This window comes from Carcharodon carcharias, chromosome 3 (genome assembly GCF_017639515.1).
Source record: "Carcharodon carcharias isolate sCarCar2 chromosome 3, sCarCar2.pri, whole genome shotgun sequence".
NCBI classification, from domain to species: Eukaryota; Metazoa; Chordata; class Chondrichthyes; order Lamniformes; family Lamnidae; genus Carcharodon; species Carcharodon carcharias.
The window spans coordinates 1,856,841-2,754,340 of record NC_054469.1 but is presented as its reverse complement, the minus strand read 5'-3'; the positions used below and the strand labels follow the sequence as shown (position 1 = coordinate 2,754,340).

General features: G+C 48.9%; 5 protein-coding genes across 20 annotated transcripts; 1 reads left to right on the top strand and 4 right to left on the bottom strand.

Annotated features, from left to right (window-relative positions):
- Positions 1–12,927: 12,927 nt before the first annotated feature.
- LOC121276401 (fucolectin-1-like) lies at positions 12,928–19,472 on the bottom strand. Its single transcript, XM_041184752.1, has 5 exons — positions 19,437–19,472; positions 18,389–18,456; positions 17,254–17,530; positions 15,191–15,352; positions 12,928–13,514 (listed from the first exon to the last, which is right to left on the bottom strand). Exons 2-5 carry the CDS (start codon positions 18,453–18,455, stop codon positions 13,502–13,504), a joined length of 519 nt encoding a protein of 172 aa, XP_041040686.1. The 5' UTR covers position 18,456; positions 19,437–19,472; the 3' UTR covers positions 12,928–13,501.
- Positions 19,473–59,910: 40,438 nt separating this feature from the next.
- Positions 59,911–66,045, top strand: LOC121276443 (fucolectin-1-like). Its single transcript, XM_041184855.1, has 5 exons — positions 59,911–59,946; positions 60,582–60,649; positions 61,429–61,705; positions 63,621–63,782; positions 65,459–66,045. Exons 2-5 carry the CDS (start codon positions 60,583–60,585, stop codon positions 65,469–65,471), a joined length of 519 nt encoding a protein of 172 aa, XP_041040789.1. The 5' UTR covers positions 59,911–59,946; position 60,582; the 3' UTR covers positions 65,472–66,045.
- A 37,214-nt stretch (positions 66,046–103,259) lies between these two features.
- On the bottom strand, positions 103,260–106,783 carry LOC121275742 (zona pellucida sperm-binding protein 4-like). Its single transcript, XM_041183337.1, has 9 exons — positions 106,744–106,783; positions 105,658–105,860; positions 105,486–105,583; positions 105,273–105,406; positions 104,995–105,184; positions 104,599–104,746; positions 104,372–104,444; positions 103,524–103,637; positions 103,260–103,442 (listed from the first exon to the last, which is right to left on the bottom strand). The coding sequence occupies exons 1-9, from the start codon at positions 106,781–106,783 to the stop codon at positions 103,291–103,293; spliced, it is 1,152 nt and encodes a 383-aa protein (XP_041039271.1). The 3' UTR covers positions 103,260–103,290.
- Positions 106,784–132,720: 25,937 nt separating this feature from the next.
- Positions 132,721–615,704, bottom strand: scrib (scribble planar cell polarity protein). 14 transcript variants are annotated; one of them, XM_041183767.1, is made up of 42 exons: positions 615,489–615,704; positions 576,917–577,034; positions 548,320–548,398; positions 547,762–547,851; positions 547,506–547,562; positions 545,298–545,361; positions 528,050–528,124; positions 526,464–526,608; positions 524,953–525,071; positions 520,235–520,434; positions 504,898–505,064; positions 503,203–503,327; positions 502,726–502,863; positions 502,066–502,254; positions 500,996–501,304; positions 493,532–493,594; positions 470,134–470,223; positions 468,447–468,524; positions 467,821–468,135; positions 467,519–467,599; positions 454,312–454,608; positions 453,291–453,401; positions 451,915–452,091; positions 448,863–448,979; positions 298,896–299,090; positions 295,014–295,133; positions 285,458–285,514; positions 243,486–243,542; positions 234,034–234,114; positions 214,226–214,618; positions 205,358–205,432; positions 191,737–191,862; positions 188,731–188,775; positions 186,860–187,016; positions 180,203–180,374; positions 179,874–179,963; positions 177,941–178,120; positions 167,867–168,006; positions 166,931–166,968; positions 162,343–162,417; positions 145,695–145,746; positions 132,721–133,271 (listed from the first exon to the last, which is right to left on the bottom strand). In XM_041183767.1, the coding sequence occupies exons 1-42, from the start codon at positions 615,645–615,647 to the stop codon at positions 133,126–133,128; spliced, it is 5,562 nt and encodes a 1,853-aa protein (XP_041039701.1). In that variant the 5' UTR covers positions 615,648–615,704; the 3' UTR covers positions 132,721–133,125. The 14 variants fall into 14 exon arrangements, with proteins under 14 accessions (XP_041039701.1, XP_041039706.1, XP_041039707.1 ...); XM_041183772.1 differs by lacking the exon at positions 162,343–162,417; XM_041183773.1 differs by lacking the exon at positions 179,874–179,963.
- A 36,659-nt stretch (positions 615,705–652,363) lies between these two features.
- Positions 652,364–722,995, bottom strand: LOC121275633 (poly(U)-binding-splicing factor PUF60-like). Of its 3 annotated transcripts, XM_041183127.1 has the most exons (12): positions 722,888–722,995; positions 719,529–719,570; positions 701,148–701,234; positions 692,976–693,065; positions 684,397–684,462; positions 682,807–682,968; positions 673,799–673,891; positions 669,821–670,034; positions 661,890–662,080; positions 657,613–657,754; positions 654,936–655,174; positions 652,366–653,631 (listed from the first exon to the last, which is right to left on the bottom strand). In XM_041183127.1, the coding sequence occupies exons 1-12, from the start codon at positions 722,912–722,914 to the stop codon at positions 653,332–653,334; spliced, it is 1,653 nt and encodes a 550-aa protein (XP_041039061.1). In that variant the 5' UTR covers positions 722,915–722,995; the 3' UTR covers positions 652,366–653,331. The 3 variants fall into 3 exon arrangements, with proteins under 3 accessions (XP_041039063.1, XP_041039061.1, XP_041039062.1); XM_041183129.1 differs by lacking the exon at positions 673,799–673,891 and having other exon boundaries at positions 652,364–653,631; XM_041183128.1 differs by lacking the exon at positions 684,397–684,462.
- Positions 722,996–897,500: the final 174,505 nt, after the last annotated feature.

The following is an 897,500-nucleotide window of genomic DNA, read 5'->3' as shown; positions in this document are numbered from 1 at the left end:
TACCTGTAATACTCCTGGCATTAAAGTAGACGCCATCCAGCCTTGCCTTATTCCCTTGAAGCTTATTGCAGCTGTACTCCCTCTGACTTGATTGTTTTACTGTATTACGATGTGTCCCTATTCTGCTAACATTCTGTGTCCCCTCCACCTGCCGAATTAGTTGAAAATCCTCCCAACAGCAATAGCAAACCCGCCCACAATGATATTAGTCCAACTCCAGTTCAGATGTGGACCGTCCCGCTTGTACAGCTCCCACCTTCCTCAGAAACGGTCCCCCTGATCCAGGAATCTAAAACCCTCGCTCCTGCACCAACTCTTAAGCACGTGTTCATCTGCGCTATTCTCCTATTTCTGAGCTCGCTAGCATGTGGCACTGGGAGTAATCCAGAGATTACAACCCGAGAGGTCTTGCTTTTTAGTCTACCACCTAACTCCCTGAATACTTGATGCAAGACCTCATCCCTCTTTCTACCTATGTCATTGGTACTAACATGTACCATGACCTCTGCCTTATCACCCTCCCCCTTCAGGATGCCCTGCAGCCATTCAGTGACATCCCAGACCCTGGTACCAGGGAGGCAACACACCATCCTGGAGTCACGTTGACAGCCACAGTAGCGCCTATATCTTTCCCTGACCATAGAATCCCCTATTACTATTGCTCTTCCTCCCTTCCTCCCCTCCTGTACAGACAGGCTGCTTATGGTGCCAGAATCTTGGCTCAGTCTGCACTTCCCTGGAGGAACCAACATCCTCATCAGCCTCCAAAATGGAATACTGATTTGTGAGCGGGACCCCAGGGGACTCCTGAACTACCTGCCTGTTTCTCTTGAACTGCCTGGTGGTCACCCATTCTATTTGTTCCTCAAGTCCCTTCATCTTCGGTGTGACCACCTCTCTAAACGTGCTATCCACGATGCTGTCAGACTCACGGATGCTCCACAGTGTCCCCACCGCTGAAACTCTGAAACCCGAGCTTCCTGAACTGCAGCTGGACACACTTCCTGCACACGTGCTGGTCCTGGGTACTGGAAATGTTTGCGGCCTCCCACATGCAGCACGAGGAGCACACCACGGCTTTGAGCTCGCCTGGCATGACTTTTCCCTTTAAATTAAAACTTTTAAATCAATTACTCTCGGGCCCTTCTTTCCTGATCCTCATTCCAACAGAATATACAAACTATACACCACAAAAAGACAGGGAAACATGGAAACTAGCAGCAGGAGGAGGCCATTCGGCCCTTCGAGACTGCTCCACCATTCATTATGATCCTGGCTGATCATCCAACTCAATAGCCTGCTCTCGCTTTCTCCCCATGTCCTTTGATCTCTTTCACCCCAAGAGCTATATCTAACTCCTTTTTGAAAACATACAATGTTTTGGTCTCAACTACTTTCTGTGGTAGCGAATTCCACAGCCTCACCACTCTCTGGGTGAAGAAATTTCTCCTCATCTCAGTCCTAAATGGTCTACCCCATATCCTCAGACTGTGACCCCTGGTTCTGGACTCCCCCACCATCGAGAACATCCTTCCTGCATCTACCCTGTCTAGTCCTGTTAGAATTTTATAGGTTTCTATGAGATCCCCCCTCATTCTTCTGAACTCCAGTGAATATAATCCTAATCGATTTAATCTCTCCTCATATGTCAGTCCCACCATGCCAGGAATCAGTCTGGTAAACCTTCGCTGCACTCTCTCTATAGCAAGTACATCCTTCCTCGGATAAGGAGACCAAAACTGCACATAATATTCCAAGTGTGATCTCACCAAGACCCTGTACAATTGCAGCAAGACATCCCTGTTCCTGTACTCAAATCCTCTCGCTTTGAAGGCCAACATATCATTTGCCTTCTTTACCGCCTGCTGCACCTGCATGCTTAACTTCAGCGACTGGTGTACAAGGACACCCAGGTCTCGTTGCACATTCTCCTCTCTCAAGTTATAGCCTTTCAGATAATAAACTGCCTTCCTGTTTTTGCTACCAAAATGGATAACCTTACATTAATCCACATTATACTGCATCTGCCATGCATTTGCCGACTCACTCAGCTTGTCCAAATCACACTGAAGCATCTCTGCAACCTCCTCACAGCTCACCCTCCCACCCAGCTTTGTATCATCTGCAAATTTGGAGATATTACATTTAGTTTCCTCATTTAAATCATTAATATTTATTGTGAATAGCTGGGGTCCCAGCACCGATCTCTGCGGTACCCCACTAGTCACTGCCTGCAATTCGAAAAAAGACCCGTTTGTTCCTTCTCTTTGTTTCCTGTTTGCCAACCAGTTTTCTATCCATCTCAATACACTAACCCCATACCAACGCACTTTAATTTTACAGGCTAATCTCTTATGTGGGACTTTGTCGAAAGCCTTCTGAAAGTCCAAATAAACCACACCCACTGGCTCCCCCTCATCAACTCTACTGGTTACATCCTTGAAAAAGTCAAGTAGATTTGTCAATCATGATTTCCCTTTCATAAATCCATGCTGACTCTGTCCGATTCTGCCACTGTTTTCCACGTGCTCAGCTATTAAATCTTTTATAATGGACTCTAGAATTTTCCCCACTACCAATGTCAGGCTGACTGGTCTATAATTCCCTGTTTTCTCTCTGCCTCCCTTTTTAAATAGTGGGGTTACATTATCTACCCTCCAATCTGTAGGAACTGTTCCAGAGTCTATAGAATCTCGGAAGATGACCACCAATGCATCCATTATTTCTAGGGGCACTTCCTTAAGTACTCTAGGATGTAGATTATCAGGTCCCAAGGATTTATCGGCCTCCATCCCATCAATTTCAACATTTCCCTACTAATAATGATTTCTTTCAGTTCCTCCCTCTCTCTAAACCCTGTGTTCCCCAACATTTCTGGTATGTTATTAGTGTCCTCCTTTGTGAAGGCAGAACCAAAGTATGTATTTAGTTGGTCAGCCATTTCTTTGTTCCCCATTATACATTCCCCTGTTTCTGACTGTGAGAGACCTACGTTTGTCTTCACCGATCTTTTTCTCTTCACATACCTATGGAAAGTTTTACAGTCAGTTTTTATGTTCCTTGCAAGCTTACTCTCGTACTCTATTTTCCCCTTTTTAATCAATCCCTTGGTCCTCCTTTGCTGAATTCTAAACTGCTCCCAATCCTCAGGTCTGCTGTTTTTTCTGGCAAATTTGAATGCCTCTTCCTTACATCTAATACTATCTCTAATTTCCCTTGTAAGCCATGGTTTGGCCGCCTTTCCTGTTTTACTTTTGCGCCAGACAGGAATAAACAATTGTTGCAGTTCACCCATGCGCTCTTTGAATGTTTGCCATTGCCTATCCACCGTCATCCCTTTAAGTAACGTTTCCCAATCCATCATAGCCAAACCGTGTCTCATACCATCATAGTTTCCTTTATTAAGATTCAGGACCCAAGTCTCAGAATCAACGATGTCACTCTCCATCTTGATGAAGATTGAATGAATATTGTTGCAGAAGGGACATGTCACAAACTCACAGAATCACACAGTGCAGAAGAGGCCCTTCAGTCCATCGAGTCTGCACCGACACGTGAGAAACACCTGACCTACCTACCTAATCCCATTTACCAGCACTTGGCCCATTGCCTTGAATGTTATGATGTGCCAAGTGATCATCCAGGTACTTTTTATAGAATGTGAGGCAACCCGCCTCCACCACCCTCCCAGGCAGCGCATTCCAGACCGTCACCAACCTCTGGGTAAAAAAGTTCTTCCTCTCATCCCCCCTAAACCTCCTGCCCCTCACCTTGAACTTATGTCCCCTTGTGACTGACCCTTCAACTAAGGGGAACAGCTGCTCCCTATCCACAATGTCCATGCCCCTCATAATCTTGTACACCTCGATCAGGTCGCCCCTCAGTCTTCTCTGCTCCAACAAAAACAACCCAATTCTATCCAACCTCACTTCATAACTTAAATGTTTCATCCCAGGCAACATCCTGGTGAATCTCCTCTGCACCCCCTCCAGTGCAATCACATCCTTCCTATAATGTGGCAACCAGAACTGCACACAGTACTCCAGCTGTGGCCTCACCAAGGTTCTATACAACTCCAACATGACTTCCCTACTTTTGTAATCTATTCCTCAGTTGATAAAGGCAAGTGTCCCTTATGCCTTTTTCACCACCCCACTAACATGCCCCTCTGCCATCGGAGATCAATGGACACACACACCAAGGTCCCTTTGTTCCTCAGAACTTCCTAGTGTCATGTCGTTCATTGAATACTTCCTTGTCAAATTACTCCTTCCAAAGATTATCACCTCACACTTTTCAGGGTTAAATTCCATCTGCCACTTATCTGCCCATTTGACCATCCCGTCTATATCTTCCTGTAGCCCAAGACACTCAACCTCACTGTTAACCACCCGGCCAATCTTTGTGTCATCCGCAAACTTACTAATCCTACCCCCCACATAGTCATCTATGTTGTTTATATGAATGACAAATAATAGGGGACCCAGCACAGATCCCTGTGGTACGCCACTGGACACTGGCTTCCAGTCACTAAAGCATCCTTCTGTCATCACCCTCTGCCTCCTAAAATTAAGCCAATTTTGAATCCACCTTATCAAATTACCCTGTATCCCATGTGCCTTTGCCTTCTTTACAAGTCTCCCATGTGGGACCTTGTCAAAGGCTTTGCTGAAATCCATATAAACGACATCAACTGTACTACCCTCATCTACACACCTGGTTACCTCCTCAAAAAATTCAATCAAATTTGTTAGGTATGACCTCCCTCTGACAAAGCCATGTTGACTATCCCTGATCAAACCTTGCCTCTCCAAGTGGAGATAGATTCTCTCCTTCAGAATTTTCTCCAATAGTTTCCCTACCACTGACGTGAGACTCACTGGCCTGTAGTTCCCTGGCTTCTCTCTACAACCCTTCTTAAATGGCGGAACTACATTAACTGTTCTCCAGACCTCTGGCACAACCCCATGGCCAGAGCGGAATTAAACATTTGGGTCAGAGCCCCTGTGATCTCCTCGCTTGCCTCCCTCAGCAGTCTGGGACACAAATCATCCGGACCTGGAGATTTGTCCACTTTTAAGCCTGCCAACACCTCCAATACCTTGTCACTCCCTATATCAATTTGCTCAAGAACCTCACAGTCTCTGTCCCTGAGTTCGATACCTTCATCCTCATTCTCTTGGGTGAAGACGGATGTGAAGTATTCATTCAACACTCTAGCGATGTCCTCTGGCTCTACCCATAGATTGTCTCCTTGGTCCCTAATGGGCCCTACTCTTTCCCTGGTTATCCTCTTCCCATTGATATACTTATAGAATATCTTGGGATATTCCCTACTTTTACCAGCCAGAGCTTTCTCATATTCCCTCTTTGCTCTCCTAATTGCTTTCTTAAGCTCCACCCTGCACTATCTGTACTCCACTAATGCCTCTGCTGATTAGCTTCCCTTGTACCTGCTAAAAGCCTCTCTTTTCCTTCTCATCACAGCCTCAGGGGCTCCTGGGCTTCCACTGGGAGCTGCCAGCCCTCAGGAGGTCACTGCCAGCGTGAGAGGTGGTTGAGGCAGCTTGTCTTCCTGCTACATCCCCGTCCATCAATGGTGAGCAGGGAGGTGCAAACACACCTCACGTTGGCAGGCGAGCTGCCTGTCGTCTCTGTGGGCTCCTCTCAGGACACCCTGGACAAGGGCACCAGCTCCTCTGCCCCTCTGCCAGTGACCACTGCATCTGATGATGCCGTGATGACTGAGGAGTGTCCAGCTATGAGGCTGGATACACCCTCCCAGGCGGAGCCTGTTCAAGCTCTGGCTGCCAGAGGACAACCGCCAAGGTTATCCGAGCCAGCAGGAGAGCAGGGACAGGAGCTGTCTCCAGCAGCACTGCCAGTGCAGGCCGGGGGACGATCACCCATTCACAACACCCACAGGTGGAAGTTGAAGTCACCTTGAGCACAGCTGGGGCCTGTCACAGGTGACATTTGTGCATTTTTCCTTTTGGCTCTTGTGTTAGGAATGAACACTTTGCTCTTTGTCCATGTGAAGTACCAGAAACACTTATCTGATTTAAATGGGCTGTGATGGCTGGACAGGATGAGTAGGTGCCAGATACAGCACCAGCCTGTAGCAGTGTGGTGTTGTGTGGTGCTGACGTACTGGGCTGCTTCTCATTTATCGATTGTTAGCAAAGGAGACAGAGCCATTGGCTTGACGAGGCATTGATGCCTTGGGGGCCTAGCAGAAGGTTCACTGGATCGCAGCATCCCTGGTGTCCCTGCCTCCAGGAGGATTCCTGTCCTCTGCCTCCTCAGGCTCTTCCTCTGAACCATCACTTGACTCATCCTCCGTGGCCTGTGCAGTTTCCTCGCTCTCCTCAGCTTCCATTAGGTCCCCCCTTGCCAGAGCCAGCTTGTGCAGAGTGCAGCACCATGCGATGACTATGAGGGAGACAGACTCTGGAGGGCACTGCAATGCCCGCCCCAACCCCCCCCTCCCACAGATCCCCCACTGAGTCCTGAAAAGGACCAGAGGCAGTGAGGGTCAGGGCCACTGTGACCTTCAAATCCCCCGGCATGGGGAGTCGGTCCACACATTTGGAGGCGATGTCTGGAGCCATCATGTGACATATTGATGTCACTCTGTCCCTGGAGAGGCAGAGCCTCCTGCAGCACTGGACCTCGGACTTCTGGAGGTAGTCGGAGCGCAGCCTGAACACTCAAGCCGCTGGATACTGGTGTCTTCAGTGTGCCCTCCTGTCTTGGCCTCTCTGCTGGCCCTGCACCAACTGAGCCCTTGCCTCTCCTCTTAAAGGCCTGTCTCTGGGTCACTGACTGCATCCACCTGGTACCCTCTCCCTCCTGCCCCTCTCTTCCTCTTCGCAGGAGGTTCCCCCAGTGGAATACACTACCCCCATTCGATGGGATGCAGAGGAGCAGTGTCTTGAAAATGAAGGAGCGCTGGGCTGCAGTACTCAGGGGAACATTCCAGGGAAGATGAGGGCCTGAGATGCTGAAAGGCAGGCTGGACAATCAAACCAGATGCCAAAGAAACTCTGGGACCAGCCACTATCCACAGTAAAGGACCGGTAATGGTAGTGAAAGTGCTGCTGTTCTGGGCCTTTTCTCCCACCCGTGGATGAGGAAACAATTAAAATGTGAATTCCACCCACTCATTTTGCCTGTGGATGAGCTTAAAATCACACGGACAACATAAATTCGCGGCCAATTGGCTTTACATTGGGCTTAATTTTCCCTTTAATTGTCGGCGGGCGGGCGGTCGCTGCTCTGACCCCCGGGTGCGCTTGCCGACCTCCACATTGGCCCATGTGCACGATGAGGTACGGACATGTGGCCAATCTCAGGACACACAATCCTAGCTCAGGCCTTGCTGCTTTTGTACATGGACTGTGTTATAGAACAACAGATGGTGAACGTCGAGCTGCTGAAATCCCAGATGCAATCTTCAAACAGCAGCTACAACTGTGTTTCAATTTGTATTTTAGAGTCATAGAGTTGTACAGCACAGAATCAGGCCCTTCAGCCCATCCTGTCTGTGCTGGCCAACTCTAACCCCATTTTCCAGCACGTGGCCTGTAGCCCTGTAGGCTGCAGCGTCTCAAGTGCTCATCTAAATATTCCTTAAACGTTGTGAGTCTTCCTGCCTCACCCCCACCCTAGCTACAAGGTACACCGGCAAAGAGGGAATGGGTGACCGCCAGAGTTTGTAAGAGAAACAGGCAGGTAGTGCAGGAATCCCCTGAGGCTATCTCACTCTCTAACCACTTTTCCATTTTGGATACTGGTGAGCGAGATGGTTCCTCAGGATTGTGGCAAGAGTCATGTTTGTGGTGTCACAGGCGGTTCAGCTGTACAGGATGGGAGGAGGAAGAGTGGAAGTGCTTTAGTGACAGGGGATTCCATAGTTAGGGGAACAGCCAGATGTTTCTGCGGCTGTAGACGTGACTCCAGGATGGTATGTTGCCTCCCTGGGTCAAGGAAGTCACAGAGCAGCTGCAGGACATTCTTTTGGGAGTGTGCGAGCAGCTAGAGGTTCACATTGGGACCAATGACATAGGTGGGAAAAGGGACAAGATCCTCAAAACAGATTTTAGGGAGTTAGGAAGGAAATTAAACAGTGGGACCTCAAGAGCAGTAATCTCAGGATTACTCCCAGTGCCAAGAGCTAGTGAGCATAAGAATAGGAAAATTGAGCAGTTCAACATGTGGCTGGAGAAATGGGGTAGGAGGGAGGGGTCTAGATTTCTGAGGCACTGGGGCCAGTTCTGGGACAGATGGGACCCGTACGTGAAGGATAATCTACACCTTAACAGGACTGGGACTAATATCCTCGTGGGGAGATTTGCTAGTGCTGTTGGGGAGGGTTTAAACTAGATTGGCAGGGGGATGGGAACCTGAGTGCAGAGGAGAAAAACTGGCAGAGGGAAGTAGAGAAGTATTAACTGATAAGGAGGATATATCAGAGTTGCATCAATTAGATAGATTACTTGGAGAGTTTGATAGAATTAGAGTAGACAACAGTAAGTCATTAGTTGGGGTCAGAATAAAGGGGAAAGTGAAAGAGCCTAAATCAGGACTAATGTGCATATATGAGCATACACGGAGTGTGGTGAATACGATTGGTGAACTGCAGGCACAGGCTGACAAATGGAATTATGATATTATTGCTATGAGAGAGACCGGGCTCAAAGAAGGGCAGGACTGGGTGTTAAATATTCCTGGGTACAAGGTGTTTAGGAGAGACAGGAAGGGGGGAAAAGGTTGGGGGTGGTGGTGTGGTGGGGGGAGTGGCAGTATTGATTAAAGCTGGCATTACAGTACTGGAGGGAATGGATATTCCAGAGGGGTCAAGGACAGAATCTCTCTGGTTAGAGGTAAGGAATAAAAAAGGGGCAATAACATTGATTGGTGTAGTATATAGACCACCAACCAGTGGAAGGGATGTAGAGAAACAAATTTGCAAAGGAATTAAAGAGAAGTGCAAGAATTATAGAGTAATTATAATGGGGCAACTTCAATTATTCAAATATAGACTGGGATAGGAATAGTGCAAAGGGACAAGAAGGACGAGGGTTCCTGGAATGTGTTCAAGATCATTTACTGCAGCGATATGTTTCCAGTCCAATGAGAAGACAGGCACTGTTGGACCTGGTTCTGGGGAATGAGTTGGCCCAAGTAGATCAGATATCAGTGGGAGATCCTCTAGGGGACAGTGACCATTGAATCATAAGGTTTAGGTTAGCCATGGAAAAGGACAGGGAACAATCCAGTGCAGGGATAATTAATTGGGGGAGAGCCAACTTTGATGGGATGAGAATGCATCTGAGACGAGTGAGTTGGAATCAAATGTTGACAGAGAAGATGGTGGCTGAAGAATGAGCTATAAAGAAACAGTATTGCAGGTGATGTCAGGGTATGGTCCCTTGAAGGGGAAAGGTAGGGCAAATAAATCTAGAACACCCTGGATGATGAGAGAAACAGAGGCAAAGATAAAAAGGAAGAATTTCACATATGACAGATATCAAGTAGAAAATGCAATGGAGAATCAAGCTGAATATAGAAGGATCAGAAGGGAATGAAAAAACTAATAAGAAAAGGAAGGAGAGAGCATGAAAAGAGACTGGCAGCGAACATAAAAGGGAATGCCAAAGTCTTAGATGATGTAAATAATAAAAGGGTGGGAAGAGAAAGCAGGGCTGATTAGGGACATAACAAGGGGACTTGCATGTGGAGGCTGCAGTAATAGTGGAGGTGTTGAATGAGTACTTTGCATTTGTCTTTACAAATGAAGAGGATAATACCCAGGCTGAGGTGAGAGAGGAGGCAACTGGTAGACGAGTAGAAGGACTACAAGACATCCAGTTGGGTTCGTGTGGATAGAAGGCTGGCTGGCAGAAACCAAAAAACATTCAAAATCAAACCACATGGAACGTTCTTCAAGATCAACGGCACAGAAAGATCCCACAAATACCAATGAGATTAATAAGCAATATTTTTTAGTGATGTTAATGAAGCTGACAACAGGAGAGTCAGAAGGTAATAGCAGAGGGAGCTGGAATGATTGAAGATGAGGGGGTAATGTCAAAGTGTGGACTTGATTTGTGTGTGACAGAGACAAGACACAACAAGTCTCCAGTTGTCAGCTTGGCTCAGTTAACATCAGGGGGAGGAGAGACAGGGGCTGGAGGAGTGAGGGGGGGAACCCGGGGGAGGGACAGGGCCTGGGATGAAGGGGGGGAGAGAGAGCTGGCAGGGACGGTGGAGGGAGACCCCGTGAGGGGGAGGGAGAGGGCACGTGGGTGGGGGGAAGGGAGAGGGTCTATGGGTGGGGGGAAGGGAGAGGGTCTATGGGTGGGGGTGGGGGGAAGGGAGAGGGTCTATGGGTGGGGGGAAGGGAGAGGGTCTATGGGTGGGGGTGGGGGGAAGGGAGAGGGTCTATGGGTGGGGGGAAGGGAGAGGGTCTATGGGTGGGGGGAAGGGAGAGGGTCTATGGGTGGGGGGAAGGGAGAGGGTCTATGGGTGGGGGGAAGGGAGAGGGTCTATGGGTGGGGGGTGGGGGGAAGGGAGAGGGTCTATGGGTGGGGGGAAGGGAGAGGGTCTATGGGTGGGGGGAAGGGAGAGGGTCTATGGGTGGGGGGTGGGGAGAAGGGAGAGGGTCTATGGGTGGGGGGTGGGGGGAAGGGAGAGGGTCTATGGGTGGGGGGAAGGAAGAGGGCCTATGGGTGGGGGGAAGGGAGAGGGCCTATGGGTGGGGGGAAGGGAGAGAGCCTATGGGTGGGGGGAAGGGAGAGGGTCTATGGGTGGGGGGTGGGGGGAAGGGAGAGGGCCTATGGGTGGGGGGTGGGGGGAAGGGAGAGGGTCTATGGGTGGGGGGAAGGGAGAGGGTCTATGGGTGGGGGGTGGGGGGAAGGGAGAGGGCCTATGGGTGGGGGGTGGGGGGAAAGGGAGAGGGTCTATGGGTGGGGGGTGGGGGGAAGAGAGAGGGTCTATGGGTGGGGGGAAGGGAGAGGGTCTATGGGTGGGGGGTGGGGGGGAAGGGAGAGAGCCTATGGGTGGGGGGTGGGGGGAATGGAGAGAGCCTATGGGTGGGGGGTGGGGGGAAGGGAGAGAGCCTATGGGTGGGGGGAAGGGAGAGAGCCTATGGGTGGGGGGAAGGGAGAGGGTCTATGGGTGGGGGGAAGGGAGAGGGTCTATGGGTGGGGGGTGGGGGGAAGGGAGAGGGTCTATGGGTGGGGGGTGGGGGGAAGGGAGAGGGTCTATGGGTGGGGGGAAGGGAGAGGGTCTATGGGTGGGGGGAAGGGAAAGGGTCTATGGGTGGGGGGAAGGGAGAGGGTCTATGGGTGGGGGGAAGGGAGAGGGTCTATGGGTGGGGGGAAGGGAGAGGGTCTATGGGTGGGGGGAAGGGAGAGGGTCTATGGGTGGGGGGAAGGGAGAGGGTCTATGGGTGGGGGGAAGGGAGAGGGTCTATGGGTGGGGGGTGGGGGGAAGGGAGAGGGTCTATGGGTGGGGGGAAGGGAGAGGGTCTATGGGTGGGGGGTGGGGGGTGGGGGGAAGGGAGAGGGTCTATGGGTGGGGGGTGGGGGGAAGGGAGAGGGTCTATGGGTGGGGGTGGGGGGAAGGGAGAGAGGTCTATGGGTGGGGGGTGGGGGGAAGGGAGAGGGTCTATGGGTGGGGGGTGGGGGGAAGGGAGAGGGTCTATGGGTGGGGGGAAGGGAGAGAGCCTATGGGTGGGGGGAAGGGAGAGAGCCTATGGGTGGGGGGAAGGGAGAGGGTCTATGGGTGGGGGGAAGGGAGAGGGTCTATGGGTGGGGGGAAGGGAGAGGGTCTATGGGTGGGGGGTGGGGGGAAGGGAGAGGGTCTATGGGTGGGGGGAATGGAGAGGGCCTATGGGTGGGGGGAAGGGAGAGGGTCTATGGGTGGGGGGTGGGGGGAAGGGAGAGGGTCTATGGGTGGGGGGTGGGGGGAAGGGAGAGGGTCTATGGGTGGGGGGTGGGGGGAAGGGAGAGGGTCTATGGGTGGGGGGAAGGAAGAGGGCCTATGGGTGGGGGGAAGGGAGAGGGCCTATGGGTGGGGGGTGGGGGGAAGGGAGAGAGCCTATGGGTGGGGGGTGGGGGGAAAGGGAGAGGGTCTATGGGTGGGGGGTGGGGGGAAGGGAGAGGGTCTATGGGTGGGGGGAAGGGAGAGGGCCTATGGGTGGGGGGTGGGGGGTGGGGGGAAGGGAGAGGGTCTATGGGTGGGGGGTGGGGGGAAGGGAGAGAGCCTATGGGTGGGGGGTGGGGGGAATGGAGAGAGCCTATGGGTGGGGGGGGGGGGAAGGGAGAGAGCCTATGGGTGGGGGGAAGGGAGTGGGTCTATGGGTGGGGGGTGGGGGGAAGGGAGAGGGTCTATGGGTGTGGGGTGGGGGGAAGGGAGAGGGTCTATGGGTGGGGGGTGGGGGGAAGGGAGAGGGTCTATGGGTGGGGGGTGGGGGGAAGGGAGAGGGTCTATGGGTGGGGGTGGGGGAAGGGAGAGGGTCCACGGGTGGGGGGAAGGGAGAGAGCCTATGGGTGGGGGGTGGGGGGAAGGGAGAGGGTCTATGGGTGGGGGGTGGGGGGAAGGGAGAGGGTCTATGGGTGGGGGGTGGGGGAAGGGAGAGGGTCTATGGGTGGGGGGTGGGGGGAAGGGAGAGGGTCTATGGGTGGGGGGTGGGGGGAAGGGAGAGGGTCTATGGGTGGGGGGTGGGGGGAAGGGAGAGGGTCTATGGGTGGGGGGTGTGGGGAAGGGTGAGGTCCCGCAGGGTCTTGGTTTCTGGGTACAATAGGGAAATGGGAGAGTGAAAAGTTAAGCAATATTCCTGAATGAAGTGAGATTGTGTGGATTGAGTTTGAGTGTCCAGTGCAGGACAGAGTGAACAGAACAGACACAGTAACAATGATCCACAATCAGCAATTTTATTGATTTTTGTTCAAAATCAGAAATGACGGGTTATAGATCACACACACATCCTCCCAGAACAGTAACTAAACAGCGCAGATAGTGAATGGTCAATCTGTACTGAGCTCTTATTGGACAGATACTGATGGGGGTAAATTGCACAGACTCCAGGATTAATCCTGCCTCTCTTCAGAGCTGCAGGTCTTCCATTAAAGCTGGAATTCCAGTTGACAGTCAGTGGGACAGAGAGAGGACTGATCCATCTCTCTGGACTCCTGTGTTCTGGACAGTGTTTGACAGACTCTTTCTCTGGTGACTCTTGTCCTTTCACTGAGCTCTGTCCTATTGCCTCTGATTTCTCGATGGAAGCTGTTTGACTGAGAACACATCGACTGCCTGTTCTTGGATGTGTTGCACAAACTCTTAAGACAGACTGGTTGTGTGAACTCATTGCTTAAAGCTGCATTGCAGAGAGTGTGGCCCCAGAGAAGAAGCTGAGAAGGATCCTGATTGGTTGCATAAGCTCGAAGCACAAAATGGATCGTTCCAAACGAGCGGCGATTTCAGTTTGGATTATTCAATGTTCATGTCTGGAAAACAAAACTAGTGTCAATGAAGAATATTTTTATTGTTTCATTCACAGGACGTGGGTGTCGCTGGCAAGACTAACATTTACTGTCCATCACTAAGTGACCCTGAGGTGGTGCGAGTGAGTCACCTTCTTGCTGGGAGTGGTTTGATACAATTGAGTCTGGCTGGGTCAATTCCGAAGACACTTCAGAGTCAAACACATTGCTGAGGCTCTCGAGTCACATCTAAAGCCCCAGGCCAGGTAAGGACAGCAGGTTTCCTTCGTTAGAAAACAAGAGAAAAATGGGTATTCCCATTTCTGTTATTGGAATGATTTCATCAGCAACACTGCTAACTCAGTACAGGGAGGGATTGTGCTGACTGAGTGGAAACAGGTTTTTCAAAATTGATGGATGCTACAGTACATGTGGTTTGTGGAGAGAGCTGCCCACAATGGCTTCATATTAGGTTGGCAGTGGGCAGGGCCTTGGTCACCAGGGAAAGGTGACCCTTGATTGTTGGGGACATCCTTAAGCAGATTGAAGGGTCAGTGTGAGTCCATGCAGACAATGTCACCCACTGTCAGTCCCAACGTGAGTCAGAGATTTGGCTGCTCGGCAGGACTCTATCGGGTACAATGATCCCATGACTGCCACTATGGGCTCGTCCAGTGGCTGGCACAGCTCAGAGGGCAGTAAGTTCAAGTCCCGCTGTCGGACAGGAACACAGAATCGAGGTTGGCACTCCAGGGCAGGGCCTGTTAGACTGCAATATGGGAAATGGGAAAAGGGAAATTTCAGGAATAGGCTGGGTACATTCCAACAAGAGTGAAAGGTAAGGGAATCAAAAACAGGGCTCCTTGGGTGACGAGGGAGATAGAGATAATAATAAAACTAAAAAAAAAGAGGGTGAATGATGAACGTCAGGTGAATTCTTCAAGTATGAATCAGGTCATCTACCCCAGATTAAGAGGGGAGGTGCCAGAGCATGGGGAAGTTGAGTGACACCTGTGGAAAAAATTCCTTCTCAACACTAATCTGCTGTCAAACCTCATGGTGCCTGGTTATTGACCTCCTGAAGGGAAACAGGTCCTTCGTATCCACTCTATCCAGGTCCCACAATTTTATACACCTCAATCAAATCTCCTTCACCCTCCTCTGTTCCAAAGTCAACAACTCCAGCCGATCCAATCTTTCCTCATTCTCCATGCCCTCTGTACTCTCTTTCGGACTGATCACATCGTTCCTGTAATCCACTAACCTGAACTGGATGCAGTATTCCAGCTGTGTTCTAACTAGTGTTTTCGAGAGTTCGAGGATAAACTCCCTGCTCTTATAGTCTATACCATGGCTAATAAAGGATAGTATCCTGTAAGCTTCATTACCACTTTATCTACTTGCCCTGTTACCATCAGGGGGGCAGTGGACACACTCTCCAACTTCCCTCAGTTCTTCCACTTCCTTTCCCCTATCTCAGTGTTAATGTTATTTCTTCCCAGGCCTGCTGATATATAAAAACTTTTACAGATAAACGTGGTAATCTCAGTGGTCCTGGGAGTGTGTGGAGATCTCTGCTATGGACCCGCAGAGTCCTGAAGCACTGACCATTGCTCCTCCAAGAGGGATCTCAGCAGCTGAGAGAGTGAATGGATGGTGATGGAGCCAGCTGGAGACAGAGCCTCAGAATCAATACTCACTCATCGTGAGGTTCATGTGCTCCAAACGCTTTCACCTCACACAGCGACAGGGCCACCTCCTTGTTTGGAACACGGATGGTCAAATAGCGACCGTGCACTCCGAGACCTGCACAGTTAAATCTTTGTGTCCCTCCTGCTGGAATTCTCTCGATTTTGGCGCAGCTGTAAGAGACAGGGTGAGAATAAAGAGAGAATCTCAGTCCCCACGAATCAATTGTACAAAATCTGTGACTAACTCTAGATTGAACATTAAAGAGGTATTTAAATAAATACACTCTGTACATTAGAGACAAACATACAAATTAGGAGCAGGAGTAGAGGAGGCCACTCAGCCCCTCGAGCCTGTTCTCCCGTTCAATAAGATCATGGCTCATCTGATTGTGGCCTCAACCCCACATTCCTCCCCACCTAGATAATCTTTCAACCCCCCTTGTTAATCAAGAATCTATCTTGCTCTGCCTTAAAAATATACAAAGACTCTGCTTCCACTGCCTTTTGAGGAAGAGAGTTCCAAAGACTCTCAACCCTCAGAGAGAACAGATTTCTCCTCATCTCTGTCCTAAATGGTGACCCCTTATTTTTAAACAGTGACCCCTAGTTCTAGATTCTCCCACAAGAGGAAACACCCTCCCCACACCCACCCTGTCCAGACCCCTCAGGATCTTATATGTTTCAATCAAGGCACCTCTTACTCTTCTAAACTCCAGTGGATACAAGCCTAACCTGTCCTCATAAGACAACCTGCCTAATCCTGGTGACAGCTTTTCTCACACCCCATCCCCACTAGGGCCATCTGTCACTTGCTCATTCTGCTTTCTACTCTTGATGTTACCAGTAGCACCTCCTTTAGCCAGTATCACCACCATCAGCCTTTTGTCTATGACACCTTTGTCAATCTCTCCTTTGCCTCCACCTATCGCTGGCCTTCAATCCAGCTCTACCTGTCCCACCCCCCTTAAACAGTATATATTTCACCAGATTTTTACTTCTCTTTAATACTGATGAAGAGACATACGGACTCAAAATGTTAACTTGGTTTTTCTCTCCACAGATGCTGAGTTTTTCCAACAATTTCTGTTTCAGATTTCCAGCACCTGCAGTATTTTGCTTTCAGCCCATTCCTGGTATTAGTTCAGTAAACCTTCTCTGAACTGCTTCTAACACACTTACATCATTCTTTAAATAAGGAGACCAGTACTGTACACAATACTCCTGATGTGGTCCCACCAGTGCCCTGTATAACTGAAGCATAACCTCCCAACTTTCGTATTCAGTTTCCCTCAATAAATGATAACATTCTATTAGCTTCCCTAATTACCTGCTATACCTGCATGCTAACCTTATGTGATTCATGTTCTAGGACACCCAGATCCCTCTGAATCTCAGAACTCTGCAATCTCTCACAATTTAGATTATAAGCTTTTTTATTCTTCCTGCCAAAATGAACAATTTCACATTTGCCCACATTATACTCCGTTTGCCAAACCTTTGCCCACTCACTTAACCTATCTATGTCACTTTGTAGCCTCCTCACATCCTCTTCACAACTTACTTTCCTACCTATCTTTGTGTCATTAGTAAAATTTAGGCACCATTCCTTCGGTCCCTTCATTCAAGTCATTTATATAAATTGTAAGAGGTTGAGGCTCCAGCACTGATCCCTGTGACACCACTGGCCACATCCTACCAACCAGGAAATGACACATTTATGCCTATTGTCTATTTCCTGTTAGCCAGGCCAATATGGTTACCCCCTACATCATGTGCTTTTATTTTCTGCAATAACCTTTGATGTGACACTTTATCAAATGCCTTCTGGAAATCAAAGTACAGCACATCTACCTGTTCCCCTTTATCTGCAGCACATGTGGCTCCATCAAAGAACCCCAATAAATTGGTTAAATATGGTTTCCCTTTTTTAAAAACCATGTTGACTCTGTGGGGTTTGTACATTACAAGGGGGTTTGTATGTTACAAGGGGAGTTAAATAAACACAATTGTACATTACAGTGGGGTTGGTAAGTTACAGGGGGTTTCAACATGATGGGGTGTTTGTACGTTACATTTCGTTAGCATTGCCATTTTCTTTTAATGAGTCTCCGATGCGAATTTCCGCTCCGCTCAAGTCCCCTCCATCCTTGCTGGTGGTGATTTCTACAACGTAGACATGGTAATGGTAGAAAAAATCAACCCTCCACCAAGGGGACCGTTGCACTCTCGTGCGACTGCACGATCCCACATTGAAATCAGTGTTCTCGTTTCCATCGATGGCATGTGGAGCGACTCCGAGAAAATGTTGAACGCTGGACTGGGTAGCTCGAATGGTGGCAGCCAGATTTCCTGGAATCAGGGGGAAGAAAGTTGTTTAAAACTTTTCTTTCCACTCAACTTTGACAAAAGATATCCCGCCTAAAATTTAGGGGAATTTGCAAAAGAACCAGGGGTGAGATGGGGAAACCATTTCTCCACAGTGAGATGTTGAGATCTGTGCTGCATTGTCTGAGAGGATGGTGGAAGCAGATTCAATAAGATTCAACAGGGAATTGGAGAAATATTTGAAGGGAAAATTTTAACAGGCTTTGGGGAAAGAGTTGGGGGGACTCGGACAAACTGGATAGTTCTTTCAAAGGCACGATGGACCGAATGGCCTCCAGCTGTACAGTATCATGTCACTATCATCTACGTCCAACACACACACGCTCAGTAAGAGACACACACACACACACACACACACACACTCAGTAAGATACACACACACGCGCGCTCAGTATGACACACACACACACACATACGCTCAGTAAAACACACACACACACAGACACAAGCTCAGTAAGACACACACACACACACACACACACAGACACACGATCAGTAAGACACACACACACACACACACACACACAGACACACGCTCAGTAAGACACACACACACACGCTCAGTAAGAGACACACACACTGTCCATTTTGGGGTGATTTTTTGCTGGTCTCTATCGGAGTTGTGACTGTTATTTCTCAGACAAGGACAGCGTAATTTACCTGGTCACAGTCACCAAGCACTGACCCAGTCTGACCAGTACTAGTCTGCACTAATAACCAGTCTAAATGGGAATTACACAATGGCTGAACATGAGACACATCCTGCATAGTTTTCCTGCTCGTGTTGGTAATGAGCTGCAACTTAAGATGTTAATGTCTTACCTTTAGAGGGATGGGCATTAGCAAAGCCCCAGAGACAGGCAAACACCAGCAGGTAATGAGCTGACATTCTGTGGAACAGACACAGACAGGGAAATGTTACTCACACTGAGAAAGGGCCTTGCTGTTGTCAAGAGAGGATTTCTGTGTCCCTGACAGATATTACTCAGACTAGGATTGATATTTATTGGGGGAATTTGACTCTGTTGATCACCCAGCCAGGTTAGGAAGATATTAATTTTTCTCTCATTGACCGTTGACTCTTACTGGGACAGTTCATACTTGCTGGGAGATGGCTACATCCATCATATGTACAGCACAGAAAGAGACCATTTAGCCCAATTGGTCAATGCTCATCTTTATGATCCTCATCAAACACTCCCAGGACAGGTACAGCACGGGGTTAGATACAGAGTAAAGCTCCCTCTACACTGTCCCCATCAAACACTCCCAGGACAGGTACAGCACGAGGTTAGATACAGAGTAAAGCTCCCTCTACACCGTCCCCATCAAACACTCCCAGGACAGGTACAGCACGGGGTTAGATACAGAGTAAAGCACCCTCTACACTGTCCCCATCAAACACTCCCAGGACAGGTACAGCACGGGGTTAGATACAGAGTAAAGCACCCTCTACACTGTCCCCATCAAACACTCCCAGGACAGGTACAGCACGGGGTTAGATACAGAGTAAAGCTCCCTCTACACCGTCCCCATCAAACACTCCCAGGACAGGTACAGCACGGGGTGAGATACAGAATAAAGCTCCCTCTACACTGTCCCCATCAAACACACCCAGGACAATTACAGCACGGCTTAGATACTGAGTAAACCTTGGATCTCTCTCCATTTCATTCACTCATTTCACTGGAACCCAATGGAGGAAGCAGCTCCTTATCCTATGTCCCTTCTACTGAGTGTAAGCACTAACACTGATTTAAGATGCGCATTGAGGAACAGGAGTGTTCAGGATAGACCCAGCATGGACCCACTCCACAATTTGTGGACTTCACTCAGGCTTCAGGAAAAGAGATTGAGAAAATTTCCTCACCTTGTGCAGGGTCTTCACAGTTGCTGAGAGACCCAGTTTGATCAGAGTTTATATCACAGCAGTGGAGAGATGGGTCAGGGTGAGAATGGTCACATGCTGCTGACGTTGGGTTTCTATTGGCTAAAAGTTTGATGCTGTTTGTCAATCTTGGGTAATAATAATTTGAGCAATCCCCTCAGAAGTAGAAGATCTGGGGGAATGTGTAACATGTGTAGAGCCGTTAAACAGGATGGGGAAAGAGGGAATCATCTGTTTGAAAGGAGAAGTGCAGTGAGAGCTCAGGAGAGCTGAGTGAACAGGCTTCCAGAAATCAAACACACAGTAATCAAACACAGCACCTCCAAATGTTCAAGAAAGTGAAATGAGTAGATTTAAGAATCAATAAGAGCACCTGAGGATAGAGGAGGGATTAGTAAAGGTGCACAAAGTGACCCTGGAGAATGTCTCTCCACAGAGGCTGCCTGACCTGCTGAGTATTTCCAGCATTTTCTGTTTTTATTGAAGTCAGGACCTAGACCTTGGTGTACAGGGCACACGTTCAAAATCAGCAGATGATACAAATCCTGGAAGTATTGTGAACCATAAGGAGGATAGTGTAGTACTTCAAAAGGATAGAGGCAAGTTGGTGGAATGGCTGGACAGGTAGCAGATGAAAATGAGTGCAGAGATGTGTGAAGTGCTTCATTTCAGTAGAAGAACATGAAGAGACTATATAAAATAAAGGGTACAATTCTAAAGGGGAGCAGGAGTGAGGGACCAGGGTGTAAGGATGCATAAATCATTGAAGGTGACAGGACAGGTTTGAGAGCACGGTTAATGAAGTATTTAGTGTCCTGGGCTTTTTTATTAGGAGCATAGAGTACAAGAGCAAGGAGGTTATGTTTAACTTATATAAAACACTGGTTCAGCTACAGTGGGATTCTTTTGTCCAGCTCTGGGTGCCACACTTTAGGAAGGATGTGACAGCGTTACAGAGAGTGCAGAAAAGATTCACAGGAGAGCTCCAGGTAGGGTAACTTCTTCATGCAGCGAGTGTTTAGGGTCTGGAATGCACAGCCTGAGAGTCTGGTGGAGGGAAGTCCAATCATGGCTTTCTAAAGAGGATTTGATCATTATCTGAAGAGGAAAAAGCTGCAGAGCTGTGGGGAGAAGACAGGGAGTGGCAGCAGGTGAATTGCTCTTGCTGAGAGCCAGCACAAACATGTCGGGCTGAAAGGCCTCCTTCGCTGCTGTGACTATTCTACATTAGGGGAGCTTGGCTTCATAAATAGAGGCATTAAGTGCAAAAGTAGGGAGATTACACTGAACCTTCAGAAAGCCCTAGTTAGGTCACAACTTGAGTACTACATCCAGTTCCGGTCACTTGGGAAGAGTGAGAGGCTCCCTGAAAGGGTGCAAAGGGGATTTACCAGAATGGTTCCAGAGATGGTGGATTTTAGTTACAAGGGTTAGAGAAGCTGGAACTGTTGGAGTGAAGGAGATTGAGGGGGGATTTGATAGGGGTGTACAAGATGATGACAGGTTTAGATAAGGTAAACAAGGGAAAACTGTTCCCATTGGCTGCTAGTACAAGGAGTAGGGGACACGGATTTAAGGTTTCGGGCAATAGATGCAGAGGCGATGTGAGGAAGAAATGTTTTAATGTCCTGAGTGGTAATGACCTGAAAATTGCTGCCTACAGGGAGATGGGATGATGTAAAGGAAATGGGATATACAGGAGAAAGAAATAAACTTGTAGGGCTACAGGGATCGAATGGAGACTGGGACAAACTGGACTTCACTGTGGAGAGCTAGCATATACTCGATGGATCGAATGGCACCCTTCTGTACCAATTTTTTCATTATACTCCTCATCTCCGTCTTCAATCGAGACCCCTTATTCTGAAACTGTGCTCCCAGGTCTAGATTTACCCACGAGGGAAACCATACTCTCAGCATCAACCCTGCCAAGTACCTTCAGGATCTCAAATGTTTCTATAAGATCGCCTCTCATTCATCTAAATCCCACAGAATATAGGCCCAACCTACTAAACCTTTCCTCAAGTGATAACCTCTTCATCCCAAGGATCAGCTTGGTTACTTTTTCTGAACTGTCTCCAATGCAAGTTCCCCCGATGGAACCCAACTCTCTCTCTCCACCACATTTTGTTTTGTTCCTTTATGGGATGTTGGCATCGCTGGCTGGGCCAGCATTTACTGCCCGTCCCTAACTGCCCTTATTCAGAGGGCATTTAAGAGTCAACCACATTGCTGTGGGTCTGGAGTCACATTCAGGTCAGACCAGGTAAGGACAGCAGATTTCCTTCGCTAAAGGGCATTAGTGACCCAGATGGGTTTTTACAACAATCGACAATGGTTTTATGGTCATCATTGGATTTTAATTGCAGATTTCTATTAAATTACACCATCTGCCGTGATGGGATTCAAACCCGGGTCCCCAGAGCATTACCCTGGGTCTTTGTAATACCAGTCCAGTGAGAATATCACTATGTCACCACCTCCCCTCGACACCCCCATTGCCTTTGTGCTGTCACACTGCTTGTTCAGTCATCCAGTATTGCATGAGCTACAATTTTCCGGAGTTCAACATTGGGAAGTCTAAAGCCATTGTCATCAGCCCCTGACATAAACTCTGTTCCCTCAGCAGTGACGCCAGCCCTCTCCACAGCCATTGTTTCAAGTTGAGCTGGGTAGTTCCCAATCTCAGGAATATATTCAATGCAAACCTCTTATCTTCTCCAAAACAAATACCAGCTATCTCTAACTCTGTAACATCCTCAACTCTCCATCCCCACATCAACCTAGCTCATCTGTGTCTTTGTCACCTCCAAGCTTGACTATTCCATTTCCCACCTTCAAAAACTAGGATCTTCACATCCAAACACTCATTAAGTCCTGTTCACTAAACAGCCCTTTTTCAATATCATACATTGGCTCCTAGTCTGACAAAGCCTCAATTTAAAATTCTTATCCTTGTATTGAAATCTTTCCCTGGCCTCAGCCCTAAGAAATAGGAGCAGGAGAAGATCATTCAGCCCATTGAGCCTGCCCCACCATTCAATACCATCATGGCTGACCTTCTGCCTCAACTCCATTTTCCCACCCACTCCCCATTTCCCCTAATTCCCTGAGAGACCCAAAATCTGTCTATCCCAGCCTTAAATGTACTCAACGATGGAGCACCCACAACCCTCCAGGGTAGAGAATTCCAAAGATTCGCAACCCTTTGAGTGAAGGAATTTCTCCTCATCTCAGTCCTAAATGACCAGCCCCTTATCCTGAGACTGTGTCCCTGTGTTTCAGATTCTCCGACCAGTGAAAACAGCATCTACCCTGTCAAACACTTTCAGAATTTGTAGCTTTCAATGAAATCACCTCCCATTCTTTTAAACTGCAGAGAGTAGTGACTCAATTTACTCTGCACCTCTTTATTTTATTTCATTCACGGGATGTGGGTGTCGCTGGCTGTGCCAGCATTTATTACCCATCCCCAGTTGCCCTTGAGAAGGTGGTGAGCTACAGGACAAACCTCTCCCAGGGACCAATTTACTGAACCTTCTCTGCACCTCCTCCAATGGAATTATATCCTTCTTTAGACATGGAACCAGAAACTGCACTCTCCAGACGTGGTTTCACAAAAGCCCTATAAAACTCTAGCAAGATGTCTTTATTCCTGTTCTCCAATCCCCTTACAATAAAGGCCAACATGCCATTTGCCTTCCTAACTGCTTGCTGTAGCTGCATGCTAAGGGTAAGTGAGCATAATGATATGTTTCTGGGCTAGTAATTCAGGGAATGTAAAATTTCTTCCAATAGACCTTTACCCGGTTTGACCAGTGCATGTCTGCAGCTTCATCAATGTATAACTGCTGTCTGAAATAGCCCAGCTAGCCGCTCAGTTGTATCAGATCAAGAAGACAGCTCACCACCGCTATCTCAGCACAACTAGGATGGGCATTTAATGTTGGTCTTGCCAATGATGCCCACATTCTGAGATGTTTAAAAAACAACTGCTTGTGACCTTCTCCCAGTTTTCTCGCTCAACCACTGATGGCCATGCCTCTTGTAACCTAGGCCCAACGCTTTGGAATTCTCTCCTCCCTCTTTGACCAAGCTTTTAGTCAGCCCTTTCTCTTCCTTCGTCCCTGGTTCCCTTCACCCTCTCTGCAAAGAGCTGACAGGTACTATCTGATCTTAAATGTAAACGGTGTGGCCTGCCCACACAGGCTAGATTGTGTGAGAGACAAATACTCTATTACTTAGGAACATAGGAAACAGGAACAGAGTAAGCCATTCAGCCCATCATGGTTGCTCTCTCATTCACTCAGACAATGGCTGGTCTTGTACCTTAATGCCATTTCTCCAGCCTATCCACAAAACCTTTAATATCTTGAATATCCAGAAATCTATTGATCTAAGTCTTGAACATGCTGAATGACTGAGCCTCTACAACCCTCTAGGGTAGAGAATCCCAAAGATTCATCACCCTCTGAGTGAAGCAATTCCTCTTCATCTCAGTCCAGCTCATCAAAGTTTGACCCTTGTTTGTGATTTGTGTCCAGGGTGAAGATCATGGTGCTGGCACAGAGTGACCACCAGACTAAATACACCGTCTGTGTTAGAATGACCAACGTGTTAAGCAGAAACAAAACTAAAATAAAAACTGTTAAACAACGCCAGGATCTAGACGAATACCGGACAAGAGGTGAAGAGCACAGGCAGTGTTCCACAATCTGTTCCACGGCCTGTTCCCAATGTCAACCAGAGCCACAGAATGACACCTGCCCCCTCACTGCCTGACCGAAAGTGAGAGAAATACATTGATAACCTGGGTTGAATTTGACTATTATGGTCTGGGCAAAATGCAGTTTGGTTTTGGTGTGAGGTTTCCAATATTTCTGCCTTCAATTCTGATGTTTGTATGAACTGGTTTGATTCTGCTCATTATTAATATTATTGGGCAGTTTTATTGTACGTGAACTTTGGCCGACCCCGGTCTGAAGCCAGGTTTCATTCAGAGCAAAATGCAGCAGTTGCTTATTACACAACCCTCCATCTTTTAACAGTTACCTCGTTGGGCCAGGATGTCCTTTCCCAATTGACAGTTTGTCAAAGAGAAGTTCTGTTCCTAAGCAGAAGTTTCTAAACTTGTGGCAGTTGTGACTCAATCCAATCCCAACCATCCATTCGTGAGAAGGTCAAAGGTCATGTCTCAGTCCAGAGACTTGACTTTATAACCCAGGCTGACATTTCAGTGTTGGACTGAGGGTGGTGAAGGGGCAGGAAGGAAGGAACATTGTTGGAGGGTTAGTACTGAGGGAGCGCTGCACTGCTGGAGGGTCAGTACTGAGGGAGTGCTGCACTGTCTGAAGGCCAGCACTGAGGGTCAGTTGGAGGGTCAGTATTGATGGAGCACTGGCATGTGAGAGGGTCAGCACTGAGGGAATGCTACACTGTCGGAGGGTCAATAATGAGGGAATCCTGCAATGTTAGAGGATCAATATTTAACTCTCAACCGATATCTGTAAAAGAGTGAAGTTACGTGAAACATGTGGTTTACCAATATTCTCTACATCTGGAGCACTGTGAACAGTCCCTGCTCCAGATTGGGGAATGGTAAATTAATGGTTTTTTCTTAATTCATGGATGTGAGCTTCGCTGGCCGGGCCAGTATTTATTGACCATCCCTAATTGCCCTTGAGAAGGTGGTGGTGAGCTGCCTTCTTGAACCGCTGCAGTCCATGTGGTGTAGGTACACCCACAGTGCTGTTAGGGAGGGAGTTCCAGGATTTTGACCCAGCGACAGTGAAGGAATGGTGATATATTTCCAAGTCAGGATGGTGAGTGACTTGGAGGGGAACTTCCAAGTGGTGGTGTTCCCATCTATCTGCTGACCTTGTCCTTCTAAATATTAGCAGTCATGGGTTTGGAAGGTGCTGTCTAAGGAGCCTTGGTGAATTCCTGCAGTGCATCTTGTAGATGGTACACACACTGCTGCTATTGTGCATTGGTGGTGGAGGGAGTGAATGTTTGTGGACGTGGTGCCAGTCATGCGGGGCTGCTTAGTCCTGGACAGTGTCAAGCTTTTTGAGTGTTGTGGGAGCTGCACTCATCCAGGCAAGTGGAGAGTATTCCATCACATTCCTGACATGTAGATGGTGGACAGGCTTTTGGGAATCAGGAGGTGAGTTACTCGTCACAGGATTCCCAGCCTCTGACCTGCTCTTGTAGCCACAGTAGTTATATGGCTAGTCCAGTTCAGTTTCTAGTCAATGGTAACCCCCAGGATGTTGATAGTGGTGTATTCAGCGATGGTAATGTCATTGAACATCAAGGGGCAATGGTTAGATTCTGACACTTGTGTGGCGTGAATGTTACTTGCCAATGGTCGGTTCAAACATGGACGTTGTCCAGGAATGCTACCTTTGGACATGGACTGCTTCAGTATCCAAGGAGTCGCAAATGGTGCTGAAAATTGTGCAATCATCAGTGAACATCCCCACTTCTGACCTTATGACAGAAGGAAGGTCATTGATGAAGCAGCTGAAGATGGTTGGGCCAAGGACACTACCCTGAGGAACTCCTGCAGTGATGTCCTGGAGCTGAGATGATTGACCTTGAACAACCATAACCATCTTCCACAGAGATAAAAACAAAAAACTGCGGATGTTGGAAATCCAAAACAAAAACAGAAATGCCTGGAAAAACTCAGCAGGTCTGGCAGCATTGGCGGTGAAGAGTAAAGTTGACGTTTCAAGTCCTCATGACCCTTCAACAGAACTAAGTAGAAATAGGAAAGGGGTGAAATATAAGCTGCTTTAAGGTGGGTGGGGGGGAGGAAGAAGGGGTGTGGGTTGTTGGGATAAGCAAGCAGTGATAGGTGGAGATAACCAAAAGGTGTCACAGACAAAAGAACAAAGAGGTGTTGAAGGTGGTGATATTATCTAAAAGAATATGCTAATTAAGAGTGGAGAGCAGGACAAGCAAGGTAGCTCTAGTGGGGCTGGGGTGAAATAAACCATGGGTGGAATACATTTAAAAATAATGGAAATAGGTGGGAAAAGAAAAACCTATATAAATTATTGGAAAAAACAAAAGGAAAGGGGAAGAAACGGAAAGGGAGTGGGGATGGAGGAGGGAGTTCAAGATCTAAAGTTGTTGAATTCAATATTCAGTCCGGAAGGCACTAGTCTTCCGACCAGGCAGTATACACCCTTCCGGACTGAATATTGAGTTGAACAATTTTATATCATGAACCCTCTCCTCCATTCCCACCCCCTTTCCATTTCTTCCCCCTACCTTTTGTTTTTTCCAATAATTTATTTAGATTTTTCTTTTCGCACCTATTTCCATTATTTTTAAATGTATTCCACCCTCTGTTTATTTCACCCCACCCCCACTAAAGCTACCTTGCTTGTCGTACTCTCCACTCTTAATTAGCATATTCTTTTAGATAATATCACCACCTTCAACACCTCTTTGTTCTTTTGTCTGTGACATCTTTTGGTTATCTCCACCTATCACTGCTTTCTTGTCCCAACAACCCTCCCACTTCTCCCCCCACTCTCCACCCCCCCCCCGCCCCCCACCTTAAACCAGCTTATATTTCACCCCTTTCCTATTTCTACTTAGTTCTGTTGAAGGGTCATGAGGACTCGAAACGTCAACTTTGCTCTTCTCCACCGATGCCGCCAGACCTGTTGAGTTTTTCCAGGTATTTCTGTTTTTGTAGTGCAAAAGATAAGGCTGAAGCATTTGTTACAATCTTCAGCCAGAAATGCTGAGTGGATGATCCATCTTGGCCTCCTCCAGAGGTCCCCAACATCACAGATGCCAGTCTTCAGCCAATTCAATTCACTCAACACGATGTCAAGAAATGGCTGAAGGCACTGGATACTGCAAAGGCTATGGGCCCTGACAATATTCCAGCAATAGTACTGAAGACTTGTGCTCCAGAACTTACTGCGCCCCTAGCCAAGCTGTTCCAGTACAGCTACAACACTGGCATCTACTCGGCTATGTGGAAAATTGCACAGGTATTTCCTGAACACAAAAAGGACAAATCCAACCTGGCCAATTACTGCCCCATCAGTCTACTCTCCATCATCAGTAAAGGAATTGAAGGGGTCATCAACAGTGCTATCAAGTGGTACTTGCTTAGCAATAACCTGCTCACCGATGCCCAGTTTGGGTTCCGCCAGGGCCACTCAGCTCCTGACCTTACTACAGCTTTGGTTCAAACATGGGCAAAAGAGATGAACTCCCGAGGTGAGGTGAGAGTGGCCGCCTGCTCTGAAGCTATTAATGTATATAATATTTTGGAAAACATTTTTCTTTTAAACTAGAGGTTTAGTCTGCTCGTCTGTCTTAACTGGATTAAAGCCAGCTAGTCTGGGTGCTTTGATGGGTATTGGTTTTGATATGGAAGAGCATTAGCATGCTTTTGCATTCTTTGAATAGAGCACTCACGAAGTGGGGTGAAAACTTGACTCTTATCCAGCAGCTACCAAGCAATATGTTTATATTACTAATAGAATTGGTACGATGAGAGGGGTTTCATTGTTAAAAGGTAAAGTTCAAAGATACTGGTGAGACAATGATAATTTGAATTCAATCAGTGGTGGTAGGTATAACTCAGTAGTTTTTGGGTGTGCAGAGCAGAGGCAATGTAAGATAAAAAAAAGGCAGCTGTAAGCACCCAACTGGCTCCACAGTGAAAAGAACCTCATTTTGAATCTGTAAGGTGAAAATACTTTGCCTGGTGTTTGGTTAAGTCTGTGGGTTGCTGTTGCCTTAATGGAGATTAGTTTGGGAATTTGTTAAAAGTTATGATAGTAGTAATTTGTAGACATGTGTTTATCTATTTTAACCTGTATAAATTAATAAAATGTTTCAATTAGTTTAATGTAAAACCTTGAGAACTGATGGTCTAATTCCTGAATTTAATGTTGCATCTCAATCATAACACTTCAAATTATTGGTTATGACAGTTGTTTACTGTTTCCCTCTGAGAATTTTAAATAACTCCACTTTACTAACTGATCGGTCATAACAACTGGGGGCTGTGCCAGGATAAGTTATATTTCTCGTGTCCAGTGGTGTACCATAGGGATCTGTGCTGGGTCTCCTAATATTTGTCATTTATATTAATGACATAGATGACTATGTGGGGGGTAGGATTAGTAAGTTTGAGGATGACACGAAGATTAGCCAGGTGATTAACAGTGAGGTTGAGTGTCTTGGGTTACAGGAAGATATAGATGGGATGGTCAAATAGGCAGATAAGTGGCAGATGGAATTTAACCCTGAAAAGTGTAAGGTGATACACTTTGGAAGGAGTAATTTGACAAGGAAGTATTCAATGAACGACATGACACTAGGAAGTTCTGAGGAACAAAGGGACCTTGGCGTGTGTGTCCATTGATCTCTGAAGGCGGAGGGGCATGTTAGTGGGGTGGTGAATAAGACATGTGGGACACTTGCCTTTATCAATCGAGGCATAGATTACAAAAGTAGGGAGGTCATGTTGGAGTTGTATAGAACCTTGGTGAGCTGGAGTACTGTGTGCAGTTCTGGTCGCCACATTATAGGAAAGATGTGATTGCACTGGAGGGGGTGCAGAGGAGATGCACCAGGATGTTGTCTGGGATGAAACATTTAAGTTATGAAGAGAGGTTGGATAGACTTGGGTTGTTTTCGTTGCAGCAGAGAAGACTGAGGGGCGACCTGATGGAGGTGTACAAGATTATGAGGGGCATGGACAGGGTGGATAGGGAGCAGCTGTTCCCCTTAGTTGAAGGGTCAGTCACAAGGGGGCATAAGTTCAAGGTGAGGGGCAGGAGGTTTAGGGGGGATGTGAGGAAAAACTTTTTTACCCAGAGGGTGGTGAGGGTCTGGAATGCGCTGCCTGGGAGGGTGGTGGAGGTGGGTTGCCTCACATCCTTTAAAAAGTACCTGGATGAGCACTTGGCACCTCATAACATTCAAGGCTATGGGCCAAGTGCTGGTAAATGGGATTAGGTAGGTAGGTCAGGTGTTTCTCACGTGTCGGTGCAGACGCGATGGGCTGAAGGGCCTCTTCAGCACTGTGATTCTGTGATTCTGAATTTCAGTGAATTATGATGTGGTGAAAAAAACTATTTTGAGTGCATATTAGTTGGTTCCCAAAGCAGAAATTTAGGAATATGAGCAAACAGCCTGGGCAAACTTATACTGAGTTTGAAAGAGTAAAACAAAGTAATTTTGACAGGTGGATAGAGGCGTTAAAAATAGAGACAACCTATGTAGCTCTTAGGGAAGTCATTCCTTTGGAAGAATTTAAAGATTCAGTCCCTTTGGTAGTGAGAACTCATGTGGAGGAACAGAGGGTTGATTCTGTAAGACAAGCAGCAGAGATAGCTGATGATTATGAGTTAGTTCATAGAGTTAAACCTTTATTCCATCATCCTTTCAAATTGGAAAAGGATAAAAAGTGGGAAGTTGAATGGAAGGCAGGGAGTCAAGGAAGAGAAGAAGTAGTTGGAAGTTCCCAGGAAGTTTTTTTTCAGAATAAAAAGGAAGGTGCTGAGAGTAGAAGTGACATTCGAAAACTGAGGTGCTTTCATTGTTATAAAGTGGGGCACACAAAGTCAGTGTGCTGGAAGTTTCAGGAAAAACCTTTTGGGATTATTGGGATGCAGAAAAGTTCTGGAAATAAAAGTACTGTGAGTTCTGAGGTTCAGGCACTGGAAAAACCAGTGGTTTGTGTACAGGTAAAACAGGGAGAATCAGCGATAGGCGAAGGAGTGGGAATGTGTTCACAATTTACCCAAGAGAATTCTGAGGGGAAGGCTGCTGAGATGTTTAAAGATCTTGTAAGTGAAGAAAAAGTCTTTCCATGTGTACAAGGTGGAGTAGGCAAAGATGTTAAAATTTTAATAGACCCAGGGGCTAGTCAATCCTTAATGTTGTGGGATGGTGATATTTTTGTTCAGAGGGAGTATTGCAGGAACAGGGGTTCATAAGTGGGGTTCATGGAGATGCTAAACCTATTCCCTTGTGGAAGGTAAATTTAAAGGGTAAATAGAAAATGGGCAAAATGACTGATGGGGTGATGGAAAAATTGCCCATTGGAGGAGTTCAATTTATCTTGGGTAATGATATAGCTGGATCATAAATGTGGGTGATGTCTATGTTAGTTGAGCAGCCTGTAGAGGTGTCTTCAACAGAAATGTTGCAGATAGAGCATCCTGGATTATTTCCAGGTTGTGAGATAACAAGGTCACTGGCTGATAGGTTGAAACAAGAAGAACAGGAAGTTCAAAAGCAGGGAGAAGGTTGAAGTCCAATTAGGAGAGGCAAAGGCAAAGGTGGTATTGTCGCTTGACTAGCAATCCAGAGACCCAGGGCAATGATCTGAGGATCTGAGTTCGAATCCCGCCATAGCAGATGGTGGAATTTGAATTAGATAAAAATCTGGAATTAACCATTGTCAATTGTTGTAAAAACCCATCTGGTTCATTAATGCCCTTTAGGAAAGGAAATCTGTTGTCCTTATCTACATGTGACTCCAGGCCCACAGAAACGTGGTTGACTCTTAAATGCTCTGTGAGCAAGGGCAATTAGGAATGGGCAATAAACTCTGGCTTAGCTAGTGACACCCACATCCCATGAAAAATATTTTTTTAAAAAATTATCTGGCACTGTGTTTGATAACATTGTTCAGGAGGAAAGAGCAGAGAGCAATTCAGTTGGTAGTTGGTGGAGTTGCAGAAAAAGATTTGAAAAATCACGTTTATATCAGACAGCTTACTCAGAAACAAAGGCAAAATGTATCCCAGAATGTTATTACCTTAAGGTTAATGATTTAATGAGAAAATGGAGTTTGTATCATATTTCAGCAAATGAAAACTGGATGGATGTATATCAGGTTACAATACCAATTGGATATAGAAATGAGATTCTGAGGGTTGCTCATGAAATTCCAATGGGGGGACATTTAGGAATTAGAAAGACACGAGGGAAAGTACAAAAACTTTTTTTTTTGGCCTGGATTGAATAGGGATGTAGTCAATTTCTGTAGAACATGTCACACATGTCAGATGATAGGGAAACCAAAAGCAGTGATTAAGCCAGCAGCTTTAATTCCAATTCCTGCATTTGAAGAGCCTTTTACCAGGGTCATGAGTGATTGTGTAGGACCCCTCCCTAAAACTAATGGTGGAAATCAGTACTTACTGACAATAATGAATGTGTCTACAAGGTTTCCTGAAGTGATACCTTTGAGGTGTATTACAACAAAGAAGATTGTGGGCGAGTTAACTAAATGTTTTATAAGATATTATTTACCTATGTCACAGCTGTTTAAGGAACAGGTTGGGGGTAAACAATTTAAGTCAACAGTTTATCACCCTGAGTGACAAGGGGCTTTGGAATGATGCCATCAAACTCTAAAAGTTATGATGAGAGCATACAGTCAGGATTATCCACAGGATTTAGACGGAGGAATTCCATTCTTGTTTTTGCTATTAGGGATGCTCCTAATGCACCAACTGGTTTGAGACTTTTCAAACTAGTCTATGGTCATGAGGTAAGGGTACCACTGAAATTGATTTATGAGACATTGGTGGGTCAAAATTCAGAAACTACTCTCCTGGATTATGTATCAAACTTCAGAGAGAGGTTGGACAAAACATGTGAGTTGCCTAGGGAGCATTTAAAGATATCACAGCAAGTGATGAAAGTGAAAGCAGATAGGAAAGCTACAGCTCAGGATTTTGTTGCTTGGGAAAAAGTGCTAGTTCTGTTACCAGTACTGGGAGACTTGTTAAAGGCAAAGTTTAGTGGGCCTTACAGGATTGAAAAGAAACCAAGTGAAGTAAATTATATAATAAATACTCCGGGTAGAAGAAAGAAGCAGAGGGTGTGTCACGTAAATATGCTTAAAAAGTACTTTGACAGAGAAGAGGACCAAAAAGAAGTGTTAGTGGTAGTAGATAATGAGAAGAAGCAGAAATGCAGGATTCTGAAGTTGATTTTCCTCTAATCTAATTGGTTAATGGGGGGATGCTTGAAATTTTAAATGTAGTATTGAATTACCTTCCAGACAAGTGTCAAAGTGATTTGGACAAGCCATTGCTGTCACCAAGTTATTTGTGGGAATAAGCTGGGAAAGACAAATTTAGCTATACATGATGTGTTTGTAGAAGTTTAATCTTTGATAAGGCAACATCCTTATAGCTTAAATTCAGCAAAGTTATCAAAAGTGCAGAAAGAAATCAAATTCATGCTTCAAAATGATATCATTGAGTCTAGTTGCAGTAACTGCAGTTCGCCTATTGTACTTATAGCAAAACCAAATGGAACATAAACATTCACAAAAGGTGAATGTGGTGACAAATGCAGATACATATCCTATACCAAGGTTGGAAGATTGCACTGAGAAAGTGGGACAATCAATTGGCCCTATTCTTTCCCTAGTTATACTCTTGCTCTTTATATATTTAAACAAACCCTTTGAATTTTTCTTTATTCTACCCACCAATACGTTCTCATGCATCTTCTTAACTTTCCTAATTTCCTTTTTAATCTCCCCCTGCACTTTATATACTCCTCTAGGGACTCTGCCATTTTGAGCCCTTGGTATCTGCTATAAGCTTCTCTTTTTTTCTTAATCCTACCCTTTATGTCCTTTGACAATCAGGGTTCTCTGGACTTGGTCCCCCACTTTGTCTTCACGGGAACATATTTACCCTGCACTCTCGCTATTTCCTCCTTGAATGCCTCCCACTGCTCTGACACAGTTTTATCTACAAGTAGCTGCTCCCAGTCCATTTGGATCAAACCATATCTTATCTTAGTAAAATTAGCCTTTCCCCAGTTTAGAGCTTTTATTCCCTCCCCAACCTTCTCCTTTTCCATAACTATCCTAAATCTAACTGAGTTATGGTCACTATCTCCAAAATGCACCCCTACAGATATACCTTCCACCTACCCGAACTCATTTCCACATATTAGGTACAGAACTACCCCCTCCCTTGTTGGGCTCTCTATGTACTGGCTAAAAAAGTTCTCCTTGATGCAACTTAAGAATTTTGCTCCCTTACAGTCCAAAATGGGAGAATTTAAAATAGAGAACAAAGAAATGGCAGAGCATTTTTTGAAGACATAACTAGTAGAATAGATAAGGAGAACCAATTGATGTGGTGTATTTGGATTTTCAGAAGGCTTTTGATAAAGTCCCACATAAGAGGATAGTGTGTAACATTAAAGCACATGGGATTGGGGGCAATATATTGACATGGATTGAGAATTGGTTAACAGACATGAAGCAGAGAGTAGGAATAAATGGGTCTTTTTCAAAGGGGAGGGTGTGACTAATGGGTACCGCAGGGATCAGTGCTTGGGCCCCAGCTATTCACAATTTGTATCAATGACTTGGATGAGGGAACCAAATATAATATTTCCAAGTTTGCTGATGACCCAAAACTAGTTGGAAGTGTAAGTAGTGTAAGAGTTAAATAAGGACTTCTAGTTAAACAGGAGTTTTCTATTAGTAAAACCAAAGTCCAGCAGGGTTCTCCAGGTGAACCTTGTACACCATAGGGCCGATATTAGCAGAACTCTCCAGAAAGAGCTTGGAGATCACAAGGGATTAACTAGATAGGGGAAAGAAAGGGGGATGAGGATAAACAAGTATGGTAAAGACAAAGAGTACCAGGCTAGAATGAGATAAAGACACCCTGATTGGGCAAGATAAAGATATGTACCTGTGGCAGGGGACATCTGCTTATTATGCGATTATGTACTGGCAAGTTTGGAATTCAAATAATGTAATGTGTGCATAACTGTGTATAAAAAAGATGGATTTCCTGTAATTGGGAGAGTTCTGTTTTAGCCAGTCTAAGCATCGTGGATAGCACGTTTAGAGAGGTGGTCACACCGAAGATGAAGGGACTTGAGGAAGGAAAGGAATGGGTGACCACCAGGCAGTCCAAGAGAAACAGGCAGGTAGTTCAGGAGTCCCCTGGGGTCCCGCTCGTAAATCAGAATTCCATTTTGGAGGCTGATGAAGGTGCTGGTTCCTTCAGGGAGTGCGGACAGAGCCAGTCTTCTGGCACCATAAGCAGCCTGTCAGTACAGGAGGGGAGGAAGGGATTAAGAGCAATAGTAATAGGGGATTCTATAGTCAGGGGAACAGATAGGCGCTACTGTGCCCATCAACGTGATTCCAGGATGGTATGTTGCCTCCCTGGTGCCAGGGTCCGGGATGTCACTGAACGGCTGCAGGGCATCCTGAAGGGGGAGGGTGATAAGGCAGAGGTCATGGTACATGTTGGTACCAATGACATAGGTAGAAAGAGGGATGAGGTCTTGCATCAAGAGTTCAGGGAGTTAGGCAGTAGACTAAAGAGCAAGACCTCTCGAGTTGTAATCTCTGGATTACTCCCAGTGCCACGTGCTAGTGAGCTCAGAAATAGGAGAATAGCACAGATGAACACGTGCTTAAGAGTTGGTGCAGGAGCGAGGGTTTTAGATTCCTGGATCACTGGGACCGTTTCTGAGGAAGGTGGGACCTGTACAAGCGGGACGGTCTACATCTGAACCACAGCGGGACTAACATCCTTGCAGGCGTGTTTGCTAGTGCTGTTGGGAGGAGTTTAAACTAATTCGGCAGGGGGAGGGGACACAGAATGTGAGCAGAATAGGGACATATCGTAATACAGTAAAACAATCAAGTCCGAGGGAGTACGGTTGCAATAAGCTTCAAGGGAGTAAGGCAAGGCTGGATGGCCTCTACTTTAATGCCAGGAGTATTACAGGTAAAATGGATGAGTTAAGGGTGAAGATTGATATGTGGAATTGTGATATAGTAGTCATCACTGAGGCGTGGTTGAGGGAGGGGCAGGAAATTGAGGAACAATAAATGGGATTAGGTAGGTAGGTCAGGTGTTTCTCATGTGTCGATGCAGACTCGATGGGCTGAAGGGCCTCTTCTGCACTGTGATTCTGTGATTCGGTGACTCTCAACTAAAACAATTGTTAAAAACAAAAAGCTGCGGATGCTGGAAATCTAAAACAAAAACAGCAGGAAAAACTCAGCAGGTCTGGCAGCATCGGCGGAGAAGAAAAGAGTTGATGTTTCGAGTCCTCATGACCCTTCAACAGAACTAGGTGAATCCAAGGAAGGGGTGAAATATAAGCTGGTTTAAGGTATGGGGGAGGGGAGGGGGTTGGGTGGGGGGAGAAAAGTGGAGGGGGGGTGGTGTGGTTGTAGGGACAAGCAAGCAGTGATAGGAGCAGATCATCAAAAGATGTCACAGACAACAGAACAAAAGAACACATAGGTGTTGAAGTTGGTGATATTATCTAAACGAATGTGCTAATTAAGAATGGATGGTAGGGCACTCAAGGTATAGCTCTAGTGGGGGTGGGGGGAGCATAAAAGCTTTAAAAATATTTAAAAATAATGGAAATAGGTGGGAAAAGAAAAATCTATATAATTTATTGGAAAAAACAAAAGGAAGGGGGGAGAAACAGAAAGGGGGTGGGGATGGAGGAGGGAGGTCAGGACCTAAAGTTGTTGAATTCAATATTCAGTCCGGAAGGCTGTAAAGTCCCTAGTCGGAAGATGAGGTGTTGTTCCTCCAGTTTGCGTTGGGCTTCACTGGAACAATGCAGCAAGCCAAGGCCGGAATGTGGGCAAGAGAGCAGGGTGGAGTGTTAAAATGGCAAGCGACAGGGAGGTTTGGGTCATTCTTGCGGACAGACCGTAGGTGTTCTGCAAAGCGGTCGCCCAGTTTACGTTTGGTCTCTCCAATGTAGAGGAGACCACATTGGGAGCAACGTATACAGTAGACTAAGTTGGGGGAAATGCAAGTGAAATGCTGCTTCACTTGAAAGGAATGTTTGGGCCCTTGGACGGTGAGGAGAGAGGAAGTGAAGGGGCAGGTGTTACATCTTTTGCTTGGGCATGGGGTGGTGCCATAGGTGGGGGTTGAGGAGTAGGGGGTGATGGAGGAGTGGACCAGGGTGTCCAGGAGGGAACGATCCCTATAGAATGCCGCTGGGGGGGGTGAAGGGAAGATGTGTTTGGTGGTGGCATCATGCTGGAGTTGGCAGAAATGGCGGACGATGATCCTTTGATTGTGGAGGCTGGTGGGGTGATAAGTGAGGACAAGGGGGACCCTATCATGTTTCTGGGAGGGAGGAAAAGGCATGAGGGCGGATGCACGGGAGATGGGCCGGACATGGTTGAGGGCCCTGTCAACGACCGTGGGTGGAAAACCTCGGTTAAGGAAGAAGGAGGACATGTCAGAGGAACTGTTTTTGAAGGTAGCATCATCGGAACAGATGCGACGGAGGAGCATTAAAACAATTGTTAACCTGTATTTGTGTCTCCTGTATTTGATTCTTAGAAGGCACCACAACAATCTGGCATAGTCGGCAGGATACTCATCTTGAACCAAATCTGAGCCAGTGGTATCTGCAGAGGGGCTGTAGCCAAATCTGGGCCAGTGGTATCCGCTCAGGGGCCGTAGTCAAATCTGAGCTAGTGGTATCCGCTCAGGGGCTGTAGCCAAATCTGGGCCAGTGGTATCCGCTCAGGGGCCGTAGTCAAATCTGGGCCAGTGGTATCCGCTCAGGGGCCGTAGTCAAATCTGGGCCAGTGGTATCCGCTCAGGGGCCGTAGTCAAATCTGGGCCAGTGGTATCCGCTCAGGGGCCGTAGTCAAATCTGGGCCAGTGGTATCCGCTCAGGGGCCGTAGTCAAATCTGGGCCAGTGGTAACTGCACAGGGGCCGTAGTCAAATCTTGGCCAGTGGTATCCGCTCAGGGGCCGTAGTCAAATCTGGGCCAGTGGTATCTGCACAGGGGCCGTAGTCAAATCTGGGCCAGTGGTATCCGCTCAGCGGCCATAGTCAAATCTGGGCCAGTGGTATCCGCTCAGGGGCCGTAGCCAAATCTGGGCCAGTGGTATCTGCACAGGGGCCGTAGTCAAATCTGGGCCAGTGGTATCTGCACAGGGGCCGTAGTCAAATCTGGGCCAGTGGTATCCGCTCAGGGGCCGTAGTCAAATCTGGGCCAGTGGTATCTGCTCAGGGTCCGTAGCCAAATCTGGGCCAGTGGTATCCGCTCAGGGGCCGTAGTCAAATCTGGGCCAGTGGTATCCGCTCAGGGGCCGTAGCCAAATCTTGGCCAGTGGTATCTGCACAGGGGCTGTAGCCAAATCTTGGCTGGAGCTGTATGAATAAATAAATAAGTGCAGTCCGGGAAGGAGAAAGAGAACATTATAGACCTTGATTGGGGGTTGGAGGGGTCCATCATGAGGTTTATAGCGGGATGACAGTCAAAAATTATGAAGGGATTGTGGAAGGATGGGTAGGACCTGAAAGGACCCCACTGAATTTTTAGTAAATTACTTAAAAATGAATTGTTCCAAGTCACAAGAGCTGTTTGTGCTGGAGAGAGAGAAAGGGAGAGGCAGGTTCCCCTAGCAGGGTTAGTGAGCAGTGACAGGCAGGAGCAGCGGAAATGTGAGCTTCAGTCAGTTTGATTGTCCCTATAGGTGGAGCCTCCAAGGTCCCTTTATTTTAAAGGGTTTGACAACAATTGGCACTAATTCAAATATTGCCAGGTTTTGTATTTGTAGGTTTGTTCTCAAAATATGGAATTAACCTCAAGACCTTGACAAAGTTTGGCAGAAATCCCATTTTTGGCAGAATGAATGAATTTGGGGTAATTCTAAAATGATAAAAAGGGTCAGACACAGTTTAATGGGTTACTTATAAGAAAATAAAATGTTGTTTGAGAAGTTAAGGAAGCAAAATATGCTAATGCCTGGAATCCAATGGAAGTGTTAGATTCCTGTTTTAAAAGTGTTATGAGATTACTTTACTGGATTGTAAAGTCTGTCCAGACAAGCTGCATGAGATGGGATGGTAGCTGGCATGTGTGAAATGGTATGAGGAAAGGATTAAGGGTAGGAGATAGAGTTAGGGAAAGAGGACACAATATACAAACTGTTTTAAGAGAAGTGAATTAGCTAATCCGGCCATCACCTGAGACATTGGAACCGCACAGGGGGAGATAGAGACTGAGATCCCCGTTCACATGGAATAGTTAGTGTGACCTAAAGAAATATTTTAAATGATCAAAACAATAGACAAACTGACCTCAAGAAAATCTTAAGATGACCATGGTTGGAGGGAGTAAAAATCTTTAAGGTAAAAATGTAAGGAATCCAAAGTTGAGGCAAATGAAGGGTAAGGAAAAATAATACTTAACAAAAATTTACCACAAGACGGATACAGGTAAAGGCAAAGCTGGGAAAAGATTAAATAGATGTATTACTGACTATATTACTGTGCCTGCAAGCTACAAAAAGTAAGGCCACAGGATTAACACCGTGATGACAGACAGAATTAAGCAGTTCCCAGAGAGACTCGTCACTGGAAGTGAAGATACTGAGCCATTGAAAGCTAGGATAGGAAGGTGCACTGTGGAGTTGTGTAGACAGCTTAAGGGATTGAGGTCGGACATGGGACAGCAGCAGGAGACAGTGGACTGGAATGAAGTGAGGCAGGTGGGGGTGGCTCCCTCAGAACATGCCAAAGTGAGGGATAAGGTAATGGTGAAGGTAACACCTGAGAAACCAGGTTTTTCACCAGATGGATAGGACTTTATGAGATAATAATAATTAGCAACACTTTACATGGATATGAAAGGGCAGGGACGCTAGAAGCACAGATTGGAATTGAAGCGTGTCACTAACTGACCTCAAATTCCAGAACTAATCTCAACCGACTGCTGATGACCAGGACGGTTATTGGTTTGATTTACAGAATGTTATCTGCCACACCAGTACTTGTGTGATTGGTAATCCTAGCGGAGGGAATGGGGAATACCACCTGACAAACACCGCTGACGGGACTATGGTACACCACAAGCAGTGAGGAGTGCAATACCCAACATGGGACACAGGACGTAACAATAGGAGAGCAAGTAACTTTGTATTGCAGTGTGGGTCTACTTAATTTTGGATGCGGAAGCAGTAACGACTTGACACAAATGGACGGTGGGTGGGGGCTTTTTGGGGAGATCGGTTTGTTAAATTCTCGAGTCTAGCTGATGTATGTCTTAAGCATAAGGAATAGGAGGATTTTGTTTGTGGGAAAAGAAGTCACATACATGTGGCATATATGACAGGGTATGTCCAGTTTTTTACTCATTCTACACCCACCCCACCCCCACCAAGAAACAGGGAGGGACACTTGTGGTCCAAATGACAATAATAGACGAACGTGGGCACAGGACGATATTAAGTGGATGTGGGGAAGATACCCCAAGGAAAGGATTGTTACAACCACTTCACCATCTTTCATGGCAACAGGACAATCGGTCCCAGCAGATGCTTTCAAAACCCCACAAACCAGGCATCTGAGCCAGCTGGTCCGATATTAATCCCAGGACCAGGAAATGGACTTCTGCTGATTAATGATAATAAGATCTTGTATGATAGTGTAGACCATGAGCTGGTACCCAGGGTCCTAAACATTCCTGGCATATCCCTGCTCGGATGGTGCTCAACTCATACTCAAGCACTGTATACGGCCTTAATGGGTCGCTTATTGATAGGAGCAGCTCAGTGCAACAGTGGGTCACGGACAAGGGCCCAGGTGAAGAAGCAGCTGATTTGCAGCCTGGTAAATGATGTCACTACAGTGTTTAATTCAGGAACCTCAGTGGTTAATTCCATCAACATAGGTACTGTGGACCTAAAGGTACTGTAGCACCTAAATGCCATGTGTGGAGGCAGCGCCAGGCAATGCTGCTCCTGCTGATCCATGTGTGTAGATCTAGCTAAAGGTTCATTAGATTAAAGTGTCCCGGGTGTCCCTGCCTCCTTGGTGTAGTAGCGGGTCAGTGTGCTGCCCCTCATCATCACCCTGTACTTCCTCATCCTCTGAGCCACTGCTGGATTCATCATGTGCAGCCTCATCCACTGCATCAAGGTCTTCATCATCAACTGCATCCCCCCCTTTCCAGCGCAAGATTGTGGAGAGCGCAGCAGACTCTCACTATCAGAGAGACGCGATCTGGGGGTACTGGAGTGCGCCCCCTGAGCGGTCCAGGCATCGGAAGCGCATCTTGAGAAGACCGATGGCTCTCTCCACCACAGCCCTTGTGGAGCCCTGGCTCCTATTGTACCGCTGCTCAGCTTCTGTTCTTGGACAGCGGAGAGGTGTCATGAGCCACCTTCTGAGGGGATAGCCCTTGTCACCCAGCAGCCATCCATCCAGCCGGGCTGGAGCACTGAAGAGCCCCGGCACCTGGGAGTGTCTGAGGATGTAGGCGTCGTGGGAGCTGCCTGGGTACCTTGCACAGACTTGTAGAATCAGCATCCTGTGATCACACACTATCTGCACGTTCATGGAGTGGAAGCCCTTCCTGTTGATGAAGGCACCGGGCTCACCTGCTGGTGCCTTGATGGCCACATGTGTACAGTCTATAGCACCCTGGACACGGGGGAAGCCAGCAATGGCCGTGAAGCCTCTGGCTCACTGTGTCTGGCCTGCCTTGTTCCAGTGGAAGTGGATGAAGGTCAATGCCCATCTGAACAGAGCGTCTGTAACCTGCTTGTCACAAGTGTGGACAGCTGATTGGGAGACACTGCAAAGATCACCCACTGAGCCCTGGAAGGGGCCAGAGGCATAGACGTGGAGGGCAGCTGTGAGCTTCAGAGCCGCTGGCTTGGGGTGTCCACCCACACAGTTAGGGAAGATCTCAGGGCCAATCATCTGACAGATATAGTTGACTGTTTCCCTTGAGAGACGGAGCCTCTTTCGGCACTGCACCTCAGGCATATTGAGGTAGCTGCTTCTCCCCCTGTAAACCCTGGCAGCAGGATAGTGGCATCTTCTGCGGCCCCTTCCGCCTTGGACAACCTCTTGACCCTGCGCCCCTTGTGCCTGCGCCTGGCCTCCCAAAGGTGGCTCCCCTGGAGGCTGATTGTCCACTCCCGGCCTCCTCCTTATTCTATCCCTCCCTTCCTCATCAGGGGAGCTGCCTCCAGTGGAGAGGTCAGAACCCATACCCCCAGGCTAAATGGAGGCCTCTGGAAAGCTGCAGGCCCGATAAAGATTCCTGTCTGCAGACTGGTTTCAAAGTACACAAGAAACTCTTGGAAATTGATGAGAACTGCTAACAATTACACAGGCAACTTTAAAACACTTTCTGCAATTAAAACTTTGTGTAAAACATGAACAACCCTCTGAGTCCACATATCCTGACACTGCATGAGTTTTATTAAAAACTCTCCTACCCGCCTGCGCGTTGGGCCCATGCTCCAACCCGAAATTCACACCGGCCCCTCAACCTGTACAAATTGGCAAGTTAAGGGCCCTAACGAGGCCTTTCATTAATGGCGAGTGCGTGTCCCACTGCTGAGTGCACCCGCCAACCGAAATATCGCCATGCTGCACGCTGATGTCAGGACACTCGCGTGATGTCAGCGCGCGATGTTTTAAGCGCTGACGCTCGGGCTCCACCAGTCAGAAGATTCTGCCCATAGACTCTGGAGCAGTTCCTACAGATTGGAGGGTGGCAAATGTAACCCCACTGTTTAAAACAGGAGGGAGAAAAAACCGAGAATTACAGACCAGTTAGCCTAACATCAGTAGCGGGAAAAATGCTAGAGTCTATTGTAAAAATGTGGCAACAGAACACTTGGAAAACATTAACAGGATTAGACAAAGTCAGCATGGGTTTATTAAAGGGAAATTATGCTTAATTAATCTACTGGAGTTTTTTGAGGATGTAACTAGTAGAATAGATAAAGGAGAATCGGTGGATGTGGTGTATTTGGATTTCAAGAAGGCTTTTGATAAGGTCCCACATAAGAGGCTAGTGGGCAAAATTAAAGCACATGGGGTCAGGGATAATATACTAGCATGGATTGGGGGTAATATACTGGCATGGATTGGGGGTAATATAATGGCATGGATTGGGGGTAATATAATGGCATGGATTGGGGGTAATATACTGGCCTGGATTGGGGGTAATATGCTGGCATGGATTGGGGGTAATATACTGGCATGGATTGGGGGTAATATACTGGCCTGGATTGGGGGTAATATAATGGCATGGATTGGGGGTAATATACTGGCATGGATTGGGGGTAATATAATGGCATGGATTGGGGGTAATATACTGGCATGGATTGGGGGTAATATAATGGCATGGATTGGGGGTAATATACTGGCATGGATTGGGGGTAATATAATGGCATGGATTGGGGGTAATATACTGGCATAGATTGGGGGTAATATACTGGCCTGGATTGGGGGTAATATGCTGGCATGGATTGGGGGTAATATACTGGCATGGATTGGGGGTAATATACTGGCCTGGTTTGGGGGTAATATAATGGCATGGATTGGGGGTAATATACTGGCATGGATTGGGGGTAATGTAATGGCATGGATTGGGGGTAATATACTGGCATGGATTGGGGGGTACTATACTGGCCTGGATTGAGAATTGGTTGACAGGCCGGAAACAGAAAGTGGGAATAAATGGGTCTTTTTCTGGGTGGCAGGTGGTGACTAGTGGGGTACCACAGGGATCAGTGCTTTGGCCCCAGCTATTCACAATATATATAAATGAGTTGGATGAGGAAACCAAATGCAATATTTCCAAGTTTGCTGACGACACAAAACTGGGCAGGGTTGTGAATTGTGAGGAGGCTGCAAGGAGGCCTCAGGGCGATTTAGACAAGTTGTGTGTGTGGGCAAACACATGGCAGTTGCAGTATAACGTGGATAAATGTGAAGTTATACACTTCGGTGTGAAAAACAGAAAGGCAGAGTATTATTTAAATGGTGATATATTGGGAAATGTGGATGTACAAAGGGATCTGGGTGTCCTTGTACACCAGTCAATGAAAGTAAACAGGTAGGTGCAGCAAGCAATTAGGAAGGCAAATGGGATGTTGGCCTTCATTGCAAGAGGATTTCAGTCAGAAGTAGGGATGTCTTACTGCAGTTATACAGGGCCTTGGTGAGACCATACCTGGAGTATTGTGTGCAGTTTTGGTCTCCCTACCTAAGAAAGGATGTACTTGCCATAGAGGGAGTGCAGCGAAGGTTCACTAGGCTGATACCAGGGATGACAGGACTGTCACATGAGGAGAGATTGGTTTGACTGTGTCTGTATTCACTGGAGTTTAGAAGAATGAGAGGGGATCTGATTGAAATGTATAAAATTCTAACAGGGCTAGACAGACTGGATGCAGGGAGGATGTTTCCCCTGGTTGTGGAGTCTAGAACCAGGGGCCACATTCTCAGGATACGGGGTGGGTCATTTAGGACTGAGATTAAGAAAAATTTCTTCGCTCAGAGGGTGGTCAACCTGTGGAATTCTCTACCACAAAGGCTGTGGAGGCCGGGTCACTGAGTATATTCAAGAAAGAAATTGATAATTTTTTGGATATTTGGGGCATCAAGGGGTATGGAGAGAAAGCAGGAATCTGGCGTTGAGATAGCGGATCAGTGTGATCATGTTGAATGGCAGAGCAGGCTTGAAGGGCTGAATGACCTACTCCTGCTCCTTATTTCTATGTTTCTATGGGGAGAATTTTCTTCCTGTCAGAGGTGGATTAGACAGGAGCGGGCGTGGGCTGGTGTGCAATCAGCTGGGTGCTGCCATTTTACCTGGGCAAGCCAATTAAACCCGCCCAGCGTGACGCACGCCCGGGAGCGCTGAGCGCTCCCTGGCTCCCTGTGCGGGTGGGGGCAGGAGGCTGAGTCGGGGCCTGCGCATCTGCGTGAAAGAGTGCAGGAATCTCCCTGAGGCACAGAGCTGTTTCAGGGAGATTACTTTGATTTTTAAAAGTTTTAATAAAGGGGAAAATAAGTTAAAGACAGTGTCACATGAGCTGGGGCACGACTATGAATTTTACTAAAAATTTCTATTTATGTTTTAAAACGTTCATAAAACCTCGTCCCGCCCGTGGATGTGGTTTCATGAGAAATGCGAAGGCGGCCTGGGCTCTTCACCTGTCGCCGACCTGAAGGTTGGCCAGGCAGCTCCGTTAATTATTTCAATTGGAATTTAAATGGCCCTAACAGGCCTTTGACAGTTCGGAGGACGCAGCCGATTCAGGAGCGCACCCACCAAACTGAAAATCTGAATGATGTGGGACCACATCAGGACACACGCCCGACATCACCGCGTCATTTTACACATCGGCGATCGAGGCCCTGCCTCTGCACACCGACCTGAAGATTCCACCCAATGTTTCTGCACTCAGCGAGGCACAGACCAAAACCTCACACCAATACTGCAGGAGTTCAACACTGTGCTGGAGAGTCGTGCAGACATTATTAACAAATTAACCGGAATGGGCAAGAAAATCTTGGATGATGCGAACAGGAACAATGTCTGCAGTACACGTGGATCATGGCTGCTTGAATAAACACGGGGGAATTTGAGACAGACACGGTCTCTTTATGGATAACAAATATACATCTTTGTAACCTTTCACGACACATTCACGACTTGACTGGTTTCCAGCTCAGGGGCTTGAAGCATTGAACCATAGAACATAGAACCATAGAACACTACAGCACAGAAACTAGACCATTCGGCCCTTCTAGTCTGTGCCGAAATATTATTCCGCTAGTCCCACTGACCTGCACCCAGTCCATAACCCTCCAGACCTCTCCCATCCATGTATCTATCCAATTTATTCTTAAAACCTAAGAGAATGCCCACATTTACCACGTCAGATGGTAGCTCGTTCCACACTCTCACCACTCTCTGAGTGAAGAAGTTCCCCCTAATGTTCCCTCTAAACCTTTCCCCTTTCACACTAAAGCCATGTCCTCTCGTGTTTATCTCTCCTAATCTAATTGGAAAGAGCCTACTCGCATTTACTCTGTCTATACCCCTCATAATTTTGCAAACTTCTATCATATCTCCACTCATTCTTCTACGCTCCAACGAATAAAGTCCTAACCTGTTTAATCTTTCCCTGCAACACAACTCCTTAAGACCCGGCAACATCCTAGTAAATCTTCTCTGCACTCTCTCAATCTTACTGATATCCTTCCCGTAGTTAGACAACCAGAACTGCTCACAATACTCCAGAGTTGGCCTCACCAATGTCTTATACAACCTCACCATAACATCCCAACTCCTATACTCAATACTTTGATTTATGAAGGCCAGTATGCCAAAAGCTTTCTTTACAACCCTGTCTACCTGTGATGCCACTTTCAGGGAACTATGTATCTGAATTCCCAGATCCCTTTGTTCCTCCACACTCCTCAGTGCCCTACCATTTACTGTGTATGTCCTACCTTGGTTTGACCTTCCAAAATGTAACACCTCACACTTTTCTGCATTAAATTCCATCTGCCATTTTCTGGCCCATTTTTCCAGTTGGTCCAGATCTCTCTGCAGGGTTTGAAAGCCTTCCTCGCTGTTCACATCGCCTCCAATCTTAGTGTCATCAGCAAACTTGCTGATCCAATTTACCACATTATCATCCAGATCATTGATATAGGCAACAAACAACAATGGTCCCAGCACAGATCCCTGAGGCACACCACTAGTCACAGACCTCCAGTCTGAGAAGCAATCATTCACTACCACTCTCTGTCTTCTCCCACACAGCCAATTTCGAATCCAGTTTACAATCTCTCCATGGATACCAAGTGTCTGAACCTTCTGAACTAACCTCCCATGTGGGACCTTGTCAAAGGCCTCACTAAAGTCCATGTAGACAACATCCACAGCCTTTCCTTCATCTACTTTCTTGGTAACCTCCTCGAAAAACTCTACAAGATTCGTTAAACACGACCTACCAGGCACAAAGCCATGCTGACTATCCTTAATCAGCCCTTTGCTGTCCAAATAATTATACATCCGATCTCTCAGAACACCTTCCAATAACTTACCTACTACTGACGTCAGGCTCACTGGCCTGTAATTACCTGGATTACTTTTGGAGACTTTTTTAAACAACGGAACAACATGAGCTACCCTCCAATCCTCCGGCACCTCACCCGTGTCTAAGGACATGTTAAATATTTCTGCCAGGGCCCCTGCAATTTCTACACTAGTCTCCCTCAAGGTCCGAGGGAATATCATGTCAGGCCCGGGGGATTTATCCACCTTTATTCACTGTAAGGCAGCAAGCATCTCCTCCTCTTTAATCTCTATATGTTCCATGAAACTACTGCTTGTTCCCCTTCCTTCCTTATACACTATGCCAGTTTCCTGAGTAAATACTGATGCAAAAAAACTGTTTAAGATCTCCCCCATCTCGTGAGGCTCCACACATAGACGACCACTCTGACCTTCAAGGGGACCAATTGTGTCCCTTCTATCCTTTTACTCTTAATATACTTGTAGAAACCCTTTTGGTTTACCTTCACATTATCTGCCAAAGCAACCTCATGTCTTCTTTTTGCCTTCCTGATTTCCTTTTTTAGTATTTTCTTACATTTTCTATACTCTACAAGTACCTCATTTGCTCCTTGTTGCCTATACCTGCTATACACCTCTCGCTTCTCAAATAGATCGCCAATATCCCTTGAAAACCAAGGTTCCCTATGCCTGTTAACTTTGCCTTTAATCCTGACAGGAATATGCAGACTCTGCACTCTCTGCATGTGAATGGAACTGATGCCGAACGTGTCAGGGATAATAACGTGTCAATAGGCATTGTCTGGTTGATACCCCTTATACCCAAGTCAATGCCCAGCAGGGCATTATATAGGGTAGAGAATATCGAGGTAATCATGGGGAATCATTTTGTAAGATATTACAATATATCACCATGCGCAGTATAGATAAAGGACAGCATGATTAGTTTTTACTTAGATAGATGCAGCATAGAAGCCACCTCAGTAGTATGTGCTCATCTGATACATGAAACAGAAAGGGCAAGGTGTGGATTTAGTGCTACAGCCAATTGTACAATAGAGACTATATGGGCTACTAAAGAGCCAGCCACATTGCACACATGGGGAATGGGAGATATTGTATTACCGCATGGCAGCAAGAATGGAACTCTCCACACATACTACTGAGGTGGCCATCATACCCTCCATCGTGCTGTGTGGCATTACCACTGTGCTAAATAGGATAGATTTCAAACAGATCTAGAAATTCATGACTGGGCATCCATGAGGTGCTGTGGGCCATCAGCAGCAGCAGAATTGTATTCGAACACAACCTGTAACCTCATGGCCTGGCATATCCCCCACTCTACCATTACCATCAAGCCTGGGGATCAACCCTGGTTCAATGAAGAGAGCAGGAGGGCATGTCAGGAGCCGCACCAGGCATACCTAAAAATGAGGTGTCAACCTGCTGAAGCTATAACAAAGGACTACTTACGTGCCAAACAGCAGAAGCATCAAGTGATAGACAGAGCTAAGCGAGCCCACAACCAACGGATCAGATCTAAGCTCTGCAGTCCTGCCACATCCAGTTGCGAATGGTGGTGGACAATTAAACAACTCACTGGAGCAGGAGGCTCCACAAATGTCCCCATCCTCAATGATGGAGGAGCCCAGCACATCAGTGCAAAAGATAAGGCTGAAGAATTTGCTACAATCTTCAGCCAGAAGAGTCGAGTGGATGATCCACTTCGGCCTCCTCCGGAGATCCCCAGCATCACGGGTACCAGTCTTCAGACAATTCAATTCTTGATATTACATGGAGTGAAATTTTTTTCCTCTCCAAGTCACTCACAGAATCGCAGAATCAAAGAATCACAGTGCAGATGAGGCCCTTCGGCCCATCGAGTCTGCACCGACACGTGAGAAACACCTGACCTACCTACCTAATCCCATTTACCAGCACTTGGCCCATAGCCTTGAATGTTATGATGTGCCAAGTGTTCATCCAGGTACTTTTTAAAGAATGTGAGGCAACCCGCCTCCACCACCCTCCCAGGCAGCGCATTCCAGACCATCATCACCCTCTGGGTAAAAAAGTTCTTCCTCACATCCCCCCTAAACCTCCTGTGCCTCACATTGAACTTATGTCCCCTTGTGACTGACCCTTCAACTAAGGGGAACAGCTGCTCCCTATCCACCCTGTCCATGCCCCTCATAATCTTTTACACCTCGATCAGATCACCCCTCAGTCTTCTCTGCTCCAACAAAAACAACCCAAGTCTATCCAACTTCTCTTCATAACTTAAATGTTTCTTCCCAGGCAACATCCTGATGAATCTCCTCTGCACCCCCTCCAGTGCAATCACATCCTTCCTATAATGTGGCGACCAGAACTGCACACAGTACTCCAGCTGTGGCCTCACCAAGGTTCTATACAACTCCAACATCACCTCCCTACTTCTGTAATCTATGCCTCGATTGATAAAGGCAAGTGTCCCACATGTCTTATTCACCACACCACTAACATGCCCCTCCGCCTTCAGAGATCTATGGACACACACACCAAGGTCCCTTTGTTCCTCAGAACTTCCTAGTGTCATGTCATTCATTGAATACTTCCTTGTCAAATTACTCCTTCCAAAGATTATCACCTCACACTTTTCAGGGTTAAATTCCATCTGCCACTTATCTGCCCATTTGACCATCCCATCTATATCTTCCTGTAGCCCAAGACACTCAACCTCAATATTAACCACCTGGTCAATCTTTGTGTCATCCGCAAACTTACTAATCCTACCCCCCACATAGTCATCTATGTTGTTTATATGAATGACAAATAATAGGAAACCGAGCATAGATCCCTGTGGTACGCCACTGGACACTGGCTTCCAGTCACTAAACGATCCTTCTGTCATCATCCCCTGTCTCCTACAACTAAGCCAATTTTGAATCCACCTCATCAAATTACCCTGTATCCCATGTGCCTTTGCCTTCTTTATAAGTCTCCCATGTGGGACCTTGTCAAAGGCTTTGCTGAAATCCATATAAACTACATCAACTGCACTACCCTCATCTACTCACCTGGTTACCTCCTCCTAAAGTTCAATCAAATTTGTTAGGCATGACCTCCCTCTGACAAAGCCATGCTGATTATTCCTGATCAAACATTGCCCCTCCAAGTGGAAATAGATTCTCTCCTTCAAAAATTTCTCCAATAGTTTCCCTCCCACTGACATGAGACCCACTGGCCTGTAGTTCCCTGGCTTATCTCTACAACCCTTCTTAAATAGCGGAACCACATTAGCTGTTCTCCAGTCCTCTGACACCTCCCCCTTGGCCAGAGAGGAATTAAAAATTTGGGTCAGAGTCCCTGTGATCTCCTCCCTTGCCTCCCTCAGCAGTCTGGGACACAAATCATCCAGACCTGGAGATTTGTCCACTTTTAAGCCTCTGAACACCTCCAATACCTTGTCACTCCCTATATCAATTTGCTCAAGAACCTTGCAGTCTCTCTCCCCAAGTTCGATACCTTCATCCTCATTCTCTTGGGTGAAGGCGGATGTGAAGTGTTCATTCAACACTCTACCAATGTCCTCTGGCTCCACCCATAGATTGCCCCCTTGGTCCCTAATGGGCCCTACTCTTTCCCTGGTTATCCTCTTCCCATTGATATACTTATAGAATATCTTAGGATTTTCCCTATTTTTACCAGCCAGAGCTTTTTCATATCCCTTCTTTGCTCTCCTAATTGCTTTCCTAAGCTCCACCCTGCACTGTCTGTACTCCACTAATGCCTCTGCTGATTTGCCTCCTTTGTACCTGCTAAAAGCCTCTCTTTTCCTTCTCATCATATCCTGAATATCTCTGGTCATCCATGGTTCTCTGGGCTTGTTACTCCTTCCTATCAACCTAGAGGGAACGTGTTGAGCCTGTACCCTCCCCATTTCCTTTTTGAACACCCCCCACTGTTCCTCTGTAGATTTCCCCACAAGTAGCTGTTCCCAGTCTACCTTGGCCAGATGCTGCCTTATTTTACTAAAATCCGCTCTCCCTCAATCCAAAACATTTTTTTGCAACTTGTCTATTTCTTTGTTCATAACAAACTTAAACTGTACCATGTTGTGGTCACTATCACTAAAATGCTCCCCCACCACCACCTCAGCCACCTGTCTGGCTTCATTCCCCAGCATTACGTCCAGCAATGCGCCGTCCCTTGTTGGACCCTCTACATATTGATCTAAAAAGTTCTCCTGTACACATTTCAAGAAATCCACTCCATCCAAGCCCTTAACACTATTTCTATCCCAATTAATGTTGGGAAAGTTGAAATCACCTAATATAATTACCCAATTGTTATTGTTTTTATACACCTCCACAAATTGTGCACATATTTGCTCCTCAATTTCCCACTGACTATCTGGGGGTCTATAATAAACGCCTAACAATGTGGCTGCCGCTTTTTTATTCCTATGCTCTACCCACAAAGCTTCATTCGATGCCCCCTCCAAATATCATCTCTCCTTGCTGCATTAATGGACTCCTTAACTAATAATACAATGCCTCCTCCTCTTTTACCCCCTCCCCTGTCTTGCCTGAAGATTCTTTATCCCGGAATGTTGAGCTGCCAATCCTGCCCTTCACTCAACCATGTCTCAGTGATGACTGCTATATCACAATTTCATGTGTCAATCCTCACCCTTAACTCATCTGTTTTACCTGTAATACTCCTGGCATTAAAGTAGAGGCCAAACAACCTTGCCTTACTCTCTTGAAGCTTATTGCAGCTGTACTCCCTCTGACTTGATTGTTTTACTGTATTATGATGTGTCACTAGTCTGCTAACATTCTGTGTCCCCTCCACCTGCCGAATTAGTGTAAACTCCTCCCAACAGCACTAGCAAACATACCCGCAAGAATGCTAGTCCCACTGTGGTTCAGATTAGACCATCTTGCTTGTACAGCTCCCACCTTCCTCAGAAACGGTCCCAGTGATCCAGGAATCTAAAACCCTCTCTCCTGCACCAACTCTTAAGCACGTGTTCATCTGCGCTATTCTCCTATTTCTGAGCTCGCTAGCACCTGGCACTGGGAGTAATCCAGAGATTACAACCCGAGAGGTCTTGCTCTTTAGTCTACTGCCTAACTCCCTGAACTCTTGATGCAAGACCTCATCCCTCTTTCTATCTATGTCATTGGTACCAACATGTACCATGACCTCTGCCTTATCACCCTCCCCCTTCAGGATGCCCTGCAGCCGTTCAGTGACATCCCGGACCCTGGCACCAGGGAGGCAACATACCATCCTGGAATCACGTTGACAGCCACAGTAGCGCCTATCTGTTCCCCTGACTATAGAGTCCCCTATTACTCTTGCTCTTCCTCCCCTCCTGTACAGACAGACTGCTCATGGCGCCAGAATCTTGGCTCTGTCTGCACTCCCTGGAGGAATCAGCACCCTCATCAGCCTCCAAAATGGAATTCTGATTTGCGAGCGGGACCCCAGGGGACTCCTGAACTACCTGCCTGTTTCTCCTGGACTGCCTGGTGGTCACCCATTCCCTTCCTTCCTCAAGTCCCTTCATCTGTGATGTGACCACCTCTCTAAACGTGCTATCCAAGAAGCTCTCAGACTCAAAATTGCTCCACTGTGTCCCCAGCTGCCGTTCCAGCTCTGAAACCCGAGCTTCCAGGAGCTGCAGCTGGACACACTTCCTGCACACATGCTGGTCCCGGGCACTGGAAATGACCCTGGCTTCCCACATGCAGCACGAGGAGCACACCATGGCTTTGAGCTCTCCTGCCATGACTTATCCCTTTAAATTAAACCTTTTAAATCAATTACTCTCGGGCCCTTCTTTCCTGATCCTTGTTACTGTCGAATATACAAACTGTAAACCACAAAAAGACCTTAAACTATAAGCGATTAAAGTAGTAAATACCTTAGCCACTACTTATCAGTGATTCCTTTTCCTTGTAGCCTCTCCTGCTGCAGAACACTCTGAAGATTATAAAAGTTGGATAGCAGGGAAAAAATGCAAAGAGCACCTCGTCCCCTATGCATTGAATTCCCGCTTTGCACCAAATTCCGAATACCTACTCTGGCTGTGCCCCACTCAGGATGCGCTCACCATCCTGACTTGGAAATATATCACTGTTCCTTCACTGTGACTGGGTCAACACCCTGGAACTCCCTCCTTAACAGCACTGTGGGTGTGCCTACACCACACGGACTGCAGCGGTTCAAGAAGGCAGCTCACCACCACCTTCTCAAGGGCAACTAGTGAGGGGTAATAGATGCTGGCCCAGCCAGAGAAGCCCACAACTTGTAAATTAATTTTTTTTAAAATTCACTCCACGTGATATCATGAAATGGTTGAAGACACTGGATACTGCAAAGGCTATGGGCCCTGACAATATTCCGGCAATAGTACTGAAGGCCTGTGCTCTAGAACTTGCCGCTCCCCTAGCCAGGCTGTTCCAGTACAGCTACAACACTGGCATCTGCCCGGCTCTGGGGAAAATTTTCCAGGTATGTCCTGTACACTAAAAGCAGGACAAATTCAACCCAGCCAATTACTGTCCCATCAGTCTACTCTCCATCATCAGAAAAGTAATGGAAGGGGTTATCAACAGTTCTATCTAGGGGCACTTGCTTTGCAATAACCTGCTCACTGATGCCCAGTTTAGGTTCTGCCAGGATCACTCAGCTCCTAACCTCATTACAGCCTTGGTTCAAACATGGACAAAAGAGCTAAACTCCCGAGGTGAGGTGAGAGTGACTCCCTTGACATCAAGGCAGCATTTGACCGAGTGTGGTATCAAGGAGCCCTAGCAAAACTGGAGTTAATGGGAATCAGGGGGAAAACTCTCCGCTGGATGGAGTCACACCTAGCACAAAGGAAGAGGGTTGTGGATGTTGGAGGTCAGTCTTCTCAGCTCCAGGACATCACTGCAGGAGTTCCTCAGGGTAGTGTCCTCGGCCCAACCATCTTCAGCTGCTTCATCAATGACATTCCTTCTGTCATAAGGTCAGAACTGTGGATGTTCACTGATGATTGCACAATGTTCAGCACCATTCACGACTCCTCAGGCACTGAAGCGGTCCATGTCCAAATGCAGCAAGACCTGGACAATATCCAGTCTTGGGCTGACAAGTGGCAAGTAACATTCGCACCACACAAGTGTCAGAATCTAACCATTGCCCCTTGATGTTCAATGGCATTACCATCGCTGAATACACCACTATCAACATCCTGGAGGCTACCATTGACTAGAAACTGAACTGGAGTAGCCATATAAATACTGTGGCTACAAGAGCAGGTCAGAGGCTGTGAATTCTGCAGCGAGTAACTCATCTCCTGACTCCCCAAAGCCTGTCCACCATCTACAAGGAACAAGTTAGGAGTGTGATGGAATACTCTCCACTTGCCTGGATGAGTGCAGCTCCCACTCAAGAAACTGGACACCGTTCAGGACAAAGCAGTCTGGCTTGATTGGCACCACATCCACAAACATTCACTCCCCCCACCACCGATGCACAGTAGCAGCAGTGTGTACCATCTACAAGATGCACTGCAGGAATTCACCAAGGCTCCTTCAACAGCACCTTCCAAACCCATGACTATTAATACTTAGAAGGACAAGGGCAGCAGATAGATGGGAACACCACCAATTGGAAGTTCCCCTCCAAGTCACTCATCATCCTGACTTGGAAATATATCACTGTTCCTTCACTGTCGCTGGGTCAAAATTCTGGAACTCCCCCCCTAACAGCACTGTGGGTGCACCTACACCATATGGGCTGCAGCGGTTCAAGAAGGCAGCTCACTACCACCTTCTCAAGGGCAACTAGGGATGGGCAATAAATGCTGGTCCAGCCAGCGAAGCCCACATCCCATGAATTAAGAAAAAAACCATTAATTTGCCATTCCCCAATCTGGAGCAGGGACTGTTCACAGTGCTCCAGATGTAGGGAATATTGGTAAACCACATGTTTCACGTAACTTCACTCTTTTACTAATGTCGGTTGAGAGTTAAATATTGATCCTCCAACATTGCAGGATTCCCTCATTATTGACCCTCCGACAGTGAAGCATTCCCTCAGTGCTTACCCTCTGACATAGCAGTGCTCCATCAATAATGACCCTCCAACAGTACAGCACTCTCTTAGTACTGACTCTCTGACAGTGCAGCACTCCCTCAGTACTGACGATCCGACAGTGCAGCGCTCCCTCAGTATTGCCCCTCTGACAGTGCTTGCTCTCTCAGTACTGACCCTCTGACAGTGCAGCACTCCCTCAGTGCTGCCCCTCTGACAGTGCGTGCTCTCTCAGTACTAACCCTCCAACAATGTTCCTTCCTTCCTGCCCCTTCACCACCCTCAGTCCAACACTGAAATGTCAGCCTGGGTTATAAAGTCAAGTCTCTGGACTGAGACATGACCTTTGACCTTCTCACGAATGGATGGTTGGGATTGGATTGAGTCACAACTGCCACAAGTTTAGAAACTTCTGCTTAGGAACAGAACTTCTCTTTGACAAACTGTCAATTGGGAAAGGACATCCTGGCCCAACGAGGTAACTGTTAAAAGATGGAGGGTTGTGTAATAAGCAACTGCTGCATTTTGCTCTGAATGAAACCTGGCTTCAGACCGGGGTCGGCCAAAGTTCACGTACAATAAAACTGCCCAATAATATTAATAATGAGCAGAATCAAACCAGTTCATACAAACATCAGAATTGAAGGCAGAAATATTGGAAACCTCACACCAAAACCAAACTGCATTTTGCCCAGACCATAATAGTCAAATTCAACCCAGGTTATCAATGTATTTCTCTCACTTTCGGTCAGGCAGTGAGGGGGCAGGTGTCAGTCTGTGGCTCTGGTTGACATTGGGAACAGGCCGTGGAACAGATTGTGGAACACTGCCTGTGCTCTTCACCTCTTGTCCGGTATTCGTCTAGATCCTGGCGTTGTTTAACAGTTTTTATTTTAGTTTTGTTTCTGCTTAACACGTTGGTCATTCTAACACAGACGGTGTATTTAGTCTGGTGGTCACTCTGTGCCAGCACCATGATCTTCACCCTGGACACAAATCACAAACAAGGGTCAAACTTTGATGAGCTGGACTGAGATGAAGAGGAATTGCTTCACTCAGAGGGTGATGAATCTTTGGGATTCTCTACCCTAGAGGGTTGTAGAGGCTCAGTCATTCAGCATGTTCAAGACTTAGATCAATAGATTTCTGGATATTCAAGATATTAAAGGTTTTGTGGATAGGCTGGAGAAATGGCATTAAGGTACAAGACCAGCCATTGTCTGAGTGAATGAGAGAGCAACCATGATGGGCTGAATGGCTTACTCTGTTCCTGTTTCCTATGTTCCTAAGTAATAGAGTATTTGTCTCTCACACAATCTAGCCTGTGTGGGCAGGCCACACCGTTTACATTTAAGATCAGATAGTACCTGTCAGCTCTTTGCAGAGAGGGTGAAGGGAACCAGGGACGAAGGAAGAGAAAGGGCTGACTAAAAGCTTGGTCAAAGAGGGAGGAGAGAATTCCAAAGCGTTGGGCCTAGGTTACAAGAGGCATGGCCATCAGTGGTTGAGCGAGAAAACTGGGAGAAGGTCACAAGCAGTTGTTTTTTAAACATCTCAGAATGTGGGCATCATTGGCAAGACCAACATTAAATGCCCATCCTAGTTGTGCTGAGATAGCGGTGGTGAGCTGTCTTCTTGATCTGATACAACTGAGCGGCTAGCTGGGCTATTTCAGACAGCAGTTATACATTGATGAAGCTGCAGACATGCACTGGTCAAACCGGGTAAAGGTCTATTGGAAGAAATTTTACATTCCCTGAATTACTAGCCCAGAAACATATCATTATGCTCACTTACCCTTAGCATGCAGCTACAGCAAGCAGTTAGGAAGGCAAATGGCATGTTGGCCTTTATTGTAAGGGGATTGGAGAACAGGAATAAAGACATCTTGCTAGAGTTTTATAGGGCTTTTGTGAAACCACGTCTGGAGAGTGCAGTTTCTGGTTCCATGTCTAAAGAAGGATATAATTCCATTGGAGGAGGTGCAGAGAAGGTTCAGTAAATTGGTCCCTGGGAGAGGTTTGTCCTGTAGCTCACCACCTTCTCAAGGGCAACTGGGGATGGGTAATAAATGCTGGCACAGCCAGCGACACCCACATCCCGTGAATGAAATAAAATAAAGAGGTGCAGAGTAAATTGAGTCACTACTCTCTGCAGTTTAAAAGAATGGGAGGTGATTTCATTGAAAGCTACAAATTCTGAAAGTGTTTGACAGGGTAGATGCTGTTTTCACTGGTCGGAGAATCTGAAACACAGGGACACAGTCTCAGGATAAGGGGCTGGTCATTTAGGACTGAGATGAGGAGAAATTCCTTCACTCAAAGGGTTGCGAATCTTTGGAATTCTCTACCCTGGAGGGTTGTGGGTGCTCCATCGTTGAGTACATTTAAGGCTGGGATAGACAGATTTTGGGTCTCTCAGGGAATTAGGGGAAATGGGGAGTGGGTCGGAAAATGGAGTTGAATGGTGGGGCAGGCTCAATGGGCTGAATGATCTTCTCCTGCTCCTATTTCTTAGGGCTGAGGCCAGGGAAAGATTTCAATACAAGGATAAGAATTTTAAATTGAGGCTTTGTCAGACTAGGAGCCAATGTATGATATTGAAAAAGGGCTGTTTAGTGAACAGGACTTAATGAGTGTTTGGATGCGAAGATCCTAGTTTTTGAAGGTGGGAAATGGAATAGTCAAGCTTGGAGGTGACAAAGACACAGATGAGCTAGGTTGATGTGGGGATGGAGAGTTGAGGATGTTACAGAGTTAGAGATAGCTGGTATTTGTTTTGGAGAAGATAAGAGGTTTGCATTGAATATATTCCTGAGATTGGGAACTACCCAGCTCAACTTGAAACAATGGCTGTGGAGAGGGCTGGCGTCACTGCTGAGGGAACAGAGTTTATGTCAGGGGCTGATGACAATGGCTTTAGACTTCCCAATGTTGAACTCCGGAAAATTGTAGCTCATGCAATACTGGATGACTGAACAAGCAGTGTGACAGCACAAAGGCAATGGGGGTGTCGAGGGGAGGTGGTGACATAGTGATATTCTCACTGGACTGGTATTACAAAGACCCAGGGTAATGCTCTGGGGACCCGGGTTTGAATCCCATCACGGCAGATGGTGTAATTTAATAGAAATCTGCAATTAAAATCCAATGATGACCATAAAACCATTGTCGATTGTTGTAAAAACCCATCTGGGTCACTAATGCCCTTTAGCGAAGGAAATCTGCTGTCCTTACCTGGTCTGACCTGAATGTGACTCCAGACCCACAGCAATGTGGTTGACTCTTAAATGCCCTCTGAATAGGGCAGTTAGGGACGGGCAGTAAATGCTGGCCCAGCCAGCGATGCCAACATCCCATAAAGGAACAAAACAAAATGTGGTGGAGAGAGAGAGTTGGGTTCCATCGGGGGAACTTGCATTGGAGACAGTTCAGAAAAAGTAACCAAGCTGATCCTTGGGATGAAGAGGTTATCACTTGAGGAAAGGTTTAGTAGGTTGGGCCTATATTCCGTGGGATTTAGATGAATGAGAGGCAATCTTATAGAAACATTTGAGATCCTGAAGGTACTTGGCAGGGTTGATGCTGAGAGTATGGTTTCCCTCGTGGGTAAATCTAGACCTGGGAGCACAGTTTCAGAATAAGGGGTCTCGATTGAAGACGGAGATGAGGAGTATAATGAAAAAATTGGTACAGAAGGGTGCCATTCGATCCATCGAGTATATGCTAGCTCTCCACAGTGAAGTCCAGTTTGTCCCAGTCTCCATTCGATCCCTGTAGCCCTACAAGTTTATTTCTTTCTCCTGTATATCCCATTTCCTTTACATCATCCCATCTCCCTGTAGGCAGCAATTTTCAGGTCATTACCACTCAGGACATTAAAACATTTCTTCCTCACATCGCCTCTGCATCTATTGCCCGAAACCTTAAATCCGTGTCCCCTACTCCTTGTACTAGCAGCCAATGGGAACAGTTTTCCCTTGTTTACCTTATCTAAACCTGTCATCATCTTGTACACCCCTATCAAATCCCCCCTCAATCTCCTTCACTCCAACAGTTCCAGCTTCTCTAACCCTTGTAACTAAAATCCACCATCTCTGGAACCATTCTGGTAAATCCCCTTTGCACCCTTTCAGGGAGCCTCTCACTCTTCCCAAGTGACCGGAACTGGATGTAGTACTCAAGTTGTGACCTAACTAGGGCTTTCTGAAGGTTCAGTGTAATCTCCCTACTTTTGCACTTAATGCCTCTATTTATGAAGCCAAGCTCCCCTAATGTAGAATAGTCACAGCAGCGAAGGAGGCCTTTCAGCCCGACATGTTTGTGCTGGCTCTCAGCAAGAGCAATTCACCTGCTGCCACTCCCTGTCTTCTCCCCACAGCTCTGCAGCTTTTTCCTCTTCAGATAATGATCAAATCCTCTTTAGAAAGCCATGATTGGACTTCCCTCCACCAGACTCTCAGGCTGTGCATTCCAGACCCTAAACACTCGCTGCATGAAGAAGTTACCCTACCTGGAGCTCTCCTGTGAATCTTTTCTGCACTCTCTGTAACGCTGTCACATCCTTCCTAAAGTGTGGCACCCAGAGCTGGACAAAAGAATCCCACTGTAGCTGAACCAGTGTTTTATATAAGTTAAACATAACCTCCTTGCTCTTGTACTCTATGCTCCTAATAAAAAAGCCCAGGACACTAAATACTTCATTAACCGTGCTCTCAAACCTGTCCTGTCACCTTCAATGATTTATGCATCCTTACACCCTGGTCCCTCACTCCTGCTCCCCTTTAGAATTGTACCCTTTATTTTATATAGTCTCTTCATGTTCTTCTACTGAAATGAAGCACTTCACACATCTCTGCACTCATTTTCATCTGCTACCTGTCCAGCCATTCCACCAACTTGCCTCTATCCTTTTGAAGTACTACACTATCCTCCTTATGGTTCACAATACTTCCAGGATTTGTATCATCTGCTGATTTTGAACGTGTGCCCTGTACACCAAGGTCTAGGTCCTGACTTCAATAAAAACAGAAAATGCTGGAAATACTCAGCAGGTCAGGCAGCCTCTGTGGAGAGACATTCTCCAGGGTCACTTTGTGCACCTTTACTAATCCCTCCTCTATCCTCAGGTGCTCTTATTGATTCTTAAATCTACTCATTTCACTTTCTTGAACATTTGGAGGTGCTGTGTTTGATTACTGTGTGTTTGATTTCTGGAAGCCTGTTCACTCAGCTCTCCTGAGCTCTCACTGCACTTCTCCTTTCAAACAGATGATTCCCTCTTTCCCCATCCTGTTTAACGGCTCTACACATGTTACACATTCCCCCAGATCTTCTACTTCTGAGGGGATTGCTCAAATTATTATTACCCAAGATTGACAAACAGCATCAAACTTTTAGCCAATAGAAACCCAACGTCAGCAGCATGTGACCATTCTCACCCTGACCCATCTCTCCACTGCTGTGATATAAACTCTGATCAAACTGGGTCTCTCAGCAACTGTGAAGACCCTGCACAAGGTGAGGAAATTTTCTCAATCTCTTTTCCTGAAGCCTGAGTGAAGTCCACAAATTGTGGAGTGGGTCCATGCTGGGTCTATCCTGAACACTCCTGTTCCTCAATGCGCATCTTAAATCAGTGTTAGTGCTTACACTCAGTAGAAGGGACATAGGATAAGGAGCTGCTTCCTCCATTGGGTTCCAGTGAAATGAGTGAATGAAATGGAGAGAGATCCAAGGTTTACTCAGTATCTAAGCCGTGCTGTAATTGTCCTGGGTGTGTTTGATGGGGACAGCGTAGAGGGAGCTTTACTCTGTATCTAACCCCGTGCTGTACCTGTCCTGGGAATGTTTGATGAGGAGCATAAAGATGAGCATTGACCAATTGGGCTAAATGGTCTCTTTCTGTGCTGTACATATGATGGATGTAGCCATCTCCCAGCAAGTGTGAACTGTCCCTTTAAGAGTCAATGGTCAATGAGAGAAAAATTAATATCTTCCTAACATGGCTGGGTGATCAACAGAGTCAAATTCCCCCAATAAGTATCAATCCAAGTCTGAGTAATATCTGTCAGGGACACAGAAATCCTCTCTTGACAACAGCAAGGCCCTTTCTCAGTGTGAGTAACATTTCCCTGTCTGTGTCTGTTCCACAGAATGTCAGCTCATTACCTGCTGGTGTTTGCCTGTCTCTGGGGCTTTGCTAATGCCCATCCCTCTAAAGGTAAGACATTAACATCTCAAGTTACAGCTCGTTACCAACACGAGCAGGAAAACTATGCAGGATGTGTCTCATGTTCAGCCACTGTGTAATTCCCATTTAGACTGGTTATTAGTGCAGACTAGTACTGGTCAGACTGGGTCAGTGCTTGTTGACTGTGACCAGGTAAATTACGCTGTCCTTGTCTGAGAAATAACAGTCACAACTCCGATAGAGACCAGCAGAAAATCACCCCAAAATGAACAGTGTGTGTGTCTCTCACTGAGCGTGTGTGTGTGTGTGTGTGTGTCTTATGAGCGTGTATCTGTGTGTGTGTGTGTGTGTGTCTCTTACTGAGCGTGTGTATGTGTGTGTGTCTCTTACTGAGCATGTGTCTGTGTGTGTGTGTGTCTTGCTGAGCGTGTGTGTGTCTCTTACTGAGCGTGTGTGAGTGTTGGACGTAGATGATAGTGACATGATACTGTACAGCTGGAGGCCATTCGGTCCATCGTGCCTTTGAAAGAACTATCCAGTTTGTCCGAGTCCCCCCAACTCTTTCCCCAAAGCCTGTTAAAATTTTCCCTTCAAATATTTCTCCAATTCCCTGTTGAATCTTATTGAATCTGCTTCCACCATCCTCTCAGACAATGCAGCACAGATCTCAACATCTCACTGTGGAGAAATGGTTTCCCCATCTCACCCCTGGTTCTTTTGCAAATTTCCTTAAATTTTAGGCGGGATATCTTTTGTCAAAGTTGAGTGGAAAGAAAAGTTTTAAACAACTTTCTTCCCCCTGATTCCAGGAAATCTGGCTGCCACCATTCGAGCTACCCAGTCCAGCGTTCAACATTTTCTCGGAGTCGCTCCACATGCCATCGATGGAAACGAGAACACTGATTTCAATGTGGGATCGTGCAGTCGCACGAGAGTGCAACGGTCCCCTTGGTGGAGGGTTGATTTTTTCTACCATTACCATGTCTACGTTGTAGAAATCACCACCAGCAACGATGGAGGGGACTTGAGCGGAGCGGAAATTCGCATCGGAGACTCATTAAAAGAAAATGGCAATGCTAACGAAATGTAACGTACAAACACCCCATCATGTTGAAACCCCCTGTAACTTACCAACCCCACTGTAATGTACAATTGTGTTTATTTAACTCCCCTTGTAACATACAAACCCTCCTGTAATGTACAAACCCCACAGAGTCAACATGGTTTTTAAAAAAGGGAAACCATATTTAACCAATTTATTGGGGTTCTTTGATGGAGCCACATGTGCTGCAGATAAAGGGGAACAGGTAGATGTGCTGTACTTTGATTTCCAGAAGGCATTTGATAAAGTGTCACATCAAAGGTTATTGCAGAAAATAAAAGCACATGATGTAGGGGGTAACCATATTGGCCTGGCTAACAGGAAATAGACAATAGACATAAATGTGTCATTTCCTGGTTGGCAGGATGTGGCCAGTGGTGTCACAGGGATCAGTGCTGGAGCCTCAACCTTTTACAATTTATATAAATGACTTGAATGAAGGGACCGAAGGAATGGTGCCTAAATTTTACTAATGACACAAAGATAAGTAGGAAAGTAAGTTGTGAAGAGGATGTGAGGAGGCTACAAAGTGACATAGATAGGTTAAGTGAGTGGGCAAAGGTTTGGCAAATGGAGTATAATGTGGGCAAATGTGAAATTGTTCATTTTGTCAGGAAGATTAAAAAAGCTTATAATCTAAATTGTGAGAGATTGCAGAGTTCTGAGATTCAGAGGGATCTGGGTGTCCTAGAACATGAATCACATAAGATTAGTTTGCAGGTATAGAAGGTAATTAGGGAAGCTAATAGAATGTTATCATTTATATGAGGGAAATTGAATACGAAAGTTGGGAGGTTATGCTTCAGTTATACAGGGCACTGGTGGGACCACATCAGGAGTATTGTGTACAGTACTGGTCTCCTTATTTAAAGAATGATGTAAGTGTGTTAGAAGCAGTTCAGAGAAGGTTTACTGAACTAATACCAGGAATGGGCTGAAAGCAAAATACTGCAGGTGCTGGAAATCTGAAACAGAAATTGTTGGAAAAACTCAGCAGGTCTGACAGTATCTGCGGAGAGAAAAACCAAGTTAACGTTTTGAGTCTGTGTGACTCTTCATCAGAATTAAAGAGAAGTAAAAATCTGGTGAAATATATACTGTTTAAGGGGGGTGGGACAGGTAGAGCTGGATTGAAGGCCAGCGATAGGTGGAGGCAAAGGAGAGATTGACAAAGGTGTCATAGACAAAAGGCTGATGGTGGTGATACTGGCTAAAGGAGGTGCTACTGGTAACATCAAGAGTAGAAAGCAGAATGAGCAAGTGACAGATGGCCCTAGTGGGGATGGGGTGTGAGAAAAGCTGTCAAAAGGATTAGGCAGGTTGTCTTATGAGGACAGGTTAGGCTTGTATCCACTGGAGTTTAGAAGAGTAAGAGGTGCCTTGATTGAAACATATAAGATCCTGAGGGGTCTGGACAGGGTGGGTGTGGGGAGGGTGTTTCCTCTTGTGGGAGAATCTAGAACTAGGGGTCACTGTTTAAAAATAAAGAATCGCTCATTTAGGACAGAGGTGAGGAGAATTTTTTTCTCTCTGAGGGTTGAGAGACTTTGGAACTCTCTTCCTCAAAAGGCAGTGGAAGCAGAGTCTTTGTATATTTTTAAGGCAGAGCAAGATAGATTCTTGATTAACAAGGGGGGTTGAAAGATTATCTAGGTGGGGAGGAATGTGGGGTTGAGGCCACAAGCAGATGAGCCATGATCTTATTGAACGGGAGAACAGGCTCGAGGGGCTGAGTGGCCTCCTCTACTCCTGCTCCTAATTTGTATGTTTGTCTCTAATGTACAGAGTGTATTTATTTAAATACCTCTTTAATGTTCAATCTAGAGTTAGTCACAGATTTTGTACAATTGATTCGTGGGGACTGAGATTCTCTCTTTATTCTCACCCTGTCTCTTACAGCTGCGCCAAAATCGAGAGAATTCCAGCAGGAGGGACACAAAGATTTAACTGTGCAGGTCTCGGAGTGCACGGTCGCTATTTGACCATCCGTGTTCCAAACAAGGAGGTGGCCCTGTCGCTGTGTGAGGTGAAAGCGTTTGGAGCACATGAACCTCACGATGAGTGAGTATTGATTCTGAGGCTCTGTCTCCAGCTGGCTCCATCACCATCCATTCACTCTCTCAGCTGCTGAGATCCCTCTTGGAGGAGCAATGGTCAGTGCTTCAGGACTCTGCGGGTCCATAGCAGAGATCTCCACACACTCCCAGGACCACTGAGATTACCACGTTTATCTGTAAAAGTTTTTATATATCAGCAGGCCTGGGAAGAAATAACATTAACACTGAGATAGGGGAAAGGAAGTGGAAGAACTGAGGGAAGTTGGAGCGTGTGTCCACTGCCCCCCTGATGGTAACAGGGCAAGTAGATAAAGTGGTAATGAAGCTTACAGGATACTATCCTTTATTAGCCATGGTATAGACTATAAGAGCAGGGAGTTTATCCTCGAACTCTCGAAAACACTAGTTAGAACACAGCTGGAATACTGCATCCAGTTCAGGTTAGTGGATTACAGGAACGATGTGATCAGTCCGAAAGAGAGTACAGAGGGCATGGAGAATGAGGAAAGATTGGATCGGCTGGAGTTGTTGACTTTGGAACAGAGGAGGGTGAAGGAGATTTGATTGAGGTGTATAAAATTGTGGGACCTGGATAGAGTGGATACGAAGGACCTGTTTCCCTTCAGGAGGTCAATAACCAGGCACCATGAGGTTTGACAGCAGATTAGTGTTGAGAAGGAATTTTTTCCACAGGTGTCACTCAACTTCCCCATGCTCTGGCACCTCCCCTCTTAATCTGGGGTAGATGACCTGATTCATACTTGAAGAATTCACCTGACGTTCATCATTCACCCTCTTTTTTTTTAGTTTTATTATTATCTCTATCTCCCTCGTCACCCAAGGAGCCCTGTTTTTGATTCCCTTACCTTTCACTCTTGTTGGAATGTACCCAGCCTATTCCTGAAATTTCCCTTTTCCCATTTCCCATATTGCAGTCTAACAGGCCCTGCCCTGGAGTGCCAACCTCGATTCTGTGTTCCTGTCCGACAGCGGGACTTGAACTTACTGCCCTCTGAGCTGTGCCAGCCACTGGACGAGCCCATAGTGGCAGTCATGGGATCATTGTACCCGATAGAGTCCTGCCGAGCAGCCAAATCTCTGACTCACGTTGGGACTGACAGTGGGTGACATTGTCTGCATGGACTCACACTGACCCTTCAACCTGCTTAAGGATGTCCCCAACAATCAAGGGTCACCTTTCCCTGGTGACCAAGGCCCTGCCCACTGCCAACCTAATATGAAGCCAATGTGGGCAGCTCTCTCCACAAACCACATGTACTGTAGCATCCATCAATTTTGAAAAACCTGTTTCCACTCAGTCAGCACAATCCCTCCCTGTACTGAGTTAGCAGTGTTGCTGATGAAATCATTCCAATAACGGAAATGGGAATACCCATTTTTCTCTTGTTTTCTAACGAAGGAAACCTGCTGTCCTTACCTGGCCTGGGGCTTTAGATGTGACTCAAGAGCCTCAGCAATGTGTTTGACTCTGAAGTGTCTTCGGAATTGACCCAGCCAGACTCAATTGTATCAAACCACTCCCAGCAAGAAGGTGACTCACTCGCACCACCTCAGGGTCACTTAGTGATGGACAGTAAATGTTGGTCTTGCCAGCGACACCCACGTCTTGTGAATGAAACAATAAAAATATTCTTCATTGACACTAGTTTTGTTTTCCAGACATGAACATTGAATAATCCAAACTGAAATCGCCGCTCGTTTGGAACGATCCATTTTATGCTTCGAGCTTATGCAACCAATCAGGATCCTTCTCAGCTTCTTCTCTGGGGCCACACTCTCTGCAATGCAGCTTTAAGCAATGAGTTCACACAACCAGTCTGTCTTAAGAGTTTGTGCAACACATCCAAGAACAGGCAGTCGATGTGTTCTCAGTCAAACAGCTTCCATCGAGAAATCAGAGGCAATAGGACAGAGCTCAGTGAAAGGACAAGAGTCACCAGAGAAAGAGTCTGTCAAACACTGTCCAGAACACAGGAGTCCAGAGAGATGGATCAGTCCTCTCTCTGTCCCACTGACTGTCAACTGGAATTCCAGCTTTAATGGAAGACCTGCAGCTCTGAAGAGAGGCAGGATTAATCCTGGAGTCTGTGCAATTTACCCCCATCAGTATCTGTCCAATAAGAGCTCAGTACAGATTGACCATTCACCATCTGCGCTGTTTAGTTACTGTTCTGGGAGGATGTGTGTGTGATCTATAACCTGTCATTTCTGATTTTGAACAAAAATCAATAAAATTGCTGATTGTGGATCATTGTTACTGTGTCTGTTCTGTTCACTCTGTCCTGCACTGGACACTCAAACTCAATCCACACAATCTCACTTCATTCAGGAATATTGCTTAACTTTTCACTCTCCCATTTCCCTATTGTACCCAGAAACCAAGACCCTGCGGGACCTCTGCCTTCCACCCACCCCCCACCCATAGACCCTCTCCCTTCCGCCCACCCCCCACCCATAGGCTCTCTCCCTTCCCCACACCCCCCACCCATAGACCCTCTCCCTTCCCCCCACCCCCCACCCATAGGCCCTCTCCCTTCCCCCCACCCCCCACCCATAGACCCTCTCCCTTCCCCCCACCCCCCACCCATAGACCCTCTCCCTTCCCCCCACCCCCCACCCATAGGCTCTCTCCCTTCCCCCCACCCCCCACCCATAGGCTCTCTCCATTCCCCCCACCCCCCACCCATAGGCTCTCTGCCTTCCCCCCACCCCCCACCCATAGGCCCTCTCCCTTCCCCCCACCCCCCACCCATAGGCCCTCTCCCTTCCCCCACCCCCCACCCATAGACCCTCTCCCTTCCCCCCACCCATAGGCCCTCTCCTTCCCCCCACCCATAGACCCTCTCCCTTCCCCCCACCCCCCACCCATAGACCCTCTCCCTTCCCCCCACCCCCCACCCATAGACCCTCTCCCTTCCCCCCACCCATAGGCCCTCTCCCTTCCCCCCACCCCCCACCCATAGACCCTCTCCCTTCCCCCCACCCCCCACCCATAGACCCTCTCCCTTCCCCCCCACCCATAGACCCTCTCCCTTCCCCCCACCCCCCACCCATAGACCCTTTCCCTTCCCCCACCCCCCACCCATAGGCCCTCTCCCTTCCCCCCACCCCCCACCCATAGACCCTCTCCCTTCCCCCCACCCCCCACCCATAGACCCTCACCCTTCCCCCCACCCCCCACCCATAGACCCTCTCCCTTCCCCCCACCCATAGGCCCTCTCCCTTCCCCCCACCCATAGGCTCTCTCCCTTCCCCCCACCCATAGACCCTCTCCCTTCCCCCCACCCATAGTCCCTCTCCCTTCCCCACACCCATAGGCCCTCTCCCTTCCCCCCACCCATAGACCCTCTCCCTTCCCCCCACCCATAGACCCTCTCCCTTCCCCCCACCCATAGACCCTCTCCCTTCCCCACACCCATAGGCCCTCTCCCTTCCCCCCACCCCCCACCCATAGACCCTCTCCCTTCCCCCAACCCCCACCCCCCACCCATAGGCCCTCTCCCTTCCACCCACCCCCCACCCATAGACCCTCTCCCTTCCCCCCACCCCCCACCCATAGACCCTCTCCCTTCCCCCCACCCATAGACCCTCTCCCTTCCACCCACCCCCCCACCCATAGACCCTCTCCCTTCCCCCCACCCATAGACCCTCTCTCTTCCCCCCACCCATAGACCCTCTCCCTTCCACCCACCCCCCACCCATAGACCCTCTCCCTTCCCCCCACCCATAGGCCCTCTCCCTTCCACCCACCCCCCACCCATAGACCCTCTCCCTTCCCCCCACCCATAGACCCTCTCTCTTCCCCCCACCCATAGGCCCTCTCCCTTCCCCCCACCCCCCACCCATAGGCCCTCTCCCTTCCCCCCACCCATAGACCCTCTCCCTTCACCCCACCCCCCACCCATAGACCCTCTCCCTTCCCCCCACCCCCCACCCATAGACCCTCTCCCTTCCCCCCACCCCCCACCCATAGGCCCTCTCCCTTCCCCCCACCCATAGGCCCTCTCCCTTCCCCCCCACCCCCCACCCATAGACCCTCTCCCTTCCCCCCACCCCCCACCCATAGACCCTCTCCCTTCCCCCCACCCCCCACCCATAGGCCCTCTCCCTTCCCCCCACCCCCCACCCATAGACCCTCTCCCTTCCCCCCACCCCCCACCCATAGACCCTCTCCCTTCCCCCCACCCCCCACCCATAGGCTCTCTCCCTTCCCCCCACCCCCCACCCATAGGCTCTCTCCATTCCCCCCACCCCCCACCCATAGGCTCTCTGCCTTCCCCCACCCCCCACCCATAGGCCCTCTCCCTTCCCCCCACCCCCCACCCATAGGCCCTCTCCCTTCCCCCCACCCCCCACCCATAGACCCTCTCCCTTCCCCCCACCCATAGGCCCTCTCCCTTCCCCCCACCCATAGACCCTCTCCCTTCCCCCCACCCCCCACCCATAGACCCTCTCCCTTCCCCCCACCCCCCACCCATAGACCCTCTCCCTTCCCCCCACCCATAGACCCTCTCCCTTCCCCCCACCCATAGGCCCTCTCCCTTCCCCCCACCCCCCACCCATAGACCCTCTCCCTTCCCCCCACCCCCCACCCATAGACCCTCACCCTTCCCCCCACCCCCCACCCATAGACCCTCTCCCTTCCCCCCACACATAGGCCCTCTCCCTTCCCCCCACCCATAGGCTCTCTCCCTTCCCCCCACCCATAGACCCTCTCCCTTCCCCCCACCCATAGACTCTCTCCCTTCCCCACACCCATAGGCCCTCTCCCTTCCCCCCACCCATAGACCCTCTCCCTTCCCCCCACCCATAGACCCTCTCCCTTCCCCCACCCATAGACCCTCTCCCTTCCCCACACCCATAGGCCCTCTCCCTTCCCCCCACCCCCCACCCATAGACCCTCTCCCTTCCCCCCAACCCCCACCCCCCACCCATAGGCCCTCTCCCTTCCACCCACCCCCCACCCATAGACCCTCTCCCTTCCCCCCACCCATAGACCCTCTCTCTTCCCCCCACCCATAGGCCCTCTCCCTTCCCCCCACCCCCCACCCATAGGCCCTCTCCCTTCCCCCCACCCATAGACCCTCTCCCTTCCCCCCACCCCCCACCCATAGACCCTCTCCCTTCCCCCCACCCCCCACCCATAGACCCTCTCCCTTCCCCCCACCCCCCACCCATAGGCCCTCTCCCTTCCCCCCACCCATAGGCCCTCTCCCTTCCCCCACCCCCCACCCATAGACCCTCTCCCTTCCCCCCACCCCCACCCATAGACCCTCTCCCTTCCCCCCACCCCCACCCATAGACCCTCTCCCTTCCCCCCACACATAGACCCTCTCCCTTCCCCCCACCCCCCACCCATAGGCCCTCTCCCTTCCCCCCACCCATAGGCCCTCTCCCTTCCCCCCACCCATAGGCTCTCTCCCTTCCCCCCACCCATAGACCCTCTCCCTTCCCCCCACCCCCCACCCATAGACCCTCTCCCTTACCCCACCCCCACCCATAGACCCTCTCCCTTCCCCCCACCCCCCACCCATAGACCCTCTCCCTTCCCCCCACACATAGAACCTCTCCCTTCCCCCCACCCCCCCACCCATAGGCCCTCTCCCTTCCCCCCACCCATAGGCCCTCTCCCTTCCCCCCACCCCCACCCATAGACCCTCTCCCTTCCCCCCACCCATAGGCCCTCTCCCTTCCCCCACCCATAGGCCCTCTCCCTTCCCCCCACCCCCCACCCATAGACCCTCTCCCTTCCCCCCACCCCCACCCATAGACCCTCTCCCTTCCCCCCACCCATAGACCCTCTCCCTTCCCCCCACCCATAGACCCTCTCCCTTCCCCCCACCCCCCAACCCATAGGCTCTCTCCCTTCCCCCCACCCCCCACCCATAGACCCTCTCCCTTCCCCCCACACCCCACCCCCCACCCATAGGCCCTCTCCCTTCCCCCCACCCATAGGCTCTCTCCCTTCCCCCCACCCATAGACCCTCTCCCTTCCCCCACCCATAGACCCTCTCCCTTCCCCCCCACCCATAGACCCTCTCCCTTCCCCCCACCCCCCACCCATAGACCCTCTCCCTTCCCACCACCCATAGACCCTCTCCCTTCCCCCCACCCATAGACCCTCTCCCTTCCCCCCACCCATAGACCCTCTCCCTTCCCCCCACCCCCCACCCATAGACCCTCTCCCTTCCCCCCACCCATAGGCCCTCTCCCTTCCCCCCACCCCCCACCCATAGACCCTCTCCCTTCCCCCCACCCCCCACCCATAGACCCTCTCCCTTCCCCCCACCCATAGACCCTCTCCCTTCCCCCCACCCATAGACCCTCTCCCTTCCCCCCACCCATAGGCCCTCTCCCTTCCCCCCACCCCCCACCCATAGACCCTCTCCCTTCCCCCCACCCCCCACCCATAGACCCTCTCCCTTCCCCCCACCCATAGACCCTCTCCCTTCCCCCCACCCATAGACCCTCTCCCTTCCCCCCACCCATAGACCCTCTCCCTTCCCCCCACCCCCCACCCATAGACCCTCTCCCTTCCCCCCACCCATAGACCCTCTCCCTTCCCCCCACCCATAGACCCTCTCCCTTCCCCCCACCCATAGACCCTCTCCCTTCCCCCCACCCCCCACCCATAGACCCTCTCCCTTCCCCCCACCCCCCACCCATAGACCCTCTCCCTTCCCCCCACCCATAGGCCCTCTCCCTTCCCCCCACCCCCCACCCATAGACCCTCTCCCTTCCCCCCACCCCCCACCCATAGACCCTCTCCCTTCCCCCCACCCATAGACCCTCTCCCTTCCCCCCACCCCCCACCCATAGACCCTCTCCCTTCCCCCCACCCCCCACCCATAGACCCTCTCCCTTCCCCCCACCCCCCACCCATAGACCCTCTCCCTTCCCGCCACCCATAGACCCTCTCCCTTCCCCCCACCCCCCACCCATAGACCCTCTCCCTTCCCCCCACCCATAGACCCTCTCCCTTCCCCCCACCCATAGACCCTCTCCCTTCCCCCCACCCATAGACCCTCTCCCTTCCCCCCACCCATAGGCCCTCTCCCTTCCCCCCACCCATAGGCTCTCTCCCTTCCCCCCACCCATAGACCCTCTCCCTTCCCCCCACCCATAGACCCTCTCCCTTCCCCCCACCCATAGACCCTCTCCCTTCCCCCCACCCATAGACCCTCTCCCTTCCCCCCACCCATAGACCCTCTCCCTTCCCCCCACCCATAGGCTCTCTCCCTTCCCCCCACCCATAGACCCTCTCCCTTCCCCCCACCCCCCACCCATAGACCCTCTCCCTTCCCCCCACCCCCCACCCCCCACCCATAGACCCTCTCCCTTCCCCCCACCCCCCCACCCATAGACCCTCTCCCTTCCCCCCACCCCCCACCCATAGACCCTCTCCCTTCCCCCCACCCCCCACCCATAGACCCTCTCCCTTCCCCCCACCCCCCACCCCCCACCCATAGGCCCTCTCCCTTCCCCCCACCCATAGACCCTCTCCCTTCCCCCCACCCCCCACCCATAGACCCTCTCCCTTCCCCCCACCCATAGACCCTCTCCCTTCCCCCCACCCATAGACCCTCTCCCTTCCCCCCACCCATAGACCCTCTCCCTTCCCCCCACCCCCACCCATAGACCCTCTCCCTTCCCCCCACCCATAGACCCTCTCTCTTCCCCCCACCCACGTGCCCTCTCCCTCCCCCTCACGGGGTCTCCCTCCACCGTCCCTGCCAGCTCTCTCTCCCCCCCTTCATCCCAGGCCCTGTCCCTCCCCCGGGTTCCCCCCCTCACTCCTCCAGCCCCTGTCTCTCCTCCCCCTGATGTTAACTGAGCCAAGCTGACAACTGGAGACTTGTTGTGTCTTGTCTCTGTCACACACAAATCAAGTCCACACTTTGACATTACCCCCTCATCTTCAATCATTCCAGCTCCCTCTGCTATTACCTTCTGACTCTCCTGTTGTCAGCTTCATTAACATCACTAAAAAATATTGCTTATTAATCTCATTGGTATTTGTGGGATCTTTCTGTGCCGTTGATCTTGAAGAACGTTCCATGTGGTTTGATTTTGAATGTTTTTTGGTTTCTGCCAGCCAGCCTTCTATCCACACGAACCCAACTGGATGTCTGGTAGTCCTTCTACTCGTCTACCAGTTGCCTCCTCTCTCACCTCAGCCTGGGTATTATCCTCTTCATTTGTAAAGACAAATGCAAAGTACTCATTCAACACCTCCACTATTACTGCAGCCTCCACATGCAAGTCCCCTTGTTATGTCCCTAATCAGCCCTGCTTTCTCTTCCCACCCTTTTATTATTTACATCATCTAAGACTTTGGCATTCCCTTTTATGTTCGCTGCCAGTCTCTTTTCATGCTCTCTCCTTCCTTTTCTTATTAGTTTTTTCATTCCCTTCTGATCCTTCTATATTCAGCTTGATTCTCCATTGCATTTTCTACTTGATATCTGTCATATGTGAAATTCTTCCTTTTTATCTTTGCCTCTGTTTCTCTCATCATCCAGGGTGTTCTAGATTTATTTGCCCTACCTTTCCCCTTCAAGGGACCATACCCTGACATCACCTGCAATACTGTTTCTTTATAGCTCATTCTTCAGCCACCATCTTCTCTGTCAACATTTGATTCCAACTCACTCGTCTCAGATGCATTCTCATCCCATCAAAGTTGGCTCTCCCCCAATTAATTATCCCTGCACTGGATTGTTCCCTGTCCTTTTCCATGGCTAACCTAAACCTTATGATTCAATGGTCACTGTCCCCTAGAGGATCTCCCACTGATATCTGATCTACTTGGACCAACTCATTCCCCAGAACCAGGTCCAACAGTGCCTGTCTTCTCATTGGACTGGAAACATATCGCTGCAGTAAATGATCTTGAACACATTCCAGGAACCCTCGTCCTTCTTGTCCCTTTGCACTATTCCTATCCCAGTCTATATTTGAATAATTGAAGTTGCCCCATTGTAATTACTCTATAATTCTTGCACTTCTCTTTAATTCCTTTGCAAATTTGTTTCTCTACATCCCTTCCACTGGTTGGTGGTCTATATACTACACCAATCAATGTTATTGCACCTTTTTTATTCCTTACCTCTAACCAGAGAGATTCTGTCCTTGACCCCTCTGGAATATCCATTCCCTCCAGTACTGTAATGCCAGCTTTAATCAATACTGCCACTCCCCCCACCACACCACCACCCCCAACCTTTTCCCCCCTTCCTGTCTCTCCTAAACACCTTGTACCCAGGAATATTTAACACCCAGTCCTGCCCTTCTTTGAGCCCGGTCTCTCTCATAGCAATAATATCATAATTCCATTTGTCAGCCTGTGCCTGCAGTTCACCAATCGTATTCACCACACTCCGTGTATGCTCATATATGCACATTAGTCCTGATTTAGGCTCTTTCACTTTCCCCTTTATTCTGACCCCAACTAATGACTTACTGTTGTCTACTCTAATTCTATCAAACTCTCCAAGTAATCTATCTAATTGATGCAACTCTGATATATCCTCCTTATCAGTTAATACTTCTCTACTTCCCTCTGCCAGTTTTTCTCCTCTGCACTCAGGTTCCCATCCCCCTGCCAATCTAGTTTAAACCCTCCCCAACAGCACTAGCAAATCTCCCCACGAGGATATTAGTCCCAGTCCTGTTAAGGTGTAGATTATCCTTCTCGTACGGGTCCCATCTGTCCCAGAACTGGCCCCAGTGCCTCAGAAATCTAGACCCCTCCCTCCTACCCCATTTCTCCAGCCACATGTTGAACTGCTCAATTTTCCTATTCTTATGCTCACTAGCTCTTGGCACTGGGAGTAATCCGAGATTACTGCTCTTGAGGTCCCACTGTTTAATTTCCTTCCTAACTCCCTAAAATCTGTTTTGAGGATCTTGTCCCTTTTCCCACCTATGTCATTGGTCCCAATGTGAACCTCTAGCTGCTCGCACACTCCCAAAAGAATGTCCTGCAGCTGCTCTGTGACTTCCTTGACCCAGGGAGGCAACATACCATCCTGGAGTCACGTCTACAGCCGCAGAAACATCTGGCTGTTCCCCTAACTATGGAATCCCCTGTCACTAAAGCACTTCCACTCTTCCTCCTCCCATCCTGTACAGCTGAACCGCCTGTGACACCACAAACATGACTCTTGCCACAATCCTGAGGAACCATCTCGCTCACCAGTATCCAAAATGGAAAAGTGGTTAGAGAGTGAGATAGCCTCAGGGGATTCCTGCACTACCTGCCTGTTTCTCTTACAAACTCTGGCGGTCACCCATTCCCTCTTTGCCGGTGTACCTTGTAGCTAGGGTGGGGGTGAGGCAGGAAGACTCACAATGTTTAAGGAATATTTAGATGAGCACTTGAGACGCTGCAGCCTACAGGGCTACAGGCCACGTGCTGGAAAATGGGGTTAGAGTTGGCCAGCACAGACAGGATGGGCTGAAGGGCCTGATTCTGTGCTGTACAACTCTATGACTCTAAAATACAAATTGAAACACGGTTGTAGCTGCTGTTTGAAGATTGCATCTGGGATTTCAGCAGCTCGACGTTCACCATCTGTTGTTCTATAACACAGTCCATGTACAAAAGCAGCAAGGCCTGAGCTAGGATTGTGTGTCCTGAGATTGGCCACATGTCCGTACCTCATCGTGCACATGGGCCAATGTGGAGGTCGGCAAGCGCACCCGGGGGTCAGAGCAGCGACCGCCCGCCCGCCGACAATTAAAGGGAAAATTAAGCCCAATGTAAAGCCAATTGGCCGCGAATTTATGTTGTCCGTGTGATTTTAAGCTCATCCACAGGCAAAATGAGTGGGTGGAATTCACATTTTAATTGTTTCCTCATCCACGGGTGGGAGAAAAGGCCCAGAACAGCAGCACTTTCACTACCATTACCGGTCCTTTACTGTGGATAGTGGCTGGTCCCAGAGTTTCTTTGGCATCTGGTTTGATTGTCCAGCCTGCCTTTCAGCATCTCAGGCCCTCATCTTCCCTGGAATGTTCCCCTGAGTACTGCAGCCCAGCGCTCCTTCATTTTCAAGACACTGCTCCTCTGCATCCCATCGAATGGGGGTAGTGTATTCCACTGGGGGAACCTCCTGCGAAGAGGAAGAGAGGGGCAGGAGGGAGAGGGTACCAGGTGGATGCAGTCAGTGACCCAGAGACAGGCCTTTAAGAGGAGAGGCAAGGGCTCAGTTGGTGCAGGGCCAGCAGAGAGGCCAAGACAGGAGGGCACACTGAAGACACCAGTATCCAGCGGCTTGAGTGTTCAGGCTGCGCTCCGACTACCTCCAGAAGTCCGAGGTCCAGTGCTGCAGGAGGCTCTGCCTCTCCAGGGACAGAGTGACATCAATATGTCACATGATGGCTCCAGACATCGCCTCCAAATGTGTGGACCGACTCCCCATGCCGGGGGATTTGAAGGTCACAGTGGCCCTGACCCTCACTGCCTCTGGTCCTTTTCAGGACTCAGTGGGGGATCTGTGGGAGGGGGGGGTTGGGGCGGGCATTGCAGTGCCCTCCAGAGTCTGTCTCCCTCATAGTCATCGCATGATGCTGCACTCTGCACAAGCTGGCTCTGGCAAGGGGGGACCTAATGGAAGCTGAGGAGAGCGAGGAAACTGCACAGGCCACGGAGGATGAGTCAAGTGATGGTTCAGAGGAAGAGCCTGAGGAGGCAGAGGACAGGAATCCTCCTGGAGGCAGGGACACCAGGGATGCTGCGATCCAGTGAACCTTCTGCTAGGCCCCCAAGGCATCAATGCCTCGTCAAGCCAATGGCTCTGTCTCCTTTGCTAACAATCGATAAATGAGAAGCAGCCCAGTACGTCAGCACCACACAACACCACACTGCTACAGGCTGGTGCTGTATCTGGCACCTACTCATCCTGTCCAGCCATCACAGCCCATTTAAATCAGATAAGTGTTTCTGGTACTTCACATGGACAAAGAGCAAAGTGTTCATTCCTAACACAAGAGCCAAAAGGAAAAATGCACAAATGTCACCTGTGACAGGCCCCAGCTGTGCTCAAGGTGACTTCAACTTCCACCTGTGGGTGTTGTGAATGGGTGATCGTCCCCCGGCCTGCACTGGCAGTGCTGCTGGAGACAGCTCCTGTCCCTGCTCTCCTGCTGGCTCGGATAACCTTGGCGGTTGTCCTCTGGCAGCCAGAGCTTGAACAGGCTCCGCCTGGGAGGGTGTATCCAGCCTCATAGCTGGACACTCCTCAGTCATCACGGCATCATCAGATGCAGTGGTCACTGGCAGAGGGGCAGAGGAGCTGGTGCCCTTGTCCAGGGTGTCCTGAGAGGAGCCCACAGAGACGACAGGCAGCTCGCCTGCCAACGTGAGGTGTGTTTGCACCTCCCTGCTCACCATTGATGGACGGGGATGTAGCAGGAAGACAAGCTGCCTCAACCACCTCTCACGCTGGCAGTGACCTCCTGAGGGCTGGCAGCTCCCAGTGGAAGCCCAGGAGCCCCTGAGGCTGTGATGAGAAGGAAAAGAGAGGCTTTTAGCAGGTACAAGGGAAGCTAATCAGCAGAGGCATTAGTGGAGTACAGATAGTGCAGGGTGGAGCTTAAGAAAGCAATTAGGAGAGCAAAGAGGGAATATGAGAAAGCTCTGGCTGGTAAAAGTAGGGAATATCCCAAGATATTCTATAAGTATATCAATGGGAAGAGGATAACCAGGGAAAGAGTAGGGCCCATTAGGGACCAAGGAGACAATCTATGGGTAGAGCCAGAGGACATCGCTAGAGTGTTGAATGAATACTTCACATCCGTCTTCACCCAAGAGAATGAGGATGAAGGTATCGAACTCAGGGACAGAGACTGTGAGGTTCTTGAGCAAATTGATATAGGGAGTGACAAGGTATTGGAGGTGTTGGCAGGCTTAAAAGTGGACAAATCTCCAGGTCCGGATGATTTGTGTCCCAGACTGCTGAGGGAGGCAAGCGAGGAGATCACAGGGACTCTGACCCAAATGTTTAATTCCGCTCTGGCCATGGGGTTGTGCCAGAGGTCTGGAGAACAGTTAATGTAGTTCTGCCATTTAAGAAGGGTTGTAGAGAGAAGCCAGGGAACTACAGGCCAGTGAGTCTCACGTCAGTGGTAGGGAAACTATTGGAGAAAATTCTGAAGGAGAGAATCTATCTCCACTTGGAGAGGCAAGGTTTGATCAGGGATAGTCAACATGGCTTTGTCAGAGGGAGGTCATGCCTAACAAATTTGATTGAATTTTTTGAGGAGGTAACCAGGTGTGTAGATGAGGGTAGTACAGTTGATGTCGTTTATATGGATTTCAGCAAAGCCTTTGACAAGGTCCCACATGGGAGACTTATAAAGAAGGCAAAGGCACATGGGATACAGGGTAATTTGATAAGGTGGATTCAAAATTGGCTTAATTTTAGGAGGCAGAGGGTGATGACAGAAGGATGCTTTAGTGACTGGAAGCCAGTGTCCAGTGGCGTACCACAGGGATCTGTGCTGGGTCCCCTATTATTTGTCATTCATATAAACAACATAGATGACTATGTGGGGGGTAGGATTAGTAAGTTTGCGGATGACACAAAGATTGGCCGGGTAGTTAACAGTGAGGTTGAGTGTCTTGGGCTACAGGAAGATATAGACGGGATGGTCAAATGGGCAGATAAGTGGCAGATGGAATTTAACCCTGAAAAGTGTGAGGTGATAATCTTTGGAAGGAGTAATTTGACAAGGAAGTATTCAATGAGCGACATGACACTAGGAAGCTCTGAGGAACAAAGGGACCTTGGTGTGTGTGTCCATTGATCTCCGATGGCAGAGGGGCATGTTAGTGGGGTGGTGAAAAAGGCATAAGGGACACACTTGCCTTTATCAACTGAGGAATAGATTACAAAAGTAGGGAAGTCATGTTGGAGTTGTGTAGAACCTTGGTGAGGCCACAGCTGGAGTACTGTGTGCAGTTCTGGTTGCCACGTTATAGGAAGGATGTGATTGCACTGGAGGGGGTGCAGAGGAGATTCACCAGGATGTTGCCTGGGATGAAACATTTAAGTTATGAAGTGAGGTTGGATAGAATTGGGTTGTTTTCGTTGGAGCAGAGAAGACTGAGGGGCGACCTGATCGAGGTGTACAAGATTATGAGGGGCATGGACATTGTGGATAGGGAGCAGCTGTTCCCCTTAGTTGAAGGGTCAGTCACAAGGGGACATAAGTTCAAGGTGAGGGGCAGGAGGTTTAGGGGGGATGAGAGGAAGAACTTTTTTACCCAGAGATTGGTGACGGTCTGGAATGCGCTGCCTGGGAGGGTGGTGGAGGCGGGTTGCCTCACATTCTATAAAAAGTACCTGGATGATCACTTGGCACATCATAACATTCAAGGCAATGGGCCAAGTGCTGGTAAATGGGATTAGGTAGGTAGGTCAGGTGTTTCTCACGTGTCGGTGCAGACTCGATGGACTGAAGGGCCTCTTCTGCACTGTGTGATTCTGTGAGTTTGTGACATGTCCCTTCTGCAACAATATTCATTCAATCTTCATCAAGATGGAGAGTGACATCGTTGATTCTGAGACTTGGGTCCTGAATCTTAATAAAGGAAACTATGATGGTATGAGACACGGTTTGGCTATGATGGATTGGGAAACGTTACTTAAAGGGATGACGGTGGATAGGCAATGGCAAACATTCAAAGAGCGCATGGGTGAACTGCAATAATTGTTTATTCCTGTCTGGCGCAAAAGTAAAACAGGAAAGGCGGCCAAACCATGGCTTACAAGGGAAATTAGAGATAGTATTAGATGTAAGGAAGAGGCATTCAAATTTGCCAGAAAAAACAGCAGACCTGAGGATTGGGAGCAGTTTAGAATTCAGCAAAGGAGGACCAAGGGATTGATTAAAAAGGGGAAAATAGAGTACGAGAGTAAGCTTGCAAGGAACATAAAAACTGACTGTAAAACTTTCCATAGGTATGTGAAGAGAAAAAGATCGGTGAAGACAAACGTAGGTCTCTCACAGTCAGAAACAGGGGAATGTATAATGGGGAACAAAGAAATGGTTGACCAACTAAATACATACCTTGGTTCTGCCTTCACAAAGGAGGACACTAATAACATACCAGAAATGTTGGGGAACACAGGGTTTAGTGAGAGGGAGGAACTGAAAGAAATCATTATTAGTAGGGAAATGTTGAAATTGATGGGATGGAGGCCGATAAATCCTTGGGACCTGATAATCTACATCCTAGAGTACTTAAGGAAGTGCCCCTAGAAATAATGGATGCATTGGTGGTCATCTTCCGAGATTCTATAGACTCTGGAACAGTTCCTACAGATTGGAGGGTAGATAATGTAACCCCACTATTTAAAAAGGGAGGCAGAGAGAAAATAGGGAATTATAGACCAGTCAGCCTGACATTGGTAGTGGGGAAAATTCTAGAGTCCATTATAAAAGATTTAATAGCTGAGCACGTGGAAAACAGTGGCAGAATCGGACAGAGTCAGCATGGATTTATGAAAGGGAAGTCATGATTGACAAATCTACTTGACTTTTTCAAGGATGTAACCAGTAGAGTTGATGAGGGGGAGCCAGTGGGTGTGGTTTATTTGGACTTTCAGAAGGCTTTCAACAAAGTCCCACATAAGAGATTAGCCTGTAAAATTAAAGTGCGTTGGTATGGGGTTAGTGTATTGAGATGGATAGAAAACTGGTTGGCAAACAGGAAACAAAGAGAAGGAACAAACGGGTCTTTTTTCGAATTGCAGGCAGTGACTAGTGGGGTACCGCAGAGATCGGTGCTGGGACCCCAGCTATTCACAATAAATATTAATGATTTAAATGAGGAAACTAAATGTAATATCTCCAAATTTGCAGATGACACAAAGCTGGGTGGGAGGGTGAGCTGTGAGGAGGTTGCAGAGATGCTTCAGTGTGATTTGGACAAGCTGAGTGAGTCGGCAAATGCATGGCAGATGCAGTATAATGTGGATTAATGTAAGGTTATCCATTTTGGTAGCAAAAACAGGAAGGCAGTTTATTATCTGAAAGGCTATAACTTGAGAGAGGAGAATGTGCAACGAGACCTGGGTGTCCTTGTACACCAGTCGCTGAAGTTAAGCATGCAGGTGCAGCAGGCGGTAAAGAAGGCAAATGATATGTTGGCCTTCAAAGCGAGAGGATTTGAGTACAGGAACAGGGATGTCTTGCTGCAATTGTACAGGGTCTTGGTGAGATCACACTTGGAATATTATGTGCAGTTTTGGTCTCCTTATCCGAGGAAGGATGTACTTGCTATAGAGAGAGTGCAGCGAAGGTTTACCAGACTGATTCCTGGCATGGTGGGACTGACATATGAGGAGAGATTAAATCGATTAGGATTATATTCACTGGAGTTCAGAAGAATGAGGGGGGATCTCATAGAAACCTATAAAATTCTAACAGGACTAGACAGGGTAGATGCAGGAAGGATGTTCTCGATGGTGGGGGAGTCCAGAACCAGGGGTCACAGTCTGAGGATATGGGGTAGACCATTTAGGACTGAGATGAGGAGAAATTTCTTCACCCAGAGAGTGGTGAGGCTGTGGAATTCGCTACCGCAGAAAGTAGTTGAGACCAAAACATTGTATGTTTTCAAAAAGGAGTTAGATATAGCTCTTGGGGTGAAAGGGATCAGAGGACATGGGGAGAAAGCGAGAGCAGGCTATTGAGTTGGATGATCAGCCAGGATCATAATGAATGGTGGAGCAGGCTCGAAGGGCCAAATGGCCTCCTCCTGTTGCTAGTTTCCATGTTTCCCAGGCTTTTTGTGGTGTTTAGTTTGTATATTCTGTGGGAACGAGGATCAGGAAAGAAGGGCCCGAGAGTAATTGATTTAAAAGTTTTAATTTAAAGGGAAAAGTCATGGCAGGCGAGCTCAAAGCCGTGGTGTGCTCCTCGTGCTGCATGTGGGAGGCCGCAACCAATTCCAGTGCCCAGGACCAGCACGTGTGCAGGAAGTGTGTCCAGCTGCAGTTCAGGAAGCTCGGGTTTCAGAGTTTCAGCGGTGGGGACACTGTGGAGCATCTGTGAGTCTGAGAGCTTCATGGATAACACATTTAGAGAGGTGGTCACACCGAAGATGAAGGGACTTGAGGAACGAATAGAATGGGTGACCACCAGGCAGTCCAAGAGAAACAGGCAGGTAGTTCAGGAGTCCCCTGGAGTCCCACTCACAAATCAGTATTCCATTTTGGAGGCTGATGAGGACGTTGGTTCCTCCAGGGAGTGCAGACAGAGCCAAGATTCTGGCACCATAAGTCTGTACAGGAGAGGAGGAAGGGAGGAAGAGCAATAGTAATAGGGGATTCTATGGTCATGGAAAAATATAGGCGCAACTGTGGCTGTCAACGTGACTCCAGGATGGTGTGTTGCCTCCCTGGTGCCAGGGTCTGGGATGTCACTGAACGGCTGCAGGGCATCCTGAAGGGGGAGGGTGATAAGACAGAGGTCATGGTACATGTTAGTACCAATGACATAGGTAGAAAGAGGGATGAGGTCTTGCATCAAGAATTCAGGGAGTTAGTTGGTAGACTAAAAAGCAAGACCTCTCGGGTTGTAATCTCTGGATTACTCCCAGTGCCACATGCTAGCGAGCTCAGAAATAGGAGAATAGCGCAGATGAACACGTGCTTAAGAGTTGGTGCAGGAGAGAGGGTTTTAGATTCCTGGATCACTGGGACCATTTCTGGGGAAGGTGGGAGCTGTACCAGCAGGATGGTCTACATCTGAACTGGAGTGGGACTAATATCATTGTGGGCGGGTTTGCTAGTGCTGTTGGGAGGATTTTAAACTAATTCGGCAGGTGGCGGGGACACAGAATGTTAGCGGAATAGGGACACATCATAATACAGTAAAACAATCAAGTCAGAGGGAGTACAGCTGCAATAAGCTTCAAGGGAGTAAGGCAAGGCTGGATGGCCTCTACTTTAATGCCAGTAGTATTACAGGTAAAATGGATGAGTTAAGGGTGAAGATTGATATGTGGAATTGTGATATAGTAGTCATCACTGAGACGGGTTGAGGGAGGGGCAGGATCAGCAGCTCAACATTCCGGGATATAAAGTCTTCAGGTGAGACAGGAGAGGGGGTAAAAGAGGAGGAGGCATTGTATTATTAGTTAAGGAGTCTGTTAGTGCAGTAAGAAGGGATGATACCTTGGAGGGGGAATCCAATGAAGCTTTGTGGGTAGAGCTTAGGAATAAAACACTGTTAGGTGTTTATTACAGTCCCCCCAGAAAGTCAGCAGGAAATTGAGGAGCAAATATGTGCACAATTTGCAGAGGTGTGTTAAAACAATAGGGTAATTTTATTAGGTGATTTCAACTTTCCCAACATTAATTGGGATAGACATAGTGTTAAGGGCTTGGATGGAGTGGATTTCTTGAAATGTATACCTGATAAACTTTTAGGTCAATGTCTAAAGTGTCCAATCTGGGCAACTGTAGTGCTGGACCTCATTCTGGGGAATGAAGCCGGAAGGTGGCTGAGGTGGTGGTGGGGGAGCATTTTGGTGATAGTGACCACTACATGGTACAGTTTAAGTTTGTTGTGGACAAAGAAATAGACAAGTTGTAAAAGATGTTTTGGATTGGGGGAGAGCGGATTTTAATAAAATAAGGTGGGATCTGGCCAAGGTAGACTGGGAACAGCTACTTGTGGGGAAATCTACAGAGGAGCAGTTGGATGCATTCAAAAAGGAAAAGGGGAGAGTACAGGCTCAACATGTTCCCTTTAGGGTGATAGGGAGGATTAACAGGCTTAGAGACCCATGGATGACCAGCGATATTCAGGATAAGATGAGAAGGAAATGGAAAGCTTTTAGCAGGTACAAGGGGAAAAATCAGCGGAGGCATTAGTGGAGTGCAGACAGTGCAGGGTGGAGCTTAAGAAAGCAATTAGGAGAGCAAAGAGGGGATATGAAAAAGCTCTGGCTGGTAAAAGTAGGGAATATCCCAAAATATTCTATAAGTATATCAATGGGAAGAGGAAAACCAGGGAAAGGGTAGGGCGCTTTAGGGACCAAGCGGGCAATCTATGGGTGGAGCCAGAGGACGTCGCTAGAGTGTTGAATGAAAACTTCACATCCGTCTTCACCCAAGAGAATGAGGATGAAGGTATCGAACTCGGGGAGAGAGACTGCGAGGTTCTTAAGCAAATTGATATAGGGAGTGACAAGGTATTGGAGGTGTTGACAGGCTTAAAAGTGGACAAATCTCCAGGTCTGGATGATTTGTGTCCCAGACTGCTGAGGGATGCAAGGGAGGAGATCACAGGGGCTCTGCCCCAAATTTTTAATTCCTCTCTGGCCACCGGAGAGGGTCCAGAGGGCTGGAGAACAGCGAATGTGGACAGGGTGGATAGGGAGCAGCTGCTCCCCTTAGTTGTACGGCCAGTCACAAGGGGACATAAGCTCAAGGTGAGGGGAAGGAGGTTTAGGGGGGATGTGAGGAAAAACTTTTTACCCAGATGTTGGTGACGGTCTGGAATGTGCTGCCTGGGAGGGTGGTGGAGGTGCGTTGTCTCACATCCTTTAAAAAGTACCTGGATGAGCATTTGGCATGTCATAACGTTATTGGCTATGGGCCAAGTGTTGGTAAATGGGATTAGGTAGGTAGGTCAGCTGTTTCTCACGTGTCGGTGCAGACTCGATAGGTTGAAGGGCCTCTTCTGCACTGTGATTCTGTGATTTTGTGACATGTCCCTTCTGCAACAATATTCAAGTTCTTGCTTCAATTGACATGCACCATAAACCCTTGAATGAGTCTGTTCCCTTGGAGTTACTCATGTCCCTGAAATTCCCTTTGAAATTTAACAGCTGAAAGTCCAGTCCTTACCAAGCACCTAATGCACATCATTAAACCCAACTTATAAAATTGTCACCACAACTTCTCCAAAGCCTCTCATTACAAAGGTATGCATTTAACCCCTTCACCTTGCATCTCTCAGTTACACAGAGCAGCTGTCTTTACTAATCTTCCCCGAGTTCAATTTCCCATGGACGCGCACACACACACACACACACACACACACACACACACACACACACACACATACACACACACACACACACACATACACATACACACAGACACATACACACACACATACACACACACACACACACACATACACACACACACTCTCTCTCTCTTTGCAGGTCTACTTCCACTGCAGGGCTGAGGTGTGTCACCCTTCCATCCGAGAGAACTGCACATCTCCCTGCAGCCCCAGTAAGTACCTGGGATCGGACTAGAAACTGAAGCCTGATGGTGAGGGGGTGGGGGTCCCATCTGGACACTGGCTTCCCTCAACAAGGGCTCCAGTTGCTCCCAGGAATCGTGGTGAATCTGGAGACTCTGAATTGTTGTGGGAAGTGCCCCCAGTTCCATTTGGTGCAGTTTGACATTGGGATAATTGTGGGGTGTTTGGTGTGAGTACATGTTCCAGCAGGAAGGTAGTTATCAGGAAGCCTGAGCAGTACTTTGGTTCCTTGTTCCTAATGTGGATAGTGAAGCAGCCTAACTGAGCTTGCTGAAGTCTCCATCTGTTGCTTCAGGTACACTCCACTCCCAATCTCCTGGTTGGTAAGAGATCCCATCTTTAGCATTGGGAACACTGACCCAGTGTCCAATTGTCAGCTTCATTAGTGGGAATTCCAGCTGGAAGGGGAATGGATATCCCCTGTCCAGACACCTGGGACATGGAAGTCCTGTGGAATATTTGGGTAAAGCAGATAGTGAAATTGGTTCTCATCAGGGGAGTAGATATTTATTGCAGTAAAAGGGAATGTTACTCATTTCAAGTGAGTCCTTCCTCCAGAATATGCAGAGAAACAATATTTGAACACTGGCTGATTTCCCATCCCTGTCTGGTACCCAGTGTCTGCAGGTATATTGTCCATTGGATTGAATGTTGTGGCTTCAGAAGCTTGAACCTTTCTCCTTTTCCCCCAGAGACACGAAGAAGTGCTTATGATCAGTCTGGAGCCTTGGTGACTGCTGAGGGCTCCATCATTTTCCTGGGAGATGAGGAGAGATTAGCTGCTGGGATGGAGCAGGAAGAGGAAGGTAAAGGAGGAATCTCTTCCTGTGTCTAGTGATGGAGTAACTGGTGACCCTCTAACCCTGGCTTTCTCTGTCTCCTCAGATGCTGCTGTGGATTCCCCCTCCCATGTTGTTCCTGGATTAGCTGTTGGGGTAGCGCTGCTCTCTGTGACCCTGTTGGTTGGGACTGTTGCTGTGTGACAAATGGATGTGACTGACAGGCTGGGCACTGAGTGCAGCTCGATGGAACTGTAGATGTTTTTTCAATAATAAACACTAATTCTGTCATCTAACTTGTGGTTGGTTGTTTTTCACTGCCAAGTGAGTTTCTCTGGCTCCAGGTGCAAATCATTATTCCATCCTATTCTGTAAGATACCCATCAAACTGCATTATGTCAGTAATACATTCTTCACCCAGATTCACTTCTGTCTATGCTTGATTCTGTGGCTTAGTCTCTGGTCTCTTCACTGTCCTTTCCAGGGGAAGCAGTTGGACAATCCTGGCGAGTTGTGTTCTGCTGGCACCTCACTTGCCCATTTGCAAACTCCTCCCACAGGGAGGTGACAGTTGCCCCTGGAATATTGATTTGGATGCTGCAGTGTTAGGATGGTTTTGGGGTTTCCCCCTGATCAACAGGGAAATGTTCTGGTTTCCAATTTAGGATTACAGCACTGTCTACCTAATAATCTTTCATGATTGAGCTTCATTCCTACTAGTGATGAATTTCAGATAATGAAGAGCAACAGGTGATAATGAAGCAAAATGGAGACAAACCCAATGTGGAGCAGCAGGAGCTCAGTCTGAGCAGGGCAGGTGGTTAACAGTGAGGTTGAGTGTCTTGGGCTACAGGAAGATAGACGGGATGGTCAAACGGGCAGATAAGTGGCAGATGGAATTTAAGCCTGTAAAGTGAGGTGATACTTTCAAAGGAGTAATTGTGACAAGGAAGTATTCAATGAACAGCATGACACTAGGAAGCTCTGAGGAACAAAGGGACCTTGGTGTGTGTGTGTGTGTCCATCGATCTCAAGGCAGAGGGGCATGTTGGTTGGGTGGTGAAAAAGGCATATGGGACACTTTGCATATGGGACACTTTATCAATCGAGGCATAGATTACAAAAGGAGGGAGGTCATGTTAGAGTTGTATAGAACCTTGGTGAAGCCACTGCTGGAGTAGTGTGCAGTTCTCTTCCTCACATAGGAAGGATGTGATTGCACTGGAGGGGGTGCAGAGGGGATTCACCAGGATGTTGCCTGGGATGAAACATTTAAGCTTTGAAGAGAGGTTGGATAGACTTGGGTTGTTTTCATTGGAGTAGAGAAGACTGAGGGGCAACCTCATTGATGTGTACAAGAATGTGGGGCATAGACAGGTTGGATAGGGAGCAGCTGTTCCTTAGTTTAAGGGTCAAAGAGGCATAAGCTCAAGCTGAGGGGCAGGAGGTGTAGAGGGAGATGTGAGGGAAAAGTGTTCTAACCCAAGGGTGGTGATGGTCTGGAATGCACTGCCTGGGAGGGTGGTGGAGGTGGGTTGCCTCACATCCTTTAAAAAGTACCTGGATGAGCACTTGGCACATCATAACATTCAAGACTATGGGCCAAGTGCTGGTAAATGGGATTAGGTAGGTAGGTCAGGTGTTTCTCATGAGTGATCTGATCTGTGAATTGCAATGTCACCACTGAACCAGCAGGGGGTGATGTGGGGGTGAGCTCATTACATCAAATTCAACTCAGAGCAGGTCACCATATGTACTGTTGGTAGAACTCTATTTCCTAAATTATATTGGCATTTGTGGGCATTAGGAATGAGTTTTAGCTTTGCTGAAATCCAAATTAAACATTAAAGTATTTAGAAATACAGGCACTTTGCCTGTAACCTGTTTTTTTACAAGCCTAAGTCAGGTGAACATGAGTAGAGAATTGGGCTGTTGCCTAGCAACAGGTCAAGTCAGGTCCTAGCCACACAGAAACAAAAAGCAGTGAGGCCAGTTTGAAGATGGCTGCCAAGCAGAAGCAACCTAGAAGGGGCAGAGGCTAAAACTCTCCAAAACTCCAGGTGAGAGGACCAGAGACCCAGTACCTCCAGGTCTAAGGACATGAACCTGGGGGAAGCTCCTGTTTTAACAGCAAGGGCCTAAATTCCAGTTGCAAATAGACAGCTTGAAGCCTGAAGATCTGTCATGCTTTGCTGTCTGCATATGGAGCTGTGGTGTACTGTTGACAGCAGAGTCAGCGTGAGCAGAAAAGCTTGAATACATGTGGTGACCCATGGGAGAACAGCATCAGAGGGAGAGTTTGAAACCCTGGAAGTGACCTTTATGGGAAGGTGTGAGTCAGAGTTTGGGAGAAGATTCTAAGGTGAGGGTGTAGAGATTGGAAAACCCTTGTGTGAAGATGGATGGCTCACTTAGACAAGTGTCTGAGGGAATTGATGCAAGATCCACAGCTTCTCAGGTGGCTTCTTTCACTTGGTTTGTGTGCTTTGTCTGACCACAGGTTCCCCTAATGGTTTCTGTGGACTATGTTCTCTCTACATTGGAGTATAAGAGCTTTTGTTACCTAGTGAATCTAAAGTTATAGCTGTAGGTGAAGGAGCATTGTAGTGTATTTCATGTTAAATCTTTTTATGCTTTTGTTAATCATCAGCTGACTCCTGTGACTGTTCAGTAACCCTTCTACAAGTATCCAAACAAAAGCTACAGTCTATCAAGCTGAGTCCCACCATGGGATCAGGCTTCACCAGTGGTAGCCTCATCTGGAGATCATAACTGCAATACTATCACCATCTAAAACCCCTTTGATCAGTAGGTGCAGAGATTGATCAGGAGGCTGGTGGCTGTGGTATTGGAAGAACCAATCATGAGGAACTTGGTTTCCAGACTAGAAATTGTTCAGCATACAGTTCAGGGATTGCAAGGGCAGTCTGTCTAAACTAATTGGGCACAGGTTTTGGATCAGATTGTACTGCAAAGGGGAGCTTCTTCATCCATGAGAAGCACCAGAGGTTATCATTGGAGATTATACAGGGGTTTAGAGTAATTCAGTTCAATCCAAATAACTTCTTAGATTCAGATTTCAGCTTTCCAATGAACACAATGCAGTGATGCAGATGTGAGGAATGAGTTGACTTGGGTAGATCTTTCCACTAGAAGGGTGCTCAATGAGCAATTGTCAACCTTGAGTGCTTCAGAAGGTTTTACTAGACTAAATGCTCAGATGGGAGGGTTGTCTTGAGGGTTACACAGGCTAGACTTGTATCCAGGAGCTTGAGGGCAATCTGCCATCCTTAGCTGGTTTGGCCTACGTGTGACTGCAGACAACAGCAATGTGCTTGATTCTGCAATGCTGTGTGAACAAGGGGTAATTAGGGGTGGGCAATAAATGCAGGCCTATCCAGTGATGTCCACATCCCATAATTAGCTTTTATAAAAAGAGCATTGGTTAGTTAAGAGGAACCAGATTAGAGATAAATGGGGAGGGATTGTCTGACAGGTTTCTGCAGAGGGATCTGGGGTTCCTGGTTCGTGAATCACAAGTTAAGCATCAAATTACACAGACAGGTGGGAGCTCAGAATATTGGAAAGAATAGGTGACAATGATTGAGGGAATGATTAGCATAAGAGAAAGCCAGTTAGTAATAAAAAGATAGAGCTTCTATAACTATTTAAATAAGAGTTAACTGTGTATTGGTCCCATATCTGGAGGATTGATAATGGACAGTAGGGAGATGGCTGATGAATTAACAGATATTTTGTTTCAGTCCTCAAGAGGACACAAGCTATAATCCTGCAAATCAAGAAATGGGAGGGAGGAACTCAATTACAACCACAAGGGAAATGGTTGAGCAAATTGTTGGTTGTGTGGGCTGACAGATCCCCAGGTCTGTCTGGACTTCACTGAGGCCTTGAAAGAAGTGGCCAGTGAGATGTTAGTCCACTTGTTTTTAATTTTCAAACCTTCTGAGAAGATTAGATTGGAAAACAATTATCCATTCTTTCAAAGGGAGGGAGATGGAGCAAGAAATTACAATCCAGTTAGCCTAACATCTGATAAGGAAGATGTTATAGCAGGGACAGAGTTGAGGCTATCGGGCAGAGTCAACATGGTTTTGTGAAAGGGAAACCCTGTCCAACAAATTGATTGGAGTTATTTTCAAGGAGTCAAGTGTTGCAGGTAATGGGGAATTGGTAGATGTACTGCACTTTATAACATTTTATCAAATGCCTTCTGGAAATTTAAGGTATTAGCAATATGGGTAGAGCTCCGGAATAGGAAGGGTGCAGTCACAATGTTGGGGGTTTACTATAGGCCTCCCATTTGCTGTTGGGAGATTGAGGAACAGTTATGTAGGCAGATTTTGGAAAGATGTAAAAGCAATAGGGTTGTTGTGGTGGGTGATTTTAACTTTCCCTATATTGACTGGGAATCACTTAGTGCTAGGGGTTTGGATGGTGCAGAATTTGTAAGGTGTATCCAAGGACTTCCTGAGACAATATGTAGATAGTCCAACTAGGGAAGGGGCAATACTGGACCTGGTATTAGGGAATGACCCCGGCCAGTTGGCAAAGTTTCAGTAGGAGAGCATTTTAGCAAAAGGGACCATAATTCAGTAGGTTTCAAGGTACTGGTGGATAAGGGTAACAGAAGTCCTCGGGTTAAGGTGCTTAAATCGGGGAAGGCTAATTATAACAATATTAGGCAGGAACTGAGGAATCTAGACTGGAGGCAGATGTTTGGGAGCAAATCAACAACTGACATGTGGGGGGGATTTCAAATGTCAGTTGATAAGAATTCAGGACCAGCATGTTCCTGCTAGGATGAAGGATAAGCATGGCACGTTTCAGAAACCTTAGGATAACAAAGGATATTGAGATTAGTCAAAGATAAGGGAAGCATTGATAAGGGCTAGAAGACTGGGAACAGATGAAGCCCGTGGAGAAAATAAAGAAAGTAGGAAGAAGCTTAAACAAGGAGTCAGGAGGGCTAATAGGCTCATGAAAAGTCACTGGCAACCAGGATTAAGGAAAATCCCAAGGCCTTTTATACATATGTAAAAAACAAGAGGGTAGCTAGGGAAAGGTAGGCCCACTCAGGGACAGAGGTGGGAATCTGTGTGGAGCCAGAAGAAATGGGAGAGATACTAAATGAGTACTTATCAGTATTCACCAAAGAGAAGGACTTAGCAGTCGATTTGTCTAGGGAAGAGTGTGTAGATAGCCTGGATCATGTTGAGATCAAAAAAGAGGTGTTAGGCGTCTTGAAGAATATTAAGTTGGATAAGTCCCCAGGGCCAGATGGGATCTACCCCAGCGTACTGAGGGAGGCAAGGGAGGAGATTGCTGGGGCCTTGACAGAAATCGTTGTATCCTCACTATCTATGGATGAGGTCCCAGAGGACTGGCGAATGCCCAATGTTATTCCATTGTTTAACGGTAGCAGGGATAATCCAGGAAATTACAGGCCGGTGAGCCTTATGTCAGTGGTAGGGAAATTATTGGAGAAGATTCTTCGTGACAGGATTCACTACCTTTTTGGAATCAAATGGGTGTATTAGTGAGAGGCAGCATGGTTTTGTGAAGGGGAGGTAGTGCCTCACTAACTTGATCAAGTTTTGAGGAAGTGACAAAGATGATCGATGGAAGGGCAGTGGATGTTATATACATGGATTTCAGTAAGGCTTTTGACAAGGTCCCTCATGGCAGACTGGTACAGAAGGTAACGTTGCACGGGATCAGAGGTGAGCTGGCAAGATGGATACAGAATTGGCTTGGTCATAGACAGAGGGTAGCAGTGGAAGGGTGCTTTTCTGAATGGAGAGCTGTGACTAGTGGAGTTCCGCAGGGATCAGTGCTGGGACCTGTGCTGTTTGTAGTATATGTAAATGATTGAGGAAAATGTAACTGGGCTAATTAGTAAGTTTGCAGACGACACTATGGTTCGAGGAGTTGCAGATACTGAAGAGGATTGTCAAAGGATACAACGGGATATAGATCGGTTGGACACTTGGGCGAAGAAATGGCAGATGGAGTTTAATCCAGACAAATGCGAGGTAATGCATTTTGGAAGGTCTAATACAGGCAGGAATTATACAGTAAATGGCAGAACTCTTAAGTGCATCAACAGGCAGAGGGATCTGGGTGTACAGGTCCACAGGTCACTGAAAGTGGCAACGCAGGTGGATAAGGTAGTCAGGAAGGCATATGGCATTCTTGCCTTCATTGGCAGGGGTACTGAGTATAAAAGCTGGGAAGTCATGCTGCAGCTGTATAGAACCTTGGTTAGGCCACACTTGGAATATTGGAATATCGGTCACCACATTACTAGAAGGATATGGAGGCGTTGGAGAGGGTGCAGAGGAGGTTTACCAGGATGCTGCCTAGTCTGGAGTTTATTAGCTATGAGGAGAGGTTGGAGAAACTGTTCTCACTAGAGTGATGGAGATTGAGGGGCAACTTGATAGAAGTTTACAAAATTGAGTGGCATGGACAGAGTAGATAGATGCTTTTTCCCAGGGTGGAGGAGTCAATTACTAGGGTCATAGATTTAAGGTGAGGAGAAAACTTGAGATGTGCAGGGCAAGTTTTTTATGCAGAGGGTAGTGATTGTCTGGAATTCACTACCAGAGGAGGTGGTGGAAGCAGGTACGATAGTGGTGTTTAAGAGGCAGCTTGACAAATACATGAATAGGATGGGAATAGAAGGATATGGATCCCGGAAGTGCAAAATGTTTGTTTGACAGGCAATATGATCGGCGCAGGCTTGGAGGGCTGAAGGGCCTGTTCCTGTGCTGACTGTTTTCTAGCAGCAAAAAGCTCATCTCCATAAGCAGGAGCAGACAGAGGCCACTTGACCCACCGAGTCTCTTCCGCCATCCAATGAGATCATGGCTGATCTGATGCTCAACTCCACTTTCCTGCCTTTGCCCATAACACTTGATTCCCTTCCTGATTTTAAAAATCTGTTTATCACTGCCTCAAATACAGTCATCAGCCCAGCCTCTACAGCCCTCAGGTAAAGAATTCCACAGATTGACTACCCTCAGAAGAAATTTCTCACCTCCCATAAATGGGTGACACCTTACTGATATTATGCTGTCTGGTCCTCAAATCTCCCATAAGGGAAAACAACTACAATAAAGCCCCTTCCAAATCTTGTATGTTTCAATAAGGTCACCTCATTCTCAACTCCAATGACTACAGGCCCAACCTCTCCATAAGATAAGCCTTCAATACCCAGGATCAACCTAGTGAACCTTCTCTGGACTGCCTCCAATGCTAGTATATCATTCCTTAGATAAGGGGACCAAAACTGTTCAGTATTGTAGGTGTGGTCTAATTAGTGCCTTTATTTTAGCAAGGCTTTCCTATTTTTATACTCCATTCCCTTTGAAATAAAGGCCAACATTCAATGTGCCCTCCCTATTACCCGTTGAGCTTGTATGCTAGCTTTGTGGAATTCATGCACAAAGGCTGCAGCACAGACTTGGGGGTCTTTCTCCATTTAAAGAATATTCAGCTCCTCTTCCTGCTAAAACGCATAACTGCACATTTTCCCACATCATTCCATCTGCCAAGTTTTTGCCCATTTGGTTAACCTGTCTATATGCCTCTGTCAGCTCCTTGTTATCCTTGCCATCCCACCTATTTGTCACCCACAACTTGTGTGAGAGTACATTCACTTCCCTCATTCAACTCATTGATATATCTTGTAAGTAATTGTGGCCCCAGCACTGATCCCTGTGGCAATCCACAGCTTCCAGGTTGCCATTCTGAAAATGCCCGTATTATAACAACTCTCCATTTTCTATTACTTAGCCAGTCCTGTATCCATGCTCTATTACCTCTAACACAATGGGCTCTTTATTGTGCCCCTGAGATAAGGTAATATATCAGCATAAACAGGCTGGCTAGCTAAAAGGAAGTGGAGTTGGCATAAATGGGTCATTTCTGGTTGACAGGATGTGATGAGCGGTGAGCCACAGGGATCAGTGCTGGAACCTCAACTTAGTAATGATATAAATGACTGAAGGGGCTTAAGGAATGGTTGCTAAAGTTGTTGACAACACAGGTAGGAGAATAAACAATGAAGGGGATATAAGGATGCTAAAAAGGGACATATTGGTTAAGTGAGTGGGCAAAGATTTGGCAAATGGAGTCTAATGTGGAGAAATGCGACATTCATTTCAGCAAGAAAAATAAAAAGGAAGCTTATCTAAATGGTGAGATTGCAGAGCTCAGATTCAGGGATCTGTATGAGTACACAAATCAAAGGTTAGTATGCAAGTACAGCACATAATTAGGAAGCTAACAATGTTATCATTTATTGTGAGGGGTACGGGATGAAAGGAGGGAGGTTATGCTTCAGTTTTTATTCATTCATGGGATGTGGGCTTCTCTGGCTGGGCCAGCATTTACTGCCCATCCCTAGTTGCTATTGAAGGTGAGCTGCCTTGAATCACTGCAGTGCTGTAGGTACACCCACAGTGCTGTTAGGGCAGGAGTTCAGGATATTATCTGAGTGAAGGAAGAATGATATTTCCAAGTCAGGATGGTGAGTGACTTGAAGGGGAACTTCCAGGTGGTGGTGTTCCCCTCTATCTGCTGCATTTGTCTTTCTAGATGGTAGTAGTTGTGGGTTTGGAAAGTACTGTCTCAGGAGCCTTGGTGAATTCCTACAGTGCATCTTGTAGATGGTACACACTGCTGCTACTGTGCATCGGTGGTGCAGGGAGTGAATGTTTGTGGTTGTGGTGCCAATCACAGACTGCTTTGTCCTGGACCATGTCAAGCTTTGAGCATTGTGGGAGCTGTACCCATCCAGGCAAGAGGAGAGTACTCTGCACACTCCTGCCATTTGCCTTGAAGAGCAGACAGGCTTTAAGTTCGGAGGTTGGTTACACATTATGATTCTAAGCCTCTGACCTGCCCCTGTAGCTACAGTATTTATATGTCTAGTCCAGTTCAGTTTCTGGTCAATGGTAACCTCCAGCAAGTTCATAGTGGGGGGGGATTCAGCAATGGTAATGCTATTGAATGGCAAGGGTTGATGGTTGGATTCTCTCTTGTTGGAGAGAGTCATTGCCTGACATGTGTTGTGTCAATGGTACTTGTCTGTCCAAGCCTGGATGTTGCCTATGTCTTGCTGCATTTGGACATGGACTGCTTCAGGGCCTGAGTCATTGTGAATGGGGCTGAACTTCCCCACTTCTGACCTTATGATGGATGGAAGGTCATTGCTGAAGCAGCTGCAGGTGGTTGGGGTGCAGATTCTACCCTGAAGAACTCCTGCAGTGAGGTCCTGGAGCTGAGATGATTGACCTCCAACAACCACATCTATCTTCCTTTGTTCTAGGTTTGACTCTCTCCAGTGGAGAGTTTCCCCTGATTCCCAGTTTTCCTAGGGCTCCTTGATACCACACAGTCAAATGTTGCCTTGATGGCAAGGACAGTCACTCTCACCTCAGGAGTTCAGCTCTGTACATATTTGAACCAAGGCTGTAATGAGGGCAGGAGCTGAGTGACCCTGGTAGAACTCAAACTGGGCTTCAGGGAGCAGGTTTTCACTAAACAAATGCTGCTTGCCAGCACTATTAACCCCTTCCATTATTTGACTGATGATCAAGAGTGGTATTTGGTTAGGTTGGACTTGTCCTACTTTGTGTATTGGGTTTACCTGAGCAATTTTCCACATCACTGGATAGCTGCCAGTGTTGTGGCTGTACTGGAACAGCTTGGCTGAGGGCACAGCTCATTCTGGAGCACAAGTCTTCAGTTCTGTTGCTGGAATATTATCAGGGCCCAAAGCTTTTGCAATGTCCAGTGCCTTCAGCTGTTTTTGAGATTGCTTGGAGAGAATGGAATTGGCTGAAGACTGGCATCTAACACAGGCCTCTGGAGGAGGCTCAAATGGAACATCCACTCAGCCTTTCTGCCTGAAGATTGTAGCAAATGCTTCAGCCTTATCTTTTGCAATGATGTTCTGGGCTCCATCATTGAGGATGGTTAATTATTCAGTCTCCAGTGAGTTGAATGGTGTTGGACAATTAATGATTGGATGTGGCAGGACTGCAGACTTTAGATCTGTTGTGGTTTGGTTGTGAGAATCACTTTGCTGTCTCCAGCTCTTGCTGCTTAAAATGCAAGTAGTCCTGTAGTGTGATTTTACAGTTGACATCTGATTTTTAGTTATGCCCTCCTGCACTTTGAACTTGGGTTGATCTGCTGGCTTGTTGGCAATGGTAGTGGGATATTTGGCTAGGTTTTAGTAGGAACTTTTGAGGACCCTTAGTCTATACTCAATGGAGTTTGGAAGGATGAGGGGGGATCTGATTGAAACTTACAGAATACTGAAAGGCCTGGCTAGAGTGGACGTGGGGAAGATGTTTCCATTAGTGGGAGAGACTTGGACCCGAGGGCACAGCCTCAGAGTAAAGGGAAGACCTTTTAGAACAGAGATGAGGAGAAACTTCTTTAGCCAGAGAGTGGTGAATCTATGGAATTCATTGCCACAGAAGGCTGTGGAGGCCAGGTCATTGAGTGTATTTAAGACCGAGATAGATCAGTTTTTGCTTGGTAAGGGGATCAAAGGTTACAGGGAGAAGGCAGGAGAATGAGGTTGAGAAACTTATCAGCCATGATTGAATGGTGGAGCAGACTTGATGGGCCGAATAGCCTAACTTCTGATCCTATGTCTTATGGTCTTATATGCCAGGCAGAGGTTTGATTGCAGCAGAGTACAATTACAACTGTGCCTGATGAATACCCAGTCTTGAGTTGCTTGATATGTTTGAAATCTTTCCCCCTTTAGCACAGTTAGTGCCATGCAACATGGATGTTATCCTGTGCTCTTACCACTTCCAATGCTCTCTCCAAGTGGAATAGATAAGATGTAATTAAGCAACTGCCAGACAATCATCCTCAGGGAATCAGCTTACAGAAAGTGTCCCACACATCACCATCCCTGGGTTCCATCCTTTCCCAGCACAAAGCAGGCCCAGATGTGGCAGTGTAGTGCTATGCAGTTTGAAGAAACCTGCCCTGTGAGTCCCCAACATTGACTCTGCAACCCATGAATTCTCATGGCATCAGGCCAAACATGAGAACCACACTGCCCCTTGCTCAGCTGCTTAAATCCATGCTCCCTGTTGAGTACCACTTGAAATACTGAGGGTGACAAGGCTGCAAAATGAACTGGGTGGAGGTCCTTCTAGGGGCTTGGTAGTACCACTTCTGACCAAACCATAAGCAATAGCTGCTAGACCGGGTCTGCAGCAGGTGGTGAGGATACTAACCAGAGGGGAGGGGGAAATAAACACCTCCCTCAATCTCACCAACCTGCTGCAGATGCATCTGTCCTGACAGTAAGAGTGACCACTGCACTAGCACAGAAAAGACAAAATCCCACCTTCACTGACTGATGTGGCTCTACCATTGTACTAAATGGGTTAGATTTTGTACGCATTTAACAACTCTAGACTGGGCATCCATGAGACTGTGGGCCATCAAAATAAGAATTTGTTCTCTAGTCTAACCTCAGCCTGGCCTAATCCCCACTCTTACCATCAAGCCAGGGGATCAACCTTTGTTCAACAGTGTGTAGGTGGTGATGCCAGGAGCAGCAAAAGGCATAATTAATAGCTGTCAACCTGGTGACTCTATAACAGGACTAGTGTGCCAAATAGCATAAGCAGCAAGTGAAAAAGTGATCCCACAACCAACAGATCAGATCTAAGCTCTGCAGTCCTGCCACATCCACTTGTGAATGGTGGGTGTAATTAAACAACTCACTGGAGGCAACTCCAAAATATCCACTTCCTCAAGGATAGACGCACTCAGAATGCCAATGCAAAAAACACAATCTGCTCAAGCATTTGCTCCAATCTTCACCTGGAACAGCTGAGTCTTTAATGATGCAGCAGATAAAGTTGAGTTACATAAAAATCCTAGAGGGGAAGGAACTTCAAACAACTGTAATAACAGAGTTATGTTTCACATGTAGCTCTAAATCCAGGAATTAGACCAACAGTTCAAGGGATTGTGTTTAAAGTGTAAATTAGTGTTAAGTTCAATAGATACACATGGCTGCTAGTTATAATGAAGATTAGTCTGGGAATTGAAGTTAAGGCAACAGGAACCCCTACACTTAAGCAGGCAGGGAAAGCATTGGCATCTTTGGTTTCTTTTGCTTCCTTTGCAGGAAGTGGTAGGTTTAAAGGCTTTGATGTTACATGCCCCTGTCCCAAATACTGTTATACTAGCATATCTGATACAATGAAAGGCATTTAAATTGTCATAACAATTTTTAGTAATATAAACATTGCTTGGTCTCTGCTAGTTTGCTGCCAGATTTCACTCCTTGAATGCTCAATTCAAGAAAATAGAAATGCACTCTACCTCATCCATCTCAACAAGTACATTGAGCACCTAGACCAGCTGGCCTTAATCTAATTAACACCCACTAACTAAACCACCATTTCAAAAGGAAGATATTTTCTAATAATCTGCATTAATAGCTCCATGAGAAATATGATCTATCTCAGCCTGTAAAGGATCCCAGCACAGATGTCAGGTCTTCAGCCAATTCAATTCACTCCACATGAGATCAAGAAACAGCTGAAGGTACTGGATAGTGCCAATGCTAGGGGCCATGAATATTCCAGCAATAGTACTGCAGCCTTCAATCTGTGTGGAAGAGGCCTTTCAGCCAGCGTCTGTACCAACATGAGAAAAACACCTGACCCACGTACCTAATTCCATTTAGCAGCATTTGGCCCACAGCCTTAAATGTTATGATGTGCCAAGTGCTCATCCAGGTACATAAAGGATGTGAGGCAACCCGCCTCCACCACCATCCCAGGTAGCGCATTCCAGACACCCTGTGGATAAAAATGTTCTTCCTCACATCCCCCTCAAAACCACCTACCGCTCACCTTGAACTTATGTCCCCTTAGACTGATCCTTCAACTAAGGGGAACAGCTGCTCCCTATCCACTGTCTATGCCCCTCTTTCATCTGCCCATTGAACATCTCAGCTAGATCTTCCTGTAGCCCAAGACAACCTCTATTAACCAGCTGGCCAATCTTTGTCTCATGTGCAAACTTACTAATGCTACCCCGAGTCATCTGCAGTTTACATAAATGGCAAATTAGGGGACCCAGCACAGATCCCTGTGGTATGTCACTGGACACTGGCTTCCAGTCACTAAAGCAGCCATCTATCATCACCTTCTGTCCCCTACAACTAAGCCAATTTTGAAACTATCTTAACAAATTACCCTGTAACCCATGTGCATTTGCCTTCTTTGTAAGTCTCCTATGTCAGACCTTGTCAAAGGCTTTGCTGAAATCCATATAAACTACATCAAGTGCTCTACCCTCATGCACACACCTGGTCACCTCAAAAAAATCCAATCATTTGTTAGGCATGACCTCCCTCTGACAAAGCTATGCTGACTATCCCTGATCAAACCTTGCCTCAAGTGGAGATAATTCTGAAGGAGAGAATCTTTCTCCAATAGTTGCCCTACCACTGACATGAGACTCACTGGCCTGTAGTTCCCTGGCTACTCTACACAACCCAACTAAATACATACTATGGTTCTGCCTTCACAAAGGAGGACACTAACATACCAGAAATGTTTGGGAACAGAGAGGGAGGACCTGACAAATCATCATTTGTAGTGAAATGGTGTTGGGGAAATGGATGGGATTGAAGGCTGATAAATCTCCAGGACCTGATAATCTACATCCCAGAGTACTTAAGTGGCCCTAGAAATAGTGGATGCATTGGCGGTCATCTTCTGAGATTCTATAGAATCTTGAAAGGTTCATACAAATTGGAGGGTAGCACTATTTAAAAAGTGAGGCAGAAAGAAAATAGGGGATTAAAGACCAGTCCGACTGACATCAGTAGTGGGGAAAATTCTAGAGTCCATTATAAAGATTTAATAGCTGAGCACGTGGAAAATGGTGGCAGAGTCAGCATGGATTTATTAAAGGGAAATCATGCTTGACAAATCTACTAGAATTTTGAGGGTGTAAATAGTGGAGCTGATGAGGGGGACCCAGTGGATGTGGTTTACTTGAACTTTCAAAAGGATTTTGACAAAGACCCACAAGAGATTTGTGTGCAAAATTAAAGCACATGGGATTGGGGGTAGTGTATTGAGATAGATAGAAAACTGGTTGGCAGACAGGAAACAAAGAGTAGGAATAAATGGGTCTTTTTCCAAATGGCAGGCAGTGACTAGCAGGACACCACAGGGATCAGTCCTGGGACCCCAGTTATTCACAATATACATGAATGATTTAGATGAGAGAACTAAATGTAATATCTCCAAATTTGCAGGTGACAAAGCTGGGTGGGAGGGTGAGCTGTGAGGAGGATGCAGAGATGCTTCAGTGTGATTTGGACAAGCTGAGTGAGTGGGTAAATGCATGGCAGATGCAGTATAATGAGGATAAATGAAGTTTTCCGTTTTAGAAGCAAAAAACAAAGGCAGATTATCTGAATGGCTATATATTGAGATGGGAATGGGCAATGAGACCTGGGTGTCCTTATACACCAGTCGCTGAAGGTAAGCATGCAGGTGCAGCAGGCGGTAAAGAAGGCAAATGGTATGTTGGCCTTCATAGCCAGAGGATTCGAGTACAGGAAAAGGGATGTCTTGCTGCAATTATACAGAGCCTTGGTGAGACCACACCTGGAATATTGTGTGCAGTGTTGGTCTCCTTAGCTGAAGTAGAATGTACTATAAAGGGAGTGCAATGAAGGTTTACCTGACTGATTCCTGGGATAGCAGGACTTACATCAGGAGATTGAGTCCATCTGGAGTTCAGAAGAATGAGGGGGGAAAGAAATCTCAAACCTATAAAATTCTAATAGGGTAGATGCAGGAAGGATGTTCCTGATGGTGGGGGAGTCCAGAACCAGGGGTCACATTGTTATGGGATAGACCATTTAGGACTGAGATGAGGAGAAATATCTTCACCCAGAGAATGGTGAGCTTGTGGAATTCATTACCACAAAGTAGTTGAGACCAAAACATTGAATGCTTTCAAGGAGTTAGATATAGCTCTTGGAGGTGAAAGGGATCAAAGGGTATGGGGAGAAAACAGGAGCAGGCTATTGAGTGGGATGATCAGCTATGATCATAATGAATGGCAGGGCAGGCTTGAAGGGCCAAATGGCCTACTCCTAGTTTCTATTTAACCCTTCTCAAATAGCAGAACCTCTTTAGCTGTTCTAGTCATCTGGCACCTCCCCCATGGCCAGAGAGGAATTAAAAATTTGGGTCAGAGCCCCTGTGATCTCCTCCCTTACCTCCCTCAGCAGTCTGGGATACAAATCATCTGGACCTATAGATTAGCCACTTTTAAGCCTGCCAACACCTCCAATACCTTGTCACTCCCTATATCTATTGCTCAAGAACCTCAGTCTCTTGCCATGTTCCATGCCTTCTTCCTCATTCTCTTGGGTGAAGACAGATGTGAAGTATTAATTCAACACTCTACCACTGTCCTCTGTCTCCACCCATAGATTGTCCCCTTGGTCATCCTCTTCCCATTGATATAAAATATATTGGGATTTTCCCCTCCTTTTACTAGCCAGAGCTCTCATATCCCCTCTTTGCTCTGAATTGCTTTAAGCTCCACCCTGCACTTTCTGTACTCCACTAATGCCTCTGCTAATTTGCTCCTTTGACCTGCTAAAAGCTTCTTCCTTCTCGCTGTACCCTGAATATGTCTGGTCATCCATGGTTCCCTGGGCTTGTTACTCCTTCCTCACCCTAGAGGGAACATGTTGAGCTTGTACCCTCCCCCATTTCCTTTTTGAACACCCCACACTGCTCCTCTGTAGACTTCTCCACAAGTAACTGTTCCCAGTCTACATTGATCAGATCCTGCCTTATTTCAAAGAAATCTGCTCTCCCCAATCCAAAACATTTTTATAACTTGTCTATTTCTTTGTGCATAACAAACTTAAACTGTACCATGTTGTGGTCACTATCACTAAAATACTCCCCCACCATTTCAGCCACCTACCCAGCTTCATTCCCCAGAATTAGATCCAGCAATGCATTGTCCCTTGTTGGACCCTCTACATAGTGACCTAAAAAGTTCTCCTGTACAAATTAAGAAACCCACTTCATCTAAGCCCTTAACATGATGTCTATCCCAATTCATGTTGGGAAATTTGAAATCACAATATATAATTAGCTTATTTTCACACCACCACAAATCATGTACATATTTACTCCTCAATTTCTCACTCCAGAACTTGCTGTACCACTAGCCAAGCTGTCCTAGTACAGCTACAACACCAACATCTACCTGGCTATGTGGAAAATTGCCCACATATGTCCTGTACACAGTGCAACAAATCCAACCCAGCCTCCTCTTAACCATCACTAAGGTGATGAAGGGATCATAAACTGTGGCACTTGCTTAGCAATAACCTGCTCACTGATGCCCTGTTTGGCCTGCACCACTTGACACATGACCTCAAAACATTGGTTCAAACATGGACAAAAAGAGCTGAACTCCCAAGGAGAGTCCAAAGGTGATTGCCTTTGACATGTTTGACAGTGCGTCATCATGCAGCCTGAACAGAACTTCAATCAATGGGAATCAGAGAAACTGCTGGTTGAAGCCATACCTAACACAATGAAGAGGCTTGTGATTGATGGAGGACAGTCATTTCAGCTCAAATCATTGCAGGAGTTCCTCTGGTAATGTCCTTGGCCCAACCATCTTCAGTTGCTTCAATGACTGTCCTTCCACCATAAAAGGTATGAAGTGGAATTGTTTGCTGATAATTGCACAATGTTCAGCACCATTCATATTGAAGCAGTCCATGTCCAAATGCAGCAAGACCTGGACAATGTCCAGGCTGGGTTGACAACCAATATAAACACACCATACAAGTGTCAGGCAATGACCATCTCCAACAAGAGAATCCAACCATCACCCCCTGACATTCAATGGCATCATCATCATCACTGAACTCCACTATCAACATCCTGGGGGTTATCATTGACCAGGAATGGAACATTACCAGCCGTATAAATACTCTGGCTACAAAAGATAGGAGGCTAGGAATCCTGCAGCAAGTAACTCTACTCCTGACTCCCAAAGCTTGTCCACAAGGAACAAATCAGGAGTGTGATGAATTCTCTCCACTGCCTGGATGAGTGCAGCTCCCATAACACAAGCTTGACACCATCAGGATAAAACAGCCCACTTGATTGGCACCACAACCATGCACTCGCTCCACCACAGGCTCCGTAGCAGCAGTGTGTACCATCTACAAGATCCACTGCAGAAATTCAACAAGGTCCACTGATAGCAACTTCAAACCAACAACCACTACCATCCAGAAGAGAAGGTCAGAAAGTAAATGGGAACAAACATCTGGAAGTTCTCCTCCAAGTCACTCACCATCTCGACTTGGAAATACATGACAGTTCTTTTAGTTGCTGTGTCAAAATCTGGGAACTCCCTAACAGCTCTGTGGGTGTACCTACACCACATGGACTGCAGCAGTACATGAACACCTTCAAGGGCAATTAGGGAAGGGCTATAAATAGCAGTCCAGACAAAGCCCACATCCTTTGAATGAAAACATTTTCACTCACAGCATGAAGCAAAGATCAGAGAACTCCCTGAATCCAGGTCAGATAAAGAGTCCAGGTGGTTAAAAACATATGACAGAATTAATGCAGTTTGGTCCCTTCAGCTTATATGCAAAGAAAAATATTACTGCCACAAAGGGAGCACAGGGGTTGACAATAATCCATGATGGTGGGAACATATCATGAGGAGAGATTGAGGAGACTGGAGCTGTTCTGCAAGAGTTCTAAAAAGAAGTGATCTCAATGAAACCACAATACTACACTGACAGGCTAGATGTGGGTCAGATCACAAACGAAGTGCTGGAAAATCTCAGCTCAGGCTGCAGAGGAAAGAAACAGTTAACATCCTGCTTCATATTTCCAGCAGCCAGTGCTTCATTTTTATTTTACACAGCTTGGAGATTTCCCCCTGGCTGGTGAGTCTGTCCCCTTGGCAGGAGTCTGAGAATAAAGGGCAGGTTACTGAAGACCAGGATGGAGGAGATGTTCTCTACCCCAGAGAACTGTGGAAGATCAGGTGATTGAGAATGTCAAAACCCACAATCTATAGACTTTGGGATATGTCATCAAAGCACATGAGGAAGAGCATGTCAGGGGTATTGGGGTAATTGAGCCATGGTTTAATTGAAAGGCAGAGGAGCCTGAATGGGCCAAGAGGCATTCTCCTGTCCATCCAGGGATGGATGGAAAAACAAAATGTACCCAAAAGCAGAAAGTCACTGAATTGACTAAACACACAAACCAGAAGATGGTACGTAGAGAGTTTATTCCCAAAGAACTACAGTTCCATTGAGCTACACTCAGTGCCCAGCCTGTCAGTCACATCCATTTTCCACACAGCAACAGTCCCAACCAACAGGGTCACAGAGAGCAGCGCTACCCCAACAGCTAATCCAGGAACAACATGGGAGGGGGAATCCACAGCAGCATCTGAGGAGAGAGAGAGAAAGCCAGGGTTAGAGGGTCACCAGTTACTCCATCACTAGACACAGGAAGAGGTTCCTCCTTTACCTTTCTCTTCCTGCTCCATCCCAACAGCTAATCTCTCCTCATCTCCCAGGAAAATGATGGAGCCCTCAGCAGTCACCAAGGCTCCAGACTGATCATCAGCACTTCTTCGTCTCTCTGGGGGAAGAGAAGGAGAAAGGTTCAAGCTTCTGAAGCCACAACATTCAATCCAATGGACAATAAACCTGCAGACACTGGGTACCAGACAGGGATGGGAAATCAGCCAGTGCTCAAATATTGTTTCTCTGCATATTCTGGAGGAAGGACTCACTTGAACTGAGTAACATTTCCTGTTACTGCCACTGCAATAAATATCTGCTCCCCTGTTGAGAACCAATTTCAACATCTGCTTTACCCAAATATTCCACAGGACTTCCATGTCCCAGGTGTCTGGACAGGGGTTATCCATTCCCCTTCCAGCTGGAATTCCCACTAATGAAGCTGACAATTGGACACTGGGTCAGTGTTCCCAATGCCAAAGATGGGATCTCTTACCAACCAGGAGATTGGGAGTGGAGTGTACCTGAAGCAACAGATGGAGACTTCAGCAAGCTCAGTTAGGCTGCTTCACTATCCACATTAGGAACAAGGAACCAAAGTACTGCTCAGGCTTCCTGATAACTACCTTCCTGCTGGAACATGTACTCACACCCAACACCCCACAATGATCCCAATGTCAAACTGCACCAAATGGAACTGGGGGCACTTCCCACAACAATTCAGAGTCTCCAGATTCACCACACGATTCCTGGGAGCAACTGGAGCCCTTGTTGAGGGAAGCCAGTGTCCAGATGGGACCCCCACCCCCTCACCATCAGGCTTCAGTTTCTAGTCCGATCCCAGGTACTTACTGGGGCTGCAGGGAGCTGTGCAGTTCTCTCGGATGGAAGGGTGACACACCTCAGCCCTGCAGTGGAAGTAGACCTGCAAAGAGAGAGAGAGAGAGAGAGCAGCATGGTCAGTCCCACAGCTCCCAGTCAGGAGATTGATGCTTCTCCATTCACAGGGTGACTCTCAGCAACAGCCCGGGAACAAATTGAACCAAGGCCCCGACACACTAACACTGAAGGAAGCTCACCTCCCCGCTCAGAGGCCGGGCCCAAACTCGCTCCCAGAAAGTGAAAGTGCTCACTACAAAGCGATGGTGATGAGTTGGGAACCGCAAATGGGAAGCAGCGTCTACCGGGACCAGGCGGCTTTTGTAGTTGTCACCAGCAAAGGGACACCTGCGACACAGACACAGACACAGACACAGACAGGGGGGGTTAGATAGGGAGGGGGCACGAGAGGCAGCTTTACACATCACACAACTAGAAGCCACTCATTGGCTATGTTGAAGGGAATGGAGAGCGAGGCATCTCAATGGCAAAGATCATTCACTCACTCACTCAGTCACTCACTAAATCCCCGCACTGGCCCATTTGCTCTTGTCTCATCCCCAATCTAGCCCAAGGTGCCTCACTCGCTCCTTTACCTGTTCACCAGGAGGTCCCAGCGGAGCCCCGAATACGGCTCGGGGCTGGGGGTCGCCCAGCAGTCATTGAGGACCAGCACCAGGGTCGGGTCGTTCCGCTTCAGGACACGAACCTCCACAAACACGGACTCCCGGAGCACACTGACGATCGGGTAGTCAGTGGCCACGTACCAGCTCCGGTAGGCAGCATCTGAAGAGACAGATAGATGACAGAGCGCCACTATGTGCACACACAGCCTCAAGTTGGACACTACTCGCCATCATTGAGCACTCGCTACCTCTCGCTATTCTCAGCTCCAGAAGCAGAATGCCGGCCTCAGTGACAGGCAGTGGCGGAGAAAGGGTGTAAACTCGGGGCTTCAGCTGCACTTCAGACTCCTGGCTTCCCGTGTAACTGCACTGGACATGGAGCCTGCAACAGAACGGACACGTATGTCTGCACAATTCAGCTCCTCCCCACCTCCAGCCTCTCAATGTGCTCCCATTCTCACCTGAAGGGACTGTCCCGGCTCACCGAGCCCAAAGCTGCATCCAAGATCTCAAACTCAGCCAACACATCCGTTTCATACACCACATTCACCCCGTCCAGCTGCAAGAGACACAAGACGACCATCAGTAGCCGACTCGCAGCCAATGATGGGGTTCCCAAGTCACAATACCTACCCGCTGAGTAGTGCCACACTCAGTGACTGCGAACTGAAAGAGCACAGTGTCTACAGACACCACGATCGGACTGCACTCAGCTCCGTGTCCATCCTTCAGATGCACCGTTGTCAGGTTTACAGGAGGCAGCGTTAAATCCTTGGAGATGGCGATCAGAACGCGCCCATCCTTGGTACAAGCTGCAAGAGAGGCAATGAAAGGCGCTTGGTTTCAGCACAGGGACGGTTAGACAGTGGGACAAACTCCATACAGCTCACAGCCATGTTCTGCTATCTGTTCTCTCATTCTCAATCAGCTGCTGAAGCGGTTAACTAGCAGCCACACAGCACTGCTCTGGCTGTGCTCCAGAGGCTGGCATCGCAATTGAAAGATCAGCTCTGGGGACCTGGGATCCTTCACTCCGCCCTTTGCATCTTCCTGTCCTCCAGCCCGCCCAATTCTAGCCTCATCATCTCTTCTTCAGTTCCCTTTAGCAATCCTTCCTTCACTGGCCACACATTGAAAACCATTGTCTCCTTCAAAGCAACCCCTTCACCTGCTCAATACCTTAGGGAGGGGATTCCCTCTTCAATCATGTCAGTCGGTGCCAGCTCAATCTTGGCTCATTTAACCAGCTTTACAAATACGGATAATTGAAGCAGATTTAATCCTAGCAATCACAGAAACTAAAGCTTCAGGGGAGGAAAATACAGATTCTCCCAGTAAAGGCCGAGTCCATGTGGATTGCAGCTGCTCCTGGGGAGTCCAGCTCTGGACTATGGACGGAGCGAGAATCCACCCACCTGGCAGATTATCCAGGGAATAGAAACAGGGCGGCACATCCCGGCTCCCAGCATCAAAACAGCAGCCCATCCGCACACACTCACTGCCTTCAATCCCCGCAAATCCACACTCTGTGCGCAATTTGGGAGACAGCCAACATTTCTGGGCGGAACACATTGTAATCAATAACAAGCCTAAAAGCCCTACTCCATCCATTGGAACAAGCGGCTCCTCCCAGACAAGTGAGGCTATGGAGCCGACTCCCCCCCTTTTGACCCCAGCGCTGTTGCAGCCACAGGAAATGAGTTTCCCAATCAGACTGACAGAGTCCGCGGTCCACGGGCTCCTGAACATCAAGCCGCATTCCCACGGCTCACACAGACATGGGGCCTGTTTTGAATCAAGCACTAAAGGTGACCCTGGCTCGAGAGACAGCTCCACAAGTCACCCCACTGAAGGACACAGCACTCATCCAATTTACACACAAAGTCTCATGAATGAAAGAAATGTTGAATTGCCAATGATCATATTGTTGTTTGTGTGAGTTCCACACTGGGTATGTTGTGGGGCAGAGAGAGGGCGCTTCCATCCCATAGACACTGGGGAATATTGATTCAGCTCCAGAACAAACCCCTCTCAGAGAGCACATCTACTGGATTGTCTGCTTGTGGTCTCGGGGGATTGGACACATCCCTCATCTAATCCTCTGGCCCCTCCTTCAATCTCTTGCGTTTCGTTTTCCCTGCATCTCTCGACCTGTTCCTGGGAATTGTTTTTGTCTTTTACAGAGATCCATAGCTCTCCCCAAATGTTGAGTGAGCTCAGTGTGGATTTGGATCTTATTTTTCTACGAAGACATCCCTGCTTTGGAGCCCATGAGGATTTTGGAGGATCATTTGACCCCATCAGTGACCTCACAGGGGGATTGAGTTCAGAATACACAGTAGCTTCAGTCCTGTATCTGTGCACTTACATGTTAAACAGTGTCCAGATCATGTTGAAACATTCTGTTTCAATTGTTGAAGGAACCTTTTCCTCTCTCAATGGCTCATGGCTCAGTTCATTGACCTGAAGCAGTTCCCAGAATGTGGTTGATGCTCTGTTCATTCTGAAGTGTCTGAGTGTAAAGTTATGAAGCCCTGACAATGTAAAATAAACATAGAACATGACTAGGCCCTTGGACTGGGAAACACCTCCAATCAACCATTTGTAAATTAACAGTCATTTATTGTTCCCTTTTTTTTAGGAATGAACCTTGTGGAGCAACATAGATTTCTGGACATGTTACAGAAGACAGCAGTGAATGGGAATTGTGAAGATATCCAAAGAAAGATTAGACTGGGTCCTTCAGCTTTTGCAAGATGATGCGACATGTGGATGGGTAAAGGCATTTTGATAAAATGGAGGAAAGAGTTTATGAAGCCAGGTTATCCCCATTTTATTATGAGTCGGAGGTGCTGGTACATGAATAAAGTTGATGAACGAGTGACCTTAACTATTGAAATGAGTTGTTGTCTTATATTAATGTAGGAAGTGTCAGGCTACCAGAAACATGAATGTTCTCCATCGAGGTACATGACAGAGAAAGCAAACAAGACCAAGGAAGTGCTGGTTACACAATGTTACTGGAATGGCAAGGCTTGTTCAGAACTGACAGCAGGGGAGTGAATTCATTCACCCCATTGAGGCCACTTTGCTGGTGGAAAGGGATTGAATAATAACATTAAACTTATACAGCCCAGGTCATAAACAAAGCACAGAGCAAGACTGATTCCCTGTGCTCTCTGACCCCTGACTGCTCACTCCCCACAGATTGGGGCCGGTGTGGTGTTCCTATCCTCATGCAGTGACAGAGCAGTCTCTTTCAGGTACAGCACTGCTCCCCCCCCCCCAATCCAGAGAAGGGGAAGAAACAGAAACCTAACCACAGCCTGCTCTCCCTGCACCATCCAGGTTACCACCTCCAGCTGGTCATCACTCACGCGGTTCAATTATAAAGTACAATACAACTAGTCATTGTATAAGGCTCAGTTAGTGGAGCGTCAAAACACTTGCAGATATGTATGAGACCAGAACATAGAACAGCCCTCACAGCCAGAAAGCTGGACAGGTACAACATCGACATAGCCACCCTAAGCAAAGCAAGACTTGCCTAGGACTCTCAACTTGTGGAGATTGGTACAGGTTACAGTTCCTACTGAATTGGCAAGTCCAAAGGTCATGCTGGACAGCCAGGCATAGGCTTTGGCATTCGATCTCAAACAGTATGTAAGCTTAAGTCACTTCCTCCGGGAATCAGTGATTGACCCATGGTTGCAGCATTCCAAAAATACTAAATAATCAAGGAGCAAAAGTGGGAATGGAAATAAAGACAATAACTATCACTAGAGAAAAAGTTCTAGGGAAACTAATGGGGCTAAAGGCCGATAAGTCCCCTGGACCTGATGGGTTGCATCCCAGGATATTAAAGGAAGTAGCCACAGAGATAGTGGATGCACTGGTAGTAATCTTCCAAGAATCCTTAGATTCTGGAAAAGTCCCAGAGGATTGAAAAACTGCCAATGTAACACCTTTATTCAAAAAGGGATGCAGGCAAACAGGTAACTATACGTCAGTTAGCTTAACATCTGTCACTGGGAAAATGTTAGAATCTATTATAAAGGATGTAATAGCAGAGCATGTGGAAATGCAGAATATAATCAGGTAGAGTCAGCATGGCTTCATGAAGGGGAAATCATGCCTGACAAATTTATTAGAATTCTTTGAGGAGGTAACAAGTAGGATAGATAAAGGGGGATGAGGAGATGTAATATATTTGGATTTCCAAAAGATGTTCAATAAGGTACCACACATAAGGTCACTTAATAAGAAAACAGTCCATGGTGTTGGGGGTAGTATATTAGCATGGATAGAGGATTGGCTAACTAATAGAAGACAGAGAGTTGGGGTAAGGGGGGCATTTTTGGGCTGGCAACCTGTAACTAACAGGTTGGGATCAGTGCTGGGGCTTCAGTTATTTACAATATATATTAATGACTTAGATGAGGGAAGTGAATGTACTATTAGCAAGTTTGCGGATGACACAAAAATAAGTGGGTAGGCAAGTGGTGAGGCTGACACAAGGAATCTTACCGAGGGATATAGACAGGTTCAGTGAATGGGAAAAAACTTGGCAGATAAAATATATTGTGGGAAAATGACAGGTTATGCACTTTGGCAGGAAGAATAGAGGAGCTGAATATTATTTAAATGGAGAAAGACTGCAGAAATCTGCAGCACAGAGGGATTTGGGGGTCCTCGTGCATGAATCACAAAAAGCTAAGATACAAGTTCAACAGGTAATAAGGAAGGCAAATGGAATGTTGGCCTTTATTTCAAAGGAAATGGAGTATAAAAGTAGGGAAGTCTTAATAAAACTATACAAGGCACTAGTTAGACCACACCTAGAATACTGTGAACAGTTTTGGTCCCCTTATCTAAGGAAAGATACACTGGCATTGGAGGCAGTCCAGAGAAGGTTCACTAGGTTGATCCCAGCTATGGATGGATTTTCTTATGAGGAGAGGTTGAGTAGGTTGGGCCTGTACTCATTGGAGTTTAGAAGAATGAGAGGCGACCTTATGGAAACATATAAGATTCTTAGGGGGCTTGACAGGGTAGATGCTGAGGGGTTGTTTCCCCTTGTGGGAGAGTCGAGGACCAGAGGGCATCATCTCAGAGCAAGCGGTCACCCATTTAAAACAGAGATGAGGAGGAATTTCTTCTCTCAGCAGGTAGTTAATCTGTGGAATTCTTTACCGCAGAGGGCTGTAGAGGCTGGGCCGTTGAGTATATTCAAGGCTGAGATAGACAGATTTTTAATCAGTAAGGGAATCAAGGGTTATGGGGAAAAGGCAGGAAAGTAGGGTTGAGGATTATCAGATCAGCCATGATCTCACTGAATGGCGGAGCAGACTCGATGGACCGAATGGCCTATTTCTGCTCCTACGCCTTATGGTCTTACGGTCTTCACTGAAGCATTGCCAGTAACCAGCATGCATCACCCATTAATGGCCATTCTCCAACAATGACACACAGAATCACACAGTGCAGAAGAGGCCCTTCAGCCCATCAAGTCTGCACCGACATGTGAGAAACACCTGACCTACCTACCTAACCCCATTTACCAGCACTTGGCCCATAGTCTTGAATGTTATGATGTGCCAAGTGCTCATCCAGGTACTTTTTAAAGGATGTGAGGCAACCCGCCTCCACCACCCTGTATTCTATCAGAACCCCAGCAAGATAATTAGTGGAGTACCCCAAATGGACAAACTCATTATTCTTGGTGATTTCAATGGCTGAGTGGGCACTGACTCTCCTACATGGAGAGGAGTATTGGGCACTGTGGGGTTGGCAGATCAAACCCCAATGGCCAGCTCCTTCTCCCTGAGCACAGTGAGTTTGACCTAATCATCCCAAACAACAGTCTCCCGGCAAACACACAAACTGAAAACAACAGAGATGCTCCCCAGATCAAGTCACTGACACACCTTGGACTATGTTACTGTAAGGCAGCGAGACCACCAGGATGTTCACTCTACCTGTTCCCTTACAGGTGCAGGATTCTGTCCTGACTATCGGCGGAGTATTATGTTTTTGAAGGTATAATCTGAGGCTGTTCAGCCCAGAGTGAAGCGGCAAACATAGAAATAAGAAACTAGGAGCAGCTGTAGGCCATTCACCCCTTCGAGCCTGCTCTGCCATTCATTATGGCAAGCAGCAAGTAACATTTGTGCCACCCAAATGTCAGGCAGTGACCATCTCCCACAGGAGAGAATCCAACCATTGCCCCTTGACATTCAATGGCATTACCATCACTGAATCCTCCACCATCAACATCCTGGGGGTTACCATTAACCAGAAACTGAACTGGACTAGCCATATAAATACTGTGGCTACAAGAGCAGGTCAGAGGCTGGGAATCCTGCGGTGAGTACCTCACCTCCTGACTCCCCAAAGCCTGTCCACCATCTACAAGGCACAAGTCAGGAGTGTGATGGAATACTCCCCACTTGCCTGGATGAGTGCAGCTCCCACAACACTCAAGAAACTGGACACCATCCAGGACAAAGCAGTCTGCTTGACTGGCACCACATTCATAAACATTCACTCCCTCCACCACCGATGCACAGTAGCAGCAGTGTGTGTACCATCTACAAGATGCACTGCAGGAATTCACCAAGGCTCCTTAGGCAGCACCTTCCAAACCCACAACCACTACCATCTAGAAGGACAAGGGCAGCAGATAGATGGGAACACCACCACCTGGAAATTCCCCTCCAAGTCACTCACCATCCTGACTTGGAAATATATCACTGTTCCTTCACTGTCGCTGGGTCAAAATCCTGGAACTCCCTCCCTAACAGCACTGTGGGTGTACCTACACCACATGGGCTGCAGCGGTTCAAGAAGGCAGCTCACCACCACCTTCTCAAGGGCAATTAGGGATGGGCAATAAATGCTGGCCCAGCCAGCGAAGCTCACATCCCGTGAATGAATAAAAAAAACATGATCATGGCTGATCCTCTATCTCAACACTGCACTCCCGCTCTCTCCCCAAAGCCCTTGATGCCTTTAGTGTCTAGAAATCTATCTATTTCCTTCTTAAATATATTCAGTGACTTGGCCCCCACAGCCTCTGTGGTAGAGAATTCCACAGGTTCACCACCCTCTGAGTGAAGAAGTTTCTCCTCATCTCAGCCCTAAATGGCCCACCCCGTATCCTGAGACTGTGACCCCTTGTTCTAGACCCACCAGCCAGAGGAAATATCATCCCTGCATCCGGTCTGTCCATCCCTGTCAGAATTTTATACATTTCAATGAGATCCCCTCTCATTCTCCTAAACTCCAGTGAATATAGGCCTTGTCGGCCCAATCTCTCCTCATACAACAGTCCTACCATCCCAGGAATCAGTCTGGTGAACCTTTGCTGCACTCCCTCTATGGCAAGTATATCCTTTCTTAGGTAACGAGACCAAAACTGCAGACAATACTCTAGGTGTGGTCTCACCAAGGCCCTGTACAGCTGCAGTAAGACATCCTTGCTCCTGTACTCAAGTCCTCTCGCAATGAAGGCCAACATACCATTTCCCTTCCTAACTGCTTGCTGCACCTGCATGTTCACTTTCAAAACAAAAACAGAATTACCTGGAAAAACTCAGCAGGTCTGGCAGCATCGGCGGAGAAGAAAAGAGTTGAAGTTTCGAGTCCTCATGACCCTTCGACAGAACTGAGTGAATCCAAGGAAGGGGTGAAATATAAGCTGGTTTAAGGTGTGTGTGTGTGGGGGGGTGGGGGAATTTGGGTGGGGGGAGAGAAGTGGAGGGGGGTGGTTGTAGGGACAAGCAAGCAGTGATAGAAGCAGATCATCAAAAGATGTCACAAACAACAGAACAAAAGAACACAGAGGTGTTAAAGTTGGTGATATTATCTAAACGAATGTGCTAATTAAGAATGGATGGCAGGGCACTCAAGGTATAGCTCTAGTGGGGGTGGGGGGAGCATAAAAGATTTAAAAATATTTTAAAATAATGGAAATAGGTGGGAAAAGAAAAATCTATATAATTTATTGGAAAAAAAGGAAGGGGGAAACAGAAAGGGGGTGGGGATGGGGGAGGGAGCTCACGACCTAAAGTTGTTGAATTCAATATTCAGTCCGGAAGGTTGTAAAGTCCCTAGTCGGAAGATGAGGTGTTGTTCCTCCAGTTTGCGTTGGGCTTCACTGGAACAATGCAGCAAGCCAAGGACAGACATGTGGGCAAGAGAGTAGGGTGGAGTGTTAAAATGGCAAGCCACAGGGAGGTTTGGGTCATTCTTGCGGACAGACCGCAGGTGTTCTGCAAAGCGGTCGCCCAGTTTATGTTTGGTCTCTCCAATGTAGAGGAGACCACATTGGGAGCAACGAATGCAGTAGACTAAGTTGGGGGAAATGCAAGTGAAATGCTGCTTCACTGGAAAGGGGTGTTTGGGCCCTTGGACGGTGAGGAGGGAGGAAGTGAAGGGGCAGGTGTTACATCTTTTGCGTGGGCATGGGGTGATGCCATAGGAGGGGGTTGAGGAGTAGGAGGTGATGGAGGAGTGGACCAGGGTGTCCCGGAGGGAGCGATCCCTATGGAATGCCGACAGCGGGGGGTGAAGGGAAGATGTGTTTGGTGGTGGCATCATGCTGGAGTTGGCGGAAATGGCGGAGGATGATCCTTTGAATGCGGAGGCTGGTGGGGTGATAAGTGAGGACAAGGGGGACCCTATCATGTTTCTGGGAGGGAGGAGAAGGCATGAGGGCGGATGCGCGGGAGATGGGCCGGACACGGTTGAGGGCCCTGTCAACGACCGTGGGTGGAAAACCTCGGTTAAGGAAGAAGGAGGACATGTCAGAGCAACTGTTTTTGAAGGTAGCATCATCGGAACAGATGCGACGGAGGCGAAGGAACTGAGAGAATGGGATGGAGTCCTTACAGGAAGTGGGGTGTGAGGAGCTGTAGTCGAGGTAGCTGTGGGAGTCGGTGGGTTTGTAATGGATATTGGTGGACAGTCTGTCACCAGAGATTGAGACAGAGAGGTCAAGGAAGGGAAGGGAAGTGTCAGAGATGGACCACGTGAAAACGATGGAGGGGTGGAGATTGGAAACAAAATTAATTAAATTTTTCCAAGTCCCAACGAGAGCATGAAGCAGCACTGGAGTAATCATCGATGTACCGGAGAAAGAGTTGTGGAAGGGGGCCGGTAAATTGTATAGATTTTTCCTTTCCCACCTATTTCCATTATTTTTAAATATTTTTAAATCTTTTATGCTCCCCCCACCCCGACTAGAGCTATACCTTGAGTGCCCTACCATCCATTCTTAATTAGCACATTCGTTTAGATAATATCACCAACTTCAACACCTCTGTGTTCTTTTGTTCTGTTGTCTGTGACATCTTTTGATGATCTGCTTCTATCACTGCTTGTTTGTCCCTACAACCACACCAACCCCCTCCACTTCTCTCCCCCCACCCAAATCCCCTGACCCCCCTCCCCACACACCTTAAACCAGCTTATATTTCACCCCTTCCTTGGATTCACTCAGTTCTGTTGAAGGATCATGAGGGACTCGAAATGTCAACTCTTTTCTTCTCCGCCGATGCTGCCAGACCTGCTGAGTTTTTCCAAGTAATTCTGTTTTTGTTTTGGATTTCCAGCGCTTGCTTTCAGTGACTGGTGTACAAGGACACCCAGGTCCCTTTGTACATCAACATTTCCCAATCTATCACCTTTTAAATAATACTCTGCTATTCTGTTTTTCCTACCAAAGTGTGTAACTTCACACTTATCCACATTATACTGCATCTGCCATGTATTTGCCCACTCACTCAACCTGTCTAAATCACTTTGTAACCTTTAACACCCTCCTTATTGCTGATTTTCCCACCAAGTTTTGTGCCATCAGCAACCTTGGAAATATTACATTTGGTTTCCCCATCTAAATCATTGATATATATCGTGAATAACTGGGGCCCAAGCACTGATCCCAAGCACTGATCTATGCAGTGCCCCATTAGTCACTACCTGCTACTCTGAAAAAGACCCATTTATTCCTACTCTCTGTTTCCTGTCTGCTCACCAATTCTCAATCCACAAAGTAGCTTGATCTAACTGTTCTTAAAGACATGGTCAAGAGACAGGACCTGTAACACAACCAGTTCAGTGTGCCATGTACTTCTCGGCTATGCTTCAGTACGCACTCAAACAAAAGTACACATTCAGTTCAGGACAGTATGCAACCTTCTCAACTTGCACAAAGGTTACCGAACAACTACTGAGTGAACTGCCTTGTGAATGACAGCCCTCTTATAGCACAAACTCTGTAGGACATTCAGCTGCTTGTTGAACAGTTCACCCTAGCTCCAGAAAACTTTGGGCTGACAATAAGTCTGAAGAAGAGAGAAATCTTGTATCAACCTGCCCCTGGCCACTTAATCCAAGAGCCTAGAGTCACTACCAATAGCAAACCCCTCTCTTCAGTACAAATGGTTTGTTATCTTGGGAATATCCTCTCCATTAACACTACACTGGATGCCAAAACCAACCATTGCCTGATAAAAACAGACTCACTCACTTTGGAAAGAGCATGGAGTTTGTCTCAGGACAAAGATCAAAGTCTACCAGGCAGTGCATCTTACTTCACTCCTTCATTGATGAGAGATTGGACAACCTACAGAGAACACATAAAACAATGAGAAGCATTCCATCTTCACTGTCTGAGATCTGTTTGCAACATCAGGTGGGAGGACAAAATCCCCAACACTGAGTTCTTGCAAAGTGCTGCATACCTGGCTTTGAGAACATGGTCATCAGAGCTCAGCTTCACAGGCTGGGTCATGTGCTTCACATGGAGAATTCTTGCATAGCGAAGGCAGTACTCTACAACCAACTGAACACAGGAACCCACACCACAGGATGTCCAAAACTCAGTTATAAAGGCAATTAGCCTCATAGCTTGCAGAATCACAACTCATGAGCAAAAAGCAACCTTGGACATACATAAATGGAGAAGTCTCTGTCATCAAGTGATTTGAGGACAACAGAGTGAAGTGAATTCAGGACAAGCATGTGCAAGTACAAAGCCATTGCCTCCACCCATCCCTCCAATACCGACTTCATATGCAGCATTTGCAATCAGTTATGCAAATTGAGATTTAGCCAAATGTCCCACAAGAGACAGCACCAGCCTAGATTGTAAACTGATCATTTTTACTTGCTGAACACTCATCTGTCAAAGCGATGGGAGAATCCATGACTGACACCTTCTATTAACCTGTTTTGAAGATTAGAAAGAACCATTTGATGCATCCCAATGACTCGATAACATCCTCAGTGTGAGGATTGGCACAGACTTCAACACCAGTTAGATTTTTGGTCTTACTTTGGGATCAGTCACTGTTGAGAAGCTCAGACTGTACCTGTCCCAACATACTCTGCACTTCTCCAGAGCTCTTACTGGCCTCAGGCTTGGTGAGAGAGTTACATTTATTGTCCACCCCAAGTTGGGTTGAGATGGTGGTAGGTGGGCCTTGTTCTTGGACCAATGCAGTATTTCTGGTGTGTGGACAATGTTCCAGGATTACAGGCCAACATGAATTCCAAGACTTTGACCAGGGGCAATGTAGGGACACAAACAAAATATGGTGAATGTTGCAACGATGAAAGATCTCCAGAGGAGATGGGGTCAGTGGCAGCCTGGATTTGATAGGGTAGACACCAGGAGGATGTTTCCACTTGTGGGAGAGACTAGGACCAGGGGGCACAGTTTAAGAATAAGGGGTCTCCCTTTTAAGACAGACATGGGGAGATTTTTTTCCTGAGTGTTCCTGGTCTGTGGAATTCTCTTCCCCAGAGAGCAGTGGGGGCTGGGGGTCATTGAATTTATTCAAAGCTGAGTTAGGCAGATTTTTGATAGACAAGGGAGTCAAGGGTTACAGGGGCCAGAGAGGAAAGTGGAGTTGAGTCCATAACCAGATCAGCCGTGATCTTATTGAATGATGGAGCAGGCTTGAAGGGCCTACTCCTGCTCCTAAATTCTATTTTCCTATGTTCCTGTCAAGTTGTCTCAGGGTCTTATATGTTTCGATAAGATCACTTCCCATCCTTCAAAACTCCATTGGGTATTGGCCCAACCCACACAAACTTTCTTCATAAGACAACCCCCTCTTAAGGCAACCCCTTCATCTCAAGGATCAGCCCAGGAAACCTTCTCTGAGCTGCTTCCATTCCAAGTATCCCTCCTTATATTAGGTGACTAAAACTGTACATAGTACTCTAGATGCGGTTTCACCAATGCCCTGTACAGTTGTAGCAAGATTTCTGTACTTTTATACTCCATCTCCCTCGCAATAAAGGCCAACATTCTATGTGCCTTCTGAATTGCCTGCTGTATCTGCAGACTGACTTTTTGTGACTTATTTACCAGGACACCCAGGTCCCTCTGTACTGCAGCTTTCTGCAGTCACACTCAATTCAAATAATATATGGCTTTCCTGTTCTTCTTGCCAAAGTGGACAACCAATATTTTTCCACATTATACTCCATTTTCCAAATTTCTGCCCACTCAACCTATCTATACCCCTTTGTAAATGCTTTGTATCCTCCTCACAACTTGCTTTCCTACCTATCTTCATAAAATCTGAAGATTTTGCTACAATACAGTTGATCCCCTCATCATAAATATTTGAGGCCCCAGCACTGATCCCTGCAGCACTCCACTAGTTAGCTTGCCAACCTGAAAATGACCTATTTATCCTGACTCTATTTCCTATAAGGTAACCTCTATCCATTGCTAATATATTACCCACAACACCATATGCTCTTATCTTGCATATTAACTTTTGACACGGCAGCTTAGTATTCACTAGAAATCGTGATAAACCACATCTACAGGTTCCTCTTTATCCACCTTACTTGACACTTTCTCAGAGAACTTTAATAAACTAGTCAAACACTATTTCCCTTTCACAAAACCATGTTGACTCTGCCTGATTATATTATATTTTTCTAAATGTCCTGTAACTACATCCTTAATAATGGGTTCTGTGTATTCTGAAATATCCATTTAAATATCTGACACTGCATCTCTATTGACCTATCCCTCAAACTAATTTGCTAGTTAGAGATACTAAATGAACACTTCACATCAGTATTCACCAAAGAGAAGGACTTAGCGGTTGATTTGTCTAGGGAAGAGTGTGTAGATAGCATGGACCATGTTGAGATCAAAAAAGAGGTGTTAGGCATCTTGAAGAATATTAAGATGGATAAGTCCCCAGGGTCAGATGGGATCTACCCCAGAGTACTGAGGGAGGCAAGGGAGGAGATTGCTGGGGCCTTGACAGAAATCTTTGTATCCTCACTGGCTATGGGTGAGATCCCAGAGGACTGGCGAATGCCCAATGTTATTCCATTGTTTAACGGTAGCAGGGATAATCCAGGAAATTACAGGCCGGTGAGCCTTATGTCAGTGGTAGGGAAATTATTGGAGAAGATTCTTCGTGACAGGATTTACTACCATTTGGAAGCAAATGGGAATATTAGTGAGAGGCAGCATGGTTTTGTGAAGGGGAGGTCGTGTCTCACTAACTTGACCGAGTTTTTCGAGGAAGTGACAAAGATCATGGATCGATGATGGAAGGGCAGTGGATGTTATACACACGGATTTCAGTAAGGCCTTTGACAGGCAGAGGGATCTGGGTGTACAGGTCCACAGGTCACTGAAAGTGGCAACGCAGGTTTAGTGAGAGGCAGCATGGTTTTGTGAAGGGGAGGTCGTGTCTCACTAACTTGATGAAGTTTTGAGGAAGTGACAAAGATGATCAACGATGGAAGGGCAGTGGATGTTATACACATGGATTTCAGTAAGGCCTTTGAGAAGGTCCCTCATGGCAGACTGGTACAGAAGGTAAAGTCGCACGGGATCAGAGGTGAGCTGGCAAGATGGATACAGAATTGGCTTGGTCATAGAAGTCAGAGGGTAGCAGTGGAAGGGTGCTTTTCTCAATGGAGAGCTGTGACTAGTGGAGTTCCGCAGGGATCAGTGCTGGGACCTTTGCTGTTTGTAGTATACATAAATGATTTGGAGGAAAATGTAACTAGGCTAATTAGTAAGTTTGCAGACAACACTAAGGTTGGAGGAGTTGCAGATACTGAAGAGGATTGTCAAAGGATACAACGGGATATAGATCGGTTGGACACTTGGGCGAAGAAATGGCAGATGGAGTTTAATCCAGACAAATGCGAGGTAATGCATTTTGGAAGGTCTAATACAGGCAGGAATTATACAGTAAATGGCAGAACTCTTAAGTGCATCAACAGGCAGAGGGATCTGGGTGTACAGGTCCACAGGTCACTGAAAGTGGCAACGCAGGTGGATAAGGTAGTCAGGAAGGCATATGGCATTCTTGCCTTCATTGGCAGGGGTACTGAGTATAAAAGCTGGGAAGTCATGCTGCAGCTGTATAGAACCTTGGTTAGGCCACACTTGGAATATTGGAATATCGGTCACCACATTACTAGAAGGATATGGAGGCGTTGGAGAGAGTGCAGAGGAGGTTTACCAGGATGCTGCCTGGTCTGGAGGTTATTAGCTATGAGGAGAGGTTGGAGAAACTCAGATTGTTCTCACTAGAGCGACGGAGATTGAGGAGAGACTTGATAGAAGTTTACAAAATTATGAGTGGCATGGACAGAGTAGATAGTCAGAAGCTTTTTCCCAGGATGGAAGAGTCAATTACTAGGGGACATAGATTTAAGGTGAGAGGAGAAAACTATAAAGGTGATGTGCGGGGCAAGTTTTTTACGCAGAGGGTAGTGAGTGTCTGGAATTTGCTGCCAGAGGAGGTGGTGGAAGCAGCTACGATAGTGGTGTTTAAGAGGCAGCTTGACAAATACATGAATAGGATGGGAATAGAGGGATACGGACCCCGGAAGTGCAAAATGTTTTAGTTGACGGGCAATATGATCAGCGCAGGCTTGGAGGGCCGAAGGGCCTGTTCCTGTGCTGCAATTTTCTTTGTTCTTTGTTCAGTTCACTTCAACTAGCTCTGCTTTCAGGCCCTCAGAATTGCCCTTATTTGAGTTTAAAATAGTAGTCTACCTGACAATGCGGAAATTTGCCCAGGTATGTCCCTGTCCACAAAAAGCAGGACAAATCCAACCCAGCCAATTACTGCCTGTTCAGTCTACCCTCAATCATCAGCGAAGTGATGGAGGTGTTGTCAACAGTGCTATAACATAAGAATAGAGGAACGTAGGACTTGGGAGCAGTAGGCCTTAGATCCTGCTCCACCATTTGATAAGATCATGGTTGATTTGATTGTGGCCTCTTCTTCACTTTCCTACCTGCACCACATGACCCTCGAATCCTTTGTCAAACTCTGGCCTTGAATATATCCAATGACCCAGCCTCCACTGCTTTCTGGGAAGAAAATTCCACAGACTAACTACTCTCAGAGGAAAAAAAAATTTCATCGCCGTCTTAAAAGCAGGCCACTCATTTTTAAACTGTGACCCCCTAGAGCTAGTCTCCCACACAAATGGAGCCATCCTCCTGGTACCCACCCTACAAAATCCCCTAAGAATCTTACATTTCACTCAGATCACCTCTTATTCTTCTAAACCCCAACAGGTACAGGCCCAATCTGTCTTCATAAGATAAGGGCCTTCACCCAGGAATGAGTGAACCTCCTCGAAGCTGCTGCTAATACATGTTCAAATCAGACCCAAACAATACACAATATTCCAGATGTGGTCTCCCCAAGGCCCTGTCCAGCTGCAGTAAAACTTCCCTACTTTTATATTCCATTCCCCTTGCAATAAACATCAACATCCCATTCCCCTTCCTAATCATTTTCTGCACCTGCAGACTAATTTTTTAGGATCTATGTACCAGGATACCCAAATCCCTCTGTTCCACTGAGTTCTGCAGTCTCTCTCCAATTCGAGTATACACTTTGCGGTTCTTCCTGCCAAAGTGGACAAGTTCCCACATTTCACACCATTTACAACATGTTTTCCCCACTCAACCTATCTCCATCCCTTTGCAGACTCTTTAACTCCTCTTGACAACTTACTGTCCTACCCATTTTGGTGTCATCGGCATTTTTATCTCCCATATATTCGGTCTCTTCATCCAAATCATTGATGTACATTGGAAATAGTTGCGGCCCCAGCACTGATCCCTGTGACTCTCCACTAGTTACAGCTTGTCAACCTGAAAAAGATCCATTTATTCCGACTCTCTGCTTCCTGTTAGCTAACCAATCCTTTAGACAGGTTGAGTGAGTGGGGCAAATACATGGCAGATGCAGTATAACCTGGATAAGTGTGAAATTATCCACTTTGTTAGGAAAAACAGAATGGCAGAGTATTATTTAAATGGTGCTATTATTTAAATGGTGGAAATGTTGATGTACAAAGGGACCTGGGTCCTTGTACACCAATCACTGAAAGCAAACATGCAGGTGCAGCAAGCAGTTAAGAAGGGAAATGGTATGTTGGCCTTCATTGCGAGAGGACTTGAGTACAGGAGCAAGGATGTCTTACTGCAGCTGTACAGGACCTTGGTGAGACCACAATCGGAGTATTGTGTGCAGCTTTGGTCCCCTTACCTAAGAAAGGATTGTCATAGAGCGAGTGCAGCGAAGGTTCACCAGACTGATTCCTGGGATGGCAGAGTTGTCACATGAGAGATTGGGCCGATTAGGCCTGTATTCACTGGAGTTTAAAAGAATGAGAGGAGATTTCATATAAAATTCTGACAGGGGTGGACAGACTGGATGCAGGGGTAATGTTTTCTCTGGCTGGGAGGGTCTAGAACAAGGAGTCACAATCTCAGGATATGGGGTAGACCATTTAGGACTGAGATGAAGAGAAGCTTCTTCACTCAGAGGGTGGTGAACCTGTGGAATTCTCTACCACAGAGGCTGTGGAGGCCAAGACACTGAATATATTTAAGGAGGAAATAGATTTCTAGACTCTAAAGACATCAAGGGGTATAAGGGGAGAGCAGGAGTATGGTGTTGAGATAGCGGATCAGCCATGATCATACTAACAGGTGGCTCGAAAGGCCAAATGACCTACTCCTGCTTCTATTTTTCTATGTTATCCATGCTCCCCTACACCATGTGCTCTTATTTTGTGTAGTAACCTTTGAAGTGGCATCTTATCAAATGCCTTTTGAAAATCCAAGTACACCACATCCACAGGTTCCCCCTTTATCCACATTACCAATTACTTCCTCAAAGAACTCGAATAAATTAAACACAATTGCACCACTCTCAAGGTATCTGTACCTTGCTCGTCCTGCTTTCTACCTTTAATTAGCACATTCCTTAGATAATATCACCACCTTCAACACCTCTTTGTCCTTTTGTCTGTGACATCTTTTGGTTATCTCCACCTATCACTGGCCCTCTATCCAGCTCTACTTTCCCACCCCCTCCCCCTTAAACCAGCTTATATTTCACCTCTTTTCTATTTTTACTTAATTCTGTTGAAGAGTCATACAGACTCGAAATGTTAACTGTGTTCCTCTCCGCCGATGCTGCCAGACTTGCTGAGTTTTTCCAGGTATTTTTATTTTTGTTTTGACTCTGCCTGATTTCATTATGATTTTCTAAGTATCCTACTATAGCCTTCTCAGTATTGGATTCTAGCAATCTCCCTCTGACAGATTTTAGGCTGACTGGCCTTAGTTTCCTGCTTTCTGCCTCCCTCCTCTCTTAATTAAAGGTGTTACTCTGCTGGGACCTTTTCAGAATCTAGGGGACTTTGGAAGATTATAACCAATGTATCTGCTATCTCTACACCACTTCTTTTAAAACTTTGGGATGCAAGCCCTCAGGGCCTGAGGACTTGTCATTCTTTCGGTCTAAGAGTTTTCCCGGCACTTTTATCCTAGTGATAGTGATTGTTTTCAGTTCCTCCCTCCCTTTCACTTCTTGATTTTGAAGTGTCTTTGGGAAATTTTCTAAGTCTTTTATAGTGAAGACAGGCACAAAATACATGTTCAATCCTACCGCCATCTGCTGGTTTTCCATTAATAATTTCCCAGACTCTCTCTGGAGAATCAACACTCAATTTAGTTACTCTTTTCCTGTTTAAGCACTTGCAGAAACTCTTACTACCTGTTTTTATATTTCCAGCTCGAATTCTCTCGCGCTGTAATTTCTCCCACTTTATTTTTTTCTCCACTGTATCTCTTGCCACTGCACTGGAGCAGGAAGTCAGTGCCACTGAAATCGTCGCTATATGCCCGGAACAGAAAATCGACACCCACTCCTTCCGTAGGTGCATTCAAGGTGCTACTGCCGATATCGTTGTGCACCCATTGTCCATTGAATGCTCACCACTTACATGCTTTCTGCTTGGCTCCCTGCCTCCTCGCTGCTTCAGCCATCATCCCCTTCGTCACCCCTTTCGCCACACCCCTCGCCACCCCCCTCACCGTCCCCTCACCATCCCCTTCACCAAGCCCCTCACCACCCCCCTCACCGTCCCCTTCGCCACCCCCCTCACCGTCCCCTCGCCATCCCCTTCACCAAGCCCCTCACCACCCCCCTCACCGTCCCCTTCACCACCCCCCTCACCGTCCCCTTCGCCACCCCCTCACCGTCCCCTTCGCCACCCCCCTCACCATCCCCTTCGCCACCCCCTCACCACCCCCCTCTCCGTCCCCTCGCCACCCCCTTCGCTATGCTGCACGAGAGGGGTACGGGGAAAAGGCAGGGCAATAGCACCAGGTTTTAATGCTCATTTGGAGAGCCGGGGCAGACACAATGGGCTGAATGGCCTCCTTCTGTGCTATGAAAATTCAGTGATTCTGTGATGATCATAATGAATGGTGGAGCAGGCTCTAAGGACTGAATGACCTACTCCTGCTCCTAGTTTCTATGTTCCTATGATTTAATAGCGGCTGTTTCATATTCATGGCACCTGATTTTGGTCTCGCTGACATGGGCAAACACCTTCTCCATACCGAGATTAAGGCCTTAATCTTAACGATGTCTATCAGATCCACCCTTAGCCCTCTTTTCTAGAGGAAAGTGTTCTAGCGTGTTCAATCTTTCCTGATAAATATATTCTCTAGGTTGTAAAATCACTCTTGGAAATTTTCTTTCCATTTTCTCCAGTGCCTCGATAACATTATTCAGTTTTGGGTTGTGAACGTCTCTGGAAAGGACATTCACATCCTTAATTGCCCTTGAGAAGGTGGTGGTGAGCTGCCTTCTTGAACCGCTGCAGTCTATGTGGTGCAGGGGAGGTGGTGGCATTGTCACTGGGCTGATATTCCAGAGACCCAGGGTAATGCTCTGGGGAACCCAGGTTCGAATCCCATCTCAGCAGATGGTGGAATTTGAATTTAATAAAAATTTGGAATTAAAAGTCTGATGATGACCATGAAACCTGGGGACACTGTGGAGCATCTGTGAGTCTGAGAGCATCGTGGATAGCACGTTTAGAGAGGTGGTCACAACGCAGATGAAGGGACTTGAGGAAGGAAGGGAATGGGTGACCACCAGGCAATCCAAGAGAAACAGGCAGGTAGTTCAGGAGTCCCCTGGGGTCCCACTCACAAATCAGTATTCCATTTTGGAGGCTGATGAGGACGTTGGTTCCTCCAGGGAGTGCAGACAGAGCCAAGCTTCTGGTACCATAAGCAGCCTGTCTGTACAGGAGGGGAGGAAGAGCAAAAGTAATAGGGGATTCTACGGTCAGGGGAAAAGATAGGCGCTACTGTGGCCATCAACGTGACTCCAGGATGGTACGTGGCCTCCCTGGTGCCAGGGTCCGGGATGTCACTGAACAGCTGCAGGGCATCCTGAAGGGGGAGGGTGATAAGGCAGAGGTCATGGTACATGTTAGCACCGATGACATAGGTAGAAAGAGGGATGAGGTCTTGCATCAAGAATTCAGGGAGTTAGGCAGTAGACTGAAAAGCAAGACCTCTCGGGTTGTAATCTCTGGATTACTCCCAGTGCCACATGCTAGCAAGCTCAGAAATAGCAGAATAGCACAGATGAACACGTGCTTAAGAGTTGGTGCAGGAGAGAGGGTTTTAGATTCCTGGATCAGTGGGACCGTTTCTGGGGAAGGTGGGAGCTGTACAAGCGGGACGGTCTACATCTGAACCAGAGCGGAACTAACATCCTTGCAGGCGAGTTTGCTAGTGCTGTTGGGAGGAGTTTAAACTAATTCGGCAGGGGGAGGGGACACAGAATGTTAGCAGAATAGGGACATATAATACAGTAAAACAATCAAGTCAGAGGGAGTACAGCTACAATAAGCTTCAAGGGAGTAAGGCAAGGCTGGATGGCCTCTACTTTAATGCCAGGAGTATTACAGGTAAAACGGATGAGTTAAGGGTGAAGATTGATATGTGGAATTGTGATATAGTAGCCATCACTGAGATGTGGTTGAGGGAAGGGCAGGATTGGCAGCTCAACATTCTGGGATATAGAATCTTTAGGCAAGATAGGAGAGGGGGTAAAAGAGGAGGCGGCATTGCATTATTTGTTAAGGAGTCAATTACTGCAGTTAGGAGAGATGATATCTTGGAGGGGACATCGAATTTGTGGGTGGAGCTTAGGAATAAAAAAGGGGCAGCCACATTGTTAGGTGTTTATTGTAGACTCCGAAATAGTCAGCAGAAAATTGAGGAGCAAATATGTGCACAATCTGTGGAGGTGTGTAAAAACAATAATAGGGTAATTATATTAGATGATTTCTACTTTCCCAACATTAGTTGGGATAGACATAGTGTTAAGCGCTTGGAGTGGATTTCTTGAAATGTGTACAGGAGAACTTTTTAGGTTAATATGTAGAGGGTCCAACAAGAGACGGTGCATTGCTGGACCTGATTCTGGGGTATGAAGACGGACAGGTGCCTGAGGTGGTGGTGGGGGAGCATTTTAGTGATAGCAACCATAACATGGTACAGTTTAAGCTTGTTATAGACAAAGAAATAGACAAATTGCAAAAAAATGTTTTGGATTGGGGGAGAGTGGATTTTAGTAAAATAAGGTGGGATCTGGCCAAGGTAGACTGGGAACAGCTACTTGTGGGGAAATCTACAGAGGAACAGTGGGGTGTTCAAAAAGGAAATGGGGAGGGTACAGGCTCAACATGTTCCCTCTAGGGTGATAGGAAGGAGTAACCAGCCCAGAGAACCATGGATGACCAGTGATATTCAGGGTAAGATGAGAAGGAAAAAGGAAGCTTTTAGCAGTGACAAGGGAAGCAAATCAGCAGAGGCATTAGTGGAGTACAGAACATGCAGGGTGGAGCTTAAGAAAGCAATTAGGAGAGCAAAGAGGGGATATGAAAAAGCTCTGGCTGGTAAAAGTAGGGAAAATCCCAAGTTATTCTCTAAGTATATCAATGGGAATAGGATAACTAGGAAAGAGTAGGGCCGATAAGAGACCAAGGGGGCAATCCATGGGTGGAGCCAGAGGTTGAGTTAACAGTGAGGTTGAGTGTCTTGGGCTACAGGAAGATATAGATGGAATGGTCAAATGGGCAGATAAGTGGCAGATGGAATTTAACCTCAAAAAGTGTGAGGTGATACACTTTGGAAGGAGTAATTTCACAAGGAAGTATTCAATGATCAGCATGACACTGGGAAGTTCTGAGGAACAAAGGGACCTTGGCTTGTGTCCATAAATCTCTGAAGGCGGAGGGGCATGTTAGTGGGGTGGTGAATAAGAAATGTGGGACACTTGCCTTTATCAATCGAGGCATAGATTACAGAAGTAGGGAGGTCATGTTGGAGTTGTATAGAACCTTGGTGAGGCCACAGCTGGAGTACTGTGTGCAGTTCTGGTCACATTATAGGAAAGATGTGATTGCACTGGAGGGGGTGCAGAGGAGATTCACCAGGATGTTGCCTGGGGTGAAACATTTAAGTTATGAAGAGAGGTTGGATAGACTTGGGTTGTTTTCGTTGGAGCAGAGAAGACTGAGGGGTGACCTGATCGAGGTGTACAAGATTATGAGGGGCATGGACAGGGTGGATAGGGAGCAGCTGTTCCCCTTAGTTGAAGGGTCAGTCACAAGGGGACATAAGTTCAAGGTGAGGGGCAGGAGGTTTAGGGGGATGTGAGGAAAAGCTTTTTTACCCAGAGGGTGGTGAGGGTCTGGAATGCGCTGCCTGGGAGGGTGGTGGAGGCGGGTTGCCTCACATACTTTAAAAAGTACCTGGATGAACACTTGGCACTTCATAACATTCAAGGCTATGGGCCAAGTGCTGGTAAATGGGATTAGGTAGGTAGGTCAGGTGTTTCTCACGTGTCGGTGCAGAATCAATGGGTTGAAGGGCCTCTTCTGCACTGTGATTATGTGAAACCCTCTGGTTCACTAATGCCTACGGGGAAGGAAATCTGCCGTCCTTACCTGGTCTGGCCTACATGTGACTCCAGACACACAGCAATTTGGTTGACTCTTAACTGCCCTCTAAACGAGGACAAGAAATGCTGGCTTAGCCAGCAACACCCACACCCCATGAACACAAAAAAACACTCTCAGTGCTGTTAGGGAGGGAGTTCCAGGATTTTGGCCCAATGACAGTGAAGGAACGGTGATATATTTCCAAGTCAGGATGGTGAGTGACTTGGAGGGGAACTTCCAGGTGGTGATGTTCCCATCTATCTGCTGCCCTTGTCCTTCTAGGTGGTAGTGGTCATGGGTTTGGAAGGTGCTGTCTAAGGAGCCTTGGTGAATTCCTGCAGTGCATCTTGTAGATGGTACACACACTGCTGCTACTGTGCGTCGGTGGTGGAGGGAGTGAATGTTTGTGGATGTGGTGCCAATCAAGCGGGCTGCTTTGTCCTGGATGGTGTTGGAATGTTGTGGGAGCTGCACTCATCCAGGCAAGTGGAGAGGATTCCATCACAATCCTGACTTGTGCCTTATAGATGGCGGAGAAACTTTGGGGAGTCAGGAAGTGAGTTACTCATCACAGGATTCCTAGCATCTGACCTGCTCTTGTAACCACAGTATTTATATGGCTAGTACAGTTCAGTTTCTGGTCAATGTTAACCCCCAGCATGTAGATAGTGGGGGATTCAGTGATGATAATGCCATTGAACATCAGTTCTACACTGTCCTCCTCACAGTTCACAACAACCCCAAGCTTCATCCGAAAACTTTGAAATTGTCCCCTGCACACCAAGATCTAGATTATTAATATATATCAGGAACTGCAAGGGTCCCAATACTGACCCCTGGGGAACTCCATTACAAACCTCCCTCCAGCCTGAAAAATATCCATTGACCATTGCTCTTTACTTCTTATTTTTCAGCTATATTTGTATTCACACTGCTGCTGTCCCTTTTATTCCATGAGCAATAACTTATCTCACACGTCTGTTGTGTGGCACTGTCAAATGCCTTTTGTTAGTTCATATACACCACATCAACAGCATTACCCTCATTGACCTTTTCTGTTACCTCTTCAAAAAACTCCAGCAATTTAGTTAAGCACAATTTCTCCTTTAGAAATCCAGGTCGGCTCTTCCTTATCAATCCATATTTTTCCACGTGACCGATCCTCCATCTCAATGCCATAATCCTCTGCTTTCCCCATACTCCTTGATACCTTTAGAATCCAGAAATCTATTTCCTTCTTAAATATATTCAGTGACTTGGCCTCCACAGCCTCTGTGGTAGAGAATTCCACAGGTTCACCACCCTCTGAGTCAAGATGTTTCTCCGCATTTAGTCCTACTTGGCCTATCCGGTATCCTGAGGCTGTGATCCCTTGTTCTAGACCCACCCCCAGCCACAGCATCATCTCTGTATCCAAGCAGGCCAGCCCTATCAGGATTTCATATGTTTCAACATGATCCCCTCTCACTCTTCTAAACTCCAGTGAATACAGGCCTAGTCGGCCCAATCTCTCATGTGACAATCCTGCCATCCCAGGAATCAGTCTGGTGAACCTTCGCTGTACTCTCTCTACGGCAAGTATATCCTTTCTTAGGTAAGGAGACCAAAACTGTACACAATACTCCAGGTGTGGTCTCACCAAGATCCTGTACAGCTGCAGTAAGACATCCTTGCTCCTGTACTCAAGTCCTCTCGCAATGAAGGCCAACATATCATTTACCTTCCTAACTGCTTGCTGTACCTGCATGCTTGCTTTCAGTGATTGGTGTACCAGGACACCCAGGTCCCTTTGTACATCAACATTTCCCAATCTAGCACCATTTAAATAATACTCTGCCATTCTGTTTTTCCTACCAAAGTGGATAATTTCACACTTGTCCACTTCATACAACATCAGCCATGTATTTGGCCACTCACTCAACCTGTCTAAATCGCCTTGTAGACCCTTAACACCCTCCTCACCGCTCACTTTCCCACCAAGTTTCATGTTGTCAGCAAACTTGGAAATATTACATTTGGTTCCCTCATCCAAATCATTGATATATATTGTGAATAGCTGGGGCCCAAGCACTGATCCCTGCGGTACCCCACTAGTGCAGAGGGGGACACAGGTTTGAATCCCGCCATGGTGGGTGGTGGAATTTGAATTCAACAAAAAAAAATCTGGAATTAAAAGTCTAACGATGACCATTGTTGATTGTTGTAAAAACCCATCTGGTTCACTAGTGCCCTTTAGGGAAGGAAGTCCGTTGTCCTTACCTGGTCTGGCCTACATATGACTCCAGACCCATAGCAATGTGGTTGACCCTGAGCAAGGCATGGGCAATAAATGGTGGCCTAACACACATTCCATGAATGAATAAAAAATGTCACTGCCTGCCATTTATTCCTACTCTTTCCTGCCTGCTAACCAATTCTCAATCCATGCAAATAGATTACCCCCAATCCCACATGCTTATCAAAAGCTTTCTGAAAATGCAAATAGGCCACATCCACTGGTTCTCCCTTATCTATTCTGCTAGTTACATCCTCAAAGAACTCCAGTTGGTTTGTCAAACATGATTTCTCTTTCATAAATCCATGTTGACTTTGTCTAATCCCATTGATATTTTCTAAGTGTCCTGTTGTCAAATCCTTTATATTAGACTTTAGCATTTTCCTTACTACTGATGTTAGGCTAACCGATCTATAATTCACTGTTTATTTTACCCTTTTTTAAATAGCAGGGTTACATTTGCCATCCTCCAATCTGCTGGGACTGTTCCAAAATCTACAAGATTTTGGAAGATGACAACCAACACATCCACTATTTCCATGGCCACCTCCTTCAGTACACTGGGATGTAGATTATCGGGCCCTGTGAATTTATCAGCTTTCAGTTCCATTAATTTCTACAGCACTATTGTTTTAGTAATACTAATTACCTTCAATTCCTCCTCCTCACTAGGCTCTTGGTTCCCTGGTATTTCTGGGAAGTTATTTGTGTCTTCCTCCACGAAGACAGAACCAAAGTAGTTGTTCAATTCCTCTGCCATTTCCTTGTTTTCTATTATAAATTCTTCCATTTCAGACTGTAAGGGACCTACATTTGTCTTCACTAATCTTGATTTTACATACTTATAGAAGCTTTTACAGTCCACTTTTATGTTCTTTGCATGTTCTATTTTTCCCCTCTTAATCAATCTCTTGGTCCTCCTTTGCTGAATTTTAAACTGCTCCCAATCCTCAGATTTGTCACTTTTTCTAGCAACTTTATATGACTCCTCTTTGGATCTAATGCTATCTGTAATTGCTTTTGTTAGACATGGTTGGGTCACTTTTCCTGTTGTGTTAAATGCACTAGAAAGGAATATATAACTATTGCAATACAGATATTCGTTCCTTAAATATTAACCATTGCCTATTCACTATCATGCCTTTTAATGAAGTTCCCCAATCTATCTTAGCCAACTCATGCCTCATACCCTTGTAGTTTCCTTTGTTAAGATTTAGAACCCTAGTTTCTGATCGGATACTCCACTTTCCATCCAAATGAAGAATTCTATCATGTTATGGTCACTGTTCCCTAAAATCACAACCAGATTATTAATTAAACCCTTCTCATTGCACAATTCAATCAGGCATGCAGGAGAAACCTTTTTCTACCTTGAGCATGGTGAGAATGTGAAATTCACTTTCACACAAGTGGTTAGGGTGAATAATATATGCCATTAAGTGGAAGCTGGAATAACACAAGGGGGAAAGGAATAGGAGGGTATGCTGATCAGGTGAGGTGAAGAGGGGTGGGTGGATGTTCATGTGAAGCATCATTGCTTGGACCAGCTGGGCCAAATATTGGGCTGTTTCTCTTTTGTAATTTCTATCTAAATTGCTGCAATTATAAAAGCAACCACACTCTATAGGTAGTTTATTGGCTGTGAAGCACTTTGTACTTTGGGATGGGTGTCACTTGTGAAAGATATTGCTAAATAAATGCAAATGTTTCTTTCTTTCATATAAGTCTGCTGAGCTTGATGGCTCGTCAGTTCGGAATCTGTTCGAATGCAATCACTGCTAGAAATGGATAAATCCAGATAAACACTGAAAAATGGCACGGTCATTTATAAAATGAAAAGTAAACTTTAATGAACCCTGGAGCACAAAATATACTTCTTTGGTTGTATAAATTCACTAGTTCCAGTCTGAGATGAACTGTCAGCCCAGAGGAAGCAGCGAGCTGCTCCTGTTGAATGTAGTGACTGAGGGCTCTCTCCTGTCTCCAGGGATCGCCACTGATTCCCATAGATAACTCCGTCCAGTTTCATAATTCCAAATCAAACCCAGCAGAGGAACATTTTCAGTTGTCCCGATCACTCAGAATTCCCATTCGGTTAGTGATTGAAAAAATCCTACTGCGAATAACCCCCAAATGATTTCTACCAAATTCACCTCATTAGCAGCACATTCAAAACCTATGTGGATCTGGGACAAGGTTTCTACAAAGAACAATCAATCAATATAACTTGCAGCCCATCACTGGGAAAGGGATGACAGGGAGAGGGGGGAGGGGGTGTTATACAGAAAGCCCCACGACAATCCATTGCCTTCGTACCTCGTCAAGAAAAAGGGAGGGGGAAGGTTCGGCTGATAGTGCCCCAGGTAACCCCGCCCCCCTCAACCCTCACCTCTCATGGCCCATCACTGAGAGCTCCCAGGACCACCTATTGACGTTCCCATTCTGGAAGCAGCCCATGACATCTCTCACCCCCAATCACTGAACTTCTAGTGCTCAGACCAAAGTCCCTGATTAGTTAGGAGGGTTAGGGTTAGACCCGCCTGCCTGTGAATGTTACAACCTGGTGACCCCAGCAAGGGAGATGCATGGGGGTTCAATGTCCTCGATCGATGAGAGCTACCCCCTTTGGTCTGTCTATTAGTTACTGAATGCAGACTCTGTCCCTGATTTCAGCAGAACCACCCAGGGTTGAATCTGGGATCTCGGAGCTTCCTCGGACCCTGATATGTTATTAGTGTTAACTGTGGTTTCTTCCCCAGGCCCACCCCCTCTGCCCCCTTGTAGTAGACAGGCCGTAGCAGGTCAAAATGAGTCTATCCATCACTGCTTCCGCCCCCAAAAGTGCAGAGAGGGTGCGGGGTGGAGGGGAAGCTGTTCCTCTTGGTTAAATCTAATCCCCGATTCTCAGCTCCATCAGCCTTGGTCTCCTTGGCTGTTGATGAACTCCTCTCTCTCGGGGCTTGGTGACTTCAACGCAAAGTTGAGTAGGAAGCTTGGCTGCAGGACTCGTGGTTCATGCTGCCTCTGCCCTCACCTTCTGCTACTGCCCTGCCACCCCTACCCACCCACCCCACGCGAGGTTCCAGCTGGGAGCCTGGCCCTATCCCCTTGCCCATGCATGCTTTTGTTCCAGCCAGTTTATTAACTACACTCCAAGATGCACAATCTGCCACCACTATGAAGCACTAGGATCAGACTGCAGTTCCACACACAGCCCCACATCCTGCTGGCAAGGCAATGGGGGAGATCTGCAGCCCAGTATCAAACTACAAGAGGCAGCTTTGGGCCTCGAACCCCCTCCCCAACCCCACCCCACTTTCTCATTAAAAACCGTATAAAATCCTACAGGATTAGTCTCTGCCAGAAATTAAAATCCAATCCACCTAAAAACAGAAAAGAACACAGAGTCTGTAAGATGTGAAGTGCGAGTGAGGGCACTCGGTGCTGGGAGGGCGATGGGTCCTTTGCCAGCGCTTTTCTCACGTGGGCACCGTGGTCTCTGCACTCCGCAGATGAGGCTGCAATGAACGCTTGTGGCTGTATGCGGCAGAATTGCCCAGAGTGGTCAGTGTTGGCAACCGACGGTTGTCTCCCATCTCCTCGCTGTCCTCACCAAGCCGGGCGACTGAGAGAGAGAGAGAGAGAGAAAGAGTCTGTTAGAGGAGGTCAAAGGGCAAGTCAAGCCAACAAGTGGTCAAGGAGCACAAGGGGTCCCACTATGGGGAAACAAGGGTCCAGTTCCTGACTATGGCCTCCCAGAGTTCAATGGTCATAAACCAGCGATCGATGTCACTCCAGATTAAACTAGATAATTCCATCAAAACATCTCACAAGCAAATAAATAACAAAGGATTGCGTTATTATTTTTGTTGCGTACGCAGATACAGCAGCCATTTCACACAGAAGATCTCACAAAGTAAATTGGTCAGTTTAACATCAGTGGTGAGCAAGGTTTTAGAAACAATAATCAGGCAATAAAAATTAACAGACATTTGGAGAGGTTTGATCAATTAAGGAGAGGCAGCTCGGATTTGTAAAAGGTAAATCATTCTTGATTAATGTAATTAAATTTTTTATATAGATTTTCAGAAAGCTTTCAACAAAGTACCACATAAAAGGCTAGTTAACAAAATTGAGGCTCATGCAATAGGAGGGTCAGTGGCAGCTTGATGTTATAATGGGGAACAAAGAAATGGTTGACCAACTAAATACATACTTTGGTTCTGTCTTCACAAAGGAGGACACTAATAACATACCAGAAATGTTGGGGAACACAGGGTTTAGTGAGAGGGAGGAACTAAAAGAAGTCAGTATTAGTAGGGAAATGGTGTTGGGGAAATTGATGGGATTGAAGGCTGATAAATCCCCAGGGCCTGATAATCTACATCCCAGAGTACTTAAGGAAGTGGCCCTAGAAATACTGGGTGCATTGGTGGTCATCTTCCGAGATTCTATAGACTCTGGAACAGTTCCTACAGATTGGAGGGTAGCTAATGTAACCCCACTATTTAAAAAGGGAGGATGAGAGAAAACAGGGAATTATAGACCAGTCAGCCTGACGTCGGTAGTGGGGAAAATTCTAGACTCCATTATAAAAGATTTAATAGCTGAGCATGTGGAAAACAGTGGCAGAATCGGACAGAGTCAGCATGAATTTATGAAAGGGAAATCATGCTTGACAAATCTAATGGAATTTTCCGAGGATGTAGCTAGTAGAGTTGATGAGGGGGAGCCAGTGGATGTGGTTTATTTGGACTTTCAGAAGGCTTTCGACAAAGCCCCACATACGAGATTGGCGTGTAAAATTAAATTGCATGGGATTGGGGGTAGTGTGTTGAGATGGATAGAAAACTGGTTGGCAGACAGGAAACAGAGTAGGAATAAACAGGTCTTTTTTCGAATGGCAGGCAGTGACTAGTGGGGTACTGCAGGGATCGGTGCTGGGACCCCAACTATTCACAATATATATATTAATGATTTAAATGAGGGAACTAAATGTAATATCTCCAAATTTGCAGATGACACAAAGCTGGGTGGGAGGGTGAGCTGTGAGGAGGTTGCAGAGATGCTTCAGTGTGATTTGGACAAGCTGAGTGAGTGGGTAACTGCATGGCAGATGCAGTATTATGAGGATAAATGTGAGGTTATCCATGTTGGTAGCAAAAACAGGAAGGCAGATTATTATCTGAAAGGCTATAACTTGAGAGAGGGGAATGTGCAACGAGACCTGGGTGTCCTTGTACACCAGTCGCTGAAGTTAAGCATGCAGGTGCAGCAGGCGGTAAAGAAGGTAAATGATATGTTGGCCTTCAAAGCGAGAGGATTTGAGTACAGGAACAGGGATGTCTTGCTGCAATTGTACAGGGCCTTGGTGAGATCACACCTGGAATATTGTGTGCAGTTTTGGTCTCCTTATCTGAGGAAGGATGTTCTTGCTATAGAGGGAGTGCAGCGAAGGTTTACCAGACTGATTCCTGGCATGGTGGGACTGACATATAAGGAGAGATTGAGTCGATTAGGATTATATTCACTGGAGTTCAGAAGAATGAGGGGGGGATCTCATAGAAACCTATAACATTCTAACAGGACTAGACAGGGTAGATGCAGGAAGGATGTTCTCGATGGTGGGGGAGCCCAGAACCAGGGGTCACAGTCTGAGGATATGGGTAGACCATTTAGGACTGGGATGAGGAGAAATTTCTTCACCCAGGTAGTGGTGAACCTGTGGAAGTTGTTACCACAGAAAGTAGTTAAGGTCAAAACAATGTATGTTTTCAAGAAGGAGTTAGGTATAGTTCTTGGGCCAAAACGGGTCAAAGGATATGGGGAGAAAGCGGGAGCAGGCTAATAAGTTGGATGATCAGCCATGATCATAATGAATGGCAGAGCAGACTCGAAGGGCTGAATGGCCTCCTCCTGCTCCTAGTTTCTATGGTTATTTTTCAGACTGAAGCATGGCAGACAGCAGTGTTCCCCAAGGGGAAGTGCTTTTTTTGCTCTATACACAAATAACTTTGATCCTGGAATGTGGGATAAAAATTCAAAATTTGCCGATGATGCCAAACTTGGAGGATTAGTGAACAGTGGGGATGATAGCTATCACCTGTAACGGCACAGGCATAGGCTACCAGAATGGGAAGACAAGTGGTAGATGGAATTTAATACAGGGAAATGTGAGAACACAAGAATGAGGAGAAGTCGGCCATTCAGCCCCTTGAGCCTGCTCCGCCATCTACTAAGATCATGGCTGATCTCACTGTAGCCTCAACTCCGCTTTCCTGTCTTCCCCATAACCCTCAACTCGCTTGCTGATCAAAAATCTGTCTAACTCAACCTTGAACATATTCAGCGACCCAGTCTCCACTGCTCTCTATGGAAGAGAATTCCACAGAATAACAACTTTTCGAGAGAAAATAAAACTCCCTACCATAGTCTTAAATGGGAGACCCCAGTTTTTGAACCGTATCCCCCAATTCTAGACTCTCACACAAGGGGAAACATCCTCCCAGTATCCACCCTGTTCAGTCCCCTCAGGATCTTACGTTTCAATAAGATCACCTCTCATTCTTCTAAGGATAGCCTTAGATTACAGAAGGATATAGACGGGCTGGTCAGATGGCCTGATCAGTGACAAATGGAATTTAAGCCGGATAAGTGTGAGGTGATGCACTTGGGCAGGACAAACAAGGCACGGGAATACACGATGAAAGATAGAAACCTGGGAAGTACCTAGGATCAGAGGCACCTTGGTGTGCATGTCCACCAGTCCCTTAAGGTAGCGGGACAGGTGGATAAGGCAGTTAAGACGACTTACGGGATACTTGCCTTTATTAGCCAAGGCATAGAATGTAAGGGCAGGGAGATATAAAATGCTGGTTAGTCCACAGCTAGAGTATTGTGTGGATGGCCTGACAGGGGAAATCAACAGCCGTAGTCAAAGCAGTGGCACCACGGCTGTCTCTGTTGCTCAGCAGGGGGGGGTCAAAGCACAGAAGAGCAATTGTCACAGGGGACTCTATAGTCAGGGGCTCAGATAGGTGCTTCTGAGGTAGTGAAAGAGACACCAGGATGGTATGTTGCCTCCCTGGTGCCAGGGTCCAGGATGTCTCTGATCGGGTACAGGACATTCTGAAGGGGGAGGGAGAACAACCAGAGGTCGTGGTACACATTGGTACCAGCGACATAGGCAGGAAGAGTGACGAGGTCCTGCAGCGGTTGTTCAGGGAGTTAGGCAGAAAGTTAAAAAACAGGACCTCTAGGGTCGTAATCTCACATGCCAGTGAGGCTAGAAATAGGAAGATAGTGCAGCTTAACACGTGGCTGAACAGGTGGTGTAGGAGGGAGGGTTTCCGATATCTGGATCATTGGGATCTCTTCTGGGGCAGGTGGGACCTGTACAAGAAGGACGGGTTGCATCTAAACTGGAGGGGCACCAATATCCTGGCTGCGAGGTTTGCTAGTGTCGCTCAGGAGGGTTTAAACTAGTATGGCAGGGGGTGGGAACCAGAGCAATAGGTCAGCAGGTGAAATAAATGACTGGGAACCAGTGAATACGGCCAGTAGGACTAAGAGGAAGGACAGGCAGGGAGAAATTGCTGAACACAGTGGGACTGGGGGTCTGAAATGCATTTGTTTCAATGCGAGAAGTATAACAGGCAAGGCAGATGAGCTTAGAGCTTGGATTAGTACTTGGGACTATGATGTTATTACTATTACAGAGACTTGGTTGAAGGATGGACAGAATTGGCAGATAAACGTTCCAGGATTTAGATGTTTCAGGCAGGATAGAGAGGGATGTAGAAGAGGTGGGGGAGTTGCACTGCTGGTTAAGGGGAATATCACAGCTGTACAACAGGAGGGCACCTCATTGGGCTCATGCAGCGAGGCAATATGGGTAGAGCTCCGGAATAGGAAGGGTGCAGTCACAATGTTGGGGGTTTACTATAGGCCTCCCAATTGCTGTTGGGAGATTGAGGAACAGTTATGTAGGCAGATTTTGGAAAGATGTAAAAGCAATAGGGTTGTTGTGGTGGGTGATTTGAACTTTCCCTATATTGACTGGGAATCACTTAGTGCTAGGGGTTTGGATGGTGCAGAATTTGTAAGGTGCATCCAGGAGGGCTTCCTGAGACAATATGTAGATAGTCCAACTAGGGAAGGGTCAATACCGGACCTGGTATTAGGGAATGACCCCGGCCAGGTGGTCGAAGTTTCAGTAGGAGAGCATTTTGGGAAAAGTGACCATAATTCAGTAAGTTTCAAGGTAGTGGTGGATAAGGATAACAGGAGTCCTCGGGTTAAGGTGCTTAAATGGGGGAAGGCTAATTATAACAATATTAGGCAGGAACTGAGGAATCTAGACTGGAGGCGGATGTTTGTGGCCAAATCAACAACTGACATGTGGGGGGGGGGGCTTTCAAATGTCAGTTGATAAGAATTCAGGACTGGCATGTTCCTGCTAGGATGAAGGATAAGCATGGCAAGTTTCAGGAACCTTGGATAACGAAGGATATTGTGAGATTAGTCAAAAAGAAAAAGGAAGCATTCGTAAGGGCTAGAAGGCTGGGAACAGATGAAGCCCGTGGAGAATATAAAGAAAGTAGGAAGAAACTTAAGCAAGGAGTCAGGAGGGCTAAAAGGGGTCATGAAAAGTCACTGGCAACCAGGATTAAGGAAAATCCCAAGGCCTTTTATACATATGTAAAAAGCAAGAGGGTAGCCAGGGAAAGGGTGGGCCCACTCAGGGACAGAGGTGGGAATCTGTGTGTGGAGCCAGAAGAAATGGGAGAGATACTAAATGAATACTTCTCATCAGTATTCACCAAAGAGAAGGACTTAGTGGTCGATTTTTCTAGGGAAGAGAGTGTAGATAGCCTGGATCATGTTGAGATCAAAAAAGAGGTGCTAGGCGTCTTGAAGAATATTAAGGTGGATAAGTCCCCAGGGCCAGATGGGATCTACCCCAGAGTACTGAGGGAGGCGAGGGAGGAGATTGCTGGGGCCTTGATAGAAATCTTTGTATCCTCACTGGCTACGGGTGAGATCCCAGAGGACTGGAGAATGGCCAATGTTGTTCCATTGTTTAAGAAGGGTAGCAGGGATAATCCAGGAAATTACAGGCCGGTGAGCCTTACGTCAGTGGTAGGGAAATTATTGGAGAAGATTCTTCGTGACAGGATTTACAACCATTTGGAAGCAAATGGGAATATTAGTGAGAGGCAGCATGGTTTTGTGAAGGGGAGGTCGTGTCTCACTAACTTGACCGAGTTTTTCGAGGAAGTGACAAAGATCATGGATCGATGATGGAAGGGCAGTGGATGTTATACACACGGATTTCAGTAAGGCCTTTGACAAGGTCCCTCATGGCAGACTGGTACAGAAGGTAAAGTCGCATGGGATCAGAGGTGAGCTGGCAAGATGGATACAGAATTGGCTTAGTCATAGAAGACAGAAGGTAGCAGTGGAAGGGTGCTTTTCTCAATGGAGAGCTGTGACTAGTGGAGTTCCGCAGGGATCAGTGCTGGGACCTTTGCTGTTTGTAGTATACATAAATGATTTGGAGGAAAGTATAAATGGGCTAATTGGTATGTTTGCAGACGACACAAAAGTTGGAGGAGTTGCAGGTAGTGAAGAGGATTGTCATAGGATAGAACGGGATATAGGTCGGTTGGAGACTTAGGCGGAGAAATGGCAGATGGAGTTTAATCCGGACAAATGCGAGGTAATGCATTTTGGAAGGTCTAATGCATTAGGAATTATACAGTAAATGGCAGAACCCTTAAGTGCATCGACGGGTAGAGGGATCTGGGTGTACAGGTCCACAGGTCACTGAAAGTGGCAACGCAGGTGGATAAGGTAGTCAGGAAAGCATATGGCATGCTTGCCTTCATTGGCAGGGGTATTGAGTATAAAAGCTGGGAAGTCAAGCTGCAGCTGTATAGAACCTTGGTTAGGCCACACTTGGAATATTGCGTGCAATTCTGGTCGCCACGTTACCAGAAGGATATGGAGGCATTAGAGAGGGTGCAGAGGAAGTTTACCAGGATGCTGCCTGGTCTGGAGGTTATTAGCTATGAGGGGAGGTTGGAGAAACTGATTTTTCTCACTAGAGCGATGGAGATTGAGGGGCAACTTGATAGAAGATTACAAAATTGAGTGGCATGGACAGAGTAGATAGTCAGAAGCTTTTTCCCAGGGTGGAAGAGTCAATTACTAAGGGACATGGATTTAAGGTGAGAGGAGAAAACTATAGAGGAGATGTGCGGGGCAAGTTTTTTATGCAGAGGGGAGTGAGTGTCTGGAATTTGCTGCCAGAGGAGGTGGTGGAAGCAGGTACGATAGTGGTGTTTAAGAGGCAGCTTAACAAATACATGAATAGGATGGGAATAGAGGGATACAGACCCCGGAAGTGCAAAATGTTTTAGTTGATGGGCAATATGATCGGCGCAGGCTTGGAGGGCCGAAGGGCCTGTTCCTGTGCTGTACTTTTCTTTGTAGTTCTGGAATCTGCATTACAGGAAGGATGTGATTGCACTAGAAGGAGTGTAGAGGAGATTTTCCAGGATGTTGTCTGGGCTGGAGAGTTTTAGTTATGAGGAGAGATTGGGTGGACTAGGGTTATTTTCCCTGGAGCAGAGGAGATTGAGGGGGGACATGATTGAGGTGTATAAAATTATGAAGGGCAAAGATAGGGTAGACAGGAAGGAACTTTTCCCCTTGGTGGAGGGATCAATAATTAGGGGGCATAGATTTAAGGTAAGGGGCAGGAGGTTTAGAGGGGATGTGAGGAAGAGTTTTTACACCCAGAGGGTGGTGGGAATCTGGAACTCACTGCCTGAAAGGGTGGTGGAGGCAGAAACCCTGATAACATTTAAGAAGTATTTGGCTGTGCATTTGCGATGCCACATGGCACACAGGCTATGGGTCTAGTGCTGGGAAATGGGATTAGAATAGTTAGGTACTTATTTGACGGGCACAGACTCAATGGGCTGAAGGGCCTTTTTGATTGCTGTCGACCTCTATGAGTCCAAGTGATAGAGGCCCAGGCTGTCCAACCTTTCCTCATGATATAACCCCTTCGTTCCAGGCATCAGCCTAGTGAACCTTCTCTGAACTGCTTCGAATGCAATTACACCCTTTCTTAAGTAAGGATACCAAGACTGTACACAGCGCTCCAGACACAGTCCTTGTCTTTCTAGATGGTAGTGGTCATGGGTTTGGAAGGTGCTGTTGAAGGAGCCTTGGTGAATTCCTGCAGTGCATCTTGTAGATGGTACACACTGCTGCTACTGTGCGTCGGTGGTGGAGGGAGTGAATGTTTGTGGATGTGGTGCCAATCAAGCGGCTACTTTGTCCTAGACGGTGTGAAGCATCTTGAGCATTGTGGGAGCTGCACTCATCCAGGCAAGTGGGGAGTATAGTCTAATGGCCTCATTCTAGCTGTAATGGCTCAATTACTCCAAGGATACTCCTAGGGCTGTAGCGAGGGCTTTAAACTAAAGGAGTGTTCTGGAGAGGGGATAAGAAGGCCAACAAAGCAAAAGGATATGGCCACATTGCAGGGCAGCTACTTAGGTAATGATATCCAGAGTGTGACAGGAAGAGACAGAGTGTACAAAATTTTTTTTAAAAGCAGCAAAAGTGCTGTTAATTCATTTATTTTGCTCTGAATACTAGGTGCATTTAAGTAAAGAGCTATTAATTTTGCCTTTCTACCATTTTTTCCCCCTTTGACCCTGCAGTACCCCACTAGTCACCGCCTGCCACTCCGAAAAAGACCCATTTATTCCTACTCTGTTTCCTGTCTGCTCACCAATTCTCAATCCATGTAAATATATTATCCTTAATCCCATGTGCATTAATTTTACACACTAACCTCTTATGTGGGACTTTATTAAAAGCTTTCTGAAAATCCAAATACACCACATCCACTATGGATGTACCTACACCACATGGACTGCAGCGGTTCAAGAAGGCAGCTCATCACCACCTTCTCAAGGGCAATTAGGGATGGGCAATAAATGCTGGCCCAGCCAGCAAAGCCCACATCCCATGAATGAATTAAAAAAAACTAGTTCCCCTTATTCTGCTACTTGCATCCTCAAGTAGGCTTGTCAAACATTATTTCCCTTTGATAAATCCATGCTGAGTTTGTCTAATCCTGTTGATTTTTTTTTTTAAGTGTTCTGTTATCACATCCTTTATAATAGACTTTAGCATTTTCCTTACTACTGATGTTAGGCTAACCGGTCTGTAATTCCCTGTTTTCTCCCCACCATTTTATAAATAGTGGGGTTAAATTTGCCACCCTCCAATCTGCCAGCACTGTTCCAGAATCTACAGAATTTTGGAAGGTGACAACCAATGCATCCACTATTTCCATGGCCACCTCCTTGAGTACCCTGGGATGTAGATTATCGGCCCTGGGGATTTATCGGCTTTCAGTCCCACTAATTGCACCAGCACTATTGTGTCAGCAATACTAATTTCCTTCAATTGCCCCCTTGGTTCCCTAGTATTCCCGGGAAGTTATTTGGGTTTTCCTCCGTGAAGATAGAACTAAAGTCGTTGTTTAATTGCTCTGCCATTTCCTTGTTTTCTATTATAAATTCTCCTATTTCAGACTGTAAGGGATCTACATTTGACATCACTAATCTTTTTCTTTTTACATACTCATAGAAGCTTTTATTGTCTGCTTTTGTGTTCCCTGCAAGTTTACTCTCATACTCTATGTTTACCCTCTTAAATCAATTCCTTGGTCCTCCTTTGCTGAATTCTAAACCGCTCCCAATCCTCAGGCTTGCTACTTTTTCTAGTAACTGTATATGATTCCTCTTTGGATCTAATCCTATCCATAATTTCTATTGTTAATCATGGTTGGGTCACTTTTCCTGTTGTGTTTTTGTGCTGGGGAGAAACGTATAACTGTTGCAATGATTATCACAGAATCACGCAGTTCAGAAGAGGCCCTTCAGCCCATCGAGTCTGCACCAACACGTGAGAAACACCTGACCTGCCTACCTAATCCCATTTACCAGCACTTGGCCCATAGCCTTGAATGTTATGAAGTGCCAAGTGCTCATCCAGGTACTTTTTAAAGGATGTGAGGCAACCCGCCTCCACCACCCTCCCAGGTAGCGCATTCCAGACCCTCACCACCCTCTGGGTAAAAAAGTTTTTCCTCACATCCCCACTAAACCTCCTGCTCCTCACCTTGAATTTATGACCCCTTGTGACTGACCCTTCAACTAAGGGGAACAGCTGTTCCCTATCCACCCTGTCCATGCCCCTCATAATCTTGTACACCCTCGATCAGGTCACCCCTCAGTCTTCTCTGCTCCAACGAAAACAACCCAAGTCTACCCAACCTCTCTTCGTAACTTAAATGTTTCATCCCAGGCAACATCCTGGTGAATCTCCTCTGCACCCCCTCCAGTGCAATCACAACCTTCCTATAATGTGGCGACCAGAACTGCACACAGTACTCCAGCTGTGGCCTCACCAAGGTTCTATACAACTCCAACATGACCTCCCTACTTTTGTAATCTATGCCTCGATTGATAAAGGCAAGTGTCCCATATGCCTTTTTCACCACCCCACTAACGTGCCCCTCTGCCTTCAGAGATCTATGGACACGTACATCCGTTCCTTAAATATTAGCCATTGTCTATCCACTGTCATGCCTTTTAATGAAGTTCCCCAATCTATCTTAGCCAACTGGTGCCTCATACCTTCATAGTTTCCTTTGTTAAGATTTAGAACCCTAGTTTCAGACTGGATACTTCACTTTCCATCCTAGTGAAGAATTCTATCATGTTATGGTCACTGTTCCCTAAAGGACCCCAAACAAGATTATTGATTAAACCCTTCTCATTGCACAATATCAAATCTAGGATAGCCTTGTTACCTAGTCGGTTCCTTGACATTCTGGTCTAAAAAAGCATCTCGTAACACTCCAGGAATTTATCTGCCACACTATTATTGCTAATTTGGTTTGCCCAGTCTATATGCAGATTAAAGTCACCCATGATTACTGTAGCACCCTTGTTACAAGCATCTCCACTTTCCTGTTTAATGCCATCCCCTGCCTTATCACTACTGTTTGGAGGCCTATAGACAACTCCCACCATTTGTTGCTTCATAGCCCCACCCAGACTGATTCTATATCTAGATTTTCCAAATCAATATCCTCTCTCACTATCACACTGATTTCATCCTTAACTAACAACACCAGCCCATATTCTTTTCCTTTTTGCCTGCCGTGCTAAATATTGAGAAGCCTTGGATATCCAAATCCCAACCTTGGTCACCCTGCAGCGATGTCTCTGTAATTGCAATCATATTGTACCCATTTACATGTATTTGTGCTGCTAATCCATCGATTTTATTGCAAATGCTCTGTATGTTCAGGTACAGTGTCTTTACACTCGTTTTTTAAAATATTTTAACACTTTTTTTGTATTATGGTCCTATTTGCTGCTGCCTTTGTTCCCTCTGCCTCCACTTTTGCTTTCTATTTTTCCGTCTTTCATCCGATCTTTGTTTCCCTCTCGTGTCTGCCCACTCAGGTTCCCATCCCCCTACCAGTCTAGTTTAAACCTTTCCCCACAGGGCGAGCAAATACCCCTGTGAGGATATTGGTCTCAGTCCTGCTGGGGTGCAACCCATCCAGCTTGTACAGGTCCAATCTTCCCCAAGAATTGGTCCCAATGCCTCTGGAATCTAAATCCCTCCTTCCTACACCATCTAGGCTATGGGCCAAGTGCTGGTAAATGGGATTAGGTCGGTAGGTCAGGTGTTTCTCAGGTGCCGGAGCAGACGCGATGGGCCTCTTCTGCACTGTGTGATTCTGTGACCTCTCCAGCCACACAATCATCTGGGCTATTCTCCGATTCCTGGTCGCACTAGTATGTGGCACTTGGATTAATCCTGAGATTACGGCCTTTGAGGTCCTGCTTTTTAATTTATTTCCTAGCTCCTATATTCTGCTTTTCAGGATGTCATCCCTCTTTTTACCTGTGCTGTTTGTACCAACACGGACCACAATCTCTGGCGGTTCACCCTCCCACCCCTTCAGAATGTCCTGTAGCTGCTCAATGACATCCTGGACCATGGCACCAGGAGGAGGAGGGCAACACTGTGGATGAGGAGGGGCATCATCGTAGGATGAGGGTTTCATGTGGGTGAGGAAAGGTACCCCATGGGCAAGGAGGGGGGAACCACTGTTTCTTGTAGGCTGCCTTCACATCCGGGGTATATTGGAGGGGATGCAGAATGATGCCAGTGCTAAAATATGTTGCACAGATGGGGCTTGTATTGGTTCAAATTTAAAAGATTAAGAGATAATCTAAAGGAGGTGTTTACGATTAAAGTCTTCGATTTGATCAATTTTCCTCTGGTGTGAGAGTCAAGTACATGGGGTCATAAAATTTGAGAGAGACGTGCTCGGGATCAACATCACAGACAAGAACTACATTTACTGTCCACCTGCTGGGCCGAGGTGAACACTGTCAATCCCTTTCATTGTGAGCTGGGTATATGGTGAAGGCAGTGCCCAGGCAAAACCCAACATAGATCATCTATCCAAGCGCAATCTCACCACATGCATTGTGCACACAGCAAAGCATTTACCCTACCCCAAATCCACAGCACCTTAAAGCAGCAGTTCTCCTGAATTAAAAGGTCAAAGAGTCAAGGGGACATATGGTCAGAGAGAGCAAAAAACACTCAGTGTGAAGATACAAAACAAAACCAAATCAGCAGACCACAAGAGGCATTCCTTGGTCATAGGGAGAGCAGGCCGGGCCAGGGTCCCTCTGCCTCGAGGCCAGGGTCCCTCTGCCTCGAGGCCAGGGTCCCTCTGCCTCGAGGCCAGGGCCCTGGCGTGAACCGGCCGCCGCCAAGAGGTTAGGGACCAGCCTGCCACTGCAAGGCCTGTGGCTGCCGGTTGACAACGTACTGAACAGACTGTGAAGGACACAGGCATAGAACACACTGATCATCACCCCAAACACCCACCATACCTTACAGAAAAGGGGGAAGCTCTCACCTGAAGTGCTGCCATCATCCATGTACATGAGGTCATCCATGAAGTCTGGAGACTAAAAGCAGGAAAGGCAAAGCATTAGTTGATCAGCAGCTGGCTCCTGGCATCTCGCTACTGACAGCAACATTACCTCACCAATCTGGTCCCAGGGCATCTCCACCTAGCACCAGACAGACACAGACAGACAGACAGACAGAGAGAGACTGTCTCCATGTCAGACACACAGTTTGGTCCCAGTACCACTCCACCCTGTTGCAGACAAAGTGAGGCACTGCTATTGTTAACCCCAGAACATTGGACAGTTAATCCAAGCCCTGACACACTGAGGCTCTGACCCATCCTGGACATGTTATTTCCTCACTACAAGCTTCTTGTGTTGACACTAAAACAGGCTTCTCGTTCGAAGTCATGTCATTCAGACACATCCTCAAGAGTTGCACATCCAAGGAGTTATGTTCCGCAGTTGTTGGCTGAGCAGGTTTTTACGTACGGTCCCACAAAAAGTATCAAAATGATGGATTAGTTCCTCAGTTTTTGGCCAAGTAGTTTCTGGAAGGAATGCTGTCTGCAGGGCACCAGAGACATCCCTGCTTCACTTCAAACAGACTGAGTTAAATCTAAAACATTCAGCTAAACTGTTAAACAGGGAGTCAGTGTAACATCAGTACTAAAAATCTGACAGTGCAGCGCTCCCTCTGTACTGACCCTCCAAAAATGCAGCGCTCCTTCAGTACTGACCTTCCAAAAATGCAGCGCTCCTTCAGTACTGACCCTCCAACAGTGCAGTACTCCTTCAGTACTGACCCTCCAACAGTGCAGCGCTCCCTCAGTACTGACCCTCCAACAGTGCAGTGCTCCTTCAGTACTGACCCTCCGACTCTGCAGCGCTCCATCAGTACTGACCCTCCGACTGCAGCGCTCCTTCAGTACTGACCCTCTGACTCTGCAGCGCTCCTTCAGTACTGACCCTCTGACTCTGCAGCGCTCCCTCAGTACTGACTCTCCAACAGTGCAGCACTCCTTCAGTACTGACCCTCCAACAGTGCAGCACTCCTTCAGTACTGACCCTCTAACAGTGCAGCACTCCCTCAGTACTGACCCCCTGACAGTGCAGCACTCCCTCAGTACTGCCCTTCCAAGAGTGCAGCACTCCCTCAGTACTGACCCTCTGACAGTGCAGCACTCCCTCAGTACTGACCCTCTGACAGTGCAGCACTCCCTCAGTACTGACCCTCTGACAGTGCAACACTCCCTCAGTACTGACCCTCTGACAGTGCGGCACTCCCTCAGTACTGACCCTCTGACAGTGCAGCACTCCCTCAGTACTGACCCTCTGACAGTGCAGTACTCCCTCAGTACTGACCCTCTGACAGTGCAGCACTCCCTCAGTACTGACCCTCTGACAGTGCAGTACTCCCTCTTTTCATGTGTTTATCTGGCTAAGTTCTCCTCACTTCTTACTGGGTTTATTAGCTATCTTCAATTTATGGCCTATAGTTTTGTCTCCTGACAAGTGCAGCAATTTTTCTACATCTAAGCTATCAAAACTTTGAGAGTTATAGTCATGCAGCACAGAAACAGGCCCTTTGGCCCATCATGTCTGTGTCGGCCACCAAGCCCCTATCTATTCCAGTCCCATTTTCCAGCACTTGGCCCATAGCCCTATACGCTGCGCCGTTTCAAATGCTCATCTAAATACTTCTTAAATGTTATCAGGATTTCTGCCTCTACCACCCTCTCAGGCAGCGAGTTCCAGATTCCACCACCATCTGGGTGAAAATTTTTTTCCTCAAATCCCCTCTAAACCTCGTGCCCCTTACCTTAAATCTATGCCCCCGGTTACTGATACCTGCACTAAGTGGATAAGTTTCTTCCTATCTACCCTAACTACGCCTCTCATAATTTTATATACCTCTAATCAGGTCCACCCTCAGCCTTCTCTGCTCTAAGGAAAACAACCCTAGCCTATCCAGTCTCTCTTCATAGCTGAAATGCTCCAGCCCAGGCAACATCCTGGTGAATCTCCTCTGCACCCTCTCCAGTGCTATCACATCTTCTTATAGTGTGGCGACGAGAACTGCACACAGTACTCCAGCTGTGGCCTAACTAGCATTTTATACAGCTTCATCATAACCTCCCTGCTCTTATATTCTATGCCTCGGCTAATAAAGGCAAGTGTCCCATATGCCTTCTTAACCACCTTATCTACCTGTGCTGTTGCCTTCAGGGATCTATGGACATGTACACCAAGGTCCCTCTGATCCCCTGTATTTCCTATGGTCCTACCATTCATTGTGTATTCCCTTGCCATGTTAGTCCTCCCAAAATTCATCACCCCACACTTCTCAGGATTAAATTCCATTTGCCACTGCTCTGCCCATCTTACCAGCCCATCTATATCATCCTGTAATCTAAGGCTTTCCTCCTCACTATTTACAACACCACCAATTTTCATGTCATCTGCAAACTTACTGATCATGCCTCCTATATTCAGGTCTAAATCATTAATGTACACTACAAACAGCAAGGCTCCCAGCATCGATCCCTGTGGTACACCACTCATCACAGGCTTCTAATCGCAAAAACAATCTTCGACCATCACCCTCTGCCTCCTGCCACTAAGCCAATTTTGGATCCAATTTTCCAAATTGCCCTGGATCCCATGGGCTCTTACCTTCTTGACTATTTTCCCATGTGGGACCTTGTCAAAAGCCTTACTGAAGTCCATGTGGACTACATCAACTGCACTACCCTCATCCACACAACCGGTCACCTCCTGAAAAAATTCAATCAAATTTGTTGCACATGACTCTCCCTGACAAAGCCATGCTGACTATCCCTGATTAATCTCTGCCTCTCCAAGTAGAGATTAATCCTGTTCTTCAGAGTTTTTTCCAATAGTTTCCCTACCACTAATGTTATACTCCCTGGCCTGTAATTACCTGGTTTATTCCTACTACCCTTCTTGAATAATGGTATCACACTCACTGTCCTCTAGTCCTCTAGCACGTCCTGTGGCCAGAGAGGATTTGAAAATTAGTGTCAGAGCCCCTGCAATCTCCTCCCTGGCCTCACACAACAGCCTGGGATACATCTCATCTGGTCCTGGGGATTTATCCACTTTTAAGCCTGCTAAAACCATTAATACCTCCTCCTTTTCAATGCTAATTTGTTCAAGGATATCACAGTCCCCCTCCCTGATTTCTACACCTACATCGTCCTTCTCCATAGTGAACACATATGAAAAGTAATCATTTAAAACCTCACCTACGTCCTCTGGTTCCAGGCATAGATTGCTACTTTGGTGCCTAATGGGCCCTACTCTTTCCTTGGCCCTTATTGTATTTATAAAGTGCCTTGGGATTTTCCTTTATCTTGCCCGCCAGCGTTTTTCATGCCCCTTTTTGGTTCTCCTAATTGCTTTTTTTAAGTTACCGCCCTACACATTCTATACTCCTCTAGGGCTTCCACTGTTTTCAGCCTACTCTATCTGCCATAAGCCTTTTTTTTCTTATCCAATCCTGTATATATCTGTGGATTGTTGGTCCTACCCTTCACCATTACGGGAACATGTTGGCCCTGAACTCTCGCTACTTCCTTTTTGAATGACCCCCACTGCTCTGATGTAGACTTTCCTACAAGGAATTGCTCTCAGTCCACTTTGGCCAGATCCTGTCTTATCATATTGAAATCGGCCTTCCTCCAATTCAGGACCTTTATTTCTGGTCCATCTTTGTCCTTTTCCATAACTATCTTAAATCTTAAGAGTTATGGTCACTATCCCTGAAATGTTCCCCCACTGACACTTCTACCACTTGCCTGGTTTCATTCCCTAAGGTTAGGTCCAGTACCGCCCCTTCCCTTGTAGGACCTTCTAAGTGCTGGCTCAAAAAGCTCTCCTGGATGCACTTTAAGAATTCCGCCCTCTCTAAGCCTTTCACACTAAGACTATCCCAGTTAATATTGGGGAAGTTGAAATCCCCTATTATCAACCTATTATTTTTACACTTCTCTGAGCTTTGCCTACATATCTGCTCATCTATTTCCCCTTGACTTTTGGAGGCCTATAATACACTCGCAGCAAAGTGATTACCTGCTTTTTGTTTTTAAGTTCTATCCAGATGGCCTCATTTGAGGAACTTCCTAAGATGTCATTCCTCCTTAATGCAGTAATTGACTCCTTGATCAATAGGGCAATGCCACCTCCTCTTTTACAGCCCCCTTGTCAGGCCTGAAGATTCTATACCCTGGAATATTGAGCTGCCAGTCCTGCCCCTCCCTCAACCATGACTCAGTGATAGCAACAATATCATATTCCCATGTGTTAATCAACACCGTCAATTAATCTGCCTCACCTGTAAAACACCTTGTGTTAAAATAGATGTAGTCCAGCCTTGTATTATTCCCTTGTGCCTTAACAGGTCTATATTTGCTCTGCCTTCCAGACTGACTTAGTTTCTCTTCTATATTTGGCTGTGCATCACCCCCTACTGTACCTCCACTCTGTATCCCACCCCCCTGCTAAATTAGTTTAAACCGCACCCCTCCCACCCCCCACAACAGTACAGAAGTAAACCATCCCTGCAAGGATGTTGGTCCCATTTCAGTTAAGGTGCAATCCGTCCAACTTGTAGAGGCCCCACCTTCACCAGACCCAGTGATCCAGGAAACTAAAGCCCTCCCTCCTGCACCATCTCTTCAGCCAAGCGTTCATCCTCTCTATCCTCCTACTCTTATACTCACTAGCACATGGCACAGGGAGTAATCCAGAGATTACAACCTTTGAGGTCCTGCTTTTTAATCTGCTACCTAGCTCACGAATTTCTTCTTGCAGGACCTCACTCTTCTTTCTATGTCGTTGGTACCAAGGTGAACCACGACCTCTGACTGTTCACCCTCCCCCTTCAAAATGCCCTGCAGTCATTCTGCGACATCCTTGACCCTGGCACCAGGGAGGCAACACACCATCCTGGAGTCATGTCTACAACTGCAGAAGTACCTGTCTGCACCCCTAACTATTGAGTCTCCTACCACTATTGCTCTTTTTTTTATTCATCCGTGGCCCATCCCTAAATGCCCTTGGTCAGAGGGCATTTAAGAGTCAACCACATTGCTGTGGGTCTGGGGTCACATGTAGGCCAGACCAGGTAAGGACAGCAGATTTCCTTCCCTAAAGGGCATTCGTGAACCAGGTGGGTTTTTACAACAATCGGCAATGATTTCATGGCTATCATTAGACTTTTAATTTTAGATTTCTTTTGTTGAATTCAAATTCTACCACCTGCCATGGCAGGATTCGAACCTGACCAGAGCATTACCTTGGGTCTCTGGATTACTAGTCCAGCAACAATAGCACTATGCCATCGCCTCTTGCACTCTTACTCCTTTCCCCTTGTGCAGCTGAGCCACCCACAATGCCGTGAACTTGGCTCTGCCCGCGAGCTCTGAAACCCATTGCTCAGGCTGGGCAAGCCGGTGGCACTTCCTGCACATGTGGTCACCCAGGCTGCAGGAATTCCCACGTGCTGCAGGCTGTACAACACACGGGACTGTGCTCCCTTGCCATACTTCTTGTTTGTTTTTAATTAAAACACTAATTTAAGCTAAGTAGAAAACTATTTTGTTTTTCTTAAAAAAAATGTTGAGACTCTAACCTTCTGTAACGTTGCTTTTAAGTGGGAAAAAAACAACTTACCCACTACTTACCAATCAGCTCTCTCCCTTGTCCTGACGTCACTCCTTTCGAATTCCAGCACTGCCAAGCGTCTGGGTGAGAACCGGCTCCCTCACAGGTAAACTCTGCTCCCGCTCTTTATACAGCCGCTCTGCTCGCTCACAGGTAAACTCCCGCTCTTTATACAGCCGCTCTGCTCCTACTCTGCACCCTCACAGGTAAACTCCCGCTCTTTATACAGCCGCTCTGCTCCTGCTCTGCTCCCTCACAGGTAAACTCTGCTCCCACTCTTTATACAGCCGCTCTGGTCCTGCTCTGCTCGCTCACAGGTAAACTCCCACTCTTTATACAGCTGCTCTGCTCCTGCTCTGCTCCCTCACAGGTAAACTCCCACTCTTTATACAGCCGCTCTGCTCCTGCTCTGCTCCCTCACAGGTAAACTCACACTCTTTATACAGCCGCTCTGCTCCTGCTCTGCTCCCTCACAGGTAAACTCCCACTCTTTATACAGCCGCTCTGCTCCTGCTCTGCTCCTTCACAGGTAAACTCCCACTCTTTATACAGCCGCTCTGGTCCTGCTCTGCTCCCTCAGAGGTAAACTCCTGCTCTTTATACAGCCGCTCTGCTCCTGCTCTGCTCGCTCAGAGATACACTCTGCTCCCGCTCTTTATACAGCCGCTCTGCTCCCTCAGAGGTAAACTCCTGCTCTTTATACAGCTGCTTTGGCTCTGTTTTTGTTGTTTTACCTTTAATAATTATTTAATTTCCCCCTATTCTTAAGTTACTAATTTAGTAATAATCAATAAGTTACTCAGCTGCTAATTTAAATCTAAAACAAAGCTAAGAGCTGAAACGCTCAGCAGTCAATCACCTGCCTGCTCTCCTGCGACATCACTTTTTGTTTTTCTCACTGACGGTTTGAAAGGCTATTTGGGTTCCCTGTCTCTCCCCCCGCTCTTTATTCACTCTCTCTCTGCGCTGTTTTCACCCAGGGCCACTCTCGCTCCTGCCACTGATAGTGGTTTCATTCGGGTTTCATAGCACTAAAACCCTCTATCAGTTCCCCTCAATAAGAACCAGACTTACTAAGTGCCTTGAAAAATCTAAAACAACTGAAAAGCACGTCACAAACGCAATTATCAAAAAATTTCACATGAAGCCACATAAGGAGCTCTTAGGACAAGTGACCAATTGCTTGGCTTAAGGAGCATTTAGACCAGGAGGAAGGTGGAGAAGTGAAGAGGGTCAGGGATGGAATCGCAGCTCATGGCTCGTAGCAATGGTGGAGCGATTAAAATCAGGGCTGCTCACAAGGCCAGAATTAAAGAAGGGCAGGTATATCGGAGAGTTTCAAGGCTGGTGGCGACTGCAGAGGTAGGAAGGAGTAAGGTCATGGAGGGATTTGAAGCTTAGGATAGGAATTTTTAAAAATTAAGGCATTGCTTAACCAGTTTCCAGTCTAAGTCAGCGTACACAGGGGTGGAAGACAAATGGAACTTGTTGCAAGTGAAAATACAGGCAGCAGAGTTCTGGACCTTGAGTTTACAGAGGGTGGAGAATGGGAAGTCAGCCAGGGCTGCTTTACAACGGTCAAGTCTACAGACAAAAAAAAAACCCCGTGGATGATGATTTCAGCAGCAGCTGAGCTGAGGCAAGTGGGGAAGATGTGCAATGTTACGTAGGTGAATGGAGGCGGTATGGGCTTGGAAACTCATCTCAGGATCAAATAAGATTGTGAACAATCTGATTCAGAATCAGATGGTTGCCAGGGTGTGTTGCTATAGTGGCTAGGGAATGGAATTTGTGGAGGGCTCAGTGACAATGGCTTCAGTCTTCCTAATATTTAATTTTAGGAAGTTTTTGTTCATTGAGTACTGGATGGCAGATAAGAAGCCTGACAATTTAGTTTGACGGACTAAGACCTCAGCCTGTATGTTTTTCTTATAAAATATAGAGATATGCTCATTGCTATCACTAAAAATTTCAAACTGGACAAAGGCCTAAAATGGCTGAATCTATGGCTGTCCATAACCCCGAACAAAAGGAGCTACCCGACAATATCGGGGAAACTTGCACCTTGTTATCCCTGAAGAGCCACTAATGGAAACCCTGTGGACTGCACAGATCTATACAAAGGCCATCTGCATTTCAGAACCCAGGCTAACCAACTGGAGTCTGCCCGTCTGCTAAGATAAAGAGACCCTCAACCTTCCTTGCGATTTGTTAAGACATTAACAATCCTGGGGGCCCAGACAAGAGATTCACACCATCCTGTCCATCCCTTCATAAGTCATTTATATAAAATATAAACAGTTCAGGCCCCAGCACTGATCCCTGTGGAACACCACTCATTACATCCTGCCAATCTGAAAAAGACCCATTTATGCCAACTCTCTGCTTCCTGTTAGCCAGCCAATCTTCTAGTTATGCCAGTATGTTACCCCCTACACCATGAGCTTTTATTTTCTGCAATAACCTCTGATGTGACACTTTATCAAATGCCTTCTGGAAATCTAAGCAGTACATCCATCGGTTCCCCTTTATCCACAGCACATATTACTGCCTCAAAGAACTCCAATAAATTGGCTAAACATGATTTCCCCTTCACAAAGCCATGTTGCCTCTGCTTGATTACTTGAACTTATCCAAGTGCCCTGCTATAGTTTCTAACAGTTTCCCAATGACAGATGCTGAGCTAACTGGCCTGTAGTTTCCTGCTTTCTGTCTCCCTCCCTTTTTGGATAATGGAGTTACAATTGTTATCTTCCAATCTAATGGTGCCTTCCCCGAAAGGAAAACTAATGCATCAACTATCTCACTAGTCACTCCTTTTAAGACCCTAGGATGAAGTCCATCAGGAACCGGGCATTTGTCAGTCCGCAGCTCCAACAATTTACTCAATACCGCTTCCCTGATGATTGTGAAGTGTCCTGATGAGTGCAAGACAAAAAGCTTCAACATGTTTCTTTTTTCAGCAATTCTCAAGTTCTGTACTACCAGATGACTATTTGTTTTGTAAACTAATACCTGGAATGGGAGGGTTGTGTAAGAGGAAAGGTTGCACAGGCTAGGGCGGTATCCGCTGCAGTTTCGAAGAGTAAGAGGAGACTTGACTGAAACATATAAGATCCTGAGGGGTCTGGACAGGGTGGATGGGGGGAGGATGTTTCCTCTCATGGGAGGATCTAGAACTAGGGGTCACTGTTTAAAAATAAGTGGTCACCCCTTTAAGACAGATTAGTAGAATTTTTTTCTCTGAGGGTCATGTCTCTTTGGAATGAGCTTTCTCAAAAGGCAGTGGAACAGACTCTGATTTTTTTAAGGCAGAGGTAGATAGATTCTTGATTAACAAGGGGGTGAAAAGTTATTGGGGGTAGGCAGGAATGTGGGGTTGAGGTTACAATCAGATCAGCCATGATCCAATTGAATGGTGGAGCAGGCACAAGGGGCCGGGTGATTTTTTATATTCATTCATGGGATGTGGGTGTCACTGGCCAGGCCAGCATTTATTACCCATCACAAAAACAGAATTACCTGGAAAAACTCAGCAGGTCTGGCAGCATCGGCGGAGAAGAAAAGAGTTGACGTTTCGAGTCCTCATGACCCTTCGACAGAACTTGAGTTCGAGTCCAGGAAAGAGCTGAAATATAAGCTGGTTTAAGGTGTGTGTGTGGGGGGGCGGAGAGATAGAGAGACAGAGAGGTGGAGGGGGTTGGTGTGGTTGTAGCGACAAACAAGCAGTGATAGAAGCAGATCATCAAAAGATGTCAACAACAATAGTACAATAGAACACATAGGTGTTAAAGTTAAAGTTGGTGATATTATCTAAACGAATGTGCTAATTAAGAATGGATGGTAGGGCACTCAAGGTATAGCTCTAGTGGGTTTTTTTTTATTTTATATAATGGAAATAGGTGGGAAAAGGAAAATCTTTATAATTTATTGGGAAAAAAAAGAAGGGGGAAACAGAAAGGGGGTGGGGATGGGGGAGGGGACTCACGACCTAAAGTTGTTGAATTCAATATTCAGTCCGGAAGGCTGTAAAGTCCCTAGTCGGAAGATGAGGTGTTGTTCCTCCAGTTTGCGTTGGGCTTCACTGGAACAATGCAGCAAGCCAAGGACAGACATGTGGGCAAGAGAGCAGGGTGGAGTGTTAAAATGGCAAGCGACAGGGAGGTTTGGGTCATTCTTGCGGACAGACCGCAGGTGTTCTGCAAAGCGGTCGCCCAGTTTACGTTTGGTCTCTCCAATGTAGAGGAGACCACATTGGGAGCAACGAATGCAGTAGACTAAGTGAAGCAGCATTTCACTTGCATTTCCCCCAACTTAGTCTACTGCATTCGTTGCTCCCAATGTGGTCTCCTCTACATTGGAGAGACCAAACGTAAACTGGGCGACCGCTTTGCAGAACACCTGCGGTCTGTCCGCAAGAATGACCCAAACCTCCCTGTCGCTTGCCATTTTAACACTCCACCCTGCTCTCTTGCCCACATGTCTGTCCTTGGCTTGCTGCATTGTTCCAGTGAAGCCCAACGCAAACTGGAGGAACAACACCTCATCTTCCGACTAGGGACTTTACAGCCTTCCGGACTGAATATTGAATTCAACAACTTTAGGTCGTGAGTCCCCTCCCCCATCCCCACCCCCTTTCTGTTTCCCCCTTCTTTTTTTTCCCAATAAATTATAAAGATTTTCCTTTTCCCACCTATTTCCATTATATAAAATAAAAAAAAAACCCACTAGAGCTATACCTTGAGTGCCCTACCATCCATTCTTAATTAGCACATTCGTTTAGATAATATCACCAACTTTAACTTTAACACCTATGTGTTCTATTGTACTATTGTTGTTGACATCTTTTGATGATCTGCTTCTATCACTGCTTGTTTGTCGCTACAACCACACCAACCCCCTCCACCTCTCTGTCTCTCTATCTCTCCGCCCCCCACACACACACCTTAAACCAGCTTATATTTCAGCTCTTTCCTGGACTCGAACTCAAGTTCTGTCGAAGGGTCATGAGGACTCGAAACGTCAACTCTTTTCTTCTCCGCCGATGCTGCCAGACCTGCTGAGTTTTTCCAGGTAATTCTGTTTTTGTTTTGGATTTCCAGCATCCGCAGTTTTTTTGTTTTTATTACCCATCCCTAGTTGCCCTAGTTAAAGAGCATTTAAGAGTCAACCACATTGCTGTGGGTCTGGAGTCACACATAGGCCAGACCAGGTAAGTACAGCAAGTTTCCTTCCCTAAAGGACATTAGTGAGGTAGATAGGTTTGTACAACAACCGGCAATGGTTTCATGGTCATCATTATACTTTTAATTCCACACTTTTTTTTTATTGGATTCAAATTCCACCATCTGCCATGACGGGATTCGAACCAGAGCATTAGCCCGGGTCTCTGGGTTACTAGTCCAGCGACAAGTGGCTTACTCCTGCTCCTAATTTGAATGTTCGTATGGGCAAGAATGTAGAGTGGTGTTATGGGAGACTCAAATAGCAATTGGAATAATGTTAGAGTGTAAAGGATAAGGAGGGGGAGGAATGTGTTCAGGAGAACTTCCTTGACAAGTATGATAGCAGATTAACTAGGAAGGAAGGATTGCTAGATCTTGTGCTGGGGAATGAGGCAGACCTAGCGGATCAAGTGTCTGTGGAGGAACATTTGGGTCAGAGTGATCATTGTTTCACAAGGTTTAGATTAGTAATGGAGAAAAGCAAGGAGCATTCTCAGATACAACTTCTAAATTGGAAGAGAGGATGAGAGGAGATCCAGCCAGGGTAAAATGGAATCAAACTTTGAAAGCAGAAACTTAATGAAACAATGGATGATCTTTAAAGAACAGATGTTTCAGGTACAGGTTAGGTTTATTTGGCATGGGGGAAAGGCTGGGGGAACCAAAACCAGGGCTCCTTGGATTAGGGGGAGATAGAGATTATTATGAAGCAAAAAAAATAAGAGGGTAAATAATGTGAATTCTTCAGGGGAGAACTATTTCAAAAGCAACTTGAGAGGGGCAGTGAAGAGGAAAATAAACTGGCAAAGATGGAATCTGAGAATAGAACTGCAGTCAACATGAGGGACCCCAAGAGTCTTCAACTGGCAGTAAGTGGGTACTAAGAGGCAAAGTGGGTCCTATTAGGGACAAGGTGGGTGATATACGCTTTGAGATACTGAGCAAGGCTAGAATACTTAATGAGTTCTTTGTAGCAGTGCTTACTAAGGAAGAGGATGCTGACAAAATATTGGTCAAAGCAGAGATGAAAGAGGTAATGGAGGGAATGAAAAATGATAGGTAGGAGGTTTGCTTATTTCCTACACCAGAAAGGAGGGGCTGGTTATGCTTAGGTTGGATATGTCTCCTAGCGTGGATGACTTGCATCCCAGGTTCATGGAATATCAGAATCAGTTGCTGAAGGCATGGGAGTGGAGCAGAAGGGCTTGCTTTAATCTTCCCTAGAGTTTGGGGTGCCAGAGATTGGAGAAACAAATGTAATACATTTGTTAAAGAAAAGGTGTGAGGGCAGTCCTAGTAACTACAGGCCGGTGGGTTTATGGTTTTAGGAACATTAATCATGGAAAAAAAAAATCAACCAGCACTTGGAGAGATTTGAGTTAAACTCTTTATTCTCTTATGGGATGTGGGCATCACTGGCAAGGCCAGCACATGTAGCTCGTCCCTAACTGAACCTTGCTTGGCCATTTCAGGGGGCAGTTAAAAGTCAGCCACATTGCTATGGGTCTGGAGTCACATGTAGGCCAGACCAGGTAAGGATGGCAGATTTCCTTCTCTAAAGGACATTAATGACCCAGATGGGTTTTTAACGACAATTGATGATAGTTTCACGGTCCCCATCACTGAGGCTAGCTTTCTATTCTAGATTGATTAACTGAATTCAAATTCCAGCAGCTGCCAGGGTGGGATTTGAACCCATGTCCCCAGATCATTAGTCTGGGCCTCTGGATTACTAGTCCAGTGACATTACCACTATGTCACCGTAAGGAGAGCCAGCATGGATTTGTAAAAGGCAGATGATACTTGATAAATCTAACTGAATTTTTTAGTGAAGTAACAGAGAAGGATGATGAAGGGTATGTTGTCTGTATGGATTTTAAAAAAGCATTTGACAAAGTATCACATTAAAGGCCGGTTACAGAAATTGAGATGGAACAGGAGGGTCCAGTGTCGTCTTGGATAAAAAAAAATCTTAAGTTCAGTAAACAGAGTGTTATGGTAAATGGTTGTTTTCAGAATCACAGAATGGTCACAGCACAGGAGGCTGCCATTTGTCCTGTTGAGAGAGTGCTGGCTCCCTGCAAGAGAAGCTCTCACTTCCCCACTTTTTCCCCACAGCCCTGCAATTTTTTTCTCTTCCCTTCGGCTAAAAGCCTGTAAGAGCCACACTTCAAGAGCCGTAATCCTTTTCTCATCTCTTATTGTGGGTCCAGCTCTCGCACCCATGCAGCATAATGCACCACACCAGGGATTTTGCAAGTGACTTTTCCACCTGCAGGCCGATGTTGGATACACTCCATACTTCGTTCAGCTGACAAGGTGTGGGCCTCTTAGCTGAAGCGAAGAAGCACAAATTGAGGAAATACAACCAACAGAAAAGGCAAGAATCTGGCAATGTTGACAACAGAAGGTGAAACATCAGGAAAGAACAGACGAGGTCGGGGAAGGACTGGATGGGTTTTTAAAACAACAGAAAATCTGATACCAGCTTCACAGTAACCTTTACTGAGATTAGCTTTTAATACCAAGTTTTTTAACTGAACTCAGTCTCTACCAGCTGCTGCGGTGGGAGGGTGGACATCATTAGAAACTGGATACAGGGAGGAATGACAAGATTGAATCTGCCTCCACGCACTCAAGCAGTACTCAAGCGGGCCCTAATCACTTGCTGCATGAAAAGGTTTTCTTCATATCCCCTGTAGTTCTTTTGCCAATCACCTTGAATCGGTGCCTTTCCGGTTTTTATCCCTTCTGCAAAGGCTAACAGCTTCTCCTCTTCGAGTTTGTCCAGACCCCTCACGATTTTGAACACCTTTATCAAATCCCTTCTTGACTTTTTCTCTAGGGAGAGCAGCTCCAGCTTCACCAACCAATCCATGTAACCGAAGGTTCTTATCCCTGGAATATTTGCTCCCTCTCCCCTGCCTTCATATCTCTCCTAAACTGTGGCACTGAGGATTGGACACAGTACTCCCGCTGAGGTCAAACCTGTGTTCCATAAAGGTTCACCATAACTTTGCTGCTTTTGTAGTCTGTGCTCCTAAGCATGTAGCCCAGAACCTCTTATGCCCTTTTAAACATTTCTCAACTTGCCATGCCATCTTCAGTGATTCATGCACCTATACCCTCAGGTCTTTGAAACTGCATCTGCTTTAGAACTGCATCCTTTATGTTATATTACCTCACTTTATTCCTTCCTACGAAAACGTATCACTTGATATTCCTCTGCATTGAGAGGCAAAAACTCAGCAAGGCCGACCCATCTGTGACTCACTCAGGAAGTTAAGGATAGTATTAGATTAAAAAGAGGCTTACAATGTTGTAAAAAGCAATAGCAAGCCATGGTCTAGCCCCTAGGTTACCGTCTTATTTCTGGTATGGAGCTTGGGTCTTCTACTGTGAAGACAAATACAAAATATTTATCCAATGCCTCTGCCATTTCCTCATTCCCCATGATAATTCCTCCTGTCCCTGCTTCTGTGGGACCAACATTTACTTTAGCAACTCTTCTTTTTTATATATTTATAAAAGCTCTTACAATCTGTTTCGATATTCTTGCCTAGCTGACTCTCATATTCTATTTTTTCTCCTTTTATCAACGTTTTGGTGTCCCTTTGCTGGTTTCTAAAACACGCCCAATCCTCAGACTTGTTATTGTTTTTGCAACATTATAAGCCTCTTCCTTTAATGCTATCCTTAATTTCCTGGATGGGTCTTTCTTGCTGAGTTTTTGATTTTCAATGGAATATATTTTGTTGAAGATTTTGAATTATTTCTTCAAATGCTTCTCACTATTCATTTGTCTCCATATCTTTTAGTCTATTTACCCAATTAACCTTAATCAGATCTCACATCATACACTAGGTAACTGGTTTGGTTTAAGTTTAACATTCTTGTTTGTGATTGGAATGTATCACTTTCAAGCTTAACATGGAATTCAATGGTATTATGATCACTATTTCCCAGGGGATCTTTTACACAGTACTAATTAATCCTGCTTTATTACATAATAGTAAGATAGCTTTATCCATAGTCGGGTCGACAATGTACTATTCCAAGAAACTGTCACTAAAACATTCTAGAAACTCATCTTCTAGACTACTCGCACCAATTTGCTTGTCCCAGTCTGTATGAAGATTAAAGGCCCCACACTTATATTTTAACAGCATTTGTTGCCCATTGTTAATTGCTCTTGAGAAGGTGGTATTGAACTGCTGCAGTACATCAGGACACCCACAGTACTGTTTGGAAGGGAGTTCCAGGATTTTGGCCCAGTGATGGTGAAGGAACAGCAATGTAGTTCCAAGTCAGGATGTGGCTTGGACAATCAGCTGCAATGGCTTCTCCTATATGGCTTGGAGGGGAACTTGCAGGTGGTGATGTTCCCATGTCTGCTGCCCTGGTCCTTCTTGATGGTAGAAGTCTCGGGTTTGAAAGGTATAGTCGAAGGAGCTGAGTTACTCCCATGCATCTTGTAGATGGTATACACTGCTGCCAATGTGCGTCGGTGGTGGAGAGAGTGAATGTTTAAGTTAGTGGATGGGGTACCAATTAAGCAGGCTGCTTTGTCCTGAAGGGTTGATTTTTGTTGCAGCCACACTCATCCAGGGGCAGTCACTCTTTGACTGATCTTTGAATGTGGCAGGATATATACTGAGAGAGTAGTTACCAAAGCATATGGGATCTTGGGCTTCATAAATACTGTATCATAAAATATTGAATGCAAAAATAAGGAAGTTACGCTGAGCCTTTATAAAGCTCTGGTTAGGTCACAACTAGAGTTGTGTCCAGTTCTGGTCACTGCTTTAGGAAGGATGTGAGGGTCCTTGAGAGGGTGAGGAGGGGATTTACCAGAATGTTCCCGGGATGAGGGACTTTAGTTATGTTGGAGAAGCTGGGGATGTTCCCCTTGGAGCAAAGGAGATTGAGGGGGGATTTAATAGAGGTGTACAAGATTATGACAGGTTTAGATAAGGTAGACATAGAAAACCTTGTTCCCATAGGGAACGAGACATTGGGGGATGTGAGGAAGAATTTTTCTTTTTAACACAGTGAATGATAATGACTGGAGCTTACTGCTTACAAGGGCTGTGGAAGTGGAGACAATGAATGATTTCAAAAGGAAATTGGATAGGCATCTGAGGGAAATAAACTTGCAGGGCTACAGGAATAGAGTGGGTGAACAGAACTGACTGATTGTTGGCAGAGATTCGATGGGCTGAAGTGTCCTCTGTGTCTTATTGACTCTATGTCACCGAGCACACAGATGAGAAACAGGATGGAACTAAGAATAGATCCTTGGGGAACACAAGAGAGAATTGTGTTGGGAGAGGGAGCAGAAGCCATTGCAGCTGATTCTCTGGTTTCAAATGGATAAGTAAGAATGGAACCAGTCCCACCTCTCAGTCGTCTTCTACAGAGAAGTGCCCCAGCTTCTTCAACCTTTTGAGCATCCCAAGATGCAGAAATTCATTCCAAGCCCTTAGTGTCTGGACTACAGGAGCCTCAAGGAACACAACACCAACAAACACATGCCAATCCAACTCACAGGACAACAACAGATCCCTCCACAAAGCAGCAGTGAATAGCAAGACCCTGACCCCATGCTCCCCGTCAGCAGCATGCTGATAGAAGTAACGCCCCTTTCATGTAACACAGCACGCTGGACAATGCAACAATTAAGAGGCAGCTGGTTTGAATGACAATGGCACTGGTGGGGCACGCAGCATGCAGCCAGTACCTGAATATCGTAAACTGGTTTAGAAGATGGGATAGCTGCAAACTGTCGGTAATCAAACTTCTTTTCTGACCAGGACTGTAAGGTACAGTAAAGAGGAGTGAGAACAGGACAGAGAAATATCCAACACTGCTCTGTAAGGGTGTAAGAAATTAGTAAGATGCAATATCACAAGCAGTCGCCTGCACAGTCACATAGGGAAACAGCGTACACACAAGCACACAATCATACACAAAGGCACACAATCACACACAGGCATACACACAAACATCTGCACAAACATCCACATAGAAAACATGCACATGCACGCAGACACACACGTGTACAAACATACATACATGTACACAGTTGTGCAGGTACACACACACACACACACACACACACACACACGTAAAAGACATGCACAAACACGCATGGACATACAATCCTTGGAGTCCAGCGATAGACACCAGTGTGAACATCGGTGAGGGGGCAAAACTTACTGTTTAACCCAGGGATACAGGTGTCAGCTGAACTCAGGGGAAATGGAACAAGGCGGAGAGTGGTACGGAGGGAGAGAGAGCAGGGGGATACGGAGGGACCGAGAGAGAGAGGGGTAGGAGGGACAGAGCGAGAGAGCGGTATGGAGGGGGAGAGAGAGAGAGAGAGAGAGAGATAGAGGACTATAAAATCTTAAGATGTCAGGCAGGAGTAAGCCATTCAGCCCATCGAGTCTGCTCCGCCATTCAATGAGATCATGGCTGATCTGATATTCCTCAAATCCACTTTCTTGCCTTTTCTCCATAACCCTTGATTCTCTTACTGATTAAAAATCTGTCTATCTCAGCCTTGAATAAACTTAACATCTCAGCCTCTACAGCCCTCTGCGGTAAAGAATTCCACAGATTCACTACCCTCTGAGAGAAGAAATTCCTCCTCATCTCTGTTTTAAATGGGTGACCGCTTGCTCTGAGATGATGCCCTCTGGTCCTAGACTCTCCCACAAGGGGAAACAGCCTCTCAGCATCTACCCTGTCAAGCCCCTAAAAATCTTATATGTTTCAATAAGGTCACCTCTCATTCTTCTAAACTCCAATGAGTACAGGCCCAACCTACTCAACCTCTCCTCATAAGAAACTCCCTCCATACCCAGGATCAACCTAGTGAACCCTCTCTGGACTGCCTCTAATGGCAGTGTATCTTTCCTTAGATAAGGGGACCAAAACTGTTCACAGTATTCTAGGTGTGGTCTAACTAGTGCTTTGTATAGTTTTAATAAGACTTCCCTACTTTTATACTCCATTCCCTTTGAAATAAAGGCCAACATTCCATTTGCCTTCCCTATTACCTGCTGAACTTGTATGTTAGCTTTTTGAGATTCATGCACAAGGACTCCCCAAATCCCTCTGTGCTGCAGCTTTCTGCAGTCTTTCTCCATTTAAATAATATTCAGCTCCTCTATTCTTCCTGCCAAAGTGCATAACCTCACATTTTCCCACATTATATTCCATCTGCCAAATTTTTGTCCACTCACTTAACCTGTCTATATCTCTCTGTAGACTGTGTCATCCTCGCCACTTGCCTTCCTATCTATTTTTGTGTCACCTGCAAACTTGGCGCTAGTACATTCACTTCCCTCATCCATATCATTAATATATATTGTAAATAATTGTGGCCCCAGCACTGATCCCTGTGGCGCTCCACTAGTTACAGGTTGTCATCCTGAAAATGCCCCCCTTATCCTAACTCTCTGTCTTCTATCAGTTAGCCAACCTCTATCCATGCTAATATACTGCCCCCAACACCACGGGCTCTTATCTTAGCAAACAGCCTTATGTGTGGTACCTTATCGAATGCCTTTTGGAAATCCAAATATATCACATCTACTGGTTCTCCTTTATCTATCCAACTTGTTGTCTCCACAAAGAATTCTAATAAATTTGAGAGAGAGAGCGGGGTGTACAGAGGGAGAGAGAGAGAGAAAAAAAAGGGAACGGATGGAGAGAGATAGAGAGAGAGAAGGGAACAGAGGGAGAAAGAGAGAGAAGGGTACGGAGGGAGAGGGGAGTGGGGAGGGAGAGAGAAAGAGGGAGGGAGAGAGACAGAGGGAGGGAGAGAGACAGAAGGAGGGAGAGAGACAGAGGGAGGGAGGGAGACAGAGGGAGGGAGAGAGACAGAAGGAGGGAGAGAGACAGAGGGAGGGAGGGAGACAGAGGGAGGGAGAGAGACAGAGGGAGGGAGAGAGACAGAGGGAGGGAGGGAGACAGAGGGAGGGAGAGAGACAGAGGGAGGGAGAGAGACAGAGGGAGGGAGAGAGACAGAAGGAGGGAGAGAGACAGAAGGAGGGAGAGAGACAGAGGGAGGGAGAGAGACAGAGGGAGGGAGAGAGACAGAGGGAGGGAGAGAGACAGAAGGAGGGAGAGAGACAGAAGGAGGGAGAGAGGGAGAGAGGGAGGTATGGAGGGAGAGAGAGAGAGAGAAAGGTACTGAGGTCCATAAAGCCATAAGACATAGGAGCAGAAGTAGCCTATTCAGCCTGATATGGAGAACGCAGGCGACAGAGCGAGAGGGGGATGGGGCGAGAGTTGGGGGGGGGGGGGGGGGGGGGGGGGGGTGTGGCGACGGCGAGAGGGGGGGCGGGTGAGAGGGGGATGGGGCGAGAGGGGGAGCGGGGGACGGGGTGAGGGGGGGAGCGGGGGATGGGGTGAGAGGGGAGCGGGGGATGGGGTGAGAGAGGGAGCGGGGGATGGGGTGAGGGGGGGAGCGGGGGATGGGGTGAGAGGGAGCGGGGGACGGGGTGAGGGGGGGAGCGGGGGGATGGGGTGAGGGGGGGAGCGGGGGATGGGGTGAGAGGGGGAGCGGGGGATGGGGCGAGAGGGGGAGCGGGGGATGGGGCGCGAGGGGGAGCGGGGGATGGGGTGAGGGGGGGAGCGGGGGATGGGGTGAGGGGGGGAGCGGGGGATGGGGTGAGGGGGGGAGCGGGGGATGGGGCGCGAGGGGGAGCGGGGGATGGGGTGAGGGGGGGAGCGGGGGATGGGGGTGAGGGGGGGAGCGGGGGATGGGGCGCGAGGGGGAGCGGGGGATGGGGTGAGGGGGGGAGCGGGGGATGGGGTGAGGGGGGGAGCGGGGATGGGGTGAGGGGGGGAGCGGGGGATGGGGCGAGAGGGGGAGCGGGGGATGGGGCGAGAGGGGGAGCGGGGGATGGGGCGAGAGGGGGAGCGGGGGATGGGGCGAGAGGGGGATGGGGTGAGGGGGGGAGCGGGGGACGGGGTGAGGGGGGGAGCGGGGGATGGGGTGAGAGGGAGCGGGGGATGGGGTGAGGGGGGGATGGGGTGAGAGGGGGAGCGGGGGATGGGGTGAGAGGGGGAGCGGGGGATGGGGTGAGAGGGGGAGCGGGGGATGGGGTGAGAGGGGGAGCGGGGGATGGGGTGAGAGGGGGGAGCGGGGGATGGGCGAGAGGGGGAGCGGGGGATGGGGTGAGGGGGGGAGCGGGGGATGGGGTGAGAGGGGGAGCGGGGGATGGGGCGAGAGGGGGAGCGGGGGATGGGGCGAGAGGGGGAGCGGGGGATGGGGTGAGGGGGGATGCGGCGAGAGGGGGTGGGGGGTCCGGGCCCAGGGGGGGTGGGGGGGTCCGGGCCGGGGGGTGTGGGGGGTCCGGGGGGGTGGGGGGTCCGGGCCGGGGGGGTGGGGGGTCCGGGCCCAGGGGGGGTGGGGGGTCTGGGCCGGGGGGGTGGGGGGTCCGGGCCGGGGGGGTGGGGGGTCCGGGGGGTCCGGGCCGGGGGGAGGGGGGTCTGGGCCGGGGGGGTGGGGGGTCCGGGCCGGGGGGTGGGGGGGTCCGGGGGGGTGGGGGGTCGGGGGGGGAGGGGGGTCCGGGCCGGGGTGTGGGGGGTCCGGGCCGGGGGGGTGGGGGGTCTGGGCCGGGGGGGGTGGGGGGTCCGGGCCCAGGGGGGGTGGGGGGTCCGGGCTGGGGGGGTGGGGGGTCCGGGGGGGTGGGGGGTCTGGGCCGGGGGGGTGGGGGGTCCGGGCCGGGGGGGTGGGGGGTCCGGGGGGGTCCGGGCCGGGGGGTGGGGGGGTCCGGGGGGGAGGGGGGGTCCGGGCCGGGGTGTGGGGGGTCCGGGCCGGGGGGGGTGGGGGGTCTGGGCCGGGGGGAGGGGGGTCCGGGCCGGGGGGGTGGGGGTCCGGGGGGGAGGGGGGTCCGGGCCGGGGTGTGGGGGGTCCGGGCCGGGGGGGTGGGGGGTCTGGGCCGGGGGGAGGGGGGGTCCGGGCCGGGGGGGTGGGGGGTCCGGGGGGGAGGGGGGTCCGGGGGGGAGGGGGGTCCGGGCCGGGGTGTGGGGGGTCCGGGCCGGGGGGAGGGGGGTCTGGGCCGGGGGGGTGGGGGGTCCGGGCCGGGGGGGTGGGGGGTCCGGGGGGGAGGGGGGTCCGGGCCGGGGGGTGGGGGGTCCGGGCCGGGGGGGTGGGGGGTCCGGGCCGGGGGGGGTGGGGGGTCCGGGCTGGGGGGTGGGGGGTCCGGGCCGGGGGGAGGGGGACAATAACGTTGAATGAGGGAACAAACCTTTTGCTGTGAGAATATTTTTAGAACAATTCTATAGCTGAAAGGTAAGGGTCTACTCACCAGCCTTCCGGGGGATGTGACACTGCGAGGGCTCTGGTCTGTAACACAAAGAGTTGCAGTGTGAGTGGGGACTGAGCACACGTACCAGGGAAAGGAACTGAGCACTGGGCTGCCAGCCGGGGGTCCGGGTCCGGGTCCGGATTCCGCGCACTGTCCAGGGCTTTCAAGAAGGGGAAGAAGTGAGGTGTAGGGGGTCATTGCAATGGGGCAGGGGTTTCACTTGGAGCTGGTGTACTTGGGTCACCGCCTTGGTGCCCTCCGACACGGCGTGCTTGGCCAGCTCCCCGGGCGGCAGCGGGCGCACGGCGGTCCGGACCTCCCGGGGGCTGATGGTGCCGCGCTTGTTGTAGTGGGCCAGGCGGGGAGCCTCACCCGCCCGCCATGCGCTGGGAAATATCGCTCACGAACGAGTTCATGACGCCCATGGCCTTGGAGGAGATGCCGGTGTCGGGGTGAACCTGCTTCATCACTTTGTAGATGCAGATGGCGTAACTCACAATGGGGCAGGGGGCTGCACGCACTGTTCACGTGGCTTAACGATACCTGGTTAAAACCTATTGCTAGTTAAACAGGTGATGGGCATTAACAGAATAAGGAGGTACAGCGGGAGCAGTGTGTGTGTGGAAGCTGCCAGGAAGTCAGTAGCACTGAGGAGCTGTCTGGAAATAAACCAGCTTTAACCAAAAGACCAGCCTGGATTCATTCTTCCACCATCACCTCTTATTGTGAGTAACACATTCTGTCCCGGGGGGGGGGGACTGTAGACACTGTCCTGGGGGGGCAGGGGGGGCTGTAGCCACTGTCCCTGGTGTGGCGGAGGGGACAGTATGCACCTGTCCAGCAGTGTGGTAGGGCCCACGGCAGTGGTGGGGGTTACGTACCCTCTGGCAGTGTGGTAGGGCCCATGGTAGTGGGGGAGGGGGGAACTGTACATACCATCCAGCGGTGTGGGCGAAGGGGTCGCTGCAGGAGATGGCGACTCTGAAAGCTGATCCAGGGGACTGCGTTTCTTCGGCTCCTTTGATTTGGCGATCACCATTTGTGCTTTCAGTGCATCTTGTTCAAGAGACTTCATCCTGTGGAAGACAGGTGGTAATGTTAAAGTTACAAGGAGAGGGGCACTTCCAGTGGGGGATGCGCCCCAGAGTCCCAGCAGCTTGGTTTTGACAACTGCCATGTTTAATCTGCTCCTATTCCTGACTCAGACAGGCCAGGCTCTCTTAACAGCCACTAACCTCCTTAGGTAACCCTGAGAATGGAGCATCTCAGAACCCAGATCAGTATAGAAAACGCAATCCAGTCCAATATAGATCAAATCGCTGTTTTTGGAGAATGCCTGTGTTCAGTTTTTTGAGGAACGTTAATGATGAAGGACTGTGCTTTAGGATGGAGCCCTCAGTACCAGTTCAGCACAGAGTGAAGCTCTAACCAGGCTCTGTCATTTTCCAAACCCAGCACCAGGCATCGTGCCACTGTAGACCTGAGAGCGCCAACAGAATTCTACACACACTGGAGCCCGTCATATACCAAACAGAAATCTTGCAGTGAGCAGACGGTCTGGGCTCATATGATCCCAGAGGAACAAGGACTGCGTGAGGGAGCTGGTGCAGCATTCCTTGTCAACACATGCCTGATCTCACCCCTTCAGTGGGACAGCAGCCCAATCTCACCCCCATCTAAATCACAACACGCAGGCCCACACCCCATACGTCACACACTACATGACTGATGTCATATCAAAAAGCCCATCCACATGTTCAAGGCTAATGCGGCTGTAAGGAGTTCACAACTCTACTGACTGTCTACCTCTCGCTTCCGTCTCTTCCCAACGCAGCCAGTCACCGACATTAAAACACAGCAACTATATCGATCTGACTGGCCCACAGCAGGATTAACCACACCAAGGCTGGAGCCAAACCACATGTAGGGCCAGAACTCAGGAACTTACCCCACTGATTCTGTCACACTCTACCCCACAAGCACTGACCACGGCAAAGGTAGAGAGTTGGCTCCAGCCTATCACAGAATTGTTACGGTATAGGAGGCCATTCAGCCCATCATGTCTGCAGCGGCTCTCTGAGCACTTTATCTTACTGGCAATCTCCTTCCTTTTCCCTATAACCCTGAACATTGTTTCTATTTAAATAATCATCTAAAGCCCTTTTGAATGCCTCAATTGAACCTGCCTCCACTACACTTCCATGCTGTGCATTCCAAACCCTAACTACTCGCTGTGTGAAAAAGATTTTTCTCGCATCATGTTTGCTTCTTTTGCAAAACATGTTAAAACTGTGTTCCCTGGTTCTCAATCTGTTTACAAGCAGGAACAGTTTCTCCCGATCTACTCTATCCAGACCCCTCATTATTTTGAAAACATCTATCAAGTCTCCTCTCCAAGGAAAACAGTCCCAACTTCTCCAATCTTTCCTCATGACTGAAGTGTCTCATCCCTGGAACCATTCTCGTAAACCTCTCCTGCACTCTCACCAATGTGTTCACATCCTTCCTATAGTGTGGCACCCAGAACTGTACACAATACTCCAGCTGAGGTCTAACCAGCGTTTTATATAAGTTCATCAAAGCCTCCCTGCTCTTGGACTCCATGCCCTATTAATGAAGCCTAAAATACTGTATGCTTTAGAAACAGCTCTCTCTATCTGTCCTGCCACCTTTAATGACTTATGTACATATGCACCCAGGTCTCTCAGCTCCTGCAAACCCTTTAGAATAGTATCCTTTATTTTGTATTGTCTCTCCATGTTCTTTGTGCCAAAATGCATCACCTCACACTTCTCCATAATGAACTTCATCTGCGACCTATCTACCCACTCCACCAATGTGTCAGCCCAATAGGACTGCAGAGGGCTCCAGGTGCCGAAGAACCACTTTTGGCCCATTGAGTCTGTGCTGGCTCTTTGCTACAGTGATCAAAAGTGATGCCACCCCTGTACGCTTTTCACATGAACTCTGCTTCCAATGATTTTCATCGCTAATTTGAAATGGAAATCGGAAACGTAATAAATAGGGAAGAGGATAATGACAGAACGTAGACTGATGAAATTGAGCATAGGAAAAAGAGGAGGCCACTCCACAGCCCCATTCACTTCTGATAACACAATCACACAGTGCAGAAGAGGCCCTTCGGTCCGTCGAGTCTGCACTGACACTTTTAAGCCTGCCAACACCTCCAATACCTTGTCACTCCCTATATCCATTTGCTCAAGAACCCCGCAGTCTCTCTCATCGAGTTCCATACCTTCATCCTCATTCTCTTGGGTGAAGACGGATGTGAAGTATTCGTTCAACATTCTAGTGATGTCCTCTGGCTCCACGCATAGATTGCCCCCTTGGTCCCTAATGGTCACTACTCTTACCATGGATATACTTTTATAACCTTTGATTCCCTTCCCTAACACAAATCTATCTACCTCTGCCTTAAAAATATTCAATGACCCCACTGCTTTCTGAGACAGAGTTCCAGGATAGAAGATTAGCTAGCTGGCAGAAAACAGACAATGCATAAAGGGTCTTCTTTTGATTGACAGGATGCGACAAATGGAGATCTGCAGGGATCTGTGATGGGGTCTCAACTTTTACCACTTACATCAATGACTTAGATGAAGGGTGCAAAAGCATGGTAGCTAAATTTGCAGACATCACAAAGTTTGGTAGGAGAGTATGTTGAGAAGAGGACATAAGGAGTTTGCAGACAGATACAGTTAGGTTGAGTGAGTAGGCAAAAATATGGCAGATGGAGTACAATGTGGGAAAACATGAACTTGTTCAATTTGGCAGGAAGAATAAAAAAGCAGATATTACTTTAACAGAGAACAGCTACCGAATTCTGAGCTGCAGATGGATCTAGGTGTTCTAGTGCATGAGTCACAAAAAGTTAGTATGCAGCTACAGCAAGTAATTAAGAAGGCTAATGGAATGCTATCCTTGATTGCAAGGGGAATTGAACATAAAACTAAGGATAAAAACAAAAAAACTGCGGATGCTGGAAATTCAAAACAAAAACAGAATTACCTGGAAAAACTCAGCAGGTCTGGCAGCATCGGCGGAGAAGAGTTGACGTTTTGAGTCCTCATGATCCTTCGACAGAACTTGAGTGAGTCCAAGAAAGAGTTGAAATATAAGCTGGTTTAAGGTGTGTGTGGAAAACTAAGGATGTTATGCTTCAGTTATGCAGGGCATTGGTGAGACCACATCTCAAATATTGTGTGCAGTTTTAGTCTCCTTATGTAAGGAAGAGTGTAAATGCATTGGAGGCGGTTCAGAGGAGGTTACTAGATTGACACCTGGAATGAGTGGGCTGTCTTATGAGGAAAGGTTGGACAGACTGGGCCTGTTTCTGTGGAGTTTAGAAGAGTGCAGTGGATGTCGTGAACGTGGATTTTAGCAAGGCATTTGACAAGGTCCCACATGGCAGATTGGTCAGGAAAGTAAAAGCCCATGGGATTCAGGGTAATGTGACAAACTGGACAAAAGGTTGGCTTTGTAACAGGAAACAAAGGGTAATGGTCGAAGGATGCCCTTGTGAATGGAAAGTTATCTCAAGTGGTGTTCCACAGGGCTCGGTGTTGGGACCCTTGCTGTTTGTGTTATATATTAACGATTTGGACATGAACGGGGGGGACACGATTGGGAAATTTGCAGATGACACAAAGATTGGCCGAGTAGTGGATAGTGTAGAGGATAGCCATAATCTCCAAAATGATATAGATGGGTTGGTGGAGTGGGCGGTAAAGTGGCAGATGGATTTTAACATAGAGAAGTGTAAGGTCATACATTTAGGGAGGTCAAACAGTTACAGGGATTACACAATAAATGGAAATATACTAAGGGGTAGATGAAGTGAGAGATCTTGATGTACAAGTACACAGGTCCCTGAAGGCAGCAGTTCAAGTAGACAGGGTTGTAAAGAAGGCATATGGAATGCTCTCCTTCATTGGCAGAGGTTTCGAATGTAAAAGTAAGGATATAATGTTGGAATTGTATAAAACACTGGTGAGGCCACAACTGGAGTATTGTGTGCAGTTCTGGTCACCATATTACAGAAAGGACGTAATAGCTCTGCAGAGAGTGCAGAGGAGGTTTACAAGAATGTTGCCAGGGTTAGAAAAGTGTAGCTGCGAGGAGATTGGATAGGTCGGGGTTATTTTCCTTAGAACAAAGAAGGCTGAGGGGTGACTTGACTGAGGTGTACAAACTTATAAGGGGAATTAATAGAGGGGACAGGATAAAATTGTTTCCCTTGGTGGAGAATTCTGGTGGAGAGGGGACATAGATTCAAGATAAGTGGCAGAAGGTGTAGGGGGGGCATGAGGAAGAACTTTTTTACGCAGAGCATGGTGGGTGTCTGGAATTCGCTGCCCAAGTTGGTAGAGGCAGAAACTTTAAACTCTTTTAAAAAGTACTTGGATCCGCACCTTACGTGCTGTAAGCTGCAGAGCTATGGGCCGAGTGCAGGAAGGTGGGATTAGAAAGGGCACCTGGGTGTCTTCAGGCTGGCATGGAAAAGATGGGCCAAATGGCCTCCTTCTGTGCTGTAACTTTTCTATGGTTCTATGGAGTGAGGGGTGACTTCATTGAAGTATAAATGATCCTGAACAGTATTGACAAGGTGGACATGGAATGGATGTTTCCTCTTGTGGGTGAGTCCAGAACTAGGGGGCATTGTTTTAAAATGTGGGCTTGTCCTTTTAGGACAGAGATGAGGAGAATTTTTTCTGAGGGTTGAGTGACTTTGGAACTCTCTGCCTCAGAAGGTGGTGGAGGTGGGGTCATTGAATATTTTTAAGGCAGAAGTAGATAGATTCTTATTAGGCAAGGGAATTCTTATTAGGCAAGAGAATACAGTAGTATTGTCACTGGACTAGTATTCCAGAGACCCAGGGTAATGCTCTGGGGACCTGGGTTTGAATCCCACCATGGCAGACGGTGAAAATTCAATCCAATAAAAATCCGGAACTCAAAGCCTGATGATGACCATGAAACCATCGCCGATTGTTGTAAAAACCCATCTGCTTCACTAATGTCCTTTAGGGAAGGAAATCTGCTGTCCTTACCTGGTCTGGCCTACGTGTGACTCCAGAAGCACAGCAATGTGGTTGACCCTTAAATGCCCTCTGAACAAGGGCAATTAGGGATGGGCAATAAATGCTGGTCTAGCCAGCGACACCCACATCCCACGAATGAATAAATTTTTAAAAATCAAAGGTTATTGTGTGTAGATGGGAATGTGGAATTCGAAACACAGATCAGCCATCATCTTAGGGAATTGTAGACCAGACTTGAGAGCCTACCTCTGCTCCTATTTCATACGTTCATATATTGATGTATTCAGCCCTCGATTCTGTTCCACTATTCAATCAGAATTTATATACATGACTTGGATGAAGGGATGGATGGGATGGTTGCCAAATTTTCTGATCACACAAAGATAGGAAAGTAAGCTGTGAAGAGGAGAGAAGGAGGCTACAAAAAGATATAGATAGGTTAAGTGAATGAACAAAGATCTGGTAAACAGAGTGCGAAAATGTGAAATTGTCCATTTTGGCAGGAAGGGAAAAAAAGAGAAGTATATTATCTAAATGGTGAGAGATTGCAGAGCTCTGAGATTCAGAGGGATCTGGGTGTCTTGGTACATGGATCACAAAAGGTTAATATGCAGGTACAGTAAGTAATTAGGAAAGCTAATAGAATGTTATCATTGATTGTGAGGGGAATTCAAAACAAAAGTAGGGAGGTTACACTTGAGTTTTGCAGAGCACTAGCGTGACCACATCTGGAGTACTGCATACAGGACTGATTTCCCTCATTTAAGGAAGGATGTAAATGCTTTGGAAGCAGTCCAGAGAAGGGTTATCAGACTAATACCTGGAATGGGCGACTTGTCTTGAGGAAAGTTTGGACAGGTTAGGCTTATAAGGGGTGAGTTGATGGAAACATATAAGATCCTGAGGGGTCTGGACAAGGTGGGTGTGGGGAAGATGTTTCCTCTTGTGGGAGAATCTAGAACAAGGGGTCACTGTTTAAAAATAAGGGGTCATTCATTGAAACGGAGATGAGGCGAAATTTTTTCGGAGGGTCATGAGTCTTTGGAACTCTCTTCCTGAAAAGGCAGTGGAAGCAGAGCCTAGAATATTTTTAGGCAGAGGCGGATAGATTCTTGGTAAGCAAGCGGGTGGTAAGTTATTGGGGGTAGGTGGGATGCAGATTTGAGATTACTATCAGATCAGCCATAATCTTATTGACTGGCGAAGCAGGCTCGAGGGGCTGAATGGCCTACTCCTGTTCCTTGTTCATATGTTCGTATGATTTGATGGAATATTGTCAGGGCCCATAGCCTTTGCAGTACCCAGTGCCTTCAGCCATTTCTTGATATCACATGGAGTGAATCGAATTGGCTGAAGACTGGCATTTGTGATGCTTGGGATCTCCGGGGGAGGCTGAAATGGATCATCCACTCGGCACTTCTGGCTGAAGATTGTTACAAATGCTTCAGCCTTATCTTTTGCACTGATGTGCTGGGCTCCTCCATCATTGAGGATGGGGATATTTGTGGAGCCTCCTCCTCCAGTGAGTTGCTTAATTGTCCACCACCATTCACGACTGGATGTGCCAGGACTGCAGAGATTAGATCTGATCTGTTGGTTGTGGGATTACTTAGCTCTATTCACTTGTTTACACTGTTTGGTATGCAAGTAGTCCTGTGCTGTAGCTTCACCAAGTTGACACTTAATTTTTAGGTATTCCTGGTGCTGATCCTGACATGCCCTCCTGCACTCTTCATTGAAACAGGGTTGATCCCGCAGCTTAATGGTGATCGTAGAGTGGGGAATATTTCGGGCCATGAGGTTACAGGTTGTGTTTGAGTACAATTCTGCTGCTGCTGATGGCCCACAGCACCTCATGGATTCTCACTCTTGAGTTGCTAGATCTGTTTGAAATGTATCCCATTTAGCACGGTGGTAGTGCCACACAACATGATGGAGGGTATCCTCAAAGTGAAAATGGGACATTGTCTCCACAAGGACTGTGCGACGGTCACTCCTACCAATCCTCTCATGGACAGATGCATCTGCAGCAGGCAGGTTGGTGAGGATGAGGTCAGGTAGGTTTTTCCCTCTTGTTGGTTCCCTCACCACCTGCCGCAGAAACAGTCTAGCAGCTATGTCCTTTAGGGACTTGGCCAGCTTGGTCAGTAGTGGTGCTACTGAGCCACTCTTGGTGATAGACATTGAAGTCACCCTCAGTGCTTCCTCCAAGTGGAGTTCAACATGGAGGAGCATTGATTCATCAGCTGAGGGAGGGCAGTATGTGGTAATGAGGAGGTTTCCTTGCCCATGTTTGACCTGATGCCATGAGACTTCATGGGCTCTGGAGTTGATGTTGAAGCCTCCAAGGGCAACACCCTCCCAACTGTATATCACTGTCGCCACCTCTGCTGGGTCTGTCCTGCTGGTGGGACAGGGCACCACCTGGTGATGTCTAAGACATTTTTGCAAAATATGATTTGGTGATTATGACTATGTCAGGCTGTTGTTTCATAGTCTGCGAGACAGCTCTCCCAAGCCCCCAGATGTTAGTAAGGGGGACTTTGCAGGGTTGACAGGGCTGAGGTGCTGATGTCGTTTCCAGTGCCTAGGTCGATGCTAGGATGGCAGATTTCCTTCCCGAAACGACATTAGTGATCCAGATGGGTTTTCACAATAATCCAGTAGTGACATGGTCACCATTACCGATGCCAACTTTTTATTTTAGATTTAATTAATTAATTGAATTTAAATTCCCCATTTGCCCTGCTGAAATTTCTCCAGGCCTCACGATTACTAGTCCTGTAACTGTGCTACCATTCCTCCGTTTGATGAAAGGAGGAACAAGCAATGATAGGATCCTGACCCTGGCAGTCAATCTTCTCTCTCACTGTAGAGTGATCCATGGCTTCATCACTCTCTACCTTTGTAACATCCTCCAGCCCTAAAACCTTTCCAGATCTCCTCATTCCTCCATTTCTGACATCTTGTGTATACCCTACTCCCATCAAATTGGTAGCTGTGCCTTCAGCTCCTAGGCCCCAGGATCTGGAATTTCCTCTTTAAACATCTCTTCCCTTAAAATGCTTCTTAAACCCTCCCCCTTTGATCCAGTGTTTAGTCACTTGTATAATTCTTTGGCTCGGTTTCAAAATGTATCTGATTAACAATCCTGTGAAGTGCTTTGAGACGTTAGGCTCAGTTATAGGTGCAATATAAAATCAAGCTGTTATGGTCAGTCTGGCATTGAACTATTAAAGACACATGAAGCCCGGAGTGAGGCTGGAATTCAGCATGCAGGATGCAGCATGCAGCAGGCACATGTCAGCTCCACACCTGAAGTCACTGTAGGGAGGATCCTGCCTGGCCAGCGGAAGGTGTTTGACACTGGTCCCCTGGCCTGGGCCAGCCCCTTCCACTGCCCGCTGGCGGGACTGGTAAAGTCGACGTGCACGGTCCTGCTCGTACTGTTTGAGATCATCCTCGAGGGCTTGGTTTCTGATCGGCAAGAAGAGGATGAGGTGGAAAGGAGAAGGGAAAAAGCACAAAGACAAAGGAGAAATCAGAAATAAGAGAAGCACATGGAAGGAAAGAGAAAAGGAAGAATATTCCGGACAGAAGTGAGGAAGGACTTGGCAACCAGATAGCTCAGCGTTTCAAACTAAACTCTTAAAAACAACTGAACCCACCATACCCAGTTCCCTTCCAATAATTCCAGGACGTTCTCATAATTCTATACTCCTCCAAACACATTCCATTCATGTTAAACCTCTGCCTGAATACCTCAAACACATCCCATTGGCACAGTACGAATCCCACAGACAGATTCTCCCAGGACTACAGGTCCCACACACACTGATTTTCACTGGGGTATGGGTCCCTCATACACCGACACTCACTGGGTTACAGGTTCCCCACACAGAATTGTTATGATGTAGAAGGAGGCCATTCGGCCCATAGTGTCTGCACCAGCTCTTTGAGCATTTTAACTTAATGCCAATCTCCTGCTTTTTCCCTGTAGCCCTGCATGTTGTTTCTATTTAAATAAACATCCAATACCTCAATTGAACCTGCCTCGATCACACTTCCATGCTGTGCATTCCAAATGCTAACTACTCGCTGTGTGAAAAAGTTTTTTCTCACCTCACATTTTTGGAAACTGCTTTAAAACTGTGCCTTCTGGTTCAGATCCGTTTACGAGCGGGAACAGTTTCTCTCTATCTGCTCTGTCCAGAACCCTCATGATTGATTTTGAAAACATCTATCAAGTCTCCTCTCAGCCTTCTCCTCTCCAAGGAGAACAGTCCCAACTTCTCCAATCTTTCCTCATAACTGAAATGTCTTATCCTTGGAACCATTCTTGTAAACCTCTTCTGCACTCTCTCCAATGTGTTCACATCTCTCCTATAGTGTGGCACCTAGAACTGTACACAATACTCCAGCTGAGGTCTAACCAGTGTCTTATATAAATTCATCAAAATCTCCCTGCTCTTGGACTCTATGATTTCCTCTAACAAATCCAAGCTGACTCTTCCGAATCAATCTACATTGTTCCATGTGACTCTTAATTCTATCCCAAATAACTGTATCTGGCTCTCACTAGGGATCGGGATCCCACGACACTGTTGATACATTAAATCCAAGGCTGGTGAACTGTGTAGACCTCATGTCCCTCTGTTTAAACAGTGGGGACTGGGCCATACCTAGGGCACAATCCCAACCATTATCAGTTTTGGGGAAGGGTGAATAAAGAGGACTCGCACCCTAGCTGAGCAGCCAATTTAGCACTGGCCATGATCCAGCCTGGAGTGAGCACACCACTCAGCACAGATGAGCTAGTCTATAGAGTGAGGCAGTGGTGGGAATATGGGATGTCACAGGCTGTAGCATAGCCGACTGGCTTATGATGGTACTGGCCACCCTGTTTGTGTGGACATCGCGATGGAACATCTGGTGAATTCGGCCTTACCTTGCTGCCCTCCACATGGCCCGTTTCTCAGCTTCCAGTGCCCGACGTTCTGCAGGAGACATCTCCTTATCCCGCCCCACAGGCAGGTCTGGACTCTGCACCCGCAGCCTCTCCTGATACCGCCGTTCTGCCTTTGCAGTCCGAATGGGAGCCGCAGGCTCCGGATATGCTGGAGACAACCTAGGGGAGACAAGTACAATCACATTCTCCACCATCCCTAGGAACAGGAAGGAGTCCATTTAGCGCTTCGAGACTTCTCCACCATTCATAAGAACAAGGGGTCATTCAACCCTCCATTCATAGAAACAGGAGGCATTCAGACTTTGAATATTGATAAAAGCAAAATACTGCAGATGCTGGAAATCTGAAACAAAAACAGGAAATGCTGGAAAAGCTCAGCAGGTCTAACAGCATCTGTGGAGAGAGAAACAGAGTTAACGTTTCCAGTCCGTATGACCCTCCTTCAGAGCTAAAGAAAAGTAAAAATGTGATGAAATTTATACTGTTTAAAGAGGGTGGAGGAGGTGAAGCTGGATAGGTGGTCAGCGATAGGTGGGGGCAAAGGGGAGATTGACAAAAATGTCATGGACAGAAGGTCTAAGGGAGTGTTATAGTGGTGAGGGTTAAAGAAAGTGCTGATAGTGGAATAAAGGTAAAAAAGCAGAATGTGTGAATAGCAGAACAAGGGTAAGCACTCTGTTAAAGAACAACACGGAACAAGTAACAGGTGGCCCTTTTGGGGGTGGGTTGGGCTTTACTGGAACATTGCAGCAGGCCAAGGACGGACTTGTGAGCAGGATGGTGTTGAAATGGCAAGTGGCAGGGAGGTCTTGGTCATGCTTCTAATGCATTCGTTGCTCCCAATGCAGTCTCCTCTACACTGGGGAGATCAAACACCTTCGGTTTGTCCGCAAGAATGACCCAGACCTTCCTGTCGCTTGCCATTTTAACACTCCACCCTGCTCTCATGCCCACATGTCTGTCCTTGGCTTGCTGTATTGTTCCAGTGAAGCCCAACGCAAACTGGAGGAACAGCACCTCATCTTCCGACTAGGCACTTTACAGCCTTCCGGACTGAATATTGAATTCAACAATTTTAGATCATGAACCCTCTCCTCCATCCCCACCCCTTTTTTAAATCCTGTTTTTTAAAATTCATTTTTTTTTTATCCACTTTATCATCCCCCTTTTATCCCATTTTCTATCCTTTTTTTCCCCATCTCCAAAAGGGCTATCTGTTACTTGCTCTATGTTGTTCTTTCACAGAGTGCTTACCCTTGTTCTGTATTAACACATTCTGCTTTCTTAACTTTGCCACTATCAGCACCATTTTTAGGCCTTCCCACTACTATTAACACTCCCTTTGTCTTGTGTCCACGACACCTTTGCCCCCACCTATCCAGCTTCATCTGCTCCACTGCATGCCTCCCCCCAACCCCCTTAAACAGTATAAATTTAATCACATTTCTACTTTTCTTCAGCACTGAAGACTTGAAACGTTAACTCTGTTTCTCTCCATGGATGCTGAGTTTTCCCAGCATTTTCTGGTTTGGATTTAGCCCTTGAAGTCTGGACTGTCAATCATGGCCATAGGAGACCACCAGTCTGCCTGCTCCACATTTCAATTAGATCAACTGATCTTTCTCTTACTTCCATCGACCTGACTTTGTTCTGTAATCTACAATACATTACTGCAACGCATGCAGCCGCAGTACTACTGTGACACACACACACGCAGCATTATCATGGTGCATGCACACGCAGAACTACCGTGATGTGCGCAGACGCCACATTACTGCAACATGCACACTGTATCACCGCAATGCATGCACACGCAGTATTACCAGCACACATGCACGTGAAGCATTACCACAATGCACACAGCATTAACGTAAGGCATGCTAGGCAAAGAGCAGTGAGTAAACCCTCCTACCCGGTCATTGAATTTGGATGCTGTTCTTCACTTGCTATTCTGTCCCTTGCCACTGTTCGCTGTTCTCCCCGAACATCCACTCGGCAGCCTCTGGGAGGCAGAAAGAAGCTTTAATCAGTGCCCGAGATTTCACTGGGATCTGCAACTGCCTGTCTGGGGGCATCAAGCTGCCCTGCAGTATTATTGTAACCTCATTAGCAGTCGCATCCTATTACAAATCCATTACCTGAGACTGCTGCTAATTTGATATGATTTCAGGGACAAGATGTGAAGTTTGTCCCCGTTTGATTTCAGGGTTTGGAATTGTTGAAGAAACACACAGTACATACCCAGTGCTTGGGGATTCTCCACTCTTTCTTTCCACCCGCTCAATTTTGTATTCTACCCCTTCGATCACGACAGTGCCCTGACTGCTTATATCAGAGATACGCTTGTCTTCATCTTCATCTTCCTCCTCTTCATCCAGCATCACATCCTGAGGTCTGTGCCTCATTTTCCGCTCTGGGATAGAAAAACAAGTTTAAAAAGGCTGAGGAGAGAGGATCAGTTTCCCTTTTGTGTTTTACTCCTGCCTGCTCTGCCCAATTGCAGACACTCTCAATGTGACCAATTTGTGTCATCACACCCAGGGAAGGGCCAGAGCTGGACTATACACCAGACCACAGAGTTCAATCACTACAAACACTGAGGCTGATTTTCACTGCAAGCTCAAGACTGGAGCTGTTTTCATAGATCTTTCCTCAGCCTGGGATATGTGCGGAAACACGGACTGATGCTGCCATGTACCAACCTACCCTAGCTGCTGTGAGCATTGCTGAGCAACAGAAGGGTGAAAGTCTACCTACAAGACAAGGCCAGCACACCAAAAACACTCAACAATAGTCTCCCACATGGCAGTGTCCTGGCACCGACACTCTTTAACATCTACATAAGTGACGTACCAACCACATCACAATTCATTAACACTGATGGTATTGTCATTGACAATCTTCGGGCAAACTCCTTCCAGGATATGGAAGTCACACTGAACGCTGACCTTGTCAGAATATTTCTACAAGTGCAACAAAACCATTGTCTCTGCATCCACCCTGAAAACCGCAAGGCACACAACACCCTAAAAGCCACTTTCTGTGCCTCTCACCTATCTTGGAGTGACCCTTGATTGCTTCCTAACCCACCACTATCACCTCTGAAAGACCAAGGCACGAGTGAACATCATCCCTAAACTGGCCGGCACAAGCTGCGGTGAGAAACCCACCACCCTTTGTACTCAGAGTCATAGAGGTCTACAGCACAGAACAAGGCTCTTCGGCCCATCGAGTCTGCACTGGTCACACAAGTACCTAACTATTCTAATCCCATTTCCCAGCACTAGGCCCATAGCCTGTGTACCATGTGGCATCGCAAGTGCACATCCAAATACTTCTTAAATGTTATCAGTGTTTCTGCCTCCACCACCCTTTCAGGCAGTGAGTTCCAGATTCCCACCACCCTCTGGGTGAAAAAATTCTTCCTCACATCCCCTCTAAACCTCCTGCCCCTTACCTTAAATCTATGCCCCTGGTTATTGATCCCTCCACCAAGGGGAAAAGTTCCTTCCTGTCTACCCTATCTTTGCCCTTCATAATTTTATACACCTCAATCATGTCCCCCCTCAATCTCCTCTGCTCCAGGGAAAATAATATAATTGGTTGTCAGCGTAATTATTAGCACATTGAGAATTATATGCAAAAGTTGTCCAATAACGGAATCACATCTAATGTTGGACACTGTGTTTTTGAGTTTTGCAAGCACGGGCTGGTTGGGTATGGTCTGTACCTTGCCTGTTGTGAACAGTGACGCATGCTGTTGATACGATTTGCCAGTCTTTGGGACGTATTACCTACATACCTAGTGTCATACTGGCACTGAAATTCATATACCACATTGCTCATTTGTGATAGGCAGAACATCTTTTTGGCTTGACGGCAGCATCCTGTTAGTAGTGAATACCACTGGTGTTGCTACTGCAAAGTAGCACCGTGATACAGCTAGCTTCATGTGTTACTCATATTTTTGACACATCTTGCCCTTCCAGGGTAATCTAAAGTAGACTGGGCCAATCTGGAATTTTCGGGGCCGAAAGAGATGGCCTTAGGCCCGTTCATGAGTTTGCGTGATATACAGCACAAAATGATCTGATCAGGGCAGCCAATTGTTGTCCTGTTCCCCTTATTCCCCAAATTGTTTTTCTCCCCCTATGTTGGTATTCTTGCAGGTGTCCTGATCAGTGCAAGATGAAAAGCTGAGACACACCTCTTTTTCAGCAATACAGAACGAGGAGAAGACGACAACGGTGACAACAAAGAGTGAGTCAATGTGAGAGAGAGTGTCTCTCACATGGAGTCACTTTCTCACACACAGGGTCAGTAAGGGGCGCGTGAGGTGACAGGTGACTATGCCTGAGTAAGACAGTGACTGAGTAAATAGCGAATTAGGTTTGCATGGGAATTTGGTGCACGGGGGAAAGAGGTGTGGTAGACATAAGAATTATTCTAGGTTAATTAAGAGAGTAATTAAATGAAGTTAACTAGATATAATAAGTAGCAATGGCAGGACAGGTGTTATGTTGCAGCTGTGGAATGTGGGATCTTTTGGACGCCAAGGTGATCCAGGACAAACACATCTGCAGAAAGTATCAGCAGTTAGAGGAATTCCGGATCAGGATTACTGATCTGGAAGCTGAACTGCAGACACTGCACAACATAAGGGACGGGGAGAAATACCTCCACAGTTTGCTCCACAAGATGGTCACAACTCTTAGAATAGGGTTGTCTGCTTTGGTCAGCAGTGAGGGACAGGAGGTTGTGACCTTGAGTGAGGCAGGTAATGGGACCAAGCAGACGGTAGTGGGGGAGCCTCAGACTTTGCAATTGTCAAACAGGTTTGAAGTGCTCACAACCTGTGGGGGTGAAAGCGAGGTCTGCAAGGTGGATGAGCTGGCTGGCTCTGGCACTGTGGTTCAGGGGGCCGTTCAAGCTGGGGGGAAGCAAAAAGGAACGTAGTGGTAGTAGAGAATAGTACAGTGAGGGGGATTGACACTGTTCTTTGCAGCAAAGAGCGAGAGTCCAGATGGGTGTGTCACCTGCCAGGGTTCAGGATATCTGCTTAGGGCTGGAGTGGAACTTGCAGTGGGAGGGGGAGGATCCAGTTGTCATGGTAATATGACATAGGCAGGACATGGATGGAGGTTTTGTATAGTCAGTATGAGAAGTTAGGTACTAAATTAAGCAGAACCTCAGAGGTAATAATCTCTGGATAATTAACTGAGCCACATACAAATTGGCATAGGGCAAATACGAGAGAGGTGAATTGAACTGGGACCCCAGCTATTCACAATATACATTAATGATTTAGATGAGGGAACTCAAAGTAAATCTCCAAATTTGCAGAAGACACAAAGCTGGGTGGGAGGGTGAGCTGTGAGGAGGATGCAGAGATGCTTCAGTGTGATTTGGACAAGCTGAGTGAGTGGGCAAATGCAGTATAATGTGGATAAATGTGAGGTTATCCATTTTGGTAGCAAAAACAGGAAGGCAGATTATCTGAATGGGGGAATGTGCAATGAGACCTGGGTATCCTCGTATACCAGTCGCTGAAGGTAAGCATGCAGGTACAGCAGGTGGTAAAGAAGGCAAATGGCATGTTGGCCTTCATACCCAGAGGATTCGAACAGGGATGTTTTGCTGCAATTGTATAGGGGCCTTGCTGAGACCACACCTGGAATATTGTGTGCAGTTTTGGTCTCCTTTATCTGAGGAAGGATGTTCTTGCTTTGGAGGGAGTGCAGTGAAGGTTTACCAGACTGATCCCTGGGATGGCGGGACTGACATATGAGGAGAGATTGAGTCGGTTAGGATTATTTTCGTTGGAGTTCGAAAGAATGAGGGGGATCTCATAGAAACCTATAATGTTCTAACAGGACTGGACAGGGTAGACACAGGAAGGATGTTCCCGATGGTGGGGGAGTCCAGAACCAGGGGTCACAATCTGAGGAGATGGGGTAGAGCATTTAGGACTGAGATGAGCAGAAATTTCTTCACCCAGAGAGTGGTGAGCCTGTGGAATTCATTACTACAGAAAGTAGTTAGATATAGCTTTTGGGGCAAAAGGGATCAAAGGTTACGGGGAGAAGGCAGGAGAATGGGGTTGAGAAACTTATCAGCCATGATTGAATGGTGGAGCAGACTCGATGGGCTGAATGGCCTAATTTCTGCTCCTATGTCTTATGGTCTTATGATCAGCCATGATCGTAATGAATGGCGGAGCAGGCTCGAAGGGCTGAATGGCCTACTCCTGCTCCTATTTTCTATGTTTCCATGAATGCGTGACTCAGAGAATGGTGTGGGCGAAATAAATTCTGGATTGTGGAGCACTGGCATCAGTACTAGAGAAAGTGGAGGCTGTACAGCTGGAACGGTTTACACCTGAACTGTGCTGAGATGAGTATTCTTGTGAATCGCATATCTAGGGAAGTAGAGAGGGCTTTAAACTTAACAAGGGGGGTGAGGGATCAAGCTTGGGTGGATGTGGCAAATCAAGGGGTAGATTCAACGCAGGAGTCCATCATAGTTTTTTAAAAAATTTATTAGTTCATGGGATTTATGTGCTGCTGGCTAGACCAGAATTTATTGCCCATCCCAAATTGCCCTTGTTCAGAGGGCATTTAAGAGTCTGGAGTCACATGCAAGACAGACCAGGTAAGGACGGCAGATTTCCTTCCCTAAAGGACATTAGTGACCCAGATGGGTTTTTACAACAATCGGTAATGGTTTCATGGTCATCATCAGAATTCTAATTCCAGACTTTTCTTGAACTCAAATTCCACCATCTGCTATGGCCGGATTCGAACCTGTGTCCCTATAGCAATTCCCTTGGTCTCTGGATCACTAGTCCAGCGACAATACCACTATGCCATTTCCTCCCCCCTACTGGGAAATGAAGGTCAGAAAATAGCAGGAAGAGGCAGAAAGATAAAACCTAAGAATACACCAATTGTTAGCTGAAGTGAACTGGGATACTAGGCTAGGGGGTAGATCAACTGAGAAGCAGTGGCAGATATTTAAGGGGATATTTCAGAACACTCAGAATAATTATATTCCTACTATAAAGAAAAATTCAAAACAAGGACCCACCATAGCTGGACACTTAGAGAAATTCAATGTAATCGGGAAGAGTCAGCATGGTTTTGAGAAAGGGAAATCATGTTTAACCAATTTATTGGCGTTCTTTGAAGGAGTCACATGCACAGTGGATAAAGGGGAGCCTGTAGATGTGCTGTACTTGGATTTCCAGTGGGCATTTGATAAGGTGCCACATCAAAGGTTATTGCGTAAAATAAAAGCTCAGGGTGCAGTGGGTAACATAAACAGGTCTTTTTCTGATTGGCAGGATGTGACAAGTGGAGCCCCGCAGGGTGTGCTGGGGCCTCAACTTTTTACAATTTATATCAATGACTTAGATGAGGGGAGTGAAGACATGGTAGCTAAATTTGCAGATGGCACAAAGATAGGTAGGAAAGTATGTTGTAAAGAGGACATAGGAGGTTGCAGACAGATATAGATAGGTTGAGCGAGTGGCCAAATATCTGGCAGACGGAGTATAAAATGGGAAAATGTGAAGTTGTTTACATTAGCAGGAAGAATAAAAAAGCAGAGTATTAGTTAACGGAGAGAGAAGGAAGACAAGGCTGAAAGGTCACCCGATTCAACCCCCACTTCCCGTGAGGCCAGCCTAGAGTCTGCGCCAGCAGACATGCAGGCAAAGTCAGCGTTAGTTAAACCTGACTCCTGAGCTCAGTCCCAGTCTCTACCCTTTCCCTGGTGACCGGGACACGAGGCCTAGTCTGTCTGTCTTTCTATCTCTGCTTCTTAAGCGAAAAGGCAAAAAAAGGTTTCACTGATCAGCTCTGCTGCGTGGCACTTTTCATGGAATCACAGAATCTTTACAGTGCAGGAGGTGGCCATTTGGCCCATGCTCTGAAAGAGCACTCTAACTACTCCCACTCCCCTGCCTTATCCCAGTAACTCTGCACACACTCTTTTCAGGTAGCAATCCAATTCCCTTTTTAACCTGCCTCCTCCACCCTCTCAGGAAGTTCGTTCCAGACTCCAACCACCCTCTGAGTGAAAACATTTTCCCTCATCACATGTACTCCTTTTGCCGATTAAGTTGAACCTGTGCCCTCAAGTGCTTGATGCTCTCGAGTGGAAGTTTTTCACTATTTTCACTAACCCTAACCCCTCAGGATCTTCAATATCTCTACCAAGTCTCCTCTCAGCCTTCTTTTCACCAAGGAAAACAGTCCGGCACCTCCCTGTGTCCAAGGAAGACTGCAAGATTATTACCAGTGTCTTTGAAATTTCCACTCTCACTTCCCTCAGTACCCTTGGAAGAAGCATCTCCTCAGGTCCTGGTACCTTATCAATTGTAAGCAAAGATAGCCTAACACCTCCCCCTTCTCAACTGTAAATGCCAGTTACCTGCTCTCTCACCTCAGCCTGGGTAGCACCTTCTTCCCTTGTAAAGACAGATGCAAAATACTCGTTTAGTACCTCTGTATGCAAGTCCCCTCTTTTACCCCTAATCAGCCTTACTCTTTCTTTTAACACCCTTCTATTATTTATATGCTTCTCAAAGACCTTGGGATTCCCTTTTTTAAAATGGTTATTTCTATTAATTAATCTTTTTTAAAAATGATCAATGTATTACTTTGACAGATTTTATTTTGAAATTCATGCTTAATGCTGTGCCAAATCTTCCATCGAAATTTGCTCTTTGGCCCCTTGAGTGAGAAAAAGATTGAAATGTAGCCCCCCCTGCCACACGAAAAGCCTATGTAAACTAATTAAAATGGCACTGGGATGTGTGTCAGGAATCAATCATTTACCGTGTGGGGTTAACATTACAAACATGGCCCCCACCCCCACCACACACTGAGTTCCTACCTTCCTCTTCCTTCATTTTTCTCAGATCATCCTCTGCAACCAGTGACACTCTCTTGGGTTTCTCTGCTACCTGCTGTTTCACATCAATCTCAAAGTATTTCTGTCTGTCACGGAATGACCTCTGCTCGGGGCTGTCCAATCCACTGGGTGATGGCACCTTGGAAATGAGGGCAGAATCATTCACATCTCATTCAGTGACGGCTGCTGAAATAACACATCTGTACATGTCCCTCAGTAGTGTTCATTGTAAACTGTACCTTGAACAAACTCTTCAGTACAGCTTGGCTGTCAAGTGAGCATATCCTCTTGCCCAATGGCATAACCCAAAACCTTCATCTCTCACTGATAGCAAGACAGTAAAGCAGGAATCCAACTCCCATATCCATGGACAGTTCTCTAACCAATCTCACACTCCTGTATCTGAGGAGTGTTGACATGGGCAGGCTGCTATTGGAGATATCAATGCTTAAAAAGTGTCGGCAACAGTGAGTTGAGATTTACAAGGCAGCATTTTAAGAGAGTTGCAATTTGCAGGGCAAATATCAGGAAGGCCGTTTTGTTTATTTGTTCTTGCGATGATAGTGTCACTGGCATTTATTGTCCATTCCTAATTTCCCTTGAGATGGTGGTGAGCCGCCTTCTTGACCCGCTACAGTCCACATGGTTTGGACACACCCACAGTGCTGTTAGGGAGGGAATTCCAGGATTTTGACCCAGCAGTGAAGGAACAGCGATATATTTCCAAGTCAGGATGACGTGTGGCTTCCAGGTGGTGTTACCATGTGTCTGCTGCCCTTGTCCTTCTAGGTGGTAGAGGTCGTGGGTTTGGAAGGTGCTGTCGCAGAAGTCTTGGTGAGTTGCTGCAGTGCATCTTGTAGATGGTACACACACTGCTGCTACTGTGCGTCGGTGGTGGAGGGAGTGAATGTTTGTGGATGTGGTGCTAATCAAGTGGGCTGCTTTGACCTGGATGGTGTTGAGCTTCTTGAGTGTTGTGGGAGCTGCACTCATCCAGGCAAGTGGGGAGTATTCCATCATATTCCTGACTTGCGCCTTGTAGATGGTGGACAGGCTTTGGGGAGTCAGGAGGTGAGTTACTGTCCGCAGGATTTCTAAACTCTGACCTGCTCTTGTAGCCACAGTATTTATATGGCTAGTCCAGTTCAGTTTCTGTTCAATGATAACCCCCAAAATGTTGATAGTGGGAGATTCAGCGATGGTAATGCCATTGAATGTCAAGGAGAGATTCGCTCTTGTTGGAGACAAACATTACCTGCCACTTATTAGTCACAGCCTGAATGCTGTCCAGATCTTGCTGTGTGCAGGTATGGACTGCTTCAGCATCTGAGGAATCGAGCATGCTCATGAACAACGTGTGAACATCCCCACTTCTGACCTTATGATGGAAGGAAGGTCATTGATGAAGCAGCTGAAGATGGTTGGGCCGAGGACACTACCCTGAGGTACTCCTGCAGTGATGTCCTGGAGCTGAAATGATAGACCTCCAACAACCACAACCATCTTCTCTTGTGATAGATATGAATCCAGCCAGTGGAGACATTTCCCCATCTCCCCCCGCCCCCGATTTCCATTGACTTCATCTTTGCTCATGCTCCTTGATGTTACACTTGGTCAGATGTTGCTTTGATATTAAGGGTAATTGAAAATACTTCGATCTATCAGTGCAATGAGCTCATACTTTCCCATGTTGGACTCCACTTACCATAGTGTTGTTCACTCACTGAAAACATCATTGACTCTCTATAAAACTGCTTGCATCTACACTAGTTACTATGTATATCCCAACAAAGTGCACACGAAGGGAGTGACCATTAGCAAACCAACAGCATGCTAAAGAAATGGAGACTCACCTCATTAGATGGTTTGGGTTTAATGTTTCTCTGGGTGAAGAGATCCTGAGGAGAGAAAAGAAGTAGAACATTGAAGGTGTCTGTGGAAAGGAATAAGTGGTGAACTGGGTATGTGGGGGAAGGAGGGAAAGAGTCGGGCGTCGGGAGGAAAGAGTTATTAGTAGTGAGGAAAGACTGACTGTGATGCTGTCACCTGTTGGGTTGTCAACATTCTCAGTCTGTGTGTGTTGCTGCATCTGGCTCTGCATGTGTCTGTGTGCGCCTCCGTGTGCCTCTGTGTTTGCCGAGCTTTGTCCTCCTCACTAACGTCTCTGTGCCCACTGTCCAACAGCACATCAGCTACAGCACAGGGAGACTTACAGCTAAACAATACTTCATTGATCTCATCACTTGATACAAGCCTCTTGTGATCCAAGTATCACTGTTCCCTGTGTCTGGTTTTGGGGAAGGCTGGGGAGTATTGTGTTTGATTTATGGGGCAACAGCTTCAAACAATCCCAGGTCAGGGCTGTGCTTTGACTTAGTGCGGAATCAGAGATTTAATCTTCTCATTACCCACAGTAACTAATCCCACACCCTCCTTCTGTGATGTCATTTAAGACAGAACAGAAACAAGGCAAGAAAGAATTCAGTGACCCCTCTCACAATGCAACCATTTATACTGAAAACTCTCTGCAATTATAAGCCAACTCTCACAATAGGCTGAGCAGATTTAGGTTGGCTATGGAAAAGGACAAGGAACCAGAGTGACAAAGAATCCAGACTGAGAATAATTAAATGGGAGAATGCCAACTTCAATGAGATGAGAATGGATCTGGCCCAGATCAATTTGAACCAAAGGCTGGCAGACAAAACAGTATCTGAATAATAGGCTGCCTCTAAAGAAGAGAGAGTTCGGACACAGACCAAGTATATTCCCACAAAGTGGAAAGACAGGACAAACAAATCCAGAGCTCCCTGGATGATGTGAGATATAGAGATTAGATGAAGGAAAACGTGCTTATGACAGGTAAATAATACAACTGAGAGTCAGGCTGAATATAGAAGGTTCAGGAGAACTGGAAAGACAAATAAGAGATGTGCTGCTGTGGAAGCTTTTCATCTCGTACTCACCAAGGCCCATGCAAGAATGTCAAACTTCAAAGGGAGCAACACTTTACACTGAATGAGAAAAGGGTGCTGATTGGTTGGCAAGTAGACTCTGATTGGTCGAGGCACTGCCATGGAGGATGCACCAGAGAACTATTGTTCCCCATGCTTTTGTTTAATTCAAAAAGGCACAATGACTGGACATGTTCCTTTTGCCTGCAGAAGACCAGTCCCTGTGTACGTAGCTTTTAGCAAGCATAAGTGAGGCACATTGGGAACCCGACTGATAATCCCAAATTGGTTGTTAGTGTAACTCTTAGCACACTCAGGATTGTTCAGCAAGTGTTATCCAATCGTGGATTCCTAGCCAACTTTAGACATTATGTTCTGAGTTTCAAGCACAGGCTGGTTGAGTACAGTCAGTTCTCTGCTTATTACAAACAGCCAAAGGGATGCGATCCCTCAGCCGCTGGACTTTGTACCTGGCATCACACTGGCGCTGAGAGAAGAGATTCTCGGATAACAAGAGAAGCAAAAACAAAAGTGTATAAGAGACGAGACTGTGAGCTAACATAAAAGATAATCCGAAATCTTCTCCAGGCATATAAATAGTAAAACGAGAGTAAGACCGATTAGGGACCAAAAAGGGAATTTATGCATGGAGGCAGGAGGCACGGCTGAGGTTTTAAATGAAGACTTTGCATCTGTTTTTACCAAGGAAGATGCTGTCCAGGTAATGGTGAAAGAGGTTGTTGGTGGAATAGGCAGACACGACAGATAAAATTTAATGCAGAGAAATGTGAAGAGATTCATTTTGTTAGGACAAGCGAGTAGGGACAGTACAAAATAAAGGGCACAATTCTAAAGCAGGTGCGGTAGCAGAGGGACCATATACCCTGAAGGTGGTAGGACAGTTTGACAGCATGGTTAATAAAACATATGGGATCCTGGACTTTAGCAGTAGGGGCACAGAGTGAAAAAGAAAGGAAGTTATATTAAATCTGTATAACACACTGGTTTGACCAACGCTGCATCTGGTTCTGGATGCTACACTTCAGAAAGATGTGAAGGCATTTGAGAGGGTGCAGGTTCATGAGAATGGTTCCAATGATGAAGGACTTCAGTTACATAGAAAGTTTGGAGAAGCTGGGATTGTTCTCCTTGGAGAAGAGAAGGTTGAAATGAGATTTGATAGAGGTATCAAAATCATGATGGATCTCAGCAGAGTAGATGGGGAGATGCTGTTCCCATTGGTGGAAGGACCGAGAACCAGATTTCATAGATTTAAGATGATTGGCAAAAAGCACCAGAGTGGCACATGGAAAAACTTCCTGCCCAGTGGGTGGTTAGGATCTGGAATGCACTGTCAGAGAGTGAGATGGAAGCAAGGTCGTTTGAGCATTCAGTAAGGAATTGGTTATTATGTGAAACAGAAAAATGTGCTGGCTATGGGATTTGGTGAATTGCCCATTCACAGGGCCAACGCAGGCCCCCTTGGCCCTCTTTAAGCTGTACCCATTCTATGATTGTACTGGTTTTCCAGCCTACAATAAATAAAACCTCTTTCTGGAGAGCCACTTTTCACAGAGACCCCCTGGACAGTGAACCCCTCGAAGCAGGACTCCATTTACAGTGGAACTCCTGTATACTGAAGCTCCCCAAGGATTGTCTTGTCCCTACAGTGTAACATGCAGCCAAGACCTGGAACATCGAATATCCTGGGAAATCTATTACAACTAGTGAACGTGGGATCAATGACTTTCTTCACTGCTGTCTGTATGATCTTTACAACTCAATCTAATTGCAGGACTAATGTCAGAGAGTTATGTGCAATCGCACTGTTGGAGCTGCAAGCAATGCCTTTCCCACATATCTTGATATATTATCATTTGAGTGCCCCACAGCAGAAACACTTACCATGTTCAGTGGCACTGCTTGCTCCTCAACTTTCTGGAATGGGTTTGGACTGTTTCTGTCCTCTGTAGGTACTGGAGCCACAATATGCCTGACCCTGGATAATGGCTGAATGACTCCAGGCTTGGTCTATAGACCAGGGCCACGAGAGCGAGGGGCAGAGGGGGAAGCGAGCGGGAGTGGGGCAGAGAGGGCGCGGGGGGGCGGAGGGAGGGCGCGGGGGGGCGGAGGGAGGGCGCGGGGGGCGGAGAGAGGGCGCGGGGGGCGGAGAGAGGGCGCGGGGGGCGGAGAGAGGGCGCGGGGGGCGGAGAGAGGGCGCGGGGGGCGGAGAGAGGGCGCGGGGCAGAGAGAGGGCGCGGGGCAGAGAGAGAGCGCGGGGCAGAGAGAGCGCGCGGGGCAGAGAGAGCGCGCGGGGCAGAGAGAGCGCGCGCGGGGGCAGAGAGAGAGCGCGGGGCAGAGAGAGCGCGCGGGGCAGAGAGAGCGCGCGGGGCAGAGAGAGAGCGCGGGGCAGAGAGAGCGCGCGGGGCAGAGAGAGCGCGCGGGGCAGAGAGAGCGCGCGGGGCAGAGAGAGCGCGCGGGGGCAGAGAGAGAGCGCGCGGGGGCAGAGAGAGAGCGCGCGGGGGCAGAGAGAGAGCGCGCGGGGGCAGAGAGAGAGCGCGCGGGGGCAGAGAGAGAGCGCGCGGGGGCAGAGAGAGAGCGCGCGGGGGCAGAGAGAGAGCGCGCGGGGGCAGAGAGAGAGCGCGCGGGGGCAGAGAGAGAGCGCGCGGGGGCAGAGAGAGAGCGCGCGGGGGCAGAGAGAGAGCGCGCGGGGGCAGAGAGAGAGCGCGCGGGGGCAGAGAGAGAGCGCGCGGGGGCAGAGAGAGAGCGCGCGGGGGCAGAGAGAGAGCGCGCGGGGGCAGAGAGAGAGCGCGCGGGGGCAGAGAGAGAGCGCGCGGGGGCAGAGAGAGAGCGCGCGGGGGCAGAGAGAGAGCGCGCGGGGGCAGAGAGAGAGCGCGCGGGGGCAGAGAGAGAGCGCGCGGGGGCAGAGAGAGAGCGCGCGGGGGCAGAGAGAGAGCGCGCGGGGGCAGAGAGAGAGCGCGCGGGGGCAGAGAGAGAGCGCGCGGGGGCAGAGAGAGAGCGCGCGGGGGCAGAGAGAGAGCGCGCGGGGGCAGAGAGAGAGCGCGCGGGGGCAGAGAGAGAGCGCGCGGGGGCAGAGAGAGAGCGCGCGGGGGCAGAGAGAGAGCGCGCGGGGGCAGAGAGAGAGCGCGCGGGGGCAGAGAGAGAGCGCGCGGGGGCAGAGAGAGAGCGCGCGGGGGCAGAGAGAGAGCGCGCGGGGGCAGAGAGAGAGCGCGCGGGGGCAGAGAGAGAGCGCGCGGGGGCAGAGAGAGAGCGCGCGGGGGCAGAGAGAGAGCGCGCGGGGGCAGAGAGAGAGCGCGCGGGGGCAGAGAGAGAGCGCGCGGGGGCAGAGAGAGAGCGCGCGGGGGCAGAGAGAGAGCGCGCGGGGGCAGAGAGAGAGCGCGCGGGGGCAGAGAGAGAGCGCGCGGGGGCAGAGAGAGAGCGCGCGGGGGCAGAGAGAGAGCGCGCGGGGGCAGAGAGAGAGCGCGCGGGGGCAGAGAGAGAGCGCGCGGGGGCAGAGAGAGAGCGCGCGGGGGCAGAGAGAGAGCGCGCGGGGGCAGAGAGAGAGCGCGCGGGGGCAGAGAGAGAGCGCGCGGGGGCAGAGAGAGAGCGCGCGGGGGCAGAGAGAGAGCGCGCGGGGGCAGAGAGAGAGCGCGCGGGGGCAGAGAGAGAGCGCGCGGGGGCAGAGAGAGAGCGCGCGGGGGCAGAGAGAGAGCGCGCGGGGGCAGAGAGAGAGCGCGCGGGGGCAGAGAGAGAGCGCGCGGGGGCAGAGAGAGAGCGCGCGGGGGCAGAGAGAGAGCGCGCGGGGGCAGACAGAGAGCGCGCGGGGGCAGACAGAGAGCGCGCGGGGGCAGACAGAGAGCGCGCGGGGGCAGACAGAGAGCGCGCGGGGGCAGACAGAGAGCGCGCGGGGGCAGACAGAGAGCGCGCGGGGGCAGACAGAGAGCGCGCGGGGGCAGACAGAGAGCGCGCGGGGGCAGACAGAGAGCGCGCGGGGGCAGACAGAGAGCGCGCGGGGGCAGACAGAGAGCGCGCGGGGGCAGACAGAGAGCGCGCGGGGGCAGACAGAGAGCGCGCGGGGGCAGACAGAGAGCGCGCGGGGGCAGACAGAGAGCGCGCGGGGGCAGACAGAGAGCGCGCGGGGGCAGACAGAGAGCGCGCGGGGGCAGACAGAGAGCGCGCGGGGGCAGACAGAGAGCGCGCGGGGGCAGACAGAGAGCGCGCGGGGGCAGACAGAGAGCGCGCGGGGGCAGACAGAGAGCGCGCGGGGGCAGACAGAGAGCGCGCGGGGGCAGACAGAGAGCGCGCGGGGGCAGACAGAGAGCGCGCGGGGGCAGACAGAGAGCGCGCGGGGGCAGACAGAGAGCGCGCGGGGGCAGACAGAGAGAGCGCGGGGGCAGACAGAGAGAGCGCGGGGCAGAGATAGAGCGCGGGGCAGAGAGAGAGCGCGGGGCAGAGAGAGAGCGCGGGGCAGAGAGAGAGCGCGGGGCAGAGAGAGAGCGCGGGGCAGAGAGAGAGCGCGGGGCAGAGAGAGAGCGAGGGGCAGAGAGATCGAGGGGCAGAGAGAGAGCGAGGGGCAGAGAGAGAGCGAGGGGCAGAGAGAGAGCGAGGGGCAGAGAGAGAGCGAGGGGCAGAGAGAGAGCGCGGGGCAGAGAGAGAGCGCGGGGCAGAGAGAGAGCGCGGGGCAGAGAGAGAGCGCGGGGCAGAGAGAGAGCGCGGGGCAGAGAGAGAGCGCGGGGCAGAGAGAGAGCGCGGGGCAGAGAGAGAACGCGGGGCAGAGAGAGAGCGCGGGGCAGAGAGAGAGCGCGGGGCAGAGAGAGAGCGCGGGGCAGAGAGAGAGCAGAGAGCAGGGCAGAGAGAGAGCAGAGAGCAGGGCAGAGAGCGAGAGAGGGCGAGAGCAGGGCAGAGAGCGAGAGCAGGGCAGAGAGCGAGCGAGGGAGAGAGCAGGGCAGAGAGAGCGAGCAGGACCACGAGGGCGGGGCCGAGAGAGAGGGGCAGAGGGAAAAAGGACAGACAGGAGAGGGCGAGATAGAGAAAAAGAGTGTGTGTGAAATGAAGAGCAACAGTCAGCGAGACGGAGACAGAAAGAGATAGTGTTGGAAAGAGTGCACAGGGTAGAGCATTGGCGGGCGAAGGAGATTGGAAGAAGATGCACAGGGAGAAATTGGGGACAGCATGCACGGAGAGAGATTTGCATGCGGCGACACAGAGGGAGAAAGAGAATAAAAACAAATTAGATTGCTGTCCTCTTGAACACATGCTATTGCTTTTGTTGTTCTACTTCAGGGCTCCCAGAGTAAGGACAGGAGTGGGTGACCACCAAGGGATCAAGTGCAGCCGACTGTCTACAACACCTAATGCGATGGAGAAGAGTCTTCTTGCACCACAAGGAATGGTATAGACTGGGGGAATGAGGCTAATGTGGAGCATAAACACCAGATAGACTATTTGGACTCAATTTTTTTATTCGTTCTTGGGGAGACTGTGGTTTAGTGGTATTGTCACTGGATGAGTAATCCACAGACCCTGGGGACATGTGTTCAAATCCCACCATTGCAGCAGGTGGAATTTAAGTTCAATGAATAGATCTGGAATGTAAAGCTAGTCTCAGTAACGGTGACCATGAAAGTATCAACGATTGTTGTAAAAACGCAATGTCGTTTAGAGGAGGAAATCTGCTGTCCTTACCTATTCTGACACACACGTAACTCCAGATCCGCAACAATGGGGTTGACTGCCCTCTGAAGTGGCCGTGCAAGCCAATCAGCCCTCAAGGGCAATTAGGGATAGGTAATAAGTGCTGGCCTAGCCAGTGACATCCACAGCCCGTGAATGAATAAAAACACTTTTTCAAAAATGTGAGTGCTGGCAAGGCATCCCTAATTGACCTTGACAAGGACATGGTGAGCTGCCTGTGTCTGTACTGCAGACATGACTGAGTTCTTGGTAAGGGATCTCTTACTGCTCATTGGGAGATTTTACCATGTCTTAGACACAGTGTGTACTCTACACTGAATTAGTAGCTCTATCCTGGATACTGTGTGCTCTAGATTGTACCAGTAGCTCTATCCTGGATATGGTGGGCTCCAGATTGTACCAGTGTCTCTATGCTGGATAGTGTGTTCTCTACATTGTACCAGTGCCTCTATCCTGGACAGTTTGCGCTCTAAGGGTAAGGATTGACACGTGAAAGTGTGATATAGTAGCCATCACTGAGACGTGGTTGAGGAAAGGGCAGGATTGGCAGCTCAACATTCTGGGACACAGAATCTTCAGGCGAGACAGGGGAGGATATAAAAGAGGAGGAGGTGTTGCATTATTAGTTAAGGAGTCAGTTACTGCAGTAAGGAGAGATGATATCTTGGAGGGGGCATCGAATGAAGCTTTGTGGGTAGAGCTTAGGAAGAAAAAAGGGGCAGCCACATTATTAGGTGTTTATTATAGACCCCCAGATAGTCAGCAGGAAATTGAGGAGCAAACATGTGCACAATTTGTGGAGGTGTGTAAAAACAATAACAATAGGCTAAGTATATTAGGTGATTTCAACTTTCCCAACATTAATTGGTATAGACATAATGTTAAGGATAAAAACAAAAAAACTGCGGATGCTGGAAATCCAAAACAAAAACAAAAACAGAATTACCTGGAAATACTCAGCAGGTCTGGCAGCATCGGCGGAGAAGAAAAGAGTTGACGTTTCGAGTCCTCATGACCCTTCGACAGAACTTGAGTTCGAGTCCAAGAAAGAGTTGAAATATAAGCTGGTTTAAGGTGTGTGTGTGGGGGGCGGAGAGACAGAGAGAGAGAGAGAGGTGGAGTGGGGGTGTGGTTGTAGGGACAAACAAGCAGTGATAGAAGCAGATCATCAAAAGATGTCAACAACAATAATACAAAAGAACACAAAGGTGTTAAAGTTAAAGTTGGTGATATAATTTAAACGAATGTGCTAATTAAGAATGGATGGTAGGGCACTCAAGGTACAGCTCTAGTGGGGGTGGGGAGAGCATAAAAGATGTAAAAAAAAAAAAAAAATAAATAAATAAATAAATAAATATATTTTTTTCTTTTTCTCTTTTTATAATGGAAATAGGTGGGAAAAGGAAAATCTATATAATTTATTGGAAAAAAAAGAGAAAAGGAAGGGGGAAACAGAAAGGGGGTGGGGATGGGGGAGGGAGCTCACGACCTAAAGTTGTTGAATTCAATATTCAGTCCGGATGGCTGTAAAGTGCCTAGTCGGAAGATGAGGTGTTGTTCCTCCAGTTTGCGTTGGGCTTCACTGGAACAATGCAGCAAGCCAAGGACAGACATGTGGGCAAGAGAGCAGGGTGGAGTGTTAAAATGGCAAGCGACAGGGAGGTTTGGGTCATTCTTGCGGACAGACCGCAGGTGTTCTGCAAAGCGGTCGCCCAGTTTACTTTTGGTCTCTCCAATGTAGAGGAGACCGCATTGGGAGCAACGAATGCAGTAGACTAAGTTGGGGGAAATGCAAGTGAAATGCTGCTTCACTTGAAAGGGAAGTGTTTGGGTCCTTGGATGGTGAGGAGAGAGGAAGTGAAGGGGCAGGTATTGCATCTTTTGCGTGGGCATGGGGTGATGCCATAGGAGGGGGTTGAGGAGTAGGGGGTGATGGAGGAGTGGACCAGGGTGTCCCAGAGGGAGCAATCCCTACGGAATGCCGATAGGGGGGGTGAAGGGAAGATGTGTTTGGTGGTGGCATCATGCTGGAGTTAGCGGAAATGGCAGAGGATGATCCTTTGAATGCGGAGGCTGGTGGGGTGATAAGTGAGGACAAGGGGGACCCTATCATGTTTCTGGGAGGGAGGAGAAGGCGTGAGGGCGGATGCGCGGGAGATGGGCCGGACACGGTTGAGGGCCCTGTCAACGACCGTGGGTGGAAAACCTCGGTTAAGGAAGGAGGAGGACATGTCAGAGGAACTGTTTTTGAAGGTAGCATCATCGGAACAGATGCGACGGAGGCGAAGGAACTGAGAGAATAGGATGGAGTCCTTACAGGAAGCAGGGTGTGAGGAGCTGTGGTCGAGATAGCTGTGGGAGTCGGTGGGTTTTTAATGGATATTGGTGGACAGTCTATCACCAGAGATTGAGACAGAGAGGTCAAGGAAGGGAAGGGAAGTGTCAGAGATGGACCATGTGAAAATGATGGAGGGGTGGAGATTGGAAGCAAAATTAATAAATTTTTCCAAGTCCCGACGAGAGCATGAAGCGGCACCGAAGTAATCAGCGATGTACCGGAGAAAGAGTTGTGGAAGGGGGCCGGAGTAGGACTGGAACAAGGATTGTTCCACATACCCCATAAAGAGACAGGCATAGCTGGGGCCCATGCGGATACCCATAGCCACACCTTTTATTTGGAGGAAGTGAGAGGAGTTGAAGGAGAAATTGTTCAGCGTGAGAACAAGTTCAGCCAGACGGAGGAGAGTAGTGGTGGATGGGGATTGTTCGGGCCTCTGTTCGAGGAAGAAGCTAAGGGCCCTCAGACCATCCTGGTGGGGGATGGAGGTGTAGAGGGATTGGACGTCCATGGTGAAGAGGAAGCGGTTGGGGCCAGGGAACTGGAAATTGTTGATGTGACGTAAGGTGTCAGAGGAATCACGGATGTAGGTGGGAAGGGACTGGACAAGGGGAGAGAGAAGGGAGTCAAGATAACGGGAAATGAGTTCTGTGGGGCAGGAGCAAGCTGAGACGATCGGTCTACCGGGGCAGTTCTGTTTGTGGATTTTGGGTAGGAGATAGAAGTGGGCCGTCCGAGGTTGGGCGACTATCAGGTTGGAAGCTGTGGGAGGGAGATCCCCAGAGGAGATGAGGTCAGTGACAGTCCTGGAAACAATGGCTTGATGTTCAGTGGTGGGGTCATGGTCCAGGGAGAGGTAGGAGGAAGTGTCTGCAAGTTGACGCTCAGCCTCCGCGTTCCAGTGAAGCCCAACGCAAACTGGAGGAACAACACCTCATCTTCCGACTAGGCACTTTACAGCCATCCGGACTGAATATTGGATTCAACAACTTTAGGTCGTGAGCTCCCTCCCCCATCCCCACCCCCTTTCTGTTTCCCCCTTCCTTTTCTCTTTTTTTTCCAATAAATTATATAGATTTTCCTTTTCCCACCTATTTCCATTATAAAAAGAGAAAAAAAAAAATTATTTATTTATTTATTTTACATCTTTTATGCTCTCCCCACCCCCACTAGAGCTATACCTTGAGCGCCCTACCATCCATTCTTAATTAGCACATTCGTTTAGATAATATCACCAACTTTAACACCTATGTGTTCTTTTGTATTATTGTTGTTGACATCTTTTGATGATCTGCTTCTATCACTGCTTGTTTGTCCCTACAACCACACCCCCACTCCACCTCTCTCTCTCGCTCTCTCTCCGCCCCCCACACACACACACCTTAAACCAGCTTATATTTCAACTCTTTCTTGGACTCGAACTCAAGTTCTGTCGAAGGGTCATGAGGACTCGAAACGTCAACTCTTTTCTTCTCCGCCGATGCTGCCAGACCTGCTGAGTTTATAATGTTAAGGACTTGGATGGAGTGGATTTCTTGAAATGTATACAGGAGGAATTTTTAAGTCATTATGTAAAGGGTCTAACAAGGGATGATGCATTGCTGGACCTAATTCTGGGGAATGAAGCCGGACAGGTGGCTGAGGTGGTGGTGGGGGAGCATTTTGGTGATAGCGACCACAACATGGTATAGTTTAAGTTTGTTATGGACAAAAGAAATCAACAAGTTGCAAAAAATGTTTTCGATTGGGGAAGAGTGGATTTTAGTAAAATAAGGCAGGATCTGGCCAAGTTAGACTGGGAACAGCTACTTGTGGGGAAATCTACAGAGGAACAGTGGGGGGTGTTCAAAACAGAAATAAGGAGGGTACAGGGTCAACATGTTCTCTCTCGGGTGATAGGAAGGAGTAACAAGCCCAGAGAACCATGGATGACCAGAGATATTCAGGATACGATGAGAAGGAAAAGAGGGGCTTTTAGCAGGTACAAGGGAAGCAAATCAGCAGAGGCATTAGTGGAGTACAGTCAGTGCAGGGTGGAGCTTAAGAAAGCAATTAGGAGAGCAATGAGGGGATATGAGAAAGCTCTGCCTGGTAAAAGTAGGGAAAATCCCAAAATATTCTATAAGTATATCAATGGGAAGTGGATAACCAGGGAAAGAGTAGGGCCCATAAGGGGCAATCTATGGGTGGAGCCAGAGGACATCGCTAGAGTGTTGAATGAATACTTCACATCCGTCTTCACCCAAGAGAATGAGGATGAAGTTATCAAACTCGGGGAGAGAGACTGCGAGGTTCTTAAGCAAATTGATATAGGGAGTGACAAGGTATTGGAGGTGTGGGCAGGCTTAAAAGTGGCTAATCTATAGATCCAGATGGTTTGTGTCCCAGACTGCCGAGGGAGGCAAGGGAGGAGATCGCAGGGGCTCTGACCAAATTTTTAATTCCTCTCTGGCAATGGGGGAGGTGCCAGAGGACTGGAGAACAGCTAATGTGGTTCCGCTATTTAAGAAGGGTTGTAGAGATAAGACAGGGAGCTACAGGCCAGTGAGTCGCACGTCAGTGGGAGGGAAACTATTGGAGAACGTTCTAAAGGAGAGAATCTATCTCCACTTGGAGAGGCAATGTTTGATCAGGGATAGTCAGCATGGCTTTGTCAGAGGGAGGTCATGCCTAACAAATTTGATTGAATGTTTTGAGGAGGAGACCAGGTGTGTAGATGAGGGGAGTGCAGTTGATGTAGCTTATATGGATTTCAGCAAAGCTTTTGACAAGGTCCCACATGGGAAACTTATAAAGAGGGCAAATGCACATGGGATACAGGGTAATTTGATAAGGTGGATTCAAAATTGACTTAGTTATAGGAGACAGAGGGTGATGACAGAAGGATGCTTTAGTGACTGGAAGCCAGTGTCCAGTGGCGTACCACAGGGATCTGTGCTCGGTCCCCTATTATTTGTCATTTATATAAACGACATAGTTGACTCTGTGGGGGGTAGGATTAGTAAGTTTGCGGATGACACAAAGATTGGCCGGGTGGTTAACAGTGAGGTTGAGTGTCTTGGGCTACAGGAAGATATAGACGGGATGGACAAATGGGCAGTTAAGTGGCAGATGGAATTTAACCCTGAAAAGTGTGAGGTGATACACTTTGGAAGGAGTAATTTGACAAGGAAGTATTCAATGAACGGCATGACACTAGGAAGTTCTGAGGAACAAAGGGACCTTGGCGTGTGTGTCCATAGATCTCTGAAGGCAGAGAGGCACGTTAGTGGGGTGGTGAAAAAGGCATATGGGACACTTGCCTTTATCAATCGAGTCATAGATTACAAAAGTAGGGAAGTCATGTTGGAGTTGTATAGAACCTTGGTGAGGCCACAGCTGGAGTACTGTGTGCAGTTCTGGTCACCACATTATAGGAAGGATGTGATTGCACTGGAGGGGGTGCAGAGGAGATTCACCAGGATGTTGCCTGGGATGAAACATTTAAGTTATGAAGAGAGGTTGGATAGACTTGGGTTGTTTTTGTTGGAGCAGAGAAGACTGAGGGATGACCTGATCGAGGTGTACAAGATTATGAGGGGCATGGACAGGGTGGATAGGGAGCAGCTGTTCCCCTTCGTTGAAGGGTCAGTCACAAGGGGACATAAGTTCAAGGTGAGGGGCAGGAGGTTTAGGGGGGATGTGAGGAAAAACTTTTTTACCCAGAGGGTGTCGACAATCTGGAATGCACTGCCTGGGAGGGTGGTGGAGGTGGGTTGCCTCACATCCTTTAAAAAGTACCTGGATGAGCACTTAGCACATCATAACATTCAAGACTATGGGCCAAGTAGTGGTAAATGGGATTAGGTAGGTAGGTCAGGTGTTTCTCAAGTGTCGGTGCAGACTCGATGGGCCGAAGGGCCTCTTCTGCACTCTGATTCTGTGATTCATTGTACCACTGGCTCTATCCTGGGCATGTGTGCTCTACATTGTATCAGTGTCTCTATCCTGGGCAGTGTGAGCTTTACATTGTATCAGTGTCTCTATCCTGGACAGTGTGTGCTCTACATTGTATCAGTGTCTCTATCCTGGACAATGTGTGCTCTACATTGTATCAGTGTCTCTATCCTGGGCAGTGTGAGCTTTACATTGTATCAGTGTCTCTATCCTGGACAATGTGTGCTCTACATTGTATCAGTGTCTCTATCCTGGGCAGTGTGAGCTTTACATTGTATCAGTGTCTCTATCCTGGACAATGTGTGCTCTACATTGTATCAGTGTCTCTATCCTGGGCAGTGTGTGCTCTACATTGTATCAGTGTCTCTATCCTGGGCAGTGTGAGCTCTACATTGTATCAGTGTGTCTATTCTGGAGAGTGTGTGCTCTACATTGTATCAGTGTCGCTATCCTGGGCAGTGTGAGCTCTACATCGTATCAGTGTCTCTATCCTGTACAGTGTGCGCTCTACATTGTATCAGTGTCTCTATCCTGGGCAGTGTGTGCTCTACATTGTATCAGTGTCTCTATCCTGGGCAGTGTGAGCTTTACATTGTATCAGTGTCTCTATCCTGGGCAGTGTGTGCTCTACATTGTATCAGTGTCTCTATCCTGGGCAGTGTGAGCTCTACATTGTATCAGTGTCTCTATCCTGGGCAGTGTGTGCTCTACATTGTATCAGTGTCTCTATCCTGGGCAGTGTGAGCTCTACATTGTATCAGTGTCTCTATCCTGTACAGTGTGCGCTCTACATTGTATCAGTGTCTCTATCCTGGGCAGTGTGTACTCTACATTGTATCAGTGTCTCTATCCTGGGCAGTGTGAGCTCTACATTGTATCAGTGTCTCTATCCTGTACAGTGTGCGCTCTACATTGTATCAGTGTCTCTATCCTGGGCAGTGTGAGCTTTACATTGTATCAATGTCTCTATCCTGGGCAGTGTGTGCTCTACATTGTATCAGTGTCTCTATCCTGGGCAGTGTGAACTCTACATTGTATCAGTGTCGCTATCCTGGGCAGTGTGTGCTCTACATTGTATCAGTGTCTCTATCCTGGGCAGTGTGTGCTCTACATCGTATCAGTGTCTCTATCCTGTACAGTGTGCGCTCTACATCGTATCAGTGTCTCTATCCTGTACAGTGTGTGCTCTACATTGTATCAGTGTCGCTATCATGGGCAGTGTGTGCTCTACATCGTATCAGTGTCTCTATCCTGTACAGTGTGCGCTCTACATTGTATCAGTGTCTCTAACCTGGGCAGTGTGTGCTCTACATCGTATCAGTGTCTCTATCCTGGGCAGTGTGAGCTCTACATTGTATCAGTGTCTCTATCCTGGACAATGTGTGCTCTACATTGTATCAGTGTCTCTATCCTGGGCAGTGTGAGCTTTACATTGTATCAGTGTCTCTATCCTGGACAATGTGTGCTCTACATTGTATCAGTGTCTCTATCCTGGGCAGTGTGAGCTTTACATTGTATCAGTGTCTCTATCCTGGACAATGTGTGCTCTACGTTGTATCAGTGTCTCTATCCTGGGCAGTGTGAGCTTTACATTGTATCAGCGTCTCTATCCTGGACAATGTGTGCTCTACATTGTATCAGTGTCTCTATCCTGGGCAGTGTGAGCTTTACATTGTATCAGTGTCTCTATCCTGGACAATGTGTGCTCTACATTGTATCAGTGTCTCTAACCTGGGCAGTGTGTGCTCTACATTGTATCAGTGTCTCTATCCTGGGCAGTGTGAGCTCTACATTGTATCAGTGTCTCTATCCTGGACAATGTGTGCTCTACATTGTATCAGTGTCTCTATCCTGGGCAGTGTGAGCTTTACATTGTATCAGTGTCTCTATCCTGGACAATGTGTGCTCTACATTGTATCAGTGTCTCTATCCTGGGCAGTGTGAGCTTTACATTGTATCAGTGTCTCTATCCTGGGCAGTGTGTGCTCTACATTGTATCAGTGTCTATATCCTGGGCAGTGTGAGCTTTACATTGTATCAGTGTCTCTATCCTGGGCAGCTTGTGCTCTACATTGCATCAGTGTCTCTATCCTGGGCAGTGTGAGCTCTACATTGTATCAGTGTCTCTATTCTGGAGAGTGTGTGCTCTACATTGTATCAGTGTCGCTATCCTGGGCAGTGTGAGCTCTACATTGTATCAGTGTCTCTATCCTGTACAGTGTGCGCTCTACATTGTATCAGTGTCTCTATCCTGGGCAGTGTGTGCTCTACATTGTATCAGTGTCTCTATCCTGTACAGTGTGTGCTCTACATTGTATCAGTATCGCTATCCTGGGCAGTGTGAGCTCTACATCGTATCAGTGTCTCTATCCTGGACAGTGTGAGCTCTACATTGTATCAGTGTCTCTATCCTGGGCAGTGTGAGCTCTACATTGTATCAGTGTCTCTATCCTGTACAGTGTGTGCTCTACATTGTATCAGTGTCCCTATCCTGGGCAGTGTGCGCTCTACATTGTATCAGTGTCTCTATCCTGTACAGTGTGCGCTCTACATTGTTTCAGTGTCTCTATCCTGGACAGTGTGTGCTCTACATTGTATCAGTGTCTCTATCCTGGGCAGTGTGTGCTCTACATTGTATCAGTGTCTCTATCCTGTACAGTGTGTGCTCTACATTGTATCAGTGTCTCTATCCTGTACATTGTGTGCTCTACATTGTATCAGTGTCTCTATCCTGGGCAGTGTGTGCTCTACATTGTATCAGTGTCTCTATCCTGTACAGTGTGTGCTCTACATTGTATCAGTGTCTCTATCCTGGGCAGTGTGTGCTCTACATTGTATCAGTGTCTCTATCCTGGGCAGTGTGTGCTCTACATTGTATCAGTGTCTCTATCCTGGGCAGTGTGTGCTCTACATTGTATCAGTGTCTCTATCCTGTACAGTGTGCGCTCTACATTGTGCCAGGGGCTCTATCCTAGGCACAGTTTGTGCTCTATGTGGTGCCAGGGGCTCTATCCTAGGCACAGTTTGTGCTCTATGTGGTGCCAGGGGCTCTATCCTAGGCACAGTGTGTGCTCTATATGGTGCCAGAGGCTCTATCCTAGGCACAGTGTGTGCTCTATATGGTGCCAGGGGCTCTATCCTAGGCACAGTGTGTGCTCTATGTTCTACCAGGGGCTCTATCCTAGGCACAATGTGTACTCTATATTGTATCAGAGGCTCTATCATTGGCACAGCGTGTGCTCTATATTGTACCTGGGGCTCTATCCTCGGCACAGTGTGTGCTCTATATTGTACCAGGGGCTATATCGTAGGCACAGAGTGTGCTCTATATTGTACCAGGGGCTATTTCGTAGGCACAGTGTGCGCTCTATATTGTACCAGGGGCTATATCGTTGGCACAGTGTGTGCTCTATATTGTACCAGGGGCTATATTGTAGGCACAGTGTGTGCTCTATATTGTACCAGGGGCTATATCGTAGGCACATGTGTGCCCTGTATCACGTTCTTTGTACTAAGCCTGTTTAAGAAGCCATTGTAAAATAGTATGTGGGAACTCACCGGCTGGGATGTAGGCGAGTTGCAGAACTCTCGTGAGTCACTGTTACTGGGAACAGGAGGTTCACTGGAACTGCCCTGGAAAACACAACAGCAACAGGTAAAACAACTTAATCAAGGCAGACACTAAGCAGACATTCCAGCACACACACACACACACACACGCACACACACACACACACACACACACACACACACACACACACACACACATCACAATGCAGCATACCATACAGACTGTAACACAGGGCACACACACACCACAATGCAGCATACACATACAGACTGTAACACAGTGCACACACACTCAATGCAGCATACACATACAGACTGTAACACAGTGCACACACACACAATGCAGCATACACATACAGACTGTAACACAGTGCACACACACACCACAATGCAGCATACACATACAGACTGTAACACAGTGCACACACACTCAATGCAGCATACACATACAGACTGTAACACAGTGCACACACACTCAATGCAGCATATGTATACAGACTGTAACACAGTGCACACACACACCACAATGCAGCATACACATACAGACTGTAACGCAGCGCGCACAAACCACAATGCAATAGACACATACGGACTGCAAAGTAGCGCACGCACACACTCACTGCAATGCAGTACACACAGAGTGTAACAGTGCGCGTGCACACACACCCATCACAATGCAGCATACGCAGACTGTAACACAGTACAAACTCATCATAATGCAGCATACACATAGACTATAACACAGCACGTGCACACACCACAATGTAACACACAAACTGTAACAAAGCTTGTGCACGCACACACCTATCGCAATGCAACATACACATACAGACTGTAACACAGTGCACATGTGCACATACACACACCCCACAACACACTTATCACAATGCAGTATACACATGCAGACTGTAACACAGCTCACAGACACACACAACCCACCACAATGCAAAATACACATACAGACTGTAACAGCTCACACATACAAAGAACACAGGCACACATTCTGCAACACAGCACACTGACAATTAAGAACAAGAGGGATTGCAATATGGTTTAAATTAGGGTTTACAGTGCATGTGTATGGATGCACAGTTTTAGGTAAATAAGATTGCCGAGCTGTAAGCACAGATAGCAACGTTGGAGAAAGAAGCTGTGGTGGAGAGAGAGAAAGACCTGGCTCAAAAAAGGACAGGACTGTGTGTTAAATATTCCTGTAACAAGGTATTCAGGAAAGTTAGAGAAAGGAGAAAAGGAGGAGTGGCAGTATTGAGGACAATCTTACAGTGTTGGAGAGAGAGAGAGAGAAATCCTGCAGCAGTCAAGGACAGAATCTATTTGGTGTACAGTAACTTGGTAGTACAGTTCTTGAATATTATTGAAGAGAGACATGTTGAAGATTTTCATCTTGTGCACATCTGGATAGACACAAGAATGCTAAATATCAAATAATAACAATTTATATTACAGGAGAGTGTGCTGATTGGTTGACAAGTTGACTCTGATTGGCCAAGATGTTGCCATGGAGAAGACAATGGGGAACCATAGGCTCCCCAAGCTCCCGGGTATTCAAAAAGTGCAAGGGTTGAGCTTTCTTGTTTTTATTTTTGCAGAGAATGGGTCCTCGTGTATGAACGTATGTCGCTTCGAGCAAGCATAAATGAGCACGTTATGAGCTCAATTGATTATCTTAAATTGGTTGTTAGTGCAGCTATTAGCACACTCAGGATTGTTCAGCAAGTACTGCCCAATCACAGAACCAATTTAACAGGAGAGGTTTTGTTTTGGCTTTTCGCTGGTTGAGTATGGTTAGTGTGAGTGTGCCAAGTACGAAGACCACACATCCCAATGATTGGCTGATCGAATCAAACAGCAGATCCCTTCAATTATTTGTAATGGGATGAGTACAGACCATACTCAACCGGCTCCTATTTTTATTTCTCTCATCTTGCCTCTGGCTTCGAGATCCATTCTAGGGCTTGAGCAGAAAGAGTAAAGCTGACACTCCAGTGCAGTACTGAGGGAACATTGCACTATTGGTGGTGCTGTTTTTCAGATGATACCTTAAACGAAGGCCCCATCTCCCTGCTAGGGTGGATGTAAAAGATGCCATAGCACTATTTCAAAGATGACCAGCAGAGTTATCCCCAGTGGCCTGGCCAAGATTTATCCCTCAATCAAGATCACAAAAAACAGATTATCTGGTCATTATCAGACTGCAATTAGTGGGAGCTTGCTGAGTGTAAATTGGCTGCCGCATTTCATACATCACAACACTGACGATACTTCAAAATGTACTTCATTGGCTGTAAAGCGCTTTCAGATGTCCAGTAGTCATAGAGCCATAGAGGTCTACAGCACAGGAAAAGGCCCTTCGGCCCATCGAGTCTGCACTGGTCAAACAAGTACCTAACTATTCTAATCCCATTTCCCAGCACTAGGCCCATGGCCTTGTATGCCATGTGGCATCGCAAGTACACATCCAAATACTTCTTAAATGTTGTCAGTGTTTCTGCCTCTACCAGCCTTTCAGGCAGTGAGTTCCAGATTCCCACCACCCTCTGGGTGAAAAAATTCTTCCTCACATCCCCTCTAAACCTCCTGCCCCTTACCTTAAATCTATGCCCCTGGTTATTGATCCCTCCACCAAGGGGAAAAGTTCCTTCCTGTCTACCCTATCTATGCCTCTCATAATTTTATACACCTCAATCATGTCCCCCCTCAATCTCCTCTGCTCCAGGGAAAATAACCCCAGTCTATCCAATCTCTCCTCATAACTAAAACTCTCCAGCCCAGGCAACATCCTGGTAAATCTCCTCTGCACTCTCTCTAGTGAAATCACATCCTTCCTGTAATGCGGATTCCATAACTGCACGCAATACTCTAGCTGTGGCCTAACCAGCATTTTATACAGCTCCAGCATAACCTCCCGGCTCTTATATTCTATGCCTCAGCTAATAGAAGCAAGTATCCCATATGCCTTCTTAACCACCTTATCTACCTGTCCCACTACCTTAAGGGACCGGTGGACACGCACACCAAGGTCCCTCTGATCCTCGGTACTTCCCAGGGTCCTACCATTCATCGTGAATTCCCATGCCTTGTTTGTCCTGCCCAAATGCATCACCTCACACTTATCCAGATTAAATTCCATTTGCCACTGATCAGCCCATCTGACCAGCCCGTCCATATCCTCCTGTAATCTAACGCTAACCACCTCACTATTTACCACCCCACAAATTTTCGTGTCATCCATGAACTTACTGATCCACCCTCCTACATTTAAGTCTAAATCATTTATATATACCACAAACAGCAAGGGACCCAACACCAATCCCTGTGGAACCCCACTGGACACAGGCATCCAGTCACAAACACACCCCTCGACCATCACCCTCTGCTTCCTGCCATTCAGCCAATCCTGGATCCAATTTGCCAAATTGTCTTGGATCCAATGGGCTCTTACCTCCGTTATCAGTCTCCCATGTGGGATCTTAGCAAAAGCCTTGCTGAAGTCCAAGTAGACCACGTCAAATGCATTGCCCTCATCTACACACCTGGTCACCTCTTCAAAAAATTCAATCAAATTGGTCAGACATGACCTCTCCTTAACAAAACCATGCTGACTGTCCTTGATTAATCCCTGCCTCTCCAAGTGTAGATTAATTCCGTCCCTCCGAATTGCTTCCAATAGTTTCCCCACCACTGAGGTTAGACTGACTGGCCTGTAGTTCCCTGGTTTATCCCTTCCTCCCTTCTTGAATAACAGTACCACATTGGCTGTCCTCCAGACCTCTGGCAACTCACCTGAGACGTATTAAAAATGATTGCTAGCACCCCTGCTATTTCCTCCCTTGCCTCACTCAACAGCCTGGGATACATTTCATCTGGGACTGGAGATTTATCTTTTAAACTTGCCAGACCACTCAGAACCTCCCCCCTTTCTACGCCAATTTCTTTAATCAGTCCTTCTGCCTGATTTCCATAGCCAAGTTGTCCCCCTCACTTGTGAATGCCGACACAAAGTATTTATTTAGAACCCTACCTACGTCTTCCGGCTCCACACACAAATTACCACTATGGTCCTTAATGGGCCCTACTCTTTCCCCGGTTACCCCCTTACTCTTAATGTACTTGTAAAATAACTTTGGATTTTCCTTTATTTTACCTGCCAATGTTTTTTCATGCCCCCTTTTTGCTCTCCTAATTTCCCTTTTAAGACCGCCGGCACATTCTATACTCCTCTAGGGCTGGCGCTGTTTTGAGTCAAGGTATCTGCCATAAGCCTCCCTTTTTCCCTTTATTTAATCCTGTAAATCCCTCGATATCCAGGGTTCCCTGGATTTGTTGGTCCCGCCCTTTGTCTTTACTGGAATATGTTGGCCCTGTACTCTCCCCTATTTCCTTCTTGAATGAGTCCCACTGCTCTGAAGCAGATTTACCCAAAAGTAGCTGCTCCCAGTGCACTCTGACCAAATCATATCTGATCTTATTAAAATCGGCCTTCCCCCAATTTAGAACTCTGGTTTCTGGCCCATCCTTGCCCTTTTCCATAACAACTTTGAATCTAATAGAGTTATGATCACTATCTGCAAAATGCTCCCCAATGATACCTCTACCACTTACCCGGCTTCATTCCCTAAAATTAAGTCCAGGACCGCCCCTTCTCTTGTAGGACCTTCTCCGTACTGGCTTAAAAAGCTCTCCTGGCTGCATTTTAAGAATTCTGCTCCCTCTAAACTTATCACATGATGACTAACCCAGTTAATGTTGGGGAAGTTGAACTCCCCCACTATTACTACCCTATTATGTTCACACTTCTCTGAAATTTGCCTACATATCTGTTCTTCTATTTCTCTCTGACTGTTTGGGGGCCTATAGTACACTCCCAGCAATGTGATTGCTCCTTTTTTGTTTTTCAGTTCTACCCATTTGGCTTCATTTGAGGAGCCTTCCAAGATGTCATCCCTCCTTACTGCTGTAATTGATTTCTTGATCAATGTTGCGATAACCCCTCCTCTTTTACCTCCTTCCCTGTCTCGCCTGAAGACTTTATATCCTGGAATATTGAGCTGCCAATCCTGCCAACCCTCTCTCAACCATGTCTCTGTGACAGCAATCACATCATACTTCCATGTGTTAATTTGTGCCCTCAACTCATCTGCCTTATTTGTCAGACTCCTTGCATTAAAATAAATATCATCCAACCTTGCCAAACTCCCTTGTGCCTTAACTGGCCTATAATTTCTCTGCCTTCCAGATTCACTTGCTCTTTCTTCTAATTTTGGCTGTGCATGACTGTTACATAAATACATGTCTTCCTTCTCTCTGATTTATTCCCTATTAGTGGATCTAATGTGCAATCTTCCCTGGTTGGGCTTTTTACATGTTGGGTTAGAAAGTTCACAAGGTAAGTAAAAAAAAATAACAACAGCAAAGAGATATTCTAAAAGACGGGTAGCTAAGATAAAAGGGGATCCAAAAGTCTTCTATGGCATATAGGTGGTAAAAATATGGGAAAAAGAGGGAGTACAGCCAAATAGGAGATTTACAGATTGAGACAAGGGGCGTGGCTGAGGTACTGTATTTGTCTTTACCAAGGGAGAAGATGCTACCAAAAAGCCGTAGTGAAAGAGGGGGGAGTTCTGACACTGGAAGAGCTAAAAACGGATCAAGAGGAGGTATTAGAAAGGCTCGCTATAATCCACCATTGGTGGCTACAACATCAGTTGCCTGGGCCTTAAGCTCTGGAATACCTTCCCTGCATCTTCTCTTGCTCTCTTTCTTCCTTTAAAAGCTCCATAAAGCCTACCTCATTACCCAAGCCTTTGGTCAATCTGCCCTAACATCAGTTTATGTGCCTCAGTGTCATATTTTGGTTTTAACACTCCTATGAAGTATTTTGGGATGTTTCATTATGTTAAATGTTCCATCAACCAGTGAATATAAACTGTTATGATATAAAAGGATGTATAGAACTGTATATGCCATGTGTATGCTGGCACCCACTGTCATATACACTGATACGCAATACTACCTGGAATTATATCCAAATGCTCTATGTCAGTGTTTAATCACAAGGCAGCTTCTCCCATTGGAATTACCTTTTCCCATCCTGCTCCCTGATCCCTCTGTTTCCTTCTCCCTGGCGTGTACATCAAGCCTCATAAATACTTCAAAATTCTCAGCTTCAGCCAGCACCTGACACAGTGAGTTCCACTCTGTGTAAAGAAATGCTCCCTAAATGTTTTACTTGGCCTGTCAGTGACTATCTAATATCGATGCTTCTTGTTCTGGACTTGGCCACAAGTGGAAACTGTCTCTTCAACCACCCTGTCAAACCTCTCAGCATTTAATAAACCTCTGTGAATCCCAGTCTGTTCAGCCTCTCCCAATAGGTACACTCTCTCAACTCAATTCAAGGCTGAATTGGACAGGTTTTTTGATAGACAAGGGAGTCAAGGGTTATGGTGGAGTAGAGACAAAACCAGATCAGCCATGAGTTTATTGAATGGCAGAGCAGACTCAAAGGGTCAAATGGCCTATTCCTGTTCCCAAGTATTGTGTTCTCAAACTTAGCGCTACATTCTATGTTCCTATGATTGGGGAGAGGAGCGTCTGGTCCTGATGGAGGGGGCGTGAGGAGGACTGTCTGGTCCAGACGGAGGGGGCGTGGGGAGGAGTGTCTGGTCCAGACTGAGGGGGCGTGGGGAGGAGTGTCTGGTCCAGACGGAGGGGGCGTGGGGAGCAGTGTCTGGTCCAGACGGAGGGGGCGTGGGGAGCAGTGTCTGGTCCAGACGGAGGGGGCGTGGGGAGGAGTGTCTGGTCCAGACGGAGGGGGCGTGGGGAGGAGTGTCTGGTCCTGACGGAGGGGGCATGGGGAGGAGCGTCTGGTCCGGACGGAGGGAGCGTGGGGAGGAGCGTCTTTTCCGGACGGAGGGGGCGTGGGGAGGAGTGTCTGGTCCTGACGGAGGGGGCGTGGGGAGGAGTGTCTGGTCCGGACGGAGGGGGCGTGGGGAGGAGCGTCTGGTCCGGACGGAGGGGGCGTGGGGAGGAGCGTCTGGTCCGGACGGAGGGGGCGTGGGGAGGAGCGTCTGGTCCGGACGGAGGGGGCGTGGGGAGGAGTGTCTGGTCCGGACAGAGGGGGTGTGGGGAGGAGTGTCTGGTCTGTGACAGGAACATGGGAAACAGGGGTAGGAGGCCATTCAGCCTGCTCCACCATTCTACGGCAACAACATTTTCCATATCCCATGATGTCTTTATTATGTAGAAACCTATCGATCTCTTGAACATTCTCAGGAACACAGCCTCTGAGGTAGGGAGTTCCAAACATTTACCACATCCTGAGTGAAGAAATTCCTTCTCATTTCAACTGCAATAACCCTTATTCTGAGGCTACGTCTGGTTGTGGAAACATCTGATCCACATCTACCCTGCGGAGGGCAGGATGGAATTGTTTCCTTTTTTTCATTCCTCCATAGGATGTGGGTGTCGCAGGCAAGGCTGCATTTGTTGCCCATCCCTAACTGCCCTTGAACTGAGTGACTTGCTCGGCCCTTTCAGAGGGCAGTTAAGAGTCAACCACATTGCTGTGGGTCTGGAGTCACATGTAGGCCAGACCAGGTAAGGATAGCAGATTTCCTTCCCTAAAGGACATTAGTGAAGCAGATATGTTTTCTTTGACACAGCTTGAGAGGAGCTTTATATTCCAGATTCATTAATTCCCGCGGTGGGATTTGAACCCATGTCCTCAGGGCATTCTGGATTATTACCCCAGTGATATTACCACTATACCACCATGTCACCTTGGAGAGCTTGGTCTGTGACTGGAAGGTTGGGCAGGAGTGTCTGGTCATGACTTGGGAATGGTCAGTGTCACCCAGGGACTGGGAGACAGCAGAGGAAGAGTGTCCGCTCTCGGACAGTGGGATGGGGGCCGTGTGGGGTATTGGCACCTGCTTCCAGACTGGGGGCACAGGGCAGGGGACTGTATTTGCTTTTGGAATGGGGGTTGATGGTAGTGTTTGCTCTTGGGTTGGGTGTGGTTGTGGGGGCAGTGGTTGTTCTGAGCTGGGGATCGGTGGGGGTTGGGGAGGACGCTTGCTCTCGAACTGGGGGAATGAGAGGCAGCATTTGCTCTCGGACTAGGGTGGTTGTGGGGTGGGGACAGTGTTTGCTCTTGGACTGGGGGTTGGTGAGGGGGTGGTGTTAGCTCTTGGACTTAAAAAGAATGAAGTGCCCTAATCCCAATGGTACATGATGGATGTTTGAACCTGGCCTGCCCCTGCAGAGCAACAGGGCACTGAACTACACACACAGACAGACACAATCATAGACAAGCCCATGCACCCGCGCACCCACACACAGGCACATGCGCACCCACACACAGGCACACCCACATACAGGCACATGCGCACCCACACAGGTACACCCACACACACACAGGCACACCCACACAGGCATGTGCGCACCCACACACAGGCACACCCACACACAGGCACAGGCACGTGCGCACCCACACACACGCACGCACACACAGGCACACCCATACACAGGCACAGGCGCGCACACACCCACACAGGCACGTGCGCACCCACACACAGGCACACCCGCACACAGGCATAGGCACGCGCACACCCACACGCGCACAGGCACGCGCGCACCCACACACATAAATGAAGAGCGCACAGGCAGATGGACAAACCGAAGCCCCCCTCTCCCTCCTCCACCTTCTCCCCATAACAGCAAGTTAGTGAAACACATCAGCTGGAAGCTCAAAGCATGCATAGCGCAATCTTGCCAAGGACACAGGCGAGTGGGCACGTGTTTACACCATGCTATGCGCCAGTGGGTGCTTGCCTGGACACTGTGGCCCGTGTAGCCTCGTGAGCCACGTGGAGACGCTCCTGCTGTCGGGGAATCCCTGGACTTCCCCCGGCCCTTCCTGTTTGCCACCACAAATGGGTTTTGGTGGAAGGGAATGGGCTGCACCTCAATCAGAATCTCCGGGTCCTGCTCCTGTGCCCGCTGGATGGGTTCGGGAAGCAGCACATGCCCGCATCTCTCTTCCGTCACAAGGTGCCTGTGGTCAGGTTCTGCAGCTTGCTGCTTATTAATGCCGTGGGCAGCCTCCCTCAAAGACACAGCCCCTGATCTCCCCCAGGGGGCCGCCTCCTGCTCCGAACCCGTCTCCTGCTCAATCCGCGCAAGGTGTCTGCACTGACCCTCCATCGTTGCCAATCCAGCAAACCCCTTAATGAGGGGAAAAGGCAGAGAGACAGACAGACAGAAAGAAAGAAAGAGGGGATTCAGAGGACTGGAGGCAAGAGAAAGAGAGAGAGATCGATCTTATTCAGAAATCAATCACTACGAACTGCGAACCAGTTCAAACAATATCCTGAACTCCCTGGGTGGAAAAAGCTGAAAATGTTCCAGGTTTCATCCTGGTCTGGGAGGAAATCAGTATCATTCACCCGATTTCATACTCGAGACTCCAGTACAGTCTGCTGGGACAGTGTGGGCGCTCAGTACAGTCACTGCTGGGACAGTGTGGGCGCACAGTACAGCCCCTGCTGGGACAGTATGGGCAGTCAGAACAGTCACTGCTGGAACAATGTGGGCACTCAGAACAGTCTCTGCTGGGACAGTGTGGGCAGTCAGAACAGTCACTGCTGGGAAAGTGTGGGCAGTCAGAACAGTCTCTGCTGGGACAGTGTGGGCACTCAGAACAGTCTCTGCTGGGACAGTGTGGGCAGTCAGAACAGTCTCTGCTGGGACAGTGTGGGCAGTCAGAACAGTCTCTGCTGGGACAGTGTGGGCACTCAGTACAATCACTGCTGGGACAGTGTGGGTGCTCAGTACAGCCCCTGCTGGGACAGTGTGGGTGCTCAGTACAATCACTGCTGGGACAGTGTGGGTGCTCAGTACAGTCTCTGCTGGGACAGTGTGGGTGCTCAGAACAGTCTCTGCTGGGACAGTGTGGGCGCTCAGAACAGTCTCTGCTGGGACAGTGTGGGCGCTCAGTACAATCACTGCTGGGACAGTGTGGGTGCTCAGTACAATCACTGCTGGGACAGTGTGGGTGCTCAGTACAATCACTGCTGGGACAGTGTGGGTGCTCAGAACAGTCTCTGCTGGGACAGTGTGGGCGCTCAGAACAGTCTCTGCTGGGACAGTGTGGGTGCTCAGTACAATCACTGCTGGGACAGTGAGGGAGCTCAGTACAATCACTGCTGGGACAGTGTGGGTGCTCAGTACAATCACTGCTGGGATAGTGTGGGTGCTCAGTACAGTCTCTGCTGGGACAGTGAGGGTGCTCAGTACAATCACTGCTGGGACAGTGTGGGTGCACAGAACAATCACTGCTGGGACAGTGTGGGTGCTCAGTACAGCCCCTGCTGGGACAGTGTGGGCGCTCAGTACAGCCCCTGCTGGGACAGTGTGGGTGCTCAGTACAATCACTGCTGGGACAGTGTGGGTGCTCAGTACAATCACTGCTGGGACAGTGTGGGTGGTCAGTACAGCCCCTGCTGGGACAGTGTGGGTGGTCAGTACAGCCCCTGCTGGGACAGTGTGGGTGCTCAGTACAGCCCCTGCTGGGACAGTGTGGGTGCTCAGTACAATCACTGCTGGGACAGTGTGGGTGCTCAGTACAGCCCCTACTGGGACAGTGTGGACAGTCAGAACAGTCTCTGCTGGGACAGTGTGGGCAGTCAGAACAGTCTCTGCTGGGACAGTGTGGGCGCTCAGAACAGTCTCTGCTGGGACAGTGTGGGCAGTCAGAACAGTCTCTGCTGGGACAGTGTGGGCAGTCAGAACAGTCTCTGCTGGGACAGTGTGGGCGCTCAGAACAGTCTCTGCTGAGACAGTGTGGGTGCTCAGTACAATCACTGCTAGGACAGTGTGGGCACTCAGTACAATCACTGCTGGGACAGTGAGGGTGCTCAGTACAATCACTGCTGGGACAGTGTGGGTGCTCAGTACAATCACTGCTGGGACAGTGTGGGTGCTCAGTACAGCCCCTGCTCGGACAGTGTGGGTGCTCAGTACAATCACTGCTGGGACAGTGTGGGTGGTCAGTACAGCCCCTGCTGGGACAGTGTGGGTGCTCAGTACAGCCCCTGCTGGGACAGAGTGGGTGGTCAGTACAATCACTGCTGGGACAGTGAGGGAGCTCAGTACAGCCCCTGCTCGGACAGTGTGGGTGCTCACTACAGCCCCTGCTGGGACAGTGAGGGTGCTCAGTACAATCACTGCTGGGACAGTGAGGGAGCTCAGTACAATCACTCCTGGGACAGTGAGGGAGCTCAGTACAATCACTGCTGGGACAGTGTGGGTGCTCAGAACAGACCCTGCTGGGACAGTGTGGGTGCTCAGAACAGCCCCTGCTGGGATAGTGTGGGTGCTCAGTACAATCACTGCTGAGACAGTGTGGGTGCTCAGTACAGTCTCTGCTGGGACAGTGTGGGTGCTCAGTACAATCACTGCTGGGACAGTGTGGGTGCTCAGTACAATCACTGCTGGGACAGTGAGGGTGGTCAGTACAGCCCCTGCTGGGACAGTGTGGGCGCTCAGTACAGCCCCTGCTGGGACAGTGTGGGTGCTCAGTACAATCACTGCTGGGACAGTGTGGGTGCTCAGTACAATCACTGCTGGGAGAGTGTGGGTGGTCAGTACAGCCCCTGCTGGGACAGTGTGGGCGCTCAGTACAATCACTGCTGGGACAGTGAGGGTGGTCAGTACAGCCCCTGCTGGGACAGTGTGGGTGCTCAGTACAATGACTGCTGGGACAGTGAGGGTGCTCAGTACAGCCCCGGCTGGGACAGTGTGGGCAGTCAGAACAGTCTCTGCTGGGACAGTGTGGGCACTCAGAACAGTCTCTGCTGGGACAGTGTGGGCACTCAGAACAGTCTCTGCTGGGACAGTGAGGGAGCTCAGTACAGCCCCTGCTGGGACAGTGTGGGTGCTCAGTACAATCACTGCTGGGACAGTGAGGGAGCTCAGTACAATCACTGCTGGGACAGTGTGGGCAGTCAGAACAGTCTCTGCTGGGACAGTGTGGGTGCTCAGTACAATCACTGCTGGGACAGTGAGGGTGGTCAGTACAGCCCCTGCTGGGACAGTGAGGGTGCTCAGTACAGCCCCGGCTGGGACAGTGTGGGCAGTCAGAACAGTCTCTGCTGGGACAGTGTGGGCGCTCAGTACAGTCTCTGCTGGGACAGTGTGGGCAGTCAGAACAGTCTCTGCTGGGACAGTGTGGGTGCTCAATACAATCACTGCTGGGACAGTGTGGGTGGTCAGTACAATCACTGCTGGGACAGTGTGGGTGCTCAGTACAATCACTGCTGGGACAGTGAGGGTGCTCAGTACAATCACTGCTGGGACAGTGTGGGTGCTCAGTACAATCACTGCTGGGACAGTGAGGGAGCTCAGTGCAATCACTGCTGGGACAGTGTGGGTGCTCAGAACAGCCCCTGCTGGGACAGTGTGGGTGCTCAGAACAGCCCCTGCTGGGATAGTGTGGGTGCTCAGTACAATCACTGCTGAGACAGTGTGGGTGCTCAGTACAGTCTCTGCTGGGACAGTGTGGGTGCTCAGTACAATCACTGCTGGGACAGTGTGGGTGCTCAGTACAATCACTGCTGGGACAGTGTGGGTGCTAAGTACAATCACTGCTGGGACAGTGTGGGTGCTCAGTACAATCACTGCTGGGACAGTGTGGGTGCTCAGTACAGCCCCTGCTGGGACAGTGTGGGTGCTCAGTACAGTCTCTGCTGGGACAGTGTGGGTGCTCAGTACAGCACCTGCTGGGACAGTGTGGGTGCTCAGTACAGCACCTGCTGGGACAGTGTGGGTGCTCAGTACAATCACTGCTGGGACAGTGTGGGTGCTCAGTACAGCCCCTGCTGGGACAGTGTGGGTGCTCAGTACAATCACTGCTGGGACAGTGAGGGAGCTCAGTACAATCACTGCTGGGACAGTGTGGGTGATCAGTACAATCACTGCTGGGACAGTGTGGGTGCTCATTACAATCACTGCTGGGACAGTGTGGGTGCTCATTACAATCACTGCTGGGACAGTGTGGGTGCTCAGTACAGCCCCTGCTGGGATAGTGTGGGTGCTCAGTACAATCACTGCTGGGACAGTGTGGGTGGTCAGTACAGCCCCTGCTGGGACAGTGTGGGCGCTCAGTACAGCCCCTGCTGGGACAGTGTGGGTGCTCAGTACAATCACTGCTGGGACAGTGTGGGTGCTCAGTACAATCACTGCTGGGACAGTGTGGGTGGTCAGTACAGCCCCTGCTGGGACAGTGTGGGCGCTCAGTACAATCACTGCTGGGACAGTGAGGGTGGTCAGTACAGCCCCTGCTGGGACAGTGTGGGTGCTCAGTACAATCACTGCTGGGATAGTGTGGGCAGTCAGAACAGTCTCTGCTGGGACAGTGAGGGAGCTCAGTACAGCCCCTGCTGGGACAGTGTGGGTGCTCAGTACAATCACTGCTGGGACAGTGAGGGAGCTCAGTACAATCACTGCTGGGACAGTGTGGGTGCTCAGTACAGCCCCTGCTGGGACAGTGTGGGTGCTCAGTACAATCACTGCTGGGACAGTGTGGGTGCTCAGTACAATCACTGCTGGGACAGTGTGGGTGCTCAGTACAGCCCCGGCTGGGACAGTGTGGGCAGTCAGAACAGTCTCTGCTGGGACAGTGTGGGCACTCAGAACAGTCTCTGCTGGGACAGTGTGGGCAGTCAGAACAGTCTCTGCTGGGACAGTGTGGGCAGTCAGAACAGTCTCTGCTGGGACAGTGTGGGGAGTCAGAACAGTCTCTGCTGGGACAGTGTGGGCGCTCAGAACAGTCTCTGCTGGGACAGTGAGGGCAGTCAGAACAGTCTCTGCTGGGACAGTGTGGGCAGTCAGAACAGTCTCTGCTGGGACAGTGTGGGCGCTCAGTACAATCACTGCTGGGACAGTGAGGGTGCTCAGTACAATCACTGCTGGGACAGTGTGGGTGCTCAGTACAATCACTGCTGGGACAGTGTGGGTGCTCAGTACAGCCCCTGCTGGGACAGTGAGGGTGGTCAGTACAGCCCCTGCTGGGAAAGTGTGGGTGCTCAGAACAGTATCTTCTGGGACAGTGTGGGTGCTCAGTACAATCACTGCTGGGACAGTGTGGATGCTCAGTACAGTCTCTGCTGGGACAGTGAGGGAGCTCAGAACAATCACTGCTGGGACAGTGTGGGCAGTCAGAACAGTCTCTGCTGGGACAGTGTGGGTGCTTAGAACAGCCCCTGCTGGGACAGTGTGGGTGCTCAGAACAGCCCCTGCTGGGACAGTGTGGGTGCTCAGTACAGCCCCTGCTGGGACAGTGTGGGCGCTCAGAACAGTCTCTGCTGGGACAGTGTGGGTGCTCAGTACAATCACTGCTGGGACAGTGTGGGTGCTCAGTACAGCCCCTGCTGGGACAGTGTGGGCAGTCAGAACAGTCTCTGCTGGGACAGTGTGGACAGTCAGAACAGTCTCTGCTGGGACAGTGTGGACAGTCAGAACAGTCTCTGCTGGGACAGTGTGGACAGTCAGAACAGTCTCTGCTGGGACAGTGTGGACAGTCAGAACAGACTCTGCTGGGACAGTGTGGGCGCTCAGAACAGTCTCTGCTGGGACAGTGTGGGCGCTCAGAACAGTCTCTGCTGGGACAGTGTGGGCGCTCAGAACAGTCTCTGCTGGGACAGTGTGGGTGCTCAGTACAATCACTGCTAGGACAGTGTGGGCACTCAGTACAATCACTGCTGGGACAGTGAGGGTGCTCAGTACAATCACTGCTGGGACAGTGAGGGTGCTCAGAACAGTCTCTGCTGGGACAGTGTGGGTGCTCAGTACAATCACTGCTGGGACAGTGTGGGTGCTCAGTACAATCACTGCTGGGACAGTGTGGGTGCTCAGTACAATCACTGCTGGGACAGTGTGGGTGCTCAGTACAATCACTGCTGGGACAGTGTGGGTGCTCAGAACAGTCTCTGCTGGGACAGTGTGGGTGCTCCGTACAGCCCCTGCTGGGACAGTGTGGGTGCTCAGTACAATCACTGCTGGGACAGTGTGGGTGCTCAGTACAATCACTGCTGGGACAGTGTGGGTGTTCAGTACAGTCTCTGCTGGGACAGTGAGGGAGCTCAGTACAATCACTGCTGGGACATTGTGGGTGCTCAGTACAATCACTGCTGGGACAGTGTGGGTGCTCAGTACAGTCTCTGCTGGGACAGTGAGGGAGCTCAGTACAGTCACTACTGGGACAGTGTGGGCAGTCAGAACAGTCTCTGCTGGGACAGTGTGGGTGCTCAGAACAGTCACTGCTGGGACAGTGTGGGCAGTCAGAACAGTCTCTGCTGGGACAGTGTGGGTGCTCAGAACAGCCCCTGCTGGGACAGTGTGGGTGCTCAGTACAGCCCCTGCTGGGACAGTGTGGGTGCTCAGTACAATCACTGCTGGGACAGTGTGGGTGCTCAGTACAATCACTGCTGGGACAGTGTGGGTGCTCAGTACAATCACTGCTGGGACAGTGTGGGCGCTCAGTACAATCACTGCTGGGACAGTGAGGGTGGTCAGTACAGCCCCTGCTGGGACAGTGTGGGTGCTCAGTACAATCACTGCTGGGACAGTGTGGGTGCTCAGTACAATCACTGCTGGGATAGTGTGGGTGCTCAGTACAGTCTCTGCTGGGACAGTGAGGGAGCTCAGTACAATCACTGCTGGGACAGTGTGGGTGCTCAGTACAGCCCCTGCTGGGACAGTGTGGGCACTCAGAACAGTCTCTGCTGGGACAGTGTGGGCAGTCAGAACAGTCTCTGCTGGGACAGTGAGGGAGCTCAGTACAATCACTGCTGGGACAGTGTGGGCAGTCAGAACAGTCTCTGCTGGGACAGTGTGGGTGCTCAGAACAGTCTCTGCTGGGACAGTGAGGGAGCTCAGTACAATCACTGCTGGGACAGTGTGGGCAGTCAGAACAGTCTCTGCTGGGACAGTGTGGGCAGTCAGAACAGTCTCTGCTGGGACAGTGAGGGAGCTCAGTACAATCACTGCTGGGACAGTGTGGGTGCTCAGTACAGCCCCTGCTGGGACAGTGTGGGTGCTCAGTACAATCACTGCTGGGACAGTGTGGGTGCTCAGTACAATCACTGCTGGGACAGTGTGGGTGCTCAGTACAATCACTGCCGGGACAGTGTGGGTGGTCAGTACAGCCCCTGCTGGGACAGTGTGGGTGCTCAGTACAATCACTGCTGGGACAGTGTGGGTGCTCAGTACAATCACTGCTGGGACAGTGTGGGCAGTCAGAACAGCCCCTGCTGGGACAGTGTGGGTGGTCAGTACAGCCCCTGCTGGGACAGTGAGGGTGTTCAGTACAGTCTCTGCTGGGACAGTGTGGGTGCTCAGTACAATCACTGCTGGGACAGTGTGGGCGCTCAGAACAGTCTCTGCTGGGACAGTGAGGGAGCTCAGTACAGCCCCTGCTGGGACAGTGTGGGCGCTCAGAACAGTCACTGCTGGGACAGTGTGGGTGCTCAGTACAGCCCCTGCTGGGACAGTGTGGGTGCTCAGTACAATCACTGCTGGGACAGTGAGGGTGGTCAGTACAATCACTGCTGGGACAGTGAGGGAGCTCAGTACAGCCCCTGCTGGGACAGTGTGGGTGCTCAGTACAGCCCCTGCTGGGACAGTGTGGGTGCTCAGTACAATCACTGCTGGGACAGTGAGGGTGGTCAGTACAATCACTGCTGGGACAGTGAGGGAGCTCAGTGCAGTCCTTGCTGGGACATTGAGGGTGCTCAGTACGGCAAGACTTTGGGACAGAGAGGGTAAAACAGCGAGACTTTGGGAGAGAGATTAAAACAGAGAGAGTTCAGGAGAGAGAGGTTAAAACAGCAAGCCTCAAGTAGAACTAAGGGTAAAATGAAACAACGGTCCTCAGTCTATTTAGTTAAGATATGTCAGGGGAGCTCAGTTCCGTGATGTGTACATCCTGCACTATGTGGGAAATTCTGGATACCCCTGGTGATCTGGATGGCCATGTGTGCAGGAGGTGCTTCCAACTGAAGCAACTCGAGCTCCGGGTTTTGGAGATTGAGCAGCAGCTGGGGGCATTACGGTGCATTCACGAGGCTGAGGGGGTCATTGACAGCACGTTTCAGGACATGGTCACCCCGCAGCTTAAAAAAGTGCAAGCAGAGAAGGAATGGGTGACCATCAGACAGAAGAGGACCAGGCAGGGAGTGAGGGAATCCCCCAAGTGCATCTTGCTCACAAACCATTTTTCAGTCTTGGAAAACGGTGAGAGTGACGGTTCCTCTGTGGAGGCCAAACAGAGCCAAGGCCACGGCACTGTGGGTGGTCCAGCTGCTCAGAGGGGGAAGAAATGTGAAAGGGCAATAATTGTAGGGGATTCATTAGTGAGGGGAGTAGACAGGCGTTTCTGTAGCCATAGACGTGACTCCAGGATGGTATTTTGCCTCCGGGGTATCAGGGTCAAGGATGGCAGGGAATGGCTGCAGAGCATTCTGAAGGGGGAGGGTGAACAGCCAGAGGCCATGGTCCATGTTGGGACCAATGACACAGGAAGAAAGAGAAATGAGGTCCTGCAAGCAGACTTTAGGGAGTGAGGTAGGAAATTGAAAAGCAGGACTTCAAAGGTAGTAATATCCGGATTACTCCCGGTGCCACACAGCAGTGAGTATAGGAACAGAAGCATTGAGTAAATGAATGTGTGGCTGGAGAGATGGTGCAGGAGGGAGGGCTTTAGATTCCTGGGGCATTGGGACTGTTTCTGGGGAAGGTGGGACCTGTTGGACGGGTTACATCTGAACAGGAACGGGACCAACATCCTCACGGGGAGGTTTGCTAACGCTGCTAGGGTGGATTTAAACTAAATTGACAGGGGGATGGGATCCTGAAAAGTAGTTCAGAGGGGAGAGAAGCTGAGATGGAATTAGAAGTTAAAACACTAGTAACTGAGTCTGGAAGGCAGAGGAAACATAGGCTAGATAATAAAGAAGTGAGTTTAGCAAGGCTAAATGGGATATATTTTAATGCAAGGAGGCTGAGGAATAAGACAGACGAGCTGAGGGCACAGATAGGCACGTGGGAGTATGGTATCATAACGATCACCGAGACTTGGCTAAAAGAGGGGCAGGATTGGCAGCTCAACATTCCTGGTTATAGTGTATTCAGACCAGATCGAGAGGGGGATAGAAGAGGAGCAGGAAGGTCACAATTATGATCAAGGAATCAATTATAGAAATGAGGAAGGATGATATCTTGGAAGGGCCATCAAATGAGGCCATGTGGGTAGAAGTAAAAAAACACAATAGTGTGTACTATAGGCCCCCAAACAGTCAGGGAGAGATAAACAATCAAATATGTAGTCAAATCTCAGCGAAGTGAAATTTTAGTCATTCAAGTGGGGGGAGGAAATGGATTCATAGTAGTGGAGGGGACAGGATAATTAGGGGGATAGACACTGTTCTCAGCAGCCATGAGCATGAGCCCCGAAGGCTGTGTTGCCTGCCTGGTGCCAGGGTTAAGGACAACATCTCAGAGCTGGAGAGGAACTTGGAATGAGAGGGGAGGAATCAAGTTCACGTTGTCCATGTTGGTACCAACAACATTGATAGGACCAGAAAGGAGGTTCTGCTAAAAGAATTTGAACAGTTAGGAGCTAATTTAAAAAGCAGGACCTCCAAGGTAATAATCTCAGGATTACTACCTGAGCCATCGGTAAACTGGCAGAGGGTAAATAAAGTCAAGGAGTTAAATGGGTGGCTCAGGATTGGTGTGGGAGGAATTAGTTTCAGTTCGTCGGTCAATGGCACCAGTACTGGGGCAGAAGGGAGCTGTTCCGGTGGGACTGGCTTCACTTGAACCCTGCTGGGATCGGTGTCCTGGCAAATCAAATAACTAGGGCTGTAGAATGGGCTTTAAGTTAAATAGATGGGGGGGAGGGTTCTGGAGAGGTGATACGTAGGCTTATAAAGCAAAAGGATATGGCCGCATTACAGGGCAGTTATTTAGGTAATGATGGCCAGAGCGTGACAGGAAGGGAATTGTCAAATTACTCCTTCCAAAGTGTATCACCTCACACTTTTCAGGGTTAAATTCCATCTGCCACTTACCTGCCCATTTGACCATCCCGTCTATATCTTCCTGTAGCCCAAGACACTCAACCTCACTGTTAACCACCCGGCCAATCTTTGTGTCATCCGCAAACTTACTAATCCTACCCCAGCACATGGGATACAGGGTAATTTCATAAGGTGGATTCAAAATTGGCTTAGTTGTAGGAGGCAGAGGGTAATGACAGAAGAATACTTTAGTGACTGGAAGCCAGTGTCCAGTGGCGTACCACAGGGATCTGTGCTCGGTCCCCTATTATTTGTCATTTATATAAGCGACATAGATGACTCTATGGGGGGTAGGATTAGTAAGTTTGCGGATGACACAAAGATTGGCCAGGTGGTTAACAGTGAGGTTGAGTGTCTTGGGCTACAGGAAGATATAGACGGGATGGACAAATGGGCAGTTAAGTGGCAGATGGAATTTAACCCTGAAAAGTGTGAGGTAATACACTTTGGAAGGAGTAATTTGACAAGGAAGTATTCAATAAACAGCATGGCACTAGGAAGTTCTGAGGAACAAAGGGACCTTGGCGTGTGTGCATCGATCTCTGAAGGCGGAGGGGAATGTTAGTAGGGTGGTGAAAAAGGGATATGGTACACTTGCCTTTATCAATCCAGGCATAGATTACAAAAGTAGGGAGGTCATGTTGGAGTTGTATAGAACCTTGGTGAGGCCACAGCTGGAGTACTGTGTGCAATTCTGGTCGCCACATTATAGGAAGGATGTGATTGCACTGGAGGGGGTGCAGAGGAGATTCACCAGGATGTTGCCTGGGATGAAATATTTAATATGAAGAGAGGTTTGAAAGACTTGGATTGTTTTCGTTGGAGCAGAGAAGACTGAGGGGTGACCTGATCGAGGTGTACAAGGTTATGAGGGGCATGGACAGGGTGGATAGGGAGCAGCTGTTCCCCTTGGTTGAAGGGTCAGTCACAAGGGGACACAAGTTCAAGGTGAGGGGCAGGAGGTTTAGGGGGGATGTGAGGAAAACCTTTTTTACCCAGAGGGTGGTGATGGTCTGGAATGCGCTGCCTGGGAGGGTGGTGGAGGTGGGTTGCCTCACATTCTTTAAAAAGTACCTGGATGAACACTTGGCACATCATAACATTCAAGGCTATGGGCCAAATGCTGGTAAATGGGATTAGGTAGGTAGGTCAGGCATTTCTCACGTGTCTGTGCAGACTTGATGGACCGAAGGGCCTCTTCTGCACTGTGATAAGAAACGTGTTTTCCAACACATTTTTCTCAAACTTTGTTGGGTTGAAGGACCATTTTTCAAATTGATGGGTAATCATGGACACCGCATTTAATTACGGTACTATATAATACACAAAGGGGGAAAAGGTGGTAAAAAGGCAAAATTAATGGTTCTTAATGCACGTAGTATTCGCAACAAAATAAATGAGTTAACGCACAAATGGAGGTTAATGGGTATGATCTTATAGCCATCACCAAGACCTGGTTACAAGGAAATCAAAGCTGGGAACTAAATATTCAGGGGTATGTGACTTTTCGAAAGGACAGACAGGAAGGAAAGGGTGGTGGGGTTGCTTTGTTAGTACAGGATGGAATAAGTACAATAGCAAGAAAAGATCTTGGATCAGAAGATGTAGAATCCATTTGGGTGGAGGTAAGAAATAACAAGGGGAAGATGACACTGGTGGGAGTCGTCTATAGGTCTCCTAACAGTAGCTAAACTGTAGGACAGAGAATAAATCAGGAGATAATGAGGGCATGTAAAAAAGGCAGTACATTAATCATGGGTGATTTTAATCTTCACTAGATTTAGAAAATCAAATTGGCAGAGGTAGCCACGAGCAATAATTCATTGAGTGTATTCAGGACAGTTTCCTAGAACAATATGTTGTGGATCCAACCAGGGATCAGGCTATTTTGGATCTGGTAATGTGTAATGAGGTTGGTTTAATAAATGATCTCAGAGTAAAAGATCCCCTCGGAAACAGTGAATTTAACATTCAGTTTGAGAGTGAGAAACATGGGTCAGAAACAACTTGCTAAACTTAAATAAGGGTAATTACAAAGGAATGAGGGCAGAGTTGGCTGGAGTGGACTGGGAAAGGAGTTTAAACAGAAAAGACAGCAGATGAACAATGGCAGACATTTAAGAAAATAGTTCATTACTCACAACAAAGATATATCCCAGTGAGGAAGAAGGATTCAAGGAAGGGGGTAAACCAACCATGGTTAACCAAGGAAGTTAAGGATAGTATTAAAGTGAAAGAAAAAACACACAATGTGGCAAAGATTAGTGATAAACCAGAGGATTGGAAAAGTTTTAAAAGCCAACAAAAGATGACCAAAAAAATGAGGGGAAAAATAAATTCTGAGGGTAAACTAGCAAGTAATATAAAAACGGACAGTAAGAGCTTCTTTAAATATATAAGTAGGAAGAGAAAGGCCAAAGTGAACATCGGCCCCTTAGAGAATAAGGCTAGGGAAATAATAATAGGGAACCAGGAAATGACAGAGGGGGTTGAATAAATATTTTGCATCAGTCTTTACGGTAGAAGATACTAATAGCATTCCAAAAATAATCAAGGGAAAAGTGGGGTGCGGGGGGAGGAAATAAATAAATACAATAACTATCACTAGAGAAAAAGTACCACGGAAACTAATGGTGCTAAGTCCCCTGAACCTGATGGATTTAATCCTGGGATATTAAAGGAAGTAGCTACAGAGATAGTGGATGCACTGGTAGTAATCTTCCAAGAATCCTTAGATTCTGGAAAAGTCCCAGAGGATTGCAAAACTGTCAATTCTGCCTTATTCAAAAAGGGAGGGAAGCAAAAAACAGGTAACTACAGGCCAGTTAGCTTAACATCTGTCATTGAGAAACTGTTAGAGTCCATTATAGAGGAGTAATAGTAGAGCATTTAGAAATAGATAATATAATCACGCAGAGTCAGCATGGCTTCATGAAGGGGAAATCATGACTGACAAATTTATTAGAATTATTTGAAGAGGTAACAAGCAGGATAGCTAAAGGGGAACCAGTAGGTGTAATATATTTGGATTTCCAAAAGGTGTTTGATTAGATACCACACATAAGGCTGCTTAATACGAGTTCATGGTGTTCGGTAATATATTAGCATGGATAGAGGATTAGCTAACTAATAGAAGATAGAGAGTTGGGATAAGAGGGGCATTTTCAGGATGTCAACCTGTAACTAGTGGAGTGCCACTGGGATCAGTGCTGGGGCCACAATTATTTTCAATATATATTAATGACTTGGATGAGGGAAGTGAATGTACTGTCGCCAAGTTTGCGGATGACACAAAAATAGGTGGGAAGGCAAGTGGTGAGAATGCCACAGAGTCTACTGAGCGATACAGATAAGTTAAGTTAGTGGGCCAAAACTTGGCAGATGGAATATAATGTGGGGAAATGTGAGGTTGGCAGGAAGAATAGAGGAGCTGAATATTATTTAAAAGGAGAAAGACTGCAGAAAGCTGCAGCACAGAGGGATTTGGGGGTCCTCATGCATGAATCACAAAAAGCTAACATACAAGTTCAGCAGCTAATAGTGAAGGCAAAGGGAATGGAGTATAAAAACTGTAAAACAAAAACAGAATTACCTGGAAAAACTCAGCAGGTCTGGCAGCACCGGCGGAGAAGAAAAGAGTTGATGTTTCAAGTCCTCATGAACCTTCGACAGAACACTATTGAAACATATAAGATTCTTAGGGGACTTGACAGGGTAAATGCTGAGAGGTTGTTTCCCCTTGTGGGAGAGTCTAGGACCAGAGGGCATCATCTCAGAGTAAGGGGGTCAACAATTTAAAACAGAGATGAGGAGGAATTTCTTCTCTCAGAGGGCAGTGAATTGTGGAATTCTTTACCGCAGAGGGCTGTAGAGGCTGGGTCGTTCAGTATATTCAAGGCTGAGATAGACAGATTTTTAATCAGTAAGGGAATCAAGGGTTATGGGAAAAAGGCAGGAAAGTGGAGTTGAGGATGATCAGATCAGCCATGATCTCATTGAATGGCGGAGCAGACTCGATGGGCTGAATGGCCTACTTCTGCTCTGAGGCCTTATGCTTAGTCCCTGCCGGGACAGGGCGGGCACCCCCTCCAGTCCCTGCCGGGCGCCCCCTCCAGTCCCTGCCGGCACAGGGCGGGCGCCCCCTCCAGTCCCTGCTGGGACAGGGCGGGCACTCCGAGTGTAGGGGTGTCCCACCACACTAACAGGCAGGAGGCCGGATCTCGCATGGTGCTCGTGCTGAACTATATAGATTTTCAAAAGTTAGATGTAATCAGCATTAGAGGCAGGGATCTGATTTACCGACAGAAAGCAACGTGAGAGGTGGTTTGAACTGAATGCCAGCACACCATTTCAATCTGTCTCCATTAAATTCCGTATCAACTGCACCCTGCTTCATACACCAGGTTTGTGGGTCCATCGCAGGTGGACTGGGAAACGTCTGTTTTACAAGTCTGTCCATTTCCTGCAGCCAGGCTGGAACCACAGGAATCCCTGGACATTGTTCCATTCTAAGCAAAATCTCTACCAGCTTCAGTTAAGACTGGAGTTCATATAGAAGTCAAGGCAAAATAAGGAACTGGGGAAGGAGATATGTAAGGTGGTGTGGTGGGGGGAGTGGTTAGACACAGGACAGGCACCATAAGGGAGACAAAGACAAACGATTTCAGGCAGAGGAAAAAAATGAGACAGAGAAGAAAAAGAGGGGAGTGAAAATTGTGCTTGTTAGGCAGGAAAGTGAGTCAGAATTGCGAGGAAGCCAGGGAAAAAGAGCAGTTATTGGAAAGGAAGGTAAGGAAGAGAAGGTGGGAAACACTAGAGAACAACAGAGTGGGATGGAGGGAAGGAGAAGAAGCAGGGGCAGAGTATGTCAGCTCGGTCCGATTATACCAGAGGGTGTGGCTGTACTGAGGTGTGGGTGTACCAAAATGTGACTGTTTCAGCGACTGCAACTGTACTGAAGTATGACTGTACTGAGAAAGTGGCTGTACTGAGGTGTGGCTGTCCTGAGGTGCGACTGTACCGAAAATATGGTTGTATTTAGGTATGGCTGTACCAGGGACTGCGACTACTACAGTGTGACTGTACTGAGGCACGACTGTACCGAGGTGACACACAGCAAAAGCAGCAGGCAGAGGAATGTACTGAAAACACAACTCTAGTAGGCTGTTAAACATCTCACAAAATATCAAGGTCAGGCAGTCAACCCCCTTCACAGCATCACCAGCCCTGTCAGAAAGTACATTCGTCTAAAGCAAAGGTACATGGACCAAGGACATGGATCCAGCCCAACAGCCACCCTTTGCTGTTCTCACCCCAAAGGTAACGCTCCCCAACACAACACATTCACACTGCACCCCGACATCTTAGCGACCCACATACTTACCCCAAATAACCCTGGCTTCAGCTGTTTTGGGGTTGGATGATCTTTGTGAAGCAGTTTTTGGTAGACAAGGGCCTCACTCTCACATAGCTGAAGAGAGCCAGGGAGAGTGTGTAACTCCACAGCCCAACACAAAGCTCTGTGGCTGTGCTCCCGATCCCCACAAAGACTGGAAACTGGCAGGTGCAGGGCTAGGCACTCACCCCCATGACTATAATAGGCCAGATTTCAAAGTCAGCATTCCACTCCTCTGACTGGGAAGCTATTCCAAAACTCAGCATTCCTAATGCAACTGCTATCCTTCCAAACCCCTATTCAACGCATATGACTACTGACCTCTCCCCTTCTGCAATGTACAGCACAAGAACAGACCACTCAGCACAACTAGTCTGTGTTGCTTCTATTCCTTTGTACTCATCTAGGTTCCTTTAGAAAAAGCATCAAAGGATCTGAGACACTTCCTGTGGAAGTGAGTTCCACATTTTAACCACTCTGAGTAAAGGAACTTCTCATTTCCCCACAGGATTTAGTAGTAGCTTTCTTACGTTTATGGCTCCTAACTTTGGATTCTCCCTCAAATGGAAACATTCCCTCCACATCTACTCTCTATCAGATCTTATCAAAGTCTTCCCTGTTCTAACAAAAGAAGTTCCAACCTAAACAATCTTTCTGAACAGCAGTGATCGCTCAGTTTTTACCATCCTTGTAAATCTTTTTTGCATTTTCTCCAGTGCTCCTCTGCACATTTATATTATGGAGACCAGAACTATGCACAGTATTCGATACGCAGTCTGACCAGACTACTGTACAAGTTTAACACTTTACTAGTTTTGAACTTTCCCTTTCTAAAATTAAATCCCCAGGCTGTCTTAGCTTTCTTAATCTGTGCTGCTGGTTTTAACAAGTTATTCACCTGTATCTCTTTCCTTTTCTACCTCATTCAGTTTCTTCATTTGCAAGTTGTAGGTGATGTTTTTATTCTTCCTACTAAAGTACATCTCATTTATCTACATTCAAGTTCATTTGCCATGTAGCTGCCCAAGGCTGCAGGTTTCTAAAACAAAAACAGAATTACCTGGAAAAACTCAGCAGGTCTGGCAGCATCGGCGGAGAAGAGTTGACGTTTCGAGTCTTCGTGACCCTTCAACAGAACTGATCTTTCTTTACAAGGAGAGGGAAATATAAGCTGGTTAAAGGTCGGTGGGGGGGGAAGAGAGAGAGAGGTGGAGGGGCGGTGGTGTTAGGATAGAAGCAGATCATAAAAAGATGTCACAGACAACAGGACAAAAGAACAAAAAGGTGTTGAAGTTGGTGATATTATCTAAACGAATGTGCTAATTAAGAATGGATGGTAGGGCACTCAAGGTATAGCTCTAGTGGGGGTGGGGGAGCATAAAAGATTTAAAAATAATGGAAATAGGTGGGAAAAGAAAAATCTATATAAATTATTGGAAAAGAAAAAAAAACAAAAAGAAGGGAGAAGAAACAGAAAGGGGGTGGGGATGGAGGAAGGGCTCAAGACCTAAAGTTGTTGAATTCAATATTCAGTCCGGAAGGCTGTAAAGTGCCTAGTCGGAAGATGAGGTGTTGTTCCTCCAGTTTGCGTTGGGCTTCACTGGAACAATGCAGCAAGCCAAGGACAGACACGTGGGCAAGAGAGCAGGGTGGAGTGTTAAAATGGCAAGCGACAGGGAGGTTTGGGTCATTCTTGCGGACAGACCGCAGGTGTTCTGCAAAGCGGTCGCCCAGTTTATGTTTGGTCTCTCCAATGTAGAGGAGACCACATTGGGAGCAACGAATGCAGTAGACTAAGTTGGGGGAAATGCAAGTGAAATGCTGCTTCACTTGAAAGGAGTGTTTGGGCCCTTGGATGGTGAGGAGAGAGGAAGTGAAGGGGCAGGTGTTGCATCTTTTGCGTGGGCATGGGGTGGTGCCATAGGAGGGGGTTGAGGAGTAGGGGGTGATGGAGGAGTGGACCAGGGTGTCCCGGGGGGAACAATCCCTATGGAATGCCGACAGCGGGGGGTGAAGGGAAGATGTGTTTGGTGGTGGCATCATGCTGGAGTTGGCAGAAATGGCGGAGGATGATCCTTTGAATGCGGAGGCTGGTGGGGTGATAAGTGAGGACAAGGGGGACCCTATCATGTTTCTGGGAGGGAGGAGAAGGCATGAGGGCGGATGTGCGGGAGATGGGCCGGACACGGTTGAGGGCCCTGTCAACGACCGTGGGTGGAAAACCTCGGTTAAGGAAGAAGGAGGACATGTCAGAGGAACTGTTTTTGAAGGTAGCATCATCGGAACAGATGCGACGGAGGCGAAGGAACTGAGAGAATGGGATGGAGTCCTTACAGGAAGCGGGGTGTGAGGAGCTGTAGTCGAGGTAGCTGTGGGAGTCGGTAGGTTTGTAATGGATATTGGTCACCAGAGATTGAGACAGAGAGGTCAAGGAAGGGAAGTGTCAGAGATGGACCACATGAAAATGATGGAGGGGTGGAGATTGGAAGCAAAATTAATAAAATTTTTCCAAGTCCCGATGAGAGCATGAAGCAGCACTGAAGTAATCATCAATATACCGGAGAAAGAGTTGTGGAAGGGGGCCGGTAAATTATATAGATTTTCCTTTTCCCACCTATTTCCATTATTTTTAAATCTTTTATGCTCCCCCCACCCCCACTAGAGCTATACCTTGAGTGTCCTACCATCCATTCTTAATTAGCACATTCGTTTAGATAATATCACCACCTTCAACACCTGTGTTCTTTTGTCTGTGACATTTTTTATGATTTGCTCCTATCCTAACACCACCCCCCCCACCTCTCTCCTCCTCCCACCCCCCACCCCTCCCCCCACCACCACCTTAAACCAGCTTATATTTCCCTCTCCTTGTAAAGAAAGATCAGTTCTGTTGAAGGGTCATGAGGACTCGAAACGTCAACTCTTTTCTTCTCCGCCGATGCTGCCAGACCTGCTGAGTTTTTCCAGGTAATTCTGTTTTTGTTTTGGATTTCCAGCATCCGCAGTTTTTTGTTTTTATCTCTGCAGGTTTCTAACATTGTCTTGCATTGTGCTGCATTCTCAGTGCTAGCTGTACCCTCACCCCCAACTTTGATGTCATTTTGATAATGAGCTACTTTTTTTTGTAAATTCAATACTGTTTCCTCTTTTGGGAGAATCCAGACCTCGGGCTAACTGTTTCAAAATAAGGGCAGAGATGAGGAAAATTCTTTTCTCTGAGGGTTGAGAGACTTTGGAATTCTCTTCCTCAAAAAGTGGTTGAGGAAAAATATCTTTAAGGCAGAAGTAAGGTAGATTCTTGATAAGCAAGGGGGGTAAAAGGCATTCGGGGGGTATGCAGGAATGTGAAGTTAAAATCAGATCAGCCTGGATCTTACTGAATGGTGCAGCAGGCTCAAGGGGCCGAATGGCCTACTCCTGCTCCTAATTCTTATGTAATAACGGTGGTCCCATCACTGATCCTGGTCGAAATCCACTTTCCACCCTTACCCAAATGCAACAGCCGCCACTCATGTGTCTTCTGCTTTAGTGTTTTTAGTCAATTAACTTTCCATTCGACAGGCAGTGTGATGGACTGTACCACCTGCCGACTGTGAGGAACAATATACAATCATACTGAGCATGGTGTGCTTTAAAGCAACAGCTGATTCTGCTCACATCCCACAATGTCGGCATGAGCACGTCCCCCACACCCACCCACCCCACCAGGGCCCATGCAGAATGCACTGGAGCAGCGTGAGTCAGTATCCTGTGGACTGTGAATGGGAATGTAGAGGGGGAAAGTGAAGCCTCTGCTGTTTGGTCTGTCACACAGTTAGTCTTCAGAAATGTTCAAACCAACTCTCATTCAGTGTTTTAGTGTAGCTCCTGCCTACAGAAGCTACGTGGGCCAAAAACATCACAAACAGGATAAGGCACTGATACCTGGGCAATCACTTACCAGATCAGCACAGAATGGAGCTGAGAGTGTAGACAGTGGAATGTGGAGATGGGCAGTGGCTGGCTGGGTGTTTTGCATTTGAACCCTACAAGGCGTGGAAAGAGAGAGAGAAAGACAGACAGACAGAGTATTCAATCAAGAGGTGAGTAACTATCAGGCCACTTACCCGATTGACCCTCTGTATGCCACTGCTGGGTAAAGCAGCCAGTGTCCTGTAATCCATTTTCAATGGTTCTGTGCTGAAATTCTGTAAACAACAAAGAGGACAACATGATGCGGGGCAAAGGCCACCGAGCAAACGTTACCCGAAAAATGGCACAGTTCAGAGTTCACAGGGAACAGCCACACCTTCAACTGTGTTTAACCTCAATCACCAAACTCCAGGGGATGCCCCATACACAGGACCCTCGGAGTTCCTTCCCCAGCCCAGGCCTCCGGACATCACACCCTAGAAACCGACTCCCTGAGTCACACAATAACCCCCACTGACCCCCCTCCCTCCCACAGTGACCCCCACTGACCCCCCTCCCTCGCAGTGACCCCCACTGAACCCCCCCACCCCTCCCACAGTGACCCCCACAGACCGCACCCCCCCCTTGCACAGTGACTGCCACTGACCCCTCCCTCACACAGAGACCCCCACGGAACCCCCTCCCTCAAAAAGTAACCCCCACTGCCCCCTCCCTTGCGCAGTGACCCCCACTGACCCCCTCCCTCACGCAGTGACCCCCACTGACCCCCCTCCCTCACACAGTGACCCCCACAGACCCCCCTCCCTCGCAGTGACCCCCACTGAACCCCCACCCCCCCCCTTGCCCAGTGGCTGCCACTGACCCCTCCCTCACACAGAGACCCCCACGGAACCCCCTCCCTCAAAAAGTAACCCCCACTGCCCCCTCCCTCGCGCAGAGACCCCCACTGACCCCCCCCTCGCGCAGAGACCCCCACAGACCCCCCCCGCGCAGAGACCCCCACTGACCCCCCCCCCGCGCAGAGACTCCCACTGACCCCAGCCTCACTTAGAGACCCCCACTCCCCCCCACCGCCCTCAAACTGAGACCGCCACATCCATCTCACTCACGCAGTGACCCCCACTGCCCCTCACTCACATTGCAACCCTCACTCTCATCTCACTCAGTGACCCCATTCCCCCCTCACACAGTGACACGCACACACCCCATTCTCACACAGGGACCCCCCCATTCTCACACAGGGACCCCCCCCCCATTCTCACACCGGGACCCTCCCCCATTCTCACACCGGGAGCCCCCCATTCTCACACCGGGACCCCCCCCCCCATTCTCACACCGGGACCCCCCCCCCCATTCTCACACAGGGACCCCCCCCCCCATTCTCACACCGGGACCCCCCCTCCCATTCTCACACTGGGACCCCCCCCCCATTCTCACACAGGGACCCCCCCCATTCTCACACAGGGACCCCCCCCCCATTCTCACACAGGGACCCCCCCCCCCATTCTCACACCGGGACCCCCCCCTCCCATTCTCACACTGGGACCCCCCCCCCATTCTCACACAGGGACCCCCCCCATTCTCACACAGGGACCCCCCCCCCATTCTCACACAGGGACCCCCCCCCCCATTCTCACACAGGGACCCCCCCCCATTCTCACACCGGGACCCCCCCCCATTCTCACACAGGGACCCCCCCCATTCTCACACAGGGACCCCCCCCCCATTCTCACACAGGGACCCCCCCCCCCATTCTCACACAGGGACCCCCTCCCATTCTCACACAGGGACCCCCCCCATTCTCACACAGGGACCCCCCCCATTCTCACACAGGGACCCCCCCCCCATTCTCACACCGGGACCCTCCCCCATTCTCACACCGGGACCCCCCCTCCCATTCTCACACAGGGACCCCCCCCATTCTCACACAGGGACCCCCCCCCATTCTCACACAGGGACCCCCCCCTCCCATTCTCACACAGGGACCCCCCCCATTCTCACACCGGGTCCCCCCCCCCCCATTCTCACACAGGGACCCCCCCCCCATTCTCACACCGGGACCCCCCCCCCCCCATTCTCACACAGGGACCCCCCCCATTCTCACACAGGGACCCCCCCCCCATTCTCACACAGGGACCCCCCCCCCATTCTCACACAGGGACCCCCCCCCCCATTCTCACACCGGGACCCCCCCCCCCCCATTCTCACACAGGGACCCCCCCCATTCTCACACAGGGACCCCCCCCCATTCTCACACAGGGACCCCCCCCATTCTCACACAGGGACCCCCCCCCATTCTCACACAGGGACCCCCCCTCCCATTCTCACACAGGGACCCCCCCCATTCTCACACCGGGACCCTCCCCCATTCTCACACCGGGCCCCCCCCCCATTCTCACACAGGGACCCCCCCCATTCTCACACCGGGACCCCCCTCCCATTCTCACACCGGGACCCCCCCATTCTCACACAGGGACCCCCCCCATTCTCACACAGGGACCCCCCCCATTCTCACACAGGGACCCCCCCCCTTTCTCACACAGGGACCCCCCCCCCATTCTCACACAGGGACCCCCCCCCCCCATTCTCACACAGGGACCCCCCCATTCTCACACCGGAACCCCCCTCCCATTCTCACACCGGGACCCCCCTCCCATTCTCACACCGGGACCCCCCCATTCTCACACAGGGACCCCCCCATTCTCACACAGGGACCCCCCCATTCTCACACAGGGACCCCCCCCCCATTCTCACACAGGGACCCCCCTCCCATTCTCACACCGGGACCCCCCCCATTCTCACAACGGGACCCCCCCCCATTCTCACACAGGGACTCCCCCATTCTCACACCGGGACCCCCCTCCCATTCTCACACCGGGACCCCCCCATTCTCACACAGGGACCCCCCCCCATTCTCACACCGGGACCCCCCCCATTCTCACACAGGGACCCCCCCCCATTCTCACACCGGGACCCCCCCCCATTCTCACACAGGGACCCCCCCCCATTCTCACACCGGGACCCCCCCATTCTCACACAGGGACCCCCCCCCATTCTCACACAGGGACCCCCCCCCATTCTCACACAGGGACCCCCCCATTCTCACACAGGGACCCCCCCCCCATTCTCACACAGGGACCCCCCCCATTCTCACACAGGGACCCCCCCCATTCTCACACAGGGACCCCCCCATTCTCACACAGGGACCCCCCCCATTCTCACAACGGGACCCCCCCCCATTCTCACACAGGGACTCCCCCATTCTCACACCGGGACCCCCCTCCCATTCTCACACCGGGACCCCCCCATTCTCACACAGGGACCCCCCCCCCATTCTCACACCGGGACCCCCCCCATTCTCACACCGGGACCCCCCCATTCTCACACCGGGACCCCCCCATTCTCACACCGGGACCCCCCCATTCTCACACCGGGACCCCCCCCATTCTCACACCGGGACCCCCCCCATTCTCACACTGGGACCCCCCCCCCATTCTCACACCGGGACCCCCCCATTCTCACACAGGGACCCCCCCCCCCCCATTCTCACACGGGGACCCCCACTCACCCTTCACTTAGACCATAAGCACCACTCGCTCATACAGTAACCCTGTTCCCCACTCACTTAGTGACCCCCACTCTCCCCTCTTTCACAGTAACCCCCACTCCATCCCTGGGTATACCCTGTCCCAACAGCAGGACAGACCCAGCAGAGGTGGCAGCACAGTGGTATACAATCAGGAGGGAGTTGCCCTGGGGATCCTCAACATCGACTCCAGACCCAATGGAGTCTCATGGAATCAGGTCAAACATGGGAAAGGAAACCTCCTGCTGATTACCACATACCACCCTCCCTCAGCTGATAAATCACTGCTCCTCCATGTTGAACACCACTTGGTGGAAGCACTGAGGGTGGCAAGGGCACAGCATGTACTCTGGATGTGGGACTTCAATTTCTAACAGATCTTGCAACTCAAGACTGGGCATCCATGAGGTGCTGTGGGCCATCAGCAGCAGCAGAATTGTACTCAAACACAATCTGTAACCTCATGGCCCGGCATATCCCCCACTCTACCATTACCATCAAGCCTGGGGATCAACACTAACTAGTTCAATGAAGAGTGCAGGAGGGCATGTCAGGAGCAGCACCAGGCATACCTAAAAATGAGATGTCCACCTGGTGAAGCTACAACAAAGGACTACTTGCGTGCCAAACAGCATAAGCAGCAAGTGATAGACAGAGCTAAGCGATCCCACAACCAACAGATCAGATCTAAGCTCTGCAATTCTGCCATATCCAGTCGTGAATGGTGGTGGATAATTAAACAACTCACTGGAGGAGGAGGCTCCACAAATATCCCCATCCTCAATGATGGAGGAGCCCAGCACATCAGTGCATAAGATAAGACTGAAGCATTTGCTACAATCTTCAGCCAGAAGTGCTGAGTGGATGATCCATCTCAGCCTCCTCCGGAGGTCCCCAGCATCACAGATGCCAGTCTTCAGACAATTCAATTCACTCCACGTGATATCAAGAAATGACTGAAGGCACTGGATACTGCAAAGGCTATGGGCCCTGACAATATTCCAGCAATAGTACTGAAGACTTGTGCTCCAGAACTCACCGCACTCCTAGCCAAGCGTTTCCAGTACAGATACAACACTGGCATCTACCCGGCTATATGGAAAATTGCCCAGATATGTCCTGTACACAAAAAGCAGGGCAAATCCCACCTGGCCAATTACCACCCCATCAGTCTACTCTCAATCATCAGCAAAGTAATGGAAGGGGTCATCAATAATGCTATCAAGCGGCACTTGCTCAGCAATTACCTGCTCACTGATGTCCAGTTTGGGTTCCGCCAGGGCCACTCAGCTCCTGACCTCATTACAGCCTTGGTTCAAACGTGGACAAAAGGGCTGAACTCCTGAGGTGAGGTGAGAGTGACTGCCCTTGACATCAGGGCCACATTTGACCGAGTGTGGCATCGAGGAGCCCTAGCAAAACTGGAGTCAATGGGATTCAGGAGGCAAACTCTCCACTGGTTGGAGTCACACCTAGCACAAAGGAAGATGGTTGTGGTTGTTGGAGGTCATCTCAGCTCCAGGACATCACTGCAGGAGTTCCTCAGGGTAGTGTCCTCGACCCAACCATCTTCAGCTGCTTCATCAATGATCTTCCTTCCATCATAAGGTCAGAAGTGGGGATGTTCGCTGATGATTGCACAATGTTCAGCACCATTCGCAACTCCTCAGATACTGAAGCAGTCCATGTCCAAATGCAGCAAGACCTGGACAATAACCAGTCTTGGGCGGACAAGTGGCAAGTAACATTCATGCCACACAAGTGTCAGGCAATGACCATCTCCAACAAGAGAGAATCTAACCGTCGCCCCTTGACATTCAATGGCATTACCATCACTGAATCCCCCACTATCAACATCCTGGGGGTTACCATTGACCAGAAACTGAATTGGACTAGCCATATAAATACTGTGGCTACAAGAGCGGGTCAGAGGCTGGGAATCGTGCGACGAGTAACTCACCTCCTGACTCCCCAAAGCCTGTTCACCATCTATAGTGCACAAGTGAGGAGTGTGATGGAATACTCTCAACTTGCCTGAATGAGTGCAGATCCCACAACACTCAAGAAGCTGGACACCATCCAGGACAAAGCAGCCCGCTTGATTGGCACCACATCCAAAAACATTCACTCCCTCCACCACCGACGCACAGTAGCAGCAGTGTGTGTACCATCTACAAGATGCACTGCAAGAAGTCAACAGCACCTTCCAAATGCACGACACTAGGCAAGGACAAGGGCAGTAGACACATGGGAACACCACCACCTGGAAGTTCCCCTCCAAGTCACTCACCATCCTGACTTGGAAATATATCACCATTCCTTCACTATCGCTGGGTCAAAATCCTGGAACTCCCTCCCTAACAGCACTGTGGGTGTACCTACACCACATGGACTGCAGCGGTTCAAGAAAGCAGCTCATCACCACCTTCTCATGGGCAATTAGGGATGGGCATTAAATGCTGGCCCAGCAAGTGAAGCCCACACCCTGTAAATGAACAAAAAAAAACTAACCCCTCATTCTCAGTGACCGCCATTGCCCTGATCACATGACACCCACTCCCCTTCACTCAGTGATCCCCACTCCCCCTTCTCACTCACAGTGACCCCCCACTCCCCCTTCTCACTCAAAGTGATCCCCAATCCCCCTTCTCTCTCAGTGATCCCCACTCCCCCTTCACTCTCAGTGACCCCCACTCCCCCTTCACTCTCAGTGACCCCCACTCCCCCTTCACTCTCAGTGACTCCCACTCCCCCTTCACTCTCAGTGACTCCCACTCCGCCTTCACTCTCAGTGACTCCCACTCCGCCTTCACTCTCAGTGACTCCCACTCCGCCTTCACTCTCAGTGACTCCCACTCCGCCTTCACTCTCAGTGACTCCCACTCCGCCTTCACTCTCAGTGACTCCCACTCCGCCTTCACTCTCAGTGACTCCCACTCCCCCTTCACTCTGTGACCCCCACACTCCCTTCACTCAGTGACCCCCACTCACCCTTCACACTCACAGTGACCCCCACTCCCCCATCACACTCTCAGTGACCCCCACTCCCCCATCACACTCTGTGACCCCCACTCCCCCATCACACTCTGTGACCCCCACTCCCCCATCACACTCTCAGTGACCCCCACTCCCCCTTCACTCTCTGTGACTCCCACTCCCCCTTCACTCTCAGTGACCCCCACACTCCCTTCACTCAGTGAGCCCCCTTCACTCAGTGACCCCCACTCACCCTTCACACTCAAAGTGACCCCCACTCCCCCTTCACTCGCACAGTGACCCCCATTCCCCCTTCACGCACAGTGACCCCCATTCCCCCTTCACTCACAGTGACCCCCATTCCCCCTTCACTCTCAATGACCCTGACTCCCCCTTCAGTCAGGGATCCCCACTCCCCCTTCACTCAGGGACCCCCACTCCCCCTTCACTCACAGTGACACCCACTCCCCCTTCACTCAGTGACCCCCACACTCCCTTCACTCTGTGACCCCCACACTCCCTTCACTCAGTGAGCCTCCTTCACTCAGTGACGCCCACTCACCCTTCACACTCACAGTGACCCCCACTCCCCCATCACACTCAGTGACCCCCACTCCCCCATCACTCAGTGACCCCCACTCCCCCATCACACTCTCAGTGACCCCCGCTCCCCCTTCACACTATCAGTGACCCCCAATCCCCCTTCACTCAGTGACCCCCACTCCCCCTTCACACTCAGTGACTCCGACTCACTGACCCCCACTCCCCCATCACACTCAGTGACCCCCACACTCCCTTCACTCAGTGAGCCCCCTTCACTCAGTGACCCCCACTCACCCTTCACACTCACAGTGACCCCCACTCCCCCATCACACTCTCAGTGACCCCCACTCCCCCATCACACTCTCAGTGACCCCCACTCCCCCATCAAACTCTCAGTGACCCCCACTCCCCCATTAATCTCTCAGTGACTCCCACTCCCCTTCACACGCACAGTGACCCCCATTCCCCCTTCAAACGCACAGTGACCCCCATTCCCCCTTCACTCACAGTGACACCCACTCCCCCTTCACTCGCACAGTGACCCCCCCATTCCCCCTTCACTCTCAATGACCCCGACTCCCCCTTCACTCAGGGACCCCCACTCCCCCTTCACTCTCAGTGACCCCCACTCCCCCTTCACTCTCTGTGACTCCCACTCCCCCTTCACTCTCTGTGACTCCCACTCCCCCTTCACTCTCAGTGACCCCCACACTCCCTTCACTCTCAGTGACCCCCACACTCCCTTCACTCTCAGTGACCCCCACACTCCCTTCACTCTCAGTGACCCCCACACTCCCTTCACTCACAGTGACACCCACACTCCCTTCACTCACAGTGACCCCCACACTCCCTTCACTCTCAGTGACCCCCACACTCCCTTCACTCTCAGTGACCCCCACACTCCCTTCACTCTCAGTGACCCCCACACTCCCTTCACTCTCAGTGACCCCCACACTCCCTTCACTCTCAGTGACCCCCACACTCCCTTCACTCTCAGTGACCCCCACACTCCCTTCACTCTCAGTGACCCCCACACTCCCTTCACTCTCAGTGACCCCCACACTCCCTTCACTCTCAGTGACCCCCACACTCCCTTCACTCTCAGTGACCCCCACACTCCCTTCACTCTCAGTGACCCCCACACTCCCTTCACTCTCAGTGACCCCCACACTCCCTTCACTCTCAGTGACCCCCACACTCCCTTCACTCTCAGTGACCCCCACACTCCCTTCACTCTCAGTGACCCCCACACTCCCTTCACTCTCAGTGACCCCCACACTCCCTTCACTCTCAGTGACCCCCACACTCCCTTCACTCTCAGTGACCCCCACACTCCCTTCACTCTCAGTGACCCCCACACTCCCTTCACTCTCAGTGACCCCCACACTCCCTTCACTCTCAGTGACCCCCACACTCCCTTCACTCTCAGTGACCCCCACACTCCCTTCACTCTCAGTGACCCCCACACTCCCTTCACTCTCAGTGACCCCCACACTCCCTTCACTCTCAGTGACCCCCACACTCCCTTCACTCTCAGTGACCCCCACACTCCCAGTGACCCCCACACTCCCTTCACTCTCAGTGACCCCCACACTCCCTTCACTCTCAGTGACCCCCACACTCCCTTCACTCAGTGAGCCTCCTTCACTCAGTGATGCCCACTCACCCTTCACACTCACAGTGACCCCCACTCCCCCATCACACTCACAGTGACCCCCCACTCCCCCATCACACTCTCAGTGACCCCCCACTCCCCCTTCACACTATCAGTGACCCCCACTCCCCCTTCACTCAGTAACCCCCACTCCCCCTTCACTCAGTAACCCCCACTCCCCCTTCACTCAGTGACCCCCACTCCCCCTTCACTCAGTGACCCCCACTCCCCCTTCACTCAGTGACCCCCAGTCCCCTTCACACTCACAGTGACCCCGACTCACTGACCCCCACTCCCCCATCACACTCACAGTCACCCCCACTCCCCCATCACACTCACAGTGACCCCCACTCCCCCATCACACTCACAGTGACCCCCACTCCATCATCACACTCAGTGACCCCCCACTCCCCCATCACACTCACAATGATCCCCACTCCCCCATCACACTCAGTGACCCCCACTCCCCCATCACACTCACAGTGACCCCCACTACCCCATCACTCAGTGACCCCCACTCCCCCTTCACACTCACAGTGTCTCCCGCTCCCCCTTCCACTCACAGTGATCGTCACTACCCCCTCGCAATGACCCAACTCTCCCCTCAATTAGCCCCTATTTTCCTTTTACAGTGACATCCACACCTCCTTCACACAGAGGCCCCCAAATACCACCTCACACAGTGGCCTCCCACTCCCCCCTCACACTGCTATTCCACTCCGGGTTCACTCTCACAATGAACCGCACCCCCCACTCGCTCACAAAATAACATACACTCCCCTCTCATTCACAGTGACCTTCACGCACAGTGACCTCAACTTCCCCCTCACTCATGCAGTAATACCCACTCACACAGGAACACTCACTACTTCCAACATTCTCCTCACCTCTGCTTCCTCCTCCAACCGTCGTGTGGCCTCCTCTTGTTCCCTACGCATTCTCTCCTTTCAAAAACAGGGTGAGGACAGAGTTAGAGTCAGACGCAGAAGCACAGAGCAGACAGTGATGAGCACAGAGATAGCCCATACTTTCCACCTCTGCAGCCACAGCCCAAGCACCTTTCAACCACCCAATGTGGATGAGAGTGACAATGGGGCCAAACCTTGAGGTAGAACAAAAGAGCTGAACTCATGAGGTGAGGGTAGAGTGACTGCCCTTGACATCAGGGCCACATTTGACCGAGTGTGGCATCAAAGATCCCTAGCAAAACTGGAGTCAATGGGAATCAGGGGGAAAACTCTCCGCTGGTTGGAGTCATACTCAGCACAAAGGAAGATGGTTGTGGTTGTTGGAGGTCAGTCATCTCAGCTCCAGGACATCACTGCAGGAGTTCCTCAGGGTAGTGTCCTCGGCCCAACCATTTTCAGATTTTCTTATATTCATTCACGGGATGTGGGCTTCGCTGGCTGGGTCAGCATTTACTGCCCATCCCTAGTTGCCCTTGAGAAGGTGGTGATGAGCTGCCTTCTTGAACCACTGCAGTCCGTATGGCATAGGTACACCCACAGTGCTGTTAGGGAGGGAGATCCAGGATTTTGACCCAGCGACAGTGAAGGAACGGCGATATATTCCCAAATCAGGATGGTGAGTGACTTGGAGGGGAATTTCCAGGTGGTGGTGTTCCCATCTATCTGCTGCCCTTGTCCTTCTAGATGGTAGTGGTCGTGGGTTTGGAAGCTGCTGTCTGAGGAGCCTTGGTGAGTTGCTGCAGTGCATCTTGTAAATGGTACACACTGCTGCTACTATGCGTCGGTGGTGGAGGGAGTGAATGTTTGTGGATGGGGTGCCAATCAAGTGGGCTGCTTTGTCCTGGATGGTGTCAAGCTTCTTGAGTGTTGTGGGAGCTGCACTCATCCAGGCAAGTGAGGAGTATTCCATAACACTCCTGACTTGTGCCTTGTAGATGGTGGACAGGGGAGTCAGGTGGTGAGTTACTCACCACAGGATTCCCAGCCTCCGACTGCTCTTGTAGCCACAGTATTTATATGGCTAGTCCAGTTTAGTTTCTGGTCAATGGTAACCCCCAGGATGTTGATATCGGGGGGATTCAGCATTGGTAATGCCATTGAATATCAACAGATGATGATGGTTAGATTTCCTCTTGTTGGAGATAGTCATTGTCTGACACTTGTGTGGCACGAACTTTCCTTGCCACCTGTCAATCCAAGCCTGGATGTTGCCAAAGTTTTGTTGCATTTGGACATGGGCTGCTTTAGTATCTGAGGAGTTGCAAATGTTGCTGAACATTGTGCAATCATCAGTGAGCATCCCCACGTCTGACTTTATGATGGAAGGAAGGTCATTGATGAAGCAGCTATGTGGAAAATTGCCCAGGTTAGGCTCTGCACACAAAAAGCAGGACAAATTCAACCCGGCCAATTAACGCCCCATCAGGATACCCTCGATCATCAGTAAAGTGATAGAAGCGGTTATCAACACTGCTATCAAGCGATACTTACTTAGCAATAACCTGCTCACTGACGCCCAGCTTGGCTTCAGCCAGGGCCACTCAGCTCCTGACCTCATTACAGCCTTGGTTCAAACATGGACAAAATGGTGAGGTGAGAGTGACTGCCCTTGACATCAAGGCAGCATTTGACCGAGTGTGGCATCAAGGAGCCCTAGCAAAACTGGAGTCAATGGGAATCAGGGGGAAAACTCTCCGCTGGTTGGAGTCACACCTAGCACAAAGGAAGATGGTTGTGGTTGTTGGAGGTCAGTCATCTCAGCTCCAGGACATCACTGTAGGAGTTCCTCAGGGTAGTGTCCTCGGCCCAACCATCTTCAGCTGCTTCATCAATGACCTTCCTTCCATCATAAGGTCAGAAGTGGGGATGTTCGCTGATGATTGCACAATGTTCAGCACCATTCACGACTCCTCAGATACTGAAGCAGCCCATATCCAAATGCAGCAAGACCTGGACATATCCAGGCTTGGGCTGACAAATGGCAAGTAACATTTGCGTCACACAAGTGCCAGGCAATGACCATTTCCAACAAAAGAGAACCTAACCATCATCCATTGACTTTCAATGTCATTACCATCACTGAATCCCCCACTAGCAACATCCTGAACTGGATTAGTCACACAAATACTGTGGCTACAAGAGCAGGTCAGAGCCAAGGAATCCTGCGGCAAGTAACTCGCCTCCTGACTCCCCAAAGTGTGTCCACCATCTACAAGGCACAAGTCAAGAGTATGATGGAATACTTTCCACTTGCCTGGATGAGTGCAGCTCCCACAACATTCAAAGAAAATTGACACCATCCAGGACAAAGCAGCCCGCTTCATTGGCACTGCATCCACAAACATTCACTCCCTCCACCACCGATACACAGTAGCAGCAGTGTGCACGATCGACAAGATGCACTGCAGGAATTCACCAAGGCTCCTTAGACAGCACCTTCCAAAGCGATGACCACTACCATATAGAAAGACAAGGGCAGCAGATAGATGGGAACACCAACACCTAGATGTTCCCCTCCAAGTCACTCACCATCCTGAATTGGAAATATATCGCCGCCCCTTCACTATCGCTGGGCCCAAAGCTGGAACTCCCTCCCTAACAGCACTGTGGGTGCACCTACACCACATGGACTGCAGCGGTTCAAGGCGGCAGCTCACCACCATCTTCTCAAGGGCAACTAGGGATGGGCAATAAATGCTGGGCCAGCCAGCGAAGCCCACATCCCGTGAATAAATAAAAAAAACCTGTTGATGGCTGGGCCTAGGACACTACGCTGAGGAACTCCCACAGTGATCTCCTGGAACTGACTTGGCTGACCTCCAACAACCACAACCACCTTCCTTTGTGCTGGGTATGACTCCAGCCTATGGAGAGCTTTCCCCCGATTCCGGTTGACTCCAGTTTTGCTAGGGCTCCTTGATGCCACACTCGGTCAAATGCTGCCTTGATGACAAGGGCAGTCACTCTCACCTCACCTTGGGAGTTCAGCTCTTTTGTCCATGTTTGAACCAAGGCTGTCATGAGGTCAGGAGCTGCGTGACCCTGGCAAAACCCAATCTGGGCATCAGTGAGCAGGTTATTGCTTACCAAGAGCTGCTTGATATCACTGTTGATGACCCCTTCCATTATTTACTGATGATCGAGAGTGACTCATGGGGCGGTAATTGGCTGGGTTGGATTTGTCCTGCTTTTTGTGTATAGGACACAATTTTCCACATTGCCAGTGTTGTAGCTGTAGTGGAACAGCTTGGCTAGGGGCACAGCAATTTCTGGAGCACAAATCTTCAGTACTCTTGCTGGAATATCGTCAGGGCCCTTGTCAGTGCTTTCAGCCGTTTCTTGATATCATGTGGAGTGAATCGAATTGGCTGAAGACTGGCATCTGTGATGCTGGGAGGAGGCTGAGGTGGATCATCCACTCGGCACTTCTGGCTGAAGATTGTTGCAAATGCTTCATCCTTATCTTTTGCACTGATGTGCTGGGCTCCTCCATCATTGAGGATGGAGATATTTGTGTAGCCTCCTTCTCCAGTGCGTTGTTTTAATGTCCACGACCAGTCACGACTGGATGTGGCAAGACTGCAGAGCTTGGATGTGATCCGTTGGTTGTGGGATCGCTTAGCTCTGTCTATCACTTGCTGCTTATGCTGTTTGGCACGCAAGTATTCCTGTGTTATAGCTTCACCAGGTGGACACCTCATTTTTAGGTAGGCCTGGTGCTGCTCCTGGCATGTCTTCCTGCACTCTTCATTGATGGAGAAAACCATTTCAACAGGAGGAGGCTATTCAGCAAGTTGTTCAATTGAAACTGTGACTGAACTATTCCTCAACTCCATTTACCTACTTCTGCTCCCCTCGATACCCCTACAAACAACCGCCTCTTAATCTCAGTCTTGAAACCTCCAATAAACTCCGATCATCCACAGCTTTTTGGGGGAGAGATCCAGATTTTCACCAACCTTTGTATGAAGGAGCACTCCCCATTTCACTCCTAACTCTATTTTGACAGTTATGCCTCTTCTTCAGTCTCCCAACCCCAAATCAAAGGAGTTAGCTTTTCTTTATTCCAGTTCGGTACTCTTGCACTCATTTTAGTGATTTACATACATGAACATCCAACTCCCTTTCTGCCTCCAGCTCTTAAGTGTCTCACCATTGAGAAGATAATCAGATTTTCAAAGTAGATGAGCTAATGAGCATAGGACTTAAGAGGATTTGGCCATTCGGTCCTTTGAGCCTGCTCCGCCATTCAATAAGATCATGGCTGACCTGGTTGTAATCTCAACTCCACATTCCTGTCTGTGCACCCCCCCCAATACCCTTGTCTAATGAAAACCTTTCTAACTCAGTCTTGAATACATTCAATTACCCAGCCTTTGCTGCATTCTGGGGAAAAGAATTCCACATAGTATCAACCCTTTGAGAGAAAATATTTCTCCTCATCTCCATCTTAAAAGGGAGACCCCTTATTTTTAAACTGTGTTCCCTGGATCTAGTCTATCCCACAAGTGGAAACATCCTCCTGGTATCCACCCTATAAAATCTCCTTAGGATCTTATGTTTAAGATCACCTCTCATTCTTCTAAACCCCAATGGGTATAGACCCAACCTGTTCAAACTTTCTTCATAAGGTAAGCCCTTCATCCCAGGAACAAGTCGTGAACCTTCTCTGAGTAGCTTCTCATACAATTATATCTTTTTCCAATAAGGAGACCAAACCTGTGCACTCTAGATGTGGTCTCCCCAAGGCCCTGTTTAGCTGCAGTAAAACTTCCCTACTTTTATATTCCATTCCCCTTGCAATAAACACCAACATCCCATTTCCCTTCCTAATCACTTGCTGCACCTGCATACTAACATTTCCTGATTCATGTACCAGGACACCCCGATCCCTCTGTACCACCGAGTTCTGCAACCTCTATCCGTTTAAATAATACACTGCCTTTCTATTCTTCCTGCCAAAATGGACAAGTTCAAATTTTCACACTTGAGACGCCATTTGCCAAAATTTTGCCCACTTACTTAACCTGTCTATATCCCTTTGCAGATTCTCTACCTCCTCTTGACAACTTACTTTTCTATTTATCTTTGTGTCATCAGCAAATTTAGCTACTTACCCTTTATCAAAGTCAATGATATAGATTGTAAATAGTTTCGGCCCCAGCACTGATCCCTGTGGCTCTCCACTCTCTACATCTTGCCAACCCGAAAAAGACCCATTTATCCCAACTCGGCTTCCTGATAATCAATCAACCCTTTATCCCCACCCTACACCCTGTAACCTTATATTGTGCACAGATGAACATACAAAACAGGAAATATAGGCCATTCGGCCCCTCAAGCCTGCTCTGCCATTCGTTAAGATCATGGTTAATCTGTTTGTGTTTTGAATTCCACATTCCCATCTATCCCTGATAACCTTTGATTCCCTTACATAACAAGAATCTATCTACTTTTTGCCTTAAAAAAAATCCAATGACCCTGTCCCCAACGGCAGAGTTCCAAAGTCTCACAAGCCTCTGAGAGAAAAAAATTCTCATCTCTATCCTAAAAGGGCAACCTCTAATTTTAAACTGTGTCCCCAGTTCTGGACTCACCCACAAGAGGAAACATCCTTTCCATGTCCATCTTGTCGAGATCATTCAGGATCTTGTAAACTTCAATCAAGTCACCCCTCACTCTTCTAAGCTCCAGTGGAAGCAAGCCCAGTCTGTCATACCTGCTGAGTTTTTCCAGCTATTTTTGTTTTTGTTCCTGTCTGACTAACCTATCCTCATAAGACAACCCGCTCATTCCAGGTATCAATCTAGTAAACCTCCTTTGAACAGCCTCCAATGCATTTACATCCTTCCTTAAATAAGGAGACAAAAACTGCACACAATATTTGAGATTTGGTCTCACCAATGCCCTGTGTAACAGAAGCATAACATCCTTACCTTTTGGTTCAATTGCTCTTGCAACAAAGGATAGCGTCCATTAGGTTTCTTAATTACTTGCTGTGCCTGCATACTAACTTTTTGTGACTCATGTAGTAGAACACCTAGATCCCTCTGCATCTCAGAATTCTGCAGCCATTCCCCATTTAAGTAATACTCTTTTTTATTCTTCCTGCCAAAGTGAACAACTTCACATTTTCCCACGTTATACTCCATCTGTCAGATTTTTGCCCAGTCACTCAAACTATCTCTGTCTTTCTGCAACATGCTTATTTTTCTCTTCGCAAAATACTTTCCTGTCATCAAAATGCTATCTGCAAATTTAGCTATCAAGCCTTCACTCCCCTCATCTAAGTCATTGATGTAAACTGTAATAAGTTGAGGCCCAGCACAGACCCCTGTGGGACTCCACTCGTCACATCCTGCCAATCACAAAAAGACCTGTTTATGCAGACTCTCAGCTTTCTGCCAGCCAGCCAATCTTCTATTTATGCTAATACATTATCTCCTACACCATGAGCCTTTATTTTCTGCAATAACCTTTGATGTGGCACTTTATCAAATGCCTTCTGGAAATCCAAGTACAGTACATGCACAGGCTCCCCTTTATTCATAGTGCATATTACTCCTTCAAAAAACACCAATAAATTGGTTAAACCTGATTTCTCTTTCACAAAACCATGCTGCCTCTTCCCTATTACATTGAGTTTCTCTAAGTGCCCAGCTGTAACCCCCTTAATAATTGATTCTAGTAACTTCTCCACAACAGGCATCAAGTTAACTGGCCGAGAGTTCCCTGTTTTCTGCCTCCCTCCCTTCTTGAATAGAGGGATTATATTTGCTACTGATGGAACATTTCCAGAATCTAGGGAACTTTAGAAAATTAACGCCAACGCATCTACGACCCCATTAGCCACCTCTTTTAAGACCCTAGGATGAAGTCCATCTGGACCCAGAGACTTGTCAGCCGGCAGCTCCATCAATTTGCTCAGTACCGCTTCCCTAGTGATTGTAATTTCACCAAGTTCCCCTCTCCCCTCCGCCTCCTGATTTACAGCGATTACTGGAATGTTTTTTTGTATCCTCTGTAGCAAAGACAGATGCAAATTATTTGTTCATTTCATCTGCATTTCCTTTTTATCTACTATTAGCTCCCCACTGTCACTCTCTTGAGGACCAACAATCACTTTACTTACTCTTTTCCTTTTTAAATACCTGTAGAAACTCCTGCTATCCATTTTTACATTTCTAGCTACCTTCTTCTCATACTCAAATTTCTTACTCCTGATTAACTTTTTAGTCATTCTTTGTTTGTTATTATTCTGACCAATCATCTGACCTGCCACTTACCTTCGCAATTAGATGCTTTTTACTTAAATTTGATGTTTTCCTTAACTTTTTTAGTTTTCTATGGATGGTGGATCCTCCCTTTGAATTTTTCTTTATAGTAGGCATACACTTATTCTGAAATATCCCCTTAAATATCTGTCACTGCTTCTCTATTGATCTACCCCTAGCCCAGTATCCCAGTTCACTTCAGCTAGATCAGCTTTCATGCCCACATAGTTACCTTTATTTAAATTCATAGACCCACTCTTCCCCCTTTCAAACTGATGTAAAATTCAATCATATTGTGGTCGCCGCTACCTAGCGGTGCCTTCACTCTGAGGTCATGAATTAATCCTGTCACAGTACACAATACCAAGTCTATTGCACCAATGGCATCCTAAATACTTTGTCCTAAATTGTGGTTACTGTTAGGGGCCTGTAGACCACTCCCACTAGTAACTTCTTTCCCCCACTGTTCCTCATCTCCACCCAAACCTATTCTACACCCTGATCTGCTGAACCAAGGTCATCTCTAGCTACCTGCATCTCTGCATCAATGCCACCCTTGATTAATAGTGCTACCCCTCCACCTTTACCTAGCTTCCTATTTTTCTTGAAGGTCATATACCCCTCAATATCCAGGGCCCAATCCTTGCCATCCTGCAGCCACATCTCTGTAATGGCTATCAGATCATGTTTATTTACTTCAATGTGTGCTATCAATTCACTTACTTTGTGGTGAATGCTATGTGCATTCAGATCCAAAGCCTTTAGGTTTGTTTTCTTGTTATTTTTGTAACATTTAGTTTTGACTATTGGTGTATTCTTAGGTTTAATCTCTCTGCCTCTTCCCGCTATTCGCTGACCCCCTTTTCCCATATTACTATGATGGTCTTCTGCCTTGAACCTACTCCTTGATTTGCCACATCAATCCAAGCTTGATCCCTCAATTCCTCCTTGTTCAATTTAAAGCCTTCTCTACTTCCCTAGTTGTGCGATTCACAAGAACACTCATCCCAGCACAGTGCAGGTGTAGACCATCCCAACGGTACAGCCTCCAGTTTCCCCAGTATTGGTGCCAGTGCCCCACAAACAGGAACACACTTCTCCCACACCAGTCTTTGGGCCACGCATTCATCTCTCTAGTCTTATCTGCCCTATACCAACTTGAAGTGGCTCAGTTAATAATCCAGAAATTATTACCTTTGAGGTTCTGCTTTTTAATTTGGTACACAGCTCTTCATACTGACGATGCAGAGCCTCCTTCCCTGTCCTGCCTATGTCATTGGTACCTACGTGGGCTACGATGGCTGGATCCTTTCCTCCCACTGTAAGTTCCTCTCCAGCCCCAAGCAGACGTCCCAAGCCCTGGCATCGGGCAGCCAACACAGCCATCCAGACTCTCACTCTTTGCTACAGAAAACAGTGTCAATGCCCCTCACTACACTCTTGTTTGCTCCCCTGACTTGAAAGGCTTCCTGTACCATGGTGCCAGGTCCAGCCAGCTCATCCACCTTGCAGACCTCACTTCCACCCCCACAGGTTGTGAGCACTTCAAACCTGTTTGACTGTTGCAAAGTCTGAGGCTCCCCCACTACTGTCTGCTCGGTCCCATTACCTGCCTCACTGACAGTCGCATCCTCCTGTACCTCACTGCTGACCAAAACAGACAACCCTATTCTAAGAGGTGTGACCATCCTCTGGAACAAAGCGTCCAGGCATTTCTCTCTCTCACTTATGTTGCAGTGTTTGCAGTTGGGCTTCCCGGTCAATAATCCTGATCCGGATTTTGGAAGGTTTTGGAGGCAGTCCATGCCTGCTTCCAAAATCATATACAGCAAGATGTGGACAGTAACTATTCACGCCACACAAGTGCCAGACAATGACCATCTCTAACAGGAAAGAATCCAATCATCTCCCCATGACATTCACTGGCATTACCATCACTGAATCCCCCACTATCAACATCCTGGAGGGTTACCATTGACCAGAAACTGAACTGGGTCAGGCAAATAAGTAAGGGGCACGGTCAGTATAAGGGGTACAGTCAGTAAGGGAGACTATGGCTGAGTGAGATGGAGATAGAGTGGATACTTGGGAATTTGGTTCAAAGTGCAGAAAGAGTGCGAGAGGAGCCGGGGGGTCAGAAAGAGCATGACAGGAGCTGGGAGGTGGGAGAGGTTAAAACAGCGAGCCTTCAGGACAGAGAGGTTAAAACAGTGAGCCTTCGGGACAGAGAGGTTAAAACAGTGAGGTTCAAGTAGGAGGAAGGGTAAAATTCCATTAGTATTAGTATTCTATTTAGGTAAGATATGTCTTGGGAACCCTGTTTCGTGATGTGTACATCCTGCACTATGTGGGAAATTCTAGATGCCCCTGGTGGTATGAGTGACCATGTGTGCAGGAGGTGCTTCCGACTGAAGCAACTTGAGCTCCGGGTTTTGGAGATTGAGCAGCAGCTGGGGGCATTACGGTGCATTCACGAGGGTGAGAGGGTCGTGGACAGCACGTTTCAGGACATGGTCACCCCACAGCTTAAAGAAGTGCAAGCAGAGAAGGAATGGGTGATGGCCAGACAGAAGAGGGGGACCAGGCAGGTAGCGAAGGAAGCCCCCAAGTGCATCTCACTCGCAAACCATTTTTTGGCCTTGGAAAACAGTGAAAGTCACGGAGGAACTGTGGAGGGCAACCAGAGCTGAGGGTGGTCCAGCTGCTCAGGGCCAGAGGAGGAAGACGTGTGGAAGGGCAACAGCGGTAGGGGATTTGTTAGTGAGGGAAATACACATATGCTTCTTGGGCCATAGATGGAAAAATGTCTTCCTATCTACCCTATCTATGCCCCTCATAATTTTGTATACCTTTAATCAGGTCCCCCCTCAGCCTTCTCTGCTCCAAGGAAAATAACCCTAGCCTATCCAGTCTCTCTTTGTAGCTGAAACACTCCAGCCCAGGCAACACCCCGATGAATGTCCTCTGCACCCTCTCCAGTGCAATCATATGCTTCCTACAGGTGGCACCCGTACAACCTGTACAGATTACATCCGAACAGGAACGGGACCAACATCCTCACAGGGAGGTTTGCTACCGCTGCTGGGGTGGATTTAAACTAAATTGGCAGGGGGATGGGATCCTGAAAAGTAGTTCAGAGGGGAGAGAAGCTGAGATGGAATTAGAAGTTAGAATGCTTGTGAGTGAGTCTGGAAGGCAGAGGATAAAGTTAGATAAGAGTTTAGCAAGGCTAAATGGAATATATTTTAATGCAAGGAACCTGAGGGATAAGACAGATGACCTGAGGGCACAGATAGGCACGTGGGAGTATGATATCATAGCGATCACCGAGACTTGGCTAAAAGGTCAGGATTGGCAGCTCAACATTCCTGGTGAAAGGGTATTCAGACCAGATCAAGAGAGGGATAGAAGAGGGGGGTTGGGGGGTGGGGTCCACAATATTGATCAAGGAATCAATTATAGCAGTGAGGAGGGATGATATCTTGGAGGGATCATCAAATGAAGCCATATGGGTAGAAGTAAAAAATACAAAAGGGTTAAACACACTGTTGGGTGTGTACTATAGGCCCCCAAACAGTCAGGGAGCGATAGAGGGTCAAATATATAATCAAATTTCAGAGAAGTGTAAGAATAATAGGGCAGTAATAGGGCATTTTAACTACCCAAATATTAACTGGGATAGGTTAGTGTGCAAGGTAGGGAGGGAGCAAAATTCTTAAGTTGCATCCAGGAGAACTTTTTTAACCAGTACATAGAAAACCCAACAAGGGAGGGGGCAGTTCTGGACCTAATATTCGGAAATGAGCCCGGGCAGTTGGGAGGTGTATCAGTGGGGCAGCATTTTGGAGATAATGACAATAATTCAGTTAGATTTTGGATAGTTATGGAACAGGATAAGGTTGGGCCAGGAATAAAAGTTCTAGGGGAAAGGCGAATTTCACTAAGATAAGATTTGGGCCAAGTTCACTTGCAAATAAAACTGTCAGAGCAGTGGGAGGCATTCAAGGAGGAAATAGCGAGAGTATCGGGGGAATATGTTCCCATAAAGACAAAGTGGGAGGGACTAAGTCCAGAGAACCCTGGATGTCAAGGGACATAAAGGTTAGGATTAAGAAAAAAGCCATTGGCAGATACCGAGGGCTCAATATGAGGAGTATAAAAAGTGCAGGGGGAACTTAAAAAGGAAACAAGGAAAGCTAAGTATGCGTGAGAAAGTATTGGTGGGTAGAATTAAATAAAAAACAAAGGGGTTTTTTAAATATATAAAGAACAAGAGCATAACTAGGGAAAGAATAGGGCCAATTAGGGACCATAGAGGTAATCTGTGTGTGGACCCAGAAGACACGGGTACAGTCCTCAATGAATACTTTGTGTCGGTCTTCACAATGGAAAAGGACGACGCAGGTATAGACAGCAGGGTGGAGGACTGTGAAATATTGGAGGAAAATAACATAGAGAGAGAGGAGGTACTAGTGGGTTTAGTGGCCTTAAAAGTGGATAAATCCGCAGGCCCGGATGAGATATATCCCAGGCTGTAGAGGGAGGCAAGGGAAGAGACATTAGGGGCCCTGGCAGTAATTTTCAAATCCTGTCTGGCCACAGGTGAGGTGCCAGACGACTGGAGGGCTGCTAACGCTGTCCCATCATTAAAAAAGGAGGAAATGATAGACCAGGAAATTACAGGACAGTCAGTTTAACCTCGGCGGTGGGGAAGTTACTAGAAACAATTCTAAGGGACAGAATATATCTGCACTTGGAGAGACACGGATTAATCAGGGATAGTCAGCATGGATTTGTTAAGGGAAAGTTGTGTTTGAAAAATTTGATTGAATTTTTTGAGGGGGTAACCAGGAGTGTTGATGAGGGTAATGTATTTGATGTGGTCTACATGGACCTTAGCAAGGCTTTTGATCAGGTCCCTCATGGCAGACTGGTCAAGAAAATAAGAGCCCATGGGATCCAAGGCAAAGTGGCATGTTGGATCCAAAATTGGCTGAGAGGCAGGAAGCAGAGGGTGATGGTAGAGGGATGTTTCTGTGACTGGAAGTCTGTTTCCAATGGGGTTCCACAGGGCTCGGTGTTGGGGCTCTTGCTGTTTGTGGTGTACATAAATGATATGGACTTAAATGTAGGGGGTATGATTAAGAAGATGCAGATGACACGAAAATTGGTAGAGTGGGAAATAGTGAGGAGGATAGCCGTAAACTGCAGGCGGATATCAATGGACTGGTCAGGTGGGCAGAGCAGTTGCAAATGGAATTCAACCTGGGAAAGTGTGAGGTAATGCAATTGGGTAGGGCTAACAAGGCAAGGGATTAGGTTATGAGTGGTAGGACCCTGGAAAGTACTGAAGCTCAGAGGGACCTTGATCCACAGATCCCTGAACGCAGCAGGACAGGTAGATAAGGTGGTTAAGAAGGCATATGGGATACTTGCCTTTATTAGCCGAGGCAGAGAATACAGGAGCAGGGAAGTTATGCTGGAACTGTATAAAACGCTGGTTAGGCCACAGCTGGAGTACTGTGTGCAGTTCTGGTCACCACATTATAGGAAGGATGTGACTGCACTGGAGAGGGTGCAGAGGAGATTTACCAGGATGCTGCCTGGGCTGGAGGGTCTGAGCTATGAGGAAAGATTGGATAGACTGGGGTTGTTTTCCTTGGAGCAGCGAAGGTTGAGAGGGGACCTGATAGAGGTGTGTAAGATTATGAGGGGCATAGACAGGGTAGACAGGAAGGTACTTTTTTCCATTAGAAGAGGGGTCAATTACCTTAAACCTATGCCCCCTGGTTAGAGGTAGAGGGTTAAAAGGGGAGTTGAGGAAGAATTTTTTCACCCAAGGGGTGGTGGGAGTCTGGAGCTCACTGCCTGAAAGGGCGGTTGAATCAGAAACTCTCGTAACACTAAAGTATTTAGATATTCACTTGTGTTGCCACAGCCTCCAGGGCTATGGGCTAAGCGCTGGAAAAAGGGATTAGTGTAATCAGATCTTTGTTGGCTGGCATGGACACGATGGGCCAAATGGTCTCCTTCTGTGCTGTAAACGTCTACAAGTTTACATCGGTGCATGGGGGAAAGCCTTGATTTAAGCCAGGTTTATTGAAAGAAGTAGAGCCTGCTGAGTTGGGAGTTCTGAGAAGGGAGCAGGGGAGGAGGTGCTCCTTTTCTCTACTTTTTTCAGCTTCCAGCAATTGATTTCCACTTAGATGCAACAGAGAGAAGCCAGGAGCTTACAGATAAAATCTCTAAGTGACGTCACAGGAGTCCACAAGTTGACTGGTTGCTAAGTATAGGCCTCTCTGGACTCGGCACAGAGGAGATGATCGATGAGTGACAACTGAGTTATCATATTGTACCATACAGTCGTAAATGCTTCATATAAAGTTTAAGGTATGTCAATGCAGCTTGGCCATGTGGAATATGCATCCTGAGAGATGTGGGAAGTCATGCAGGAGCAAAGTGCCCTCAATGACGACATCTGCAGTAAGTGTCATCAGCTGCAGAAACTTAAGCAACAGCTGGAGTCATTACGGTGCATCCACAAGGCTGAGGATTATATGGATAGCATGCTTAGCGAGCTGGTCACACTACAGCCAAGAGGTACACAGGCAGAGAGGGAATGGGGGACCTCCAGAGTATTCAAGAGGAATAGGCAGGTATTGCAGGAAATCCCCTGAGGCTATCTCGCTCTCCAGCTTTTCCATTTTGGGTACTGGTGAACTAGATGGTTCCTCAAAGGGCTGGAACAAGAGCCAAGTTCGTGACACCATGGGTGGGTCAGCTGCACAGGACGGGCAGGGAGGAAGAGTGGAAGTGCGATAGTGATGGGGGATTCCATAGTTAGGGGAGCAGACAGGCAGTTCTACAGCTGTAGACATGACTCCAGTATGGTATGTTGCCTCCCTGATGCCAGGGTCAAGGATCTCACAAGAGCAGCTGTAGGACATTCTTTTCACAGAATCAAACAGTGCAGAAGAGGCCCTTTGGCCCATCGAGTCTGCACCAACACGTGAGAAACACCTGACTGACCTACCTAATCCCATTTACCAGCACTTGGCCCATAGCCTTGAATGTTATGATGTGCCAAGTGCTCATCCAGGTACTTTTTAAAGGATGTGAGGCAACCCGCTTCCACCACCCTCCCAGGCAGCGCATTCCAGACTGTCACCACCCTCTGGGTAAAAAAGTTTTTCCTCACATCCCCCCTAAACCTCCTGCCCCTCACCTTGAACTTATGTCCCCTTGTGACTGACCCTTCAACTAAGGGGAACAGCTGCTCCCTATCCACCCTGTCCAAGCCCCTCATAATCTTGTACAGCTCGATCAGGTCACCCCTCAGTCTTCTCTGCTCCAACGAAAACAACCCAAGTCTATCCAACCTCTCTTCATAACTTAAATGTTTCATCCCAGGCAACATCCTGGTGAATCTCCTCTGCACCCCCTCCAGTGCAATCACATCCTTCCTATAATGTGGCAACCAGAACTGCACACAGTACTCCAGCTGTGGCCTCACCAAGGTTCTATACAACTCCAAAATGACCTCCCTACTTTTGTAATCCATGCCTCGATTGATAAAGGCAAGTGTCCCATATGCCTTTTTCACCATCCCAGTAACATGCCCCTCCGCCTTCAGAGATCTATGGACACTTTGTTGCTCAGAATTTCCTAGTGTCATGCCGTTACTCCTTCCAAAGTGTATCACCCCACACTTTTCAGGGTTAAATTTCATCTGCCACTTATCTGCCCATTTGACCATCTCATTTATAGCTTCCTGTGGCACAAGACACTCAACCTCACTGTTAACCACCCGGCCAATCTTTGTGTCATCCGCAAACTTACTAATCCTACCCCCCACAGTCTCATCTATGTTGTTTATATAAATGACAAATAATATGGGACCCAGCACCGATCCCTGTGGTATGCCACTGGACACTGGCTTCCAGTCACTAAAGCATCCTTCTGTCATCACCCTCTGTCTCCTACAACTAAGCCAATTTTGAATCCACTTTATCAAATTACCCTGTATCCCATGTGCATTTGCCGTCTTTATAAGTCTCCCATGTGGGACCTTGTCAAAGGCTTTGCTGAAATCCATATAAACTACATCAACTGCACTAGCCTCATCTACACACCTGGTTACCTCCTCCTAAAATTCAATCAAATTTGTTAGGCATGACCTCCCTCTGACAAAGCCATGCTGACTATCCCTGATCAAACCTTGCCTCTCCAAGTGGAGATAGATTCTCTCCTTCAGAATTTTCTCCAATAGTTTCCCTCCCATTGACATGTACAAGAAGAATGGGTCACACCTTAACCGGAATGGGATGAATGTCCTTGGGTTGCTCGTAATATCAGATATCAGGGAGGCTTTAAACTAGATTGGCAGGGAGTTGGGGACCTGAGGGGAAATTGAGAGTGGACATACAAGCAAGGAGCAGGAGTTGGCCACTCAGCCCCTTGAGCCTGCTCCACCATTTACTATGAGCATGGCTGATCTGATAGTAACTGAGATCTGCACCCACCTACTGCTGATAACCTATCACCCTCACCGCCCCCCCTGTTTACCAAGAATCTATCCACCTCTGTCTTAAAAAAATATTCAAAGACTCTACTTCCACCATCTTTTCAGGAAGAGATTTCCAAAGGCTTTCAACCCTCGAGTGAAAAAATTTCACCTCATCTCTGTTTTAAATGGGCCACACTTTACTTTTAAGCAGTGACCGCTAGTTCTAGATTTTCCCACACGAGGAACATCCTCTCCACATCCAGCCTGTCAAGACCCCTTAGGGTCTTCTATGTTTCAATCAAGTTGCCTCTTACTCTTCTAGACTCCAGCAGATACAAGCCTAGTCTGTCCAAAGTTTCCTCATAAGCAACCCACCCATTCCAGGTATTAGTCTGATAAACCCTCTCTGAACTGCTTCCAATGCATTGACATCCTTCCTTAAATAGGCGACCAATACTGTACACAATGCTCCAGATGTGGTCTCACCAGTGCCCTGTACAACTGAAGCATAAGTTCCCTTCTTTTGTATTGAATTCCCCTCACAATAAATTATCACATTCTATTAGCTTCCCTAATTACCTGCTGTACCTGCATACTAACCTTTTGTGATTCATGCACTAGGACACCCAGATCTCCCTGCACCTCAGAGCTCTGCAATCTCTCACCATTTAGATAATATGCTTCTCTTTTATTCTTCCTGCCAAAATGAACAATTTCACATTTTCCCCATATTATACTCCAAGTGCCAGCAAATTTGGCAACTATCCCTTCAATCCCTTCCTCCAAGTCATTTATGTAGATTGTAAACAGTTGAGGTCCCAGCACTGATCCCTGTGGCACTCCACCCATTACATCTTGCCAACCTCACAAAGACCCATTTATGCCTACTCTCTGCTTCCTGTTAGCCAGCCAATCTTCTATCTATGCCGATACGTTACCCCCTACACCATGAGCTTTTATTTTCCGCAATAACCTTTGATGTGGCACTTTATCAAATCTCTTCTGGAAATCTAAGTACAGCACATCTGCTAGTTCCCCTTTATCCACAGCACATGTTACTTCCTCAAAGAACCCCAATAAATTGGTTAAACACAATTTCCCTTTCACAAAACCATGTTGATTCTGCCTGATGACCTTCAACTTATCCAACTGCCCTGCCATAACTTCTTTAATAATAGCTTCTAACACTTTTCCTATGACAGATGTAAAGCTAACTGACCTATAGCTTCCTACTTTCTGTCTTCCCCACTTAATGAATAATGGAGAGGAGAAAAACTGGCAGTGGGAAGCAGAGAAGTATTAACTGATGAGGAGGGTATATCAGAGAGTAATATCAAAGTAAATAGAACATGGAGAGATTGATAGAACTAGAGTAGGCAATACTAAGTCATCGGATGGAGTCAGAGTAAGAGGGAAAGTAAAGCGTAAATCAGGGTTAATGTGCGTATATGTAAATGCACGGGGTGTGGTTAATAAGGTTGGTAAACTACAGGCACAAGTTGACAAATGAATTATGGTGTTGTTGCTATAACATAAACCTGGCTCAAAGAAGGGTACGACTGGACATTAAACATTCCTGGGTACAAAGTGTTTTGGAGAGACAAGAAGTGTTCAAGGGGGGAACAGTAGCACTGATTAAAAATGGCATATGGCATTACAAAACTGGAGAGATAGGAAGTTCAAGAGGGGACAAGGACGGCATCTCCCTGGCTAGAGGTAAGGAATGAAAAAGGTGCAATAACATCGATCAATGTAGTTTATAGATCACCAGCTACTGGAAGAGATGTAAAGAAACAAATCTGTAAAGAAATTACAGAGAGCTGCAAGAATTATAGAGTAATCATAATGGGGGACTTCAATTCTACAAATATAGACTGGGATAGAAATAGTGCAAAAGGACAAGAGGGGCGGGAGTTCCAGGAACGTGTTCAAGATAATTTTCTGCAACAGTATGTTTCCAGTCCAATGAGAGGGAAGGCACTGTTGGACCTGGTTCTGGGGAATGAATTGACCCAAGTGGATCAAATATCCGTGGGAGATCCACTAAGGATTGTATCATGAGGTTTAGGTTGGCCATGGAAAAGGACAAGGGACAATCCAGAGCAGGAATAATTAACTGGGGGAAAGCCAACTTTGATGGGATGAGAATGCATGAGAATGAGTCAAGGGAGTTGGAATCTCTCTTGTCTTGGATGACAAGAGAGATAGAAGTGAAAGTGTAAAGGAAGAAATACACTTATGACAGATGTCAGGTAGAAAATACAATGGAGAGTCAGGATGAATATAGAAGGACCAGAGGAGGAGTGAAAAACTAATAATAAAAGCAAGGAAAGAGCATGAAAAGAGACTGGCAGCTAACATAAAAGGGAATTCAAGGTCTTCAAGAAGCATATCAATAATAAAAGAGTGGTAAAAGAAAGAGTAGGGCTGATTAGGGAATAAAAAGGGACTTGCATGTAGAGGTTGGAGAAATAGTGGAGGTGTTAAATGGGTTCTTTGCATCTGTCATTACAAAGGGAGACGATGCTACCTAGGCTGAGTTGAGAGGAGGTAACTGGTATGCTTTTAGAACTTACAATCGAGAGGAAGATGTTGGAAAGGCTATCTTTATTTAGACAAGTGTAGAATAATTAAGGAAAGCCAGCATAAATTCATTACGGGAAAATCATGTATAACTAACTTGAGGTGGTAACAGAGAATATTGATAAAGCCAATGCTATTGACGTGATATACGTGGATTTTCAAAAGGATTTGATACAGTGCCACATGACAGACTAGTCAGCAAAATTCTAGCTCATGGAATAAAATGGAAAGTAGGCACTTGGATAAGAAATTGGCTGAGCGACAGGAAACAGAGTAGTGATATATGATACATGTTTTTTTTATATATATGTTATATAAATATAAATATATATATATATATATAAAAAACATATATGATATAGTAGTGATATATGTTCTTCAGAATAGAGGAAGGTTTGTAGTGGAGTTCCCCAGGGGTCAGTATTGGGACCCTTGTTTTTCCTGATATATATTAATGATCTAGACTGTGGTGGGCAGGGCAGATGATATGAAGATTGGAACATTGTCAACTGTGAAGAAGATAGTCTTGAACTTAGAAGGACAGACAGGTTGGTGGATTGGGCAGACAAGTGGCAGATGAAGTTCAGTGCAAAGAACTGTGAGGTGATTTGTTTTGGCAGGAAAAATATTACAGTATAAATAGAGAAATTCCAAAGGAGGAGATGAAGAGACAGAGAGACCTTGGTGTATATGCGCATGAGTCATTGAAGATGGAAGGGCATGTTGAGAGAGCAGTTCTTAAAACATATAGTATTTTCGGCTTTATTAATAGGGGCGTTGAGTACAAGGGTGAGGAGGTCATGTTGAACTTGTATAAGACACCAGTTAGGCCTCAGCTGGAGTACAGTGCTCAGTTCTGCGCGCCACACTTGAAGAAGGATGTGAAGGCATTGGAGAGTGTACAAAGGAGACTCAAAAGAATGATTCCAGGGGTAAAGAACTATAGCTATGGTCTGCACTGGAGTGCTGTATTTGTCTGTTTCAGAGTGCTTCAGTTAGGGTTTGGTGGCTGAGAGGGTTAAGGGTTAAATTTAGGGATAAATTTTATCTAAAGTCTAGCCTTTCTTTAATTCAATAAAAGTTGCTGTTAGGGTTGGAAGAAGGTAAGTTTTAGTCCAGCCTTAAAACAGGGCTCATACAGACACTGCTTGCAGCTGTAACTAGTTAATTCGACAACTGGCTAGGTTGAGAGAGTATAAAAGTAGGCTATCTTATGGTGCTGACTTTGGCTGCAGCAGAGGGCTTCAATTAGAGTTTTGTGACTGTGGGAGTTCGGGGAGGAGGGAGGAAGCGCTCGCTCCTTTCTTTTTCTACCTTTCCTCAAAGAAGAGCTGTGACCTTGGTAAGTAGGACCTGGTGAGTAAATTAGAAAAGTGTAATATTTTTAAACAAGTTGTTGTAATTGGATTTAACTGAGAAGCACCAGGAATAAGGGAAATTTAAGGCCAATATAAATAACAGAAATAATCCAAAGTAAAACAAAGTTAATATAAGGGAAGTAGAGTTAAGACATGGTAGGGTAGCTCAGTCGAGTGGAATGCGTGTCCTGTAATATGTGCAAAGTCATGGATTCTACCAGTGTCCTAGACAACCACATGGGCAGAAGTGCTGCCAGATGAGGAAACTTGAGCTCTGGGTGTCAGAGCTCGAGCAGCAGCTGGAGTCACCGTGGCGCACCCGCGAGGCTGAGAGCTACATCAATAGCACGTTCAGAGAGGTGGTCACACCGCAGCTTAAGGGCCTGGAGACAGAGAGGGAATGGGTGACCACCAGGCAGTCCAAGAGAAGTGGGCAGGTTGTGCAGGAGGTCCCGCTCACAAATCGGTTTTCTGTTTTGGAAGCTAGTGAGGGCACTGGCTCCTCAGAGGAGTGCAATCAGAGCCACGAGTGGCTCGGCTGTACAGGAGGGGGGCAAGAAAGGAAGAGCTATGGTGATAGGGGATTACTTGGTTAGGGGAACAGGCGTTTCTGCGACTGTAGATATGAGGGTGATCAGCCAGGGGTCGTGATCTACGTTGGTACCAATGACTCAGGTAGGAAGTGGGGTTTGTTACTGCGATCAGAATTTAGGGATCTAGGTAGAAAATTAACAAGCAGGACCTCAAAAGTAATAATCTCTGGACTACTCCCAGTGCCACGTGCCAGTGAGTATAGATATAGGAGGATAAGGCAGATGAATGTGTGGCTGGAAAGATGGTGCCCGAGGAAGGGCTTTAAATTCCTGCATCACTGGGACTGGCTCTGGGGGAGATGGCACCTGTACAAGCAGGGCAGGTTATACCCAAACAGAGTTGGGACTGAGCTCCTTGTGGGGTATTTTGCTAGTGCTGTTGGGAGGGCTTTAAACTAACTCAGCAGGGGTGTGGGAACCAAGAGAAAATATTAGCAAGGAATATCAGGGTGCACAAAATACTGTTAGGGACATATAGCACTAGTATAGAGAATAGTAAACTAATAGGTAAAGTCAGGGTAAGGGAGAAAGTAACAAAATCTATATCTGGTTTACTATCCATGCATGTGAATACATGGAGTATAATAAATAAGATTGAGGAGTTATAGGCACAGGTTACCATGTGAAAATATGACATTGTGGTGATAACAGACACCTGGCTCAAGAAAAGACAGAACTAAATATTAAATATTCCCAGGGACAAGGTGTTCAGAAAAGATAGGAAAAGAAGGGAAGGAGGGGTGGTGGTATTGGTTAAGGGGAGCATTACAGTGCTGGAAAAAGAGGATGTCCCAGAGGGTTCAAAGACAGAATAAATTTGGCTAGAGCTAAGGAATAAAAAGGATGCAATTACATTGCTTGTTGTCGTCTATAGACCGGCAACTAGTGAGAAGGGTGTAGAAGAAAAAATCTGCAGGGAAGTTACAGAGAGATGCAGATATTATAAAGTAGTTATAATGGGTGACTTTAATTACCCAAATGTAGACTGGGACAAGGGTAGTGTAAAGGGGGAAGAGAGGAAAAAGTTCCTAGATTGTGTTCAGGAGAATTTTCTAGAGCAGTATGTGTCCAATCCAACAAGAAAAGATGCACTGTTAGACCTGCTTCTTGGAAATGAGGTGGGCCAAGTGGATCAAGTGTCAGTGGGGGAGCATTTAGGAGACAGTGATCATTGTATTGTATGTTTTAGGATGATGATAGAAAAGGGCGATAGGCAATCCAGAGTAAAAATAATTAACTGGAACGAAAGATTAACAAGAAAAACTGTAGCTGAACAATGGGCTACCTTCAAAAAAGAATTGGTTTGGGCATAGTCAAGGTATATTCCATCGAAAGGGAAAGGTAGGGCAAACAAATCCAGAACTCCCTGGATGAAAAAGGAGATAGAAATTAAGATAAAGAAGAAAAAGTGTGTTTATGACAGGTGTCAGGTAGAAAATACAATTGAGAACCAAGAGAAATACAGAAGGTTCAGAGAGGAGGTGAAAAAGCATATTAGAGAAGTGAAGAGGGGTTATGAGAGAAGACTGGCAGCCAACATAAAGGAGAATCCCAAAGTCTTCTATAGGCGTATAAATAGTAAAAGGGTGGTAAAAGGAGTAGGGCCGATTAGAGACCTAAAAGGGAATTTACACATGGATGAAGGGGTCATGGCTGAGATATTAAATGAATACTTTGCATCCGTCTTTACCAAGGAGGTAGATGCTACCCAGGCCAGAGTGACAGACAAGGAAACTCTGTCACTAGAAGGGTTCAAAATTGATAAGGAGGAAGTATTGAATAGACTGTCGGCACTTAGAGTTGATAAGACACCGGGACCGGATGAGATGCGTCCAAGGATATTGAAGGAGGTGAGAGTGGAAATTGCAGGTTCACTGGCCATAATCTTTCAATCTTCCCTAGACTCAGGAGTGGTGCCAGAGGACTGGAGAATTGCAAACATTACGTCCTTGTTCATAAAGCGTTGCAAGGATAAGCCCAGCAATTATAGACCAGTCAGTTTAACTACAGTAGTGCACAGGATTCTAGAAACAATTATTAGGGATAGAATTAGTCATCACATGGAAAAACATGGGTTGATAGTGTTTCATCAATGGCCTTCCCTCCATCATAAGGTCAGAAGTGGGGATGTTCACTGATGATTGCACAATGTTCAGCACCATTCATGACTCCTCAGATACTGAAGCAGTCCATGTCCAAATGCAGCAAGACCTGGACATTATCCAGGTTTGGGCTGACAAGTGGCAAGTAGCATTTGCACCACATGTGTGTCAGGCAATGACCATCTCCAGCAAGAGAGAATCCAACCATTGTCCCTAAATGTTCAATGACATTACCATCACTGAAACCCCCCACAAACAATATCCTGAGGGTTACCACTGACCAGAAAGTGAACTGGACTAGCCATATAAAGACTGTGGCTACAGAGACCAGGAATCGTGTGACGAGTAACTCACCTCCTGATTCCCTAAAGCCTGTCCACTATCTACAAGGCATAGGTCAGGAGTGTGATGGAATACTCTCCACTTGATTGGATGAGTGCAGCTACCACAACACTCAAGAAGCTTGACACCATCCAGGACAAAGCAGCCCGCTTGATTGGCACCACATCCACAAACTTTCACTCCCTCCACCACCGACGCACAGTAGCAGCAGTGTGTGTACCATCTACAAGATGCACTGCAGGAATTCACCAAGGCTCCTTAGAAAGCACCTTCCAAACCTACAACCACTACCATCTAGAAGGACAAGGGCAGCAGATAGATGGGAACACCAGCACCTGGAAGTTCCCCTCCAAGTCACTCACCATCTTGACTTGGAAATATATCGCTGTTCCTTCACTGTCACTGGGTCAAAATCCTGGAACTCCCTCCCTAACAGCACTGTGGGTGTACCTACTCTACATGGACTGTAGCGGTTCAAGGATGCAGCTCAGCACCACCTTCTCAAGGGCAATTAGGGTTGGGCAATAAATGCTGGCCTAGCCAGCGATGCTTACATCCTGAAAATGATGAAATATGGACAGTGCTGTCAAGGACTGGAGTCCCAGTTTAAACCAGGCCCGTGGCCAAGCCAGTGATGCCCATGTCCTATGAAATAAACAAAAATTATAACCAATTGCTCTATCTCTGCAGCCACTTCTTTTGAGACCCTCATGTGAGACCTACAGTGAACTGCACATACCTCAGTTTTCTCTACTCAGTCTGTCTCTGTTCCTTTCTAATATTGCTGTTCCCATCTAATTGCATTACCGTGTCCATTCTTGATCTATATTAATGACCTAGAGTTGCATGTACGAGGCACAATCATAAAATTTGTAAATGACAAACTTGGAAGCATTGTGAACTGTGAGGAGGGCAGTGGTTTCAAGAAAACATAGGCAAAATAAAACAAAGTGGAGAATTGTAAAGAGTGTGAAGGAATAGAGAGAACCTTCCAGATTCTCAGGAATTTTGGAAGATTATAACCAATGCATCTACTATCTCTGCAACCACTTATTTTAAGACCCAAGAATGCACATCTATGTGCACAAGTCATTGAATTTGGCAGAACAGGTTGAGGAAGTGTTTATAAAGGAATATGGGATCAATGGGTTGCATAAGTTGAGGCATAGAGAGCAAAAGCAAGGAAGTTATGGTGAATTTGTATAAAACACTGGTTCAGATTCATCTGGAGTGTATTGTATCCAGTTCTGGACACCATACTTTAGGAAGGATGTAAAGGCATTACAGAGGGTGCAGAAAATATTCACGAGAATGATTCCAGAGATGAGGGACTTCAGTTACGTGGATAGATTGGAGAAGTTGGGACTATTTTTCTTGGAGAAGAAAAAGTTCAGAGGAGACTTGATAAAGATATTCAAAATCATGAGGGGTCTGGACAAAGTAGATACGGACCAACTGATCCTGTTGATAGAAGGATTGAGAAATGGAGGGCACAGATTTAAGGTGATTAGCCAAAGAATCAAAGGCAAAATGAAGCAAAACTTTTCCACTCAGCCTGTGGTTAGGGTCTGGAATGCACTGCGTCAGAGTGTGGTGGAAGAAGGTTCAATGGAAGCATTCAACAGAGAATTGGATAAGCAACTGAAGAAAAAAGAATTTCAGGATTTCAGGGAAAAGGTGGATGTGTGGGACTAGCTAAACTGCTCTTGCAGAGAGCTGGCACAAACACAATGGGCCGAATACCCTCCTTTTGTGCTGTTACCATTCTATTATTCTATTCTGTAGTGACTATTCGAAAGTTATTCTGGCAGACTATGAACTATTCTGATGCATTACTTCTCACAAAATCTAGTACAGCCTGTTTCCTTTTTGGTTCTAAAACATATTGCTCTATAAAACTGTCTTGTATACATTCTAGAAATGTACTGAATTTGTTATTCGAGCAGTTCTCCTTCTCTCAGAAAGTGTGAAAACATAATCTCTCATTCTGGTTCCCCAAGCTGGGCCTTCATAGATATCCCCACATCATCAGCATTGTCACAACTCCAACCAGTGTCTGCAAATCTCCTTACAGCCAGAGGGACTAATCAGTCTCGTGCCACAAGATACAAAAACAGGACGAAACAGAACTTACTGACAGGAGAAACAGGAAGAAATAAATGGGGTGGTGTAAGAAAGATACCGCAATAATCATGGGTGGCTTTAATCTACACGCAGATTGGGCGAATCAGATTGTCAAAGGTAGCCTCGAAGGTGAATTCATACTCAGGACAATTTCTTAAAGCACTCCATTTTAAAGCTGACCAGGGAGCAGGTTATTCTGTGGCTAGTAATGTGTAATGAGACAGTATTAATCAATAACCTCATAGTAAAGGGGCCTCTAGGTGACAACAATCACAACAAGATAGAATTTCATGCTCAGTTTGAAAGGGAGAACTGTGGGTGGGTCTAAGGCTAGTGTTTTAAACCTGAATAAAGTTAATTAATTATAAGGATATGAAAGCAGATCTAGCTAAAGTGAATTGGGAAACTAGGTCAAAAGGTAGGACAGTAGAGATGGCAGACTTTTAAGGAGATATTTAATAACTCTCAGTGAAGGTTTATCCCGGTGAGAACGAAAGGCTCTGAGAAAGATGCATCACCTGTGACTGAATAAGGAAGTTAATGATAGTGTTAAATTGAAAGAAACACTGTACAAATCTGCCAAGTCAGAATATTGGTCAGATTTTAAGAACCAGCAAAGAATGACTTAACAAAGAGAGAAAGAAGAGCATGAGTGAAAGCTAGCTAGTAATATAAAAGCGGATAGCGTAAGGAACATCTTTTCATTTCTGTTGGACTGTTGTAAAGAACATATATTTTTATTTTCTGTTGGACTGTGGTTTAAAATTACAATGGCTGCAGGTTGAAAGACATGACCACTGGAACAGGATGAGAGATATATACAATGTTGCAGTCCTGGAACAGAGTGTGCCATGAAAGACAAGATGGTACCAGAAAGGAGTCCTGGACCAAGGGAGCTGCCTGACAACAGCATTTTAATTGGCTCCTGACCAGGGACCAAGGGTTGTGTGAAGAGCTGTGCAGCTGAATCGCTCCTAGCCTGAAAGGAACAAGACCTAAAACCTCTTTCTCCTGTGTTTGGAAGATTCCAGTAATTCCACAATAGTAGCTTGCTGGCTTTTTCTTCTCATATTTCTATAACCTACTCTCTCTCTCTCTCTCTGAAAACCCTTGTCAAGAGGCAAAGGGGAAAATTACCATTTGAGACATTGAAAGGCAAGTGCTCAACCAGTGAACTAAATACTGAAAGTGCTGGAGGACCACCTCGTGCCATGAACAAGAACTGAAAGGAATTTGGAAGACATCGATCAAAATTAACCCATCGAATTCTGTACTGGTGCTGTTGAACTGCTTTATCTCGCCCTTAAAATCCATATTTTTGTGTGCCTTATGTATCTTGTATGTGTGTGTACAGGGATTTAAGAAGGGGGTGGAGTTTGTTATAGTGTTAGAAGCTAGCAGTTCATATTTCTTTCTTTTGCCACTGGCTAACAACAGTTTGTTCAATGAACAGTTAGTTACTTATTAAGTTTACAAATTTCATGAAGAGATACTAATGTATATAATGTTATTGGGAAAACAAATTTAAATAGGGGTTTAGTCTGTGTGTGTTAATCGGATTAAAGCCAGCTAGTCTGGGTACTTTGATGTATAGTAGTTTTGAGATGTAATCAGTAAGGTAAAGGATGCATTTGCATTTTGTTGAATAAACCATTCAAATCGGGGGGGGGTGAAATTTTGCACCTAGCTAGGAGACACCAAGCAGTGTTTATATTGCTAATAAAATTGGTACTGTGAAAAGGGTTAAAGGGGCCTGGTGATACATTGAAAATTTACTTTCAAAGGGGAAGGCTGGGTTTAACAGAAAGGAGTATGTATGTGCAGGGCAGAGGCATGTAAAATCTAAGCAGCTGTAAGCCTACAACTGTCTGCCAAGGAATCAAATTGAAAGGAACCTCATTTTGAAGTCGTAAGGTGAAAAATGCTTTGCCTGGTGTCTGTTTAAGTCTAATGGTTATTGTTGCCTTAATGGGAATTAATTTGGGAATTTGTTAAAAAGTTATGATAGTAGTAATTTGCAGCCATGTGTATGTGTTTAATTTGTTGTAAATTAATAAATGTTTCATTTAATTTGATATAAAAACCTCTCGAGAACTGGTGATCTTATTCTTGAATTTAGAGCTGCAACTCAAAACATACCAATTGAAAATATAGGTTATGACAGTTGTTTAAAATTTCTCTCTGGGATTTTAAATAACTCAGCCCTTACAAGTGGCTGTGTCATAACTACAAACTTGTTGCTCATATTCTGTTAACCAAAATTGGCTCCTTTGACAGCACCTTCCAAACCCATGACCATTACCACCTAGAAGGACAAGGGCAGCAGACAGATGGAAACTCCACCACCTGGAAGTTCCCCTCCAAGTCACTCACCATCCTGACTTGGAAATATATTACCCTTCCTTCACCGTCGCTGAGTCAAAATCCTGGAACTCCCTCCCTAACAGCACTGTGGGTGTACCTACACCACATGGACTGCAGCGGTTCAAGAAGGCAGCTCACCACCACCTTCTCAATGGCAACTAGAGATGGACAATAAATGCTGGCCCAGCCAGCGCGCCCACATCCCGTGAACGAATAAATAAAAAAGTTAGGGAGAATTGAGGCAATCTGGTGGTTCGGTCAAACGTTTCACATTTGTTGCAGCTCAGGGAATGTTGGGGCTTGATATTACAGCGCACTATTCCCAGTGAGTCGTGTCAATAGTAAGAGTTTCTACAAGTGTTTACATAGGGAAACTAGTAACTAAAGCCAGTGTTTGTCTTCTGGAGAATTGATTATGAAAAACCAGGATAGGACAGGTATTTTGGGTCTGACTTCACGATAGAAGACTTAGAAAACTTACCAAATATACTTGAAAATCAAGGGATGAATGGGAGGGAGGGACTTAAAACAATCACCATCACGAGGGAAATGGTGCTAAGAAAACTAAACGCTGACAAGTCCCTAGGACTGGATGGCCTACATTCTCAGGTCTTAAAATAAGCGGCTGCAGGGACAGTAGGTACATTGGTTATAATCTTTTAAAATTCCTTAGAATCAGGAAGGCCGGGAAAGGTCCCAGCAGAATGGAAAATATCTAATGTAACAACTTTATTCAAGAAAGGAGGGAGGCAGAAAGCAGGAAACTACAGGCCTGTCAACCTAACATCTGTCATAGGGAAAATGCTAAAATCCATAATCAAGGTTATAGCAGGATAGTTAGAAAATCATAATGGGATCAGGCAGAGTCAACATGGTTTTGTGAAAGGGAAATCGCATTTTGCTAAGTTATTAGAGTTTTTTGAGGAAGTAACTAGTGAGATGGATGAAGGAAAACCTGGAGATTTGGTGCAATTGGATTTCCAGATAATGTGCACATCAAAGGCTACTACAAAAGATAAGAGCACATGGTGTAGGAGGTAACTTATTAACATGGATAAAAAATTGGTTAGCTAATAGGAAGCCGAGAGTTGGGATAAATGGATCTTTTTCAGGTTGCTAAGTTGTAACTATTGGAGAGCCACATGGATCAGTGGTGGGGCCTCAACTATTTACAATCTATATCAATGATTTGGATGAAAGGACTGAATGTATGGTACTTAAATTTGCCGATAACGCCAAGATATATGGGAAGGTAAGTTGTCAAGAGGAGGTGGGGAGTCTGCAAAGAGATATAGACAGGTTAAGTGAGTGGGCAAAAACTTGGCAGATGGAGGATAATGTGGGAAAATGTGAATGTGTCCACTTTAGCAGGAAGAATAAAAGAACAGTATATTACTTAAATGGAGAGAGATGCAGAACTCAGTGGTATAGAGGGATCTGGGTGTCCTGCTACACAAATCACAAATAGCAGGTAGGTACAGCGAGTGAGTAGGAAGGCAAATGGAATGTTGGCATTTATTGCAAGGGAAATAGAATATAAAAGTAGGGAAGTTTTACTGCAGCCCTACAGGGCCTTGGTGAGACCACATCTGGAATATTATATATGATTTTGGTGTCCTTATTTGAAAAAAGATATAATTGCATTAGCAGTTCAGAGAAAGTGCACATGACTCATTCCTGGGTTGAGGGGGCTTTTGAAGAAAGGTTGAACAGGTTGGGCCTATACCTATTGGAGTTTAGAGAAATGGAGGTGGTCTTATTGAAACATGTAAGATTCTGAAGGAATTTCATAGGATAGATACCAGGAGAATGTTCCTACTTGCGGGGGAGACATGAGGGGACATGGTTTAACAAAAAGATGTCCACCATTTAAGTTGGAGATGAGGAGAAATTTTTTTCTCAAAGAATTCTTAGTATGTAGAATTCTCTTCCCAGAAAGCAGCAAAAGCTGGGCATTGAATTTACTCAAGGCAGAGTTGGACAGATTTTGACAGGGAGTCAAAGGTTATGGGGGGCAGACGGCAAAGTGGAGTTCCGGCTACAACCAGGTCAGCCACGATCATATTGAATGGCGGAGTTGGCTCGAAGGGCTGAATGACCTACTCCTGCTCGTATGTTCCAATGCAAAATTCCCACTATTTTTCCCTCTGATAATAGATTACAGTCCCAACCACAGAATGGTACATTATCCAGTTCTGATTCAAGCTCATCAGGAAGGGAGATTTGTTTTTGTGTTTGCTCAACATGGTTCACTACAAAGAACTTACAGCACAGAAACAGGCCATTAAGCCCAACAGGCTCATGCTCCACATAAGCCTTCTCCCACCCCACTACAGCTCACCCTAACAACATATCCTTCTATTTCTTACGCTCTCATGTGAGTATCCAATTTTCTCTTAAAGCATCTCTGTTATTCTCCTCAACCACTGCCTGTGGTAGTGAGTTCCACATTCCCACCCTTCTCTAGGTAAAGCGGTTTCTCCTGGTAGAATTTAGCATTCAGTTTGAGGGTGAGAAACTTGGGCCAGAAACAACTGTGATAAACTTAAATAAGGGTCATTACAATGGAATGAGGGGAGAGTTGGTTGGAGTGGACTGGGAAAGGAATTTAGGATAAAAGATGATTGATGAGCAATGGCAGAAATTTAAGAAAATAGTTCATGACTCTCAACAAAGATATATACCAGTGAGGAAGGAGGATTCAAGGAAGGGGATAAACCAACCATGGTTAACCAAGGAAGTTAAGGACAATATCAAATTGAAAGAAAAAACATACAATGTGGCAAAGATTCGTGGTAATCCAGAGGATTGGAAAAGTTTTGAAAACCAACAAAAGACGACCAAAAAAATAAAAAATAAACTTTGAGGGTAAATTAGCAAGTAATATAAAAATGGCCAGTAAGAGCTTCTTTAAATATATAAAAAGGCAGAGAGAGGTCAAAGTGAACATAGGCCCCTTAGAGAATGAGGCTGGGGAAAGAATAATGGGGAACCAGGAAATGGCAGAGGAGTTGAATAAATACTTCGCTTCAGTCTTCACAGTAGAAGATACTAATAGCATTCCAAAAATACTAAATAAGCAAGGGGAAAAAGTGGGGGAGGGAATAAATACAATAACTATCACTAGGGGAAAAAATATTAAGGAAACTAATGGGGCTAAAGGCCATAAGCCTTCTGGACCTGATGGGTTATATCCCAGAATACTAAAGGAAGTAGCTATAGAGATAGTGCATGACTGGTAGTAATCTTCCAAGAATCCTTCAATTCTGGAAAAGTCCCAGAAGATTGGAAAACCCTTATTCAAAAAGGGAGGGAGACAAAAAACAGGTAACTATAGGCCAGTTAGCTTAATATCTGTTGTTGGGAAAATATTGCAGTCTATTATAAAGAATGTAATAGGGCATTTAATCAAGCAGAATCAGCATGGCTTCATGAAGGGGAAATCATGCCTGACAAATTTAATAGAATTCTTTGAGGAGATAACAAGCAACTTAGATAAAGGGGAACCAGTAGATGCAATATATTTGGATTTCCAAAAGGCATTCGATAAGATACCGCACATAAGGCTACTTAATAAGATAAGAGCCCATGGTGTTGGGGGTAGTATATTTGCATGGATAGAGGATTGGCTCACTAATAGAAGACAGAGTTGGGATAAGGACGAAATTTTCAGGATGGAAACCTGTAACTAGTGGAGTGCCACAGGGATCAGTGCTGGCGCCTCAATTATTTACAATATATATTAACGACTTAGATGAGGGAAGTGCTTGCATATCGCCAAGTTTATGTATGACACAAAAATAGGGTGGAAGGCAAGTGGTAAGGGTGACACAAGGAATCTACAGAGATATATAGACAGGTTAGGTGAGTGGGAAAAACTTGGCAGGTGGAATCTAATGTGGGAAAATGTGCCGTTATGCACTTTGGCAGGAAGAATAGAGGAGCTGAATATTATTTAAATGGAGAAAGGCTGAAGAAAGCTGCAGCACAGAGGGATTTGGGGAGTCCTTGTGCATGAATCTCAAAAAGCTAACATACAAGTTCAGCAGATAATAGGGGAGGCAAATGGAATGTTGGCCTTTATTTCAAAGGGAATGGAGTATAAAAATAGGGAAGTCTTACTAAAACTATACAAAGCACTAGTTAGACCACACCTAGAATATTGTGAACAGTTTTGGTCCCCTTATCTAAGGAAAGATAGACTGGCATTGGAGGCAGTCCGGAGAAGGTTCACTAGGTTGATCCTGGGGATGGACTGATTTTATGAGAGGTTGAGTAGGTTGGGCTGTGCTCATTGGAGTTTAGAAGAATGAGAGGTGACCTTATTGAAACATAAGATTTTTAGGGGGCTGGACAGGGTAAATGCTGAGGGGTTGTTTCCCCTTGTGGGAGGGCCAGAGGGCAGAATCTCATAGTAAGGGGTCACCCATTTAAAACAGAGATGAGGAGGAATTTCTTCTCTCAGAGGGTAGTGAATCTGTGGAATTCTTTACCGCAGAGGGCTGAAGAGGCTGGGTTGTTAAGTATATTCAAGGCTGAGATAGACAGATTTTTAATCAGTAAGGGAATCAAGGGTTATGGGGAAAAGGCAGGAAAGTGGAGTTGAGGATTATCAGATCAGCCATAATCTCATTGAATGGCAGGGCAGACTCGACAGGCCGATTTGCCCTCCGGCCAACCGTAACATTGGGTGGGTAGTGAAAAATCCCTGTTAACTGCGCCTTTAATAGACTTAGTAGCCCTCTTAACTGTCAGCAGGCTCGCTCCCGAGTTAAGCGCACCCCCACCAAGCGAAATGTCGCTCGAGTGCGCGATGACGACAGGACGCTCGGCCAACGCCAGCGCGGGCTATTTTACTCTCGAGCTCGTTGGGTGCATGCCTACACTCCGAGCAGAAAATTCTGCCCTAACAGAATTTAAATTCCACCAGCTCCCATGGTTGGCCTTGAACCTGTGTCCCCTGGGCCTCTGGATTACTAGTCCAGTGACATTACCACTACACTGTCTCCCCTAAATTGTCTCCCCTAAATTGTCTCCCCTAAATTGTCTCCCCTAAATTGTCTCCCCTAAATTGACTCCCCTTAATTTGTCTCCCCTAAATTTGTCTCCCCTAAATTTGTCTCCCCTAAATTTGTCTCCCCTAAATTTGTCTCCGCTGTGAATCACTTGGGAGATTTCTTTCACATTCTTCCCCTACAGATCGGACAGAACATAAGCAGCTGCTAGCTTCAGACAGCCAGATTCCCAGAATTTTTCAGTAATCCACGATGTGGACTTGCAGGAGTTAGGGCAGCTATCATCTCTGTGTACACAGAACCCTGTACAGCTAAAGATCAAGGCTAAAATTAGCATGGACATGTTTGCGCTCCAAGACTGCTGATTAAAGGCATCAACCATGGAAAAAGGAGCTCAGCCCAACAAAAATGGCCTTAGAACCATCCCGTAGCTCTCTCACACACACATCCTGTCACTGCACTGGGAGCACAGCTGAGGAAGGCTTTTCATATCACATTCCAACACATCCACCCAGTTCACCAGAGTCGCAGCTGACAATCCACCCAAACCTCTGACCTTCCATTCATTATTCCTGTAAAATCCCCACGCACCCAGAGACCCATCCATCCGTATCACAAAATCCTCACCCAAACCCCAAAGCCCCGTCTCTCCATACCAGAGAATCGCCACCCACATCCTCAGAGCTCCCATCGATGGCGTAGAGGTATTTTCACTGAATAAGTCACTGCACTAGCCACGGCAGATGGTGGAATTTGAATTCAATAAAAATCTGGAATTAAAATTCTAACGATGATTGTCAAAACCATCTGGTTCACTAAGGTCGGTTAGGGAAGGAAATCTGTTGTCCTTACCTGGTCTACATTGACTCCAGGCTCACAGCATTGTGGTTGACTCTTAAGTGCCTAGCAAGCCACTCAGTTGTATCCGTTATGAAACCGGACGGACCACCTGGCATCGACCTAGGCACCAGAATGACAACGGCAATCTCAACCCCGTTGACCTTGCAAAGTCTGCCTTACTAACATCTGGGGGCTAGTGCCGAAATTACGAGAGCTGTCTGACAGACGAGTGAAGCAACAGTCCCGGACACCACCATCACCATCTCTGGGTATGCTCTGTCCCACCGGCAGGACAGACCCAGCAGAGGTGGCAGCACAGTTGAGAGGGAGTTGCTCTGGGAGTCCTCAACATCGGACCCCATGAATCTGATGGCATCAGGTCAAACATGGGCAAGGAAATCTCCTGCTGATTACCACGTACCGCCCTCCCTCAGCTGGTGAATCAGTGCTCCGCCATGTTGAACACCGCTTGGAGGAAGCACTGAGGGTGGCAATGGCGCAGAATGTACTCTGGGTGGGGGACTTCAATGTCCATCACCAAGAGTGGCTCAGTAGCATCACTACTGACCGAAATGACATAGCTGCTAGACTGTGTTTGCGACAGGTGGTGAGAGAACCAACAAGAGGCAAAGAAATACATGACCTCATCCTCACCAACCTGCCTGCCACAGATACATCTGCCCATGACAGTATAAATAGGAGTAACCACCACACAACGCCGCCTCCACATTGAGGATACCCTCCATCATGTTGTGTGGCACTACCACTGTGCTAAATGGGACAGATTTTGAATGGATCTATTAAGATTGGGCATCCATGAGGCGCTGTGGGCCATCAGCAGCAGAACTGTACTCAAACATAACCTCATGGCCCGGGATATTCCCCCCTCTACCATTACCATCAAGCCAGGGGATCAAGCCTGGTTCAACGAAGAGGGCAGGAGGGCATACCAGGAGCAGCACCAGGCATACCTAAAAATGAGGTGTCAACCTGGTGAAGCTATAACACAGGACTATTTGCATGCCAAACAGCATAAGCAGCAAGTGATAGACAGAGCTAACTAACGGATCAGATCTAAGCTTTGCAGTCCTGCCACATCCAGTCGTGAATGGTGGACAATTAAACAACTCACTGGAGGAGGAGATTCCACAAATATTCCCATTCTCAATGATGGAGGGAGCCCAGCACACTAGTGCAAAAGATGAGGCTGAAGCATCTGCTACAATCTTCTGCCAGAAGTGCCGAGTGGATGATCCATTTCTGCCTCCTCTGGTGGTCTCCAGCATCATAGGGCCTCCTGGATGCCCAATCTTAATAGATCTATTCAAAATCTATGCCATTTAGCATGATGATAGTGCCACACAACACAATGGCGGGTATCCTCAATGTGGAAGCGGCACTGTGTGGTGGTCACTCCTATTTATACTGTCCAGGTATGTCCTGTACACAAAAAGCAGGACAAATCCAACCCGGTTAATTACCACCCCATCAGTCTGCTTTCGATCAGGAGCAACGTAATGAAAGGAGTCATCAACTGTGCTATCAAGCAGCACTTGCTTAGCAAAAACCTGCTCAATGATGCTCAGTTTGGGTTCTGCCAGGGTCACCCAGCTCCTGACCTCATTACAGCCTTGGTTCAAACAAGAACTTCCAGGTGGTGGTGTTCCCATCTATCTGCTGCCCTTGTCCTTCTAGATGGTAGTGGCCATGGATTTAGAAGATGCTGTCGAAGGAAACTCTTGCGGTGCATCTTGTAGATGGTACACACTGCTGCTATCATGCATTGGTGGTGGAAGGAGTGAATGTTTGTGGATGTGATGCCAATCAAGCGGGCTGCTTTGCTCTGGACGGTGACAAGCTTCTGAGTGTTTTGGGAACTGCACTCATGCAGGCAAGTGGAGAGTATTCCATCACACTCCTGACTTGAGCCTTGTAGATGGTGGACAGGCTTTGGGGAGTCAGGAGGTGAGTTACTGGTCACAGGATTCCCAGCCTCTGACCTGCTCTTGTAGCCACAGTATTTATATAGTTAGCCAGTTCAGTTTCTGGTCAATGGTAACCCCCAGGATGATAGTGAGGGGTTCAGTGATGGTAATGCCATTGAACATCCAGGGGTGATGGTCTCCCTTGTTGCTGATGGTCATTATTTGACACTTGTGTGGCACGAATGTTACTTGCCACTTGTCAGCCAAACCTGGATATTGTCCAGGTCTTGCTGCATTTGGACATGGACTGCTTCAGTATCTGAGGAGTTGCGAATGGTGCTGAACATCGTGCAATCATCAGTGAACATCCCCACTTCTGACCCTATAGTGAAGGTAGGTCATTGATAAAGCAGCTGAAGATGGTTGGGCCAAGGACACTACCCTGAGGAACTCCTGCAGTGATGTCCTGGAGCTGAGATGACTGACCTGCAACATCCACAACCATCTTCCTTTGTGCTAATTTTGACTCCAACCAGCAGAGGGTTTTCACCGAATCCCATTGACTCCAGTTTTGCTGGGGCTCCATGATGCTCAGTCAAACGCTGTCCTGATATCAAGGGCAGTCACTCTCACCTCAACTCGGGAGTTCAGCTCTTTTGTCCTGCCTTGGAAATATATCACTGTTCCTTCACTGTCACTGAGTCAAAATCCTAGAACTCCCTTCCTAACAGCACTGTGGGTGTACCTACACCACATGGACCGCAGCAGTTCAAGGAGCCAGCTCACCACCACCTTCTCAAGGGCAACTAGCGATGGACAATAAACACTGGCCCACCCAGCAAAACCCACATCCCGTGAATGAATACAATAAAAACCGAGCCCCATGTATCCATATCACAGAATCCCCACCCACAACCCCAGAGTCTCCATCCATCCATATCACAGAATCCCCACCCACGCCCCCAGAGTCTCCATCCATCCATATCATATAATCCCCACCCCCACCCCCAGAGTCTCCATCCATCCATATCACAGAATCCCCACCCACACCCCCAGAGTCTCCATCCATCCATATCACAGAATCCCCACCCGCGCCCCCAGAGTCTCCATCCATCCATATCACAGAATCCCCACCCACAACCCCAGAGTCTCCATCCATCCATATCACAGAATCCCCACCCACGCCCCCAGAGTCTCCATCCATCCATATCACAGAATCCCCACCCACGCCCCCAGAGTCTCCATCCATCCATATCACAGAATCCCCACCCACACCCCCAGAGTCTCCATCCATCCATATCATATAATCCCCACCCACACCCCCAGAGTCTCCATCCATCCATATCACAGAATCCCCACCCACACCCCCGGAGTCTCCATCCATCCATATCATATAATCCCCACCCACGCCCCCAGAGTCTCCATCCATCCATATCACAGAATCCCCACCCACACCCCCAGAGTCTCCATCCATCCATATCACAGAATCCCCACCCACGCCCCCAGAGTCTCCATCCATCCATATCACAGAATCCCCACCCACGCCCCCAGAGTCTCCATCCATCCATATCATATAATCCCCACCCACACCCCCAGAGTCTCCATCCATCCATATCACAGAATCCCCACCCACACCCCCAGAGTCTCCATCCATCCATATCACAGAATCCCCACACACACCCCCAGAGTCTCCATCCATCCATATCACAGAATCCCCACCCACGCCCCCAGAGTCTCCATCCATCCATATCACAGAATCACCACCCACGCCCCCAGAGTCTCCATCCATCCATATCATATAATCCCCACCCACACCCCCAGAGTCTCCATCCATCCATATCACAGAATCCCCACCCACACCCCCGGAGTTTCCATCCATCCATATCATATAATCCCCACCCACGCCCCCAGAGTCTCCATCCATCCATATCACAGAATCCCCACCCACACCCCCAGAGTCTCCACCCATCCATATCACAGAATCCCCACCCACACCCCCAGAGTCTACATCCATCCATATCATATAATCCCCACCCACGCCCCCAGAGTCTCCATCCATCCATATCACAGAATCCCCACCCACGCCCCCAGAGTCTCCATCCATCCATATCACAGAATCCCCACCCACACCCCCAGAGTCTCCATCCATCCATATCATATAATCCCCACCCACACCCCCAGAGTCACCACCCATCCATATCACAGAATCCCCACCCACACCCCCAGAGTCTCCATCCATCCATATCATATAATCCCCACCCACGCCCCCAGAGTCTCCATCCATCCATATCACAGAATCCCCACCCACGCCCCCAGAGTCTCCATCCATCCATATCATATAATCCCCACCCACACCCCCAGAGTCTCCATCCATCCATATCACAGAATCCCCACCCACACCCCCAGAGTCTCCATCCATCCATATCACAGAATCCCCACCCACACCCCCAGAGTCTCCATCCATCCATATCATATAATCCCCACCCACACCCCCAGAGTCTCCATCCATCCATATCATATAATCCCCACCCACACCCCCAGAGTCTCCATCCATCCATATCATATAATCCCCACCCACACCCCCAGAGTCTCCATCCATCCATATCACAGAATCCCCACCCACACCCCCACAGTCTCCACCCATCCATATCATATAATCCCCACCCACACCCCCAGAGTCTCCATCCATCCATATCACAGAATCCCCACCCACACCCCCAGAGTCTCCACCCATCTATATCATATAATCCCCACCCACAACCCCAGAGTCTCCATCCATCCATATCACAGAATCCCCACCCACACCCCCAGAGTCTCCATCCATCCATATCACAGAATCCCCACCCACGCCCCCAGAGTCTCCATCCATCCATTTCATATAATCCCCACCCACACCCCCAGAGTCTCCATCCATCCATATCACAGAATCCCCACCCACACCCCCAGAGTCTCCATCCATCCATATCATATAATCCCCACCCACGCCCCCAGAGTCTCCATCCATCCATATCATATAATCCCCACCCACACCCCCAGAGTCTCCATCCATCCATATCACAGAATCCCCACCCACACCCCCAGAGTCTCCATCCATCCATATCATATAATCCCCACCCACGCCCCCAGAGTCTCCATCCATCCATATCACAGAATCCCCACCCACACCCCCAGAGTCTCCATCCATCCATATCACAGAATCCCCACCCACACCCACAGAGTCTCCATCCATCCATATCATATAATCCCCACCCACACCCCCAGAGTCTCCATCCATCCATATCATATAATCCCCACCCACACCCCCGGAGTCTCCATCCATCCATATCATATAATCCCCACCCACACCCCCAGAGTCTCCATCCATCCATATCATATAATCCCCACCCACACCCCCAGAGCCTCCATCCATCCATATCATATAATCCCCACCCACACCCCCAGAGTCTCCATCCATCCATATCACAGAATCCCCACCCACACCCCCAGAGTCTCCATCCATCCATATCACAGAATCCCCACCCACGCCCCCAGAGTCTCCATCCATCCATATCATATAATCCCCACTCACACCCCCAGAGTCTCCATCCATCCATATCATATAATCCCCACCCACACCCCCAGAGTCTCCATCCATCCATATCATATAATCCCCACCCACACCCCCAGAGTCTCCATCCATCCATATCATATAATCCCCACCCACACCCCCAGAGTCTCCATCCATCCATATCACAGAATCCCCACCCACACCCCCAGAGTCTCCATCCATCCATATCACAGAATCCCCACCCACACCCCCGAGTCTCCATCCATCCATATCATATAATCCCCACCCACACCCCCAGAGTCTCCATCCATCCATATCACAGAATCCCCACCCACACCCCCAGAGTCTCCATCCATCCATATCACAGAATCCCCACCCACGCCCCCAGAGTCTCCATCCATCCATATCACAGAATCCCCACCCACACCCCCAGAGTCTCCATCCATCCATATCACAGAATCCCCACCCACGCCCCCAGAGTCTCCATCCATCCATATCACAGAATCCCCACCCACGCCCCCAGAGTCTCCATCCATCCATATCATATAATCCCCACCCACACCCCCAGAGTCTCCATCCATCCATATCATATAATCCCCACCCACACCCCCAGAGTCTCCATCCATCCATATCACAGAATCCCCACCCACACCCCCAAAGTCTCCATCCATCCATATCACAGAATCCCCACCCACGCCCCCAGAGTCTCCATCCATCCATATCACAGAATCCCCACCCACGCCCCCAGAGTCTCCATCCATCCATTTCATATAATCCCCACTCACACCCCCAGAGTCTCCATCCATCCATATCATATAATCCCCACCCACACCCCCAGAGTCTCCATCTATCCATATCATATAATCCCCACCCACACCCCCAGAGTCTCCATCCATCCATATCATATAATCCCCACCCACACCCCCAGAGTCTCCATCCATCCATATCACAGAATCCCCACCCACACCCCCAGAGTCTCCACCCATCCATATCACAGAATCCCCACCCACACCCCCAGAGTCTCCATCCATCCATATCATATAATCCCCACCCACACCCCCAGAGTCTCCATCCATCCATATCACAGAATCCCCACCCACACCCCCAGAGTCTCCATCCATCCATATCACAGAATCCCCACCCACGCCCCCAGAGTCTCCATCCATCCATATCACAGAATCCCCACCCACGCCCCCAGAGTCTCCATCCATCCATATCATATAATCCCCACCCACACCCCCAGAGTCTCCATCCATCCATATCATATAATCCCCACCCACACCCCCAGAGTCTCCATCCATCCATATCATATAATCCCCACCCACACCCCCAGAGTCTCCATCCATCCATATCATATAATCCCCACCCACACCCCCAGAGTCTCCATCCATCCATATCACAGAATCCCCACCCACACCCCCAGAGTCTCCATCCATCCATATCACAGAATCCCCACCCACACCCCCAGAGTCTCCATCCATCCATATCATATAATCCCCACCCACACCCCCAGAGTCTCCATCCATCCATATCATATAATCCCCACCCACACCCCCAGAGTCTCCATCCATCCATATCATATAATCCCCACCCACACCCCCAGAGTCTTCATCCATCCATATCACAGAATCCCCACCCACACCCCCAGAGTCTCCATCCATCCATATCACAGAATCCCCACCCACACCCCCGGAGTCTCCATCCATCCATATCATATAATCCCCACCCACACCCCCAGAGTCTCCATCCATCCATATCACAGAATCCCCACCCACACCCCCAGAGTCTCCATCCATCCATTTCATATAATCCCCACCCACACCCCCAGAGTCTCCATCCATCCATATCATATAATCCCCACCCACGCCCCCAGAGTCTCCATCCATCCATATCATATAATCCCCACCCACACCCCCGGAGTCTCCATCGATCCATATCATATAATCCCCACCCACACCCCCAGAGTCTCCATCCATCCATATCACAGAATCCCCACCCACACCCCCAGAGTCTCCATCCATCCATATCACAGAATCCCCACCCACACCCCCAGAGTCTCCAACCATCCATATCACAGAATCCCCACCCACACCCCCAGAGTCTCCATCCATTCATATCATATAATCCCCACCCACACCCCCAAAGTCTCCATCCATCCATATCATATAATCCCCACCCACACCCCCAGAGTCTCCATCCATCCATATCACAGAATCCCCACCCACGCCCCCATAGTCTCCATCCATCCATATCATATAATCCCCACCCACATCCCCAGAGTCTCCATCCATCCATATCATATAATCCCCACTCACACCCCCAGAGTCTCCATCCATCCATATCACAGAATCCCCACCCACGCCCCCAGAGTCTCCATCCATCCAAATCACAGAATCCCCACCCACGCCCCCAGAGTCTCCATCCATCCATATCACAGAATCCCCACCCACACCCCCAGAGTCTCCATCCATCCATATCACAGAATCCCCACCCACACCCCCAGAGTCTCCATCCATCCATATCATATAATCCCCACCCACGCCCCCAGAGTCTCCATCCATCCATATCATATAATCCCCACCCACACCCCCAGAGTCTCCATCCATCCATTTCATATAATCCCCACCCACGCCCCCAGAGTCTCCATCCATCCATATCATATAATCCCCACCCACGCCCCCAGAGTCTCCATCCATCCATATCATATAATCCCCACCCACGCCCCCAGAGTCTCCATCCATCCATATCATATAATCCCCACCCACACCCCCAGAGTCTCCATCCATCCATATCATATAATCCCCACTCACACCCCCAGAGTCTCCATCCATCCATATCACAGAATCCCCACCCACACCCCCAGAGTCTCCATCCATCCATATCATATAATCCCCACCCACACCCCCAGAGTCTCCATCCATCCATATCATATAATCCCCACCCACACCCCCAGAGTCTCCATCCATCCATATCATATAATCCCCACCCACGCCCCCAGAGTCTCCATCCATCCATATCATATAATCCCCACCCACACCCCCAGAGTCTCCATCCATCCATATCATATAATCCCCACCCACACCCCCAGAGTCTCCATCCATCCATATCATATAATCCCCACCCACACCACAGGAGCCCCCCCTAGCCACTCAAAACAAGCCACAGCTCTCACTCGTAAATTAGTCCAAAATGAATCTTCATCTCCATACAGAATGCAAGAACAGTGACAAACTGACATTAACTGAATGACCAACAGAATGAAAATTCTTTGCTATTAAGCAAAATGTAAATCAACTACTGTTGGGGAAAAGTTCTCACCACTTTCTCCAGTTGCTCTTGCTCCCACAGTGACGACTCACGAACCATCTCAATTTCCTTGAAAGAGCAGAGGTATAGACAGATAGAAAGAGAGAAAGACAAACAGACAGTTTGTTAAAAAGACAAGTCTAAAGGCCCTGTATCTGAATGCATGGAGCATTCACAATAAGGTAGACGAATTAACAGCACAAATAGATGTAAACGGGTGCGATATGATTGCAATTCCAGAGACATGTCTGCAGAGTGACCAAGCTGAGAACTGAATATCCAACTTGATATTTAGGAAGGGCAGGTAAAAAGGAAAAGGAGGTGGGGTGGTGCTATTAGTTAAGGATGAAATCAGTGCGATAGTGAGAGGGGATATTGGCTTAGAAAATCTAGATGTGGAATCAGTCTGGGTGGAGCTAAGAAGCAACAAGGAGCAGAAAACATTAGTGGGAGTTGTCTAGAGGACTCCCAACAGCAGTGGTAAGGAAGGGGATGACATTAAACAGGAAATTAGAGATGCATGTAACAAGGGTGCTACAGTGATCATGGGTGACTTTAATCTACATACTTAGATGAGGGAATTAAGTGTAAGTCTCCAAATTTGCAGATGACACAGAGCTGGGTGGGAGGGTGAGCTGTGAGGAAGATGCAGAGATGCTTCAGTGTGATTTGGACAAGCTGAGTGGGTGGGCAAATGCATGGCAGATGCAGTATAATGTGGATAAATGTGAGGTTATCCATTTTGGTAGCAAAAACAGGAAGGCAGATTATCTAAATGGCTATAAATTGAGAGGGAGGAATGTGCAACGAGACCTGGGTGTCCTTGTACACCAGTCGCTGAAGGTAAGCATGCAGGTGCAGCAGGCGGTAAAGAATGCAAATGGTATGTTGGCCTTCATAGCCAGAGGATTCGAGTACAGGAACAGGGATGTCTTGCTGCAATTATACAGAGCCTTGGTGAGACCACACCTGGAATATTGTGTGCACTTTTGGTATCCTTATCTGAGGAAGGATGTACTTACTATAGAGGGAGTGCAGCGAAGGTTTACCCGACTGATTCCTGGGATGGCGAGACTGGTATATGCTGAGAGATTGAGTCGATTAGGATGTTTCTATATAGACTGGACAAGCCAGTTTTTTAGACCAGTACATTGAGGCACCAACTGGGGAACAGGCTATCCTAAATTTGGTATTGTGCAATGAGAAGGGGTTAATAATCTTGTTGAAAGGGGTCCTTTAGGGAACAGAGACCATGACATGATAGAATTCTTCAATAGGATGGAAAGTGAAGTAGTCTGATCTGAAACTAAAGTCCTAAATCTAAACAAAGGAAGCTAAGAAGGTACGAGAGGCGAATTGGCGAAAATATATTGGGGAATGTAATTAAAAGGCATAACCGTGGATAGGCAATGGCAAATATTTAAGCAATAAATGTATACGTTGCAACAGTTATACATTCCTTTCTTGTGCAAGAACACAACAGGAAAAGTGGCCCAACCATGGCTAACAAAAGAAATTAAGGATAGTATTAGATCCAAAGAGGAGTCATACAAAGTTTCTAGAAAAAGTAGCAAGTCTGAGGATTGGGAGCAGTTTAGAATTCAGCAAAGGAGGATCAAGAGATTGATTAAGAGGAGAAAAATAGAGTATGAGAGTAAACTTGCAAAGAACATAAAAGCGGACTGTAAAAGTTTCTATATGTGAGAAGAGAAAGATTAGTAAAGACAAACGAAGGTCATTTACAGTCCGAAATGGGAGAATTTTTAATCGAGAACAAGGAAATGGCAGAGCAATTAAACAGCTACTTTAGTTCTGTCTTCACGGAGGAAGACACAAGTAACTTCCCACGAATGGTAGGGAACCAAGGGTCTAGTGAGAAGGATGTCAAGAAGATATAATAATGTTATTGGAACTTATCGTAAAATACAGTAATAGTGGGATGTGTCTATATGTATGTGTGAGAGATTTAATTGAATTATAGGCAGCTAGTCTGGGTGCTTTGATCTAAGAAGAGGGGTTAGGCTTGAAATGTTAATTAGATAAACATGGGGAAGTTTAGAAACATAGGTGCCAAGGGAACATTTGCATTTTGAAATAGGCCAGACTAGATTGTTTTCAAAGGAGGGGTAAAATGTGTCACTTTGCCAGATGAAGTTTAGAAACAGTGTGTCTATTTTTCCCAAAGATTACTTCTAAAACTTAATGCTATGAGAGAGTTTTATCAGGGAGATAAAGCACAAAGACATAGTGAAACAATGGGTATTTGCATTCAAAGAGAAAGAAATGTATAAAGAAGGAGCAGGGGTTTTTGTAAGGGAGGGCATTTTTAAGACCTTACAAATGTGTGAAAAGGCCTTCAGCATCAACACCTCAAGCTGCTGTCTTCAAAGGACTGAAGTTAAGAAAACTCACTTGGAAGTCAAGTTGTTCAGGGTATCATGTTTCTTTGCCTGGCTCTTTTGAAATCTGTGTGTCTTACTAAACTCTACTTGGCTTAACTAAAGCGTAACTGGGAGTTTGAATGATTAGGGGATTTAGAAATGATCACAGTAGTAATTTTTAGATCTATGTATGCATTTTAAAGTCATTTTTTCTATTAATAAATTTTTAATCTAGTTTTGTAAAAACCATGCAACTTGGTGATCTTATTACTACTGAATTCAAGACACAGATCATAAAATTTATACAAATTTCAAAACAAGTTATGACAGTTGTTTCAAGTTTCCCTTTGGGATTGGAACAACTCAGCATTTACCATCAGCTGTGCCATCACAAAGGAGGAATTGAAGGAACGCTGGAGAAATTAATGGGACTGAAAGCCAATAAATCCCCAGGGCCTGAGAATCTACATCCCAAGGTACGAAAGGAGGTGGCCATGGAAATAGTGGATACGTTGGCTGTCATCTTCCAAAATTCTGTAGATTCTGGAACAGTCCCAGTAGATTGGAGGGTGACAAATGTAACTCCACTATTTAAAAAAAGGAAGGAGAAAACAGGGAACTACAGATTAACATCAGTAGTAAGGAAAGCGCTAGAGTCTATTGTAAAGCATGTGCTAACAGGACACTTAGAAAATATCAATGGGATTAGACAAAGTCAACATGGATTTATGAAAGAGAAATCATGTTTGACAACTTACTGGAGTTTTTTGAGAGCGTAACTAGCTGAATAGATAAGGGAGAACCAGTGGATGTGGTGTATTTGGATTTTCAGAAAGCTTTTGGTAAAGTCCCACATAAGAGGTTAGTGTGCAAAATTAAAGCACATGGGATTGGGGATAATATACTGGCACAGATTGAGAATTGGTTAGCCTACAGGAAGCAGAGAGTAGGAATAAATGGGTCTTTTTCGGCATGTCAGGCAGTGACTAGTGGGGTACCACATGGATCAGCGCTTGGGCCCAAGCTATTCTCAATATATATCTATGATTTAATTCAGGAATCAAGTGTGATATTTCCAAGTTTGCTGGATATGGGGTAGGCCATTTAGGACTGAAATGAGAAGCTTCTTCACTCAGAAGGTGGTGAACCTGTAGAATTCTCAACCACAGAAGACTCTGGAGGCCAAGTCACTGAATATACTTAAGGAGGAAATAGCTAGATTTCTAGACTCTAAAGGTGTAAAGGGGTATAGGGAGCAAGTAGGGGTATGGTGTTGAGATAGAGGATCAGCCACGATCATATTGAATGGTGGGGCAGACTCGAAGGGCTGAATGATCTAATCCTGCTCCTATTTCTATGTCTCCGCAAAGATGGGAGAAAGAGGAGACAGAGAGAGAGAGAGACACACAGAACATAAGATCATAAGAAATAGGAGGCCATTCGACCCATCACACCTGCTGCTCCATTCAATAAGATCATGGCTGATCTGACTTTGCTGTCTGTACCCCCTCTGCCATTGAAAAATCTGTCAAAAACCTGTCAACTCAGCCTTGAATATATTCAATGACCCAACCTCCACTGCTCTCTGGGGAACAAAATTCCAAGGACAAATGACCTTTTGAGAGAAGAAATTCCTCATCTCGATTTTAATTGGGAGATCCCTTATTTTTAAACTGTGCTCCTTAAAATAAAGGATAAAGATTCTAGATTTCCCCATGAGATGAAACATCCTTTCAGCATCAATCCTATCAAGCACCCCCCCCCTCAAGAATCTGATATATTTCAATAAGATCAGCTCTCATTGTTCTAAACTCCAACGAGTATAGGCCCAACCTGCTCAACCTTTCTTCATAAAACAACCCCCAACACCTTCATCCCAAGAACCTAGTGAATCTTCTCTGAACTGGCTCCAATGCAAGTTTATTCCTCTTTAACTAAGGTGACCAAACTTTTACACCATACACCAGGTGTGGTCTTACCAATGTCTTGTAGAGTTGTCGTAGGACTTCCCTCCTTGTATATTCCATTCCCATTGCATTAAAGGCCAACATTCCATTTGCCTTTGTTAAAATCATATCTCTCAAGACTGAAGTTTTCTTTTACAAAGTGGACGGACCTGGCATGATCTGCTCATCTGGATGCTAACCTGGGATTTTTTTTTTTAAAAAGGTCATAAGTTTGCCTTGGAACTATAAACAAGCAGGCCTCTTCCCAGCAATCACCTGACCTAGAAGGTGCTTAAGAAGGAGTTTTTTGTTTGTGTTGAACTGCAAAGCTCTTTAATAAATGAAAAGCTGGGAGACAAAAAGGCAATCACATGGGAGAGAGGAAAAAAAACTTAAATGAGCTTGCTGGTTTTGAAGACAGTCTTTTTGGAGAGCAAGCTGAGAAAGGGCTGCTATCTTGACTGACTCCCTCTCTCTACCTTGCCCGATATTGTATGTGGCTATCAACCTGTAACCAGAGAACCTTCATCTGAGTGTAACCAGTCTGCATTTGAACCTGCAAAGCTAAGACCAGTGGTGGAACTTCCAGGCATCCACCGGGATCAGCGGCCTGTCTTTAAATGAGAGAACTCCAGGTTGACAGCGTCAAGGCTCTGCGGACTTTATCCATTATTTTATAATGCTCATCCTCCAAAGCCTATCTCTGCAGAGAGACTCTATCTGTTTGTTCTTTGTTAGTGTGTTTGTGTGCGTGCGCTGGGGGATTTCTTTAGGAAGCGATAGATAGTTATATTTGCCGATTCCAATTGTATGTTAACCAGTACTTGCAACTCGTTAAATGAAATTTTGTTTTAAAATAAATTAAGCATTGAGTCAAAAGCAAAATACTCCGGATACTGGAAATCTGAAACAAAAACAGAAAATGCTGGAAAATTGCGCACCCCTCCCATTCTGGTCATAACACCTTCCTAATCACTTGCTGTACCTGCATACTAATTTTTAGTCATTCATGTAACAGGACACCCAGAACCCTCTGTACCACAGCATTCCATAGGCTCTCTCTATTTAAAAATATTCTGCTCTTCTATTCTCACATTTTCCCACATTATACTCCATCTGCCAAATTTATGCCCACTCGCTCAACCTGTCTATATATAACTTAGCAGTGTCGTCCTCACAACTTGCTTTCCTACCTATCTTTGTATCAGCAGCAAAATTGGCTACAATACACTCTGATTTTTCATCCAAATTATTAATTTAGATTATAGAGAGTCATCGAGTTCTACAACACAGAAACAGGCCCTTCGGCCCATCGTATCTGTGCCAGTCACCAAGCACCTGTCTATTCTAATCCCATTTTCCAGCACTTGGCCTCGTAGCCCTGTACGCTGCGGCGTTTCAAGTGCTCATCTAAATACTTAAATATTGTGAGGGTTCCTCTCTCTGCCACCCCCTCAGCCAGTGTTTCAGATTCCAACCACACCCTGGGTGAAAAAATCTTTCCTCAAATCCCCTCTAAACCTCCTGCCCTTTACCTTAAATCTATGCCCCCTGGTTATTGACACCTCCACTAAGGGGAAAAGTTTCTTCCTATCTACCCTAACTATGCCCCTCACAATTTTCTATACCTCTATCAGGTCCCCCCCCCTCAGCTTTCACTGCTCTAAGAGAAACAAGCCTAGCCTATCCAGTCTCTCTTCATAGCTGAAATGCTCCAGACCAGGCAACATCCTAACGAGTAGTTGAGGCCCCAGCATTGATCCCTGCAGCACCCCATTTGTTACAGTTTGCCTGACTGAAAATGGCCCATTTATCCTGTTTCCTGTTAGTTAGCCAATTCTCTATCCATGCTAATATATTACTCCCAACAACATGAGCTCTTATTTTGTGTACTAACCTAATCAAATGTCTTTTACAAACCCAAATACACATCCACAAATTTCCCTTGATCCACCCAGCTTGTCACATTCTCAAAATTTGACAATCACTTGGCAGTACAGAACTTGAATCACGCGGGAAAGAGATATGTTGTTGAAGCTTTTCGTCTGGGCAAAAACAAGAATTCCAAGTTTCAAACGATCACAACAAGTTATACTACAGGAGAAAAGGGTGCTGATGGGTTGGCAAATCAACTCTGATTGGCCAAGGCATTGCCATGGAGCAAGCAACGGGGAACTACAGGCTTCCCAGGCTTCCAAGCAATTCAAAAAATGTGCAAGGCTTGAACACACTCCCATAGTTTCCAGAGTTTGAGTCCATGCTTACGAATACATGTCACTTTGAGCAAATGTAAATGAGTCATGCTATGAGCTTAATTGATTTTCTAAAATGGTAATGGAGGTTTTTGCACACTCAGGATAGCTCAGTTAAGTCTGCCCAATTGCAAAATCACATCTAAGAGCAGGCATTTAGTTTTCAGTACTGGCCCACCAACAGTACAGTGCTTCCTCAGTACTGATCCTCCAACAATGCAGCACCCCTCAGTACTGACCCTCTGGTAGTGCAGCACTCCCTCAGTACTGACCCTCTGGTAGTGCAGCACTCCCTCAGTACTGACCCTCTGGTAGTGCAGCACTCCCTCAGTACTGACCCTCTGGTAGTGCAGCACTCCCTCAGTACTGACCCTCTGGTAGTGCAGCACTCCCTCAGTACTGACCCTCTGACAGTGCAGTGCTCCCTCAGTACTAACTCTCCAAAAGTGCAGCACTCCCTCAGTGCTGACCCTCTGACAGTGCAGCACCCCTCAGTACTGACCCTCTGGTAGTGCAGCACTCCCTCAGTACTGACCCTCTGACAGTGCAGCGCTCCCTCAGTACTGACCCTCTGACAGTGCAGCACTCCCTCAGTACTGACCCTCTGACAGTGCAGCACTCCCTCAGTACTGACCCTCTGACAGTGCAGTGCTCCCTCAGTACTGACCCTCTGACAGTGCAGTGCTCCCTCAGTACTGACCCTCTGACAGTGCAGCATTCCCTCAGTACTGACCCTCTGGTAGTGCAGCACTCCCTCAGTACTGACCCTCTGACAGTGCAGTGCTCCCTCAGTACTGACTCTCCAAAAGTGCAGCACTCCCTCAGTGCTGACCCTCTGACAGTGCAGCACTCCCTCAGTACTGACCCTCCAACAGTGCAGCACTCCCTCAGTGCTGACCCTCTGACAGTGCAGCACTTCCTCAGCGCTGACCCTCCGGCAGTGCAGCACTCCCTCAGTACTGACGCTCTGACAGTGCAGTGCTCCCTCAGTACTGACCCTCTGACAGTGCAGCGCTCCCTCAGTACTGACCCTCTGACAGTGCAGCGCTCCCTCAGTACTGACCCTCTGACAGTGCAGTGCTCCCTCAGTACTGACCCTCTGACAGTGCAGCACTCCCTCGGTACTGACCCTCCGGCAGTGCAGCACTCCCTCAGTACTGACCCTCTGACAGTGCAGCACTCCCTCCGTACTGACCCTCTGACAGTGTAGCATTCCCTCCGTACTGACCCTCTGACAGTGTAGCATTCCCTCCGTACTGACCCTCCGGCAGTGCAGCACTCCCTCCGTAATGGCCGACAGTACTGACCCTTTGCACGTGCAGCTGGGTGAGTACAGTCTGTACTCTGTCTATTACAAACAACCGAATGAACATGGTGTTTGATTTGATCGGCCAATCATTGAAACCTATGCCCTACATACCTGGCATAGCCCCGGCACTCACAAATGGGTCAAAGGCCAATGTTATGACCGATGCAGTAGGTAAAGAAGTTATTTAAAATCCCCAGAGAAACTTTAAACAACTGCCGTAACCTATAATTTTAAGTGTTATGTTTGAGCTGTGACTCTAGATTCAGGAATCAGAACATCAGTTCTCGACGTTTTACATGTAACTAATTGAAACATTTTATTAATTTACACAGGTTAAGTATATACACATGGCTACAAATTACTACTATCATAACTTTTAACAAATTCCCAAACTAATCTCCATTAAAGCAACAGCAGTCCACAGACTTAATCAAACACCAGGCAAAGCATTTTCACCTTACAAATTCAAAATGAGGTTCCTCGCACTGTGGAGCCGGTTGGGGGCTTACAGCTGCCTTTTGATCTCACATTGCCTCTGCTCTGCACACAAACGAAAACTACTGAAATTATACCTACCACCACTGATTGAATTCAAATTCTTATTGTCTCACCAGCCTCTCTGAATTCACCTTTTAACAGTGAAACCCCTTTCATAGTACTAATTTTATTAGTAATATAAACATATCGCTTGGTAGCTGTTAGAAAGGCATCAAATTTTCACCTCACTTCTTGAATGCTCTATTCAAAAAATACAAATGCACTCTACCTCTCTGTTTACATCTCAAACTAGTGCATATCAAAGCACCCAGACTAGCTGTCTCTAATTCAATTAAGACACACCTGCAGACTAAACCTCTATTTTAAAAGAAAAATATTTTCCAAAATATTATATACATTAATAGTTTAATGACAGCCAACACCTTTGGACCTGAAAAATACCCAGCATACCTCAAATCACCTTGGAAAGGAGAAGCACCTCAAAAATGTGAACAACACTATAAGCAAAACATTTCATGCTGCTGCGAGGCAGTGGCTACATAAATGACATATTCCATTAGCAGGACGCTGCCGTCAGTCCAAAAGGAATTTCTGTCCACCACACAACTGAGCAGCCTTGTGTATGAATTGCAGCGCTGGTTGGATTGCGAAACCCAAAACAAAACCTCTCCTGTTCAATGTGATTCTGTGACTGGGCGGCACTTGCTGAACAATCCTGAGTGTGCTAACAGCTACACTAACAATTAATTTAAGATAATCAGCCTCGCTCTTAACATGGCTCATTTACACTGGCTAGAGGCAGCAAGACCTACTCTCTGCCAACAAAAGAAATATGTTCAAGCCTTGCACCTTTTTTGAATTACTCTGGACCTAGGAGAACTCTGTTTTCTCCATGACAAAGCCTTGGCCAATCAGAGTTGACTTGCCAACCAATCAGCACCCTTTTCTCCTGTGGTGTAAACTGTTGTGATCATGTGAAATTTGGCATTTTTGCATTTGTCCTGATGAGTGCAAGGCAAAAACCTTCAACAACATGTCTCTGTTCAGCAAGATACAAGTTTTGTACTACCTAGTGACTGAACAGTGAATTGTGAATTCTAACTTCTGCTGGGATAGAAATGTCTCCAAAGTTGTCTGCTCTGAGCATCAAAAGTTCCTGAAACCAGGTTGTCAATATCTTACCTTCTGCAAGATTTCCAGCTCTTCAGGGCTCATATCTCGATCGATGGATGAGATACTCTCCATACTGTTCTTTCTACCCAACCCAGCAGCGAAAGGGTTAACAATGATACCTGGAGAAGCCTGTGAAAGTACAAGAATGATTTACAACCTAGAAGGGCATTCGTGGCCTCAGTTTGACATCTCATCCGATAGGCAGCACCGCCAACAGTACAGCACTAATAACAGTATGACTGCACCAATAAAGCAGCACTCTTAGCACAGGCCCTCCAACAGTGGAGCACTCACCATGTACTGCTCTACCAACAATGCAGCGCTTGATACTGACACACTGACAGTGCAACAGTCCCTCAGTACTGACCCTCTTAGTGTTGCAGTCCCTTAGTACTGACCCTGTGACAGGGCAGTGCTCCCTCAGCACTGACACTCCCAACAGTCTAGTGCTCCCCTCAATACTGACCCTCTGACATTGCAGCGCTCCCTTAGTACTGACCCTTCAATAGTGCAACGCTCCCTCATTACTGACCCTCCAACAGTGCTGCGCCCCCTCAGTACTGACCCTCCAACAGTGCAGCGCTGCCTCAGAACTGACCCTCTGAAAGTGCAGCACTCCCTCAGTACTGATCCCCTCCCAACAGTGTTGCGCCTCCTCAGTACTGACCCTCCAAAAGTGCAGCACTCCCTCAGTACTGACCCCCTCCCAACAGTGCTGTGCCCCCTCAGCACTGACCCTCCGATAGTGCAGCACCCCCTCAGTACTGACCCTTTGACAGCGCAGTGCTCCCTCAACACTGACCATCCAACGGTGCAGTGTTTCTTCAGTACTGACCCTCCAGCAGTGCAGAGGTCCCAAAGTACTGTACTGAGACTGCCACGTTGGATGTCAAGGTAGTTCAAATAGTTCAAAAACAATCAAAAGGTGGAAGATAGTGGATTAACAGTCAGAAATTATGATTAAGGCACAACAAATGGGAAAACTAAAGATGCAATTTTGCTTCTGTCTTCACTATAGAGGGTACAAAAAACATTCCAGTAATCGCTGTAAATCAGGAGGTGGAGGGGAGAGGGGAACTTGGTGAAATTACAATCACTAGGAAAGCAGTACTGAGCAAACTGATGGAGCTGCCGGCTGGCAAGTCTCCGGGTCCTGATGGACTTCAACCTAGGGTCTTAAAAGAGGTGGCTAATGGGGTAATAGATGTGGTTGATATTAATTTTCCAAAATTGATATTAATTTTCCAAAATTCCCTAGATTCTAGAAAGGTTCCATCAAACTGGAAAGTAGCAAATTTAACCCCTCTATTCAAGAAGGACAGAGGCAGAAAACAGGAAATTATAGGCCAATTAGCTTGATGTCTGTTATGGGGGAGGTGTTAGAATCGATCATTAAGCAGGTGCACTTAGAAAAATTCAAGGTAATGGGGAAGAGTCGGCGTGGCTTTATGAAAGGGAAATCATTCTCAATGAATTTATTGCAGCTCTTTGAAGGAGTAACACATGCTGTGGATAAAGGGGAGCCTGTAGACATGCTGTGCTTGGATTTCCAGAAGGCATTTGATAAGGTGTCAAATCAAAGATTATGACGGAAAATAAAAGGTCATGGTGTAGGGGTAACATATTAGCCTGGGTAGAAGATTGGCTGGCCGGCAGAAAACAGAGTATGCAGAAATGGGTCTTTGTCTGATTGACAGAATGTGACTAGTGGAGTCCCACAGGGTCTGTGCTGGGGCCTCAACTTTTTACAATTTATATCAGTGACTTAGATGAGGGGAGTGAAGACATGGTAGCTAAATTTGCAGATGACACAAAGATGGGTTGGAAAGTAGGTTGTATAAAGGGCATAAGGAGGTTGCAGACAGATATAGATAGGTTGAGTGAATGGGCAGGTCTCACAGATGGAGTATAATCTGGGAAAATGTGAAATCGTTCACTTTGGCAGGAAGAATTAAAAAAGCAGAGTATTACTTAAATGGAGAATGGCTGCAAAATTCCAAGGTGCAGAGGGATCTAGGTGTTCTCATGCATGAGTCACAAAAAGTTAGTATGTGGGTACAGCAAGTAATTGAGAAGGCTAATGGAATGATATCCTTTATTGCAAGGGGAATTGAACATAAAACATTATGCTTCAGCAATACAGGGCATTGGTGAAACCACATCTCAACCACTGTGTGCCGTTTTAGTCTCCATGTTTAAGGAAGGATGTAAATAGGTTGCAGGCAGTTCAGAGGATTACTAGATTGATACCTGGAATGAGTGGGTTGTCTTATGAGGAAAGGTTGGACAAACTGGGCTTGTTTCCACTGGAGTTTAGAAGTGTGAGGAGTGATTTGATTGAAGGATACAAGATCCTGAACGGCCTTGACAAGGTGGACATGGAAAGGATGTTTCCTCTTGTGGGTGAGTCCAGAACTAGGGGGCAGTGTTTTAAAATTAAGCGTCGCCCTTTTAGGACAGAGATGAGGAGAATTTTTCTCTCAGAGGATTGAGACACTTTGGAACTCTCTGCCTCAGAAGGTGGTGGAGGCGGGATCATTGAATATTTTTAAGGCAGAGGTAGATAGATTCTTGTTAGGCAAGGGAATCAAAGGTTACTGGGGTTACGAGGGAATGTGAAATTCGAAACACAAACAGATCAGCCATCATCTTATTGCCAATTGTCGTAAAAACCCATCTGGTTCACTAATGTCTTCTAGGGAAGGAAATCTGCCGTCCTTACTTGGTCTGGCCTACATGTGACTCCAGACGCATAGCAATGTGGTTGACTCTTAAATGCCTTCTTAGCAAGGGCAATTAGGAATGGGCAATAAATGCTGGCCCAGCCAGCGACACACACATCACATGAACAAATACACTTTTTTTAAAATGGCGGACCAGGCTCAAAGGGCCAACTGGCCTCCTTCTGCTCCTATTTTGTATGAAGCCAGGAGAGAAAAATGAGAAATATGTCTATAAAACATTAGAATTGAAGGTGTGGCTCAAAAAGGTGCTCTTTATACAAATGCTTAGAATACAGATTGAATGAATTATTGATGCAAATTCAACTTGAAGGCCATGCCTGAGACATGACTGCAAGACAGTCAAGAAACTAAATATATCAGGTTATACGGTCGACAGGTAAGATAGGGAAAATGGTAGCAGGGAGGGGTAGACTTAGTGATTGGGAATCAAACCACTTCAATGATAAGAGAGGAATAATATGAGCAAAGTAAACAGTGGAGGTTTTACGATTAGAAATAATTTGCATCAACTCATAAGCAATAGCTTGCATAAACGCTGAGATTAGACAAGTTGTAGCAAAGGTCAAGTGGTTTTAATGGATTTTAACTTTCACACAGATTGGAAGTAGCAAACTGGCACATCAGAAAGGTAATGAATATTTTTAGTGTGTCTGGAATAGTTTTCTGCAACAACATTTACTCCAGAACCAACAAGGGGGAATGCATTTTAAACTTTGTAATGAACCAGATTCCATTAACAGCCTCAGAGTGCGTGAACCTTTACCTAATAACATTCATAATATTATCAAGCTCAATGTAGCATTTGAGGGGGAGAAACATGAACCAGCTACTAAGATTCTAGATTTAGGTAAGACTGGTTTCAATACGATGAGACTGAGATTGTCCACAGTAAACGGGGCAAAGCTCTTAATGGGTAAAAGCTCATCTCCATTTCCGTTGTTTAGAATCCCAAAAGGATGACTTTCCAATTATTCAGAATCCCACCAGGACAACTTCCATGATCCCATTTACTCCCAATACGAAAACTAACTCTAACACTCTCATAAACACCTCCTCTCTCAGTCTCTGTTCATCTGTCCCATACAGAGACACACAATGCCCACATTCAGTAAACTGAAGTCCATAGTCACAAGCCAGCCTTCTTTACCTCTATGGCTATGGCTGAAGCTGCCCTCGGGTCAAATCCATCACAGACCAGCATTGTTAACGTGTCTCCAATCCCTCGCAGGATGCGTACTGCTTCTGTGTGCGTCATTCCCAGCAGGCTGTGGTTGTTGACTTCCAGGATTCTCAGGCCGACATGCAGTCTGCCATCCCTTGCTGCTGCTCCACTAGAACTCACCTATGGGGCACACAGAAACTCTCATCACCAATAAATGCAGTTCTTTGTAGCTTCTTAAAAAGAACCTTCACTTGAGATTCCCCATTCAGCAAATAACATGCAAATCAAACAGGGTTCTTGGATTTCCAAGGAGGTATCTTTGGTATTGCAAAAAAAAAAATCAGAATTATAGCTTTCCAAACATTTGTTTGTCCAATCCCGGAGTGTGCAAGTTGTGTGTGGGATCCTTGGCTGGCGGGATTGGGGCAATCCAGGAACACGTTGCACGATTCTGCAAGAGCAAGTGTGGGAGTCACGCCAGTGTCACATCCTTGATCGGGGATTTGAAATGGGAGTGACTACAGCAAAGGACGGAGTTGTTTGGACTAACCATGTTCTATACAGTGTAGAGTGGGCTGGTGCGAAGTGACAGAGGTGGGTACTGAGTGCCCTCTGGCAATGACATCCACACAAACTACAGGTGCCATTTGTTTCCATTTCCAACACAGTATATCAGCAGTCTTTCTTCCAGGGGACAGTCCCACAGTGGAACAAGCTGCCGAAGGAAGTGGTCACAGCCCCAACACCTGAAATCTTTGAGACCCATAGAGATGAGAAATGATCAAGGCAAGGAGTCACTTGTGGGAGTGGTATACAGGCCTCCTAACAGTAACCACATGGTAGGGCAGAGTACAAAGGAAGAAGTAATCGGAGCTTGTCAGAAAAGTACAGCAATAACCATAGGGAATTTTAATCTGGATAAATCAGATGGAAAAATGTAGCCTGGATGAGGGGTTCATTGAGTGCTTTAGTAATAGGTTTTTAGAACAGAATGTTGTGGAGCCAATACTAGACCTGCTATTGTGCAACGAGGCAGGATTCATTAATGACCTCATAGTGAAGGCAACCCTGAGATAGCAGCAACCAGTTTTACATTCAGTTTGAGGGGGAGAAGGGGGTCCAGGGCTAGTACTTTAAAATTAAATAAGGGCAATTATGAGGGCATGAAAGCAGAACTAGCTAAACTGAACTGGCAAATGAGGTTAAAGGATAGGTCAATCGAGATGCAGTGACAGACATTTAATGGGATATTTCAGAATAAATGAGAAAGAAAAATTCCGATGGGAGGATCCACCATCTGTGGTTAACTAAAAAAGTTAAAAGTAGTATCAAACTTAGAGCAAAAGCATATAATTACACAAGGATGGGTGGCAGATCAGAAAGCTGGATAGAATATGTGGAACAGCAAAGAATGACAAAAAGATGAATGAGGAGAAAAAAATTACAGAATGAGAGAAAGCTAGCTAGAAATATAAAAATAGATAGTAAGAGCTTCTATAGATACTTAAATAAGAAAAGTTAACAAAGTAAGCGTTGGTCCTATAGAAAGTGAGTCTGGGGAATTGATCATGCAAAATAAGGAGATGGAAGATGAATTGTATTTTGCATCGGTCTTCATTATAGAGAACATCCCAGAAATAGCTGAATCAAGAACTGGAAGGGAGGGAGGAACTGAAGAAAATTACAATCACCAGGGAAGTGATACTGAGCAAATTGGAACTGCAGTCTGACAAATCCCCGAGCCCTGATGGACTACATCCTAGGGTCTTAAAAGATGTGGCTAGTGAGATGGTTGATGCGTTGGTTTTAACTTTCTAAAATTCCCTAGATTCGGGGAAGGTTCCACTATAAAATAGCAAATGTAACTCCTTTATTCAAAAAGGGAGGGAGACAGAAAGCAGGAAACTACAGGCCAGTTAGCCTAATATCTGTCATAGGGAAAATGTTAGAAACTATTAAAGATGTTATGGCAGGGTATTTTGAAAAATTCAAGGCAATCAGGCAGAGCCAACATGGTTTTGTGAAAGGGCAATCATGTTTAACCAATTTATTGGAGTTCTCTGAAAGAGCCACATGTGCTGTGGATAAAGGGGAATCGGTGAATGTACGGTATTTAGATTTTCAGAAGGGATATGAGAAGGTGCCATGTCAAAGGTTAATGCGGAAAATAAAAGCTTGTGGTGTAGGTGACATGGATAGAAGCTTGGCTAGCTAACAGGAAACAGAGGATATACATAAATGGGTCTTTTTCTGGTTGGCAGGATGTAATGAGTGGTGTGCCACAGGGATCAGTGCTGGGGCCTCAACTTTTCACAATTTATATAATTGATTTGGATGAAGGGACGTGTTGGTGCAGACTCGATGGGCCAAAGGGCCTCTTCTGCACAGTGTGATTCTGTGACTGAAGGGTTGCACAGAGTATAACTGGTACAGAGTGAAATTACTGAGTTTGGTGAGAAGGGAGTTCGGTGAGGAGGGGAGTCAGGTGCTCTTTCCTTTCTCTATCTTTCTCAGTCTGCAGGAGAGCAGGAGTTGAAAAGCTGCACGTGAGGCTTGAGTTTTGAAAACATCCATGAGGGATATGACAGGAGAAACATAAGTTCATTGGTTGGTGAGAAACTGCTGTTAGGGAGGGTCATCAAGTAGCTGAAAATTAGAAAAACCCATTCTTTTTAAAAGAAGACACTTAGATTTCAGTAAGAAACACAAGCAACGGGGAAGTAAAGTTAAGTCAAGGCCAGGTAAAATAAAGCAGCATAAGTAAACCAAAGTAAAATAAAGTTAACATAAGGGAAGTAAATTGAAGCCAAGGCAGGACAACTCGGTCATGCAGAATGTGTGTCCTGTAATATGTGGCAAGTCATGGATGCTACCCGTATCCTAGACGGTCACATGTGCAAGAAGTGTCACCAGCTATAGAACCCTGAACTCCAGGCTTCGGAGCTCATGCAGTGGCTGGAGTCACTGTGGCTTATCCACGGGGCTGAGAGCTTTGTGGATAGTACAGTCAGAGAGGTGGTCACACCGCAGCTTAGCAGCCTGGAGGCAGGAAGGGAATGGGTGACTGCCAGGCCTTCCAAGAGAACTAGACAGGCAGTGCAGGAGCCCCTAGGGTCCCTGGGTTTTCCGTTTTGGATACCGGTGAGGCGTTGCTTCCTTGGAGGAGTACAGTCAGAGGTAGGTTTGTGGCACCACAAGCAGCTCTGCCATACAGAAAGGAAGGAGCAAATGGGGATGAGGGGGAGTGATAGGGGGTTTGTTAGTTAGGGGGACAGGCTGGCATTGCTGTAGCTGTAAATATAACTCCAGGACACTATGTTGCTTCCTTGGTGTCAGGGTCAAGGGTATCATGGAGCGGCTCCAGGACATTCCTCTGGGAGAGGGTACTCAGCCAGTGGATATGGTCTCTGTTGGCACAAATGTCTTAGGTAGGAAAGGGGAGGAGGGCCTGAAAGCATATTTTCGAGAGCTAGGAAGGAGACCAAAAAGCAGGACCTCGAAAGCAGTAATCACAGGATTACTCCCAGTCCCAGGTGCAAGTGAGAACAGAGAGAGGAGAATTGAGCAAATAAACACGTGGGGTTGAAAAACTGGTAGAGGATGGAGAGCATCAGATTTCTGAGGCATTGGGGCCAGTCTGGGGAATGTGGGAGCTGAACAAACTAGACAGTCCAGACCTGAACAGGGCTGGGACAAATATACTCGCAGGAAGATTTGTTAGTGATGTTGGTTGGTGGTGGGGGCGGTGGGAGACAGGGTTTAAACTGCGCATTGGCAGGGGGCTGGGGACTGAGGACCAGAGAGCAACTTCAGAGCAGGGAACAGAAGGTGCAGAATTAGAGATTCAGAACTGAATTTCCACACTATTGAACCCCAGCTCTATCTGCACTGAGTCCCCAAGACACTGAACCCCAGCTCTATCTGCACTGAGTCCCCATGACACTGAACCCCAGCTCTATCTGCACTGAGTCCCCAAGACACTGAACCCCAGCTCTATCTGCACGAAGTCCCCATGACACTGAACCCCAGCTCTATCTGCACAGAGGCCCAATGACACTGAAGCCCAGCTCTATCTGCACTGAGTCCCCATGACACTGAACCCCAGCTCTATCGGCACTGAGAGCTCATGACACTGAATCCCAGCTCTACCTGCACTGAGTCTCCATTATACTGGACCCCACCTCTATCTGCACTGAGTCCCCACGACACTGAACCAAAGCTCTATCTGCACTGAGTCTCCGTTACACTGAACCCCAGCTCCATCTGCACTGAGTCCCCACGACACTGAACCACAGCTCTATCTGCACTGAGTCCCCACGACACTGCACCCCAGCTCTATCTGCACTGAGTCCCCATTATACCGAACCCCAGCTCTATCTGCACTGTGTCCCCATTATACCGAGCCCCAGCTCTATCTGCACTAAGTCCCCATGATACTGAAACCCAGATCTATCTGCACTGAGTCCCCACAACACTAAACCCCAGCTCTATCTGCACTGAGTCGCCATTATACTGAACGCCAGCTCTATCTGCACGGAGTACACACGACACTAAACCCCAGCTCTATCTGCACTGAGTCCCCACGACACTGAACCCCAGCTCTATCTGCACTGAGTCCCCATTATACTGAACCCCAGCTCTATCTGCACTGAGTCCCCATGACACTGAACCCCAGCTCTATCTGCACTGAGTCCCCATTATACCGAACCCCAGCTCTATCTGCACTGATTCCCCATTATACCGAGCCGCAGCTCTATCTGCACTAAGTCCCCATGATACTGAAACCCAGATCTATCTGCACTGAGTCCCCACAACACTAAACCCCAGCTCTATCTGCACTGAGTCGCCATTATACTGAACGCCAGCTCTATCTGCACGGAGTACACACGACACTAAACCCCAGCTCTATCTGCACTGAGTCCCCACGACACTGAACACCAGCTCTATCTGCACTGAGTCCCCATTATACTGAACCCCAGCTCTATCTGCACTGAGTCCCCATGACACTGAACCCCAGCTCTATCTGCACTGAGTCCCCATTATACCGAACCCCAGCTCTATCTGCACTGAGTCCCCATTATACCGAGCCGCAGCTCTATCTGCACTAAGTCCCCATGATACTGAAACCCAGATCTATCTGCACTGAGTCCCCACAACACTAAACCCCAGCTCTATCTGCACTGAGTCGCCATTATACTGAACGCCAGCTCTATCTGCACGGAGTACACACGACACTAAACCCCAGCTCTATCTGCATTGAGTCCCCACGACACTGAACCCCAGCTCTATCTGCACTGAGTCCCCATTATACTGAACCCCAGCTCTATCTGCACTGAGTCCCCATGACACTGAACCCCAGCTCTATCTGCACTGAATCCCCATTATACCGAACCCCAGCTCTATCTGCACTGAGTCCCCATTATACCGAGCCGCAGCTCTATCTGCACTGAGTCCCCACGACACTGAACCCCAGCTCTATCTGCACTGAGTCCCCACGACACTGAACCCCAGCTCTATCTGCACTGAGTCCCCACGACACTGAACGCCAGCCCTATATGCACTGAGACCACACGACACTGAACCCCAGCTCTATCTGCACTGAGTCCACACGACACTGAAGCCCAGCTCAATCTGCATTGATTCCCATGACACTGAACCCCAGTTCAATCTAAACTTAGTCCCCATTATACTGAACCCCAGCCCTATCTGCACTGAGTACCCACGACACTGAACCCCAGAACTACAGGCAATGAGTCCCCATTATACTGAACCCCAGCTCTATCTGCACGGAGTACCCACAACACTGAACCCCAGCTCTACCTGCACTGCGTCCCCATGACACTGAACCCCAGCTGTATCTGCACTGAGTCCCAACGAAAATGAACCCCAGCTCTATCTGCACAGAGTCCCCATTATACTGAACACCAGCTCTATCTGCACTGAGTCCCCAAGACGCTGAAACCCAGCTCTATCCGCACTAAGTCCCCACTACAGTGAACCCCAGCTCTATCTGCAACTGAGTCCAAATGACACTGAACCCCAGCTATATCTGCAATGAGTCCCCATGACACTGAACCCCAGCTGTATCTGCACTGAGTCCCCATTATACTGAACCCCAGCTCTATCTGCACTGAGTATCCGTTACACTGAACCCCAGCTCTATCTGCACTGAGTCCCCACGACGCTGAACCACAGCTCTATCTGCACTGAGTCCCCACGACACTGCACCCCAGCTCTATCTGCACTGAGTCCCCATTATACCGAACCCCAGCTCTATCTGCACTGAGTCCCCATTATACCGAGCCCCAGCTCTATCTGCACTAAGTCCCCATGATACTGAAACCCAGATCTATCTGCACTGAGTCCCCACAACACTAAACCCCAGCTCTAACTGCACTGAGTCGCCATTATACTGAACGCCAGCTCTATCTGCACGGAGTACACACGACACTAAACCCCAGCTCTATCTGCACTGAGTCCCCACGACACTGAACCCCAGCTCTGTCTGCACTGAGTCCCCATTATACTGAACCTCAGCTCTATCTGCACTGAGTCCCCATGACACTGAACCCCAGCTCTATCGGCACTGAGAGCTCATGACACTGAACCACAGCTCTATCTGCACTGAGTCTCCGTTACACTGAACCCCAGCTCTATCTGCACTGAGTCCCCACGACACTGCACCCCAGCTCTATCTGCACTGAGTCCCAATTATACCGAACCCCAGCTCTATCTGCACTGAGTCCCCATTATACCGAACCCCAGCTCTATCTGCAGAGTCCCCATTATACCGAGCCGCAGCTCTATCTGCACTGCGTCCCCATGACACTGAACCCCAGCTGTATCTGCACTGAGTCCCAACGAAAATGAACCCCAGCTCTATCTGCACAGAGTCCCCATTATACTGAACACCAGCTCTATCTGCACTGAGTCCCCATGACGCTGAAACCCAGCTCTATCTGCACGAAGTCCCCACTACACTGAACCCCAGCTCTATCTGCAACTGAGTCCAAACGACACTGACCCCCAGCTATACCTGCAATGAGTCCCCATGACACTGAACCCCAGCTCTATCTGCACTGAGTCCCATTATACTGAACCCCAGCTACATCTGCACTGAGTCCCCAAGACACTGAACCCCAGCTCTATCTGCACTGAGTCTCCATTATACTGAATCCCAGCTCTATCTGCACTGAGTCCCCATTATACTGAACCCCAGCTCCATCTGCACTGTGTCCCCACGACACTGAACCTGAGCTCTATCTGCAGTGAGTCCCCAATACACTGAACCCCAGCTCTATCTGCACTGTGTCCCCACGACACTGAACCCCAACTCTATCTACACTAAGTCTCCATTATACTGAACCCCAGCTCTATCTGCACTGAGTACCCACGACACTGAACCCCAGCTCTGTCTGCACTGAGTCCCCACGACACTGAACCCCAGCTCTATCTGCACTGAGACTCCATTATACTGAACCAAGCTCTATCTGCACTGTGTCCCCACGACACTGAACCCCAGCTCTATATGCACTGAGTCCCCACGACACTGAACTCCAGCTCTATCTGCACTATGTCCCCACGACACTGAACCCCAGCTCTGTCTGCACTGAGTCCCCACGACACTGAACCCCAGCTCTATCTGCACTGCGTCCCCACGACACTGAACCCCTGCTCTATCTGCAATGTGTCCTCACGACACTGAACCCCAGCTCTATCTGCACTGAGTCCCCATGACACAGAACCCCAGCTCTATCTGCATTGCGTCCCCACGACACTGAAACCCAGCACTATCTGCACTGAGTCCAAATGACACTGAACCCCAGCTCTATCTGCAACTGAGTCCAAATGACACTGAACCCCAGCTATATCTGCAATGAGTCCCCATGACACTGAACCCCAGCTCTATCTGCACTGAGTCCACATTATACTGAACCCCAGCTCTAACTGCACTGAGTCCCCACGACACTGAACCACAGCTCTATCTGCACTGAGTCCCCATGACACTGAACCCCAGCTCTATCTGCACTGAGTCCCCATGACACTGAACCCCAGCTCTATCTGCACTGAGTTACCATGACACTGAACCCCAGCTCTATCTGCACTGTGTCCCCACGACACTGAACCCCAGCTCAATCTGCACTGAGTCCCAACGACACGGAACCACAGCTCTATCTACACTGAGTCCCCATGACACTGAACCCCAGCTCTATCTGCATTGCGTCCCCACGACACTGAAACCCAGCACTATCTGCACTGAGTCCAAATGACACTGAACCCCAGCTCTATCTGCAACTGAGTCCAAATGACACTGAACCCCAGCTATATCTGCAATGAGTCCCCATGACACTGAACCCCAGCTCTATCTGCACTGAGTCCACATTATACTGAACCCCAGCTCTAACTGCACTGAGTCCCCACGACACTGAACCACAGCTCTATCTGCACTGAGTCCCCATGACACTGAACCCCAGCTCTATCTGCACTGAGTCCCCATTGTACTGAGCTCCAGCTCTATCTGCACTGAGTCCCCACGACACGGAATCACAGCTCTATCTGCACTGAGTCCCCATGACACTGAACCCCAGCTCTATCTGCACTGAGTCCCCATGACACTGAACCCCAGCTCTATCTGCACTGAGTTACCATGACACTGAACCCCAGCTCTATCTGCACTGTGTCCCCACGACACTGAACCCCAGCTCAATCTGCACTGAGTCCCAACGACACGGAACCACAGCTCTATCTACACTGAGTCCCCATGACACTGAACCCCAGCTCTATCTGCACTGAGTTACCATGACACTGAAACCCAGCTCTATCTGCACTGAGTGCCCACAAAAATAAACCCCAGCTCTAACTGCACTGAGTCCCCATTATACCGAACCCCAGCTCTATCTGCACTGAGTCCCCATTATACCGAGCCCCAGCTCTATCTGCACTAAGTCCCCATGATACTGAAACCCAGATCTATCTGCACTGAGTCCCCACAACACTAAACCCCAGCTCTATCTGCACTGAGTCGCCATTATACTGAACGCCAGCTCTATCTGCACGGAGTCCCCATGACACTGAACCCCAGCTCTATCTGCACTGAGTTACCATGACACTGAACCCCAGCTCTATCTGCACTGTGTCCCCACGACACTGAACCCCAGCTCAATCTGCACTGAGTCCCAACGACACGGAACCACAGCTCTATCTACACTGAGTCCCCATGACACTGAACCCCAGCTCTATCTGCACTGAGTTACCATGACACTGAAACCCAGCTCTATCTGCACAGAGTCCCCACGACACTGAACCAAAGCTCTATCTGCACTGAGTCCCCATGGCACTGAACCCCAGCTCTATCTGCACTGTGTCCCCACGACACTTAACACCAGCTTTATCTGCACTGAGTGCCCACAAAAATAAACCCCAGCTCTAACTGCACTGAGTCCCCATTATACCGAACCCCAGCTCTATCTGCACTGAGTCCCCATTATACCGAGCCCCAGCTCTATCTGCACTAAGTCCCCATGATACTGAAACCCAGATCTATCTGCACTGAGTCCCCACAACACTAAACCCCAGCTCTATCTGCACTGAGTCGCCATTATACTGAATGCCAGCTCTATCTGCACGGAGTACACACGACACTAAACCCCAGCTCTATCTGCACTGAGTCCACACGACACTGAACCCCAGCTCTATCTGCACTGAGTCCCTATTATACTGAACCCCAGCTCTATCTGCACTGAGTCCCCATGACACTGAACCCCAGCTCTATCTGCACTGAGTCCCCATTATACCGAACCCCAGCTCTATCTGCACAGAGTCCCCATTATACCGAGCCCCAGCTCTATCTGCACTGAGTCCCCACGACACTGAACCCCAGCTCTATCTGCACTGAGGCCCCACGACACTGAACCCCAGCTCTATCTGCACTGAGTCCCCACGACACTGAACCCCAGCCCTATATGCACTGAGACCACACGACACTGAACCCCAGCTCTATCTGCACTGAGTCCCAACGACACTGAACCCCAGCTCTATCTGCACTGAGTACCCACGACACTGAACCCCAGAACTACAGGCAAAGAGTCCCCATTATACTGAACCCCAGCTCTATCTGCACGGAGTACCCACAACACTGAACCCCAGCTCTACCTGCACTGCGTCCCCATGACACTGAACCCCAGCTGTATCTGCACTGAGTCCCAACGAAAATGAACCCCAGCTCTATCTGCACAGAGTCCCCATTATACTGAACACCAGCTCTATCTGCACTGAGTCCCCATGACGCTGAAACCCAGCTCTATCTGCACTAAGTCCCCACTACACTGAACCCCAGCTCTATCTGCACTGAGTCCCCACGACACTGAACCCCAGCTCAATCTGCACTGAGTCCCCATTATACTGAACCCCAGCTCTATCTACAGATTCCCCCCAAAACACTGAACCCCAGCTCTATCTGCACTAAGTCTGCATTATACTGAACCTAAGCTCTATATGCACTGAGTACCCACGACACTGAACCCCAGCTCTGTCTGCACTGAGTCCCCACGACACTGAACCCCAGCTCTATCTGCACTGAGACTCCATTATACTGAACCAAGCTCTATCTGCACTGTGTCCCCACGACACTGAACCCCAGCTCTATATGCACCGAGTCCCCACGACACTGAACTCCAGCTCTATCTGCACTATGTCCCCACGACACTGAACCCTAGCTCTGTCTGCACTGAGTCCCCACGACACTGAACCCAAGTTCTATCTGCACTGCGTCCCCACGACACTGAACCCCTGCTCTATCTGCAAGGAGTCCTCACGACACTGAACCCCAGCTCTATCTGCACTGAGTCCCCACGACACAGAACCCCAGCTCTATCTGCACTGCGTCCCCACGACACTGAACCCCTGCTCTATCTGCAATGAGTCCTCACGATACTGAAACCCAGCACTATCTGCACTGAGTCCCAATTATACTGAACCCCAGCTCTATCTGCAACTGAGTCCAAATGACACTGAACCCCAGCTATATCTGCAATGAGTCCCCATGACACTGAACCCCAGCTGTATCTGCACTGAGTCCCCATTATACTGAACCCCAGCTCTATCTGCTCTGAGTCCCCATGACACTGAACCACAGCTCTATCTGCACTGAGTCCCCATGACACTGAACCCCAGCTCTATCTGCACTGAGTCCCCATGACACTGAACCCCAGCTCTATCTGCACTGAGTTACCATGACACTGAACCCCAGCTCTATCTGCACTGAGTCCCAACGACACTGAACCACAGCTCTGTCTGCACTGAGTCCCCATGACACTGAACCCCAGCTCTATCTGCACTGAGTCCCCATGACACTGAACCCCAGCTCTATCTGCACTGAGTTACCACGACACTGAACCCCAGCTCAATCTGCACTGAGTCCCAACGACACTGAACCACAGCTCTATCTGCACTGAGTCCCCATGACACTGAACCCCAGCTCTATCTGCACTGTGACCACACGACACTGAACCCCAGCTCTATCTGCACTGTGTCCCCACGACACTGAAACCCAGCTCTATCAGCACTGAGTCCCCACGACACTGAACCCCAGCTCTATCTGCACTGAGTCCCCATTATACTGAACCCCAGCTACATCTGCACTGAGTCCCCAAGACACTGAACCCCAGCTTTATCTGCACTGAGTCTCCATTATACTGAATCCAGGCTCTATCTGCACTGAGTCCACATTATACTGAACCCCAGCTCCATCTGCACTGTGTCCCCACGACACTGAACCTGAGCTCTATCTGCACTGAGTCCCCAATACACTGAACCCCAGCTCTATCTGCACTGTGTCCCCACGACACTGAACCCCAGCTCTATCTGCACTAAGTCTGCATTATACTGAACCCCAGCTCTATCTGCACTGAGTACCCACGACACTGAACCCCAGCTCTGTCTGCACTGAGTCTCCACGACACTGAACCCCAGCTCTATCTGCACTGAGACTCTATTATACTGAACCAAGCTCTATCTGCACTGTGTCCCCACGACACTGAACCCCAGCTCTATATGCACTGAGTCCCCACGACACTGAACTCCAGCTCTATCTGCACTGTGTCCCCACGACACTGAACCCCAGCTCTGTCTGCACTGAGTCCCCACGACACTGAACCCCAGCTCTATCTGCACTGCGTCCCCACGACACTGAACCCCTGCTCTATCTGCAATGAGTTCTCATGACACTGAACCCCTGCTCTATCTGCAATGAGTCCTCACGATACTGAAACCCAGCACTATCTGCACTGAGTCCCAATTATACTGAACCTCAGCTCTATCTGCAACTGAGTCCAAATGACACTGAACCCCAGCTATATCTGCAATGAGTCCCCATGACACTGAACCCCAGCTCTATCTGCACTGAGTCCCCATTATACTGAACCCCAGCTCTATCTGCACTGAGTCCCCACGACACTGAACCACAGCTCTATCTGCACTGAGTCCCCATGACACTGAACCCCAGCTCTATCTGCACTGAGTCTCCATTGTACTGAGCTCCAGCTCTATCTGCACTGAGTCCCCACGACACGGAACCCCAGCTCTATCTGCACTGTGACCACACGACACTGAACCCCAGCTCTATCTGCACTGTGTCCCCACGACACTGAAACCAAGCTCTATCAGCACTGAGTCCCCACGACACTGAACCCCAGCTCTATCTGCACTGAGTCCCCATTATACTGAACCCCAGCTACATCTGCACTGAGTTCCCAAGACACTGAACCCCAGCTTTATCTGCACTGAGTCTCCATTATACTGAATCCCAGCTCTATCTGCACTGAGTCCCCATTATACTGAACCCCAGCTCCATCTGCACTGTGTCCCCACGACACTGAACCCCAGCTCTATCTGCACTGAGTCCCCAATACACTGAACCCCAGCTCTATCGGCACTGTGTCCCCACGACACTGAACCCCAGCTCTATCTGCACTGAGACCCCACGACACTGAACACCAGCTCTATCTGTACTGCGTCCCCACTACACAGAACCCCAGCTCTATCTGCACTGCAACAACACAACACTGAACCCCAGTCCTATCTGCACTGAGTCCCCACGACACTGAACCCCAGCTCTATCTGCACTGAGTCCCAATTATACTGAACCCCAGCTCTATCTGCAACTGAGTCCAAATGACACTGAACCCCAGCTATATCTGCAATGAGTCCCCATGACACTGAACCCCAGCTCTATCTGCACTGAGTCCCCATTATACTGAACCCCAGCGCTATCTGCACTGAGTCCCCACGACACTGAACCCCAGCTCTATCTGCACTGAGTCCCCATGACACTGAACCCCAGCTCTATCTGCACTGAGTCCCCAGTGTACTGAGCTCCAGCTCTATCTGCACTGAGTCCCCACGACACGGAACCCCAGCTCTATCTGCACTGTGACCACACGACACTGAACCCCAGCTCTATCTGCACTGTGTCCCCACGACACTGAAACCCAGCTCTATCAGCACTGAGTCCCCACGACACTGAACCCCAGCTCTATCTGCACTGAGTCCCCATTATACTGAACCCCAGCTACATCTGCACTGAGTTCCCAAGACACTGAACCCCAGCTTTATCTGCACTGAGTCTCCATTATACTGAATCCCAGCTCTATCTGCACTGAGTCCCCATTATACTGAACCCCAGCTCCATCTGCACTGTGTCCCCACAACACTGAACCCGAGCTCTATCTGCACTGAGTCCCCACGATACTGAACGCCAGATCCATCAGCACTGAGACCCAACAACACTAAATCCCAGATCTATCTAACAGAGTCCCCATTATACTGAACCCCAGCTCTATCGGCATTGAGTCCCCACGACACTGAACCACAGCTCTATCAGCACTGAGTCTCCACGACACTGAACCCCAGCTCTATCTGCACTGTGTCCCCACGACACTGAACACCAGCTTTATCTGCACTGAGTGCCCACAAAAATAAACCCCAGCTCTAACTGCACTGAGTCCCCACGACACTGAACCCCAGCGCTATCTACACTGAGTCCCCAAGACACTGAACCACATCTCTATCTGCACTGAGTCTCCATTGTACTGAACCCCAGCTCTATCTGCACTGAGTCCCCCTGACACTGAACCCCAGCTCTATCTGCACTTTGTCCCCATTATACTAAACCCCAGCTCTATCGCACTGAGTCTAAATTATACTGAACCCCAGCTCTATCTGCACTGTGACCACACGACACTGAACCCCAGCTCTATCTGCACTGAGTCCCCACGACACTGAATCCCAGCTATATCTGCACTGAGTCCCCATTTACTGATCCCCAGCTCCATCTGCACTGAGTCCATACGACAATGAACCCCAGCTCTATCTGCACTGACTCCCCATGACACAGAATCCCAGCTCTATCTGCAGAGTCCCCACGACACTGAACCCCAGCTCTATCTGCACTGAGTCTAAATTATACTGAACCCCAGCTCTATCTGCACTGAGCCCCCACGACACTGAACCCCAGCTCTATCTGCACTGTGACCACACGACACTGAACCCCAGCTCTATCTGCACTGTGTCCCCACGACACTGAAACCCAGCTCTATCAGCACTGAGTCCCCACAACACTGAACCCCAGCTCTATCTGCACTGAGTCCCCATTATACTGAACCCCAGCTACATCTGCACTGAGTCTCCATTATACTGAATCCCAGCTCTATCTGCACTGAGTCCCCATTATACTGAACCCCAGCTCCATCTGCACTGTGTCCCCACGACACTGAACCTGAGCTCTATCTGCAGTGAGTCCCCAATACACTGAACCCCAGCTCTATTTGCACTGTGTCCCCACGACACTGAACCCCAGCTCTATCTGCACTAAGTCTGCATTATACTGAACACCAGCTCTATCTGCACTGAGTACCCACGACACTGAACCCCAGCTCTGTCTGCACTGAGTCCCCACGACACTGAACCCCAGCTCTATCTGCACTGAGACTGTATTATACTGAACCAAGCTCTATATGCACTGTGTCCCCACGACACTGAACCCCAGCTCTATATGCACTGAGTCCCCACGACACTGAACTCCAGCTCTATCTGCACTATGTCCCCACGACACTGAACCCCAGCTCTGTCTGCACTGAGTCCCCACGACACTGAACCCCAGCTCTATCTGCACTGCGTCCCCACGACACTGAACCCCTGCTCTATCTGCAATGAGTCCTCACGACACTGAACCCCAGCTCTATCTGCACTGAGTCCCCACGACACAGAACCCCAGCTCTATCTGCACTGCGTCCCCACGACACTGAACCCCTGCTCTATCTGCAATGAGTCCTCACGATACTGAAACCCAGCACTATCTGCACTGAGTCCCAATTATACTGAACCCCAGCTCTATCTGCAACTGAGTCCAAATGACACTGAACCCCAGCTATATCTGCAATGAGTCCCCATGACACTGAACCCCAGCTGTATCTGCACTGAGTCCCCATGACACTGAACCCCAGCTCTATCTGCACTGAGTCCCCACGACACTGAACCACAGCTCTATCTGCACTGAGTCCCCATGACACTGAACCCCAGCTCTATCTGCACTGAGTCCCCATTGTACTGAGCTCCAGCTCTATCTGCACTGAGTCCCCACGACACGGAAACACAGCTCTATCTGCACTGAGTCCCCATGACACTGAACCCCAGCTCTATCTGCACTGACTCCCCATGACACTGAATCCCAGCTCTATCTGCACTGAGTCCCCACGACACTGAACCCCAGCTCTATCTGCACTGAGTCTCCATTATACTGAACCCCAGCTCTATCTGCACTGAGCCCCCACGACACTGAATCCCAGCTTTATCTGCACTGAGTCTCCATTATACTGAATCCCAGCTCTATCTGCACTGAGTCCCCATTATACTGAACCCCAGCTCCATCTGCACTGTGTCCCCACGACACTGAACCCCAGCTCTATCTGCACTGAGTCCCCATTATACTGAACCCCAGCTACATCTGCACTGAGTTCCCAAGACACTGAACCCCAGCTTTATCTGCACTGAGTCTCCATTATACTGAATCCCAGCTCTATCTGCACTGAGTCCCCATTATACTGAACCCCAGCTCCATCTGCACTGTGTCCCCACGACACTGAACCCCAGCTCTATCTGCACTGAGTCCCCAGTACACTGAACCCCAGCTCTATCTGCACTGTGTCCCCACGACACTGAACCCCAGCTCTAACTGCACTGAGACCCCACGACACTGAACACCAGCTCTATCTGTACTGCGTCCCCACTACACCGAACCCCAGCTCTATCTGCACTTCAACAACACAACACTGAACCCCAGTCCTATCTGCACTGAGTCCCCACGACACTGAACCCCAGCTCTATCAGCACTGAGTCCCCACGATACTGAACGCCAGATCCATCAGCACTGAGACCCAACAACACTAAATCCCAGATCTATCCAACAGAGTCCCCATTATACTGAAAACCCAGCTCTATCTGCATTGAGACCCCACGACACTGAACGCCAGCTCTATCTGCACTGAGTCGCCACGACACTGAACCACAGCTCTACCTGCACTATGTCCCCATGACACTGAACCCCAGCTATGTCTGCACTGAGTCCCCACGACACTGAACACCAGCTCTGTCTGCAGAGTCCACAAGACAGTGAACCACAACTCTATCTGCACTGAGTCCCCACGATACAGAACCCCAGCTCTATCTGCACTGAGGCCCAACGACACTGAACCCCTGCTCTATCTGCAATGAGTCCTCACGACACTGAACCCCAGCTCTATCTGCACTGAGCCCCCACGACACAGAACCCCAGCTCTATCTGCACTGCGTCCCCACGACACTGAACCCCTGCTCTATCTGCAATGAGTCCTCACGACACTGAACCACAGCTCTATCTGCATTGAGTCCCCATTATACTGAGCTCCAGCTCTATCTGCACTGAGTCCGCACGACACTTAACCACAGCTCTATATGCACTGAGTCCACATGACACTGAACCCCAGCTCTATCTGCACTGTCCTCACGACACTGAACCCCAGCTCTATCTGCACTGTGTCCACACGACACTGAACCCCAGCTCTATCTGCACTGTGTCCCCACGACACTTAACCCCAGCTCTATATGCACAGAGTCCCCACGACACTGAATCCCAGCTCTATCTGCACTGAGGCCCCATGACACTGAACCACAGCTCTATCGGCACTGAGTCCCCATGACACTGAATCCCAGCTCTATCTGCACTGAGTCCCCATTATACTGATCCCCAGCTCTATCTGCACTGAGTCCCCATGACACTGAATCCCAGCTCTATCTGCACTGAGTCTCCATTATACTGGACCCCACATCTATCTGAACAGTGTCCCCATGACACTGAACGCCAGCTTTATCTGCACTAAGTGCCCACAACACTGAACCCCAGCTCTATCTGCACTGAGTCCCCATTATACTGAACCCCAGCTCTATGTGCACTGACTCCCGACACTGAACCCCAGCTCTATCTGCACTGAGTCTCCATTATACTGAACACCAGCGCTATCTGCACTGTGTCCCCCCGACACTGAACCCCATCTCTATCTGCACTGCGTCCCCACGACACTGAACCCCTGCTCTATCTGCAATGAGTCCTCACGACACTGAACCACAGCTCTATCTGCATTGAGTCCCCATTATACTGAGCTCCAGCTCTATCTGCACTGAGTCCGCACGACACTTAACCACAGCTCTATATGCACTGAGTCCACATGACACTGAACCCCAGCTCTATCTGCACTGTCCTCACGACACTGAACCCCAGCTCTATCTGCACTGTGTCCACACGACACTGAACCCCAGCTCTATCTGCACTGTGTCCCCACGACACTTAACCCCAGCTCTATATGCACAGAGTCCCCACGACACTGAATCCCAGCTCTATCTGCACTGAGGCCCCATGACACTGAACCACAGCTCTATCGGCACTGAGTCCCCATGACACTGAATCCCAGCTCTATCTGCACTGAGTCCCCATTATACTGATCCCCAGCTCTATCTGCACTGAGTCCCCATGACACTGAATCCCAGCTCTATCTGCACTGAGTCTCCATTATACTGGACCCCACATCTATCTGAACAGTGTCCCCATGACACTGAACGCCAGCTTTATCTGCACTAAGTGCCCACAACACTGAACCCAAGCTCTATCTGCACTGAGTCCCCATTATACTGAACCCCAGCTCTATGTGCACTGACTCCCGACACTGAACCCCAGCTCTATCTGCACTGAGTCTCCATTATACTGAACACCAGCGCTATCTGCACTGTGTCCCCCCGACACTGAACCCCATCTCTATCTGCACTTTGTACCCATTATACTGAACCCCAGCTCTATCGGCACTAAGTCCCCACGACACTGAATCCCAGCTCTATCTGCACTGAGTCCCCATTATACTGAACCAGAGCTCTATCTGCACTGTGTCCCCACGACACTGAACCCCAGCTCTATCTGCACTGTGTCCCCATGACACTGAACCCCAGCTCTATCTGCACTGAGTCCCCACGACACTGAACACCAGCTCTATCTGCACTGCGTCCCCACGACACAGAACCTCAGCTATATCTGCACAGCATCCCCACGACACGGAAACCCAGCCCTATCTGCACAGTCCCCACGACACTGAACCCCAGCTCGATCTGCACTGAGTCCCCACGACACTGAACCACAGCTCGATCTGCACTGAGTCTCCATTATACTGAACCCCAGCTCTATCTGCACTGTGTCCCCACGACACTGAACCCCAGCTCTATCTGCACTGAGTCCCCACGACACTGAACCCCAGTTCATTCTGCACTGAGTCCCCACGACACTGAACCCCAGCTCTATCAGCACTGTCCCCACGACACTGAACACTAGCTTTATCTGCACTGAGTGCCCACAAAAATGAACGCCAGCTCTATCTGCACTGAGTCCCCAAGACACTGAACCCCATCTCTATCGGCACTGAGTCTCCATTGTACTGAACCCCAGCTCTATCTGCACTGTGTCCACACGACACTGAAGCCCAGCTCTATCTGCACTGTGTCCCCACGACACTTAACCCCAGCTCTATATGCACAGAGTCCCCACGACACTGAACCCCAGCTCTATCTGAACTGAGGCCCCATGACACTGAACCACAGCTCTATCGGCACTGAGTCCCCATGACACTGAATCCCAGCTCTATCTGCACTGAGTCCCCATTATACTGATCCCCAGCTCTATCTGCACTGAGTCCCCATGACACTGAATCCCAGCTCTATCTGCACTGAGTCTCCATTATACTGGACCCCACATCTATCTGAACGGAGTCCCCATGACACTGAACCACAGCTTTATCTGCACTAAGTGCCCACAACACTGAACCCCAGCTCTATCTGCACTGAGTCCCCATTATACTGAACCCCAGCTCTATGTGCACTGACTCCCCACGACACTGAACCCCAGCGCTATCTGCACTGAGTCCCCACGACACTGAACCACAGCTCGATCTGCACTGAGTCTCCATTATACTGAACCCCAGCTCTATCTGCACTGTGTCCCCACGACACTGAACCCCAGCTCTATCTGCACTGAGTCCCCACGACACTGAACCCCAGTTCATTCTGCACTGAGTCCCCACGACACTGAACCCCAGCTCTATCAGCACTGTCCCCACGACACTGAACACTAGCTTTATCTGCACTGAGTGCCCACAAAAATGAACGCCAGCTCTATCTGCACTGAGTCCCCATTATACTGAACCCCAGCTCTATATGCACAGAGTCCCCAGGACACTGAACCCCAGCACTATCTGCACTGAGTCCCCAAGACACTGAACCCCATCTCTATCTGCACTGAGTCTCCATTGTACTGAACCCCAGCTCTATCTGCACTGTGTCCACACGACACTGAACCCCAGCTCTATCTGCACTGTGTCCCCACGACACTTAACCCCAGCTCTATATGCACAGAGTCCCCACGACACTGAACCCCAGCTCTATCTGAACTGAGGCCCCATGACACTGAACCACAGCTCTATCGGCACTGAGTCCCCATGACACTGAATCCCAGCTCTATCTGCACTGAGTCCCCATTATACTGATCCCCAGCTCTATCTGCACTGAGTCCCCATGACACTGAATCCCAGCTCTATCTGCACTGAGTCTCCATTATACTGGACCCCACATCTATCTGAACGGTGTCCCCATGACACTGAACCCCAGCTTTATCTGCACTAAGAGCCCACAACACTGAACCCCAGCTCTATGTGCACTGACTCCCCACGACACTGAACCCCAGCGCTATCTGCACTGAGTCCCCACGACACTGAACCCCAGCTCTATCTGCACTGAGTCTCCATTATACTGAACACCAGCGCTATCTGCACTGTGTCCCCCCGACACTGAACCCCATCTCTATCGGCACTTTGTACCCATTATACTGAACCACAGCTCTATCGGCACTAAGTCCCCATTATACTGAACCAAAGCTCTATCTGCACTGTGTCCCCACGACACTGAACCCCAGCTCTATCTGCACTGTGTCCCCACGACACTGAACCCCAGCTCTATCTGCACTGAGTCCCAACGACACTGAACACCAGCTCTATCTGCACTGCGTCCCCACGACACAGAACCTCAGCTATATCTGCACAGCATCCCCACGACACGGAAACCCAGGCCTATCTGCACAGTCCCCACGACACTGAACCCCAGCTCGATCTGCACTGAGTCCCCACGACACTGAACCCCAGCTCGATCTGCACTGAGTCTCCATTATACTGAACCCCAGCTCTATCTGCACTGTGTCCCCACGACACTGAACCCCAGCTCTATCTGCACTGAGTCCCCACGACACTGAACCCCAGTTCATTCTGCACTGAGTCCCCAGGACACTGAACCCCAGCACTATCTGCACTGAGTCCCCAAGACAATGAACCCCATCTCTATCTGCACTGAGTCTCCATTGTACTGAACCCCAGCTCTATCTGCACTGTGTCCACACGACACTGAACCCCAGCTCTATCTGCACTGTGTCCCCACGACACTTAACCCCAGCTCTATATGCACAGAGTCCCCACGACACTGAACCCCAGCTCTATCTGCACTGAGGCCCCATGACACTGAACCACAGCTCTATCGGCACTGAGTCCCCATGACACTGAATCCCAGCTCTATCTGCACTGAGTCCCCATTATACTGATCCCCAGCTCTATCTGCACTGAGTCCCCATGACACTGAACCCCAGCGCTATCTGCACTGAGTCCCCACGACACTGAACCACAGCTCGATCTGCACTGAGTCTCCATTATACTGAACCCCAGCTCTATCTGCACTGTGTCCCCACGACACTGAACCCCAGCTCTATCTGCACTGTGTCCCCACGACACTGAACCCCAGTTCATTCTGCACTGAGTCCCCACGACACTGAACCCCAGCTCTATCAGCACAGTGTTCCAACGACACTGAACCCCAGCGCCACCTGCACTGAGTCCCCACGACACTGAACACCAGCTCTATCGGCACTGCGTCCCCATGACACAGAACCACAGCTATATCTGCACTTTATCCCCATGACACTGAAACCCAGATCCATCAGCACTGAATCCCACGACACTGAATCCCAGCTCTATCTGCACTAAGACAACATTATACTGAATCCCAGCTCTATCTGCACTGAGTCCCCACGACACTGAACCCCAGTTCATTCTGCACTGAGTCCCCACGACACTGAACCCCAGCTCTATCAGCACCGTGTTCCAACGACACTGAACCCCAGCTCCACCTGCACTGAGTCCCCACGACACTGAACACCAGCTCTATCGGCACTGCGTCCCCATGACACAGAACCACAGCTATATCTGCACTTTATCCCCACGACACTGAAACCCAGATCCATCAGCACTGAATCCCACGACACTGAATCCCAGCTCTATCTGCACTAAGACAACATTATACTGAATCCCAGCTCTATCTGCACTGAGTCCCCACGACACTGAACACCAGCCCTATCTGCACTGAGTCCCCATATTTCCGAACCCCAGCTCCAACTGCACTGAGTCCCCATTATACTGAACCCCAGCTCTATCTGCACTCAGTCCCCACGACACTGAACCCCAGCACGATCTGCACTGAGTCCCCACGACACTGAACCCCAGCTCTATCTGCACTGAGTCTCCATTACACTGAACACCACATCTATCTGCACTGTTTCACCAGGACACTGACCCCCAACTCTATCTGCACATTGTACCCATTATACTGAACCCCAGCTCTATCGGCACTGAGTCCCCATGACACTGAATCCCAGCTCTATCTACACTGAGTCTCCATTATACTGAACCCCAGCTCTATCTGCACAGTGTCCCCACGACACTGAACCCCAGCTTTATCTGCACTAAGTGCCCACAACACTGAACCCCAGCTCTATCTGCACTGAGTCTCCATTATACTGAACACCAGCGCTATCTGCACTGTATCCCCCCGACACTGAACCCCATCTCTATCTGCACTTTGTACCCATTATACTGAACCGCAGCTCTATCGGCACTGAGTCCCCACGACACTGAATCACAGCTCTATCTGCACTGAGTCCTCACGACACTGAACCCCAGCTCTATCTGCACTGAGTCCCCACGACACTGAACCCCAGGTCTATCTGCACTGAGTCTCCATTATACTGAACCCCAGCTCTATCTGCACTGTGTCCCCACGACACTGAACACCAGCTCTATCTGCACTGTGTCCCCACGACACTGAACACCAGCTCTAACTGCACTGAGACCCCACGACACTGAACACCAGCTCTATCTGCACTGCGTCCCCACGACACAGAACCTCAGCTATATCTGCACAGCATCCCCACGACACGGAAACCCAGCCCTATCTGCACTGAGTCCCCACGACACTGAGCCCCAGCTCGATCTGCACTGAGTCCCCACGACACTGAACCCCAGCTCGATCTGCACTGAGTCTCCATTATACTGAACCCCAGCTCTATCTGCACTGTGTCCCCACGACACTGAACCCCAGCTCTATCTGCACAGTGTTCCAACGACACTGAACCCCAGCTCCACCTGCACTGAGTCCCCACGACACTGAACCCTAGCTCTGTCTGCACTGAGTCCCCACGACACTGAACCCAAGTTCTATCTGCACTGCGTCCCCACGACACTGAACCCCTGCTCTATCTGCAAGGAGTCCTCACGACACTGAACCCCAGCTCTATCTGCACTGAGTCCCCACGACACAGAACCCCAGCTCTATCTGCACTGCGTCCCCACGACACTGAACCCCTGCTCTATCTGCAATGAGTCCTCACGATACTGAAACCCAGCACTATCTGCACTGAGTCCCAATTATACTGAACCCCAGCTCTATCTGCAACTGAGTCCAAATGACACTGAACCCCAGCTATATCTGCAATGAGTCCCCATGACACTGAACCCCAGCTGTATCTGCACTGAGTCCCCATTATACTGAACCCCAGCTCTATCTGCACTGAGTCCCCATGACACTGAACCACAGCTCTATCTGCACTGAGTCCCCATGACACTGAACCCCAGCTCTATCTGCACTGAGTCCCCATGACACTGAACCCCAGCTCTATCTGCACTGAGTTACCATGACACTGAACCCCAGCTCTATCTGCACTGAGTCCCAACGACACTGAACCACAGCTCTATCTGCACTGAGTCCCCATGACACTGAACCCCAGCTCTATCTGCACTGAGTCCCCATGACACTGAACCCCAGCTCTATCTGCACTGAGTTACCACGACACTGAACCCCAGCTCAATCTGCACTGAGTCCCAACGACACTGAACCACAGCTCTATCTGCACTGAGTCCCCATGACACTGAACCCCAGCTCTATCTGCACTGTGACCACACGACACTGAACCCCAGCTCTATCTGCACTGTGTCCCCACGACACTGAAACCCAGCTCTATCAGCACTGAGTCCCCACGACACTGAACCCCAGCTCTATCTGCACTGAGTCCCCATTATACTGAACCCCAGCTACATCTGCACTGAGTCCCCAAGACACTGAACCCCAGCTTTATCTGCACTGAGTCTCCATTATACTGAATCCAGGCTCTATCTGCACTGAGTCCACATTATACTGAACCCCAGCTCCATCTGCACTGTGTCCCCACGACACTGAACCTGAGCTCTATCTGCACTGAGTCCCCAATACACTGAACCCCAGCTCTATCTGCACTGTGTCCCCACGACACTGAACCCCAGCTCTATCTGCACTAAGTCTGCATTATACTGAACCCCAGCTCTATCTGCACTGAGTACCCACGACACTGAACCCCAGCTCTGTCTGCACTGAGTCTCCACGACACTGAACCCCAGCTCTATCTGCACTGAGACTCTATTATACTGAACCAAGCTCTATCTGCACTGTGTCCCCACGACACTGAACCCCAGCTCTATATGCACTGAGTCCCCACGACACTGAACTCCAGCTCTATCTGCACTGTGTCCCCACGACACTGAACCCCAGCTCTGTCTGCACTGAGTCCCCACGACACTGAACTCCAGCTCTATCTGCACTGCGTCCCCACGACACTGAACCCCTGCTCTATCTGCAATGAGTTCTCATGACACTGAACCCCTGCTCTATCTGCAATGAGTCCTCACGATACTGAAACCCAGCACTATCTGCACTGAGTCCCAATTATACTGAACCCCAGCTCTATCTGCAACTGAGTCCAAATGACACTGAACCCCAGCTATATCTGCAATGAGTCCCCATGACACTGAACCCCAGCTCTATCTGCACTGAGTCCCCATTATACTGAACCCCAGCTCTATCTGCACTGAGTCCCCACGACACTGAACCACAGCTCTATCTGCACTGAGTCCCCATGACACTGAACCCCAGCTCTATCTGCACTGAGTCTCCATTGTACTGAGCTCCAGCTCTATCTGCACTGAGTCCCCACGACACGGAACCCCAGCTCTATCTGCACTGTGACCACACGACACTGAACCCCAGCTCTATCTGCACTGTGTCCCCACGACACTGAAACCAAGCTCTATCAGCACTGAGTCCCCACGACACTGAACCCCAGCTCTATCTGCACTGAGTCCCCATTATACTGAACCCCAGCTACATCTGCACTGAGTTCCCAAGACACTGAACCCCAGCTTTATCTGCACTGAGTCTCCATTATACTGAATCCCAGCTCTATCTGCACTGAGTCCCCATTATACTGAACCCCAGCTCCATCTGCACTGTGTCCCCACGACACTGAACCCCAGCTCTATCTGCACTGAGTCCCCAATACACTGAACCCCAGCTCTATCGGCACTGTGTCCCCACGACACTGAACCCCAGCTCTATCTGCACTGAGACCCCACGACACTGAACACCAGCTCTATCTGTACTGCGTCCCCACTACACAGAACCCCAGCTCTATCTGCACTGCAACAACACAACACTGAACCCCAGTCCTATCTGCACTGAGTCCCCACGACACTGAACCCCAGCTCTATCTGCACTGAGTCCCAATTATACTGAACCCCAGCTCTATCTGCAACTGAGTCCAAATGACACTGAACCCCAGCTATATCTGCAATGAGTCCCCATGACACTGAACCCCAGCTCTATCTGCACTGAGTCCCCATTATACTGAACCCCAGCGCTATCTGCACTGAGTCCCCACGACACTGAACCCCAGCTCTATCTGCACTGAGTCCCCATGACACTGAACCCCAGCTCTATCTGCACTGAGTCCCCATTGTACTGAGCTCCAGCTCTATCTGCACTGAGTCCCCACGACACGGAACCCCAGCTCTATCTGCACTGTGACCACACGACACTGAACCCCAGCTCTATCTGCACTGTGTCCCCACGACACTGAAACCCAGCTCTATCAGCACTGAGTCCCCACGACACTGAACCCCAGCTCTATCTGCACTGAGTCCCCATTATACTGAACCCCAGCTACATCTGCACTGAGTTCCCAAGACACTGAACCCCAGCTTTATCTGCACTGAGTCTCCATTATACTGAATCCCAGCTCTATCTGCACTGAGTCCCCATTATACTGAACCCCAGCTCTATCTGCACTGTGTCCCCACAACACTGAACCCGAGCTCTATCTGCACTGAGTCCCCACGATACTGAACGCCAGATCCATCAGCACTGAGACCCAACAACACTAAATCCCAGATCTATCTTACAGAGTCCCCATTATACTGAACCCCAGCTCTATCGGCATTGAGTCCCCACGACACTGAACCACAGCTCTATCAGCACTGAGTCTCCACGACACTGAACCCCAGCTCTATCTGCACTGTGTCCCCACGACACTGAACACCAGCTTTATCTGCACTGAGTGCCCACAAAAATAAACCCCAGCTCTAACTGCACTGAGTCCCCACGACACTGAACCCCAGCGCTATCTACACTGAGTCCCCAAGACACTGAACCACATCTCTATCTGCACTGAGTCTCCATTGTACTGAACCCCAGCTCTATCTGCACTGAGTCCCCCTGACACTGAACCCCAGCTCTATCTGCACTTTGTCCCCATTATACTAAACCCCAGCTCTATCGCACTGAGTCTAAATTATACTGAACCCCAGCTCTATCTGCACTGTGACCACACGACACTGAACCCCAGCTCTATCTGCACTGAGTCCCCACGACACTGAATCCCAGCTATATCTGCACTGTGTCCCCATTTACTGATCCCCAGCTCCATCTGCACTGAGTCCATACGACAATGAACCCCAGCTCTATCTGCACTGACTCCCCATGACACAGAATCCCAGCTCTATCTGCAGAGTCCCCACGACACTGAACCCCAGCTCTATCTGCACTGAGTCTAAATTATACTGAACCCCAGCTCTATCTGCACTGAGCCCCCACGACACTGAACCCCAGCTCTATCTGCACTGTGTCCCCACGACACTGAAACCCAGCTCTATCAGCACTGAGTCCCCACAACACTGAACCCCAGCTCTATCTGCACTGAGTCCCCATTATACTGAACCCCAGCTACATCTGCACTGAGTCCCCAAGACACTGAACCCCAGCTTTATCTGCACTGAGTCTCCATTATACTGAATCCCAGCTCTATCTGCACTGAGTCCCCATTATACTGAACCCCAGCTCCATCTGCACTGTGTCCCCACGACACTGAACCTGAGCTCTATCTGCAGTGAGTCCCCAATACACTGAACCCCAGCTCTATTTGCACTGTGTCCCCACGACACTGAACCCCAGCTCTATCTGCACTAAGTCTGCATTATACTGAACACCAGCTCTATCTGCACTGAGTACCCACGACACTGAACCCCAGCTCTGTCTGCACTGAGTCCCCACGACACTGAACCCCAGCTCTATCTGCACTGAGACTGTATTATACTGAACCAAGCTCTATCTGCACTGTGTCCCCACGACACTGAACCCCAGCTCTATATGCACTGAGACCCCACGACACTGAACTCCAGCTCTATCTGCACTATGTCCCCACGACACTGAACCCCAGCTCTGTCTGCACTGAGTCCCCACGACACTGAACCCCAGCTCTATCTGCACTGCGTCCCCACGACACTGAACCCCTGCTCTATCTGCAATGAGTCCTCACGACACTGAACCCCAGCTCTATCTGCACTGAGTCCCCACGACACAGAACCCCAGCTCTATCTGCACTGCGTCCCCACGACACTGAACCCCTGCTCTATCTGCAATGAGTCCTCACGATACTGAAACCCAGCACTATCTGCACTGAGTCCCAATTATACTGAACCCCAGCTCTATCTGCAACTGAGTCCAAATGACACTGAACCCCAGCTATATCTGCAATGAGTCCCCATGACACTGAACCCCAGCTGTATCTGCACTGAGTCCCCATGACACTGAACCCCAGCTCTATCTGCACTGAGTCCCCACGACACTGAACCACAGCTCTATCTGCACTGAGTCCCCATGACACTGAACCCCAGCTCTATCTGCACTGAGTCCCCATTGTACTGAGCTCCAGCTCTATCTGCACTGAGTCCCCATTATACTGAACCCCAGCTACATCTGCACTGAGTTCCCAAGACACTGAACCCCAGCTTTATCTGCACTGAGTCTCCATTATACTGAATCCCAGCTCTATCTGCACTGAGTCCCCATTATACTGAACCCCAGCTCCATCTGCACTGTGTCCCCACGACACTGAACCCCAGCTCTATCTGCACTGAGTCCCCAGTACACTGAACCCCAGCTCTATCTGCACTGAGTCCCCACGACACTGAACCCCAGCTCTAACTGCACTGAGACCCCACGACACTGAACACCAGCTCTATCTGTACTGCGTCCCCACTACACCGAACCCCAGCTCTATCTGCACTTCAACAACACAACACTGAACCCCAGTCCTATCTGCACTGAGTCCCCACGACACTGAACCCCAGCTCTATCAGCACTGAGTCCCCACGATACTGAACGCCAGATCCATCAGCACTGAGACCCAACAACACTAAATCCCAGATCTATCCAACAGAGTCCCCATTATACTGAAAACCCAGCTCTATCTGCATTGAGACCCCACGACACTGAACGCCAGCTCTATCTGCACTGAGTCGCCACGACACTGAACCACAGCTCTATCTGCACTATGTCCCCATGACACTGAACCCCAGCTATGTCTGCACTGAGTCCCCACGACACTGAACACCAGCTCTGTCTGCAGAGTCCACAAGACAGTGAACCACAACTCTATCTGCACTGAGTCCCCACGATACAGAACCCCAGCTCTATCTGCACTGAGGCCCAACGACACTGAACCCCTGCTCTATCTGCAATGAGTCCTCACGACACTGAACCCCAGCTCTATCTGCACTGAGCCCCCACGACACAGAACCCCAGCTCTATCTGCACTGCGTCCCCACGACACTGAACCCCTGCTCTATCTGCAATGAGTCCTCACGACACTGAACCACAGCTCTATCTGCATTGAGTCCCCATTATACTGAGCTCCAGCTCTATCTGCACTGAGTCCGCACGACACTTAACCACAGCTCTATATGCACTGAGTCCACATGACACTGAACCCCAGCTCTATCTGCACTGTCCTCACGACACTGAACCCCAGCTCTATCTGCACTGTGTCCACACGACACTGAACCCCAGCTCTATCTGCACTGTGTCCCCACGACACTTAACCCCAGCTCTATATGCACAGAGTCCCCACGACACTGAATCCCAGCTCTATCTGCACTGAGGCCCCATGACACTGAACCACAGCTCTATCGGCACTGAGTCCCCATGACACTGAATCCCAGCTCTATCTGCACTGAGTCCCCATTATACTGATCCCCAGCTCTATCTGCACTGAGTCCCCATGACACTGAATCCCAGCTCTATCTGCACTGAGTCTCCATTATACTGGACCCCACATCTATCTGAACAGTGTCCCCATGACACTGAACGCCAGCTTTATCTGCACTAAGTGCCCACAACACTGAACCCCAGCTCTATCTGCACTGAGTCCCCATTATACTGAACCCCAGCTCTATGTGCACTGACTCCCGACACTGAACCCCAGCTCTATCTGCACTGAGTCTCCATTATACTGAACACCAGCGCTATCTGCACTGTGTCCCCCCGACACTGAACCCCATCTCTATCTGCACTTTGTACCCATTATACTGAACCCCAGCTCTATCGGCACTAAGTCCCCACGACACTGAATCCCAGCTCTATCTGCACTGAGTCCCCATTATACTGAACCACAGCTCTATCTGCACTGTGTCCCCACGACACTGAACCCCAGCTCTATCTGCACTGTGTCCCCACGACACTGAACCCCAGCTCTATCTGCACTGAGTCCCCACGACACTGAACACCAGCTCTATCTGCACTGCGTCCCCACGACACAGAACCTCAGCTATATCTGCACAGCATCCCCACGACACGGAAACCCAGCCCTATCTGCACAGTCCCCACGACACTGAACCCCAGCTCGATCTGCACTGAGTCCCCACGACACTGAACCACAGCTCGATCTGCACTGAGTCTCCATTATACTGAACCCCAGCTCTATCTGCACTGTGTCCCCACGACACTGAACCCCAGCTCTATCTGCACTGAGTCCCCACGACACTGAACCCCAGTTCATTCTGCACTGAGTCCCCACGACACTGAACCCCAGCTCTATCAGCACTGTCCCCACGACACTGAACACTAGCTTTATCTGCACTGAGTGCCCACAAAAATGAACGCCAGCTCTATCTGCACTGAGTCCCCATTATACTGAACCCCAGCTCTATATGCACAGAGTCCCCAGGACACTGAACCCCAGCACTATCTGCACTGAGTCCCCAAGACACTGAACCCCATCTCTATCGGCACTGAGTCTCCATTGTACTGAACCCCAGCTCTATCTGCACTGTGTCCACACGACACTGAAGCCCAGCTCTATCTGCACTGTGTCCCCACGACACTTAACCCCAGCTCTATATGCACAGAGTCCCCACGACACTGAACCCCAGCTCTATCTGAACTGAGGCCCCATGACACTGAACCACAGCTCTATCGGCACTGAGTCCCCATGACACTGAATCCCAGCTCTATCTGCACTGAGTCCCCATTATACTGATCCCCAGCTCTATCTGCACTGAGTCCCCATGACACTGAATCCCAGCTCTATCTGCACTGAGTCTCCATTATACTGGACCCCACATCTATCTGAACGGAGTCCCCATGACACTGAACCACAGCTTTATCTGCACTAAGTGCCCACAACACTGAACCCCAGCTCTATCTGCACTGAGTCCCCATTATACTGAACCCCAGCTCTATGTGCACTGACTCCCCACGACACTGAACCCCAGCGCTATCTGCACTGAGTCCCCACGACACTGAACCACAGCTCGATCTGCACTGAGTCTCCATTATACTGAACCCCAGCTCTATCTGCACTGTGTCCCCACGACACTGAACCCCAGCTCTATCTGCACTGAGTCCCCACGACACTGAACCCCAGTTCATTCTGCACTGAGTCCCCACGACACTGAACCCCAGCTCTATCAGCACTGTCCCCACGACACTGAACACTAGCTTTATCTGCACTGAGTGCCCACAAAAATGAACGCCAGCTCTATCTGCACTGAGTCCCCATTATACTGAACCCCAGCTCTATATGCACAGAGTCCCCAGGACACTGAACCCCAGCACTATCTGCACTGAGTCCGCAAGACACTGAACCCCATCTCTATCTGCACTGAGTCTCCATTGTACTGAACCCCAGCTCTATCTGCACTGTGTCCACACGACACTGAACCCCAGCTCTATCTGCACTGTGTCCCCACGACACTTAACCCCAGCTCTATATGCACAGAGTCCCCACGACACTGAACCCCAGCTCTATCTGAACTGAGGCCCCATGACACTGAACCACAGCTCTATCGGCACTGAGTCCCCATGACACTGAATCCCAGCTCTATCTGCACTGAGTCCCCATTATACTGATCCCCAGCTCTATCTGCACTGAGTCCCCATGACACTGAATCCCAGCTCTATCTGCACTGAGTCCCCATTATACTGAACCCCAGCTCTATCTGCACTCAGTCCCCACGACACTGAACCCCAGCACGATCTGCACTGAGTCCCCACGACACTGAACCCCAGCTCTATCTGCACTGAGTCTCCATTACACTGAACACCACATCTATCTGCACTGTTTCACCAGGACACTGACCCCCAACTCTATCTGCACATTGTACCCATTATACTGAACCCCAGCTCTATCGGCACTGAGTCCCCATGACACTGAATCCCAGCTCTATCTACACTGAGTCTCCATTATACTGAACCCCAGCTCTATCTGCACAGTGTCCCCACGACACTGAACCCCAGCTTTATCTGCACTAAGTGCCCACAACACTGAACCCCAGCTCTATCTGCACTGAGTCTCCATTATACTGAACACCAGCGCTATCTGCACTGTATCCCCCCGACACTGAACCCCATCTCTATCTGCACTTTGTACCCATTATACTGAACCGCAGCTCTATCGGCACTGAGTCCCCACGACACTGAATCACAGCTCTATCTGCACTGAGTCCTCACGACACTGAACCCCAGCTCTATCTGCACTGAGTCCCCACGACACTGAACCCCAGGTCTATCTGCACTGAGTCTCCATTATACTGAACCCCAGCTCTATCTGCACTGTGTCCCCACGACACTGAACACTAGCTCTATCTGCACTGTGTCCCCACGACACTGAACACCAGCTCTAACTGCACTGAGACCCCACGACACTGAACACCAGCTCTATCTGCACTGCGTCCCCACGACACAGAACCTCAGCTATATCTGCACAGCATCCCCACGACACGGAAACCCAGCCCTATCTGCACTGAGTCCCCACGACACTGAGCCCCAGCTCGATCTGCACTGAGTCCCCACGACACTGAACCCCAGCTCGATCTGCACTGAGTCTCCATTATACTGAACCCCAGCTCTATCTGCACTGTGTCCCCACGACACTGAACCCCAGCTCTATCTGCACAGTGTTCCAACGACACTGAACCCCAGCTCCACCTGCACTGAGTCCCCACGACACTGAACACCAGCTCTATCGGCACTGCGTCCCCATGACACAGAATCCCAGCTATATCTGCACTTTATCCCCACGACACTGAAACCCAGATCCATCAGCACTGAATCCCACGACACTGAATCCCAGCTCTATCTGCACTGAGTCCCCATTATACTGAACCCCAGCTCTATCTGCACTGAGTCCCAACGACACTGAACCCCAGCTCTATCTGCACTGAGTCCCCATGACACTGAACCCCAGCTCTATCTGCACTGAGTCTCCATTATACTGAACTCCAGCTCTATCTGCACTGAGACCCCATGACACTGAATCCCAGCTCTATCTGCACTGAGTCCCCACGACACTGAACCCCAGCTCTATCTGCACTGAGTCTCCAGTAAACTGAACTCCAGCTCTATCTGCACTTGTCACCCAGACACTGAACCCCGGCTCTATCTGCACGAAGTCCCCATTATACTGAACTCGAGCTCTATCGGCACTGAGTCCCCACGACACTGAATCCCAGCTCTATCTGCGCTGAATCCCCATTATACTGATCCACATCTCTATCTGCACTGAGTCCACACGCAAATGAACCCCAGCTCTATCTGCACAGAGACCCCATGACACTGAATCCCAGCTCTATCTGCACTGAGTCTCCATTACACTGAACCCCAGCTCTATCTGCACTGTGTCCCCACGACACTGAACACAAGCTCTATCTGCACTGAGTCCCAACAACACTGAACCCCAGCTCTATCTGCACTGAGTCCCCACGACACTGAACACCAGCTCCATCTACACTGCGTCCCCATGACACTGAAACCGAGCTATATCTGCACTGCATCCCCACGACACTGAACCCCAGCTCAATCTGCACTGAGTACCAACGACACTGAACCACAGCTCTATCTGCACAGAGTTACCGTGACACTGAAACCCAGCTCTATCTGCACTGAGTCCCCACGACACTGAACCACAGCTCTATCTGCACTGAGTCCCCATGGCACTGAACCCAAGCTCAATCTGCACTGAGTCCCCACGACACTGAACCACAGCTCTATCTGCACTGAGTCCCCATGGCACTGAACCCCAGCTCCATCTGCACTGTGCCCCCACGACACTGAACACAAGCTTTATCTGCACTGAGTGCCCACAAAAATAAACCCCAGCTCTAACTGCACTGAGTCCCCACGACAATGAACCCCAGCGCTATCTGCACTGAGTCCCCAAGACACTGAACCACATCTCTACCTGCACTGAGTCTCCATTGTACTGAACCCCAGCTCTATCTGCACTGAGTCCCCACGACACTGAATCCCAGCTCTATCTGCACTGAGTCCCCATTTACTGATCCCCAGCTCTATCTGCACTGAGTCCCTACGACAATGAAGCCCAGCTCTATCTGCACTGACTCCCCATGACACTGAATCCCAGCTCTATCTGCACTGAGTCCCCACGACACTGAACCCCAGCTCTATCTGCACTGAGTCTCCATTATACCGAACCCCAGCTCTATCTGCACTGAGCCGCCACGACACTGAACCCCAGCTCTTTCTGCACTGTGACCACACGACACTGAACCCCAGCTCTATCTGCACTGTGTCCCCACGACACTGAAACCCAGCTCTATCAGCACTGAGTCCCCACGACACTGAACCCCAGCTCTATCTGCACTGAGTCCCCATTATACTGAACCCCAGCTACATCTGCACTGAGTCCCCAAGACACTGAACCCCAGCTTGATCTGCACTGAGTCTCCATTGTACTGAATCCCAGCTCTATCTGCACTGAGTCCCCATTTTACTGAACCCCAGCTCCATCTGAACTGTGTCCCCACGACACTGAACCCGAGCTCTATCTGCACTGAGTCCCCAATACACTGAACCCCAGCTCTATCTGCACTGTGTCCCCACGACACTGAACCCCAGCTCTATCTGCACTGAGACCCCACGACACTGAACACCAGCTCTATCTGTACTGCGTCCCCACTACACAGAACCCCGGCTCTATCTGCACTGCAACAACACAACACTGAACCCCAGTCCTATCTGCACTGAGTCCCCACGACACTGAACCCCAGCTCTATCTGCACTGAGTCCCCACGATACTGAACGCCAGATCCATCCGCACTGAGACCCAACAACACTAAATCCCAGATCTATCTAACAGAGTCCCCATTATACTGAACCCCAGCTCTATCTGCATTGAGTCCCCACGACACTGAACGCCAGCTCTATCTGCACTGAGTCCCCACGACACTGAATCCCAGCTCTATCTGCACTGAGTCCCCATTTACTGATCCCCAGCTATATCTGCACTGAGTCCCTACGACAATGAAGCCCAGCTCTATCTGCACTGACTCCCCATGACACTGAATCCCAGCTCAATCTGCACTGAGTCCCCACGACACTGAACCCCAGCTCTATCTGCACTGAGTCTCCATTATACTGAACCCCAGCTCTATCTGCACTGAGCCGCCACAACACTGAACCCCAGCTCTTTCTGCACTGTGACCACACGACACTGAACCACAGCTCTATCTGCACTGTGTCCCCACGACACTGAAACCCAGCTCTATCAGCACTGAGTCCCCACGACACTGAACCCCAGCTCTATCTGCACTGAGTCCCCATTATACTGAACCCCAGCTACATCTGCACTGAGTCCCCAAGACACTGAACCCCAGCTTTATCTGCACTGAGTCTCCATTGTACTGAATCCCAGCTCTATCTGCACTGAGTCCCCATTATACTGAACCCCAGCTCTATCTGCACTGTGTCCCCACGACACTGAACCCCAGCTCTATCTGCACTGAGACCCCACGACACTGAACACCAGCTCTATCTGTACTGCGTCCCCACTACACAGAACCCCGGCTCTATCTGCACTGCAACAACACAACACTGAACCCCAGTCCTATCTGCACTGAGTCCCCACGACACTGAACCCCAGCTCTATCTGCACTGAGTCCCCACGATACTGAACGCCAGATCCATCCGCACTGAGACCCAACAACACTAAATCCCAGATCTATCTAACAGAGTCCCCATTATACTGAATCCCAGCTCTATCTGCATTGAGTCCCCACGACACTGAACGCCAGCTCTATCTGCACTGAGTCGCCACGACACTGAACCCCAGCTCTATCTGCACTATGTCCCCATGACGCTGAACCCCAGCTCTGTCTGCACTGAGTCCCCACGACACTGAACCCCAGCTCTATCTGCACTGAGTCCCCATGACACTGAATCCCAGCTCTATCTGCACTGTGTCCCCACGACACTGAACCGCAGCTCTGTCTGCAATGTGTCCCGATCACACTGAACCCCAGCTCTATCTGCACTGAGTCTCCATTATACTGAACCCCAGCTCTATCTGCACTGAGTCCTAACGACACTGAACCCCAGCTCTATCTGCACTGTGACCACACGACAATGAACCCCAGCTCTATCTGCACTGAGTCCCCACAACACTGAACCCCAGCTCTATCTGCACTGAGTCCCCATTATACCGAACCCCAGCTCATGTGCACTGAGTCCCCATTATACTGAACAACAGATCTATCTGCACTGAGTCCCCATGACACTGAACCCCAGCTCTATCTGCACTGACTCCCCACGACACTGAACCCCAGCTCTATCTGCACTGAGTCCCCACGACACTGAACCCGAGCTCTCTCTGCACTGAGTCCCCACGACACTGAATCCCAGCTCTATCTGCACTGAGTCCCTATTATACTGAACACCACCTCTATCTGCACTGCGTCCCCACAACACTGAACGCCAGCTCTATCTGCACTGAGGACCCATTATACTGAACCCCAGCTCCATCTGCACTGAGTCCCCACGACACTGAACCCCAGCTCTATCTGCAATGATTCCCCACGACACTGAACCCGAGCTCTATCTGCACTAAGTCTCCATTATACTGAACCCCAGCTCTATCTGCACTCAGTCCCCATTATACTGAACCCCAGTTCCATCTGCACTGTGTCCCCACGACACTGAACCCCAGCTCTATCTGCACTGAGTCCCCACGACACTGAACAACAGCTCTATCTGCACTGAGTCCCCACTACACAGAACCCCAGCTCTATCTGCACTGCAGCCCCACAACACTGAACCCCAGCCCTATCTGCACTGAGTCCCCACGACACGTAACCCCAGCTCTATATGCACAGAGTCCCCACGACACTGAACCCCAGCTCTATCTGCACTGAGGCCCCATGACACTGAACCACAGCTCTATTGGCACTGAGTCCCCATGACACTGAATCCCAGCTCTATCTGCACTGAGTCCCCATTATACTGATCCCCAGCACTATCTGCACTGAGTCCCCATGACACTGAATCCCAGCTCTATCTGCACTGAGTCTCCATTATACTGGACCCCACCTCTATCTGCACAGTGACCCCATGACACTGAACCCCAGCTTTATCTGCACTAAGTGCCCACAACACTGAACCCCAGCTCTATCTGCACTGAGTCCCCATTATACTGAACCCCAGCTCTATGTGCACTGACTCCCCACGACACTGAACCCCAGCGCTATCTGCACTGAGTCCCCACGACACTGAACCCCAGCTCTATCTGCACTGAGTCTCCATTATACTGAACACCAGCGCTACCTGCACTGTGTCCCCCCGACACTGAACCACAGCTCTATCTGCACTGTGTCCCCACGACACTGAACACCAGCTCTATCTGCACTGAGCCCCCACGACACTGAACACCAGCTCTATCTGCACTGCGTCCCCACGACACAGAACCTCAGCTATATCTGCACAGCATCCCCACGACACGGAAACCCAGCCCTATCTGCACTGAATCCCCACGACACTGAACCCCAGCTCGATCTGCACTGAGTCCCCACGACACTGAACCCCAGCTCGATCTGCACTGAGTCTCCATTATACTGAATCCCAGCTCTATCTGCACTGTGTCCCCACAACACTGAACCCCAGCTCTATCTGCACTGAGTCCCCACGACACAGAACCCCAGCTCTATCTGCACCGTGTTCCAACGACACTGTACCCCAGCTCCACCTGCACTGACTCCCCACGACACTGAACACCAGCTCTATCGGCACTGTGTCCCCATGACACAGAACCCCAGCTATATCTGCACTTTATCCCCACGACACTGAAACCCAGATCCATCAGCACTGAATCCCACGACACTGAAACGCAGCTCTATCTGCACTGAGTCCCCATTATACTGAACCCCAGCTCTATCTGCACTGAGTCCCAACGACAATGAACCCCAGCTCTATCTGCACTGAGTCTCCATTATACTGAACTCCAGCTCTATCTGCACTGAGTCCCCACGACACTGAAACCCAGCTCTATCTGCACTGAGTCCCCACGACACTGAACCCCAGCTCTATCTGCACTGAGTCTCCAGTAAACTGAACCCCAGCTCTATCTGCACTTGTCAGCCGGACACTGAACCCGGGCTCTATCTGCACGAAGTCCCCATTATACTGGACTCGAGCTCTAACGGCACTGAGTCCCCACGACACTGAATCCCAGCTCTATCTGCACTGAATCCCCAATATACTGATCCACAGCTCTATCTGTACTGAGTCCACACGCAAATGAACCCCAGCTCTATCTGCACAGAGACCCCATGACACTGAATCCCAGCTCTATCTGCACTGAGTCTCCATTATACTGAACCCCAGCTCTATCTGCACTGTGTCCCCACGACACAGAACCCCAGCTATATCTGCACTGTATCCCCACGACACTGAACACCAGCTCCATCTACACTGCGTCCCCACGACACAGAACCCCAGCTATATCTGCACTGCATCCCCACGACACTGAACCCCAGCCCTGTCTGCACTGAGTTCCCATGACACTGAATCCCAGCTATATCTGCACTGAGGCCCCACGACATTGAACCCCAGCTCTATCTGCACTGATCCCCATGACACTGAACACCAGCTCTATCTGCACTGAGTGCCCACGACACTGAAACCAAGCTCTATATGCACTGTGTCCACACGACACCGAACCCCAGCTCTATCTGCACTGTGTCCCCAGGAAATTTAACCCCAGCTCTGTATGCACAGAGTCCCCACGACACTGAACCCCAGCTCTATCTGCACTGAGGCCCCATGACACTGACCCACAGCTCTATCTGCACTGAGGCCCCATGACACTGAACCACAGCTCTATCTGCACTGAGTCCCCACGACACTGAACACCAGCTCTATCTGCACTGCGTCCCCACGACACAGAACCTCAGCTATATCTGCACAGCATCCCCACGACACGGAAACCCAGCCCTATCTGCACTGAGTCCCCACGACACTGAACCCCAGCTCGATCTGCACTGAGTCCCCACGACACTGAACCCCAGCTCGGTCGGCACTGAGTCTCCATTATACTGAACGTCAGCTCTATCTGCACTGTGTCCCCACGACACTGAACCCCAGCTCTATCTGCACTGAGTCCCCACGACACTGAACCCCAGCTCTATCAGCACCGTGTTCCAACGACACTGAACCCCAGCTCCACCTGCACTGAGTCCCCACGACACTGAACACCAGCTCTATCGGCACTGCGTCCCCATGACACAGAACCCCAGCTATATCTGCACTTTATCCCAACTACACTGAAACCCAGATCCATCAGCACTGAATCCCACGACACTGAATCTCAGCTCTATCTGCACTGAGTCCCCATTATACTGAACCCCAGCTCTAGCTGCACTGAGTCCCAACGACAATGAACTCCAGCTCTATCTGCACTGAGTCCCCATGACACTGAACCCCAGCTCGATCTGCACTGAGTCTCCATTATACTGAACACCAGCTCTATCTGCACTGAGTCTCCATTATACTGAACCCCAGCTCTATCTGCACTGAGTCCCCACGACACTGAACACAAGCTCTATCTGCACTGAGTCCCCACGACACTGAACACCAGCTCCATCTACACTGCGTACCCACGACACAGAACCCCAGCTATATCTGCACTGCACCCCCACGATACTGAACCCCAGCCCTGTCTGCACTGAGTTCCCATGACACTGAATCCCAGCTCTATCTGTACTGAGTCCCCACGACATTGAACCCCAGCTCTATCTGCACTGATCCCCATGACACTGAACACCAGCTCTATCTGCACTGAGTGCCCACGACACTGAAACCCAGCTCTATCTGCACTGTGTCCACACGACACTGAACCCCATCTCTATCTGCACTGAGTCCCCACGACACTGAATCCCAGCTCTATCGGCACTGAGTCCCCATTTACTGATCCCCAGCTCTATCTGCACTGAGTCCCTAAGACAATGAACCCCAGCTCTATCTGCACTGAGTCCCCATGACACTGAATCCCAGCTCTATCTGCACTGTGTCCCCACGACACTGAACCGCAGCTCTGTCTGCAATGTGTCCCGATCACACTGAACCCCAGCTCTATCTGCACTGAGTCCCCACGACACTTAACCCCAGCTCTATCTGCACTGAGTCTCCATTATACTGAACCCCAGCTCTATCTGCACTGAGTCCTAACGACACTGAACCCCAGCTCTATCTGCACTGTGACCACACGACAATGAATCCCAGCTCTATCTGCACTGAGTCCCCACAACACTGAACCCCAGCTCTATCTGCACTGAGTCCCCATTATACCGAACCCCAGCTCATGTGCACTGAGTCCCCATTATACTGAACAACAGATCTATCTGCACTGAGTCCCCATGACACTGAACCCCAGCTCTATCTGCACTGACTCCCCACGACACTGAACCCCAGCTCTATCTGCACTGATTCCCCACGACACTGAACCCGAGCTCTCTCTGCACTGAGTCCCCACGACACTGAATCCCAGCTCTATCTGCACTGAGTCCCTATTATACTGAACACCACCTCTATCTGCACTGCGTCCCCACAACACTGAACGCCAGCTCTATCTGCACTGAGGACCCATTATACTGAACCCCAGCTCCATCTGCACTGAGTCCCCACGACACTGAACCCCAGCTCTATCTGCAATGATTCCCCACGACACTGAACCCGAGCTCTATCTGCACTAAGTCTCCATTATACTGAACCCCAGCTCTATCTGCACTCAGTCCCCATTATACTGAACCCCAGTTCCATCTGCACTGTGTCCCCACGACACTGAACCCCAGCTCTATCTGCACTGAGTCCCCACGACACTGAACAACAGCTCTATCTGCACTGCGTCCCCACTACACAGAACCCCAGCTCTATCTGCACTGCAGCCCCACAACACTGAACCCCAGCCCTATCTGCACTGAGTCCCCACGACACGTAACCCCAGCTCTATATGCACAGAGTCCCCACGACACTGAACCCCAGCTCTATCTGCACTGAGGCCCCATGACACTGAACCACAGCTCTATTGGCACTGAGTCCCCATGACACTGAATCCCAGCTCTATCTGCACTGAGTCCCCATTATACTGATCCCCAGCACTATCTGCACTGAGTCCCCATGACACTGAATCCCAGCTCTATCTGCATTGAGTCTCCATTATACTGGACCCCACCTCTATCTGCACAGTGACCCCATGACACTGAACCCCAGCTTTATCTGCACTAAGTGCCCACAACACTGAACCCCAGCTCTATCTGCACTGAGTCCCCATTATACTGAACCCCAGCTCTATGTGCACTGACTAGCCACGACACTGAACCCCAGCGCTATCTGCACTGAGTCCCCACGACACTGAACCCCAGCTCTATCTGCACTGAGTCTCCATTATACTGAACACCAGCGCTACCTGCACTGTGTCCCCCCGACACTGAACCACAGCTCTATCTGCACTGTGTCCCCACGACACTGAACACCAGCTCTATCTGCACTGAGCCCCCACGACACTGAACACCAGCTCTATCTGCACTGCGTCCCCACGACACAGAACCTCAGCTATATCTGCACAGCATCCCCACGACACGGAAACCCAGCTCTATCTGCACTGAATCCCCACGACACTGAACCCCAGCTCGATCTGCACTGAGTCCCCACGACACTGAACCCCAGCTCGATCTGCACTGAGTCTCCATTATACTGAATCCCAGCTCTATCTGCACTGTGTCCCCACAACACTGAACCCCAGCTCTATCTGCACTGAGTCCCCACGACACTGAACCCCAGCTCTATCTGCACCGTGTTCCAACGACACTGAACCCCAGCTCCACCTGCACTGACTCCCCACGACACTGAACACCAGCTCTATCGGCACTGTGTCCCCATGACACAGAACCCCAGCTATATCTGCACTTTATCCCCACGACACTGAAACCCAGATCCATCAGCACTGAATCCCACGACACTGAAACGCAGCTCTATCTGCACTGAGTCCCCATTATACTGAACCCCAGCTCTATCTGCACTGAGTCCCAACGACAATGAACCCCAGCTCTATCTGCACTGAGTCTCCATTATACTGAACTCCAGCTCTATCTGCACTGAGTCCCCATGACACTGAATCCCAGCTCTATCTGCACTGAGTCCCCACGACACTGAACCCCAGCTCTATCTGCACTGAGTCTCCAGTAAACTGAACCCCAGCTCTATCTGCACTTGTCAGCCGGACACTGAACCCGGGCTCTATCTGCACGAAGTCCCCATTATACTGGACTCGAGCTCTAACGGCACTGAGTCCCCACGACACTGAATCCCAGCTCTATCTGCACTGAATCCCCAATATACTGATCCACAGCTCTATCTGTACTGAGTCCACACGCAAATGAACCCCAGCTCTATCTGCACAGAGACCCCATGACACTGAATCCCAGCTCTATCTGCACTGAGTCTCCATTATACTGAACCCCAGCTCTATCTGCACTGTGTCCCCACGACACAGAACCCCAGCTATATCTGCACTGTATCCCCACGACACTGAACACCAGCTCCATCTACACTGCGTCCCCACGACACAGAACCCCAGCTATATCTGCACTGCATCCCCACGACACTGAACCCCAGCCCTGTCTGCACTGAGTTCCCATGACACTGAATCCCAGCTCTATCTGCACTGAGGCCCCACGACATTGAACCCCAGCTCTATCTGCACTGATCCCCATGACACTGAACACCAGCTCTATCTGCACTGAGTGCCCACGACACTGAAACCTAGCTCTATATGCACTGTGTCCACACGACACCGAACCCCAGCTCTATCTGCACTGTGTCCCCAGGAAATTTAACCCCAGCTCTGTATGCACAGAGTCCCCACGACACTGAACCCCAGCTCTATCTGCACTGAGGCCCCATGACACTGACCCACAGCTCTATCTGCACTGAGGCCCCATGACACTGAACCATAGCTCTATCTGCACTGAGTCCCCACGACACTGAACACCAGCTCTATCTGCACTGCGTCCCCACGACACAGAACCTCAGCTATATCTGCACAGCATCCCCACGACACGGAAACCCAGCCCTATCTGCACTGAGTCCCCACGACACTGAACCCCAGCTCGATCTGCACTGAGTCCCCACGACACTGAACCCCAGCTCGGTCGGCACTGAGTCTCCATTATACTGAACGTCAGCTCTATCTGCACTGTGTCCCCACGACACTGAACCCCAGCTCTATCTGCACTGAGTCCCCACGACACTGAACCCCAGCTCTATCAGCACCGTGTTCCAACGACACTGAACCCCAGCTCCACCTGCACTGAGTCCCCACGACACTGAACACCAGCTCTATCGGCACTGCGTCCCCATGACACAGAACCCCAGCTATATCTGCACTTTATCCCAACTACACTGAAACCCAGATCCATCAGCACTGAATCCCACGACACTGAATCTCAGCTCTATCTGCACTGAGTCCCCATTATACTGAACCCCAGCTCTAGCTGCACTGAGTCCCAACGACAATGAACTCCAGCTCTATCTGCACTGAGTCCCCATGACACTGAACCCCAGCTCGATCTGCACTGAGGACCCATTATACTGAACACCAGCTCTATCTGCACTGAGTCCCCATGACACTGAATCCCAGCTCTATCTGCACTGAGTCCCCACGACACTGAACACAAGCTCTATCTGCACTGAGTCCCCACGACACTGAACACCAGCTCCATCTACACTGCGTTCCCACGACACAGAACCCCAACTATATCTGCACTGCACCCCCACGATACTGAACCCCAGCCCTGTCTGCACTGAGTTCCCATGACACTGAATCCCAGCTCTATCTGCACTGAGTCCCCACGACATTGAACCCCAGCTCTATCTGCACTGATCCCCATGACACTGAACACCAGCTCTATCTGCACTGAGTGCCCACGACACAGAAACCCAGCTCTATCTGCACTGTGTCCACAGGACACTGAACCCCAGCTCTATCTGCACTGTGTCCCCACGACACAACCCCAGCTCTATATGCACTGAGTCCCCATGACACTGAATCCCAGCTCTATCTGCACTGAGTCCCCATTATACTGATCCCCAGCTCTATCTGCACTGAGTCCCCATGACACTGATTCCCAGCTCTATCTACACTGAGTCTCCATTATACTGAACCCCACCTCTATCTGCACAGTGTCCCCATGACACTGAACCCCAGCTTTATCTGCACTAAGTGCCAACAACACTGAACCACAGCTCTAAATGCACTGAGTCCCCATTATACTGAACCCCAGCTCTATGTGCACTGAGTCCCCACGACACTGAACCCCAGCACTATCTGCACAGAGTCCCCACGACACTGAACCACAACTCTATCTGCACTGAGTCCCCACGACACAGAAGCCCAACTCTATCTGCACTGAGTCCCAACGAAACTGAACCCCTGCTCTATCTGCAATGAGTCCTCACGACACTGAACCCCAGCTCTATCTGCACTGAGTCCCCACGACACAGAACCGCAGCTCTATCTGCACTGCGTCCCCACGACACTGAACCCCTGCTCTATCTGCAATGAGTCCCCACGACACTGAACCGCAGCTCTATATGCACTGAGTCGCCACGACACTGAACCCTAGCTCTATCTGCACTGAGTCCCCACGACACTGATCCCCAGCTCTATCTGCATTGAGTCCCCATTATACTGAGCTCCAGCTCTATCTGCACTGAGTCCGCACGACACTTAACCACAGCTCTATCTGCACTGAGTCCCCATGACAATGAACCCCAGCTCTATCTGCACTGTCCCCACGACACTGAACACCAGCTTTATCTGCACTGAGTGCCCACAAAAATGAACGCCAGCTCTATCTGCACTGAGTCCCCATTATACTGAAACCCAGCTCTATATGCACTGAGTCCCCACGACACTGAACCCCAGCACTATCTGCACTGAGTCCCCAAGACACTGAACCCCATCTCTATCTGCACTGAGTCTCCATTGTACTGAACCACAGCTCTATCTGCACTGTATCCCCCTGCCACTGAACCACAGCTCTATCTGCACTTTGTACCCATTATACTGAACCACAGCTCTATCTGCACTGAGTCCCCAAGACACTGAACCCCATCTCTATCTGCACTGAGTCCCCACGACACTGAATCCCAGCTCTATCGGCACTGAGTCCCCATTTACTGATCCCCAGCTCTATCTGCACTGAGTCCCTAAGACAATGAACCCCAGCTCTATCTGCACTGAGTCCCCATGACACTGAACCCCAGCTATATCTGCACTGAGTCCCCACGACCCTGAACCGCAGCTCTGTCTGCAATGTGTCCCGATCACACTGAACCCCAGCTCTCTCTGCACTGAGTCCCCACTACACTTAAACCCAGCTCTATCTGCACTGAGTCTCCATTATACTGAACCCCAGCTCTATCTGCACTGAGTCCTAACGACACTGAACCCCAGCTCTAACTGCACTGTGACCACACGACAATGAACCCCAGCTCTATCTGCACTGTGTCCGCACGACACTGAACTCCAGCTCTATCAGCACTGAGTCCCCACAACACTGAACCCCAGCTCTATCTGCACTGAGTCCCCATTGTACCGAACCCCAGCTCATGTGCACTGAGTACCCATTATACTGAACAACAGATCTATCTGCACTGAGTCCCCATGACACTGAACCCCAGCTCTATCTGCACTGACTCCCCACGACACTGAACCCCAGCTCTATCTGCACTGAGTCCCCACGACACTGAACCCGAGCTCTCTCTGCACTGAGTCCCCACGACACTGAATCCCAGCTCTATCTGCACTGAGTCCCTATTATACTGAACACCACCTCTATCTGCACTGCGTCCCCACAACACTGAACGCCAGCTCTATCTGCACTGAGGCCCCATTATACTGAACCCCAGCTCCATCTGCACTGAGTCCCCACGACACTGAACCCCAGCTCTATCTGCAATGATTCCCCACGACACTGAACCCGAGCTCTATCTGCACTAAGTCTCCATTAAACTGAACCCCAGCTCTATCTGCACTCAGTCCCCATTATACTGAACCCCAGTTCCATCTGCACTGTGTCCCCACGACACTGAACCCCAGCTCTATCTGCACTGAGTCCCCACAACACTGAACAACAGCTCTATCTGCACTGCGTCCCCACTACACAGAACCCCAGCTCTATCTGCACTGCAGCCCCACAACACTGAACCCCAGCCCTATCTGCACTGAGTCCCCACGACACGTAACCCCAGCTCTATATGCACAGAGTCCCCACGACACTGAACCCCAGCTCTATCTGCACTGAGGTCCCATGACACTGAACCACAGCTCTATCGGCACTGAGTCCCCATGACACTGAATCCCAGCTCTATCTGCACTGAGTCCCCATTATACTGATCCCCAGCACTATCTGCACTGAGTCCCCATGACACTGAATCCCAGCTCTATCTGCACTGAGTCTCCATTATACTGGACCCCACCTCTATCTGCACAGTGACCCCATGACACTGGACCCCAGCTCTATCGGCACTGAGTCCCCACGACACTGAATCCCAGCTCTACCTGCACTGAATCCCCATTATGCTGATCCACAGCTCTATCTGCACTGAGTCCACACGCAAATGAACCCCAGCTCTATCTGCACAGAGACCCCACGACACTGAATCCCAGCTCTATCTGCACTGAGTCTCCATTATACTGAACCCCAGCTCTATCTGCACTGTGTGCCCACGACACAGAACCCCAGCTATATCTGCACTGTATCCCCACGACACTGAACACCAGCTCCATCTACACTGCGTCCCCACGACACAGAACCCCAGCTATATCTGCACTGCATCCCCACGACACTGAACCCCAGCCCTGTCTGCACTGAGTTCCCATGACACTGAATCCCAGCTCTATCTGCACTGAGGACCCACGACATTGCACCCCAGCTCCATCTGCACTGATCCCCATGACACTGAACACCAGCTCTATCTGCACTGAGTGCCCACGACACTGAAACCCAGCTCTATCTGCACTGTGTCCACACGACACCGAACCCCAGCTCTATCTGCACTGTGTCCCCAGGAAACTTAACCCCAGCTCTATATGCACAGAGTCCCCACGACACTGAACCCCAGCTCTATCTGCACTGAGGCCCCATGACACTGAACCACAGCTCTATCTGCACTGAGGCCCCATGACACGGAACCACAGCTCTATCTGCACTGAGTCCCCACGACACTGAACACCAGCTCTATCTGCACTGCGTCCCCACGACACAGAACCTCAGCTATATCTGCACAGCATCCCCACGACACGGAAACCCAGCCCTATCTGCACTGAGTCCCCACGACACTGAACCCCAGCTCGATCTGCACTGAGTCCCCACGACACTGAACCCCAGCTCGGTCTGCACTGAGTCTCCATTATACTGAACGCCAGCTCTATCTGCACTGTGTCCCCACGACACTGAACCCCAGCTCTATCTGCACTGAGTCCCCACGACACTGAACCCCAGCTCTATCAGCACCGTGTTCCAACGACACTGAACCCCAGCTCCACCTGCACCGAGTCTCCACGACACTGAACACCAGCTCCATCTACACTGCGTCCCCACGACACAGAACCCCAGCTATATCTGCACTGCATCCCCACGACACTGAACCCCAGCCCTGTCTGCACTGAGTTCTCATGACACTGAATCCCAGCTCTATCTGCACTGATCCCCATGACACTGAACACCAGCTTTATCTGCACTGAGTGCCCACGACACTGAAACCCAGCTCTATCTGCACTGTGTCCACACGACACTGAACCCCAGCTCTATCTGCACTGTGTCCCCACGACACTTAACCCCAGCTCTATATGCACAGAGTCCCCACCACACTGAACCCCAGATCTATCTGCACTGAGGCCCCATGACACTGAACCACAGCTCTATCGGCACTGAGGCCCCATGACACTGAATCCCAGCTCTATCTGCACTGAGTCCCCATTATACTGATCCCCAGCTCTATCTGCACTGAGTCCCCATGACACTGAATCCCAGCTCTATCTGCACTGAGTCTCGATTATACTGGACCCCACCTCTATCTGCACAGTGTCCACATGACACTGAACCCCAGCTTTATCTGCACTAAGTGCCCACAACACTGGACCCCAGCTCTATCTGCACTGAGTCCCCATTATACTGAACCCCAGCTCTATGTGCACTGAGTCCCCACGACACTGAACCCCAGCTGTATCTGCACAGTATCCCCATGACACTGAACCCCAGCTTTATCTGCACTAAGTGCCCAAAACACTGAACCCCAGCTCTATCTGCACTGAGTCCCCATTATACTGAACCCCAGCTCTATGTGCACTGAGTACCCACGCACTGAACCCCAGCTCTATCTGCACTGAGTCTCCATTATACAGAACACCAGCGCTATCTGCACTGTATCCCCCCGACACTGAACCCCATCTCTATCTGCACTTTGTACCCATTATACTGAACTACAGCTCTATCGGCAAAGAGTCCCCACGACACTGAATCCCAGCTCGATCTGCACTGAGTACCCATTATACTGATCACCAGCTCTATCTGCAATGAGTCCCTACGACAATGAACCCCAGCACAATCTGCACTGAGTCCCCATGACACTGAATCCCAGCTCTATCTGCACTGAGTCGTCACGACACTGAACCCCAGCTCTATCTGCACTGAGTCCCCAAAACACTGAACCCCAGGTCTATCTGCACTGAGTCTCCATTATACTGAACCCCAGCTCTGTCTGCACTGTGTCCCCAAGACACTGAACCACAGCTCTATCTGCACTGTGTCCCCACGACACTGAACCCCAGCTCTATCTGCACTGAGTCCCCACGACACTGAACACCAGCTCTATCTGCACTGCGTCCCCACGACACAGAACCTCAGCTATATCTGCACAGCATCCCCACGACACGGTAACCCAGCCCTATCTGCACTGAGTCCCCACGTCACTGAGCCCCCACGACACTGAACCCCAGCTCGATCTGCACTGAGTCTCCATTATACTGAACCCCAGCTCTATCTGCACTGTGTCCCAACGACACTGAACCTCAGCTCTATCTGCACCGTGTTCCAACGACACTGAACCCCAGCTCCACCTGCACTGAGTCCCCACGACACTGAACACCAGCTCTATCGGCACTGCGTCCCCATGACACAGAATCCCAGCTATATCTGCACTTTATCCCCACGACACTGAAACCCAGATCCATCAGCACTGAATCCCACGACACTGAATCCCAGCTCTATCTGCACTGAGTCTCCATTATACTGAACCCCAGCTCTATCTGCACTGTGTCCCCACGACACAGAACCACAGCTATATCTGCACTGCATCCCCACGACACTGAACCCCAGCCCTGTCTGCACTGAGTTCCCATGACACTGAATCCCAGCTCTATCTGCACTGAGGCCCCACGACATTGAACCCCAGCTCCATCTGCACTGATCCCCATGACACTGAACACCAGCTCTATCCGCACTGAGTGCCCACGACACTGAAACCCAGCTCTATCTGCACTGTGTCCACACGACACCGAACCCCAGCTCTATCTGCACTGTGTCCCCAGGAAACTTAACCCCAGCTCTATATGCACAGAGTCCCCACGACACTGAACCCCAGCTCTATCTGCACTGAGGCCCCATGACACTGAACCACAGCTCTATCTGCACTGAGGCCCCATGACACTGAACCACAGCTCTATCTGCACTGAGTCCCCACGACACTGAACACCAGCTCTATCTGCACTGCGTCCCCACGACACAGAACCTCAGCTATATCTGCACAGCATCCCCACGACACGGAAACCCAGCCCTATCTGCACTGAGTCCCCACGACACTGAACCCCAGCTCGATCTGCACTGAGTCCCCACGACACTGAACCCCAGCTCGGTCTGCACTGAGTCTCCATTATACTGAACGCCAGCTCTATCTGCACAGTGTCCCCACGACACTGAACCCCAGCTCGATCTGCACTGAGTCCCCACGACACTGAACCCCAGCTCTATCAGCACCGTGTTCCAACGACACTGAACCCCAGCTCCATCTGCACTGAGTCCCCACGACACTGAACACCAGCTCCATCTACACTGCGTCCCCACGACACAGAACCCCAGCTATATCTGCACTGCATCCCCACGACACTGAACCCCAGCCCTGTCTGCACTGAGTTCTCATGACACTGAATCCCAGCTCTATCTGCACTGATCCCCATGACACTGAACACCAGCTCTATCTGCAGAGTGCCCACGACACTGAAACCCAGCTCTATCTGCACTGTGTCCACACGACACTGAACCCCAGCTCTATCTGCACTGTGTCCCCACGACACTTAACCCCAGCTCTATATGCACAGAGTCCCAACGACACTGAACCCCAGCTCTATCTGCACTGAGGCCCCATGACACTGAACCACAGCTCTATCGGCACTGAGTCCCCATGACACTGAATCCCAGCTCTATCTGCACTGAGTCCCCATTATACTGATCCCCAGCTCTATCTGCACTGAGTCCCCATGACACTGAACCCCAGCTCTATCTGCACTGAGTCTCCATTATACAGAACACCAGCGCTATCTGCACTGTATCCCCCCGACACTGAACCCCATCTCTATCTGCACTTTGTACCCATTATACTGAACTACAGCTCTATCGGCAAAGAGTCCCCACGACACTGAATCCCAGCTCGATCTGCACTGAGTACCCATTATACTGATCACCAGCTCTATCTGCAATGAGTCCCTACGACAATGAACCCCAGCACAATCTGCACTGAGTCCCCATGACACTGAATCCCAGCTCTATCTGCACTGAGTGGTCACGACACTGAACCCCAGCTCTATCTGCACTGAGTCCCCAAAACACTGAACCCCAGGTCTATCTGCACTGAGTCTCCATTATACTGAACCCCAGCTCTGTCTGCACTGTGTCCCCAAGACACTGAACCACAGCTCTATCTGCACTGTGTCCCCACGACACTGAACCCCAGCTCTATCTGCACTGAGTCCCCACGACACTGAACACCAGCTCTATCTGCACTGCGTCCCCATGACACAGAACCTCAGCTATATCTGCACAGCATCCCCACGACACGGAAACCCAGCCCTATCTGCACTGAGTCCCCACGTCACTGAGCCCCCACGACACTGAACCCCAGCTCGATCTGCACTGAGTCTCCATTATACTGAACCCCAGCTCTATCTGCACTGTGTCCCCACGACACTGAACCTCAGCTCTATCTGCACCGTGTTCCAACGACACTGAACCCCAGCTCCACCTGCACGGAGTCCCCACGACACTGAACACCAGCTCTATCGGCACTGCGTCCCCATGACACAGAATCCCAGCTATATCTGCACTTTATCCCCACGACACTGAAACCCAGATCCATCAGCACTGAATCCCACGACACTGAATCCCAGCTCTATCTGCACTGAGTCTCCATTATACTGAACCCCAGCTCTATCTGCACTGTGTCCCCACGACACAGAACCACAGCTATATCTGCACTGCATCCCCACGACACTGAACCCCAGCCCTGTCTGCACTGAGTTCCCATGACACTGAATCCCAGCTCTATCTGCACTGAGGCCCCACGACATTGAACCCCAGCTCCATCTGCACTGATCCCCATGACACTGAACACCAGCTCTATCTGCACTGAGTGCCCACGACACTGAAACCCAGCTCTATCTGCACTGTGTCCACACGACACCGAACCCCAGCTCTATCTGCACTGTGTCCCCAGGAAACTTAACCCCAGCTCTATATGCACAGAGTCCCCACGACACTGAACCCCAGCTCTATCTGCACTGAGGCCCCATGACACTGAACCACAGCTCTATCTGCACTGAGGCCCCATGACACTGAACCACAGCTCTATCTGCACTGAGTCCCCACGACACTGAACACCAGCTCTATCTGCACTGCGTCCCCACGACACAGAACCTCAGCTATATCTGCACAGCATCCCCACGACACGGAAACCCAGCCCTATCTGCACTGAGTCCCCACGACACTGAACCCCAGCTCGATCTGCACTGAGTCCCCACGACACTGAACCCCAGCTCGGTCTGCACTGAGTCTCCATTATACTGAACGCCAGCTCTATCTGCACAGTGTCCCCACGACACTGAACCCCAGCTCGATCTGCACTGAGTCCCCACGACACTGAACCCCAGCTCTATCAGCACCGTGTTCCAACGACACTGAACCCCAGCTCCATCTGCACTGAGTCCCCACGACACTGAACACCAGCTCCATCTACACTGCGTCCCCACGACACAGAACCCCAGCTATATCTGCACTGCATCCCCACGACACTGAACCCCAGCCCTGTCTGCACTGAGTTCTCATGACACTGAATCCCAGCTCTATCTGCACTGATCCCCATGACACTGAACCCCAGCTCTATCTGCAGAGTGCCCACGACACTGAAACCCAGCTCTATCTGCACTGTGTCCACACGACACTGAACCCCAGCTCTAACTGCACTGTGTCCCAACGACACTGAACCCCAGCTCTATCTGCACTGAGGCCCCATGACACTGAACCACAGCTCTATCGGCACTGAGTCCCCATGACACTGAATCCCAGCTCTATCTGCACTGAGTCCCCATTATACTGATCCCCAGCTCTATCTGCACTGAGTCCCCATGACACTGAATCCCAGCTCTATCTGCACTGAGTCTCGATTATACTGGACCCCACCTCTATTTGCACAGTGTCCACATGACACTGAACCCCAGCTTTATCTGCACGAAGTGCCCACAACACTGAACCCCAGCTCCATCTGCACTGAGTCCACATTATACTGAACCCCAGCTCTATCTGCACTGCGTCCCCACGACACAGAACCTCAGCTATATCTGCACAGCATCCCCACGACACGGAAACCCAGCCCTATCTGCACTGAGTCCCCACGTCACTGAGCCCCAGCTGGATCTGCACTGAGTCCCCACGACACTGAACCCCAGCTCGATCTGCACTGAGTCTCCATTATACTGAACCCCAGCTCTATCTGCACTGTGTCCCCACGACACTGAACCCCAGCTCTATCTGCACCGTGTTCCAACGACACTGAACCCCAGCTCCACCTGCACTGAGTCCCCACGACACTGAACACCAGCTCTATCGGCACTGCGTCCCCATGACACAGAATCCCAGCTATATCTGCACTTTATCCCCACGACACTGAAACCCAGATCCATCAGCACTGAATCCCACGACACTGAATCCCAGCTCTATCTGCACTGAGTCTCCATTATACTGAACCCCAGCTCTATCTGCACTGTGTCCCCACGACACAGAACCCCAGCTATATCTGCACTGTATCCCCACGACACTGAACACCAGCTCCATCTACACTGCGTCCCCACGACACAGAACCCCAGCTATATCTGCACTGCATCCCCACGACACTGAACCCCAGCCCTGTCTGCACTGAGTTCCCATGACACTGAATCCCAGCTCTATCTGCACTGAGGCCCCACGACATTGAACCCCAGCTCTATCTGCACTGATCCCCATGACACTGAACACCAGCTCTATCTGCACTGAGTGCCCACGACACTGAAACCCAGCTCTATCTGCACTGTGTCCACACGACACCGAACCCCAGCTCTATCTGCACTGTGTCCCCAGGAAACTTAACCCCAGCTCTATATGCACAGAGTCCCCACGACACTGAACCCCAGCTCTATCTGCACTGAGGCCCCATGACACTGTACCACAGCTCTATCTGCACTGAGGCCCCATGACACTGAACCACAGCTCTATCTGCACTGAGTCCCCACGACACTGAACACCAGCTCTATCTGCACTGCGTCCCCACGACACAGAACCTCAGCTATATCTGCACAGCATCCCCACGACACGGAAACCCAGCCCTATCTGCACTGAGTCCCCACGACACTGAACCCCAGCTCGATCTGCACTGAGTCCCCACGACACTGAACCCCAGCTCGGTCTGCACTGAGTCTCCATTATACTGAACGCCAGCTCTATCTGCACTGTGTCCCCACGACACTGAACCCCAGCTCGATCTGCACTGAGTCCCCACGACACTGAACCCCAGCTCTATCAGCACCGTGTTCCAACAACACTGAACCCCAGCTCCACCTGCACTGAGTCCCCACGACACTGAACACCAGCTCCATCTACACTGCGTCCCCACGACACAGAACCCCAGCTATATCTGCACTGCATCCCCACGACACTGAACCCCAGCCCTGTCTGCACTGAGTTCTCATGACACTGAATCCCAGCTCTATCTGCACTGATCCCCATGACACTGAACACCAGCTCTATCTGCACTGAGTGCCCACGACACTGAAACCCAGCTCTATCTGCACTGTGTCCACACGACACTGAACCCCAGCTCTATCTGCACTGTGTCCCCACGACACTTAACCCCAGCTCTATATGCACAGAGTCCCCACCACACTGAACCCCAGCTCTATCTGCACTGAGGCCCCATGACACTGAACCACAGCTCTATCGGCACTGAGTCCCCATGACACTGAATCCCAGCTCTATCTGCACTGAGTCTCGATTATACTGGACCCCACCTCTATCTGCACAGTGTCCACATGACACTGAACCCCAGCTTTATCTGCACTAAGTGCCCACAACACTGATCACCAGCTCTATCTGCACTGAGTCCCCATTATACTGAACCCCAGCTCTATCTGCACTGTGTCCCCACGACACTAAACCCCAGCTCTATCTGCACTGTGTCCACACGACACTGAACCCCAGCTCTATCTGCACTGAGTCCCCACGACACTGAACACCAGCTCCATCTACACTGCGTCCCGACACAGAACCCCAGCTATATCTGCACTGCACCCCCACGATACTGAACCCCAGCCCTGTCTGCACTGAGTTCCCATGACACTGAATCCCAGCTCTATCTGCACTGAGTCCCCATGACACTGAATCCCAGCTGTATCTGCACTGAGTCCCCATTATACTGATCCCCAGCTCTATCCGCACTGAGTCCCCATGACACTGAATCCCAGCTCTATCTGCACTGAGTCTCCATTATACTGAACCCCACCTCTATCTGCACAGTGTCCCCATGACACTGAACCCCAGCTTTATCTGCACTAAGTGCCCACGACACTGAAACCCAGCTCTATCTGCACTGTGTCCCCACGACACTGAACCCCAGCTCTATCTGCACCGTGTTCCAACGACACTGAACCCCAGCTCCACCTGCACTGAGTCCCCACGACACTGAACACCAGCTCTGTCGGCACTGCGTCCCCATGACACAGAATCCCAGCTATATCTGCACTTTATCCCCACGACACTGAAACCCAGATCCATCAGCACTGAATCCCACGACACTGAATCCCAGCTCTATCTGCACTGAATCTCCATTATACTGAACCCCAGCTCTATCTGCACTGTGTCCCCACGACACAGAACCCCAGCTATATCTGCACTGTATCCCCACGACACTGAACACCAGCTCCATCTACACTGCGTCCCCACGACACAGAACCCCAGCTATATCTGCACTGCATCCCCACGACACTGAACCCCAGCCCTGTCTGCACTGAGTTCCCATGACACTGAATCCCAGCTCTATCTGCACTGAGGCCCCACGACATTGAACCCCAGCTCTATCTGCACTGATCCCCATGACACTGAACACCAGCTCTATCTGCACTGAGTGCCCACGACACTGAAACCCAGCTCTATCTGCACTGTGTCCACACGACACCGAACCCCAGCTCTATCTGCACTGTGTCCCCAGGAAACTTAACCCCAGCTCTATATGCACAGAGTCCCCACGACACTGAACCCCAGCTCTATCTGCACTGAGGCCCCATGACACTGTACCACAGCTCTATCTGCACTGAGGCCCCATGACACTGAACCACAGCTCTATCTGCACTGAGTCCCCACGACACTGAACACCAGCTCTATCTGCACTGCGTCCCCACGACACAGAACCTCAGCTATATCTGCACAGCATCCCCACGACACGGAAACCCAGCCCTATCTGCACTGAGTCCCCACGACACTGAACCCCAGCTCGGTCTGCACTGAGTCTCCATTATACTGAACGCCAGCTCTATCTGCACTGTGTCCCCACGACACTGAACCCCAGCTCGATCTGCACTGAGTCCCCACGACACTGAACCCCAGCTCTATCAGCACCGTGTTCCAACGACACTGAACCCCAGCTCCACCTGCACTGAGTGCCCACGACACTGAACACCAGCTCCATCTACACTGCGTCCCCACGACACAGAACCCCAGCTATATCTGCACTGCATCCCCACGACACTGAACCCCAGCCCTGTCTGCACTGAGTTCTCATGACACTGAATCCCAGCTCTATCTGCACTGATCCCCATGACACTGAACACCAGCTCTATCTGCACTGAGTGCCCACGACACTGAAACCCAGCTCTATCTGCACTGCGTCCACACGACACTGAACCCCAGCTCTATCTGCACTGTGTCCCCACGACACTTAACCCCAGCTCTATCTGCACCGTGTTCCAACGACACTGAACCCCAGCTCCACCTGCACTGAGTCCCCACGACACTGAACACCAGCTCTATCGGCACTGCGTCCCCATGACACAGAATCCCAGCTATATCTGCACTTTATCCCCACGACACTGAAACCCAGATCCATCAGCACTGAATCCCACGACACTGAATCCCAGCTCTATCTGCACTGAGTCTCCATTATACTGAACCCCAGCTCTATCTGCACTGTGTCCCCACGACACAGAACCCCAGCTATATCTGCACTGTATCCCCACGACACTGAACACCAGCTCCATCTACACTGCGTCCCCACGACACAGAACCCCAGCTATATCTGCACTGCATCCCCACGACACTGAACCCCAGCCCTGTCTGCACTGAGTTCCCATGACACTGAATCCCAGCTCTATCTGCACTGAGGCCCCACGACATTGAACCCCAGCTCTATCTGCACTGATCCCCATGACACTGAACACCAGCTCTATCTGCACTGAGTGCCCACGACACTGAAACCCAGCTCTATCTGCACTGTGTCCACACGACACCGAACCCCAGCTCTATCTGCACTGTGTCCCCAGGAAACTTAACCCCAGCTCTATATGCACAGAGTCCCCACGACACTGAACCCCAGCTCTATCTGCACTGAGGCCCCATGACACTGTACCACAGCTCTATCTGCACTGAGGCCCCATGACACTGAACCACAGCTCTATCTGCACTGAGTCCCCACGACACTGAACACCAGCTCTATCTGCACTGCGTCCACACGACACAGAACCTCAGCTATATCTGCACAGCATCCCCACGACACGGAAACCCAGCCCTATCTGCACTGAGTCCCCACGACATGAACCCCAGCTCGATCTGCACTGAGTCCCCACGACACTGAACCCCAGCTCGGTCTGCACTGAGTCTCCATTATACTGAACGCCAGCTCTATCTGCACTGTGTCCCCACGACACTGAACCCCAGCTCGATCTGCACTGAGTCCCCACGACACTGAACCCCAGCTCTATCAGCACCGTGTTCCAACGACACTGAACCCCAGCTCCACCTGCACTGAGTCCCCACGACACTGAACACCAGCTCCATCTACACTGCGTCCCCACGACACAGAACCCCAGCTATATCTGCAAGGCATCCCCACGACACTGAACCCCAGCCCTGTCTGCACTGAGTTCTCATGACACTGAATCCCAGCACTATCTGCACTGATCCCCATGACACTGAACACCAGCTCTATCTGCACTGAGTGCCCACGACACTGAAACCCAGCTCTATCTGCACTGTGTCCACACGACACTGAACCCCAGCTCTATCTGCACTGTGTCCCCATGACACTTAACCCCAGCTCTATATGCACAGAGTCCCCACCACACTGAACCCCAGCTCTATCTGCACTGAGGCCCCATGACACTGAACCACAGCTCTATCGGCACTGAGTCCCCATGACACTGAATCCCAGCTCTATCTGCACTGAGTCTCCATTATACTGATCCCCAGCTCTATCTGCACTGAGTCCCCATGACACTGAATCCCAGCTCTATCTGCACTGAGTCTCGATTATACTGGACCCCACCTCTATCTGCACAGTGTCCACATGACACTGAACCCCAGCTTTATCTGCACTAAGTGCCCACAACACTGAACCCCAGCTCTATCTGCACTGAGTCCCCATTATACTGAACCCCAGCTCTATCTGCACTGTGTCCCCACGACACTAAACCCCAGCTCTATCTGCACTGTGTCCACACGACACTGAACCCCAGCTCTATCTGCACTGAGTCCCCACGACACTGAACACCAGCTCCATCTACACTGCGTCCCGACACAGAACCCCAGCTATATCTGCACTGCACCCCCACGATACTGAACCCCAGCCCTATCTGCACTGAGTTCCCATGACACTGAATCCCAGCTCTATCTGCACTGAGTCCCCATGACACTGAATCCCAGCTGTATCTGCACTGAGTCCCCATTATACTGATCCCCAGCTCTATCTGCACTGAGTCCCCATGACACTGAATCCCAGCTCTATCTGCACTGAGTCACCATTATCCTGAACCCCACCTCTATCTGCACAGTGTCCCCATGACACTGAACCCCAGCTTTATCTGCACTAAGTGCCCACGACACTGAAACCCAGCTCTATCTGCACTGTGTCCCCACGACACTGAACCCCAGCTCTATCTGCACCGTGTTCCAACGACACTGAACCCCAGCTCCACCTGCACTGAGTCCCCACGACACTGAACACCAGCTCTATCGGCACTGCTTCCCCATGACACAGAATCCCAGCTATATCTGCACTTTATCCCCACGACACTGAAACCCAGATCCATCAGCACTGAATCCCACGACACTGAATCCCAGCTCTATCTGCACTGAGTCTCCATTATACTGAACCCCAGCTCTATCTGCACTGTGTCCCCACGACACAGAACCCCAGCTATATCTGCACTGTATCCCCACGACACTGAACACCAGCTCCATCTACACTGCGTCCCCACGACACAGAACCCCAGCTATATCTGCACTGCATCCCCACGACACTGAACCCCAGCCCTGTCTGCACTGAGTTCCCATGACACTGAATCCCAGCTCTATCTGCACTGAGGCCCCACGACATTGAACCCCAGCTCTATCTGCACTGATCCCCATGACACTGAACACCAGCTCTATCTGCACTGAGTGCCCACGACACTGAAACCCAGCTCTATCTGCACTGTGTCCACACGACACCGAACCCCAGCTCTATCTGCACTGTGTCCCCAGGAAACTTAACCCCAGCTCTATATGCACAGAGTCCCCACGACACTGAACCCCAGCTCTATCTGCACTGAGGCCCCATGACACTGTACCACAGCTCTATCTGCACTGAGGCCCCATGACACTGAACCACAGCTCTATCTGCACTGAGTCCCCACGACACTGAACACCAGCTCTATCTGCACTGCGTCCCCACGACACAGAACCTCAGCTATATCTGCACAGCATCCCCACGACACGGAAACCCAGCCCTATCTGCACTGAGTCCCCACGACACTGAACCCCAGCTCGATCTGCACTGAGTCCCCACGACACTGAACCCCAGCTCGGTCTGCACTGAGTCTCCATTATACTGAACGCCAGCTCTATCTGCACTGTGTCCCCACGACACTGAACCCCAGCTCGATCTGCACTGAGTCCCCACGACACTGAACCCCAGCTCTATCAGCACCGTGTTCCAACGACACTGAACCCCAGCTCCACCTGCACTGAGTGCCCACGACACTGAACACCAGCTCCATCTACACTGCGTCCCCACGACACAGAACCCCAGCTATATCTGCACTGCATCCCCACGACACTGAACCCCAGCCCTGTCTGCACTGAGTTCTCATGACACTGAATCCCAGCTCTATCTGCACTGATCCCCATGACACTGAACACCAGCTCTATCTGCACTGAGTGCCCACGACACTGAAACCCAGCTCTATCTGCACTGCGTCCACACGACACTGAACCCCAGCTCTATCTGCACTGTGTCCCCACGACACTTAACCCCAGCTCTATATGCACAGAGTCCCCACCACACTGAACCCCAGCTCTATCTGCACTGAGGCCCCATGACACTGAACCACAGCTCTATCGGCACTGAGTCCCCATGACACTGAATCCCAGCTCTATCTGCACTGAGTCCCCATGACACTGAATCCCAGCTCTATCTGCACTGAGTCTCGATTATACTGGACCCCACCTCTATCTGCACAGTGTCCACAGACACTGAACCCCAGCTTTATCTGCACTAAGTGCCCACAACACTGAACCCCAGCTCTATCTGCACTGAGTCCACACGACACTGAACCCCAGCTCTATCTGCACTGAGTCCCCACGACACTGAACACCAGCTCCATCTACACTGCGTCCCGACACAGAACCCCAGCTATATCTGCACTGCACCCCCACGATACTGAACCCCAGCCCTGTCTGCACTGAGTTCCCATGACACTGAATCCCAGCTCTATCTGCACTGAGTCCCCATGACACTGAATCCCAGCTGTATCTGCACTGAGTCCCCATTATACTGATCCCCAGCTCTATCTGCACTGAGTCCCCATGACACTGAATCCCAGCTCTATCTGCACTGAGTCTCCATTATACTGAACCCCACCTCTATCTGCACAGTGTCCCCATGACACTGAACCCCAGCTTTATCTGCACTAAGTGCCCACGACACTGAAACCCAGCTCTATCTGCACTGTGTCCACACGACACTGAAACCCAGCTCTATCTGCACTGTGTCCCCACGACACTTAACCCCAGCTCTATCTGCACTGAGGCCCCATGACGCTGAACCACAGCTCTATCGGCACTGAGTCCCCATGACACTGAATCCCAGCTCTATCTGCACTGAGTCCCCATTATACTGATCCCCAGCTCTATCTGCACTGAGTCCCCATGACACTGAATCCCAGCTCTATCTGCACTGAGTCTCCATTATACTGAACCCCACCTCTATCTGCACAGTGTCTCCATGACACTGAACCCCAGCTTTGTCTGCACTAAGTGCCCACAACACTGAACCCCAGCTCTATCTGCACTGAGTCCCCATTATACTGAACCCCAGCACTATGTGCACTGAGTCCCCACGCACTGAACCCCAGCTCTATCTGCACTGAGTCTCCATTATACAGAACACCAGCGCTATCTGCACTGTATCCCCCCGACACTGAACCCCATCACTATCTGCACTTTGTACCCATTATACTGAACTACAGCTCTATCGGCAAAGAGTCCCCACGACACTGAATCCCAGCTCGATCTGCACTGAGTACCCATTATACTGATCACCAGCTCTATCTGCAATGAGTCCCTACGACAATGAACCCCAGCTCAATCTGCACTGAGTCCCCATGACACTGAATCCCAGCTCTATCTGCACTGAGTCCTCACGACACTGAACCCCAGCTCTACCTGCACTGAGTCCCCACGACACTGAACCCCAGGTCTATCTGCACTGAGTCTCCATTATACTGAACCCCAGCTCTGACTGCACTGTGTCCCCACGACACTGAACCACAGCTCCATCTGCACTGAGTCCCCACGACACTGAACACCAGCTCTATCTGCACTGCGTCCCCACGACACTGAACCTCAGCTATATCTGCACAGCATCCCCACGACACGGAAACCCAGCCCTATCTACACTGAGTCCCCACGTCACTGAGCCCCAGCTGGATCTGCACTGAGTCCCCAAGACACTGAACCCCAGCTCGATCTGCACTGAGTCTCCATTATACTGAACCCCAGCTCTACCTGCACTGTGTCCCCACGACACTGAACCCCAGCTCTATCTGCACCGTGTTCCAACGACACTGAACCCCAGCTCCACCTGCACTGAGTCCCCACGACACTGAACACCAGCTCTATCGGCACTGCGTCCCCATGACACAGAATCCCAGCTATATCTGCACTTTATCCCCACGACACTGAAACCCAGATCCATCAGCACTGAATCCCACGACACTGAATCCCAGCTCTATCTGCACTGAGTCCCCATTATACTGAACCCCAGCTCAATCTGCACTGAGTCCCAACGACACTGAACCCCAGCTCCATCTACACTGCGTCCCCACGACACAGAACCCCAGCTATATCTGCACTGCATCCCCACGACACTGAACCCCAGCCCTGTCTGCACTGAGTTCTCATGACACTGAATCCCAGCTCTATCTGCACTGATCCCCATGACACTGAACACCAGCTCTATCTGCACTGAGTGCCCACGACACTGAAACCCAGCTCTATCTGCACTGTGTCCACACGACACTGAACCCCAGCTCTATCTGCACTGTGTCCCCACGACACTTAACCCCAGCTCTATATGCACAGAGTCCCCACGACCGCTGAACCCCAGCTCTATCTGCACTGAGTCCCCATGACACTGAACCCCAGCTCTATGTGCATTGAGTCCCCACGACACTGAACCCCAGCGCTATCTGCACTGAGTCTCCATTATACTGAACACCAGCGCTATCTGCACTGTGTCCCCCCGACACTGAACCCCATCTCTATCTGCACTTTGTACCCATTATACTGAACCACAGCTCTATCGGCACAAAGTCCCCACGACACTGAATCCCAGCTCTATCTGCACTGAGTCCCCATTATACTGAACCCCAGCTCTATCTGCACTGTGTCCCCACGACACTAAACCCCAGCTCTATCTGCACTGAGTCCCCACGACACTGAACACCAGCTCCATCTACACTGCGTCCCGACACAGAACCCCAGCTATATCTGCACTGCACCCCCACGATACTGAACCCCAGCCCTGTCTGCACTGAGTTCCCATGACACTGAATCCCAGCTCTATCTGCACTGAGTCCCCATGACACTGAATCCCAGCTGTATCTGCACTGAGTCCCCATTATACTGATCCCCAGCTCTATCTGCACTGAGTCCCCATGACACTGAATCCCAGCTCTATCTGCACTGAGTCTCCATTATACTGAACCCCACCTCTATCTGCACAGTGTCCCCATGACACTGAACCCCAGCTTTATCTGCACTAAGTGCCCACGACACTGAAACCCAGCTCTATCTGCACTGTGTCCACACGACACTGAACCCCAGCTCTATCTGCACTGTGTCCCCACGACACTTAACCCCAGCTCTATATGCACAGAGTCCCCACGACACTGAACCCCAGCTTTATCTGCACTAAGTGCCCACAACACTGAACCCCAGCTCTATCTGCACTGAGTCCCCACGACACTGAACCCCTGCGCTATCTGCACAGAGTCCCCACGCACTGAACCCCAGCTCTATCTGCACTGAGTCTCCATTATACAGAACACCAGCGCTATCTGCACTGTATCCCCCCGACACTGAACCCCATCTCTATCTGCACTTTGTACCCATTATACTGAACTACAGCTCTATCGGCAAAGAGTCCCCACGACACTGAATCCCAGATCGATCTGCACTGAGTACCCATTATATTGATCACCAGCTCTATCTGCAATGAGTCCCTACGACAATGAACCCCAGCTCAATCTGCACTGAGTCCCCATGACACTGAATCCCAGCTCTATCTGCACTGAGTCCTCACGACACTGAACCCCAGCTCTATCGGCACTGAGTCCCCACGACACTGAACCCCAGGTCTATCTGCACTGAGTCTCCATTATACTGAACCCCAGCTCTGTCTGCACTGTGTCCCCACGACACTAAACCACAGCTCTATCTGCACTGTGTCCCCACGACACTTAACCCCAGCTCTATATGCACAGAGTCCCCACGACACTGAACCCCAGCTCTATCTGCACTGAGGCCCCATGACGCTGAACCACAGCTCTATCGGCACTGAGTCCCCATGACACTGAATCCCAGCTCTATCTGCACTGAGTCCCCATTATACTGATCCCCAGCTCTATCTGCACTGAGTCCCCATGACACTGAATCCCAGCTCTATCTGCACTGAGTCTCCATTCTACTGAACACCACCTCTATCTGCACAGTGTCCCCATGACACTGAACCCCAGCTTTATCTGCACTAAGTGCCCACAACACTGAACCCCAGCTCTATCTGCACTGAGTCCCCATTATACTGAACCCCAGCTCTATGTGCACTGAGTCCCCACGACACTGAACCCCAGCGCTATCTGCACAGAGTCCCCACGCACTGAACCCCAGCTCTATCTGCACTGAGTCTCCATTATACAGAACACCAGCGCTATCTGCACTGTATCCCCCCGACACTGAACCCCATCTCTATCTGCACTTTGTACCCATTATACTGAACTACAGCTCTATCGGCAAAGAGTCCCCACGACACTGAATCCCAGCTCGATCTGCACTGAGTACCCATTATACTGATCACCAGCTCTATCTGCAATGAGTCCCTACGACAATGAACCCCAGCTCAATCTGCACTGAGTCCCCATGACACTGAATCCCAGCTCTATCTGCACTGAGTCCTCACGACACTGAACCCCAGCTCTATCTGCACTGAGTCCCCACGACACTGAACCCAAGGTCTATCTGCACTGAGTCTCCATTATACTGAACCCCAGCTCTGTCTGCACTGTGTCCCCACGACACTGAACCACAGCTCTATCTGCACTGAGTCCCCACGACACTGAACACCAGCTCTATCTGCACTGCGTCGCCACGACACAGAACCTCAGCTATATCTGCACAGCATCCCCACGACACGGAAACCCAGCCCTATCTGCACTGAGTCCCCACGTCACTGAGCCCCAGCTGGATCTGCACTGAGTCCCCAAGACACTGAACCCCAGCTCGATCTGCACTGAGTCTCCATTATACTGAACCCCAAATCTACCTGCACTGTGTCCCCACGACACTGAACCCCAGCTCTATCTGCACCGTGTTCCAACGACACTGAACCCCAGCTCCACCTGCACTGAGTCCCCACGACACTGAACACCAGCTCTATCGGCACTGCGTCCCCATGACACAGAATCCCAGCTATATCTGCACTTTATCCCCACGACACTGAAACCCAGATCCATCAGCACTGAATCCCACGACACTGAATCCCAGCTCTATCTGCACTGAGTCCCCATTATACTGAACCACAGCTCAATCTGCACTGAGTCCCAACGACACTGAACCCCAGCTCCATCTACACTGCGTCCCCACGACACAGAACCCCAGCTATATCTGCACTGCATCCCCACGACACTGAACCCCAGCCCTGTCTGCACTGAGTTCTCATGACACTGAATCCCAGCTCTATCTGCACTGATCCCCATGACACTGAACACCAGCTCTATCTGCACTGAGTGCCCACGACACTGAAACCCAGCTCTATCTGCACTGTGTCCACACGACACTGAACCCCAGCTCTATCTGCACTGTGTCCCCACGACACTTAACCCCAGCTCTATATGCACAGAGTCCCCACGACCGCTGAACCCCAGCTCTATCTGCACTGAGGCCCCATGACACTGAACCACAGCTCTATCGGCACTGAGTCCCCATGACACTGAATCAAAGCTCTATCTGCACTGAGTCCCCATTATACTGATCCCCAGCTCTATCTGCACTGAGTCCCCATGACACTGAATCCCAGCTCTATCTGCACTGAGTCTCGATTATACTGGACCCCACCTCTATCTGCACAGTGTCCACATGACACTGAACCCCAGCTTTATCTGCACTAAGTGCCCACAACACTGAACCCCAGCTCTATCTGCACTGAGTCTCCATTATACTGAACACCAGCGCTATCTGCACTGTGTCCCCCCGACACTGAACCCCATCTCTATCTGCACTTTGTACCCATTATACTGAACCACAGCTCTATCGGCACAAAGTCCCCACGACACTGAATCCCAGCTCTATCTGCACTGAGTCCCCATTATACTGAACCCCAGCTCTATCTGCACTGTGTCCCCACGACACTAAACCCCAGCTCTATCTGCACTGTGTCCACACGACACTGAACCCCAGCTCTATCTGCACTGAGTCCCCACGACACTGAACACCAGCTCCATCTACACTGCGTCCCGACACAGAACCCCAGCTATATCTGCACTGCACCCCCACGATACTGAACCCCAGCCCTGTCTGCACTGAGTTCCCATGACACTGAATCCCAGCTCTATCTGCACTGAGTCCCCATGACACTGAATCCCAGCTGTATCTGCACTGAGTCCCCATTATACTGATCCCCAGCTCTATCTGCACTGAGTCCCCATGACACTGAATCCCAGCTCTATCTGCACTGAGTCTCCATTATACTGAACCCCACCGCTATCTGCACAGTGTCCCCATGACACTGAACCCCAGCTTTATCTGCACTAAGTGCCCACGACACTGAAACCCAGCTCTATCTGCACTGTGTCCACACGACACTGAACCCCAGCTCTATCTGCACTGTGTCCCCACGACACTTAACCCCAGCTCTATATGCACAGAGTCCCCACGACACTGAACCCCAGCTTTATCTGCACTAAGTGCCCACAACACTGAACCCCAGCTCTATCTGCAGTGAGTCCCCATTATACTGAACCCCAGCTCTATGTGCACTGAGTCCCCACGACACTGAACCCCTGCGCTATCTGCACAGAGTCCCCACGCACTGAACCCCAGCTCTATCTGCACTGAGTCTCCATTATACAGAACACCAGCGCTATCTGCACTGTATCCCCCCGACACTGAACCCCATCTCTATCTGCACTTTGTACCCATTATACTGAACTACAGCTCTATCGGCAAAGAGTCCCCACGACACTGAATCCCAGATCGATCTGCACTGAGTACCCATTATATTGATCACCAGCTCTATCTGCAATGAGTCCCTACGACAATGAACCCCAGCTCAATCTGCACTGAGTCCCCATGACACTGAATCCCAGCTCTATCTGCACTGAGTCCTCACGACACTGAACCCCAGCTCTATCTGCACTAAGTAACCACGACACTGAACCCCAGGTCTATCTGCACTGAGTCTCCATTATACTGAACCCCAGCTCTGTCTGCACTGTGTCCCCACGACACTAAACCACAGCTCTATCTGCACTGTGTCCCCACGACACTTAACCCCAGCTCTATATGCACTGAGGCCCCATGACGCTGAACCACAGCTCTATCGGCACTGAGTCCCCATGACACTGAATCCCAGCTCTATCTGCACTGAGTCCCCATTATACTGATCCCCAGCTCTATCTGCACTGAGTCCCCATGACACTGAATCCCAGCTCTATCTGCACTGAGTCTCCATTCTACTGAACACCACCTCTATCTGCACAGTGTCCCCATGACACTGAACCCCAGCTTTATCTGCACTAAGTGCCCACAACACTGAACCCCAGCTCTATCTGCACTGAGTCCCCATTATACTGAACCCCAGCTCTATGTGCACTGAGTCCCCACGACACTGAACCCCAGCGCTATCTGCACAGAGTCCCCACGCACTGAACCCCAGCTCTATCTGCACTGAGTCTCCATTATACAGAACACCAGCGCTATCTGCACTGTATCCCCCCGACACTGAACCCCATCTCTATCTGCACTTTGTACCCATTATACTGAACTACAGCTCTATCGGCAAAGAGTCCCCACGACACTGAATCCCAGCTCGATCTGCACTGAGTACCCATTATACTGATCACCAGCTCTATCTGCAATGAGTCCCTACGACAATGAACCCCAGCTCAATCTGCACTGAGTCCCCATGACACTGAATCCCAGCTCTATCTGCACTGAGTCCTCACGACACTGAACCCCAGCTCTATCTGCACTGAGTCCCCACGACACTGAACCCCAGGTCTATCTGCACTGAGTCTCCATTATACTGAACCCCAGCTCTGTCTGCACTGTGTCCCCACGACACTGAACCACAGCTCTATCTGCACTGTGTCCCCACGACACTGAACCCCAGCTCTATCTGCACTGAGTCCCCACGACACTGAACACCAGCTCTATCTGCACTGCGTCGCCACGACACAGAACCTCAGCTATATCTGCACAGCATCCCCACGACACGGAAACCCAGCCCTATCTGCACTGAGTCCCCACGTCACTGAGCCCCAGCTGGATCTGCACTGAGTCCCCACGACACTGAACCCCAGCTCGATCTGCACTGAGTCTCCATTATACTGAACCCCAGCTCGATCTGCACTGTGTCCCCACGACACTGAACCCCAGCTCTATCTGCACTGAGTCCCCACGACACTGAACCTCAGCTCTATCTGCACCGTGTTCCAACGACACTGAACCCCAGCTCCACCTGCACTGAGTCCCCACGACACTGAACACCAGCTCAATCAGCACTGCGTCCCCATGACACAGAATCCCAGCTATATCTGCACTTTATCCCCACGACACTGAAACCCAGATCCATCAGCACTGAATCCCACGACACTGAATCCCAGCTCTATCTGCACTGAGTCCCCATTATACTGAACCCCAGCTCAATCTGCACTGAGTCCCAACGACACTGAACCCCAGCTCTATCTGCACTGAGTCCCCATGACACTGAATCCCAGCTCTATCTGCACTGAGTCCCCACGACACTGAACCCCAGCTCTATCTGCACTGAGTCTCCAGTAAACTGAACCCCAGCTCTATCTGCACTTGTCACCCGGACACTGAACCCCGGCTCTATCTGCACGAAGTCCCCATTATACTGAACTCGAGCTCTATCGGCACTGAGTCCCCACGACACTGAATCCCAGCTCTATCTGCACTGAATCCCCATTATACTGATCCACAGCTCTATCTGCACTGAGTCCACATGCAAATGAACCCCAGCTCTGTCTGCACAGAGACCCCATGACACTGAATCCCAGCTCTATCTGCACTGAGTCTCCATTATACTGAACCCCAGCTCTATCTGCACTGTGTCCCCACGACACTGAACACAAGCTCTATCTGCACTGAGTCCCAACGACACTGAACCCCAGCTCTATCTGCACTGAGTCCCCACGACACTGAACACCAGCTCCATCTACACTGCGTCCCCACGACACAGAACCCCAGCTATATCTGCACTACATCCCCACGACACTGAACCCCAGCCCTGTCTGCACTGAGTTCTCATGACACTGAATCCCAGCTCTATCTGCACTGATCCCCATGACACTGAACACCAGCTCTATCTGCACTGAGTGCCCACGACACTGAAACCCAGCTCTATCTGCACTGTGTCCACACGACACTGAACCCCAGCTCTATCTGCACTGTGTCCCCACGACACTTAACCCCAGCTCTATATGCACAGAGTCCCCACGACACTGAACCCCAGCTCTATATGCACTGAGGCCCCATGACACTGAACCACAGCTCTATCTGCACTGAGGCCCCATGACACTGAACCACAGCTCTATCGGCACTGAGTCCCCATGACACTGAATCCCAGCTCTATCTGCACTGAGTCCCCATTATACTGATCCCCAGCTCTATCTGCACTGAGTCCCCATGACACTGAATCCCAGCTCTATCTGCACTGAGTCTCGATTATACTGGACCCCACCTCTATCTGCACAGTGTCCACATGACACTGAACCCCAGCTTTATCTGCACTAAGTGCCCACAACACTGAACCCCAGCTCTATCTGCACTGAGTCCCCATTATACTGAACCCCAGCTCTATCTGCACTGTGTCCCCACGACACTGAACCCCAGCTCGATCTGCACTGAGTCTCCATTATACTGAACCCCAGCTCGATCTGCACTGTGTCCCCACGACACTGAACCCCAGCTCTATCTGCACTGAGTCCCCACGACACTGAACCTCAGCTCTATCTGCACCGTGTTCCAACGACACTGAACCCCAGCTCCACCTGCACTGAGTCCCCACGACACTGAACACCAGCTCAATCAGCACTGCGTCCCCATGACACAGAATCCCAGCTATATCTGCACTTTATCCCCACGACACTGAAACCCAGATCCATCAGCACTGAATCCCACGACACTGAATCCCAGCTCTATCTGCACTGAGTCCCCATTATACTGAACCCCAGCTCAATCTGCACTGAGTCCCAACGACACTGAACCCCAGCTCTATCTGCACTGAGTCCCCATGACACTGAATCCCAGCTCTATCTGCACTGAGTCCCCACGACACTGAACCCCAGCTCTATCTGCACTGAGTCTCCAGTAAACTGAACCCCAGCTCTATCTGCACTTGTCACCCGGACACTGAACCCCGGCTCTATCTGCACGAAGTCCCCATTATACTGAACTCGAGCTCTATCGGCACTGAGTCCCCACGACACTGAATCCCAGCTCTATCTGCACTGAATCCCCATTATACTGATCCACAGCTCTATCTGCACTGAGTCCACATGCAAATGAACCCCAGCTCTGTCTGCACAGAGACCCCATGACACTGAATCCCAGCTCTATCTGCACTGAGTCTCCATTATACTGAACCCCAGCTCTATCTGCACTGTGTCCCCACGACACTGAACACAAGCTCTATCTGCACTGAGTCCCAACGACACTGAACCCCAGCTCTATCTGCACTGAGTCCCCACGACACTGAACACCAGCTCCATCTACACTGCGTCCCCACGACACAGAACCCCAGCTATATCTGCACTACATCCCCACGACACTGAACCCCAGCCCTGTCTGCACTGAGTTCTCATGACACTGAATCCCAGCTCTATCTGCACTGATCCCCATGACACTGAACACCAGCTCTATCTGCACTGAGTGCCCACGACACTGAAACCCAGCTCTATCTGCACTGTGTCCACACGACACTGAACCCCAGCTCTATCTGCACTGTGTCCCCACGACACTGAACCCCAGCTCTATATGCACAGAGTCCCCACGACACTGAACCCCAGCTCTATATGCACTGAGGCCCCATGACACTGAACCACAGCTCTATCTGCACTGAGGCCCCATGACACTGAACCACAGCTCTATCGGCACTGAGTCCCCATGACACTGAATCCCAGCTCTATCTGCACTGAGTCCCCATTATACTGATCCCCAGCTCTATCTGCACTGAGTCCCCATGACACTGAATCCCAGCTCTATCTGCACTGAGTCTCGATTATACTGGACCCCACCTCTATCTGCACAGTGTCCACATGACACTGAACCCCAGCTTTATCTGCACTAAGTGCCCACAACACTGAACCCCAGCTCTATCTGCACTGAGTCCCCATTATACTGAACCCCAGCTCTATCTGCACTGTGTCCCCACGACACTGAACCCCAGCTCTATCTGCACTGTGTCCACATGACACTGAACCCCAGCTCTATCTGCACTGAGTCCCCACGACACTGAACACCAGCTCTATCTGCAGTGTCCCCACGACACAGAACCCCAGCTTTATCTGCACTGCATCCCCACGAAACTGAACCCCAGCCCTGTCTGCACTGAGTTCTCATGACACTGAATCCCAGCTCTATCTGCACTGAGTCCCCACGACATTGAACCCCAGCTCTATCTGCACTGATCCCCATGACACTGAACACCAGCTCTATCTGCACTGAGTGCCCACGACACTGAACACCAGCTCTATCTGCACTGTGTCCACACGACACTGAACCCCAGCTCTATCTGCACTGTGTCCCCACGACACTTAACCCCAGCTCTATATGCACAGAGTCCCCACGACTCTGAACCCCAGCTCTATCTGCACTGAGGCCCCATGACACTGAATCCCAGCTGTATCTGCACTGAGTCCCCATTATACTGATCCCCAGCTCTATCTGCACTGAGTCCCCATGACACTGAATCCCAGCTCTATCTGCACTGAGTCTCCATTATACTGAACCCCACCTCTATCTGCACAGTGTCCCCATGACACTGAACCTCAGCTTTATCTGCACTAAGTGCCCACGACACTGAAACCCAGCTCTATCTGCACTGTGTCCACACGACACTGAACCCCAGCTCTATCTGCACTGTGTCCCCACGACACTTAACCCCAGCTCTATATGCACAGAGTCCCCACGACACTGAACCCCAGCCCTATCTGCACTGAAGCCCCATGACGCTGAACCACAGCTCTATCGGCACTGAGTCCCCATGACACTGAATCCCAGCTCTATCTGCACTGAGTCCCCATGACACTGAATCCCAGCTCTATCTGCACTGAGTCTCCATTATACTGAACCCCACCTCTATCTGCACAGTGTCCCCATGACACTGAACCCCAGCTTTATCTGCACTAAGTGCCCACAACACTGAACCCCAGCTCTATCTGCACTGAGTCCCCATTATACTGAACCCCAGCTCTATGTGCACTGAGTCTCCATTATACAGAACACCAGCGCTATCTGCACTGTATCCCCCCGACACTGAACCCCATCTCTATCTGCACTTTGTACCCATTATACTGAACTACAGCTCTATCGGCAAAGAGTCCCCACGACACTGAATCCCAGCTCGATCTGCACTGAGTACCAATTATACTGATCACCAGCTCTATCTGCAATGAGTCCCTACGACAATGAACCCCAGCTCAATCTGCACTGAGTCCCCATGACACTGAATCCCAGCTCTATCTGCACTGAGTCCTCACGACACTGAACCCCAGCTCTATCTGCACTGAGTCCCCACGACACTGAACCCCAGGTCTATCTGCACTGAGTCTCCATTATACTGAACCCCAGCTCTGTCTGCACTGTGTCCCCACGACACTGAACCACAGCTCTAACTGCACTGTGTCCCCACGACACTGAACCCCAGCTCTATCTGCACTGAGTCCCCACGACACTGAACACCAGCTCTATCTGCACTGCGTCCCCAAAACACAGAACCTCAGCTATATCTGCACAGCATCCCCACGACACGGAAACCCAGCCCTATCTGCACTGAGTCCCCACGTCACTGAGCCCCAGCTGGATCTGCACTGAGTCCCCACGACACTGAACCCCAGCTGGATCTGCACTGAGTCTCCATTATACTGAACCCCAGCTCTATCTGCACTGTGTCCCCACGACACTGAACCCCAGCTCTATCTGCACTGAGTCCCCACGACACTGAACCCCAGCTCTATCTGCACCGTGTTCCAACGACACTGAACCCCAGCTCCACCTGCACTGAGTCCCCACGACACTGAACACCAGCTCTATCGGCACTGCGTCCCCATGACACAAAATCCCAGCTATATCTGCACTTTATCCCCACGACACTGAAACCCAGATCCATCAGCACTGAATCCCACGACACTGAATCCCAGCTCTATCTGCACTGAGTCCACATTATACTGAATCCCAGCTCAATCTGCACTGAGTCCCAACGACACTGAACCCCAGCTCTATCTGCACTGAGTCCCCATGACACTGAACCCCAGCTCTATCTGCACCGAGTCTCCATTATACTGAACTCCAGCTCTATCTGCACTGAGTCCCCATGACACTGAATCACAGCTCTATCTGCACTGAGTCCCCACGACACTGAACCCCAGCTCTATCTGCACTGAGTCTCCAGTAAACTGAACCCCAGCTCTATCTGCACTTGTCACCCGGACACTGAACCCCGGCACTATCTGCACGAAGTCCCCATTATACTGAACTCGAGCTCTATCGGCACTGAGTCCCCACGACACTGAATCCCAGCTCTATCTGCACTGAATCCCCATTATACTGATCCACAGCTCTATCTGCACAGAGACCCCATGACACTGAATTCCAGCTCTATCTGCACTGAGTCTCCATTATACTGAACCCAAGCTCTATCTGCACTGAGTCCCAACGACACTGAACCCCAGCTCTATCTGCACTGAGTCCCCACGACACTGAACACCAGCTCCATCTACACTGCGTCCCCACGACACAGAACCCCAGCTATATCTGCACTGCATCCCCACGACACTGAACCCCAGCCCTGTCTGCACTGAGTTCTCATGACACTGAATCCCAGCTCTATCTGCACTGAGTGCCCACGACAGTGAAACCCAGCTCTATCTGCACTGTGTCCCCACGACACTTAACCCCAGCTCTATAAGCACAAAGTCCCCACCACACTGAACCCCAGCTCTATCTGCACTGAGGCCCCATGACACTGAACCACAGCTCTATCGGCACTGAGTCCCCATGACACTGAATCCCAGCTCTATCTGCACTGAGTCCCCATTATACTGATCCCCAGCTCTATCTGCACTGAGTCCCCATGACACTGAATCCCAGCTCTATCTGCACTGAGTCACCATGACACTGAACCCCAGCACGATCTGCACTGAATCCCCACGACACTGAACCCCAGCTCTATCTGCACTGTGTCTCCATTACACTGAACACCACCTCTATCTGCACTGTTTCACCCGGACACTGACCCCCAACTCTATCTGCACGTTGTACCCATTATACTGAACCCCAGCTCTATCGGCACTGAGTACCCATGACACTGAATCCCAGCTCTATCGGCACTGAGTCTCCATTATATTGAACCCCACCTCTATCTGCACAGTGTCCCCATGACACTGAACCCCAGCTTTATCTGCACTAAGTGCCCACAACACTGAACCCCAGCTCTATCTGCACTTAGTCCACACGATACTGAACACCAGCTCTATCTGCACTGCACCCCACGACACAGAACCTCAGCTATATCTGCACAGCATCCCCACGACACGGAAACCCAGCTCTATCTGCACAGAGTCCCCACAACACTGAACCCCAGCTCTATCTGCACTGAGGCCTCATGACACTAAACCCCAGCTCCATCGGCACTGAGTCCCCATGACACTGAATCACAGCTCTATCTGCACTGAGTCTCCAGTACACTGAACCCCAGCTCTATCTGCACTTGTCACCGGGACACTGAAACCCAGCTCTATCTGCACGAAGTCCCCATTATACTGAACTCGAGCTCTATCGGCACTGAGTCCCCACGACACTGAATCCCAGCTCTATCTGCACTGAATCCCCATTATACTGATCCACAGCTCTATCTGCACTGAGCCACACGCAAATGAACCCCAGCTCTATCTGCACAGAGACCCCATGACACTGAACCCCAGCTCTATCTGCACTGTGTCTCCACGACACTGAACCGCAGCTCTATCTGCACTGAGTCCCCACTACACTGAACACCAGCTCCATCTACACTGCGTCCCCACGACACAGAACCCCAGCTATATCTGCACTGCATCCCCACGACACTGAGCCCCAGCCCTGTCTGCACTGAGTTCCCATGACACTGAATCCCAGCTCTATCTGCACTGAGTCCCCACGACATTGAACCCCAACTCTATCTGCACTGATCCCCATGACACTGAACACCAGCTCTATCTGCACTGAGTGCCCACGACACTGAAACCCAGCTCTATCTGCACTGTGTCCACACGACACTGAACCCCAGCTCTATCTGCACTGTGTCCCCACGACACTTAACCCCAGCTCTATATGCACAGAGTCCCCATGACACTGAACCACAGCTCTATCTGCACTGAGTCCCCATGACACTGAACCCCAGCTCTATCGGCACTGAGTCCCCATGACACTGAATCCCAGCTCTATCTGCACTGAGTCTCCATTATACTGGACCCCACCTCTATCTGGACAGTGTCCCCATGACACTGAACCCCAGCTTTATCTGCACTAATTGCCCACAACACTGAACCCCAGCTCTATCTGCACTGAGTCCCCATTATACTGACCCCAGCTCTATGTACACTGAGTCCCCACGAAGCTGAACACCAGCTCTATCTGCACTGTGTCCCCCCGACACTGAACCCCATCTCTATCTGCACTTTGTACCCAATATACTGAACCACAGCTCTATCGGCACCACGTCCCCACGACACTGAATCCCAGCTCTATCTGCACTGAGGCCCCATGACACTGAACCACAGCTCTATCGGCACTGAGTCCCCATGACACTGAATCCCAGGTCTACCTGCACTGAGTCTCCATTATACTGAACCCCAGCTCTATCTGCACTGTGTCCCCACGACACTGAACCCCAGCTCTATCTGCACTGAGTCCCCATGACACTGAACCCCAGCTCTATCTGCACTGAGTCTACATTATACTGAACTCCAGCTCTATCTGCACTGATTCCCCATGACACTGAATCCCAGCTCTATCTGCACTGAGTCCCCACGACACTGAACACCAGCTCTATCTGCACTGAGTCTCCAGTATACTGAACCCCAGCTCTATCTGCACTTGTCACCCGGACACTGAACCCCAGCTCTATCTGCACGAAGTCCCCATTATACTGAACTCGAGCTCTATAGATACTGAGTCCCCACGACACTGAATCCCAGCTCTATCTGCACTGAATCCCCATTATACTGATCCACAGCTCTATCTGCACAGAGACCCCATGACACTGAATCCCAGCTCTATCTGCACTGAGTTTCCATTATACTGAACCCCAGCTCTATCTGGATGTTTCCCCACGACACTGAACGCAAGCTCTATCTGCACTGTGTCTCCACGACACTGAACCGCAGCTCTATCTGCACTGAGTCCCCACGACACTGAACACCAGCTCCATCTACACTGCGTCCCCACGACACAGAACCCCAGCTATATCTGCACTGCATCCCCACGACACTGAACCCCAGCCCTGTCTGCAGAGTTCCCATGACACTGAATCCCAGCTCTATCTGCACTGAGCCCCCACGACATTGAACCCCAACTCTATCTGCACTGATCCCCATGACACTGAACACCAGCTCTATCTGCACTGAGAGCCCACGACACTGAAACCCAGCTCTATCTGCACTGTGTCCACACGACACTGAAGCCTAGCTCTATCTGCACTGTGTCCCCACGACACTTAACCCCAGCTCTATATGCACAGAGTCCCCACCACACTGAACCCCAGCTCTATCTGCACTGAGGCCCCATGACACTGAACCCCAGCTCTATCGGCACTGAGTCCCCATGACACTGAATCCCAGCTGTATCTGCACTGAGTCCCCATTATACTGATCCCCAGCTCTATCTGCACTGAGTCCCCATGACACTGAATCCCAGCTCTATCTGCACCGTGTTCCAACGACACTGAACCCCAGCTCCACCTGCACTGAGACCCCACGACACTGAACACCAGCTCTATCGGCACTGCGTCCCCATGACACAGAACCCCAGCTATATCTGCACTTTATCCCCACGACACTGAAACCCAGATCCATCAGCACTGAATCCCACGACACTGAATCCCAGCTCTATCTGCACTGAGTCCCCACGACACTGAACCCCAGCCCAATCTGCACTGAGTCCCCATATTACCGAACCCCAGCTCCAACTGCACTGAGTCCCCATTATACTGAACCCCAGCTCTATCTGCACTGAGTCACCATGACACTGAACCCCAGCACGATCTGCACTGAGTCCCAACGACACTGAACCCCAGCTCTATCTGCACTGAGTCTCCATTACACGGAACACCACCTCGATCTGCACTGTTTCACCCGGACACTGACCCCCAACTCTATCTGCACGTTGTACCCATTATACTGAACCCCAGCTCTATCGGCACTGAGTCCCCATGACACTGAATCCCAGCTCTATCTGCACTGAGTCTCCATTATACTGAACCCCACCTCTATCTGCACAGTGTCCCCATGACACTGAACCCCAGCGCTATCTGCACAGAGTCCCCACGACACTGAACCCCAGCTCTATCTGCACTGAGTCTCCATTATACTGAACACCAGCGCTATCTGCACTGTATCCCCCCGACACTGAACCCCATCTCTATCTGCACTTTGTACCCATTATACTGAACCACAGCTCTATCGGCACTGAGTCCCCACGACACTGAATCCCAGCTCGATCTGCACTGAGTACCCATTGTACTGATCACCACCTCTATTTGCAATGAGTCCCTACGACAATGAACCCCAGCTCAATCTGCACTGAGTCCCCAGAACACTGAATCCCAGCTCTATCTGCACTGAGTCCTCACGACACTGAACCCCAGCTCTTTCTGCACTGAGTCCCCATTATACTGAACCCCAGCTCTATCTGCACTGTGTCCCCACGACACTGAACCCCAGCTCTATCTGCACTGTGTCCCCATGACACTGAACCCCAGCTCTATCTGCACTGAGTCCCCACTACACTGAACACCAGCTCTATCTGCACTGCGTCCCCACGACACAGAACCTCAGCTATATCTGCACAGCATCCCCACGACACGGAAACCCAGCCCTATCTGCACTGAGTCCCCACGACACCGAACCCCAGCTCCAACTGCACTGAGTCCCCATTATACTGAACCCCAGCTCTATCTGCACTGAGTCCCCACGACACGGAAACCCCAGCTCGATCTGCACTGAGTCTCCATTATACTGAACCCCAGCTCTATCTGCACTGTGTCCCCACGACACTGAACCCCAGCTCTATCTGCACTGAGTCCCCACGACACTGAACACCAGCTCTATCGGCACTGCGTCCCCATGACACAGAACCCCAGCTATATCTGCACTTTATCCCCACGACACTGAAACCCAGATCCATCAGCACTGAATCCCACGACACTGAATCCCAGCTCTATCTGCACTGAGACAACATTATACTGAATCCCAGCTCTATCTGCACTGAGACCCCACGACACTGAACCCCAGCCCTATCTGCACTGAGTCCCCATATTACTGAACCACAGCTCCAACTGCACTGAGTCCCCATTATACTGAACCCCAGCTCTATCTGCACTGAGTCTCCATTACACTGAACACCACCTCTATCTGCACTGTTTCACCCGGACACTGACCCCCAACTCTATCTGCACGTTGTACCCATTATACTGAACCCCAGCTCTATCGGCACTGAGTCCCCATGACACTGAATCCCAGCTCTATCTGCACTGAGTCTCCATTATACTGAACCCCACCTCTATCTGCACAGTGTCCCCATGACACTGAACCCCAGCTTTATCTGCAATAAGTGCCCACAAAACTGAACCCCAGCTCTATCTGCACTGAGTCCCCATTATACTGAACCCCAGCTCTATGTGCACTGAGTCCCCAAGACACTGAACCCCAGCGCTATCTGCACAGAGTCCCCACGACACTGAAGCCCAGCTCTATCTGCACTGAGTCTCCATTATACTGAACACCAGCGCTATCTGCACAGTATCCCCCCGACCCTGAACCCCATCTCTATCTGCACTTTGTACCCATTATACTGAACCCCAGCTCTATCGGCACTGAGTCCCCACGACACTGAATCCCAGCTCGATCTGCACTGAGTACCCATTGTACTGATCACCAGCTCTATTTGCAATGGGTCCCTACGACAATGAACCCCAGCTCAATCTGCACTGAGTCCCCATGACACTGAATCCCAGCTCTATCTGCACTGAGTCCTCACGACACTGAACCCCAGGTCTATCTGCACTGAATCCCCACGACACTGAACCCCAGCTCTATCTGCACTGAGTCTCCATTATACTGAACCCCAGCTCTATCTGCACTGTGTCCCCACGACACAGAACCCCAGCTCTATCTGCACTGAGACCCCACGACACAGAACACCAGCTCTATCTGCACTGCGTCCCCACGACACAGAACCTCAGCTATATCTGCACAGCATCCCCACGACACGGAAACCCAGCCCTATCTGCACTGAGTCCCCACGACACTGAACCCCAGCTCGATCTGCACTGAGTCTCCATTATACTGAACCCCTGCTCTATCTGCACTGTGTCCCCACGACACTGAACCCCAGCTCTATCTGCACTTGTCACCCGGACAATGAACCCCAGCTCTATCTGCACGAAGTCCCCATTATACTGAACTTGAGCTCTATCGGCACTGAGTCCCCACGACACTGAATCCCAGCTCTATCTGCACTGAATCCCCATTATACTGATCCACAGCTTTATCTGCACTGAGTCCACACGCAAATGAACCCCAGCTCAATCTGCACAGAGACCCCATGACACTGAATCCCAGCTCTATCTGCACTGGGTCTCCATTATACTGAACCCCAGCTCTATCTGCACTGTGTCCCCACGACACTGAACACAAGCTCTATCTGCACTGAGTGCCCACGACACTGAACCCCAGCTCTATCTGCACTGTGTCCCCACGACACTTAACCCCACCTCTATATGCACAGAGTCCCCATGACACTGAACCCCAGCTCTATCGGCACTGAGTCCCCATGACACTGAATCCCAGCTCTATCTGCACTGAGTCCCCACGAAGCTGAACACCAGCTCTATCTGCACTGTGTCCCCCCGACACTGAACACCATCTCTATCTGCACTTTGTACCCAATATACTGAACCACAGCTCTATCGGCACTAAGTCCCCACGACACTGAATCCCAGCTCTATCTGCACTGAGTCTCCATTATACTGAACACCAGCGCTATCTGCACTGTGTCCCCCCGACACTGAACCCCATCACTATCTGCACATTGTACCCATTATACTGAACCACAGCTCTATCGGCACCAAGTCCCCACGACACTGAATCCCAGCGCTATCTGCACTGAGACCCATTATACTGAACCCCAGCTCTATCTGCACTGTGTCCCCACGACACTGAACCCCAGCTCTATCTGCACTGTGTCCCCACGACACTGAACCACAGCTCTATCTGCACTGCGTCCCCACGACACAGGACCTCAGCTATATCTGCACAGCATCCCCACGACATGGAAACCCAGCCCTATCTGCACTGAGTCCCCACGACACTGAACCCCAGCTCGATCTGCACTGAGTCCCCACGACACTGAACCCCAGCTCTATCAGCACAGTGTTCCAACGACACTGAACCCCAGCTCCACCTGCACTGAGTCCCCACGACACTGAACACCAGCTCTATCGGCACTGCGTCCCCATGACACAGAAACCCAGCTATATCTGCACTTTATCCCCACGACACTGAAACCCAGATCCATCAGCACTGAATCCCACGACACTGAATCCCAGCTCTATCTGCACTGAGACAACATTATACTGAATCCCAGCTCTATCTGCACTGAGTCCCCACGACACTGAACCCCAGCCCTATCTGCACTGAGTCCCCATATTACCGAACCCCAGCTCCAACTGCACTGAGTCCCCATTATACTGAACCCCAGCTCTATCTGCACTGAGTCTCCATTACACTGAACACCACCTCTATCTGCACTGTTTCACCCGGACACTGACACCCCAACTCTATCTGCACATTGTACCCATTATACTGAACCCCAGCTCTATCGGCACTGAGTCCCCATGACACTGAAACCCAGCTCTATCTGCACTGAGTCTCCATTATACTGAACCCCACCTCTATCTGTACAGTGTCCCCATGACACTGAACCCCAGCTTTATCTGCACTAAGTGCCCACAACACTGAACCCCAGCTCTATCTGCACTGAGTCCCCATTATACTGAACCCCAGCTCTATGTGCACTGAGTCCCCACAACACTGAATCCCAGCGCTATCTGCACAGAGTCCCCACGACACTGAACCCCAGCTCTATCTGCACTGAGTCTCCATTATACTGAACAGCAGCGCTATCTGCACTGTATCCCCCCGACACTGAACCCCATCTCTATCTGCACTTTGTACCCATTGTACTGAACCACAGCTCAATCGGCACTGAGTCTCCACGACACTGAATCCCAGCTCGATCTGCACTGAGTACCCATTATACTGATCAACAGCTTTATCTGCAATGAGTCCCTACGACAATGAACCCCAGCTCAATCTGCACTGAGGCCCCATGACACTGAATCCCAGCTCTATCTGCACTGAGTCCTCACGACACTGAACCCCAGCTCTATCTGCACTGAGTCCCCACGACACTGAACCCCAGGTCTACCTGACTGAGTCTCCATTATACTGAACCCCAGCTCTATCTGCACTGTGTCCCCACGACACTGAACCCCAGCTCTATCTGCACTGAGTCCCCATGACACTGAACCCCAGCTCTATCTGCACTGAGTCTTCATTATACTGAACTCCAGCTCTATCTGCACTGAGTCCCCATGACACTGAATCCCAGCTCTATCTGCACTGAGTCCCCACGACACTGAACGCCAGCTCTATCTGCACTGAGTCTCCAGTATACTGAACCCCAGCTCTATCTGCACTTGTCACCCGGACACTGAAACCCAGCTCTATCTGCACGAAGTCCCCATTATACTGAACTCGAACTCTATCGGCACTGAGTCCCCACGACACTGAATCCCAGCTCTATCTGCACTGAATCCCCATTATACTGATCCACAGCTCTATATGCACTGAGTCCACACGCAAATGAACAACAACTCTATCTGCACAGAGACCCCATGACACTGAATCCCAGCTCTATCTGCACTGAGTCTCCATTATACTGAACCCCAGCTCTATCTGCACTGTGTCCCCACGACACTGAACACCAGCTCTATCTGCACTGCGTGCCCATGACACAGAACCCCAGCTATATCTGCACTTTATCCCCACGACACTGAAACCCAGATCCATCAGCACTGAATCCCACGACACTGAACCCTAGCTCTATCTGCACTGTGCCCCCACGACACTGAACCCCAGCTCTATCTGCACTGAGTCCCCACGACACTGAACACCAGCTCGATTTGCACTGCGTCCCCACGACACAGAACCTCAGCTATATCTGCACAGCATCCCCACGACACGGAAACCCAGCACTATCTGCACTGAGTCCCCACGACACTGAACCCCAGCTCGATCTGCACCGAGTCCCCACGACACTGAACCCCAGCTCGATCTGCACTGAGTCTCCATTATACTGAACCCCAGCTCTATCTGCATTATGTCCCCACGGCACTGAACCCCAGCTCTATCTGCACTGAGTCCCCACGACACTGAACCCCAGCTCTATCTGCACCGTGTTCCAACGACACTGAACCCAAGCTCCACCTGCACTGAGTCCCCACGACACTGAACACCAGCTCTATCGGCAATGCGTCCCCATGACACAGAACCCCAGCTATATCTGCACTTTCTCCCCACGACACTGAAACCCAGATCCATCAGCACTGAATCCCACGACACTGAATCCCAGATCTATCTGCACTGAGACAACATTATACTGAATCCAAGCCCGATCTGCACTGAGTCCCCACGTCACTGATCCCCAGCCCTATCTGCACTGAGTCCCCATATTACCGAACCCCAGCTCCAACTGCACTGAGTCCCCACTATACTGAACCCCAGCTCTATCTGCACTGAGTCTCCATTACACTGAACCCCAGCACGATCTGCACTGAGTCCCAACGACACTGAACCCCAGCTCGATCTGCACTTGTCACCCGGACAATGAACCCCAGCTCTATCTGCACTGAGTCCCCACTATACTGAACCCCAGCTCTATCTGCACTGAGTCACCACGACACTGAACCCCAGCACGATCTGCACTGAGTCCCCATTACACTGAACCCCAGCTCTATCTGCACTGAGTCCCCACGACACTGAACCCCAGCTCGATCTGCACTGAGTCCCCACGACACTGAACCCCAGCTCGATCTGCACTTGTCACCCGGACAATGAACCCCAGCTCTATCTGCACGAAGTCCCCATTATACTGAACTCGAGCTCTATCGGCACTGAGTCCCCACGACACTGAATCCCAGCTCTATCTGCACTGAATCCCCATTATACTGATCCACAGCTCTATCTGCACTGAGTCTACACGCAAATGAACCCCAGCTCAATCTGCACAGAGACCCCATGACACTGAATCCCAGCTCTATCTGCACTGAGTCTCCATTATACTGAACCCCAGCTCTATCTGCACTGTGTCCCCACGACACTGAACACAAGCTCTATCTGCACTGAGTCCCAACGACACTGAACACCAGCTCCATCTACACTGCGTCCCCACGACACAGAACCCCAGCTATATCTGCACTGCATCCCCACGACACTGAACCCCAGCCCTGTCTGCACTGAGTTCCCATGACACTGAATCTCAGCTCTATCTGCACTGAGTCCCCACGACATTGAACCCCAACTCTATCTGCACTGATCCCCATGACACTGAAAACCAGCTCTATCTGCACTGAGTGCCCACGACACTGAAAACCAGCTCTATCTGCACTGTGTCCACACGACACTGAACCCCAGCTCTATCTGCACTGTGTTCCCACGACACTCAACCCCAGCTCTATATGCACAGAGTCCCCATGACACTGAACCCCAGCTCTATCTGCACTGAGTCCCCATGACACTGAACCCCAGCTCTATCGGCACTGAGTCCCCATGACACTGAAACCCAGCTCTATCTGCACAGAGTCTCCATTATACTGGACCCCACCTCTATCTGCACAGTGTCCCCATGACACTGAACCCCAGCTTTATCTGCACTAACTGCCCACCACACTGAACCCCAGCTCTATCTGCACTGAGTCCCCATTATACTGAACCCCAGCTCTATGTGCACTGAGTCCTCACGACACTGAACCCCAGCGCTATCTGCACTGAGTCCCCACGACACTGAACCCCAGCTCTATCTGCACTGAGTCTCCATTATACTGAACACCAGCGCTATCTGCACTGTGTCCCCCCGACACTGAACCCCATCACTACCTGCACTTTGTACCCATTATACTGAACCACAGCTCTATCGGCACTAAGTCCCCACGACACTGAATCCCAGCTCTATCTGCACTGAGACCCATTATACTGAACCCTAGCTCTATCTGCACTGTGTCCCCACGACACTGAACCCCAGCTCTATCTGCACTGTGTCCCCACGACACTGAACCCCAGCTCTATCTGCACTGTGTCCCCACGACACTGAACCACAGCTCTATCTGCACTGAGTCCCCACGACACTGAACACCAGCTCTATCTGCACTGCGTCCCCACGACACAGGACCTCAGCTATATCTGCACAGCATCCCCACGACACGGAAACCCAGCCCTATCTGCACTGAGTCCCACGACACTGAACCCCAGCTCGATCTGCACTGAGTCCCCACGACACTGAACCCCAGCTCGATCTGCACTGAATCTCCATTATACTGAACCCCAGCTCTATCTGCACTGAGTCCCCACGACACTGAACCCCAGCTCTATCAGCACCGTGTTCCAACGACACTGAACCCCAGCTCCACCTGCACTGAGTCCCCACGACACTGAACACCAGCTCTATCGGCACTGCGTCCCCATGACACAGAACCCCAGCTATATCTGCACTTTATCCCCACGACACTGAAACCCAGATCCATCAGCACTGAATCCCACGACACTGAATCCCAGCTCTATCTGCACTGAGACAACATTATACTGAATCCCAGCTCTATCTGCACTGAGTCCCCACGACACTGAACCCCAGCCCTATCTGCACTGAGTCCCCATATTACCGAACCCCAGCTCCAACTGCACTGAGTCCCCATTATACTGAACCCCAGCTCTATCTGCACTGAGTCCCCACGACACTGAACCACAGCACGATCTGCACTGAGTCCCCACGACACTGAACCCCAGCTCTATCTGCACTGAGTCTCCATTACACTGAACACCACCTCTATCTGCACTGTTTCACCCGGACACTGACCCCCAACTCTATCTGCATGTTGTAGCCATTATACTGAACCCCAGCTCTATCGGCACAGAGTCCCCATGACACTGAATCCCAGCTCTATCTGCACTGAGTCTCCATTATACTGAACCCCACCTCTATCTGCACAGTGTCCCCATGACACTGAACCCCAACTTTATCTGCACTAAGTGCCCACAACACTGAACCACAGCTCTATCTGCACTGAGTCCCCATTATACTGAACCCCAGCTCTATCTGCACTCAGTCCCCACGACAATGAACCCCAGCACGATCTGCACTGAGTCCCAACGACACTGAACCCCAGCTCTATCTGCACTGAGTCTCCATTACACTGAACACCACCTCTATCTGCACTGTTTCACCCGGACACTGACCCCCAACTGTATCTGCACGTTGTACCCATTATACTGAACCCCAGCTCTATCGGCACTGAGTCCCCATGACACTGAATCCCAGCTCTATCTGCACTGAGTCTCCATTATACTGAACCCCACCTCTATCTGAACAGTGTCCCCATGACACTGAACCCCAGCTTTATCTGCACTAAGTGCCCACAACACTGAGCCCAGCTCTATCTGCACTGAGTCCCCATTATACTGAACCCCAGCTCTATGTGCACTGAGTCCCCACGACACTGAACCCCAGCTCTATCTGCACTGAGTCTCCATTATACTGAACACCAGCGCTTTCTGCACTGTATCCCCCCGACACTGAACCCCATCTCTATCTGCACTTTGTACCCATTATACTGAACCACAGCTCTATCGGCACTGAGTCCCCACGACACTGAATCCCAGCTCGATCTGCACTGACTACCCATTGTACTGATCACCAGCTCTATTTGCAATGAGTCCCTACGACAATGAACCCCAGCTCAATCTGCATTGAGTCCCCATGACACTGAATCCCAGCTCTATCTGCACTGAGTCCTCACGACACTGAACCCCAGCTCTATCTGCACTGAGTCCCCACGACACTGAACCCCAGCTCTATCTGCACTGAGTCTCCATTATACTGAACCCCAGCTCTATCTGCACTGTGTCCCCACGACACTAAACCCCAGCTCTATCGGCACTGAGTCCCCACGACACTGAACACCAGCTCTATCTGCACTGCGTCCCCACGACACAGAACCTCAGCTATACCTGCACAGCATCCCCACGACACGGAAACCCAGCCCTATCTGCACTGAGTCCCCACGACACTGAGCCCCAGCTCGATCTGCACTGAGTCCCCACGACACTGAACCCTAGCTCGATCTGCACTGAGTCTCCATTATACTGAACCCCTGCTCTATCTGCACTGTGTCCCCACGACACTGAACCCCAGCTCTATCTGCACTTGTCACCCGGACAATGAACCCCAGCTCTATCTGCACGAAGTCCCCATTATACTGAACTCGAGCTCTATCGGCACTGAGTCCCCACGACACTGAATCCCAGCTCTATCTGCACTGAATCCCCATTATACTGATCCACAGCTCTATCTGCACTGAGTCTACACGCAAATGAACCCCAGCTCAATCTGCACAGAGACCCCATGACACTGAATCCCAGCTCTATCTGCACTGAGTCTCCATTATACTGAACCCCAGCTCTATCTGCACTGTGTCCCCACGACACTGAACACAAGCTCTATCTGCACTGAGTCCCAACGACACTGAACCCCAGCTCTATCTGCACTGTGTCTCCACGACACTGAACCGCAGCTCTATCTGCACTGAGTCCCCACAACACTGAACACCAGCTCCATCTACACTGCGTCCCCACGACACAGAACCCCAGCTATATCTGCACTGCATCCCCACGACACTGAACCCCAGCCCTGTCTGCACTGAGTTCCCATGACACTGAATCTCAGCTCTATCTGCACTGAGTCCCCACGACATTGAACCCCAACTCTATCTGCACTGATCCCCATGACACTGAAAACCAGCTCTATCTGCACTGAGTGCCCACGACACTGAAAACCAGCTCTATCTGCACTGTGTCCACACGACACTGAACCCCAGCTCTATCTGCACTGTGTCCCCACGACACTTAACCCCAGCTCTATATGCACAGAGTCCCCATGACACTGAACCCCAGCTCTATCTGCACTGAGTCCCCATGACACTGAACCCCAGCTCTATCGGCACTGAGTCCCCATGACACTGAAACCCAGCTCTATCTGCACAGAGTCTCCGTTATACTGCACCCCACCTCTATCTGCACAGTGTCCCCATGACACTGAACCCCAGCTTTATCTGCACTAACTGCCCACAACACTGAACCCCAGCTCTATCTGCACTGAGTCCCCATTATACTGAACCCCAGCTCTATGTGCACTGAGTCCTCACGACACTGAACCCCAGCGCTATCTGCACTGAGTCCCCACGACACTGAACCCCAGCTCTATCTGCACTGAGTCTCCATTATACTGAACACCAGCGCTATCTGCACTGTGTCCCCCCGACACTGAACCCCATCACTACCTGAACTTTGTACCCATTATACTGAACCACAGCTCTATCGGCACTAAGTCCCCACGACACTGAATCCCAGCTCTATCTGCACTGAGACCCATTATACTGAACCCGAGCTCTATCTGCACTGTGTCCCCACGACACTGAACCCCAGCTCTATCTGCACTGTGTCCCCACGACACTGAACCCCAGCTCTATCTGCACTGTGTCCCCACGACACTGAACCACAGCTCTATCTGCACTGAGTCCCCACGACACTGAACACCAGCTCAATCTGCACTGCGTCCCCACGACACAGGACCTCAGCTATATCTGCACAGCATCCCCACGACACGGAAACCCAGCCCTATCTGCACTGAGTCCCCACGACACTGAACCCCAGCTCGATCTGCACTGAATCTCCATTATACTGAACCCCAGCTCTATCTGCACTGAGTCCCCACGACACTGAACCCCAGCTCTATCAGCACCGTGTTCCAACGACACTGAACCCCAGCTCCACCTGCACTGAGTCCCCACGACACTGAACACCAGCTCTATCGGCACTGCGTCCCCATGACACAGAACCCCAGCTATATCTGCACTTTATCCCCACGACACTGAAACCCAGATCCATCAGCACTGAATCCCACGACACTGAATCCCAGCTCTATCTGCACTGAGACAACATTATACTGAATCCCAGCTCTATCTGCACTGAGTCCCCACGACACTGAACCCCAGCCCTATCTGCACTGAGTCCCCATATTACCGAACCCCAGCTCCAACTGCACTGAGTCCCCATTATACTGAACCCCAGCTCTATCTGCACTGAGTCCCCACGACACTGAACCCCAGCACGATCTGCACTGAGTCCCCACGACACTGAACCCCAGCTCTATCTGCACTGAGTCTCCATTACACTGAACACCACCTCTATCTGCACTGCTTCACCCGGACACTGACCCCCAACTCTATCTGCATGTTGTAGCCATTATACTGAACCCCAGCTCTATCGGCACTGAGTCCCCATGACACCGAATCCCAGCTCTATCTGCACTGAGTCTCCATTATACTGAACCCCACCTCTATCTGCACAGTGTCCCCATGACACTGAACCCCAACTTTATCTGCACTAAGTGCCCACAACACTGAACCACAGCTCTATCTGCACTGAGTCCCCATTATACTGAACCCCAGCTCTATGTGCACTGAGTCCCCACGACACTGAACCCCAGCTCTATCTGCACTGAGTCTCCATTATACTGAACACCAGCGCTATCTGCACTGTATCCCCCCGACACTGAACCCCATCTCTATCTGCACTTTGTACCCATTGTACTGAACCACAGCTCAATCGGAACTGAGTCCCCACGACACTGAATCCCAGCTCGATCTGCACTGAGTACCCATTATACTGATCACCAGCTTTATCTGCAATGAGTCCCTACGACAATGAACCCCAGCTCAATCTGCACTGAGTCCCCATGACACTGAATCCCAGCACTATCTGCACTGAGTCCTCACGACACTGAACCCCAGCTCTATCTGCTCTGAGTCCCCACGACACTGAACCCCAGGTCTACCTGCACTGAGTCTCCATTATACTGAACCCCAGCTCTATCTGCACTGTGTCCCCACGACACTGAACCCCAGCTCTATCTGCACTGAGTCTCCATTATACTGAACTCCAGCTCTATCTGCACTGAGTCCCCATGACACTGAATCCCAGCTCTATCTGCACTGAGTCCCCACGACACTGAACCCCAGCTCTATCTGCACTGAGTCTCCAGTATACTGAACCCCAGCTCTATCTGCACTTCTCACCCGGACACTGAAACCCAGCTCTATCTGCACGAAGTCCCCATTATACTGAACACAAGCTCTATCTGCACTGAGTTCCCATGACACTGAATCCCAGCTCTTTCTGCACTGAGTCCCCACGACATTGAACCCCAACTCAATCTGCACTGATACCCATGACACTGAATCCCAGCTCTATCTGCACTGAGTCTCCATTATACTAAACCCCAGCTCTATCTGCACTGTGTCCCCACGACACTGAACACAAGCTCTATCTGCACTGAGTCCCAACGACACTGAACCCCAGCTCTATCTGCACTGTGTCCCCACGACACTGAACACAAGCTCTATCTGCACTGAGTCCCAACGACACTGAACCCCAGCTCTATCTGCACTGTGTCTCCACGACACTGAACCGCAGCTCTATCTGCACTGAGTCCCCACGACACTGAACCCCAGCTATATCTGCACTGCATCCCCACGACACTGAACCCCAGCCCTGTCTGCACTGAGTTCCCATGACACTGAATCCCAGCTCTATCTGCACTGAGTCCCCACGACATTGAACCCCAACTCTATCTGCACTGATCCCCATGACACTGAACACCAGCTCTATCTGCACTGAGTGCCCACGACACTGAAACCCAGCTCTACCTGCACTGTGTCCACACGACACTGAAGCCCAGCTCTCTCTGCACTGTGTCCACACGACACTGAAGCCCAGCTCTATCTGCACTGTGTCCCCACGACACTTAACCCCAGCTCTATATGCACAGAGTCCCCACGACACTGAACCCCAGCTCTATCTGCACTGAGGCCCCATGACACTGAACCCCAGCTCTATCGGCACTGAGTCCCCAAGACACTGAATCCCAGCTCTATCTGCACTGAGTCCCCATTATACCGATCCCCAGCTCTATCTGCACTGAGTCCCCATGACACTGAATCCCAGCTCTATCTGCACTGACTCTCAATTATACTGGACCCCACCTCTATCTGCACAGTGTCCCCATGACACTGAACACCTGCTTTATCGGCACTAAGTGCCCACAACACTGAACCCCAGCTCTATCTGCACTGAGTCCCCATTATACTGAACCCCAGCTCTATGTGCACTGAGTCCCCACGACACTGAACCCCAGCGCTATCTGCACTGAGTCCCCACGACACTGAACCCCAGCGGTATCTGCACTGAGTCTCCATTATACTGAACACCAGCGCTATCTGCACTGTGTCCCCCCGACACTGAACCCCATCTCTATCTGCACTTTGTACCCATTATACTGAACCACAGCTCTATCGGCACTAAGTCCCCACGACACTGAATCCCAGCACTATCTGCACTGAGTCCCCATTATACTGAACCCCAGCTCTATCTGCACTGTGTCCCCACGACACTGAACCCCAGCTCTATCTGCACTGTGTCCCCACGACACTGAACCCCAGCTCTATCTGCACTGAGTCCCCACGACACTGAACACCAGCTCTATCTGCACTGCGTCCCCACGACACAGAACGTCAGCTATATCTGCACAGCATCCCCACGACACGGAAACCCAGCCCTATCTGCACTGAATCCCCACGACACTGAACCCCAGCTCGATCTGCACCGAGTCCCCACGACACTGAACCCCAGCTCGATCTGCACTGAGTCTCCATTATACTGAACCCCAGCTCTATCTGCACTGTGTCCCCACGACACTGAACCCCAGCTCTACCTGCACTGAGTCCCCACGACACTGGACCCCAGCTCTATCTGCACCGTGTTCCAACGACACTGAACCCCAGCTCTATCTGCACTGAGTCTCCATTACACTGAACACCACCTATATCTGCACTGTTTCACCCGGACACTGACCCCCAACTCTATCTGCACGTTGTACCCATTATACTGAACCCCAGCTCTATCGGCACTGAGTCCCCATGACACTGAATCCCAGCTCTATCTGCACTGAGTCTCCATTATACTGAACCCCACCTCTATCTGAACAGTGTCCCCATGACACTGAACCCCAGCTTTATCTGCACTAAGTGCCCACAACACTGAGCCCAGCTCTATCTGCACTGAGTCCCCATTATACTGAACCCCAGCTCTATGTGCACTGAGTCCCCACGACACTGAACCCCATCTCTATCTGCACTTTGTACCCATTATACTGAACCACAGCTCTATCGGCACTGAGTCCCCACGACACTGAATCCCAGCTCGATCTGCACTGACTACCCATTGTACTGATCACCAGCTCTATTTGCAATGAGTCCCTACGACAATGAACCCCAGCTCAATCTGCATTGAGTCCCCATGACACTGAATCCCAGCTCTATCTGCACTGAGTCCTCACGACACTGAACCCCAGCTCTATCTGCACTGAGTCCCCACGACACTGAACCCCAGCTCTATCTGCACTGAGTCTCCATTATACTGAACCCCAGCTCTATCTGCACTGTGTCCCCACGACACTAAACCCCAGCTCTATCGGCACTGAGTCCCCACGACACTGAACACCAGCTCTATCTGCACTGCGTCCCCACGACACAGAACCTCAGCTATACCTGCACAGCATCCCCACGACACGGAAACCCAGCCCTATCTGCACTGAGTCCCCACGACACTGAGCCCCAGCTCGATCTGCACTGAGTCCCCACGACACTGAACCCTAGCTCGATCTGCACTGAGTCTCCATTATACTGAACCCCTGCTCTATCTGCACTGTGTCCCCACGACACTGAACCCCAGCTCTATCTGCACTTGTCACCCGGACAATGAACCCCAGCTCTATCTGCACGAAGTCCCCATTATACTGAACTCGAGCTCTATCGGCACTGAGTCCCCACGACACTGAATCCCAGCTCTATCTGCACTGAATCCCCATTATACTGATCCACAGCTCTATCTGCACTGAGTCTACACGCAAATGAACCCCAGCTCAATCTGCACAGAGACCCCATTACACTGAATCCCAGCTCTATCTGCACTGAGTCTCCATTATACTGAACCCCAGCTCTATCTGCACTGTGTCCCCACGACACTGAACACAAGCTCTATCTGCACTGAGTCCCAACGACACTGAACCCCAGCTCTATCTGCACTGTGTCTCCACGACACTGAACCGCAGCTCTATCTGCACTGAGTCCCCACAACACTGAACACCAGCTCCATCTACACTGCGTCCCCACGACACAGAACCCCAGCTATATCTGCACTGCATCCCCACGACACTGAACCCCAGCCCTGTCTGCACTGAGTTCCCATGACACTGAATCTCAGCTCTATCTGCACTGAGTCCCCACGACATTGAACCCCAACTCTATCTGCACTGATCCCCATGACACTGAAAACCAGCTCTATCTGCACTGAGTGCCCACGACACTGAAAACCAGCTCTATCTGCACTGTGTCCACACGACACTGAACCCCAGCTCTATCTGCACTGTGTCCCCACGACACTTAACCCCAGCTCTATATGCACAGAGTCCCCATGACACTGAACCCCAGCTCTATCTGCACTGAGTCCCCATGACACTGAACCCCAGCTCTATCGGCACTGAGTCCCCATGACACTGAAACCCAGCTCTATCTGCACAGAGTCTCCATTATACTGGACCCCACCTCTATCTGCACAGTGTCCCCATGACACTGAACCCCAGCTTTATCTGCACTAACTGCCCACAACACTGAACCCCAGCTCTATCTGCACTGAGTCCCCATTATACTGAACCCCAGCTCTATGTGCACTGAGTCCTCACGACACTGAACCCCAGCGCTATCTGCACTGAGTCCCCACGACACTGAACCCCAGCTCTATCTGCACTGAGTCTCCATTATACTGAACACCAGCGCTATCTGCACTGTGTCCCCCCGACACTGAACCCCATCACTACCTGCACTTTGTACCCATTATACTGAACCACAGCTCTATCGGCACTAAGTCCCCACGACACTGAATCCCAGCTCTATCTGCACTGAGACCCACTATACTGAACCCTAGCTCTATCTGCACTGTGTCCCCACGACACTGAACCCCAGCTCTATCTGCACTGTGTCCCCACGACACTGAACCCCAGCTCTATCTGCACTGTGTCCCCACGACACTGAACCACAGCTCTATCTGCACTGAGTCCCCACGACACTGAACACCAGCTCTATCTGCACTGCGTCCCCACGACACAGGACCTCAGCTATATCTGCACAGCATCCCCACGACACGGAAACCCAGCCCTATCTGCACTGAGTCCCCACGACACTGAAACCCAGATCCATCAGCACTGAATCCCACGACACTGAATCCCAGCTCTATCTGCACTGTGTCCCCACGACACTGAACACAAGCTCTATCTGCACTGAGTCCCAACGACACTGAACACCAGCTCCATCTACACTGCGTCCCCACGACACAGAACCCCAGCTATATCTGCACTGCATCCCCACGACACTGAACCCCAGCCCTGTCTGCACTGAGTTCCCATGACACTGAATCTCAGCTCTATCTGCACTGAGTCCCCACGACACTGAACCCCAACTCTATCTGCACTGATCCCCATGACACTGAAAACCAGCTCTATCTGCACTGAGTGCCCACGACACTGAAAACCAGCTCTATCTGCACTGTGTCCACACGACACTGAACCCCAGCTCTATCTGCACTGTGTTCCCACGACACTCAACCCCAGCTCTATATGCAGAGTCCCCATGACACTGAACCCCAGCTCTATCTGCACTGAGTCCCCATGACACTGAACCCCAGCTCTATCGGCACTGAGTCCCCATGACACTGAAACCCAGCTCTATCTGCACAGAGTCTCCATTATACTGGACCCCACCTCTATCTGCACAGTGTCCCCATGACACTGAACCCCAGCTTTATCTGCACTAACTGCCCACAACACTGAACCCCAGCTCTATCTGCACTGAGTCCCCATTATACTGAACCCCAGCTCTATGTGCACTGAGTCCTCACGACACTGAACCCCAGCGCTATCTGCACTGAGTCCCCACGACACTGAACCCCAGCTCTATCTGCACTGAGTCTCCATTATACTGAACACCAGCGCTATCTGCACTGTGTCCCCCCGACACTGAACCCCATCACTACCTGCACTTTGTACCCATTATACTGAACCACAGCTCTATCGGCACCACGTCCCCACGACACTGAATCCCAGCTCTATCTGCACTGAGACCCATTATACTGAACCCCAGCTCTATCTGCACTGTGTCGCCACGACACTGAACCCCAGCTCTATCTGCACTGTGTCCCCACGACATGGAAACCCAGCCCTATCTGCACTGAGTCCCCACGACACTGAACCACAGCTCGATCTGCACTGAGTCCCCACAACACTGAACCCCAGCTCGATCTGCACTGCGTCCCCACGACACAGGACCTCAGCTATATCTGCACAGCATCCCCACGACACGGAAACCCAGCCCTATCTGCACTGAGTCCCACGACACTGAACCACAGCTCGATCTGCACTGAGTCCCCACAACACTGAACCCCAGCTCGATCTGCACTGAATCTCCATTATACTGAACGTCAGCTCTATCTGCACTGAGTCCCCACGACACTGAACCCCAGCTCTATCTGCACCGTGTTCCAACGACACTGAACCCCAGCTCCACCTGCACTGAGTCCCCACGACACTGAACACCAGCTCTATCGGCAATGCGTCCCCATGACACAGAACCCCAGCTATATCTGCACTTTATCCCCACGACACTGAAACCCAGATCCATCAGCACTGAATCCCACGACACTGAATCCCAGCTCTATCTGCACTGAGACAACATTATACTGAATCCCAGCTCTATCTGCACTGAGTCCCCACGACACTGAACCCCAGCCCTATCTGCACTGAGTCCCCATATTACCGAACCCCAGCTCCAACTGCACTGAGTCCCCATTATACTGAACCCCAGCTCTATCTGCACTGAGTCCCCACGACACTGAACCCCAGCACGATCTGCACTGAGTCCCCACGACACTGAACCCCAGCTCTATCTGCACTGAGTCTCCATTACACTGAACACCACCTCTATCTGCACTGTTTCACCCGGACACTGACCCCCAACTCTATCTGCATGTTGTAGCCATTATACTGAACCCCAGCTCTATCGGCACTGAGTCCCCATGACACTGAATCCCAGCTCTATCTGCACTGAGTCTCCATTATACTGAACCCCACCTCTATCTGCACAGTGTCCCCATGACACTGAACCCCAACTTTATCTGCACTAAGTGCCCACAACACTGAACCCCAGCTCTATCTGCACTGAGTCCCCACGACACTGAACCCCAGCTCTATCTGCACCGTGTTCCAACGACACTGAACCCCAGCTCCACCTGCACTGAGTCCCCACGACACTGAACACCAGCTCTATCGGCACTGCGTCCCCATGACACAGAACCCCAGCTATATCTGCACTTTATCCCCACGACACTGAAACCCAGATCCATCAGCACTGAATCCCACGACACTGAATCCCAGCTCTATCTGCACTGAGACAACACTATACTGAATCCCAGCTCTATCTGCACTGAGTCCCCACGACACTGAACCCCAGCCCTATCTGCACTGAGTCCCCATATTACCGAACCCCAGCTCCAACTGCACTGAGTCCCCATTATACTGAACCCCAGCTCTATCTGCACTGAGTCCCCACGACACTGAACCCCAGCACGATCTGCACTGAGTCCCCACGACACTGAACCCCAGCTCTATCTGCACTGAGTCTCCATTACACTGAACACCACCTCTATCTGCACTGTTTCACCCGGACACTGACCCCCAACTCTATCTGCATGTTGTAGCCATTATACTGAACCCCAGCTCTATCGGCACTGAGTCCCCATGACACTGAATCCCAGCTCTATCTGCACTGAGTCTCCATTATACTGAACCCCACCTCTATCTGCACAGTGTCCCCATGACACTGAACCCCAACTTTATCTGCACTAAGTGCCCACAACACTGAACCACAGCTCTATCTGCACTGAGTCCCCATTATACTGAACCCCAGCTCTATCTGCACTCAGTCCCCACGACAATGAACCCCAGCACGATCTGCACTGAGTCCCAACGACACTGAACCCCAGCTCTATCTGCACTGAGTCTCCATTACACTGAACACCACCTCTATCTGCACTGTTTCACCCGGACACTGACCCCCAACTGTATCTGCACGTTGTACCCATTATACTGAACCCCAGCTCTATCGGCACTGAGTCCCCATGACACTGAATCCCAGCTCTATCTGCACTGAGTCTCCATTATACTGAACCCCACCTCTATCTGAACAGTGTCCCCATGACACTGAACCCCAGCTTTATCTGCACTAAGTGCCCACAACACTGAGCCCAGCTCTATCTGCACTGAGTCCCCATTATACTGAACCCCAGCTCTATGTGCACTGAGTCCCCACGACACTGAACCCCAGCTCTATCTGCACTGAGTCTCCATTATACTGAACACCAGCGCTATCTGCACTGTATCCCCCCGACACTGAACCCCATCTCTATCTGCACTTTGTACCCATTATACTGAACCACAGCTCTATCGGCACTGAGTCCCCACGACACTGAATCCCAGCTCGATCTGCACTGACTACCCATTGTACTGATCACCAGCTCTATTTGCAATGAGTCCCTACGACAATGAACCCCAGCTCAATCTGCATTGAGTCCCCATGACACTGAATCCCAGCTCTATCTGCACTGAGTCCTCACGACACTGAACCCCAGCTCTATCTGCACTGAGTCCCCACGACACTGAACCCCAGCTCTATCTGCACTGAGTCTCCATTATACTGAACCCCAGCTCTATCTGCACTGTGTCCCCACGACACTAAACCCCAGCTCTATCGGCACTGAGTCCCCACGACACTGAACACCAGCTCTATCTGCACTGCGTCCCCACGACACTGAACCCTAGCTCGATCTGCACTGAGTCTCCATTATACTGAACCCCTGCTCTATCTGCACTGTGTCCCCACGACACTGAACCCCAGCTCTATCTGCACTTGTCACCCGGACAATGAACCCCAGCTCTATCTGCACGAAGTCCCCATTATACTGAACTCGAGCTCTATTGGCACTGAGTCCCCACGACACTGAATCCCAGCTCTATCTGCACTGAATCCCCATTATACTGATCCACAGCTCTATCTGCACTGAGTCTACACGCAAATGAACCCCAGCTCAATCTGCACAGAGACCCCATTACACTGAATCCCAGCTCTATCTGCACTGAGTCTCCATTATACTGAACCCCAGCTCTATCTGCACTGTGTCCCCACGACACTGAACACAAGCTCTATCTGCACTGAGTCCCAACGACACTGAACCCCAGCTCTATCTGCACTGTGTCTCCACGACACTGAACCGCAGCTCTATCTGCACTGAGTCCCCACAACACTGAACACCAGCTCCATCTACACTGCGTCCCCACGACACAGAACCCCAGCTATATCTGCACTGCATCCCCACGACACTGAACCCCAGCCCTGTCTGCACTGAGTTCCCATGACACTGAATCTCAGCTCTATCTGCACTGAGTCCCCACGACATTGAACCCCAACTCTATCTGCACTGATCCCCATGACACTGAAAACCAGCTCTATCTGCAATGAGTGCCCACGACACTGAAAACCAGCTCTATCTGCACTGTGTCCACACGACACTGAACCCCAGCTCTATCTGCACTGTGTCCCCACGACACTGAACCCCAGCTCTATATGCACAGAGTCCCCATGACACTGAACCCCAGCTCTATCTGCACTGAGTCCCCATGACACTGAACCCCAGCTCTATCGGCACTGAGTCCCCATGACACTGAAACCCAGCTCTATCTGCACAGAGTCTCCATTATACTGGACCCCACCTCTATCTGCACAGTGTCCCCATGACACTGAACCCCAGCTTTATCTGCACTAACTGCCCACAACACTGAACCCCAGCTCTATCTGCACTGAGTCCCCATTATACTGAACCCCAGCTCTATGTGCACTGAGTCCTCACGACACTGAACCCCAGCGCTATCTGCACTGAGTCCCCACGACACTGAACCCCAGCTCTATCTGCACTGAGTCTCCATTATACTGAACACCAGCGCTATCTGCACTGTGTCCCCCCGACACTGAACCCCATCACTACCTGCACTTTGTACCCATTATACTGAACCACAGCTCTATCGGCACTAAGTCCCCACGACACTGAATCCCAGCTCTATCTGCACTGAGACCCACTATACTGAACCCTAGCTCTATCTGCACTGTGTCCCCACGACACTGAACCCCAGCTCTATCTGCACTGTGTCCCCACGACACTGAACCCCAGCTCTATCTGCACTGTGTCCCCACGACACTGAACCACAGCTCTATCTGCACTGAGTCCCCACGACACTGAACACCAGCTCTATCTGCACTGCGTCCCCACGACACAGGACCTCAGCTATATCTGCACAGCATCCCCACGACACGGAAACCCAGCCCTATCTGCACTGAGTCCCCACGACACTGAAACCCAGATCCATCAGCACTGAATCCCACGACACTGAATCCCAGCTCTATCTGCACTGAGACAACATTATACAGAATCCCAGCTCGATCTGCACTGAGTCCCCACGTCACTGATCCCCAGCCCTATCTGCACTGAGTCCCCATATTACCGAACCCCAGCTCCAACTGCACTGAGTCCCCATTACACTGAACCCCAGCTCTATCTGCACTGAGTCCCCACGACACTGAACCCCAGCACGATCTGCACTGAGTCCCCACGACACTGAACCCCAGCACGATCTGCACTGAGTCCCAACGACACTGAACCCCAGCTCTATCTGCACTGAGTCTCCATTACACCAAACACCACCTTATTCTGCACTGTTTCACCCGGACACTGACCCCCAGCTCTATCTGCACTGTGTCCCCACGACACTGAACACAAGCTCTATCTGCACTGAGTCCCAACAACACTGAACCCCAGCTCTATCTGCACTGTGTCCCCACGACACTGAACACCAGCTCCATCTACACTGCGTCCCCACGACACAGAATCCCAGCTATATCTGCACTGCATCCCCACGACACTGAACCCCAGCCCTGTCTGCACTGAGTCCCCATGACACTGAATCCCAGCTCTATCTCCAATGACTCCCCACGACACTGAAACCCAGCTCTATCTGCACTGTGTCCACACGACACTGAACCCCAGCTCTATCTGCACTGTGTCCACAGGACACTTAACCCCAGATCTATATGCACAGAGTCCCCATGACACTGAACCACAGCTCTATCTGCACTGAGTCCCCATGACACTGAACCCCAGCTCTATCGGCACTGAGTCCCCATGACACTGAATCCCAGCTCTATCTGCACTGAGTCTCCATTATACTGGACCCCACCTCTATCTGCACAGTGTGCCCATGACACTGAACCCCAGCTTTATCTGCACTAATTGCCCACAACACTGAACCCCAGCTCTATCTGCACTGAGTCCCCATTATACTGAACCCCAGCTCTATCTGCACTGAGTCCCCACGACACTGAACCCCAGCTCTATCTGCACTGTGTCCCCACGACACTGAACCATAGCTCTATCTGCACTGAGTCCCCGCGACACTGAACACCAGCTCTATCTGCACTGCGTCCCCACGACACAGAACCTCAGCTATATCTGCACAGCATCCCCACGACACGGAAACCCAGCCCTATCTGCACTGAGTCCCCACGACACTGAACCCCAGCTCGATCTGCACTGAGTCTCCATTATACTGAACCCCAGCTCTATCTGCACTGTGTCCCCACGACACTGAACCCCAGCTCTATCTGCACTGAGTCCCCACGACACTGAACCCCAGCTCTATCTGCACCGTGTTCCAACGACACTGAACCCCAGCTCCACCTGCACTGAGTCCCCACGACACTGAACACCAGCTCTATCGGCAATGCGTCCCCATGACACAGAACCCCAGCTATATCTGCACTTTATCCCCACGACACTGAAACCCAGATCCATCAGCACTGAATCCCACGACACTGAATCCCAGCTCTATCTGCACTGAGACAACATTATACAGAATCCCAGCTCGATCTGCACTGAGTCCCAACGTCACTGATCCCCAGCCCTATCTGCACTGAGTCCCCATATTACCGAACCCCAGCTCCAACTGCAGAGTCCCCATTACACTGAACCCCAGCTCTATCTGCACTGAGTCCCCACGACACTGAACCCCAGCACGATCTGCACTGAGTCCCAACGACACTGAACCCCAGCTCTATCTGCACTGAGTCTCAATTACACCGAACACCACCTTATTCTGCACTGTTTCACCCGGACACTGACCCAAGGCTCTATCTGCACTGTGTCCCCACGACACTGAACACAAGCTCTATCTGCACTGAGTCCCAACAACACTGAACCCCAGCTCTATCTGCACTGTGTCCCCACGACACTGAACACCAGCTCCATCTACACTGCGTCCCCACGACACAGAATCCCAGCTATATCTGCACTGCATCCCCACGACACTGAACCCCAGCCCTGTCTGCACTGAGTCCCCATGACACTGAATCCCAGCTCTATCTCCACTGACTCCCCACGACATTGAACCCCAGCTCTATCTGCACTGATCCCCATGACACTGAATCGCAGCTCTATCTGCACTGAGTGCCCACGACACTGAAACCCAGCTCTATCTGCACTGTGTCCACACGACACTGAACCCCAGCTCTATCTGCACTGTGTCCACAGGACACTTAACCCCAGATCTATATGCACTGAGTCCCCATGACACTGAACCACAGCTCTATCTGCACTGAGTCCCCATGACACTGAACCCCAGCTCTATCGGCACTGAGTCCCCATGACACTGAATCCCAGCTCTATCTGCACTGAGTCTCCATTATACTGGACACCACCTCTATCTGCACAGTGTCCCCATGACACTGAACCCCAGCTTTATCTGCACTAATTGCCCACAACACTGAACCCCAGCTCTATCTGCACTGAGTCCCCATTATACTGAACCCCAGCTCTATGTGCACTGACTCCCCACGACACTGAACCCCAGCGCTATCTGCACTGAGTCCCCACGACACTGAACCCCAGCTCTATCTGCACTGAGTCTCCATTATACTGAACACAAGCTCTATCTGCACTGTGTCCCCACGACACTGAACACCAGCTCTATCTGCACTGTGTCACCACGACACTGAACCCCAGCTCTATCTGCACTGTGTCCCCACGACACTGAACCCCAGATCTATCTGCACTGAGTCCCCACGACACTGAACACCAGCTCTATCTGCACGGCGTCCGCAAAACACAAAACCTCAGCTATATCTGCACAGCATCCCCACGACACGGAAACCCAGCCCTATCTGCACTGAGTCCCCACGACACTGAACCACAGCTCGATCTGCACTGAGTCCCCACGACACTGAACGCCAGCTCGATCTGCACTGTCTCCATTATACTGAACCCCAGATCTATCTGCACTGTGTCCCCACGACACTGAACCCCAGCTCTATCTGCACTGAGTCCCCACGACACTGAACCCCAGCTCTATCTGCACCGTGTTCCAACGACACTGAACCCCAGCTCCACCTGCACTGAGTCCCCACGACACTGAACACAAGCTCTATCGGCACTGCGTCCCCATAACACAGAAACCCAGCTATATCTGCACTTTATCCCCACGACACTGAAACCCAGATCCATCAGCACTGAATCCCACGACATTGAATCCCAGCTCTATCTGCACTGAGACAACATTATACTGAATCCCAGCTCAATCTGCACTGAGTCCCCACGACACTGAACCCCAGCCCTATCTGCACTGAGTCCCCATATTACTGAACCCCAGCCCCAACTGCACTGAGTCCCCATTATACTGAACCCCAGCTCTATCTGCACTGAGTCCCCACGACACTGAACCCCAGCACGATCTGCACTGAGTCTCCATTACACTGAACACCACCTTATTCAGCACTGTTTCACCCGGACACTGACCCCCAACTCTATCTGCACGTTGTACCCATTATACTGAACCCCACATCTATCGGCACTGAGTCCCCATGACACTGAATCCCAGCTCTATCTGCACTGAGTCTCCATTATACTGAACCCCACCTCTATCTGCACAGTGTCCCCATGACACTGAACCCCAGCTTTATCTGCACTAAGTGCCCACAACACTGAACCCCAGCTCTATCTGCACTGAGTCCCCATTATACTGAACCCCAGCTCTATGTGCACTGAGTCCCCACGACACTGAACCCCAGCGCTATCTGCACAGAGTCCCCACGACACTGAACCCCAGCTCTATCTGCACTGAGTCTCCATTATACTGAACACCAGCGCTATCTGCACTGTATCCCCCCGACACTGAACCCCATCTCTATCTGCACTTTGTACCCATTGTACTGAACCACAGCTCTATCGGCACTGAGTCCCCACGACACTGAATCCCAGCTCGATCTGCACTGAGTACCCATTATACTGATCACCAGCTCTATCTGCAATGAGTCCCTACGACAATGAACCCCAGCTCAATCTGCACTGAGTCCCCATGACACTGAATCCCAGCTCTATCTGCAATGACTCCTCACGACACTGAACCCCAGCTCTATCTGCACTGAGTCCCCACGACACTGAACCCCAGGTCTACCTGCACTGAGTCTCCATTATACCGAACCCCAGCTCTATCTGCACTGTGTCCACACGACACTGAACCCCAGCTCTATCTGCGCTGTGTCCCCACGACACTGAACCCCAGCTCTATCTGCACTGAGTCCCCACGACACTGAACACCAGCTATATCTGCACTGCGTCCCCACGACACAGAACCTCAGCTATATCTGCACAGCATCCCCACGACACGGAAACCCAGCCCTATCTGCACTGAGTCCCCACGACACTGAGCCCTAGCTCGATCTGCACTGAGTCCCCACTACACTGAACCCCAGCTCGATCTGCACTGAGTCTCCATTATACTGAACCCCAGCTCTAACTGCACTGTGTCCCCACGACACTGAACCCCAGCTCTATCTGCACTGAGTCCCCACGACACTGAACCCCAGCTCTATCTGCACCGTGTTCCAACGACACTGAACCCCAGCTCCACCTGCACAGAGTCCCCACGACACTGAACACCAGCTCTATCGGCACTGCGTCCCCATGACACAGAACTCCAGCTATATCTGCAATTTATCCCCACGACACTGAAACCCAGATCCATCAGCACTGAATCCCACGACACTGAATCCCAGCTCTATCTGCACTGAGTCCCCATTATACTGAATCCCAGCTCTATCTGCACTGAGTCCCAACGACACTGAACCTCAGCTCTATCTGCACTGAGTCCCCATGACACTGAACCCCAGCTCTATCTGCACTGAGTCTCCATTATACTGAACTCCAGCTCAATCTGCACTGAGTCCCCATGACACTGAATCACAGCTCTATCTGCACTGAGTCCCCACGACACTGAACCCCAGCTCTATCTGCACTGAGTCTCCAGTATACTGAACCCCAGCTCAATCTGTACTTGGCACCCGGACACTGAACCCCAGCTATATCTGCACGAAGTCCCCATTATACTGAACTCGAGCTCTATCGGCACTGAGTCCCCACGACACTGAATCCCAGCTCTATCTGCACTGAGTCCACACGCAAATGAACCCCAGCTCTATCTGCACAGAGACCCCATGACACTGAATCCCAGCTCTATCTGCACTGAGTCTCCATTATACTGAACCCCAGCTCTATCTGCACTGTGTCCCCACGACACTGAACACAAGCTATATCTGCACTAAGTCTCAACGACACTGAACCCCAGCTCTATCTGCACTGTGTCTCCACGACACTGAACCGCAGCTCTATCTGCACTGTGTCCCCACGACACTGAACACCAGCTCCATCTACACTGCGTCCCCACGACACAGAACCCCAGCTATATCTGCACTGCATCCCCACGACACTGAACCCCAGCCCTGTCTGCACTGAGTCCCCATGACACTGAATCCCAGCTCTATCTGCAGAGTCCCCATGACATTGAACCCCAGCTCTATCTGCACTGATCCCCATGACACTGAATCCCAGCTATATCTGCACTGAGTACCCACGACACTGAAACCCAGCTCTATCTGCACTGTGTCAACACGACACTGAACCCCAGCTCTATCTGCACTGTGTTCCCACGACACTTAACCCCAGCTCAATATGCACAGAGTCCCCACGACACTGAACCCCAGCACTGTCTGCACTGAGTCCCCACGACAATGAACCCCAGCTCTATCTGCACTGAGTCCCCATGACACTGAATCCCAGCTCTATCTGCACTGAGTCTCCATTATACTGGACCCCACCTCTATCTGCACTGTGTCCCCATGACACTGAACCCTAGTTTTATCTGCACTAAGTGCCCACAACACTGAATTACAGCTCTATCTGCACTGTGTCCCCATGACACTGAACCCCAGCGCTATCTGCACTGAGTCTCCAATATACTGAACACCAGCGCTATCTGCACTGTATCCCCCCGACACTGAACCCCATCTCTATCTGCACTTTGTACCCATTATACTGAACCACAGCTCTATCGGCACTGAGTCCCCACGACACTGAATCCCAGCTCGATCTGCACTGAGTACCCATTATACTGATCACCAGCTCTATCTGCAATGAGTCCCTACGACAATGAACCCCAGCTCAATCTGCACTGAGTCCCCATGACACTGAATCCCAGCTCTATCTGCACTGAGTCCTCACGACACTGAACCCCAGCTCTATCTGCACTGAGTCCCCACGACACTGAACCCCAGCTCTATCTGCACTGAGTCTCCATTATACTGAACCCCAGCTCTACCTGCAATCTGTCCCCACGACACTGAACCCCAGCTCTATCTGCACTGTGTCCCCACGACACTGATCCCCAGCTCTATCTGCACTGCGTCCCCACGACACAGAACCTCAGCTATATCTGCACAGCGTCCCCACGACACGGAAACCCAGCCCTATCTGCACTGTGTCCCCACGACACTGAACCCCAGCTATCTCTGCACTGAGTCCCCAAGACACTGAACCCCAGCTCTATCTGCACCGTGTTGCAACGACACTGAACCCCAGCTCCACCTGCACTGAGTCCCCACGACACTGAACACCAGCTCTATCGGCACTGCGTCCCCATGACACAGAACCCCAGCTCTATCTGCACGAAGTCCCCATTCTACTGAACTCGAGCTCTATCGGCACTGAGTCCCCACGACACTGAATCCCAGCTCTATCTGCACCGAATCCCCATTATACTGATCCACAGCTCTATCTGCACTGAGTCCACATGCAAATGAACCCCAGCTCTATCTGCACAGAGACCCCATGACACTGAATCCCAGCTCTATCTGCACTGAGTCTACATTATACTGAACACCAGCTCTATCTGCACTGTGTCCCCACGACACTGAACACAAGCTCTATCTGCACTGTGTCTCCACGACACTGAACCGCAGCTCTATCTGCACTGAGTCCCCACGACACTGAACACCAGCTCCATCTACACTGCGTCCCCACGACACAGAACCCCAGCTATATCTGCACTGCATCCCCACGACACTGAACCCCAGCCCTGTCTGCACTGAGTCCCCATGACACTGAATCCCAGCTCTATCTGCACTGAGTCCCCACGACATTGAACCCCAGCTCTATCTGCACTGATCCCCATGACACTGAACCCCATCTCTATCTGCACTTTGTACCCATTATACAGAACCACAGCTCCATCGGCACTAAGTCCCCACGACACTGAATCCCAGCACTATCTGCACTGAGTCCCCATTATACTGAACCAAAGCTCTATCTGCACTGTGTCCCCACAACACTGAACCCCAGCTCTATCTGCACTGTGTCCCAACGAAACTGAACCCCAGCTCTATCTGCACTGAGTCCCCACGACACTGAACACCAGCTCTATCTGCACTGCGTCCCAACGACACAGAACCTCAGCTATATCTGCACAGCATCCCCACGACACGGAAACCCAGCCCTATCTGCACTGAATACCCACGACACTGAACCCCAGCTCGATCTGCACCGAGTCCCCACGACACTGAACCCCAGCTCGATCTGCACTGAGTCTCCATTATACTGAATCCCAGCTCTATCTGCACTGTGTCCCCACGACACTGAACCCCAGCTCTATCTGCACTGAGTCCCGACGACACTGGACCCCAGCTCTATCTGCACCGTGTTCCAACGACACTGAACCCCAGCTCCACCTGCACTGAGTCCCCATGACACTGAATCCCAGCTCTATCTGCACTGAGACCACATTATACTGAATCCCAGCTCGATCTGCACTGAGTCCCAACGTCACTGATCCCCAGCCCTATCTGCACTGAGTCCCCATATTACCGAACCCCAGCTCCAACTGCACTGAGTCCCCATTACACTGAACCCCAGCTCTATCTGCACTGAGTCCCCACGACACTGAACCCCAGCACGATCTGCACTGAGTCCCAACGACACTGAACCCCAGCTCTATCTGCACTGAGTCTCCATTACACTGAACACCACCTTATTCTGCACTGTTTCACCCGGACACTGACCCCCAACTCTATCTGCACGTTGTACCCATTATACTGAACCCCAGCTCTATCGGCACTGAGTCCCCATGACACTGAATCCCAGCTCTATCTGCACTAAGTCTCCATTATACTGGACCCCACCTCTATCTGCACAGTGTCCCCATGACACTGAACCCCAGCTTTATCTGCACTAAGTGCCCACAACACTGAACCCCAGCTCTATCTGCACTGAGTCCCCATTATACTGAACCCCAGCTCTATCTGCACTGTGTCCCCACGACACTGAACCACAGCTCTATCTGCATTGAGTCCCCACGACACTGAACACCAGCTCTATCTGCACTGCGTCCCCACGACACAGAAACTCAGCTATATCTGCACAGCATCCCCACGACACGGAAACCCAGCCCTATCTGCACTGAGTCCCCACGACACTGAACCCCAGCTCGATCTGCACTGAGTCTCCATTATACTGAACCCCAGCTCTATCTGCACTGTGTCCCCACGACACTGAACCCCAGCTCTATCTGCACTGAGTCCCCACGACACTGAACCCCAGCTCTATCTGCACCGTGTTCCAACGACACTGAACCCCAGCTCCACCTGCACAGAGTCCCCACGACACTGAACCCCAGCTCTATCTGCACTGAGTCTCCATTATACTGAACCCCAGCTCTACCTGCAATCTGTCCCCACGACACTGAACCCCAGCTCTATCTGCACTGTGTCCCCACGACACTGATCCCCAGCTCTATCTGCACTGCGTCCCCACGACACAGAACCTCAGCTATATCTGCACAGCATCCCCACGACACGGAAACCCAGCCCTATCTGCACTGTGTCCCCACGACACTGAACCCCAGCTATCTCTGCACTGAGTCCCCAAGACACTGAACCCCAGCTCTATCTGCACCGTGTTGCAACGACACTGAACCCCAGCTCCACCTGCACTGAGTCCCCACGACACTGAACACCAGCTCTATCGGCACTGCGTCCCCATGACACAGAACCCCAGCTCTATCTGCACGAAGTCCCCATTCTACTGAACTCGAGCTCTATCGGCACTGAGTCCCCACGACACTGAATCCCAGCTCTATCTGCACCGAATCCCCATTATACTGATCCACAGCTCTATCTGCACTGAGTCCACATGCAAATGAACCCCAGCTCTATCTGCACAGAGACCCCATGACACTGAATCCCAGCTCTATCTGCACTGAGTCTACATTATACTGAACACCAGCTCTATCTGCACTGTGTCCCCACGACACTGAACACAAGCTCTATCTGCACTGTGTCTCCACGACACTGAACCGCAGCTCTATCTGCACTGAGTCCCCACGACACTGAACACCAGCTCCATCTACACTGCGTCCCCACGACACAGAACCCCAGCTATATCTGCACTGCATCCCCACGACACTGAACCCCAGCCCTGTCTGCACTGAGTCCCCATGACACTGAATCCCAGCTCTATCTGCACTGAGTCCCCACGACATTGAACCCCAGCTCTATCTGCACTGATCCCCATGACACTGAACCCCATCTCTATCTGCACTTTGTACCCATTATACAGAACCACAGCTCCATCGGCACTAAGTCCCCACGACACTGAATCCCAGCACTATCTGCACTGAGTCCCCATTATACTGAACCAAAGCTCTATCTGCACTGTGTCCCCACAACACTGAACCCCAGCTCTATCTGCACTGTGTCCCAACGAAACTGAACCCCAGCTCTATCTGCACTGAGTCCCCACGACACTGAACACCAGCTCTATCTGCACTGCGTCCCAACGACACAGAACCTCAGCTATATCTGCACAGCATCCCCACGACACGGAAACCCAGCCCTATCTGCACTGAATACCCACGACACTGAACCCCAGCTCGATCTGCACCGAGTCCCCACGACACTGAACCCCAGCTCGATCTGCACTGAGTCTCCATTATACTGAATCCCAGCTCTATCTGCACTGTGTCCCCACGACACTGAACCCCAGCTCTATCTGCACTGAGTCCCGACGACACTGGACCCCAGCTCTATCTGCACCGTGTTCCAACGACACTGAACCCCAGCTCCACCTGCACTGAGTCCCCATGACACTGAATCCCAGCTCTATCTGCACTGAGACCACATTATACTGAATCCCAGCTCGATCTGCACTGAGTCCCAACGTCACTGATCCCCAGCCCTATCTGCACTGAGTCCCCATATTACCGAACCCCAGCTCCAACTGCACTGAGTCCCCATTACACTGAACCCCAGCTCTATCTGCACTGAGTCCCCACGACACTGAACCCCAGCACGATCTGCACTGAGTCCCAACGACACTGAACCCCAGCTCTATCTGCACTGAGTCTCCATTACACTGAACACCACCTTATTCTGCACTGTTTCACCCGGACACTGACCCCCAACTCTATCTGCACGTTGTACCCATTATACTGAACCCCAGCTCTATCGGCACTGAGTCCCCATGACACTGAATCCCAGCTCTATCTGCACTAAGTCTCCATTATACTGGACCCCACCTCTATCTGCACAGTGTCCCCATGACACTGAACCCCAGCTTTATCTGCACTAAGTGCCCACAACACTGAACCCCAGCTCTATCTGCACTGAGTCCCCATTATACTGAACCCCAGCTCTATCTGCACTGTGTCCCCACGACACTGAACCACAGCTCTATCTGCATTGAGTCCCCACGACACTGAACACCAGCTCTATCTGCACTGCGTCCCCACGACACAGAAACTCAGCTATATCTGCACAGCATCCCCACGACACGGAAACCCAGCCCTATCTGCACTGAGTCCCCACGACACTGAACCCCAGCTCGATCTGCACTGAGTCTCCATTATACTGAACCCCAGCTCTATCTGCACTGTGTCCCCACGACACTGAACCCCAGCTCTATCTGCACTGAGTCCCCACGACACTGAACCCCAGCTCTATCTGCACCGTGTTCCAACGACACTGAACCCCAGCTCCACATGCACTGAGTCCCCACGACACTGAACACCACCTCTATCGGCATTGCGTCCCCATGACACAGAACCCCAGCTATATCTGCACTTTATCCCCATGACACTGAAACCCAGATCCATCAGCACTGAATCCCACGACACTGAATCCCAGCTCTATCTGCACTGAGACAACATTACACTGAACACCACCTTATTCTGCACTGTTTCACCCGGACACTGACCCCCAACTCTATCTGCACGTTGTACCCATTATACTGAACCCCAGCACTATCGGCACTGAGTCCCCATGACACTGAATCCCAGCTCTATCTGCACTGAGTCTCCATTATACTGAACCCCACCTCTATCTGCACAGTGTCCCCATGACACTGAACCCCAGCTTTATCTGCATTAAGTGCCCACAACACTGAACCCCAGCTCTATCTGCACTGAGTCCCCATTATACTGAACCCCAGCTCTATGTGCACTGAGTCCCCACGACACTGAACCCCAGCGCTATCTGCACAGAGTCCCCACGACACTGAACCCCAGCTCTATCTGCACTGAGTCTCCATTATACTGAACACCAGCGCTATCTGCACTGTATCCCCCCGACACTGAACCCCATCTCTATCTGCACTTTGTACCCATTATACTGAGCCACAGCTCTATCGGCACTGAGTCCCCATGACACTGAATCCCAGCTCGATCTGCACTGAGTACCCATTGTACTGATCACCAGCTCTATTTGCAATGAGTCCCTACGACAATGAACCCCAGCTCAATCTGCACTGAGTCCCCATGACACTGAATCCCAGCTCTATCTGCACTGAGTCCTCACGACACTGAACCCCAGCTCTATTTGCACTGAGTCCTCACGACACTGAACCCCAGGTCTATCTGCACTGAGTCTCCATTATACTGAACCCCAGCTCTATCTGCACTGTGTCCCCACGACACTGAACCCCAGCTCTATCTGCACTGTGTCCCCACGACACAGAACCCCAGCTCTATCTGCACTGAGTCCCCACGACACTGAGCCCCAGCTCGATCTGCACTGAGTCCCCACGACACTGAACCCCAGCTCGATCTGCACTGAGTCTCCATTATACTGAACCCCTGCTCTATCTGCACTGTGTCCCCACGACACTGAACCCCAGCTCTAGCTGCACTGAGTCCCCACGACACTGAACACCAGCTCTATCTGCACCGTGTTCCAACGACACTGAACCCCAGCTCCACCTGCACTGAGTCCCCACGACATTGAACACCAGCTCTATCGGCACTGCGTCCTCATGACACAGAACCCCAGCTCAATCTGCACTGAGTCCCAATGACACTGGACCCCAGCTCTATCTGCACTGAGTCCCCATGACACTGAACCCCAGCTCTATCTGCACTGAGTCTCCATTATAATGAACTCCAGCTCTATCTGCACTGACTCCCCATGACACTGAATCCCAGCTTTATCTGCACTGAGTCCCCACGACACTGAACCCCAGCTCTATCTGCACTGAGTCTCCAGTATACTGAACCCCAGCTCTATCTGCACTGAGTCCACACGCAAATGAACCCCAGCTCTATCTCCACAGAGACCCCATGACACTGAACCCCAGCTCTAGCTGCACTTGTCACCCGGACACTGAACCCCAGCTCTATCTGCACGAAGTCCCCATTATACTGAACTCGAGCTCTATCGGCACTGAGTCCCCACGACACTGAATCCCAGCTCTATCTGCACTGAATCCCCATTATACTGATCCACAGCTCTATCTGCACTGAGTCCACACGCAAATGAACCCCAGCTCCATCGGCACAGAGACCCCATGACACTGAATCCCAGCTCTATCTGCACTGAGTCTCCATTGTACTGAACCCCAGCTCTATTTGCACTGTGTCCCCACGACACTGAACACAAGCTCTATCTGCACTGAGTCCCAACAACACTGAACCCCAGCTCTATCTGCACTGTGTCTCCACGACATTGAACCGCAGCTCTATCTGCACTGAGTCACCACGACACTGAACACCAGCTCCATCTACACTGCGTCCCCACGACACAGAACCCCAGCTATATCAGCACTGCATCCCCATGACACTGAACCCCAGCCCTGTCTGCACTGAGTCCCCATGACACTGAAGCCCAGCTCTATCTGCACTGAGTCCCCACGACATTGAACCCCAGCTCTATCTGCACTGATCCCCATGACACTGAATCGCAGCTCTATCTGCACTGAGTGCCCACGACACTGAAAACCAGCTCTATCTGCACTGTGTCCACACGACACTGAAACCCAGCTCTATATGCAGAGTCCCCATGACACTGAACCCCAGCTCTATCTGCACTGAGTCCCCATGACACTGAACCCCAGCTCTATCTGCACTGAGTCTCCATTATACTGAACTCCAGCTCAATCTGCACTGAGTCCCCATGACACTGAACCCCAGCGCTATCTGCACAGAGTCCCCACGACACTGAACCCCAGCTCTATCTGCACTGAGTCTCCATTATACTGAACACCAGCGCTATCTGCACTGTATCCCCCCGACACTGAACCCCATCTCTATCTGCACTTTGTACCCATTATACTGAACCACAGCTCTATCGGCACTGAGTCCCCATGACACTGAATCCCAGCTCGATCTGCACTGAGTACCCATTGTACTGATCACCAGCTCTATTTGCAATGAGTCCCTACGACAATGAACCCCAGCTCAATCTGCACTGAGTCCCCATGACACTGAATCCCAGCTCTATCTGCACTGAGTCCTCACGACACTGAACCCCAGCTCTATCTGCACTGAGTCCTCACGACACTGAACCCCAGCTCTATCTGCACTGAGTCTCCATTATACTGAACCCCAGCTCTATCTGCACTGTGTCCCCACGACACTGAACCCCAGCTCTATCTGCACTGTGTCCCCACGACACAGAACCCCAGCTCTATCTGCACTGAGTCCCCACGACACTGAGCCCCAGCTCGATCTGCACTGAGTCCCCACGACACTGAACCCCAGCTCGATCTGCACTGAGTCTCCATTATACTGAACCCCTGCTCTATCTGCACTGTGTCCCCACGACACTGAACCCCAGCTCTAGCTGCACTGAGTCCCCACGACACTGAACCCCAGCTCTATCTGCACCGTGTTCCAACGACACTGAACCCCAGCTACACCTGCACTGAGTCCCCACGACATTGAACACCAGCTCTGTCGGCACTGCGTCCTCATGACACAGAACACCAGCTCAATCTGCACTGAGTCCCAATGACACTGGACCCCAGCTCTATCTGCACTGAGTCCCCATGACACTGAACCCCAGCTCTATCTGCACTGAGTCTCCATTATAATGAACTCCAGCTCTATCTGCACTGACTCCCCATGACACTGAATCCCAGCTTTATCTGCACTGAGTCCCCACGACACTGAACCCCAGCTCTATCTGCACTGAGTCTCCAGTATACTGAACCCCAGCTCTATCTGCACTGAGTCCACACGCAAATGAACCCCAGCTCTATCTCCACAGAGACCCCATGACACTGAACCCCAGCTCTAACTGCACTTGTCACCTGGACACTGAACCCCAGCTCTATCTGCACGAAGTCCCCATTATACTGAACTCGAGCTCTATCGGCACTGAGTCCCCACGACACTGAATCCCAGCTCTATCTGCACTGAATCCCCATTATACTGATCCACAGCTCTATCTGCACTGAGTCCACACGCAAATGAACCCCAGCTCCATCGGCACAGAGACCCCATGACACTGAATCCCAGCTCTATCTTCACTGAGTCTCCATTGTACTGAACCCCAGCTCTATTTGCACTGTGTCTCCACGACACTGAACCGCAGCTCTATCTGCACTGAGTCACCACGACACTGAACACCAGCTCCATCTACACTGCGTCCCCACGACACAGAACCCCAGCTATATCTGCACTGCATCCCCACGACACTGAACCCCAGCCCTGTCTGCACTGAGTCCCCATGACACTGAAGCCCAGCTCTATCTGCACTGAGTCCCCACGACATTGAACCCCAGCTCTATCTGCACTGATCCCCATGACACTGAATCGCAGCTCTATCTGCACTGAGTGCCCACGACACTGAAAACCAGCTCTATCTGCACTGTGTCCACACGACACTGAACCCTAGCTCTATATGCAGAGTCCCCATGACACTGAACCCCAGCTCTATCTGCACTGAGTCCCCATGACACTGAACCCCAGCTCTATCTGCACTGAGTCTCCATTATACTGAACTCCAGCTCAATCTGCACTGAGTCGCCATGACACTGAATCACAGCTCTATCTGCACTGAGTCCCCACGACACTGAACCCCAGCTCTATCTGCACTGAGTCTCCAGTATACTGAACCCCAGCTCAATCTGTACTTGTCACCCGGACACTGAACCCCAGCTATATCTGCACGAAGTCCCCATTATACTGAACTCGAGCTCTATCGGCACTGAGTCCCCACGACACTGAATCCCAGCTCTATCTGCACCGAATCCCCATTATACTGATCCACAGCTCTATCTGCAATGTGTCCCCATGACACTGAACCCCAGCTCTATCTGCACTGTGTCCCCACGACACTGATCCCCAGCTCTATCTGCACTGCGTCCCCACGACACAGAACCTCAGCTATATCTGCACAGCATCCCCACGACACGGAAACCCAGCCCTATCTGCACTGTGTCCCCACGACACTGAACCCCAGCTATCTCTGCACTGAGTCCCCAAGACACTGAACCCCAGCTCTATCTGCACCGTGTTGCAACGACACTGAACCCCAGCTCCACCTGCACTGAGTCCCCACGACACTGAACACCAGCTCTATCGGCACTGAGTCCCCACGACACTGAATCCCAGCTCTATCTGCACCGAATCCCCATTATACTGATCCACAGCTCTATCTGCACTGAGTCCACATGCAAATGAACCCCAGCTCTATCTGCACAGAGACCCCATGACACTGAATCCCAGCTCTATCTGCACTGAGTCTACATTATACTGAACACCAGCTCTATCTGCACTGTGTCCCCACGACACTGAACACAAGCTCTATCTGCACTGTGTCTCCACGACACTGAACCGCAGCTCTATCTGCACTGAGTCCCCACGACACTGAACACCAGCTCCATCTACACTGCGTCCCCACGACACAGAACCCCAGCTATATCTGCACTGCATCCCCACGACACTGAACCCCAGCCCTGTCTGCACTGAGTCCCCATGACACTGAATCCCAGCTCTATCTGCACTGAGTCCCCACGACATTGAACCCCAGCTCTATCTGCACTGATCCCCATGACACTGAACCCCATCTCTATCTGCACTTTGTACCCATTATACAGAACCACAGCTCCATCGGCACTAAGTCCCCACGACACTGAATCCCAGCACTATCTGCACTGAGTCCCCATTATACTGAACCAAAGCTCTATCTGCACTGTGTCCCCACAACACTGAACCCCAGCTCTATCTGCACTGTGTCCCAACGAAACTGAACCCCAGCTCTATCTGCACTGAGTCCCCACGACACTGAACACCAGCTCTATCTGCACTGCGTCCCAACGACACAGAACCTCAGCTATATCTGCACAGCATCCCCACGACACGGAAACCCAGCCCTATCTGCACTGAATACCCACGACACTGAACCCCAGCTCGATCTGCACCGAGTCCCCACGACACTGAACCCCAGCTCGATCTGCACTGAGTCTCCATTATACTGAATCCCAGCTCTATCTGCACTGTGTCCCCACGACACTGAACCCCAGCTCTATCTGCACTGAGTCCCGACGACACTGGACCCCAGCTCTATCTGCACCGTGTTCCAACGACACTGAACCCCAGCTCCACCTGCACTGAGTCCCCACGACACTGAATCCCAGCTCTATCTGCACTGAGACCACATTATACTGAATCCCAGCTCGATCTGCACTGAGTCCCAACGTCACTGATCCCCAGCCCTATCTGCACTGAGTCCCCATATTACCGAACCCCAGCTCCAACTGCACTGAGTCCCCATTACACTGAACCCCAGCTCTATCTGCACTGAGTCCCCACGACACTGAACCCCAGCACGATCTGCACTGAGTCCCAACGACACTGAACCCCAGCTCTATCTGCACTGAGTCTCCATTACACTGAACACCACCTTATTCTGCACTGTTTCACCCGGACACTGACCCCCAACTCTATCTGCACGTTGTACCCATTATACTGAACCCCAGCTCTATCGGCACTGAGTCCCCATGACACTGAATCCCAGCTCTATCTGCACTGAGTCTCCATTATACTGGACCCCACCTCTATCTGCACAGTGTCCCCATGACACTGAACCCCAGCTTTATCTGCACTAAGTGCCCACAACACTGAACCCCAGCTCTATCTGCACTGAGTCCCCATTATACTGAACCCCAGCTCTATCTGCACTGTGTCCCCACGACACTGAACCACAGCTCTATCTGCATTGAGTCCCCACGACACTGAACACCAGCTCTATCTGCACTGCGTCCCCACGACACAGAAACTCAGCTATATCTGCACAGCATCCCCACGACACGGAAACCCAGCCCTATCTGCACTGAGTCCCCACGACACTGAACCCCAGCTCGATCTGCACTGAGTCTCCATTATACTGAACACCAGCTCTATCTGCACTGTGTCCCCACGACACTGAACCCCAGCTCTATCTGCACTGAGTCCCCACGACACTGAACCCCAGCTCTATCTGCACCGTGTTCCAACGACACTGAAACCCAGCTCCACATGCACTGAGTCCCCACGACACTGAACACCACCTCTATCGGCACTGCGTCCCCATGACACAGAACCCCAGCTATATCTGCACTTTATCCCCACGACACTGAAACCCAGATCCATCAGCACTGAATCCCACGACACTGAATCCCAGCTCTATCTGCACTGAGACAACATTACACTGAACACCACCTTATTCTGCACTGTTTCACCCGGACACTGACCCCCAACTCTATCTGCACGTTGTACCCATTATACTGAACCCCAGCACTATCGGCACTGAGTCCCCATGACACTGAATCCCAGCTCTATCTGCACTGAGTCTCCATTATACTGAACCCCACCTCTATCTGCACAGTGTCCCCATGACACTGAACCCCAGCTTTATCTGCATTAAGTGCCCACAACACTGAATCCCAGCTCGATCTGCACTGAGTACCCATTGTACTGATCACCAGCTCTATTTGCAATGAGTCCCTACGACAATGAACCCCAGCTCAATCTGCACTGAGTCCCCATGACACTGAATCCCAGCTCTATCTGCACTGAGTCCCCACGACACTGAACCCCAGCACTATCTGCACAGAGTCCCCACGACACTGAACCCCAGCTCTATCTGCACTGAGTCTCCATTATACTGAACACCAGCGCTATCTGCACTGTATCCCCCCGACACTGAACCCCATCTCTATCTGCACTTTGTACCCATTATACTGAACCACAGCTCTATCGGCACTGAGTCCCCATGACACTGAATCCCAGCTCGATCTGCACTGAGTACCCATTGTACTGATCACCAGCTCTATTTGCAATGAGTCCCTACGACAATGAACCCCAGCTCAATCTGCACTGAGTCCCCATGACACTGAATCCCAGCTCTATCTGCACTGAGTCCTCACGACACTGAACCCCAGCTCTATCTGCACTGAGTCCTCACGACACTGAACCCCAGGTCTATCTGCACTGAGTCTCCATTATACTGAACCCCAGCTCTATCTGCACTGTGTCCCCACGACACTGAACCCCAGCTCTATCTGCACTGTGTCCCCACGACACAGAACCCCAGCTCTATCTGCACTGAGTCCCCACGACACTGAGCCCCAGCTCGATCTGCACTGAGTCCCCACGACACTGAACCCCAGCTCGATCTGCACTGAGTCTCCATTATACTGAACCCCTGCTCTATCTGCACTGTGTCCCCACGACACTGAACCCCAGCTCTAGCTGCACTGAGTCCCCACGACACTGAACCCCAGCTCTATCTGCACCGTGTTCCAACGACACTGAACCCCAGCTCCACCTGCACTGAGTCCCCACGACATTGAACACCAGCTCTATCGGCACTGCGTCCTCATGACACAGAACCCCAGCTCAATCTGCACTGAGTCCCAATGACACTGGACCCCAGCTCTATCTGCACTGAGTCCCCATGACACTGAACCCCAGCTCTATCTGCACTGAGTCTCCATTATACTGAACTCCAGCTCTATCTGCACTGACTCCCCATGACACTGAATCCCAGCTTTATCTGCACTGAGTCCCCAAGACACTGAACCCCAGCTCTATCTGCACCGTGTTGCAACGACACTGAACCCCAGCTCCACCTGCACTGAGTCCCCACGACACTGAACACCAGCTCTATCGGCACTGCGTCCCCATGACACAGAACCCCAGCTCTATCTGCACGAAGTCCCCATTATACTGAACTCGAGCTCTATCGGCACTGAGTCCCCACGACACTGAATCCCAGCTCTATCTGCACCGAATCCCCATTATACTGATCCACAGCTCTATCTGCACTGAGTCCACATGCAAATGAACCCCAGCTCTATCTGCACAGAGACCCCATGACACTGAATCCCAGCTCTATCTGCACTGAGTCTACATTATACTGAACACCAGCTCTATCTGCACTGTGTCCCCACGACACTGAACACAAGCTCTATCTGCACTGTGTCTCCACGACACTGAACCGCAGCTCTATCTGCACTGAGTCCCCACGACACTGAACACCAGCTCCATCTACACTGCGTCCCCACGACACAGAACCCCAGCTATATCTGCACTGCATCCCCACGACACTGAACCCCAGCCCTGTCTGCACTGAGTCCCCATGACACTGAATCCCAGCTCTATCTGCACTGAGTCCCCACGACATTGAACCCCAGCTCTATCTGCACTGATCCCCATGACACTGAACCCCATCTCTATCTGCACTTTGTACCCATTATACAGAACCACAGCTCCATCGGCACTAAGTCCCCACGACACTGAATCCCAGCACTATCTGCACTGAGTCCCCATTATACTGAACCAAAGCTCTATCTGCACTGTGTCCCCACAACACTGAACCCCAGCTCTATCTGCACTGTGTCCCAACGAAACTGAACCCCAGCTCTATCTGCACTGAGTCCCCACGACACTGAACACCAGCTCTATCTGCACTGCGTCCCAACGACACAGAACCTCAGCTATATCTGCACAGCATCCCCACGACACGGAAACCCAGCCCTATCTGCACTGAATACCCACGACACTGAACCCCAGCTCGATCTGCACCGAGTCCCCACGACACTGAACCCCAGCTCGATCTGCACTGAGTCTCCATTATACTGAATCCCAGCTCTATCTGCACTGTGTCCCCACGACACTGAACCCCAGCTCTATCTGCACTGAGTCCCGACGACACTGGACCCCAGCTCTATCTGCACCGTGTTCCAACGACACTGAACCCCAGCTCCACCTGCACTGAGTCCCCACGACACTGAATCCCAGCTCTATCTGCACTGAGACCACATTATACTGAATCCCAGCTCGATCTGCACTGAGTCCCAACGTCACTGATCCCCAGCCCTATCTGCACTGAGTCCCCATATTACCGAACCCCAGCTCCAACTGCACTGAGTCCCCATTACACTGAACCCCAGCTCTATCTGCACTGAGTCCCCACGACACTGAACCCCAGCACGATCTGCACTGAGTCCCAACGACACTGAACCCCAGCTCTATCTGCACTGAGTCTCCATTACACTGAACACCACCTTATTCTGCACTGTTTCACCCGGACACTGACCCCCAACTCTATCTGCACGTTGTACCCATTATACTGAACCCCAGCTCTATCGGCACTGAGTCCCCATGACACTGAATCCCAGCTCTATCTGCACTGAGTCTCCATTATACTGGACCCCACCTCTATCTGCACAGTGTCCCCATGACACTGAACCCCAGCTTTATCTGCACTAAGTGCCCACAACACTGAACCCCAGCTCTATCTGCACTGAGTCCCCATTATACTGAACCCCAGCTCTATCTGCACTGTGTCCCCACGACACTGAACCACAGCTCTATCTGCATTGAGTCCCCACGACACTGAACACCAGCTCTATCTGCACTGCGTCCCCACGACACAGAAACTCAGCTATATCTGCACAGCATCCCCACGACACGGAAACCCAGCCCTATCTGCACTGAGTCCCCACGACACTGAACCCCAGCTCGATCTGCACTGAGTCTCCATTATACTGAACCCCAGCTCTATCTGCACTGTGTCCCCACGACACTGAACCCCAGCTCTATCTGCACTGAGTCCCCACGACACTGAACCCCAGCTCTATCTGCACCGTGTTCCAACGACACTGAAACCCAGCTCCACATGCACTGAGTCCCCACGACACTGAACACCACCTCTATCGGCACTGCGTCCCCATGACACAGAACCCCAGCTATATCTGCACTTTATCCCCACGACACTGAAACCCAGATCCATCAGCACTGAATCCCACGACACTGAATCCCAGCTCTATCTGCACTGAGACAACATTACACTGAACACCACCTTATTCTGCACTGTTTCACCCGGACACTGACCCCCAACTCTATCTGCACGTTGTACCCATTATACTGAACCCAAGCACTATCGGCACTGAGTCCCCATGACACTGAATCCCAGCTCTATCTGCACTGAGTCTCCATTATACTGAACCCCACCTCTATCTGCACAGTGTCCCCATGACACTGAACCCCAGCTTTATCTGCATAAAGTGCCCACAACACTGAATCCCAGCTCGATCTGCACTGAGTACCCATTGTACTGATCACCAGCTCTATTTGCAATGAGTCCCTACGACAATGAACCCCAGCTCAATCTGCACTGAGTCCCCATGACACTGAATCCCAGCTCTATCTGCACTGAGTCCCCACGACACTGAACCCCAGCGCTATCTGCACAGAGTCCCCACGACACTGAACCCCAGCTCTATCTGCACTGAGTCTCCATTATACTGAACACCAGCGCTATCTGCACTGTATCCCCCCGACACTGAACCCCATCTCTATCTGCACTTTGTACCCATTATACTGAACCACAGCTCTATCGGCACTGAGTCCCCATGACACTGAATCCCAGCTCGATCTGCACTGAGTACCCATTGTACTGATCACCAGCTCTATTTGCAATGAGTCCCTACGACAATGAACCCCAGCTCAATCTGCACTGAGTCCCCATGACACTGAATCCCAGCTCTATCTGCACTGAGTCCTCACGACACTGAACCCCAGCTCTATCTGCACTGAGTCCTCACGACACTGAACCCCAGGTCTATCTGCACTGAGTCTCCATTATACTGAACCCCAGCTCTATCTGCACTGTGTCCCCACGACACTGAACCCCAGCTCTATCTGCACTGTGTCCCCACGACACAGAACCCCAGCTCTATCTGCACTGAGTCCCCACGACACTGAGCCCCAGCTCGATCTGCACTGAGTCCCCACGACACTGAACCCCAGCTCGATCTGCACTGAGTCTCCATTATACTGAACCCCTGCTCTATCTGCACTGTGTCCCCACGACACTGAACCCCAGCTCTAGCTGCACTGAGTCCCCACGACACTGAACCCCAGCTCTATCTGCACTGAGTCTCCAGTATACTGAACCCCAGCTCTATCTGCACTGAGTCCACACGCAAATGAACCCCAGCTCTATCTCCACAGAGACCCCATGACACTGAACCCCAGCTCTATCTGCACTTGTCACCCGGACACTGAACCCCAGCTCTATCTGCACGAAGTCCCCATTATACTGAACTCGAGCTCTATCGGCACTGAGTCCCCACGACACTGAATCCCAGCTCTATCTGCACTGAATCCCCATTATACTGATCCACAGCTCTATCTGCACTGAGTCCACACGCAAATGAACCCCAGCTCCATCGGCACAGAGACCCCATGACACTGAATCCCAGCTCTATCTGCACTGAGTCTCCATTGTACTGAACCCCAGCTCTATTTGCACTGTGTCCCCACGACACTGAACACAAGCTCTATCTGCACTGAGTCCCAACAACACTGAACCCCAGCTCTATCTGCACTGTGTCTCCACGACACTGAACCGCAGCTCTATCTGCACTGAGTCACCACGACACTGAACACCAGCTCCATCTACACTGCGTCCCCACGACACAGAACCCCAGCTATATCTGCACTGCATCCCCACGACACTGAACCCCAGCCCTGTCTGCACTGAGTCCCCATGACACTGAAGCCCAGCTCTATCTGCACTGAGTCCCCACGACATTGAACCCCAGCTCTATCTGCACTGATCCCCATGACACTGAATCGCAGCTCTATCTGCACTGAGTGCCCAAGACACTGAAAACCAGCTCTATCTGCACTGTGTCCACATGACACTGAACCCCAGCTCTATATGCAGAGTCCCCATGACACTGAACCCCAGCTCTATCTGCACTGAGTCCCCATGACAATGAACCCCAGCTCTATCGGCACTGAGTCCCCATGACACTGAATCCCAGCTCTATCTGCACTGAGTCTCCATTATACTGGACCCCACCTCTATCTGCACAGTGTCCCCATAACACTGAACCCCAGCTTTATCTGCACTAATTGCTCACAACACTGAACCCCAGCTCTATCTGCACTGAGTCCCCATTATACTGAACCCCAGCTCTATGTGCACTGACTCCCCACGACACTGAACCCCAGCGCTATCTGCACTGAGTCCCCACGACACTGAACCCCAGCTCTATCTGCCCTGTGTCCACACGACACTGAACCCCAGCTCTATCTGCACTGTGTCCACACGACACTTAACCCCAGCTCTATATGCACAGAGTCACCATGACACTGAACCCCATCTCTATCTGCACTTTGTACCCATTATACTGAACCACAGCTCTATCGGCACTAAGTCCCCACGACACTGAATCCCAGCTCTATCTGCACTGAGTCCCCATTATACTGAACCCCAGCTCTATCTGCACAGTGTCCCCACGACACTGAACCCCAGCTATATCTGCACTGTGTCCCCACGACACTGAACACCAGCTCTATCTGCACTGTGTCCCCACGACACTGAACCCGAGCTCTATCTGCACTGAGTCCCCACGACACTGAACACCAGCTCTATCTGCACTGCGTCCCCACGACACAGAACCCCAGCTATATCTGCACAGCATCCCCACGACACGGAAACCCAGCCCTATCTGCACTGAGTCCCCACGACACTGAACCCCAGCTCGATCTGCACTGAGTCCCCACGACACTGAACCCCAGCCTGATCTGCACTGAGTCTCCATTATACTGAACCCCAGCTCTATCTGCACTGTGTCCCCACGACACTGAACCCCAGCTCTATCTGCACTGAGTCCCCACGACACTGAACCCCAGCTCTATCTGCACCGTGTCCCAACGACACTGAACCCCAGCTCCACCTGCACTGAGTCCCCACGACACTGAACACCAGATCTATCGGCACTGCGTCCCCATGACACAGAACCACAGCTATATCTGCACTTTATCCCCACGACACTGAAACCCAGATCCATCAGCACTGAATCCCACGACACTGAATCCCAGCTCTATCTGCACTGAGACAACATTATACTGAATCCCAGCTCTATCTGCACTGAGTCCCCACGACACTGAACCCCAGCCCTATCTGCACTGAGTCCCCATATTACTGAACCCCAGCTCCAACTGCACTGAGTCCCCATTATACTGAACCCCAGCTCTATCTGCACTGAGTCCCCACGACACTGAACCCCAGCACGATCTGCACTGAGTCCCAACGACACTGAACCCCAGCTCTATCTGCACTGAGTCTCCATTACACTGAACACCACCTCTATCTGCACTGTTTCACCCGGACACTGACCCCCAACTCTATCTGCACGTTGTACCCATTATACTGAACCCCACATCTATCGGCACTGAGTCCCCATGACACTGAATCCCAGCTCTATCTGCACTGAGTCTCCATTATACTGAACCCCACCTCTATCTGCACAGTGTCCCCATGACACTGAACCCCAGCTTTATCTGCACTAAGTGCCCACAACACTGAACCCTAGCTCTATCTGCACTGAGTCCCCATTATACTGAACCCCAGCTCTATCTGCACTGAGTCCCCACGACACTGAACCCCAGCGCTATCTGCACAGAGTCCCCACGACACTGAACCCCAGCTCTATCTGCACTGAGTCTCCATTATACTGAACACCAGCGCTATCTGCACTGTATCCCCCCGACACTGAACCCCATCTCTATCTGCACTTTGTACCCATTGTACTGAACCACAGCTCTATCGGCACTGAGACCCCACGACACTGAATCCCAGCTCGATCCGCACTGAGTACCCATTATACTGATCACCAGCTCTATCTGCAATGAGTCCCTACGACAATGAACCCCAGCTCAATCTGCACTGAGTCCCCATGACACTGAATCCCAGCTCTATCTGCACTGACACCTCACGACACTGAACCCCAGCTCTATCTGCACTGAGTCCCCACGACACTGAACCCCAGGTCTACCTGCACTGAGTCTCCATTATACTGAACCCCAGCTCTATCTGCACTGTGTCCCCATGACACTGAACCCCAGCTCTATCTGCACTGTGTCCCCACGACACTGAACCCCAGCTCTATTTGAGCTGAGTCCCCACGACACTGAACACCAGCTCTATCTGCACTGCGTCCCCACGACACAGAACCTCAGCTATATCTGCACAGCATCCCCACGACACGGAAACCCAGCCCTATCTGCACTGAGTCCCCACGACACTGAGCCCTAGCTCGATCTGCACTGAGTCCCCACTACACTGAACCCCAGCTCGATCGGCACTGACTCCTCACGACACTGAACCCCAGCTCTATCTGCACTGTGTCCCCACGACACTGAACCCCAGCTCTATCTGCACTGAGTCCCCACGACACTGAACCCCAGCTCTATCTGCACCGTGTTCCAACGACACTGAACCCCAGCTCCACCTGCACAGAGTCCCCAAGACACTGAACACCAGCTCTATCGGCACTGCGTCCCCATGACACAGAACTCCAGCTATATCTGCAATTTATCCCCACGACACTGAAACCCAGATCCATCAGCACTGAATCCCACGACACTGAATCCCAGCTCTATCTGCACTGAGTCCCCATTATACTGAATCCCAGCTCTATCTGCACTGAGTCCCAACGACACTGAACCCCAGCTCTATCTGCACTGAGTCCCCATGACACTGAACCCCAGCTCTATCTGCACTGAGTCTCCATTATACTGAACTCCAGCTCAATCTGCACTGAGTCCCCATGACACTGAATCACAGCTCTATCTGCACTGAGTCCCCACGACACTGAACCCCAGCTCTATCTGCACTGAGTCTCCAGTATACTGAACCCCAGCTCAATCTGTACTTTTCACCCAGACACTGAACCCCAGCTATATCTGCACGAAGTCCCCATTATACTGAACTCGAGCTCTATCGGCACTGAGTCCCCACGACACTGAATCCCAGCTCTATCTGCACTGAGTCCACACGCAAATGAACCCCAGCTCTATCTGCACAGACACCCCATGACACTGAATCCCAGCTCTATCTGCACTGAGTCCTCACGACACTGAACCCCAGGTCTACCTGCACTGAGTCTCCATTATACTGAACCCCAGCTCTATCTGCACTGTGTCCCCACGACACTGAACACAAGCTATATCTGCACTAAGTCCCAACGACACAGAACCCCAGATCTATCTGCACTGCATCCCCACGACACTGAACCCCAGCCCTGTCTGCACTGAGTCCCCATGACACTGAATCCCAGCTCTATCTGCAGAGTCCCCATGACACTGAATCCCAGCTCTATCTGCACTGAGTCCCCATCACATTGAACCCCAGCTCTATCTGCACTGATCCCCATGACACTGAATCCCAGCTATATCTGCACTGAGTACCCACGACACTGAAACCCAGCTCTATCTGCACTGTGTCAACACGACATTGAACCCCAGCTCTATCTGCACTGATCCCCATGACACTGAACCCCATCTCTAACTGCACTTTGTACCCATTATACAGAACCACAGCTCCATCGGCACTAAGTCCCCACGACACTGAATCCCAGCACTATCTGCACTGAGTCCCCATTATACTGAACCAAAGCTCTATCTGCACTGTGTCCCCACAACACTGAACCCCAGCTCTATCTGCACTGTGTCCCAACGAAACTGAACCCCAGCTCTATCTGCACTGTGTCCCAACGAAACTGAACCCCAGCTCTATCTGCACTGAGTCCCCACGACACTGAACACCAGCTCTATCTGCACTGCCTCCCAACGACACAGAACCTCAGCTATATCTGCACAGCATCCCCACGACACGGAAACCCAGCCCTATCTGCACTGAATACCCACGACACTAAACCCCAGCTCGATCTGCACCGAGTCCCCACGACACTGAACCCCAGCTCGATCTGCACTGAGTCTCCATTATACTGAATCCCAGCTCTATCTGCACTGTGTCCCCACGACACTGAACCCCAGCTCTATCTGCACTGAGTCCCGACGACACTGGACCCCAGCTCTATCTGCACCGTGTTCCAACGACACTGAACCCCAGCTCCACCTGCACTGAGTCCCCACGACACTGAATCCCAGCTCTATCTGCACTGAGACCACATTATACTGAATCCCAGCTCGATCTGCACTGAGTCTCCATTACACTGAACACCACCTTATTCTGCACTGTTTCACCCGGACACTGACCCCCAACTCTATCTGCACGTTGTACCCATTATACTGAACCCCACATCTATCGGCACAGAGTCCCCATGACACTGAATCCCAGCTCTATCTGCACTGAGTCTCCATTATACTGAACCCCACCTCTATCTGCACAGTGTCCCCATGACACTGAACCCCAGCTTTATCTGCACTGTGTCCCAACGTCACTGATCCCCAGCCCTATCTGCACTGAGTCCCCATATTACCGAACCCCAGCTCCAACTGCACTGAGTCCCCATTACACTGAACCCCAGCTCTATCTGCACTGAGTCCCCACGACACTGAACCCCAGCACGATCTGCACTGAGTCCCAACGACACTGAACCCCAGCTCTATCTGCACTGAGTCTCCATTACACTGAACACCACCTTATTCTGCACTGTTTCACCCGGACACTGACCCCCAACTCTATCTGCACGTTGTACCCATTATACTGAACCCCAGCTCTATCGGCACTGAGTCCCCATGACACTGAATCCCAGCTCTATCTGCACTGAGTCTCCATTATACTGGACCCCACCTCTATCTGCACAGTGTCCCCATGACACTGAACCCCAGCTATATCTGCACTAAGTGCCCACAACACTGAACCCCAGCTCTATCTGCACTGAGTCCCCATTATACTGAACCCCAGCTCTATCTGCACTGTGTCCCCACGACACTGAACCACAGCTCTATCTGCATTGAGTCCCCACGACACTGAACACCAGCTCTATCTGCACTGCGTCCCCACGACACAGAAACTCAGCTATATCTGCACAGCATCCCCACGACACGGAAACCCAGCCCTATCTGCACTGAGTCCCCACGACACTGAACCCCAGCTCGATCTGCACTGAGTCTCCATTATACTGAACCCCAGCTCTATCTGCACTGTGTCCCCACGACACTGAACCCCAGCTCTATCTGCACTGAGTCCCCACGACACTGAACCCCAGCTCTATCTGCACCGTGTTCCAACGACACTGAACCCCAGCTCCACATGCACTGAGTCCCCACGACACTGAACACCACCTCTATCGGCACTGCGTCCCCATGACACAGAACCCCAGCTATATCTGCACTTTATCCCCACGACACTGAAACCCAGATCCATCAGCACTGAATCCCACGACACTGAACCCCAGCCCTATCTGCACTGAGTCCCCATATTACTGAACCCCAGCTCCAACTGCACTGAGTCCCCATTATACTGAACCCCAGCTCTATCTGCACTGAGTCTCCACGACACTGAACCCCAGCACGATCTGCACTGAGTCCCAACGACACTGAACCCCAGCTCTATCTGCACTGAGTCTCCATTACACTGAACACCACCTCTATCTGCACTGTTTCACCCGGACACTGACCCCCAACTCTATCTGCACGTTGTACCCATTATACTGAACCCCACATCTATCGGCACAGAGTCCCCATGACACTGAATCCCAGCTCTATCTGCACTGAGTCTCCATTATACTGAACCCCACCTCTATCTGCACAGTGTCCCCATGACACTGAACCCCAGCTTTATCTGCACTAAGTGCCCACAACACTGAACCCTAGCTCTATCTGCACTGAGTCCCCATTATACTGAACCCCAGCTCTATCTGCACTTAGTCCCCACGACACTGAACCCCAGCGCTATCTGCACAGAGTCCCCACGACACTGAACCCCAGCTCTATCTGCACTGAGTCTCCATTATACTGAACACCAGCGCTATCTGCACTGTATCCCCCCGACACTGAACCCCATCTCTATCTGCACTTTGTACCCATTATACTGAACCACAGCTCTATCGGCACTAAGTCCCCACGACACTGAATCCCAGCTCTATCTGCACTGAGTCCCCATTATACTGAACCCCAGCTCTATCTGCACAGTGTCCCCACGACACTGAACCCCAGCTCTATCTGCACTGTGTCCCCACGACACTGAACACCAGCTCTATCTGCACTGTGTCCCCACGACACTGAACCCCAGCTCTATCTGCACTGAGTCCCCACGACACTGAACACCAGCTCTATCTGCACTGCGTCCCCACGACACAGAACCTCAGCTATATCTGCACAGCATCCCCACGACACGGAAACCCAGCCCTATCTGCACTGAGTCCCCACGACACTGAACCCCAGCTCGATCTGCACTGAGTCCCCACGACACTGAACCCCAGCCTGATCTGCACTGAGTCTCCATTATACTGAACCCCAGCTCTACCTGCACAGTGTCCCCACGACACTGAACCCCAGCTCTATCTGCACTGTGTCCCCACGACACTGAACACCAGCTCTATCTGCACTGTGTCCCCACGACACTGAACCCGAGCTCTATCTGCACTGAGTCCCCACGACACTGAACACCAGCTCTATCTGCACTGCGTCCCCACGACACAGAACCTCAGCTATATCTGCACAGCATCCCCACGACACGGAAACCCAGCCCTATCTGCACTGAGTCCCCACGACACTGAACCCCAGCTCGATCGGCACTGAGTCCCCACGACACTGAACCCCAGCCTGATCTGCACTGAGTCTCCATTATACTGAACCCCAGCTCTATCTGCACTGTGTCCCCACGACACTGAACCCCAGCTCTATCTGCACTGAGTCCCCACGACACTGAACCCCAGCTCTATCTGCACCGTGTCCCAACGACACTGAACCCCAGCTCCACCTGCACTGAGTCCCCACGACACTGAACACCAGCTCTATCGGCACTGCGTCCCCATGACACAGAACCCCAGCTATATCTGCACTTTATCCCCACGACACTGAAACCCAGATCCATCAGCACTGAATCCCACGACACTGAATCCCAGCTCTATCTGCACTGAGACAACATTATACTGAATCCCAGCTCTATCTGCACTGAGTCCCCACGACACTGAACCCCAGCCCTATCTGCACTGAGTCCCCATATTACTGAACCCCAGCTCCAACTGCACTGAGTCCCCATTATACTGAACCCCAGCTCTATCTGCACTGAGTCCCCACGACACTGAACCCCAGCACGATCTGCACTGAGTCCCAACGACACTGAACCCCAGCTCTATCTGCACTGAGTCTCCATTACACTGAACACCACCTCTATCTGCACTGTTTCACCCGGACACTGACCCCCAACTCTATCTGCACGTTGTACCCATTATACTGAACCCCACATCTATCGGCACAGAGTCCCCATGACACTGAATCCCAGCTCTATCTGCACTGAGTCTCCATTATACTGAACCCCACCTCTATCTGCACAGTGTCCCCATGACACTGAACCCCAGCTTTATCTGCACTAAGTGCCCACAACACTGAACCCTAGCTCTATCTGCACTGAGTCCCCATTATACTGAACCCCAGCTCTATCTGCACTGAGTCCCCACGACACTGAACCCCAGCGCTATCTGCACAGAGTCCCCACGACACTGAACCCCAGCTCTATCTGCACTGAGTCTCCATTATACTGAACACCAGCGCTATCTGCACTGTATCCCCCCGACACTGAACCCCATCTCTATCTGCACTTTGTACCCATTGTACTGAACCACAGCTCTATCGGCACTGAGACCCCACGACACTGAATCCCAGCTCGATCCGCACTGAGTACCCATTATACTGATTACCAGCTCTATCTGCAATGAGTCCCTATGACAATGAACCCCAGCTCAATCTGCACTGAGTCCCCATGACACTGAATCCCAGCTCTATCTGCACTGACTCCTCACGACACTGAACCCCAGCTCTATCTGCACTGAGTCCCCACGACACTGAACCCCAGGTCTACCTGCACTGAGTCTCCATTATACTGAACCCCAGCTCTATCTGCACTGTGTCCCCATGACACTGAACCCCAGCTCTATCTGCACTGTGTCCCCACGACACTGAACCCCACCTCTATCTGCACTGAGTCCCCACGACACTGAACACCAGCTCTATCTGCACTGCGTCCCCACGACACAGAACCTCAGCTATATCTGCACTGCATCCCCACGACACTGAACCCCAGCCCTGTCTGCACTGAGTCCCCATGACACTGAAGCCCAGCTCTATCTGCACTGATCCCCATGACACTGAATCGCAGCTCTATCTGCACTGAGTGCCCACGACACTGAAAACCAGCTCTATCTGCACTGTGTCCACACGACACTGAACCCCAGCTCTATATGCAGAGTCCCCATGACACTGAACCCCAGCTCTATCTGCACTGAGTCCCCATGACAATGAACCCCAGCTCTATCGGCACTGAGTCCCCATGACACTGAATCCCAGCTCTATCTGCACTGAGTCTCCATTATACTGGACCTCACCTCTATCTGCACAGTGTCCCCATAACACTGAACCCCAGCTTTATCTGCACTAATTGCCCACAACACTGAACCCCAGCTCTATCTGCACTGAGTCCCCATTATACTGAACCCCAGCTCTATGTGCACTGACTCCCCACGACACTGAACCCCAGCGCTATCTGCACTGAGTCCCCACGACACTGAACCCCAGCCTGATCTGCACTGAGTCTCCATTATACTGAACCCCAGCTCTATCTGCACTGTGTCCCCACGACACTGAACCCCAGCTCTATCTGCACTGAGTCCCCACGACACTGAACCCCAGCTCTATCTGCACCGTGTCCCAACGACACTGAACCCCAGCTCCACCTGCACTGAGTCCCCACGACACTGAACACCAGCTCTATCGGCACTGCGTCCCCATGACACAGAACCCCAGCTATATCTGCACTTTATCCCCACGACACTGAAACCCAGATCCATCAGCACTGAATCCCACGACACTGAATCCCAGCTCTATCTGCACTGAGACAACATTATACTGAATTCCAGCTCTATCTGCACTGAGTCCCCACGACACTGAACCCCAGCCCTATCTGCACTGAGTCCCCATATTACTGAACCCCAGCCCTATCTGCACTGAGTCCCCATATTACTGAACCCCAGCTCCAACTGCACTGAGTCCCCACGACACATGAACCCCAGCCCTGTCTGCACTGAGTCCCAACGACACTGAACCCCAGCTCTATCTGCACTGAGTCTCCATTACACTGAACACCACCTCTATCTGCACTGTTTCACCCGGACACTGACCCCCAACTCTATCTGCACGTTGTACCCATTATACTGAACCCCACATCTATCGGCACTGAGTCCCCACGACACTGAATCCCAGCTCTATCTGCACTGAGTCTCCATTATACTGAACCCCACCTCTATCTGCACAGTGTCCCCACGACACTGAACCCCAGCGCTATCTGCACAGAGTCCCCACGACACTGAACCCCAGCTCTATCTGCACTGAGTCTCCATTATACTGAACACCAGCGCTATCTGCACTGTATCCCCCCGACACTGAACCCCATCTCTATCTGCACTTTGTACCCATTGTACTGAACCACAGCTCTATCGGCACTGAGACCCCACGACACTGAATCCCAGCTCGATCCGCACTGAGTACCCATTATACTGATCACCAGCTCTATCTGCAATGAGTCCCTACGACAATGAACCCCAGCTCAATCTGCACTGAGTCCCCATGACACTGAATCCCAGCTCTATCTGCACTGACTCCTCACGACACTGAACCACAGCTCTATCTGCACTGAGTCCCCACGACACTGAACCCCCAGGTCTACCTGCACTGAGTCTCCATTATACTGAACCCCAGCTCTATCTGCACTGTGTCCCCATGACACTGAACCCCAGCTCTATCTGCACTGCGTCCCCACGACACAGAACCTCAGCTATATCTGCACAGCATCCCCACGACACGGAAACCCAGCCCTATCTGCACTGAGTCCCCACGACACTGAGCCCTAGCTCGATCTGCACTGAGTCCCCACTACACTGAACCCCAGCTCGATCTGCACTGAGTCTCCATTATACTGAACCCCAGCTCTATCTGCACTGTGTCCCCACGACGCTGAACCCCAGCTCTATCTGCACTGAGTCCCCACGACACTGAACCCCAGCTCTATCTGCACCGTGTTGCAACGACACTGAACCCCAGCTCCATCTGCACAGAGTCCCCACGACACTGAACACCAGCTCTATCGGCACTGCGTCCCCATGACACAGTACTCCAGCTATATCTGCAATTTATCCCCACGACACTGAAACCCAGATCCATCAGCACTGAATCCCACGACACTGAATCCCAGCTCTATCTGCACTGAGTCCCCATTATACTGAACCCCAGCTCTATCTGCACTGAGTCCCAACGACACTGAACCCCAGCTCTATCTGCACTGAGTCCCCATGACACTGAACCCCAGCTCTATCTGCACTGAGTCTCCAGTATACTGAACCCCAGCTCAATCTGCACTTGTCACCCGGACACTGAACCCCAGCTATATCTGCACGAAGTCCCCATTATACTGAACTCGAGCTCTATCGGCACTGAGTCCCCACGATACTGAATCCCAGCTCTATCTGCACTGAGTCCACACGCAAATGAACCCCAGCTCTATCTGCACAGAGACCCCATGACACTGAATCCCAGCTCTATCTGCAATGAGTCCCTACGACAATGAACCCCAGCTCAATCTGCACTGAGTCCCCATGACACTGAATCCCAGCTCTATCTGCACTGACTCCTCACGACACTGAACCCCAGCTCTATCTGCACTGAGTCCCCACGACACTGAACCCCAGGTCTACCTGCACTGAGTCTCCATTATACTGAACCCCAACTCTATCTGCACTGTGTCCCCATGACACTGAACCCCAGCTCTATCTGCACTGTGTCCCCACGACACTGAACCCCAGCTCTATCTGCACTGAGTCCCCACGACACTGAACACCAGCTCTATCTGCACTGCGTCCCCACGACACAGAACCTCAGCTATATCTGCACTGCATCCCCACGACACTGAACCCCAGCCCTGTCTGCACTGAGTCCCCATGACACTGAAGCCCAGCTCTATCTGCACTGAGTCCCCACGACATTGAACCCCAACTCTATCTGCACTGATCCCCATGACACTGAATCGCAGCTCTATCTGCACTGAGTGCCCACGACACTGAAAACCAGCTCTATCTGCACTGTGTCCACACGACACTGAACCCCAGCTCTATATGCAGAGTCCCCATGACACTGAACCCCAGCTCTATCTGCACTGAGTCCCCATGACAATGAACCCCAGCTCTATCGGCACTGAGTCCCCATAACACTGAATCCCAGCTCTATCTGCACTGAGTCTCCATTATACTGGACCCCACCTCTATCTGCACAGTGTCCCCATAACACTGAACCCCAGCTTTATCTGCACTAATTGCCCACAACACTGAACCCCAGCTCTATCTGCACTGAGTCCCCATTATACTGAACCCCAGCTCTATGTGCACTGACTCCCCACGACACTGAACCCCAGCGCTATCTGCACTGAGTCCCCACGACACTGAACCCCAGCTCTATCTGCCCTGTGTCCACACGACACTGAACCCCAGCTCTATCTGCACTGTGTCCATACGACACTTAACCCCAGCTCTATATGCACAGAGTCAGCATGACACTGAACCCCAGCTCTATCTGCCCTGTGTCCACACGACACTGAACCCCAGCTCTATCTGCACTGTGTCCATACGACACTTAACCCCAGCTCTATATGCACAGAGTCAGCATGACACTGAACCCCAGCTCTATCTGCACTGAGTCCCCATGACACTGAACCCCAGCTCTATCGGCACTGAGTCCCCATGACACTGAAGCCCAGCTCTATCTGCACTGAGTCCCCACGACATTGAACCCCAGCTCTATCTGCACTGATCCCCATGACACTGAATCGCAGCTCTATCTGCACTGAGTGCCCACGACACTGAAAACCAGCTCTATCTGCACTGTGTCCACACGACACTGAACCCCAGCTCTATCTGCACTGTGTCCATACGACACTTAACCCCAGCTCTATATGCACAGAGTCAGCATGACACTGAACCCCAGCTCTATCTGCACTGAGTCCCCATGACACTGAACCCCAGCTCTATCGGCACTGAGTCCCCATGACACTGAACCCCAGCTCTATCTGCACTGAGTCCCCATGACAATGAACCCCAGCTCTATCGGCACTGAGTCCCCATGACACTGAATCCCAGCTCTATCTGCACTGAGTCTCCATTATACTGGACCCCACCTCTATCTGCACAGTGTCCCCATAACACTGAACCCCAGCTTTATCTGCACTAATTGCCCACAACACTGAACCCCAGCTCTATCTGCACTGAGTCCCCATTATACTGAACCCCAGCTCTATGTGCACTGACTCCCCACGACACTGAACCCCAGCGCTATCTGCACTGAGTCCCCACGACACTGAACCCCAGCTCTATCTGCCCTGTGTCCACACGACACTGAACCCCAGCTCTATCTGCACTGTGTCCATACGACACTTAACCCCAGCTCTATATGCACAGAGTCAGCATGACACTGAACCCCAGCTCTATCTGCCCTGTGTCCACACGACACTGAACCCCAGCTCTATCTGCACTGTGTCCATACGACACTTAACCCCAGCTCTATATGCACAGAGTAAGCATGACACTGAACACCAGCTCTATCTGCACTGAGTCCCCATGACACTGAACCCCAGCTCTATCGGCACTGAGTCCCCATGACACTGAATCCCAGCTCTATCTGCACTGAGTCTCCATTATACTGGACCCCACCTCTATCTGCACAGTGTCCCCATGACACTGAACCCCAGCTTTATCTGCACTAATTGCCCACAACACTGAACCCCAGCTCTATCTGCACTGAGTCCCCATTACACTGAACCCCAGCTCTATGTGCACTGACTCCCCACGACACTGAACCCCAGCGCTATCTGCACTGAGTCCCCACGACACTGAACCCCAGCGCTATCTGCACTGAGTCTCCATTATACTGAACACCAGCGCTATCTGCACTGTGTCCCCCCGACACTGAACCCCATCTCTATCTGCACTTTGTACCCATTATACTGAACCACAGCTCTATCTGCACTAAGTCCCCACGACACTGAATCCCAGCTCTATCTGCACTGAGTCCCCATTATACTGAACCCCAGATCTATCTGCACAGTGTCCCCACGACACTGAACCCCAACTCTATCTGCACTGTGTCCCCACGACACTGAACACCAGCTCTATCTGCACTGTGTCCCCACGACACTGAACCCGAGCTCTATCTGCACTGAGTCCCCACGACACTGAACACCAGCTCTATCTGCACTGCGTCCCCACGACACAGAACCTCAGCTATATCTGCACAGCATCCCCACGACACGGAAACCCAGCCCTATCTGCACTGAGTCCCCACGACACTGAACCCCAGCTCGATCTGCACTGAGTCCCCACGACACTGAACCCCAGCCTGATCTGCACTGAGTCTCCATTATACTGAACCCCAGCTCTATCTGCACTGTGTCCCCACGACACTGAACCCCAGCTCTATCTGCACTGAGTCCCCACGACACTGAACCCCAGCTCTATCTGCACCGTGTCCCAACGACACTGAACCCCAGCTCCACCTGCACTGAGTCCCCACGACACTGAACACCAGCTCTATCGGCACTGCGTCCCCATGACACAGAACCCCAGCTATATCTGCACTTTATCCCCACGACACTGAAACCCAGATCCATCAGCATTGAATCCCACGACACTGAATCCCAGCTCTATCTGCACTGAGACAACATTATACTGAATGCCAGCTCTATCTGCACTGAGTCCCCACGACACTGATCCCCAGCCCTGTCTGCACTGAGTCCCAACGACACTGAACCCCAGCTCTATCTGCACTGAGTCTCCATTACACTGAACACCACCTCTATCTGCACTGTTTCACCCGGACACTGACCCCCAACTCTATCTGCACGTTGTACCCATTATACTGAACCCCACATCTATCGGCACTGAGTCCCCACGACACTGAATCCCAGCTCTATCTGCACTGAGTCTCCATTATACTGAACCCCGCCTCTATCTGCACAGTGTCCCCATGACACTGAACCCCAGCGCTATCTGCACAGAGTCCCCACGACACTGAACCCCAGCTCTATCTGCACTGAGTCTCCATTATACTGAACACCAGCGCTATCTGCACTGTATCCCCCCGACACTGAACCCCATCTCTATCCGCACTTTGTACCCATTGTACTGAACCACAGCTCTATCGGCACTGAGACCCCACGACACTGAATCCCAGCTCGATCCGCACTGAGTACCCATTATACTGATCACCAGCTCTATCTGCAATGAGTCCCTACGACAATGAACCCCAGCTCAATCTGCACTGAGTCCCCATGACACTGAATCCCAGCTCTATCTGCACTGACTCCTCACGACACTGAACCCCAGCTCTATCTGCACTGAGTCCCCACGACACTGAACCCCAGGTCTACCTGCACTGAGTCTCCATTATACTGAACCCCAGCTCTATCTGCACTGTGTCCCCATGACACTGAACCCCAGCTCTATCTGCACTGTGTCCCCACGACACTGAACACCAGCTCTATCTGCACTGCGTCCCCACGACACAGAACCTCAGCTATATCTGCACAGCATCCCCACGACACGGAAACCCAGCCCTATCTGCACTGAGTCCCCACGACACTGAGCCCTAGCTCGATCTGCACTGAGTCCCCACTACACTGAACCCCAGCTCGATCGGCACTGAGTCTCCATTATACTGAACCCCAGCTCTATCTGCACTGTGTCCCCACGACACTGAACCCCAGCTCTATCTGCACTGAGTCCCCACGACACTGAACCCCAGCTCTATCTGCACCGTGTTGCAACGACACTGAACCCCAGCTCCATCTGCACAGAGTCCCCACGACACTGAACACCAGCTCTATCGGCACTGCGTCCCCATGACACAGTACTCCAGCTATATCTGCAATTTATCCCCACGACACTGAAACCCAGATCCATCAGCACTGAATCCCACGACACTGAATCCCAGCTCTATCTGCACTGAGTCCCCATTATACTGAACCCCAGCTCTATCTGCACTGAGTCCCAACGACACTGAACCCCAGCTCTATCTGCACTGAGTCCCCATGACACTGAACCCCAGCTCTATCTGCACTGAGTCTCCAGTATACTGAACCCCAGCTCAATCTGCACTTGTCACCCGGACACTGAACCCCAGCTATATCTGCACGAAGTCCCCATTATACTGAACTCGAGCTCTATCGGCACTGAGTCCCCACGATACTGAATCCCAGCTCTATCTGCACTGAGTCCACACGCAAATGAACCCCAGCTCTATCGGCACTGAGTCCCCATAACACTGAATCCCAGCTCTATCTGCACTGAGTCTCCATTATACTGGACCCCACCTCTATCTGCACAGTGTCCCCATAACACTGAACCCCAGCTTTATCTGCACTAATTGCCCACAACACTGAACCCCAGCTCTATCTGCACTGAGTCCCCATTATACTGAACCCCAGCTCTATGTGCACTGACTCCCCACGACACTGAACCCCAGCGCTATCTGCACTGAGTCCCCACGACACTGAACCCCAGCTCTATCTGCCCTGTGTCCACACGACACTGAACCCCAGCTCTATCTGCACTGTGTCCATACGACACTTAACCCCAGCTCTATATGCACAGAGTCAGCATGACACTGAACCCCAGCTCTATCTGCCCTGTGTCCACACGACACTGAACCCCAGCTCTATCTGCACTGTGTCCATACGACACTTAACCCCAGCTCTATATGCACAGAGTCAGCATGACACTGAACCCCAGCTCTATCTGCACTAATTGCCCACAACACTGAACCCCAGCTTTATCTGCACTAATTGCCCACAACACTGAACCCCAGCTCTATCTGCACTGAGTCCCCATTACACTGAACCCCAGCTCTATGTGCACTGACTCCCCACGACACTGAACCCCAGCGCTATCTGCACTGAGTCCCCACGACACTGAACCCCAGCGCTATCTGCACTGAGTCTCCATTATACTGAACACCAGCGCTATCTGCACTGTGTCCCCCCGACACTGAACCCCATCTCTATCTGCACTTTGTACCCATTATACTGAACCACAGCTCTATCTGCACTAAGTCCCCACGACACTGAATCCCAGCTCTATCTGCACTGAGTCCCCATTATACTGAACCCCAGATCTATCTGCACAGTGTCCCCACGACACTGAACCCCAACTCTATCTGCACTGTGTCCCCACGACACTGAACACCAGCTCTATCTGCACTGTGTCCCCACGACACTGAACCCGAGCTCTATCTGCACTGAGTCCCCACGACACTGAACACCAGCTCTATCTGCACTGCGTCCCCACGACACAGAACCTCAGCTATATCTGCACAGCATCCCCACGACACGGAAACCCAGCCCTATCTGCACTGAGTCCCCACGACACTGAACCCCAGCTCGATCTGCACTGAGTCCCCACGACACTGAACCCCAGCCTGATCTGCACTGAGTCTCCATTATACTGAACCCCAGCTCTATCTGCACTGTGTCCCCACGACACTGAACCCCAGCTCTATCTGCACTGAGTCCCCACGACACTGAACCCCAGCTCTATCTGCACCGTGTCCCAACGACACTGAACCCCAGCTCCACCTGCACTGAGTCCCCACGACACTGAACACCAGCTCTATCGGCACTGCGTCCCCATGACACAGAACCCCAGCTATATCTGCACTTTATCCCCACGACACTGAAACCCAGATCCATCAGCATTGAATCCCACGACACTGAATCCCAGCTCTATCTGCACTGAGACAACATTATACTGAATGCCAGCTCTATCTGCACTGAGTCCCCACGACACTGATCCCCAGCCCTGTCTGCACTGAGTCCCAACGACACTGAACCCCAGCTCTATCTGCACTGAGTCTCCATTACACTGAACACCACCTCTATCTGCACTGTTTCACCCGGACACTGACCCCCAACTCTATCTGCACGTTGTACCCATTATACTGAACCCCACATCTATCGGCACTGAGTCCCCACGACACTGAATCCCAGCTCTATCTGCACTGAGTCTCCATTATACTGAACCCCGCCTCTATCTGCACAGTGTCCCCATGACACTGAACCCCAGCGCTATCTGCACAGAGTCCCCACGACACTGAACCCCAGCTCTATCTGCACTGAGTCTCCATTATACTGAACACCAGCGCTATCTGCACTGTATCCCCCCGACACTGAACCCCATCTCTATCCGCACTTTGTACCCATTGTACTGAACCACAGCTCTATCGGCACTGAGACCCCACGACACTGAATCCCAGCTCGATCCGCACTGAGTACCCATTATACTGATCACCAGCTCTATCTGCAATGAGTCCCTACGACAATGAACCCCAGCTCAATCTGCACTGAGTCCCCATGACACTGAATCCCAGCTCTATCTGCACTGACTCCTCACGACACTGAACCCCAGCTCTATCTGCACTGAGTCCCCACGACACTGAACCCCAGGTCTACCTGCACTGAGTCTCCATTATACTGAACCCCAGCTCTATCTGCACTGTGTCCCCATGACACTGAACCCCAGCTCTATCTGCACTGTGTCCCCACGACACTGAACACCAGCTCTATCTGCACTGCGTCCCCACGACACAGAACCTCAGCTATATCTGCACAGCATCCCCACGACACGGAAACCCAGCCCTATCTGCACTGAGTCCCCACGACACTGAGCCCTAGCTCGATCTGCACTGAGTCCCCACTACACTGAACCCCAGCTCGATCGGCACTGAGTCTCCATTATACTGAACCCCAGCTCTATCTGCACTGTGTCCCCACGACACTGAACCCCAGCTCTATCTGCACTGAGTCCCCACGACACTGAACCCCAGCTCTATCTGCACCGTGTTGCAACGACACTGAACCCCAGCTCCATCTGCACAGAGTCCCCACGACACTGAACACCAGCTCTATCGGCACTGCGTCCCCATGACACAGTACTCCAGCTATATCTGCAATTTATCCCCACGACACTGAAACCCAGATCCATCAGCACTGAATCCCACGACACTGAATCCCAGCTCTATCTGCACTGAGTCCCCATTATACTGAACCCCAGCTCTATCTGCACTGAGTCCCAACGACACTGAACCCCAGCTCTATCTGCACTGAGTCCCCATGACACTGAACCCCAGCTCTATCTGCACTGAGTCTCCAGTATACTGAACCCCAGCTCAATCTGCACTTGTCACCCGGACACTGAACCCCAGCTATATCTGCACGAAGTCCCCATTATACTGAACTCGAGCTCTATCGGCACTGAGTCCCCACGATACTGAATCCCAGCTCTATCTGCACTGAGTCCACACGCAAATGAACCCCAGCTCTATCGGCACTGAGTCCCCATAACACTGAATCCCAGCTCTATCTGCACTGAGTCTCCATTATACTGGACCCCACCTCTATCTGCACAGTGTCCCCATAACACTGAACCCCAGCTTTATCTGCACTAATTGCCCACAACACTGAACCCCAGCTCTATCTGCACTGAGTCCCCATTATACTGAACCCCAGCTCTATGTGCACTGACTCCCCACGACACTGAACCCCAGCGCTATCTGCACTGAGTCCCCACGACACTGAACCCCAGCTCTATCTGCCCTGTGTCCACACGACACTGAACCCCAGCTCTATCTGCACTGTGTCCATACGACACTTAACCCCAGCTCTATATGCACAGAGTCAGCATGACACTGAACCCCAGCTCTATCTGCCCTGTGTCCACACGACACTGAACCCCAGCTCTATCTGCACTGTGTCCATACGACACTTAACCCCAGCTCTATATGCACAGAGTCAGCATGACACTGAACCCCAGCTCTATCTGCACTGAGTCCCCATGACACTGAACCCCAGCTCTATCGGCACTGAGTCCCCATGACACTGAAGCCCAGCTCTATCTGCACTGAGTCCCCACGACATTGAACCCCAGCTCTATCTGCACTGATCCCCATGACACTGAATCGCAGCTCTATCTGCACTGAGTGCCCACGACACTGAAAACCAGCTCTATCTGCACTGTGTCCACACGACACTGAACCCCAGCTCTATCTGCACTGTGTCCATACGACACTTAACCCCAGCTCTATATGCACAGAGTCAGCATGACACTGAACCCCAGCTCTATCTGCACTGAGTCCCCATGACACTGAACCCCAGCTCTATCGGCACTGAGTCCCCATGACACTGAACCCCAGCTCTATCTGCACTGAGTCCCCATGACAATGAACCCCAGCTCTATCGGCACTGAGTCCCCATGACACTGAATCCCAGCTCTATCTGCACTGAGTCTCCATTATACTGGACCCCACCTCTATCTGCACAGTGTCCCCATAACACTGAACCCCAGCTTTATCTGCACTAATTGCCCACAACACTGAACCCCAGCTCTATCTGCACTGAGTCCCCATTATACTGAACCCCAGCTCTATGTGCACTGACTCCCCACGACACTGAACCCCAGCGCTATCTGCACTGAGTCCCCACGACACTGAACCCCAGCTCTATCTGCCCTGTGTCCACACGACACTGAACCCCAGCTCTATCTGCACTGTGTCCATACGACACTTAACCCCAGCTCTATATGCACAGAGTCAGCATGACACTGAACCCCAGCTCTATCTGCCCTGTGTCCACACGACACTGAACCCCAGCTCTATCTGCACTGTGTCCATACGACACTTAACCCCAGCTCTATATGCACAGAGTAAGCATGACACTGAACACCAGCTCTATCTGCACTGAGTCCCCATGACACTGAACCCCAGCTCTATCGGCACTGAGTCCCCATGACACTGAATCCCAGCTCTATCTGCACTGAGTCTCCATTATACTGGACCCCACCTCTATCTGCACAGTGTCCCCATGACACTGAACCCCAGCTTTATCTGCACTAATTGCCCACAACACTGAACCCCAGCTCTATCTGCACTGAGTCCCCATTACACTGAACCCCAGCTCTATGTGCACTGACTCCCCACGACACTGAACCCCAGCGCTATCTGCACTGAGTCCCCACGACACTGAACCCCAGCGCTATCTGCACTGAGTCTCCATTATACTGAACACCAGCGCTATCTGCACTGTGTCCCCCCGACACTGAACCCCATCTCTATCTGCACTTTGTACCCATTATACTGAACCACAGCTCTATCTGCACTAAGTCCCCACGACACTGAATCCCAGCTCTATCTGCACTGAGTCCCCATTATACTGAACCCCAGATCTATCTGCACAGTGTCCCCACGACACTGAACCCCAACTCTATCTGCACTGTGTCCCCACGACACTGAACACCAGCTCTATCTGCACTGTGTCCCCACGACACTGAACCCGAGCTCTATCTGCACTGAGTCCCCACGACACTGAACACCAGCTCTATCTGCACTGCGTCCCCACGACACAGAACCTCAGCTATATCTGCACAGCATCCCCACGACACGGAAACCCAGCCCTATCTGCACTGAGTCCCCACGACACTGAACCCCAGCTCGATCTGCACTGAGTCCCCACGACACTGAACCCCAGCCTGATCTGCACTGAGTCTCCATTATACTGAACCCCAGCTCTATCTGCACTGTGACCCCACGACACTGAACCCCAGCTCTATCTGCACTGAGTCCCCACGACACTGAACCCCAGCTCTATCTGCACCGTGTCCCAACGACACTGAACCCCAGCTCCACCTGCACTGAGTCCCCACGACACTGAACACCAGCTCTATCGGCACTGCGTCCCCATGACACAGAACCCCAGCTATATCTGCACTTTATCCCCACGACACTGAAACCCAGATCCATCAGCATTGAATCCCACGACACTGAATCCCAGCTCTATCTGCACTGAGACAACATTATACTGAATGCCAGCTCTATCTGCACTGAGTCCCCACGACACTGATCCCCAGCCCTGTCTGCACTGAGTCCCAACGACACTGAACCCCAGCTCTATCTGCACTGAGTCTCCATTACACTGAACACCACCTCTATCTGCACTGTTTCACCCGGACACTGACCCCCAACTCTATCTGCACGTTGTACCCATTATACTGAACCCCACATCTATCGGCACTGAGTCCCCACGACACTGAATCCCAGCTCTATCTGCACTGAGTCTCCATTATACTGAACCCCGCCTCTATCTGCACAGTGTCCCCATGACACTGAACCCCAGCGCTATCTGCACAGAGTCCCCACGACACTGAACCCCAGCTCTATCTGCACTGAGTCTCCATTATACTGAACACCAGCGCTATCTGCACTGTATCCCCCCGACACTGAACCCCATCTCTATCCGCACTTTGTACCCATTGTACTGAACCACAGCTCTATCGGCACTGAGACCCCACGACACTGAATCCCAGCTCGATCCGCACTGAGTACCCATTATACTGATCACCAGCTCTATCTGCAATGAGTCCCTACGACAATGAACCCCAGCTCAATCTGCACTGAGTCCCCATGACACTGAATCCCAGCTCTATCTGCACTGACTCCTCACGACACTGAACCCCAGCTCTATCTGCACTGAGTCCCCACGACACTGAACCCCAGGTCTACCTGCACTGAGTCTCCATTATACTGAACCCCAGCTCTATCTGCACTGTGTCCCCATGACACTGAACCCCAGCTCTATCTGCACTGTGTCCCCACGACACTGAACACCAGCTCTATCTGCACTGCGTCCCCACGACACAGAACCTCAGCTATATCTGCACAGCATCCCCACGACACGGAAACCCAGCCCTATCTGCACTGAGTCCCCACGACACTGAGCCCTAGCTCGATCTGCACTGAGTCCCCACTACACTGAACCCCAGCTCGATCGGCACTGAGTCTCCATTATACTGAACCCCAGCTCTATCTGCACTGTGTCCCCACGACACTGAACCCCAGCTCTATCTGCACTGAGTCCCCACGACACTGAACCCCAGCTCTATCTGCACCGTGTTGCAACGACACTGAACCCCAGCTCCATCTGCACAGAGTCCCCACGACACTGAACACCAGCTCTATCGGCACTGCGTCCCCATGACACAGTACTCCAGCTATATCTGCAATTTATCCCCACGACACTGAAACCCAGATCCATCAGCACTGAATCCCACGACACTGAATCCCAGCTCTATCTGCACTGAGTCCCCATTATACTGAACCCCAGCTCTATCTGCACTGAGTCCCAACGACACTGAACCCCAGCTCTATCTGCACTGAGTCCCCATGACACTGAACCCCAGCTCTATCTGCACTGAGTCTCCAGTATACTGAACCCCAGCTCAATCTGCACTTGTCACCCGGACACTGAACCCCAGCTATATCTGCACGAAGTCCCCATTATACTGAACTCGAGCTCTATCGGCACTGAGTCCCCACGATACTGAATCCCAGCTCTATCTGCACTGAGTCCACACGCAAATGAACCCCAGCTCTATCTGCACAGAGACCCCATGACACTGAATCCCAGCTCTATCTGCACTGAGTCTCCATTATACTGAACCCCAGCTCTATCTGCACTGTGTCCCCACGACACTGAACACAAGCTATATCTGCACTGAGTCCCAACGACACTGAACCCCAGCTCTATCTGCACTGTGTCTCCACGACACTGAACCGCAGCTCTATCTGCACTGAGTCCCCACGACACTGAACACCAGCTCCATCTACACTGCGTCCCCACGACACAGAACCCCAGCTATATCTGCACTGCATCCCCACGACACTGAACCCCAGCCCTGTCTGCACTGAGTCCCCATGACACTGAATCCCAGCTCTATCTGCAGAGTCCCCATGACACTGAATCCCAGCTCTATCTGCACTGAGTCCCCATCACATTGAACCCCAGCTCTATCTGCACTGATCCCCATGACACTGAATCCCAGCTATATCTGCACTGAGTGCCCACGACACTGAAACCCAGCTCTATCTGCACTGTGTCAACACGACACTGAACCCCAGCTCTATCTGCACTGTGTCAACACGACACTGAACCCCAGCTCAATATGCACAGAGTCCCCACGACACTGAACCCCAGCTCTATCTGCACTGAGTCCCCATGACACTGAACCCCAGCTCTATCGGCACTGAGTCCCCATGACACTGAATCCCAGCTCTATCTGCACTGAGTCCCCATTATACTGAACCCCAGCTCTATGTGCACTGAGTCCCCACGACACTGAACCCCAGCGCTATCTGCACTGAGTCCCCATGACACTGAACCCCAGCTCTATCTGCACTGAGTCTCCATTATACTGAACACCAGCGCTATCTGCACTGTGTCCCCCCGACACTGAACCCCAACTCTATCTGCACTTTGTACCCATTATACTGAACCACAGCTCTATCGGCACTAAGTCCCCACGACACTGAATCCCGGCTCTATCTGCACTGACCCCATTATACTGAACCCCAGCTCTATCTGCACTGTGTCCCCACGACACTGAACCCCAGCTCTATCTGCACTGATTCCCCACGACACTGAACACCAGCTCTATCTGCACTGAGTCCCCACGACACTGAACCCCAGCTCTATCTGCACTGAGCCTCAATTATACTGAACACCAGCGCTATCTGCACTGTATCCCCCCGACACTGAACCCCATCTCTATCTGCACTTTGTACCCATTATACTGAACCACAGCTCTATCGGCACTGAGTCCCCATGACACTGAATCCCAGCTCGATCTGCACTGAGTACCCATTATACTGATCACCAGCTCTATCTGCAATGAGTCCCTACGACAATGAACCCCAGCTCAATCTGCACTGAGTCCCCATGACACTGAATCCCAGCTCTATCTGCACTGAGTCCTCACGACACTGAACCCCAGCTCTATCTGCACTGAGTCTCCATTATACTGAACCCCAGCTCTATCTGCACTGTGTCCCCACTACACTGAACCCCAGCTCTATCTGCACTGTGTCCCCACGACACTGAATCCCAGCTCTATATGCACTGAGTCCCCATGACACTGAACCCCAGCTCTATCTGCACTGAATCCCCACGACACTGAGCCCCAGCTCTATCTGCACTGTGTCCCCACGACACTGAACCCCAGCTCTATCTGCACTGTGTCCCCACGACACTGAACCCCAGCTCTATCTGCACTGTGTACCCACGACACTGAACCCCAGCTCTATCTGCACTGTGTCCCCACGACACTGAACCCCAGCACTATCTGCACTGAGTCCCCACGACACTGAACCCCAGCTCTATCTGCACTGTGTCCCAACAACACTGAACCCAAGCTCTATCTGCACTCTGTCCCCACGACACTGAACCCCAGCTCTATCAGCACTGTGTCCCCATGACACTGAACCCCAGCTCTATCTGCACTGAGTCCCCATGACACTGAACCCCAGCTCTATCTGCACTGTGTCCCCACGACACTGAATCCCAGCTCTATATGCACTGAGTCCCCATGGCACTGAACCACAGCTCTATCTGCACTGAGTCCCCACGACACTGAACCCCAGCTCTATCTGCACTGAGTCCCCACTACACTGAACCCCAGCTCTATCTGCACTGTGTCCCCACGACACTGAATCCCAGCTCTATATGCACTGAGTCCCCATGACACTGAACCCCAGCTCTATCTGCACTGTGTCCCCACAACACTGAACCCCAGCTCTATCTGCACTGTGTCCCCACGACACTGAACCCCAGCTCTATCTGCACTGTGTCCCCACGACACTGAACCCCAGCTCTATCTGCACTGTGTACCCACGACACTGAACCCCAGTTCTATCTGCACTGTGTCCCCACGACACTGAACCCCAGCACTATCTGCACTGAGTCCCCACGACACTGAACCCCAGCTCTATCTGCACTGTGTTCCAACAACACTGAACCCAAGCTCTATCTGCACTCTGTCCCCACGACACTGAACCCCAGCTCTATCAGCACTGTGTCCCCATGACACTGAACCCCAGCTCTATCTGCACTGAGTCCCCACGACACTGAACCCCAGCTCTATCTGCACTGTGTCCCCACGACACTGAATCCCAGCTCTATATGCACTGAGTCCCCATGACACTGAACCCCAGCTCTATCTGCACTGAGTCCCCACGACACTGAACCCCAGCTCTATCTGCACTGAGTCCCCACGACACTGAACCCCAGCTCTATCTGCACTGAGTCCCCACGACACTGAACCCCAGCTCTATCTGCACTGAGTCCCCATGACACTGAACCCCAGCTCTGTCTGCACTGAGTCCCCATGACACTGAATCCCAGCTCTAGCTGCACTGAACTTGAGCTCTATTGGGATTGAGTTAATTAATTGGCTGCAGCATGGTACTAATTGGCCACAGCACCACTGCCTGATGGAGAGGGAAAGCGAATCAAGATTGTGTTATTGTTTATTCTCAAGCTCATCCTGGAATGTGAACCTGTAACCGGGGTGAGGTGGGCCCGCGAGCCTGTAACCAGGGGTAAGGGGGGCCGCAAGCCTGTAACTGGTGGCGGGGGGGGGGGGGCGGTCTGGGAGCTTGTGTCCGGGGGGTCTGTGAGCCTATGCAGCTGTTGTGCTCAGCTGTGAGGCACATCATGACCAAATAAGCCATCAACTATTGCATGGATTGTCACATACAAATTACCAAGTGAGATGAGATGTGGGAAGATCCTGGTTCTGTGCCCTGACCTTAGTCAGTGACAGGGAGAACAGACGGAGTTGCCTGTTCAGTCAGTGACAGGGAGAACAGACGGAGTTGCCTGTTCAGTCAGTGACAGGGAGAACAGACGGAGTTTCCTATTCAGTCAGTGACAGAGAGAACACAGTGAGTTTCCTATTCAGTCAGTGACAGGGAGAACAGACGGAGTTGCCTGTTCAGTCAGTGACAGGGAGAACAGACGGAGTTTCCTATTCAGTCAGTGACAGAGAGAACACAGTGAGTTTCCTGTTCAGTCAGTGACAGAGAGAACACAGGGAGTTGCCTGTTCAGTCAGTGACAGGGAGAACACGGAGTTTCCTGTTCAGTCAGTGACAGGGAGAACACAGGGAGTTGCCTGTTCAGTCAGTGACAGGGAGAACACAGAGTTTCCTGTTCAGAAAGTGACAGGGAGAACACAGTGAGTTGCCTGTTCAGTCAGTGACAGGGAGAACACACGGAGTTTCCTGTTCAGTCAGTGACAGGGAGAACAGACGGAGTTGCCTGTTCAGTCAGTGACAGGGAGAACAGACGGAGTTGCCTGTTCAGTCAGTGACAGGGAGAACAGACGGAGTTGCCTGTTCAGTCAGTGACAGGGAGAACAGACGGAGTTGCCTGTTCAGTCAGTGACAGGGAGAACAGACGGAGTTGCCTGTTCAGTCAGTGACAGGGAGAACAGACGGAGTTGCCTGTTCAGTCAGTGACAGGGAGAACAGACGGAGTTTCCTATTCAGTCAGTGACAGAGAGAACACAGTGACTTTCCTGTTCAGTCAGTGACAGGGAGAACACACGGAGTTTCCTGTTCAGTCAGTGACAGGGAGAACACAGGGAGCTGCCTGTTCAGTCAGTGACAGGGAGAACAGACGGAGTTGCATGTTCAGTCAGTGACAGGGATAACAGACGGAGTTTCCTGTTCAGTCAGTGACAGGGATAACAGACGGAGTTGCCTGTTCAGTCAGTGACAGGGAGAACAGACGGAGTTGCCTGTTCAGTCAGTGACAGGGAGAACAGACGGAGTTGCCTGTTCAGTCAGTGACAGGGAGAACAGACGGAGTTGCCTGTTCAGTCAGTGACAGGGAGAACAGACGGAGTTGCCTGTTCAGTCAGTGACAGGGAGAACAGACGGAGTTGCCTGTTCAGTCAGTGCCAGGGAGAACAGACGGAGTTGCCTGTTCAGTCAGTGACAGGGAGAACCCGGAGTTGCTTGTTCAGTCAGAGACAGGGACAACACAGGGAGTTGCCTGTTCAGTCAGTGGCACAGTCAAACCCATCGCACTGCAGCCCAGTCTGGGCCTAGCTTGCCTGATGATTCAGTACCTTTGAAATAAATATCCCTTCATCTGTCGAATCGAGTGGATTTCCAGGGTGGCCTTTGGCTCCCCCACGGATACTGATCCCCAACTTCTCCCCCGGCAGCTTCTCAATCCGGATCTCCTGTGGGACACGACAACAAGAGGCTGAGGCATTTAATCAGGAGCTTTTCACTGCTCAAATTAAGAAATACCCTCAACACCTCCCCCCTCCATGCACTCGCCCAGCCGGGCCACCAGGTGGTGGTGTTCCCATCTATCTGCTGCCCTTGTCCTTCTAGATGGTAGTGGTTGTGGGTTTGGAAGGTGCTGTTGAAAGAGCCTTGGTGAGTTCCTGCAGTGCATCTTGTAGATGGTACACACACTGTTGTTACTGTGCGTCGGTGGTGGAGGGAATGAATGTTTGAGGTGGTGTATGGGGTGCCAATCAAGCGGGCTGCTTTTGTCCTGGATTGTGTCAAGCTTTCAGTGTTGTTGTCATCCATGATAATCTGCTTTTGTGATGTTGTTTGAGAGGTAAGTATTGCCCTGGATACAGGGATGCCTCCCTTGCTCTTCCTCAAAACAGTAGCTGCGGAGTATTTTATGTCAACATCGGAAGGTAGATGGGACCTTGGTTTAACATCTCCTCTGAAAGATGGCACCCCTGACAAGGTAGCAATCCATCACTAGATTGTCAGCCTCAATTTTTCTGCTCTAGTCAGAGTATAACTTGAGTCCACAACATTCTGCCTAGGAGGTGCACATGTTACCGATTGATAGTTGACATCTACAAGATGCACTGCACCAACTTACCAAGGATCCTCTGACATCAGGGGCCTGGGAACACCACCACCTGCAATTCCCCTCCAAGACACTCACCATCCTGACTTGAAACGATATTGTCATTCCTTCACTATCGCTGGGTCAAAATCCTTCCTAACAGCACTGGAGGTGTACTGACAACACATGGACTGCAGAGGTTCAAGAAGCAGCTGACCACCACCTTCTAAAAGGCAATTTGGGCTGGGCAATAAACGCTGGCCTAGCCAGCAATGCCCACACATTGTGAATGGATTAAGAAAAAAATCATGGCCACCACAATGGGGAAGGTGGCGGCACAGTGACAATGTCACTTGGCCAGTAAACCAGAGACACAGGCTAATGTTCTGGGGCAAGGCTTCAACTCACACCATGGGAGCTGGTTGATTTTAAATTCAATTAATGAATCTGGAATCAAAAAGCTAGTCAAATGGTGACCACGAAACTATTGCTGATTATCATAAAACCTCACCTGGGTCACTAATGCCCTTTAGGGAAGGAAATCCAGATCCACAGCAATGTGGTTGACTCTTCACTGCCCTGTGAAATAGCCTAACAAGCCATTCAACTGTATCAAACCACTACGAAATCTTGTTTTTATTCATTCATGGGATATGGGCTTTGCTGGCTGGGCCCAGCATTTATTGCCCATCACTAGTTGCCCCTTGCGAAGGTGGTGGTGAGCTGCCTTCTTGAACCGCTGCTGTCCATGTGGTGTAGGTACACCCACAGTGCTGTTAGGGAGGGAGTTCCAGGATTTTGACCCAGCGACAGTGAAGGAATGGTGATATATTTCCAAGTCAGGATGGTGAGTGACTTGGAGGGGACCTGGACAATATCCAGGCTTGGGCTGGCAAGTGGCAAGTAACATTCGCTCCACACAAGTGTCAGGCAATGACCATCTCCAACAAGAGAGAATCCAACCATCTCCCTTGACATTTAATGGCATTACCAACGCTGAATCCCCTGCTATCAACATCCTGGGAGTTACCATTGACCAGAAACTGAACTGGACTAGCCATATAAATACTGTGGCTACAAGAGCAGGTCGGAGGCTGGGAACCCAATGGTGAGTAACTTACCTCCTGACTCCCCAGAGCCTGTCCACCATCTACAAGGCACAAGTCAGGAGTGTGATGGAATACTCCCCACTTGCCTGGATGAGTGCAGCTCCCACAACACTCAAGAAGCTTGACACCGTCCAGCACAAAGCAGCCTGTGGGGAGGCGATGGCTCCCGATGGTGGTATTGTGGCTGGACTAGCAATCCAGAGACCCAGCATAATGCTCTGGGGACAGATGGCGGAATTTGAATTGAATAAAAATCTGGAATTAAAAGTCTAAAGTCTAAAACCCATCTTGTTCACTAATGTCCTTTAGAGAAGGAAATCTGCTATCCTTACCTGGAATGCACTTGACTCCAGACCCACAGCAATGTGGTTGACTCTTAAATGCCCTCTGAACAAGGGCAATTAGGGATGGGCAATAAATGCTGGCCTAGCCTGCGACACCCACACCCCGTGAATGAATAAAAAATAAGCCTGCTTGATTGGCACATTATCCACAAACATTCACCACCTCCACCACCAACACACAATGGCAGCGGGGATGTACCATCTACAAGAGGGGTCACCAACTTTTCTCTGGTGAGATCTATCATGAGATAAATGAAATGTATCACAAGCTACGTAAACATATATTGATATTTATTATAAGAGTTATAACATTTATTATATTTATATATTTATTATAAAATGATCTTACCATCTACAAGATGCACTGTAGCAACTCACCAAGGCTCCTTCGACAGCACCTTCCAAACCCATGACCACTACCATCTAGAAGGACAAGGGCAGCAGATAGATGGGAACACCACCACCTAGAAGTTCCCCTCCAAGTCACTCACCATCCTGACTTGGAAATATATTACCGTTCCTTCACTGTCGCTGGGTCAAAATCCTGGAACTCCCTCCCTAACAGCACTGTGGGTGTACCTACACCACAGGGACTGCAGCGGTTCAAGAAGGCAGCTAACCACCACCTTCTCAAGGGCAATTAGGGATGGGCAATAAATGCTGGGCCCAGCCAGTGAAGCCCACATCCCGTGAACGAATAAGAAAGAAAATCAATACGGAAAAATAGCTGATTTCAGACAGCACAAGGCAGCTGAGGAGAGACGATACTGAGAATCGGCTATGAGCTCAGCCCCACCATTGAATGATATTTCTCCATCAGAGTGGAGCTTCTCTCATTACCCACCTGCATTCCTGGGGGAGGGGGATCCCTGCGCACCAGCAACCGGATCTCCTGCTGGTTGGACAGCAGGGCCATCACTGCCTCTTGATGTGTCGCGTGGCGAAGATCAATGCCATTGACTTCCAAAATACGATCTCCAACCCGCAGCCCAGTGCGAGCTGCCAGCCCATCCCGTATAACCTAAAATAAGAACAGAAGGCAAGAGTCATCATAGGTCACAGCATCACAGTATCTTTACAGTGCAGGAGGCAGTCATTCAGCCTGTTCAGTCTGTACTGGCTTTCCAAAAGAGCATTCCACCTAATCCCACTCCCCTGCCATATCCCTGTAACCTTACACATTCTCTCTTTTCAGGTAGCACCCAATTCCCCTTTGAATACCTCAATCGAACCTGTCTCCAACCACCCTTTCAGGAAATTTGTTCTAGACTCTAGCTATTTTCTAGGTTAAAATTGTTCTCCTCACATCACATTTACTCCTTTTGCCAATTCTCCTGAATCTGTGCCCTCCAGTTCTTGATGTTCTCTTGAGTGGGAACAGTTTCTCACTATTTACCTGTCCACACCCCTCAGGATCTTGAATACCTCTATCAAGTCTTTTCTCAGCTTTCATTTCTCTAAGGAAAAGAGTCCCAACCTCTCCAACCTATCCTCATATCTACAGTTCTTTATCCCTGGAATCATTCCTGCGAATCTCAGAAGGCCAGGGCTGCAGTTCATACACCTTTACATATCTCCATCACTCCAATTAGGCATTTCACCTCACTCAACCCAACACACGATAACCCTGTATCAATCCCCAAACTAATCCCACTGCCCTTTCTCTTGCCCCAGGGCCCTGCATCAATCCCAAAATAATCCCACTGGCCTGCATCAATCCTAAACTAACCCCACTGCCCTGCTCCTTCCCCATAGTCCTGTAACAATCCCCAAACTAATCCCACTGCCCCGCTCTCTCCCCATAGTCCTGTAACAATCCCCAAACTAATCCCACTGCCCCACTCTCTCCCCAGGGCCCTGCATCAATCCCAAACTAATCCCACTGCCCTGCATCAATCCAATAAATGCTGGCCCAGCCAGCCAAGCCTACATCCTGTGAATGAATTTTTAAAACAAACTCACTCCCCATCGCCCTGTAACAATCCCAACTAATCCCACTGCCCTACTATCTCCCCATAACCGTATCAATCCCCAAACTAATTCTATTGCCCCACTCTCTCCTCATAGCCCAGTATCAATCCCAAATTAATCCCACTGCCCTCCTCTTGTCCCATAGCCCTGTATCAATCCCAGACTAATCCTGTTGCACATTCACCTGCACACTCAGCCCCATAGCAGGCAACACACAGGAACAGTTGGAGTATTATGATCTCTTTGTACCTTGGAGATGAAGACCCCCGGCTCATGGATCCCAAAGGGATGGCTGGCATGGTCACTTCCTCCGACGATGCTGAGCCCCAGGGGTCCTCCTGTCTTCAGCAGCATGATCTCCTAGAGTCAGAAACAGGTCAGAATAATTTACTGGAGCTTCAGGTCACAGACTTGTCAACAATGTTCTCACTGGGTAATGACCCCTCATTCAAACATTGTTTATCCACAGGGGGTAATGAAGTCCTCACCCACAGGGGGTAACAAAGCCCTCACCCACTGCTCACCCACATGGGGTAATAAAGCCCTCACCCACAGTGGGTAATAAAACCCTCATCCACTGTTCACCCACAGAGGGTAATAAAACCCTCACCCATTGTTCACCCACATGGAGTAATAAAACCCTCACCTACTACTCACCCACATGGGGTAATAAAACCCTCACCCACTGTTCACTCACAGGGGGTAATAAAGCCCTCATCCATTGTTCACCCACATGGGGTAATAAAACCCTCACCCATTGTTCATTCACGGGGGTAATAAAGCCCTCATCCATTGTTCACCCACATGGAGTAATAAAACCCTCACCCACTACTCACCCACATGGAGTAGTAAAACCCTCACCTACTGTTCACTCACAGGGGGTAATAAAACCCTCACCCACTAGGGGTAATAAAACCCACACCCACTGTTCACTCACAGGGGGTAATAAAGCCCTCATCTATTGTTCACTCACATGGAGTAATAAAACCCTCACCCATTGTTCACCCACATGGAGTAATTAAACCCTCACCCACTAGGGGTAATAAAACTCTCACCCACTGTTCACCCAAGGGGGTAAGAAGCCCTCATCCACAGTGGGTAATAACGCCTTCACCCACTGTTCACTCACAGTGGGTAATAAGCCTTCACCCACAGGGGGTAGGTAATAAGCCCTTACCCACAGTTCACCCACAAGAGGCAATAAGCTCCTTAACTGATCCTCTTGCTCCACTCCTCACTCCCTCACCCCATCCCCTGCTTACTCTCTTACCTCCACTGGGTATTCGTCTTCGGTGCTGAAATTGACAGACGGTAGGTTGGGTTGAGCCACAGTCTCCTCAATCATGGTGTCCTGGTAATCCTCAGTGTGTGTCTGGCCCGGTGGGGGTGGGGAGTACGACCTTGCTCGGTGTAGAGTTGGGGAGCCATCTCCTGTGATCACACCATCTGCAGACTTGTCTAATTCTGACATCTCGCGTTCTACTACCATGGTGATGGTGGGTGCTGTGCCCGTAAGAAGCGCTACTGCCTGATCATGCCTGGCCTCTGCCATCTCTACACCATTGATCTGGAAACATGCGCAAACCTGCAGTCAGTTCACATTGAATAGTGGGCAGCAGCCCCACAACCTGCCCACAACACTGCTCCAGCAGCTCAATCACAAGCTTCCAGTACTTCAGGCACACAAATGGGTAAAGGAGGGCAATGGTCAGATTAGCATGGACTGACCTGACAGCTCCCCTAAAGGACAAGCAGTTTTATTGTTACCACCCCCTCAGAGTCAGAAGGTCCTAAACCATCCAAGCTTACAGTCCCAAAGCAGCACAGACAGAGTGCCACACTGTCAGAGGATCAGCACTGAGGGAGTGCCGCACTGTCAGAGGATCAGCACTGAGGGAGTGCCACACTGTCAGAGGATCAGCACTGAGGGAGAGCCGCACTGCCGGAGGGTCAGCACCGAGGGAGTGCCACACTGTCAGAGGGTCAGTACTGAGGGAGTGCCACACTGCCGGAGGGTCAGCACTGAGGGAATGCTGCACTGTCAGACTGTCAGTACTGAGGGACTGCTGCACTGTCAGAGGGTCAGCACTGAGGGAGCGCAGCACTGTCAGAGGGTCAGCACTGAGGGAGTGCTGCACTGTCAGACTGTCAGCACTGAGGGACTGCTGCACTGTCAGAGGGTCAGCACTGAGGGAGCGCAGCACTGTCAGAGGGTCAGCATTGAGGGAGTGCCACACTGTCAGAGGGTCAGTACTGAGGGAGTGCCACACTGCCGGAGGGTCAGCACTGAGGGAATGCTGCACTGTCAGACTGTCAGTACTGAGGGACTGCTGCACTGTCAGAGGGTCAGCACTGAGGGAGCGCAGCACTGTCAGAGGGTCAGCACTGAGGGAATGCTGCACTGTCAGACTGTCAGTACTGAGGGACTGCTGCACTGTCAGAGGGTCAGCACTGAGGGAGCGCAGCACTGTCAGAGGGTCAGCATTGAGGGAGCGCTGCACTGTCAGAGGATCAGTACTGAGGGAGTGCTGCACTGTCAGAGGATCAGTACTAAGGGAGTGCTGCACTGTCAGAGGATCAGCACTGAGGGAGTGCCGCACTGTCAGAGGATCAGCACTGAGGGAGTGCCGCACTGTCAGAGGATCAGCACGGAGGGAGCGCCGCACTATCAGAGGATCAGCACTGAGGGAGAGCCGCACTGCCGGAGGGTCAGCACCGAGGGAGTGCCACACTGTCAGAGGGTCAGTACTGAGGGAGTGCCACACTGCCGGAGGGTCAGCACTGAGGGAGTGCTGCACTGTCAGACTGTCAGTACTGAGGGACTGCTGCACTGTCAGAGGATCAGTACTGAGGGAGTGCTGCACTGTCAGAGGATCAGTACTGAGGGAGTGCTGCACTGTCAGAGGATCAGTACTGAGGGAGTGCTGCACTGTTGGAGGGTCAGTACTGAGGGAGTGCCGCACTGTCGGAGGGTCAGTACTGAGGGAGCGCCGCACTGTCGGAGGGTCAGCACTGAGGGAGCGCCGCACTTCCGGAGGGTCAGCACTGAGGGAGCGCCGCACTGTCAGAGGGTAAGTACTGAGGGAGTGCCACACTGTCGAAGGGTCAGTACTGAGGAAGCGCCGCACTGCCGGAGGGTCAGTACTGAGGGAGCGCTGCACTGTCAGAGGATCAGTACTGAGGGAGTGCTGCACTGCTGGAGTGCCGGAGGGTCAGTACTGAGGGAGCGCCACACTGTTGGAGGGTCAGTACTGAGGGAGTGCCGCACTGTTGGAGGGTCAGTACTGAGGGAGCGCCGCACTGTCGGAGGGTCAGTACTGAGGGAGCACCACACTGTCAGAGGGTAAGGACTGAGGGAGTGCCACACTGTCAGAGGGTAAGGACTGTGGGAGTGCCACACTGTTGGAGGGTCAGTACTGAGGGAGAGCCGCACTGCCGGAGGGTCAGTACTGAGAGAGCACTGCACTGTCAGAGGATCAGTACTGAGGGAGTGCTGCACTGTCAGAGGGTCAGTAATGAGGGAGCGCCACACTGTCGGAGAGTCAGCACTGAGGGAGCACCGCACTGCCGGAGGGTCAGTACTGAGGGAGTGCTGCACTGTCAGAGGATCAGTACTGAGGGAGTGCTGCACTGTCAGAGGGTCAGTACTGAGGGAGTGCTGCACTGCTGGAGTGCCGGAGGGTCAGTACTGAGGGAGCGCCACACTGTTGGAGGGTCAGTACTGAGGGAGTGCCGCATTGTCAGAGGGTCAGTACTGAGGGAGTGCCACACTGCCAGAAGGTCAGCACTGAGGGAGCGCCGCACTGCCGGAGGGTCAGTACTGAGGGAGCGCCACACTGTCGAAGGGTCAGCACTGAAGGAACGCCGCACTGTCAGAGGGTCAGCACTGAGGGAGCGCCGCACTGTCAGAGGGTCAGTACTGAGGGAGTGCCGCACTGTTGGAGGGTCTGTACTGAGGGAGTGCTGCATTGTCAGAGGGTCAGTACTGGGGGAGTGCTGCACTGTCGGAGGGTCAGTACTGAGGGAGCACCGAACTGTCGGACGGTCAGTACTGAGGGTGCGTCGCACTATCGGAGGGCCAGTGCTGAGGGAGCGTCGCACTGTCGGAGGGTTAGTACCGAGGGAGCACCGCACTGTCGGAGGGTCAGGACTGAGGGAGTGCCGCACTGGCAGAGGGTCAATACTGAGGGAACACTGTAATCTAAGAGAGGCAATACTGAGACCCAGGTTACTAAGGGAGGAGGGGATGAGAAAGTGTTCACAACCCTTAGATGAAGAAGGGTAGTTTGCCTGTTGACCCAAAGTCAACATCCCTTCCCCAAGCAACACCAAAGGAAAAGAACACTTCCTCAGTCTGACTGGTGCCTGTGCGCTCCACATCCTAGTTCCCATGCCAGCCTATGTAAACCAGTAGCTACATTCTCACTGGCTGTGAAGCACTGTGAAGCTTGGAGACATGGCTTGTGTAAATTGTAAATCCTTCTTTAAAGTTGTTGGGGAAGGGGACTAAACAAGGAGTTTTGGAAGCACAGGAAACGTTGGATTCTGAAAATTGTGAACAAGCCCCCGGAGAAAGTGCAGGTCCCTGTACTGTTCCTGTCCCATCACCAAACAGTGCAGGATACACACACAGGCATAGTTCCACACAAACTCTCACACACTCAAAACTATTGACACTCAGAGACGCGCACTCGCTCTATCAGAAACATGCCCAATCGTTCACACGTGCGTCCAGCCACGCACACCCAGTCACATACACAGGCTCACACATGCGCACAGTCACATACACAGGCTCACACATGCGCAGTCACATATACAGGCTCACACATGCGCACAGTCACATACACAGGCTCACACATGCGCACAGTCACATACACAGGCTCACACATGCGCACAGTCACATACACAGGCTCACACATGCGCACAGTCACATACACAGGCTCACACATGCGCACAGTCACATACACAGGCTCACACATGCGCACAGTCACATACACACCTAGCCACACACGCAGTCACTCACGCGTGCCCAGCAACGCACACATGAAGTCATTCGCGCGCACACACACACACACGCGCGCGGGCCCAGCCACACACACGTGGGCCCAGCCGCACACTGACACACACGGCCCCTCCCTCTCACACAGCTCAGCTGGCAGATGTGCAGGTTGCAGGATGCTGGACAGTTGGGTCCACTGGTCCTTTTACTCAGATTCCATCAGTTTGAAAGGGCTCCTGTAGTTGGGTTGGTGGTCAGGCAGATGTTGTCAGTGACAAAGATGTGTTATGCACATGCTACACTCAGGGAATAGAGGAATATATGGAGAGGAAGGGGCCATTGAGCTCCCCAAGCCTGTTCTAGCATTCTATTAGATGAAGGCTGATCACCACCACAATTTCATTGACTCATCTTGCTCCATATTCCTTGATACCCTTTATCAGTCCCACAGAATTCACAGCCTTTTGGGGGAGTGAGTTCCAGGTTTCCAGCAACTTGTGTGTGAAAATGTGCTTCCTGATTTCACCCCTGAACAGCTTCATTTTAATTTTAAGGCTATGCTACCTCGTTCCACATTCCCCACCTATCGAATCCCCCGTTTTTTTTAAATAAGGGGGCATGGAATAAAACAGCAATCCATGTCCAAATGCAGCAAGACCCAGGCTTGGGCTGACAAGTGGTAAGTAACATTCGTGCCACACAAGTGTCAGGCAATGAGCATCTCCAACAAGAACAACTTAAATAAATTAGCATTGAACGGGAGGATGTATTAGCGGTTTTAGCAGGCTTAAAAGTGGATAAATCCACAGGCCCGGACGAGGTGCATCACAGGCTGCTGTGTGAGGCCAGGGAGGAGATTGCAGGGGCTCAGAGACTAATTTTCAAATCCTCTCTGGCCACAGGAGGTGCCAGAGGACTGGAGGACAGCGAATATGGTACCATTATTCAAGAAGGGTAGTAGGGATAAACCAGGTAATTACAGGCCAGTGAGTCTAGCATGAGTGGTCAGGAAACTATTGGAAAAAATTGCGGGGAGCAGGATTAATCTCCACTTGGAGAGGCAGAGATTAATCAGGGATAGTCAGCATGGCTTTGTCAGGAGGTCATCATGTCTAACAAATTTGATTGAATTTTTTCAGGAGGTGACTAGTTGTGTGGATGAGGGTAGTGCAGTTGATGTAGTCTACATGGACTTCAGTAAGGCTTTTGACAAGGTCCCACATGGGAGAATAGTCAAGAAGGTAAGAGCCCATGGGATCCAGGGCAATTTGGAAAATTGGATCCAAAATTGGCTTAGTGGCAGGAGGCAGAGGGTGATGGTCGAAGATTGTTATTGTGATTAGAAGCCTGTGACGAGTGGTGTACCACAGGGATCGATGCTGGGACCCTTGCTGTTTGTAGTGTACGTTAATGATTTAGACCTGAATACAGAAGGCATGATCAGTAAGTTTGCAGATGACATGAAAATTGGTGGTGTTGTAAATAGTGAGGAGGAAAGCCTTAGATTACAGGATGATATAGATGGGCTGGTAAGATGGGCAGAGCAGTGGCAAATGGAATTTAATCCTGAGAAGTGTGAGGTGATATATTTTGGGAGGACTAACATGGCAAGGGAATTCACAATGAATGGTAGGGCCCTAGGAAATACAGGGGATCAGAGGGACTTTGGTTTACATGTCCACAGATCCCTGAAGGCAGCAGCACAGGTAGATAAGGTGGTTAAGAAAGCATATGGGATACTTGTCTTTATTCGTCAAGGCATTGAATACAAGAGCAGGGAGGTTATGATGGAGCTGTATAAAACACTAGTTAGGCCGCAGCTGAAGTACTGTGTGCAGTTCTGGTCTCCACACTATAAGATGATGTGATTGCAATGGAGAGAGTGCAGAGGAGATTCACCAGGATGTTGCCTGGGCTGGAGTGTTTCAGCTATGAAGAGAGACTGGATAGGCTAGGGTTGTTTTCCTTAGAGCAGAGAAGGCTGAGGGGGGAACCTGATAGAGGTATACAAAATTATGAGGGGCATAGATAGGAGAGGTAGGAAGAACCTTTTCCCCTTAGCGAAGGTGTCAATAACCAGAGGGCAAAGATTTAAGGTAAGGAGCAGGAGGTTTAGAGACAATTTAATGAAAATTTTTTTCACCCAGAGGGTGGTTGGAATCTAGGACACACTGCCTGAGGGGATGTTAGAGGCAGGAACCCTCACAACATTTAATAAGTATTTGGATGAGCACTTGAAATGCCATAGCATACCGGGCTACGGGTCAAGTGTTGGAAAATGGAATTAGAATAGATAGGTGCTTGATGGCTGACACGGACATGATGGACCGAAGGGCCTGTTTCTGTGCTCTATAATTCTATGACTATGACTAAGAGAGAATCTAACCATTGCCTCTTGACATTCAATGGCATTACAATCATTGAATACCCCAATATCAACGACCTGGGGACTACCAGTGACCAGAAACCAAACTGGAATAGTCATATAAATACTGTGGCTACAAGAGCAGATCAGAGGCTAGGAATCCTGCAGCGGGTAACTCATCGTCTCACTCCCCAAAACCTGCCCACCATCTACAAGGCACAAGCCACGAGTGTGATAGAATATTCTCCACTTGCCTGCATGAGTTCAGCTCCATCAACACTCAAGAAGCTTGACACCATCCAGGACAAAGCAGCCCCGCTTCACTGGTACCAAATCCACACACACATTCACTCCCTCCACCACCAACGAACAGAGGCAGCAGTGTGTACCATCTACAAGATGCACTGCACTAACTCGCCTCCTTAGCTAGCACCTTCCAAACCCACGACTGCTATCATCTAGAAGGACAAGGGCAGCAGATAGATAGGAACACCACCACCTGGAAGTTCCCCTCCAAGTCACTCACCATCCTGACTTGGAAATATATCACCGTTCCTTCACTATCGCTGGATCAAAATCCTGGAACTCCCTCCCTAACAGCACTGTGGGTGTACCTACACCAAATGGACTGCAGCGGTTCAAGAAGGCAGCTCACCACCACCTTCTCAAGGGGAAATTAGAAATGGGCAATAAGTGCTGGCCCAGCCAGCGAAGCCCATATCCCATGAATTAATATAAGCAGCATTGGAGGCTATTCATCCCATCATGCCTATGCCAGCTCTTTGAAATAGCAATCCAATTAATCTGACTTCCCTGTTCTTTCCTGAATAAGCCTGTACATTTTCCCTTTCCAAGTATAAACCCAATTCCCTTTTGAAAGTTACGATTGAATCTGCTTCCGCTGCCCTTTCAGATTTCCAAATCATAATAATTCACTGTGCAAATTTCTGTTACCCAATCTCTGCCCTGGTTCTTTTGCCAAATCATTTAAAACTCATGCCCACATGTCCTTCCTTGGCCTGCTGCAATGTTCCAGTGAAGCTCAACACAAACTGGAGGAACAGCACCTCATCTTCCGATTAGGCACTTTACAACATTCTGGACTGAATATTGAGTTCAACAACTTCAGATCATGAACTCTCTGCCCTATCTTTACCACTTTTTCAGTCCATTTATTTATTTATTTCTAAAAAAATTTTTTATCCTTTTTCCTCAACACGCCCTCCCCCACAACAGGGCCATCTGTCACTTGTTCCATGTTGTGCTCTCACAGAACGCTGACCCTTATTCTGCTATTCTGCTCTTACCTATCAGCACCCTTCCTTGGATAAAAACAAAAATACCTGGAAAAACTCAGCAGGTCTGACAGCATCTGCAGAGAGGAACATAGTTAACGGTTCGAGTCTGTATGACTCCTCAACAGAACTAAGTAAAAATAGAAGAGAAGTGAAATATAAGCTGGTTTAAGGGGGTGGTGGGACAAGTAGAGCTGGACAGAGGGCCAGTGGCAATAACCAAAAGATGTCACAGACAAAAGGACAAAGAGGTGTTGAAGGTGGTGATATTATGTAAGGAATGTGCTAATTAAGGGTAGAAAGCAGGACGAGCAAGGTACAGATAGCCCTAGTGGGGGTGGGGTGGGGTGAAGGAGTCAAAAAAGGCTAAAAGGTAGAGATAAAGCAATGGATGGAAATACATTTAAAAATAATGGAAGTAGGTGGGAAAAGAAGAATCTGTATAAATTATTGGAAAAAAAAAAGAAAAAATGGGGGGATTCGGAAAGGGGGTGGGGATGGAGGACAGAGTTCATGATCTAAAGTTATTGACTCAATATTCATCCGGAAGTGCCTTGTCGGAAGATGAGGTGTTGTTCCTCCAGTTTATGTTGAGCTTCACTGGAACAATGCAGCAAGCCAAGGACGGACATGTGGGCATGACGGCAGGGTGGAGTGTTGAAATAGCAAGCGACAGGGAGGTCTGGGTCATGCTTGCGGACAGACCGAAGGTGTTCTGCAAAGCGGTCACCCAGTCTGCGTTTTGTCTCTCCAATATAGAGGAAACCGCGTTGGGAGCAACGAATACAGTAGACTAAATTGAGGGAAGTGCAAGCGAAATGCTGCTTCACTTGAAAGGAGTGTTTGGGCCCTTAGACGGTGAGGAGAGGGGAAGTAAAGGGGCAGGTCTTGCACCTTCTGCGGTTGCATGGGAAGGTGCTGTGGCAGGGGGTTGAGGTGTAGGGGGTGCTGGAGGAGTGGACCAGGGTGTCCCAGAGGGAATGATCCCTGCGGAATGCCGCCGGGGGGGGGGGGGTGAAGGGAAGATATGTTTGGTGGTGGCATCATGCTGGAGTTGGCGGAGGATGATCCTTTGAATGCAGAGGCTGGTGGGGTGATAAGTGAGGACAAGGGGGACCCTATCATGTTTCTGGGAGGAAGAAGAAGGTGTGAGGGCGGATGTGCGGGAGATGGGCCAGACACGGTTGAGGGCCCTGTCAACGACCGTGGGTGGAAAACCTCGGTTAAGGAAGAAGGAGAACATGTCAGAGGAACTGTTTTTGAAGGTAGCATCATCAGAACAGATGCGACGGAGGCAAAGGAACCGAGAGAATGGGATGGAGTCCTTACAGGAAGCGGGGTGTGAGGAGCTGTAGTCGAGGTAGCTGTGGGAGTCAGTGGGTTTGTAATGGATATTGGTGGACAGTCTATCACCAGAGATTGAGACAGAGAGGTCAAGGAAGGGAAGGGAAGTGTCAGAGATGGACCATGTGAAAATGATGGAGGGGTGGAGATTGGAAGCAAAATTAATAAATTTTTCCAGGTCCAGACGAGAGCATGAAGCAGCACCGAAGTAATCATCGATGTACCGGAGAAAGAGTTGTGGGAGGGGGCCAGAGTAAGACTGGAACAAGGAATGTTCCACATACCCCATAAAGAAAGAGGCATAGCTGGGGCCCATGTGGGCACCTGCTTTAGTCTTTAACACTATCATTAACACTCCCTTTGTCCTGTGTCCACAACATCTTTGTCAAATTTCACCTGAGCTCTTAGCTATCCCTGACCTTTTATCTTGCTGCACCTCCTCTTCAACAGTATAAAATCCATCACATTTTTACTTCCCTTAGGTCTGAAGAAGGGTCACATGGACAGGAAATGTTAACTCTGCTTCTTTCTTTACAGATGCTGCCAGACCTGCTGAGTTTTTCCAGCATTTTCTGTTCACATTTCAGATTTCCAACATGCAGTTTTTTGCTTTTAAGATAAATTGGTATTGTTGTACTCTTTGCCGTCGAGGCCAGCATTTGTTGTCCACCCCTAGCTGTACTTGAACTGAGTGGCTTGTCACACCATTCCCAAGGGCAGTTAAGAGTCAACCACATTGTTCTGGATCTGGAGGTAAGGATGTCAGATTTCCTTCCCTAAAACATTAGCCTGGTCTTTTGGATTATTAGTCCAGCTTAACTACCATAGGGAAATAGGTCAAAGGAACAGGAGAAAGCCATTCAGCCCATTGAGCCTGCTCTGCCATTCAATACGATCATGGCTGATTGAACACTTCAATGCCTTTTATCCACATTATCCCCATAACCCGTAACATTATTGTTAATCAGAATCTATCAATCCCTACCTTAAACATACTCAATGACTGAGCTTCCATGGCCCTCTGGGGTAGAGAATCCCAAAGATTCACAACCCTCTGAGTAAAGACATTTCTCCTCCTCTCGGATCTAAGTGGCTTCCCCCTTATTTTGAGATTGTGTCCCCTGGTTCTAGACTCTCAATGAGGGTAAACATCTGACCTGCATCTACCCTATCTATTCCTTTCAGTATTTTGTAGGTTTCAAAGGGATTCTCTCTCATCATTCGGAACTCTAGAGAATACAGACCCAATCTCCTTTCATAAAACAGTCCCGCCATCCTGGAACAAGTCTGGTGAACCTTCGTTGCACTCCCTCTATGTCAATAAAATCCTTTGAGGTAAGGGAGGTAAGGCGACTAAAACTGCCCACAGTACTCCAGATGCAGTCTTATCACGACACGACCAGCTCCCCCATTCTCAGGTTAGAAACATGGAAACATAGAAACTAGGAGCAGGAGTAGGCCATTCAGCCCTTCGAGCCTGCTCTGCCATTCATTATGATCATCCAACTCAATAGCCTGCTCCCGCTGTCACCCCATACCCTTTCGCCCCAAGGGCTATATCTAACTCCTTCTTGAAAACATACAATGTTTTGGTCTCAACTACTTTCTGTAGTAGTGAATTCCAGAGGCTCACCACTCTCTGGGTGAAGAAATTTCTCCTCATCTCAGTCCTAAATGGTCTACCCCATATCCTCAGACTGTGACCCCTGGTTCTGGACTCCCCCACCATCGGGAACATCCTTCCTGCATCTACCCTGTCTAGTCCTGTTAGAAGTTTATAGGTTTCTATGAGATCCCCCCTCATTCTTCTGAACTCCAGCAAATATAATCCTAACTGACTCGATCTCTCCTCACGTCAGTCCCGCCATCCCAGGAATCAGTCGGGTAAACCTTCTCTGCCTCCCTCTACAGCAAGTACATCCTTCCTCAGATAAGGAGACCAAAACTGCACACAATATTCCAGGTGTGGTCTCACCAAGGCCCTGTATAATTGCAGCAAGACATCCCTGTTCCTGTACTCGAATCCTCTGGCTATGAAGGCCAACATACCATTTGCCTTCTTTACTGCCTGCTACACCTGCATGCTTACCTTCAGCGACTGGTGTACAAGGACACCCAGGTCTCATTGCACATTCCCCTCTCTCAAGTTATAGCCATTCAGATAATAATCTGCCTTCCTGTTTTTGCTACCAAAATGGATAACCTCACATTTATCCACATTATACTGCATCTGCCATGCATTTACCCACTCACTCAGCTTGTCCAAATCACACTGAAGCATCTCTGCATCCTCCTCACAGCTCACCCTCCCACCCAGCTTTGTGTCATTTGTAAATTTGGTTACTGACCTTCCTGCACGAGAAACACTTTTCCCAACTTACTCCATCAAAACCTGATATTAAACCCTCTCTTTGTACATTACAATGTACCTCCCCAAGCAGGCATTCAAGAAAGACTCTCATACCAAAGGGATGCTCATTTCACACACACCCTACTCACACTTGGCCTCTAGGAGCTGTGTCCCCAAATAGCAGCTCAGCAAGCACTCCCCTACCACCAAACACAGGGAGCAGACTGTTGAACTTCAAACTGATGGAGACCCTATGAAAGAAACGCCCCTTTTAAACATAATTAATCCCAGATGAGATTGTATCTGTCCTGCAGGCCTGCACAACCACAGCAAGTGGCAAAGTGGGGGGAAAAATCAATAAACAAAGGGCAGGTCAGAGGGGTTAGTATCAAAGGAGGTTTTTACTGTGGAGTAAAGGAGTGCAGCAAGATCTGGCGCAGAGCAGACAGAAGCCACCACTGACCACACAGTAACAGCTCTTACTATTGGCCATTGCCCTGGTAACCCATGCTGTTAACCAGGTCAGAAGTTTAAGTTCAGAAACCCACCACCACACAGTGCTCAGCTGTTTAGTCACATGCAAGTCAGAGGCAAGGAAGGAAAAAGATTCATCACTGTACAGCTCAAAACAGTCAGCAAACGTTAAGAGGAAGAACTGGAAAGAAACGTGTGTGCAGTCAGTCACCAGCGGAAACAAAGAGGACCCAAAGAATCAGTATCCTCTACACTGCTGATCTTAGTTACACTGGTTGGGCCTAGATCACCCACACTCCCTATCCCATCCCAATAAACACTCCCAGGACAGGTATAGCACGGGATTGGATACAGAGTAAAGCTCACTCTACACTGCCCCCATCAAACACTCCCAGGACAGGTACAGTACGGGGTTAGATACAGAGTAAAGTTCCCTCTACACTGTCCGCATCAAACACTTCCAGGACAGGTATAACACGGGGTTAGATACAGAGTAAAGCTCCCTCTACACTGTCCTCATCAAACACTCCCAGGACAGGTACAGCATGGGGTTAGATACAGAGTAAAGTTCCCTCTACACTGTCCCCATCAAACACTCCCAGGACAGGTACAGCACGGGGTTAGATCCAGAGTAAAGCTCCCTCTACACTGTCTCCATCAAACACTCCCAGGACAGGTACAGCACGGGGTTAGATACAGAGTAAAGCTGCCTTGACCATGTCCCATCAAACACTCCTAGGGCAGGTACAGCACGGGATTAGATACAGAGTAAAGCTCCCTCTACACTGTCCCCATCAAACACTCCCAGGGCAGGTACAGCACGGGGTTAGATACAGAGTAAAGCTCCCTCTAAACTGTCCCCATCAAGCACTCCCAGGACAGGTACAGCACGGGGTTAGATACAGAGTAAAGCTCCCTCTAAACTGTCCCCATCAAGCACTCCCAGGACAGGTACAGCACGGGGTTAGATACAGAGTAAAGCTGCCTTGACCATGTCTCATCAAACACTCCCAGAGCAGCTAGGGCACAAGTTAGATACAAAGAAACACAGGCCATTCAGCCACTCAAGCCTGTTCGGCCATTCATGGAGATCATGGCTGATCTGCATTTTAATTCCATTCACCCACCTATCAACTCCTTTAATCATCTTCTGATCCTCAACTAGATCACTGCTTAATTTCCTAATTCAGGAATACAAGACTATGCTATTCAATTTGTCCTCATAATTTAAGCCTCTTAACCCAGGATCATTCTGGTGATCCTCCAGGGCCAATATATTTCTTGTTAGGTGCGGTGCCCAGGACTGAACTCGAGATGGGGTGTAACTATACCCGGAACAGGTGAGAATACTGATTCCCTGTGAACCTCACTTAGAGACAGGAGCTGGGGGAATTGGCAGAACTGTTCCTCCAGTGATCCAGCAGTAGGAAGGATGGATGGGTGGATGACTCCACATCAGCCAGCTTGGAATGCACCGAGAAGGTTGGTGCAGGCCAAGGACAAGGCATGCTGAGAGTGTTCACAAAACCAGGGAAACAATTTGCAGGCGGAACATTCCAGCTAATCACCCATGCCCTCCGGTCCACAGGGTACAACCTACCAATTGGTGGCACAGTTGATGGGGAACACCATCCCGACAGGGGCACTTACCGAGATCACCCGGTCTCCCACTCGCAGGATCCCATCCCTGTGTGCAGATCCGCCTTCTGCTAAACGGGAGATGAAGATCGCCTGCAACAGGACAGAGACTACGTCAAGCACTCGGCTCCCGCAACACCCCCCCACCACCCCCCCACCCCCCCCACCAACCCACCGGCATCCCCTACCCGGCTCCCACGCAGTCCACGTCCCACTCTCAGCTCCCGTGCGGTCCACGCTCATACGCACACTCACAGAAGGTATGAATCCCGCAAGACACTCTGCCCTCACCCCGAATCAGGATGGGAACCCACCGTGTCTCCAGCTTTGTACGGCGTTGATCCTTTCCCCCCAGCGATGCTGAATCCCAGCCCCTTCTCATTACGTGCCAACGAGGTGGAAAACTGCAGCCGTGTGGCCCCATTGTCGGGTTGCTCAAGGAACCTCAGGCCAGTGCGTCGGTCTCTTGGAGCATAGTCATCTTCGGGGCGCAGTGGGGTCATGGTGATGGCATTCTCCGGCTCGACCATCCTCTCCCGCAGGATTGACATAGTTACTGAACCCCCTGAACTGCGCAATGCCTCGACTGCTCTGTGGTGCTCAGCATCTTGCAGACACACACCATTTACCTACACAAAGGGAAGGCAGAGACATCATTAACATGGTCACATACGGCCCTTTACCCAGTGAGGGGCTCAGATGCAGAGCAGGGGAGGGGGTGCAAAGGCCTGGAAAAAACCGTGTAATCTCAGGGAGTCGGACTGAGGTGGGTCAGCCTCAGAGGTGAGGGCGCTGAGTTGGGAGGGTCTTGGGGGGAGGGGGAGGGGAGAAACAAGGTGGGGGGGGACTGTGGAGTGAGGCGGGTCCAGGAGACTGATGCACAGGAGGTTTTTCCACATGAAAAGCAGTAATTACTGTCTCTATGTTGCATCTTCCTTACCTCCAGCAGCTTATCACCAACTCGCACACCGGCCTGAGCTGCTGGACCCTCTTCAGAAACCCGAGAGATAAAGATTCCCTGAAACAAGAACAAAGGGCAGTCACTCCTCAGCAGCTTACCCACCCTGATAGTCCCAATATCAACACACTGTCTTAGGGCACAAGGTGAGGGCAGCCCCAGGCCCTGGGAGAACGGGGAGGGGCAATGGGGAAGTGCAATGGCGGGGGGCTGTGCAGAGGGCGAGGGCTGGGCGAATGGGGAGTGCCAGGCCAGGACGGGGGAAATAGGTAGGGGGAGGGTGGGGGGCAAGGCGGGGTGCAGCGGGGGTTGGGGGGGGGTGTGCGGGGTCCGGGGGGGAGTCGGGGGTCCGGGCGAAGGGGAATGCGGTAGATAAAGCTGTGGGAGTGGGGAGTCCGGGGTCCGGGGGGAGTCGGGGGTCCGGGGGGGAATTAAGGGGTCCGGGGGGGAGTCGGGGGTCCGGGCGAAGGGGAATGCGGTAGATAAAGCTGTGGGAATGGGGAGTCCGGGGGGAGTCGGGGGTCCGGGGGGGAGTCGGGGGTCCGGGCGAAGAGGAATGCGGTAGATAAAGCTGTGGGAATGGGGAGTCCGGGGGGAGTCGGGGGTCCGGGCGAAGGGGAATGCGGTAGATAAAGCTGTGGGAATGGGGAGTCCGGGGGGAGTCGGGGGTCCGGGGGAAGGGGAATGCGGTAGATAAAGCTGTGGGAATGGGGAGTCGGGGGTCCGGGGGAAGGGGAATGCGGTAGATAAAGCTGTGGGAATGGGGAGTCCGGGGGGAGTCGGGGGTCCGGGCGAAGGGGAATGCGGTAGATAAAGCTGTGGGAATGGGGAGTCCGGGAGGAGTCGGGGGTCCGGGCGAAGGGGAATGCAGTAGATAAAGCTGTGGGAATGGGGAGTCCGGGGGGAGTCGGGGGTCCGGGGGAAGGGGAATGCGGTAGATAAAGCTGTGGGAATGGGGAGTCGGGGGGGAGTCGGGGGTCTGGGGGGGGGAGTCAGGGGTCCGGGGGGGAGTCGGGGGTCCGGGGGAAGGGGAATGCGGTAGATAATGCTGTGGGAATGGGGAGTCCGGGGGGAGTCGGGGGTCCGGGGGAAGGGGAATGCGGTAGATAATGCTGTGGGAATGGGGAGTCCAGGGTCTGGGGGGGAGTCGGGGGTCCGGGGGGGAGTCGGGGGTCCGGGGGAAGGGGAATGCGGTAGATAAAGCTGTGGGAATGGGGAGTCCGGGGGGAGTCGGGGGTCCGGGGGGGGAGTCGGGGGTCCGGGCGAAGGGGAATGCGGTAGATAAAGCTGTGGGAATGGGGAGTCCGGGGTCCGGGGGGAGTCGGGGGTCCGGGGGGGAGTCGGGGGTCCGGGCGAAGGGGAATGCGGTAGATAAAGCTGTGGGAATGGGGAGTCCGGGGGGAGTCGGGGGTCCGGGCGAAGGGGAATGCGGTAGATAAAGCTGTGGGAATGGGGAGTCCGGGGGGAGTCGGGGTCCGGGCGAAGGGGAATGCGGTAGATAATGCTGTGGGAATGGGGAGGGTTTGATAGTGATGTGGGGAACATGCTTACAATCCAGTTGATGATGGCTCCCCCTTTGGACGTCCCCACTCTGAGGCTTGACATAGGCAGGGCTGTCGACACCAGATCTCACCAACTAAACATCACACTGAGTCCGAGGGCCACTTACCTCATCCTCCCCCTTGTATGGGGTGGAGCCTTTTCCTCCAGCGATACTGATGCCCAGACCACCAGTTTGACGGTGTATTATTAGTGTTAGCTACAGACACAACAACAAGAGGTTAGCACAGCTCATCACAGGGAAGCACTGGTTATCAAATATCACTGAGCCTTAACCATGCATACACTAGACAGCTCATCGTCTACTGATCTGAAAACTCCACCACAGGTCTCATACACACACACTCACTGACTCACAATCTTCACTTACACACACGCACACACACAGAGATTCACTCTCACACTCAGTCAAACATACATTCTCACAGCTCCCCCACATGGAACCGAACATAGCAGAGCAAAGCCTGGGGGTGACGTAATTGGGTTACAGAAACATAAGAACAGAAAGAGGCCAATTAAACTCAAACCTGTTTCTCCAGTTCATTAAATCATGGATGATCTGTACCTTAATTCCATTTTCATGCTTTGTTTCCACATTCCTTGATTTCCCTTACCTAACAAGAATCCAGTGATCTCAATTTTGAAAGCTCCAGATGAGCCCCAGACTCCACGGCATTATGAGGGAGAAAGAGTTCCAGGTGTCCGCTATCCTCAGTGTAAAGAAATGTTTGCTGACATCACCCCTCAATACCCAGCTTTAAATTTACTGCAACAGAGTGGCCTTCGGACTCAGCATGATGTTTAGTTGGTGAGGTCTGGAGTGTACGGTGGGGGGATAGGTGGCATACTGGTATTATCACTAGACTAGTAATCCAGAGATCCTGGGTTCGACTGGGTGAAATTTGAATCCAATAAAAATCTGGAATTAAAAGTCTGACGATGACCATGAAACCATTGTCAATTGTCACAAAAACCCATCTGGTTCACTATTGTGCTTTAGGGAAGGAAATCTGCCACCCTTAGCAGGCCCACAGGAATGTGGTTGACTCTTAAAATGCCCTCTGAACAAGGGCAATTAGTGGTGGGCAATAAATGTGACATCCACATCGCATGGATGAATAAAAAAACTAGTTTCTCCATTTTTATCCTATAAACTCCTTTAATCATCTTAAAAACCTCAATTAAAACAATTCCAACTGTCTAAACTCAAGAAATTGAAGAGGAGATATGTAGATCTGAGCAGGTTAGCTGAGGGTCAGTGTTGTCAGATGTGAAGGTAAGAGGGAAATACCCAGCGAGTAGAGGGTTAGCGTTGCAGACAGACAGTCTGAGGAACAGTGTCCAGTTAGTGGAAGGCCAGTGTCATGGACGAGTCTGAGGGACAGTCTCCAGTTCATGGGTCAGTGCTGTGGACAGCGAGGGAGTATTCCTTTTGCTGCTTATCATGTAATATCCAACAAACAACCAATTGGCTGGAAAAGGGGGACAGGGAGCATCCAATAAGCAGGAAGGAGGGGACAGGGAGTAATCAATAGGCCAGGGTTGTACATTGACTGATTTCTGTGCTTGTGAGGCAATGTGTGGAATAGGGAAGGTCACTATGACAGCCTGGTAAAGTAGGCTTTGTACTGGGCAGAGGCAGCAGGGCATGTAACCTCATCAATGTTTAACGGTGGGATTCTTTGCTCATTTCAGTTGCATCGAATCTGCATTCCTGTAGTTCAAGGAGGAAAATATCTCGCACCAGCAGGTGATATAATTCCAGGCACCTGGAGGGAGGCTGTGACTCAGTCAGAAACACAGCTTAGAGTGTATGGGCATGGTGGTCATTACTCAGAATCATTACAGCACAAAAGAGCATTTCGACAAATCCAGTGCTAACTCTCTGCAGGACAACCCAGTCACTTCATTTTCCCCCGTTCATAGGACTTTGGAGCAGGTGGAGGCCATTCAGCCCTTCAAGCCTGCTGCATGATTCAATAAGATCATGGCTGATCTGGTTGTGTTTCAGCTCCACTTTGCCATCTGCCCCGTCAATCCCCATCACCCTGTAAGTTTATTTCCCTCAAGTGCCAATCCACTTTCCTTTTGAAATCATTCATTGTCTCCACTTCCACCACCCTCGTGGGCAGCGAATTCCAGATCATCACCACTCACTGCGTAAAAAAGTTCTTCCTCACATCCTCCTCTATCTCTTCCCAAAATACTAAATCTGTGTCCCTTAGTCCTCGTACCATAAACCAATGAGAACAGCTTTTCCTTGGTTACCTTATCTAAATCTCCTCTTGTACACCCCTATCAAATCTCCCTCCAATCTCCTTCGCTCCAAGGAGACAACCCTGGCTTCACCAATCTAACCTAGTAACTAAGATTCACCATCCCTGGAACCATTCTGGTAATTCTCCTCTGCATCCTCTCATCCTTCCTTAATTGTGGTGACCAAAACAGGATGCAATACTCCAGATGTGACCTAAACAGAGCTTTATAAAGATTCAGCAAAATTTCCCCACTATTAAATTCAACATCTTTATTAATGAAGCCCAGGATTTCATATGTTTTGCTAACTACCCAATCAGTGGGGAGGCAGTGGTGTAGTGGAAACGTCAATAGACTAGTAATCCAGAGGCCCAGACAAACGCTCTGGGGACACGAGTTCGAATCCAACCCTGGCAGCTGGTGGAATTCAAATGCAATGAATAAATCTGCACTTGAAACGTTGCCTCAGTAACGGTGACCATGAAGCTATCATTGCTTGTCATAAACACTACAGTAAAACCTCTCGAAGAGGCATTTTTAATTCCTCCCTGGCCAAGGGGGAGGTACCAGAGGACTGGAGAACAGCTAATGTGGTTCCACTATTTAAGAAGGGTTGTAGAGATAAGACAGGGAGCTACAGGCCAGTGAGTCTCACATCAGTGGTAGGGAAACTATTGGAGAAATTTCTGAAGGAGAGAATCTATCTCCACTTGGAGAGGCAAGGTTTGATCAGGGATAGTCAGCATGGCTTTGTCAGAGGGAGATCATGCCTAACAAATTTGATTGAATGTTTTGAGGGGGTGACCAGGTGTGTAGATGAGGGTAGTGCAGTTGATGTAGTTTATATGGATTTCAGCAAAGCCTTTGACAAGGTCCCACATGGGAGACTTATAAAGAAGGCAAAGGCACATGGGATACAGGATAATTTGATAAGGTGGATTCAAAATTGGCTTCATTGTAGGAGGCAGAGGGTGATGACAGAAGGATGCTTTAGTGATTGGAAGCCAATGTCCAGTGGTGTACCACATGGATCTGTGCTGAGTCCCCCATTATTTATCATTTATATAAACAACATAGATGACTATGTGAGGGGCAAGATTAGTAAGTTTGCGGATGACACAAAGATTGGCCGGGTGGTTAACAGTAAGGTTGAGTGTATTGGGTTGCAGGAAGATATAGACAGGATGGTCAAATGGGCAGATAAGTGGCAGATGGAATTTAACCCTGAGAAGTGTGAGGTGATACACTTTGGAAGGAATAATTTGACAAAGAAATATTCAATGAATGGCATGGCACTAGGAAGTTCTGAGGAACAAAGGGATCTTGGCGTGTGTGTCCATTGATCTCTGAAGGTAGAGGGGGCATGTTAGTGGGGTGGTGAAAAAGGCATATGGGACACTTGCCTTTATCAATCGAGGCATAGATTACAAAAGTAGGGAGGTCATGTTGGATTTGTATAGAACCTTGGTGAGGCCACAGCTGGAGTACTGTGTGCAGTTCTGGTCACCACATTATAGGAAGGATGTGATTGCACTGGAGGGGGCGCAGAGGAGATTCACCAGGATGTTGCCTGGGATGAAACATTTAAGTTATGAAGAGAGGTTGGATAGACTTGGGTTGTTTTAGTTGGAGCAGAGAAGATTGAGGGGCGACCTGATTGAGGTGTAAAAGATTATGAGGGGCATGGACAGGGTGGATAGGGAACAGCTGTTCCCCTTAGTTGAAGGGTCAGTCATGAGGAGACATAAATTCAAGGTGAGGGGCAGGAGGTTTAGGGGGGATGTGAGGAAAAACTTTTTTACCCAGAGGGTGGTGAGGGTCTGGAATGCGCTGCCTGGGAGGGTGGTGGAGGTGGGTTGCCTCACATACTTTAAAAAGTACCTGGATGAGCACTTGGCACATCATAACATTCAAGGCTATGGGCCAAGTGCTGGTAAATGGGATTAGGTAGGTAGGTCAGGTGTTTCTCACGTGTCAGTGCAGACTCGATGGGCTGAAGGGCCTCTTCTGCACTGTGTGATTCTGTGAAATGACCCAGCAAGCCACTAGGTTTCACCAAACCACCACAAAGTCAAAAGGGAACGAAACCAGATGGCCCTCCCAGCATCAACCTAGGAACATATGAATTAGGAGCAAGAGTAGGCCACTAAGCCCCTCGAGCCTGCTCCACCATTCAATCACCATTCCCACAAGAGGAAACATTCTCTCCGCATCCACCCAGTCAAGGCCCCTCAGGATCCTAAAGGTTTCGATCAAGTCACTGCTTAGTCTTTTAAACTCCAGTGGATACAAGTCTAACTGGTCCAACCTTCCCTCATAAGACAAACCACCCATTACTAGTCTGATAAACCTTCTCTGAACTGCTTCCAACACATTTACATCCTTCCTTAAATAAGGTGACCAATACTACACACAGTACTCCAGGTGTGGTCTCACCAGTGCTCTGTATAACTGAAGCACAACCTTGTAAGTTTTGTTTTGAATTCCCCTCACAATAAATGATAACATTCCATTAGCTTCCCTAATTACCTGCTGTACCTGCACACTAACCTTTTGTGATTCATGCACTAGGACACCCAGATCCCTCTGAATCTCAGAGCTTTGCAATCTCTCACCATCTACATAATATGCGTCTTTTTTACTCCTCCTGCCTAAATGGACAATTTCACATTTTCCCACATTATATTCTGTTTGCCAGGTCTTTGCCCACTCACTTAATCTATGCCACTTTGTAGCCTCCTTACATCCTCTTCACAAATTATTTTCCTACCTTTGTATCATCAGCATATTTAGTAACCATAACTTGGATGAAAGGGCCAAAGGTACTTATACAAACTTTAAGAAGTTGAGGCCCTAGCACTGACCCCTGTGGCACACCACTCGTTACCAGAAAATGACCCATTCATGCCTATTCTGTTTCCTGTTAGCCAGCCAATCTTCTATCCATGCCAATATGTTACCCCCTACACCATTTAATTTTCCGCAAACACATTTGATTTGGCACCTTATTAAATGCCTTCTGAAAATCTAAGTACAGTACATCAACCAGAAATCGGTCTAGCAAGCCACTCAGTTCAAGAGCAGTTAGGGATGGGAACCAAATGCTGGCCTTGCTAGTGACGCCCACATCTCACACATGAATAAAGAAAAAAAATGAGTATGTCCTGCCACCTTCAAAGATCGATGCACAGATCCCAAGTCCCTCTGTTCCTGCGCACTCTTTAGAACTGTGCCATTAAGTCTATATTACCTATCTGTATCCATTCTGCCAAAATGCATCACCTCACACTTCTCTGTTTCCAACTCCATCTGCCACTTGTCTGAAACATGGCTGTAAGGCTGGTCATAACCGAGAGTTAAATATTCCAGGATGTAAGATCTTTAGAAAGAACGGGAGAAAGTGAAGAGCAGAGGGGATAGTCGTATGGATTAAAGGTACTATCACAACAGTAAAAGAGGATATGGGAAGGAAAAGCAATCAGCGGAGATTCTGCAGTTACAACTGAGGATAAGAAAAGTCTCAAAACTGTAATGACTTATCTACAGTAAAAATCTCACGTGGCCACGGTTTGCTGGAGGAAGTTATAGCTTATTACACTACTGCAAACTGATCAAGAGTTTGCTCTTTTGTTCCATGAGAAGGCAGTATTTCATTTTACTCAGGGCAATAGTCCACTCCCATACAATTCTAAATGGAAATGATAAAGAGAATAAAAAAGCTCAAGAAAAACAAGAGAATAAAAGCTGAATGGAGACTTCCTGAAAACAGCAACAAAGCACCCAAACATCTTAACTCAGAAATTAGAGAGGCTTGCAGCAAAAGCAGAGTTATTTTAATGAGAGGTTTTAATTTTCATCTAGATTGGGAAGAGTAGCTCGAGTCAGAAATTTCTTGAATATACTCAAGGTAATTTTAGACCATAAGACATAGGAGAAGTAGGCCATTCGGCCCATCGAGCCTGCTCTGCCATTCAACGAGATCATGGCTGATCTGATAATCCTCAACTCCTTTTCTCCATTACCCTTGATTCACTTACTGATTAAAAATTTGTCTATCTCAGCCTTGAATATGCTTAACGACCCAGCCTCTACAGCACTCTGCAGTAAAGAATTCCACAGATTCGCCACCCTCAGAAGAAATTCCTCCTCATCTCTGTTTTAAATGGGCAACCCCCTTACTCTGAGATTATGCCCTCTGGTCCGAGACTTGCCCACAAGGGGAAACAACCTCTCAGCATCTACCCTGTTAAACCCTCTAAGAATCTTTTATATTTCAATAAGGTCGTCTCTCATTCTTCTAAACTCCAATGAGCACGGGCCCAAACTACTCAAACTCTCCTCATAAGAAAATCCCTCCATATCCGAAATCAACCTCGTGAACCTTCTCTGGACTGCCTCCAATGCCAGTATATCTTTCCTTAGGTAAGGGGCCAAAACTATTCACAGTATTCTAGGTGTGGTCTAACTAGTGCCTTGTAACAAGACTTCCCTATTTTTACACTCCATTCCCTTTGAAATAAAGGCCAACATTCCATTTGCCTTCCCTATTCCCTGAACTTGTATGTTAGCTTTTTGAGATTCATGCACGAGGACCCCCAAATCCCTCTGTGCTGCAGCTTTCTGCAGTCTTTCTCCATTTAAATAATATTCAGCTCCTCTATTCTTCCTGCCAAAGTGCAGATCCTCACATTTTCTCACATTATATTCCATCTGCCAAGTTTTTGCCCACTCACTTAACCTGTCTATATCCCTCTGTAGACTCCTTGTGTCAGTCTCACCACTTGCCTACCCACTTATTTTTGTATCATCAGCAAACTTGGCGACAGTACATTAATTTCCTTCATCTAAATCATTAATATATATTGTAAATAATTGAGACCCCAGCACTGATCTCTGTGGCACTCCACTAGTTACAGGTTGCCATCCTGAAAATGCCCTCTTTATCCCAACCCTCTCTGTCTTCTATTAGTGAGCCAATCCTCTATCCATGCGAATATACCACCCCCAACACCATGGGCTCATATTTTATTAAGTAGCCTTAAGTGTGGTACCTTATTGAACGCCTTTTGGAAATCCAAATATATTACATCAACTGGTTCCCCTTTATCTATCCTGCTTGTTACTTCCTCAAAGAATTCTAATAAATTTGTCAGGCATGATTTCCTCTTCATGAAGCCATGCTGACTCTGCTTGTTTATATTCTGCATTTCTAAATGATCTGCTATTATATCCTTTATAATAGACTCCAATATTTCCCCAATAATGGATGTTAAGCTAACTGGCGTATAGTTACTTGTTTTTTGTCTTCCTCTCTTTTTGAATAAGGGTGTTACATTGGCAGTTTTCCAATCCCCTGGGACTTTTACAGAATCTAAGGACTCTTGGAAGATTACTACCAGTGTATCCACTATCTGTGTAGCTACTTCCTTTAATATCCTACCCATTTACATCTATCTCTCCTGTTAATTGGTCCACATTATTGCGAGTGCCTTGTGCATTCAGATACAGAGCCTTTAGACTAGTCTTCTTAACATTTTTACACATTTTTTTAGTACTATGGCCCTATTGGCTGCTAGCCCTCGCTTCTTCTGTTTCCAGTTTTGCTTTCTATTCTCCTTTCATTCATACCTTTGCTTTCCTCTGCTGTGTCTCCCCGCTCAGGTTCCCATCCCCCTGCCAATCTAAACCCTCCCCCACAATCCTAGCAAATAACCCTGTGAGGATATTGTTCTCAGTCCTGCTGGACTGCAACCCATCCAGTTTGCACAGGACCCATCTTCCCCAGAATCGGTCTCAATGCCTCAGGAATCTAAATCCTTCCCTCCTACACCATCTCTCCAGCCACACATTCCCCTGGTCTATTCTCCTGGCGGTGGGAGTAATCCTGAGATTACTACCTTTGAGGTCCAGCTTTTCAATTTATTCCCAGCTCCCTACATTCTGCTTTCAAGGCCTCAAGCCTCTCTTTACCTATGTCGTTGGTACCAATATGGACCATGACCTCTGGCTGTTCACCCTTCCCTTCAGCCGCTCAGTGACATCCTTGACCCTGGTATCAGGAAGCCAACATACCATCCTGGTGTCACATCTCGGCCAGATAAACATCTATGTGTTCTCCTCTCGATAAAATCCCCTGTCATTATTGCTCTCCCTCTGTTTTTTTCTCCCTCCCTGTGCAGCTAAGCCACTCGTGGTGCCACGGACTTGAATCTTGCTGCATTCCTTGCCATGACTTACCCTTAAATTACTCCCTTTACTTTTACTTCCACTAGTTTAGAGAATATTAAGGACAGAAGAAATACTCACCAGGTCCTATTTACCAAGGCCACCACTCTTCTTACTGAGGAAAGGTAGGAAATGAAAGAGTCACCTCTTTCCCGCTTCACTGAACTCCAACTGAAGTACTCTAATGCAGCCCAAAGCAGCACTCCAAAGCAGACAAAAGCAGCATTGTAGATGGCTTGCTTTTATGCTGTCTGATTCTAGCTTCTGAAAACCTGTTTAAGCCAGTTAGTTAGTTAGTTAGCCACAGCAGCAGCAGAGCTGGTGTGGGCCCTGTTTTAAAGCTGGCTTAAAACTCACCTTCCCCCAAATCAAAGAGCAACTTTTAGTTAGTTGTTAAATTAAAGACTAAGCTTTAGGTAGAAATTAACCCTTAAAAGACCCCCTTGCACCAAACACCAATTGAAGCACTCTAATGCAGCCCAAAGTAGCACTCCAGTGCAGAACAGTTCATGCTACACTGAAATCATCTCCTTCTCTGAAGGTTCAATTATTGTTTTGCCTTCTAATTTAGATTCAAATCAACCTGGCCATATCCTTTGTTTTAACTCTCTGAAGTTGTCTCTCTTCCAGTTTTCTAACACTTCATTGCACCTTGTTTAGAATAATTATAGAAAAGAACATGATATTATAATCAACATTCCCCAAATGCTCTTACCCAATTAAATATTTATCTAATAGTATCAACATGTTCAGTTTTAGGTTTGGAAATTAGAAACTCCACACGGGCACTAAGATTTGATGTTTCGATAAAGCTAACTTTAACAGGACGACACAGAGACTGATGACAGCAAAATGATGAAGAAAAGTGTTATCGGATAAAACTACAAATCAACAATGGGGGGCGTTCAAAAAGAATGGAGCTTAATACAGGACTAGAACATAGCCCTAAGGGGAAAGAGCTCTACTTACCAAATGAAACTGGCGTGGTCAACAAAAGAGGTGAAAAATAACGTATAAATAAAGGAAAGAGTATATAAAGATGCAAAGGGGCAGTCCATGTACAAATGCAGCAAAACCTGGACAATATCCAGGCTTGGGCTGACAAGTGGCAAGTAACATTCACGCCTCACAAGTACCAGGCAATGACCATCTCCAACAAGAGAGAATTTAACCATCGCCCTTTGACATTCAATGCCATTACCATTGCTGAATCCACAACTATCAGGAGTGTGATGGAATACTCTCCACTTGCCTGGATGAGTGCAGCTCCAACAACACTCAAGAAGCTGGACACCGTCCAGGACAAAACAGTCCACAAACATTCACTCCTTGCATCACCGATATACAGTAGCAGCAGAGTGTCCCATCTACAAGATGCACTGCAGGAATTCACTAAGCCTCTTTAGGCAGCACATCCCAAACCCACGACCACTATCATCCAGTTGGACAAGGGCAGCATATACTTGGGAACACCACCACCTGGAAGTTCCCCTCCGAGCCACTTACCAGCCTGACTTGGAACTATATCGCTGTTCCTTCACTGTCACTGAGTCAAAAATCTTGGAACTCCCTCCCTAACAAAACTCTGAGTGTACCGACACCATATGCATTGCAGCGGTTCAAGAAGGCAGCTCACCACCACCTTCCCAAAGGCAATCAGGGATGGGCAATAAATATTGGCCTAGCCAGCGATGCCTACATCCCGTGAATGAATATAAAAAGCGGAGAGTATAGATCCTGTAGTATAGATGACCGGGGGAAATATAAAGAACAGCAAAGGAAGACAAAAAAAGATAGTTAAGAGCTAAAAGGAATACAAGAGGAGACCTATGAGGGATATCAAGATTAACACAAAATTTCTAGTTATAGTCAAAGGGAAATGGTAGTCACTGATAACTTAGGCCCTTAATAACAGATGTGGGTATATTGCAAATGAAAATAAGGAAATGGAAGGCTTGTTGAATAATTACATAAGAAGATAAGTACTAGGAGGAGCAGGCCATTCAGCCCCCCAAGTCTGCCTTGCCATTCAATAAGATCATGGCTGATCTTCCCCAGGCCTCAACTCCTCTTTCGTGCCAGCTCCTCATAGCCCCCAACTCCCCGATATTTCAAAAATCTATCTACCTCCTCTTTAAATACTTTGTGATTTAGCCTCTAAACTCTCTAGGTAGAGAATTCCAGACTACCCTCAGAGAAGAAATTCCTTCATATCTCAGTTTTAAATGAGTGTCCTCATTCTGTAACTATGTCCCCAAGTTTGAGATTCCCCCAGTAATGGGAACATCTTCTCAACATCTACCCTGTCAAGCCCCCTCAGAATCTTGTACATTTCAATAAGATCACCCCTCATTCTTCTGAACTCTAATAAATAATAACCTGTTTAGCCGTTCTTGATAAGGCAACCCCTTCATCCCACGAATCAGCTTAGTGAATCTCTTTTGAACTGCCTCCAATGCCAGTATATTCTTTCTTACATATGGGGACCAAAACTGCTCACAGTACTCTATCCAGGTACAGCCTCACCAACACCCTGTACAATTGTAACAAGACTTCCCTATTTTTAAACTCCAGCCTCCTAGCAATACAGGCCAAAATTCCATTTGCTGCCTTAATTACTTGCTGCACCTACATGCTAACCTTTTGTGTTCCATGCACACGAACACCCAGATCCCTCCGTGCTGCATTTTTTGGAGCCTTTCTCCATTTAAATAATAGTCTGTCTTTTGATTCTTCCCACTAAAGTGCATGACCTCACACTTTCCTACATTAAACTCCGTCTGCCAAGTTTTCTCCCACTCACTCAACCTGCCTATATCCCCTTGCAGATTCCTTATGTCCCCATCACAACATTCCCTCCCATCTATTTTTGTATCGTCAGCAAATTTGGATACATTACACTTTGCCCCCTCCTCCAAGTCATTAATAAAGATGGTAAATAATTGAGGCCCTAGGATTGATCCTTGTGGCACTCCACTAGTTACATCTTTACAACCTGAAAAAGACCCATTAATGCTGACTCGCTGCCTTCTGTGTGTTTTCCAATCCTCAATCCATGCTAATACATTATCCCCAATACCATGAGATCCTATCTTGTGCAATAACCTTTTATGTGGCACCTTATCGAATGCCTTCTGGAAACACACATACACTCCATCTGCTGATTCCCCTTTATCAACTCTGCTTGTTATATCCTCAGAATTCTAGCAAATTTGTCAGATGTGCTCACAAAACCATGTTGACTCTGTTTGATTGTGTTAAGCTTTTCTAAATGCCCTGCTATTTCTTCCACAATAATGGACTCTATCATTTTCCCGACGACAGATGTTAGACTGACAGGCCTATAGTTTCTTACTTTTTGTCTCCCTCCCTTCTTGAACAGGGGTATCACAGTATCCGTTTTCCAATCCATTGGGACCCTCTGGGAATCCAGTGAGTTCTGGAATATGTCAACCAATGCCTCCACTATCCCTGCAGCCGCTTCCTTTAAAACCCTTGGGTGCAGGTTACCAGGTCCTGGCGATTTGTCTGTCTTTAGTCCCATTATTTTGTCAAATACTTTGTCCCTTGTGATAGAGACAGTTACAAGATCTTTCCTCCCATTAGCTTCTCGCTTATCTGATACCTTTGGATGTTTATAGTGTCCTTCACCGTGAAGACCGATGCAAAATATTGGTTTAAATTATCTGCCATTTCCCTGTTCCCCATTATCAATTCTCCACTCGCATCTTCCAAGGGTCCCACGCTCACTTTAGCCACTCTCTTTTTATAAACCAGCAGAAGCTCTTGCTGTTTGTTTCCGTATTTCTTGCCAACTTCCTATCAACCTTCACAACAGAGGAAGAGGATAACATTCGTAGAAACTATGAGCAGTTGTAGGCCATTCAGCCCTTCGAGCCTGCTCCACCATTCATTATGATCATGGCTGATCATCCAACTCAATAGCCTGCTCCCGCTTTCTCCCTATATCCTTTGATCCCTTTCACCCCAAGGGCTATATCTAACTCCTTCTTGAAAACATACAATGTTTTGGTCTCAAATACTTTCTGTGGTAACGATTTCCACAGGCTCACCACTCTCTGGGTGAAGAAATTTCTCCTCATCTCAGTCCTAAATCCTAAATGGTCTACCCCATATCCTCAGACTGTGACCCCTGGTTCTGGACTCCCCCACCATCGGGAACATCCTTCCTGCATCTACCCTGTCTCGTCCTGTTAGAATTTTATAGGTTTCTATGAGATCCCCCCTCATTCTTCTGAACTTCAGCAAACATAATTCTAATCCGACTCAATCGCTCCTCATATGTCAGTCCCACCATCCTAGGAATCAGTCTGGTAAACCTTTGCTGCACTCTCTCTATAGCAAGTTCCTGACATTCCAGAGAAACTAATAATGAATCAAGGAGTGGAACGCACAGATGTGCAAATAAGCAAGAAAAGAGTACTTGAAAAATTAAAAATAAAAACTGGCAATGCTGGAAATGCTCAGCAGCTCAGGCAGTATCTGTGGAGAGAAAAACAGAGTTAATGTTTCAGATCTGTGACCTGTCACCAGATCTGTGAGGTGGGGTGGTACTGATTAGGGAAGACACTGCAGCGTTGGAAAGAGGGGATGTCCTTAAAGGGGCAAAGACAGAGGCTAATTGCTTAGAGTTGGGAAGCACAAAGAACATGGTTATGCTACTGGGGTTATTCAAATAGTGGGAGAGAAATGGAGGAGCAAATCTGTAGGGAAATCAGAGAACTGGGGAGTGGTGATACTGGGGAACTTTACTTGCCCAGATACAATCTGGGAGAATGTTAGTGTAAAACGTAACGAGGAGGGGGTGCAATTTCTAACATAAGTTCAGCAGTACTTCCTTGGTCCAGTTTAGGAGGAATTATTACTGGATCTGGTGCTGCGAAGTGAGGTGGATCAACTGTCTGTGGGGAAACGTTTTGGTGAAACTGGACACGCTGTCAAAGGTTTAGATTAGTTACGGAGAAGTGCAAGGAACAATCTAACGTAGAACTTCTAAATTAGAACAGGGCTAATTTCAATGTGATGAGATGGGATCTAGCCAGGGTAAAAGGGAACCAGAGACCTCATAGAAAAAACTGTAATTTTTTCAAGGGTGATCCTTGAGATCATCTTCAGATACAGGCTAGGTACATTCCAACAAGGGTGAAATGTAGGGATCCAAAGCCCAGGCTCCTTGGATGACTAGGAAGATAGAGAATATGATGAAACTAAAAAAAAGAGTAACTGATGCATGTCAGGTGAATTCTTCAAGTGAGAACCAGGTCAACTACAATAGGTTGAGAGGGGAGGGGAGGAAGAAAATAAGACTGGCAAAGGGAGAATGAGAACAAAACTGAGTCAACATAAAAAGGAGCCCAAAAATCTTCTACCACATGTACATAATAAATGGGTAGCAAGAGGTGAAGTGGGTTCTATTAGGGACAAAGAGTGTAATATATGCTTAGAGGGCAGGGCAAGACTAGAACACAGGATGAGTTCTTTGTATCGGTGTTTACTGAGGAAGAGAATGTTGAAAAATATCGGTAGAAGTGGAGAAAATTGACGGAGTCAAAATTGACAGGGAGGATGTTCTGGAAAGGCTGGATAAACTCAAAGTGGATAAATCACTTGGTTCAGATGGCTTGCATCCCATGTTGCTAAAGGGAGTGAGGTCAAGATAGTGAAATGGCTTGTCGTAATCTTCCAATTTTCCCTAGATACAGGGGAGGTGCCAGAGGATTGGAGAGTGCAAATGCGGCAGGCTTATTCAAGAATGGGTGTAAGGGCAGTGCTAGTAACTACAGGCCGGTCAGTTTAACATGAACGGTGAGAAAGGTTTCAGAAACAATAATCGGGGAAATAATCACTGGGCTATTGGAGAGGTTTGAGTTCATTAAGGAGGCACAGCATGCTTTTGTAAAAGACAGATTGTGCTTGGCTAATGTGATTGATTATTTTGAAGAAGTAACAGAGAAGGCTGATGAAGGTAATGCGGTGAAGGTTGTCTATTTGGATTTTACGAAACCGCTTGACAGAGTACCAAATAAATGGCTGGTTAACAAAATTAAGACACTCATGGAAGAGGATGGCCAGTGTCAGCTTGGATAAAAACTGACACTGACCAACTTTCACACAATGAGTGGTTCGGGTCTGGAATGCACTGCCTGGAAGTGTGGTGGAGGCAGGTTCAATCGAGGCATTCAAGAGGGCTTTGGATGATTATTTGAATAGAAACAATGTGCAGGGATATGGGGAAAAGGCAGGGCAATGGCACCAGGTCATAATGCTCATTTGGAGAGCCAGTGCAACACGATGGGCTGAGTGGCCTTCTGTGCTGTTAAAATTCTGTGAAAAAATTGGCTTAAGAACAGAAAACACTGAGCAGTGGTAAATATTTTTTTCAGACTGGAGGATGGTAAACAGTGGTGTTTCCCAAGGGTCAGTGCTAGGACCATTGATTTTATTGATGCTTATAAATGACTTGGATGTTGGAATGCAGAGCAAACATTCAAAATTAGCCAATGATAGTAACCTTCTAGGAATGACAGTGAGGATGATCCAGATTGACAGCAACAGGGCATTGATAGGCAAGCAGAATGGGCAGATGGAATTTAATAATGAGCAGTGTGTGGTGTTGCATTTTGGCAGAAGAGTTAGGAGAGACAATTTAGGCTAAATGACAGTTTTAAAGTGTGCGCGCGGATAGAGGGGACTAGGCTATATGTGCACAGATCTTTGGAGGTGGCAGGACATAGAGAGTAGTTAGCAAAGCATATAGGATCCTGGGCTTCATAAACAGAGGCATTGAGTACAAAAGCAGGTAAGTTATGATGAGCCTTCATAAAGCTCTGGTTAAGCCACAGCTAGAGTATTGTGCCCGGTCTGGTTGCCACACTTCAGTAAGTATGTCAGGGCTCGAGAGGATAGAGAGGAGATTTACCAGAATGGTTCCAGTTTTGAGGGATTTTAGTGACAAGGTTAGGTTAAAAAAGTTGGGTGGCTCTCCTTGGAGCAATGGAGAATGAAGGAAGAATTGATAGAGGTGTACAAGATTATGACAGATTCAGATACAGTAGACAATGTTCCCATTAGCACATGGTACAAAGACAGCGGGACATACAGTTTGTGCAACAGACACAGGGGGAATGTGGGGAGGAACTTTTTTTTTAAACACTGAGTGGTGAAGGAGGCTACAAAGGGATATAGATAGGTTAAGTGAGTGGGCAAAGACCTGGAAAATGGTATATAATGTGGGTATATAATGTCCATTTTGGCAGGATGAATAAAAAAGCAGCGTATTATCTCAATGGTGAGAGATTGCAGGACTCTGAGGTGCAGAGGGATCTGGGCGTCCTAGTACATGAATCGCAAAAGGCTAGCATGCAGGTACAGCAAGTAATTAGGAAAGATAATGGAATGTTATAATTTATTGCAAAGGCAATTGAATATAAAAGTAGGAAGGTTATGCTTCAGTTATACAGGGTATTCGTGAGACCACATCTGGAGTATTGTGTACAGCATCGGTCTCCTTATTTAAGGATGTAAATGCATTGGAAACAGTTTAGAGAAGTCTACCAGACTAATACCTGGGATGGGCAGTTTGTCTTTTGAGGAAAGGTTTGACAGGCTAGGCTTGTATTGCTGGAGTTTACAAGAGTAAGATCCTGAGGGGTCTTGACAGGGTGGATGGGGAGAGAATGTTTCTACTTGTGGGAGAATCTACAACTAGGGTCACTGTTTAAAAATAAGAGGTCACCCATTTAAGACAGAGATGAGGAGAATTTTTTCCTCAGAGGTTTGGGAGTCTTTGGAACTCTTTTCCTCAAAGGGCAGTGCAAGCAGTGTCTTTCAGTATTTTTAAGGCAGAAGTAGATAGATTCTTGATAAACAAGGGGGTGAAAGGTTATCAGGGTAGACAGGAATGTGGGGTTGAGGTTACAATCAGATCGGCCACATCTTACTGAATGGCAGAGGAGGCTCAAGGGGCCGAGTGGCCTACTCCTAATTTGTATGTTCATATGACCTGGAGCTTGCTGCTTACGAGGGTGTTTGAAATAGAGAACATCAAGGAGCCCTAGCAAAGCTGGACTAATTGAGAATCGGGGGAAAGCTCTCCACTGCTTGGCGTCATACCAAGTACAAAGAGGGATGTTGTGGTTATTGGAGGTCTATCATCTCAGCTCCAGGACATCGCTGCAGGAGTTCCTCAGGGTAGTGTCCTAGGCCCAACCATCTTCAGCTGCTTCATCAATGACCTTCCCTGCATCATAAGGTCAGAAGTGGGGATGTTCATACAATGTTCAGCACCATTCATGACCCCTCAGATGTTGAAGCAGTCCATATCCAAATGCAGCAAGACCTGGACAACATTAATGTTTGTGTGGATAAGTGACAAGTAGCATTCACACCACACAAGGGCCAGGCAATGATCATTTCCCACAAGAAAAACATCTAACCAACTCCCGGTGACATTCAATGACATTACCATCACTGAGACCTCCTCTAACAACATTCCAATCACAGACTCTACCCCTGCCATTCAATCTCCTTCATACCCTGTCCAATCTGCACCATCGCAAACACCAGCATTCCCATCTGGAGGGTTTTTAGAAGGGTTACCCATGTCACAATGGTGACTATGCTTCAAAAGTACTTCATTAGCTCTAAACTGCTTTGTGATGTCTGAGGTCACAGAAGACGCTTTATGAATAAATATCTTTTCTTTACGCTGGAATCAGAGGGGAGTAAATTCCTCCTATAAACTGGGATAAAAGGGTGTATTCTCCTCATCTTTACTGGGATCAGAGGGATTATATTCCTCTCAGACAACAGGATCAGTACATAGTATACTCAAGTACCTTGAGGTTAGAGGGATTATACTCTTCACATACACTAGAATTAGGGCAGTGTATATTGTATATTGCTTATCAACAGAGTGCTGTGATCAGTACATATTATGGGGAGGTGATGGCATAGTGGTATTGTCACTGGACTAGTAATCCAGAGACTAATCCAGAGTAATGCTCTGGGGACCCGGGTTCGAATCCCGCCACGGCAGATGGTGGAATGGAAAGTCTAATGATGACCATGAAATCATTGCCAATTGTTGTAAAAATCCAACTGGTTCACTAATGTCCTTTTGGGAAGGAAATCCTTACCTGGTCTGGCCTACATGTGACTCCAGACCCACAGCAACGTGGTTGACCCTTACCCAGCCTCTGAAATGGCCAAGCAAGCCACTCACTTGTAACAAACCGCAACAAAGTCACAAAAAATGAATGAAGCCAGACGCACCACCCGACATCAGCCTAGGCACCGGAAACGACAACGGCAATCTCTGCCCTGTCGACCCTGCAAAGCTCTCCTTACAAACACCTGGGGGCTGGTGCCAAAATTGGGAGAGCTGTCTCACAGACCAGTCAAGCAACAGCCTCACAAAGTCATCCTCATAGAATCATACCTTATAGATAATGTCCCAGACACCACCATCACCATCCCTGGGTATGTCCTGTCCCACCGGCAGGACAGACCCAGCAGAGGTGGCTGCACAGTGGTATACAGTCGGAAGGGAGTTACCCTGGGATTCCTCAACATCGACTCTGGACCCCCATGAACTCTCATGGCATCAGGTCAAACATGGGCAAGGAAACCTCCTGCTGATGACCACGTACCGCCCTCCCTCAGCTGATGAATCAGTGCTCCTCCATGTTGAACACCACTTGGAGGAAGCACTGAGGGTGGCAAGGGCACAGAATGTACTCTGGCTGGGGGACTTCAACGTCCATCACCAAGAGAGGCTCGGTAGCACCACTACTGACCGAGCTGGCCAAGTCCTAAAGGACATAGCTGCTAGACTGGGTCTGTGGCAGGTGATGAGGGAACCAACAGGGAAAAACATACTTGACCTCATCCTCATCAACCTGCCTGCTGCAGATGCGCCTGTCTATGACAGTATCAGTAGGAGTGACCACCGCACAGTCAATGTGGAGACAAAGACCCGCCTTCACTTTGAGGATACCCTTCATTGTGTTGTGTGGAACTACCACCGTGCTAAATGGGATAGATTTCTAACAGATCTAGCAACTCAAGAATGGGCATCCATGAGGTGCTGTGGGCCCTCAGCAGCAGCAGAATTGTACTTGAAACAAACTGTAACCTCATGGCCCGGCATATCCCCCACTCTACCATTACCATCAAGCCAAGGGATCAACCCTGGTTCAATGAAGAGTGCAGGAGGGCATGTCAGGAGCAGCACCAAGCATACCTAAAAATGAAATGTCAACCTGGTGAATCTATAACACAGGACTACTTGTGTGCCAAACAGCATAAGCAGCAAGTGATAGACAGAGCTAAGCGATCTCACAACCCTCAAATTAAATCGAAGCTCTGCAGTCCTGCCACATCCAGTCGTGAATGGTGGTGAACAATTAAACAACTCACTGGAGGAGGAGGCCCAACAAATATCCCCATCCTCAGTGATGGAGGAGCCCAGCACATCAGTGCAAAAGATAAGATTGAAGCACTTGCTACAATCTTCAACGAGAAATGCTGGATGGATGATCCATCTCAGCCTCCTCCGGAGGTCCCCAGCACCACAGGTGTCAGCCTTCAGCCAATTCAATTCATTCCACATGAGATCAAGAAACAGCTGAAGGCACTGGATACTGCAAAGGCTTTGGGCCCTGACAATATTCCAGCAACAGTACTGAAGACTTCTGCTCCAGAACTTGCCACACCCCTAGCCAAGCTGTTCCAGTACAGCTACAACACTGGCATCTACCCGGCTATGTGGAAGATTGCCCAGGACAAATCCAACCCGGACAATTACCGCCCCATCAGTAAAGTTATGAAGGGGTCATCAACAGTGCTATCGAGCAACACTTGCTTAGCAATTACCTACTCACTGATGTCCAGTTTGGGTTTTGCCAGGGCCACTCAGCTCCTGACCTCATTACAGCCTTGGTTCAAACATGGACAAAAGAGCTGAACTCCTCAGGTGAGGTAAGAGTGACTGCCCTTGTCATCAAGGCAGCATTTGACCGAGTGTGGCATCAAGGAGCCCTAGCAAAACTGGAGTCAAGGGAAATCAGGGGAAAACCTTCTGTTGGTTGGAGTCATACCGAGCACAAAGGAAGATGGTTGTGGATGTTGGAGGTCAGTCATCTCAGCTCCAGGACATCACTGCAGGAGTTCCTCAGGGTAGTGTCCTCGGCCCAACCATCTTCAGCTGCTTCATCAATGACCTTCCTCCCATCATAAGGTCAGAAGTGGGGATGTTCGCTGATGACTGCACAATGTTCAGCACCATTCACGACTCCTCAGATACTGAAGCAGTTCAAGTCCAAATGCAGCAAGACCTGGACAATATCCAGTCTTGGGCTGACAAGTGGCAAGTAACATTTGTGCCACACAAGTGTCAGGCAATGACCATCACCAACAAGAGAGACTCCAACCATCGCCCCTTGATGTTCAATGGCATTACCATCGCTGAATCCACCACTATCAACATCCTGGGGGTTACCATTGATCAGAAGCTGAACTGGACTAGCTATATAAAAACAGTGACGGCCAGAGCAGGTCAGAGGCTCAGAATCATGTGATGAGTAACCCACCTTCTAACTCCCAAAAGCCTGCCCACCATCTACAAGGCACAAGTTAGGAGTGTAATGGAATTGCCTGGGTGAGTGCAGCTCCCACAACATTCAAGAAACTTGACACCGTCCAGGACAAAGCAGCTCGCTTCATTGGCTCCACATCCACAAACATTCACTCCCTCCACCACCCAGGAACAGTAGCAGCAGTGTGTACCATCTACAAGATGCACTTTCAAGAGAAAGAAATTAGAGTATGAGAGGAAGGGGGCTAGAAATGTAAAAATGGATAGTAAGAGTTTCTACAGGTACTTAACAAGGGAAAGAGTAAGTAAATTGAGCGTTGGTCCTCTAGAGAGAGAGAATGGGCAGTTAATAGTAGATAAAAAGGAAATGGCAGATGAAATGAACAAATATTTTGCTTCTGTCTTCACTATAGAGGATACAAAAAACATTCCAGTAATAGCTGTAAATCAGGAGGTGGAGGGGAGAGGGGAACTTGGTGAAATTACAATCACTAGGAAAGCAGTACTGAGCAAACTGATGGAGCTGCCGGCTGGCAAGTCTCTGGGTACTGAAGGATTTCATCCTTGTGTCTTAAAAGAAGTGGCTGAGGTCATAGATGCGTTGGTGTTAATTTTCCAAAATGAGCTGGACAATGGAAAGGTTCCATCAGACTGGAAAGTAGCAAATTTAACCCCTCTATTCAAGAAGGGAGGGAGGCAGAAAACAGGAAGCTATAGGCCAATTAGCTTGACGCCTGTTGTGGGAAAGTTGTTAAGGGTCGATCATTAAGGAGGTTATAGCTGGGCACTTAGAGAAACTGAAGGTATTCGGGAAGAGCCAGCATGGCTTTGTGGAAGGGAAATCATGTTTCGCCAATTCATTGGAGTTCTTTGAAGGAGCAACATGTGCTGCGGATAAGGAGGAGCCTGTACTTGGATTTCTAGGCAGCATTTGATAAGGTGCAAAAAAACAATCAAAGGTTATTGCAGAAAATAAAAGCTCACGGTGTAGGGGGTAACATATTAGCCTGGATAAAAGATTGGCTGGCTGGGAGAAAACAGACTATGCAGAAACAGGCCTTTTTCTGATTGGCAGGATGTGACGAGTGGAGTCCCACAGGGGTCTGTGCTGGGGCCTCAACTTTTTACAATTTCAATGACTTAGATGAGGGGAGTGAAGGCCTGATAGCTAAATTCGCAGATGATACAAAGATAGGCAGGAAAGTATGTTGTGAAGAGGACATAAGGAAGTTGCAGACAGATATAGATAGATTGAATGAATGGGCAAAAATCTGACAGATGGAGTATAATGAGGGAAAATGTGAAGTCGTTCACTTTGGCAGGAAGAATAAAAAAGCAGAGTATTACTTAAATGGAGAAGAGCTGTAGAATCCCGAGATACAGAGGGATCGAGGTGTTCTAGTGCACGAGTCATAAAACATTAACATGCGGGTACAGCAAGTAATTGAGAAGGCTAATGGAATGCTATCCTATACTTCAAGAGGAATTGAACATAAAAGTAAAGATGTTGTGTTTCAGTTATACAGGGTATTGGTGAGGCCACATCTAGAATAGTGTGTGCAGTTTTGGTCTCCTTGTTTAGGGAGGGATGTAAATGCGTTGGAGGCGGTTCAGAGAAGGTTTACTAGATTGATGCCTGGAATGAGCAGGTTGTCTTCAGGAAAAGTTAGACAGGCTGGGCTTGTTTTTACTGGAGTTTAGACAAGTGAGGGGTGACTCTATTGAAGTATATAAGATGCTGAACGGTATTGAAAGGAAGTTCTGAGTCTAGAACTAGGGGGCACTGTTTTAAAATGAGGGGTTCACCTTTTTAGGAAAGAGATGAAGCGAAATTTTTTCTCCGAGGATTGTGCGATTTTGGAACTCTCTGCCTCTGAAGGTGGTGTGTGCGGGGTCATTGAATATTTTTAAGCCAGAGGTAGATTGGTTCCCTTGCCTAACAAGGGTCTAAGGTTATCAGAGGTAGATGGGAATGTGGAATTTGAAACACAAACAGATCAGCCATAATCTTAATGAATGGCGGAGTAGGCATGAGGTGCCGTATGGTTTACTTCTGCTCCTATTTTGTATATTCGTATGTTTTGGAAGGTGTTGTCAAAGGAAGCTTGGTGAGTTGCTGCAGTGCATCTTGTAGATGGCACACACTTCTGTCACTGTGCATAGGTAAAGGGAATGAATATTTGTGGATGGGATGCCAATCAAGCGGGGCTGCTTTGTCCTGGATGGTGTTGAGCTTCTTGAGTGTTGTGGGAGCTGCACTCATCCAGGCAAGTGGGGAGTATCCCATCACACTCCCGACTAGTGCCTTGTAGATGGTGGACAGGCTTTGGGGAGTCAGGAGGAAAGTTACTTGCTGCAGGATTCCTAGCCTCTGACCTGTTCTTGTAGCCACAGTATTTATATAGCTGGTACTGTTAAATTTCTGGTCAATGGTGAATCCAGCATGTGGGGACTTTCGGCGATAGCAACGTTATTTAATGTAGGTGGTTAGGCTCTCTTGTTGGAGATAGTCATCGACTGACACTTGTGTGGCATGAATGATATCTGCCACTTATCAGCCCAAGCTTAGATATTGTGCAGACCTTGCTACATATAGGCACAGGCTGCTTCAGTATCTAAGGAGTCACAAATGGTGAACATTGTGCAATCATCAGCTAATATCCCCACTTCTGACCTAATGGAGGGAAGGTCATTGATGAATTACAGAGGATGATGGGGCAAATTGTACAGGGGTGTGTAGAGGAGATTGAGTGAGTGGGGTATTGTCTGTGATGGGCTGTTTGTACTGGGTGTAAAGAGATTGAGCGGATGGAGAAGTGCTGGACTCTGTCAGAGTTAAATATCCTGCAAGTGAGATTCAGCCAGTATCAAGGTTTACTTTTCAACCCATTACCAGGCAACAATCTTTGCACCCAACCCTCCAACGTCGGTCAGCCAGATTTACTGCGGAAAACACCAGTCTAACAGGAACCCCTCCTGAACCAAATGTATCAGCTCAATAGCTGATGGAACTTCATGAACTATTCTTTGCTGAAGGATGCAGAGCTCAATGAAAGATATCCATCCAGGATGAATTCGGTGGGGCAGGGGGTGAAGGTGGGAATAAGGATCAAGAGGGAAAAACAGAACCCAACAAAATCAGATCAGTCAGAATGGGAAGTGTATCAGAACCCTTTTGACTCAAAAGTGAATGACCAAGCTGTTACTGCACAGTCTCTCTCAGTTACTCAGCATCTCGTAATATGGCCTCTGCCAACGAAAATCTCCCACCACAGTGAAGTGTCAGGCTATGTGCAGTGTTTTGCACCCCAGGACCTTGCCACCTCCAAGTATTTAAGGGGTAAACCCCATCACATCACAGACTGGGCATGCAGGTGTAGAGCTGATATAGAAAGGGAACAGTACAGACCTCTTCCTCCTCAATTCGAGCAGGCTCGATCAGCAGATTATTGACTTGATCAAAGGAGACCCCCTGTTAGGACAGGAATCAGCAGAGGCATGCGGATTAGTGGAGCATAGCTTCAACCCAGTCAAAACACAGCCCCTCGATGCAGTGTCGAGGATTGCACCAGGCACACAGACACAAGAAGCACACGCAGACACTGACAGACACAGACAGGACACACCCTGGGCTCACAAATTCTCAGCCCAAGTTTGAGGATAAACCAAGGCAGTAAGTGAAGAAGGTGAGGAATTGGAGTTTGTCTTTTCCTTTGCCCCAGTGCAATAGGTCAGGTCCAAAGAGGCAAAACTGGCTGATGTCCAATTGTCCACCAACTGCTGGGCAATATGGCAGCCTAGTGGTAGGATTTGGGTCAGTATGTCACATCGTAACATTCACAGAGATCAAATCTACAGGCACCTTCTCTGGATTCCTGTCACTTGGAACTTACTCTTAACTAGGGTCCCTTCATCAGAGCAACTGCCCCTCCACCTGTGTTGGAATTAGCTACAGCTAAAGTGACTGTGGAATAATGCACAGCTCCACCGAACCTTCCAGTGTAGGATCAGAATCTCATAACTGAAAGCTCACAATTCCAGTCAACACGATGCTCCAAGCCCAGTCACTCGATGAACATATTTCTCACCGTGTGGGTCAGGCTCAGTCAGAGACACACTCAGCAAATCACTGTGGCTTCACCCTGGACAGTCACTCACAGTGCAGCCACAGTGGGGGCAGCTCAACTCTGACTGAAGCATCTCTCACCAACTGGAAATACTAGGCAGCGACTAACAGCAGAATCTGATATCAATCTGTGGAGAGTTTGGAATGACCAGCTGGTCAGAAACGAATAAACCGACTTCAGAGTGGACAACTGGCATTACATGCCCAGGGGCCAACAGGGTACACACCTCATATAGCACACACCCATTTAGAACACCCCTCCCCACATACTCCATAAAACACACTGCACACGTTCCATATTGAACACCCCCTTCGCCCCCCACACACGTGCCGCACAGCGCGCGCCCCCACACACGTGCCGCACAGCGCGCCCCCACACACGTGCCGCACAGCGCGTGCCCCCCACACACAGTCCACACAGCGCCCCCCACACACGTGCCGCACAGCGCGCGCCCCCCACACACGTGCCGCACAGCGCGCGCCCCCCACACACACTCCGCACAGCGCCCCCCACACACGTGCCGCACAGCGCGGGCCCCACACACACGTGCCGCACAGCGCGCCCCACACACACGCGCCGCACAGCGCGCCCCACACACACGCGCCGCACAGCGCGCCCCACACACACGTGCCGCACAGCGCGCCCCACACACACGTGCCGCACAGCGCGCCCCACACACACGTGCCGCACAGCGCGCCCCACACACACGTGCCGCACAGCGCGCCCCACACACACGTGCCGCACAGCGCGCCCCACACACACGTGCCGCACAGCGCGCCCCACACACACGTGCCGCACAGCGCCCCCCACACACACAGTCCCGCACAGCGCCCCCCACACACAGTCCCGCACAGCGCCCCCCACACACAGTCCCGCACAGCGCCCCCCACACACAGTCCCGCACAGCGCCCCCCCACACACAGTCCCGCACAGCGCGCGCCCCCCCCACACACGTGCCGCACAGCGCGGGCCCCACACACACGTGCCGCACAGCGCGCCCCACACACACGTGCCGCACAGCGCGCCCCACACACACGCGCCGCACAGCGCACCCCACACACACGTGCCGCACAGCGCGCCCCACACACACGTGCCGCACAGCGCGCCCCACACACACGTGCCGCACAGCGCGCCCCACACACACGTGCCGCACAGCGCGCCCCACACACACGTGCCGCACAGCGCGCCCCACACACACGTGCCGCACAGCGCCCCCCACACACACGTGCCGCACAGCAACCCCCACACACAGTCCCGCACAGCGCCCCCCACACACAGTCCCGCACAGCGCCCCCCACACACAGTCCCGCACAGCGCCCCCCACACACAGTCCCGCACAGCGCCCCCCACACACAGTCCCGCACAGCGCCCCCCACACACAGTCCCGCACAGCGCCCCCCACACACAGTCCCGCACAGCGCGCGGCCCCCCCACACACGTGCCACACAGCGCGCGCCCCACACACACGTGCCGCACAGCGCGCGCCCCCCACACACGTGCCCGCACAGCGCGCGCCCCCCACACACGTGCCCGCACAGCGCGCGCCCCCCACACACGTGCCCGCACAGCGCGCGCCCCCCACACACGTGCCCGCACAGCGCGCGCCCCCCACACACGTGCCCGCACAGCGCGCGCCCCCCACACACCTGCCCGCTCAGCGCGCGCCCCCCACACACGTGCCACACAGCGCGCCCCACTCACGTGCCACACAGCGCGCCCCACACACGTGCCACACAGCGGCGCCCCCCACACACGTGCCGCACAGCGCGCGCCCCCCACTCACGTGCCACACAGCGGCACCCCCCACACACCTGCCCGCACAGCGCGCGCCCCCCACACACGTGCCACACAGCGCGCCCCACTCACGTGCCACACAGCGCGCCCCACACACGTGCCGCACAGCGGCGCCCCCCACACACGTGCCACACAGCGCGCGCCCCCCACTCACGTGCCACACAGCGGCGCCCCCCACACACCTGCCCGCACAGCGCGCGCCCCCCACACACGTGCCACACAGCGCGCCCCACTCACGTGCCACACAGCGCGCCCCACACACGTGCCGCACAGCGGCGCCCCCCACACACGTGCCGCACAGCGCGCGCCCCCCACACACGTGCCGCACAGCGCGCGCCCCCCACACACGTGCCGCACAGCGCGCGCCCCCCACACACGTGCCGCACAGCGCGCGCCCCCCACACACGTGCCGCACAGCGCGCGCCCCCCACACACGTGCCACACAGCGCGCCCCACACACGTGCCACACAGCGCGCCCCACACACGTGCCACACAGCGCGCCCCACACACGTGCCACACAGCGCGCCCCACACACGTGCCACACAGCGCGCCCCACACACGTGCCACACAGCGCGCCCCACACACGTGCCACACAGCGCGCCCCACACACGTGCCACACAGCGCGCCCCACAAACGTGCCACACAGCGCGCCCCACACACGTGCCACACAGCGCGCCCCACACACGTGCCACACAGCGCGCCCCACACACGTGCCACACAGCGCGCCCCACACACGTGCCACACAGCGCGCCCCACACACGTGCCACACAGCGCGCCCCACAAACGTGCCACACAGCGCGCCCCACACACGTGCCACACAGCGCGCCCCACACACGTGCCACACAGCGCGCCCCACACACGTGCCACACAGCGCGCCCCACACACGTGCCACACAGCGCGCCCCACACACGTGCCACACAGCGCGCCCCACACACGTGCCACACAGCGCGCCCCACACACGTGCCACACAGCGCGCCCCACACACGTGCCACACAGCGCGCCCCACACACGTGCCACACAGCGCGCCCCACACACGTGCCACACAGCGCGCCCCACACACGTGCCACACAGCGTGCCCCACACACGTGCCACACAGCGCGCCCCACACACATGCCACACACATGCCCCACACACAGTCCACACAGCACGTCCCACACACAGCGCCCCACACACATTCCACACAGCGCGCCCCACACACAATCCACACAGCACGTCCCACACACAGCGCCCCACACACTGTCCACACAACGCGCCCCACACACTGTCCACACAGCGCGCCCCACACTGTCCACACAGCGCGCCCCACACACAGCGCCCCACACACTGTCCACACAACGCACCCCACGTGCTCGTGCTGCAATTCCACCCCCCCCGCGCGCACGCACTGAAACCCCACCTCGCATGTACTGCAGCTCCCACACATACGACATGCATGCACACATTCCACGCACACATGCACACAACAAACATGCACCACATACACACACACCATACATGTGCTTGTGGACAAACCCCCCTCAGAGCAGCCAGCTTGGAAACACAAACACACAGCCCAGCAGGAGGTGCACAAGAGCAAGAAGGGATGAGGGTAATGTGACACCAAAGGAGGAGAGAGAAGAATAATTCTCTAATGTGGAGGAAAACAGAGACCTCGGGGTTTTAATAACTGTGCTAAATCAAGAATTTGAGAGCCCAGAGAACTGGTCAAACAGCAAACACCAATTCTTTAGTTCAAACATTTCCATAGGATTTGAGGGAGATGCAGAAACTGTGAAAGAATAGATCAGTGTGTGCAGCAGCTACACATGAGAGTGTTGACCACCTTCCTCAATGTCTAGGTGGGAATCATTAGGTAATAACTGGGGAATCTCCCAGTTCTCCGTGTTCTCCATGTGCCACAGATGAAGCTAAAATAAAAAGAAACTTTGAATTTCTTCAGTTTAAACACAAAGAAATTCTCTGGGAGTCCAGTCACCTTTCCTGAATGCAAATGGTACTGCCATAAATGAGCCAGCCACCACATGAACAGCCTGTTTCTAAATCAAAGCACATGTCAATCTGCGAGACAGCATACATTCATATTCATGAGGACAGGCTCACGACTGAGTGCAGGATTATGCAAAGGAGTGCACACAAGTGGATAAATACACAATTCATGTATTAGGCGGAGGCCTGTACTTGCAATCATAGAATCATTCAGCACAGGAGGCCTTTCAGCCCCTTACTTCAGTGCCAGCTCTCTCCAATTAATCCCGCTTCCCTACTCTCTCCACATAGCCCTACACCTTTTCCCTCTTCAAATGTTTATCCAATTTCCTTTTGCAAGTTATTTTGAATCTGCTCTCACTGCCCCTTTCGGTCGTGCACTGTAATGTGTACAGAGGTTGCATTTGACCTTATTTATGGCCTTTTACATCCCACCACCCACACAGAATGACTGATGCTCCTTGCACTCCCACAGCACTTAGTCGGGTTCCTTTATTTTGCGTATGGTTTAAAAACCCTACAATCAAGTCTGACTGCAAAAGACATAGGTGGATAGAGTGTGCAGACTGCAGAGAGGCAATGATAAAAATGGAGCACACTCCATCAACCATGGAGAGGGAAATACTGCAGCTGACTGTGGGAAGACAGGTACAGTGTACAGAGATAAAAGCAAAAAACCGTGGATGCTGGAAATCCAAAACAAAAACACCTGGAAAAACTCAGCAGGTCTGGCAGCATCTGTGGAGAGGAACACAGTTAACGTTTCAAGTCCGCACAGATGCTGCCAGACCTGCTGAGTTTTTCCAAGTGTTTTTGTTACAGTGTACAGAGCACCTGCCTGTGCATGGACAGGATTCCTGGGACTTCCCACTGCATGCTAGTCTCAGATCCTGGCCTGCAAGTAGGAAATGTGAGAGTGGATGTGACATGCCGGTCTGTTATGATTCATACACTAAGAAATGGGAGGTTAGTCAGTTAGTTTATGACATGACAATCAGTGATACCGATAATCTAGACTGCAATTATTAACTGGAGATCAAAGGAGACTGAGAGAAAAAGATCCAGAGAGTGAAAGAGATCAAGATACAGAGAGAGAGAGAGAGCGCGAGAGAGAGAGAGAGGCAAAAAGCCAAAGGTACAAAGGTGCAGAAAGCAAGAGTGAGAGACAGGCAGCAAGAAAAACAGACAAAGGTAGAAAGAGAGTAAGAGAATAAGTGACCCAGATAAAGAACAGACAAGCACAAGAGAGAGGTACACAAACCCACCCACATGGAGGAGGAGGATGGTGGCCAGGAAAGAAACAATAAAGGTGGGGGGAGCAAGCAGAATATGTGGGGTGGGAAGGCAGTCAGAAAGAGAGAGAGAGTCAGAAGAACAGTGAGTACAATAGAGAAGTATATAAAGAGAGGCATATACACACATGTGAAACAGTGAGTCAGATAGGCAAACAGGGATACTACAACAAACATGGTTACTGTATGAGAGGGAAGAGAGGGATTAGGGGAGTGAGAGATGAATATTGAGGGCTATATGGGTGAGTGGGAGAGTCTGCATAAAATAAAACAAAGGCAACGCATGGGAGTGGGGGGACAGGATAGACAGGCAGCAGAGGAGCTAGACTCCCTAGTTTGAAAGGGAGTCAGTTGTTATTGAATACTAACCTACTCATTCAACTTCATGCAATCAATCAGAGTCTCAGCAGTAACAATACATAACACATGCAGGAGAATGCAGCTAGTACTTCTCACCAGTCAGTAATCGGGGGAAAGTAACCTCACAATAAACCACAACAGATGATTCAGCAGAACACCAGAGAGTGCACCTGACATCAGATCAGTAAACTGAGTGAAAAAGGATTCCACACAGGCGCACAGGGCACCAGCACAGAGCAGGGTCAGTGGAGCCATGGGTTATACATAGGCACAATGCACAGACACCAATGGCTCCACCCGGATACAGGGCATCGTAACCGGGGTGGGGCTGCGTGGGAGAGGGAGAGAGGCAGGGGGTGGCTCCACACGGATACAGGGCACTGTCACCGGGGGTGAGAGAGGGAAGGAGGGAGGTGGGAGGGTCCACACAGATACAGAGCAGAGTCAGTGGGGGTGGGGGAGAGAGAGGGAGAGGGAGGGGGAGGGGGAGCGGGAGAGGGAGGGGGAGGGGGAGCGGGAGAGGGAGGGGGAGGGGGAGGGGGAGGTGGGGGAGAGAGTGGGCGAGGGGGGAGGGGCCGAGGGGCCAAGGGGCGAGGGGGAGACGGGGAGACGGGGAGACGGGAGACGGGAGAGGGGGAGAGGGGGAGAGGGAGATCCACACGGATACAGAGCACGGTCACTGGGAAGGGGGACGGTTTGGGGGAAGGGGGCTCACACACATATAGGGGTAAACTGTGCAGTGCAGCATTGTAACACTGAACACTCCCCCCTGTTTGAAAGCACTGGTTGCATGGAGTGATGTTTAATCACAAGTTGGTTCCTGTTCCCCCTCTACTCTGGAGATCCAGCTGACTCTCAGTCAGGTGCAGGAGTATCTGGTGTACTACTCAGTGAAATGACCATTCTCACATACAATAGGTCTCCTGTGGGTTAACCCTGAATACAAAGAACCAAACCGATAGGCTATCGAAATCTGCCAAACTTCCTGGAACATTGAAACACCAACTGACGCACAACAGGCACAGGAATCATGGACAAGTGCCAGCTATGATGGACTGAACGGCAGCCATCAACCCTTTCACTGGCCGCTGTTCACAATATCATGGTGCTTGTTCCAATCTGATCAGTCAGGCTGCAACAGAGGCACTTCCTGAAGTGAACAATTAACGGCAGCTACATGTCACAGCAGTGGAAGGGTTAATGCAAGTGACAGCCACTCAAGCTGCCAGTACACAGAAAGGCCTGTATACCGCTGTACTAGCCCCCCCAGCTCCCTCCCAGTGTCAGGGTTCCAGGCCGTTGCTTCCATCCTACCTTAACCGGAGGCTGGGAGAGCCTTTCGTCTCTAACCTCCTGACCATCATCCAGCTGGGTCACGTCTCCATCCAGGCAGCAGCTGGACTTGAAGGCCTGGTCACCTTCCTCCTGCAGCTCAGCGCTGGGTAAACCCTGGAGCATGGCCAGCACCGCCTCGGGTTTGGGTAGTTTGTTGATCTTAAACTGCTTCTTGTAGTGAGGGGTGTCCTTCCGGATCAGCCGCTGCTTCTCAGGGATGAAATCACCTTCGCAAGCTCCTTCCTCCTCACCCCGTATCACAGTGTCTTCAGTGAAACGCACCATTGGCTGGAATTGACACACAACCTGTTACAGGCCTAGTCTAAAGGGCAGCAGTGTCAAAAGACAGGAGAATATGCATTTTGATAGCACCGTTATCAACAGCAGAATGCCCCAAAGTGTTTACAGACAATTAAGTGATTTTTGAAAAATAGTCACCATTGTAATGAAAGAAATGCAGCTGGCAATCTGCACACAGCAAGGTCCCCCTGATCAGTAGCAACATGACAGTCACCAGAGAATTACGTTTCAAAATGTTGGTTGAGGGATAAAGAGCACTTGGGAAAACTCTACTGCTGCTCCTAGAATAGTGGGATTATTAAAATCCACCAGACATGGCAGGTAATTTAGTCTCATACAGAAAACACCCCTGCAACCATCCCCAGTACTGACCCTCCGACAGTGCAGCACTCCCTCAGTACTGACCCTCCGACAGTGCAGCACTCCCTCAGTACTGACCCTCCGACAGTGCAGCACTCCCTCAGTACTGACCCTCCGACAGTGCAGCACTCCCTCAGTACTGACCCTCCGACAGTGCAGCACTCCCTCAGTACTGACCCTCCGACAGTGCAGCACTCCCTCAGTACTGACCCTCCGACAGTGCAGCACTCCCTCAGTACTGACCCTCCGACAGTGCAGCACTCCCTCAGTACTGACCTCCTGACAGAGCAGCACTCTCATGGTCATGCCATTATTGGAGCATTGTCACCGTTAGTGTATAAATATTTAATAGAACAAAAGGCAACAGGGCTTTGTTCTGACATTGTCACCTCAAAGTATCCGTCTTCATCATCTTGCTCCTCGTTCTTTTCTAACATGTCACTGCTCTGTTCCACTGGGATCTCTTCATCTGCTGGAGTGTCCATTTCCAATTCAGGTTCCTCCTCGCCCAGAGAGATCCCACCATTGGACATATGGGACTCCTGGCTTTGGTTCGATAACGCACTCAGCCTCTTTTCCTGTGGAGAAAGGAAATACCCAATTACTTTACAACCAAACACTTGGCACAGGAACACCCCAGAGTTGGCACCCACACTCCCTGGATCAGCACATCCTGCACCGCAAAGTTCAGGACCAGGAGACGCAGCGCCTGCTCTCCCCGAACCAGGAGACGCAGCGCCCACTCCCCCCTGGACCAGGAGTCATATCGACCACTCTCCCCAGACCAGGAGACGCAGCGCCCACTCCCCCCGGACCAGGAGCCCCTGCACCCAGTCCCCCTAGACCAGGAGTCCCTGCACCCACTCCCCCCGGACCAGGAGCCCCTGCACCCAGTCCGCCTGGACCAGGAGTCCCTGCACCCACTCCCCCTGGACCAGGAATCCCTGCACCCACTCCCCCCTGGATCAGGAGCCCCTGCACTCATTCCCCTTGGACCAGGAGCCCCTGCACCCACTCCCCCCGGACCAGGAGGCCCTGAAAGCACTGACCTGTGGCTCTGGTGAGTCAGGCGATGAGGGTTGGTCGTGGGCTTTCATGGTGAGTGCTTCTCCCCTCCGTTCCTCAATGGCCTGTTTCATCACCTTCAGCTCACTGGGGTGTGGTGTTGCTCTGCGCTGTAACCGGCCCTACAGACATGCAACAGAAAGATCCCAGCAGGTTACAGTAGCATCTTGTACTGAGCTCATTTAACATTCACATGTTCACAGGCAGCAGGATGAACACACACACCTACATTTGGAAAGTCAGCTGCTGATGCCAGCCTCTCTCGGTTTTACAGCCCACCTTTACCGGGATCAAGGAGACAGAGCAGCCAAACACATCTAATCAATCTGCACCACCACCCCCGGACCAGGAATAGATGGACCCACTCCACATGGACCAGGAGTCCCTGTCCCCTTTCCCCTCAGGACCAGGAGTCCCTGCCCCCTTTGCCCTCAGGACCATTGCAATCTCAGGAAGCTCACCCGCCTCTCTGCTTCCTCTTCATTCTCCTCATCATCATTCGGTTCTTCCTGGAACTGGATCACACTGACTCGGTTCAGGTTGGGCTCTGTCCATGCTTCATCCAAGCTGTCATTCAAGAGATTTTCTGCAACCAAAGGAATCGGAATCAGGGTCTATGATCATTGATCAATGCAGAAGAACGGGTTTAATAATCCAACCAGGAGGGACCGGGATTAACAAAACCCCCCACCCAGGAGAGACTGGGATTAACAAACCCCCCCACCCAGGAGAGACTGGGATTAACAAACCCCCCCACCCAGGAGAGACTGGGATTAACAAACCCCCCCCCAAGCAGGAGAGACCAGGATTAACAAACCCGCCCCCCACCCCAGGAGAGACCGGGATTAAAAATGCCCCCCCAGGAGAGACCGGGATTAACAAACCCCCCCCACCAGGAGAGACCGGGATTAAAAAAGCCCCCCCAGGAGAGACCAGGATTAACAAACCCGCCCCCCACCCCAGGAGAGACTGGGAGTAACAAACCCCCCCCAGGAGAGACTGGGATTAACAAAACCCCCCCCAAGAGAGACCAGGATTAAAAAAGCCCCCCCAGGAGAGACCGGGAGTAACAAACCCCCCCCAGGAGAGACTGGGATTAAAAATGCCCTCCCAGGAGAGACCGGGATTAACAAACACCCCCCCACGAGAGACCGGGATTAACAAACCCCCCCCCACCCCCAACAAAGGAGAGACCGGGATTAACAAACCCCCTCCCCCAGGAGAGACCGGGATTAACAAACCCCCCCCCCCACCCCAGGAGAGACCGGGATTAACAAATCCCCCCCCCCCAAGAGAGACCGGGATTAACAAACCCCACACCCAGGAGAGACTGGGATTAACAAACCCCACACCCAGGAGAGACTGGGATTAACAAACCCCCCCACCCGAGAGACCGGATTAACAAACCCCCCCACCCGAGAGACCGGGATTAACAAATCCCCCCAGGAGAGACCAGGATTAACAAGGCATCCCAGCATTCACCAGTCTTGTGTACACGGCTGCATATTAGGGAATGAACTGCATATTCATTAGGCATTGAGCTGAGTGACCACCACTAGTTTGTCTGCATATTGAGTCATTGAGGTTAACCTCCTGCTAAAGAGATCAAATTCCTAATGGAACTTCTTAGCAAAGGAGTTGCTGTTCATCCAGGGCCCACTGACCCAATAACAGTCAATGGTTTGTGTAGAGTAAAGCACCTCAGCGTTAATCTGTACAAGAGCAAGCGTATCAGGATCAATGGACACTTTCTTAAAATTCATTCACGGGATGTGAGCTTCGCTGGCTGGGCCAGCATTTATTGCCCATCCCTAGCTGTCCTTGAGAAGGTGGTGGTGAGCTGCCTTCTTGAGCCGCTGCAGTCCATGTGGTGTAGGTACACCCACAGTGCTGTTAGGGAGGGAGTTCCAGGATCTTGACCCAGCGACAGTGAAGGAACGGTGATATATTTCCAAGTCAGGATGGTGAGTGACTTGGAGGGGAACTTCCAGGTGGCGGTGTTCCCATCTATCTGCTGCCCTTGTCCTTCTAGATGGTAGTGGTCGTGGGTTTGGAAGGTGCTGTCTAAGTGTCTTGGTGAGTTTATGCAGTGTATCTTGGGAATCGGTAAGGGCATTAGCCACAGTTTTTACAGTGAGATGATGTCAGGATCTTACCCAGACTTGGTGACGGTTGCTGTGGTAGGAGGTAGCAGGTCAGCACCTTCTCACCAGTTTTCTCGTCGTCCTCAGTTTGAAATTTCAGCATTGGCTGAGACTGGTTCTCAGCCAGCCACAGGGCCTTCAGGTTCAGGTTGGTGAGGGCAAAAGGCAGGTTCATCAACCTGGGAAAAGATCAGACAATGAGGAGAGAGCCTGCGCACAGAGAGGGTCCACATACCCATCAGTGCGATCCATTCCCACCCCCTCAAGGGGAGAGGGTGGTCTGCTCCCCCACCCTACACCCTCACACCCCCCACCACCTGAAGGGGAGAGGGTGGTCTGTTCCCCAACACCCCTCGAGGAGAGAGTGGTCCATTCCCACCCCCTGACACCGAGGACGAGGGGGTCCACCCACCGAGGGTGTGAAGGAATCTGCACACCTAACTGCACACTCACTCGTATTTACAGGTCAGCATCTAACCCCACACTCGCTCCAGTTTGCAGGTCAGTGTCTAAATCCACACTCACACCTATTTACAGATCAGCATCTAACTGCTGTTACTATCCTTGGCCAGACCCCAGGACATGGGAAGATGTCCAGTTGGGGACCAACAACATTTTGTTTCAAGTAGATAAAGGTTGAGACTTATGACACCTGCTTTTGGAATAGAGCCACAAGATTCCACAGGCTTTGATTAAACAAAAAACACAAAACTTATGCTACAAGTTCAGAAAGATGAAAAAATTTACAATTTCTTTTCTAATGCCCCAACATCCATTACAGGTAAAACGGATAAGTTAAGGGTGAGGATTGACACGTGGAATTGTGATATAGTAGCCATCGCAAAGACATGGTTCAGGGAAGGGCAGGATTGGCAGCTCAACAGTCCGGGATATAGAATCTTCAGGCGAGACAGGGGAGGGGGTAAAAGAGGAGGAGGCGTTGCATTATTAGTTAAGGAGTCCATTACTGCACTAAGGAGAGATGATATCTTGGAAGGGACATCGAATGAAGCTTTGTGGGTAGAGTTTAGGAATAAAAAAGGGGCAGCCACACTGTTAGGTGTTTATTATAGACCCCCAGATAGTCAGCGGGAAATTGAGGAGCCAATATGTGCACAATTTGTGGAGGTATGTAAAAACAATAATAATATTAGATGATTTCAACTTTCCCAACATTAATTGGGATAGACATAGTGTTAAGGGCTTGGATGGAGTGGATTTCTTGAAATGTGTACAGGAGAACTTTTTAGATCAATATGTAGAGGGTCCAACAAGGCACTGCTGGACCTAATTCTGGGGAATGAAGACGGACAGGTGGCTGAGGTGGTGGTGGGGGAGCATTTTAGTGATAGCGACCACAACATGGTACAGTTTAAGTTTGTTATGGACAAAGAAATAGACAAGTTGCAAAAAAATGTTTTGGATTGGGGGAAGAGTGGATTTTAGTAAAATAAGGCAGGATCTGGCCAAGGCAGACTAGGAACAGCTACTTGTGGGGAAATCTACAGAGGAACAGTGTGGAGTGTTCAAAGAGGAAATGGGGAAGGTACAGGCTCAACATGTTCCCTCTAGGGTGATGGGAAGGAGTAACAAGTCCAGAGAACCACGGATGACCAGAGATATTCAGGATACGATGAGAAGAAAAAGAGAGCGTAAAAGAGGGGATATGAGAAAGCTCTGGCTGGTAAAAGTAGGGAAAATCCCAAGATATTCTATGAGTATATCAATGGGAAGAGGATAACCAGGGAAAGAGTAGGGTCCATTAGGGACCAAGGGGGCAATCTATGGGTGGAGCCAGAGGACATCACTAGAGTGTTGAATGAAAACTTCACATCCGTCTTCACCCAAGAGAATGAGGATGAAGATATGGAACTCGGGGAGAGAGACTGCGAGGTTCTTAAGCAAATTGATACAGGGAGTGACAAGGTATTGGAAGTGTTGACAGGCTTAAAAGTGGACAAATCTCCAGTTCTGGATGATTTGTGTCCCAGACTGCTGAGGGAGGCAAGGAAGGAGATCACAGGGGCTCTGACCTAAACTTTTAATTCCTCTCTGGCCACGGGGGAGGTACCAGAGGACTGGAGAACAGCTAATGTGGTTCCACTATTTAAGAAGGGTTGTAGAGATAAGACAGGGAACTACAGGCCAGTGAGTCTCACGTCAGTGGTAGGGAAACTATTGGAGAAATTTCTGAAGGAGAGAATCTATCTCCACTTGGAAAGGCAAGGTTTGATCAGGGATAGTCAGCATGGCTTTGTCAGAGGGAGCTCATGCCTAACAAATTTGATTGAATGTTTTGAGGAGGAGACCAGGTGTGTAGATGAGGGTAGTGCAGCTGATATAATTTATATGGATTTCAGCAAAGCCTTTGACAAGGTCCCACATGGGATACAGGGTAATTTGATAAGGTGGATTCAAAATTGGCTTAGTTGTAGGAGGCAGAGGGTGATGACAGAAGGATGCTTTAGTGACTGGAAGCCAGTGTCCAGTAGCGTACCACAGGGATCTGTGCTCGGTCCCCTATTATTTGTCATTTTTATAAACGACATAGATGACTATGTGGGGGGTAGGATTAGTAAGTTTGCGGATGACACAAAGATTGGCTGGGTGGTTCACAGTGAGGTTGAGTGTCTTGGGCTACAGGAAGATACGGAAGGGATGGTCAAATGGGCAGATAAGTAGCAGATGGAATTTAACCCTGAAAAGTGTGAGGTGATACACTTTGGAAGGAGTAATTTGACAAGGAAGTATTCAATGAATGGCATGGCACTAGGAAGTTCTGAGGAACAAAGGGAACTTGGCGTGTGTCCATTGATCTCTGAAGGTGGAGGGGCATGTTAGTGGGGTGGTGAAAAAGGCATATGGGACACTTGCCTTTATCAATCGAGGCATACATTACAAAAGTAGGGAGGTCATGTTGGAGTTGTATAGAACCTTGGTGAGGCCACAGCTGGAGTACTGTGTGCAGTTCTGGTCGCCACATTATAGGAAGGATGTGATTGCACTGGAGGGGGTGCAGAGGAGCTTCACCAGGTTGTTGCCTGGGATGAAACATTTAAGTTATGAAGAGAGGTTGGATAAACTTGGGTTGTTTTCGTTGGAGCAGAGAAGATTGAGGGGTGATCTGATCGAGGTGTAAAAGATTATGAGGGGCATGGACAGGGTGGATAGGGAGCAGCTGTTCCCCTTAGTTGAAGGGTCAGTCACAAGGGGGCATATGTTCAAGGTGAGGGGCAGGAGGTTTAGGGGGGATGTGAGTAAGAACTTTTTTACCCAGAGGGTGATGACGGTCTGGAATGCGCTGCCTGGGAGGGCGGTGGAGGCGGGTTGCCTCACATCCTTTAAAAAGTACCTGGATGAGCACTTGGCACATCATAACATTCAAGGCTATGGGCCAAGTGTTGGTAAATGGGATTAGGTAGGTAGGTCAGGTGTTTCTCGTGTCGGTGCAGACTCGATGGGCTGAAGGGCCTTTTCTGCACTGTGATTATGTGATTCATTCGGGGTAACTATGGCACATGTGAATTAACAGACTAACTGTGGTTGAACACACCACATTACAGAGTAAATGACAGATACAATCAAGAGAGAGTGAACAGATTTCTCAAGAAACCACCCAGACGTTAGTCCCACTGTGGGTCAACCAATCTCACTGAAGCTTCTTGACTGGAACATCTTCTACCTCCTCTGTTTAGTGAGACTCTTGCCTGTTCCTCTAGCTTCCCTGTTGGTTTACAGATGGAGATCTTCTGCCCCCTAGCGGCTTATGTGATATATCATACGCCTCCGCCAGAACTGCTGCTTCTCATGCCTAAGAAACCTTACAATTTTCCAGGTGTGAACTAATAGTTATTGGGATGTTACTTTGGAATTCTTCCATTATCATTAGCTTCAGGGTCGAAACCACCAATCCCACAGCATATCTTGTTCCCTAGCAAATTCTACATTTGGTCTTTTCTTCCAAGTGCAAAATTTCAACTGATATGCTTCAGGGACAAGCTCGTAAGCATTAAGTACTGCAGCTTTAACTACTTCAATCTAAAAATTGTTCTTCTGAAAGATGAGAGTACACAGCCAGAGTTCTCAACCAAAACCCTTTGCAAAACGAGGGTCCATGTGTCCTTTAGTCACTTTAGCTGCCTTTTCAAATGAGATGAAGTATCTCTCGACCCCAGTCTCCAGTGAATTGAGGCAACAAGGCAAAGATTCTTTGTTATATCAAACAGCTCAAAATGGGACTTGATTCCTCATCCAAACTATTAGTCTCTCACTCCGTACCCTAAGCTTTTTATCTGCCAGTTAATGCTGCTTGAATTCTCTCTTTGAAACTCAAACCCAAGGTTTTGCATTTCTATTGTTTCTGCTCTTTCTAGGTTCTTTTTCTTCTTCCAATTCAAGTTTTTTTGATTTCTTTTTCCATCTCAAATTGCTTCATCTGCAACTGAATTCTAGCTAATTCAACTGCTATTTGGATTCACTTCTGCTTCTTCCAACCCCACATGCTGTGCTATCAATTATTTCTGCTTTCTTGGCCCTTGCTTTTAGTTCTAACCCTAACTTTTCTGCTAAAACGGTTAACCTAGCTCTGGTTAGCTGTTGCAAATCACACAGGGATAAAACTTCCCTCTCCAGAAAAGCCTTAGCAATTGACAAAGTCATTCTGCTTTTCAATCTACTAAAATTCACCATGGCAATCTCATAAAACTTAACCTCAGCAAGTATCAGCATTCGTATTTGTCCATGGATCCAAGATCCCACAACAGCCCCCAATTTATATTATGACCCTTAGCCAGACCCCGGGATATGGGATGGGTGGGTGGGGGGAATCCAGTTAAGGACCAATAATGTTTTGTTTTAAGTCGATAAAGGTTGAGAGTCAAGACACCTGCTTTTGGAATAAAGCCACAAGATTTCACGGATTTTGAACAAATGAAAAAACAAAATTTATTACACAAGTTCAGAAAGATAAAACAATTTACAATATGTATCTTATACTCTTCAGTCAGAGTAACTATGAGGTACATGTGATTTAACAGACGAACTGTGGTTTAACACACCACACTAGAGAGTCAATGACAGATGCAGCCAAGACAGAGTCTATGAAATTCTCAAGAAATCATCCAGACGTTGGTCTCACTGTGAGTCAACTAATCTCATTGAAATTTCGTCTCTCTCATGAGGGTTTCCAACCTCCACCTTTGAAGATCTTTCCTTGCTAATTCTCTCCAAAAGTCGCTCCCACTTGGATGGCTTTAACAATGGCCCACCTCATCTCGCAGGGTTTCAATCTCATCTTCTGAGATTCCTCCTTCCGGGGTTCCCGAGTAACTCAAACGAGTTTACAAGCACACTTTCAGATCTATGGCCATGCCAAGCAGCATATCACTGTTCCAAAGGGGTACCTTTGCCACAACGGCCCACAGTACAGAGTCAGTCCGCTAACTGCAGCTCTTTCTTTAAATTGAAGCCTATTCCTGTTCCTGTGTTGGTGACACTTGCAGGCTCACTTCCTGAAACTGATTCACTGAAAAGAGTTGTTCACTGACGTTTGAACAGTTCTGGGACCTATCAAAACACTCCCAGAGAATCCCACCCCTTATTACTAGGCAGGAACCAATTTAACCAGCATTGCTACTTGATACAATCTTCACAGATTGCAAATTCTACACTCAGGGACATGTAGATCAATAGATTTTGTGATCTCTGCAGTCGATCCAGTTTACAGGCCAGCATCTAACTCCACACACACTCACTCCCATTTATAGGCCAGCATCTAAATCCACACTCACTCCTATTAGCAGACCAGCATCTAATTCCACACTCGTTCCGATTTACAGGCCAACGTCTAACTCAATACTCATTCTTATTTACAGATCAACGTCTAGCTCTACACTAGTTCCTATTTACAGATCAGCGTCTAGCTCCACACTCGTTCCTAGAAGCAGTCCAACATCTAAGTACACACTCGCTTCAGTTTACCGGCCAGCGTCTACCTCCACACATACCCAGCTACTTACAGACCAGCATTGAACTCCGCACACACTCTTATTTACAGATCAGTATCTCACTCTATACTCACTCCTATTTACAGATCAGTGTCGTACTCCACACTCACTCCTATTTACAGATCAGTGTCTCACTAAACACTCACTCCTATTTACAGATCAGTGTCTAACGCCACAATCACTCCTATATACAAATCACTGTCTTACTCCACACTCACTCCTATTTACAGATCACTGTCTCACTCCACACTCACTCCTATATACAAATCACTGTCTCACTCCACACTCAGACCTATTTACAGATCACTGTCTCACTCCACACTCAGACCTATTTACAGATCACTGTCTCAATCCACAATCACTCCAACTTACAGATCAGTCTCACTCCACACTCACTCCTACTTACAGATCAGTGTCTCACTCCACACTCACCTATTTACAGATCACTGTCTCACTCCCTCACTCCACACTCACTCCAAACTTACAGATCATTGTCTCACTCCACACTCACTCCTATTTACAGATCATTGTCTCACTCCACCCTCACTCCTATTTACAGATCAGTGTCTCACTCCACACTCACTCCTATTTACAGATCACTGTCTCACTCCACACTCACTCCTATTTACAGATCACTGTCTCACTCCACACTCACTCCTATTTACAGATCAGTGCCTCACTCCACACTCACTGCTATTTACAGATCACTGTCTCACTCCACACTCACTCCTATTTACAGATCACTGTCTCACTCCACACTCACTCCTATTTACAGATCACTGTCTCACTCCACACTCACTCCAATTTACAGATCATTGTCTCACTCCACACTCACTCCTATTTACAGATCACTGTCTCATTCCACACTCACTCCTATTTACAGATCAGTGTCTCACTCCACACTAACTCCTATTTACAGATCAGTCTCACTCCACACTCACTCCTATTTACAGATCACTGTCTCACTCCACACTCACTCCTATTTACAGATCAGTGTCTCACTCCACACTCACTCCTATTTACAGATCAGTGTCTCACTCCACACTCACTCCTACTTACAGATCAGTGTCTCACTCCACACTCACTCCTATTTACAGATCACTGTCTCACTCCACACTCACTCCAATTTACAGATCACTGTCTCACTCCACACTCACTCCTACTTACAGATCAGTCTCACTCCACACTCACTCCTATTTACAGATCAGTGTCTAACGCCACAATCACTCCTATATACAAATCACTGTCTTACTCCACACTCACTCCTATTTACAGATCAGTGTCTAACGCCACAATCACTCCTATATACAAATCACTGTCTTACTCCACACTCACTCCTATTTACAGATCACTGTCTCACTCCACACTCACTCCTATATACAAATCACTGTCTCACTCCACACTCACTCCTATTTACAGATCACTGTCTCACTCCACACTCAGACCTATTTACAGATCACTGTCTCAATCCACAATCACTCCAACTTACAGATCAGTCTCACTCCACACTCACTCCTACTTACAGATCAGTGTCTCACTCCACACTCACCTATTTACAGATCACTGTCTCACTCCCTCACTCCACACTCACTCCAAACTTACAGATCATTGTCTCACTCCACACTCACTCCTATTTACAGATCATTGTCTCACTCCACCCTCACTCCTATTTACAGATCAGTGTCTCACTCCACACTCACTCCTATTTACAGATCACTGTCTCACTCCACACTCACTCCTATTTACAGATCACTGTCTCACTCCACACTCACTCCTATTTACAGATCAGTGCCTCACTCCACACTCACTGCTATTTACAGATCACTGTCTCACTCCACACTCACTCCTATTTACAGATCACTGTCTCACTCCACACTCACTCCTATTTACAGATCACTGTCTCACTCCACACTCACTCCAATTTACAGATCATTGTCTCACTCCACACTCACTCCTATTTACAGATCACTGTCTCATTCCACACTCACTCCTATTTACAGATCAGTGTCTCACTCCACACTAACTCCTATTTACAGATCAGTCTCACTCCACACTCACTCCTATTTACAGATCACTGTCTCACTCCACACTCACTCCTATTTACAGATCACTGTCTCACTCCACACTCACTCCTATTTACAGATCACTGTCTCACTCCACACTCACTCCTATTTACAGATCAGTGTCTCACTCCACACTCACTCCTATTTACAGATCACTGTCTCACTCCACACTCACTCCTATTTACAGATCACTGTCTCACTCCACACTCACTCCTATTTACAGATCACTGTCTCACTCCACACTCACTCCTACTTACAGATCACTGTCTCACTCCACACTCACTCCTATTTACAGATCACTGTCTCACTCCACACTCACTCCTATTTACAGATCACTGTCTCACTCCACACTCACTCCTACTTACAGATCACTGTCTCACTCCACACTCACTCCTATTTACAGATCACTGTCTCACTCCACACTCACTCCTATTTACAGATCACTGTCTCACTCCACACTCACTCCTATTTACAGATCACTGTCTCACTCCACACTCACTCCTATTTACAGATCACTGTCTCACTCCACACTCACTCCTATTTACAGATCACTGTCTCACTCCACACTCACTCCTATTTACAGATCACTGTCTCACTCCACACTCACTCCTATTTACAGATCACTGTCTCACTCCACACTCACTCCTATTTACAGATCACTGTCTCACTCCACACTCACTCCTATTTACAGATCACTGTCTCACTCCACACTCACTCCTACTTACAGATCACTGTCTCACTCCACACTCACTCCTATTTACAGATCACTGTCTCACTCCACACTCACTCCTATTTACAGATCACTGTCTCACTCCACACTCACTCCTATTTACAGATCACTGTCTCACTCCACACTCACTCCTATTTACAGATCAGTGTCTCACTCCACACTCACTCCTATTTACAGATCACTGTCTCACTCCACACTCACTCCTATTTACAGATCACTGTCTCACTCCACACTCACTCCTATTTACAGATCACTGTCTCACTCCACACTCACTCCTATTTACAGATCACTGTCTCACTCCACACTCACTCCTATTTACAGATCAGTGTCTCACTCCACACTCACTCCTATTTACAGATCACTGTCTCACTCCACACTCACTCCTATTTACAGATCACTGTCTCACTCCACACTCACTCCTATTTACAGATCACTGTCTCACTCCACACTCACTCCTATTTACAGATCACTGTCTCACTCCACACTCACTCCTATTTACAGATCACTGTCTCACTCCACACTCACTCCTATTTACAGATCACTGTCTCACTCCACACTCACTCCTATTTACAGATCACTGTCTCACTCCACACTCACTCCTATTTACAGATCACTGTCTCACTCCACACTCACTCCTATTTACAGATCACTGTCTCACTCCACACTCACTCCTATTTACAGATCACTGTCTCACTCCACACTCACTCCTACTTACAGATCACTGTCTCACTCCACACTCACTCCTACTTACAGATCACTGTCTCACTCCACACTCACTCCTACTTACAGATCAGTGTCTCACTCCACACTCACCTATTTACAGATCACTGTCTCACTCCCTCACTCCACACTCACTCCAAACTTACAGATCACTGTCTCATTCCACACTCACTCCAATTTACAGATCAGTCTCACTCCACACTCACTCCTATTTACAGATCATTGTCTCACTCTACACTCACTCCTATTTACAGATCATTGTCTCACTCTACACTCACTCCTATTTACAGATCATTGTCTCACTCTACACTCACTCCTATTTACAGATCATTGTCTCACTCTACACTCACTCCTATTTACAGATCATTGTCTCACTCCACCCTCACTCCTATTTACAGATCACTGTCTCACTCCACACTCACTCCTACTTACAGATCACTGTCTCACTCCACCCTCACTCCTATTTACAGATCACTGTCTCACTCCACACTCACTCCTACTTACAGATCACTGTCTCACTCCACACTCACTCCTATTTACAGATCACTGTCTCACTCCACACTCACTCCTATTTACAGATCATTGTCTCACTCTACACTCACTCCTATTTACAGATCATTGTCTCACTCCACCCTCACTCCTATTTACAGATCACTGTCTCACTCCACACTCACTCCTACTTACAGATCACTGTCTCACTCCACACTCACTCCTATTTACAGATCACTGTCTCACTCCACACTCACTCCAATTTACAGATCATTGTCTCACTCTACACTCACTCCTATTTACAGATCATTGTCTCACTCCACCCTCACTCCTATTTACAGATCACTGTCTCACTCCACACTCACTCCTACTTACAGATCACTGTCTCACTCCACACTCACTCCTATTTACAGATCACTGTCTCACTCCACACTCACTCCTATTTACAGATCACTGTCTCACTCCACACTCACTCCTACTTACAGATCACTGTCTCACTCCACACTCACTCCTATTTACAGATCAGTGTCTCACTCCACACTCACTCCTATTTACAGATCACTGTCTCACTCCACACTCACTCCTATTTACAGATCACTGTCTCACTCCACACTCACTCCTATTTACAGATCAGTGCCTCACTCCACACTCACTCCTATTTACAGATCACTGTCTCACTCCACACTCACTCCAATTTACAGATCACTGTCTCACTCCACACTCACTCCTATTTACAGATCAGTCTCACTCCACACTCACTCCTATTTACAGATCACTGTCTCACTCCACACTCACTCCTACTTACAGATCAGTCTCACTCCACACTCACTCCTATTTACAGATCAGTGTCTCACTCCACACTCACTCCTATTTACAGATCAGTGCCTCACTCCACACTCACTCCTATTTACAGATCACTGTCTCACTCCACACTCACTCCAATTTACAGATCACTGTCTCACTCCACACTCACTCCTATTTACAGATCAGTCTCACTCCACACTCACTCCTATTTACAGATCACTGTCTCACTCCACACTCACTCCTATTTACAGATCAGTGTCTCACTCCACACTCACTCCTATTTACAGGTCAGTGTCTCACTCCACACTCACTCCTACTTACAGATCACTGTCTCACTCCACACTCACTCCTATTTACAGATCAGTGTCTAACTCCACACTCACTCCTATTTACAGATCACTGTCTCACTCCACACTCACTCCTATTTACAGATCACTGTCTCACTCCACACTCACTCCTATTTACAGATCAGTGTCTCACTCCACACGCTCTCCTACTTACAGATCAGTCTCACTCCACACTCACTCCTATTTACAGATCACTGTCTCACTCCACACTCACTCCTATTTACAGATCACTGTCTCACTCCACACTCACTCCTATTTACAGATCACTGTCTCACTCCACACTCACTCCTATTTACAGATCAGTCTCACTCCACACTCACTCCTATTTACAGATCATTGTTTCATTCCACACTCACTACTATTTACAGATCACTGTCTCATTCCACACTCACTCCTATTTACAGATCAGTGCCTCACTCCACACTCACTCCTATTTACAGATCACTGTCTCACTCCACACTCACTCCTATTTACAGATCACTGTCTCACTCCACACTCACTCCTACTTACAGATCACTGTCTCACTCCACACTCACTCCTATTTACAGATCAGTGTCTCACTCCACACGCTCTCCTACTTACAGATCACTGTCTCACTCCACACTCACTCCTACTTACAGATCACTGTCTCACTCCACACTCAGTCCTATTTACAGATCAGTCTCACTCCACACTCACTACTACTTACAGATCACTGTCTCACTCCACACTCACTCCTACTTACAGATCAGTGTCTCACTCCTATTTACAGATCACTGTCTCGCTCCACACTCACTCCTATTTACAGATCAGTGTCTCACTCCACACTCACTCCTATTTACAGATCAGTGTCTCACTCCACACTCACTCCTATTTACAGGTCAGTGTCTCACTCCACACTCACTCCTACTTACAGATCACTGTCTCACTCCACACTCACTCCTATTTACAGATCAGTGTCTCACTCCACACTCACTCCTACTTACAGATCAGTGTCTCACTCCACACTCACTCCTACATACAGATCAGTGTCTCACTCCACACTAACTCCTACTTACAGATCAGTGTCTCACTCCACACTCACTCCTACTTACAGATCAGTGTCTCACTCCACACTCACTCCTACTTACAGATCACTGTCTCACTCCACACTCACTCCTACTTACAGATCAGTGTCTCACTCCACACTCACTCCTACTTACGGATCAGTTTCTCACTCCACACTCACTCCTACTTACGGATCAGTGTCTCACTCCACACTCACTCCTACTTACGGATCAGTGTCTCACTCCACACTCACTCCTATTTACGGATCACTGTCTCACTCCACACTCACTCCTATTTACGGATCACTGTCTCACTCCACACTCACTCCTATTTACGGATCAGTGTCTCACTCCACCCTCACTCCTATTTACGGATCAGTGTCTCACTCCTATTTACGGATCAGTGTCTCACTCCTATTTACAGATCAGTGTCTCACTCCTATTTACGGATCAGTGTCTCACTCCTATTTACGGATCAGTGTCTCACTCCTATTTACGGATCAGTGTCTCACTCCTATTTACGGATCAGTGTCTCACTCCTATTTACGGATCAGTGTCTCACTCCTATTTACGGATCAGTGTCTCACTCCTATTTACGGATCAGTGTCTCACTCCTATTTACGGATCAGTGTCTCACTCCTATTTACGGATCAGTGTCTCACTCCTATTTACGGATCAGTGTCTCACTCCTATTTACGGATCAGTGTCTCACTCCTATTTACGGATCAGTGTCTCACTCCTATTTACGGATCAGTGTCTCACTCCTATTTACGGATCAGTGTCTCACTCCTATTTACGGATCAGTGTCTCACTCCTATTTACGGATCAGTGTCTCACTCTTATTTACGGATCAGTGTCTCACTCCTATTTACGGATCAGTGTCTCACTCCTATTTACGGATCAGTGTCTCACTCCTATTTACGGATCAGTGTCTCACTCCTATTTACGGATCAGTGTCTCACTCCTATTTACGGATCAGTGTCTCACTCCACACTCACTCCTATTTACGGATCAGAGTCTCACTCCACACTCACTCCTATTTACGGATCAGAGTCTCACTCCACACTCACTCCTATTTACGGATCAGAGTCTCACTCCACACTCACTCCTACTTACGGATCAGTGTCTAGCTCCACACTCATTCTATTTACAGATCAGTGTCTCACTCCTATTTACAGATCAGTGTCTCACTCCTATTTACAGATCAGTGTCTCACTCCTATTTACAGATCAGTGTCTCACTCCTATTTACAGATCAGTGTCTCACTCCTATTTACAGATCAGTGTCTCACTCCTATTTACAGATCAGTGTCTCACTCCTATTTACAGATCAGTGTCTCACTCCTATTTACAGATCAGTGTCTCACTCCTATTTACAGATCAGTGTCTCACTCCTATTTACAGATCAGTGTCTCACTCCTATTTACAGATCAGTGTCTCACTCCTATTTACAGATCAGTGTCTCACTCCTATTTACAGATCAGTGTCTCACTCCTATTTACAGATCAGTGTCTCACTCCTATTTACAGATCAGTGTCTCACTCCTATTTACAGATCAGTGTCTCACTCCTATTTACAGATCAGTGTCTCACTCCTATTTACAGATCAGTGTCTCACTCCTATTTACAGATCAGTGTCTCACTCCTATTTACAGATCAGTGTCTCACTCCTATTTACAGATCAGTGTCTCACTCCTATTTACAGATCAGTGTCTCACTCCTATTTACAGATCAGTGTCTCACTCCTATTTACAGATCAGTGTCTCACTCCTATTTACAGATCAGTGTCTCACTCCTATTTACAGATCAGTGTCTCACTCCTATTTACAGATCAGTGTCTCACTCCTATTTACAGATCAGTGTCTCACTCCTATTTACAGATCAGTGTCTCACTCCTATTTACAGATCAGTGTCTCACTCCTATTTACAGATCAGTGTCTCACTCCTATTTACAGATCAGTGTCTCACTCCTATTTACAGATCAGTGTCTCACTCCTATTTACAGATCAGTGTCTCACTCCTATTTACAGATCAGTGTCTCACTCCTATTTACAGATCAGTGTCTCACTCCTATTTACAGATCAGTGTCTCACTCCTATTTACAGATCAGTGTCTCACTCCTATTTACAGATCAGTGTCTCACTCCTATTTACAGATCAGTGTCTCACTCCTATTTACAGATCAGTGTCTCACTCCTATTTACAGATCAGTGTCTCACTCCTATTTACAGATCAGTGTCTCACTCCTATTTACAGATCAGTGTCTCACTCCTATTTACAGATCAGTGTCTCACTCCTATTTACAGATCAGTGTCTCACTCCTATTTACAGATCAGTGTCTCACTCCTATTTACAGATCAGTGTCTCACTCCTATTTACAGATCAGTGTCTCACTCCTATTTACAGATCAGTGTCTCACTCCTATTTACAGATCAGTGTCTCACTCCTATTTACAGATCAGTGTCTCACTCCTATTTACAGATCAGTGTCTCACTCCTATTTACAGATCAGTGTCTCACTCCTATTTACAGATCAGTGTCTCACTCCTATTTACAGATCAGTGTCTCACTCCTATTTACAGATCAGTGTCTCACTCCTATTTACAGATCAGTGTCTCACTCCTATTTACAGATCAGTGTCTCACTCCTATTTACAGATCAGTGTCTCACTCCTATTTACAGATCAGTGTCTCACTCCTATTTACAGATCAGTGTCTCACTCCTATTTACAGATCAGTGTCTCACTCCTATTTACAGATCAGTGTCTCACTCCTATTTACAGATCAGTGTCTCACTCCTATTTACAGATCAGTGTCTCACTCCTATTTACAGATCAGTGTCTCACTCCTATTTACAGATCAGTGTCTCACTCCACACTCACTCCTATTTACAGATCACTGTCTCACTCCACACTCACTCCTATTTACAGATCACTGTCTCAATCCACACTCTCTCCTATTTACAGATCAGTGTCTCCCTCCACAGTCACTCCTATTTACAGATCACTGTCTCACTCCACACTCACTCCTATTTACAGATCACTGTCTCACTCCACACTCACTCCTACTTACAGATCAATGTCTCACTCCACACTCACTCCTATTTACAGATAGTGTCTCACTCCACACTCACTCCTATTTACAGATCACTGTCTAACTCCACAGTCCTACCTGTTTCCAGCCACATCCAGTACGTGAATCTCAGATGCCTTTGCAAGTTCAGGAGGGAGGTATGTTAGCCGGTTGTCACGGAGACTCAGCACATTTAAACTCACACAGCCTCCCAATTCAGCTGGAAAAGCCATGAGTCGGTTCCGATCCACATTCAGGTTTGTTAGTTTCTTCAGTTTTCCAATAGATTTGGGGAGTGCCTGAAATTAACCCAGAAATGAGGATTTCTATTTCTCTAACACTTTTCACACTATTATGAGTCGTAAAATGAAATAAATATTAGCAAGATTCCAAGTAGAGTTCGCCTGATTTTTTTTTGAATCGTGCTATGGAATATTTTGCATCCAGCCAAAAGTTCAGGCAAGGCTTGGGATTCACCTCTCATTCAAATGAAGGCAACTCTGTCAGCGCAGCACTCCTTCAGTAATGGCCCTCCTGAATACAGTGCCCTTGCGGTGCTGACCCTCTGACAGTGCAGCACTCCCTCAGTACTGACCCTCCCACAGTGCGGCACTCCCTCACTACTGACCCTCCCACAGTGCGGCACTCCCTCACTACTGACCCTCCCACAGTGCGGCACTCCCTCACTACTGACCCTCCCACAGTGCGGCACTCCCTCACTACTGACCCTCCCACAGTGCGGCACTCCCTCACTACTGACCCTCCCACAGTGCGGCACTCCCTCAGTACTGACCCTCCCACAGTGCGGCACTCCCTCAGTACTGACCCTCCCACAGTGCGGCACTCCCTCAGTACTGACCCTCTGACAGTGCGGCACTCCCTCACTACTGACCCTCCCACAGTGCGGCACTCCCTCAGTACTGACCCTCCCACAGTGCGGCACTCCCTCAGTACTGACCCTCCCACAGTGCGGCACTCCCTCACTACTGACCCTCTGACAGTGCGGCACTCCCTCACTACTGACCCTCTGACAGTGCGGCACTCCCTCACTACTGACCCTCTGACAGTGCGGCACTCCCTCACTACTGACCCTCTGACAGTGCGGCACTCCCTCACTACTGACCCTCTGACAGTGCGGCACTCCCTCACTACTGACCCTCTGACAGTGCGGCACTCCCTCACTACTGACCCTCTGACAGTGCGGCACTCCCTCACTACTGACCCTCTGACAGTGCGGCACTCCCTCACTACTGACCCTCTGACAGTGCGGCACTCCCTCACTACTGACCCTCTGACAGTGCGGCACTCCCTCACTACTGACCCTCTGACAGTGCAGCACTCCCTCAGTACTGACCCTCTGACAGTGCGGCACTCCCTCAGTACTGACTCTCTGACAGTGCAGCACTCCCTCAATACTGACCCTCTGACAGTGCAGCACTCCCTCAGTACTGACCCCCTGACAGTGCAGCACTCCCTCAGTACTGACCCTCTGACAGTGTAGCACTCTCTCCCTGCAGGAAATTCTTTTGGGAGGGAGCGAGCAGCTAGAGGTCGCAGTGCACATTTGGACCAATGACATAGGTAGGAAAAGGGATGGGATTCTGAAAGCAGATTTCATGGAGTTAGGAAGGAAATTAAAAAGCAGAGCCTCAAGAGCAGTAATCTCAGGATATTCCCAGTGCCAAGAGCTAGTGAGCATAAGAATAAGAAAATTGAGCAGTTCAACATGTGGCTGGAGAAATGGGGTAGGAGGGAGGGGTCTAGATTTCTGAGGCATTGGGGCCAGTTCTGGGACAGATGGGACCCATACGTGAAGGATAATCTACACCTTAACAGGACTGGGACTAATATCCTCGTGGGGAGATTTACTAGTGCTGTTGGGGAGGGTTTAAACTAGATTGGCAGGGGGATGGGAACCTGAGTGCAGAGGAGAAAAACTGGCAGAGGGAAGTAGAGAAGTATTAACTGATAAGGAGGATATATCAGAGTTGCATCAATTAAATAGATTACTTGGAGAGTTTAATAGAATTAGAGTAGACAACAGTAAGTCATTAGTTGGGGTCAAAATAAAGGGGAAAGTGAAAGAGCCTAAATCAGGACTAATGTGCATAAATGAGCATACACGGAGTGTGGTGAATATGATTGGTGAACTGCAGGCACAGGCTGACAAATGGAATTATGATATTATTGCTATGAGAGAGACCGGGCTCAAAGAAGGGCAGGACTGGGTGTTAAATATTCCTGGGTACAAGGTGTTTAGGAGAGACAGGAAGGGGGGAAAAGGTTGGGGGTGGTGGTGTGGTGGGGGGAGTGGCAGTATTGATTAAAGCTGGCATTACAGTACTGGAGGGAATGGATATTCCAGAGGGGTCAAGGACAGAATCTCTCTGGTTAGAGGTAAGGAATAAAAAAGGTGCAATAACATTGATTGGTGTAGTAAATTGACCACCAATTAGTGGAAGGGATGTGGAGAAACACATTTGCAAAGAAATTACAGAGAGGTGCAAAAATTATAGAATAATCATAATGGGGGACTTCAATTCTCCATAATATAGACTGGGATAGGAATAGTGCAAGGGGACAAGAGGGGCGATGGTTCCTGGAATGTGTTCAAGATCATTTTCTGCAGCGATATGTTTCCAGTCCAATGAGAGGACAGGCACTGTTGGACCTGGTTCTGGGGAATGAGTTGGCCCAAGTCGATCAAATATCATTGGGAGAGCCTCTAGGGGACAGTGACCATTGTATCATGAGGTTTAGGTTAATCATGGAGAAGGACAGGGAACTATCCAGAGCAGGGATAATTAATTGGGGGAAAGCCAACCTCAATGGGAGAAGATTGCATCTGAGTCGAGTGAGTTGGAATCAAATGTTGGCAGAAATGACAGTGGCTGAACAATGGACCACCTTCAAAGAAAAAGTATTGCAGCCAATGCCAAGGTATATTCCCTTTGAGAGGAAAGATAGGACAAATAAATTCAGAGCGCTCTGGGTGATGAGAGAGAGATAGAAGTAAAGATGAAAAGGAAGATGTGTTCATACAACAGACATCAGGTAGAAAATACAATGGAGAATAAGGCTGAGTATAGAAGGGCCAGAGGGCAAGTGAAGAAACTAATAAGAATAGCAAGGAGAGATCAAGAAAAGAGGCTGGCAGCGAACAGTAAAGGGAATTCTAAGGTCTTCGATAAGCAGAGAAATAATAAAAAGGTGGTAAAAGAAAGAATAGGGCTGATAAGGAACAAAAAAGGGGGTTTGCATGTGGAGGCTGGAGAATAGTGGCAGTGTTGAGCAAGTACTTTGCATCTGTCTTAACAAAGGAAGAACTTGCTACCCAGGCTGAGGTGAGAGAGGTGGTGACTGGTACACTAGAACAACTTACAATCAAGAGGAAGGTGGTGTTGGAAAGGCTATCTTTACTTAAAATAGATAAGATACCAGCACCAGAAGAGATGCATCCAAGGGGACTGAGGGAAGTGAGAGTGGAAATTGCAGGGGCACTAGTGATAATCTTCCAGTCTTCCTTAGACACGGGGGAGGTGCCAGAGGACTGGAGAATTGTGAATGTTCATTGTTCAAAAAAGGGTGCAAGGATAAAGCTGACAGCTACATGCTAGTCAGTTTGACTTCAATGGTAGGGAAACTTCTGGAAACAATAGTACAGGATAAAATTGATAATCACTTAGACAAGTGCAGGATAATTAAGGAATGGATTCATTTAGGGAAAATCACGTTTAACTAACTTGCTGGGGTTCTTTGAGGAGGTACAGAGAAGGTTGATAAGGCAAACGTTGTTGATGTGGTGTATATGGATTTTCAAAAGGTATTTGATACAGTGCCACACAACAGACTTGAGCAAAATTCTAACTCATGGAATAAAAGGGAAATTGGCACTTGGATAAGAAACAGAGTAGTGATAAAGGCTTGTTCTTCAGATTGGAGGAAGGTATGTAGTGGAGTTCCGCAGGGGTCAGTGTTGGGACCCTTGCTCTTCCTGATATAAATTACTGACCTAGACTGTGGTGGGCAGGGCATGATTTCAAAATTTGCAGATAATACGAAGGTTGGAAATGTTGTCAACTGTGATGGAGATACTCTGAACTTCAAAAGGACACAGGCATGTTGATGGGTTGGGCAGACAAATGGCAGATTAAGTTCAATACGGAGAAGTGTGAGGGTGATTCATTTTGGCAAGAAAGATATGGAGAGACATATAAAATAAAGGGAGAGCCTCTAAAGGAGGTGCAGGAACAGAGCAACCTTGGTATATACGTACTGACCTTTGCATCTGACCCTCTGACAGTGAAGCGCTCTCTCGGTACTAACCCTCCGACAGTGCAGCACTTCCTTGGTACTGACCCTCCAACACTGCAGCGCCCTCTCTGTACTGACCCTACGACACTGCAGTACTCCCTCAGTGCTGACCCTCCGACAGCACAGTACTCCCTCAGTATTGAATCTTCAACAGTTCAGCTCTCCCTCACTACCGACCCTCCAACAATGCAGCACTCCCTCAGTACTGACTCTCTGACAGTGTAGCATTCCCTCAGTACTGACTCTCAGAGTGCAGCATTCCCTCAGTACTGCAATAAGAGAGTCAGCCTGGATATTGAACTCAAGTCTCTGGAGCGAGACTTTAGCCCATGACCATCTGACTTGAAGCAGTAGTGCTAACGCCCAAGGTCTCTGCAACAAACCATCCAAGCTTCAAGTGCAGGGCCACCCACTGCAACTGTTACTCAGACAGGGTGATGCTTAAAATATTGTTCAGGCAGGATTGACCATTACACAAGTAGCTCTGTGCAGACACCACTTACCATCAGCAGGTTCTCAGTGAGGATCAACTCTGTCAGATGTGTACACTCCCCTACTGCCTCCGTTAACTGTGTTAACCGGTTCTGATCCACCTTCAGAATGGACAACTGCTTCAACTGGCCTGGAACAACAACAAGATCGTCTATAAACTCTAGGAGTGGCCAGATCCCAAACCTCAGCTCAATGTCCAACTGCTGAAGTCAACACCCACCCAACAAGACGAGACAGCCAGCAGCCTGATTAAATCTTGCCCTCCCCTCCCCATGGATCACAGGTCCCCATGCCCATCTCCACAGGCCATGAGACCCCACCAGCCCCCCTCCCCACAGACCACGGGACTCCAGGTCCCCTCCCCACAGACCACAGGACTCCGGGTCCCCTCCCCACAGACCACAGGACTCCGGGTCCCCCTCCCCACAGACCACGGGACTCCGGGTCCCCCTCCCCACAGACCACGGGACTCCGGGTCCCCCTCCCCACAGACCACGGGACTCCGGGTCCCCCTCCCCACAGACCACGGGACTCCGGGTCCCCCTCCCCACAGACCACGGGACTCCGGGTCCCCCTCCCCACAGACCACGGGACTCCGGGTCCCCCTCCCCACAGACCACGGGACTCCGGGTCCCCCTCCCCACAGACCACGGGACTCCGGGTCCCCCTCCCCACAGACCACGGGACTCCGGGTCCCCCTCCCCACAGACCACGGGACTCCGGGTCCCCCTCCCCACAGACCACGGGACTCCGGGTCCCCCTCCCCACAGACCACGGGACTCCGGGTCCCCCTCCCCACAGACCACGGGACTCCGGGTCCCCCTCCCCACAGACCACGGGACTCCGGGTCCCCCTCCCCACAGACCACGGGACTCCGGGTCCCCCTCCCCACAGACCACGGGACTCCGGGTCCCCCTCCCCACAGACCACGGGACTCCGGGTCCCCCTCCCCACAGACCACGGGACTCCGGGTCCCCCTCCCCACAGACCACGGGACTCCGGGTCCCCCTCCCCACAGACCACGGGACTCCGGGTCCCCTCCCCACAGACCACGGGACTCCGGGTCCCCCTCCCCACGGGACTCCAGGACCCCTCCCCACTGACCATGTCCCCAGGGCCCACTCCCAACAAACCAGAAGACCCCTTTGCCATGAGACCACATTCAATGCTTCCCAGGACCAGTGCTGAATAATGCCCCCCTTGTCACCTCGGACCAGGGGTCTCTGCAGCGCCTCGCCCTGGACCAGGGGTCTCTGCAGCGCCTCGCCCTGGACCAGGGGTCTCTGCAGCGCCTCGCCCTGGACCAGGGGTCTCTGCAGCGCCTCGCCCTGGACCAGGGGTCTCTGCAGCGCCTCGCCCTGGACCAGGGGTCTCTGCAGCGCCTCGCCCTGGACCAGGGGTCTCTGCAGCGCCTCGCCCTGGACCAGGGGTCTCTGCAGCGCCTCGCCCTGGACCAGGGGTCTCTGCAGCGCCTCGCCCTGGACCAGGGGACTCTGCGCGTTAAGCTACACACTGTACTCACCAATGCCATCTGGTATAGACTCCAGTGGGTTCTGGGAGAGCAGCAGGTCAGTCAGTGCTACCAGTCCACTAATTTCATTGGGGAGCCTCTCCAGTTTATTTTCCGAAACGTCCAGGCAGACCAGGCGTCTCAGGTTTCCCAATTCCTGGAATAAGGAACAGAGCAGGACTCTCATCCCACAATCAAGACTAATCACACTGTGCCGCTGCATTCCAGCTAGACCTACACATAGCTGTGGAAGAATCATGTAATTGCTTCTGTGGTGCCATTCACAAAGCTGTTTGCACAGCTATCCCTCATGGCTATCTACATCCCATGCCCTGATGCAGATAGGGCAGTATTCCTAAAGGAACATGAATCATCTGATGTCTCCGAAATAGCTGACAAGCTCATCCAATCTCTCAATGCTGTACATCATGCCAGACAGGAGGAAATGACTGCAGGGCTCAATCTCACTCATCCTGATTCGCCACCTTCAAGTAGCCCAAAAATCACCGACATGAAATCACCCATCAGTCACCTTGAATCAAGCTGCTAATCACCTGCTCCGTATAGAAAGGACACCATTAAGGAAATAAAATACATCACCAATAACAAACTGAAAGCACCACAAAGAACAGGGCAGTCCCGATCCCTTCATGATTACCCAGCTAGAGAAAGCATTGAGGAGCCTGAAACGTGGCAAAGCACTGGGATAGACAACACTGCACAAGAGTTCCTGAAACAACCTGGCTCCTGTGCTCGTGCCTGGCTGACTCCGTTCTACACAAGAATCATCAGCTCAAACTCACTCCCAAAGATGTGACAGAGCAAAAATCATTGTCTTATACAAATTCAACACAAACACCCATCTGGCTGAGGTCATCACGCACATCTTTTTAACACTCAGTTGAATGGAACAATGTGCATCATTACTGGAACTCCTTGCTCAACACCCCTCGCCTGGTTTCCTGTCCTCGTAAACGTCACATCCGACTGAAAAACCCACAAGCTGGATGAAACCATCCATACCTGTACCTCACTTACCGCTCCATGAGGACCTGTTCAACCCACCCACTGCCTGCCTTCTATCTCAGCAACCCATACGCACCCTTCCTGAACAAGATCTACCAGCAGACATCCTTTGGATCAAGAAATGGGAAACACGGAGTTACTAACTAGTTCCTTATGACAAATCCCACCTGTCTAATTGCAGGTGTTGAACAACCACGGCAGGAGTAGTCCTTACTAACCAGGTCCAGGATGGGCCAGGGCCCCTATGCAGGCAACCTCCACCACTGGGCCCTCAGTGCAAACTCCTTATGCACTTGTAGAAAGACACAAACGATATTGCACATTACCGAGGAGTGTTCTCTCTACAGACTAAGTGAGGAACAATCACCTTAAACTCAGCAAATGAGGAGGCTATCGATTGGCTTCGGGAATTTGCACTAAATAAATCCTGAAGTAATAATCCTGCCCCGCTCTCTTCCCATAGCCCGGTTAAATTGATAACGTCATCAATGTAACCTCCAACCTTTTCACTGGATTTTCTTTGGACACTTGAGGCTGCGAACATTTTGCAACTGTAGTTGAGGTGTTCTTACCGGTGGCAGTGCAGTGAGCTGGTTCCTATCCAACCAGAGTTCCCGCAGATTTGGCAGAGCTCCTAAAGTGTCCGGCTGCAAAACAAAGAACTCAAGTAAGTCACTGTCACACACCCAGGCGTCCGTTCTACATTTAATCACAACAGAATTAGCATTGAGTTCTTTAAAATCAGCAAAAACTCCAGCGCTCCAGATCTTGTCAAACCACAGACAAACTAAACATAGACCTGAGCCGTGACATTAACTGTACAGTCCAATCCCACTATGCCAACTCTACAAAGAGCCACACCGGGGTCCTCGCTGCGTGCAGAGAAGCACCAGGGCACTCACCATGCTCAGAGCTATGCCATTACTCACTGTATTGTTACAGTCAGGGTAAGAGAGAACAAATAAAATCCCTGTCCCTTCCCTACTGTCTGTAATCGGTAAGCTTGTGAATGGGGGGTTTGTGTTTTTTTAACTTTGAGTGTGTGAACAAGTTAAATAACCAGCAGCAGGCTTTTCGTTGGTTTAAATAAGGAGAATTGTTCATTCACACGCTCACCCAGAAATCTACAGCACCCAGTCACAGAAACACTAAAGGAAAGTACAGTTGAAAAGAATAGTGCACTTTTACAGGTTATAAACGATAGGAATAGTTCATAATTCACGAGACTGTCCTGTTCCGGAAAACATGCATTGCAGGCCTGATGGAAAAGAAGTCTTCACTCTCTTCACTCCTGAAGTGCAGTTTAGGAAAGTTCAACAGCCAGAGTCACATGCCAAAGTGGATTTTCAGGATTCTCCCAAAAGGGATGGACTTTCTTCAGGCCACAGAGTTAGTTGCTTGTAGTCTTGTCACCAGGAGGTCAGTTTGCTCGTGGACCTGAAAAGGAACAGGCTTGGAGAACTTGCGATATTACAATCTCCAGTTCTCAAGGCATAGGTGTTACTGCCCTTTCTGCTGCTATGTCTTTCTGCAGACAGCACTTGAAGATTAAAAGGGTAACGAAGATGGTTACCTTACCATGTGGCTTCTCACAGTTCCCTTTTCCAAATATGGTGTTGGTCTCGAGCTGATTCGCCACACCCTGTTTTATTGTTTGAAGGTATTGATCCTGAAGCGGGTTGTGTCAATCACCATCTTTGTTTCAGAAAGATCCTTTCAATTCAAAATGTTTTTTGAATGGTCTAAGGATATGGGTGGTTGATACCTCAGTCTGGGATGTATCCCTTTTGTCCTTGAGAGACAGGGTGGCACGTTTTGAGTTCACAGACTAGGTCAGATGACCTTCGGTGGCCATCTTTTGCAGCACATATTATACATCTTAAAAGAAAAGTCAGTTCCAAAAGATTACACACTGAGTAAAGTTCATATTTTAAAAGTGTTGGGTTCCTGCGACACAGAAAGAAACCCAGTGCTGTATATTCAAAACTCCATCCTTATTGCTTTATTTTTAAAACTGGACTATTTATGCTGAACAAAGAAAGTTAAGATGGCTCCTGCAAGTCACCTAATCACAGGGTTGTCCATCTGGCTGGGAGCTGTCCCCAACAGTTTCAAGAATAAAATAATTATTTTTTCAGCTTCTGGAATTTCTCACTTCATTGTGCAAACCCGTACAATTAACAGAAGCAGTGGAAATGCAGACAAACTGGCTCCTCCATCCTGAACTTCACAAAGTAGAAAGATCAAAATTCGTTGTACTGGAAGATATACTAATAGCCGATTCATGTCTCTCCTGAGGAGCAACTCTCTCTCTCTCGCTCTCCGCCCCCCACACACACATCTTAAACCAGCTTATATTTCAACTCTTTCTTGGACTCGAACTCAAGTTCTGTCGAAGGGTCATGAGGACTCGAAACGCCAACTCTTTTCTTCTCCGCCGATGCTGCCAGACCTGCTGAGTTTTTCCAGGTAATTCTGTTTTTGTTTTTGTTTTGGATTTCCAGCATCCGCAGTTTTTTTGTTTTTATCTCTGAGCAACAATAGGATCCTGGCCAGGAGCACAGAAACTAACTAGCAGAGTCATAGGAACTTGAAACGTTAACTCAGTTTCTCCCTCTACAGGTGATGCCAGATCTGAGTTTTTCCAGCATTTTTTGTTTTTATTACAGAAACTAATTGCTAAGCTTCAATTAACCATTCATTGGCCATGTGACACAGCCCAATCCTCTGGCCATTTGGACAGTTTTAACATTACACCTTTCAGCCTCACAGTCAGATTGCTGTTTTAACATCAATGGGACAGAGCTCCAGCAACTGGACTAGGTAAGCAGTCTCAACTCCAGAAAGCCTGTTTGATTTTAAAACTTTTTGATCAATAGCTGCCAAGTGGTTTAAACACAGAAAGTCCATCGTGAAGCAGCACCATTCATTTCAAGAATTTTGTATATTTTAACCAGCCAGAAATTAATCAGATCAGAACCCCACCACAAAGAAAGTGCCCTCTGGACTCAAACTTAACATGAACCAATATTCATTTGTGAGGTCCTTCTACTGTAAAACTCTTTCTCTAACCCCCACACAACTGTGTGTGTGTGCAGAGTGGGATGTGGTGAACACTCCTTTTGCAGCTTTAGAATGTGGGAAATAAACTAACCTTCTGAGCTATTCCTAAACTGAGTATGCTGTGGATTCTTTGTAAAATTGGATCACAAAAAGGAACCGAGGGATTGGGAAAACATGCCATAGAATTCAAATTAGGAGCTTGGTGAGTGAGGGCGTTGAGTGAAGGAGGTGCCCCTTGCTTTATCTACCTTGTTTTTTCAGCCTCCAGTAATTGGCTGTTACTTCTGTACGGAGGAGGAAGCTGATTGGTGATTAACTGGTAAGTCATTCTACTTATTCTAATTGTAATAAGTAGTTTTTAAAGTTACGTATAGCAGATCAGCTTGGCTGAGTGGAATGTGCATCCTGCGGTACGTGGGAAGTCACGGACACACCGGGTCCTAGACGATCACATCTGCAGGAAGTGTCACCGGCTGCAGAAGCTTGAGTTCTGGGTTTCGGAATTTGAGCGGCGGCAGGAGTCACTGTGGTGCAACCGCGGGGTTGATAACTACATGGATTGCACGTTTAGGGAGGTGGTCACACCGCAGGTTAGGAACGTACAGGCAGAAGGGGGATGGGTGACCACCAGGCAGTCGAAGAGAACCAAGCATGTAGTGCAGGAGTCCCAGGGTCTACCTTGGTTGCTAATCGGTTTTCCATTCTGGATGCCTGTGAGGATGATAGATCATCAGAGGAGCGCAGCCAGAGCCAAGTCCGTGACACCGTGGGTGGCTCAGCTGCACAGGAGAGGAGGACATAGTAACAGAGAAAATAGGAGCAGGTCATTCGGCCCTTCGAGCCTCCTCCGCTATTCAATATGATCATTACCGTTCCTCTATCTCAACGTCATACTCCCGCTCTCTCCCCATACCCTGTGACGCCTTTAGAGTCTAGAGATCTATCTATTTCCTTCTTAAAATATTGAGTGTCTTGGCCCCCACAGCCTCTGTAGTAGAGAATTCAACAGGTTCACCACCCTCTGAGTGAAGAAGTTTCTCCTCATCTCAGCCCTAAATGGCCTACCTCATATCTTGAGATTGTGACCCCTTGTTCTAGACAACCCCCCCCCCCAGCCAGAGGAAACATCATCCCTGCATCCAGTCTGTCCATCCTGGTCAGAATTTTGTATGTTTCAATGAGATCCCCTCTCATTCTTCTAAACTCCAGTGAATACAGGTCAAGTCGGCCTAATCTCTCCTCATACGACAATCCTGCCATCCCAGGATTCAGTCTGGTGAACATTCACTGCGCTCCCTCTCTGGCAAGTATATCCTTTCTTCGGTAAAACTTCACATAATACTCCCAAGTGTGGTCTCACCAAGGCCCTGTACAGCTGCAGTAAGACATCCTTGCTCCTGTACTCAAGTCCTCTCGCAATGAAGGCCAACATACCATTTGCCTTCTTAACTGCTTGCTGCACCTGCATGTTTGCTTTCAGTGATTGATGTACAAGGACACCCAGGTCCCTTTGTACATCAACATTTCCCAATCTAGCACCATTTAAATAATACTCTGCCATTCTATTTTTCTACCAAAGTGGATAATTTCACACTTACCCAGGTTATACTGCATCTGCCAAATATTTGCCCCCTCACTCAACTTGTCTAAATCACCCTGAAACCTCTTACCACCCACCTCACCACTTACATTCTTACCAAGTTTCGTGTCGCCAGCAAACTTGGAAAGGTTACATTTGGTTCCCTCATCCAAATCATTGATATATATTGTGAATAGCTGGGGCCCAAGCACTGATCCCTGCGGTACCTCACTAGTCACCACCTGCCATTCCGAAAAAGACCCATTTATTCCTACTCTCTGTTTCCTGTCTGCTAACCAATTCTCAATCCATGTCAATATATTACCCCCAGTCACATGTGTTTAATTTTACACCCTAATCTCATATGGAACTTTATCAAAAGCTTTCTGAAAATCCAAACACACCACATCCACTGGTTCTCCCTTATCTACTCTGCTAGTTACGTCCTCAAAAAAACTCCAGTACGTTTGTCAAACATGCTTTCATTTTCATAAATCCATGCTGACTTAGAAAATATCAATAGGATTAGACAAGGTGTCCTGTTGTCACATCCTTTATAATAGATTCTAGCATTTTCCCTACTACTGATGTTAGGTCAACCGGTCTGAAATTCGCTGTTTTTTTACCCTCTCTCCTTTTTTAAATAGTGGGGTTACATTTGCCACCCTCCAATCTGCCAGGACTGTTCCAGAAACTACAGAATTTTGCAAGATGACAAACCAACACATCCACTATTTCCACGGCCACTTCCTCTAGTGCCCTGGGCTACAGATCGTCAGGCCCTGGAGATTTATCGGCTTTCAGTCCCATTAATTTCTCCAGCACTGTTTCTTCAGTAATACTAATTTCCTTCAATTCCTCTTTCTCGCTAGACCCGCGATTCCCTAGTATTTCTGGGAAGTTATTTGTGTCTTCCTCCATGAAGACAGGATGAAGAGTGGAAGAGCAATGGTGATAAGTGATTCGACAGCCAGGGAATCAAACAGGCATTTCGGCAGCAGTAAATGCGGCTCCAGGATGGTGTATTGCCTGCCTGGTGCCAGGGTCAAGGATGTCACAAGCAACTACAGGATATCCTTCTGGGGGAGGGTGAAAAGTCAAAGGTCGTGGTCCACATTGGTACAAACGACAAAGGTAGGAAGAAGAATGAGGTCCTGAAAGCAGAGCTTAGGGAGTTAGAAAGAAAATTAAAAAGCAGAACCTCAAGGAAGTAATTTCAGAATTACTCCCAATGTCACGTGGAATAGGAGCATTGAGTATTTGAAGACGTGGTTGGAGAACTGGTGTGGCAAGGAGGGCATCAGATTTCTAGTGAGAACAATCAGTTTCTCCAACCTCCCCTCATATCTAATAACCTCCAAACCAGGCAACATCCTGGTCCTCTGCACCCTCTCCAACGCCTCCATATCCTTCTGGTAATGTGGTGACCAGAATTGCAGGCAATATTCCAAGTGTGGCCTAACCAAGGTTCTATACAGCTGCAGCATGACTTCCCAGCTTTTATACTCAATACCCCTGCCAATGAAGGCAAGCATGCCATATGCCTTCCTGACTATCTTATCCACCTGTGTTGCCACTTTCAGTGACCTGTGGACCTGTACACCCAGATCCCTCTGCCCGTTGATGAACTTAAGGGTTCTGCCATTTACTGTATAATTCCTGCCTGTATTAGACCTCCCAAAATGCATTACCTCGCATTTGTCCGGATTAAATTCCATCTGCCATTTTTCCGCCCAAGTCTCCAACCGATCTATATCCCCTTGTATCCTTTGACAATCCCCTTCACTAACTCCTCCAACCTTAGTGTCGTCTGCAAACTTAATTAGCCCAGTTACATTTTCCTCCAAATCAGTTATGTATACTACTAACTAGTCACAGCTCTCCATTCTGAAAAGCACCCTTCCACTGCTACCCTCTGTCTTCTATGACCAAGCCAATTCTGTATCCATCTTGCCAGCTCACCTCTGATCCCGTATGACTTTACCCTCTGTACCAGTCTGCCATGAGGGACCTTGTCAAAGGCCTTACTGAAACCCATGTATATAACATCCCCCGCCCTTCCATCGTTGATCATCTTTGTCACTTCCTCGAAAAACTCGATCAAGTTAGTGAGACACGACCTCCCCTTCACAAAACCATGCTGCCTCTCACTAATATGCCCATTTGCTTCCAAATGGTAGTAAATCATGTCACGAAGAATCTTCTCCAATAATTTCCCTACCACTGATGTAAGGCTCACCGACCTGTAATTTCCTGGATTATCCCTGCTACCCTTCTTAAACAATGGAACAACATTGGCCATTCTCCAGTCCTCTGGGACCTCACCTGTAGCCAGTGAGGATACAAAGATTTCTGTCAAGGCCCCAGCAATCTCCTCCCTTGCCTCCCTCAGTACTCTGGGGTAGATCCCATCTGGCCCTGGGGACTTATCCACCTTAATATTCTTCAAGACGCCTAGCACCTCTTTTTTGATCTCAACATGATCCAGGCTATCTACACATTCTTCCCTAGACAAATTGACCGCTAAGTCCTTCTCTTTGGTAAATACTGATGAGAAGTATTCACTCAGTATCTCTCCCATTTCTTCTGGCTCCACACACACATTCCCACCTCTGTCCCTGAGTGGGCCTACCCTTTCCCTGGCTACCCTCTTGCTTTTTACATATGTATAAAAGGCCTTGGGATTTTCCTTAATCCTAGTTGCCAGTAACTTTTCATTACTCCTTTTAGCCCTCCTGACTCCTTAAGTTTCTTCCTACTTTCTTTATATTCTCCATGGGTTTCATCTGTTCCTAGCCTTCTAGCCCTTACGAATGCTTCCCTTTTCTTTTTGACTAATCTCACAATATCCTTCGTTATCCAAGGTTTCTGAAACTTGCCATGCTTATCCTTCATCCTAGCAGGAACATGCCAGTCCTGAATTCTTATCAACTGACATTTGAAAGCCCCCCCCCCACATGTCAGTTGTTGAATTGCCCTCAAACATCCGCCTCCAGCCTAGATTCCTCAGTTCCTGCCTAATATTGTTATAATTAGCCTTCCCCCAGTTAAGCACCTTAACCTGAGGACTCCTGTTATCCTTATCCACCACTACCTTGAAACTTACTGAATTATGGTCACTTTTCCCAAAATGCTCTCCTACTGAAACTTCGACCACCTGGCCGGGGTCATTCCCTAATACCAGGTCCGGTATTGACCCTTCCCTAGTTGGACTATCTACATATTGTCTCAGGAAGCCCTCCTGGATACACCTTACAAATTCTGCACCATCCAAAACCCTAGCACTAAGTGATTCCCAGTCAATATAGGGAAAGTTAAAATCACCCACCACAACAACCCTATTGCTTTTACATCTTTCCAAAATCTGCCTACATAACCATTCCTCAATTTCCCACCAGCAATTGGGAGGCCTATAGTAAACCCCCAACATTGTGACTGCACCCTTCCTATTCCGGAGCTCTACCCATATTGCCTCACTGCATGAGCCCACCGAGGTGTCCTCCTGTTGTACAGCTGTGATATTCCCCTTAACCAGCAGTGCAACTCCCCCCACCTCTTCTACATCCCTCTCGATCCTGCCTGAAACGTCTAAATCCTGGAACGTTTATCTGCCAATCCTGTCCATCCTTCAACCAAATCTCTGTAATATCAATAACATCATAGTCCCAAGTACTAATCCAAGCTCTAAGCTCATCTGCCTTGCCTGTTATACTTCTCGCATTGAAACAAATGCATTTCAGACCCCAGTCCCACTGATACTGGTACCATAATGGAAACGTGACTACAGAGTGACCAAGACTGGGAACCCAATATTCAAGGATATTCGACATTTAGGAAGGACAGATAGAAAGGAAAAGGAGATGATGTTGCGGTGATAATAAGGGATGGGATCAGTACATTAGTAAGGGAGGATCTCAGATCGGAAGAACAAACGTGGAATCTGTTGGGTGGAGCTAAGAAACAGCAAGGACAACAAACATTGGCTGGAGTTGTTTATAGGCCCAAACAGTTGTGGCCATGTCGGCCATGGTATTAATCAAGAGACTGGAGAAGGATGTAGCATAGGTAATACAGTAATCACGAGTGATTTCAATCTGCATATAGACCAAACCTAATGAGCACTAAAGCTGTGGAGGACAAGTTTCTGGAGTGTGTTATGGATGGTTTTCTAGAGCAGTATGTTGAAGAACTGACTAGAAAACAGGCTATTTTAGATCTAGTATTATGTAATGAGAAGGGCCTCTTACTCTTCTAAACTCCAGCAGATACAAGCCTGACCTGTCCAACCTTTTCTCATAAGACAACCTGCCCATTCCAGGTATTAGTCTGGTAAAACAACTCTTAACTGCTTCCAATGCATTTATATTCTTCCTTAAATAAGGTGACCAATACGATGCACAATACTCCAGATGTGGTCTCACTAGTGTCCTGTATAACTGAAGAATAACCTCCATACATTTATATTCAATTCCCCTCGCAATAAATGATAACATTCTATTAGCTTTCCTAATTACCTACTGTACCTGCATACTAACCTTTTGCGATTCATGCGCTAAGACACCCAGATCCCTCTGAATCTCAGAGCTCTACAATCTCTTACCATTTAGATAATAAGCCTCTCTTTTATTCTTCCTGCCAAAATAGACAATTTCACGTTTTCCCACATTATGCTCCATTTGCCAGATCTTTGCCCACTCGCTTAACCTATCTATATCTTTCTGTAGCTTCAAGGTGATTTAGACAGGTTGAGTGAGTGGACAAATACACTGCAGAGGCAATATAACATGGATAAATGTGAAGTTATCCACTTCAGTAGAGAAAACAGAATGGCAAAATATTATTTAAATGGTGATAGATTGGAAAGTGATGTACAAAGGGACCTGGGTGTCCTTGTATACCAATCACTGAAAGCAAGCATACAGGTGCGGCAAGATGTTATGAAGGCAAATGGTATGTTGGCCTTCACTGCAAGAGGACTTGAGTGCAGGAGCAAGGGTGTCTTGCTGCAGCTGTACAGGGCCTTAGTGAGACCACACCTGGAGTATTGTGTGCGGTTTTGGTCTCCTTACCTAAGAAAGGGCATATTTGCCATACAGCGAGTGCAGCGAAGGTTCACCAGCCTGATTCCTGGGATGGGAGGATTTTCATATGAGGAGAGACTGGGCCGATTAAGAACATAAGAAATAGAAACAGGAGTAGACCATTCAGCCCCTCAAGCCTGCTCCACCATTAAGATCATGGCTGTGTTTCAATTTCCACATTCCCATCTAACCCTGATAACCTTTGATTTCCTTGCCTAACAAGAATCTATCTATTTTTCTCTGCCTTAAAAATATTCAATGGCCCAGTCTTCACCACCTTCTGAGACAAAGAACTCCAAAGTCGCACAACCCTCAGAAAAATTCTCATCTCTGTCCTAAAAGGGCGACCCCTAATTTTAAAACAGTGCCCCCTAGTTCTGGACCCACCCACAAGAGGAAACATCCTTTCCAAGTCCACCTTGTCAAGGCCATTCAATCAAATCAGCCCTCACTCTTCTAAACTCCAGTGGAAACAAGCCCAGTCTGTCCAACCTTTCCTCATAAGACAACCCACTCATTCCAGGTGTCAATCTAGTAACCTCCTCTGAACCACCTCAAATGCATTTACACCCTTCCTTAATATTAAATAAGGAGACCAAAACTGCACACACTATTCGATCTGTGGTTTCACCAATGCCCTGTATAACTAAAGCATAACATCCTTACTTTTATGTTTATCCCTCTCGTAATAAAGGATAGCATTCCATTAGCCTTCTTAATTACTTGCTGTACCTGCATACTAACTTTTTGTGACTCACGTATTAGAACACCTAGATCCCTCTACTTCTCAGGATTATGCAACCATTCTCCATTTAAGTAATACTCTGCTTTTTTATCCTTCCTGCCAAAGTGAACTTCACATTTTCCCACATTAAACTCCATTTGCGAGATCTTTGCCCACTCATTCAATCTATCTATATCCATCTGCAACCTCATGTCCTCTTCACAACATACTTTCTGACTTATCTTTGTGTTATCTGCAAATTTAGCCACCATGTCTTCATTCCCGTCATCTAAGCCATTGATATAAATTGTAAAAAGTTGAGGCCCAAGTACAGACCCCTGTGGGGCTCCACTCGTCACATCCTGCCAATCAGAAAAAGACCCATTTATGTATACGCTCTGCTTTCTGCCAGCCAGCCAATCTTTTATCCAGGCTAATATGTTACCCCTTACACCATGTGCTTTTATTTTCCTTAATAATCTTTGACGTAGCACTTTATCAAATGCCTTCTGGAAATCCAAGTACAGCACGTCTACAGGCTCCCCTTTATCCACTGCGCATGTTACTCCTTCAAAAAAACTCCAATAAATCGTTTAAACATGATTTTCCTTTCACAAAACCATGCTGACTCTTCCCTATTGTCTTGAGGTCTTCTAAGCGCCCAGCTATAACCTCCTTAATGATCAATTCTAATAACTCCCCCACGACAGACGTCACTGAATATATTTAAGAAGGAAACAGATAAGATTTTTGGATTCTAAAGGGATATGGGGAAAGAGCAGGAGTATGGTGTTGAGGTAGAGGATCAGCCATGATCCTACTGAATGGCGGAGCGGGCTCTAAGGGCTGAATAACCCACTCCTGCTCCTATTTTCTGTGTTTCTATGGTCTTCTCTTGTTCCAGCTCTCACAAACATCCTTGCTGGGCTCCATGAGGAACTTGTCTTTAATGGAATAACACCTAACCTCCTACCACTTGCATTTTTCTTATTAATAAATTGTTACTAAATACTGACCCAGCCAGCGAAGCCTGCATCCCATGAATGGATAAAAAAAACATTGGCCTTATCAGTAACCTCGTAAATAGAACCCGAGCCATTTCCTCACCATGTCTACATCTATCCTGTCACGCCTTGTAAGGATTTGCTAAGTTTCAATGAGATTACCTCTCATTCTTCAAAACTCTATAGAATACAGACCCAGTGTCTTCAATCTCTCCTCATAAAACAACCTCACCATCCCAGGAATCAGACTGGCGAACCTCAGTTGCACTCCCTCTGTGGAAAATACATCCTTCCATAGATAAGGAGACCAAAACTGTACACAATACCCCAGGTGCAGTCTCACCAAGGCTCTATACATTTGCAGCAAGACATCTTTACTTCTGCACTCAAATCTCCTTGTGATGAAGACCAACATATCATTTGCCTTTCTAATTGCTTGGTGCACCTGCCTGCTAGCTTTTAGTGACTCATGAACAAGGACACCCAGGTCCCTTTGGATATCAACACTTTCCAACCTCTCACCATTTATGGATTAATCTGCCTTTGTTTTTTTTACCAAAGTGGATAACTTCACACTTATTCACATTATATTGCATCTGCCATGTTCTTGCCCACTCACTTAGACTGTCCAAATCCCCTTGAAGCCTCCTTGCGTCCTCCTCACAACTTATATTCCCAATTAGTTTTGTGTCGTCAGCAGATTTGGAAATATTACATTTGGTCCTCACATCCAAATCATTCACATAGGTTGTGATAGTGCTTTGGTCCCAGCACTGCTCCTTGCAATACCCTGCTACAGATAATGTATCTTACTGTAAGATAATGTCCCAGACACCACCATCACCATTCCTGGGTATGTCCTGTCCCATCAGCAGGACAGGCCCAGAAGAGGTAGCGTCACAGTGGTATACAGTCGGGAGGGAGTTGCCCTGGGAATCCTCAACATCGACTCCAGATCCCATGAAGTCTCATGGAATCAGGTCAAACAAGGTCAAACAATTTGGACATGAACATGGGAGGCACGATTGGGAAATTTGCAGATGACACAAAGATTGGCCGAGTAGTAGATAGTGTAGAGGTTGGCCATAATCTCCAAAACGATATAGATGGGTTGGTGGAGTGTAAAGTGGCAGATAGATTTTAACATAGAGAAGTGTGAGGTCATTCATTTTGGGAGGTCAAACACTTAGGGATTACACAATAAATGAGAATATACTAAGGGGGTAGATGAAGTGAAAGATCTTGGTGTAAAAGTACACAGGTCCCTGAAGGCAGCAGTTCAAGTAGACAAGGTTGTAAAGAAGGCATAGGGAATGCTCTCCTTCATTGGCAGAGGTATAGATTATAAAAGTAAGGATATAATGTTGGAATTGTATAAAACACTGGTGAGGCCACAACTGGAGTATTATGTGCAGTTCTGGTCACCACATTACAGGAAGGACGTAATAGCTCTGGAGAGAGTGCAGAGGAGGCTTACAAGAATGTTGCCAGGGTTAGAAAAGTGTAGCTACGAGGAGAGATTGGATAGGTTGGGGTTATTTTCCTTAGAACAAAGAAGGCTGAGAAGTGAATTGACTGAGGTGTACAAAATTATGAGGGGAATAGATAGAGCGGACAGGATCCAATTGTTTCCCTTGATAGAGAATTCTAGAGCCAGGGGATATAGATTCAAGATAAGTGGCAGAAGGTGTAGGGGGGACATGAGGAAGAACTTTTTTTACACAGAGGGTAGTGGGTGTCTGGAATTCGCTGCCCAAGTTGGTGGTAGAGGCAGAAACTTTAAACTCTTTTAAAAAGTACCTGGATCTGCACCTAAAGCGCTATAATCTGCAGGGCTATGGGCCAGGTGCAGGAAGGGGGGATTAGAAAGGGAATCTGGGTGTCCTCCAGCCAGCATGGACAAGATGGGCCGAATAGCCTCCTTCTGTGCTGTAACTTTTCTATGGTTTTATGGACAAGGAAACCTCCTGCTGATTACCATGTACCGCCCTGCCTCAGCTGATGAATCAGTGCTCCTCCATGTTGTACATCACTTGGAGGGTGCACTGAAGGTGGAAAGGGTGCAGAATGTACTCCAGTTGGGGGACTTCAATATCCATCACCAAGAGTGGCTCGGAGCACTACTACTGACCGAGCTGGCCAAGTCCTAAAGGACGTAGCTGCTAGACTGGGTCTGCGGCAGATGGTGTGGGAACATACTTGACCTCATCTTCACCAACCTGCCTGCCGCAGATGCATCTGTCCATGACAGTATCGGTAGGAGTGACCACCACATAATCGTTGTGGAGACAAAGTCCTGCCTTCACGATGAGGATACCCTCCATCGTGTTGTGTGGCACTACCACCGTGCTAAATGGGATAGATTCGAACAGATCTAGCAACTCAAGACTGGGCATCCATGAGGTGCTGTGAGCCATCAGCAGCAGCAAAATTGTATCTGAACACAATCTATAACCTCAGGTCTGGCATATCCCCCACTCTACCATTACCATCAAGCCAGAGGATCAACCGTGGTTCAATGAAGAGTGCAGGAGGGCATGTCAGGAGCAGCACCAGGCATACCCTAAAACTGAGGTGCCAAGCTGGTGAAGCTATAACACAGGACTACCTACGTGCCAAAAAGCATAAGCAGCATGTGATAGACAGAGCTAAGCAATCCCACAACCCTCAAATTAAATCTAAGCTCTGCAGTCCTGCCACATCCAGTCGTGAATGGTGGTGAACAATTAAACAACTCACTGGAGGAGGAGGCTCCACAAATATCCCCATCCTCAATGATAGAGGAGCCCAGCACATCAGCGCAAAAGATAACGCTGAAGCATTTGCTACAATCTTCAGCCAGAAGTGCCGAGTGGATGATCCAATTCGGCCTCCTCCAGAGGTTCCGAGCATCAGAGGGGCCAGTCTTCAGCCAATGTGATTCACTCCATGTGTGATCAAGAAACAGCTGACGACACTGGATACTGCAAAGGCTATGGGCCCTGACAATATTCTGGAGATGGTGCTGAAGACTTGTGCACCAGAACTTGCCATGCCCCTAGCCAAGCTGTTCCAGTACAGATACAACACTGGCATCTACCCGGCTATGTGTAAAATTGCCCAGGTATGTCATCCTGTACACAAAAAGGACAAATTCAACCCAGCCAATTACCGCCTCATCAGTCTACTCTCAATCATCTTTGTGTCACGCCCTCCCAAATAGCACTGTGGGTGTACCCACACCACATAGACTGTAGCGGTTCAAGGCAGCAGCTCACCACCACCTTCTCAAGGGCAATTAGGGATGGACAATAAATGCTGGCCTAGCCAGCGAAGCCCATATCCCGTGAATGAATTAAAAAAGAGGGTTATGGGCACAGACAGGAAGAAAGGGGAGTTGTGGCCACCATCAGATTAGCCAAGATTATACTGAAGAGCAGAGCTGGCCAAGGGGCCAAATGGACTATTCCTGCTCCTATTTCTTATGTCCTTACATGAGGATCACCAGCACGTATTGCCCACTTTTAATTGCCTGAGAAGGTGGCGGTGAGCTGCCTTCTTGAACCGCTGCAGTCCATCTGGTGTTGGTACACCCATAGTTCTGTAAGTAAGATGGTTAGAGGCTCATGTTGAAGATGATCATTGCCTGGCACTTGTGTGGCATCAATGTTACTTGCCACTTACCAGCCCAAACCTCAATGTTGTCCAGGTCTCGCTGCATACAGGCACGGACTGCTCCATCAACTGTGGAGTTGCCAATGGTGCTGAACATTGTGCCATCATTAGGGGACATCCCCAACTCTGACCTTATGTTGTGGGAAAGGTCATTGATGAAGTAACTGAAGATGGTGGGGCCCAGGACACTACCCTGAGGAACTCCTGCAGTGATGTCCTGCGACTGAGATGACTGGCCTCAAAAACCACAACCATCTTCCTTTGTGCTAGCTTTGACCCCAATCAGTGGAGATGTTTCCCCCAATTGCCACTGACTCCAGTTTTGCTCAGGTTCTTATTGTCACACTCCGTCAAATGTTACGTTGATGTCAAGGGCAGTCACTCTCATCTCACCTCTGGAGTTTAGCTCTTTTGCCTGTTTGAACCAAGGCTGTAATGAGATCCTTGGCAGAACCAAAACTGAGCATCAGTGAGCAGATTATTGCTAAACAAGTGCCGCTTGATAGCTCTGTCAATGACACCTTCCATCACTTTGCTGATGATTGAGAGTAGACTGGGCAGTAATTGCCAAGGTTGGATTTGTCCTTCTTGTAGAGAGGACATACCTAGGTAATTTTCCATATTGCCAAGTAGATGACAGTGTTGTGCCTGCACTGGAACAGGTTGGCTAAGGGCGTGGCAAGTTCTGGAGCAAAGTCTGCAGCATGATTACAGGAATGTTACAGAAAACCGGGCCTATGCATTATCCGGTTTGTTTAGCCATTTCTTGATATCACAGAACCACAGAAATGGTATGGCGCAGGAGGCGGCTATTTGGCCCATTGTGTCTGCACAGGCTCTTCAAATCAGCAATTCATTAATGCCATTCTCCTGCTGTCTCCCCGTAACATTCTTTCCTTTCAGATTACAATCAAATTCCCTTTTGAATGCTTCAGTTCAGTCTGCCTCCACTACACACACAGGCATTGCATTCGAAACCCTAACCACTCACTGCGTGAAGATTTTCCTTCTATCACTGTAGCTTCTTTTATTAATTATTTTAATGTGCCCTCTCATTCTCAATCCTATCTACTCTGTCCAGACCCTTCACGATTTTGAATATCTCATTGAAATCTCCTCTGAACCTTCTCTTCTCCAAGGAAAACAGTCACAACTTCTCCAATCTATCTTTATAACTGAAGTTCCTCATTGCTGAAGCCATTCTCATGAATCTTTTCCACACTGTCTCGATTACCTTCACATTCTTTCTGAAGTGCGGAAGCCAGGACTGGACACAATACTCCAACTGTGGCCAAACGAACGTCTTATACAAATTCAACATAACCTGATAAAGAGTCATATGGACTCGAAACATTAACTGTATTCCTCTCCACAGATGCTGTCAACCCTGCTGAGTTTTTCCAACTATTTTTGTTTTTGTTTCAACATAACTTTCTTGCTCTTGTACTCTATGCCCCTATTAATTAAGCCCAGGATACTGTAGCTTTATTAACCACTCTCTCAACCTGTCCTGCCACCTTCAATGACATATGCAGGTATACACTAATGTCCCTCTGCTCCTGCATCCCCCTTTAGAATTGTACTCCCTATTTTGTTTAGTCTCTCCATCTTCTTTCTACCAAAATGAGTCACTTCACATTTCTCTGCACTGAACTTCATCTGCCACCTGTCCTTCCATTCCACCAATTTGTCTATGTCCTTCTGAGGTTCTACACTGTCCTCTTCACCGTTCACAATGCTTCCAAAATTTATATCATCTGCAAATTTTGATATTGTTCTTTGTATACCAAGGTCTAGGTCATTAATATAGATCAGGAAAAGCAAGAGCCCCAACAGTGACTCTGGGGCATCCACTAAAAACATACTCCAGCACAAGAAACATCCATTAACCACTACTCTGTCTCCTGTCGCTCAGCCAATTTCGTACTCATGTTGCTACTGTCCCTTCTATTCCATAAGCTATAGCATTATTCACAAGCCCGTTATGTGGCACTGCTCCAACCGCCTTTTGGAAGTCCATGTACACTACATCAACAGCATTGCCCTCATCAGCCCTCTCTGCTAGCTCTTTAAAAAACTCCTGCAAGTTCGTTAAACATGATTTTTCCATTGAGAAAGCCACACTGGCTTTCCCTATTTAAACCGCATTTGTCCATGTGAATATTAGCTTGGGCCTTTTGTTGTTTCTAGAAGATCCCTACCACCAAAGTTAAACTGACTGGTCTGAAGTTACTGGGCTTATCCTTGCACTCTTTTCTAAATAAGGAATGGTCATGTGGAGTGAACTGAATTGACTGATGACTGGCATCTGCGATGCTGTGCATCTCAGGAGGAGGCTGAGATGGATCATACGCTCAGAATTTCTGACTAAAGTTGGTTGCAAATTCTTCAGACTTGTCTTTTGCACTGATGAGCTGGGCTCCTCCGTCATTATGGATGGGATGTTAGCGTAGCCGCCTCCAGAGTCCAGCACCATTCACAACTGGATTGGCAGGACCACCAATCCGTTGGTTGTGGGATCGCTTAGCTCTGCTGCATGCATGCTTGTGGCATCCCCCAAAGAAAAAACTAGGACAGGACAGCAGTAAGATCGTGGTGTGAGGCTTTTTTTTAAACGGATTACATATTAAACATGGACTGTGTGTGTGTGTGTGTTCCCAGAGGATCCGAGTACAGAGATGTACATTGACAAATTGCAGCAAACTGATTCTTTACCAGCACTTCCAGTTCATTGCTGCCAAGATCCAACTCCTCCAGCTTCACCAGGAAAGATAGGGATCTGCAAGAGAAAGAAAACATATGGAATTAATAGAGAATTGCAGACCAGGAGCCGAGGCCTCTGGAGGACCCATAGACGGGGAAGGAGCACGCACAATGGAGGGAGGAGGGAGGGGGAAAAGGGGGGGGAAAATGCGGGGGAGAGGAGGGGAGAGAGAGAAGGGGAGAGACACAGAGACAGACAATGTGAGGTCTTGGGGGCATGGGGAGCAACGGAGAGGACGATGATGTGGCCGAGCCAGAAATCCTCAATAACATTGATAAAGTACTTGGATATGCAGGTGATGTGCCCTAACTTACAAGGCTGCGAACCAAGAGCTTGAAAGCAGGATTAGGCTGAATGGTGCTTATTGGCCAGTGATCTCAAATTGGGCTGAATGGCCTCCTTCCCTCCATACTGTAAATTTCTCTGATTCTGGGAAATGGACCTCACTCCTCTCTATCTGGAGCTTCATACAGCTTTACAAAGTGTACTGAGCCTACCAGGAAGAAACAGTGATTTCTCTCAATGTCTCAGCCAAAGGTTCCTTCAACTAATGATCAATTTGGCATGTCTCTCACGCTTGCTGAGATCTTGCTGTGTTTAAATGAGCTCCTGAATTTAACTAAGTGAGCAAAGTGACTGTATTTCACAAAGAATCTCTCTGGCTGTGAGGCACTTTGCGATAAGTGAAACATTCAGACACCATCATAAACTAACCCATAAACCTGCTTACTGTTATATGTATCCTCTTCAAACACAAGGCAACTTGTTTAAATGTGAAGGGCTCCCACAATCTGTGTAGGAAGCTGGGTGAGGAAGAGACAGAGATGGGGAGATAAGAGGCAGCATGCTTTTTAAGCCACTAATAGGGAAAATTAGGAAAGGCCAGAAGAAAACACTGACAGCCTGGCATCACCAGTGATTAAAGAGCAGAGACTTTTTTTTATTCATTCATGGAATGTGATCTTCACTGGCTGGGCCAGGATTTATTGCCCATCACTAGTTGCCCTTGAGAAGGTGGTGGTGAGCTGCCTTCTTGAACCGCCGCAGCTCATGCGGTGTAGGTACACCCACAGTGCTGTTAGGAAGGGAGTTCCAGGATTTTGACCCAGCAACAGTGAAGGAACAGCGATATATTTCCAAGTCAGGATGGTGAGTGACTTGGAGGGGAACTTCCAGGTGGTGGTGTTCCCGTGATAAAAGCAAAAAACTGCGGATGCTGGAAATCCAAAACAAAAATAAAAATACCTGGAAAAACTCAGGTCTGGCAGCATCTGTGGAGACGAACACAGTTATGGTGGTGTCCCCATGTCTCTGCTGCCTTTGTCTTTCCAGATGGTAGTGGTTGTGGGTTTGGAAGGTGCTGTCGAAAGAGCCTTGGTGAATTCCTGCAGTGTATCTTGTAGATGGTACACACACTGCTGCTACTGTGCGTCGGTGGTGGTGGGAGTGAAGGTTTGTGGGTGTGGTGCCAATCAAGCGGGCTGCTTTGTCCTGGACGGTGTCAAGCTTCTTGAGTGTTGTGGGAGCTGCACTCATCCAGACAAGTGAGGAGTATTTCATCACACTCCTGACTTGTGCCTTGTAGATGGTGGACAGGCTTTGGGGAGTCAGGAGGTGAGTTACTCATCACACGATTACTAGCCTCTGACCTGCTCTTGTAAGCCACAGTATTTATATGGCTAGTCCAGTTCAGTCTCTGGTCAATGGTAACGCCCAGATGTTGATAGTGGGGGATTCAGTGATGGTAATGGCAGTGAACATGAAGGGTCAATGGTTGGATTCTCTCTTGTTGGAGATGGTCATTGCCTGACACTTGTGTGGCGTGAATGTTACTTGCCACTTGTCAGCCCAAGCCTGGATATTGTCCAGGTCTTGCTGCATTTGGACATGGACTGCTTCAGTATCTGAGGAGTTGCAAATGGTGAACATTATACAATCATCAGCGAACATCCCCACTTCTGACCTTATGATGGGAAGGAAGGTCATTGATGAAGCAGCTGAAGATGGTTGGGCCATAGGACACTACCCTGAGGGACTCCTGCAGTGATGTCCTGGAGCTGAGATGACTGACCTCCCAACAACCACAACCATCTTCCTTTGTGCTAAGTATGAAAAGGCAAAACACAAAATGGACAGCAAGTTATTCCACAGCTACTCACGTTGGCAGTGTCTTCAACAGGTTTTCTCGAAGTTCCAGTGTTACCAGGTTTGCTAAGCTAAAGAAGAGAGAGAGAGAGAGAGAGAGTGATAGCAAACTGAACACATTCATTCAATCAACCAGACACAGACTCCACCCCAGTCACAGTACCCTTGCCAGGCTGAGATTAACCCAAGTTTCTCCAGTCGATTTTTAATCGGATAGTCACATTACAAATTGTATTTGTCACCAATGCCTGCATAGGGAAGGTCACTTACTTCCCAATATCGTTCGGCAGAGACTGCAGGGAGACGTCGTTCAGAGAGAGGTGTGCGAGGATCCGTAACTGTGTGAATCCATCAGGCAGCCTGCAAGACAGACAACGCGAGCATGTGAGAGGGATTGCTTTGGCGGCAAGTGTGGACTGAGGGGCCGCAGTGAACTGTCGGGGGAGCCGTGATGGACCAGGGGGCACGCTTAGCGAGGTGGACCCAGCAGATCATTTTGGTTTAATTTGAAGCAGATACCACGTCAGGACAAGACTGGAATCCTAGGCACCCCCGACAGGTTGCAGTGTGGAGAAAGTGTTCATGTTTTGGATACTTTCATATACAAATGTTTTTCTAGGGAATTATCCAACTGTGTCCTGCATTTTCTGCTAGGATGAGTTCCCCACCTGGTCCCTGGACACACATTTTGCTACACTGCACAGCAGTCAGTAAAAAAAAAGTGTCCTTTCAGCAGGTCTTTCCCTTCACCCTCCCCCTCTTCAGTCTGTGCCGGCCAAATCAGGTGTCAGTGCCTCTTGGATGACTCTTGAAGCAGTATCACTGTACCTGGAAAGGGGGTTCCCACTGAAATCAGCTATTTCCAAAGACTTGCAGAATTTAATACTTTCAGGAATCTCTGGGATATCTGTGGAGACAAAAGCAGCAAAGATCTCCCTACATTAATATCTGTCTTGACAGGAGGTTCCTACGGACAGGAAATTCAGCAATACACAAAAGGAGGCAGTGGCATTGTGGTATTTTCACAGCGCTTGTATTCCAGAAACTCGGGTTCAAATCCCACCACAGCAGATGGTGAAATTTGATTTTAAAAAAAAGCTGCAATTCAAAGTCTGATGATGACCACGAAACCATTGCCGATTGTCATAAAAACCCATCTGATGCATTAACATCCTTTAGAGAAGTAAATCTGCCATCCTTACCTGGTCTGGCTTACATGTGACTCCATGGGCATGGGTGCGCACGTGCGTGTACGGGCAATGTGGTTGACTCTTAACTGCCCTCTGAACAAGGGCAATTAGGGATAGGCAAAAAAGCCAATGACACCCACATCCCATCACCAAATGGTGCCAGTCAGATTATCACTGCAGATTCCCAAATACTGGGGTTGGGGGGGGGGGGGAGAGATGGCAGGATCTGCAGATGCATGGGGTGGGGATAGGTGGCAAGAGCACATTGTATAGCAAACACCAATTGTCGTATGAGGAGAGATTGGGTCAACTCAGCCTGTATTCACTGGAGTTTAGAAGAATGAGAGGGGATCTCATTGAAACATAAAATCTGACAGGGCTGGACAAACTGGATGCAGCAATCATGTTTCCTCTGACTGGGAGGGTCTAGAACAAGGGGTCACAGTCTCAGAATACAGGGCAGGATTAAGATGAGGAGAAACTTCTTCAATCAGAGGGTGGTGAACCTGTAGAATTATTTACTACGGAAGCTGTAGAGGCCAAGTCACAATATATTTAAGAAGGAAATAGACAGATTTTTGAACTCTAAAGGCATCAAGGGGTACGGGGCGAGAGAGGGGTATGGCGTTGAGATAGAGGATCAGCTGTAATCAAATTGAATGGCACAGCAGGCTCAAAGGGCCGAATGACCTACTCCTGCTTTTATTTTCTATGTTTCTACAATTTTTTTTAACCAGGCAAAGAAATAAAGGAAGCACAAACCCTGTCACACAATGTAGACTAGTAATCAGCAACATAGACTAGTGATCCAGGCAATGAGAGAATTTGAATTTGATTTTAAAAAAAAACACAAAAATCTGGAAATGAAAAGTTAGTGTCAGTGAAAATAATCGGAAAACTTTGGGATCATTAATGGTCTGGCGGAAAGGAAACCCTCTGCCCTGACGCAGTCTGACACATGACATCAGTCCCAAATCCACACGGTTGGTTTGGAAATGGCAGACCGCTGTTTCAAGCTGCTACCACCAGCAGTTCAAGTGCACTCACCATCACCTTCTCAAGTCATTTAGGGATGAGCAGTATATGCTGCTCTAGCTAGGGACACCCACAACCTGAGAATGATTTTTTTTTTTTAAAGTGCATGAATGAATGTGAAGAACTAAACCACAAAGGCCATGATCCCATTAGAATCCCAGTCCAGGCCTGGGGAATCAGCCTGATTCAACTGGGCTAAGGTGATGAGGTACTGAGGGACATCAGAGTGGGTAGGGAGGGTCAGTGTAAATGTGCTGGGTACTGAGGGGCATCAGAGTGGGTAGGGAGGGTCAGTGTAAATGTGCTGGGCACAGAAGGGTTTGGTGGGAGGGTCAGCGTAAGTGCATTTATGGGGTGGCAGCGGTATAGTAGTATTATCGCTGGGCTAATATTCCAGAGAGACCCAGGGTATTGCTCGGAGGACCTGGGTTTGAAACCCACCAGGGCAGATGGTGAAATTTGAATTCAATAATTGAATTCAACCATGAAACCATTAAACCATTGCCATTTGTTATAAAAACCTCCCTCCCGCACAGACTCCCTCACACACAGCCCGCCACACACACCCCGTCTCCCCCCCACACACACCCCGTCCCCCCAACCCCCACTCAAACCCCACCCCCCCATGCCCACCCCCACACACACCGCCCCCCCACCCCCACACCCACCCCCACACACCCCCCCACCCCCACACACACCCCCCCCACGCCCTGCCACCCCCCCCACGCCCCACCACCCCCACACACCCCCCCACCCCCACACACACCCCCCCCACGCCCCGCCACCCCCACACCCACACACCCCACCCCCCCCCCACACACACACCCCGCCCCCCACGCACACACCCCGTCCCCCCAACCCCCACTCAAACCCCACCCCCCCCATGCCCACCCCCACACACACCGCCCCCCCACCCCCACACCCACCCCCACACACCCCACCCCCCCACCCCCACACACATCCCGTCCCCCAACACACACCCCGTCCCCCCCCCCACAAGCCCCACCACCCCACCCCCACACCCACCCCCACACACACCCCCCCCACGCCCCGCCACCCCCCCACGCCCCGCCACCCCCACACCCACACACCCCGCCCCCCCACCACCCCCACACACCCCACCCCCCCCCACACACACCCCGTCCCCCCAACCCCCACTCAAACCCCACCCCCCCACACCCCACCCCCCCACCCCCACACACACCCCGTCCCCCCACACACACCCCGTCCCCCCACACACACCCCGTCTCCCCACACACACCCTGTCTCCCCCACACACACCCCGTCTCCCCCACACACACACACCCCGTCTCCCCCACACACACCCCGTCTCCCCCACACACACCCCGTCTCCCCCACACACACCCCGTCTCCCCCACACACACCCCGTCTCCCCCACACACACCCCGTCCCCCCCCACACACACCCCGTCTCCCCCACACACACCCCGTCTCCCCCCACACACCCCGTCCCCCCCACACACACCCCGTCTCCCCCACACACACCCCGTCCCCCCACACACACCCCGTCTCCCCCCACACACCCCGTCTCCCCACACACACCCCGTCTCCCCCACACACACCCCGTCCCCCCACACACACACACCCCGTCTCCCCCACACACACCCCGTCTCCCCCACACACACCCCGTCCCCCCACACACACACACCCCGTCTCCCCACACACACCCCGTCTCCCCCACACACACCCCGTCCCCCCACACACACCCCGTCTCCCCCACACACACACACCCCGTCTCCCCCACACACACCCCGTCTCCCCCACACACACCCCGTCTCCCCCACACACACACACCCCGTCTCCCCCACACACACCCCGCCCCCCACACACACCCCGTCCCCCCAACCCCCACTCAAACCCCACCCCCCCATGCCCACCCCCCCACACCCCACCCCCCCACCCCCACACACACCCCGTCTCCCCCACACACACCCCGTCCCCCCCCACACACACCCCGTCCCCCCCCACACGCACCCGGTCCCCCCACACACACCCCGTCCCCCCCCACACACACCCGGTCCCCCCACACACACCCCGTCCCCCCACACACACCCCGTCTCCCCCACACACACCCCGTCCCCCCACACACACACCCCGTCCCCCCCCACACACACCCCGTCTCCCCCACACACACCCCGTCCCCCCACACACACACCCCGTCCCCCCCACACACACACCCCGTCTCCCCCACACACACCCCGTCCCCCCACACACACACACCCCGTCCCCCCACACACACCCCGTCCCCCCCACACACACACCGTCTCCCCCCACGCACACACCCCGTCCCCCCAACCCCCACTCAAACCCCACCCCCCCATGCCCACCCCCACACACACCGCCCCCCCACCCCCACACCCACCCCCACACACCCCACCCCCCCACCCCCCACACACACCCCGTCTCCCCCACACACACCCCGCCCCCCACACACACCCCGTCCCCCCAACCCCCACTCAAACCCCACCCCCCCATGCCCACCCCCCCACACCCCACCCCCCCACCCCCACACACATCCCGTCCCCCAACACACACCCCGTCCCCCCCCCCACAAGCCCCACCACCCCACCCCCACACCCACCCCCACACACACCCCCCCCACGCCCCGCCACCCCCCCACGCCCCGCCACCCCCACACCCACACACCCCGCCCCCCCACCACCCCCACACACCCCACCCCCCCCCACACACACCCCGTCCCCCCAACCCCCACTCAAACCCCACCCCCCCACACCCCACCCCCCCACCCCCACACACACCCCCCCACCCCCCACACACACCCCGTCCCCCCACACACACCCCGTCTCCCCCCACACACACCCCGTCTCCCCCCACACACCCCGTCCCCCCACACACACCCCGTCCCCCCACACACACCCCGTCCCCCCACACACACCCCGTCTCCCCCACACACACCCCGTCCCCCCAACCCCCACTCAAACCCCACCCCCCCATGCCCACCCCCCCACACCCCACCCCCCCACCCCCACACACACCCCGTCCCCCCCACACACACCCCGTCCCCCAACACACACACACCCCGTCCCCCAACACACACCCCGTCCCCCCACACACACCCCGTCCCCCCCCACACACCCCGTCCCCCAACGCACACACACCCCGTCTCCCCCCACACACCCCGTCCCCCCACACACACACACCCCCGTCTCCCCCACACACACACACCCCGTCCCCCCACACACACACACCCCCGTCCCCCCACACACACACACCCCGTCTCCCCCCACACACCCCGTCTCCCCCACACACACACCCCGTCTCCCCCCACACACCCCGTCTCCCCCACACACACACACCCCGTCCCCCCCCACACACCCCGTCTCCCCCACACACACACACCCCGTCTACCCCACACACACACCCCGTCTCCCCCACACACACACCCCGTCTCCCCACACACACCCCGTCCCCCACACACACACCCCGTCCCCCCCCACACACCCCGTCTCCCCCACACACACCCCGTCCCCCCCCACACACCCCGTCTCCCCCACACACACCCCGTCTCCCCCACACACTCCCCGTCTCCCCCCACACACCCCGTCTCCCCACACACACACACCCCGTCCCCCCCCACACACACCCCGTCCCCCCACACACACACACCCCGTCTCCCCCACACACACACACCCCGTCCCCCCCCACACACCCCGTCTCCCCCACACACACACACCCCATCTACCCCACACACACACACCCCGTCCCCCCACACACACTCCGTCTCCCCCACACACACCCCGTCTCCCCCCACACACCCCGTCTCCCCCACACACACACACCCCGTCCCCCCCCCACACACCCCGTCTCCCCACACACACACACCCCGTCTACCCCACACACACACACCCCGTCTCCCCCACACACACACACCCCGTCTCCCCCCACACACCCCGTCTCCCCCACACACACACACCCCGTCTCCCCACACACACCCCGTCTCCCCCACACACACACCGTCTCCCCCACACACACCCCGTCTTCCCCACACACACCCCGTCTCCCCCACACACACCCCGTCTCCCCCACACACACCCCGTCTCCCCACACACACCCCGTCCCCCAACGCACACCCACCCCCCCCACACACACCCCGTCCCCCCACACACACACACCCCGTCTCCCCCACACACACACACCCCGTCTCCCCCACACACACCCCGTTCCCCCCCACACACACCCCGTCCCCCAACACACACCCCGTCCCCCAACACACACCCCGTCCCCCAACACACACACACCCCGTCCCCCAACACACACACACCCCGTCCCCTCCACACACACCCCGTCTCCCCCACACACACCCCGTCCCCCCACACACACCCCGTCCCCCAACACACACACCCCGTCCCCCCACACACACACACCCCGTCCCCCAACACACACACACCCCCCCACACACACACACCCCGTCTCCCCCCACACACCCCGTCTCCCCCACACACACACACCCCGTCTCCCCCACACACACCCCGTCCCCCCCACACACACCCCGTCTCCCCCACACACACCCCGTCTCCCCCACACACACCCCGTCTCCCCCACACACACCCCGTCCCCCCACACACACCCCGTCTCCCCACACACACCCCGTCTCCCCACACACACCCCGTCCCCCAACACACACCCCGTCTCCCCCCACACACACCCCGTCTCCCCCCACACACCCCGTCTCCCCACACACACCCCGTCCCCCCACACACACCCCGTCCCCCAACACACACACCCCGTCTCCCCCACACACACCCCGTCCCCCCACACACACCCCGTCCCCCCACACACACACCCCGTCTCCCCCACACACACCCCGTCTCCCCACACACACCCCGTCCCCCCACACACACACACCCCGTCCCCCCACACACACCCCGTCTCCCCCACACACACCCCGTCTCCCCACACACACCCCGTCCCCCCACACACACCCCGTCCCCCACACACACCCCGTCTCCCCACACACACCCCGTCCCCCCACACACACACACCCCGTCTCCCCCACACGCACCCCGTCCCCCCACACACACACACCCCGTCTCCCCCACACACACCCCGTCTCCCCCACACACACCCCGTCTCCCCCACACACACACACCCCGTCTCCCCCCACACACACCCCGTCCCCCCCACACCCCACCCCCCCACCCCCCACACACACCCCGTCCCCCCCACACACACCCCCGTCTCCCCACACACACCCCGTCCCCCCAACCCCCACTCAAACCCCACCCCCCCATGCCCACCCCCCCACACCCCACCCCCCCCACCCCCCACACACATCCCGTCCCCCAACACACACCCCGTCCCCCCCCCCCACAAGCCCACCACCCCACCCCCACACCCACCCCCACACACACCCCCCCCACGCCCCACCACCCCCCCACGCCCAGCCACCCCCACACACACCCCGTCCCCCCAACCCCCACTCAAACCCCACCCCCCCACACCCCACCCCCCCACCCCCCACACACACCCCCCCACCCCCACACACACCCCGTCCCCCCACACACACCCCGTCCCCCCACACACACCCCGTCCCCCCACACACACCCCGTCTCCCCCCACACACACCCCGTCCCCCCACACACACCCCGTCCCCCCACACACACCCCGTCTCCCCCACACACACCCCGTCTCCCCCACACACACCCCGTCTCCCCACACACACCCCGTCCCCCCACACACACCCCGTCTCCCCCACACACACCCCGTCCCCCCACACACACCCCGTCTCCCCCACACACACCCCGTCCCCCCACACACACCCCGTCCCCCAACACACACACACCCCGTCCCCCAACACACACACACCCCGTCCCCTCCACACACACCCCGTCTCCCCCACACACACCCCGTCCCCCCACACACACCCCGTCCCCCAACACACACACCCCGTCCCCCCACACACACACACCCCGTCCCCCAACACACACACACCCCGTCCCCCAACACACACACACCCCGTCCCCCAACACACACACACCCCGTCCCCCAACACACACCCCGTCTCCCCCACACACACCCCGTCTCCCCCACACACACCCCGTCTCCCCCACACACACACACCCCCCCACACACACACACCCCGTCTCCCCCCACACACCCCGTCTCCCCCACACACACACACCCCGTCTCCCCCACACACACCCCGTCCCCCCCACACACACCCCGTCTCCCCCACACACACCCCGTCTCCCCACACACACCCCGTCTCCCCCACACACACCCCGTCCCCCCACACACACCCCGTCTCCCCACACACACCCCGTCCCCCCACACACACACACCCCGTCTCCCCACACACACCCCGTCTACCCCACACACCCCGTCCCCCAACACACACCCCGTCTCCCCCCACACACACCCCGTCTCCCCCCACACACCCCGTCTCCCCCACACACACCCCGTCCCCCCACACACACCCCGTCCCCCAACACACACACACCCCGTCCCCCCACACACACACCCCGTCCCCCCACACACACCCCGTCTCCCCCACACACACCCCGTCCCCCCACACACACACCCCGTCCCCCCCCACACACACCCCGTCTCCCCCACACACACCCCGTCCCCCCACACACACACCCCGTCCCCCCCACACACACACCCCGTCTCCCCCACACACACCCCGTCCCCCCACACACACACACCCCGTCCCCCCACACACACCCCGTCCCCCCCACACACACACCGTCTCCCCAACCCCCACTCAAACCCCACCCCCCCATGCCCACCCCCACACACACCGCCCCCCCCACCCCCACACCCACCCCCACACACCCCACCCCCCCACCCCCACACACATCCCGTCCCCCAACACACACCCCGTCCCCCCCCCCACAAGCCCCACCACCCCACCCCCACACCCACCCCCACACACACCCCCCCCACGCCCCGCCACCCCCCCCACGCCCCGCCACCCCCCACACCCACACACCCCGCCCCCCCACCACCCCCACACACCCCACCCCCCCCCACACACACCCCGTCCCCCCAACCCCCACTCAACCCCACCCCCCACACCCCACCCCCCCACCCCCACACACACCCCCCCACCCCCACACACACCCCGTCCCCCCACACACACCCCGTCTCCCCCCACACACACCCCGTCTCCCCCCACACACCCCGTCCCCCCACACACACCCCGTCCCCCCACACACACCCCGTCCCCCAACACACACCCCGTCCCCCCACACACACCCCGTCTCCCCCACACACACCCCGTCCCCCCAACCCCCACTCAAACCCCACCCCCCCATGCCCACCCCCCCACACCCCACCCCCCACCCCCACACCCACCCCGTCCCCCAACACACACACACCCCGTCCCCCAACACACACCCCGTCCCCCCCACACACACCCCGTCCCCCAACACACACACACCCCGTCCCCCAACACACACCCCGTCCCCCCACACACACCCCGTCCCCCCCCACACACCCCGTCCCCCAACGCACACACACCCCGTCTCCCCCCACACACCCCGTCCCCCCACACACACACACCCCGTCTCCCCCACACACACACACCCCGTCCCCCCACACACACACACCCCGTCCCCCCACACACACACACCCCGTCTCCCCCCACACACCCCGTCTCCCCCACACACACACCCCGTCTCCCCCCACACACCCCGTCTCCCCCACACACACACACCCCGTCCCCCCCCACACACCCCGTCTCCCCCACACACACACACCCCGTCTACCCCCACACACACACCCCGTCTCCCCCACACACACACCCCGTCTCCCCACACACACCCCGTCCCCCACACACACACCCCGTCCCCCCCCACACACCCCGTCTCCCCCACACACACCCGTCCCCCCCACACACCCCGTCTCCCCCACACACACCCCGTCTCCCCCACACACACCCCGTCTCCCCCCACACACCCCGTCTCCCCCACACACACACACCCCGTCCCCCCCCACACACACCCCGTCCCCCCACACACACACACCCCGTCTCCCCCACACACACACACCCGTCCCCCCCCACACACCCCGTCTCCCCCACACACACACACCCCGTCTACCCCACACACACACACCCGTCCCCCCCACACACACTCCGTCTCCCCCACACACACCCCGTCTCCCCCCACACACCCCGTCTCCCCCACACACACACACCCCGTCCCCCCCACACACCCCGTCTCCCCCACACACACACACCCCGTCTACCCCACACACACACACCCCGTCTCCCCCACACACACACACCCCGTCTCCCCCCACACACCCCGTCTCCCCCACACACACACACCCCGTCTCCCCACACACACCCCGTCTCCCCCACACACACACCGTCTCCCCCACACACACCCCGTCTTCCCCACACACACCCCGTCTCCCCCACACACACCCCGTCTCCCCCACACACACCCCGTCTCCCCACACACACCCCGTCCCCCAACGCACACCCACCCCCCCCACACACACCCCGTCCCCCCACACACACACACCCCGTCTCCCCCACACACACACACCCCGTCTCCCCCACACACACCCCGTTCCCCCCCACACACACCCCGTCCCCCAACACACACCCCGTCCCCCAACACACACCCCGTCCCCAACACACACACACCCCGTCCCCCAACACACACACACCCCGTCCCCTCCACACACACCCCGTCTCCCCCACACACACCCCGTCCCCCCACACACACCCCGTCCCCCCACACACACACACCCCGTCCCCCCACACACACACACCCCGTCCCCCCACACACACACACCCCGTCCCCCAACACACACACCCCGTCCCCCAACACACACACACCCCGTCCCCCAACACACACCCCGTCTCCCCCACACACACCCCGTCTCCCCCACACACACCCCGTCTCCCCCACACACACACACCCCCCCACACACACACACCCCGTCTCCCCCCACACACCCCGTCTCCCCCACACACACACACCCCGTCTCCCCCACACACACCCCGTCCCCCCCACACACACCCCGTCTCCCCCACACACACCCCGTCTCCCCCACACACACCCCGTCTCCCCCACACACACCCCGTCCCCCCACACACACCCCGTCTCCCCACACACACCCCGTCTCCCCACACACACCCCGTCCCCCAACACACACCCCGTCTCCCCCCACACTCACCCCGTCTCCCCCCACACACCCCGTCTCCCCCACACACACCCCGTCTCCCCACACACACCCCGTCCCCCACACACACACACCCCGTCTCCCCCACACACACCCCGTCTCCCCACACACACCCCGTCCCCCCACACACACACACCCCGTCCCCCCACACACACCCCGTCTCCCCCACACACACCCGTCTCCCCACACACACCCCGTCCCCCCACACACACCCCGTCCCCCCACACACACCCCGTCTCCCACACACACCCCGTCCCCCCACACACACACACCCCGTCTCCCCCACACGCACCCCGTCCCCCCACACACACACACCCCGTCTCCCCCACACACACCCCGTCTCCCCCACACACACCCCGTCTCCCCCACACACACACACCCCGTCTCCCCCACACACACCCCGTCCCCCCACACCCCACCCCCCCACCCCCCCACACCACACCCCGTCCCCCCCACACACACCCCGTCTCCCCCACACACACCCCCGTCCCCCCAACCCCCACTCAAACCCCACCCCCCCATGCCCACCCCCCCCACACCCCACCCCCCCACCCCCACACACATCCCGTCCCCCAACACACACCCCGTCCCCCCCCCCCACAAGCCCCACCACCCCACCCCCACACCCACCCCCACACACACCCCCCCACGCCCCACCACCCCCCCACGCCCAGCCACCCCCACACACACCCCCGTCCCCCCAACCCCCACTCAAACCCCACCCCCCCACACCCCCACCCCCCCACCCCCACACACACCCCCCCACCCCCACACACACCCCGTCCCCCCACACACACCCCGTCCCCCCACACACACCCCGTCCCCCCACACACACCCCGTCTCCCCCCACACACACCCCGTCCCCCCACACACACCCCGTCTCCCCCCACACACACCCCGTCTCCCCCACACACACCCCGTCCCCCCACACACACCCCGTCTCCCCCACACACACCCCGTCCCCCCACACACACCCCGTCTCCCCCACACACACCCCGTCCCCCCACACACACCCCGTCTCCCCCACACACACCCCGTCCCCCCAACCCCCACTCAAACCCCACCCCCCCATGCCCACCCCCCCACACCCCACCCCCACACACACCCCGTCCCCCCCACACACACCCCGTCTCCCCCAAACACACCCCGTCTCCCCCACACACACACACCCCGTCTCCCCCACACACACACACCCCCCCCACACACACACACCCCGTCTCCCCCCCACACACCCCGTCTCCCCCCCACACACCCCGTCTCCCCCACACACACACCCCGTCCCCCCACACACACACACCCCGTCCCCCCCCACACACCCCGTCTCCCCCACACACACCCCGTCTCCCCCCACACACACCCCGTCTCCCCCCACACACACACACCCCATCCCCCCCCACACACCCCGTCTACCCCACACACACACACCCCGTCCCCCCCCACACACCCCGTCTCCCCCACACACACCCCGTCTCCCCCCACACACACCCCGTCTCCCCCCACACACACCCCGTCTCCCCCCACACACACACACCCCATCCCCCCCCACACACCCCGTCTACCCCACACACACACACCCCGTCCCCCCCCACACACCCCGTCTCCCCCACACACACCCCGTCTCCCCCCACACACACCCCGTCTCCCCCCACACACCCCGTCTCCCCCACACACACACACCCCGTCCCCCCCCACACACCCCGTCTCCCCCACACACACACACCCCGTCTACCCCACACACACACACCCCGTCTCCCCCACACACACACACCCCGTCCCCCCCCACACACCCCGTCCCCCAACGCACACCCACCCCCCCCACACACACCCCGTCTCCCCACACACACCCCGTCTCCCCCACACACACACACCCCCCCCACACACACCCCGTCTTCCCCACACACACCCCGTCTCCCCCACACACACCCCGTCTCCCCCACACACACCCCGTCTCCCCACACACACACCGTCCCCCAACGCACACACACCCCGTCTCCCCACACACACCCCGTCTCCCCCACACACACACACCCCGTCTCCCCCACACACACACACCCCGTCTCCCCCACACACACCCCGTCCCCCCCCCACACACACCCCGTCCCCCAACACACACCCCGTCCCCCAACACACACCCCGTCCCCCAACACACACCCCGTCCCCCAACACACACCCCGTCCCCCAACACACACACACCCCGTCCCCCAACACACACCCCGTCCCCCAACACACACACACCCCGTCCCCAACACACACCCCGTCCCCCAACACACACCCCGTCCCCCAACACACACCCCGTCCCCCAACACACACACACCCCGTCCCCCAACACACACACACCCCGTCCCCCAACACACACACACCCCGTCTCCCCCACACACACCCCGTCCCCCAACACACACCCCGTCCCCCAACACACACCCCGTCCCCCAACACACACACACCCCGTCCCCCAACACACACACACCCCGTCTCCCCCACACACACCCCGTCCCCCAACACACACCCCGTCCCCCAACACACACCCCGTCCCCCAACACACACCCCGTCCCCCAACACACACACACCCCGTCCCCCAACACACACACACCCCGTCCCCCAACACACACACACCCCGTCCCCCAACACACACACACCCCGTCCCCCAACACACACACACACCGTCCCCCAACACACACACACACCGTCCCCCAACACACACCCCGTCTCCCCCACACACACCCCGTCTCCCCCACACACACACACCCCGTCTCCCCCACACACACACCCCGTCCCCCCACACACACCCCGTCTCCCCCACACACACCCCGTCTCCCCCACACACACCCCGTCTCCCCCACACACACCCCGTCTCCCCCACACACACCCCGTCTCCCCCACACACACCCCGTCCCCCAACACACACCCCGTCCCCCAACACACACACACCCCGTCCCCCAACACACACACACCCCGTCCCCCAACACACACACACCCCGTCCCCCAACACACACACACCCCGTCCCCCAACACACACACACACCGTCCCCCAACACACACCCCGTCTCCCCCACACACACCCCGTCTCCCCCACACACACCCGGCCCCCAACACACACCCCGTCCCCCAACACACACCCCGTCCCCCAACACACACCCCGTCCCCCAACACACACCCCGTCCCCCAACACACACCCCGTCCCCCAACACACACACACCCCGTCCCCCAACACACACACACCCCGTCCCCCAACACACACACACCCCGTCCCCCAACACACACACACCCCGTCCCCCAACACACACACACACCGTCCCCCCACACACACCCCGTCTCCCCCACACACACCCCGTCCCCCAACACACACCCCGTCTCCCCCACACACACCCCGTCTCCCCCACACACACACACCCCCCCACACACACACACCCCGTCTCCCCCCACACACACCCCGTCTCCCCCACACACACCCCGTCTCCCCCACACACACCCCGTCTCCCCCACACACACCCCGTCTCCCCCACACACACCCCGTCCCCCCACACACACCCCGTCCCCCAACACACACCCCGTCCCCCCACACACACACCCCGTCTCCCCACACACACACCCCGTCCCCCCACACACACCCCGTCTCCCCCACACACACACACCCCTTCTCCCCCACACACACACACCCCCCCACACACCCCGTCTCCCCCACACACACCCCGTCTCCCCCACACACACACACCCCGTCCCCCACACACACCCCGTCCCCCCCCACACACCCCGTCTCCCCCACACACACACACCCCGTCCCCCCCCATACACCCCGTCTCCCCCACACACACACACCCCGTCTCCCCCACACACACACACCCCGTCCCCCCCCACACACCCCGTCCCCCAACGCACACCCACCCCCCCCACACACACCCCGTCTCCCCACACACACCCCGTCTCCCCCACACACACACACCCCCCCCACACACACCCCGTCTTCCCCACACACACCCCGTCTCCCCCACACACACCCCGTCTCCCCCACACACACCCCGTCTCCCCACACACACCCCGTCTCCCCACACACACCCCGTCTCCCCACACACACCCACCCCCCCACACACACCCCGTCTCCCCACACACACCCCGTCTCCCCCACACACACACACCCCGTCTCCCCCACACACACACACCCCTTCTCCCCCACACACACACACCCCCCCACACACACACACCCCGTCTCCCCCCACACGCACCCCGTCTCCCCCACACGCACCCCGTCTCCCCCACACGCACCCCGTCTCCCCCACACGCACCCCGTCTCCCCCACACGCACCCCGTCTCCCCACACGCACCCCGTCTCCCCCACACGCACCCCGTCTCCCCCACACGCACCCCGTCTCCCCCACACGCACCCCGTCTCCCCCACACGCACCCCGTCTCCCCCACACGCCCCCCGTCTCCCCCACACGCACCCCGTCTCCCCACACGCACCCCGTCTCCCCCACACGCACCCCGTCTCCCCCACACACACCCCGTCTCCCCCACACACACCCCGTCTCCCCCACACACACCCCGTCTCCCCCACACACACCCCGTCTCCCCCACACACACCCCGTCTCCCCCACACACACCCCGTCTCCCCCACACACACCCCGTCTCCCCCACACACACCCCGTCTCCCCCACACACACCCCGTCTCCCCCACACACACCCCGTCCCCCAACACACACCCCGTCCCCCCACACACACCCCGTCCCCCCACACACACCCCGTCCCCCCACACACCCCGTCTCCCCACACACACCCCGTCTCCCCCACACACACCCCGTCCCCCCACACACACACACCCCGTCCCCCCACACACACACCCCGTCTCCCCACACACACCCCGTCTCCCCCACACACACCCCGTCTCCCCCACACACACCCCGTCTCCCCCACACACACCCCGTCTCCCCCACACACACCCCGTCTCCCCACACACACCCCGTCTCCCCCACACACACCCCGTCCCCCCCACACACACCCCGTCTCCCCCACACACACCCCGTCTCCCCCACACACACCCCGTCTCCCCACGCACACCCCGTCCCCCAACGCACACCCACCCCCCCCACACACACCCCGTCTCCCCACACACACCCCGTCTCCCCCACACACACCCCGTCTCCCCCACACACACCCCGTCTCCCCCACACACACCCCGTCTCCCCCACACACACCCCGTCTCCCCACACACACCCCGTCCCCCAACGCACACCCACCCCCCCCACACACACCCCGTCTCCCCACACACACCCCGTCTCCCCCACACACACACCCCGTCTCCCCCCACACACCCCGTCTCCCCCACACACACACACCCCGTCCCCCCCCACACACCCCGTCTCCCCCACACACACACACCCCGTCTACCCCACACACACACCCCGTCTCCCCCACACACACACCCCGTCTCCCCACACACACCCCGTCCCCCACACACACACCCCGTCCCCCCCCACACACCCCGTCTCCCCCACACACACCCCGTCCCCCCCCACACACCCCGTCTCCCCCACACACACCCCGTCTCCCCCACACACACCCCGTCTCCCCCCACACACCCCGTCTCCCCCACACACACACACCCCGTCCCCCCCCACACACACCCCGTCCCCCCACACACACACACCCCGTCTCCCCCACACACACACACCCCGTCCCCCCCCACACACCCCGTCTCCCCCACACACACACACCCCGTCTACCCCACACACACACACCCCGTCCCCCCACACACACCCCGTCTCCCCCACACACACCCCGTCTCCCCCCACACACCCCGTCTCCCCCACACACACACACCCCGTCCCCCCCCACACACCCCGTCTCCCCCACACACACACACCCCGTCTACCCCACACACACACACCCCGTCTCCCCCACACACACACACCCCGTCTCCCCCCACACACCCCGTCTCCCCCACACACACACACCCCGTCTCCCCACACACACCCCGTCTCCCCCACACACACACCGTCTCCCCCACACACACCCCGTCTTCCCACACACACCCCGTCTCCCCCACACACACCCCGTCTCCCCCACACACACCCCGTCCCCCAACGCACACCCACCCCCCCCACACACACCCCGTCCCCCCACACACACACACCCCGTCCCCCCCACACACACACACCCCGTCCCCCCCACACACACACACCCCGTCTCCCCCACACACACACACCCCGTCTCCCCCACACACACCCCGTCCCCCCCCACACACACCCCGTCCCCCAACACACACCCCGTCCCCCAACACACACCCCGTCCCCCAACACACACACACCCCGTCCCCCAACACACACACACCCCGTCCCCTCCACACACACCCCGTCTCCCCCACACACACCCCGTCCCCCCACACACACCCCGTCCCCCAACACACACACCCCCGTCCCCCCACACACACACACCCCGTCCCCCAACACACACACACCCCGTCCCCCAACACACACACACCCCGTCCCCCAACACACACACACCCCGTCCCCCAACACACACCCCGTCTCCCCCACACACACCCCGTCTCCCCCACACACACCCCGTCTCCCCCACACACACACACCCCCCCACACACACACACCCCGTCTCCCCCCACACACCCCGTCTCCCCCACACACACACACCCCGTCTCCCCCACACACACCCCGTCCCCCCCACACACACCCCGTCTCCCCCACACACACCCCGTCTCCCCCACACACACCCCGTCTCCCCCACACACACCCCGTCCCCCCACACACACCCCGTCTCCCCACACACACCCCGTCCCCCCACACACACACACCCCGTCTCCCCACACACACCCCGTCTACCCCACACACCCCGTCCCCCAACACACACCCCGTCTCCCCCCACACACACCCCGTCTCCCCCCACACACCCCGTCTCCCCCACACACACCCCGTCCCCCCACACACACCCCGTCCCCCAACACACACACACCCCGTCCCCCCACACACACACCCCGTCCCCCCCACACACACCCCGTCCCCCCACACACACACACCCCGTCTCCCCCACACACACCCCGTCTCCCCCACACGCACCCCGTCCCCCCACACACACACACCCCGTCTCCCCCACACACACCCCGTCTCCCCCACACACACCCCGTCTCCCCCACACACACCCCCGCCCCCCACACACACCCCGTCCCCCCAACCCCCACTCAAACCCCACCCCCCCATGCCCACCCCCCCACACCCCACCCCCCCCACCCCCACACACATCCCGTCCCCCAACACACACCCCGTCCCCCCCCCCACAAGCCCCACCACCCCACCCCCACACCCACCCCCACACACACCCCCCCCACGCCCCACCACCCCCCCACGCCCAGCCACCCCCACACCCACACACCCCACCCCCCCACCACCCCCACACACCCCACCCCCCCCCACACACACCCCGTCCCCCCAACCCCCACTCAAACCCCACCCCCCCACACCCCACCCCCACACACACCCCCCCACCCCCACACACACCCCGTCCCCCCACACACACCCCGTCCCCCCACACACACCCCGTCCCCCCACACACACCCCGTCTCCCCCACACACACCCCGTCCCCCCACACACACCCCGTCCCCCCACACACACCCCGTCTCCCCCCACACACACCCCGTCCCCCCACACACACCCCGTCCCCCCACACACACCCCGTCCCCCCACACACACCCCGTCTCCCCCACACACACCCCGTCTCCCCCACACACACCCCGTCCCCCCACACACACCCCGTCTCCCCACACACACCCCGTCCCCCCAACCCCCACTCAAACCCCACCCCCCCATGCCCACCCCCCCACACCCCACCCCCACACACACCCCGTCCCCCCCACACACACCCCGTCTCCCCCAAACACACCCCGTCTCCCCCACACACACACACCCCGTCTCCCCCACACACACACACCCCCCCACACACACACACCCCGTCTCCCCCACACACACCCCGTCTCCCCCCACACACCCCGTCTCCCCCACACACACACCCCGTCCCCCCACACACACACACCCCCGTCCCCCCCCCACACACCCCGTCTCCCCCACACACACCCCGTCTCCCCCCACACACACCCCGTCTCCCCCCACACACACACACCCCATCCCCCCCCACACACCCCGTCTACCCCACACACACACACCCCGTCCCCCCCCACACACCCCGTCTCCCCCACACACACCCCGTCTCCCCCCACACACACCCCGTCTCCCCCCACACACACCCCGTCTCCCCCCACACACACACACCCCATCCCCCCCCACACACCCCGTCTACCCCACACACACACACCCCGTCCCCCCCCACACACCCCCGTCTCCCCCACACACACCCCGTCTCCCCCCACACACACCCCGTCTCCCCCACACACACACACCCCGTCTACCCCACACACACACACCCCGTCTCCCCCACACACACACACCCCGTCCCCCCCCACACACCCCGTCCCCCAACGCACACCCACCCCCCCCACACACACCCCGTCTCCCCACACACACCCCGTCTCCCCCACACACACACACCCCCCCCACACACACCCCGTCTTCCCCACACACACCCCGTCTCCCCCACACACACCCCGTCTCCCCCACACACACCCCGTCTCCCCACACACACACCGTCCCCCAACGCACACACACCCCGTCTCCCCACACACACCCCGTCTCCCCCACACACACACACCCCGTCTCCCCAACACACACACACCCCGTCTCCCCCACACACACCCCGTCCCCCCCCACACACACCCCGTCCCCCAACACACACCCCGTCCCCCAACACACACCCCGTCCCCCAACACACACCCCGTCCCCCAACACACACCCCGTCCCCCAACACACACACACCCCGTCCCCCAACACACACACACCCCGTCCCCCAACACACACACACCCCGTCCCCCAACACACACCCCGTCCCCCAACACACACACACCCCGTCCCCCAACACACACCCCGTCCCCCAACACACACCCCGTCCCCCAACACACACCCCGTCCCCCAACACACACACACCCCGTCCCCCAACACACACACACCCCGTCCCCCAACACACACACACCCCGTCTCCCCCACACACACCCCGTCCCCCAACACACACCCCGTCCCCCAACACACACCCCGTCCCCCAACACACACACACCCCGTCCCCCAACACACACACACCCCGTCTCCCCCACACACACCCCGTCCCCCAACACACACCCCGTCCCCCAACACACACCCCGTCCCCCAACACACACACACCCCGTCCCCCAACACACACACACCCCGTCCCCCAACACACACAAACCCCGTCCCCCAACACACACACACCCCGTCCCCCAACACACACACACACCGTCCCCCAACACACACACACACCGTCCCCCAACACACACCCCGTCTCCCCCACACACACCCCGTCTCCCCCACACACACACACCCCGTCTCCCCCACACACACCCCGTCCCCCCACACACACCCCGTCTCCCCCACACACACCCCGTCTCCCCCACACACACCCCGTCTCCCCCACACACACCCCGTCCCCCAACACACACCCCGTCCCCCAACACACACCCCGTCCCCCAACACACACACACCCCGTCCCCCAACACACACACACCCCGTCCCCCAACACACACACACCCCGTCCCCCAACACACACACACCCCGTCCCCCAACACACACACACACCGTCCCCCAACACACACCCCGTCTCCCCCACACACACCCCGTCTCCCCCACACACACCCGGCCCCCAACACACACCCCGTCCCCCAACACACACCCCGTCCCCCAACACACACCCCGTCCCCCAACACACACCCCGTCCCCCAACACACACCCCGTCCCCCAACACACACACACCCCGTCCCCCAACACACACACACCCCGTCCCCCAACACACACACACCCCGTCCCCCAACACACACACACCCCGTCCCCCAACACACACACACACCGTCCCCCCACACACACCCCGTCTCCCCCACACACACCCCGTCCCCCAACACACACCCCGTCTCCCCCACACACACCCCGTCTCCCCCACACACACACACCCCCCCACACACACACACCCCGTCTCCCCCCACACACACCCCGTCTCCCCCACACACACCCCGTCTCCCCCACACACACCCCGTCTCCCCCACACACACCCCGTCTCCCCCACACACACCCCGTCCCCCCACACACACCCCGTCCCCCAACACACACCCCGTCCCCCCACACACACACCCCGTCTCCCCACACACACACCCCGTCCCCCCACACACACCCCGTCTCCCCCACACACACACACCCCTTCTCCCCCACACACACACACCCCCCCACACACCCCGTCTCCCCCACACACACCCCGTCTCCCCCACACACACACACCCCGTCCCCCCACACACACCCCGTCCCCCCCCCACACACCCCGTCTCCCCCACACACACACACCCCGTCCCCCCCCATACACCCCGTCTCCCCCACACACACACACCCCGTCTCCCCCACACACACACACCCCGTCCCCCCCACACACCCCGTCCCCCAACGCACACCCACCCCCCCCACACACACCCCGTCTCCCCACACACACCCCGTCTCCCCCACACACACACACCCCCCCCACACACACCCCGTCTTCCCCACACACACCCCGTCTCCCCCACACACACCCCGTCTCCCCCACACACACCCCGTCTCCCCCACACACACCCCGTCTCCCCACACACACCCCGTCTCCCCACACACACCCACCCCCCCACACACACCCCGTCTCCCCACACACACCCCGTCTCCCCCACACACACACACCCCGTCTCCCCCACACACACACACCCCTTCTCCCCCACACACACACACCCCCCCACACACACACACCCCGTCTCCCCCCACACGCACCCCGTCTCCCCCACACGCACCCCGTCTCCCCCACACGCACCCCGTCTCCCCCACACGCACCCCGTCTCCCCACACGCACCCCGTCTCCCCCACACGCACCCCGTCTCCCCCACACGCACCCCGTCTCCCCCACACGCACCCCGTCTCCCCCACACGCACCCCGTCTCCCCCACACGCACCCCGTCTCCCCCACACGCACCCCGTCTCCCCACACGCACCCCGTCTCCCCCACACGCACCCCGTCTCCCCCACACGCACCCCGTCTCCCCCACACGCACCCCGTCTCCCCCACACACACCCCGTCTCCCCCACACACACCCCGTCTCCCCCACACACACCCCGTCTCCCCCACACACACCCCGTCTCCCCCACACACACCCCGTCTCCCCCACACACACCCCGTCTCCCCCACACACACCCCGTCTCCCCCACACACACCCCGTCTCCCCCACACACACCCCGTCTCCCCCACACACACCCCGTCCCCCAACACACACCCCGTCCCCCCACACACACCCCGTCCCCCCACACACACCCCGTCCCCCCACACACACACCCCGTCTCCCCACACACACCCCGTCTCCCCCACACACACCCCGTCCCCCCACACACACACACCCCGTCCCCCCACACACACACCCCGTCTCCCCACACACACCCCGTCTCCCCCACACAAACCCCGTCTCCCCCACACACACCCCGTCTCCCCCACACACACCCCGTCTCCCCCACACACACCCCGTCTCCCCACACACACCCCGTCTCCCCCACACACACCCCGTCTCCCCCACACACACCCCGTCTCCCCACACACACCCCGTCTCCCCCACACACACCCCGTCCCCCCACACACACCCCGTCCCCCAACGCACACCCACCCCCCCCACACACACCCACCCCCCCCACACACACCCCGTCTCCCCACACACACCCCGTCTCCCCCACACACACCCCGTCTCCCCCACACACACCCCGTCTCCCCCACACACACCCCGTCTCCCCCACACACACCCCGTCTCCCCCACACACACCCCGTCTCCCCCACACACACCCCGTCCCCCCACACACACCCCGTCTCCCCCACACACACACACCCCGTCCCCCCCCCCACACACACCCCGTCCCCCAACACACACCCCGTCCCCCAACACACACCCCGTCCCCCAACACACACCCCGTCCCCCAACACACACACACCCCGTCCCCCAACACACACACACCCCGTCCCCCAACACACCCACACCCCGTCCCCCAACACACACACACCCCGTCCCCCAACACACACACACCCCGTCCCCCAACACACACACACCCCGTCCCCCAACACACACACACCCCGTCCCCCAACACACACCCCGTCTCCCCCACACACACCCCGTCCCCCAACACACACCCCGTCCCCCCACACACACCCCGTCTCCCCCACACACACCCCGTCTCCCCCACACACACCCCGTCTCCCCCACACACACCCCGTCTCCCCCACACACACCCCGTCTCCCCCACACACACACACCCCGTCCCCCCACACACACCCCGTCCCCCCCCACACACCCCGTCCCCCCCCACACACCCCGTCTCCCCCACACACACACACCCCGTCCCCCCACACACACCCCGTCTCCCCCACACACACACACCCCGTCCCCCCCCGCACACCCCGTCCCCCAACGCACACCCCGTCTCCCCAACACACACCCCGTCTCCCCACACACACCCCGTCTCCCCACACACACCCCGTCTCCCCCACACACACACACACCCCCCACACACACCCCGTCTTCCCCACACACACCCCGTCTCCCCCACACACACCCCGTCTCCCCCACACACACCCCGTCTCCCCACACACACCCCGTCTCCCCCACACACACCCCGTCTCCCCCACACACACCCCGTCTCCCCCACACACACCCCGTCTCCCCAACGCACACCCACCCCCCCCACACACACCCCGTCTCCCCACACACACCCCGTCTCCCCACACACACCCCGTCTCCCCACACACACCCCGTCTCCCCGCACACACCCCGTCTCCCCGCACACACCCCGTCTCCCCGCACACACCCCGTCTCCCCGCACACACCCCGTCTCCCCGCACACACCCCGTCTCACCCACACACACACACCCCGTCTCCCCCACACACACACACCCCGTCTCCCCCACACACACACACCCCGTCTCCCCCACACACACACACCCCGTCTCCCCCACACACACCCCGTCTCCCCCACACACACCCCGTCCCCCAACACACACCCCGTCCCCCAACACACACCCCGTCTCCCCCATACACACACACCCCCCCACACACACACACCCCGTCTCCCCCCACACGCACCCCGTCTCCCCCACACGCACCCCGTCTCCCCCACACGCACCCCGTCTCCCCACACGCACCCCGTCTCCCCACACGCACCCCGTCTCCCCACACGCACCCCGTCTCCCCCACACGCACCCCGTCTCCCCCACACGCACCCCGTCTCCCCACACACACCCCGTCTCCCCCACACACACCCCGTCTCCCCCACACACACCCCGTCTCCCCCACACACACACACCCCGTCCCCCGACACGCACCCCGTCTCCCCCACACGCACCCCGTCTCCCCCACACGCACCCCGTCTCCCCCACACGCACCCCGTCTCCCCCACACGCACCCCCGTCTCCCCACACGCACCCCGTCTCCCCACACGCACCCCGTCTCCCCCACACGCACCCCGTCTCCCCCACACGCACCCCGTCTCCCCCACACGCACCCCGTCTCCCCCACACGCACCCCGTCTCCCCCACACGCACCCCGTCTCCCCCACACGCACCCCGTCTCCCCCACACGCACCCCGTCTCCCCCACACGCACCCCGTCTCCCCCACACGCACCCCGTCTCCCCCACACGCACCCCGTCTCCCCCACACGCACCCCGTCTCCCCCACACGCACCCCGTCTCCCCCACACACACACCCCGTCTCCCCCACACACACACACCCCGTCTCCCCCACACACACACCCCGTCTCCCCACACACACACACCCCGTCTCCCCCACACACACACACCCCGTCTCCCCCACACACACCCCGTCCCCCCCACACACACACACCCCGTCTCCCCCCACACACACCCCGTCTCCCCCCACACACCCCGTCCCCCCCCACACACCCCGTCCCCCAACACACACCCCGTCCCCCCACACACACCCCGTCCCCCCCACACACACACACACCCCGTCTCCCCCCACACACACCCCGTCCCCCCCACACACACACACCCCGTCTCCCCCCACACACACCCCGTCCCCCCCACACACACACACCCCGTCTCCCCCACACACACACACCCCGTCTCCCCCACACACACCCCGTCCCCCCCCACACACACACCCCGTCTCCCCCACACACACACACCCCGTCCCCCCCCACACACCCCGTCCCCCCACACACACACACCCCGTCTCCCCCCACACACCCCGTCTCCCCCCACACACCCCGTCTCCCCCCACACACCCCGTCTCCCCCACACACACACACGCCGTCTCCCCCACACACACACGCCGTCTCCCCCACACACACACCCCGTCTCCCCCACACACACCCCGTCTCCCCCCCACACATCCCGTCTCCCCCCCACACATCCCGTCCCCCCACACACACACACCCCGTCTCCCCCCACACACCCCGTCTCCCCCCACACACACCCCGTCTCCCCACACACACCCCGTCTCCCCCACAGACACACACCCCGTCCCCCAACACACACCCCGTCCCCCCACACACACCCCGTCTCCCCCACACACACCCCGTCTCCCCCACACACACCCCGTCTCCCCCACACACACCCCGTCCCCCCACACACACCCCGTCCCCCCACACACACCCCGTCCCCCAACACACACCCCGTCTCCCCCCACACACACCCCGTCCCCCCACACACACCCCGTCTCCCCCCACACACACCCCGTCTCCTCACACACACACACCCCGTCTCCCCCACACACACCCCGTCTCCCCCCACACACACCCCGTCCCCCCCACACACACCCCGTCCCCCCACACACACCCCGTCTCCCCCACACACACACACCCCGTCTCCCCCACACACACCCCGTCTCCCCCACACACACCCCGTCCCCCCACACACACTCCGTCTCCCCCACACACACCCCGTCCCCCACACACACCCCGTCTCCCCCCACACACACCCCGTCTCCCCCACACACACCCCGTCTCCCCCACACACACCCGTCCCCCAACGCACACCCCGTCTCCCCCCACACACACCCCGTCTCCCCACACACACCCCGTCCCCCCACACACACCCCCGTCTCCCCCCCACACACACCCCGTCTCCCCCACACACACCCCGTCTCCCCCACACACACCCCGTCTCCCCACACACACCCCGTCCCCCCACACACACCCCGTCTCCCCCACACACACCCCGTCTCCCCCACACACACCCCGTCCCCCCACACACACCCCGTCCCCCAACACACACCCCGTCTCCCCCCACACACACCCCGTCTCCCCCCCACACACCCCGTCCCCCCACACACACACACCCCGTCTCCCCCACACGCACCCCGTCCCCCCACACGCACCCCGTCTCCCCCACACGCACCCCGTCTCCCCCACACGCACCCCGTCTCCCCACACGCACCCCGTCTCCCCACACACACCCCGTCCCCCCCCACACACACCCCGTCTCCCCCACACACACCCCGTCTCCCCCACACACACCCCGTCTCCCCCACACGCACCCCGTCTCCCCACACGCACCCCGTCTCCCCCACACACACCCCGTCTCCCCCACACGCACCCCGTCTCCCCCACACACACCCCGTCTCCCCACACACACACACCCCGTCTCCCCACACACACCCCGTCTCCCCCACACACACCCCGTCTCCCCCACACACACCCCGTCTCCCCACACACACCCCGTCTCCCCCACACACACCCCGTCTCCCCACACACACCCCGTCCCCCAACGCACACCCACCCCCCACACACACCCCGTCCCCCCACACACACACACCCCGTCCCCCCACACACACCCCGTCCCCCCACACACACACACCCCGCCACCCCCACCCCCCGCCACCCCCCCACCCCCCTGCCCCCCCACCCCCCCCCACCCCCCCACCACACACACCCCACCCCCCCCACCCCCCCTCCCCCCACCACCCCCACACACACCCCGCCCCCCCCCCCACCACCCCCCGCCCCCCCCACCCCCACACACACCCCGCCCCGCCCCCACCACCCCCCGCCCCCCCACCCCCTGCCCCCCCACCACACACACCCCGCCCCGCCCCCCACCACCCCACCGCCCCCCCACCCCACACACACCCCGCCCCGCCCCCACCACCCCCCGCCCCCCCACCCCCTGCCCCCCCACCACACACACCCCGCCCCCCACCACCCCCCGCCCCCCCCCCCCCCACCCCCCCCCACACACACCCCGCCCCCCCCCCCCCCCACATGCTCCTTCACACGCACAGAAACACCCACCCACACACAGAGGTAGCTATAAGTCAGGAATTTGATGGCATGGAGGGACGAACTCAAGAAAATTGCAATCACTAGGGAAGTGGTCCTTAACAAACTATTGGAACTGTGGGTTGACAAGTCCCTGGGTCCTGATGGATTTCACCGACACACCACCTAGGTGTCTTAAAAGAAGTGGCTAGTGAAATAGATGATGCACTGGTTTTAATTTTCCAACATTCACAATATCTGGGGAAGGTTCCATTGGATTGCAAAAGGATGGCAGACATAAAGGTCAGTTAGCTTAACATCTGTCTTAGAAAAATTATTAGAAGTTATTACTGAAGAAATAATAGGTGCTTAGATAAATAGATAATTCAAGGTAATCGAGCAGAGTCTGTTCTGTGAAAGAGAAATCATGTTTAACCAATTTATTGAAGTTCCTTGAGGAAATAACAGGTGCTGTAGATAAAGAGCATCCAATGGATGTGGTGTACTTGGATTCTCAAAAGGCATTTGATAAGGTGCCTCATCAAAGGTTACTGCGCTAAATAAAACTTTATGGTGTAGGGGGAACATATTGGCATGGATAGAAGATTGGCTAGCTAACAGGAAGCACAGAATAGACTTAAATGAGACGTTTTCTGGTTGGCAGGATGCAACGAGTGGTCGGTACACAGATCAGTGCTGGGACCTCAACACTTTACAATTTACATTAAGGATGTGGATGAAGGGGTTGATGGTATGGTTGTTAAATTTGATAATGACACAAAGATAGGTAGCAAACTAAGCTGAGAGAAGGACCTGAGGAGGCTACAAAGTGAGAGAGATAGGTTAAATGAGTGGGCAAACATCAGACAAATGAAGTATAATGTGGGTAAATGTGAAATTGTCCATTTTGACAGGAAGGATAAAAAAAAGCATATTATCTAAATAGTGCATTCTCATACATGCGCACATGCCCATACACGCCCGTGCCCATACACACACCCGCGTGCACCCGCGGCCCCACACACCCGCGGCCCCACACACCCGCGGCCCCACACACCCGCGGCCCCACACACCCGCGGCCCCACACACCCGCGGCCCCACACACCCGCGGCCCCACACACCCGCGGCCCCACACACCCGCGGCCACACACACCCGCGGCCACACACACCCGCGGCCACACACACCCGCGGCCACACACACCCGCGGCCACACACACCCGCGGCCACACACACCCGCGGCCACACACACCCGCGGCCACACACACCCGCGGCCACACACACCCGCGGCCACACACACCCGCGGCCACACACACCCGCGGCCACACACACCCGCGGCCACACACACCCGCGGCCACACACACCCGCGGCCACACACACCCGCGGCCACACACACCCGCGGCCACACACACCCGCGGCCACACACACCCGCGGCCACACACACCCGCGGCCACACACACCCGCGGCCACACACAGCCATACACACCCGTGGCCATACACACCCGCGCGCACCCACAGCCATACACACTTGCGTGCACACACCCACGCCCAAACACGTGCACGCACCCATTCCCAAACGCACACACCCAAATATGCACACACACCCGTACGCAGTAACAAACTCCCACAATATCACACAAACTCACCATTGCGAGAGATGTCGAGCTCGACAAGCTGCATGAAGTTAGCAACCTCTGGAGGCAGCCTCTGGATCTCATTATCACTAAGTCCCAGTTTCCGCAAGTTTAACAATCTGAAGAAAGGCTGTAAGACATGGAAATACAAGCGGAGAGGGTTCTCAGTTTACTCAGGAGTGGGGAGTAGTATAAAAAAAAGTCTTATCTTTCAAGGCATTCTGCATCCTGTCCCTCCATCTTTTCCTCTCAAGTCTCCTCCAATTCTGCACAGCTCACACCCTCCAACTCTGGTCAGATGAGCATGCCTTCCCCAGACACCCATCACCATTCTGTACACTCATATTTTAAGAAACTTCCTCCATCTTCAGTCACCTCCCTCATCACATGCATTGAGATGTACATTAGGTCGAAAGTACTTTGCCAATGGCTCATCCCTCCAAAACTATTTTTTCTAAAGAATGTCGTTGCAATCTCCTAATGTCAACTCCATCATTGTGTCACCCAGAACCTGCTCAGTCTCAGTCCTCTGTCTGTCTCTTTTAATCTCCTGCCTGATCTAACTCCTTCAGTCGTCCAACCTGCCCCTGGAGCCTGATCCACCATTCATAGGAACAGGCAGCTATTCAGCTCCTTGAATCTGTTTCACTACTCAGAGGAACGTGGAACAGTAGGAAGCCATTCAGCCCCTTGAGCCTGTTCCACCAGTCAGATCAGGGATATCTATACCTCAATTTCATTTACCAGCCAGCCTTATCAGGCGTTTTTGGATCTTGTAATGTGTAATGAGGCAGGTTTAATAAATGATCTCAGAGTATAAGATCACCTAGGAAACAGTGATCATAACATGGTAGAAGTTTGAGACTGAGAAACTTGGATCAGAAACAACTGTGCTAAACTTAAATAAGGGTAATTACCAAGGTCAGAGTTGGCTGGAGTGGACTGGGGAAGGAGGTTAGTAGAAAAGACGATTGATGAGCAATGGCAGATGCTTAAGAAAATAGTTCATGACTCACAACAAAGATATATCCCAGTAAGGAAGGAGGATTCTAGGAAGGGGATAACCAACCATGGTTAACCAAGGAAGTTAAGAATAGTATCAAATTGAAAGAAAAAACATACAATGTGGCAAAGATTAATGATAAGCCACAGCATTGGGAAAGTTTTAAAAACCAAAAGATGACCAAAAAAATTATGCGGGAGGGTAACTTTGAGGGTAAACTAGCAAGTAATATAAAAATGGACAGTAAAAGCTTCTTTAAATATATAAAAAGGCAGAGAGAGGCCAAAGTGAACATAGGTCCCTTAGAGAATGAGGCTGGGGAAAGAATAATGGGGAACCAGGAAATGGCAGAGGAGTTGAATAAATTCTTTGCATCAGTCTTTACAGTAGAAGACACAAACAGCATTCCAAAAATACTAAATAACCAAGGAGAAAAAGTAGGGGGAGGAAATAGATACAATAACTATCACGAGAGAAAAAGTACCAGGGAAACTAATGGGGCTAAAGGCTGATAAGTCCCCTGAACCTGATGTGTTGCATCCTAGGATATTGAAGGAAGTAGCCACAGAGATAGTGGATGCACTGGTAGTAATTTTCCAAGAATTCTTAGATTCTGGAAAAGTCCCAGAGGATTGCAAAACTGTCAATGTAACACCTTTATTCAAAAAGGGAGGGAGACAAAAACAGGTAACTATAGGCCAGTTAGCCTAACATCTGTCATTGGGAAAATGCGAGTCTATCATAAAGGATGTAATAGCAGAGCATTTAGAAATGCATAACATAATCGAGCAGAGTCAGCATGGCTTCATGAAGGGGAAATCATGCCTAATACATTTATTAGAATTCTTTGAGGCAGTAACAAGCAGGATAGATAAAGGGGAACCAGTAGATGTAATATATTTGGATTTCCAAAAGGTGTTTGATAAGGTACCACACATAAGGCTACTAAATAGGATAAGTTGGGGGTAGTATATTAGCATGGATAGAGGATTGGCTCACTAACAGAAGACAGAATAGAGATAAGGGGCCATTTTCAGGATGGCAACCTGTTAAATAGTGGAGTGCCACAGGATCAGTGCTGGGGCCACAATTATTTACAATATATATTCATGACTTAGATGAGGGAAATGAATGCACTAAGTTTGTGGATGACAGATAAATAGGTGGGAAGGCAAGTGGTGAGGGTGACACAAGGCATCTACAGAGGGATATAGACAAGTTCAGTGAGTGGGGAAATGGCAGATGGAATATAATGTGGGAAAATGTGAGGTTATGCATTTGGCAGGAAGAATAGAGGAGCAGAATATTACTTAAATAGAGAAAGACTACAGAAGGCTGCAGCACACAGGGATTTGGGAGTCCTTGTGCATGAACCCCAAAAAGCTAACATATAAGTTCAACAGGTAACAGAACCATAGAACAGTTACAGCACAGAAGGAGGTCATTCAGCCCATCTTCTCCATGCCAGCCCAAGGGCATCCAGGTGCCCTTTCTAACCCCACCTTCCTGCATCCAGCCCATAGCCCTGCAGCTTATAGCACTTAAGGTGCAGATCCAGGTACTTTTTAAAAGAGTTTAGAGTTTCTGCCTCTACCACCAACTTGGGCAGCGAATTCTAGACACCCACTACCCTCTGCGTCAAAAAGGTCTTCCTCATGTCCCCCCTACACCTACTGCTACTTATCTTGAATCTATTTCCCCTGGTTCTAGAATTCTCCACCAAAGGAAACAATTTGATCCTGTCCACTCTATCTATTCCCCTCATAATCTTGTACACCTCAATCAAGTCACTTCTTAGCATTCTTTGTTCTAAGGAAAATAACCCCAACCTATCCAATCTCTCCTCGTAGCTACACTTTTCTAACACTGGCAACATTCTTGTAAACCTCCTCTGCACTCTCTCCAGAGCTATTACGTCCTTCCTGTAATGTGGTGACCAGAACTGCACACAATACTCCAGCTGTGGCCTCAGAGTTTTATACAATTCCAACATTATATCCTTACTTTTATATTCTATACCTCTGCCAATGAAGGAGAGCATTCCATATGAATTCTTTACAACCTTGTCTACTTGAACTGCTGTCTTCAGGGACCTGTGTATTTGTACGCCAAGATCTCTCACTTCATCTACACCCCTTAGTATATTCCCATTTATTGCGTAATCCCTGTAACTGTTTGACCTCCCTAAATGTGTGACCTCACACTTCTCTACGTTAAAATCCATCTGCCACTTTACCGCCCACTCCACCAACCCATCTATGTCGTTTTGGAGATTATGGCTATCCTCTACACTATCCACTACTCGGCCAATCTTTGTGTCATCTGCAAATTTCCCAATCGTGTCCCCAACGTTCACATCCAAATCGTTAATATATAACACAAACAGCAAGGGTCCCAACACCGAGCCGTGTGGAACACCACTTGAGACAACTTTCCATTTGCAAGGGCATCCATCGACCATTACCTTTTGTTTCCTGTTGCAAAGCCAACCTTTTATCCAGTTTGCCACATTACCCTGAATCCCATGGACTTTTACTTTCCTGACCAATCTGCCATGTGGGACCTTGTCAAATGCCTTGCTAAAATCCATGTACACAACATCCACTGCACTACCTTCATCAACCCTTCTTGTCACTTCCTCAAAGAATTCAATCAAATTTGTGAGGCAAGACCTTCCTTTAACAAATCCATGCTGACCATCCCTGACTAGTCCATGCCTTTCCACATGACAGTTAATCCTATCTCTCAGGATTGATTCTACTAATTTGCTCACCACCGATGTAAGACTAACTGGCCTATAATTGTTTGGCATTTCTTTTGATCCCATTTTAACCAATGGAACTACATTTGCATTTCTCCAATCCTCCGGTACCTCCCCTGTATCTAGTGAAGATTGGAAAATCATCCTCAGAGCATCTGCTATCTCCTCCCTGGCTTCCTTCAGCAGCCTCGGAAACAATCCATCTGGCCCTGGTGACTTATCCACTTTCAAGGATTTCAACCATTTGAGTACTTCCTTTCTCTTTATGACTATCCCGTACAATATCTCAGTGTTCCTCCTGGACTACTATATCTACATCCTCCCTTTCCTTTGTAAACATGGAGACAAAGTATTCATTCAAAACGCTTCCCACAGTCTCTGCATCTACACGCAAGTTTCCATCTTCATCTCTGATAGGTTCCACTTTTTCCATAAGACCATAAGACATAGGAGCAAAAATTAGGCCATTCGGCCCATCGAGTCTGCTCCGCCATTCAATCATGGCTGAGAAGTTTCTCAACCCCATTCTCCTGCCTTCTCCCCGTAACCTTTGATCTCCTTACCAATCAAGAACCTATCTATCTTGGTCGTAAATACACCCAATGACCTGGCCTCCACAGCCTTCTGTGGCAATGAAATCCATAGATTCACCACTCTCTGGCTAAAGAAGTTTCTCCTCATCTCTGTTCTAAAAGGTCTTCCCTTTACTCTGAGGCTGTGCCTTTGAGTCCTAGTCTCTCCTACTAATGGAAACATCTTCCCCACGTCCACTCTATCCAGTCCTTTCAGTATTCTGTAAGTTTCAATCAGATCCCCCCTCATCCTTCTAAACTCCATCGAGTATAGACCCAGAGTCCTCAAACATTCCTCACATGTTAAGCCTTTCATTCCTGGGATCAGTCTTGTGAACCTCCTCTGGACCCTCTCCAGGGCCAGAACATCCTTCCTGAGATACGGGGCCCAAAATTGCTCACAATATTCTAAATGTGGTCTGACCAGAGCCTTATAAAGCCTCAGCAGCACATCCCTGCTTTTATATTCTAGAGCTCTCGAAATAAATGCCAACATTGCATTTGCCTTCCTAACTACTGACTCAACCTGCAAGTTAACCTTAAGAGAATCCTGGACTAGGACTCCCAAGTCCCTTTGCACTCCAGATTTCTGAATTCTCTCCCCATTTAGAAAATAGTCTATGCCTCTATTCTTCCTACCAGAGTGCATGACCTCACACTTGCCCACATTGTATTCCATCTGCCACTTCTTTGCCCATTCTCCTAACCTGTCCAAATCCTACTGCAGCCTCCCCGCCTCCTCAATACTACCTGTCCCTCCACCTATCTTTGTATCATCTGCAAACTTAGCCAGGATACCCCCAGTTCCTTCACCTAGATCATTAATGTATAGAGTGAAAACTTGTGGTCCCAACACTGACCCCTGTGGAACTCCACTAGTCACCAGCTGCCATCCTGAGAAGGACCCCCTTATCCCCACTCTCTGCCTCCTGCCAGAAAGCCAATCTTCTATCCATGCTAATACCTTGCCTCTAACACCATGGCTGTTATCTTACTGAGCAGTCTCCTGTGCGGCACATTGTCAAAGGCCTTCTGGAAGTCCAAGTAGATAACATCCATTGGCTCTCCTTTGTCTAACCTACACGTTACCTCCTCAAAGAATTCTAACAGATCTGTCAGGCATGACCTCCCCTTGATGAAACTATGCTGACTTTGCCCTATTTTACCATGCACTTCCAAGTATTCTGAAATCTCATCCTTAATAATGGACTCTAAAATCTTACCAACGACCGAGGTCATGCTAATCGGCCTGTAATTTCCCATCTTTTGCCTCACTCCCTTCTTAAACAGGGGGGTTAAATTAGCGATTTTCCAGTCCTCTGGGACCCTCCCTGACTCCAGTGATTCCTGAAAGATCACCACTAATGCTTCCACTGTCTCTTCAGCTATCTCCTTCAGAACTCTGGGGTGTAATCCATCTGGTCCAGGTGATTTATCCACCTTCAGACCTTTCAGTTTTCCTAGCACCTTCTCCTTGGTAATGGTCACCATTCTCACTTCTGCCCCCCCGACTCTCTTGAACTTTGGGGATGTCACTCGTGTCTTCCACTGTGAAGACTTACACAAAGTACCTATTCAGTTCCTCCGCCATTTCTTTGTTCCCCACTACTACTTCTCCAGCGTCATTTTCCAGCGGCCCAATGTCCACTTTTGCCTCTCTCTTACCCTTTATATATCTAAAAAAACTCTTGCAATCTTCTTTTATATTACTGGCTAGTTTACCCTCATACTTAATCTTCTGCCTCCTTATTTCTTTTTTAGTTGTCCTCTGTTGGTCTTTGTAGGCTTCCCAATCCCCTGATTTCCTACTGCTCTTCACCGCATTGTATGCTTAACTAACCTTTTAGCATTAATGTATTGGTAAAACATCTTTGGGTTATCTTTAACTTTACTTGCTAATCTTTCTTCATGCCCTCTCTTTGATTTCCTTATTTACTTCATCCCAGCACTTCCTATATTCATCGAGGCTGTCTGCAGTGCTTAGTTCTTTGTGCCTATCGTACGCTTTCTTTTTCTGTTTGATCTTCCCCTGTATTCCTCTAGATAACCAGGGGGGTCTAGATTTGGCAGTACCACTCTTATTTTTGTAGGGGACATGTCTACTTTGTACAATTAGGATCTTGCTTTTTAGTGCTTCCCACTGGTTTTCCACTGTTTTATCCTCCAGCAGTGCTGTCCAGTCTACCTCAGCCAAGTCCCTTCTCATTTCTGCAAAATTTCCCTTCTCCCAGTGGGGAAGGCAAATGGAATGTTGGCCTTTATTTCAAAGGGAATCAAGCAAAAAAATAGGGAAGTCTTGCTAAAACTATACAAGGCACTAGTTAGACCACACCTAGAATGCAGAGAACAATTTTGGTCCCCTCATCTAAGGAAAGATATACCGGCATTGGAGTTGTCGAGAGAAGGTTCACTCAGTTGGTCCCGGGTGTGGAGGGATTATCTTATGAGGAGAGGTTCAGCCTGTACTCACTGGAGTTTAGAAGAATGAGAGGTGACCTTATTGTAACACATAAGATTCTTTGGGGCTTGACAGAGTAGATGCTGAGAGGTTGTTTCCCCTTGTGGGAGAGTCTAGGACCAGTGGTATTAATCTCAGAGTAAGGGGTCACCCATTTAAAACAGAGATGAGGAGGAATTTCTTCTCTCAGAAGGTAGTGAATTGTGGAATTCTTTACTGCAGAGGGCTGTAGAGGCTGGGTGGTTAAATATATTCAAGGCTGAGATAGACAGATTTTTAATCAGTAAGGGAATCAAGGGTTATGGGGAGAAGGCAGGAAAGTGGAGTTGAGGATGATCAGATCAGCCATGATTTCATTGAATGGCAGGGCAGACTCAGAATCTCACAGTGTAGAGGAGGCCCATCGAGTCTGCACCGACATGTGAGAAACACCTGACCTACCTACCTAATCCTATTTACAAGCACTTGGCCCATATCCTTGAATGTTATGACGTGCCAAGTGCTCATCCAGGTACTTTCTAAAGGATGTGAGGAAACCCACCTCCACTACCTTCCCAGGCAGCGCATTCCAGACCGTCACCACCCTCTGGGTAAAAAAAAGTTTTCCTCCTAAACCTCCTGTCCCTCACCTTGGATTTATGTCCCCTCGTGACTGAACCTTCAACTAAGGGGAACAGCTGCTCCCTATCCACCCTGTCCATGCCCCTCATAATCTTGTACACATCGATCAGGTCGCCCCTCAGTCTTCTCTGCTCCAATGAAAACAACCCAAGTCTATCCAACTTCTCTTCATAACTTAATTGTTTCATCCCAGGCAACATCCTGGTGAATCTCCTCTGCACCCACTCCAGTGCAATCACATCCTTCCTATAATGTGGTGACCAGAACTGCACACAGTACTCCAGCTGTGACCTCACCAAGATTCTATACAACTCCAACATGACCTCCCTACTTTTGTAATGTATGCCTCGATTGATAAAGGCAAGTGTCCCATATGCCTTTTTCACCACCCCACTAACATGCCCCTCCGCCTTCAGAGATCTATGGACGCACACGCCAAGGTCCCTTTCTTCCTCAGAACTTCCTAGTGCAATGTCGTTCATTGAATACTTCCTTGTCAAATTACTCCTTCCAAAGTGTATCACCTCACACTTCTCAGGGTTAAATTCCATCTGCCACTTATCTGCCCATTTGACCATCCCGTCTATATCTTCCTGTAGCCCAAGACACTCAACCTCAATATTAACCACCCGGCCAATCTTTGTGTCATCCGCAAACTTACTAATCCTACCCCCCCACATAGTCATCTATGTCGTTTATATAAATGATAAATAATAGGGGACCCAGCACAGATCCCTGTGGTATGCCACTGGACACTGGCTTCCAGTCACTAAAGCATCCTTCTGTCATCACCCTCTGCCTCCTACAACTGAACCAGTTTTGAATCCACCTTATCAAACTACCCTGTATCCCATGTGCATTTGCCTTCTTTATAAGTCTCCCATGGGACCTTGTCAAAGGCTTTGCTGAAATCCATATAAACTACATCAACTGCACTACCCTCATCTACACACCTGGTTACCTCCTCAAAACATTCAATCAAATTTGTTAGGCATGACCTCCCTCTGACAAAGCCATGCTGACTATCCCTGATCAAACCTTGCATCTCCAAGTGGAGATAGGTACTGTCCCTCAGAATTTTTTCCAATAGTTTCCCTCGATGGGCCAAATGGCCTACTTCTGCTCCTACATCTTATGGTCATATCACTGACACCCTAAACCAACAAATAAGGTAGATAGAATCAATTTTTCACAAAAGAATTCAGAACAGGCAAAATAATCTTAAAATTCGAGCAGGGCCATTCAAGAGTGCTATTAGGGAGTACTTCTTCACAAAGGGTAGTGGAAATCTGGAACTTTCTCCATGGGTGTTGGAAAAATCGAAGTTTTCAAGGCTAAGATGAACTGTTCTTTGCTCAGAAAGCACATTGAAGAACATGGATCAATGGAGAGGAAATGGAGTTGAGGTATAGATCGGTACAGAAGGGAGAACAACTGAAACACCTCCTGTTCCCATGAATGGCAGGGCAGATTTCATGGGGCTGAATGGCCTCCTGCTGTTCCCATGATACAATTGTATCATGGCGAGTTCAAAGCAAGCAAGACTCTGCATGAAATGTTGGGTTTGAGCTGTACTCACTGGTTTTTCTGATACCATCATTCAGTATGCGCTCAGTATGGAAATGAGAAACCTCTCCTTCCTGACACATCCACTGACGAGTGCAGAATGGAGTCATTATCCACACCTCATTAACTCAGAGTAATGAATTATCAGCGCCAGGGCGAGAGGACTGCCTGTCTAGTAAACTGAATTTTGAAGCTTTCGAACAGGGAGAGTGCTGAAGCTGACACTCATCACACCCACCAGCTTTCCGTTCAGGGCACCCACTTTAGGAAACAAAATCGAGACCCTTGTGCTTAACAGCACAAAACAAACTGGCCAAGATCTATTTAAAATGCATCTTAACAACACTGGGAGTCACTGTCTGAACAGAACGGGCTGCCTTTGCCTGATTCTGGCTGCACAAGGGTTAGCGAAAATCTTTAACCAACGGGCAGCTCGTCAACCAACAAAGAGCTACTCGAGACAGTGCAGCCCTGATGAATAGGGCAATTAGAGCCCAGGACAATCTCTCACTCACTGGTGTTACAAAACTCAAAATACTTACCTAAATCAGCAGTCGCAGCTCAGGAACTTCAGCTCCCAGCAGGCCTAAGGCCTTCTGAGCAGTTAGTTTTTTTGTACAAACTTCACAGGCCTTCTGTACATGTGCCAGCAAAGGAAAGAGACACACATGTGCAGGTAGTCTTCTAATGCTCTTGGGGCCAGGACCAGCACTACTCACATGTGCAGAAAAAGAAAAGCGAAACGGCATGAAACTGGGAGTGCGGTGACCTGAACCAGAGCGCAAAACCAGGGAGTGGGAGAGAAGGAGGTCCTAGAAGGATGTCCCAGGCAGGGACAAAGGCAGGGATCAAAAATAGATCCCACTGAGGCAAGGTAAATGACAGGAGCAGAGCAAAAGCTCGAAATTAAAGAAAGAGAGCAGACTTGAAGCAAAGTGGTTTTGAGAGAAGCCCTGAAGATCCGAGAAGGCAGCCAAATGTTGGTGACTCTGTGCTGCAGGCCGTAAGAACAAAGGTACACTTTGGATCAGTGCTCTGCTTTGCATTGCCGAAGATCTGAAACCGTGTTTGGAAGGTGAAGCTTGAGTGTACGCGGGGATCAGGAATCTCGAAGGGGAGACTGAAACCCTGGGGGTGGACCTTGGTTGGAGCCATCTGAGTGGGAGCAATGTTTGAAGCGTTGTGATCCCTGCTGATGTTACTGCTGGACAAGTCAGATCCCAGGGTGGAACCTGGTTTGATAGATCCTAACTTATTTTTTTGATTAGATTTGTGGAGAGGGGTTACTGAACAAAGTCACAGGAGTCAGCTGATGAACTTTTAACAAAAGAATAAAACATTTATCGAATAAGATAAACTGTATTAGAATGCTCCTTCACCCACAACTATACCTTTACAGGTTTACACAGATTTGTAAAGATAACACAAGTTACAAAAGCTCTTATACTCTAATATTCACAGTGAGTACACAGTCCATGTAAACCCAATAGGCAACCTGTGTTCAGGCACACCACACTCTGAAACCAAGTGACAAATGAAACCCCAAACAGATGTTATGGATCTCTCCTCAACTCCCCAAAAAGGTCTCACTGAATTCCATCTTTCACACGAGGGTTTCCAATCTCCACTCTTGAAAAACTCGCTTTGGAATCTTCTCCCAAATGACATTTTCTCTCAGACCTTCCATAACGGTCCATCTCCAGGGTTTCAAGCTCTCCTTCTGACGTTCCTCTCCCCTGGATCACCATGTGCATTAAGCTTTCTTCCACACACTCTCTCTCTCTGACTCAGCCGTGCCAATAGAACACCACTGCTTCACATGTCCATAGTAAAGAGTTACAGACCTTCAGCTGTTCCCTTGGATCTTCCAGCTTCTCCCAAGCCCATCTTGCTTTAAGTCTGTGTCATGCAGCTTTCTCCCTTTAAACTTGAAGCCTTTCTCTGCTCCTCACTCAACTTCACTTAACAGGACCTTTTACAGAATCCTGTTCTTATCCTTTAACTTAACTGTCCTCTTGGTACCTTTTCTGTTCCACTCACTGGTTTTGGGGACTTTGTTCTTTGGTTTTTGGAAACTGCTCCTTGCAGTTCCCTCTTCTGTCCTGCTTCTCTTGAATCCTGGCTTCAACTGAACTGAAACTACTTTTTCTGTTTTTCTCTATCTCTGTGGGTCCCTTGCTCTGGACCCCTGTTGCTAGGCAACAGCACAGGTTTTTTTTCTAACCCTTTTTGTTTTACGTTCCCTTCAAGAGTTATAAAATCTCATTACAATGCAGGCATCTTTTAAAGTGAAGCTAAAACTCAACTTCCCCTTTTTCTTAACAAATACAGAAAAACAAATTAATTTAAACTTAAAGAAATACCTTATTCCCAACACACCCAAATACATACATAACTTACTTAACTATCTATTTCCTAACAAAAAGAATTCCAAGGTGAGATCTTCAAATGTGGAGGTCGGAAACCTCTGTGAGAAAGAGTGTTTCAGTGAGACCCGTTGGCTCACAGTGCGACAAGTGTCTGGGTGGGTTGTTGAGAAATCTATACAATCTGCTGTGGCTACATCTGTGAATTTACTTTGCAGTGTGGTGTGTCTGACCACAATTCGTCCAGTTGGTTCACATGTACCACATTCTTACCCTGGCTATTAGAGCATAAGATAGATATGTCACCTGTCCTCATAGCTCCTCTGATGGTTCGGTGTCAAATTTCACACATGTGCTCTTGTGAGTCCCTTGGGACATGTTACTATGTCAAAGGGGCTATATAAATGAAAGTTGACATGTGATATTTAGAGCTGTCATTGTCATTCTCCTGTGAGCAAGGGCTTTCATAGGCTCCAACTGCCCCTCTCCTGAGTGAGAGAGAGAGAGATTTTCCTTGGCAGTAATTGTGCCCCTCCTGTGGGTGCTTGATTTTCTTAGACTATAATTGTCCCTCTCCTGTGTTACGAATCCAGCTGATGTTACTACTGGACAAGTCAGGTGCCTGAGTGAAACCTGGTTTGATAGATCCTAACACTTTCTTCTAAGAAACCATGGAGGTAAGTTACTGAACACATTCACAAGAGTCTTAGCTTTCGGAATTTGTATGTGTCTGTAAAGATATAGATGGGGTGTAGGAATAGTGTAATATTTGAACCATTTTCTTGTGATTGTATTCAGATTTTTCCAATTTTCTGATCTGGTGCAATATAGTTCATTTTCCTTGTTTACTAAATAATTTGTGCTAAAAGTTCATCAGCAGGCTCCTGTAAATTTGTTCAGTAACTTACCTCCACACTTCCTAAAAAAAAAGTTAGGATCTCAGACATTTATAGCACAGAAGGCAGTCATTTGGCCCATTGTGTCCACGCCGGTCAGCAAAGATCTGACTCCACTAATCCCATAGCCCTGGAGGCTATGGCAATGCTAGTGAATAATCTAAATACTTCTTAAATGTTATGAGTGTTTCTGACTCAACCACCCTTTCAGGCAGTGAGTTCCAAACTCCTGCCTTTTCTGGGTGAAAACGTTTCTCAACTCCCCTCTTATCCTTCTACCTCTTACCTTAAATCTATGCCCTCTGGTTATTGACCGCTTTACTAATGGAAAAAGTACCTTCCTATCCACCCTCTCTCTGCCCCTCATAGTCTTATACACCTCTATCAGGTCCCCTCTCAATCTTTGCTGCTCTAAGGAAAACAACCCCAGTCTATCCAATCTTTCCTCATAGCTCAGACCCTCCAGCCCAGGCAGCATCCTGGTCTGGTAAATCTCCTCTGCACCCTCTCCAGTGCAGTCACATCTTTCCTATAAGGTGGTGACCAGAACTGCATGCAGTACTCCAGTTGTGGCCTAACCAGCGTTTTATACAGTTCCAGCATAACCTCCCTGTTCTTGTACTCTATGCCTCGGCTAATAAAGGCAAGTATCCCATATGCCATCTTAACCACCTTATCTACCTGCCCTGCTCCGTTCAGGGATCTGTGGAAATGCACATCAAGGTGCCTCTGATCTTCAGTACTTCCCAGGGTCCTACCATTTATAATCCCTTGCCTTGTTAGCCCTCTCCAAGTGCATTACCTCACACTTTTCTGGGTTGAATTCCATTTGCCACTGCTCTGCCCATTTGACCAGTCTTCCTGCAGTTTACAGCTATCCTCCTCACTATTTCCCACCCTATGAATTTTCACATCATCCTCGAACTTCTTGATCATACCCCCTACATTTAAGTCCAAATCATTTATGTACACCACAAACAGCAAGGGCCCCAGCACCGAGCCCTGTGGAACCCCATTGGAAACAGACTTCCAGTCACAGAAACATCCCTCTACCATCACCCTCTGCTTCCTGCCTCTCAGCCAATTTTGTATCCAACATGCCACTTTGCCTTGAATCCCATGGGCTCTTACTTTCTTAACCAGTCTGCCATGAGGGACCTTATCAAAAGCCTTGCTAAGGTCCATGTAGACCACATCAAATACATTACCCTCATCAACACTCCTGGTTACCTCCTCAAAAAATTCAATCAAATTTGTCAAACATGGCCTTCCCTTAACAAATCCATGCCGACTATCCCTGATCAATCCGCGTCTCTCCAAGTGCAGGTATATTCTGTCCCTCAGAATTATTTCTAGTAACTCTCACCACCGAGGTTAGACTGACTGACCTGTAATTTCCTGGTCTATCCCTTCAGCACTTTTTTAATAATGGGAAAATGTTTGCACTACTCCAGTCCTCTGGCATCTCACCTGTGGCCAGAGGGGGTTTCAAAATTACTGCCAGGGCCCCTGATATCTCTTTCCTTGCCTCCCTCAACAGCCTGGGATACATCTCATCCTGGCCTGCAGATATTATCCACCTTTAAGGCCGCTAAACCTGCTTGTATCTCCTCTATATGTTAATTTGCTCTAATATTTCACAGTCCTTCACGCTGATGTCTATACCTGTGTCAACCTTTTCCACTGTGAAGACTGACGCAAAGTATTCATTGAGGATTGTACCCACATCTTCTGGGTCCACACACAGATTACCTCTATGGTCCCTAATTGGCCCCACTCTTTCCCTAGTTATTCGCTTGCTCATTATATAGTTTTAAAAACCCTTTGGGTTTTCCATTATTTTACCCACCAATTTCTCTCTCATGCGCTCTCTTAGCTGATCCACCCCACCCCCCCGAACTTTTTAAACTTGATCTATCAAGCTAGGTTTCACTTTGGGATCTGACTTGTCCAGTAGAAACATCAGCTGGAATCCATAGAACCATAGAAAAGTTACAGCACAGAAGGAGGCCATTCAGCCCATCTTGTCCATGCCAGCCCGAAGACACCAAGGTGCCCTTTCTAATCCCACCTTCCTGCCCATAGCCCTGCAGCTTACAGCACTTAAGGTGCAGATCCAGGTACTTTTTAAAAAGAGTTTAGAGTTTCTGCCTCTACCACCAACTTGAGCAGCGAACTCCAGACACCCAGTACCCTCTGCATAAAAAAGGTCTCCCTCACATCACCCTACACCTTCTGCCACTTATCTTGAATCTATGTCCCCTGGTTCTAGAATTCTCCACCAAGGGAAACAATTTGATCCTGTCCATTCTATCCCCCTCATAATTTTGTACACCTCAATTAAGTCACCTCTCAGCATTCTTTGTTCTAAGGAAAATAACCCCAACCTATTCAATCTCTCCCCCTAGCTACACTTTTCTAACCCTGGCAACATTCTTGTAAACCTCCTCTACACTCTCTCCAGAGCTATTATGTCCTTTCTGTAATGTGGTGACCAGAACTGCACACAATACTCCAGTTGTGGCCTCACCAGTGTTTTATACAATTCCAACATTATATCCTTACTTTTATATTCTATACCTCTGCCAATGAAGGAGAGCATTCCATATGAATTCTTTACAACCTTGTCTACTTGAACTGCTGTCTTCAGGGACCTGTGTATTTGTACGCCAAGATCTCTCACTTCATCTACCCCTCTTAGTATATTCCCATTTATTGCGTAATCCCTGTAACTGTTTGACCTCCCTAAATGTATGACCTCACACTTCTCTATGTTAAAATCCATCTGCCACTTTACCGCCCACTCCACCAACCTATCTATATCGTTTTGGAGATTATGGCTATCCTCTACACTATCCACTACTCGGCCAATCTTTGTGTCATCTGCAAATTTCCCAATCGTGTCCCCAACGTTCACATCCAAATCGTTAATATATAACACAAACAGCAAGGGTCCCAACACCGAGCCCTGTGGAACACCACTTGAGACAACTTTCCATTCGCAAGGGCATCCATCGACCATTACCTTTTGTTTCCTGTTGCAAAGCCAACCTTTTATCCAGTTTGCCACATTACCCTGAATCCCATGGGCTTTTACTTTCCTGACCAATCTGCCATGTGGGACCTTGTCAAATGCCTTGCTAAAATCCATGTACACAACATCCACTGCACTACCTTCATCAACCCTTCTTGTCACTTCCTCAAAGAATTCAATCAAATTTGTGAGGCAAGACCTTCCTTTAACAAATCCATGCTGACCATCCCTGACTAGTCCATGCCTTTCCACATGACAGTTAATCCTATCTCTCAGGGTTGATTCTACTAATTTGCTCACCACCAATGATAGACAATAAATGTTTGGCATTTCCTTTGATCCCTTTTTAAACAATGGAACTACGTTTGCATTTCTCCAGTCCTCCGGTACCTCCCCTGTATCTAGTGAAGATTGGAAAATCATCCTCAGAGCATCTGCTATCTCCTCCCTGGCTTCCTTCAGCAGCTTCGGAAACAATCCATCTGGCCCTGGTGACTTATCCACTTTCAAGGGTTTCAACCCTTTGAGTACTTCCTCTCTCTTTATGACTATCCCGTCCAATATCTCGCAGTGCTCCTTCTGGACTACTATATCTACATCCTCCCTTTAAACACAGAGGCAAAATATTCATTCAAAACCCTGCCTCCTGTCTCTGCATCTACTCACAAGTTTCCATCTGCATCTCTGATAGGTCCCACTTTTTCCTTAACTAATCTTCTAGCATTAATGTATTGGTAAAACATCTTTGGGTTATCTTTAACTTTACTTGCTAATCTTTTTTCATGCTCCCTCTTTGATTTCCTTATTTTCTTTTTTACTTCGTCCCTGCACTTCCTATCGTAAGCTAGTGATGCAGGTAATAAGGCAAATGAATTTTGGCATTTATTGTTAAAGGAATAGAGTATAAAAATAGGGAAGAGTTGTTGCAACTGTACAAGGCATTGGTGAGACCGCACCTGGAGTACTGTGCACAGTTTGGTCCCCTTACTTGAGGAAGGATGTAGTTGCATTGGAGGCGGTTCAGAGGAGGTTCACTAGATTGATTCCAGAGATGCAGGGTTTGTCTTATGAGGAAAGATTGAGCAGTTTAGGCCTTTACTCGCTAGAGTTTAGAAGGATGAGAGATCATCTAATTGAGGTACATAAGATACTAAAGGGGATAGACAAAGTAGAAGTGGAGAGGATGTTTCCCCTTGTGGGGCATTCTAGAACAAGAGGCCATAGTTTTAGGCTAAGGGGTGGTAGATTTAAATCAGAGATGAGGAGGAATTACTTTTCTCAAAGGTACGTGCATCTATGGAATTCACTACCTCAGAGTGCAGTGGATGCCGGGACGCTAAATAAATTTAAGGAGATAGACAGATTTTTAATTAGTAACAGGGTGAAAGGTTATGGGGAGAGGGCGGGAAATTGGAGTTGAGGCCGAAATGAGATCAGCCATGATCATATTGAATGGAGGGGCAGGCTCGAGGGGCTAAATTGCCAACTCCTGCTCCTAGTTATGTTACACAGAAGAGAGGCAATTACAGCCCAGGAAAATCACACACTCACAGGAGAGGGGCAATTACAGCCCAGGAAAATCACACACTCACAGGAGAGGGGCAATTACAGCCCAGGAAAATCACACACTCACAGGAGAGGGGCAATTACAGCCCAGGAAAATCACACACTCACAGGAGAGGGGCAATTACAGCCCAGGAAAATCACACACTCACAGGAGGGGGGCAATTACAGCCCAGGAAAATCACACACTCACAGGAGAGGGGCAATTACAGCCCAGGGAAATCATGTACTCACAGGAGAGGGGCAATTACAGCCCAGGGAAATCATGTACTCACAGGAGAGGGGCAATTACAGCCCAGGAAAATCATGTACTCACAGGAGAGGGGCAATTACATTCCAGGAAAATCATGTACTCACAGGAGAGGGGCAATTACAGCCCAGGAAAATCACACTCACAGGAGAGGGGCAATTACAGCCCAGGAAAATCACACACTCACAGGAGAGGGGCAATTACAGCCCAGGAAAATCACACACTCACAGGAGAGGGGCAATTACAGCCCAGGAAAATCATGTACTCACAGGAGAGGGGCAATTACAGCCCAGGAAAATCACACACTCACAGGAGAGGGGCAATTACAGCCCAGGAAAATCACACACTCACAGGAGAGGGGCAATTACAGCCCAGGGAAATCACACACTCACAGGAGAGGGGCAATTACAGCCCAGGGAAATCACACACTCACAGGAGAGGGGCAATTACAGCCCAGGGGAAATCATGTACTCACAGGAGAGGGGCAATTAAAGGCCAGGAAAATCACACACTCACAGGAGAGGGGTAATTACAGCCCAGGGAAAATCACACACTCACAGGAGAGGGGTAATTACAGCCAAGGAAAGTCCTTGCTCACAGCAGAGTGATAATGACAGCCCTAAGTATCACACATCAACTTCCATTTATGTAAAACCTCTGACATAATAACATTTCACAAGAGTGCATGTGTGAAATTTGACACTGAACCACCAAAGGAGTTATAAGGACAGGTGGGTAAAAAGCTTAGCCAAACCGGCAGGATTTAAAGAGCATTCTAAAAAGAGAAGAGTGAGGTAAACATGTTGAGAGGTATAGAGGAATTGAAGAGCTAGGGGCCAGGCAGCTGAAGGCATGGCCTCTAATGCTGAAATTCAGTGATGTGCAAGAGACCAGAATTGGAAATGTTGATATCAGAGGATTATAGGACTGGAAGAGATTACACAGATAGAAAAGGACGAGGTCACGGAGAGATCTGGGTAGGATTCAGTGTGGTCTGGTTACTATATGTAGGGGGATTCAGTGTGATCTGGTTACTGTGTGTAGGGGAGATCTACTGGGGTCTGGTTACTGTGTGCAGGAAGGAGATGTCATCCTTAATTGTCCCTTGTGCAGGGATACACAGATCCTGTGAATCAGTGATAAAAACAAAAAACTGCGGATGCTGGAAATCCAAAACAAAAACAGAATTACCTGGACAAACTCAGCAGGTCTGGCAGCATCGGCGGAGAAGAAAAGAGTTGACGTTTCGAGTCCTCATGACCTTCTGTTGAAGGGTCATGAGGACTCGAAACTTCAACTCTTTTCTTCTCCGCCGATGCTGCCAGACCTGCTGAGTTTTTCCAGGTAATTCTGTTTTTGTCCTGTGAATCAGTGGCTGATTCTGACCACAATCGGCAGTCATAGTTCCCATTAAGGAGTTTGAGCACTTTACCTTTTAACAATTGCCACACCTGCCCCACGTCACATTGTACACACTGATCTCAGCTGGAGAACAGGCTGTTCAAACACATTTTACTCCCAAATTCTCTGTCTTAAGCTTGAATTTTCATTGCAAATTGGACCAAGGCACATGAAAGGCAACCATTGTCCCAGTACACACTAGTGCATAGGATCAGCTCAGTCAGGCAGAATGAAAGGACAGGCAGTCGGGAGCACAGCTCATCCTTGGAGCTCCCTCCATCACACAGCTGCTGGGGGATGTGACTGTCCATCTACACATTCCATCGTGACCAGCCAGGCCGCCAGTTAGAATATTCGCCTGTCCTTTCAAAGTGAAATGTAGCTTATTCTTGATAACGACAAGAAGCTTCTCTGCAACAATCACCACAGAATGTTTGGAGCTGCACAGCCGACACTGACCCTCCGACAGTGCAGCGCTCCCTCTGAACGGGCCCTCCGACAGTGCAGCGCTCCCTCTGAACGGGCCCTCCGACAGTGCAGCGCTCCCTCTGAACGGGCCCTCCGACAGTGCAGCGCTCCCTCTGAACGGGCCCTCCGACAGTGCAGCGCTCCCTCTCAACGGGCCCTCCGACAGTGCAGCGCTCCCTCTCAACGGGCCCTCCGACAGTGCAGCGCTCCCTCAGTACTGACCCTCTGACAGTGCAGCGCTCCCTCAGTACTGACCCTCCGACAGTGCAGCGCTCCCTCTGAACGGGCCCTCCGACAGTGCAGCGCTCCCTCTGAACGGGCCCTCCGACAGTGCAGCGCTCCCTCTGAACGGGCCCTCCGACAGTGCAGCGCTCCCTCTGAACGGGCCCTCCGACAGTGCAGCGCTCCCTCTGAACGGGCCCTCCGACAGTGCAGCGCTCCCTCTGAACGGGCCCTCCGACAGTGCAGCGCTCCCTCTGAACGGGCCCTCCGACAGTGCAGCGCTCCCTCTGAACGGGCCCTCCGACAGTGCAGCGCTCCCTCTGAACGGGCCCTCCGACAGTGCAGCGCTCCCTCTGAACGGGCCCTCCGACAGTGCAGCGCTCCCTCTGAACGGGCCCTCCGACAGTGCAGCGCTCCCTCTGAACGGGCCCTCCGACAGTGCAGCGCTCCCTCTGAACGGGCCCTCCGACAGTGCAGCGCTCCCTCTGAACGGGCCCTCCGACAGTGCAGCGCTCCCTCTGAACGGGCCCTCCGACAGTGCAGCGCTCCCTCAGTACTGGCCCTCCGACAGTGCAGCGCTCCCTCTGAACGGGCCCTCCGACAGTGCAGCGCTCCCTCTGAACGGGCCCTCCGACAGTGCAGCGCTCCCTCAGTACTGGCCCTCCGACAGTGCAGCGCTCCCTCTGAACGGGCCCTCCGACAGTGCAGCGCTCCCTCTGAACGGGCCCTCCGACAGTGCAGCGCTCCCTCTGAACGGGCCCTCCGACAGTGCAGCGCTCCCTCTGAACGGGCCCTCCGACAGTGCAGCGCTCCCTCTGAACGGGCCCTCCGACAGTGCAGCGCTCCCTCTGAACGGGCCCTCCGACAGTGCAGCGCTCCCTCTGAACGGGCCCTCCGACAGTGCAGCGCTCCCTCTGAACGGGCCCTCCGACAGTGCAGCGCTCCCTCTGAACGGGCCCTCCGACAGTGCAGCGCTCCCTCAGTACTGGCCCTCCGACAGTGCAGCGCTCCCTCTGAACGGGCCCTCCGACAGTGCAGCGCTCCCTCAGTACTGACCCTCCGACAGTGCAGCGCTCCCTCTGAACGGGCCCTCCGACAGTGCAGCGCTCCCTCTGAACGGGCCCTCCGACAGTGCAGCGCTCCCTCTGAACGGGCCCTCCGACAGTGCAGCGCTCCCTCTGAACGGGCCCTCCGACAGTGCAGCGCTCCCTCTGAACGGGCCCTCCGACAGTGCAGCGCTCCCTCTGAACGGGCCCTCCGACAGTGCAGCGCTCCCTCTGAACGGGCCCTCCGACAGTGCAGCGCTCCCTCTGAACGGGCCCTCCGACAGTGCAGCGCTCCCTCTGAACGGGCCCTCCGACAGTGCAGCGCTCCCTCTGAACGGGCCCTCCGACAGTGCAGCGCTCCCTCTGAACGGGCCCTCCGACAGTGCAGCGCTCCCTCAGTACTGACCCTCCGACAGTGCAGCGCTCCCTCAGTACTGGCCCTCCGACAGTGCAGCGCTCCCTCTGAACGGGCCCTCCGACAGTGCAGCGCTCCCTCTGAACGGGCCCTCCGACAGTGCAGCGCTCCCTCAGTACTGACCCTCCGACAGTGCAGCGCTCCCTCTGAACGGGCCCTCCGACAGTGCAGCGCTCCCTCTGAACGGGCCCTCCGACAGTGCAGCGCTCCCTCAGTACTGACCCTCCGACAGTGCAGCGCTCCCTCAGTACTGGCCCTCCGACAGTGCAGCGCTCCCTCTGAACGGGCCCTCCGACAGTGCAGCGCTCCCTCAGTACTGACCCTCCGACAGTGCAGCGCTCCCTCTCAACGGGCCCTCCGACAGTGCAGCGCTCCCTCTCAACGGGCCCTCCGACAGTGCAGCGCTCCCTCAGTACTGACCCTCTGACAGTGCAGCGCTCCCTCAGTACTGACCCTCCGACAGTGCAGCGCTCCCTCAGTACTGACCCTCCGACAGTGCAGCGCTCCCTCTGAACGGGCCCTCCGACAGTGCAGCGCTCCCTCTGAACGGGCCCTCCGACAGTGCAGCGCTCCCTCTGAACGGGCCCTCCGACAGTGCAGCGCTCCCTCTGAACGGGCCCTCCGACAGTGCAGCGCTCCCTCTGAACGGGCCCTCCGACAGTGCAGCGCTCCCTCTGAACGGGCCCTCCGACAGTGCAGCGCTCCCTCTGAACGGGCCCTCCGACAGTGCAGCGCTCCCTCTGAACGGGCCCTCCGACAGTGCAGCGCTCCCTCTCAACGGGCCCTCCGACAGTGCAGCGCTCCCTCTGAACGGGCCCTCCGACAGTGCAGCGCTCCCTCTGAACGGGCCCTCCGACAGTGCAGCGCTCCCTCTGAACGGGCCCTCCGACAGTGCAGCGCTCCCTCAGTACTGACCCTCCGACAGTGCAGCGCTCCCTCTGAACGGGCCCTCCGACAGTGCAGCGCTCCCTCTCAACGGGCCCTCCGACAGTGCAGCGCTCCCTCAGTACGGACCCTCCGACAGTGCAGCGCTCCCTCAGTACTGGCCCTCCGACAGTGCAGCGCTCCCTCTGAACGGGCCCTCCGACAGTGCAGCGCTCCCTCAGTACTGACCCTCCGACAGTGCAGCGCTCCCTCTCAACGGGCCCTCCGACAGTGCAGCGCTCCCTCTCAACGGGCCCTCCGACAGTGCAGCGCTCCCTCAGTACTGACCCTCTGACAGTGCAGCGCTCCCTCAGTACTGACCCTCCGACAGTGCAGCGCTCCCTCAGTACTGACCCTCCGACAGTGCAGCGCTCCCTCTGAACGGGCCCTCCGACAGTGCAGCGCTCCCTCTGAACGGGCCCTCCGACAGTGCAGCGCTCCCTCTGAACGGGCCCTCCGACAGTGCAGCGCTCCCTCTGAACGGGCCCTCCGACAGTGCAGCGCTCCCTCAGAACTGGCCCTCCGACAGTGCAGCGCTCCCTCTGAACGGGCCCTCCGACAGTGCAGCGCTCCCTCTGAACGGGCCCTCCGACAGTGCAGCGCTCCCTCAGTACTGGCCCTCCGACAGTGCAGCGCTCCCTCTGAACGGGCCCTCCGACAGTGCAGCGCTCCCTCTGAACGGGCCCTCCGACAGTGCAGCGCTCCCTCAGAACGGGCCCTCCGACAGTGCAGCGCTCCCTCTGAACGGGCCCTCCGACAGTGCAGCGCTCCCTCTGAACGGGCCCTCCGACAGTGCAGCGCTCCCTCTGAACGGGCCCTCCGACAGTGCAGCGCTCCCTCTGAACGGGCCCCTCCGACAGTGCAGCGCTCCCTCTGAACGGGCCCTCCGACAGTGCAGCGCTCCCTCTGAACGGGCCCTCCGACAGTGCAGCGCTCCCTCTGAACGGGCCCTCCGACAGTGCAGCGCTCCCTCTGTACTGGCCCTCCGACAGTGCAGCGCTCCCTCTGAACGGGCCCTCCGACAGTGCAGCGCTCCCTCAGTACTGGCCCTCCGACAGTGCAGCGCTCCCTCTGAACGGGCCCTCCGACAGTGCAGCGCTCCCTCTGAACGGCCCTCCGACAGTGCAGCGCTCCCTCTGAACGGGCCCTCCGACAGTGCAGCGCTCCCTCTGAACGGGCCCTCCGACAGTGCAGCGCTCCCTCTGAACGGGCCCTCCGACAGTGCAGCGCTCCCTCTGAACGGGCCCTCCGACAGTGCAGCGCTCCCTCTGAACGGGCCCTCCGACAGTGCAGCGCTCCCTCTGAACGGGCCCTCCGACAGTGCAGCGCTCCCTCTGTACGGGCCCTCCGACAGTGCAGCGCTCCCTCTGAACGGGCCCTCCGACAGTGCAGCGCTCCCTCTGAACGGGCCCTCCGACAGTGCAGCGCTCCCTCAGTACGGGCCCTCCGACAGTGCAGCGCTCCCTCTGTACTGGCCCTCCGACAGTGCAGCGCTCCCTCAGTACTGGCCCTCCGACAGTGCAGCGCTCCCTCTGAACGGGCCCTCCGACAGTGCAGCGCTCCCTCTGAACTGGCCCTCCGACAGTGCAGCGCTCCCTCTGAACGGGCCCTCCGACAGTGCAGCGCTCCCTCTGAACGGGCCCTCCGACAGTGCAGCGCTCCCTCTGAACGGGCCCTCCGACAGTGCAGCGCTCCCTCTGAACGGGCCCTCCGACAGTGCAGCGCTCCCTCTGAACGGGCCCTCCGACAGTGCAGCGCTCCCTCTGAACGGGCCCTCCGACAGTGCAGCGCTCCCTCTGAACGGGCCCTCCGACAGTGCAGCGCTCCCTCAGTACTGACCCTCCGACAGTGCAGCGCTCCCTCTGAACGGGCCCTCCGACAGTGCAGCGCTCCCTCTGAACGGGCCCTCCGACAGTGCAGCGCTCCCTCTGAACGGGCCCTCCGACAGTGCAGCGCTCCCTCAGTACTGACCCTCCGACAGTGCAGCGCTCCCTCTGAACGGGCCCTCCGACAGTGCAGCGCTCCCTCAGTACTGGCCCTCCGACAGTGCAGCGCTCCCTCAGTACTGGCCCTCCGACAGTGCAGCGCTCCCTCAGTACTGGCCCTCCGACAGTGCAGCGCTCCCTCAGTACTGGCCCTCCGACAGTGCAGCGCTCCCTCAGTACTGGCCCTCCGACAGTGCAGCGCTCCCTCAGAACGGGCCCTCCGACAGTGCAGCGCTCCCTCTGAACGGGCCCTCCGACAGTGCAGCGCTCCCTCTGAACGGGCCCTCCGACAGTGCAGCGCTCCCTCTGAACGGGCCCTCCGACAGTGCAGCGCTCCCTCTGAACGGGCCCTCCGACAGTGCAGCGCTCCCTCTGAACGGGCCCTCCGACAGTGCAGCGCTCCCTCTGAACGGGCCCTCCGACAGTGCAGCGCTCCCTCAGTACTGGCCCTCCGACAGTGCAGCGCTCCCTCTGAACGGGCCCTCCGACAGTGCAGCGCTCCCTCTGAACGGGCCCTCCGACAGTGCAGCGCTCCCTCAGTACTGGCCCTCCGACAGTGCAGCGCTCCCTCAGTACTGGCCCTCCGACAGTGCAGCGCTCCCTCAGTACTGGCCCTCCGACAGTGCAGCGCTCCCTCAGTACTGGCCCTCCGACAGTGCAGCGCTCCCTCAGTACTGGCCCTCCGACAGTGCAGCGCTCCCTCTGTACGGGCCCTCCGACAGTGCAGCGCTCCCTCTGAACGGGCCCTCCGACAGTGCAGCGCTCCCTCAGTACTGGCCCTCCGACAGTGCAGCGCTCCCTCTGAACGGGCCCTCCGACAGTGCAGCGCTCCCTCTGAACGGGCCCTCCGACAGTGCAGCGCTCCCTCTGAACGGGCCCTCCGACAGTGCAGCGCTCCCTCTGAACGGGCCCTCCGACAGTGCAGCGCTCCCTCAGTACTGGCCCTCCGACAGTGCAGCGCTCCCTCTGAACGGGCCCTCCGACAGTGCAGCGCTCCCTCTGAACGGGCCCTCCGACAGTGCAGCGCTCCCTCAGTACTGGCCCTCCGACAGTGCAGCGCTCCCTCAGTACTGGCCCTCCGACAGTGCAGTGCTCCCTCAGTACTGGCCCTCCGACAGTGCAGCGCTCCCTCAGTACTGGCCCTCCGACAGTGCAGCGCTCCCTCAGTACTGGCCCTCCGACAGTGCAGCGCTCCCTCAGTACTGGCCCTCCGACAGTGCAGCGCTCCCTCTGAACGGGCCCCTCCGACAGTGCAGCGCTCCCTCTGAACGGGCCCTCCGACAGTGCAGCGCTCCCTCTGAACGGGCCCTCCGACAGTGCAGCGCTCCCTCTGAACGGGCCCTCCGACAGTGCAGCGCTCCCTCTCAACGGGCCCTCCGACAGTGCAGCGCTCCCTCTGAACGGGCCCTCCGACAGTGCAGCGCTCCCTCTGAACGGGCCCTCCGACAGTGCAGCGCTCCCTCTGAACGGGCCCTCCGACAGTGCAGCGCTCCCTCAGTACTGGCCCTCCGACAGTGCAGCGCTCCCTCAGTACTGGCCCTCCGACAGTGCAGCGCTCCCTCAGTACTGGCCCTCCGACAGTGCAGCGCTCCCTCAGTACTGGCCCTCCGACAGTGCAGCGCTCCCTCTGAACGGGCCCTCCGACAGTGCAGCGCTCCCTCTGAACGGGCCCTCCGACAGTGCAGCGCTCCCTCAGTACTGGCCCTCCGACAGTGCAGCGCTCCCTCTGAACGGGCCCTCCGACAGTGCAGCGCTCCCTCAGTACTGACCCTCCGACAGTGCAGCGCTCCCTCTGAACGGGCCCTCCGACAGTGCAGCGCTCCCTCAGTACTGGCCCTCCGACAGTGCAGCGCTCCCTCTGAACGGGCCCTCCGACAGTGCAGCGCTCCCTCAGTACTGACCCTCCGACAGTGCAGCACTCCCTCTGAACGGGCCCTCCGACAGTGCAGCACTCCCTCTGAACGGGCCGTCCGACAGTGCAGCGCTCCCTCAGTACTGGCCCTCCGACAGTGCAGCGCTCCCTCTGAACGGGCCCTCCGACAGTGCAGCGCTCCCTCAGTACTGACCCTCCGACAGTGCAGCGCTCCCTCAGTACTGGCCCTCCGACAGTGCAGCGCTCCCTCTGAACGGGCCCTCCGACAGTGCAGCGCTCCCTCTGAACGGGCCCTCCGACAGTGCAGCGCTCCCTCAGTACTGGCCCTCCGACAGTGCAGCGCTCCCTCAGTACTGGCCCTCCGACAGTGCAGCGCTCCCTCAGTACTGGCCCTCCGACAGTGCAGCGCTCCCTCAGTACTGGCCCTCCGACAGTGCAGCGCTCCCTCAGTACTGGCCCTCCGACAGTGCAGCGCTCCCTCAGTACTGGCCCTCCGACAGTGCAGCGCTCCCTCAGTACTGGCCCTCCGACAGTGCAGCGCTCCCTCAGTACTGGCCCTCCGACAGTGCAGCATTCCCTCAGTACTGGCCCTCCGACAGTGCAGCGTTCCCTCAGTACTGACCCTCTGACAGCATAAGCAGTAAGTGATAGAGCTAAGCAATTCCACAACTAATGGAGCAGACCTAAGCTCTGCAGTCCTGCCCCATCCAGTCGTGAGTGCTAGAGGACAATTAAGCTGACTGGAAGAGGTGGATTCACAAATATCCCCATCCTCAATGACTGGGGAGACCAGCACATCAGTGCAAAAGATACAGCTGAAGCATTTGCTACAATCATCAGTTAGATGATTGGATGATCCATCTCGGCCTCCTCCGGATGTCCCCAGCATCACAGATGCCAGTCTTCAGCCAATTTGATTCACTCCACATGGTATCAAGAAACGGCTGAAGGCACTGGATACTGCAAAGGCTATGGGTCCTGACAATATTCCAACAAAAGTACTGAAGACTTGAGCTCCAGAACATGCCATGTTCCTAGCCAAGCTGTTCCAGTACAGTTACAACACTGGCATCTACCTGGCTATGTGGAAACTTGCCCAGGTATGTCCTGTTCACAGAAAGCAGGACAAATCCAACCTGGCCAATTACTGCCCCATCAGTCTACTCTCGATTATGAGTAAAATAATGGAAAGGGTCATCAACAGTGCTATCAAGCAGCAATTGCTTAGCAATAACCTGCTCACTGATGCTCAGTTTGGGTTCTGCCAGAGCCACTCGATTCCTAACCTCATTACAGCCTTGGCTCAAACACGGGCAAAAGAGCTGAACTCCCGAGGTGAGGTGAGGGTGACTGCCCTTGATATCAAGGCAGCATTTGACCTAGTGTGGCATCAAGGAGCGCTAGCAAAACTGGAGTTAATGGTAATCAGGGTTGGAGTCATACCTAGCAAAAAGGAAGATGATTGTGGTTGTTGGAGGTCAATCATCTCAGCTCCAGGACATCACTGCAGGAGTTCCTCAATGTAGTGTCCTAGGCCCAACCATCTTCAGCTGCTTCATCAATGACCTTCCTTCCATCATAAGGTCAGAATGGTGTATTGTTCACTGATGATTGCACAATGTTCAGCACCATTCGCGACTCCTCAGATATTAAAGCAGTCCTTATCCATATGCAATGAGGCATGGACAACATTCAGGCTTGGGCTGATAAGTGGAAAGTAACCTTCGTTCCACACAAGTATCAGGCAATGACCAGCTCCAACAAGAGAGAATCTAACTATCACCCCATGACATTCAATGGTATTACTAACGCTGAATCCCCCACTATCAACATTCTGGGGGTTACCATTGTCCAGAAACTGAACTGGGCTAGCCATATAAACACTGTGGCTACAAGAGCAGGTCAGAGGCTAGGAATCCTGCAGAGAGTAACTCACCTCCTGACTCCCCAAAGACTGTCCACCGTCTACAAGGCACAAGTCAGGAGTGTGATGGAATCCTCCCCTTGCCTGCTTAAGTGCAGCTCCCACAACACTCAAGAAGCTTGACAACATCTAGGGCAAAGCAGCCCACTGGATTGGCACCACATCCACAAACATTCACGCCCTCCACCACCGACACACAGTAGCAGCAGTGTGTACCATCTATAAGATGCACTGCAGGAATTCACCAAAGTTCCTTAGACAGCACCTTCCAAACCCACAACCACTACCATCTAGAAGGACAAGGGCAGCAGGCACATGGGAACACCACCACCTGGAAGTTCCCCTCCAAGCCACTCACCATCTTGACTTGGAAATATATCGCCATTCCTTCACTGTCGCTGGGTCAAAATCCTGGAACTCCCTCCCTAACAGCACTGTGGGTGTACCTACACCACATGGACTGCAGCGATTCAAGAAGGCAGCTCATCACCACCTTCTCAAGGGCAATTAGAGATGGGCAACAAGTGCTGGCCTCACCAATGAATGAATAAAAAAGTGCAGCTCTCCCTCAGAGTGTATCCTGGCACAGGCTTGGGTGAAGGGGAATGACCATTCCAGTACAAATTGGAGCAAACATGAGTTCAGAGGGGAGGTGAAAATGTATATTAGAGAAGCAAAGAGAGATTATGAGAAAAGACTGGCAGCCAACAGAAAGGGGAATCCCAAAGTCTTCTATAGGCGTTTAAGTAGTAAAAGGAGGAGTAGGGCCGATTAGGGACTAAAAAGGAATTTATACATGGATGAAGGGGCCATGGCTGAGGTATTGAATGAATACTTTGCATCCGCCTTTACCAAGGAGGTAGATACCACCCAGGCCATGGTGACAGGCGAGGAAACTCTGTCACCAGAAGGGTTCAAAATTGATAAGGGGGAAGTGTTGAATAGACTGTCGGTACTTAGGGTTGACAAGGCACCAGGACCGGATGAGATGCATCCAAGGATATTGAAGGAAGAGACAGTGGAAATTGCAGGGGCACTGGCCATAATCTTTCAGCCTCCCCAAGACTCAGGGGTGGTGCCAGAGGATTGGAGAATTGCAAACATTACGCCCTTGTTCAAAAAAGGTTGTAAGGATAAGCCCAGCAATTACAGACCAGTCAGTTTAACTTCAGTGGTGGGCAAGAGTCTAGAAACAATTATTTAGGATAGAATTAGTCACATGGAAAAATGTGGATTAATTAAGAGTCAGCATGGATTTCTAAAGGGGAAATTGTATTTAACTAACTGGCTGGAGTTTTTTGAAGAGGTAACAGAAAAGGTCGATGAGGGTAATGCTGTTGATGTGGTGTACATGGACTTTGAAAAGGCATTTGACACAGTGCCACACAACAGACTTGTGAGAAAAGTTATTGCTCATGGAATAAAAGGGACAGTAGCAACATGGATACAAAATTGGCTGAAAAATAGGAAGCAGAGGGTAACGGTCAATGGATATTTTTCGGGCTGGAGGAAGGTTTGTAGCAAAGTTCCCCAAGGGTCAATATTGGGACCCTTGCTTTTTCTGATATATATTAATGATTTAGATCTTGGTATGCAGGGGGCAATTTTGCAGATGATATGAAGCTTGGGAGTGTTGGGAACTGTGAGGAGGGCGTTGCAGAATTTCAAAAGGATATAGGCAAGTTGGCAGAGTGGGCAGATGAAGTTCAATGTGGATAATTGTGAGGTGATGCATTTGGTTGGAAGAACATGGACAGGCAATATAAAATAAGGGGTGGAATTTTGAAGTGGGTGTACGAGTAGAAAGATCTGGGTGTATATGTGCATAGATCATTGAAGGTGGCAGGACAGGTGGAGAGAGCAGTTAATAAAGCAGATAGTATCCTGGGCTTTATTAATGGGGCAGAGAGTACAAGAGCAAGGAGGTTATACTGAATTTATATAAGACACTCGTTAGACCTTAGCTGGAGTATTGTGTACAGTTCTGGGTGCCACATTATAGGAAGGATGTGAACACACTGGAGAGAGTGCAGAAGAGGTTTACAAGAATGGTTCCAGGGATGAGACACTTCAGCTATGAGGATAGATTGGAGAGGTTGGGTCAGTTCTCCTTGGAGAGAAGGCGGCTGAGAGGAGATTTGATAGAGATGTTCAAAATCATGAGGGGGCTGGACAGAGTAGATAGGGAGAAGCTGTTCCCACTCATAAAAGGGTCAAGAACGAGAGGGCACAGATTTAAAATGATTTGCAAAAGAAACAAGTGTGACGGAGAAGAAACTTTTCCACAGTGAGTGGTTCGAGTCTGGAATTCACTGCCTTGAAATTTGGTGGAGGCAGGTTCAACCGAGGCATTCAAGAGGACACCGGATAATTATTTGAGTAGAAACTGCGTGCAGGGGTACGGAGAAAAGACAGGGCAATGGCACTAAGTCATAATGCTCATTTGGAGAGCTGATGCAAACACAATGGGCCGAATGGCCTCCTTTTGTGCTGTTAAAATTCTGCGATTCCGTGACGATACAGCAATGGCACCAATCCCAGTCACCGGCATTTTCAGTTACCTCCCCAATAGCAACAGTTTTCACTCCCTCAGGATTTTTAAATGCTTTCATTCCTTCATCTACATCAGTGTGAACCTTGAACCCAGACAGGGAGCTGCATAGAGCTGTTTGATTCTCCTTCATATTTAAATGAGTTCAGCTTCTTTGCTGCACCACATGGCAGGTTGATTTATGGATTCCCGCAGGCTAAAAAAGTAGGGCCACTGAATCAGAACGTAGAGGATGGACACATCCTGCATCTGTTACAGCATTTGCCCTGCTGCACCATCGCAGTGCTAGATTTGACATTTTCCCACTTTAGAGGCAATCAGCCTGATCTATGCGCCTGTGTGTGACTGAGTGCACAATGTACCATTTACACAGAGCTGCTGTCTCATGAAAATGAGAGGTTTACTACAGCAGCATGTAAAGCTTCATGCAAACCTGAATCCAGAATAAATTAGCACAAAACAATGGCACTTGCTAAAAGCAAAAAACTGCGGATACTGGAAATCCAAAACAAAAACAAAAATACCTGGAAAAATTCAGCAGGTCTGACAGCATCTGCAGAGAGGAACATAGTTAACGTTCAAGTCCGTGTGACTCTTCAACAGAACTAAGGGAAAAAAAGCAATGGCACTTGCTGCTAGCCACTGCCCACCCTCCACCACAGAGAGTTCAAGGGACAGTAATCCACCACAAAGCCCTCAATAGTCAGCTTGTTGGGCCAATCGCCACAACACTAACTATTCGTAATTTTAATCATGCTTGCACAAGTCTGAGAAGAGGAACACACCGTCCTAAGGTAGAAGTGTGAAAAGGCTGCTGAAACTCCCGTCTGTGCCTTTGTCACCTCTGGACTTGATTTGTCCAATGCTCCCCTGACCAGCCTCCCATCTTGCACCTGACATAACCTTCAGCTCATCCAAAGTTCTGTGGTCTGTATCCTAAATTGCACCTAGTCTCATTCACCTATCATCCCTGCACTCGCTGATCGACACTGGCTCCTGGTCGAGCAATGTCTCAATATTAAAATCTTCATTCCCGTGTTCAAATCACTCTACGACCTCACGCCTCCCCAATTCTGTCACATCCCTATTTATATAATGCATTTAATGTAATGAAACCTCCCAAGGCACTTTACAGGAGCATTCATTCTAAAATGAAGTATGATCCTTAGCCACATTAAGTCAGGTGACCAAAAGCTTGAACAAAGAGCCAGGTTTTAAGGGAGGAATGCAAGGTAGAGAAAAGTGGGGAGGGAATTCCAGAGCTTAGGGCCTAGGCAGCTGAAGGCACAGGTGCCAATGGTGGAGCAACGATTGGAATGTACAAGACAGCAGAATTAGAGGAGCATAGCTAACTCAGAGGGTTGTGGGTTGGAGGAAATTAGAGAAAGGGAGGGTGGAGACCCATGGAAGGATTTAAAAACCAGGGTGAGAATTTTAAAATCAAAATGTTGAGCCAACATAGGTCAGCAAGCACAGGGGCGACCGGAGAACAGGACTTGCTGCTGTCAGTTAAAACCCTCCAAGTTTTTGGTGCTTCTTCAATTTGGGACTCATGGACACCCCGATTTTAATCATTGCACCATGAGCAGCCATACCTTCTGTTGCCTGAGCCCTAAGTCCTGGAATTGTATTCCTAACCCTCTCTGCTTTGCCCCCTCTCTATTCTTTTTAATTTCCTGATGTAGCCTGACGTCAATTTTTAGTTTGATAATATTCCTTTGAAGCACCTTGAAAGGTGTTATATAAACACAGCAGTTGTTCTAAGGCTGCATAGAATTAGAGGTGTCAGGGTCATAAATGGATTGAAATCGAGGACGCGAATCTTAAATAGGGGGCATTAGGGGAGTGGAATGCATTCCCTCTTTTGAAAGGACACTGTCTTCCCTCCATTTTCCTCCATGTTCATCACATTCCTACAGTCTGTTATTCAGTACCTGGACATGAGGGGCATAGATAGGGTAGACAGGAAGGAATTTTTCTCCTTAGTGGAGGGATCAATAACCAGGGGGCATAGATTTAAGGTAAGGGGCAGGAGGTTTAGAGGGGACGTGAAGAGGAATTTTTCCACCCGGAGGGTGGTAGGAATCTGGAAAGGCAGAAACCCTCGTAACATTTAAGAAGTATTTGGCTGTGCACCTGCGATGCCATGGCATACAAGGCTATGGGCCTAGTGCTGGAAAATGGGATTAGAATAGTTAGGTACTTGTTTGACCGGCGCAGACTCAGTGGGCCGAAGGGCCTTGTTCTGTGCTGTAGACCTCTATGGCTCTATGACATTTCTCACTCTGAGAAACCCAGTGGGCAAGTGGAAGCATTCAACTTACACATTCTTCAGAAACCCCCACCCACTGTCAACAACACCTTCTATCACTGATGGGCAGTAATTGCCAGGTTAGATTTGTCCTGCTTTTTGTGTACAGGACATACCTGGGCAATTTTCCACATAGCCAGTGTCTTAGCTATACTGGAACAGCTTGGCTATGGGCACAGCAAGTTCTGCAGCACAAGTCTTCTATTATTGATGGGATATTGTCATAGAACCATAGAAAAGTTACAGCACAGAAGGAGGCCATTCAGCCCATCTTGTCCATGCCAGCCCGAGGACACCCAGGTGCCCTTTCTAATCCCATCTTCCTGCACCCGGCCCATAGCCCTGCAGCTTACAGCACTTAAGGTGCAGATCCAGGTACTTCTTAAAAGAGTTTAGAGTTTCTGCCTCTACCACCAACTTGGGCAGCAAATTCCAGACACCCAGTACCCTCTGCGTAAAAAAGTTCTTCCTCATGTCCCCCCTACACCTTCTGCCACTTATCTTGAATCTATGTCCCCTGGTTCTAGAATTCTCCACCAAGGGAAACAATTTGATCCTGTCCACTCTATTCCCCTCAAAATTTTGTACACCTCAATTAAGTCACCTCTCAGCATTCTTTGTTCTAAGGAAAATAACCCCAACCTATTCAATCTCTCCCCCTAGCTACACTTTTCTAACCCTGGCAACATTCTTGTAAACCTCCTGTGCATCACTCCAGAGCTATTACGTTCTTCCTGTAATGTGGTGACCAGAACTGCACACAATACTCCAGTTGTGGCCTCACCAGTGTTTTATACAATTCCAAAATTATATCCTTACTTTTATATTCTATACCTCTGCCAATGAAGGAGAGCATTCCATATGAATTCTTTACAACCTTGTCTACTTGAACTGCTGTCTTCAGGGAACTGTGTACTTGTACGCCAAGATCTCTTACTTCATCTACCCCTCTTAGTATATTCCCATTTATTGTGTAATCCCTGCAACTGTTTGACCTCCATAAATGCATGACCTCACACTTCTCTATGTTAAAATGCATCTGCCACTTTACCGCCCACTCCACCAACCTATCTATATCGTTTGAGATTATGGCTATCCTCTACACTATCCACTATTCGGCCAATCTTTGTGTCATCTGCAAATTTCCCAATCGTGTCCCCCACGTTCACATCCAAATCGTTAATATATAAACACAAACAGCAAGGGTCCCAACACTGAGCCCTGTGGAACACCACTTGAGACAACTTTCCATTCGCAAGGGCATCCATTGACCATTACCCTTTGTTTCCTGTTGCAAAGCCAATCTTTTATCCAGTTTGCCACATTACCCTGAATCCCATGGGCTTTTACTTTCCTGACCAATCTGCCATGTGGGACCTTGTCAAATGCCTTGCTAAAATCCATGTACACAACATCCACTGCACTACCTTCATCAACCCTTCTTGTCACTTCCTCAAAGAATTCAATCAAATTTGTGAGGCAAGACCTTCCTTTAACAAATCCATGCTGACCATCCCTGACTAGTCCATGCCTTTCCACATGACAGTTAATCCTATCTCTCAGGGTTGATTCTACTAATTTGCTCACCACCGATGTAAGACTAACTGGCCTATAATTGTTTGGCATTTCCTTTGATCCCTTTTTAAACAATGGAACTACGTTTGCATTTCTCCAGTCCTCCGGTACCTCCTCTGTATCTAGTGATGGCCCATAGCCTTTCCTGTGTCCAGTGCCTTCAGTTGTTTTTAATGGCACTTGAGTGAATAAAAACAAAAACAAAAAACTGCGGATGCTGGAAATCCAAAACAAAAACAGAATTACCTGGAAAAACTCAGCAGGTCTGGCAGCATCGGCGGAGAAGAAAAGAGTTGACGTTTCAAGTCCTCATGACCCTTCAACTGAATAAAATTGGCTGAAGATTAGTACCTGTGATGGTGGGCTTCTCAAGAGGAGGCTATGGTGAATCACAGGATCATGGGATGGTTACAGCACAGAGAAGAGACTATTCTCCCCATTGCGTCCATGTCAGCTCTCTGCAAGAGTAACTCAGCTCATCCCAATCCCCAGCCCTTTCCCCATAGCCCCGAAAATGTTTTCTCTTCAGGTGCTGATACAATTCCCGTTTGAAAACCAAGGCTGAACCTGCCTCCACTGGGCACTTTTGGCTGAAGTTTCTCCTGCTCCCCACTCAGTATCACACTGCCGCTTATCTCGAGCTGCTCTCACAATCTGGGAGCACGAGTGGCACCTCCAGACTCAACATTAAAACCACATCTCTGAAATCCAAGTATTGGACAGGCCTGCAAGCAACAATCAGGTCACCTTGACAGGGAGTACATGGAGAGGGGTGTTATCAGGAGTGTTATGTAAGGTAACCAACTCCCACTGATCAAACACTCCATAGACTATTAAAACCCATAATCTACACAAAAACACAGTCATAGCTAAACATACACGCATTCACAACTCCCTCCATCAACTAAACCAGTCACTGCACTCTCAAGAAATGTGTTCGGAAAGCTAACTCAATGTTGTATTGCAAAGGTAATTGGATAGAGGCTGGGTGCAGCCCAGGTATTCCACACCATGCAGCATGACAGAACACTGCATTAGACTGTTCGGACTCCCATCACAAGCTGTGCATAAAGCCTCTAACTCCACAACAGCTCAGCACTGCCTGGCTCACAGGTCGGGTACAAGACAGTAAATAGGTAAGACAGGGCTAATTCTCACAAAGCAACTGTTGAAAGCAGATAGATCGGATTTTAGGCCATTAGCCTGATATTCAGCTCCTGATGTTAGCTCTCTGATCAAGCTCAATACACAAAATCTTAACAGCTCAGAAGGAAGCCATTCGGCCCATCATGACTGTACTGGCTCGACTCTCCAAATGAGCATTATGACCTAGTGCCATTGCCCTGTCTTTTCCCCGTACCCTGCACATTGTTTCTATTCATATAGTCATCTAATGCCCTCTCGAATGCCTCGATTGAACCTGCCTCCACCAACTTCCAGGCAGTGAATTCCAGATTTGAACCATTCGCTGTGTGAAAAAGTTTTTTCCCACATCACATTTGCTTCTTTTGCAAATCCATCTATCACCATCCTGTCCCACTCTCATTCTTGATCCTTTTACGAGTGGGAACAGCTTCTCCCTAACCACTCTGTCCAGCCCCCTCATGATTTTCAACATCTCTATCAAATCTCCTCTCAGCCGCCTTCTCTCCAAGGAGAACAGACCCAACCTCTCCAATCTATCCTCATAGCTGAAGTTTCTCATCCCTGGAACCATTCTTGTAAACCTCTTCTGCACTCTCTCCCATGTGTTCACATCCTTCCTATTGTGTGGAGCCAGGACTGTACATAATACTCCAGCTGAAGTCTAATGAGTGTCTTATATAAATTCAACATAACCTTCCTGCTCTTGTACCCTATGTCCCTATTAATAAAACCCAGGGTACTATCTGCTTTATTAACTCTCTCTCCACCTTCCTGCCACCTTCAAGGATCTATGCACATATACACCTAAGTCTTCCTGCTGCTGCACCCCCTTCAAAATGTCATCCCTTATTATGTAATGTCTGTACATGTTCTTTCTATCAAAATGCATCACCTCACACTTCTCCGCATTGAACTTCATCTGCCTCCTATCTGCCCACTCCACCAACTTATCTACGTCCTCTTGAAGTTCCACGTCGTCCTCTTCACAGTTCACAACACCCCCAAGCTTCTTATCATCCGCAAACTTTGAAATTGTCCTCTGTACATCAAGATCTTGATCATTAATATTTATCAGGAAAAGCAAGGGTCCCAATACTGACCCCTGGGGAACTCCACTATAAACCTCCCTCCAGCCTGAAAAACATCCATTGACCATTACTCTCTGCTTCCTACTTTTCAGCCAATTTTTTATTCACATTGCTACTGTCCCTTTTAATCTTTGAGCAACAACTTTTCTCAAGTCGGTTGTGTGGCACTGTGTCAAATGCCTTTTCAATGTCCATGTATGCCATTCCCTCTCCCCCTCCACCCACCCCAACCCTCCCCATCTCTCCCACCCTAACTCTCCAACAGCATTCCCCTCGTCGACCTTTCTGTTACCTCTTCAAAAAACTCCAGCAAGTTAGTTAAACAGGATTTCCCCTTTAGAAATCCAGGCTGGCTCTTCCTTATCAATCCATATTTTTCAATGTGACCACTAATTCTATCTCAAATAGTTGTTTCTAGAATCTTGCCCACCACTGAAGTCAAACTGTAATTGCTGGGCTTATCTTTACAACCTTTTTTGAACAAGGGCGTAATGTTTGCAATTCTCCAATCCTCTGGCACCACCCCGAGTCTAGGGAAGGCTGAAAGATTATGGCCCCTGCAATTTCTACTCTCACTTCAATATCCTCAGATGCATCTCATCCGCTCCCGTTGCCTTATCAACTCTAAGTACTGACAGTCTATTCAACACTTCCTCATTATCAATTCTGAACCCTTCTAGTGACAGAGTTTCCTCGTCTGTCACTATGGCCTGGGTAGCATCTACCTCCTTGGTAAAGATGGATGCAAAGTATTCATTTAATATCTCAGCCATGACCCCTTCGTCCATGTGTAAATTCCCTTTTAGGTCCCTAATCGGCTCTACTTCTCCTTTTAACAGCAAAGTACTAGCCAATTAATAATGACACTGCAGCTAGTCAGTGAAATCCATCTATCACCATCCTGTCCCACAAAGCAGATTTCCAACTGTATGTTTCAGACAGGAGGAACTCTGACAGGCACAGTGGGAAAACAGGTTAGGCACAGCGTGCCATTAATTAAAATAATCTTAGAACCGAGACTAAAACTAATCAAAGAGCAGGGAGTTCGCCCGGTGTTCTGGACAATATTCCTTCCCCAACCAACATCATACAGACTCGGTGCAAATTCAAATCACTGCCATATGCAAAATGGTGACTGTAGTTGCCTACTCAACCGAGCAGGACGCCGCCCTCCAACACTCTCTCTAGGCCCTTCATCCCCCAACCCTCCCCCCCACTCTCCCCTCACCCCTCACCTCCACACTCTCCCCCACTCACCCCCTCCTCCCCTCACCCCCCACTCTCCCCTCACCCCCTCCTCCCCTCACCCCTCACCTCCACACTCTCCCCCACTCACCCCCTCCTCCCCTCACCCCCCACTCTCCCCTCCCCACCCGCCCCCTCCCCCCCACTCGCCCCTCTCCCCCGGCCCCTCCCCCCCACTCGCCCCTCTCCCCCGGCCCCCTCCCCCTCCCTCTCTCTCCCTGCTCCCCTCGCCACACCCCGCTCCCTCCCTCTCTCCCCCTGCCCCACCCCCCTCCCCCGCTCCCTCTCTCCCTCCCCCGCTCCCCTCCCTCTCTCCCCCAGCCCCCCCTCCCTCCGTCTCTCCCCCTCCCCCTCCCTCCCCTCCCTCTGTCTCTCCCCCCGCCCCCCCTCCCTCCCTCTCTCCCCCCGCCCCCCCCCTCCCTCCCTCTCTCCCCCCGCCCCCCTCCCCTCCCTCTGTCTCTCCCCCCGCCCCCCTCCCTCTCTCCCCCCACCCCCCCTCCCTCTGTCTCTCCCCCTCCCCCTCCCTCCCCTCCCTCTCTCTCTCCCCCCGCTTCCCTCCCTCTCTCCCCCCGCCCCCCTCCCTCCATCTCTCCCCCTCCCCCTCCCTCCCCTCCCTCTGTCTCTCCCCCCGCCCCCCTCCCTCTCTCCCCCCACCCCCCCTCCCTCCGTCTCTCCCCCTCCCCCTCCCTCCCCTCACTCTCTCTCTCCCCCCGCTTCCCTCCCTCTCTCCCCCCGCCCCCCCTCCCTCTCTCCCCCCGCCCCCCTCCCCCCATCTCTCCCCCTCCCCCTCTCCCCCCATCTCTCCCCCTCCCCCTCTCCCCCCGCCCCCCTCCCTCCATCTCTCCCCCTCCCCCCCTCCCTCCATCTCTCCCCCTCCCCCCCTCCCCCCCTCCCTCCATCTCTCCCCCTCCCCCCCCCTCCCCCCCCATCTCTCCCCCTCCCCCCCTCCCCCCCCATCTCTCCCCCTCCCCCCCTCCCCCCTCCCTCCATCTCTCCCCCTCCCCCCCTCCCTCCATCTCTCCCCCTCCCCCCCTCCCCCCTCCCTCCCTCTCTCCCCCCGCCCCCCCTCCCTCTCTCCCCCCACCCCCCCTCCCTCCGTCTCTCCCCCTCCCCCTCCTCCCTCTGTCTCTCCCCCCGCCCCCCTCCCTCTCTCCCCCTCCCCCTCCCTCCCCTCCCTCTGTCTCTCCCCCCGCCCCCCTCCCTCTCTCCCCCCGCCCCCCTCCCTCCCTCTCTCTCTCCCCCCGCTCCCCCTCCCTCTCTCCCCCCCGCCCCCCCCTCCCTCCCTCCCCCCCTCCATCTCTCCCCCCCTCCCCCTCCTACCTTGGGCAGCTCCCTCAGTTGGTTCGAGTCCAGGAGCAGCTCCTCCAGGCTGCGGCTGTAGCGATAAATCTCATCGGGGACTCCGCTCAGGGAGCAGTGGCTCCGGTCCACCGACTCAATGTGCCGGTTACACCGCCACAGCGGGATACACTTCAGCATCTCCGGGGCGTGAGGGAGGCCGAGGCCAGGCCGGGCCACTCACAGTGCGGCCTGGGGGGGGGGGGGGGGGGGGGGGCGCCCGCGGCCCCGCGGCCCCGCTCTCCCTCCCTCAGCCGCTCCTGCCCCGGGCACCGGGCCCGAAGCTGCAGCCTCGGCCTTTCCCTCGGTCTCTCCCCGGGCCCGAAGCTGCAGCCGCGGCCTTTCCCTCGGTCTCTCCCCGGGCCCGAAGCTGCAGCCTCGGCCTTTCCCTCGGTCTCTCCCCGCTTCCCGGACTCTCGCCTCCCGCTCCGATTCCCTGCAGCGGCGGTGACGCTCTGCGTGCCGCTCTGACGTCATCACGCACAGCGTCCATTTCCTCCCCTCCCCCCTCCCCTCCCCCCCCCAAAAAAAAATCACTCCGGCCGCCATGTTTCTGAGGGGCAGCGAGAGGGGCGGGGCCGGGGGAGAGGGAAGGAGGTGGGTGGGGACAGGAAGGAGGGGGGGTTGGGGACCGGAAGGAGCGGGGGAGGGGAAAGGGGGGGTGAGGTCAGAGGTGAGTATGGTGGCCATTACCAAGGAGAAGGTGCTAGGAGAACTGAAAGGTCTGAAGGTGGATAAATCACCTGGACCAGATAGATTACACCCCAGAGTTCTGAAGGAGATAGCTGAAGAGATAGTGGAGGCGTTAGTGGTGATCTTTCAGGAATCACTGGAGTCAGGGAGGGTCCCAGAGGACTGGAAAATCGCTAACGTAACCCCCCTGTTTAAGAAGGGAGTGAGGCAAAAGACGGGAAATTACAGGCCGATCAGCCTGACCTCGGTCATTGGTAAGATTTTAGAGTCCATTATTAAGGATGAGATTTCAGAATACTTGGAAGTGCATGGTAAAATAGGGCAAAGTCAGCATGGTTTCATTAAGGGGAGGTCATGCCTGACAAATCTGTTAGAATTCTTTGAGGAGGTAACGTGTAGGTTAGACAAAGGAGAGCGAATGGATGTTATCTACTTGGACTTCCAGAAGGCCTTTGACAAGGTGCCGCACAGGAGACTGCTCAGTAAGATAAGAGCCCATGGTGTTAGAGGCAAGGTACTAGCATGGATAGAAGGTTGGCTGTCTGGCAGGAGGCAGAGAGTGGGGATAAGGGGGTCCTTCTCAGGATGGCGGCCGGTGACTAGTGGAGTTCCGCAGGGGTCAGTGTTGGGACCACAACTTTTCACTTTATACAATAATGATCTAGGTGAAGGAACTGCGGGCATCCTAGCTAAGTTTACAGATGATACAAAGATAGCTGGAGGGACAGGTAGTATTGAGGAGGTGGGCAGGCTGCAGAAGGATTTGGACAGGTTAGGAGAATGGGCAAAGAAGTGGCAGATGGAATACAACGTGGGCAAGTGTGAGGTCATGCACTTTGGTAGGAAGAATAGAGGCATAGACTATTTTCTAAATGGGGAGAGAATTCAGAAGTCTGGAGTGCAAAGGGACTTGGGAGTCCTAGTCCAGGATTCTCTTAAGGTTAGCTTGCACGTTGAGTCGGTAGTTAGGAAGGCAAATGCAATGTTGGCATTTATTTCGAGAGGACTAGAATATAAAAGCAGGGATGTGCTGCTGAGGCTTTATAAGGCTCTGGTCAGACCACATTTAGAATATTGTGAGCAATTTTGGGCCCCGTATCTCAGGAAGGATGTGCTGGCCCCGGAGAGGGTCCAGAGGAGGTTCACAAGACTGATCCCAGGAATGAAAGGCTTAACATATGAGGAGTGTTTGAGGAATCTGGGTCTATACTCGATGGAGTTTAGAAGGATGAGGGGGGATCTGATTGAAACTTACAGAATACTGAAAGGCCTGGATAGAGTGGACTTGGGGAAGATGTTTCCATTAGTAGGAGAGACTTGGACCCAAGGGCACAGCCTCAGAGTAAAGGGAAGACCTTTTAGAACAGAGATGAGGAGAAACTTCTTTAGCCAGAGAGTGGTGAATCTATGGAATTCATTGCCACAGAAGGCTGTGGAGGCCAGGTCATTGGGTGTATTTACGACCAAGATAGTTAGGTTCTTGATTGGTCAGGGGATCAAAGGTTATGGGGAGAAGGCGGGAGAATGGGGTTGAGAAACTTCTCAGCCATGATTGAATGGCAGAGCAGACTTGATGGTCTGATTGGCCTAATTTCTGCTCCTATGTCTTATGGTCTTACCAGTGATTCCTTTCACTTGTAGCCTCTCCCGCTGCAGCACGCTCGAAAGATTTAAGAAGTTGGATAGCAAGGAAAAAATGCAAAGAGCGCATCGTCCCCTATGCACCAAATTCATGTTTTGCACCATATTCCGAATACCCACTCTGACTGTGCCCCACTCAGGATGTGCTCACTCTCCTGTTCCTGTGCAGTAACGTTAAATTATTTATGTACTTTAAATAAAAACTAGAACCCTTACCTTTCCTCAGCTTAATCTATTTTAAACTCAAGAAAAATAACTGGAGAAAACGCTTCACCGCGATGCTGACTGCGGGATACTCTTCCCAGACTGCTTCACCATGATGCTGACTGCGGGACACTCTTCCCGGACTGCTTCACCACGATGCTGACTGCGGGATACTCTTCCAGACTGCTTCACCGCGATGCTGACTGCGGGATACTCTTCCCAGACTGCTTCACCATGATGCCGACTGCAGGACACTTCCCAGACTGCTTCACCGCGATGCTGACTGCAGGACACTCTTCCCAGACTGCTTCACCACAATGCTGACTGCAGGACACTCTTCCCAGACTGCTTCACCGCGATGCTGACTGCGGGACACTCTTCCCAAACTGCTTCATCATAATGCTGACTGCGGGATACTCTTCCCAGATGCTTCACCGCGATGCTGACTGTGGAACGCTCTTCCCAGATAGCTTCACCGCGATGCTGACTGCAGGCCACTCTTCCCAGACTGCTTCACAGCGATGCTGATTGCAGGACACTCTTCCCAGACTGCTTCAGCATGATGCTGACTGTGGAACGCTCTTCCAGGACTGCTTCACCATAATGCTGACTGCAGGACACTCTTCCCAGACTGCTTCAGCGTGATGCTGACTGTGGAACGCTCTTCCAGGACTGCTTCAGCACGATGCTGACTGCAGGACACTCTTCCCAGACTGCTTCACAGCGATGCTGACTGCAGGATTCTCTTCCCAAACTGCTTCACTGCGATGCTGACTGTGGGACACTCTTCCCAGACAAATCTATCTTAGTGAGGAATGTGGCACTGTCAACCCTGTTAATACAATCTTCTAAACGAGGGATTGGGTAGGAATGTGTTTTTGTTACCATTTTAACCTTTCTGTGGTTTATGCAGAATCTGTTGACCCATCAGGTTTAGCACTAACACCACTGGTGAACTCCAGCTGCTTTGACTGGGGTCAATTAGGTGATTTTCTGACACATACTGAATTACTGCTGGCACTTCTGCAATGTTTCTCCAGGCTTAACGGATAAGCATGTTGCTTTATAGGAGGAAAGTCCCCGACATCCACATCATGTGTGGCTAAAGTTGTGGACACTCCAGATCCCTTTAAATTCTCTAAGTAACCTCACTAGATCCTCTCGTTGCCCCATCTCTAAGTATGAAAACATGGGGCAGGATCTTCTGGTCGCCGAGCGGGGGTGGGGCCCACTCACCAACACATAAAATGACTGGGGGATGACATTGGTTCGGCTGCACCCCTGCGTCATTTCCATTTTCAGGTCAGCGGGGGTGCAGCCGAATCAGTTTTGCACCCGCCGACCTGTCAATGGCCTATTGAGGCCATTGAGAAACTAATTAAAGTAATTAACAGACCTGCCCATCCAACCTTAAGGTCGGTGGGCAGGCCGGCAGCCTTGGCAGGCTCCAGAAAAAGCATCAAACCTCATCCACGGGTGGGATGAGGTCTCATGAGGGTTTTTAAATTTTTATCAAATCTTTCAATAAAAGCTACGGACATGTCCCAACTCGTGTGACAGTGTCACATAAGGGGACATGTCAGGGAAATTTTTTTTATCATTTCTATTAAAAATTTTAATTCTGAGCCGGTCTCCCTGAGGCAGCACTTAGCCTCAGGGAGATGATTGCGCTCTTTCACACGCATGCGCAAAGGAGCACGCTCCCAGCTGAGGGAACCAAACCCCCCCCGCCCGGACAGGGAGCGCATGGCACTTCCTGGCGGACGTCACGCCTTAATTGGCTTGTCCACATAAAATGGCGCCGCACCCCCATCAGAGGCACATTCGCCCGTGCCTGCTCCCACACTTCCTCCCTGATGGTGGGGAGGGCGGGGGAGAATTTCTCCCATGGTATCTGACTGTCCTAATATTTCAGAACAGTCCTAAAATTTCAATGTCAGCCTAACTGGATAGCAGGAGATTCAGTCTCTGAACTCAGCCTCCTTCAGCCTCACTCTCACTGTCCTATTCGTCCTTCACTCTGCTAACAACCTGACATCCTATCTTCCTCTTTACGTTTTAACATATTGATATGACACAGCCGATTCTTTTTCCTATGATCTGGTGTATTTATCAAATAATTTACCTTACAAACCCTGTCTGGACCCCTGAACCGTGCTTTCAGGGGCTCCCCCTGTAAAGGTGATAACACTAACGCCTCATCCCCTGGTTGTGATGTTCAGGTCACATCTGCCCGTTCTTTCATCTTTGTTTGAGAAATCTTAAGATGTTCTTGAGCCACTTTGCAGGCTGCCATGAGCCGATCCTGGAACACAGACACATGGGCCCATAACTTCCCAGCTCCCCAGCGTCGGGTTTGGGAGGTACCTCCAATCCCTCACTCCCCTCACCCCCGACCTCCGAAACCCCTCACCACCCCACCCCCGGACCTTGGATACCCCCTCCCCTCCTCCCCACAGCCTTCTGAACCCCCCCCCCACCCCACCCCGTCACCCCCCACCGTAAAAAAAGGCGGGGCGTGGTCTCCTTGAATTCGCTGAAGCGACACTTCACTGGGGCCTGCCTGCGAGGACTCTTTCGATGCCGACCCCAAGCAGCTCCAGCGAATGGAAGGGTCAAGAGTTTTCAAGGGCAGGTAAGTAGGTGTTTATTTCTTCTAATTCCTGCAGGCCAGCCCTTTCCAACACCCACCAGAAGTTACAACCCAACATCTAACATTGAGGAATCGTCCTTTCCTCCTAAAAACGTATCTTTAATTAATTTCGGAGGACCTCTTACCTCACGTCCATAAACTAATTCAAAAAGACTAAACCCAGTTGATTCATTGGGTGTATCTCGCGTAGCAAATAAAAGAAAATCCAGTCCTTTGTCCCAGTCATGGGGATATTTGTGACAATATGCTTTCACCATTGTTTTGAGAGTTGGATAGTACCTCTCGAGAACTCCCTGCGTTTGTCGATGATATGCTGTGGACTTTAACTCTTTTATGCCCAAACTACTCATTGGGCAGAATTTTACGTATGTTGGGTGGGGGGGTCTGACCCAATCAGCAGTGGCCGCGGAGCTGATCGCCGCTGGTAAAACCGGCCAATTAAGGCCCGTCCAGCGCATTTCAGGCTCCCGTGTACAACGGGAAATTCAAATGTGTGGCAGGTGTGTACAGACCGCCGGTTGCAATGGGGAAACTGCAGTCTGTATAGAGAAAGGCCAGGCAGCCTCCTTTAGGCTGTTCACCAAGGCCAGCGACCAGGCTCCAGAGGAGGAGGAGGAGGGGGGTAGGCCAGCAGGGGGGGCCAATATGCCCCTCGGTTCTCAGGTGCCTGCCTTGCTGCCCTCCTGGAAGAGGTATCAAACCATCGGGAGGTGTTGTTTCCGGAGGATGGGAGGAGGAAGGACCCCTACCTGACCAGGCAGGTGTAGCAGGAGGTGGCGGAGACAGCAAGCTCTCAAGATGCTGTGTGGCACGCAGGAACCCAGTGCCGCAAGCGCTTCAACGATTTGTTGTGCTCTGGAAGGGTGAGGACCATGTCTGCCTTGGCCATTTGACCCAGCAGGTAGCCTTAGCCTTTGAGGACCCCCCCAACATCTTACTGTCGTTACTGCATTGGGCATTTGGCACATGCTGGGTGGACAAACAGATAGTGACCGTGCTCACATCAATCTTAGTGGGTGAGGAGAAGATGGGTTCTCCCCACAGCATATGTTGGTGTTTGTGGCATTTGAGTATTCTGGGGGCAACCTGCAGGGGAGGCAGCTAGACACATACTCAGAACTCCAACACATGTCTTATTGATGGTGATGAGATGGTGGAAGGGGAGCCTCAAGGTGTCGTGGCCAAGAGCCATCTGCTGGCCTCAGGGCCGCACCTAGTTACACCTCCTTGTCATGGGCGCTAAGACCCGTATGTTATTCAAAGTGATGGAGGCCGAATGTGTCCAAGGTGTCCGTTGGGGGAGGGGGTTGGGAGCAGCTGTACTATCTTCTGGGGACTGATCACCAGTTGTGTGGACAGGAGCCGCTGGAGGCCTCAGATGGGCTACTGTGGTTGGGGTGCGGTGTGCATGTGCAGAGTACATGGGTGACCTGCCCCAATAAATCCTCTTCTCTGTTCTGCAGGCAAAAACAAAACACAATATCCGGGAGTGTCAGCAGACTGGTGGTGGACACGCCGTGCTACAGTGCCTCACCACCTATGAGGGGCAGGTCATGGAGCTGGGGAGGAGACAGGCGAACAAGTCAGCAGGTGTCGGTGAGGCTGGGGTACAGCGGCCAGGTATTTGAGGCCCACAGTCCCATCCACTCTGTCTCCCCACCATCCAAAGCACTGATGGTTGCTGCAATCGTTAATGCAGCAACACTGACCATTCACAGACTGATACAGTCAGACGTGTGGGTCATACACAAAGGTCCCTTGTCCCCTTGAGGATGCATGTCTCCAGCACCTTCCAAAGTCGCCTTATCCCACTTGTGACCACTATCCCCATGGTCTAACATGCCATTGGCATCGCTGCTGCACATCCAAAGACTTATTGCATCTTAGTGGGGTTTGTACCTCCACCACCCTTTCAGCCAGTGTGCCCCACATTACTCTGTCCAGAAAGTCTTCAGCACCTCATCTGTGAACCTCATGGCACTCAACTTAAATAAATGCCACCAAGTTACTCATCCCTGCACCAAGGGGAAATGTTGTCTTCTGTCCACCCGTTCTGTGCCCCCATAACGGTATGAAGGTCAATAATGTGACCTGTCAATCTCCTGTGCTCCACGGCAAATGTCACAAGTGTTTGTAATGTTTCCTCATCACTGCAACTCTCCAGACCAGCTTGCATCCAGGTCAGGAACCTCTGCATTCTCCCCACTCCAATCCCATCCCTCCCATGAAGCGCAGGTCACAACTGAACACAGAAATGTAGATGTGGCCTCGACAGGGTTTTCTGCACTTGCAACATGACCTCCCTTTCCCTACATTCTACTCCTCGGCTAATAAAGGCAAGTCTGGCTTCGACCATGTTAAATGCCTTATGTTCCTGTTCTGCTACCTTAACGGGTCTGCCCAGCAAGGTCCCTGTAATCGTGACTTCCCATGGTCCTACCCATTACTCATGTATTCCCGTACCTTGTTTGTCTTGCCCAAGTGCATAACCTCACACTTATCCAAATAACATTCCATGTGGCATTCCTGAGGCCATCTGACCAGCCTGTCTATATGCACGTGTAATGTTTGGGCCTACTCTTGACTATTTACCACCCAACCAATGTTTGTCTCCTTAGATTCTTGAAGGGTGAGTGGCTTATGAGCCTGGGGGGAAAGGGATGGAAGGTGTTACTGACTGAACGCTAACTGATGCACTGTCCTTGTTGTTAATTTCAGCATCACCACCACATGGCCGCCACCAACATGTCCGGAACCACCCCCCCCCACACCTGAGGGGCATCACTTGCAACTTGCAGCACATCCTTTCAGCCAGCCAGGCACCAGCACAGACACACACACCTTGGTGGGTATTATGACGTTGGCTAGTGTCCCAGGGCACAGTGGAGAGGGCACTTCACAATTGCTGGAGGAGATGGCACAGACAGAGAGTGCCGATGGCGCCAGCAGCCGGAGGACAGCAGGGGACCAGGCACATGCTGAGTCCGGCAGTGATGATGTGCCTCTGGAGATGTCAGCCATGCAGCAGCTGCAGGACAAGCGGCAGGGTGCATGGGAGCATCTGGCAGGGTTGCATGAGGGTGTTCTTCAGTTGGTCTCTGTGGTGGAGGAATCCAGGCAGAGTGTCAGTGATGGCATGAACCTCAGGACAGAGCTTGGCGACTCTCATGGAGAGGGGCTTCGATCAGATGGAGACTCTTTTGATGGGGTTATGCTCTGACCTGCAGCCCTCACAGCGCTAATGGCCACAGGTGGTCATTCGCAATGTGGGAGATGTTCTGGACACCAAGTGTCAGCACTCGGTGCCCATCCATCTGCGTTGAGCAGGGAGGTCCAATGTGACCTCACGTTGGTGTAGCAGCTGCCTGGGGTCTCTGCGAGCTCCTCTCTGGGCGCTCCGGATGAGGGCAGCAGCTCCTCCGCCCCTCTGCCAGTGACTGTTGCTTCCGTTGAGGCTGCGACAACTGGGGAGATGCCAGTTCTGGAACTGGCCACTCCCTCCCAGGCGGGACCATCACAGGCTCCACGGGCTAGAGGATGTCCACCAAGGTCATCGAGGCCAACAGGACAGCAGAGTCAGCAGGCTGGCTGACAAGCCACTCCGAGTGATGGGGCAGCACCTAGACGTAGCACCCGCAAACGTATGCATAAGGCACCTTAGGCATTCCCCAGGTTTGTCACTGGTGATTTTGTGTTGGCCCTAGATTAGGGAATGTTTCATTATCAGTGTCTGACCGACATTTGTTCATGTTTTTGGTGGGAATAAAGTCCACTTTTCTGACCATGGCTGAGGGTGTTTTCTTTGTGCTGCATTTGTATGTTTCACAGACATCTCATGAGTGTTTGAGTGAACATTGATGTTTCTGTATGAAGCCCTTAGTTGCAGCTGATGAGGTGGAAGATGTAGCACCTAAATGCCACGTGTGGAAGCGCCAGGCAATGCTGGTCCTGCTGATCCATGTGTGTGGAGCTAGCTGAAGGTTTGTTGGATTAAATTGTCCCGCATGTCCGCCTCCTTGGTGTAGTAGCGGGTCAGTGTGCTGCCCCTCATCATCGCCCTGTACTTCCTCATCCTCTGAGCCACTGCTGGATTCATCATGTGCAGCCTCATCCACTGCATCAAGGTCTTCATCGTCAACTTCATCCCCCCCTTTCCAGCGCAAGATTGTGGAGAGCGCAGCAGACTCTCACTATCAGTGACACACGATCTGGGGGTACTGGAGTGCGCCCCCTGAGCGGTCCAGGCATCAGAAGCGCATCTTGAGAAGACCGATGGTTTTCTCCACCACAGCCCTTGTGGAGCCCTGGCTCCTATTGTACCGCTGCTCAGCTTCTGTTCTTGGACGGTGGAGAGGGGTCATGAGCCACCTTCTGAGGGGATAGCCCTTGTCACCCAGCAGCCATCCATCCAGCCGGGCTGGAGCACTGAAGAGCCCCGGCACCTGGGAGTGTCTCAGGATGTAGGCATCGTGGGAGCTGCCTGGGTACCTTGCACAGACTTGTAGAATCAGCATCCTGTGATCACACACTATCTGCACGTTCATGGAGTGGAAGCCCTTCCTGTTGATGAAGGCACCGGGCTCACCTGCTGGTGCCTTGATGGCCACATATGTACAGTCTATAGCACCCTGGACACGGGGGAAGCCAGCAATGGCCGAGAAGCCTCTGGCTCGCTGTGTCTGACTGGCCTTGTCCCAGTGGAAGTGGATGAAGGTCAATGCCCATCTGAACAGAGCGTCTGTAACCTGCTTGTCACAAGTGTGGACAGCTGATTGGGAGACACTGCAAAGATCATCCACTGAGCCCTGGAAGGGGCCAGAGGCATAGACGTGGAGGGCAGCTGTGAGCTTCAGAGCTGCTGGCATGGGGTGTCCACCCACACAGTTAGGGAAGATCTCAGGGCCAATCATCTGACAGATAGAGTTGACTGTTTCCCTTGAGAGATGGAGCCTCCTTCGGCACTGCACCTCAGACATATTGAGGTAGCTGCTTCTCCACCTGTAAACCCTGGCAGCAGGATAGCGGCATCTTCTGCGGCCCCTTCCGCCTTGGACAACCTCTTGATCCTGCGCCCCTTGTGCCTGCGCCTGGCCTCCCAAAGGTGGCTCCCCTGGAGGCTGATTGTCCACTCCCGGCCTCCTCCTTATTCTATCCCTCCCTTCCTCATCAGGGGAGCTGCCTCCAGTGGAGAGGTCAGAACCCATACCCCCAGGCTAAATGGAGGCTTCTGGAAAGCTGCAGGCCTGATAAAGATTCCTGTCTGCAGAGAGCTGAGCTGAAGCTTCAAAGTACAGAGAAAGCTGTTGGAATTCGATCTGGACCAGTAACAATCACGCAGGCAAGTTTAAAACACTTTCTGCAATAAATACTTCAGATAAAACATGAACAACCCCTCTGAGCCCACATATTCCACCCGTGGACGAGGTTTGTTAAAAAGTCACTTACCCGCCTGCCCATTGGGCCTGTGCGCCAAGGTGAAGATCGCACAGGCCCCTCAAAATCAGCATCGATTGCCAAGTTAAGGGCCTTAACAAGGCCTTTAATTAACAGCGGGTGCGCGTGTCACGCTTCATAGCACCCGCCCACCTCAATATCACGATGGCGCGTGCTGACATCAGCATGCTTGCCCAGCGTCAGCGCGCAACATTTTAAATGCTGACATGTGGGGTCCACCATCTGCACATCAACATAAAATTCTGCCCATTATGTTTTTAAAATTTTAGACATAAAATTAGAACCTTGATTCGACTGGATCTCTACCGGTAATCCAGATCGAGTAAAAAAGTGGGTTAACTTCTCGACCACTACTTTAGCCATAATGGTCCTTAAAGGGATGGCCTCTGGTGTCCTGCTTTTATTTTTGGTAACAGGCCCACACTAACACTGTCCAGTATGGGAATTAAAGCTGCTGGTTTGATTGCATGTTGTGGTTTTCCTACCATCTGGCACATTTTACAAAACAGCACCACATCCTTATGAAGACTGGGCCAGTAAAACTGCTGCTTTATCTGCATTTGAGTTTTCTGTATCCCTACATGTCCTGCCATTGAATCATAGAAAAATTACAGCACAGAAAGAGGCCATTCGGCCCATCTTGTCCATGCCAGCCTCAGGACACCCAGGTGCCCTTTCTAATCCCATCTTCCTGCACCTGCCCCATAGCCCTGCAGCTTACAGCACTTAAGGTGCAGATCCAGGTACTTTTTAAAAGAGTTTAGAGTTTCTGCCTCTACCACCAACTTGGGCAGCGAATTCCAGACACCCAGTACCCTCTGCGTAAAAAAGTTCTTCCTCATGTACCCCCTACACCTTCTGCCACTTATCTTGAATCTATGTCCCCTGGTTCTAGAATTCTCCATCAAGGGGAACAATTTTACCCTGTCCACTCTATCTATTCCCCTCATAATTTTGTACACCTCAATCAAGTCATCTCTCAGCCTTCTTTGTTCTAAGGAAAATAACCCCAACCTATCCAATCTCTCCTCGTAGCTACACTTTTCTAACCCTGGCAACATTCTTGTAAACCTCCTCTACACTCTCTCCAGAACCATAGAACCATAGAACACTACAGCACAGAAAACAGGCCATTTGGCCCTTCTAGTCTGTGCCGAAATATTATTCCACTAGTCCCATTGACCTGCACCCAGTCCATAACCCTCCAGACCTCTCCCATCCATGTATCTATCTAATTTCTTCTTAAAACTTAAGAGTGAGCCCGCATTTACCACGTCAGATGGTAGCTCGTTCCACACTCTTACCACTCTCTGACTGAAGAAATTCCCCTTAATGTTCCCCCTAAACCTTTCCCCTTTCACCCTAAAGCCATGTCCTCTCGTGTTTATCTCTCCTAATCTAATTGGAAAGAGCCTACTCACATTTACACTGTCTATACCCCTCATAATTTTGTAAACTTCTATCAAATCTCCCCTCATTCTTTTACGCTCCAAGGAATAAAGTCCTAAACTGTTTAATCTTTCCCTGTAACTCAACTCCTTAAGACCCGGCAACATCCTAGTAGATCTTCTCTGCACTCTCTCAATCTTACTGATATCCTTCCTGTAGTTAGGCGACCAGAACTGCTCACAATACTCCAAAGTTGGCCTCACCAATGTCTTATACAACCTCACCATAACATCCCAACTCCTATACTCAATACTTTATGAAGGCCAGTATGCCAAAAGCTTTCTTTACAACCTTGTCTACCTGTGACGCCACTTTCAGGGAACTATGTATCTGAACTCCCAGATCCCTTTGTTCCTCCACACTCCTCAGTGCCCTACCATTTACTGTGATGTCCTACCTTGGTTTGACCTTCCAAAATGTAACACCTCACACATTTCTGCATTAACCTCCATCTGCCATTTTCTGGCCCATTTTTCCAGTTGGTCCAGATCTCTCTGCAGGGTTTGAAAGCCTTCCTCGCTATCCACAATGCCTCCAATCTTAGTGTCATCAGCAAACTTGCTGATACAATTCACCACATTATCATCCAAATCATTGATATAGACAAGAAACAACAATGGTCCCAGCACAGATCCCTGAGGCACACCACTAGTCACAGACCTCCAGTCTGAGAAGCAATCATCCACTACCTCTCTCTGTCTTCTCCCACACAGCCAATTTCGAATCCAGTTTACAGCCTCTCCATGGATACCAAGTGTCTGAACCTTCTGAACTAACCTCCCATGTGGGACCTTGTCAAAGGCCTCACTAAAGTCCATGTAGACAACATCCACAGCCTTTCCTTCATCTACATTCTTGGTAACCTCCTCGAAAAACTCTACAAGGTTCATTAAACACGACCTACCAGGCACAAAGCCATGCTGACTATCCTTAATCAGCCCTTTGCTGTCCAAATAATTATACATCCGATCTCTCAGAACACCTTCCAATAATTTACCTACTACTGACGTCAGGCTCACTGGCCTGTAATTACCTGGATTACTTTTGGAGACTTTTTTAAACAGCGGAACAACATGAGCTACCCTCCAATCCTCCGGCACCTCACCCGTGTCTAAGGACATGTTAAATATTTCTGCCAGGGCCCCTGCAATTTCTACACTAGTCTCCCTCAAGGTCCGAGGGAATATCATGTCAGGCCCAGGGGATTTATCCACCTTTATTCACTGTAAGGCAGCAAGCATCTCCTCCTCTTTAATCTCTATATGTTCCATGAAACTACTGCTTGTTTCCCTTCCTTCCTTATACACTATGCCAGTTTCCTGAGTAAATACTGATGCAAAAAAACTGTTTAAGATCTCCCCCATCCCGTGAGGCTCCACACATAGACGACCACTCTGACCTTCAAGGGGACCAATTGTGTCCCTTACTAACGTTTCTCAGACTGCTGTTCTCGTCACATTCTGAGATCCACACTGAGTGCCATGCGCCGCCGTATGAACACAGTCGACCTCTCCCTCCAGCAGCACCGCCGTACCCTTTTTCAAAGCTGCGCGTGCCCCCAGTTTCATTTTATCCTTCAGCTCATCCGACGCCTCAACAAGAAACTTTTTCTCTTTCTCTCAAGTGCTAAGGAACGCAAGCTCCAACAACTCATCGACACCAACACCCATCTAGGACCCTCCACCCCTGCCTGTCCCTCCGTCTCCACCCCATCTTCCAATCCCAACCCCAGCCGTGTATTCACTATACCCCCTGACCTTCCCCTCTCCGATGCTGAACGTTCAGTGCTCAGCAAAGGACTTAGTTTCATACCCTTACGCCCTCACCTCAATGAATTTTGGGCTCGGCATGATGCTGAACTCTTCTTCCGCCGTCTTCGTCTCCGGGCTCACTTCTTTGGGCAGGAGTCCTCTCCCCATTCAACTGATCCTTTTATCCAACTCCAATATTCTCCCTCCACCTGAGCCCATCCCTCTGGATTCTTACCTTCTCTTGATCTTTTCATTGAGAACTGTCGGCGCGACATTAGTCGTCTCAATTTCTCTGCTCCTCTCACCCATTCTAACCTGTCTCTCTCTGAACTTACTGCACTCCATTCTCTCAGGTCCAACCCTGACATTGTCATCAAACCCGCTGACAAGGGTGGTGCTGTTGTTGTCTGGTGCACTGACCTCTACCTCGCGGAGGCTGAGCGTCAACTCGCAGACACTTCCTCCTACCTCTCCCTGGACCATGACCCCACCACTGAACATCAAGTCATTGTTTCCAGGACTGTCATTGACCTCCTCTGGGGATCTTCCTCCCACAGCTTCCAACCTGATAGTCTCCCAACCTCGGATGGCCCGCTTCTATCTCCTACCCAAAATCCACAAACAGAACTGCCGCGGTAGACCGATCGTCTCAGCTTGTTCGTGCCCCACAGAACTCATTTCTCATTATCTTGACTCCCTTCTCTCTCCCCTTGTCCAGTCCCTTCCCACCTACATCCGTGATTCCTCTGACACCTTACGTCACATCAACAATTTCCAGTTCCCTGGCCCCAACCGCTTCCTCTTCACCATGGACGTCCAATCCCTCTACACCTCCATCCGCCACCAGGATGGTCTGAGGGCCCTTAGCTTCTTCCTCGAACAGAGGCCCGAACAATCCCCATCCACCACTACTCTCCTCCGTCTGGCTGAACTTGTTCTCACGCTGAACAATTTCTCCTTCAACTCCTCTCACTTCCTCCAAATAAAAGGTGTGGCTATGGGTACCCGCATGGGCCCCAGCTATGCCTGTCTCTTTATGGGGTATGTGGAACATTCCTTGTTCCAGTCCTACTCCGGCCCCCTTCCACAACTCTTTCTCCGGTACATCAATGATTACTTCGGTGCTGCTTCATGCTCTCGTCGGGACTTGGAAAAATTTATTAATTTTGCTTCCAATCTCCACCCCTCCATCATTTTCACGTGGTCCATCTCTGACACTTCCCTTCCCTTCCTTGACCTCTCTGTCTCAATCTCTGGTGACAGACTGTCCACCAATATCCATTACAAACCCACTGACTCCCACAGCTACCTCGACTACAGCTCCTCACACCCCGCTTCCTGTAAGGATTCCATCCCATTCTCTCAGTTCCTTCGCCTCCGTCGCATCTGTTCCGATGATGCTACTTTCAAAAACAGTTCCTCTGACATGTCCTCCTTCTTCCTTAACCGAGGTTTTCCACCCACGGTCATTGACAGGGCCCTCAACTGTGTCCGGCCCATCTCCCGCGCATCCGCCCTCACGCCTTCTCCTCCCTCCCAGAAACTTGATAGGGTCCCCCTTGTCCTCACTTATCACCCCACCAGCCTCCGCATTCAAAGGATCATCCTCCACCATTTCCGCCAACTCCAGCATGATGCCACCACCAAACACATCTTCCCTTCACCCCCCCTATCGGAATTCCGTAGGGATCGTTCCCTCCGGGACACCCTGGTCCACTCCTCCATCACCCCCTACTCCTCAACCCCCTCCTATGGCACCACCCCATGCCCACGCAAAAGATGCAACACCTGCCCCTTCACTTCCTCTCTCCTCACCGTCGAAGGGCCCAAACACTCCTTTCAAGTGAAGCAGCATTTCACTTGCATTTCCCCCAACTTAGTCTACTGCATTCGTTGCTCCCAATGTGATCTCCTCTACATTGGAGAGACCAAATGTAAACTGGGCGACCGCTTTGCAGAACACCTGCGGTCTGTCCACAAGAATGACCCAAACCTCCCTGTCGCTTGCCATTTTAACACTCCACCCTGCTCTCTTGCCCACATGTCTGTCCTTGGCTTGCTGCATTGTTCCAGTGAAGCCCAACACAAACTGGAGGAACAACACCTCATCTTCCGACAAGGCACTTTACAGCCTTCCGGACTGAATATTGAATTCAACAACTTTAGGTCTTGAGCTCCCTCCCCCATCCCCACCCCCTTTCTGTTTCCCCCTTCCTTTTGTTTTTTTCCAATAAATTATATAGATTTTTCTTTTCCCACCTAATTCCAGTGTTTTTAAATATTTTAAAATCTTTTATGCTCCCCCCACCCCCACTAGAGCTATACCTTGAGTGCCCTACCATCCATTCTTAATTAGCACATTTGTTTAGATAATATCACCAACTTTAACACTTATATGTTCTTTTGTTCTGTTGTTTGTGACATCTTTCGATGATCTGCTTCTATCACTGCTTGTTTGTCCCTACAACCACACCAACCCCGTCCACTTCTCTCTCTCTCTGCCCCCCCCACACACCTTAAACCAGCTTATATTTCAACTCTTTCTTGGATTCACTCAAGTTCTGTCGAAGGGTCATGAGGACTCGAAACGTCAACTCTTTTCTTCTCTGCCGATGCTGCCAGACCTGCTGAGTTTTTTCAGGTAATTCTGTTTTTGTTTTGTGTCCCTTACTATCTTTTTACTCTTATTACATCCTTCCTGTAACCCTGGTAACATTCTTGTAAACCTCCTCTGCACTCTCTCCAGAGCTATTACATCCTTCCTGTAATGTGGTGACCAGAACTGCACACAATACTCCAGTTGTGGCCTCACCAGTGTTTTATACAATTCCAACATCATATCCTTACTTTTATATTCTATACCTCTGCCAATGAAGGAGAGCATTCCATATGCCTCCATAGGAATTTCATGTGCTATCCGTAATATCTCTTTATGATATTTGGGCAGTACCATGACCCGAAGAACAAGTGTCCACTCCTCATCTGCAGCTCCGTGAGGAGGCTTTTACTTCCTCATTTGAATTCCATTTCTAGTATATTAACATTCCAGAACTGTCTTAGCCCCAGCTTCACAGAATCACACAGTGCAGAAGAGACCCTTTAGCCCATTGAGTCTGCACCGACAGTTTGGGCTGATTGTGCTATCTTACTTAACTGTGGATCAGCTTGTCGAGCCTCAACAAGAGAAGATTTGTGAAACATCTCTTTTGGATTATCTATGCCTTTAAAGAAAGTTTCAGCCAGCCAAATATCTGTCTATGGTATCACTTTGACCTTTGACAATGGATTTTGCTTAGCCATTGCTCAAGTTCAACACACACAAAGGAAAAATTCCCGGAACGTTTTCCTGTAACTGCTCCGTCTCTTTAACCTCACTTGGGCTTCCTGTAATTATCAGAGAACCTTCTACCTTCTCTCTGGCTAAATTATTTCTCAGGAGTAAACCAACTCCATCTAAGGATAACTGCTGAACAACCCCTACCATCACTGTCCCAGACATTAGGTCACACTCCAAGTGCACCCAGTACAAAAATACAGGTATATACTTCCCACCAATACCATTGATGAAAACCTTGGCTTTTAATATGCACTCTGGTGGAAAAGTTATGCCTTTCCCCAGCATAAGTTTTTGACTGGCTCCTGTATCTCTAAGAATGATTATAGGTGTAGCTGTCTCAACTGAGGGATATGGGGTTATTTTTCCCCTCAACAAAAATTCATTATAGCTCTCATGTGTCTCATTCACCTCTCCTAAACTCACAGCAGCATTCACACTCGACTCCACAGCTGTAGTTAATGCTATAACTTGGTCAGTTGTACTTTCAGTCAGGGCTCCTTTTCCCAAATCACACTTACATATCCCAATAAGTCCCATGGATTTCCCAGCCAATTTACAGCAATTGGCACAAACATGTCCCACTTTGTTACAATGGAAACACTTAGGCCTTTGAAAATCACTTCCTCCCAGAGCACCTTCCTTTCTGGCCTGAGGAGGAGTTTTTGGGGTATTCCCAGCTGCCCTTCTCTTCCCTGGCTACTTGCCTTCCTTTCACCTTCCCATCTTCTATCCTTCTTGGGTTTGTGGGGGGTGACAGAAAAAGAGTTTAGATTTATGGACCAGTTCATAATCGTCTGCCATCTCTGCTGCTGGTCTAGCTGTTCCAACCCTCTGATCTGCAACATGGGTTCTAACTACAGGAGGAAGTGAATCTTTAAATTCTTCCAGGAGAATTATTTCCCTAAGAGCTTCATACGTTGTCTCAACCTCTAATGCCTGTAACCAACGGTCAAAATTTCTTTACCCTCTCAAACTCAGTATAGGTCTGCCCAGGGTGTTTCCTTATATTCCAAAATTTCTAGCTGTATGCCTCAGGGACTAACTCATACGCACTCAGAATAGCCTTTTTTACTGCATCATAATCCACAGAAACCTCTTCTGAAAGTATAGCATTAACCTCATGAGCTCTACCCATCAACCGACTCTATAAAAGCAAAGGCCTGATTTCTTTCAGCCACTTCATTTCCATAGCCACCTTCTCATAGAATCACACAGTGCAGAAGAGGCCCTTCGGCCCATCGAATCTACACTGACACGTGAGAAACACCTGACCTACCTACCTAATCCCATTTACCAGCACTTGGCCCATAGCCTTGAATGTTATGATGTGCCAAGTGCTCATCCAGGTACTTTTTAAAGGATGTGAGGCAACCCGCCTCCACCACCCTCCCAGGCAGTGCATTCCAGACCGTCACCGCCCTCTGGGTAAAAAGGTTTTTCCTCACATCCCCCCTAAACCTCCTGCCCCTCACCTTGAGCTTATGTCCCCTTGTGACTGGCCGTACAACTAAGGGGAACAGCTGCTCCCTATCCACCCTGTCCATGCCCCTCATAATCTTGTACACCTCGATCAGGTCACCCCTCAGTCTTCTCTGCTCCAACGAAAACAACCCAAGTCTATCCAAACTCTCTTCATAACTTAAATGTTTCATCCCAGGCAACATCCTAGTGAATCTCCTCTGCGCCCCCTCCAGTGCAATCACATCCTTCCTATAATGTGGTGACCAGAACTGCACACAGTACTCCAGCTGTGGCCTCACCAAGATTCTATACAACTCCAACATGATCTCCCTACTTTTGTAATCTATGCCTCAATTGATAAAGGCAAGTGTCCCATATGCCTTTTTCACCACCCCACTAACATGGCCCTCCACCTTCAGAGATCTATGGACGCACACACCAAGGTCCCTTTGTTCCTCAGAACTTCCTAGTGTCATGCCGTTCATTGAATACTTCCTTGTCAAATTACTCCTTCCAAAGTGTATCATCTTACACTTTTCAGGGTTAAATTCCATCTGCCACTTATCTGCCCATTTGACCATCCCGTCTATATCTTCCTGTAGCCCAAGACACTCAACCTCAATATTAACCACCCGGCCAATCTTTGTGTCATCCGCAAACTTACTAATCCTACCCCCCACAAAGTCATCTATGTCATTTATATAAATGACAAATAATAAGGGACCAAGCACAGATCCCTGTGGTACACCACTGGACACTGGTTTCCAGTCACTAAAACATCCTTCTGTCATCACCCTCTGCCTCCTACAACTAAGACAATTTTGAATCCACCTTATCAAATTACCCTGTATCCCATGTGCCTTTGTCTTCTTTATAAGTCTCCCATGTGGGACCTTGTCAAAGGCTTTGCTGAAATCCATATAAACTACATCAACTGCACTACCCTCATCTACACACCTGGTCTCCTCCTCAAAAAATTCAATCAAATTTGTTAGGATTGACCTCCCTCTGACAAAGCCATGCTGACTATCCCTGATCAAACCTTGCCTCTCCAAGTGGAGATAGATTCTCTCCTTCAGAATTTTCTCCAATAGTTTCCCTACCACTGATTTGAGACTCACTGGCCTGTAGTTCCCTGTCTTATCTCTACAACCCTTCTTAAATAGCGGAACCACATTAGCTGTTCTCCAGTCCTCTGGCACCTCCCCCGTGGTCAAAGAGAAATTAAAAATTTGGGTCAGAGCCCCTGTGATCTCCTCCCTTGCCTCCCTCAGCAGTCTGGGACACAAATCATCCGGACCTGGAGATTTGTCCACTTTTAAGCCTGCCAACACCTCCAATACCTTGTCACTCCCTATATCAATTTGCTTAAGAACCTCGCAGTCTCTCTCCCCGAGTTCCATATCTTCATCCTCATTCTCTTGGGTGAAGATGGATGTGAAGTTTTCATTCAACACTCTAGTGATGTCCTCTGGCTCCACCCGTAGATTGCCCCCTTGGTTCCTAATGGGCCCTACTCTTTCCCTGGTTATCCTCTTCCCATTGATATACTTATAGAATATCTTGGGATTTTCCCTACTTTTACCAGCCAGAGCTTTCTCATATCCCTTCTTTTGCTCTCTCTTTTTCTTCTCATCGTAACCTGAATATCTCTGGTCATCCATGGGTCTCTGGGCCTGTTATTCCTTTCTATCACCCTAGAGGGAACATGTTGAGTCTGTACCCTCCCCATTTCCTTTTTGAACACCCCCCAATGTTCCTCTCTAGATTTCCCCACAAGTAGCTGTTCCCAGTCTACCTTGGCCAGATCCTGCCTTATTTTACTAAAATCCACTCTCCCCCAATCCAAAACATTTTTTTGCAACTTGTCTATTTCTTTGTCCATAACAAACTTAAACTGTACCATGTTGTGGTTGCTATCACTAAAATGCTCCCCCACCACCACCTCAGGCACCTGTCCGGCTTCATTCCCCAGAATTAGGTCCAGCAATGCACCGTCCCTTGTTGGACCCTCTACATATTGACCTAAAAAGTTCTCCTGTACACATTTCAAGAAATCCACTCCATCCAGCTCTTAACACTAGGGGCAGAATTTAGCCCTTGATGGTGGGCAGGCTCCACCAGCTCGGTGGTGGATGGGCAGCCAATCGCCGCCACTGAAACAGGCCCCGCTACCATTTTAAGTGGATGGGCCAATAAAGACCTGCCCAGCGGGCTGCCTGATGGGAAACACTTTGCACTTCCTGTGTGGGGGGTGGGGAGGGATTCCCCAACTGTCAGAGTGCGCACTGCTCCCTGGATGAGGTTTCATGTTTTCTCTAGTTGCCGCCGGGGCTCCTGGCCGACCCACCAACCTTAAGGTTGGACGGACAGGTCCTTTAATTGTTTCAATGATCCTGCCAATGGCCTCAATTGGCTATTGTCAGGTCGGTGGGCCCACAGCTGATTTTGCTGCACCCCTGCCTTCCTGAATATTTAAATGGGGCGCGGTGACATCAGGGGTTCCCCCCAACGTCATCCAGGGTCATTTTCCCGTCAGCTAGTGGGCTTCATCCCCAACTCGCCGACGGAAAAATTCTACCCTACATCTATCCCAATTAATGTTGGGAAAGTTGAAATCACCTAATATGATTACCCTATTGTTATTGTTTTTACACACCTCCACAAATTGTGCACATATTGGCTCCTCAATTTCCCGCTGACTATCTGGGGGTCTATAATAAACACCTAACAGTGTGGCTGCCCCTTTTTTATTCCTAAGCTCTACCCACAAAGCTTCATTCGATGCCCCCTCCAAGATATCATCTCTCCTTACTGCAGTAACTGACTCATTAACTAATAATACAATGCCTCCTCCTCTTTTACCCCCTCTCCTGTGTCTCCTGAAGTTCTCAAACGAAATAAAGAGTGCATCTACATCCCTTTCCTCGAACTTTGGCAGAGCCTGTACAAACATAAACACCTCCCCACTGGGCTTTGGGTTGAAGGTGAAACAAAAACAGAATTACCTGGAAAAACTCAGCAGGTCTGGCAGCATCGGCGGAGAAGAAAAGAGTTGACGTTTCGAGTCCTCATGACCCTTCGACAGAACTCAAGTTCTCCGCCGATGCTGCCAGACCTGCTGAGTTTTTCCAGGTAATTCTGTTTTTGTTTTGGATTTCCAGCATCCGCAGTTTTTTTGTTTTTATATTTTTTTGTTTTTATCTTTGGGTTGAAGGTGGTTGTTTCACCATCAGAACCTCCCACAGTGTCTGAGGCCTCACTTTTAAGGTCCAGCCTTTGAAGCTGGAATCCCTTTCTCGTTCCTTCTCTCTTTCCTCTTTTTCTTTATTCTTCTCCCTTGCCTGAAATTCCAGTTCCCGCTCCCCTAAATGCTCTTTCTCTTTCCTTTTCTGTGTCTTTTGCCTCCAGCCTTTTCAATTCCAATTCTCTTTCTTTTTTTTCCTCCCTTTGTCTTTCCTTTTCGTTTGCCTCGATTCAAACTTTCTCAGTTCCTTTTCATGTTCAAATTGCTTCATCCGCAATTGGATCTTAGCTAACTTAATTGACCCCCCCCCCCGCTGGAGAACATGGTCTCTCTGGTATCCCTCCCAGTTTCAAATGCTGCGCTATTATCTCAACTGTGTCCTGCTTTCCTCGCCCCTTTGGGTAATTCTAACTCCGGCTTTACACCAATTTTGTTTGTGTGAGAAGGGCAGCAGCAGCAGGAGATAAAAAACAGTGGCAGGGAACCCCTTCAACCTGTTTCTACCTGTCAGAGCCAGAGTGTGACGTCAGGAAAACAAGTAGGTGATTGGCGGGTATCTCATCTTTGTCTCTTTTGATTGTCCAAGCGGTTTAAATCAGGAGACATTATTACAGCTGTAGAGTACAGTTAAGAAATTCACTTTTAAAATATTTAGCATCCAAATTAATTAATTAAATAGAATAGAGATGGTTGGGCAGGTGATGTGTTGCAGCTGTAGTATTGTAGTATGTGGGAGCTGGAGGACACCGGTGTGATCCACGGTGACCACATCTGCAGCAAGTGTTGGCTGCTACAGGAACTTCGGCTCAGAGTTGATGAGCTGGAGTCCAAGCTGCGGACACTGTGACACATCAGGGAGGGGCAGAGTTATCACTGTGTTTCAGGAGACAGCCACACCCCTTAGATTAATTACATCAAATTTGGACTGTGGTCAGGGACAGGAGGGTGTGACTGCGAGTGAGGCAGGTATGGGGATCCAGAATTTAGCTTTGGAGGAGCCTCAGCCAATGCCCTTGTCCAATAGGTACGAGGTTCTTGCTCCCAGTGTGGACGAGGCCACAGACTGCAGGGAGGATGAGCGAACTGACCACAGCACCGTGGTACAGAGCACCATTCAAATGGGGGGAGAAATGAGAAATGTAGTAGGAATAGCACAGTTAGCATAGGATAGCATAGTTAGGGGAATGGATACTGTTCTCTGCAGCAAAGACAGAGCCCCGAAGGCTGTGTTGCCTACCTGGTGCCAAAGTTAAGGACATCTCTTCAGACCTCTGGGCTGGAGAGGAATTTGGAGTGGGAGGGGAAGGACCTAGTTGTCATGGTCTACATAGGTACCAACGACATAGGTAGGACTAAGAAAGAGGTTCTGCTGAGGGACTAAGAGCGGCACGGGGCTAAATTAAAAATCAGATCCAAAAAGGTAATAATCTTTGGATTGCTACCTGAGCCTTAAGCTAATCGACATAGGGTAAATAAGACTAGAGAAGTAAATGGGTGGCTCAAAGATGTGAGAAATGGGTTCCGATTCATGGGGCACTGGCACCAGTACTGGGGAAGGAGAGAGCTGCTCCGTTAGGATAGGCTTCATTTGAATCATGCTGGGACCGGTGTCCTGGTGAATTGTATAACTAGGGCTGTAGATAGGATTTCAACTCATTAGTGGGGGGAGGGTTCAATTGAAGGGAAGTTTAAAAAATCAAAAATAATCGAGAGAGCAGAGGTGGAGGGTAGTGAAGAGGCAAACGATAATCAAAGTGTGACAGGAAGGGGCAGAAAATCTAAGCAGAAGAGTGCAGCAGAAATTAGAACCAGAATGAGTAATAATGGTAAAAAGTCAACATTTATGGCTCTTTATCTGAATGCACACAGCATTTGTATCAAGATGGATGAGTTGATGGCACAATTAGAAATAAATGGATAGGACTTGAAAGCTATTATCGAGAAGTCATTGCAGGGTGACTAAGACTGGGAATATTTAAGGATATTCGATGTTCTGGAAAAATAGACAAAAGGAAAAGGAGGTGGGGTAGCTTTGTTAATAAAGGAAGTTATCAGTGTGGTGTTGAGTAGTGATATAGATGCAACAGATCATGATGTGGAATCAGTTTGGGTGGAAATAAGGAATAGCAAGGGGAAGAAGTCACAGGTGGGAGTCGTCTATAGACCCCCAAAGAGTTGCATCACTGCGGGAGAAAGTATAAATTGGGAAATAATGGAGGTGTGTAAGAAGGGGGCTACAATTGTCATGGGTGATTTTAATCTGCATATTGACCGGACAAATCAGATTGGCAGGGGTAACATGGAAGACAAATTAGTAGAGTGCATCAAGAATTGTTTCTTAGAGCAATACGTTGCAGAACCAACCCGGGGACAGGCTATTTTAGATCTAGTAATGTGTAATGAGGTGGGATTAATAAGAGGTCTCATAGTTAAGGACCCTCTTGGGGGTAGCAATCACAACATGGTAGAATTTCAATTTCAGCTTGTGGGTGAGCAACTCGGGTCTCAAACCAGTGTCCTCAATTTAAATAAGGGCAATTACAGAGGTATGAAGAAAGAGTTGCCTAAAGTGGGCTGGGAAAATAGACTAAGGGGAAGGTCAGTGGATGAGCAGTGGCATACATTTAAGCAGATATTTCAATACACTCAGCAAAAATTTATCCCTGTCAAAAAGGATTTGATGAGAAGGGTAACAAAGGTGGTCAAGGGGAATATCTAATCAAAAACCAAGGCATACAAAATGGTGAAAATTAGTGGTAGACCAAAGGATTGGGAATTTTTTTAGGAACCAGCAGCGGATGAGTAAAAAGCTAGTAAAGAGGGAGAAAATTGATTATGAAAGTAAATTGGCAAGAAATATAAAAACAAACAGCAAGAGTCTCTACGGGTATATAAAAAGAGTGGCCAGAGTGAGCATGGGACCCTTGGAGGATGCGAGTGGAGAATTGATAACGGGGAACAGGGAAATGACAGATAATTTAAACCAATATTTTGCATCAGTTTTCACGGTGAAGGACACTATAAACATCCCAAAGGTATCAGATAAGTGAAGAGCTAATGGGAGGAAAGATCTTGTAACAGTCTCTATCACAAGGGACAAAGTATTTGACAAACTAAAGGCAGACAAGTTGCCAGGAACTGATGTCCTGCATCCAAGGATTTTAAAGGAAGTGGTCCCAGCGGATTGGGAAATGGATAATGTGACGCCCTGTTCAAGACGGGAGGGAGACAAAATGCAGGAAACTGTAGGCCAGTCAGCCTGACATCTGTTGTTGGGAAAATGCTTGAGTCATTTATTAAGGAAGAAATAGCAGGACATTTAGAAAAGCTTAACACAATCAGAGTCAACATGCTTTTGTGAAAGGGAAATCATGTTTGACAAATTTGCTAGAGTTCTTTGAGGATATAACAAGCAGAGTTGATAAAGGGGAACCAGTAGATGTACTGAATTTGGATTTCTAGAAGGCATTCAATAAGGTGCCACATAAAAGGTTATTGCACAAGATAGGAGCTCACGGTATTGGGGGTAATGTATTAGCATGGATTGAGGATTGGTTTAAACACAGAAGACAGAGAGTCAGCATTAATGGGTCTTTTTCAGGTTGGAAAGAGGTAACTAGTAGAGTGCCATAAGGATCAGTCCTGGGGCCTCAATTATTTACTATCTATATTTATGACTTGGTGAAGGGGGCAGAGTGTAATGTATCCAAATTTGCTGACGATACAAAACTAGGTAGGAGGGCATGTTGTGATGAAGACATAGGGATCTGCAAGGGGATTAGACAAAGTCAGCATGGATTTATGAAAGGGAAATCAAGCTTAAGTAATCTACTGGAGTTTTTTGAGGATGTAACTAGTAGAATAGATAAAGGAGAATCGGTGGATGTGGTGTATTTGGATTTCAAGAAGTCTTTTGATAAGGTCCCACATAAGAGGCTAGTGGGCAAAATTAAAGCACATGGGGTTGGGGGTAATATATTGGCATGGATTGGGGGTAATACACTGGCCTGGATTGGGGGTTATATACTGGCATGGATTGGGGGTAATATACTGGCATGGATTGAGAATTGGTTGACAGGCCGGAAACAGAAAGTGGGAATAAATGGGTCTTTTTCTGGGTGGCAGGTGGTGACTAGTGGGGTACCACAGGGATCAGTGCTTGGGCCCCAGCTATTCACAATATATATAAATCAGTTGGATGAGGAAACCAAATGCAATATTTCCAAGTTTGCGGACGACACAAAACTGGGCAGCGTTGTGAATTGTGAGGAGGCTGCAAGGAGGCTTCAGGGCGATTTAGACAAGTTGTGTGTGTGGGCAAACACATGGCAGATGCAGTATAACGTGGATAAATGTGAAATTATACACTTCGGTGTGAAAAACAGAAAGGCAGAGTATTATTTAAATGGTGATATATTGGGAAATGTGGATGTACAAAGGGATCTAGGTGTCCTTGTACACCAGTGAATGAAAGTAAACAGGTAGGTGCAGCAAGCAATTAGGAAGGCAAATGGTATGTTGGCCTTCGTTGCAAGAGGATTTCAGTCAGAAGTAGGGATGTCTTACTGCAGTTATACAGGGCCTTGGTGAGACCACACCTGGAGTATTGTGTGCAGTTTTGGTCTCCCTACTTAAGAAAGGATATACTTGCCATAGAGGGAGTGCAGCGAAGGTTCACTAGGCTGATACCAGGGATGGCAGGACTGTCACATGAGGAGAGATTAGTTTGACTGGGCCTGTATTTACTGGAGTTTAGAAGAATGAGAGGGGATCTGATTGAAATGTATAAAATTCTAACAGGGCTAGACAGACTGGATGCAGGGAGGATGTTTCCCCTGGTTGTGGAGTCTAGAACCAGGGGCCACAGTCTCAGGATACGGGGTGGGTCATTTAGGACTGAGATTAAGAAAAATTTCTTCACTCAGAGGGTGGTCAACCTGTGGAATTCTCTACCACAGAGGCGGTGGAGGCCGGGTCACTGAGTATATTCAAGAAAGAAATTGATAAATTTTTGGATATTAGGGGCATCAAGGGGTATGGAGAGAAAGCGGGTATGTGGCGTTGAGATAGCGGATCAGCTGTGATCATATTGAATGGCAGAGCAGGCTTGAGGGGTCGAATAGCCTCCTCCTGCTCCTATTTCTTATGTTAATTTCTGTAAACCAGTCAGGGTTACTTCTTTCACCTGTAAAAAAGTCTTAGCAACTTCCAACGCCATTTTTGTTTACCAATGTATAAGAAACCTGGGCCAGAATCTTTCCATCAGCAATCTGGGGGTGGAGCCTGCTTGCCAACAGGAAATGTCGCGGGATGATGTCAGGCGGAACCCCCAACATCACCCCGCCCCATTTAAATATTCAGGAAGGCAGGGGTGCAGTAAAATCAGCTGTGGGCCCACCGACCTGTCAATGTCCAATTGAGGCCATTGACAGGATCATTGAAACAATTAAAGGACCTTAAGGTTGGTGGGTCGGCCAGGAGCCCCGGCGGCAACTAGAGAAAACATGAAACCTCATCCAGCGGCGGGACAAGGATTCATGTCTGTTTTTAAAAAACTTTATGTGATACTTATTAACATGTCCCATCTCGTGTGACATTATCACATGAGGGGCACACGTTAATAATTTTTAAATTTTTCTATTTTTGATGTTTATGAAACTTTCAGCCTCTCCCTGAGGCAGCACTTAGTTTCAGGGAGATGTGCGCTCTCTCATGTGCATGACAGTTTTGGAATCCCTCCCCACCCCCTGCACAGGAATTCTGCCCCTGGTCTCCATCCTTTTATCCCTTACCAATTATTATTCTGTGCTCAATCACTTGCTACTCACGTTTCAAATACCGCAAGAGCCCCCAGTTTATGTTATGACGGGGGTGGGAGGAGCGTGTGCATTATCAAGCCCCACCGCTCCACAGGCCGTATCATTAATTTAAATGTTTAATTTTCTCATCAAAATGGCCAATTGTGTACCTGTACCTCTGGTACCCAGAAGAAAAGAGACTCTGACCAGGCTTCTTTCAAATGCTCAGAATGATCAATTTATTTTAAAACAAAACTTCATTTAACAAGTTGCAAGTATCAATTAACACACAATTATAATCGGGAAGTATATTTATCTCTTCCTGAAGAATTCCCCTGGCACAAACACCACAAACACACACAAAGGCAAATAAAGGACAAACAGATAGAGTCTCTCTGCAGAGATGGGCTTTGGAGGATGAGCATTATAAAATAATGGATAAAGTCTGCAGGGCCTTGACGCTGTCGACCTGGAGTTCTCTCATTTGAAGATGGGCCGCTGGTCTCGGTGGATGCCTGGAAGTTCCCACCACTGATCTAAGCTTTGCAGGTTCAAATGCAAACTGGTTACACTCAGATGAAGGTTCTCTGGCTACAGGTTGATAGCCACATACAATATCGGGCAAGGTAGAGAGAGGGAGTCAGTCAAGATAGCAGTCCTTTCTCAGCTTGCTCTCCAACAAGACTGTCTTCAAAACCAGCAGGTTCACAACTAATTTTAATTCATTTATATCCCCTTTTTCTATCCTTTTTCCCCAACCACTGTCCCCTCCCCCTCACCCACTACCATTCACATCCCCTTTGTCTTGTGTCCATGACATCACTGTCAATCTCTCCTTTTCCTCCACCTGTCGGTGGTCTTCTATCCAGCTTCACCTGCTCCACCCCTCCTTAAACGGTATAAATTCCATCACATTTCTACTCTATAGCTCTGAAGAAGTCATACGGTCAGAAATGTTAACTCTGCTTCTCTCTCCACAGATGTTGCCAGACCTGCTGAGTTTTTCCAGCATTATCTGTTTTTATTTTAGGTTCACAAGTTTTTTTTCCTCTCTCCCACGTGATTGCCTTTTTATCTCCCAACTTTTCATTAATTAAAGAGTTTTGCAGTTCAACACAAATGCTAAACTCCTTCTCAAGTACCATCTAGGTCAGGTGATTGCTTGGAAGAGGCCTGCCTGTTTATAGTTCCAAGGCGAACTTATGACCTTCCTTGAAAAAAAAATCCCACGTTAGCATCCAGATCCTTCCATTTTGTTAAAGAAAACTTCAGCCTTGAGAGATATGTTTCTAACAACACAATACTCCAGCTGAGGCCAAACTAGTGTCTTATACAAATTCAACATAACCTCCTTGCTCTTGTACTCAATGCCCCTATTAACAAAGCCCAAGATACTATACACTTTATTAACTGTTCTCTCAACATACCCTGCCCCTTAATGATTTGCACATATACACCCAGGTCCCTCTGCTCCTGCACCCCCTTTAGAATAGTATCCTTTATTTTATACTGTCTCTCCATGTTCTTCCTGCCAAAATGAATCACCTCAGATTTCTCTGCGTTAAACTTCATCTGCCACTTGACCTCCCACTCCACTAACTTTTCTATGGTCCTTTTGAAATTCTACACTATCCTCCTAACAGTTCACAATGCTTCCAAATTTTGTATTGTCCATAAATTTTGAAATTGTCCCATGCACACCAAAGCCTAGGTCATTAATATATATCAGGAAAAGCAAGGGTTCCAATACCAGCCCCTGGGGAACTCCACTACAAACCTTCCTTCAGCCTGAAAACATCCATTAGTGATATTTCGGTTGGCGGACACACACAAGAGTTGGCAGCGCACCCGCCTTACAACTAAGAGGCCACTAAGGCCATTAAAGTAACAATTGACGGTGATTTCTCGCTGCCCATGCATGGTTACGGTTGGCGGGCAGGCGAATCAGCCATTGCCTTTTTGTTGAAACCTCATCCAAGGACGGGGTGAGATTTCTGAGAATAATCTTAAAAAAGGTTAAAAAGTTTGGATGGAATTTTCGGCATCCGTATGCTGAGGTGGCTCATTCTGATGCATGGACATTTTTTTCCAGATTTTAAATTCTGTTTTTATTGATTTTAAATTTGTCAGCTCCCTCAGGCAGCTCTCTGTCTTCAGGGAGTTTCCTTCCAGGCACCTACATGAACGTGCTGACTTCAGCACTCACCCTCCACCCTGGCAGCACATTTTGTTTCAAAACTACACATCATATTGTACAATAAAATGTACTTAAAGTCAAATGTAATAAGATTAGTAGAATTTGTACATTAGTACAATTTGTACATTGTAGCATTATCCTAATTCAACTCTTATGTTTCTTTTTCCTCTTATTCCCAGTCTTTAACTCAGCAAAAAATGTTTCATTTAAGTCCACAGCTCAATGATCCTTTTCATTATCTGTAGATGTTAAGTCCATCCTCAAGCACATTTTCTGAACCCAAATGTGGTAAATCCTCATTTCGATTTAGCAAAGTCAAAATGGCATTTTTGTGCATTAACATCTCATTTCTTTTCGCCATTTCAAGGACGTTATTGAGGTGCTTATGTTCACACTTGGTTCCTGCTTGGTTTGATCTTTAAACTTTTTACGATCTTGTAGTTTCTCCAGATCCCATTTCAAACAGGACTTCTCCACGTCTCTTTGAGTAGCGTCAATTAAATTCTCCCTGTGGAGTTTCATAGTTCATTCCAACCCTTCAATTCTTTTACATAGTCCGTGAGCTATATCATTCCACTCCTTTCCAGGTTTTGGATGGTCTTTTGCAAACTGTCCACTTGCTTGGATTCCTTTATTCTTTCATGGGATGTGGGCATCGCAGGCAAGGCCAGCATTTGTTGCCCATCCCCAATTGCCCTTGAACCAAGTGGCTTGCTCAGCCATTTCAGGGGGCAGTTAAGAGTCAACCACATTGCTGTGGGTCTGGAGTCACATGTAAGCCAGACTGGGTAAGGACAGTAGATTTCCTTCTCTAAAGGACATTAGTGAACCAGATGGGTTTTTTACAGCAATTGATGATAGTTTCATCGTCACCATTACTGAGACGAGCTTTTATATTCCAGATTTATTAACTGAATTCAAATTCCACCAGCTTCTGCAGTGGGATTTGAATCTATGTTGGCAAGGCATTAGCCTGAGCCTCTGATTATTGGTGGTGATATTACCGCTACACTGCCATCTCTCCAACTGCTGTATTTTGTATATTAGCACCATAAATCTGTAGTAAATTGGTAAATCTGTCTCTCTGGTCATGCAAGGGTCATCTTGCACTTGCGGTCCCTTTTTGTTGACAATTCTTGATTTCCAATTCTGCAGGCACTTCATTTGCTTCCATGTTGCCCAATCCTGAGTTCGATACATCGGTAAAGTTACTTGCATCAGTTCTTTGCTCAACTGGACCACAATTCAGCAAAGAGGTTTTATCCACAGGAACTGTGACGCTCTGTGCCACACCTCTCCTCATTCATTTTCTCCAAATTGCACTGAAGTTTCAGAATCTAATTACTCTTTTCCCAATGAAGCTCTTAACAGTTTGTTATTTCTGATTTTTAATTCCACATTCAACCAATTATTCTGATTCACCAACAATTCCTTTTCCTATTTAAGGCATTTTCCCTGATATTTCATAGCGACTTCTCATGCTTGAAGCTCATCAAGTTTTAACTAAAGATCGACCTTTGTTAAATTTGCTTCTATAAGTTTATCATTTAGACATTTCAAGTCCTCAGACAAGTGTTCTATTCTCTGTGACTGATTCTTAATTGTTCTCACCAATTCTCTTTTTTCATTAGCAAACTCCTCTTTCATACATGAAAGTTGGTTTTCTACATTGATCAGATTTTCCTTCAATTGCTTGTTATCAGTAATAAACATCTCATTGTTGGCGACAGTAGCTTTTTGAAGTTGGTTAGGATCAACATGATCAACTGCCTGTTGCAATAAAGTCATCACCACATTACTGTTTCCATTAACCAAATCATTACCCAGAATAAAATCCACCCCTCAATAGGTGATCTATTTTGTATATTAGCACCGTAAATCTATAGTAAATTAGTAAATCTGTCTCTCTGGTCATGCAAGAGTCATTTTACATTTTCAGTCCTTTTTGTCAATTCTTAATTTCCAATTCTACAGGCACTTTAGTTGTTTTCATATTGGTCATTACTGAGGTTGACACATCAGTAATTTTACTTGGGTCAGTTCTTTGCTCAACTGGACCGTAATTCAGCAGTTCCCACCGTAACAATTCCATTTACAAAGTGACTTTATAAGTTAACTTTACGCAAAGAAACAGGTTCATAAATTCCATTACTATCCCTTTTTAATGCTTTTTCCTTCATAAAACTACCTGGAACACAAATTGTATCATCAGTCACCATCAATGATTGATCTGCCCCTGTATCTCTCAAAAATTTAATCTGTTTACTTATTTTGTTGGAGGAGTTTGACAACACATCTCCGTTCGAAACAAAACATCCAGAAGCTCAAAAAGCCGGACTTCCTTCACCAGTAATCAAAGAAATATTCTCTGGACTATCCTGAACAATATTTCCCTTCCTGTCGGTTCTGAGGGAACACATTTTACCTGTTCTACTGATAACAAACATTTCCTCTTCTGATGCAACCTTTCCTGAGGATTCCTTCGGTGTTCCTACTACTGCAATAGGTCTACCATATAATCTCCAGCAATCGGCCCTAACATGTCCCACCTTGTTACAAGGGAAACTCTTAGGATTTCGAATGTCACTTCCACTCTCAGCACCTTCCTTTGTTGACGAGGAATTTCCTGAGAATTCCCAACGGTCCCTTCTCTTCTCTGGCTACTTGCCTTCATAACACAAGGTTAATATGCAAGTACAGCAAGCAATTAGGAAAGCTAAAAGAATGTTATCATTTATTGCGAGGGAATTCATTACAAAAGTAGGGAGATAATGCTTCAGTTGTACAGAGCACTAGTGAAACCACATTTGGAGCACTGTGTACAGTATTGGTCACCTTATTTAAGGATGTAAATGCGTTAGCAGTTCAGAGAAGGCTTACCAGATTAGTACCTGGAATGGGCAGGTTATCTCATGAGGAAAGGCTGGACAGGGTAGCCTTTCATTGCTGGAGTTTAGAACAGGACAAGGCAACCTGATTGAAACATAAGATCCTGAAGGGTCTTGACAAGGTGGATGTGGAGAGGATAAGAATATAAGAAATGGGAACAGGAGTAGGCCATTCAGCCCCTGAAGCCTACTGCACCATTCAATAAGATCATAGCTGATTTGCCCCAGGCCTCAACTCCCGATATTTCCTCTTGTGGAAGCCCCTAGGACTATAGAGGTTCACTGTTTTAAAATAAGGAGTCACCCATTTAAATCAGAGATCAGGCAAAATTGTTTCAGAGGGTTGTGAGTCTTTGGAACTCTCTTCCTGCAAAGGTGGTGGAAGCAGAGTCTTTGAATATTTTTAAGGCGAAGGTGGATAGATTCTTGGTAAGCAAATGGGCGATAGATGGGATGCAGATTTGTGGATACTATCAGATCAGTGACCTTATTAAATGGTGAAGCAGGCTTGAGGGTCCGGATGGCCTACTCCTTGTTGGCATGTAAGTGCAAGTTCATGGGACCTTGTGCACAGATCAGCTGATAGGTTTGTCTACAAAATAAATAATTCATGGGTTCTGGGGCACCCTGTGTTAATGCCACCAAAATAGCTTAATAATTGGGCATTACCTTATATTGTTCACCACAGGCTCAATCAACAATACCAAGACTCCACCAGTGATTGGCTGAGGCAGCATGCCCATTGACAGGTCAGTGCACAGCTGATGAACGAGTCCATTGGAAAGGTAGCATCTCAGGCGGCTCCTCTGGACACTTCCTAAAGGTCATACCCACGTTGTCCATGTTGGAGAGGTTTAATGGTGTTTTCTTTGACAGACGCCAGATTATTTCCTTACTAATATTGTTCAGAGGCATGTTCCTTAGTTGATGCAAAGAGCTCTGGTTGGGAACACTACACACTATTTAGGGTGTTAACCAGGTGTTATTGGTATTACTGCATTGTGGTGGAATGGTGTTATTTTAAGTAATATTAGCCAATAGTTCTCGAATAGTTACAGTAAAATAACACCATTCCAGCACAATACAGTAATACCAGGAGAGGTTAACCCCTAGATAAATACAAAAAACTGCAGATGCTGGAAATCCAAAACAAAAACAGCAGTACCTGGAAAAACTCAGCAGGTCTGGCAGCATCGGCGGTGAATAAAAGAGTTGAAGTTTCGAGTCCTCGTGACCCTTCAACAGAACTAGGTGAATCCAAGGAGGGGTGAAATATAAGCTGGTTTAAGGTGGGGGAGGGGGGGGGAGGGGGTGTTGGGTGGGGGGAGAGAAGTGGAGGGGGGTGGTGTGGTTGTAGGGACAAGCAAGCAGTGATAGAAGCAGATCATCAAAAGATGTCACAGACAACAGAACAAAAGAACGCAGAGGTGTTGAAGTTGGTGATATTATCTAAACGAATGCACTAATTAAGAATGGATGGTAGGGCACTCAAGGTATAGCTCTAGTGGGGCTGGGGGGGGCCACTTTACAGCCTTCCGGACTGAATATTGAATGCAACAACTTTAGATCTTGAACTCCCTCCTCCATCCCCACCCCCTTTCTGTTTCTTCCCCTTTCCTTTTGTTTTTTTTCCAATAATTTATATAGATTTTTCTTTTCCCACCTATTTCCATTATTTTTAAATCTTTTATGCTCCCCCCACCCCCACTAGAGCTATACCTTGAGTGTCCTACCATCTATTCTTAATTAGCACATTCGTTTAGATAATATCACCAACTTCAACACCTATGTGTTCTTTTGTCTGTGACATCTTTTGATGATCTGCTCCTATCACTGCTTGCTTGTCCCTACAACCACACCACCCCCTCCACTTCTCTCCCCCCACCCCCATCTTAAACCAGCTTATATTACACCCCTCTCCTTTGATTCACCCAGTTCTGTTGAAGGGTCATGAAGACTCGAAACGTCAACTCTTTTCTTCTCCGCCGATGCTGCCAGATCTGCTGTGTTTTTCCAGGTAATTCTGTTTTTGTTTTGGAAAAGCTCAGCAGGTCTGGCAGCACATGTGGAGAGGAGCAGAGTTAACATTGAGTCCAAATGACCCTTCAACAGAACTAAGTAAAAATAGAAGAGAGGTGAAATATAAGCTGGTTTAAGGCGGGGGGGGGGGGGGGGGGGAAACAACAAGTAGAGCTGGATAGAGGGCCAGTGATAAGGTGGAGATAACCAAAAGATGTCAAAGATAAAAAGACAAAGAGGTGTTGAAGGTGGTGATATTATCTGAGGAATGTGCTAATTAAGGGTAGAAAGCAGGACGAGCAAGGTACAGATAGCCCTAGTAGGGGTGGGGTGAAGGAATCGAAAAAGGCTAAAAGTAGAGATAAAACAATGGATGGAAATACATTTAAAAATAATGGAAGTGGGAAAAGAAAAATCTATATAAATTATTGGAAAAAAAAGGGAGGGTGGTGGGGGGGGGGGGGATGGAGGAGAGAGTTCATGATCTAAAATTGTTGAACTCAATATTCAGTCCGGAAGGCTGTAAAGTGCCTAGTCGGAAGATGAGGTACTGTTCCTCCAGTTTGCATTGAGCTTCACTGGAACAATGCAGCAAACCAAGGACGGACATGTGGGCATGAGAGCAGGGTGGAGTGTTCAAATGGCAAGCAACAGGGAGATCTGGGTAATGCTTGCGGTCAGACCGAAGGTGTTCTGCAAAGCGGTCACCCAGTCTGCATTTGGTCTCTCCAATGTAGAGGAAACCGCATTGGGAGCAGCGAATGCAATGAACTAAATTGAGGGAAGTGCAAGTGAAATGCTGCTTCACTTGAAAGGAGTGTTTGGGCCCTTGGACGGTGAGGAGAGGGGAAGTAAAGGGGCAGGTTTTGCACCTTCTGCGGTTGCATGGGAAGGTGCCGTGGGAGGGGGTTGAGGTGTAGGGGGTGATGGAGGAGTGGACCAGGGTGTCCTGGAGGGAATGATCCCTGCGGAATACTGCCAGGGGGGTGAAGGGAAGATGTGTTTAGTGGTGGCATCATGCTGGAGTAGGCGGAAATGGCGGAGGATGATCCTTTGAATGCGGAGGCTGGTGGGGTGATAAGTGAGGACAAGGGGGACCCTATCATGTTTCTGGGAGGGAGAAGAAGGTGTGAGGGCGGATGCGCGGGAGATGGGCCGGACATGGTTAAGGGCTCTGTCAAACACCGTCGGTGGAAAACCTTGGTTAAGGAAGGAGGACATATCAGAGGAACTGTTTTTGAAAGTGGCATCTTCAGAACAGATGCGACGGAACTGAGAGAATGGGATGGAGTCCTTACAGGAAGCGGGGTGTGAGGAGCTGTAGTCGAGGTAGCTGTGGGAGTCGGTAGGCTTGTAATGGATATTGGTGGACTGTCTATCACCTGAGATTGAGACAGTGAGGTCAAGGAAGGGAAGTGTCAGAGATGGACCATGTGAAAATGATGGAGTGGTGGAAATTGGAAGCAAAATTAATAAATTTTTCCAGGTCCAGACAAGAGCATGAAGCAGCACCGAAGTAATCATCGATGTACCAGAGAAAGAGTTGTGGGAGGGGGCCGGAGTAGGACTGGAACAAGGAATGTTCCACATACCCCATAAAGAGACAGGCATAGCTGGGGCCCATGCGGGTACCCAGAGCCACACCTTTTATTTGGAGGAAGTGAGAGGAGTTTAAGGAGAAATTGTTCAGTGTGAGAACAAGTTCAGCCAGGCGGAGGAGAGTAGTGATGGATGGGGATTATTCAGGCCTCTGTTCGAGGAAGAAGCAGAGAGCCATCAGACCATCCGGGTGAAGGATGGAGGTGTAGAGGGATTGGACGTCCATGGTGAAGAGGAGGCGGTTGGGGCCAGGGAACTGGAAATTGTTGATATGATGTAGGGTGTCAGAGGAATCACGGATGTAGGTGGGAAGCGACGGGACAAGGGGAGAGAGAATGGAGTCAAGATAGCAAGAAATGAGTTCCGAGGGGCAGGTACAGGCTGACACGATTGGTCTGCTGGGAGAGTCCTGTTTGTGGATTTTGGGTAGGAGGTAGAAGCATGCCGTCCGAGGTTGGGAGACTATAAGGTTGGAAGCTGTGGAAGGAAGATCTGCAGAGGAGATGAGGTCAGTAACAGTCCTGGAAACAATAGCTTGATGTTCAGTGGTGGGGTCATGGTCCAGGGGGAGGTAGGAGAGGTAGTTTAACCCAAACTGGCTGCTTGACAATGTTCCAGCACCAATGTGAGGGTGTCATTTTTGCAAATAACCAGCTTCACCAGCTGTGAAATTAAAAGTTAATGAAATGTGACAGATTCTAATAAGCTGAGATCACCATTCAGCTACAGTATTTACACTCAAATTTCAACACCACACTAGCTTTCACAGCAAGTTGTTTTTTTATACAATTTCTTTATTAGAAATGGAAACTGTTTTAACTTTCCTACAATACAGTTAACACATTTTAAAAATAAAAAAAAAATTGCAGAGTTTAACCATTCTGAAGAGTGGACTGAGCAGCCAGGTTAGTTCCACATCTAGAACTGGGTTAAAGAAAATTAGCCCCAAGTCCTGCCCCCATGGTTCTCTCAGTGCCAGCAGTTACCATCACTCAAACCCTGCCACTCCCAATCCAGTCCTAATCCACAAGTTCAATTTTAACTGGGACATTAAATCTTGAAATTCTGCTGCCCCCACTGACTGGGATCAGCAGCTGAACAAATCCATCTAACCAGTGACGTACTCAAAATGGGGACTAACCAGAGAGTAATGTGAGACCCAGCCTGACAGTTTATGGATCTGAACTCCCAGGCTGTTCTAACACTTACAAATCTGCACTTTTGCCCACTAAGTGTGGCTACTGAATGGAGCAACTGCACACTAGAACAGGTAAGCAAAAACAGCATCTTATCACTTCATGAGTGGAAATCCATTGGATCCATCTGCATCCACCCAAGATTCCCGGGTCAGGACACATGTTGAAGCATGAGGTGTTGGATCAGGTCCCCGAATATCTGATCCCATGACAGGATGCAAGTTCCTTCAGCTGTAGTTCATGCAGAAAGGTCACTGTTATCAAACCGATCCTGGTCATATATTTCTGCAATAACTTTTCGTCCTCCGAACCAGCGCCCATTAAGAGCCTGGATGGCTTTGTGCATCTCCGAAGCTAAGGAAAACTCTACAAAGATTTTGACAATCACCTCTGCGTCCTCCTCCTCGCCCTGCTTTTCTTGGTAGATGATCACGCGATTCACAGCACCAAATTTACCACATTCCTCCGTCACTTCGCCCTCCAGATCATCATCAATGTCATCGGGACCCACCATGTTCCGCAATACCATGACTGTGGACTGAAATGAAGGGAAAAAGGTCCAGTTATTGTTTGCAAGGGCACCACTCTAACTCTGCAGCATTGCACGAGGCCACACTACCTTAGTATACCCCCATATCTTAAAGTCACTCATAGGAACAGGAGGCCATTCAGCCCCTCAATCCTGCTCTACCATTAAATTAGCTGACCTGTACATCAACTCCATATTCCTGTTTTTAATCCCTATCCCTTGATACTCTTATCCAAAAAATTTTCAATCTTGAAGGCTCCACATTGATTGGGGGGGGGGAAGAGATGGGGAGAGAGGAAGACGGCTCCAGATTTTCAACACTGCAAGAAAATGCTTCCTGATTTCACCCCGAATGGTCTGACTCTAATCTTATAGTTATGCCCCCTTGCGGATTTCTTCATCACAGAAAATAATTCCTATCTACCATATCAAACAAACTAATGAACATACGAATTAGCAGCAGGAATAGATCATTTGGCCTCTTAAATTGGTTTTAAAATGTGAAACACCTCAATTAGAGCCCTTAACCTTTAATACCCAAAGAAATACAATTCTAGTTTATGCAACCTATCCTCAGAATTTAATAATTCTGGTGAATCTGCACTGTACCCCCTCCAGAGTCAATATATTCTTCCTGAGGTGCAGAGCCCTGATCTGAATGTAGTTATCCCAGATAGGGTCTGGCCAAGAAGGTTCCTGAATGTAGTTATCCCAGATAGGGTCTGGCCAAGGTTCCTGAATGTAGTTATCCCAGATAGGGTCTGGCCAAGGTTCCTGAATGTCGTTATCCCAGATAGGGTCTGGCCAAGAAGGTTCCTGAATGTCGTTATCCCAGATAGAGTCTGGCCAAGGTTCCTGAATGTAATTATCCCATATAGGGTCAGGCCAAGGTTCCTGAATGTAGTTAACCCATATAGGGTCAGGCCAAGGTTCCTGAATGTAGTTATCCCAGATAGGGTCTGGTCAAGGCTCTGCAAAACTGAAACAACTTGTATCCATCCACCACCTGGAAGTTCCCCTCCAAGTCACTCACCACCCTGACTTGGAAATATATTGCTGTTCCTTCACTGTCGCTGGGTCAAAATCCTGGAACTCCCTCCCTAACAGCACTGTGCGTGTATCTACAACACAGGGACTGCAGCGGTTCAGGAAGGCAGCTCATCACCACCTTCTCAAGAGCAACTAGGGATGGGCAATAAATGGTGGCCCAGCCAGCAACACCTACATTCCTTAAATGAATAAGAAAAACTAGCTTTTAGCAACGTGTACCCTTGCTTGGACCCCGTACCTCATATTCAATGGCCACATCTTACCTCCTGCTTGCGAAGCAACTTTTGCATCACCATGTGTCTAGCATTACTCCCCGAAATGCTCATGTGCTCCTGCTCGCTTAGCATTTCCAGCCGTTCAGTGTCCAGCAACTTCTCCTCATCCTCCTTCTTGACTTCTGTAGCAGTGCCAGCGGCAGGTGGCGTGGCCAGGACAGGGTTAACCACTCCTACCTGTGGGATAGTGACTGGAAGTGACACTGTTGGACGGGTTGGTGTCACACCTGGAAGACAGGAGAAGCCTCATGTTTCTAAATACAGCTACAGTGCAGGTAAATACAGCTACAGTGCAGGTAAGTTTCCCTCTTGCTCACTGTAAACTTTATAAAAGACAATGTGACCACAAAGAAGCAGAATAATCTTCATGAATTACACACTCAACAATGCTCTCAAATTTGGCAAATAAGGTTGAACTGCAGACACAGGTAGCCACTTGGGAATATGTTGTTACAGTGATAACGGAGACCTGGCTAAAAATAGGGCAGGACAAGGTACTTAATATTCCTGGATACAAGGTGTTCAGGCAAGTTTGTAAGCAAGGAGAGGAGGGGGTGGCAGTATCGATACTGTAGAATGTTAGAGTGGAGAGAAAGGATGTCCTAAAGGGGTCAAGGACAAGATATATTTTGTTAAGAGTGAAGAAACAACAGAAATACTATGACACTACTTGGTGTATTCTGTAGGCCATCGATTAGTGGGAAAGATGTAGAGGCACAAATCTACAAGGAAATTATAGAGGTGCAAAAATTAGAGAGTAGTTATGATGGGGCACTTTATTCATCTTAAAATAGACTGGATAGTAATGGTGTAAAGGACAAAGAAGCAGATTAGTTTTTGAATTGTGGCACACAGAATTTTCCACATCAGTATGTTTCTGGTCAAACAAGGAACAAGGCATTACTGGATCTGATTCTGGGGAATGAGATGGGACAAAGTGGATCGTGTCTAATGTCTTTTTTAAAATTCATTCATGGGATATGGGCTGCGTCAGCTGGGCCAGCATTTTTTGCCCATCCCTAATTGACCTTGAGAAGGTGGTGGTGAGCTGCCTTCTTGAACAGTTGCGGTCCATGCGGTGTAGGTACACCCACAGCGCTGTTAGGGAGGGAGTTCCAGGATTTGGACCCAGCAACAGTGAAGGAACACCAATATATTTCCAAGTCAGGATGGTGATCTTAGGGAAGGAAATCTGCTGCCCTTACCTGGTCTGGCCTACATGTGACTCCAGACCCACAGCAATGTGGTTGACTCTTAAATGCTCTCTGAACTAGGGCAATTAGATTTGGGAAATAAATGCTGGCCTAGCCAGCAACACCCACATCCCATGAATGAATTTAAAAAAATGTGGCAGCCAGGGAAACAATTAGGGGACAGTGACAGGAACATAGAAGTAGTTTTATTTTATTCATTCATGGGATGTGGGGGTTGCAGGCTGGGCCAGCATTTATTGCCCATCCATAATTGCCCTTAATTTGGTGGTGAGCTGCCTTCTTGAACTGCTGCAGTCCATGTGGTGTCGGTACACCCACAGTGCTGTTAGGAAGGGAGTTCCAGGATTTTGACCCAGCGACAGTGAAGGAACGGTGATATATTTCCAAGTTAGGATGGTGAGTGACTTGGAGGGGAACTTCCAGGTGGTGGGGTTCCCATCTATCTGCTGCCCTTGTCCTTCTAGATGGTAGTGGTCGTGGGTTTGGAAGGTGCTGTCTAATGAGCCTTGGTGAATTCCTACAGTGCATCTTGTAGATGGTACACACTGTTGCTACTGTGTGTCCATGGTGGAGGGAATGAATGTTTGTGGATGCGGTGCCAATCAATCGGGCAGCCCATTGAGCCTGCTCCAACATTCAACTAGATCAAAGCTAATCTTCTACCTCAACGCCACAGAATCTTAACGGCACAGGAGGCAGCCATTCAACCCATCGTGTCTGCACCAGCTCTCCAATGAGCATTATGTCCTAGTGCCATTGCCCTGCCTTTTCCCCGTACCCCTGCACATTGTTTCTATTCAAATAATCATCATGCCACACTACCTCCACATCCCTTGATATTATTAGTCTTCAGAAATCTATTGATTCCTGTTTTGAGCATACTCAATGACTGAGCTTCCACAGCCTCTGGGGTAGAGAATCACAGATTCACCACCCTCTGAGTAAAGAAATTCCTCTTCATCTCAGTCCTAAATGGCCTACCCCTTATCCTGAGACTGTGTCCCCTAGCTCTATGCTCACCAGCCAGGGGAAACATCCTACTTATATCTACCCTGTCCACCCTCCCCCACCCCGCCCTGGTTAAGAATTTTGAATGAGATCACCTCTCATTCTTCTAAAATCTAGAGAGTACAGGCCCAGTTTCTTCCATCTCTCCTCATAAGACAATCCCACCATCCAAGGGATTAGTCTGGTAAACTTCCATTGCGCTCTCTCTATATGCCAAGTATATCCTTCCTTAGATAAGGAGACCAAAACTCCCTGGGTGACTAGGGAGATGGAGATTACGATGAAACTAAAAGAGGGTGAATGATGCCAGTGAGGTGAATTCTTCAAGCAAGGACTAGATCAAATACAATAGGTTGAGAGGGGATGAAGAGGAAAATATACTAGGAAAGAGACAGTTGTGATGTCTGCTATCCAGTCTTCGAGAACCTTGATGTATTACTGACCTGTTATAACGCCTGGAGCTTGTGCTGCCATGACAGCTTGTGGCAATGCTCCCAGTGGCTGTGCAAGGGTCAGTGCTGGAGTGACTAGACCTGGTGCCGAAAGACCACTAACACCAAGCACAGCTGCCCCTGCTACAGCCTCCTGTAGGAAGGAAAATACACAGCGTTAAAGGAATTCTTGCAACAGCTTGTATAGGGCAGACTGCTCCTTAACAGTTCAATTTCTAATTGCTCAAATAGTACAGATACAAAAGCCTTAACACACCCTTAACCCTGAAGATTATACACAGGTGCTGAAACCAGTGAATAGGTTAAGGAACAGACCAAAATATTTCTGAATGCAGATACTACACGGTGCAGGATCTCAATGTAAAGATAATACTACAATCAAAGCTGAGGGGTACCAGGACAGGAGGAGGGTGAGAGAATGACCGGTGTGTGCACGATGGCCATTCAGACTCAGGGACAGCTTGTCACGAACATTTCACTTGTGTCTTAAGCTTGAAATGTTTATACTGTGTCAAAATTTGAAATTAGAGGCAACAGTACAATTACAAACACTGTCTTTCCAACTATGAGCTGTAACTGGAGACAGCACTTCTCGGCAATCTAACCGGTGTGGGCACAGGCTGGTCACAAGCAAGGATGCTCGTGGACTACATGATGACTAGAAGGTCAGTGTTGAAGTGTGATCTGCTCGGTGTTGGATAATATTGAATAGCCCACAGTTATGATCCCAGAGTTGTTCCCAAGACCCCTATAAAAGAGAGGTTGAATTTCAGTGTCCTTTGGGTAGCGTTTTAAGTTGACCATTTGGTGCCTTCCCTGCATGGTGTTGAAAAGTAGCAAATGTAACCCTGCTGCTTAAGGAGGGAGAGAGAAAACTAGGAACTACAGGCCTGTTAGCCTCACATTATAATAGATTCTAAGCATTTTCCCTACTAAAGGATGTGATAATTGGGCATTTAGAAAATAGTGGTGAGACTGGATAGAGTCAACATGGATTGATGAAAGGGAAATCATGCTTGACAAACCTGTGGGTTTTTTTGAGCACGTTATTAGTAGAATGGATAAGGGGGAACCAGTGACGTGGTGTGTTTAGATCTTCAGGAGGCTTTTGAGAAGGTTCCACACAAGAGATTTGGAAGGAAAATTACAGCCCATGGGATTGAGGGTAACATACTGGCATGGATTGAGAATTGGTTAAAGGACTTAAAACAGAGCTGGAATAAATGGATCATGCTCACGTTGGCAGATTGTTACTAGTAGGGTACTGCAAGGATTGGTGCTTGGGCCCCAGCTATTCACAATCTACATCAATGATTTGGGTGTGGAGACCAAATGTAATACTCCCAAGTTTGCTGATGACACAAAACTTGGTGGGAATGTTAGTTATGAGGAGGATGCAAAGAAGCTTCAAGGGGACTTAGACAGATTAAGTGAGTGGGCAAGAACATGGCAGATGGAATATAATGTGGAAAAATGTGAAGTTATCCACTTTGGTAGGAAAAACCAAAAAACAGAGTATTTCTTAAATGGAGAAAGATTGGGAAATACTGATGTCCATGTTCATGGGATGTGGGAATCACTAGCTAGGTCAGCATTTGTTGCCCATCCCTAATTGCCCTTGAGAATTGAGCAGCTGCTAAGCCATTTAAGAGTCAATCACACTGCTATGGGTCTGGAGTCACATGTACACCAGACAAGGTAAGGATGGCAGATTCCCCCCTCAAGCATTAGTAAACCAGATAGGTTTTTACAACAATCGACAATGGTTTCATAGTAAATACACTATGCATTCGCCTCCACCATAATTCCCTAGAAGTTGGCATGCAGATACAATCAATGAGGAAAGCAAATGATATGTTAGCCTTTAATACAAGGTATTTGGGTACATGAGTAAGGAAGTCTTGCTGCAATTATACAGGGCCTTGGTGAGACCACACCTGGAATAGTGTGTGCAGTTTTGGTCTTATCTAAGGAGGGATATACTGGCCATAGAGGGAGTGCAACGAAGGTTCACCAGGCTCTGGGATCAACATAACAGGAGTAGGCTATTCGGCCCATCGAGCCTTCTCTGCCATTCGATTAAATCATGGCTGACCATTTACTTCAAAGCCATTTTCCTATGCTATTCCCATAACCCTTGGTGTCATTAGTATCCAGGTATTTATTGATTTCTATCCTGAACATGCTCAATGCTCAACCAGGGAGCTAGCATACCACCCTGGAGTCACATCTATAGCTGCAGGAGCGCCTGTCCGTTCCTCTAACAAATCCCCTATCACCATTGCTTTTCCAATCTTCTTCCTCCCCTCCTGTGCAGCTAAACCAGTCATGGTGCCATGCACTTGGCTCTGGCTGCACTCCTCTGAAGAATCATCTGTAGCCAAAATGGAAAATCAGTTAGTGAGCAAGATCGACTCAGGGGACTCCTGCACGATCTGCCTGGTTCTCCTAGGCTGCCTACCTATTCTCCTTCTGCCAGCATGCCCCTAACCTTCGGTGTGACCACCTCTCTAAATGTGTTGCCCACATAGTTCTCTGCCCTGCGGATGCACCACAGTGGCCCCAGCCACCGCTTGAGTTCCGAAACCTGGAGCTAAAGTTTCTGCAGCCAGTGACACCTCCTTTTTATTTCATTCACGGACTTCGTTTCACTGTGAGCTTCGCTGCCTGGATCAGCATTTATTGCCCATCCGTAATTGCCCTTGAGAAGGTGGTGGTGAGCTGCCTTCTTGAACCACTGCAGTCCATGTGGTGTAGGTACACCCACAGTGCTGTTAGGAAGCACCCTCCACCACTGATACACAGCAGCTATAAGATGCATTGCAGGAATTCACCAAGGCTCCTTAGACAGCACCTTCCAAACCCACAACCACTACCATCTCGAAGGACAAGGGCAGCAGATAGATGGGAACACCACCACCTGGAAGTTGCTCTCCAAGTCACTCACCATCCTGACTTGGAAATATATCACCGTTCCTTCACTGTCGCTGGGTCAAAATCCTGGAACTCCCTCCCTAACAGCACTGTGGGTGTACCTACACTGCATGGAGTGCAGCGGCTCAAGAAGGCAGCTCACCACCACCTTTGGAAGGGTAACTGGGGATGGGCAATAAATGCTGGCCCAGCCAACAAAGCCCACATCCCGTAAATGAATAAAAAAAATAGTTCCAGGATAATTCAATGTCAATCTACCCGTCCTATCTCTCTGGTAAGCACCAAAGCAAAGTAATTAATGTTGCTGCCAGCTCACCTGTCTATCCCTTGATGGTCCTATTCCTTTCACAGCCGTCTTATTTTATTTTAATCTATTGTTTTATGTTCCTTAATAATTTTGTAGCACCTTTCTGCCGTCCTAATTTTTTTTTAACTTCTCTAAGCTCTTCTTATTCTCTCTTATCCTGCACTCTTTAGCTGTCCGTAATGCAGGAAACCTGGCAGCCAATTTGTGCACAGCAAGCCCGCACAAACAGCAATGTGATAATGAGCAGATCATCTGTTTTTTGTAATGTTGATTGAGATAAATATAGGCCAGGAGACCAAGGATACTCCTCTGCTCTTCTTCCAAACAGTGCCATGGGGGTCTTCACATCCACCAGCAGGCAGATAAGGTTTCAGTTTAACATTGCATCTTTTTAAATTTGTTCATGGGATGTGGGCGTCGCTGTGAGAGTGGGATATGACCTCATTGTATTGCCCATCCCTAACTGCCCTTGTTCAGAGGGCATTTATGAGTCAATCACATTGCTGTGAGTCTGGAGTCACATGTAGGTCAGACAGCAAATTTCTTTCCCTAAAGGATATCAGTGAACCACATGAGTTTTAACAACAATCGGCAATGGTCAGACTTATAATTCCAGATTTTTTATTGAATTCAAATTCCATCATTTGCCGTGGTGGGATTCGAACCCAGGTCCCCAGAGTACTAATCCAGTGACGATACCACTATGCCAATACCACCGAAATGCTCCCTTGTGAATCTTTTAGGCACCTTCTGGAGTTGCATACAAGCCTATAGCCTCAATACACTTCCCGGAAGGAGGGCATGAAATTCTTAGTTAATATTCTCTGGCAGGTTATTCAATCATTAGCAAGAGTAGAATGGCAAAGACTTCTTGTTCAATTTTTCCCATATATGCCTTCTAGCGGGGGCCACTGATGTTACCATCCCCAGCATACGTTCCACTCACCTCAGCATAGACCAGGTGTGAAACCTGCCAAAATAGGTCCCACAAAATGGCTGGTGTGTAACTGAAACTGCCCATACCCACCTGAGCTGTAATCTTCGCTGTTGCTGCAGCTGCTGCCACCGCTGCTGCAGGGGGCAATCCACCAGGTGCAGCAGGTGTCATCAATGGCATCGGAGGAGTCACTGCTTTCCCAACGCGGAGGAACTGGCCACCGAGGTCAAAGAGGTTCATGGACGAAACGGCATCTTGCGAAGACTGGGCCTTCTCGTACTCTGCATAAAGCAACAGGTTCAATGTTTATACAAACAGGCAGGGCCACAGGTGAAGCACTTCACATTGGGTCGCACAAGATTACACAGGGTTGTACCCCACTCACAATGGACAGTCCCCACATTCAGAGCCCAGCTGGCACTCGAGGTTTCTCTGCCCAATGTTCAATCTTGCCATTTGGCTTCCCTGCGCCAGACCACCTGTCCTCAAGGACTCTATCCCAACCTTTCCCACTCCCACAGCGACACCAGACATGAAAGGGAGTTTGGGGTGAGAGTGGGGGAGGAGACGAAAGGTCGGACAAACGTAACAGGAGTTGCGGGAATGAAACGAAAGAGGAAGAGGAGGAATATTAATGAAAAATTAAATGACATGGAGTATGCTAGCATAATGGTCATGTTGCTGCACTAATAATCCGGAGGCTGGATTTGGAGACATGAGTTTAAATCCCAACATGGCAGCTGGGGAATTTAAATTCAAGTAAAGAAATCTGGAATTAAAAGTTAGTATAAGTAATGCTGACCATGTAACTACTAGATTGTTTTAAACTTATCTGGGTCACCTGTCTCCTTTAGGGATGGAAATGTTGCCACTTATTGCAAAGGGAATGTTTTGCTACAGTCATACATGGCCATATCTTAAGTACTGTGTACAGTTTTGGTCTCCGTATTCAAGAAAGGATATAAATGCGTTAGAAGCAGTTTGGAGAAGATTCCCTCGACTGATACCTGGATGGACGGGGAATTATCTTATGAGGAAAGGTTGGACCGGCTGGGCCTGTATCCATTGGGGTTTAGCAGAATGAGAGGTGATCTTATAATATCCTGAGGGGGCTTGATAGGACTTAAAGGATGTTGCCCCTTGTGGGAGAGACCAGAACTAGGGGACTAGGGGGACCTAAAAATAAAGGGCCTCCCAGTTAAGACTGAGATGAGGAGAATTTTTTTTCTCTTAGAAGGCCATTAGTATTTGGAGCTCTCTTCCCCAGAGAGCGGTGGTGACAGGGTCAATGAATATTTTTAAGGCAGAGGTAGATAGATTCTTGATTAACAAGAAAGTTGAAGGTTATCAGGGGTAGGCAGGAATGTGGGGTTGAGTCCACAATAAGATCAGCCATGACCTTACTGAATGGTGGAGGAGACTCAAGAGGCTGAATGGCTTACTCCTGATTTTTACGTTAGTAAATCTGCCATCCTTACCTCATCTGGTCTAACTATGACTCCAGAAACGGACTAGCAAGCCACTCAGTTGTACTCAATGTTAGCGACCTTCGCATCCCATGAGCGAGAGGGATGGAGAGGGGGGAATCAACATGAAGAATGGAGGGGGATGAATGAGGCAAGTTAAGCAAGTGGGCAACAAGGTGATAGAGTGAAGCTATTCACTCTGGTATTAAGAACAAGAAAGCAGAATATATTTTGAAAGGGGTGAAACTTGTAAATGTTAAGGGGGACTTGGATGAACTTGTACAGAGAACACAATGTTAGCACGTAGGTACAAGCAAGCAATTGCAAAGGCAAACAGCATGCTACCCTTTATTGCAAGCGGACTGGAGTACAAAAATGAAGAAGTCTTGCTACAATTGTACAGGGCTTTAGTGAGACCACAACAAGAATATTGAGTGCAGTTTTAGTCTCCATATCTAAGGAAGGATATACTTGCCTTAGAAACTGTGCAGCAAAGGTTCACTGGATTACTTCCTGGGATAGGGGGATTGTCCTATAATGGAGAGCTGAGCAAGTTGGGTCTATACTCTCTGGAGTTTAGAAGAATGAAGGGTGATATCATGAAACAAGATTTTGAAAGGGTTTGACAGGGTAGTCAGAGGTAATTTCCCCAGACTAGGGAATCTAAAACACCAGGGCACAGTCTACAGATAAACGGTCGATCATTTAGGACTGAGATGAGGAGACGTTTCTTCACCTAAAAGGTTGTGAGTCTTTGGGCTTTAGGAATGGGCAATAAATGCCGGCCTATCTAGTGACTCCCACACCCCATGACTGAATTTAAAAAATCCCAGAGGGTTGTGGATACTCCATTGTTGAAAACATTTAAGACTGAGATAGACAAATTTTTGGGCTCTCAGAGAATCAGGGAATATAGGGAGTGGGCAGAGAGGTGGGAGCTGAGACAGGTCAGCCATGATCATATTGAATGGTGAAGCAGGCTCAAGGGGCCTTATGGTCTATTCCTGCCCCTATTTTATAAGTTCTTAAGGGGCACAGAAGTGGAAAGTAGGGTCAATGAAGGAGAAGCACAGGAAGAAGGGAAGGAATGAAGAGGGAATATTGAATATGCAATCTTTTTTTGTGCAGTTCCGTAAGCATTAAACAGCAATTCTATTAAATCAACAGCTGTATTTACTTGGACAAATATTACATGTTTATAACTTGCAGTAATGATTAACTCAGACACATCCACACACAATTGCCAACTTAAGATCATTTTGAATTGAAAGATTTGAGGCCCCCAATTAATAAGTTCCCCTTTTCCATTCTTGGATAAGTCACGGGCTGTACCTGCAATCCTCCCAGTTCCAGCGGACTTACGCAGAAGTCAGACAATGCCCGAGTGCATACTATTAAAAACACAAATCATAATAGTCACTCTTACCTCTCTTTTTCTCACCTTTGTTCAACCTTCCATTACCTCGCTCACTCCTCTCCATGTGATGAGCTCCATTGCTCTCTTGCACACTTCTGTCTTTTTCTTGGGCCTCCCTGCACCGTTGCCTCCTCATTCCAACAGCATTTTACATATTCCACAGTCAGAGAAATTTCATAAAGAAGCAGCGCTTTCAGCTCCAGGTGGAAAACTTCTACCTCTGAAGCAGTTATTGAGCAGTCAAGAGTTTCTGGTTTGATAGCTGGTCTTACTTTGAGGTGAGCTAACAGTGTACTAAGAGCGATGCACTAATCCACAAGGGTTCCCAATGGCACAATAATCCAATGAGCTGTTCTGTCATCATTTTGTGGTTAAAAGGGTCCCTCTGGGCCATTGGCAGTCTGAAAAGATATCCTGGGTGATCAGTTTTACAGACGTAGTGGCAAGGGGCAATCTGCCTGATGTCTGGAAATATCAGCAGGGTGGGCTGCACAGATAGAAAGCTGAACAAATTGACTCGAAGCAGCAGGCTGTGGTGTTGAATCATCTAGCGAGCAATAGGATGCCTGGTTTCGAGAGGCTGTTGCTATCAGTGGCAAGTGTTACCAGCTGCCCCTCAAGGTTGGGGATCAGGATTCTGCTTGAGGCATGGATGTCCTCACTACCACAATGCCATCAGGATTTCTAATCATTCTCTCTCCAATACATTGCAGGAATCCCAGCAAAATGCTGGCCTTATCAGGGTTCAGGCTGCACCGTGTACGATAGGGTGTGGAGCAGGCTGTGAAATATAGCTAGGTTCTACAAATCTCCCTTTCAGCTATCAGAAGGTTGTTTATCCAGTGAATGGCCCGATTCAGCACTTCACCAGGATGGCTTTGCTAGTTCCAAGAGCTGCATATGCAACAAGGGAACTCACTGGTTCCATTTCACTTTTGAGTATCGTATGGACTGCCCTTGGAGTGCTTCTTTATTCATTTCTTAAAGAATTATATGCCACTTTTCAGACTGACTGCAGATCTGGTGCTCTCTACTCACCATCTTGAACCATCAGCAAACGTAGTGGCTGCTTCCAAGTGCCATACTGAGTCTGCAATGCCCTATGGACATCATGAAGACGTAGAGACCTTCAGATTCAAAAGACTCACTGATCAATACTCAGAAACTGGGCTCATCGACAACCCTTGGACTCACTTCTTCAATACCACGTTGGTCTTTTTCATTACCCTTCAACAGCAAGTTCCCACTCCAGGCTAAGCTTGTGGCATTTTAAGATGCTGTTCCAAACCACTCTTTCATGGTTCAAAAGTCCTAGGCATGTGACAAAATGGCCTCCTTCAGCCAACACAAATCAGGAGGAGCAAACATGGATGGATCGGTGACTAAAAACAGAATAGGGTACGGTGGAGAGGCCAAAGTCAGCCTCACAATAGACATTCAGCCTTTGCCAAAATTCTTTGATAAGGGAAATACACAGGCGATGAATATTTAGAACAGCCAACCCAAGGAGTAAAAGCAGAGGATTCAATAAATTTAAAGAGGGAGCTGAACACATTTTTAGTAAACAGGGTGAGAGAGATAATGGATGGGAAACCTTTAACCACTAGATTGGCAGAACAGATGGAAATAGACTTTTAAGGTCAAATGGTCCCACAGACATCGATAGGGAGAAGAGGCTGGTGAACTATAACTAGTGATGCATATCTTCTGGAACTTGTTTGTGATTGGTTGATTTAGGCAGATGGAAAGGAGCTTCTTTGAGCTTTTCCAGTTGGTCTTCACTTCGCCCATGAGTCAGTTTCTTGAACAACTGGAAGGTGCAGACAGGATAGTGGAGCTGCACTGCCCAGCTGATGGATGGGAGCATTGATAGGCTCCAAGGAGCCCTTCTCTTTATATGTCCAGACAAGTAATTGGTGACAATTACACATGGTTGCATAATTCTAGAATAACAAAGCAGCTAGATGCAATGCAAGCTATCCCTGGTAGGTTCCAAAATTCCAAAGCAAGTTATTTAACTAATGAAAAAACGGAGGCCTGGGTTGGCAGTTGCTGGATGACATTACTTATTGGTCAGGGTTGAAAACACACACTCATTTTTGGAGGATTCACTGCTTACCTTTATTGGGTTGTAGAGTCTGGTGAAGCACTGTTCGATGAGGTATAGAATGTGCCCCTACTGTTGTCAGCAGCACAGTGGCAGCGTACTCAAATACTTTAAGGCAAGTTATACTGTAAACTATATTACTTAGTTTATGGTGAACCGTCCAAATGAGTTCAGGTTCAATACATCGTCATCAGTCATCTAACAGTGACAACAGTCTTTCCCCAAGGGAAGATAAAGATCAGAACCTCATTTACTCCAAGATGGCACATTGGCACTGGAGATTAGAAGCATATATCCTGAGGCAGCCACAATAACCCAATGCTTAAACCACATCATCCACAGGTAAAGTTACTGATCAGCTAGTCATATAGATTCATTTTCAGCACTTGAAGGACATACAAAATCAACCACGTAGCTCTTGATGAGCCTGGGCTTAGCTGGGCAAGCAGCAAGAAGCTTACCAGTGCTCTGTGGTATCAGCATGTGGTATCAGCAATGAGGCATATCATTATGGGCAGAAATTGTGCATCAACTGTATTGTTAATTAGTTTGGTTTGGACTTTTCCAAGCATAGTTGAGATACAATCTACCAACAGCAGAATCCAAGGAACAACCTAGTTTTCCCACTACGTTGTCAGCTGCATTAGCACAAGATTCCCACATTACAAACAGCACTCATGCCGAATCATAAAACAAGACCATCTGTTCCATCTACTCTTAAAGAATACATTAAAACCTCACTCCAGTAAGACCACTTTTCAAAAACATCAAAATGCCTGTAAATATCCAAGGATTCTACTTGATTAGGGTATTGTTACAGCACAGGAAGCCATTCAGCCCACCATGTCTGCAGTGCCTCTGATTGAGCAATTCACCTACTGCCATTCCCAGCTTTCTCTCCGTAGCCTGCACATTCCTTTTCAGATAAGTCTAATTCCCTTTTGAATGCCTCAATTGAACCACACTCTTAAGACAGTGCATTTCAGACGTTAACCACATGCTGCGCGCAAAAGATTTTACTCATGTTGCTTTTGCTTCTTTTGCCAATTACATCTGTGCTCTCTCTCTCGTTCTCTATCCTTTCACGAGTGGGAACAATTTCTCCATATCTACTCTGTCTAGATCCCTCATGATTTTGAATCTCTCTATCAAATCTCTTCTCAGATTTCTCTTATCCAATCAAAACAATTCTAACTTTGCCAATCTATCTTCATAACTGAAGTTTCTCATTCCTGAAGCCATTCTCATGAATCATTTCTGCACTTGTTCCAATGCCTTCACGTCTTTCCTATGATCAAATCAGTAAATCAGTGGTGGCATACACTTCACAACCTCAAAGTTCCCATAGTCAAAGAGCAAATTGCAATTAGAAATCAGTAGTTCTAATTATGTACCAGGATAACGTACCCACGCCTTAATCTTACCCCATACACCACACTCCCCCCATTCTCCTCCCAACCCATAACAGTAAATTACCTGCCTACATTCCCATACCCAAAAATTGACTATATCCATATATCATTCACCTTCCACCACCTACTCAGAAACCCAAGGCACTTACTGTTTATTCACACTCAACTCAATACGAAAACAAAATTCTCCCAATCTAATGGCCAAGTCTTTCGTTTTCTGAAGCACCAATTTCTACTAACAGTGCACACAATACAACAAAATTGGCAAAATATAACTAAGCAGCAGATATGCATGCTGGAAGAGTTATGAGTGCAGTCACCAATACAATCAAGATGCCTGTGCCAACCAGTGACCCACGAGGTGTAATTAGCTGTCACAGTGCCCACCCACTCTTCCAATACACTAAGACTGCGCTTGACTGAAAAACTGTTCTAGTTTCAGATTCTGCTTTACTTTCTGCATTGATACATAGAAATTGTTTTAAAATGTCATTGTCCATCTAATTCACCTCCAAGCACCCTTATAGTTGCAATGATAATGGAGTTGTTGACTAATCATAGCCATCGATCCCTAACAATTAGACTACATTGACACAGACACAAACGGAGGAAAACACCCAGGTGTGATAAGTTTTGGGAACCATAGGTCCAAAGTCACCTGTTCTTTCTTTATTCTCATTTCCAAGATGGCCATCTAGGTATGGCACGTAGGCTGAGCATTATATCCACAAGTAGCTAGCAATGAGCAGTACAGTGCACATCAAGGTCAAAAAGGAATTCCCAACAACAGTGTCAAGTCTCGCAGATAAAGGACTGCTTACGTGCAACTCTGCAATGGATAGCACAGATGAAGAGCATCCCGATCCAGAAATTCAAGGTGACGGAGGTGGCACAAGTCATGGATAACTGAGTCGTGGTGTAAAATCAAATGTTAAAAATGCAGTGTATCTGTAACCGTGGCAGTGACATTGAAGTGTCTTTGCAAGCATGGCCTATGTTGACAAGTGCGCTTGCCAGCTCATGTGTATGTGCAGAGATCTATACTTAAAGCTGTACTAGCAGAACCAGCATCAACTAACAGGAGGAGGAGAGGAGGGATGATGGTGCTAAGGGATGAATACTTTCCCACTTTGCTCCCAGTTCTGGTTTAACAGTGGTTGAGATGAAATGCATGACTTGTCCTCTGCGTCTAGCAATGAGCTTTTTCTTCCAGTGTCACTCCTAGTGCATCAGGACATTTCTTCCAATTCTGACGTTCTCTGTCCTGGGAAGCCTATCAACGCTAGATAAGTGGCGTTCTGGCCAAATTTAGAGGCAATGGTGCTTTGCAGTGGGAGGAGAGGAGGAAGGAGGAAAAAAGGAGAATCAAAATGGCAAAAAGAAATTAGGCGGAGAGTGTTAAAACTCATTACTCAGGATTTACAGGAAGCTGAGAGCAGCCCTTCACTCCATCTACCTGGGCTGAAGTGATTGCCAAATCCCTGAGGTGAAAGATCACCATTCTATCCAATTTCACTTTAGATACCTGCCAGGCCTTTTATTTTAATTTTGTAAAATGCGTGTTCCTCCCTTTTTCCACAATACCGTCACGAAACCAGTTTTACCAACAGAACACTCACCAATGAATCCATATCCTTTATGCTTCCCCGTTGTGGGGTCTCGGGCCAAGGTGCAGGATTTAATCTTTCCAAAGGCCTCGAACACACTTTTAATGTCATCATCCGACAGATCCGGGTGAACGGACGCGACATAAATTCTGTTAAACGCCCTGGCTTCCTCTGCAAGCTGGTCTATGATTGGTTGAGCTTGTCCTATGTTACTCGGTCTGCCAACCTGTAACAAAAGAAACCCCCGCCAATTACAGACCAAGCTAGAAATTAATACGAACCATGCCACTTCTCCTGGAAAACACGGGCTAAGAATTGAGATGCCACCTGAAATGTTCCTGGGACATTGGAAATACCCCAGAAACATTGGCAAATGGCACCCATTAATCATGAAATCAAGTGTGTCTCACACAGCCTGTTCCCATTAGGAAGAGGCCATTTTTTGGTTAAAGATTATTTTTCAACAGACCTCACTCATCAGGAACACTCAGCTTGAGTGCTCAAAAGGGAAACCTTAGTGTTTTACAGGAGAGCATGTAGCATGCTGGCACATCTAATTAAAGGGAAACTACACCTCATTTAAAAAACAGTAAATTTCCTGCTCCCACGCACAGTCCCCTGCCAAGCGCTCCAAATCACACGTTGCGGTGCTGCGGAGAAATCCACCCCGTAACCTCGCGTTTGTTCACCACCGGGGAGGGGAGGGGTTGAGGGGAGGGGAGGAGATACGCAGCCCACACGCCTACTCACAGTGCATTCTAGGTAGAATGACATCACTGCAGCTGCACTGTACAAAACCTTCCACAGAATTTATCTACCTGTGGAAGACTTGTACAGGGCAGCTACAGAACAAGCAGACCAGAGTGATGCCACCCTACCTAGAATGCGCTGCAAGCAGGAGAAGGAACAGCGACACCGGGCAGTGGGAGAAAATGCAACGTCACGAGCTGGACTTCTCCCCAACACAGCAGCGCACAACTCGGAACAATTGGCAGAAGACTGAGCCTGAGAGCAAGCTATTGAAACTTACCACTTTTTAAATGGGCTGAAGGCCCCTTTAACAGATATCAAACATAAGTGGCTATCTGTGTATGTTTACTGGGAGCGTCCTGACTTGTTCCCCCAGCCAATCGCAAATCATCGTGGAGGTGTGGGACTGTGGATCAGTACTAAAACGCAACCTGCTGCGGAGACAGGCCAGAACCATCACAGTAAACATGCTGGGTGGTTAGAAAGAAAAGATCAGAGACTGGTTTCAGAACTTTGGAGCATTTATTATTTAAAACTTGAATTACAAGTTGACTTGTGGTTGGTGGGAGAAACCCTCATCCTCCAATTGATGTGAATGTCCAACATGTCAGGTTGCTTTTAGGAAGAACGAGGGATGGGAGGAACAGAAAGAGCTTTTGTAAAATAGGATACACAAGTGTTTTATCTATTGAAGAAAAGATTATTTATACTTGATCTGCAGCATGGAATAAGAGAAAAACTTTGGAAGCATAGGCTAGCAAGAGCTCCAAGTAACATTTTCTTGCAGATTACTGCCGAAGTCTGGAATAAACCAGCTCCAAGCACGAAAAAGCCGTGTTCCAAGAACAAAAGGGAGCTTGGGATTGTGATGCAGACCATAAGAGAGCGGCAGAACACGATAAAGAAATCTAAATGTATAGATGGCAGAGTAATGAACGAGCGAGATAACAGAACACAGATGTCCACAAGATCAGTAATGTCTGGATCCTAACTAAGGGTCCAGATGGAGTCAGTCTTCTCCTCTTGCTCTCTACGACCTAGACTGCTAGGGTCCACTAGGTAGTTCCATGTTTAGTCTTCAGTCTTCAACTACTATTAAACAGTAGAAACTCTGATTGGAATGGGGTCAATTGCTCTCAAGTGACCCACAGCAATCTATATATTTCACTGAAGGCAATTAAGCCAAGATCATAGCCGTGCCTGCTCAAAGTTCCCTTTTGTATTTCACACAAAGGCATGGTCAGAGTCAGCTGCCAACAATGGCAAGACAAGAAAAGATGCCAAGTACTTAATGAACAGACCTTTGGTCAAACAAAAAGAAATTTTAAAAAAATTACTGGGGAAAATAAATATTTTTATTTCAAAGAGGAAAGATAAGCCCTTGCCCATCAGCCCAGCCCCAGGCAAATTAAAATATCAGGACGGCTCCTGGAGGTGCAGTCGCTTAGAATGTCGAGTGTTCCCACTGGTTGCGGGCACCTTAATGCTGGAATTTACAGCTGCTGATTCTTCTGAACAGAATGGCTGTCGGACTGGTGAGGAGGGAGGGCTCTACAGCCGAGTCCTGCTCTACATAAAAGCTTGGAGGAGACATAAAGAAAAGAAAAGTCGTTTCTAAGCACATAATAGGAATGGTTACGGTAGCATTCATAAAGTCAGCAACAACCCAGAGCTTAAACAAAGCCACCAGAAATCTGCTTCCATTAGGCTGGAGGGACTGACATTGATCCGGTTGGGATCCATTATAAAGCCATAAGGAGGGCTTCCCCTCTCCTATCCACCCACCAGACCTCACCCACATCATTACTGTTCTATTAGTGTCTGTGAGGAAACATTATCTCTTCCCCATGCATATACACTGAACTCTTATGCCTCTCTGTTTAACATTATTCACACATTCCCCCCCACAGGACCCAATATTCCCCACAGCAGTTTCTACACCAGTTTCCATCTTACATCTTTTCTACAACCCTTCCACGTGACTAAGTTGTTCTTTTCCTGCCTCCTAGATGCATCCATGTTTCCACCCCATCCCAATCTCGCCTTTCTTGCAAGGCCTAATATTAATGCTCACCCAAGCAAGTTAACAGCTCTGCAATACCTTCCCCAACCCCACCCTGATGATCTGCTTGAACCTATCATCTGAATACCCCTTATACCATTCTAAGATTCCTGCGTCCTCTATCATCCACTTCACCTTGATATCCGGGACCCACCACGCCTCAGTTCAGTGTGCCTTCCACTGGCATTACCCATCCAGTAGGGGCTAACCCGGGTGACTCCACTTCCATGCTCTGCCATGGCTCTTGAATAAACACTGGCACTGTCAGAAATAGATCAGATCTTTAGTCTGATCTCAAATAAGTTACTCCTAGCTCCCTCTGAAAGCCCATGCAAAACCCAAAGGATGCACAAAACGATAACACTCAATGGCTAACTTGCCAAAGTTCACTCTGTACCACATCAGTTCCTCCACTTATACCAAATCAGTTACGGCCATTAAGTTAGTCAACCCATAACCTATTCCTAGCCTTACTTACCAACTCTGCTGAGAAGTCTCAAGTTGGAGCAGTAACCCGTGGTTCACTCTGTGGGTCCAGTTGTCACGGCTCATGTGCAGAGGTGCCTTTATTAGCAGTAATGGCACTTACTGATCTATACCAGTGTGCCTACGACACAACACCCTAAATCAATGAACCTGGAATATCTTGTATTGAAATTAAAGCTAAGGTTTAGAAAAATAATGAGCTAATTTTCATGAAAGAAATGCTACATCATTAGGTGTTCACCTGAATTCTGGCGGAGGTCTTCCAATTTTCAACCTGATTGATAGGGCAGTGAACAGTGATGAAATAAAACTGGACAACTAGGAAAAAAAATACTTAAAAAACTGAAAAATTCAGTTTTGCTTTGCAAGTGAAGGGCCATCACCGCCGACGAGATGACAATGCATCGAGGTTTCAAGTTGCCACCAAAATAACAACCTATTTTACAACTGCTGACTGTTTCATTACCCAACATATATCCATGAGCAGGCAATCATTATGTGTTAAAGGGCACAATGCAACTCAATAAGATCTTGGGTTTTCTGTTGACGTCACCTTGTGCTTTATTGTTTAGCAGAGCACACTGCATTTTGTTATGTATTTGGGGAAAATTTATGAAGACCTGAAAGTTTTGTGGAGGCCCTAATCTGCTGCTGGTCAGATAGCTATGTGTTAAAGTGCTGAGGTCACTTACCTTGATGTTTCTGCCTCCCAGCATCACCGAGTTCATCTGCTCAAGAGCAAGCTGAGCTGCCTCTGGAACCTCGTACTCCACAAAGGCAAACCCCTACAAGCAAAAGGAAGGGCCTCACTCTCAGCTCTGCTACAGCAGTGAATGCCAGAGGTATTGTGCCAGCTGACGAACATATGAACATACGAATTAGGAGGAGTAGGCCACTTGGCTCCTTGAGCCTGCTCCGCCATTCAACAAGATCATGGCTGATCAGAATGTAACCTCAACTCCACATTCCTGCCTACCCTGGATAACTTTTCACCCCCTTGTTAATCAAGAATCTATCTAGCTTTGTCTTAAAAATATTCAAAGACTGCTTCCGCTGCCTTTTGAGGAAGAGTTCCAAAGACACTCAACCCTGAGGGAAAAAATTTCTCACCTCTGTCTTAAATGAGCAACCCGTTATTTTTAAACAGTGTTCCCTATTTCTAGATTATCCAACAAGATGAAACATCCTCTCCACATTCGCCCAGTCAAGAACCCTCAGGATCTTATGTTTTAATTAAATGACTTCTTAGTCTTCTAAATTCCAGTGGATACAAGCCTAGCCTGCCCAGCCTTTCCTCACAGGACAATTATCTCATTCCTGGAATTATATTTGCTATTTTCTTGGGGATTTGTCAGCCTGCAGCCCCAACAATGTGCTCAATAACACATCCCAGGTGATGGTAATTTTCCCAAGTTCCTCTCTCCCCTCCATTTCCTGATTTCTGGGATGTTATTGGTATCCTCTATAGTGAGCACTGAAGCAAAATATTGGTTTCATTCATCCGCCATCTGCCTACCTTCCATTATCAATTCCCCAGGCGCAATCTCTATAAGACCAAAGCTCACTTTGTTGACTCTTTTCCTATTTAAATATCTATAAAAACTCTTGCTTTGTCTTTATATTTCTAGCTAGCTTTCTCTCATACTCTAATGTTTCTCTCCTTATTAATCTTTTTGTCATTCTTTGTTCTTTATATTCTTTCCAATCTTCTGACCTGCCACCCGTCTTTGTGTAATTATATGCTTTTTCTTTAAGTCTGATATTGTCTTTAACTTTTTGGTTAACCATGGATGGTAGGCCCTTGGAATTTTTCTTTCTCATTGGAATGTATATATTCTGAAATATCCCTTTAAATGTCTGATACTGAACTTCTATTGATGTATCCCTTAACCTCATTTGCCAGTTCACTTTAACTAGCTCTGCTTTCATGCTCTCATAATTGTCCTTATTTAAGTTTAAAATAGTCATGGTCGCACTTGTTTCTCCTCAAAATGAATGTAAAATTCAATCATATTTTGATTGCTGCTACCTCGGGGTGCCTCCACAAGGAGATCATCAATCAATCCTACCACATTGCACAATACCAGGTCTAGCAGAGCCTGCTTTCTGGTTGGCTCCAAAACGTACTGTTCTAAGAAATTATCTGAAAAACATTCTATAAATTCATCTAGGCTATCTTTGCCTATTTGATTTTTCCAGTCTATATCTAAATTAAAATCCCCCATGATTATTGCTGTACCTTTCTGGAAAGCTCCCATTATATCTTCTTTTATACCCTGTCCTATACCTTGTTACAATTAGGGGGCCTGCACCCCACTCCCACAAGTGGCTTCCTGCCTTTATCATTCCTTATCTCAACCCAAATCACTTTTATATCCTGGTTCCTGAACTTAGTTCATCCCGCTCTAATGCGCTAATACCATCATTAATTAACAGAGACGCACCTCCATCTTTTCCTAACTTCCTGTCATTCCTAAACGTCACATACCCTTCAACATGCAGGTCCCAATTTATGGCAACCTGTAGCCATGTCTATATCTATCAGATCGTACTTATATATTTCAATTTGCGTTATCAGTTCATCTATTTTGTTTCGAATGCTACATGCATTTAGATACAGAGCCTTAGTTATGTCCTTTTATTATTTTTGTAGCATCTAGCCTTATCTGCTGATTTACTCTTAGATTTGTACTCTGTCGCTTCCTGTCACAGTATATTTCCCATATTAATACCTGTCTCTCTTGCCTCGTCTCTACTCTGTGGTTTACCACATCAGCCATCCAACGTCAGCTATCTTGCGCACACAACCACCTGCTAATTACTCAGTTGACACCTTAGCATGGACATATTACAAGCTGCACTCGAGACTTTCCTGCTTAAACTTCGCAATTAGTCTGTCAAGTCTGTTTTATTATTCAATCAGATCATGGTTAATTTATCCCTTAGCTCCATATCCCTCGATGTCATTGCCTAATGAAAATCAAGCCGAGTTTGGAAGTTACAATTAACTCCCAACATCCACAGTCTTTTGGGGGACAGAGTTCTAGATTTCCATTACTCTTATGTGTGAAGGAATGCTACTTCGCATAATCACTAAATGGTCTAGCTCTAATTTTGCATTGCCTTGCTCTAGGTTCCTCCAGTAATGGAAACGGTTTCTCTTTATCCACCCTAACAAATACCTTTACCATTTGGAACACCTCAATTAGATCACCCACAAATTCAATCTGTCCTCATAATGTAACCCTTTTTAGACCCAGTTTCATTCTGGTGAATCTGCGCCACTCTCCCTACAAGGCCAATATATACCCTTCCTTAGGTATGGGGAGCAGGAACTGAATGCAGTTACTCCAGGTGGGATCTGGCCAAGGTTCTGGAAAACTTGCAACTTCCTCAATTTTGAATTCCAATCTCTGAGATTAAGCTCTTTTCAACTGCTTCTTACACTAGGTTTTAGCAATTTTTCTACATGGCCATCCAAATCCCTTTATTACTTTGCAACTCCAAGTGTCTCTCCATTAAGAAAATATTCCAGTTTGTTTTTTTAAGAACCAAACTTCCTGACCACGTCGAACTTCATCTGCTACAGTTATGTCCACTCGCAATTTGTCATGTCCCTATGCAACTTCCTCCTGACAGTGTCATTTATAAACTTGAATAAATAGCTCTCCATTCTGTCATCCAAGTCATTGATATAGATGTTGAAAAGCTGTGCCTCCAGTACAGATCCCTGGAAAGCACCACTTGTCACATCCAGCCAATTACAGACCGTTCTCATTATCTGTTTCCTACCTCCCCACCAGTCCATCTTAGATTAACTCCAATTTCGTGCAAGTTCATTTCCGCTAATAATATCTTGTGCAGAACCTTACCAAATGCCACCTGGAAGATCACAGAGATAACATCCATAGGCTCTAGTTCAAACAAATAACCCAAGTGTTGCTGAATGTTGTTCCCGCTGTATGGTTCTATACATTCACCATTTAATGCAAGTCAGGAAATTTGAGCCGCATTACTCCTGATCTTCCAAAGCTGACTGCATTCAGGCACAGTACCAGAGGACTGGAAGGCAAACATCACATCACTGTTCAAAAAGGGAGAAAGGAATAAACCAAAGCCAGTGAGTTTATCATAGCGGAATTCATTACCAAGGATACAAAGTGAGCATTTGGAAAATACAGGCCAATTAGGGAGAGTCAGGATGGTTTTGTGAAAATTAAGTTATACCTAAACAAAGTGCATCTCACTAAAGAACAGATTTTCAGCGTTGGAAAATGGTAAGAGTCATGTTTCCTCTGGGGAACAGCCAGACCCCAGCTGCACAAGGGGGGAGGAGAAAGAGAGGAAGAGCAATAGTGGTAGAAGACTCAATAGTGAGGGGTACGGACTGGCGTTTCTGCAACCATATACGTGACTCCAGGATGGTGTATTGCCTCTCTGGGGCCAAGGTCAAGAGTGTCACTGAACAGCTGCAGGGCATCCTGAAGAGAGAAGGTGAACAGTCAGAGATCATGGTTCATATTGGTACCAACAACACAGGTAGAAAAAGGGATGAGGTCCTGCAACAAGACTTTAGGGTGCTGGGTAGCAGATTGAGAAGCGGGACCTTAAAGGTTGTAATCTCTGGATTACTCCCGATGCCATGTACTAGTGAGTATAGGAATAGCTGGATAGAGCAGATGAATGCGTTGCTTAAGAGTTGGTGCAGGAGGGAGGGCTTTAGGTTTCTGGGTCTGTTTCCAGGGAAGGTGGGACCTGCACAAGTTGGGCGGGTTATACATGATCCGGAATGGGGCTGACATCTTTGTGGGGGAGTTTGCTAGTGCTGCTGGTGTGGGTTTAAACTAATGCGGCATGGGGATGGGAGATAGAGTGGAGCTATACTAAGGGGCTGATGTACAGACCTGTATAGAAGAAAAACCAAGCCAGCCTGGAAGTCAGAATGTATATAGTCAAGTTAAGACACAAGGGAGCATGCCATTTCTTTTAAAAGGAGGTGGCGCTGCATTGTTGGTCAAGGAGTCAATTACTGCCATAAGGAGGATGATATCCTGGCAAGTTCCTCAAATGAGGTCATATGGATAGAACTTAAAAACAAAAAGGGGTCAATCAGACTGCTGGGAGTGTACTATAGACCCCCCACTTAGGGAGAGATAGAACGGCAGAAACAGAAGTGTAAAAATAGGGTAATAGTAGGAGATTTCAACTTCCCCAATATTAACTGGGGCAGAAAGTGTGAAAGACTTAGAAGGGGCGGAATTCTTAAAATGTATCCAAAATAGCTTTTTAAGCCAGCTTGTAGAAAGTCCTACAAAAGAGGGGGCGGTCCTGGACCTAGTTTTAGGAAACGAAGCTGGGCAAGTGGTAGAAGTGTCAGTGGGGGATCACTTCAGTGATAGTGACTACAACTCATTTAAGGTAGTTATGGAAAAGAACCAGATATAAAGGTTCTGAATTGGGGGAAGGCCAATTTTAGTATGGCAAGATAGGATCTGGCCAAAGTAGACCGGGAGCAGCTACTTGTAGGAACATCTACATCAGAGCAGTGGGGGTCATTCAAAAAGGAAATAGTGAGAGTGCAGGGCCAACATGTTTCTATAAAGGTGAAGGGTAGAACCGACAAGTCTAGAGAACGCTGGATGTCGAGGAATGTACAGGATTGGATAAAGAAAAAAAGGGAAGCTTATGGTAGATACTGAGGACTTAAAACAGCGGAAGCCCTTAGGAGTATAGAAAGTGCAGGGGGTTACTTAAAAAAGTTAGGAGAGCAAAGAGGCAGCATGAAAAAACACTGGTGGGTGAAATAAAGGGAAATCCAAAGGCGTTTTATAAGTATATTAGGGGCAAGAGGATAATCAGGGAAAAAGAAGGGCCCATTAGGGATCAAAGTGGCAATCTGAGAGAGGAGCCAGAAGATGTGGGTGAGGTTTTAAATGAGTGCATTGGTATTCGCTATAGAGAAGGACAATGTAGGTACAGAAACCAGGAAGGGAGGCTGTGATATATTTGAATAAATTAGGAGGAGGTTTTATCGGGCTTAAAAGTGGATAAATCCCCCGGTGAGGTGTATCCCAGGCAGCTGTGGGAAACAAGGGAGGAGATTGCAGGGGCGTTGACAATTTTCAAATCCTCTCTGGCCACAGGAGAGACATCAAAGAACTGGAGGACAACTAATGTGGTATCATTATTCAAGAAGGATGGTAGGGATAAACCAGGAAACTATAGGCCAGTGAGTCTAACATCAGTGGCAGGGAAACTTTTGGAAAAAATTCTGAGGGACAGAGTTAATCTCCACAGGATAGTCAGCATTGCTTTATCAGGGGGAGATCATGTCTAACAAATTTGATTGAATTTTGAGGTGGTGACAGGTGTGAGGGTTGTGCAGTTGACGTAGTCCACATGGACTTCAGTAAGGCTTTTGACAAGGTTTCGCATGGCAAACTGGTCAAGAACGTAAGAGCTCGTGGTATCCAGGGCAATTTGGCAAACTGGATCCAAAATTAGCTTAGTAGCATGAGGCACAGAGTGATGGTCGAAGGTTGTTTTTGTGACTGGAAGCCTGTGTCCAGTGACTTCCGCAGGGATCTGTGCGGTCCCTTGCTGTTTGTAATGTACATTAATGATCTTGACATGAATGTAGAAGGTATAATCACTAATTTCTCAGATGACACCAAAATTGATGGTGTGGTAAATAACGAGGAGGAAAGCCTTGGACCACAGGACAATATAGACGGGCTGGTCAGATGGGGATAACAGTGACAAATGGAATTTAATCTTGAAAAGTGAGGTGATGCATTTTGGGAGGGCTAACAAGTCAAGGGAGTATACGATGAATGGTAGGACCCTAGGAAATACAGAGGAACCTTGGTGTGCATGTCCATAGATCCTTGAAGGCAGCAGGACAGGTAGGCAAGGTGGTTAAGAAGGCATTTGGGATACTTGCCTTTATTAGTCAAGGCATTGAATACAAGCGCAGGGAGGTTATGATGGAGCTCTATGAAGTGTTAGTTAGACCACATCTCAAGTACTAAATGCAGTTCAGTTTGTCACACTATAGGAAGGATGTGATTGCGCTGGAGAGGGTGCAGAGAAGATTCACCAGGATGTTGTCTGGGCTGGAGTATTTCAGCTATGAAGGGAGACTAGATAGGCTAGAGTTGTTTTCCTTAGAGTGGACAAGGCTGAGCGGGGACCTGATTAAGGTATACAAAATTATGAGGGGCACAGATATGGTAGATAGGAAGAAGCTTTTCCCCTTAGTGGAGGGGTCAATAGCCCGGGACATAGATTTAAGGTAAGAAGCAGGAGGTTTAGAGGGGATTTGAGGAAAGTTTTTCACCCAGAGGGTTGGGGGAGGGGGCGGGGGTAATCTGGAACTCACTGCCTGAAAGGGAGATAGAGGCAGGAATCCTCAACAGTTAAGAAGTATTTAGATGAACACCTGAAACACCATAGCATACAAGACAACAGGCCAAGTGTAGGAAAATGAGTAGATAGGGGCTAGATAGCCAGCACGGACATGATGGGCCGAAGGACCTCTTTCCATGCTGTAAAACTCTATGACTCTATAACAATGCTGACAAATTATGGGGCAATATGGTCAAAGTGTTTAAAATGACAAAAGGATGAGACAGGGTAGGTGGAAGCAGGCTGCTCCTAGTAGTCTAAAGGTCTATAACAATATGCCATAGATGAAATTTAAAGGTAGGGAATTCAGTACAAGACGGCAGGAGAAACTTGTTTAGAGGGCTGCAAATCTGTGGAATTCACTTCCAGAGTTGGTGATCAAGGCAGAAACTATTTCCTCCCCTAAAGGACAAAGTGAACCAGCTGAGTTTTTACAACAATAAATAATCAATGGACTTTTAATTCCAGATTTCACCATCTGCCATGGTGGGATGAGAACCCCGGTCCCCAGAGCACTGCCCTGAGTCTAGTCCAGTGACAAGACCACTAGGCCACCACACAAAATGGAACACCATCACAACCTCAATTGTAATAACACTGACTTTCAGTTGCTTGGAAGAGATATAGACTTTGAGAAAGCTCCATGGCCACTGACTGGAACAATGACCCAGGATAAAGGAATGAGTTCTAGTGAGGCTAGGAAACTTTGTATTATATTCCCTGGATGAGATGGTTAAGCGGTAAATGGGAATTGACTTTTCCCTCTAGTACAGGAACTCAGAGAAACAGAAGACCTTACATCATCAGATAAACAGATAAAAAAAGCCATTATTTTGTTTTTCCCTTCCTCACAAAATAGGTTAAGAATGTGCAATAAATATATATGCTTGGGAAGTCAGGGATAGGGAGAAAGGGCAGGGAAGAATAATTAAAACGACTCACAAAAGTGAGCAGGCTTGAGGAGCCAACTGGACATTTTCTGCTTCCCACTCAGTTCCCTCACGCTGAGGTAAAACTGCTCCAATTTCTCCAGCCTTTTATTATAACTTTGCCCTTCTGGTATCACCCTTGTGACTCTTGTCTGCGTCATTTCCACAGCTCTCTCTCATATGCCTCAGTAATCAGACTGGGCATGATGTTGGAAGCTTGAACTGAATGCTTAATCAGTACGTTTCAGTGTGACCTCCTCTGAATGGTGCTCTATTCCTCTGTCATATGTAATTCAACATTCTGTTTGTCCAGTCAAATGCTGCTCCACAGTGACAGACACCATGAGCAACGGGTCTATTAAGCCCTGCCATTACCAACCAACCCTCAACTTGAATTAAAAACATGCAGTGTCAATACTCAGGCGTTAGAGAGAGTGAGGAAACAAACTGCCTTCATTCTATAATCATGACAGAGCTCAACTATGTAGGGTGAAGTTTTCCCAGTCACACTTCCCATTTTAGTTCATTACAATCAATCTCTTAATTACCATTGAAGTTAGTTCCCTAACCTGCTAGTTCTCACAAGTATCTTTAATCAAAACTACTTCACCAAATGTGACAAAGGCTATCTCAAATGTTGCTCACTCCAGAGAATAAATTGCAGCCTTGTGGCAAAATGTGCAGGGAGACCTGTTTAGTTTGAAGTGGCCTCATTATATTTAGTACCCTTAAGCTGGATTCCAGCTTTCACTGGGAGCCTCCGCAGCAATACTGAGCCCACCTGTGTTCAGCGCTACTTAAACATAGAAAATAGGTCATTTAACCCTTCGAGCCTGCTCTCCCATTCAATATGATCGTGGCTGATCCTCTTTCTCAACGCCGTACCCCTGCTCTCTCCCCATCCCCCTTGACGCCTTTAGAATCCAGAAATCTCCCTTCTTATATATATCCAGTGACTGGGCCTTCACAGCCTCTGTGGTAGAGAATTCCACAGGTTCACCACCCTCTGAGTGAAGAAGTTTCCCCTCATCTCAGTCCTAAATGGTCTACCCCATATCCTGAGATTGTGACCGCTTGTTCTAGACCCCCCCAGCCAGAGGAAGCATCATCTCTGCATCCAGTCTGTCCACCCCTGTCAGAATTCTATACATTTCAATGAGATCCCCTCTCATTCTTCTAAACTTCAGTGCCTCGTGGACCCAGTTTCTCCTCATACAACAATCCTGCAACACCACGAATCAGACTGGTGAACCTTCGCTGCACTCCCTCTATGGGAAGTATATCCTTTCCTAGGTAAGGAGATCAAAATTTGGCCCTCAATAATAAACAAGCCTGACATGTAGTAAGGTGACAGAAAAGAGAACCTTGTGTTTCATAGTGACGGAGTCCCATGACATGTCGATGCTCTTGATTGGTCCAAAGGGAGCGAAAGCCTGTCGGATGGTATCTTCTCCCAGCTCATAGTAAATTGATCCAACGTAAACGCGACACATGATCGCCAACGCACGTTGCCTCTGTGCTGCCATCTGATCCAGAGAGGGAATGAAAAAAAAAGAGTGAATATGTACAACCAGGCAACACTAATAAAAACACCCTAACAGACAGAGTCTGGACAGTAGGGACAAGTAACAGAGCATTACTGCATGTGGTTTCGTAACAGGCCATATCTTTCAGGAAACTTAGCTACTACACTGTTGTATGCAGATCCTTAATTAACAAGCGCAGTATAAAATAAATGTCTAGATAGAGAAAAAAGCTAACACTTACAGTGGATTATACAGTCTCAAATAAGCGTATTTAAATTTGTCAGAATGGAGCCATTAAGGCTGGGGTATAAAATCTTTTACAGGTTGGAATGTCAAATCGTCAGTGTAAAGAACAGTAGAAGGGGCCTTAACTTCAACTAAAATGAAGTCTCTGCTCACAGCACACTCCATTGAGGTGAAAGGCAGGGGGGCTTTGCTGCAGTCCTGTGTCTTAAAATGTATTATCTGTAGTCTCGTTCGGTGGACTTGTTTCATGGTGGTCCAGTAATGTGACACCGACTGCACTCACACCCTATTAGCTGGGGAAGGGGGTAGGTGGGGAGAAGATCAGAGAAAGCGAGAGAGATTTCCAGAACTGTACCACACCTGAATCTACCAGCCTCAGCTATGGTCAGCACTTGGGAGCTCTAGGCCAGTTAGGCAAGTTTTGGGCTGGGATCTCATCTTGGGCAAAAAAAGGAAAGAGAAAGGATTAAGGAAAAGGTGTGAACAGGCCGATCACACAATACCACAGCACTGACGGTCAGAGAGAGGAGGCCTGGGCTACATTCTCCCCTCAAGTGGGAAGGAGGTATGAAGCATTGCTGCAAATTTGGAGAGGACACAAGGGGAGAGGGAGAATAGAGGGAGAAAGAATTAAAGGGGAAAAAAAAGAGAAAACACAAAATCTTCAATTCCTCACTCCTACCACCACTCCCACAAAAAGCTGACAAAACAGTTGTGGAAATTGTTCAAAAAAGCAGTCCAGATGTGATGAGAAGGGAAACACACACAGACATGCAAATGTCATTGCAAACTGAAAACCTACCAGTGCAAATTTCCTCAAGGCTTAGCAGTCTCACTTTTAAAATATACAAAAGAGCCCCTATGACAACCTCCTAAAAATAAAGTTGATTCAAACCAATCTTCTCAACAGGAAAGAGCAATTGCTAACTTCATATTGATTTTAATCTTTTGATGGCATTTACTCACTCTCCCCCACTTCCACTCCACCTGACACTGTCTAAAGCATTAGAATCTACGGTTACCTTGCGTGCCTGCACAGGTGCTTACTATGCCTGATTACCACCACTCTGTAGCAGAGGAGCTAAAATCGCTTACTCTCGGGTATAACCAAAAAAAAAAATCACATTGCTCAAGACATTTTCAAAACTCCAAGTGTTAGTGCTTTTTGACAAAAGTCCCTACCTGATCTTTGGAGTCGAGACAATCGCACAGTTCCCAGCATGCCCATTTTCGAAAGGAACCCAGTGTCTGATGAGAGGAAGTCACTTATGAAAAAAATCTAATAAAGCCTTTTTTTTTAACTTTGAGGTGACAGTGTTATGGATGTAGGTACGCCAGAGTTCCCGCTAGGATTTTAAAAAGTGAAGTGGCCTGAAATGTTAAGTCCCCGTTTTCTTTTTCTTTAATATAATGGCATAAACCATAATTAGTTTTTGTAATTACAGCACTCTCCCATAGCAAAAACTTGTGTGTACTGCACTCATCACATTGAGACTGTACATTTTAGGTTATATACAGTGAAGCCCCCTTATTGTTACTGCTCCTCTATACCCCTCTTTTCACACTGTCTAATACTCCCAAAAACACAGAACTGACCTAGTCAGTTTGGATCAATCAGTATCTAGTGCTTTAATCACTTAATGCACTCTGATTTTTTGCTCTCTCCCCACCCCCTCTGTAAATGATCAGGACACTCAGGCTATGTCACCTTCCCATCTCGAAGGATGGCTGCACACTGACAAAACAGGATGAGGTATTTGAGGAATGTTTATTATAAATCACTAAATTTGCAACAAAATTTACAAATGGGATTGGGGGAGGGATAAAGGGTGAAGGGAAGGAGCAAGGAGTGGAGAATTTAGAAAGAAAGGTTGTACAGATCACACACAAAGGGACCCAGAGTGCAAGTATCCAGCAGACCTAGTGTCATTCACCTACTGCACAACAACAACACAGTTCTTCAGCAGTTTGACAGGCTGAGTGTGACAATAAAAGGGCTTCTGTATTGAAAACTTTTCACTATGGGACATCTCAGTATTTTATGACTAGTTTTGTTAAGATACCCACTACCCCTACCCCAACCCCAACTTTTAATCTACCCTCAAAAGATCAGTGACAGGGCAAATCTACTTAAAATTTTTAAATCGACAGGAACCCTGATGTACACGTACACAGTTTCAAGTAAGCTCATTTTCAAAAAAGGAACCCAGACTCTAATCAGAGACAGACTCAGGTTTGATATTACTGAGGTGACAAATAAAGAGAGGATGTGTGCGGACAAACAGTCGGACGGGTGAAGATTTCAAGCAGGCAGAGAGAAAGCGCCCAGAACCCAGTATTTGAACTATCAAAACAGCAAAACTACTGGGGATCACAGGGCAGCTAAAGAAACAAAAGAAAATGAATGGATGGTGCATTGCAATTCAAAGTTCCAACCAGCAAGCTGGGATACTCAGGCTTCTGTCTCCAGCCTAACACCATAGCTGCACTACAAAGTTCGTCGATGCCAGGATTTTAAGAAGTTAAGACACAGGCACATGGCCACCACCATGGCACACAGCCATGGTTCAACATAGTCCAATGTGAGCACAGACATGCATCACTATAGCCTACGCAATAACTTTCTTTATCAGTGCGGCACACTGCTTACAGTCCTGTAGATATCTTTAAAGCAAACTCCTCCACAATGCAACCCCTTTTCTTGTATCCTTCAGCATGGTTAAAAACCACCTTCCAAAGCAGGTGGAAGCAAAGTCCAAGTGAGTTAACAACAAATTTTCAGAACAAGGCATTGTAAACCACAACACAACCCACACAGTGCCACTATCAATTTACAATATTGTGCGACATTAACATTCCCAATATTTAGCTTTGGATGCACAACTTTTATCCTCAGTGTGTACCTTAAAGCCCAGAGGGGAGGTTTTCACAACAGTGTACTATGCAGCCCAGCACTGCTTACCTACCTGGCTTCCAGGTTAGCTGGTGCTGTTAACTGTTCTTGCCCATCAAGTGCTATGTTCCTCCCCTTCAAATCAGCCATCAAATTCTAAAAAACCTTTCTTCTGCATTCGCAAAGGTCTGTCACATCTCCAATTTCCCCTCCCTTTCTCAACTCTGAAAATTCTGTCACCTCCCAGGTTCACGCCCACCTTTCTAAAACTCTGGGTTTGGATCCTTCCATTTGGACTTCTGCCCATGCGACAGTGCCAAAATGGCCTTCAAAGTCACAGATGATATCCTGCGTGACTGTGACCACCATAATCTAATCATTCTCAACCTGTCTGTATCTACATGCCCCTTGACAACATCATCCAAAAATACATCAGTTTCCACGTGTACACTTATAGCATCCAGTTAAACCGTACATCTACCTGTCAACCCTTCCACTATCTCGGATTTGTCAATCTGTGTGTCCAACATCCAGACTGGTGAGCAGAAACTATCGTCAAATAAATACTGGGAAGAGAGAAGTATTGCCTTTGTGGCCCTGCCACAACACCTTTCCCTAGACACCTACTCACCCTCTTCCTGCCCACTGTCTGAAGCTGAACCTGACTGTGCACAGCCTGTGGTATTTGACCCCAGGATAAACTTCTAACCAATCACCCCTGTATCAGTGTCCAACTCTGCCCTGTCTCAGGTTACCAGCTGATGAAACCCTCATTCCTTAACTTTGTTACTTCTAGGCTCTCCTAGATAGCCTCCCATCTTCCACATTCTGTCAAGTTAAACTCAATCAAAAGCTGTTTCCCATTTCCTAACTCTCATTCATCATCACCCGTGTTCACTGACCTACAATGGCTCCTGGTCTGGCAACACCTCAATTTTTAAATTCTCATCCTCGCTTTCAAATCCCTCCATGGTCTTACCCCTCTCTATTTCTGGAATCTCTTCCAGTCCCACAACCCCGAAGATCTCGGTGCTCCTCCAATTCTAGCCTCTTGCATGTACGATTTTGAATCACTCTATCATGGGCGGTCTAGATCGAAAACTCTGGAATTCCCTCCCTACCCTTTCCTACTTTAAGGCTTTTCTTAAAACCTCTTTGACCAAGCTTTTGTTCCTATGCCCTAATATCTCAATTGGCTGAGTGTCAAATTTTGTTTGATAAAGCACCCATGAAACGCCTTGGGACATCTTACTATGTTTATAGGTACTATATGAATACCAGTTGCTGTTGTTTGGAAGTGGCCGCAGGCGCGCGCACCAAGAAATACTCCCCCAGCCACATATGCACCAGTTGTACTCCACCCAGACTGCACTGTCATTACCCTCAGTGCACCATATGCACCAGTTGTACTCCACCCAGACTGCACTGTCATTACCCTCAGTGCACCATATGCACCAGTTGTACTCCACCCAGACTGCACTGTCATTACCCTCAGTGCACCATATGCACCAGTTGTACTCCACCCAGACTGCACTGTCATTACCCTCAGTGCACCATATGCACCAGTTGTACTCCACCCAGACTGCACTGTCATTACCCTCAGTGCACCATATGCACCAGTTGTACTCCACCCAGACTGCACTGTCATTACCCTCAGTGACTCACCAATTTAAAACACCTCTCACTGGATCCACTGAATCCATTACATTGCCATTGTGTAACAGTTGATTTGGATCTGTTAAGAATACATCCTGTCCTACCTCCCCAAATGGCAAAGAATGACATTTTCTTAGAGCAGCAACAACTCGAGGATTATTGGCCCTCATTCCTTCAATGCTGAGGAGTTTGCTTTAGTAACTACTATATGCACTGCACACAATTTGCACACACTCACAGTCATGTCCTTCACGTCAGTGAAATGCCACACTGCCACTATTCCCCGCAACAACTTCACCTGGCAGTAGTCGGAGTCACATCAGCTGGTAGCACAATTAGACAAGCTACTTCAGCACAGACAAACCAGTGGTCCACACTTGTAGAGAAGTCTCTGTACTGCCAGCTGATGGTGCTGCAGAGAGAGCTGAATGGCCTTTACATTGATCTGACTTGCTGACAGGGTGCGAAACACGTAAAGTCCCCGGCAAAGTGAACTCAGCATTCAATGAGTGGAAATCTCTCAATGAAATTCAAGTTTAATAACCAATAAGTCGTCTGTGGAGTTACTGAGGTGATAAGATTATTGTTCATGGATGGACAGACAGATGAACAGTACTAAAGAGGTGGGGTGGGTGGGGGTGGGGGGTGGGAAGAGGAGAAAATAAAGCAAAATAAGAACGTTCTCCCAAGTCAGAAATTGGACAGGGACTTAGTCAATACTCAGTAACTCTGCCAGGGTTTGATGTAAGCCAATCCTTTTCTTTCTTGGTCTCCAGAGGGAAATATTGCCATGGTGAAGAACCTTGTGGAGCTCACTGCATCAGCCAAACGCCCAATTCATTCCACCCATGGCAACATGGGTACATTATCCTACATCTCACTCCCCTGTACCATATATGCTAAAAATATTCAGGAACTGTGGTGAAATTGTGAATTTACTTTTTAGACAAATACAGAAATGGAGAAGAGGTGAGACCATGAATATGTAAAGACGTGGATATAAGCAATTTTCAGTGTGTGAAATATCAACACAAATTATTCGAGTATCTATGTTTTGAGAAGGGGTTCCTGATATTACACATTTTCTAATAACCACACCAGTTTTGAAAATTGTTCAGTGTCCTTATTTGAACCAGACACTATCATTGTTAGGAAAGTGTTTATATTTCTAAAAAAGAATTAAGTCTAGGATCAGAATACAGGGGTGGAAAATTTTACAACCTTCAAACTGATGGACAATTGGAGCTGGAAGACAAGTTGAAATGTTGAATGTCTTGTCACTGAAAGGAGCTCTTACACTGTCAATGAAATTACCAGAAACGGCAGAGCTCACAGAGGACCTCTGGTTCGGGAAACCTAATACTTCAACCCAGGTCAAATATCAGAATAAATGTTTCAACAGATCCAGGATCAGTGCAGGAAAAAATGTTCCACCCCCGAAATCAGAATTTAATAAAGGGTCAGGTCTGTTACAGTGCACAAAAATATAATACTTCCAATTGATATAATTCCGTGGAATAAAGTTACTCTCCTTATGCTCTGTTTGCCTTACAAACAACCCTCTTACAGTGATGGAGAGGCACATTGTAGAGGTGTGTTTCTGAAATAAGGCAGCTTGATAAAGCATGGGCAACAGAATGAGGGATTACTTCAAGTGGAAAAACTGCAGGAAAATGTACAGATTTCAAAAGCAACCAAAACACAAACCAAAAGTATAATTTCTATTCTTGGGGCAGGGATACAATTACAGCAAAAAAACAAGGAGACACAACAACCTCTAATTAAAAATTTTTGTGGGCACTTCAACAGTTTGCTCATTGCAATGCTCCATTAGGAAAAGCAACACCTGGAAATTCCTCATTTCAGCAATCAGGAATCACAGGTTCTACTAACTCAAACTCTTCTTCAATATAGAAAGGAGCCTTACTGAATTCTCACCAAACAGAAACCAAACTTATTTCAGAGATGATGGAGACTGAAAATAGACAGTACCTACCCAGTCACTGACTGCAGAGGAACAGACCGCGTGGCCCACAGGGATCCAGCTGTTGTCTACAGAGGAACATAGGAACAGGAGGCCATTCAGCCCCTCGAGCCGGTTCCACCACTTAATAAGATCAGGTTGATCTGTGACCTAACTCCATACACCCATATTTTTCCCATTTCCCTTCTGGATAACAAAAATCTATCACTCTCATTTAAAATTAACAAATGATCTGACATCAATTAGCATTAATAGAAGAGCGTTCCAAACTTCTACCACCAGGTGAAGTTTCCCAACTTCACTCCTGAAAGGTCTGGTTCTAATTTTTAAAATATGCCCTTTAGTCCTAGATTCCCCAAGCAACAGAAATAGCTTCTCTATATCTACCCTATCTTAATAGCTTAAACTTCAATCCTAGTGCATCTTAACCTTCTAAACTCCAAGGAATACTTCCCTAATGCGTGCAAACTCTCCTCATAATTTAACCCTTGGAGTCCAGGTTATCATTACAGTAAATCCACACTGCACTCCCTCTAAGACCAATATAAGGTGTGGTGATCAGAACTGATCATTGCACTCAAAGTGTGCAGATGACAGAACTTGAAAGTACTGTGAACTGTGAGGGGATTAGTGATAGACTTCAAGAGAACATAGACAGGCTGGTAGAATAGGCAGACAAGTGTCAGATGAAATTTAATGCAGGGAAATGTGAATTGATATATTTTGGTAGGATGCAAGGAGAGGTAATATGCAAAAAAAGGGTACAATTCTAAAGGCAGTGGTGGGGGGCGGGGAGAGAAACACACAAGCAGAAGGACCTGGGGGTATATGTCCACAAATCATTGAAGGTGGCAGAGCAGGTTGAGAAAGGTTAATCAGGACTAAGAAATTAGAGTATGAGAGGAATGAAGCTACAAATGTAAAAACAGATGGCAAGAGTTTCTACAGATATTTAAAATGGAAAGGAGTAAGTAAAGTGAGTGTTGATCCTTTAGAGTGAGAATGGGGAGTTAATAGTAGATAATGAGGAAATGACAGATGAAACGAACAAATATTTTACTTCTGTCTTCACTATAGAGGATACAAAAAAACATTCCAGTAATAGATGTGAATTGGGAGGTGGAGGGGAGAGGGGAACTTGGTGAAATTACAATCACTAGGGAAGCGGTACTGAGCAAACTGATGGAGCTGCCGGCTGACAAGTCTCTGGGTCCAGATGGACTTCATCCTAGGGTCTTAAAAGAGGTGGCTAATGAGGTCGTAGATGCGTTGGTGTTAATTTTCCAAAATGAGCCGGACAATGAAAAGGAAAGTAGCAAATTTAACCCCTCTTTTCAAGAAGGGAGGGAGGCAGGTAACTATAGGCCAATTAGCTTGACGCCTGTCGTGGGGAAGGTGATACAGTTGATCATTAAGGTAGTTATAGGTGGAAAACACAAGGTAATCAGGAAGAGTCAGCATGGTTTTGTGAAGGGGAAATCATATTTAACCAATTTATTCGAGTTCTTTGAAGGAATAACACATTGTGTGGTTAGAGGGGAGTCTGTAGATGTGCGACACTTCCACTTCCAGAAGGCATTTGATAAGGTGCCACATTAAAAGGTTTTTGTGGAAATAAAAGCTCAAGGTGTGGGGCACAACACATTAGCCTGGGTAGAAGATTGGCTGGCTGGCAGAAAACAGAGTATGCATAAATGGGTCTTTCCTGATTGGCAGGATGTGATGAGTGGAGTCTCACAGGGGTATGTGCTGGGGCCGCGGCTTTTTACTATATACATCAATGACTTAGATGATGAGAGCCAAGTCATGGTAGCTAAATTTGCAGATGACACAAAAGTAGGTTGGAAAATATGTCTTGAAGACATAAGCAGATTAGAGATGGATATAGGTAGATTGAGTGGGTGGGCAAAAATCTGGCAGGTGGAGTATAATGTGGGAAAATGTGAAGTTGTTCACTTTGGCAGGAAGAATAAAAAAAAGCAGAATATTACCTAAACGGAGAACAACCGCTAATTCCAAGATGCAGAGGGATCTATGTGTTCTCGTGCATGAGTCACAAAAGGTTAGTATGCAGCTACAGCAAGTAATCAAGAAGGCTAATGGAATGACCGCAAAAAATCATCGGGGCTCTGGACAGATTACATAGGGAGAAGATGTCCCATTTGCAGAAGGGTCATAAACTAGAGGCCACAGATTTAAGATGACTGTGGCTAGAATTTGGAATGCCCTGCCTGAGTGAGGTAGAGGCAATTTTTGAAAGGGAATTGTATAATTATCTGAAGAGAAAAGATTTGCAAGGCTATGTGGAAAAGGCACGGGGAGAGGGACTAGCTGAGTCGCTCTCAGAGGACCAGCTAGGACAGGATGCGCTGAACCACCTCCTTCTGTGCTGTATCATTCTGTGATTCTAACCAAGGCTCTTTGGACCTCCAGTGTTTCTAGCTTTTCACCATTTAGAAAGTACCCTGTTCTATCCATTTTAGGTCCAAAGTGGATGACCTCACATTTGCCAATTTTGAAATTTATCAGCTAGTTTTGCCATTCACTTAGCTTGTCAATACCTTTGTGATTTTACGCTTCCATTCACATTGCTTACAATGCTTCCTATATCTACATCATTGACAAATTTGGACAGTGTTACACACAGGTCCCAGTCACTGTCTGCAGGGTGCGCCCCATACAGCTGCCTGTATAGGGGCAGTGCTGCATTCAACACTAATTCAGCAGCTGATTGTGGAAGGGAATTGACAGTACTACATAAATAGCTCCACTGCCATCCACCTCCATCTCACAAGCTGTTGCTAAGTAAATAAAGTGCCATGTGATAAATCAAAGAAACTGAAGTTACTTACTTACTCCACAAGCTAACCAGAGTCAAACATACACAAACTGGGCACTGCATCAAGTGCAATGCTAAATCTCTGCCCCCATTATCAGATCAGATTAGGTCCAGCTGCATCTTAATGGCAGTAATTGGGGCTGTACATGAACAGTGCATGAGCCCGGGCCCTGATTTTCAGCACAAAGTGCTGTTGAGCCTCAGACAAAGCAGTTTCTTTACAACAAATTGGAAACTGCCTGCATTTCAGATGAGCACAGAGGTTCCCATCTCAGAATGATGCCGCCACACCTTTACCATAAAGGTGGACCAACTGCATAGGCAGGTATGCAGCACAGTACCAGAGAGAGCAGGAAAAGCAAGACTGCGGGACCCCAAGCAGGACTCACCTGCAGGTTGGTGAGTTGCTGCTGCTGGTGAGCGATCGTTTGCTTGACTAACACACTCTTAATGCTTTGTTCCATTGCATACTTCTTAGCCTGAAAAAGAAAAGCAAGTGTAAAGGTGAAGTTTTGCCAGGACTATTCCATAGATGTGAGATAGCATGTTTCGTCTCTGTTAGACAGGAGGACGACATAAATGAGAATAAAGGGATCCGAGAAAGGGAAGGTACATGGAATTAGATCAAGTTCTAATGCGGCAGATAAACATCAACATGGATCAGCTGGGCTGAATGGGAGGTTTCTGTGCTGTACACTGTACATAATTTTTTAAAAGAAAATTGTGTCTCAACGCAGGCCCTAAAGTGGTTTCACCCATCAGTGCATTGGTCCCAAAACCACCACACAAATAACAACCAAGGCCAGAAACAGCTTATAGTGGGCACATTTGTGCGAGTGCAATTTTTGTCGGGTAAGAGTATAAGTGATGGAACCAAGGCAGATAAATGGAGTTAAGCTACAAGTCTTTATATAACCAAATGGCTTCCTGTTGTTCCCAGGGGCTGACGGCCAGGGTGGGCTTGTGTTGTCGTCATTGTGTGATAGAAAGCTCATACCAATAGATATCAAGATTGATTGCAGCAATTTTTAATTGATGTTTTGTTGCCATTTGTTGCAAAGTATTTACAGCACAAAACAGTTCATTTGGGCCCAAGTGGTCCGTGAGTGTTTATTCTTTACACGAGTGTCCTACCATCCCTTTCATCTCACCCTCCAAGTATATCCTATTCCTTCCTCCCTCTTAAATGCATCTCTGCCATTTAGCTCAAGTATTCCATGAGGTAGGAAGCTCCATATTCTCACCGCTCTGCTATCTTATAATAATGGTCCTTAGTTTTGATCTCTCCCTCCCCAACAACTGGAAACATCTTCCCTATTCCTACCATATCATGGTTTTGAAAGCCCTCTCAATCCAAATCATCCCTCAACCTTCTTTCCCAAGGCAAAGAGCCCCAGGCCATTCAATCATTCCTGTTATTAACATTTCAGTTCTGCCAGCATTCAACGAACATACAAACTAGGAGGAGTTTTTTTTTATTAATTCACGGGTCATGGGCTTCACTGCCTGGGCCAGCACTTATTGCCCACCCCTAGTTGCCCTTGAGAAGGTGGTGGAGAGCTGCCTTCTTGAACCGCTGCAGTCCATGTGGTGTGGGTAAACCCACAGTGCTGTTAGGGAGGGAGTTCCAGCATTTTGATCCAGCGACAGTGAAGGAATGGCGATATATTTGATATATTTCCAAGTCAGGATGGTGAGTGACTTGGAGGGGAACTTACAGGTGGTGGTGTTCCCATCTATCTGCTGCGCTTGTCTTTCTAGATGGTAGTGGTCATGGGTTTGCAAGGTGCTGTCTAAGAAGCCTTGGTGAATTCTTGCAGTGCATCTTGCAGATGGTACACACACTGCTGCCACTGTGCTTCGGTGGTGGAGGGAGTGAATGTTTGTGGATGGGGTGCCAATCAAGCAGGTTGGTGTCAAGCTTCTTGAGTGTTGAGAGAACTGCACTCATCCAGGCAAGTGGGGAGTATTCCATCACACTCCTGACTTGTATCTTGTAGTTGATGGATAGGCTCTGGGGAATCAGGAGGTGAGTTACCTGTCACAAGATTCTTAGCCTCTGACCTGCTCTTGTAGCCACCATATTTATATCCATTCAATTTCTGGTCAATGGTAACCCCCAGCAAGATGATAGTGGGGGATTCAGTAATGGTAATGCCATTGAACTTCAAGGGACGATGGTTAGATTCTCTCTTGCTGGAGCTAGTCATTGTCTTGCAATTGTATGGCGTGAATGTTACTTGCCACTTGTCAGCCCAAGCCTGGATAATGTCCAGGTCTTGCTGCATTTGGACACGGACTGCTTCAGTATCTGAGCAGTCACAAATGGTGCTGAACATTGTGCAATCATCAGCAAACATCCCCACTTCTGACCTTATGATGGAAGAAAGGTTATGATGAAGCAGCTGAAAATGGTTGGGCCGAGGACACTATGCTGAGGAACTTCTCCAGTGATGTCCTGGACCTGAGATGACTGACATCCAACAACGACAACCATCTTACCCCTATCTTGGGGGTAGTATATGAGCATGCATAGAGGATTGGCTAACTAATAGAAGAGAGAGAGAGTTGGGATAAGGGAGGCATTTTCGGCTTGACAACCTGGAGCTAGTGGAGTGCCACAGGGTTCAGTGCTGGGCTCACAATTACTTACAATAGATATTAACGACTTAGATGAGGGAAGTGAGTGCACTGTCACCAAATTTGCTGATTGTATAAAAATAGTTGGGAAGGCAAGTGGTGAGGATTCCACAAGGAGTCTACAGAAGGATAAAAAAATGAGAAGTGAGTGGGCAAAAAAGTGGCAGATGGAATATAATGTGGAAAAATGGGAAGTTATGAACTTTGGCAGGAAGAATAGAGGAGCTGAATACTATTCAAATAGAGAAAGACTGCAATAGGCTCCCCCATGGCCAGAGAGGAATTAAAAATTTGGGTCAGAGCCCCTTGCCTCCCTCAGCAGTCTGGGAAACAAATAATCTGGACCTGGAGATTTGTCCACTTTTAAGCCTGCCAACAGCTCTAAAACCTTGTCACTCCCTAAATCAATTTGCTTAAGAACCTCGCAGTCTCTCTTCCCGAGTTCCATACCTTCATCCTCATTCTCTTGGGTGAAGACGGATGTGAAGTATTCATTCAACACTCTAGCGATGTCCTCTGGCTCCACCCATAGATTGCCCGCTTGGTCCCTAATGGGCCCTACTCTTTCCCTGGTTATCCTCTTCCCATTGATATACTCATAGAATATCTTGGGATTTACCCTACTTTTACCAGCCAGAGCTTTCTCATGTCCCCACTCTGCTCTCCTAATTGCTTTCTTAAGCTCCACCCTGCACTTTCTGTACTCCACTAATGTCTCCACTGATGCAAATCCCCTTATATCTTCTAAAAGCCTCTCTTTTCCTTCTCATCATATCCTGAATATCTCTGGTTCTCTGGGCTTGTTACTCCTTCCTATCACCCTAGAGGGAATATGTTAAGCCTGTACCCTCCCCATTTCTTTTTTGAACGCCCCCCCACTGCTCCTCTGTAGATTTCCCCACAAGTAGCTGTTCCCAGTCTACCTTGGCCAGATCCTGCCTTATTTTACTAAAATCCGCTCTCCCCAATCCAAAACATTTTTTTGCAACTTGTCTATTTCTTTGTCCATAACAAACTTAAACTGTACCATGTTGTGGTCGCTATCACTAAAATGCTCGCCCACCACCACCTCAGCCACCTGTCTGGCTTCATTCCCCAGAATTAAGTCCAGGACTGCACTGTCCCTTGTTAGATCCTCTGCACTTTGACCTAAAAAGTTCTCCTGTACACATTTCAAGAAATCCACTCCATCGAAGACACTATGTCTATCCCAATTAATGTTGGGAAAGTTGAAATCATCTAATATAATTACCCTATTGTTATTGGTTTTACATACCTCCGCAAATTGTGCACATATTTGCTCCTCAATTTCCTGCTGACTATCTGGGGTTCTATAATAGACACCTAACAATGTGGCTGCCCCTTTTTATTCCTAAGCTCTACCCACAAAGCTTCATTCAATGCCCACTAAGATATCATCTCTCCTTACTGCAGTAACTGACTCCTTAACTAATGATGCAATGCCTCCTCCTCTTTTACTCCCTCTCCTGTCTCACCTGAAGACTCTATATCCTGGAATGTTGAGCTGCCAATCCAGCCTATCCCTCAACCACGTCTGTGATGGCTACTGTATCACAATTCCACATGTCAATCCTCACCTTTAACTCATCGGTTTTACCTGTAATACTCCTGGCATTAGAGGCCATCCAGTCTGGCCTTACTTCCATGAAACTTAATGCAGCTGTACTCCCTCTGACTTGATTCTTTTACTGTATTATGATGTGTCCCTATTCTGCTAACATTGTGTCCCCTCCCCCTGCCAAATTAGTTTAAACTTCTCCCAACTGCGCTAGGATGTTAGTCCCGCTCTGTTTCAGATGTAAATCGTCCCGCTTGTACAGGTCCCATCTTCCCCAGAAACGGTCCCAGCGATCCAGGAATCTAAAACCCTCCGTCCTGCACCAACTCTTAAGTCCTCGCTAGCACGTGGCACTGGGAGTAATCCAGAGATTACAACCCGAGAGGTCTTGCTTTTCAGTCTACTGCCTAACTTCCTGAATTCTTGATGCAAGACCTCATTCTACCTTTGTCATTGGTATCAACATGTATCATGACCTTATCACCCTCCCCCTTCAGGATTATCTTTTGCTGTTCTGTGTTGAGGATGGGGATATTTGTGGAACCTCCTCCTCCAATTAGTTAATTGTCCACCACCATTCACGACTGGATGGGGCAGAACTGCAGAGCTTAGATCTGATCCGTTGGTTGTGGGATCGCTTAGCTCTGTTTATCACTTGCAACTCATGCTGCTTGGCACGCAATTCGTCCTGTGTTTTCGCTTCACTAGGTGGACACCTCATTTTTAGGTATGCCTGGTGCTGCTCCTGGCGTGCCCTCCTGCACTCTTCATTGAACCAGGGTTGATCCCCTGGCTTGGTGGTAATGGTAGAGTGGGGGATATGCTGGGCCATGAGGCCTAATGGCCCACAGCACCTCGTGGTTGCTCAACTGAGTTGGTAGATGTGTTCCAAATCTATCCCATTTAGCACAGTGGTATGACAGACAACACGACGGAGGGTATCTTCAATGTGAAGGCAGGACTTCGTCTCCACAACAACTATGCGGTGGCACTCCTACTGATACTGTCATGGACAGTAGCATCTGCAGCAGGCAGGTTGGTGAGGATGAGGTCAAGTATGTTTCTCCCTCGTTGGTTACCTCACCACCTGCCGCAGATCCAGTCTAGCAGCTATGTCATTTAGGGCTCGGCCAGCTCAGTCAGTAGTGGTGCTACTGAGCCACTCTTGGTGATGGACATTGAAGTCCCCCACCCAGAGTACATTCTGTGCCCTTGCCACCCTCAGTGCTTCTTCCAAATGGTGTTCAACATGGAGGAGCACTGATTCATCAGCTGAGGGAGAGTGGTACATGGTAATCAGCAGGAGGTTTCCTTGCCCATGTTTGACCTGATGCCATGAGACTTCATGGGGTCTGGAGTCGATATTGAGGACTCCCAAGGCAACTCCCTCCCAACTGCGTACCACCGTGCTGCCACCTCTGCTTGGCCTGTCCTGCTGGTGGGACAGGACATACCCAGGGATGGCAATGGTGGTGTCTGGGACATTATCTATAAGATATGATTCTGTGAGGATGACTATGTTAGGCTTCTGCTTGACTAGACTGTGAGACAGCTCTCCCAATTTTGGCATTAGCCCCCAGATATTAGAGAGGATGAATTTGCCGTTGTTGTTTCTGATGCCTAGGTTGATGCTGATTGGTGAGTCCGGTTTCATTCCTTTTTTGTGACTTTGGTGCTATTTGATACAACTGAGTGGCTTGCTAGGGCACTTAAGAGTCAACCACATTGCTGTGGGGCATAAGTAAACCAGATGGGTTTTTCCAACGATCGACAATGGTTTCATGGTTATCATTAGGCTTTTGATTCCAGATTTTTATTGAATTCAAATTCTACCATCTGCCGTGGTGGGATTCAAACCCAGGTCCCCAGAGAATTACTCTCATTACTCGAGGTTTCTGGATTACTAGTCCAGCGACAATACTACTACACCATCGCTTCCACTAGCACTACGCCATTCCCTCCCTTTGCCCCCTCCAACCTGCTCCGCCTTTCAATAAGATCATGGTAAACCATTTTTGCACTTCTCCAGTGCCTCTACATCTCTTTTGTAAGAGTCACAAAGTTATTACAACCCAAATGTGGCCCTTCAGCTCATCAAGGCAATGCTGGCTTTCTGTAGAGCAATCCTGTTTCTCCCCATCGCCTTATCCCTGCAAGTTTACTTCTCTCAAGTGCCCATCAATTTCCTTTTGAAATCACTGATCGTCTCTGTTTCCACCGCCCTTGAGTTCCAGGTCCTTGCCACTTGCTGTGTAAAAGGGTTCTTCCCCACATCTCTTGTCCAAAACCATAAGTTTGTGCCCCTGTGGTCCTTGTACCATCAGCTACTGGGAACAGCTTTTCCGTGTCTACCGTATCTAACTTGTCATAATCTTGTGCATCTCTATCAAATCTCCCCTGAAACTCTTTTGCTCCAAGAACTCCAGCTTCTCCATATTCATAGAATCACACAGTGCAGAAGAGGCCCTTCGATCTGCATCGACACGTGAGAAGCACCTGACCTACCTACCTAATTCCATTTACCAGCACTTGGCCCATAGCATTGAATGTTATGACGTGCCAAGTGCTCATCCAGGTACTTTTTAAAGGATGTGAGGCAACCTGCCTCCACCAACCTCCCAGGCAGCACATTCCAGACCATCACCGCCCTCTGGGTAAAAAAGTTTTCCCTCACATCCCCCCTAAACCTCCTGCCCCTCACCTTGAACTTGTGTCCCCTCATGACTGACCCTTCAACTAAGGGTCACCATATCCACCCTGTCCATGCCCCCTCATAATCTTGTATACCTCGATCAGGTCATGCCTCAGTCTTCTCTGCTCCAACGAAAACAACCCAAGTCTATCCAACCTCTCTTCATAACTTAAATGTGTCATCCCAGGCAACATCCTGGTAAATCTCCTCTGCACCCCATCCAGTGCAATCACATCCTTTCTATAATATTGCAAGAACTGTGCACAGGACTCTAAATGTGGTCTAACTAAAGTTGAAAACTGAACATAACTTCTCCACTACAAACATAGGAGTCATAAGCTATTCAGCCCCTCGAGCCTGCCCTGCCATTCAGCTAAATCGTGGCAGATCTTCCACCTCAACACCATTTTCCCACGCTATCCCCATATCCCTTGATGTCTTTATTATCTAGAAATCTATCGCTCTCTTTCTTAACATACTCAATGACTGAGCCTCTACAGCAATCTTGGGTAGAAAATTCCAAAGAAATAACCACCTTCTGAGTGAAGAAATTCCTCTTCATCTCAGTCCTAAATGACCTGCCCCTTATTCGGTGACAGTGTCCCCTGGTTCTAGGCCCCCCTGCCAGAGGAAACATCCTTCCTGCATCTATCCTGTTGAGCCCTTAAGAATTTTGTATACTTCAATGAGATCATCTCTCATTCTTCGAAGCCCTAGAGAATACAGATCCAGTCTCTTCAACCTCTCTTCACAGGACAATTCCACCATCCCGGGAATAGCCTGGTGAACCTTCGCTGTACTCCTTCTATGCCAAGTATATCCTTTCTTAGGTAAGGAGACCAAAATCGTACACAGGCCATCAATTCTTGCACTAGAAACAAACCCCAGTGCTTTATATTTTTTTATATATAAAAGAAGCCCCTTTAATCTGCATTGCTACTTTTTATAACCTGTCTACCTGTAGCCACAAATTCCTGTACACTTATCTACATTGAAGTTTTCCAAAAAGATGCCCATACTGTAAGGTTATGATTGACTGTATGAGATCATTTACTCGTCATTGCAGGACAGGCATGTTTTCTGGTGAGATTCTCAAGTAGCTCATCAATTATTCCAGGTGAGAGGTCACTCTGCATATCTACCGCTCTGAGTGAGGATACAGGAAGCATTATGCTAGATGTTTTGAAATTCAAGGCTGAAGAACACAGCAGTCCTGCTCAGTTTCACCAATACAGCAGTTAAATGTTTGTGAGGGCCAAATAAAGAGGCTATGCAGGGGCTGATGGTGGCAGGACAATCTGAAAGAATATAGTGACAGGGAATGGCACTTTAAAGTGGTACAAACAGCTTGAACTACATGAAGTAGTTGCCAGCTGAATACAATTCAAGTAATACTTTTGTAACTGATGCCCATAATTACAAATGATCAGTGCAATTAGCCCGATATATGCCAATATCTGGGATAAACAGGAACAGCGGAGGGATTCTACCCTGTATGCAAGATCACAACAGCCCCAACCTGCTGAACCCCTGTGGCACACCACCCCATTGCTCACCAAACCCCACCCATCTCCCTGAACTCTGCATAAATTACATCCTATGTGATCCATTTTGAATTTCACCTATACCCACTATCAGATTTTGCCTCACCTTTTGCAGTGCCTCCTGTTGCTCAGGGTTAAGAGGTGGCAGGCCAAGCTTCGACTGCCCATTCTCCAGCTTCATTATGTCACCACCCTGAAGTAAAGCAGAGACAGATTTCAGTTCACTGTGGGGTCACCAATCAGTTTTAATGCAAGATGTTTCATCCAATAAATAATGGGTAGCTAATAATCACATCCACACATCTGCTTTTATATAATTTATTAAAGACATTCTGTAAGGTAAAATCACAGCTCATTTGCAGGAAAATCTCAAAATATAAATGGCTTCTCTTTTCAGATGTTGATTGGTGTGTTCTGTATTTGAAGCATATTCTGAGATTGATTCAGATTTCTGGTTGCTTTATATTTACACAATTTATACATGTTTCTTTTAAAAATCACAATTTATCCAACTTTCCTTGCACTGAAATCACCCACTCCAAGCAAAACTAAATTTATTCTTTTTATCTGGCTAACAAAAGACATGCCTTTCTGTAGCAGCTTCACAGCCTCACTATAAAAGTGCAGTCACTGCTGTAATATAGGAAATATGGCAGCCAATTTAACACAGCAAACACAAACAGCAATGATAATGGACCACATAATCGATTCACCAGTATCAACTGAGGGATAGATATTGACTCAGATACCAGGAGGAACACACTAACTTTCCTAATTATTGCCATGGGATCTTTACATCCACCTGAGAGAACTTTGGTTTAACATCTCACCCCACCACTGCCCCTCCATTCCCCACAGCCAGCAATGCACTGAGTGCGACTTTGAAAAGAGTCTGGCAGTTGACTGACTGAAGGGAAAGAGATACTGCTTTGCTTTTTCTAACTTTTTCACCCAGGAGGAACTGGTTCTTGCTCTACCACAGAGGAAAAAGCTAAGCTGTTTGGCGAGTACCTGGTGAGTGATTAAGGACTATTCTATTCCTAAGGTTTAGAATATTACAGAAACTGGTAGTAAGGTTAATAGAACATAGAAAAAAGGAAAATAATTAATTGGATAAAGTAATTAAATAGTTAATTAAAACACGTTAAGGGAAGCAGGAGGTGGGAGCTTCTGGTATCAATGTGATCCAGGGCAAACACGTCTGCATTAAGTGTTTGTAGCTCGAGGAGCTTCAGCTCATGGTCATTATCATGGCTGAGCTACAGACACTGCGTTGCATCAGGGAGGGGTGGAGGGGAGTTACCTGGACACTTGTACCAGGTGGCGGTCACACCCCTTAGGATGTTTTAATTTGGCCAGCTGTCAGGGACAGGAGGGTGTGACTGTGAATGAGCAGGTAAGGGGACCCAGAGGGCAAGAGAGCATGAAGGTCAGCCTTTGCAATTGTCCAACAGGTTTGAGGTTCTTTCAGCTTGTCTGGATGAGAGTGGGGACTGCAGGGTGGATGAGCTGACTGACTATGACACCGTGCAGGAAGCCATTCAAGTAGAGGGAGCAAAAAGGAATGAAGTGGTAGTAAGGGATAGTATAGCAAGCAGAATTAACACTGTTCTCTGCAGCAAAGAACGAGAGTCCAGATGGCTGCGTTGCCTACTCGGTCCCAGGGTTAGGTATGTCTGCTCAGAGCTGGAGAGGAACGAGGAAGATAGTCGTCGTGGTCCATGTTGGTACCAATGACAGAGGGAGGACAAGGAAAGAGATTCTGCATAGTATGAGGAGCCATGCATCAAATTAAGTAGAACCTCAAAGGTAATAATCTCTGGATTATTACCTGATCCACATGCAAATTGGCATAGGCCAAATAAGATTAGAGAAATGAATGCATGGCTCAAAGACTGGTGTGGGAGAAGTGGGTTCCAATGCATGGGGCGCTGGCACCAATATTGGGCAAAATGGGGGCTATATCATTGGGACAGTCTACACCTGAACAGTGCTGGGACCAGCGTTCTAGCGAGCTGCATAACTAGGGAAGTAGAGAGCATTTTAAACTAAATAGTGGGGGCAAGGAGCCAAAGTTGAGAAGATATGGTAAATCAGAGAGTAGAGGCAAGGCAAGAGAAAAATGTATTAATACGGGAATTGATAAACAGACCGTGACAGGAAGGGATACAGAGTACAAATCTAAGTGCAAATCAGATCAGACTAGAGGTTAGAAAAATAATAAAGAGGACAAAACTAAAGGCTCTGTATCTGAATGCATGGAACATTTGAAACAAAACAGGTCAACTGACAATGCCATTAAAAATAAATAAATATGATCTGATAGCCACATGGCTGCAGAATGACAGATTGGGGCCTAATGGGACTGATCATTGAAGGGTACATGACATTTAAGGAAGGTCAGAAAGTTAGGAAATGGTGGAAGGGTAGCTCTGTTAGTTAATTATGGCATTAGCACAACTGAGAGGGATGATTGAAGTTCAGGAAACCAGGACGTAGTAGCGGTTTGGGTAAAGATGAACGTCGATAGAGGCAAGAACTAATTTGTGGGAGTGCAGTACAGGCCCCCTAATGACACTCACACGGTACGACAGGGTATAAATGAAGCAATAACGGGAGCTTGTCAGCAAGGTAGTGATATTCATGGGAATTTTAATCTGCATAGATTGGAAAAATCAGATGGGCAAAACTAGCTTAGAGTCACAGGATCTTAATGACACAGGAAGCAGCCATTCAGCCCATCATAGAACAGAGAAACTAGGAGCAGGAGTAGGCCATTTGGCCCTTTGAGCCTGCTCTGCCATTCATTATGATCATCCAACTCAATAGCTTGCTCCCGCTTTCTCTCCATACCCTTTGATCCCTTTCGCCCCAAGAGCTATATCTAACTCCTTCTTGAAAACATACAATGTTTTGGTCTCAACTACTTTCTGTGGTAATGAATTCCACAGCCTCATCACTCTCTGGGTGAAGAAATTTCTCATCTCAGTCCTAAATGGTCTACCCCATATCCTCAGACTGTCACCCCTGGTTCTGGACTCCCCCACCATCGGGAACATCTTCCTGCATCCACCCTGTCTAGTCCTGTTAGAAGTTTATAGGTTTCTATGAGATCCCCCCTCATTCTTCTGAACTCCAGTGAATATAATCCTAATTGACTCAATCTCTCCTGTTTTGTCAATCCCGCCATCCCAGGAATCAGTCTGGTAAACCTTCGCAGCACTCCCTCTACATCAAGTACATCCTTCCTCAAATAAGGAGACCAAAACTGCACACAATATTCCAGGTGTGGTCTCACCAAGGCTCTGTATAATTGCAGCAAGACATCCCTGTTCCTGTACTCGAATCCTCTGGCTATGAAGGCCAACATACCATTTGCCTTCTTTACCGCCTGCTGCACCTGTATGCTTACCTTCAGCAACTGGTGTACAAGGACACCCAGGTCACGTTGCACACTCCCCTCTCTCAATTTATAGCTATTCAGATAATAATCTGCCTTCCTGTTTTTGCTACCAAAATGGATAACCTCACATTTATCCACATTATACTGCATCTGCCATGCATTTACCCACTCACTCAGCTTGTCCAAATCACACTGAAGCATTTCTGCACCCTCCTCACAGCTCACCCTCCCACCCAGCTTTGTGTCATTTGTAAATTTGGTTACTGACCTTCCTGCACGAGAAACACTTTTCCCAACTTACTTCATCAAAACCTGATATTAAACCCTCTCTTTGTACAACACAATGTACCTCCCCAAGCAGGCATTCAAGAAAGACTCTCATACCAAAGGGATGCTCATTTCACACACACCCAACTCACACTTGGCCTCTAGGAGCTGAGTGTCCCCAAATAGCAGCTCAGCAAGCACTCCCCTACCACCAAACACAGGGAGCAGACTGTTGAACTTCAAACTGATGGAGACCCTATGAAAGAAGCGCCCCTTTTAAACATAATTAATCCCAGATGAGATTGTATCTGTCCTGCAGGCCTGCACAACCACAGCAAGTGGCAAAGTGGGGGGAAAAATCAATAAACAAAGGGCAGGGGTTAGTATCAAAGGAGGTTTTTACTGTGGAGTAAAGGAGTGCAGCAAGTTCTGGCGCAGAGCAGACAGAAGCCACCACTGACACACAGTAACAGCTCTTACTATTGGCCATTGCCCTGGTAACCCATGCTGTTAACCAGGTCAGAGGATTAAGGTCAGAAACCCAACACCACACAGTGCTCAGCTATTTAGTCACATGCAAGTCAGAGGCAAGGAAGGAAAAAGATTAATCACTGTACAGCTCAAAACAGTCAGCAAACGTTAAGAGGAAGAACTGGAAAGAAACGTATGTGCAGTCAGTCACCAGCGGAAACAAAGAGGACCCAAAGAATCAGTATCTTAGTTACACTGGTTGGGCCTAGATCACCCACACTCCCAATCCCATCCCAATAAACACTCCTAGGGCAGGTACAGCACGGGGTTAGATACAGAGTAAAGCTGCCTTGACCATGTCCCATCAAACACTCCCAGAGCAGCTAGGGCACAAGTTAGATACAAAGAAACACAGGCCATTCAGCCACTCAAGCCTGTTCAGCCATTCATGGACATCATGGCTGATCTGCATTTTAATTCCATTCACCCACCTATCAACTCCTTTAATCATCTTCTGATCCTCAACTAGATCACTGCTTAATTTCCTAATTCAGGAATACAAGACTATGCTATTCAATTTGTCCTCATAATTTAAGCCTCTTAACCCAGGATCATTCTGGTGATCCTCCAGGGCCAATATATTTCTTGTTAGGTGCGGTGCCCAGGACTGAACTCGAGATGGGGTGTAACTATACCCGGAACAGGTGAGAATACTGATTCCCTGTGAACCTCACTTAGAGACAGGAGCTGGGGGAATTGGCAGAACTGTTCCTCCAGTGATCCAGCAGTAGGAAGGATGGATGGGTGGATGACTCCACATCAGCCAGCTTGGAATGCACCGAGAAGGTTGGTGCAGGCCAAGGACAAGGCATGCTGAGAGTGTTCACAAAACCAGGGAAACAATTTGCAGGCGGAACATTCCAGCTAATCACCCATGCCCTCCGGTCCACAGGGTACAACCTACCAATTGGTGGCACAGTTGATGGGGAACACCATCCCGACAGGGGCACTTACCGAGATCACCCGGTCTCTCACTCGCAGGATCCCATCCCTATGTGCAGATCCGCCTTCTGCTAAAGGTGAGATGAAGATTGCCGTGTCTCCACAGCTTAGTCATATCGGCACCGGCTCTCCAAATGAGCTTTATAACCTAGTGCCATTGCCCTGCCTTTTCCCCGTACCCTTGCACGTTAGATGATTATTTGAACAGAAACAATGCCCTCTTGAATGCCTTGATTGAGCCTGCCTCCACTAAACTTCCAGGCAGTGCATTTCAGACCCAAACCATCCGTTGTATGAGCAAATTTTTTCTCACATCACACTGGCTTCTTTTGCAAATCACTTTAAATCTGTATTCTCTCATTATTGATCCTTTTACAAGTGGGAACAGCTTCTCTCTATCTAATCTGTCCAGCCCCTTCAGCATTTTGAACATCTCTATCAAATCTCCTCAGCCTTCTTCTCTCCAAAGAGAAGAGTCCCAACCTCTCCAATCTATCCTCATAGTTTCTCATCCCGGAACCATTCATGTAAACCTCTTCTGCACTCTCTCCAATGTGTTCACATCCCTCCTATAATATGCTGCCCAGAACTGTACAAAATACTCCAGCTGTCTAAGGAGTGTCTTACACGAATTCAGTATAACCTCTTTGCTTTTTGCAATCTATGCCCCTATTAATAATTCTCAGGAGACTATGTGTTTTATTAACTGCTCTCTCTGCCTGTTCTGCCACCTTCAATGATCTATGCACACATACACCCAAGTTTTTCTGCTCCTGCATCCCTTCAAAATTTCACCCCTTATTTTATATTGTCTGTCCATGTTCTTCTGACCAAAATGCATCACCTCACACTTTTCCACATTGAACTTTACCTGCCACCTATCAGCCCACTCCACCAACTTGTCTATGTCCCCCTGAATTTCCACACCATCCTACTCACAGTTCACAACACTCCCACGCTTCATATCATCCACAAACTTTGAAATTGTCCCTTGCACACCAAGATCTAGATCATTAACATATATATCAGGAACTGCAAGGGTCCCAACACCGACCGCTGGGGAACTCCACTACAAACCTCCCTTCAGCCTGAAAAATATCCATTGACCATTACTCTCTGCTTCCTATTTTTCAACCAATTTTGTATCCACGCTGCTACTGTCCCTTTTATCCCATGAGCAATAACTTGTCTCACAAGTGGGGTGTGTGGTACTGTGTCAAATGCCTTTTCACAATTCAGGTGCACCACAACAACATTACCCTCATTGACTTTTCTGTTACCTCTTCGAAAAAACTCCAGCAAGTTAGTTAAACACAATTTCCCCTTTGGAAATCTATGCTGGCTCTTCCTTATTAACCCACATTTTTCCATGTGCCTACTAATTCTATCCCAAATAATTATTTCTGGAATCCTGCTCACCACTCAATTTAAATTGACTGGTCTGTAATTGCTGGGCTTATCCTTACAACCGTTTTTGAACTAAGGCGCAATGTTTGCAATTCTCCAGTCCTCTGGCACCAACCCCCCAAGTCTAGGGAAGGCTGAAAGATTATGGCCAGTGCTCCTGCAATTTCTACTCTCACTTCCTCCAATATCCTTGGATGCATTTCATCTGAAGTTAGAACCTTGTCAAGTTTAAGTACCGACAGTCTATTCAACAATTCTTCCGTAACAATTTTGAACCTTTCTAGTGACAGTTTTCTCATCTGTCACCATGGCCTGGGTAGCATCTACCTCCTTGGATTCAAAGTATTCATTTAATACCTCAGACATGGCTCCTTCATCCATGTGTAAATTCCTTTTTAGGTCCCTCATCAGCCCTACTCTTTTCACCACTCTTTTACTATTTATATGCCTATAGACGATTATGGGATTCCCCTTTATGTTGGCTGCCAGTCTTTTCTCATAATCCCTCTTCGCTTCTCTAATATCCTTTTTCACCTCCTCTCTGAACCTTCTGTATTCCTCTTGCTTCTCAATTGTATTTTCTATCCAGCACCTATCATAAGCACACTTTTTCTTCTTTCTTAGATGAGTAGTTCATAGAATGTTTTCAGGATAGTTTCTTAGAAAAGCAGGTTCTTGAGCCATCCAGAAATCAGGCTGTATGAGACTGTGTATTGTGCAACAAGATAGGATTAATTAATTACCTGAGGGAAGGGTGCCCCTAGGTAGCAGTGATAATATGGTTGAATTTTACATTCAGTTTAGGGGACAGAAGAGTGGGTGCAAGACTAGTATTTTAAACTAAAATAGTGGCAATTATGAGGGCACGAAAGCAGAGCCAGGTAAAGTGAACTGGCAAATTAGATAAAGAGATAGGTCAATAGAGATGCAATGACAGACATTTAAAGGCATATTTCAGAATACACAGAATAGATACATTTCAATTAGAAAGGAAAATTTCAAGGGGAGGAACCACCATCAGTGGTAACTAAAAAAGTTAAAGATGTTTTTACCTTAAAGAAAAGGCATCTAATTGCGCAAGAATGGGTGGCAGATCAGAAAACTGAACAGAACTGGAGTCCCCCCGGGTCCCACTCGCAAATCGGTATTCTGTTTTGGAGGCTGATGAGGGTGCTGATTCCTCCAGGGAGTGCAGACAGAGCCAAGCTTCTGGCACCATAAACAGTCTGTCTGTACAGGAGGGGAGGAAGAGCAAGAGTAATAGGGGACTCTATAGTCAGGGGAACAGATAGGCGCTACTGTGGCTGTCAACGTGACTCCAGGATGGTATGTTGCCTCCAAGATGTCATTGAATGGCTGCAGGGCATCCTAAAGGGGGAGGGTGATAATGCAGAGGTCATGGTACATGTTGGTACCAATGACATAGGTAGAAAGAGGGATGAGGTCTTGCATCAAGAATTCAGGGAGTTAGGCAGTAGACTAAAGAGCAAGACCTCTCGAGTTGTAATCTCTGGATTACTCCCAGTGCCACGTGCTAGTGAGCTCAGAAATGGGAGAATAGCGTAGATGAACACGTGGCTTAAGAGTTGGTGCAGGAGGGAAGGTTTTAGATTCCTGGATCACTGGGACTGTTTCTGAGGAAGGTGGGACCTGTACAAGCAGGATGGTCTACATCTGAACCACAGCGGGACTAACATCCTTGCAGGTGTGTTTGCTAGTGCTGTTGGGAGGAGTTTAAACTAATTCGGCAGGGGGAGGGGACACAGAACGTTAGCAGAATAGGGACACATCGTAATACAGTAAAACAATCAAGTCAGAGGGAGTACGGTTGCAATAAGCTTCAAGGGAGTAAGGCAAGGCTGGATGGCCTCTACTTTTATGCCAGGAGTATTACAGGTAAAACGGATGAGTTAAGGGTGAAGATTGACATGTGGAATTGTGATATAGTAGCCATCACTGGTTGAGGGAAGGGCAGGATCGGCAGCTCAACATTCTGGGATATAGAATCTTCAGGCAAGACGGGGAGGGGGTAAAAGAGGAGGAGGCGTTGCATTATTAGTTAAGGAGTCCGTTACTGCACTAAGGAGAGATGATATCTTGGAGGGGACATTGAATGAAGCTTTGTGGGTAGAGCTTAAGAATAAAAAAGGGGCAGCCACACTGTTAGGTGTTTATTATAGATCCCCAGATAGTCAGTGGGAAATTGAGGAGCAAATATGTGCACAATTTGTGGAGGTGTGTAAAAACAACAATAGGGTAATTATATTAGGTGATTTCAACTTTCCCAACATTAAATGGGATAGACATAGTGTTAAGGGCTTGGATGGAGTGGATTTCTTGAAATGTGTACAGGAGAACTTTTTAGGTCAATATGTAGAGGGTCCAACAAGGGACAGTGCATTGCTGGACCTAATTCTGGGGAATGAAGCCAGACAGGTGGCTGAGGTGGTGGAGGGGCAAGCATTCTAGTGATAGCAACCACAACATGGTACAATTTAAGTTTGCTATGGACAAAGAAATCAACAAGTTGCAAAAAAAATGTTTTGGATTGGGGGAGAGTGGATTTTAGTAAAATAAGGCAGGATCTGGCCAAGGTAGATAGGGAACAGTTACTTGAGGGGAAATCAACAGCGGGGGGGGTGGGGGGGTTCAAAAAGGAAAAAGGGAGGGTACAGGAAGGAGTAACAAGCCCAGAGAACCATGGATGACCAGAGATATTCAGGTTATGATGAGAAGGCAGAGGGTGATGACAGAAGGATACTTTAGTGACTGGAAGCCAGTGTCCAGTGGCGTACCACAGGGATCTGTGCTGGGTCCCCTATTATTTGTCATTTATATAAACGACATAGCTGACTGCGTGGGGGGTAGGATTAGTAAGTTTGCGGATGACACAAAGATTGGCCGGGTGGTTAACAGTGAGGTTGAGTGTCTTGGGCTACAGGAACTTATAGACAGGATAGTCAAATAGGCAGATGGAATTTAACCCTGAAAAGTGTGAGGCGATACACCTTGGTAGGAGTAATTTGACAAGGAAGAATTCAATGAACAGCATGGCACTAGGAAGTTCTGAGGAACAAAGGGACCTTGGTGTGTGTGTCCATTGATCTCTGAAGGCGGAAGGGCATGTTAGTGGGCTGGTAAAAAGGCATATGGGACACTTGCCTTTATCAATCAAGGCATAGATTACAAAAGTAGGGAGGTCATGTTGGAGTTGTATAAAACCTTGGTTGAGGCCACAGCTGGAGTACTGTGTGCAGTTCTGGTCGCCACATTATATGAAGGATGTGAATGCACTGGAGAGGGTGCAGAGGAGATTCACCAGGATGTTACCTGGCATGAAACATTTAAGTTATGAAGATAGGTTATATAGACTTGGGGTGTTTTCATTGCAGCAGAGAAGACTGAGGGGTGATCTGATCGAGGTACAAGATTATGAGGGGCATGGACAGGGTGGATAGGGAGCAGCTGTTCCCCTTAGTTGAAGGGTCAGTTACAAGGGGGCATAAGTTCAAAATGAGGGGCAGGAGGTTTAGGGGGGATGTGAGGAAAAACATTTTTACCCAGAGGGTGGTGACGGTCTGGAATGCACTGCCTGGGAGGGTGGTGGAGGCGGGTTGCCTCACATCCATTAAAAAGTACCTGCATGAGCACTTGGCATGTCATAACATTCAAGGCTAGGGGCCAAGTGCTGGTAAATGGGATTTTGTAGGTAGGTCAGGTGTTTCTCAACTGTCGGTGCAGACTCGATGGGCCGAAGGGCCTCGTCTGCACTGTGATTCTGTGAATATTAAAAGCAGCAAAGAATGACTATAAGATTGATAAGGAGGGAAAAATGAGTATGAGCAAAAGCTCGCCAGAAATAGAAAAGCAGATAATTTCTATAGATATTGTTTAATTGTTTAAGAAGTGTTAGCAAAGTGAGCGTTGGCCCAATAGAAGGTGAGTCTGGGGAATTAATAAAGGAAAATATGGAGATGGCAGATGAATTGAACAGGTATTTTGCATCAGTCTTCATTATAGAGGATACAAGTAACATTCCAGAAATAGCCGTATATCAGGAAACGGAAGGCAGGGAGGGAGGAACTCAGGTAAATCACAACCACCAGGAAAGTTTTACTGAGCAAATTGTTGGAGCTGCGGGCTGAGAAGTCCCCGGGCCCGATGGACTTCATCTTCGGGTGTTAGGGGCTAGGGAGATAGTTGATTCATTGGTTCTAATATTCCAAAATTCCCTAGATTCAGGGAAGGTTCCATTAGATTGGAAACTAGCGAATGTAACTCATAGCGAATGTAACTCCTTTATTCAAAAAGGGCGACAGAAAGCTGGAAATTACAGGCCAATTAGCTTAACATCCGTTATTGGGAAAATGTTAGAAGCTATTGTTAAAGACATTATAGCAGGACATTTAGGTAACTTCAAGGTAATCATGGAGTCAATATGCCTTTGTGAAGAGAAATCATGTTCAACATATTTATTGCAGTTCTTCGAAGTAACACATGCTGTGGATAAAGGGGAACTGCTGGATTTCCAGAAGGTATTTGGTAAAGTGCCACATGAAAGGTTATTCCGAAAAACATAAACCCATGGTATAGGGGATAATATATTGGCCTGGGTAGAAGATTGGCCAGCTAACAGGAAACAGTAGATATAAGTGACTCATTGTCTGGTTGGCAAGATGTAACGAGCGGTATGCCACTGGGATCAGTACTATGGCCTCAAGTTTTTACAATTAACATCAATGACTTGGAGATGGGACCAAAGGCATGGTAGCTAAATTTGCTGACAATACAAAGATAGGTAGGAAAGTAAGTTGTGAAAAGGACATAAGGAGGCTCCAAAAAGATATAGATAGGTTACGTGAGTGGGCAAAGATCTGGCAAATGGAGCATAATGTGGGAAAATGTGAAATTGTCCATTTTGACAGGAAGAATAAAAAATTCCGCATATTAGCTAAATAGTGAAAAATTGCAGAGCTCTGAGATGCAGAGCTCTGAGATGCAGAGGAATCTGGATGTCCTAGGGCATGAATCGTAACAAGGTTAGTATGCAGGTACAGCAAGTAATTAGGAAAAATAATAGTATGTTATCATTTATCGCGAGGAGAATTGAATACAAAAGTAGAGAGGTTATGCTTCAGTTACAAAAACAAAAATTGCTGGAAAAACTCAGCAAGGCTGACAGCATCTGTGGAGAAAAGGACAGAGTTAATGTTTTGAGTCCATATGACTTCTCTTCTAATTTAAGTAAGCATGTAAATGCATTGGAAGCAGTTCAGAGAAGGTTTACTAGGCTGATACTTGAAGGGGCAGGTTGCCTTTTGAAGCAAGGTTGGATAGGCTGGGCTTCTATCCATTGGAAACAAAAACAGAATTACCTGGAAAAACTCAGCAGGTCTGGCAGCATCGGCGGAGAAGAAAAGAGTTGACGTTTCGAGTCCTCATGACCCTTCGACAGAACTTGAGTTCCACTGGAGTTTAGAAGAGTAAGAGGCGACTTGACTGAAACATAAGATCCTGAGGGGATTTGTAAGGTGATGTGGCGAGGATGTTTCCCCATGTGGGAGAATTCAGAACTGGGGCTGCTGTTTAAAAATAAGGGGTCACCCATTTAAGACAGAGATGAGGAGAAATCTTCTGAGGATTGAGTGTCTTTGGAACTCTCCTCCTCAAAGCAGCCCATTTGATTGGCACCCCATCCGCAAACATTCTCTCCCTCCACCACCGACACACAGTGGCAGCAGTGTGTACCATCTACAAGATGCACAGCAGCAACTCACCAAGGCTCCTTAGGCAGCACCTTCCAAACCCATGGCCTCTACCATCTAGAAGGGTAAGGGCAGCAGATAGATGGGAACACCCCCACCTGGAAGTTCCCCTCCAAGCCACACACCATCCTGCTGTTCCTTCACTGTTGCTGGCTCAAAATCCTGGCACTCCCTCCCTAACAGCACTGTGGGTGCGCCTACAGCACATGGACTGTAGCAGTTCAAGACGGCACCTCACTACCACCTTGTTGAGGGCAATTAGAGATGAACAATAAATGTTGGCCCAGCCAGCGCTGCCCACTTCCTATAAATGAATAAAAAAAGGCGATGGAAGCAAAGTGCTTGAATTTTTAATGCAGAGCCAGATAGATTGTTGGTAAGCATGGGGTGTGAAAGTTTATCAGGGGTAGGTAGGGATGTGAAGTGGAGGTTGCAATTGGATCAGCCATGATCATATTGAATAGCACAGCAGACTTGAGGGGCCAACTGGCCTACTCCTGTTCCTAATTCATATGTTATTCACACCTGCCCACCAACTCAGCAGTTCCCCAGTGCCTACCCCACTCAAAAGCGTGGTGCTCCCTCAGCCCCGCCCATGTTGGTTAATAAATCCAAGGTTTATGAGTGAGTAAGGACTTGGTGAGGAAGATAAAATCAGTGGTGAGGATACAGAGTTACAAATAAGCTTAGTGGTTTCTGCCCAGTGGAATATGGTTTAAAGTGAGCACAGTCAAGTATCCTGTCTCACATAGCAGCCAGGCATTGGCAGGAGGGCAATGCCAGTGGGGGCAAATCCCAAACTGTGTGAACAAAGACATCTTACAGAGCAAGGATAAGAGATGATGTAGTTAATAAAGAATCAACCGAGCAATCTGATAGCACTGAAAGAATGCTGAGGTAGTCAGAATTATGAAGGCCTATAAGGAGGCCTACTCATAGATAAGGGAAGCCTACACATTCCTAGAGAATATCATGTAAGGCAGAGATGGAGGTCGTGGAGATTAGAACACTGCATGGCATCAGCTTGATGGGATAATTAACTAAGACCAGAAATATGCAGATGCTGAACAAAGGAGCCGAATAGTATGAAATATATGGACATAGCCCCCTCTCCCGCCAATACCCTCAAATTAGTGCTCTTGGACATTGACTGACATCATCAGTGCTGCATTCTCCATGGCAACGCCTGGACCATCAGCACTCTCTTCTCATGTGGTATAAATGTGTTGTTTTTCCTGACATTGGTATTTTCTTGCGAATTGTCCTGATGAGCGCAAGACAAAAAAAGTCTCTTTTTTCAGCAATACTCAAGTTCTGTGTTATCAAATGACCCTTGTAAATAGGGCCCAAGTCATTTGTTCACCATGCAAGCTTGATGCTGAAATAGGGGCATCAAAGACAACTTGTGGGATAATGGCTATCCTCATCAGATCATTTCATGCTATATATCATGCAAACTCATGAACGAACATAAGGCTGTCACCCCTTGCCCTGAAAAGTGCCCAGTCAACCTCGGATTATCCTGGAAGTGCAAGGTCTCTCAAAATATTTGAGTAACACATGAAGCTAGTTGTATCACGGTGCTACTACGCAGTAGCAACACCAGTGGTATTCGCTACTAACAGCATGTTGCTGTCGAGCCAAAAAGATGTTCTGCCTATCACAAATGAGCAACGTGGTATATGAATTTCAGTGCCAGTATGACACTAGGTATGTAGGTAATACGTCCCAAAGACTGGCAGATCGTATCAACAGCATGCCCCAGCCACTGTTCACAACGGGCAAGGTACAGACCATACCCAACCAGCCCGTGCTTGCAAAACTCAAAAACACAGTGTCCAACATTAGATGTGATTCCGTGATTGGACAACATTTGCTAAATAATAACAGAATTACCTGGAAAAACTCAGCAGGTCTGGCAGCATCGGCGGAGAAGAAAAGAGTTGACGTTTCGAGTCCCTTGACCCTTCGACAGAACAGTCAGGATGGTGAGTGACTTGGAGGGGAACTTCCAGGTGGTGGTGTTCCCATCTATCTGCTGCCCTTGTCCTTCCAGATGATAGTGGGTGTGGGTTTGGAAGGTGCTGTCTAAGGAGCCATGGTGTGTTTCTGCAGTGCATCTTGTAGATGGTACACATTGCTGCTACTGTGCGTTGGTGGTGGAGGGAGTTAATGTTTGTAGAAGGGGTGCTAATCAAGCAGACTGCTTTGTCCTGGATGGTGTAAAGCTTCAAGTGTTGTGGGAGCTCTCATCCAGACAAGTGGGGAGTATTCCATCACACTCCTGATTTGTGCGTTGTAGATAGTGGACAGGCTTTGGGGAGTCAGGTGGTGAGTTACTCGTCGCAGGATTCCCAGCCTCTGACGTGCTCTTAAAGCCACAGCATTTATATGGCTGGTCCAGTTCAGTTTCTGGTCAATGGTAACCCCCAGGATGTTGACAGTGGGGCATTCAGTGATGGTAATGCCACTGAATGTCAAGGGGCAATGGTTAGATTAGCTGATAGTAATACTTATAGAATCTCATCCTGATCAGGCTGTTGCTTGATCAGTCTGCAATAGCTCACCCAACTTTGGCACTTCACCCCAGGTGTTAGTGAGGATGTCAAATGGGCAGGGCGTGCCTTTGTTACAGCAAAGTGGTCAATCCCATTTTACTGATTTGTTCTATTTTTCCTTGTGTGATGTGGAGAAACTTGCTCTCGGCACATCAGACAGCAATTAAAAGTTAGCCACGTAGGCATGAGTCTGCAGACATGTATAGTCCAGACCACCCTACGTAAAGCACCTTGGCATGTTTTCTGTTGCAAAGGCACTGCAGAATTAAAAGCTGCTGTTATAATACCAGTAATGAACTGAGTGCCGTATGCTAAGAACTGCGAATGGTTTGCTTCCTAGTTTCCTACAGCCCTTTAAAAGCTTGTGGAACTCTCCTTTTCCAACCTGAGGTGACCATCCTGCCTCCACACCCCACACCTTTTCAAAGATTTATGAGAATGGTTCCAGGGATTACATGGATGGATTGGCAAAGGTGAGACTGTTCTCCTTAGAGAAGGTTCAAAGAAGTTTTGATAGAGGTGTTCAAGTCATAAGGGATCTAGACAGAGTACACAGGAATAAACTGTTTCCACTGGAGTCATGGACCAGAGGGCACCAATCTAACGCAGTAAATGGTTAGGATCTGGAATTCACTGCACAAGAGCATGGTGGAGGTTGATTAAATTGTGGCTTTCAGAAGTGAACTGGATAATTAGCTGGAGAAGATCTGCAGGGCTATGGGGAAAAGGATGGGGTGTGGACTAGCTGAGTCATCTATATCTGTTTTCTGTAAGAACATGAACGGTCCCCTTCTGAATTGCAACAATTCCATGACAATTCTGATAATGAGGTCATCCTGGACATCATTACATCTATGGTCTTATGAAATCTCCCAACTCATCAAAAGAAAAACCATACAAAAAAGCCATTTCACATAGACACAAACTTATTAACAAATTATTGGAGTGTGTTTTGGTTCCAGGAGTGATTAGAGCCTCATTGGCTGAATATGATGACAGAAGGAGCACTTTCCCAGAGAAATATCTACTTCACGTGACAAGTTACCGATGCTCCAATTCAAGGGCATATTCTGCAATATACCGGGTTCAGCACAGTAAGTTCACCAGGAAGAGCTGCATGAAGATTCCACTTTGCATTAGTATTAACAATCCATTCTCAATCAAAGCAACAATACTGCCAATGAGTGATGTCCTGAATGCAAGCAAGGACCAAGTCCTATCTGGATCAGCAATTGAATGTAGCTGTAGAAACTCTGTGCAAATGATGGGGAAAAAATACAGCTCAAATATTCAGTCCTCTCACTCCCACGGCAGCTCACACCCTCAACCTCCACCCCCGCCACCCCCGAGCTCTCACACACACATATACTAAACACTCCCCCCCCACCCCCAGCACGCAGAAGCTCACACTCACACTCCTCGCCCCCCGGGAGCTCACACTCTCCCCCAACATGCCCTCCCGAGCTCATACTCACCTCCCCTCAACCCCCAGGGCAGCTCACGGCCTCAATACCCCCATCCACAGGGCAGTCCAATCTTGATCTGCCACCCATCCTTGTGCAATTATATATCTTTACTTTAAGTTTGATACTATCTTTAGCTTTTGTAGTTAACCACAGATGGTGGGTCCTCCCCTTGGGAGTTTCTCTCGTTGGAAGGTATCTATTCTGTGTATTCTGAAATATCCCTTTAAAAGTCTGCCGCTGCATCTCTATTGGCCTATCCCTTAACCTGAATTGCTAGTTCACTTTAGCTAGCTCTGCTTTCATCATGCCCACTTAATTGCCCTTATTTAAGTTTAAAATACTAGTCTTAGACCCACTCTTCTCACCCTCAAACCGAATGTAAAATCCAATCATATTATGATCACTGCTACCTAGGGGCACCTTCTTTATGAGGTCATTAATTAATCCTCTCTCATTACTCAACACCAGGTATAGTATAGCCTGCTCTCTGGGTGGCTCTACAACGTGCTGATCTAAGAAACTATGCACAAAACATTCTATGAATTAGTCATCTACACTACTTTTGCCCATCTGGTTCCAGTTTATATGTAGATTAAAATCCCCAATGATAAACCCTGTACCTTTCTGACAAGCTCCCACTATTTCTTCTTTGATACTCCGTCTTTCCATGTGATTACTGTTAGGGGCCCTATATACCACTCCCACTTGCAACTTGTCTTTATCATTGCTCATCTCTACCCAAACCACTTCTATATTCTGGTTTCCTTAACTTAGGTCATCGCTTTCTATTGTGTTAATGTTGCCTTTAATTAACAAAGCCAACCCTCCACCTTTTCCTAACTTCCTAAAAGTCACATACCCTTCAATATTTAGGTCCCAATCTATCCCATCCTGTAGCCATGGCTCTGTAATGGCTATTAGATCGCATTTACTTATCTTTATTTGTACCATCAGTTCATCTGCTTTGTTTCAAATATTATGTGCATTCAGATACAGAGCCTTAAGTTTTGTCCTTTTATTATTTTTGTAACCTTTAGTGTCATCCTGTTAGTTTACTCTTAGACTTGTCCCTTCCTGTCATTGTCTATTTATCATTTCGCATGTTAATACCTTTCCCTCTTACCTTGTCTCTACTCCTTGATATGTCACATCTTCCCACATTTGATACCTTGCCCCCACTAGTGAGTTTAAAACTCTCTCTACTTCTAGTTATGCGACTTGTAAGAACACTCGTCCTAGCATGGTTCAGATGCGGAGAATCCCAAAGGTCCAGCCCCCACTTTCCCCAGTACTGGTGCCAGTGCCCCACAAATCGGAATCCACTTCTGCCATACCAGTCTTAGAGCCACGCATTCAATCGCCCTAGTTTTATTTGACCTATGCCAATTTGCATGTGGTTCAGATATTAATCTAGAAATTATTACCTCTGGGGTTATCCTTTTTAATTTGGTACCTAGCCCGTCATATTGGCTATTCAGAACCTCTTTCCTTGCTCTGCCTATGTCATTGGTACCTACATGGACCACGGCAACTGGATCCTCTCCCTCCCACTGCAAGTTCCTCTCCAGCACTGAGGAGACATCCCGAGCCCTGGCACCAGGCAGGTAACACAGCTCTCTGGACTCTCACTCTTTGCTGCAGAGAACAGCGTCAAGACCCCTCACTATACTGTCCCCTGCTGCCACTACATTCCAGTTTGCTCCCCCTGTTTGAACAGTTTCTTGTATGATGGTGCCATAGCCAGCCTGCTTATCCACCTAGCCCACCTCACTTTCTTCCATACAGGTTGAGAGCACCTCAAACCTGTCTGACAATTGCAAAGTCTAAGGCTCCTGCACTCCTGTCTGCTCGGTCCCTTAACCTGCCTCACTCATGGTCACACCCTCCTGTTCCTCACACTGAACAAAACAGACAACCCTAATCTAAGAGGTGTGACCATCTTCTGGAACAAAGTGTCCTAGTATTTCTCCGCCTCCCTTATGTTGCGCAGTATCTGCAGTTTGGCTTCCAGTGCAATAATCCTGATCCAGAATTCCTCTAGCTGCTTACACTTTCTGCAAACGTGTTTGGCCTTGGCATCCAAACACTCCCACATTCCACAACTGCAACATAAGTGTGACACAGAGTAAAGCTTTTAAAAAGACCTACTAGCATCATCTGCAACGTGGGGCTTCCCAGTGGTTCCAGCATCTGTTGGATTAAACAAGAGAGTATAATGAGAGTAAAGTGGAAAGAATGCTCTCACTTTCATTACTACATACACACAAAACATTGACCCTCTCCTAACTGAGCTTAGTGTACAGAACAGCCTCAGTGGATAGAGTTCTGATTTGTTGCCTTGCTTTAGATTCTCCCAGACAGGAGGTTTTCTATGTAGCGATCCAACAGAATCCCTTTAATATTGTAAATACCTACATCAAATTATGCTCCAATCTGCAAACTCTGAGGAACACAAGCTAACATTATGTCACCTGAATTAAAAGTTCAAGCCTTGATATTGTTCTGGCAGGGGGAATGGCCCTCCTGCTGGGGGTGGGAGAGGCAGGGTGGGGACACGGGCTGGATTGCTATCTCTTGCAGGGGCACGGAGGGGGGGAGGCTGGATCCCCCAGTCCCCCCACCAAATCTGTCCCCTCCTCCCACCCCTCAAAAATCCCCCTTGCCCCTCCGAACACCCCAAATTACCCCCTGCGCCTCCAAGTCTGCCCAATTACCCCTCCCTGTTGAATGTACCATTCAACACCACCCTTTAATTGGCCCGCCAGTGTGAAATTGCAATCCGGCCCACCTGACAAGGGCAAAATTCTGTCATTAATACCGACTGTCTGTCTTCTGTGTGTTAACCAATCCTCAATCCATGCTAATACATTACCCTCAATATCGTAAGCTCCTATCTTGTGCAATAACCTTTTATATGGCATCTTATTGAATGCCTTCTGGAAATCCAACTACACTACATCTACTGGTTCCCCTTTATCAACTCTGCTTGTTATATTCTCAAAGAAGTCTAGCAAATTTGTCAAACATGATTTCCCTTTCACAAAACCATGTTGACTCTGCGTTAAGCTTTGCTCAATGTCCTATTTCTTCCTTAATAATGGACTCTAGCATTTTCCCAACAACAGATGTTAGGCTGACTGGTCTATAGTTTCCTACTTTTTGTCTCCCTCCCATCTTGAACAGGGGCGTCACATTAGCATTTTTCCAATCTGCTGGAACCACTTCCTTTAAAACCCTTGGATGCAGGCCATCAGGTCCTGGCAACTTGTCTGCCTTTAGTTTGTCAAATACTTTGTCCCTTGTGATAGAGACTGTTACAAGATCTTTCCTCCCATTAGCTCTTCGCTTATCTGATACCTTTGGGATGTTTATAGTGTCCTTCACCATGAAGACCGATGCAAAATATTGGTTTAAATTATCTGCCGTTTCCCTGTTCCCCGTTATCAATTTTCCACTCGCATCCTCCAAGGGTCCCATGCTCACTCTGGCCACTCTCTTTTTATATACCAGTAGAGGCTCTTGCTGTTTGTTTTTATATTTAGTCATAGCAGTCTACTGCACAGAAAAAGACCCTTCGACCCATTGATTCTGCGCAGGTCAAACAATTACCTAACTATTCTAATCCCATTTTCCAGCACTAGGCCCATAGCCTTGTATGCCATGGCATCGCAAATGCACATCCAAATACTTCTTAAATGTAATGAGGGTTTCTGCCTCTCCCACCCTTCCAGGCAGAGTTCCAGATTCCCACAACACCATGGGTGAAAACAATTTCTTGCCAATTTACTTTCATAAACAATTTTCTCCCTCTTTATTAGTTTTTTTAGTCATCCGCTGCTGGTTCCTAAAAAATTACCAATCCTTTGGCCTACCACTAATTTTCACCGCTTTGTACGCCTTAGTGTTTGATTGGATACGCTCCTTGACCACCTTTGTCAACCACAGGTGGTTCATCCTTCTCATCGAGTCCTTTTTGCCCAGGATAAATTTTTGCTGAGCATTATGAAATATCTGCCACTACTCATCCACTGACCTTCCCCTTAGTCTATTTTCCCAGCCCACTTTAGACAACTCTTTCTTCATACCTCTGTAATTCCCTTTATTTAAGTTGAGGACACTGATTTGAGACCCGAGTTGCTCACCCACAAGCTGAATTTGAAATTCTACCATGTTGTGATCGCAACCCTAGAGGATCCTTAACCACAAGATCTTAATCTTATCTCATTATGCATTACAAGATCAAAAATAGCCTGTTCTTAGGTTGGCTCCGCAACGTATTGCTCTAAGAAACAATCCCTGATGCATTCTATAAATTTGTCTTCCATGTTACCCCTACAAGTCGGATTTGTCCAGTCAATATGCAGATTAAAATCACCCATGACAATTGTAGTGCCCTTCTTTCACGACGCCATTATTTCCCGATTTATACTTTGTCCTACAGCAAGACAACTCTTTGGGCACTCTCCCAAATCACCTCTCCGCAGCCCGAGGCTGCCCCAATCTCCAGTCCATCCCACCCCCGAGTGCTCCCAATGACCAATCACCACCAACCCCTGCAATCACCCTTCACCCCCAAAGCCCCTCCAATACCACCAAGCACTCCCCTGGAGCCCCCACACACCCCCAGCCCGGCCTGCGCCCACCCCCCCCCACCCCACCGCCCCCCCCCACCCAACCAAGCACGCGCGCCCACCTCCCCAACCAAGCACGCGCGCCCACCTCCCCAACCAAGCACGCGCGCCCACCCCAGCGCACATGCCCTTAGCATCTCCGAGCGCGCGTCCGAGCCCCCCCTACCGATCCCCGAGCGCGCGCGTCCGAGCCCCCCCACCGATCCCCGAGCGCGCTCGTCCGAGCCCCCCCCCCCCACCGATCCCCGAGCGCGCGCGTCCGAGCCCCCACCGCACTGATCCCCGAGCGCGCGCGTCCGAGCCACCACCACCGATTCCCTGAGCGCGCGCGTCCGAGCCCCCACCACCGATTCCCTGAGCGCGCGCGTCCGAGCCCCCACCGCACTGATCCCCGAGCGCGCTCGCCCGAGCCCCCACCACCGATCCCCGAGCGCGCGCGTCCGAGCCCCCACCCCACTGATCCCCGAGCGCGCTCGTCCGAGCCCCCCCACCGATCCCCGAGCGCGCGCGTCCGAGCCACCCCCCCCCCACCGATCCCCGAGCACGCGCGTCCGAGCCCCCCCCCCCCCGATCCCCAAGCACGCGCGTCCGAGCCCCCCCCCCCACCCCCCACCACCCATTCCCGCGTATCCGCCTGCCCCCCCGCCACCGATCCCCGAACACCCGCCCGCCTCGGCTCCACTGGAGCTCCAGGCTGCGGCCGCCTCCTTAGGGACTAGGCCCGGGTAGCGCTGGGTGGCGACACACCGCTCCCGCGGGGCGCTGAGGTAAGGCGGTGGTATAAGCCACCGCTCATCCATCCTTTCTTCTTCTTCTTCTTCCTCCTCTCCCTCTCCCCCCCCCGCCCCCCGTCCCTCTCTCCTCCCTGTTCTTTACCTGAGGAAAGCCTGTGAGCGACGCCATCCACCCGCCGCTCCAGCACCGCGCGCGATCGCTCGTCCGCCCGCTGCTCTCGCGAGATCTCACACCCGCTCCACAACAGGCGCCGAGATTTCTCGCGAGATCTTCCAACAGTCATGCCTGGGTCACGTGGGACGAAGCCCCGCCCATGCGGCCACCAACTTAATGGCCGCCCTGAGTTCAGTGAGAACAACAACTGGCGACGTTCGATCTGTCATTAACTCAAACCAACCTCAATCCTGAACATTGAACAGGATTTCACCCTACCTGCAATTGAAAGCCCCCATAATGTTGTTTAAACTAAGGTTGGAACGGGCTCCGCCTAATTCTCAGCAATGCATTCTAGATCTTAAGCAAAAGTCAGTGACTGCAGCTACTGGAGATCTGAAATTAAAACAAAAAGTGCTGGAAATTCTCAGCAGGTCTGGTAGCATCCGAGTAGAGACAAAATAGATTTTATCCACCCTATGTAGTACTCTATGCCCTATGAATTTGAACACCAATTTCAAATCTCCCAACCGCCTCTGAGGAAAACAGCCCCAGCTTCTCCAATCTATCGAGGTAATTGAAGTTCCCTCATGACTGTAAAGATTGAATTTTTATGCATCCTCTCTCATGCCCTCACATTGTTCCTAAAATGTGGTATCCAGAACTGGATGCAATACTCCGGGTGAGGCTGAATGGATTCACCAGAACTTCCTTGCTTTTGTGCTCTATGCTCTTTATGAAGCCACGGATCCCAACCTGTCCTGCCATCTCCAACAGCCGTGGGTTTGGAAGGTGCTGCCTAAGGAGGCATTTGATAAAATCCTACATCAAAGATGATTGCAGAAATTAAAAGTTCATGGTACATGGGGTAACATTGACCATAAGATGCAGGAGCAGAAGTAGGCCATTCGGCTCCACCATTCAATGAGATCATGGCTGATCTGATAATCCTCAACTCCACTTTCCTGTCTTGGCTTGGATGGAAGATTGGCTGGCTAACAGGAAGCAGAGAGTAGGCATAAATGGGACTTTTTCCGACTGGCAAGATATATTGAGTGATGTACCACAGAGATCAGTGATGGCACCTCAACTATTTACAGTTTATATAAAAGACTTGGATGAAGGATGGACAGAATGGTTGCCAAATTTGCTGATGACACAAAGATAGGTAGGAAAGTAAGTTGTGAAGACGGCTTAAGGCAGCTACAAAAAGATATAGATAGGTTAATTGAGTGGGCAAAGATCTGGCAAATGGAATATAATGTGAGAAAGTGTGAAATTGTCCATTTTCTCATGGGGAGAAATCGCAGAGCTCTGGAGAGCAGAGGGATCTGGGTGTCTTAGTGCATGAATTGCAAAAGACTAGCATGTAGGTACAGCAGGTAATTAGGAAAGCGAATAGAATGTTATCATTTATTGCAAGGGGAATTGAACATAAAAGTAAGGAGGTTATACAGAGCACTAGTGAGACCACATCTGGGGTACTGTGTGTAGTATTGGTCACCTTATTTAAGGAAGGATGTAAATACATTGGAAGCAGTTCAGAGAAGGTTTACTTGACTAATACCTGGAAAGGGCAAGTTGTCTTATGAGGAAAGGTTGGGCAGGTTATCCGCTGGAGTTTAGAAGAGTAAGAAGCGACTTGATTGAAATGTATAAGATCCTGAGAGGTCTTGACAGGGCAGATGTGGAAAGGATGTTTCCTCTTGTGGGAGAATCTAGAACTAGGGGTCACTGTTTAAAAACAAGAGGCCGCCATTTAAAACGGAGAAGAGGCAATGTTTTTTCATTCAGAGGGTTTTGAGTCCTTGCAGCTCTCTTCCTGAAAACGTGGTGGAAGCAGAGTCTTTGAATATCTTTTAGGCAGAGGTGGGTAGATTCTTGGTAAGCAAGGGGGTGATCGGTTATCAAGGATGGGCAGGATGCATATTTGAGGTTACTCTCAGATTTTATTAAATGGCGGAGCAGGCTTTAGGGGCCAAATGACCTACTCCTGCTGCTTGACCATATGAGGCTTTTTGAGTTTCTGCAGTACATCTTGTAGATGGTACACACTGCTGCTACTGGGTCAGTGCTGGAGGGAGTGAATGTTTGTGGAAGGGGTGCCAATCAAATGGGCTGCTTTGTCCTGGACTGTGTCAAGCTTCATGAGTGTCACTGGAGCTGCACTCATCCAGCAAGTGGAGAATAATCCATCACACCCCTGACTTGTGCCTTGTAGATGGTGGACAGGCTTTGGGAGTCAGGAGATGAGTTACTCGCTGTAGGATTCTTAGCCTCTGACCTGCTTTTATAGCCTTAGTGTTTATATGGCTAGTCCACTTCAGTTTCTGGCCAATGGTAACCCCCAGGATATTGATTTACTTGGTTAAAACCTTTAAGGTCCTTAGGGGTCTTGACAGGGGGGATATGGAAGGGAATTTTCCTCTTGTGGGAGGATCTAGAACTAAGGGTCACTGATTAAAAATAAGGGGTCGCTCATTTAAGAGAGAGAAGATAATTTTTTCTTGCAGAGTGTATTGACTCTTTGGAACTCCCTTCCTCAAAAGGCGGTAGAAGCAGAGTCTTTGAATATTTTTAAGACCGAGGTGGATAAATTCTTGATTAACAAGGGGTGAAAGGTTATTGGGGTGGGCAGGAATGAGGGGTTGAGGTTACAATCAGATCAGCTATGAACTTACTGAATGGTGGAGCAGGCTCGAGGGGCCAAATGACCTACTCCTACTCCTAGTTCATATGTTCGTACGATAATGGGGGATTCAGCGATGGTAATGCCATTGAATGTCAAGGGGCGATGGTTAGATTCTCTCTTGTTGGAGATGGTCATTGGCTGACACTTGTGTGGCACAAATGTTGCTTGCCACATGTTGGCCCAAGCCTGGATATTGTCCAGCTCTTGCTGCGTTTGGACATGGACAGCTTCAGTATCTGAGGAGTCGTGAATGGTGCTGAACATTGTGCAATCATCCCCACTTCTGACCTTATGATGGAAGGAAGGTCAGTGATAAAGCAGCTGAAGATGCCTAGGACACTATCCTTAGGAATTCCTACAATGATAACTTGGAACTGAGACAATTGACCTCTAACAACCACAACCGTCTTCCTTTGAGCCAAGTATGACTCCAACTAGCGGAGAGTTTTCACCCAATTCCCATTGATTCCAGTTTTGCTAGGGTTCCTTGAAGCCACACTTGGTCAAACGCTGCCTTGATGTCAAGGGCCGTCACTCTCACCTCACCTCGGGAGTTCAGCTTTTTGTCCATTTTTGAACCAAGGCTGTAATGAGATCAGGAGCTGAGTGGCCTTGTCAGGACCCAAACTGAGCATCAGTGAGCAGGTTATTGCTAAGCAAGTTGACAGCATTGTTGATGACCCCTTCCATCACTTTACTGATGATGTTGACTGATGGGGCGGTAATTGGCTGTATTGAATTGTCCTTTTTATGTACAGGATATACCTGGGCAATCTTCCACATATCCAGGTAGATGCCAGTATTGTAGCTGTACTGGAACAGCTTGGCCAGGGACGTGGCAAGATCTGGAGCACAAGTCTTCAGTACGACAGCTGGGAAGTTGTCAGGGCCTATAGCCTTTACAGTATCCAGTGCCTTCAGCCATTTCTTGATATCACATGGAGTGAATCGAACTACTTGAAGACATCTGTGATGCTGGGGTCCGCCAGAGGAGGTCAATAATAGGTTTGTAATAGTGATTATGAAACGATTGTTGGTTTTTGTAAAAACCCATCTTGTTCACTAATGTCCTTTAGGGAAGGAAATCTGCCGTCCTTACCCGGTCTGGCCTAACTGACTCCAGACCCACAGCAATATGGTTGACTTTTAACTGTTCTCTGAAATGGTCGAGCAATCCAATCACTACTACAATGTCTAAAAAAAAGCAATGAATCTGGACAGACCCCTCTCCATCAACCTGAAATGACAACGGCAAAGCCAGCTCCTTAACCTTGCAAAGTCCTCCTTAATAACATCTGGGGGCTAGTGCCAAAATTGGGAGAGCTGTCTCACAGACAAGTCAGGAAACAGTTTGACATAGTCATACTCACCAAATCATACTTTACAGACAATGTCCCAGGCACCCACCTCCCTGGGTATATCCTGAACCACCGACAAGAAAGAGCCAGCAGAGGTGGCAGCACAGTGGTATACAGTGGGGAGGGAGTTGCCTTGGGAGTCCTCAACATTGACTCTGGACCCCATGAAGTCTCATAGCATCAGGTCAAACATAGGCAAGGAAAACTCCTGCTGATTACCACGTACCCCCCCCTCCCCTCCCCCGCTGATGATCAGTGCTCCTCCATGTTGAACATCACTTGGAGGAAGCACTGAGGGTGGCAAGGGCGCAGAATGTACTCTGGGTGGGGGACTTCAATGTCTATCAGCAAGAGCGGTTCGGTAGCACCACTACTGACCGAGCTGGCTAAAGGACATAGCTGCTAGACTGGGTCTGCAACAGGTGGTGAGGGAACCATCAAGAAAGAGAAACCTACTTGAGTTCGTCCTCATCAAATTACTTGTCGCAGATGCATCTGTCCTTGACAGTACCGGTAGGAGTCCTTGTGGAGAATAAGTCCCGTTTTCACATTGAGGATACCCTCCATTGTGTTGTGTGGCACTACCACCAAGCTAAATGGGATAGATTTCAAACCGGTAGAGGCACTGTGAGCCATCAGCAGCAGCAGAATTGTACACAATCTGCAACCTCATGGCCCAGAATATCCCCCACTCTACCATTACCATCAAACCATGGAATCAACCCTGCTCCAATGAAGAGTGCAGGAGGGCATGCCAGAAGCAGCATCAGGCATACCTTAATAATGAGATGTTAACCTGGCGAAGATACAACACAGGACTACTTGCCTGTGAAGCAGCATAACTAGCAAGTGATAGACACAGCTAAGTGATTCGACAACCAACGGATCATTAGAATATAAGAAATAGAAGCAGGAATAGGCCGTTCAGCCCTTCAAGCCCTCTCTGCCATTCAATGAGATCACGGTTGATTTTCTACTTCAGCACCATTTTCCTGCATAATCCCCGTGTCCCTTGATTTTTTTAATATGTAGAAATCCATTAACCTCAATACGAGCATGGCCCCCTCGAGCATGCTCCGCCATTAAATAAGATCATGACTGATCTGAATGTAACCTCAACCCTGCATTCCCACCTACCCAAATAACTCAACGTCGACTCAAGCCCGAAGACACCTCAGGAGGAGAATCTGATAATATCCAAATTGAAGACCCATCGCAGCACTCACCCACACCCTCCACCAGCACAGAAACACAACTTGGTGGGACCCAGCCTTAGAGTAGCCTCAGGATCGCAATCTGGTGAGCACTGTTTGATCCACAGCGGGGAGCAGCTGGGGCCGGGTTTCCAGCACTTGGAGGACTGCTGGAGGCTAGAAATCTGCTGAGCCCGAGTCAGATGACGAGATAATTACCCAAATATAGACTGAGATAGGAATAATGGAAAGGGACAAGAAGGGGCGAGAGTTCCTAGAGTGTGTTCAAGATAATTTTCTGCAGCAGTATGTTTCTGGTCCAATGAGAGGGCAGGTACTGTTGGACCTGATTCTGGGGAATAAGTTGGCCCAAGTGGATCAAATAACAGCAGGAGAACATTTAGGGACAGTGACCATTATATAATAAGGTTTAGGTTGGCCTTGAAGAAGAACAAGAAGCAATCCAGAGCAGGGATAAGTAATTGGGGGAAAGCCAACTTCGATGGGATGAAAATGCATCTGAATTGTGTGAGTTGGAATCAAATTTTTTTTAATTCATTCACGGGATGTGGGCTTCGCTGGCTGGTCCAGCATTTATTGCCCACCCCTAGATGCCCTTGTGAATGTTAGTGGAAAAGACAGTGGCTGAACAATGGGCTGCCTTCAAAGAGATAGTATTGCAGGCAATGCCAAGGTATATTCCCTTGGAGGGGAAAGATAGGACAAATAAATCTAGAACACCCTGGATGACGAGAGAGATAGAGGTGAAGATGAAAAGGAAGAAGTATATGTACAGCAGATGTCAGGTAGAAAATACAATGGAGCATCAGGCTGAATATAGAAGGACCAGAGGAGAAGTGAAAAAAACTAATCAGAAAAGCAAGGAGGGAGCATGAAAAGAGACTAGCAGCAAACATAAAAGGGAATCCCAAGGTCTTCTAACTAACTTGCTGGAGTTTTTTGAGGAGGTAACAGAGAAGGTTGATAAGGACAATGCTATTGATGTTGTGCATATGGATTTTCAAAAGGCATTTGATGCAGTGCCATACAGTAGATTTGTGAGCAAAATTCTAGGTCATGGAATAAAAGGGAATAAAAGGGGAAAGTAGGCACTTGGATAAGAAATTGAGTGACAGGAAACAGAGAGTAGTGATAAATGATTGTTTTCCAGATTGGAGGAGGGTTTGCAGTGGAGTTCTCCAGGGATCAGTGTTGGGACCCTTGCTCTTCTTGATATATATTAATGACCTAGACTGTGGTGTGAAGGGAATGATTTCAAAATTTGCAGATGATACAAAGATTGGAAGCATTATCAACTATGATGAGGATAGTCTCAAAAGGACATAGACATATTGGTGGATTGGGCAGACAAATGGCAGATGAAGTTCAATGCAGAGAAGTGTGAGGTGATTCAATCTGGCAGGAAGAATGCGGAGAGACAGCATAAAATAAAGAGAGAACTCTAAAGGAGGTGCAGGATCAAAGGCACCTCGGTGTATATATACATAAGTCATTGAAGGTAGCAGGGCATGTTGAAAGAGCAGTTAATAAAACATATGGTATCCTAGGTTTTATTAATAGGGGCATTGAGTACAAGGATAAGGAGGTTATGTTAAACTTGTATAAGACACTAGTTCGGCCTCATCTGGAGTACTGTGCCCAGTTCCGGGTGCCATTCTTGAGGAAGGATGTGAAGGCGTCGGAGAAAGCATAGAGGAGATTCACAGGAATGATTCCCGGGATGAAGAATGTGGTTATGAGGATAGATTGGAGAGGTTGGGACTGTTTTCCTTGGAGGAAAGAAGGCTGAGAGGAGACTTGATCAAGGTATTCAAGATCCTGAGGAGTGTGGACAGGGTAAATAGTGAGAAACTGTTCCCATTCAAGAGAGCATCAAGAACTAGAGGGCACAGATTCAAAATAATGGGCAAAAGGAGTAGTGTTGTGAGGAAACCACCCAGAGGGTGGTTGGAGTCTGGAACAAACTTGCTGAGAGGGTGGTCGAGGCAGGTTTGATCGAGGTATTCAAAATGGAATTGGATTGCTACCAGAAAAGAAAGAATGTGCAAGGTTACCGGGATAAGACAGGGGTGTGTGTGATTAGGTAGAAAGCTCTTTCAGTGAGCCAGCGTAGACTTGATAGGCCAAATGGCCTCATTCTACACTGTAAAAATTCTGAGATTCTATGTGGGGTCTCCTGAGCATGCATGCATTGTCTGGCCAGTGCGGTGGCCTGATCGCCATCAGCCTCGCCTTAGAGGACCTCCTCACCCTCACCCCATCGACGTCCTCTTCATTGGAGCAGACGTGCAGCTCCTCCATCTCCTCCTCAGGCAGCTCCTTCCCCTGTTGCAGTGACAGATTGTGAAGGGCTCAGCAGGCAATGACAATGCGTGACCCCACTTTGTGGACTATATTGTATCAAGGGGAGGCGTAGTGGTATTATCATTGGACTAGTAATCCAGAGATCCAGGGCAACTCTGTAGGGACCCGGGTTTGAATCCCGCTGTGGCAGATGGTGGAATTTGAATTCAACAAAAATCTGGAATTAAAAGTCTAATCATGACCATGAAACCATTGTCGATTGTTGTAAAACCCCATCTGGTTCACTAATGTCCTTTAGGGAGGGAAATCTGTCATCCTTGCCTGGTCTGGCCTACATGTGACTCTAGACCCACAATGTGGTTGACTCTTAAATGCCCTCTGAAATGGCCTATCAATGAAACGGACCACCTGGCATCGACCAAGGCACCGGAAATGACAATGTTGACTCTGCAAAGTGCTCCTTACTAAAATTTGGCTAGAGCCAAAATTGGGAGAGCTGTCTCATAGACTAGTCAAGCAACAGCCTGACACAGTCATCCTCACAGAATCATAGCTTACAGATAATGTCCCAGACTCCACCATCACCATCCCACCGGCAGGACAGACCCAACAGAGATGGTAGCACAGTGGTATACAGTCGGGAGGGAGTTGCCCTGGGAGTCCTCAACATCGACTCCGGACCCAATGGAGTCTCATCAGGTCAAACAATGCCAAGGAAACTTCCTGCTGATTACCACGTATCTCCCTCAGCTGATGAATCATCACTTGGAGGAAGCACTGAGAGTGGCAATGGCGCAGAATGTACTCTGGGTGGGGGATTTCATTGTCCCCCACCAAGAGAGGCTCTGTAGCACCACTACTGACTGAGCTGGCTGAGTCCTAAATGACGTAGCTGCTAGACTGGGTCTGTGGCAGGTGGTGAGGAACCAACAAGAGGGAGAAACATACTTGACCTCAACCTCACCAACCTGCCTGCCATAGGAGTGACCACTGCACAGTCATTGTGGAGACAAAATCCTATCTTCACGTTGAGGATACCCTCCATCGTGTTGTGTGGCACTACCACTGTTCTAAGTGGGATAGGTTTTGAACAGATTAGCAACTCAAGGCTGAGCATCCATGAGGCGCTGTGGGCCATCAGCAGTAGCAGAATTATACTCAAACACGATCTGTAAATTCATGGCCCAGCATATCCCCCACTCTACCATTACCATCAAGCCAGGGGATCAACCCTGTTTCAATGAAGAGTGCAGGAGGGCATGTCACCAGGCATACCTCAAAATGAGGTGTCAACCTGGTGAAGCTACAACACAGGACTACTTGCATACAAAACAGCATAAGTAGCAAGTGATAGACAGAGCTAAGCGATCCCACACAACCAATAGTCAGATCTAAGCTCTGCATTCCTGCCACATCCAGTTGTGAATGGTGGTGGACAATTAAACCGCTCACTGGAGGAGGAGGCTCCACAAATATCCCCATCCTCAATGATGGAGGAGCCCAGCACATCAGTGCAAAAGATAAGGTTGAAGCATTCGCAACAATCTTCAGCCAGAAGTCCTGGCTGGATTATCCATCTTGGCCTCCTCTGGAGGGCCCCAGCATCACAGATGCCAGTCTTCAGCCAATTTGATTCACTCAATGTGATATCAAGAAACAGCTGAAGGCACTGGATACTGCAAAGCTATGGGCAATGACAATATAAACTCCCGAGATGAAGTGACTGCCCTTGACAACAAGGCAGCATTTGACCGAGTGTGGCATCAAGGAGCCCTAGCAAAACTGGAGTCAATGGGAATCAGGGGGAAAACTCTCCTCTGGTTGGAGTCATACCTATCACAAAGGAAGATGGTTGTGGTTGTTGGAGGTCAGTCATCTCAGCTCCAGGACATCACTGCAGGAGTTCCTCAGGGTAATGTCCTCGGCCCAACCATCTTCAGCTGCTTCATCAATGACCTTCCTTCCCATCATAAGGTCAGAAGTGGGGATGTTCGCTGATGATTGCACAATGTTCAGCACCATTCGCAACACCTTAGATACTGAAGCAGTCCATGTCCAAATGCAGCAAGACCTAGTCAATATCCAGGCTTGGGCTGACAAGTAGCAAGTAACATTAGTGCCACACAAGTGTCAGGCAATGACCATCTCCAACAAGACAGAATCCAACCATCGCCCCTTAATGTTCAATGGCATTACCATCACTGAATCCCCACTATCAACATCTTCAGGGTTACCATTGACCAGAAACTGAACTGGACTAGCCATATAAATACTGTGGCTACAAGAGCAGGTCAGAGGCTCGGAATTGTGTGACGAGTAACTCACCTCCTGACTCCCTAAAGCCTGCCCACCATCTACAAGGCACAAATCAGGAGTGTGCTGGAATATTCCCCACTTGCCTGGATGAGTGCAGCTCCCACAACACTGAAGAAGCTGGACACCACCCAGGACAAAGCAGCCCCGTTTGATTGGCACCCCATCCAGAAAGATTCACTCCCTCCACTACTGATGCACAGTAGCAGCAGTGTGTACCATCTACAAGATGCACTGCAGGAACTCACCATGGCTCCTTAGACAGCAGCTTCCAAACCCACAACCACTACCACCTTGAAGGACAAGGGCAGCAGATAGATGGGAACACCAGCACCTCCAAGTAACTCACCATCCTGACTTGGAAATATATTGCCATCCCTTCACTGTCGCTGGGTCAAAATCCTGGAATTCCCTTCTGAACAGCACTGTGGGTGTACCTACACCACATGGACTGCAGCGGCTCAAGAAGGCAGCTCACCTCCATCTTTTGAAGGGCAACTAGGGATGGGCAATAAATGCTGGCCCAGCCAGCGAAGCCCACATCCCATGAATGAATAAAAAAAGAATTGTAGGGCTCCACCAGACTGGTCCAGGCACTGGACCCTCACCTATAATATCCCAAAGGTTTGCTCCACCAACGTGCAAGTTGCAGCATGAGCCTCGTTGTACCTCCTCTCTGTTGCACTCTGAGGCCGTTGCATGGTTCCTCAGCCACATCCTCTGCAGGTAGCCCTTGTCCCTGAGGATCCAACCCTGCAGTCTCTGTGGACCCTGGAAGACGACAGGGATCTGAGACCTACTGAGAATGTAGGAGTCATAGACACTCCCTGGGAACCATGTGCAGACCAGCAGGATGCGATGCTGTGGTCATAGACCAGTTGCACATTCAGTGGAAGCCCTTGCAGTTGACGTAGTTGACTGATTGCTGCCACGGAGATCTAATCGCCAGGTGAGTGTAGTTGATAGCATCTTGCTACTATGGAAAAGCAGAGATCTGCACAAATGCTGGTGCTCTTGCTTCCTGGCTTTCCTGATCCTGGGTGAAATGCACAAAGTTGTGTGCCTTCGTGAATATGGTGTCCCTGACCTCCTGGATACACTTGTGCGTGGAGGCTCGTGAGATCTAACTGTAGTCACCTGTGGAGCCCTGGAAGGAGCTACTGGCGTAAAAATTGAGCGCTGTGGTCAATTTCACGGCCACTGGGAGTAGATGCCCTGCAAGTCCCCGTGGCGTCAAATACTGCACGACTTGGCATATGTGGCCGACCAGTTCCCTAAACATGCACAGTTTTTGATGACACTGATTCTCGGTCACCTGCAGGAATGACAAGCACCGTCTATAGACCCGGCTCACTGTGGGCCTTCAGCGGCGTGAGCAGGAGCCTCAGCTGCATCTAATTCTTGAGGGTGCTGCTCCTCTGCACAGCCCGGTACCTCAGTTGCTCTCTTCTCCTTGGTTGTCGCTTCCTGTAAGCCACGAGGCATAAAGCTAGATCACCAGGCTCCATGCTGCTGATGTGCTCCTCCTGCAGGATCAAAGAGAGATACGTGTGGGTGAGCAAGGGTATCCTAAGAACCTCTCTTGGTTATGTCTCAAGGCCCCTTAACGCATCCCAGAGAGTGCTGGCCACCATGGATGGTCAGAGTTTAGTGCGCTGAATGGCTGCCCGAAACCTCACTCACCTCCACCCTATTCCACCTGATTGTATGGCAGCAGCTTTGCCCACTGGACTGCATTCTGTGCTCTCCCCCATTGTTCAAGCTAACAGTGCAGCCATTCTCCTAACCCGTGCTGCAAGGCTGCACTGTTAGCTTGAACCATGGGGAAGATAGCTCCAAACAGGGATGCTGACATTGCAAGGGGCTGTGAGCATCTCCACCAGTGACTGCTCCATGGCCAGTTTTAGCAAGGAGATTGTACAACTAGCCCAGTAGTCGAATTGTTCTGCAGCCCCCTAAAATGCTCATTAATTTGCAATCTATGCCCAAGGGGTGAAAAGATCTGGAGCACTTGGTGGCAATGTCATGCCTCTGTGTTGCTTGAGTGGGAAGATAAGCCAGAGGCCCGACCCCAAGCACGTCAATGTAGCTGACCTGAACTGTCCCAGCTGTGGGAGAATGCTCACTTAATACAAAATTTCCCTAATGCATGGCCGCTTCCCTCCCCAGCATGTGCTTGTGCACTACCATCGGACTGTGCTGCCTTGCCACGCACAACTTGACCCAACCGCAGTGCAGCCCTTGCCCTGGCATCTGTCAGCTAGCCAGGAAAAAGCAAATTTCCTGTGCCCCACCCGAATGTCTTCGTTGAAGTTGAACAGGCGACCCTGGCAAGCGCTGCATGCACTCACCTCTGAGTTCCCATTGAAGTGCAGCTCGCCAGGTGTACGCCTTTTAAATGCTGTTGTGAAACACGTCGACGTGCAATCGGTGTGGGGGGCTGATTCCGGTGGGCCGGCAAGGTTTAAAGATGCAAATGCGTTGAAATTAGGTTCCCGATGTAGGACGGTGGGAAAGGCAGCCCGCCATTGACAGGAGGAGTGGATGATCACAAACGGGTTTCACGATGGCATAAAACCGATTTTTGGCCTTCTCACCATATTGTCCGCTTACGTCCGCCATGCTGCCCAACAAAAATTCTGGCCAAGGACCCTGCTTCCGTCACCTTTTGAGGGAGAGAGCTCCAAAGACTCTTGACCCTCTGAGAGAATATTTATTTTTCCTCAGCTGTGTCTTAAATGGGCGACTCCTTATTTTTAAACAATGACCCCAAGTTCTAGATTCTCCCACAAGAGGAAATAACCTCTTCACATCCACCTTGTCAAGACCCCTCAGAATATTATATGTTTCAATCAAGTCGCCTCTTAATCTTCTAAACTCGAACAGATATAAGCCCAGCCTGTCCAACCTTTCCTCATAAGGCAAGGCACCATTCCAGGTATCAATCTAGTAAACCTCTGAACTGTTTCCAATGCATTTGTTTACATCTTAAATAAGGAGACCAATACGTTTTTTTTATTCGTTCACATGGGCATCACTGGCTGCGCCAGTATTTATTGCTCATCCCTAATTACTCTTCTTCAGAAGGCATTTGAGAGTCTGTGGGTCTGGAGTCACATGTAGGCCAGACCAGGTAAGGACGGCAGATTTAAAAACAAAAAAACTGCGGATGCTGGAAATCCAAAACAAAAACAGAATTACCTGGAAAAACTCAGCAGGTCTGGCAGCATCGGCGGAGAAGAAAAGAGTTGACGTTTCGAGTCCTCATGACCCTTCGACAGAACTTGAGTTCGAGTCCAAGAAAGAGTTGAAATATAAGCTGGTTTAAGGTGTGTGGGGGTGGGGGGGGGCGGGGCAGAGAGAGAGAGAGAGAGAGAGAGAAGTGGAGGGGGGGTGGTGTGGTTGTAGGGAACAAACAAGCAGTGATAGAAGCAGATCATCAAAAGATGTCAACAACAATAGAACAAAAGAACACATTGGTGTTAAAGTTGGTGATATTATCTAAACGAATGTGCTAATTAGGAATGGATGGTAGGGCACTCAAGGTATAGCTCTAGTGGGGGTGGGGAGAGCATAAAAGATTTTAAGATATTTAAAAATAATGGAAATAGGTGGGAAAAGAAAAATCTATATAATTTATTGGAAAAAAAAGGAAGGGGGAAACAGAAAGAGGGTGGGATGGGGGAGGGAGCTCACGACCTAAAGTTGTTGAATTCAATATTCAGTCCGGAAGGCTGTAAAGTGCCTAGTCAGAAGATGAGGTGTTGTTCCTCCAGTTTGGGTTGGGCTTCACTGGAACAATGCAGCAAGCCAAGGACAGACATGTGGACAAGAGAGCAGGGTGGAGTGTTAAAATGGCAAGCGACAGGGAGGTTTGGGTCATTCTTGCGGACAGACCGCAGGTGTTCTGCAAAGCGGTCGCCCAGTTTACGTTTGGTCTCTCCAATGTAGAGGAGACCACATTGGGAGCAACGAATGCAGTAGACTAAGTTGGGGGAAATGCAAGTGAAACGCTGCTTCACTTGAAAGGAGTGTTTGGGCCCTTGTTCGGTGAGGAGGGAGGAAGTGAAGGGGCAAGTGTTGCATCTTTTGCGTGGGCATGGGGTGGTGCCATAGGAGGGGGTTGAGGAGTAGGGGGTGATGGAGGAGTGGACCAGGGTGTCCCGGAGGGAGCGATCCCTACAGAATGCCAATAGGGGGGGTGAAGGGAAGATGTGTTTGGTGATGGCATCATGCTGGAGTTGGCGGAAATGGCGGAGGATGATCTTTTGAATGCGGAGCCCCTTGTCCTCACTTATCACCCCACCAGCCTCCGCATTCAAAGGATCATCCTCCGCCATTTCCGCCAACTCCAGCATGATGCCACACCAAACACATCTTCCCTTCACCCCCCCTATCGGCATTCCGTAGGGATCGCTCCCTCTGGGACACCCTGGTCCACTCCTCCATCACCCCCTACTCCTCAACCCCCTCCTATGGCACCACCCCATGCCCACGCAAAAGATGCAACACTTGCCCCTTCACTTCCTCCCTCCTCACCGTCCAAGGGCCCAAACACTCCTTTCAAGTGAAGCAGCATTTCACTTGCATTTCCCCCAACTTAGTCTACTGCATTCGTTGCTCCCAATGTGGTCTCCTCTACATTGGAGAGACCAAACGTAAACTGGGCGACCGCTTTGCAGAACACCTGCAGTCTGTCCGCAAGAATGACCCAAACCTCCCTGTCGCTTGCCATTTTAACACTCCACCCTGCTCTCTTGTCCACATGTCTGTCCTTGGCTTGCTGCATTGTTCCAGTGAAGCCCAACTCAAACTGGAGGAACAACACCTCATCTTCCGACTAGGCACTTTACAGCCTTCCGGACTGAATATTGAATTCAACAACTTTAGGTCGTGAGCTCCCTCCCCCATCCCCACCCTCTTTCTGTTTCCCCCTTCCTTTTTTTTCCAATAAATTACATAGATTTTTCTTTTCCCACCTATTTCCATTATTTTTAAATATCTTAAAATCTTTTATGCTCTCCCCACCCCCACTAGAGCTATACCTTGAGTGCCCTACCATCCATTCCTAATTAGCACATTCGTTTAGATAATATCACCAACTTTAACACCTATGTGTTCTTTTGTTCTATTGTTGTTGACATCTTTTGATGATCTGCTTCTATCACTGCTTGTTTGTTCCCTACAACCACACCCCCCCCTCCACTTCTCTCTCTATTTCTGCGCCCCCCCCCCCCCCCACACACCTTAAACCAGCTTATATTTCAACTCTTTCTTGGACTCGAACTCAAGTTCTGTCGAAGGGTCATGAGGACTCGAAATGTCAATTCTTTTCTTCTCTGCTGACGCTGCCAGACCTGCTGAGTTTTTCCAGGTAATTCTGTTTTTGTTAAGGATGGCAGATTTCCTTCCTTAAAGGGCACAAGTGAACCAGATGGGTTTTTAACAACAATCAACAATGGTTTCATGGTCATCGTTAGACTTTTAATTCCTGATTTTTTTACTGAATTCAAATTCCACCATATGTTGTGGGATTTGAACCCAGGTCCCCAGAGCATTACCCTAGGTCTCTAGAATACCAGTCCACTGACAATATCCCTATGCCACCACCTCCTGTACACAGTATTCCAGATATGGTCTACCAATGCCCTATATAACTGAAGCATAACCCCCGTACTTTTGTTTTCAATTCCCCTCACAATAAATGATAAAATTCTATTGTTTTCCTAATTACCTGTTGTACCTGCTGCTCTGGTACAGCTGATGGTAAATGCTGAGCTGTTCAAATCCCAGAGGGAAACTTGAAACAAATGCCACAACTTGTTTTGCAATTTTATAAATTTCGAGATGCATGCCTTGAATTCAGTAGTAATATGACCACAGCCTCACAGGTTTTTACAAAACTAGGTTAAACATTTATTAATAAGAGAAATGATTTTAAACACATACATACGTCTACAAGTTACTACTATAATCCCTTAATTAATCTGACTCCCAGTTACACTTTCGTTAAGGCAACAGTAAGACACATAGATTTTAAAATACTCAGGCAAAGAACACCCAATTCAAAGTGAGTTTGCTTAACTTCAGGTCTTTGTAGACAGCAGCTTGAGGCATAGATGCTGAAGGTTTTTCACACTTGTTAGATTTTAAAATTCCTACCCTTCCGAACAGCCTTCACTCCTTTATACATATTTTCCCCTTTGAATGCAAGTTCCCAATTTTTCAATATATCTTTGGAATTTACCTTTCTAACAATAAAATCTCTCGTAGTACTAATATTACCAGTAATCTTTGGGAAAAACAAACATACTGGGCAGAAATTTATGGCTGTTGGGCGGATGGGCCTGACCTAATCCTCGCCGCCATTTTACGTGAGCGGGCCAATTAAGACCCACCCAGCAGTCTGCCCAATGGGAAGCGCTATGCGCTTCCTGTGAGGGCAGTGGGTGGGGGGGGGGGGGGGGTGGAGTCCCCAAAAGCGAGGGTGTGCCCTGTCGCACATGCGCATGAAAGACTGCACATCTCACTGAAGCTAAGTGCTGCCTCAGGGAGATCGCTGACAATTTTAAAAAGATTAATAATAGAGAAAAAAAATTCCCTAACATGTCCCCCTCGTGACAATGTCACATGAGATGGGACATGTTCATAAATTACAGTAAAACTTTATTAAACTTTTAAAACCTGCATGAAACCGCATCCCGCCGATGGATGAGATTTCATGTTTTCTGTAGTTGCCGCCGGGGCTCCTGGCCGACCCGCCAACCTTAAGGTTGGACGGACAAGTCCTTTAATTGTTTCAATGATCCTGTCAATGGCCTCAATTGGACATTGACAGGTCGGCGGGCCCACAGCTGATTTTGCAGCGCCCCCGCCTTGCTGAAAATTTAAATGGGGCGGGATAATGTCGGGGGTTCCACCCAGCGTCATCCCGCGTCATTTCACGCATCAACGAGCAGGCCCCGCCCCCTGCTCACCAACGGCAAAATTCAGCCCTCTGTTTCTGAACTTCACCTGGCTAGGTGACACATTTCACCCCTCCTTTGAAAACAATCTAATCTGGTTTATTTAAAAATACAAATGTTCCCTTGATACCTATATTTACCCACTTAACATTTCAAACCTAGTTCACCTTCTACCACATCAAAGCCTTCAGACCAATTGCCTTTAATCCAGTCAAGTCTCACACACACACACACACTTAGACATAGATGCCTTTATTTTACAATACATTCCAGTAACATTATGGTCAGAATTTTTAGCTCAGCGTGTGGGCGCGCGCTGACATGCCCGAGCATGAAATAAAGCGCATTGACGTCGGCCGAGTGTGCTGACGTCAATGTGCACACTCACGATATTTTGGTTGGTGGGTGTGTGATGAAGATGGAGGCGTGCCAGCCATTAATTAAGTGGCCAGTTAAGGCCCTTGGGACACCAATTGTCTCAGACTTTATGTAGCCCAAGCAATTTTCAGGCCATCACATGGGCTAAACGGGCAGGCAAGCTGGCCACAATTTCTTAAACCTCATCCATGGGCAGGATAAGAGGGGTCAGTGGGCTTGTACATGCGAGTAGTTTGTAGTTTAGGATATAATTTGCTGCTGGTTGCTTATGTGAACAGGACATCTCCATTTCACTTCAGAGCTGCTTTGACAGAAATAAGAGGCTTCAGTTCGGGACTCTGATGTTTTCCAGGTCCCCGGAGGATTCATACCATGTGGGGCCTTCAAGGTATCAGACAGCCTTCCTTTACCCTGGTAATGGGGATTGTGGTCTCCGCTGGAGGCATCTCCTCTGAGGAGGAAGAGAAGGCCAGAAGGGGGAAGAAGCCAAGTGTCCTTGTTCAGCCTTCAGGAGAGTGACCTGTGGGAGGAGAGTTGCAGGCACAAGGGGCGCAGGGCCAAAAGGAAGTCCAAGGCAGAAGGGGCCACAGAAGATGCCACTGTCCTGCTGCCAGAGTTTACAGGTAGCGATGCAGCTACCTCATTGTACTGATTTTACCAGTAATTTTTTGGGAAAAATAAACACACTGCTTCTGAACTTCACTTGGCAGGTGACACATTTCACCCCTCCTTTGAAAACAATCTAATCTGGTTCATTTAAAAATGCAAACGTCCCCTTGACACGAGAGGAGCCGGGAGTTGAAATGGAGCACGAGAGGAGTCAGGAGTTGAAGAGAAACACGAGAGGAGTCAAGAGTTGAAGAGAAGCGTGAGAGGAGTCGGGAGTTGAAGAGCAGCGCAAGAGGAGCCAGGAGTTGAAGAGAAGCGCTAGTGGAGTCGGGAATTGAAAAGGAGCGCAAGAGGAGTCCGGAGTTGAAGAGAAGCTGGGAGAGCAGGGGTGACTGAGGGAGTTCGGTGAGGAGGGAACGAGGTGATCCTTTGAGTACCGTGAGTACGGCCGGGTAAGCATTTACTATTTTTATTGCTTATAGTTTTTAAGGTCTTATTTTGTGGTTCATCGTTTGTAGGGGCTATATTCTGTAACAATGAGGAGCAAGGAAGAAGGGCCCGAGAGTAATTGATATTAAGTATCTTCCAAAAGGTTTAATTTAATTTAAAGGGGTAAGTCATGGCAGGAGAGCTCAAAGCCGTGGTGTGTTCTTCCTGCTCTATGTGGGAAGCCGGGCATATTTTTAGTGCCCGGGGCCAGCATGTGTGTGGGAAATATTTCCATCCACAGCTCCTGGATGCCCGGGATTTGGAGCTGGAGCGGTGGCTGGGGACTCTGTGGAGCATCTGCAAGGTGGAGAGTATCGTGGATAGCATGTATAGAGAGGTGGTCACACTGCAGGCTAAGAGTCCACAGGCAGGAAGGGAATGGGTGACCACCAGGCAAAGCAAGAGGACTAGGCAGGCAGTGCAGGAATCTCCTGTGGCTATTCCCCTGAAAACAGATATACCGCTTTGGGTACTGTTGGGGGGAATGGCCTCTGAGGGGAAAGCAGCAACAGCCAAATTCGTTGCGCCGCGGTTGGCTCTGCTGCACACGGGAGGAATAAAAAGTGTGGGAATGTTTTCGGGGATTCAATTGTAAGGGGAATAGATAGGCGTTTCTGTGGCCACAAATGAGACTCCAGGATGGTATGTTGCCTCTCTGTTGCAAGGGTCAAGGATGTCTCAGAGTGGCTGGAAGACATTCTGAAGGGGGAAGGTGAACAGCCAGTGTGCGTGGTACACATTGGTACAAACGACATAGGTGAAAAAAAGGAATGAGGTCTGGAAAGCAGAATATAGGGAGTTAGGAAGTAAGTTGAAAAGTAGGACCTCAAAGGTAGTGATCTCAGGATTACTACCAGTGCCACATGCCAGTCAGAGTAGAAATAGCAGAATATATCGGATGAAAACGTGGCTGAAGAGATGGTGTGAGGGGGAGGGTTTCAGATTCCTGGGGCATTGGGACTGGTCCTGGGGGAGGTTGGACCAGTACAAACTGGACGGGTTACACCTGGGCAGGACTGGGACTGATGTCCTGGGGGGAACATTTGCTAGAGTGGTTGGGGAGGGTTTAAACTAAAATGGCAGGGGGATGGGAACCTATGCAAGGAGTCAGAGGAAGGGGAAGCAAAAACAAGCCAACTCGCGCCTCATACCATCGTAGTTTCCTTTATTAAGATTCAGTACCTAGTCTGAGAATCAACTACATCACTCTCCATTTTGATGAAGAATTCTATCATATTATGGTCGCTCATCCCCAAGGGGCCTCGCACGATGGAATAAGAAAAGTGATAGGCAGAGAAATCAAGGGCAAGAATCAAACAGGGCCTCAGTGAAAAATAGTGGGAATGGGACAAGTAATGTTAAAAAGACAAGCCTCAAGGCTTTGTGCCTTAATGCAAGGAGCATTCGCAATAAAGTGGATGAATTAACTGCGCAAATAGATGTAAACAGGTATGATATAGTCGGGATTACGGAGACATGGCTGCAGGGTGACCAGGAATGGGAACTGAACATCCAGGGGTATTCAGTATTTAGGAAGGACAGACAAAAAGAAAAAGGCGGTGGAGTTGCATTGCTGGTTAAAGAGGAAATTAAAGTAATAGTGAGGAAAGATATTAGCTCCGACGATGTGGAATCTGTATGGGTAGAGCTGAGAAACACTAAGGGGCAAAAAATGTTAGTGGGGGTTGTATATAGACCCCCAAACTGTAGTGGTGATGTTGGGAATGGCATTAAACAGGAAATTAGAGATGCATGTAATAAAGGAACATCTGTAATTATGGGTGACTTTAATATGCATATAGATTGGACAAATCAAATTAGTAACAATACTGTAGAGGAGGAATTCCTGGAGTGTTTATGGGGTGTTTTCTGGACCAATACATTGAGGAACCAACGAGAAAACAGGCCATCCTAGACTGGGTATTGTGTAATGAGAAAGGAATAATTGACAATCTAGTTGTGCAAGACCCCTTGGGGATGAGCGACCATAATATGATAGAACTCTTCATCAAAATGGAGAGTGATGTAGTTGATTCGGAGACTAGGTACTGAATCTTAATAAATGAAACTACGATGGTTTGAGGCGTGAGTTGGCTATGATGGATTGGGAAACGTTACTTAAAGGGATGATGGTGGATAGGCAATGGCAAACATTCAAAGAGCGCATGGGTGAACTGCAACAATTGTTTATTCCTGTCAGGCACAAAAGTAAAACAGGAAAGGTGGCCAAACCATGGCTTACAAGGGAGATTAGAGATAGTATTAGATCCAAGGAAGAGGCATACAAATTGGCCAGAAAAAACAACAGACCTGAGTTTGCAGGTGACACAAAGCTGTGTGGGAGGGTGAGCTGTGAGGAGGATGCAGAGATGCTTCAGTGTGATTTGGACAAGCTGAGTGAGAGGGCAAATGCATGGCCGATGCAGTATAATGTGGATAAATGTGAGATTATCCACTTTGGTAACAAAAACAGGAAGGCAGATCTGAATGGCTATAAATTGAGAGAGGGGAATGTGCAACGAGACCTAGGCGTCCTTGTACACCAGTCGCTGAAGGTAAGCATGCAGGTGCAGCAGGCGGTAAAGAAGGCAAATGGTATGTTGGCCTTCATAGCCAGAGGATTTGAGTGCAGGAACAGGGATGTCTTGCTGCAGTTGTACAAGGCCTTGGACCACACTTGGAATATTGTGTGTAGTTTTGATCTCCTTATCTGAGGAAGGATATACTTGCTATAGAGGGAGTGTAGTGAAGGTTTACCAGACTGATTCCTGGGATATTGGGACTGACATATGAGGAGAGATTGAGATGATTAGGATTATATTCTCTGGAGGTCAGAAGAATGAGGGGGGATCTCATAGAAACCTATAAAATTCTAACAGGACTAGACAGGGTAGATGCAGGAAGGATGTTCCCGATGGTGGGGGAGTCCAGAACCAGGGGTCACAGTCTGAGGTTATGGGGTAGACCATTTAGGACTGAGATGAGGAGAAATTTCTTCACCCAGAGAGTGGTGAGCCTGTGGAATTCGTTACCACAGAAAGTAGTTGAGACCAAAACGTTGTATGTTTTCAAGATGTGTTAGATATAACTCTTGGCGTGAAAGGAATCAAAGGGTATGGGGAGAAAGCGGGAGCAGGCTATTGAGTTGGATGATCAGCCATGATCATAATGAATGGCGGAGCAGGCTCGAAGGGCCGAATAGCCTACTCCTAGTTTCTATGTTTCTATAACATTCAAGGCTATGGGCCAAGTGCTGGTAAATGGGCTTAGTGAGGTAGGTCAGGTGTTTCTCACGTGTCGGTGCAGACTCAATGGGCCGAAGGGCCTCTTCTGCACTGTGTGATTCTGTGATTCTGATACTACAATCACCTTTGCTGTGATTTTCCTTAAGATATAGCTTCTGGAAATCTCATGGACCCATCCATGATCGTCAGTGCATACGGCTTCCTACTTTTCTTTTTAGAGAAGGGTCCTACGCAGTGACTCAGGACCCTACTAAAAGGTTCCTCAAACCATGAAATAGGAATTAAAAGAATTAATCACTGCTTGAGGTTTTCCTATCACTTGACATGTGTGGCACATCTGTCAAAAGTTAACTGCATCTTTATGTAGTCCAGGCCAATCGAAATGTTTTTGTATTTTAGCTTGGATGTTCCTAGTTCCCAGATGTCCAGCAATTGGGATTTCATGAGCCACCATTAAAATTTCATTCCAGTATCCAGATGGAATTACTACCTGGTGGACTATGGCCCACTTCTCATCCGAGGGACTTGAGGCGGTCTCCATTTCCTCATGAGCACATAGTCCTTGAGGTAATAACCCTTTGGGATGTGTTCTGCCTCACTCTCAGAATAAGTTGTCTGATACAGCTCTTTTCATTCTGGATCCACCTGCTGTCACTCCACTAAACTTGATGGGCTAAACACCTCAGCATCATTCTCTCTAATCTTCTCCTCCTGGGCTAACCTTTCAGCCAACTGTGGTACGGCATCCTCCCACCTCCTTTTAGGTTCTTCCTATTCCTATTTACTTTTGTGTGTGTGTGATCTTGTCAACACACAGTCTGGAAACAGCCCAGGATGCTCTTTCTTTAAAACCTCAGTGAATTGTGTTTGAAAGGGTTCTTCTACCATTCTAGGGGGTAGTCAATACCTGAGACTCAGCAATATAATTTCCAAAAATGAATTGAACTCCTGCAATGGGAAATTTCTCTATCAGTCCAATAATTACAAGCCTACTGACTCCCACAGCTACCTCGACTACAGCTCCTCACACCCCGCTTCCTGTAAGGACTCCATCCCATTCTCTCAGTTCCTTCCGACTAGGCACTTTACAGCCTTCCAGACTGAATATTGAATTCAACAACTTTAGTTCTTGAACTCCCTCCTCCGTCCGCATCCCCTTTCTGTTTCTTCCCCCTCCCTTTTGTTTTTTCCAATAAATTATATAGATTTTTCTTTTCCCACCTATTTCCATTATTTTTAAATATTTTTAAATCTTTTATGCTCCCCCCACCCCCACTAGAGCTATACCTTGAGTGCCCTACCATCCATTCTTAATTAGCACATTCGTTTAGATAATATCACCACCTTCAACACCTTTGTGTTCTTTTGTTCTGCTGTCTGTGACATCTTTTGATGATCTGCTCCTATCACTGCTTGCTTGTCCCTACAATCACACCACCCCCCTCCACTTCTCTTCCCCCACCCAACCGCGCCCCACCACCCACACCTTAAACCAGCTTATATTTCACCCCTTTCCTTGGATTCACCTAGTTCTGTTGAAGGATCATGAGGACTCGAAATGTCAACTCTTTTCTTCTCCGCCGATGCTGCCAGACCTGCTGAGTTTTTCCAGGTAATTCTGTTTTTGTTCTGTATTTCCAGCATCTGCAGTTTTTTGTTTTTATCAATAATTATTTCTCTTGTTTTCAAATCACTTATTAACCCCATCCTGTACAATGGCAGGGGGCTTGAATTCACCATGTATTCCTCCAATTAACAGTTTCTTTTGCAATAATCCTTCTGGACAGCAGATGGCCCTATCCCATAACATTAGAAATTGACTTGCACCCACCAGTGTCTCTCAAAATTCTGATAGGCACTCTTCTTGTTTTGAAATACAAGGAAACACTTCTCCACTCGCAAAAAAAATCCTTGAATACCTCTGTAACCTGTCTCTCAGAACTTCCCTAGGTAGGATGGGGACACATTGCTACATCTCTGGCTAATTTGGACTGCTCCCTCTGTACATGTGTGAATGCTACCGGTTTGTCTCTAACTTGAGACTCAGAACCCAAACCACCTTCTGAGTTCCTATCACTGCAATCAGCTTCCCCTTCAGTTTCGATAAACTTGACCTCGTGTGTTCAGCCTTTATTGCAATGATAACAAATTATTTTCTTTACTTCAGCTTTGGATTCTACTTGACCATCTTTGATGGACTGGTGCCCTTCAATCTGCTCTTTACTCTTAGCACTTTTCTCATCACTAGGCTTTCTATATCTCCAATTTCCTTGCTGACCTCCATCTGATCCTTTTCCCATACTCACCTGTCTGGATGAGATACCAAGACAGCAGCTTCTCTGATCTTCTTAATTTGTCTTTTGTCTAAGTAAGTACTATTCCGAAACTCCTCTAGAATTGCCATCTCTCTTACACTGTCTAAACTTTGTTCCAGCTTCAAAGAACGAAACCATTGATCCCACAGCATCTCCTTTCCCCTTGCAAATTTCACAGAAGTCCAATTAGGCCTCCACCTCAGAACCTTAAACTTTACCTGATACACTTTAGGATCTTCTTAACAAGTTCATAGTCCCCTGACTGGTCCGCAGATGAACTCGTATACACATTCATCGCTGTGCCCATCAAACACAATCACATCTTCAAAGAACTCTAGCAAATTAGTCAAACATGATTTACTCTTCATAAAACCATGCTGACTCTGAAGGATTGCATTTTGACTTTCCAAATGTCCCATTACTACTACCTTAATAATGGATTCCAACAATTTCCCAATGATAGACGTTAAACTAACTGGTCTATAGTTTCCTACTTTCTGCCTCCCCCCCTTTTTGAATAAGGGCATTATATTAGCATTTTTCCAATCCATTGGAACCTTTCCAGAATCCAGGGAATTTTGGAATATTATTACCAATGCATCCACTATCCCCGCTGCTACATCCTTTAAGACACTGGGATGTAGGCCATCAGGTCCTGGGGACTTGTCACCCAATAGCTTGTTTTTCCCTCACCACCTGCTGCAGATCCAGTCTAGCAGCTATGTCCTTTAGGACTCGGCCAGCTTGGTCAGTAGTGGTGCTACCGAGCCATTGTAGGTGATGGACATTGAATTCTCCCACCCAGAGTACATTCTGCACCCTTGCCACCCGCAGTGCTTCCTCCAAGTGGTGCTCAACATGGAGGAGCACTGATTCATCAGCTGTGGGTGGGCGATAAGTGGTATTGCCCCTTTTTGACCTGATGCCTTGAGACTTCATTGGGACGGATTTGATGTTGAAGACTGCTAGGGCAACTCCCTCCCGGCTGTATACCACTGTGCCCCCACCTCTGCTGGCTCTGTCCTGTCGGCGGGACAGGACATACCCAGGGATGGTGGTGGTGATGTCTGGGACATTATCTGTGCGGTATGATTCCGTGAGGCTAGCTATGTCAGGCTGATCCTTGACTAGTCTTTGAGACAGCTCCCCCAATCTTTGCACAAGCCCCCACGATGTCAACAGGTCTGAGTTTTCTGTTGTCGTTTCTGGCCTAGTGGCCGTCTAGTTTCATTCCTCTTTTGAGAGTTTGTAGCAGTTTCATACAACTGAGTGGCTTATTAGGCCATTTCAGAGGGCATTTAAGAGTCAACCACATTGCTGTGGATCTGGAGTCACATGTAGCCAGACTAGAAACATAGAAACGAGGAGCAGGAGTAGGCCATTCAGCCCTTCGAGCCTGTTCCATGATTCAGTATGATCATTGCAAATTCCCGCTTTCTCTCTATACCCGATGCCCCTAATATCCAAATAATTATCAATTTCTTTCTTGAATATACTCAGTGACCCGGTCTCCACAGCCTCTGTGTTAGAGAATTCCACAGGTTGACCACCTTCTGAGTGAGGAAATTTTTCCTCATCTCAGCCCTAAATGACCCACCCCGTATCCTGAGACTGTGGCCTCTGGTTCTCGACTCCCCAGCCAAGGGAAACATCCTCCCTACACCCAGTCTGTCTAGCCCTGTTAGAATTTTATACATTTCAATCAGATCCCCTCTCATTCTTCTGAACCCTACTGAATACAGGTCCAGTCGAACCAATCTCTCTTCGTACAACAGTCCTGCCATCCCTGGTATCAGCCTAGTGAACCTTCACTGCACTACCTCTGTGGCAAGTATATCCTTTCTTAGGTAGGGAGACCAAAACTGCACACAATACTCCAGGTGTGGTCTCACCAAGGCCCTGTATAACTGCAGTAAGACATCCCTACTTCTGACTGAAATCCTCTTGTAATGAAGGCCAACATCCCATTTGCCTTCCTAATTGCTTGCTGCGCCTACCTGTTTACTTTCATTGACTGGTGTACAAGGACACCCAGATCCCTTTGTACATCCACATTTCCCAATATATCACCATTTAAATAATACTCTGCCTTTCTATTTTTCACACCGAAGTGTATAATTTCACATTTATCCACATTATACTGCATCTGCCATGTGTTTGCCCACACACAAAACTTGTCTAAATCGCCCTGAAGCCTCCTTGCAGCCTCCTCACAATTCACAACGCTGCCCAGTTTTGTGTCGTCCGCAAACTTGGAAATATTGCATTTGGTTTCCTCATCCAACTGATTTATATATATTGTGAATAGCTGGGGCCCAAGCACTGATCCCTGTGGTACACCACTAGTCACCACCTGCCATCCGGAAAAAGACCCATTTATTCCGACTCTCTGTTTCCGGCCTGTCAACCAATTCTCAATCCATGCCAGTATATTACCTCCAATCCATGCCAGTATATTACCCCCAATCCAGGCCAGTATATTACCCCCAATCCATGCCAGTATATTACCCCCAATCCCATGTGCTTTAATTTTGCCCACTAGCCTCTTATGTGGGACCTTATCAAAAGACTTCTTGAAATCCAAATACACCAAATCCATTGGTTCTCCCTTATCTATTCTACTAGTTACACCCTCAAAAAACTCCAGTAGATTAGTTAAGCATGATTACCCTTTAGTAAACCTATGCTGATTTTGTCTAATCCTGTTAATGCTTTCCAAGTGTTCTGTTGCCACTTTTATATTTTATAATAGACTCTAGCATTTTCCTCACTGATGTTAGGTTAACTGGTCTGTAATTCTCGGTTTTTTCTCCCTCTTTTTTTAAACAGTGGGGTTACATTTGCCACCCTCCAATCTGTAGGAACTGCTCCAGAGTCTATAGAATTTTGGAAGATGACCACCAAAGCATTGAATATTTCCAGGGCCACTTTCTTTGGTCTTCTGGGGTGTAGATTATCAGGACCTGGGGATTTTTCAGCCTTTAACCTTATTAATTTCTCTAGCACCATTTTTTTACTAATACTGATTTTCTTCAATTCCTCCCTTTCACTAGACCCTTGGTTCCCTAATATTTCTGCAAAATTATTTGTGTTCTCATTTGTGAAGCCAGAACCAAGATATGTGTTCAATTCTTCTACCATTTCTTTGTTCCCCATTATAATTTCCCCAGTTTCTGACTGTAAGGGACCTACATTTGTCTTTGCTAATCTTTTTCTCTTCACACATTTATAGAAGCTTTTACAGTCAGTTTTTATGTTCCCTGCAAGTTTACTCTGATACTCAATTTTCTCTTTCTTGATCAAGCTTTTTGTCCATTTTTTCTGAATTCTAAACTGCTCTCAATCCTCAGGCTTGCTGCTTTTTCTGGCAATTTTATGTGTCTCCTCTTTGGATCTAAAACTATCCCTAATTTATTTGTAATCCATGGATGAGCCACCTTTCCTGTTTTACTTTAGCACCAGATAGGAATGAATAATTGTTGTAATTCATGCATACGTTCCTTAAATATTAGCCATTGCCTATCCACCATCAACCTTTTTAGTAAGGTTCACCAATCCATCATTGCCAACTCACGCCTCATACCCTCGTAGTTCCCTTTATGTAGATTCAGGACCCTAGTTTTGGATTCAACTTCTTCACTCTCCATCCTTCACTCTCCATCCTAATGAACAATTCTATCATTTTATGGTTGCTTTTCCCCAAGAGACACCGCAGAAGATTGTTAATTAATCCTTTCTCATTACACAATACCCAGCCTAGGATAACCTGCTCTTTCATTCGTTCCTCAATATATTCCCCAGAACTAGTCCCAAAGTCCCAGGAATCTGAATCCCTCCTCTCTACACCATTTCGTCAGCCACATATTCATCCGATATATCCTATTTTTTCTACTCTCCCTAGCACATGCCACTGGTAGTAATCCTGAGATTACGTCCTAACTCCCTATATTCAGCTTGTAGGACCTCATCCCTTTTTTTAACTAATGTTGTTGGTACCAATATGTACCACAACCACTGGCTGTTCCCTTCAGAAAGTCCTGCAGCCTCTCTGAGACATCTTTGACCCTGGCACCAGGGAGGCAACATACCATCCTGGAGTTTCTTTTGTAGCCGCAGAAATGCCTGTCCATTCCCCTTACATGATTACAATTGTACCCTTATTGCATGCGTCTCTAATTTCCTGCTTAATGCCTTCCCTTACATCTCCGTTACTGTTTGGCTATAGACAACCCCCACCAATGTTTTCTGCCCCTTGGCGTTTCCTATCTCCATCCAAACAGATCCCATATCATGATTTTCTGAGCCAATATTCTTCCTCACTATTTCATTGATTTCCCCATTTACTAACAGTGCTACCCCACCTCCTTTCCCTATTTGTCTGTCCTCCGTAAATATTGAATGCCCCTGGATATTCAGTTCCCATCTTTGGTCACCCTGCAGCTATGTCTCTGTAATTGCAACTATATCATAACTGTTTATATCTGCTTGTGCTGTTAATTCATCTACCTTATTGTGAATGCTCCGCGCATTAAGATACAATGCCTTTAGACTTGTCTTTTTAATCTTGTTAGTCATCTTAACTTTATTTTGCACTATGGCCCCATTTGTTTTCCACCCTTGTTTTTTCTGTCTTCCACTTTTGCTTCTTACTTTTCTGTCTTTCATTTCTATTCTTGTTTCCCCCTCCCCTGTCTCCCTGCTCAGGATCCCATCTCCCTGCTATCCTAGTTTAAACCCTCCCTGACTGCACTAGCAAACACTACCCCCCCACCCCCCCCACCGAGGATATTGGTCCGGTCCTGCCTAGATGACACCCGTCCAGTTTGTAATAGTCCCACCTTCCCCAGAACTAGTCCCAAAGTCCCAGGAATCTGAATCCCTCCTCTCTACACCATTTCGTCAGCCACATATTCATCCGATATATCCTATTTTTTCTACTCTCCCTAGCACATGCCACTGGTAGTAATCCTGAGATTATGTCCTAACTCCCTATATTCAGCTTGTAGGACCTCATCCCTTTTTTTAACCAATGTTGTTGGTACCAATATGTACCACAACCACTGGCTGTTCCCTTCAGAAAGCCCTGCAGTCTCTCTGAGATGTCCTTGACCCTGGTGCCAGGGAGGCAACATACCATCCTGGAGTTTCTTTTGTAGCCGCAGAAACACCTGTCCGTTCCCCTTTCTGTTGAATCCCCTATCACTATAGCCCTGCCACTCTTCTTCCTTCCCTCTTGTGCAGCAGAGTCACCCATGGTGTCCTTGCCTTGGCTTCTGCTGCTTTCCCCTGAGAAGCCATCTCCTCCAATAGTATCCAAAACGGTATGTCTGTTAGAGAGGGGGACCGTCACAGGGGGCTTCTGTACTACTTCCCTTCCTCTGCTCTGCCTGGTGTTCACCCATCCCCTTTCTGCCTGTTCAGTCTTTACCTGTGGTGAATGTGTTGTCCATGATAATCTCAGCATCGCGGATGCTCCACAGTGAATCCACCCGTAGCTCCAGCTCTGAAATGCGGTTAGCCAGTAGCTGCAGATGGACACGCTTCCTGCACACATGGTCGCCAAGGACACTCGAAATTTCTGTGACTTCCCACACAGCACAGGAGGAGCATATCATGGGTGGGAGCTCTGCTGCCATGACCTCCCTTTAGATTAAGCTCGTTAGTTAATCCTTTTCAAGAATATTAATTATGCTATGGGCCTTATTCCATTCCAAACACTCCCACTACAGTCCAAGGCTCTCACCTTATTTTGCTTAAGTTAATGGACTGCAGCAGTTTAATTAGTAGAAGAAGTAGAAATAGAAGTACTCACTTGACTGTACTAACCAATCAGCTGCCTACCCTGCGTTGCATCACTTTTAAAATTGTGACCTAACTTCGAACTCCACTGCCTGAAAGGTCCTGAGGGTAACGCTTCTCCTCTCCACTCTTGGCCTCTGTTTCTCTCTCTCTTTTATCCCGCTCTCGCTGGCCTCTCCTCTCCAGTCTCAGTCTCTGTTTCTCGCTCCCTTTTATCCCGCTCTCACTGGTCTCTCCTCTCCAGTCTCGGCCTCTGTTTCTCTCTTTTTTTTTTATCCCGCTCTCACTGGCCTCACCTTCTAATATCGGCCTCTGTTTCTCTCTCTCTTTTATCCCTCCCCGGTATTGGCCTCTGTTTCTCTCTCTCTTTTATTCTGCTCTCGCTGGTCTCTCCTCTCCGGTATTGGCCTCTGTTTCTCTCTCCCTATTATCACCCTCTCGCTGGTCTCTCCTCTGCGGTATTAGCCTCTGCTTCTCGCTTTTCTTTTATCCCGCTCTCGCTGGCCTCCCCTTCTGGTATCGGCCTCTGTTGCTCTCTCTCTTTTATCCCGCTCTCGCTGGTCACTCCTCTCCGGTATCAGCCTCTGTTTCTCTCTCTCTTTTATCCCGCTCTCGCTGGCCTCTCCTCTCCGGTCTCGGCCTCTGTTTCTCTCTCTCTTTTATCCCGCTCTCGCTGGTCTCTCCTCTCCGGTCTCGGTCTCTGTTTCTCTCTCTCTTTTATCCCGCTCTCGCTGGTCTCTCCTCTCCAGTCTCGGCCTCTGTTTCTCTCTTTTTTTTTTATCCCGCTCTCACTGGCCTCACCTTCTAATATCGGCCTCTGTTTCTCTCTCTCTTTTATCCCGCTCTCGCTGGTCTCTCCTCTCTGGTATCGGCCTCTGTTTCTCGCTCCCTTTTATCCTGCTCTCGCTGGTCTCTCCTCTCCGGTATTGGCCTCTGTTTCTCTCTCCCTTTTATCCCGCTCTCGCTGGTCTCTCCTTCTGGTATCGGCCTCTGTTTCTCTCTCTCTTTTATCCCGCTCTCGCTGGCCTCCCCTTCTGGTGTTGGCCTCTGTTTCTCTCTCTCTTTTATCCCGCTCTCACTAGCCTCCCCTTCTGGTGTTGGCCTCTGTTTCTCTCTCTCTTTTATCCCGCTCTCGCTGGTCTCTCCACTCCGCTCTCGGCCTTTGTTTCTCTCTCTCTCTTTTATCCCACTCTCGCTGGTTTCTCCTCTCCGCTTTCGGCCTCTGTTTCGCTCTCTCTTTTATTCCGGTCTCGCTGGCCTCTCCTTCTGGTATCGGCCTCTGTTTCTCGCTGCCTTTTATCCCACTCTCGCTGACCTCTCCTCTCCGATCTCGGTCTCTGTTTCTCTCTCCCTTTTATCCCGCTCTCGCTGAACTCTCCTCTATGGTATCGGCCTCTGTTTCTCTCTCTCTTTTATCCTGCTCTCACTGGTCTCTCCTCTCCGGTATTGGCCTCTGTTTCTCTCTCTCTTTTATTCTGCTCTCGCTGGTCTCTCCTCTCCGGTATTGGCCTCTGTTTCTCTCTCCCTATTATCCCCCTCTCGCTGGTCTCTCCTCTGCGGTATTAGCCTCTGCTTCTCGCTTTCTTTTATCCCGCTCTCGCTGGCCTCCCCTTCTGGTATCGGCCTCTGTTGCTCTCTCTCTTTTATCCCGCTCTCGCTGGTCACTCCTCTCCGGTATCAGCCTCTGTTTCTCTCTCTCTTTTATCCCGCTCTCGCTGGCCTCTCCTCTCCGGTCTCGGCCTCTGTTTCTCTCTCTCTTTTATCCCGCTCTCGCTGGTCTCTCCTCTCCGGTCTCGGTCTCTGTTTCTCTCTCTCTTTTATCCCGCTCTCGCTGGTCTCTCCTCTCCGGTCTCGGCCTTTGTTTCTCTCTTTTTTTTTTATCCCGCTCTCACTGGCCTCACCTTCTAATATCGGCCTCTGTTTCTCTCTCTCTTTTATCCCGCTCTCGCTGGTCTCTCCTCTCCGCTCTCGGTCTCTGTTTCTCGCTCCCTTTCATCCCGCTCTCGCTGGTCTCTCCTCTCCGGTATCGGCCTCTGTTTCTCTCTCCCTTTTATCCCGCTCTCGCTGGCCTCTCCTTCTGGTGTTGGCCTCTGTTTCTCTCTCTCTTTTATCCCGCTCTCGCTGGCCTCCCCTTCTGGTATCGGCCTCTGTTTCTCTCTCTCTTTTATCCCGCTCTCGCTGGCCTCCCCTTCTGGTGTTGGCCTCTGTTTCTCTCTCTCTTTTATCCCGCTCTCGCTGGCCTCCCCTTCTGGTGTTGGCCTCTGTTTCTCTCTCTCTTTTATCCCGCTCTCGCTGGTCTCTCCAGTCCGCTCTCGGCCTTTGTTTCTCTCTCTCTCTTTTATCCCACTCTCGCTGGTTTCTCCTCTCCGCTTTCGGCCTCTGTTTCGCTCTCTCTTTTATTCCGGTCTCGCTGGCCTCTCCTTCTGGTATTGGCCTCTGTTTCTCGCTGCCTTTTATCCCGCTCTCGCTGACCTCTCCTCTCTGATCTCGGTCTCTGTTTCTCTCTCCCTTTTATTCTGCTCTCACTGGTCTCTCCTCTCCGGTATTGGCCTCTGTTTCTCTCTCCCTATTATCCCGCTCTCGCTGGTCTCTCCATTCTGGTATTAGCCTCTGCTTCTCGCTTTCTTTTATCCCGCTCTCGCTGGCCTCTCCTTCTGGTATCAGCCTCTGTTGCTCTCTCTCTTTTATCCCGCTCTCGCTGGTCACTCCTCTCCGGTATCAGCCTCTGTTTCTCTCTCTCTTTTATCCCGCTCTCGCTGGTCACTCCTCTCCGGTATCGGCCTCTGTTCCTCTCTCTCTCGTTCATCCCGCTCTCGCTGGTCACTCCTCTCCGGTATCGGTCTCTGCTTCTCTCTCTCTTTTATCCCGCTCTCGCTCGCCTCTCCTCTCCGGTCTCGGCCTCTGTTTCTCGCTGCCTTTTATCCCGCTCTCACTGGCCTCTCCTCTCCGCTTTCGGCCTCTGTTTCGCTCTCTCTTTTATTCCGGTCTCGCTGGCCTCTCCTTCTGGTATCGGCCTCTGTTTCTCGCTGCCTTTTATCCCGCTCTCGCTGGCCTCTCCTCTCCGGTATCGGTCTCTGTTTCTCTCTCCCTTTTATCCCGCTCTCGCTGGCCTCTCCTCTCCGGTATCGGTCTCTGTTTCTCTCTCCCTTTTATCCCGCTCTCGCTGGTCTCTCCTCTATGGTATCGGCCTCTGTTTCTCTCTCTCTTTTATTCTGCTCTCGCTGGTCTCTCCTCTCCGGTATTAGCCTCTGCTTCTCGCTCTCTTTTATCCTGCTCTCGCTGGCCTCTCCTCTCCAGTCTCGTTTCTGCTTCTCTCTCCCTTTTATCCCGCTTTCGCTGGCCTCTCCTCTCCGGTATCGGTCTCTGTTCCTCTCTCTCTCTTTTATCCCGCTCTCACTGGCCTCTCCTCTCCGGTATCGGCCTCTGTTTCTGGCTCCCTTTTATCCTGCTCTCACTGGCCTCTCCTCTCCGGTATCGGTCTCTGTTCCTCTCTCTCTCTTTTATCCCGCTCTCGCTGGCCTCTCCTCTCCGGTATCGGTCTCTGTTCCTCTCTCTCTCTTTTATCCCGCTCTCGCTGGCCTCTCCTCTCCGGTCTCGGTCTCTGTTTCTCTCTCTCTTTTATCCCGCTCTCGCTGGTCTCTCCTCTCCGCTCTCGGTCTCTGTTTCTCTCTCTCTTTTATCCCGCTCTCGCTGGTCACTCTTCTCCGGTATCGGTCTCTGCTTCTCTCTCTCTTTTATCCCGCTCTCGCTGGTTTCTCCTCTCCGCTCTCGGCCTCTGTTTCTCTCTCTCTTTTATCCCGCTCTCGCTGGTCTCTCCTCTCCGCTCTCGGTCTCTGTTTCACTCTCTCTTTTATCCCGCTCTCGCTGGTCACTCTTCTCCGGTATCGGTCTCTGCTTCTCTCTCTCTTTTATCCCGCTCTCGCTGGCCTCTCCTCTCCGGTCTCGGCCTCTGTTTCTCGCTGCCTTTTATCCCGCTCTCACTGGCCTCTCCTTCTGGTATCGGCCTCTGTTTCTCTCTCTCTCTTTTATCCCGCTCTCGCTGGTTTCTCCTCTCCGCTCTCGGGCTCTGTTTCTCTCTCTCTTTTATCCCGGTCTCGCTGACCTCTCCTCTCCAGTCTCGGCCTCTGTTTCTCGCTGCCTTTTATCCCGCTCTCACTGGCCTCTCCTTCTGGTATCGGCCTCTGTTTCTCTCTGTCTCTTTTATCCCGCTCTCGCTGGTTTCTCCTCTCCGCTCTCGGCCTCTGTTTCTCTCTCTCTTTTATCCCGCTCTCGCTGGCCTCTCCTCTCCGGTCTCAGTCTCTGTTTCTCTCTCTCTTTTATCCCGCTCTCGCTGGCCTCTCCTCTCCGGTCTCAGTCTCTGTTTCTCGCTCTCTTTTATCCCGCTCTCGCTGGCCTCTCCTCTCCGGTCTCGGCCTCTGTTTCTCGCTGCCTTTTATCCCGCTCTCACTGGCCTGTCCTTCTGGTATTGGCCTCTGTTTCTCTCTCCCTTTTATCCCGCTCTCGCCGGTCTCTCCTCTCCGGTTTCGGTCTCTGTTTCTCGCTCCCTTTTATCCCGTTCTCGCTGGTCTCCCCTCTCCGGTATCGGTCTCTGTTTCTCTCTCGCTTTTATCCCGCTCTCACTGGCCTCTCCTCTCCGCTCTTGGCCTCTGTTTCTCTCTCTCTTTTATCCCGCTCTCGCTGGCCTCCCCTCTCCGGTCTCGGTCTCTGTTTCTCTCTCTCTTTTATCCCGCTCTCACAGGTCACTCCTCTCCGCTCTTGGCCTCTGTTTCTCTCTCTCTTTTATCCCACTCTCGCTGGTCACTCCTCTCCGGTATCGGTCTCTGTTTCTCTCTCTCTTTTATCCCACTCTCGCTGGTCACTCCTCTCCGGTATTGGTCTCAGTTTCTCTCTCTCTTTTATCCCGCTCTCGCTGGCCTCTCCTCTCCGGTCTCGGCCTCTGTTTCTCTCTCCCTTTTATCCCAGTCTCGCTGACCTCTCCTTCTGGTATCGGCCTCTGTTTCTCTCTCTCTTTTATCCCGCTCTCGCTGGCCTCTCCTTCTGGTATCGGCCTCTGTTTCTCTCTCTCTTTTATCCCGCTCTCGCTGGCCTCTCCTGTCCGGTCTCGGTCTCTGTTTCTCTCTCCCTTTTATCCCGCTCTCACTGGTCTCTCCTCTCCGGTCTCGGTCTCTGTTTCTCGACGCTTTTATCCCGTTTTCGCTGGTTTCTCCTCTCCGCTCTCGGCCTCTGTTTCTCTCTCTCTTTTATCCCGCTCACGCTGACCTCTCCTCTCTGCCCTCGGCCTCTGTTTCTCGCTCTCTTTTATCCCACTCTCGCTGGTCTCTCCTCTCTGCTCTCGGTCTCTGTTTCTCTCTCTCTTTTATCCCGCTCTCGCTGGCCTCTCCTCTCCGATCTCGGTCTCTGTTTCTCTCTCTCTTTTATCCCGCTCTCGCTGGCCTCTCCCCTCCGGTCTCGGTCTCTGTTTCTCTCTCTCTTTTATCCCGCTCTTGCTGGCCTCTCCTCTCCGATCTCGGCCTCTGTTTCTCTCGCCCTTTTATCCCGCTCTCGCTGGTCTCTCCTCTACGGTATCGGCCTCTGTTTCTCTCTCTCTTTTATACCGCTGTCGCTGGCCTCTCCTCTCCAGCCTAAAACTCACCTTCTTCCAACCCTAGCAGCAATTTTTAGTTAATTGCTAAATTGAAGAAAGATTAGACTTTCGATGGAATTTAACCCTAAAACTCCCTCAGTCACCAATCTCCAACTGAAGCTCTCTATTGTAGCCAAACACAGCACTCCAGTACAGACCAACAGATTTCCTTCTCTAAAGGGCATTCGTGAACCAGATGGGTTTTTACAACAATTGACAATTGTAATCACCAGACTTTTAATTCCAGGCTTTTATTGAATTCAAATTCCACCATCTGCCGTGGTGGGATTCAAGCCGGGGTCCTCACAGCATTCCCCTAGGCTCTGGATTACTAGTCCATTGACAATACCACAACAGTATCTCCACCCCCCCCCGACCAGAATGGAAACCCTGCGCCTAGTCAAGCTTCATAATCAGACACGTGAGCCGATTGTTCACATGTGCATAGTGTCTGCACAGTCTTATCTCTCATGCTGCACATGAGGAATGTTGCAGAGCTTCTTATCATTGCTCCGATGTGGCAAGGTCTGTGATGCTCACTAGCTCCCTGACTTATGTCTCTTTGTTACAGGTGAAGCCTCTTCCACTGCCCTTCCTCCGGATGCAGTGCTGTCAGTCTCTCTGAGACGGAGCAGAAGAACACTTGGAGGATGCAGCATCACATCCTCTCATTGCACTCAGCACCATCGCGAGGTCCTTGAAGTTTGGCGGGTATACCAGAGGGGTTGAATGCTCTGGCCAGCACTGTGGGGGTGTCCATCTAGGCCATGAGCCCTGCGATCACCCATTGTTTAGAGCACCAATCTTCCTCCATGGATAGGCTGGGGACTGTCATGGAGAGGCGAACCGAGCATATTGCAGACGCAACCGTGGGTACGCACTCCAACTTGAACAGCATCACCCTAGCTCTGAGCTCAGGGGCCCAGAGCCAGGGGGTACTGGGAGCCTGGGCACTGAGCCAGTTCCTGGGACTCACAGGAAAGAAGGCAGGCCCAAACAGCCCTAGTGGCGGAGGATGAACAGCAGCAGCCCTTTCAGGGCACTTCTGATGGGGGCAGTCTCTCCTCAGGCCATCTGCCAATGACACAGTCCTTGTCCATTGCTGCAGTGACAGGAGCTCCTCCTGCCACTCAGCAGGAGTCTTCTAACGTGGCAAGTCACCCCAGGCCTCAGCCACACTGAGGAAGGCTGCCAAAGTCATCCAGGGCAAGGCAGATAGCAGATCAGCCCCTGCCCTCCAGGGCAGGTGCAAGTAGGGGGGGAGCACTGCGCCGGAGCACCCGAAAACACATCAAATAAACTCTACAGTAGTTACCAAGGGGGTCACATGGGTGAGTAGCTTATTGTGTTTGTAAATATTCATTGCCTGTTTGTAAATAAACCCACATCTCACACCCCCTCATGCTCTTGTTAGAATACTTTGCTGTGGCTGTCATACTAGAGGTAGGGGAAAGCTTGATAATATCAATGCAGGGTAGCTGCTTCATGTGTTAATGTTTGGAAAGGGTTAGTGTGTTGACATGGTGGTGACATGAGTCTCACATTGCACATGGACAAAGGACTGTACACGTAATGACCTCACATCTCTGAGGCCAGGACTTTTGAAACAATTAAAACCTCTGCCATATCAAGTATCCCTGGTGTCATGGCCATCCATGCGATCACGTCCAAGGCCTTCCACCTGAACGTCACCATGTTCCCTCACCTCATCCTCACTCTCATCCAATGGGGAATGGGCCCTAACTGCTGTGCCTTCATCCTCACGACCATCCCCTCTCTGGATAGCGAGGTTATGGAGGGTGCAGCACACCATGACCATCCCCTCTCTGGATAGCAAGGTTATGGAGGGTGCAGCACACCACGACCATCCCCTCTCTGGATAGCGAGGTTATGGAGGGTGCAGCACACCACGACCATCCCCTCTCTGGATAGCGAGGTTATGGAGGGTGCAGCATACCACGACCATCCCCTCTCTGGATAGCAAGGTTATGGAGGGTGCAGCACACCATGACCATCCCCTCTCTGGATAGCGAGGTTATGGAGGGTGCAGCACACCACGACCATCCCCTCTCTGGATAGCGAGGTTATGGAGGGTGCAGCACACCATGACCATCCCCTCTCTGGATAGCGAGGTCATGGAGGGTGCAGCACACCATGACCATCCCCTCTCTGGATAGCGAGGTTATGGAGGGTGCAGCATACCACGACCATCCCCTCTCTGGATAGCGAGGTTATGGAGGGTGCAGCACACCATGACCATCCCCTCTCTGGATAGCGAGGTTATGGAGGGTGCAGCACACCACGACCATCCCCTCTCTGGATAGCGAGGTTATGGAGGGTGCAGCACACCATGACCATCAACTCTCTGGATAGCGAGGTTCTGGAGGGTGCAGCACACCATGACCATCCCCTCTCTGGATAGCGATGTTATGGAGGGTGCAGCACACCACTACCATCCCCTCTCTGGATAGCGAGGTTATGGAGGGTGCAGCACACCATGACCATCCCCTCTCTGGATAGCGAGGTTATGGAGGGTGCAGCACACCACGACCATCAGGGACACAAATGAGGCTCATGATGTTCTGCAATTCCTCTTCAGACCTGTCCAGGCATCTGAATCCCCTCTCCATGTCTGTTCTGGCATCATGAGCCATCTCTTCAATGAGTAACCCTCATCATCCAGAAGCCATCTATCCAGGGCATCAGGGCCACTGAATAGGTCTGGCACCTGTGAGTTTTACAGAATGAAGTAGCAGTGGCTGTTGCCTGGGAACCTGGCGTGTATCTGCATGATCTGTCGATGATGATCACAGACCAACTGGAACTTCAGTAAAAGGAAGGCCTTCCTGTTGACGAAGGTGCAGGGCTGTCCAGCAGGAGCCTTTATGATGACGTGCGAGCAGCCAATGGTCCCCAGAACCTGGGGAACCTGCAATTGCCACAAACCTTCTGGCTCTATTGTGCTGACTTTGCTTGACCAGTGTGAAGGAGATGCCATTCCCTGCCCTTTGAAACAAAGCATCAGTGAAGACCTCGATGTGCAGCAGCCTGCGGAAGTCTCCACATGCTACCTGAAAGGACCCTGGCACAAAGAAGTTGAGTGCTTCAGAGACCTTTAGAGCTACAGGTATCAGGTGCCCCCCAAATGCATTTGGAGGCCATCTCCCCTGCCATTATGTCACAAAGTGATGTGACCGTGCTTAAGGGCCTGAGCCTCTTCTTGCATTGTGCTTTGGACACCTGCAAAAAGCTCAGTCACTGTGTGTAGACTTGAGGGGTATCTATGCCTCCATTGAGGATGTCTGACACCTTCATGATCCTTATGCTCTGGCGCAGTTCTGGCCATTCATGCATCACCAGTTCATCCTCTACCTCCTGTTCTGCCCTCCTTCCTCTCACTGTCCTCCTCCTCATCGTCCTCTCCTCTTCACTGGAGATTGTGTCTCCCACCGAGACCACAATGCTCATATCATGAAGCTATTAATGTATATAATATTTTGGAAAATATTTTTCTTTTAAAATGGAGGGTGTGGGTGTGCTTTAATTGGATTAAAGCCAACTTTATTGGGTGCTTTGACATGTACCAGTTTTGTTATGTAAAGCAGATAGCGTGCATTTGCACTTTTTGAATAGAGCATTCAAGACATTTCTTGTGAAAACTTGATGCCGTTCTAACAGCTGCCAAGCAATATGTTTATATTACTAATAAAATTAGTACAATGAATGGTTTTTATTGTTAAAAGGTGAAGTTCAAAGAAGTTGTTGATACAATGAGAATTAACATTCAATGGGGCTGGTCAGTATAACTTCAGTTGTTTTTGGGTGTGCAGAGCAGAGGCAATGTGAGATCAAAAGGCAGCCGTATGCATCCAACTGGCTCCACATTGAAAAGAACCTCATTTTGAATTCATAAGGTGAAAATGCTTTGCCTGGTGTTTGGTTAAGTCTATGGGATGCTGTTTGGGAAATTGTTAAAAGTTATGATAGTAGTAATTTGTAGCCATGTGTATATATATTTTAACCTGTGTAAACTAATAAAATTTTCCCCATAAAAACAAAAAACTACGGATGTTGGAAATCCAAAACAAAAACAGAATTACCTGGAAAATCTCAGCAGGTCTGGCAGCATCGGCAGAGAAGAAAAGAGTTGAAGTTTCGAGTCCTCATGACCCTTCCACAGAACTGTTGAAGGGTCATGAGGACTCAAAACGTTAGCTCTTTTCTTCTCCGCCGATGCTGCCAGACCTGCTGAGTTTTTCCAGGTAAAATTTTCCCCATGTTGGGCAGGCCAAGCGGGAGTGGCCGCGGACCTGATTGCCGCCCGCGTTAGCGTCCGCACTGCCATTTTCTTGACTCCCGAGGAAAGCAGGAGTGGGCGGGCGGCGGCCTGTTTAAATAAAGGCCTGGCAGCCTTTGCAAGGCTGTTCACAATGGTCGGCAGAAGGGCTCACCAGAGGGCTTCTGTTGAGCACACAAGTCCGGAGGGTAGGGCAGTGGCCAGGCCAGGCCGGAGGGTAGGGCAGCGGACAGACCAGGCTGGAGGGTAGGGCAGTGGCCAGGTCAGGCCGGAGGGTAAGGCAGGGGGACAGGCCAGGCCGGAGGGTAGGGCAATGGGACAGGCCAGGCCGGAGGGTAGGGCAGGGGGACAGGCCAGGCCGGAGGGTAGGGCAGCGGGACAGGCCAGGCCGGAGGGTAAGGCAGGGGGACAGACCAGGCCGGAGGGTAGGGCAGTGGGACAGGCCAGGCCGGAGGGTAGGGCAGCGGGACAGGCCAGGCCGGAGGGTAGGGCAGCGGGACAGGCCAGGTCGGAGGGTAGGGCAGCGGGACAGTCCAGGCTGGAGTGTAGGGCAGTGGCCAGGCCAGGCTGGAGGGTAGGGCAGGGGGACAGGCCAGGCTGGAGGGTAGGGCAGTGGCCAGGCCAGGCCGGAGGGTAGGGCAGTGGAGCAGCCAGGCTGGAGGGTAGGGCAGTGGCCAGGCCAGGCTGGAGGGTAGGGCAGGGGGACAGACCAGGCTGGAGGGTAGGGCAGTGGAGCAGCCAGGCTGGAGGGTAGGACAGGGGGACAGACCAGGCTGGAGGGTAGGGCAGGGGGACAGACCAGGCCGGAGGGTAGGGCAGTGGCCAGGCCAGGCTGGAGGGTAGGGCAGGGGGACAGACCAGGCTGGAGGGTAGGGCAGTGGCCAGGCCAGGCCGGAGGGTAGGGCAGTGGCCAGGCCAGGCTGGAGGGTAGGGCAGGGGGACAGACCAGGCCGGAGGGTAGGGCAGGCCGGAGGGTAGGGTAGTGGAGCAACCAGGCTGAAGGGTAGGGCAGTGGCCAGGCCAGGCTGGAGGGTAGGGCAGTGGCCAGGCCAGGCTGGAGGGTAGGGCAGGCCGGAGGGTAGGGCAGTGGAGCAGCCAGGCTGAAGGGTAGGGCAGCAGGACAGGCCAGGCTGGAGGGTAGGGCAGTGGCCAGGCCAGGCTGGAGGGTAGGGCAGTGGAGCAGCCAGGCTGGAGGGTAGGGCAGTGGCCAGGCCAGGCTGGAGGGTAGGGCAGGGGGACAGACCAGGCTGGAGGGTAGGGCAGGGGGACAGACCAGGCCGGAGGGTAGGGCAGTGGGACAGGCCAGGCCGGAGGGTAGGGCAGCGGGACAGACCAGGCCGGAGGGTAGGGCAGGCCGGAGGGTAGGGCAGTGGAGCAGCCAGGCTGGAGGGTAGGGCAGTGGAGCAGTGTGCCGCTCGGTTCTCGGATGAGTGCCTAGTTGCCCTCCTGGAGGAGGTGGCAGCACGGCAGGAGGTCCTGATTCTGAGGGACGGGAGGAAGAGGACTCCCCACCCGACCAAACGTGCGTGGGAGGAGGTGGCCGAGAGGGTGAGCTCCCAGGATGTGGCGTCGCACATTTGGTTCCAGTGCCGAAAATGATTCAACGACCTTCTGCGCTCGGGAAGGGTGAGTATCATGTTGGCTCAGGTCACTTAATGCAGCGGTCACCCTTTCCCCTCAACCCCCACCACCCCTCCCTGGCAACTCTGAGTACAGTTACAGCATTGAATCCTTCACAGCATGTATCCCTCGCTGGGTGGGCCAGCAGATATTGCCCATGCCTAGTTCACCCTGAGAGAGTTGAGCTGAGATGGGTTCTGCACCTACACTGACACCCAGAGTATAGAATGAAGGGGATACTCAAGGATCTGCACCTAGGCAGAGTGCTGGAACTGAGAAGCAATGCTGGGTGCTAACATGCTGGGAGGGGAGCTTCCAGGTGGCAGGGCACCAATCCATCTGCTGCCCTTGGCGTTCCACATGCTTGTGCCTCCTGGCTTAGCAAAATGTGAAGGAGGCAGCATTTGGGCAAGGGCGGGGGTCAGCCCTGGCTTGTTTGTGTGAGTGTGTGGCAGCCGTGGGGTAACGAAGAACTGGAGCCCTGCAATGTCCCACTCTGGCTGGGTTGACAGGGATGCGATGGGAATCCAGGTACAGGCTGGTTTAATCAATGCTCTTCTCTCTTTTTCAGAAGACTGCACACAATTCCTCCAAGTGGATGTGGACTAGCGGAGGCCAGGCCCAGTTGGCCATCTTGACTCCTTTTGAACAGCAGGCCATGGATTTGGAGAGGCGCCAAGCTCCCAGGTCCACCGGTGGCGGTGAGGCTGGGGTGCCACAGGGAGCTATGTTTGCCGAGCACTGAGGTCACCATGTGTGTCCCAGCAGCCATGGCACTGCTGAATGCTCAGTGATTGAAGTTTACAACATGGGTTGACCATTGATTATGGAAGGATGAGCGTATGATGATACAGGGGAGCAGCATGCAAGTTGACTTTGTCTGTAGTGTAACTAATCAAATGTCCTTTTTCTTCCTTTCAGCATCACCGGAGCAGCACCGGGAGGAGGAGGCAGAGGAACCACCTCTCACACCTGAGGGCTCTGAACAAATCGACTCACCAGCGTCACACCATCTCTGCTAGGCAGGCACCAGCATGGATACTAGCACCTCGGTGGGAATTAGATCTTCGGCTAGTGTCCCGGGGCACGGTGGTGAGGGCACTTCACACTCGCTTGAAGTGTGGGCGGAGAGAGAGAGTGCCCAGGGTGTTGGTAGTCAGAGGACTGCTGGGGACCAGGCACATGCTCAGTTGGTGGCTGATGATGTGCCTCTGGAGTCGTCCATGAGGCAGCAAACGCTGGAAGTGCAGCAGGGTATGTGGGAGGATCTGGCGGAGATATGTGAGGCTATGCGTGGCATGGTGCCCATGCTTGAGGAGTGCACGCGGAGCATCACTGATGCAGTGAGCCTCATGGCCAAGCGCCATGCTTCCTCCACGGAGAGAGTGGCGACTCTCGTGGAGAGGCTCCTCCGAGGGAACAATCAGGGCCTCCCGGAGTTGTGCTCAGACCAGCAAGGCCTCACAGCGGCATTGACCTCAGCTGGTCAGTGTCAGTGTGGGAGATGGTCTGGGCACCAAGTATCCCAGCTCGGTGCCCATCCATCTACAGTGAGCAGGGGGGGTCCAAAGCAACCTCACATCAGCACAGCAGCTGCCTGGGGTCTCTGCGAGCTCCTCTCAGGGCGCTCCGGATGAGGGCAGCAGCTCCTCCTTCCCTCTCCCCAGTGACCGTAGCATCCGGTGAGGCTGCGATGACTGGGGAGATGCCAGCTGTGGAACTGGCAGCTCCCTCCCAGGCGGGGCCAGCACAGGCTCCACGGGCCAGAGGATGTCCACCAAGGTCATTGAGGCCAACAGGACAGCAGAGTCAGCAGGCTGGCTCAGATACCACTCCCAGCGACCAAGACACAGCACCCGAAAATGGAAACTTAAGGCACCTTAGGCACACCACGGGTTTCTCACTGATGTTTTTATATTGCCCCATATGAGTTCATTTAAGACTTGATGTGATGTGCAACACCTTTTTTTTTGCTCTCTGAAGTTACTTTTGTAATCTCATTAAATGTTGATATGTAACCATGGCTCAGGGTGATTCCTTACTTCTGCAGGTGGACAGGAACCCATGATGTTATGAGTTTGAAATTGAGCTTTATTCACAAGGGCCTTATTTAATTTTCCTATCCAGGCAGATTTAACACTCAGGTATCGAGTATGGAGCCTGCACCTCTGGCGTGTGTTGAAGGTCCATCTGTGGTGGGCTAGCTGAAGGTTCTTTCGATTAAATCTTCCCGGGTGTCCCTGCCTCCCTGGAGTATGCCTGGGTCAGCGTCTACCCCCTCAGCATTCTCCTGTGCATGCTCATCCTTGGACTCACTGCTGGACTCATCATGTGCATCTGGAGCAACTGTGTCCATGTCTTCCTTGTCCACTGCGTTGCCCCTTTCCAGCGCCAGGTTGTGGAGAGCGCAGCATGCAACCACTATCAGTGACACACGATCTGGGGGGTATTGGAGTGCGCACCCTGAGCGACCCAGGCATCAGAAGCGCATCTTGAGAAGACCGATGGTTCTCTCCACCACAACTATTGTACAGCTGCTCAGCCTCTGTTCTCTCTTGGAGAGGGGTCATGAGCTACCTTCTGAGGGGATAGCCCTTGTCACCCAGCAGCCATCCATCCAGCCGGGCTGGAGCACTGAAGAGCCTCGGCACCTGGGAGTGTCTCAGGATGTAGGCATCGTGGGAGCTGCCTGGGTACCTTGCACAGACTTGCAGAATCTGCATCCTGTGATCACACACTATCTGCACGTTCATGGAGTGGAAGCCCTTCCTGTTGGTGAAGGCACCGGGCTCACCTGCTGGCGCCTTGATGGCCACATGTGTACAGTCTATAGCACCCTGGACACGGGGGAAGCCAGCAATGGCTACGAAGCCTCTGGCTCGCTGTGTCTGGCCTGCCTTGTCCCAGCGGAAGTGGATGAAGGTCATTGCCCACCTGAACAGAGCGTCTGTCACCTGCTTGACACATGTGTGGACAGCTGATTGGGAGACTCCACAAAGATCACCCACCAACCCCTGGAAAGAGCTGGAGGCATAGAAGTTGAGGGCAGCTGTGACCTTCAGCGCCACTGGCATGGAGTGCCCACCCACACAGTTTGCGCAGATTTCAGGGCCTATCATTTGACAGATTGAGGTGACTGTCTCCCTTGAGAGACGGAGCCTCCTTCGGCACTTCATGTCAGACATATCGAGGTAGCTGCTTCACCACCAATATACCTTGGATAGTGGCCTCTTCTGCGGGCCCTTCCACCTTGGACTTCCTGTTGGTCCTGCGTCCCTTGTGCATGCGACTCTCCTCCCAAAGGTGCCTCCTATGGAGGCTGAATGTGAACTCCTGGCCTCCCCCCTCCTTCTGGCCTTCCCTTCCTCCTCACAGGAGGTGCCTTGAGTGGAAAGCACAATTCCCATTCCCAGGCTAAGGGAAGGCTTCCTGAAAGCTGCAGGCCCCAGAAATGATCTTTACTGCAGAGTCCTGACCTGAAGGCTTTTACTTCTACCCAGGCAGCTGGTATGAGCTTTGAAGTATTCCTGCTCACACAGGAAAGTAGCAGTAACTTTCACAATTAAATATCTAACAAGTACCACTCACCCCTCTTATCCCGCCCGTAGATGAGGTTTATACAAATGTCTCCTACCCGCCTGCCCATCGTGCCCGTGCGACATCCTGAAGATCACACGGGCCCCGAAAAAATGCAGTCAATTGCTGCCTCAAGGGCTTTAAGTACCTGATTAATTAATGGCGGACGCGCATCCAGGAATATCGCGCGCGCTCCCACCTAAATATTGTGATGGCACGCAGTGATGTCAGGATTCTCACCCGAAATCACTGCGCATCATTTTACATATCGGCATGCGGGGCCGGCCCCCAAATGCCAATGGGAAAATTCTGGCCTGTGGGATGCTGTTGCGTTAATGGATATTAGTTTCAGAATTTGTTAAAAGTTATGATAGTAGTAATTTGTAGCCATGTGTATATATTTTAACCTGTGTAATTAATAAAATGTTTCATTTAGTTTAATCATTGGCAATCTAGTTGTGTGAGGCCCCTTGGGGATGAGCGATCATAATATGATAGAATTCTTCATTAAGATGGAGAGTGAAGTTGTTGATTCTGAGACTAGGGTCCTGAATCTTAACAAAGGAAACTATGATGGTATGAGGCACGAGTTGGCAATGATGGATTGGGAAATGTTACTTAAAGGGATGACGGTGGATAGGCAATGGCAAACATTCAAAGACCGCATGGGTGAACTGCAACAATTATTTATTCCTGTCTGGAACAAAAGTAAAACAGGAAAGGTGGCCAAACCATGGCTTACAAGGGAAATTAGAGATAGTGTTAGATCCAAGGAAGAGGCATACAAATTGGCCAGAAAAAACAACAGATCTGAGGATTGGGAGCAGTTTAGAATTCAGCAAAGGAGGACCAAGGGATTGATTAAGAAGGGGAAAATAGAGTACAAGAGTAAGCTTGCAGGGAACATAAAAACTGACTGTAAAAGTTTCTATAGGTATGTGAAGAGAAAAAGATTGGTGAAGACAAATGGAGGTCCCTTACAGTCAGAAACAGGGGAATTTATAATGGGGAACAAAGAAATGGCTGACCAACTAAATACATAGATAAAAACAAAAAGCTGTGGATGTTGGAAATCCAAAACAAAAACAGAATTAACTGGAAAAACTCAGCAGGTCTGGCAGCATCGGCGGAGAAGAACAAAGTTGATGTTTCGAGTCCTCATGACCCTTCAACAGAACTAAGGAAAAATAGGAGAGGGGTGAAATATAAGCTGGTTTAAGGTTGGGGTGGGGGGGAGAGAAGGTGGGGGGTGGTTGTAGGGACAAGCAAGCAGTGATAGGAGCAGATAATCAAAAGATGTCACAGACAAAAGAACAAAGAGGTGTTGAAGGTGGTGATATTATCTAAAAGAATGTGCTAATTAAGAATGGATGGCAGGACACGCAAGGTACAGCCCTAGTGGGGGTGGAGTGAAATAAGACTAAAAGGGGATAAAATGGAAATAGGTGGGAAAAGAAAAATCTATATTAATTATTAGAAAAAACAAAAGAGAGGGTGAAGAAACGGAAAGGGGTGGGGATGGAGGAGGGAGTTCAAGATCTAAAGTTATTGAATTCAATATTCAGTCCGGAAGGCTGTAAAGTGCCTAGTCGGAAGATGAGGTGCTGTTCCTCCAGTTTGCGTTGGGCTTCACTGGAACAATGCAGCAAGCCAAGGACAGACATGTGGACGAGAGTAGGGTGGAGTGTTAAAATGGCAAGCGGCAGGGAGATCTGGGTCATTCTTGCGGACAGACCAAAGGTGTTCTGCAAAGCGGTCACCCAGTTTACGTTTGGTCTCTCCAATGTAGAGGAGACCGCATTGGGAGCAACGAATGCAGTAGACTAAGTTGGGGGAAATGCAAGTGAAATACTGCTTCACTTGAAAGGAGTGTTTGGGCCCTTGGACGATGAGGAGAGAGGAAGTGAAGGGGCAGGTGTTGCATCTTTTGCGTATGCATGGGGAGGTGCCGTGGGAGGGGGTTGAGGAGTAGGAGGTGATGGAGGAGTGGACCAGGGTGTCCCGGAGGGAACGATCCCTACTGAATGCTGCCAGGGGGCGTGAAGGGAAGATGTGTTTGGTGGTGACATCATGTTGGAGTTGACGGAAATGGCGGAGGATGATCCTTTGAATGGGGAGGCTGGTGGGGTGATAAGTGAGGACAAGGGGGACCCTATCATGTTTCTGGGAGGGAGGAGGAGGCGTGAGGGCAGATGTGCGGGAGATGGGCCGGACACGGTTGAGGGCCCTGTCAACGACTGTGTGTGGAAAACCTCAGTTAAGGAAGAAGGAAGACATGTCAGAGGATCTGTTTTTCAAGGTAGCATCATCAGAACAGATGCGACGGAGGCGAAGGAACTGAGAGAATGGAATGGAGTCCTTACAGGAAGCAGGGTGTGAGGAGCTGTAGTCGAGGTAGCTGTGGGAGTTGGTAGGCTTGTAATGGATATTGGTGGACAGTCTGTCACCAGAGATTGAGACAGAGAGGTCAAGGAGGAGAAGGGAAGTGCCAGAGATGGACCATGTGAAAATGATGGAGGGGTGGAGATTAGAAGCAAAATTAATAAATTTTTCCAGCTCCAGACGAGAGCATGAAGCAGCACTGAAGTAATCATCGATGTGCCGGAGAAAGAGTTGTGGGAGGGGGCCGGAGTAGGACTGGAGCAAGGAAAGTTTCACATACCCCATAAAGAGACAGGCATAGCTGGGGCCCATGCGGGTACCCATAGCCACACCTTTTATTTGGAGGAAGTGAGAGGAGTTAAAGGAGAAATTGTTCAGTGTGAGAACAAGTTCAGCCAGACGGAGGAGAGTAGTGGTGGATGGGGATTGTTCGGGCCTCTGTTCGAGGAAGAAGCTGAGGGCCCTCAGACCATCCTGGTGGGTGATGGAGGTGTAGAGGGATTGGATGTCCATGGTGAAGAGGAGACGGTTGGGGCCAGGGAACTGGAAATTGTTGATGTGACGTAAGGTGTCAGAGGAATCACGGATGTAGATGGGAAGGGACTGGACAAGGGGAGAGAGAATGGAGTCAAGATAGCATGAAATGAGTTCCTTGGAGCAGCAACTGGCTGTGAAAAAATAGGAAAGGGGTGAAATATAAGCTGGTTTAAGGTGGGGGGGTGGGGGGAGAGAAGTGGTGGGGTGGTTGTGGTTGTAGGGACAAGCAACCAGTGATAGGAGTAGATAATCAAAAGATGTCACAGACAAAAGAACAAAGAGGAGTTGAAGGTGGTGATGTTATCTAAAAGAATGTGCTAATTAAGAATGGATGGCAGGACACATTGTTTCCAGGACTGTCACTGACCTCATCTCCTCTGGAGATCTTCCTCCCACAGCTTCCAACCTGATAGTCACCCAACCTCGGACAGCCCGCTTCTACCCAAAATCCACAAACAGGTCTGTCCCGGCAGACCGATCGTGTCAGCCTGTTCCTGCTCCACGGAACTTATTTCTCGTTATCTTGACTCCCTTCTCTCTCCCCTTATCTAGTCCCTTCCCACCTACATCCGTAATTCCTCTGACACCTTACGTCACATCAACAATTTCCAGTTCCCTGGCCCCAACCGCCTCCTCTTCACCATGGACGTCCAATCCCTCTACACCTCCATCCCCCACCAGGATGGTCTGAGGGCTCCCAGCTTAGAACCATAGAACCATAGAACACTACAGCACAGAAAACAGGCCATTCGGCCCTTCTAGTCTGTGCCGAAATATTATTCCGCTAGTCCCATTGACCTGCACCTACTCCATAACCCTCCAGACCTCTCCCATCTATGTATCTATCCAATTTATTCTTAAAACGTAAGAGTGAGCCCGCATTTACCACGTCAGATGGTAGCTCGTTCCACACTCTCACCACTCTCTGAGTGAAGAAGTTCCCCCTAATGTTCCCCCTAAACCTTTCCCCTTTCACACTAAAGCCATGTCCTCTCTTGTTTATCTCTCCTAATCTAAGTGGAGAGAGCCTGCTCACATTTAATCTGTCTATACCCCTCAGAATTTTGTAAACTTCTATCATATCTCCCCTCATTCTTCTACGCTCCAACGAATAAAGTCCTAACCTGTTTAATCTTTCCCTGCAACTCAACTCCTTAAGACCCGGCAACATCCTAGTAAATCTTCTCTGCACTCTCTCAATCTTACTGATATCCTTCCTGTAGTTAGGCAACCAGAACTGCACACAATACTCCAAAGTTGGCCTCACCAATGTCTTATACAACCTCACCATAACATCCCAACTCCTATACTCAATACTTTGATTTATGAAGGCCAGTATGCCAAAGCTTTCTTTACAACCTTGTCTACCTGTGACACCACTTTCAGGGAATTATGTATCTTAACTCCCAGATCCCTTTGTTCCTCCACACTCCTCAGTGCCCTACCATTTACTGTGTATGTCCTACCTTGGTTTGACCTTCCAAAATGTAACATCTCACACTTTCCTGCATTAAATTCCATCTGCCCTTTTCTGGCCCATTTTTCCAGTTGGTCCAGATCTCTCTGCAAACTTTGAAAGCCTTCCTCGCTGTCCACAACGCCTCCAATCTTAGTGTCATCAGCAAACTTGCTGATCCAATTCACCACATTATCATCCAGATCATTGATATAGACAAGAAACAACAATGGTCCCAGCACAGATCCCTGAGGCACACCACTAGTCACAGACCTCCAGTCTGAGAAGCAATCATCCACTACCACTCTCTGTCTTCTCCCACACAGACAATTTCGAATCCAGTTTACAGCCTCTCCATGGATACCAAGTGTCTGAACCTTCTGAACTAACCTCCCATGTGGGACCTTGTCAAAGGCCTCACTAAAGTCCATGTAGACAACATCCACAGCCTTTCCTTCATCTACTTTCTTGGTAACCTCCTCGAAAAACTCTACAAGATTCGTTAAACATGACCTACCACGCACAAAGCCATGCTGACTATCCTTAATCAGCCCTTTGCTGTCCAAATAATTATACATCCGATCTCTCAGAACACCTTCCAATAATTTACCTACTACTGACGTCAGGCTCACTGGCCTGTAATTACCTGGATTACTTTTGGAGACTTTTTTAAACAGCGGAACAACATGAGCTACCCTCCAATCCTCCGACACCTCCCCCGTGTCTAAGGACATGTTAAATATTTCTGCCAGGGCCCCTGCAATTTCTACACTAGTCTCCCTCAAGGTCCGAGGGAATATCATGTCAGGCCCAGGGGATTTATCCACCTTTATTCACTGTAAGGCAGCAAGCATCTCCTCCTCTTTAATCTCTATATGTTCCATGAAACTACTGCTTGTTCCCCTTCCTTCCTTATACACTATGCCAGTTTCCTGAGTAAATACTAATGCAAAAAAACTGTTTAAGATCTCCCCCATCTCGTGAGGCTCCACACATAGACGACCACTCTGACCTTCAAGGGGACCAATTGTGTCCCTTACTATCCTTTTACTCTTAATATACTTGTAGAAACCCTTTTGGTTTACCTTCACATTATCTGCCAAAGCAACCTCATGTCTTCTTTTTGCCTTCCTGATTTCCTTTTTTAGTATTTTCTTACATTTTCTATACTCTACAAGTACCTCATTTGCTCCTTGTTGCCTATACCTGCTATACACCTCTCTCTTCTTCTTAACCAGATCGCCAATATCCCTTGAAAACCAAGGTTCCCTATGCCTGTTAACTTTGCCTTAATCCTGTCAGGAACATGCAAACTCTGCACTTTCAAAATTTCACCTTTGAATGCCTTCCACTTACTGAACACATCCTTGCCAGAAAACAACTTATCCCAATCCACTCTTCCTAGATCCTTTCTCATTTCCACAAAATTGGCCTTTCTCCAATTTAGAATCTCAACTCGAGGACCAGCCCTATCCTTATCCATAATTAGCTTAAAACTAATGACATTGTGGTCACTGAACCCAAAATGTTCGCCTATACTTCTGTCACCTGACCTGTCTGGTTCCCTAATAGGAGATCAAGTATTGCATCCTCTCTCATTGGTACCTCTATATATTGATTTAGAAATCTTTCCTGAACACATTTGACAAACTCCAAGCCATCCAGCCTTTTACAGTATGGGAGTCCCAGTCAATCTGTGGAAAGTTAAAATCTCCTACAATCACAACTTTCTTCCTCGAACAGAGGCCCGAACAATCCCCATCCACCACTACTCTCCTCCATCTGGCTGAACTTGTTCTCACACTGAACAATTTCTCCTTCAACTCCTCTCACTTCCTCCAAATAAAAGGTGTGGCTATGGGTACCCGCATGGGCCCCAGCTATGCCTGTCTCTTTATGGGGTATGTGGAACAATCCTTGTTCCAGTCCTACTCCGGCCCCCTCCCACAACTCTTTCTCCGGTAAATCTATGATTACTTCGGTGCTGCTTCATGCTCTCGTCTGGAGCTGGAAAAATTTATTAATTTTGCTTTTAATCTCCACCCCTCCATCATTTTCACATGGTCCATCTCTGACACTTCCCTTCCATTCCTTCACCTCTCTGTCTCAATTTTTGGTGATAGACTGTCCATCAATATCCATTACAAGCCGACCAACTCCCACAGCTACCTTGACTACAGCTCCTCACACCCCGCTTCCTGTAAGGACTCCATCCCATTCTCTCAGTTCCTTCACCTCCGTCGCATCTGTTCTGATGATGCTACCTTCAAAAGCAGTTCCTCTGACATGTCCTCCTTCTTCCTTCACCGAGGTTTTCTACACACAGTCGTTGACAGGGCCCTCAACCGTGTCCCGCCCATCTCCCACGCATCTGCCCTCAAGCCTTCTCCTCCCTCCCAGAAACATGATAGGGTCCCCCTTGTCCTCACTTATCACCCCACCAGCCTCCCCATTCAAAGGATCATCCTCCGCCATTTCTGCCAACTCCAGCATGATGCCACCACCAAACACATCTTCCCTTCACCCCACCCCCCCGGCGGCATTCCGTAGGGATCGTTTCCTCCGGGACACCCTGGTCCACTCCTCCATCAATCCCTACTCCTCAACTCCCACCTATGGCACCTCCCCATGCATATGGAAAAGATGCAACACCTGCCCCTTCACGTCCTCTCTCCTCACCGTCCAAGGGCCCAAACACTCCTTTCAAGTGAAGCTGTATTTCACTTGCATTTCCCCCAACTTAGTCTACTGTATTTGTTGCTCCCAATGCGGTCTCCTCTACATTGGAGAGACCAAACACAGACTGGGCGACTGCTTTGCAGAACACCTTCGGTCTGTCTGCAAGAATGACCCGGACCTCCCTGTCGCTTGCCATTTTAACACTCCACCCTACTCTCTTGCCCACATGTCTGTCCTTGGCTTGCTGCATTGTTCCAGTGAAGCTCAACGCAAACTGGAGGAACAGCACCTCATCTTCCGACTAGGCACTTTACAGCCTTCCAGACTGAATATTGAATTCAACAACTTTAGATCCTGAACTCCCTCTTCCATCCCCACCCCCTTTCCGTTTCTTCCCCCTCCCTTTTGTTTTTTCCAATAATTTATATAGATTTTTCTTTTCCCACCTATTTCCATTATTTTTAAATCTATCCCTTTATCCCCTTTTAGTCTTATTTCACCCCACCCACACTAGGGCTGTACCTTGCATGCCCTGCCATCCATTGTTAATTAGCACATTCCTTTAGATAATATCACCACCTTCAACACCTCTTTGTTCTTTTGTCTGTGACATCTTTTGATTATCTGCTCCTATCACTGCTTGCTTGTCCCTACAACCACCACCCCCCAACTTCTCTCTGCCCCCCCCACCCCGACCCCTTAAACCAGCTTATATTTCAAACCTCTTGTATTTTTACTTAGTTCTGTTGAAGGGTCATGAGGACTCGAAACGTCAACTTTGTTCTTCTCCGCCGATGCTGCCAGACCTGCTGAGTTTTTCCAGGTAATTCTGTTTTTGAACTAAATACTTACTTTGGTCCTGTCTTCACAAAGGAGGACACTAATAACATACCAGAAATGTTGGGGAACACAGGGGTTAGTGAGAGGGAGGAACATGAAAGAAATCAGTATTAGTAGGGAAATGGTGTTGGGGAAATTGATGGGATTGAAGGCTGATAAATCCCTAGGGCCTGATAATCTACATCCCAGATTACTTAAGGAAGTGGCCCTAGAAATAGTGGATGCATTGGTGGTCATCTTCCGAGATTCCAAGATTCCATAGACTCTAGAACAGTTCCTACAGATTGGGGGGTAGCTAATGTAACCCCACTATTTAAAAAAGGGGGTAGAGAGAAAACAGGGAATTATAGACCAGTCAGCCTGACATCGGTAGTGGGGAAAATTCTAGAGTCCATTATAAAAGATTTAATAGCTGAGCACTTGGAAAACAGTGGCAGAATCAGACATAGTCAGCATGGATTTACGAAAGGGAAATCATGCTTGACAAATCTGCTGGAATTTTTCAAGGATGTAACTAGTAGACTTGCTACAGAGGGAGGCAGCAAAGTTTTACCTGACTGATTCCTGGGTTGGCGGGACTGACATATGAGGAGAGATTGAGTCGATTACAATATATTCGCTGGAGTTCAGAAGAATGAGGGGGGGTCTCATAGAAACCTATAAAATTCTAACAGGACTAGACAGGGTAGATGAAGGAAGGATGTTCCCGATGGTGGGGGAGTCCAGAACCAGGGGTCACAGTCTGAGGATACAGGGTAGACCATTTAGGACTGAGATGAGGAGAAATTTCTTCACCCAGAGAGTGGTGAGCCTATGGAATTCGTTACCACAGAAAGTAGTTGAGACCAAAACATTGTATGTTTTCAAGAAGAAGTTAGATATAGCTCTTGGGGCGAAAGGGATCAAAGGGTATGGGGAGAAAGCGAGAGCAGACTATTGAGTTGGATGATCAGCCATGATCATAATGAATGATGGAGCAGGCTCGAAGGGCCGAATGGCCTACTCCTGCTGCTAGTTTCTATGCTTACTGATTTCCTTCAATTCTTCCCTCTCCCTAGATCCTTGGTTCCGTAACATGTCTGGGAAATTATGTGTCATTTTTTGTGAAGACAGAATCAAAGTAAATTTTCAATTCTTCTGCCATTTCCATGTTCCCCATTATAATTTCCCTCAGTTCTGACTGTAAGGGACCTACATTTATCTTTGCTAATCTTTTTCTCTTCATATATTTATAGAAGTTTTTACAGTCAGTTTTTATGTTTCCTGCAAGTTTACTCTGATACTCCATTTTCCCCTTCTTAATCAATCTTTTTGTCCATTTATGCTGAATTCTAAACTGCTCCTGATCCTCAAGTTTGCTGCTTTTTCTGGCAGCTTTATGTGTCTCCTCTTTGGATCTAATACTATCCCTAATTTCTTTTGTAATCCAAAGTTGAGCCACCTGTTTTACTTTTGTGCCAGACAGGAATGAATAATTGTTGTAATTCATGCATACATTCCTTAAATATTAGCTATTGCCTATCCACCGTCAACTCTTTTAGTAAGATTCCCCAACCCATCATTACCAAGTTGAGCCTTGTACCCTCGTAGTTCCCTTTATTTAGATTCAGGACCCTCGTTTCAGCTTCAACTTCTTCACTCTCTATCCTAATGAACAATTCTATCATTTCTTGGTCGTTCTTCCCCAAGTGACCCCGAACAACCAGATTATTAATTAATCCTTTCTCATTGCACAATACCCAGTCCATGATAGCCTGCTCTCGAGTTGGTTCCTCAACAAATTGGTCTAAAAAACCATCACGTACACACTCCAGGAAATCCTCCTCCACATTATTATTATTAGTTTGGTTTGTCCAATCTATATGTAGATTGAAGTCATACATGATTATAGTTGTAGCCTTATTGCATGTATCCTAATTTCTTGTTGAATGCCTTCCCTTACATCTCCATTACTGTTTGGGGGTCTAGAGATAACCCCCACCAATGTTTTCTGCCCCTTGGTGTTTCTTATCTCCACCCAAACAGATTGCACATCATGATTTTCTTTGCCAATATCCTTCCTCACTATTGCAATGATTTCTTCTTTTACTAACAGTGCTACCCCACTTCCTTTCCCTATTTGTCTGTCCTTCCTAAATATTGAATACCCCTGGATATTCAGTTCCCATCTTTGGTCACCCTGCAGCCATGTCTCTGTAATTGCAATTATATCATAACCGTTTATATCTATTTTCGCTGTTAATTCATCTACCTTATTGTGAACAGTCTGCGCATTAGAACCAAAGAACCATAGAAAAGTTACAGCACAGAAGGAGGCCATTGGGCCCATCTTGTCCATGCCAGCCCGAGGACACCCAGGTGCCCTTTCTAATCCCACCTTCCTGCATCCAGCACATAGCCCTGCAGCTTACAGCACTTTAGGTGCAGATCCAGGTACTTTTTAAAAACAGTTTAAAGTTTCTGCCTCTACCACCAACTTGGGCAGCGAATTCCAGACACCCACTACCCTCTGCGTAAAAAAGTTCTTCCTCATGTCCCCCCTACACCTCCTGCCAATTATCTTGAACCTATGTCCCCTGATTCTAGAATTCTCCACCAAGGGAAACAATTTTATTCCGTCCGCTCTATCTATTTCCCTTATAATTTTGTACACCTCAGTCAAGTCACCTCTCAGCCTTCTTTGTTCTAAGGAAAATAACCCCAACCTATCCAATCTCTCCTCGCAGCTACACTTTTCTAACACTGGCAACATTCTTGTAAACCTCCTCTGCACTCTCTCCAGAACTATTACATCCTTCCTGTAATGTGGTGACCAGAACTGCACACAATACTCCAGTTGTGGCCTCACAAGTGTTTTATACAATTCCAACATTATATCCTTACTTTTATATTCTATACCTCTGCCAGTGAAGGAGAGCATTCCATATGCCTTCTTTACAACCTTGTCTACTTGGACTGCTGCCTTCAGGGACCTGTGTACTTATACGCCAAGATCTCTCACTTCATCTACCCCTCTTAGTATATTCCCATTTATTGTGTAATCCCTGCAACTGTTTGACCTCCCTAAATGTATGACCTCACACTTCTCTACGTTAAAATCCATCTGCCACTTTACCACCCACTCCACCAACCCATCTATATTGTTTTGGAGATTATGGCTATCCTCTACACTATCCACTACTCGGCCAATCTTTGTGTCATCTGCAAATTTCCCAATCGTGCCCCCCATGTTCATGTCCAAATCGTTAATATATAACAAAAACACCAAGTGTCCCAACACCGAGCCCTGTGGAACACCACTCGAGACAACTTTCCATTCACAAGGGCATCCATCAACCATTACCCTTTGTTTCCTGTTACAAAGCCAACCTTTTATCCAGCTTGTCACATTACCCTGAGTCCCATGGACTTTTACTTTGCCATGTGGGACCTTGTCAAATGCCTTGCTAAAATCCATGTACACAACATGCACTGCACTACCTTCATCAAACCTTCTTGTCACTTCCTCAAAGAATTCAATCAAATTTGTGAGGCAAAACCTTCCTTTAACAAATCCATGCTGACCATCCCTGACTAGTCCATGCCTTTCCACATGACAGTTAATCCTATCTCTCAGGATTGATTCTACTAATTTGCTCACCATTGATGTAAGACTAACTGGCCTATAATTGTTTGGCATTTCCTTTGATCCCTTTTTAAACAATGGAACTACTTTTGCATTTCTCCAGTCCTCCGGTACCTCCCCTGTATCTAGTGAAGGTTGGAAAATCATCCTCAGAGCATCTGCTATCTCCTCCCTGGCTTCCTTCAGCAGCCTCGGAAACAATCCATCTGGCCCTGGTGACTTATCCACTTTCAAGTCGTTCAGCCCTTCAAGTACTTCCTTTCTCTTTATGACTATCCCATACTATATCTCGCAATGTTCCTTCTGGACTACTATATCAACATCCTCCCTTTCCTTTATAAACACAGAGACAAAATATTCTTTCAAAACCCTTCCCACAGCCTCTGCATCTACACACAAGTTTCCATCTTCATCTCTGATAGGTCCCACTTTTTCCTTAACTAACTTTTTAGCATTAATGTATTGGTAAAACATCTTTACTTGCTAATCTTTTTTCATGCCCTCTCTTTGATTTCCTTATTTCCTTTTTTACTTGGTCCCTGCACTTCCGATATTCGTTGAGGCTATCTGCAGTGCTTAGTTCTTTGTCCCTATCGTACGCTTTCTTTTTCTGTTTGATCTTCCCCTGTATTCCTCTAGACAACCAGGGAGGTCTAGATTTGGCAGTACCACTCTTATTTTTGTAGGGGACCTGTCTACTTTGTACAATTGGGATCTCGTTTTTTACTGCTTCCCATTGGTTTTCCACTGTTTTATCCTCCAGCAGTGCTGTCCAGTCCAACTCAGCCAAGTCCCTTCGCGTTTCTGCAAAATTTGCCTTCCCCCAGTTCAAAACTTTTACTCCGGCCTTATCTCCCTCCTTTTCCATGGTAATGCTAAATCTAACTGAATTGTGATCAGTGTCCCCGATATGGTCGCCAACTGTCACTTCACCCACTTGCCCTTCTTCGTTCCCCAAGACTAGGTCTAGAATTGCATCTCCTCTCGTTGGGTTTGTCACTAATTGGTTGAAAAAATTTCCCTGGACACACTGCATGAATTTTTCTCCCTCAGTGCCCCTTATATTGTTTGAATCCCAGTTGATATTAGGATAGTTGAAGTCTCCTACTATTATTGCCCTCTTGTTCTTACAAGCAGAAATTTGCCTACATAATTGTTCTTCTCTCTCCTTTTCACTGTTTGGGGGTCTGTAGTATACTCCCAGTAGTGTGACTGCCCCTTTTTTATTTCTAAGCTCAATCCATAAAACCTCATTTGTTGACCCATTTAGTATATCTTCCCTTCTCACAACTGGAATTGATTCTTTAACCATTAATGCTAGCCACACCACCCCCCCCCCCCCTTTTTATCTCCTTCTCTATCATGTCTGAAGACTATAACCAGGTCGCTGCCAGTTTTGTCCCTCCTTTATAAAAGTAAAAAACTGCAGATGCTGGAAATCTAAAACAAAAACAAAAACATCTGGAAAATCTCAGCAGGTCTGACAGCATCTGTAGAGAGGAACACAGTTAACGTTTCGAGTCCGCATGACTCTTCAACAGAACTAAGGAAAAATAAAAAACGGGTGAAATATAAGCTGGTTTAAGTGGGGGGGGGGGTGGGACAAGAAGCGCTGGATAGGGGGCCAATGATAGGTGGAGATAGCCAAAAGATGTCACAGACAAAAGGACAAAGAGATGTTGAAGGTGGTGATATTATCTAAAGGAATGTGCTAATTAAGGGTAGAAAGCAGGACGAGCAAGGCACAGATGGCCCTAGTGAGGGTGGGGTGGGGTGGGGTGAAGGAATCGAAAAAGGCTAAAAGGTAGAGATAAAACAACTGATGGAAATACATTTAAAAATAATGGAAATAGGTGGGAAGAGAAAAATCTATATAAATTATTGAAAAAAAATGGAGGGGGAAAATCAGAAAGGGGGTGGGAATGGAGGAGGGAGTTCATGATCTAAAAATGTTGAACTCAATATTCAGTCCGGAAGGCTGTAAAGTGCCTAGTCAGAAGATGAGATGCTGTTCTTTCAGTTTGCGTTGGGCTTCACTGGAACAATGCAGCAAGCCAAGGATGGACATGTGGGCATGATAGCAGGGTGGAGTGTTAAAATGGCAAACGACAGGGAGACAGGGTAATGCTTGCAGACAGACCGAAGGTGTTATGCAAAGCAGTCACCCAGTCTGCGTTTGGTCTTTCCAATGTAGAGGAAACCGCATTGGGAGCAACGAATGCAGTAGACTAAGTTGAGGGAAGTGCAAGTGAAATGCTGCTTCACTTGAAAGGAGTGTTTGGGCCCTTGGACGGTGAAGAGAGGGGAAGTAAAGGGGCAGGTGTTGCATCTTCTGCGGTTGCATGGGAAGGTGCCGTGGGACGGGGTTGAGGTATAGGGGGTGATGGAGGAGTGGACCAGCGTTTCCTGGAGGGAATGATCCCTACGGAATGCCGCCGGGGATGTGAAGGGAAGATGTGTTTTGTGGTGGTATCATGCGGAGGCTGATCCGTTGAATGCTGGGGCTGGTGGGATGTTAAGTGAGGACAAGGGGGACCCTATCATGTTTCTGGGAGGGAGAAGAAGGTGTGAGGGCGGATGCTCAGGAGATGGGCCGGACACGGTTGAGGGCCCTGTCAACCACCGTGGGTGGATAACATCGGTTAAGGAAGAAGGAGGACATGTCAGAGGAACTGTTTTTGAAAGTGGTATCATCAGAACAGATGCGACGGAGGCGAAGGAACTGAGAGAATGGGATGGAGTCCTTACAGGAAGCGGGGTGTGAGGAGCTGTAGTCGAGGTAGCTGTGGGAGTCTTTAGGCTTGTAATGGATATTGGTGGACAGTCTATCACCAGAAATTGAGACAAAGAGGTCAAGGAAGGGAAGGGAAGTGTCAGAGATGGACCATGTGAAAATGATGGAGGGGTGGAGATTAAAAGCAAAATTAATAAATTTTTCCAGGTCCCGACGAGAGCATGAAGCGGCACCGAAGTAATCATCAACAAGGATTGTTCCACATACACCATAAAGAGACAGGCATAGCTGGGGTCCATGCGGCTACCCATAGCCACACCTTTTATTTGGAGGAAGTGAGAGGAGTTGAAGGAGAAATTGTTCAGTGTGAGAACAAGTTCAGCCAGACGGAGGAGAGTAGTGGTGGATGGGGATTGTTCGGGCCTCTGTTCGAGGAAGAAGCTGAGAGCCCTCAGACCATCCTGGTGGGGGATGGAGGTGTAGAGGGATTGGACGTCCATGGTGAAGAGGAAGCGGTTGGGGCCAGGGAGCTGGAAATTGTTGATATGATGTAGGATGTCAGAGGAATCACGGATGTAGGTGGGAAGGGACTGGACAAGCGGAGAGAGAACGGAGTCAAGATAGCAAGAAATGAGTTCTGTGGGGCAGGAACAGACTGACACGATCGGTCTGCCAGTACAGTCCTTTTTGTGGATTTTGGGTAGGAGGTAGAAGTGGGCCGTCCGAGGTTGGGAGACTATAAGATTGGAAGCTGTGGGAGGAAGATCTCCAGAGGAGATGAGGTCAGTGACAGTCCTGGAAACAATGGCTTGATGTTCATTGGTGGTGTCATGGTCCAGGGAGAGGTAGGAGGATCTCCTCTGGAGATCTTCCTTTCACAGCTTCCAACCTCCTACCCAAAATCCACAAACAGGACAGTCCCGGCAGACCGATCGTGTCAGCCTGTTCCTGTCCCACTGAACTCATTTCTTGCTATCTTGACTCCATTCTCTCTCCACTTGTCAAGTCCCTTCCCACCTACATCCATGATTCCTCTGACACTGTACATCATATCAACAATTTCCAGTTCCCTGGCCCCAACCACCTCCTCTTCACCATGGATGTCCAATCCCTCTAGACCTCCATCCCCCACCAGGATGGTCTGAGGGCTCTCCGCTTCTTCCTCGAACAGAGGCCTGAACAATCCCCATCCACCACTACTCTCCTCCGTCTGGCTGAACGTGTTCTCACACTGAACAATTTCTCCTTAAACTCATCTCACTTCCTCCAAATAAAAGGTGTGGCTATGGGTACCCGCATGGGCCCCAGCTATGCCTGTCTCTTTATGGGGTATGTGGAACATTCCTTGTTCCAGTCCTACTCCGGCCCCCTCCCACAACATTTTTCTGTCACATCGATGATTACTTCGATGCTGCTTCATGCTCTCGTTTGGACCTGGAAAAATTTATTAATTTTGCTTCCAATTTCCACCCCTCCATCATTTTCACATGGTCCATCTCTGGCACTTCCCTTCTCTTCCCTTCCTTGACCTCTTTGTTTCAATTTCTGGTGATAGACTGTCCACCAATATCCATTGCAAGCCTACCGACTCCCACAGCTACCTTGACTACAGCTCCTCACACCCTGCTTCCTGTAAGGACTCCATCCCATTCTCCCAGTTCCTTCGCCTCCGTTACATCTGTTCTGATGATGCTACCTTCAAAAACAGTTCCTCTGACATGTCCTCCTTCTTCCTTAACCGAGGTTTTCCACTCACGGTGGTTGACAGGGCCCTCAACCGTGTCCGGCCCATCTCCTGCGCATCCGCCCTCACACCTTCTTCTCCCTCCCAGAAACATGATAGGGTCCCCCTTGTCCTCACTTATCACCCCACCAGCCTCCGCATTCAACGGATCAGCCTCCGCCAACTCCAACATGATGCCACCACCAAACACATCTTCCCTTCACACCCCCGGCGGCATTCCGTAGGGACCGTTCTCTCCGTGACACCCTGGTCCACTCCTCCATCACCCCCTACACCTCAACCCCGTCCCACGGCACCTTCCCGTGCAACCGCAGAAGATGCAACATCTGCCCCTTTACTTTCCCTCTCTTCACCGTCCAAGGGCCCACACACTCCTTTCAAGTGAAGCAGCATTTCACTTGCACTTCTCCCAACTTAGTCTACTGCATTCGTTGCTCCCAATGCGGTTTCCTCTACATTGGAGACCAAACGCAGACTGGGTGACCGCTTTGCAGAATACCTTCGGTCTGTCCTCATGCATTACCCAAACCTCCCTGTCGCTTGCCATTTCAATACTCCACCCTGCTCTCATACCCACATGTCTGTCCTTGGCTTGCTGCATTGTTCCAGTGAAGCTCAACGCAAACTGGAGGAGCAGCACCTCATCTTCCGACTAGGCACTTTACAGCCTTCTGAACTGAATACTGAGGTCAACAATTTTAGATCATGAACTCTCTCCTCCATCCCCACCCCTTTTCCCATTTCCCCCTCCTTTTTGTTTTTTCCAATAATTTATATAGATTTTTCTTTTCCCACCTATTTCCATTATTTTTAAATGTATTTCCATCCATTGTTTTATCTCTACCTTTTAGCCTTTTTTGACTCCTTCACCTCACCCCACCCCCACTAGGGCTATCTGTACCTTGCTCATCCTGCTTTCTACCCTTAATTAGCATATTCCTTTAGATAATATCACCATCTTCAACACCTCTTTGTCCTTTTGTCTGTGACATCTTTTGGTCATCTCCACCTATCACTGGCCCTCTATCCAGCTCTACCTGTCCCACCCCCTCTTAAACCAGCTTATATTTCACCTCTTTTCTATTTTTCCTTAGCTCTGTTGAAGAGTCATGCAGACTCGAAACGTTAACTGTGTTCCTCTCTGCAGATGCTGTCAGACCTGCTGAATTTTTCCAGGTATTTTTGATTTTGTTTTGTCCCTCCTTTAGCCGGGTCTTGTTATAGCAATGACATCCTGCTGCCATGTGTCTGCCTGTGCCCTTAACTCATCTACCTTGTTTGTAATATTCCTTTCATTGAAGTATAAACAGTTTAACCCCTTGCTGGACACTTTTTAAACCCTGCTTCTCCTGTAACTCCATGTCTATCACAACGTCACTAGCTAATGTTCCACCTTCATTTTTCTGATCTGAATCTGACCTATCTGATCCTACTCGTGGGATTCCATCCCCCTGCCACAATAGTTTAAATATTCCCCAACAGAACTAGGAAAAGCCCCCACAAGGACACTGGTCCCAGCTCTGCCTGGATGCGGCCCATCCAGTTTTTCAGGTCCCACCTTCCCCAGAACTGGTCCCAGTGCCTCATGAACCTGAATCCCTCCCAGCTATTTAAGACTGAGATAGATAGGTATTTAAGTCCGAGATAGATAGGTTTTTGATTGGTAAGGGGATCAAAGCTTACGGGGAGAAGGCGGAAGAATGGGGTTGAGAAACTTATCAGCCATGATTGAATGGCGGAGCAGACTCGAAGGGCTGATTGGTAAAATTTCTGCTCCTATGTCTTACAGTCTTATGGTCTTATAGCTACACCATCTCTCCAGCCACTTGTTCATTTTGTCTATCCTCTTATTCCTGCTCTCGCTAGCACGTGGAACTGGGAGTAATCCTGAGATTATTAAATTTGAGGTCCTGCATTTTAATTTATCTCCTAACTCCCTGTACTGAGCTTGCAGGTCCTCATCCCTTATTTTCCCTATGTCGTTGGTACCAATGTGTACCACGACCACTGGCTGCTCCTGATGGTCACCCATTCCCTTTCTGCCTGTGTAATCTTCACCTGCGGTGTGACCACCTCGCTAAATGTGCTATCCATGACTTGCTTAGCATCTCAGATGTTCCACAATGAGTCCACCTACAGCTCCAGCTCCAAAATCTGGTTAGCTGGAAGTGTCCCTCAATTCCCACATCCTGTAGAAGGAGCATATCACGGGTCTGAGTTCTCCTGCCATGACATCCCTCTCGATTAAGCTAGTTACTCCCTTAAAAAAAATGCTAGCTCGGGGCGTTATTTATGTTAGCTAGAAACCTTGTTCCTTGACTAATTATACTTGTACAGTACTACTCTATACTTTTTTTAGCTCCTACCTCAGTATTAAGCAATGAATAACTTTAACAGATTGAAAAAAAAACTCACCAGGATTTACTCACCAATCAGCTGCTTTTTTAAAAAATCCACTTCCAGAAGAGTGTCCCTTGCAGGTCTGGTGCATGCCTGAAGGTACTGCTTCTCTCTCTTTTTTGGTTTGAGGAGGAGGGAGGGATGGAAACACTGCAGCAATGTAATGTTTGGGGCTATTCCGTACTTTGACAGTGGGTCCTCCTAGATCCCCTTTTGAGTTGCGGTGTCTGCAATGACTTCTCCCAGAATGCTTCAGTCACTTCTCACTACCACCCTCTGTTGGATGCTCTTCCTCCTGTTGAGTACAACAGTCCTTCTCCTCGATCCCCTTCCCAGTTGTGGTGTCTCCCAGAATGCTTCAGTCACTTCTCACTACCACCCTCTGTTGGATGCTCTTCCTCCTGTTGAGTGCAACAGTCCTTCTCCTCAATCCCCATCCCAGTCGTGGTGTCTGCGGTGACTTCTCCCAGAATTTTTTTTTGAAAAATATACTTTATTCATAAAATACCTGGAAGAACATTACAAAACATTTCAAAATCCCCACCACAAAATGTACAGTCAGGTTCAACTTTTACACATGGATCACGAGGAGCATCAATACAATCAATGAATATTACAATCATTTCAATATGGTCATTACAGACATCAGACAATGGTATTGGAGTTATCAACATACATCATGTTGCACTCTGAGGTGCTTCAATACAATTATAATACAATTAGTATTCAATGCATACATTCATTGTGAGCTGGACAGTCCGAGGGGCTCTAAACAATTCCCAGCCCCTCAGTGCACTATTGCAGAAAGGTCTTAGACAGTGATCTTTCCCCATTGTGCCTTTGTGGCGGCTGCCCCAAGCTTTAGAGCATCCCTCAGCACATACTCCTGGACTTTGGAATGTGCCAGTCTGCAACACTCGGTCGGGGACAACTCTTTGCGTTGGATGACCAACAAGTTTCAGGCAGACCAAAGAGCGTCTTTCACTGAGTTGATGATCCTCCAGCTGCAGTTGATGTTTGTCTCCGTGTGTGTCCCTGGGAACAGCCCGTAGAGCACACAGTCCTGTGTCACAGAACTGCTCGGGATGAACCTCGACAGAAACCACTGCATCTCTCTCCAGACGTTCTTTGCAAAGGCACAATCCACAAGGAGGTGAACAACCGGCTCTTCCCCACCACAGCCACCTCGAGGGCAACGTGCGGAGGGGATGAGACTCCTGGCGTGTTGAAAGGGTCTGACGGGGAGGGCTTTTCTCACCACCAGCCAGGCTAGGTCTTGGTGCTTGTTGGAAAGTTCTGGCGATGAGGCATTCTGCCAAATGACTTTGTCAGTCTGCTCGGGGAACTATCCCACAGGATCCTCCCTCTCCTTTTCCTGCAGGGCCTCTAAGACGTTACGTGCCGACCACTGCCTGATGGACTTGTGGTCAAAGGTGTTTCTCTGCATAAATTTTTCCATGAGGGACAGGTGGTCCAACTACATGGAGCGTTCTGCGGCAGCGTGGCCAGACCCATCCTTCACAACACTGGGGACAGGTAGAACCTCAGCACATAGTGACACTTGGTGCTTGTGTACCGAGGGTCTACGCACAGCTTGATGCAGCCACACTCATCAGTATGAGGGCGATGTTGGGCACATTTTTTCCCCCTTTATCTAGAGGCTTGTACATCGCGTTCCTGTAGACACGATCCATTTTCGACCTCCAGATAAAGTGAAAGATGGCTCAGGTGATCGCCATCGCGCAGGAGCCTGGAATGGGCCAGACCTGCGCCACGTACAGCAACTGCGAGAGTGCCTCACACCTGATGACCAGGTTCTTACCCGCAATGGAGAGGGACCGTCACTCCCACATGCCCAGTTTTCTTTCCACCATAGACACTCGTTCCTTCCAGTTTCTAACGCATGCCCCAGTCCCTCCAAACCATATCCCCAGCACCTTCAGGCCGTCAGCCCTGACAGTGAAGGGGACAAATGATCGGTCAACCCAGTTCCCAAAGAACATTTCCTCACTCTTCCCATGATTTACCTTGGCTCCTGAGGCCATTTCAAACTGGTCACAGATGTGGATCAGTCTGCGCACCAACAGCAGATCCGAGCAGAAGATGGCAACATCGTCCATGTACAGCGGAGGCTTTGACCTGAGTGCCTCCACTGCCTGGGATCGTCACTCCTCTTATGCCCGGATCCTTCCTGATGGACTCAGCAAAAGGTTCTATGCAACACACAAACAGGACAGGGGAGAGAGGGCAACCCTGTCTGACTCCAGATTTAATGGGAAAGCTATCTGATTCCCACCCATTGCTTGAGACTGCGCTACTGATGTTAGTGTACAGCAGTTGGATCCAATTGCGAATTCCATCCCCAAATCCCATTTTGGAGAGCACATCCACCATGTAGGTGTACGATATTCTGTCAAAGGCCTTCTCCTGATCCAGGCTGATGAGGCAGGTGTCCACACCCCTGTCCTGCACATAGGCAATTATATCCCTGAGCAGCACGAGGCTGTCAGAGATCTTCCTGCCCGGCACAGTGCAGGTCTGGTCAGGGTGGATCACCAGTTCCAGGGCGGACTTGACCCGATTGGCGATGACCTTGGACAGAATCTTATAGACCACATTCAACAGTGAAATGGGTCACCAATTTCTAATTTCCTCCCTTTCCCCCTTGTGCTTGTAGATGAGGGTGATGATGCCTTTCCTTCTTGATGATGCTTTTCCATCTGACATGCTGCCGGTCAGAAGCATACTCTCGTACACTTCTAGCAGGTCTGGGCCAATCCAGTCCCACAGAGCTGAGCAGAACTCCACCGGCAAGCCATCGCTTCCAGGAATTTTACACTTCTCGAAGGATTCAAGGGCCTTAGTCAGGTCGTCAGGAGTTAGCGGTTTGTCCAGGCTCTTCCATGTACTGTCGTCGAAGACCTCCGTGATAGAGGACAGGAAGGACTGGGAGGCCGTGCTGTCTGTGGTCTTCACGTCATACAATCCAGCGTAAAAGGATTTGCTGATCCTCAAGATGTTGGACTGCGATGACTTTACTGAGCCGTCTTCTTCCTTCAGGCTGCTGATCACAGAGCTCTCTCTCTGTACCTTTTGGAAGAAGAAATGTGAGCACGTCTTATCCTGCTCCACGGAGTGGACTCTGGAACGGAAGATGATCTTGGAGGCCTCCGAGGCAAAGAGCAAGGCTTGCTGGTTCTTCACCTTTTGGCGTTCCTCCTTGACATCAACCCCCATCGACTGCAGCTGGAGCAGGTTCTGCATGCTTTCTGGAGTCAGGACATTTCCCTCTGTTCCTTTCTAGCTTTCTGGGTGCCTTTGAGGATGAAAAGCCTCTTGATGTTTCCCTTGATCGCTTCCCACCAGTGTGTCAAGGGCTCAAAGATGGGTTTCACAGTTCTCCAACCTTTGTAATCCCTCTTGAGCTCCTCAATGTTCTTTGGGGTCAGCAGTTGCATGTTTAGCTTCCATGCCTCCCTGTCAACCCTCTGGTCTTCCTCTAAGTGGCAGTCAGCCAGTAGGAGGCAGTGGTCAGAGAAGAACACCAGCTTGACATTGGTGGATCTGACTGCAAACGCACGGGACACAAACAGGAAGACTATCCTGGAATGGATGGACCCATCTGGTCGCGACCAGGTGTATCTATGCTGCGCTCCGTCTGCAGGGTTGCTGAAGACATCATACAGCTTGGCATCCTTTACTGTTTCCATCAGGGATCTGGACGTAGCGTCCAATCTGCTGTCGGTCCTGCCAGATCATCCAGCCGCATCGATGATGCAGTTGAAGTCACCGCCCAGAATGACCGGCCTGGAGGTCGCCAGCAGCAGTGGGAGCTGCTGAAAAACCGCCAGCCACTTAGCCTTTTGTGCCGGGGTGAACACGTTAATTACCTGGAGTGGAGCATTCTTGTACATTACGTCTGCTACGAGGAGGCGCCCGCCCACCACCTCCTTAACCTGGGAGACGGTGAAGTTGCCTCCCCGCAGCAGAATCTCCAGGCCGGAGGAACGAGAGTCGTTTCCTCCCAACCAGATCGATGGCCCATGGGGCCAGCATCGTGACCATTGCCTGTAGGAGCTGAGGTGCGGTATCGCACACTCCTGCAGAAACAACAGGTCAGCTTTGACCTTGGCAAGGTAGTCCAAGGTCGCAACACATCGCGTAGTAGATTTAATGCTACACACATTTATGGATACAATCTTTACACCCGTTTTAAAGCATTTAGTCTCTTACCAAACCTGTTGTCTTTGAGAGTTCCAGACCTTTGGTCTGCTCCTGCATACCCATAGTGTGGACAAATTGCTTCACTTTGGATGGGCTGAGGAAACTGTCCTGAACCACCACATGGGAGATGTTTTGCTCAGGTGGCATCTGGGGGTTTGTGCAAGGAACGAGATTTGAATTGTTCTTTGTTGGAGAAGTCTCTCTGACCCTCTCCCCCTCTGGGGCATTGCTGCTCCCAGATTCCTGGGGCTGGGGTATCCACAACTCTTCGGGTTGTGGGCAAAGTTGGGGTGCGCTGCTCTCCTCATTGTCTCCAATGTTCTGGAGCTCGGGTGTCTTGTCCTCCAACTCCCTAGAGCTTTGCCACTTCTTCTGTAGGTGTCACTCTTGCCCTTCTTTGTCCGAAGAGCAGCTGCCCCTGTCATCCGTGTCGGATGGGAGACGCCTCTTGCCACTAGTCTGGGAAGTGGCTTGGTCCCTTCTTAGCCCCTTCTTCCTTTTGGCTCTCTTCACCAGCTGCCATTCCCCCTGCTGATTTTCTGCTGCTTCCTCCTCCATTGATTCGCTCTCCTGAGGAGTGGGAGGTTCAGGAGGCAGTGCTGTTGATTGGCTGTCTGCTGTCTCAAACTTTTCCTCCACCTTGTCTCTCTCTGTGCCCTCCTTTGTCCCGTTGTTCTCACTGGGGGCCTTAGCGGTTGGAGGGTTGCAAGTGTCCTTGGTAGTAGTGACACGAAGCATTTCATCTGCTTCCCTCTCGTTGGCTTTGGATGCCTGTGCATAAATGAGGCAGCGTTTCGGGCAGGTCCTGTAGAGGTGGCCTGCCTCACCACATAGGTTGCAGCACTTAGTCTGTTTGCAGTCCTTTGTCTGGTGCCCTTCCTGTTTGCAGTTCTTGCAGAGGACGGCCCTGCAGTTGGCCGCCACATGACCAGACTTACCGCATGAGTGACAAAGTTTGGGCTGCCCAACGTAGACAAGGTAGCCACAGCTTCCCCCAATAGCGAAGCTGGAAGGAGGGTGGAGGATAGCTCCCTTACCATCGGTCTTGAGCGTGACCTTGATCTGGAGTTTGCTTGTCCAAGTCCCGAAGGCATCTTTAACCTTGGTGCAGCTCCTAACCATGTTGACATACCTGGCGAGGAAGGTGAGCACATCTGCGACAGGGACGTGGGACTTGTAGAGATGCACAGTCATCATATGGTCCCATTGCAACGGCAGAGCAAAGAGCGACTCCACCATCAGGATCTTCATCTCTGGCTGTCCTCTCTTCTCCTCGAACAGCTACAGGAACTTGACACAGGCAGCCACACTCCTGAAGGTCACGCTGGGGAAGTCCTGCAGGCAGTAGATTTTCGCAGCTTCAAATCCAGACGACTTCAGCAGGATCCGCTTGATGAAGAAGGCACGATCCATGGGTGATCGTCCTTCGCTGTCTTTCACCACCACCCTAATGCTATTATGCATCCCATGGTTTGGGGCTCGACTGGTTATAGCCACTGCTTCACGACTACACTTGATCTTAGCCAAAAGGCCGAGAAGCAACAGAATGCTTCAGTCACTTCTCACTACTGCCCTCTGTTGGACGCTCTTCCTCCTGCTGAGTGCAAGAGTCCTTCTCTTCGATCCTCTTCTGAGTCGCGGTGTCTGTGGTGACTTCTTCCAGAATGCTTCAGTCACTTCTCGCTACCGCCTTCTGTTGGATCAAGATACAATGCCTTCAGTCTTGTCTTTTTAACCTTGTTAGTCATCTTAACTTTATTTTGTACTTTGACCCCATTTGTTTCTCACCCTTGTTTTTCTGTCTTCCACTTTTGCTTCTTACTTTTCTGTCTTTTGTTTCTATCCTTGTTTCCTCCTCTTCTGTCTCCCTGCTCAGGTTCCCATCCCCCTGCCATTCTTGTTTAAACCCTCCCCGACCACACTAGCAAACAACCCCACGAGGATATTGGTCCCAGTCCTGCCAAAAAGCAACCCGTCCTGTTTGTACTAGTCCCACCTTCCCCAGAACTGGTCCCACTGTCCCAGGAATCTGAATCACTATCCCCTGCACCATTTCTTCAGCCATATATCCATCTGATGTATCCTGTAATTTCTACTCTCACTAGCACGTGGCACTGGTACAAATACCTTTTAGGTCCTACTTTTTAATTTACATCCTAACTCCCTATATTCAGCTTCTAGGACCTCATCCCTTTTTCTACTTATGTCGTTGGTACCAATATGTTCACCCTCCCCCTTCAGAATGCCCTGCAGCCTCTCTCAGACCTCCTTGACCCTGGCACCAGGGAGGCAACATACCATCCTGGAGTCTCTTTAGCAGCTGCAGAAACACCTGTCCATTCCCCTTACTATTGAATCCCCTATCACTATAGCCCTGCCACTCTTCTTCCTCCCCTCTTGTGCAGCAGAGCCCCCCATGGTGCCATGGACTTGGCTGCTGCTGCTTTCTCTTGAGGAGCCGTCTCCCCCAGCATTATCCAAAACGTTATATCTGTTAGAGAGGGGGGCAGCCACAGGAGCCTCCTCTACCACCTGTCTTCCTCTACTCTGCCTGGTGGTCACCCATCCCCTTTCTGTCTGTTCATTCTTTACCTGTGGGGTGACCATCTCATTGAACATGCTGTCCACAATAATCTCAGCATTGTGGCTGCTCCACAGTGAATCCACCTGCAGCTGCAGCTCCGAGATACGGTTAGCCAGCAGCTGCAGCTAGACACGCTTCTTGCACACATTGTCACCAGGGACACAGGAAGTGCCCATAGCTTCCCACATAGCACAGGAGGAACATATCACGGACGCGAACTCTGCTGCCATGACTTCCCTTTAGTTTAAACTCGTTAGTTACTCCCTTTCAAGGATACTAATTATGCTAGGGGCCTTATTCCACTCCAAACACACCCACTACAGTCTAAAGTCCTCAAGCACTTTTGTTTAAGCTAATGGACTATAGCAATTTAATTAGCAAGAAAAGTGGAACTGGAAGTACTCACCTGACCCGACTTAACAATAAAATGCCACCCCTGAGTCATGTCACTTTTTGAATCATGATGTCCTCGCTCAGCTTTCAGCCCTGAGTCCAGCTCCTGCTCTTTTTAAAGCTATATTCTGACTGCCAGTTCCTGCTCATTACAAATCTCCACTCTTACTCTCAGCTCCCGCTATACTTAAACATCTGCTCTGACTCTCAGGTCCCAATCCTTTTACATGCTGCCAAGGCCGCCGGTCCTCCTGCAGTGCCTCCCTGGAAACAGGATCAATTGAGTGGTTAGGGTCTGGGGTGTACTGTCTGAGATTGTGGTGGGGACATGGCCAATTGAGGGGTTAGCATCTGGACTACACTGTCTGAGAGTGTGGTGGAGATAGGGTTAATCGAGTGGTTACAGTCTGGAATGCACGACCTGAGAGTGTGATGAAGGCAGGGTTAGTCGAGTAGTTAGGATATGGAATGCACTGCCTAAGATTGTGTTAAAGGCAGGATCAATCGAGTGGTTAGGATCTGGAATGCACTGTCTGAGAGTGTGGTGGAGACAGGGTCAATCGAATGGTTAGGATCTGGAATAATCTACCTGAGAGTTGTTGGAGGCTGGGTCAATCGATTGGTTAAGATCCAGAATTCACTGTCTGAGAGTGTGTTAGGGGGAGGGTCAATCGAGTGGTTAGGATCTGGAATGCACTGTCTGAGAATGGGGTGGAGACAGAGTCAATCGAGTGACTAGGATCAGCAATGCACGGTCTGACAGTGTGGTGGAGACAGTGTCAACCGAGTGTTTGGGATCAGGAATGCACTGCCTGGGAGTGTGATGGAGGCTGGGTTAATTGAATAGTTTAGGGTATGGAATGCACTGTCTGAGAGTGTGTTAGAGGTAGGGTCAATCGAGTGGTTAGGATCTGGAATGCAGTGCATGAGGGTGTGGCAGTGACTGGGTCAACCGAGTGGTTGGGATCAGGAATGCACTGTCTGAGAGTGTGTTAGAGGTAGGGTCAATCGAGTGGTTAGGATCTGGAAGGCAGTGCATGAGGGTGTGGCAGTGACTGGGTCAACCGAGTGGCTGGGATCAGGAATGCACTGTTTGAGAGTGTGTTAGAGGTAGGGTCAATCGAGTGGTTAGGATCTGGAATGCAGTGCATGAGGGTGTGGCAGTGACTGGGTCAACCGAGTGGTTGGGATCAGGAATGCACTGTCTGAGAGTGTGTTAGAGGTAGGGTCAATCGAGTGGTTAGGATCTGGAATGCAGTGCATGAGGGTGTGGCAGTGACTGGGTCAACCGAGTGGTTGGGATCAGGAATGCACTGTCTGAGAGTGTGTTAGAGGTAGGGTCAATCGAGTGGTTAGGATCTGGAATGCAGTGCATGAGGGTGTGGCAGTGACTGGGTCAACCGAGTGGTTGGGATCAGGAATGCACTGTTTGAGAGTGTGTTAGAGGTAGGGTCAATCGAGTGGTTAGGATCTGGAATGCAGTGCATGAGGGTGTGGCAGTGACTGGGTCAACCGAGTGGCTGGGATCAGGAATGCACTGTTTGAGAGTGTGTTAGAGGTAGGGTCAATCGAGTGGTTAGGATCTGGAATGCAGTGCATGAGGGTGTGGCAGTGACTGGGTCAACCGAGTGGCTGGGATCAGGAATGCACTGTCTGAGAGTGTGTTAGAGGTAGGGTCAATCGAGTGGTTAGGATCTGGAATGCAGTGCATGAGGGTGTGGCAGTGACTGGGTCAACCGAGTGGCTGGGATCAGGAATGCACTGTTTGAGAGTGTGTTAGAGGTAGGGTCAATCGAGTGGTTAGGATCTGGAATGCAGTGCATGAGGGTGTGGCAGTGACTGGGTCAACCGAGTGGCTGGGATCAGGAATGCACTGTTTGAGAGTGTGTTAGAGGTAGGGTCAATCGAGTGGTTAGGATCTGGAATGCAGTGCATGAGGGTGTGGCAGTGACTGGGTCAACCGAGTGGCTGGGATCAGGAATGCACTGTTTGAGAGTGTGTTAGAGGTAGGGTCAATCGAGTGGTTAGGATCTGGAATGCAGTGCATGAGGGTGTGGCAGTGACTGGGTCAACCGAGTGGCTGGGATCAGGAATGCACTGTCTGAGAGTGTGTTAGAGGTAGGGTCAATCGAGTGGTTAGGATCTGGAATGCAGTGCATGAGGGTGTGGCAGTGACTGGGTCAACCGAGTGGCTGGGATCAGGAATGCACTGTTTGAGAGTGTGTTAGAGGTAGGGTCAATCGAGTGGTTAGGATCTGGAATGCAGTGCATGAGGGTGTGGCAGTGACTGGGTCAACCGAGTGGCTGGGATCAGGAATGCACTGTCTGAGAGTGTGTTAGAGGTAGGGTCAATCGAGTGGTTAGGATCTGGAATGCAGTGCATGAGGGTGTGGCAGTGACTGGGTCAACCGAGTGGCTGGGATCAGGAATGCACTGTTTGAGAGTGTGTTAGAGGTAGGGTCAATCGAGTGGTTAGGATCTGGAATGCAGTGCATGAGGGTGTGGCAGTGACTGGGTCAACCGAGTGGCTGGGATCAGGAATGCACTGTTTGAGAGTGTGTTAGAGGTAGGGTCAATCGAGTGGTTAAGATCTGGAATTTACTGTCAGAGAGTGTGGTGGAGACAGGGTCAGTTGAGTGGTTGGGATCAGGAATACACTGCCTGAGAGAGTGAGGTAGGCAGGATCAATTGAGTGTATAGGGTCTGGAATGTACTGTCAGAGAGTGTGGTGGAGACAGGGTCAGTTGAGTGGTTATGGATCTGGAATGAACCACCTGAGAGCGTGATGTAGGCAGGGTCAATCGGCTGGTAAGGATCTGGAGTGAACTGCCTGAGAGTGTGATGGAGGCAGGGTTAACCGAGTAGCTAGGGTATGGAATGCACTGCCTGCGAGTGTGATGGAGGCAGGGTCAATCGAGTGGTTAAGTTCTAGAATTCACTGCCTGGGAGTGTGTTAGAGGCAGGGTCAATCGCGTGGTTAGGATCTGAGACAGGGTCAATTGAGTGGTTGGGATCAGGAATGCACTGCCTGTGAGTGTGGTGGAGGCAGGGTTAATCGAGTGGTTAAGTTCTAGAATTCACTGCCTGGGAGTGTGGTGGAGACAGTGTCAACCGAGTGTTTGGGATCAGGAATGCACTGCCTGGGAGTGTGATGGAGGCTGGGTTAATCGAATAGTTAGGCTATGAAATGCACTGCCTGCGAGTGTGGTGGAGGCAGGGTCAATCGAGTGGTTAAGTTCTAGAATTCACTGCCTGGGAGTGTGTTAGAGGCAGGGTCAATCGCGTGGTTAGGATCTGAGACAGGATCAATTGAGTGGTTGGCATCAGGAATGCACTGCCTGAGAGTGTGTTGGAGGCAGGATGAATTGAATGTTTCGGGTCTGGAATGTAGTGCCTGAGAGTGTGTTGGCGGCTGGGTCAATCAAGAGTTAGGATCCGGAATGCACTGCCTGAGAGTGTGATGGAGGATGGGTCAATTGTTTGGTTAAGATCTAGAATTTACTGCCTGAGAGTCTGATGGAGGCAGGGTCAATCGATTGGTTACGATCCAGAATTCACTGTCTGAGAGTGTCTTGGAGGGAGGGTCAATCGAGTGGTTAAGATCTGGAATGCACTGTCTGAGAATGGGGTGGAGACAGAATCAATTGAGTGGTTAAGATCTGGAATGCACTACCTGAGAGTGTGGTGGAGGCAGGTTCAATCAAGTGGTTAAGATCTGGAATTCACTGTCTGAGAGTGTGGTGGAGACAGTGTCAACCGATTGTTTGGGATCTGGAATTCACTGTCTGAGAGTTTGGTGGAGACAGGATCAATCGGGTGGTTAGGATCTGGAATGCCTGTCTGAGGATGTGGTGGAGACAGGGTCAATCAAGTGATTAGAATCAGGAATGCCTGTCTGAGAGTTGTGGTGGGGACAGGGCCAGTCGACGCGTTGGGATATGGAATGCACTGCCTGAGAGTGTGTTGGAGACAGGGTCAATTGAGGCACTCTAGAGGGAATTAGATTACTGTCTGAAAAAGAAATTAAGAAGGATTATGGGCGTTGCTCCTGCAGGAAGCCAGCACAGACAAGATGGGGTGAATGGCCTCCCTCTGTGCTGTCACCATTCTATGATTCTCTGACAATGCTCTAGTGAAGCACCTTGGGACATGTTATTACATTAACAGTGTGACATCAATGCAAATCACTCTTTTTGTTGTTGGTTTAATATAGAAACTAGGAGCAGGAGTAGGTCATTCGGCCCTTCGAGCCTGCTCCACCATTCATTATGATCCTGGCTGATCATCCAACTCAATAGCCTGCTCTCGCTTTCTCCCCATATCCTTTGATCCCTTTTGCCCCAAGAGCTATATCTAACTTCTTCTTGAAAACATACAATGTTTTGGCCTCAACTACTTTCTGTGATAGCAAATTCCATAGGTTCACCATTCTCTGAGTGAAGAAATTTCTCCTCATCTCAGTCCTAAAAGGCCTACCCATTATCCTCAGACTGTGATCCGTGGTTCTGGACTCCCCCTCCATCGGGAATATCCTTCCTGCATCCACCCTGTCTAGTCCTGTTAGAATTTTATAGGTTTCTATGAGATCCCCCCTCATTCTTCTGAACTCCAGTGAATATAATCCTAACTGACTCATTCTCTCCTCATATGTCAGTCCCGCCATCCCAGGAATCAGTTGGGTAAACCTTCGCTGCACTCCCTCTGGAGCAAGAAGATCATTCCTCAGATAAGGAGACCAAAACTGCACACAATATTCCAGTTGTGGTCTCACCAAGCCCCTGTACAATTGCAGCAAGATATCCCTGTTCCTGTACTCGAATCCTCTGGCTATGAAGGCCAACATACCATTTGCCTTCTTTACCATCTGCTGCATCTGCATGCTTACCTTCAGCGATTGGTGTACAAGGACACCCAATTCTCGTTGCACATTCTCCTCTCTCAACTTATAGCCATTCAGATAATAATTTGCCTTCCTGTTTTTGCTACCAAATTGGATAACCTCACATTTATCCACATTATACTGCATCTACCATGCATTTGCCCACTCACTCAGCTTGTCCAAATCACACTGAAGCATCTCTGCATCTTCCTCACAGCTCACCCTCCCACCCAGCTTTGTGTCATCTGCAAATTTGGAGATATTACTTTTAGTTCCCTCATCTAAATCATTAATATATATTGTGAATAACTGGGGTCCCAGCACCTATCCCTGTGGGTCCCCACTAGTTACTGCCTGCCATTCGGAAAACGACCCGTTTATTCCTTCTCTTTGTTTCCTGTCTGCCAACCAGTTTTCTATCCATCTCAACATACTACCCCTAATCCCATGTGCTTTAATTTTACACGCTAATCTCTTATGTGGGACTTTGTCGAAAGCCTTCTGAAAGTCCAAATAAACCACATCCACTGGCTCCCCCTCACCAACTCTACTAGTTACATCCTCGGAAAATTCCAGTAGATTTGTCAAGTATGATTTCCCTTTCATAAGTCCATGCTGACTCTGTCCGATTCAGCCACTGTTTTCCACGTGCTCAGCTATTAAATCTTTTATAATGGACTGTGGAATTTTCCCCACTACTGATGTCAGGCTGACTGGTCTATAATCCCCTGTTTTCTCTCTACCTCCCTTTTTAAATAGTGGGGTTACATTAGCTCCCCTCCAATCTGTTGGAACTGTTGGACCCAGTATTTCTAGGGCCACTTCCTTAAGTACTCTGGGATGTAGATTATCAGGCCCTGGGGATTTATCAGCCTTCAATCCCATCAATTTCCCCAACACCATTTCCTTACTAATACTGTTTTCTTTCAGTTCCTCCTTCTCACTTGTGTTCTTCAACATTTAATCCTGATGAATTTGCAGGGAGGGGCAGATACAAATCAAGAGATAAGTTGCCTCTTAGTTCACTGATGAAGTATGTGTGAGAAATGCGTAATGTAAACGCCGAGTGTTCTCAGTGCCAGCAGTGTCAGTTTACAGTGATCTCATCCACTTCATTCGAACTAGGTTCATGGACATGTATTTGCTAATTTCCTGTTAAGCTGCATTTAAAGCTTCTGCAGAAACATTCATTTGCAGAGCCTGGTCTCTGCTCATTCTAGTCTGTTGTGAATCTGCAATTATAATTGCTCTACCATTGGTAGCCATGCCTTCATTTGCCTCTGCCTCCAGCTTTGGAATGCTCGCCCAATACCTCTCGGCCTTTCCATCTCATTTTCCTTCTTTGAGACTTCTTATAACCTATATCTTTGACCAAGCTTTCAGTCAGCTCATGTCGTGGGCTGCATCTTCCAAGGAGTAGAAATCACCATTGGATTTTCGTACACAATACCGAAGTTCACCATTTCTGGCCGAGATTTCTGAACCGAGCCTATTCAGAAATGTGAAGCATGCCTGTCCTTGGAGTCCTCCCTCATAATTTTTAAAAAATTTATTCATGGGGTGTGGCATTGCCCATCCCTAATTGCCCTTGAGAAGGTGGTGGTGAGCTGCCTTTTTGAACTGCTGCTTTCCATGTGGTGTAGGTACACCCACAGTGCTGTTAGGGAGGGAGTTCCAGGATTTTGACCCAGTGACAGTGAAGGAACGGCGATATATTCCAAGTCAGGATGGTGAGTGACTTGGAGGGGAACTTCCAGGTGGTGATGTTCCCATCGATCCGCTGCCCTTATCCTTCTAGATGGTAGTGGTCTTGGGTTTGGAAGGTGCTGTTGAAGGAACCTTGGTGAATTCCTGCAGTGCATCTTGTAGATGGTACACACACTGCTGCTACTGTGCGACAGTGGTGGAGGGAGTGAATGTTTGTGGATGGGGTGCCAATGAAGTGGGCTTATTTGTCCTGGATGGTGTCAAGCTTCTTGAGTGTTGTGGGAACTGCACTCATCCAGGCAAGTGGGGAGTATTCCATCACACTCCTGGTTTGTGCTTTAAAGATGGTGGACAGGCCTTGGGGAGTCAGGAGGTGAGTAACTCGTCACAGGATTCCTAGCCTCTGAACTGCTCTTGTAACCACAGTATTTATATGGCTAGTCTAGTTCAGTTTCTGGTCAATGGTAACCCCAGGATGTTGACAGTGGGGGATTCAGCGATGGTAATTCCATTGAATGTCAAGGGGTGTTGCTTAGATTCTCCCTTGATGGAGATGGTCATTTCCTGGCACTTGTGTGGTGTGAATGTTACTTGCCACTTGTCAGCCCAAGCCTGGTTATTGTCCAGGTCTTGCTGCATTTGGACATGGATCTGAGGAGTTGTGAATGGTGCTGAACATTGTTCAATCATCAGCGAACGCCCCCATTCCTGACCTTATGATGGAGGGAAGGTCATTGATGAAGTAGCTGAAGATGACTGGGCCTAGGACGCTATCCTGAGGAACTCCTGCAGTGATGCCCTGGAGCTGAGATGACTGACCTCCAACAACCACAACCATCTTCCTTTGTGCTAGGTATGACTCCAACCAGTGCAGAGTTTTCCCCCTGATTCCCATTGACTCCAGTTTTGCTAGGGCTCCTTGATGCCACAAATGCTGTCTCGATGTCAAGGACAGTCACTCTCACCTCACCTTGGGAGTTCTGCTTTTTAGTCCATGTTTAGACCAAGGCTGTGATCCAAACACACGAAATAGGAGCAGGAGTAGGCCACTTGGCCCCTCGAACCTGCTCCGCCACTCAATAAGATCATGGCTGATCTGAATGTAGCCTCAAATGCACATTCCTGCCTACCCCTGATATCCTTTCACCCCCTTGTTCATCAAGAGTGGCCAGAAGTGAGCGACCTTGGCGGAACCCAAGCTGGGCATCAGTGAGCAGGCTATTACTGGGTAGGTGTCACTTGATAGCACTGTTGATGACTCATTCTGTTACTATACTGATGATCGAGAGTAGACTGATGGGGCGGTAATTGGTCAGGTTGGATTTGTCCTGCTCTTTGTGGACGTGTTTTAGCTTTTGTTATTCGTGGCCAGGAAGGGAAGTCCTGATCTGCTGGGAAACCAATGACTCCCCAAACAATGGACCCAAAAAGATTATTGATCATTGAGAATAGCTAATGTATTATTCACAGTCCAGAGGGAACAGCAAAGCTTCATCTTCAGCATCTTCATTACTCCTCTCCATTGCCCCCTCAGCTTCAGCATCATCATTACCTCTCTTTCAGACCCATGGTCAAGATTTAGCCCTCAAAGGGCAGGCTTGGCAGACTGGAACGGTAGGGGAGCCGACTGCAACCCGCGATTGGGGCCTGACCATGATTTCATGCTGGTGAGCCAATTAAGGGCCACCCAGCATGAAACACATGCTGCAACGCTCAGCTGGAGGAGGGCAAGTGGGGAACTTCGATAATGTGCGCGCAGGAAAAGCTCAGCGAGGCAAATTTCATTTATCTGGGCCCCTGGGTAGATGACCAAGGGTTACACCCTGTTGAAGAGAAGGTTAAAGCAATCAGAGAGGCAGCTGCATCTAAGAACGTCTCTGAACTTAAATCATTTTATGGATGGCAAATTATTATGGCTGGTTTCTACCAAACTGAAGGGAAAAGCATAAAACTCCACAAAGATGAATGGCAGGACAGATGATTGGACAGAATGGAAAGAACAGCAGAGAAGACTAAAAGGTTAATCAGGAATAAGAAATTAGAGTATGAGGGGAAGGTAGCTAGAAATGTAAAAACAGATAGCAAGAGTTTCTACAGGTGTTTATAAAGGAAAAGAGTAAGTAACGTGAGTGTTGGTCCTCTAGAGAGTGACAGTGGGGAGTTAATAGTAGATAATAAGGAAATGGCGGAAGAAATGAACAAATATTTTGCTTTTTTTATTATTCATTCATGAGATGTGGACGTCACTGGCTAGGACAGCATTTATTGCCCATCCCTAATTGCTCTTGTTCAGAGGGCATTTAAGAGTCAACCACATCTGTTGTGGTGGTATTTGAACCTGGGTCCCACAGAATTATGCTGGGATCTCTGGGTTACTATTCCAGTGAATATACTACTATACCACTGCCTCCCCATTCTGTGTTCACTATAGAGGATACAAAAAACATTCCAATAATTGCTGCAAATCAGGAAGTGAAAGGGAGAGAGGAGCTTGGTGAAACTGAAATCACTAGGGAAAATATTTCAGATGAAATGAGCAGAAATGGTGTTTGCAGCACCTATGGATCTTGGGCACTGGAACAAGCCCGAGAGAATTTAAGACAGATTAATGAAGGGATAAAAACAAAAAAACTGCGGATGCTGGAAATCCAAAGCAAAAACAAAAACAGAATTACCTGGAAAAACTCAGCAGGTCTGGCAGCATCGGCGGAGAAGAAAAGAGTTGACGTTTCGAGTCCTCATGACCCTTCGACAGAACTTGAGTTCGAGTCCAAGAAAGAGTTGAAATATAAGCTGGTTTAAGGTGTGTGTGTGCGGGGCGGAGAGATAGAGAGAGAGAGAGAGAGAGAGAGTTGGGGGGGGTGTGGTTGTAGGGACAAACAAGCAGTGATAGAAGCAGATCATCAAAAGATGTCAGCAACAATGGTACAAAAGAACACATAGGTGTTAAAGTTAAAGTTGGTGATATTATCTAAACGAATGTGCTAATTAAGAATGGATGGTAGGGCACTCAAGGTATAGCTCTAGTGGGGGTGTTTTTTTTTAAAATAATGGAGATAGGTGGGAAAAGGAAAATCTTTATAATTTATTGGAAAAAAAAGGAAGGGGGAAACAGAAAGGGGGCGGGGATGGGGTAGGGAGCTCACGACCTAAAGTTGTTGAATTCAATATTCAGTCCGGAAGGCTGTAAAGTCCCTAGTCGGAAGATGAGGTGTTGTTCCTCCAGTTTGCGTTGGGCTTCACTGGAACAATGCAGCAAGCCAAGGACAGACATGTGGGCAAGAGAGCAGGGTGGAGTGTTAAAATGGCAAGCGACAGGGAGGTTTGGGTCATTCTTGCGGACAGACCGCAGGTGTTCTGCAAAGCGGTCGCCCAGTTTACGTTTGGTCTCTCCAATGTAGAGGAGACCACATTGGGAGCAACGAATGCAGTAGACTAAGTTGGGGGAAATGCAAGTGAAATGCTGCTTCACTTGAAAGGAGTGTTTGGGCCCTTGGACGGTGAGGAGAGAGGAAGTGAAGGGGCAGGTGTTGCATCTTTTGCGTGGGCATGGGGTGGTGCCATAGGAGGGGGTTGAGGAGTAGGGTTGTTGGAGGAGTGGACCAGGGTGTCCCGGAGGGAGCGATCCCTACGGAATGCCGATAGGGGGGGGTGAAGGGAAGATGTGTTTGGTGGTGGCATCATGCTGGAGTTGGCGGAAATGGTGGAGGATGGTCCTTTGAATGCGGAGGCTGGTGGGGTGATAAGTGAGGACAAGGGGGACCCTATCATGTTTCTGGGAGGGAGGAGAAGGTGTGAGGGCGGATGCGCGGGAGATGGGCCGGACACGGTTGAGGGCCCTGTCAACGACCGTGGGTGGAAAACCTCAGTTAAGGAAGAAGGAGGACATGTCAGAGGAACTGTTTTAGAAGGTAGCATCATCGGAACAGATGCGACGGAGGCGAAGGAACTGAGAGAATAGGATGGAGTCCTTACAGGAAGCAGGGTGTGAGGAGCTGTAGTCGAGATAGCTGTGGGAGTCGGTGGGTTTGTAATGGATATTGGTGGATAGTCTATCACCAGAGATTGAGACAGAGAGGTCAAGGAAGGGAAGGGAAGTGTCAGAGATGGACCACGTGAAAATGATGGAGGGGTGGAGATTGGAAGCAAAATTAATAAATTTTTCCAAGTCCCGACGAGAGCATGAAGCGGCACCGAAGTAATCATCGATGTACCGGAGAAAGAGTTGTGGAAGGGGGCCGGAGTAGGACTGGAGCAAGGAATGTTCCACATACCCCATAAAGAGACAGGCATAGCTGGGGCCCATGCGGGTACCCATAACCACACCTTTTATTTGGAGGAAGTGAGAGGAGTTGAAGGAGAAATTGTTCAGCGTGAGAACAAGTTCAGCCAGACGGAGGAGAGTAGTGGTGGATGGGGATTGTTCGGGCCTCTGTTCGAGGAAGAAGCTAAGGGCCCTCAGACCATCCTGGTGGGGGATGGAGGTGTAGAGGGATTGGATGTCCATGGTGAAGAGGAAGCGGTTGGGGCCAGGGAACTGGAAATTGTTGATGTGACGTAAGGTGTCAGAGGAATCACGGATGTAGGTGGGAAGGGACTGGACAAGGGGAGAGAGAAGGGAGTCAAGATAACGAGAAATGAGTTCTGTGGGGCAGGAGCAAGCTGAGACGATCGGTCTACCGGGGCAGTTCTGTTTGTGGCTTTTGGGTAGGAGATAGAAGCGGGCCGTCCGATGTTGGGCGACTATCAGGTTGGAAGCTGTGGGAGTTAGATCCCCAGAGGAGATGAGGTCAGTGAAAGTCCTGGAAACAATGGCTTGATGTTCAGTGGTGGGGTCATGGTCCAGGGAGAGGTAGGAGGAAGTGTCTGCGAGTTGACGCTCAGCCTCCGCGAGGTAGAGGTCAATGCGCCAGACAACAACAGCACCACCCTTGTCAGTGGGTTTGATGACAATGTCAGGGTTGGACCTGAGAGAATGGAGTGCAGTAAGTTCAGAGAGAGACAGGTTAGAATGGGTGAGAGGAGCAGAGAAATTGAGACGACTAATGTCGCGCCGACAGTTCTCAATGAAAAGATCAAGAGAAGGTAAGAATCCAGAGGGAGGGGTCCAGGTGGAGGGAGAATATTGGAGATGGGTAAAAGGATCCGTTGAACTGGGAGAGGACTCCTGCCCAAAGAAGTGAGCCCGGAGACGAAGACGGCGGAAGAAGAGTTCAGCATCATGCCGAGCCCGAAATTCATTGAGGTGAGGGCGTAAGGGTATGAAACTAAGTCCTTTGCTGAGCACTGAACGTTCAGCATCTGAGAGGGGAAGGTCAGGGGGTATAGTGAATACACGGCTGGGGTTGGGATTGGAAGAAAGGGTGGGGACGGAGGGACAGGCAGGGGTGGTGGGTCCTAGATGGGTGTTGGTGTCGATGAGTTGTTGGAGCTTGCGTTCCTTAGCACTTGAGAGAAAGAGGAAAAGTTTCTTGTTGAGGCGTCGGATGAGCCGAAGGATAAAATGAAACTGGGGGCTCGCGCAGCTTTAAAAAAGTGTACGGCGGTGCTGCTGGAGGGAGAGGTCGAGTGTGTTCATACGGCGGCGCATGGCACTCAGTGTGGATTCTGAAATCCACACTCGACCTCTCCCTCCAGCAGCACCGCCGTACCCTTTTTCAAAGCTGCGCGTGCCCCCAGTTTCATTTTATCCTTCGGCTCATCCGACGCCTCAACAAGAAACTTTTCCTCTTTCTCTCAAGTGCTAAGGAACGCAAGCTCCAACAACTCATCGACACCAACACCCATCTAGGACCCTCCACCCCTGCCTGTCCCTCCGTCCCCACCCTTTCTTCCAATCCCAACCCCAGCCGTGTATTCACTATACCCCCTGACCTTCCCCTCTCTGATGCTGAACGTTCAGTGCTCAGCAAAGGACCTAGTTTCATACCCTTACGCCCTCACCTCAATGAATTTCGGGCTCGGCACGATGCTGAACTCTTCCGCCGTCTTCGTCTCCAGGCTCACTTCTTTGGGCAGGAGTCCTCTCCCCATTCAATGGATCCTTTTACCCACCTCCAATATTCTCCCTCCACCTGGGCCCATCCCTCTGGATTCTTACCTTCTCTTGATCTTTTCATTGAGAACTGTCGGCGCGACGTTAGTCGTCTCAATTTCTCTGCTCCTCTCACCCATTCTAACCTGTCTCTCTCTGAACTTACCGCACTCCATTCTCTCAGGTCCAACCCTGACATTGTCATCAAACCCGCTGACAAGGGTGGTGCTGTTGTTGTCTGGCGCATTGACCTCTACCTCGCGGAGGCTGAGCGTCAACTCGCAGACACTTCCTCCTACCTCTCCCTGGACCATGACCCCACCACTGAACATCAAGCCATTGTTTCCAGGACTGTCACTGACCTCATCTCCTCTGGGGATCTCCCTCCCACAGCTTCCAACCTGATAGTCGCACAACATCGGACGGCCCGCTTCTATCTCCTACCCAAAAGCCACAAACAGAACTGCCCCGGTAGACTGATTGTCTCAGCTTGCTCCTGCCCCACAGAACTCATTTCTCGTTATCTTGACTCCCTTCTCTCTCCCCTTGTCCAGTCCCTTCCCACCTACATCCGTGATTCCTCTGACACCTTACGTCACATCAACAATTTCCAGTTCCCTGGCCCCAACCGCTTCCTCTTCACCATGGACGTCCAATCCCTCTACACCTCCATCCCCCACCAGGATGGTCTGAGGGCCCTTAGCTTCTTCCTCGAACAGAGGCCCGAACAATCCCCATCCACCACTACTCTCCTCTGTCTGGCTGAACTTGTTCTCACGCTGAACAATTTCTCCTTCAACTCCTCTCACTTCCTCCAAATAAAAGGTGTGGCTATGGGTACCCGCATGGGCCCCAGCTATGCCTGTCTCTTTATGGGGTATGTGGAACATTCCTTGTTCCAGTCCTTCTCCGGCCCCCTTCCACAACTTTTTCTCCGGAACATCGATGATTACTTCGGTGCCGCTTCATGCTCTCGTCGGGACTTGGAAAAATTTATTAATTTTGCTTCCAATCTCCACCCCTCCATCATTTTCACGTGGTCCATCTCTGACACTTCCCTTCCCTTCCTTGACCTCTCTGTCTCAATCTCTGGTGATAGACTGTCCACCAATATCCATTACAAACCCACCGACTCCCACAGCTATCTCGACTACAGCTCCTCACACCCCGCTTCCTGTAAGGACTCCATCCCATTCTCTCAGTTCCTTCGCCTCCGTCGCATCTGTTCCGATGATGCTACCTTCTAAAACAGTTCCTCTGACATGTCCTCCTTCTTCCTTAACCGAGGTTTTCCACCCACGGTCGTTGACAGGGCCCTCAACCGTGTCCGGCCCATCTCCCGCGCATCCGCCCTCACGCCTTCTCCTCCCTCCCAGAAACATGATAGGGTCCCCCTTGTCCTCACTTATCACCCCACCAGCCTCCCCATTCAAAGGATCATCCTCCACCATTTCCGCCAACTCCAGCATGATGCCACCGCCAAACACATCTTCCCTTCACCCCCCCTATCGGCATTCCGTAGGGATCGCTCCCTCCGGGACACCCTGGTCCACTCCTCCATCACCCCCTACTCCTCAACCCCCTCCTATGGCACCACCCCATGCCCACGCAAAAGATGCAACACTTGCCCCTTCACTTCCTCCCTCCTCATCGTCCAAGGACCCAAACACTCCTTTCAAGTGAAGCAGCATTTCACTTGCATTTCCCCCAACTTAGTCTACTGCATTCATTGCTCCCAATGTGGTCTCCTCTACATTGGAGAGACCAAACGTAAACTGGGCGACCGCTTTGCAGAACACCTGCAGTCTGTCCGCAAGAATGACCCAAACCTCCCTGTCGCTTGCTATTTTAACACTCCACCCTGCTCTCTTGCCCACATGTCTGTCCTTGGCTTGCTGCATTGCTCCAGTGAAGCCCAACGCAAACTGGAGGAACAACACCTCATCTTCCGACTAGGCACTTTACAGCCTTCCGGACTGAATATTGAATTCAACAACTTTAGGTCGTGAGCTCCCTCCCCCATCCCCGCCCCCTTTCTGTTTCCCCCTTCCTTTTTTTTCCAATAAATTATAAAGATTTTCTTTTTCCCACCTATTTCCATTATTTTTAAAAAAAAACACCCCCACTAGAGCTATACCTTGAGTGCCCTACCATCCATTTTTAATTAGCACATTCGTTTAGATAATATCACCAACTTTAACTTTAACACCTATGTGTTCTTTTGTACCACTGTTGCTGACATCTTTTGATGATCTGCTTCTATCACTGCTTGTTTGTCCCTACAACCACACCCCCCCCCCACCTCTCTCTCTCTCTCTCTCTCTCTCTCTCTCTCCGCCCCCCACACACACACCTTAAACCAGCTTTTATTTCAACTCTTTCTTGGACTCGAGTTCTGTCGAAGGGTCATGAGGACTCGAAACGTCAACTCTTTTCTTCTCCGCCGATGCTGCCAGACCTGCTGAGTTTTTCCAGGTAATTCTGTTTTTCTTTTTGTTAATGAAGGGATAGTTCCTTTAGGGGTAATTAATGAGCATTTATTTAATCTTTCACGACACAAGGATCATGACTTGACCAGTTGCCAGCTCAGAGATTTAACACACGTATATAGAATGAATGTTGAATGTATAGTATATAATAATATGCTAATAGGCATTGTATTAGTAATACCTGTCATACCTATGTCAACACCCGGCAGGACATTACATAGAGTAGAAAATATTGGGGTTTATACGGGGGGATTACTATATTAAGTACCACAATATTCCACCATATGCAGTAGACAGAGAAGGGATCACATTAGAAGTGTGTAGTATAGAGGCCACCGCAGTAGTATATGCACACCCAATATTTGAGACGGAGGAAGCAAAGTGTGGATTTAAAGCAGCAGCAAACTGTCCAGTGGAAACTATATGGGCTGCAAAAGAACCGACCCATGTTGCATATACAGGGAATGGGAGATATTGTATCACCACGTGGCAGGAAAGAATCCTGTACTGGAGCAACCGGATATGCTCGATCCACATTCATTCGGTGTGCCTACACCCACAGGTGCTGGCAAGGGCGGGGAAGGTGGAACTGGTTGAAATATGCAAGTGAGGAATGACTACTATTCAGGTCGTGGAAAACCTTAAAGATAACCTGAAACAGTATCTGAACCAGTTCTCCTACGAAAGTCCCTTATTACCAGAGCACCTCACCGCGATTCGGAGGCAGGCTCAACAAATATACAGAACTTACTATACACTGCAGCAACAGATTAGAGTCTTAAAGGAGGTTATCGAACAAATAGATTCTTCCACATGGTGGGAAGACCTGTGGAACTGGGACTCAAACGTACAGATACACTCCAGGATTCGGATTATCTCCCATGCCCTAGTTATACTTCAGCTGATATTGAATATCTATCTAACATACTTGATTCATCACACCTGGAAATCACAACAAATGTGGTGCTAGGGGAGTTTTAACAGGTGGAGAAGGAGAGGCTTAGATTAAAGGACCCGATGATACAGATGGTCTGACCAGTACTTTTTACATACCAAAGCTGGATACCTGGCCAGTATCAATGGGTGGCAGTATGTAAAGAGGGTGGACAGCAACACTGTAGTTGGCTACCTTGGGCTAGGCCAAGGGCCAAAAGGAGGGACTGTTGCGGGGGGGCATATAGGGGTACATTAAGAACTTATTGAAATGGAATGGACCACTTAAAATATCAAGCAGCCAGTGCGTGCAAGTACAGTTAAAGGCCAGGCTGGACAGAGAGGAATCTGAACCTTGCACACCCTCAGAGCCTGTGACCATCAGCAAGGCCAGGCCGAACAGGGAGGAATGCAAATATGATAGATTGGGTGTCTTAGTAGTCAGGCCGGAGCCTTAGGTTGAAAAACAACCAAGATTGGGTCTGTTTATAGCAGATAGGAAAGAACAGATGGTCCTAGTTGAGATGGGAGGGAAGGTCTCCACTGGGGGTGAAAGTAGGGACAGTTGATGCCTGTACCTTGGTACCTTTGTTGCTAGAGAGATGTCTGTTTAATATAAACCTATATGTTGATGAGCTCGGAATCTAGAAACTGTTCTTGTATGTGATCAATGATGTATAAATATGGTGAACACTTGTAGTTTAGCAGAGTGCTATCTCAAGTTGCATTGGGATGGTTGTCTCCTTGCAATTGCTCAAATAAACGATCATGACCTGTATCTGAGACTCCTGTGGTCCATTTGTCAAAATGACCACAACACTATTCCAGTGACAATACTATTATACCACTGCCTCCTCATTCTGTGTTCACTATAAAGGATACAAAACACATTCCAATAATTGCTGCAAATCAGGAAGTGAAAGGGAGAGGGGAACTTGGTGAAATTGAAATCATTAGGGAAGCGGTACTGAGCAAGCTGATGGAGCTGCCGGCTGGCAAGTCTCTGGGTCCCGATGGCCTACATCATGGGGTCTTAAAAGAGGTGGCTAATGAGGTAGTCGATGCACTGGTGTTAATTTTCCAAAATTTGCAAGATTCTGGAAAGGTTCCATCAGATTGGAAAGTAGCAAATATAACGCCTCGATTCAAGAAGAGAGGGAGGCTGAAAACTATAGGCCAGTTAGCTTGACGTCTTTCATGGGGATGTTATTAGAATAAATCATTAAGGAGCTTATAGCTGGGCACTTAGATGAGCTCAAAGCAATTAGGAAGAGTCAGCATGGTTTTGTGCAAGGAAAATCATGTTTCACCAATTTATTGGAGTCTTTTGAAGGAGTATCATGCGCAGTGGATAAAGGGGAGCCTGTAGATGTACTTTACTTAGATTTCCAGAAGGCATTTGATAAGGTGCCACATCAATGATTATTATGGAAAATAAAAGCACATGCATAATTCTGAGGTGCAGAGGGATCTAGGTGTTCGAATACATGAGTCACAAAAAGTTAGTATGCAGGTACAGCAAGTAATTAAGAAGGCTAATGGAATGCTATCCTTTATTATGAGAGGGATAGAACTTAAAGGATGTTGTGCTTCTGTTATACAGGGCATTGCTGAGACCGCACCTTGAATAGTGTGTGTGGTTTTGGTCTCCTTATTTAAAGAAGGATGTAAATGCATTGGAGGTGGTTCAAAGGAGGTTTACTAGATTGATACCTGGAATGAATGGGTTGTCTTATGAGGGAAGGTTGGACAGACTGGGTTTGTTTCCACTGGAGTTTAGAAGAGTGAGGGGTGATTTGATTGAAGTACATAAGATCCTGAATGGTCTTGACAAGGTGGATGCGGAAAGGATGTTTCCTCTTGTGGGTGAGTCCAGAACTAGGAGGCACTGTTTAAAATTAGGGGTCACCCTTTTAGGACAGAGATGAGGAGAATTTTTTTCCCTCAGAGGGTTGTGTGACTTTGGTACACTTTGCCTCAGAAGGTGGTGGAGGTGGGGGTCATTGAATACTTTTAAGGCAGAGGTAGATAGATTCTTGCTAGGGAATCAAAGGTTATCGTGGATAGATGGGAATGTGGAAATCGAAACGTGAAAAGATCAGCCATGATCTTATTGAATGGCGGAGCAGGCTCGAGGGGCTGAATGGTCTACTCCTGTTCCTGTTTCTTATATTCTTATGTTGAAGAAGGAATAAATGACATAATTGGTTGCTCTGGTTCTTCCACATTATATACCGCACTTGACTTTGTTTGTTGCCTGGAAGCCTGTTTTAATCTCACTTTGCAATGTTTCAATATGTGCCCTCTTTAAATGACCAATTATTTGGAGTATGATTGTTTCTACATTGATAAAAGTTAGTTTTTAAATTTTCTGCTGAGCTATTTCCTCTAATTTACATGTATTTTCAGTTAGCAAGGGCTGTTTCCTGTTTTGCGGCGGAGTTCTGGCTTTTTGCGCCACTTTCAGCTGACCGTTCCCACCCAAAAAGGAAAATGGTGCCATTTTGCGCACCTTGAATCGCTTGTGCATCCCTTACAGCACTTTCAATCGCAAGCACTATTTCTACCGCTTTCTTAAAATCAAGATCCACTTCAGTCAGCAATCTTGCTGAATAGCATCCTCTTGCACACCACAGACCATATGATCCCTGAACATATCATTCAGGGTTTCCCTGAATTCACAATATTCCATTAGTTGTTTTAATTTTGCCATGTAGGTAGCAATGGTCTCCCCTGGGGCTCTATTCTATGAATTGAAACTGAACCTCTGCATTGTGACTGAGGGCTTGGGTTGAAAATGTCCCTTAATGAGCTCTACTAATTCACTGAAGGTCTCCGGGCCTAGGGCACTGGGGGGTCATCAAGCTTCAAATTAAACTGTAGGTCTTGCTCTCAAAAATACTTAGGAGAATCACTCTCCTCTTTTCCTCCCCTGTGATTTTGTTGGCTTGAAAGAAGAATGTAAGACGTTCTATATATTGAGACCAAACGTCTGTGGCAGGCTCAAAGGGATCAATTCTGCCAAATTGTGGCATCTCGAATGAGTATATCTTCCTTTTATTTTAATTATCTTAGATACTCACAATTGCTGGTTGACAGCACCGGATCTGATTTATACACATCACCAGTTTGTTATAGAGTTGATTGTTCAGGCAACTTTTCTTGGTGGAAACATTGAAATTTATTTACAAGACAGCAGCTGCATGTGTGCACCTAACTCTATAACTAAAGAAGAACTCTCTCCTAGAGGTTGCCATGCTACAAACTAATTGGTTTACTGTCATGAAGCTATTAATATTTATAATATTTTGGAAAATATTTTTCTTTTAAAATAGAGGGTTAGTCTGTGGGTGTGTCCTAATTGGATTAAAGCCAGCTAGTCTGGCTGCTTTGATATGTACTAGTTTTAATATGGAAGAGAGACAGCATGCAGTTGCATTTGTTGAATAGAGCACTCAAGAAGTGGGGTAAAGGCTTGACGTCTTTCCAGCAGCTACCAAGCAATATGTTTATATTACTAATAAAATTGGGTACGATGAGAGGGGTTTAATTGTTAAAAGATAAAGTTCAAAGATACTGGTGAGACAATGAGAATTTGAATTCAATCAGTGGTGGTAGGTATAACTCAGTAGTTTTTGGGCGTGCAGAGCAGAGGCAATGTAAGATAAAAAAAAGGCAGCTGTAAGCACCCAACTGGCTCCACAGTGAAAAGTACCTCATTTTGAATCTGTAAGGTGAAAATGCTTTGCCTGGTGTTTGGTTAAATTTATGGGTTGCTGCTGCCTTAATGGAGATCAGTTTGGGAATTTGTTAAGAGTTATGATAATAGTAATTTGTGGCCTTGGGCAACAAATTTTCCTCCTGTTGGCGGGGGCAAGTGCAGGAGTGGGGGCGGGCGGGCTTCCAATCAGTGCCCCCGGTTGGGAGTGCACTGCCATTTTATATGGGTGAGCCAATTAAGGACTGCCCATCATGTCGTCCGCCAGGAAGCGCTATGCGCTTGCTGTGCAGGCCGGGGTAAGTGCGCTCTTTCACGCATGCACGCGGAAGAGTGCACAGATCTCACTGTGGCAAAGTGCTGCCTCAGGGAGATCAGCTCACATTTTAAACTTTAAATAAAGCTGAGCAAAAGATTTCCCTGCCATGTCCCCTCTTGTGACACTGTCACATCAGTTGGGGCATGTCCATAACTTTTATTTTAAAATATTGTGAGATTTTTAAATCCTCACGATACCTCATCCCACCCGTGGATGAGGTTTCATGCTTTTTCAGAAGCCCGCCAAGGCTCCCGGCCTGCCTGCCAACCTTTAAGGTTAGGCGGGCAGTTCCATTAATGACTTCAACTACTTTGTTAATGGCTTTAATAGGCCGTTGACAGGTCGGCGGGCGCGCAGTCGACTCGGGTGCGTGCCCGCTGAACTGAAAGTCTGAATGAAGTGCCGTGACATCGGGATGCATGCTCAATGTCACCCCTGCCCCCGCTCGCCGACCAGAAGATACAGCCCCATGTGTACATATATTTTAACCTGTGTAAATTAATAAAATGTTTCAATTACTTTAATGTAAAACCTCGAGAACTGGTGGTCTGATTCCTGAATTTAGAGTTGTATCTCAAACATAACACTTAAAATTATAGGTTATGACAGTTGTTTAAAGTTTCCCTCTGGGATTTTTAAATAACTCCACTTTACCAATTGCATCGGTCATAATATTTACACAGATTATGTGATCTTACAACACAGAATTATTGTTGAAGTTACAGTCCTACATTTATCAAAACTATAATTACTACAGAAGAAAATGACAGGTGCAGAGTTCAGATGAAAGGTCATTGACCTGAAGTGTTGACTCTGTTTCTCTCTCCAGAGATACTGCCAGACCTGCTGAGTGTTCCCAGCATTTTGTGTTTTTATTTCAGATTTCCAGCACCCGCAATGTTTTGCTTTTGTATAAGAATTTTAAAATTGAGTCATTGCCAGTCTAGGAACCAGGTGCAGGCTGGAGAGCACAGGTTGGTGCTGGGTGAATGGGATTTGGTGTGAGGTTAGAATGCATGTAAATACATGTTTAAAAACCTGACATTAACAGTAACAGCTTCTCCTAATCCTTCTAACAAGAAAGGGATTAAATATTTTGCTAATGTGACAGCTAATTTGGATTTGTCTTGTTTTATGTGGATAGGAGATATCTGGGCAATTTCCTACACTGTCAAGTTGATGATGGTGTTGTATAGGTACTGGAACATCTTGGCTAGAGGTATTGTTAACTCTAGTCTATACTGGTTATCTACTGGTATGAAGAGCTGCAGTGGCTGCACCAATGGAGGAGGGATCCATTTTACTGGCATCTGAAATACTTTGGCATTTATGTCAACAACCCTCAAGTACTTGCATGCTCAGCCAATTCCAGAGTTCCTCGCTCAGCATTTTATCTACCTGTGAAATTGTGAAATTAACAGTGAGAAAGTCACCTTCTCGTGGAAAAAAAGACTGCCCGTCAGACAAGTCAAGACTAGCAATGAGGCAGTTCCAAAGAAAAGCACTGACTAACGTCCTGCCAACACCCAACAATTTGAATTGACACAGTCCATGACAGCTTGCTCAGAAGTGAACACGGGAAGAGAAGGTCCATGGAGAATCAATAATCACCTGCTCATTTCTGGGCACTGCACCTCAGGAAGGATGTATTTTCCTTGGAGTCCCCACAGTGCAGGTTAGCCAGAATGATACCAGGGTTACAAGTGTTAAATTATCAGAACAAGTTGTATAGAATAGCCTTGTATTCTCTTGAGTTTAGAATAATTGGGGTTTTTAACATGATTAAGGGAGTGGATACGATAAATAGAGAGAACCTATTTTCTGGTGGGTCTCCATATTGCTAGATGCTGGTATAGACATCCCTAAACCAAGAGAACATGATCTTCAAATTAGAGGCAGGGTCTTCAAGGAAGCACTTCCTCACACAAACGGGAGCATCTGATCTCTTGCACATCCCCGATTTTAATCATTCCACCATTGACTCCAGTGTGCCTTTAGCTGCCAAGACACTAAGCTCTGGAATTCCCTCCCTCAACTTTTCTCTCCTCCATAAAGGTACTTCTTACAATCATACCTTTTTGGCTGTGATTTTTGGTTATCTGTCCGAATATTCCTTATGTCACTTGTGTCAAATTTCCTTGATGAGTATGTTTCCTGCCCAACGAGCTCAATAATGGTATATCAAGTTCCTAGTTTTCACAACACAAACTTTATTCAATGTGGATGCTTAGAAATTGACTTTTCCTCTAAAAGGTAGACCATATGCTGCAAAGGTGGCCACCACAGGTCAGATGACCTGGCTTATGTATTCAAAACCTGACTCACTGTCTAACAGAATCAAAAGAGGACATATGAACATATATACGAACATATGAATTCTGAGCAGGAGGAGGCCATTTGGCCCTAGAGGCTGCTCTGTCATTCAATAAGATCATGGCTGATCTGATTATGGCTTCAATTCCACATTCTGCCTACCTCCAGTAACCTTTGACTCCCTTGATGGACACAGATCTATCTACCTCTACCTTAAAAATATTCATTGACCCTGCCTCCATCACTCTTTGGGGAAGAGATTTGAAAAGATTCATGACTGTCTGAGAGAAAAAAAATTCTTTTCATCTCTGTCTTAAACGGGAGACCCCTTATTTTTAATTTGTGCCCCCTAGTTCTAGCCTCTCCACCACAAGGGTAAAGATCCTCTCAGCATTCACCCTGTCAAATTCCTTCAGGATCTTCTATGTTTCAGTAAGATCACCTCTCATTCTTCTAAATTCCAGTGGATACAGGCCCAGCCTGTCCAACCTTCCTCATAAGATAACACCCCCTATCAATCGAAAGAGCTTTCTTTGAACAGCTTCTAAAGTATTTAGGTCTTTTTTGAAACAAGGAAGGTGATTGTCTGAAAATGCTCAGGGTCAATGTCTTCAAACAATAAACCAGAAAGTAGCTAATCAGCCCAAGACCATCACCATATTTGGAACTTTGAGGAGTCACATGGTAAGACAGCCACATTATCCCTTTGTAATTTTTAAATGCTGACTACAGAAAGTAAGAGACAGCAGCAGCAGAAAGGACAATAACATCTTTAAAGAACCGGAAACTGGAACATCACAAGGTCTCCATGCCTGTTCTTTTACGGGTCCACCAACATCGCAAACTGACCTCCCTGGTAACGAGACTACAAGCATCTAACTTTGTGACCTGCAGAAAGTCCATCCTTTTGAGAGAATCCTGAAACAACGTTGACATTTGATTTCAGCTGTTGAATTCAATAAACGACCCTTCAGGAGCATCAGGCCTGCAACGTGTGTTCTCCAGAGCAGGACAGTCACGTAAATTGTGAACTATTCTTTTCACTTTTAACCTGTAAAAGTACACTATTCTCTTGAACTGCACTTGAGTGTGTTTATATGTGTGAGACTGCGTGAGTGAGTGCCTGTTATGACACAGCTGATGGTAAATGCTGAGTTGTTCAAATCCTAAAGGGAAACGTGAAACAACTGCCACAACTTGTTTTGCAATTTGTATAAATTTCGAGGTGCGTGCCCTGAATTCAGTAGTAATAAGATCACCAAGTCTTAAAGGTTTTTCCAAAACTAGATTAAATATTTATTAACGGAAGAAATTACTTTAAATACATAGATCTATAAATTACTACTATGATAACTTCTAAACCCCCTACTTACTCTGACTCCCAGTTACACTTAAGACACAAAGATTTTAAAAGACCCAGGCAAAGTAAACCATACTCTGAGCAGTTGAATTCAAAGTGAGTTCTCTTAACTTCAGTCCCTGAAGACAGCAGTTTGGTATATACAGGCTGAAGGCATTTCACACTTGTTGAATCTTAGAATGCCTGCCCTTACACACAGCCTTTGCTCCTTTATATATATTTTCCTCTTTGCATGCAAATATCCATTGTTACACTATGTCTTTGGACTGTACTACGATAATAAAAATCTCTCATAGTACTAAGTTTTTCCAGTAAACATGGGGAAAAATAAACACACTGTTTCTAAAACAAAAACAAAGATACCTGGAAAAACTCAGCAGGTCTGACAGCATCTGCGGAGAGGAACACAGTTAACGTTATGAGTCCGTATGACTCTTCAATTCTTACGGACTCGAAACGTTAACTGTGTTCCTCTCCACAGATGCTGTCAGACCTGCTGAGTTTTTTCAGTTATTTTTGTTTTTGTTTTGGATTTCCAGCATCTGCAGTTTTTCGCTTTTACACTCTTTCTAAACTTCATCTGGCTAGGTGACACATTTCACTCCCTCTTTTGAAAACAACCTAATCTGGTTTATTTTAAAATGCAAATTTTCCCTTCATACCTATGTTTCTAAACTACCCCATGTTTACCTAATTAACATTTCAAATCTAACTTCTATCCTTATATCAAAATACCCAGACTAGCTGTCTCTAATTGAATTATGTCTCTCTCTCACACACGCACAAACACACACACACACAGACACATATAGGCACATAGACACTATTACTCCATTTTACAATAAATTCCAATAACATCATAAGAATTATTATATCTTCCTGACAGTGCCGTAGTGTTACATTTCAGGGTGCGTGCATGAATAAACAAGCCTCTTTATTCAAACCCATGAAAAGCTTGCTGCGGTTATTTAAGTTCTTCACAATCAATGGTAGACATGTTCCCTATAAAAATAAGAGTGGTACTGCCAAATCTAGACCTCCCTGGTTGTCTATAGTAATACAGGGGAAGGTCAAACAGAAAAAGAAAGTGTACGATAGGCACAAAGAACTAAGCACTGCAGATAGCCTAGACAAATATAGGAAGTGCAGGGATGAAGTAAAAAAGGAAATAAGGAAATCAAAGAAAAGGCATGAAAAAAATTAGCAAGTAAAGTTAAAGATAACCCAAAGATGTTTTACCAATACATTAATGCTAAAAGGTAAGTTCAGGAAAAAGTGGGACCTATCAGAGATGAAGATGGAAACATGTGTGTAGATGCAGAAGCTGTGGGAAGGGTTTTGAATGAAGATTTTGTCTCCGTATTTACAAAGGAAAGGGAGGATGTAGCGATAGTAATCCAGGAGGAACACTGTGAGGTATTGGACGGGATAGACATAAAGAGAGAGGAAGTACTCGAAGGGTTGAAACCCTTGAAAGTGGATAAGTCACCAGGGCCAGATGGATTGTTTCCGAGGCTGCTGAAGGAAGTCAGGGAGGAGATAGCAGATGCTCTGAGGATGATTTTCCAATCTTCACTAGATACAGGGGAGGTACCGGAGGACTGGAGAAATGCAAAAGTAGTTCCATTGTTTAAAAAGGGATCAAAGGAAATGCCAAACAATTATAGGCCAGTTGGTCTTACATCGGTGGTGAGCAAATTAGTAGAATCAATCCTGAGAGATAGGATTAACTGTCATGTGGAAAGGCATGGACTAGTCAGGGATGGTCAGCATGGATTTGTTAAAGGAAGGTCTTGCCTCACAAATTTGACTGAATTCTTTGAGGAAGTGATAAGAAGGGTTGATGAAGGTAGTGCAGTGGATGTTGTGTACATGGATTTTAGCAAGGCATTTGACAAGGTCCCACATGACAGATTGGTCAACAAAGTAAAAGCCCATGGGATTCAGGGTAATGTGACAAACGGGATAAAAGGTTGGCTTTGTAACAGGAAACAAAGGGTAATGGTCGATGGATGCCCTTGTGAATGGCTCCTCCAACATTGAGGATGGGGTCATTTGTGGAGCCTCCTCCTCCAGCTGCATGTGGCAGGACTGCAGAGCATATATGTGATCCATTGATTGTGGCATCGCTTAGCTCTGTCTATCCCTTGCTGCATATGCTGTTTGGCATGCAAACAATCCTGTGTTATTTCTTCACCAGGTTGACACCTCATTTTTAGGTATGCCTGGTGCTGCTCCTGGAATACCACCCCTCCCCCCACCCCCGCCACTCTTCATTGAATCAGGTTGATCCCCTGGTTTGTTGGTAATGGTAAATTGGGGGATATGCTGGGCCATGAGGTTACAGATTGTGTTCGAGTACAATTCTGCTGCTGCTGATGGCCCACAGCACCTCATGGATGCCCAGCCTTGAGTTTCTGGATCTGTTTGAAATCTATCCCATTTAGCACAGTGGTAGTGCCACACAGCATGATAGAGGGCGTCCCCAGTGTGAAGGCTGGACTTCGTCTCCACAATGACTGTACAGTGGTCACTCCTACCGATACTGTGATGGACAGATGCATCTGTGGCAGGCAGGTTGGTGAGAATGAGATCAGGTATGTTTTTCCCCTCTTGTTGGTCCCTCACCACCTGCCACAGACCCAGTCTAGCAGCTATGTCCTTTAGGACTTGGCCAGCTTGGTCAGTAGAGGTGCTACCGAGCCTCTCTTTGTGATGGACACTGAAGTCCCCCACCCATAGTATGTTCTGTGCCATTGCCACCCTCAGTGCTTCCTCCAAGTGGTGTTCAATATGGAGGAGCACTGATTCATCAGCTGAGGGAGGATGGTACATGGTAATCAGCAGGAGGTTTCGTTGCCCATGTTTGACCTGATGCTATGAGACTTCACGGGGTCCGGAGTCAATGTTGAGGACTCCCAGGGCAACTCCCTCCCGACTGTATACCACTGTGCAGCCACCTCTGCTGGGTCTGTCCTGCCGGTGGGACAGGAAATACCCAGGGATGGTGATGGTGGAGTCTGGGACATTATCTGTAAGATATGATTCTGTGAGGATGACTATGAGTAAACACAGAGTTTCTACCCAGAAGTATTATGAGGGGGCATAGATAGGGTAAACAGGAGGGAACTTTTTCCCTTGGTGGAGGGATCAATAACCAGGGGCCTAGATTTAAGGTAATGCGCAGGAGGTTTAGAGGGGATGTGAGGAAGAATTTTTTCACCCAGAGGGTGGTGGGAATCTGGAACTCACTGCCTGAAAGGATGGTAGAGGCAGAAACACTGATAACATTTAAGAAGTATTTGGATGTGCACTTGCGATGCCACATGGCACACAGGCTATGGGCCTAGTGCTGGGAAATGGGATTAGAATAGTTAGGTACTTGTTTGACTGGTGCAGACTCGATGGGCCGAAGGGCCTTTTCCTGTGCTGTAGACCTCTATGACTCTATAACTAAGTGTCTGCTACTCAACTCTACCATTAGTACCAACTTGGCCACCCCTTGCAACAAGTGTGCGAATAGGATCCAACAAGCTGGTGACTAGGTCCATCACCCCCAAATCTCACCTTCTGACAGTGCCGCACTCCCTCAAAACTGACCATCTGATAATCCAGCTGTGCCCCAGTGCTGCTGTTCTGACAGTGTAGTGCACCCTCAGTTCAGCATTGACCATATGACATTGCTGCACTTAATGGGCACTGCACTGAACTGTCAGCTGAAATATTGAGCTGAAGTTGAGTGGGGTTTAAACACACAGCCTGTTTTACAACCAAGTTGCCACTTACAACCTCAGCATCATTCACTCTGATAGGTCAGCAATCTCTGGCCCCTGACTAATAAACTGAGTTGAAATTTCAACAGACCAAGCAGCAAAACTGGTTATTTGTGGATGATCTCAGATTTAATAAATAGTTCATGAAAACTGCCACCTTTTAAAAACCCAAATGACTCAGGGAAAGGAACCTGCCAGGGGTGCAAGTGATGTCAGTCCCATGCTACACTGGAAATTCAGTCTGCCCTCAGGCCACTCGGGAGGGGTAATAGTTGCTGCCCTGGAAACAATGCTGACATCTGAGAATGAAAGATTCTGTCATGTTCATTATCCTCCCTCACATCAACTCTTTAATGTGGCACTGTTCAGTACTCACAATTGACGGCACCCACTGAACCTAATCCCTTCAGGTTTATTTTTTTTAGCGGTCTCTCAACCGCTAAAATTGCAAATCACAGAATCATGCAAAACAGAGGAAGTCTATTTGGTCAGCATTCCGGTGCTGACTCTATGAAAGAGCAATGGAACGAGTGGCACTCGACTTACTTTTCCAAGTAATTATCCAAATGGAAAGTTATTAAATCTGTGACAGGCTTGGGGAGGGGGTTACTGAGGGGAATGGGGAGGGGGTTATTGAGGGGTTTGGAGACATGTTACATTACAGGTTTGGGGAGTGGGTTTAAACTAAAATGGCAGGGGAATGGGAACCTATGCAAGGAGTCAGGGGAGGGGGAATCAAGGACAAGAACATAAGACAGAAAGCGGAATAAGAAACATGATAGGCAGAGAAATCAAGGGCAAGAATCAAACAGGGCCTCAGTGAAAAATAGTGGGAATGGGACAAGTAATGTTAAAAAGACAAGCCTTAAGGCTTTGTGCCTTAACGTGAGGAGCATTCACAATAACGTGGATAAATTAACTGTGCAAATAGATGTAAACAGGTATGATGTAGTCAGGATTACGGAGACATGGCTGCAAGGTGACCAGGGATGGGAACTGAACATCCAGGGGTATTCAGTATTTAAGAAGGACAGACAAAAAGGAAAAGGTGGTGGAGTTGCATTGCTGGTGGAAGAGGAAATTAATTCAATAGTGAGGAAAGATATAATCTCTGATGATGTGGAATCTGTATAGGTAGAGCTGAGAAACACTAAGGGGCAAAACCATTAGTGGGGGTTGTTTATCAACCCCCAACCTATAGTGGTGATGTTGGGAATGGCATTAAACAGGAAATTAGAGATGCATGTAATAAAGGAACATCTGTAATTATGGGTGACTTTAATCTGCATATAGATTGGGCAAATCAAATTAGTAACAATACCGTAGAGGAGGAATTCCTGGTGTGTGTATGGGATGATTTTCTGGACCAGAACGTTGTGGAACCAATTAGAGAACAGGCCATCCTAGACTGTGTATTGTGTAATGAGAAAGGAATAATTGGCAATCTAGTTGTGTGACGCCCTTTGGGGATGAGTGACCATAATGTGATAGAATTCTTCATCAAGACGATTCTGAGACTAGGGTCTTGAATCTTAATAAAAGAAACCACGATGGTATGAGGCATGAGTTGGCTATGATGGATTGGGAAACGTTACTTAAAGGGATGACGGTGGTTAGGCAATGGCAAACATTCAAAGAGCGCATGGGTGAACTGCAACAATTGTTTATTCCTGTCTGGCACAAAAGTAAAACAGGAAAGGTGGCCAAACCAAAACAAGGGAAATTAGAGAAAGTATTAGATCCAAGGAAAAGGCATATAAATTGGCATAGAAAAACAACAGGACTGAGCATTGGAAGCACTTTAGAATTCAGTAAAGGAGGACCAAGGGATTGATTAAAAAAGTAATCAAGACGAAGCTTGCGGGGAACATGAAAACTGACTGTAAAAGTTTCTATAGGTATGTGAAGAGAAAAGGATTGGTGAAGACAAATGTAGGTCCCTTACAGTCAGAAACAGGGGAATTTATAATGGGGAACAAAGAAATGGCTGACCAACTAAATACATACTTTGGTTCTGTCTTCACAAAGGAGGACACTAATAACATACCAGAAATGTTGGGGAACACAGGGTTTAGTGAGAGGGAGGAACTGAAAGAAACCAGTATTAGTTGGGAAATGGTGTTGGGGAAATTGATGGAATTGAAGGCTGATAAATCCCCAGGGCCTGATAAACTACATCCCAGAGTACTTAAGGAAGTGGCCCTAGAAATAGTGGATGCATTTATGGTCATCTTCTGAGATTCTATAGACTCTGGAACAGTTCCTACAGATTGGAGGGTAGCTAATGTAACCCCACTATTTAAAAAGGGAGGATCAGAGAAAACAGGAAATTATAGACCAGTCAGCCTGACGTCAGTAGTGGGGAAAATTCCAGAGCCTATTATAAAAGATTTAATAGCTGAGCGCGTGGAAAACAGTGGCAGAATCGGACAGAGTCAGCATGGCTTTGCAAAAGGGAAATCATGCTTGACAAATCTACTGGAATTTTTCGAGGATGTGACTAGTAGAGTTGATGAGGGGGAGCCAGTGGATATGGTTTATTTGGACTTTCAGAAGGCTTTCGACAAAGTCCCACATAAGAAATTGGCGTGTAAAATCAAAGCACATGGGATTGCGGGTAATGTATTGAGATGGATAGAAAACTGGTTGGCAGACAGGAAACAAAGAGTAGGAATAAATGGGTCTTTTTCCGAATGGTAGGCAGTGACTAGTGGGGTACTGCAGGGATCAGTGCTGGGATCCCAGTTATTCACAATATATATTAATGATTTAGATGAGGGAACTAAATGTAATATCTCCAAATTCGCAGATGATACAAAGCTGGGTGGGAGGGTGAGCTGTGAGGAGGATGCAGAGATGCTTCAGTGTGATTTGGACAAGCTGAGTAAGTGGGCAAATACATGGCAGATGCAGTGTAATGTGGATAAATGTGAGGTTATCCCCTTTGGTAGCAAAAACAGGAAGGCAGTTTATTATCTGGATGGCTTTAAATTGAGAGAGGGGAATGTGCAATGAGACATGGGTGTCCTTGTACACCAGTCGCTGAAGGTAAGCATGCAGGTGCAGCAGGCGGTAAAGAAGGCAAATGGTATGTTGGCCTTCATAGCCAGAGGATTCGAATACAGGAGCAGGGATGTCTTGCTGCAATTGTGCAGGGCCTTGCTGAGACCATACCATACTGTGTGCAGTTTTGGTCTCCTTACCTGAGGAAGGGTGCTCTTGCTACAGAGGGAGTGCAGCGAAGGTTTACCAGACTGATTCCTGGGATGGTGGGACTGACATATGAGGAGAGATTGAGTCAGTTCGGGGTTTGGGTTAGGGTTAGGGTTCGTGTTTTTGTTAGGGTTAGGGTTAGGGTTCATGTTGTGAGTTAGAGTTAGGTTTAGGGTTTACGTTAGGGTTAGGGTTAGCGTTAGGGTTCGGGTTAGGGTTCATGTTGTGAGTTAGGTTTAGGGTTAGGGTTTGCGTTAGGGTTTGGGTTTGTGTTAAGGTTAGGATGCAGGGTTTGCATTAGGGTTAGGGTTTGTGTTAGGGTTAAGGTTTGGGGTTTGAGTTAGGGTTCGGGTTAGGGTTCATGTTGTGAATTGTGTTTGGGTTAGGGTTTGAGTTTTGCGTTAGAGTTAGGGTTTGCCTTCGGGCTAGGGTTTGTATTAGGGTTAGGGTTTGAGATGGGTTAGGAAGCAAGGTGTGCATTAGGGTTAGGGTTTGCGTTAGGGTTACGTTTGTACTAGGGTTAGGTTGCAGGGTTTGTGTTAGTGTTAAGGTTTGTGTTAGGGTTAGGGTGCAGTATTTGCATTAGGGTGAGCGATTGCGTTAGGGTTAGGGTTCGGTGTTTCCATTTGGTTTAGGGTTAGGGTTCGGAGTTTGTGTTAGGGAAAGGGTTAGGGTTTGTATTATGGATCGGGTTTATGTTAGAGTTAGGGAGCGGGCTTTGTGCTAGGGCTAGAGTTTGTGTTAGGGTTAGGATCCAGGGTTTGCATTTAGGTTAGGGATTGCATTAAGCTTTTGGATGCAGGGTTTGCGTTAGAGTTAGGATTTGCTTTAGGTTTGGTTGCAGGTTTTGCGTTAGGGTTAGGGTAAGTGTTTGGGGTTTGTGATAGGGTTAGAGCTTGGATGTTGCGTTGGGGTTCGGTATTTGTGTTAGGGTTTGGGTTAGGTGTTTACATTGGGGTTAGGGTTAGTGTTTTGGGTTTGTGTTGGGGTTAGGCTCAGTGGTTCGGGTTTGTGTTAGGGCTAGGGCTTGGATGTTGCATTGGGGTTCGTTGTTTGCATTAGGGTTTGGGATAAGGGAATGCGTTGGGGTTAGTGTTAGTGTTTGGGGTTTGTGTTGGGGTTAGGGTTAGTGTTTCGGGTTTGTGTTAGGGTTAGGGTTAGTGTTTGGCATTTGTGTTGGGGTTTTGGTTAGTGTTTGGGGTTTGTGTTGGGGTTAGGGTTAGTGTTTGGGGTTTGCGTTAGGGTTAGGGTTAGTGTTTGGGGTTTGCATTGGGGTTTTGGTTAGTGTTTGGGGTTTGTGTTGGGGTTAGGGTTAGTGTTTGGGGTTTACATTGGGGTTAGGGTTAGTGTTTGGGGTTTGCATTGGGGTTAGGGTTAATGTTTGGGGCTTGTGTTGGGATTAGGGTTAGTGTTTGGGGTTTGTGTTGGTGTTAGGGTTAGTGTTTGGGGTTTGTGTTAGGGTTAGGGTTAGTGTTTGGGGTTTGTGTTGTGGTTAGGCTTAGTATTTGGGGTTTGTGTTGGGGTTAGGGTTAGTGTTTGGGCTTTACATTGGGGTTAAGGTTAGTGTTTGGGGTTTGTGTTGGGGTTAGCGTTAGTGTTTGGGGTTAGGGTTAATGTTTGGGGTTCGTGTTAGGGTTAGGGTTAGTGTTTGGGGTTTACATTGGGGTTAGGGATAGTGTTTGGGGTTTGTGTAGGGGTTAGGGTTAGTGTTTGGGGTTTACATTGGGTTTAGGGTTAGTGTTTGGTGTTTTTGTTAATGTTTGGCTTAGTGTTTGGGGTTTGCATTGGGGTTAGCTTTAGTGTTTGGGGTTTGTGTTGAGGTTTGGGTTAGTGTTTGGGGGTTTGTGTTGGTGTTAGGGTTAGTGTTTGGGTTTTGTTTTGAGGATAGGTTTAGTCTTTGGGGTTAGTGTTGGGTTAAGGGTTACTGTTTGGGGTTTGTTTTGGGTTTAGTGTTAGTGTTTGGGGTTCGCGTTAGGGATAGGATTAGTGTTTATGGTTTGTGTTGGGGGTTAGGGTTAGTATTTAGGGTTTACATTCTTGTTAGGGTCAGTGTTTGGGGTCTACATTAGGGTTAGTGTTTGGGGTTTGCTTTGGGCTTAGGGTTAGGATTAGTGTTTGGGGTTCGTGTAGGGGTTAGGGTTAGTATTTGGGTTTTGTGTTGGGGGTTAGGGTTAATGTTTGGAGTTTATATTGGGGTTAGGGGCCGTGTTTGGGGTTTTTGTTGGGATTAGATTTAGTGTTTGGGGTTTGTGTTGGGGTTAGGTTTAGTGTTTGGGGGTTTGTGTTGGGTTAGGGTTAGGGTTAGGGTTTGTGTTTGGGGTTTGCGTTGGGGTTAGGGTTAGTGTTTGGGGGTTTGTGTTGGGGTTCGGGTTTATGATTAGGGTTTGTTTCGGGTTTAGGGTTAGTGTTTGGGGTTCGTGTTGGGGTTAGGGTTATTATTTGGGGTTTGTGTTGGGGTTAGGCTTAGTGTTTGGGGTTTACATTGGGGTTAGAGTCAGTGTTTGGGGTTTGTGTTGGGGTTAGGGATAGAGTTTGGGGTTTGTGTTGGGGTTAGGTTAAGTGTTTGGGGTTTGTGTTGGGGTTAGGGTTAGTGTTTGTGGTTTGTGTTGGGGTTCGGGTTAGTGTTTGGGGGTTTGTGTTGGGGTTAGGGTTAGTGTTTGGGGTTTGTGTTGGGGTTAGGCTTAGTATTTGGGGTTTGTGTTGGGGTTAAGGTTAGTGTTTGAGCTTTACATTGGGGTTAGGGTTAGTGTTTGTGGTTTGTTTTGGGGGTTAGGGTTAGTATTTGGGGTTTAGATTCTTTTTAGGGTCAGTGTTTGGGGTCTACATTAGGGTCAGTGTTTGGGGTTTGCATTGGGGTTAGGGTTAGGGTTAGTGTTTGGGGTTCGTGTTGGGGTTAGGGTTAGTATTTGGGTTTTGTGTTGGGGGTTAGGGTTAATGTTTGGAGTTTATATTGGGGTTAGGGGCCGTGTTTGGGGTTTTTGTTGGGATTAGAGTTAGTGTTTGGGAATTGTGTTGGGGTTAGGTTTAGTGTTTGGGGGTTTGTGTTGGGTTAGGGTTAGGGTTAGGGTTTGTGTTTGGGGTTTGCGTTGGGGTTCGGGTTTATGTTTGGGGTTTGCTTCAGGTTTAGGGGTAGTGTTTGGGGTTCGTGTTGGCGGTTAGGCTTAGTGTTTGGGGTTTACATTGGGGTTAGAGTCAGTGTTTGGGGTTTGTGTTGGGGTTAGGGTTAGAGTTTGGGGTTTGTGTTGGGGTTAGGTTTAGTGTTCGGGGGTTTGTGTTGGGGTTAGGGTTAGTGTTTGGGGTTTGTGTTGGGGTTCGGGTTAGTGTTTGGGGTTTGTGTTGGGGTTAGGGTTAGTGTTTGGGGTTTGCATTGGGGTTAGGTTCAGTGTTTGGGGTTTGTGTTGAGGTTTGGGTTAGTGTTTGGGGTTTGAGTTGGTGTTAGGGTTAGTGTTTGGGGTTTGTATTGGGGTTAGGCTTACTATTTGGGGTTTGTGTTGGGATTAGGATTAGTGTTTGGGTTTTGTTTTGGGTTTAGGGTTAGTGTATGGGGTTCGTGTTGGGGTTAGGGTTAGTATTTGTGGTTTGTGTTGGGGGTTAGGGTTAGTATTTGGGGTTTACATTCTTGTTAGGGTCAGTGTTTGGGGTCTACATTAGGGTTAGTGTTTGGGGTTTGCATTGGGTTTAGGGTTAGTGTTTGGGGTTTGTGTTGGGGTTAGGCTTAGTATTTGGGGTTTGTGTTGGGGTTAAGGTTAGTGTTTGAGCTTTACATTGGGGTTAGGGTTAGTGTTTGGGGTTTGCATTGGGGTTTTGGTTAGTGTTTGGGGTTTACATTGGGGTTAGGGTTAGTGTTTGGGGTTTGCATTGGTGTTAGGGTTAATGTTTGGGGCTTGTGTTGGGATTAGGGTTAGTGTTTGGGGTTTGTGTTGGTGTTAGGATTAGTGTTTGGGGTTTGTGTTAGGGTTAGGGTTAGTGTTTGGGGTTTGTGTTGGAGTTAGGCTTAGTATTTGGTGTTTGTGTTGGGGTTAGGGTTAGTGTTTGGGCTTTACATTGGGGTTAAGGTTAGTGTTTGGGGTTTGTGTTGGGGTTAGCGTTAGTGTTTGGGGTTAGGGTTAATGTTTGGTGTTCACGTTAGGGTTAGGGTTAGTGTTTGGGGTTTACATTGGGGTTAGGGATAGTGTTTGGGGTTTGTGTAGGGGTTAGGGTTAGTGTTTGCGGTTTACGTTGGTGTTGGGGTTAGAGTTTGGGGTTTGTGTTATTGCTAGGGTTAGTGTTTGGGGTTTGCATTGGGGTTAGGGTTAGTGTTTGGGGTTTGTGTTGAGGTTTGGGTTAGTGTTTCGGGTTTGTGTTTGGGTTAGGGTTAGTGCTTTGGGTTTGTGTTAGGGTTAGGGTTAGTGTTTGGGTTTTGTGTTGAGGTTTGGGTTAGTGTTTCGGGTTTGTGTTTGGTTTAGGGCTTGGATGTTGCATTGGGGTTCATTGTTTGCATTAGGGTTTGGGATAAGGGAATGCGTTGGGGTTAGTGTTAGTGTTTGGGGTTTGTGTTGGGGTTAGGGTTAGTGTTTCGGGTTTGTGTTGGTGTTAGGGTTAGTGTTTGGGGTTTGTGTTAGGGTTAGGGTTAGTGTTTGGGGTTTGTGTTGGGGTTAGGCTTAGTATTTGGGGTTTGTGTTGGGGTTAGGGTTAGTGTTTGGGCTTTACATTGGGGTTAAGGTTAGTGTTTGGGGTTTGTGTTGGGGTTAGCGTTAGTGTTTGGGGTTAGGGTTAATGTTTGGGGTTCGTGTTAGGGTTAGGGTTAGTGTTTGGGGTTTACATTGGGGTTAGGGATAGTGTTTGGGGTTTGTGTAGGGGTTAGGGTTAGTGTTTGTGGTTTACATTGGGGTTAGGATTAGTGTTTGGGATTTGTGTTATTGCTAGGGTTAGTGTTTGGGGTTTGCATTGGGGTTAGGGTTAGTGTTTGGGGTTTGTGTTGAGGTTTGGGTTAGTGTTTCGGGTTTGTGTTTGAGTTAGGGTTAGTACTTGGGTTTTGTGTTGAGGTTAGGTTTAGTCTTTGGGGTTTGTGTTGGGGTTAGGGTTAGTGTTTGGGTTTTGTTTTGGGTTTAGGGTTAGTGTTTGGGGTTCGTGTTGGGGTTAGGGTTAGTATTTGTAGTTTGTGTTGGGGGTTAGGGTTAGTATTTAGGGTTTACATTCTTGTTAGGGTCAGTGTTTGGGGTCTACATTAGGGTTAGTGTTTGGGGTTTGCATTGGGCTTAGGGTTAGCATTATTGTTTGGGGTTCGTGTTGGGGGTTAGGGTTAATGTTTGGAGTTTATATTGGGGTTAGGGGCCGTGTTTGGGGTTTTTGTTGGGATTAGATTTAGTGTTTGGGGTTTGTGTTGGGGTTAGGTTTACTGTTTGGGGGTTTGTGTTGGGTTAGGGTTAGGGTTAGTGTTTGTGTTTGGGGTTTGCGTTGGGGTTAGGGTTAGTGTTTGGGGGTTTGTGTTGGGGGTCGGGTTTATGTTTAGGGTTTGTTTCGGGTTTAGGGTTAGTGTTTGGGGTTCGTGTTGGGGTTAGGGTTATTATTTGGGGTTTGTGTTGGGGGTTAGGCTTAGTGTTTGGGGTTTACATTGGGGTTAGAGTCAGTGTTTGGGGTTTGTGTTGGGGTTAGGGTTAGAGTTTGGGGTTTGTGTTGGGGTTAGGTTTAGTGTTTGGGGTTTGTGTTGGGGTTAGGGTTAGTGTTTGGGGTTTGTGTTGGGGTTAGAGTTAGTGTTTGGGAGTTTGTGTTGGGGTTAGGGTTAGTGTTTGGGGTTTGTGTTGGGGTTAGGCTTAGTATTTGGGGTTTGTGTTGGGGTTAAGGTTAGTGTTTGAGCTTTACATTGGGGTTAGGGTTAGTGTTTGGGGTTTGCATTGGGGTTTTGGTTAGTGTTTGGGGTTTGTGTTGGGGTTAGGGTCAATGTTTGGGGTTTAAGTTGGGGTTAGGGTTAGTGTTTGGGGTTTGCATTGGTGTTAGGGTTAGTGTTTGGGATTTGTGTTCGGGTTAGGGTTAGTGTTTGGGGTTTGTGTTGGGGTTAGGATTAGTGTTTGGGGTTTGTGTTAGGGTTAGGGTTAGTGTTTGGGGTTTGTGTTGTGGTTAGTGTTAGTATTTGGTGTTTGTGTTGGGGTTAGGGTTAGTGTTTGGGCTTTACATTGGGGTTAAGGTTAGTGTTTGGGGTTTGTGTTGGGGTTAGCGTTAGTGTTTGGGGTTAGGGTTAATGTTTGGGGTTCACGTTAGGGTTAGGGTTAGTGTTTGGGGTTTACATTTGGGTTAGGGATAGTGTTTGGGGTTTGTGTAGGGGTTAGGGTTAGTGTTTGCGGTTTACGTTGGTGTTGGGGTTAGAGTTTGGGGTTTGTGTTATTGCTAGGGTTAGTGTTTGGGGTTTGCATTGGGGTTAGGGTTAGTGTTTGGGGTTTGTGTTGAGGTTTGGGTTAGTGTTTCGGGTTTGTGTTTGGGTTAGGGTTAGTGCTTTGGGTTTGTGTTAGGGTTAGGGTTAGTGTTTGGGTTTTGTGTTGAGGTTTGGGTTAGTGTTTCGGGTTTGTGTTTGGGTTAGGGCTTGGATGTTGCATTGGGGGTCATTGTTTGCATTAGGGTTTGGGATAAGGGAATGAGTTGGGGTTAGTGTTAGTGTTTGGGGTTTGTGTTGGGGTTAGGGTTAGTGTTTCGGGTTTGTGTTGGTGTTAGGGTTAGTGTTTGGGGTTTGTGTTAGGGTTAGGGTTAGTGTTTGGGGTTTGTGTTGGGGTTAGGCTTAGTATTTGGGGTTTGTGTTGGGGTTAGGGTTAGTGTTTGGGCTTTACATTGGGGTTAGCGTTAGTGTTTGGGGTTTGTGTTGGGGTTTGGGTTATTGTTTGGGGTTAGGGTTAGTGTTTGGGGTTCGCGTTAGGGTTAGGGTTAGTGTTTGGGGTTTACATTGGGGTTAGGGTTAGTGTTTGGGGTTTGTGTAGGGGTTAGGGTTAGTGCTTGGGGTTTACATTGGGGTTAGGGTTAGTGTTTGGGGTTTGTGTTATTGCTAGGGTTAGTGTTTGGGGTTTGCATTGGGGTTAGGGTTAGCGTTTGGGGTTTGTGTTGAGGTTTGGGTTAGTGTTTCGGGTTTGTGTTTGGGTTAGGGTTAGTACTTGGGTTTTGTGTTGAGGTTAGGTTTAGTCTTTGGGGTTTGTGTTGGGGTTAGGGTTAGTGTTTGGGTTTTGTTTTGGGTTTAGGGTTAGTGTTTGGGGTTCGTGTTGGGGTTAGGGTTAGTATTTGTAGTTTGTGTTGGGGGTTAGGGTTAGTATTTAGGGTTTACATTCTTGTTAGGGTCAGTGTTTGGGGTCTACATTAGGGTTAGTGTTTGGGGTTTGTATTGGGCTTAGGGTTAGCATTAGTGTTTGGGGTTCGTGTTGGGGGTTAGGGTTAATGTTTGGAGTTTATATTGGGGTTAGGGGCCGTGTTTGGGGTTTTTGTTGGGATTAGATTTAGTGTTTGGGGTTTGTGTTGGGGTTAGGTTTAGTGTTTGGGGGTTTGTGTTGGGTTAGGGTTAGGGTTAGTGTTTGTGTTTGGGGTTTGCGTTGGGGTTAGGGTTAGTGTTTGGGGGTTTGTGTTGGGGGTCGGGTTTATGTTTAGGGTTTGTTTCGGGTTTAGGGTTAGTGTTTGGGGTTCGTGTTGGGGTTAGGGTTATTATTTGGGGTTTGTGTTGGGGTTAGGCTTAGTGTTTGGGGTTTACATTGGGGTTAGAGTCAGTGTTTGGGGTTTGTGTTGGGGTTAGGGTTAGAGTTTGGGGTTTGTGTTGGGGTTAGGTTTAGTGTTTGGGGTTTGTGTTGGGGTTAGGGTTAGTGTTTGTGGTTTGTGTTGGGGTTCGGGTTAGTGTTTGGGAGTTTGTGTTGGGGTTAGGGTTAGTGTTTGGGGTTTGTGTTGGGGTTAGGCTTAGTATTTGGGGTTTGTGTTGGGGTTAAGGTTAGTGTTTGAGCTTTACATTGGGGTTAGGGTTAGTGTTTGGGGTTTGCATTGGGGTTTTGGTTAGTGTTTGGGGTTTGTGTTGGGATTAGGGTTAATGTTTGGGGTTTACATTGGGGTTAGGGTTAGTGTTTGGGGTTTGCATTGGTGTTAGGGTTAATGTTTGGGGCTTGTGTTGGGATTAGGGTTAGTGTTTGGGGTTTGTGTTGGAGTTAGGCTTAGTATTTGGTGTTTGTGTTGGGGTTAGGGTTAGTGTTTGGGCTTTACATTGGGGTTAAGGTTAGTGTTTGGGGTTTGTGTTGGGGTTAGCGTTAGTGTTTGGGGTTAGGGTTAATGTTTGGGGTTCACGTTAGGGTTAGGGTTAGTGTTTGGGGTTTACATTTGGGTTAGGGATAGTGTTTGGGGTTTGTGTAGGGGTTAGGGTTAGTGTTTGCGGTTTACGTTGGGGTTGGGGTTAGAGTTTGGGGTTTGTGTTATTGCTAGGGTTAGTGTTTGGGGTTTGCATTGGGGTTAGGGTTAGTGTTTGGGGTTTGTGTTGAGGTTTGGGTTAGTGTTTCGGGTTTGTGTTTGGGTTAGTGTTAGGGTTAGGGTTAGTGTTTGGGTTTTGTGTTGAGGTTTGGTTTAGTCTTTGGGGTTTGTGTTGGGTTTAGGGTTAGTGTTTGAGGTTTGTGTTGGGATTAGGGTTAGTGTTTGGGTTTTGTTTTGGGTTTAGGGTTAGTGTTTGGGGTTCATGTTGGGGTTAGGGTTAGTATTTGTGGTTTGTTTTGGGGGTTAGGGTTAGTATTTGGGGTTTAGATTCTTTTTAGTGTCAGTGTTTGGGGTCTACATTAGGGTCAGTGTTTGGGGTTTGCATTGGGGTTAGGGTTAGGGTTAGTGTTTGTGGTTCGTGTTGGGGTTAGGGTTAGTATTTGGGTTTTGTGTTGGGGCTTAGGGTTAATGTTTGGAGTTTATATTGGGGTTAGGGGCCGTGTTTGGGGTTTTTGTTGGGATTAGAGTTAGTGTTTGGGAATTGTGTTGGGGTTAGGTTTAGTGTTTGGGGGTTTGTGTTGGGTTAGGGTTAGGGTTAGGGTTTGTGTTTGGGGTTTGCGTTGGGGTTCGGGTTTATGTTTGGGGTTTGCTTCGGGTTTAGGGTTAGTGTTTGGGGTTCATGTTGGCGGTTAGGCTTAGTGTTTGGGGTTTACATTGGGGTTAGAGTCAGTGTTTGGGGTTTGTGTTGGGGTTAGGGTTAGAGTTTGGGGTTTGTGTTGGGGTTAGGTTTAGTGTTCGGGGGTTTGTGTTGGGGTTAGGGTTAGTGTTTGGGGTTTGTGTTGGGGTTCGGGTTAGTGTTTGGGGTTTTTGTTAGGGTTAGGGTTAGTGTTTGGGCTTTGTATTGGGGTTAGGCTTACTATTTGGGGTTTGTGTTGGGGTTAGGGTTAGTGTTTGAGTTTTGTTTTGGGTTTAGGGTTAGTGTTTGGGGTTCGTGTTGGGGTTAGGGTTAGTATTTGTGGTTTGTGTTGGGGGTTAGGGTTAGTGTTTGGGGTTTACATTCTTGTTAGGGTCAGTGTTTGGGGTCTACATTAGGGTTAGTGTTTGGGGTTTGCATTGGGGTTAGGGTTAGTGTTTGGGGTTTGTGTTGGGGTTAGGCTTAGTATTTGGGGTTTGTGTTGGGGTTAAGGTTAGTGTTTGAGCTTTACATTGGGGTTAGGGTTAGTGTTTGGGGTTTGCATTGGGGTTTTGGTTAGTGTTTGGGGTTTGTGTTGGGATTAGGGTTAGTGTTTGGGGTTTACATTGGGGTTAGGGTTAGTGTTTGGGGTTTGCATTGGTGTTAGGGTTAATGTTTGGGGCTTGTGTTGGGATTAGGGTTAGTGTTTGGGGTTTGTGTTGGTGTTAGGATTAGTGTTTGGGGTTTGTGTTAGGGTTAGGGTTAGTGTTTGGGGTTTGTGTTGGAGTTAGGCTTAGTATTTGGTGTTTGTGTTGGGGTTAGGGTTAGTGTTTGGGCTTTACATTGGGGTTAAGCTTAGTGTTTGGGGTTTGTGTTGGGGTTAGCGTTAGTGTTTGGGGTTAGGTTTAATGTTTGGGGTTCACGTTAGGGTTAGGGTTAGTGTTTGGGGTTTACATTGGGGTTAGGGATAGTGTTTGGGGTTTGTGTAGGGGTTAGGGTTAGTGTTTGCGGTTTACGTTGGTGTTGGGGTTAGAGTTTGGGGTTTGTGTTATTGCTAGTGTTAGTGTTTGGGGTTTGCATTGGGGTTAGGGTTAGTGTTTGGGGTTTGTGTTGAGGTTTGGGTTAGTGTTTCGGGTTTGTGTTTGGGTTAGGGTTAGTGGTTTGGGTTTGTGTTAGGGTTAGGGTTAGTGTTTGGGTTTTGTGTTGAGGTTTGGTTTAGACTGTGGGGTTTGTGTTGGGTTTAGGGTTAGTGTTTGGGTTTTGTTTTGGGTTTAGGGTTAGTGTTTGGGGTTCGTGTTGGGGTTAGGGTTAGTATTTGTGGTTTTTCTTTGGGGTTAGGGTTAGTATTTGGGGTTTAGATTCTTTTTAGGGTCAGTGTTTGGGGTCTACATTAGGGTCAGTGTTTGGGGTTTGCATTGGGGTTAGGGTTAGGGTTAGTGTTTGGGGTTCGTGTTGGGGTTAGGGTTAGTTATGGGTTTTGTGTTGGGGGTTAGGGTTAATGTTTGGAGTTTATATTGGGGTTAGGGGCCGTGTTTGGGGTTTTTTTTGGGATTAGAGTTAGTGTTTGGGAATTGTGTTGGGGTTAGGTTTAATGTTTGCGGGTTTGTGTTGGGTTAGGGTTAGGGTTAGGGTTTGTGTTTGGGGTTTGCGTTGGGGTTCGGGTTTATGTTTGGGGTTTGCTTCGGGTTTAGGGTTAGTGTTTGGGGTTCGTGTTGGCGGTTAGGCTTAGTGTTTGGGGTTTACATTGGGGTTAGAGTCAGTGTTTGGGGTTTGTGTTGGGGTTAGGGTTAGAGTTTGGGGTTTGTGTTGGGGTTAGGTTTAGTGTTCGGGGGTTTGTGTTGGGGTTAGGGTTAGTGTTTGGGGTTTGTGTTGGGGTTCGGGTTAGTGTTTGGGGGTTTGTGTTGGGGTTAGGGTTAGTGTTTAGGGTTTGCATTGGGGTTAGGGTTAGAGTTTGGGGTTTGTGTTGAGGTTTGGGTTAGTGTTTGGGGTTTTTGTTAGGGTTAGGGTTAGTGTTTGGGCTTTGTATTGGTGTTAGGCTTACTATTTGGGGTTTGTGTTGGGGTTAGGGTTAGTGTTTGAGTTTTGTTTTGGGTTTAGGGTTAGTGTTTGGGGTTCGTGTTGGGGTTAGGGTTAGTATTTGTGGTTTGTGTTGGGGGTTAGGGTTAGTATTTGGGGTTTACATTCTTGTTAGGGTCAGTGTTTGGGGTCCACATTAGGGTTTGTGTTTGGGGTTTGCATTGGGGTTAGGGTTAGTGTTTGGGGTTTGTGTTGGGGTTAGGCTTAGTATTTGGGGTTTGTGTTGGGGTTAAGGTTAGTGTTTGAGCTTTACATTGGGGTTAGGGTTAGTGTTTGGGGTTTGCATTGGGGTTTTGGTTAGTGTTTGGGGTTTGTGTTGGGATTAGGGTTAGTGTTTGGGGTTTACATTGGGGTTAGGGTTAGTGTTTGGGGTTTGCATTGGTGTTAGGGTTAATGTTTGGGGCTTGTGTTGGGATTAGGGTTAGTGTTTGGGGTTTGTGTTGGTGTTAGGATTAGTGTTTGGGGTTTGTGTTAGGGTTAGGGTTAGTGTTTGGGGTTTGTGTTGGAGTTAGGCTTAGTATTTGGTGTTTGTGTTGGGGTTAGGGTTAGTGTTTGGGCTTTACATTGGGGTTAAGGTTAGTGTTTGGGGTTTGTGTTGGGGTTAGCGTTAGTGTTTGGGGTTAGGGTTAATGTTTGGGGTTCACGTTAGGGTTAGGGTTAGTGTTTGGGGTTTACATTGGGGTTAGGGATAGTGTTTGGGGTTTGTGTAGGGGTTAGGGTTAGTGTTTGCGGTTTACGTTGGTGTTGGGGTTAGAGTTTGGGGTTTGTGTTATTGCTAGGGTTAGTGTTTGGGGTTTGTGTTGAGGTTTGGGTTAGTGTTTCGGGGTTGTGTTTGGGTTAGGGTTAGTGCTTTGGGTTTGTGTTAGGGTTAGGGTTAGTGTTTGAGTTTTGTGTTGAGGTTTGGGTTAGTGTTTCGGGTTTGTGTTTGGGTTAGGGCTTGGATGTTGCATTGGGGTTCATTGTTTGCATTAGGGTTTGGGATAAGGGAATGCGTTGGGGTTAGTGTTAGTGTTTGGGGTTTGTGTTGGGGTTAGGGTTAGTGTTTCGGGTTTGTGTTGGTGTTAGGGTTAGTGTTTGGGCTTTACATTGGGGTTAAGGTTAGTGTTTGGGGTTTGTGTTGGGGTTAGCGTTAGTGTTTGGGGTTAGGGTTAATGTTTGGGGTTCACGTTAGGGTTAGGGTTAGTGTTTGGGCTTTACATTGGGGTTAGGGATAGTGTTTGGGGTTTGTGTAGGGGTTAGGGTTAGTGTTTGCGGTTTACGTTGGGGTTGGGGTTAGAGTTTGGGGTTTGTGTTATTGCTAGGGTTAGTGTTTGGGGTTTGCATTGGGGTTAGGGTTAGTGTTTGGGGTTTGTGTTGAGGTTTGGGTTAGTGTTTCGGGTTTGTGTTTGGGTTAGGGTTAGTGCTTTGGGTTTGTGTTAGGGTTAGGGTTAGTGTTTGAGTTTTGTTTTGAGGTTTGGGTTAGTGTTTCGGGTTTGTGTTTGGGTTAGGGCTTGGATGTTGCATTGGGGTTCATTGTTTGCATTAGGGTTTGGGATAAGGGAATGCGTTGGGGTTAGTGTTAGTGTTTGGGGTTTGTGTTGGGGTTAGGGTTAGTGTTTCGGGTTTGTGTTGGTGTTAGGGTTAGTGTTTGGGGTTTGTGTTAGGGTTAGGGTTAGTGTTTGGGGTTTGTGTTGGGGTTAGGCTTAGTATTTGGGGTTTGTGTTGGGGTTAGGGTTAGTGTTTGGGCTTTACATTGGGGTTAAGGTTAGTGTTTGGGGTTTGTGTTGGGGTTAGCGTTAGTGTTTGGGGTTAGGGTTAATGTTTGGGGTTCGCGTTAGGGTTAGGGTTAGTGTTTGGGGTTTACATTGGGGTTAGGGATAGTGTTTGGGGTTTGTGTAGGGGTTAGGGTTAGTGTTTGTGGTTTACATTGGGGTTAGGATTAGTGTTTGGGATTTGTGTTATTGCTAGGGTTAGTGTTTGGGGTTTGCATTGGGGTTAGGGTTAGTGTTTGGGGTTTGTGTTGAGGTTTGGGTTAGTGTTTCGGGTTTGTGTTTGGGTTAGGGTTAGTATTTGGGTTTTGTGTTGAGGTTAGGTTTAGTCTTTGGGGTTTGTGTTGGGGTTAGGGTTAGTGTTTGGGTTTTGTTTTGGGTTTAGGGTTAGTGTTTGGGGTTCGTGTTGGGGTTAGGGTTAGTATTTGTAGTTTGTGTTGGGGGTTAGGGTTAGTATTTAGGGTTTACATTCTTGTTAGGGTCAGTGTTTGGGGTCTACATTAGGGTTAGTGTTTGGGGTTTGCATTGGGCTTAGGGTTAGCATTAGTGTTTGGGGTTCGTGTTGGGGGTTAGGGTTAATGTTTGGAGTTTATATTGGGGTTAGGGGCCGTGTTTGGGGTTTTTGTTGGGATTAGATTTAGTGTTTGGGGTTTGTGTTGGGGTTAGGTTTAGTGTTTGGGGGTTTGTGTTGGGTTAGGGTTAGGGTTAGTGTTTGTGTTTGGGGTTTGCGTTGGGGTTAGGGTTAGTGTTTGGGGGTTTGTGTTGGGGGTCGGGTTTATGTTTAGGGTTTGTTTCGGGTTTAGGGTTGGTGTTTGGGGTTCGTGTTGGGGTTAGGGTTATTATTTGGGGTTTGTGTTGGGGTTAGGCTTAGTGTTTGGGGTTTACATTGGGGTTAGAGTCAGTGTTTGGGGTTTGTGTTGGGGTTAGGGTTAGAGTTTGGGGTTTGTGTTGGGGTTAGGTTTAGTGTTTGGGGTTTGTGTTGGGGTTAGGGTTAGTGTTTGGGGTTTGTGTTGGGGTTCGGGTTAGTGTTTGGGAGTTTGTGTTGGGGTTAGGGTTAGTGTTTGGGGTTTGTGTTGGGGTTAGGCTTAGTATTTGGGGTTTGTGTTGGGGTTAAGGTTAGTGTTTGAGCTTTACATTGGGGTTAGGGTTAGTGTTTGGCGTTTGCATTGGGGTTTTGGTTAGTGTTTGGGGTTTGTGTTGGGATTAGGGTTAATGTTTGGGGTTTACATTGGGGTTAGGGTTAGTGTTTGGGGTTTGCATTGGTGTTAGGGTTAATGTTTGGGGCTTGTGTTGGGTTTAGGGTTAGTGTTTGGGGTTTGTGTTGGTGTTAGGATTAGTGTTTGGGGTTTGTGTTAGGGTTAGGGTTAGTGTTTGGGGTTTGTGTTGGAGTTAGGCTTAGTATTTGGTGTTTGTGTTGGGGTTAGGGTTAGTGTTTGGGCTTTACATTGGGGTTAAGGTTAGTGTTTGGGGTTTGTGTTGGGTTTAGGGTTAGTGTTTGGGGTTTGTGTTGGGATTAGGGTTAGTGTTTGGGTTTTGTTTTGGGTTTAGGGTTAGTGTTTGGGGTTCATGTTGGGGTTAGGGTTAGTATTTGTGGTTTGTTTTGGGGGTTAGGGTTAGTATTTGGGGTTTAGATTCTTTTTAGTGTCAGTGTTTGGGGTCTACATTAGGGTCAGTGTTTGGGGTTTGCATTGGGGTTAGGGTTAGGGTTAGTTTTGGGGTTCGTGTTGGGGTTAGGGTTAGTATTTGGGTTTTGTGTTGGGGCTTAGGGTTAATGTTTGGAGTTTATATTGGGGTTAGGGGCCGTGTTTGGGGTTTTTGTTGGGATTAGAGTTAGTGTTTGGGAATTGTGTTGGGGTTAGGTTTAGTGTTTGGGGGTTTGTGTTGGGTTAGGGTTAGGGTTAGGGTTTGTGTTTGGGGTTTGCGTTGGGGTTCGGGTTTATGTTTGGGGTTTGCTTCGGGTTTAGGGTTAGTGTTTGGGGTTCATGTTGGCGGTTAGGCTTAGTGTTTGGGGTTTACATTGGGGTTAGAGTCAGTGTTTGGGGTTTGTGTTGGGGTTAGGGTTAGAGTTTGGGGTTTGTGTTGGGGTTAGGTTTAGTGTTCGGGGGTTTGTGTTGGGGTTAGGGTTAGTGTTTGGGGTTTGTGTTGGGGTTCGGGTTAGTGTTTGGGGTTTTTGTTAGGGTTAGGGTTAGTGTTTGGGCTTTGTATTGGGGTTAGGCTTACTATTTGGGGTTTGTGTTGGGGTTAGGGTTAGTGTTTGAGTTTTGTTTTGGGTTTAGGGTTAGTGTTTGGGGTTCGTGTTGGGGTTAGGGTTAGTATTTGTGGTTTGTGTTGGGGGTTAGGGTTAGTGTTTGGGGTTTACATTCTTGTTAGGGTCAGTGTTTGGGGTCTACATTAGGGTTAGTGTTTGGGGTTTGCATTGGGGTTAGGGTTAGTGTTTGGGGTTTGTGTTGGGGTTAGGCTTAGTATTTGGGGTTTGTGTTGGGGTTAAGGTTAGTGTTTGAGCTTTACATTGGGGTTAGGGTTAGTGTTTGGGGTTTGCATTGGGGTTTTGGTTAGTGTTTGGGGTTTGTGTTGGGATTAGGGTTAGTGTTTGGGGTTTACATTGGGGTTAGGGTTAGTGTTTGGGGTTTGCATTGGTGTTAGGGTTAATGTTTGGGGCTTGTGTTGGGATTAGGGTTAGTGTTTGGGGTTTGTGTTGGTGTTAGGATTAGTGTTTGGGGTTTGTGTTAGGGTTAGGGTTAGTGTTTGGGGTTTGTGTTGGAGTTAGGCTTAGTATTTGGTGTTTGTGTTGGGGTTAGGGTTAGTGTTTGGGCTTTACATTGGGGTTAAGGTTAGTGTTTGGGGTTTGTGTTGGGGTTAGCGTTAGTGTTTGGGGTTAGGGTTAATGTTTGGGGTTCACGTTAGGGTTAGGGTTAGTGTTTGGGGTTTACATTGGGGTTAGGGATAGTGTTTGGGGTTTGTGTAGGGGTTAGGGTTAGTGTTTGCGGTTTACGTTGGTGTTGGGGTTAGAGTTTGGGGTTTGTGTTATTGCTAGGGTTAGTGTTTGGGGTTTGCATTGGGGTTAGGGTTAGTGTTTGGGGTTTGTGTTGAGGTTTGGGTTAGTGTTTCGGGTTTGTGTTTGGGTTAGGGTTAGTGGTTTGGGTTTGTGTTAGGGTTAGGGTTAGTGTTTGGGTTTTGTGTTGAGGTTTGGTTTAGACTGTGGGGTTTGTGTTGGGTTTAGGGTTAGTGTTTGGGGTTTGTGTTGGGATTAGGGTTAGTGTTTGGGTTTTGTTTTGGGTTTAGGGTTAGTGTTTGGGGTTCGTGTTGGGGTTAGGGTTAGTATTTGTGGTTTTTCTTTGGGGTTAGGGTTAGTATTTGGGGTTTAGATTCTTTTTAGGGTCAGTGTTTGGGGTCTACATTAGGGTCAGTGTTTGGGGTTTGCATTGGGGTTAGGGTTAGGGTTAGTGTTTGGGGTTCGTGTTGGGGTTAGGGTTAGTATTTGGGTTTTGTGTTGGGGGTTAGGGTTAATGTTTGGAGTTTATATTGGGGTTAGGGGCCGTGTTTGGGGTTTTTTTTGGGATTAGAGTTAGTGTTTGGGAATTGTGTTGGGGTTAGGTTTAGTGTTTGCGGGTTTGTGTTGGGTTAGGGTTAGGGTTAGGGTTTGTGTTTGGGGTTTGCGTTGGGGTTCGGGTTTATGTTTGGGGTTTGCTTCGGGTTTAGGGTTAGTGTTTGGGGTTCGTGTTGGCGGTTAGGCTTAGTGTTTGGGGTTTACATTGGGGTTAGAGTCAGTGTTTGGGGTTTGTGTTGGGGTTAGGGTTAGAGTTTGGGGTTTGTGTTGGGGTTAGGTTTAGTGTTCGGGGGTTTGTGTTGGGGTTAGGGTTAGTGTTTGGGGTTTGTGTTGGGGTTCGGGTTAGTGTTTGGGGGTTTGTGTTGGGGTTAAGGTTAGTGTTTAGGGTTTGCATTGGGGTTAGGGTTAGAGTTTGGGGTTTGTGTTGAGGTTTGGGTTAGTGTTTGGGGTTTTTGTTAGGGTTAGGGTTAGTGTTTGGGCTTTGTATTGGGGTTAGGCTTACTATTTGGGGTTTGTGTTGGGGTTAGGGTTAGTGTTTGAGTTTTGTTTTGGGTTTAGGGTTAGTGTTTGGGGTTCGTGTTGGGGTTAGGGTTAGTATTTGTGGTTTGTGTTGGGGGTTAGGGTTAGTATTTGGGGTTTACATTCTTGTTAGGGTCAGTGTTTGGGGTCCACATTAGGGTTTGTGTTTGGGGTTTGCATTGGGGTTAGGGTTAGTGTTTGGGGTTTGTGTTGGGGTTAGGCTTAGTATTTGGGGTTTGTGTTGGGGTTAAGGTTAGTGTTTGAGCTTTACATTGGGGTTAGGGTTAGTGTTTGGGGTTTGCATTGGGGTTTTGGTTAGTGTTTGGGGTTTGTGTTGGGATTAGGGTTAGTGTTTGGGGTTTACATTGGGGTTAGGGTTAGTGTTTGGGGTTTGCATTGGTGTTAGGGTTAATGTTTGGGGCTTGTGTTGGGATTAGGGTTAGTGTTTGGGGTTTGTGTTGGTGTTAGGATTAGTGTTTGGGGTTTGTGTTAGGGTTAGGGTTAGTGTTTGGGGTTTGTGTTGGAGTTAGGCTTAGCATTTGGTGTTTGTGTTGGGGGTTAGGGTTAGTGTTTGGGCTTTACATTGGGGTTAGCTTTAGTGTTTGGGGTTTGTGTTGAGGTTTGGGTTAGTGTTTGGGGTTAGGGTTAGTGTTTGGGGTTCACGTTAGGGTTAGGGTTAGTGTTTGGGGTTTACATTGGGGTTAGGGATAGTGTTTGGGGTTTGTGTAGGGGTTAGGGTTAGTGTTTGCGGTTTACGTTGGTGTTGGGGTTAGAGTTTGGGGTTTGTGTTATTGCTAGGGTTAGTGTTTGGGGTTTGCATTGGGGTTAGGGTTAGTGTTTGGGGTTTGTCTTGAGGTTTGGGTTAGTGTTTCGGGTTTGTGTTTGGGTTAGGGTTAGTGGTTTGGGTTTGTGTTAGGGTTAGGGTTAGTGTTTGAGTTTTGTGTTGAGGTTTGGGTTAGTGTTTCGGGTTTGTGTTTGGGTTAGGGCTTGGATGTTGCATTGGGGTTCATTGTTTGCATTAGGGTTTGGGATAAGGGAATGCGTTGGGGTTAGTGTTAGTGTTTGGGGTTTGTGTTGGGGTTAGGTTTAGTGTTTGGGTTTTGTGTTGGTGTTAGGGTTAGTGTTTGGGGTTTGTGTTAGGGTTAGGGTTAGTGTTTGGGGTTTGTGTTGGGGTTAGGTTTAGTATTTGGGGTTTGTGTTGGGGTTAGGGTTAGTGTTTTGAGTTTACATTGGGGTTAAGGTTAGTGTTTGGGGCTTGTGTTAATGTTAGGGTTAGTGTTTGGGGTTAGGGTTAATGTTTGGGGTTCGCGTTAGGGTTAGGGTTAGTGTTTGTGGTTTACATTGGGGTTAGGGTTAGTGTTTGGGGTTTGTGTAGGGGTTAGGGTTAGTGTTTGGGGTTTACATTGGGGTTAGGGTCAGTGTTTGGGGTTTGTGTTAATGTTAGCGTTAGTGTTTGGGGTTTGCATTGGGGTTAGGGTTAGTGTTTGGGGTTTGTGTTGAGGTTTGGGTTAGTGTTTCGGGTTTGTGTTTGGTTTAGGGTTAGTGCTTTGGGTTTGTGTTAGGGTTAGGGTTAGTATTTGGGTTTTGTGTTGAGGTTAGGTTTAGTCTTTGGGGTTTGTGTTGGGGTTAGGGTTAGTGTTTGGGTTTTGTTTTGGGTTTAGGGTTAGTGTTTGGGGTTCGTGTTGGGGTTAGGGTTAGTATTTGTAGTTTGTGTTGGGGGTTAGGGTTAGTATTTAGGGTTTACATTCTTGTTAGGGTCAGTGTTTGGGGTCTACATTAGGGTTAGTGTTTGGGGTTTGCTTTGGGCTTAGGGTTAGGATTAGTGTTTGGGGTTCGTGTTGGGGCTAGGGTTAGTATTTGGGTTTTGTGTTGGGGGTTAGGGTTAATGTTTGGAGTTTGTATTGGGGTTAGGGGCCGTGTTTGGGGTTTTTGTTGGGATTAGATTTAGTGTTTGGGGTTTGTGTTGGGGTTAGGTTTAGTGTTTGGGGGTTTGTGTTGGGTTAGGGTTAGGGTTAGGGTTTGTGTTTGGGGTTTGCGTTGGGGTTAGGGTTAGTGTTTGGGGGTTTGTGTTGGGGGTCGGGTTTATGTTTAGGGTTTGTTTCGGGTTTAGGGTTAGTGTTTGGGGTTCGTGTTGGGGTTAGGGTTATTATTTGGGGTTTGTGTTGGGGTTAGGCTTAGTGTTTGGGGTTTACATTGGGGTTAGAGTCAGTGTTTGGGGTTTGTGTTGGGGTTAGGGTTAGAGTTTGGGGTTTGTGTTGGGGTTAGGTTTAGTGTTTGGGGTTTGTGTTGGTGTTAGGGTTAGTGTTTGTGGTTTGTGTTGGGGTTCGGGTTAGTGTTTGGGGGTTTGTGTTGGGGTTAGGGTTAGTGTTTGGGGTTTGTGTTGGGGCTAGGCTTACTATTTGGGGTTTGTGTTGGGGTTAAGGTTAGTGTTTGAGCTTTACATTGGGGTTAGGGTTAGTGTTTGGGGTTTGCATTGGGGTTTTGGTTAGTGTTTGGGGTTTGTGTTGGGATTAGGGTTAGTGTTTGGGGTTTACATTGGGGTTAGGGTTAGTGTTTGGGGTTTGCATTGGTGTTAGGGTTAATGTTTGGGGCTTGTGTTGGGATTAGGGTTAGTGTTTGGGGTTTGTGTTGGAGTTAGGCTTAGTATTTGGTGTTTGTGTTGGGGTTAGGGTTAGTGTTTGGGCTTTACATTGGGGTTAAGGTTAGTGTTTGGGGTTTGTGTTGGGGTTAGGGTTAGTTTTTGGGGTTAGGGATAGTGTTTGGGGTTTGTGTAGGGGTTAGGGTTAGTGTTTGCGGTTTACGTTGGGGTTGGGGTTAGAGTTTGGGGATTGTGTTATTGCTAGGGTTAGTGTTTGGGGTTTGCATTGGGGTTAGGGTTAGTTTTGGGGTTTGTGTTGAGGTTTGGGTTAGTGTTTGGGGTTTGTGTTTGGGTTAGGGTTAGTGCTTTGGGTTAGTGTTAGGGTTAGGGTTAGTGTTTGGGTTTTGTGTTGAGGTTTGGTTTAGTCTTTGGGGTTTGTGTTGGGTTTAGGGTTAGTGTTTGGCGTTTGTGTTGGGATTAGGGTTAGTGTTTGGGTTTTGTTTTGGGTTTAGGGTTAGTGTTTGGGGTTCGTGTTGGGGTTAGGGTTAGTATTTGTGGTTTGTTTTGGGGGTTAGGGTTAGTATTTGGGGTTTAGATTCTTTTTAGGGTCAGTGTTTGGGGTCTACATTAGGGTCAGTGTTTGGGGTTTGCATTGGGGTTAGGGTTAGGGTTAGTGTTTGTGGTTCGTGTTGGGGTTAGGGTTAGTATTTGGCTTTTGTGTTGGGGGTTAGGGTTAATGTTTGGAGTTTATATTGGGGTTAGGGGCCGTGTTTGGGGTTTTTGTTGGGATTAGAGTTAGTGTTTGGGAATTGTGTTGGGGTTAGGTTTAGTGTTTGGGGGTTTGTGTTGGGTTAGGGTTAGGGTTAGGGTTTGTGTTTGGGGTTTGCGTTGGGGTTCGGGTTTATGTTTGGGGTTTGCTTCAGGTTTAGGGTTAGTGTTTGGGGTTCGTGTTGGCGGTTAGGGTCAGTGTTTGGGGTTTACATTGGGGTTAGGTTCAGTGTTTGGGGTTTGTGTTGGGGTTAGGTTTACTGTTTGGGGTTTGTGTTGGGGTTAGGTTTAGTGTTCGGGGGTTTGTGTTGGGGTTAGGGTTAGTGCTTGGGGTTTGTGTTGGGGTTCGGGTTAGTGTTTGGGGGTTTGTGTTGGGGTTAGGGTTAGTGTTTGGGGTTTGCATTAGGGTTAGGGTTAGAGTTTGGGGTTTGTGTTGAGGTTTGGGTTAGTGTTTGGGGTTTTTGTTAGGGTTAGGGTTAGTGTTTGGGCTTTGTATTGGGGTTAGGCTTACTATTTGGGGTTTGTGTTGGGATTAGGATTAGTGTTTGGGTTTTGTTTTGGGTTTAGGGTTAGTGTTTGGGGTTCGTGTTGGGGTTAGGGTTAGTATTTGTGGTTTGTGTTGGGGGTTAGGGTTAGTATTGGGGGTTTACATTCTTGTTAGGGTCAGTGTTTGGGGTCTACATTAGGGTTAGTGTTTGGGGTTTGCATTGGGTTTAGGGTTAGTGTTTGGGGTTTGTGTTGGGGTTAGGCTTAGTATTTGGGGTTTGTGTTGGGGTTAAGGTTAGTGTTTGAGCTTTACATTGGGGTTAGGGTTAGTGTTTGGGGTTTGCATTGGGGTTTTGGTTAGTGTTTGGGGTTTGTGTTGGGATTAGGGTTAGTGTTTGGGGTTTACATTGGGGTTAGGGTTAGTGTTTGGGGTTTGCATTGGTGTTAGGGTTAATGTTTGGGGCTTGTGTTGGGATTAGGGTTAGTGTTTGGGGTTTGTGTTGGTGTTAGGATTAGTGTTTGGGGTTTGTGTTAGGGTTAGGGTTAGTGTTTGGGGTTTGTGTTGGAGTTAGGCTTAGTATTTGGTGTTTGTGTTGGGGTTAGGGTTAGTGTTTGGGCTTTACATTGGGGTTAAGGTTAGTGTTTGGGGTTTGTGTTGGGGTTAGCGTTAGTGTTTGGGGTTAGGGCTAATGTTTGGGGTTCACGTTAGGGTTAGGGTTAGTGTTTATGGTTTACATTGGGGTTAGGGTTAGTGTTTGGGGTTTGTGTAGGGGTTAGGGTTAGTGTTTGGGGTTTACGTTGGGGTTGGGGTTAGTGTTTGGGGTTTGTGTTATTGCTAGGGTTAGTGTTTGGGGTTTGCATTGGGGTTAGGGTTAGTGTTTGGGGTTTGTGTTGAGGTTTGGGTTAGTGTTTCGGGTTTGTGTTTGGGTTAGGGTTAGTGCTTTGGGTTTGTGTTAGGGTTAGGGTTAGTGTTTGGGTTTTGTGTTGAGGTTTGGGTTAGTGTTTCGGGTTTGTGTTTGGGTTAGGGCTTGGATGTTGCATTGGGGTTCATTGTTTGCATTAGGGTTTGGGATAAGGGAATGCGTTGGGGTTAGTGTTAGTGTTTGGGGTTTGTGTTTGGGTTAGGGTTAGTGTTTAGGTTTTGTGTTGAAGTTAGGATTAGTGTTTGGGGTTTGTGTTAGGGTTAGGGTTAGTGTTTGGGGTTTGTGTTGGGGTTAGTGTTAGTATTTGGGGTTTGTGTTGGGGTTAGGGTTAGTGTTTGGGCTTTACATTGGGGTTAAGGTTAGTGTTTGGGGTTTGTGTTGGGGTTAGGTTTAGTGTTTGGTGTTTGTGTTGGGGTTAGGGTTAGTGTTTGTGGTTTGTGTTGGGGTTCGGGTTAGTGTTTGGGAGTTTGTGTTGGGGTTAGGGTTAGTGTTTGGGGTTTGTGTTGGGGTTAGGCTTAGTATTTGGGGTTTGTGTTGGGGTTAAGGTTAGTGTTTGAGCTTTACATTGGGGTTAGGGTTAGTGTTTGGGGTTTGCATTGGGGTTTTGGTTAGTGTTTGGGGTTTGTGTTGGGATTAGGGTTAATGTTTGGGGTTTACATTGGGGTTAGGGTTAGTGTTTGGGGTTTGCATTGGTGTTAGGGTTAATGTTTGGGGCTTGTGTTGGGATTAGTGTTAGTGTTTGGGGTTTGTGTTGGTGTTAGGATTAGTGTTTGGGGTTTGTGTTAGGGTTAGGGTTAGTGTTTGGGGTTTGTGTTGGAGTTAGGCTTAGTATTTGGTGTTTGTGTTGGGGTTAGGGTTAGTGTTTGGGCTTTACATTGGGGTTAAGGTTAGTGTTTGGGGTTTGTGTTGGGGTTAGCGTTAGTGTTTGGGGTTAGGGTTAATGTTTGGGGTTCATGTTAGGGTTAGGGTTAGTGTTTGGGGTTTACATTTGGGTTAGGGATAGTGTTTGGGGTTTGTTTAGGGGTTAGGGTTAGTGTTTGCGGTTTACGTTGGGGTTGGGGTTAGAGTTTGGGGTTTGTGTTATTGCTAGGGTTAGTGTTTGGGGTTTGCATTGGGGTTAGGGTTTGTGTTTGGGGTTTGTGTTGAGGTTTGGGTTAGTGTTTCGGGTTTGTGTTTGGGTTAGTGTTAGGGTTAGGGTTAGTGTTTGGGTTTTGTGTTGAGGTTTGGTTTAGTCTTTGGGGTTTGTGTTGGGTTTAGGGTTAGTGTTTGGGGTTTGTGTTGGAATTAGGGTTAGTGTTTGGGTTTTGTTTTGGGTTTAGGGTTAGTGTTTGGGGTTCGTGTTGGGGTTAGGGTTAGTATTTGTGGTTTGTTTTGGGGGTTAGGGTTAGTATTTGGGGTTTAGATTCTTTTTAGTGTCAGTGTTTGGGGTCTACATTAGGGTCAGTGTTTGGGGTTTGCATTGGGGTTAGGGTTAGGGTTAGAGTTTGGGGTTCGTGTTGGGGTTAGGGTTAGTATTTGGGTTTTGTGTTGGGGGTTAGGGTTAATGTTTGGAGTTTATATTGGGGTTAGGGGCCGTGTTTGGGGTTTTTGTTGGGATTAGAGTTAGTGTTTGGGAATTGTGTTGGGGTTAGATTTAGTGTTTGGGGGTTTGTGTTGGGTTAGGGTTAGGGTTAGGGTTTGTGTTTGGGGTTTGCGTTGGGGTTCGGGTTTATGTTTGGGGTTTGCTTCGGGTTTAGGGTTAGTGTTTGGGGTTCATGTTAGCGGTTAGGCTTAGTGTTTGGGGTTTACATTGGGGTTAGAGTCAGTGTTTGGGGTTTGTGTTGGGGTTAGGGTTAGAGTTTGGGGTTTGTGTTGGGGTTAGGTTTAGTGTTCGGGGGTTTGTGTTGGGGTTAGGGTTAGTGTTTGGGGTTTGTGTTGGGGTTCGGGTTAGTGTTTGGGGTTTTTGTTAGGGTTAGGGTTAGTGTTTGGGCTTTGTATTGGGGTTAGGCTTACTATTTGGGGTTTGTGTTGGGGTTAGGGTTAGTGTTTGAGTTTTGTTTTGGGTTTAGGGTTAGTGTTTGGGGTTCGTGTTGGGGTTAGGGTTAGTATTTGTGGTTTGTGTTGGGGGTTAGGGTTAGTGTTTGGGGTTTACATTCTTGTTAGGGTCAGTGTTTGGGGTCTACATTAGGGTTAGTGTTTGGGGTTTGCATTGGGGTTAGGGTTAGTGTTTGGGGTTTGTGTTGGGGTTAGGCTTAGTATTTGGGGTTTGTGTTGGGGTTAAGGTTAGTGTTTGAGCTTTACATTGGGGTTAGGGTTAGTGTTTGGGGTTTGCATTGGGGTTTTGGTTAGTGTTTGGGGTTTGTGTTGGGATTAGGGTTAGTGTTTGGGGTTTACATTGGGGTTAGGGTTAGTGTTTGGGGTTTGCATTGGTGTTAGGGTTAATGTTTGGGGCTTGTGTTGGGATTAGGGTTAGTGTTTGGGGTTTGTGTTGGAGTTAGGATTAGTGTTTGGGGTTTGTGTTAGGGTTAGGGTTAGTGTTTGGGGTTTGTGTTGGAGTTAGGCTTAGTATTTGGTGTTTGTGTTGGGGTTAGGGTTAGTGTTTGGGCTTTACATTGGGGTTAAGGTTAGTGTTTGGGGTTTGTGTTGGGGTTAGCGTTAGTGTTTGGGGTTAGGGTTAATGTTTGGGGTTCACGTTAGGGTTAGGGTTAGTGTCTGGGGTTTACATTGGGGTTAGGGATAGTGTTTGGGGTTTGTGTAGGGGTTAGTGTTAGTGTTTGCGGTTTACGTTGGTGTTGGGGTTAGAGTTTGGGGTTTGTGTTATTGCTAGGTTTAGTGTTTGGGGTTTGCATTGGGGTTAGGGTTAGTGTTTGGGGTTTGTGTTGAGGTTTGGGTTAGTGTTTCGGGTTTGTGTTTGGGTTAGGGTTAGGGTTAGGGTTAGTGTTTGGGTTTTGTGTTGAGGTTTGGTTTAGTCTTTGGGGTTTGTGTTGGGTTTAGGGTTAGTGTTTGGGGTTTGTGTTGGAATTAGGGTTAGTGTTTGGGTTTTGTTTTGGGTTTAGGGTTAGTGTTTGGGGTTCGTGTTGGGGTTAGGGTTAGTATTTGTGGTTTGTTTTGGGGGTTAGGGTTAGTATTTGGGGTTTAGATTCTTTTTAGTGTCAGTGTTTGGGGTCTACATTAGGGTCAGTGTTTGGGGTTTGCATTGGGGTTAGGGTTAGGGTTAGAGTTTGGGGTTCGTGTTGGGGTTAGGGTTAGTATTTGGGTTTTGTGTTGGGGCTTAGGGTTAATGTTTGGAGTTTATATTGGGTTAGGGGCCGTGTTTGGGGTTTTTGTTGGGATTAGAGTTAGTGTTTGGGAATTGTGTTGGGGTTAGATTTAGTGTTTGGGGGTTTGTGTTGGGTTAGGGTTAGGGTTAGGGTTTGTGTTTGGGGTTTGCGTTGGGGTTCGGGTTTATGTTTGGGGTTTGCTTCGGGTTTAGGGTTAGTGTTTGGGGTTCATGTTAGCGGTTAGGCTTAGTGTTTGGGGTTTACATTGGGGTTAGAGTCAGTGTTTGGGGTTTGTGTTGGGGTTAGGGTTAGAGTTTGGGGTTTGTGTTGGGGTTAGGTTTAGTGTTCGGGGGTTTGTGTTGGGGTTAGGGTTAGTGTTTGGGGTTTGTGTTGGGGTTCGGGTTAGTGTTTGGGGTTTTTGTTAGGGTTAGGGTTAGTGTTTGGGCTTTGTATTGGGGTTAGGCTTACTATTTGGGGTTTGTGTTGGGGTTAGGGTTAGTGTTTGAGTTTTGTTTTGGGTTTAGGGTTAGTGTTTGGGGTTCGTGTTGGGGTTAGGGTTAGTATTTGTGGTTTGTGTTGGGGGTTAGGGTTAGTGTTTGGGGTTTACATTCTTGTTAGGGTCAGTGTTTGGGGTCTACATTAGGGTTAGTGTTTGGGGTTTGCATTGGGGTTAGGGTTAGTGTTTGGGGTTTGTGTTGGGGTTAGGCTTAGTATTTGGGGTTTGTGTTGGGGTTAAGGTTAGTGTTTGAGCTTTACATTGGGGTTAGGGTTAGTGTTTGGGGTTTGCATTGGGGTTTTGGTTAGTGTTTGGGGTTTGTGTTGGGATTAGGGTTAGTGTTTGGGGTTTACATTGGGGTTAGGGTTAGTGTTTGGGGTTTGCATTGGTGTTAGGGTTAATGTTTGGGGCTTGTGTTGGGATTAGGGTTAGTGTTTGGGGTTTGTGTTGGTGTTAGGATTAGTGTTTGGGGTTTGTGTTAGGGTTAGGGTTAGTGTTTGGGGTTTGTGTTGGAGTTAGGCTTAGTATTTGGTGTTTGTGTTGGGGTTAGGGTTAGTGTTTGGGCTTTACATTGGGGTTAAGGTTAGTGTTTGGGGTTTGTGTTGGGGTTAGCGTTAGTGTTTGGGGTTAGGGTTAATGTTTGGGGTTCACGTTAGGGTTAGGGTTAGTGTCTGGGGTTTACATTGGGGTTAGGGATAGTGTTTGGGGTTTGTGTAGGGGTTAGTGTTAGTGTTTGCGGTTTACGTTGGTGTTGGGGTTAGAGTTTGGGGTTTGTGTTATTGCTAGGGTTAGTGTTTGGGGTTTGCATTGGGGTTAGGGTTAGTGTTTGGGGTTTGTGTTGAGGTTTGGGTTAGTGTTTCGGGTTTGTGTTTGGGTTAGGGTTAGTGCTTTGGGTTTGTGTTAGGGTTAGGGTTAGTGTTTGGGTTTTGTGTTGAGGTTTGGTTTAGTCTTTGGGGTTTGTGTTGGGTTTAGGGTTAGTGTTTGGCGTTTGTGTTGGGATTAGGGTTAGTGTTTGGGTTTTGTTTTGGGTTTAGGGTTAGTGTTTGGGGTTCGTGTTGGGGTTAGGGTTAGTATTTGTGGTTTGTTTTGGGGGTTAGGGTTAGTATTTGGGGTTTAGATTCTTTTTAGGGTCAGTGTTTGGGGTCTACATTAGGGTCAGTGTTTGGGGTTTGCATTGGGGTTAGGGTTAGGGTTAGTGTTTGTGGTTCGTGTTGGGGTTAGGGTTAGTATTTGGGTTTTGTGTTGTGGGTTAGGGTTAATGTTTGGAGTTTATATTGGGGTTAGGGGCCGTGTTTGGGGTTTTTGTTGGGATTAGAGTTAGTGTTTGGGAATTGTGTTGGGGTTAGGTTTAGTGTTTGGGGGTTTGTGTTGGGTTAGGGTTAGGGTTAGGGTTTGTGTTTGGGGTTTGCGTTGGGGTTCGGGTTTATGTTTGGGGTTTGCTTCAGGTTTAGGGTTAGTGTTTGTGGTTCGTATTGGCGGTTAGGCTTAGTGTTTGGGGTTTACATTGGGGTTAGAGTCAGTGTTTGGGGTTTGTGTTGGGGTTAGGGTTAGAGTTTGGGGTTTGTGTTGGGGTTAGGTTTAGTGTTCGGGGGTTTGTGTTGGGGTTAGGGTTAGTGTTTGGGGTTTGTGTTGGGGTTCGGGTTAGTGTTTGGGGGTTTGTGTTGGGGTTAGGGTTAGTGTTTGGGGTTTGCATTAGGGTTAGGGTTAGAGTTTGGGGTTTGTGTTGAGGTTTGGGTTAGTGTTTGGGGTTTTTGTTAGGGTTAGGGTTAGTGTTTGGGCTTTGTATTGGGGTTAGGCTTACTATTTGGGGTTTGTGTTGGGATTAGGATTAGTGTTTGGGTTTTGTTTTGGGTTTAGGGTTAGTGTTTGGGGTTCGTGTTGGGGTTAGGGTTAGTATTTGTGGTTTGTGTTGGGGGTTAGGGTTAGTATTTGGGGTTTACATTCTTGTTAGGGTCAGTGTTTGGGGTCTACATTAGGGTTAGTGTTTGGGGTTTGCATTGGGTTTAGGGTTAGTGTTTGGGGTTTGTGTTGGGGTTAGGCTTAGTATTTGGGGTTTGTGTTGGGGTTAAGGTTAGTGTTTGAGCTTTACATTGGGGTTAGGGTTAGTGTTTGGGGTTTGCATTGGGGTTTTGGTTAGTGTTTGGGGTTTGTGTTGGGATTAGGGTTAGTGTTTGGGGTTTACATTGGGGTTAGGGTTAGTGTTTGGGGTTTGTGTTGGTGTTAGGGTTAGTGTTTGGGGCTTGTGTTGGGATTAGGGTTAGTGTTTGGGGTTTGTGTTGGTGTTAGGTTTAGTGTTTGGGGTTTGTGTTGGGGTTAGTGTTAGTGTTTGGGGTTTGTGTTGGCGTTAGGTTTAGTGTTTGGGGTTTGTGTTGGGGTTAGGTTTAGTGTTTGGGCTTTACATTGGGGTTAAGGTTAGTGTTTGGGGTTTGTGTTGGGGTTAGCGTTAGTGTTTGGGGTTAGGGCTAATGTTTGGGGTTCACGTTGGGGTTAGGCTTAGTGTTTGGGGTTTACATTGGGGTTAGGTTTAGTGTTTGGGGTTTGTGTAGGGGTTAGGCTTAGTGCTTGGGGTTTACCTTGGGTTTAGGGTTAGTGTTTGGGGTTTGTGTTAATGTTAGGGTTAGTGTTTGGGGTTTGCATTGGGGTTAGGGTTAGTGTTTGGGGTTTGTGTTGAGGTTTGGGTTAGTGTTTGGGGTTTGTGTTTGGGTTAGGGTTAGTGCTTTGGGTTTGTGTTAGGGTTAGGGTTAGTGTTTGGGTTTTGTGTTGAGGTTTGGGTTAGTGTTTCGGGTTTGTGTTTGGGTTAGGGCTTGGATGTTGCATTGGGGTTCATTGTTTGCATTAGGGTTTGGGATAAGGGAATGCGTTGGGGTTAGTGTTAGTGTTTGGGGTTTGTGTTGGGGTTAGGGTTAGTGTTTGGGGTTTGTGTTGGTGTTAGGGTTAGTGTTTGGGGTTTGTGTTGGGGTTAGGGTTAGTGTTTGGGGTTTGTGTTGGGGTTAGGCTTAGTATTTGGGGTTTGTGTTGGGGTTAGGGTTAGTGTTTGGGCTTTACATTGGGGTTAAGGTTAGTGTTTGGGGTTTGTGTTGGGGTTAGGGTTAGTGTTTGGGGTTTGTGTTGGGGTTAGGTTTAGTGTTTGGTGTTTGTGTTGGGGTTAGGGTTAGTGTTTGTGGTTTGTGTTGGGGTTCGGGTTAGTGTTTGGGAGTTTGTGTTGGGGTTGGGGTTAGTGTTTGGGGTTTGTGTTGGGGTTAGGCTTAGTATTTGGGGTTTGTGTTGGGGTTACGGTTAGTGTTTGAGCTTTACATTGGGGTTAGGGTTAGTGTTTAGGGTTTGCATTGGGGTTTTGGTTAGTGTTTGGGGTTTGTGTTGGGATTAGGGTTAATGTTTGGGGTTTACATTGGGGTTAGGGTTAGTGTTTGGGGTTTGCATTGGTGTTAGGGTTAATGTTTGGGGCTTGTGTTGGGATTAGGGTTAGTGTTTGGGGTTTGTGTTGGTGTTAGGATTAGTGTTTGGGGTTTGTGTTAGGGTTAGGGTTAGTGTTTGGGGTTTGTGTTGGAGTTAGGCTTAGTATTTGGTGTTTGTGTTGGGGTTAGGGTTAGTGTTTGGGCTTTACATTGGGGTTAAGGTTAGTGTTTGGGGTTTGTGTTGGGGTTAGCGTTAGTGTTTGGGGTTAGGGTTAATGTTTGGGGTTCATGTTAGGGATAGGGTTAGTGTTTGGGGTTTACATTTGGGTTAGGGATAGTGTTTGGGGTTTGTGTAGGGGTTAGGGTTAGTGTTTGTGGTTTACGTTGGGGTTGGGGTTAGAGTTTGGGGTTTGTGTTATTGCTAGGGTTAGTGTTTGGGGTTTGCATTGGGGTTAGGGTTAGTGTTTGGGGTTTGTGTTGAGGTTTGGGTTAGTGTTTCGGGTTTGTGTTTGGGTTAGTGTTAGGGTTAGGGTTAGTGTTTTGGGTTTTGTGTTGAGGTTTGGTTTAGTCTTTGGGGTTTGTGTTGGGTTTAGGGTTAGTGTTTGGGGTTTGTGTTGGAATTAGGGTTAGTGTTTGGGTTTTGTTTTGGGTTTAGGGTTAGTGTTTGGGGTTCGTGTTGGGGTTAGGGTTAGTATTTGTGGTTTGTTTTGGGGGTTAGGGTTAGTATTTGGGGTTTAGATTCTTTTTAGTGTCAGTGTTTGGGGTCTACATTAGGGTCAGTGTTTGGGGTTTGCATTGGGGTTAGGGTTAGGGTTAGTGTTTGGGGTTCGTGTTGGGGTTAGGGTTAGTATTTGGGTTTTGTGTTGGGGCTTAGGGTTAATGTTTGGAGTTTATATTGGGGTTAGGGGCCGTGTTTGGGGTTTTTGTTGGGATTAGAGTTAGTGTTTGGGAATTGTGTTGGGGTTAGATTTAGTGTTTGGGGGTTTGTGTTGGGTTAGGGTTAGGGTTAGGGTTTGTGTTTGGGGTTTGCGTTGGGGTTCGGGTTTATGTTTGGGGTTTGCTTCGGGTTTAGGGTTAGTGTTTGGGGTTCATGTTGGCGGTTAGGCTTAGTGTTTGGGGTTTACATTGGGGTTAGAGTCAGTGTTTGGGGTTTGTGTTGGGGTTAGGGTTAGAGTTTGGGGTTTGTGTTGGGGTTAGGTTTAGTGTTCGGGGGTTTGTGTTGGGGTTAGGGTTAGTGTTTGGGGTTTGTGTTGGGGTTCGGGTTAGTGTTTGGGGTTTTTGTTAGGGTTAGGGTTAGTGTTTGGGCTTTGTATTGGGGTTAGGCTTACTATTTGGGGTTTGTGTTGGGGTTAGGGTTAGTGTTTGAGTTTTGTTTTGGGTTTAGGGTTAGTGTTTGGGGTTCGTGTTGGGGTTAGGGTTAGTATTTGTGGTTTGTGTTGGGGGTTAGGGTTAGTGTTTGGGGTTTACATTCTTGTTAGGGTCAGTGTTTGGGGTCTACATTAGGGTTAGTGTTTGGGGTTTGCATTGGGGTTAGGGTTAGTGTTTGGGGTTTGTGTTGGGGTTAGGCTTAGTATTTGGGGTTTGTGTTGGGGTTAAGGTTAGTGTTTGAGCTTTACATTGGGGTTAGGGTTAGTGTTTGGGGTTTGCATTGGGGTTTTGGTTAGTGTTTGGGGTTTGTGTTGGGATTAGGGTTAGTGTTTGGGGTTTACATTGGGGTTAGGGTTAGTGTTTGGGGTTTGCATTGGTGTTAGGGTTAATGTTTGGGGCTTGTGTTGGGATTAGGGTTAGTGTTTGGGGTTTGTGTTGGTGTTAGGATTAGTGTTTGGGGTTTGTGTTAGGGTTAGGGTTAGTGTTTGGGGTTTGTGTTGGAGTTAGGCTTAGTATTTGGTGTTTGTGTTGGGGTTAGGGTTAGTGTTTGGGCTTTACATTGGGGTTAAGGTTAGTGTTTGGGGTTTGTGTTGGGGTTAGCGTTAGTGTTTGGGGTTAGGGTTAATGTTTGGGGTTCACGTTAGGGTTAGGGTTAGTGTTTGGGGTTTACATTGGGGTTAGGGATAGTGTTTGGGGTTTGTGTAGGGGTTAGTGTTAGTGTTTGCGGTTTACGTTGGTGTTGGGGTTAGAGTTTGGGGTTTGTGTTATTGCTAGGGTTAGTGTTTGGGGTTTGCATTGGGGTTAGGGTTAGTGTTTGGGGTTTGTGTTGAGGTTTGGGTTAGTGTTTCGGGTTTGTGTTTGGGTTAGGGTTAGTGGTTTGGGTTTGTGTTAGGGTTAGGGTTAGTGTTTGGGTTTTGTGTTGAGGTTTGGTTTAGTCTTTGGGGTTTGTGTTGGGTTTAGGGTTAGTGTTTGGCGTTTGTGTTGGGATTAGGGTTAGTGTTTGGGTTTTGTTTTGGGTTTAGGGTTAGTGTTTGGGGTTCGTGTTGGGGTTAGGGTTAGTATTTTTGGTTTGTTTTGGGGGTTAGGGTTAGTATTTGGGGTTTAGATTCTTTTTAGGGTCAGTGTTTGGGGTCTACATTAGGGTCAGTGTTTGGGGTTTGCATTGGGGTTAGGGTTAGGGTTAGTGTTTGTGGTTCGTGTTGGGGTTAGGGTTAGTATTTGGGTTTTGTGTTGGGGGTTAGGGTTAATGTTTGGAGTTTATATTGGGGTTAGGGGCCGTGTTTGGGGTTTTTGTTGGGATTAGAGTTAGTGTTTGGGAATTGTGTTGGGGTTAGGTTTAGTGTTTGGGGGTTTGTGTTGGGTTAGGGTTAGGGTTAGGGTTTGTGTTTGGGGTTTGCGTTGGGGTTCGGGTTTATGTTTGGGGTTTGCTTCAGGTTTAGGGTTAGTGTTTGGGGTTCGTGTTGGCGGTTAGGCTTAGTGTTTGGGGTTTACATTGGGGTTAGAGTCAGTGTTTGGGGTTTGTGTTGGGGTTAGGGTTAGAGTTTGGGGTTTGTGTTGGGGTTAGGTTTAGTGTTCGGGGGTTTGTGTTGGGGTTAGGGTTAGTGTTTGGGGTTTGTGTTGGGGTTCGGGTTAGTGTTTGGGGGTTTGTGTTGGGGTTAGGGTTAGTGTTTGGGGTTTGCATTAGGGTTAGTGTTAGAGATTGGGGTTTGTGTTGAGGTTTGGGTTAGTGTTTGGGGTTTTTGTTAGGGTTAGGGTTAGTGTTTGGGCTTTGTATTGGGGTTAGGCTTACTATTTGGGGTTTGTGTTGGGATTAGGATTAGTGTTTGAGTTTTGTTTTGGGTTTAGGGTTAGTGTTTGGGGTTCGTGTTGGGGTTAGGGTTAGTATTTGTGGTTTGTGTTGGGGGTTAGGGTTAGTATTTGGGGTTTACATTCTTGTTAGGGTCAGTGTTTGGGGTCTACATTAGGGTTAGTGTTTGGGGTTTGCATTGGGTTTAGGGTTAGTGTTTGGGGTTTGTGTTGGGGTTAGGCTTAGTATTTGGGGTTTGTGTTGGGGTTATGGTTAGTGTTTGAGCTTTACATTGGGGTTAGGGTTAGTGTTTGGGGTTTGCATTGGGGTTTTGGTTAGTGTTTGGGGTTTGTGTTGGGATTAGGGTTAGTGTTTGGGGTTTACATTGGGGTTAGGGTTAGTGTTTGGGGTTTGCATTGGTGTTAGGGTTAATGTTTGGGGTTGTGTTGGGATTAGGGTTAGTGTTTGGGGTTTGTGTTGGTGTTAGGATTAGTGTTTGGGGTTTGTGTTAGGGTTAGGGTTAGTGTTTGGGGTTTGTGTTGGAGTTAGGCTTAGTATTTGGTGTTTGTGTTGGGGTTAGGGTTAGTGTTTGGGCTTTACATTGGGGTTAAGGTTAGTGTTTGGGGTTTGTGTTGGGGTTAGCGTTAGTGTTTGGGGTTAGGGCTAATGTTTGGGGTTCACGTTAGGGTTAGAGTTAGTGTTTGGGGTTTACATTGGGGTTAGGGATAGTGTTTGGGGTTTGTGTAGGGGTTAGGGTTAGTGTTTGCGGTTTACGTTGGGGTTGGGGTTAGAGTTTGGGGTTTGTGTTATTGCTAGGGTTAGTGTTTGGGGTTTGCATTGGGGTTAGGGTTAGTGTTTGGGGTTTGTGTTGAGGTTTGGGTTAGTGTTTCGGGTTTGTGTTTGGGTTAGGGTTAGTGCTTTGGGTTTGTGTTAGGGTTAGGGTTAGTGTTTGGGTTTTGTGTTGAGGTTTGGGTTAGTGTTTCGGGTTTGTGTTTGGGTTAGGGCTTGGATGTTGCATTGGGGTTCATTGTTTGCATTAGGGTTTGGGATAAGGGAATGCGTTGGGGTTAGTGTTAGTGTTTGGGGTTTGTGTTGGGGTTAGGGTTAGTGTTTCGGGTTTGTGTTGGTGTTAGGGTTAGTGTTTGGGGTTTGTGTTAGGGTTAGGGTTAGTGTTTGGGGTTTGTGTTGGGGTTAGGCTTAGTATTTGGGGTTTGTGTTGGGGTTAGGGTTAGTGTTTGGGCTTTACATTGGGGTTAATGTTAGTGTTTGGGGTTTGTGTTGGGGTTAGGGTTAGAGTTTGGGGTTTGTGTTGGGGTTAGGTTTAGTGTTTGGTGTTTGTGTTGGGGTTAGGGTTAGTGTTTGTGGTTTGTGTTGGGGTTCGGGTTAGTGTTTGGGAGTTTGTGTTGGGGTTGGGGTTAGTGTTTGGGGTTTGTGTTGGGGTTAGGCTTAGTATTTGGGGTTTGTGTTGGGGTTAAGGTTAGTGTTTGAGCTTTACATTGGGGTTAGGGTTAGTGTTTGGGGTTTGCATTGGGGTTTTGGTTAGTGTTTGGGGTTTGTGTTGGGATTAGGGTTAATGTTTGGGGTTCACATTGGGGTTAGGGTTAGTGTTTGGGGTTTGCATTGGTGTTAGGGTTAATGTTTTGGGGCTTGTGTTGGGATTAGTGTTAGTGTTTGGGGTTTGTGTTGGTGTTAGGATTAGTGTTTGGGGTTTGTGTTAGGGTTAGGGTTAGTGTTTGGGGTTTGTGTTGGAGTTAGGCTTAGTATTTGGTGTTTGTGTTGGGGTTAGGGTTAGTGTTTGGGCTTTACATTGGGGTTAAGGTTAGTGTTTGGGGTTTGTGTTGGGGTTAGCGTTAGTGTTTGGGGTTAGGGTTAATGTTTGGGGTTCATGTTAGGGTTAGGGTTAGTGTTTGGGGTTTACATTTGGGTTAGGGATAGTGTTTGGGGTTTGTTTAGGGGTTAGGGTTAGTGTTTGCGGTTTACGTTGGGGTTGGGGTTAGAGTTTGGGGTTTGTGTTATTGCTAGGGTTAGTGTTTGGGGTTTGCATTGGGGTTAGGGTTAGTGTTTGGGGTTTGTGTTGAGGTTTGGGTTAGTGTTTCGGGTTTGTGTTTGGGTTAGTGTTAGGGTTAGGGTTAGTGTTTGGGTTTTGTGTTGAGGTTTGGTTTAGTCTTTGGGGTTTGTGTTGGGTTTAGGGTTAGTGTTTGGGGTTTGTGTTGGAATTAGGGTTAGTGTTTGGGTTTTGTTTTGGGTTTAGGGTTAGTGTTTGGGGTTCGTGTTGGGGTTAGGGTTAGTATTTGTGGTTTGTTTTGGGGGTTAGGGTTAGTATTTGGGGTTTAGATTCTTTTTAGTGTCAGTGTTTGGGGTCTACATTAGGGTCAGTGTTTGGGGTTTGCATTGGGGTTAGGGTTAGGGTTAGTGTTTGGGGTTCGTGTTGGGGTTAGGGTTAGTATTTGGGTTTTGTGTTGGGGCTTAGGGTTAATGTTTGGAGTTTATATTGGGGTTAGGGGCCGTGTTTGGGGTTTTTGTTGGGATTAGAGTTAGTGTTTGGGAATTGTGTTGGGGTTAGATTTAGTGTTTGGGGGTTTGTGTTGGGTTAGGGTTAGGGTTAGGGTTTGTGTTTGGGGTTTGCGTTGGGGTTCGGGTTTATGTTTGGGGTTTGCTTCGGGTTTAGGGTTAGTGTTTGGGGTTCATGTTGGCGGTTAGGCTTAGTGTTTGGGGTTTACATTGGGGTTAGAGTCAGTGTTTGGGGTTTGTGTTGGGGTTAGGGTTAGAGTTTGGGGTTTGTGTTGGGGTTAGGTTTAGTGTTCGGGGGTTTGTGTTGGGGTTAGGGTTAGTGTTTGGGGTTTGTGTTGGGGTTCGGGTTAGTGTTTGGGGTTTTTGTTAGGGTTAGGGTTAGTGTTTGGGCTTTGTATTGGGGTTAGGCTTACTATTTGGTGTTTGTGTTGGGGTTAGGGTTAGTGTTTGAGTTTTGTTTTGGGTTTAGGGTTAGTGTTTGGGGTTCGTGTTGGGGTTAGGGTTAGTATTTGTGGTTTGTGTTGGGGGTTAGGGTTAGTGTTTGGGGTTAACATTCTTGTTAGGGTCAGTGTTTGGGGTCTACATTAGGGTTAGTGTTTGGGGTTTGCATTGGGGTTAGGGTTAGTGTTTGGGGTTTGTGTTGGGGTTAGGCTTAGTATTTGGGGTTTGTGTTGGGGTTAAGGTTAGTGTTTGAGCTTTACATTGGGGTTAGGGTTAGTGTTTGGGGTTTGCATTGGGGTTTTGGTTAGTGTTCGGGGTTTGTGTTGGGATTAGGGTTAGTGTTTGGGGTTTACATTGGGGTTAGGGTTAGTGTTTGGGGTTTGCATTGGTGTTAGGGTTAATGTTTGGGGCTTGTGTTGGGATTAGGGTTAGTGTTTGGGGTTTGTGTTGGTGTTAGGATTAGTGTTTGGGGTTTGTGTTAGGGTTAGGGTTAGTGTTTGGGGTTTGTGTTGGAGTTAGGCTTAGTATTTGGTGTTTGTGTTGGGGTTAGGGTTAGTGTTTGGGCTTTACATTGGGGTTAAGGTTAGTGTTTGGGGTTTGTGTTGGGGTTAGCGTTAGTGTTTGGGGTTAGGGTTAATGTTTGGGGTTCACGTTAGGGTTAGGGTTAGTGTTTGGGGTTTACATTGGGGTTAGGGATAGTGTTTGGGGTTTGTGTAGGGGTTAGTGTTAGTGTTTGCGGTTTACGTTGGTGTTGGGGTTAGAGTTTGGGGTTTGTGTTATTGCTAGGGTTAGTGTTTGGGGTTTGCATTGGGGTTAGGGTTAGTGTTTGGGGTTTGTGTTGAGGTTTGGGTTAGTGTTTCGGGTTTGTGTTTGGGTTAGGGTTAGTGGTTTGGGTTTGTGTTACGGTTAGGCTTAGTGTTTGGGGTTTACATTGGGGTTAGTGTCAGTGTTTGGGGTTTGTGTTAGGGTTAGGGTTATTGTTTGGGGTTTGTGTTGGGGTTAGAGTTAGTGTTTGGTGCTTTTTGTTGGGATTAGGGTTAGTGTTTGGGTTTTGTGTTGGGGTTAGGTTTAGTGTTTGGGTTTTGTGTTGGGGTTAGGGTTAGTGTTTGGGGTTTGCATTGGGGTTAGGGTTAGAGTTTGGGGTTTGTGTTGAGGTTTGGGTTAGTGTTTGGGGTTTTTGTTAGGGTTAGGGTTAGTGTTTGGGCTTTGTATTGGGGTTAGGCTTACTATTTGGGGTTTGTGTTGGGGTTAGGGTTAGTGTTTGAGTTTTGTTTTGGGTTTAGGGTTAGTGTTTGGGGTTCGTGTTGGGGTTAGGGTTAGTATTTGTGGTTTGTGTTGGGGGTTAGGGTTAGTATTTGGGGTTTACATTCTTGTTAGGGTCAGTGTTTGGGGTCCACATTAGGGTTTGTGTTTGGGGTTTGCATTGGGGTTAGGGTTAGTGTTTGGGGTTTGTGTTGGGGTTAGGCTTAGTATTTGGGGTTTGTGTTGGGGTTAAGGTTAGTGTTTGAGCTTTACATTGGGGTTAGGGTTAGTGTTTGGGGTTTGCATTGGGGTTTTGGTTAGTGTTTGGGGTTTGTGTTGGGATTAGGGTTAGTGTTTGGGGTTTACATTGGGGTTAGGGTTAGTGTTTGGGGTTTGCATTGGTGTTAGGGTTAATGTTTGGGGCTTGTGTTGGGATTAGGGTTAGTGTTTGGGGTTTGGGTTGGTGTTAGGATTAGTGTTTGGGGTTTGTGTTAGGGTTAGGGTTAGTGTTTGGGGTTTGTGTTGGAGTTAGGCTTAGTATTTGGTGTTTGTGTTGGGGTTAGGGTTAGTGTTTGGGCTTTACATTGGGGTTAAGGTTAGTGTTTGGGGTTTGTGTTGGGGTTAGCGTTAGTGTTTGGGGTTAGGGTTAATGTTTGGGGTTCACGTTAGGGTTAGGGTTAGTGTTTGGGGTTTACATTGGGGTTAGGGATAGTGTTTGGGGTTTGTGTAGGGGTTAGGGTTAGTGTTTGCGGTTTACGTTGGGGTTGGGGTTAGAGTTCGGGGTTTGTGTTATTGCTAGGGTTAGTGTTTGGGGTTTGCATTGGGGTTAGGGTTAGTGTTTGGGGTTTGTGTTGAGGTTTGGGTTAGTGTTTCGGGTTTGTGTTTGGGTTAGGGTTAGTGCTTTGGGTTTGTGTTAGGGTTAGGGTTAGTGTTTGAGTTTTGTGTTGAGGTTTGGGTTAGTTTTTCGGGTTTGTGTTTGGGTTAGGGCTTGGATGTTGCATTGGGGTTCATTGTTTGCATTAGGGTTTGGGATAAGGGAATGCGTTGGGGTTAGTGTTAGTGTTTGGGGTTTGTGTTGGGGTTAGGGTTAGTGTTTCGGGTTTGTGTTGGTGTTAGGGTTAGTGTTTGGGGTTTGTGTTAGGGTTAGGGTTAGTGTTTGGGGTTTGTGTTGGGGTTAGGCTTAGTATTTGGGGTTTGTGTTGGGGTTAGGGTTAGTGTTTTGAGTTTACATTGGGGTTAAGGTTAGTGTTTGGGGTTTGTGTTGGGGTTAGCGTTAGTGTTTGGGGTTAGGGTTAATGTTTGGGGTTCGCGTTAGGGTTAGGGTTAGTGTTTGGGGTTTACATTGGGGTTAGGGTTAGTGTTTGGGGTTTGTGTAGGGGTTAGGGTTAGTGTTTGGGGTTTACATTGGGGTTAGGGTTAGTGTTTGGTGTTTTTGTTAATGTTAGGGTTAGTGTTTGGGGTTTGCATTGGGGTTAGGGTTAGTGTTTGGGGTTTGTGTTGAGGTTTGGGTTAGTGTTTGGGGTTTGTGTTTGGGTTAGGGTTAGTGTTTGGGTTTTGTGTTGAGGTTAGGTTTAGTCTTTGGGGTTAGTGTTGGGTTTAGGGTTACTGTTTGGGGTTTGTTTTGGGGTTAGTGTTAGTGTTTGGGGTTCGCGTTAGGGTTAGGGTTAGTGTTTGTGGTTTACATTGGGGTTAGGGTTAGTGTTTGGGGTTTACATTCTTGTTAGGGTCAGTGTTTGGGGTCTACATTAGGGTTAGTGTTTGGGGTTTGCATTGGGCTTAGGGTTAGCATTAGTGTTTGGGGTTCGTGTTGGGGGTTAGGGTTAATGTTTGGAGTTTATATTGGGGTTAGGGGCCGTGTTTGGGGTTTTTGTTGGCATTAGATTTAGTGTTTGGGGTTTGTGTTGGGGTTAGCTTTAGTGTTTGGGGTTTGGGTTGAGGTTTGGCTTACTGTTTGGGGTTAGGGTTAGTGTTTGGGGTTCGCGTTAGGGTTATGGTTAGTGTTTGTGGTTTACATTGGGGTTAGGGTTAGTGTTTGGGGTTTGTGTAGGGGTTAGGGTTAGTGTTTGGGGTTTACATTGGGGTTAGGGTCAGTGTTTGGGGTTTGTGTTAATGTTAGGGTTAGTGTTTGGGGTTTGCATTGGGGTTAGGGTTAGTGTTTGGGGTTTGTGTTGAGGTTTGGGTTAGTGTTTGGGGTTTGTGTTTGGGTTAGGGTTAGTATTTGGGTTTTGTGTTGAGGTTAGGTTTAGTCTTTGGGGTTTGTGTTGGGGTTAGGGTTAGTGTTTGGGGTTTGTTTTGGGGTTAGGGTTAGTGTTTGGGGTTCGTGTTGGGGTTAGGGTTAGTATATTTGTTTTGTGTTGGGGGTTAGGGTTAGTGTTTGGTGTTTACATTCTTGTTAGGGTCAGTGTTTGGGGTCTACATTAGGGTTAGTGTTTGGGGTTTGCATTGGGCTTAGGGTTAGCATTAGTGTTTGGGGTTCGTGTTGGGGGTTAGGGTTAATGTTTGGAGTTTATATTGGGGTTAGGGGCCGTGTTTGGGGTTTTTGTTGGCATTAGATTTAGTGTTTGGGGTTTGTGTTGGGGTTAGGTTTAGTGTTTGGGGGTTTGTGTTGGGTTAGGGTTAGGGTTAGTGTTTGTGTTTGGGGTTTGCGTTGGGGTTAGGGTTAGTGTTTGGGGGTTTGTGTTGGGGGTCGGGTTTATGTTTAGGGTTTGTTTCGGGTTTAGGGTTGGTGTTTGGGGTTCGTGTTGGGGTTAGGGTTATTATTTGGGGTTTGTGTTGGGGTTAGGGTTAGTGTTTGGGGTTTACATTGGGGTTAGAGTCAGTGTTTGGGGTTTGTGTTGGGGTTAGGGTTAGTGTTTGGGGTTTGTGTTGGGGTTAGGTTTAGTGTTTGGGGTTTGTGTTGGGGTTAGGGTTAGTGTTTGTGGTTTGTGTTGGGGTTCGGGTTAGTGTTTGGGGGTTTGTGTTTGGGTTAGGGTTAGTGTTTGGGCTTTGCGTTGGGGTTAGGGTTAGTGTTTGGGGTTTTGTGTTGGGGTTAGGGTTAGTGTTTGAGCTTTACATTGGGGTTAGGGTTAGTGTTTGGCGTTTGCATTGGGGTTTTGGTTAGTGTTTGGGGTTTGTGTTGGGATTAGGGTTAATGTTTGGGGTTTACATTGGGGTTAGGGTTAGTGTTTGGGGTTTGCATTGGTGTTAGGGTTAATGTTTGGGGCTTGTGTTGGGATTAGGGTTAGTGTTTGGGGTTTGTGTTGGTGTTAGGGTTAGTGTTTGGGGTTTGTGTTAGGGTTAGGGTTAGTGTTTGGGGTTTGTGTTGGAGTTAGGCTTAGTATTTGGTGTTTGTGTTGGGGTTAGGGTTAGTGTTTGGGCTTTACATTGGGGTTAAGGTTAGTGTTTGGGGTTTGTGTTGGGTTTAGGGTTAGTGTTTGGGGTTTGTGTTGGGATTAGGGTTAGTGTTTGGGTTTTGTTTTGGGTTTAGGGTTAGTGTTTGGGGTTCATGTTGGGGTTAGGGTTAGTATTTGTGGTTTGTTTTGGGGGTTAGGGTTAGTATTTGGGGTTTAGATTCTTTTTAGTGTCAGTGTTTGGGGTCTACATTAGGGTCAGTGTTTGGGGTTTGCATTGGGGTTAGGGTTAGGGTTAGTTTTGGGGTTCGTGTTGGGGTTAGGGTTAGTATTTGGGTTTTGTGTTGGGGCTTAGGGTTAATGTTTGGAGTTTATATTGGGGTTAGGGGCCGTGTTTGGGGTTTTTGTTGGGATTAGAGTTAGTGTTTGGGAATTGTGTTGGGGTTAGGTTTAGTGTTTGGGTGTTTGTGTTGGGTTAGGGTTAGGGTTAGGGTTTGTGTTTGGGGTTTGCGTTGGGGTTCGGGTTTATGTTTGGGGTTTGCTTCGGGTTTAGGGTTAGTGTTTGGGGTTCATGTTGGCGGTTAGGCTTAGTGTTTGGGGTTTACATTGGGGTTAGAGTCAGTGTTTGGGGTTTGTGTTGGGGTTAGGGTTAGAGTTTGGGGTTTGTGTTGGGGTTAGGTTTAGTGTTCGGGGGTTTGTGTTGGGGTTAGGGTTAGTGTTTGGGGTTTGTGTTGGGGTTCGGGTTAGTGTTTGGGGTTTTTGTTAGGGTTAGGGTTAGTGTTTGGGCTTTGTATTGGGGTTAGGCTTACTATTTGGGGTTTGTGTTGGGGTTAGGGTTAGTGTTTGAGTTTTGTTTTGGGTTTAGGGTTAGTGTTTGGGGTTCGTGTTGGGGTTAGGGTTAGTATTTGTGGTTTGTGTTGGGGGTTAGGGTTAGTGTTTGGGGTTTACATTCTTGTTAGGGTCAGTGTTTGGGGTCTACATTAGGGTTAGTGTTTGGGGTTTGCATTGGGGTTAGGGTTAGTGTTTGGGGTTTGTGTTGGGGTTAGGCTTAGTATTTGGGGTTTGTGTTGGGGTTAAGGTTAGTGTTTGAGCTTTACATTGGGGTTAGGGTTAGTGTTTGGGGTTTGCATTGGGGTTTTGGTTAGTGTTTGGGGTTTGTGTTGGGATTAGGGTTAGTGTTTGGGGTTTACATTGGGGTTAGGGTTAGTGTTTGGGGTTTGCATTGGTGTTAGGGTTAATGTTTGGGGCTTGTGTTGGGATTAGGGTTAGTGTTTGGGGTTTGTGTTGGTGTTAGGATTAGTGTTTGGGGTTTGTGTTAGGGTTAGGGTTAGTGTTTGGGGTTTGTGTTGGAGTTAGGCTTAGTATTTGGTGTTTGTGTTGGGGTTAGGGTTAGTGTTTGGGCTTTACATTGGGGTTAAGGTTAGTGTTTGGGGTTTGTGTTGGGGTTAGCGTTAGTGTTTGGGGTTAGGGTTAATGTTTGGGGTTCACGTTAGGGTTAGGGTTAGTGTTTGGGGTTTACATTGGGGTTAGGGATAGTGTTTGGGGTTTGTGTAGGGGTTAGGGTTAGTGTTTGCGGTTTACGTTGGTGTTGGGGTTAGAGTTTGGGGTTTGTGTTATTGCTAGGGTTAGTGTTTGGGGTTTGCATTGGGGTTAGGGTTAGTGTTTGGGGTTTGTGTTGAGGTTTGGGTTAGTGTTTCGGGTTTGTGTTTGGGTTAGGGTTAGTGGTTTGGGTTTGTGTTAGGGTTAGGGTTAGTGTTTGGGTTTTGTGTTGAGGTTTGGTTTAGACTGTGGGGTTTGTGTTGGGTTTAGGGTTAGTGTTTGGGGTTTGTGTTGGGATTAGGGTTAGTGTTTGGGTTTTGTTTTGGGTTTAGGGTTAGTGTTTGGGGTTCGTGTTGGGGTTAGGGTTAGTATTTGTGGTTTTTCTTTGGGGTTAGGGTTAGTATTTGGGGTTTAGATTCTTTTTAGGGACAGTGTTTGGGGTCTACATTAGGGTCAGTGTTTGGGGTTTGCATTGGGGTTAGGGTTAGGGTTAGTGTTTGGGGTTCGTGTTGGGGTTAGGGTTAGTATTTGGGTTTTGTGTTGGGGGTTAGGGTTAATGTTTGGAGTTTATATTGGGGTTAGGGGCCGTGTTTGGGGTTTTTTTTTGGGATTAGAGTTAGTGTTTGGGAATTGTGTTGGGGTTAGGTTTAGTGTTTGCGGGTTTGTGTTGGGTTAGGGTTAGGGTTAGGGTTTGTGTTTGGGGTTTGCGTTGGGGTTCGGGTTTATGTTTGGGGTTTGCTTCGGGTTTAGGGTTAGTGTTTGGGGTTCGTGTTGGCGGTTAGGCTTAGTGTTTGGGGTTTACATTGGGGTTAGAGTCAGTGTTTGGGGTTTGTGTTGGGGTTAGGGTTAGAGTTTGGGGTTTGTGTTGGGGTTAGGTTTAGTGTTCGGGGGTTTGTGTTGGGGTTAGGGTTAGTGTTTGGGGTTTGTGTTGGGGTTCGGGTTAGTGTTTGGGGGTTTGTGTTGGGGTTAGGGTTAGTGTTTAGGGTTTGCATTGGGGTTAGGGTTAGAGTTTGGGGTTTGTGTTGAGGTTTGGGTTAGTGTTTGGGGTTTTTGTTAGGGTTAGGGTTAGTGTTTGGGCTTTGTATTGGGGTTAGGCTTACTATTTGGGGTTTGTGTTGGGGTTAGGGTTAGTTTTTGAGTTTTGTTTTGGGTTTAGGGTTAGTGTTTGGGGTTCGTGTTGGGGTTAGGGTTAGTATTTGTGGTTTGTGTTGGGGGTTAGGGTTAGTATTTGGGGTTTACATTCTTGTTAGGGTCAGTGTTTGGGGTCCACATTAGGGTTTGTGTTTGGGGTTTGCATTGGGGTTAGGGTTAGTGTTTGGGGTTTGTGTTGGGGTTAGGCTTAGTATTTGGGGTTTGTGTTGGGGTTAAGGTTAGTGTTTGAGCTTTACATTGGGGTTAGGGTTAGTGTTTGGGGTTTGCATTGGGGTTTTGGTTAGTGTTTGGGGTTTGTGTTGGGATTAGGGTTAGTGTTTGGGGTTTACATTGGGGTTAGGGTTAGTGTTTGGGGTTTGCATTGGTGTTAGGGTTAATGTTTGGGGCTTGTGTTGGGATTAGGGTTAGTGTTTGGGGTTTGGGTTGGTGTTAGGATTAGTGTTTGGGGTTTGTGTTAGGGTTAGGGTTAGTGTTTGGGGTTTGTGTTGGAGTTAGGCTTAGTATTTGGTGTTTGTGTTGGGGTTAGGGTTAGTGTTTGGGCTTTACATTGGGGTTAAGGTTAGTGTTTGGGGTTTGTGTTGGGGTTAGCGTTAGTGTTTGGGGTTAGGGTTAATGTTTGGGGTTCACGTTAGGGTTAGGGTTAGTGTTTGGGGTTTACATTGGGGTTAGGGATAGTGTTTGGGGTTTGTGTAGGGGTTAGGGTTAGTGTTTGCGGTTTACGTTGGGGTTGGGGTTAGAGTTCGGGGTTTGTGTTATTGCTAGGGTTAGTGTTTGGGGTTTGCATTGGGGTTAGGGTTAGTGTTTGGGGTTTGTGTTGAGGTTTGGGTTAGTGTTTCGGGTTTGTGTTTGGGTTAGGGTTAGTGCTTTGGGTTTGTGTTAGGGTTAGGGTTAGTGTTTGAGTTTTGTGTTGAGGTTTGGGTTAGTGTTTCGGGTTTGTGTTTGGGTTAGGGCTTGGATGTTGCATTGGGGTTCATTGTTTGCATTAGGGTTTGGGATAAGGGAATGCGTTGGGGTTAGTGTTAGTGTTTGGGGTTTGTGTTGGGGTTAGGGTTAGTGTTTCGGGTTTGTGTTGGTGTTAGGGTTAGTGTTTGGGGTTTGTGTTAGGGTTAGGGTTAGTGTTTGGGGTTTGTGTTGGGGTTAGGCTTAGTATTTGGGGTTTGTGTTGGGGTTAGGGTTAGTGTTTGGGCTTTACATTGGGGTTAAGGTTAGTGTTTGGGGTTTGTGTTGGGGTTAGCGTTAGTGTTTGGGGTTAGGGTTAATGTTTGGGGTTCGCGTTAGGGTTAGGGTTAGTGTTTGGGGTTTACATTGGGGTTAGGGATAGTGTTTGGGGTTTGTGTAGGGGTTAGGGTTAGTGTTTGTGGTTTACATTGGGGTTAGGATTAGTGTTTGGGATTTGTGTTATTGCTAGGGTTAGTGTTTGGGGTTTGCATTGGGGTTAGGGTTAGTGTTTGGGGTTTGTGTTGAGGTTTGGGTTACTGTTTCGGGTTTGTGTTTGGGTTAGGGTCAGTGTTTAGGTTTTGTGTTGAGGTTAGGTTTAGTCTTTGGGGTTTGTGTTGGGGTTAGGGTTAGTGTTTGGGTTTTGTTTTGGGTTTAGGGTTAGTGTTTGGGGTTCGTGTTGGGGTTAGGGTTAGTATTTGTAGTTTGTGTTGGGGGTTAGGGTTAGTATTTAGGGTTTACATTCTTGTTAGGGTCAGTGTTTGGGGTCTACATTAGGGTTAGTGTTTGGGGTTTGCATTGGGCTTAGGGTTAGCATTAGTGTTTGGGGTTCGTGTTGGGGGTTAGGGTTAATGTTTGGAGTTTATATTGGGGTTAGGGGCCGTGTTTGGGGTTTTTGTTGGCATTAGATTTAGTGTTTGGGGTTTGTGTTGGGGTTAGGTTTAGTGTTTGGGGGTTTGTGTTGGGTTAGGGTTAGGGTTAGTGTTTGTGTTTGGGGTTTGCGTTGGGGTTAGGGTTAGTGTTTGGGGGTTTGTGTTGGGGGTCGGGTTTATGTTTAGGGTTTGTTTCGGGTTTAGGGTTGGTGTTTGGGGTTCGTGTTGGGGTTAGGGTTATTATTTGGGGTTTGTGTTGGGGTTAGGCTTAGTGTTTGGGGTTTACATTGGGGTTAGAGTCAGTGTTTGGGGTTTGTGTTGGGGTTAGGGTTAGAGTTTGGGGTTTGTGTTGGGGTTAGGTTTAGTGTTTGGGGTTTGTGTTGGGGTTAGGGTTAGTGTTTGTGGTTTGTGTTGGGGTTCGGGTTAGTGTTTGGGAGTTTGTGTTGGGGTTAGGGTTAGTGTTTGGGGTTTGTGTTGGGGTTAGGCTTAGTATTTGGGGTTTGTGTTGGGGTTAAGGTTAGTGTTTGAGCTTTACATTGGGGTTAGGGTTAGTGTTTGGCGTTTGCATTGGGGTTTTGGTTAGTGTTTGGGGTTTGTGTTGGGATTAGGGTTAATGTTTGGGGTTTACATTGGGGTTAGGGTTAGTGTTTGGGGTTTGCATTGGTGTTAGGGTTAATGTTTGGGGCTTGTGTTGGGATTAGGGTTAGTGTTTGGGGTTTGTGTTGGTGTTAGGATTAGTGTTTGGGGTTTGTGTTAGGGTTAGGGTTAGTGTTTGGGGTTTGTGTTGGAGTTAGGCTTAGTATTTGGTGTTTGTGTTGGGGTTAGGGTTAGTGTTTGGGCTTTACATTGGGGTTAAGGTTAGTGTTTGGGGTTTGTGTTGGGTTTAGGGTTAGTGTTTGGGGTTTGTGTTGGGATTAGGGTTAGTGTTTGGGTTTTGTTTTGGGTTTAGGGTTAGTGTTTGGGGTTCATGTTGGGGTTAGGGTTAGTATTTGTGGTTTGTTTTGGGGGTTAGGGTTAGTATTTGGGGTTTAGATTCTTTTTAGTGTCAGTGTTTGGGGTCTACATTAGGGTCAGTGTTTGGGGTTTGCATTGGGGTTAGGGTTAGGGTTAGTTTTGGGGTTCGTGTTGGGGTTAGGGTTAGTATTTGGGTTTTGTGTTGGGGCTTAGGGTTAATGTTTGGAGTTTATATTGGGGTTAGGGGCCGTGTTTGGGGTTTTTGTTGGGATTAGAGTTAGTGTTTGGGAATTGTGTTGGGGTTAGGTTTAGTGTTTGGGTGTTTGTGTTGGGTTAGGGTTAGGGTTAGGGTTTGTGTTTGGGGTTTGCGTTGGGGTTCGGGTTTATGTTTGGGGTTTGCTTCGGGTTTAGGGTTAGTGTTTGGGGTTCATGTTGGCGGTTAGGCTTAGTGTTTGGGGTTTACATTGGGGTTAGAGTCAGTGTTTGGGGTTTGTGTTGGGGTTAGGGTTAGAGTTTGGGGTTTGTGTTGGGGTTAGGTTTAGTGTTCGGGGGTTTGTGTTGGGGTTAGGGTTAGTGTTTGGGGTTTGTGTTGGGGTTCGGGTTAGTGTTTGGGGTTTTTGTTAGGGTTAGGGTTAGTGTTTGGGCTTTGTATTGGGGTTAGGCTTACTATTTGGGGTTTGTGTTGGGGTTAGGGTTAGTGTTTGAGTTTTGTTTTGGGTTTAGGGTTAGTGTTTGGGGTTCGTGTTGGGGTTAGGGTTAGTATTTGTGGTTTGTGTTGGGGGTTAGGGTTAGTGTTTGGGGTTTACATTCTTGTTAGGGTCAGTGTTTGGGGTCTACATTAGGGTTAGTGTTTGGGGTTTGCATTGGGGTTAGGGTTAGTGTTTGGTGTTTGTGTTGGGGTTAGGCTTAGTATTTGGGGTTTGTGTTGGGGTTAAGGTTAGTGTTTGAGCTTTACATTGGGGTTAGGGTTAGTGTTTGGGGTTTGCATTGGGGTTTTGGTTAGTGTTTGGGGTTTGTGTTGGGATTAGGGTTAGTGTTTGGGGTTTACATTGGGGTTAGGGTTAGTGTTTGGGGTTTGCATTGGTGTTAGGGTTAATGTTTGGGGCTTGTGTTGGGATTAGGGTTAGTGTTTGGGGTTTGTGTTGGTGTTAGGATTAGTGTTTGGGGTTTGTGTTAGGGTTAGGGTTAGTGTTTGGGGTTTGTGTTGGAGTTAGGCTTAGTATTTGGTGTTTGTGTTGGGGTTAGGGTTAGTGTTTGGGCTTTACATTGGGGTTAAGGTTAGTGTTTGGGGTTTGTGTTGGGGTTAGCGTTAGTGTTTGGGGTTAGGGTTAATGTTTGGGGTTCACGTTAGGGTTAGGGTTAGTGTTTGGGGTTTACATTGGGGTTAGGGATAGTGTTTGGGGTTTGTGTAGGGGTTAGGGTTAGTGTTTGCGGTTTACGTTGGTGTTGGGGTTAGAGTTTGGGGTTTGTGTTATTGCTAGGGTTAGTGTTTGGGGTTTGCATTGGGGTTAGGGTTAGTGTTTGGGGTTTGTGTTGAGGTTTGGGTTAGTGTTTCGGGTTTGTGTTTGGGTTAGGGTTAGTGGTTTGGGTTTGTGTTAGGGTTAGGGTTAGTGTTTGGGTTTTGTGTTGAGGTTTGGTTTAGACTGTGGGGTTTGTGTTGGGTTTAGGGTTAGTGTTTGGGGTTTGTGTTGGGATTAGGGTTAGTGTTTGGGTTTTGTTTTGGGTTTAGGGTTAGTGTTTGGGGTTCGTGTTGGGGTTAGGGTTAGTATTTGTGGTTTTTCTTTGGGGTTAGGGTTAGTATTTGGGGTTTAGATTCTTTTTAGGGACAGTGTTTGGGGTCTACATTAGGGTCAGTGTTTGGGGTTTGCATTGGGGTTAGGGTTAGGGTTAGTGTTTGGGGTTCGTGTTGGGGTTAGGGTTAGTATTTGGGTTTTGTGTTGGGGGTTAGGGTTAATGTTTGGAGTTTATATTGGGGTTAGGGGCCGTGTTTGGGGTTTTTTTTGGGATTAGAGTTAGTGTTTGGGAATTGTGTTGGGGTTAGGTTTAGTGTTTGCGGGTTTGTGTTGGGTTAGGGTTAGGGTTAGGGTTTGTGTTTGGGGTTTGCGTTGGGGTTCGGGTTTATGTTTGGGGTTTGCTTCGGGTTTAGGGTTAGTGTTTGGGGTTCGTGTTGGCGGTTAGGCTTAGTGTTTGGGGTTTACATTGGGGTTAGAGTCAGTGTTTGGGGTTTGTGTTGGGGTTAGGGTTAGAGTTTGGGGTTTGTGTTGGGGTTAGGTTTAGTGTTCGGGGGTTTGTGTTGGGGTTAGGGTTAGTGTTTGGGGTTTGTGTTGGGGTTCGGGTTAGTGTTTGGGGGTTTGTGTTGGGGTTAGGGTTAGTGTTTAGGGTTTGCATTGGGGTTAGGGTTAGAGTTTGGGGTTTGTGTTGAGGTTTGGGTTAGTGTTTGGGGTTTTTGTTAGGGTTAGGGTTAGTGTTTGGGCTTTGTATTGGGGTTAGGCTTACTATTTGGGGTTTGTGTTGGGGTTAGGGTTAGTTTTTGAGTTTTGTTTTGGGTTTAGGGTTAGTGTTTGGGGTTCGTGTTGGGGTTAGGGTTAGTATTTGTGGTTTGTGTTGGGGGTTAGGGTTAGTATTTGGGGTTTACATTCTTCTTAGGGTCAGTGTTTGGGGTCCACATTAGGGTTTGTGTTTGGGGTTTGCATTGGGGTTAGGGTTAGTGTTTGGGGTTTGTGTTGGGGTTAGGCTTAGTATTTGGGGTTTGTGTTGGGGTTAAGGTTAGTGTTTGAGCTTTACATTGGGGTTAGGGTTAGTGTTTGGGGTTTGCATTGGGGTTTTGGTTAGTGTTTGGGGTTTGTGTTGGGATTAGGGTTAGTGTTTGGGGTTTACATTGGGGTTAGGGTTAGTGTTTGGGGTTTGCATTGGTGTTAGGGTTAATGTTTGGGGCTTGTGTTGGGATTAGGGTTAGTGTTTGGGGTTTGTGTTGGTGTTAGGATTAGTGTTTGGGGTTTGTGTTAGGGTTAGGGTTAGTGTTTGGGGTTTGTGTTGGAGTTAGGCTTAGTATTTGGTGTTTGTGTTGGGGTTAGGGTTAGTGTTTGGGCTTTACATTGGGGTTAAGGTTAGTGTTTGGGGTTTGTGTTGGGGTTAGCGTTAGTGTTTGGGGTTAGGGTTAATGTTTGGGGTTCACGTTAGGGTTAGGGTTAGTGTTTGGGGTTTACATTGGGGTTAGGGATAGTGTTTGGGGTTTGTGTAGGGGTTAGGGTTAGTGTTTGCGGTTTACGTTGGGGTTGGGGTTAGAGTTCGGGGTTTGTGTTATTGCTAGGGTTAGTGTTTGGGGTTTGCATTGGGGTTAGGGTTAGTGTTTGGGGTTTGTGTTGAGGTTTGGGTTAGTGTTTCGGGTTTGTGTTTGGGTTAGGGTTAGTGCTTTGGGTTTGTTTTAGGGTTAGGGTTAGTGTTTGAGTTTTGTGTTGAGGTTTGGGTTAGTGTTTCGGGTTTGTGTTTGGGTTAGGGCTTGGATGTTGCATTGGGGTTCATTGTTTGCATTAGGGTTTGGGATAAGGGAATGCGTTGGGGTTAGTGTTAGTGTTTGGGGTTTGTGTTGGGGTTAGGGTTAGTGTTTCGGGTTTGTGTTGGTGTTAGGGTTAGTGTTTGGGGTTTGTGTTAGGGTTAGGGTTAGTGTTTGGGGTTTGTGTTGGGGTTAGGCTTAGTATTTGGGGTTTGTGTTGGGGTTAGGGTTAGTGTTTGGGCTTTACATTGGGGTTAAGGTTAGTGTTTGGGGTTTGTGTTGGGGTTAGCGTTAGTGTTTGGGGTTAGGGTTAATGTTTGGGGTTCGCGTTAGGGTTAGGGTTAGTGTTTGGGGTTTACATTGGGGTTAGGGATAGTGTTTGGGGTTTGTGTAGGGGTTAGGGTTAGTGTTTGTGGTTTACATTGGGGTTAGGATTAGTGTTTGGGATTTGTGTTATTGCTAGGGTTAGTGTTTGGGGTTTGCATTGGGGTTAGGGTTAGTGTTTGGGGTTTGTGTTGAGGTTTGGGTTAGTGTTTCGGGTTTGTGTTTGGTTTAGGGTTAGTGCTTTGGGTTTGTGTTAGGGTTAGGGTTAGTATTTGGGTTTTGTGTTGAGGTTAGGTTTAGTCTTTGGGGTTTGTGTTGGGGTTAGGGTTAGTGTTTGGGTTTTGTTTTGGGTTTAGGGTTAGTGTTTGGGGTTCGTGTTGGGGTTAGGGTTAGTATTTGTAGTTTGTGTTGTGGGTTAGGGTTAGTATTTAGGGTTTACATTCTTGTTAGGGTCAGTGTTTGGGGTCTACATTAGGGTTAGTGTTTGGGGTTTGCTTTGGGCTTAGGGTTAGGATTAGTGTTTGGGGTTCGTGTTGGGGCTAGGGTTAGTATTTGGGTTTTGTGTTGGGGGTTAGGGTTAATGTTTGGAGTTTATATTGGGGTTAGGGGCCGTGTTTGGGGTTTTTGTTGGGATTAGATTTAGTGTTTGGGGTTTGTGTTGGGGTTAGGTTTAGTGTTTGGGGGTTTGTGTTGGGTTAGGGTTAGGGTTAGGGTTTGTGTTTGGGGTTTGCGTTGGGGTTAGGGTTAGTGTTTGGGGGTTTGTGTTGGGGGTCGGGTTTATGTTTAGGGTTTGTTTCGGGGTTAGGGTTAGTGTTTGGGGTTCGTGTTGGGGTTAGGGTTATTATTTGGGGTTTGTGTTGGGGTTAGGCTTAGTGTTTGGGGTTTACATTGGGGTTAGAGTCAGTGTTTGGGGTTTGTGTTGGGGTTAGGGTTAGAGTTTGGGGTTTGTGTTGGGGTTAGGTTTAGTGTTTGGGCTTTGTGTTGGTGTTAGGGTTAGTGTTTGTGGTTTGTGTTGGGGTTAGGGTTAGTGTTTGGGGGTTTGTGTTGGGGTTAGGGTTAGTGTTTGGGGTTTGTGTTGGGGTTAGGGTTAGTGTTTGGGGTTTGTGTTTGGGTTAGGGTTAGTGTTTGGGGGTTTAGGTTGGGGTTAGGGTTAGTGTTTGGGGTTTGTTCTGGGGTTAGGGTTAGTGTTTGGGGTTTGTGTTGTGGTTAGGGTTAGTGTTTGGGGTTTACATTGGGGTTAGGGTTAGTGTTTGGGGTTTGTGTTGTGGTTAGGCTTAGTATTTGGTGTTTGTGTTGGGGTTAGGGTTAGTGTTTGGGCTTTACATTGGGGTTAAGGTTAGTGTTTGGGGTTTGTGTTGGGGTTAGGGTTAGTTTTTGGGGTTAGGGATAGTGTTTGGGGTTTGTGTAGGGGTTAGGGTTAGTGTTTGTGGTTTACGTTGGGGTTGGGGTTAGAGTTTGGGGTTTGTGTTATTGCTAGGGTTAGTGTTTGGGGTTTGCATTGGGGTTAGGGTTAGTGTTTGGGGTTTGTGTTGAGGTTTGGGTTAGTGTTTGGTGTTTGTGTTTGGGTTAGGGTTAGTGCTTTGGGTTAGTGTTAGGGTTAGGGTTAGTGTTTGGGTTTTGTGTTGAGGTTTGGTTTAGTCTTTGGGGTTTGTGTTGGGTTTAGGGTTAGTGTTTGGCGTTTGTGTTGGGATTAGGGTTAGTGTTTGGGTTTTGTTTTGGGTTTAGGGTTAGTGTTTGGGGTTCGTGTTGGGGTTAGGGTTAGTATTTGTGGTTTGTTTTGGGGGTTAGGGTTAGTATTTGGGGTTTAGATTCTTTTTAGGGTCAGTGTTTGGGGTCTACATTAGGGTCAGTGTTTGGGGTTTGCATTGGGGTTTGGGTTAGGGTTAGTGTTTGTGGTTCGTGTTGGGGTTAGGGTTAGTATTTGGCTTTTGTGTTGGGGGTTAGGGTTAATGTTTGGAGTTTATATTGGGGTTAGGGGCCGTGTTTGGGGTTTTTGTTGGGATTAGAGTTAGTGTTTGGGAATTGTGTTGGGGTTAGGTTTAGTGTTTGGGGGTTTGTGTTGGGTTAGGGTTAGGGTTAGGGTTTGTGTTTGGGGTTTGCGTTGGGGTTCGGGTTTATGTTTGGGGTTTGCTTCAGGTTTAGGGTTAGTGTTTGGGGTTCGTGTTGGCGGTTAGGCTTAGTGTTTGGGGTTTACATTGGGGTTAGAGTCAGTGTTTGGGGTTTGTGTTGGGGTTAGGGTTAGAGTTTGGGGTTTGTGTTGGGGTTCGGGTTAGTGTTTGGGGGTTTGTGTTGGGGTTAGGGTTAGTGTTTGGGGTTTGTGTTGGGGTTAGGGTTAGTGTTTGGGGGTTTGTGTTGGGGTTAGGGTTAGTGTTTGGGGTTTGCGTTGGGGTTAGGGTCAGTGTTTGGGGTGTGTGTTGAGGTTTGGGTTAGTGTTTGGGGTTTTTGTTAGGGTTAGGGTTAGTGTTTGGGCTTTGTATTGGGGTTAGGCTTACTATTTGGGGTTTGTGTTGGGATTAGGATTAGTGTTTGGGTTTTGTTTTGGGTTTAGGGTTAGTGTTTGGGGTTCGTGTTGGGGTTAGGGTTAGTATTTGTGGTTTGTGTTGGGGGTTAGGGTTAGTATTTGGGGTTTACATTCTTGTTAGGGTCAGTGTTTGGGGTCTACATTAGGGTTAGTGTTTGGGGTTTGCATTGGGTTTAGGGTTAGTGTTTGGGGTTTGTGTTGGGGTTAGGCTTAGTATTTGGGGTTTGTGTTGGGGTTAGGGTTAGTGTTTGGGGTTTGTGTTGAGGTTTGGGTTAGTGTTTCGGGTTTGTGTTTGGGTTAGGGTTAGTGCTTTGGGTTTGTGTTAGGGTTAGGGTTAGTGTTTGGGTTTTGTGTTGAGGTTTGGGTTAGTGTTTCGGGTTTGTGTTTGGGTTAGGGCTTGGATGTTGCATTGGGGTTCATTGTTTGCATTAGGGTTAGGGATAAGGGAATGCGTTGGGGTTAGTGTTAGTGTTTGGGGATTGTGTTGGGGTTAGGGTTAGAGTTTGGGGTTTGTGTTGGGGTTAGGTTTAGTGTTTGGTGTTTGTGTTGGGGTTAGGGTTAGTGTTTGTGGGTTTGTGTTGGGGTTAGGTTTAGTGTTTGGGATTTACATTGGGGTTAGGGTTAGTGTTTGGGGTTTGTGTTGGGGTTAGGGTTAGTGTTTGGGGTTTGTGTTGGGGTTAGGGTTTGTGTTTGTGGTTTGCGTTGGGGTTAGGGTTAGTGTTTGGGGTTTGCGTTGGGGTTTTGGTTAGTGTTTGGGGTTTGTGTTGGGATTAGGGTTAATGTTTGGGGTTTACATTGGGGTTAGGGTTAGTGTTTGGGGTTTGCATTGGTGTTAGGTTCAGTGTTTGGGGTTTGGGTTGAGATTTGGTTTAGTGTTTGGGGTTTGTGTTGGTGTTAGGATTAGTGTTTGGGGTTTGTGTTAGGGTTAGGGTATGTGTTTGGGGCTTGTGTTGGGGTTAGGCTTAGTATTTGGGGGTTTGTGTTGGGGTTAGGGTTAGTGTTTGGGCTTTACATTGGGGTTAAGGTTAGTGTTTGGGGTTTGTGTTGGGGTTAGCGTTAGTGTTTGGGGTTAGGGTTAATGTTTGGGGTTCACGTTAGGGTTAGGGTTAGTGTTTGGGGTTTACATTTGGGTTAGGGATAGTGTTTGGGGTTTGTGTAGGGGTTAGGGTTAGTGTTTGCGGTTTACGTTGGGGTTGGGGTTAGAGTTTGGGGTTTGTGTTATTGCTAGGGTTAGTGTTTGGGGTTTGCATTGGGGTTAGGGTTAGTGTTTGGGGTTTGTGTTGAGGTTTGGGTTAGTGTTTCGGGTTTGTGTTTGGGTTAGTGTTAGGGTTAGGGTTAGTGTTTGGGTTTTGTGTTGAGGTTTGGTTTAGTCTTTGGGGTTTGTGTTGGGTTTAGGGTTAGTGTTTGGGGTTTGTGTTGGAATTAGGGTTAGTGTTTGGGTTTTGTTTTGGGTTTAGGGTTTGTGTTTGGGGTTCGTGTTGGGGTTAGGGTTAGTATTTGTGGTTTGTTTTGGGGGTTAGGGTTAGTATTTGGGGTTTAGATTCTTTTTAGTGTCAGTGTTTGGGGTCTACATTAGGGTCAGTGTTTGGGGTTTGCATTGGGGTTAGGGTTAGGGTTAGTGTTTGGGGTTCGTGTTGGGGTTAGGGTTAGTATTTGGGTTTTGTGTTGGGGCTTAGGATTAATGTTTGGAGTTTATATTGGGGTTAGGGGCCGTGTTTGGGGTTTTTGTTGGGATTAGAGTTAGTGTTTGGGAATTGTGTTGGGGTTAGGTTTAGTGTTTGGGGGTTTGTGTTGGGTTAGGGTTAGGGTTAGGGTTTGTGTTTGGGGTTTGCGTTGGGGTTCGGGTTTATGTTTGGGGTTTGCTTCGGGTTTAGGGTTAGTGTTTGGGGTTCATGTTGGCGGTTAGGCTTAGTGTTTGGGGTTTACATTGGGGTTAGAGTCAGTGTTTGGGGTTTGTGTTGGGGTTAGGGTTAGAGTTTGGGGTTTGTGTTGGGGTTAGGTTTAGTGTTCGGGGGTTTGTGTTGGGGTTAGGGTTAGTGTTTGGGGTTTGTGTTGGGGTTCGGGTTAGTGTTTGGGGTTTTTGTTAGGGTTAGGGTTAGTGTTTGGGCTTTGTATTGGGGTTAGGCTTACTATTTGGGGTTTGTGTTGGGGTTAGGGTTAGTGTTTGAGTTTTGTTTTGGGTTTAGGGTTAGTGTTTGGGGTTCGTGTTGGGGTTAGGGTTAGTATTTGTGGTTTGTGTTGGGGGTTAGTGTTAGTGTTTGGGGTTTACATTCTTGTTAGGGTCAGTGTTTGGGGTCTACATTAGGGTTAGTGTTTGGGGTTTGCATTGGGGTTAGGGTTAGTGTTTGGGGTTTGTGTTGGGGTTAGGCTTAGTATTTGGGGTTTGTGTTGGGGTTAAGGTTAGTGTTTGAGCTTTACATTGGGGTTAGGGTTAGTGTTTGGGGTTTGCATTGGGGTTTTGGTTAGTGTTTGGGGTTTGTGTTGGGATTAGGGTTAGTGTTTGGGGTTTACATTGGGGTTAGGGTTAGTGTTTGGGGTTTGCATTGGTGTTAGGGTTAATGTTTGGGGCTTGTGTTGGGATTAGGGTTAGTGTTTGGGGTTTGTGTTGGTGTTAGGATTAGTGTTTGGGGTTTGTGTTAGGGTTAGGGTTAGTGTTTGGGGTTTGTGTTGGAGTTAGGCTTAGTATTTGGTGTTTGTGTTGGGGTTAGGGTTAGTGTTTGGGCTTTACATTGGGGTTAAGGTTAGTGTTTGGGGTTTGTGTTGGGGTTAGCGTTAGTGTTTGGGGTTAGGGTTAATGTTTGGGGTTCACGTTAGGGTTAGGGTTAGTGTTTGGGGTTTACATTGGGGTTAGGGATAGTGTTTGGGGTTTGTGTAGGGGTTAGGGTTAGTGTTTGCGGTTTACGTTGGTGTTGGGGTTAGAGTTTGGGGTTTGTGTTATTGCTAGGGTTAGTGTTTGGGGTTTGCATTGGGGTTAGGGTTAGTGTTTGGGGTTTGTGTTGAGGTTTGGGTTAGTGTTTCGGGTTTGTGTTTGGGTTAGGGTTAGTGGTTTGGGTTTGTGTTACGGTTAGGGTTAGTGTTTGGGTTTTGTGTTGAGGTTTGGTTTAGACTGTGGGGTTTGTGTTGGGTTTATGGTTAGTGTTTGGGGTTTGTGTTGGGATTAGGGTTAGTGTTTGGGTTTTGTTTTGGGTTTAGGGTTAGTGTTTGGGGTTCGTGTTGGGGTTAGGGTTAGTATTTGTGGTTTTTCTTTGGGGTTAGGGTTAGTATTTGGGGTTTAGATTCTTTTTAGGGTCAGTGTTTGGGGTCTACATTAGGGTCAGTGTTTGGGGTTTGCATTGGGGTTAGGGTTAGGGTTAGTGTTTGGGGTTCGTGTTGGGGTTAGGGTTAGTATTTGGGTTTTGTGTTGGGGGTTAGGGTTAATGTTTGGAGTTTATATTGGCGTTAGGGGCCGTGTTTGGGGTTTTTGTTGGGATTAGAGTTAGTGTTTGGGAATTGTGTTGGGGTTAGGTTTAGTGTTTGGGGGTTTGTGTTGGGTTAGGGTTAGGGTTAGGGTTTGTGTTTGGGGTTTGCGTTGGGGTTCGGGTTTATGTTTGGGGTTTGCTTCGGGTTTAGGGTTAGTGTTTGGGGTTCGTGTTGGCGGTTAGGCTTAGTGTTTGGGGTTTACATTGGGGTTAGAGTCAGTGTTTGGGGTTTGTGTTGGGGTTAGGGTTAGAGTTTGGGGTTTGTGTTGGGGTTAGGTTTAGTGTTTGGGGGTTTGTGTTGGGGTTAGGGTTAGTGTTTGGGGTTTGTGTTGGGGTTCGGGTTAGTGTTTGGGGGTTTGTGTTGGGGTTAGGGTTAGTGTTTAGGGTTTGCATTGGGGTTAGGGTTAGAGTTTGGGGTTTGTGTTGAGGTTTGGGTTAGTGTTTGGGGTTTTTGTTAGGGTTAGGGTTAGTGTTTGGGCTTTGTATTGGGGTTAGGCTTACTATTTGGGGTTTGTGTTGGGGTTAGGGTTAGTGTTTGAGTTTTGTTTTGGGTTTAGGGTTAGTGTTTGGGGTTCGTGTTGGGGTTAGGGTTAGTATTTGTGGTTTGTGTTGGGGGTTAGGGTTAGTATTTGGGGTTTACATTCTTGTTAGGGTCAGTGTTTGGGGTCCACATTAGGGTTTGTGTTTGGGGTTTGCATTGGGGTTAGGGTTAGTGTTTGGGGTTTGTGTTGGGGTTAGGCTTAGTATTTGGGGTTTGTGTTGGGGTTAAGGTTAGTGTTTGAGCTTTACATTGGGGTTAGGGTTAGTGTTTGGGGTTTGCATTGGGGTTTTGGTTAGTGTTTGGGGTTTGTGTTGGGATTAGGGTTAGTGTTTGGGGTTTACATTGGGGTTAGGGTTAGTGTTTGGGGTTTGCATTGGTGTTAGGGTTAATGTTTGGGGCTTGTGTTGGGATTAGGGTTAGTGTTTGGGGTTTGTGTTGGTGTTAGGATTAGTGTTTGGGGTTTGTGTTAGGGTTAGGGTTAGTGTTTGGGGTTTGTGTTGGAGTTAGGCTTAGTATTTGGTGTTTGTGTTGGGGTTAGGGTTAGTGTTTGGGCTTTACATTGGGGTTAAGGTTAGTGTTTGGGGTTTGTGTTGGGGTTAGCGTTAGTGTTTGGGGTTAGGGTTAATGTTTGGGGTTCACGTTAGGGTTAGGGTTAGTGTTTGGGGTTTACATTGGGGTTAGGGATAGTGTTTGGGGTTTGTGTAGGGGTTAGGGTTACTGTTTGCGGTTTACGTTGGGGTTGGGGTTAGAGTTTGGGGTTTGTGTTATTGCTAGGGTTAGTGTTTGGGGTTTGCATTGGGGTTAGGGTTAATGTTTGGGGTTTGTGTTGAGGTTTGGGTTAGTGTTTCGGGTTTGTGTTTGGGTTAGGGTTAGTGCTTTGGGTTTGTGTTAGGGTTAGGGTTAGTGTTTGGGTTTTGTGTTGAGGTTTGGTTTAGTGTTTGGGGTTTGTGTTGGGATTAGGGTTAGTGTTTGGGGTTTGTGTTGGGATTAGTGTTAGTGTTTGGGTTTTGTTTTGGGTTTAGCGTTAGTGTTTGGGGTTCGTGTTGGGGTTAGGGTTAGTATTTGTGGTTTGTTTTGGGGGTTAGGGTTAGTATTTGGGGTTTAGATTCTTTTTAGGGTCAGTGTTTGGGGTCTACATTAGGGTCAGTGTTTGGGGTTTGCATTGGGGTTAGGGATGGGTTAGTGTTTGGGGTTCGTGTTGGGGTTAGGGTTAGTATTTGGGTTTTGTGTTGGGGGTTAGGGTTAATGTTTGGAGTTTATATTGGGGTTAGGGGCCGTGTTTGGGGTTTTTGTTGGGATTAGAGTTAGTGTTTGGGTTTTGTGTTGGGGTTAGGTTTAGTGTTTGGGGGTTTGTGTTGGGTTAGGGTTAGGGTTAGGGTTTGTGTTTGGGGTTTGCGTTGGGGTTCGGGTTTATGTTTGGGGTTTGCTTCAGGTTTAGGGTTAGTGTTTGGGGTTCGTGTTGGCGGTTAGGCTTAGTGTTTGGGGTTTACATTGGGGTTAGAGTCAGTGTTTGGGGTTTGTGTTGGGGTTAGGGTTAGAGTTTGGGGTTTGTGTTGGGGTTAGGTTTAGTGTTCGGGGGTTTGTGTTGGGGTTAGGGTTAGTTTTTGGGATTTGTGTTGGGGTTCGGGTTAGTGTTTGGGGGTTTGTGTTGGGGTTAGGGTTAGTGTTTGGGGTTTGCTTTGGGGTTAGGGTTATTGTTTGGGGTTTGTGTTGAGGTTTGGGTTAGTGTTTGGGGTTTTTGTTGGGATTAGAGTTAGTGTTTGGGGTTTGTGTTGGGGTTAGGTTTAGTGTTTGGGGGTTTGTGTTGGGTTAGGGTTAGGGTAAGGCTTTATGTTTGGGGTTTGTTTCGGGTTTAGGGTTAGTGTTTGGGGTTCGTGTTGGGGTTAGGGTTATTATTTGGGGTTTGTGTTGGGGGTTAGGCTTAGTGTTTGGGGTTTACATTGGGGTTAGAGTCAGTGTTTGGGGTTTGTGTTGGGGTTAGGTTTACTGTTTGGGGTTTGTGTTGGGGTTAGGTTTAGTGTTTGGGGGTTTGTGTTGGGGTTAGGGTTAGTGTTTGGGGTTTGTGTTGGGGTTAGGGTTAGTGTTTGGGGGTTTGCGTTGGGGTTAGGGTTAGTGTTTGGGGTTTGCATTAGGGTTAGGGTTAGAGTTTGGGGTTTGTGTTGAGGTTTGGGTTAGTGTTTGGGGTTTTTGTTAGGGTTAGGGTTAGTGTTTGGGCTTTGTATTGGGGTTAGGCTTACTATTTGGGGTTTGTGTTGGGGTTAGGGTTAGTGTTTGAGTTTTGTTTTGGGTTTAGGGTTAGTGTTTGGGGTTCGTGTTGGGGTTAGGGTTAGTATTTGTGGTTTGTGTTGGGGGTTAGGGTTAGTATTTGGGGTTTACATTCTTGTTAGGGTCAGTGTTTGGGGTCCACATTAGGGTTTGTGTTTGGGGTTTGCATTGGGGTTAGGGTTAGTGTTTGGGGTTTGTGTTGGGGTTAGGCTTAGTATTTGGGGTTTGTGTTGGGGTTAAGGTTAGTGTTTGAGCTTTACATTGGGGTTAGGGTTAGTGTTTGGGGTTTGCATTGGGGTTTTGGTTAGTGTTTGGGGTTTGTGTTGGGATTAGGGTTAGTGTTTGGGGTTTACATTGGGGTTAGGGTTAGTGTTTGGGGTTTGCATTGGTGTTAGGGTTAATGTTTGGGGCTTGTGTTGGTATTAGGGTTAGTGTTTGGGGTTTGTGTTGGTGTTAGGATTAGTGTTTGGGGTTTGTGTTAGGGTTAGGGTTAGTGTTTGGGGTTTGTGTTGGAGTTAGGCTTAGTATTTGGTGTTTGTGTTGGGGTTAGGGTTAGTGTTTGGGCTTTACATTGGGGTTAAGGTTAGTGTTTGGGGTTTGTGTTGGGGTTAGCGTTAGTGTTTGGGGTTAGGGTTAATGTTTGGGGTTCACGTTAGGGTTAGGGTTAGTGTTTGGGGTTTACATTGGGGTTAGGGATAGTGTTTGGGGTTTGTGTAGGGGTTAGGGTTACTGTTTGCGGTTTACGTTGGGGTTGGGGTTAGAGTTTGGGGTTTGTGTTATTGCTAGGGTTAGTGTTTGGGGTTTGCATTGGGGTTAGGGTTAGTGTTTGGGGTTTGTGTTGAGGTTTGGGTTAGTGTTTCGGGTTTGTGTTTGGGTTAGGGTTAGTGCTTTGGGTTTGTGTTAGGGTTAGGGTTAGTGTTTGGGTTTTGTGTTGAGGTTTGGTTTAGTGTTTGGGGTTTGTGTTGGGATTAGGGTTAGTGTTTGGGGTTTGTGTTGGGATTAGTGTTAGTGTTTGGGTTTTGTTTTGGGTTTAGGGTTAGTGTTTGGGGTTCGTGTTGGGGTTAGGGTTAGTATTTGTGGTTTGTTTTGGGGGTTAGGGTTAGTATTTGGGGTTTAGATTCTTTTTAGGGTCAGTGTTTGGGGTCTACATTAGGGTCAGTGTTTGGGGTTTGCATTGGGGTTAGGGATGGGTTAGTGTTTGGGGTTCGTGTTGGGGTTAGGGTTAGTATTTGGGTTTTGTGTTGGGGGTTAGGGTTAATGTTTGGAGTTTATATTGGGGTTAGGGGCCGTGTTTGGGGTTTTTGTTGGGATTAGAGTTAGTGTTTGGGTTTTGTGTTGGGGTTAGGTTTAGTGTTTGGGGGTTTGTGTTGGGTTAGGGTTAGGGTTAGGGTTTGTGTTTGGGGTTTGCGTTGGGGTTCGGGTTTATGTTTGGGGTTTGCTTCAGGTTTAGGGTTAATGTTTGGAGTTTATATTGGGGTTAGGGGCCGTGTTTGGGGTTTTTGTTGGGATTAGAGTTAGTGTTTGGGTTTTGTGTTGAGGTTTGGGTTAGTGTTTCGGGTTTGTGTTTGGGTTAGGGTTAGTGCTTTGGGTTTGTGTTAGGGTTAGGGTTAGTGTTTGGGTTTTGTGTTGAGGTTTGGTTTAGTGTTTGGGGTTTGTGTTGGGATTAGGGTTAGTGTTTGGGGTTTGTGTTGGGATTAGTGTTAGTGTTTGGGTTTTGTTTTGGGTTTAGGGTTAGTGTTTGGGGTTCATGTTGGGGTTAGGGTTAGTATTTGTGGTTTGTTTTGGGGGTTAGGGTTAGTATTTGGGGTTTAGATTCTTTTTAGGGTCAGTGTTTGGGGTCTACATTAGGGTCAGTGTTTGGGGTTTGCATTGGGGTTAGGGATGGGTTAGTGTTTGGGGTTCGTGTTGGGGTTAGGGTTAGTATTTGGGTTTTGTGTTGGGGGTTAGGGTTAATGTTTGGAGTTTATATTGGGGTTAGGGGCCGTGTTTGGGGTTTTTGTTGGGATTAGAGTTAGTGTTTGGGTTTTGTGTTGGGGTTAGGTTTAGTGTTTGGGGGTTTGTGTTGGGTTAGGGTTAGGGTTACGGTTTGTGTTTGGGGTTTGCGTTGGGGTTCGGGTTTATGTTTGGGGTTTGCTTCAGGTTTAGGGTTAGTGTTTGGGGTTCGTTTTGGCGGTTAGGCTTAGTGTTTGGGGTTTACATTGGGGTTAGAGTCAGTGTTTGGGGTTTGTGTTGGGGTTAGGGTTAGAGTTTGGGGTTTGTGTTGGGGTTAGGTTTAGTGTTCGGGGGTTTGTGTTGGGGTTAGGGTTAGTTTTTGGGATTTGTGTTGGGGTTCGGGTTAGTGTTTGGGGGTTTGTGTTGGGGTTAGGGTTAGTGTTTGGGGTTTGCATTGGGGTTAGGGTTAGAGTTTGGGGTTTGTGTTGAGGTTTGGGTTAGTGTTTGGGGTTTTTGTTGGGATTAGAGTTAGTGTTTGGGGTTTGTGTTGGGGTTAGGTTTAGTGTTTGGGGGTTTGTGTTGGGTTAGGGTTAGGGTAAGGCTTTATGTTTGGGGTTTGTTTCGGGTTTAGGGTTAGTGTTTGGGGTTCGTGTTGGGGTTAGGGTTATTATTTGGGGTTTGTGTTGGGGGTTAGGGTTAGTGTTTGGGGTTTACATTGGGGTTAGGGTCAGTGTTTGGGGTTTGTGTTGGGGTTAGGGTTAGTGTTTGGGGTTTGTGTTGGGGTTAGGTTTAGTGTTTGGGGGTTTGTGTTGGGGTTAGGGTTAGTGTTTGTGGTTTGTGTTGGGGTTAGGGTTAGTGTTTGGGGGTTTGTGTTGGGGTTAGGGTTAGTGTTTGGGGTTTGCGTTGGGGTTAGGGTTAGAGTTTGGGGTTTGTGTTGTGGTTAGCGTTAGTGTTTGGGGTTTGTGTTAGGGTTAGTGTTAGTGTTTGGGCTTTGTATTGGGGTTAGGCTTACAATTTGGGGTTTGTGTTGGGGTTAGGGTTAGTGTTTGGGTTTTGTTTTGGGTTTAGGGTTAGTGTTTGGGGTTCGTGTTGGGGTTAGGATTAGTATTTGTGGTTTGTGTTGGGGGTTAGGGTTAGTATTTGGGGTTTACATTCTTGTTAGGGTCAGTGTTTGGGGTCTAAATTAGGGTTAGTGTTTGGGGTTTGCATTGGGGTTAGGGTTTGGGTTTGTGTTTGGGGTTCGTGTTGGGGTTAGGGTTAGTATTTGGGTTTTGTGTTGGGGGTTAGGGTTAATGTTTGGAATTTATATTGGGGTTAGGGGCCGTGTTTGGGGTTTTTGTTGGGATTAGAGTTAGTGTTTGGGGTTTGTGTTGGGGTTCGGGTTAGTGTTTGGGGGTTTGTGTTGGGGTTAGGGTTAGTGTTTGGGGTTTGTGTTGGGGTTAGGCTTAGTATTTGGGGTTTGTGTTGGGGTTAAGGTTAGTGTTTGGGCTTTACATTGGGGTTAGGGTTAGTGTTTGTGGTTTGCATTGGGGTTTTGGTTAGTGTTTGGGGTTTGTGTTGGGATTAGGGTTAATGTTTGGGGTTTACATTGGGGTTAGGGTTAGTGTTTGGGGTTTGCATTGGTGTTAGGGTTAATGTTTGGGGCTTGTGTTGGGATTAGGGTTAGTGTTTGGGGTTTGTGTTGGTGTTAGGATTAGTGTTTGGGGTTTGTGTTAGGGTTAGGGTTAGTGTTTGGGGTTTGTGTTGGAGTTAGGCTTAGTATTTGGTGTTTGTGTTGGGGTTAGGGTTAGTGTTTGGGCTTTACATTGGGGTTAAGGTTAGTGTTTGGGGTTTGTGTTGGGGTTAGCGTTAGTGTTTGGGGTTAGGGTTAATGTTTGGGGTTCACGTTAGGGTTAGGGTTAGTGTTTGGGGTTTACATTTGGGTTAGGGATAGTGTTTGGGGTTTGTGTAGGGGTTAGGGTTAGTGTTTGCGGTTTACGTTGGGGTTGGGGTTAGAGTTTGGGGTTTGTGTTATTGCTAGGGTTAGTGTTTGGGGATTGTGTTGAGGTTTGGGTTAGTGTTTCGGGTTTGTGTTTGTGTTAGTGTTAGGGTTAGGGTTAGTGTTTGGGTTTTGTGTTGAGGTTTGGTTTAGTCTTTGGGGTTTGTGTTGGGTTTAGGGTTAGTGTTTGGGGTTTGTGTTGGGATTAGGGTTAGTGTTTGGGTTTTGTTTTGGGTTTAGGGTTAGTGTTTGGGGTTCATGTTGGGGTTAGGGTTAGTATTTGTGGTTTGTTTTGGGGGTTAGGGTTAGTATTTGGGGTTTAGATTCTTTTTAGTGTCAGTGTTTGGGGTCTACATTAGGGTCAGTGTTTGGGGTTTGCATTGGGGTTAGGGTTAGGGTTAGTGTTTGGGGTTCGTGTTGGGGTTAGGGTTAGTATTTGGGTTTTGTGTTGGGGCTTAGGGTTAATGTTTGGAGTTTATATTGGGGTTAGGGGCCGTGTTTGGGGTTTTTGTTGGGATTAGAGTTAGTGTTTGGGGTTTGTGTTGGGGTTAGGTTTAGTGTTTGGGGGTTTGTGTTGGGTTAGGGTTAGGGTTAGGGTTTGTGTTTGGGGTTTGCGTTGGGGTTCGGGTTTATGTTTGGGGTTTGCTTCGGGTTTAGGGTTAGTGTTTGGGGTTCATGTTGGCGGTTAGGCTTAGTGTTTGGGGTTTACATTGGGGTTAGAGTCAGTGTTTGGGGTTTGTGTTGGGGTTAGGGTTAGAGTTTGGGGTTTGTGTTGGGGTTAGGTTTAGTGTTCGGGGGTTTGTGTTGGGGTTAGGGTTAGTGTTTGGGGTTTGTGTTGGGGTTCGGGTTAGCGTTTGGGGTTTTTGTTAGGGTTAGGGTTAGTGTTTGGGCTTTGTATTGGGGTTAGGCTTACTATTTGGGGTTTGTGTTGGGGTTAGGGTTAGTGTTTGAGTTTTGTTTTGGGTTTAGGGTTAGTGTTTGGGGTTCGTGTTGGGGTTAGGGTTAGTATTTGTGGTTTGTGTTGGGGGTTAGGGTTAGTGTTTGGGGTTTACATTCTTGTTAGGGTCAGTGTTTGGGGTCTACATTAGGGTTAGTGTTTGGGGTTTGCATTGGGGTTAGGGTTAGTGTTTGGGGTTTGTGTTGGGGTTAGGCTTAGTATTTGGGGTTTGTGTTGGGGTTAAGGTTAGTGTTTGAGCTTTACATTGGGGTTAGGGTTAGTGTTTGGGGTTTGCATTGGGGTTTTGGTTAGTGTTTGGGGTTTGTGTTGGGATTAGGGTTAGTGTTTGGGGTTTACATTGGGGTTAGGGTTAGTGTTTGGGGTTTGCATTGGTGTTAGGGTTAATGTTTGGGGCTTGTGTTGGGATTAGGGTTAGTGTTTGGGGTTTGTGTTGGTGTTAGGATTAGTGTTTGGGGTTTGTGTTAGGGTTAGGGTTAGTGTTTGGTGTTTGTGTTGGAGTTAGGCTTAGTGTTTGGGGTTTGTGTTGGGGTTAGCGTTAGTGTTTGGGGTTAGGGTTAATGTTTGGGGTTCACGTTAGGGTTAGGGTTAGTGTTTGGGGTTTACATTGGGGTTAGGGATAGTGTTTGGGGTTTGTGTAGGGGTTAGGGTTAGTGTTTGCGGTTTACGTTGGTGTTGGGGTTAGAGTTTGGGGTTTGTGTTATTGCTAGGGTTAGTGTTTGGGGTTTGCATTGGGGTTAGGGTTAGTGTTTGGGGTTTGTGTTGAGGTTTGGGTTAGTGTTTCGGGTTTGTGTTTGGGTTAGGGTTAGTGGTTTGGGTTTGTGTTACGGTTTGGGTTAGTGTTTGGGTTTTGTGTTGAGGTTTGGTTTAGACTGTGGGGTTTGTGTTGGGTTTAGGGTTAGTGTTTGGGGTTTGTGTTGGGATTAGGGTTAGTGTTTGGGTTTTGTTTTGGGTTTAGGGTTAGTGTTTGGGGTTCGTGTTGGGGTTAGGGTTAGTATTTGTGGTTTTTCTTTGGGGTTAGGGTTAGTATTTGGGGTTTAGATTCTTTTTAGGGTCAGTGTTTGGGGTCTACATTAGGGTCAGTGTTTGGGGTTTGCATTGGGGTTAGGGTTAGGGTTAGTGTTTGGGGTTCGTGTTGGGGTTAGGGTTAGTATTTGGGTTTTGTGTTGGGGGTTAGGGTTAATGTTTGGAGTTTATATTGGGGTTAGGGGCCGTGTTTGGGGTTTTTGTTGGGATTAGAGTTAGTGTTTGGGAATTGTGTTGGGGTTAGGTTTAGTGTTTGGGGGTTTGTGTTGGGTTAGGGTTAGGGTTAGGGTTTGTGTTTGGGGTTTGCGTTGGGGTTCGGGTTTATGTTTGGGGTTTGCTTCGGGTTTAGGGTTAGTGTTTGGGGTTCATGTTGGCGGTTAGGCTTAGTGTTTGGGGTTTACATTGGGGTTAGAGTCAGTGTTTGGGGTTTGTGTTGGGGTTAGGGTTAGAGTTTGGGGTTTGTGTTGGGGTTAGGTTTAGTGTTCGGGGGTTTGTGTTGGGGTTAGGGTTAGTGTTTGGGGTTTGTGTTGGGGTTCGGGTTAGTGTTTGGGGGTTTGTGTTGGGGTTAGGGTTAGTGTTTAGGGTTTGCATTGGGGTTAGGGTTAGAGTTTGGGGTTTGTGTTGAGGTTTGGGTTAGTGTTTGGGGTTTTTGTTAGGGTTAGGGTTAGTGTTTGGGCTTTGTATTGGGGTTAGGCTTACTATTTGGGGTTTGTGTTGGGGTTAGGGTTAGTGTTTGAGTTTTGTTTTGGGTTTAGGGTTAGTGTTTGGGGTTCGTGTTGGGGTTAGGGTTAGTATTTGTGGTTTGTGTTGGGGGTTAGGGTTAGTATTTGGGGTTTACATTCTTGTTAGGGTCAGTGTTTGGGGTCCACATTAGGGTTTGTGTTTGGGGTTTGCATTGGGGTTAGGGTTAGTGTTTCGGGTTTGTGTTGGGGTTAGGCTTAGTATTTGGGGTTTGTGTTGGGGTTAAGGTTAGTGTTTGGGCTTTACATTGGGGTTAGGGTTAGTGTTTGTGGTTTGCATTGGGGTTTTGGTTAGTGTTTGGGGTTTGTGTTGGGAATAGGGTTAATGTTTGGGGTTTACATTGGGGTTAGGGTTAGTGTTTGGGGTTTGCATTGGTGTTAGGGTTAATGTTTGGGGCTTGTGTTGGGATTAGTGTTAGTGTTTGGGGTTTGTGTTGGTGTTAGGATTAGTGTTTGGGGTTTGTGTTAGGGTTAGGGTTAGTGTTTGGGGTTTGTGTTGGAGTTAGGTTTAGTATTTGGTGTTTGTGTTGGGGTTAGGGTTAGTGTTTGGGCTTTACATTGGGGTTAAGGTTAGTGTTTGGGGTTTGTGTTGGGGTTAGCGTTAGTGTTTGGGGTTAGGGTTAATGTTTGGGGTTCACGTTAGGGTTAGGGTTAGTGTTTGGGGTTTACATTTGGGTTAGGGATAGTGTTTGGGGTTTGTGTAGGGGTTAGGGTTAGTGTTTGCGGTTTACGTTGGGGTTGGGGTTAGAGTTTGGGGTTTGTGTTATTGCTAGGGTTAGTGTTTGGGGTTTGCATTGGGGTTAGGGTTAGTGTTTGGGGTTTGTGTTGAGGTTTGGGTTAGTGTTTCGGGTTTGTGTTTGGGTTAGTGTTAGGGTTAGGGTTAGTGTTTGGGTTTTGTGTTGAGGTTTGGTTTAGTCTTTGGGGTTTGTGTTGGGTTTATGGTTAGTGTTTGGGGTTTGTGTTGGGATTAGGGTTAGTGTTTGGGTTTTGTTTTGGGTTTAGGGTTAGTGTTTGGGGTTCATGTTGGGGTTAGGGTTAGTATTTGTGGTTTGTTTTGGGGGTTAGGGTTAGTATTTGGGGTTTAGATTCTTTTTAGTGTCAGTGTTTGGGGTCTACATTAGGGTCAGTGTTTGGGGTTTGCATTGGGGTTAGGGTTAGGGTTAGTGTTTGGGGTTCGTGTTGGGGTTAGGGTTAGTATTTGGGTTTTGTGTTGGGGCTTAGGGTTAATGTTTGGAGTTTATATTGGGGTTAGGGGCCGTGTTTGGGGTTTTTGTTGGGATTAGAGTTAGTGTTTGGGAATTGTGTTGGGGTTAGGTTTAGTGTTTGGGGGTTTGTGTTGGGTTAGGGTTAGGGTTAGGGTTTGTGTTTGGGGTTTGCGTTGGGGTTCGGGTTTATGTTTGGGGTTTGCTTCGGGTTTAGGGTTAGTGTTTGGGGTTCATGTTGGCGGTTAGGCTTAGTGTTTGGGGTTTACATTGGGGTTAGAGTCAGTGTTTGGGGTTTGTGTTGGGGTTAGGGTTAGAGTTTGGGGTTTGTGTTGGGGTTAGGTTTAGTGTTCGGGGGTTTGTGTTGGGGTTAGGGTTAGTGTTTGGGGTTTGAGTTGGGGTTCGGGTTAGTGTTTGGGGTTTTTGTTAGGGTTAGGGTTAGTGTTTGGGCTTTGTATTGGGGTTAGGCTTACTATTTGGGGTTTGTGTTGGGGTTAGGGTTAGTGTTTGAGTTTTGTTTTGGGTTTAGGGTTAGTGTTTGGGATTCGTGTTGGGGTTAGGGTTAGTATTTGTGGTTTGTGTTGGGGGTTAGGGTTAGTGTTTGGGGTTTACATTCTTGTTAGGGTCAGTGTTTGGGGTCTACATTAGGGTTAGTGTTTGGGGTTTGCATTGGGGTTAGGGTTAGTGTTTGGGGTTTGTGTTGGGGTTAGGCTTAGTATTTGGGGTTTGTGTTGGGGTTAAGGTTAGTGTTTGATCTTTACATTGGGGTTAGGGTTAGTGTTTGGGGTTTGCATTGGGGTTTTGGTTAGTGTTTGGGGTTTGTGTTGGGATTAGGGTTAGTGTTTGGGGTTTACATTGGGGTTAGGGTTAGTGTTTGGGGTTTGCATTGGTGTTAGGGTTAATGTTTGGGGCTTGTGTTGGGATTAGGGTTAGTGTTTGGGGTTTGTGTTGGTGTTAGGATTAGTGTTTGGGGTTTGTATTAGGGTTAGGGTTAGTGTTTGGGGTTTGTGTTGGAGTTAGGCTTAGTATTTGGTGTTTGTGTTGGGGTTAGGGTTAGTGTTTGGGCTTTACATTGGGGTTAAGGTTAGTGTTTGGGGTTTGTGTTGGGGTTAGCGTTAGTGTTTGGGGTTAGGGTTAATGTTTGGGGTTCACGTTAGGGTTAGGGTTAGTGTTTGGGGTTTACATTGGGGTTAGGGATAGTGTTTGGGGTTTGTGTAGGGGTTAGGGTTAGTGTTTGCGGTTTACGTTGGTGTTTGGGTTAGAGTTTGGGGTTTGTGTTATTGCTAGGGTTAGTGTTTGGGGTTTGCATTGGGGTTAGGGTTAGTGTTTGGGGTTTGTGTTGAGGTTTGGGTTAGTGTTTCGGGTTTGTGTTTGGGTTAGGGTTAGTGGTTTGGGTTTGTGTTACGGTTTGGGTTAGTGTTTGGGTTTTGTGTTGAGGTTTGGTTTAGACTGTGGGGTTTGTGTTGGGTTTAGGGTTAGTGTTTGTGGTTTGTGTTGGGATTAGGGTTAGTGTTTGGGTTTTGTTTTGGGTTTAGGGTTAGTGTTTGGGGTTCGTGTTGGGGTTAGGGTTAGTATTTGTGGTTTTTCTTTGGGGTTAGGGTTAGTATTTGGGGTTTAGATTCTTTTTAGGGTCAGTGTTTGGGGTCTACATTAGGGTCAGTGTTTGGGGTTTGCATTGGGGTTAGGGTTAGGGTTAGTGTTTGGGGTTCGTGTTGGGGTTAGGGTTAGTATTTGGGTTTTGTGTTGGGGGTTAGGGTTAATGTTTGGAGTTTATATTGGGGTTAGGGGCCGTGTTTGGGGTTTTTGTTGGGATTAGAGTTAGTGTTTGGGAATTGTGTTGGGGTTAGGTTTAGTGTTTGGGGGTTTTTGTTCGGTTAGGGTTAGGGTTAGGGTTTGTGTTTGGGGTTTGCGTTGGGGTTCGGGTTTATGTTTGGGGTTTGCTTCGGGTTTAGGGTTAGTGTTTGGGGTTCGTGTTGGCGGTTAGGCTTAGTGTTTGGGGTTTACATTGGGGTTAGAGTCAGTGTTTGGGGTTTGTGTTGGGGTTAGGGTTAGAGTTTGGGGTTTGTGTTGGGGTTAGGTTTAGTGTTCGGGGGTTTGTGTTGGGGTTAGGGTTAGTGTTTGGGGTTTGTGTTGGGGTTTGGGTTAGTGTTTGGGGGTTTGTGTTGGGGTTAGGGTTAGTGTTTAGGGTTTGCATTGGGGTTAGGGTTAGAGTTTGGGGTTTGTGTTGAGGTTTGGGTTAGTGTTTGGGGTTTTTGTTAGGGTTAGGGTTAGTGTTTGGGCTTTGTATTGGGGTTAGGCTTACTATTTGGGGTTTGTGTTGGGGTTAGGGTTAGTGTTTGAGTTTTGTTTTGGGTTTAGGGTTAGTGTTTGGGGTTCGTGTTGGGGTTAGGGTTAGTATTTGTGGTTTGTGTTGGGGGTTAGGGTTAGTATTTGGGGTTTACATTCTTGTTAGGGTCAGTGTTTGGGGTCCACATTAGGGTTTGTGTTTGGGGTTTGCATTGGGGTTAGGGTTAGTGTTTGGGGTTTGTGTTGGGGTTAGGCTTAGTATTTGGGGTTTGTGTTGGGGTTAAGGTTAGTGTTTGAGCTTTACATTGGGGTTAGGGTTAGTGTTTGGGGTTTGCATTGGGGTTTTGGTTAGTGTTTGGGGTTTGTGTTGGGATTAGGGTTAGTGTTTGGGGTTTACATTGGGGTTAGGGTTAGTGTTTGGGGTTTGCATTGGTGTTAGGGTTAATGTTTGGGGCTTGTGTTGGGATTAGGGTTAGTGTTTGGGGTTTGTGTTGGTGTTAGGATTAGTGTTTGGGGTTTGTGTTAGGGTTAGGGTTAGTGTTTGGGGTTTGTGTTGGAGTTAGGCTTAGTATTTGGTGTTTGTGTTGGGGTTAGAGTTAGTGTTTGGGCTTTACATTGGGGTTAAGGTTAGTGTTTGGGGTTTGTGTTGGGGTTAGCGTTAGTGTTTGGGGTTAGGGTTAATGTTTGGGGTTCACGTTAGGGTTAAGGTTAGTGTTTGGGGTTTACATTGGGGTTAGGGATAGTGTTTGGGGTTTGTGTAGGGGTTAGGGTTAGTGTTTGCGGTTTACGTTGGGGTTGGGGTTAGAGTTTGGGGTTTGTGTTATTGCTAGGGTTAGTGTTTGGGGTTTGCAATGGGGTTAGGGTTAGTGTTTGGGGTTTGTGTTGAGGTTTGGGTTAGTGTTTCGGGTTTGTGTTTGGGTTAGGGTTAGTGCTTTGGGTTTGTGTTAGGGTTAGGGTTAGTGTTTGGGTTTTGTGTTGAGGTTTGGTTTAGTGTTTGGGGTTTGTGTTGGGATTAGGGTTAGTGTTTGGGGTTTGTGTTGGGATTAGGGTTAGTGTTTGGGTTTTGTTTTGGGTTTAGGGTTAGTGTTTGGGGTTCGTGTTGGGGTTAGGGTTAGTATTTGTGGTTTGTTTTGGGGGTTAGGGTTAGTATTTGGGGTTTAGATTCTTTTTAGGGTCAGTGTTTGGGGTCTACATTAGGGTCAGTGTTTGGGGTTTGCATTGGGGTTAGGGATGGGTTAGTGTTTGGGGTTCGTGTTGGGGTTAGGGTTAGTATTTGGGGTTTGTGTTGGGGTTATGGTTAGTTTTTGGGATTTGTGTTGGGGTTCGGGTTAGTGTTTGGGGGTTTGTATTGGGGTTAGGGTTAGTGTTTGGGGTTTGCATTGGGGTTAGGGTTAGAGTTTGGGGTTTGTGTTGAGGTTTGGGTTAGTGTTTGGGGTTTTTGTTGGGATTAGAGTTAGTGTTTGGGGTTTGTGTTGGGGTTAGGTTTAGTGTTTTGGGGTTTGTGTTGGGTTAGGGTTAGGGTAAGGGTTTATGTTTGGGGTTTGTTTCGGGTTTAGGGTTAGTGTTTGGGGTTCGTGTTGGGGTTAGGGTTATTATTTGGGGTTTGTGTTGGGGGTTAGGCTTAGTGTTTGGGGTTTACATTGGGGTTAGAGTCAGTGTTTGGGGTTTGTGTTGGGGTTAGGGTTAGAGTTTGGGGTTTGTGTTGGGGTTAGGTTTAGTGTTTGGGGGTTTGTGTTGGGGTTAGGGTTAGTGTTTGGGGTTTGTGTTGGGGTTCGGGTTAGTGTTTGGGGGTTTGTGTTGGGGTTAGGGTTAGTGTTTGGGGTTTGCATTGTGGTTAGGGTTAGAGTTTGGGGTTTGTGTTGAGGTTTGGGTTAGTGTTTGGGGTTTGTGTTAGGGTTAGTGTTAGTGTTTGGGCTTTGTGTTGGGGGTTAGGCTTACAATTTGGGGTTTGTGTTGGGGTTAGGGTTAGTGTTTGGGTTTTGTTTTGGGTTTAGGGTTAGTGTTTGGGGTTCGTGTTGGGGTTAGGATTAGTATTTGTGGTTTGTGTTGGGGGTTAGGGTTAGTATTTGGGGTTTACATTCTTGTTAGGGTCAGTGTTTGGGGTCTAAATTAGGGTTAGTGTTTGGGGTTTGCATTGGGGTTAGGGTTAGGGTTAGTGTTTGGGGTTCGTGTTGGGGTTAGGGTTAGTATTTGGGTTTTGTGTTGGGGGTTAGGGTTAATGTTTGGAATTTATATTGGGGTTAGGGGCCGTGTTTGGGGTTTTTGTTGGGATTAGAGTTAGTGTTTGGGGTTTGTGTTGGGGTTCGGGTTAGTGTTTGGGGGTTTGTGTTGGGGTTAGGGTTAGTGTTTGGGGTTTGTGTTGGGGTTAGGCTTAGTATTTGGGGTTTGTGTTGGGGTTAAGGTTAGTGTTTGGGCTTTACATTGGGGTTAGGGTTAGTGTTTGTGGTTTGCATTGGGGTTTTGGTTAGTGTTTGGGGTTTGTATTGGGGTTAGGGTTAGTGTTTGGGGTTTACATTGGGGTTAGGGTTAGTGTTTGGGGTTTGCATTGGTGTTAGGGTTAATGTTTGGGGCTTGTGTTCGGATTAGGGTTAGTGTTTGGGGTTTGTGTTGGTGTTAGGGTTAGTGTTTGGGGTTTGTGTTAGGGTTAGGGTTAGTGTTTGGGGTTTGTGTTGGAGTTAGGCTTAGTATTTGGTGTTTGTGTTGGGTTTAGGGTTAATGTTTGGAGTTTATATTGGGGTTAGGGGCCGTGTTTGGGGTTTTTGATGGGATTAGAGTTAGTGTTTGGGGTTTGTGTTGGGGTTAGGTTTAGTGTTTGGGGGTTTGTGTTGGGTTAGGGTTAGGGTTAGGGTTTGTGTTTGGGGTTTGCGTTGGGGTTCGGGTTTATGTTTGGGGCTTTTCTCTGGTTTAGGGTTAGTGTTTGGGGTTCGTGTTGGGGTTAGGGTTATTATTTGGGGTTTGTGTTGGGGGTTAGGCTTAGTGTTTGGGGTTTACATTGGGGTTAGAGTCAGTGTTTGGGGTTTGTGTTGTGGTTAGGGTTAGTGTTTGGGGTTTGTGTTGGGATTAGGGTTAGTGTTTGGGTTTTGTTTTGGGTTTAGGGTTAGTGCTTGGGGTTCGTGTTGGGGTTAGGGTTAGTATTTGTGGTTTGTTTTGGGGGTTAGGGTTATTATTTGGGGTTTAGATTCTTTTTAGGGTCAGTGTTTGGGGTCTACATTAGGGTCAGTGTTTGGGGTTTGCATTGGGGTTAGGGTTAGGGTTAGTGTTTGGGGTTCGTGTTGGGGTTAGGTTTAGTATTTGGGTTTTGTGTTGGGGTTTAGGGTTAATGTTTGGAGTTTATATTGGGGTTAGGGGCCGTGTTTGGGGTTTTTGTTGGGTTTAGAGTTAGTGTTTGGGGTTTGTGTTGGGGTTAGGTTTAGTGTTTGGGGGTTTGTGTTGGGTTAGGGTTAGGGTTAGGCTTTGTGTTTGGGGTTTGCGTTGGGGTTCGGGTTTATGTTTGGGGTTTGCTTCGGGTTTAGGGTTAGTGTTTGGGGTTCGTGTTGGCGGTTAAGCTTAGTGTTTGGGGTTTACATTGGGGTTAGAGTCAGTGTTTGGGGTTTGTGTTGGGGTTAGGGTCAGAGTTTGGGGTTTGTGTTGGGGTTAGGTTTAGTGTTTGGGGGTTTGTGTTGGGGTTAGGGTTAGTGTTTGGGGTTTGTGTTGGGGTTCGGGTTAGTGTTTGGGGGTTTGTGTTGGGGTTAGGGTTAGTGTTTGGGGTTTGCATTGGGGTTAGGGTTAGAGTTTGGGGTTTGTGTTGAGGTTTGGGTTCGTGTTTGGGGTTTGTGTTAGGGTTAGGGTTAGTGTTTGGGCTTTGTATTGGGGTTAGGCTTAAAATTTGGGGTTTGTGTTGGGGTTAGGGTTAGTGTTTGGGTTTTGTTTTGGGTTTAGGGTTAGTGTTTGGGGTTCGTGTTGGGGTTAGGATTAGTATTTGTGGTTTGTGTTGGGGGTTAGGGTTAGTATTTGGGGTTTACATTCTTGTTAGGGTCAGTGTTTGGGGTCTACATTAGGGTTAGTGTTTGGGGTTTGCATTGGGGTTAGGGTTAGGGTTAGTGTTTGGGGTTCGTGTTGGGGTTAGGTTTAGTATTTGGGTTTTGTGTTGGGGTTTAGGGTTAATGTTTGGAGTTTATATTGGGGTTAGGGGCCGTGTTTGGGGTTTTTGTTGGGATTAGAGTTAGTGTTTGGGGTTTGTGTTGGGGTTAGGTTTAGTGTTTGGGGGTTTGTGTTGGGTTAGGGTTAGGGTTAGGGTTTATGTTTGGGGTTTGTTTCGGGTTTAGGGTTAGTGTTTGGGGTACGTGTTGGGGTTAGGGTTATTATTTGGGGTTTGTGTTGGGGGTTAGGCTTAGTGTTTGGGGTTTACATTGGGGTTAGAGTCATTGTTTGCGGTTTGTGTTGGGGTTAGGGTTAGAGTTTGGTGTTTGTGTTGGGGTTAGGTTTAGTGTTTGGGGGTTTGTGTTGGGGTTAGGGTTAGTGTTTGGGGATTGTGTTGGGGTTCGGGTTAGTGTTTGTGGGTTTGTGTTGGGGTTAGGGTTAGTGTTTGGGGTTTGTGTTGGGGTTAGGCTTAGTATTTGGGGTTTGTGTTGGGGTTAAGGTTAGTGTTTGGGCTTTACATTGGGGTTAGGGTTAGTGTTTGGGGTTTGCATTGTGGTTTTGGTTAGTGTTTGGGGTTTGTGTTGGGGTTAGGGTTAGTGTTTGGGGTTTACATTGGGGTTAGGGTTAGTGTTTGGGGTTTGCATTGGTGTTAGGGTTAATGTTTGGGGCTTGTGTTGGGATTAGGGTTAGTGTTTGGGGTTTGTGTTGGTGTTAGGGTTAGTGTTTGGGGTTTTTGTTAGGGTTAGGGTTAGTGTTTGGGGTTTGTGTTGGAGTTAGGCTTAGTATTTGGTGTTTGTGTTGGGGTTAGGGTTAGTGTTTGGGCTTTACATTGGGGTTAAGGTTAGTGTTTGGGGTTTGTGTTGGGGTTAGCGTTAGTGTTTGGGGTTAGGGTTAATGTTTGGGGTTCGCGTTAGGGTTAGCGTTAGTGTTTGGGGTTTACATTGGGGTTAGGGATAGTGTTTGGGGTTTGTGTTGGGGTTAGGGTTAGTGTTTGCGGTTTACATTGGGGTTGGGGTTAGTGTTTGGGGTTTGTGTTATTGCTAGGGTTAGTGTTTGGGGTTTGCATCGGGGTTAGGGTTAGTGTTTGGGGTTTGTGTTGAGGTTTGGGTTAGTGTTTCGGGTTTGTGTTTGGTTTAGGGTTAGTGCTTTGGGTTTGTGTTAGGGTTAGGGTTAGTGTTTGGGTTTTGTGTTGAGGTTAGGTTTAGTCTTTGGGGTTTGTGTTGGGTTTAGGGTTAGTGTTTGGTGTTTGTGTTGGGATTAGGGTTAGTGTTTGGGTTTTGTTTTGGGTTTAGGGTTAGTGTTTGGGGGTTCGTGTTGGGGTTAGGGTTAGTATTTTTGGTTTGTTTTGGGGGTTAGGGTTAGTATTTGGGGTTTAGATTCTTTTTAGGGTCAGTGTTTGGGGTCTACATTAGGGTTAGTGTTTGGGGTTTGCATTGGGGTTAGGGTTAGGGTTAGTGTTTGGGGTTCGTGTTGGGGTTAGGGTTAGTATTTGGGTTTTGTGTTGTGGGTTAGGGTTAATGTTTTGAGTTTATATTGGGGTTAGGGGCCGTGTTTGGGGTTTTTGATGGGATTAGAGTTAGTGTTTGGGGTTTGTGTTGGGGTTAGGTTTAGTGTTTGGGGGTTTGTGTTGGGTTAGGGTTAGGGTTAGGGTTT

Excerpts from the sequence above, each read along its gene's own strand:
- LOC121275742 (XM_041183337.1), bottom strand. The coding sequence starts at position 106,783 with ATGCGGCTTGATGTTCAGGAGCCCGTGGACCGCGGACTCT. Across the intron at positions 105,861-106,743 it reads GCCCGTGGACCGCGGACTCT|CGCCTTTCATTGCCTCTCTT; the intron begins GTCAGTCTGATT and ends GCTGAAACCAAG. Across the intron at positions 103,443-103,523 it reads GATGGAGCAGGAAGAGAAAG|ATGCTGCTGTGGATTCCCCC; the intron begins GTAAAGGAGGAA and ends CTCTCTCCTCAG.
- LOC121276443 (XM_041184855.1), top strand. The coding sequence starts at position 60,583 with ATGTCAGCTCATTACCTGCTGGTGTTTGCCTGTCTCTGGGGCTTTGCT. Across the intron at positions 60,650-61,428 it reads TAATGCCCATCCCTCTAAAG|GAAATCTGGCTGCCACCATT; the intron begins GTAAGACATTAA and ends CCCTGATTCCAG. Across the intron at positions 61,706-63,620 it reads AATGGCAATGCTAACGAAAT|CTGCGCCAAAATCGAGAGAA; the intron begins GTAACGTACAAA and ends TGTCTCTTACAG.
- LOC121276401 (XM_041184752.1), bottom strand. The coding sequence starts at position 18,455 with ATGTCAGCTCATTACCTGCTGGTGTTTGCCTGTCTCTGGGGCTTTGCT. Across the intron at positions 17,531-18,388 it reads TAATGCCCATCCCTCTAAAG|GAAATCTGGCTGCCACCATT; the intron begins GTAAGACATTAA and ends CCCTGATTCCAG. Across the intron at positions 15,353-17,253 it reads AATGGCAATGCTAACGAAAT|CTGCGCCAAAATCGAGAGAA; the intron begins GTAACGTACAAA and ends TGTCTCTTACAG.
- LOC121275633 (XM_041183127.1), bottom strand. The coding sequence starts at position 722,914 with ATGGCGTCGCTCACAGGCTTTCCTCAG. Across the intron at positions 693,066-701,147 it reads AACAGGAGGCACTGCAAAAG|GCTAAGAAGTATGCAATGGA; the intron begins GTGAGGCAAAAT and ends TTTCTTTTTCAG. Across the intron at positions 657,755-661,889 it reads CAGCGAAGATTACAGCTCAG|GAGGCTGTAGCAGGGGCAGC; the intron begins GTGGGTATGGGC and ends TCCTTCCTACAG.
- scrib (XM_041183767.1), bottom strand. The coding sequence starts at position 615,647 with ATGCTGAAGTGTATCCCGCTGTGGCGGTGTAACCGGCACATTGAGTCG. Across the intron at positions 577,035-615,488 it reads AACTGAGGGAGCTGCCCAAG|CCTTTCTTCAGATTGTTAAA; the intron begins GTAGGAGGGGGA and ends CATGTCTTACAG. Across the intron at positions 520,435-524,952 it reads TCACTGAGAACCTGCTGATG|GCACTCCCCAAATCTATTGG; the intron begins GTAAGTGGTGTC and ends GGTTAATTTCAG.